The sequence below is a fragment of the Saccopteryx leptura genome, chromosome 5 (genome assembly GCF_036850995.1).
Source record: "Saccopteryx leptura isolate mSacLep1 chromosome 5, mSacLep1_pri_phased_curated, whole genome shotgun sequence".
In the NCBI taxonomy this organism is placed as follows: domain Eukaryota; kingdom Metazoa; phylum Chordata; class Mammalia; order Chiroptera; family Emballonuridae; genus Saccopteryx; species Saccopteryx leptura.
Genome location: NC_089507.1, coordinates 61,379,225 through 62,532,657, shown reverse-complemented (window position 1 = coordinate 62,532,657; position 1,153,433 = coordinate 61,379,225). Strand labels below are relative to the sequence as shown.

The following is a 1,153,433-nucleotide window of genomic DNA, read 5'->3' as shown; positions in this document are numbered from 1 at the left end:
ATGCGCCCAACTGGGATCCACCTGGCACGCCCACCAGGGGGCGACGCTCTGCCCACCAGGGGGCGATGCTCTGCCCCTCCGGGGCATCGCTCTGCCGCGACCAGAGCCACTCCAGAGCCTGGGGCAGAGGCCAAGGAGCCATCCCCAGCGCCTGGGCCATCCCTGCTCCAATGGAGCCTTGGCTGCGGGAGGGGAACAGAGAGACAGAGAGGAAGGAGGGGGGGGTGGAGAAGCAAATGGGCGCTTCTCCCATGTGCCCTGGCCGGGAATCGAACCCGGGTCCCCCGCACGCCAGGCCGATGCTCCACCGCTGAGCCAACCGGCCAGGGCCTACTTTTAATTTTTTGAGGAACTGCCATCCTGTTTTCCATAGTGGCTGTACCAGTTTACATTACCACCAGCAGTGAATGAGGTTCCTTTTCTACAACCTCTCCAATACGTACTTATTCTTAAATGTCTTGTTGATAATGGGCAATTTAACAGGTGTGAAGTGGTGTCTGACTATAGTTTTTATTTGCATTTCCCTAATAGCTAGTAAAATTGAGCGTATTTTCATATAATTGGGCATTTGTATGTCTTCATGGGAAATGTGTCTGTTCAGATCCTCTGCCCATTTCCTAATTGGATTGTTTGTTTGGTATTGATTTTTATCAGTTATTTATAGATTTTGTATATTAACCCCTTGTCAGAGCTGATGTTTGCAAATATCTTCTCCCATTCAGTGGTTGCCTTTTTGTTTTGCTGTCAGTTTTTTTTTGTTTTGTTTTGTTTCGCTATGCAAAGCCTTTTTGTTTGATATAGTTTCTATCATTTATTTTTGCCTTTACTTGCCTTGCCTCAGGGGTCTAATTCATAAAATGTTTTGTATGACCAAGGTCCATAAGTTTAGTACTTGTGTTTTATTCTATATAATTTATTGTTTCAGATCTTATATTTAGGTCACTGATCCATCTTGAATTAATTACAATAATTATTTATTGTATACATGGGGACAAACTGTAGTCTAGTTTCATCCTTTTGCATGTGGCTTTACAATTTTCCCAGCACCATTTATTTGTTCTTTAAATAATTTTGTGATGAATATCTTATTTTTATTAATCATTTGAAATAACCTAAATAGATTTGGTACTTAAAAAAGTAAATTAGTTTAGGAAACTTACTTATGAAAAAAAGATCCACAAAGTGAGTTTAACACACAGTCTTCCTCTACATGGCAACCACTTTTAACTCTTAATTGTTCCTTCTGGTAGATGTTTTCATATTTAAAGACAATATTCTTTTTATAATGTTTAAGGTATACAAGATAATTGTTTTTTAAATTGAGATATAATTGATATATAACATTATATGTTTAAGGTGTATAATGTGTTTATTTGATACATTTATATATTGCAATTGATTATCACCATAGGGTTAGCTATGACTTCTATCACTGCATCACATAATTATCTTTTGTGTGTGTGTGTGTGTGTGTGTGTGTGTTGAGAACATATAAGATCTGGTCTCTTAGCAACTATGAAGTATACAACACTGTCTTACTGGCTATAATCACTATACTGTGTACTGGATCTCCAGAACTCATTCATCTTCTACTTGCAAATTTATACTCTTTGACTAACAAACAATATAACAAACTATTTTTATCTAATTAATTTTTAAATTTATTCATTTTAGAGAAAAGAGAGAGTGAGAGTGAGAGAGAAAGAAAAAGAGAGAAAGGGGGGAGAAGCAGGAAGCATCAACTCCTATATGTGCCTTGACCAGACAAGTGCAGGGTTTTGAACTGGTGACCTCAGTGTTCTAGGTTGACACTTTATCCACTGTGCCACCACAGGTCAGGCAACAAACAATATTTTTAAAATGCATATGGTAAAATACGTAATTGCTTTCAGATACCAAGATATAAATCTTTTTTTTATGTGAGAGGAGGGGAGATAGAGAGACAGATTTCTGCATGTGCCCCAACTGGGATCCACATGGCAACCCTATCTGGGGCTAATGGTTGAATCAACCAGGCTATCCTCAGCACATGAGGCCTACACTATGACCAAGTGAACAATGCTCAGTGCCTGGGGTCTGATATTCGAACTAATCGAGCCTCTGGGTATGAGAGGGAAAAAAAAGGAGAAGATAGAAAGAAAAGGGAGAAAGAGGGGAAGAGAAGCAGATGGTTACTTTTCTTGTGTACCTAGACCGGGGTTCAAACTTGAGACTTTTGCATGCTGGGCTGATGCTCTATCCACTGAGCTAACCGGCAAGGGACCCAGATATAAATTTTATATTGTATTTTCACTGCTCTGAAATGATTAAACAGTGACGTACAGAAATGGCGCCGTGAGCAGCGCGTCCGACAGATCTCCCCAAAATCACAACAAATTTATCAACTAGAAACAGGAAAATTTATCTTCGGAGCATTATGGAGTTCCACACAAACTGAAAGCGAAAGGACTGTTATCACTTGAATCTGAGAGACGAGGGTGTGGAGGAAGCTACCGCAGGGACATTCATTCAAGCCACGAGGAAGTGCACCTGTGTGCTATCAACAAGACCACCCTCAGATGCCAATAAGAAAGAGGAAATCGAATATTATGGATACAAAAGAAAGAGAGGTAACACAAATAGATGTGGAAAAATCTATGGAGAAAAGACTTAACATATTGGAAGCCTTGGAGCTAAATGACAGAGAATTTAAAATAGAAATCTTAAAAATACTCAGAGATATACAAGAAAACACAGAAAGGCAATATAGGGAGATTAGAAAACAACTCAATGAACACAAAGAATATATTACCAAGGAAATTGAAACTATAAAAACAAATCAAACAGAAATGAAAAACTCAATTCACGAGCTGAAAAACGAGGTAACAAGCTTAGCTAGCAGAACAACCCAGATTGAAGATAGGATTAGTGAAATAGAAGACAAACAACTTGAGGCACAACAGAGAGAAGAAGAAAGAGACTCAAAAATAATAAAAAACGAGAAAGCCCTACAGGAATTATCTGACTCCATCAGAAAGAATAACATAAGAATAATAGGTATATCAGAGGGAGAAGAGAAAGAAAATGGAATGGAGAATATACTCAAACAAATAATAGACGAGAACTTCCCAAGCCTGTGGAAAGAACTAAAGCCTCAAATTCAAGAAGCAAACAGAACACCGAGTTTTCTTAACCCCAACAAACCCACTCCAAGGCACATCATAATAAAGATGACACAAACCAATGACAAAGAAAAAATTCTCAAGGCAGCCAGGGAAAAGAAGAGTACAACATATAAAGGAAAGCCTATGAGATTAGCATCAGATTTCTCAGCAGAAACTCTACAAGCTAGAAGAGAGTGGACCCCAATATTTAAAGCCCTGAAAGAGAGGAACTTTCAGCCAAGAATACTATACCCATCAAAGCTATCCTTCAAGTATGAAGGAGATATAAAAACATTCACAAATACAGAAAAGATGAGAGAATTTATCACGAGAAAGCCCCCACTCCAGGAAATACTAAAGGGGGTTTTCCAACCAGATTCAAAGAACAAAAGAAAACAACACCACAAGTAACAGCTCCACCAAGAACACAATAAAACCAAACTTAAACTGTGACAACAAAGGGAAAAAAAGGGGGGAGCGAATGGAGATTAACAGTAGCAAAGGACGATGAAGTGCAGAAATACTTATAAGATAGGGTACTACAATGAATATGGTAGGTACCCTTTTCATTACTTAATGGTAACCACCCTAGAAAAAACCACCACAAAAACACATGACTTAAAAAAGGTAGCAACAGAGGAAAGAAGTATGGAACACAAACAAACAGAAACAAATGATAGAAAAACAAAAGAGAAGAATCAAACTAGATACAAAACTAACAGAAAGCAATTTATAAAATGGCAGTAGGGAACCCACAAGTGTCAATAATTACACTAAATGTAAATGGATTAAACTTACCAATAAAAAGACACAGAGTAGCAGAATGGATTAAAAAAGAAAATCCAACTATATGCTGCCTAAAAGAAACACATCTAAGCAACAAGGATAAAAACAAATTCAAAGTGAAAGGCTGGAAAACAATACTCCAAGCAAACAACACCCCAAAAAAAGCAGGTGTAGCAATACTCATATCTGATAATGCTGACTACAAGACAGAAAAAGTACTCAGAGTGAAAATGGTCACTTCATAATGATTAAGGGGACACTGAATCAAGAAGACATAACAATCCTTAATATATATGCACCAAACCAAGGAGCACCAAAATATATAAGACAGCTACTTATTGACCTTAAAACAAAAACTAACAAAAATACAATCATACTTGGAGACCTCAATACTCCGCTGACGGCTCTAGATCGGTCATCCAAACAGAAAATCAATAAAGATATAGTGGCCTTAAACGAAATACTAGAACACCTGGATATGATAGACATCTACAGGACACTTCATCCCAAAGCGACAGAGTATACATTTTTCTCTAGTGTACATGGAACATTCTCAAGAATTGACCATATGTTGGGCCACAAAGACAATATCAGCAAATTTAGAAAAATTGAAATTGTACCAAGCATATTTTCTGATCATAAAGCCTTGAAACTAGAATTCAACTGCAAAAAAGAGGGGGGAAAACCCACAAAAATGTGGAAACTAAACAACATACTTCTAAAAAATGAATGGGTCAAAGAAGAAATAAGCGCAGAGATCAAAAGATATATACAGACAAATGAAAATGAAAATACGACATATCAGAATCTCTGGGATGCAGCAAAAGCAGTAATAAGAGGAAAGTTCATATCACTTCAGGCATATATGAACAAACAAGAGAGAGCCGAAGTAAACCACCTAACTTCACACCTTAAGGAACTAGAAAAAGAAGAACAAAGACAACCCAAAACCAGCCGAAGAAAGGAGATAATAAAAATCAGAGCAGAAATAAATGAAATAGAGAACAGAAAAACTATAGAAAAAATCAATAAAACAAGGAGCTGGTTCTTTGAAAAGATCAACAAAATTGACAAACCCTTGGCAAGACTCACCAAGGAAAAAAGGCACAGGACTCAAATAAATAAAATCCAAAATGAAAGAGGAGAGATCACCACAGACATCATAGATATACAAAGAATTATTGTAGAATACTATGAAAAATTATATGCCACCAAATACAACAATCTAGAAGAAATGGATAAATTCCTAGAACAATACAACCTTCCTAGACTGAGTCATGAAGAAGCAGAAAGCCTAAACAGACCAATCAGCAGGGAGGAAATAGAAAAAACTATTAAAAATCTCCCCAAAAATAAAAGTCCAGGCCCAGACGGTTATACTAGTGAATTCTATCGAACATTCAAAGAAGATTTGGTTCCTATTCTACTCAAAGTCTTCCAAAAAATTGAAGAAGAAGCAATACTTCCAAACACATTTTATGAGGCCAACATAACCCTCATACCAAAACCTGGCAAGGATGGCACAAAGAAAGAAAACTACAGACCAATATCTCTAATGAATACAGATGCTAAAATTCTAATCAAAATACTGGCAAACCGAATACAACAACATATTAAAAAAATAATACATCCTGATCAAGTGGGATTCATCCCAGAATCTCAAGGATGGTTCAACATACGCAAAACGGTTAACGTAATACACCATATCAACAAAACAAAGAACAAAAACCACATGATCTTATCAATAGATGCAGAAAAGGCTTTTGATAAAATACAACACAATTTTATGTTTAAGACTCTCAACAAAATGGGTATAGAAGGAAAATATCTCAACATGATAAAGGCCATATATGTAAACCATCAGCCAACATCATTTTAAACGGCATAAAACTGAGGACTTTCTACCTTAAATCAGGAACAAGACAGGGTTGTCCACTCTCTCCACTCTTATTTAACGTGGTGCTAGAAGTTCTGGCCAGAGCAATCAGACAAGACAAAGAAATAAAAGGCATCCATATCGGAAAAGAAGAAGTAAAGGTATCACTTTTTGCTGATGATATGATCCTATACATCGAAAACCCGAAGGACTCCACAAAAAGATTATTAGAAACAATAAACCAATACAGTAAGGTCACAGGATACAAAATTAACATACAGAAGTCCATAGCCTTTCTCTATGCCAACAATGAAATATTAGAAAACGAACTCAAAAAAATAATCCCCTTCACGATTGCAACAAAAAAAATAAAATACCTAGGAATAAACATAACAAAGAATGTAAAGGACCTATATAATGAAAATTACAAAGCATTGTTAAGGGAAATCGAAAAAGATACAATGAGATGGAAAAATATTCCTTGTTCTTGGATAGGAAGAATAAATATAATCAAAATGGCCATATTACCCAAAGCAATATACAAATTTAATGCAATTCCCATCAAAATCCATATGAGATTTTTTAAAGAAATGGAACAAAAAATCATCAGATTTATATGGAACTATAAAAAACCCCGAATAGCCAAAACAATCCTAAGGAAAAAGAATGAAGCTAGGGGCATTACAATACCTGACTTTAAACTATATTATAGGGCCACAATAATCAAAACAGCATGGTATTGGCAGAAAAATAGACACTCAGACCAATGGAACAGAATAGAAAGCCCAGAAATAAAACCACATATATATGGTCAAATAATCTTTGATAAAGGGGCCAACAACACACAATGGAGAAAAGAAAGCCTCTTCAACAAATGGTGTTGGGAAAACTGGAAAGCCACATGCAAAAGAATGAAACTCGACTACAGCCTGTCCCCGTGTACTAAAATTAATTCAAAATGGATCAAAGACCTAAATATAAGACCTGAAACAATAAAGTACATAGAAGAAGACATAGGTACTAAACTCATGGACCTGGGTTTTAAAGAACATTTTATGAACTTGACTCCAATGGCAAGAGAAGTGAAGGCAAAGATAAATGAATGGGACTACATCAGAATAAAAAGTTTTTGCTCAGCAAGAGAAACTGATATCAAAATAAACAGACAGCCAACTAAATGGGAAATGATATTTTCAAACAACAGCTCAGATAAGGGCCTAATTTCCAAAATTTACAAAGAACTCATAAAACTCAACAACAAACAAACAAACAATCCAATAAAAAAATGGGAAGAGGACATGAATAGACACTTCTCCCAGGAAGAGATACAAATGGCCAACAGATATATGAAAAGATGCTCAGCTTCATTAGTTATTAGAGAAATGCAAATCAAAACTACAATGAGATACCACCTCACCCCTGTTAGATTAGCTATTATCAACAAGACGGGTAATAGCAAATGTTGGAGAGGCTGTGGAGAAAAAGGAACCCTCATTCACTGTTGGTGGGACTGTAAAGTAGTACAACCATTATGGAGGAAAGTATGGTGGTTCCTCAAAAAACTGCAAATAGAACTACCTTATGACCCAGCAATCCCTCTACTGGGTATATACCCCAAAACCTCAGAAACATTGATACGTGAAGACACATGTAGCCCCATGTTCATTGCAGCACTGTTCACAGTGGCCAAGACATGGAAACAACCAAAAAGCCCTTCAATAGAAGACTGGATAAAGAAGATGTGGCACATATACACTATGGAATACTACTCAGCCATAAGAAACGATGACATCAGATCATTTACAGCAAAATGGTGGGATCTTGATAACATTATAAGGAGTGAAATAAGTAAATCAGAAAAAAACAAGAACTACATGATTCCATACATTGGTGGAACATAAAAATGAGACTAAGAGACATGGACAAGTGTGTGGTGGTTACCAGGGGTGGGGGGAGGGAGGACAGGTGGAGAGTTAGGGGGAGGGGGAGGGGCACAGAGAACTAGATAGAGGGTGGCGAAGGACAATCTGACTTTGGGCGAGGGGTATGCAACATAATTTAATGACAAGGTAACCTAGACATGTTTTCTTTGAATATATGTACCCTGATTTATTAATGTCATCCCATTACCATTAATAAAAATTTATTTAAAAAAAAAAAAAAGAAATGATTAAACAATTTTCACTTAGAATATTTTCAAATAGAAAATAGTTTATTTTAACTTTATTTACTTAAAATTTGTAACTAGTCATGATTTTGTGAACTTGATTGTAAGTCTGTTCCTTCAAAACTACAAAGTGAAGTTTTGCTACAATAATTACTTAAAATTACACAAACCATTCTATCCATTTGACTCTAAAATTTGAAGTTAAAATGATCTTCCCTTGGAATTTTGAAGGCACTTCTTTTTTGTCTTCTAGTGGCCCATGTTGCTATTGATGTCTGTCCTATTGTATCTTTGCATTTGATCTTTGTTTTCCTCTGGAAGCTTTCTGGATCTTTTCTTTATTTCTAACATTCTAAAATATCAAAACAGTATTTCTCTGTGTGCTTTCAATTCAGTGGGCTGGGCGTTTATGGAAACTTTTATTTTTCTTTACCTTTGTTACAAGAGTCTTTCTTGACTTTATCTTCCAATAATGTCATTTATTATTATTTTTAAAATTCAGGAACAATATTTTTAAGTTTCTGAAATGTGTTTCTAAACTGCTTTGCTTTAATTGTATTACATGCAACATCAATTGGATTTTACTTTATATCCAGGCTGAGAATCTCTTTTGTATAATAGCTGACTTCTACAACATTTGTTCATTGATATGACACATATTCACTCTTAAATTTTCCCTTTTATTTTATATTACGCTCTTCTCTCTTAATTCATTTTGCTGAGCACTTGATGGGATTCTTCAAGCTTCAAATCATTGCCTCATAGAAAAATACAACATGATATTAAAGTTCATTAATTTCATAACCTAAGGACTAAATCATCTATTTCTTCACACCTTCCCCACCAACCTACAGTCCTAGAATTATGCCAAGTTTAGGTTAGGTATTTAGTAGATACTTTAACATTCTGCTGTGTGTTTGCTATATAGAGACCGTCAGGGACCTAATTTAACTCTCTTCAGTGCTTGGTGTTATTAGACATTATAAAAAATATTTATTGAAAGAATAAGTGGTAAGATTAATCCATCCAAACAACAGTTTATAAAAAAATTACTTTTTGATTTAAATTAATTTTTATCTGTGTAATCGATGGTACAAATGCTTTAGGAAACCCTACTTCTTAGTCTGTAAAACCATGATCTACAGGTTAGGATGAAGGCTGTTGTGAGTACTTCTTGCGTAGGTTTTAAAAGGAGCTGCTAGTCTCTGAAACTGATTCTCCAATTTATAATAGAACTCAGTAGGGAAATTTCCTTTATAGAAACTTACTCTCTGATCAGAGTCAATTAGAACCCACTTGTTTCATAAACACCACAATGCCTACCAAAAAAATAACCATTACATGATTTTATACTTATTACATTCTTATATATCTTTTTAAATAAGAGGGGCACTTAAATGGTTAAATAATACAGCTTAAAGGAGAGCCTAAGATTTTCCTAATTTAGTCCTATTTTGCTTATTTTTAGCTCCTTTTAATTAGCCCTATGAAGTGATTTTGAGATCATAGGTCTCATGTGAGCCTGAACCAAGTTCTCAGCTCATCAATGTTTCAGTATTTCTAAATTTCTCATGATTTTCTCTGTAAAATTAATGTTTATTTTCATATCAAACTCTTAAAAAAAGAGATCTATGATGATTCAGATTTGGCTTTTTATGGCTCCAAAATGATATGCTCTGTAGATTTTATTGAGGCTTCTTAATTATTGATTAATTGATTAACACTTATAACTAGGCAGATTTTGGGGAAAGTCCCATTCAATTACTTCTAGGATCAATCTAGAGAATTCTCAGTTGTCTATCTCTTATTTCCTTCTCTCACATTTCCTTCCTTCCTTCATGTGTAGAAGAGAAAGAAAAAAATTCATCCCTGTCTTAGTCTTTGACAATATTTTCATTAACCTTCCTGGTTTTCTTGACATTTGACACAGTCTGACATAGTAATAAGGACAAGCAGGGAATCCAGCCAGGAGGTGAGAGTGAGGTAAATGGGTCTCATGTGTGCCAATCCTAAAAACTGTCATCAATAGCCTGTGGAAGTCCTGGCATGCAGTTTGTCAGGAATTTAGGTGGACATTTTAGCCTTGGGATTGCCATCTCGCTCTCACACTAGACTAGAAGGGTTTTGAGAAGATCACATAGCAGATCAATCATTCTGTCTGCCTTCTTGCCTTCCTTTCAAACACCACTCTGCCAGATACCATTCTGGCGAATAAAACAGATGGGAAAAGACTGACATAGAGATAATATACTCACTAGGTAATTTACTTACCTAGTATCTGAGAAGGTGATAGGTGCTTGGAAGAAGAGTAAATCAGGGAAGGTGATGAAAAGTGCTGAAAACAGGGAGTGAAATTTTAGTCTCTATCCAAACCTGCTGATTTAGAATATCCAGGGGTGTGAGGAACAGGTTTCTGAACTAAGAGCATATGTATTCAGCTCTGAGAAAGCTCATGATATGTTCCAAAGTTTGAGAATCAGTGAAGTAAGTAAATTTCCATGGGTTGCACTGTATCTCATAAGTAAAGAAAGAACAAGTGTACAGATTCTTCTCTAAAAGCTCAGTAGATGTTGTTTGTTGAAGCTTTTATTCTGTCCATGTTTCCTTTAAACAAATATTGAAAACTTCTTAGCATCCTCATGCTCTTTTCCCTGACACTCATGTCGCTATCTGAGGGTTGGATTCAGAGAACATAGGAAAGCTCTAAGAATACCAGAAATCTCAATCCGTAAGTAAGAGGCACTGATTGGTTTCAATAAAATAACCTAGAGACAATGATACTTATACAACAATGAATTATCACAACAAAATAATTATCACATTACTTTATTCAATTACTAGCAGTGCTTAAGTTTGGACTTGAAGATGCAATTCAATTTCCTTTTGCTAAAATCATGCAGAGTCATAAATTTTTATTATTTTTATCTATGGAAACAGACCACTCTGGATGGCTCTAATAGCATATAACCCGTTGACTAAACATTTGGACAGGGCAATAAATTTTGATGAACTTTGATCCAGTGCTCTTATTAGTGAAAGATTAAAGACTGGGATGTAAAGCAAAGGATTTATAAGTAACCCCTTCTCTTCAGAGGCAGTGAGACTGAGGCTCAATGTAGGGAAACACAGGAGAAGCACGATTTTTTTCCTTCAGCTTCCCATAGCAACCTCAGGTTTCTGTCTTAGTGGATCCCAGAGTCCCCACATGAAGTAGACGTTTGTGCACGACACAAGGAAATGCTTTTCTCCTGACCTCTAACTGAGCCATGAGAAATAGGATAGAAATGAGGGCATGAACTGAGGAGGATATTTTCCATTCACAAAATTACTGAACACCAATATTATTTTTATATTTCAAACATACAACTTGAAAACACACCAATTTAACTTTGGCTCTAAGAAAAGATGGCATACTGGGATTTAAGCTGATCAAATATATTCTATTTTCTGTCTAAGGAGCCTGGCCCTTTATTGAATAATTCTTAACTTTGAAATTTCTGGTATTTTGTGATTTATCTTTGGGAGCTTAATAAACAAATGAGAAGCACTTTGATGTAGTTACAAAATATTCTGCAGTTAGGTTCAGAAGACTTGAGTTTGAACGCATAACACTACTAATTACTTGTGTAGCCATTCTAAGCCTCCATTTTTCATTGGTAAAAATTGGAGTAATATGCAAATCCCAGGAGTATTGGGAGGATTAAATACATAGCATGGAAAAGCAGCTGCATAATACCTAGCATATAGAGTGAGCTCAGTTGACTTTAGTTTACATAATGTGATATGATATGGCATGGTGTTTTGTCGAAGGACAAATGCACATTGTTCAGTTGGTAAAGCTTTCTTTTGCCTGTTGGAGGCCTTTCAAAGGGAAATGACAAAGAAGTTATTATCAATGATCTTAGAAATTTCACACTTACTAAGAACTTTCTATATGGACATAACCATACCAACCAAATGCCAAGACCTCTGCAGAGGGAAACATGCCACAAAATACCACCAGTGCATTTTACTAATGCTTTTCATAAAGGGAAGGTCTGTTTCCAAAGACAACTCTAAGACTTTGTGTGCCTGATTATGTTGGTTCCCCAGATAAAAGAAAATGCTGGTCAGCTTGTGTGTAGATTGGAGAAGAGGTGGGTGTGGGCTGGTGTGTGTACATGGGAATGGTGGAGAGTTGATTAGGACTCCCAGTTTAAAGGTTTGTAAATATGTGGAGAACTAGAACAGGATCACATGCTGACTATGAGAGCGTAACTGCTGTGTGAACTCTCCAATCTGGAGGACTAATAGCATCTTGGGGCTCTGGCCTGGGCAGCAGCAGGGTGTACTGTCATTAGATCCTTTTAGATTCTGGCGGCCAGAGTTTGTATGTGTGCAGCCCGGAAGTCTACCTCCACCCCTGCAGACAAAGGCGAGCCTAACAGTCTCACCAGGACTCCCAGAGAATGTAAGACAGACGTGCTCTCTTGTTTCTCTTCATAGTTCAGAAAATATACTTGTTCCTAGGGCAGACCCCTTGCTCGCTTGTGGGGCGGGAGCATGAAACTCTCGTCTTCCAGACCAGTAGGACCTACCCAGGCCCAGTGCCTTCCATCTGTGCTGCAGGTCACTAAGGAGGGCGCCTCTTGTTGGATGAAGATGCAGATTCTGTAGTGTGAAGTCAATTAACACATGGTTTCCTTATTCAAAGAACAGTCTCAGAGGGTTTTTCATAAATATACTTCCCTTTGTTTTAAGTACTATTTTTTATAGAATTGAGCCAACAAACTCTTTTACAATTAGCCTTTACTTATTAAACATTTCATCTACCCTTTTCACTATAAGGGATACAAACTCCAAATTATTAGAAGTAGAAAATCATGTGGTTCAATCCTAAAACAGTAAGATTATTTCCAAATCAAATAATTTTAGATATGTCACTATTTTATTTTCTATAGCCCATTAGTAAGACAGAATTATCCACTCAGATTTGGTTTCTAAGTGCTCCTTGGAAGAAATGTTTGTTAGAGTTGGGCCTTTTTTAGAAAAATATTCACACGGGGCTAGAATATAAACTATTAGTGTCACAGAACCAGTTTGCATTATAACATTTTTCTAGGAATATAGTCAGTCCTCTTCAATAAAGGGATTTATTTCAAAGCAATTTACTCAAAATGTACATGGGATAAGGCACTGTGGGAAGGGAGGAGGGGAGGACGGGAAAAGTACCAACATTGGCTGCACACTTGACAGGCTCTCAGAGGCACTGGGAAAGGTAATGTGTAAATAGGATACAATTAAACGCTAAAGCCAGGCAGCAGCATTGCAGGAGTCAGTGCCAGATGAATCGTGTGGCAGAAAGAGTTCTAGGAATGGAAGTCCAGCCAGCCAGATTAGGCTCGTGGTGTGAGAAGAGTTTAAATACCTCTGCCTGAGGCCTTTGGACATTTCTTAAAAGTGAAGAAGGATGAATTGAAGCAGGTGGAAAGTGGTGTGAGTTTTATAGACTTGAACTTGGCATAGCAACAACTCTAGGGCTTGTAGATCCAGAATGCCATGGTGAAAGTGTTTCTTAAGCTGTGCTTAACACCCCTGAGTCTCCCAGGTGCCTGACACAGTCCCTTCATATACCTAAGTGGAAATATTAATTTGCTTAATTAAAGTCAAGTATGTATCAGTGATAAACCAAATACTATAATAACTTTGTTTTTGTGCCTCATACTAATAGGGTGACATTAATAACTCTGAGTCCACATTATGAAAGCAAGCTATATCAGGTCAGACAGACTTAATTTACTACCCTCTGAGGATTATAGATGTAATGTAGAATTTGCCATAGATAATTACAGTCTGCAATAAAATTCATATTTTCTTGTCACAGAGATAATGTGTATTACCAAAACCAAAGCACGTCCTGAAGACTAGGTTCTGGCCCTGGCACTCATTATAACAAAGAGCTATGGTGTTTGGGAGTGAATATGGGGTTAGATCTAAAGATGAGCTAAGTTAAAGAGTATGCTTGGAGCAAGTAGAGCAAATAATTTCATTCAATCTCAACCCTGTTCACGAAAGCCCCCTTCACCTTTAAGCCCTCTTTTTAAAAAACAAGTTAACTTCAAAAAATAAAAATAATTTCTTGGTATGTTGGCACTGGTGCCAGCCATCTGGAAGTTCTATTCTTGGCAACAGAAGCATATTTTAGCCATTCTTTGATTTTTATTTATTTATTTTTAAAATGTCACTTATTGAGGTGACATTGGTTAATAAAATTACATAGGTTTCAGGTGTCTAATTCTATAACGTAATCTGTATTTTGTATTGTGTGTTCATAGCCCCAAGTCAAGGCTCCTTCTGTGACCATTTACTTCTCTTTGACTCTCTTCTGCCTCCCCCACCGCCTTGCCTTCCGGTAATCACCATTCTGTTGTATGTGTCTATGAGTCTTTTTTTCTTCCTTTTTTTTTTTTTATTTAATCTCTTCACTTTTTTACCCAGCCCCTCAACCCCGCTCCCACTATGAACTGTCAATATTAAGCCAGCTGTCACTATCTTCCAGCATTCTGACAGATGTGAGGGTAAGATAACATTTTCTTTCCTCTCTGAGGGAGAAAAAAATAATTTTCTTTCCATCCTTCTAAATTCTGGCTGATCTAAGAATTAAATTAACATGAGATAGATTAGCAGAAGAAAATAACCAAATTTATTACATATGTATGATACATTTGGGAGTTTTATGAAAATATGTGGCCTGGAGGACACATTGGGCAGTTGAGGTTTAGATGCCATTCTGGACTAAGGAGAAGGGGGCGGGATAGTAGTCTAGGATTTCAATTCCTATGGAGATGGGAAGCAAATGTTTGATAAATAAATGGTGTAGTTGTGTGTGTGTGTGTGTGTGTGTGTGTGTGTGTGTGTGCGCATGCGTGCGCGCGTGAGTGTGCCATCTTTAACAATGGGACATAGAAAGGGCTTTCATCTAATGGGCTTGGTTGACAAGGTTCTTTCTCATCTATCATATTCCTTATATTAAACTATACTTATCTGTGATGATATCTTTCTTTCTGGAACAGTTTTTTAATTTAAATTCTTTTAGGTAGTTAGGGCTAAGTTCAGAAGTTTTTCCTGAGTCTTTTTGTTTCTTAAAAATAACCAGCGTCAAATAATCAACATCTCCAAAGGCCTATTTTTGGGGTGTAGCAAACTCTGCTTCTCACATCCCAGGCCTAAAAGCAAGTACACAAAACCATGCGTGGCAATACAGTGTGAACTAGGTAAAGCTGTTCTCTAACAGAGCCCTTTGAAAATAAACAAATTAACCTAAATTACTCTGAAGGTAAAATTGAAACCTCACTTACTTCATCTCTTATTAAAAGAAGTTTCCACAGCCTGACCCATGGTGGCACAGTGCATAGAGCATCGACATGGGACATTGAAGTCCCAGTACACTGAGGTCCCAGGTTTGAAACCCCAAGGTCACAGCTTGAGAGTGGCTCATTTGGCTTGAGCACAGGCTCACCAGCTTGAGTGCAGGGTCACTGGCTTGAGCGTGGGATTGTAGACATAACTCCATGGTCACTGGATTGAAGCCCAAGGTCTCTGGCTTGGCTGGAGCCCCCTTGACAAATCATGTATGAGAAGCAATCAATGAACAACCAAAAGTGCCACAGCTACGAGTTGATGCTTCTCATTTCTCTCTCTCAAAAAAAAAAGTTTCCTCAAACCAAATATAAAATAAATGTTTAATTTTCTTCCATGCTAGAGTTGATAAAAAAGACAATTATTAGTTCCATTGCAGACATTGTTCAGAACATAAAAAATAACCTATAAAGCACATAGGATCTGAATAAATTCAAGATACCTGTGGATCTTAGAAGATTGCTGCTTCATGTGCCCTTTGTTAAGGTAAAATTTATCTTTTCTCTGTTAAACTTTCATTCCTCTTGGCATAACTCTCTACATCTTAGGGCTCATTGAGAAAACCAAGGGACCCAAAACATTTTGTCAGTGGATTTGTGCCAGTTATGTGGGGCCCCTGCCACCATGCAATACTGCATGTTTTCCCCATGTGATTTATTATTCCATAAAGAAGTTGGTGGCCATTTATGTCATACAACCTATACTCAGTGATCTCAAAAGGCACCATTTTTAGTTAACTCCTCCCTGACCTGACTTCTCTCTAGTTCTCAGTCCATAGCCTAGTGCTTCATTAGATGGAAAGGCCATCTTGCCTGGTGTTTTTGATAACAGAACTTATTATTTGTATCCCATCAACTTCAAGAAAAAAATTTTTGAGATGGGTTTATGACTTTCTAGGTACTTATAAAGATGGTTTTGACTGAAAGGTATCGACGATAATCCTGGGTTTTTTTTCCAACCTGTTAGTTCTTGCCTTGACCTTGAGTCAGAAAAAGGCCACAGATTTTTTTTAAGATAAAGAAATATGCTGTAATGTCATTATGGAATAGCATAGTTAGGGTTGAGTAAATGCAGGTTGATTGATTTATTGCTGTGCTGTTTCATAACATCATCTTATACCACATGAAGGGTGAGATTCTACTTCTTTATGCTCCCCAGAGTACACACTGCATAGTGTATGCTCCAGAAATGTGTTTCACAGCATATGTTTGTTATTTAATCTACTTCTATCTTTGTGAGTCTTTCAGCTCTCACCCAGCTTTTTTGTCTGCTCTGACTCTTATGAAGAGAAGCAAACACTATTTTTTTTTCTAAAACATTTTTATTGTACTCCCACTTGGGCAAATAAAAATGAATCTGAAACCAGGGCTCAAACAACAGCATGCTCACATGAACTTACTTTTACCAATTTCATGAGATCTGTAAATTTATAGTACTATGTTAAATTCCTTAAACAGGTCCTGTAAGCGAATCAGAAAAATAGAGTAATTCTAGCCAGGTCAAGGAATCAGGCACAAGTATCACTGGCTGATGTAAAGAGATATAAGCCTACCTGCTAATCTAAAGGTCAGAAGCTCAGGTTGGGCTCCTAAAGAACACAGAATATCTTGTAAAAGAGTACATGTCGGGTACACAATTGTTTCCTGCCTTTCATTGAACAACCTAGTCTTGTACCATGTTGGAAATATCTATTTCTAAAAAACAAATAAGCAAAGAATAACTATAAGAAGACAATAAAAAATATTGTACATTACTTAATAGTGCCTGACCAGGTGGTGGCACAATAGATAGAACATCAGCTGGGGATACTGAGGACCCAGGTTCAAAACCCTGAGGTCACTGGCTTGAGCGTGGGCTCATCTGGCTTCAGCGCCAGGTCATGGCCTCAGCGTGGGATCATAGACATAACCCCATAGTCGCTGGCCTGAGCCCAAAGGTCGCTGGCTTGAGCAAGGGGTCACTGGCTTGGCTGGAGCCCCCCAGTCAAGACATATATGAGAAAGCAATCAATGAACAACTAAGTTGCACAACTATGAGTTGATTCTTCTCATCTTTTTTCCTTCCTGTCTGTCTATCCCAGGTATGGCCAACAGTTCTTGCCCCCCGGCCAGATTAGAAAGAAAACTTTTTTCACGGGCCAGACGAAATATTAAAATTAAAAAATGTTAAATACAAAAACGATTCATTTAAGTAAACAAAATTTTATTATGTAATTTGTTTATGAATAAATGTGAGTGAAAAATTTTAATATACAATATTATTTTAATAAAAATATATTTTAATAAAAATATAATTACATACCGTATAAATATCCAAACTGTATCACAATCAATTGAAACAATATTTAATTAATAGAATGAGCTTGAAGGGGTTATATCACAAATAAAAGAATTATTTCATTTTACAAACAGCCTGGACACGTTTTCAGTTATCAACTGCAGCTATTGTCTGTGCTACAGTGCCACTTGATTCAGCACACTTGACCACAAAAATAACGAATTGTTTGACCTTGGGTGCACACTATCAAACTCCACCTAAAAGAATGTGGGTTTTACATCACCACTAAACATCAAACAGTTCGTATCAAGTACAGATGAGTACAAAAGTTGTAAATCTTTATAATGGAATTTTTTAAAAAAATAAAGCAGTATCATGAATCCATTCCACCAATTATTGAAAGTTAACCCTAGATTAGTCACATGTGGAATTCTTTTCTGCATATCACTATCTTCTTAAATACTGTACAGTGGTACCTTGAGGTATGAGCAGACCAACATACAAATTTTTTAAGATATGAGCTGTGACTTGGTCCGTATTTTTGTTCAAGATCCGATCGAAATTTCGAGATACAAGTTGTGATTTGGGAAGCTACCACTAGTTTTTGTGATTTCATTTTAAGTAGAGAAAGTGCAGTTTTAGTTTTTATTAAAGTAAAGAAAATGCAGTTTTAGTTTACATTTAGTGTTAAGAAAGTGCAGTTTTAGTTTACGTGTCTATAGTGCCTGCATCCCTTCCTTCCTCCCTCCTCCTCCACCATTCACCTCCATTAGCTGCACTCGTCTGTCTCCAAGGTAAGAATACAGTACTAAATAACACTTTTTTCTTTTATTTTGTAATTTTGTTATGCATTGGTAAAGTGTACATGTGTGTTTCTTAATTAAAAACATCTTTTTTCATAATTTAGGTTGGTTCAGGGATGTTTCACAGGGCTGGAATGGATTAAATCTATTTCACTTATTTTAAATGGGAAAAATTTGTTTGATATACAAGTTAACTGACTTACGAGCTCAGTTACAGAACGAATTAAACTTGTATCTCAAGGTACCACTGTATCTTGATTTCCAATAATCAAAGACACTTTCACTTCTGAGTAGCTGAGATTTTAAAGTACCAGAGAATATTAAAAATTTAATCGTGGGCCACATTACGCAGGCCGTACATTGGCCATGCCTGGTCTATCCCCATTTGTCTCCCCCCATACACACACACACACACACACACACACACACACACACACACAAACACACACACCTTAATGAAATATTCTTCTACCTTAAGAGTATGAATTTTCTTCTTCCATCATAGGGTCTATATTAGTCAGCACAGGCTATTATAGACTGGATGCCTTAAACAATAGAAATTCTGACATTTCTAGAGGTTGGAAGTCCAAAATCAGGGTTCTGACTGATTCAGTTTCTGCTGGGGACTCTCTTCCTGGCTTGTAGATGGCTGTCTTCTTGCTGTTTCTTCACCTGGCAGAGAGAGAGAAATTTGGTCTCTCTTCCTCTTCTAATAAGAACACTAATCTTATGAGATCAGGGCCTTATTGTTAGGACCTCATTTAACCTCAGTTATTTCAGTAAATGTCCTGTCTACAAATATAGTGACATTGGGGGTTAGAATTTCAACATATGAATTGGGAGGGGGGATATAATTCAATACATAGTAAGATCTATCTTTGTGATTTATCCTAAGACTGGAGTCTATTTATTGAATAGATCATAAACTTAGTGGAAGATAAATTTTCTTTATCTATAGAGTGGCACTGTTATTAGTAATTGTTTAGAAGTGATAGCTCTATTTCTGGAATAGCTGAGTGCTATATCATTCTTATTTTAGATGAATTGAACAATAACATCAACAGTGCAAGCAAATGTTTCACACCAGCCTTGAGAACCTGACTGCCACTATTATTAGTGTGTCATCAGAAAATCCAATTAACAATTCAGAAGATCCCTAAAATGATGAGACAAATTTATTCCACTATTGTCTCTAGGATACAGGTAATCCTTCGACATATAGTAATTTCCTTCATTGAGCACAGATTATACAATAATAATACTCTAAGCTAAATTGTAATATTCATATTGTTAAAACTGCCATACTTTGTTTAATAATTTAGTCAAAATAAAATGATATCATTAAATCATTCCTTCTAAATGTTAGAAGAAAAAAGTATTGTTGGCACTGGCTGGTTGGCTCAGTGGATAGATCTCAGTGTATAGATGTCCTGGGATCAATTCCTGGTCAGGGCACACAGGGGAAACAATAATCTGCTTCTCTCCCCTTCCTCTTCCCCTTCTTTCTCTCTTCCCTTCGCACAGCCAGTGGCTTGATTGGTTCAAGTGTCAGCCTCAGGTGCTGAGAATAGCTCAGCTGATGCAAACATTGGCCCCAGATGGGGGTTGCCAGGTGAATTCCGGTTGAGGTGCATGCAGAGGTCTATCTCTCTATCTCCTCACACTTAAAAATAAAAATAATAAAAAAGAGTTTTGTTGATCCCTGTTTAGACACTAACATATTAAAGCCATCTTCACCTCAAACATGACCTCACCTAATCTATGTCTACACGACTTTCTAAACAACAGATTGGTTTTAGTCAGTTTAGGGAAATAGCTGGTTAATACAATATGAGAGGGAAAATTAAAAGAAAATAGCTTAGAAAATAAGAGGGGAAGCATTTTTTTTTACTGCATAAATGTATTAATGATTGCACTATTTATTATTCTACTTCAGTCAAACATATAAATTATGATGTGAAAAGTGGGCTGCTGAATTCAGATTCTTTTGATTAAATCCTTTTTTATTTTTAAGTACGAGAAGGAGAGATAGAAAGACAGACTCCTGCATGCACCCTGACTAGGATCCACCTGGCAACTCCCGTCTGGGGCTGATGCTCGAATCAACTGAGTTATCCTCAGCACCTGAGGCCGACACTTGAACCAATTGAACCACTGGCTGCAGGAAGGAAAGAGGGAGGGGGGAGCAGAGAAGCAAATGATTGCTTCTCCTGTGTGCCCTGACCAGGGATTGAACCTGGGACGTCCACATGCTGGGACAATGCTCTACCCACTGAGCAAACTGGCCAGTGTCTATAGAATTCTTGAAGAAGGAGCTTTAGAGATCTTTCAGCTCAACCCTGTTTTGGTGGCTGAAGCAATTACTGCAGAGGGGAGGTAGGAAGGTAAGAAATCCCACACCCAGAAGAACCTGGGCTAGAATTAAGGGCCAGGTTTTATCAAGTTCTATCAAACTTCTTATCAATATCATCCCGTTCTGGGTTTAGATGATTTCCAAAATATACCTCCATGTTCATTCTCTACCCAATAAAACATTCCTAAACCAGAAAAACCGGCAATTGTCTTGTTGAAAAGGGTTTGAGGCCTGACCTGTGGTGGCGCAGTGTATAAAGCGTCGACCTGGAAATGCTGAGGTCGCTGGTTCGAAACCCTGGGCTTGCCTGGTCAAGGCACATATGGGAGTTGATGCTTCCAGCTCCTCCCCCCCTTCTCTCTCTCTCTCTCTCTCTCTCTCTCTCTCTCTCTCTCTCTCTGTCTCTCCCTCTCCTCTCTAAAATGAATAAATAAAAAAATTAAAAAAAAATTAAAAAAAAAAAAAGAAAAGGGTTTGAAAGCAATAAAGCATTTTTAGAGGAGTATGAAAACTAGCTTTTCTTTGATATTTTAAGCACTATGGACATGTCTGAATTAAGGTATTTTTTTCTATAAATGTGTAGTTTTTAAAAAGTTATAAGTTTTTAAGTTTAAAAGTTTTTCTGAAAGTGTCTTCAGTTTTTGTTTACTAGTTTTATTCCTTATCTCAACTATTTTGCTTTGCTTTTCTTTCTTCAAATTGTGAAACTTCCCTTTCTTTTCTCACTAGTGCTAAAGAGTCTACTCTTACTAACTACAACTGGTGACTAGTGTAGGTGAGAAAATCATGTGTGTCTAGGCCCGAATCTTCATAAAGAATTGGTGAATTGTCACCATTTTTGGGAAGGTTACAGAAATACAAAAATATAGCTGCACATCACATTCTAAAAACATACTGCGATTATTTTTTTATTTCTAAGTGCCATGTGATGTGAAACAGCTGAGATGTTTCAGAAATGGGGAAAATATATTAGAAAACACATGTACGTGAGAGACTTAAATTTGTACTGAGTTTGATAAATAGCATAAGACCTTCAGAGAGTGAGTATTTTCTAATGTGTTATATGCTGAGAGTGCTGTCATATTTATGTGACTGTGTGGTTAAACTCAAGCATGAGGAATAGCTTGGTTTTCTCATGCATAGTGTTGTGTTGTCATGCATAGATCATTGTGTTGTTGACTTGAATTAAGATATGGCAGATTTTACAAATTTGTGCATATATAAACTAAATAAGTATAAATATAAATCAACATAGAAACATATAAGTAAGATGATCTATGTACAAATCAGGGTGCTAGATTCTGTGAGAGCTACAAAGGCAAATAACAATTTACTGGGGGCATAAAACATACAAATATTTAAACAAGATTGATTAAAGAATTATCAGGGCTATGACAAGTGATCAGCAGACCTTAGACTTTAGGGAAAAAATTTTTGGAAAAGGTAAAGTGACACTGAGAACAACTCCTGGGAGTCTTGGATTCCAGGTCCAGGTTGCATGGGTAAATCCCTTCTTCATCTCTTACTAGCTGTGTGATCTGGGAAAATTACTGAACTTCTCTGTGCTTTTATTTCTTCATCTATAACATGGAGATAGTCATAGTGTATCCCTCACTCATGGATTGTCATGAGGACTGAGTATGTAAAATACTAAAACCCATGGAAGAGACATTACCTCAGAGGGTAGCCAGGGCCTACAAGTGGAGGGGAGAATTTAGAGGGGGAGGAGAAAGGAAGCACCTTCTCTTGCTATTTCCAATACAGTATATTTACTACTAAATTAAAATCTGTAGAAAGATGGTGTGGAAAATACAGGTATTTCCTACTTTTCGAATGTTCACTTTACAACCACTTTGCTCTTTCAAAAGACCTACATTAGTACCTGTTTTTGCTAATCAAAAGAAATCCGAACAGGATTTTCACTTTTATGAATAAAGGCAAAAAGCAGAAATTATGCTTGGTGTTTATTTTTATTAAGTTGTAGTGACTTTAATAAAAGCAGGCCTCACACTGAGCAGTGAGAGTGGGCCCACAAGCTCCCTGCCTGGGAACGACGCTCAGCCCGAACCCGCGGTAACTCTGAACTCTGTTTGTGAGCATCCGTGCTTCCTCTAGATTTATTTTGCGGATCCGTTAGCAAGATGTGGCCTAAGGCATCAGAAAAGTCTAAGAGCTCATAAGGGTGTTATGTTTAGCACAAAACTGGACATAGTTAAGCAAATAAAATAAAAACTTTGAACTTGCCCGCATCCACTGTTTGTACTATCAACCCTCAGAGAGAAAGAATCTTGTCAAGTTGCCGAAATGACAGACATACCTCGTTTTATTGCACTTTGCTTTCTTGTGCTTCACAGATGTTGTGTTTTTTACAAACTGAAGGCAAGACCCTCCACCAGCAGAAGGATTAGAACTGGCTCTATTACCGTGGTCTGGATCTGAACTCGCAATATCTCTGAGGTATGCCTGCGCTACTGATTCTGCTAGGAGAAGCAATGTGGTCTCGTCTGGCGGCATCCAGTAATGGATAAAATGAAAAGTCTATTGCTGGAGTGGACTGATGAGTGTCCAAAGCATAGTGTTCTATTATCATAAAGTTGTGTGAGGCTAATGTCATATTTCAAACCTTTCACACCAGCGACATCAGCCACAGCCAATGAACCCTGACCTTCAACATCAAGGCAGGCAGACACATGTGAAGCTGTAGCATTTAGTGACCTGCTTGCCCTGGCAGCCCTCCAGGGTGCTCCCTGTCTTCCTGATTCTGGGAAGTGACACTCACTGTACCATTATTTCTACTTTATACAGGCTGTGTGTTCATCACATCATTCCTACTTGTACTATATATTAGTGTTATTTTAGGTTTTATGTGAAATTTGGTATGTCTTGGTATGCTTTGTTGTGAGGAAGTCAGAGGTTTTATATATTGGACTTAGAAAAGTCTGATTATCTGATGTTTAATAGCAAGAAAGTGATTTATAATTAAAGTCAATATACAGAGAAAAATTTTGTGTGTACTTTTTCTTTTTGATTAACTACAAAATGATTAATGCAACCAAGTGAATTAAATTGAATAGCCCATTGAAGAAACGGCAGTGATCAAGTTTTCACAGTGGTGATCTGGTTGCTGCCAGAGGTTATTCAAATATGTATGCTGGTACAGAAACTACATTTCCACCAGCAATCCTCTATATGATATCTAATTGCATCCCAGCATCTTAACCGAGTCCAGTGGGGGGTAGGAAACGAGTGTGGAGGGGTCTGACCAGGCCTAAGCAGCAGTGCATGTAAGTTGGCCTGAAGGGTCAGGTAGACAGGTGAGCCTCAGGCTGTTTTAGAAAAAGACAGTGATTCAGAAGGGCTAGAGGGATTAGGGCAAGAAGTCAAGTTTAAATAAAAGTGAAAAAGCAAGTCATCACAAAAGACAGAAACTGCCTTTGTGTTCTACAAGCTACCATTTCTACACAGGCAGGCCTGACTTCTGTCATCACCATTGATTCTTTGTCTGCAGACCCTCTGGCTGTCAGTTGAGGCTGGATCTTAAGGGGGATTTTTTCCTTTAACCAATCACTGATGGGGAAAATGCCCAGCTCCCTCGAGTGTCCCACACCAATTCCTGGAGCTCCCACTGGGATTAACTCGAGTTGTCTACAGTGGCCACTGCCTTGATCATGGTGTCTTCACTGCCCTCCTTCTCTTCCTTGTCTCCCTTCTCTGCACCCTCCCAGGGTTTCCTGGAACTATCTCCCAGCTCAACTATTCACGCTCAAATCTTGTCTAAGTGTGAGCCTCAGGAGAAACCCAAACTAAGACAACTCAAGCCAGTGAAATACTTAGAGAAGAGGAAGACATTTTTTTGTCAGAAGATAGAAAATGGTAATGCCCATAAAGTTCCTTCTTTCTCTCCATCAAGTCTGCCTATGGGTACAGAGGGGAGCAAATTGATACTATAATAATTCTTTGAAGCTATAGTTGCCTTTCTAAGCATCTCCCTTTGGAACAAAAGGACTAATAGTCTCTTGGGTGTCTTTCAACGTCTCCCTTTATTCTGTGTCTAGTTGGCTGAGGTATGCTTCAAGCTACCTGATCTTCCACCAACTAGAAAATTCACACCTTGCCGCCCCTTTTCTTTTGCTACTGTCTGGCTGACATACTCCAACTGCCACTTTCTGCTGCCTTGAGTGACAGAGCTGTTGCCCCGATTAGGCAGAATCCACAAGGGCTTGTGTGGCCATGAGAACAGGTTGCCTCATACTTCTGCCCCAGTCAGGAAGAGGATTTTGTAGCCCTCCTCCTCTGCAGCCGGGCCCACGGCTGCTCAGGAAATGTTCATGCATGTGTGGGAAGCTGGAGAAGCCATCTGCTGCTCCTGAGCCAGTCAAGGGTCTCACAGACCTTTCCTCTCTTAATGCTGAGAAACCTGCTATCTGGCAGACTGGGCTTCACCTCTGTGTTCTTAGCTGGGGCTGGAACTTCCTCGCAGGATTGGGTCAGTGTTTCATCTCTCTACTTTTCCCTCAGGTCTTGCTTCCTGGCTGTAAGCACGGGGTGATGACATTGGAAAACAAAGATGGCTCAATAGCTGATGGCTGAGAATATCATTTCACTGAATATTGACACTGTCACAGCACAGAGAAAACTGAGATATCTTTCACTATCAAGTACTTGATTTCTTGCAATCTGACAATTTTGTCTTTCTTTAATCAGATGAGAAAAGTTTCTCTTCTTTTGGAGCTCTTCTCCCGTCATGATGCGCGAGTGGGCTTTGCAGTCCTGGCTTCCTCCTAGTCTGTACATTCTGTAGCTGTCAACCTTTATGCCAGGCAGAGATTTAAGAAATACCTTTCCAATGTGACATGGCTTTGAATTACGGCCAATATGTTCTCTTGTTTTGTTTTGTTTTGTTTTGTATTTTTCTGAAGCTGGAAACGGGGAGAGACAGTCAGACTCCCGCATGCGCCCGACCGGGATCCACCCGGCACGCCCACCAGGGGCGAGGCTCTGCCCACCAGGGGGCGATGCTCTGCCCCTCCGGGGCGTCGCTCTTCCGCGACCAGAGCCACTCTAGCGCCTGGGGCAGAGGCCAAGGAGCCATCCCCAGCGCCCGGGCCATCCTTGCTCCAATGGAGCCTTGGCTGCGGGAGGGGAAGAGAGAGACAGAGAGGAAGGAGGGGGTGGGGGTGGAGAAGCAAATGGGCGCTTCTCCTATGTGCCCTGGCCGGGAATCGAACCCGGGTCCCCCGCGCGGCAGGCCGACGCTCTACTGCTGAGCCAACTGGCCAGGGCCTCTCTTGTTTTTATAGGTGGAATATATTTTAAATAAATAAACAAACAGATTTTATATGTATTAGAGCTTTTTAGGTCTTTTGGTAAGTCTCAGAAATCTCCACCAGATAAAACCTTTTAGGAACCTGCAATGAACATCCAAATAGCCAGTAACCACAGTATTAAGTTTATTTCCATTCTTTATTCTTGCTTTTTTATGTTTATTTTTTTAGATTTTATTTATTGATTTTTGGATAGAGGAGGGAGAGAAAGAGAGAAAGAGTGGGAGGGTGAGAAAGATGGGGGAGAAACAGGAAGCATCTACAAGCAGTAGTTGCTTCCTGTATGTGCCTTGACTGGGTAAGCCCAGGGATTTGAACCAGCGACCTCAGCGTTCCAGGTCGACGCTTTATCCACTGAGCCACCACAGGTCAGCTGTTCTTGTTTTGATGTAAATATTTATTTTTGGTTTTCTTCAAGTGAATAGCTAAATATTCATACATTTCTGTTTCAGGTGTCAGCAATATAGTGGAGGGCAGCTAGGCAAGGATTTAAAAATTTGGTAGTGCGGCTCTCTCTATGGAGCATACTCGCACCTTTCCACACCTCTCTCTGTCCCCATGGCACCCAATCTCTCTTTCCCCACCCCATCCCCAGCATGCCCGAACCTCACCTGAACCTTCCCTCCCTCTTTTGTCTCTCAAGACACATCTCTCTCTCTCTCTCTCTCTCTCTCTCTCTCTCTCTCTCTCTTCCTCTCTCTTTCTTCCTCTCCCTCCCTCCTTCTCTCCTAAGTTTCAAAGGCACTTCTTTTGCTGTAACTTGTTTCCTGAGACCATTTCTCCTACAAGTCACTTCTTCTAGCTCTGAATAAATAAACATTCTAAATAAACTTTCTAATTTAAGTCTTGGCTCTTAATTCTTCTCTTATCCAAAACTCAAGAACTTAGGTTGCTGAATCAATGTTAAAATAATAATAATAATAATAATAATGTAAGAATTTAATGCTTAAAGAATGATTCCTCTGTGCATCCACGTTTGGCAATGGATTATAATAAGAAAGGAGACAAGGCAAATTTTTAGGACACTGGCTCTACCTATTCACACAACTGTACAAAAAAAATAAAGGGCTCAAAAATAAAATAAAGTAAACTAAAATAAAGGGCTCTAATTCACCTCTCTGTTAGTCCAACAGGGATGATGTTGCAAACTTCACAATTTTAGCAGCTCTGATATGTAATTGGAGGAGCATTTCTAGAACTGTTCCACAGTATGATGAGTTCTGTTATGCTATAGAAGATGAAAAGAAAGAAGGAAGAAAAAGATACCTAATCAAATTTTGGTAAATACAAAACTAAAAAAACTCAAACAGAATTTTTTCCTGAAGGTCAATGTCAATGTACAATATGAATCTTCAAGTGCAAGTTAGGAACTGTATGCATTTCCCAAATATTTTTAATAGCCAAACCTCTTTTTGGGGGGATTGAGATAGAAAAGCATATGGTTTGGGCAATTCCTTAAAATGCACAGCTTCCATTGACTGTGGGGTGGAAGTCTCAGTTCCTTGCTAGGTGGTTCTTTCCATAGGACAGCACACAACATGGCAGCTGGCTGCCTCTGTAATGAGTGATCCAAGAGAGATGAACACATGCAGGAAGCTGGAGTGCCTTTTATGTTGTTTCCAATTTGCTGCAATTATAAAAGAGACTGCAATTAAAATCTTCACAAGTAAATATATTTTAGACATTCACATTGTTTCCACAAGTAATATATATATATATATATTTTATATATATATATATATATTTTTTTTTTCCCCCCTGCCCATCTGGGTCATTGCTCTGTTGCAACCAGAGCCATTCTAGCACCTGAGGCAGAGGCCACAGAACCATCCCCAGTGCCTGGGCCAACTTTGCTCCAATGGAGCCTTGGCTGTGGGAGGGGAAGAGAGAGACAGAGAGGAAGGAGAAGGGGAGGGGTGGAGAAGCATATGGGCGCTTCTCCTGTGTGCCCTGGCCAGGAATCGAACCTGAGACTCCTGCACACCAGGCCGACGCTCTACCACTGAGCCAACCGGCCAGGGCCTCCACAAGTTATATTTTTAGAGGTAGAATTGCTCTCATGCTGCCATCGTGACTCAAACATCACCTTCTCTGAAAGGCCTTTCCCAACCTGTCTAAAATAGAACCCTCTCCAGTCACTGTTTACCCAATTATCCTATTTTACTTTGTATAGGATTAGCATTGTCTGAACTTATTTTAATAATTTGTGAATTTCTCTCCTCTTTTCAAATGTAAGCTCTAAGAGGACAAAGATTTCGCTTAATTTGATCATTACTATACTTTTGGCATCTGGAATAGTGCTTGGCATGACTTATGTGCTCAGTAAATATTTAATGCATAAGTAAATGAATGAGTCTCATTTTCCAGTTATCTGCTTAACACTACATTTTAAAAAAATCTTCAAATAGATGAAAAATGATGTCTAGTAATGATATCTTTTAAGTCTTTGCTCACTATTTAGGTTGAACTTTTTTTGATGTATTTACTGATGGCTATATAGTTCTACTTTAAGAAATTGCTCTTTCATATTCTTTTATTTTCAGTTAAAATGATGAGGCACTTTTTTTTCCATTGATCTGTAACACTTTTTTAAAATATATATATACAGTGTGTCCATAAAGTCATGATGCACTTTTGACCGGTCACAGGAAAGCAACAAAAGACAACAGAAATGTGAAATATGCACCAAATAAAAGGAAAACCCTCCCAGTTTCTATAGGATGATGTGGCAGCATGTGCACATGCGCAGATGATGATGTAACACCGTGTATACAGCGGAGCAGCCCACGGCCATGCCAGTCAAAATGTGGATGGTACAGAGGAAAGTTCAGTGTGTTCTGTGGCTCACTAAATTCGAATCCATGACCAAGTGCAACGTGAATACCGGCCCATTTATAACGAAGCGCCACCACATAGGAATAACATTACTCGGTGGGATAAGCAGTTGAAGGAAACTGGCAGTTTGGTGGAGAAACCTCGTTCTGGTAGGCCATCAGTCAGTGACGAGTCTGTATAGGCTATACGGGATAGCTACCTAAGGAGCCCTAAAAAATCTGTGCATGAGCCCACATCGAACTGCACTGAATAGGTATGAAACTGGGAGAGTTTTCCTTTTATTTGGTGCAGATTTCACATTTCTATCGTCTTGTTGCTTTCCTGTGACCGGTCAAAAGTGCACCATGACTTTATGGACACACTGTATATTGACTCTTTGCCTGCCACTTGCATTGCTGAGGCAACTTGTTCCAAGTTAATTTCTCTATCCAATCCAGATTTCTTACAGGCACAGACTTTTCGATTCCAATATGACAGGGACTGATTGTTTGAATAAGTATATCTGAAAGGACTCATTCTGTTCTCATAAATGTGGTTGCAGATGCTGTTTGCAGAATCTAAGTCATTTACTTGCTCTGTCTGAGTTTCATGAGTTAGCCTAAGGTCTTTCAAAGTACTTCCCCTTTAGACCAATGTGACAAAGCTGAGCCTCGTCATTTGAAGCTGTGCTTCAGGGAATCCTTAAAATAGTCCTCATGCCCCATCCTGCTTGTGGCTGCCCTACTTTAGCTCACAATTATGAAAGTTCCTTGAGTGTCTGGTGGTCATCTGTTTCCCCAAATGGGGTCAGTTCCATGGAGCTATTCCAAGCTGTATGTCACTTTACTGTTGGAATCCCTGGCTAGACATTTTCTGTTCAGTAAATTCATAGGCAGTGCTGGCTGATAGACACAAGCAAGAAGTGACTTCCTAGGTAGGTACAACTTTTGATATGTTCAGAGTTGAGTTCTAAGCTTTGAAGTCACATTCTACCTGCTGGCATCTCAAAGGGGTTAGCCTCTGGTGGAGGTTTCTTTACTGTCAATCTGGGCAATTTTGAATTGACACTTTGCCAAGACATTTTGGGACTGCTTCCACCTCTGCATGACTGAAGAAATGCTTTCTATCTGAGTCAAGTCCCCTGAGACAGTTTATCATATCTCAATCTTCTCTATCTATTCCTCTCTTTCTCTCTCTCTCTCCCCACCCCCTCTCTATCTACCTTTCTATGAAGAAGAGTAGAATAGATAATGGCAAGTGACAAAATAGGAGTCAATATGGTACTGCGACTCTGACCTATCCCTTTGATGATGAGGAACTAAATTATATTATCTATACCTAGAATGAGTTTTTTGTTTGTTTGTTTGTTTTTTAGAATGAGTTTTAAATGAAACCCTATAACAGCCTCTTCCTCTATTTAATATAGCAGGAAAGTCATAAGACTTTTAAACTTCAGCTCCATACTAACCTTCTAGTTATTAGAAAATGAGGTGTTTGGAGTTGAGCAAGGACAAACCAGGGAGTGAAAGAGAGTCTTCAAGCTGCCATTTAATTAGGCTGACCTCATGCTACTCACTGAATTTTATAAGGATATAATTGGAATGTGTAGCATACCAAAATCAAAGTGAGTCTTCTATAAAAGTTCTGTGTGAAAATCCAGAAACTCTTTGCTTTGCTTTTTTTTTAAATTAACTTGGCTTCGGTTCAACATGTAATTGAATTGGGCCAGTGATAGACTTTTCTATTCATAGATGATTGCAAACTTGTTCTTCTTGAATTGTTAATGCAGATGTGAAATTGAGGTCATGCTCCTAATGCCTTTTTGTTTTTGGTTGAAAACAGTATGACTTTTTGGTGTTTTCCTCTAAGAAAGATCAGTGCTAGTCCAAAATATTTTTATTTCAATTTCTGAGAGAGCATCTTAATTGGGCCATGATCATTTTCATCGCCACTTGAGCTACCGCTGAGAGACTGAATGTATATAGAGTGTAGCTTCAGAGGCCCTGGAAGAAATTTTGTTTTGGAAACTATTCACTGTAAAGTATTCCTGGGCTTTCGTGGCTTGCTGCTAGTACATCCTTCTATCAGCCTGAGGGGAAGAACTCTTTTATTCTTTAGAAAATTAATTTTACCAACTTTTTTACTCTGGTCTTCTCTCCTTTGCAGAGGATAAAAAACTGCCTTCAAGGATGGCCGATGAGCTAACTCCTAGTACAAAGGAAGAGCAAGTTCTATGGGCACTCCATTATGTTGAGGTGTTTCAAAAGCCACAGTAGCAAATCCACCTAAAAGGACTATGCTTTAAGATGAGGTACAGTAGGGGCCATTATGGCAAGAATCTAAAACCAGTGGAACTATTATTTTGTCTTTTTAAAAATAAATAAGGTTATTACCTACAATGCTATGCACAATTAGGTCTTTTATCTATCGAGACTTCTCCGAAAAAAGATGATATTTTTCTTTTTCTATACAGACAGTCTCTAATTTATGCTGGCTCAACTTACAATTTTTGTTTTTATGATGGTGTGAAAGTAATACATGTTCTGTAGAAACTGTACGTCAAATTCTGAATTTTGATTTCTCCCTGGCTAGTTATTTGAGATATGAAGTATCTCATGACACTGGGCAGTTGCAGGGAGATAGAGTGCCTACTCAGGCACGTGATCATGAGGGTCAACAACTGATAATCTATCTACAGTGTGCTGGGTTGCCAGTGGTTTTTAGATATTGTGTTCTGAGCATATTTAAGGTAGGCTAGGTAAGCTATGATGTTTGGTAGGTTAGCTGTACTGAATGCATTTTCACCTTAGGATATTTTCAGCTTAACGATGGGTTTATTGGAATGCATCCCCATTTTAAGTGGAGGAGCACCTGTGTTTCCTTTTCTTTCTTATTTCTTTTTATTAAATGAGAGGTGGAGAGGCAGAGACAGACTCCTGCATGCACCCCCATGGGGATCCACCTGGCAAGCCCCCTACTGGGTGATGCTCTGTTGCTTGGCAACCAAGCTATTTTAGTGCCTGAGTCCAGGCCATGGAGCCACCCTCAGCATGTGGGGACAATTTTGCTTGAATCATTCAAGCCATGGCTGTGGGAGGGGAAGAGAGAGAGAGACAGAGAAAGAAAGAGAAGTGGGAGGGGTAAAGAAGCAGATGGGCCTGACCTGTGGTGGTGCAGTGGATAAAGCGTCAACCTGGAAATGCTGAGGTTGCCAGTTCAAAACCCTGGGCTTGCCTGGTCAGGGCACATATGGGAGTTGATGCTTCCTGCTCCTCCCCCTCTTCTCTGTCTCTCTCCTCTCTATAATGAATAAATAAAATCTTTAAAAAAAAAAAAAAAAAAAAAAACCAGATGGCCACTTCTCTTGTGTGCCCTTACCAGAAATTGAACCCGGGATTTCCACACAATGAACAACAATTTTATTATTTTTTAGTTTTATTTTTTTTCTTAATTTTTCAATAACAGTTTACATTCGGTATTATTTTGTATTAGTTTCAGATGTACAGCAAAGTGGTTAGACAATTTACAGAGTGGTGCCCTCGCCGCTTTAAGTACTCACCTGGCTTCACTTCCGTTCTTGCTTCCTGCTTGTACTTGGGCACTATGTTTGTTCCTTGTAAACCATTTAAAATTGTTTGAAGAAGGAGATTTAACACAAAATAAACAGTAATAGTACATTCAAATATCGATATTTTAAGTGAACCAACGATGCCGATAGAAGGGATCTTACACCATCGCACCGGCCAGTTCCATGGTGTGCTGGAGGCCACTCCCACTGGCTGCTGAGGGTCAGCTGTGCTCCTCAGTTCCTGGGTCCACTTTTCATGCTGTCTTATTGGTGGCTTGAAATTAGCTGTGATGGCTAATCACATGTAATTACACCTTTACAAATCACTTGTGTCTCCACCCCACACACACACAGGAGACCCAGTTGTTAGACATTTCTCAACACTTCACTGCCGGTGGGGAGCACAGGAAAGCAGGAGGGCAAAGGTGAGACATGCACACCCACCGAAGTCTTCATGATTGGTGGGAATATCATAGCTCCTTCAGTTACGTGACAAGCCAGGTAACATGAGACTATAGATGACTGAGAAGTTTTTTTTAACAAGTACTACAAAGAGGGTATATCTAAACGTGTGTTCTTTCAAAATTACCACTGTGAAAAAATGACATGTTTGTTCCACTTAGCTGTCATTACTCAAATCAGTTTTGAAGCCTCTTCTTGAAACCAGTTTCAGAAAAATGTTTATGAACTATGTACATGTTTTATTACTTCATAGTATAACATGAAAGGTAAATAAACTAAAATATCTTAATCTTTACCATATACTGACATATGGGGCTCTTAGAATGCTTGAAGGGCTGCCTTTCCTTGGATTAAGGAGGAAAGCTCACCTCTTCCCAGTAGGGGGAGCTGGAGGGAGGGAAAGTTTTCTTTTCGTAACACACAGTACTTTCCTAACAAAGTCTTTCTGGCTCCCATTTCTCTTCCTATATTGTTGAAGGGTGAGAGGAAGGGAAATAGAAATGCCTTATCCTGAAACCCCAAGTCTTGGAAAGGTGATTGGATACAACTACTCATTGTTCTCTTAGGAACTTAACACCTTTATTTCTCAGTCAGCACCATAATTAAAAAACAACAACAACAAAACAGAGTTTCATCTAGAATCAAATACCAGGAACCCTGTTGCAATTTATGTGTGTGTGTGTGTGTGTGTGTTTGTGTGTGTGTGTGTGTGTGTTTGTGTGTGTGTGTAACAGTTCTTGTGCTTAGGAATACAGCTGTGAAAATGGAGGCAATGCAACACATTAGATTTATTTATTTATATGTATTTATTATTTTTTGTGAGAGAGAGAGAAAGGGACAGACAGTGGCAGACAGGAAGGGAGAGAGATAAGAAGCATCAATTCTTCGTTGTGGCACCTGAGTTGCTTATTGATTGCTTTCTCATATGTGCCTTGACTAGGGGGCTCCAGACAAGCCAGTGACCCCTTGCTCAAGCCAGCAACCTTGGGCTCAAGCCAGCAACCTTGGCTCAAGCCAGGGACCTTGGGCTTCAAGCCAGTGACCTTAAGGCTCATGCCAGCAACCATGGGTTACATCTATGATCCCATGTTGAAGCGGCAACCTTGGAGTTTCAAACCTGGGTCCTCAGTGTCCCAATCCAACACTCTATAGACTGTGCCACTGCCTGGTCAGGCTATTTTTAAATTGAATTTACTGGGGTGACATTGGTTAATAAAATTATATAGGTTTCAGGTGTAGAATTCTATAATATAATACTTTATCTGTATATTGTATTGTGTGTTCACCACCCTGAGTCAAGTTTCCTTTAATCACCATTTTTCTCCTCTTTTACCCTTTCCTACCTCCCCAACTCCCCTTTCTTTCTGGTAATTACCACACTGTTGTCTGTATGAAGTTTTTGTTGTTGTTATTGTTGTTTGGTTTGGTTAATCCCTTAAATGCTATGTGAGAAGAGTAAAATGGTAAATGAAATGGTGTGTATGTGTGTGTGAGGTTATACATAGAAGGGTGAGGACTTTCTCTTTTCTAGCAGCTCACAGAAGTCTCAGGGCTGCTCATATGACTGTTTATGCAGTTTTTGATCTATGATTTTATCTTTACTCTCTAATCTTTTGAGGAAAACTCTGTTGTATTTTAGAACCTCAGCCTTTAGTAGTTCTTTTGCCACTTGGAAAGAAAAATGTGGAAGGTCACAAAGAGAAGAAAAGCTTTGAGAAATTGTGTGATAAGTTAACATCTACTCATTTTTATCCTGTTGGGAGAATCAGATTCACTTATTATGCCATTGGTTCAAAACAGGTGGACACAGTGTTAGAAAAATGGTAGGAATGTTAGAAATGTGATTCTTATCATGTGTTGGCCCTTTCTCTGAAGTCAGTATCAGCAGCTGAGGGCATAGAGGCACTTACAACTGGCTTGAATTTGAGGGTAGGATTGAGGTTCACGGTAGAAAGTTTGGGGTCAGGACATGAGAGGAAGGCAGAGTGGTAGGACTGGAGTGGATTCTGAGGGTGTCAGTGGTGAAAGCAAGGGCAGGGAAGGTGGACTTGAAGGTTTCCTGGCTTAAAAGGCAGGATGAGTGGGAGAAAAGGCAGCGTTGGGAGAGGGGTATTTAATTAGACTGACTTCTACCGCAGCCAGCCCCAGGGAAGCACTGACACAGACCGGAGGACGACTGGCCCGGGGACACAAATCACTGTATAAACTACAGTAAATGAATAGTACATGGGAAAGGCCACAGAAGCATCCTGACACACAATGAAAATTCAATTAGTATTATTATTTTTTCCCTTCCTGCTCTTGATGCTACCAGGTGGCACATAAAACACCCAGTGTTTGCTTGGGTCAAAACATCATTGTGACGGTAGCGTCTCAGCAGCATTCCTAGTCTAGGAAAAAGTTGAACTCAATGTGTGAAATGGCTCAGTGAGAAAAATAGCAGTCACAGATCAGGAGAGACATAAAACTAGAGCATTAACTGGAATTGAGAAAGAAATAATAGGGGTCTCATTTACCTTGGCGTAAGCATGAGTATTTGGAAGCCCAAAGCTAACAATCCTAAGGGTCCAGTCCAGTGGTGGGATTCAAATAATTTAACAACTGGTTCTCTGCCCTAATGACCATGTTAAGTATTAAGAAACGATACACCAAAAGGTAGTTTATTATTCCATGCATTTAGTACTTAAATAAGAACAATAAAAGAGTTACCCAAAACAAGATTGCTATAAGAAAGTTTTAAAATATTAATGAAAAAACATTAAATAATACCTGACAAAAACAATAAAACTGTTATTTAAGATATTTCCATATTGCTTCTTGATTGGCATCCTCACTTCCTACTGAAGTAACAAATGCAAGGGAATTAAAATGTAGTATTTCACGAAGGTATAATGAGTTTTATGAAATGAATCAATAAATATTCTAAGTATAGTTCCATCAAATTTTTTTCACCTATGGATGGAATGAACATTACTATGGGCACTTGGAATACGCTGTTGTGCAGATGAATGTTAAAAAAGAGTTAGGAATGTAAATTTGTGATTTCCACATTGGGCAGCTGCCCAGGTGCCCACCTTAGAGAGAACCCTGATTACAAGTGCCATTTTAACAACCGGTTCGCCGAACTCAACACAAAGTTAGGTATTGGTTCTGCCAAACCAGTGAGAACTGGCTGAATCCCACCATTGCTCCAGTCCCTGAGCTAATGACCACGGCCATGAAAGGCAAATAAGCATAGGGAAGAATGTTTGGAAGTCATAAAAAATATCAGGTGATGTGGGAGTCCCTGGAAAATAAACCTTAGCATTTAAAACAAGTTCGGGAATTAAATACAGTTTCCATTTAAGGAAGTCAGGATGCATAGGACAATTAAAGAGGCAGAGATAGGCAGCTGCCTGCTTCTGTGTGTCCTCTGGAAAGGGCTTAGAAGTACATGGGTTGGAATCTTGGATTCTTCTGCTAGCTAAGAAGAAGCTAGAGTTTCCTTCCAATGGCAAAATTTACACCCATCTGAGAAAAACTCAGAATGAAACCTTCCCCTTTACTAATTAATTTATCCCTCAATCTTTATTTTGATACTGCACACACACACACACACACACACATACACACACACACACACCCCAAGTTACTAATTTCCTACTACCTACAAAACCTTCACAACTACTTGAGCCTTAAGACCTAGTCAGATGTCACTTTATGTATCCTCGGACTCCTTCCCTTGTTATAGTTAAGCTTTCATAATGTCCTGTAGCTTTTTAGGACTTCAGACCACTTTGCTTTGTATAACGAGCCTCCTACACACTCTTGAAACAATGATGATTTAATATCTTTGTATTCATTTGCAGGATGATTGCTGGTTATTTTCTGCCACCAGCAATCCATCATCCCCCTCCCTTTTTTTTTTGATAAGTCTGAAATCACTCTAGCCTAGGGAATTGTACCTTTTTATCTTTTTCTTTTTCTTCTTTAAAATCTGAGAGGAGAATTTTCAAATTTTGTTTATAACCATCATCTATAATGAAACCAAAACAAAGTTTTTTCAAAAAACAAAGATGAAAGAAAAACATGCGTTTTTTTACATTCCTTTATTATTAACATAATAGAAATTCTTCCTGAAATAGTGCATTATATAACAACCAAAATCCTTTTTAACAGTGTGGAAATATCCTTGAAAGAAAAAAGTAGATAAACAACTTTTTTTTTTTTTTTAGTAACATAGGTTTTGGATTACTTTTATCATTAGCTAAAAATTTTATTATAGAGTATGAGCCAGACTTGTGAAAAATCTATAAACATCTTATAAAAGTTCTTTTGATAGGGAAATTCATATTCGGCGGAAAGCTTTTGGGGTTTTTAATTCTCGGTGGAAAGGCTTTTGGGGTTTTTAATGCAGCCATTGATCTCCCCCTCTTAAAATTAAAACTACAAGCTCATCTGTCAAAGCCTACTGAAATGTAAACTTTGCAAAAGGTCCAGCCACAATCTTGCATCCCATGAAGATTTCAAAATACACTCTATGCTCTCCCTTCAAAAAATACTTTCTGATGCATAATGTTTAACTAGGTTTTTTAATCCTAGTGACCCAAAGACTTTGAAAAACATCCTCAAGAAGCTACTACAGGAACTTCCAATTTAATGAATTTTAACAGCTGTTTCTGCTACTCGGCCTATAAGTGGATTTTGATTTCCCTTGAGACGATTCCATTAATTTGTTTTTATTATTTTAGGATCGCTAATATGCTGTAGCTGGCTGGGTTCTGACCTGAGGACTGGTGTGGGTGATTGTGGCGATTTTGGTCCTCCTTGGTACTCTGCGGAGGGCTACTTCTAAAGACCACCCAGGTGGGTGGCTGCTAGGAGAGCCAGCACGACTGAGGCTGAGTGGTGCCACTTGTTCCGCCACTCTGCACTCAGGAACAGAGCATTCCTGCCAAGCACTCTGGAGTTCTCAGGAGAGCAGAACACTCAGCAGTTTCCTGGGGCGGTAGAGGAATAGTATTTCCGCTCAGCTTTTCAAGGGCGGACCAGATCATCCCTCAGATATTTCAGCCCTTATCTGCTGGAATGCACTTGCAATGGCAGGTCAGGAGAGCTGTGCTCCAAATGCAGCTTGGCTTCAGGAGGGCTTGCTTGTGACTTGAATTCTACGTCAGAAAATGAAGGGAAATAGTCTCTGCCTTTCCGATTTCTCAGGGCTACTGTGTGTATAAAAAGTGGAAATAAATTGAACATATTTTACAAAGAAATACTGCTATGCACTTAGCAAAAGTTTTCTTTTAGATGGGAATCTGACATTAAGCTAACCTAAAAGTTTCGTGCCTTATTGATCATTTTCCTTTCCACACAGAAAAGTTGAGGTCAGATTTCTTTTCTTTTCTTTTCTTTTCTTTCTTTTCTTTTTCTTTTCTTTTCTTTCTTTTCTTTTTCTTTTCTTTTCTTTTCTTTTCTTCTTTTCTTTTCTTGCCAAAGGTTAATTTCAGAGTGAAAGAAGTTAGGATATCTCCTTGAAAAATCTGAGCAGTTTGGTCAACAGGAATTCTCTGAGTAATGCATTTCTAATTTAATTATTTAAAATATTTTAAAAATATTTACATGGTAGAATAAGGCATAGTATGGCCAGTTCAGTTCCTTCAGCCAAATTAATTTGCTAGCTTCTAACATCATCAATTAAACCAACAATGATACATTTGAATCACTACTTAAAAGTTCCAATGAGCCTGACCAGGCGGTGGCGCAATGGATAGAGTGTTGGACTAGGACGGGGAGGACCCAGGTTTGAAACCCTGAGGTCACTGGCTTGAACGTGGGCTCATTTGGTTTGAGCAAGGCTCACCAGCTTAAGCCCAAGGTCGCTGCCTTGAGCAAGGGGTCATGTGGTCTGCTGTAGCCCCCCCCCTCAGTCAAGGCCCATATGAGAAAGCAATCAATGAACAACTAAGGTGCCATATGAAGAATTGGTACTTCTCATCTCTCTCCCTTCCTGTCTGTCTGTCTCTATCTATCCCTCTCTCTGTCTCTCCCTGTCTCTGTCACAAAAAAAAGTTCCAATGATTGGATTAGTGCATTTTGTCATAAGGATGTGGGCTTTGTATGTAAAATGCATACATATATTGATATAAGAATATGTAAGGAATCACATTGTACAGCTGTATTGGCAACCTATGGTTTGTGTTGTGTTACATTTCTACCATAGTAAGTCATTACTTGGGTTTGCCAGACTCATAGCATCAAGCTTTAGAAGTTGATCCACTGAATTGTAAATGATTTCTCAATGAGCAAAATAATACTGTCACTTTCCGTTTTAGTCCCTGGTGTGCATACCTAAGTTTTTGACTATTGTTGCTAATTTTTGGAACAAACAGGTCTGGAATGATGTAGATGTGGCTAGACTACAAGAAATATATTTGTTTTCTAACTTCAAAAATTGTTCATAGTCATGGTAGAAAATGTGAAAAATTCAACAAAGAATGAGGAAGGCAATAAAACCACCTAAAATGGCACTATGCAGAGTCAGCCATTTTTAATATTCTGGTATAATTGTGTGTTTTTTTTCTTAATTTTCTGTATTTTACTTTTTAAAATACTTATTATTCTGTGACCTGTTATTTTTTTCCCTTAACATTAAACATCATTTATTTTTTCATCTGATAAGTATTTATTGAGTGTCTTCAATTGTATGTTTTTAAATAGCTATCAGATATTCAACATGGTCCATATTTTATTAATTTGTGATTATCAAGAGAGAAAGCTATGGCTTTTTTCTTTCTGTTGTGTATGTTTCCCTGATTCAGCTCAGTGATGTATCTGAATAATCCCCACTGAATTTCTGAAGATTCTAAAGTTTGGAGAAGTTCTAAAGATCAGGAAGTATTGTTATTGTCATTGTCACGAGTATATGAGACATTCTTTATATTAATCGCTTTTAATTTAATTGTGAGCCATCATCACTGAATATGGAAAGAAGCTATAGTACAATAAATAAACACATTATTAAACTCATATAAACTCTCTTATATGTAATTGTAATAATCTTAAATCATTACATACTTTATTAAAATGATAAAGTCATTATATCCATGGTTTCCTTTATATTCAAATATAATAAATTCAACAAACATTTTAGAGATTCTATAACATATAAGACATTGAACAAGAGAATATAAGGATAACTATAACATGATCTCTACTCATGGGTCACTTATATTCTAGTTGGGGACCTAGTCATGAATATAATTGTCCACCATTTTCTTGGTGTTGTACTGAAGATATTAATAAGGCACTATGGCATCTGAGAGGACTAAGAGATTAATTCTGATTGGGGAATAGAAAAAGCTTCACAAAGGAATTAGCATTTTCGTTTGTCTTAGAACTCCTTCGACACAGATCCTGATACCTAGGTATGAGGATTTATGTGCAAGTGATTTATCCAGGAAGTACTCATAAGGAAGTAGAAGTAGGACAAGGAATGGAGAGAAACCGAGCATAATGGTGAGATTGCAACCAGAGTCCAGAAGAAGGCAACTTCAAATTGATACTGTGGGGAATTCAGGAGTGTGAGTTCTATTGCTGAGTTGGCCTGAGCTGAAGGGAGCTGGGTTTTCATACTCCTACACCCATTAGTCAAGGGTTGAGGGCAGAGCTGGGGCTGGGGGTGGGGAGGAGGGCCAGGACATAAACTCTCAGGTTCTCTGACTCTACCCCGGCATGCACAATGGCTCCTCAGAACAATCCTCTGAAGGGAGTCATAGGTATAGGCTATTAGAAACAGAAGCTGAGAAGCAAGGGGGAGACACACAGAAGAAGTGAAAGAAATCTGAGAGGCTGTAGGTGAAACACTGACAATATTTACCATGGTGCCGGGTATCAAAAAGACATGAGTAAAGTTTCAACAGAATTGTAAATAGGCAAGGACATTCTAGATCCGTGCTGCCCAACTCTACTAGCCTTTAGTCACATATGGTTAGTAGCTGCTAAACTGGAACACATAAATGGAGAACATTTCCATAAACAGATAAGTTCTATTAGACAGTGCTGTATCTAGACTGAGAGCAGTATTAATAAAATCATGAAAATGTGAAGATGCAGATAGTTTAGTGGGGCTATAATAAGGTAGATTGCTGGAATACAGGATGTGACCAAAGTGTAACAAACTTTAAAATCGTTGATGCATTGATTGTAGCATCTAAAACATAGCTGTTGTTCAACGGGAGCTTACTATTTTAAGGGTCCAGCTTGAAAACATCTGTAAAAATTTGACAGTACCCATGTTTGTATCCACTATTGCCTCTAGACCTGGCCTTGCCCTCGGACTCTTTGTGACTCTATGGGAAGACTTTGTCTCTGATTTGAGCTTCAGTCCTCTCTTTTCCTTTAGCCTCTCTCCAGCCATCTCTCCAACACTAGGCCCTTCCCTCCTCTTTCACCTCCAGGCTGAAATCCTTAATCCTGACTCAACAGTGTTTAGAGACTTCCTACCTAGCATTTTGAATTGTTTCCCCTCTCTTATCAACTACTTTTCAGTCAGCCCCAGTTGGGTAGATAAAGAATTCAGAAAGATAGACTGAGGCAAATCCAGTTCATGAAACCAGGAGCCCTGAGCATGTTGGGTAGACTGTGGGAAAGAGTCAGTGGGGATGGAAAAACAACAGAAACAAAATAGAGGGGGGAGAATTAATGAAATAAGAAAATTATAGGGAAAAGCAAGTTTCAGAAAAATAATCTCTTCCTTGATTTCTGGCAGAAAGAATATATTCCTCAGCAATACTATCTGCTGTGAAAGGAAAACCACGGCTGCTATGCTACTAAGACCTTCCATAGGCTCCCTGTAGAGTAAAATCTTAACTTGATCATCTTTTCAACTTACATTTTTTTAACATATGAATTTGTAAAAGAAGAAAATGACACAACCTCTGCTTAAATCATGAAATGTTTTATGTATGTATATATGTTTGTATGTATGTATGTATGTTTGCATACACGTGAGAAAGAAAGAGAGAGACAGAAAGAGGGACAGATAGGGACAGGAGGAGAGAGATGAGAAGCATCAATTCTTTGTTGTGGCACCTTAGTTTTTCACTGATTGCTTTCTCATATGTGCCTGGACAAGGAGGGGGGTGAGGGGCAAGGCTCCAGCCAAGCCAGTGACCCCTTGCTCAAGCCAGTAACCTTGGGCTTCAGGCCAGCGACCTTTGGGCTTAAGCTGGTGACCATGGGGCCATGTTCATGATCCCACACTCAACCTGGTGACTTCATGCTCAAGCTGGCGACCTCAGGGTTTTGAACCTGTGCCCTCTGTGTTCCAGACCGATATTCTATCCATTGCACCACTACCTGATCAGGCGAAATATCTTATTTTTAAATTAAAATGTTTTTAATTGTGGTAAAATAACACATAAAATTTACCATCTTAATCATTTTTAAGGGTACATCCACTTGGGTAGTGTTGAGTGCCTTCATACTCTTGTGCAGCACATCTCTGTAACTTTCTCATCTTACAAAATGGAAACTCTGTATCTATTAAGCAGCAATTTTCCATCAACTCCTGACCCCAATATTGCCAATCATCGTTTGCATTTCTTTTTATATGAATCTGACTATTCTAGGTATCTCATGTAAGTAGAAATGTAAATAATTTTCTCTTTGTGACTGGAGCTTATTTCACTTAGATTAGTGTCCTTGTGGTTTATCCATGTTGTAGTCTGTGACAGGATTTCCTTCCCTCTTTTTTTTTTTTAAAGCTGGATAATATTCCATTGTATGAATAAGAGAAGTAATATTCCATTGTATGTATATATCACATTTTGTTTATTCAGTCATCTGTCAGTAGATTCTTGGGTTGCTTCTATCTTCTAGCTATTATGAATGATGCTGCTATGTACATAAACCATGTAATTTTTACAAGTAGAGCTTTTAGCATATAGCCCAAACTTGTACAACTCATCATTTTTTTCAACACCCCCCAAGATACATATTTAATAATCATAATGGTAACTTGAGAGCATACTAAAGTATTTTAAATCGTCACAGGCATTTTCTTTATGGAGGCAAGATTCCTATTCAGAAACTTCCTTATTTATGTCCTACAGTCATAGTGATCACAGATTTAGAGGGCTATTTTTAAAGATATTTAATATCTTACTCTGCTTTCAGTTTAATATTATTTAAGAAATAATTAAAATATATTTAGTATATATGCTATGATTCTTATAGCAGAGAAAACCAGTCTAATACATTTTAACATAATTCTCAAGAAATAAACATTGGAGTAAAAATTGATTACAGGTATTATTTTATCTAACCAGAATAATCACTTAATCAGAACATAATAAGTATTCCAACACTTACTGATGCTACTGCAACTATAAACAATTGTTCTTTAAAGGATGTGAACCCTTCTTTTAATCTAACGTTGAAAGGCTAAAAATGGCATTTGTGTGTGGTAATCTGGGGTAGTATGTCCTCAGCCAGATGCAAGAACAACATGATTTCAAATAGGTTCTTTCAGGACTGATCTTAACCCCAGTCCATGAGGCAAATCTTTTTAGGAAGATGAAGAATTCCTCAGTCAATTTAGCCAAGTTTCACCAACCATAATTTTCACTGTTATGAATGCCTTCTCTCAGAATTTTTGTTCCTTTTTTTGGAATCTGTTAAATTGCATGGTGAGGTCTTTTTTGCACCACACACTCATTCAGTCCCAAACTAACTAAAGGCTTTGCAGTGCGTCTGTGCAGCTGATAAACAAGCTCACAGAAAAGCACAGTAAACAACAGGAAGTCTTAATTTTTTTCCAGGTTACACTGGTCTCTTCTGTGGGGGAGAAGGAATGTGTGATATTAGAGATAAAATAGAAAATAATCAGATATTTAATGCATCATTATTTGGGGGGAAAAATAATTTAGTCAATCCTATTAATTTCATTAACCAAAAGTGATTCGCCATGTAGCTTGACTCACAGTTTTATTTTTTCAGTCCCTGTGGATGGTCAAGGTGTTTATATTTGACCTGAAACTCACCCTTATTTTTTTCCTCCATCAGGGATTAAGTGATTATTCTAATATTCCAAACTTCTACTCTCTGTTTAAACTCTTTAATGTGAAAAGCAGCAGGTTACCTTCCTGGATAAAAAGACTTGGTTTTATATTTTCTATATCTCATTACTCTTTAAAAACAAGTATGACAGATATGAGAGACCAAAATGTAAAAATCAGAGCCTGCCAGCAAACCTTGTGATCATGGCCGGTTAGAATGCACGGCTTCCTACACTGAACTCGGTCCCTGAGTGGGTAATATCTGTTCTCTTTCATTTCAGCTCCTTCTGGAGGGATATAATTTTGTCACATGGGCGCTGTCCACTAAACCAGCCCGAACAGACGATGAGTTGTGTGATTGTGTACATGGGCAAGGGCCTCAGGAGGAATTTGAGGCTGTGGTACATAGTGACCCCAAATGGGGAGAGATTTCCTGGAAACTGAACTTCAACCGAAACCCAGGAGTTTAAAAAAGGTAAGAAAGTAAATGTCAGCTAATACCACTGGAATAAGCTATTGACAGTGGATTAGGGCAAAAAAAAAAAAAAAAAAAAATCATAGTAATTATCTACACATCCCTATCAACTATGTCTTTTTTGTAATTTAATAATATTTCTACTGAGTTTTTAAATGGTTTTCCAATGTTCATGTTTCTGTGTGTAGGAAAACAGAATATATTTTTAAAAATCAGTAAAAACATGAAATATAAAAAGTCTGATTGTTGGTCTAGTTTATTTTGCTGCCTACCTCTTTTGGGTTCACAAATCTCAGTGGGAATTCTGCAGATGAACTTGTCATATGATTCTTACTGACTTGAGAAGTGCAAAGCAAAGAAATTTGCAAACATTGAAGCATATCCTGGCATATTTTTCTCCTTATCTCTTCTTTGAAACTAATTAGTTGCTTTTAGGAAAGACTTTCTTTGCTTCACTTTGGTGAATATAATTTATGACTCCTGGCCTATATATCTTTAAAAAAATTCTCCCGAGAACATTCACAAGAAAGTAGGGGAACATGAAACACTGTTATAAAAGCCTTTACTCAGAAGATCTGGATTTAAGTTCTACCTCCGTTACTTAGCAACTTTGTGATCTTGGGTAGGTCTCTCTGATTCTCCCTGCAAACTAAGGGTAGAGATACTTATCTTGCAAAGTTATTTTATGGATGAAATGAAATGATGCATGGGAAGTAAATTGTAACACACTACACAAAAGTAAGACATTATAAATATAAGATGTAGCTAAGTAAGCTCAAAAATGACAAAACAAAGGAATTCCTATTTTGAGCTTTAAAGTATTAAACTGATATGATGAATGCATATATGAGTAACTTCTTGAGAACTGCTAGATTATATTCCAAGCAGTCCCCTCTTTAATCCAATGAGGTAGTTACTATTTTCCCATTATACAGATATGGAAATATGCTCAGGTGGGTAACTCTGGTAATATTACTACTAGGTGATAGAATCAAAAACCAAATACTGGTCCTATAGAAACAAGTGGCCTACAGTTCTATACTGACTTCCTTCCACATATTTATGTTATAGATTGTGTTCCCAAAAACTCAATGAAATATCTTGGGAACTCCTGGGGCAGTCTAAGAACACCACCATAGGTTCTGATAGCTAATGTTGTGAGAGAGATTTATAGAATCTTTAAGATTTGGAGCTTTAGCTAATAAAAGGCAGCATGCTTTAAGCACTTAACTGTAAGCCAGACATAGCTCTAAATAATGTTTAAGTATTGTTTGTCTAATCCTTTCAACCCAACAAGGTAATCTGTTCTTTACTTTTTTACTTTTTTCAGTATCACAGTGAGTTTATTATATACAAGTGATTTTATTAGAGACTAAGAATTTTATTCACATTAAAAAAAATCCTTTGCAGTTTTAATTTTCAATTTTATAACATTTACTCAATCCAATGGGTGATTAAATACCTTGACATGCCCATTAACTAAAGATAATTTCTATGTAGGACTTGAGGAAAATTGCAAGCTATAAGAAATGCATATTTATAACACGCTTGTTTTCTCTCCTGTAAAACTGTTTATAAATAGCATCATTGCAAAGATTTATACATAATTCCTACATCCTTCAGGTTGTTCTAGCATCAGAGCATCAGGCTGTTCTAGACATTTTATGTTTAGGAAAATAAGAGCTCTTAGTGAATACTTTGCTACATTTCTTACATAGCTTTCTCTCCAGTGTAGAATGAGGGATTCACTTTAACTGAAGGGCTTTCTACAACTTTTATATTCATATATATATTTTGCCCCTCTCCTGTATGTTTGTATGTTTTATGAGATTCATACTGCCTAATGTCTTTCCCACATTTGTAATAGTAAATATGGTGTGGATTTACTTATGTCAATTAAGGGAATAATACTGGCTAAAGGCATTCTCACATTTATTGCCTTCACATAGTCCCTCTAAACTCTGATGGACAATAGGGCTTGTACCATTGCTAAAAACCTTCCCATACTCATTACCTTCAAAAGATGTTTCTCCAATACAGTATAAATCTTTTGATGCTGAATCAGGGAGGATCAATAGCTGAAGTGTATTACAACAAATACTGCATTTATACAGTTTCTCTCTTATATGTTTCACATAACAGTGATTCATATAGCCTATAGGTTTTTCAACACTTACAGCACTACTGAGTTTCTCTCCATTATGTATTCTCTGATGGGCAGTAAGATTTGAGCCTTTGCTAAAAGCTTTCCCATAGTCATTACATTTATATGGCTTTTCTCCAGTATGAATTCTCCGATGTACAGTAAGATTTGAACTACAACTGAAGGTAATCTGTTCTTTAAAAGCAGCCCCATTTACAAAAGAAGAAACTGCAGCACAAAGAGGCTAAGTGACTTGCCAGGAGCACTCAGGTGGTGAGAGGCAGAAGAGGAACTTGAACATGGGCAGTCTGGCTCCAGAGGCCCGTGATCTTAACCACTGCACTGTGTCTCTCTTGGTCTGTAAGAATGAAAGCACATCCACTGAGTACGTGGTTCACATTACTGGATCCTGAGCAGCAGCCTTCAGTTTTAATGTCGTTTTCAGTCCCCATTTATGTGCAGAAAACATATACGTTCCATGTCTTCATGTTCACAAGATGCTGTCTTATAAAACATATACATCATTTTCCTAAGGCCCTAGTATATGTGAAAAATCATGTAGAAAATATGGCTCAGGCCCTGGCTGGTTGGCTCAGTGGTAAAGCGTCGGCCTGGCATGCAGGAGTCCCGGGTTCGATTCCCGGCCAGGGCACACAGGAGAAGCGCCCGTCTGCTTCTCCACTCCTCCCTCTCTCCTTCCTCTCTGACTCTCTCTTCCCCTCCCGCAGCCAAGGCTCCATTGGAGCAAAGTTGGCCCAGGCGCTGAGGATGGCTCCATGGCCTCTGCCTCAGGCGCTAGAATGGCTCTGGTTGCAACAGAGCAATACCCCAGATGGGCAGAGCATCGCCCCCTGGTGGGCATGCTGGGTGGATCCCCGTCAGGCACATGCGGGAGTCTGTCTGACTGCCTCCCCGTTTCCAACTTCAAAAAAATACAAATATATATATATATATATGGCTCAAATAAATCAATTCTGTTTCCTTACTTTTTCTTCCTCTTAGGAAGCCATCTGAGGGCAGAATAAGCCTGATGTGTGGAGGGAGACTGGTGACCAGCAGACAAACATACCAGCCAGGGCAGAGTGTGACCTTAGGCAGGTATCTTCCTGCTGCAGACCAGTGTGTCTAGTAATTCCAGGTCCTGAGAGGAATGAAGAAATAAACTTATAAAAAAGATGGGATCGGGAGGTCTTTTTGCAATGCAAAGATAGCTTGCAAAAAGCATCTCCAACACCATACCTGCTTTATTTATAGGGCAGAGTAAAGTCATTAGCAAATCAAAGAGATCATTAAAACAAAGTCACATTTCCAAGGCAACTCAAGAATTCTCCCAAATGCAGAAAACACCCACCATACATAACAACTTCATAAAACAAAGGATAGAAAGAAAACAGCCTCCAGTCTCTCAGAGGGACATGGGGGATAGGACAGTAGAAACAATCAGCATCACAACTAACATGGAGGTGTGGAGAAACACTTAGTCTTTAGCAATTTAACCAAGCAAGTGAGGTGGGGGGTTGGGATGAGTACAAATACTCAGCTTCATTGCCAATATGGAGGAGTGTGTGAGGGGAAACTTAGCCTTTGGCTAAGCCTTAAACTGCAAGGGCTTTGCCAACACTCAGGCTCCCACAGCTTCCCATCTCTAAATCTTAGTTTTCTCATTTATAAAATATGGATATAATACTTCCATAAAGAATTATTGTGAGGATAAAGCGATCATTTTATATAATGTCTGTAAAGCCAGCAGCCAGGGCCAGGGCCACTATCACAGCCGCCTGGCCCATGCAGGTTCGCATTGGATTCGGACAGTCGGTAAAGAAACAGCGGAGCCAAAAGCTGGTGGGCCATAGTCTTTAATCCTAGTTTGCACCCGGCGGGCAAGTAAAAATACACACTGGGCTCCAAAACCCAGTCACATTCAGTGCTCACAAAGCTACTGATTTATCCGAGTTTCCTAGAATCAAAGGTTTCTAGCTCACCAGACTTATTCTCCTCAGTTCCCCATCTCCTTCCTTCTCCCAGATACAAACTCTACACAAACTGGCATCTCACTCAGCACTCCGCCATCTTGGCTGCTTTTCCTGGCCTCCTCCACGTGGCCTCCTCCTGCTGCTGGCTCTACTCTCTCTGATCTCTCAGGCTAATCTCAGGAACCAAGAGCCAAACTCCTGCTCCGTTCCCATTTTATAGTGTAGAAATCCAAACCCTTAATCCAATATACATAATAGGGAAGTCTCTTAATACAAAGTCACTTCTCTGAGGCATGATAGGATTGTACCACCTTACACCAAAAAGGGTAGGAAAGGCTTAATCCCAAAACCAAGCCCCAGGCTACAAGGATTCTCAACACACATTAATATCACCTGGGTGACGGCCTCCTCGTGGGCAATGTAATCTTTAACAAAGTGAGCATAATACATTTTATCTGCCCAACAATGTCCTTGTGTAAACGCCTAATAAATATTGATTCTTTCCATTTTGCTTCTATTGTAATGCATTCCAGTCATCTCAGCACTTTTGCTTTCTGTGTTTTTTTTTAAAAACTCTAAAACTACCAACTCATCAGAATTTCTCAGGCTATCTGATGGTTAAAAAGGCTTTTAGGACATTCAAATTTTAGTGATCTTTAAGTATCTAGTGATACAGCAGTCACGTCGCATCTGAGACTCCAAGGGTGGCCCCATGACACACTCATCTCAATGACCAATTAGTGTAGCTGACATGAGTTCCATTTATCACTGCAGCTGTCAAGATACGTTGTTTAGATTAATGGTCTGTGTCCTGGCCCCTGGAGTCCTAGTGATCACAGACTCAGAAGCAAATCAGGGGAGCAGAAAGGAACAATTCTTGCTGCTGTTACTGAACACACATTTTACTTGTTTGTTTTTAGACAAACTGATATTTCTGGACAGAAACACATTTTTCTCCAGATCTCTGGAAAATGTGCTGAGTGACGAAGAAGTATTTTCTGATAGGAAAGGATACCAGAAGTCTTGAAAAGGGAGATTCTAATGGTAATTTTTGCAAAAACATAGATATCACTATCTCTTCAATTTAGAATATTCTGGAAAAAAAGTGGTCTAGGATGGTCTGGCCCACAGATTTCTGTTCAGGAAGAACTACAGCAAGGAATACTTCCTTGTTGATTCTGGCAAAGTCAGGAAAATTAGATTATGAAAGAGATCCTGAGGGAGGTCAGTCATTTCCAGAGTGAGGAGAAAGCAGAGCAAAACTGGAGAACTCTCCAACATGCAAAGATAAAAAGGAAATTTAAAAAAAAGAAAGAAAACGGTAGAGAGGTTATTACACTACCAGAGATGAAAGAGAGAGGCCTCCAGACAAAGAAGGGACGCTTCTAAGCTAAGCCAACTTTCCCTAGCTACAGACTATTAAAATAAAAAGTCAAAGCACAAAAGAATTTCTGGGCAGGCTAATGTTGACATTAGGCTCTTATCTGGTAAAGTCAATTTGCAAACATAGATGAAATTATCTAGGACTTAATCTACAGTCATAAACCAGATAAACTTTGAATATTAGCAAACTGAATTAGAGTCAAGTAGAAACAGTAGGCTTCCTGGAACATGGGAAATGGCAGACACCCAGTTAAAGCCAATGCAAAAATGAAAGCAGTGTGAAGATCAAGAAGTGGCCAGACCTCGCCCTCTCTCCAGACAACCGCAAGGGGAAAATGTTGACACTTCGAAGCAAAACTAGACCTCAATACAGTGAGAAATTGTGGTGGTGGTGGGGGGGGGGAGCACAGTGGTACTTTTGAGAGTAGGATTGTCCATGATTTTTGGTGGAGAATCCCAAAGGAACTAACTTTCTGCAAAAATGTGTTTAAAGGGAAAATTAAATTGCTTATGACATTGACTTAGATTTAAATTACGTTTCGGAACATGAACAATGCTCCTTCAAAAGCAAAACCATCTCAATTCTCAGCATTTTTTTTTTTTTTGCATAGAATTTTTAATAAAGTTGGGTGACAATATGTAAAATATGCATGGCAGGATTTTGAATGAGATTAATTCAGTTGAAACTGGGACCTTAAATGATCAGTTTTCCGAAGTGACGGTGATAAGGCTACTTAACAAGGTAGGATTTTTAAAACATTCCTTGGTCACAATTTTGGTTGTGCTTAAATATGGGAGGAAAAATTGGAAGAGGAAAATATGGAACTCTAAGTAAAGGTGAATTAACTAGGAAAACTTCCTGCTAGGTGAAGAAATTGCCCTTCAAAGCGACAGTTGGCTGGGAGATTCATAAGAGCTTCGAAATATTGCCAAAAACATTAAGATACCCTTTGGAATACCAAGTCACAGTTGATGGCCAAGCACATTTACCACTCTCTGTTAAAAAGTAGAATTGCTCATTTCAATATTTACTCAGTTGGGGAAACATTTATGACATGCATGAACTTTAACTTCACAAAACTCAGCTTATTCTAGTGAAAATACCAGCATTTAGAGATGCATTACACATAAATATAAATAAACCATGGTTCCTATCTACGTGAGGGTACTATGAGGTGTGCTTCATTCGCTATTTCAGAAAATAGGTCATGTTAAACTTGGACAAGTACATAGTTTGAAGGACATACTTTTGGCAGAGATCTTGATTGAAAAGTATAAATCTGAGCTTGAGATGATAGGGTGCTCACTGCTACTGGACTTCCCAAAGGACAGCCAGAAAGAATAAATTAAATAGGTGTGGTAAATTGCATGCAGCTCATCCATGGAGGGTAAGAGAGACGCAGTATGTTTTCAGTGAATGTTTATCTTAGCAAGTTTTACATGTTACCACATATCTTTTCTAACTCAATTAGTAACATCTGGGAAGTCTACTGCTATAGATTAAATGTTTGTATCCCCCCCAAAATCCCCAGTGATGGTTTTAGGAGGCATGATCTTTGGGAGGCGATTAATATAGACAGTGGAGGCCTCACGAACAGGATTAGTTTCCTTTTAAAAGCGACCCTAGAGAGCTCCCTCATCCTTTTGCCATGTGAAGACACAGGGAGAAGTTGGTCACCTTATGAACCCAAAGTAGGCTCTCATCAGAAACTGAAACTGCCAGTGCCTTCAGTGCCTTGATCTCGACTTCCTAGCCTCCAGAAATTTGAGAAATAAATGTTTGTTGTTTAAGCCAGAAGCGGGAATGGACTATGATAGTCCACAGTCTTAAAGCCAAATAGCAAACACACTGGAATTCAATTAAAGATGGCTGTATTAGTTACTTAGTAACTTAAAACAACACCCATTTATTTAGCTATCTATTTGATAGATCAGCAATTTGGGCTAGGCTGAACTGGGCAGTTCTTACATTTGCTTATCTTGGCTGGTGTTATGAGCTGAATTGTATCATCCCCCCCCTCCCCCGCCCCTCGCCAAACCATCCTCCCACAAATTTATACGTTGAAGTGCTAATCCTCAGTACCTCATAATGTTACCGTATTTGGAAATAGGGTCTTTACAGAAGTATTAAGATAAAAGGTCATTAGGATGGGCCCTCATCTAATACATCTGGAGTCCTTATAAGAGGAGGAAATTTGGTTGCAGGTGCACACAGAGGGAAGACAACGTGAGGGCACAGAAAGGACATCACGTGAACACAGAGACAGCTGACTGTAAGCCTAGGAAAGGGCTGGGGCAGACCCTTCCTTCACGAACCTCCAAAGAAATCAACCTGGCCAACACTTCGATCTCAGACTCCTACCCTCCAGAATTTTGAGAAAATAAATTTCTGTCGTTAAAGCTACCCAGCGCTGCACTTTGTCACAGCTGCCCCAGCAAACTGATAAGCTGGGTGGTCTTGTGCATCTGCATTTGGCCAGACCGGCTGATTATGACAGCTTCAGCTTGGATGTATGAAAGGACTGGGTCCCTTTCTGTGTGTTCTCTTACCCTCTAGCCAAGCTCGCTCACATGGCACTGGCACGTCTCGAAGAAAGCAAGAGCAAAGGCTATAAGATGTTTTGGGGTTCAGACTTAGAACTGGCACAGTCCACTCTTGCCATATTCTATTGATCAAAACAAGTTGCAGGGCCAGCATAGACTCAACAGGTAGGAAAAGAGACTCCACCTTTTGATGGAAGGTGATCCAGGGTGCTGTGGCCATTTTTGCCATCTACCACAACAGCCATTTGATACTATGGCACTAACGCTTTTCCACACATCAGAAGTGTGGGTCGAAATAACACTGTGGTTTCAATTCCGGAATCCTCTTAAACTGAACTTTCTATCAAAATTATACTGAGGCCAATATTCAAATAATAAAGACTGGGTTGTTAAACATCACTGATGCTTCGAAGTTCATTCTGTCCCCATAACAAACAATCTTTTTCAAGCAGATGTTAGTGCACAAGACCAGATCAGTGATTTAATAAAATAAAGTGAAATCTCTATCCAATAGTCTCATTATAAGATCTAATTTTTATGAATAGGATTGAGCAATTAAAGAGGTCATAGTGAGTCACTAGGTGCGAAAACCTGCCTTTCCCAAGTTCAAATTATTAAAAACAGAGTTTATTTGCTCTTTTTTTTTATAGTGAAAGGAGGGGATATAGAGACACAAACTCCTGCATGCACCCCAGCCGGGATCCTTAGCACCTGAGGCTGATGCTCAGACCAACTGAGCTATCCCTAGCACCTGGGGCCTACACTAGAACCAATAGAGTCTTTGGCAGCAGGAAGGGAAGAGAGAGAAAAGGGGGAAAGGGAGGGGAAGAGAAGCAGATGGTTGCTTTTCCCATTTGCCCTGACCAGGAATCAAGCCCAGGATGTCCATACACTGGGCCGACACTGGGCCGACACTCTATTCAATGAGCCAACCAACCAGGGCCACATTCACTTTGTTTTAGAACATGGATTGTCTGCACCTTTTTAAAGTGTCTTTCATTGATTGGTAATTATTTAATGCATTCTTTTATTGAATAAATATATGTTAAGGGCCTTATTACTTGCAATGTCCCAGTAATACATCTGTAAACAAAATGGGCTTGATCTCTGCTCTCACAGAACTTTAGTAAAGAAGATGATATTAAGTCAATAAAAGCCCACACAAAAGTATAATTAAAATTGTAAAAATTCCTATGAATATAACATAAAATGTGCAATAAAGGATCATTCATTCAATAAACATGCACTGAGTGGCTTATTCTGAGGCAGGTGATGTGCTGGGCACTGGGGCTAGCAAAGTGCAGTCAGAGAGACCCTTTCCTTATGGAGCTTACTTTATAGGATGAGAGACTGCCCCCAAAACCAATGAGGTGACTAATTAAAAATAAACAAAAAATTATGATAATGTGATAAACAAAAAATTATGATAATGTGATAAATACTGTGAGAAAACACAGGAACAAAGAAAAGGATAAAAGTAAGGTCATCTTTTGAAGCCATGATCTGATAAGATCTTGAAGAGAAAGTGATATTTAAGCTAGACCTAAAGATGAAAAAAGCTGTTATTTTTAGGAAGTTAGAAAATGTCCAGGCAGAGGAAACAGGAAGTGCCACACCCTGAGGGGCGAAAGATCTTGCCATGATGGAGCTGAAATCTTTTTTTTTTTTTTTTTTTTTTTTTTACAGAAGAGAGGGAGAGACAGAGAGAGAGAAGGGGGGAGGAGCTGGAAGCATCAACTCCCATATGTGCCTTGACCAGGCAAGCCCAGGGTTTCGAACCGGCAACCTCAGCATTTCCAGGTCGATGCTTTATCCACTGCGCCACCACAGGTCAGGCCGGAGCTGAAATCTTAATGAGTCAAGTGCCCAGTGCTGTTGGAGGGTAATGAGCCCAGGGGGGCCAGAGTCAGACCATACAGGGCCCTATAGCACAGGAAAAGAAGTTTGCATTTTATTCAACTCAAGTGGGAAGTCACTGAAGGATTCCAAGCAGCGAGGGATATGACCTGGTCTAAGAACAGTTTGCCGTTGTGTGGAGAAGGCATTGAGAGAATTAGAAGTAGGAGTGATGAGACCAGTTATAAAGTCACTGCAGTAGTCCAGGTAGAGGGAAGGCAGCCCAGGCCAGGACCGTGGGATGAAGACATAGAGAAATGATGTGGAATGTTGACAGAAAGGCGTGATGTCACATAGGCAGGTCAGGAAGGGCTTCTCTAAGCTGGGTTAATGTAAGGTGTGACCCATATGAAGCCTTTATTCACATGGTGAAGGCAGGGCTGGATTAATCCTAAAAACGACTTAAATGGTAAAAAGGTTACTGTTTTCCCCTTCCCTAGGACACACATAATATCCATGTGATTCAAACTTGAAACAGTACTAAACCACAAAGTAAGTGTAAGCAAGTTCTACCAGATTAAAATTATTCCCACCATGACTATGTTCATGCTTTTACTTTTGAAATGTCAAATATCACATCATTTTAAGATAGTTTGGCTGACATGGATGTGCTGAGTCTGTTTGTTTAATCTGGCCTTTAACAAAGACCCCGAGAAGGGGCAGTGTTGGGAATGTTCTAGACCGAGAATGGGCTTCCCCATTCTGATCCAGGGGCAATCCCCTGGGGCAGATCCTGAGGTGGTCTGCAAGCTGAAATGAGGGGCTGGATCTAACAAACAAAGAAGTGAGAGAGAGCAGGAGAGAGGGAAGCTCAGTTAGAACAAGATGGCACCAACCCTTTGGGAAATGAGCGTGTGACTCGATTACAAGTGTTGATGGCAGTGAAGGAAATATTTCCATCAGTCAGAAGCCAGGTCAGATGTTTCTGGAGGTCAATTCTGATCAGAAAATAAATAGCTTACCTACTCTACTATTTTTTTAAAACATTTTTTTTATACCACTTGCCCATTTTAACTGGAGCAAAGCAGAGCTGAGAGTTACTTTAGCTGGTGCAAAATAAAATGTCAAAGGCAATGTATCGGTCCACTGACTTCTTCAAAAGAACTAAGAAATGCCATCATTTTTTATATTTGGAAAGTCACTCTCACTTTGTTCTGGTTTGATCTGTATGGTTTGCTTTTTTTTTTTTTTTTTTTTTTTTTGGTTCTGAACTGTATGGTTTGCTTTTAAGATAAGACTGTAGCTACTCTGGCCTGTAGGTCTCGCAGTGGCTTTTAACCAAACACATTAAAATTTTGGCCCATAATAATTCATTTTTTATTGTACCAACTCATTTTTTTTTTCTTTTTATATTTCCACTTTCCTTGACTCTCCTATTAGGCTCTAAGCTCCTTTTTAATATTTGAACTATCCAATTCTTTGGTCCAGAGGTTTCATATACTTGAGAAGGGTAACTCGTTTTTCTCTGTGTTGTGAGCATAGTGCATGAACAAAACAGATGCTCAGTCTGCTTGCAGAGTGGAAGTTGGACAGCCCTGTCCTCAAGCAGGCTGCACCTGACCTGGGAAGTCAACTGCCTCATAAATGACACATAGTATTGTATAGGTAACAGTATGTCATGGCACAGAAGTGGAGACAGGAAGAGAATCTGTGCACAAAGGGGTCAGGAAGATCATGAAAAGACGTTGATTCCAGGGGTTCAGGTGAGGAAGGATACCCAGGTGGAGGAAATACCATGCAAGGAAGCAACCAGGAGCAGTCAAAGATTATAAAGTTCCCATATCCTTAAATGTCCAAAATGTACTAAGAAGGTGGCAATAAAGAAGTAGACAAAGTCTAGCGATAAGCAAGAACAAAAACATAGAAGGCTATATAGGTCACCTTATGGAGTTTGGACTTTATTTAGCAGGCAGTGAGGTGGGGGCAGGGAAAGTCTTAGCATGAAGAAGTTAAGTCTCATAGCAATATGATAAAACTTTCATTCTTCAAAGAGCACTTTAGTTGTATAGTTGGGGCAAGTTCAAGTGCACTGTTGGATTGACCTGATAAAGTCCTGTGGCAATAGAGCAGCTGAGAGAAGGATAGGCCCTTCAGTAAAACAGAAGCCATGGAAATGGAGAGGCAGGGTAGATTCAAGAGATTTACATTATGGAATGGACAAGACTTGATGACTAGATGTGAAGATTTGTGGAGAGAGAGGCATTGGGGATATTCCAGATTTATGGCTTATGAGACAGGTAAATGATGGTGCTATCCACCAAAGCACAGAATACAGAGACTGGTGGTGGGGAAGTGGGACCAGTTAACAGTAAAAGGGGAAAAATCAGCCCTTTGGGATATTTTGAGTGTAGGGTAAATTGCAATCCTTTAACATAGAGGATATTGAACTTTAGTGTCTTCTTTTAATTCTCCAAAGGTGTTTTTTCATAAATGTTTTTAGTAATACTTATATTTTGTTATTCCTCTATTGTATTATTCTCTTCACCTTTAGAAAATCTGCATTTTCTCCTGTGCTTTCTATTCCAATTAATGGTGAGATATCCTACCCACTCAATCAAGCTCATCACCTCAGAGTTGATGTCAATTTCTCAGTCTTTCTTACAACTCACATCAGAATGCTCTTAGTCACTCCTCTTCTCTCCTCTTTATGGTTACTGGTCTACCATACCTGTGTACTGCCATATACATACATATCCTCAGCCCTTCCCAGCTAATTTCTTTCCCCAGACTCTTGCAATAAGTTCCCAATTGTTATTTCTGCCTTTGTATTTCCCTGGACCATTCGTTACTCTATTACCAGAGCAGTCTTTCTATAAAACAAGTTTAATTATATCACTTTGTTACTTAGAAACATTGATAGCTTCTTGATGCCTAAATGGTCATGTTTCATAATTTGGCCCAGACTTATTTTCTAGACATAGCAAATTACTCCTCACTTCACAACTGATACCTAAATTGGCTTTAAACATTGTGATTCAAAGATATTCTGCCATATTGATTTTATAACTTTGAATTATTTCAGGTAGGTTTTGGACAGGTGGAAAGAGGGACTCTATTTCACTCTCACTACCATCAGCACACACACCCCATTAGATTCAGTTCCAAAATTAATTAACCAAGGATGCTTTTGTGGTTTGATTTATGTTCCACTAAGAAATATGTTGACGTTCTAACCACTGGTACCTGTGACTATGCCCTTATTTGGAAATCAGCTTTTGCAGATGGGACCAAGTTAAGATGAAGTCATTAGGGTGGGCTCTAATCCAATATGATTGCTGTCCTTATGAAAAGGGGAAACTTGAATGGCAGTCACACAAGGGGAATGCTCTGTGATGATGGAAGCCAAGATTGAAGTGCTGTAGCTACAAGACAAGGAGTGCCATGGGTGGACAGCCCCCACTAGAAGCTTGGAAGAGGCAAGGAAGGGTTCATCCTTTCAGGTTTCAGAGGGAGCACAGCATAGCTGATATTGTGATTTCAGATTTCTGACCTTCAGAACTGTTAGACAATATGTCTCTGTTGTTTTAGGCACCGCATTTGTGGGAGTTTTGTTGCGCAGCCCTGGGAAGCTACAGCAGATACCATACTTCATGGGATGAAAAGTAGCCATACTTTTTTTTCAGTCTTCACTATTTCTGGTGGGCACAGCTGCTCTGGCAGCATTGTCCCTGCATGGCAGGGGTGCCTCAGAGCTGCAAAAATTGCTACCAATGATCTTTCATGTGTAAATGTACAGCACCATCCTGAAAAATGTATAGTCTATGGCTTTCTGTTTTGTGAGAATGTTTGCATATGTTGCATTCTTATGGTCCTCGATCCAATCTCAGTGTTGACAAGCCGCAACTTTATCCAAGGGGAGAAAGGACAGTGAGTATCAGGCATCTCTGAATCATCTCTTTGCCTCCAGTTCACCGGAAAGCCAATTTTCATGCAGACTCACTTTTTGATTAAAAAACTCTAAGATATTACCTAGGCTTATACTCAGAAATTTACTCCTCTGTCTTTTTTATCATTGTGATTTACTTTACTGAAGACTCTATATCTAATTTTTTTCTCTGTAGGTGTCACAGGGAGCGATCTTAGAACAAAAGCAATGAAATTCTGATCTTACTTCAATAAGGTCCTTGTGGTATTTGACTCTACCAACTTTATCAATTTCCTTTTAATTCATTTTTTTTCCAGGACACACTGTGTTCTTTCATGTCTCCTTGCTTTTGCATGTGTAGTTTTCCTCACCTAGGAGGTGTGGCCCAAACTGATTTATACCTGAAAAACTCTATCACTCCTCTGCTTCTGATCATCAACACTGTGTCCTGGCTACTCCACAGGCATGATCATGCTTGTGCTCACAATGCTGTGATTTAGGCTTAGAGAAGTCAGGAAGTGATGGAGGTGGCATTAGAACCCAGCTCTTTTCAGATCACAGAATCAGTGTTCCTCTTTCTTGGCCTCTTACCAAGCCCAAAATCTTCTTTAACTTCCCTATTCACTTTCTCCTCCAACTTCCTATAGAACTTAGCACTTATTATTTGGGTGATTTAGTGTAATTTAATTACTTATTTAGGTTTGTAGCCCCAGTTGGTTGAATTTCACAAGACAAGAAATGGTTCTTTCCACTTGCTTCATTAGTGGCACATAGTAGGTGCCCAATAAGTATTTGTTGAATGTATTACTGTGTGCTGAATAAATGCATGCATGAATGATAGAATTTCAGCATTTTTTTTTTTTTTGTATTTTTCTGAAGCTGGAAACGGGGAGAGACAGTCAGACAGACTCCCGCATGCGCCCGACCAGGATCCACCCGGCACGCCCACCAGGGGCGACGCTCTGCCCACCAGGGGGCGATGCTCTGCCCCTCTGGGGCATCGCTCTGCCACGACCAGAGCCACTCTAGCGCCTGGGGCAGAGGCCAAGGAGCCATCCCCAGCACCCGGGCCATCTCTGCTCCAATGGAGCCTTGGCTGCGGGAGGGGAAGAGAGAGACAGAGAGGAAGGAGGGGGTTGGGGGTGGAGAAGCAAATGGGCGCTTCTCCTATGTGCCCTGGCCGGGAATCGACCCCGGGTCCCCGCACACCAGGCCGACGCTCTACCGCTGAGCCAACCGGCCAGGGCCTGAATTTCAGCATTTTTTATTTGACCATGAACTTCTAGGAGACAGAGACCTTGTCTTTTTAAATATTGAAACCCCCATAGTTGTACAAAGGTTTGTTGGTTGAATGAATGATTTGGTCAATGAATGAATACTTGAATAAATGATTATAGCTGACTAGAAGCCCAACATATGGCAGTTTTTCCTCCATATTTTACAAGGTTTGGGAGCAAGTGATAAAAGATCATACAAAAAGTCAATCTGTTATTTAATCTCTGTTAACTTCAGATTAAATGCAGCTACTCCAGCTTTATGTTGGGGAACTATGACTTAATTTCAAGACCAAGATAAATAAATATTAAAATTGGAGAACATTTTATTCTTTCTTAAGTTATTCATTCAATCATTTACTCACATGAACTTGGGAATTGAGACAGCACCCCAGAGCTGAGTAATTTACAAACATTTTTATTTTAATATTATTATTATTACTATTATTATTATTTCATGCCATTGTTGGATGCCTCAGCTTGGGGAAGTCAGTTGGACTGTTGGAATGAATCCACAAAAAAATCACTATGGTAGATGCCTTTTGGACCCGTAGTATGGAATTCATAAATGAAAGCATTGGTTTTCAAGGAGCTGTCTGGGGTCCAAATCTTTTCAGGGAGTCACGGATGAGAACAATTATTATAACCATACTGAGAGCTTATTTACCTTTTTTACTCTCATTCAGTAGAGTTTCCCAGATATGATGTGATATGTCATATAATACTAGATTGAAGCAGAAATCATGCAAATCCAGCTACTAAAGCAAACGTTAAAAAGATTTGCAAAAACATAAAAGTTTCTCTTTACTATTTTTTGCAAATAGTTATTTTTAATTAAAGTATGTCATGTTAATATGTAATGTGTATATAGTAGTTATTTTAAAATAAATACTTATAAAATGTTTCCATTTTAATTTGAAGATGATAAATATTGATAGATAAAACCCACATAAACACAAGTATGTTGGGGTCCTCATTAATTTTAAGGCTGTAAAAGTCTTTTGAGACCAAAAATGTGAGAACCACTGAATCAGACAAACATGAACTCACAAGAAGTTTCCAAACCCACTGCCCCCTCAGGAAGTGTTGTGTAGAGAGTGTTTCCTTCTACCTGGTGTGTAGGTTGGGTATAGAAGCAGAGGTGAATCACTACACAGTGTAGGACACTACTTCTGCTTCCTTGGAAATCTGCAGGTAAAAACAGATATTTCATCTCTAGCCTGAGGCCAAACTCTGGCCCTTGGTCTTCCTACTGCAAATCCCTTCTCTGGCACCATGAAGCCTCAACTCCTACATAAAATCTGTTCAAGGCAGAGTCATTACAATTAGCTACTGGAGAGTAAGCTCATTATGCAGTTCCTGAAATGTTTTCTCAATAAAGAAGCCATTCAGTAATAGGGAAAGATAAAACAACTCTTAATCACAGTTGCAGAATTTCTAATAAAACTCTATAATTGAAAATATTGATCCTTGAACATATTCACTTTTATTTAATTGCCAAAACACCTCTGGTCTTATAGCTAAGTAGCCTAGCAACATTTATACAGCCACTCAAGAAATATTTATTGACCACTCACTCAGTGTTAGGTGTACACTGTGAATGTTTATAAATATCCAGCCTACAGATTATTGAGTATCCTGTAGCTAGTGCCTGATAAACAGTCACTGAACCTTGGCCTTTATAAAATGAAATAATGAGAGAAAGAGACCAGAACAAACTATACATAGAATACTTATTGTGTTTCATTAACAGAGAAACCTATTTTAACTGGACCATACTGACAATTAAATTGATAGTTTACTCGCAACTAAGGTCCCCAAAGGGAAGCTAGTTGTGTCCATTACAAAGTCAGTAATAAAGTGGTCAGAGAAAGGGAGCGTGTCCAGTAGTTTAGATTAATCTGTGGTTATCCCCATTAGCAAGATCAGGAAATGGAAACACAGTGACATCTGACAATGTGCTATGTAAAAGACTATGTAGTTGTGTTTTACTGGCTTCTTCATGCAACAAGCTGGCTAGATACAGCCTGGAGATGATTTATTGTTTGCTGTCTTTGAGCAGATGGCTCTGCCTGGCATTATGGTGTCAAATGAGCTCACTTAGTGGTATACTGTTTACATAAAAAAAGCAAAATCTGAAAAACATTTTGACCTACTGAGGTACTAAAACTAAACAGGATTCTCAATTACCCTTAGTTCAGGGAAATATTATTGTTGACTGATTAAATAAAATCCCTGGTGTCTGGAGGATGTACTGGGAGGAAGAGTCAGTTATAGACAGTCTGCATTTAGGAAATAAGGCAAAATTTTTTTATCTCTTGTGAGGTCCTAATGATTTTCATTTCTCTTGAATGGTTATATGAACAGATAAATGTAATAGAGTTCAAGCCAGGTTTCTGCTGATAAATGCCAAGATGGGCACATAATATGTACATGGCACAATAGTCTAAAAAAGCCAAGTGAAAATAATAACATTCAAGTTGTTTTTATTTCTCTTTCATTATTTTGCAGGTAAAGTCATCACTATTTCTAAATAAAATGCGTATAACAGTCACATAAACAACAAACCAACAAGCAAAAACCAGCCATTATTAGCAAACCGCTTACATTATCCTGGCTATTGCTAGGTAGGCATGGTTGTTCTTTTTAAATTTATACATAAGGCTGCCATTTATAGAGCTGTTGCCTTGTGCTATTTCCATTTGTTGGGTACATGGTTCTGAGTGCCAAAGCAGCTAACCCATCTCTAGTTACTGTACACAAGCTTGTCCTGGTCCTGTGGGATGGAATTATTTCCCAGCATTGCAGAACAATGTTGCCTTCTGGCTGGAAGTTATACTCAAGTAGATATTTAACATTGTTCTTTTATCAATTGATATCCACTAAATGATTACCATAACAAAGAACTCATCTTAGCCTCATACAATTATAAAACTGTTTCATAAAAGCTATGATACAGGCAAAACCTCAGCCAGAGTAATATTAAGTATACAGGCTTGGGGACAGGCTATGTGAATGGATGACCAGAGTGTAAGCACATGTAAAAGGAAGTATACTTGTTTGTTCTTCTTGCTATCCTGCCCTTTGCACTTACTCCAACATTGCAGATAGGATAGCATCATGGTCCCTCATCTAATCCTCAAAATCATATTCTTCTCCCATAAAGATTTTCCATTAGGCTATAAGCATTGCCTTGCCCTTGAACCCCCAAGTCAATTTAAATCCTGTGGAGCTCTGAGCATTACTATAGTGGCCAGCAGAAAGAGGCAAGGCTGCCCTCTGGGGTCTTGCCACTCTAACTGTGATTCGTGGACCAGCTGCAATAGTATCACCAGAAAACTTATAAAAAAAAACGCAGTGCGCCATCTCAGCTTTTTCCAAGCCCTGTTGCGTCAGAACCTGTGTCACAGTCTTCCATGCTCATATGTTCTAGCCATAATAGTCTTCTTCTCTCTGCCCCTGAAACTCACCAAGCATCTTCTGGTCTCCTGGCCATTTGCGGTTCCGTTTGCTCAACATGTTTCTCCCCTAAGTCATCCTATGGTGAGCTTTGCTTCACCTATTAGACTTCCCTCCAATGCTCCTTCTTCAGAGAGGTCTTATCTGACCACCTCTCAGATAGTCCTCTGGACACAACCTACAAGTATTCTGTTTTATAGTCTCTGTAGAACTTGTCAATATTGAAAAATGTTTCTCAATTATTATCATTTTTTTTTACAGAGAGAGAGAGAGACAGTCAGAGAGTGGAATAGATAGGGACAGACAGGAACAGAGAGATGAGAAGCATCAATCATTAGTTTTTCGTTGTGCATTGCGACATCTTAGCTGTTCATTGATTGCTTTCTCATATGTGCCTTGACCACGGGCCTTCAGACAGAGTAACACTTGCTCGAGCCAGTGACCTTGGGTCCAAGCTGGTGAGCTTTTGCTCAAACCAGATGAGCCCGCACTCAAGCTGGCGACCTCGGGGTCTCGAACCTGAGTCCTCAGCATCCCAGTCAGATGCTCTATCCACTGCACCACCACCTGGTCAGGCTGTTTCTCAATTATTAACTTTCTTTTCTTTCCCAGAGTTTTTCCTTTTTTCCCCTAGTATTTCTTTATTCAACTTCCATTCCCCTTCTCCCATAAGGAAAACATCCAATGTGCAAATTTTATATCTTTTCATTTGTGTGTGTTTTTTTAAAAAATGTGTATTCTTGTATTTATACATATTTTAAATTTATGCAAAGGGTATTATTATATTATATATACATATCCATGGTATTTCTTCCATTTTCTACTAGATACTATATACTGCTCACAAAAATTAGGGGATATTTTTATACTGCTCACAAAAATTAGGGGGTACTTTATTGCTTCATATTCATTTTGAAATATCCCCTAATTCTTGTGAGCAGTATATATATTAAATTAAGTGAGAGCAGCGGAGGCAGAGAGACAGACTCCTGCATACACCCCAACCAGGATTCACCTAGCAAGACCCCTATGGGGCAATGCTTTGCCCATCTGGGGCATTGCTCTGTTGCTCCGCAACTGAGCTATTTTTTAGTGCCTGAGGCAGAGGTCAGGGAGCCATCCTTAGTGCCAGGAGCCAATTCACTTTGAGCCAATAGAGCCAAGGCAATGGAGGGGGGAGAGAAAGAGTGGTAGAGGTGGAAAAGAAGATGGTTGCTTCTCCTGTGTGCTCTGACTGAGAATTGAACCTGGGACATCCACACGCTGGGCCAATGCTCTACCATTGAGCAAAACAGCCAGGGCAATACTATATTTTTAAGGAATATCATTTTGCTTTTTGAATATCAAGTCTGTTGTTTTTAAATGTTGTATAATATTCAATGTTATATATCCATCAGTAATATACATATCCATCCTCCCAGAGATGGACACCCAAGTACTCTCTAGCCCCTAACCATAACAACACAAAATAAGCTTTAATAAGTATCATCAAACATATGCCTGTATGGACCTGTATGAGAATTTCTCTGGAATATGTAGTATATTCAGAAGTGGAATTGCCTTTAGGCTGTGTGTATCTTAGTGTAACTCATCCTAAATGGGCTTTCTGCAATGGTTTTACCAGTCTGATCTCCTGCCATTTAGCCAGAATTTAAGTTCCATGAGAACAGGGTCTATATTTGTTTTGCTCCATTACAACTCATTGACTGTGTATAAGAAAGGAAAGGTGAGAAGTGGGCTTCCACCATGATGGGAGCTTTAGGTGGCCTTTGCAGGATACAATGTTGGACTAAAGTGCCAAGAGTGTAAAATAATGCACTGCACACTTAAAAAAAATAGAGACATAGATATAGCTATATACTGGATCAAAAAATATAGGTAGTTAGACCTGACCTGTGGTGATGCAGCTGATAAAGTGTTGACCTGGAATGTTGAGGCCGCTGGTTCAAAACCCCAGGCTTACCTGGTCAAGACTCATATGGGAGCTGATGCTTCCTACTCCCCCCTTCTCTCTGTCTCTCCCCTATTTAAAGTGAATAAAAATAAAATTTAAAAAATATATAGTTAGATTAAATTTCTAATTTATTTCTATTTTCCCCACCTTCTGACTCTGGCAACCACCAATAATCTGTTTCCTATATCTATGAGCTTGCTGTCTGCCTCTGCCCCAGATTCTACATATAAGAGAAATAATATGGTATTATTTGTCTTTCTCTGTTTGATTTATTTTACTTACCACAGTTCCCTCAAAGCCCATTCATTTAGTCAGAAATTGCAATATTTCATTCTTTTTTATAACTAAATAATATCCCATTATATATATCCATTTTCTTTATCCATTTGCCCATCAATGGACACTTTGCTTGTTTTCACATCTTGGCTAAATAATGTTGCATTAAACAGAGGGATACATATATTTTTTTCAAGTTAATGTCATTATTTTCTTCAGATAAACACCTAGAATTGGGATGGCTGAGTCATATTGTAATTCTTCTTTAATTTTTTGAGGAACCTTCATACTGTTTTCCATAGTGGCTGCATCAATTTACAATCCCACCAACAGTGCACAAGGGTTCCCTTTCCTCCACGCCCTCCCCAACACTTGTTGTTTCTTGTGTTTTTTATAACAGCCATTCTAATAGGTGTGAGGTAATATCTCATTGTGGTTTTTATTTGCATTTCCCTGATGATTAGTGATGTTGAACATCTTCTATGTATGTGCTGTCCATCTGTATGTCTTCTTTGGACAAATGTCTATTTAGAGCCATGCAGTTTTAAATGGGATAGTTTGGCTTTTTATTTTTGAGTTGTATGAGTTCTCTATATATTTTGAATATTAGACCCTTATCAGATATATGATTTGCAGGTATTTTCTCCTGTTCAGTATGTTGCTTTTTCATTTTATTGATGGTTTCTTTGGCTATGCAGAAACTTTTTAGTTCAATGTATTCCCACTTACTTCTTTTTCCTTTAGTTTCCTCTGGTTTTCGTGTCAGAGGAAAAATAATCATTGCCAATACCAATGTCAAGGAGCTTACTGCCTATGTATTCTTCTAGGAGTTTTATGATTTTTCATGTCTTGTGTTCAAGTCTTTAATCCATTTTGTTATTTTTTCTGTATGGTGTAGGCTAGTGGTCCAATTTTATTCCTTTACATGTTGAGGTCCAGTTTTCCCAGCACCATTTATTGAAGAGACTGTCCTTTCCCCAATATATATCCTTGGCTCCTTTATTGTAAATTAATTAACCATATATGTGTGAGTTTACAACTTCTTTAAAATCACTGAGCAAGAAAAAAGACGTTGAACTGCCATACTGTTTTTATACTTCTATTTAAATATAATTTGACATAAATCCAAGAGTAAAAGTTAAGTCTCTGCTCTTCTATTTTTTATAAACAAGTGCATGGTAAACTTAGATGACTTTTCCCCTTGGATTATACCTGGGAGTGGTCTTTTAATTTTTTTTTAAATTTAAAATAGGGACGGCTTGGCATTTTATATTGATGCCACCAATGCTAATATTTCTTGGAATCTCAAGAAGACTCATATTCTTTACAGCTGATCCAACACAGGCCGGAGCTCCTGCCAAGCCAAACTCAGGCTTCTTCAGTTTATTTTGTGCATCTATTTGTATAACAATCTCATTCATGTTGGTCTCCAATACCATTCCCCCATCACTAATTCTATCAGAATATTGTGAATCTTGTCTACATGAAAAATTAAATCCAGCCTGACCAGGTAGTGGCGCAATGGATAGAGTGTCAGATTTGGACACAGAGGACCCAGGTTCAAAACCCCAAGGTCACCAGCTTGAGCATGGGCTCATCTGGTTTGAACAAGGCTTGCCAGCTTGGGCCCAAGGTCGCTGGCTTTAGCAAGGGGTCACTCAGTCTGCTGTAGGCCCCCAGTCAAGGCACATATGAGAAAGCAATCAATGAACAACTCAGGTGCCGCCACGAAGAATTGATGCTTCTTATCTCTCTCCCTTCCTGTCTGTCTGTCCCTATCTGTCCCTCTCTCTGTCTCTCTGTCACAAAAGAAAAGAAAATTTAAATTCAGTTCACAGTCATTTTCAAAGCACTTGTCTAATGTTTCCACAAATACATGAATTATATCTAAAATGCCAAGTTTACTTTCTGAATAATCCACACAGAAAATAAAATATAACATTGCATAATGTCTATAAATCAGTCTGTTGTCAAATCCTTCAATTAATGATCTTCTTTCTTAATTAGGGGAGGTTTTCCTAAAGAATCAGGAGTCAGTGGCGAAAGGGAAATGAAAGAGAGAAAAAGCAGATTCAATGTGGTGCATTACTAATGTGTCCACAGCTTCTCTAGAGTATAAAGATGGTTGCTGAGTCATGCTAAAGCAGCAAAAGTACAGAACCATTGCATCTTTGAACAGCTCTAGGTGGGCAGGAAAGTTGAGTAATTGTCTGTTGATTTCTTCTTGGCTCCTGTTTCTCAATGGCCAGTTGACTCCACACAGCATTAGTTGCACTGTATTTCTGGGGTGTTTGGGGGTCCCTCCAAGCTGCTTCTTTGAATGCCAAAGCTTATATGGGTCCAATCAAGTCAGACTTGGGACCCAGTACCACAGAGTCTTTCTTTGTGGTGGGTGTTATGCTGGTGTGGTCTTTACTTCAGGGGAGGCTGAGGTTGGTAACAGCATAAACCTGGGCTATCCAACCATGAGGCACTGCTGTGACCATTGTGTTTGAGAAGCATGCAGGGCTGGGCTAATTTGGGGTACATATACACTATCTGAATTAATGACTTTAGAAGAGATTTCAGTTGTGACTATGGGAGATGATTGCTGAACTTGAGTGAGGATGAAGGATATTGGATATGAGGTCTAAGGAGTTGAAAGGTAAAAGTATTGCATGAATAGTCTACATTGATTTTGAAATAGTACAGAATGGTGGGATGTCAAACACAGTGAGTCTAATGCATAGTCAGTGTACATAGGCAACATTATTTAATCAGCACCCATAAGTAGAAGAAAATCATCATTTAGAATCCAGAGCACTATGGACTGAAACTCTATATGCAGATAGAAATAAAAAATTAAATGTATTTATATATTGGTTCTTTATAGTAAAATTTACCATTATCTGATTAATTAGAGTATTAATTTCTGAATTATATCATTATTCCAAACAATTGTCTTTATTCCAGAAGAGAAATCAAAAGCATATTTCAATTTTTTTTCTATAGAATTTCAGAAACATAAGTACAGTACAGTTCTTCTGGGTAATAATCCATGGCTCTCTATCCCTAGGATGTGGACCTGCCCTAGGTGTTGTGAGAGAACAGCAAAGATTGATCAGTGAACCATGCCCTCCAGGTGATTACAGTCAAGCAGAGATAATAAGAAATGTAGACAACAATAATACAAAGTGATAAATACCATAAAAGAACTGAGATAAAGTGTAGTTTTGTGGGAGTTCTGAAGAAAAGGCATACACCTAGAGATAATATAGAAGCTACAGAAGAAAGAGGGAGAAGGAAGGAGGAAAGGAGGGGAAAAGAAAGAAAGGAAGGAAGGAAAGAAGGAAGGAAGGAAGGAAGGAAGGAAGGAAGGAAGGAAGGAAGGAAGGAAGGAAGAAAGGGAGGGAGGGAGGGAGGGAGGGAGGGAGGGAGGGAAGGAGGGGAAGGAAGATAAAGAAAGGAAGGGAGTGAGAAAATTCTAGGAAAATTTAGAATGAGTGAAAGTTGGAGTAGAAGAGGGAGGACTTTCAAGGAAAGCATGGGCAAAAGACTGATTAATTCAAAATGGGGACTCCTATAGGCTCTGGGTGCTACCTGGAGGGCTATGAAAATTGCCCAAATGTTCTGTGAGTCAATGCCCATGGGGTTCATCCTTCACCCCACCAAGATCAGCGGGGAGGGATTTGGCAAATGAGAAGCCACTGTCCCCTTGGACAAATAGGAGTGAGATTGAAAATAATGCTCCCAGAGCTAGGCTTTAAAAATTGTGTGATGTTAGCAATGAGCTCCCATAGAAGGAGTAGAGACAAGAGACATTGCTCGCTCAAGTCTCTAGTATTTCAGTAAATAGGATTTTTGTTTTGTTTCATTTTAAAGAAAATAGAGACAGTGATTAAAGAGTGAATTTTTTATTGTTTCTTAAATGTTATATTTTAGTTTATCTTTTTAAAATTTTTATTTATTGATTTTAGTGAGAGAAGAAGGGAGAGACAGAGAGAGACGGGGACATTGAGTTGTTCCTGTATGTGCCCTGACCAGGGATTGAACCAGCAACCTCTGCACTTTGGGACAATGCTCTAACCAACTGACCTATCCGGCCAGAGTTGATTGTTTTTGGAAAAGAGTTGAGCTTTGTATGTTCTGAAGATAGAAGAGTTAATACAACAAAGTCTTTGCTCTGAAGTGCTGTAAGGGAGATAGAAAAGTAGTTACCAAGTACTTGGGACTGGGAGCAGAACACTATTATGAGATTACAGAGGAGAACCACCATTCTGCAGAATCAGCAGGACTTCATGAAAGAAATAGATGGTTATGAGGTGAATAAAAGGATTGTTGGCTGCAGGGAAGTTAGAGAGCAGAAAAACTACGGTAAAATCAATTGACCCACTTTCATGGCCATATCAAGTGATGCCGGCACTCAGAGAGCAGGAGCACCAAGGACAAACGCTGGCATTGAGCCTGGCTTAGGGTTACGGCAAAACTACCGTGGATGAAAGAAGGGCACGTGATTGAAATGGCTGCACGTGTGGTCAGTGTGGTAAGATAAGCAAGTCAGAAGACAAATATAAGAACAAAGGGAAGAGAATAAAACCAAAGCGATGGTGAGAAACTGGAATGAGAACCACCAGATGGGTGGTCTTGTCTTTTTCACATTCTCAGAAAACCTTCTGGTGACGCAAGGGAGAGAGCTCATCTTATCCCTGGGGGTGCTCTGATCTGGGTTTCAAATGTGAGCACAAAGCCTGGTCTGATGAGGTGGCCTGACCCAAGCCTGTGTACAAGGGATGCTATAGAGCAGGGGTCCCCAAACTTTTTACACAGGGGGCCAGTTCACTGTCCCTCAGACCGTTGGAGGGCCAGACTATAAAAAAAACTATGAACAAATCCCTATGCATACTGCACATATCTTATTTTAAAGTAAAAAAAAAAACAACAAAAAAAACAGGAACAAATACAATATTTAAAATAAAGAACAAGTAAATTTAAATCAACAAACTGACCAGTATTTCAATGGGAACTATGGACCTGCTTTTGGCTAATGACATGGTCAATGTGCTCCTCTCACTGACCACCAATGAAAGAGGTGCCCCTTCCGGAAGTGCAGCGGGGGCCGGATAAATGGCCTCAGGGGGCCGCATGTGGCCCGCAGGCCGTAGTTTGGGGACCCCTGCTATAGAGCCTTCTGTGAGAGAAGTCATCCCATGAAAACAGAATTCAGGCTGCATGAACTTGAACTAGAATTTAGTCATCCAGTGGCTTGGGAGTCTGAGTTCAGCATGGAAGTACAGTACCTATTCTCAGCTCAGTCCCATGCAAGAAAGAGAAAGCAGGACAAAATGAGTGTTATCTCTAAAACACTGAGGCTGCTTGGGACTCGTCTGTGTAGCACAGAGATGGGCACTGTAGTCTCCACTTTTCCACAGGTGATCTCCAAGCCTGGACATCATGAGATCAAGTGCTCCAGTGAAAGCACTTGGCAGAGACCATGGCACCCAGTGGAGGTGAGGCACATCCAGTGGGTGTTATTCATGAACATAGGTCCTGACCCCACCAGGGGGCCAAGGAAACCTTACAGAGGGGGCCAGGAGGGGGACTGTGTTCCTCAGTCAATGGCCAGGAAAGGCCATTAGATTTTGGCTTTTCACTATCTCCACACAGAAAAGGTCACAATTTTAAACTCTAGGGTTATATAGATCGGCTCTGTAGCTTATTATCTCTGTTACCTTGATTAGTTATTTTACTCTTTGAGCTTGCTCCAGAGAGAGGTACATTTACCACCTCAGGTCGACACAGTAGGTGAGCAATTTCATGTATGTCTTTAACATGTGGCAGAGTCAGACCACACACACACAGTACTCCTTCTGTCTGAAGGTGCTTCCTCCTTACTCCTTGCTGAAACTTAGTCATCTCAAACTTAAATGTCATGTTTCAAAGAAGTCATCCCTAGGCCTCCATAGCAGACTCTGGATTTCCTACTCAACATCCATTCCCACCTCCTCCTTTTTGTTTGGGTATCAGCTCCTCAAAAAACACAATCCTGAAGGGGTCAGGGACAAATGCTGAAGAAGAATTTAAGGCAATTATGGTAATCCTGCCTCCATTCCCAGCGTTTAGGCATGGGCATGTGACTCGGTTTGGACTAATCACAGGTGAAAAGACATCTACTGGGAGTTTATGAGAAAGATTTCTCCACCCTTTTTGAAAAGAGACACACTCTGCTATCATTGGGCATTATCACAATTGACTCTCATAACAGGGGCTGTTCCAGCAGTCTTGGGAACAGGGGTGGGGCAGACCCAGGTACAAAGCTGGGGTGCTGGAGATGGGAGGGGGAATAACAGAAAGACTGGGCTTTCCCTGACATCACTGAGTTGCTGAATTCACCAGCGAAAGCCTCCCTTGCAACTTCCAGCCATATGATACTTCAAATTTCCTTATCATTTAAGACATTTTAAATTGGGTTAATTATTAATTGCAGCCTCCCACATCTAAATTACGACCCCATATTTTTTTGCTCTCATATTTTCCTTCATAGCATTGAGCATGTTTACAGTTTTGTTGCATTTATTTGATTGATGTCTCTTTCCCCCACTGGATTGTAGATTCTAAACTGCCGAGATCACAAGTTGATTTTGTTCACCATTGAGTTCCTAGATTGTAGCACCAGGCCTGAGGCCTAGCAGCTGCTCGAGCACACTTGTTGGAAGAATGTACAAAGAGCTCATCAGTAGTCACGTTTCTCGTCCTCTTTGTTCACTGCGGTTCAGCATGGTATCGCCGACAGAGCACAGGATGGCTGGGAAAGAGCCTATGTTCCCTCTCCAAACTCGAACTAGTTGGATGGCCCTGGGCAGCAGCCTGGACTACATGAATGGCTTTCCAGTTTTTGCCTCAGGAACAGTAAAAAAATACATACTACATGGCTGACCCAGTACCTACCTATTTAACTGAAATGAAAGATTTATAGAGCATATTCTTACTATATCTGTGTAATGTACTCTGGTGTCTTTTTTAAATTTTTATTTAAAAAAATGCAATCTTTGACCCAATATATCAATTTTTGGTCCCATTAATTAGCAATCCACAGTTCCTCCTAACCCCCATCCCCAAGTAGACTGGACTAAATGAAATGTATGGACTTTGAAAAGCTTTGATTTTCTCTTCTTTGCTGGTATGCTGTACATAAACATCTAGTCCACAGCTTAAAAGTCCATGGTTACAGTGACTTAGCAATCAGTAATTATTTTCCCTTTTCCTGTGGAATTCTTCCTCATCCCCAACTCTTCGAACTGGGCTATTTTGAAGGCCTGTATAAAATGGCACATGTTCATGAAAAAGTACTTGTATTTTTTTCTTATATATTTTTTCCAGTTAGCACAAAAACAAACAGGACTACATTCCTCTTCCACTGAAATTTAACGGCCCTATTCGACATATTTACGTGAGTCTCATTCCTATATATTTATGTACGTACTAGGGCAGACCGGTGTTACATGAGCCCCACTGCCACCACGTGGCTTAAAACCCAAGAGAGTTGGGTTCTAACATTCTCCAGAAACACAGTGAAGAATAGACCCTCCCTGTACTTCCCATTCCTCAACATGAAACTGCCCCTGTCCTCTATTTGCCAATGAAATTCCTCGGGGGCAGGAGGAAAGGGAGAAAACCACACGATCTCACAACTCCGGAGCACAGCAAATAATGTGGTGGGGTATACATATATTTAGAAAACCATAGAGCGAGCCTCAGGGTGAAAAAAAAACATGTAATCAAAAGGCGACGGGGAGAGCTTGGGTGATCAAGAAAGCTCTTTACCAAAAGACCTTCAGATGCTGAAGGAAGGTATAATTTCTGTCCCTTGAAACTCGGTTCAAACCATTGCCCCCGGCATCACATGCGCTGGCGAACTGGATGCAAGTCATGGCTTCAAAGTCCGGGAAGAGCGCGTCGCCAAGCTGCTCCCGGGTCACATTATCTTCCAGAAGGGCACTGGTGTGACGGAGGAGGGCACCTCCAGGATACGTGCGCCTGTTGGCGCTCTGGGAGGGAAGGCGAGGTGGGAGAGATCCTGCTGTGAAAAAAGCCTGGAGGGGTGGAGGAAACAGAGGGGATGGAAAAGAACACCTCCCTGAACTTTCCTCTTCCCTCGTCCCACACACTGAAATAGAAATAATAACAACATGGGAAAAAATGCTTACAACCACGATGTTATCGCTCTACTTAAGTTGCCTCACTTTGGAAGGTATAGGGTATAAAGTGCAGATTGGGGCTATCGCCGACTGGTCCCGGGAGTAAAAGGTGCGGGTTGGTGTGGGTGCGCGCGCGGTGATCCCACTTTCAGGGAGGCCGGCTCCCTGCTCCGCCGCGCCACCGCCCGGACTGACCCCCACGCCCCTCCTTCTCCTCCTCTACTCCCTCCTTTCCTCCCCGCCCTCCTCGCGCGTCTCCTCTACACCGGCCCCCGCGGAGGAGCCAGGCGGCAGCACCGACGCCGCCGCAGCTCCTGCCCGCAGCGCGCTCGCCCGCGCTGCCCCGGTTGCTGTAGTCCGAGCGGCGGTCCCGGCAGCCTCGGGGCCGCGCGGCGCGCCGTGCGCACGGCCTGGGCGGACTGAGCTGATCTGCGCCCGGCCCCGGCGCGCTGGGCAGCCCTGCGCTCGGCTCCGGCGCTGAAAGCTGCTGGGGAGGGCGGCGTGGGAGAGGACGCCGAGACGCGGGGGCGGTCGCGCCGGGGTGACAAGCTGCGCACCTGGAAAGTTACCTGGCCGTCTGGTGAGGTTCCGGGGCTGGGGGCTCGGGCACCGGGGTGCGTCAGGAGGGACGAGGTTGGGGGACGCGCGTGTGTATGCTGTGCGCCTCGCACGTTGTGCGCATCTTTTCCACACCCAGCCAGTCTCGTGCCTGTGCTGTTTGCGCGTGGACGTGGGCACACGTTGCGTTCGCGTGATGGGGCAGCCTTTCGTGAGCTCCTGGGACCAGGGGAACGCTACTTGATTTTAAGCAGCTCGGCTAGGGAGGAAGGGGAGAGCTCAACCCCAGTGGGGATGCTTTGGCGTTCTCACGCCTTTAGCCCGGGAGCAGCCTGGGGAGTTGGTCTGGGTTGGGGGCTCCGCGCTGCTGTCAGGGCGTGCGCTCCCGGCTCCGCTTCTCGGGGCTTTGGGTAGCTGCTAGGAGACAGTACTCGGACAAGGACTTTAGGAGTCCTTGTAAACTTGTATGTGTGTTCTGTGGTACTCCCAGCACTGTGAGGCGCTTTCACATTTCTTACTCTATATTTCCTGGTAATGAGGAAACGAGAGCAAACGAATAAAAGCAATAAACCAGCCACTTTGGGGATGAGAGAAAAAGCAATAGATTAGAGTTTGAGAAAATTTAGGGTGCAAATCCACAGCATTTGAGCCCAGAGCTAAGAGTAGAAACAGCAGAGGCAGAATTAACAGGTAGAAAGATCTGACAGATGCCTTGGTTTCCTTATTTTCATCTTGTCCCCGAAGTTCCTAGAGCGTTTTTTATAAAAGAAGAGAGCAATGTACATCTGCCCCCCCACCTCATCTGCCCCCCCCCCCACACCATGTTTCTTAGAGATTATTGTCTCTTTTATGAAAGGTGGTCATCCCACCTACATACAGTAAGTACAGCGTCTGTTGCCAGTGCTCCTATTTAATTTTATACAGGAGGAGCTAATATTGTGGATAATTTTCCTTGGAGAATTGGAAGCCATCTCCATTGGAACATTCTGCACCTATGAATAAAGGACATAAAAAGATAGTCCGCGGAGATCTTTCTCTTTTATGTGAAATACTTCACTTTAGTATTCTGAAATCCTTACAAATGAGGCTAATTCACCTCATAGTGAAGACATTTGTTGCCTGGCTGTTGCCCAAGGCTTTTGACCCCCTATTGTCTTGCCTCTTTTAGGCCGGCAGTTTTCAAGCAGTGTGCCACAAAAAATTTTAAAAAATGAAGTACCTGGCAGTTTAGTCAGGGTCACTGACCTCTTTTTTTCTCTTAGATTGTCAACTTTAAAAATGACAATAACCAACACAGTAACTATTTGGTGTGAATGAATCAAAATTATACCTATATTTTTTGGTCAGAGCTGTAAATATATATATATATATTTTTTGGTGTGCCATAGAATTTTAGTCATTAGTTAAGTGTGCCATGAGATGAAAAAGGTTACAAATCACTGCTCTAGGCCATTTTCATGTTAATTATCCCTTCTTTTCCTGTGTTTTAATTTTCTTGACCATCACTGGTTCATTATTCTGGCTTTAAAAATAATTCTCAAGTTTCCACTATTGGTAAAATCTATTTCATGAACCGTGATACTATCTTGAGGTCCCTTTTCTGAGCATTGGCTCTTCCATGGTCCTTTGTACTCCAGTTTCTATCCTCTCTCATGAAAGGCTAAATTCATTGCTTTTCCCCCTGTGATGTCATTTGCTTTGACATGTCTTTGGGATGTGAACTGAAGCCTGCTCACCTCTTGAAAGATTTTATCTTCGTGGCCCCCATGAGACTTTTTCCTAGATCTCTTAGTTGTATAAGTATACTTTCTCCATCTTTGTTATTGCTTGTCCTATTCACCTATAGGTAATATCCACTGCTATTATCTAAGTGTACATACATAACAATAGAGGTATTCCTTTCTTTTCTCCTTTAGTGAGCTCATCTATGAATGGGACTTCAGTTCTTACCTCTGTGAAGAGATCTCTTGCCTTTACCTTTCTTTGTTACTATCTGCTAGATATTTTCACCTTGATGACCCACAGACACCTCAAACTTAACATATGAAGACTCTGTCTCCATAAAACAGGCTCATACCCTGGACTTTGTTCAGTGTCACAGTACCCAGCCCATACATTGTACTCTATTTATTTTTGAATGAATGAATGAGTTCATAGTACTACCTTCTTCCAAGCCTTCCTACATCAAAACATTGGAATCATTTGACTCCCCATTTAATTACCACGTTTGAGATTCTGCCCCTGCAGGGTTCCATAATTCTTATCTTTTATCATTAATCCCTCCAAATCCTCTCTAATGTTTAACAAAAATGGCTTCTTCTCATACTGTCTCTAGTTTTTCTTTCAAACTTCATACAGACCTAGACACTCTTTCTCTCCTCATTGCCAATCCCTGGCACTTTCATCTACTTCTTTAGTCTCTACTTCTGTGTCAGTTCCATTCTTCTCATTTTCTAGTCCTTCATTTCTTACTGCCGACTGAACTCCACGGGTCTCTCAAACTGAATATGTCCAAAATTAAACTCCCTCTCTTATTCCTTACAATCTGCTTCTCATTCTGGTTAATGACATTACCTCTTACCCAGTTGCCATAATGAAAACTTCCAAATCTTTATTGTTTTTTATCACCATTCAAATTCTGTAAGCTACAGTCTCCTGAACTACATCTATAAAATTACATTTCTCTCTGTTTGCCTGTTTATTTGATACTGTGTTACCAAAAAACAACTGAATGGACTGCTACCAAATTTGGCAGTGAAAATCTAGGATATGTAGTCATTTTAAAATTCACTGTGAACATTGCTCTGCACTTCAGAGAGATAGCCAGCCCCTGGAGTACCTGACACTGGTATAGTGAGAAGCTTGTATGACTGCCTGACAAGAGAAAATTACTCTCCAAATTAAGATGCTGTAGACAGAGAGAAGAAGCAGTAGATTTCAAACCAGAGTTCCAGGTCAACAGTCACAAGATCAGATGGACAGATCCTTTTAATTGTGGCAATGATATGGAATTGTGCTTTCACACAAGGAAAACTGTGTGTGGTCTGCTTCATGGAGAAGCAGGAATCTATATATTCAGTGAGTTAATTATTTTCTAAAAGAACTTTGGTAAAATGAAGTTAAGGATAACACCAAATGCATGTTTCATGTGTTTTTAGGAGACTATCTATAAAAGCAGGTTATACTGCCCACATTGTGAAAAGTAATCTATTTTTCATGATTTGTTGAAGGGAAGGAAATTGCAAAGTTATTTATACTTATAGTTTTTTGTTGTTTTGTTTTGTTTTTACCATATTTCTTATGATAATGTTTTTCTCTTCTGGCTACCTTGGAAATGATTCATTCTTTTTCTTGAGTTCAGGAAGTTTAGGACTTGAGAATAAGGTTGGAACTCTGGCCGTAATCTGGTCCTCATCACCTTTGCTTGGATTACTGCAATAGCCTTGTACTTTGTCTTTCTTCCTCCAAACTCTTTTTTTTTTCCATTCCATATTTATTGCCAAGAAAGCCATTTTTCTAAAGTATGAATATGACCATATAACTTGAAAGAAACTTGACCTACACTAAAGTCCAGATACTACAACACGATATATGATGAAGTTTTTCACTATCTTGCTCCAGTATCTTTTCAGCCTCATTTCTCATCACTCTTTACCCATCATGCATTTCAGCCCTTTCCCTGAAGGCCATCAGCTTTCTTGCATTCAACTCCTTATTACATTATTTTTTTAAATAAAAGACTTAATTTTTTTAGAGCTGTTTCAGGTTTACAGAAAAATTAAGTGAAAAGTACAGAGCGTATCCATATACTTCCTTCATGCTCCCTATACCCTGTCTTAATGTCTTGCATTAGTGTGGTACGTTTGTTACAACCGATGAACCAGTATCGCTACATTACTATAGCGTAAGTATGTATTTTACAATAGGGTTCCGTCTTTGTGTTGTATATTTTGTAGGTTTGGACAAATATATGAAGACATGTAGCCATCATTACAATATCATACAGAATAGTTTCACTGCTCTAAAATTGCCTGTGCTCCATGTATTTCTTCCTTCCTCCATCTCCCCAAGTCCATGGCAACCACTGATCTTTTTACTGTCTCCAAGTTTTGTCATTTCCAGAATGTCATATAGTTGGAATCATACAGTATGTAGATTTCTGAGATTGGCTTCTTTCACTTAGTAATACGCATTTAAAGTTTCTCCATGTCTTTTTGTGGTGTGATAGTTATTGCTTTGCATCATTGAATAATATTTTTAAAAAATATTTTATTTATTAATTTTAGAGAGAGGAGAGAGAGAAGGGGGGTTGGAGAGAAGCAGGAAACATCAACTCCTAGTTACTTCCCGCGTGTGTCTTAACCCCGGAAACCCGGGGTTTTGAACTGGTGACCTCAGCTTTCTAGTTGATGCTTTACACACAGCACCACCACAGGTCAGACAGTCATCACTGAATGATATTTAATTGTCTTGAGTCTACCAGTTTGTTTATCCATCCACCCATTTGTAAGACACCTTGGTTGCTTCCAAGTTTTGGCAAGTATGATTAAAGCCACTATAAACACCCAGGTTTTGGTGTGTGGATATATGTTTTCACATCAGTTGGATAAATACCAGGGAACATGACTGCTGGATTGTATGATTATTTAGCTTGGTAAAAAACAGCCAAACTGTCTTTCCAAGTGGTTGTATCATTTCACATTCCCACTAGCAAGGAGAGAATTCTTGCTCCTCCACATCCTCTCCAGGTGTTAGGTGTTGTCAGTGTTTTGGCCATTCTAATAGGTGTGTAATGGTATCTCATTGTTTTAACTTGAGATTATCTAATTACATATGATGTTGAGCATCTTTTCAGATTCTTATTTACAATGTGTGTATCTTCTGTGGTGAAATGTCTGTTTCTATTTTTGCCAGTTTTTCCATCAGTTTGTTTCCTCTGGGTTTGGACAAATGTATAAAGACATATATCCACCATGTTGAGTGTTGAGTTCTTTATATATTTTGGATATCAGTTCTTTATTTGATATGTGTTTTGCAAATACTTTCTTCTAGTCTATAACTGTTTTCATCTCTTAATACTGTCTTTTGCAGAGTAGACTTTTTTAACTTTAATGAAATTCAACTTACCAGTTTTTTTTTTTCATGGATTGTGCTTCTGGTGTTTTATCTAAAAACATCATCAAACCCAAGATCACTTAGATTTTTCTCCTATATTGCTTACTAGCAGTTTTACAGTTTTGTGTTTTACATTTAGGTCTTTGATCCATTTTGAGCTATTTGTGTGTGTGTGTGTGTGTGTGTGTGTGTGTGAAAGGTATAAGGTCTGTGTCTAGATTCTATTTTTTTCTTTCTTTCCCCTCCATCCCTCTCTCCCTCCCTTCCTCCCTTGCTACCCCTCCCTTCCTCCCTTCCTTCCTTCCTTCCTTCCTTCCTTCCTCTCTCTCTCTTCCTTTCCTTTCCTTCCTCCTTTCTTTCCTCCTTTCTTTCTCCTTCCTTCCTTCCTTCCTTCCTTCCTTCCTTCCTTCCTTCCTTCCTTCCTTCCTTCCTTCCTCTCTCTCTTCCTTTCCTTTCCTTTCCTTTCCTTTCCTTTCCTTTCCTTTCCTTTCCTTTCCTTTCCTTTCCTTTCCTTTCCTTTCCTTCCTCCTTTCTTTCCTCCTTTCTTTCCCCTTCCTTCCCTCCCTCCCTCCTCCCTCCCTCCTCCCTCCCTCCCTCCCTCCCTCCCTCCCTCCCTTCCTTCCTTCCTTCCTTCCTTCCTTCCTTCCTTCCTTCCTTCCTTCCTTCCTTCCTTCCTTTTTCTTTCATATGGGATGTCCAGTTTTCCAGTACATGTATTAAAAGGACTGTCCTTTTTCCATTGAATTGTCTTTGTTCCTTTTTCAAAGGTCAGTTGACTCTATTTGTGTGGGTCTATTTCTGGGCTCTCTATTCTGTACAGGTGATCTATTTGTCTAATCTCAGCAATATCACACGGTGTTGATTACTGCAGTTTTATAGTAAGTCTTGAAGTTGGGTAGTACCAGCACTCTGACTTTGTTCTCTGATAATATTGTGTTGGTTTAGTACAGACTTTTTGAGCAATATGATTTTCTACTAAGGTAAGTTATTTTGTTGGGTAAAACATGTTATAGTAATAGTAATATTTGATATTTATTAAACACACTATGTCAGGCACTGTTCTAAATTCTTATTATGGTTTATCTCATTTAACTCTCTACCAGCTCTAACTAATATGGACCAATATTTTATTTGCCGATTGCTCTGTCTTTGTACCTATCTCTCTTTTCTATTAAAATCATGTGCTAGGGTATATTCATGCTCAGTGCAAGTGCTTGGATTGGGAGTCTGGCTTTGTAACCTTTGGCAGCAGTATACCATGACCCATGTGTTCAGATGTACAGATATGTATAAATGTGTACCTATGTGTGTATATATATTTTTATATCAGGCTCCAGATGGGTAGAGAGAGAAATAGATATTTTCTAGCTCAGAGCCAAGATTTTGGTTTCCAACTACTTCAGGGCTGGAGGAAAAACAACAACAAAACCTGATTCCTCCCACATTAGCTGCCAGGTGTTAATCTGCCTGCAAGAGCCTTCATAGTAAGTTTTGCTTTTTCCGAGTCTTTTCTAGTTACCTTTGTAATGATATTTCCTAAACAGTGATTAAGTTAATGCAATAATAATAGATAATTTTGTATAGCTTTCCTCTCCCCTTGCTAAATGCCATCTCTCATTCTATTCCTCTCTCTCGTCCCAGGCTGTGCAGAATATTGCTTTTACAGTGAACCATCTTTATTCTTTGCTGCCTTCAAAGATAATTAGGTGGAGTTCACGGCAATATGTGTAAATAAAGGCCACCTGAGGAAATTACAGTTTGTAATAGGAGTCCTTGCAGTCCTGGAAACAGGACTGGGTCATTCATGAAGCTTTCTTGTCTCCATCTTTTGGCAGACTTCCCTTAACAGTTTGCTCCAGAATGACTTTTCTTTTCTTTTTATTTTAAAGAGAATTTTATTTGAAATGAAAATATAGAGCCCATCCCAATGACTTCTTTTCTTAATGAAAGATGTAATTCAGTCAGAGTAAGATCCCTACCCCTGCCAGGGGAATAATTTGCATCTTTAAAGACCTTTTGTCTGGAAGACCTCCAGTTTACCAGACTACTGTCCCACCCAGCAGTGATTCCCTCCAAGCATTTCCTCACAGGACACTGAGTGCCTAGTCTCTTCACGTAGTAGAAGAGCTACTGGGTCTGCCTGACCAGGCGGTGGCACAGTGGATAGAGCATCGGACTGGGATGTGGAAGGACCCAGGTTCAAGACCCCGAGGTTGCCAGCTTGAGCGCGGGCTCATCTGGCTTGAGCAAAAAGCTCACCAGCTTGGACCCAAGGTCGCTGGCTCGAGCAAGGGGTTACTGGGTCTGCTGAAGGCCCGCGGTCAAGGCACATATGAGAAAGCAATCAGTGAATAACTGAGGTGTCACAACGAAAAACTGATGATTGATGCTTCTCATCTCTCTCCATTCCTGTCTATCTGTCCCTATCTTGTCTGTCCCTATCTATCCCTCTCTCTGACTCTCTCTCTGTCCCTGTAAAAAAAAAAAAAAAGAGCTACTGGTTCTTACTTCTGTCAGACTTAGCTCCTGATGCCTTATTAACATCTTTGTAATAATCCCTATGAGATAGATATTATTATATCCATTTTCTAGATTAGAAAACCAAGAATTCTACGTCATTCACAGAAGGTTACACAGCTGGGGAAGGGCAGATTGTTTTTCTACCCTGGATAGCTACCATTCATTGCTCATGTTAAATCCTGATCTTTATTTCAAACTCATTTCTTATTACTTTGTGTGCTGCTTCTGATTATAAGAATGATTCTAATAACCTACAGCTGCTAGATTGATGGAGGAACATCCTGTGGTTCATTTCTCCTTGTGGCTAGCAATACATAGTTGAGAAGTAGCTTATCTGTCTTAATGGCTAATACAGGAAGAAGAGTGAATCCAATTAGGTTCTATGAACGCAGACACTTAAAGCCTTGGCTTGAGGGACAGCAAAATTGAAATGGGTGAACTCACTAAGAAATCAGACATTATTGTGTCATTCGGTAACTTATTACATATCTTCAATTAGTGACTTAAAAGACAAGTTACTTTCATTTTACCTCTCTTTGAAACTCTAAATAACTTGAAAGATTTATATAGCTTTCAAACTGACTTCATTAAAACCAGAGAATAATTGGTGTTTTGGAAGAATTTAACATCTTCTACTTAATTGTGTTTCAGGTTTGTAAAATTACTGGATTGGTACAGAATATTTTAAATGCCGTGCATAGAGCAAACGTGATTCTAAGCTTTTCCATATTTAGAATGCTAGAGCTGTTTTCTGTGTCAAATTTAACTACAAATTCATGGAGCCATGCGCCTGATACAGTAGTACATGACAGGTCTTAGTTAACAATTGTTCGATGAAAAAAAGGATAAATTAGTTTAATATTAGATTTAAAACTTATCATACTCATTTTTGTTCTTTAGAGGCCGATTTTCTTTTCTCTGACTCCTCTTTCATCCTGTCTTGGTTTTGGAACACTTTCCCATGAACCAAAACTGTGTGTCTAGAAGATGGCTCACAGCTGCATGTTAAAAACGAGCGCACATGTTAATTTCAGATACCTTCTTTCCCTTTGGGGGGGCACCCTTCTCATGCCTGTCATTCAGAATCTCATTCAAAGTCATCTTTTGGTCCCAATCGAATGTCTTCTGAATTGTTTATTTCTGATACAAGTTTTCAGGACCACTTCTTTGAATTCCAGTCTCCGCAACCTTTTTATGTATTCTTAATATCTAAGAACTGTAAATGCTGCCAAGTCAACAGATACTTAAAGGTGAAACCTGCCACATCCTGCAACATATAAAGGCAATTCTCTGTAGATTAATGTTTATTAATGACTGCTTTGAACCTGACCTCTATGAGGAATATCTGAGTATTGCAAGATTCCTTTTATAAGTACATTTATTTTCTGTTTGTACCATCCATCTTAGGTGACCTGCATTGGCTATTGGGCTGCATCTGTTTGAAATTTAGAGGCTGTTTTACATCTTTGTGTGTCCATATTTATTGTTGTAGAGGTCATGATTATTCTGATAGAGCTAGTGAAGTAAAGTCGAAGAATTTCATTTCTGTCTGAGTTTGAAATTTGGATAGTGAGAGGGTCAAGAATGTGTGGATTATATAACTTCAAAGTTTCATCTGTCTCTTCTGATGTTAGATCATGAGAGATAATTCAAAATTAGTTTATAAGTATGGTGATGCTTCTTGGGTTATGGCTATCAAAACCTGCAAATGCAAAAGTATGAATTTTAAATAGGTAGCCTGAAAAGACTCAAACTTATAAATAATCAAAGCAGTATTCTTCCAACTTGACCCTTTCGGTTCTTTTTGGTTTTGCTCACATGTGCTTATTTAAATCTGCAGATGATTTATTTTCTGTTTTCACTGAGTTGACTCAGTACTAAACCTAATTACCTAATTTGGCCTCCACTTAAGCAGTAGTATCAATGAGATCACAATTCTGTGATGCCCAGTATATCTATATTTTTTAATGAGTGTTAAAATAAATACATAGCTATTGAACTAAGAAATATTTCTGAATCCACTAAAATCAGTGTTCATCATTCTGATCGGCTTTTCACATCCCAAGACTCACTGGATGAGTGACTACTTTGGAGCCTATACTGAGGATATTCTTAACAGGAAAAAATGGAGCCTTGTACCATTTTTTGGGCAACCTTGGCTTTACGATTCAAAGTAAAGGATGTAGAAGAATCTCCACACCTCTGTTTTACCTTCTAGTAACTGCAGTTCGGAAGGATTTTTTTTTTTTTTTTAATAAACAGGGAGCATTATCAGAAATGCAAAACTTACCAGGTACACGTGGCAGGATAAAAGTGCTAAGAGAGCAACCTCAAGTCTGCCTCCTCCTGCGGAATGCAGATGTGTTATTTTCTACATGTGGGGAAGGTTTCTTCGTGTAGCCGGTGTAGCTGCGCAGGGGGCTCTGAGAGTTGTGACATTTCCAGGCCTCTGCTGCGGTAGCTGCTTGTTGGCGTTTTATCTTTGCCATGCTGGCGTCCAAGGCGCAGTTCTGTTGTGATGTTTTTGACAGCTGTCCGGAGAGAATGACTAAAGAGAACAGCAGGTAACACAGATTTTTGTTCGAAAGGCTCACGTGGGACACTGGTGCCAACAAAGGGACCGGGTACAATGAAAGCAAGTGCCAGCTCCTCCTCCTGGAGGTGGAAAGGAGATGGATTGATAGCTTTCCTTCTGGAGTCATGAGGAACTTACTGCTTATTAAACATAGATGTCTCTGTTTCTATTTCTGAAACAGATCTGAATGAGAGGAGCGGTGGGGGTGTCGAGACGAGAAACTCTGCTTGGTAATTCCCAATTCTGTACCCTCTCTCAGGTCCTTGAGCAAAATGGGAAATGGTTCAGTGAAACCCAAACATTCCAAGCATCCAGATGGCCACTCCCTGAACCTCACCATTGATGCCCTGCAGAGCAAGGTGACCGAACTGGAGAGAGAAGTACGGAGGAAGGATGCCGAGATCCAGGAGCGGGAGTACCATTTGAAGGAGCTGCGGGAACAGCTGTCGAAGCAGACTGTGGCCATCGCTGAGCTCACAGAGGAGCTCCAGAACAAGTGCATCCAGCTGAACAAGCTTCAGGATGTGGTGCACATACAGGGAGGGAGTCTGCTTCAGGCCTCTCCAGACAAAGTGCCTCTGGAGGTCCACCGGAAGTCCTCGGGACTGGTCTCCCTCCATAGCAGGAGGGGAGCAAAGGCTGGGGTGTCTGCTGAGCCAACAACCCGAACCTATGATCTCAACAAACCCCCTGAATTTTCCTTTGAGAAAGCAAGAGTCAGAAAGGACTCCAGGTAAGACGTTCCTGTACTCTTTTGACCCTGATGGCCTTAATATTATGAAACCCTAGTGATATTCATTAAGTCTCTTCAGCAGTAACCGTTTTGGATATTGGAATATAGGGACTTCTAAAATGGTTTTGTTGGGCAAAAAAGGTTTTCCTTTTAAGGAAAACTTCTTTAAAGCAGAAATTGTACTTTACCTTTGATTTATGATATGTACAGTTGAGGAACTGTTTTCAGGAAAGTCATCTACCTTATCTCGAAAAACCTTGAGGAGTGAAGAGGTGAATTTAGGATGTCTACCCTCCCTCTTTGTATAGGAATGAACTTAAAAATGTACACAAATTACAACGAATTATGAATATGTATAGCAAAACCACTTCCTAGCATTTAGTCTGCCAATTTATGAAAAAGGAGTAAGCTGGAGCCTCGTAAGGGGATGAGTTCATTTCTTCATCCCATAGTTCAAATTGAGCACTCTACTACTGTCTTCAAGCCACTGTCAGATGCTAAGTACGTATCAGTAAATAAATAGACACAGAGCCTTTCTAGGGAGAGATAGATAGTACACACAGAAACAAGTACACATTGTGTAATTATTAATTAGGATAAATGACGTGTCGTAAAGCAATGTATAGTGAATGGTGTCTGGGATTAGGGGTAGAGAAGGGCAACGAGGCAGATTGAGATTGTTGTGGAGGCCTGGCTGAGGAGGTGACCTTTAACTGTGAGATCCAAAGGAGAAAAAGGAGCATAAACAAGGTAAAAGGACATTTTAGGCAGCAGGAACAATTAAGAGCTAGAATTAATTTTAGAAATAAGGATTTTTAAAAGAACATGTAAATACCGCAGTATTCTTGTGCATGTGGTGTGTGTCTGTGTGTGTGTGTGTGTGTGTGTGTGTGTGTGTGAGCATGAACATTTCTTTTCTGGCTAAAGTTTTAATTTCTTAACCAGAAAAGATTGAGTAGAAACATCATGAGTTAGCCTTTTCTTTCTACATTATTTTTAAATGAGTCTTTATTGAAATTAGATCTTTTGCTTTGATAGTCTGAGCTTGGATCTCTCTTGTAAAATGCAAGATTTGTGAAATTAAAATATACTTTAATTTATTCACCGACACTAGTAATATAAATCAAGATGAAACATTAGATTTAAACAAATAAATGATTAATTTTGACAACAGATAAAAAGGGAGATTTAATTCATCAATTTATTGACAACGCCATATAGTGATGACCAAGAAGTATTTGTTAAAGAAACAAGTCATGGTAGGTTATTAATTATAATATTCTGTGGCTAAAAGAAGTCTCATTTTCAAAAGAGTGTTTTAAGGCAAGATTTTTTTATTAATAGTTAGTTTAGAAAGGTCTAATTTGTTCTCTTTAATAACTGCTTATTTTTAATGGTGCAAATTCAGAAATTATAAATGTTACAAACTAATGCTTTTTTCCCCAAAACTGAACATTATCCAGTATTCTCTTCTGATATATCAGACATATATGCACATATAGCAATATGAAATATTATACATTATGTTACTATATATGTATACATAAGCACAACATATTATTTACCCACAAAACAAATCTTTCAAATAGCAGTGAGTTTGTGTATCTAGAAGTATAAGAGAATTTAATAGAAATTCATTTCTTTGACTCTCTCCCTGCTTATTCTATCAGTTTCTCTATTTGAATGAAGATTATGTTCAGTTATTTTGTTCCAAAGATGTATGTCTGTCTTGAAGCAAAACACCATTTTCCTGGTGTTAGGTGACTGAACAATCCAGGATAAACACATTCCTTTTAATTTTTTATTCTATTATAACCAGGGAAAAAAAATCAACAGTTGCACACAGTCAATTTCGGGGCCAAACCATCTGCCTGTAGTGTGTGTGACACAGGAAAGACATTATAGCTCCTGACTAAGGTTTAGCAGTGATTCCCCTCATCATAAAAGCAAACCAAATGGGGCCCTGGCCGGTTGGCTCAGTGTTAGACCATCAGCTTGGTGTGCAGGGGTCCCGGGTTCAATTCCCACCCAGGGCACACAGGAGAAGCGCCCATCTGCTTTTCTACCCCTCCCCTTCTCCTTCCTCTCTGTCTCTCTCTTCCCCTCCCACAGCCAAGGCTCCATTGGAGCAAAGTTGGCCCGGGTACTGAGGATGGCTCTGTGGCCTCTGCCTCAGGCGCTAGAATGGCTCTGGTTGCAACAGAGCAAGGGCCCAGATGGACAGAGCATCGCCCCCTGGTGGGCATGCCGGGTGGATCCCGGTTGGGCGCATGTGGGAGTCTGACTGCCTCCCCGTTTCCAACTTCAGAAAAATACAAAAAAAAAAAAAGAAGCAAGCCAAATGGGAACAAATCTTTGTTAAGGTCATGATTAAGAAACAGGCTAATTGATTTGTTTTGTTTTGTTTTTTGTATTTTTTCTGAAGCTGGAAATGGGGAGAGCAGTCAGACAGACTCCCGCATGCGCCCGACCGGGATCCACCCGGCACGCCCACCAGGGGCGACGCTCTGCCCACTGGGGGCGATGCTCTGCCCCTCCAGGGCGTCGCTCTGTCGCGACCAGAGCCACTCTAGCACCTGGGGCAGAGGCCAAGGAGCCATCCCCAGCGCCCGGGCCATCTTCGCTCCAATGGAGCCTTGGCTGCGGGAGGGGAAGAGAGAGACAGAGAGGAAGGGGGGGGGTGGAGAAGCAAATGGGCGCCTCTCCCATGTGCCCTGGCCGGGAATCGATCCCGGGTCCCCCGCACGCCAGGCCGACGCTCTACCGCTGAGCCAACCGGCCAGGGCCAGGCTAATTGATTTCTTAATGATTAAGTCCTAAGGAGACCAAACTAGCTCATTCGTGTCCTAATACTCCGTTTGATTTTATAGAGCCTTGTGGTTCTAAATTGAAAATTCATTAAAATATGAGAACCAATCCTTTTTCTTTGACTGATTTGTGCCTCATGTGTGAAGCTTGTGCTTCATTTTTTTCTTGGAAAATCTCTCCTTAGGCTCTGGAATAATGAGCTAAACACAGGTGGCATCATCACTTCAGAGATTTGCATATCTCTAATTTTTTTAAAGTGCTCAATATTGTAATTTATCTTTTATTCTCAAATAGTTTCAATTTTAGAAAAAAGCCATAAGTATATTTTGAATAGTTTTATATATTTTTTTTACAGTCTATGAAAATTTTTGTAAGAAACAGTTTTCTAGAAGTTAGATCATTTAAAAAGATGGAAGCATCATTGACTGATAAAGGATGATGTCAGTATCTATTGGTTTGGCTACTTTTCCAAGAAGTTCTGTTAGTATTAGAATATTTAAGATATCCATCACAGCCTGACCAGGCGGTGGCGCAGAGGATAGAGCGTCGGACTGGGATGCGGAGGACCCAGGTTCGAGACCCCGAGGTCGCCATCTTGAGTGCGGGCTCATCTGGCTTGAGCAAAAAAAAAAAAAAAAAAAAAAAAAGGGAAGCTCACCAGCCTGGACTCAAGGTCACTGGCTCAAGCAAGCGGTTATTCGGTCTGCCGAAGGCCTATGGTCAAGGCACATATGAGAAAGCAATCAATGAACAACTAAGGTGTCACAACAAAAAACTAATGATTGATGCTTCTCATCTCTCTCTGTTCCTGACTGTCTGTCCCTATCTATCCCTCTCTCTGACTCTCTCTTTGTCCCTGTAAAAAAATTAAAAAAAAAAGATATCCATCACAATTGTTCTTTCATTTATTTTTAGCCTCATGATTTATTTGTTGACCTTTTATAAACTCTCCTGGCTAAATTTATGATTAATTTTATTCCTACTAATATGTGTCAGTGACATTCTGGATAAAGTCCTTCTTCCAACCTGGATCTGAAAGCTTTTCAATCTTTTTCTCAAAAAAAAGTTTCTAATGAATACTTAACAGTGAGCAAGAAGGTTAGGGGAGCTCAGCCCTCCTGCAATCAACCAGAGTAGGGAGACATGAAGTATTGGCAGAAGCCAGAGAATAGCAATGGGGGGATGATAGATTTGGAATTTAAAGATTCAGATTCAGTAATTCACCAGAAACCCACAACCCATGCCAGAGCAGCCTGTGAGTTTGCCGAGGCTGCTGTGCTCAAATGTGTTGTAAAGGACAAATGAGCCTCATCACCTGTCAGGCAGCCTGCTGCTGACAACTCTGCTGTTGTGTACCTATCAAGCATATGTGCAGGTCTCGAAGGGGTAGCTCAAACCATACACGTAATTGTGTCTCCTCACTTTATGTGGAGGGATTTATATGCTCTACTGGCATGGGGCAGCTCTTGAAATTTGTCTCTTGCAAAATTCAAGGGTTGCCTTTTTTAAGATCAGGTTTTAGAATAATTCAGTGCTGTCCAATAAAACTTTGTGCAATGCTGGAAATGTTCTGTAATCTGTGTTGTAAAGAATGGATAGGCAATAAAAATGGGGATCTGGCCACTAAGGAATTGAAATTTTAATTTTAATTAATTTTAAAACTAAATAGCCACAAGTGTCCAATGGCTACTGTAATAGATACTTGGAGACTGCAGTTCTACAGTATGTGTTTTTGACAACAAGTGCTAATCCCCTGAAATGGGAATTATGACCTAGTGAAATTTGGGAAAACTTTGTAGACAAAGTAAGACCTGTGTTCTGTTAAAGGACAAAATCACAGAAAGTCAGTGTATGGCTGTCACATTGAGGTGGGCTCAATGTGGAATCACTCTTAAGTGACATTAAACCTGCAATATATGACAGCATTTTGTAGTGTTTTGGCTTTGTGCCCACTGGCCATGTTAGATCTTCAGAAGCACACACTGTGTGGGCGTGTGGCCCATTTCTATTGTAGGTACTCAGCCTTTCCCAAGTATCATAAATCAGGATGAGTCAGAGCACTGCAACATATCAACCCGATCTTTGATGTAAACTTACTGTGGTGGACATCAGCCGACTTCAGAGCTAGAACCTTAGAGATTGTTTTATGCCACCCCACTTACCAGAGAAGTGAGGAAACAGGTACAGGGGACTTGTAGAGCTAAGAAAAGATTCTTGACATTGAAAGCAGTTTGTTCCCTCTACCATCCTAATGTTCCTAGACTTCCCGTAAAGATCAAAGGCCTCATGCCAGGCCAGGTTGGGCGTCAGTCTGCTTTATTTGATCCACTGCATTGATTGATAGAAGACAGACTGTGCTTCCTGGCTTCTTCCAAGCAGAGTTGTACAGAGCTTACTCATTGTATCAGCGCTCACCACATACTGGATCTTCAAAGCCCAGACTTGTGTGAGAAGAACACAGAGAATGGGATTGATCCATTTGATGGCACAGGCTATGTTATATATGGAGGGCACAAATAGGCTCCCCAATGAGCACTGTGCTTTTCAAGGCTGAGAACTGAATATCAGTGGCAAAGGAGGAGGAGAAAGCTCAGATAGCATTTCTGTTCATGTCTGACTCTGCCCTGAGAACCAGGACAACCATACATCCAGGGGTCAGATGTTATACTGAAATGAAATTTTCTGTTCACATAGACATTGTTTCGCAAACTTCAGCACCAGCAGAGCAAAATTATGATCTTAACATTGAATGTCTGGTGGAACACAGGCACATTAATCAGAGACATCTGGCAAGTAGCTGGCCTGCCTTTCCTGAAGAAAGCTCGAACTATCAGTTGAAACTATTGTTCTTTCGAAAAGGCAAGATAAGACAAAGACTTGCCCTCTGACTTCAGATGTTGACTCTAGTTTTTTTATTTTATTTTAATATATTGTGTTTACATAGATTCAACTGTCCCAGCGAATATATCTCCCTCCCCCCACTCCCATGTTCCCCTTTGTCCCCTCCCCCCAACTCCCTCCCCCTTTCCCTCCAGGATTTGCTGTCCTGCTCTCTTTGTCTCTGTGTTATGTATTCATAATTTCACTAATCTCTTTCCCCTCTCTGATCCCATCCTCTCTTCCCTTTTCTCTCTGGTCCCTTTGACCCCGCCTCTGCCTCTATTCCATTCCTTAGTTCACATTGTTCATTAGATTCCTTATATGAATGGGGTCATATGATATTTTTCTTTCTCTGCCTGGCTTATTTCACTTAGTATAATGGTCTCCAGGTCCATCCATGTTGTCGCAAAAGGTAGGATTTTCTTTTTTTTCACAGCCACGTAGTATTCCATTTGGATCTGCTGTTTGACCCAGCTATCCCACTTTTAGGAATATATCCTAAGAACACGAAATCACTGATTCAAAAGTAGACATACACACCTGTATTTATTGCAGCATTGTTTACAATAGCCAAGATCTGGAAACAGCCCTAGTGCCCATCAGTGGATGAGTGGATTGACCCTAGTTTTAAGAAGGGCAATTAGTTTCATTTGTCTCTCCCACCCCATGAGCAGAATAGGTAAAAGCCGAAAATGCTAGTGAGTCATCTTTTTAAATATAACGTGGAAAAGGGGAGTGGAAGATGTTTGTTATTATTTGTGCTTCTTTTTCTAAAGCAGTGCTGTGCATTTGAATGTGCATTATAGAGATGCGGGAATGTTTCTGTGGAATAACAGTAATAGCAATGATAATAACAACATTTATATATTCCTAATTTTGTACCATGCACCAGTTTGAATGCTTCACAAATATTGGGTCATATCAACCTCACAGCAATCCTGTAAGATAGATATTATTGTCAACCCCATTTTATATATGAGGAACTGAGGTCAGCAGAATTAAATAACTTGCCTAAGGTTAGACTTTTTATGTTTTTATCTTTTTAATATTGGAACCACAATGCAAAGCCGCTATCTAAAGTCTGTTCTAACAACTCCTATATACCTCTTTTCCAAGATGAAAATTAGAGAACTCTTCAAATTTTAGCTGGGAAACCTTGTAAAATGTTAAATACTATATAATTCAAAATAGATATTTTTCTAATGCTTTTTTTTTTTTTGGTGTGATTACAAATGTCTCTCTACTATTGTTATTTTTACCTGAAAATAATGCTTCCAGAAAATGCTGTCCTGGTGGCAGTTTGCAGTAGGGGGAAACTTTTTTCTGGGGATGGGAGGGCAAGAAACTTTGTTTTTCTTCTATGAAATAGTAACTTAAATGTGCTGAGAGGTTCTAGATCTTGATTTTACATAGGCTATTAAGGATTTTTAAGAGTGCATATACAGACAATTATCAGTTGGACAATTAAGAAGTTCATACATAAGCTTATAAATACTATTGCCTTGACCTGGATCCTCAGCAAAGCAAAAAATAGAAATAATAAAAAGAAAGAACGTTCACAAGGGAAGGAGGAAGAGAAAAGTTCGAGTGTGTGATCTGATGGCCAGAAGTCGTGGGTGAAGGCAGCGAGGTGACAGTTCTGCTGGAAGTGGTCAGAATGTTTGAAAACAGAAGGTTATGTTTTATAGTAATAATGTATCTGTAGACATTCAGGTCAGAACTAGCTTGCTATTCAGGGATGGGGCGAGAAAACCAAGTCATCGGTTAACTGCTAGATGTTTGTTGTTTTGGGTACACTAGCTCGTGGAGGCTGCAGATGGGCTCTCTGCCTGGTGAGGCGAGTGTCGTGTTTCTGGTATTCCAAAAGGGAAATGGAAGCGCAGTCAGTCAACAGCTTGTTCAAGACCATGCTGTGGTAATTTCCTGAACTACGTTTCCCATCTGAGTGGACTGACATCAGGAGTGTGTTCTCTAGCGTGGTGTGCGACAGGTGGTGCTGCCTACAATGTGGCTGGCTCCCTGTTGGAGTTGGGAGGAGGGGAAGGGGGTGGACGATGTTGTTATGCTTCAAAACAAGGGAGAGGTAAGGATCACAGCACTGAAGAACCTTCTAGAAATTAAATAGCAACTGCCTTGACATCTTGAAGTTAAATAAGTTTCTTCAGACTTTCTGAGTCCTGGCACCCAGCATCTCTCACTTCCTGTCCTGGCTTTTCGTCTCTCTCTCTCTGGAAGCCAGAGACCCCTAGGCTTCCCTCATCCTACACCCTCACCTCAGCCCCTCTCAGACTCTCACATTCTCTTCTTAGTTTTAGTATTAATGATTTTCTTATTTTATGTAGCATAATGCCTCTTAAGTAGTAAATGATACGTTTTTAAAAGCATTATAGAAACATGATCAATAATTTTTAATTAATTGTCTTTGTTTTATGGTATTGTATTTTAAGATTTTATTTATTCATTTTAGAGAGAGGAGGGAGAGAGAGAAAGAAGGGAGGAGTGGGAAGCATCAACTCATAGTAGTTGCTTCTCATATGTGCCTTCACTAGGCAAGCCTGGGGTTTCGAACTGGCAACCTCAGTGTTCCATGTCAGTGCTTTACCCACTGTACCACCACAGGCCAGGCACACATCTTATGTGTGGTCACAAACATTTCATGCCATTCTGGACATGGCCCATTTCCTTGCTAGATTCCCAGAAAGAGTGCAGTAGAAACAGTGTAGTTGAGAAGACTGTGGCCTTTTCTCTTTGCTTGCCCAATCAGAAGGAAGTGTCACTGAACTTTGCCTCCTAATCAGTGGAGCAGTCAGTTTCCAGGAGAGCCTCCCTTTCCTTTCTGGAAGCCTGAGCCGCTTAGCTCCTGTCACCTGATCTTTTCTGGGATTTAACCTGCAATAAAATTCTCAAGAAGGGGAAAGATCTGAAGCCAGGAATATTGCTTTTCAGTTTTTAGACTCTGAAAGTACCTTCTGTATAAAATGTGAAAGAAACATTACTTGAAATTTTTATCCTTTGACTAAAACTGTTTCCTTTCTTTAAAGTCTCTTTTTAAAATAATTTGTCTCCTCCTCTCCATGCTGACTCCACTGAGAAGTATTTGTTAGTTGTAGATTTTTCAGCATAGGCTTGTTTGACAGGTTTTTTGTTTGTTTGTTTTGTGGGGGTGGTGGTGGGGGGGAGAGAGACAGACAGACAGGAAGGGAGAGAGATAAGAAACATCAACTCATAGTTGTGTCACTTTAGGCCTTCATTGATTGCTTCCCATACGTGCCTTGACCAAGGAGCTCCAGCCAAGCCAGTGACCCCTTGCTCAAGCCAGCGACCTTGGGCTCCAGCTGGCAACATTGGGCTTCAGGCCCGCGACCTTTAGGTTCAAGCCAGTGACAGTGTGGTCATGTCTATGATCCCACACTCAAGCCAGTGACCTCAGGGTTTCAAACCTGGGTCCCCAGCATCCCAGGTCAATGCTCTCTATCTACTGTGCCACCTGGTCAGGCAGAGTATGTCTTATATATAATCCATACTAAAGTGTGAGTGATCATAAACCGCCAATTTCCTTTTAATCTTTCTAGGAGTATTTGTCTTGCCACGTTAATTTTGATTTGCAAATTTCAAGCATCAGTTTTGATGTTTTTTGGGGGGTTTATCGATCAAGCTCTGGGAAATATGAAAGAAAGATTTGTGTAGCTTCCAGTTCCTTCTCTCCAGGTGAGATGAGAAAAAAGTCAGTAAAAATGAGCAAAACAAGATACTACTTGAAATTTCTCAGAAATGGAAACTCAGAGATACCCAGGTGTATTAGTTTCCCACTCTTGCTGTATAACAAGAGTTGTATAATAAACTTGTTGTATAACAAACTTATCAGCTTAAAACAATACATATTTGTTACCTCAGCATTTCTGTGGGTCCAAGGTCTAGGCATTGCTATTTAGGTTATCTGCTCAGGGTTCACAAGGCTGCAGTCAAGGTGTCAACTAGCAGCTTTCTGGTAGAAGAAGTTCTCTAAGCTCACATAATTGTTGGCTGTATCCAGTTCCATGTGGTTGTAGAACGAAGATCCTCAGTTTCTTGCTGTCAGGTCAGGGCTACTCTCAACTCCTTAGTGGCTGCTCAGTTCCCTCCTGTATCTCCCTCTTGCAGGGCCTCTCACCATATGGCATTTACTTCTTCGAGGCTAGCTCTTTAGAGTTGACTCAGGTGAAGTCTTACACAGCATACACTGAGTGACCCTCCCAACCTCATTTCTCTATTCTGTTGGTGAGGAGCAAGTCACAGGTTCCATCCCCACTCAAGGGGAGATAATGATACAAGGTGTGACACAAAGATCATGGAACCATCCTAGAATTTGGTACACTATGACCTTTTGCTTCTCTGATGTGAGATTCTTGGCTAAGAATCTTGCCCATGCTGGATATGTAAAGCTATACATAAAAAGTCCAGAGTCTTAAAGACATACATGTTTATAACAGCATTATTCACAATAACCAAAAGGTGAAACAACCCAGAAATCCATCCATTAGTGGATGAGTAGATGAACAAAATGTAGTATATATAAACAAAGAAATATTATTTATTCTTAAAAGGAAGGGAATTCCTTCCTTTTTCATTCTACAACATTAATGATCCTTGAAGAGATTATGCTAAGTAAAATATGCCAGCCTCAAAAAAACAAAGATTGTATTTTTCCACTTATATAAGCAGTCAAATTTATAGAGACATGAAATAGAACGGAGGTTTCTTGGGGCCGGGAAGAGGGAAGAATGGTGCATTATCATTTAATGATACAGACTTTTAGTTTGGGAAGATGACAAAGTTCTGGAGGTGGATAGTGGCAAAAATTGCAAAATAATGACACTATTCTTAATGCCACTGAACTGTGCACTTAAAAATGATTAAAATGGGACCCTGGCCGAGTTGCTCAGTAGATAGGGCATCGTCCTAGTGCATCAAGGCTGCAGGTTCAATCCCTGGTCAGGGCACTTACAAGAAACAACCAGTGAATGTACAAATAAGTGGAACGAGTTGATGCTTCTTTCTCTTTTCCTTTCTCCCTCCCCCCTTTACTTTCTGTCTCTCAAATCAATGTGGAAAAAATTAAATAGTTATTAATATGGTACAGTTTAAGTTACACGTATTTTACCACAATTAAAATAAAAGTCGAGTCCTGGGGCTGACTGGGCATCGTACCCCTGAGTGCTGGGCTGTGTTTCAAGTTCCACACAAGGATGCTGGGAGGAGGGACAGGAGAGCAATCATTTTTCTTTTTTTGTATTTACTAGTTATCTTCAAAGGAGAATTAGATATGACTGAGTCTTGTGACAAACATTAATTACTGTTACTTAATCACTTGTTGTTAATTACTTAATAATACTTGATTTCTTGATGAGCCTTCAGTAGAGGCCTGTTCCCAGCGCTGTAGGAATCCATGGGGAAAAGACAGCTTCAGACTCCCTTGCATTTTCTTCTTCACAGCTGTAATTCTTTTTCTTTAATGTTTATTTTATTGATTTTAGGGAGATGAAGGGAGAGAGAGAGAGAGAGGGAAAGAGAGAGAGGGACAGGAACATAAATCAGTTTCTGTATGTGCCCTGACTGGGGATGTAACCAGCAACCTCTGTGCTTCGGGGCGATACTCGAACCTACCGAGCTATCCGGCCAGGGCAACAAGCTGTAATTCTTAATCTTAAGTGCACACTATAGTAACCCTGATGAGTATTTTAAAAAATGCTGATTTTTGCATCTAGCCCCTAGGAAGTCTGATTAAATTGGTTTGAAGTAAGAGCCTTGAACATTAGGAGTTATAAAGAGTTCCCCTAACGATTCTAAATGTGCAGTGACCATTGAGGACCGTTTTATAAGAGGAACAGGCTTTCGTGCAGCTGAATCCAGAAATATCCAGTTTGGCGATGTAAGAGCAATATTCCTTACAGACATTTAAGGGAACTATTTACCATTTCTACCTAATTACCATGCAGAACAATGATGCTTATGCATATCATTGAGTGTGTCAGATTAACTTCCTTGTAAGGTTTGGTTGTTTTCAACATTTTGTTATTAAACTCTGTTCTTCGATACTCATGGGTATAGGGTCATCTGCACACATTTATGAAAGGGGAAAATGTTTGTTGTAAGCATAAAGTAGCAGTAAACATGATTAAATTATTACTGTACTTAATTACATGGGCAGTAGGGTAAGAGAGGTTGACATGAGAATTTCATGCTCATTTTCTGATTATCCAGGGAATGACCTCATCTTTCTAATGCTAGTTTTTTTAAATTGTAAACTTGTGCATTTATTAGGTACTTTTTTGTTTATCACTTGAAACATTGGGAGAAGGAAATAGATGCTCACCCTGCTTATTATATGTGCTTTGTTGACTAGGTGACTGACATTTCCACCTCCACTCTCGTCTCTATACCCATGATTTTTTAACTAGAAGAAAGTTTTTGCATTTGTTTTGTTGATTTCCTACTAAATGCCAGACATAATTCTAGATTAGTAAAAGGATGGAGGAAGCTTAATTACACTCTTGAAGATTACTGTTTCTTTGGGGAAATTAAAATCTATTGCAGTCTTGTGTTATTAATAATGAAAGGTGTGCAAAGGAAGAAGGGAGCATACTTTGCTTAGTGGAATCAGGAAAACCTCCGTAGGAGAGGAGACCTTGAGCTAGGCTTTGAAGGACAGGAGGGAGACAAAGTGGCCTGGCATATTTGGGGACCTGCAAGTAGTTCAATGGGCCTGGGATACCCTGGGCAGGGGGTGGCTGGCCTGGCAGGGGGGCTAGATTGTCAGGAGTTTTAGCAACACTGTGAAGGAATCATCCTAAATAAAGGCAGGTGCCAAGTATAGCGTATATAGAACCATCCTGTTGTAACTGGAAGGTTTTTAAGTTGCTGGTAACTTGCTAACCTGTAACAGGGATAGCTTTCCCTTACGTAGAATATTTTACATGCCAGGCTCTGTTCTTAGTGCTTTATATTGTTAATTAATCTTTCTCCTAGAAATCCAGTGACTCTTGGAGTGTGTTATTGTCATTTTACAGCTGAGAGAACTCGAGATTAAGTGACTTGTCCAGGGTTTCACCATTAGTAATGGCAGAATTAGGAATCAGATGGGGTATCTCACCCAACATGACAGCTCCAGATCTTGTGCCTTTTACAGATAAGCTTTACAATAGGATTTCTATGGAAATGTATAATAAAGCTATGAAATGTCACACACGTTGCCTTGGCCTCTGTACACACAGAAATCCCTGATAGATAAGAGGTGCTCGCCCCTGCTTTGCACTAAGCCTTACGCAAAGAAGTCTGCAAAAGGCATGCTATGGCCCAGCAAAAACAAATAATGGCCTCTAATACACAGGACTGGAGAATGAAGATTGAGGGCCCAGCCTAACAGAACTGTCAGTGGACTTTGATAAATTAAACTTCCTGAAGCAATTTAGAGGACAAGAATTTATTGCTTCAAAGAATGTTGATTACGTAAATTGGAGGTATAAAAGGATTGCCTGTGCTGCCAGTAAGGGACATAGATTTGAGATCTAGCCCTAGAGGAGGAACTTTGAACTGTCAGAGGGGCTTGACAGTGCCTCTGTTTCTCCACGGTTTCCAGAACTTTCTACATTCCGCAAAAAACTATTATCACTGCCATTTATTAAGTATTTATGGGCGCCTTAGCATAGTTATTGTGCATAATATTTCTATGAGTATGATTACCATTCTCTAGTTGCAGAAGAAAAAATCTGAGATTCAGAAAGTCTAAGTGACTAGACCAAGGTCACACAGCTAGGAATTGTGGGAGAGATGGGCTTTTAACCTAGGGTATTCTGACTACAAAGCCATACACATATTTTATTTTTTTAAATGAAATTTTTATTGAAGTACACAAATCATAGAGTGTACACACCCATCTAACCCCCAACCAGATCAGGAACTAGAACGTTACTAGCACCTACAAAGCCCCCTCTGCTCCCTTCCAATGCCTACCCATTATCTACCTCAAAGGAAGCGGCTCTCTTCACCTATGTTATCATGGATTATTTTCTGCCTGTTTTTGAACTTTATTTTAATGGAATTAGAAAGTATGAACCCCACAGATTTTGACTTCCTTTTTTTTATATTGTGAGATTCACTTATTGTGCATAGCAGTGGTTCATTATCATTGTTTTATGTAGTGTTTATGACATGACTATTCCACAATTTATTACTCTGCTATTGATGGGCATTTGATTGATTCTGGTATTTAACAACTTTGAATAAAGCTGCCGTGAACATTTTTGCACATGTCCATTAGTACATTATTATGATTTATAATAGGTATATATATATATATATATATATCTAGGGTGGAATTGCTGGGTAGTACTTTTTTTTAGGGGAAAGGAGGGGAGATGGTAAGGCAGATTCCCACATGCACCCCAACTGGGATCCACCCAGCAACACAATCTAGGACTGATGCTCAAGTACCAAGCTATTTTCAGCACTCAAGGCTGATGCGCTCCAACAGAGCCATCCTCAGTACCCAGGGCTGATACTCAAACCAGCTGAGCCACTAGCTGCAGGAGTGGAAGAGGGAGAGAAGGGGGAGAGGGAGAAAAGGGGGAGAGGGAGAGAAGGGGGAGAGGGAGAGAAGGGGGAGAGGGAGAGAAGGGGGAGAGAGAAGTGGTGGGAGAAGCTGATGGTCACTTCTCCTGTGTGCCCTAATCAGGAATTGGTATGTCCATATACTGGGCTGATGCTCTATCCACTGAGTAACCAGCCAGGATCTGGGTAATACATTTTATCTAAGTTCACATTTGATATAAATTGCCAAATAGTTTAACAAAATAGTCAAATATATACTTCACCTGCAATGTATGAGTATTAAGTAACTCTGCATTCTTACTGGCACTTGGCATTGTCATTCTTTCTCTTTTTAGCCATTCTGGTGGGTATGTTGTGGTATCTCCTTGTGGTTTTGGTTTGCTTTTCTTTTGTATTTTCACTGATATCTGCTCTCTCCCATATGTATGTATGTTTGTGTGGGTTTCTGAACTTTTTATTCAGTTTTGGTCCACCGGTGGGATAAGAGTACATGGGGTCCTTGGGTTATGGCGCAGTTCTGTTTCTACAACAGTGAAATAACCCAGATTTTGGTGTAGGTCAAAACACACCCTCACCTAAGTCGCTTACCTATCTTAACACAGTTGTGAAATCATAATCTAGAACATAAAAACACAGCTGAGCCACAGAAAAATAATACTGAATACTGTGTATTCTCCCACCGCACGCAACCAAACTAGTTCACGTAGTCCATAAGTACAATGCTGACACCGTAGGCTTAAACACTCAAGTTTCAATTTTTTAATGTTTTTATAGGAGTGTTGTAAATTTGCAAAGTCGTATGTCAAGACTTTTGTAACTCAAGGACTCCTTGTATATTCTCTCATTTTGATTAATAATAATTAAAAAAAATTTATTTTCTTCTTTTCCAAGTGAGAGGAGGGGGAGATAGACTCCCACATGTGCCCCGACCAGGATTCACCCAGCAACCCCCGTCTGGGGCTGATGCTCTGCCCATCTGGGGCCATGCTCCCAACCCAGCTATTTTTCACACTTGAGGAGGAGGCTCCACAGAGCCATCATCAGTGTCTGGGCCAATGTGCTCATGAGCCATGGCTGTTGGAGAGGAAGAGAGAAAGAGAGAGAGAGAAAGATGGAGGGGGGGGGGAGAGAGAGAGAGAGACAGAGAAGGGGGGAGAGAGAGAGAAGAGGGAGGGGCATGGGTGGAGAAGCAGGTGGTCACTTCTACTGTGTGCCCTGACCAGGAATGGAACTGGGACTTCCACATGCTGGACCAACGCTCTACCACTGAGCCAACAGGCCAGAGCCATTTAATAAGAATTTTAATATCTACTACATTAAGTCCTCCATATTGTTATTGTTTTTCAACTTTGTGGTGGTTATTCTTAGACCTTCTTATGAATGTAAGAATTTTAGAATCAGCTAGTCAATTTTCATAAAATTATTTTTAATGTTGATTGGGATTTCATTGAACCTGATCAATTTTAATAGATTGAAGTCATTAAAAAATTTAGTCTCGTCCATGACTGTGGTATATGCCTCCATTTATTTAAATTTTCATTCACTTCTCTTAATATTTTGTACTCTTAATATTCTATGTAGAGATCTTATACAATTTTGTTAGATATATTGATGTGTTTAATATTTTTTAAAATTATGCCATTTCTAGAATTTCATTTTTGATTGTTTGATGCTGGGATATAGAAACACAATTTGCTTATTGACCTTGTATTAGTGAGATTGTTAAAATCACTTATTAATTTTGATAGTTTTACCTGTATATTCTTTTGAATTTTTCACTTATCCAACCATGCCTTTTAGAAAGAATGAGAGTTTTATTTCTTCTTTTTCTATGTTTACATCTTTGATTTTTTTTTCTCACTTTACTAAAGTTACTCAACAGTTCTGTTTCAGAGTCAAATTGTAGTGTTCTATTTCTGATATCTGAACAAAAGCTTTAATATTTCACATGTGCTGTGATATTTTCTATTTTTGTTTTATACACCTAAGGAAATTCCCATCTATTCTGAATTTGCTAAGAGCTTTTTAAATTTTAAAAATCATATACAGGTGTACAATTTTATCAAATACTTTTTTATCCAGTAAGATTTGCTACAGTTTTTCTTTTATTCTTTTTATATAGTTAATTGCATTAATTAATTTTCAGTGTTATCTGAAATACTTATTTTAGAACATACTTGTTTGTATTTTTTTTTACTTTTGCTTCTGTCTTTATTAGGAATATTAACCTTTGTTTTCTTGTAATATGGGTTTATTATCAGGCTATTTTTGCACTATAAAATAAGCTGCAAAAAATTCTCTTTTTTATCTTCTGGAAAAGTTTATATAAGATGAATAATAATTTTTTAAAATGTCTGGAAAACTTGTTAATGTCACATAGGTCTAGAATTTTCTGTGGGATAGTTTTTATTTAATTTCTTTATTGCTAATCAAATTTTCTATTTCTTTTTATATCAGATTTAGTATGCTGTATTTTTCTAAAAGTTATTTAATATAAAATTTCAAAATATTTATTAATACTATCGACTCTTTTTATATATCTGTAATGACGATAGTGATGTCTCTTCTCGTTTATGTCTTATCTCATATTGGTAATTATTCTTTTTCTCACTCTTTCTCACCTTTCCTCTTCTCCTAACTTGCCATGAATTTATCACTTCTATTAGTCCTTTCAAATAAATGATTTTTTTTGCATTTTTCTGAAGTTGGAAACGGGGAGGCAGGAAGACAGACTCCCGCATGTGCCCGACCGGGATCCACCTGGCACGCCCACCAGGGGGTGATGCTCTGCCCATCTGGGGCATCGCTCTGCTGCAGCCAGAGCCATTCCAGTGCCTGAGGCAGAGGCCACAGCCCCATCCTCAGCGCCTGGGCCAGCTTTGCTCCAATGGAGCCTTGGCTGCGGGAGGGGAAGAGAGAGACAGAGAGGAAGGAGAGGGGGAAGGGTGGAGAAGCAGATGGGCGCTTCTCCTGTGTGCCCTGACTGGAATCGAACCTGGGACTCCTGCACACCAGGCCAATGCTCTACCACTGAGCCAACCAGCCAGGGCTTCAAATAAATGATTTTAACTTGTGTTGTTGATTCCCTTCATTGTACTTTTTTCCTTCTGTGTTATTTTCTGCTTCCATTTTCTTATTTCTTTCCTTTTATTTAGCTCAATTGCTTTATTTTCTAGCTCTTTGAGATGGACACAAGTCATTCACTTTTTATTTTCTCTTTTGTAATATATCTGTTTAATATTGTGAGTTTCCCTGTTAGCATTAATGAAACTGCATCCCACAAATTTTGATGTCATATTTTTATCACTTATTTCAAAATATTATCTGATTTTCTTTATGAGTTAATCTTTGATCAATGGGCCGTTTAAAAATGTTTTGTGCCCGACCTGTGGTGGCGCAGTGGATAAAGCGTCGACCTGGAAATGCTGAGGTCGCCGGTTCGAAATCCTGGGCTTGCCTGGTCAAGGCACATGTGGGAGTTGATGCTTCCAGCTCCTCCCCCCCTTTTCTCTCTCTGTGTCTCCTCACTCTCTCTGTTTCTCCCTCTCCTCACTAAAATGAATAAATAAAAAATTAAAAAAAATATTTTGCTCAATTTTCAAGTATTTGAGGATTTTCTGATTATTTTTGTTACTGATTTCTAGCTGAATTCTACACATTCAAAGAATATACTCTGAATTAATCAGTCCTGTGAAATTTGATATCTGTTTTATGGTCTGAAATATGGTCAGTTTTCATGATGGACACTTGAAAAGAATATATATTATGAATTCGTTGAATACAGTTTCTTAAAATATCAATCAGATCAAGCGATTAAATTTTGACAATCAAGTGTTTAGATTGTCTACTTTCTAACTAACCTTTGTTTGCTTATTCTATTACTTATTTAGAGAGATGTACTAAAATCTCCCAAAATGGTTGTGGATTGGTCTATGTCTCTTTTTCGTTTTTTGTGTTTTTTTTTTTTTTTGTCAATTTTCTACTATCCAATTAGGTACATACTCATTTATAGTATTTATATCTTCCTGATGATATCAGTATTAAATACTCCTTTTTATTTCTAGAACAATTTTTTTTCATTAAAGTATACTTATATCTTGTAAATTTTTCCTTATAATTGATGTTTATAAATTACATCATTTACCACCTTTTTAATTTGAACCTTTCTATATTATTATCCTTGAAGCAGTCCTCTTACAAGCAATGCACAGTTGATATTTTTTTTATATATTTATGTTATTAAGCTGACAATCTGATCTTTTATCTGGGGTATTTAGTATTTTTTTAATGTAAATATAAAATATTTATGTTTAACTCTACCACCTTACTATTTGTTTCTAATTTATTCTACTTCTTTGGTTTCTTTTTTTCTTTCTTAGATTAATTAACTATATTTTATTATTCCATTTTCTCTTCTGTTAGCTTTCTAGTTAAGCAGTCTTCGACTAAGCTTGTAGGATTTACATTAAATTATAGCATGCATTTTAATTTATGAAATTTCTAATCTAGATTAGTACTTTTATCAATATCTAGACCTTAAATTATATTAACTCTATTTACTAACTACCACAACTCCATCCCCTGCAATTTTGGCTTTTATTTTCACACATTTTATTTATCATATATTTTAAACTCTACAAAGTATTATTATTACTCTTTCATAATACTAAGCTTCCTGCATATATATATATATACTAGAAAGCCCAGCAGTCATATGAAATCACCGCTGTTCTAGATATTATAAATTGTAATTAAAATGATTTGTACAAAGGTGTCTGCTAATTCAAACTGAATTACCCAGGGCAGGCGGCGAGGATGCCCCTTTGCTTACTGCCCCACGGGGTTTCCCCCTTCTACTTGCTTAATTGCTTAAAGTACAGTGCAATGAAGGAAACCACTGGCGGTACATTTCTTAAGAGCCACCGCTAGCTCAATAAATAAAGGTGATTTAAATAATAAAATGTTAATTCACATGTCAAAGATTTCTTTGTACACATTTCTTGTGTAGATCTTTCCATCATTTTTAAGCTCGTCTTGCAGAGGACCATCAATTATTTTTAATTTTACATCTGTTCTTTCACAAACTCTTGAACAGGCAACATAAAGTTGACCGTGTCCAAATGCAGGCTCAGGTAAAAAAATGCCAACATGCTTAAGCGTTTGGCCCTGAGACTTATTGATGGTCATAGCAAAGGCAAGTTTTACAGGAAATTGTCTACGTCTCAATTGAAACGGCAACCCTGTTTGAGATGGAGCCAGATCAATTCTTGGAATGACATGTATTTCACCTTTAGAGGAGCCAGTCAAAGACTTAGCTATTATGACATTATTTTTCAATTGGAGAACCTCTAGTCTTGTACCATTGCAAAGACCCCTTCTGGTGTTAAGATTTCTTAACAGCATAATAATTGCTCCAATCTTTAACCTCAATTTGTGAGGTGGCATGCCAGAAGGCGGGACTATTTGAATGCCGTGGCAACTTTACCCTATTGGCTAGTACAGTTATGCAAGCAACCAATAAGCTATTGGCGACAAACAGTCACTCAAGCCGCATATTATATATATATATATATATATATATATATATATATATATATATATATATATATATATATAAAATTCTAAGTCACCCACATATTGATTTACTTTTTTCATTGTTCTATATTCTTCTTAGCATCTACTAGTTTTATATCTGGATGATTTCCATTCTGTTAAGTCTGTTATCAATGGAATAACATTTTGAAATGTATTCATTTTGCTTTCATTTTTGAAGGCATTTTCACTGGGTAAAGATGGAAAAAGACAATTTGAAGCACTTTGAAGGTATTCCACTGTCCTCTGGCTTCCACTGTTTCTGTTGAGGAGTAGGTCAGTCCTATTAGTCATTTGAAGATAATTTGTTTATCTTCTCCAACTGCTTTGTAGATTTTCATTTTTCTATTTGGTTTTCAGTAACTTGATTCTGATGTTACTAGATATGGTTTTCTTTGGTTACATTTTGTTTGAAATTTACTGTATGTATTGTCATAGTTTGAACTGTTTTCATTGATTTAAGAACATTCTTGAATATGATACCTTGATATATAATTTCAGGCCAATTCTATTCCTTTTTTGGGGGGGCTCAGATTACAGATGTATTCACTTTCTCTATTTATGTATGTCTCCTATGTTTTGTTTTGTTTTTGTTGTTTTGCACCGTTTTCCATCCGAGAGTCTCTCCAATTTTTTATCTAGATATATTCTAGTTGCCTATATTCAGATTCTACTCCTCCTCAACTGTGTCTTAATATATTTTAAGCACACCTATTGAGCTCCAGGCTTTAGATATTATATGTTTCAATTCTAGAGTCTCTATTTGATTTTTAAAACAATATTTCTGCTCTCTGGTGGCATTCTCTATTTTGTTTTTGCTTTCCTTAAGTGTATCAATACAGTTATATTAACATCTGTGTTGGATATCTACAATATTTTGATCTATTATGGGTCTGTTTCTGTTGTCTTTCTTTTTCCTCTTACTGTTCATTTGATCTTTCTCTTGGTATGCCTGGTAATTTTTTATGTCATGCCAATTACTCCTTATAGAAAAACTGTAGTTAATATATAAGTCTTAGATTTTGTGAACAGCCTACAGGAAAGGTTTACCTTTGCTTCTGGCAGGCAGTCAGGCTAGAGGCAAATCAATTTAATGAAAACAGGGTTCTGTTGTTTCAAAGTTAGTTTCCAGTCTTTTTGAGAACTAGCCTATTTGGGGTTAATTTTTACCTTTAGGTTACATGCAGCCCCCTTTATATCCCACCTGGAGTCCTGGGTATTTACCATGATCCCTCTGTGATAGTGTGTTTTGAACACTAACTTTTGTCTTCCCAACCCTTCTGCTGAAAATCTGCTTAGTGCTGCCTACAGATCAGTAAATGCCTTGAAGGGAAAAGTAGAGGTGAATGTCCAGCTCATGTTCTCTTGTTGATCATGACTCATCAAGTCATTGCTATGTTGATAGGTCTCCGATGCTTTCAAGCAGATTTGTTGATATGTATTTTAATCAGTTTTTGTAGTTGTTTTGTGTGAGCAAGGAGAGTTTGCTTATACTAACTGACCTACTATAGTTTTACAAGGAGTTGCAAAGTTCATACTATTAATCATTTTCCTATGCTGCTTCTTAAACAGAAAACTCAAGACAAGACATGCTCCTCCAAGAATTGATAATCTAGTTTGGAGGAAAAGTCAAAAAGACAACTTTCTTCTAATAGTAGAATATTACAATATGTTTATACAATCAACTATGATAGAAGGATCTGGGAACTCTTTGAAGCCATGGGCTATGCTTAATTAATTTCTAGGTTCTAAGTAAATGTTTGGTGAAATTGTTGAATTAAATGGACATGAATACAAATATTCTAGGAGTTTAGAATAGAATAAAATTGTGTGAGATACATTATCCAGGTAGGATAAATTAGATCATGAGGAGTAATGTTTAGGTAGGTTAAGGGGGTAAGAAATTAAGCTAGAGGAGAAAGCATGTACTACACCTGAAGATAAAGCTGACAAGCCTAGAAGACAATGAGAGTACCAGCCTATGTGAAAAAAAGGATTTGTTTTTAGGACTAAGTACTGGACAGATACAGTGGAACCATGAGTTGGAAAATGGAGTATACCAGATTGTGGGATGCTGATTTTTTTCTATGGGCAAACAGGTGTGCACAGTACAGTCGACCCTTAAACAACACAGGAGTTAGGGGCATTGACTCCCCTGCACAGTTTGACTCCCCCAAAACTTAACTACTAGTAGCCTACTATTGACTGGAAACTTTACTTGATAACACAAACAGTGGATACACATATTTTGTATATGTAGTATATACTGTATTGTTACTACAGAGCAAGCTAGAGAAAAGAAAATGTTATTAAGAAAATCATAAACAACACATTTACATTATTTATTGAAAAAATCTGAGTGTAAGTGGACCCACATTGTTTGTTTGTTTGTTTATTTAAATTAAGCGAGAGGCTGGGAGGCAGAGAGACAGACTCCTGCATGCACCCTGACCAGGATCCACCCAGCAAGCCCCCTATGGGGCGATGCTCTGCCCATTTGGGGTCAATGCTCTGCCCATCTGTAACCATTGTTCTGTTGCTTGGCAACTGAGCTATTTTAGCACCTGAGCGAGGCTATGGTGCCATCTTCAGTGCCTGGAACCAACTTGCTCAAATGACCCATGGCTGAGGGAGAAGGAGAAAGAGAGTAGGAGGGTAGGGGAGAAGCAAAGCAAATGGTCACTTCTCCTGTGTGGCCTAACGGAATTGAACCCAAGACTTCCACATGCCGGGCTGATGCTCTACTGCTGAGCCAACGAGCCAAGGCAACCCATACTGTTTAAACCCACGTTGTTCAAGGGTCAGTGGTACTTCTATGGAATGTTAATAGAAGTTAAGCCAAAAAATAAATAAATAAAGTAAATAGTAAAGACGTTGAGCTTTGGGAAACATTGGCTTAAACACATTTGTTTACTGCAAGATTTCTTTGAACCTTTAAAGTTTGCACTGTGAAATTCCAGAATTGTTTAAACTCAACACACATTTGCTTATGAAGGCTCAGTGCTTCTTAGAACATATTTTGGGACATATGTGCTCTGAGGAAACATGAAAACTGGGGCTTTTGGGGTATTTCCATTTCTCATATTTGCACTAAGAACATCTGGCAAAAATATTGTCTCAGTATTTATTAATTGAATGAACTGTTGGTCTTAGTGGGTGAGGGGAAGAGTTAGATCAGGGTGACGTCAGTGTTTTTGGCAAGATATGATATCATGGTACAGGGTGGACTGTCGGTGAATGAGGCTAGAAGCCGAAATACCAAAAAAGAAGCTGGTAAGTTGTCCAGACCTAAGATTTTTTTTTGGGGGGGGGGGTTGGCACTGTGGTGACATCCTTGAACATGGAAACCAAAGTAGATAAAACCAAAGTGATATTTGTAAATAGAATTGACAAGATTGTTGATAGATGAGAGAGACGTTCTCCGGGTACTCGAAGAGTTTGGATGGCTCTGAGGATGCTGGAGTGACTGTAGAGAAGAAGGAATTTCTGTATAAGACTTTGTTCTGTAGCCTGATGATCTGCTGGATGTGGTCCATTACATTTTATTTTGTGTTTGAGAACTTTCTGTGTGGAAAAAGATGACAAGTTCTCAAACGGTAAAGCTTGTGATGGGAGAGAGTTTGAATGAAAAAAACAACAACCCTATTTTAAAATATCACACTTGAGTTTGAGAGCAAAGGGATTGTGCAGAGATTCTGATTTAGCCCACAAAGCAACATTTTTTTCCAGTTCATCAATTCTACGGTATCTACATATAAAGTATGTTAATTACAATATTTGAAATTTATGGTAATGAAAATTGGATAATTATTTATAGTTATTTCTTTTCTATAAGAAAGTAGAGTGTTCTAGGATTATCAACTAGTGGGTTTTGGATTTTGGGAATGAAAAGGCTGTGAGATTGAAAAAGAAGGTCGTTGTTTAGTATAGACAGACCAGGAGGCAAAACCTATCTGTAACCTATCTGCCCATCTGTAACCATTGCTCTGTTGCAATGCTAGACTATGCCGCTGCCCTTTATGTCTGATCAAAGCTAACAAGTCCCAAGGGAGCTGACTTCTCCAGCTCGGGAGAAGCACTGGTTGGAATGGAATCAGCACAGACTTCAGACTCACAGAGTGAGATTTAAATCCTAGAAAGAATATGTGCTTCTTACCTCTTAGACTACTGATCCATGAAATAAAAATAGTAATTATCTCATAGGATAGTATGAGGATTAAATAAGATACAAAATAACTGGTATCATAGGTGCTATGTATACCTATATACATTGATGAATGAACTGTGTTTTAGTTCTTTAAATAGAACTTCTATCAACTAGATTTGTTTTTCATCCAAAAGTCATGTGTCCATGAGTGGTGCATCTAGGGATCTTGGGAGATGCCACATTTGTGATGAAGACAGGAGTGGTAATCAACTTGGTGTAGTAATGATTACCAGAAAAATATTCAAAAATATTTCCAAAGATTTTACACATAATGAATAGTAGTTATAAGGGTCAAGTGTTGATGGAACTAGAAAAAATTTGTCCTGCTGGAAAAGTTGTACGTGCATAGGTAGTTATATCAAGATTTAAAACGAAATGACTTTAAGTAGCAAAACGTGGTTTTCATTCATAGTAACTAACATCTCTTTTCCATTACACCAGTGAGAAAAAGCTCATTACAGATGCTCTTAATAACAATCAGTTCCTGAAGAGACTGGACCCTCAGCAGATCAAAGACATGGTGGAATGCATGTATGGAAGGAACTACCAGCAAGGGAGTTACATTATTAAGCAAGGAGAACCAGGAAACCACATCTTTGTGCTGGCTGGTGGGTTTCACAGATTTTCCCAGTTATTGTATAACAAATATTTTGCCTATTTATGAAAATGCAAAAGCAGTTTGCTGTGTTTGCAGAAGATGGAACAGATTGGGCTTGTGAAATAGTAATGTTGCTGATCTAATTATGCTGATGACAACACTTCATATTTACCGCATGCTTTCTGTATGTCAGGCATCCTGTTGAGCACTTAATAAGAGAAATGTCATTCCTTTCTGTATGTCTGTGTTGCTAATGTGCACTACATCAGAGAGAGGTTAAGTAACTTATCCACAGCCACACATCTCCTAAATGGTAGAGGTAGGATGTAAACTTGTACGATCTGACTCAAAGACATACTTTTAATCAACGCATCAACTACAAAAAGCTGTCTCCATTCAAAATACTGCTTCTTATATTGACATTTTTAGGTGGTTGTACCAGGAAAAAGAAAACAATTTTTTTTTGGTTTTGTAAAATATCTTGGTTCTATACCAATGATTATAAGACATTTTAGGTACATTTAGACAACAAATTAAGTGAAATACTTTAAAATTAAAACTGGTGTTTATTAGAACCATTTAAATGGTTTTCTTCATATGTGACCACTTGAACATACTTACATGCTGGGAAGATTATAATGGTTATATAGGCAAAGGATTTATTTCTCAAATGCATATCAAATGCTTAAGTCTTAGAGTGGTAAGCAAAAACATTTTTTAAAGATATAGAAGCAAGAAAATATCTGAATATTGCTATGGCTATTGAACACCCTGTTGAATTATGAATTGCCCCAACTTTTTGAGTTTTAAGGAAAAAAAATGTTTTACCCAGATGGAATGGCAGCCCAAGATGTGCTATGGCCTTCTATTTTGCATTATAGTTCATGACAATATAGGAAATGGTTTAAAATATTTTTTTTATTGTCCTGGCCAGAAAGCTTGATTAGTAGAGCATCATCCCTAAGCATAGAGGTTGCTAGTTCAGTCCCTGGTCAGGGCATATACAGATGTTCCTGTCTCTCTTCTGCTATCTCCCTTCCTCTCTCTAAAGTCAATAAAATACACATTTAAAAAATAAAATAAAATGTTTTTATATTTTTGAATTATTTTTATTATAGCCTCACTTGAACTTATAGAAATAATATAGGGTTATACAAATATAATACAAGCACATTTAGACATACCTCTTAAACAACAAAAATACCAGAATAAATGTATAAGCTGAATATTTACTAAAGTTACAGACCAATAAAAATAAGTTAATGTGGCCCTGGCCGGTTGGCTCAGTGGTAGAGCATTGGCCTGGCATGCAGGAGTCCCGGGTTCAATTCCTGGCCAGGGCACACAGGAGAAGAGCCCATCTGCTTCTCCACCCCTCCCCCTCTCCTTCCTCTCTGTCTCTCTCTGCCCCTCCCGCAGTCAAGGCTTCATTGGAGCAAAGATGGCCCGGATGGGCACTGGGGATGGCCCCATGGCCTCTGCCTCAGGCGCTAGAGTGGCTCTGGTGGCAACAGAGCAATGCCTGGATGGGCAGAGCATCGCCCCCTGGTGGGCGTGCCTGGTGGATCCCAGTCAAGTGCATATGGTAGTCTGTCTGACTGCCTCCCCGTTTCCAGCTTCATAAAAATACAAAAATAAATAATAAATAAATAAATAAATAAGTTAATGTGATGGATACTGTTGAATTTTCATGAAGTTGCTTTTACAGTTAGTCTCTAAGTTTGGCATGTTCTAGTGAACAAGTGCTGATTCAATGATCTTACCACTTATTAAAGCAATGCTTTTATAATTCTCATTTACTTGGTGTTTTAAGTGGAGGGCAGAAGTTGCCTATTCAAACAAATTAATAAACATATTATTTAAAGTATGTAAAAGATGGTTTTCATCTACTCTGATACTTAAACAACCTAGTCTCATATATATTTATTATTTGCCATACCATCTTTGTAGACACCCTAAAAATTCTAGTCATTCCCAAGCAGTTGTGTTCCCTTAAGGAATGAATTGTATTCTTAATTTATGCAGCCTTCAAGTTTTGGGGGACAGCTGATCCAGAACCACTTTCCCTCTTTAAATTTTTCTCTTGGCCATTTTTACTTTAGTGACGCTAAATCATTCTAGCAAGAGAATATAGGTTATTAAGTCAACCAATACTTGTGGAACCTGCTAGGAAAGGACAAGAAACTCACATCAGCACATCTTGTCCCTTCCCAGTTATCCCGATAAAGGGGAGAGAGGAGTTTGAACGGGAGGCAGCAGCCATACCGCCCTCACACCAGGGCGATAGCACACATAGAAATGGTAATGGGACAGTTTCTTATTTGAATTAATTATGTGTTATCTAAAGACTGAATTCCCTGATATAATTGACTTAGCAGATTAATTTGTTAATTAAAAATCTTCCCTTTATAAAATATAGCATGATAGCAAATAGTAAATTATATTTAGCACATAACCAATTAGGAAAACAATTGAAATGCATTAAAATCTATGATACCAACTTGATAGTATTATAAAATGGTTTCAGTGGAATAGAATTTAGTTGTAATGAGAGATTACTAAATTTTTCATACATAATTTGTAGGACTTGGAGCCAAAACAGGATTTATTATGAGAGTACAAGTTTTACCAGTATCAGTAGCTTTTCTGCTTCGTCCACTCTGTCTCTGGCACGTGGACCACTTCCTGATAGAACATAAATACATCACATTTGTTGGATGAATAGATGGACAGAGACGATCTAGAGCTGCTTAGTAGTGAATTAGGAGAAGGAAGTTCTTCAAGCAAAGTAGAATAACCTCGTTAAGAATATAGGGTTTTGGGTTTTTTGCATATAATTTTCATTAGGTAAGATTTTATTTGCATTTGTTCAAAAGAAAAGTAGTACAGAATTCCCAAGGCAAAAATAATAATAATAATAATTGTGAGGAAGTACCTGAGTGGTTCCTCTCCCTTTCCCCAACCGATGCCTATATAAAAATTAGTTCCAAACACTTTTATTTCTTTTTTATAAGACTATTTTTTTAGTGTCACTGCCATTTTATAACAAAATTGGGAGGGAAATTTAGGAATTTCCCAAATGTCCTCTGCCCTGACACACCCATAGACTCCTCAGTATCAGCCTGACTCACCAGAGAGGTACATTTAAAAAAAATTTTTTTTAATTTAATTTCTTTCCAAGGATGGACCTATATTGACAAATAATCACCCAAAGTCTATAGTTTACTTTAGGGTTCACACTTGGTATTGTCCATTCTATGGGTTTAGACAAATGTATATTGACATGTGTTGTTTATTGTGGTATTCTACAGAATGCTTTCATTGTCCTAAAAATCCCGTTTTCTGCTTACTCATTTCCCCTGACCCTAGTCCTGACAACCACTGATCTTTTCTTTTTCTCCATAGTTTTCCCTTTTCCAGAATGTCATACAGTTGAATTGGTTGTTTTCACTTAGTAATATATATTTAAGATTTCCTCCTCGTCCTTTCATTACTTAGTAGCTTATTACATAATATTCCATTGTCTGGACGTACCACTGTTTATTTACTCATTCACCCTGGATGACATCTTGATTGCATCCAAGTTTTGACAATTAAGAATAAGGCCGCTATAAAAATGTGTGTATGCAGGTGTTTGTGTGGACATAAGTATTCAGTTCTTTTGGGGTAAATATGAAGGAGCATGAGTACTGGATTACACGGTAAAAGTGTCACTAATTTTGTAAGAAATCACCAAACTTGTCTTCCAAAGGGGCTGTACCATTTTGCATTTCCACCAACAATGAATGAGAGTTCCTGTGGCTCTACATCCTTATCAGCATTTGGTGTTGTCATTTTCCTACATTTTGGCCATTCTAATAAGTGTGTAGTGGTATCTCATTTTAATTTTCATTTCTCTGATAATATTTTATGTGGATCAGCTTTTCATATGCTGGTTTGCAGTCTATATATCTTTGGTGAGCATCAAGGTCTTTGGCCCATTTTTCAGCTAGGTTACTTGTTTTCTTAATGATGAGTATTAAGAATTCTTTGTGTATTTTTTACAACAGTCCTTTACCAAACAAGTCTTTTGCAAAAATATTTTCTCCTAGTCTGTGGTCTTTTTCAAGCATTCTTCTTAGTGACTTCCACTTATTAATTCGTTGCACTGAATGAGGGGTTAGACAACTGCTGAGGTATAATAGAGTAACTTGTCCAAAGACACACAGCCAATGACTAGTCAGAGCCTGGCAGCCTGACTCGAGGGCCAGTGCACTTCTCTCAGTTATGACAGTGTGAACAGCTGTCATGTGTTTCCAAGACATACACTAATTTGTGTTTCTTGTACAAGAGAAACTATTTCATGGATTAGGATGAATTTTAAGTAAAACACTTGCCATGCACTGCTTCAGAGAAAGAACATTGTAACAGTGATAACATTCATAATAGCTAAGACTTCTGTGGCATTTAATATGTGCTAGCCATTGTTCTAAGTTCCCTACTTACATGATTATTTATATGTCACAAAAAATGCATGAAGTAAATATAATTATCCACATTATGGACAAGGGATCTGAAGGAGGTGGGGTAGCTCTCTCCAGGGGAGCCTGCTGTTCCTGCACAGCAGGGCTGCTTTCTGTCTGCACTATTAACCGCTTTATTATAATGAGAATCATAAGATGTCTTAGCTGTGTTCTTTGTGTTTTTTCTGATTTTTTAAAATTTATGTAATCCAAAAAAAATTTTTTTTATGTAATCCAGACGGAGTTTGACTGTTTCTTTTTTAAATTCTATTTGATAGAGGGCCGATTAGAGGTGTTCCAAGGGGAGAAATTGCTAGCAGCCATCCCTATGTGGACCACGTTTGGGGAGCTAGCCATTTTATACAACTGTACGAGGACCGCCTCTGTGAAAGGTAACAGATGAAATGCTGTCACGTAGAATTTTTATTCAATGTTAAAGATAATCCGGTTGAGTCACTGTTGCATCCTGATTTAGTCTTTTTGTCTTCCATTGTGATCCATATGCTCTCATTCATAGAAATGTTATGCTCAGTAAAGATTTCCACTGAAGGATTTGTCTAAATAATTCAAATTTAAAAGAACTTTTCCATCAGATACTTGTGTGTCAAATATGAACAAGGCTTTCAGCTGAGTTATTGCAATATTTGTTTCAATGGCCACTTTGCTTTTTTACCATGTAGACACATGCCTTTGGTTCACCCAGAAAGTTTGCTTTTCATTCTCTATGAAATTCTGCCCATATTGCAAACCACAGAAATGAATTAAACCAATGAAATATCAAAAGGGATATGAATTAATTGAGAGTCTTCAGGAATAACTTTTGAGATTAGTTTACTTGCTTCTTTTTAAAGTTCCTGTATTGACTTTAGTCAGTCTTCGTTTTTCTTCTGAATTACTTAGATGCGGATTTTCTCAGTATTTGGGACTGGGTTACATGTCTCAGCACTGCTACAGTATTGATAAAAATACAGATTCAGGGCTTCATTGCAAACCTGAGTCTCAATTATTGACCATGTATTTTTAACAAGAATGTCAAGATGATTCTAATTTACTCTAAAGTTTAGTAAATCAGAGATTTGGATTTTAATCTATTTTTTAGGCTGTATTTACTCCTTTAAAATAAATCTGACAATCTGACCAATGGTAGCACAGTGAATAGAGCATCGACCTGGGACACATAGGTCACAGGTTCGAAACTCCGAGGTCGTGAGCTTGAGCACAGGCTCACCAGCTTTAGTGTGGGGTTGCTGGCTTGAGCTTGGGATCATAGACATCCCATGGTCACTGGCTTGAGCCCTAAGGTCGCTAGCTTGAAGCCCAAAGGTTGCTGGCTTGATTAAGGGGTCATTTCCTTGGCTGGAGCCCCCCAGTCAAGGCATGTATGAGAAGCAATCAGTGAACAAATAAGGTGCCCCAACTATGAGTTGATGCTTCTCATCTTTCTCCTTTCCTGTCTGTCTGTCTCTGTTTCTTTCTTGAGCATGCAAAATAATAATAATAATAATAATAATAATAATAATAATAATCAGATAACCATAATTTCATACAGATTTTTTAGAGTGGGTACTTCTGCTACTCTTCCTTTTTACATTTTGTTCTTGCTTCTAATATCTTTCCTGTAAAAAAAAATGATTTCAAAAACTGTCTTCCACAATCTCTTTGAAAATGATTTGTATACATTTTATATAATAGTAACCATACAGATCCTTAAAAAATATTTGCTCTCTTTAGCAGCAATATCTAAACAACATACAAAAACATAAAACATACTCAGATACCCAGAGATCTTTAACTTTCAATTATCTGCTTGTGAATTTTTCTTCACTTTTGGAATTAGCTATGGGCTGGCTGGCTTTCTCTTGGTTTACACCACAAATCTGAAATATGTCCTGATGATGTAGTGCTTAATAGGGAATTGCAAACTAATTTTAATATCATCCTAAGTAAAACATAATTAGAAAGGAAATCTTTGGCTACTCACTTTCAAACCACAATTCATAAGAAAGCCAAAAATGATTTTATAAAGTTATTCACTATTTGTATCACTCTTTCCTTCCATTGACATGTTTAAATAATGCATTTTCCAAGGAATGTCATTTTATGAAAACATACAAAATTTATTGACTAATATTTTGGAATGTTTTTCTAATGTGGGCTAAATAATATTTTATTACTTGCTCTGTTTTTTTTTTTGAAGCTATTACCAATGTTAAAACTTGGGCACTAGATCGAGAGGTATTCCAGAATATAATGAGAAGGACAGCTCAAGCTAGAGATGAACAGTACAGAAACTTCCTCAGAAGGTAAGAATAACACATTGGGGGAAAGAGCAAAAGATGGTGTAGCCAGCTTGTGGATATGTTGGTTTTATCTGTATAACTATTTCACTGTAGCTTCTCTTACTTAAGTGTTTTCCACAAATTCAACCAGAAGTATTCCTGTGCAGTAAGTGCCACTCTTTATAATATTGTTTCCCATTAGCCTCATGCACTGACTTTTGCTTTATTTTTCCTGCTAATTTTCCCTTGTTTAGATGGAGTCATTGCATACTATATAGAAAATTGAAAAAAAAAGCCTAAAATATTCATCTGGGTTGTTCACTTGACTTTGAAAGACATTCTGTGATTTGGAAGAGGTTAGCAAAAGATAATCTTTCTAATAATGCTTGGTTTAAAATAATATTGAAATGAATTTATTTTATTATTCTTACTTGCTTTACCAGAGGTGTTCTTTTTCTCATTTGCATAGCCAGACTATCTTCCAGATTATTGTATTTGCAGCAAATTTACATGCCAACAACATTACAGTGCTTGCTATGATGGCATAGATTCTTGGAACATACTTATTTTGTGAACTGTTACATATCCCCAACTACTTAGATACATAAAATTATATAGAGAGAAATACCTCTGTAATTGAAAAAGTCAGTTACACATTTTAAAAAAATGTGGGGAAGTATAATTTTCTCATTTAAACTATTTTTGTGTCTTTTGTGGGAGTTTTGACAATCTCTGAAGCTTTAATACATACTCTAATAAATTGTTACCTACAATAAGTGGTAATAATAATAAAATGTCTAGCAGTTACTAAAAATAAATTTTAAGTTGTTTTAAAGTATATGGATTTTATCTTGTATAACTAGCCTGAAAAAGTAATGGCTTTAGGGTTGTACAGTGCCTTGCATATAGTGAGGACTCAATAAATATTAAATGAATGCATTGCTGATAGGTAGAACATTGCAGGCATTAATGTTTCTTGTATAGAAGCTTCCTGATTTACTCTCCTAGAGTCAATAATTACTTCTAGTAGAGAGCTGCAATAATGACAAACAATAATGACAAACAATAACTTAGTGTAGGTGATCTCAGCATTTAATAACTGAGCAACACATGTCAGCGTTTAAAGCTAAGGAACCACACTTATGCAAGGGAAAAAAAAGGGGGAAGGGATGAAAAATGAATAAACCAGTGCTTGTGGGTTGCATTTGTATGTCTGAAATAAAACCTGAGCCACTAGGCATAGCAATTCATTCCTTTGTAGTCTACTATGTTTTGGCTTAGTGGAAGAAGCTCAGAAAATTTACTAGTACATATTCTTTCCTTCCTTTATTTTATCTGATTCATGCATTCATTCAACAAATATTTATTGCCAAGCCCTAAACAAGGTGGTGTTCAAGATAAACCTGATCTTTGCCTTCATAGAGGGGAGACAGACAAAGGATTTTTCCTCACATTGATTTTCTCACCAATTCCCAAAGGTATTGGTTTATGGGAGAGAATTTTCACTAACGTTGTAGATCCCACCGTGGAGCAGAACTAAAACATTCTTTCATGATAGACCTGTATTAATCAATGGCATTCTCTGGTCACATTCTTATCTTTCTTCAATAAGGAGACATATTAGAGAAATACATTTCTCTTTCCTTCATAATACATAGTAACTAAGCTCTTTCTTTTTCTATTTATATCATTTTATTTTGAAGTGTGTGATGTATATAAAAGTTATATAGTACATATGTAATTTATAAAACATATTAACAAAATGGGCACTGTCAAGTTATTGTCTGACCCAAGAATAGAAAGTTAGTAACCTTGTTATTCTCATGTGCTCCCATGTCATTCCTCAGCCTCTTACCCCTCTCATTGGGGCAGTCTATGTTTTGAAGTTTAGTACTAATTATTCTCTTAGTATTATTCTTTACTATTTTGCCAATAGCTCGATTTAGCCTGTTTTTAAACACTTTAAATAATGGTGTTATTTTGCAACTCAATTTGAACTCAGTATTTTTTTTCTAAGATTCATCCATTTGGTTAGTTCAGTCATTTCTTCCATTGTAGAGTTCTTATCTGCTGTCCTCTTGGAGGTTGTTCTAGTGTTTGGCAATTACAAACGGTTCTGAGGCAAGCATCCTTATACCTGTCTCCTGACCACCTGCTGCTCCTGCACATGTGCAAGAGTTGGTTTAGAGCTCTTTTTATTTCAAAAACCAGATCAAATCATGTATTTGAGTAGCATCTATTATTTTTGGGGGGTTTCAAATTTTAGATAGTAAAAAAGACATAGTCATCTTACAGAAATTTTATCAACAGTCCTGAGTGAAAATTGTTAAAAAAAAAGAAAGAAAGAAAGAGAAATCTCATGGACATGGACAACAGTGTGATGATGGCTGGGGGCGGGGGGTGATGGAGGAGGTATGAGCGGGGATAAATGGTGATAGATGAAGACTTGACTTGGGGGTGGTGAACAGAAACGTGTTGTAGAATTGGACACATGAAACCTGTATAATTATGTTAACCAATGTCATCCCCATAAAATCATTTGTAAAAAATGGGTAAAGTAGAGGAGACATTTTTCTAGTAGAGCAATTTAATCATCTTGATTGGTTAATCATACTAGATGAATTTCTGGTTTGTTTGTGTTTTTTTTTCAGATAAGTTTCTGTATTCTATTTCATTTTCTTTATATTATTATTTATAAAAATGTTTCTATTACATGCCTCTGGCTATCATTAATTTTAAAAGACAACATAATATGACTAATCAGAGATCATTTTTATGCTAATTCCTACATTCCCCTCCTAGATTCAGTCTTTACTTAATTATAAGGATAGAGATGAAACTCTGATCCTCCTGTGGAAGCAGAGCATCTCACTCATGCTAATAAAAGAGATATGGAGGAAAGAACACATTTCAGAAGTGATTCACTTTGAAAACCAACAACAAATGTAAAATGGATTTTTTGCCCCCCATAAAAACAAAATTTGATTTTTCCCTTTATGCTATCTTACTAATTTTACTTATTTGCCTATGATAAATGTCTGTGATTATATATGTTATATATAATTTTAAAGTATTTGAAATTTAGCTATTTTCATGTAATATGTTTGGATACTTTGGAAAAATTAAAGTACAATTTTACATGCATGTAAAGATTTTTGAATCTACATTTAGGTGCATATCTATAGTTTAGGAAGATAAAGAAATAAATGTCTCTTTTTAATTTTCAAGTGTATCCTTGCTGAAGAATTTACCTGAAGACAAATTAACCAAGATCATTGACTGCTTGGAAGTGGTAAGAAGTTTTAAAGCAAAAAATACATTTTGTTAAGAGATTGTATAATTTAGGCACTCACAGCACTGTAAATGAATAGAAAGGAAACAATGGTAGGTCATGGTCTACAGAGACCGGAAAAGGTTTCTATTGTGAAAACACATTAGACCAGTTTTCAATGAATTACGGGGCTGGGACAGCTTCAGGTGACTAGATTTGCATATGTAAAGTGACATTTGACTTACATATTTTAATCTTTTTAGTATATTTTATAAAACTAATCTGCCTTACTAAAGAAGCATTTGATTTTTTGCCATTAACATCACAATCCCTGACAGAATTTTCATAGCATAAAGGACTCAGTGATGTGTAATTAGGAAATGGAGAAAGATTAAATGGGAGTTTTTGGTGACAGGCTTCTGAATCAGGGCTCTGAAATACTTCATACTTGAAGACTCTAGAGACCATGAAAATACATCAGGAAAAAAAAAAAAAACACCTGCACTTAAGAAGCATTTTATCTCTTTTAATATCTAGGGAGAAAACCTGCATATTGGAATGTGTCCAAAAACTCATATTAAGCGTCACCCAGAGGTTGGTTCTAGTCCAAGATTAGTCAAGTCTTTAGTGAATAATGCTTGTATGACAGGTACCTTGGAGTTTAATGAGATGCAGTATATGAAAACTTCTTCAGACTTGAGACATTAAAATGCAAAGCAAATAACCTTCCCCTAACTTTTTAGGGGGTCAGTTTCATTGAAACCAAAATGAGTTATCTGGAATTCAAAAGAAGGTAAGAATAATTAAGGTGTCACATGCAGACTCTAAGCTTTTATAAAGCTGTTCTCAACAGGAGACAAAAAACAAAACAACCAAAGAAAACAAAACAACCCCCTCCCCAAGTTTGCAACACTGTTGACGTATTCATGCCTCTGTCAATCACAATATACAATGTAAACTAATATCTGTTGAGAAGGAAGCGCTGATCATTTCATCCTTAAGTGTAAGTGACACCAGTAATGTTTCCATTTACAATTCATGGACTCCATCCAGCAGTTTATCAAGGACAGGCCATGATGACACAGTGCCTTGGCCTTGTGTCCCCCAAGGTGTTCACTTATGAAGTCATTTTCAAGAGGACTGCTTGTCCTGCATCTCTTGGGATTTTCTCAGTGTAATATAACCCAATCACAGATGTTGCAAATTAATAATTTATCCTAATTTCTGAGAGTGTTTTTTTTTTTTAAGCTGGAGAGGCCCTGTATTTTTTATTAACTGAGGAAAATCTGGTTTTAATATAATACTAATAGAGTATATTCACCAGCAGGGAATTCTATGCTGACAGCAGATATTAAAATTTAGTATCATTAAAAATAAATGGTAAATTAGACATATTTATAGCAGCCACAGGCAACAGCTCCTGAATATATGGATGAGGGGGGCTCAAATCCAGTATTAATTAACACACAATTCGAGTTTGGTATTCTCATCTTTTAAAACACCCTAGAAGGCTTTATTATAGCTCCGCATTGACAGACAGCAGCATAGTTTATAAAGAGCTCTTTATTCATACCTGGCAAACAAATGTCACTCTGTAACAGGTGAAAATTCTCAGATGCGGAAAGGGATTAACAAGGGAGTAATGGGATCTATGTAGCTCTAAAAAAAGCACATTGTTTACCAGAATAGGTTGGACTGATGACCCATCAACAGGGTCCTGACAACAGCCAGTCACTAGTGCTAGGACCAGCTGTCCCCAAACTGGCTCTATAATCTTTGCGAAAAACAGGCTGCATCTGGCATGTTGATTTGGAAGTTTTTAAATTTTTGTGCAGGGACGGGGAAGGAGGATCAGTGCTTCCCATCACCAAGCAATTGACCTGACGTGTTTGTTTGTCAAGACTTTGACTGTTGAACTCCTAGACCAAATGGCCCCAATTGTGTAGTGTTCCAGTAGCATCTCTTGCTTTAGCTTAAATCACCCAGAACATTCAGCCCTAGAGTCAGTCAGACATTGCCTATACGCTTCTCTTCAGGTTCTGATGTGAAAAGGAAAGTGGGAGAAGTACCAACATAATCACTAGTATGCTTTAAGAGTTAACTAAAAAACATCATAAAACATGATACAGATTCGGAAAGCAGTGTAATTATTAATGATAATGAAAATGATAATGTAACTTCTGCACCTGGCAGTTTGTACAGCGTGGAAGACAAAGAGTGGGAGGAGTTTCTGATCCTCCACATGGTGATCCATCCAGGGAGCATGAGAGTTGACTCTGGTTGATGGAAAAGCCACCTCTTTGTTACAGAGCTCTGGTATTTGACTCAGTGACCCTCTGCACTACAACTCTGACATTCAATCTTCCAGGAAACTGGAAGTGTGGTGGCAGTGGAGTGGGGATGGGGTATATGGAATGTCCTCGTCCTTACTCAGATCACCCATGGTGCTGCTTAGAAGACAGATTTCTTGGTACCACCTCACACTTACTGAATCAGAAATTTGGGTAGAGTAGGGGCCCAGAAATCCTTATTTTAACTCTGCAAGTCTTGACTGACCTTGTGGTGGCACAGTGGATAGAGCGTCAACCTGGGACACAGAGGACCCAGGTTCGAAATCCTGAGGCCGCCAGCTTGAACGTGGGCTCATCTGGTTTGAGCAAGGCTCACCAGCTTGAGCCCAAGGTCGCTGACTTGAGCAAAGGGTCACGTGGTCTGCTGTAGCCCCCCAGTCCAGGTACATAGGAGAGAACAATCAATGAGCAACTAAGGTGCTGCAACAAAGAACTGATGTTTCTCATCTCTCTCTTCCTGTCTGTCTGTCCCTATCTGTCCCTCTCTCTGTCTCTGTCACCAAATAAATAAATAAGTAAAATAACTATGCAAGTCTTATGCTTGCTTATTAAAATCAAAGAAGCACTAGCTTAAAGTTATGCACAGGATACATTTAGAGTTTGCCACAGTCTGCCTCTTCATTCAGGAATTTTCCTTTTTATAATCATTTTTTAAAAGTCTAGTCTTCCTTATTGTTCCTGCTAACACTTGCATAATCCAGAGGGTTTTCTCACTTTAATGATTACATCCAGAGCTATAAGAAAGTTGAGACAGTTACAGATTTTGCCGCAGTTTATGGTCCATTTAGTTACAGGTGGGGCAGCTAGGTGTTGCAGAAAGTTTACTTGTCCAAGGTCCAAAGATTAGGGTTTGTGGTCAAGCCTCTGTCACTAGCAATTGTCAGTTAATTGTGGTGGGCCCACTAGGGTCTTCTTTTTTACAAAAACAAGAGGGTGATGGGCCACATCTGTGTGGGTTCTTTCAGTCTGTTAACTACAGAATTTAGTTGGCTTGTGCAAGTCAGAGGGATTTCTGTAGGTTTTCATTTTGTAGACTCGGGTTCCTGACATTAAGCAATCAGGTACTAAATTATGATCGCTAGGGTCTACTTCTCTAGGTGTGCTTGTTTTAAAATTGCTAAGGTGTTTTAACTATTATCCTTGTTGAAACAAAAAAATTGCTGATAACCACCCAAATAACTGTATACAGTTTCTTAAGCATCCAACCTGGATGCAAAGTCACATAGTACAGGGGGGGGTGGGGTATGTCTGTGTCCTACATCTGATTGTATATCATCAATAATTGTTTCTAGCCACACTCTAAAGGAAACCTGTAACTTCTGTGTCTCTGCCCTTCATTACCTTGGGTTTTTTCTTCTGGTTTTATATAGGTTATTTTGCTTTGTTTTGTTTTGTTTTTTACAGGCACTCAGGCCTTAGCATTTTGCTAGACTATCACAAAATGAGCATTTTTTTTTACATAGAAAAATATTTTTATCTTTAGCTGTTGCTGCTTGTATAATTTTCTTCTGCCCTCTGCCTCTCAGTCTGTCCTAGAATTAGTTCCTTCCTTTTTCCTCTTGTAATACCCTCAGTAAGTACTTTCTGGATTTCTAGAATCTTCTTCTAAAACATCTTATTCAGATTGTGGGACACATTAGTGGGTCATAAAACCAATTTAGAGGAACATTGTTTTTAAATATCAGTGTAATAAGGATAAATATTATTTTGAAAAATGTTTTAGTTTTATTCGAATGTCTGTATGTGTGTGTGCTTGCATGTATCTGGGTGTGCATGTAAAATGGATTTCTGACTGTAGGTCAGAGTGAGAAATGTCTGAAAACCACTGCTTTGTAGGATAGCGTCTATGCTTCTTGGTCCTCCAAGGACCCCTTTGCAATGTTACCACACTGTTTGCATTTCTCTTTTTGGCCTTGGTGACCACCCTGGCTGGACTGGCTGCCCTCCCCGCTTGACAAACACTGACCAGTTTAGCATCATAGCCAGTACTTACCACTATATATTTTTGGTCTGACCTACATCCATGGTCTTTTCTGATCTATGAAGTTACTGTCAACATACTGGGAGGTATTATTTATCTTCCTCCCATGATTTTGGGTGACCAAGAATCAACCCTGGGAAAAGTACTGCTAGGAAGGTTGTCTCTTGAGAGACAACAAACTGCTCCTCAGTGTTCTCTTTCAAGGGTTTTCCTTTTAGCTAATTAGACTGACAGGAAGTCAAGCTGTGCGTCCTCTCATGCCAGAAAGTCTTTATAATAATTGAAGAACACCTAAGAACACTTCAGAAATTCTGCATGTTCCGCTGCTCCAAGTGGGTATGGTGACCGACACTGAGATGGGGACAGAAGAGACTGGAGAGTTCCCTGAGACAGGAACGTCCACCACGACGCCAGCGTTTTAGTGAAGAGGACTGGACATTAGCTGTGTAGTGAAGATACTGGACTGCAGTGTGTGGTCACTCCCTTAACCTCCAAGGGTCATAACCATCTCACCTATAAAACCTAGCATGGATATAGCAAAGGCTTGTGATAAAGCTAAAATGAGAAAGATTAAAAAATCGGCATATGCAGACTGATGAAGAAAACTCAGAATAATTATTTTCCAACTAAAAAAGAAGTTTGTCGTTTGCTTACATAAAATCTGTACAAGGAAGATGGTCCCTGTTGGATCCAAAGAGTTATTCAGAAATCCAAGCCATTGTTTTCCAAGAGCTCTCGGCCTTGTCTTTTTTTTTTTAATTTATTTATTTCTTTATTCAGTTTAGAGAAGAGAGAGAGAGAGAGAGAGAGAGAGAGAGAGAGAGAGAAGAGGGGCAAGAAGCAGGAAGCATCAACTCCCACACATGCCTTGACCAGGCAAGCCCAGGGTTTTGAACCAACGGGTGACCTCAGCATTCCAGGTCGAAGCTTGATCCACTGTGCCACCACAGGTCAGGCAAGGGCCATGTCTTTATGATTGAGGCAAAAGTATGAAGACACGTACCTGAAACGAACGGTTCATGGGCCTGGCATGGAGGAGGCACACATCACTTCTGTGCAGATTCTTTTAGCTAGGGTTTGATCACATGGCCACAGCAGGGCCCTGAGAAGTATGATTTACTGTGGAAGATTGTGATGACCCACTCGTGGCCTCTTTCATAAAAATTAACAGTCACCAGGTGCTTGATATGTACCAAATGTGCCACCAGGTGCTTGAGAAGCAATGTCTCACCTAGTTCTCAAACAACATGAAGCTGGTAGGTTATACAATCTTAATTTTACAGAAAGAGAAACTGAGATCCAGGAGATTTAAGTAACAGCTCAGCAAACCATTGTTATTCTCCTTAATGTGGCAAACATTGAGTTTTACTATGTTTCAGTTACTTTTAATGCTTTAAAGAAACTATTGTGTCTAATTGGCTTATTGTGGTAGATAGAATAGGCCCCCTCTAAATGTCCAGACACCTATCTCTGGATTGTCGGAATATGTTATGTTACATAGCAATAGGGACTTGACTGATGTAATCAAGGTTCTGGACCTTAAAATAAGATTATCCTGGATTATCTAGATAGGCCAAATATAATTACGTGAGCCCTTGAAAACCAAGAATTTTCTTTGGCTGGAGTCAGAGGTGCAGCACAAGCGGAAGTCAGAGAGATTCCAAGTGGAGGAAGGAGTCCACGTGCTGTTGCTGGTTCTGAAGTGTAGGGGACTTTGTGTAAGGACTGGATGGAGAAGCCTCTGGGATGCCAGCCAGCATGGATGTGGGACCTTATCCTACAACCACAAGGAACTGAATTCTGCCAACAACCCGACTCAGTTTGGAAGCAGACCTTTCCCCAGAGCCTCCAGAATGGAGCAGGCACAGCCTGGCTGACACCTTGAGTTTAGTCTTGAGAGACCAATGAAGAAATCCTGTTGAGCCACACTGAGCTTTGATTGTCCAACACACAGACACAGTTTAAGGGTGTTGTTTTGAGTCACTAAGTGTGCGGTTATCTGTTTCAGCAGCCATAGAAAACCAAGGTGCTTCTCTTCTCTCAATCTCTGAAGGTAAATGTTCTTATTTGAACTTCATGGATTGATGGACGTGAAATTCACAGCAGAACTAGGATTTGAATCTAGATCTGTTTGAGTTCAAATATTTTTCCCCTAGGACATTCCGTTCATGAGAGTTTGAAAGGTATTGTCAAATGCATATAGCACTATGTGAATAAAAGGTATGTTCATTACTATTAGCAGTGATGTTGATTCCGTGATTGTAAATAGGTTTTCAGAGTAAATGACCAAAAAACGAAATTGAAACACAGTAGACCCAATAGTTTGTTTGCATTTTACTGTCAAGTCTAAAAGAAAAATAAGAGACAGCTATTATGTGGTTAATTGTTCCTTTAAAAAAATTAAACAAGCCCGTTTTTGCTTGTAGAAATGATTAAGAGATCCATTTTAGTTCTGTGACTTTGAGACAAAAATCACATTAAAGCAAAGTAGGGGTAGACAGTTTAATCCATCTTTAATCTTCTCTGGGAGACTGAATTGCTCTTTCGGTCTGGCAGGTGGATGAATGACTTTTCTCTGCTCAAGAATTCTTTGGTTATACCCACATATACCAGGAAAGCAAGGAAACAAGCGACAGTTTGAGATTTCCTAAGGAGAAACCTGCATCGAAAAACAGAATTTACATGGAAAAAGTCTAATGTCAGCCTTTCGTAACGATAAATCTTTGGAACAAATTCATGTGAAAGAGCTATGTTCTGTTTATACAGAATTTTCCTAGCTTTTGCTCTTCAAGGAATTAGAAGTGGAAGCGGATATTCCTAATACCCATTGGGGATCATTTTTTCAGTTTATTAATTATTTGTTGTTCTTAAACTCTGTAGACGGTTTCAGACTGTGGAAGGTCACTAAACAGTTTTTACGTAGGTTGTGTAGGCGAAGCCCACCTGTATGTCAGTGATGCTTCTCTGCTCACATTTGTCTTCATGTCTTCAGTCTCTATGCCTGAAATCCAGTACTCCAGGTGATTTTCTTTCTGTGAAAGATAAACATAAATGCAGACAATAAAGCAAAAATCTCTTTTTTTCCCCCACAGTTTACTACTGTAGTTTAAAAAAATAAGAAACAGGTGTGGAATGTTCATTTCAAAGACACGAGGAGTTCTGTTTCATTGATGTCTTCATTGGTACATCTCCAACTGGCTCTAACCTATTCTTTTCCCTCTCATCCCAACAGGAATACTATGACAAAGGAGATTACATTATACGAGAGGGCGAGGAAGGAAGTACTTTTTTCATTTTAGCCAAAGGAACGGTAAATATTAATTATAGCTCACTTTAACTATATCAGAAAGCCTTCTCAAATCATTTTGCCACAAATGCGGCAGTGCTCTGCATTGCAGCGTAAGAAGTCCGCTGCACTGAATGGGTGAAGGAGTTTCTGCACAGAAGAGTCCTGTGGGGTGAGGTTGAGCACTGATTTGGGAGTATAGGAACTCTGATGCATTTCAGCGGAGACAGTAACTTCCCAGTGACCGTAGCAGGTCACCTGATTATCTTTGGACCGCATTTCATTGTGTGTAATGTGAGATTGTTTCTAAGGTCCTGTCTAGCTATGAGTATGTGATTTGCAATCAGCTGAAGGGTCCAAGACTAGGGCTAGAACATTTTCCAGTCCAGCAGATATGACCAGCAGGAGGTGGAGGAGAGTGAACTCAACAGTGGAGGACAGCGATGACCAGGCATCAAGCTAGAGAACAATCTGTCTCAGGACTTCAGTTCATACACAATAGCTTAAATTGACTTAGAAGTGATGAAAATTTTATACCAATATATGCAATGGATCTTTTTTTATTTCACCTAGATATTGTGTGGATAATGCCAGTGGTTCCTATGTTGACTCTTTACAGTGGTCCTCAGAGATAAAAACATTGTTAAATACTGTAGGAAAGAGTAAAATCTTGACCACTTGTGTCTGTAAACTGTTGGGATTTTACAAATGCTTTTTCTTTCATGGAAAGGTTCATCATCAGAGGGTCAGGCACTGCCCTTTGTAAACTGGTTTGTGATTGAACTTTGGAACTGGGCCGCCAGTGAAATAAAAAAAAAATTAAAAAATGGTTTCAAATCTCAGAAACTCTTCAACACTCAGAACCACTTTTATTATATCTCCCCATCCTGGACCCCATTCTTTGAAATAATCGGGGCTAATAAACAATTTTCAAACGCTTTTTAAAATTGTGACTTAGATAAATACTAATCAGAATTTCTAATCAACATGAAGCAACCCTGTTACCATCCTGAGTTGGAATAATTCTAACCACAAACAAGGACTACTGAAATTTTTGTTAGTCTCTGCCATGGGGGACCTTAAACCTGCCTGGACTGTGGGTCACAATGACCTGTAAAGTTTGTGGACCCTTCTCTGCATCCACATATTTCATTCAGTTTTAGAAGCTTCACAGGACTCAGCGAGCCAGTTAGAAACATCAGATTCAGAACTCCTGATACTCAGTGTTATTCTTGATTAATTTGTCAACCCTATTTGGCTTTTTGAAACAAGGTTTCCACAGGACTATTGTTATTTTCTTTGAGTTTTCCTAGAAAAGAGTCACTAGATTCACATATAAAAAATTTAACTTTGGGAGGTGGGATTTGAATGGAGACTCCTCGTCTTACAGAAGATGGAGGCGTGTGATTGTATTAAATCATGGGATTGCTCAGTCCATCCAGACTGTCCTAACTACTGCAGAATTAGTCCTTGTTCAGTCAGGTTTATATAGAGCTGGAAGATCTGGTTGAATAGAGATATGCTCAGATTCTCTTTTTTCTCTTTTCTTTTTAATATTTTGACATAATTTAGGTAAAAGTTACCCAGAGTACAGAGGGCCACGATCAGCCACAACTGATAAAAACACTGCAGAAAGGAGAATACTTTGGAGAAAAAGCTCTTATCAGGTGAGTCCATGATACCATACTAAAATAATTCTTTGCTTGTTTTGTATGTCTAACTACTCCTTTAGAGTGGTCAAATTGAGCTTCCAAATTAATGATAGCCAGTGACCAGGAATTAAACAAAATATGTGAAATATTTTTACATAGAAAATAAGTTAGAAAATCATAAGTTAGCTAGTGAAAATACGGTATTCTATTAGAATTTTTAGTTTAAAAAAAGAGAGAAAGAGATCAAAGGAGTAAAAATCACAACTTTCTCTTAAGAACATGCTTTTATATTTCCAGGGCTTGAAATGTTACCTTTTTTTCCTCTTTTTCAAATAACATTATATCATGACTTTATATATTTTCAGCTCATTTTACAAGTTTAGAAACAACTTAATATATTTGAAATTTTTACCTGTACCTTATGTCTTTTGAGGTATGAATTTATTTGGTTGATATAACTTTTCGAAACCTTAAATTATATAAATTTATTTTACTTTTTAATTGAATTTATTGGGGTGAAACTGGTTAACGTAATTATACAGGTTTCATATGCCCAATTCTATAACACATGTTTGTACATCCCATATTATGTGTTTATCTCCCTCCCCAATCTAACTTATGGAAGAAATATTTATAAAGGTTAATCAAGTGGTTCAGGGAGATACTTTCTACTTCCTGGAACTAAGAAAACCTCAAGTCTGAAGAATTACATTTTTGTAAATGTAAATAACTTTATAAAAGATCAATTTAAAATTTTGAGAAACACCTTTTTTGGGGAGTTGCACTTGTTTTTGAATGAATACCTGAAATTAGTTAAGAAATTCCTTAAAATTTATGCTATTACTAAATGCTTTCATTTTACAAAATAAATAAAATAAAATCATATGCTTATAAAAAGGAGCATTTCTCTTTATTTATTGTCCTCTAGCTTTTGTCTAGAAAGCTCCAACTCTGCTGATTTGTATGTCAGGATTATATGGGACAGAACAAAAAAAAAAGTGTTTATAAATTAATATCTGAAGACAAATTTTATTTAAAAATCATAAGGTTGTTCTTTTTTAAAGAAAATTCAACATTAAATTTAATGTTATGGCTACTATGTAAACAATTCAAAAATTATATTTAAAGAGTTTTTCCTTCCTATTTTCTGCTGGTAATGAACATATTTCAATAATAGAGAAATTGTCCTTTGTCGTTTGCTTACTTGTGACAGAATAGGATAGATTCGTGTAATATCATTATGTAATATTATTATTTCAGCTTTCAATGTATTGGTTCATAACATTTACAGATCATTCTTCTCATATATCCAAGCTAAACAATTAAAGTTTAAAAGTCCGGAGAACTTCATAAATGTACTATAGATTCTAAATAGCTTTTGAAAGGAAGTATGCTGTCTTGTTTTGCTGGATCTGAAATAATTTGTGCTATATGTTGCAGCTAGACAATTACAGTGTTTTTCCTTGAGAAATGGGAATTTATATTTAATGTAAGCATCCAACTTCCCAAAGCATTTGAAAACATAATGCTAAAATCAACAAGGGGAGTGGGATACATATATTTTGTACATTTTTGTGTATTTTTATACTATCACTTCTTAGGGCCACTGACTGTGACATGATGCTCCTTATAGTCTATATATTTCCATGACTTGACATTAAATAGTCCCAGGAGTTATTTCAGAATTTTATGTGCAAAAATAAATCCATGGTACTTACACAGACCTTATTAAAGAAACATGTATTTACAAACACCTAATACTTATGAAGTGTTTGCAGAGAATATTTCTAGTCAAAACGATGACACTGACGAGTGAAAAGGATGTCATACCTCTTCTTTTTTTGAACTCACAAATCAAATAGGTGGCTCACATCCAAAATCACATCTATACCTATGTATTTATAGATAGGTACAGACATACAAGTTGAGTACAAACTACCTAGCTACCAAATCAAAAGCTAATCAAGCTTAAGTTTTTTCACTGATGCCTTCTAGCAAGGACCCTATAAACTTGGGAGGGACTGTGAGTCATGTCAGAAGATATGCTGATGCCAGCCATGGGAGTAGAGGACTTTGGAATATAGAGATGTGCTGCCAAGGTTTTCTCTGTCCCATTGTTAAAGGAAGAGAAAAGAACCATACTTTGTGTGATGCTACTTTTGATGAAGTTGCTTCAAGCGTTCTCAATATGCCAGCTACTCCAGGCTACCTTAAATGAACTCAGAGCATTGGATGCCATATGAGGGTGCTTTTTTCTCGGTGTCTTTACTTTATAACTAATAGAAGCAGGAAACTAATTTAATAAAAGTCTCTAAATATATACTTTACCCAGTGTTTGACCCATTGGTATTCATTAGGTTACTAAATTTACCATCATTAGGTTACATGCCGTAATTTATTGTATTGAAGATATCAGTTGTAAGATGCATCATTACATTATATACCCCCAAGAAAGAAAGACATTGCTGTTAACTACACTATGACTCATCATCAGTTGTAAGTCATACTTTTAGAGATTTTAATGGAAGATGGTATACATATTAGATTCCATGAAATGAAAATATTTTAGTGTTATTTCATTAACTGAGTGATAGGCCATTAAAAACACTTTCTTTGGGCTTTGTTCTTGATTGGTTTATAATATTATGTGCATATTTGTCCAATAAATTTCTTTGATCAGTTAATTTCATATTTTGCCTTCCAATTCATTCGGAATTCCCTGTTGATCAGAGAAGAGCTGTTTTATTTTGACAGACACAAGAACAGAATAAGATTTCATGCCTACTTGCAGTCATTGACTCCTCTGCATTCTCTTAGTACATTTATCTTTTTGTCCCTTGAATTTCTTTTATACATAATGTTTATTGGAACATATTTCAAACTGTTTTTTATTTTTGTTTTTTGTGTGTGTGTGTGTTTTTGAAAAGAATGGAGTATAGCTTATGATGTTAAAAAAAGAAAAAACATAGTCTGTGGAAGGTTTAAATGATGATGTTGTATACAAGTAGCAGATTCCCTAATAAAAACAGTTATTTAATTTCTAACTGTTGAAAATTGACTTTCCTGTTTTTGTCTACAGTGAGGATGTCAGATCAGCTAACATTATTGCTGAGGAAAATGATGTCGCATGCCTGGTTATAGATCGAGAGTGAGTACATTGATATTGTTGGGGAAGTCAGGCTACTGTCACCTTTGAAGACTTGGCCTTCTTTTATTGAAGGGCCCATCTGTCTTCTATTCATCACCGCTTAGAAGTGCTGGCAAATCTTCAGCTGCGAGTACATTCTATTAAAATTCATGGGAAGGAACTGGGCCTTCTGAATCTGTCTGTGGTGGTGGCAGATGCTGGCAGACTAAATATTTTGTGTGCAAAGTTTGTACATAAATATTAGCAATAAATTTAGATTCTGCATCTTCCAAAGAAATAAGCTTATTAGTATATATGGATTTTTTCCTACCTAATATAGTGAACAATTTCATAATTTATTTCTAAAATGCTCTAGGCAGTCCAAAAATTTTGCAACCAAACATCTCTCAGACAAAATGTGAAAATTCATTAGCTATATATATTTCCAGAGAAGTTTTAATTTAACACCTGTAGTAATTTGCAAGTGATGTATGTCAATATTAATCTCTAAATATCTTAGGTTATTTTTCAGAATAAGTCTCATTTTGTGTCCTTAACTCACTTCAGATTGTTTTTGAATATGACCCCTTGTATATCTCATTAATCAGTTGAATATTTATTAATTATAATAAAGGAAATTCTAATATACCTAAGCTAGGTCATTCTTTAAGAAAAGTCATAATGTAGTCAAAGAAATAAGTATAGTCATATGAAATATTAACAAAAAATAGTAAAATAACAAGAGGTATTACTAGGGAGTATATAGTTGATCACTGATTACATACAACATTTATTGAACAGAATTGTAGAGATTTAGAGCTGGAAAGAACTTTAGGACATTTAAAAAGTCTGTTTATTCTGGAAGATTTCAAATATTTTAAAAATAAACAGGATGGTTTTATGAACCACATAATGCAAGTTCAACAATGATTTATTAATGCCTTAGTTCATGCTACTTCACCACCCCTCCCTGCCTTCTCCACTCTATTTTCAAGTGAATTACACACATAAAATTATTTCACCTGTAAATCTTAGTAGCATCTCTAAAAACTATTATACATAATGCATGAGCACATTTACTTGCCTAAAAAGTTAACAATATTTCTTACTTATTTATTATTATTTATTGAGGTACAATTGACATAATATATTAGTTTCAGGTATACAACATGATGATTCAATGTACGTCTATATTGAGAACTGATCTCCAGAATAAGCCTACTTAACATCCACACATAGAACAATCTCTCCCTTACAGATAAAAGTGAGTCCACAGTTAGTTAAAAGAATCGCCCAACAGTGCCAACTGCAAGGGAGCAGGGACTTCTGCCCAGGTCTCCCCGTTTCTTCTAGCCATCTTTATATCATGCTGCTATAGTATGTGTTCAGGAAGAGAAGCAATCTGTAGACTATTTCCTTTCCGCTACCTTCTAAAAAGAGTTGAACCTGAACTGCAAGACAGAATACTATGGAAATGTTTTCTCTTCTGACAGATTTTTTGCTTTCAAAAACTCTAAGGATCTACTATATAACTTCTAATAACTATTCTACATATTATGGCAACACTAACATGCGTAAATTGTTGAAAAACAATTTACAAAGCCTTGAATAACCATAGAAATAGTCCTTTATGAGCTTAAGAAGAATGGTAACTATCAGCACAGAGCTTTTAATTTAATTTAATTTTACTCATTTAGAACATTCAACCAAACAGTTGGGACTTTTGAAGAACTCCAAAAATACCTTGAAGGGTATGTGGCAAACCTGAATCGTGATGATGAAAAAAGACATGCAAAGTAAGTGGAGGAATATTTCCCTAAGACAGATAGGATTATAGCAGTTGATGAAGAAGGGGGAGGGGTATGCTTTACTCTTAGAGTAACTTTTAGTGCACCTTCACTAAAAAATTTGGAGGAATTTTTTTAAATCACAAATAGGATACTGTTTACTAGTAGTATGATTGTTTTAGTCTATAAGTCATCAATTCCTTATTTGGGTTGATGAGTAGTAATAATGGTAAGGAGAAATTTCCTGAGAGTCGGCCTTAGAAAAAGGATTCTTTATATTGTCTGGTGTCTTAGCTCCAAAGGACATTAATTCAGAAACAATTCCTGTTGTCCACGGAAACCAAACAGGAATGCCAAGGTGTTAGAGTAGCTCATTCAATCTGGTTTCAGGTCAAAAACTAGCAGTATAGTCAGAATTATTTTAAAATATAATGGAACTATTGCCCAGGGTCATCGTGTGTGTGTGTGTGTGTGTGTGTGTGTGTGTGTAGGAAGGAGTTGGGTAGGGCTTTAAATATAGTAACACTGATGAAAATTTATATTGAATAGAAAAATCTACTTTGTAAAATTAAACTTATTTTAAAATACTTTGCTAAAACATTTTGTGGGGTGAATATTGAAACATATATGCACCAGATAGTACAATCAAAGCTGAAGAGTCAAAAGTTCTAGAAAACTGACATTTGCAAGGATTGTATTTGCAACTTTTATTCCAAAGGCCTTTTGTAATACAACAATTTATGAATATGTAATTCAGAGCAGTAAACCTTATATAAAAGAGAAAAATAGGTTTCCAAATACCAATAGTTGGGTATGAAGTAGGAAATATATTTTTTATGTTTCACAAGTAGTTATTCTGATTCAGTCATGGAAAGCTGCAAGATCTGACAAAAAGAGCAAAGCATGGCACAGTCCTTAGAGTGTCATTCTCTGGTTCAGGCTTATCTCCTCTCACTGACTCTTCTTTTTTAACAACTTTATTGAGATTTATTTTAAATACCACAAAATTTTCTCATTTTTACCTTTCATTCAGTTTGACATTTGTCTGTTTCTTACTGGGTGTGTATTAGTTTTTGTTTGTATAGTCTATAGTTCTTCTCCCCAGATGTGACTGAATCTGACCCTATAAAAGCTAAAATGCTTTTGTGGCAACTGTAGGCAAGAGTGACTCAGAAATAAGATTGTCATAAGAGTGAAAGTTATGTGTGCCATGACCCCTGATTGACTAAGGAGGTGTATGTCACTTCTCTTGAGCAGGAGATCCATGTCTAACCAGAAGCTGTCCAAAGCCCTCTCTCTGGAGATGATTCAGCTGAAGGAGAAGGTGGCCAGATTTTCCTCATCATCCCCATTCCAGAACCTTGAGATTATCACAACACTGGGCGTTGGTGGGTTCGGAAGAGTTGAGCTTGTAAGGGGTTTACGTTTCAAGCATCTGCGAGAAGCCTTTGACTTTTTTGCTTGTTTGTTTTGCTTTATATTCCAGCGTGCCTTGGAGGAGTGTATTGATTGTAATTGTTCTCTTGAATGTTGCTTTGAATTGAGAAAATACCTCTTCAGTCTGCATGTTGTTTATAGTAGCAGGTCTATGTTAGTAAGTAATTTGAAGCTGCCATTTCAAGCTTCTTACATTGCGTCCCTTTGTGAATATTTTTCTTGATGGTAGTTATTGAACAATATACCAAATAAGCATTCCCAACGACTCTGAAACCCTTAAAAATGTATTTCTGACAGCAAAATGTGTCCACATACACGCATGACACATGGACTGTCTATATAGGAAAAACAACAATATGTTCTGTGCATGTGCCATAGAAACAAAATTTTCAATAATCTTTTCAACAACTTTACTACCACATCTGTCTTTGGCTTTTATTACTCTAATTTTGGGTTGCTCAAAGTTTTCTGTCAGAATAAAAAGAAAAGATGACTGCAAGGGATGTTTGTCAAGCAAGCAGCCTTGTGTAGTGTTGATCGGACAGCTGGGAACACATGCCTGATGTCAGCTGCCTCTTCCACATTGCCACCTCTCTGAGCTTTCAGACCAGCCTCCAAGGAGCAGCAGATCGGGATTGTCAGACCATGTGCTCTGAGGAAACCGTAGAATGGAGATCTGTGACCTGATTAGACACAAATGGCTCTGAACCCCTGGCAATTTCCAAGCCCTTCTCTGCCTAGCAGATTTTTAATAATTTTCTGTACATTAGCCTCCAGGAACTATGTTGACACTTCCAGTTGTTGGATAGCCCTGGGCACAAGCAGATCTGAAATGGTGCCAGAGGACTCTGGATAGTACACTTCACACCCAGTCAATACTTCATCTCTGATGAGGGAGGGGGAAGAAACGATTCCTTAATAGGCCAATAAATATTTGTAGTGTCTCTATGCCATATGGAGAGAAGAGAGCAATATTGATCTGTAGTGATATTGTTCACCAAAGATCTTGACAAAAGGACTGAATTAACAATGCCAAGATCTGTTTTTTTCTATAGTTAGATAATTATAATTGAAACAATAGTTTCACCATTATTTTAAGTCATAGGCAGCACTAATGGTAAATGTGAGAAAAACAAGGTATGCAACCATTTCTGCACAATTTTATTACCTGTCAAATATAATCAGCTTATGGAGTTTTAAGCCTATCTGAATAAATCCCCATTAATTTTTTTAAAAATTTCCTTTTAAGGGAAATTTCTGTTTGTCCATCTAGAGCAGTGCTTAACAATAGAACTTTCGGCATTGATGACATGTTTTGTGTCTGCGCTGTCCAATAGGGTCACCACTTGCTAGAGGGGGTGGTTCAGCTTTTGAAATGTGGCTAGTGCAACTAAGGAACTGAATTTGATTTTTAATTAATTTAAATTAAATAACTTCATACGACTAGTGACATTGAATAGTGCCAATATAGATTTTGATATAGATGTTTTGTTTTGAAAATCAAAGAAGAACACTTTTTAGCAATTCTGTTCCAAGCTTTTCATGTCACCTTCAAAATTGAATAGCTTTCTAAACATTAAATCTTCTAATAAGAGTTTTTCATTTTTTGTTTCAATACAAACATTTTAGAACCATGTTCCAGATATGTGAACTTTTTCGGAAGTTACAATGAAGGGGGAGTGTGTACCCCTGAATTAAACTGTTCCCAGAGGGATAAGTGACTGAAACTTACATACTTTTATAATGTGAAAACATTTTAACTCTCATTAGTTAACATGTTTTATATAGATGTTGTCGATCTTTCCTCATAAGTGAATTTTGAGGGATATTTTTCTTCTTACGTAGGTTAAAGTAAAAAATGAGAATGTTGCTTTTGCTATGAAGTGCATAAGGAAGAAGCACATAGTTGACACAAAGCAACAGGAGCACGTCTACTCAGAAAAGAGGATTCTGGAAGAGTTGTGTTCTCCCTTTGTTGTGAAGTAAGTCGACATTTGGCTTCCAGAACTTGGGATTTCTTGGCTTCGAGGAAATGTGTGTTTCTCTGCAAGAGGATAGATAGAGGAGGAAGAGGCCCCACTCTTAACTCCCACCCCAGTCACAGCAACAGTGTTTGAGATTTGGAGTCAAGCACCCAGATCTTTTTATTTTTGAGTAAATGTCAGGGAAGTGTGTGTGTGTGTGTGTGTGTGTGTGTGTGTGTGTGTGTGTGTAAAATTAAGTGAAATAATTTGGATTGATTATTTAATCCAGACCTGATTCAGAATTTTAGAAGCAAGAATTCATTGGAAACTCCTTAGGGAGTGTGCTGCTGTTGAATTTCTGCTAGAAGTGGCATTTGGGCACATGTAGGTGGTCAAGGAGCAGCAGACTGTGGTTCTCCCTGTGCCTAGTGCTGGAAGTTCCATTTAATAGCCTTTGTTCTAGCTGTCGCTATCACCATAGTTTGGAAGAGAACGTTGTTATTCTAGTCCATGGCTGTCTTTACTTGTAAATTCATGGTTTAGTAGTATAAGCCAGTTTTTCATATACAGTTTTAATGAAGCTTTAGTGATTTCTGGGTAATATAAGGTGTCCTTTCAAGGAATAGAATTTATACTTTTTGATCAAATGCCTTGCAAGAATCATCCTGTTAATCCATGTTTCCGTGTTTTTTTTAAAATATAAAAGAAGTGTGAATCCCAGCAATGCTGGAAATAGGGTCATTCAATTATCTTTATATTAACTATGTTCCCAAAATACATCCTTCCTTCTTTTTAACCAGTATCTCATTAACAGGCTATGATGAATAGCTGCAGTGCATGGATAGGTTTTATTCATTTTCTTTTTTTTTTTTTTTTCTTAGAGATCTATAGAGAGAGTCAGAGAGAGGGACAGACAGAAAGGGAGAGAGATTAAAAGGGTCAATTCTTTGTTGAAGCTCCTAGGTTGTTCAGTGATTGCTTTCTCATATGTGCCTTGACGGGGGCGGGGGGAGGCCTACAGCAGAGCGAGTGACCCCTTGCTCAAGCCAGCGACCTTGGGCGCAAGCTGGTGAGCCTTGCTCAAACCAGATGAGCCCACACTCAAGCTGGTGACTTCTGGGTTTTGAATCTGGGTCTTCTGTGTTCCGGTTTGATGATCTATTGCACCACTCCCTGGTCAGGCTTATTTATTTTCTTATTTCCAGCTTTTTTTGAAGTTCTTAGAATATAATAGGGTAGTAATAATATTAAGAATAAATATTAATGACATTTATTGAGAAATTAACGTGTCAGACACTCTTCTCAGCAATATATATATATATAAGTTATAGTTATATATAACATATAGATAGAAGTATATATTAAGTTAATATATAACCAATAACATCAATATCTGCTTAGTACATAATAAAATGAATATATATATTTATTTGATCTTCATAATAGAACAGTGAGGTCAATGGCATGATTGTCTTCATTGAAGAAGAACAATAAGAAAAGTGAGATCCTACAGTTAATAAATGACTGATGAGGGATTCAGGCCTGGGCAGCTGGTTTCAGACCCCATGCTGAACCACTGGACCAGGCTGTCTTTGCTGTCTGTACATAATATGGCTGCTCTACTGTCTGCTGTGCCTGGGCATGGTGCTGGAGAGAAAAACAAGTCTTTTGATTAAGACCCAGAGACTTCTTTCACCTAATGTGAAAATACGGTACCCTGCCCAGTTCCCACAGCAGGACTGAGGCTGTCATTCCTCCAGATTCTGGGTGTGCTATCAACTGAGGACTCGGACTCCGTCCCTCCGGGGCCATTGCTCTTAAGTGAAGAGAATGCCCTTGCCCAAGATCATACTCTCCCTCCAGGTACATCCTGCATCCCATGATGGCAGAACTTCTCGAAGCTGAGGTTTTTGTTGAAACTATATTATAGCCCAGCTTTCCCCCCTAACTCCATCGGTTTCTTCCTCCTCAATGGCTGCTGTTCCCAAGTACACTCTCCACTGAACTCCTTACAAACCTCTGTCTCAGAGTCTGTTTCCTGAGCCCAACTAGAGGGCATAAGTCATGAGTAGGAAGAACTGCTGTGCAAGACAGGTCTTAAGAGAGATATATGCAAGGGTCATGGGGTTTGTGAGGAAGGAGAGGGGGTGGGGTAGTGAGCTGCTTTATCAGGAAGGTGGCTCCTGAGCTTGGCCTTGAGGAATGGACAACACATTTACAGTGAAACTGAAAGTAGGAAGTTGTCTGTGGGTAGAGGGAAGACAGCCTAAGTAAAGGGACCAACGTGAGCAAAAGCAAGGCAGTAGGAGAGACCAAGAGTGCTCAGGTGGAAGTGAGCAAAAGCTAGGCAGTAGGAGAGACCAAGAGTGCTCAGGTGGAAGTGAGCAAAAGCTAGGCAGTAGGAAAGACCAAGAGTGCTCAGGTGGAAGTGAGCAAAAGCTAGGCAGTAGGAAAGACCAAGAGTGCTCAGGTGGACGTGAGCAAAAGCTAGGCAGTAGGAAAGACCAAGAGTGCTCAGGTGGACGTGAGCAAAAGCTAGGCAGTAGGAAAGACCAAGAGTGCTCAGGTGGACGTGAGCAAAAGCTAGGCAGTAGGAAAGACCAAGAGTGCTCAGGTGGACGTGAGCAAAAGCTAGGCAGTAGGAAAGACCAAGAGTGCTCAGGTGGAAGCTCGTGCAGCTAGGCAGTAGGAAAGACCAAGAGTGCTCAGGTGGAAGTGAGCAAAAGCTAGGCAGTAGGAAAGACCAAGAGTGCTCAGGTGGAAGTGAGCAAAAGCTAGGCAGTAGGAAAGACCAAGAGTGCTCAGGTGTAAGTGAGCAAAAGCTAGGCAGTAGGAGAGACCAAGAGTGCTCAGGTGGAAGTGAGCAAAAGCTAGGCAGTAGGAAAGACCAAGAGTGCTCAGGTGTAAGTGAGCAAAAGCTAGGCAGTAGGAAAGACCAAGAGTGCTCAGGTGGAAGTGAGCAAAAGCTAGGCAGTAGGAGAGACCAAGAGTGCTCAGGTGGAAGTGAGCAAAAGCTAGGCAGTAGGAGAGACCAAGAGTGCTCAGGTGGAAGTGAGCAAAAGCAAGGCAGTAGGAAAGACCAAAGAGTGCTCAGGTGGAAGCTTGTGCAGCTGTAGGATGTTGGACAGGAGAAGAGGACCGTTGTTCAAAACATTACTGAGCACATGCTTAAAGAACTTCAGCGGGGTTTTAAAACTAGATTGCTAATAATAACCATGTTTTTCTTTCTTCACAGATTGTATCGTACTTTCAAGGACAATAAGTATGTGTACATGCTTCTGGAAGCCTGCTTAGGTGGGGAGCTATGGAGTATATTAAGGGACAGGTAATGAAAAAAGGTTATAAACAATAATATTTGTCTTCTCACAAATGGTCTAAAGGATGCTATATTTATGATCATTGAAAGAAACATGAGGGCGATAGTTAAGATCTGATTCTAAGCAAATATTATCACTTGATAAAGTAGTAATAGTGATATTTTCTTAACCAACATTGCAATCATGTCATAGGCACCCTGTAAAGCTGTGATTGCCATTCCCATATTAGGGATTAAAGAATCTCAGCCTTAGGGACAGTGTGAACTAGCTGTCCATTACAACATGTTTAGTAGAGACAGGTACATATACACCCAGATGCTTCTGATTGTGAATCTCTAGAGGGGAGATGTGTGTGTGTGTGTATGTGTGTGTGTAGGGGTGAAGCCTTTTCTGAAAAACAGAGTAAGATGTCTGCAAAGATTCAACTTTATAAAAATGATAGTTTCCACATAATCAAAAACGTTGCTTTTTGCTGAGCACCACCTATGCACAAGGCTTCATAGTAGACAGTTTGGGATTTTACAATGCAGACTCTCCAAACAATAGAACAGAAAGTATAAACTTTTCCTCCAATAAGTTTTTAGTTTATCTGGGGAGATGGCATATGGAATTTAAAAACATTTCATTATTTAATGTGAAAACTAAATATGACAACGAAGTCAACAATTTGTAATTGAATGCCAGTTGAATGTGGTAGATAGTCAGCTCGGAGGAGAGGCAAGAGGGGAGGGATTTGAACTAAATTCTAGAAGTGACCAGATGTGGAAAGGCAGAGAGGAAAGGAAACCGATGTAAGGTACTGCAGGAATTTTGGACTAGGATTGGGTCTCCTTGTGGATGATAAACAGCAGAATTTGAGTAGAACACAGGGCATCACAAGAGGAGATGGAAAGGTAGGTTTGCCCTAGGTTGTGGGGGTTAACACCAGGCATTTAGACAGTATTACCTGGGCTGGTGGTTCTTAATCCTGACTTCACATGACAGATGTGGGGATCTTTTACAAAGTAAAAATGCTGGGCCCTAATACCAGAGATTAGGATTCAGTTCATCTGAGATAGGGTCCAGTAAAATGATTTTTTAACACTTACCAGGCAATTCTAACATGCATTCATGGTTGAGCATCACACACTTAGGCAATAAACCAGTAAGCATCTGAGTAGAAGGTGAATGTGTTGTGTTAGCAACATATTGTTGGATTGATCTGAGTGGGGAGAACCTGGAAAGAGAAAGAAACCTGCAACAGCCTCGGTATCTTCCATCCTTACTTCACCAGGCAAATCTTATTTAGAAAACCTATTTCTGTTTAGAAAAGGGAATTTGTACTGCCTGTTAGGCACTGTCCCTAATCCTGAAAAAAACAACAACACTTTTAATTAAGTAGTAAACACACTGTACAGACAGGGGTCAGAGGCTCAGACAGCTGAACAACTTACACAGTACACAGTGAGTGGAAGCAGTAGGTGGCAAAGCCAGTCTCTTTCACCCCAAAAGACTCATCTTTTTATTATACCATAAAGCAAATCCCCACCACATTTTAATAATTCAGCATGTAAACATACAATGCTGACAGAGGGCAACTCTGATATCATCAAGGTGCATCAAATAGAAAGGAGTTATGGTTCCATACTTTACAAACCGGAAATGAAAATGATCAATTATGTCATTTTTTAGTTAAGCGATCAATTACAGATGTCTGGTTGAAGCTTGCCAGTGAAATCATTGATTGCATTTTCTCCAGCGTTGCATCTCTCCATAAATGTCAAAAAAAAAACTCTCTAATTTTTCAAATGTAATTACCAGAAACATTGTTTGGATGTGGACATTTTAATTTTAGTGAAGTAATTCTTTGCATTTGGAGTCCCCCTAAACTTCTTTATGATCAACAGTCTAATTCACTGTCAGTATAAAGTATTTTTTAGTGTTGCTGTCCTACAAAATGTTTATGTTGCATAAATACAACAATCAGCACCTAGAACAGATAACAATGACATATTTCCAGAGCATTAAGAGGGAATGTGATTTCATTGCAGAGGCAGCTTTGATGAACCCACCTCCAAGTTCTGCGTTGCTTGTGTGACAGAAGCGTTTGATTACCTGCATCGGCTAGGTATTATCTACAGAGACCTGAAGCCAGAAAACTTAATTCTAGATGCTGAGGGCTATCTGAAATTGGTAAGTGAAATTCTCTTAACTAACAGTATCATACGAGATATTTCCAAACATAAAGTGGTATTATAGTTGCAATTTTAATTTTTGTACACCTGTTATTTCTACATTGGGGGATAGGACCTTTGAAATTGGCAATTATTTGTTTAATAATTTTAACTAGGTTTTAATAGGTTCCTGCTACATGTAGGCACCAACTGTAAGGGATGAGGAAAGATGATTGTGTGGCCCTGCCCGGAGACAGCCACTGTCTGTATAGGGAGAGAAGAAACACATGTGAGTGCTGGTAGATTTTTTTGAAATCTTTTTAGATGATTATAAGGGACAACCAGGATTGTGAATTACAGCACTAGACTATAGGCTTCTGCTCTCTATCTTCGTAATCCTCTAATTCCTAACATAAATCCCTCACATGTTACACTAAAGAAAAATATGCCACAGTCACATAAACTGCTTTCAGTGAGAAACTAGATTAGAACTGAACGGAGAGGCATAAGTTAGGAGAAACCACCGCACTTCAGATTTTAGGAGCAAGCCCCATCAGGATGAGGGACACAGGATGTGGGACACAGGATGCGGGGCCCAGGATGAGGGACCCAGGATGAAGGACACAGGCTGATGGAACACAGGATGAAGGACCCAGGATGAGGGACCCAGGATGCGGGGCCCAGGATGAGGGACCCAGGATGCGGGGCCCAGGATGCGGGACCCAGGATGAGGGAACCAGGATGCGGGGCCCAGGATGCGGGGCCCAGGATACGGGGCCCAGGATGAGGGACCCAGGATAAGGGACCCAGGATGAGGGACCCAGAATGCGGGGCCCAGGATGCGGGGCACAGGATAAGGGGCCCAGGATGTGGGGCCCAGGATGCGGGGCCCAGGATGAGGGACCCAGGATGCAGGACCCAGGATGCGGGACTCAGGCTGAGTTGTCCTGGGCCCATTTTGTCAGTACCTCAGGAAGAACATTAAACCATCTCTGAACTTAACATTTACAAAGGTATTTTAAGTTTTTCACATCAGAACTTTTATCATGTAGTGAGCAGTCGACTATGTGAAGCTACTGTGCTAAACATTTTTGCGATGAATGTATTTAACAATTGATCGGATAAGTGTTCTCATCCACATATAACAGTGTATAATTTAGTCTCAGGACTCATAATTTGTTATGTGTAATTGCTAAGCGATTGCTCTTGCTAGTAAAGGGGTAAAATAAAAGTCCTTTCATGTGAAATCTGGCTAACTTGCTAGAAACCTTTTGAGCCATTCAAGCTTTGTCTTACCCATGAAAGATAGTTTGGAGAATTGGTGAGGTTCTAACACAAGGCTTCAATCACTCCTTGTCTTCACAGTGGTTTCATTGCCTGGACCTCTCATAGCTCTCTAGGGAAATCCTTTGGAATATTCTGAAAGCAAAACTATCACAAAGGATGCAGATATCCATTTGGTTCATTTATTTTTTCATTTTTTATAGCTGTTTTTAGAACATTAGATAGCATATTCAGTATATATAATCATAGAGGCCAACAAATATAACTCCTGTTAGAGGTATCTATCCATTCTGCTTACTCATTTGCCAACCAGCAAAATAAAAATTAATAACTAAAGCCTTTAGAGAAATATAAATGCTGCGTATTTTCATTTCTAGCCATATATCAAACCAGGTATCCTGAAATCCTTTCAGAACAAAATGTCGAAAATTACTGGATGAAACATGAAAAACAGTATTACATGCATGGCTGAGTTTATAAGAGAGCATTGGGATTCTCCCAAGGCTGGGGACCAAGCGTGAGCAGTAGCATAGAATAAAACATCGAAGCTGCTGTCTTGTGGGCAACTCAGCAATCCTAGGTGGCATAGAGGGTTGATTCTATTAGCTGCACCCTATGGGAACAGGAGACCAAGTTTTGGACCTGGGCAGTGTGGGAAGTTGAAACAGAGAACATTGCACAGAGCCAGGAACCACACAGATTATACTCTCAGGGAAATAGAGAACAAGGAAAAAAATACCTAATGTATAAAGACAGAGTAAATGCAAGAAAACATGCCTTTCTCATTATTGGGCCTTTGGTAGAGGAATTGAAGAATCTGTTCTAAGAATTCTTGGCCTCAGGCTGGTCTTCATGGAGGTAGTGTGCCCAGTTGTGAAGGATGGAAAAACCCAAGCAAGAATTTAAAATGAAAATGGATCCATGTTGGTAGCACTCCCAAGTTTCCAAGAATCAATGTCTATTCTCTCTGGAAGAATGTCCTCTCCACTCAGGATGCAGAGCGCTCTCAGCAGTCAAGTTCCAGGAATCATGAGCACACATTTTAAAATAAAATAAAACATGTCTGAGGGAAAAGGATAGCATGAATATTATTTGGCAGGCAAATAAATGTCTCAATATTTGAATAATCAGATGAAGAATGTAAAATAAATATATCTAGTGCATTTTAATAGTAAGAGAGGGAATAACATATGAATAAGGAACAGAGCCTCAAAAAAGATATAACAGGTTTAGAAAAAAACTGACAAAAATTCTATTAAGAAATTAAGACATAATAATTGAAATTAAATATTCAATGGAAGTTTTTATTAATGGTGGAGTAGCTTACATTGGACTAATCTTACTAAGGTTAATTATATTTATGTGTAAAAATGTTTAAAGATATTGGAGAGCAACAAAAAGTTGACTTTCAAACCTTGAAAAAGGAACCCACACTGGATCAAATTCTCATTGATATAGCTGTTACCAACTGTTCACTTTAGGACACTTTTTATTGTATAAGGCACAGGGAATAAACCTTTAGTTAACATCATATCTAACAGTGAAATATTGAACATTTTTCAGTTAGATTGTGAACAAGACAAGAATATATCCTATGACCACTTTTTTTTTCAACATTGTAACAGAAGTCTTAACAAATAAAGTAAACCAAGAAAAAGAAATGAAAGGTCAAAGTTTAAAAAGAATGAATGAAGTTACCTGTTTTTATTTATGGAAAACATGATTGTTGACATAGAAAACTTTAAAGAGTCTACCAAAAAAGTACCAGAAAGAATTAGTAAATTAAACATGATTATAGCTACAAAGTCAATATATAAATAAAATTCCATTTTTATATACTAGCAACAAATAGTTATAAATTAAATAAAAATTCTATTTATAACATCAAAATCTGTCAAATAATTTTGAATTAACTTAATATGTAAAAATTTGTAAGGCCTCTACTTTGAAAACTGCAAAATATTGCTGAGAAAAAAAATAACCAATTGGTAAGATGTACTATGTTTATAAATTGGATAACTCATCATTATTTGATAAAATGTCCATTATATCCAAAATATCTATAGATTCAAGGCCATTGCCATAAAATTTAGAGCAACTAGATTTTAGAAATGAAATGTCTATTCTAAACTTTACACAGAAATTCAGTGTTTAGAAGAGTTAATAACCACTTTGAAAAAGGGACAAAATTGAGAAATTTATAATATCTGATCTCAGATATACTCTATAGATACAGTAAGCAAGGGAGGATGATAATGATGTAAAGATAGACAAATAGCTTAATATAACAGAGTAAAGTCCAGAAATAGACATATGTAGTCAGTTGACTTATAGCAAAAGGAGAAAGGCTAGTCTTCTCAATAGGTGTTGCTGAAACAACGGGATGTACATGTGTAGGGAAATATTAACCTGACTCCCACCTCACGCTAGTTACAAAAATTAATTCTTTGGCTTTTAAACCTATAAAGCATCTAGAAGTAAACATAGGGTGATATCTTCATAACTTGGGTAGGTAGATATTTCTTAGAATACAACTAGTCACAGTCTTATAAAGTTCAGGCTGCTATAACAAAAATACAATAGAGTAGGTGGCTTAAACAACATACATTTATTTCTCATAGTTTTGGAGGCTGGGAAGTCTAAGATGAAGGCTCTGGTAAATCTGTGTCTGGTTAGGGCCCACTTTCTGGCCTATAGACAGCTCACTTTTTCACATGTGGGAGGGGAGAGAGAGGGAGGCAGAAGATAGAGATTGATACAGAGAAAGAGATAGAGATAGAAAGCTCTCTCTAGTCTCTTCAGATAAGGATATTAATCCTATCATGAAGGCTTTACCCACATGACATATTTACCTCAGAAAGGCCATATCTATAAATACCACCACATCGGAGGTTAGGGTTTCTATATATATATATATATATTATATATTGGGGGGGCAGGCATGCAGTCTACAATAATTGGACTTCATCAAAATTAAAAACTTCTGATCATTAAAATATATTGTTAAGTAAATGAAGTCATGCCATACAGTGGAAGAAAATATTTGCAATGCCTATTTGTGACAAAGGACTTGATTTTATCTAGAAATACATAAAGAACTTCTACAGCTTGATAATAAAAAGATGAACAACCCAATTTAAAAACTGTGGAAAATCTTGAAAAATCATTTCACAAAAAAAGACATAAGAATGATCAATAAGCCACATCAGTAGTCATGAAGGAAATGCAAATTAAAGCCACAAAGAGTTACACTTTATACCCACCTACAGTATGTATCATTTAAAAGACTGACACGGCCCTGGCCGGTTGGCTCAGTGGTAGAGCGTCAGCCTGGCATGCAGAAGTCCCAGGTTTGATTCCCGGCCAGGGCGAAGCGCCCATCTGCTTCTCCACCCCTCCCCCTCTCCTTCCTCTCTGTCTCTCTCTTCCCCTCCTGCAGCGAGGCTCCATTGAAGCAAAGATGGCCCGGGCGCTGGGGATGGCTCCTTGGCCTCTGCCCCAGGCGCTAGAGTGGCTCTGGTCGCAACAGAGCGACGCCCCAGAGGGGCAGAGCATCGCCCCCTGGTGGGCAGAGCGTCGCCCCCTGGTGGGCATGCCGGGTGGATCCCGGTCGGGCACATGCGGGAGTCTGTCTGTCTCTCCCCGTTTCCAGCTTCAGAAAAATACAAAAAAATAAAATAAAATAAAATAAAAGACTGACAGTACCAAGTGTTGGTGAGATATTCTCCTAAATTTCTAGTGGGAAAATAAAATTATAAACCATCTGAAGAATAGATTTGTCAGTTCTTTACCTATGCCTGTTCTTTGATGAGAAATTTCACACCCTGATGGAAATTCCACTCCTTGTGCTTATCCAGAAAAATTGAAATTGTGTCTTCAAAAATCTTGGGCAAGAATGTTCCTAACAGCTTTATTCATGAAAGCCCTCAAAATCAGAAACAGCCCAGATATCCTACACCAATTAAATGTATAAACTTACAGTGGTGCATTCAGCAATGGAATGTTGCTTAGCAATATTAAGGAATGAATTATAACAAGCATTAACATGAATGAATTTTAAAAATTATGTTGAGCAAAAGAAGCCAGACAAAAAATAATATCTTTTGTATGATTACACCCACAGACATTCTAGAATAGACAATATGAATAAGTATAATTGTTGCCTCTGGGAGGGGCATTTGTCTGGAAAGGGACATGAGAGAACTTTCTGAGATAATTGGAGTGTCTGTATCATGGCTGTATGTTGGTTGTAGTTACAGGAGTGTAATCTACATTATAATGCAATGGACTGTATGCCCTGGCCGGTTGGCTCAGTGGTAGAGCATCAGCCCAGTGTGTGGAACACCCAGGTTTGATTCCCAGTCAGAGCACATAGGAGAAGCGCCCATCTGCTTCTCCACCTTTCCCTCTCTCCTTTCTCTCTCTCTCTCTCTCTCTCTTCCCCTCCTGCAGCCGAGGCTCCATTGGAGCAGAGATGGCCCGGGCACTGAGGGTGGCTCCATAGCCTCCACCTCAGGTGCTAAAATGGCTCAGGTGGCAACAGAGCAACACCCCAGATGGGCAGAGCATCGCCCCCTGGTGGGCATGCCGGGTGGATCCCGGTCGGATCCCAGTCGGATCCCAGTCGGGTGCATGCGGGAGTCTGTCTGACTGCTTTCCCGCTTCTAACTTTGGAAAAATACAAAAAGAAAAATAATGAAAAAAGAAATGCAGTGGACAAGTACATCAAAATAGGTGCATTTTATTGCTTGTAAGTTATATATCAATTTAAAAAATTTAACAGGTTAAATAGCAGGCAATTCATAAGTGAAAAGAAAAATCAGTGAACTGAAAACTTAATTGATTTACATAGAATGTTGCTTAGAGACACAGAAAGATGGAAAATAAGAGAAATAAGGTAACTTGAAGAATTTGAGAAGTTCTTAAATGTTTAGTTGGAGTCCAAGATAAAAATAACATAGAAAATGTGGGAGGGAAAAGCAGTATTTAAATATTTAATGGCTGAGAATTTAAAAAAATACCATCAAGTAAAAAACCCCCAACACATCTCAACTGGGACTAACTGAATTTACTGTGTATTGTAGCTCCTTTCTTTGCATAACAAATCACTCACTTTTAATGGCTTAAAACAACAGTAATCATATATGATCTCTCCCAGTTTCTGTGGGTCAGAAATTTGGGGCTTGGTTCAGCTGAGGGTTTCTTACTTGCAAGGTCATTCATGAAGTTTCATTCAGGTGTTGGCTGAGGCTACAGTCACATGGAGGCTTGACTAGGGCTTGATGTGGACTTCCCAATCCGAGATAGCATGCTCATATGGCTGACAAATTGATAGGGCTGTTAGTTGGAGCCTTAATTTCTTTTCACAGGGTTTCTTTGTAGGTTGAATGTCTTCATAATGTGGGAGGCTGGCTTCCCTCAGAATGAGTCATCCAAGAGACCCAGTAAAAGCCACCATGCCCTTAAGACCTACTGTCAGAGTAACAAACCGGCACTTCCACTGTATTCTGTTGGCAAGTCGACCCTGGTTTACAGTGGGATTTATTGTGAGAGGGGATGCCTCTGAGTACCAGAGTGGACCATGGGAGTTTATCTTGGATGTTGGTGATCATACTAGTGAAAGGACAGAAAGAACAAAAACTAAGAGGTTTTAAAACTATCAAAGAGAAAGGACAGTTTACCTAAGAAGGAGTAAAAATCAGTCTTTCTGTTGATGTCTGAACAGTAACTATCAAGCCAAACACGGTGTACGCATATCTTAAAAGTTCCAAGAAAATATAACTGACAGACTTGAATTATAAAGCTAGGGAAGCTATTTTTAAGAGAGTTAAATAAAGACATTTTTTTAGATTTTATTTATTGATATTTTTGGAGGGGGGAGTAGAGAAAGAGAGGGAGAGTGAGAAAGAGGGGAGAGAATCAGGAAGCATCTACTTATAGTAGTTACTTCCTGTATGTGCCTTGACCAGGCAACCCCAGGGATTTGAACCCGCGACCTCAGTGTTCCAGGTCAATGCTTTAACCACTGTGCCACCACAGGTCAGGCAATAAAGGCATTTTCAAAGATGAAGGGCATTTACCACCAATGTACACAGGATGTACTTAAGGGAGAGAGAGATTAAGCGATCCTTGGTAAATTATCTGAGATACAATGAGTGGAGACTATAGAAACACAGTAAACATATTCGATATTTTTAAATTATGATATAAAGTAATGATTATTATTTTACTATATAATATTAGAAAATGCTAAATAACTGAGCAATAGTGGCATGTGAACTGAGAGTAGGTATAATTGGAATTAAAGCAGGAGAACATATCAATCATTTAAAAAGAAGGCAACAAAAGAGAAGCAGGAAACCCAGAAACAATGAAAAGGAGAACACAATTGGGATGAGAAAGAAATCTAACATATGCAAATAGACTTAACTCTCCAGATAAAACCCAAAGACTGTCAAATAGATTTGAAAAATAAAAATCAGCTCTCTAATGTTTATGAGACAGACCTAAAACATGAGGGTGCAGAAGGGTTGAAAAGATATGGGAAAAGATACATCTGGGAAATATTCAACAACTTTAAATACAGGTTTCATTATGTTATTATCAAGAAGAAATATTACAAGAGATGAAGAGGACTACCATATGATGATGAAGGTTCATTTTGCCAAGATGATCCAAAAATCTTCATCTTGTATTTACCAAGTAAGTGCTTCAAAAATAAGAAGCACAATTTGACAGAATAGGGAGAAATGAACAACTTTAGAAAAATTCAATATACCTCTTCCAGAAATTATTGATAATATAATATTGAGATCAAAATCACTAAAACTTTGAAAGATAATGTACAACACAGTTAATAAACTTGATCTAATGGATTTATAGGATATTTTTTCCAGTAGTTAGAAAATATATGTACTTTAACCAAATCTGATCGTACACTGAGCCATTAAGCAAGTTTCAGCAAAGACCGTAAATAAGAATTGAGCCAGCAGTTGGCAGCCTCGCAGAGCTGCTTTGGCTGAGGGTTTCTGAGGGGGTTACAGTAGAGATGGAGGCAGTGAGGGGGCCTGGTGACAGCAGGAATGTGCATCTGTGTGATGGACACTGGGCAGTCTAGCCTTGGACACAAATGTCTTTGAGGATGAAAGATTTCTTGTTAGGGTGACCTTGGCTCCATTCTACAAATTTTGATAAGTGGCATTTTAACCTTCCTTTGCTATTTCTTGGCAATGCCTGTGAGGGGTTAGATATCTATAGATGGCAATTAAGGAAGGATGTTTTCCCAGCAAAGAATAACCAGTGAAATCCTGGAGAAAAGACATAAGAAAAAGGTGTGACTTTTTCAAAGTGTCTCTAGGCTATAGAGATGTTCCCTCTCTGATTGTTACAGCGGATGAGTTTGTGGTAAGTGATGAAGACCTCATTCTACTTTTCTTCCCCAAGTCACTACTCAGATTGCCAGCCTGGCTGATCCAAGTTGTCAATCAGGGAACGCCCTGGGTGGGGAGTAAGGATGAACAGATGTTACTTAAGAATCATAAATACTCATATCGCTATCTCACACCTGTTCCTTCAAAAATATTCTTAAAAATTTCAACAAGAAATAAGAAAGGCAAAAAATTGATAAGCTAAGCATACAATTTAAGAAGTTGGAAAAGGAGGAAACCAAAGAAAAGAGAATAAAGTTAGCATAGAATTAATAAAATAAAAGGGATACAGAAGCAAGGTTGGTATTTTGAAAAGATTTATAAAATTAACAAATCTGTGGAAATACTGATCAAAAGTAAAGAAAAGAGGTACAGATATATACTATCCTAAGTGAGCATCATAACAGTTAAAGCAGAGCTTTATGTGGATAAAAGGTATTTGGGCGACTCCACACTATCTTATTCTATGAGGCTAGTGTAAACTTGGTTCTCCAAAGGAAACTCTTAAGAAAGGCAAGTTAATGTTTAATATCATAAGCCAAGCGGAACACTACAATGAGCACAAATTATGATAATACATCATAACAAAATTGGCTATATTTCAGAAATACAAGCATTTAACATTAAAAATTATATTAAAACAAGTCATCACCTTAATAGATTGAAAAAATAAAAACAATTCTATAATCACCTGAAAAGATGCAGGGGAATTTTTCATACATTTTTACATTTATTTATGATAAAAATTTCTCAGCAAACTAGGAATATAAATAAAATTTATAAATTCAATGAAAATTACCTGATAAAAATTTGGAGCAAACCCTCTACATAATGATAAAACATTAGAAGTATGCTTTTAAAAGTCAGTGGGATAAGCACTTCTATTCAATATTTTACTGGAGTTCTTACCCAGTGCAGTAGAACATGTATAAAATTTTTTAAAAGATTGGAAAGTAAGTAACAATGCCTATTTTTCTGTGTGATATGATTAACTTTATAGAAGTCTAGAATGTAACAACAAATTACTAAATCAAGTAGAGAGTTTAGAATGGTTGCTGGATGTCAGATTAGTAACACAAGACCTCAATATATTTTTAAATGCCAGAAATGTAGTTGATAAGTAGTTATACAAATACCACTTACAGAAAGCATAAAATTTAATATATATTTATGTAAGTAAATATATAATATACCTAGAAATAAATCTAACAAAAATATAAGAGCTTTGAGAAACTTATACAGATGTATAAAAAGACACAGAGCTAGATAACATTCCCCAGCCTTCTTTGTGCTGGTTGTGGCTGGGATCTAGCTGGTGAAATGTGAGCTGTCTGTAGTGTGCCACCCTCAGACGCGGGCTGACAGTGACCTCTGCCGCTGACCTCTATACTGTCTTTCCAGCTGTGGCTGACAAACAAAAGCACATTTGAAGTTGGCAGAGCCGTAGGTGGGAGGAGCCTGCACTCCCTGAACCGCTGTTTGGGGAAGAGCTTCCTGCTGCTCAGGGAGCTCTTCATTATGTGAGGAAGAAGAAAATTAATGAAGAGTTTAAGCTTTTATACTTTCTTGGTTATGTTTGTTTTAGTAGCTAGCATTATCCTAAGTCAGAAAGATGTACTGGGTTTGGTACAATTCCAAACACAGTACAGGTTTGGTACAATTCCAGTGGAATTCCAACAGAGCTTTTCATGAATCGAGCTGATTCTAAAGTTTATGCAGACTAACCAAGAGCCAAGAATAGCCAAGACATTTCTGAAGACGAGAACAGGGTGGGAGGATACTCTCTCAGATATCAGAGCTAATTATAATGCCATAGCTCAAACCAATTAGTGATGAGGGGGGAATGTAAATTCTATACTAATTTAATACTTACAGAAGACAAAAGGTAAAAGTTAATGTCATTAAATGATGGTGAGGATTTAGACCAATGGAAACTCATACACAGTACTGCTGGTGAAGCAGGTGAGAATATAGCATAATCTCTAAAGACAAATATGGGGTTGGGAAAGTGGGTTTACAATCATTTGTCTTGCGAACAATACAGTAATTAATAGATAATAATATAAACATAAACTGTTTTGCAAACTCACAACTGTGAACCTACTTTTGCCCACCTCGGTATTTGACAATATCTAGTCAAGTTAAAGCTACCACATCTTTGACCCAGCAATTTTACCGTCTTACACATGTCCACTAGATAATGTGGAAAATGTTAATAGAAGCATTTTTGTAACAGCCAACAATTAGATATAATATGAATGTCCAACAGTAGCATAATGCACAATAATCACGATGTGCCAATTCAGTGGTGTATAATAGAGTGAAAATAAATGTACTATAATATGGATTAATTTCACAGATATGATTTTAAGTGAAAAAAGGAAATTAACAACAATAGATATAAGATTTATCTGAAAAATGTAAAAATGAGAACTATATTATTTAAGGATATCAGATATGTGGAAAAATCAGAAATGAATGCAACAGATGATAAATGCAAAGTCCAGGTGATGGCAGCCCCTTGGCAGTGGGCAGGAGGACATGATGGGAGGAGAACATCGGGCTTCCACTTTGGTTCTGTTTCCGTTATTAAACAGGTGGCGGGTATGGGGTGTTTTTATTCTCGTGCTTTGTAAGTTGCATACATCTCCAGTATCTTGTATGTCAAGGATTTCCTTACTTAAAAGTAAATGTAGTCATCAGCTCCATTATATTCTTTGGCCAGATATTTTTAGCTGTTCTTACTAAATGATAAAAGCTCATTAAATTAAGCTTTTCCCACCAATGTGCTTCACATAGGCTGCTTCTTTTCTCTTAACCATCTTCTACTTTCTCATCAATTTACTTATAATGGAAATGTTTCCTTTGGAACCCGGATCAAGTGTCACCTCAAATATCCATGACCTTTCTCAATTTTCACTTTCTCATTTTTAACATTAGGATAATAGTTCCCAGCTCACAAAATTGTTAAGTGATTTTAGAGAGTATGTATATCGTATTGAAACTGATGTGAACAGTGATCTTTTTATTCATATTTTCCTTCACCAAACATGTTGAACATCTGCTGTGTTACAAATGCTGTAGGGGGTACAAAATGAGTAAGACATCACACTGCCTCTTCTCAAGGAAGGAGCTAGTTACACAACTAAGTGATACTGCCGTAAGGGATGTAATTATGGAATATAAACAGTGTTAAAGAGCCTTGTAGGAGAATGGAATTGGTTCTGTAAATTCTACTCAAAGAGGTGGAGGTACATAAAATGAGCCTCCAACAACTTCAGTTTGTTCTCATGTGCACAGCGTTCCTCTTCGTCTTGCCCACTTCCTACTCAACACTCCAGGTATTTCAGATGAGTCACCACGCTCCCATAAGAACTCATAAAAGACTCAGCCATCCCATACCTTAGCCTCTGTCACCCTCACTTCCATCCAGGGGAAGCTATCCACTGTTGTCTGTTGGCGAACAGGATAAACAGATTCCATTTTACCCTTGTCTAGACTTGGGCAGCAAAGTAAATGCCCTAAAAATGCCACATAAATATTTTTTTGGAATTTTATGTCTCCATGAATCATCTGACTTAATTAGACTGGTCATTTTAATTCCTTTTTTTATGTGACCAAGAGAACCAATATCTGACAAATTTACTGACCCAGAGAGAAACTTCTGGGAAAAAGCTAATGCTTACTGGACACCGGCTCCTGTGAGCCACAGTGCTAATTTTTCTATTTCAGAATGATGCAGTCATCACTTCAGATTTAGAAACATTTAAAAACTTTCTAGTTTATTAAAATCTATGAGGACTTAATGTTTTTCCAGTGTAATGTAAACAATCTTTAATAATAGGGATTTAATAGAGACTAGGAAAACCCTTCTGTACAGCTTCCCCAGAGATTCTTCTTGAAAACTCAGTTTTGCTAGTAGAATTTTTTAAAGGGGGTATATTTTCTTGTCTTCTAGATTGATCCCTTTAAAACATTAGTCATGCTTTTTATACTCCTTCTCCAATCCTCCAGTGCCCTCTCAGGAAAAAGAAAAAAAAAAAGATCTAAAGTTTTTAAAGTTTTTTCTGTGGCTTACCGGATCGCTACATATGGCCCAGCACACTGGCCTTCTTGTCTGTCCTTGAACTTAACATGTGTGTTCCCAAAGGCTAGGGGCTATGTGCTAGCCCTTCCCTTGGCAGAATCACTCATGCTCAGATTTTTACTGAGCTCTCTTCCTTAGTACACATAGATTGCCTCTCAAATCTACTCAAATGCGCCCTGGCTGGTAGAGTGTCAGCCTGGCGTTTGAATGTCCCAGGTTGGATTCCCAGTCATGCCACACAGGAGAAGCACCCATCTGCTTCTCCACTCCTCCCCTTCTCGCTTATCTCTCTCTCTCTCTCTTCTCTGCTACTGCAGCCATGGCTTGATTAGAGCGAGTTGGCCACAGGTGCTGAGGGTGGCTCCATGGCCTCCGCCTCAGGTGCTAAAAAAATGGCTCCGGTTGCAACAGAACAAGGGCCCAGATAGGCAGAGCATCGCCCCCTTGTGGGCTTGCTGGGTGGCCCCCATCAGAGTGCATGTGGGAGTCTGTCTCTGCCTCCCACAATAAATAAGTAAAAACTAACTAACTAAATAAATAAATGGATGAAATCTATTCAGATGCTACCTGCTCTGAGAAACAGTTAGGATTGCTTTCTGTAGCTAATTCTGCTGTAGGTTTTTCATAGCATGTGTCAATTCCTGGCATTATTAGATATAAAATTATATTTTTATGCTTGTTCTCTGTCTTAAATGTAAGCTCAGAGAAGAGTGGGACTTGGGCTATACCCTGAAGCTTGGTGCATAGTAGTGTTCAATAATTGTTTTTTGAATAAATAAAGGAAAAAGTTTACATTTCCATTGCCTAGAAGGGACAGGGTTTAAAAGATTGAGGGTTTGTGGTGGTATCCATGTTGGTACAAGACATAGTGTGACTTTTTATAGAAAATATTCAGGCCCTGGCCAGGTAGTTCAGTGAATAGAGCATTGTCCCGGTGTGTCAAGGTTGTGGGTCTAATCCTTGGTCAGAGCAACCACAAGAAGCAGCCAATGAGTGCACAACTAAATGAGATAACTAAGTGGAACAACGAATTGATGCTTCTCTCTTCCCCTCCTCAAATCAGTGTAAAATTTTTAAAAAATTAAAGAAAATATACAGAACTTGACATCAGACTATCTGGGCATATTAGACACAAGACTGGATAGGTCTAAGTGTTGATTTCCTCCAGCCAGATAGATTAGAGTGAAGTCGATAAGATCAAAGGAGATAAAGAAAGGGTAATTTTTCATAAATTTTAAAATCTTAATATAATTATTGCCATCTCAATGGGCCAACATGCAAATATTACAAAAGCAAAACCAACTATTCCAATTAAAATTTACAACCTTTAGAGCTTAGAAAAAACTCTCCTGAACATCTAATAAACTCCAATCATACTTAAAAGGAAAAATAATGCAATGTAAGAGTGAGTTGAAAAGCTGTTATAAAATAAGATGTAATGTTTCCACATATGCATGCATTAAAAATGCAATTATAAGCATTGCATTCTTGTCTCTTAAATTATAGTCTTCTTAAAATTAGGTAGGATTTTCATAATGGCTCTTTCTCTGAGAAATAAGTAAATATGCTAATCTCAGCTGGTTATAAATGTTAATTTCATAGTATCCCCAGTCATCTCTTATAATCCTTATGAGTCATTCTGTATAGATAAAAGAAAACATTAAAAGCCCACTTCAAATTAGGTTGTTTAAATTTCCTTTTTCTGATAAGGAAATCCTTGCTGCTGTGTGATAAACAGTAAAAAGCATTAGTAACAACCTAAATTTCTAAGAGATTTATTTAGGGGAAAAATGAAAATTTTAAATGTTAGTATTTAAATGAATAAATGAGGACTAAATTTTATAGTTTACTGACTAATCCTTTTCTAGGTGAGGACCTACTTTGATATGTTAACCTTATTATTTTGGTTTTTAGCCAAGATTATTGCCATATTATTGAGATAGTGTGTGTAACGAAGTTATTAAAATGTGCATGTTAAAGCCCAGGTATAATTTGTGTGTCTGTTTACTTGAGGTAGGTAGAGGGCAGTTTTATTAAAGTAATATCTGTACATATTGAAGATGAAAAGTAGGTGCTAAATAATCCCCGTGGAAGGAAAGCAGCTGTTGGTCTTGCAGGGCAGGGTGGTGGTCATAATATACTGCCTCGATTCAGGGAGTGGGTCTTCTGTTGCCCCACCTTCTTTCCTGTGTGTTTTCTTTGCACAGAGTGCATTGAATTGAGTCTCAGAGAAGTGGGAGACCTGTTCTGAGAAGACAGAGGAGGGTAGCACCAGCCCATTATTCTGGGAAAGTTCCTGATCGTCATCAGGGCTGAGCTTAGGTGTCACCTCCTGACATCTTTCCCAACTTTCTTCCTCATGTCCCAGAAGTATATGTATTTTTGGCTCTCTGAGTTTACATTTTGCATAATCTTCTATGATAGCATGTATCATTTGATATATTAACCACATATGTGTAAGTACATATGTGTAAGTATTCCCAACACACTGAGCTTTTCCTAGGTTACTCTGTATCTGTACACTGAGCTCAGAGCCTGGCTTACAGAAGGGTGCTGGCTGAATCAGTAATATTACTGATTAATATTTATGTTATTAAAATATCATATTATTAATGTAATATTAATATTCAGAATAAGTAAGTTAATGCAGGTGCTATTTACCACCCACCTCCCTGAGAGGGACTGAAAGTGCACAGAATCCAGCCGAGTTATAGATGGGATGATCCTAGCTTTCTTTTCTTTTTTTTTTTCTTTTTTTGGACTGTCAAAACTAAGAGGGTGCAGACATTGTGCATAATCATTTTTATAGACTGTCAAGATTCAACATAGATGGACCTTGATAACATTATACTGAGTGAAATAAGTAAATCAGAAAAAACTAAGAACTGTATGATTCCATACATAGGTGTGATACAAAAATGAGATTCATGGACATGGATAAGTGTGCAGTGGTTACCAGGGGGGGAGGGGAAGGGGGGAGAGAGAGGGGGTGGGGAGAGGGGAGGGGCATAAAGAGAAACAGATAAAAGGTGACAAAGGACAGTTTGACTTTGGGTGATGGGTATACAACATAATCAAATGTCAAAATGATCTGGAGATGTTTTCTAATTGATCAATGTCACCCCATTAAAATTAATTATCTAAATAAAATTAAAAAAAAAAGACTGTCAAGATTTAAACCTCCCTTCTTGTGTACAACGTTCTCTTTCCCAAACTCTCAATTCTGCTATGATTTTTTCTTCTGTGATGGAGCTTTCCCGTCCATCTCTTCCCCTTCTCACCTCTTCTCGATGAATACCACCATTGATCTGAAAATTATACACTTGAGTCCTGCCGGCCCTGAGCTTCACGTGTGGTGTTCTGATCTCCCCTTGCTAAAGCATTCCTCAGGGGTTGTGGGCACAGAGGTGTGCGCATGGAACTTTCCCCAGTGTAATTAGATTTACATGTGGCCCTATAAAAGAACAGACAAGAGGATCAGTGTATGTTTAGTGTAAAGGGAAGGGTGTGGGTATAGAAAGAAAATTTAGGAAGTTAGAAGGAGACTTAAAGAGGAGCATGAGTTTTATGGTCTCTGAACTTTGACATTCTTTTCCAGGTTGACTTTGGATTTGCTAAGAAAATAGGATCTGGGCAGAAAACATGGACATTCTGTGGGACCCCAGAGTATGTAGCTCCTGAAGTTATTCTCAACAAAGGCCATGACTTCGGTGTGGATTTTTGGTCCCTAGGAATTCTAGTGTATGAGCTCCTAACGGGCAAGTAAGTGCCTTCAAATTGTGTTCAGCCTCTTCAGAGAAGTGAAAAAAAAACCTAAGTAGTGATAAAAATGTATATAATTTAAGAATTTAACATTTTGAAAATGTGATGCCTTTTCCTCTTTACATTATTTCACATATAGTATGCTTGCTAGTTTATAACATAGAGAAAAGATTCAGGAAGGTAAAATGAAGGAGTACAGAGCGCTACAGTTTACCGAAATTGGCAAGGCCTGTTATTACAGATAACATATTTAGTGTGTGAAGGTTTTGATAATCTGGCATGAGAATAAGAAAAGGAAATGAGGCCCTGGGCGGTTTGGCTGAGTGGTAGAGCGTCGGCCTGGCGTGCAGAAGTCCTGGGTTCGATTCTCGGCCAGGGCACACAGGAGAAGTGCCCATCTGCTTCTCCACCCCTCCCCCTCTCCTTCCTCTCTGTCTCTCTCTTCCCCTCCTGCAGCCGAGGCTCCATTGGAGCAAAGATGGCCCGGGCACTGGAGATGGCTCCTTGGCCTCTGCCTCAGGCGCTAGAGTGGCTCTGGTCACGGCAGAGCAACGCCCTGGAGGGGCAGAGCATCACCCCCTGGTGGGCAGAGCGTCGCCCCCTGGGCGTGCCGGGTGGATCCTGGTTGGGCGCATGCAGGAGTCTGACTGTCTCCCCATTTCCAGCTTCAGAAAAAAAAAAAAAAAAAAAAGGAATTGTAATTTAGGCTTTGTTATTGTTTCCTCTTATAAATATATATTTTTTGTAATGGATAAATGTTTCAATTAAATTCATTAATCAGTTAAACTAAAGTTAGCCATGTTCTTCAATATTCCCAATAGATCATTAACCAGAAATGCTAAGAGAAAGCAACATTGCTGGAATTAAATTTTATTCCCCTCGTAAAGGGCTTTGTGGAGGTGATAATTAACAGAGACATGACACAGCAGGGGTTCTAGCAGTTAAAACTGAATTGTCATTACAAAAGAAACTAAAGGGCTATATTAATGAATCCAAGATTCCAAATATTCAACATATGTGCACACACATATGTATGTGCACCCATGTGCATCCACATACAAACATAGGCTATATGAAATATTAGTGCACATTTGTAAAGCATTTTACATTTTACAGAGACCACTTACATATGTGTTATCTAGTTTAGTTCTCACAAACTTGCATGAAAGTTAAAGCAGGAATTGTTTTTTTTATAATTTAAATTTTTATTATTGTTATGATTTAAATTTTTTTTATTCATTTTTTTGGTGGCAGAGACAGAGAGAGTCAGAGAGAGGGACCGATAGGGACAGACAGACAGGAAGGGAGAGAGATGAGAAACATCAATTCTTCGTTGCAGCTCCTTAGTTGTTCATTGATTGATTTCTCATATGTGCCTTGACGGGGGGGGGGGGGGGGGTGCTACAGCAGACCGAATGACCCCTTGCTCGAGCCAGTGACCTTGGGCTCAAGCTGGTGAGCCTTGCTCAAACCAGATGAGCCTGCACTCAAGCTGGCGACCTCAGGGTCTCGAACCTGGGTCCTGCATATCTCAGTCCGATGCTCTATTCACTGCACCACAACCTGGTCAGGCTACGATTTAAATTTTATAAATTAGAATACCAGGGCAGTGATTGGGGATTTGATCCCAGCTCTTTTGACTCCAAATGTGATGCATTCTCCATTACACACCCATCATGTTGTATCCTGAATGCATGGACACACCCCCTCAGATTCAGATCAGTTCTCTTTCCAGTTTTGTATCTCTCTTTTTCATTAATTGATTTGATCAGTCTTATAAACCTTTATAACCAAATAGTCTGTCTTAATTTCAGGGGAAATTTGCATACATGGCATAAGAAAATGACTGGAATGAGCCCATTGATGAGAAGTCAAGCCTCTACACATACTTTATAGAAAGAGGGTCTTACAGAGTCTTCTTGTACTTTTTACATTACTGATGTCAATATTACTAGGTGACCTGTGACCACATTCTATATCCTTGTCAACATCCATTGAGCAAACACATACGAAAGATTATTTTGTATTATCTATAATCAATTTCAAATAGTCAGTGCTTAAGATTTTGATGAAAAGAAGAAAAAAAAAAGTCCAGATAGTCATTTAGAGAGAATGTTACTTAAGGTTTTGGGACACAAGGAATTCTATTTCATGAATTTGTTTTCTTATCTCTGGAAAACTTTTGTTAGCTCTATTTCTCAGAGACACATGATGGTTCCTATAGATAACTAGTGAATAAAAGTTTCAGTCTTTACCAGCTGGGATGAATTGTTAAAGCTGTAGGGGAATGAAATGAAGGAAGAATAAAGGAACAAAACCCCAATAACTTGAAGTTGATAAGGTAGGCTTGAGCTGTCATAAAAAGTTGATAAATTGTTTTCGTAAAGGTTTTTAGGTAGTGCATTAGAAAATTAAAATTTTAAATGTCCTGAATTCTAGAGTCAGGAGGTAAATGGAAATGAAAAAATAACTAAAAAGCAAAATCAAACAAAACACAATACAATTGTAAATATATAAATGCGTTGAAAATATTATAGCAATGTTTTTGTTTTCTACCACATTTTCCTTACAAGTGAAACATAGATTATTGAAAAGTTAGTGCACTGACCCTATTACAAGTTTATTACCAGGAGTGGGCATTCTCAGTAGCAAAAAGTTCTCAAGCATGACGGAGAAACAGCAAGTAATTCATGAAAGTCATCTTTATTTTTCAAACATTAAATGACACAATACAATAGATGTTGAAATGTTTTTGAAAGCGAAGTATATGCATTAAAATGTCAATTGAATTCAATTTCTGGTGCTTTCTTACTTGTCTTAGCAATAATTTCCTTCAAATACTCTCTTTGCAGGACCTCTCTTGTCTCATTTCTTTTCTCACACTGGTGGCTCCATCACAGTCTGCATTGCTGGGTCCCTCACATCATCCTGATCTCTCAATATTGAACCACTTCAGTTCTTTATTTTTTATTTTTTTTATTATTATTATTTTTTTGTATTTTTCTGAAGCTGGAAACGGGGAGAGACAGTCAGACAGACTCCCGCATGCGCCCGACGGGGATCCACCCAGCACGCCCACCAGGGGCGACGCTCTGCCCACCAGGGGGCGATGCTCTGCCCCTCCTGGGCGTCGCTCTGCAGCAACCAGAGCCACTCTAGCGCCTGGGGCAGAGGCCAAGGAGCCATCCTCAGTGCCCAATGAGGGCCATCTTTGCTCCAATGGAGCCTTGGCTGCGGGAGGGGAAGAGAGAGACAGAGAGGAAGGAGGGGGTGGTGGAGAAGCAAATGGGCGCTTCTCCTATGTGCCCTGGCCGGGAATCGAACCCGGGTCCCCCGCACGCCAGGCCGACGCTCCACCACTGAGCCAACTGGCCAGGGCCTGACCACTTCAGTTCTTAATCTCTGTCCCATCTACTCATCCCCAGGGTGATATCATCAAGTTCCATGATCATAAATACTGTCAGAATCATACCTCCAGCCCTAACCTTTTCCACAAATGTCAGACTCATAAATTCAACTGTCTGCTTAGCATCTCTATTGCATGTTTAAAAGATAACTTGATTCCTCATAACCTCCTCCTCACCCCTGCCCCCTCCATCCCAGTCTTTCATCTTTTAGTCAGAATTAGCTCCATCCTGTAGGTAAAAACACTTGATCATCATTCTTGAATTTAGTCTTCCTACCAAAAACCACCTTCACCTCATCAGCAAATTCTGCTGGCTTTCCTGTCTAAATAAATCCCTAATCCAATCACACCTCACTGCCTTCACCACTACCATCTTGGTCCAGATTACAAGGTTTTCCTTCCTCCACCACTAGCACCATCACAGTTTATGTGCCACACATTAAAAAAAAAAAAAAAAGTGTACTCTGGCTACTGTTAATTAGATCATTTGACTCACAACATATTACCAGATCCTTATTGGTAGATCTACAGAATATTGTGATCATCTCTTCATCCCTTTCTCCTCTTTACTCACTGCACTAAGAATACAGTCTTCTTCACTGTTCCAAGAACAGCCTTTTCAATTTTGGTAATTTCCTTTTGCTATGCAAAAGCTTTTTTGTTTGATGTAGTTACAAGAACAACCCATGCCCATTCCTGACTCATGGCCTTTGTACTTGCTGTCTTGGAATCCTCTGACCAAATAAAGGTGTGGTTCATTCACTCCTTTTCTTCATTCATACCTCTGGCTCCACTGGCAACTTAGGAGAGAGCTTTCTTGTATCCACTCTGTTTAAATAAATAATCACACCTCTCTTGTTTTCTGTTCCCCACTTTATTTTTCTTTTTACTGCTTATCACCACCAGACAAATTACTTGTGTATGTGTATGTGTGTGTGATTTGTTAAGTGATGTGAAATTTGTGAAATAATTTTCTAGCATGTCTCTAGATTTGTCATAAAATAACTAATGAGAGGGAGAGAGAAGGAGGAAGGGAAAGAGGGAGGAGGAAAGGAGGGAGGAAGGGACAGAAGAAATGAGGGAGGGAGGGAAAGAAGGAAGGGAGGAAGAGAGGAAGGGAGGAGGAGAGGAGAGAGGGAGGGAGGAGAGGAAGGGAGGGAGGGAGGGGAAGGGAAGGGAAGGGAAGGGAAGGGAAGGGAAGGGAAGGGAAGGGAAGGGAAGGGAAGGGAAGGGAAGGGAAGGGAAGGAAGGAAGGAAGGAAGGAAGGAAGGAAGGAAGGAAGGAAGGAAGGAAGGAAGGAAGGAAGGAAGGAAGGAAGGAAGGAAGGAAGGAAAGAAGGAAAGAAGAAAAGAAGGAAAGAAGGAAAGAAGGAAAGAAGGAAAGAAGGAAAGAAGGCTGGCTGCAAATGTGTCTCAGATCCTGTGTCCTATTTTGTCTTTTCTCTAGCCCACCCTTTTCTGGGATTGACCAAATGATGACCTACAATTTGATTCTAAAAGGAATTGAAAAAATGGATTTTCCCAGAAAAATAACAAGGCGACCTGAGGATTTGATTAGGAGGCTTTGCAGGTGAGAATAACAGTTAGAAACGTGTCATTCTTGGGGAAAGTATCAAGGCTTCTTATTTCTGTTTCTACACATTTTAAGTAAGTATATGTTTGCTTTTTATACTTTTCTCTGTAGCTAAATTATATTTAAAGTAAATCACGTTCTCTTTTGCAGTCTATGATGAGTGTTTGAGTTTACCTTGTGTTACAGAATCACAGTACCTACTTATATAATACAAAAGAGATTTAAATTTTTCAGGTACTTCAGGAATCGTCTTTATCTGTTATAGAGCAAAATGGAACTACAAACCTTAGCTTAATAAAGAAATAATTAATTTATACTCTTGTTATTTTGAGAGAAAAATCAGTGATGATGAAGTGTTACTAATATATGCCCTCTTTTTTTTTTTTTTTTTCTTTTTTCATTTTTCTGAAGCTGGAAACAGGGAGAGACAGTCAGACAGACTCCCGCATGCGCCCGACCGGGATCCACCCGGCACGCCCACCAGGGGCGACGCTCTGCCCACCAGGGGGCGATGCTCTGCCCATCCTGGGCGTCGCCATGTTGCGACCAGAGCCACTCTAGCGCTTGGGGCAGAGGCCACAGAGCCATGCCCAGCGCCCGGGCCATCTTTGCTCCAATGGAGCCTTGGCTGCGGGAGGGGAAGAGAGAGACAGAGAGGAAAGCGCGGCGGAGGGGTGGAGAAGCAAATGGGCGCTTCTCCTGTGTGCCCTGGCCGGGAATCGAACCCGGGTCCTCTGCACGCTAGGCCGACGCTCTACCGCTGAGCCAACCCGCCAGGGCTATATGCCCTCTTTTAATCTTCATTTTAAAAAAGTACTCCTCTGGCCTATTTTATTATTATTTTTATTGAGGTATAATTGTCATCTGACATTATATTAGTTTCACATGCACAATGCAATGATTTGATATTTTATACACTGCAGAATGATTACCACAATAAGTTTAGTTACCATGTCCATCATCCCCAAAATATTTTTCCTTGTGATGAGAACTTTTAAGGTTACTCTCTTGGCAACTTTTAAATATGCACTACAGTATTATTGGCTGTAGTCACCCTGCCGTACATTACATCCCCATGAATATTTATTCTGTACCTGTTAGATTGGCCCTTTTGACCCCCTTCACACATGTTGTCCATCCCTACTCTCCATCCCCACTGCCAACCACTATTTTGTTCTCTGAGTCTATGCGATTTGTTCTGTTAGTTCATTGGGGTTTTTTTTTCTTTTCAGATTCCTCATATAAGTGGCATCCTACAGTATTTGTCTTTCTCTTTCAGTCTTATTTCATTTAGCATAATACCTTCAAGGTCCATCCATGTGGTTGTAAATGGCAAGGTTTCATTTTTTATGGCTGAGTAATATTCCATTTTATAGAGGTAGATATAGATATATATAACACATCTTTATCCATTTTTTCATTGATGGAGTCAGGTTGTTTTCATAGCTTGGCTATTATAAGTAATATTGCAGTGATCATTAGAGTACATATGTATTTTCAAATTAGTGTTATTAATTTTCTTCAGAAAAATACACAGAAGTAGCATTATTGGATCATATTGTAATTCTGTTTTTAATTACAGGAACCTTCATGCCTTTTTCCATAGTGTTGGCACCAATTTACATTTCTAACAACAATGTTCAAGGGTTCTCTTTTCTCCACATCCTTGCCAACACTTGTTATTTGTTGACTTTTTGATAATAGTCATTCTAACAGGTGTGGTATAAAATCACATTGTGGTTTTTTTTTGTTTGTTTGTTTGTTTTTTGTTTTTTTGTATTTTTCTGAAGCTGGAATCCGGGAGAGACAGTCAGACAGACTCCCGCATGCGCCCGACAGGGATCCACCCTCACGCCCACCAGGGGGCGATGCTCTGCCCACCAGGGACTGATGCTCTGCTCCTCCGGGGCGTCGCTCTGTGGTGACCAGAGCCACTCCAGCGCCTGGGGCAGAGGCCAAGGAGCCATCCCCAGCGCCCGGGCCATCTTTGCTCCAATGGAGCCTCGGCTGTGGGAGGGGAAGAGAGAGACAGAGAGGAAGGAGAGGGAGGGGTGGAGAAGCAGATGGGTGCTTCTCCTGTGTGCCCTGGCCGGGAATTGAACCTGGGACTCCTGCACGTCAGGCCGACACTCTACCACTGAGCCAACCGGCCAGGGCCTACATTGTGGTTTTGATTTGCATTTCCCTGATGATTAATTATGTTGAACACCTTTTCATGTACCTGTTAGCCATCTGTATGTCTTCTCTGAAAAATGTCTATTTAGATAGTCTGCCTGTTTTTTAATTGGATTGTCTTTGCTTTGGGTTTTTCTTCTTTCTTTTCTTTTTTAATTTTTTTTTTGCTATTGAGTTGTATGAGTTCTTTATATATTTTGGAGAGTAATCCCTTATCAGATATATTATTTGCAAATATTTTCTCCCATTCAGTAGACTGCCTTTCATTTTTGGTAATTTCCTTTTGCTATGCAAAAGCTTTTTAGTTGATGTAGTCGCATTTATTTATATGTGCTTCTGTTGCCTTTGCTTGTGGAGTCAGATCCAAAAAGTTATCACCAAGACTAATGTCAGGGAGCTTATTGCCTATGGGTTTTGTTTATTTTTTTTTAATGAGTTTTAGAATTTTAAGTTATCAATTCAATTATTTAATGCACTTTGAGCTATTTTTTGTATATGGTGAAAGATAGTAGTCTAGTTTCATTCTTTTGCACATGGCTATTTTTCCCAACACCATTTATTAAAGAGACTTTCCTTTCCCCACAATATTTTCTTGCCTCCTGTGTCATAAATTTATTCACCATACATGCATGGGTCTATTTCTGGGCTCTCTATTATGTTCCATTGATGCATGTGTCAGTTGTTACTCCGATATCATACTATTTTGGTTGCTGTAGCTTTGTAATATAGTTTGAAATTAGTGAGCATAATGCCTCTCATTTCCTTCTTCCTCAAGATTGCTTTGGCTATTTGAGGGTCTTTTATGGTTCCATACAAGTTTTAGGATTGTTTGTTCTATTTCTGTGAAACGTGACATTGGAATTTAGACAGGGGTTCCAATGAATCTTTAGATGGCTTTGTATAATATAGATATTTTACAGTATTCATTTTTCCAATTTATGAATACAGAATATCTAATCATTTGTGTCTTCTTTCATTTATTTTATCAATGTCTTATAGTTGTACATTTTTACCTTCTTGGTTCAACTTATTCCTAGTGTATTTTATTTTTTTATTCAATTATAAATGATATTTTTAAAATTTCTCATCCTGATAGTTTATTAGTGTATAGAAACATGCGATTTTTTTAGTTTCTATTTTATTTCTACTCTGATCTTTGCTGTGTTGATTTTTACCCTTCAGCTTTACTAATTTGTTTATTCTAATATTTGTGTGTGTGTGCAGTCATTAAGGTTTTCTATATATAAAATTATGTCACCTGTGAATAGTGACAGTTTTACTTCTCCCTTTCCAATGTGTGGTCTTTTATTTATTTTTTTGTTTTACCTACCTGCTCTGGCTACAACCACTAATATTATGTTGAATAAAAGTGATGAGAGTGGACATCCTTGTCTTGTTCCTGATCTTAGAAGAAAAACTTTAAGATTTTCACCATTGAGTATGATGTTAGCTATAAGCTTGTCTTATATGGTCTTTATTATGTTGAGGTACATTTTCTCTACACTTAGTTCTTTTGAGAGTTCTTTTTTTCATAAATAGATGTTGAATTTTGTCGAATGCTTTTTCTGAATCTGTTGAGATGATCATAGCATTTTTATCCTTCATTTTGTTAATGTGGTGTTTCACACTGATTTAAAGATATTGAGCAATCATTGCATCACTGGAATAAATCCAACCTGATTGTGGTGTATCTTTTGTTTACTAATATTTGTTGAGGGTTTTTAAATCTATGTTCTTAAGGGATATCAGCCTGCAATTTGTGTGTGTGTATCCTTGTCTGGTTTTAATATCAGGATAATACTAACCTCAGAAAATGAGTTTGGAAGCATTCTCTTCACTTCATTTTTTTAAAACAATTTGAGAAATATAGAAGTAAATATTATTCAAAAAATTTTGGTAGAATTTACCTTTGAAGCCATGTGGTCTTGGACTTTTGTTTTTTGGGAGGTTTTTGATTATTGATTTAATCTCATTACTAATCAGTTTTTTCAAATTTTCTATTTTTTCATGATTCAGTGTTGGAATATTATGTTTTTAGGAACCTATCTGTTTCTTATAGGTATCCAATTTGTTGCATATAATTGTTCATAGCAGCCTTTCAAGATCCTTTGCATCTCTGTGTTGTCAGTTGTAGCTTCTCTTTCATTTCTAATTTTATTTATTTGAACTCTTTCTTTCTCTTGGTAAGTTTAACTAAAGAATTGCCAATATTATCTTTTCATAGAACCAGTGCTTAGTTTTGTCAATCTTTTTAATTGTCTTTTTAGTCTCTATTTCAATTTCTTCACTCTGATCTTTATTGTTTTCTTCCTTCTACTAACTTTCAGCTTTGTTCTTCTTTTAATAGTTTCTTTAGGTGTAAAGTTGGTTTGTTTCTTGAGGTAGGCCTAAATCACTCTGATCTTTCCTCTTAGAACTAATTTTCCTGCATTATGTGGTTTCTGGTAAGTTATATTTCCATTTTCATGTATCTCAAGGTATTTTTTGATGTCTACATTAATTTCTTTATTGATACATTGGTTGTTCAGTAGTATGTTGTTTTATCTCCACATATTTATGATTTTTCCAGTTTTCTTCTTGTACTCAATTTCTAGGTTCATACCATTGTAGTTGGAAAAGATGCTTGATATGATTCCGATCTTCTTGGATTCATTGACACTTATTCTGTGTCCTAACATGTGGTCTCTCTTTGAGAACATTCCATGTGCACTTGAGAAGAATGTATATTCTGTTGGTTTGGGATGAATGTTCTGCAAATATTAATTAAATTCATCTGATCTAATGTTTCATTTAAGGTCACTATTGCCTTGTTTTGTGTGTGTGTGTGTGTGTGTGTGTGTGTGTGTGTAAGATCTATCCACTTATTGAGCCTTATTTTTTATTTTGTGCCCTAATTTACGATCACTTGAGAAGAATGGGCATTCTGCTGCTTTTGGATAGAGTGTTCTGTATACATTTATTAAGTCTATCTAGTGTAATGTGTCCCCTGTGTGGATTACACATGTCTGCTGGCTTTAGCAAGGCAGTGGGAGTGTGGGGCCAGGGTATACTTGATGGCTTTTGTGGGGCTGCATGAGAGCTCTGGAGTGGGGCATGGTCATTGGCATCATCAACGTAGGGGAGAGTGCAAAAAAGGCACCTTCCTGCACCTGCATCCCAGAGAGAGTCTCAAAGGGTCCTTCCTGCCTCTCTGGCAGACGCTTTAGATTAGCAAATGAATTTCCTTTTACAAAGTGTCTATGTACTTTTCAAACTGCTACTTTTGTGCTGGTCCCTGGGGACAAATGAGCCTGTATGCAGCCCTTCACAGAAGTATCTCAGTTCCCCACGGCCCTTTAAGTTGTCTAAAGTGAGCCTTGTTGGTTTTCAAAGCTAGACATTTTGGGGGCTCATCTCTCTACTGAGAGTCCCAGGGATTGGGTGACTGCTGTGTGGTGTGAACCCCTTGCCCACGGATTTGAGTTATCCTTCCTGCTTGCTGGTTACCACACAAAGGGGGAGTTTTTTTGCAAGACTGCCTCTGCCTCTCCTACCCCCCTTGATGTACTCTGGCCCTCCTTGACTAGGCCCTTTTACCATTTGCTGTGAGGGAGCTGTTCAGCTCGTTCTCACTCTTTTTCAGAGAGAGTTCTCCTGCATGCCGTTGTAGATTTGGTGTGTTCATGGGAAGAGGTGACTTCAGTTTCTTCTATCTTGGACCACAACCCTGACATTATTTTAAATTACTCCAAATGTCTATTTACCATTTACAATAATTTATTGGAGAACAGAAGTTATATAATTTTGTTTGAGCCTTATTGCTAGGTTTTTGTTTTTTTTTTTGTACATTTGAAATGTTTTTAAAGTGCTAAAATTTAGTACTTATAGAACATGAAAGCTAGCTGTGGATTGCCAGCAGAAATTTCTGCTGCTTCCAGCTGAGATGTAAATGAGTCTCTAAAGCTTTTCCTGATGCTCTCAGCAGTTTGTAAGATAGCTTTCCCTGTTCTTTTATGTGTTTATTTCTACTGCATTTAAAGCACTAGACCATATATAGATATAGTTAGAAGTATAGATACATATAAATATAGATATAAAGATACAGATATAAATATAAATACATAGATATATAGATATAGATATAGATATGTATATCTGTAACTGTAATTTGTGTGCTGAGAGGGGCATATGTTTTTATCTCTTTCTACTCAGATGTCTAGTCTATCAATATTGTTGAATAAATGAGTGAATGAATGAAGAAGTGTTAAATTTTAATTTAAAATTTACTCAAGCATAACTATTATAAACCACCTTTTAAAAATTATCATTTTAGGCAAAATCCAACAGAAAGGATGGGAAATCTGAAGAATGGAATCAATGACATTAAGAAACACAGGTACATAGTTCTTTGCCCAGAAAAATGTAGAAATTTATGGAAAACTGGGGTAATCTTGCCACTTCTCTCAGTAAGCCACAAGGAGTTCTTTACAATCAGTTTTTCCTTTTTGGTGCTTTATATTTAATTTGTTTTACTAGATTTAGTCACAGTGATCAATCTCAAAATGACTTTTCTAATGCTGGAAATTGATGTCAAGAATGGATGAAGTTTAAAACAAGTTATAAAATTACATCTTCGTGTTATAGCAGACTAGTTTTTTATCTACTGCTATCTTTATTATTATTTTAAAATATTAAATGAGAGTTTGCAAATGAGTTCTAATTTTCATATTTGATTTGTAACCAAGTAAGCTATAGTTATTATCAGTACTCAAGAGAATGAGTCAGTTAAATTAGCCATTAAATTGTATTGCATTTCAGTTTTTATTAATATTATACATTTATTTTAAATATAATTTTTCTTTGACTAACTTTCCAAATTCTGAAGCTTCATGTTGCATTTTACTTTTTGGATAAAGTACATTGATTTTCACAAAACGTCAATATTTTATCCTTATGCAATAATCTACATGGACCTTTTCAGTTCTATGAATTTCTTAATCTGTCCTTCAGAACCATAGATAACTTTCATAATATATTCTTTCTTAATTGGTTCTATAGGTGGAAGTTTAAGTCTAAGTTTTTTTTTCAAATCGATGACTAGCTAAATCCTATAATCCTCAAGATGTTTTAATTTTGCTTATGATTTACAGATACATCACCTATTGATAGTACAAAGTAAAATTGAGAATGTCATTACTGAAAACCTTTGAGCACATCGATGATCTATGTGTTCATTTCCATAAATAAAAACACCTCTCAATATTGCATTCCTCTCTGGATGTTTTCACTGAAGAATTAAGGGCACATCAGCACAGTGTGAGAATAAAGGCAGAGATGCTACTGGATAGAAACACTATTCATTTTTTTTTAACAGTAGCGGTGCAGCTGGCAACCCTGCTCTATCTATTCATGAATTTTCTTGAAATAAAGCCATGCATTCAACATTGTAAATTCATAGAGGGCTCTGCCTTAAGAGTGTGTTAGAAAAAGAGAGAGGGGAGGTGGGAAGGGGGAGACAGACAGACACATCTGTGGATTTTATAGACATTAAAATGTTTAGAGTGTTTTATTGTTCTTTGTCATCCTTTGGGTTGCCTTCAGTGAAAAGTTTATTTGTCTTGGATTCCTATTTATCTTTCTTCCTACAAGCTGTTATCACAATTTTTTTTTATCTCATTATAACATGACACATTAAACATACCATTTCTATGGAACAAACAACTGTCCTGCCAATTAAAGATATTCTCTCAATATTTTTTTCTCCTTTATTTCATTACAGAAGCATCTTCATGTTTTTATTTGGAGTAATTAGAAAATAGAGTGATATAGTTTTTAATGGGCTCCAGTTTTATTTTTTACTTCTGATTTACCTGAGGCGCATTTAAATGTAGCTGTCAGGTTGTGATTGGATGCAGGTGCAAATTGATGCCAGAGAATTTTCTCACCTCCACATGGGAATAAAGAACTTTGAATTTCCTTCCCTGTAGGGATTAATGTGCCCACTCCTTTAAATAGGCAGGATTTTTTTTTTTTTTTTGCCACCTATCTGTAGAATCAGAGTACAGTGTGTAGGATAGAATTCACTAGTAAGAGATGCCAAATTTACACAGTGCCTATGGTGAGCCCAGAAGGGTCAAAACATTATTTTTTCCAAAATAGTGTTTTTTAAGATATAAAGTTGGTGCAGGGAGACCTGAAAAAGAGATCTTGCTCTGACTTCTTCTAAAACTTTTCACAACTCCCCAAAGTATATAGCTTCTCTACCCAGTATATTCTTAGAATTCAAAAAAATATATTTTTTTAAATTTACCATCAGATTTTACCATTCTTCTCTAAAGTAAAACATTTTTTTTCTTAGAGAACTAATAATGTTAACTTTGTATTTAAAAATAATACAGTAAAACATGGCATATTGTTGTATGTTTGCCCATTATGCCTTTAATCATCCTTCCTAAAAATAGAGTTCCTCCCTTCCCTACTTATGAGCAAATTTATAAACCAGGCACCAATTGTGTCTCCCAACACCTCTCTGAAAAAAGAGATAATATACCTGTAGGGTGCAATTAAATCTTTACGCTAGATAGAGGAATAATTTGTTTCTAGTGTCTTCACGTTACCTTCAATATTTCTAGTCTCTAAAATTACTCTCAAGAATAGTTTCTACAAATCTTCTAAAAATGAAGAAGCAATTTATGTGCTCTTGCTGCTAATATTTCTTTGATGGCTGTTTTTCACACATGAGTGCATGCTGGCACTTGCATTACTTAAAATGTGGTTAGTGTCAAAAGGCCAAGTGTTAAGTGAATAGCCACTCATGTTAAGTAAATATTGCCATAAGTCAAATTGTAACGAGGACTCGGAAAGAAACTCATAGGTTCTTTGATTCAGTGGGGTAGCAGTAATGCTCTTTATTATTATTTATGGGTAGCTTCTGGGGAAAAAGAGCATTGTAAAATATGTTAAAAGGAATTGTGGCAGTGTTTGGTATCAAAGGAAAAGAACTGTGACCCTAGAAATCCCTAATGTCCAGCATCAGTCTGTGTAAAGAAGCGGATGGGTGGGTCAAGGAGAGGACTTCTGTGGTTTCATAGCAAAGACAGGGGAAGCCATACAGCTGGGGTTGCTGTCTGACTCCCACTCTTTGACTACTGTCTCAGTATCTTATACCAAAACGGCATTTTGGGTTAAAAATGGCACCTGACATGGAAAGAACTAGAACCTGCCATCTCTGTTTTTTGTGCTTTTTCTCTTGCTAAGCTTGGAATGGGAAATCCAGTCAAGGACTGAACCCAGACCAACTCCAGTGGTGAAACAGACTGAGAAGGGTGGAAGAGTATAATTTCTGGTGTGGCCAACAGACAGAGGAATGTGACAGCCTCCTAAAGTCTCCTTGCCTTCAGCCCCCACCCCCATCCCATGTTGCCCCCTATGGCTGTTCTCCACATGGCAGCCACAAGACTGCATCATTTACTTAGAACTTTCTAGTGGCTTCCCATTATGTATAAACCCCGATTCCTTACTGTGTCCTACTAGGCCTAACAGGTTCTCGCCTCTGGCCATTTTTCAGAATCATTTAATTTTTCTAGTTTCCCCTGCATTTACCACACTAAAGCTCCTTTAGCTTCCATCCACTTGGAAGGCTTTGGCCGCAGATCTTCCTATGGCTTCCCTTTTTTTTTTTCATTTTGGCCTTCATTCAAATATCCTTTCTTCAAATACCTCTCTCACTGAAAACAGCCTTGCCCAGCCCAGCCCGCCCAGCCATTATCTACCACTTTACTCTCTTTAATCTTCCTAGTACTTATTAGTATATAAAATTAACTTAAGACCCTGGCCGGTTGGCTCAGTGGTAGAACATCAGCCCGACGAGTAGAAGTCCTGGGTTCGATTCCAGGCCAGGGCACACAGGAGAAGCGCCCATCTGCTTCTCCATCCTTCCCCCTCTCCTTTCTCTCTATCTCTCTCTTTCCCTCCTGCAGCCAAGGCTCCATTGGAGCAAAAACGGCCCCGGACACTGAGGATGGCTCCATGGCCTCCTCCTCAGCCTCAGGCATTAGAATGGCTCTAATTGCCGCGGAGCAATGCCCTAGAGGAGCTTAGCATCGCCCCCTGGTGGGCATGCCAAGTGGATCCCGGTAGGGCGCATATGGGAGTCTGTCTGTCTGCCTCTCCATGCACCCACTTTTCACTTTGAAAAAATACAATAAATAAATAAATAAAATTAACTTAAGTATTTGTATTGTTTACTTTTTTTTTATTTTTTTATTTTATTTTTTTTTTTTTGTCTATTACCTTCCACCATAAGAAAAGCATCTTGAAAGCAAGGTCTTTGTTTTCTTTTTTGATGTCTGGGACTAAATTTACTTCATAATTTTTTGTTGCCTTCCTGACCTGACATCACTATCCCAATAATAAAGGTCAGTGGATATAGGACTGTATTAATCCATGTTCCTTATTAGCTCTTGAAAGACCAAGTACATTGTGTCTGTGTGTTGTGCATCCAGCCCAGCAGGCTCTATATGTATCCTGAAGACTGGATCAGCCTTTTAAGATAAATGATGTAGGAGCAATGAATTAAAGAGTTTCATCTGGCTGTCAGCTTAATCCCATTATGGATTATTATAAAGTACTTTTTTTTAATCTTGGATCCTATTAGATCCCTATGACTAGGAGCATCGCCTCCATGGTGCTATGTTACGGGACACTATAGTAAGAGGTTCTGTGTAAGCATGTTTTCTTGCAGAGTCATTCAATTATTCAGAAGACATATATGGATCTCCTGTTCTGTGTCAAGTGTTAGGGACACAGAAGAAAAGAAACAGACAAAAACTACTGCCTCATGGAGCTTGCATTGTAGTAGGGAAGACCAAAAATTAACAATATAATTAAGTAAAGTATATAGTAGATACATTAGATAGCAGTAGAATAAAGCAGGGATGCATATACAAAGTATGTGGGGGGTGGAATGGGAAAGAGCTTGCAATGTGAGGCTGGATGGCCAAAGAAGGCCTCATAAGAAGATGACCTTTGAGAAAAGACCTGAAGTTGCTGAGGGAACAAACCATGTGGAAATTTTGGGGGAAAACCAATCTAGCCAGAGGGCCTTGAGTGCAAAGGTGTTAAAATAGAAGCACTCCTACCTTATTGGAACAATGGTGAGGAGATGAAATTGCAAGGAAGAGAGAAGAGAAACGTAAGACACTGGGAAGATGGGAGGCAGGTAGTGGTGGAAAGGGTGATTTTGTAAGGCCTTATGGCTCATTATAAAAACATGGTCAAGACTTTGCCTTTGACACTGAGTGAAATGGAAGTATTGCAGAGTTTTGAACAAAAGCATGATAAGACCTACCTTATGTTTTAAATGATCATTCTTGCTACTAGGTTGTTTCTCCCAGACAAAAGCAGGAAGACCCATTAGATTATTGTAACAATACAGCAAGAAATAATAGTGTGTTGGACCATGTAGCTAGTGGGAAAGTATTAAGAATTTGTCATAGTCTGAATACAGGCATATTTTATAGGTAACACTGACAAGATTTGATGATGGATTTAGGTAGGGTGTAAACAGGCATCCCCAAACTATGGCCCGCAGGCTGCAATGCGGCCCCCTGAGGCCATTTATCCAGCCCCGACTGCACTTCTGGAAGGGGCACCTCTTTCATTGGTGGTCAGTGAGAGGACCACTGTATTTGGCAGCCCTCTAATGGTCTGAGGGACAGTGAACTGGCCCCCTGTGTAAAAAGTTTGGAGACCCCTGGAGGAGAAAGGATAATTCCAAGGACTTTAGTTTTAAGCATTGCAAGAGTTAAGGCAAATTTGTTGGGGAAAATTTGGATATCTAATGTGGACCTGATACATGCTAGATGCCTGGTAGACATCCAGTTGGGAGATTATGAATAGCAGTTGTAGCTAATAGCCTGTAAAGCAATGGAGGAGTCTTGGTTAGAAATAAACATCTTGAAGTGACCAGTATATAAATGCTATTAAAAGCCACAAGATTGAATGAGATTACCTAGGAAGTGAGAGTATTTTTTACCAAAAAATGAATTTAGTTTTAGTTATAGTTTTATTAACTTAAAATCATGTTTGTTTGATAACCAATTTATGGAAACAAGAAGAACATACATTTGCCTTTTTTTAATGTTGCCTTACACATTTTTAAAATAAATCGTTTGTACTCGGGATGTTCAGGAGACACGAAGATGTATTATACATGAACGTTCATACTACTCAAAGGGTTAAGGTGAGACCGGAAAACCCGCGTGCGTGAGTATTTTCCTCTGACCACATTGCTAGCAGGGAGCAGACAACAAAGCTGATTGAGAGATAACTGACATGCTAATAGTTCTCTGTATTTTTCTCATTCCTCAGGTGGTTAAATGGTTTTAATTGGGAGGGACTGAAAGCACGGAACCTTCCATCACCTTTACGAAGAGAGGTATGGCTATCAACTGTATTACTCTCACAATTAGTTTGTAGGTGCATGTTGTTGTAAACAGATTTGAGTTCTATGTCTAACAGATTTTTGATTTTTAAATACAGTGTGTCTATAAAGTCATGGTGCACTTTTGACCAGTCACAGGAAAGCAACAAAAGTCAATAGAAATGTGAAATCTGCACCAAATAAAAGGAAAATTCTCCCAGTTTCATACCTATTCAGTGCAGTTCGATGTGGGCTCACGCACAGATTTTTTAGGGCTCCTTAGGTAGCTATCCCGTATAGCCTCTACAGACTCGTCACTGACTGATGGCCTACCAGAATGGGGTTTCTCCACCAAACTGCCGGTTTCCTTCAACTGCTTATCCCACCGAGTAATGTTATTCCTATGTGGTGGCGCTTCGTTATAAACACACCGATATTCACGTTGCACTTTAGTCACGGATTTGAATTTAGCGAGCCGCAGAACACACTGAACTTTCCTCTGTACTGTCCACATCTTGACTGGCATGGCCGTGGGCTGCTCCGCTGTATACATGGTGTTACGTCATCATCTGCGCATGCGCACATGCTGCCACATCATCCTACAGAAACTGGGAGGGTTTTCCTTTTATTTGGTGCAGATTTCACATTTCTGTCATCTTTTGTTGCTTTCCTGTGACCGGTCAAAAGTGCACCATGACTTTACGGACACACTGTAGTTTTTAAAAAATAAGTTAAAATGTTATAACAGTCGTGATTATAGGAATTAAGTAGTATTACCTATTTGAGGGGCATTACATGTAAATCTAAGTTGCCAGGTCGTCAGCATGTTAGGCTGACAGATGGCTCCAGAAACACAGTGTGAACCATATAAGTAATTTGAAATGTTCTAGTAGCCATGTTCAAAGAGGTGAAAAGAAATAGCTGTAATTAATTTTAATTACTATCTAAAATATTTTCACTTTAGTATGTATTCAACACAAAATATCAATGAGATGTTACAGATGTTTTGCTCATGCTAAATTTTCGCATTCCCAGGTGTATTTTAAACTTTCAGGACATGCTAGTTAAGTCTAGCTACATTTCAAGTACTCAGTCACCACAAGTGGTTGGTTGGTTGGAAAGCTCAGCTTTAGAGAAAGCAGAACATTTGCTAACTTAGGGAAAAGAATGACTCAGGAATGACCTGGCTCGACACCCTACAAACTTTATGCTATGTTCTCTCTAGAGGAATTTTGAAGATCTGTGTCTCCCCTTGTATATTTTTAGATTGACATCTGAATTTTTTCATTGCACATTTACATTGTTGTGGAGAATATAATTTATAGTATGCTTAAAATATTGATATTGTAAAGTAAAACACTACTGTTACTTTACCTGGCTGAATATATTCAATAATCTGAGTATCATTGAGATGTGATGCCAATCATCCATTAAAAAATACAAATATTACATCATTAATTTTTCCCTCTGAATTTATATTTCAATATTTCCATTCCATTTTTCCATCAAAATTTTATTCTAATGTAAGATATTTTTATGCTTGGCAATTCTGTAATCAATCTTTCTGTAAGTGCCTTTCAATTATAGTTTTATAAATTTTTAAATTCCTGTGATAACACAAATATTTCTTCTGGATTCAGTTATAATTACATTTTTATAGCATGCAGTATCAAAGAACATAAATATATTATAAAATTTTAAAGTAAATACTAATCAATTTTTGTAAAGAAATTATTTAATATGCCTGTGGATGTTTTCTTTACTTAAAAAATAGAATCTGACTCCACATCAATTTAATTTCTTTATAAGGATGTAGATACAAGTGATGAGTTGTGTTCACATAAATAAGTTCCTGGGAATGAAGGGTTTTACAATAGCAATGTCACTTTGAATGCCTCTAAGTGATCTTTCCACTCTCCTCAAAGCACATTGTGTTTTATCATAAATACTATTTTTAATGACCTATCAGCTGATCATTTAATTAGGTATCTCTTACAGTTGTTGGAAAGTAAAGAATTGGAAACCACCTAATTTGCAAAAGAGTCATTTCACTCCTTCAACAGGGACAAGAATATTTTGAATTATTCCTTTGTTTGGCATTCTGGAAATTTTATTTGGTCAATTAACGTTGTAAAAATTTAAAATCGGTGAGAAACTTTAATAAAGTGGAAGGAGGATCTGGGTCAACTTTGATGTTTAAAAGGATCTGATTGTAAGATATTTCTTAATTTGAAAAAAAATAGACATTATTTCTGTCACTTTTTCTTTTAGAAATAACTCATTAGGTCAGGTAGCTTCCCTTGAGTATAATCCAGTGACCAATCCATTTGGTACAAAGGAGAGATCTCATGAGGCTGGAAGTATGACTCTAAAATGACTCTTGGTCATCTTTTCCTTATATGTAACTTACCAGTAGTTGCAGTTCAAAGCCTTTTCAGCCATGGAAATCTTTATCCCTAATGTAATAGCATGCTGAATCAATGTCATCCTCACCTGTGCTTTAATCCTTTCTCTATTAGCTCAGTGGACCCACAGATCACAGCTACTTTGACAAGTATCCTCCTGAAAAGGGAGTGCCTCCGGATGAGCTGTCTGGCTGGGATAAAGACTTCTGACAGGAAAAAAAAAAAAAAAAGGAAAGAAAGATTTACTGCCAATCTACAATGGAAGAGGACTATGAGCACCAATAATCCAGTACTGATTATTTCTCTCTTTGGAGTATTATGATATCTTTTGGAAGACCATGAGGGAAAAGACATCCCTGCCCATGAGTAGGGGTGGATGATAGTGGGTATGGAGGTGGTTCTCAATTATAATATCTTATTTAGATGCTGTGAATTATTCATGAATTCTAGTCTTTTTTTTTTTTTTTCCTCAAATGTTGAAGACTATTCTAGTCTTCTCTCTACACTCAGAACCATTTTCTTTTGAAGGGGCATAGTGTTCTCTGCAATCTGTTGCTCCATCCTGATCATATTCATCTCCTTTAAGTCCTAGTAAGGTATAAAAAACATCTTTCCCTAGACAACTAAGTCATGCAAATAGTATCAAGAACAAGGGTGGATTTTGGAAGATTTCACCTGCTCTCATCAACTCATGTACGCATTATGGCATCTTACAGTGGTGGTTTGCACAAATATTGGAAGTCAAAAGAGGTTCTTGACTTACTTGCATTCAACCTAGAAATGTATAATGTGCTTCTGATATTAGTCTGGGGAAAGACAAGTTTGAGTATTTAATCAGTTATACTGCTCCCTAAAGTATATGTGTTAATAAATCCAACAAGGTAATTATATTCTATTGGGGAACTTAGAAAAAATGAACAAAGCAAAATTTTTTTTATTCACCTGTGACCAGCTGTGATACCTCAGAGACTTTCCAAAGCCTTGTTAAAGGTGGTTTTAATGTGCGATTATGTGCTGGGCTTTTGAAAAGGTTTTATCTCATAGACTAAGTATTTTTATAGTCAAAGTAGAAATCATGCAGGGACAAGATTGTGAAGGCTTTGCCTTCCCATTAATGTGGAGGAAAATCAAGTTTGATACTCACGTGGCTAACTCTAAAACTCGGAGCTATTTTGGCCAATTCTGTGATTGTTGCTATTAATAAACCAAGAGTATACTAACTATAGTTAATTTTTAATGAAGATCCCGTTGTACTTGTGGACACACTGTAATCACCGCTGCATTCATATCTCTTTTTAAAGATATCTGAGTCATGATGTGTTTTAATTTTAGATTGTTAAGGCCAGGAAGCCACTGGAGAAGTGCTGGGAGTTTAGTCATGTAGCATCTGCCCTCCTCCCATCTCCTCTGTGCAGTCCTCTGCATAATGAAGAGAGTAGTTTCAATAGCATTGGACACTAGTACCTAGGAACTCTACTAGTAAACGTTTCTATGTATCAACCATGATTACTTCCCCAAAATGGATAGGAAGCAGACTTTCTATGTATCTTTTTGATCTGGCAGAGTAAAAATACTGTTGAAATTACTGTATTATTCAAGTTTCTGGTTATATTTGCATATGTAAATGTCCTATGGGAACAGCAGCCTCTACCCACATCGCACCCATATTTTCTCCACTGAAAGAAAGTTAGCCATGCTTCCTGAACAGTTAAACCAGATAAAAGGCTGAACCCAAGAAGGTGCGTTCTTAAATTGAATTTCCACATTTAAAATCCTTTTGCTAAACCAAAGAATTTTTGTTTCCTGGATTAGTATTTTTAAAGATTATGTATTGTACATAGAAAAAAAACATTTTTTAATAGGATCAACATAACCTGCTTGATACATTTCTAAGATTTTTAAAAGATTTTTATTTGCATTTGGTTTATAAGCACTGTATGTTTTTCCATGTATGTAATTATGTATTGGGTGTATATTAAAATTGTACAGTTATAATAGCAATGACATTCTCAAAGGAGATCAAGAGGTGTAATTCAAGAAAGACCTACATATACAAATAAAAACTGACTTAGATTACTACAGGTATCTTGCCTATGACTGGCCATACCAATATATAATATTCACGTGTGATTTTATTGTGTTTCTTCAGGGTGTTTTAGAGAAATGAAGAAACGAGAGATTGAATTACCATAGAATCCCAATTCCACTATTTCCTAGCTTGGTAACCTCGGGGAAATGACTTCACTTCTTGGAGTACTAGCTTTTTCACCTGTAAAAAAAGGCACAGTAAAGTAATCCTACTTTGAGGCCTGTTTGGGGGGATTAGAGAGGGTACCTAGAGAGTTCTTTGCTGATATCTGTGAAATAACCAATACTATTAATACATAGATGGGAGCTACTGTTACTATATTGTAATTAAAAGAGCCTTAATAACTATTTAGTCCTGAACCTTATGTATCATTTGTACCTATATGCATAATTATATCAATTAAATCCAGTATCTACCTTTTCTTTTTCTTTTAAATCATGAAGATGGTTGATGAAACTCTAGTCCATAATATGAAGAGTTAACCTATACCAAAATGAAGTGCTTTATTAAGAGTTTGCTAGATATATAAATTTTAATTTTTAATGAATTAAGGGTATATATTTTTTCCCTTAGAACATACAGAAAATTATCCTTCTATATACAAACTCATTATAGTCCTAATTGTTAAATCACTCAATCTTGCTTTTCTAGGTGCGAAGTTAATTTTTCTTCCTTGAGCCTCTCCTCTGTGGGGCCAGTTTTTTTTTGTTTGTTTGTTTGTTTTTTGTAATTGTTGTTTCTTAATCTTTTCCCTAAATTTAAAATGTCTGGAGGGATAAGAATGTAGTGGTGAAAAGTAAGAGATATGGTCTTAGAAAGGTATGAGTTTGAATTCTAGCTGTGTTCAGATTTCTGAAACTTTGAAAAACCACATCTTCATTCATCTGTAACTTGGAGGTGTACATGGAAGGCTTTGGAACATTGGCCAGCATCTTATTCTTTGTAGGTCATTGAAAATAACCATTTGGAAATAAATATACACATATATTTATGTCTTTTGGTATAGTAATAAATCTATGCTCTTTATTCCCAGGCGTTGTACAAGGAATATTTATATATATTACTTTGTTTGCTTAAGATTCTGAAATAATTATAAATACACTGGCTGTTGACTGCTCTCAAAGCTAAATACAGATCGACCTCAGATACGCATTTCATTCCCTTTTTAGCTGTGCTCTTTACATGGCTCAGTTCTACTCACTGTCATTTTATTCTTCTTCTAGATTCTCTGGGTTCAGATGCTTAGACAGGATGTGGTAAGGATGGCTTATCTCTGTGGCAGAATATCTGGGACACCAGGTGGAAAGGCTCAAGGACTGGATGACTTGATGGTTGGGAGCTAGAATCACCTGAAAGCTTGCTTACCCATATATCTGGAGCCCAGGCTGGGACTATTCAAAGACTGAAACAGCTGACCAGGGGGCCTGTACATGTCCTCTCCATGGCTAAGAGTCCTCACATGGTGGTGTCCTTAAACCAGTCAGACTCCTTTCATAGTAGCTTAGGGCTCCAAGAGCAAGTATTCGAACTAATAAGGGAGAAACTGTGCTATCCTTTATGACTGAGCATTGGAGTCACTATCACTTTTGTCATACTTTGTTGGTGGAATCACAGTTCCACCCAGACTTGAGGAAAGGGAACACAGACTCCATTTGTTAATGAAGAGAGTTTCAATGAATTAACAAGCAAGCTTTAAAACTTCCACCACCACTTTCTAACTACTGATTATTTATATTACTACCATATGCAAAATAAATTTATTCCCTCCATAGCATAGAGTCTCCTTAAAAATATCATCTCATTATAACATCAGGGTCCAGGAGTTTGTCATATAAATCCATTCAGGTGTGGATGAAGCTTCTCAGTCCCTAGATACATTCTTTTAGATCTGAAAGCCTGTGAATTAAGTAAACAAGTCATCTGTCCTCACAATCACAACATTGAAAGAAGGAGACAAAGGATAACTGAAACAGATCCTTGCACTCAGTAAAGGGGAAGGTGTGAGGCACAAAGTAGTCACTGGTCCATAGAATTAGAAAATTCGGTCTGATACCTGTTACCATTTCTCTCCTTAGGGCTCAGTCCTCCCTGAGAGTTATTCTTCATAGCTCTTAACTCTGTCTTGTGTAATCTTGGTTCTAGCCACTAAGTCAGTTACTTTTTTATAAAATATGGCTGGTATTTACAACAATAGAATGGCTTGTTTTCTACCTGTAAATGTTTGGTGGTAGAAATGCCTCTTTTCTATCTCTGTCCCTTTATTCTAAACTGATACATTTCCTTTAAAAACTTAGTGAGTTTCCTATGTATGGATTCATGACTCACTTTATTAGACAAAGCTACACTCACAAATCTTTTCTGTGAAGATGCTGTGGGGAAAACGGTTCTTAGATGTTCTTTTTTAAAAGAGCGGGTATGCATAGCACAAGTTTGAGATGCTCAGAAGGCTTTTTGTCTCTTTGAAAGGTTGTGTAGACTTCCATCATCCCTGCCTATAGTATTCATGAACTTTTATAATCTCCTCTCCTTGAGTATTGACTGAACCTAATGACTTTCTTCTAATAAATAGAGTTTAATAAAAGATTCCTCACATTGCTTGCTCTGATGGAAGCCAGCTGCCATGATGTGACTTCTTTATGGAGAGGCCCATGTGGCAAATATCTGAGGGCCTCTCTGGCCAACAGCCAATGAGGAAACTAGGTCCTCAGTCCCACAACGTTTAATGAACTGAACCCTGCCAACACCACAGAGGGAGGTTGGAAGCAGATTCACCACCAGTTGGGCCTCCCGATGAGAATGGAGCCCTGGCAGAACCTTAAGTGAGAGGCCATGAGGCAGAGGAGACAGATAAACAACTCCCCTGTTCCTGACTCACAGACACTGTGATAAGAAATAGTTGGTGTTTAAAATTACCAAATTGGGAAGGAAATAGGGACAGGAAGTGGAGGAAACGAGCAAAGTGGACACAAAAGGACAAACTAGGATTCTTGAGGAAAGTCAGAATTTGTGATGGCAAACCAGAGTGCATGAGGACACACTGGAACCTGGGTCGACCTTTTTAGTTTCCAGCCGTGCAGAATAAGCTGGCACCCTTCACATATTCCTAGCTTGGGATTTTCAGATGCTGAAGGAGCAATCTGGTTGGAGCTGGAGGAACCACTAACAAGGTGAGTCAGCAGCTCTGCAGCAATGTGCATGCACTGAAATAGTGTGCGGTCTTTCACTTGACCTCCAGAGTACAATTATGGTTGCCACTCACTTTTGCATTTTAAATCTTATGCAGATTTCTCCTGTAGCAAAGCTGAACTCAGAACTGTACAGAGAAGGGAATTCTGGATGATTTATTTCTGGCTTAGCTAAATTGACACAGTACAAAGTCACTCAATTTTAAAACTAGCAAAATATATAATATATAAATTATTCTTATGTAATTTATTTAGTTTTATTTTTTAGGTAATGCGATTTGCTGCTTCTTTTTCTCCACAATATTTATCAAAGTATACACAGAGTGCAGGCCACATGATTCAGTTCAAAGCAGCATAACAATTTGTCTCAGGTGATTTACAGGCAAGCTCCAAATTGAATTAGAGCTGAATCCTTTTCAGTTTTGGAAGCTATAACACTAAGGTATTTCTGTTTAATTGTTGGTTACTAAATTAGAAATGGTATAATGAAGAGTAATATGAAATTTGTTTTGATCCATCTAAACTTCCTCAGTTTAGAAAAAACAGATAGATGTGCAGTGAGAACAACAACAAGAAAAAGGCAGAAGAAAATATGATGTGATAAAAGAGGAACGCCAGCAATGTGTCAGTCCTGGAAACCAGGCAGAGCAAAGGGGCTCACTCCTGAGGGAGGTGGGAGAAGACCAGGTGTCACACTGGGACAGAGCATGACTGTGAGACACCTACCCAGTCCTGCAAATTTAAAATTCAGGAAGATGCTCCAATTGCTAAATGTGTATATGCTATAAGAGGTGCCAAGTTGCTCTCTTCTGTGCTCTGCTTGGTTGCCCCTTTTAACGTCTTGTGTTCAGTTTTGCATTTAGGAAGAAGAGTCAAAAAATTAATGTCTGCCCAGAAATGCTTACCAGTTCAAACCATCAGTAAAAGCCAAAGAAAGTAAAGAAAGCCTAATAACATTTTAAATATATATATATATATATATATATATATATATATATTATATATTTCTTTTTGAGAGCCCATAAGGATTTAAGGGAAGAGACTCTTTATTCTAAAGGATAGTATATGGGAAGTAAAATATTTAATACATGCCTTAATTGATCCATTCAACAATTACCTACAGTGCACCATTCCTAGCACTATTCTAGGCCCTGCGCATCCAGCAGTAGGACAGAGATCACAGTCCTAAATGTACCATATTTATTAGGCAGTTAGGTTAACAGTGATGATCTCCAGATGGTGCTATTGTGCTCTTCAGTTGCCTCTGCTTTTGAAGTTTTATACATTGAATTTGTTGTGTGTTTTTTTTTTACATAAAGAACAAAATTTACTTTAAGAAATGAATCTGACTCTGAGAGATAGGCTAGATACCAGAAAGATCATTAAAAAAAAAAAAAAAGACGGTGGAACATCAACTACAACTTTCACTTTGTCAAGTCAGTTTATAGGCAGCTGAGTGACATAACTCTTGGGCCTTTCTGGCATTAAGCCAATGCATGTTAATTCCTTGAGTCAAACTTTTAGAGACTCTTTGCTCCTTACCTCTCAATTCTGATGTATTCTCACATGATCAAAAAAAGTCTTCCACTTGATAGCAGCAGGTAGTTTATTACTTTAGGTGTTTTCAGCTATTTTTGAAAAATGTTTATTTCTGTTTCAGCCAGACTCCCCTCTCCTTCTCCCTTGTTCCCCTAACTTCTCCCACACCCCAGGCAGAGTACCTTCTGACACCAAATTCTCTGTGCTAAGTGCACATGCATAATTAGTTAACTGTTTGGTTGATGTTCTCAGTGAATATCTGTGTGACTCCTTGTGCCAGGCACTGGTGTTCATCAATGAACAACATAGACAAGATCCCAAACCTGAAGCATATATAGTATATAGTTGACCCTTGAACAATACATGTTTGAACTATGCAAGTCCACTTATTCTCAACTTTTTAAACATAAATACTGGTACTATTTTTGACTTGTCATTGGCGGTCCAAGGCTATAGAATGCCAACTCTATGCATTGACTATGCAATTTTATATAGGAGACTTGAACATCCTCAAATTTTCTTATCCATGAGGGTCTTGGAACCACATCCCTGCCGATAGTAAAGGTAATTAAGTTTTGAGGGAGTCAAAAGTTATTTGGAGATTTTCAATTGCACGAGAGTTGGCACCCCTAATTCTGACATTGTTTAAAGGCAAGACAATGACCATTGTAGTTAAACAAATGGAGAGCATTATAAAATGTAACACAACATAAAATTTGGATATGCATACTAAAACTAAATTAAAAAAGAAGTATCTGTAGCTTATCTCCTTTAAGCTTTTTCTTACTGGATATAATGGGGGCAGGGAATTAAAAGCTTTATTCAGCTTCAGGTTAATCCAATCAATTTCAACAGTCCCTCTAAAGCAGTGGGTCTCAAATTTTGGTACCCATCCTCCATTTCATTTTGATGACCTTTATTAGCTCCCCAGGTGCTCTGATTTTCACTTAGCCTTTCCCCTGATTATATCCCTAGCCAAGACCGAGGATGAGTCAAGTCTCTAAAGCCAGGTACCTGCTCAGTTGCTGTTTGTTTGACTGATGTTCACGGCAGAGTGAAGCTCATCTGTCCTCTGGGGGCTGGGACAGGGCCCAAGGCCACCCTGGATGACTCGAGTTCCCCTTGGTTACTGTTGGCACTGTGGACTTCCAGGGTTTGACTGTGGTCCCTTTCAGCTCTTGCTGAGACCTGCTTCACAGAACTTAATACAAAGCCACCTGTTCCCTACCAAGTGAATTCCCCCTGCTAAGTTCCCTAGCCAGACCTTAGAGAGTTATAAATATTGTTTTTACAGTAAAGAAGGCAGGGGACTCAGGAGAACTATCTTCCAGGGCCTCGAACCGGGGTCTGAGCTGTGCTTCAAGGTTACTGTGCTGCCTTTGCCCCAGGGCAGCCTGTGATGGATCCCAAACAGGTGAAGAAGGGGCTTCATCAGCCCCCTCTTTCCTTCCACAGTGTCCTGAAGGAAAGAAAGGTCCAGCTTTTTCTTTTTTCTCTTCTGACTGGATTCCCCTTCCACACATAAAATTCTCTGGTCTCTTCCATAAAGCCTGATCCTTTTTAAGGTAAAAGAGATAAAGGAATTTAGATAATCCTTTCTCAGGACCAAAGCTTGGCTTTTGAATTTCAAAAGCTTAATGTTACCTAAGACTTTCTCAGTACAACCCTTTGGGAACTAACCCTAATTGGCAGGTGGATGATTCTAGAAAAGAACCAAGATGTATTCTCAGGAGGGCAAAACTCAGCTCACATTAATAAGGTAAAAGAGAATCATTTCCCCTTTGCAAAAATAAACAAAAAACTTACAGTGATAAACTAGACTCATGCAATTAAACAGCATTATGTGACAGAGTGGGGCTGAGGAGAAGGGAGACTGGCTTTGAATAAGTGACAAGGAAATGCTTTTCTTCCCAGGTGACATTGGAGCTGAGACTCGAATGGCGAAAAGGAAACAGCCTTGAGACAGTATCTATGGAAGAGTGTTCCAGGCAGAGAAATCATATGCTAAAGCTGTGGGGTATTAATGAATTTGGCATCTTTGTGAAACAGAAGTCCTGTAAATTTCCAAAAAACAGTGAGAGCTCAGAGAGGTAGCAGGGTCAGATGATGAGATCCTCCTAGGCCATGGTAAAGAGTTTGGTTTCTATCCCGAATGAAATATGAAGCCATTTAATTTTTTTTTTTTTTTTTCATTTGAAGCTGAGGAGCGACTTGATCTGATCTGTAGTTTGAAAAGATCACTTACTTTGTGGCTGTGCTATCGATGATGGAGCGTAGATCGGGGAATAAAGAAAGCAGGTAGAACAATCAGCAGACAGTTGCATTATTTAACTCAGGGGAACACTAATGGGAGCTGACTCAGACTAGAATGTCAGATGGGTCCAGGAGTGATTGGGGCTGTGTTTTGAAGTGGTTACAGGAGTGAGACAAAGTGAGAAATCAAGCAAGGATGGCTCTTGGGGTCTTCAGCATTCTAGGTGAGCAAATATATGTATGCAAGTGTATGTATGGGTATATATATAGAGAGAGCTATCTATCTATGCAAGTAAATGTACATGTATATACATATTCAATTAAAAATATCCTTTCAATTTCTAAGAACAGTTTGCAGACTGTGATCTGAGTTATTTTCCAGGTACTATTTCAGATATTGGTGATTACAACTACACAAGGTAAAAAAATAGGAATGGGATCCCCATTTTAAGTACATTTGTGGCAGCATGCTAAGTACTTATAAATGTTGTCTCCCTTGAAATTGATGCCTCAGCTTTATGAAGTCCTTGTATCTACTGTTTAATTAGATGAGGAAACTTGACCCTGGAGAAAAAAGAAACTAATATGCTTAGAAAATTTATTCAACTAATATTTTTAATATTCATAATTGATGAATGTACTTGATGGTCCAAATGGGTAGCTTTATTACCAATATTATCATGACTATTTACTGGGGGCAAATCAGAGTTTTGAATCCTCTTTGTTGTGTGGTATATTTTCTGGATGCAAAACTAGTTAAAATGAAAACCTTGCTTTTCATGCACTAACTTAAACAAAAAATAATAACTGTGATCAAAAACTTTCTCAAGCCTACCAGGGTATGCTGATACCAGGGTGTCAGTCAAAATATGTTTATTACCTACATGTAAAGATGTAATGGTTTTAGATGGTGGACTGTGACAAGGGTGGGAGTGTTTTAAACTTCGCTTTATCTCTCCCTTCATGATAAGTAAGTTCAACTTGTACTACCTATTTAGTTTTCATTGGAACAGAGCAGAATTGGGAATACCAGTTTTTTATGCTGCGGCTCTAACAATCATTTTCCATTGCCAGTTTGTAATTCCCCATGTATAAGACACTCCCATGTGTAAGATGCACCTTAATTTTGGGGCCCAAAATTTGGAAAGAATGTATTACATAAAGTTACTGAACTCAAGTTTTATTCATCATAAAATTCATACAACTCCACATCACTGTCAAAACTCCCATCCATTAGCTTGTCCTCATCTGTGTCTGATGATGAACCACTGCCTTCAACAATGAGTGCAAAAACAAGTGTGATAAAGTGGGAAATGGAAGCAAAAAAATCTACAACCGCTGTATAAGATGCACCCAGTTTTTAGACCCCAAATTTTTTTTAAAAAGGTGCATCTTACACCTGGGGAAATGCAGTACATCATGTCTACACATGAGAGTCTGCACTATTTCCCTTCCATGGAACACGCCCAATCTACAGACTCCAATGTAGTGGGGTTTGGTTTTGTTTTGTTTTAATAAATAAATTTTTATTAATTTTAATGGGGTGACATCAATAAATCAGGGTACGTATATTCAAAGAAAACATGTCCAGGTTATCTTGTCATTCAATTCTGTTGCATACCCATCACCCAAAGTCAGAATGTCCTCCGTCACCTTCTATATAGTTTTCTTTGTGCCCTCCCCCTCCCCCTCCCCCTCTCCCCCCTTCCCTCCCCCCGCCCCCTGTAACCACCACACTCTTGTCCATGTCTCTTAGTCTCGTTTTTATGTCCCACCAATGTGTGGAATCCTGCAATTCTTGTTTTTTTCTGATTTACTTATCAAGATCCCACCATTTTGTTGTAAGTGATCCGATGTCATCATTTCTTATGGCTGAATAGTATACCATGGTGTATATGTGCCACACCTTCTTTATCTAGTCTTCTATTTTTTTTTTTTACAGTGATTAAAGCCTTTAAGCAAACTCTTGGCCAATACAGCAAGAATCCAAAAAAGAGTAGTGTCCTTAACATGTTCACCAAGTCCAAGTTGGCCCCAACACCATGCCAAATCCCTGATAAATGCAACCCAACCCCAGTTCAGTCTGTTAGGAGCTGTCCCAAGTAGCAGGAGTCCAGGAAAAGTCCACATCCAGGAAAAGTCCGCATGGCACTGGAATTGTTGTCACAATTCTATACTTTGCAGCGCACGTCCAAGTCCCAATGACCGCTGCTTCTAGCTGGTAATGATTTAGGTAGATTGGAAAAGCCATTTGCAGCATGTGTGGAGATGGAGCTTCTGTCCTCCTCTGCCTGGAGAGATGAGACCAGGTTGCCAGTGTAGTTTTTTTTTTTTTTTTCTTTTCATTTTTCTGAAGCTGGAAACAGGGAGAGACAGCCTAACAGACTCCCGCATGCGCCCGACCAGGATCCACCCGGCACGCCCACCAGGGGCGATGCTCTGCCCACCAGGGGGCGATGCTCTGCCCATACTGGGCGTCGCCATGTTGCGACCAGAGCCACTCTAGCGCCTGAGGCAGAGGCCACAGAGCCATCCCCAGCGCCCAGGCCATTTTTGCTCCAATGGAGCCTTGGCTGCGGGAGGGGAAGAGAGAGACAGAGAGGAAAGCGCGGCGGAGGGGTGGAGAAGCAAATGGGCGCTTCTCCTGTGTTCCCTGGCCGGGAATAGAACCCAGGTCCTCCGCACACTAGGCCGACGCTCTACCGCTGAGCCAACTGGCCAGGGCGCCAGTGTAGTTTTTATAACCTTCCTTGGTTAGCTTTTTTGCACTTTTTTCAAACTCAACCCTCCACTCTTGTTAGCTCCTGTGGATTTGGGCCATCACCTTAATCTTCTATTTTTCACTTACGACGTACTGACTTTTTTTTTCTTTTTTTTTTTTGCTTCTAGGGCTTGCATTCATGGTGTGCAAGAATGAAAATAAAGGAACAATAGTTTTAGTTTTTAAGTGGTAATAAAGGTAATAGTTATTAAGGGAAGTCACCTACAGAATCTTGTAATGAAGTAATTTATCCTTTACTCCAACTTCTCTCTTTAGATGGAAAGGGCAACCTAACTTTACATGGAAACAAATCAGAAATCCTTACAAGCCAAGTCAGGAAATATAGACTAGTAGGAATAATTAGCAATGTCATTTTGGTTCAAAATAATGTGTGGCTATCAAGAGAAAAATTGTAAACTGGTAGGATTTTAGCCTTTTTGAATAAGTGTGTAGCCTCCCAAGGAAATTACTGTAGGAATGAGGGCATTAGAAGAGTGAGTTCTAATCTGTTTGCAATTATGGGGTCATATAACCCTATACATACCTTCTTCTGCTACATACTAGATTTTTTAAAATAGTTTTTTTAAAAGATTTTATTTATTCATTTTAGAGAGCTGAGAGAGAGAGAGAAGGGGGAGGAGCAGGAAGCATCAACTCCCATATGTGCCTTGACTAGACAAGCCCAGGGTTTCGAACCAGCGACCTCAGCATTTTGGTCAACAATTTATCCCAGGGGTCAGGAACCTTTTTGGCTGAGAGAGCCATAAATGCCACATATTTTAAAATGTAATTCCGAGAGAGCCATACAATATGTTTAACACACTAAATACAAGTAAATGTGTACATTTTATATAAGACCAACACTTTTAAAGTACAATAAGTCTCTGAATTCTTTTTAATAACATTGTTACGCTGTTGCTAACCAACGATGAATAAAGTACTTCTTACCATTAATGCAACTCTGGTGCTGCATGGTTTTGCTGATGGCTTTGTAGTCTGGTTGATATGTGGTGAGGTTAAGCTTCATGCAGGCGTTGAGACTTCAATCTGTTAAACGTGATTGTAGGTTGGTCTTAACATTCTTTAAATGTGAGAAAGACTGCTCACATGCATACGTAGAGCCAAATACTGTTAGTACAGCAATACTCACACACTGCAGTGTGTGGTATGTGACGGGAAGCGCGTTCCAAGTTTTGACAATCAGCTGGTCCGCAGGTTGAAGTTTTTTCATTTCTCGCCACTTGTGTTTGCTCGCCAACTCTGCTTGCTGTCATGCAAGTCTTTCCAAATCTTTATTCAGTGACTTGAACTTATTCACCCACATGTCTGAGGCCTTTAGGTTAGCAGCTTGTAGCTCAAAATCTCTGACGGAGACACCGGGGATGTAACTCAGGTCAACACTGTCCACTGCACACTCGTGTGGATGGGTGTTGAACTTAAAAAGATGAGTGCTCTTATAAAATTCTCCAAAGCGTGCTTTGAATGACTGCAGGAGATTAGATGTGAAGCCCACTAGCTGCTGGAGATCAGGATGTTGAGTAGGGTCGCTTACTGTGCATGCATCTTTAAACTCTCCCAGTTTTTCAAAGTGTAGTAAACGACCTGTTTCAATGTCGGTGATGAAGAGTTCCAGCTTGTTTTCAAATGCAAACACTGCTTGTTGAAGGGATAAGATTGTATTTCCAACGCCTTGCATTTTCACATTCCAACAGCTGGTTCAGATGCTCAGTCATGTCCACGAGATAGTAGAACTTCAGGAGCCACTCAGTGTTAGCTAACTCAGGATGCTCAACGTTTTTCATTTCAAGAAAAGTCTGAATTTCGCTCAGACAAGCCGTGAAATGGCTGAGCACCTTCCCTCTTGACAACCAATGCACATTGCTGTGCAGAAGCAGACCAGGATAATTATTCCCAACTTCATCCAGCAGTGTTTTAAACTGGCAATCATTTAAAGCTCTGGCAAAAATAAAGTTGACCACCCAAATGACCAGCGACATCACCTCACCAAGCTGCTCTCCACACATCTGAGCACAAAGTGCCTCCTGATGTAGAATGCAGTGAAAACTTAGGATGGGTCTCTTCTCATGTTCACGAAGAAGCATTACAAATCCTCTGTTTTTCCCCACCATGCATGGAGCACCATCAGTACACACAGAAATAAGTTTATCCATTGGTAGATTTTTTTCTTTAGCAAACTCAGTGAAAGACTTGAATAAATCCTCCCCTCTTGTTGTCTCTTTCATAGGCAAAACAGCAAGACTTTCCTCACGTAGTGTGTCACCGACAGCATATCTTGTAATCATGCTGAACTGGGATAAATGGCTCATGTCTGTTGACTCATCTAAAGCGAGAGAAAAGAATGGTGCTGCATTTATGTCCTTCACTTGTGTTGCCTCAATTTGATTTGCCATCATAATGGTACGATCGTGAACAGTTCTTGCCGACAGAGGCATATCTTTTTTTTTTTTTTTTTTTTTCTTTTCATTTTTCTGAAGCTGGAAACAGGGAGAGACAGTCAGACAGACTCCCGCATGCGCCCGACCGGGATCCACCCGGCACACCCACCAGGGGCGACGCTCTGCCCACCAGGGGGCGATGCTCTGCCCATACTGGGTGTCGCCATGTTGCGACCAGAGCCACTCTAGCGCCTGAGGCAGAGGCCACAGAGCCATCCCCAGCGCCCGGGCCATCTTTGCTCCAATGGAGCCTTGGCTGCGGGAGGGGAAGAGAGAGACAGAGAGGAAAGCGCGGCGGAGGGGTGGAGAAGCAAATGGGCGCTTCTCCTGTGTGCCCTGGCTGGGAATCGAACCCGGGTCCTCTGCACGCTAGGCCGACGCTCTACCGCTGAGCCAACCGGCCAGGGCCAGAGGCATATCTTTTATTCATTTGATTATCTTGTCTTTATCTGAAAAGTCATCAAAAAGTTTATTGGCAACATCAAGCATGAACATTTTGGCATACTCCCCATCTGTGAATGGCTTTCCGTTTCTCACAATTGCTAAAGCACCAGCAAAGCTAGTCAAATTCCAGTCACCTTGTTGGGTTCAAACACGGAGTTGCTGCTGACTAGCTTGCACTCTGCAAGTAGCTCTTGACATGCTTTCTTCCTGCTGTTTCCTGCTGGATATTTAGATGCAAATGTAGTATGGCGTGTGTCGAAGTGCCGCTTTATATTTGACCGTCTCATCGATGCAATTTTATCATTGCATATTAGACACACTGCAGAACCTGCTCTCTCCACAAAGGCGAATTCCTCTGTCCATTCCTGCTGAAAAGTACAATATTCCTCATCTTTTTTTCTTTTAGCCATCTTCGTCAAAGGGTTTCTGCAATTAGCTAGCTGACTACTTGATTAAAAGGAGAGAAGTTTACTTCCTGACCTCACAATGACTCGTGTACCTTATGCATTATGCAATAAAAATTTGGTGTTGTCCCAGGGGACAGCTGTGATTGGCTCCAGCCACCTGCAACCATGAACATGAGCGGTAGGAAATGAATGGATTGTAATACATGAGAATGTTTTATATTTTTAACGTTATTATTTTTTTATTAAAGATTTGTCTGCAAGCCAGATGCAGCCATCAAAAGAACCACATCTGGCTCGTGAGCTATTGGTTCCCGACCCCTGCTTTATCCACTGCGCCACCACAGGTCAGGCCCATACCAGATTTTATTCATCTCCCCCCCCTCCCACTAGCTGAGTTAAAGCTCACTAATACTACTTATCTTTGTTCAAAGCTTGGCATTCATATTTTCAACTTCTACTTTAGTAGAAGTTTTTGTTCTTGTTGCTAGACATGTCTAAACCACAATTCCTCATCTTTCATTCCCCAAATACTGCTTCTCTTCCCACTTCTCTATGGAGAAGGCCAAAGAGCTGTCAGACTCAGCCTCTATGGCCAACTAGCCAATATAAAGATACAACTATCAAGTCAACACTCAATTTAACACTATATTTAGGACTCTGGTAATTCTCTTCAGTCTTCACAACTCCTCTATATTAAATCAAACCTTCACCATTATCCTCAATTCCTTTGGCCTATCACTCCTTACAAATAACCCCACTGCTTACTTTATTTTTAATACTACTTGTGCAACTAACTATAAATCCAAATCCCTTCCTACTGACTGGACCTTATTGCTGAGATCCTTACCAATATGCCCCTGAAAGAATCCACCGAAATTTCTCGTTACAAGCTCAGTTCAGAATGCAACTCTTCTTTCTGCATGTCCCATCTCTGTTCAAGCTAACACCATCTCTTTTTTGGATTATTTGAACTCTTTAGAATTGTTCTCTTTGCCTCCATCCTAGATTTCTGTCAGTTACCATTTGTGTTTCTGTTGGAGTGTTTTTTCCAAAACACATGTTTGATGACAATAAAGCAGTTTGTCTACATTTAAATTGCTTAAAAGCACTTCATCCAAATTAAAATTGTTTTATGTTAAATTAAATTTTCAATAAAGGTTCTTTAGATTTCTAAAAGAGGTACTTATTGTGTTCAAAGTAGATTGAAAAAAACCAACAAACACACAATGCAATCAGACTAGAATCAATTATAGGATAGCCCCCAAACAACTATTGAATAGGAAATTGAATTTTTTTAAAATATATTTTAACTTCCAAAGTTAGAAGTGGAGAGGCAGTCAGACAGACTCCTGCAAGTGCCTGACTGGGATCCACCCAGCATGCCCACTAGGGGGCGATGCCCTGCCCTCCAGTTGTTCTGTTGCAGCTGGAGCCATTCTAGTGCCTGAGGCAGAGGCCATAGAGCCATCCTCAGTGCCTAGGCCAACTTTGCTCCAATGGAGCCTTGGCTGCAGGAAGGGAAGAGAGAGACAGAGAGGAAGGAGAGGGGGAAGGATGGAGAAGCAGATGGGTGCTTCTCCTGTGTGCCCTGCCTGGGAATCAAAGCCGGGTCTTCCACACGCCGGGCTGATACTCTACCGCTGAGCCAATTGGCCAGGGCCAGATAATGTTTTTTCAAAGTGATTCTGAGTTTTTTTTTATTATTATTTATTTATTTATTTATTTATTGTGACAGAGACAGAGAGAGACAGAGGGACAGATAGGGACAGACAGACAGGAAGGGAGATGAGAACCATGGGTTCTTTGTTGTAGCACCTTAGTTGTTCATTGACTGCTCTTTCACATGTGCCTTGATGGGAGGGGAGAGGCTACAGCAGAGTGAGTGACCCCTTGCTCAAGCCAGCGCGACCTTGGGCTCAAGCTGGTAAGCCTTGCTCAAACCAAATGAGCCCCCACTCAAGCTGGTGACCTTGAGGTTTTGAGCCTGGGTCCTCCATGTTCCAGTTCAATGCTCTATCCACTGTGCCACTGCCTGGTCAGGCCAAAGTGACTCTGAGTTTTAAGATGACTTAAAAATTTAAAAATCATGGTAAAAATTAATAAGAACATGTGCAATGCATTTTTTAAAACCTGGGGAATATAGTAAAACAGTACTCAGAGGAAAATATTATTCTGACATGAACTTATTAAAATAGTATAAGAATCGAAAATAAAAGTCCTCTTTATTCACCTCAAGAGGCTAGAAATAGAAAAAATAAACCCAAAGGATTTAGAAGAAACTACTTTATTCATTAAAGCATTACCTAACAAACAAAAATAAGCCTTTGATCCTTACTACAAACAAAAGCTGATATTTTGAAAAGATCATCACAACAGAAAAAAATATGGACGATCAACAAAGGTGGAAACAGAAAACATAAATGATGCCAGAACTAAGAAAAGGAATAACTATAGATTTAAGTTAATTTAAATGAGACAACAAACTACAAATGTAGATATAAAGGATAATATCTAAAAGCATGTAAATCACTAAAAAACCCATAAAGAGATAAAATATCTAAATTAACCAAAATGCAGTAGTACCTGGGCTATCAGCCCAGATGCTTTAAGATTATGCAGACAACTCATAGAATATTTGAACTCTTTACACAGAAAGATACTTCCTAATTTATTCTCTTAGTATGACCATGATATCCAACTATAGTACCTAATGAAAAAATTGTGCACTGATCTTATTCATAAAAATAAATTAAAAGCCCTAAATTAAGATATCAGTAAAATCAAATCTGAAATTATAATACAAGATATATTCATTGTAACCAGGTAGTTTAACCCTTAACTATATGGAAATTTCTAAATGTAATGTAAAAGATGAATAAATTAAATGAAAAATGTATACTTATATTGGTAGATCATTTACAAACAAAATTTAAAATTCAATTTGGAAAATATCTTTGCAAAAGAACTAAGTATTTTTTAAGTGAGCTTAACAAAATTGTTTATAAAGTTCACCTGGAATAGTATATGCAAATCTTTTTATCAATAAGAATGTTATTACTATCATATTTATAAAGAAATTTACAACCTTCAAGTCATTTTCATCTGAGTTGTTAAATTTGATTTGAGATATAGATACCACCTGAACTGCTATCCCTCTAGTTCAAGATATTGTTATCTTTTATCTAGGTTATTTAAATAGTCACCTTGCTGGTCTCACAGCCTCTACTTCTTCCCTCATTTCATCTGTTTTCAATTCAGCAGCTCGAAGGATCTGGTTAACTATATAAACCAGATAGTATCAGTTCTTCATACAAAACTCTATGATGACTTCTCATTTCATGCCAAAGAAAAGTAAAAAATCATTTATTCCCTATAGCCTAATCCACTGTCTCTGTCCCCTCCCTGACTTCCTGTCCCGTTTCTCTCACTCACTCCATTTCTTCCTCAGACATGGTGGTTATTCTCCCACCTTTGCACAGATCTTTGCAGGAATGCTTTTCTCCCACCACTTTACATTCTCTAGATTTTGACTCAAACCTTACCTTCTTAGTTTCATTTTTCTTGATGACCTTACTTAGAATTGCTAGTACCTCGTACATTTTATCCTCCACCCCTCACTGCTTTCTTCCACAGCATTTACCACTCTTTAATATCATATACATTTTACATATTTACCTGCACATTTTTTTTATTTTCTTTCTCCCTCCAGTAGAATGCATTCTTGATGAAGATGGGTGCTCTATTCCCAGTGTCTAGAACAGTGCTTGACATAGGTAGGCATTCAACAAAAATTTCTAAGATGAGTTAATGAATGAATGCATGAATTACAGGTGAGGTAACTGAAGAGTTAAGTATATAACTTCACTCATGTTAGGAAAATGTCATTAAAACCTCCATCTTCTGACTACCTAATCCAAATATTTTCCCAGTATATTCTTTTACATTATGATATCCATGTAGAGAATTAAGTTTGAATCTGTTTTGCTTGTCTGTTGCTTTTAAATACTTCCAAATGAATACAGTTTGTTTTCTTATAGAAGGACAATAGAATTTAGATTATGGCTTGAGTCTGTTGATTTTTCAAAAACTTTCCTTTAGGAATTTGACTGTTTTTTTATTTTTTTAATCAGAGCTATAACCTAACACTGATCTTAAATGTTCAAATTAGTAATTTAAGTAGAAGAGCACTGTAGACCCAGTTGTACACATATACACAAAATTCTATTTTTATAAATGTGATAAGATGTAGATAAATTATCCAGAAATGCCAATTTTTACAACAAATTTTTGGAATGTAATCTTTAAATTTTTATATAAATTTTTATATGGGACCATCAACATAATCTAATATTCTGACCTTCTTATCAACTGTAAATCTGTTCTCCTACATTTTTACCTGAGAATTTTTATGTTTATGAAGAAATTATGAGAAAGATAGTAATTCATTTTTGTATAAGTGAAGCAAATAATCTTGAATTTTAAAAGTGGAGCACCTCAGGATTATAATTGCCATTGCTTGTTCTATTTGTCTTCCTCATTTGTGTCAGGAAAATGTAGGAGACTGCTAAAAACTGCAATTTAAAAATATTCAAAGCATAGGAAAGGATAGCAGTTACAAAGTTCGCTGTGTCCTCTTTGAAGCTGACCAAATCATAAATAATGTCCCAAAAGGCACACCCGAATATATTTCCTGAAAATGTTGTAACTGAACCTGAGATCAAGAAGAATTTCTTTCTAGAGCCATTTGGCATTAAATCCTTCAGAAGAAATTTGAGGTGAAACTAGTTCTTGACTTTTTATTTTTTCAGTGTATCCTTCACCAGAATTTAACAGCTCAGAATGCTTTTTGGGAAGAAGTATCAGACTGAGGACAAGGATACACAGAGAATACCCTTTGTCTTTAACAACAATAATGATAAAGGAGAGAAAGGGTAGAGGAGTGGGAAAGGGAGGTGGAGCCCATGGACATCTAGATGCAATTTCAAAATTCCATTGAAGAGTCTCACAATAGATAATTCGCAAAAGACAGACAGAGAACTCTTGGATCTTCAGCCTTATCTAGAATTGTGTCTGTTAGAAACAACGGCCGCCTGAGAACAGTTTCTGCACTGAGTGGCAGGTAGCATTCTGTTAACCCTGAGGGGTCACGGGGTACAAGGGAAGCTAGGATGCACTTCAAGCATGCAGCCTTGTCTCTTCAGGCTAATAACTGGACTCCATCTAGTGGTCAGAATGACAAACTAGGGGTTAGCCTCTTACACAGTGACTTTAAGCCAAAGAAAATAGGTACTCTTTCTGAGATTTGACTGCTGCTGTTAGAAAGTCTGCGGGTGACTAAACAAAATAACAGCAAAACACAGAGCCCCAAGGCCCGTGGAGCCAGTAATTAGTTGTAATCACTATTTTATAGCTATTCAGTTAACTAAAGTGAGTTGTTAAGAACAATAAATTAAAATTTTCTTGTTAGAGCAGCAAAGTTTAAAAAGGTGCATGAGTAGGCCATGGAGAAAATGTGCTTTTACACCCTGATGACGGGATATATATTGCTTATCTATCTGAAAAAGGCTTGGCAATATGAACCAAAAATGGAAAATATTCATTTTTTAGGAAACAACTGGATAGACAGTGACATAGCATCTATTTGTAATAATCTTCATTGTAGTATTCTATATAAGAGCAAAAGAAATAGCAACAGACAGTAAACCACCAACTCTAAATACTTTGCTACTTGGGAGAGGTGGGACATTGGGGCAAGGCCACATAACAGACTATTTTCTCTAATCAAAACTGTATAGATCCACATTTACACCATAAAAATATTTATTTTAAGGTGAAAAAAGCTTACAAAAGAATATACACAATATGCCACCATTTTGTTAAAATAGCAAGTTGTTTGTGTACATGAATTACTATGAAAAATATTCAGAAAAATAGAAATTAAAACATTACTAGTAGTTGTCTCTTGGTAGTGAAATTATAGACAATTTTCACTTCTTTTTATCCCTTTCTCTGTTGTTTGTATTTTCCAATAAATCAATTAAGCACTTTTTATTAAAGATGGGAATAAAGTGTGAGCAACTGGGGTAAATTTCCCCAAAGATCTCAAACCACCTCTTCCAAAGTGTTTCCTAATCTGCAAGTATAATTTTCTGCTTCAGTTTATGGTACTGCAGAGGTAAATAAAGGGACCAACAAAAGAGATGTATCTTTTTACAAACCATAAAAGTTCCATTTCACTGGCGAAAAATTTTCTCACATCCCTTAGGCACAATTATAAGGCTCCATATGAAAGCAGTTGAAAAGTAAACTTGTGAAGATGCAAAGTCTCTGAAGGCGGTAGGTCGATACATCCTCCTTGGCTTGCAGCGCCATCCCCACCAAAGTGCAGCTGCATTTGCTGTGGTCAGAATTAAGGTGTCAGAGCTAGGTCAATGAGAACTGAGCCTAGACAAGGAGAGGGTGAGGAGGGCTGAGAAGACAGGCCTTTCATGGGCTCACTGATAACCACAGCCCTCTTGTCTCTATACTTGTGGTCCAGATCCTGACTGCCTCCCATCGAGCAATTATTATAGTATGTTGTCTGCAGTTTTCTCTGAGGACAGTCTTCTTTAGTCCTTAATATTTTTGTCAAACCTACTCCCATCTATTTCAAATTCTATAGAGATGTTCACCTGAAACCTACGCGCTTTTATTGATCAGTGTCACCCCATTAAATTTAGTTTTATGAATAACATTTATCTTTTTTTTTTTTTTTTTTTTTTGTATTTTTCCGAAGCTAGAAACGGGGAGAGACAGTCAGACAGACTCTCGCATGCAGCCGACCAGGATCCACCCGGCACGCCCACCAGGGGGCGATGCTCTGCCCCTCCGGGGCGTCGCTCTGCCGCGACCAGAGCCACTCTAGTGCCTGGGGCAGAGGCCAAGGAGCCATCCCCAGCACCCAGGCCATCTTTGCTCCAATGGAGCCTCGGCTGCGGGAGGGGAAGAGAGAGACAGAGAGGAAGGAGGGGGGAGGGGTGGAGAAGCAAATGGGCGCTTCTCCTGTGTGCCCTGGCCGGGAATCGAACCCGGGACTTCTACACGCCAGGCCGACGCTCTACCACTGAGCCAACCGGCCAGGGCCATGAATAAAATTTAAAGAAAAGAAACTGCCTGACCTGTGGTGGCACAGTGGATAAAGCGTTGACCTGGAAATGCTGAGGTCGCCGGTTTGAAACCCTGGGCTTGCCTGGTCAAGGCACATATGGGAGTTGATGCTTCTAGCTCCTCCCCCCTTCTCTCTCTCTGTCTCTCTCACCTCTCTCTCCCTCTATGTCTCTCGCCCTCTCTCTCTCCTCTCTAAAAATGAATAAATAAATAAAAACATTTAAAAAAGAAACAAAGAAAAAAAAAAAAAAGAAAAGAAAAGAAACTTATTCCATCTGTTGCTACAAGGAGCCAGACTACATGTATTTGAATCTTATTACCATTTAATATTTATGTGATCATTTGGCAAGTAAATTAATTCTCTAAAATGTTAATTTCTTCATCTGTAGAGCAGAGATTATGCTATTCTTGTGAAGAGTGAGGTGGCATAAGCAGATCACCTTGCACTGTGCTTGGCACATGGCATTTCAGAAATGAAAATTAAACCATTCCCTATATATTAACAAAGCAAATATTAACCTCCATTGAACATAAGTTAGGTGGCCATATAACTTACCAAACAAATGAGATTGCTTTTGAGAGGGAAGGCAAGGGTGGTGGTGGTGGGGGTCATTCTTCAGTTCTGCTGACGCAAGATGTAATCTAGGAACTGACCTGGAAAAATTAGAATGGATGACTATTCTAGTTTTCAGGTTCTTAATTTGATTCTCTTGAACTGTATAATGTTCGCAAGGCTTGGGTCTTTACTAACAGCACTGAGTCTGGATGACTTCCTAATGGAACAAGAGTGGGAAAATCTGATGATGCCCTCAATGCATATCTATGGTGTACGGACATTGCATTACTATTATTTGCTTGCATATCAGTGTTCCCATGGTGTTGTTATGTAGCTTTACATCCCTGGTGCTTAGCATATTGTACATCCTCAATAAATGTTTATTGAATTTTTGACCAGATGCCCTGAAGCTATTAGCTTCAGATGCCAGGAAATGGCTCCTGCACTTTCCGGGTGGTTCCTGGCAGTAAGCCCAGCTTTCTAGTAGCTGTGATAACTGCACTCTGATGATCAGCCCACTGCAGCACCAATCATCTCTACTGCCTGTTGTGTCAAGATTAGAGGTTGCTGATTGCTGTTCCCCATACGATGTACTGGGAATTTCCAAGGTGGGTAGGACACTGCCTGGCCTTCTTGCCATCCTGTTGTGTTACTCTGCTGTGCTGCCAAATCATGTGCTGTTCACTAGATTCTGAGGTCTTGGAGAGCACGCACCTACATAATCTTATGTATGCTTGCATTCCGTGCTCTTGCAGAATTGTGCCAGCACAGAGCTTATTAAATATTTGTGGGATGAATTAATGAACAATTATTTTAAAAGAATAAAAAAATGGGAAAAGTATTGTAATTTGCCGTATGAATGTAGAAAATTCATTTATCATCTTTGGGCCTCATTTTAAATATGTACAGAATGGGGATACTAATATCTCACAGTCTGGCATCATGTATGCCAGTCATTATAATAAGCTATGAGCCCTAATAATAGAGTAAGCTTGTCAGTCATAGTGGCTATGTTATTGACTTTAGATTCAGATGAGTAAGAGTTAAAATGGAGTCTATCAACTTTTTATTAACTGTTAGATCTTGATCATCTACTTAGTGTCTATAAGTCTCAAATTCTGCTGCTATGAGGATTAAGCTAGCTATTGTGAAAATAAATTAGCATTGTCTATTGTTTAATAAATGAAAATGTCATTATCAATACTATTATTCATTTCTAGTTACTTTGAGGTCTTAGAATATTATGATCTTTGTTTCTATTATCTACATAACACCTGTAAAATAAGAGTACTATTAACATTTTTGTTCATAATTAGAAAACTAGGAAATTTATTACGTTTTGATGATTGGGAATTGAGAATACATTGGTAGATGCAATGCACAGAAACCAATAATAACTAAAAGTTGTATAATATTTATGCTGCACAAAGTATTTCCACAACCACAAGATTCACAACACTGGAATAAACTATGAGCTGTTGGTAGGTTTCCATGCAGTACTGTGGATTGCATTTATTCCTCACCATATTATTTGGGAGTTCCCATGAACACTAAAAGCCATGTGTAACTCATTTACCTGGCTGATTTAAGAGGAGTTTGATAGCTTCCAAAAGTTTCCACTCTCTCTTTTCTAGCCAGAAAATCAAAATGCAGGTGCATCAGAGAGGCTGGAGGCAGCTTAATATAGATTTGTTGGGTGGGGGGAATATGTGGAGAAACACTTTCCGTAACTGTGTGTATGTGTGCGTGTGTGTACACAGGCATCTCTGTATCCACACCACATAAGGAAGATAATGGAATGAGGAAAGCTTTCCCTGAATGCAGTGAGAGAGAAACTGTGACAAAGAGAATCATGACCATTTCTTCTGAGCCACGGAAGAATTTCAAAGCCAGTGCTTCGAACTGTTTACTCTCTAGTCTTGAGACGTCTCTTATTCACCGAGCCTACTCATAGGTCTATTTATTCTGAATCTGAATTGATGAATAACCTTAACAATTTATATGTCCACATGTTATTATCATCTTGAGTACTTATCACTGCTCACAGTTTCTATTTCAAAAATCTCACTTCAGTTATTAAATGTTTACTCAAAACTGGTTTTTAAGCATGAATAAATAAGTCAGTACTCATTTTCATTTATCCATTTATCTCTGTAGATAGGATACTGAGAAAAAAAATCCTAAAGCTACATACACATTTTGAAAACTGAAGTAAATATATTTCACACACATAATCCCATTCTTAGTCCCATTCTTAGTCCAGAAATACTTAACACTTCCAGTCAGTGGACACAGACTCTTGTACCTTAGAAAGTTAAAAATTTAAGGGTTTTAGAGGCACATAAGTCCTTCAGAAACCAAAAGCAAATAATAATCTCTGGTAATGGAGAATGAAGGGTTCCTTTCTGAACCTGCGGCTTCTCTGGGCAAGCACCCAGCGTCACAGGGTAAGGCAATTGGAGAGTCTGAGATGGATTGCTTTTGTCTAGTTTATGCCTGCAACTTTCTATGTTAGCCTTGAAAATAGCTCCCTTTCCGACATAATTATCTTTTAAATGTTTATTACTTATTCTGATAGCACTCTATCTGAAAAGGACTGATGAGAAGTTTGGAGAAACATTTTATCTTTTTATAAGATATAAATATATAATTTAAAGAATGTGATATTTATGTAATATTGTACATGATCGCAACTATGCATTTGTCAAATCATTGACTGGTAGAAAAGTTAATGAATAGTTACTGTCAAATAGGAATTTAAGTAACTGTTGATGAAAATTAGGGTAAAGTGATTTATCAGTATTTGACTCTATTAGTCTGTATCTATCTATCTATCTATCTATCTATCTATCTATCTATCTATCTATCTATCTATCTTGGATTAGGAAGAGTTGTGGACAATTTAATCTTATCATGCAAAGTTGTTTAGAGTCAAAGGAAATGTTTTGGGAGCTTTCTGCGCATGTAACATATTGCCGGGTAGAGTAACACAGCTAAGTTCGGTAATTAGTATCAGTATTATAAATAGCAGGTGAGTAAAAAACAGACCCAGTGTCAGGAGAAATGACCTGAGACAGCTTTTAGTGAGAGAGTGATTAACATATAATCTTAAATAAGTACAGGTTACAAGTTATATCTGTAATAGTTTTTTGATTATAGTCAGCCAGGAAGGTGCTGCATCTTTATTTATTGCTTCCAGTGCCTGCGCATTGGCCAAAGATTACTCTATTGATACTCTACCCTGTTCAGATGAGGCACATTAAACAGCCTTTTTCCGCAGTAACAGTGAAACTATTTCCTCTTTATCCCTTATGTCAACTTTGTCCAAGAGAAATTTCTGTGATGATGGAAATGTCCTATATCTGTGTTGTTCAACAAGGTAGCCACTAGCCGTGGGTGGCTATTGGGCACTTGAAATATGGTTTTATGGACTGAGGAATGGAATTTTTTTATTTTATTGAATTTTAATTAGTTTCAAGTTAAATAGCCGCATATGGCTAGTGGCTATGGGTTTGTGCACCTTTGATAGGGTTCCCCCCACACTTTTATCTACTACTTTTTATGTTGATTCGTGAATACATTACTATTTGGGACCTCTTGTTTCTAGTGGTGGTCACAACAACACTCTTCAAATTCCCAGTGGTTCAAACCAAACCACTTTTCTGTTTTCAGAGTCTTTTTCTTTTCTTTTTTGAGAGTCTTTATAATCAATCTAATTATTTGTTTTATCAGTTATAAGTGTCTAGGGCTCGGCTTTGTCATTTTTCACATAAATTCAATAAACTTTTAAAAAATCCTTTTAACAAGTGTTCAATTGTTTTATTTTCTACTTATTTTATTTTTTCGTTGTATCTTCATTCAGGCTTGTAGAGCATCATCGATATGTGCCTGATTACCACTCTCAAAGCTATTGGGCCTTCTCACAAATTTGTATTTTTATTCCAGAAAGCTGCAAGAGACCCAAGCAAAAATAATAACAGAGTCCAAGATTATTTAAGATATTTTAAATATAAAGAAAATACTACATTTTAATTTAAATCAATTTACTTATGTTTGGGTGATTTCCCCCTTGTTCTCAAAGAATGGGATAATTTTCTTGTGTCTAATAAGTAGTTCAAAGCAGAATGCAGCAAAGGATGCTGCCTGCTGTAAGACGGAAAAATCTCATCTTTATAGTAAATTCTAAATCTCAATTCTGTATTATTTGGGAGTAGGGTAAAATTTTAAAACAACTTCTATAACACTGTACTAGAGGAAATGAAAGTACTTACTGATGACATAAGAGGTAACTATAACTTCAAAATGCTCATCAAACCTGAAACTTCTCTTTGTAACATTTGTTATCCCTTGGACGTGTTACAAAGTGAACTTCAGATCAAAGGAAGTAGAAAACACAACTCCAAACTGCTCAGCTATTTCTTGATGCACATCTAATCTACCTCTGCATTATAAAATCACTCAAACATCACTAATGGCTCTGAGTTTCCCAGTATGCGTTATTGACACCAGAGTATGGACTCCAGCTTTCATACAACATTTGTCTATGTGACTGTTTCAACTGCCAAAATTCTGATATTGAGCCATTAATGTCTCCCCTTTCTAACAAATAAGATGACTTAATGAAATTACATATGCTGGGCCCAATTTTAAAAGTTCTCGCATGTCCATGTGTATGTATATCAGTGTTTATAGTGATGGAAAAGCTCCAGAATGCAGGGCTCAAGCCCTATAAACACCAAGATGTTCCTCTTAAATAAGTCCAGTTTGGGAAAAGTCTGTCACATGGTTCTTGCACATAATTGCCTCACCTTTGGACTGCTACATTCACATCTGGCCTGAGCCCCCATGAGGCGGGGGCTGGTTTTGACTGTAACCTGATGGCAATTTGCCTGTGTTTTGAGTTTGAAAATGCAGTTGGCTAATATTTTGAGTCAAGGGGTTGGGCTATAATCCTACATCTCTCCCTGTTCCAGGACATGGCAAAGGAGCCAGTGTGTGTGTGTGTGTGTGTGTGTGTGTGTGTGTGTGTGTGTGTGTGTGAGAGAGAGAGAGAGAGAGAGAGAGAGAGAGAGAGAGAGAGATGGAGAGATTGAGTATGGAGCTGGGATGAAGGAAATGTAGAAGAAAACACCTGATATTCTTGGACTGAACTTTTTTTGGAACTGAATTTCTTGTTGCCTTCAGGGCAGTATTTCAATGCCCTGGAAAGAAATGAGGACAAAATGAAAACCAAGTTGTCAAGAACTAGAATTGACAATGTTGAGGGTGAGGGGAGGGGTGTGCTGCGTAGTTTAACCTTGTTAATTATCAGCAGCCTCTAATTGTCTTACAGAGTAGCCTTCTCTCTACCTACAGGCTGCAGCTCAAATATACAGATAACGATGACCTTGGACTTAAGAGATATCAAAAGTGAGTTTTCTTTCTACATCCGCTGGTGGGCCTGGAAAAAACAGGCATAGATAGTAAACAGGGCAGGGAAATTCTTAAAAAAACAAATTCCAACAACTACCTGAAATGATTACTATATATCATGTTTGCTTCTTTTAGATTCATAACAAATTTCATTATAATTTTAAAAGTGATAGGAGACAGTTTATATCACAATTTATGTTAGGGGAATCACATTTACTCCATTCCTTACCTTTCCATAAATGGGGCTCAACTCCTACCCAACTTGCTAAAAGGGGAGAGTAGTGGAAGACGTCCTCTCTCTCCCTCTGCACATGGCTCTTCCTTCTCTTACAAAAGACAGGAACAGAGACTGGAGCATCACCAGTAATCAAGGCAGCTCTCCTTGCTCTGCAGGACTCAATGCTCTGTTGATGTCTGATTCATTCTTCTCTCTCTCTAGACACTAAGTTTTAAACTTTTTTATATGCGTGGTGGAAAACAGAATAAACTCCCAGCTTTACCGCCATTGTCCATCTTCTGTCAGATGCTCATCTTTGTTCTGCGTGAAGGAACCCATCCCTGTTGGAGCCAGTTTTCAGAGGAGGACATGATGAGTAGACAGCTAAACAGGAATAAACCACAGCATGTCTACATTTCCTTATTTGGAAAATAGGAAGACTAGATTAGACAGTAATAATTTATAGTAAACAGGAAGACTAGATTAGACAATAATAGTAATTTATAATAATGAAGTCGTTATTTTGTTTCAGGAACTTGGCAAAGTAATTTACATGTATTACTTTATTAAACCATTAAACCTTGTAACAAACCTAGAAATCAAGAAGTTGATTGCGCCATTTTAAGGGTAAGGTAAGTGAGGCATGAAGAGGTTAAAGAACATGATGATCTCTAAATGCCTTGTAGTTCCAAATGCAAGGTGAATTAACCCTTTGAGTACTGAGAACGATCATGTGCGAAAGTTCATGTACGTCCTTGTACCTCCTGACCATCCAGAGTACAATCGTACATGTGTAAGGCAACATTCAAAAAAGGCAAATGTATGTTCCTCTTATTTCCATAAATTGGTTATCAAACAAACATAATTTTAAGTTAATAAAACTGTAACTAAAACTAATTTCATTTTTTGAAGAAAAATTCACTCCTGGGGGTCAGCAAGCATGAAAAAACTCACTACTCAAAGGGTTAAATATGATAGTACAAATAAATATAACAGGTTAAAGAGTGAAAATAATATAAAAGCATATTTTATTTCTTAACCTTGGATCATTTTTTATATTTTTTTAATTTTTATTTTTTAATTAATTAATTAATTAATTAATTGTGTTTACATAGATTCTAGTGTCTCCCCCAAAGTATCCCCTCTCCCCCGTATTCCCCTCAACATCTCCCTTACTCCCCTCCCAACAGCTCCCTCCCCGCTTCCCTTCAGGTTTAATTCCATTCCTCAGTTCACATTGTTCCTTGGATTCCTCAAATGAGTGAGGTCATATGATATTTTTCTTTCTCTGCCTGGCTTATTTCACTCAACATAATAGTTTCTAGGTCCATCCGTATTGTTGCAAAATGTAATATTTCCTTCTTTTTCATGGCCCCATAGTATTCCATTGTATATATGTGCCACTGCTTTTTAATCCACTCGTCCACTGACAGATACTTGGGCTGTTTCCAGATCTTTGCTATGTGAACAATGCTGCCATAAACATGGGGGTGCATTTTTTTTTGTTCAGTCGGTGATATGGTGTCTTTAAGATATATTCCTATAGGTGGGATAGCTGGGTCAAAGGGCAGTTCCATTTCTAATTTTTTGAGGAATCTCCATACTGTTTTCCATAGTGGCTGCACCAGTCTGCATTCCCACCAGCAGTGCAGGAGGGTTCCCCTTTCTCCACATCCTCGCCAGCACCTATCGTGTGTTTTGTTAATGAGTGTCATTCTGACTGGTGTGAGGTGGTATCGCATTGTGGTTTTAATTTGCATTTCTCTAATGATTAATGATGTTGAACACTTTTTCATCTGTCTATTGGCCATCTGTATGCCTCTTTGGAGAAGTGTCTATTCATTTCTTGTGTCCATTTTTTTTATTGGATTATTTGTCTTCCTGCTGTTGAGTTTTACAAGTTCTTCATAAATTTTGGTTATTAACCCCTTATCAGATGTATTGTCGAATATGTTCTCCCATTGTGTGGTTTGTTTTTTTATTCTGTTCTTATTGTCTTTAGCTGTGCAAAAGATTTTTAGTTTGGTATAGTCCCATTTGTTTATCCTGTCTTTTTTTTTCCCTTGCCTGTGGAGATAAATCAGCAAATATATTGTTGTGATAGATGTCAGAGAGCTTACTGCCTATGTTTTCTTCTAAGATGCTTATGGTTTCACAACTTACATTTAAGTCTTTTATCTATTTTGAGTTTATTTTTGTGCATGGTGTAAGTTGGTGGTCTAGTTTCATTTTTATGCAGGTAGCTTTCCAGTTTTCCCAACACCATTTATTAAAGAGACTGTCTTTACTCCATTGTATGCTCTTACTTCCTTTGTCAAATATCGGTTGTCCATAAAGCTGTGAGTTTATTTCTGGGTTCTCCGTTCTGTTCCATTGATCTATATGCCTGTTCTTATGCCAGTACCAGGCTATTCTGAGTACAATGGCCTTGTAGTATAACTTGATATCAGGAAGTGTGATACCTCCCACTTTATTCTTCTTTTTCAAGATTGCTGAGGCTATTTGTATTTGGATCATTTTTTAAAAGTAAAAGCCATAGGCTTAAAAAAGAAAAAAAGGCAAATATACCTTAATGGTTATATTAATTAAATTTAAATTTAGATGCTTATTCTAAAATGGTAACAATGACTGATAAAATGGTTATATTTAAAATAGTGAATCAGGCATCTAAAAAATGAAACATATCTCCCAGTAAGAAATGTGGAGTTTGTAGTTAAACAAGATATACCATAATAATAATGATGATGACGATGATGATGCAGTGATGAAAGTTGGGTTTCTCAAGTTTGGAAGACATAAGAATTTTCCCCTTATATGTGTATTTCATTATCATTCCACAGTGTTAATCATGTTATGATGAGAGAAGATTATGGTGCTTCATTCATGATACCATATGAATTTAAAAATGTTCAACACTGGGGAAATGTTCAATTAAGCAATCTTTTATTTTCATACTGTATAATGAAAGGCTCCCCATTACTGGAGGAAAAGAATACAAATGCAGCCAAGCTTACACATCAGTAGTGAAGCGTCCTTCACAGTTTCACTGCAATACGCCCCTTTAGTGGATTTGACTAAAGAACCAAATTTCATTTTGCATGTAATAACTATAGCAAAAAGAGTTTTCTCTCATCACCTAAAAGTGAAAATTATTACCGTTATAGAAAAGCAACAATCATTGAATAAATTAAAAGCATATTTAAAGTTTTTCCATATACATATACAATATATATTTTTTAAATTGCCATTGACTGTACAAGTATTAAATTCTCAACTGAAACATTTACAGAAACTAGGTGGAAAGCTGAGAGGAAGGCATGGTTCTTAGAAAAGGGGGCTCATTTAATCACCTATAAACTACATCAAAATACAATTCTCTAGGGGAAAATGCTATACAGAGAAGTCAGACTTATCCAATATTTCTTATGTAATCTCATATTTTATCTTAAACAACAGGTATGCATATCTATCCTGTAGCCCAACTTTGATTCAACAAGAAGTCAACATTCAGACATTAGTTACTGGTAGCACAGAAAAAAGTGAAAGCAGAAAGACTAAACTGAATAATGTAATTATATAAAAATATTTATGTCAGACTGATAATAATATTATACACATATGATTGTCTATGAAAATATTAAATGGGCAACAAGAGATTTTTTCAGAAGTATTAAGGTAAAAATCTTATCTTAATGAATAAATGATTGTCAGTTAATAGATAGCTAAGTGAATGTAAAAAAGTATCTGAAATATTGTTGTCCTGAGATCTGGGGAATCCAATCTTCCAGTTTCAATGCTACAGCCCCAAATCCTGTAAATTGAATATTATATATTTACACAGGTTACAATAAAATATTTTGAAAATACTATATTGACATTGGCAACCCCTGAATTTGAATTCGAGAGAATAGTTATTGAAAAAAAAATTCTTTTTTTAAATGACTGTGTTGGTGCCTGTGTGCTGCACATTTAAAGGTAGGGATGGGGTAGGGGTTGGGAGAGGGAGAGAGAGGGAAAGAGAGAGAGAGGAAGAGAGACCAGAGACAGACAGAGATGGGGAGTACTGGGAGGGGCAGGGAAGACAGAGACAAAGATGAAGATGCATGACTTAGGAAATGACATTACAAATGCAATTTCTCTTCTCACCACTACCACTCCTATATCAGAAGATTTATAAAAAGTCTATGTAGTAATTACACAGACAGTAGTACCTAACAAATTGTGAAAGTCACATAATTTTCCTGCCATTTCAAGTACACTTTTATTAATTAAAATATTAACTCATTTATTTCGATCCCCACTACTGAAAAGTAATCTTCCTTTATTCTTTGGAAGTAAAATTTTTCCTGTTTATACTACAATATGTCCTCAATGCAGTAGTGAAATGATGGTCACAAGGCCACCCCAAAATAACTATTATTTAGATAATTTTTGGCCATTTTAGAATTTAATTTGTAAAAAGTAGGCATCAGTTCCAATTAATAAAGGTAACAAAAGACATCTGGATAGAAGACTGAGAGGTAATAATGGAAATTGCTAGAAGTTTAGTTGAAATACCTCTAGAAAAAAAACTTTTAAAAGCTTTATAAAATTTACCAATAAAAAAGATGTTTTCTTTATTGAAAAACAGTACAACCAGGATATGTTGGCCACATGCTGGCTTGCTACTATTATATAATTTTGCTTTCAAATTTTTGCTAAAATTTTTTTAAAGTAATTTTATCATGGATCTCATTTAGAATTGTTAACTTTATGCTACCAGAACAATAAAACTGTAAGAAAGATAGTAACTCAAGCACCAGAACTTAATTTATAATTTAGAAGCGGTGTGTCTCATTCACAGAGTTAACACACATGCACATCAACCTTTGTGTACTCCAAATTATCAAAGACCTTCTCTTTTCATGGGTTTCCAATAGTCCAGAAGCATTACTCAAACAGAGAATTTCACTCACAAACACTGAAGAGTACAATGTTTTTGCATTTGGCTTATGAACAGAGATACTTCATTGTTTTAAGATCTCACTGTCATCCATTCAAAAAAGATGTGTATAAAATTTTTAAACCCAGATTTTCAGTGCCAAAAGGGCTTTCCAGCTCAGCTAGACAGCCTCTTCATTTTAGGACACTAAAGACACATGGTTAACACAGTGTCTTTCACAAAACACATGCTCAATAAATATTTATTAAATGATGAACCACATAGATAGCTATAAGCAGAGACAACACAAAGCCCCATGTCTTTACTTCACCGCCTCTGAAATGGCCTAATTTTTCTCTAATCAGGTAAGATTGCACTAAGATGAGGATTAATTTAACCACAGATATTACAGCAACAATCCATGGTCTGAAAACATTTCTGAGTGTTTTCACACACGTAAATATGATGAGTGAAAGATCTTTGAGACAATATTCCAGGGGAAAAGAATAAAAGGAAATATTTATGACAAATAGAAATAGAGGGAAAAACAGAAAAAGTCTATAGTTGACTCCTTTCTTGGTGGATAATTTTTAATGAAGTTTGCTAAAGAATAACATCCATGGCTGAGTCAAAAATCTTGGTCTATGTGAAAAATTCCCTGGACCTGAATATGGCCGAAGAATGATAATGAACATGTGGTTGTAATTAAATTGGTCTTTTCAAGAAATCACCAATAGTCTATCAGGTTTTGAGCCTCAGTATCTATTGATTACTTCACAAGAAGTAAAAGCATATCAAGAGAACTAAAATTAAATGGTTTCAGAAAGAATTCTTGAATTCAATTTAAAGAACAAATGAAAGTACTTTTAGAAAGAGGTATAGCAGAAGTGCATCCAGGTTTTGGAAAATTGGGTTACTAGTTTCCTTCTCAGGGAGGCAAAGCAATGAAAACAACTGCATTTCCAATTAAAATGGCCGTGCCAAGTGGTAAGTCTCGGCACATGCTCTTGGACCACTCGGTCATTTTTTGGTAAAGTTCTCATAATTGAATGGTGCTTGCCAGAACATGACATTAAAAACAAACAAACAAACAAACAAACAAACAAAAAAAAACCCACAAAGAATCCTGTGTAGACTTAATTATAAAACTAAGTTAAACTAACCTTCCTAAAGAGGGCACAGGCACCTGGCAGTGTACACGCATTCATATACACTAACTCTCAGCACACACTCTCCACTCAACTATTCACACAATGCTGTGTGCAGAATAACACAGGTAAACAAGAGTCTCCAAAAATTTTAAGATAAACATCAAAGTGGACTGAATTATTTAGCACTTACTGAGTTGCTCGGGAACCTCAGGGAATAAGCCTACTTCAGAATATACAATTATTCTATTCTCTATGAGTAGAGATAAAAGATAAACTATTATTGTTTTTCCAATCTATTTTAAAAGTCCATTACAAAAATAAAACACTGTGCTCTCTAACAGTTCTAAAAACAGTTGCAATTATTATTTTTCGCCTGTAATTAAAAAATAAAAAAGAAACAGATGTCCATATTTACTAAATTCTTGCTTTTAGTTACATTCAGAAAGAAATACAGTCCAGTTCTTGGTGAAAATTGTCAGTATATTTGTTCATTCTCTTTCAACTATTAAAAAATCTTTTGGAATGAAATGCGTTGGCAGTGCAAAAGGAAAGGTCCATAAAAGATTGAATTTAAGCTTTCAAATAGTTTTTGTTTATTTGTTTGTTTTTGGCCAGGTTATCTGCAAGCACAAGACTCTACTGTCATGTTAGGATATACTTTAAGTACTACATTCTTATTTTCATCAAAGAACAGAATACTGAGTGAGGTCATCTTCTCTGGCACACAGCAAGGCTCAGGAATTCCAGGAACGACCCCCACAGCTCTCACTATACTCTGGATAGTTGCGTGGTTTGATGGCTTCAAAGACTAGAAAAGAAATGGGAGAAGAACAGATAAGTTAAATGAAACTGCTTTTCCACTCTTCACCCCTCATCACCAAAAATGCATATATTATGAATTCCTTTGAACAATTTAATAAAGCCCTGGCATCATTACAAATTCAGCCAATCTTCTACACCACCATCACCTAAATGGTTATCATTTATTAAGTGCCTGTGTGTCAGGCACAACAAAACTGCCATTTGTTCAGTTTTACAGGTAAAGAAATGGATTCGTAAAGCTTAAGTGACATGTCTAAAGTTAAATAGCTAGTAAGTGGTAGACTGAGGATTTGAACCCAGTTATCTAAACAAGAACCCATTGATTAAAAAAAAAAAAAACTTATTTCCCAAGTGGGATTGATATATCCTAGGATGTTTTCAATAATGGAATTGCAACAAAAACAACTGGTTTTAAATCCTATGCTAATCATAAAGAACCGTAACAAGCATCCTATTTAATAATGACATTATTGTCATTGTTATAGTGATATTTATACTTTGTTAAAATAAAACAACCATGTCAAGGGACATTGATTTATTTATTAGTAGTTGCCACCAGGATGAATTGGATGAAGATCACTCTGCTGTGCAATTATTTGCCTCTTCTTAGACACAGAAACTGGGGTTAAGAAGACCACACCATTGGCCACTGGGGGTCACTGTTGCTCCACAGGTTCAAACTTCAATGTGGTAGAGGTAAGAGTGGGCCAGATCCTCTGGGAATAATCCAGGGCAGTGGTCCCCAACCTTTTTTGGGCCATGGACCGGTTTAATGTCAGAAAATATTTTCACGGACCGGCCTTTAAGGTGGGATGGATAAATGTATCACGTGACTGAGACAAGCGTCAAGAGTGAGTCTTAGACGGATGTAACAGAGGGAATCTGGTCATTTTTAAAAAATAAAACATCGTCCAGACTTAAATATAAAGAAAACGGAAATAATGTAAGTTACTTAATTTTTCTCTGCGGACCGGTACCAAATGGCCCACAGACCAGTACCGGTCCGCGGCCCAGGGGTTGGGAACCACTGATCTAGGTCATGGATGTCAGAAGTTTGACCAAAGAAGCGTGGGTAAAATCTGTTTCTGAGAAAATGCCGAATGAGTCCATTAACATCTGTGTGGAACATGTGGTTTTATTTAGACAGTGCTATACAGCTCTGCTCAGCACTGAAGGACAGTCACTTTTCCAAGCCCTGGGTGTTTAGGTAAGAACTTCATGAAAAATGCCAGTTTTCAATGTTAGTTCTTCCTTGTGCCTTTTTTATGCAGATGAACCCAATATTGTTTTAAGCATTTTTTGAAACAGAAATTTGGTAACTTGCCAGCGATGACATGTGAATTCAGGAGTAGGATTTAGGCCAAAACTCTGGCTTTTTAATGTCAGAATTTTGAGCCATGTTTCTCATGGTCCAGAGGCACCTCTGCCCCAATGAATTGGTATTTTAATTTCATGCTTCTAAAACTCCAAGTATGGGAATCTAGAAAAAGTTAAAAGGTTAAGGGTACATATAAGTCAAAGAAGAAGCAGATAATATAGAAAGAAAGCATACTATTCTTTTTTAAAGGATTCTTTTGGTCAGAGAAAGAACACATCTGATTTTCTCATCTGATCTTTTAATTTTAATGAAAATAATTGCCCACATGTTAGACTTCAACTTTACTGTGAATAGGCATAAATTATTTAAAAAGTTAGTCTTAATGGGCTAATGTTTTTTACTCTCTCTTTCTAGATATTTTAAGTATGTGTCAAAAGAAAATGATAACTTTTAATTAATTAGTTTTGTGAAGAAAGCTATTTCAAGCCTCTGAAAGGAAATATGTTATTCCATTTAGCATGACATGTGCTCTCCAATATTAATAAAGCCTGTGTAATTGACACAACCTGCGTCAGGTACTGTATAATAGAGGTTGACAGCCACTATTTATTTCATCAGTATTGTCATTTCCAAAGAAAACTTTTGCGGTCATCTCCTTTTCCTCTATTGATTTATTCTTAAGACTCAATCATCCAAACAATTATGATAATGCCCCAGGAGAGGTTTTTATAATCAACAGGTTTTCCAACATAATTCTTTAATTCTTAACATTCTGATGCCTTCTATAATATTTAAATTTCATATGAAGTGGATCTATTTAAGTAGATGAGGCCTTGGTTGACGGACACTGCTCTGCTTCATTATTTCTCAGTGCCTAGGTCAGGGCATGCTGGAGGCTGAAGTGGGTGAAATACTTATAAGAAATATCGTGCCCTCTATTTTACCAATTTCTATGGAAATAATTCCCAACAACAAAATAAAAGGTTCTGTGCAAATGACCCAGAGTAGATATGGAAAATATTCATGGGTGTTCCCTAGGAAAATTCCTGCCCTTTTTTTGAAAGCTCTAACTCACAAATGATAGATTCAGAAACTAGGAGCAGTCTCTGGTGGGCTCATGGAATTCAGTACAGGCACGTCACCCTGGGTCGGTGTATTTTATCAGGAACCTCTCAGTTTTCCAGGGAGGTTCCCCCTTTTTTTCTCACTATGGAATCCTCTGATCAAGCTGTCACTACCAGGAATAATTATGTCATTAACAAAAGATCCATGCAGTAATTTGCTCACTTGAAGCGCACTGCCAGTCTGTATAATTTTTGTTTGTTTTTGAGTTCTGATCATATTTCCCATGACTCTCTTTATATAGTTTGGGAAATCTATCAATCACAAAGGCAAGTCTGTGTTATTTCCCTCCCCTGTCTCCCTTCTTAATGAGGGTGAAACATGACTTCATCAGTTTAGGTGATTTTTTTTTTTTGCTTCAGTAACCCAGTACAACAAGAGTTATGATTTTTAGAATTTATAATTTTGAGTAGAGATTGGAATAGGAAAACTGAGGAAATTAATCGAGTGTATGTAATTTTGAACTCATTAAATGTAAATTTCCTTTTTATATAAGCTGCTCGGTTCAAAGTGTTTAGATTCTTTGCTGCCTAATTCAGCGTCTTTGCTATTCCTAGCTTTTGCACCATCCCATGCAAAAATAACTTCATTCCTCTAATCCTTGTTGGTTTTCTTGGATCTCTGTCAGCAACAATGGTTCAATCATTTTCATTTGAAATCTCTGTTTTCCATCTTTGCTAAGGTGGTGAGAAGAGAGGCAAAGGCATATGACTTGGCTTTTGCTATATGGGTATTTTTCATCTCATGGCAGAATTCCAGGGGTCTCTCCCTGGGAGAACACATTGGCTGTAGGGGCTAGAAATCAGAAAAATCCAAACTGCTGTGCCTGTGAATGAAATCTGTAATGGTCAGGCCTGCACCTGCCAAGCTGCATATGACGTCCTCAAGTTGAATTTGATTACAAATGCATTAGCAGGGGAGAGTATGTCATCCGCTAAGAGCCTTCATTCCTGACCCGGGCCACGGGGTTCTGCTCCCCACTCTTCCAGTCCAGCCCACATGGGTGTGATAGCCCAGAAACTATCTAATTGGAATCAGTGAAAGGGCAAAGCCTGGAATTTGGGAAAGGCAGAACACAGCTGTTCTGAATTACAGAGCAGGTTGTCGACTTTTGCAGACGCTGAGCCCTGCCGTATAGAGCAGGCTTTCGTTCTGGAGGCCAAGAAGGAGGGCCAGCAGAGGAGTCTGGCTCTGGCCTGGGAGAACTGTTCTCTGGGGCAAAATGTATATCTAAAGTCTGAAAGTTCTCTGGCGCCTCAGTCATTCCATATGTGTTTGTACTGATCTGGTCAGATACCTTATTTCCCTCTCTTGCTTGAACTATATTTCTATTTAAACAGTTCACTCTAGTTACCATGTTGGGCACTGTGCTGATAACAGCGTTGCTGATTCATGACCCCTAATGTAGCACCTTCATATTGCTTTATGTTTCCCATTCCCATCCTTTTGGTGACTATACTACTTGAAAGCCACAAAGCCTAGAAGGCTTAAAGGGAACCACCAGAATGCTTTAAAAGTTAAGCAGGTCTGCACTAGGTGACGAGAGACTGAGAACTCTATGTAACAGCCAAACTTCCACTCTCAACTTGGCAGAGGGAAATCTGAAGCTCAGGGGGAAAACTCCACGCTTATCCCTGTTACGTCTCCCTGGAGTTCTGATGCCATTCCAAGTTTTGACAAATATTATGATGAGTTCAGTTGCTGCAACCGAAGCTCTCCTGATTCTATTATTCTCCAAAGAAACGTTCCTGGAAGAGCTTACGGGCTGTCGAACCCAGAGAGAGAATCCTATTTTAGGCTTTGTGATGTTCAAAAGGGGGAGTAGGAACATTTACAAATCTTTTTTCTTGTCTTACCTCTTTTATTCTCTTGATCCCTTTCCCTACGGGGTCTTTCTTCAGCCCCTACATGTGATTTTCTATTCTGCTCAGTCTCAGTGGTACCATTAATAATAGTGTCCGTAGCAAATATTCATGGAGTGCCTACTATGTTCAAAGTGCTCTAGCATCTCCTTTTCCCCACTGTGTTTATTATGCAGATACTATCATTTGTGTCATTTATTATTGTATTCTTTTCGCAGATGAGAAAGCTAACATGCAGTGAGTCTGAGTATCCTCCCTCCACAACCATATCTGGTAAGAGGGGGAACCAAGATTTGAGCGAAAAGGATTTGGCTCTCAAACTGACCACTCCAAGTGTAATTTTTGGACCTTCAGCATCAGCAACATCTATCAGCTTGTTAGATATGCAGACTCATAGGCTCTACTTCCAGAGCCACTGCAACAGAACCTGCATATGAACAAGATCTCCAGGTGATATGCAGGCACATTAAGGTTAAAAAGCCCTGTTATGACCAAGCATGTACATTTCATCATTCTGCTGCACCGCATACTTCTTTCCTTAAACTTGTCCTTGCCTCTCCTAACTTAGCCCTCAGAAGCTTTTAAGTTCTTGTTCTTTAGATCACTGAGAACCATGGTAAACTTTTGCTGAGGCAATGGAAAAGTTTTTAAACAGTCCAATAGGCAGAGCCAACCAGAGATGGGGTAGCGTTAGGGGTTGGACACCAGTGCAGGCTCCAGAGTTAGGAGTAGAAAAGCTAACTAACTATCCCCACATTATCATGGTCGCCTGGCCCTGAAATCCAGAGTCAGGAGGGAAGGGAAAACTCCTTCTCTGGGCAACCCAAAGACATCACAGTTTATGAGAGTAAGAGCAGTTATTTGGTAGACTCAGGGGCACATCAGTCATCCTGGGTTGAGAGAAAGATTTTCAATCCATTTCTGCCTCTCAACACCAGGAAGCAAGCCACTCTGTAAAATATTCTGCACTGCCTGTTAACGTTTGTCATTTCTGTTGTGTGTTTTTAAATGCTATCCTACTTGGAACAACTTTTGTTTGATCAGTGACCTGCCCTTTATGACTATTAGGAAAGATAAAGCTTTTATTTAATTATAAATGTATAGAATCTTTACTTTGTGTTTGGGTTTACAAAACATGGAACCCACAAAAAAATCTTTGGGAAATCTTAGCAAATGTAGAAAGCTTGTCCTTCAGAAATATTCTGGCAAGAAAATGGAATTTCAATCAAGTTCTTGGCCCTGAGGCTGACGTGGTTTTGTTCGGTCTGCTAGCCCTTGGCTTTATGCGTGTGTAAGTTTAGGATCCCAATGATTATCGGGCTGGAATATGAACAGGCAACAAGCAGAACTTGGTTACTCGTTGAAGCAAAGGATTTTTTTCTCCTTTTTTATACAACCCTTCATGTTTTGCAAAACAATCACAGAACATCTAGTCTTCCTATGAATTCTATTCCTAGAACCATTTTGTTGTGTAACAGATATTCAGACTGTTACAAAGAATAGAAGTGCAGCAATAAGCTTACCTGAAGGCCAGAGGGCAGCACTTTATTCTGCTAGCTATAAATTCAAAGATGGCTGTTACTTGGACTTGCATGCAAGATAGGAGTGGGACTTCTAAAAATATATTTGTCAGAATACTGAGTACTGATATAATGTACAGTCCCTATGGATTTTGAAAAAGACAGGTAAGCTCTAATTGGTTGAAATGAGTGTCGGGAGAAGCTTCCAGAGCCATTGTATCCTATTCTGTATTCCTTTTTGATGTTTATTGGTAAAGCAAATGCAATAAACATCTGGTTGATTTCAAGAGGTGAGTTTACCTGGCTCAACCCTGATCCCGACCCACTTGGGGATAAGTCATCTCAGAAGAGACTATTTATTTAGAAATATTCTGCATCAGGACATCAATCCAATTATCTTTCCCTGTGTTCCCATGACATCCATTCATTCTCTGAATACCCAGCCTCTCACCATTTGGGATTTTCATACTGAGGACAGGTATAGAGTCACATAGCTGAAGAGGCCATGTAGCTAAATATACACTGTGTTTGGAAGCAACACAAAAACTTGTTTTACACATACATTTTTCCTCATATCCTTCTTTGTACCAATACTGACTTCATATGACTTTAACAACCATTAAAAAAACACCAAGCATAACTATATTACCTATTACACTTTAGAATGAAATAAGTAAGCATCGAGGTGGGTCTGTAAATAAAAATATACAATTAGTCAGTGTGTCTTGCTACTCTATGGAAATAGGAAGTACAGGAAGAACAACGGCTACCTTTGGCATGGGGAACTGGCATGCTCCCGAGCAATAATAGGCATCAAAGGACTTGGGGGAGATAATCCATTCACTCCAGCCAATATCCGCAAAGTCCACCTTAAGGTATCGCCTGGCACAATTCCGAGGTTCAATCCATTGCTTTCTTCTTGCCTTCTTCAGTGTCTGTTCGTCAAACTGGAGTGTCTGGCTATTCTGGTGAGGCCCCTTCCTCTGTTTCTTCTTATTCTTACTCTTCTCAGGGGGCTGAGTCTGAAGGGTCTTATACGGCTTTCTCTCCTGCCACACCCCATCCTCCTTATACTGATATTCTGCTCCAGGAAGCTCATTATTCTGCAGAGGTAGCAGAATCCCAGTAGAACGCTTCTTCCTCCGATCAATAGAAAGGGCAGCCCTAATATGGCTATCCAATGTGGGCACAGCTCCAGTGGGAAAATTCTGGTGACCTTTTAAGCTTGATACCACACTCTCTGGCTCAGAAATGGCAGCATCATTGGCATATACCAAGATATAAGGTTCAGGAAAGGATACCATTTTCTTTGGTAGCCGATGTCCTTTGGAGGTTATGTTAAATCCTATGAGGAACTCCTCACTTTCCTTGGCCTTCCTCAAGAGTTGAGTTATGTCTTTAGACAGCCAAGACACGACTTCTCGATGAGGTTTTGCCACATCGGCTGACAGATGGCTCAGGAGTTGACTTTGGTTTCTGTTGGATTTGAGGATCCATGCAGAGAGATTAATTTGCATAGGTTTCCTCTGAGCATGATGTAAGCATCCTCTTGACACTGGACAACTCAGGCTGATGTTTCTCAGCTCTCCAATATAGAAATACAGTGTGGCAGATAAAATGTTCTCAGACTTGGTTAGAGAAGTCAGGTTAAAAATATGCAGTCCCTTGCTTTCAAGGGTTCCTAAAAAAGAAACAAAAGATAGTAAACAGGAGTTAACAGGATCCTTACCTCACACCATATATAAAAATTCACTCAAAATGAATCAATGACCTAAATATAAGAGCTAAAAGTATGAACTTCTTTGGAGAAGATATAGGGGTAGAAAGTTCATGGCCTTGGATTTGGTGATGGATTATTAGATATGACACTGAAAGTACAAGCACCAAAACAAAAGATAAATTGATAAAAGAGATAAACTGGACTTCATCAAAATTGAAAACTTTTGTACATCCAAGGACTTTATCAGGAAAGTCTGTACAACCTACAGAATGGAGAAAATATTTTCAAATCATATAACTGATGAAATCTAGTACCCAGAATATCTAAATTACAACTCAACAACAAAAAGTCAAACAAACCAATAAAAAAATGGGCAAAGGAATTGAATAGACATTTCTCCAAAGAAGAACTACAAAGAACCAACAAACACATGAAAAGATACTCAACATCAGCAGTAGTTACTAGGAAATGTAAATCAAAACCACAATGTGATACCATTTGATATATACTAGGCTATACCAACAAAAAAAGAAAACAACAAGTGTTAGCAAGGATGTGGAGAAACTAAATCCGGTTTACACTGCTGACTGAATATAAAATGCTTCACCTGCTGTAGAAAATGGTTTGACTATTCTTCGAAAAGTTAAACATGAAAATATCATATGACCCCACAATTCAACCTCTAAGCAAAAAATTAAAAACACGCACATGCATGTTAATAGTAGGAGAGCTGCCAAGAGTAGAGACAGCTCAAATGTTCATCAGCTGATGAGTGTATCCACACAATGGAATATTATTAGGCCATAAAAAGGAACAAAGGACTGATGCATGCTATAGTGTGGGTGAATCTTGAAAACATTATGCTAAATGAAAGAAGCCAGAAATAAAAGGTGTTGTACGATTCTATTTATATGAAATATTCAGAATGGGTAAATCCACAGAGACAGAATGCAGACTGGTATTTGCCAGAGGCTGGAGGTCTGAAAGAATGGGGAAAAACTGCGTAACGGGTAAAGGCTTTTACTTTGCGATGATAGAAATATTTTGGAACTTGATAGACTTGGTGGTTGCAGAATATTGTGAACGTATCAAATGGCACTGATTAGTTCACTTAAAAATAGTTTTATGTTATGTGAATGTCACCTCAATTAAAAAAATTAAGAAAAGTAATTTTATTTATTTAAAAAAAATTATTTTTTGGCCCTGGCCTGTTGGCTTAGTCGTAGCGTTGGCCTGGTGTGTGGTGTGTGAATATCCTGGGTTCGATTCCTTGTCAGGGCACACAAGAGAAGTCACCATCTGTTTCTCCACCCCTCCCCCACCCCCTCTTCTCTCTCTTCTCCTCCTCCAGCCATGGCTTGATTGATTCCAGCACATTGGCTCCAGGCACTGAGGCTGGCTCCATGGAGTCTCCGCCTCAGGCACCAAAGATACCTCAGTTGAGAGCATGGCCCCAAAAGAGCAGAGCTTTGGCCCCAGACAGGGGTCACTGGGTGGATCCCGGTCAGGGCATATGCAGGAATCTGTCTCTCTATCACCCCTCCTCTCACTTGGAAAAGAAGAAAAACACAGTTCTTTTCTCAGCTGTGATTATTATAGACTTACAACTTGATGTTTGGTGGTATTATTTTATTTATATTATTATTATTTTTTTATTTTGTTGCCCCTACCCTCTCTCAGTGAGCTGTTTACCATGATCATTTTCTTTATTAAAAAATACTTTTTTTGCCCTGGCTGATTAGCTCAGTTTGTTAAGAGACAAGGTTTAGGTTTGATGCCCAGTCAGGGCACACACAGGAGCAAGCAATGAATGTACCACTGAGTTCAACAACAAATAAATTCTTCCCTTCTCTTTTTCTCTCTCTTCCCCCCCCCTTCTTTCTCCCTTCCTCTCTCTGTCTCTAAAAAGACAAAAATCTGGCCAGATTGCTCAGTTGGTTGGGGCATTGTCCTGGAGTGCAGAGGTTGCCAGTTCGGTTCCCAGGGCACATACAGGAACAGCTTGATGTTTCTGTCTCTTTCTCAATGCCTCTCCCCCACCATTCCCCCAAAAAGAAAAAAAAACAACTTTTTAAAAAATTTCATCTCCCCCCCCCCCCCCACCACTCTCCTGTTTGGCAGCCATCAGTTTGTTCTCTATATCTATATCTGTTTCTGTTTTGTTTTGTCTATTCATTTGTTTTGGTTTTATAGATTCCATATATAAGTGAAATCATATGGTATTGATCCTTTTCTGACTTATTTCATTTAGCAAATACCCTATAGGTCCATTCATGTTGTCACAAATGGCAAGATATAATTCTTTTTTTTTTTTTTTGTATTTTTCTGAAGCTGGAAACAGGGAGGCAGTCAGACAAACTCCTGCATGCGCCCGACCGGGATCCACCCGGCATGTCCACCAGGGGGCGATGCTCTGCCCATCTGGTTGCTCTGTTGCAACCAGAGCCATTCTAGCGCCTGAGGCAGAGGCCATGGAGCCATCCTCAGCGCCCGGGCCAACTTTGCTCCAATGGAGCCTTGGCTGCGGGAAGGGAAGAGAGAGACAGAGAGGAAGGAGAGGGAGAGGGGTGGAGAAGCAGATGGGCGCTTCTCCTGTGTGCCCTGGCTGGGAACCGAACCCGGGACTCCTGCATGCCAGGCTGACGCTTTACCACTGAGCCAACCAGCCAGAGGAATTCTTTTTTATTGCTAAGTGATATTCCATTGTGTATATACCACTAATTATGAGACTACCAAGAATAGTTCTTGGTACTATTTGGCACAGTATTGTCTTAGCTTCTTATCTGAGGCAATGCAGACATTACTGGTTACAAGCATTGGTGGAATAATACTGACCTTAATTCAAGTCCTAGCTTAGCCACTTTGAATAAGCTGGGGTTCTATTTATAAAATAGAGATAGTGCCCACCTTTCTTGTCATTGGAATTTAAAGAGATGTATGTAAAGCAGCTTATAAAAGGTCTAATAAGTATTTCTTACATATAAATTATTGTTAATAACATTGGTTTAACTATTACAAGGCTATCTTCTACCTGCTTCATAACTTTAGGGTGCAGGATGAGGGTGGGTAAGTAAGACTATATATTTCAATATTCAGAGAATATTTCTGAAAAAATAAACTAAACATTCAAAAGTGTCATATAAAAGTGATGCTGCTCAAAGTTTGAAGATGATGACAGTCTCTAAATTTAGGAGTTGAATTTCATTCTGTATATAATTGAACTGATTGACTGCATTTCCAATTCCTCAAACCCAGAAACGAGAGAGTGTAACAGAATGGGAAACTGACTAGTGAGAACAGGAGTTCACTCCTTCTTTTAAGATCATCAGCAGCAATTTTCAACCGGTTTGTCACAAGAATTTTTAAAACATGCAGTACCTGACTGTTTAGTCAGGGACTCTGACCTCTTTTCCCTTCAATTGTCAAATAAAAAAATGGCCAACACAACCATAGCCATCCAGTGTGACATCATGGCACACCTAATTACTAAAATTACGTGGCACACCAAAAAATTTATTTCTTGCCAATTGAATAAAAAAGTAGGTATAATTTTGATTTATTCACATGGGATGACTATTGTTGTATTGGCTATTGTCATTTTTTAATTTGACAATCTAAAGGAAAAGAGATCAGTGTCCTTGGTTAAATCGTCAGGTATTGCAGGTTTTAAAAATTCTTGTGGCACACCAGTTGGAAATCACTGACCTAGAGGTAAGGCTGAGGTTCAACTCAAGAATCCAGTCCTGGAACGAGTCACCAGAGCCGGAACCTCCTCTGTGCACTTGCTCCATATGCATATTTGTTTCAGAAATATATACACAACCATGAAATTATGTTCTTGATCAAAAACATATTTCAGAAAAAAACAAAATGTTTTTATAAAGACGTGGAAACTTAAAATGAGTTCATTGAGTCCCCAAGCGCAAGGGAAGTGCAGTGAGAAATATATTTTACTCATTTTTAACACTGTGTGAAGGAAAATGGAAGAAACTGCCATTTGGGTACATTTATGTACTGCATGACACCAGGGTAATATTTTACAGATCTCTATGGCATCAGGGTTGTACAGAGACTCTAGTCTTAATGCAGACCAGTCACCATATTGTATAGTTTTTATTTTGCTTTTTTTTTTTTTTTTTTTTAGTGAGAGGAAGGGAGGCAGAGACAGACTCCCACATATATCCCAACCATGATCCACATGGCAAGCCCACTAGGGAGCCATGTTCTGCCCATCTAGGGCATTGCTCCATTGCTCAGCAACAGAGCTATTCTTAGAGCCTGAAGCAGAGGCCATGGAGCCATCCTCAGTGCCTGGGGCCAACTTGCTCTAATTGATTCATGGTTATAGGAGGGGAGGGGAAGAGAGAGAGAGAGAGAAACAAGAAAGGGAGGGACAGAGAAGCAGATGGGTGCTTCTTCTGTGTGCCCTGACCAGGAATCGACCCAGGCCATCCACAGGCAGAGCCAACACATTACCACTGAGCAGACCAGCCATGGCAGTAGCATATAATTTTACCCAAATTTCATGTAGTAGATGGATGACATTTAAGGTAGGAGGGAGAGAAGTCAGTCTAAGAATGTGGCAATTAAATGCTTACGGTTACCAAACATCTGGGCAGGGAACAGATGAACCAAGAGAGGCACAAATGGTAGTGTCTTAATGAGTAAATATATTGTGATCCTTTCCCCCACATTTTGCTTCAAAATGCTTCCTCTTTTTAAACATGTTTCTAGACACCTTGTGACCTGGTATTCACCGGCCTCCACCCCTGTGTCTAATCTTGAATATCTTCCCATAAACATCTCAGAAACCTGCCACATGGACTTTTCTGAGGGCTTTCATTTTAATGCAGAGTATTATTTTGAAGTTACATCCCTATGACCCAGTCCTAGCTCTACCACACCCAATAGCTGTCCTCATGCAAATAACCTAAGCTCTGTAGGTCTCCGTTTGCTCGCTTGTAAATTGAGCCCAGTAGTATCAACTGCAGAGTTGTGAGAAGTAATTGGAAGAATGCAGGTAAAGCACATAGCATGTAGAAAAAATTCAATGAATGTTAGCTAACCAGAACTGCACTGTCCAGTATCATAGTGATTAGCTACTAAAGTTCAAACTGAGATGTTCTATAAGTGTAAAACACCCTGGAAACCAAACTAAGACATAGTACAAAGTTAAAGGTAAAATATCACATTAATCTATTTTGTATTGATCATGTTGAAATGATAATATCTGGATATACTGAGTTAAATGTGATTGTGTGATTTATAATAAATTTATATTTGGTCTTCCTCTCTCTTATGGCACAGAGTTCCTAAAACCCTTGAAATTTCCTACATGTTGAGAACCATAAAGGTGTCTCTTGTTATGTTAATGAGGTGACTTTAGTTGATTGGGTAAGGATGGGAGCTGGTTGGACTGGGAACCAACCCAATTGTTAGAGAGCTGGAACTTCAGCCCGCTCCACCACCACCACACACACCTCTCTGGGGAGGATAAAGGGCCTGGAGGTTGAAGTTATCACCAATGCTTGATGATTTCATCAATCATCCCTATATAATGAAGTCTCCATTAAAAAAACAACAACCCAAAAGTGGGATTGGAAGAGCTTCTAGATGAGTGAACATGTGAATATTTGGAGAGAAGGGGGCAGAGGAGTCTCGGATATGTAGCCAGAGAATCGGTAACAACCTGGGCCTGCAATTAGCCTTTGAAGCAGAGGAGGGTCTTGTGGGACAGAGCCTGTGGAACCTGATGCAGTCTCCAGGTATACAGCGTCAGAATTGAGTGGAACACTCAAATATCCTGCTCATCTGTGTGGGGAACCCTTTCCTCTTCAGAATTGTGTGCGGAACAGTTTAAATATGTTATTAAAATTAATTGCACCTGTTGCTTTTCATGTTTTTAAATGCAGCCCCTAAAATTTAAAACTGACAGATGTGGCTTACATTTGTGGTTTACATTAAGTTTCCACTGGACAGTGGTGATCTACAGTAACCACCAATTTTAGTAGTCATATCATCCAAAAGTAAAGAAAAAAAGGCATCCCCCCCCCCCAGTGCAGTGAAGAATTGGGATTTTGTTCACCATGAATATGCAAAAGAAAAAGTACATTGGTGTAAGGCCAGAGGCCGCTGCCATCATGGCCATTCACATGCAGGTTCGCACTGGATTCGGGCAGATGGCAAAGAAACAGTGGAGCAAACAAATGGTGGGCCATCCCTTTATTAAAGTCTCGCACTGGCTGACAAGCAAACACACAGGGAAAACACTTCCCTCTTCATTCATTCAGAGCTTGCAAAGCCCTGACACAATATCCAATTCCACAGCCAGAAGAATCTTCTCCAGATCCTCCTAGAATCAAAGGTCCCACCAGTCTCAGCGGAGCTTGCAAAAGCCCTCATCTCTGGTCCCCTATCTGCACACCTTCTCTCTGCACAAACTGGCTTCTTCTTCAGCACTCTGCATGCTCTCTGCTCTCACTCTGCAAACATGGCTCTCTCTCTCTCTCTTTTCAAAACTTCCTGGCACGAATACCTCTGCTCCAGCAAACATTAGCAAAACAATGGCCCTTCTCAAGCAGGTAAGTAATTCGCACATATACCTGGGGCTGCCCAGCCCCCAATGCAATCTGTTAGCAAGCAAACATAAAAATCAAATTTTACAAACTTATTTGACCAACAATTGGGCAAACAATTCATTTATAAATGCAACATGCTTTCCTTATCAAGGATATGTTAGATAAAGATAATTTTGGTGATTCCTTTTTATTTTTTCCTCTAATTTTTCCTCCAGTTATACCTAATTGGTTCCATCTGCAATTACAAGTCAAAGGCCAACAAACTGCTCTAAAATGGAGTTAAATGGGCAATTTATCAATAGTGCTTTATGGCATAGCAATTACATACTCGCTTTGTATTATTTGTGTATTACACATAAACATCCACTACAACTAACAAAGAACAGGAACCGAAGCAAAACCAATGGTTTACTTATCAAATGTAAATTTTTTAAATTTTTTTAAATTTTTATTTATTCATTTTTTAGAGAGGAGAGGGAGAGACAGAGAGGAGAGAAGGGGAGGAGGAGCTGGAAGCATCAACTCCCATATGTGCCTTGACCAGGCAAGCCCAGGGTTTTGAACTGGCGACCTCAGCATTTCCAGGTCGACGCTTTATCCACTGCACCACCACAGGTCAGGCTCAAATGTAAATTTTTTATTACTAGGTGCTGGACCTGGGATGGGTGTCAGAGCTGCACAAATGGCAGCTGCTATTCACACTGCGGCGGGAGGAAAATTAGTGAGCAAAATGCAGACAGCTATGCCATGACAATGCTACTTACTGTCAAAGGTGTTACCTATGCTCTTGGAGCACAGAGGAGGCAGCAATTAACTTTGCCCATTAGGGAGAAGAGGGACACTGAGGGAGGAGGTAACCTCTGAACCAGACTTTTGAGGGTGAAGTTTTTGGAAAAGGGAGTGTTGGGCAGGGAGTGGGAGGAACACATTCTCACAGCATGCAATGCTGGATATCTGGGAACTTTTGTATAAGCAATTATTTCCAGTGTTTTGAATAGGAACTTATAAAAATATTCTAAATTAACCTAGTTACTTGAAGTCCCAGCAGATGGTTAAACTGCCTGTGTTCAGAAAAGGAATGGTCAATTAACAGTTAGCTCCTCATAGAAGGTGTCATTTGCCCAGTGCTTGAGGCCTTTGCTCCCCCATTTTCACCCAGAATAGGGGCTACTGTCTCTGCCGGTTCCAGATTCCCTCCTCCCAACTTTTTTAAACAATAAGCTTGAAATTACAACCATTCCATGAAACATTCCTTGATTTTTCTAACCCACATGTTCCTTTGCTTTCTCTGACCTTAAAGCACTTAAGTTCTGTGCAAGTCAATGTTCTTCTTCTCAAAACAACCCAACAAAAACTTACTGAGTATTTACAATAGACAAAAACAGTAACATGATAGTTGCAGATATTTGAGCAAATGAGTATGGAGAACCAATGAGAGTGAGATAACACCTCCCTGCAAGTAGAAATATGTGATACTATCTATTCAATTCGTCTCATTTTGTTTTTTAGATTTCAAATTAATTTAACTTTTCAAATGAGTATCTTTCCATACACAGTAAGTGGGATTTTTACTAGGCTCTTCTCCCTTCCTGATGAGTCGTAGCAGAGATTTAACTGTGGACATAGACTTCTATATTCAAACAGTGAAGTAGAAATGCTTTAATGTTCACTTTTTCTATTCCTCTGAAATATATTGATACATAATCACTTGGAATTATTGAATCTGAAACGAGATGTGTAATTTCTGATTAATAAAAACAAAGGGACATAATAATAATATAAATAAATGGGTTTTAACAGGTTACAAAACAATAACTTATACATTTTTAGGCTATTTATAGTCTACAGGTACTAGGAAAGGTTAACTGTATACCTCACCAATCCAATAATATCGAACATCGCATGCTTAATTCTGGGTGCTTTCATTGTAACTAGTTTATTAGAGAGGAGAGCAACTAGGAAAGTAACCAAGAGGTTGAAGAGTCTGGAAACTTTTGTACAAGTTTGAGTTAAAAAAAAAAGAAAATATAAGGACTGGAGGAGGGGAGAAGGTTTAACAATGACATGAGAATTGCTTGAAAATACTTGAAGGGCTTTCCCTTTCCAGTCTCAAAGATGAGACTAAGATATAAAGATGATAGTAGAATGGAGGAAAAATCCAGGCCAATATAAATCATGACTTTTTAAGTGTCTAGCCTGACATTGAGTCCCTTCTGTGGCCTGAGCAAACAAAAGATAGCTGATAATAGTTCAAGACGATTACAGGAAGATCTCTTTATGGTATGGAGGGTATGAGCGGTGAACTAGATAGCCTCACAGAGTCCTTACAAAGAACTTTAACAGGCTTGATTTCCAGCTCTTCCCAAAGAAACAGTTTTGACGCCAAAATATAACTACCAATAGGTGGCACTGTTTTCTCACTGTTTGCTGGCACTGACATTAGCTTGTATTTTCCTCACTGGGGATACATCTATGGCAATCTATTTAGGATTTTCTATTGGCATTATAATATTATTTTGTATTAGGCAGAGTCATAAAATCTGTGAATTGAAAAGGGATTTAGAAATCAGGTGAGTTTCTGAACAGGCCATATTCCCCTTTGAACACCTGCTAGGACTTTGCACCTGCTGCCTGCTCCTCCCTGAAATGCCTTCAACCACCCTTGCCCTCCTTGAATTCCAAATTTGTCTTGGAAGGCAAAGCACGGGCACTGCCTGTTGAAGCAAGCTTGTCAGGACAACCCAGTTCTTTGGTTGACAGCCTGCCTCTCTTACCATCTTCATCATATTGTTGTTCCTTCCTAAGACCATAAACTCCTTAAAGAAGGACCCTGGATTAATTAACACCAGACTCTTCAGCCCCTCACATAGGGGCTTAACTCTTAAAGCTGTGCTTAGTAAATGCTTATTTCATGAATAAACAGATTTAGTCTAGCCTACTCAGAAAAACAAAAATGAAGGACTATAGACATTAGCCAGTTAGCTAGCAATTGATTTTGAAGAGGAACCCAAGTCTTCTTATTACCCATATGGATTTGTTAGGAGTTTGACTGCTAAATAAAGACAGAAGATTAATTTGTTTTCATCTGAAAACAAAGACACCTGCAGCGAATGACACCGAGGTCTCAGCAAGGAAACTGTGACCCAGGACCAGCCATGCTCTCACAACAGTTTAGGGCTTCCTGAGGGGCAGCTGAGTCAGTGCCCAGATAGGGGTAAGTGGAAGTTCACCTTCGTGCTGGCCCACACAGAATGTTTTCAAAGGGAATTAGAACATACAATAGAAAGCTTTCTATGTAAAGTCTGATTTTAAAACAAATAGACTAAATGAATTCTTGATGATTACCTAAATCCCCAGGAAGCAGGGAAAACATTTTAGTCATTCAGAAAATATGTAACTAAGAACAACGTTTTTCCCCACTTCTTTCTCTAAACAAAGTATAGCTGCTAGAAATGCCAGGGGTGCCTAGGACAGGGCATATTCACCTGTGGTCACTGACAAAGTATCTGCTGCAGGTTACTGAGTCAAGACTACAGTTTCTCTCTACCACCCTAAGCTTCGGGGCAAAGGCAAGATGGAGTGTTTCTAAATAGAACACCAAGTCATAGATTTTGGTTTTTCTTAGAGAGTCCCAGTTAAATGACTGAGGTTTATGGGACCTCAAAATAATCACTCTCTATGTCCAAAGTAAAACATGGCCAAAGATGATATAACATGTTTTTCTAGAATAGCAAAATATTCATTAATCAGGTTATCACCTCCTAGCCTCCACCCAAGGGTATTCCTAGACTGTGAGCTCTCAGAGGGCAGACCCATGTCCTATAAATCTTTGAATTCCTAATTCCTTGCACAGAATGGAACATTTACCTCCTAAAAAATATTTGTTAAACTTTTTGAATGGACAAATGTGTAAACTTATCTGATTCAAAAGTGTTTCCTACTTAACACCAAAATGAATAAACTTTCAAGTAGTTTCAAGTTCCCCAAATCAGCAAAAGGCCTTCTTGGGTCTAAGTATAGTGTGGCGTTTCCTTTCAGTTCATCAGAAAAGCAGTATTATTAGAACAGTGTATATAAAATAGAATAGTATTTCCATTCAACATATGCAAGGTAAAATGCCTCGTGAATAATTCTTTCATGGCAAATTTGTTTTTAAAGGATTCTTTCCCATCTGATAGCTTTTCTACTATCTCTTTTTATCTAGTGCCTTCAACAGCTAATTCAACTCATCTGAAACATTTATTGAGCGCCTAATATGCAGCAAACTATGCCAGGTCCTCAGAATGCGAGAATGAGACTTCCTTACAGGCCCCAGCTCTCACCATCCTCCCTCTAGCAACTTGATTAGCCTCCAAACTATCCGCAGCTGTGAAAGGTCAAGTCTTGATAAACTTACTGTGAAGCCTTCTCCAGGACCAAAACTGCCATACATACTGTAATATACCTTCCAAAGTAAAAGAAGCTTACCATTATGTAAATACATGAACTATCTTTTTATGGGAAGACCCACTAAAAGGACCAGGACTCACATGTTAATCAATCTTAAATTTCACATGCTGGCTATGGTATGATACACAAAATCTAGGAAATGAGCTTAGAGCAGTGTGTCTTAAACATGCATCAGAATAATCTTGATCACTTGTTAAAACAGAGACTCCTGTGCTCCACCTTCCCAAATTTCATCAGGTGGTCTTGGGTGTGCTGGAGAATTCTAGTAAGTTCTCAGGTGATCCTGATGCTGCTAATCTAGAGACCATACTTTTAGAACAATTAACTTCAAGAAATCACTATAAAAAAGTGCAACAACGCCCCCCACCCCCAAAAAGTGCAGCCCTGCTCCATTCAGCCACTAAAATCAAGACAGAATAACTTCTTGCATGTAGGTTTGGGATGTCATAGATTATATTAATAAGAAGACTGCCACCTCTTTCTATTTACATTACCACCTGGATATATCCCTGGTGCTTCAAACAATCGCACATTATCAACATTTTAGGCATATTTAAGGCTGCATGAGAAGCTACAGACAATCTCCCAAAATATAATGAATATTTCATTTATATAGGGCTTCTAAATTTTTAAATACATTTTCACATGCATTTCCTTAATTGAGTTTCACCATCCCAACTGAATGGCACAGTAAGTATGACTTAACCCATTTGTAGAAACTAGGCCTAGTAATACTAGATGACTTTATTAATTAGCAGGTCAGCCACAATTAGCATTTAGATCTCATTACTCTTAGCCTAAGGTAATTGAAAAATCAAAATTCTGCTTTACATAATAGAAGTTTTATGAATTTTTAAGTATATTCCACATATAAGGCTTTTCAGTTACATTGCCATCATTTACTATTGTCCACGTAGATACTATCCTTGTATACTCATGTCACCTGATTAATATTATGTCACTGTTTTCATTGAAAAATTCTATTTTCATGGGTTCATAATGTAATCTTAAAAATTCACTCTGAATTAAAACGTGACATTGGAAAGTTCAAGCTGAGACTATTTTGTGATGCCAAATTTCTTTCCCCTACCACCAAAATAAAGTTATTAAATTACAGATTACTAGTATATATAAATGAAATAGATTGGGAAACCATCAATATTTGAGGAAAAAAGTTCTGCTGTCGCAGCAAAAAATCCTGAAAAGTAAGTAGAAAGTATATGCAAAGTTGATGAATAATTTTTACTCGGCCTTTTGAATAGGTATGATTTTATTACACTTAATAAATACAACAATGGGAATTATATAAGGAATTTGATTGGTGTTTTGAATAAATGTGTCTTTAATCAAGGAATTAATGGTTATAAAACATTAACAAAGTGATGTGTATGATCTCTAGTAAATTTTTCCACAAATAAAGTAGCTTTTCTTTTAAAAGAATAATACAAGTTGTAAAATAGTAAATATCAATCCTATTGAAAACAATGAAGAAAAATTTATAAAGAAATGGGAAAAAATAAAATTTAATGACAGAGAGAGTGTTAAAACATTACATTCACAGAAATTTAAAACATAAAAGCAGAAAAATATTATAATGCAAATTGGACCCCAGTCCAGAAGTAACAGTATAAGTAAAGTTGATGAGATAGGTACTCAATAAAAGTGAGGCAGTTTTCACTTGAATTTTGTGTATCTTCTTTCTCAATAAATTATGAAGGCTTTGAACCAGTGTTTCCCTAACTAGATATCTTAGAACCACAATTCTCTAAAATGCTCTCTTGAGGAGAAAGTGATCCAGTCTTCAGGGAACTTACTAGCATTTAAAGACTATGAAAGGTCCCATAGGAAAGAAAACTGATCATTTTTTCTAAACTTATTTGACCGAAGAACCCAATTTTATGTAACACCTGTTAACATTTTCCAAAGACTCTCTTTGAACAAAATATCCCCCTAGAAAATTAGATCAGATTATTAGAAATAATAGTTTTTGAGGGGAGTTTGAAAATTGTCTGGCAAATCCATCATGATACCCATTTCTTCTTCCATATCAGAAGGAGTTGGACTTGCTTTCTTTAAAGTCTCTTCCAAATATAAAACTATATCATTTCAAAATGCTTAAGAGCACATTTGATATTCATGTCCCTATTTTATTTTAGAAAAATCTGAACTGGGTCAATGAAGTGCTTATAAAATTCTGTTGCTTAGATAAAATGTATGTAACCCTCTTAATGTAGTCATAATTATGCATATACTTTTAATATGCAAATATTCCTTGAATGAATTATTTGCTTAGGGAATTTTTTTCATTGAACCTCATAATCTCTTGGTCTATTTGAAGATGTCTAATTATATTAAAAACTAAATTTAAATTATTTTTTGTGTAACCCATCCTCTTTCTCCTTTCCATTAGCATGGACAATCAAGAATTTGTGGAATTTACGGATTTTTTTTATTTTTTATTGTTTTTAATTATTTTATTTTATTTATTCATTTTTTTAGAGAGGAGAGAGAGACAGAGAGAGAGAAGGGGGAGGAGCTAAGCATCAACTCCCATATGTGCCTTGACCAGGCAAGCCCAGGGTTTCGAACCGGCGACCTCAGCATTTCCAGGTCGACGCTTTATCCACTGCGCCACCACAGGTCAGGCGAATTACGGATTTTTTAATGTCAGAGATTGTAAAGCTGTCTTGCCTATTACAGTCAAAACTTCATTAAGGGCTATCATGTATTCTAAGTGATGTGTAGTTCAGAGCAGCTGCACACCCCCTCCCTCCAGATGTACTATTGTCTTTTGAATAAAAACATCAGATAATCTAAGTACTCTTTCATTTCAAGCCTAGTTCCAAGGTGCCAGGAATTTCAAGGTAACTATGTTTTAATAAAGTTATTATATCCCCTTGCATCATACCTATTAAAAATACCGTGTTCCCACTGGTCCATGTACTTCACAGGAATGGCTCCTATTAGAATGGTCATTCGGCCCTTAATTATGTCTTTCCTACAGCCTTATATTTAGCCTTGCACTTCAGAAACACATCAAATGATATTTTCTTTTTTTAAAGATATTTGGTCATAGTAGTAAAGACTCTCCCTTTTCTCACTGAAGAAAAAAAAATACACTTTTGGGTCTGAATTACCTCAATTTTAATTCCTTTTACCTATAAAGCCTGTGTGATTTTTTAAAAAGATGACCCATATCCACTGAAATAAAATTTTCTGTAGCTCTATGTCATAAGTTAAAATGATAGTTTTCTAATAAGAACATGTGTACTTTAATTGCTTTTCCTAAAGAGGTTAAATTTATGATGAAGGAAAATGAAATTAAGTGACCATGGGAATGATGAGAAACCAATGAACACAAAGTACGTCTCTTAAAGATCAAGCCAGGAACAAACCTCATGTAAACTATTCTTCTTTTATTATATAGCCAAGGACAACCCAAACTAAGATGAAAATAAAAGCTGATTTCATACCCCTCTTGTGTTCCTTCATCATGGTGTGTTTTTTTAAGCTGAACTTCTCTGTCATCAATGATTTTGTAAATTACCTTTACAAAGGAAAGATAAAACCTATCTTTATGTAAACCCTTACACATCACAAAAAGACTTATGAGTGTTCCCAACTTCACGGTTTTGGCATACCAGCTGCATAGCATTGAGGGAGGAGAAAGGGGTTGGCAGAAAGTGTATTTAGGATGAATGCCACCCACCATCAAGTAATGGTTTAAGTAGAAAGTAATCAGAGGGAGACCACAGCAGCTAAATTTCAACCAAAGATATTCTAGGTTTAGAACAATAAATAATTCTAATCAGGTATGTTCCAAGTAGCAACTGGGGCTCTAAGGCTATAACTCAGCTTGAATAAGCACTTGGAAAGTCTGCAGGATCAGCAGCTACTCCATATAAAAAGCATACCACCTGACCTTCCATTAAAATCTGGAACCGTTGTTGGTACAGAGAAACCCATATGTTGTGAAATCTAAATACCATGGACTAGAACACATATCTCACTTATTAATGCAGACAGCATTTTTCACCTATATCACTACATATGTCACAAGACAAAAGGTGTTATGGAAATGTTGATATGGATAAAAGAGAGAGACACATATGAAAGCCTTAGCACCTTCCTGGAGTCTTGCCTTATTAGAGTCAGAACTGCTTTATAATAAGGGCCTTTGAGTGTGTTAGTAACTAAACACTCTTGGAAGGGGTCCAGCACGAACCACCTCTCCAGGAGTCTCCAATGTAGTAAGTAACAGGTTATTTGAGCTTCCACAAAAACCAGTGTCCACATTTGATGAATAAGTCATTAAGACAGTTTCTAGGATGCTAAAGGGATTACTTTTCTTATCAGGGCACACAGCCTTGTATATATGCTCCAAGCTGTAATTCATCATTTCAAGGGAACTTCTGGCCTCCGTATCAGAGTTTATCATTTGATGGTGTAAGACTACAGTGAGGCTGATAAGGGACACTTTGAAATTATAATGCACAAAATGAGTTGAAGCCAAAAAGCATAGTCTAAGTTATTCAAATCCTTATTCACCTCCCACTCAAGGTTCACTCAGCCTAAAATAAACATGAAAATTATGCAATGTGTGTGAATGAAACAGACTCACATTCCATCTCCAATCTTGTGATTCATACTAAAAAGGAAATTTGATACAAAAAAAAAAAATACTATTCATTTCTTGGGTGCCTCAGCTACTCCCTAGGAATATTACCAAGAAAATGAATGGCAAGGTAAGAGTGATCCAAATATTGTCATGTATCCACCTGCCTTGCCCACCTAACTTCCTTCCAGTTCTTGTTCCCACCTGCTCCTTCACTGAGCTCTGCCAGCAGACCTGCACTAAAGTAAACAGCGAGTCAGTGGTGTGGTCAGCTGTCAGGACAGCTTCCCAAGGGGCGGGTGTACTGTGGATAACCCAGAGCAGGTTTCTGTTTCTTTGGCAGAGGCCAGGTCCTTACAGATCATGCTCAGGGTTTGAAGAAGAAAGTGAAATCTGGTTCAGCTCAGGCTTTAGCTAAAGACTTCTGCATTAGAAAGCATAACTCACATTTATTGTAAATGTCATCATGCCTATGAGCTTTAGAGTGTATTTACAGTGTCAACCTAGGGCTTTCCTTGATGGATGTTTTGGTTTTCCTTTTTTTTTTTTTTTTTTTTTTTTCCAGGAGTCCTACCTATCAAAGCTTTGGGAGATTCCTTCTTAGTGGTTTTGACAGACTTGATAGCACATGAGGCATTGCCTCCTTCCCTGATGATTCTTGGCTATTTTTCAACGGTTCACTGAAGACAAGCTTTTCAGTTAGGTTTCCCTTTATCCTGAATGTAGTGTGAACAAAAGAGCCTGGTGCATCCTCCAGGCATGGAAACTGAGTTAAGGTCCAGGAAACCTTCTCTCAAGCCGTTAGCACAGGAGAGGCAGGCTGTTAGCATAAGTTATTCCCTTCATCACAGGGGCCTGGAGAAATCGTGTTAAGCCATGAATTTCAGTCCACAGCGATCTGTATGTTGAAAAACGGGCCGAGCAGATTTCATCGGCAGATTCCAAAGGTGTTTACATCCGCGGCGTCTCCCCACACCCACTTCTCCCAGGGTGGATGGTACAGCCCTATTTGCCCAGATGGGTTTTAAATAATAAAAACACCCAAGCACCTGGCTTACCCTGTGTGTTTGCCACCAAGGGACTATCAAGTAAAAAGTCTCAATTATAGTAACACAGAGGACGCGAGTTAAGCGGGGCGCAAGGGCTGGGGAAGCGGCTGTCTAAAAGACAAGAGAAGGCGTCTAGTTCAAGTGTGACTCTTCCCTCCGGGGCCGTTCGGTTAGCGTAGAATGACATCTGCTTCTAGGTAAACATGGCTAAAGCCCAGCCCAAGGGGATTTCGCCTTAGGAAACGTCAACAGAAGCACCCCAGAAGTGCTCTAGCCACCAGGGCGCCGCGGGGCACGGGGGGCTGCCCGGCACCTTCCCACGCAGCTCCTCCAGCCGAGCCCCTCCGCCGCTCGGAGCCCTTCTCTCCCTTCTCCCAGCTGAGACTAAACACGGGCTGAACTCGCCGGCGAAGCGCGGGGTGTGACAGGAAGGAGAGCGCGCAGGGCAGCTGCGGACGGTGAGGGCAGGTCTCTAGCACGATGAAGCCCGGGGCAGGTGACGGGGGTCCCGGAAGAGACCTGGGAAGTGACAGCAGAAAGCGGTGCTGCTCCGACACTCACCTGCTGCTCCGGCTCGAAAGCTGCGAACCGTGTTGCCTTCGCGCAGGGGTCGGGGGAGCAGGGGCCGTGCGCTCCGCTCGGGAGACCCCGGCGTCCGCGTCGCCTCGGCTCGGCCGCCGCCGCCGCTGTACCTGTCATAGAGCCGCAGCATGTGCTCTGACACCTTGTCGTGAGGCCGCAGCGCGGGGCCGGGGCCGCCACCTGCTGAGCCGTCGCCTGGCCCAGGCTTGCTGAGCTCCGGGAAGCGCAGCCTCGGTCGCTCTCCCCGCGCCAGGCTGGCGCAGAAGCAGCCCAGCCACAGGCAGAGCAGCCCGCGCGCCCCTGCCATCGCGCGGTCCCGGCGGCGCGGGGCACCCTCCGAAGGCGCGAGGGGCCGGGGACCCAGCCGAGGGCTGGACTCCAAACTCGCTGCGGAGAGAGCGACCGGAGCCCCGACACCGCCTGAGCAGGACAGCGACAAGCCCCGCTTTTTGCGCTGGAGGGTCGCGGGCCGGCAGGTGGGCTCCGGCCGGGCAGCTGCGCTGGTCTCAAAGGCGCAGGGCGCCGCGGGCGCCGTCTCCACTCCCGCGCCGAGAGACAGCTTCAGTCGCGGCGTGTGTGGCCAGGGCGTTTCAGGATCTGCCTCTCCCCTCTCGCCCCTCTTTATTTTCGGGCACACTCGTCCGAAGCGCGGCGCTGCGGGCCGGGACTAGCGCTGCGTGGGGCACAGTGCCGGAGCGCGCTCGCTCGCCTTTCCCAGGGATTGGAGCAGCCGCGGTGTGGCCGGGCAGAGTTTTGAGAGTGAGTGAGTGTGTATGTGTGTGTATGTGTGTGTGTGTGTGTGTGTGTGTGTGTGTGTGTGTGTACGCGCGCGCGCGCGCGTGTGTGCGTGTCTGTGTGTGTGTGTGAGAGAGAGAGAGAGAGAGAAAAGGAGAGGGAGAGAGATTGACCGACTTCTTTCTCTGGCTGAGCCGCACAGTCCTCAGCCGGTCTCGCCCTCTCCCTCGCCAGCTGATTGGACCCTACTGGAGCCGAGACTGAACGGAACGGAGAAGTAATCAGCAAACCAGCAGAGGGAGGGAAAGAAAGGGAAGTAGGGGTGGTGGTGGTTGGGGAGAGGAGGGGAAAGGAGAAGATATAAGAAGAAAAAAGGGTAGGAGGGACCCTTTTGTTTAGTTTTGGTTTTAATCCCCTTCAAGAACATTGGTTGTGCCCTGGCCAGCAAGAGGGCAAAGGAAAATAAGTTTTTTCCTGGCTTCTTTCTCCCTTGATTCCAAATGAAACCAAGATATGAACAGCATCCTCGCTTCCTTTCCTGAGCCTCTCCGGGTCGAGTGTGGGGACCCTGCACCTGTGCCTGTGCAGTGTGGCCATCCCTTTCTATCTCCCTGAGAAGCTACCCATCACAGCTCCTTCTCTTCTAAATCTTTCCCCTTGCACCTATCCTCACCCCCAGGAGAAAAAAAATGTGCCAGGCAATCCTATCTTAGAAACAAATATATAAACAAGCAAACACAACCACAAAAACCCACCCCACTCCCTCATTCCCCCTTGTGAAGTGTCTCTGCAGGACGATGTGTGGTGGTGACACACAAAAGCTTCTGGGAGAGCCATGGGACCCACAGCTGGCTCCTAGCAGCTGCGGTCTCTGAGCCCCTTCCTCACTCTCTCTTCTCTTGGCTATAAAATGGTGATTAAGCTACTAGCCAACATTTTGCCCCACAATTAACATGCCTTGGGCATTTGTTCTTTCTATTTAGCCTGTATGGTCTTTAAAGAAGTTCCACAAGAAAAACCCATTTTACAGATAAGCAAACGAAGGCAAAAGGACATTCATAGATGGTGCAGAGCTGAACTCCAAACTCAGGGAGTTTGACTATTAACTACTTAATAGTCATGTTATTACTAATCAGAAACTAGCATTTAAACTGAAGTTTCAATGTGACAGTTCAGATACTTGTTCTTATCACAGTGTCTGGCCTGGTGTGCTAAAGCTCTCAGTAAATGTGTGTTCAAGCTCCCCGTTCCTTCTTTGTGAGTCGAATGGGGTTTATTGAAAAGATAGGACACAGGACCACACTGAGCTTCCAAATCTCAGTTTCTTCTTTGAAGGTGAATGACAACACATCCATTTTAGAGTTTTGTTTGGGTGAAATTAGATAACTGCTACCGTGACTGGCACACTGACTAGCTTTTGGTTGGGGCTCAATCCCTTATTATCTCAAATTTATCCCGAATGCAGACTTCATTCTCCCCACTCAGTCACTTCTCAACACATCGCAGTTTGGGTTTTGCCTCTGTAGTCCTCCTTGGAACTGTTGTTCTGCTGTGTGATCTTGTTTGGCATAAAAACATAATAGCTTTTGTGATTAATAATGAAGACCAACCAAATTGCGAAATTCAATAGGCTCTGGAAACTCTCTCCCTCTTTGTGTTTTCCCTGTGAATCTTTGGTTCTTTCCCTCTCCTTCCTGCTCGCTGTTGCCTTTGTGAGCTGTCTCCTCTTTCTAGGCCTGTCTCCAGTGTTCCTCACATCTCAGTACTGTGCCCTGGAAGGATGTCAAATGGAGAAGAAAAACCTTCTGCTTTGGTGGTCACCTCTGACCTTTAAATAGTCCTGTGTCTCCCCCAGCCCCAGTCTGCATGTCAAACTTAATCGTCCTCTCCTTTGAATCCATCCCTGAGACTTCTCTTCCTTTAGCTCTAGGGCAAAATCTCTATTGCAACTTTTGCCACTTTGTACTCAACTCTTCATCTGTAGAAACTACTGTGGGTACGTGTCTTCAATGCCCACCTTTATTTCTTCCTAGATGTATGTATTTCCCTTCCTTGCACTTCCATTTTCTTATGTGAGCCATAAGTATAAAATAGTAGTTCCTGTCTCACTGGGTTGTTGTAAAGAATCATTAAACAATCCATGTCAAAATACTAATACAGTGCCTAGCACTTACCAAATGCTAAAGAGGGGCAAGTTATAGGTTAAGAGAGATGCTTGTATGTTTTTGCCTAAAGCAGGGGTCAAACCATACCCATCTTTATATTTTAGTGAGATGCCATTGTATTCAGAATAAACACAGCAATGAGGCGATAGATATTAAGCAGGTAGAATAAGCCGTTGCTGGGACTCTTCAGCTGTAATTGCAGGACTGGAAAAGAAAGTGTGGGTAGAAGCCAGCAAACTGAAGAACACTTGTAACAGCCAAATCCTGGAGAGAAAGTGTCTCATTTGCAAGTAACTTACACCCAAGAAGGTAGAGCAAGGGTTGAAGCAGATGAAGCCAGAAGCATCATGTCTAGTAATGACAAATAAATGGTACCCATGCCATACCTTCTGAGTGACCTCCAGGGAATTGAATTGAAAGTGAATTGAATTGGAAGTAATAGTTCTGACCAGGCGGTGGTGCAGTGGATAGAGCGTCGGACTGGGACGCGGAAGTAATAGTTCTGTCACCAGAATACCTGGAGGTAGCATCTTGAGATACTTCACGACTAGAGTAGAGTGTTTCTTTTATCAAAGGCCACAGAATCTCAGGTCTGGATGGATCAAATTGTCTCAGAATGCTGGCATCTTTATATGCCTTCCTCACAAGGAATAAATGATTGGATTCATAATTCTGGTTGAACATCTGGCTTACTTGATGTATGGAGGATTTGCAGCTATTCAGAAAGAGAAACTTCAGAATTCAATATGATGTTGGTACAAGTGCCCTCTGTCTGGTTTCTTACTAGTATGATTAATTAAATTTTTTTTATACTTTAATAATCATTTCTTATTTTGTTCTAGAGTGTGAGTGTTCCTGTTACAACCAACAACCACTGAATCAGAGGACATTCTCTCTTCCTAAATACAAAGAAAGTTAAGAAAAAACATTTCTCCCTGTCCTCTCCCTAGATGTGACTACTGAAGGCAGGTCTGGGGTCTGGTCCCAGATGTTTTTTTCTGCATTTATACATTTACACACACACACACACACACACACACACACACACACACACACACACACGCGCACACTCATATGCACGGAGTGCCACTATGAATGTCTCCCACCTGCATTTCCCATATACCCTGGGCATGTACCCCTCCTTCTGTTTCCTGTTCAGCAGGTGTTTCATGCTGCAGATCCCCATTATTTATTTGCCCTGTATTAGTCACTGCTAGTTAAGAAACACAAGTTTCAAAAAAAAAGACATTTCTATAATTAAAATAACAGCAAGCACCAATTAAGGATTTTTGTGCATGCTGTTTGGTTGAGCTCTACTTCTGACCACAAAATCATGTGTGTGTGTTTTATGCATGTCTTTATTAGCCCTTTTAAGCACTACATCCATTTATTCTCCAAAAACGTCCCATCCACAATTATTTTTGAAAACTTCTGTAAGGCTGCATTAGCAATTGTGAGAAAAATGCATAAGGCACATGGGCTCTGGATTTGGAAGGAGTTTACCTGCTAGTAGGTGAACCAAAGAAACCGACGCAGGACCTTTAACAAATAATGGGGAAGTATTAATATTTTATTCAGCCCTGTTTTGTAGACTAAATCACCATTGGCTGTGTCAGTGGAAAGCAGATCAAAAGAAGATGGAGTAGCCAGGGAAGACTTCTTGGCAAAGGTGAGGCTTGAAAACGAGAAAGATTTTAAACAAGCCAAACAAAAAGGATTTGTAATTTAGGAAGATGTAACAGTAAGCAATAAGTCACAGAAATGAGAATGAGCTTTTCATGTTAATAAGGCAGTGTCAGGCCCTGGCCGGTTGGCTCAGCGGTAGAGCGTCGGCCTGGTGTGCGGGGGACCCAGGTTTGATTCCCAGCCAGGGCACATAGGAGAAGCGCCCATTTGCTTCTCCACCCCCTCCCCCTCCTTCCTTTCTGTCTCTCTCTTCCCCTCCCGCAGCCAAGGCTCCATTGGAGCAGAGATGGCCCGGGCGCTGGGGATGGCTCCTTGGCCTCTGCCCCAGGCGCTAGAGTGGCTCTGGTGGCGACAGAGCAATGCCCCGGAGGGGCAGAGCGTCGCCCCTGTTGGGCGTGCCGGGTGGATCCCGGTCGGGTGCATGCGGGAGTCTGTCTGACTGTCTCTCCCCGTTTCCAGCTTCAGAAAGAAAGAAAAAAAATAAATAAAAAAATAAGGCAGTGTCTGTGGGGACAAAAGGCTGACCTTTTCGAATGGAGTATGTATTCTGGAAACCACAGGATATTAGAGATGGAATGTGGGATACAGTAAATTTGTGGAGGACCTCGAATGCTAGATCAGGAGATTGTAGGGAAACATAGAATGTTTTTGAGAAGACTTTATTTTGGTCAAAGCTCTCCAAAGCGCTCCAGAAAGTTTTAAGCTAATACATTTCCTGTGTCTGGAATTATATACAGATAAGGTAGATAAGAACTTGGAAGGTTGATTGAAGATACTTAAAGTCTTATTAGTTGCAAACTTATTTGGTTGCAAATAAAAAAATACGTATGTATTTTTTACTTAGCGGTTTCTTTGTCTTCCTGTTTTAAGAGGTCTGCAGTGAAGGAGCTATTGGGCTTCACCTGTAGTGGCACAGTGGATCAAGTGTTGACCTGGAAATGCTGAGGTCGCTGGTTTGAAACTCTGGGCTTGCCCGGTCAAGGCACATATGGGAGTTGATGCTTCCTGCTCCTACCCCTCTCCCCTCTCTAAAATGAACAGAATATTAAAAAAAAAAAAAAAAAAAGAGTTCTTGGTATTTTTCAGTGGCTTAGCAATGTATCAATATTACCAGTGTTTATGTGCCTCAAACATCATTTCCTTCTTTCTTGCTACCTCAGAGTCACCAGATGGAGTCTAAAACTCCAGTCAGTAAGTTTTTGCTCAAGGTAGAAAGGAGGAAAGGGAAGGCACCATCTCTATCTTTTCCTTATTAGTTGCAAACTTAATAGGAAAAAAAAGCCCTCCCAGAGTCCTGGAAAGGATCTCTTATACCTCACAAACATTATTACATGGTCACCTCTACCTGCATGGAGGTCTAGGAAATCAAGGATCTTATCTGGGCCCAGGCACGTGGGCACTGCAAATAGAATCCAAGTTCAGTTTTCAAGAAAGAAGGTGCAATAGCAAGTGTGAAGTAACTAATAGGGTCTTACATAAGGACCCTTCCCACAATGGACTCTTCAATCCATTTCTTAGTTATTTTCGATTTTACCTGTAAACTTGTTTCGTTTTTTTTCCCCATTCTAAAAACAAAACAAGCACCAACACTCTTTTCTTTACCTAAATAACAAATGATCATCTTGTCACTTTTTCTTTGATTCATGAACTTCTTTAGAAACTAGTCTACACCTAACATTTTACTTTCTCGCCATCTATAATCACATCACTTCATTTTATTTCTTATCATCTATAATATGGCCCTGGTACTCTACTGAGACTATCCTTGTATTAGGCGCTAAACTTCTAATCACCAATCCAATAGCTTCCCTCACCCCCTCAAGGCTTTATCCTTATTTATCTTTAAGTGTTTTACTCTGTTTACTACTCTTTCATAAAAACATTTTCTTTTTTATCTTATACTATATATATGACACTATTCTGGTTTCTTTCTGGTCACTCCTATCTTTGTTTCATTCACTCCACAAATATTTAGTGTCTGTTGTGTTCTTGATGCTTAATTTTGTGTTGAGGCTACACAGTGAAATGGTCCCTGTCCTCTGAAAACTTAGTTGACTGGGAGATAGGACTATTACCACTTAAAAAAACACCTTTAGATGATTTTGAGTGGCTGAGTCAGGCAGAAAGTGCTGCATGGGGGAGATGCCACTTAAACTGAGATGTGGAAGTTAAGTATGTGGCTTTCCAGGGCTATTTCATATAGGAATCTTCCAGGCAGAAGATGTGTGAAGAGCACAGAGGTGGGAGAGCCTTCCTTCTGGGATCTTCTTCGAAATTCATACCAGTCTTCTTTTCAATCATTTTGTCAGCTAGCTCACTTTAGCTATATATTGATATATACTATTTACTTATCAGGAACTGCAAAAGTGACATTTCTACTTTAAGTTTCTCCACAGACTTTCAGATTCCTACTTTTTATAAACTTGTAGACATCTTGTTGGCATATTAAATCGTTTGCCTCTGAAATGAAACTGATCATCTCCCCCTATCTTGTCTTTAGTTTCCATTTTTCTATGAATGACATCATTATCCTTTCGGCCAGTCAGGTCTCAAGTCTCAAACTCACATTCACCTTCTCCCTCACTCTGACCACTGAATCTCATCCAGGGCTAAGTCACACAGAGCTTGTCTCTTTGATATCTCCATCTGCCATCTTTATTTTTATTGTAATCTCTTTCATTTAATTAAGGCTAACTTCATAGCCTCCCAAATGGCTTCCAGTTTTTCTTAACTCCAGTTGTACCTTATTTCTATGACTGCATAAAAAATTACCACAAACCTAGAGGCTTAAAACAGCACCCATTTATTATCTCACAGTTCTGTATGTCAGAGGTCCAGCTGGGTTCATCCTAAATCCTCGACTCAGGGTCTCACATTCAAAGCGTTGAATAGGTGGTAGTCCTATCTGAAAGCTCTGAGTAAGAGCCCTTCTGTAAGCTTATTACACAACATGTAAGGTCTGAAGTCTTGCCTCCAGGTCCTGTTATCAGCTCTCAGAAGCCACCTGCTATTTCTGCCATGTGGTCCCCTCCATTTTCAAACCAACCTTGGAGAACTTCTTGCATGTTGAATTTTAGTACTTCTAGTCTCTTCCTCCAGAAAGGGTTTACATCCTTTTAAGTAACTTGCCTGAAGTCAAGCCCACCAAGGATAACCTCCCTTTCTTAAACTCAATTTTGTTATATAACAAAAGCTAATCACCGAAGTGATATATCATTTTATCCATAGCTCCTTCTTACATTAAAGATACAGGGAATTATACTAATGACTTAAGGTCATTTTAGAATCCCACCAACCACAGTAATTATCTACATACTAAGAGTAGATTTATCTTCCTAAAACTTAAGTTGGAAATATTTTAAACTTTCTCAAAAAGCAATAAGTAGTTGCTCACTACTAACTAAATTTAAGCAAAACATAACCAAACCCTAGTTTTGTATTCACAGCTTTCCATAATTTGTCCTCAACCTTATTCCCTGCTGTCTCTCTCTTCTCTCCCACACATACCCTCTGCTGTGGCCATGGTTCTCTTACACTACCCTCACTTGCTACTTTTCTTTGGCTGGTTTGTGCTACTCAAGGCCTTTCTGAACATACTATCTTTTCCACGAAGTGATTCCTAATCAGTTTGTGAGCTCTTAATCCCCTAAATCCTCATAGCATTTAGTACTTTTTACTGCACTTAAGAGATTCTGTCATATGCTGCCTTTGTTTGCTTTTATAAAGAAATGGCTGCTTCTCTAATAAAACCCAGCTCTTCAGAGTTGGCAGTAATGGGAAGACATCCACCTGGGGAAGAAGTGGCTGGACTTTTGTCTGAGTCTTCATCCCCAGAAATTTTCTGTCTGACGGATCTTTCCCTGGCTGAGCCCAGTTTTCACTCCTGCACTGCAGTAAGAGCTTCTGCTACTCCTTGCTCATTCTGGCCAAGTTTGCACACACAGTTCAGCCTTAATTCTTGTCACATAGTTGAGGCAAGCCTGGCACTTGGAAATGGTAATCGACTAAAGGTTCATGGAAATAAACAGAGAGATCAATAGACAACTCCATAATCTGGCTTACATAACATTTTTGCTCTTGATTTTCTGCCTTTTGGGTCTTTTTCTTACTCCTGTGTTGCCATCATTTTTGTTATCTATTTTTTACTGCACATCTACTATATAACAGAAATTCTTCTGGAGCTACAGCTGGGAACAAAGTGAATGCTTGTCTCTTTTTTGAAAAAATGTCTAGGGTCAAGACAGTAATACCCAGAGAGGCAGAGGCAGATGTTTCCTCTCTCATTTATTCTTAAATATTTATCAAATGTTTATTATGAGCCATACATTATTCTAGAAGCTGGGGGTATCGCCATACAAAAAGTCTTTAAACTCCTTACTTTCAAGAAGTTTATATTCTGAGAGACAAGAACAAGAAACCCAAACCAAAAATATATATAAGAATTTCACAGAAGTACCATAAAGATAATAAAACAAGATGAAAGATCAAGGAAGGCTCAAGAATAGTGTGTGTGTGTGTGTGTGTGTGTGTGTGTGTGTGTGTGAAGAGATGTTGAGGGGGCAGGAGGCGGTGTTCTAGGATGGCGAGGTGGCCGAGAGGCTTCTTTGAAGACCCAGCATCTGAACTGAACTGAGACCTAAACGATAGTAAAGACAGTCAAGAGAAAGTCTGGATTGAAAATATGTCAGAGATTGAGGAAAAAGTGGCGGGGGGGGGGGGGGGGAGAGCCTGCTGAGCAGTGTCCAGTGACTGAGGTTTTCCCACCTTCTTAATGACTTACATTGACTCAGAGGGTTTTACCCAAAGGCTTGGTCCTATTCTCTGTCCTAAATAGAAAAGTCAGTCAAGAATCCAAGGCAGTCAGTTGGGGAGAGGAGGAAATGACATTACATTAATCTTACTTCTTTTTTTTTTTTTTTTTTTTTTTTGTATTTTTCTGAAGCTGGAAACGGGGAGAGACAAACAGACTCCGGCATGCGCCCGACCGGGATCCACCCGGCACGCCCACCAGGGGGTGATGCTCTGCCCCTCTGGGGCATCGCTCTGTTGCGACCAGAGCCACTCTAGCACCTGAGGCAGAGGCCAAGGAGCCATCCCCAGCGCCCAGGCCATCTTTGCTCCAATGGAGCCTTGGCTGCGGGAGGGGAAGAGAGAGACAGAGAGGAAGGAGATGGGGGGTGGAGAAGCAAATGGGCGCTTCTCCTATGTGCCCTGGCCAGGAATTGAACCTGGGTCCCCTGCACGCCAGGCCGACACTCTACCGCTGAGCCAACTGGCCAGGGCCACTTCTTATTATATGTATGGACCTAGAAGTCAGAAATAGGTATTCATCTTTCACCCTCATTGCCTTCTGCTAACTTTTTTACACATTGTTACATGCTCAACAAATATTCCCAAGCTTAATCCAGTTGAATAATGATAAGCTAAAGGCATGTTACATAAGATATTTCCTGCCAAACACATTTGTTTTCCTATATAAATATATAGAACAAAAGGTGTTTATTTTTCAATAACACAAAATAATTTTATTTTAGCCTTTGTTGATTTCCTTCTCTCTACCTGAAATCATTTCAACTGCTTTTCAGTTAAAATATTCTTTAAAATTTTAACAATATGAAGATTAAAATGACTAAACATACATAATAAGGAATACAAATTAGTCATCCCCTTGAGGGCAGAAACTGTATTTTATATATTTTTGCATTACCGGTAATCATAGGACCCAAACAAAACTGAAACTAGTATCTTAGGATATTATCTTCCCAGTCTCCATTTTTCTATGCCTAGGGCATAGAATTTTTTAAAATTATGTGTTTATAATCACACAGTATTTTGACTTTTTTCTGTTTAAGTAAAAACCCTACAGAAATTACATTATGAGGGATTGGATTCTTTTTATGCTATTTCATATTATGTTCCATAATTAACACATCAGATACACATGCACACTAATATTTTATAACTAATTGGAATATCTGATTATTTTTGCTTGTATTATTCAATTCCAGTTTTAATAAAAATTTCTACTGATAATGGTGCTGTGAGAACCCCCTCTCCCCCCAAAAAAGAAAAGGATTTTGCTTATCACAACTGCTGCTTTTCTCCTGGGTAGACTGTTTTGAGTAGGGCCTTCTGCAGAGCCTGAGAAGTTTTGCAAGCCTGCCTTGTGATCTGATCACTGGAGTGTCTCCTTGGTGCCGTTCCCATTGTCTTCCATGTCGTCTGTAGGGTCTGTGGGTGGAACTCCAGCTGCCAGCCTAATCACTTTCTTCCTGCAGGCAGTTCAGGTGGTGTCCCTGTAATTGGTATTTCCATTCTTGAGGCCTCCTAAAACCTCTTTCCCAGCAAATTTCTCTCTCTGGGCGGGACCTAGCCATTTCTGTACCAGATAGTTTATTGAGTCTGAATCTTGTCTTTTAGAAAAAGAATTGTCACTTAAAATAAATCATTACTTCTTAGAATTTACTTCTCTTTTTCCTCCTCACTCCTTTGGGAATTTTTCTTGAGTTGAGTCTCTAAAAGCATAGCATTTAAATTATGATGTGCCCTAACCACTGTGCAATACACAACACAAGGACCATTTCCACTTACATTTGCATTGTATTGTCACAGGTAGACATGCCTCCAATGCCCTGCCCCACCCCCCCTCCAAGGATTAGCAACAAGCCGGGAATACATGTCTCCCTCTTTCCTCTTTCTCCCTTCTGCTCTCAGGCTCAGACTCCTCTCTCTGCTTATCCCATCTTTAAAATTCTACCTCCTTTTCACCAATCCTGCCCTTAAATACAGTCTAGGAGGTGTTTGGCAATAGGACTGTGGCTGAAGGGGTTACTGACCCTCTCGTGTCTGGAATGGAAAGGCACTGGAGGAAGGTGATCTCATTTGTCACCTCAGCAACCCAGGGATTCAGTCACTGGCGCAGTTGCAAAGCATCTGCCTTTGCACCCTGCACATTTCCAGGTGGAGCTGCTCAGATGATCCATGTAAAACCTTTACAGGATCAATTAAAGTTGCTTAGGTATGGTGATGGATGCTTCAAAAATATGGACAGACGGGGGTGTAGAAATGACAAATATCACCACTGGGAACTAATGTCATTCTTGACTTTTGCTTCAGGACTTTCAGGTGTTTTTCTCTGTTGTTTCTTCCTTGAGGGAAGTCATTTTAAACTGCCCCTGGATATCTGCCCACAGAAAAGCAAACAGCTTGCTTTGACCACAAATGATCACCACCAACAACTCCTCCACCCTATTTTTCAATTTTTGAACTCTGGATTAAATTCTTGCCTTATAAAATTAAGATCTAGATAACTTTGGCAAACAGCCAGGCCCTCTGCAAACTAGTTTTTTTTTTTTTTAATTCAAACTGGCAATGAAGAGTGATTGCATAAACACTACATAAATATTTCAAGTATCCGTGTTGTCAATCCTAGTAACTATTGCTGAGCTGTAAACAGTGCAGGAGTGTCTGGATAGTGCTGGATGAGTTGCGTAGAATTTGGCTGGACAGAAATTAAAACGGAATGGAAGCTGACAGATCCTAATTCACAAGACTAGAAGTGGCTGCCTTTCCATTTTTGTAATCCCCACATTCATGCTAAGCATGCAACCCATTGTTATTAAAGGGTATCTTTTCCAGGTATTATAATTAGAAAAAGACTTGTGATTATCTTCGTAGCTAATTCTGTATATATTTAATTCTAAGGAATTGATAAAGAATAGCCTTGCTTTATAACACTCCAGTGCAACTTTCTTCATCATAAGACACATGATCCAAACCAAAATGTTAATCTTCTCCAGGTTAGCAAACTTCAGATTTTTTTTTTCCATACAGCCTTCCTGGGTGACTCAAGGTCATTTCTATTTGATGCATAAACATCTAAGAAGTTAACTGACCATAGAAAATGGGCATTTGGGTCCATCTACCACTATATATGTAGCTTTGAAGGACAGGAATCATGCATAGTGCCTGGCAGTAGGTCTTCAGTCAGTAGTACCCTTTAGAAGAAGAGAAACTGAAAGAAGAACAGAGGCAGAATCAGTGATATCTTAAATCTCTTGCCCAAGATAGTAGAAAAATGAATACAGACACTTCCTTTTTTTTAATACCTGGGCATAGTTTATTACATCTCTGCAGCCTACACAGAGCTGTACAGAGGAACTTCGTATTGATAGTAAAAATGTGTTTCCTTTTTAGATAAACGTAGTTCTACTTTTCTTTGAGTGATCAAAAGATTGAAATTTAAAAAAAACATTTTCAATATTTTTCTCTACGCATTCAGCACTGATTCTACAAGTCTTTTAAATTATGCATGTCGTAAAGATAAGTAAGGGATCACGCAGCAAACATCAGCCTCTGAGCTCCTAGTTCCCACTCTGTTCTTGAATCATATGTAATAGACTGGCTATATGAAATTAGTTCAGGAAATCATATATAAGTTCCAACAAAAGGCAATGGGCAACTAGGCATTTTCAAATGGTTCCAACCCCCTCAGCACCATCAAGTAGGAAGAGATCTTAAATGTTCATCTTGGAAATGCTGCGAAAATGTCTAATTTGCTAGATGAGAGAAATCCCACCTGGTGGCAGTGTTTGAAATGTATTCTCAGCAAGTCAAGAAACGATTCACTTGCTTACAATAGCTGGGCATGAAGAACGGAGTCACTAAATGTTTTCAGGGATCCTGCTGCCAAATACAGAGACAACTCAGGCAGAGTCAGACTGGTTCTGATGTCAGCTAGTTCTGGGCACAAAAATGACTCTTTTGTTCCCACTTTTATCCTTAAAACAAAGCAAAACCTCAGTGTACTGGTTAATGGGGCAGGAGAGGAGGTTTCTCCCCGGAGATGGACTCCAGGGCCGCAGAGTACAGAGGTGAATGGCCCGAGTAGTACACCTTGTGAGCTATGAGAGGGAGCAAACTCTCCATCAGGGATTCAAAGAGCTCCTTTCTTTGGTTCTTGAAATTCAGCCAGCCTTCAAGAGCCCCCTAATAAAAGGTAGATATCCTTGAGAAGGCTAACACCTTGAGCATTATCAACTGGTATCACTTAACACCTGAAGGGAAACTTCGGAAAATTGCCAGAACTTGATAGAGAAAGAAAGGGGAAGTCGAAAGTTCCTGGGACAAAGTAGTACTTACCTCACTCTTTGGTCCAGGATCAGTTCTGCTGAGGTCCCCAGAACAAGTGGACTTCTGTCTTACCTCGGTGTCCTTGGGCAAGTCAGTCAGCTAAGCTAGTTTCTAGTTTACCTGTTAATTGGGGAGAGTGATTATTCTTTATCTCATGAAGGGTGTTGGGAGAATTTATGGCCTATAAAACATTTGAGATTGTCAGTGTGAGGCAGTTCCTAAGTACAAAGTGTTATTACTGGTTTTATTACAGGATTGTAAAGGTGGTCTAAGTAGCATCGTAACAGAAATATTCTGCGCAAGTACTTATCTCTAGCTCTGCAGAGAGGTGGACCTATTTGTATCTATTTACCAGGCCTTGGTAGAAGTCTTACTAAATATTGATGAATATAGATTGAGTCCTGATATAAAGGAGATATTGTTGGGTTTTATTACCTCACACAGGTGTTTTATGTTATTTCTTATCTGAGCTTAATATCCGATTGTGTAGCTAAGCCCTGCTCAGTCATGGTAGGATTTTTTTTTAAGCCTGTGAAAAAGTGGAAGGCCTTCTTTTTCATCTCTACAAACATTACTATTATCTCACTCTTCAATGGTAGGCCATACTCATATTCATGCCACTTTAGAAAAATTGCCTGTTTATGTCCTCTATCTCTTCCACAACCACAAATAGAACAAGAATAGCCAAGGATTAACTGTTCCCTTAAGACAGTGGTAGTCAATCTGGTCCCTACCGCCCACTAGTGGGCATTCCAGCTTTCATGGTGGGTGGTAGCGGAGCAACCAAAGTATAAATAAAAAGATAGATTTAACTATAGTAAGTTGTTTTATAAAAATTTATTCTGCCAAACAGTGAAAATCTGACATAAAGTACTTGGTAAGTAATTATTATTATATGCTTTAACTTGCTATAACTCTGCTTTATAAATTTTATAAAGTAAAGTTACTTCCCTACTTTATAAATCACCATTACTGTGGAACCGGTGAGTGGTTAGAAAATTTTACTACTAACAGAGATTCAAAAGTGGGCGGTAGGTATAAAAAGGTTGACTACCTCTGCCTTAAGACTTAAGGAATTCATAATGATTCTCGAGGGCCTAACATATTTAACATTTGAACTCCTCAGTCCAGATTTCAAGGACTGCTCTCATTCATAAGCTTCATTTCTATTTTTCCATAAACTCAATATATCTAATTATTTTGCCACTAATGGCTTACCCTCTAAGTAGATTATATGACTTTGAGGACAGGCTTAGGACCATGAAAAGCATTTGGTTTATAGTAGCTGTTCAATAAAGAGTTGTTGAATATATGAGTAAATGATTTATAATCTGAAATACTTTTTCTCATTCTCTGTCATAATCTATGTATCTTGACTGGTCAAAGAGGCTAAAACTCAGTTCCTTCAAGCAACCATTTAATTTAGTATGTTACATCACTGTGCATACACTACATGCTTAATGCTAGGATCTTGACTGAGTCCCCCTGATTACCTTTGTTCTTCTAGTTGGAATCTGTACTTAGGTTTTTTAATTCCTCTAATTTCCTTTTTTATAAAAGTGAGTGTTTATGGTTTACTATATGTTTTACATGTAATGAAAAGGGGCTAAAATATCAGAAACAAGCCCTGGCCCTGTTGTGACCAGAGGCTCGCAGGAACCTAACCTTGTGTTTCCCTAGGAGCAATGGTTCAGTGTCTGTTAATACAGCGTTCATGGTGATGTTATAGACCATAACCTCTGTGAATAACAAGACTTGACTCTATTTCTTAAGAGATGGATTAAACAAGATAGCATACTGTGTTTGGCACAAAGTATAAACTCAGCAAGTTGTAGTAAGATTTTTTTTTCTTTTCATGTGCTGTGTCACTTCCTTCTAAGTTTGGATCATTTAATAGGAATTTTGCTATATTGTTCCAATACATCATTTCTAAAAGGTACCTCTAAAAAGACACATTATAACTTGTATCTCAAAGAAACAACAGAAAATATTTTTGGAATGTTATGGTTGTAGAGTATATAGCAAAAATTGTTACTTATCAGATAGTCTATGAATCCTCAAGATAAATGAAATATGGTATAGAATTAAGTAATCATTTCAAAAGACAAACTCTTATTGCTTCAATTCTCCCAATCATAAGAATGAAACACTGACTTCAAACGAAACAAAACAAAACAGAAAGCTTCTAAATGCTCATACAATTGAACAGAATCCTTTGTGTGTTTTTTTAATTAAGGCTTTTAAGGTCTTTTCAGTAGAATTAAAAAGAAATGAAACACATTGAAAAAACCTGTAAGATATCATGTGCTTTATAAAAACATTGAATTCATAAGTCACCATTTTAAAACACCCCTTTGTCTGTCTAGCCTAGAAGTGTGACACTTCTCAACTCTTTTTGAGGTTTTCATAAAATTCTTAATTAATTCTCCCAAAGAAGTTAATTTCTTCACATTCTCTCACTCTTTTCCCTTAACATTTTCTCAAGAGAAGAAATATTTTTGTATAAGATTTACAAGGCTGGTTTCAAAATATAACATCTAAATGTCAACCCAGTGGGCTTCAGTTTGCTGATGGCTGTTTAGTCCTGCCTACCAGGAAAGTCATCCTCAGCAGATACATGTAGTAAACTACTGTTCCACCCTGGACAGAGCTCAGCTTTATTTCCTTTGTAAAGTCTCCAAAGCCAGGGGACCTTTCTTGTCTCTTTTGGTAGCACACTCATCACACTGTGTTTTTTTGTGTTTCATTATTAATACCTTATGTTTCCTCTCTGTCATCCCCACAGTATCATAGACTGTGCCTAGCACAAAGGGGATGTTCAATAAAGTTTGTTGAATGAATGAGTGAGAATGCTACCCAAGTTTCTCTCTGTCTCTCTCTCTCTGTGTGTGTGTGTGTGTGTGTGTATTTAGTTATAGCATATTGCCTTTGTTACTCAAGTCACACATCTAGTAATGGCAGAGCACAGTTAAGACAAAAAAAAAAAAAAGGTTATTCTAATCCATGTTCCTTATACTTTATGCTTAATTTATATCCCTTAACCTTAACTTTGGACTCCTTGAGACCTAGCATGGTCCGAGGATATCTTTTGGTCTGTGAAGGGAGGTAAGTTGGCAAGTCCACTTGCTTAAGAATAAATAAAGGGTCATTCTCAAATGTGTTTTTCTTCCTCCAACACTTGCCTTTTTTGGCATAATGAAGGATATCCCCACCAATTGTAAAACAAACTGTTAGCTCTAATGCAGCATATGTTAACATTAAGGATCTTACTGATGAATTTAAGATAAGTAACATCGAAGTCTAAGAACCACTCTTGACACCAGTGCCTAGAGAGCTATGAGCATTCTGACATGTCTTATCAGTTAATCACCACTTGGAGGAAAACACGATTTCTTGGTTTTCTGTGGTTGTTAGAATGACTTAGGTCATTTATATTATGAAATTATTCTCTATCATGTGGACTTTCTTAATTAAAAAAATTCTTGTTATTTTGTCATCTTTCTTTCCTTTTCTATCCTCTACATGTTCCCAAGATTTGCAAGTTCTTCTCCTAGCAAAGATCTAATTCTTTTAAAAATATTCTGACCTTAATTAAATATTTTAAATGCCTATATTTGATTCACACTTCTATGTTCTTAGAACTCTGTTAATCCAGCAGTCTCATAAAGCAGTTTGCTAATGTTTCAAATTTTTGATTCTCCTTCCCATTCATCTATTTTTCATCCAGTGAATGCATCATTTTCTGCAGTATACATTGATTCTGCCTTTCCTCTAATGAAAACACATAATGGTGCCTTATTGTCCATCTGATTAAGGAGAAAAGGTATGGCTGACTTTAGGGGAGTTTCATTAACATTCTCATATTTCTATGATCTGGCCATAAAGTTTGTGCTCTATGCCCATCTTTGCTAAGTGTTCTATTCCAGGACTCAGTAACATATGTGGCACAGAGAAAGCACTCATACATAATTTTTTATTAAAGCAATTACTTTAGCAAACTGATTTTTAAATTCTATTTGACTTGGATATAATGTTAATAAAATACTTAGTTATATGACACTTCATAGCCATGTCCATGAAGTTCACATACAAAGTCACTTTGAGTTTATATGAAGGTATAAATTTAGTTCTAACTTTGCTTTCTAGACAACCTAAACATATTCAGGTTTCTTTAATATTAGTCTTTATATATTAAATTATCCAGAAACAAACATTTTTTTATGGATAACTAATTGTTTCTAAGTCCATAAATACACCTAGCTGTTGTTTTTTATTCATTCAATACTCCAGGATGACAATGTGGGGAAGCGATGAAACAATAGGAATTTATTATTTGGCTTTTTCTTATTTCTTACAGATCCATTCCTAATAAGTCTGTGGTTTTCTCTTCTACCACCATTCAGTGGGTAAAAAGGTTAATGGGAAATCTCTCCAATTAATATTACGTACATTCAGCCTTTTCTGCCTCTTCTCTGTTGCGTCTAGTGATACTGATACTCTGTTCTGTACTCAGGCTTTTTACAGCCACTTTATGTTTATGCCAACTTTTACTATAAGGAAAAGGAGTAGCTATCTGGTCCTTATCTCACCAGGTGCAGTATCACTTCGCAGTATTAAGGCAGGATAGATCCACTTTGCCATATTTGCTTCTATTTGGAAGAGTCTTTCAAGTTTCACTAGTTAATCACTCCACCAATTAAATCTTGCCAATCTTTTTCTGAATTATGAGGTTCCACTGTGACTTTTTAATCAGCTCTTGAAGGATGTGCATGCTGGCCTTTGCTACTTCTTTGTTTCTCTACCCCTCCTCCCTGCTTCCTGTCCTTTTTGCAAGTTGTGCTCTTGCCCAACATCTGCCCTTGGCCCAGGGGGCAATTTCCAGCTCTGAGTATTGTCTATTATTTTCTTTTTACAACATCTTCCAAAGGCAATAAATGCACATTTGCATTTCAATAGTAATTCCTGGCTATGTTTAAAAAATGTCACCCACAAATAATTAATATTTTAATAAGAAACTCTGGTTCTCCTTCCCGATCTGTCTTCCCTCTGCTTTCAGAAGGGGGTGCTATATTTTTCACAGCTTACTTGCTATGAGTACAAGTGAAACTTAACATAGCCATGCTTGATTAATTATACTTTTCACACTTTGAACCTGTGATGACTGTTCTTCAACCTATGGTTGAAACTGCTATCTCTTACCTTTTTCCTCAGAGTCTCACCACACCTTGTTCCACGTAAACCTTCAAGTGTTTGACCTACAGAGGGAATCAGTGAGGACTCCCTTCTCTCACGTCACACCTTATGCAGATAATCCTTAAAGGATCACAGAGAAAGATTGTTGAAGATTCCAATTTTCTTCTGTATAGGTGCTCACTGCTCTTTTTTCATTCTACCCTTAACCTCATCCCCACATTGCCACATATGTAAAGGTGGATTGAGAGGGACAAAACCTGTGGAAATAGACCCGTGGTGTTTCAGTTTTTTCAAGGAAGTGAAATAAAAGTTACTTAATTGTGAATAGCATTTGTAAATTCCAAAGTACTCTCATTTGAAAAGCACAATAGCTATTTGGGATAGGAAGGATAATTAAATTATAATATTATTAGTACATCTATCTTCTTGAAAAAGAAACAGAGGTTTAGGGAGGTAAGTTAATTGTTTGCCATTCTGCCAAAAAAACTAATAACCCCCCAATACATATTATTCTGCATTTTCTATTCTCTTATAGTCAAGGATCAAACTCATTCATTCAATAGATATTTCTTGAATTCCAACTATGAATTCAGGCTTGGTGTTAATTGCATGACTGGGATGTAAATATATTAGATGATGTGGATGTGGTTTAAAGTTGTTCTACAAATGTCTTATTGAACATTCCCTTCCTCCACGCCCTAATGTTTTGACTCTACTTTGTACTAAGTGATTGATTCACGCATATCATGCCATCTGTCCATCCCATAGTGGACTCATGAGAACTGGTTTTCTGCAACCAGCATTAAGACCTTTGTAACTATTTATCATAACATTTACTTTTACTTTAAAAAATTTTTTTTTATTTTGAAATTAAATTTAATTGGGTGACATTGATCAATAAGAGTACATAGGTTTCAGGTGAGCATTTCTATAGCATTTGAACTGTTGATTGTGTTGTGTGCCCATCACCCAAAGTCAAATCATTTTCTGTCACTGTATATTTGTCCCTCTTTACTCCCTTTCCCTTTGCCCTCCCCCAAGTAACCATTTCACTTTTATTTATGTCTCCAAGTCTCTGTTTTATATTGTACCTAAAGCTCAAAAACAAAGAGGCAAACAACCCAATTAAAAAATGAGGAGAGGTCCTAAAAAGACAATTCTCCCAAGAAGACATATAAAAAGCCAACAGATATATGAAAAGATGCTCATCTTCATTAGCTATGAGAGAAATGCATATCAAAACTACAATGAGATACCACCGCACACCTGTTAGATTGGCTGTTATCAACAAGACAGGTAATAACAAGTGTTGGAGAGGCTGTGGAGAAAAAGAAAACCTCATTCAATGCTGGTGGGAATGTAAACTGGAATAGCCATTATGGAAGACAGTATGGTAATACCTCAAAAATTAAAAATAGAGTTACCATATGACCCAGCAATCTTCTTACTGGGTATATACCCAAAAATCTAGAAAATATTGGTATATAAAGATACATGCACTCCCATGTTTGTCACAGCATTACTCACAGTGCCCAAGCCATGGAAATATTTACTTTTCAAGAATTAATGCACTTTGATTTGTTGGACTCAGATTGGCAACACATATACTTTTTCAGATTATTCTTTAGACTATTTAACTAGTCTTTTCAGGGGGAAAATGAGTCATGTATAAATATATTTTATTCTAAGTTTAAAAAATGCCATCTAGACATTTCATTTGCCAACCTCTTCTTAGACATTGAATATAAAATATCTGGTTTTAAAAATATGTATCAATGCTTAATAATAGACAAATAAAAGAACAGCAAACAAATATATCTTTGATGCAATACTTAAAATAATTTGGTCCTGGTAAAACAGGCAGTTCCATTCATTTGAAAATATATAGAGACAAATAATGGGAATGATATGGCATTGCCATCCTGAAGGATTTTCCTTTCGTGAGCAATAAAAGCAATAATATATTGGCACTAATTTAGAAATTGACAGGAATATTTTTTCACATTGTAAAAGTATTTGTAGAACAATATAATAGTTATAGATTATAAATTAAAAGGTAGAAAGATAATTTTCTAGGAATGGGTTAAATTATTTTATCAATAAATTCATATATCTAATATAAATTGTATACCTTTCTTACTTTACAGAGTCATTTTTAAATTAAAATGGCAATATCTCTTTATTAGCTTCATCTAATGGTCAATTTTATTGATTAATAGCTTAGATAAAATACTGAGTTAACTTTCATTGAGAAGTTAGTATGTGTTAAAGACTAGTCTAGGAACTTTACATTTATTATCTTACCAAATTATTTTAACAACCCAATGAAATATGTATTATTATTACTCATTTGGCAGATGTGAAAACTAAGGTGTCATGGGGCTGATTACATTCTCAAGTTCACACAGTAAGGACTGTATTATGAACCCAATCTGGTTTCAGAAACATGACCTCTTGAAATTATTTTCTTCAATTTCTATCAGACACATTTTGAAAGGCTATTCTCATAAAACCCATCAATAAGAGAGGAAGTTAAAATCTATTCTGATTATAGTTTCTAAACAAAAAATAAACACAATAGTTTAACAAACAATAAAAAACATGTAGAAGCCACTCAGTAATTGCCCAGGGTGAAGAAGGCAGATGTTTGAAATCAAGCTTGTTTTGGAAAACCTTGGGAGGTTTGGTATTAAATTCATCTCTTCAAGGTACTAGTCATAGATTTAGTGGATAAGATGCATTTTTTTAATATTCTTTCTCTATAAAGAAAGATTATTTTATATTCTTTTTCAAGGGCTATTGTTGTCCATCTAGTCATTCACCTAGAACTGAATCATTTAATCTTCTGTTGACTTGGCTATAATATTTAATCTCTGCTAATGCATAAGCTCATTGAATGCTTGACTTCCTTGGTAGAGCAGGAAGTCTAAAATAGTCTTTGTATTATTTATAATTAACTTTAATCTAGGTGTGATACAGCATTATATTGTAGTATATTTTTGCCCGTTCAATTGGGAGAAATTTGCTAGAGTTTTTCTTAAAATGAAATAGTGTAGACTGGTTGCTATCTAGCAACCCAACATAAAATCAAAGCAATGAGAAGGAGGAAAAAAAGAGAGAAATTCTTGCTCCATTGTTTATAAAAATGAGACAAACATTTCAAAAGGAAACACTGTCCAGTTCCAAACTCTAATGGAGGTTATGGCTTCCTAAATCACTTTTTTGGAAAATTCAAATTACCTTATTTCTGTCTGACAGAGACCCAGAAGCAATACTGGTGAGTACAGAGTGGAAATTTTAGGATGTTGTGTAAGTCAGGTCTTCACGCAAAAGAGAAGGAACAGCAAAAACAGAACTTGTATCTGGCCTGATATGATTCTTGCAGACATTCACTTCCTAATATCATTAATCTTCAAAGGAACCTTTCAAAAATAGATTAAAAAACATAAATTACTTTGGCTTACCTGGAAGGTAATTTCAGCATCAGCAGTAATAGGGTAAAGGTAGTATTATAAAATAGGAAGTCTAAATTAACTTGAGTTCTGGTGATTTTGAAATAATTTATCCATAAAAATTTCCAGACACACATAGGAGGGATGACATTGAAGGAAAGAAGTGATATATATATATATATATATATATATATATATATATATATATACACACACACACACACACACACACACACACACACATACATACACACACATCACACTGTTCTATTTAGTTGATATTACATTTCCAGTGATAATTTATGTATAGAATTTGCATTATGTAATTTGAAGATAATCACTGAGTGGGGGTGGGTGCTATGCTTATGGAAATAAGATAAGTGAATATTATAAAGAAAATTTATCTCAGGTCATTCTCCTGTATGTGTGATAAATATAATGCTGAGTGATATGTATCTCAATTGTTACATTCACGATCTCTTCTTTAAAAACATCACTTGAATGTAGGGATCCTTGTCATCATCAAAAACTAAAACTAGCAAAAATAGCATATGAAATATTCTTAAAATTAGTACAGCAGGGTAGAGAAGTGTGTGAACTGGGACTTGGCTGCAGGGATTCAAATCCCAGTGCTGCAGCCTCCAGCTGTGTGACTCTCACTAATTTACCTGACCCTTTTTTTGCCTCAGTTTCCACATCTGTAAAGTGAGGATAATCAACAGCACTTTTTCATATGGCTGCTGTGAAGATTAATGAAAAGAACATAAGTCAAGTTCTTAGGACGGTGCATGTGAGTGCTAGCTATTTAAATTAGCTGCAAAACTATTTGAGTAAACAGTCAGTAAAGAGTTTCATTCTGATGGATGTATCTAAGCTGTTTCTTTAGAAGCTAAAACAAGAACTATAGTCTAGTCAATATTATTGTACTTTCATTGATGAAAAAGGGTAGCTATGGGAGATTGGAGTCAGTCAGGGGAGACAAAGAACAAGAACTTATCAGTGCAAAATTAGACCTGGCTCACATGGTGCTGTGCAGACTGGTTCTATTGTCAGGGTCAGGCCCATTGTAAAGAAGGACCAGACAGTGTTACTCCTGAGTTAATCTAACCCCCTGTGCACTACTCCAAACTCACGTATCAGGCCCCTGCTAAACAGAGTTTAGGTTTGCATGTGCTGGGGACAAAATAGACTGGCCAAACCACCTGAGTATTACATGTTATTGGCATCTATATTTCTTGTTATAAGTCTTTCTATAATTACATTTTGGGTAATATCAGGGTAAGTCTTGTGAATTTTACTTAGAGAGGGCATATGGTATTGTGAAGAACTCATATCTGAGTGTGTAAAATAAGCACTTGTTTTTTTTTAAAACAATCTAGATTCCTGCCTCCTTTGCCCCACAATAGACACACACACACACACACACACACACACACACACACACACACACACAGACAGACTTAAAAGGTCTGACATGGTATCCAGGAACCTAATGAATATACATCCCAAGGGATTCTAAAGCAGGAAGTCTTTAGACCACACTTTGTCCTAGGCTATTGGGGAAAACTAACTGAATAATTAGAAAGACCAGGGTTTAAAACCAAGTTCTACCTCCTTCTAAAATGTATGTGATTTGGGGCAAGTTACTCAACATTTCTGAACTTCTGTTTCCACCTCTTGTAAGAGGGGACTAGTGAGGCTTTAGAAAGAGTACAGAGAGACACTCGGCAGGGATAGTGCCTGCATGGTCTTTGTCTGGCAGTTATCATCTCGTCAGTGAGACAGGCTCCTGGAACCTATTCATCTCACAGAGAAGTGAGGTATCTATGAATATGCTCCAAACCATTATTAGTGCTTACAATGAGACCATGAAAGGTAGTGACCCCATCAAGATGCTGCCCCCTTCAAAGGGCCTGCCTTCCCTATGTACTTATCTCAAGCATTTAACCCACGGTGGGTGCTAAATGGAAATCAAGTCTCTTCTCCCCTACATAAGCAGGTAAGGCTTTCTCTTCCTGAGAGCTTTCTCTTTTATGTCCTTTGTTTCCCAACTTTCCAGACGATCAAACAAAGTTCCAAAGCACACACACTTTTGCTATTTAGGACAAACCCCAAAGTTAAAATATCATTCTTTTTTAACCTGTTAAAGCCCTGAATCCTATCTAGGCAGTGAAAAAAAAGTAACCCCTTCCCCAGTGAAGCTTTTCTTTATGGTACAGTGATGATAAGCTGGAAACGACCTTAAAACCAGCTGGCCCAGACTCTGACGTAAAGGTGAAGAAACTGAGGCCCAGAGACACTCAGAGCCAGGTCTTGATATCCGTTTCTTGTCCCTTCTGTTATTTGATTTTTCTAATGGTCCTCTAGATAGATGTGTCCCAGCTACTCAGGGTGCTCCGTACTTTGAACACGATTCAGGAGTGGCAAGTTTCATGTAGGTTGGGTTTTGTTCATTGTAAGGAGGTGGCTGTGTGAGTGACTCTAGACAGTTTTGCTTCACTTCTCAGAAGAGAATCTGACAAAGTCCAGGTTCTCTGGATACTGCTATGTGCTGACAAACATCTTGACAAATGGGAGATGAGAAGAGGGTGTGGGTGAATGGGAGATGGAGCTAATTCTGCCCTTAAAAATACCTTAGCCAAAAAGCTCAGGGCTGCACAGTGATTTCCGAGTACATGACTTTCTAAGTGTCTTTTCGATTTCACTGAAATGCTTCTTCCTGTCATGAGTTTTATATTTCACTTGATGTGCAGTGTCAATTATCAGAGAATTGACCTTTTCTATGTTAAAAGTTAAGTTGTAAATTTATTTTTAGTGTTAAAGAGTGCACCAGGCAAATTCATGATGGGAATAAGTGGAAGTGTACTTTGTCCATTACTTATAGTACTATAATCTTTTCCCTGAGTGAGATATTGGGATATGGGCATCATATGCATAAGTATTTAGACCTTACCCTTGGTTTGTACATACTGAAAAGGACCAAATTGCAGTTTGATATCCCAGAAATTAATTTTTCACTCCAAACTGTTAATGAGATTTTTAAAAATATGTCTCCGGGTAAATCTATTCGGCTCTCACAATACACTTTTGTTCACTCGCTTAACAGATCCTGACTCCATGACTACTTTTTAATAGTCTGCTCAACCAAATGACTTTCCTGACAATGCAGGATGAATCACGTGATACGCAGCAATGGGCAACAGAGACTTGGATTATTTCAGGCCGTTGGTAACTAAAGAACAAGAATAAAATAGTATTAGGAGAAAGAAATTAGTGAGAAGGGAAGGAAGGGGAAAGAAAGGGAGAACAGGAGGGTGTGTGAAAGAGAGGGAGAAAAACTCCAGACTACATTGTGTGGCCCAGCGAAGGGCTAACGGAGAGTGGGAGCTTGCTATGAAAGCAAGGGACTTGTGTAAGAAGTAAGATGATGTGCACAGGCAAAAGCTCGATTCCTGCTCATCCGTCTATCTCTCTGAGCATAATCACTAGATACTTCCAGACTTTCTCCCCAGTTGAAATTCTTTCTTGAAAACTCATCTACCATGTGACTCTTCCTTTGTGCTCTGCTCCTCTACTCCTAGTAAAATGCAGTTTGATATCCCAGAAATTAATTAAAGCCCCCCATCACAGGGCCGAGGAGTGTGTATGTTAATTCAATCAGTCAGGCACTGACACAGTCTACGTAGTGTGCACTAACTAAAAGAGTAATCTTACATATCAGTCTAAAAGCACATCTCCTCCATGTCTCTACAACATGATCTTGCACCTCTTTGATTCTGTTTCCTCATCGGCTTAAGTGGAAATATTAACACTAAAAAATTGGTAAAGACAACAAACAAACTATTATTAAACATTTTTTTAGTACATCTCTGCTTATGTATAAAATGAGATAGTAAATAGGTTCTCAGCAATTGTATGGAGGTAATATTAATTTTCCTTCGCCTGAGTCCTTCCTATAGAACATATGTATCTGAAAACTTTTGATTGCAACACATCTAGATAAAACAGTATGACCACAGATTTTTGCTCAGAACCTCCATTTCATATTATTATCTCCACACTTAGTTTAGGATATGTTATGCGACTCAGTTCTCTTCTCTCTGTTTCTTTTTCTCTTTTTAAACAACTCAGCGATACCAGAAGTTTGGTCTTTTCTCCAAATTCTTACATGATATTTAACAGTGTCCCATGGAAATTGCTACAATATTTCATTTTGGTGATGATTTTAAGTGTGAGCATAGGTACTTCAACAGCATCTTTAATGGTCTGTGATAAGAGTTATAAGTTTAATATGATAGGAGTTGTAATGGGCTTAACACATAACAAAGGCAGTAACAAGTTTCATAAGAGAGATAACCATTGTGCTGAGGTGCAAAATACGGTAGGATTTCCCTGAGAGAAGGGCAAGAGTAAATGGTAATATAAACGGGTCAAAGAAGATTTCACTGCATGCAGAAGAGCAGAAACCTGGGGCAGAGCAGCAGAGGTTTCTGTCAGTAAGGAGTTGAGATATGATTGAAAGGTCGTGCTGAGACTACATCTTAAAAGGTAGACAGAGGAGTTTGTACTTTATTGACTAGACAAGGGAAGAGCACTAGTGTAAGACTTAATCAAGATTACATTTTAGAAAGATTCATTAGGTAGTGTAAAAATGAGAGGGAGAGGGGAGAGAGTAGAGAGTAGTAAAGAGTGTCAGATCCCCCCAGGCTCAGTTTCCTCATGTGCCGAGCATGAGCGATCATGTCCTCCCCTAGGGGATATATGATGATCAGATGAAGCTGTGTCTATAAAAGACGGCCGTGGACTTAGCAAAGGGTAGATATCAAGAGGATACTCCTCTCCTGCCCCGTTCCTCTTTCTATAGCTTTCAACTCCCAAAATAATAGCATATTGCAGACAAAACTGGGAGCTGATAACCTACAAATGGAAGGAAAAGATGCCGATAGTCTGTATAGAAACAGATGGAAATTGTTTTTCCTTAAAAGGACCTGAGAAAAATGTGTGGGAGGCAGACCAGCTATAGAAATACTGTTTTAGTATGTGGGCTCTGATTCTTAGCGTTCAAGCAATTAGCACATCTTGACAGGGTGAAAGTGGCCACCCAGCCTCTCCCTTTGAAGGGGCAAAGGTCATTGACAGCTGCTGCTGGGGCCTTTGGAGGAATATTCTGCTTGAGACCAGCTGGGGGAAATAGATCCCCAGGAAGAGTGGTCACTCAATGATCAGAGCTCCGTTCTTTTTTTCTTGTAAACAGTGAACACCCTTGAAGGCCCATCTGCACTGTTCCAATACATTCTGCACCTGGGTTTTTGTTTTCTTTCCTGAAGAACAGTTGCCTGGTATGCATCAGGAGTCCCCATCTGTCTCACAGATAGTCATGGAGCTCCTGGCTGTATTTTATCTGAGAATGTGTGCCTTAATTCATTCCCACTCCAAAATGAAATCTCACCCTGGCCCCAGATCTCAATGTTATGAATGTTTCCATGGCAGAATTTGATTGTAACATAAAATAAAAAAAATTATATACCTACACAAGACATAAAACTGTTATACTTCTTGCTTGGCTATTAAATTGAAGTCTCATACTTATTCAAACTTCAACTTCAGAATTTTTGGCAAACTCCAGTGTCTGCAAAAACACTGTTCTTCTGAAAGTTCTAAACACTTGGAGATACTGAAATTTGTATTTTATAAGTTAAAAAAGCCAGAAACCAAGAAGTAAAACATTTGCCAATACTCTTTTTGAAATACAGAGAAATAAAGGAGAAGATAATTTATGAATCCACAAGCACCCACATTTTAATTCGGACTACAGAATTCTCTGCAGTATCTCCTTGCAGACCATGCCTGAGTGATTTTTGTTGCACCCCAAACTTCATGCCTTTCTCTAAAGGCAGAAGCATTTGATTGAAGGGAGCATTTTGATTTTCCTCAAGAAGAGAGAGCCATAGAAATGTCTAATTCCTAGAAATTCTACCAGTAACTTATTGTCATGAAAATGTGTCTGCCCTTGTCATTGCAGGTGGCTGCGCCAAGCTGGGACCCCTACCTAAAGCTGAGAAAAATACGATTTAAAGAATGTGGTTGTCTTAACACAAAACAGATAATTTTGCTGAATTTTACCACTAGGTGGCAAATCCTTAGATCTGAGTAAGGGGATTCCCAGTCTCTTTTCCGCATTCTAACGTAATGCTGGCAGAAGGATGGGAAATCCAATTGAACTCCCTCAGCCAAGACGCAGTGACTCCAAAGCACCTTTCCACAGTGAAGGGGGCGCCACTGTTCCAATAGGTTTTGATGTGTATTGCCCAGTGTGCTTAGATGAGCTAACTAATTTTGTGAAGACATGGATGATAGAAAGCCTGTGTTGTGTATGCATGCTTTTGACAGACTTTTACCTGGTTTGTCTCTATCTCCAAGAATCTTTACCCTCAAAATGTGGGGGAATATGTTGTCTTGTGAGTTAAGTGACATAAAGTTTGAAAGGCTACCTGGCCCACACTAGTTCTTAAATAAATATTGGTTCAAAGAATGACTGAATCAGTCAACAACCAAAATAGAAGTAGTTTCCCTGAAGTGCCTTGAATTGAATATTGCCTTGTCCAAGGAAAGGAAAATTTAAAAAATCATCTTACAAAAAAAAAGTAGATAAATCCTTTTATAAAACACAAAAATATATATATACAGTTTAAAATATACTCTTCTAAAAGTTTCTGCTAAAAGGTGGCACAATGTCTAGAAATACTACAGGAGGAGTGGGTTATCACTCTAGGTCTTAAATGAAAGTCTTTTATAAATGCAAGGGGCCACAGTAATTCACTATTATATATATAAATATATATATATATTCCCCCTTTGAGCTAATGTTAAGTTTGTTTGTTTGTTTTCTGAGAACTCTGTAGTGTCCTCAAAAAAATAGTGTTGAAAAATAATGTGTAGACTGCATAGTATTCTTTAGATATTTAAAAATTAAAATGTGAGTAATAATGTAAATCCATGTCTTAGTATGTTGAACAATGTATTAAGTCCACCCCATGCTTCAGATAGCTTCCAGGTTTCACTTGGGAGGAAGCTTTCATGTTATCGTGAAGAAAGCTATCGAAATGAAATGAGGATATATGATGAACATACAATTTTGTTTTTTTTAATTCTGCAAACTGTCAGTCATGTTGAGATACTTACATTTCACTAACAAAATTTATTAAAAACAAAAACTTCTGCACCAGTATAACCACTAACTATCTCAACTCTAATTTATTTTGTAGATGGCACAATTGCAGTATGACTTGCCATGCATTTCAAAACAGTCTCCTAAAACATCTCCGGACTGAGTCAAATTAGACACGTTTTTGATTTGTTGCTTTGATAAGAATATTCCCTTTTGTGTGACCGACTCTGCATTTTATGCACCATTTTTATTACATTCCTTTTTTCAATATCCCTATAAGGGAGGTTTATCTTGAGGATGAAAACCGAGACTCAATGGTACCATGTGTCCTCAGCTGCACAGCTCCTATCGCACGGCCATATCACGATGAGAATCCTGAACTTCTGACCACAAGCTTTCTGCTCACTCACGCCACAAGGCTGTAGATTTCTGTGGGGTTTTAGGCAACTGAATTTTAGTGTGAATTACATTAGTTTTAGATCTAAAGAGGATTATTGCTCAAGTCTTACATCAATTCCAACTGCAGAAACAATAAAGGAACTTATACCTGGCAGGCTGAGGCAAGAAAAAGAAAGGTATTTGGAATAAGATAAGAAAGGGGAAAGAGAAAGAAATAGAGGAGAAAGTAGAGGAGGCAGGGAAGACGGAGACGTGCACAGCCTGTTGGAACATCTCCTTGGACTCCTCTCCCTTCACACCCACAGAGCCCACAAAGCCTGCAGTTGCTTCTGCCACATACTTCCATAGGATACTGCACATCTGTAATTATGGTTCTTTTTAAAAACACTTTTCATATTTTTTATTTTCCTAAATTATTTTAAGATAAAATATCAAACATTTTACCCCTAAATACACCATTATGTATATCTAAAAACAGGACACTTTTTCTATATAAAAGCACAATTCGGTATCATACAGAACTTTGAAAAAATTGTTTGATATCACCTAATGCCCTAGTCCAGCAATTTTCAACTGGTGTGCTGTAAGCATTTTTAAAACATGCAGTTCCTGACTATTTAATCAGGGGTACTGACTTCCCTTCCCTTACATAAAAAATGACAACAGCCAACAACAATAGCCAGTCAGTGTGAATGAATCAAAATGATATCTATTTTTATTTTCATATATCATGTATTTTTGGTGTGCCGCGGAAATTTAGTTATTAGTTTATGTGTGCCATTCAATGTAATTATGGTTCTTTATATAGTATTTGTTTAATCATTTCTTCATTATGTAGTAAGTTCTATAGAAGCAGGCAATGTGTCCCACTACTGAACCTGGTGTGTAATATGCACTTACAAGATGTACTTTGAATGTATTAGTAAACAAGTAGGGAATATAATACCTTGGACTGCTTGGATGCCAGAGCCTTTTCCCCACATCTATTCTGCAAGCAAATGATCTTCAAGCTGGAATGTTTGTTTGAAAGTGAATCAGAAATGGTTGGCTCTTTAGGGAGTTGCCATTTCGACTGATTAAATATTTGCTATTATTCAAAAAACAGCATTTATGTTGAACACTTTAAATGAATTGAGAGGACAAGTTCTCCATGGAGATTTTTGAAAGTATATTATAAATGTATTAGTTCTGTTTCCAAGGAATTTTTTTTTCTGAATAATGACTGATTATACTCTGTTTCTTTGTGGTAGAGTTTTTAAATTACATAATTGGACATGATTCATGTTTTACTCATGTTAGAAAGTGAATTTGTTTCATAATACTGAATCTGTTTGGCAGTGGAAAGTTTATTTCTTTTTCTTTATTAATGTGATTAGAAAGCCTGTGTTTTATTCTCCTATAATAATAATGGTATTCACGTTTTTGATCTGCCTGAGGTCATTTGTACCTCAAGAGCTTTTATGCATCTTTTCCATTTTGTTTCACTTCCTGAGTTTTAAGACTATCTCTATTAAAATATTAGGTAGTTAAATTAAAAAAAAACAGGTGAGAAAATAATGTCTCCCTACGGACAAAACCAATTTCTTTAATTGAGTTAATGTTATAACTTATAAGAAATATTTGAACTTTACAGAACCCTAGAAAAATTCTTAAAGGGCTTCTTTCTTTTCCTATTATTTATACCTGACTTAAACTGGAAAATAGGCATATGTTTTTAGACCACAGAAAATCATAACATGCTACTCTTCAGCTTACTGTATGTGTTCATTTCTTTGACTGAATAGTATAATAAGAATCACATTATTAACACCAAACTTAAACAAGTAGATGTTTTGTTTTTCTGAGACTTAGAACCCCTTTAAAATTCTAAGTTTCTTAGACACTAATCCTAGTCCACCTGGTCAATAGTCCGAAAATAAGATTTTACGTTTTATTGAAATTGAATTAAAAGACAGCTGTGTGTGTGTGTGTTCTGTTCTTTGACAATGCATTTTGAATTGTAAAAAGAGGCTTTCATTGGGCACCTTCTGATTGTGTGCTAACATGGAGCCCTCTCAGGACAGTTGCTAGACTCGGATAGGGTCTGGCACTTCTGAAGAAAAGGCAGAATTTTATAAGATTATTTAATCTAGTCTATTTTTCTTTTATCTAGTGTATTAGATCTTTATTTAGTTTAGTGTTATTTCTTTCCTCCTCCTTTTTCTTTTTCTTTTTTCTCCTCCTTCTTCCTCACTATCCCCAAATATTTGGTGAAATCTATTTAATATGTCAGTTTACCTCCAGTCAGGCCAACAGTAGGCAAGGGAAGTCACGTATGCCCACTAAGAACACCATGATAACAGGAGAACAGTGACCCTGGACCATGCTGAGCCTATAGCAGCCATGACTAATTGCCATTTTTCCCGTATGGAGAATGAATTTCAGGCGAACAAATGACAAGGCTACAATGTGTCGTCACTTCTCCCTATGTGAAGATTATTGCTAACTTTGAAGGACCTCAATTTGTATTTAAGAAATGAAGACAGCAGCAGTCCCATAATCAGGCACTGAGCTAATAGTTGAGGGGTATATAAAGAAAAATAAAGTATTGTCCCCCAATTAAGGAATTTGAAATGGGAAGAAAAAATATTAATATTTCCATCACAACTTACAAATTATAAGGCATTTCAACACATATTACTTCATTTACTTTGTAAAATGAAAAAGATAGTAATCATATAAAGTCCAAAGTCCCTGGTGACTCAGCCTGGGGACAGAGGTAAGACAGGACAGGGTTGCTGTTACTGTTGTTCTGACTTCACAGCCAATTTTTTAAAAACTATTATATCATGCGGTGTTTTAATTTTATTTTTTTCTTAAAAATTGTAAATTGTGAAATATTTTAACATACAAAGAGTTCAGAAAATAACACACACATACAGACTACTACTAAGTCAAGGGAAGATATTAATATTTTCTCTGTTTTAGCTTTTTTTTTGAACATTCTTGTTCTTTGAACAATGTAGTGCATTTACATCAGTTCCAAAGGTGCCACACAATACAGACAAATATATGCACTGAAAAGTGTGATAATTCCTATCTATCCCATAGGTAGTAACTATTTCTATTAACTCCTATTATTTTGTTTTTCATTTCTGCTTCAATAAAGAGCAACTACTAACTGTGTAGTTCCAGGGACTACATTAGTAAAAAATATAAACATTTCTTTGACATTACAGTCTAGAGAGTGACACATATATAACGAGACATTAAATATAACTTTTATTGTTATTGCAGAATTTCTGTTGAGGCTCCAAAAGCCTAGAACAATAAAAGAGGTACCAAGTTCTCCCCATGTAGTAAAGCAGGATACTAGACTGTGTACACAGGATATATTCAGAAGCTGTACACCTGGGCAGTTGCTATGAGCCCATTACTCATCACAAGTCTGTAAAAAGAAACTAGGACAAACAACATTTTGGAGAGTTATTTTTGGCTTAATGGATTCCTTTCCTATGAAGGAATGGAGTGGGGGGACCCTTCCTCTTCATATTGATCCAAGCGGGAAAAGATGCTTCAAGAGAATTACTTAGAAATCTTGACCTGTGTTGCCTGGAGTTTGGACGGCACAGAGATTTATGTTTGCAAAGTCAAGAGCAAGAGATTTCTAAGGGACAGAGTAGATGCAGGGTGGCAAGGGCCTATTTTCTGAGGTAGAAGAAGGGAGAGAAGGCAAATGTGGAAGGAGGGTCCTACCTGGAGTCATCTTAAAAGGGTGTCATCCAGGAAAACTGCCTGAAGGGGCTGTATAACCTCAACAGAGGGCTGGACCTTGGAGTCCAAAGGCTGAGGGAATGAGCATGCAGTGAGCCTGAGCAGTAGCCAGGGACCAGCAGTTAGAAGCCTCAAGACCAAGAACTCCGACCTTAAATGAAACCACAGGAGAAGAGAACAGTGATTGTGCATTCACTACAGTCCAGGGGGAACCAATGCCAGGTTAATATCCTTTGAAGTCTGACCCTAGAAAGATCAGGAACAGTAGCTACTAAGTGGGGGGAGAGGACTATAGAGCAAAAAAGGGAAAAAGAGAAGTTGGTCACATTTCTCTGTTCCTTTCCCCTATTCTAGGCTTCCAGGCCTGGAGCTAGCCATAGTCTTAGGGTTAGGAGAAATAGCAGTGATTTTAACTTTTTTTAAAATTTACTATTTTACTTTTAAAATGTTTCTACTAATATCATTATAAAATATGGAACATTCATAATTATAGTACAATGCATATCTGAGGGAAGGAGTAGTGTTAAGTTAAATTTTAAAATTATTACTTTTTTTTCTTCTTTTTCAAGTGAGAGGAGGGGAGGTAGGGAGACACACACCCGCATGCGCGCTGACCAGGATCCACCCGGGAACTCTTGTCTGGGGTGGATGCTCTGCCCATCTGGAGCCATGCTTGCAACCGAGCTATTTTTAGCTCCTGAGGCAGAGGCTCCAGGGAGCTATCCTCAGTGCCTGGGCTGAGGTACCCAAACCTGTTGAGCCATGCCTGCAGGAGGGGAAGAGAGAGGGGCGGGGGGGGGGGGGGAGAAGGGGCAGGGGTGGAGAAGCAGATAGTCATTCTTTCTATGTCTCTTGACTGGGAATCAAACCTAGGATATCTACACAACGGGCCAACGCTCTACCACTGAGCCAACGGGCCAGGGCTAAAATTATTACTCTTGACTGGTGTTGGTAAAACTAGAAATCCCCTTAAAAATCCAGGTCTTTTTTTTTTTTTTTTTTTTTTTTTAATATAATTTTATTTTTTTAATGGGGTGACATCAATAAATCAGGATACATATATTCAAAGATAACAACTCCAGGTTATCTTGTCGTTCAATTATGTTGCATACCCACCACCCAAAGTCAGATTGTCCTCTGTCACCTTCTATCTTGTTTTCTTTGTGCCCCTCCCCACCCCCTATCCCTCTCCCATTCCCCCCTCCCCTCCGTAACCACCACACTCTTATAAATGTCTCTTAGTTTCACTATTATGTCCCACCTACGTATGGAATAATACAGTTCCTGTTTTTTTCTGATTTACTTATTTCTCTTCGTATCATGTTATCAAGATCCCACCATTTTGCTGTAAATGTTCCGATGTCATCATTTCTTATGGCTGAGTAGTATTCCATAGTGTATATGTGCCACATCTTCTTTATCCAGTCGTCTATTGATGGGCTTTTTGGTTGTTTCCATGTCCTGGCCACTGTGAACAATGCTGCAATAAACATGGGGCTGCATGTGTCTTTACGTATCAATGTTTCTGAGTTTTTGGGATATATACCCAGTAGAGGGATTGCTGGGTCATAAGGTAGTTCTATTTGCAGTTTTTTGAGGAACCACCATACTTTCTTCCATAATGGTTGTACTACTTTACATTCCCACCAACAGTGTATGAGGGTTCCTTTTTCTCCACAGCCTCTCCAACATTTGCTGTTACCTGACTTGCTAATAACAGCTAATCGAACAGGTGTGAGGTGGTATCTCATTGCCGTTTTGATTTGCATTTCTCTAATAGCTAAAGAAGATGAGCATCTTCTCATATATCTGTTGGCCATTTGTATTTCTTCCTGGGAGAAGTGTCTATTCATATCCTCTTCCCATTTTTTTATTGGATTGTTTGTTTGTTTGTTGTTGAGTTTTATGAGTTCTTTGTATATTTTGGATATTAGGCCCTTATCTGAGCTGTCGTTTGAAAAAATCATTTCCCATTTAGTTGGCTTTCTGTTTATTTTGTTATCAGTTTCTCTTGCTGAGCAAAAACTTCTTAGTCTGATGTAGTCCCATTCATTAATTTTTGCCTTCACTTCTCTTGCCATTGGAGTCAAATTCATAAAATGCTCTTTAAAACCCAGGTCCCTGAGTTGAGTACCAATGTCTTCTTCTATGTACTTAATTGTTTCAGGTCTTATGTTTAGATCTTTGATCCACTTTGAGTTAATTTTTGTACAGGGGGAGAGACTGTAGTCCAGTTTCATTCTTTTGCATGTGGCTTTCCAGTTTTCCCAGCACCGTTTATTGAAGAGGCTTTCTTTTCTCCATTGTGTGTTGTTGGCCCCTTTATCAAAAATTATTTGACTATATATATGTGGTTTTATTTCTGGACTTTCTATTCTGTTCCATTGGTCTGAGTGTCTATTTTTCTGCCAATACCATGCTGTTTTGATTGTCGTGGCCCTATAATAGAGTTTGAAGTCAGGTATTGAAATGCCCCCAGCTTCATTCTTTTTCTTTAGGATTGCTTTGGCTATTCGGGTTTTTTATAGTTCCATATAAATCTGATGATTTTTTGCTCTATTTCTTTAAAAAATGTCATTGGAAGTTTGATGGGAATTGCATTAAATTTGTATATTGCTTTGGGTAATATAGCCATCTTGATTATATTTATTCTTCCTAGCCAAGAACAAGGTATATTCTTCCATCTCATTATATCTTTTTCGATTTCCCTTAACAATGGTTTATAGTTTTCATTATATAAGTCCTTTACATTCTTTGTTATGTTTATTCCTAAGTATTTTATATTTTTTTGTTGCAATCGTGAAGGGGATTATTCTTTTGAGTTCCCTCTCAGTTGTTTCATTGTTGGCATATAGAAAGGCTATTGACTTCTGTATGTTAATTTTGTATCCTGCGACCTTACTGTATTGGCTTATTGTTTCTAGTAGTCTTTTTGTGGATTCTTTGGGGTTTTCGATGTATAGTATCATATCATCTGCAAAAAGTGATACCTTTACTTCTTCTTTTCCGATATGGATGCCTTTTATTTCTTTGTCTTGTCTGATTGCTCTGGCTAGAACCTCTAGTACCACATTAAATAAGAGTGGAGAGAGTGGACAACCCTGTCTTGTTCCTGATTTAAGGGGGAAAGCCTTCAGTTTAGTGCCATTTAATATGATGTTAGCTGATGGTTTATCATATATGGCCTTTATCATGTTGAGATATTTTCCTTCTATACCCATTTTGTTGAGAGTCTTAAACATAAAATTGTGTTGTATTTTATCGAAAGCCTTTTCTGCATCTATTGATAAGATCATGTGGTTTTTGTTCTTTGTTTTGTTGATATGGTGTATTACATTAACCGTTTTACGTATGTTGAACCATCCTTGAGATTCTGGGATGAATCCCACTTGATCATGATGTATTATTTTTTTAATATGTTGTTGTATTCGATTTGCTAGTATTTTGTTTAGTATTTTAGCATCTGTATTCATTAGAGATATTGGTCTGTAGTTTTCTTTTTTTTGCCCTCCTTGCCTGGTTTTGGTATGAGGGTTATGTTGGCCTCATAAAATGTGTTTGGAAGTATTGCTTCTTCTTCAATTTTTTGGAAGACTTTGAGTAGAATAGGAACCAAGTCTTCTTTGAATGTTTGATAAAATTCGCTGGTATAGCCGTCAGGGCCTGGACTTTTATTTTTGGGGAGGTTTTTAATGGTTTTTTCTATTTCTTCTCTACTGATAGGTCTGTTTAGGCTTTCTGCTTCTTCTTGACTCAGTCTAGGAAGGTTGTATTTTTCTAGGAATTTATCCATTTCTTCTAGGTTGTTGAATTTAGTGGCATAAAGTTTTTCATAGTATTCTACAATAATTCTTTGTATATCTACGGTGTCCGTGGTGATTTCTCCTCTTTCATTTTGGATTTTGTTTATATGAGTTCTTTCTCTTTTTTCCTTGGTAAGTCTTGCCAAGGGTTTGTCAATTTTGTTGATCTTTCAAAGAACCAGCTCCTTGTTCTATTAATTTTTCTATAGTTTTTCTGTTCTCTAATTCATTTATTTGCTCTGATTTTTTATATCTCCTTTCTTCGGCTGGTTTTGGGTTGTCTTTGTTCTTCTTTTTCTAGTTCCTTAAGGTGGGAAGTTAAGTGGTTCACTTGGGCTCTCTCTTGTTTGTTCATATATGCCTGAAGTGATATGAACTTCCCTCTTATCACTGCTTTTGCTGCATCCCATAGATTCTGATATGTCGTATTGTCATTTTCATTAGTCTGTATATATCTTTTGATCTCTGCACTTATTTCTTCTTTGACCCATTCATTTTTTAAAAGTATGTTGTTTAGTTTCCACATTTTTGTGGGATTTTTTTCCTCTTTTTTGCAGTTGAATTCTAGTTTCAAGGCTTTATGATCAGAAAATATGCTTGGTACAACTTCGATTTTTCTGAATTTGCTGATGTTGTTTTTGTGGCCCAACATATGGTCAATTCTTGAGAATGATCCATGTACACTGGAGAAAAATGTATACTCAGTCACTTTGGGATGAAATGTCCTGTAGATGTCTATCATATCCAGGTGCTCTAGTGTTTTGTTTAAGGCCACTATGTCTTTGTTGATTCTCTGTTTGGATGACCGATCTAGAGCCGTCAGCGGTTTATTGAGGTCTCCAAGTATGATTGTATTTTTGTCAGTTTTTGTTTTAAGATCAATAAGTAGCTGTCTTATATATTTTGGTGCTCCTTGGTTTGGTGCATATATATTAAGAATTGTTATGTCTTCTTGATTCAGTGTCCCCTTAGCCATTATGAAATGGCCATTTTTGTCTCTGAGTACTTTTCCTGTCTTGTAGTCAGCATTATCCGATATATATATTGCTACACCTGCTTTTTTTTGGATGTTATTTGCTTGGAGTATTGTTTTCCAGCCTTTCACTTTGAATTTGTTTTTATCCTTGTTACTTAGATGAGTTTCCTGTAGGCAGCATACAGTTGGATTTTCTTTTTTAATCCATTCTGCTACTCTGTGCCTTTTTATTGGTGAGTTTAATCCGTTTACATTTAGTGTAATTATTGATACTTGTGAGTTCCCTATTGCCATTTTTTATCTTGCTTTCTGTTAGTTTTGTGTCTTGTTTGATCCTTCTCTTTTGTTTTTCTATCTTTTGTTTTTATTTGGTTGTATTCCATACATCTTTCCACTGTTGCTATCTTTTTTATCTCATGTGCTTCTGTGGTGGTTTTTTCAATGGTGGTTACCTTTGAATAATGAAAAGGGTCCCTACCCTGTTCATTGTAGCGAACTATTTTGTGAGTACTTTTGCACTCCCATCGTCCTTTGCTACTGTTAATCTCCATCTTCTCCCCCTCTTTCTTTTTGTTGTTGTCACAGTTTAAATTTGGTTTTATTGTGTTCTTCTTGGAGCTTTTACTTGTGGCTCTGTTTTTTTTTTGTTCTTTGTATCTGATTGGAGAACCCCCTTTAGTAATTCCTGGAGTGGGGGTTTTCTGATGATAAATTCCCTCATCTTTTCTGTATCTGTGAATGTTTTTATTTCTCCTTCATATTTGAAGGATAGCTTTGATGGGTATAGTATTCGTGGCTGAAAGTTCCTCTCTTTCAGGACTTTAAATATTGGGGTCCACTCTCTTCTAGCTTGTAGAGTTTCTGCTGAGAAATCTGATGATAATCTAATGGGCCTTCCTTTATATGTTGTATTCTTCTTTTCCCTGGCTGCCTTGAGAATTTTTTCTTTGCTGTTGGTTTGTGTCAATTTCATTATGATATAGCCTTGGAGTAGGTTTGTTGGGTTAAGAAAACTCGGAGTTCTGTTTGCTTCTTGAACTTGAGGCTTTAGTTCTTTCCACAGGCTTGGGAAGTTCTCATCTATTATTTGTTTGAGTATGTTCTCCATTCCATTTTCTCTCTCTTCTCCCTCTGATATACCTATTATTCTTATGTTATTCTTTTTGATGGAGTCAGATAATTCTTGTAGGGCTATCTCATTTTTTTTAATTTTTGAGTCTCTTTCTTCTTCTCTCTGTTGTGCCTCAAGTTGCTTGTCTTCTATTTCACTAATCCTCCTTCTATCTGACCTGTTCTATTAGCTAAGCTTGTTACTTCGTTTTTCAGCTCGTGAATTGAGTTTTTCATCTCTGTTTGATTTGTTTTTATAGTTTGAATTTCCTTGGACATATATTCTTTGTGTTCATTGAGTTGTTTTCTGAGCTCCCTAAATTGCCTTTCTGTGTTTTCTTGTATATCTCGGAGGATTTTTAGGATTTCTATCTTGAATTCTCTGTCATTTAGCTCCAAGGTTTCCAATATATTAAATTTTTTCTCCATAGATTTTTCCTCATCTAGCTGTGTTACCTCTCTTTCTTTTGTATCCATGATATTCGATTTTCTCTTCCTTAATGGCATCTGAGGGTGGTTTTGTTGATAGTATTAATGAGATTTAATAAAGAATAAAAAGTTTAAAAAAATAATAAAAAAAAATCGAAAAGTTGTTTTTTTAAAAAAAAATTAATAATGAAATAAAGAAAAATAAAATAAAATAAAAATTAAAAAAAAAAAAAAAAAAAAAGGAAATTATTCCCCCCCTCCTTTTTTCCTCTCTCCTCTCCTCCCTCTCGCCTCTTTCTTGATAAAATCTTGTGGTGGACTGTGAATTATAACAAACAATGCCTGTGATGGAGGGCCTGAATTGGGGAAAAGTAATAAAGGGGCAAAAAAAAAAAAAAAAAAAAAAAAAAAAAAAAAAAAAAAAAAAAAAAAAAAAAAAAAAAGAGCGTATGGACCCACAAAAAGCAAATAAGGAAAAAATTTGGGTCAAGAATAAAATGATTTGCTTTTAGGTGTTGGTTGTCTAAGAGTTATGATGAGAGGATTAAGAGGAAAACGGAAAAATGGGGGGACAAATTAAAAAATTACTATTGTATTTAGTGGAACAAGAACTAGATAATATGGAGAGCCAGGGATGGGAGCACTGCTAGTGAGTTAAAAAGGTGAAGTAAAAACCCCCCAAAATGCCACAAACATAAGTTTGAGTCCCAGATAAGATAATTTGTTTGTTATTGAGGTTTGAATGAGAGGAGATGTAAAGGAGAAAGGAAGAAACTAATATAGAGGGAGAAAAGAAAGAGAGAGAGAGAGAAAAAAAGAGGGAATCACTAAAAGAAGAAAAAAGAAAGGAGAGAGAGAGAGAGAGAGTTAAGGGTTTTGGAGTGCAACCCTCATAGAGAGGAAGGAAGAGAAGAGAAAAGATAATGGGAGATGTAACACTTATGGGTAGTGTAGTTCAAGGAGAGGAGAGAGTAAGACCGGTAGAGAGTTAATCGTCCAAATTGGAGGAGGAAAAAAAAAAGTATCAAGAATGAAGATAAGAGAAACAAACGAACAAATATAATAAAATGGGATAGGTTATAAAGTCTGCAGATTATTCTTGATTTTGAGAGGTTATCTTCTTGCTTTTTCTTTTCTCTCCCTCTTCCTGGTCGGTGACTCTGTACCCCGGGTTTTGCCCCTTTGCCACGCTCAGGTGGAGGTTTGCAGTTGATAAGTCTCTATGGCAATGTCATGTATTGTGCTTTAGTCTCGTTGGCAGTCGAGGCTATTAGCATTTATAGGCTCCGACAGTGAGAGAGTCCGTGTTCCTGGAGCCTTTCTCCTAGTCTTTCCTTCCTCAATTAGTAGCCTGATAATCCAGCTATGGGGTTGCTGCTGCCTCTGCCTGGATAGTAAGAGGCTCAAAGAGCTGGCAACTCCCCACTCTATTTCTACTCAGCACAGGGCTCTGGGTAAGGCTCAGTCAGTCAGAGCTGCTAGCATAATCAGGCGGGCTTTCCGGCCATTCAAAGACCTCTGGCTCTGCCACTCTGTCCGGTAACACAAGCGGGTGCCCACTTCTGGGGCGCTTGGAGGAAACTCTCACTCACTGGCTGCGCGCGCAGACCAGGATATCCGGCCAGCAGTCTCACGCTCTGAGTGAAACCCCCAACCGCAGGGAAAAGTTGCAGCGTTGGAATTGAGTCTCGCTCCGTCCCCGTGCGCGGCTTTTGCAAGGCGCTGGGGCGGCCCGAGATTCCGCTTTGGCCCACACAAAGGCCCCTGACTCTGCCCCTCTGTGCGATAACACGGGCACGCACTGCCGAGGCACTCGGAGGAATCGCTCACTCCTTATCTGCGCGCGCAAACCAGGATATGAGGCCGGCCGCTTTCCCTCTGAGTGAAACACCCTCCAGTACGGAAAATCTCCACCGTTGGAATTAGTTCTCACTCCCTCCCGTGCGTGGCTTTCCCAGGGCGCTGGGGCTGCCCAGAGACTCTGCCCTCGGCCCCCAGAAAGGCCTCTGACCCTGCCTCTCCGTGGGGCAACACGGGCACCCACTCTCGGGGCCTAGGAAGAAATCTCTCGCCCACTAACTGCGCACCAACCAGGAGACCGGGTAAAATGGTCCAGGTCTTTAACATTGCCAATTTAGTGGTATAAATACTCTTACTCTGGCCAATATTAAGCTACCAAAGTGTTAAAAACTAGAGTAAAAAAATCTCTGAACTGGGTTGGTGCAAGCTAGTCGACATTGTTTTGTGTAAGCAGAGAACAGAAAAGCTGTGGATGAGTTTTTCCTTGTGGAGTCTGGGAGGGGGCTCATGTGAGAGAGAGAACAGGCCCACAGCATCAGTTTAGCAGAGAAGATGAAAACAGAATTACATAGCTGTATCAGGGTTCTCTAGAGAAAGAGAAGCAACAGGAGATATCTATTCATCTTTATTCATCTGTCTCTATCTAGCTATTATCTATCTATCTATCTATCATCTATCATCTATCTATCACCTATCTATCATAAGAAATTGGCTCATGCAATTATGCAGGCTGAGAAGTCTTGAGATCTGCATGGGGCAAGCTGATGACCTAGGAGAACACCTGGGATACTTCCAGTCGGAGTCTGAAGACCTGAGAACCGGGAGAGCTAGTGATGTAAGTTTCAATCTAAGTACAAGTCCAGAAACAGGAGAAGACCCATGTCCTACCTTGAAAACAGGTGAATAGAAAAAGAATTTTTTTCTTACTCAATCTTTGTGTTCTTGTAAGGCCTTCAATGGGTTGGGGAAGGGCAATAAGCCTTACTCAGCCTACCAATTCAAATGTCAGTCTCATCCAGACACAATCTCATGAACACACTAGAAACAATGTTTTAACCAACTATTTGGGTGTCCTGTGGCCCAGTCAAGTTAATACATAAAATTAGCCATCACAATATTTTTATTATTGAAGTCAACTCGCTGAATTTAAATACTATGGGACAGGATGTTAAAAGGGATGTTTCCTGAATATTGGCTAAAGCCGAAAGCTGAAAACAATGTAAGTATTCCCATATTCTAAGGAGAATTACTAAATTCATCTCTTTCTTTTATATGATGAAAAAACTAGTCTCACAACTGACAGGACTCATCTCCAGCATGTACAATAGAAAATGACAGTTTAGAAAGATTAATTGTCTAAAGAAATTTGTAGGAACAGAAAATATTTTGACTTTTCCCAGAGAGAAGAGTGGGTTTCCTTTCCTACTCCAATGGGAATATCTAAGTCAAGAAACACTGATGGGGATTAGGCTGGCATGTATAGGATATTCATTGGACTACAGAATTGTGGACTGAGGGATAGCCATGGGCCTTGACTTAGCTTCAGGTATGACCTCAGCGTGTGTTCCATTGGGGTTGGGATGTATGTGGGGATAGGGATTAGTGGTTGCTTTCCACCTGAAAAATTCTGAAAGTGGGATGCTATTAGGATGAGTTGGGTAAGCTGCCCTTCCATCCATTGGCAGGCAAATGAAGCATGTTATTTCCAGAAATTCAAAGGGCAATCGAATGGTGACTGGGTCTGAGCCATTTTAAAAGAAGCTTACCTCAGAGGGCTGTCCTATGGGCTGTGGCCCCCTAACTGAAAGGGGTTCTCTTATTATCTTTAACAGAAGCATTAGAACATGCCACTGACTAAAGATGCCGATTCACTAGAGCTAAGATATAGCTTAGAATGTGTGTTTTTAAAATGTTTTCCCAGTTTTGTCTAATATTAAGCCAGGTTTATAATCCCTGGGATTTTTAGATGATAACCTCTGTGAGCATTCCTCCAACAACCACCTGCTCAAATATCTTCATGCTGTCTCTCTACAAATATAATAAACAACTTAGAAATAGTGTACTTTCCAAGCTTCTTATAAACTGCTTATATAAAAATGCAGGTGGAAATATACATGAAATTGTAGAAATGATTTTTTATTTTCCTTACTGCTCAAAGAACAGTATACTCTATTATTTCTAAATATAATCTTTCTTTTTAGCATATTGTTATGACATAGATGTACTGAAAATCTGCTATTTAGGGAAGAAAAAATTATTTTTAATTCTACCTTGTTTGGGAAAAAGTTAGAAGAATTAAAATCCCATAAAATATATTTGTTTTCTGATATTTTTTAAGCTGTAAAATAATTTTGGTCTAGTATCTCAGCATCTTCTGTAATTTTCAGCAATCTCAGTTAAACTCACACATAAATCATATTGTAAAACAGAACATAACACTCTGTAAAACAAAGTGGTATACATATATACTTTTCTCATGTAAACAAATTTTTGCTATTGGTACTATTTTTTTGTGATAAAGATATTTTCTTTTTGTGTTTCAATATATCCCTTGTACTCTAAAGAAAATGGCAGCAGAGTTTAGCGAAGTGAACTGTGATGAGTGAGGATAAAGCCTTCTGGCCTGAGCACAGATACCTGCTGCTGAAGCCAACTCAGCTCTGATGGTCGTCCCTAGAACTGAGCTTCACTAAATGCTTTTGGGTGCATGTAATTCCTAAAATTACTTTTCCTTATTACCATTTTGAGTCACTGCCCAGGGAGATGGTCAAGATCTGTGTTTTTATGACACGTGGCTGGCTTCACTGATTTATTCAGTAGCTTTGACTTCTAATATATATAAAGGTTCATCTCTGAAAAGTGTATGCTTTCCTAGAGGTTAGCCTATATAACCTCTGAGAGGCCTGCTATATGATTTTGTGGACTGTGCAAGTTTGGCTGCAAGTCATATCCTTAAATCTCTCCAAAACAAGGCCCTGGCCATTTGGCTCAGTGTTAGAGCGTCAGCCGGGTGTGTGGATGTCCCGGGTTTGATTCTTGGTCAGTGCACACAGAAGTAGCACTAATGAGTGCTTCTCCACCCCTCCCCCTCTTGCTTCTCTCTCTCTCCTCCTCCCCTCTGCAGCCATGGCTTTATCAGAGCCAGTTGGTTCAGGCACTGAGGATGGCTCCATGACCTCTACTGCAGGCTCTAAAAAAAAAAAAAAAAAAAAAAAAAAGGCTCTGGTTGCACCCAGGCAAGAACCCCAGATGGGCAGAGCATTGTTCACTAGTGGGCTTGCCAGGTGTATCCTGGTAAGGGTGTATGTGGGAGTCTGTCTCTACCTCCCTTCTTCTCACTAAATTAAATAAAACCCTCTCAAAAACAAATAACAACAACAGCAACAGCATAAAACCTCCATTATAAAACAAGTAAACACAAAATGTTAAAATGCACACAGCTCTGTATTCTTTCTTTTGGATAAGAGAAAGTCTTTGTGTTTCTGCATGCGGAAACCAATCAGAGAAAATGCCCCTTTCCCCAATTTCTACACACAATCCTTCCCCTTCTGTCTTAATATCAAATTCCAGCCAACTATTCTCTTCATTTTTTGCCCTTAAATTCTTAATCTGGTGTTATGCTGCCTCAAACAGATTCATGTAATAACAGGTCACACAGATCCCCAGTTTGGGGGACAGTGAAACATTCACAGCCAGACCACATCCAATTTAGCATATGTCTCTCAGATGAGGATGCTGTGGAATTGTTGATGCTCACATTTTCCACTGGGACAGATATTATTTAAATGTGTTCAGAGTCTTAATTTCACCTCAAGGAACCTTACTCTGGCCCTTCGTCTCCTGCAGTTAATATACTACGTGTATTGTATTTATCATTATCTATCCAGGATAATATGATTGACCTCTGCAGTGTTTGGATGGACTGACTGGCAGGTTTAGCCAAATTACCTTTTTTATTTTTTAGTGGCAAAAATATCCTACAAGGCTCACAAAGCCAGAGACTAAATAGAATTTCAGAAATGAAACTTTGTTATGCAAACCCAATGTAGGACTGTCACACCAAGGGAAGTAGGCATTTGCCTATTTAGAATACTGCCATCCAGTGACCAAATGATATATTACAATTTTGACCTATCATGTGCCACAACACCTAATGGATTACCACTTTACCAAAGATGTACAAAGCTAAGTGCCCCCCCAAACATAAAGTACTGTTCCATCTATGGCCTACTTTTGTGTTCAGATATAAAGAGTCTGTAGTCTTTGGCCCAGACAGCCAGTAACTTAACAAAGTTAAGGTATAGGTATAGATGCAGTCAGAGATGACTACCTCTAAATTTCCTGAACTTTCCTGGCCATAATTTTCTTCTAATTTTGTGAGTATTAGAGGACATAGCATGCAAAAGTACCATGAAATAGTGCCTGCATATAACAAGTATTCAACAAATACAAATTTCTTTTCCATTTGTCAAATAAAAATATGTAGAAAGGACTCTAAGAGGGTGGTACCAGAGCCACTTTTATGCATCATGTTTTATGTATTAAAACATGTTTGGGTTAAATTTAATAACCGTTTTAAATGAAACAATATACTAAATTTTAAACATCAATATCAATTTTTAGCTCTTTGGATAACTTTACTCTATGAAGATGCTGGGCTAATATATGTAAACCAACATAAATCAGCGGACCTCCCCCACTCGAACAGATTGTGTGTCATTTTCACTAGGTTTACTACTGTTTAATGCCATCATCACATTCCCACTTTCCAGGCTAGAGGTCACTCAGTGCATCTGTCAGTTTTTCTTTCCCACAACCAATAGGTCTCTAAATCATGTTAATACCACTTCCAAAGTATTTCTCACACTTTTCCTTCTTTCTGGGGCTTTGCCACTGCCTTATGATTCTCGCATGAATTACTGCAGTTGCTTCCTCAATGACCTTCTTGCCTCCTCTCTCTCCAGTTCAACATCTATTACAATGAGCAACCTAATCACTTCCTTATAGAAGCTCAAGAACTAATTAAGCCTCTTTTTATTCTTTCCACATAATCTAAAAAATTAATGCCCTTTCTCCCATTTCTTTTTCTCTCAATCCTAGTGATGGCTCAGCTTTTTCTGTTTAGTGTCCTTAAATTTGTCAATATAAAACACAAACGCAGGGGTAGAATGCATGAGACCTTTCATGATCTGGTTGTTTACTTTTTCTTCATATCTCACAGACCTGTTCCACCTTCTTCAGACCTGTTCCAGCAGGCCCTATCCACTTAGCATTCCTCAAACATTGTTCTCTCTCTAGTTCTTCTTGTATTGTAAATGTCTCACCTTCATCTGGCTATTTCCTTCTTTTTCAAGACTTATCTTAGGTATCACCTTATCCAGAAAGCTAGATGCTTCTTATTTAGACTATCAAATAATCTGGTAAAAATATCCATTATACTCTTCATTTCACTTAGTTAAAATCATTTTTATTACCTATTCCTACTACTATAGTCCCAGTTCTTAGAAATTCTTAGAAAGTTCTCAAAGACAGGTCAACTTACCAAAAGTCAAATTACTGAGCACAAATATTTGAGAGCTAGTCAGCCCCTTGGTGAATTAACCAAGTGTGAATTGGCTTAGAATTTCAGCTTCTTGAGGGCAAAGCCTTACATTATTAATTTTGGTGTCTTTAATTTATAGTATAGTGCCCACTAGAGCAAGCATTCACTAAATGATCTCCCAATATAATTTAATTATTATTCCCTGTATGTCTCTAAATATTGTTAGTTCTCCAACAACAGTGATTATCTTTTTTTTCTAACAGTGTCATTTTAGAAGTAGAGTCAATATTCTGTAGGAATAATGAAGATTGTTTGTATGCCAAGATGGTAGTTCTCTTTTCTAAAAATATTGAACCAGTTTCCTTATTCGTTTTCTTTTTATATGACCCTCACTTCAGCACATATAATTTGCATCTTCTTTGGCTAAAATTTCCCAAAGCCTAGGAGGACATTCTGAGAGCTTTCATGTGGTTATCATTTCTGGGAAAACAATTCCTCTGTCATGCATATGTTGGGCACATTTGTTTCACTGTTGCTTGGGGCACTGGGATGACATTGTTTAGAGACAACAAAATTGTCATTTTCAAAATATGAAAAAATAAGCAAATCAGAGAATGAAGAAGCAAACATTGGAACATCTTTAAAGAACCATATCAACCATAGGGAAGTGGTTCAGACTAAAAGATTGTTCCTGGTCTAAAGATTGTCTACACTGTTTATTGCATGTGTTGTTATAAAGAGACCCAGATGATATTTTGTTGTATCAAATTTTTATTGACTGCCTTTTAAGGCCATAATATGATATTTACTCTTTAGACCATAATTTGATAAAATAGTTTTAAAAATCTAAAGCATTCTTTTTAAAGCAGATTAGATATGTTATACCAGGTTTTCTTTAAACTGGTCAAGTGGAAATTATGTAAATGAGTATTTTTTATACTTCTTTATTCATTTCTTTATTGTTCTTTTTTGTCAACACCAACAACACCAACAACACAAACCTTGAGTATTTATTTAGTGCAATGGGCTAAATTCAGTGCAATAGGGGTTCAAAGATAAAAGTCAAAATTCTTATTCTTAGGGAGCTCATAGACTTAATAAGGACAAAGTAACATTTTTGCATAAAGAAAGTAGAAAAAAGTAAAACAAAATTAAGAGGTATAAACCATGGTAAAAATAAACAAGCACAGAAGAGAAAAATGATTCATTTGCAATTAAGGAAATCACAAAAGGGCACTTGAGAAAGATGGCAGTGGAATTCAAATTTCAAGATGACTAGAATTTCAACATGTGGTGATGAAAGGAAGCACTTTCCAGACAAAAGATATGCAAAGGCACAGAGGTGAGAAAGGGGATTGATCTGGGGATGGCTTATTCCAAAGGTCTGTGATGGTGAAAAGAAATAGTAAAGGATGTTTGCAATGAAATGAGAAGATCATTTGTAGGTAAAATAGAGTCATTTGAATTATACTGGGCAGGCAAAGGGTTGCTACCGAGTGTATTTAGTTGGAATAAAAGACAGAGATGTTCTTAAATTGATTAATCCAGCAGTACAAGACTATTCATTTTCTGTTGTTGCTATAGCAAAATACCACATAGTTAGTGACCTAACAAAACATAAATTTATTATCTTATATTTCTGTGGATCAGAATTCTGACACAGGTTTCACTGAACTGAAATCAAAGTAGTGTTGTCAGTACTGTGTTCCTTTTGGAGGCAGCAGGGGAGAATGTTTTCTTTGCCTCTTTCAGCTTCTAGAGGCGTGTGCATTCTTTGCCTTGTGGCTACCTCCCTTCATCCTCAAAGCCAGCAGTGTTATATATTTCTGGCACTTTTTATTTAGTCACATTGTCTTTGTATTGCATAAGGAAGCTTTCCTTGATTTTAAGAATTTGTGAAAATCTGTGATACTCTTCCCATCTCAGGGTCTTTAACTTTAATCACATCTGCCAAGTCTCCTTTTGCTAGGTAACAGGTTCTAAGGATTAGAATGTGGATATCTTTGGAAGCCAGTATTGTGTCTTCAACAATGGAGATGGATTGAAACTGGGAAGAGGCTTTGATTGAGCTAGGGCAATAGTCATGAGAACATTAAGAGGTTGATATAAGATTGAAGATCTTATAGACATATAGTCTTTGAAACTTAGTGGAATTTCCTGGATACTAAAGCATGATATCAACAGAAATAGAATGTTTAGAAAAGGACAAGTTTTAGAAGGAAAAATTATGAATTCCATTTTGAATTTGTTGAACGTGATGTGCCAGTGAGATATTTAGGCAGAAAAATTCAACAGGCAGTTGGAAATATGCATCTGAATTTTGAGAGATGGACTGAGATACAGAAATATAACAGTAAAGATTTAAGCCCCTGTGTCAAGGGATTTTCTATACCCTTATTGACTGTGTGACATATCAACTTAGATAAAATATTCTTATGTAATGTTCTTTATAAAAATAAACAGCTCTATCTGGTTGACTCAATGGTAGAGCGTCAGCTCGGTGTGTGGAGTGCGAGGTTTGATTCCCAGCCAGAGCACACAGGAGAAGCACCCATCTGCTTCTCCACCCTTACCCCTCTCTTTTCTCTTTATCTCTCTCTTCCCCTCCCACAGCCAAGGCTCCATTGGAGCAAAGCTGGCCCAGGTGCTGAGGATGGCTCTATGGCCTCTGCCTCAGGTGCTAGAATGGCTCTGGTTGCAACAGAGCAGAGCCCCAGATGGGCAGAGCATCTCCCCCTAGTGGACATGCTGGGTGGATCCTGGTCGGGCGCATGTGGGAGTTTGTCTTTGTGCCTCCCCGCTTCTAACTTTGAAAAAATAATGATAATAATAATAATAAAAATAAAACGGACTTAATCTTGTCAAACGAATACAAATAACGGAGCAAAATTGGTAGTCCATATCAAATTTAATTTATCATATATTTTCATTTTATGTTGTCAGATTTCACACTGAAATATAAAAATACAACTTGGCATTTAATATTTCCCCTTTAAATTTCATTATATTTAGTAATTTTTTTGGCATTTTAAAATGTGGTTACATTTGTTTCAAAAAAACATTTCAGAATATCAAAGTTGTTATTTCAGTCTAATATAAGGGCATTGAGGTTTGCTTCTAAAAAATGCTAACAATTGAGATAGGATCATCTGTATTTGATTTGGAGTTTAGCCACCTCCTTCTTGATCTTTTGCCTGTGTTGTTCTGTTATTGCCTGCTGATGCTACCCGGAAATCAATAAAACATGAGGATATACTTTATACTGGGCAAGGAAAGATTTCTGCAATATTTAATATTGGGCAATAATAATTCTGCAATAATATTTTATTGCAGTTAATCCTAATGATAAGGATATTATTATTTCTATTTTTTATGTGGGGAAACTGAGGCTCAGAAAAATAAATTGTGATTTGCTTAAATAATTTAGCTAAAATGTATATAAATTGGCACATGGGTTTAGGTATCTTTAGTCTAAAGTCGTTGCTCTTTATAGTATACTACAGTTGTCTTTCAATCTTAGAAGCCCAGTTTAAAATTATAGGGTAATGTTATTCTTGGTTGCTTCTTTGTCTATTTTCTGCATTCCTCACTGAATGGTAATATCCCTGGGATCAGGGACTTTGACTCTATTTGTTACTACTCCAGTGCCAGGTTTTAGAAGACTGCCTGGCATACAGTAGGAACTTTAATAAGTATTTGTTTTTATTGTCCAGGCATGTAACAAATATGTACAATTTCAGATGAAGGCCTCCAGGTTCTATGAGTGGCATACTGACTCTCATCAGGGGATGACTGAACAAGTGCTCACAGACTAGTCTTCAACCCATGAATGGGAAGCCTTTGTACAGTGTTCTAAACTGCATTTGACAACCGTCAGAGAATTATGACATGTAGAGGTGCACTACTGAAGAAGAGCCTGACATTGTTAAAGAACGTACTTGAGTAAATTGCAGGGAATAGAACATCAGAGGATGAAATTAGATATTCTAAGGCTAAGACTGGAGAAGTATTCTGAGATGTGTTGTTGTCTATTGTGTGGGAGAACAAAGGCATATGGTACCTTTTTACCTTGCATTATAACTCTGGCTGGATAATACGTTAACAAAGTTGAAATATACATTCAAGTAAACAAAATTCAGTTTTTTTCAACAATCTTTGGAACATTAAGTTAACAAATAAAACAAACTTTAAGCTAAGTTACAAAGAAAATATCAACAGTACACCCAAAGTAGGAATTGTACAGGCAAGTTTCTTTGACAGTAAAGCAATAAATTTAGAAATCATGTTCATGAGCATAGATTAAAGTAATTAGGTTACTTAGAAATTTTTAAAATATAATAAAAGTTTGAGCTTAAGGCAAATGCAAATCTACAAGTATGGAGTATTTATAAATTGTGAAAAATGAGGACAATAAATCTCAAAATGTATTGATTATGACCAAAGCTGTTTCAAAAGTATTTTTGTCTTAACTGATTTTAATATTTTTAAAATAGCAAAAATAAAAATAAATAATGATTTATATCCCAAAGAGTTTGGGAAAAACAACAACAAAACACACCTAAAGAGGCATGCAGATGGATATAATGAATAAGAATAGAAACAAAATTAATAACAAAACGGAATCAGAATCAATTCAAAAATGAAATGATTGGCATTTTAAAACCAAATCTCTTTTATATTTTATTAAGAAAAGTACAACACAAAATTTAAAAATAGGAATTAGACATTTGATATTACATAAAAGTATAGAAGGAATTTATTCCACTCTGTAATATATTATGTACCATTATGTGAGAAAATAGTAGAAAATTTCAATAGAGTGGATCATTTTTTTCTGAGGAAAAATTAACATTCAAATTGTCTCAAGTAAAATAAAACATTAATTTCTTTTTAAAGAATAATCAAACATTTTTCTGAAAATCTTTTAGTCATGAGTTATGTCAAAATTTAAAAAAGATATCTAAATGAAATTTAAACAAAGAATACAAATTTTACATAAAAAACTTTTCTGGAACATAAAAAAAGGCAATTTATCTTTGATTTTGAAAAAGCTTGTTGACATTTTATACACACACACACACATTAAGAGAATGAAAAGAAAAGGTATAAATGGGAAAAAGTATTTGCAAAACAAATACCTGATGAAGGACTAATGTTCAAAATTTACAAAGAACTCTTAAAACTCACAATAAAGCCTGACCTGTGGTGGCGCAGTGGATAAAGCGTCGACCTGGAAATGCTGAGGTCGCCAGTTCGAAACCCTGGGCTTGCCTGGTCAAGGCACATATGGGAGTTGATGCTTCCAGCTCCTCCCCTCCCTCTTCTCTCTCTCTCTCTCTGTCTGTCTCCCTCTCTCCTCTCTAAAATGAATAAATTAAAAAATAAATTAATTAATTAAAAAAACCCTCACAATAAAAAATGGTCCAATTAAAAAATGGGCAAAATATGTGAACAAATATCTCACCAAAAAAGAAATATAGATGGAAAATAAGCATATGAAAGGATGTTCAACATATCATTAGAAAATTATGAATTAAGACAGTACTACTGCACATCAACAAAATGAAAAGACAACCCACTTATTGGGAGAAATATTTGCCAGTGATACATCTAATAAAGGTTTAAAATGCAAAATTTATTAAAAAAAAGATAAAATGCAACACCAAAACAATTCCATGAAAAAATGGACAAAGAACCTGATAGACACTTCTTCAAAGAAGACATACAAATGGCCAATAGACATAGGAAATGATGTTCAATGTCACTAATCATCAGTAAATGCAAAATAAAACCACAATGAGATATCACTTCATATCTTTCACATTGGCTATTGACAATAAATCAACAAACAAGTGTAGGTGAGGATGTGGAGAAAAGGGGAACTTTGTTTACTCTTGGTGGGAATGCAGATTGATGCAGCCACTCTGGAAAGCAGTATGGAGTTACGTCCAAAAATTAAAAATGGAAATGTCTTATGATCCAGAAATTCCACTTCTGGAAATACATCTTAAGAAACTTGAAACACTAATTTGAAAGAGTTTATGAACTTCTATGCTCACTGCAGTGTTATTTACAATAGCCAAGATTAAAAAGCAGCCCAAGTGCCCACCAGTAGATGAGTGGATAAAAAAGCTGAGGTACATTTACACAGTGGAATGCTACTTGGCTGTAAAAAAATCTTACCCTTTGTGACAGCATGGATGGACCAGGAGAGCATTATACTAAGTGAAATAAGTCAGCCAGAGAAAGACAAGTTCCATATGATTTCACTTATATGTGAAATCTAATGAACTAACAAACAAAGTAGAAACAGATTCATAGATACAGAGAACAGACTGATAGCAGTTAAGGAGAAAGGGGTTTTGATGCAGGGTGAAAAAGGTGAAAGGTTGAAGGAAAAATCCTCATAGACACAGACAACAAACAGTGTGTGATGACCAGAAGGAAAGGTGGATGGGGAGGGGTAGGTGAGGGTAAAGGGGGGATAAATGGTGATAGAGGGATGCCTGACTTGGGGTGGTGAACACATAATACAATATACAGATGATGGATTAAAGAATTGTAACTCTGAAACCTATATAATTATATTAACTAATGTCACCCCAATAAATTCAATTAAAAAATATAAAAACAGCTTGACCAGATGATGGTACAATGGATAGAGCATTGGTCTGGGATGCTGAGGACCCAGGTTCAAAATCCCAAGGTTGCTGGCTTGAGCATGGGCTCATCCAGCTTGAGCATGGAGTCACTGGCTTGAGCGTGGGATCATAGAAAATATTTGATTGCTGCCTTGAGCCCAAAGGTCGCTGGCTTGAGCAAGGATCACTGGCTCAGCTGGATCTCCCAGGTCAAGGCCATATGAAAAAGTAATCAATAAACAACTAAGGTGCCACAATGAAGAATTGATGCTTCTATCTCTCCTTTCCTGTCTGTCCCTCTCTCTTTTTCTCTCTTTCACTAACATAGATAGATGATAGATAGATAGATAAATAGATGGATGATAGATAGATAGATAAGAGTAGTTGAAAGGGAATAAGAAAGAGCATGTGACCAGACCCATCCACTGGCCTCCTGTCTGGACCTTGTGACCTTGTGGCCTGACTGGACAGATTGTAGCATAGAGATCTAGGACTCTTAGAAATCCAGTAAGATCATCATCTTACATAATTGTCTTTCCTTTGGTTCATATATTTAAAAACAATCTCCTTCAACAAGGATGTAGTTATTTGAGTATCTACAGATTTGAGTACATACCATGAAAGGCTGTCCTCTGACTTCAAAGAAGCATTTAATCACTAAAAACAAGGAAAGACAAAAAAAAAAAAAAAAAAAGACACAGGAACAATTACTGTAATGTGTCAGCTCCTTTAATGAAAGGATACATTCCTCTTTAGGAAGAGCCATCCAGGAGGAAATATTTTGAAATATTAAAGTGTCAAACTATTAAATGTTTAAACCTATTTTATAGACAAAAATAGCCTTTTATACTTGCACACACACATTGAAAGAGAGTAAAATTTGAAAAAAAATGTTGAAAAAAATTAGTGTTTTATTTCGGGCTGACCTAAGACTAAATCTCTGGCTTGAAGCTTAGAACTATTTGAAACTGTGCTTACAAAAATTATGTGTGTACTTAAAGCTAAAGATTAGAGCATTGACTTTTTTTTTTAATATTTTATTTTTTATTTTTTTTATTATACTTTTATTTTTTAATGGGGCGACATCAATAAATCAGGATACATATATTCAAAGATCAACAAGTCCAGGTTATCTTGTCTTTCAATTATGTTGCATACCCATCACCCAAAGTCAGATTGTCCTCTGTCACCTTCTATCTAGTTTTCTTTGTGCCCCTCCCCCTCCCCCTTTCCCTTTCCCTTTCCCCCCTCCCCCCATAACCACCACACTCTTATCAATGTCTCTTAGTTTCACTTTTATGTCCCACCTACGTATGGAATAATGCAGTTCCTGTTTTTTTCTGATTTACTTATTTCACTTCGTATAATGTTATCAAGATCCCACCATTTTGCTGTAAATGATCCGATGTCATCATTTCTTATGGCTGAGTAGTATTCCATAGTGTATATGTGCCACATCTTCTTTATCCAGTCATCTATTGACAGGCTTTTTGGTTGTTTCCATGTCCTGGCCACTGTGAACAATGCTGCAATGAACATGGGGCTGCATGTGTCTTTATGTATCAATGTTTCTGAGTTTTTGGGAGCACTAACTTTTAAAAGATATTCTAGTGTTGTCAGTTTTGCAAGATGAAGAGTTCTGGAGATTGGTTGACCAACAGTGTGAATGTACTTCACACTACTGAACTGAACACTTAAAAATGGTTACGTTGGTAAATTTTATGTTATACTAATCGTACCATAGTTTAAAAAATGAGAAGATAAGCATGGTAACCACACCATTTTCATTGAGTAAGTGAGCAACCAGGAATTCCTTATTTCATGATTTGATTTGCTTGCTGTTTTGGTGGGGGAAGAGTAGAAGGAATATTAGGAATTCATGAAAAAACAAGACACTTTAAAATAAATGTATATTTTGTCATTGTTAGTTATTTGCAAAGCATAATTCAACAAGATTTTAAAAATGTAGTTTAGAGGGGAAAATACAAACAAATACCACTACATGTCTATTTGAATGGCTAAAATCCAAAACACTGACAATGCCAAAAGCTGAAAAGGATGTGGAATAAAAGAAACTGTAACTCAATGCTAGTACAGATAATTTGGAAGATAGTTTGGCAGTTTCTTACAAGCTAAACAAAATCTTAGAGAATATGATCCAGCAATCACACTCCTAGGTATGAGTTGAAAATCTATGTCTACATAAAAACTTGCACACAACTGTTTACAGCATTCTTACTCATAATTGTCAAAATTGAAAGCAGTTAAGATGCTCTCTGAAAGATAAGCAAACAAATGCTGGTGCATCCATACAATGGAATATTATTCAGTGATAAAAAAAGAAAGGAGTGACCAAGTCATGAATAGATCTTGAGGAAACTTAAATGCATATTGCAAAGTAAAAGAAGCTGATCTGAAAAGCTGCGTACTATATGATTCTAACTATGTGACATGCTGGAAAAGACAAAACTATAGACACAGTGAAAAAAAAAAGTGGCTGCCAGAGATTAAAGAAGGTAAGGCAGAGGGATGAGTAGGTGGGGCACAAGGGATATTTGGGGATTTATATTTAGATGTTTGCCTTGATAATGTCATGGTAGACACAACACAGTATGCAATTGGTAAAACCCATGGAACTGAACAAGGCAAAGGGTGATCCCTAATGGATATCATGTACTTTTTAATATTGGTTCATCAATTGTAACAAATTACACTAATGCAAAATGTTAACAACAAGGGAAACTAAAAGTGTGGGGAGAAGAGGTATATGGAAAATGACAGTACTTTCTGCTTAATTTTTCTGTAAACCTAAAACTTATCTAAGAAAATAAAGTCGATCAATTTAAAATGTTATAAAATTCAATATGCAGTGTTCAGAATAAAGTTTTAATGGCAAATAAGAAAAAAAAACCTATATAGAAAGAAAGCACTCTCATAAATATAGTTGCAAAAATCTCAAATAATAATGAGCAAAACCAATTTGGACAGTTTATTTTAAAAATCATTCAAGAAGCATTTTTCCCTGGCTTGTTGGCTCAGCGGTAGAGTGTCGACCCAGTGTTTGAAAGTCCCAGGTTTGATTCCCAGCCAGGACACACAGGAAAAATGCCCATCTGCTTCTCCACCCTTCCCCCTGTCCTTCCTTTCTATCTCTCTCTTCCCCTCCTGCAGCCAAGGCTCCATTGGAGCAAAGTTTGCCCCAGGCACTGAGGATGGCTCCATGGCCTCTGCCTCAAGTGCTAGAATGGCTCCCACCACAACAGAGCAATGCCCCAGTTGGGCAGAGCATCGCCCCCTGGTGGGCATGCTGGGTGGATCCCGGTCCTGTGAATGTGGGAGTCTGTCTGCCTCCCCACTTCTAACTATGGAAAAATACCAAAAAAAACCCCAAAACATTTTAACCTGGAATGCATTTCGAAATTTATACTCATAACATATTATATAACTTAATTTTATTTATACTAATAAAATAAAATTATATTATATAAAATAAGTAATATAATAAGTTAATATTATATTAACTTAATTTGATTTATAATAATATTTTTAATTGATAACAAAACTGCATTTGGGAGGAAATACTGGACTTCCTTAAATCTCAAAACAAAATTAAGAATAGGCGTATATAGCCAGTATACTAAAACTAAAAAATTAATGTAACATCACAAAAATGGTTTTTATCAAAGTTTGTCTTAATATACTAGTATCAAGAGATTTTATAGTAGGAAATTTTTGGGCTTTCTTCTCAACTTATGATAATCTTTCTATAAATATAAATACAGTGGTCCCTCGTCTATCACAGGGGTTAGATTTCAGAACCTTACGCAATAGGCGAAAATTTGCAAAGTAACATTTTATTTATTTTATTATTTATATATATTTTAAGGCTTTATAAACCCTCCTCACACTCTAATAAACCTTTCCCACACTCTTATAAACACTTTCTATGCTCTTAAACACATTCTACACTCTTAAACCTATGTAATTTTAACAATATATAAAATTCTATATGGGTACTCCCCAGTGAATATATACTGATACTACAACTTGAATGATGAAGATAATAATGAATTAGCTGTGCATACTGATGATGATGAAGGTGATGGTGCAAAATAATTAAAATAATAAATATATAAAAATACCTTTATACTACAAAATCCCATGATATAGCAAAAAATCCACGACACAAAATTAGATATATACAATTTAAAAATCTGTGATACAGTGAGACCGTGAAAAGTGAATCACGATATGGTGAGGAATGACTGTAGCCCTTGGGACACAGGGATGGTCTAGTACAGGGGTCCCCAAACTTTTTACACAGGGGGCCAGTTCACTGTCCCTCAGACCGTTGGAGGGCTGGACTATAAAAATAACTATGAACAAATCCCTATGCACACTGCACATATCTTATTTTAAAGTAAAAAACAAAACGGGAACAAATACAATATTTAAAATAAAGAACAAGTAAATTTAAATCAACAAACTGACCAGTATTTCAATGGGAACTATGCTCCTTTCACTGACCACCAATGAAAGAGGTGCCCCTTCCGGAAGTGCAGCGGGGGGGGGCAGATAAATGGCCTCAGGGGGCCGCATGTGGCCCGCGGGCCGTAGTTTGGGGACCCCTGGTCTAGTAGGTGTTACATCTACCATCTGACTTTGACTATTGCTGACTGATCCAGGGATGGACAACTGAACATATTGTGGCTTATTAGGTTTTTCCCTCCCAAGAATTTGAAATTTGGATCTGAGAGACAGAGAATAGGGAATAATTATAGCTCAGCTTTATTACTGGTAGTGTTTGACAGGAATCCTTCTAGAATAGTTTGTATTCATTTTGTACTGAGTCTCAGATATCAGCTCTTCTGTGGACACTAGTATTTTCTTTTTTTCTGCTTAAATGTATGAGATTTGTTTTTGTGGCTTGCAGATAACAACAAAAAGCCTCAAGTAATGCAGACCCAAATAAGTGTTTCATGGCAAAATGAATGCATGTTGATCAGTGGACAATTTCGTAACTTAGATTAAACAAATTTATAGAGCTCTCTTTACTTTGGAACTTCTCACAGTCAATAATATGTCATATTGTGAATCTCTAGAAGAAAGCTGTGGTATGCAATTTTACAGCCTCATTTAATCACAGATTTTTTTGGGGGGGCAGATACATTAAAAAGATTAGTGTGCTACAGAACATGTTTTGGGAAATACTTCCCTAGTGGTATTCTCAATAAACTAGTATCATCGCCCTTATGATTTAATATGGTTCTGGAAAGTCTTGGCCAACAGATGCAGTATCTTCAGCAATCATCTGGTAGCTGTAGTAAGAGGGAAATTCATTTACAATAGCAAGAACAACAGCAACAACAGTACAAGCATAAGATCTCTTAGATTCCTTTTTATTCCAAACTGGCGAATTTCTTCAGGGAAGTACTTACCATTGTGCCCTGGAGGAGCATCTGGCTCACAACTGGTCTCCATAAATAAATGGGTAGATATTTCCTTGAGAGTAAAATAGTTTATAATTATTGCTTATTGTTTTAATCACATTATTCTGGGAGATACAATAAAATTAAAGAGGCTACTCATATATCAGGCAGTTCTGATTGTGTAATTGCTTATCTAAGAAAATTGTGTTATAAGATAGAAAGCCCACACAGAGAATATTCATCCAGTATCATTGCTACTGCTGGTTTTCATTCTGTTGTCACCACCAGTGAAATGAGGAAGAATGAATTGCTGCTGCTGCTCCAATGACCGAGTACCCGAGCATCCCAGACTTCTCATTTTCCTCTTACACTTTCTCTCTAACTCGCATTGAACTGGATGCTTTGTTTTGTCAGGCAGTTGCCTTTTTCCATTTATTTACAAGGTTATCATAGTTGCTATAATAATGGGGAACATAACTGCACAGCCTGACCATTTTAGATTTTAAATTTTAGTGGGGGCTGGGCTGCTGATTAAAGCTGAATCCTGTCTCTTTTCTGGGATTCTGGACATGGAAAAAAGAGAGTGGGGAAAGGAAGAAAGGAAAGAGAAAGGGGGAAGAGAGAAAGAGAAGGGGGAGAATCAAAGGGAGGGGTGGAGAGAGAGAGATATTGTGTATCTGGAGAAATAACCTGTTTTATCAGAAGAGAGAATAATGATGCAAAAATGAACAGAGTAATGAATAAAGTGGGAGTTCTGAAAGTATTCAAGTGTTTGACTATGATTACACTGGGGAACAATTGTTTTTTTCATTTTATGTTGCATGAGGTTTTAGAACTGTTTCTATATATCTCTGCATTGCTGATTCCAAATATGAAATCTATTCTTTGGTGTATGCTCTAGTTTTTATGCAATTTTAATTTCTTTTTGTTACAGTTAATGGCATGCATTGGTTTTTAAGTTGAAGTTAAAGGGCAACAACTCTTGCATTGGACATAACCACAAGGCAATTAATGTTTTACAAACATCACTTTTAAATAATTGTAGTTGTTTTTAAATGTAAAAACTTATTAACTGATAAAAACACCCTCTTATTTTGTTTTAAGATTGAATCATGGCTTCTTCGAGTAGGCAGAAATGTAAGAATAGTCCTGACACCTTCTGTTATATATGTGGCTGTTACACACTTCAACGTCAAAGGCGCAATATTTCATCATTTGTGACACATGCATATATTGCCTATTTTCAAGTTCCCCTTGGAGATCATGACAAGAATTGGGCTCTTCATATTGTGTGTCATAATTGTGAGGAAATGCTTCATGACTGGACAAAAAAAATGCAAAGGAATGCCTTTTGGTATTCCCATGGTTTGGCGTGAACCTAAGAACCACAGCAGTGACTGTTATTTCTGGCTGATCCATATAAAGGACATTGGCAAGAAAAAAATGGCATATGATCACATATCCTAATATTCCTTCAGCAATACAACTTATCCCACACTCTGAGACACTCCTGGTTCCAGTTTTCAATGGTTTCATTTCTACTAAGTTTGAAGAAGCTGAACATGGTGATCAAGTGTATTTTGATAAGATGCATCAGGAGATGGTTGTAGAATCTGAAGGGTCTTCTTCTGATGCCAAGCAGTCATTAACCCCTCAGCAGTTTAGCTAATCAGAATTGAATGACTTAGTAAAAGATTTGGGCCTATCAAAGAAAGCAGCTGAGTTATTAGCCTCCAGGCTTCAAGAAAAGGATGTACTTCACCAGTCAGCTAAAGTATCCCATTTCAGGAAGTGTGAGCAAATTTTTGTGGACTTTTTTTCCGAAGACAAACACTTTGTTTACTGTCATGATATCAGTAGTCTTTTCAGCCAGCTAGGTGTTACCACTTAAAGTCCAACAGAATGGCGGCATTTCTTGACAGCTCTAAATGGAGTCTGAAATGTCTTCTTTTACACAATGGTAATGTTTATGCAGTGGTTCCAATTGATTATTCAACTCATCTACGAGAAGATTATAATGACATAAAAATTGTCCTCGAGCCTGACCTGTGGTGGCGCAGTGGATAAAGCGTCGACCTGGAAATGCTGAGGTCGCCGGTTCAAAACCCTGGGCTTGCCTGGTCAAGGCACATATGGGAGTTGATGCTTCCAGCTCCTCCCCCCTTCTCTCTCCCTCTCTCTCTCCTCTCTAAAAAACCGAATAAATAAAATAAAAATAAAAAAAAAACCCAACAAATTAATAACTTAAAAAAAATTGTCCTCGACTTTCTGAAGTATGAGGAGCATAACTGGATCATTTGTGTGGATCTTAAAATGGTAAATTTCCTGTTAGGGCAACAGAGAGGTTTCACAAAGTATCCTTTCTTTCTGTGTTTGTGGGAGAGCCAAGCCCAGGAGAAACACTGGACACAGAAGGAGTGGCCAAAATGTGAAGTTCTGGAAGTAGGGATGCAAAATATTGTGAATGAATCTGCAGTTAATTGAGACAGGATCATTTTTTTCCCACTTCACATCAAACTTGGCTTAATGAAGCAGTTTGTTTGGGCTTTGAATAGAGAAAGTGAATGCTTTCAACATATTATTTCTGCTTTTCCTGCCTTGTCTTTCGAGAAGATAAAAGCAGGTGTGTTTGATGGACCTCCAATTCAAATCCTCATATGTCACGAATAATTTTCCAGGAAGATGAATAAAGAGGAGAAAGCAGCATGGCAGTCTTTTGTGGCAGTTACAAAGAACTTCCTTGGCAACAAAAAGCAGAAAACTATGAACTTTTGGTTGGTACATTCTTTGTTTCAAAGGATGCTATTGGTTTTCACGACATTGGATGTAACATGAGCGTTAAGATTCACTTCCTGATGAATTTCCCGAAAATCTTGGAGCTGTTAGTGATGAGCAGACTACTGCTGGAGCATCAAACGAGATTTTCCTCAACAAGTACACAAACATAAGAGCTACAAACGCAAATTTTTGCCTGAATAAAATTTAAACAAGTTTTGCGCAAATTTTATGATTAAAATAAGTGTTTTAATATGTTCTGTTTCAAAATTGTAGACAAATTCTGATGCAATCATATCTTTTAGTGTATTTACTGCATTATATAAATTATTATATTTTCACAAAGATGATGCCCAAGAAGACATTCTACTTCATTATGTTAAACTAAATGTTGAAAATTTTACAATAAGATAAAAACCTAAAATCTTGAATTGCAAATAAACTGTAGCTTACAGAGAAAAACTAATGTCAGATTTGAGATCAGCACACTTGAATTAGGTAAGAACAAGTGTTTTTGTGGATGCAACAAAAATTTTGTTCCCCAGTGTTATTTCTGGGATGCAGAATGCAGACCTATTATTTTGCTTAATTATGGGAGACACCTTTGTGTTTTTATAATAAAGGTTTAAATTGGATTTCCATCACTTGCAACCAGAAACTTGGATAACACATTTAAGCTATCACTTGGAGAAAATTACAGTTAACCTGGAAGGCTATTCTATTCAGCTGAAAGAGTCTATAAATAGATTAGAAAAACAGCAAGGAGAAATCATAGATGTTTTAAATTTTGAAGGGACCTTCAAGAGCCAAAGTCTGGAGAGATAAAGTGATTTGGCCAATCACCAACATTAGCTTGCCAAAGAGTCTGGTTCTTAAGGTTCTTTGCTCTTTATTGCATTGCTCAATTTCTTGTTTAATTTCCTTTCGGTCAGCTAGCTCATTCTTTGGTACTTTGTCTCTGGCCCACTGTCCTGCTGATTCTCACAGACATTTCACATATTCCCTTTCGTTGGCCCCGCATTTAACCATTAGCTCTAGGTTAAAATTACTTTGTGCGTGTACCCTGGACTCAGGCATAACAGCTCTTTAATTGCTCTCTCTTCTGTGCTGGGTGAAAGTCATCTTAATGAGCTTACATGACAGGAATTTCCAATTTCCTATAGTTATATTAATTTGACCTTAGAACTGTGACCACAGTACAAGGCATCAGAGATATGCTCAATACAATCATATATCACTTAAATATTTAAAGGAGTTGTGGCACTGCTGATAGAAGGAATATAAAAACAATACAACAATAAAATAAAGCCTTACTATAGACCCCTTGGATATCAATCAACCTGGGCAGGTGTTGCAAACTCAAATCAGACCATAAAATTAGGTAATAGGACATTGAATCCAAGGCTCTTGGAAAGAAAAGAAACTCATATTTAAAGATGGGATATTGAAATCTTCAGAGGTCTAGATTCAGCTTAGCATTGGCTGAGAGAGTCTTATCATGAGAAAAATGTACTGGACATTTGTAGTTTGCACCCCATGTTAAAGGTTGAACTGTGTCCCCCTTACATCCCCATCAAATTCATTTCATAGTTGAAACACTACCTCTAGCACCCCAGTACTTTAGGACATGACTGTACTTTAAGTTAGGGCCTATAAAGAGGTAAGCTAAAATGAGGTGATTAGGGTAGATTCTAATTCAACCTGATTACTGTTCTCATAAGAAAAAGAAATTTTGACACTTGGGAAGATACCAAGCATACCTGCATAGAGGAAAGACTTTGTGGGGGAAAAAAAAGAGCCAGAAGACTGGCACATGCAACTCCAGAAGAGAGGCCTCATCAGAAACCAGATGTGCTGACACCTTGGTTTTGGACTTTCAGTCTCCAGAACTGTCATAAAATAAGTTTATGTTATTTAGGTTTCTCATCCTGAATCTATGGGATTTGGTTATGGTGGCCTTAACAAATAAGTACATCTCATAACCAAACTCCAACCTGTGTTCAATAATTACTAGCAGTAAATTTAGTTCTGTTAATGTAAAAATTACTTGTGATGATATAACTGATTTATTTAGTGTCTTGAACTTTGGAATTAAATATAGGAATAATCTCTAAATTTATTAAGTATTTTAAATATTTTAAATACTTATATTTAAAAATATTTAAAATAGCTAAAACATTTTTTAACACTGGCATAGTGGAAGATAGAGTATCTAATAGGTAAGCCTTCATATTATAATTTTAGATGTGATATTTGAATAATTAATTTAGACATAATTTTAAATTGAAATTTTACAAATTTGTAAGTCATATTGAAACTTTTAAGAGCACGAGTCATTATATTTATGTTTAATTTTATTTGTGAGTTATTAAAATATATATATGAAAGCTTATTTATTAATTGAAAATTTGACATTAGAAAATTGAATGTAATAAAGTTCAAAAATAAAATTTTAAATGTTTAAAAAAATTTAGGTAATTAAACTTCAAAATCATAAAAATGACAAAATTTCAGCAAATCTATAGATAGAACAATTAAGTTTATACATATACTTACAGTATAAGTAACTAGTATAATCTCAGGCCAGTTATTTCATATAATGTCACTGGATTTGGGTTTCGCTGAGTTTACTCTTGACTAAATTCAGATTATGCAAGTTGGGCAGAAATATTACCAAAAGGGAGCTGAATTCCTCTGATGCACCTTATTAGTTGGAAAACAAATTTATTCGCCTCAATATTGATCATATTCTCTTTGATTATTTACAGAAAATGATATCTTCCAGGATTTTCTATTGTTCCCTCTGTAATAGTTAGTTTGTGGGGAGGTATTATGCAAACATCAAACTTTCGCTTTATTTATTTATGTAGATAAGAATGGACTCATTTATTGTTCTTATTGTTATCATTATTTATTTTGATGTCCAACTTTTCCTGATTTGACCAGTGGGAATCCTTTCAAGCTGGGTTCTGTGTCCTTTTGATAAATCCCCTTCATATTTAGAGAACTTCTTTCCTTTCTGGCACAATATAGATATTTCAGATTTATATTTTCTCTGACTCAGCCCTGGAATCAGTCATTTTCCCAAGGATCCCTGCTTCCTTTTAGTGGAATCAGTGTTGACAAACTGAGACCTGGGCGCTAGGTGTGCTCATTGATACTGGGTGTTGCTCCCCTAGGCACTCTCAGTGGACAGAGGGCAGGAATATGCATATACACACACGTTAACATACATCCTGTATCTGTATATTGAAGATGATGAGACCATATCAGTACATCCAATTCTAATTTAATGCCTCTCTAGTCATGCTGACTGGGATCTGATATCTTTTGCCAGACCATTATGGCCCCCATAAATACATTCTTCTCACCTCATTGAAACTCTGAGCACTCTGCTCTGGGCTCCTCCCCAACACACACACACACACACACACACACACACACACACACACACACACACACACACTGAGACTTCTACCTTGATTGGTCCCACCTAATTGCCTCAATATTGGATTGTTTAGAAAGGGAAAAGAAGAAAATGGAGAGAAGAGGAAGAACTAAAGATTAATTTTAAACTACAGGTGGACTCTGAATGAGTTCTTTTCTCTTATGAAGTCCTCATCTCCCTGCAATTTTCTGGTTTCCCTGAGACTTCTTTTTCCTTGTCTTCCTTGTCCTGGGGTTCATATCATCTAGGTACTAAAACATATCTACTACTTTCATTCATTTTATACATCATCTCATGGGTTATTTCAGATTTCATTTACTCTGATGTAAGTGATGTAAAAATTAATAACTTACTGCTATTGAAACTCTTATATTTATATTTCTCTATTCCTGTCCCCGTGTGTGACTGTTATCAATATTCCATGAATTTATGCCATGTGGCATAAGGCTTGGTCTACTAAATTTGGTAGTAGTAGGACCTGAAACATTTTGATTTTGGAAAATCTGAGCTATAAAATGTATCCCTAATTACTGTATTCCTGAAGTAGCAATAAGATTTTCTCCCATGAAATGTTGCAATCAGTCTCACTGCTCAGGAATAAAAAACATAAATAAATAAATCTCAAATTATATTAAAAGGCTATCTGTACAATAAAGAAAGCAGTCAAGGTTATGGTTTCATCCTTTATTTCTTCAGTAACTTTTATTATTCTAATTTGCTTTTCAGCTACAGGACTCACTTATTATTCTAATTTATTTCTGGCTACAGGTTTCATTTAAGATTAGCAAGCAATTAGGGAACCATCTAATATGTTGGTAGTTAAGTCTTTCTTCTGGAAATGTGGTCAAAAATAACAGCTTGTATGTAGAGATTTGTCTGGATGGGGATTCTAGTAGAGTTGTCACCTGGTTGAGCCTAAAATATATAAATTACATCGTTAATCAGTTTAGTCCATGCAAATAAATAATTGGCATTAAATAAATTTTTGTCTTGCTTCAATATTGTAGCAAGCCCTTAAAAAGGCTGTTGCCATGGAGACATTTCCATGTTTTCCCCTGGATTCATTTTCAGAGAAGCAGTGATAATTTCAATCAGGAGCTTTATGACTCTGGGCCCCAGGGTAATACTTGTCTAGACTTGCTGAACAACATGGGTCACTAATTCTGTAGAATTCTCAGTGAAGGGCTTTGCAAACACATGTAATCACAGGTTAATAAATCAAAAGAAATCATATTTTGATTTTAAGCAATAAAAATCTCTCAAGTATAGAACTGATTCAGACTCTTGAAAATAATCTGTCCAGGATGGGTTTCATAAAAACGTCTTATCACATTAAAAACAATTAATATACTTTTCCTCCCATTCAAATTATAATCTTCAAAATAGATTTGTTCCTTTTACCTTTATTCAGTATAGGCTATCATACTTAGAACCTCTTAGGGGGCCCCTGTGGGAACCAATATTTACTGATATGATATTGATAAGAGAGAATACAGAGATACTAAAAGAATTAGACAACATCTACAACTTTTAGTTATTTGGCCTATGTTATATTTGATGTACAAAAGAATAATCTTGCTCTCTCTTCTTGTAGGAGGATGTTAAGAAATTTAGATCTGGGACTGGAATAAAGCTTTGGTATTGCCTTTTACCTATAGTACTTAATTTCTTGTGCTATAAGAAAGAAAATATTATATTCATCTTTTATGAAATAAATCAGTAAAACTGTAAAGATTTGAAATGGGTTAAATAAAAAGAGTGTCTTGATTGACTCACCCATCCAAGTTTTTTCTGCCTTTCATTGTTTTTGTGCTATTTTATAACTCTTTAAGTTGTAGAAATATGATAATAACAGAAAATATTCTTGTCTACAATGATACAAATGAATTGTACCTACTGGAATACAATTAATTATTGCCCTGTATTGGGACATGTTTTATATCTATTTGTAAGTTAATTTCAATTTTTCTTATTCCTCACATATGTTATGCTCTTTGAATTCTCCTGTGAAATGTTTATAATATCTTACAGGTTCCCTCAATAATTATTAAATTAAATTAAATCTTTGGAGTATTTATTTTATATCTATATGAGAATCACAATTATATTCTTTTAAAAAAATTTTATTCATTTTTAGAGAGAGAGGAGAGAGAGAAGGGGGAAGGAGCAGGAAGCATTAACTCCCATATGTGCCTTGACCAGGCAAGTCCGGGGTTTTTGAACTGGCAACCTCAGCGTTCCAGGTCGACACTTTATCCACTGCGCCACCACAGGTCAGGCACAATTATATTCTTTTAAGAAAAATTATCTTGTGAGGGATTCATGATGGCAGTGGAATAAGTGGAAGCTACACTCACCTCCTCCCCACACCAAACTGGAATTACAACTAAATTATAGAATAATTATCCTGACTAACCAACTGAAGACTAGCTTTAGAGACGTCTTATGATCAAGGATTTACTGAAGGTACATTGAAACAGGAAGGGTAGAGACATAAAAAGGGCTGGACCCATGATGATGGCTGAGATTCTGGAGGGATATCTCAACTTTAGGGAGCTCTCCCTGAAAAGTGTGGGGTCTAAACCCCAAGCTGGGCTCCCCAGCCCAGAGCACCAAAGCCAGAAACAGGCTCCAACATAACCTCTGGCTGTGAAAAGCAATGGGGTTTCTGTCTGTTAGGGGGAGACAGGAGTCCAAAGAAGTGCAGGTACCCTCTTAGAAGGCCAATGCACAAAATTTTGTTCAGTCTCTCACCCTGAGCTCTGGCAGAAGGAGGATGAGGTAGACTAGAGTCGCATGAGGAGTGTCCAGGGTTTGTGGCCTTGGGAAAGAAGCTGAAGGGATAGCGGTAGGATTCCTGTGCTGAATCATTCTCCCATACCACAGGTACCATCTTTCTTGGGTGGAGCACTCCTCTCACTATGGCATGTGTTAAGCAATAACTCCACCCTCTAAACTCCCTCTTGACCCACCCTGTAGACTTTATGCCCTGCTGAGGAGTCAGCTGCCTTGGCCAGGGTATAAAGGTCTGGGCAGACTGAGGGGTGTTGGTGACTGAGTTGTGTGGCTTTGGGGTGGAGGCCATTCCTTCCACTTTCCTGTGAACCTGACTCGTGGTTCTTCCTCACAGGAGATCTCGAAGATCAACAAGAACCACCCTTGGGGCTCCAGCTCTGGGCCTGGGGGCCCCACCCACCTGACTCCTAGTAGCTCCACCCTGCTGAGGTCAGGCAAAATCCAGAACAAATTGAACGGTATGGTTCTGGCACTGGGCCACACCTTCCATCTTCTCAGAAGCTTGATGGGCACTTCCCCATTGTTTCAACTCATGATTTCCAGCAGCCCTACCCTGCTGAATTCAGTCTTCTTCTGGTAGAATCTGAGACAGACTGAGTTGGGTAGCTCTTGAACAGGGGTCGTTTTTGCCTCATATGCCTGCCCAGAGCAAACCTTCTTTCCACAAGGCCAAATATATACTAATTTGGAATGGATAAACTCTGCTGGTCTCAACCTGAGGACTTCCTGACATGCCACCCCAACACAAAGGTATGTGAGCATCCAGCAGGTGGCAGCTAGACTTGTTATACCTGTGTATATCTGCTGAGTGGCCTCAGACCCATCACTGGCACTGAGCACAAACCTACAATCCATCTGGTGAATACTACTCACTCCTACCTGGATACTAACTGTGAACCAACCTCAGGCACCTCAAGTATAGCCAAAGTCTCTTTCAGTGACTGAACCTATCAGGCAACCCACATGTAGAGGCAAACAGAGATAAATCTTAAGGAGTTTTGGGACTTTTGTTGGCCTATTCCCAGGGCTCAGTGTTGGTAAAAGCTAGTCTTGCTGTGAGGATTGGTCCTTGCATGCACCCAAGCCAGAAAAGGCAGCCACAAACTTTGAATGGCTTGGAGCTCCATATAAGTTGTTGCAGACCAGTCACAGTCAGTGTCTTATATTGGCATGCACAGGAGTCCCTCCCAAGAAGCCATAGAACCAACATACCCAGTGGCCAGCTTCAGACAATGTCAGAGCAGGACACAATAAGCTTCACAAATGGCATATCCAAAGCGAGATTTTGTCAGACACCAAACCCTGCTGAGACAAATTCTGCTTTGTGTGGTCAGCACCAATCTCATTCCCTGTGATCAAGGTTGAGCCTCACAGTAAGTCCTATGCATAAATGAGCCAATAGTAATCAGAACTCAGTTACAATAGGAGGGCTCACATACCTCACACAAGAGTCATTCCTGGAGTACCCAGTTCAGGTGATATAGGAGACTACACCACTGAACCCCATAGAACACCTACTACATAAGGCCACCCCACAAAGACTGGGAGTCATAGCAGCTCTATCTAATACATAGATGCAAACATAAAAGAGACAGCTAAAATTAGGAGACAAAGAAAGAGGTCCCAAATGAAAGAACAGGAGAACTCTGCAGAAAAAGAGCTAAATAAAATGGTCGCAAGCAATTTATCAGATATAGAGTTCAATGTAATGGTTATAAGGATACTCAACAGCATAAAAAATACATGGAAATTATAAAAAAAGAACAGTAAAAAATGTACAATACAATACCTGAATTAAAGGATATGCTGGAAGAAATAAACAGTAGGTTAGAATGAAGCAGAAGATCAAATCAGCAATTTAAAAGACAAGGTTAAAAAAAAGCACCCAATCAAAGTAGCAAAAAGAAAAAGAAGTAAAAAGAATGAGAATATTTCAAGGGACCTTTACAACAACATGAAGAATAACAATATCCACATCATAGGGGTATCAGAAGAGAGAGAGCAAGGGTTAAAGAACCTATTTGAAGAGATAAAACTTCCTTAACCTGGTGAAGGAAAAAAAAAAGACTGACAAGTCAAGGAAGTACATAGAGTCCCAAACAAGATGAAACCAAGAAGGCCCATAATGAAAATGGAAAAAGTTCAAGACAAAAAGAGATTCTAGAAGCCACAAGAGAGACAGTGAGTTACCAACAATGAAGCTCCCAGAAGAATGTCAGCTAATTTCTCAACAGAAACATTTTGGACAGAAGCAATTTGAATGAAATATTAAAGTGATGAAAGCAAGGACCTACAACTAAGCCTACTATACCCAACAAGGACATCATTTAATTGAAAGAGAAATAAAGAGCTTCCCAGAAAGAAAAAGCAAAATAAGTTTGTTACCATCAAATCAGTATTACAAGAAATGTTAAAGGGTCTGCTGAAGAAGAAGATAAAGGAGAAGGAGGAGAAGGAGAAGAAAAAGAAGAGGAAGAAGAAAACGGGAATATAGTTAAAAGAATAAAATGGCAATAAATACATACCTATCAATAATCACTTTAAATTCAAGTTGTTTAAGTGCTTCAATCAAAAGACACAGAGTAGTTGAATGGATAATAAAACAAGACCCATATATATGCTATCTACAAGAGACCCACTCAGAACAAAAGATACACAAAGACTAAAAGTAAAGAAATGGAAAGAGATGTTTCTTGCAAATAAAAAAAAAACTAAAAAGCTGAGTAGCAATACTTATATTTGACAAATTATATACTTTAAAACAAAGGCTATAGTAGAGACAAAGAAGGACACTACATAATGATAAAAGGAGAAATCCAACAGGAGGATATAACATTTGTAAACATCTATGCACCCAAATAGGAGCACCTAAATATGTAAAGCAAATCTTGATGAATATATAAGGAGAGATCAATAGTAACACAGTTATAGTAGGGGATTTTAACATGCCATTGACATCACTGGGTAGATAATCCAGGTAGTAATTCAACAAGGAAATGGCAGCCTTGAATGACACATTACATCAGATGGATTTAATTAATATCTTTAGTGCTTTTCACCCCAAAGCAGCAGAATATGCATACATTTCAAGTGCACATGGAACATTTTCTAGGATAGACCACAAAACAAGTCTCAATAAATTTAAGAAGACTGAAATCATATGAAGCATCTTCTTTGACTCTAATGGTATGAAACTAGAAATCAATCACACATACACACAAACTAAAAAACACAAAGACAAGGAGACTAAATAACATGGTACTAAACAATAAATAGGTTAACAGGGACATCAAGAAAGAAATCAAAAGCTACTTTGACACAAATAAAAATGAGAACACAAGAACTCAAAAATCTGTGGAACATAGCAAAAGTAGTCCTACAAAATAATTTTATAACATTATAGGCTTATATCAAGAAACAAGAAAAGTTTTAAATAAAAAAAATAACTTTTTTTTCTGATCGAATAAATGGGTAATTTTATACATTTTTTTCAAAGCTGCAAACAGATTTTATTATTTTTTTGTCTTTTTAAAAAAAATAATTTTAATGGGATGACATTGATAAATCAGGGTACATATGTTCAGAGAAAACATCTCCAGGTTATTTTGACATTTGATTATGTTGCATACCCATTACCCAAAGTGAAATTGTCTTCTGTCACCTTCTATCTGGTTTTCTTTGTGCCCATCCCCTCCCCCACCACATCCCTCTTCTCTCCTCTCCCACTTCTCCCCCCCCGTAACCACCACACTCTTGTCCGTGTCTCTGAGTCTCTTTTTTTATGTCTTATCTATGTATGGAATCATATAGTTCTTAGTTTTTTCTGATTTACTTATTTCACTCAGTGTAATGTTATCAAGGTCCATCCATATTGTAAATTATCTGATGTCATCATTTCTTATGGCTGAATAGTATTCCATAGTATATATGTGCCACATCTTTATGCAGTCATCTATTGAAGGCCTTTTTGGTTGTTTCCATGTCTTGGCCACTGTGAACAATGCTGCAATGAACATGGGGCTGCATGTGTCTTTACGTAGCAATGTTTTTGAGTTTTGGGGGTATATACCCAGTAGAGGGATTGCTGGGTCATATGGTAGCTCTATTTTTAATTTTTTGAGGAACCATCATACTTTCTTCCATAATGGTTGTACTACTTTACATTCCCACCAACAATGGATAAGGGTTCCTTTTTCTCCACAGCCTGTCCAACATTTGTTATTACCTGTCTTGTTGATAACAGCTAATCTAACAGATGTGAGGTGGTATCTCATTGTAGTTTTGATTTGCATTTCTCTAATAGCTAATGAACATGAGCACCTTTTCATACATCTGTTGGCCATTTGTATTTCTTCCTGGGAGAAGTGTCTGTTCATGTCCTCTCCCCATTTTTTTATTGGATTGTTTGTTTGTTGATGAGTTTTATGAGTTCTTTGTATATTTTAAATATTAGGACCTTATCTGAGCTGTTGTTTAAAAATATCATCTCCCATTTAGTTGGCTGTCTGTTTGTTTTGTTGTCAATTTCTCTTGCTGTGCAAAAGCTTCTTAGTCTGATGGAGTCCCATTCATTTATCTTTGCCTTCATTTCCCTTGTTTTTGGAGTCAAATTCATAAAGTGCTCTTTATTACCAAGGTCCATGAGTTCAGTACCTATGTTTTCTTCTATGTAATTTATTATTTCAGGTCTTATATTTAGGTCTTTAATCCATTTTGAATTAATTTTAGTACAAGAGGACAAACCATAGTCGAGTTTCATTCTTTTTCATGTAGCTTTCCAGTTTTCCCAGCACCATTTGTTGAAGAGGCTTTCTTTTCTCCATTGTATGTTGTTGGCCCCTTTATCGAAAATTATTTGACCATATATATGTGGTTTTATTTCTGGACTTTCTATTCTGTTCCATTGGTCTGAGTGTCTGTTTTTCTGCCAATACCATGCTGCTTTGATTATTGTGGCTCTTTAATATAATTTGAAGTCAGGTATTGTAATGCCCCCAGCTTCATTCTTTTTCCTTAGGTTTCTGGGTTTTTTATAGTTCCATATATAGCTGGCGATCGACTTATGACCACAATTGGTTCCAACAGACCGGTCGTAACACGATTTGGTCATAAGTTGAGTAGGCTATATGTACAGAACTGTGAAATGATGTTATAAAAATCTTTAAGTCATATTTTATCATAATTTTCTTTAATTATTATTATATATCATAATTTTCTTTGTTCATTTTATGCCATTTGTATCATCTCTACACCATTTTGTTTCTTATTTTTACATTCATCAGGTTTAAGTAAAACACTGCATTAACAGTACAACTAGTTTAATATTTGCAAACACAATTTCCTCTTGGTAGACATCTTGGGAAGGGTTTGATGAAAAATATCCAAGACACAAAACACAAATTGCTGTACCAAGTCTGGGATAATAGTTGAAATGGTGCACACGGAGATGGTAGTGCTCCCAGAAGCTGTTTCGCACTGTCGTATGCCCAGCTGGGCAATGCTTGTGCTGCCAGGCGTGGAGCAGTTGTGGCTAGCAATTGTGGTCATAAGGTCAAATGGTCGTAAGTTGCAGAGGTCGTAAGTCGATCAATATTTGTAAATCTGATGATTTTTTGTTTCATTTCTTTAAAAAATAACATTGGAATTTTGATAAGAATTGCATTAAATTTGTATATCGCTTTGGGTAATATAGTCATTTTGACTATATTTATTCTTCCTATCCAGAACAAGAAATATTTTTCCATTTTATTGTATCTTTTTTGATTTCTCTTAACAATGCTTTGTAGATTTTATTATATAGGTCCTTTACATTCTTTGTTATGTTTATTCCTAGATTTTTTTTTTATTGCAATAATGAAGAGGATTATTTTTTTGAGTTTGTTTTCTGATGTTTCATTGTAGGCATATAGGAAGGCAATGAACTTTTGTATATTAATTTTGTATTCTGTGACCTTACTGTATTGGTTTATTGTTTCTAGTAGTCTCTTTGTGGAGTCTTTGGGGTTTTCGATGTATAGGATCATATCTGCAAAAAGTGAAACCTTTACTTCTTCTTTTCCAATATGAATGCCTTTTATTTCTTTTTCTTGTCTGATTGCTATGGCTAGAACTTCCAGCACTATGTTGAATAAGAGTGGAGAGCATGGACAACCTTGTCTTGTTCCTAATTTTAGGGGAAAAGTCCTCAGTTTTATGCTATTTAATGTGATGTTATCTGATGGTTTATCATAAATGGCTTTTATTATGTTGAGATATTTTACTTCTATACCCATTTTGTTGAGTGTTTTAAACATAAAATTGTGTTGCATTTTATTGAATGCCTTTTCTGCACCTATTGATAGGATCATATGGTTTTTGTACTTTGTTTTGTTGATATGGTGTACTACATTGACAGTTTTATATATGTTAAACTATCCTTGTAATTCTGGGATGAATCCCACTTGATCATGATGTATTATTTTTTTAATGTGCTATTGTATTTAATTTGCTAGTATTTTGTTTAGTATTTTAGCATCTGTATTCATTAGTGATATTGGTCTGTAGTTTTCTTTTTTTGTGTTGTCCTTGCCAGGTTTTGGTATGAGAGTTAAGTTGCTTCATAAAATGTGTTTGAAAGCATTTCTTCTTATTATTTTTGGAAGACTTTGAGTAGAAGAGGAGCCAAGTCTTCTTTGAATGTTTTATAGAATTCACTAGTATAGCTGTCTGGCCTGGACTTTTATTTTGGGGGAGATTTTTGATAGTTGTTTCTATTTCCTCCCTGCTTATGCGTCTGTTTAGGCTTTCTGCTTCATCATGATTCAGTTTAGGAAGATTGTATTGTTCTAGGAATTTATCTATTTTTTCTAGATTGTTAAATTTGATGGCATATTGTTTTTTATAGTATTCTACAATAATTCTTTGTATATCCATGATATCTGTGGTGATTTCTCTTCTTTCATTTTGGATTTTATTTATTTGAGTTGTCTTTTTTCCTTAGTGAGTCTTGCCAAGGGTTTGTCAATTTTGTTTATCTTTTCAAAGAACTAGCTCTTTGTTTTATTAATTTTTTCTATAGTTTTTCTGTTCTCTGTTTTGTTTATTTCTGCCCCGATTTTTATTATTTCCTTTCTTCTGCTGGTTTTGTGTTGCTTTTGTTTTTCTTTTTCTAGTTCCTTAAGATGTGAAGTTAAGTAGTTTCCTTGGGCTCTCCCTTGTTTGTTCATATAGGGCTGTAGTGATATGAACTTCCCTCTTATTACTGCTTTTGCTGCATCCCAAAGATTCTGATATGTCATATTGTTATTTTCATTTGTCTGTATGTAACTTTTGATCTCTTTTATTTCTTCTTTGATCCACTCAATTTTTTTTTGTATTTTTCTGAAGCTGGAAACGGGAAGAGACAGTCAGACAGATTCCTGCATGCGCCTGACCGGGATCCACCCGGCACGCCCACCAGGGGCGACGCTCTGCCCACCAGGGGGCGATGCTCTGCCCCTCCGGGGTGTCGCTCTGCCACGACCAGAGCCACTCTAGCACCTGGGGCAGAGGCCAAGGAGCCATCCCCAGCGCCCGGGCCATCTTTGCTCCAATGGAGCCTTGGCTGCGGGAGGGGAAGAGAGAGACAGAGAGGAAGGAGGGGGGGTGGAGAAGCAAATGGGCACTTCTCCTGTGTGCCCTGGCCGGGAATTGAACCCGAGTCCCCCGCACGCCAGGCCGACGCTCTACCGCTGAGCCAACTGGCCAGGGCCTGATCCACTCATTTTTTAAAAGGCTGTTGTTTAGTTTCACAATTTTGTGGGTTTGTTTACCTCTTATTTGCAGTTGAATTCTAGTTTCAAGGCTTTATGATTGGAGAATATGCTTGGTATGATATCAATGTTTCTGAATTTGTGGATGTTATTTTTGTGGCCCAACATATGGTCAATTCTTGAGAATGTTCCATGTACACTAGAGAAAAACGTATACTCTGGCACTTTGGTATAAAATGTTCTGTAGATGTTTATCATATCCAATTGTTCTAGTGTTTCCTTTAAGGCCACTATTTCTTTATTGATTTTCTGTTTGAATGAATGATCTAGAGCCTCCAGCGGTGTATTGAGATCTCCAAGTATAATTGTATTTTTGTCAGTTTTTGTTTTTAGGTCAGTGAGTAGCTGTCTTATATATTTTGGTGCTCCTTGGTTTGGTGCATATATATTAAGAAGTGTTATGTCTTCTTGATTCAATGTCCCCTTTATCATTATGAAATGACTGCTTTTGTCTCTGATTACCTTTGCTGTCTTATACGCAGCATTGTTAGATATGAGTATTGCTACACCTGCTTCTTTTTGGATATTATTTGCTTGGAGTATTGTTTTCTAGTCTTTCACTTTGAATTTGTTTTTATCCTTGTAGCTTAGGTGTGTTTCTTGTAGGCAGCATACAGTTGGATTTTCTTTTTTAATCCATTCTGCTACTCTGTGTCTTTTTATTGGTGAGTTTAATCGATTTACATTTAGTGTAATTATTGACATTTGAGGGTTTCCTATTGCCATTATATATATTGCTTTCTGATAGTTTTGTACTTTGTTTGATTCTTTTCTTTTGTTTTTCTATCATTTGTTTTTGTTTGGTTGTAATCCATACTTCTTTTCTCTGTTTCTTCTTTTTTCAAGCCATGTGCTTCTGTGGTGGTTTTTTCAAGGGTGGTTACCATTAAGTAATGGAAAGGGTACCTATCATGTTCATTGTATTACATTATCACATGAGTGCTTCTGCACTCCATCCTCCTTTGCTACTGTTAATGTTTGTACTCTCCCCTTTTCTGTTTTTGTTATTACAGATTAAATTTGATTTTATTGTGTTCTTGAGGGAGCTTTTACTTGTGGTTTTGTTTTGTTTTCTTCTTTGTATTTGGTCGGAAAACCCCCTTTAGTATTTCCTGAAGTGGGGGTTTTCTGGTGATAATTTCCCTCATCTTTTCTGTATCTGTGAATATTTTTATTTCTCCTTTGTAGTTGAAGGATAGCTTTGATGGGTATAGTATTCTTGGATGGAAGTTCCTCTCTTTCAGAACTTTAAATATTGGGGTCTATTTTTTTCAGCTTGTAGAGTTTCTGCTGAGAAATCTGATGAAAATCTAATGAGCCTTCCTTTATATGTTGTATTCTTCTTTTCCCTGGCTGCCTTGAGAATTTTTTCTTTGTCATTAGTTTTTGCCAATTTCATTATGCCTTGGAGTAGGTTTGTTAGGGTTAAGATAATTTGGTGTTCTGCTTGCTTCTTGAATTTGAGGCTTTAGTTCTTTCCACAGGCTTGGGAAGTTCTCATCAATTATTTGTTTGAATATGTTCTCCATTCCATTTTCTCTCTTTTCTCCTTCTGATATACCTATTATTCTTATGTTGCTCTTTTTGATGGAGTCAGACCATTCCTGTAAGGCTTTCTCATTTTTTAAAATTTGTAAGTCTCTCTCCTCTTCTCTCTGTAATGCTTTGGTTGCCTGTCTTCTATGTCATTAATTCTCTCCTCTATCTGGCCTGTTTTATTAGCTAAGCTTGTTATCTCATTTTTTAGTTCATGACTTGAGTTTTTCATCTCTGATTCATTTTCATAGTTTCAGTTTTCTTGGTGATGCATTCTTTCTGTTTGTTGAATTGTTTTTGAGCTCCCTAAATTGCCTTTCTGTGCTTTATTTTATATCTCTGAGTATTTTTAGGATTTCAATTTTAAATTCTCTGTCATTTAACTCCAAGTTCTCCAAGCCATTGAAATTTTTTTCTATAGATTTTTCCTCATTGACCTGAGCTATATCTCTGTCTTTTGTATCCATGATATTCAATTTATTTTTTCTTAATGACATTTGAGAGTGGTATTGTTAATAACAATAAGTTGATAAACAAAAAAATTAAAGATAAAGAAAATAAAAAGTAAAAAATTAAAGAAACATTTTTTTAATAAAAAACTGAAAATTATATTTTGCTAAATGGAACAAAAACTACATAGAACAGAGGGCCTGAGTTGGGGAGAAGTGACAAAGAGGCATACAATGAGGTAATAACCCACAAAATGCTACAAGGGAAAAATTTGGATCAAGAATAAAATAATTTGCTTGTAAATGATGGTTGAATAAGAGATATAGTGAAAGAGAAAAGAAGAAAAAAAGAAAAAATACTGTGAAAGATGCAATTTCTATTGTATTAAGTGGAACAAATATTACATAGAATGGAGAGCCAGAGTTGTGGGGAATGCTAATGAGATAAACAGCAAAGCAAAAAGCACACAAAATGCCACAAAGAATAACTTTGAATCCAAAATAAAATAATTTGTTTGTGAGCGAGGATCAAATGAGAGGAAAAGTGAAAGAGAAAAGAAGAAACCAAAAGAGAAGAAGAAAAAAAGAGAAAAGAAAAAAAAAAGGAGAGAGTTAAGGTTTTTGGAATGTAACCCTCATAGAGAGAAAAAAAAGAATAAAAAATGTAACACCTATGGGTAATGAAGTTCAAAATGAAAAGAAAATAATAAAATGGAAAGAGGATAAAAGGACCAAGGTGGAAGAAAAAAGATACAAAAATAAAAAAAAATGTAAAATGTTATAAAGAATGAATTTTTTTCTGGTTTTGAGAGGTTATCTTCTTTCTTATTCTTCTTTCTCTTTTTGGCCAGTGGCACTGTACCCCAGATTCTGCCCCTGTGACACTCTTAAGTAGAGATTTTCAGTTGATGTGTTGCTATGGCAATGACATAAACTAGGCCTCAGTCCCATTGGTAGGTAGGGCTTGTTAGTGTTTGCAGACTTTGAAAATGGGAGAGTCCATTTTCCCAGAGCCTCTCCCCCAGTCTCTCCTTCCTGAACCAGCAGCCTAAGGACCCAGCTGTGATGTTGCACCTGCCACTTCCTGGAGAGCAAGAGGCTCTAAGAGCTACTAAAATCACCCTCTATCCCCACTTAATGCAGGGTTCTGGGTAAGGCCTTGCTAGCCCAAACCACCAGCATAATCAGGCAGGGCTGGGAACCGATTGCTCCTCAGGTGTCTCTCTATGAGCCTCCAGGTATGTCTAGTATGCCTCCGCACTTTGCGGGACTACTCTCCCCAGGCCTTTTTGCACTTTATAACCTGTACTGGCTGGGAAGAAGATGCCCCAGTCATTTCCTGCAGAACAAGAGGTCTTAAAAGCTGCCAAGTCCTTCTTCCAGGTCCTTTCAAAGCACAGCCCTAGGTATAAAAGCTCTGCCGACCAAAACCACCAGCTTAAGTGGGCAGGGGAGTGAGCTGATTTCTGGTAAGGCTCCTTTCTAAGGTTACCCTGTATCGGCTGGCAGGATGTTGCCCCAGCCACTGCCTGCTGAGCAAGAGGCCCTAAAAACTATCAAGTCCCCCCTCCAAGTTCTATTATATCGTAGACCTGGGAAAGAAGACCTTGTCAGCCAAAGCCATTGCCAGCGTAAGCCAGCTGGGCAGTGAGCAGACTGCAGGTTAGGCTCCTTTCAGCGATCCATGGGTCTTCTCTCCATAGGCTGTCTGCAAGCTGCCTATGTGTCCTTCCCTCAGCACTTTGTAGTTTTTTTCCTGAAGAATTTGCTTTGTTAGTCTGTATGGCTGGCGGAGGCGCCTCACCTGGAGAGGTCTGGGCATAGGGAAGCCAGTTTTGTGCACTCCTTGTGTGCTGTTGTTTGGGGAGCAAGGATTATACAGAGACTCTGGCTGCAGCCCATGCAGAAGGCCACTACTGACAGTCTCCGACCCAGCCCCTTCATCCAGGGACACAGGTGCCCATGCCCGAGGTGCTAGGGGGAACCACTCGTACACTGCCCATGCTCACTGATCCAGAGACTAGGGGTAAACAAAGCCCACTCCGCAGGCAAGCCACTCGCTCACCTTTGCTGGGGGTTTGCTGCTGGTGTTAGCTCCGTGCAGGTTGAGCCATGGGCACACTCTCTCCTCAGCTTGAATGTTTCCACCCTTAGCCCTTCTTTTCTCTCAGTTATGAGTGAATAAAATTTTCCTAGGGTCAGTGAGGGAAGTGGAATATTCCATTCTCCATCTTATTTCCTTCAGAGTGGTTTTTCAGCCATCTTTTTGCCCAACCATACCTTTGTTTGATGTATGTGTATTTCAGATGCTCCTGGGATTGTTTTCTGTCTCTAGTTGTTGAATTTGTTGAAATTTCAGGGAGAGGTATTGGGAGCCTGCCTCACAGCGCCATTTCTCTGACATCACTGTCAATAACTTTTCAATTAAAAGAACTTGATAAGAACAACAAACAAAACCCAAAGTGAGTAGAAGAAAGGAAATAAAGATTAGAGCATAAGTAAAAGACATGAAGTCTAAAAAATATAAAATATCAATGAAACCAATAGCTGGTTATTTGAAAAAATAAACAAGATTGACAAACCTTTAACAAGACTCATCAAGAAAAAAAGAGACAGGATCCCAATAAATAGAATCAGAAATGAAAGAGCAAAGTAACAATGGACACCAAAGTAATACAAAGGATTGTAAGAAAATATTACAAACAACTATATGCCAACAAACTGGACAATCTGGAAGAAATGGATAAATTTCTAGAAACATACAATCTTCCAAATTGAATCAGAAAGAATCAGAGAATCTGGACAGATTAAAACTAGTGAAATTGAATCAGTAATAATAATAATTAAAAATAAAAACTCCCAACATACAAAAGTCTAGAACCAGATGTCTCTTCACAGAGACATTTTACCAACATCCAAAGAAAAACTAATACCTAAACTTCTCAAATGTTTCTAAAGAATTTAAGAGAAGGGAAAGCTCCCAAAATTATTTTATGAGGTTAGCATTAGCCTAATTTCATAACCAGATAAAAACACTACAAAAAAAGGAAATTATAGGACAATGTCCCTGATGGACATAGATGCTAAAATTCTGAAAAAAATATTTGCAAACTGGATCCAGCAATACATTAAAAAGGTCACACAACATTATCAAGTGGGATTTATTCCAGGGATACAAGTTTGGTACAATATTCACAAGTCAACAAATATGATACATCACATAAACAAAAGAAATAAAAATCACATGATCATATAAATAAATGCAGAGAAGGCATTTGATAAAATCCAACACCAATTTATTATAAGAACTCTCAGCAAAATTGGAATAGAGGAAACATACCATAGTGTAATATGACAAATCCACAACCAACATCATACTCAATGGACAAAAACTACACGTGTTTCCCTTAAGATTGGAAATGAGATAGTAATATCACTTTCACAACTTTTATTTAACATAGTACTGGAAGTCTTAGCCACAGCAATCAGATGGGAAAAAGAAATAAAAGGTATCAAGATTGGAAAGGAAGAAGTAAAACTGTCATTTTATTCAGATGACATGATACTGTATATAGAGAACCCTAAAGATTCCATGAAAAATACTACTAGAACTGATAAATAAATTCAGTAAAGTGGCAAGATACAAAATAAATATCCAGAAATCAGTTGTATTTCTATAACCAATAATAAAGTATTAGAAAGGAAACTAAGGAATTATTCCCATTCACAATTGCCTCACAAAGACTAAAATACCTAGGAATAAATTTAACCAAAGATGTAAAGGACCTACATTTAAAAAATTATAAGGAGAGAGAAAATGGAGACAAAGTAGGCAGATGTTACAACTTCTACTTCCCGGAACCAAAGTGGATTACAACTTAATTTAGGAGTAATCATCTTGAAAAACCAACTTTGGACTAAACTAAGAGGAATCTATAACCAAGCATCACAGAAGAAACCACACTGAGACTAGTAGGAAGGACAGAGACGCAAAAAGGGCTGCCCTGCTCCCAGCTCCCAGGAGTGAGAGGCAGTCCAGAGGGTCTCTCGTGGCAGGGTGGGTTTCCCGGAGAGTTGTGGGTCCTCAACCCCAGGATCGGAGCCCCAGCCTGGAGCCCCAGAGATTAGAGGAGGTGCACAGACAGTATTTAGCTAAAAAAAGAGCTGGGTTACTGTTTGTGAGAGGGAGACAGAACTCTCAGACCCAGGCTCTGTCTAAAAGGGACCATGCAGAAAACCTCATTCACAGTCACTTACCTGCAGGGCTCCAGGAGTGGGGAGCACCGAGAGGACCAGAATTGAGAGGAGAGTAGTTTCAGAGGCACAGGGAGAGACTGTGGGGGACAGCCACCCTGACCCCTGTACTGTGTCACTCCCCAACCTAATGTGGCCATTTTTTCTGGGAGAACCAATGTCAGCAAAGGGAAACAATTGTCCTGCCTACCAGAGGCTCTCCTGCTCCAGTCAGTGCAAAGAGTTGCTTAGAAGCAGGGGCATATCAGGGACACAGGTCTTCTGCTGAGGTCTGGGCTACATAACCCACCCAGACTGCTAAGTACACTTTAAAGGGCAGGAGGGCCCAGCTGTGGTGGCAGCCATGGTGCTTGGACTGCGTGGTAGAGGGGAGTGGAGATTTGTGAGGCAGCTCCCACATGGCAGCAGGGGCGGAGCCTGGTGGCCCATACAGTGGCCTGGTGGGCAGAACCTGGCTGGGCATCCTGCATGGCCACAGTGAGGTGGAGCCCACCAAAGTGAGGCATCCCATGCACCTGCTGGAGGTGGAACCCAGTGAGGTGGCCCCTGAAGGGGGCAGCTCAAGGTGTGGCCTGGGAGCCCAAGTGCCTAGCAGTATTGATGCTCACATGCCCAAGGATGTGGCAATGGCAGTGCGACCGGCAGACAGACCACACCTCATGAATAGAAAGGCCATACACACTGGCCAAGAGTATAGAAAAGCCAGTCTAGGAGTGCAGCTGATATTTACAATGGCATTTGGGCCCAACTTAGGAGCAATTCTGGTTGGCTTGTAGCTCCCAGAAGGTTGCTAAAGGCCAGTCATAAGCAGTGACACTCATTGGTCTGTGCCAGGTTTTAGCAAGGGAGGTACAGGGCTGGAACTTCCAGTGGCCAGAACAGAAAGCATCAGCTCAGGACCTAACAACCCTAGTTAGAGTGGTATCTTAAGGAAGGGCTTCTCACACCTAACCCAGCTAAGGCATAGAAAATACTGACACAAATAGCAAAAAGAGCAGTAGCAGCAGAAAAATAGCCCACAGCAGATTAAAAACAACAGATGAGGCCAACCCAAGATGATCTAGAAACAACAAAACTGAAAGCTAGAAGTAGACAACACCAACCCTATACTCAGCTAGATACACAAACAGCACAACCAAAGAAGCAGTATATAAAGAGAAAAAAATGGGAAGACAGAGAAATGCAATCCAAATTAATCAACAAGAGAAATCCCCAGAAAAAGAACTAAATGGGATGGAAATAAGCAAGATACTGGATGCAGAGTTTAGAATAATGAATGTTAGGATGCTCAAGAATCTTAGAGCAACAATAGATGGACAAAATGAGCACCTAAATAGATAGCAAGCATCAAAGACACATAAAAATAATAAAAAAGAATCACACAGAAATTACAAATACAATATCAGAAATGAAGACTACACTAGCAGTAATTAAAAGCAGGCTGAATGAGGCCCTGGCCGGTTGGCTCAGTGGTAGAGTGTCAGCCTGGCGTGTGGAAGTCCTGGGTTCGATTCCCAGCCAGGGCACACAGGAGAAGCGTCCAATTGCTTCTCCACCCACCCTCCTTCCTCTCTGTCTCTCTCTTCCCCTCCTGCAGCCGAGGCTCCACTGTAGCAAAAAGATGGCCCAGGCACTGGGGATGGCTCCTTGGCCTCTGCCCCAGGCACTAGAGTGGCTCTGGTCACGACAGAGTGATGCCCCGATGGGCAGAGCATCGCCCCCTAGTGGGCGTGCCGGGTGGATCCCAGTTGGGCGCATGCGAGAGTCTGTCTGACTGCCTCCTCATTTCCAGCTTCAGAAAAATACAAAAAAAATTAAATAAAAGCAGGCTGAATGAAGCATAGCATCAAATCAGCAATTTAGAAGACAAGATAAATGAAAGGACAGAAGCAGAAAAACAAAAAGAAAAGAGGACCAAAAAGTCTGAGGAAAATCTAAGAGAGCTCTATGACAACATGAAGAAAAACAACACCCCCATCATAGGGGTTCCTGAAGGAGAAGAGAAAGAACAAGGGATAGAGAACCTGACTGAAGGTATCATGGCTGAAAATTTCCCTAAATTGCAGAAGGAAAAAGTCACACAAGTTCAAGAAGCACAGAGAATCCCATTAAAGAGGAACCCAAAGAGACCTACACCAAGAAACAAAATAATTAAAATACCAAAGCTATGAAATAAAGAATATTAAAAGCTGCAAGAGAAAAGCATTCAATCACCTACAAAGTAGCCCCCATAAGGATGACATCTGATTTTTCAACAGCAACATTTGAGGCCAGAAGGGTATGGCAAGAAATATTCAAAGTAATGCAAAACAAGAAGACTTCTTTATCCAGTTAGGCTATCATTCAAAATTGAAGGAGAAATAGAAGAATTCTCAGACAAAAAAAACAACACACAACAAAAACCTCAAGGAATTCATTACAACCAAACCAATGCTGCAAAAAGGGCCTGTTGTAAACAGAACAAAGGGAGAAAAATAAATTTAGTAAAAGAGAAATGTAGATTTAAAGAATAAAATGACAATAAACAACTACATATCAATAATAACCTTAAATGTAAATGGATTAAATGCTCCAATCAAAAGACATAGGTAGCTGTGTGGATAAAAAAACAGGACCCATGATCAAGTGGGATATATTCTGGGGAGGCAAGGCTGGTACAATATTCGCAAATCAATCAATGTGATTCATCACATAAACAAAAGAAAGGAGAAAAATCACATGATAATATCAATAGATGCAGAAAAAGCATTTGATAAAAGCCAGCACCCATTTATGATCAAAACTCTCAGACTCACCAAGAAAAAAAGAGGACTCAAATAAATAAAACTAGAAATAAGAGTGGAGAAGTAATAATTGACACAGCAGAAATACAAAGGGTTGTAAGAAAATACTATGAAGAATTGTATGCCAAAAAATTAGACAACCTAGGTGAAATGGACAAATTCCTTGAAACATAATCTTTCAAAAATCAATCTGGAAGAACCAGAAAACCTAAATAGACTGATTACAACAAATGAAATTAAAACAGTTATCAAAAAACCCCCAACAAGCAAAAGTTCCTGGGCCAGATAGCTTCACAGGCAAATTCTACCAAATATTTAAAGAACTAACTGCTATCCTTCTCAAGCTATTTCAAAAAATTCAAGGAGGGAAGATTTCCAAGCTCCTTTTATGAGGCAAGCAAAATCCTCATTCCAAAACCAAGAAAAGACACTACAAAGAAAGAAAACTATAGGCCAATATCCCTGATGAACTTAGATGCTAAAATTCTCAAAACAAAATATTAGTAAACTGGATCTAGCAATACATGAAAAAAAAAAAATCATACATCATGATCAAGTGGGATATATTCTGGGGAGGCAAGGCTGGTACAATATTCGCAAATCAATCAATGTGATTCATCACATAAACAAAAGAAAGGAGAAAAATCACATGATAATATCAATAGATGCAGAAAAAGCATTTGATAAAGGCCAGCACCCATTTATGATCAAAACTCTCAGCGAAGTGAGAATAAAGGGAACATACCTCAATATAATAAAGGTTATCTATGACAAACCCACAGCCAACATCATGCTCAATGGGAAGAAATAAAAAGTAATCCCCTTAAGATTATCAACAAGGCAGGGGTGCCCCTTTCAACACTCTTCTTTAACATAGTTCTGGAAATCCTAGCCATAGCAATCAGAGAAGAAGAAAAGATAGAAGGCATCCAAATTGGAAAAGAAGAAGTATAACTATCATTTGCTGATGATATGATACTATACATAGAAAACCCTAAAGACTCAGTCAAAAAGCTACTGGACCTGATAAATGAATTCAGCAAGGTGGCAGGAAATAAAATTAATATTCAGAAATCAGAGTCATTTTTATATACCAACAATGAAGTGTCTGAAAGAGAAATGAAGAAAACAATCCTTTTTACTATTACAACAACAACAAAAAAAGTACTTAGGAGTAAATTTAACCAAGGAGTTAAAGACTTGTACTCGGAAAATTATAAATCATTGATAAAAGAAATCAAGGAAGATACAAATAAGTGGAAACATATACCATGTTCATGGATAGGAAGAATAAACATCATTAAAATGTCTATATTGTCTGACCTGTGGTGGTGCAGTGGATAAAGTGTCGACCTGGAAATGCTGAGGTCGCTGGTTTGAAACCCTGGACCTGCCTGGTCAAGGCACATATGGGAGTTGATGCCTCCAGATCCTCCCCCCTTCTCTGTCTCTGTCTCTCTCCTCTCTAAAAATGAATAAATAAAATAAAAAAATAAAAAATAAATAAAAAAATGTCTATATTACCCAAAGCAATCTATAAATTCAATGCAATTCCTATTAAAATACCAATGGCATACTTCAAAGATATAGAACAAAATCCCCAAAATTTATATGAAACCAAAAAAGAACATGAATAGCCTCAGAAATCTTGAAAAAGAAGAATAAAGTGGGAGGTATCACACTTCCTGATATCAAGTTATGATACAAGTCCATTGTACTCAAAACAGCTTGATACTGGCATAAGAACAGGCATATAGATCAATGGAACAGAAGAGAGAACCCAGAAATAAACCCACACCATTATGGACAATTGATATTTGACAAAGGAGGTAAGAGCATGCAATGGAGTAAAGACAGTCTCTTTAACAAATAGTAGGGGAGAAAAGATGAAGATTAACAGTAGCAAAGGATGATGAAGCGTAGAAATACTCATAAGAAAGGGTACTACAATGAATATGGTAGATACCCTTTTCATTACTTAATGGTAACTACCCTTGAAAAAACCACCACAAAAACACTTGACTTAAAAAAGGTAGCAACAGAAGAAAGAAGTATGGAATACAAACAAACAAAAACAAACAATAGAAAAACAAAAGAGAAGAATCAAACAAGATACAAAACTAACAGAAAGCAATTTATAAAATGGCAATAGGGAACCCACAAGTGTCAATAATTACACTAAATGTAAATGGATTAAACTTAGCAATAAAAAGACACAGAGTAGCAGAATGGATTAAAAAAGAAAATCCAACTGTATGCTACCTACAAGAAACTCATCTAAGCATCAAGGATAAAAACAAATTCAAAGTGAAAGGCTGGAAAACAATACTCCAAGCAAACAACACCCAAAAAAAAGCAGGTGTAGCAATACTCATATCTGATAATGCTGACTACAAGACAGAAAAAGTACTCAGAGACAAAAATGGTCATTTCATAATGATTAAGGGGACACTGAATCAAGAAGACATAACAATCCTTAATATATATGCACCAAACCAAGGAGCACCAAAATATATAAGACAGCTACTTATTGACCTTAAAACAAAAACTGACAAAAATACAATCATACTTGGAGACCTCAATACACCGCTGACGGCTCTAGATCGGTCATTCAAACAGAGAATCAATAAAGATATAGTGGCCTTAAACGAAATACTGTAACACCTGGATATGATAGACATCTACAGGACACTTCATCCCAAAGCAACAGAGTATACATTTTTCTCTAGTGTACATGGAACATTCTCAAGAATTGATCATATGTTGGGCCACAAAGACAATATCAGCAAATTTAGAAAAATTGAAATTGTACCAAGTATATTCTCTGATCATAAAGCCTTGAAACTATAATTCAACTGTAAAAAAGAGGGGGAAAAACCCACAAAATTGTGGAAACTAAACAACATACTTCTAAAAAATGAATGGGTCAAAGAAGAAATAAGCGCAGAGATCAAAAGATATATACAGACAAATGAAAATGAAAATACGACATATCAGAATCTCTGGGATGCAGCAAAAGCAGTAATAAGAGGAAAGTTCATATCACTTCAGGCCTATATGAACAAACAAGAGAGAGCCGAAGTAAACCACTTAACTTCACACCTTAAGGAGCTAGAAAAAGAAGAACAAAGGCAACCCAAAACCAGCCGAAGAAAGGAGATAATAAAAATCAGAGCAGAAATAAACGAAATAGAGAACAGAAAAACTATAGAAAAAATCAATAAAACAAGGAGCTGGTTCTTTGAAAAGATCAACAAAATCAACAAACCCTTGGCAAGACTCACCAAGGAAAAAAGACACAGGACTCAAATAAATAAAATCAAAAATGAAAAAGGAGAAATCACCACAGACATCATAGATATACAAAGAATTATTGTAGAATACTATGAAAAACTATATGCCACCAAATACAACAATCTAGAAGAAATGGATAAATTCCTAGAACAATACAACCTTCCTAAACTGAGTCATGAAGAAGCAGAAAGCCTAAACAGACCAATCAGCAGGGAAGAAATAGAAAAAACTATTAAAAACCTCCCCAAAAATAAAAGTCCAGGCCCAGACGGTTATACTAGTGAATTCTATCAAACATTCAAAGAAGACTTGGTTCCTATTCTACTCAAAGTCTTCCAAAAAATTGAAGAAGAAGCAATACTTCCAAACACATTTTATGAGGCCAACATAACCCTCATACCAAAACCAGGCAAGGATGGCACAAAGGAAGAAAACTACAGACCAATATCTCTAATGAATACAGATGCTAAAATACTAAACAAAATACTGGCAAACTGAATACAGCAACATATTAAAAAAATAATACATCATGATCAAGTGGGATTCATCCCAGAATCTCAAGGATGGTTCAACATATGTAAAACAGTTAACGTAATACACCATATCAACAAAACAAAGAACAAAAACCACATGATCTTATCAATAGACGCAGAAAAGGCTTTCGATAAAATACAACACAATTTTATGTTTAAGACTCTCAACAAAATGGGTAGAGAAGGAAAATATCTCAACATGATAAAGGCCATATATAATAAACCATCAGCCAACATCATATTAAATGGCGTAAAACTGAGGACTTTCCACCTTAAATCAGGAACACAACAGGGTTGTCCACTCTCTCCACTCTTATTTAACGTGGTGCTAAAAGTTCTGGCCAGAGCAATCAGACAAGACAAGAAATAAAAGGCATCCATATTGGAAAAGAAGAAGTAAAGGTATCACTTTTTGCTGATGATATGATCCTATACATCGAAAACCCAAAGGACTCCACAAAAAGATTACTAGAAACAATAAACCAATACAGTAAGGTCGCAGGATACAAAATTAACATACAAAAGTCCATAGCCTTTCTATATGCCAACAATGAAATATTAGAAAACGAACTCAAAAAAATAATCCCCTTCACGATTGCAACAAAAAAATAAAATACCTAGGAATAAACATAACAAAGAATGTAAAGGACCTATATAACGAAAACTACAAGGCATTGCTAAGAGAAATAGAAAAAGACACAATGAGATGGAAAAATATTCCTTGTTCTTGGATAGGAAGAATAAATATAATTAAAATGACCATATTACCCAAAGTAATATATAAATTTAATGCAATTCCCATCAAAATTCCTATGACATTTTTTAAAGAAATGGAACAAAAAATCATCAGATTTATATGGAACTATAAAAAACCCTGAATAGCCAAAGCAATCCTAAGGAAAAAGAATGAAGCTGGGGGCATTACAATACCTGACTTTAAACTATATTATAGGGCCACAATAATCAAAACTGTATGGTATTGGCAGAAAAATAGACACTCAGACCAATGGAACAGAATAGAAAGCCCAGAAATAAAACCACATATATATGGTCAAATAATCTTTGATAAAGGGGCCAACAACACACAATGGAGAAAAGAAAGCCTCTTCAACAAATGGTGTTGGGAAAACTGGAAAGCCACATGCAAAAGAATGAAACTCGACTACAGCCTGTCCCCGTGTACTAAAATTAATTCAAAATGGATCAAAGACCTAAATATAAGATCTGAAACAATAAAGTACATAGAAGAAGACATAGGCACTAAACTCATGGACCTGGGTTTTAAAGAACATTTTATGAACTTGACTGCAATGGCAAGAGAAGTGAAGGCAAAGATAAATGAATGGGACTACATCAGAATAAAAAGTTTTTGCTCAGCAAGAGAAACTGATATAAAAATAAACAGACAGCCAACTAAATGGGAACTGATATTTTCAAACAACAGCTCAGATAAGGGCCTAATATCCAAAATTTACAAAGAACTCATAAAACTCAACAACAAACAAACAAACAATCCAATAAAAAAATGGGAAGAGGACATGAACAGACACTTCTCCCAGGAAGAAATACAAATGGCCAACAGATATATGAAAAGATGCTCAGCTTCATTAGTTATTAGAGAAATGCAAATCAAAACTACAATGAGATACCACCTCACCCCTGTTAGATTAGCTATTATCAACAAGACGGGTAATAGCAAGTGTTGGAGAGGCTGTGGAGAAAAAAGAACCCTCATACACTGTTGGTGGGAATGTAAAGTAGTACAACCATTATGGAGGAAAGTATGGTGGTTCCTCAAAAAACTGCAAATAGAACTACCTTATGACCCAGCAATCCCTCTACTGGGTATATACCCCAAAACCTCAGAATCATTGATACGTAGACACATGTAGCCCCATGTTCATTGTGGCACTGTTCACAGTGGCCAGGACATGGAAACAACCAAAAAACCCTTCAATAGAAGACTGGATAAAGAAGATGTGGCACATATACACTATGGAATACTACTCAGCCATAAGAAATGATGACATCAGATCATTTACAGCAAAATGGTGGGATCTTGATAACATTATACGAAGTGAAATAAGTAAATCAGAAAAAAACAAGAACTACATAATTACATACATTGGTGGAACATAAAAACGAGACTAAGAGACATGGACAAGAGAGTGGTGGTTACCAGGGGAGGGGGGAGGGAGGACGCAGTAGGGAAGGAGGGAGAGAGTTAGGGGGAGGGGGAGGGGCACAGAGAAAACTAGACAGAGGGTGATGGAGGACAATCTGATTCTGGGTGAGCGGTATGCAACATAATTTAATGACAAGATAACCTAGACATGTTTTCTTTGAATATATGTACCGTGAATTATTAATGTCATCCCATCAACATTAATAAAAATTTATAAAACAAACAAACAAACAAACAGTGATGAGAAAATTGGACAGCTATCTGCAAAAAAAAATGAAACTAGACTACCAACTTACATCATTCACAAAAATAAACAAAATGGATAAAAGACTTAAATATAAGTCATGAAACCATAATCATCTTGGAAGAAAACATAGGCAGTAAGCTCTCCTACATCTCTCACAGCTATATATTTGCCGATTTATCTCCACGGGCAAGTGAAATAAAGAACGGGATGAACAAATAGGACTATATCAAACAAAATAGCTTTTCGTGTGACCAGGCGATGGCACAGTGAATAGAGCTCGGACTGGGACGCGGAGAACCCAAGTTTGAGAACCTGAGGTTGCCAGCTTGAGCGTGGGCTCACCTTGTTTGAGCAAAGCTCACCAGCTTGGACCCAAGGTCTCTGGCTTGAGCAAGAGGTTACTCGATCTGCTGTAGCCCCACAGTCAAGGCACATATGAGATAGCAATCAATGAACAACTAAGGTGTCGCAGTGAAAAACTAATGATTGATGCTTCTCATCTCTCTCCATTCCTGTTTGTCCCTATTTATTCCTCTCTCTGACTCTTTCTCTGTCTCTGAAAAAAAAAAAAAAGAAACAACTAAATAACTTTTGCATAGCTAAAGACAATATGAACAAAATAAATGACAAACCACACAATGGGAGAACATATTCAACAATTCGTCTGATAAGGGGTTAATAACCAAAATTTATAAGGAACTCGTAAAACTCAACACCAGGAATATAAAGAATCCAGTCAAAAAATGGGCAAAAGAAATGAATAGACACTCTGCAAAGAGGACACACAGATGGCCAATAGGCAGATGAAAAAATGTTCAACTTCACTAATCATTAGAGAAATGCAAATTAAAACCACAATGAGATACCACTTCACACCAGTCAGAATGGCACTCATGAACAAAAGAACATATAGTAAATGCTGGTAAGGATTTGGAGGAAAGGAAACACTTTAGCACTGCTGGTGGGAATGCAGACTGGTGCAGCCACTGTGGAAAACAGTATGGAGATTCCTCAAAAAATTAAAAATGAAACTGCCTTATGATCCAGCCATCCTCTTTTAGGAATATATCCTAAGAATATCAAATCAGTGATTCAAAAGAAGAAATGCACCCCCATGCTTATTGCAGCATTGTTTACAATAGCCAAGATTTGGAAACAGCCCAAGTGTCCATCATGGGATGAGTGGATTAAAAAGCAGTGGTACATATACACAATGGAATACTAAGCAGCCATGAGGAAGAAGGAAATCTTACCTTGTGTGACAACATGAATGAACCTGGAAACTAATATGTTAAGTGAAATAAGCTAGGCAGAGAAAGAAAAATATCATATGACCTCACTCATTTGAGGAATCTAATGAACAATGTGAACTGAGGAGTGGAACAGAGGCAGAGTCAGGATCAAAGAGACCAAAGGGAAAGCAGACAGAGGGAAAGGGGATGAGAGGATGGGATCAGAGAAGGGAAGAGATGAGTAAGATGATATATACATAACACAGTGTTATAGAGAGCCTGAAAGCAAATTCTGGAGGAAAGGGGAGAAACAGTTAGGGGGAGGGGGGCAAGGGGTATATCGAAGGGAACAGCGGGGTGGGAGGAAACATATTTGGTGGGACACTTGAATCTATGTAAACACAATAAAATCAATAAAAATTTAAAAAAATACATAAAACACTGAAGAAAGAAATGGAAGAAGATATAAATCAGTGGAAGCAAATACTGTGTTCATGGATAAGAAGAATTAAAATCATTATATTGCCCAAAACAATCTATAGATTCAATGCAATTCTTATGAAGACACCAACAGCATATTTCTCAAAAATGAAACCAACATTAAAAAAATTTATATGGAATTATAAAGAATTCAAATAGCCATGGTAATCTTGAGAAAAAAGAAAAAACTGGGAGAAATCATGGTACCTAATATCAAACTATACTACAGTAATCAAAACTCAAAACAGCATGGTACTGTCATAAAAACAGACATATAGGTCAATGTAACAGAATAAAGAGCTCAGAAATAAAACTGTTCTTTTAAAGTCAATTAATATTTTTAACTTTAATTTTTTTATTTTAAAACTTTATTAAGACTTTATTTATTTTAGAGAGAAGAGAGAGAGAGAGAGAGGGAAAAAGGAAGGAGCAGGAAGCATCAATTCTTATATGTGCCTTGACCAGAGAAGTCCAGGGATTTGAATCAGCAACCTCAGATTTCCAGGTCAACACTTTATCCACTGTGCCATCACAGGTCAGGTAAGTCAATTAATATTTGACAAAAGAAGTAAGAATATACAATGAGGTAAATACAGTCATGGTGTAGGAAAAAGTGGTTAAATATGTCCAAAAAAAAAAAAAAAAGAAAGTAGACCACCTTCCTACACCATACACAAGAACAAATTCAAAATGAATTAAATAATTAAATGTTAGACTCAAAACTATAAAAATATTTGAATAAAACGTAGGCAGTAAAATTCCAGGCATTTTATGAAGCAATATTTCTTTTGATATATTGGCTTGAACATGGGAAACAAACAAAAAAAAAAAAACCACCCCAAAACACACAAATGGAACTACATGAAACTAAAAGGTTTTGTACAGCAAACGAAATCATCAACAACATAAAAAAAATACCCCACAACCCACTGCATGTATATATTTGCCAATGATACTTCTGATAAAGGGTTAATATCCAAAATTTATAAAGAACTTATAAAACTCAACATCAAAATTAATCATCCAATTAAAAATGAGCAGAGGACCTAAAAAGACACTTCTCCAAAGAGGACATACAGATGGCCAATAGAAATATGAAAAGATGCTCAAAATCACTAATCATCAGAAAAATACAAATTAAAACCCCAATAAAATATTACCTCACAACTATCAGAATGGCTATCATCAATAAATCAACAAACAATTGCTGACAAGGTTGTGGGGAAAAGGGAACCCTCCTGCACTGTTGGTGGGAATGCAGACTGGTGCAGCCACTGTAGAAAGAAGTATGGAGTTACCTCAAAAAAATTAAAAATGGAACTTATGACCCAGTGATTTCACTTCTGGAAATTTATTTAAAAAAACTCAAAATACAAGTTCGAAAGAATATATGCACTCTTAAGTTCATTGCAGCGTTATTTGCAATAGGTAAGATTTGGAAGTAGCCCAAGTAGCCAGTAGTAGAAAAGTGGATAAAAACAGTTGTATATTTACACAATGAAATACTACTCAGTTGTAAAACATAGTAAGAAATTTTACTTTTTGTAACAGCATGGATGGACCTGGAGAACATTATGCTTAGTGAAGTAAGCCAGTCAGAGAAAGATAAGTATCATATGATTTTACTCATATACTGAATCTAATGAACAAAGTGAACTATTGATAATAAGGTACAGAGAGACAGATTTATAGAGAGTATGCTGAACCTACTGGAGTGGTGAAGTTAAGTTAGGGATTTGGGGGGATTGAACAAAAAAGAAAAAAAAAGAGAAAAACCTCACAGACATGAACAACAGTGTGGTATTTGCCGGGATGGGGTGGGAGACATTTGGAGAAGGATAAATGCTGATGGATGGAGACTTGACTTGGTGTAGTAAATACACAATAGAGTGTACAGATGATGTGTTGTGGAATTGTGTATCTGAATCCTATATAATTTTGATGTTTATTTTGTTGATTTTAGAGACAGAGGAAGGGAGAGAGTTACAGGAATATCGATCTGTTCCTGTATGTGCCCTGACTGGGGATCGAACTGGCAAATGTCAAAATAATCTGGAGATGTTTCCTATGAACACATGTACCCTGATTTATCCATGTCATCCCATTAAAATAAAAAACATACACATAAAAAAACCCTCTGCACTTCGGTATGATGCTGTAACCAACTGAGCTATCCAGCCAGGGTGCCCGAATCCTGTATAATTGTATTAACAAGTGTCACCCTAATAAATTCAATAGAAAGGAAAAAAATTATCTTTTTTTGTAAACATTTTGGAAGTTCCACTGTGATGCTCCGATGGACTGCCCTGGTAGCTGAGAGGCCTATGCCACTAGAGGAATGTTGTGGTCCACGGATGACTTCAACTCAGGCATTTCTTTTCTTAGCTCTATGAGGTAAATTCCCAGGAACAACAGAAGTTTCGTTTTACTGATCTTGTTTTTCCTCATGTAGTTTCCTTTTTTCTATTTTCGTGTTTTGTTTTTGGAACTCTTACAATCAATAAATTATTCCTCGAAGATGGCGCTGGAGTAGGCGGACATACCAACATCTACCTCCCAGAACCAAAGTGGATTACAAACTAATTTTAAGAACTATCATCTGGAAAAACCAACTTTGGACTACTAAGAGGACTCTTCAACCAAGGAACACTGAAGAAGCCACACCGAGACTGGTAGGAAAAGCGGAAACACGGAGAGGGCTGCCCAGCTCCCTGGAGTGAATGGCAGCAGGGAGAGACTCGCGTGGTGGGAAGTGAGTTTAGCAGAGGGGGAAGGGTCCTGAGTCCCAGGAACAAAGCCCCAGCCTGCAGCCCCAGAGCCCAGAAGAGGTATAAGGACAGTATTTAGCTGGAAACAAGTCAGGATACTGTTTGTGAGAAAGAGTCTGATTTCTCAGACCCAGGATCCTTCTTAAAGGGACTGCGCAGAACATCTCTCTCACAACCATTCACCTGGGGCTCCTGGGGATGGGGGGAAAGAGGAGAGGACCAGAGTAACAGGAAGAGAGTGTAATCTAGGAGGCACAGGGAGAAACATTTTGGGAGATAGTCACCCTAACCCCTGGGACGAGTCACTCCCCAAAGCAGAAGTGAATATTTCCCCCGGAAACAGCAATACCAGCAAAGGGAAGCAGGAGAGCAACCAAACAAGCTCCCCTGCGGCACTCAGAGCAGAGTCGCATAGAAGGAGGGAGCTTTGGGGTCTACAGTAGTGAGTCTTAGAGTCTGAGCTGCAACGCCCCTACACACTCAGCTGAGGGCTTGCCGGAGGGCAGACGATAGTGGGAGACAAAAGCACGGGTCTGCTGGCAGGGGCGGAAGCCAGCTGGCCACCACTGGGCTCAGGTGTGAGCTCAATCTTCCCCGGCTGGGGATAAGGGGGCGTGCAAAAGTGGTCAAGCTCAGCTGCCGGCAGCCTGTATTCCAGCCTGTGGGAGAAGGGTGGGAACCCTGGAAAGGGTGGAGATCAGCCCCTGAGCAAGGGCGCAGGAGCACAGCCTTGCCCCGACCATGCAACCAGGCTTGCGGTCTGACTTGGTGGCCGGCTCCTCCCACGGGGGTGGAGCCAAAAGCCCAGAGAGGCGGAGTTCTGCTACTGAGCTGAGCTTGGGCACGCAGTCCTGCCTGGCAGTAGAGCCAAGGCTAACAGCCGTCCCTCGAGCAGGCTCCTCCTGCAAGGTCAGGGCGAAAGCCTGGAAACAGGCGGAGACCCGCAGCTGAGCAAAGGTGCTCGCCAGTGCCCTCAGGACCAAGCATAACGTCACACATGGGGGTGGGGCAAAGGCCAAGGCCACCAATGCTTGTACACCCGAGCACGTGTTCACAGCCACTCTCGCAAAGAGAAAATGCGGAGGCAGAGAAATACAGCACAAATAAACCAAGAGAAATCCCCAGAAAAGGACCTAAGTGAATCAGATATAACCAAATTACCAGATGCAGAGTTTAAAATAATGATTGTTAGGATGCTCAAAGATATTAGAACAACCATAGATGGCCATTATGAAAACCTAAATAAAGAGATAACAAATATAAAAAAGGACATTGAAATAATGAAAAAGAATCAGTCAGAAATGACAAATACAATATCTGAAATAAAGAATACAATGGAAGGAATTAAAAGCAGGATGGATGAAGCAGAGAATCGAATCAGCGAGTTAGAGGACACGATAAATAAAGGCACAGATGCAGAGCAGAAAAAAGAAAAGAGACTCAAAAAGTCTGAGGAAACTCTAAGAGAGCTCTGTGACAACGTGAAGAGAAATAACATCCGCATCATAGGGGTTCCTGAAGAAGAAGAGAAAGAACAAGGGATACTTTGTTCAAACATATCATAGCAGAAAACTTCCCCCAATTAAGGCAGGAAAACATTTCACATGTCCAGGAAGCAAAGAGAACTCCATTAAGGAGAAACCCAAAGAAACCAACACCAAGACACATCATAATTAAAATACCAAAGCTAAATGATAAAGAGAAGATATTAAAAGCTGCTAGAGAAAAAAAAGACTAGCACCTACAAAGGAGCCCCCATAAGGATGACTTCTGACTTCTCAACAGAAACACTTGAGGCCAGAAGGGAATGGCAAGAAATATTCAAAGTAATGCAGAACAAGAACCTACAACCAAGAATACTTTAGCCAGCAAGGCTATCATCTAAAATTGAAGGAGAAATAAAAAGCTTTACAGACAAAAAAAAAACTCAAGAAATTCACTGCAACCAAACCAAGGCTGAAAGAAATGCTAAGGGACCTGTTGTACACAGATCAAGGAAAAAAAGAATATAGCAAAAGAGGAATACAGTTTTAAAGAAAAAAATGGCAATAAACAATTACATATCAGTAATAACCTTAAATGTTAATGGATTAAACAATCCGATCAAGAGACATAGGGTAGCTGCGTGGATAAGAAAACAGGACCCATACATATGCTGTCTACAGGAGACACACCTTAAATCAAAAGATGCACACAGACTGAAGATAAAAGGATGGAGAAAAATATTTCATGCAAATGGAAATGAAAAAAAAGCTGGGGTAGCAATACTTATATCAGACAAAATGGACTTTAAAACAAAGACCATAGCTAGAGATAAAGAAGGTCACTACATAATGATAAAGGGAGCAATCCAAAAGGAAGATATAACCAGTATAAATATCTACGCACCTAATATAGGAGCACCTAAATATATAAAGCAGACTTTGATGGACTTAAAGGCCGAGATCAACAGCAATACTATAATAGTAGGGGATTTTAATACCCCATTAACAGCATTAGATAGATCCTCAAGAAAGAAAATTAACAAAGAAACAGCAGACTTAAAGGACATATTAGATCAACTCGATTTAATAGATATCTTCAGAACCTTTCACCCTAAAACAGCAGAACATACATTCTTTTCAAGCGCTCATGGTACATTCTCTAGAATAGACCACATGTTAGGGCACAAAAGCGGTCTCAACAAAATTAAGAAGATCCAAATCATATCGAGCACTTTTTCTGATCACAATGGCATTAAACTAGAAATCAACCACAATAGAAAAATTGAAAAACATTCAAACACTTGGAAACTAAATGGCATGTTATTAAATAACGAATGGGTTAACATTGAGATCAAAGAAGAAATTAAAAAATTCCTAGAAACAAACAATAATGAGCATACATCAACTCAAAATTTATGGGACACAGCAAAAGCAGTCCTGAGAGGGAAGTTTATAGCATTACAGGCATACCTCAAGAAGCTAGAAAAAGCTCAAATAAACAACTTAACCCTGCATCTAAAAGAACTAGAAAAAGAACAGCAAGTAAAGCCTAAATGTAGTAGAAGGAAGGAAATAATAAAGATCAGAGCAGAAATAAATGACATAGAGGCTAAAGAAACAATACAGAGGATCAATGAAACCAGGAGCTGGTTCTTTGAAAAGGTAAACAAGATCGATGAACCTTTAATGAGACTCACCAAGAAAAAAAGACAGAGGACTCAAATAAATAAAATTAGAAACGAGAGTGGAGAAATAACAACTGACACAACAGAAATACAAAATATTTTAAGAAAATATTATGAAGAACTGTATGCTAAAAAACTAGACAACCTAGATGAAATGGACAAATTCCTTGAATCATATAATCAATTTGGAAAATCAGAAAACCTAAACAGAACAATTACAACAAATGAGATTGAAACAGCTATCAAAAAACTCCCAAAAAAGAAAAGTCCTGAGCCTGATGGCTTCACAAGTGAATTCTACCAAATATTCAAAAAAGAACTAACTCCTATCCTTCTCAAGCTATTTCAAAAAATTCAAGAGGAAGGAAGACTTCCAAGCTCCTTTAATAAGGTGAGCATAATTCTGATTCCAAAACCAGGCAAAGACAACACAAAGAAAGAAAATTATAGGCCAATATCCCTGATGAACTTAGATGCAAAAATCCTCAACAAAATATTAGCAAACCAGATCCAGCAATATATGAAAAAAATCATACACCATGATCAAGTGGGATTTATTCTTGGGAGGCAAGGCTGGTACAATATTCGCAAATCAATCAATGTGATTCATCACATAAACAAAAGAAAGGAGAAAAACCACATGATAATTTCAATAGATGCAGAAAAAGCATTTGATAAAATCCAGCACCCATTCATGATCAAAACTCTCAGCAAAGTGGGAATACAGGGAACATACCTCAACATGATAAAGGCCATCTATGACAAACCCACAGCCAACATCATACTCAATGGGCAAAAATTAAAAGCAATACCCTTAAGATCAGGAACAAGGCAGGGGTGCCCCCTTTCACCACTCTTATTCAACATTGTTCTGGAAGTCCTAGCCACAGCAATCAGACAAGAAGAAGAAATAAAAGGCATTCAAGTTGGAAAAGAAGAAGTAAAACTATCATTATTTGCAGATGATATGATATTGTATATAGAAAACCCTAAAGTCTCAGTCAAAAAACTACTAGACCTAATAAATGAATTCAGCAAGGTGGCAGGATATAAAATCAATAGTCAGAAATCAGAGGCATTTTTATACACTAATAATGAACTGTCAGAAAGAGAAATCAAGGAATCAATCCCCTTTACCATTGCAACCAAAAATATATAGTACCTAGGAATAAATCTAACCAAGGAGATTAAAGACTTGTACTCGGAAAATTATAAAACATTGATAAAAGAAATCAGGGAAGATACGAATAAGTGGAGGCATATACCGTGCTCATGGTTAGGAAGAATAAATATCATTAAAATGTCTATATTACCCAAAGCAATTTATAAATTCAATGCAATACCAATTAAAATACCAATGACTTACTTCAAAGATATAGAACACATATTCCAAAAATTTATATGGGACCAAAAGAGAACAAGAATAGCCTCAGCAATCTTGAAAGGGAAGAATAAGCGGGAGGTATCACACTTCCAGATATCAAGTTATATTATAAGGCCATTGTACTCAAAACAGGATGGTATTGGCATAAGAATAGGCACATAGATCAATGGAACAGAACAGAGAACCCAGAAATAAACCCACAGCTCTATGGACAACTGATATTTGACAAAGGAGGTAAGGAAATACAATGGAGTAAAGACAGCCTCTTCAACAAATGGTGTTGGGAAAATTGGACAGCTATCTGCAAAAAAATGAAAGTAGACCACCAACTTACACCACTCACAAAAATAAACTCAAAATGGATAAAAGACTTAAATGTAAGCCGTGAAACCATAAGCATCTTAGAAGAAAACATAGGCAGTAAGCTCTCTGACATCTCTCGCAGCAATATATTTGCTGATTTGTCTCCACAGGCAACGGAAATAAAAGACAGGATAAACAAATGGGACTTTATCAAACTAAAAAGCTTCTGCACAGCTAAAGACAATAAGAACAGAATAAAAAGACAAACTACACAATGGGAGAACATATTTGACATTGCATCTGATAAGGGGTTAATAATCAAAATTTATAAAGAATTTGTAAAACTTAATACCAGGAAGACAAACAATCCAATCCAATAATGAGCAAAAGAAATGAATAGACACTTCTCCAAAGAGGACATACAGATGGCCAATAGGCATATGAAAAAAATGTTCAACTTCACTAATGATTAGAGAAATGCAAATTGAAACCACAATGAGATATTACCTCACACCAGTCAGAATGGCGCTCATCAATAAAACAACATAGAATAAGTGCTGGCGAGGATGTGGAGAAAAGGGAACCCTCCTGCACTACTGGTGGGAATGCAGACTGGTGCAGCCACTGTGGAAAACAGTATGGAGATTCCTCAAGAAAATAAAAATCGAACTGCCTTTTGACCCAGCTATACCACTGTTAGGAATATACCCCAAGAACACCATAGCACTGTTTGAAAAGAAGAAATGCACCCCCATGTTTATGGCAGCATTGTTCACAATTGCAAAAATCTGGAAACAGCCCAAGTGTCCATCAGAGGACGAGTGGATTAAAAAGCTTTCGTATATATATACTATGGAATACTACTCAGCCATAAGAAATGATGACATAGGATCTTTTACAACAACATTGTTGGGCCTTGATAACATTATACTGAGTGAAATAAATAAATCAGAAAAACCTAAGAACTATAGGATTCCATACATAGGTGGGACATAAAGATGAGACTCAGAGACATGGACAACTGTGTTGGGGTTACAGGGTGGGGGAGGAGAGGGAGGGGGTTGGGGGGAGGGGAGGGGCACAAAGATCATGGCTTTTCAGCATTTTCCATATTCCCCCTTTAATGTATAGACAGACAGCAAATATTTACTTATGGTGTTTCCACTATAAAGACTGCTGTCGGCCTGACCTGTGGTGGCGCAGTGGATAAAGCGTCGACCTGGAAATGCTGAGGTTGCCGGTTCGAAACCCTGGGCTTGCCTGGTCAAGGCACATATGGGAGTTGATGCTTCCAGCTCCTCCCCCCTTCTCTCTGTCTCTCTCTCCTCTCTCTCCCTCTCTCTCCTCTCTCTCTCCTCTCTAAAATGAATAAAAATAAAATTTAAAGACTGCTGTCTTAGGGACAAATGCTGATGACCTATTTCAGCAGTTCCTCCTTCTTCAAAGACTTATATGTCAACATAGAGCTCCATGTTTCATACGACATACTCAAGCTCACTTCATGCTCCCTGGAGCTTTAGCACAAGGGAATGCCCTTTTTTTTTCTTTCTTTTCTTTTCTTTTTTTTTTCTCTTTTCTTTATTTTTTTTTATTGTTGTATTTTTTCTTTTATTTATTTATTTTTTTGTATTTTTCTGAAGATGGAAATGGGGAGGCAGTCAGACAGACTCTCACATGCGCCGGACTGGGATCCACCTGGTATGCCTACCAGGGGGGAATGCTCTGCCCATCTGGGGTGTTGCTCTGTTGCAACCAGAGCCATTCTAGCGACTGAGGCAGAGGCCATGGGGCCATCCTTAGTGCCCGGGGTGGCTTTGCTCCAGTGGGCCTTGGCTGCAGGAGGGGAAGAGAGAGACAGAGAGGAATGAGAGGGGGAGGGGTGGAGAAATAGATGGGCGCTTCTTCTGTGTGCTCTGACTGGGAATCGAACCCGGGAATCCTGCACACCAGGCCAAGGCTCTACCACTGAGCCAACCGGCCAGGGCCTAGGAATGCCCTTGTTGATCAAGCTACCCAAAAGAAAATTATATAGAGCAACCATGACAGACCGAGCAGGTCAGTCTCATACTATTCATCACCAGAACGCTGCAGCTCGGTGTAAACAGTTTCAACTTTCTCAGGAAGCAGAACGGCAAATTGGGAAATCCTGTCCAAGGGGTCCTATACTGCCCCTTCATTTAGAGTTAACCCTCAAGGACCCCTACCAGGACAACTAAGGCAGATGGATGTTACCTATATACCTTCGTTTGGAAAACAGTCGTATGTCCACATTACAGTGGATACATATTCCAGATCTATAGTAACCTCTGTCAGAACAGGAGAGGCTGCTAAGCATGTTATAGCTCATTGTTTGTATGCATTGTTCTATCACTGGATTTCCTAAACTGGCTAACTGAAAATGCTCCTGCATATGGAGCAAAAGCATTTACTGTATTTTGTCATGCTTACAATCTTTAAAATTAAGGTATTTTTAAAGTGTACTCAGCAAACATTTTAAGGTCAATTAAAAAAAAATTTTTAAGGGGGTAGTCATATCCTGGAACTCCCACGGGTCTACCATATCATATTTTTTACTTAAAAAAAATTACATTTCTTTTGAATGCTGATGAACAGGAGACACCAAATCTTTTTCACCTGCAAACTACTACCTTCTTTATTAGATTCAGCTAAGAACACTGTTTTGTCTTTTTCCAAATAGCTCCAGATATATGGAAACGATTTATATAGGCAGATGAGGATCCTCAAACCCCTCAGCGAGATCTTCTGAGCATGGCTTTTAAGATACCTAGAGGCAGAAAAAGCCCAATAGAGATCAGGGGAACTACCAGCTTTTAGGATACACCCTTAAAGGCTCCAATGCCCCAAAGGGGTCTCATAGGATGCCATCTGGTTCCTGCTTCAATAGTGGAAAGGAAGGTCATTGAGCTAAAGCCTGCCAGGCTTACATGCCTCTGCTGTGAGGAAACAGGGACACTGGAAGGTAGGCTTCCCGCTTGCTCCTCTAAGGGAGGGTTCAGTCTCTTCCAGCCCTGCTCCAGCCACCTATGACCTAACCTTGCCCAGAAAGCTGGGGTTTGCCACTGAAGGCTGAAGGTGCCCAGGGCCGTCGGCCCCATCTACAACACTATGGACGAGCCTAGGGTATTTATTCCAAGAAGCAGGTAAACTGATCTCATTCACACAAGGGCCACTTAACTATGTTTTGCCTGAATAGTCAGGTTTTTTATTCTTCCCTCAAAGATCTCTGTTGTGGGTGTTGATAGTCCTATTTTCTGCTGCTTTGCTTAATATATAGTGTTTCCTTTATCCCTCCTACCTCAATGCCCCACTCATATTTCAGGCTGGGACCTACTCCTAATTTAGAGCTCTCTTTCCCCCTTTTGCCAACTTCTATTATGAATCTACCTTTGCCACCCAGCTTAGTGTATCCTAAGGTTCTCTTTACCATGCCACAGTCGCAGAGCTCCAGGGAAAAGCAACCTGGTCTCATCTCTCCAGGCAGAGGAGAACAGAAGCTCCAAATCCACGCATGCTGCAAATGGCTTTTCCAGTCTACCTGAATCATTACCAGCTAGAAGCAGCGGTCATTGGGACTTGGACATGAGCTTCAAAGTATAGAATGGTGACAACTCCAGTGCCATGCGGACTTTTCCTGGATGTGGACTTTTCCTGGACTCCTGCTCCCTGTGACAGCTCCTAACAAACTGAACTGTGGTTGGGTTGCATTTCTCAGGGATTTGGCATGGTAATGGGGCCAACTTGGACTTGGTGAACATGTTAAAGACACTACTCTTTTATGGATTCTTGCTGTATTGGCCAAGAGATTGCTTAAAGGCTTTTAATCACTGTAAAAAAAGTAGAAGACTGGATAAAAAGATGGGGCACATATACACCATGGTATACTATTCAGCTAGAAGAAATGATGACATTGGATCACTTACAGCAGAATGGTGGAATCTTGATAACATTACACGGAGTGAAATAAGTGAGTCAGAAAAAAACAAGAACTGCAGGATTCCATACATTGGTGGGACATAAAAACGAGACTAAGAGACATGGACAGGAGTGTGGTGGGTACGGGGGGTGGGGGGAGGGAAGGAGGGAGAGGGGGAGGGGGAGGGGTACAAAGAAAACTGGATAGAGGGTGATGGAGGACGATCTCTCTTTGGGTGATGGGTATGCAACAGAACTAAATAACAAGATAACCTGGAAATGTTTTCTTTGAATATATGTACCCTGATTTATCGATGTCACTCCATTAAAATAAAAATTTATTTATAAAAAAAAAATAAATAAATAAATAAATTATTCCCATTTGGTGACAGCAATGATTTGGAATTTGGTTTTATGGCCTAACCTTTGTAATCTCTGTAAATTAATTATAAGATTACAGAAATTTATTTTTCCTTGGGTGAGAGATGACAAAGAATATGATTTGTTAATATTTTCTTTTCTTGTTTATTTGTCTCCTTGTCTATGTGAGCTCAAATTAAGAATCTCATGCCATAGGAAAGAAAAAAGGTTTTTGCTATATGGAGTGTTAATTTTTTTGTGTGTTTATATTTGACCTGTGGCTAATGTTTAGAACTAAAGCTATAAACTCTCTATGTGACTGTGTGTGTATGGACATTTTTTCAGACCTATTTTTGTTTTGTTGCTACTCAGAACCCTTGTATAATATTGAGACTTACCAAGGACCCCATAAAACTTCTACGTGGGGAACAATTAACAATTTGATAGCTAAATGTTTTCTACCCTTTATATATAGAATACTTAAAATTTAATGAAAAAAGAAACCTTTCTAAAACTCTATAGTAAAGTATATAGAGAGCAAAACTTACAGAAGAAACAATATGCTAACTTGCATATAAAAGAAATGTTTATTTGTATTAAAATTCAAATTAAAATGACCCCAAGTAAATTTTAACTATAAAATGAACAACATTCAATAAGTATGCAAAATAAATAGGGCATGTTGAATGGCAGTCTTATTTCAGGTATATGTCATTGTAAATTGATATGGTATACCTGCAAAGTGATTTGACAGTATCTTTCTAAAGCTTTACAAAGTTTATATGTTCTACCTGAGATATTTACATTATAGGAATCCACCTTAGAAAAACTCTAAAACTTGATTATAAAGAGTTGTTATTAAAATTTGGGGAGAAAATCGGAAAGCAACCTAAACAGCCATTAATGGGAAATTCTTATATAAATTACTATTATTTACATTTTATACAGCTAGCTTTTTTCACTTACTAGTGTAGCCTGAACATTAATCCATACTAGTATATCAACTACAGTAAATATAGTTTGAACTAATTTTTAAAACTGCTACATACTATTTCACTAATGTGGATGTATAATAATTTATTTTATTATTGTCAATTCATGGACATATACGTAATTTCCAGTTTTTAACTGTTATAGCAAAAATGATATCCTTTTAGAACTTATGTGGTTTCTAAGTTGTACACTATCAAGAACCAATATTCAATCATTTAACACCTACTCAGTGGCACATTAAAGAAATTCTCTCATTTAATCTTTACAACAACCTCTTATAAAATAGTTGTTTTTTTTACAGACTTTACAGATGAGAAAACAGAGGTAGAGAAGTGCTCAAAGGGTTTAGGTAATTTTCCTTAATCACAAAACTCCCAAGATCTATGAACTCCAACCCATTTTCCCTATTGCCTCTCTTAAACAGTTTCCCTGCCTGGGTCCTGTTGGCTATTCCAGCCATTTGATGCTTGTCCCGTGCTCTTCTAGTCCCTTTCGGCACTCCTGGGTATTTAGGGGAGTTATTAGGTCTTCAGTTCTCCAGTGAGATTCATTGAGACTTAAACAGGTCTTTGAATATCTTAAAATATTTGTATACTACTCTGTGTGTATGGCCATATGTGCATTTTCTTTTTTGAGCAAGTCCATGAAACATCACATTTTTAAAGTAAGCTGCAGTTCCCAGGAGGTTAAAATCCCATCCTCTGGAGCAGCCTCATGTGCTTGTGATGGAGTTTTCTGGGCTCCCGAATTGGGGCTGCCATTTGTTTGTTTTATTCTGTTTTTTACTCTTGCTGCAGCTTTTTGAGGCAACATACACTGCTGAGGCCACCAAGGTTTATACTGAAGATATTGCAGCCATAGCTTCTCAGGTATTGCCAACATAAGATTTTCCTCTCTTGCCAATGGCCTTGATTATTGTTCACGCTATTATGTTCCATGTTCCGGTATACTTTAACATCTCTTATGTTGCTTTGGAATTTCAGTGTCTCAGAACTGGTAAGAATCTGCTGAAATGATAAATGGTCATGAAGGAATCATGGGAGTGGAGTACTTACTTGTTCAACCATCAAGACCCCAGAGAAATCATGCTCTCTTTGGATGTACAGTGACTGACTCCATGTCTGACTCATATGTTTTAGTACATGCTACTTTTTAGGTCTTTGAAATCACAAAGGAAACAATTATCTTGTTTTTTTTTTCAATCTTCAGTTTTATTTTTTACTTTAATTAAATTTATTGGGGTAACAATGTTAATAATGTTATAAAAGTTTTAGGTGATCAACTTTATACTACAATATCTGTATACACCATTGTTCTCAATCATTTCACCCAGCTGGGAACTTTCTGTTGTCTCCCATAGTCCTTGCCCTGATGAAAAATTGTGTGAAAACGTAAACTTGAGTTGGGACTAAGCTCTCTCCCTCAAATTCTTCCATTCTCATTTCCACAGGCTGTATTGGTCTCTTTTTTACTTTCGGCATACTGTTTGATTAGGTTGCCCTTCTAATTAGAAGTGTAAAGTACTGTAGCAATTTTTCTTTGTCGTGAATGTGCTATTGAGCTATGTAGTTATTTTTCTTCCTACTGCAGATATTCAACTTGGGTGGTGAAGGGTTATCGTTTATATTCTTTATTGCTAAACACTGAAATACATATAATTCAAAATTATATATTTAATTCTTTCTTTCCTCCTGCTCACTTTTCATGTGCTATACTTCACATATGAGTTCATATGTTGGGCATTTACCAACAATGTACTTATTTTAGGTACTGTTCCATACAACTGCATGTAAAATTAAAATCAGGTTTCCAGGTCAAGAGGAGGGCATAGCATTTAAGTTTTAATTCATAAAAGCCAAGCTCTATTATGTAATTTTTTATGTATTCCTCAAGGCCATTGATTTTAGCAGCAGTTAGTTGAGTAAATAATTTATATGTGGTAGACTTTCAGTTCAGGTATACCAGGTGATTGCCCAGGGGAGAAAATGTTTAAAAGCTTCTTAGTATGTGGGTGTATTAGGGCTATAATCAACCGAACATTCAGTAATTTGGGCAGCAAGACCAGAATGTTGGCAAGGCCTCAGCTTTACTTAAATACTGTGACTAGGCCAGAGTTAAAAAGCAAGTTTACCAGGGCCTCTGAGGAAAATCCAGGAGCCAGAAAAATGGCATGGGTGATTCAGTAAGTGTCCCTTGTTCCATTACTTCAAGCTTGCATGGCATTTGAGGGAACACTGTTGGATACTTTGAAGAAACCATAGCCTTGCTTAAACTTATTCTGTTCAGTATATGTATTTTTAATGTCCAATAGGAAATATACCTGGACCTTGTATAAAGACAGATTGTAAAACTAAGGACCTTCACTGGGAGGGTTGGGCTTTAAGAGATTAAATTTGAACCATCTGCAGAAAGGACGTAGGAATGTTATGGGCCTCCATTTTGAGAAGAGCAATTTCGAGGCTGTGACAGGCTCCAACAGATTTTAATGTCCATATGGCAAGGGAAATTAAGACCAGTGAATGAACTGGGAGGTGGCATTAAGGAGGCTATTAACACCTTTTCTACTAATAGTAACAAGGGCTCCAGCAAGGTGGCTTGGGAGGAACAGAGCAGGAGAGACTAGCTGTGAGGCCGTATGGCTGGACTCTCCCTCTGAATGAACCACCCCTCCCCAAACAAAATCATGCATTTTTCTTGGTAGAATTTATTTTTAATTTTAAACCTTGTTCCCCTAGATATTCTTTTGCTTATAACAAAAAGAATTCGGTGCTTTTTTTCTTTTTTTTGCATCTGTGTAATGTATAATAATGGGTACATATTTATAAAAAAAATTAAATAATTGCTTCTTTCATTTACCCATGGATCTCTCACTGCCATTGTTTCAGACACTCTGACTCAGCACTCCAATGTTTAACAAAGGACCCTCAGGGCTAATTCACCTACCAAAAAGAGGAAAGCACCAGAGTGAATTACTCTGATAATTTTCAGCTAAAAATACTGTTCATTCTACATATGTTTCTAGTGCCTATGATCCTAAAATATTTCCAAGTTAACCTCAAAAGTTTCCAGGATTGTTTTTGGCCCACCTCTTCACTTCTTTAGAAAATATTTAATATTCAATTTGTTCATTCCACAGATGTTTACTGAGCACCTACCATATGCTAGCACTGGAGATGCAATAATAAAATGACCAGAAAGGGTTTCTGCCCTACATTTCACTTCATGCTTTCCAAGTCTCCGTCACGTACATTGTTTCATTTGAGCCTCTGGACAAACCTACCCTAACAAGCAATCTTGATGAGGCAGTGATATGAAGAATGGGTACCAGCCTCACTCTGTAATGATCCAAAGCATCTAGTGTGGTGGGTCACATTACTGTAGAGGTTATCCAGAAGTCTTTGGTATATGGTTGCTACTTTCTAGTCCATTTGTACAGTCTCAGGAATGTGTAGTTTAGACTACCCCAAATTAAGACTGTTGAATTAAACCTTGTGTTAGAAGGATGGGGTTGGATTACTTTATGGATACACAGTAAGGTGTGAAGTAACAGCAAATGACATATGACTGTGTATTGCAGTGGCTATCGAATCCAGCTCATCTTTTGGAGCACTTGGGGAGATATGAAAAATACAGATTCCTGGGGCCTCCCCGCAGCTGGGTTCAGTTTGAATCTCTAGGGGTGGAGCCTAGGGCTCTCAAGATTGCCTCATGTGAGGAGAGAAGAAAGGAAATGCTTTACTGAGCTGGCAGAAACCTCTCCTAATTAAGCCAAGGTGGGGTGGATGTTTGATAATGAACTCTTGTGAAAACATTCTGCATTCCAAAGGAACACCTGTTTGTGTTTGAACAATCATGATTTTTCAAAAAGACGTACTGTAAGGAACAATGATATGTAAAAAGAAAAGAAATACCTGCAGCTAAATCAGTGCACAACCTACATGCACGTGCCTTCCAAGCTCTGCTACACTCGGGATGGATCCAGGAAGGTTAGTTTTATAATGGTGTCGTGTTTCACCAGTTTCCTACATCTGACAGAAACCATAGAATCTCTAAGATTTTTAAAGATGTTTTTCTTTTGTTTGCTTGTTTTGTCATGATCCACTTATCAAGCAATGATATTCAAGATGTAGTCTATTAAACACCAAAGTAGCAAAAAGGGGATTCTGTTCTGTACAATTTCTTATTTTTTGTACAACTGATTTTCTTTTGTGTACCAATGAAGTTGAGCCGGCAGAAAAATAACATCACCTCCTTCCAAAGGGGCTTAGGTATTTTCATACTTTGAAATTTTGATTCCAAATCATGACATCAGTGTTACAGAATCTCTTTGGACTATGCAGAATAGCAGAAAGCCATCATTTTGGCTTCCAGAGTTGGAGTTCAATTTTCTCTCAAAACTTCTCTGTCATTACTCTCCTTCTGCACTTTGCTCTCAACCCTGGTTGCACGTTACCTGAGTGGGAAGCTTTTGAAAAGTACTGATAGATGGCCAGGCTGTCTACCCAGACCACAATCTTTGAAGGTGAGACCAAGCTGCATACACGCTGAAGCTTCCTGGGTGATTTTGATGTCAGGCCTGTGCTGAGGCCCACTTTTGAGCCAAAAGGAAATCCTCTCCCTTCCCATGCAGCTCATTCTCTGTGTTTCTGTTGCATGTGATGTTCCCTCTTGCTACAATACCCATTCCTCTCCAGTCCCTGTGTCCCCACCACACCCATCCTTCAAAATTCAGTTCCTGTGCTGTCTGCTTCATTAACTCATTTTTTTAAATGTCTTAGGTCAAAAGTAAATTCTCTCTCCTCTGAATTCTTACAGAGCTTATTCTGTCCTCTTAGGCCTCTTTCTTGATTGTCATTTCTGGGCATATCTTATTTCCCTGCCCACCCACCAATTAACCTATGGGCTTTTAGAAAAAAACTCACCTTTCTGATTTACTTTTTATATGTCACACTGCCCACCCAGTAAGAGCTCAGTGAACATAAAATGAGGAAGAGGAGGGCGGAAGGAAGAATAAAGAGGTGACAGATGTCCTGACATCACCCAGCCCAGCTTGTCCTCTATATTCCTTCAGCGGGAGTCTCCCATGCTCCCTTTTCCCTTCCTTTTCTGAGGGTTGGGGTGCAGTGCGATTGCTTAACTATTTTTTTCTAGATAAATATTCATTCTGTAAGTTTACCTGAATAATCGCGTAGTTGAAATAGTAAAACCACCAACTCAGAAACTTCTCCCTACAACAGAACCCCTAGCTCTGGTCCTCTGTTCTCTATTTGAATTCTACTGCTCACAAAATTAGGAGATATTTCAAAATGAATATGAAGTGATAAAAAAAGAAGCATTTGATTTTTTCTTTATTAGGCAAGAACATCAGAAAAGCAAACAAGTCAAAGAAAGTTGTTCAACTATGCAATTGTTTCATTGGTGAAAATGCACCATACAAAAGGCTGAAAATACTAGAGTATTTATCTGCACATTCACTGATCCCCTCATTTTTTGTGAGCAATGTATTATACTCTCATCCTCTCCACTTTTCCTCCCCAGTCTGTCCTAATCTACACCCTCTCATGTCCTTCAAACAAAACTTTTATCCTGTTATTTTCCTGCACAAAAGCCTTGGTATATTTCCATATTTCTTATCAAGTTCAGTCTGAGATCCTCATCAGTCCTGCATTCAAGGCTCTTTCTGATCTTTCTGCACTTAATTCCCACTCTCCTCCTTCTCCAAGCCAATGCAGTGGCCACACTGAACCACTTGGGTGCTGCTTTATCTGTCTTACACTCTTCCACCCCATATTTGCTAGTAGGATCCACTCCCGGTATTGCCTGTCTCTTAGTCTCTATAAATTCAATTTCTAATCATTTGTCAAGTCCAGTTAAAAGACTACTTCTCCTCTTTTTTCACCTAACATTATTCCCAATTCAGTCCCCTCACCACCCCCTGTCCCCTGGCTCCTGCCCCAGACCATAAGCCATCTCTTCTACTGAATTCCCAAAGCATTTCTCTTTTTTGCAGAGTATCATTTCCTGCCTTATACAATACTTATGTTTTTTACATGCCTCTTTCCCTAAAAATACTATGAGTACTGAACGGGCAAGGGTTGAAATGTTGCTCATCTTTACATCCTCTGTGGTGTCTCATAATATATAAGTTTAAGCTCCATTTCTAGATTCAGTAGAATCTAGTAAATAATGAACTACATAATCTTGAGAATGTCATTTAACCTGTTTAAGTCAGTTTGTTCATAAATCAAAACACAGTCTAATTCCACAGTCCTATTTGAGATGGTTTAAATTACATATTTCTGGAAACTGCACAAAAAGACTTGAAAGCACATAACCAAAATAAAGATTTCTGCATGACCTCTACAAAACTTCAAATGGTGGCTGCACTAGCTGTTTCCACTGATGAATTCTTGCAATTCCTCCCACCCCCCAACTTACTTGGATCACGACAGAGTGAGGTGGCTGCACCCTTTCTGGCTATCACTGCTACATCAGGTATCAGTGACATAATCCACTCCTCAACTTTAAATTAGTGTTGTGTTACTGCGTGTTAGAAGGAAATCATTCAGTCAGTAATTATTCCATTAATATTTATTGTCGATTAATCCGGCATTTTTCCAGCTGATGTGTTCTCACTTTTAGTGAGTGGAAGAGTGAAAGAGAGAACACTTAGCATAAGTAAAGAAGATCTTTTTTTCAAATATAACTGTTCTATATAATCTTTCTGCATTAATAGATTATGAAGGTTTAGAGACCATCTATGTTAGGCTAAGACTCAAAGCAAACTGTCCCATAGTTAATGTTATTTGTCCAGATAATGTAGGGGAGTGAGTACAAAGTGCTTTCACTTAATTCTTCTAAAGATAATACACTGGAAACATTTTGGTGGGTGTGAATCACTCAAACAAGCATTCTTCACTCAAAAATAGAAACTTGTATTATTTGTTCCAGATGTTATACAGCTGCAGGGAAGTTAAAGCCAGTGGTCCTGTTTTGAATGCAACCAAAATCTTATTGCATTTGGAATTTCTTAACCAATGAACACATATTACTCATTCTAAGACCTGCACAATTTTCTTTTTTCCACTGTTACCATTCACAAACAACTATATTTCCTCAGAACTACACTTGAATTAATGAGTCTACCTCTGTGTTGTACAAAGGAAACACATTCTGTTTATCACTGTTTCCACCCTTATCTTAACCTTGAAGTTTTAAAAATATATATATACTAGCAGTAAACAATTAGGAAAGGACTTTCTATTTTTTGATTGAAACATTTAAATTGAATTTATTGGGGTGACATTGGTTAATAAAATTATATAGGTTTCAGGTGTGCAATTCTGTAATACCTCATCTGTATGTTGCATTCATTATGTGTTCACCCTTCCAAGTCAAGTCTCCTTCTATCACCATTATGCCTCCTTTATCTTCTATTTCCCCTGCCCCAACTTCCTTTCCTGCTAGTAATCACCATGCTGATGTCTGTGTCTATGAATTTTTTGTGTTTTTTTTTTGCTTTTTGTTTAATCCTCTCACCTTTTCCACCCAGCCCTGCAACCCTCCACCCAACAGCTGTCAGTCTGTACTCTGTATCTATAAGTTTGTTTTTATTTTGTTTGTTTATTTTGTTAATTAGATTCCACATGTAAGTGAAATCATATGGTACTTGACCTCTTTAATTTTTTTTTTCAATGAATTTTTATTAATGGTAATGGGATGACATTAATAAATCAGGGTACATATATTCAAAGAAAACATGTCTAGGTTATTTTGTCATTAGATTATGTTGCATACCCCTCGCCCAAAGTCAGATTGTCCTTCGCTATCCTCTATCTAGTTCTCTGTGCCCCTCCCCCTCCCCCTAACTCGCCCCCTGTCCTCCCTCCCCCCACCCCTGGTAACCACCACACTCTTGTCCATGTCTCTTAGTCTCATTTTTATGTTCCACCAATGTATGGAATCATGTAGTACTTGTTTTTTTCTGATTTACTTATTTCACTCCTTATAATGTTATCAAGATCCCACCATTTTGCTGTAAATGATCTGATGTCATCATTTCTTATGGCTGAGTAGTATTCCATAGTGTATATGTGCCACATCTTCTTTATCCAGTCTTCTATTGAAGGGCTTTTTGGTTGTTTCCATGTCTTGGCCACTGTGAACAGTGCTGCAATGAACATGGGGCTACATGTGTCTTCACGTATCAATGTTTCTGAGGTTTTGGGGTATATACCCAGTAGAGGGATTGCTGGGTCATAAGGTAGTTCTATTTGCAGTTTTTTGAGGAACCACCATACTTTCCTCCATAATGGTTGTACTACTTTACAGTCCCACCAACAGTGAATGAGGGTTCCTTTTTCTCCACAGCCTCTCCAACATTTGCTATTACCCGTCTTGTTGATAATAGCTAATCTAACAGGGGTGAGGTGGTATCTCATTGTAGTTTTGATTTGCATTTCCCTAATAACTAATGAAGCTGAGCATCTTTTCATATATCTGTTGGCCATTTGTATCTCTTCCTGGGAGAAGTGTCTATTCATGTCCTCTTCCCATTTTTTTATTGGATTGTTTGTTTGTTTGTTGTTGAGTTTTATGAGTTCTTTGTAAATTTTGGATATTAGGCCCTTATCTGAGCTGTTGTTTGAAAATATCATTTCCCATTTAGTTGGCTGTCTGTTTATTTTTATATCAGTTTCTCTTGCTGAGCAAAAACTTTTTATTCTGAGGTAGTCCCATTCATTTATCTTTGCCTTCACTTCTCTTGCCATTGGAGTCAAGTTCATAAAATGTTCTTTAAAACCCAGGTCCATGAGTTTAGTACCTATGTCTTCTTCTATGTACTTTATAGTTTCAGGTCTTATATTTAGGTCTTTGGTCCATTTTGAATTAATTTTAGTACACGGGGACAGGCTGTAGTCGAGTTTCATTCTTTTGCATGTGGCTTTCCAGTTTTCCCAACACCATTTGTTGAAGAGGCTTTCTTTTCTCCATTGTGTGTTGTTGGCCCCTTTATCAAAGATTATTTGACCATATATATGTGGTTTTATTTCTGGGCTTTCTATTCTGTTCCATTGGTCTGAGTGTCTATTTTTCTGCCAATACCATGCTGTTTTGATTATCGTGGCCCTATAATATAGTTTAAAGTCAGGTATTGTAATGCCCCCAGCTTCATTCTTTTTCCTTAGGATTGTTTTGGCTATTCGGGGTTTTTTATAGTTCCATATAAATCTGATGATTTTTCGTTCCATTTCTTTAAAAAATCTCATAGGGATTTTGATGGGAATTGCATTAAATTTGTATATTGCTTTGGGTAATATGGCCATTTTGATTATATTTATTCTTCCTATCCAAGAACAAGGAATATTTTTCCATCTCATTGTATCTTTTTCGATTTCCCTTAACAATGCTTTGTAATTTTCATTATATAGGTCCTTTACATTCTTTGTTATGTTTATTCCTAGGTATTTTATTTTTTTTGGTTGCAATCGTGAAGGGGATTATTTTTTTAAGTTCGTTTTCTAATATTTCATTGTTGGCATAGAGAAAGGCTATGGACTTCTGTATGTTAATTTTGTATCCTGCGACCTTACTGTATTGGTTTATTGTTTCTAATAATCTTTTTGTGGAGTCCTTCGGGTTTTCGATGTATAGGATCATATCATCAGCAAAAAGTGATACCTTTACTTCTTCTTTTCCGATGTGGATGCCTTTTATTTCTTTGTCTTGTCTGATTGCTCTGGCCAGAACTTCTAGCACCACGTTAAATAAGAGTGGAGAGAGTGGACAACCCTGTCTTGTTCCTGATTTAAGGTGGAAAGTCCTCAGTTTTACGCCATTTAATATGATGTTGGCTGATGGTTTATCATATATGGCCTTTATCATGTTGAGATATTTTCCTTCTATACCCATTTTGTTGAGAGTCTTAAACATAAAATTGTGTTGTATTTTATCAAAAGCCTTTTCTGCGTCTATTGATAAGATCATGTGGTTTTTGTTCTTTGTTTTGTTGATATGGTGTATTACGTTAACCGTTTTACGTATGTTGAACCATCCTTGAGATTCTGGGATGAATCCCACTTGATCATGATGTATTATTTTTTTAATATGTTGCTGTATTCAGTTTGCCAGTATTTTGTTTAGAATTTTAGCATCTGTATTCATTAGAGATATTGGTCTGTAGTTTTCTTTCTTTGTGCCATCCTTGCCAGGTTTTGGTATGAGGGTTATGTTGGCCTCATAAAATATGTTTGGAAGTATTGCTTCTTCTTCAATTTTTTGGAAGACTTTGAGTGGAATAGGAACCAAGTCTTCTTTGAATGTTTGATAGAATTCACTAGTATAACCGTCTGGGCCTGGACTTTTATTTTTGGGGAGGTTTTTAATAGTTTTTTCTATTTCCTCCCTGCTGATTGGTCTGTTTAGGCTTTCTGCTTCTTCATGACTCAGTCTAGGAAGGTTGTATTGTTCTAGGAATTTATCCATTTCTTCTAGATTGTTGTATTTGGTGGCATATAGTTTTTCATAGTATTCTACAATAATTCTTTGTATATCTATGATGTCTGTGGTGATCTCTCCTCTTTCATTTTGGATTTTATTTATTTGAGTCCTGTGCCTTTTTTCCTTGGTGAGTCTTGCCAAGGGTTTGTCAATTTTGTTGATCTTTTCAAAGAACCAGCTCCTTGTTTTATTGATTTTTTCTATAGTTTTTCTGTTCTCTATTTCATTTATTTCTGCTCTGATTTTTATTATCTCCTTTCTTCAGCTGGTTTTGGGTTGTCTTTGTTCTTCTTTTTCTAGTTCCTTAAGGTGTGAAGTTAAGTGGTTTACTTCGGCTCTCTCTTGTTTGTTCATATAGGCCTGAAGTGATATGAACTTTCCTCTTATTACTGCTTTTGCTGCATCCCAGAGATTCTGATATGTCGTATTTTCATTTTCATTTGTCTGTATATATCTTTTGATCTCTGCGCTTATTTCTTCTTTGACCCATTCATTTTTTAGAAGTATGTTGTTTAGTTTCCACATTTTTGTGGGTTTTTCCCCCTCTTTTTTGCAGTTGAATTCTAGTTTCAAGGCTTTATGATCAGAAAATATGCTTGGTACAATTTCAATTTTTCTAAATTTGCTGATATTGTCTTTGTGGCCCAACATATGGTCAATTCTTGAGAATGTTCCATGTACACTAGAGAAAAATGTATACTCTGTCGCTTTGGGATGAAGTGACCTGTAGATGTCTATCATATCCAGGTGTTCTAGTATTTCGTTTAAGGCCACTATCTCTTTATTGATTCTCTGTTTGGATGACCGATCTAGAGCCATCAGCGGAGTATTGAGGTCTCCAAGTATGATTGTATTTTTGTTAGTTTTTGTTTTAAGGTCAATAAATAGCTGTCTTATATATTTTGGTGCTCTTTGGTTTGGTGCATATATATTAAGGATTGTTATGTCTTCTTGATTCAGTGTCCCCTTAATCATTATGAAATGACCATTTTTGTCTCTGAGTACTTTTTCTGTCTTGTAGTCAGCATTATCAGATATGAGTATTGCTACACCTGCTTTTTTTTGGGTGTTGTTTGCTTGGAGTATTGTTTTCCAGCCTTTCACTTTGAATTTGTTTTTATCCTTGTTGCTTAGATGTGTTTCTTGTAGGCAGCATATAGTTGGATTTTCTTTTTTAATCTATTCTGCTATTCTGTGTCTTTTAATTGGTAAGTTTAATCCATTTACATTTAGTGTAATTATTGACACTTGTGGGTTCCCTACTGCCATTTTATAAATTGCTTTCTGTTAGTTTTGTATCTAGTTTGATTCTTCTCTTTTGTTTTTCTATCATTTGTTTTTGTTTGTTTGTGTTCCATACTTATTTCCTCTGTTGCTACCTTTTTTAAGTCAAGTGTTTTTGTGGTGGTTTTTTCTAGGGTGGTTACCATTAAGTAATGAAAAGGGTACCTACCATATTCATTGTAGTACCCTATCTTATAAGTATTTCTGCACTTCATCGTCCTTTGCTACTGTTAATCTCCATCCTCTCCCCCCTTTTTTTTCTTTGTTGTCACAGTTTAAGTTTGGTTTTATTGTGTTCTTGGTGGAGCTGTTACTTGTGGTGTTGTTTTCTTTTCTTCTTTGAATCTGGTTGGAAAACCCCCTTTAGTATTTCCTGGAGTGGGGGCTTTCTGTTGATAAATTCTCTCATCTTTTCTGAATTTGTGAATGTTTTTATATCTCCTTCATACTTGAAGGATAGCTTTGATGGGTATAGTATTCGTGGCTGAAAGTTCCTCTCTTTCAGGGCTTTAAATATTGGGGTCCACTCTCTTCTAGCTTGTAGAGTTTCTGCTGAGAAATCTGATGCTAATCTAATAGGCCTTCCTTTATATGTTGTACTCTTCTTTTCCCTGGCTGCCTTGAGAATTTTTTCTTTGTCATTGGTTTGTGTCATCTTTATTATGATGTGCCTTGGAGTGGGTTTGTTGGGGTTAAGAAAACTCGGTGTTCTGTTTTCTTCTTGAATTTGAGGCTTTAGTTCTTTCCACAGGCTTGGGAAGTTCTCATCTATTATTTGTTTGAGTATATTCTCCATTCCATTTTCTTTCTCTTCTCCCTCTGATATACCTATTATTCTTATGTTATTCTTTCTGATGGAGTCAGACAATTCCTGTAGGGCTTTCTCGTTTTTTATTATTTTTGAGTCTCTTTCTTCTTCTCTCTGTTGTGCCTCAAGTTGTTTGTCTTCTATTTCACTAATCCTATCTTCAATCTGGGCTGTTCTGCTAGCTAAGCTTGTTACCTCGTTTTTCAGCTCGTGAATTGAGTTTTTCATTTCTGTTTGATTTGTTTTTATAGTTTCAATTTCCTTGGTAATATATTCTTTGTGTTCATTGAGTTGTTTTCTGATCTCCCTATATTGCCTTTCTGTGTTTTCTTGTATATCTCTGAGTATTTTTAGGATTTCTATTTTAAATTCTCTGTCATTTAGCTCCAAGGCTTCCAATATGTTAAGTCTTTTCTCCATAGATTTTTCCACTTCTATTTGTGTTACCTCTCTTTCTTTTGTATCCATAATATTAGATTTCCTCTTTCTTATTGGCATCTGAGGGTGGTCTTGTTGATAGCACTAATTAGAATTAATAAAGAGTAAAAAGTAAAAAAAAAAAAAAAAAAAAAAAAAAAAGGTAAAACACCCCACAGAAAAAAACAGTAATAATTTATTATTTCCCCCTTTTTTTCTTTCTTCTCTTTCCCTCCTCTCCCCTCCTCAGGGAAATATCGTGCCTCTAATGGAGGGCCTGATTTGGGGTGAAGAGTTCAAGGGGCAAAAAAAAGGGGAGTAGGGACCTACTAAATGCAAAAAAAAAAAAAAAAAAAGGAAGAAAATCTTAGACAAGCATAAGATGATTTGCTTGTGAGTGATGGTCAATTAAGAGATATAATGAGAGGGATAAGAGGGAACCAGAAAAAAGGACAAAAAAAAAGGAATAATAAAGAAGAAAAAAATAAAAATGATAAGTAAAAATCTGTTGTATTAAGTGGAGCGAAGACTAAATACAAAGAAGACCTTGGGTTTGGAGGACCGAAAATGCCACAAAAATAAACAAACAAGAAAAAAACAAAAACAAAAGCGAAAAAGAAAAATAAAGCCAAAAAAAAGCCTTGAGTCCCAAATTAACTAATTTGTTCGTGATTGAGGATTAAATGGGATGAAAGTAAAACGAGAAAAGAAAAAACAAATAGAAAGGAAAAAATAAGAAAAAGAGAAAAACGAAGGAAGAAATAAAAACGGAAGAGAAAAAAACAAGATAAAGCAAAACAAAATAAAACAAAAGAGGAGAGAGTGAGAGTTAAGTGTTTTGGAGTATAACCTTAAAGGAGGGTGAGGATGAAGAAGAGAAATAAAATGTAACACTTATGGGTAGTGTAGTTCGAGAAAAGGGAAGCATAAGATGGGCAGAGAATAGAAGGACCGAGGTGGAGGAAATAAAGGCAATAAGATAGAAGAAACAAACAACAACAACAAAAAAAGAATTAGTGGAACAAGTTGTAAAGTCTGTGGATTTTTCTTGATTTTGAGAGGTTAACTTCTTCCTTTTTCTTTTCTCTCCCTCTTCCTGGTCGGTGACTCTGTACCCCAGGCTCTGCCCCTGTGTCACACTTAGGTAGGGATTTGCAGTTGATTGGATTCTATGGCAATGTCATATAATTGGCTTTAGTCTTGCTGGTAGTCAAGGCTTGTTGGCGTTTGCAGGGTCCAACGATGAGAGAGTTTGCTTTCCTGGATTCTCTCTCCTAGTCCCCCCTTCCTGAATTAGCAGCCAGGTGATCCAGCTATAAGGCTGCAACTGCTTCTGCCTGGGGAGTAAGAGGCTCAAAGAGCTGGGAAATCCCCACTCTATCCCCACTCAGTGCAAGGCTTTGGGAAAGGCTCTGGTAGTCAGGGCCTCCAGTGTAATCAGGCGGGGGTGGGAGTCAATTGTTGTCAAGGTGACTGTTCAGCGCCTAGCATTCAGTTGGACCTCTCAACCCAGGCTTTCCACACTTTGTAGCCTGTTTTGGCTGGGAAGAAGAGGCACTAGTCTCTGCTTGCGACTAGTGTAGTATAGATCTTATTATCTGCCAAGTCCTTCTTGTTAGCGTTTATCCCTGAATATGGAGGCTCTATCAATCAGAAGTTGCCCCCACCCCTTTAGCGAGAGGCACTAAAAAATATCACGCCTCTTGTCTTGGATCGCTGAACTGAGAGAGATCGTATCAATTAGAACCGAGGGTGCGCAGATTTCACGGGTTAAGCTAATTTCAGTGATTGGGTCGCAGCTGTGCTCCCGAAGGTATTTCAGGCTGCCTGTGCGTGCCCCTCCCCCAACGCTTGATTGTTAGCTTGAATGGCTGGGTGAGGTGCCCCGCCCACGGAGAGAATCTCCCAAGTAGGGAATACCGCCCTGGGGCCTCTCCCGCTCCCCCCGCTTCTGGCGGCTGGGGTGCACCAGGCGCAGGATGATGGGGCACCCTGGGTGTGCGGGCCAGCAGGGTGCTCTGGGCGCGTGGAATGCCCAGGGTACACGCGCGAATGGGGTGCTCCGGGCACCGGTGGCTGGCGACTCTCACTCGCAGTGCGCGGGCCGCTGGGAACGTTAGCGGTGCTCGCTCTGCAACCGGACCGGGCGCGCCAGCGGCTGCTCGCCACTCCGGAGTGTGGGCGGTGCTCGCTCTGCAACCGAACCGGGCGCGCGCCTGCGGCTGCTCGCGGCAGCTGCTCGCGGCTCCCGAGTGTGTGCTGACTCACCACAGGCGCACTTCCTCGTGGCTTGAATGAACGTCCCTGCGGTAGCTTCCTCCACACCCTCGTCTCTCAGATTCAAATGATAACAGTCCTTTCGCTTTCAGTTTGTGTGGAACTCCGGAATGCTCCGAGGATAAATTTTCCTGTTTCTAGTTGATAAATTTGTTGTGATTTTGGGGAGATCTGTCGGACGCGCTGCTCACGGCGCCATTTCCGTGACATCACTTGACCTCTTTAATTTAACCATTAAAATTTTTCAAAGAGAATACTTGAAGGAAAGGAAAAGGAAAGTTGAACTGTATTGTTCTTACATTTTAGAGTAGTACCCTTGCTATGGATTTATAAGAAGGTGTTTAACTTAGGAAGATCTTCTTTTTTAAATGAGAAGTGGAGATGCTGTGAAACAGATTCCTGCATGCACCCCAACCAGTATCCACTAGCAAGCCCCAACTGGGCGATATTCTGCCTTTGGGGGCTATTGCTCTGTTGCTCAGCAACTGAGCTTTTTTACAACCTGGTAAGGCCATGGGGCCAACTCACTTAAATCATTTGAGCTATGGCTCTGGGAGGAGGAAAGAGAGAGAGAGGAATGGAAAGGGGAGGAGTGGAGAAGCAGATGGTCACTTTTCCTGTGTGCCCTGACCAGGAATCGAACCTGGGACTTCCACATGCCAGGTCAATCCTCTATCACTGAGCCAACCGGCCAGAGCCTATCTTAGGAAGAATTTTAGCCAAAATTATTGAGAAAGATATTGAATATAAAAATATAATTCTTATCATTGTACATTAGTAGTTTTAAAAACTTGACATTTGAACTAATTTCTTGATTCTCTTATAGGTCTATATGAGATGTTAGGTGGATGTGTAATGTAAAAAAGAATCATGGCTCTTTTTTTTTTTTTTTACAGAGACAGAGAAAGAGTCAGGGAGAGGGATAGATAGGGACAGACAGACAGGAATGGAGAGACATGAGAAGCATCACTCATCAGTTTTTTGTCATGACACCTTAGTTGTTCATTGATTGCTTTCTCATATGTGCTTTGACTGCGGGCCATCAGCAGACCGAGTAACCTCTTGCTCAAGCCAGCAAGCTTGGGTCCAAGCTGGTGAGCTTTGCTCACACCAGATGACCCTGCGCTCAAGCTGGCAACCTCAGGGTCTCGAACCTGGGTCCTCCACATCCCAGTCCGATGCTCTATCCACTGCGCCACTGCCTGGTCAGGTGAATCATGGCTCTTTGAAGAAGGTGAATAAGTTAAAAATTATGAAGAAAACATGTTAATTTTATATATAATCATAAAAATTAAAGTATATGTGTTATATTTTGTTTGAGAATGAATGTTTGAGAACATTCATGTTGGAGAAGAGAGTGCTGAATCTCTTAAGAAAGAGATTCCTTTTTATGGCAATTTTCTCAAATTATGATTCAAGAAAAATTTGTAACAGAATCACACTGACTGTGTATAGGCCCACTTGAGTCAAAATATCTGTGAAGTGCGCCTAGGGCTGCAGAGGGACCCTAGAGATCAGAAAAGAACAACAATGATACTCTCACCTTCTAGTTGTGAACATTAAAGCTCAGGGAAGTTAATTTCTCAAGACCATGCTGCTAGTTAATAGTAAAATAAGACTTAGAATTTGGTTTATTGATGTGAAGACCAACTTTCTTCTCCAGTAACTCAGCTATTAATTTTTATCTTTAAAAGGTAAAATTTAGGCCCTGGCCGGTTGGCTCAGCAGTAGAGCGTTGGCCTGGCGTGCAGGGGACCCGGGTTCGATTCCTGGCCAGGGCACATAGGAGAAGCGCCCATTTGCTTCTCCACCCCCACCCCCTCCTTCCTCTCTGTCTCTCTCTTCCCCTCCCACAGCCAAGGCTCCATTGGAGCAAAGATGGCCCAGGCGCTGGGGGTGGCTCCTTGGCCTCTGTCCCAGGCGCTGGAGTGGCTCTGGTCGCCGCAGAGCGATGCCCAGGAGGGGCAGAGCATCACCCTCTGGTGGGCAGAGCGTCACCCCTGGTGGGCGTGCCAGGTGAATCCCGGTCGGGCGCATGCGGGAGTCTGTCTGACTGTCTCTCCCCGGTTCCAGCTTCAGAAAAGTACAAAAAAAAAATTAAATAAAATTTAAAGAAATATAAGTATTTAAATATTATCACTGGTCCCATCCAATAATTATTTATTCTTATCATAATGAAATAAATCATTGTTCTCTCCCTAGAATTTAGAAATACCTTTCTTACAGACTCATGAATCTTTGAGTTATAATCAAAATCTTCCAGAAATAAAGAGGAACATGTTACATTTTATGTATTGTTGACTCAATCTTTGAAATTTTGTGGTTTATTATTTTGAAAGTGAGTGTTTTAAAGTATTTGAATCATGTTCAAATAACAGTTTGCATTCAATAATGATCCATAAAGATCATAAAAACTATAATTTGTGATATACTTTCTTGAAGTATGTAGTATATGCCATAGTTAAAATAGAGCCCTAAAATTATTTAAGTGTGATATCATTCAAAACTTGCCCAAATATTTGTTTCACACACCTTAATGAAGCTATTAATACTTTTATATTTTTTCTTATGTATATAGGTTAGCTTTCTAAAAAGAAGAGACTATGTTAATACTAATTTTTTTCCGTATTTTCCTCAACTGATAACATTTTGACAGCCATTTATGAATTAAAGAGGCATCACTAAAGATAAAGTTTGCTGCCTGACCTGTGGTGGCGCAGTGGATAAAGTGTTGACCTAGAATGCTGAGGTTGCCAGTTCAAAACCCTGGGCTTGCCTGGTCAAGGCATATATGGGAGTTGATGCTTCCTACTCCTCCTCCCTTTCTCTCTCTCTCTCTCTCTCATTCTAACTCTCTCTCCTCTCTAAAATTAATAAATAAAAATTAAAAAAATAGTTAAAAAAAAAGATAAAGTTTGCTGGTAAACTTCCCTGGTGTTTATAAATTTATAATAAATATAGCCCTAAAGATGTTCAAGTTTAGTCATTTTTGTACTGAGAAACATGAGACCAAAAAACAACAACAAAAAAACAAATAAACAGTAATGTTCTTTTGGAGGAGATAGTATTATGTCAGAAATTGCTACCCAAACCCCTCTTCTTCCTTTCTCAGAACTATTTTCAGCTGAATGTACAGCCATCTGAATAAAGATTACATTTACAGTCTTCCATGTAGCTAGATATGACCTTCTGACTAAGCTTTTGCCATGGAATACATGTGGACATTTGTGTGGTAGCTTTTGGGAAATTTCCTTAAAAGGCAGTGAGAGCTTGTCCTTGGTACCCTCTGAGTTCTCTCCATAAATTCTGTTTGGAATGTGGTTGTTTTGGCTGGAGATCTATTTTGCCTCATGAGGATGAGGACCACCCTGGCCCAGATGGCTGTGGAGCTGCCATTCCAACTGTGGTCTGACACTACCTACACTCACACATGAGAAAGAAAGAAGCCTCTTCTGTTTAAGTCACTGTCTTGGGGTTTCTAATATTTGGAGCTGTATTTGATTATGGACAACAAACCACTTCTTGCTACAGAATTTCATTTATCCATTCTTTGAGCACACAGGTAGTAAGCACTTTTTAAGAGCAAGGAACTGTACTAAGTAGACATGAACAAAATATATATATATATTTTTTACAGAGACACAGAGTCAGAGAGAGGGATAGATAGGGACAGACAGACAGGAACAAAGAGAGAGGAGAAACATTAATCATTAGTTTTTTGTTGCAACACCTTAGTTATTTATTGATTGCTTTCTCATATGCGCCTTGACTGTGGGCCTTCAGCAGACCTAGTGACCCCTTGCTTGAGCCAGTGACCTTGGGTCCAAACTGGTGAGCTTTGCTCACACCAGATGAGCCCGTGCTCAAGCTGGCGACCTTGGGGTCTCAAACCCCGGTCCTCTGCATCTCAGTCCGATGCTCTATCCACTGTGTGCTACTACCTGGTCAGGCAAAAATAGTTTATTTTTGATTTTGAATTTCCAAAAAGATTTGGAAAATTTTAGAACCAGATTGTCCTTTCCCTTGGGTCCATCCTCGCCTCTATCCCAAGCACATCCTACAATTTTTGTTTGTTTTCAGTATGAAGAAACATTTTCCTTGACTTTGAATTTTAGACTGATGCCTTCATGTGAATAACATATATTTCAAAAGTTAAAAAAAAAGAAGTCTAAGCAACTCAAGCACATATTACTTTTTTAAAAAAAATTTTATTTATTTATTTATTCATTTCAGAGAGGAGAGGGAGAGAGAGGAGAAACAGAGAGAGAGAAGGGGGGGGGAGGAGCTGGAAGCATCAACTCCCATATGTGCCTTGACTAGGTAAGCCCAGGGTTTCGAACCGGCAACCTCAGCATTTCCAGGTCAACGCTTTATCCACTGTGCTACCACAGGTCAGGCAAGCACATATGACTTTAAGTAAAGTTTTAACTTTTACCCCAAAGTATACAATAAGGAATAAAATTATGATGCAAATGCAGTCTTTGAAATATAAATATTTGTCCTCGAACAAATTCAAACTATTGTGGGATATGTCTATAAAACATTTAAATAAAATGTACTTTCTAAGTTAACACTTAGAAATACACTAAGGACCATACTTTTTTTCAGTGTTAGTGACATATAGAAAGAGATATTAGAATTCTGGGAACATATGTGAGGTAAGAGTCTCTCTTCCCTAAATGACTCATCTCCACATTTAAAGCAAAGAGTACCGGACATCCGCAGTATCAGAGTGAACAAACGCATTGCCTGCTGGCTCCCTGATCTCATTCTGCTGCTATGCATGAAAAGTGTTCTCATTTGTGTGTTCTATTTAAATTCCCCACAAAACCTTTCTTATTTATTTCTGAAAATTTATTAAATTTTGGAGGATTCTTAATGAAAAATAATACATGCTCTAAGTTTCTTTTTTTTAAAATTTCATTTAGAAAATTAAATTTAACAGGGAAACATTGATCAATAAGAGTACATAGGTTTCAGGTAAACATTTCTATAACATTTGAACTATTGATTAGTTTGTATACACATCACCTAAAGTCAAATATCAACATAAGTTCTTCATCTCTAGTGTTAGAAACTGAAGGCTTTCAAATATTTGATAAAATTTTGAATAATGATAGAACTACAATAAAATTTGGAGAAAAATATAAAAACAGACTTACTTTTGGGTCCACATTGAGAATTTTTCGGTCTCTTTTGTATTTGAAAAGCAAGCCTTCTGGATTATCAGCAATCACTTGATAATTGGGAGATGAATTGCAAACAGCAAGATGATTATCCCAGTTGTAAAAGCTATAATATAAATATTCATTAGGAATTTGTATGTATAATACATTAAATTGACACATATATTTCAGAAAATATTTGGAGAAGTTCAGTTTCAAGATAAGTGGGTCAGATCATAGTCTGTATAACCATGTAGATCACATGTACTTAACATTCTTGCAAAAGAGTTTAGACTGGGTTATTCTCAAGTTATTTACATATTTCTCAAATCAGATACATATTTATGGATATCTTGCATGATTTCCTGATTTGGACACTCTAAGATCTAGGGTCCATCCCAGTATTATATTCCTAGGTAATCAAGAAGAAAATCAATGCAATTTAAAGTCACTTTTTCCAGCTCAGACTTTTCATGGTATTAAGAGATGGTTTACCAGAAAGAAAGCCAGGTTAAGTCATATCTTTTCACGCAAAAATTCATTTCTTGCAGGATCTATTTTTCAGTAATATATTTCCCAGGGAGTGAAGAAACAATTTACGTCTAAAGGTTTCCAAAGGCCAGGCATAATGTGATGTATTCTATCACAACCCATGTGAAGTTTTTTCATTTCACAGACAAGGCAAATAGACCAAGGGAGGTCAATTAGCATAGTTAAGGTCCTAAAACCAATATGCCATAAACTATTTTTCAACCTAGATCTGTGTGTTTCAAAGTACACATGTGCTCTTTCTATCATTCAACTTTGCCTGCAGTTTATCCTTTTTGTTGATGATGATCTATAGAAACTTTCATTTTTTCATATTTTGTTTTATACTTACTTGTCAAAAATGAATATAAAACTCTCGTATGAGTTGAAATAATCCTCAATATATTTATTTTACATGTCTCATTCCTATTAACATATTTCTGATATTATACTAATATGTTCAAATGTTAACACATTTCTACTGTCTAATATTACCGTTTCAGACTTGTTTTTCCCTTTATTACTCCCTTTCTTCATTGATGAAATTCTCTCTGAATTATATTGTTTTCTGAGGCATCAGTTTTTGTGCTAGTACCCAAAATTGTAATGTTTACCCTCAAATTCTTTCATACTCAGAAAGGACTGATTACATAGACCAGTGGTTTTCAAACTTTTTACACCTGGGGACCAGTGAAAATAGGAGAATTATTTCGGGGACCAGTAAGGCAGAAATCACTCTGAACATAAGCAAATTCGACTAAGGTCATTGGGTCTAGAATCTTCATACAACATCAGGGTGGTTGACTATTTCATGGACTGGCACAAAATTTCTGGTGGACCAGTCCACAGACCAGTAGTTGAAAAACATAGACATAATCATATATTTATGTCTTTGGAGGGCATATTAGTGACAACTGTTTCTCTATTGTCCCCCCACTACTCTTTCTTTGTTTAAGACAGGAGTATCTGCCCTTTCGGAGGCAGAGTTGGGGAAAGTAGTTTACCAACCATCTTTGTATGTTTAGTTAGTCCTCCCTGAGTGAACAAGAATGACTATCTAATGGCTCTTAAGCCAATGTGCTTATGCACGCAATCTGGGTTCTCGAGTTCAGTTTAATCCATAACAAAGAAGACCATTTGACCTCCATCTCACTGGTTGTTCAGTTAACTGTTTGCTAAATTGGAACAGGGGACATGGGCATGATTATAAACCTTATATATAAGTCTCTCTAAATAATTATTTATGAGATGTATAGATATAAGTAATCTCAGTAAAATGCTTGAGTCACAGCTATGCTTGGAAGTGGCATGATTTATATCACACATTCCTATCTTGTTGCTCAGACCTCAAATTAAAAACCTGTTAAAAGTCCAAGCAGCATGTGTGTGTGTACTCATTATATAAAAAAGTTAATTCGCAGAGCACATGGTAACTTCTACAAAGCAATTTGGATTATTTGTCAATACTTTTGTTCTTCTGGTAGGGATGGGAAACAGATTTTGTTTCAAAAACCAGTTCAATGTCTAATAATTATTAATATTTAATAAAGATGACTAACATTTACTTAATGATTACCATGTGCTGGTAATTATTCTGAGCCTAATAAATCTATTATTTTTTCATTTAATCTTATCATTAATCCCATGAGGTATAAAACTATACATTTTCATTTGTGCAGAGCCCAAGTGATCCTGAAGTGTACTTGTGACTGAAAATGAGAGATAATATATATTTGAGAGGATACTAAAAAGTAGACTTAATGGTTAAAAGACATAGTGATGAGAAAAGTATGAGATTTCTCTCCGACTCTGGATTGGATTCTTTATTGGTTGGATTTATTGGCTGGGATATAAAATATAAGAGAAGGAACAGATTCCAGGAGGTAAGCAGTTAGGGTTCAGTTTTGGACATATTGAAGTCGAAATCCCTGTGAAACATCCAAAACAATGACAGCAAGGATATGTGTGTTGTTTGTTGCTCTATTTCCAATACCTCTTCTAAACCCATGCCTGACACATAGTAGAAAATGAATGCATATTAATTGAATAAATAGATAATGTATGAATTTCTGAATTTTAGAGAATTTATAAGATGAAGAAATAGATCTGGAAGTATCATTGGTGCTTAAATTGAAAAAGAAAGCTGACATAAACAAAAGAGAACATAGAGACATAGATAAAATATGGAAATATCAATTTTACAAGAATGGAGGAGGAATTAGCAAAAAAAAATTGTGATCTAAAGCTTCAAAAACAACCAGGAGAGAGTTCTTTTGTTGTAAAAACTAAAGAGAGGGAGTGTATCAAGAAGAGCACTTTTAAGAAAGAACAGTGCCAAATGCTTCATAAATTAGATAAGGTATAAAAAGAATCCTTAAAAATTTGAACTTGGAAGGATATTATGGGAAAATCAGTTGCAGTGAAGTGGTAGAAACAAAATTCAGATTGTAGAGAATTTAAGGGAAGATGAGAAAAGATGTTGAATAAAAATAAGTCCTTTAAGAATTTATCTGTGAGGAAAACTAGCGCACTAGAGAGGGATATGAAAAATAAAGGACAGTTTTTTAAGATGAAATATTTTTCACTCTATTTTCATTGATGTGTAGAGAAAAATGCAGAGAATACAAAACCCTAGAGGCAGGAGTTGTAAAAATGACTTTGTAATAAAACGTTATATATGAGAAGTTGTACCTAAATCAACAGCACTATGCTATTTCTTTATCTTTGTAGACTAATTATATTTTAGTAAATGCAAATTATTTATTATCATTCTTATTCTATGGATGAAGAATATGAAATTGAGAGAAGATAATACCATTTTTTAGGTTTACATATTTAGTGAGTACTAGAATACAGTTTCAAACCCAGAGTATAAAATATAAAACAAGTACTCTTTTTAAAATTTTTTTATTCAGTGAAAGGAGGTGAGGCAGAGACAGACTCCTGCATGTGCCTCAACTGGAATTCACCTGGCAAACCCACTAGGGAGTGATGCTCTGCCCATCTAGGGTGTTGCCCCATTACTCAGCAACTAAGCTCTTCTTAGTGCCTGATGCAGAGGCCATTGAGCCATCCTCAACACCTGGGGCCAATTAGCTCCAATTAAGTCATGGCTAAAGGAGGGGAAGAGAGAGCGGGAGAGAAGTGAGGGAGGGATGGAGAAGCAGATAAGCACTTCTCCTGTGTGTCCTGACTGAGAATTGAGCTCAGGGCATCCACGTGCTGGGCCAACACTCTACCACTGAACCAACTGGCCAGGGTCACAAATACTCTTTAAAATTTTTTATTTTGTTGTGGTAAGAACACTTAACAGGAGATTGACCCTCTTAACAAAATTTTAACTGTGCAATACATTATTGTTGACTATAGGTACAATGTTGTACAGTAGATCTCTATAACTTATTTATCTTGCTGAACTAAAACTTTATGCCCATTAATTAACTACCCAATTTTTTCTTCCCACAGCCCCAGGTAATCACTTTCTTACATTTTGATTCTATGAATTTAACTATTTTAGATACCTGTAACATTTCCTGTAAGGCACGTCAGTGATGATGAACTCTCTCAGCTTTTCTCTGATTTGGAAAAGTCTTTATCTCTCCTTCATTTTTGAAGGACAGTTTTGCTGGTTATAGTATTCTTGGCTGGGAAGGCTTGTCTTTCAGCACTGTGAATGTATCACTCCATTCTCTTCTGGCCTGCAAGGTTACTTCTAACAATCTGCTTATTGTCTCATAAGTGTGTCCCCTGGGTGTGACGAGTCACTTTTCTCCTTCTTTCAATAGTTTCTTTGTCTTTGATTTTCATCAGTTTGATTTCTTTGTCTTGATGTGAATTTATTTGGATTAATTTAATTGGTGTCCCTTGAACTTCTTGGACCTGGATGTCCATTTCCTGTTTCAGACTTGGGAAGTTTGCAGACATTATTTCTTTGAATAAACTTTTTCATCCTTTATCTCTCTCTTCTGGGAATCCATAATGTGTATATTGGTTCCTTGATGATGTCTCATAGAACCCTTAAATTTTCTTTACTCTTTTTCATTCTGCTTTCTTTTTGTTCCTCTGACTTAGTTCCAGTGACTTACTTTTTTCTTTTTCTTGATCTAGTCTAATATTGAAACCTGCTAGTGAATTTTTAGTTCAATTATCTTGTTCTTTAGCTCCATGATTTCTGTATTGTATTTTTAAATATTTCCTATTTCTTTGTTGACTTTCTCACTTTTATCTTCTTGACCTCAGTGAGCATCTTTATGACAGCAATTTTGAATTCTCTTTCAGGAAAATCACATTACTCTATTTCTTTTGAGTCAGTTCTGGATATTTATCTTATTCCTTTTTTGAGGGGGGATTTTTGCCCAATTCTTGATTTTTCTTGACTCTGCATTGAGGTCTGAACATTAGACAAGGAAGACAACTCTCTCAGTCTTCATAAACTGGCTTCATACAGAAGAACACCTCTAACAATAAGCCTGGCTAGAGACTCTGGGGGCCTCTTCCAACCTTTTCCCTTCTTAGGTAGAAGTAGGCTGCTGTGTTTTTTTCTCTGCTTGCTCTGTGATGAACAGGAGGTAGAATCTATAGTGTCTACCAGCCCACACTGCTGTATCCATTTTCCCCTAAGTGAACAGACTATGCCAGACCCGTCAGAGCTTCAATACTGGCAAGAGAGAAGCCAGTCTTCTGTGGAATACCCTCAGAAATGTTGGGTTCTGGATATGCAAACAAACCCTTTCTTCCCCTTGAGCTAGGGGGTTTCTTTTTTATCATAAGGTGCTGTGCTAGGGATAGGGATTCCAGAAAGAGGTGTCCTAACCCTCTCTACTAGCTTTGGTGAGTCTGGTTTTGCATTTGCCTGGGGTATGCAGGAGTGTTTCAGTTAGTTTTTGGATTTCTCACAGAGGGAATTTGTCTGAAAATTGTTGCCAAATCTGTATGTTTGTAGGGGGAAGGAGGAGCCATAGATTCTTACCTGCTACCTGCTGATATCACCAATACACATGCTCTCCCCCTGCCACACTATTCCTTGATTACTTTTAAGTGGCTAATTGTCAATGCAGACTGGGTTGATGTATAGGTTAATGTAAATTTCAACCTTAATTCCACTCTTTTTAAATCACCTATATCAAATCCTCACTCTAAATGTTGTCATAACTTATAATTCTATTGAATTTTTATTGACTATTATTATTCTTTGTTAGTTCATCTACACTACTGTTCTAGCCTCACTGAGGCCTTGGGTTCCTTGGCTCTCCCTTTTTATACTAATTTACAACAACCATTTCTTTTTAGTTTTTTACTTATTTATGATTCAGAAAATACTTGCCAACAATAATAAATTTCTTGCTCAGTTGACTTTCTTTGTATTGAAAAATACCTGTTCTAGATTGATCCAAATGTTTGACTTCACTGTTCTTGCATATGATCTATGACAACTTTTGCTGAATATAACATACTGTATATTATTTATATAATTCTAAATTCCAAATCTCTAGCCACATTTGGATTCCAGACATTGCAGAGTAATTTTTTTTTGTTTTTAGTTATCTTTCTTTATTATACATTAAATTGTTCCAGTCTCTAATTCCTTCACTTTCTTCCTTACTCTCAGAAAATGATCTGACTTCCTTCATAGAGAAAAAATTGGGAACATGATCAATATCCTGTGCCATCCCTAGCAAATGTATTTATATTGACATATACTCTACTTTCTTCCATTCGACTCAGAGGAATAACAGCCCCTCTTCCTTTCTAAGATAAAAATCATCTCTATTTGTAGTCTGAATCTTATTGCCTCTTTAGTTATTTTCAATAATTATCCAAAGTTTCTCTAAAATTAAAACACTCATCTCACCACAAACCTTTTCCCATAACTAAAAAATATATGAAAATGATTTCAACTAAACAAAGAGCAAAAAGAAAGAGAAAGAACAAAAGAGGAAAGAAGAAAAGAAAGGTAAAAGAAGGGGAAAAGTAGAAGAGGAATAAGAAGAGGAAGGAAAAAAGACAAAAGAGAAGATTTAAAAAATTCCCCCAACTCAGAGTCTCTCCAGGCTTTTATGTTTTTCACTTAATACATATTAAACCCACCTTCTCTATACCAACCTACCCCACTCGCTCCCATCTCAGTTTTCTTGCCTAAGCTGCTGATCCACATCATTTTGCTCAACTGTAATTACATAAATAAACCATAACCTCCTAAATCTCAACATATCAAAAACTAAATTTGTCTTTCTTACTCTCCAAATTTATTTATCCTTGTTGTACTCTCTGTATCAAGAAGTGGCACTCAAGAAATGTTTATTGACTAGATAAATGATATATACCCATCTCTACTACTATTATTTATGATACAGTTGATATATTATTTTTTGTTATTACAGAATTAAAATAAAGAATTAGCAAGAATAATTATTTTAAAGAAAACTAAGAAATATTATCTGGAAGACTGACTTTGGATTTAGACAATCTAAACCCTGATACAATAATTAAATATTTTTTAATCTAAAGTTTAGAGGTTGAAGTATATTTTGAAAAGATTCAGTATAATGCTAATATTCCATGATTGTAAAAGCCTTCTTTGATTCAGTAGGTTCTTACACATTATTTTGATTTACATCTCAGTGTTCACATCTTGAAAATACTTACAGAAAAGTTCAAACATATTGTTATCTACAATACATAGAAAATAAGAGATCGTTTTTATGAAATGATTTAAGGTTTTTAAAACAAAAGAACAATTTTCTATTTTCTCCCTTTGATAAGCATCCTAGAAATTAAATATTTTAGTGCACAGGTATAAGCGTATAGTTATACAACCCGACCAGGTGGTGGCGCAGTGGATAGATTATCGGACTGGGATGCGGAGGACCCAGATTTGAAACCCTAAGGTTGCCAGCTTGAGTGTGCTGTGGGTTCATCTGGTTTGACCAATGTTCACCAGCTGGAGCCCAAGGTTGCTGGCTTGAGCAAGGAGTCACTTGGTCGACTGTAACCCCCTTCCCCCTATCCCCTGGGTCAAGGCATATATGAGAAAGCAATCAATGAACAACAAAGGTGCCCCATTGAAGAATTGATGCTTCTCATTTCTTTCTCTTCCTGTCTGTCTGTCTCTATCTGTCCCTCTCTCTGTTTCTCTCTATCTCTGTCACACACACACACACACACAAACACACACACACAAAAGAGTATACTTATAAACAGTTTATACAAATAAGTTCAAATAAAATGAAATAAATATCTGTAAAGTATGTTCATTAAGTGATAAGGGGGCCTCATTTATGCTTTTGAAAATATGACTGTTTTTCATCTATTTCACATAACTCCTAGTACCAGAGAAAAGATTTGGATGACATCACAGGACAACAGAGCTTTGGATCACTAGGAGAAGAATATTTTAAAGCCATTGTCTCCAGAATACCTTGTTTACCCTAGTTTTACTCAATATTTTCCTTCAAATGGAATGGAAAGGACATATTTATGGAGATTATTAAAGTACAAAAAGACAATGTTATCTATATTTTTTTAAATGCACATAAAATGCATTTAAAGGCAAGCTAAGGTCTTATGGTTAATACAACAAAAACAATGATTATAATAACTGCAGTATTCAGTATATAAAACATAGGGGGGAAAAATGAAACTCCTACCACACAAACATAAAATTTGATAAAAATTAAGCTGTTTTTTTTCTAAGAGATTTTTCCTATGAAGAACAGTTTATAATAATTAAGAAAGTTTTTGTTTTAAACTCCCATTAATAAAGGAACTTTTTGAGTTTTATGTAGTCATACCAGTATGCATTTATAGTACCTGAGACTTGGATATAGTTATAAAGTTAAAACTTTCATTTGAGAGAAAAAGAATAGATATTTATAAAATATAGTTTTTAGGATAGAGAAATATTTTATTTATTTATTTACTTTTAGTGAGCGAGAGAGAGAGACAGAGAAAGAGACAGAAACAAACAGGAAGGGAGAGAAATGAGAAGCATCCACTCATAGTTTTGGCACTTTGGTTGTTCATTGATTGCTTCTCATATGTGCCTTGACCAGAGGGCTTCAGCTGAGCTAGCGACCTTGGGCTTCAAGTAAGCAACTTATGGGCTCAAGCCAGTGACCATAGGATAATGTTGATGATCCCACACGCAAACCAGCAACTCCATGCTCAAGCTGGTGAACCTGCATTCAAGCTGGATGAGCCCATCCTCAAGCTTGTGATCTTTGTGTTTTGAATGTGAGTCCTCAGCATCCCAGGTTGATGCTCTATCCATTGCACCTGCACCTGGTCAGATGTGAAATATTTATATTTAAACAAAACTTGTAAAATCAAATAACCTTAAAAACTTAGAAAACTAGTTTTTATAAAATCTAAAGATTTTATTAAAATAATGAAAAATTCAGTTTCTTTACATCAATCATGGGAATTTAAGTGTTAAACATTATTGTATTACTTTCTATCTCTGTGTACATAGCCTGTAAGTAGGATGACCTTTGGATCCTTTTGAGAAAGAAATGGGCTGCTACTAATAATTGAGTCAAGACAACAAGAATAAGCCCAGATGCTGCTGGGAAAAATGAGATGTGTGGTCTCCACACCTAAAAACCACTTAATCACTGTTGTTCTAGAGTTGATTTTTCCAGTATTTGTGTAAAATGTTTCCAAAGTTTTGTCATAGATTTTCCAAAAATATGATAAAGATGCTTAAACAATGCTAAAATGTGTTCTTATTGTTGATCCTTTTTATTTTATTTTATTGCTATGGAAAAATTACATTATGTGGAATTGCAATTGTGGTATAGAGACATAAAATTTAATTTAGAATAATAAATATGCTCATTAGTTTTCTTTTTCAAATAATATCAGAGCAGTAAATTATTCTATAACTAATCTTCTGAAATATCATATTCCGTGTGAAAATATGTTTGATGATTTATTTTTGGTTGGTAAGAATATGAAATCTAAAGTCTAGTTTTCCTATAAGTTAATCAACTTGGTTTATATTTATAAATATATATTGTATCTCTAAATTCAACCATCTATTTTAGATGCATACGTCAGTTGGGAAAATATAGATAACTGTTGAACAACTCACTGTAACTATTAAAATAATTGGTACCACTAAAAACTCTAGTTACAGATAGTCAGAAGAGTCACTCAATTCAATTCAGTGCAATTTTGAGCACCTATTCTGTGCCAGGAATGGTCCTGAGTTTTAATAATGCAGAGAAACAGTCCTTACCTTCAAGAAACTCATAGTTTATAAGATGTCAAAAATGCAATCAAAAGGTTACAATACAGTATGAAAAGAATACAATAGAAATTCATGTAAGGCAGTTTGAACTATAGAATTAAATAAAAAGAATATATATTTTAGTGAAATATATTCCAATGAGATTTTCTTGATGGAAAGCATCAGAGTCAAGCATCTTAGAAGTTATATTATGTAAGAACTGAAAAAATGCACATACATCAGTGTTAACCATTATGAGAGATTTTCAGTAGTACACTGTGAGATCAAGCAGAAGAAATGTAATTCTTAAACTATACCTACCAAAGTGCAGCAACTCTAGGTGCATCTTTTTTTTTTGGAGCCAGAGTGGGCTCAGTGTGAAGGATACAAGTAGAGCCAGTAAGATTGACTCTCCTATCACTTTAAGGCATATGGATAGAAGGGAAAGTTCATTGCCAGCGGGCTGTCATTCTTAATTTTCACTTGAGTAAGAAGATGGATACCTGTTTGACATGTTTACCATGTCATGTGCCAAGAACAAAAAGTGAAAAAGTGTGGTGTCAAGTGGATGGATTGGTTGTGGAAGGTGCTGAGGGAAAGGTGAATGGAATATAATGCTTGAGATACCTGAGTAATTGTAGTAGGTCCTCAAGAGTAGAGAATAATGTAACACAATGGGTAGATTTCTTAAGTCACCATTAAGGAACAGCTTATTCAAAGGAAACTTTCTTATAGGTAGGATTCTTGAGAGAAACTGCTTCCATGCTCCAAAGCTGTAAACCGGCCTCCTCAGTGGGGACCCTAGACCTCTGGTGGGGCAATGGGAAAGGAGTGGGGAATAATAATATATGTACTTACTACCAGGTCTTCCTCCCACCCACGTAGGGTTATAGAGACAGATTTATGAGTTACACAAAGCTCTTTCTGATTGTTTAATCAGAGCAAGTATTAGAAATATCCTGGAGTACTTCTCAATTTCTCATCGTAGAGTGAGAACCTCAAAGTCAATCAAGAATGCCAATAGTTAGTTCTATGCAATTGTTCCATATAGACATTTGCAGTAAAGCAACTGAAGAGGAAGCACTTTCCCATAGCAGAAACTTGAGGAGATGGGATTGGTATCACAGAGAACCTAACCTTAACCTTTCTTCTTTCTGATATTGAAATAGCTGCTGCTAATGTTATTTTGCATTGATGTAGTTAGTGCTTTATTATTTACAAAAGGCTTGCATCTTTAGACTCTTATTTAATGTGTAAAACAATCATGTGAAAGAGGCAGGGTATGTATATATTTACTGTTATTATTATTACTTTAAAGAATAAAAGATTGAAGCTACATAATGTCTAGATATTATTTTGCAAACTCAGCACTCAATCTACGATTGTCGGGTGATTAATTCATTGCTTGTCTGCTGTATATCAGGTTTCTCACCTATATCCCATGAAAGCAGTAAATATTCTCTCTTGAGAGCAAACCACAGGGAGAGGAAGGCTAGCAATAAACTACAAATAGAAAACACTCTGAGCCGAATTGTCCCTTTACAGTAAAAAAGCAGCTACAAAGAAGATGTTTCATGTCAAGGAGTGTAGAGAGTGACCCTTCTCAATAATTGGGTCTATGTCATGAGGTGCATTAGAGGAGGATTAGAAACCTGTGAGCTTTGCTTGAGTTCACCAGGCCAGGTGTATGTGGGGGAGTGTGTGTTAAAATTCAAGATAATTTTCCTGGAAAAAATGATAGTTTTCTAGGGCAAACCAGAAAGATGATTGAAATAAAGCCATTCTGGGCGATTTCTTTGTGTTCCTCTTTGTGTTCCTATTTGCCTGTGTACAATGCCAGAGCCCCCTCTTGGCATGATAGAGATATTATAATAGTAAATCTTGCAGGAAAAGTTATTTATGTGAGTAGTGTGGTTATTCCCCAAGTTAGACATGGTGCTCCAACATGAACAGAACTGAGGGTCTAGTTCAGGACATCTCCAGGTCCATCGCGTCATTTAAGGCAATTTTGCCAACTTTTTAGATTAAAGGGGTGTTCCAGATATTAGGAACTATCTCTTGTTCTTCCTCCCACCCAACTAAGCTATCTGAGCAGTTCTAATAAGGCAAATGTTTAAAATAATAGGCTTTAGGAAAGTTTCCAGCTTCAAAGAAATCCTTCTCTTCAATTTTTGCTGCAGGCCAAGGGGAAGATATGTTGCCTTGAGGCCACATGACCTAGAGCAAGGCAGGAAGCTGAGAGAAGTGCCAATGAAGTCACATTAATTCACTTATTCATTCATTCTTTTTTTATTTTTAATTTTAACATGCATTGAAAGAAGATACTATACAACAAGCACAATTTTATATGTTTGGGGTGGAATAAGAAATAAGAAGCAATCCCTGCCTGACCAGGCAGTGGTGCAGTGGATAGAGCATTGGACTGGGATAGAGCATTGGATGAAGGACCCAGGTTTGAAACCCTGAGCTTGCCAGCTTGAGCGCGGGCTCATCTGGCTTGAGCACGGGGTCACTGGCTTGAGAATGGGATCATAAACATGACCTCATGGTTGCTGGCTTGAGCCCAAGGTTGCTTGCTAGTTTGAGCAAGGGGTCTCTGGCTCTGCTGTAGCCCCCCACTCAAGGCACATATGAGAAAGCAGTCAATGAACAAGTAAGGTACCACAACAAAGAACTGATGCTTCTCATTTATCTCCCTTCCTGTCTGTTCCTATCTGTCCCTCTCTCTGCCTCTTTCTGTGTTTCTATCACAAAAGAAAGGAAGAAAGGAAGAAGGAAGGAAGGAAGGAAGGAAGGAAGGAAGGAAGGAAGGAAGGAAGGAAGGAAGGAAGGAAAGAAAGAAAGAAAGAAAGAAAGAAAGAAAGAAAGAAAGAAAGAAAGAAAGAATTCCTGACTTATAATTCCACTGTCTGATAGGAGGAACTAGATAACTCAAACAATACAAATACACCTGGAATTCTATGGGCAGACAGAGGAGTGAATCTTTATCCAGACTTAGGGAAGAGAAGAATTTGAAAGTAGCTTCCTGGAAGAAGTAATGCTAGACCTAAATCTTAAATGAGTAATAGGAATTAGCCAGGCAGAGGCATGAAAAAATGGCCTTTCAACTAGGTCAGGCAGCATGAGGAATGAATGCATGCTGTTGAGAATCATAATGGAAAACACTGGGGAGTCAAGTGGCCAACAAGTCAGTATCAATAGAACAGAAAGTGCAAGCACGTGGGAAAGAATGAGATTGGTGACATACCCAGAGAACAAGTCACAGAAGGCCTTATTTACCATACCAAACATATTTTCTTTATCTTGTAGGCAATGGGAATATCTGAGGGCTATAATAGAAGTGACATGGCCAGATATGCAATGTGGATAGATTATCCAGGAAGTAGGTGGAGAATGAATTTAAGGGATTGCCAGTGAAGAGAGACAGAAATCCGGGGATAAATTTAAAGTCTGTTTTATTAATACAGGCTAGAACTGAAAAAGCTTATAGGTTACGAAATTGGACAAAAAGAGATAATTTAGAGATATATAGCAGACAGCAATTTTATTTTATTTTTTAATTTTTTTAGAGAGAAGCAGGGAGAGAGAGACAGAGAGACAGGAACATTGAGCTGTTCCTGTATGTGTCCTGACTAAGGACTGAACTTGCAACCTTATTTCAGGGTGATGCTCACTGATGGAGATAACCGGCCAGGGTGCAGATAGCAATTTTAGAAGTCAGTGAAAAGTTTTACAGATGATTCTTCAGATTAGTGAGAAGTGTTACAGATGATTCTTCAGTCCTTAGATTGAGAGATTGGATGGATAGTGGTACAATGTTAGAAGAAATACCTTTTCTATATGCCTCCAGTTTGTATGAAGAGAAATTTTCTTTAAACACATTTGGTCTTTTGCTCTAGTTATTTGGTGGGAATGAGAGGAATATTTGATGGTGAATATATCCTATGATCTTAGGTATATCCTAATGTTTAAAAATGTTATATTCTCTTATTGGATTGACTTTTTTATCTTATTGCAGTCTTTCTCTTAAATTCTATTTTGTCTGTTGTAAGTATAGCTACCTCTGCATGCTGTTTTCTTCTGATTCCTATTTGCATGAAATATCTTTTTTCTAGTTCATGTGTGTACTTAAAGTAAAAGTGAATCTCTTGTAGGCAGCATATAGTTTGGTCTTATTTTTAAAAAAAAATCTATTCAGCCACTCTATCATTCTGTGTTTTGATTGGAGAATTTTGTCCATTTACATTTAAAATAATTTTTAATTAGGTATGGACTTACCATTGTTTTTTCCTGGTTGTTTGCAATTTCTTTGTTCCTTTTCTCTCTTGCTGTCTTCCCTTGTGACTTAATAATATTCTGTAATGTTATGCTTAAATTTCTTTCTCTCATATTTTTGTGTATGTATTATAGGTTTTGTTTTGTGGTTACAATAAAGTTTACATAAAACATCTTATAGTTATAATTTATTTTAAGCTGATAACTTAACTTCAATATATACAAAAGCTCTACATTAGTACATTTCTTCTCATTTTATGTTTTTGATGCCACACTTTACATTGGCTGTACATAAGAGAGGAGCTTAAGAAAGAGAACTGAGCTGAAATGTGGGAGTGCTAAAATGAGGCTGTGCTATGGGAATCAAAGGGAATAGGAGGTGTGAAAAATAACAATGAGATCCTCCTTGTCAAATGCAGGAATGCAGTGAGAATATAAAGACCAAAATTTGGTGGCTGTTACTGGTAACTGTTCTCTTAGGGGCCAGTGTGCATTTTTCTCAGGCTAAGAAGATTATATAGGAAAAAAAAATGTCCTGCTTCTGTTGAATTATAACATTAAAATTTTGTTCTTGAAATAAAAAAAAAACAAAAAAATAACCCCATTCTTTGATTCAACATAGTTTTTCTTTCCTGGAAGGTCTTGGCAACTCAAATTTTGTGAATATGAAAATATTTTGAATTCTTGCATCAGCAGCCTTATCACTCTTTTTTTTTTTTTTTTTTTTTTTTGTATTTTTCTGAAGCTGGAAACGGGGAGAGATAGTCAGACAGACTCCTGCATGCGCCTGACCAGGATCCACCCGGCACGCCCACCAGGGGGCGACGCTCTGCCCACCAGGGGGCGATGCTCTGCCCATCCGGGGCGTCGCTCTGTCGCGACCAGAGCCACTCTAGCGCCTGGGGCAGAGGCCAAGGAGCCATCCCCAGCGCCCTGGCCATCTTTGCTCCAATGGAGCCTCGCTGCGGGAGGGGAAGAGAGAGACACAGAGGAAGGAGAGGGGGAGGGGTGGAGAAGCAGATGGACGCTTCTCCTGTGTGCCCTGGCCGGGAATTGAACCCGGGACTTCTGCACGCCAGGCCGACGCTCTACCACTGAGCCAACCGGCCAGGGCCTTATCACTCATTTTTATGTTATAAACACTAAGATGTTATGTTTTTTAGGCTTACTGATCTATGAGTAGTGACAAACTCAGCATTGTGATCACCATACTTTTCCTTTATATCTGTGGTTAAATTTCTAGAGTTATAATTTCCCAAACATGACTATGTGCTAAGGTATTTTCATTAAAATAAATACCAGTATATTGAGAAGAAAAAATCATGGTATGTCCTAGGTCCTAAGGATCAGGCAGAGAAATCAGGAAAAAAAAAATCTGGGGTGTAGGTATGTTGTGAGAGAAACTGGACACACTTCCAGTCTCAGGTACTGTTGCTATGCCTTGAGGGGAAATGGCTCTGAATTTGTATAAACTAAGAGGTGTGCAATTTAGAGCCGTGTAACAAATGAATATTATGAAATGAGGTTTAGGAAGCACGGAACTGTGATGGAGGAGCGCAATGCTGGAGGGGGCTTCCTGCTCTGCTGCTGTACCTACCTGGACAGGCAGTCCCAGATTAGCAGTGAAACTCCAGGTCATTAAAATACCTTTCTTAAGTGGAAGGAACTTTATTAGCTGTATGTTTTATCAAATTTTGATATTATGCTTGTCCAGGTAATGGGATCATTTGGCAGTGTAAGTAAGATGACTTTGAGAGGTTGGAGTTCCTGTGTACAAATTACAACTCTCTGGAAGGGGAAGGCGCCTGAGCAGCTTGGGGGCTGGGTTTCAACAGGGGCAGTTTGTTGAAAGGGGGCTGGTTGGCTATTGGAAATGGTTTTGTGAGTTTATGTTTTTCAAAGGATAGTAACCAAGATTTATCCCCCTGGGAACAGATACACTGGTCCACAGAATTGAAAATAATTCCTGTGATCTCTACCTCTAGTGTTACATCCATTATATGTTGCTTGGCAAAAGAGACTTTGCTGATGGAACTTTGCTGATGAAACTAATTCTTGACCTCAAATTGAGAGAAAACACTGTATTGTCCATATTGGCACAAGGGCCCTTAAAAGCAGAAAATGAAAGTAAAAGAACTCAGAAAAAGTCAAAGCATGAGAAAAATTTGATGCACTATTGCTGTCTTACCATGAAAGTACCAAAGGGACCTCAATCCTGTAACTAGAAGAAGCTAAATTCTGCCAACAATCTAAATGGCCATGGGAGTGGATTCTTCCCCAGTGCATTGATAAATGAATGTAGCTCAGCCAACACCTTAATCTCAACCCTGTGAACTGAGGATCCAGCCTTACCCCTCTGGACATCTGACCTAAAGAATTGTGACGCAGTAACTGAGTGTCATTTTAAGGCACTGAATGTGTGGATATTTGTTACTCAGCAACAGGTAGCTAATATACTGAGCACTGTGGACCTTTGGAGTTACCTTAAAGAAGTGTGTTGAAGAGGAAATAAACATGTGATGATAGTTGAGATGTTGGGATGAACTAAAGGCTCACAATTTATTTTGCATATTAAAAGGAATGTGACCTCATTTTGTACTTGAGTTAAGGAAGCAGGATTATAAGTTATAATTAGAATGTGTTAGCTTGACCTGTGGTGGCGCAGTGGATAGAGCATCAACCTGGGACACTGAGGTCACCGGTCCGAGACCCTGGGCTCGCCTGGTCAAGGCACATATGGGAGTTGATGCTTCCTGCTCTGCCCCTCAGTTCTCTCCTCTCTCTCCTCTCCAAAATAAATAAATAAATTTTATAAAAGAATGTGTTCAGGAAAAAACAAAACAAAACAAAAATTTAACACTGAAACAACAAAGATTAAAGGACTGAGAATCTACATAGTAAAAAAACAACCTCAGGCAGAAAGAGAAGCCAAATATTTCAAAACCTTTGTGTTTTCACTGGACAGGTTATTTCTGTATATAATATGGAAAGCTAACTTTAAAGAATATCTGTCTACCTTAACTGTACAGGGCTAAATCAAAGAAAGATGTGCTGGTTTTTCTGGGCCAGAATTAAAACGGGAGCAGCTGTTTTGGGGGCCCATCATAATGATGGTAATAAGAATCAAGGGGAAAAAACATTTAAGTGGAAAGAATTCCATCCAGCTATGCTTCCTCATATCTACTTCTAAATTCTTTTGCCATCAACTAAGAGTGCTCAATGTTTGATATTTACCAGTGAGACCATTACCTCATACTCATTCCACAAACTCCTGTAGCAGAACTCTTTTGACTAGACCACAATGCTGCTCAATTTTACTCTTTACAACCGATTCTTCTCCTTCCTCTGCTACTTGTTAATAGTAGAAAAAAAGCAATGTTTTATCATGTTTATGAGTCATAATTTGATGAATATGAGTCATTAGTAAGTTATCCCACTATCCACCCAGTCACCCCAGCTAAAAATACTGGTTTATCTCTGGCTTTTCCTCTCCACCCCCCTGTATCCTGTCTCTCATCAAGCCTTCTAGATTCTCTCTCCTCAATCTCTCATGTCCATCCATTTCTCTCCAAATGCTGCCTCACATAGCAGTTCTTACTTGCATTGATACAATAGCTTCACAGTCAGCACCCTCCCTGCCCCTTTTGTCTGCATCCCCTCTCATCCATCATCCCCCTGCAATCACAATTTCATATTTTAAAACATTACATCCAATATTACATCCATCCTTACACTACTTTTCTAACTTTTTAAACACACTCTGTTGCTTAGCACACAAATTTTCCAAAGCCCGAAAGCTGTCTCTCTGCTCACTCCATGCACTCCCAACCCCACGTTTCTCATGAGTGCTTTCCATTATGTTCATTTCTTTTAACATGCCATTCCTACAGTGCCTCTCTACCTGTGCATATGTTATTTCCCCTCCCTAGACTGCCCTCTCCACATCTTTTATTTTTTATCTAAATAAGTCCTACTCATTCTTTAAAACTCATATCACACAATACCTCCCATGGGAACCTACAAGCCTCAGCTAGCCTAATTTATATTTTAGTCTCTGGGCTGAATAGATTCTCTGCTATAGAAACTCAAGTTCTATCCTGAAATAATTGAAAAACTATTTTGTTTTTTCAACTAGCCTTTGAGTCCCATGAACTTAGGGACCAAGCTTTATTTGACTATTCCTAGAGCTTCATGCAGCACTTGGCAATTGGTGGGTGCCAATAAAGGTTCAGCTTATCTCTCTGTGACCATGAGATTGTCATGAGCCATGTGACCGCCATGTGACCGCCATGAGCCCATGTGACTGCCATGACCCATCCTCGGCATCAGCTCCTCATTTGCTGTTATGTCTACTTTCACCTTCTCTCTCCTCTGGTCTTCTCCTGTCTACAAAGAGCATTGGGTCAGGACATGATGAGTTACTCATGCATTAGTCCAAAATAAGCTCTCCCCTCTTGCATTTGCTAATGTCCTGTGTCATTAATTGGGAGGGTGCATGCTCAGACACTTTTAAGAAGAGATATGTTTGAATGAGAGGAGAGGCTCTTTCTGAACTCTTCTTCAACCACATACCTTACTCAGCAAACTCTTTTGTTGTTGTTTTAAAACACGCTGTTTTATATATATTTTGAAAAACTATAATGAATGGCAGAGTCGAAGGGATAGTGGTAGGTGTAATGAATGGCTCAGAGTTTGGTACCCTTGTCAGTATGACCAAAGTATCAGGCACCCCTTGGAAGTTAAATAGCAGAGGTCATTATAGTTGGATAAAATACACTGCATTTAAAAATTCTTTGCTTCATTGTTGAAGACTGGTAAGATATTTCTTTGGCACATATTTGAACTTGATAATGAAGATGATATCTGAAAAGATAAACCAGTAATTTTTTTTCCAGGAAAGTTAGAAGAAGAAGATTAAGAAATAAAACTCTGTGAATATTGGAAGGCCTCTAGAGAAATAAAAGGGAGGGTATGTTGGTTACTGTTTGACTGGCATATCCTAAGGCACTTTCTAAGATTAAAAGTAATGGGAGAGATTCTAAAGGAAGAGAGAGATCAATTTAACTTCAGAACAATTTAAGATATTTTTATGTCAAGAGAGTTATAAATAAGAATAGTGCAAATGAACAAGGAAAATATGTGCTATAAATATCCTTCAATTATAAAACTCCCTTCCAAAGTAATTTTGAAAATTTCAATGTGCCTACATTTAAAAATTGGGAGGGGACAAGAATAGACAGATCGCTGAAAATAAAATAATAACCAACAAATAAGTGAAATAAGTATAGCCTTTGCTAACAATAAAATAAATCTAAGTAAAATAAGCTGTTTTTATCTTTTAAAATGAAGAAAAAACTTAAAAAGTATAACACTCTCTACAACTAGGGTGCTGTGAGGCTAACAAATTTACTGTTAGCTTGGGGGAGAACAAGTATTACACGTTTTTGGAAAGCATTTTGGCAACGTACATTACAAGTCTTATAGGTATTGACCGAGCAGCTCTACTTCTAGGAATTAGAGACAAAGATATATGCACACAAAGACTCTTAAAGAATTACTTGTAACAGTAATAGTTTGGAGTTAGCCTAAATGGTTCCCAAATTCTGAATAAAATTGGGTCTGTAACAAACAGTAGCATAATAATGGGTAACAAAAAAGGCTAAGTAGATGGCAGAATCTGAAGTGAATACTGTTTTTTAAACAGCAGATATTGTGGTTCTTTTTTTTTTTTTCAGAGACCGAGAGAGAGTCAGAGAGTGGGATAGACAGGGACAAGACAGACAGGAATGGAGAGATGAGAAGCATCAATTATTAGTTTTTCCTTGCGCATTGCAACACCTTAGTTGTTCATTGATTGCTTTCTCATATGTGCCTTGACCGCGGGCCTTCAGCAGATTGAGTAATCCCTTGCTCGAGCCAGCGACCTTGGGTCCAAGCTGGTGAGCTTTTGCTTAAACCAGAAGAGCCCACGCTCAAGCTGGTGACCTCGGGGTCTTGAACCTGGGTCCTTAGCATCCCAGTCCGACGCTCTACCCACTGCGCCACTGCCTGGTCAGGCCTGTGGTCCTTTTTTGAATTGCAAAATCAGTTTAGTGGGTCATGACCAGGTTAAAATATGGAATAGTTAGACTAGAATAGAAAATATTTGAAATACCCTTCAGAAACTTGAGGAGCAATTCAGACTTATACATCTATCTACCATAGTGGAACCTCCATAAAAAACCTAACCTGTGGAGATTTGGAGAACTTTGGGGCTGGCGATCACATTCATGTGCCAGGAAGGTGTGCCATCCCACACTCCACGGGGACAGAAGCTGCAATGCTTGGGACCCTTCAGTTCTCACCTGATGAACCTCTTCCCTTGACTCTTCATCCGTACCTTTTGTTATATCCTGTGTGATAAATTGGTAAATACATATATAGTTCCCTGAGCTCTGCTAGGAAATTATTGAACCTCTGTGTGCATGTGGAAGGGTAGGGGTTGTAGGAACACCTGACTTTGTAACCAAGTTGGACAGAAGTTTAGGTACCTGGGCATCTATTATTTGCAACCGGCATCTGAAATAAGGGCAATCTTGTGGGACTGAGACCTTAACCCTGTGGAATCTGACACTAACTCTGGATAGTTAGTGTAGAATTTAATGCCAATCTGACACGAGCTACCTGGAGTCAGTGTCCTGAGAGTTGGAAATTGGTGTGAGAAAACCCTCCACACATTTGGTGTCAGAAGTATTGTGAGCAGAGAAACTGCTTTCCTTTAATCTCTAGAAGATGGCTCTTTTGAAAAAGGTAACTAGTTTTATTAGCATACTTTAAAATTACAATAATAATTTTATGTGTATTTTGAAAGACTATCTATAATGAACAGCCACATGGAAGGGATAGTGGCAGGTGTGCTGAGAGGTTGACAGTTTGGGACTCAGTGGATTCATCTCTAGCTCCACAATGGGTGAGGCTGGAGTGTCAGTAACTCCTTCTCTAACTGGCTAGGGGCAAACTGTTCAATCTGCAGAAGTCTTCTGAGGGCAAAGCCCAAAACAACCATGAAGGAAACCCTCCTTGACCTAGCCATTTTTCCCTCTTGGAGTAGGTTATTTAAGAAAAATGGAAAGGTTTTGCAACTCTTGCCTTTGTTCAGCAAGTAGCAGGTATGTAGCTGATTACATCTGACCTAGAGTCACTGACCTGGTGAACACACAAATTTGCCCAAGAGCCAATCTTCTATCTCTCTTTTATTACATGTTATATGAGCTATATTAAATGCTATATGGGTGTATTATATCTATGACTATTACATGTTATATGTGCATGTATATATGTATGTGTATACTAACATTTTATATTTATATTTATAAAATTTATATTTATAATCATTTAACATTTATAACACTTTAGAATTTTAAGTTGGGAATTTAGAAGAGAATTCAATATTCCTGTTCATACTTTATATTCTTTTATAGTTTATCTAAAACCTATATGCTCTTATTGATCAATATTACCCTGTTAAATTTAATTTTCTAAATAAAAAAATAAAGTATACTCCTCTGTAATTCACATATTTTCTACAATGAGTATGCATTACTTTTAAACAGATGTTCCCTTAGCTATTTAAATGAAACATGTTTAAAACTGGTCTTTGATCATCCCCCTGAACTACTGTCACCCTGAATTCTCTAGCACAGTGGTCCCCAACCTTTTTTGGGCCACGGACCAGTTTAGTGTCAGAAAATATTTTCACGGACCAGCCTTTAGGGTGGGACGAATAAATGTATCACGTGACCGAGACAAGCGTCAAGAGTAAGTCTTAGATGGACGTAACAGAGGGAATCTGGTCATTTTAAAAAAATAAAACATCGTTCAGACTTAAATATAAGTAAAATGGAAATAATGTAAGTTATTTATTCTTTCTCTGCGGACCAGTACCAAATGGCCCCGGGACCGCTACCGGTCCGCAGCCCGGGGGTTGGGGACCACTGCTCTAGCGAACGTTTGTCAGTACCTCTGTTTATTGAGATGCTCAAGCTTTAGACTTGGAATTGCCTCAACACTTCCCTCTCCTCACAGCCCGTTTCCATGTGGTTCTGCCAGGTTTCCTCAATAACCGTTCCTCATATGAGGTCCCTTGTCATCATGCCTCCCTCCACCACCGCCTGACACAGGTCCTGAGCAACAGCTTGTTTGTCTCTTTGCCTCTTGTTTTATATCTACTCAACTCATCTTTCACACAGCCTCCAGGTGTGTTCTTCACACGCAGATTTAACCATGTTACTCCGCAATGCAAATCCCTGTCAATGACTCACCATCACCTATAGCAGAAATTCCAAGCTTCTTAATGTGGTTTGCATGGCTCTTCATGTCTTAGTGCTCCCGGTTTCAGGGTATGCTGTAGCAACCCTGAACTGTTTCTCTTTCATATATCATGTTGTTTTGCAGTTTTGTGCCCTTGTTCATGCTGTCCCTTCTGCCTAAGTGCCATTTCCCCATTGCTCATGTCTGGAAACGCCTACACATTCCTTAAGAATGAGCTCTGTCACACCTCTACTGGAAAGACTGGCCTTTTCCTCACACTAATTCCTTTTATGTTCTTCTATATATTTGCATGTATCTCTATCCTTGGGCATATCTATATCACTGTATTTCCAAATCATTTTATGTAAGTTTCCCTCTGTGTCTTACTACTAAACAATGTATTCCTTAAGAAAAGATATTGCATCTTATCTTTTTTTTTCAAATTACTTAGTACTATGCTCAATTCATAATAGGTTTATAAATAAAAATTTAGAAAATAAAGTAAAAACAATGTGTAGGAGGATATTCTGCACTATTTTTCTCAAACCTCCTCAGAGTTAAGTAAAGGTTACTTGAGCTTGGTCCTTGGCTTTGGCAACTAATATGGGGGAAACGGTGTCACAAAAATTTAGACTAGGAAGAGACAAATGTGCAAATTAGCAAATATGTTAAGGGTTATCAATTCATGAAAAACAGAAAAAAAGTCAGGTTAATAGAAAGAATTTGTATTTTTCATAGGGATTAAGTTGAGTAACTCTCAATAGAAAAATAATACTTTATTGGTAAATTGGGTTTAATTTTAATTGCTTTTAAAAAATCAGTCACAAACCAGAATGAAAGCCCTCACCTTTAACTTAACCACATCTCAACCCCTCCTTTCCCAAATCTCCATATATACCCCCAAAAGTATACTGCTCACAAAAAGTAGGGGATATTTTATAGATTCTTATTCATTTTTAAATATCCCTTAATTTTTGTGAGAAGTATAGTAGAAACTGAGTCCAGAGCTCACCCCTTCCTGCTGCAGAAAGAAGTCATAAACATTCAGAGGACTTCTGTTATTGGTAAACAGTAACAACAACAACTAATCCTAGAAGCTGAGCTATCGCTCTTTTGTAGTAAAGATTTACAGGTTGGCTCAGGGACAGCACATAAAAAGAAACGTAAAAGAAGATGCATTATGGGAAGGCAAGGTAAGAGAAAGGCTAGAGTTAAAGGATAAGAAGGCATTCAGGTAGAATACCTTCTCAAGACCTCAGGACACTGTGTGAAGTCTTAGGTCGCGAATCTTTGGCCTTGTTGTGGTATAAGGAAACAGCATTGACACTATATTCTGGCTCCTATTCTACATGACCCACCCTTATTGCTTTGCTTCAATGTGGCTAGTTAGGAAATGCTTTTGTCTCCAACGGGATCCAGTATGTATTCAATGGAGGAAGATATATAGGCGAGTCACATTCACGTGAGGATCCTGTATTCCTTTCCATATTAGTCTGATGGATACTGACCAATCCTCATTATTAACTATTTGTCAGAAAAGAATTTTGACCAGGATTATTTTTTTTGCCACATATGTATAAAAGGGGACATATAAGTATAGCAGTCAACCCAGGCAAGATCCTGGGGTACTAATGGGGGAGGGGAAGTAGTTCATACAAGAGCAGTATTTTGCTGAGAGGATGTTTCACAACTTCAAATTTTTATCAAGAAGATTTTAAAACAGGTCAAATAATTATCGGAGAGAAATTATATAAATATTTGTGGTTTATATTGTGGAACTGGGTGGGGTATCCTAGCAGGTCCATATATATAATGGGGGTACATCAAAACTCTACTGAAGCAAATGATCTGGGATAGGTATCCAACTTTTGACACTTGAGAGAGTTGACTTCATGTGAGAAAATTACAGATTTTTAAAAATTTTATCTGGATGGTGATGTTTGCAATAGCAGTATCTAAGATTGGTCTGGAATTAATAGACAATAAGTTTTCCTTGGAGAAACTTGATGTCTTGATTCGATGTGAACCAGATAAGTTTGAACTAAAACAAAAGATGATGTCCCTCTACTTATGAAATGATCCAGACATATTGGATTTGTGAGTCATGGACTCAGAAGAACTTTTTCTATCATTTATTATATAAAAACTATGCTATCCTCTTTTTTTTTTTTCTCTAAAAAATGTGTTGCTCATTAAAATAATGTGTGGCTTGGAAAATGAAAGAACTGCTTAAGTTTAAGTCATGGATAATTCTACTTTACCTGAGGATTTTATACTAATAGTTGAAAATAGAAAACATTTTAATAGCCTGAAACAATAATAGGAAATTTTACCCACTGGAAATATAACATGCTGAGAACTGCAGATGACTACATTTCTGCCTCAGTCATGGTTGTGACTAGAGGCTAAATTTTTAAACTTTGTGTACCACATTTGTCAAATAAGTTAAATTAGAGGGTTGCATGGTTAATTCAACATGGTTATTAAAACATATGGAAGTTAAAATACTGATACAATACATTAGATTATAACCTGAATTGTAAAATCTGGAAATCATTCTAACTAGGAATATTTGTTTTGTAATTTGTTCAACTTGCAGCATGTTTTGGGAACTTTTCTTTAGAACTAAATGTGCATTTACTGAAGTAGTAAAAAAAAAATCAGGTACTCAGGGTTTGGTTTTCATTGCCAGATTCTGGAAAATACAGACAGTCCCTGGCTTTGGCCCGTACTTATAAACTTATAGTTATCCATGTTGTTCTGTGGGGTTCTTCCTTAACCCTCCTGATTCACAGAGGGGCCTCTGTTGCTGCCAGGTATCTCAGCCACCATCATTGTTGGCAGATACTTTACTTCCACTTAGCTTCTTTTCATATAAACCCTGAAAATAGAACTTGACCTTCTCCAAAGCCACTTCCCTGAACCCAAAATTTCCCCTGATTTAGCAGTTGCCATTGAAGCAACCCAAACAGCACTCTAAGATTCCATCAGCCTCTCTGCCTTCCCTCACCCCCTCTCTTCCTCTGCTGAGACTTTGATTATGTAGCCTGTGCCTGGGTAAGGTAGGAAAGTCTCCCTTTCAGTTTTAGAGTGATATATTATTGGCAACAGATTTTAGAACCTGTAAAATGTTTTCAAACATAAAATAATCAGTATTATAAATAAAAGATATATATCAGTTTGCCATTAAAAGTTAACACATGCACACACACAAACACTGTAGAAGTTAAGAGTATTATTGAATCCACTTAACTGTGATATATAACATTGTTGGGAAAATACAGTAAATGTTTCCAATAGTCATCTTGCAAATTTCTGTACTACAAATCGTTTGTAAATTGGGGTCTACAAAGATAACAAGTATGATTAGTCATAAATCAAAATCGATTGTTAGCTTTATTCATCATTTTAAGTAGGGAGAAAATTTACTTTGTTGTTCATAGCCATGGAGACTAGAAATTTATCTCATAATTAGAGTTCAGACATGTAGTAACAAAAGAGATATAAGCAAAATACTTGTTTTAGATATGTTGTGAAATCAACTGAATCATTGGAGGCCAGTTGGAGATTACCAAGTGTTACCCAGCTGCTTTATGAGTGTAACAGGAAACCAGCACAACATAAGATAATGACATTTAAGGTGAATAAATCAAGAAAATCATGCTTGATTGGCATCTTCTTATCATAGAGACTTTTAAAAAACATTTGCAAAGTAGCAGGGCTAATAGTTCTAACTGTGCCATTAATCTGACAGTCACTATACCATTCTTACCCAAAGTAACATCTGTACAATAGAGTATTCCAGAGTAGGTGATTTCTGGAGTCCCCAGAGACTATACTGTATGCATTTGTCTACTGATTAATTTAGAGTAGAATGGGTTGCTATCCTAGGTAGAAAACAGAAAATTGTGTGATATTTCCCAGATCTTGTCTGTATCATGAAATGAGCAAAATAATAATGCATTGTGTTTTTAGAGATGATTTCTATTGTAGAAAATCTTCCCTTAAACACAAAGACTCAGAACCTTTGGGAAATGTGCCATGGAGAGGCAATAAAAACATGAGCCTGGCAACTGCTGGTGGTGACTGTTGAACTGTTTGGAGGCTTGTTTATCTGAGGGTTAGCCAAAACTCTGGTAAAGAATATGGGCTGGAGCTCCCTCAAACACAACATTGAATATAAGGCTCTCAATATTTGCAAGTAATTATATAGAAGAATAGTTTCCCTTGTATTATTATGATACTTCTAATTTCTCTTCAAATCTAGAACCCAAAAGGCATTAAAAAACTAAAACAGAGAAATTATTATTAATTATTATTATTATGTTTTTCTTTTACTAAAGTAAGATTGGCATGAAAATAGAATTTTGAACAGTAATATGTTTGAGAAGCAACTAAATTTATTCATATTAACCAGGTCCTTTTTCTTTTCTTTTCTTTTTTCATTCAGACTTAGGTACCCTGCCCAGATCTATTATCTGCAAAACAGTCTCTAAGACACTGTTTAGCTGGATATGCTAGCTTCATCATAAAAACACAAGTCCATAACTTACCCATCTTTTCCCCTTGAAAGGTATTTTTCCTTGTCCATTTCTTTTAGTATCACCCTGCCTAGAACTTGTGAAGCCATCTTTGACTCTTCTGTTTTCATTTCTAATATCATTTCTAGTATCATTCTATTCAGTTTGTTACCATGATTTCCATTCAAATAATTTTCTCCACTTAAAAACTGTTCATATTAAACATTTCCCTCTTCCTACTGCTCCTAGCAACCATTTTCCCCTTTCAGTTAGAATTTTCTGGAACCTGTTCTTGATGATTTGAAGAATTAAGGAATTTATCTTAAGTATAAAAGGAAGGCTTCTCAGAACTCACACAGGGTTGGATGTAGCTCATGTCGTCCCCTCCCCCCAGCCACAGCATAGATCTCATAATACATGGGTTATTGGGAAAAGTCACTGAAACACCTTATAGAGGTGCTAGAATTGAGGTTGCTTTGGATCTTCCCAAACATAGCTTAAAAACAAATGTCAGAATAATCTTACTGATTCCATGTAACTTAATTATATTTTAATACAATGTGCTACATTCTTTAAAGCAACCAAAACTGTAAAATCTGCAATGTCCAATATCTAATCAATATACTAAATACACAAAGAAGAAGGAACTTATAATCCATAGCCAGAAGAAAATATAAATTAATCAAAATAGAAGTGACAATGATGATGGAGAGTGAACAATTATAAATAGCTAGTAAATGTCTTCTAAATAAAGTAAAAATGTACATGGTAAGAAAAGAATATAAAATATAAAAATAAATGAAATTTTAGAGAGAAAAATATAATATCTAAAATAAAATGTATATATATATATATATATATATATATATATATATATATCTTTGATAAAATTAATAGCAAATTAGACACTGCAGAAGAAACTTGAAGATACGGTAATAGAAACTATTAAAAAAATTAACAGCTACTCAGCCATCAGAAATGAGGGACATATTGCCATTTCTGACAACATGGATGGACCCTGAGAACATTATACTAAGTGAAATAAGTAAATCACAAAAAGCTAAGAACTCTGTAATTTCACAATTAGGTTGGATAAAAATGAGACTCATGGGTATAAATAAAAGTGAAGTGGTTACCAGGAAGAGAGGGCTATGGGAAAAGGGGCATGGGGAGGAAAGTAAAGAGGGACAAATATAAGGTGATGGAAAATGATTTGACTTTGGGTGATGGGTATACAACATAATCAACAGTTCAAATACCACAGAAATGTTTACCTGAAACCTATGTGCTCTTACTGATCAATGTCACCCATTAAATTTAATTTTCTAAATAAAATTTTAAAAATTTAACAGAAGTTGAATGGACTAACATATGTATAATTAAAGGACTTAAATAAAAGAAAAAGAGAGGGAGAGTCCATGGGGATAGTGTAGAGAATGTTCAGGAAAAAAAAAAAAACCCTGAAAAAATAAAGACTTAAAATTTTCCAAATTTAATAAAAACTCTAAACTCACAGCTGTGAGAAGCTCAATAAACCTAAAGTAGAACAAACATTAAAGAAAAATACACCAATGCATCAATATACCAAAAAAAAAAAAGTGTGGAAAATATACCAAATTCTGAAAAGTTAGTGACACAATAAAAAATGTTAAATCTAGAAAAAAAGATACATTATGTGCAGATAAAAAGAGTAAGAATGATAGACAATATCTCAACAGAAACTGCAAGCTAGAGAAAAAGAAATGATATCTTTAAAATACTTTAAAAAATATGTCAGTTTTTTCAAAACTAAAGGTGAAATAAAAACATAAAAATAATTGAATTTTCCAAACATTTAAAAATAACCCATGGATCAAAGCAAAAATTACAAGAACATTTAGAAAATACTTAAAATGAATGTAAATGAAAACAAATATTAAAAAATTGTAGAATGATGCTCAAGAAGTGTTAGAGGAATACAGCAGTAAATGCTTATATTAGAAAAGAAAAAAGGGGCTCTGGCTGGCGTGTGGAAGTCCCAAGTTCAATTCCCAGTGAGGGCCCACAGGCAAAACAACCATCTGCTTCTCTACCTCTACCCCTCCCTCTTCTCTCTCTCTGTCTCTCTCTCTTCCCCTCCTGCAGCCATGGCTCAAATGGTTTCATCAAGTTGGCCCCAGGTGCTGAGAATGGCTCTATGGCCTGGCGTCAGGCACTAAAATAGCTTGGTTGCCAAGCAACAGAGCAGTAGGCTCAGATAGGCAGAGCACCCCCTGGTAGGGGGCTTGTGGGTGGATCCTGGTTGGGGTACATGTAGAAGTCTGTCTCTCTGCCTCCCCATCTCTCGCTTAAAAAGAGGCTTCAAATTAACCATCTAAGAGAAAAAGAACAAGAACAAAGATGAATATATAAATCAATAAAACTGAGGACAGAACAACAGAGAAAATTCATAAAATCAAAAGCTTAATCTTTGAAAAAAAATGAATAAAATTGATAAACTTCCAGTTGGTTTGATCAGAGAGAGAGAGAGAACATAGCCTACAAAAAGTCAAAAGGTTAATGAGAAATTATTATAAACATCTTATGTTAATGAACTTGACAACCTAGAGGAGACTGACAAGTTTCTTGAAAGAAACAAGCTCAGATGAGGAAATAGATAACCTGAAGAGCTGGTATATAAACTCACACAAAGATTCTCACTGTTTTTCATTACTGAAGACATGTAAATTAAATCCACAGTAATATACTAAAACAAGCTCAGATGAGGAAATAGATAACCTGAAGAGCCAGTATATAAACTCACTCAAAGATTCTCACTGTTTTTCATTACTGAAGACATGTAAATTAAATCCACAGTAATATACCACTACATTAGCCACCTTTGTAATTCTTAATAAAGAGTAGGGTATTTGCCCCCAGGGGACTTGTGGCAATGCCTGGAGACAGTTTTAGTTATATAACTGGGATGTTGCTACTGTCATCTAGTCAGTAGTAAACAGGCATGGTTCTAAACATCCTACAACAACCAGATTTATAATATCAATGTTGGCAAAGATATGGAGCAAAAGGAACTTATAAAAGGATGGTGGAAGTGAAAAGTGTTTCACTGTCTTTGAAAACCCATTTGGCAGTTTCTTATAAATGTCAAACATGAGCATATTATTATATCTAACAATCCTACTGATAGGCATTTACCCAGGAGAAATAAAAATCTATGTCCACACAAAGACTTGTGTATGTTCATAGCAATGATCATTTTATTCAGATTAGCTACAAACTGGGAAGAACTCAAAGATCCATCAAATGGTAAATGAATAAACAGATTATGACATATCTATATAATGGAACACTCTTAAACAATAAAAGGAAGTAAGCCACTGACACATGCAAGAGACTGGATGAATCTCAAACACATTAATCTAAGGGAAAAGAAGCCATACCCCAAAGACTACATGATGTTTAATTCTATTTATATGAAATTAGACAAAAGGACATACTATAGTACCAAAGAGGAGATCAGTGGGGCCAGAAGGGGCATTGGAAATTGACTATAAAAGGGTAAAAAATATATTTTAGGGGTGATGAAAATGTTCTGTATCTTGTGGGTGGTATTTGTACAACTTGCATATACTTCTCAAAACTCATGAATTATATATTTTAAAAGCAGGAAGTTTTGTTGTATGTAGATTATTATATCTCAAAATAAACTGATTAAAGGCAAAAGAAAGAAACTGCATGCCAAAAGAGGGAAACCCTTTCTATAATTATTGGTTTCAGAACCACTTGGCCTCTGTCAAAAGTGGGAAGCCTCCTGCTCAAGTAGGAGACTGCCCCTGCAAAGCCAGCTCTCTCTACCTCCTCCACTACAGTACATAGCACCAAACTCCATGCCTCCCCTGTGCCTCTCTCTCCATTGACACATTTCCAAATATGAGTATGGAAACCTATTTCTCCAACTAAGGTTTTTTGGGTTTTTTTACTCTTATTGATATGGCAACACTGTGTTTCCCTTGGTCCATCTCAGGCCATGTGGGCCAACAGTTGCACCTTCCTCACTCATTCTGACTATGAGCCTCTTGCCTGCTCTCCTTGTATAATGTATGAAAGGTAGAATGGAGTGGTAATTTGATATCAGGGACTCTCTAACTGCTGCCTAAATGTTTGCTGGTAGAGCAAGAATAAGATCTTGAAGAAAAGACTCAATAGCTCTGTTAGGTATTAGTAGGTTTTTTTTTTTGTTGTTGTTGTTTTGTTTTCTCTGCCAGATTGTTTGAAAGGCCCATTGAATACTCAATATTCTCAATAAATCAAACATTTCATTCAAGGGATCAAATGCTTAATATTTTTTCTCTTAAAAAAGGAAGTTATCAAATAATGTTGGCTTTTGCCTTGAGGTCAGCATTCCTGAAATAAAGAAAAGTAAAATACACACTTTTTGTTTGGGTTATTCCAGACAAGTTCTGTTTTGGAAATTGGGTTCTAATGTTATGATGTCAAAGACAAAACCATTTTTGCACAGTCTGAAAAAAGACAAAGTAAACAAACACAGGTTTTGTGAATGTCAAACAAGTGCCTCTTCTCTTTTTGGAAATCCTCCCTGAAGAACTACTTCTTATGGCATTATGTTGATCCTGAAAGAAGCAATTTTGATTTCCTCTCTCTGGGATGCAGTATGGTTTTAAAAGTTGGTGTGATGCCCTGTAACATGACATAAAAGTCATCATGAGATTTATGCAATTGACCAGAATCTTATTGCAGCCAGATTTCTCCTAACAACCTAAGCCTGACATCAATTTGAATGATGAGTCCGCTCAGTTTAAATTTCCTTTTAGCACACAGACAAATAAGTGGGAAAAATATCTACCATTTGGAATAGATACTTGGTTCCAAATCTCTCAAAATCCTGTGTTAACTTAAAATTAAACCAAAAAAAGTTTTGATTATCTTTCTTTTTAAATCAATACGCTCATTTGTATATTTGATGTAAAATTTCTTGTAAAGTGATTTGTACTTATGTCAGAATAATGTCTTTGTGAATTTATCCAAATAGAATAGGAGGGTATATGAGTGAAGAAGGTAGGAAAGGTTAGAAAAAAATAACTACACTAGATAAAAATATATAAAAAAAGGTTTAAACAACAAAAGTAAACTAAAAAAAACAAGCAAAAACATTGAAATAATGGAACATACCAGAGACATAGAAGCAAAAAAAGGGACAAATAACTTATGTTTTATTTTACTTAAATACTTTGAAGTGCTTAACTGCAAATGCTTAAAGACATTCTTAAATATAAACATTTATTTTAAGAAAAAATGCTAAGTTTGGGATGAATCAAGACATTGAAAACCAGAGATTAGGCAAAGTTTAATAAGATAGTGTTATTGAAGAGTTACTAAATTATCCAAATTGCTTTTTTAAATTTAGAAACACTCATAATCTATCCTGAGAACTAGAGAGAATGTCACAAATCTTGCAGAGAACTCTTTTATATTTTTCATACTATTTTACCTTTAAAGTAGCTAATGATAACAATAACCTAATAAAGTTAATAATTTATGTAAAATAAACTATCTATTTGAAGATAAAAGTTCAGGTATAAACTTTGGTGTGTGAATCTGCCAGGATAGGAGATCATTTTATGAACAAAGATATATTTAGTAATTTTGAAACTTTTTATTGTATGTTGAGTTTAGATGTAAATATCAATTTGTGAACTTTTAAAATTCAAGCAATTGTTATTAAAAACATCATTATATTGATAATGAGGTTTCAAATTCCGTTTATGGTTTTCAAGAAGTTCAATTGTTTGACTAAATCAAACAATTAAAACCTGTTATTTTTGTTAGTAAGCCTGTCTCAAGAAAATACTGAAGTTAAGTAGAGATTAAAGCTTACTCTTTTCTAAAATTTACATAGACTATTTTTCCCTTTTAAATTAAAGATTTTATTTAAATTTTGGAATATTAAAATATTTTAATTTGTGGAAGAAAAATAATTTTAAAATTATAGGATTTCTTTCCATTTGAAGTTTATGAAAGGCTGGGAATAATTTAAAAATTTTCTTAGAATGGAATATTTAGAACTGCAGGTCATATATTTATATCAAATTTATAGGTTAAATGTTTTCTGGGACTCTAAAATTACATATTATTAATAGATTCCTTTGGAATCATTAGACCTTTACATAATTAGTTCAATTTCCATATTTGTTTAAAAGAGCTTATTAAGGATTTATTATTATTATTACAATTAAATTACAAATTTTAATCTAGTACCAAAGCCAGAAACTAAATCTTGTAACATATGTCTGAATAAACTCTTCTAGAAAATACTGCAGTGATGAACCATCCCACACACTTATTGAAATTTGGTGGCTATTGAACTACACATCATTAAATGTTAGTATATGAGTAGTAAAAATATAAAGGCAACTGGTAAGATTGAGTTGAATTTAAATCCACAACCACCACTACAGATACTTGTTTTAAGTAAGTGATTATAGGCTTTGCACTTGTAAAATTGGGGAAAATCTTGTTATTAACAAATTTAATAATATTGTGTATGCATTTTGTAGAGTATAATGTCTTTGAGACTTTCCAGAAGTTTGGGGTTATAATGTCAGCATTAGCCTGTGACTTTGAATACCTGAGGGTTCCAACCGAGTGGAACTAAGACAAAAATATGAGTGCGTGTTTGTGTGCACACACATGTGGAAGTTTGCGTATTTAAAATGCATTAGAAAACATTTGAATTCTATCCAGGCATATGATTTGGGTATAGATCAAGCACAAGGGTAGAGTAGTGACGAGAGATGAGCATTACAGTACCTGAGAATAACATCAATGAACTTGGAGTCTTCTTTTGCAAATATACTGCTCACAAAAATTAGGGAATATTTCAAAATGAATATGAATTGATAAAAAAAACGCATTTAATTTTTTTTTATTAAACAAGAACATCTGAAAAGCAAACGACAAACCAAAGAAAGTTGTTTGATTATGCAAATGAGATGCAAAACCAACTTTTATTTCACTGGAGCATTGGTATTGGAATATCTGCACATTCCCTAGTTCCCTAATTTTTGTGAGCTGTATACATCAACAGACAAATGAATGACCTTAGCAATATTATTTGAGGCGGGATACATCAATACGAACAAAGCAATTTGTCTTGCACACTTAATTTCGAAGCATATTTTAATCTGGAAGTGTAATGAGAAGAAGCTCTTAAGGAAATACTTTCTCTCTGGTGACTCTAATGTGTAGAGGCAGGTGCATCACTGAAAAAGAATATGGAAGAGTCAAGTCTGGGTATGGAAGCAACTATCTTTGATCACTACTAATTTTTTGCAAACCTTGTTACTTAAGCAGGTAGGAATGTCATGATAAATCCATACTCTTCTCAAAAGAGCAAACAAAGAAGTGGAGGAGAACAAAACCTGGACTCAGTAAATGTTTTTAAAGTTTAAACTCCATGGGACAGCCTATCAGAAAAATAAATAATGCATTATTGACTTGTGTTGTGTAGCTTTCACAGCTCTGATAAATGTAACCTGGAGGATTTGTCCACTACCTGCCGGCAAGTTGTCATCATATGCAGCTGTAAAATGTCTCAGCTGCAACCCCACAGTTCATTACGTGCTAACTTCTCGACTATTTTGGACCACTGAGGGAACAACTTAAGAATTTATGAGAGTTGAGAAATTCAAACACCAATAAACAAGACACTTTAGGCTCCATGAGCAAAATTTGAAAACACTTTGCATTTTCCTGTTAATCTCAAGATGAAAAGCATGATAAAATTTGCAGAGACAAGCCCTTTGCCACAGGGAAATTCTACACTGGAAGCCAATGGCAACTAAGAGAACTGTTCCAGCAGTCTCTGGTCAGGAGCAGGAAAGAGATGCCAGACCTTATTTATGGCCCAGCTTACTGGCAAGTTGAGTCTAATAGCTAATTAATTAGTTTAAAAGCTAATTTTAACAGACTAAAATTAGTCTAAAAGCTAAATTCCCGATTTATTTTACTGAATAGACTAGGTTCAAATGTATTGACAACTTAATGGACCGAAATGATCAAATGGTACAAATAGTAAAAGTCAGCAGTCAAGTAATGCATATGTTTGCCATGTAACTTGACTACTCTATTAGTTTAATGAAGTTTTTCTAGTTTTCCTAATCTGAAGAAATGGGACCTTTAATATAATGGGTAATTAAAAATATCTAAAGATTAGTTAAATAGTATTAAAAATAGTAGGGAGTGGAAGTGTTGTCTTTAAAAACTTTTATTGTAACAAAATTTGGATTATGTTTTCATTATAAACTTTTCTCATGTAAAATTTTATTGGTATTTCACATATATCTTTAAATATCATAAAGCTGGGTATTAAAAGATAAGCTTGTCATGTTGCAAAACTACTTTTTATTCATCTGCCAAAGTACAATTCTTTGTGTGTGTGTGTGTGTGTGTGTGTGTGTGTGTGTGTGTGACAGAGACAGAGAGAGACAGAAAGAGGGACAGATAGGGGCAGACAGACAGGAAGGGAGAGAGATGAGAAGCATCAATTCTTCGTTGTGGCACCTTAGTTGTTCATTGATTGCTTTCTCATATGTGCCTTGAGCAGGGGTTTACAGCAGACTGAGTGACCCCTTGCTCAAGCCAGTGACCTTGGGCTCAAGCGGATGAGCTTTGCTCAAACCAGATGAACCCACGCCGAAGCCGGTGACCTAGGGGTTTCGAATCTGGGTCCTCTGTGTTCCAGTCCGATGCTCTATCCACTGTGCCACCGCCTGGTCAGACTCCCAAAGTAGAATTTTTATTTTCTCATATTTAGCACAAGCTTTTTATTGCCTGTGATAAAGATTTAAGATACGCATGCTTTCTTATTATGTCACAGGGTTCCCTGAAGTTTCCTTGCACATCAAAATGTTCAGCTCTTCTGACTAAGCTGCGCACATGTGTGCTTTTTATTATTAGGCTTTTGTCCCAAATTCCAATGTGTTCTCTTGAGAGCTAGGCTGAACCATGAGGAACCACGCACTTCGGGTGGTCTTACCTGAAGAAGGTTGGCCTAAGTATACAACACACATAACAGACAGCTAAACAGCTTCCGTGTCCCTTTTCACTAGGCCCAACCTCTAACATCAGGGCCTCTACACTTACCACACTAATTGTGAGGAAACTCAAACCCTAAGGAAAAGTCCTTCACGAAAAATGAGGGGGAAAAGAATATTTTCTTATCCAGAGTATGAAACAAAAAGATGAAACTATACAATGTAGACCTCTTAAAAAGGGTTCCCCATAGCACCCAAGCAAAAGGTTCCTGTATGCCAATCTGCAGGATTTGGGGGCCTGGTGAGGTGGGGTAGAGAGAAGCCCGTGTAGCTGTCTGCAGGAGGCCTTACTTGTTGACTTGCTAATGTACACTCCAAGACTCTAAAAAGCCTTGATATTGTTCTCAGCCTGATTCTGTAACCATTTTTTGAGGAGCATTGCTCCAATCCAGTGTTCCTCAGACTAAAGACTTTCATCCTCCAATTAGGTCATTTGTGAACATTAAGCTTGACAGAGAATAATGAAGGAAACATTTCCAAATCCATACTTGTAAACCTGGGAAATTTTCAATTTTACTTTAAATACACAGATAATCAGCTAACTTCACCCCACATTTGTTCTAAATAGTTTAAAGCACACAAGTAAATGAGAATTATTTAAAAGTAACGTATCTATGAAGTTATCATCAAATAAATAATGATATACTTTCTACTACTGTATGTCTCTATGCTTCATGTATGATTTCTATACTTCTAATCAAGTATAAATTTAATTTTAACTTTATTTTTCTATAAATCCCTATATAAATAAAAATAATAATAAGTTTCTTGATATCAATGTCTCATATTACTGCATAGGTTATAATAAAAATTATTTAATGGAATTCATTTAATTAACTAATAGCTACTTCTCATAACTTTTTTAATAAAAGTAATTGAAACAATTACTTTTAAAAAGAATTTCTTGAAGCAACTAAAATAATTTTTATGATAGCATTATTCAAATTTTTTAAAAAGCTATACATATTAGAGTCTACATGTTTAAAAACTTGTACTAAATTGATATCTATTTTAATATTGCTAATTATATAGCTCCATATAGAAAAGAAAACTAGAGAAAAAAAATTCAAATTTAATAATAGTGATATTTTGGAGTGGTTAAATTATGAGTGATTTTCTTTTGTTTTATAGTTTTGTGTACTTTCTCTATTATTTTCACTTTTATCTTTATAATTAGAACCAAAATAGTATTGTAGTAAAAGTAATTTTTATGAAAAAGTTTCTTATATTTTATTTCAATTGTTTTCTATGTAACTGAGATAAAAGCAGAAATTTGTTCTTCTGGATAATAAGTGGGACTTCTCTTTTTTCAACTCCCCAATTTCCCTGGAATTTTAGGGTCTTGGTTAGACCAGTAAGATTCTTTTTTCCTTGAACTATGCAGATTAATAATATGGGACATAGACAACACTGAGGAATTCTTATTTCTGGCCGATCGGTAGACAGACACATGATTTGACTTCAGAGGTCAGGGTGTCCCAATGTGCAAGCAATAACCAAAATGAGAGATACTTTGTAACATTCCATGATATCCCCTATTCAAAACGATAGGGACTCTTCCAATACCCTACTTTGTCTTTGCCAATAAGCTAATTTAAAAAGCTCATTTTTGATTGAGGATTTCTAAGAATCTAGTAAAGTATAATGATCTACTTATTTACAGAAATGCTTTATAAGATGTTATACTAAACTATTAAAATAATTTAATTTTTTATAGCATAATAATATTCATTGAAGAATATTTGTAATAAAAACTATCATACATGACATATTTGTATATACATAATTTAATAATACATTACCATAATGTCCTATACGTAAATAACATTTTACTTTGTAAAATCATTTATTCTCTGTATTTGAATAGTTATAAAATCAAACTGGAGGTAAAAAGTAGTTGATCAACTTTTGATTGATATTTTGTGTCTGCATTTATATTATAAAAAGTGATATACTCTTGAAACAACTCACTTTGTGGTTAGCAAATGAACTATCCTCTTTTCACCAAAGGCTAAAAGTACCCTGCCGCTCTAACTGGAGATCCCTACATCAGGTTGTTTTTTAAAAAACAGGATCCTAAAATGATGGGAGCCACCCAACCTCTACTGCAAACAGGTAGGCATGCAGCTGCTGGGGACATCTTTTTATCACCCTGGCCCCAGAGGAAGAAAGGGCTCTGTATTATCTCCTGCTGCTTTTCCTACCTTAGGGAAAAAAAAGTTCAGTTTTTTCTCAGGGAAGAAATATAACTTCAGGGTATCTCAGAATGAGAAAAAAGGAGGCAACTGACTTAGATGAAAAAATATCACAATTTGGCTGTTTAAAAGTGCTGCTCTTGATGTCAACCTATTTTTCAGAGGGCCATATATATACATGTAAAAGTGATGGGTACCTCAGAGATGAAGAGAGGGAGAGCAAACATTATCCTAAGCCAAAATCTAGTTGGCCAACTCAGGAAGAAGGGGAAGAACTCAACTGGCAGTTCTTGAGAAGAAAAAATGAAAACTATTCTAAGACTCTGAGATTTAATTTAGAGCTCTCCTTGGAAACTGTAGGCTTAGGAAGCCTCCAGCCACATTCAAGCTAAACTAGGCACCCAGATCCAAAAGAAAGGAGGGAGTTGGATAAATAGCTGGCAATGATCAGGCCAAGAGAATAAAACATTAGTAATCATTAAGTCTGTGGTCCAGAAACCTGTTATTCTGGGTAGTGAAATAAGGTAAAAATGTGCACAGTGACCCAGTTTCAGTGCATTTTAAAGTTCTAAGCAGATATGAGCAGCTGTTACATACCTCCAGCAATATTAAGGGTCATGAAACATCTTAGAAGTGATAAAGTAAAGCCAAATCTTTTTCTTAAAAAGTGTTTACTGCCTTTGATGACATGAGAGCAAATGACTTCTGCTCTTTTTTACCCTCAGAAAGACCTATAATGTTTAATAGGAGTAACTAATAGCATCCTAATATCATACTGCTTCTTAGATGGTTTGTAAAAGAAGAGAATAGAATATTTCTAGCAGATCCAGAGAGCTGCTTAAATATATATATTTATATATCTATCTCAATCCTGCACTGGGTACATTCTGTTCACCCCTCCACATCGTTCCTGCACTGGGTACATTCTGTTCACCCCTCCACATCGTTCCTTTCCCTTGGTCATGTCCTAGCTAGGGAGAAGTCCTGCCTCGACAGGCTGCCCTGCCCTCTGACTGTTGCTCACTGTGGTGGTCATTTGTGCTACATGCTCCACAGTTGTCTATTTACATCTTCTATTCACATTCCTCCATTGATGGACACTTAGATTGTTTCCAATTTTGGCTATTATGAATAATGCCACAATAAATATGGGGGTACAGATTACTTTTTGATATCTTCTTTTCATTTCCTCTGGAAATATACCAAGAAGTAAGATTGCCAGATATAGGGATATAGGGGTAGTTCTAGTTTTAATTTTTTGAAGAACCTCCATACTGTTTTCCACCACTCTTTATTCCTGAAATATGTTTCTCTCTTGAATTCCATGAAATGATTATGCTTTGCTTGTCCTTTTGTGCCACTGTACCTTCCTCCTCAGTTTAGCCTATTGCATTCATTTCCTCTTCCCAACATCTAAAATTTGGCATTTTCATATTATATCTCTAATGCCAGTGGCCGAGGCCAGGCAGGTCCACAATGGATTCGGGCAGATGGTTGAGAAACTGCAGAGCCCAAAAGCATTGGGCCATTCTTCTTTAATAAAGTCTCGCAACAGCAGACAAGCAAACAGGCAGGGGAAAACCTCTTCTCAGGAAAACAACAACAACAGCAACAGCAAAACGGCCCCTCACGGTGGCAGGCGGGCAGGCAATCTGCAATCCACCATCTGCAATCTGCCCCCCTGAGCACAAACACCCATAGCCTTACATAGACCATACACACGTGGCAGCACCACACACTAATCAAGCAAAGTGCTTGCAACCAGTAAACCAATGAGCAAGCCTAACACAGCTGTTTTCCCCATATTCCACCCCTTTAGGGTTGATTGCTTCACAATCTACAAGACAGGTATCTCCACGATGGGCCCTGTACGAGTAGTGAGGTACATTACATAAACAGACTACAGCAACAGCACACGTTACGCAATAATTACAATAATTACAAAGGTGCTCTTCACATTGCCCCTCTGAGACCTCTGCCCAGAGAGTTAACTGGAGGACTACCTCTAGTTCCCTACCCCACAGTAGGTGGGAGGGCCTGTATAGTCCACCAGGCTATGTCCATTGGAAACACAAAGTGTCCTTGGTGCATCTCTGCAACAGGATAGGAACAGCTTCCAGTGCAGGAGGGCCTCCACAGGTACCATGCCCCACTGTAGGGTCTCTTGTAGTACTGTTCACAAGCGGCATGTCCATCCAGCAAGGGAGCTGGTGGCCCCCTCTGGTTGCAATCCAAGAGTCCATTACATTACTCAATTATTAGTCCATGATAGACAGCTCAGCTGTCTGTGCAAACCACTAAGCTGAAACTCTATTACAGTTAACTAGCCACATAACTATTTACTAATGAACCTCATCACCTTTCCATAGGACTCTGTCCATTGCCATAAGCCCTATCCAGATCCCTCATAAGTCCAAACTCACAGGGCCTGGTGGAGTCAAACACATTCAAGGCCTCTGTCACCTTGACAGTTATCTTAGCTGTTGCTGCTGCTGCAAAATTGCACCTATTATCTTCTAATGCCAATACTTGCTGCACATTAGAAGTGGACCAGTGGATTGCTAATTTCAAAGGGGCTCTCCAGCCCCCCACCCATCCCTATTGGACAGGTTCCTTAGCCATTCTCCTACTCAAACTGGGATAATAGGTCTTGGGGATCCTCCCTTCCCTCAGCTGTCTACATCAAGTATCCTATAACCATGCAACACATGCAACAATTGTTTTATTGGTAGCTGTTGGGGCTGTTTGTCTCAGTGGCTGGAACCTCTGCTCTAATTCAAGCTGCCACCAAAGCTCCAAAAGAACTTTATTAAACTTGCCATCTAATTTCTCCCTATCTTCCTGGCCACAATCAAATCTACCCACATTCATGTTTGGGTAACTTTTACAGGCCTGTTTCTCTTATTAGTTGGGGTAAAGGGCAGCAGCACAGGCAGCAGCCCTCATGGCTTTATGATTCTGTGCTGCCTCCAGTTCCCCCAAATCTATTACCATCTGTGTAACCATGTTGATGGGCTGCCCCACATAGGGGCCCAAGATAGCCACTAGTGACCCAAAAAGAGCTGATGGGACACTGCAGAAAATGAGGTCCCTCATCCCTGCCTTAAACACTTCCTCATCTGGCCCATGGTACCTCAGGTTGAAAGCATTCTTCATACCTAATTCTGAAGAGCCTGGGCAGGTCACTATAGGACTGCCACCTATTCACTGGCCCCCGTAAGTCTCTAGCATTCTGCCAGACTGTACAAATGGCAGTTATCACCTGTTCTAATAGGGTATGGTTTCCTGGATTGTCATGGCAGTTCTGAAGACACTGCCTTAAGGAGCAGTGTGTGGTAATGGCAGCCAGTTTCTCCATCTCTGTTCCAGAGAGCATGATGCCATCCACCCCTGTGTCCCACAACTGCAGCAACCAGGCTTCCAGGGACTCAGAGGGTTTCTGCCTGAATTTTCCCCTCAACATTATCAGCTCTGCCTGGGTGTAGGGCCAAACCACAGCACGCTCCACTACCTGTAGAAGGTGTTGTGCCTGCCCCTGAGGTGTTCTTGGCTGCTGGATTTTTACCTTGTGGGCAATCACTGGCCAGCTCTGAGTCTGCGAATGGCAATTTCAACTCAAACCTCCTCCTCAGAAGAGGAAGAGTTGGAAACACCTGCTCCCACTGACTCACCCACTCTGCCAGTATAAATGTAGCTCTGTCTTCAGCAACTGTTTTGGCTTCTGCGGCTGCTGGCTCTTGGCCTGAAGCTGAGACTCAAGCTCTTGAACCCATAGTTGTTTCTCTAACAACTATCACTGCCATTGTTCAGCTTCCAGGGAAAATTGCAGCTTATGAAACTATAATGTCTTCTCCAGAGACCATTCCAGTTCCAGTCACCAATGGTGCTCAGCCTTCATCTCACACTGCAGCTCTCAAACCTGGTCAGCTTCCTTCTCCAGTGCTCATACCAGTTCACACCATCATTGGCTCTTAGTCTTTTCTTGCAGGCTGTAAAAAACACCCAATCCATGGCCCCCAAAAGAAAGAACAGCAACAGGAAGCCATACACTGGAGAACAATGACTACTTCTCTACCCCACCCTTCAAGGTTGTTGGTGGTTTCATATTAATATGCTCTAAATCCTGCCCTTTACCCAGATGTAATGGCAGTGGTGGAGGCCAGGCAGATCCACATTAGATTCTGGCTGACAGTAGAGAAATTGCAGAATCTGAAAGCATTGGGCCATTCCTGTTTAATAAAGTCTCACAACAGCAGACAAGCAAACAGGCAGGGGAAAACCTCTTCTCAGTCAAACAAACAGCAAAATGGCCCCTCACAGTGGCAGGTGGGCAGGACATCTTCAATTGCCATCTAAAATCCACCCATAGCCTTACATAGACTATACACACAGATGGCACTGCCATGTGCTCATGTACTGATCAAGCAAAGTGCTTGCAGCAAGTAAACCAGTGAGCAAGCCTAACACAGCTATATTCCCCACCATATCTCTTATAGTTTCTTCTCTGGTTAGTCTCATTTTTCTCCAGATATTGAAACACTAACTTTCTATGAATATTTTTAAATTTGAATCTTCAGACTTCTCAACTCTAGACACATCTTATAGGTAACTCACACTTAGCATGTCAGGAAAGTTAACAATAATAACAAACTTTTTCTTGCACATCCTTTGTGCCAGTCATTGCTGTTCTTCACATACACCAACTCATATAATCCTCACAGGAATCTTCCTAAGTAGGTATTACAAAAAAATAATAAGTTAAAAATTGAGTAATTTGCTCATGATCATAAAGTAAGGGGCAGAGAAAGTTTTTTACCTCAGATTCTAGAAATTTCTCTTTACCTCCTAGACTTTGTATGATCTGTTTGTCTACAATCATCTTTACTTTTCTCTCCATGTGGGACATGAAGAAGCACACCTCATCTTTTAGGAATGAGCCTAATTTGACCTATTCAGAGAGGCTGTCCTTGGCCAGCTTATCCCACAGCTGCTTCTCCTTATCCTCAGTCTCCCAATTTATTTTCTTGAAATTATTCCTTAAAAGTTGTAACTCAGGCAATTTTCTCACCACTTTCATCAGATACTGTGGATTGCTTTGCTCAGCACCCACTCTCATTCAATTTTGGTGCAACTTCCTGTACTGCAGAGATCCAAGCCCTATGAATACCTGCAGCTGAGTTTCCCCATGTGATTCAGTTTTCACCAATCAAAAGCTTTCACAGGAGAAATTAATTTGAAACTAAGTTATATGGGAAGAGACCGAGGCTATGAACAATGTTGTTCAAATAGATATGGCAGAAAAGGCATAGCTCTAGAGTTTATCAGGTGTGGAGGAAGGTTCCAGGCGCTGCAGCTCCTGATTGTCGCAAAAGGAGCATGTTTCTGGAGCTGTCAGCAGGGTGGAAGCTCCCTGTCAATTCACTTTCCCTACTGTGGTACAGGCTGAAGCTTCTTTGTCAGCTCAGGTCTGCAGTGTGGCTTAAGTGTGGAAGCAATCTAGAGTCTGTTTCTTCCATTTTCCAAGTGGTTTTGTGAACTGTTTATATGCTTATTACATTTCTTTGTGCTTAAGCCAGCTTCAGTGGACTCTGTTGTCTGTAACTAAGAACGCTGATCATCACATCTAATAATTTTTGTGTTTGTCTTATTACTAGAATATGTACACACACACACACACACACACACACACACACACACACACACCAAGAGAAATTAACCTTTTACTGTCCATTACAAAATTCCCAATGTCAGGTATAGCTAGCTCATAGTGGGTGTTAATATGTAATTATTGCATTTCATGACATAAATTTTAGAAATGTTTAGTTTTCCCTTCAATGAATTACTTTGGAATACCCTTGTAATAACTTCCTGCCAGCCCACTTAGCTCTTTCTCTGTATATGTTACCTTTCATTTCAACTTGGTTCTAGGACATGATATACCTAAGGGATTGAGATTGAATAAGTATCGGCTACTTACTGTTTCTACAATGTGCCATATTTTCTCAGGCTTCTGCTGATGTTTGGAATACTCTAAGCTCCATTCTTCTACTGAGGAGACTCCGATGCATTTTTCAAGGGCAAACTGAATTATTTTCTTGTAGCAGCCTTTTCTGACTTCTCCAAATGGTTGCCTAATTACACCTGCATTTATGTTTCTATAATACTTTGTGGATATTTTATTATAGCACTTCTAGAATAATAGATTATATTTTATTATTCTGAGTCATTGCATTGTAATTACTAGCTGAAGGAAAATGTATGAGTGAAGAATATTAGAATGCCATAATGCTCATGAAAATATGCTATAAACTCACAAATGTAAGTTATCTTTATTATTACATGTAGAAATGGAGCTAAATTATTGTTTATCACTTATGTCCATTCTCTGACAGGTAGACTTCCAACTTATTCCATTTAGCTCCTTTCTGAGGACTTACTTGCCTTACACATGACCTGTCTTTTTCAAGCTGTGGAAAGAATGACCAGGAAGCACTAGGAAGCCACATGCTAATTTGTGTGGTTTACTTGAAGAGTAGACGTTTCCCTCAGAGTTGTTTCTCAGAAAATTAGGGAGTAATTCAGTTTGGAGTTAGTTCATTCCTGGATATAAACATTAAAGTACTGCCCTCAAACAAATAAACATAAGTGAATCATTTTACTTCCTTTTTTCCTCTTAAATGAATTACCGTATACCCACTTCAAAAAATCATGCTGTATTACAACTATCCCCAAATACCTATTCCTCTGGTCATTTGAAAAATTTTATTTGATAATATGAAACATATTAGGTGATTCATATTCAAACAATATAAATGTTTATTTCCAATATCTTCAATTTTCTTCTTTAGAGACTTTTATTAGCACACATTAGCAGGTAATATTTTGTATTTTTAATATTTTATTTGAACACTTTAGCATTTATAATATTAATACTATGTATCTCCACAGATTTTTATTTTATTTTTGTTAATAAACCAAAATTTGCATCAAAAATAAAATAAAAAATTAAGAAGGTAATATTTACAATGTTAAATTTAGGCCAGATGTGGAAGCATGCTTTTCCAGATTAAACATTTACTGAGTTGGCAGAGAAAGACTTTCTTCCTCATTCATCCAAATAAGTTTTGTTTGAATGGATTCTAATTTCTTATTCCTTTACCCTTTTTACCATCTTTCTGTTGCTTTGTTTATCTAATAGTGGTTTTTCCTTACCACTGCCTTCCACAGTTTGCCACAGCTGCTTCCCAGATGAGCTAAATTGCTCATTTTCATCTTTACACAAGTATAAACTATGGGCTAATCCTATATGGCTTTCAAAGCAGCAGTGACTGAAATCTCTTTGTGAAAGTTCTCATTGCTACACACTGTTTTAAAGGGGTATTCAAGGGAACTTGATTATAGAAAAACACGATGCCTTCTCATTCAGTTGTGCATCCTTCAAACCACATGTATTCTCTGAAAATTAGTGGGGAAAGGCCTAGATTTATGAAGAATGTAACGTATGTATTAAAAAAATAAAGGAAAAAACAGACTTTTCCCCAAAATTGAGAAAGGTTCTAACTGTTCTTATCTATGTACTAAAGGTTGATTAACCAACTTTTACAGAGTATTTTACTCAAAGGCTTTTAAAATGGCTTTACTCCGCATGAGTTGAAGAACCAGAGCAATCATTTTTGTATAATGGGCTTATTTTATGTATTCACACATGAAATGAAAACAGTCAAGATTTCCCAATATAAAGGTATTTCAATAAACTTCAAGCCATTCTTTCCTTTCTCTGTCCCTCCTTATCTCTCTCTCTTTCTTTTTTCTTTGTCTTCCTGCCTTACTTCTTCTTTCCCTTTCTCCCTCTCTTTCACCTTCTTGCCTTTGTTCCTTCCTTTTCTTTTTCATGTTTATTTTCTGCACTCTTTGGACAGCAGGTCATAGTCAAAGGCACCCAGAATACTCTACACTTTAAGCAATACAATACCAAAGGCTTCACAGTACTGCTTTCACTCAGATGGATGACCATGGATAAAGATTATGTGAACTAATAAGGAGTGAGTTATGTTGGCATTCCTAAAATCTTGCAATTCACTGGACTTGTTTTTTTTTTTTACTTGAAAGTGAGAGAGGAAAATGAGATGTTGGATTCTGGGTTACGACAAAAGAAGCTAAACTACTTAAGATAGTACCATTATTCCTTTTTATTACATTTTGGCACAGAGGTGCAGTGCACCTCTGTTACTGGATTGTAATGTGTTTATGAACAGGATTACAGAGCTGGAGGGCTTATATGTCTCACACTGTTTCTTAAAAAAATATTATTTAAAAAATAAGTAAAAATATTTAAAATAAGTAAAAATATTTAAAAATTTTAAAAAATAAGTATAAATATTGATAGAAAGTAAACATGCCACATGTGAAAAGCATAAAAATATTTGTATGGGATTTTTAGATCCATGTCACAGACAAGGTAACTTCCCTTCTGTTGTGCCAATCACAAATTTACAGGTGATTGAACATTAATAACTCAATATTAATGTGTCAGCAGCCTTTATTTGTGTGTTTGTGTAATAATTTGAACATATACACCATATTGCTGTTTTATAGCTAAATAACATCTAATTGTGCTAACATGAAAAAGTTAGAAAATCAATAAATTATATTCATTGTTTCTGAATTCAAATGCTCAGGAAAACTGCAATAAACTTGACTACTTCAAATATTTCCTGGGTCTTCTTACAGAAATAAATCAGGATAAGATATAATTAAATCAAGGTTTCTGTTTCATCTGGCCTTAGGTTTGGCCATGATACAAATTGAGAGATCATCAAGTTGAACTTACTCAGTTGTTATTCAAAGACCATTTTTACTCCTAAAAGTAAGCATGGGAAAAATATAAAATAACACATAGATTGTTCTCTTTACAACAAAATCTTTAAGATTAATTCAATTTTTTAAAATTGTTGTTCTGGTTTTGAAATTCTTTTATGTGAGTAACATTTTGTAATTTTTCAAAAACAAAATCATATATTGTTTGAAGAAACTGTTCTTCTATTGTTTTATTCAATTACATAAATTAGTAGAAATGGAATAAATTTAATTTTATAAGTAACTTAGAAATTGAAGTTCTAAAGTTTAAGTATAAGCTGTTGTTTTCCAACTTATTGCCCAATGAAATCTTTTTATGTAACAAACTAGAACCAAATGGAAATTTGATAATATAAAAAATTATGTCATACTAAAACCACAGGAAATGTAGAGACTTTATATTTATCACGTACTACATTCCTGGATATTTATGAAAACAATAAAAGCTTATACTAAAATTTTAATTATTCTGTAACTATTTTTCATGTGGTGAGATGGATTTTGATCTGGAGAACTCAGAAAAAAGTTCATAAACTGTTGTCTGACAGTTTGAAAGCTAGTGAAAACTTTGTCCTACCACCAAAACAAATTTTGTGAGTCAGCAGCAAATGTTCATACTTAAAGTAAAATATAATAACATAGCTTTATAATTATATCAGTGTGGTTTTAAAAATAATATCATTTTAATAGTATCTTTTTTAAAAAGTAAAGCAAAATAAAGGGACTCAAGTCATATGTACAACTAGAAAACTTCACAGCATGCTGGAATGTTAAGAACCCGGAGGAGGGATGAGGAGCCCCAGAACCTAGTACCACTTCTCTTGCATCTACCTTCATCCTAAAGCAAGTCATTACTATTATTCTCATTTGTGAGATTGACTCTCAAGTGTATTTAGGTTTCTAGATTGCCAATCATCACCAGGTTTCTAGTGTTCCTTAAATCATGAATCTTGGACTTTTGAACAGAATCTACATCAAATGTATATATCAACATGTAGTTCAAGAACAGAAACAGATACTGCCTGTTATTCTGGAGAGCAAGATATGTTTCCTAAAGCATCACGTTACTTTACTTCTTGATTCTGGGGTAGCCAGAGATATGGTATCGGCAGGAAGAAAATCCTCGTGCATCCTTGCTTATTTTATTAACCCAAATGAGATGGTCATCATGTTGACACATCGAAATTATAAGAAGGTGGAGATACTGATTTAATGTCTTCAAACTTCTTCTGGATACATGCAACAAAATTAATTTTTAAGTAAAATAATGGGTTTGGCACTCTGTGGGATGGCCTGTGAAATTAACTGGCAGTTTCTTTAGGAAAATGGTTTTGAGTTCCAAACAATAAACAAGTGAAATTTTAGCTCAACATTTATTTATACATGGAATTGGCTATGATTCCTGATAGCACTACACTATAGCATTACCTCTATTAATTTTTGTTACAACAAATACATTTTTCTTTAACTTAGAAAATTAAATGAAAAATATTCTGAATATCAAGGTTAATTTGCTACATAACTTTTCTTAAGGGAACCATCGAACACTGTTGGTGGGACTGTAAATTGGTGCAGTCACTATAGAAAACAGTTTGGAAGGTTCTTTAAAAATATAGAACTTCCATATGATTGAGCAACTTCTTTCTGGGTACTTGTTTGAAGAATATAAAAACACTAACTGAAAAGGATATGTATATCACTATGTTCATTGCAGCACTATTTATAATAGCCAAGATATGGAAACAAGCTAAGGGTATACTGGCAAATGAATGGATAAAGATGTGGTACATGCCTCCACAACAAAATACTACTCAGCCATAAAAAGGTTGCCACTTGCAACAAAAGGGATGACTCTTGAAGGTATTATGCTAAGTGAATTACATCACATGGGAAAAGACAAAAACTGCATGATTTCATGCATATGTGGAATATGAAACAAAAAAAGGTAACATTAACAAAGCAAAACAAAAATGAACTCAGATACAGACAACATAATGGTGGTTACAAAAGGGGAGAGGGTTTATGGAGAGGGGAATTTGGGTAAAGGGAGTCAAATATATGGTAAAGGAAGGAAATTAGACTTTTGGTGGTGAACATGCAATGGAATATACAGATATTAAATCCATTTTATACACCTGTAATTAATATAATATTATTAACCAATGTACTTTAATATATTTTTAAAATAAATAAAAATGTAGAATTTAAAAAGGAAATAGACAAATAAATAAGCTTATACAAATAACAACTGTTAGTTTATGTTAATTTAGCTACTATAAAAATTTTGCCAAAAAATAAGAATATATCTTTTTAGAGGCAATATTTAGCAATTCTTCTTAAACTAAGGGCTCAAACTGAGCATCACTAATAATGGGAAAATTTGACATTAGTTGCCTATTCATATAATGCAATACAGAGTTACCAATATACAATTCTTGCTGAAAAAATATTTACACTGAATATAATTAAGGCTTTATGTTTACCTCCCAGTTTAAAGAAAATACATAGAAATAAGTCAGATGATAGCACAAGGGAGCAATGAGACAATCCCAGAATGAAGGGCAATGTAAAAGGCAACTAGCTTTATCTTTAAAAAGCAATGTCATCTTTGGAGAAGTGTCTATTCACATCCTTCATGCATTTCTTATTTGTATTTTTTTGGGGGGTGTATTTTTTATAACTTTCTTATAAATTTTGGATATTAAGCCTTTATCAGATGTATCAGCAAATGTTCTCCCATTCAGTGGATTGTCTTTTCATTTTGTTAATTGTTTCCTTCACTGTGCCAAAACTTTTTAGTTTGATGTAGTCCCATTTGCTTATTTTATCTTTTGTTTCCTTTGCCTGAAGTAATATGTCAGAAAAAAATATTGCTACAAGAAATGTTCAAGATTTTGTTGTCTATGTTTTCTTCTAGGATATTTTATGGTTTTGAGTCTTAAATTCAAATTTTTAATCCATTTTGAGCTTATGCTTGCGTATGTTTTAAGAAAGTAATCTAATTTCTTTTTTTTTTTGGCACATATCTCTGTTCAATTTTCCCAACACCATTTATTGAATAGACTATCTTTACCCCATGTTATGTTTTTGCCTCCTTTGTCAAATATTAATTGACTATAAAGGTGTGGGTTTATTTCTGGGCTCTCTAGTCTATTCCATTGATCTGTATGTCTGTTTTTATGCCAGTACTGTGCTGTTTTGGTTACTATAGCCTTTTCATGTAGTTTGATATTAGGTAGCATGATTCCTCCAACTTTGTTCTTCTCTCTCAAGATTGCTGTGGCAAAGAGGATATGCAGCAGGCCAATAGACATATGAGATGTTCAAGGACACTAAACGCCAGAGAAATTCAAATTTAAACCATAAAGAGATACCACTTCACACCTTTTAGAATGGCTATCACCAATAAGTCCACAAACAACAAGTGTTGGCTAAAGTTCAGAGAGAAAGGAACCCTCGCGCACTGCTGGTGGGAATGCAGACTGGTGCATGCGCTGTGGAAAGCAGTGTGGAGTTTCCTCAAGAAATTAAAAATGGAACTGTCTTATAACCCAGTGATTCCACTTCTGGGATACATCCAAAGTAACATGAAACTTTAATTCGAAAGCATATATGCACCCCTACATTCATTGCAGCATTATTTACAATAGCCAAGATTTGAAGCAGCTTAAGTGCCCATCAGTAGATGAATGGATAAAAAAGCTGTGGTACATTTGCACAGTGGAATACTACCTGGCTATAAAAAATAAGGGAATCTTACCCTTTTGCAACAGCATGGATGGACCTGGAAAGCATTATACTAAGTGAAGTAAGCCAGTCAGAGAAAGATAGGTACCATACGATTTCACTCATATGTGGAATCTAATGAACAAAATGAACTAAGAAGCAAAATAGAGACAGACTCATAGGGACAGATATCAGACTGAGGGTTGCCAGAGGGGTGGAGAGTTGAGGGACAGGGTGGAAGTAGTGAAGTGAATGAAGAAGTACAAACTGGGCCCTAAACGGAGAGCTCAGTCAGTTAAGAGCGTCATCTTGAAATGACAAGATTGCAGGTCCGATCCCCAGTTAGGGCACACAGGAGAAGCAACCAAAGAATGTCTGACCAAGTAGAACAACAAATGAGTGCATCTCTTATCCCTACCCCATCTCTCTCTTCCTCTCTCTGTCTCTAAAAAATAAAAAATAAAAAAGCCCTGGCTGGACGGCTCAGTTGCTGGCTTGACTTCTTGGTCAGGTCACAGACAAGAACATCTTGATATTTCTGTCTCTCTCAAAAAATATAAATAAACAAAATAAAAAGTAAAATTTGTTAGTTACAAAATAGCCACAGTGATATAAGAGTAGGGCATAGGGAATATACTCAATAATATTGCAATAACTATGCATGGTGCCAATTGGATCCTGGAAATATCAGGGCGAACACTTTGTAAAGTATACGATTGTCTAACCTCTCTGCTGTACACCTGAAGTTAATACAAAATAATTTTGAAAGTAAACTGTAATTGAAAAATAACATTTAAATAAATAAATAAATAAATCTTTTAAAAATGTTATTGTCATGACCAATTAAAATATGTTGTTAGAAAGTGGGGGCAGGGCTGTTTAGCTATAAAACACATTTTGAGAATATATAAGAAAATCTAAATATAAACTGGATGTTAGAGAAGAATTGGAAATAATAGATTTTCTTTTATATAATAATAGTGATGTTATATTGGAGAACATTCTTATTCCTATGAAATTCATAATAAAACATTTAGGAGTGAAATCTGCAAGCTACTTAAAAATGGCACATATACACACAAACACAAATATACTTTAGAGCAGTGGTCCCCAACCTTTTTTGGGCCATGGACTGGTTTAATGTCATAAAATATTTTCACGGACCTGCCTTTAGGGTGGGACAGATAAATGTATCACGTGACTGAGGCAAGCGTCAAGAGTGAGTCTTAGACAGATATAACAGAGGGAATCTGGTCTTTTTATTTTTTTGCATTTTTCCGAAGCTAGAAACGGGGAGGCAGTCAGACAGACTCCCGCATGAGCCCGACAGGGATCCACCCGGCACACCCACCAGGGGGTGATGCTCTGCCCATCTGGGGCGTCGCTCTACCGCAATCAGAGCCATTCTAGCACCTGAGGCAGAGACCACAGAGCCATCATCAGTGCCTGGGCCAACTTTGTTCCAATGGAGCCCTGGCTGCAGGAGGGGAAGAGAGAGACAGAGAGGAAGGAGAGGGGGAAGGGTGGAGAAGCAAATGGGCGCTTCTCCTGTGTGCCCTGGCTGGGAATCGAACCCGGGACTCCTGCACGCCAGGTCGATGCTCTACCACTGAGTCAACCGGCCAGGGCAGGAATCTGGTCATTTTTAAAAATAAAACATCATTCAGACTTAAATATAAATAATGTAAATAATGTAAGTTATTTATTCTTTCTCTGCGGACCAGTACCAAATGGCCCACGGACCGGTAGCGGTCTGCAGCCTGGGGGTTGGGGACCACTGCTTTAGAGAGCTGAAGCAAATTTGGAAAAGCATTAACAATTGTTTAGTCTGGGTTTTAAGTATATTGGTGTTTATAGTACTATTCTTTGAGCTTCTAAAAATTTTTAAATTTTATAAGCAAAAGTTGGGAAAGCTGCATTATTTACCATTGGACAGAGTACACTTAAAATAGTAAATGTTATGTTATGTGTAATTTACCAAAACTTTTTAAATGTTGGAAAAAATTCTGTGTAAGGAGTAATCCAGTCTTACCCACAGTAATTGTTGTCAATAAACTAGAAGTTGTCTCAGATCTCTAATTATTCACTTAAGGTTTACCCAGAGACACAATCTTCAGGAAAACATATTCTACACAATTAAAGAGACTAACTACCACATGATTGTTCAGCAGTTCTTACTTTATTTTTTAAAGTGACAAATCAAATAGGGCTTGGATAAAATTCTACTAGAGAATAATGCAGAAAGATATTTCAGTAAAAATTCAATAGGTATTATTATTTCTATCATACTAGGGTTTTATAGAGAGGCAGGAGAAGGCCCACCTGAATATACCTTTTGGGACCTCTCTTCTTCATCCTTGAGCAGTCCATGAAAGACATTACTTAATATTTAGCTTGGGATAAAAAGAAACTAAATAAGATAAGTTTTGGTAGTTCAATTTATTAGTAAAAGAATGATCAGTAAATATTACAAAAACTATGTGAACCACAGTTCAGAGGATATGAATAGATTCTAAAAGTATCCTGGAACATAACTGAGGTTCAGTAAGTCAGGGCCAATTTTTTTGTGTGTGAAACTTTAAGGCTGAAGCCACAATTAAAGGCCACTCTTAGTTCCATCCAGAGCTCTTCCACACACAAAGCTGTGGGACACTGTAATTCTTACTCAGAGAGACTGAAAATAAAAGCCTGGTTAAGTACAAAGGGCTGCCCTCTGCCAAGCGCAGTGAAAGGAGGAAGTGGCAAGGGTGGGGCCAGGATGGCTGAAATTCCCCAGTCTTAACTATGGATACCGGGATTGTTTCAAGTTTTAAAAAACAACCCCAAATTAGGCCTTGTAAAGAAATATATGACCTGACAATGACTAGAACATGGGTATAAGACCAAAGGGAAAGATAATATTTTTTTATGACAATGTCCTAAAGTAGATCATGTATTGATAAAAAAAAAAAAATCATAGCATTTGGGGTTCCACAGATCTTTATGTGATCTTGTATTTCTAGTTGTGAATGCAAATGTGTCTCTGTAACTTTGGTTAAGCCAATTAGCAACTTGCTTATACAGTTTGTTAAAATGTGAAAAAGATCCCTAAACCTAGGTTGTTGTAAAGAGCAGGTGAAATGATATATATATAAATTATGAAGCACAGTGTCTTAAATACAAGAAGTGCTCAGTTAATTATCATGAGCATTTAACCATCTCAGACTCTGACCCAGCCCAGTTTTGCTAACCACAGGTATGGGCAACCTGACAGAGCCCAAGGGCTGAAATTGAACCCACCCAAAGTGGTTGGGCAAAGGAGATAATTTGCCACAATAATGGCAAATGTGACTTCTAAAATCTGAGATAGTAATTTGGAGCAGAAGCCATAAACTCAAAGGCCTAGAAGAATTTGGTAGGTACTATAAATGAGTGGCTCAGGCATGATAGTGCAGCAGCCAAGACGTGTGAGAGGTCAAGTCCATGTTAAACTTGTGAGAATGTGTTTCATTTCAGGAAGCAGCTGCAATTTAATTCTAGACCATGGGTGGGGGGGACATAGAGTGAAGGGCCAGTATGGGAAGATCTTACTGGTTTTTGAGAGCATCTACAAATCCAAGATACTATATAATATTTCATGTTTCTAAAACATTCAAAAAATTTTAAATACATTGTACCAGCCAAATAGAGCATGTCTGCAGTCAGACACTACTAATTGATAATCTTGGATCTATGGCTTCTAACATCACGCCTACCAAAGATCAGTATTGGTCCTAAAGAAGATTAGGATGGGATTGAATCTCTGAGCTGAGGACAAGTAGGCTAGAAGAGAGAGAGAGAAAAAGAGAGAGAATGTGAGCTACCTATGTTATTTTGAATTTTCTAATAGCCACATTAAAAAGAGTGAAAATAATTTTAATTATATATTTCATTTAACCCAACATATCTAACATATTGTTTTAACAAGTAATTAATGTGAATTTATTAATGTAGTTTTTTTGATATCTTCAAGATCAGTGTGTATTCACACTTATAGCATATCTTAATTCAAAGTTCATTGCATTTAAAGTGCTCAAAAGCCATATGTGGCTTGGGGCTATTATACTAGACAGCACAGGTTTAAAGTGAGATTCTCAAACTCTAATATGGATATTTATTTCTCTTGTTAGCATTATTTTTATTTATTTATTTATTTTTCTTTTTATTGAATTTATTGGGGTGACACTGGTTACCAAAATTATACTGGTTTCAGGTGAACAATTCTGCAACACATCATCTGTACACTGTATTGTTCACCACCCCAAGTCAAGTCTCCATCCATCACCATTTATCCCCTTTATACCCTCTACCACTTTCCCTTTCTTCTCCCCCCAGCAATTGCTTCATATTGGACATCTGGGAATCCTGTTAAAAATTTCAGTTCTGCTCCAGTAGTTGGGAGAGAGTCTGGGAGGCTTCACTTCTCACAGGCTCTCAGTGGCGTCAGTGCTACTGATCCATGGACCTCACTTTGAATATCAAGGAGCCAGATGGTTGTGGCAAGTCTCCCTCAGTCAGCATCCTTTTACTTGAAGCATTCCCTTCTCTTTCAAATTCAGCAAATATCTGTTGAAGAGACTAATCTGCTAGTCTAATGGTTAGTCAGTCATGATATCTAGATGTTAAGTGGCATCAATAACTTTAAAATAAGCAATATTTTACATATCACTTGCAGAAACCTTGACTCATTTACTACTTTTTTTTCAAACTTGGGAACCTGCCAGTGTTACCAGATGCTTTCATGAGAATGCACCGAAGCATAGGATACAGGATAAGCACAACTTTATAATTCTAACTTCATAGGGTTGGCATGTTAAACATTTTAATAATACAAACAATAAGATTGTGAGGGAAATTTGATAATAATACTTCTCTAAGCTTCAGGATTCAGGGGGATTCCTTGGTCAAGGGTATGAATATTTCATGGGCTTTCCAAAAAGAAACACAGAGGGAACATTTTTATTTCCTCCTGACTATCCTATTTAGAATTTAATAGAGCTTTACAAGGCAGATCTTAGATCTTTGTTCAACAATATACAAATATGGAAATTTAATCAGCTAGATGTGGGGTAGAAAATAACTCAAGGATTCTATATAATGCAATTGTCCTCAGGATACAAAAGTGTTTAAGCTCAGAAGAGTGATCTGGAGGTGAGCCGTGAATTATAATTCCTAAGAACTTGTTTATACTCATCACTGTTCTGCTTGTGAGCTTGTAGCAAGTGGTTTTACTTTACTTTCTCTTCTCTCAGAAGGTAATAATAATGCTTGTCAAACCTATTTCACGAAGTTATTAGAGAGAAGTGTAAAGGAACTTGGTAAACTGTAACACGCTATTTTAAGTTAGCCACAAGTATGCTCAGAGGAAGATACTGACCCTTAAACACATGGTCTGAAAGGAGTCTGAACTGACAAGATGATCAAGTACTCAGGGCCCTCTCTGCTGCTGCATTTCATAGTAGTTGTAGCTGTCTGTTAAAATTTATATTTTCTAAGTAAAAAGGCAAGACAGATTTCTAACCACAAAAGAAAACAGCATGTCAAAAGGTAAGTAAACAGAAAAGACCTTATGAAATCTTTAATTTTAAAGTCTTTGTAGTAGTTCTTTTTGGGTTTTTGTTTTTGGGTTGTTTTTTTTTTTTTTTTTTGTATTTTTCTGAAGTTGGAAATGGGGAGGCAGTCAGACAGACTCCCACATACACCCAACCGAGATCCACCCGGCATGCCCACCAGAGGGCGATGCTCTGCCCATCTGGGGCATTGCTCTGTTGCAACCAGAGCCATTCTAGTGCCTGAGGCAGAGGCCATAGAGCCATCCTCAGCGCCTGGGCCAACTTTGCTCCAATGGAGCTTTGGCTGCGGGAGGGGAAGAGAGAGACAGAGAGGAAGGAGAGGGGGGTGGAGAAGCAGATGGGTACTTCTCCTGTGTGCCCTGGCCGGGAATTGAATCCGGGACTCCTGCACGCCAGGCCGATGCTCTACCACTGAGCCAACCAGGGTCTGTAGTAGTTCTTAATTAAACTAAGTATGGAACAATGTATAGCAAATATATTTTTCCCATAGTAACAAATATTTAAGTCATTTATTGGCATGAAATCTCTTTTTTTTTTTAATTTTTTTAAAAACTATTTATTGATTTTTTTTATTTTTTTGTATTTTTCTGAAGCTGGAAACGGGGAGAGACAGTCAGACAGAATCCCGCATGCACCCGACCGGGATCCACCCGGCATGCCCACCAGGGGGCGATGCTCTGCCCACCAGGGGGCGATGCTCTGCCCCTCTGGGACGTCGCTCTGTTGCGACCAGAGCCACTCTAGCACCTGGGGCAGAGGCCAAGGAACCATCCCCAGCGCCCGGGCCATCTTTGCTCCAATGGAGCCTCAGCTGCGGGAGGGGAAGAGAGAGACAGAGAGGAAGGAGAGGGGGAGGGGTGGAGAAGCAGATGGGCGCTTCTCCTGTGTGCCTTGGCCGGGAATCGAACCCGGGACTTCTGCACGCCAGGCCGACACTCTACTACTGAGCCAACCGGCCAGGGCTATGGCATGAAATCTCTTCAATGAAAAATCTGAAGTTTAATTCCAATAGATGGCTTAAGTTAAACTCACACAGTAAAAATTACCCAGTGGGATCACTGCAATAGAACTAATTTTGCTTAAAAAATTAAATATTAGAAACTGAGGAGAGAAAAAAAACCCAAATGTTAAAACTCTAATTGAGAAAATCATAAAATATTATTAAAAGACATTAGAGAAGGCATAAACAAATTTAATAAATAAATAAATAAAAGACAATGTTATGAAGATATCAATTAATTGTACTTTGGTTACAACAGGGGTCCCCAAACTACGGCCCGCGGGCCGCATGCGGCCCCCTGAGGCCATTTATCTGGCCCCCACCGCACTTCCGGAAGGGGCACCTCTTTCATTGGTGGTCAGTGAGAGGAGCATAGTTCCCATTGAAATACTGGTCAGCCCTGGCTGGTTGGCTCAGCGGTAGAGTGTCGGCCTGGCGTGCGGGGGACCCGGGTTCGATTCCCGGCCAGGGCACATAGGAGAAGCACCCATTTGCTTCTCCACCCTCCCCCTCCTTCCTCTCTGTCTCTCTCTTCTCCTCCCACAGCCAAGGCTCCATTGGAGCAAAAATGGCCTGGGCGCTGGGGATGGCTCCTTGGCCTCTGCCCCAGGTGCTAGAGTGGCTCTGGTCGCTGCAGAGCGACGCCCCGGAGGGGCAGAGCATCGCCCCCTGGTGGGTAGAGCATCGCCCCTGGTGGGCGTGCTGGGTGGATCCCGGTCAGGCGCATGCGGGAGTCTGTCTGACTGTCTCTCCCTGTTTCCAGCTTCAGAAAAATACAAAAAAAAAAAAAAAAGAAAAAATAATAATTAAAAAAAAAAAAAGAAATACTGGTCAATACCGTTTGTTGATTTAAATTTACTTGTTCTTTATTTTAAATATTGTATTTGTTCTCATTTTGTTTTTTTACTTTAAAATAAGATACGTGTAGTGTGCATAGGGATTTGTTCATAGTTTTTTTATAGTCTGGCCCTCCAATGGTCTGAGGGACAGTGAACTGGCCCCCTGTGTAAAAAGTTTGGGGACCCCTGGGTTACAACTTGAAAGCAATTCCAATCAAAATTATAAGCCTTATGTACATGAACTTTATAAGTTGACTCTAAAATTTATATAAAAGAGTAAAAGGCAACCATAGCATTGATATTCCTGAAGAATAAAAACAAGGTGAATAAATTGTTTTTCTTTATATTAAGAATTGTTATGAAAAGATAACAGTAAGCAAGATGCTATTATTTCAGCATTAATAAAACAAAAGAGTGAAGCCAGAGACAAACCAACACATATAGAATTTAACTTATACAAATGGTGTTGCAGATGTGCAAGAAGAGATAGTGGACCTCCCAGTAAGCATTGCTATGACAAATTATTAATGATATGGAAAAACAAGAAGGAAAAACGGGCCCTTAGTGAACCACCACCACAACGTTAAATTCAGGAAGTTCAAAGATAGAAAATAAAAATCAAGTGACCTCCAGAAAGGTAGGGATTTTTTTTAAACATTCTTTTTTTTTTTTTTTAAGATCATGGTTTTTATTATTTATTTATTTATTTATTTATTTATTTATTTATTTATTTATTTATTTTTAACAGAGACAGAGAGAGGGATAGACAGGGACAGACTGACAGGAATGGAGAGATGAGAAGCATCAATCATTAGTTTTTCATTGTGCTTTGCGACACCTTAGTTGTTCATGGATTGCTTTCTCACATGTGCCTTAACCGTGGGGCTACAGCAGACCGAGTAACCCCTTGCTTGAGCTAGCGACCTTGGGTCCAAGCTGGTGAGCTTTTGCTCAAACCAGATGAGTCTGTGCTCAAGCTGGCGACCTTGGGGTCTCGAACCTGGGTCCTTCCGCATCCCAGTCCAACGGTCTATCCACTGTGCCACCACCTGGTCAGGCACGGTAGAGATTTTTTAAACAAAAGAGAAAAAATGCAAACCTCAGAGGAAAAAATTAATAAAATGCATTAATCTGATTATCAAAACTTCTGACTCCTGATCCCTAAAGGTCTATTTAAAGGAAGCAAAAGGGAAATAACACATTGGAATGATATTTTTCGGGACTTGGGCCCTGGTCAGTTGGCTAAGCAGTGGAGCGTCAGCTGGTGTGTGGATGTTCCAGTTTCAATTCCAGGTCAGGGCACACAGAAGTGATCTGTTTCTCTACCACTCCCCTATCCCTTCTCTCTATCTCTATTTCTCTCTTCCCCTCCTGCAGCCAGGGCTGGGTTAGAGCAAGTTGGCCCCTGGTGCTGAGGATGGCTCCATGGACTCTGCCTCAGGGGCTAAAATAGCTTGGTAGCCAAGCAACAGAGGAATGGCCCCAGATGGGCAGAGCATCTCTCCATAGATGGCTTGCTCAGTGAAACCCTAGTGGGGTGCATGCAGGAGTCTGTCTCTCTGCCCCCTGCTTCTCACTTAAGGAAAATAAATAAAAGACATATGAGAGGCAAAGTATTAATCAAGATTCAAAATATAAAAATAAAAAGAATTTCTATAATCTCTAAGAGAAGGCAGAAAAAATAAACCAATAACAAAATTAAGAAAAGCTTAATAGACACTTCACAGAAAAAGAATTTTGAAAAACCAAAAAAAGATGCCCAATGTAATTAGTAATCATGGAAATCAAAATTGAAACCATAATGAGAGATCATTTATAACTCACCACAGTGGGAAAAATAGTCTGTTAATATGTGTTGGTGAGGATACAGGTTAAATATTGCCCTCATATAGTACTTCTGGTGGGCACAACTGGTATATTCACTTTGAAAACAACTTTGCATTATCTGTATAGATTTGAGTTTTTGGCTCTTTTCAGAAAATAAGAAAAAAATAATCAAATATTTATTTTGTCTTTCTACATAGGTTGAATTCTATTTAAGGATGACCAACTAAAGGATAAGTAAAAGTTATCCATTATGGAAGAACTCTAGCTAAAAATATGCAGAATGAATTAGAAAATCACTAATATGCAACCTTAGTAAAAAATATTTATGTAGCCTCTATCATTGTATGCTATTGCAGAATCACTGGTGTAGGTTGATAAAGTAAATTTATAATGGAATGATCAGATTGACACCATCTGAACCCACTGATCAAGGTCACAAATCTTCATATATTAAAATTTTTTTTACCTAAGAAAAAAAAAAGAACACTGAAATAAAAAAGAACACTAAATCTAGTTGAAAGGAAATAGGAGGATGGAGGTGGGGTATAAGAAACAACAGCACAGGAGTGATCAGTAATATTTAAAATATTAGACATTTCTTAGGATAAATGATTTGCTTTCTTTAAAAAAGAATTAATAGCATAAAAGATAAAAAGAAAGGGGACTGTTAAAAGAGTTAAAAGAGCTAGTAAACTATTAAAAGTAAGTGTTGAAAAAGATAGAATAGACCCTGGCCGGTTGGCTCAGTGGTAGAGCGTCGGCCTGGCATGCAGAAGTCCCGGGTTCAATTCCCGGCCAGGGCACACAGGAGAGGCACCCATCTGCTTCTCCACCCCTCCCCCTCTCCTTCCTCTCTGTCTCTCTCTTCCCCTCCCACAGCGAGGCTCCATTGGAGCAAAGATGGCCCAGGTGCTGGGGATAGCTCCTTGGCCTCTGCCCCAGGCGCTAGAGTGGCTCTGGTCGCGACAGAGCGAAGCCCCGGAGGGGCAGAGCATCGCCCCCTGGTGGGCGTGCCGGGTGGATCCCGGTCGGGCGCATGCGGGGAGTCTGTCTGTCTATCCCCGTTTCCAGCTTCAGAAAAATACAAAAAAAAAAAAAAGATAGAATAAGAAAACAATATTGTTTGGTGTTTGATTTGATCAAAACACCTGTGGAAAGATAACTTTAAGAAATCAATAAAATATGAATAAAAACTAGATAGTCACTGATATTAAATTATTTTGTTAGGTATAATAATATCCTGTTTTATAAAAATATTATTAGATTAAGATCCATACATTAGTGTTAACAAGTAAACAACATAGCTTATATATACTTTAATATAACAACTGTTCAGTAAATAGAATCAAGTATTTTTTTAGTAAATTATTAATTGTAGGGGTGGTTCTGAAGAAGAAGAGGTTTAAGTTAACACCTGGGTTTTGCCCTGAGTTGCAGGGGTTGTGTCATTTACTAAGATATGGGATAAAAAAGATGCAGCAGGATTCAATGATCAAAATAAGTATAATTTTGAAAATAAGTTGTAGATATTAATAGGATACTGAGAAGTTATTTGATGTGAGCAGTGGAATAAGTGAGTCTGAAATAAATGAGAGATCTTTCCTCAGGTTGTAGTTTTGAAGACTACTCCATTCCAGAGAAGTGATCCCATCACTTAAGAGAATGTGTATAGTAAGAAAAGAAGTCTGAAGATGAACACTGGTGAATAACATGCATGAGATAAACAATAGGAGAGTTCAATGACAGATTCTGAGACTAAAAGGTTAGATTACTTGAATAGTTTTGAAAATAAAGGATTGATCAGCATGATGATTAATCTACACTAATCAAATAATTTAGAGAAGCTAAGTAAGATGACAACTGAAAATAATGCATAGGATTTTGTTTTTGTATTTTTCTAAAGCAAGAAGCAGGGAGGCAGAGACACAGACTCCCGCATTTGCCCACCAGGATCCACCCAGCAAATCCATGAGGGGGCAATGCTTTGCCCATCAGGGGTGTTGCTCTGTTGCAACTGGAGCCATTATAGTACCTGAGGCAGAGGCCGTGGAGCCATCCTCAGTGCCTGGGCCAACTCTGCTCCAATAGAGCTTTGGCTGCAGGAGGAGAAGAAAGAGACAGAGAGAAAGGAGAGAGGGAAGGGTGGAGAACCTGATGGGTGCTTCTCCTGTGTGCCCTGGCCGGGAATTGAACACGGGACTTCCAGACACAGGGCTGACGTTCTCCCACTGAGACAACCAGCCAGGGTGCATAGGATTTTGAAATTGGCTTTCACTGGGGCAATTAGCAGAATTGGCTTCATTTGAATAATGGTGGCAGAGAACCAGTCACCATGGGTTAGTGACTACAGGATAAGTGAGAATTGGGGACACTTGTTTTAAAGAGTTTATTTGGAAACTGAAAAAGAATTAGGGCAATGGTTGGAGTACAAAGAGGATTTTCTTTTTTACTATAGAAATTGCTTCAGTATGTTTAGAGGCAAGATAAAACAGTCAGTTAACAGGGGCAGTTTTAGAATTTATTTAAAAAAATAGGGAACAATAGATAAGGTATAGTTTCAGTGGAAAGATGGATGAAATACATTAAAAAAAAGTTGAATAAATAGGCTCTAAACAGCACAAAGAGTTCTTTCTTCCTCTGAATCTAGAAAAATGTGAGAGTAAATACATATATAAAATAATATTTCACTCAGTAAAAATGAACTTCTTTTTTTAAAGACTCAGGGGCAGATAGACACATTCTGAATGTAGATGGCAGGCTTGAGGCCAATGGCTGTGAGAACCAAATGTGACTGGCAATTACCAGGACACTCTGAGGGGGGAGTGGTTTACAAGTCAGTTTTGTTTGACAGGGAGACAGACAGATCAGGTGATAGTTTCTGTTTAGACCCAACATTCTCTGTGAAATGTGAAGCAAATCATAGATGGAGAGGAGTTAGGATCAGCAGTTGAGCGAGTGGTGAAGCTTTAAAATATTTTGGGGGAGGATGGTGAAATTAAGAGTTGAGAAAAAGCCCATAAATGGGTGCCTGAGGGCAATCTGGCTGAGTTTGGAGTCCATAAATTATTAGAAACAGCCATCCACACCTTGGTAAAATTTCCTTCAGCAGTATTCAGAGATGTCAACAGGTGCAGGCAAGAGATGTCAGGATCAATCTACTTTGAGAGGTTAGCAGGACAGATAGAATCAAACCACAAAAAGACATGGGCAGTGAGATTATTACAAGATGCCATGCCTCTAGGTTAGACAAGATAAGGGGTGAATCCATGAAAGTGGTGATGGGTTAGGAAGTCTTTAGATAATAACAATAAGTATGAATAGAAGATGGCTGGTATGTCAGAGGAAGAGAATGTTATAAGCATCAACTAATGAGCTGGATACAGCAGTGAAGAGTTAAAGTAGAAGGCTGCTACTACTTAGGCATTCTATGGTAAGTTGAGAGATAGTTGAGAGAGCTATTCAGAAGGAGACAGGAGGATAGGATCTGTGACTAGATTGACAGTGTAGAGCAGTGTAGATCACAGGTACATAAGGAAAGATAGGAGTCAAAAGTAAAAAGAATAATGGGTGGAAGAATCCCAGAATAAACCAATAATAAGAGTAAATGAGAATGAACCAGTCTGAGACCTGCATTTTTGTTGTTGGCCAAAGAACAGTGGGAAAAGAATGTGTTAGATGGACTGCTCTTGTGCTTCTAGAATAAACCGAGTCCCAAGTGCTACAGAAATCTTATGAGGTTGGCTCTACTTATGATTTGAGAGGAATGTCACTGAGAATTTACTTATCTCATTTCTGAAGAGTTCTCTTTCTCAGGCTGTTAATGGAAAAACTGCATCTATGCTTATTCCCTATTTTAAAATTTATTTATTTTATGTTTAAACCTCTTACCATGTTTTTACTATATACACAATAGCATCCTAAGCACAATGGAGAACATGAAATAAAATTCTTTAATCCTTGCCTCTGAGGAGCTTGTTTTCTTCTCAAAATGTGAGAAATGTGTACAATTTACCTCAGATCTGTGGATCTTGGAAGAAGTCTTTTTTTCCCATTAAAGTAGACTTCGAAATCTTCCGTCTTTAGCCTGTGGGCATAGTCAATGTATCCTGACACCTCCTGCCCATGAGAATTTTTGTCACGAATGAAGATCACGGACTGATAGCATAGAAAAATAGATAATAGAGAGAGTAAATAAATAAAAGTCATTTGAGTAAATTATACATAATAAGAGTTATAGTTATTGAGTGAGCCATATCTTAACCTAAGTGCTTTTTAATTCACCCTTACAATGATCCTATGAGATAAGTACTATTATTTTTTCCTGATAAAGAAATTTATGGCAAGTAACTAAGCATGAAACATTATGCATTTATAGTAATTTTCTGTAACAATATAAATGTTACTTCATAGAGGTCTTCCTAAGTACAGACATTATTTTAAATGTTTGTGATACAAAACTTATTTACTTTTCTCCTAATCCTATTTATTGTCTTCCCTTTGTCATCATTTTTAGATTTAAAAAATTTCTGAAAAAAAAAATGTGAGGATAATGCTGCAATGAACATAGGGGTGCATATATTCTTTCAAATTAGTGTTTTGAGATTCTTAGGATATATCCCCACTTCTGGGAATATCACTAGGTGATATTCACTAGGTCAAATAGCAGTTCTATTTTAAATTTTTTTGAGATAACTGTATACTGTTTTCCACAGTGGCTGCACCAAGCTGTATTCCCACCCTTTACTCCCTCATCAACATTTGTCTGTTGACTTATTGATGATAGTCATTCTGACAGGTTTGAGGTGATATCTCATTGTTTCATGCATATGTAGCATCTAATGAACACAATGAACTAACAAGCAAAATAGAGACAGACTCATACACAGAAAGCATGCTGACAGCTGTTGGGAAGGGTCAGGGGGAGGAGTTGGGGGAGAGAGATAGAGGGATAGAACAAAGAATGACCCAAAACAAACAAACGAACTCGTAGACATGTACAGCAGTGTGACGACTGCCTAATGTGGGGAGGTGAAGGAGGGTATAGGGGAGATCAATAGTGATAGATAAAGTTATGACTTGTGGAGGGGGGACGGTAAACACATAATAGGATGTATGAAGATGTGAGATGTGTTGTAGAATCGGGCACCAGAAACCTGTACGACTATGCTAACCAGTGTCTCCTCAATAAATTCAATTTAAAAAACTGAAGAACAGAGAGATTGAGTATCTCACAGCTAGTATCATTTACTAGCTGTGGAAGTCTCACAGCTAGTAAATGGAAAAACTCAGATTAAAACCCAGGCTCATATGTATGTCCAAATTCTCACATTCTTCTTTCTTCTGAACTCCTATGTATTTTTTAAATAGAGAAAATTTGGATCTCTTCTCATCATTGTTAAGAATAAAAAAAGTCTTTTTATAAATTACGTGACTTTAAAAAATTTATTCCATTGGTCAAAATTTTACAGCAAGGACATATTTCTTATTCATATTAATTCCCTCATGGATATCACTGAGCACTACATGTTAGGTACTGTTGTAGGTGCCATGAATACAGTGATAAGCAAGACAGTAAAAATCCTGACCTCTCAGATTTTATGTTCTGGTGATGAAAGATAAACAATAGGCATCAAAAGAAAAAATACTTCTAATAAGTAAGTGCCATAAAGCAAATAAGAATATGAGTTGTTGGTGGTGAAGGCTACTACTTTGGTAGAGTAATCAGAAAAGACCTTGAGGAGGTCACAATTAAGCCAAGACTTGAAGGATGAGAGGAAGAAAGTCAGGTGAAGATGTAGTATAGGATCCTCTCAGGCAACAGGAATAGCTGGTACAAAAGACCTAAAGTGAACATAAGATAATGCAAATGGATGAATCATAGTCTTTTCTGAGCAAGCTAATAGATACTGACTTCAAGTTCTAGGGGGAAAAAAAGAATTGCAAAAGCTCTTTTATTTCCATACCTAGATCAAAGTGAAGAATTTCCTGGCAAGTTCTCATTTGTAAAAACTTGTAAACAAATCTTCTTTTTCCGCTCCAGCAATCACTGGATGTTACTTGTGGTGTCTTTGTGTACTCAATTATAGGAATGACTAACATGAATCACCTTAGATAGCAAAGTTCCAAGGGGTGAAGTTAGAAACCTTAACAAATTCTGTTTTACAATTAGTTTTTATTTTGCTGATAAACATCAACTATCTGACTTCTCCAGTAGTTTGGCATTGGGTACAGAGAAACTGTGCTGAGAAAGATTCTGAGGCAAATTTTGGCCCAAAGGGAGGAAGTACTGTGATGAATTAGTGATATTTTCAAAGAGATGGCTGGAGGAACTATACTGCTCACAAAAATTAGGGGGTATTTCAAAATGAATATGAAGCTATAAAAAAAGAAGCATTTGATTTTTTTTAATAAACAAGAACATCAGAAAAGCAAATGACAATCAAAGAAAGTTGTTTAACTATGCAAATGAGATGCAAAGCCAACTTTTATTTCATTGGTGAAAACACACTATACAAAAGGCTGAAAGTATTGGAGTATCTGCATGTTCGCTGATCCCCTAAATTTTGTGAGCAGTGTAGCATTCATTGTCTTTGCCATACTCAATTTTATAGAGTCAGTCCTCAGTCCTCCTCATTTCCCCCACATCACTCTAAGTTTAATTCATATAGCTTTGTGCATGCTTTTAGTCATTTGATTTTTAGCTTTTACAGCACAAATTCTAAATGGATAGAAACTCAAAAAGACTTCTTGAGATTCTTATGCTACTAAACCAATAGTTAGCATGGCTGTTCCTGCTTAAATAAAGCCATGAACTATAACTATCAAAAATTCATATGCACTCCTAAAGGTGCTTAAAATCCTTACTCCATCTCCTGATGTTAGGCAAGTCATGCGAGGACAGAGAGAAGAGAGAAAAGTGAAAAATAAGTCCTCATCTTTTAAAATGGAACTTCATTCACTAAAATAAAAAAATAAATAAGAACCTCCTCTGTTTTTGTCTCCGTCTTTTTTTAAATTAAAGATTAGCCTTATTTTCCTGAAAAATTGGCATACCAGATATTGTGACTGACCTTCCTGCTGAAAAAAAAATATCTGGATGTAACATAAAAAGCACCTTATAACATGCGTTTATGCTCTGGCAAGAGAATGAAGAATACTCAGAGTTCAAAACTAAGTGAAAGCAGGGCCCTAAGACCATCTTTGCCCTGCAATTGTTTTCCCAATCCCAGAGAATTTACACAAGGATTTCATGATCTGTGTGTGTGTGTGGGGGGGGTGGGGGGTGGGAGGGTGGTGACAGGACACAAAGTCCAGCCTTCAGGTAGAGAGACTATTAAGACTTATTGCCTCAACATAAAGCATCTCATTATCAAAAAACAATGAATAAATATTTCTGCTGTGTCTAAAGAAAAGGAAAATCATTCCAGAATTATACCTCCAGTGGAAATATCTTTCTAGTGAGAAAAATACAAAATAATTTAACCAAAAACAGAAGGGACTTGGCTAACACCAACCTCCTGCTCAAAGAAATTTTTCAGTATGTACTTCAGGCAAACAAAAACTCTAGCTGGAAAGTCGGAGATAAAAAATAGAATAATAAAGAAAGTAAAATATTTTATTTTATAAAATAATAGCAATGTCTTCTGTAATAAAAAGAATGGTATGTCCCATTTCCCCCCTCCAATAAGTGTGTGTTTAAAAGGAGTGATAAGAATTAAAGTGTTGGAATGTCTTTGGATATTTTTTAAGAATAAGGAAAGCTATCAATATATTAAGTAATCTTAGAATTTAATAAATATGCAAGAATCACCATCTATCAATAGAAAACTATTCTATACCCTTTAAATTATTAGAAAAAATATAAAATAAAAAAGTTATCAGTCAGTGAAACAGAAGGTAAAAAGAAGAAGGAAAAATGTAAAAGTAGCAGAATAAATAAAATAAAAATAAGAAATTATAGTGTTATGGGCTGAATTATATCCCTTCAGAAACCACATCTTAAAACCCTGACCCCCACTACCTCAAACATAGGACCTTTAAAGAGGTAATTAAGTTAAAATGAGCCAATTAGGATAAGCCCTAATTCAATTTGACTTCATGAGAAGAGAATATTTGAACACATAGAGAGACATTAAAGGTTAGTGTGCATAGGGGAAAGATGATGTGAGGATACAATGAGAGGAAGCCATCTGAAAGCCAAGAAGAAAGACCTCAAATAAATCCAAATATGCTGACACTTTGACCTGTCTTGGAGTTCTAAGTTTGAGTCCTGTGAGAAAATAAATTTCTGTCATTTAAGCGACCCATTCTGCAGTATTTTATTATGACAGCTCTGGCAAACTAATACTAATAAATTAAAATAATTAAGTAATTACAATAAATGTAAATGTCCAAATGTTTAGGTTAAAAGGCAAAGGTTTTTACAATGAACACAGAAATAGGATAAGAAATATAAGGTTGCAAGTTAAATGATCAAAGTGTATACATAAGAAATTTCTATCTAAAAAAGATCTGTATCAGTATATTAATATTAGACAAAATGAACTTTAAGGCAAAAAGCATTACTAGAGATGAAAAGTCACCAGATAATGATAAAAGATTCAATTCACAAAAAGGTCTGATAATTCCAAACTTGGATGAACCAAAAATTGCAACTTGGATGAACCAAATATTGCCTCAAAATTCTTAAATGAAAAAATTATAGAACTTTTAAGATAGAGAATTCATCATCATTATGGTAAATTTATCATTCTCATTAAACTCTATATCAAGTATGTATAATAAATACATAAATAGTATAGGATCAATATATATTATAAAGAATTAAAAACAAAAGTTGAATGCTCTATTTTTACATTATCTGAGTACTTAAGCATCTTTACTTTTTTAATGGTCTTGCAGCTAAAATGACTGATGATCTAAAATCATATATAGTTGGCCTTAATTTTACTATTTTATATTATAGATAGACCTCCTATGTGAGTTAAAGGCTCACATAGGCTGGAAATCTGAATATCTATGGAAATCTGAATAAATTTATTTTAAATTTCATTTTCCAGCCATATAAGAGTTAAATTTCTGCTCAGTGATTTTTGTGAATCCTGTGGTTTTCTGAAGCCAGAGAACCTCACGTGAGGCCAAACTGGTTTTAAGTATGAGTCCCTCTAGGTTCACCGTATGCCCTTGGGTGGGATGCTAAGTCTTAATGTTTCTCTGTATTCATAAGGCTTATTCTCTGGTAAGTATGTACCTGTAAAATCCAGCAACTTTGTACCAAACCAAACCAACCCCTCTAAATCAAAAAGCATAACAAACCAAAGGCCAAAATTCTGCTTGAACATGAGCAAATTAGTTAAGCCTTGTTGCAGCCTCTTCTTTCTTCTTGTTTCTCCTTCACGTGACAGAGCTACAGAATAAACTCTTCCTTTTGTCTTGCATGGAACTGCTCATTCAGGTGCTGTCAGAGTCTTACTTTCTGGCCTCTATGCCCAATTTGTAAGCTACATGGAAATATTGTTTCTTTCTCAGTGAATTCTAGTGGTCATTATAGCTATGATTTAAATTCTTTTGAATAGAAATAAAATATCCAATTAAAATTTCTATAATTTTAAAACTAGAAAAAATAATCACAAAATGTTATTGTCACACAAATATGTACAGAGCAAATGAGAATGACTTCATCCATGTTTTTCCGAGCATGGCTCCATATGTGTAAAAGTATATTTTAAAAAATGCTTTCTACAATGAATAATCGTCCTAATGAAATTATCTTAAAATTTGATTAGAACTATTGATGTGTAGTAATTGGTAATAAGTTGTCAGGAAATTAAAACTCAATGTTTAACTTTAGAAATGCATTATTATAAAAGTACAGTGTAGAAATATAAAGAAAAAATAATGAGACAGAAGAGGTAAAAAATAGTTGAAAAGTACTGAAGGACTGGTCCAAATCTTCCTGTCTCATGTTTATATTTTATTATATGAATTGTCCAAGAACTAGAATAATGTTAACTAACATTTTAATTAATTAATTACTTTTTAAAGTTTTATTTAGAAAATTCAATTTAATAGGGTGACATTGATCAATAAAAGTACATAGGTTTCAGGTGAACATTTCTATAGTATTTGAACTGTTGATTATACTGTATACCCATCACCCAAAGTCAAATCATTTTCTGTCACCGTATATTTGCCATTCTTTACAACCTTCCCCCAACCCCTTACCCATGTTTCCCTCCCCTTGGTAACCACTGCACTCTTATCTATGTCCATGAGTCTCAGTTTTATATCCCACCTATGTGTGAAATTATACAGTTCTTAGCTTTTTCTGATTTACTTATTTCGCTCAGTATAATGTTCTCAAGGTCTATCCATGTTGTTGTAAATGGCAATATGTCATCATCTTTATTATATGCGGCTTAAGTGTCTGTTTGTCGCTGATAGTTTATTGGTTGCTTGTGTAACTGTACTAGCCAATGGGGTGAAGTTGCCATGGCTGAATGCAAATTGAGTGGGTCAGGGGGAAGGTGAACATTTGTTTGCATTGGCAATCATCTGCTTTTTTTTATTATTAAATTTAATGCAGTGACATTGATAAATCAGGGTACATATGTTGAAAGAAAATATCTCTAGATTATTTTGACATTTGATTGTGCTGTATACCCCTCCCCCAAAGTTAAATTGTCTTCTGTCACCTTCTATCTGGTTTTCTTTGTGCCCCTCCCCTCCCCTAACCCCTCTCTCCTTCTTCACCCCATCCCCCCTCCCCCAACCCCCCGCCCCTGTTGCCATCACATTCTTGTTCATGTCTCTGAGTCTCATTTTTATGTCCCTTCTATGTAAGGATTCATCTTAGTTTTTTTTCTGATTTACTTATTTCACTCCGTATAATGTTGTCAAGGTCCATCCATGTTATTGTAAATGATCCGATGTCATCATTTCTTATGGCTGAGTAGTATTCCATAGTATATATGTACCAAAGTTTTTTAATCCACTCGTCCTCTGACGGACACTTGGGCTGTTTCCAGATCTTCGCTATTGTGAACAATGCTGCCACAAACATGCGGGTGCATTTCTCCTTTTCGAGCCGTTCTATGGTGTCCTTGGGGTATATTCCTAAAAGTGGGATAGCTGGGTCAAAAGGCAGTTCGATTTTCAGTTTTTTGAGGAATCTCCATACTGTTTTCCGCAGTGGCTGCACCAGTCTGCATTCCCACCAGCAGTGCAGGAGGGTTCCTTTTTCTCCACATCCTCGCCAGCACTTATTCTGTGTTGTTTTGTTGATAAGCGCCATTCTGACTGGTGTGAGGTGATATCTCATTGTGGTTTTAATTTGCATTTCTCTAATGATTAGTGATGTTGAGCATTTTTTCATATGCCTATTGGCCATCTGTATGTCCTCTTTGGAGAAGTGTCTATTCATCTCTTTTGCCCATTTTTGGATGGGGTTGTTTGTCTTCCTGTGTTGAGTTTTACAAGTTCTTTATAAATTTTGGTTATTAACCCCTTATCAGACGTATTGTCAAATATGTTCTCCCATTGTGTAGTTTGTCTTTTTATTCTGTTCTTGTTGTCTTTAGCTGTGCAAAAGCTTTTTAGTTTGATATAGTCCCATTTGTTTATCCTGTCTTTTATTTCACTTCCCCGTGGAGATAAATCAGCAAATATATTGCTCCGAGAGATGTCGGAGAGCTTACTGCCTATGTTTTCTTCTAAGATGCTTATGGTTTCACGGCCTACATTCAAGTCTTTTATCCATTTTGAGTTTATTTTTGTGAGTGGTGTAAGCTGGTGATCTAGTTTCATTTTTTTGCAGATAGCTGTCCAATTTTCCCAACACCATTTGTTAAAGAGGCTGTCTTTACTCCATTGTATTTCCTTACCTCCTTTGTCAAATATCAGTTGTCCATAGAACTGTGGGTTGATTTCTGGGTTCTCTGTTCTGTTCCATTGATCTATATGCCTGTTCTTATGCCAGTACCAGGCTGTTTTGAGTACAATGGCCTTGTAGTATAACTTGATATCAGACCGTGTGATACCTCCCACTTTATTCTTCTTTTTTAAGCTTGCTGAGGCTATTCGTGTCCTCTTTTGGTTCCATATAAATTTTTGGAATGTGTGTTCTATATCTTTTAAGTATGTCATTGGTATTTTAATTGGTATTGCATTGAATTTATAGATTGCTTTGGGTAATATAGACATTTAAATGATGTTTATTCTTCCTAACCATGAACATGGTATATGCTTCTACTTGTTTGTATCTTCCTTGATTTCTTTTATCAATGTTTTGTAATTTTCCGAGTACAAATCTTTAGTCTCCTTGGTTAAGTTTACTCCTAGGTACTTTATTTTTTTGGTTGTAATTGTGAAGGGGATTGTTTCCTTAATTTCTCTTTCTGACTATTCATTGTTGGTGTACAAAAATGCTTCTGATTTCTGAGTATTGATTTTATATCCTGCCACTTTGCTGAATTTATTTATCAGGTCCAGTAGTATTTTGACTGAGACTTTAGGGTTTTCTATATACAATATCATATCATCTGCAAATAATGATAGTTTTACTTCTTCTTTTCCAACTTGAATGCCTTTTATTTCTTCTTCTTGTCTGATTGCTGTGGCTAGGACTTCCAGGACCATGTTAAATAAGAGTGGTGAAAGGGGCACCCCTGCCTTGTTCCTGATCTTAAGGGGATTGCTTTTAATTTTTGCCCATTGAGTATGATGTTGGCTGTGGGTTTGTCATAGATGGCTTTTATCATGTTGAGGTATGTTCCCTGTATTCCCACTTTGCTGAGAGTTTTGATCATGAATGGGTGCTGGATTTTATCAAATGCTTTTTATGCATCTATTGAAATTATCATATGGTTTTTCTCCTTCTTTTTGTTTATGTGATGAATCACATTGATTGATTTACGAATATTGTACCAGCCTTGCCTCCCCAGAATAAATCCCACTTGATCATGGTGTATGATTTTTTCCATATATTGTTGGATCCAGTTTGCTAATATTTTGTTGAGGATTTTAGCATCTATATTCATCAGAGATATTGGCCTATAATTTTCTTTCTTTGTGTTGTCTTTATCTGGTTTTGGAATCAGAATTATGCTCGCCTCATAAAAGGAGCTTGGAAGTCTTCCTTCCTCTTGAATTTTTTGAAATAGTTTGAGAAGAATAGGAGTTAGTTCTTCTTTGAATATTTGGTAGAATTCCGTTGTGAAGCCATCGGGCCCCGGACTTTTCTTTGTTGGGAGTTTTTTGATAACTGTTTCGATCTCATTTGTTGTAATTGGTCTGTTTAGGTTTTCTGATTCTTCCAGATTGATTTTTGGAAGATTGTATATTTCAAGGAATTTGTCCATTTCATCTAGGTTGTCAAGTTTTTTGGCATACAGTTCTTCATAGTATTTTCTTACAATATTTTGTATTTCTGTTGTGTCAGTTGTTATTTCTCCTCTCTCATTTCTAATTTTATTTATTTGAGTCCTCTCTCTCTTTTTCTTGGTGAGTCTACTTAAAGGTTCATCAATCTTGTTTACCTTTTCAAAGAACCAGCTCCTAGTTTCATTGATCCTCTGTATTGTTTCTTTAGCCTCTATGTCATTTATTTCTGCTCTGATCTTTATTATTTCCTTCCTTCTACTACATTTGGGCTTTACTTGCTGTTCTTTTTCTAGTTCTTTTAGATGCAGGGTTAAGTTGTTTATTTGAGCTTTTTCTAGCTTCTGAAAGTGTGCCTGTAGTGCTATGAACTTCCCTCTCAGCACTGCTTTCGCTGTGTCCCATAAATTTTGAGTTGTTGTATGCTCATTGTCATTCATTTCTAGGAATTTTTTAATGTCTTCTTTGATCTCATTCTTAATCCATTCATTATTTAACACCCTGCTATTTAGTTTCCATGTGTTTGAGAATTTTTGAGCTTTTCTGCTGTGATTCATTTCTAGTTTCATGCCGTTGTGATCGGAGAAAGTGCTTGATATGATTTCAGTCTTCTTAAATTTGTTGAGAGCACTTTTGTGCCCTAACATGTGGTCTATCCTAGAGAATGTACCATGAGCACTTGAAAAGAATGTATATTCTGCTGCTTTAGGGTGAAAGGTTCTGAAGATATCTATTAAATCGAGTTGATCTAGTGTTTCTAAAAGTCTGCTGTTTCTTTGTTAATTTCTTTCTTGAGGATCTATCTAGTGATGTTAGTGGGGCATTGAAATCCCCTACTATTATAGTATTGCTGTTGATCTCACCCTTTAAATCCATCAAAGTCTGTTTTATATATTTGGGTGCTCCTATATTAGGTGCATAGATATTTATAATAGTTATACCTTCCTGTTGGATTACTCCCTTTATCATTATATAGTGGCCTTCTTTATCTCTTACTATATCCTTTGTTTTAAAGTCCAATTTGTCTGATATAAGTATTGCTACTCCAGCTTTTTTTTCATTTCCGTTTGCATGAAATGTTTTTTTCCATCCTTTTACCTTCAATCTATGTGTGTCTTTTGTTCTAAAGTGTGTCTCTTGTAGACAACATATGTATGGGTCCTGTTTTCTTATCCACACAGCTACCCTATGTCTTTTGATTGGATCATTTAATCCATTTACATTTAAGGTTATTATTGATATGTAGTTGTTTATTGCCATTTTCTTCTTTAAAGTTGTATTCCTTTTTTTGCTATATTCTTTTCCCACTTTGATCTGTTTACACCATGCCCCTTAACATTTCTTGCAGCATTGGTTTGGTTGTAATGAATTCCTTGAATTGTTTTTTGTCTGGGAAGCTTTTTATTTCTCCTTTGATTTTAAACTATAGCCTTGCTGGATAAAGTAGTCTTGGTTGTAGGTTCTTGTTCTGCATTACTTTGAATATTTCTTGCCATTCTCTTCTGGCCTCAATTGTTTCTGTTGAGAAGTCTGATGTCATCCTTATGGGGGCTCCTTTGTAGGTGATAACTTTTTTTTCTCTTGCAGCTTTTAATATTTTCTCTTTATCGCTTAGCTTTGGTATTTTAATTATGATGTGTCTTGGTGTAGGTTTCTTTGGGTTTCTCTTTAATGGAGTCCTCTGTGCTTCTTGGACTTGTGAGAGTTTCTCTTGCATTAATTTAGGGAAATTTTCAGCTACGATATGATTGAACAACATCTCTATTCCTTGTTCTTTTTCTTCTTCTTCAGGAACCCCTATGATGCGGATGTTATTTCTCTTCATATTGTCACAGAGCTCTCTAAGAGTTTCCTCTGACTTTTTGAGTCTCTTTTCTCTTTTCTTCTCTGCTTTCATGCCTTCATTCCAGTTGTCCTCTAACTCGCTGATTCGATCTTCTGCTCTATCTATCCTGTTTTTAATTCCTTCCATTGTGGTCTTTATTTCTGATATTGTATTTGTCATCTCCGACTGGTTCTTTTTTATACTTGCTATTTCTTTATTTAGGTTTTCAAACTGCCCCTCCATTGTTTTTCTAAGATCCCTAAGCATCCTTACAATCATTATTTTGAACTCCGCATCTGGAAGTTTGATTATTTCCATATCACTCAGCTCATCTCTCAAAGGTGTTTCTTGTGGTTTCATTTGGGTTGCACTCCTTTGTCTTCTCATCATGGTGTTTTATTTGTAGATTTGGTTGAGTCTAGGCTTGGTGTTGTCTGCCTCCAGTTTTCAGTTGTGTTATTTCTAGGTCTTCTTGGGTTGGTATCAGCTTTATTTGTAATACACTTTTGGATTTGGGCAGCTTTGAAGTCTTGATTTGTTTGTTTTCTTAACAGGTGATAGTCTTGTTAACTGATCTCAGCAGGGGGCTTCCTTGAAACTAACCAGGAATGCTGTGGGTGTAACCTGAGACACTGAAGGTCTCTTCCACCAACTATCTCACTGGGGGCAGGGTTTTTTCTCAGCTTCAGTAGGGGGTGGTGTATCTCAGATCTCCATGGAGACCTGAGTTACTGCCCCTCCTCCCCACTTCTTGTTTTCAGCTGTGTCTTGTTGCGCTGATTGGAGCTGGATAGATGTCCGGAGATCTCTGATCTGGAAGTACTTCAGCTCTGTTTTGTGAAAGGTTCAGTCCCTCCCCCAGCTATGGCTGCCTCCAGCACGAATGAGTCAGCTTTTTTATTTTGTTTCTTGCATACCTTAGCCCCTCACAGTCTGTCCCTCTCCCTGTCCTTTCCACTTGGGAGATAAGCTGCTCCTTTCAACCCACCTTGCTCCCTGGTCGCCAGGTAAGTGGCTGTGAGCAGTAGTTTCTGCTCTTTTTCCTATGTGAAATCCTCTCTGGGCTCTCAGCCTCACCACCCCCCCTTCCGTTCCTGTAAGCAGAGGAGATTCAGGCACTCCTTACCAGGATTATTGTGGCTTCCTCTTTGCTCCTTGGTTTTTGAGAGCTGTTCTTGCAGTTCAGTGTTGGTTTTTCATGCTGATTTTTCCTAAATTGATTTGTATTCCAGTTTGGTGTTGAGAGCTGGGCTTCTGTGCATCTGCCTACTCTGCTGCCATCTTCTCTACTCCCCAATCATCTGCTTTTGAAACAATTTAAGGCTGAATGCAAATTGAGCATGTCAGGGGGAAGGTGAACATTTGTTTGCATTGGCAATCATCTGTTTTACATAAAAACTATGTGTTAACGTAATTTCTTTTAAGAATGCCTCCTAGAAAATACAGCACTGAAGAGGAGAGAAAAGGAGCTAAAGCTGCACAAAAACAGCTTTCTCGACAAAAAGAAACCACTGAACAGAGAAAGACAAGGCTTGCTTCAGTCGCAGAGCAAATGCGTCTTTCTCGGCAAAATGAGACTGATGAGCATAGAGAAACAAGGCTTGCCTCAGATGCAAGACAAAAAAGCCTGTCTCGACAAAATGAGTCCCTTGAACAAAGGCAAGAGAGAAATGCAAAAATAACAACAGAGTAATGCTGACCAAAACGCAAAAAGGATTAAAACAGTTTCAAATGGAGAAACTTTAATTTTTGAGCATTCCTCTGGTGACATGAATATTAAATGTGAACACTGTCAGTCCTTAAACTTCAAGTTAGAAACTAATCGATTTGACCGTGGATACAACTGACAGTTTGTTAAAAAAAATCATGAAAAATGATTATCCATTTGGAGGAAAAGTTTTACTTCTTGGAGGTGACTTTAGACAATGTGTATCAGTATTGCCTCATGCTCCACAAGCTGCAATAATACAAAATAGCATAAAATTTGCAAAATCATGGGATTTATTTAAGAAACTCCCACTGACAATGAACATGAGGTCGAATGACCCCGAATATAGTGAGTGGCTTTTAAAACTTGGAAATGGAACTCTTTCTGATGATAATGGATTGAGTGAAGACGTTGTCGAGATTCCTTTGTCAATGATATGCAAAGATAGTTTAGTGGATTGGGTTTTTAGTAATAAAATCCAGCCTGGAAACATCAGTGAAATTAGTGAAAGGGCAATATTGTATCCTAAAAATTCTGATGTAGACAAACTAAATGATGATGTCTTAAATATCATAGAAGGGAACGACATGACATATTTAAATGTTGATTCCATTGTAGCTGATAATAAAGCGAGTGCCAACAACTTTCCAACAGAATTTTTAAATAGTCTGTCACCTTCTGGCATGCCACCTCACAAATTGAGGTTAAAGATTGGAGCAATTATTATGCTGTTAAGAAATCTTAACACCAGAAGGGGTCTTTGCAATGGTACAAGACTAGAGGTTCTCCAATTGAAAAATAATGTCATAATAGCTAAGTCTTTGACTGGCTCCTCTAAAGGTGAAATACATGTCATTCCAAAAATTGATTTGGCTCCATCTCAAACAGGATTGCCATTTCAATTGAGACGTAGACAATTTCCTGTACAACTTGCCTTTGCTATGACCATCAATAAGTCTCAGGGCCAAACGCTTAAGCGTGTTGGCATTTTTTTACCTGAGCCTGCATTTGGACAAGGTCAACTTTATGTTGCCTGTTCAAGAGTTCGTGAAAGAACAGATGTAAAATTTAAAATAATTGATGGTCCTCTGCAAGGTGAGCTTAAAAATGATGGAAAGATCTACACAAGAAATGTTGTGTACAAAGAGATCTTTGACATGTGAATTAACATTTTATTATTTAAATCACCTTTATTTATTGAGCTAGCGGTGGCTCTTAAGAAATGTACCGCCAGTGGTTTCCTTCATTGCACTCTACTTTAAGCAATTAAGCAAGTAGAAGGGGGAAACCCCGTGGGGCAGTAAGCAAAGGGGCGTCCTCGCTGCCTGCCCTGAGTAATTCAGTTTGAATTAGCAGACATCTTTGCACAAATCATTTTAATTACAATTTATAATATCTAGAACAGTGGTCATTTCGTATGACCACCGGGCTTTCTAGTTTCTTATAGCTGAGTAGTATTCTATTGTACCACATCCTTTATATCCAATCCTCTATCAAGGAACATTTTGGTTGTTTCTATGTCTTCGCCACTGTGAGTAACACTGTGATGAACATGCGGGTGCATGTGTCTTTACATACCAATTTCTTTTTTTTTTTATTTAATTTTTTGGGGTAGAGATCAAGTAGAAGGATTGCTGGGTCATATGGTAGTTCTATTCTTAATTTTTTCAGGAACTACCATACTTCCTTCCGTAATGGTTGTACTAATTTGGATTTCAACCAACAGTGAATGCACGTTCATTTTTCTTCATATCCTTTCTAACACTTGTTATTACCTGTCTTGTTGATAATAGCCAATCTAACAGATATGAGATGGTATCTTGTTGTAGTTTTGATTTACATTTCTCAAATGGCTAGTGAAGATGAGCATCTTTTCACACATCTCTTGGCCATAATTAATTAATTTAATGTATTCATTTATAAAATGTGCATTTTCATCCAAAGTAAATATTAGTGACTTTTACTAATTCTATTATCTATTATTTATTAAGAAACTACTATGTTCTGAGTAAAACATTAGAAGCTTTACATTCATTATTTTGTTTAATTATTCAAAATGTATAATGAGTAGATAAGATTACCATTCTCATTTTATAAATGTAGGAGCGCAAAGCATTGAGAGTGTGAGTCACCCTCCCAAGGACATGCAGCCATAGAGTAAGGTACTTGTTTTCACACCCAGGTGTCTTCCCATGAAGCCCATGTTTCTAACTATTTCACAACACACACAAACATGGAGCCCAATGCTGGCCCTGGCACTGCTTTCTTTGTGACACTGCTGAGTTATTCTTTTTAAGGTTCAGCTTAATCTATTATAAAATGGGCATAACCACTGCCCCTTAGTGTGGCTGTTTGGATTAAATAATGTTACTTTTGTTAAACACATAACAATGCCTGGTACATGATAAAGACTCAGTAAATATTATCTATTGCTTTAAAACTTTTTTACTATTACTATTGCTATTATATTAATCTATTTTGAGTTCTTCAAAATAAGAAAATGAAATAATCATATCAGAATCCCATTGCCTAGGTGTGTATAATTATGTTGAGGTTGATGTACATGGTTCAATTTCTTTGTTAAGTTTAGTCATTCTCAGTTAACTGAAGTGACTATTTAAACAATATTTCCAACTATTATACAAGATGAAGGTAACTGACAATAAATTATGATTCTGGCATCCAGAATGTACAAAACAGGTCATGAGAGTTCTTTATAGAATTAGGTTTATTATGTCACAATATGAGTGTGACATATTTAAGTAATTGAAAGCTTCTAATTTAGAGCACTCTATTGTTTTAAAAGTAATTGGAAAACATTTTAAATAATTGTTTTAAGTTTCTCTAATAATATACTTTTTAAAATTACAGCTTCATTGATTAATAATTTACATAAGATAAAATTTACAGCAAAGCTTTAAGTATGATTTTTAGTAAATTTGCAGAGCTGTGCAGCACAATTCAGTTTTAGAATATTTTCATCACCCCAGAGAGATATTTTATGCCCATTTCAGTCATCCCTGTTCCTACCCCAACCCTAAGCAACCACTAATCTACTTTTTGTCTCTATAGACTTGCCTTTTCTGAACTTTTCATATAAGTGAAATCATACAATATATGATCTTTTACATTTTAATAACATTTTTATCACAGTTAATTTCCCAGAAGACACATGAAAAGTATACATTTTATATCTAAGGGCTCTTTTAAATGATGATGTTATATTTATAAAAGGAAAATGTCCAAAATGTTCATTGTTCTTAGATAAGACCCTTTAAATCCCTCTAGACAAGCCAAGATATAACCAATACATATATTTCTATAAATCAAATGATATTGATTTGAAGTCATGAATATTGGTCTAGATTTTTTACCAAAGCAAAAAACACTTCTTTTTCTTTAAGTAACAACAACAAACCCACAAGAACAAGCTACTGAGAATCTCAAGATACATACAAGTATTCTTAACATTTAAGTAGGGACTCGAGTGCCAAGTCATGTAGAATCTGAGATTTTTACTGAGATGGTCTGGGACCTCAAGTGTGAAACCAATGTCAGTTGAAAAGGCTTATGGAACGCTTAGTTAGGTCTTTCTAACTTCTCATGTGTTGGTAAAAGATGAATTAAAGTACTATTTAAACCATTAATATATTATTTGGCTTAGATTTTTGGCTGCTTGTCTTTTCCCAGAAGTGGATTAAAATACAAAACGATAAACTTGGTATAAGTTGAGTACATGTGTTGCCTGATTTTTCTTGCCAAACACTAACTAGGAGACATAAACCTGATACATCAAAATGGGATTTTTTTAACAGTGAGGCCAAAGTCACTTAAACAACACAGAACAAAACAAAGAAAATGTACACTAAGCAGTATGTCGCTGGACTGAAACTGAAGCATCCATTTCAGGAGATGAGAATATCAAACAATCTCAGTTCCTATGCAACCCCTCAGATACTGTTGGCATGCACCCAGATGGAGACAAATAAAGCAATAATATTCATCTCTGAAAATTTAAAAACTCTGCAATGCCCCCCCACTTTTTTTTTTTTTTTTGTCTTTTTCCGAAGCTGGAAACGGGGAGACAGTCAGACTCCTGCATGCGCCCGACCGGGATCCACCCAGCATGCCCACCAGGGGGCGATGCTCTGCCCATCGGGGCATCTCTGTGTCGCGACCAGAGCCATTCTAGCGCCTGAGGCAGAGACCACGGAGCCATCCCCAGCGCCCGGGCCATCTTTGCTCCAATGGAGCCTTGGCTGCAGGAGGGGAAGAGAGAGACAGAGATGAAGGAGAGGGGGAGGGGTGGAGAAGCAGATGGGTGCTTCTCCTGTGTGCCCTGGCCAGGAATCAAACCCGGGACTTCTGCACGCCAGGCCGATGCTCTACCACTGAGCCAACCAGCCAGGGCTCCCACACGTTTTTAAGTGAGAGTCAGGGAGGCAGAGACAAGACTCCCACATGTGCCTTGACCAGGATCCACCCAGCAAGTCTACTAGAGGGTGATGCTCTGCCCATCTGGGGCTTCTGCTCCATTGCTCAGCAACTGAGCTATTTTAGTGCCTGAGGCAAGGCCATGAAGACATCCTCAGTGCCTGGGGCCAACTTTGCTCGAACCATTCAAACCATGGCTATGGGAGGGGAAGAGAGAGAGAGAGAGATAGTGAGGGAGGGGGAAGCAGATGGTCACTTCTCTTGTGTGCCTTGCCTGGGAACAAACTCAGGACTTCCACATGCCAGGCCCATGCTCTACTGCTGAGCCAACTGGCCAGGGCCTGCAATGCTTTTATGAATCATTAATTCTGGAAAATCTTCATTTCATGTCAGAAAAGAAACAATTTTGCAAATGGAATCTAAGTTCTGACAATTGTTATGTAAAATTTCAAAATTTTCTGCAATTTTTATTCTAAATTAATAATCATTATAAATTTCTTTGAAACAGTTACTTTTCTGAAATTTTTTATGCTGATAATAATTTTAAAATTCTATCTTCTCTTATTCAACTGTGTTTCAACACATTTTCACTATTCACACAGTTCTTGGGGTTACATTTGACAGTTTTTGTCCTTCCTGTTGGAGATGTAGGCTCAGAATAGCACTTTTACTTCTGTGTCCTGTTGGTCAAAGCAGGTAATAGACCAGTCTAGGTTTAAGGGTCAGGGAAAGACTTCTCTCTCTTTTTTTACTAGATCATAGTTGCAGTTCTCTTTTTCAGCATAGTGGTTAGACATCTATATAATTTACAAAGTGATCCCACAATAAATTTAGAACCCACCTGGCACCATTTATAGTTATTACAATATTATCGACTATATTCTCTGTGCTATACTTTATATTCTATGACTATTTTGTAACTATGAATTTTTACTTCTTAATTCCTTCATCTTTTTCACACAGACACCTCAAGCCTTTTCTAATCTGGCAACCCTCAGTTTGTTCTCTGTGTTGGTGAGTCTACTTCTGTTTTGCTTGTTCAGTTATTTTGTTCTTCAGATTCCACATATAGTATTTGTCTTTCTCCTTTTGACTTATTTCACTTAGCATAATACTCTCTAGGTCCATCCATGTTATCGAAAATGGTAATATTTCATTCTTTTTTTATGGCCAAGTAGTATTTCATTGTATATATGTACCACTACTTCTTTATTCACTCTACTGATGATGGGCACTGGGGTTGCTTCTATATATTAGCTATTGTGAGTAATGCTGCAATGAAAATAGTGATGCATATATCTTTTCAAATTAGTGTTTTAAATTTTTTGGATAAATACCCAGAAGTAGAATTGCTGGATCATAAAGTAGTTCTATTTTTAATTTTTTTGAGGAAACTTCAGATTTTTTTTTTACCTAGTGGCTGTTCCAATTTGCAATCCCACCAACAGTTCACAGGGGTTTCCTTTTCTCCATATCCTTGCCAACACATGTTGTTTGTTGATTTATTGATGATAGCCATTTTGACACATCTAAGGTAATATCTCATTATAGTTCTAATATGCATCTCTCTGATGATAAGTGATGATGAGTATCTTTTCATGTCTATTGGTCATCTGAATTTCCACTTTGAAAAAGTGTCTATTCAGCTCTTCTGACCATTTTTTAATTGGATTTCTTTGGATGTTGTGTATATAAGGTTTTTATAAATTTTGCATATTAATTAATCCCTTATTGAGTGTATCATTGGTGAATATTTTCTCTCCTTCAATAGGCTCTTTTCATCTTGTTGTTTTTCTTTGCTGTGCAAAAACTTTTTTAGTTTGATGTAGTACCATTTGTTTATTGTTTCTTTTGTTTCCCTTGCCCAAGGAGATGATAAATCTGCTTTTAATTATGCTTATACAATAGCAAAAAGCTTCAGAATCAAACTGTAAGAGCCTCTTTTTAAATTTTGATTTACTTTTTATTTCTCACATCTAATCAATGACTAAGTTCTGTCAATTTTACATTTAAGATTTATTTCAAACCATTCCTTTGTTTTCTATGACCATCGCCAACATTATGTTCTTTTTTTTCCAATGGGCCTTTCTTTTATTTATTTTTTAATTATTTTATTTAGAAATTAAATTTAAAGGGTGACATTGATCAATAAGAATACATAGGTTTCAGGTGAACATCTCCATAGCATTTGAACTGTTGATTGCGTTGTGTGCCCACTACCCAAAGTCAAATCATTTTCTGTCACCATATCTTTGTCCTCCACCCTTTATTCTCTTCCTCCCTGCCTCCCTCTCCCTGGTAACCACTTTAGTTTTATCTATGTCCATGCCTACATCTTATTTCAAACCTCATTTTTTTTTTTTTTTTTTTTTTTTTGCTGAACTCTTACAACCATTTTCTGTAACACTGTTCATTCATTCCAGCGATTTTTAAGTATCTTAGAATTTTTTCTCTAAAACAGAAATCTGTTCCTCCTTGTTCATTAGCTACTTGGAGTTCTGAAGTATAACCTCTTTGGTAGTCAAGACTGTCCCTAATCTTATGTGAACCTACCACTCCAAGGTTACTCTCACCTCTCCCTTTTTTTCAAAATGTTCATGTTTCAGTTCATTTGTATGCTAGAATGCAAATACCACCGCAAGGCTTATCAAGAAATAATTTTATCTCCTTCACTCCCCCAATCATGATACCTGTTCTTTGGAAGAATCTAATTTAAACCTCGGTTGTTTCTAAATAGCATTAATAATGATAATTCTCAACTTTTAAACTTTTAACTTAAAAATTGCTTTAACTTTTCCTCCTTCCATCCCCCCAATAGAGCAATGTAATAGTTTTAGGTTAAGTGATTATGCTGTTTTTACAATTTTAGTATCATTTAAACATTAGGCACAGCTGAGCCATAGAATCAGAGAGGTCAAAGTAGTTATTCCTTCAGCTATGCTTGTATTTCCTTATTCCACAATGTTTCATTTTCTAAGAGGTTAAGTGCCTTGGCTTTCCCTTCCCTTCAGTTTTCTATGTACCTATCACTGATTCATTTCAGAAATTCCAGTAGAACTCTATCTTCTCAATGCATTCGTAACCTGTTGGTTTTTATCTTTCATGGAGACATATCCTTGGGAGATAATTGTATTTTTGCTGGTACTTGATTCTTTCTAGGCTTCTACCAAAACTTATTATCCTTTTCAGAAATTTTCTTCACCATCATCTTGGGGTTTTTCTGTGCCTCTCATTTGAACTTTCATACAGTTTTTAAAATATTTCCATTTTCACATATACTACCTTTTATTGTAGTGTTTGCAGTCCTTATAGATGCAGGACTGTGTCTTTGTCTAACTTTGCATTTTTAATTTCTCCTGGTCCTTGGTTCTAGGCTGGTGTGTACCCAACATGGTTTTGGAATTGAGGTGATTAAACAAAGTCCAATGACTAATCTGTCAGAGTGCTATTTATTTAGTCATGCTTCTTAAAAATTTTCATCATGCGACAGAAAATAATGCTAGATGCTAACTATTACTATGTGCCAAGATTTTCTCTTGTTAAAGTCTAGCACCAGTTCCAGACTGTAGGTACCATTATTAATCCTATTACATTGATAAGAAATTGAAGCAAGAGAAGGTGCTAGGCCTGGGCTCATGTAATTAGTGTGTCAGTCAGAGTTTCAACAGAGTACAATGACAACATTTGTTTATTTGCACAGGAATTAATAGAAGGTAGGTAGGATCACTACAAGGAATATTTCATGAAGCCGGGGATACTAGTATTGAAACTGATACTAAGTCTGTCACTGGCCTTAGCCTCATCCCCCAAATGGGAAAGTTCATAAGAATCTAAAAGGTAGAGAGCCACATATGGGACAAATCTAATTAGGGCAGAGATCTGATACCATGGCTATACTGCCATAGAAGCAGCCTCTCTGGTAGAATGTGGGGTGAAGAATAAAAGAAGAGAATCTGAAGCAGTAAATCAAAGGCACTCACAGTAGTTAATGCTCTAACTACTATACTATGCATGTGGGGTGGCAGACAGGTAGGGAGGTTCTATTTTTAGTTCAGATTCCGAAAACAAAGTGAATTTTATTTAAAAAAGGAGATTTTTATTTTCTTTTCACCATCAACTTCAATGTGACATACATCTCACAAGAGGAGTATAATTAATTAGGATAATAAAAGACAATCTTAGAACCTAACAGAAAAATGACTGTGACAATGGACAGGCATTCTCATTAGCCAGCAGATCAGCACTCAGAACTTTGCAGGTTGTATCAGTTTGGATCAAAGGCTTCAGGTACAAGCAAAGATTAAAAGGTTAGAAATAGAGAGGCTAAAAGAATGTGGTCATCCAAGTGGAGTAACAGCATCCTAAGGCACACAATAGACTATATGACTAAGGCAGAATAAAGTCTCAAAAATTAACAAGACTAATTGTGGGTTAAAACCATTTTCTTAGTGAGGAGAAACTATAAAATGATATCTGAACTTATTATATAGGTTTTATAATTTACTGAATATAAATATTATTCTCATTATAGAGTGGATTCTAATAACATAAAAATCTTTATTCTGTCTCCATATAATACTGGATGTAAAAAAACTTCAACTATATTCCTTAATATATGATTTTAAATATAATAAATCATACTATGCTTTAGAGGTACTCATTCAATTAAACTTCAGAGAGCGGCATGCACTGGGTGCTGTCCTAGGTGCTAGAGACTCATTTGGAATAAATTAAGATCCTGACCTCATGGAGTTCACAGTCTAGTGACAGATGACTTCTTCATTTGGAATTCTGGAATAAAGTTTCTATCCCTTACAATCTGAGCATTTTCTCTTATCCTTTGAACCTATCTTCCTAGAATGTTTTGTGGACCAATACCCTCTCCCCATGCAGTGTCCCAGAACCCATTTCTTAGTTTTTCCCTAGACAAGCACACTGTATCTCATTGCTTTTCCCTGTTAGATTGCTTGTGATCAGAGAAGCTATTCTTTTTTTTTTTGTTCCTCCATAGTCATGCTTTCTTTACAGCACAGAGAAGACATGCAATAATGTTTATTAATTAAAAGTGTAAATGAACAACAAATAAAAGAAAATTTCTTTCTTCTTACCCATTTCTCATATGTTAACCTAGAAATGAGCATGAGTCATCTGCATACTTCATGGTAAGAAGTATAACAGTCACAACTTATTGACCATCTTCTAGGTGACAAAGGCTTTATTTATATTTCTGCTAAGCAAGTTAGGCCTTTCTATTTCCATTTTTCAATCATTTAAGACAAATATGAAATATTTTACCCAAGGACCTACAGCTAGTTAGTGGCCCAGTTGGTGCTTTGAGTGAAGGTTTATCAAGTTAAGTCTTTGATCCCAACAGTATACCAGTATGCATTCCAGCAAGCATAAAAAGTATCAAATTAGTTGTAAATTGGGTTTTTTATGATAATAAGAACATTCTCTCAAAAGATGTCCTCAACCTTATATATAAATTAAGAATGATGTGAAAACTCACATTGCCATACTTCTCCTTCTGTACGAGATCGTTCATGGTCTAAGGAATGACTCAGATTCTTGTTTTCCTGGCTTTGTCACTGGAGGCTACATTAGGGTTCTGGGCTACTTCTTTTCTTTAACATATAGATAAAATAGCAAGCTTTTTTTCTTTAGTTGACAGAATAAACTTTTAAAACCCTAAAATCTAATTAGGATAAAGTTGTAAGGAAGTAACCTTTTCCCCTATGGATTTAAATAGACCTTTAAAATATTTAGGTTTACAAACTTGGGTAAGGCTTAGTCAGGAAATAAATGCACTTCCTACTTACCCAACTACTGTGGCACTTGTTTTCACCCCTACAAAGACTGCTTAATGATGTCACCACTTGAGATATAGACAGGGCCCATGGCAAAGCCAGAGTCAAAGTGGCTGATAAATATGTCCATTTGTACCAGTTAGACAAGCCAGGGTTCTAACTAGATCAAAATATTAGTTATTAGGTCCAGGCAACTTTTCTAGCCACTTTACTGATAATTTGAGAAGATAGCATTCAGCTTCTAACCTTTTAAAGTTACATTTGACTTCCAGCTCAGAAGCCAGAGGTAGAACTATCAAGAGTAGACCTTTCTCAGGTCTGCACTCTCATGTGCTAGGCTGATTTCAAAGCAAAATTCACAAGAAGATCACTTTTACCTACTCCAAACCTTAACCAAAATAAAATAAAACAGAATAAAATAAAATGTTTAGGTTTTAAAAAACATCTTTAAAATAATAGCAGTCAACATATTTAAAATGGCCATAATGTCCAAAGCAATATACAGATTGAATGCACTCCCCATAAAAATCCCAATGTCATTTTTTAAAAGAAATGGAACCACAAAAGACTCTGAATAGCCAAAGCAATCCTGAGAAAATAAAACAGAGCTGGAGGTATCACACTACCTAAAGTCAAATTATACTACAGAGCCATGATAATCAAAACATCATGGTATTGGAAGAAAAACAGACACACAGAACAATGGAACAGAATTGAGAGCCCAGAAATAAAACCACATGTTCATGAGCAAAGGAGCCAAAAACACACAATGGAGAAAAAGAAAGCTTCTTTAATACATTGTGCTGGAAAAATTGGAAAGCCATATGCAAAAGAATAAAACTAGATTACACTTTGTCTCCCTGTACAAAAAATAATTCAAAATGAATCAAAGACCTAAATATAAAATCTGAAAAAATAACTTACATAGAAGAAAACATAGGTACCATAGTTGTAGAGAAGATTTTATAAATTTGACTTCTAAGGCAAGGGAAGTAAAATAAATGGGACTATATCAAATTAAAAAGCTTCTGCACAGCAAAAGAAACTAACAACAAGACATAAAGGCAACTAACCAAATGTGAGAATATATTTGCAAAAATTAACTCCGATAAGGGGTTAATATTCAAAATATTGATATATGAAGAGCTTATACAAAAAAGGAATTCAACATCAAGCAAACAAACAACCCAATTAAAAAATGATTAGAGACTTGAATAAACACTTCTTTAAAGAAGACATAAATGGCCAACAGATATATGAAAAGATGCTCAACTTCATCAGGCATTAGGAATATTCAAATCAAAACTGCAATGCGATACCACCTCACACCTGTTAGAAAGGCTATTATCAACAAGGAAAGTAATAACAAGTATTGGAGAGGTTGTGGAGAAAAAGGAGCCCGCATTTATGACTGGTAGGAATGCAGGCACTAAGGAAAGTAGTATGGAGTTTTCTAAAAAATTAAGAATAGAGTTACTATATGATCTAGCAACCCCTCTCCTGGGTATCTACCAAAAAAAAAAAAACCCTCAAAAACATTTATTTGCAAAAATATATGTACTCCTCTGTTCATTGCAGCATCACTCATTGTGGCCAAGAATTGGAAACAACCAAAATGTCCTTTAAGGGATGATTGGATAAAGAAGGCATGGTGTCTCTATACAATGGAATACTACTCAGCCACAATAAAAGGTGAAATACTGCCATTTGCAACAATATGAATAGACCTTAAGAATATTATACTAAGTGAAATAACTCAGTCAGAAAGAGCTAAGACCCACCCTGGCTGGTTGGCTCAGCGGTAGAGCGTCGGCCTAGCGTGCGGAGGACCCGGGTTCGATTCCCGGCCAGGGCACACGGGAGAAGTGCCCATTTGCTTCTCCACCCCTCCGCCGCACCTTCCTCTCTGTCTCTCTCTTCCCCTCCCGCAGCCAAGGCTCCATTGGAGCAAAGATGGCCCGGGCGCTGGGGATGGCTCCTTGGCCTCTGCCCCAGGTGCTAGGGTGGCTCTGGTCGCAATATGGCGACGCCCAGGATGGGCAGAGCATCGCCCCATGGTGGGCAGAGCATCGCCCCTGGTGGGCGTGCCGGGTGGATCCTGGTCGGGCGCATGTGGGAGTCTGTCTGACTGTCTCTCCCTGTTTCCAGCTTCAGAAAATAGCAAAAAAAAAAAAAAAAAAAAAAAAAAGAAAGAGCTAAGACCCATATTATTTCACTCATATGTGGGATATAAAACTAAAACTCATAGACACAGACAACAGAATGGTGGTCACAGGAGGAAACGAGGGTGGGGATGGGAAAGGGTAAAGAGGACCAAATATAAGGTGATGGAAGATGGGCACAAAATACAACATACAGGTCATGTATTATGGAAATATACACTTAAAACTTATATAATCTTATTAACCAATGTTATCTCAATAAATTTAATAAAATGTAAAATAAAATAATATCAACACATCTGAATTTACAAATAACATGGCTGTTTGGGTTTGAAGAGAGGCACTATAGAAGAGCTATAATGTTCTTCAGAGGTATCAGTATATTATTTGCTTATTCATGTAAATCCACAATTTATAATCAAACTCTCAAATTAAAAATGCTGGGACATGCTAAACTCATTTATTTTTTGTTACAACTTGTCAATGTTTATATGACCACATAACAGCTTGTTTACTTCATAAGTAAACCATAAGCTAGTGAGTAAAACATGATTTAATTAAAAATACCACTAAGAGGAAGAGGGCAGCAGAGTAGGCAGATGCACAGACTCCCAGCTCACACCACCGAACTGGATTATAAACTAATTTATGAACAATCAGCATGAAAACCCAAATCTGGACTACAAGAACAGCTTTCAAAAACCAAGGAGCAAGGAAGAAGCCACAACAAACCTGGTAGAGAGCGCCTGAATTTCCCCTGCTTACAGGAATGGGGGGGGGGGAGTTAGGCTGGGCTCTCACTCCAAGGAAAAGAGCCGTAAATACTGCTCACAGCCACTTACCTGGTGACCAGGGAACGAGGTGTATTGAAAGGGCCGCTTGTCTTTCAAAAAGAAAGGAGAAAGAGAGAGATGGATGGTGAGGGGGAGAGGAATATAGGTGATGACATGAAAAGCTGACTCATTCAGTACTGGAGGTGGCCATAACTGGGGGAGGGGCTGATCCTTCCACAAAGAAAAATACAAAAGTACTTCCAGGTCACAGAGATACAGACATCTCTCCAGCTCCAATCAGCGCAACAAGACACAGCTGAAAACAAGAAGTGGGGAGGAGGGGCAGTAACTCAGGTCTCCTTGAAGATCTGAGATACACCTCCCCCTATTGAAGCTGAGAAAGCAACCCACCCCAGAGAGATTAACTGGCAGAAGGGGATTTCAGAGCCTCAGGTCACACCCACCGCATTCCTGGACACAGTTTCAAATCAGCCCCCTGCTGAGATCAGCAAACAAGACAATCACCTCATAGCTGAAAACTTCCCTAAATTAATGCAGGAGAAACTCTCACAAATTCAAGAAGCACAGAGAACTCCACTAAAAAGAAACCCAAAGAAACCTACACCAAGACACATCATAATTAAAATACCAAAGCTAAGTGATAAAGAGAAAATATTAAAAGCTGTGAGAGAAAAAAAAGGCTATCACCTACAAAGGAGCCCCCATAAGGATGACATCAGACTTCTCAACAGAAACACTTGAAGCCAGAAGGAAATGGCAAGAAATATTCAAAGTAATGCAGAACAAGAACCTACAACCAAGACTACTTTATCCAGCAAGGCTAACATTTAAAATTGAAGGAGAAATAAAAAGTTTCCCAGACCAAAAAAAATCTCAAGGAATTCATTACAACCAAACCAATGCTGCAGGAAATGTTAAGGGGCATGGTGAAAACAGATCAAAGTGGGAAAAGAATATAGCAAAAGAGGAATACAGCTTTAAAGAATAAAATGGCAATAAACAACTACATGTCAATAATAACCCTAAATGTAAATGGATTAAATGATCCAATCAAAAGACATAGGGTAGCTGCATGGATAAGAAAACAGGACCCGTACATATGCTGTCTACAAGAGACACACCTTAAAACAAAAGATGTACATAGGTTGAAGGTAAAAGGATGGAAAAAAACATTTCATGCAAATGGGAATGAAAAAAAAGCTGGGGTAGCAATACTTATATCAGACAAAATGGACTTTAAAACAAAGAATATAGTAAAAGTAAAGAAGGCCACTACATAATGATAAAGGGAGCAATCCAACAGGAAGATATAACTATTATAAATATCTATGCACCTAATATAGGAGCACCTAAATATATAAAGCAGACTGATGGATATAAAGAGCGAGATCAACAGCAACACTATAATAGTAGGGGATTTTAATACCCTACTAACATCACTAGATAGATCCTCAAGAAAGAAATTAACAAAGAAACAGCTGAATTAAAGGACACACTAGATCAACTCGATTTAATAGATATCTACAGAACCTTTCACCCTAAAGCAGTAGAATATACATTCTTTTCAAGTGCTCATGGTACATTCTCTAGGATAGACTACATGTTAGGGCACAAAAGTGGTCTCAACAAATTTAAGAAGATTGAAATCATATCGAGCACTTTCTCTGATCACAATGGCATGAAACTAGAAATCAACCACAACAGAAAAGCTCAAAAATCCTCAAACACATGGAAACTAAATAGCAGGTTGTTAAATAATGAATGGATGAAGAATGAGATCAAAGAAGAAATAAAAAAATTCCTAGAAATGAATGATAATGAGCATACAACAACTCAAAATTTATGGGACACAGCAAAAGCAGTACTGAGAGGGAAGTTCATAGCACTACAGGTACACTTTAAGAAGCCAGAAAAAGCTCAATTAAACAACTTAACCCTGCATCTAAAAGAACTAGAAAAAGAACAGCAAGTAAAGCCTAAATGTAGTAGAAGGAAGGAAATAATAAAGATCAGAGCAGAAATAAATGAAATAGAGACTAAAGAAACAATACAGAGGGTCAATGAAACTAGGAGCTGGTTTTTTGAAAAGGTAAACAAGATTGATGAATCTTTAACTAGACTCACCAAGAAAAAGAGAGAGAGGACTCAAATAACTAAAATTAGAAATGAAAGGGGAGAAATAACAACTGACACAACAGAAATACAAAGGATTGTAAGAAAAATACTATGAAGAACTGTATGCCAAAAAACTAGACAACCTAGATGAAATGGACAAATTCCTTGAAACATACAATCTTCCAAAAATCAGTCTGGAAGAATCAGAAAACCTAAACAGACCAATTACACCAAATGAGATCAAAACAGTTATCAAAAAAATCTCAACAAAGAAAAGCCCTGGACCAGATGGCTTCACAAATGAATTCTACCAACTATTCAAAGAAGAACTAACTCCTATCCTTCTCAAGCTATTTCAAAAATTCAAGAGGAAGGAAGACTTCCAAGCTCCTTTTATGAGGCAAGCATAATTCTGATTCCAAAACCAGGCAACGACAACACAAAGAAAGAAAATTATAGGCCAATATCCCTGATGAATATAGATGCTAAAATCCTCAACAAAATATTAGCAAACCGGATCCAACAATATATGGAAAAAATCATACACCATGATCAAGTGGGATTTATTCTGGGGACGCAAGGCTGGTACAATATTCGCAAATCTATCAATGTTATTCATCACATAAACAAAAGAAAGGAGAAAAACCACATGATAATTTCAATAGATGCAGAAAAGTATTTGATAAAATCCAGCACCCATTCATGATCAAAACTCTCAGCGAAGTGGGAATACAGGAAACATACCTCAACATGATAAAAGCCATCTATGAGAAACCCACAGCCAACATCATACTCAATGGGCAAAAATTAAAAGCAATCCCCTTAAGATCAGGAACAAGGCAGGGGTGCCCCCTTTCAGCACTCTTATTCAACATAGTCCTGGAAGTCCTAGCCACAGCAATCAGACAAGAAGAAGAAATAAAAGGCATTCCCATTGGAAAAGAAGAAGTAAAGCTATCATTATTTGCAGATGATATGATATTGTATAAAGAAAATCCTAAAGTATCAGTCAGAAACTACTGGACCTGATAAATGAATTCAGCAAGGTGGCAGGATATAAAATTAATACTCAGAAATCAGAGGCATTTTTATATACCAACAATGAACAATCAGAAAGAGAAATCAAGGAAACAATCCCCTTCACTATTGCAACCAAAAAAATAAAGTACCTAGGAGTACATTTAACCAAGGAGACTAAAGACTTATACTTGGAAAATTATAAAACATTGATAAAAGAAATCAAAGAAGATACAAACAAGTGGAAGCATATACCATGTTCATGGTTAGGAAGAATAAACATCATTAAAATGTCTATATTACCCAAAGTAACTTATAAATTCAATGCAATACCAATTAAAATACCAGTGACATACTTTAAAGATATAGATCACATATTCCAAAAATTTATATGGAACCAAAGAGAACAGGAATAGCCTCAGCAATCTTTAAAAAGAAGAATAAAGGGGGAGGTATCACACTTCCTAATATCAAACTATACTACAAGGCCATTGTACTCAAAACAGCCTGGTACTGGCATAAGAACAGGCACATAGATCAGAGAACAGAATGGAACAGAAATAAACCCACAGCTCTATGGACAACTGATATTTGACAAAGGAGGTAAGGAAATACAATGGAGTAAAGACAGCCTCCTCAACAAATGGTGGTGGGAAAATTGGACAGCAACCTGCAAAAAAATGAAACTAGACCACCAACTTACACCATTCACAAAAATAAACTCAAAATGGATAAAAGACTTAAATGTAAGCCGTGAAACCATAAGCATCTTAGAAGAAAATATAGGCAGTAAGCTCTCTGACATCTCTCGCAGCGATATATTTGCTGATTTATCTCCACGGGCAAGGGAAATAAAAGACAGGATAAACAAATGGGACTATATCAAACTAAAAAGCTTTTGCACGGCCAAAGACAATAAGAACAGAATAAAAAGACAAACTACACAATGGGAGAACATATTTGACAGTATGTCTGATAAGGGGTTAATAACCAAAATTTATAAAGAACTTGTAAATCTCAACACCAGAAAGACAAACAATCCAATCAAAAAATGGGCAAAAGAAATGAATAGACACTTCTCCAAAGAGGATATACAGATGGCCAATAAGCATATGAAAAAATGCTCAACATCATTAATCATTAGAGAAAGGCAAATTAAAACCACAATGAGATATCACCTCACACCCGTTTGAATGGCGCTCATCAACAAAACAACACAGAATAAGTGCTGGCGAGGATGTGGAGAAAAGGGAACCCTCCTGCATTGCTGGTGGGAATGCAGACTGGTGCAGCCTCTGTGGAAAACAGTATGGAGATTCCTCAAAAAATTGAAAATCAAACTGCCTTTTGACCCAGCCATTCCACTTTTAGGAATATACCCCAAGGACACCATAGAACGGTTCCAGAAGGAGAAATGCACCCCCATGTTTATAGTAGCATTGTTCACAATAGTGAAGATCTAGAAACAGTCCAAGTGTCCGTCAGAGGACGAGTGGATTAAAAAGCTTTGGTACATATATACTATGGAATACTACTTAGCCGTAAGAAATGATGACATCGGATCATTTACAATAACATGGATGGACCTTGATAACATTATACGGAGTGAAATAAGTAAATCAGAAAAAAACTAAGAACTATATGAACCAATGCATATATGGGACATAAAAATGAGACTCAGAGACATGGACAAAAATGTGATGGTAACAGGGAGTGGGGTGGAGGGGTGGGGAAGGGGCGAGGAAGGAGAGGGTGGGAGTGGGGGGAGGGTAGGGCCACAAAGAAAACCAGATAGAAGGTGATGGAGGACGATTTGACTTTGAGTGAGGGGTATGCAGCATAATCAAAGGTCAAAATAATCTGGAGATGTTTTCTCGGAACATATGTATCCTGATTTATCAATGTCACTGCATTAAAATTAATAAAAATAAGATTAAAAAATAATAAATAAAAATACCACTAAGAATTCACATACATCATGCTTACTTTACAAAAAAATAAAAATTAAGCTTTAAGAATAAAGGTGGACAATCAAAACAGATATACTTTATGTCTCAATATATTGTTTGTACTACATATAACATAATACATTAAATAAATGTATTTTGAATTTATTTTTTGCTGTCAACACCTACTAGAATGTATGCTACCTGAGGGCATAGACTTTTACTTGTTCACTAATTTCCAGTGTTTGCATAGCATATAGCACACGCTAAGCACTCAATAAATATTTGTTAAATGAATAAATCAATAGTTAATTTAGCTAAGGATATAAGGCATGATACAATTTTATGTGATTGCCATATTTTCTTGCTTTATTGTGGGGTTGTATTAAGGGGCAGAGAAATTGCAAACAAGAATGAGAAAGAGTAAATATAGTTATGAGGAATGGCATAATGCACAAATAAAGAATGTACAGAAAAAGCAATGTAAAAAATAGTGGTAGTTTGGAATTGCTCAAAGGTCATAGGAAAAACAAAGAATTTAGGGATGTCTTTTGTTTTCTGGGACCAGAAATCTCAAAGTAACATCTCCTAGAAATTAGTTTCTTTTGGTGGAAGCTCTAGGATCTATTCCAGGGTTTCAAAAGTGTCTCATTTCTCTCTCTACCACCCAAAAAGAGAAATAAAGGTGCTCTATACAGCAAGCAGAAAATAAACAACGGAAGACCACGTGTATTACTTGGAAGCTGAAATTCAGGGTGACTATGTGCAAAGTTAAAGCAGTTATAAGAATTGTCACTGCTATAAAGGTAGCAAAGTCCTAAAGATTATTAGTGCTGAATAAATTTCAGAGATATGGAAAGCGGAGTAAGTGGAGCCCTGTCTACTATTAAAAGATTTCAGGTCATTTGTTCATCCTCATATTTATAAATATACTTATTGAGAATCTATGAGCAAGTCATTGTTCTAGACATTGATGATAAATGGTGAATAGGATAAGGTCCCTGTTCTCAACAGATTGCTTTTTAGTGGAGAACAAAGAATCATAAATATGTAAACAAACAATTTCAGATAGAGAAATTGTGCTGTAAAAACAAGACAGTTGACATTATTTGGAAAGGAGTAAGCTACTAGATAGGATGGTTAAATTAGGCCTCTCTGAGAAGGAAATACTTGATTGCAACTTGAATAATTAGAAAGAATGAGAAAATGCACGGGAAGAACATTCCAGGCAGAGGGAGCAAGCATATTTTCTTCATACAGAAAATAACCTCACTATTATTTTTTTGTGACAAAGACAGAGAGAAAGACAGAGAGAGGGACAGATAGATGGGAAGGTAGAGAAAATAGCCTAATTTATTTAAGAAACAGAAAGAAGGTCAATATTGCTGGATTATGGAGAGAGCAGTCAAGAGAGTAAAGAAGGGATGACGTGAAATCAATTTTTGATTAGGTAGGAGCCAAATTCTGTAGGCTAAGTAGACTCTAAAAACAATTTTCAGTTTGATTTACACGCAACAGGAAGTCATTGAGTAGTTTTATGCAAGAGTACCATGGTCATATTTAATTTAAAGACATCAGTAGAGAAGTTGAGAAATCTACTAGAGAAGACAACAGGCTGTGAAAAGAATGGAAGACAGAACAGAAAAGATGACTGAGAAACACAAATTGGGTGAAGATTTTGACCTGATCCTCAGGATTAGAGGAATGTTGCAACCAATACGAGCACAATAGACATAAATTCTATTCATGTTTTAGGCAGTATGTTGGCATTTAACTTCCATTTTGGTGAAAGAAATGGCAGTAAGATTGAATTTAGCAAGAATACCCCAGTTTCTCAAACCTTATCCATTACACACTGCTGCAAAAATCTGAAAGAAATGAAAATTTAAAACTAGTGAACACTTGTGACTACTTGGAGGCTTTGTTGGCCGTACCTATAATCAGTCTAAGGCTTAGGCTGAATTATATGAAAGGACTGCATTTAGGTACCTGATATAACCCCAATTCAAAGATTATAGCTAGCTGAATGGCTTCTTCCCACATCTCATTTAAGCTCACACTCAAGCTTCACCTATTGTAATTGATATCTAATATTTATTGAAAGATCAAACTGTGTGAAACACTGTACATGCATTATTTTATCTGACATGTACAATGAACTTACTAAGCAAGCACACTTATCACCTCTATTTTATTAATTAGAAAACTGTGACGAACGAGAAGTAATTTTCCAAAATTATAGCTATATATGACAAAACTAGAATTGAAAGCCAAATTTGTCTGATTCCTGAACCCACTTTATTCACCATTGTATTGTATTGCCACTCTACCATCTTGACAGTGAGGAACAACCAGAGGGATCAGCCAGTGATATGAGAAAGAAAAGAGGTGTTGTCTGTTCCTTAAGGTGGTAAATAACTTGGCCAAGTTTACCCATATAGTAGGTGGTGGAGCCAGGATTAGAACTCAGAAACACAGGATTATTGCCCAACAACATGCTGCAGCTTCCTCTCATATATATATAATGTATCATTTTTGTCTAGAGAAAGGTTCAGACAAAGTCTTCCAGTTCTCCCACCTCCAGAAGTCAGGTTCCAGGACATGGGTCCAGGAGAGGTGCTAGAGGCATGCAGTCTCTTTTCCTTGTTTGCGCACAAAAACTGAGGCAAATAGATTAGGCTCATTTCTCTTGGCCTTAGAAAGAAATTCTGTCTTGTTTTATTGCCAAGACTTTCTTATTAGACTGGTAAACACAGATTCAGAAGAGGGTGTGGGTGAAAAGGACACAAGGAGGCCTCTCAACCTATTTCAAGTGTCTTTGCTCCCTTAGGACAAAATCTCATCCAGACAAAAAGGCATCCATCATATGATTTAGTTCAGTTTATCATAGGTATACTTTAGGGTTTGGGACAAAAGCTCATTTTAAAGAGGGTACTCCTTTGCCTAGATTACTGTCTTAGGGTCTTTCCTATTGGGGAAGATTGTTGTCACATAAATTGGAGATAAAATATGATTTTTTTGGATTTAAATCAAAATATTAATCTAATACTACTATAGATGTAATGTACATTATTTAGTGTGATTTCGTAATTTTTCACTTACTTGGTTTCTAAAAATTTTGTTAAAGGACCCCATTATGATATAAATGACTGTGCCTGCATGGACTTGTCTGCTCACCTGGATAGCACAACAATCCAGTCAGAACAATCCAGTCAGGAAATGTGTTGAAACATCAGTTTGGGGGTGGTGTTTATAAAACAATATTTCCATGGAACCTTTAGTATTCATTAACATTAGTATTTTTAAGACCAGAACCATAGAAGCTGTTATTTCCTCCTAGATAGGTGTTTGTTACCTTTATTTATTTATTTATTTTTTCTTTTTTTTTTTTTCTGAAGCTGGAAACAGGGAGAGACAGTCAGACAGACTCCCGCATGCGCCCGACCGGGATCCACCCGGCACGCCCACCAGGGGTGACGCTCTGCCCACCAGGGGGCGATGCTCTGCCCATCCTGGGCGTCGCCATATTGCGACCAGAGCCACTCTAGCGCCTGGGGCAGAGGCCAAGGAGCCATCCCCAGCGCCCGGGCCATCTTTGCTCCAATGGAGCCTTGGCTGCGGGAGGGGAAGAGAGAGACAGAGAGGAAAGCGCGGCGGAGGGGTGGAGAAGCAATAGGGCGCTTCTCCCATGTGCCCTGGCCGGGAATCGAACCCGGGTCCTCCGCACGCTAGGCCGACGCTCTACCGCTGAGCCAACCGGCCAGGGCTTGTTACCTTTATTGCTAGTGAAACCATAAATTTGAGGCTAACTGAACAACTGAATTTTAATTAAGATGCTTACTGCAGTAAAAGAAGATGCACTAATTTCCATACCATATTATAGACTGAAATGAGCACCAGTCAGCAGCTCAATTATTCAACATATGTTTATAAATATTTATTGTTATTGCATGGAAAAATAAGACAGCATTGTTTCCCTCAATATTCCTACATTCTATTGTAAAACTATATATTTATCCTTCTTGGAAACATTTAGTTTTCATGAGTGACAGGTTGGTATAGTAGAAAGAGTATACCATAGAATGGGTGGGAGTGAAAACCTCAGGGTCTGTGCCCAGTTCTGCCATTAGTCAGCTATATGACCAGAGAGAAGCAACTTAAGCTCTTTGTGACTCAATTTCCTCATCTGGACGAGGAAAGTGGCAAGACATCTGAATCTAAATATATAAGAGGCAAACATTTTTTTGAGGTTTATTAGTTTGATATTTTCCAAAAATTCTGGAGTAACTTGTGTGCTTAATAAAAAGATCATCTTAATCCTCATCTTCCTTTGCTTATAAGTTGAGAGGAACTCCAAAGAACTCAGAACTTTTATGTATTATGCTAGAGAAAATAAAATCAAAGACAACTCTGAGAAGAAGCATTAGATAAAAAGAACTTCCCTTAATCCTAAACTTTCTGAAATCCAAAACATGCAGGATGTGGTTTAAGGGTAATGTGGAAATACTAAATTGTGATCTCAAGATTTAAAAAATAATAAATGTGTGTTTATCTTTGTTATCTGCCCATTTAAAATACTTCTATTTTTAACTGTAACAATTATGCTCAAAAACCTGGTAACATTTATCTTTTAAGGCCAAACACCAACTTGTCAACCTTTATGGATGTTAATTTAAAATATTAAGCCACTCAAGTCCTTTCTGTATGATTTCAGCATTTTAAAAGCCCATAAAAGTGGTACATATTTTTATAGACAAAGCTATAAAAGTAGTAAATGCTATACTTTACTAATTAATGAAGATTAGAACATAACATAAACCTTATCTAGTTCAAGTAACATTTTGATTATAAAAAAACATCAGTTTGAATGTGGATTATCAAATCTGAGTTCTCAAATTTGTGAATTTTTCTTTTTTCTTTGATTTATTAATTTAAAAGAGGTGTGGGGAAGAGAGAGAGAAAAGAGAAGGACAGAGAAAGGAGCAAGCCCAGGATTTTGAACCAGCAATCTCAGCATTCAAGGTTGACGCTTTACCCACTTTGCCAGCACAGGTCAGGCTTTTTTGTTTTATTTTAGAATCTTAAAAAAATATATATATATATATATTTTTTTTCACACACACACACACACACACACACTATTACATCAACAAAGCATAGATTAGTAAATGAATGTTTTCAATTTTCCTGAGGTAAGCACCTAAAAACAAGCCTTGGCATATTTTTTACAAAAACTATTGAATTTGGAAGTCATAACAATCTTGTAAAATAGTTCTGTCATCTGCAGAGTGGGGACAACAATAACAGTTCAAATATATCAGGCTTCAGAAAGGGCTTGGTTATTTCTTGCTGGGACCTTGATCATTGTTTGGATGTTCCTTAGGGACTTCAAGATCTCAGAAGCAAGGAAGGCAAATGAGTCGCTCTAGTGGAGCTCTGTAAAGCAGAGAAGGGCTTTATTACCTTGAAACACATTCAGAGGGTTTCTAATATCGGAATTCTACAGAGATTGTCCTATAAAAACTACTTATCCCCTTGAGATATTTTATCTGAGAATGTAATTTTAAGATAACCACAAACAGAATTTGTTGTTGTTGTTGTTTTTTCACAGGGACAGAGAGAGAGACAGAGAGAGGGAAAGATAGGGACAGACAGACAGGAATGGAGAGAGATGAGAACCATCAATCATCAGTTTATCGTTGCGACACCTTAGTGTTCATTGATTGCTTTCTCATATGTGCTTTGACCGTGGGCCTTCAGCAGATCGAGCAAACCCTTGCTCAAGCCAGCGACCTTGGGTCCAAGCTAGTGAGCTTTTGGCTCAGGCCAGATGAGCCCGCGCTCAACCTGGTGACCTCAGGGTCTTGAACCTGGGTCCTCCACATCCCAGTCCAATGCTCTATCCACTGCGCCACCATCTGGTCAGGCCAGAATTTCTTTTTTATAAGGAATTTGCCCTTATAAAGTGAATTACTTTTATTTTCTTATTTTACCCACAGTATGCTCAGTGGTATACACAGGAAAGAAATGGCTATAGTGGCAATTTTGCAGATGAGGACATAGATTAATGGCTGAGATGACTTGGCTTGCCTAGAGCTAGTATGCTAATGAAGGCCTGAAAGAGTGTGGCAGGTGTCCTGAGTTTTTCAATCCCTTAAAACTTCCAGTAGTTCACACAGCCATCTTGTGCTAATACTGGCCCATGAAATCACCAATGCAAGAGACAGTATTTTCTTTTTAGCATATGATGCAGGAAAAATGCATTAAGCATATTTGAGGATATTCTTTGCTGTTCCAGATAATGATTTGTTATTTTCTCAGTAAATGCTTACTGACGATGCTGATAATGATAATGAGGATAAGGATGTGATACTGTTGACCAATCAACAAACATGTTCTAATTACCTACAATGAGCAGAACATATGTTAAGTACAAAGGAATATGAAGAAGCATAATGATTTCATTTGTCACTAAGTAGTTCACAATTCATTTGGGAAAAAAATGTTTATTTATATAAAAAGCAATGAATAATTCAATCAGTTCATATGTACCACATAAACAATAGCCAAATAAGCAGTTTAAGTCTGGGAAAAAGAGCCATATCACTGTAGGTTGGTATGATTAGAATAAGCTCATTGAAAGGCAGAAATTTAATGAGGTTTGATGTATTTGTGAATTTGAGACAGGCAGAAGTGTCCACATACATGTAGATTTTTATTAGGCTGGCTAATTCTCTCTAATGTTTAGGCAATACTTCCAGTCAGTATGTTAAAAAAAATCAAATGAATTAATAACTTGATGAAAATGAAATATAAATAAATTATAGGCAAATGAACAGACTAGATAGCCCAGAAATAAACTCAAGCATATATAGTCAATTAATTTATGACACAGAACTCAATAATATACAATGGAGAAAGCATAGTCTTCCTTAAATGGTCAGCCATGTGCAAAAGAATAAAACCAGACCCCTGTCTTACACTATACACAAAAATCAACTCAAAATGGGTTAAGGACTTAAATATAAGACCCAGCACCATAAAACTACAAATATAAACTAGTGGGACTACATCAAACTAAAAGTTTTTGCACAGAAGAGAAAACCATGAACAAAATGAAAGGCAACCTACAGCATGGGAGAAGATATTTGCAAATCATACATCTGATAAGGGGTTAATATCACAAATATATTAGGAACTTATACAACTCAATTGGGAAAAAATCTATTTAAAAAATGAGCAAAGGAACTGAAAAGACATTTTCCAAAATATATGCAAGTGGCTAATAGTTAATTGAAAAACTGCTCAGTATCACTAATCAATAGGAAAACGTAAAACATAAATGAAATATCATCTTACAACACTTAGAATGGGTATTATCAAAAAGACAAGAGAGGCCCTGGCCGGTTGGCTCAGTGGTAGAGCATCGGCCTGGTGTGCGGAAGTCCCAGGTTGGATTCCCGGCCAGGGCACACAGGAGAAGCGCCCATTTGCTTCTCCACCCCTCCCCCTCTCCTTCCTCTCTGTCTCTATCTTCCCCTCCCGCAGCCTAGGCTCCATTGGAGCAAAAAGATGGCCTGGGCGCTGGGGATGGCTCCTTGGCCTCTGCCCCAGGCACTAGAGTGGCTCTGGTCGCGACAGAGCGACACCCCGGATGGGCAGAGCATCGCCCCCTGGTGGGTGTGCCGGGTGGATCCTGGTCGGGCGCATGTGGGAGTCTGTCTGACTGCCTCCCTGTTTCCAGCTTCAGAAAAATACAAAAAAAAAAAAAAAAAAAAAGACAAGAGATAGCAAGTATTAGTGAGAATGTAGAGAAAAGGGAACCTTTGTGTACCATTGGTGGGAATATAAACTGGTTCAACCTCTATGGAAAACAATAGACAGTTTACTTAAAAAATTAAAAATAGAACACTTTGAAGAATATACCCAAAGAAATCTGAAACACTGATTTGAAAAAATATATACAACCCTAAGAACACTACTTGGCATTATTTCGATTAGCCAAGATTTAGAAGCAGGTCAAGTGCCCATCAGTAGATGTGTGGATAAAAGAGCTGTGGTACATTTACACAGTTGAATACTACTTGGCCATAAAAAAGAAGGAAACCTATTTTATATAGACGGATCTGGAGAGGATTATGTTAAGTGAAATAAACCAGTCAGAGAAAGACAAATACCATATGATTTCACTTATATGTGGAATCTACTGAATATAATAAATTAACAAACAAAGCAGAAACAGACTCAGATACAGAGAACACACTGACAAATATCAGAGGGCAGGGGATATGGGAGCAGGGTAAAAAAGGTGAAGGCATTATGCAAACAACCACAACCTCATAGACAGACAATGGTATGGTGACTACCAGAGGGAAAGGGTAGTAAGTAGTGATGCAAACAAACTTAACTTAGGGTGGTGAACACACAAATCAATATACAGATGATATGCTATAGGATTGTATCCCTGAAGCCTAATTTTATTAACCAATGTCACCCCAGTAAATTCAATAAAAATTCTTACCTAGAACTAGAACTATAATATGATCCAGAAATTTACTTCTCGGCATGTATCTGAAGGAAACAAAATCATAATCTTGAAAAGTCACTTGCACTACTATGTTCACTGCAACATTATTCACAATAGCCAAGATGTGGAAACAATGTAAATGTCCGTTGACAAACAAATGGATAAATAAAATGTGGCACACACACATGCATATATACATATACATATACATATACATATACATATACATATACATATACACATATATTCAGCCACAAGAGAAGGAAATCCAGCCATTTGCAACCACATGGATAAACTTTGAGGGCATTATGTTAAGTAGATTAAGTCAAACAGAAGACAAATAATATCAGTTCTCACTTATATGGGAAATCTAAAAAAGCCATACTCGTAGAAATAGAGAACAGGTTGGTGGCTGCCAGAGGCAGGGGTTGGGGTGGGAAGAATGGTTAAGGTGGTCAAAAGGTACAAACTTCCAGTTATAAGATAAACAAGTTCTGAAGATGTTATGTACAACATAGTGATTATAGTTTTAAAAATTATTATGCATCCTTAATTTAGGGAAAACAACAATTGCAGTATAAAAACTACCCTAACAATGATTCTCAAAATTGTAGAATTGTATTTAGTGACATTATAGAAAGACATAATAGTTGAATGACCAATGCCTTAAATAAGAACTTATTAACTGATATTAGAATTTATACTTAAGATAAAAAAATTTTAAAAAGCTGTCTTTTCTTAAACTAATATAAAATAGCAAAACCTCCTACATCTTCAAAATTTGATTGTAGAACTAGAAAGTCTACAGCAAGTATGGGAGGCAAATAATGGCCCCCACAAAGATGTCCATGACTTAATATCTGGAACCTGTAAATATATCACTTTACATAACAAAGCAACTCTTAATTTGTGATTATAGTTAAGGACTCAGAGATGAACAGATTATCTAGGATTGTTTGGATCAGCCCAATATAATTACAAGGGTTCTTAAGAGAGAAAAACCTTCCCAAGCTGTGATGAGAGAGGGGATATGACTATTGAAGAAGGGTCAGATAGATGAAACATTGCTGCTTTGAGCATAGAAGGAGGAGGCCATGAGCCTAGAAATGTGGGAAACCTCTAGAAGCTGTAAAAGTCTTTCCTCGATGAGTCTACAAAAAGGATACTTTGATTTTAGCCTGATCAGACCCACCTCAAATACGACCTACCTACAGAACTGTAAGATAAGAAATTACATTGTTTTATGCTTCTAACTTTGTGGTAATTTGTTATAACTAGCAGAGAAAACAATACAACAAGAAATTTAGATTGCTTACTTTACTTTTATATTAGAAGGGGCTATTCAAATGTTAGTTACAACCAAAGATTATTTAGAAGAATCAAATACTATCACTAATTATACACTGGTTTGTGCAAAAATACTGAGCCAATTAAAGAACTGCAATAGTTAATGAATTAAGTAAGTAGACCCAGTCACTGAGAAACAGAAACGTTTGAATGATAAATATGTGCTTCTAAAACTGAAAAGTAAAAAGAAAAGTGAGCAAGTTATGCCATGCAGTAATATGAAGATATTGTACAAGGGATTTTTTTTACCCATTCTCTTCATGTTCTGGAAAAGCGTTCTCAGAAAAGGATATGAGTCTTAATGACACTGAAGGATAAGAGGTGTTTTATTTAAAAAGGAATTAAATCTGATATATGTGTTTTCTATCATTGTGAAAATTATCACAGACTTCTTGGCTTACCGCAACAGGAGTTTATTCTACCTCAGTTCTGAAGGCTAGTAAGTCCAAAATCAAGGCGTTGCCGGGTCTGCACTTCCTCTGGAGGCTCAGCATTCCTTGGCTTGTGGCGCATCACTTCAATCTCTGCTTCCATCTTCATTTGCCCTTCTTCTTTGTATGTCTAATTTTCCCCTGCCCCTTTAATACTGTGATGTCATTTAGGGACCACCTGGGTAATCCAGTACAATCTTTTCATTTCAGGGCCCTGATATTATTTTATTTACAAAAACTTTATGACCTATTGTTTTAGGAGGGTACCATTCAGCCTGCAACGGTTGATTTCTGGAGTATTGGTAATAATATATACTTTTTCAATTTGGGTGCTATTCTCAGTTGTTTTTAGTTTAAAAAAGTATATCCAGATCTACTGAAGAAAAATTTGCATTTTAACACAATCCCCCAGGAGATTTATGTATATATTAAAATTTGAAAAGCACTGCCGAAGAAATATATCTTGTCATAACTTCGTGAGTGACTGGATAGGGTGACTGGCAGTGAAAGAAAGTGAGGAGGGAGTGGAAGGCACCAATAAGGCTCTATCAAAACTGTCATAATTTGAAGAAATAAAGATTTAATTTAAAGAAACAAAAAATTACTCCTAATGAGCAAATTTCCAGATGAAAAAAGAATGACAGAGATATGTAGAGTCACATTGTCACTGGCCTCTGAAATTATTCTCTGCAGGTATCTGTCCCTTGCCCAGGGGTATAAGTCTCTTCATCCAAGTACTGATGACATGCTCCAGGCTCATCCAAAATGTTCCACAAAGTTTGGTTCCTCCTGTATGTGACATTTGATAAGGACTGCTCTGTGAATTGACTACCAAAATTAGTATAATTTGTTAGTCCAATATAATGGGCATGAAACTGTGTTATTTATATTCTGAGTATTTTTGCTCCTTCCTCTGTCATAGTAAGCAAAAAAGAAACTAGTGTAAGAAAGCCAATTATTGGTGTATAGGAAAGCAATAGATTTTTGTATATTGATTTTGTATCCTGTGACTTGACTGCATTGGTTTATTGTTTCTAACAGTTTTTTGGTGGAGTCTTTGGTGTTTTCTATATATAGGATCATGTCATCTGCAAAAAATGATACCTTTACTTCTTCTTTCCCAATATGAATTCCTTTTATTTTTTTCTCTTGCCTGATTGTTCTGGGTAAAACTTCCAGAATTATGTTGAATAAGAGTGGAGAGAGTGGGCAGCCCTGTTTTGTTCCTGATTTTAGAGGAAAAGCCTTCATTTTTTTCACCATTTAGTATGATATATGCTGGTTTGTCATATATGGCCTTTATTATGTTGAGGTACTTTCCTTCTATTCCAATTTTATTGAGTGTGTTAAACATAAAGGGATGTTGTATCTTATCAAATGCTTTTTCTGCATCTATTGATAGGATCATATGATTATTGATCTTTGTTTTGTTGATGTCGTGTATGTATTATGTTGATAGATTTCTGTATGTTGAACCATCTTTGTGCTGCTGGAATGAATCCCACTTGATTGTGATGTATTATTTTTTTTTAATGTGTTGTTGTATTCGATTTGCTAGTATTTTGTTTAGAGTTTTTGCATCTGCATTCATTAGGGATATTGGTCTGTAGTTTTATTTTTTTGTTGTTATCCTTGCCCGATTTTGGCATGATCAATGCCACTGTGTTAAAGTTAATTTTCTAAATAAAATTTAAAAATTAAAAGAGAAAAAAGAGCCACTAAATTGTTTGGCAGCAAAGTAGCATAATCAGTTTGGACACTCATTAAAAATTCTTCTGGTTACAAAATTTAGAGCTTTCAAAACACTTTGGTCTGACATGAATTTCTAGCAATTGCAGCACTGACAATAACATAATGATCCTAGCGACTACCTCAGGCTTATTTGGTAGTAGGCACTGTCTCCTAAAGAGCTTTATGGTCTCAAGTAATCCTCCCAATAACCTAGAGGTAGGGAGGGGCTTCACTGATGAGGAGACTGTAGCTTCCTTGCACACCTGGCTCAGGGTCACTTCTTTGGAACATCTCTAGCTCACTCAGCATCACCCAGTGCTTTAACCAAAGTGAGTCTTAGAGTACTCACCGGTTTGTCCATTCAATATATATTTATTCGGTGCTAAGTAATGTGAAGGAACTGGGAATATACAAACACTTAGAGAAGAAGTAAAGACAAAAAACATCAAGAAGCTGAGCATTTGGCTTCTATAGACACAGATACTGTTAGCAAACAGCAACTACTTTTCTGTCTGAAATGACGAAAAGATATTTACTTTTTTCCTCCTCACTATTTGTGACTCTCGCTTGGGAATTTATAACTTCCATCTTCTCCATAACATGCCCTAATTCAGGATGTTCTCTGTCAGCTTCCATTTCTTACTCTAGTCTGGGTCCAAAATTAAATCCTGGATTTCATTGAGAAGGTTAAAGTGGCATTATCTTGTATATTGTTGTAGGAGTAATATCAACACTAAAGAGACAAAATGTTATTTGATATTTACAAAGGAAGTTTTCCTTCATTAGAATCAGCATAGAGGCGCTGGCCGGTTGGCTCAGTGGTAGAGCATCGGCCTGGCGTGCAGGAGTCCTGGGTTCGATTCCTGGCCAGGGCACACAGGAGAAGTGCCCATCTGCTTCTCCACCCCTCCCCCTCTCCTTCCTCTCTGTCTCTCTCTTCCCCTCCCGCAGCCAAGGCTCCATTGGAGCAAAGTTGGCCCGGGCACTGGGGATGGCTCTGTGGTCTCTGCCTCAGGCGCTAGAGTGGCTCTGGTTGCAACAGAGCGACGCCCCAGATAGGCAGAGCATCGCCCCCTGGTGGGCGTTCCAGGTGGATCCCGGTCAGGTGCATGCGGGAGTCTGTCTGACTGCCTCCCTGTTTCCAACTTCAGAAAAATACAAAAAAAAAAAAAAAAGAATCAGCATAGAGCCTGACCTGTGGTGGCTCAGTGGATAAATCATTGACCAGGAATGATGAGGTCATGGGTTCGAAACCCAGGGCTTGCCCAGTCAAGGCAAATATGAGAGTTAATAATTCCTGCTCCTCCCCACTTCTTTCTCTCTTTCTCTCTCTCTCTCTCTCTCTCTCTCCTTACCAAAATAAATGAATCAAAGTTTGAAAAAAAGAAGCATAGAAAACTTTTCATTCAGAGTAGTTTTGTTTGCTTGCATTTCAAATTTTGTATTCATTAAAGTATCTACAATAATTAAGCAGTCAGTCAGAACTTTTAGGGGAGAATCAGCATGAAAGTATGAAATATAGAGAAAAATCCTCGAGCATACTTTTAACCCATAATGTTATGTATTTCCTTCTGAGACTTAGTAGAGCTGCCCAGTGGTAACAGCATTGCCTCATTTATGGTTTGCCTGTTCTTCCTCTCTTGATTTCAGAAAAGTACCTCCCTCACACCCTGTGTGACTCATAGCAAATTCAGTACATAGTATTTCTCCCCCTCCTCACAGAACTGTGGACAATGTTATAAAGTAACAATGAAGCAGGTAGTTGAAGAGGACAAGATGAGTGTTTAGGGGGGGTTCTCATGGGTTCTTCATCCTTAAATAAGCAAGTATTAATTTTAATCATCAATATTTAATATATTTTTTGTTAAAAAATATTAATATATTTGTTTTCACTATAATACTCTGAAATTAAAATGATAGTACTTCATAAAATAGGCTTATGGATATGTAAATTGTTACTTTTATTACCTGAAATATTTGACCCACTTTTGGTTACTATGTTCAGTAAATACTGCATAATCTGTTTGCATAATCACATGCTAATTGAGTAAAGGAAAATATTATTAAAGCATCTGGTCAAGAATACATACTGTAAACTCACAAAAGTTAAAATGCAATACTCTTTTCCAGTTATACATACTTTATATTTATACTCTTTTAAAACGCTTGAACTAAAGATTAAAAAATCAAAAGTAAAAAGAGATACCCCAGATTATACATATATTTTAAATAGTTTTAAAACTAGATGTCTCAAAGTGGTAACAATTATGTCAAATTTCTTGAAACATGTGAAATATACTATCTTCTTGCTTCCAAAGTAAATGTAAAGTGACAATATTTATATTGAATCTATGTTTGATAAAAACATTTACTTAATCATCACAACAGATATTTCTATAATAGAAAACACATTCTCTAAGTGGGACCTCAGCTCCTGTGATAACAAGCACTGCTGTTTTGGAAATGAATTAAACATTATCCACTTACTTAAATAGTCAAGATTAAAATTAACAACTTTAAATTTTTACATTTTAAATTAAAACCAAATTTAGGAAAAATCAGAACTTTATATTTACAGTGTAATCATTTTGAAAATTATGTACATAGTTGTTTAGTGACCAGCTGACACAGTCTTTAAAACTATTTTTTTTTCTGAACCCAATTATCAAATGATGTTATCTTTGGTGATTATGTATCTTGCTTTTCTTTTACTTTACCAAGTACTTTTAAGTTATTTTAGTCAACAAATGTACATGTGCCATTTTGAGTAATGGGCATGTTTTCCAATGTGATGTAATAGGAAATAGTAAAACAAGACTTAATTTAGAACTTATAAATGTCTTGGGTTATAATTACTGGCTCTGAGCATTGGCACCATGTTGCTCATCATAGACAAGATTATAGATGGTGCCCCCTGGAGTTGTGCAGTGCACATCTTGCATTACTCGACATGACAGCTCTAACAGACACATGGGATGCCAGCTCCAAGGGAGACGTAAAGTCCATGAGCATTAAACAACAAATATTTTGGAGTATGAAAGGAATAAAAATCCATATATATTGTGTGCACTGTTTTGACACAGAAAAACAAATGTGACATGTTTTCTGTGGAAGTCTTATTTGGAAACAGCTCTTGTAACCATGCCAAAGACTAGATTTATGGTGCACATGGTATAGTTGTAACACTCAAAATTACCCAGAACACCATCAGTAAGTATCCATTCCTGCTGATCCAATGATCTGCATTCTCTTTCACACAATGGTGACTGGTTTGGGAGTGATGAGAAATGAAGTATTATGTTTTTAAACAGTTAACAAGAAGAAACAGAAAATTATTAGATGCTGAAATGGTATGTCTTCAATGGATAGTATCAGTGTCACATATCTGGAAGAGTAATGGCACAGCTTTTATTAAAAAACTCTCTCTATAATATGAATATGGATAAGGAACATATATAAAAATACTTGTAAATTTTTATTGTCTTTAACTGTCTCTTGGGAAAACCAGTTAAAATGCACACTTTCTGGGCCACACTCCCAGAGAGTCTGATTTAGAAGCATGAGAAGAGGCTTAAAATTTGCATTTTAATAAGTACGTACTCCAGAATACTTAATGCCGGCAGTCTCGCTCTCCTATTTGGAAAAACACTCCCATAAGCTGTATAGAATGGAGGCTTGCAGCCCTGGCATTTCTGAGAAGTTTGAAAAAAATACAGATACCTCTCCAAACACTATTTACTTCATGGGGTAAACTTCAGACATGCCCAGATTTTAAAAAGTCTTTTGCTGACTGTGATTTACAACTAGGTTGAGAAACTAGCTTTTGCTGTTTATTATTACATGCTTTTTAATATTTGACCTAATAGTTTAACTTAAGAGAAATAGTAAAATGTCTTTTAATATTTAGATCATGAAACTAACAAATTTAAGATAACATCCGTTTCCGTTAAAGTGTTTTAAGAATATTTTTATTAGTTTTGACCCCCTTCCCCAACACATTCTCTCCCATTTTTCTTCAGTAAATGGCCATACCAGCTACCCTATCAAAGAGAGGCTATTTAGGACGTAGTGATGAGCATGGGTTTGGGAGTAAACAAGGTGTGACTGCAGTCCCCTTTCTGCTATTTCCTAACCATACAATACTGGATGTTACCCAGCATGGCTACAATAGTAAATACCTTGTAGATTATTGTGAGAATTAAATGAGATGATTTATGTAAAGTGCTTAACATAATCCCTGGGCCGTGATGAGCCTTTTTAAAAAGTCAGCTATTATGATCATGCTTAACTCCTTGCTCTTCCCATAAGAAGTCACCACTTTCTGACTCTTCCACTTTTTAATTAGCTCATGTATTGTCTACTTGTATCTATTCTCATTGCCAGAATGCTACCCCTGCCAATATCACCTCTTACCTGGATTACTACAATAAACTGAGTTCCCTCTTCAGAGGTTTGCTCTTTTTAGTTCTAGCCACAGACATCTGACATGCCTATCTCTACCCAACTCCTTCAATGGCTGACTTCTGACCTTGACATGAAGTCTGAACTTGCTAACATGGCTTGCAAGATCCTCCTCGTTCTAGTTCCTGCCCAAGACTCCAGTCCCGTCTCTTGCTATACCTCTGCTTGACACTTCAATTTCTGATCACACTGAACAGTTTTCACCCTTGGAATGTGCTAGACTCTCTTTTGCTTCTGGGTCTATGTACATGCATGTATTCTTTTGCCCTCAAACACACACTCATTTCTCTGCATTTTACCTTCCTCTGGAGTTCATGCTTCCCTTTGGTGAAGTGTGATCACTTTTATATGCACATGCCCCCTTCATAACACGCAGCACATTCTACTATGATTATTTATTCATTTGAGTGCTTTTTATGCTCGGATATGGGGGCCCTGTTGGTCCTCACATGCATTATTTGACAATTGAGAATCCTATAAGTTTTTAAATTTTGATGAAAATCGATAAAAACCAAATAAGCATATTCTGGAATAGCTGGATGATTATTCTAGTATCTTTTGTTCATTTTTTATATTAAAATACATATTACATTAACTTGCCCTCTGAACCATTTTTAAGTGCACAGTTCATTAGTATTACAAAGATTCATATTGATGTGCAACCATCATCACCATTCATCTCCAGAATTTTTTCAGTCTTACAAAACTGGAAGTCTATATTCATTAAACAATAACTCCCCATTTCCTCCTCCTTCTAGCCACTGGAATGAACCCCTTGTCCATTTGGGGCCTAGATCCTGTAATTAATATTTTTGCAAGAAACTTTATTCATATATTATTTCTATAACTTTATAGCTGGGTAACTTTGGGCAAGTTACTTAACTTCTTGGAAACTCAGTTTCCTTACCTAGAAAAGGGGAAGAGTGACAGCACTTATTTTATGCATAGCTGCAAAGCTTAAATGATACAATCTATGCAGAATACTTAGCCCATTCCCAGACACAAGATAAATATATGCAGTCAGTGTAAGATATAGTAATTAGTATTTGTTGAATAAATGAATTGATGAATGAATGAATAATAAAGTTTCTGCATATTCCAAAGAAACTTTAATATCTCCATCTTAGTAGCTGCATGTAGAATAGCAGTGTCTCTTTTCAAGGATAAGCATTCTGAAGAATATGAACATAGGCAGTTTTTAAAATAGTAGAACCAATGTGCCTATATATTTATTATTTTAATTGTTCTCATTACAAGCAATGAAAGAAGGTCTCTAGTATATCCCTTAGATTTCTTTCTTTTTTAATTTATTTATTCAGTAAGAGGAAGGGAGGCAGAGAGACAGACTCCTGCATGCACCCTGACTGGGATTCACCTGGCAAGCCCACTAGGGGGCGATGCTCTACCCATCTGGGTTGTTACTCCATTGCTCAGCAATGGAGCTCTTCTTTGCACCTGAGGCAGAGGTGATGCAGCTATCCTCAGGGCCTGTGGCCAACTCCCTCCAATCAAGCCATGGCTGCAGGAGGAAAAGAGCAAGAGAGAGAGAAAAAGAGAGAGAGAGAAGTGAGAGGGGAAGGGGTAGAGAAGCAGATGGTCACTTCTCCTGTGTGCCGTGACCGGAAATCGAACCAGGATGTCCACATGCCAGGCCGACACTCTACCACTGAGCCAACAGGCTAGGCCTCCCCTTAGATATCTTTCATAGAAACAATAAAAGACAATATGGGAACTATGCTGTAGTTTCTGATTTATTAGCATAGAGCCGTGACTACTGGCTATATTGAATTTCAGTTGCCTGTTGGAACAGAGAGGAGAGGTACAGGAGGCAGGGCAGGGCCAAACTGAGGTGAAGCAGGAAACAGAAGGGCCTTGGAAACCATCTTGCCAACACAAACTAAGACTAAGCCTCTTGCTCTCTCCAGGTTCCATTCCTGTCCCTGGGGAGCCCAAGGGCATGTGTTTAGGGTTAGGGAAAGGGAGGAGGTGCTAAGTAAGTCCAGGTGGAGTTTTTCTAAAGGCAAACTGGCTTTTCCCCAGCGTCAGGTCTTGCTAACACTTTCTACAGCTGCACTGCAGCTTAAATCACAGCTGGTATGTGCTCTCTTGTCCAAGAACATTTTGGACTGCTCCTAAGACTTCATGTAGGTGGTTTTATAAGACTACCAGAAAGATGCATTTTGCTAATGAGAGAAAAAAAAGAGACAATAAAACTCCAAAAGATTTCAATATGCCATAGTCTCTAAACAATTTTAAAGATAGTACTCAGTTTTTTTACTCACTTTTCTTGCAGAAGTTCACTGTATCATTGACAAATTCAGAGGGAAGACATGCACAAAATAGGCTGCTCTCTTATAGATTTTATCCAGTCAAAAATATCAGTGAAATGAATCTTAGGTTCTTAAAGCTGCAGAGTTATAAAAATCAGCGTTTCTTTATTTCTCCTCTCATGAATAACCGTTCATCAAAAACAGTGAGTACACTGAATATTGAAAATACCAGGCAGGGTCCTGAAAGCTGTTAATTATTGTATTGAACATATTTGAAATAAGTTGCTCTCGCAAAATGATACATATATATATTTCTATGGTTCCATTTCCAATTTAAATCATGTTTTCTGAATTATTTTGAAAAAAATATTTTAAACTTGAATTCACGGAAGAAAAAAAAAAAAATAAGACCTTTGTTGTCAATTCCAAGAAGCCCAGTTCTGAAAAGTTTTCAAATGTTAGTGAAGTCTTTTCAGGTTACTTGAATGCACCTGCTTGATCAGAGCTTCAACAAAGTATTTTCATTGGCAAATATGTAATTTATGAATAAATAAGAAGTTGGATCCCAAAAAACTGGAATAATAAGCTCCATGCCTTAAAGTCTTGGTGCTAAGGCTTACATGCAGTTTCTCCCAAACTGCAAAATTAATTTCAACAAGTCCAAGAGTTGGGGACACAAGAGGATGACTGCATACAGAGGTCTTTTCACACATGGCTCCCCAGTCAGCGTTCCTTTTCTATTCGCTCTCTTGGCCTTCCAGCAGGCCCTCAGGAGGGTCCTTGGTAAACTTCTTTCAGGTGTGTGTGTGTGTGTGCGTGCGCGTGTGAGTGTGCGTGTGTGTACTGAACCAGTGGATGACTACCCACCCACCCCCAGTCAAAACTGTTGCCCGCTGGATGAACAATCCTGCACTGTGAGTGTTCTGCAGGTGTCTCTGGGTGTCGGCTGGCCTCTGTTTATTATTGGTGTGCTGTGTACAGGGAGGCTGAGCCGGCCATCAGTAACAACTCTCTGCAAATGGGTCAAGGAAATGAAAATAAAGCCTGTGCAGCAGGATCTTTTAGGGTCTGGGGTTTTTAGCAAACTTGGCCAGAGTTCCTCTTTAGGTGCTACTTTAAAATTGCTACTTGTTTGGCTTGGCGGAGACTTCACATGGCAAGCCGGGTGAGATATGGGGGGTGGGGTGGGGAGGGCGCCAGCTGCAGGCAGGTGTGCTGTTTTTTCATTTCTTCTCTTACCAGGGGCACACATCCTCTGCTCAGGTCTGAGGCTTTTCTCTTCTTTGGAAGTTTGTTTGTATAATGTTGTTTTCCAAAAATGGGGGAAGGGGGAGTACTATTAAAGGCGTTCCTGATCATTCCCATAATGTTGAACTATTTTGTTTTTAAAATCTATTACTTATAGGTGAATTAAGAAAACAAACATCATTTAAAATTTGAAACCTTTTCCTTCTCAGCTTACATTTTCAGTGACCCAGGAATAAAAATGGAACTTTCTTATCAAGATTGTTATGTGATGAGTTTCCAAATAGCGCTTAGTACACGGGAAGGCCACTGGTTTATTTACTAGGTTCCATCACAGTGAAGTATATTAAGTTCAACACCTTAATTACAATAGTCACAAACAGTTTGTGCTGAAGGAAGTGCTAATTTACAGAACTTATTTAGCACAACTGTGTTAATGATAACTCAGTTCTGTGACCAGCCTTGCCATTCTTCTCTATAACTACCTCAATAAATACTATAAATACTCTGGTTCTCAGTGATTAAAAAATTTCTCTTTGCCTAATGCCCTATGTTATTCAAAATGACAACTTATATCTTTTGAGAAGTTGCTCTTTATTATATTCATGAAATCTATTATCAGTCATAAACATCTTTATTGGTTCATTTATTCACAGACTCAACAAGCATCGATCAAACCAACACTGTGCACTAGGTAACATGTCAGACAAGGCAGTGACCCAAAGAGAATGACTCTCTTCCAGCCCTCTGCCCACCCACCACACTGACCTAGAACAACCAGAGGGACCCTGTGAAAACATACATCACATCACATCATCCTTTTGTTTAAAGCTACTACAATCACCTCTGAGGCTAGCTTCTCATTTCCTCCCTACCTTCATTTCCTATCTCATCTCTGCCCTCACCCTGCTCCATCAATACTGGCCTTCTTGCTGTTCCTCAAACACACAAAACATCTTTCCCTAACTTCCTGGTCTACACACTGTAGTTGTACATTTTTCTATTCTCTCCATGGTATTTATCTCCTTATCTGATTTTGTTTTCATTAATCTCTAGCTTTGGGCTGATCTCTTCTTTAAGTCTCATGAGGGCAAAGCCTTTCTTGTTTCATTTTTCTCTCTTGTATCCCCTGTGTCTGGAACAGTCAATATAATAGACATTTAATAAATATTGGTTCAGTGATAAAATGAAAGTATAAATACCTGGTCTTTAGTCTAATTAGAAAGAGAAATATGTGAATAAATAAAGATATTATTTCACCATAAATAATTAGAGTGTAAAGGTACAACATGTTATAGTTACCATGTGCCTGTTTGTATTTCTTAAAATGTAAATTTACTAAAATATAGATTGATGTGGTATTAAAGGAAGTATGTTGAAAAGTCAAGGAAAGTTTTATTTGTGTCAAGGTTTCTTATATTTCTAATATTTTTTGGGCTTTCTTTTTTATTTTTACCTTTTTAATTTTTAAGACTTTATTCATTTTAGAAAGAAGAGAAAGAAGAAAGAGAGAAGGGAGAGAGGAGCAGGAAGCATCAATTCCCATACATTCTTTGACCAAGCAAGCCCAGGGTTTCAAATCAGCAACCTCAGCATTCCAGGTTGATGCTTTAACCACTGTGTCACCACAGGTCAGGCTTGACCACTTTCATCTGTAATTCTTTTATCATTTCTAAAACTGTTGGGTGGTCAAAAAGAAAAAAGGGAAAAAAAGCAGGAGAGAAAGAAAGGAAAAGAAGGAGGGAGGGAGGAGAGGGAGGGAGGGAGGGAGGGAGGGAGGAAGGAAGGAAGGAAGGAAGGAAGGAAGGAAGGAAGGAAGGAAGGAAGGAAGGAAGGAAGGAAGAAAGGAAGAAAGGAAGAAAGGAAAGGAAGGAAAGAAGGAAAGAAGGAAAGAAGGAAAGATTGTTTCCTAAGAATTTTCACCTGGTTCTCAAGAACTTTGTCTAGAATTTTGGAGTTAATCTTGGGAAAATTCCATGAGAATGGAACATTTTAAAAGCCCATAAATAGAAGGAGCATGATGTTGACAACGTTGTCGTATTTGTTTTTGTTTTTCTATTAAAACAATCATGGTACTGACTCAAGCTAAAAGCCTTTTTTGGGGATTTTTATGAGTTGGGATGTTTCTCAATAGACTGTTTCAGTTTAGGTAAATAGAAATAATTAAGGTCTGTGTTCACAAAGATTGTTATTATAGCCTGGAAATGAATAATTCTAAAGCTCCTGTACTTATTCTTATTGAGATAAGTCGTACAATTAAATTTCTCCTCCACACCAGCTAACATTTTCTTTCTTTATCTATTTATTTACTTTTTTTAGAAAGCAAGTTCTACTTGACCATCTACCTGGCTGATCTGATATAAAAACTTCTTTCTTGTGGGTATGGGTAACTCAGAAGTACACCTTTTTTCCAATTCCATTTTCTTGACAGTCTCCAAAACTTATCAGTTGACTTGACTGACTGACCTCTTCCTTCAACTAATACACTTCTAACACTCCTAACCAAAAGTCCTTGGTTGCCTGCACTCCCCTGATAAGACTGGGCCTTTAGACAGTATTTTTATACCAAAATTCTTCCAAAAATGTCCCGTGACTATTTTTTAATTTTTACTTAGAAAATTAACTTTAACACTGTGACATTGATCAATAAGAGTACATAGATTTCAGGTTAACATTTCTATAGCATTTGAACTGCTGATTATGTTATATTCACATCAACAAAACAAAAACCATAAGATCCTATGAATAGATGCAGAAAAGGCATTTGATAAGATACAACATCCCTTTATGTTTAAAACACTCAATAAAATTGGAATAGAAGGAAATTATCTCAACATAATAAAGGATATATATGCAAACCAGCAGCTAATATCAAACTACATGGTGAAAAAATTAAGGCTTTTCCCCTAAAATCAGGAACAAGACAAGACTGCCCTCTCTCTCCACTCTTATTCAACATCGTTCTGGAAGCTTTACCCAGAACAATCAGGCAAGAGAAAGAAATAAAAGGAATGCATATTGGAAAAGAAGAAGTAAAGGTATCACTTTTTGTAGATGACATGATCCTGTATATAAAAAACCCCAAAGACTCCACCAAAAAACTATTAGAAACAACAAACCAATACAGTAAAGTCACAGGATATAAAATCAATATACAAAAGTCTACTGCTTTCCTATATGCTAATGATGCAACATTGGAAAAAATCGAATAAAAAAAATTCCTTTAATAATTGCAACAACAACAAAAAAATAAGATGCCTAGGAATAACTTTAACAAAGGATGTGAAGGACTTATATACTGAAAACTATAAAACATTATTGCTTATACACTGGATCTCTAGGCTTATTTATCCTATATAACTCAACTTTCTACCCTTTGACCAACACTTCCCCATTACCCTCAGCCCCCATCCTGTTTCTATAAGTTTGACTTTTATTTTTTAGATTTCACATATAAATGAGATCATGTAGTATTTGCCTTTCTCCGACTCTCATAATTTAGTTGTTTCTGATACTTTTTTTTTATTAAGTGAGAGGCGGGGAGGCAGAGACAGATTCCTGCATGCACCCTGACAGGGATTCACCCGGCAAGACCCCTACAGAGAGATGCTCTGCCCCTCTGGGCTGCTGCTCCATTGCTTGGCAACTGAGGTATTTAAGTGCCTGAGGTGAGCCATCCTCAGCGCCCAAGTCCAACTTTGCTCGAACCCTTCAAGCCATGGCTGTAGGAAGGGAAGAACAAAAGAGAAACAGAGAGCAGAGGAGGAGTGGAGAAGCAGAAGATCATATCTCCTGTGTGCCCTGACCAGGAATCAAACCCAGGACTTCCACAAACCAGGCTGATACTCTACTGCTAAGCCAACCAGCCAGGGCCAGTTGTTTCTGATTCCATTTGTGCTTAATGTTTGGAAGATTCTAAGAAAATTTTGAGGTAAATGAAACATTTTTCTGGTCCTAGGGGACATTGTAATGTGACAAATCACTATTTTTATTTCCTTGTGTCAAGTCTGTCTAAATGTCTATTGTGATAGCTCTTTGATCTGTTTTTTTTTCAATTTCAGCAAATTATTGAATATCTAGATTTTATTTTCTTTCTTTTTGGTGGGTGGAGGGAATTAGATAAAACTGTTCCTTATGTTCCCTTGAAAGAATGTAAGAAAATCTAATGAAATGTTAAAGAGAAGAATAATGTAGTGTGTGTGGCTAAATTTTACTATTCTACTAATAGCCAAGATGTTGTCAGATTGAGCAATGAAACTAAATATAATATAATGGATCTAAGCACATACAAAATAATTTAGTATGTAAAAGACCAGTGTTTTAAAACAGCAGTGAAGGGACTGTGTATTTAATAAAAGTTCTTGGAAAAACGGTGGACCTAAACAAAAAACAAATTTTAAAGTGTGCCTTCTGAAATGGAAATACATTGCATATAGATTAAAGCTGCATAATATATGATATAATAGAAAAACTATAAAAAACGCTAGAAGAAAATAATGGCACCATATAAAATATACTGAGCATGCCATAAAGCTATAATTGGGAAAAACTATTTCATCATAAAGAGTTTTTTTTAAACCTTGTTTTTTAAAACATAGATAAAATTAAGAGGTAAAGAAAAGTTAGGGACAAATAAAAATCTATCTACAAAAAAGCTTTTGAACAAGAAGTAATTCTATATACATAATAGACCAAACTTATCTTACATACAAATCATTAATGATCCTTGTTTTCATAATGTTTCTAGTCTAGTGGGATTAAACAACTTTTCAAATTTATTAAACAAAAATCCACACAGATAAATATACAGTAAGAATCTATAATAAGATCTGTGAAGAAAAACTGTATGATGGTATAAGAAATATTACTGCCTGACCAGATAGTGGTGCAGTGAATGCAGTGTTGGACTGGGATGCAGAGGAACCAGGTTCAAAACCCTGAGGTTGCCAGCTTGAGCATGGACTTACTACCTTAAGTGCGGGGTCACTGATTTCAGTATGGGATCATAGACATGACCCCATGGTCACTGGCTTGAGCCCAAAGGTTACTGGTTTGAAACCCAAGGTTGCTGGTTTGAGTCCAAAGTCACTGGCTTGAGCAAGGAGTTACTTGCTCTACTGTAGCCACCTGGTCAAGGCACATATGAGAAAGCAGTCTATGAATAACTAAGGAGCCACAGGAAGAATTGATGCTTCTCATTTCTCTATCTGTCCCTATCGGTCCCTCTCTCTGTCTCTGTGAAAGAAAGAAAAAGAAAGAAGAAAGAAAGAAAGAAAGAAAGAAAGAAAGAAAGAAAGAAAGAAAGAAAGAAAGAAAGAAAGAAAGAAAGAAAGAAAGAAGGAAAGAAAGAAAGGGAGAGAGAGAGAGAGAGAGAGAGAGAGAAAGAAAGAAAGAAAGAGCAAGCTAAGGGGATTTTGAGTTCTCGAAAAACACATTTGTAATGTAATTTTAGTATGTTTATATTAATATCATAAAACAAATTAATTTTAATTTAGTCATATACTCATAGTTATAAACCATATAGACTATAAGCATTTCTATGTCAATTATATTATCATTTACCAGCTCTTATATTAATAATATACTATGTATTATATTTTTAAAATATAGATAATTCTTCAAATTAATAACAAAAGAATATTTAACTTGATAGAAAAAAGTGGTCCAGCAAATGAACATGTAGCTCATCAGAGAAATTTATAAATAACCAATAAGCATGAAAAATATTTAATATCACTTGTCATAAAAAATATAAATTAAGGCCCTGGCTGGTTGGCTCAGTGGTAGAGCATCGGCCTGGCGTGCAGAAGTCCCGGGTTTGATTCCCGGCCAGGGCACATAGGAGAAGCGCCCATCTGCTTCTCCACCCCTCCCCCTCTCCTTCCTCTCTGTCTCTCTCTTCCTTTCCCGCAGCCGAGGCTCCATTGGAGCAAAGATGGCCCAGGCGCTGGGGATGGCTCCTTGGCCTCTGCCCCAGGCACTGGAGTGGCTCTGGTCGTGACAAAGCGACGCCCGGAGGGGCAGAGCATCGCCCCCTGGTGGGCAGAACTTCGCCCCTGGTGGGCGTGCCGGGTGGATCCCGGTCGGGCGCATGCGGGAGTCTGTCTGACTGTCTCTCCCCATTTCCAGCTTCAGAGAAAAAAAATTACAAATTGAAACAAGATATATTTTTATAGTTTAATAAAAAGGTATTTTTCCAAGTATAGTATGCACTCTCAAACATGTCTGTTTGCCAAATTAGAGCAATCTTTATGGAGGACAATTGAGCAATATGAACCTTAAATTGGTGCATGCCCTTTGCTCCAGGAATTCTATACTGAGAAATGTACCCTAAGGAAATTATCATGAATCTGGACTAATGTGAAGGTAGAAGGATAGTTTCTGAAGAATCATTTTAATAGCTGAATTTTTCAAACAACCGAAAATCCCTAAGTAAACACATAGTGCATTCTTTCACTATATATGGATAATAAGTGGAGCACCAGAGCAACCATTACATTAATGGTTCCCCGATGAAAACTACATGGTGTCTTCCCAGTGACCAAGGTTCTAGAGTCTCGTTTTTCTCCTGAATTCATCAATTGCTCCCTTGATGAGAACAAAAGGAATAGATTCACTTTTAAACAATTCATAAGAGAGTGACATACATATCAAAAGTCTATTAATCTTCACTGAGATACATAGCCTACTTGAGGATCAAAATATTGTCTTGGCTGACAGTATGCTGAAAAAAATCCCCATGTGAAATCAATTGACACCAGAAGATTTCTTAATTTGTATTGTGTCAAGGGGGGAAAAAAACAAAAGTACTAAAAAAATATCTGCTGAAGATACACTGACAAAGAATTTTTTTCCTCAAAATATTTTCTGACTTATTTAGACTCTACATTTTGTTTTATCTTTCTTACAGTTTATGTGTTGGTTCTAGATTTGGAAGAGTCTTATCTACAACCATTCACAAATCATTGCAGGGTGAGTTGCTCTTGGGAAATTTTTCCATATATTTTGTATGACATTATTCCAAAGAGGGTGTCTTTTAATTTTTTTAGAAATCTATTCTCAAATTCTGATGAACTTTACCAATTCACTAAGTTAAAAGTGTTTTTATTGATAAAATTATCTTTAAAAGTAGCAAAGTATTTTTTGTCACAAGTATTGTAAAATTGGTGTATTGAAAAAAAATATACACTGCTGTTTTCCATCTCAACTTCAACCTTTGCTCAATTTCTACTCCAGAGGAAAATATTTTCTTTCATCAAAAATTCTAAAACTTTTCAGGGCTCCATAGTATGCTTATAACAAATTAATAGGTATGATATATATTTTAACAGGCTAATTTAATCAACTTATGCTTATTGTGATTAGTGATATGTTTACTACTTAATTTTTCCTGCCATCTTATTCATTAAGTTGATGCTTTACAACTCAATGCCACTGTTTATTTCATTTGATGTCTTCTTTCTTGAGTTTATTCACATTTATTATTTCAGCCTTCTTACATTAACTGTACTTAGAATAAATAAGGCCTGTAGTTAGTGACTTTATTAGACCTGACTCTGAAAATGTTTTAAATATTGAGAATTTATTTTCTTTATATCTTCGTTTATTCTTCCCCTTGATTTTCATAGTCCTACCTTCTAGCACTCTTATTGGACAAATGGTAGAACTTGTAAATTTATCTTTTGTGCTTTAGCTTTTTTTTTTCTGTCATATTTTCCATTGCCACATCTTTCTGTGTTATATTTTAGAGATTTGTTTGATATTCCAGTTCATTAATTCAATCTTGAAATATATCTGTTTTGCACTTTAACCTATATAGCTTAAGCAAAATTATTTAGATGACAACATATATAAATCAGGGGTCAGCTATATTTGGCTGAGTTAAACAGAAAACATTTAGTACATAGAATGAGATGTTGATAAAATTATCTGAGTCAGGAGGAGCAGTCTGTATTTGGGAAGTTCAGGAACAATTCCTAAAACATGATAGTGCAGTGCGTGCCAGGCAGGGACTTCTGCCTCTGATACAGTGGAGAATCTGCCACTAGGATTGCTGGCTCCATGTCCAAATCCCTAAGCCAAGGCCCAGGGATAAGGTGCCACCACATTACATCTCTGCTAAATGCAAGACCATGAGGCCTCAGCCCAGACATGTACCAGTAAACAGATGTCACATGCTGCTTCGGAATGCCCCCGAAGCCAGAGAACAGACCTCTGCTAGAGCTGCCCCAGAAAAGCCAGATGCCTCCCTGATTGTCTTTGCCAGCCAACACAACAAACACAGCTAAAGTATGGCCTCTGACTCAGCATGTTCGCCTTCGCCTTCCAAACCACACACATTGCCTTCTCCTTTTCAGAAGCTAACTAGGTCCCCCACAGAACCCAAGAGGTGAAGGAGTTTGAGAAATACAGATTTCCTGTCCCTACCATGCAGGAAGGCATGCAACAAAAAAGTTGGAATAGAGTTGGGAAAGGAAATCTACAGTATTTGCCATACTATATTTTTAATTTTCAAATTTTTACTTCTCTTTCATAGTAGTCTAACTTTATTTTATAGATTTAATCCTTTCTCAACTCTAAGTACATTAAATGCCTATTTAAAAGTTTTTCTCTATTTTCACTATTAACTCTATTTTTGGTTGCTAATTCTTCAGTTTGTTGAGTTTGGCATTTCTCTTGACTATTGGTTTTCATCAAATGTTCAGCTAGTTTGGTGTATTTGTTCATATCTGTATATGATAACTCTAGTTTGCCTTTGGCAAATGTAAGGGCTGATTGCTCTGGCCAACTTTTTGTGGTGTGTGTGTGTGTGTGTCTGTGTGTGTGTGTGTGTAGAATATGTATGCATTTAAATGTACGGGTAGTATGTCTCCTGGATTTTGTCCCTCTTGGGGCATTGTCCTTATATCTGGGTAGAATTTTCAATGCAGACTTTCTCCCAGGAACAAGTTTTGTTCCTTAATCTTTATTATCCCTAGAATGTCCTTAAGGATGAGAGGTTACTACCAGCTTCACCCATTTTATTTTTCTAGCATTAACATTTACCTGAGAGTTCCTCTCAGGCAAACTCTTTACTTAGTTAAGAAAGAAACCGAGACTTAAACTTTTCTTTTGAATCAATAGCTGAAAGCAAGTAAAAAAACTACTTTTGCTCAATGCTCCAAGAAAGTATTTTAAATCACATATTCAGAGCTTAAACCAGTTGGAGACATTAAGATTACCCCCAAATTACAAAGAATCTTAAAAAAAAAATCATACGAACACAAAACTCACTGGGGAGTTGATTTCTTGCATATTTTTCTATGAAATGTGTGTTCTGGCTCAAGTATTCCCTTTCATTAAAACTATCTAAAGGTCTTCAAAATCCACTATAAACATGGAAAAATGCCTCTCTTTTGGTTTTACTAATGACACAGTGACACTCATGTCCATCTGTGTTTGATACCAAGTGCCAACATCAAGTACTCGATGAAATAGGCACATGCTTTTAACAAGTTTAGGGGTTGCTGAGGAACACATGTGGATGTCTGAGCAAACATTTTAAAGGAAAAGACATCATTAGCTCACTTGTTTAAGGCATGTGATGAAGTGTAATAGAGTTCAACCTGTTCAGGCACACTTTACAAAGCTTTGAGCAGTCGTGTTTTACTTCTCAGAGGTTTGGGAGAGAGCAATGACAGAAGAAAAAAATCAATGTGCTAAATAAACCTTTACAGTACTTTTGAGAGGTATGTAAACTATAAGTAATCACAGCAGATTAAAAAGTATGTCAAATAAGGCATGCTAACTTTAAAAAAAATAATTTGTTAAATTAGGAAAGAAAATAAACTAGGTCAACTGCAGCTTACCATTTTTTTTTTAGCAATAACAATAAATTCAGACAAATTGATTAAACTGATTTTATAATAAGCTAAGAACTTTTCAAATACTCCTTTAAATTTGCTGGTTTCTTCTTTTTTCTTTTTGGGTAAGAAATTAGATAAAATTTTTTCCTACCTCTGGTTTTGTTTTAAATCTATATTTTACTTCTGACAATGATTTGATTTTGTCATTCTTTTTCATTGTTTTGTTTGTCCTGTACTTTTTATGACTACTTATATATGTTTTTCCCCAAAATAAATGTTCAAAGGAATGTCAATTCCTTAAACTTCTAGATTCTGTATAAATTAAAATATTGATGCATGTAAGTTCTATCTCTTTTGGTACAGATATATTTGATGAGCCCAGAAGGCTTATTATTTAGACAAGACATCTACCTCCAATAAACACATTAAGATAAGCAGAAGGTGTCCTTTCTATAAATATATAGAGAGAATTACTTTGTTCAATTAACTACTATTTTATATACAGCACTCCTTGTTTTCTATAAAAGTTTTATTTTTATTCATATCAGAGAAGGGAGGGAGAGAGGGAGAGAGAAAAGGGGGAAGGAGCAGGAAGCATCAACTCCCATATGTATGTTGACCAGGCAAGCCCAGGGTTTTGAGCTGGTGACCTCACCATTCCAGGTTGGCACTTTATCCACTGTACCACCACAAGTCAGGCAAATTTAATATAGTTTTAAGAGTAAACTTCTAAAAAGAAGAATAAACTTCTAAATTCAAGAAAAATTCCTTTGCTCATGGAAATCTGCCTTGCATAAATCTAGTTGTTGAGTGATACAAAATTGCTTCTTGGCCCTGGCAGGTTGGCTGGGCGGAAGAGCGTTAGTCTGGCGTATGGAAGTCCCAGGTTCTATTTCCAGGGTTAGATTCCCAGTCAGGGCACACAAAAGAAGCAACCATCTGCTTCTCCACCCTTCTGCCCCCTCACTTCTCTCTCTCTTGCCCTCCCACAGCCATAGCCTGAATGGTTCAAGCAAAGTTGGCTCTGTGTGCTGAGGATGGCTCCATGGCTCACCTTAGGTACTAAAATAGTTTGGTTGTCAAGCAATGGAGCAGCATCCTCAGATGAGCAGAGCATCGCCGGGTAGGGGGCTTGCCAGGTAGATCCCGGTCGGGGCTCATGCAGAAGTTTGTCTCTGCCTCCCCACTTCTCACTTTCTCACTTAATAAAAAAAAAACAAAAAAACTGCTTCTCAACTGATTATGCCAAAGACCAAGATAATATTTTTTCTCATATACTTATTGACATTCTAAAACTTGATGATATAAATTTATTTCTGTGTGCCAAATAAGTGTATTTTAATTAAGTACTTAGATTTTACATGCGTATTTCTTTTGCGTATACTAGTAGAAAAAGCATTTTATGTCTGCTGAACACTATAATTAATATGTGATAATAGATATTCACATTATTTTATATTATGAAGTGCTTTATATTATGAAGTGTTTTATATTATGAAGTATATTTTTATATTATGAAGTAAATTATTTTATATTATGAAGTGTTCAATTAAAATATTTTAAAGTTTCAAGGCAACTAATTTTTTTCTTCTGTAATTTTTCATTTTCTGAAAATAGAATAGAACACTGTGAAATAAAAGAACACTTCATATAAAATGTCAATCATTTCTTACAATAATTTCACAAACTTCGATGAGAATGCCTATAAATATATGAGTGATGTCATTAGATTCAAATGTGAAATATGAAACCAACATGCACTGTAATAAGTAATAAAATAATCTCAATAAATTTTAGCCAGCCTTGACAATAAAGTGTTGTGAAAATTATTTATGTCAATTATGACTAACTAAAGTATTTTCTCATAGCAATTTCAGTTTTAAAATGAATGCTCTATTTTTATTGAGGTGAAAGTAGGTGTTGTAAAAAATACTAAGTAAATAAGTGAAATAACTGCAAGCTATTTTTCATGACTGATATTAGTGTTTCCATCATTTTTTAAAACTGCCTTCTTCAGTTTACGTGTTATGTTATCTGGGAAGCTTTCCTTGACTAAGCCTGGGATAAAGGAGGGAACTCGCTTATGTAATGTGTAAAATCCTCAACCAAAACACTTGTTGCTTCTACTTTAATATTGTCAGTGTATCCACCCACCTCTGCAGTCTCATGGAAATTAGGAACTATGTCTGCAAAAAAGCTTTGGCACATAAAAGGTGATCAATATATATTGAAAGGGAAAAAAAAAGCAATCAGAAAACAGTTTATTCCAGCTATGACTTATTGGTCAACTTATTTCATGGAGTGCAAATGATAGACAGACACTATGCATCACTTCACAAGCTTAATTTTTGAAATTTTGAAATGTAGAAGTACATTACTCTGTGTCTCATCAAAAAGAGAGTTCATTGCCCACTGTTGAAATCATGTAGCTGCTGTTGCAATCCCTTTTCCTGAAACTGTTTTGTTTTTCAGCTACTTTATATATTGCAATTTTATATATTTATTACCTCCCATAATCCTGCTGTATGCCAGATTTGTTCATTCCCTGATTCACTCCAAATTTCTTCCTTTGAGTTTTGTTGTGCTTTTACATCTGCTCCCTTCTCTGGCTTTGGACATTCAGTTTACACTAAATTTAACCTCTCAAGTCTGAAGTGCCAGATGTCTTATCTTTAATTTTTGAAGTTGTTTACAACTGGCTTTCTAGCAATGTAGCTTCTCAACTCACTGCTCTTTGAAAACAAAGCAAATACAACTGACTCAGTGTTGGTAGCTCACTTCTCTTGGTGACCACAAATCTGTGAGTTAGCCAGCTGTGAAAAGGGAACAGTCTGTAACTTCAAAACTAGCCAGGCTGTAAAGACAGCAAACCCATGGCCTTAGCCATGATCCTTGAAGTACTAATGATTAACAGCCCAATGAAACAGTCATTATTACACCCTTCATATTACCTAGATGACAAATTTGGGTTATATGTTTTCAAAAATGCTAACATTTTCATCTAATGAATAAAAAATTTACATGAAAAACAAATGATCACAACTAATCACAATTTATACAAATAGGTCACGTTTTAAAGTATAGCTCTACTATTATGGCCATATATATGTATATTTTGGGGGGTATATACATATATTTTTGCAATCAATGCTGTCTACATATGCTTCTTGCTATCAATGTGACATGACACTAAAAGGGTAGGTAAGTACACAGTCTGTATATCCTAAATGTGTAATTCATAGACTATCAATATCTTGGTAAAAGATAACTGTAGAGTAAATGAATTGTTCTTATGGAAGATTTTTCTATACATGTAGAGAATCACATTATTCATAGAGTTCAGAAGTGATTTGGATCAATCAACTAACATTTGTCATAGCTTACGGTATAGAAGTTAGTAAGGGAGATAAAAATGCAGGGATGGCTCAGTTTTGCTCCTTACAAAGTTTGTAGTCCTGCTGTGGAACAAAGCCACATGAATATGTAAAGGCAACAGGTTAAGACAAAATAGAAACCAATAAGTAGACCAGATGGCTTGTTTCAGTGCAGGTTCAGAGAAAAGAATATTTGCATCAGGCTTGGTGATTTAATCAGTGAAGATTCCCCCACATAGGTGCGAACTAAATTGAGATTTGAAAGATGGAGAGAACGATGCTCACGTATTAGTTTTCCAAGGCTGCCACAACAAATTATTACATACTGTGTGCCTTAAAACTACAGGAATTTATTCTCTCATATTTCCTGAAGCCAGAAGTCCCAAATCAAGGTGTGGGCAGAATTGGTTCCTTCTGGAGACCTTAAGTGAGAAACCGTCCCCTGCGTCTGTCCTGGCCTCTGGTGCAGCTCTCCTTGCCTTGTAGATGCTTCCCCTTAATCTCTCTCTGTCTTCACATGGCCTTCTTCTCTGCGTCTCTCTGTGTCCCCTCTTTTCCTTGGAAAGCTAGTAGTCAATAAATTTAGGGTTTATAGCATATCTGGGATGATTTCATTTTAGAATTCTTAACTAAGTACATCTCCAAAGTCACTATTTCCAAATAAGGTCACATTCTGAGGCTCAGGATAAACATGAAATTTGTGGGACTAACTGTTCAACCCACTGTAGTTGGGTAGGATAATGCTCACAGAGACAGAGGACTCTAATCAAATTTCTTCAAGGACTTGGTAGGTAACATTAAGAAATGTAAAGAGTAAGTTATTGGACAGCAAGATCAGTCTAAGAAATATAAAAACTCAATAAATAATTAAAATTAAAAAATTAAAATGGCTTTCACTATTGAAGGAAAGATTCTGCTAGAGGATACTCAGTGTATCCTCCAATAAACAACCACAATCAAATAGCTATCAGTTTTTGAGCCCTTAGTATGTGCCAGACACTGTCAAAGTATTTTACACATATCATTAATACGTTACATTTTCACCAAAACCCTAAAATCTGGGTGCAATGGTTAGACTCACTTTATAGATGAAGCCCTTGAGATGTTAAACCACCGCCCCCTATTCATATAGCTGGTAATTGATGTGACTAGACCCCAAACTTGGAAAATCTGAATTCAGGAGGCCACGGGCATTTCCAAACTTTATACTAACATAACTCTATAAAAAGGGATACAGCTGGACGGAAATTTGAGGGCAGCTTTTGAGGTTTGTGAAACCCAGGTAAAGGAAATTGGTCTCTATTCTATAAGAAGTGGAATTATTGAAGTTTTCGAGAGGATGAGTAACGTAATAGAAATAGTTAAGTTGGTTAGATGGTGCCAATGTCTGATATTTAGAAGAGATTGAAGAAGGGGAGTTTTGATGCAGTCTGTTAGAAGATAGCTTTGCTCTAAGAAACTTTTCAAACAGTCAAGAGGTGATAAAGAAATGAACTAAGGTGTAGCGTCAACTATAACTCATTTTGAGATATGCTGGCTGTGTAGTGATTTCTCTTCCTCTCCCTCTTCACTGAATTAAGAAGTATCTCTATGTGGTGAAGAAAAAGTTTGACACGTTATTGTCAAACACTTGCATGGTTTATTTTGTGGACACTTTTTACTTCCTTAAAAGTTTCAGTTTTTGTTACCTAGGTTGAAACAATGCAATCCATCCAAAATATTTAGCTATAATACACTATCAACAAAATCATGACTGATCCTTTCCTGTATAATTACAGGGTGTGCCACAGTGCAGATGTCTCTATACAAAGCAGGAATAGCCTGCAATTAGCCAGAAGAATTCTGCAGTAAATGTGGTTAGAGGCAAAAGGTTTACTCTAAATTTGACAGCTTGAGCTATAGCTATAAATAGTCTGTTGGGGTTTTCTTTTTGTCTTTGTAAAGGACATTTTTGCTTCATCTAAGCGTTTTCTGCAAAATAACGTTGCAGCTATGGAGGCCATATGTAAAAGCTGTTTCTGCTTTGGACTGGTTTCTTCCCACTCAAAAAGGTCTGAGAGATCCATTATAAAATTGTCTCTGCATTTTCTTTGCATTCAGAAGGTATGCATATGAATTTATAATGCTTATGTGAGGCACAAGTCAATGGTTAATCCATCTAATTGTAAATCATGTGACTATGTACCGTGACCACATTAAAACTTAACCACAGATAAAAAGGGAGGATGGACTCTAACCTGTAATTGTGGCTCTTAGAATCAAGACCCTCACAAGCATTTAGTCCTACATGTGTCACATTTAGGAGATGCTTGAAAAATCACATAGGTTAATGTCTAACATGTGCAGCACATAGAGTGGCAGGATAGTGGCTTTGGAAATGCTTATTTTATGGAAGACAGAAAGGGTCACACTATACTCAATGAAAAGGCATTATGGAAAACCTACTGAAATGAAAGATCTTTGCTTCACGGAATTCAATAAACTATACATCATAAATAAGTGCATTTTAAGCATTGTGGAGCATACATTTGAACTAGAAATTAGGTTAAATACTTTTTAATGCAATTATGGTGCTATTTTGTAAAATAACTAAAAATACAGATTGATAACACATCAATAAGTCTGGGATTTTTTGCACACAAATGCTTTCACAAAGGTCATGCAGGGTAGCAGCATATTGTGATCTATGAATGCCAAATTCCTTCTTCAAATAGAATTTTGATAGTAACCAAAGAACTCTGAATGGATATGGTTTTGTCATAATGGGAAATATATACATCATAGCAAAATTTAACAACTAAATTAATTTTTCAGTATTTCAATATTTCACTACCAAAATGTAAAAACTGAAATATAATTTTATGGATTTTCAATAGTTACATAGAAAATCATTTAATTTATGTATAAGATTTTTAACAGTTCTATATTATAAAATAAAATACTTAGTTCTCTCTTTGCTTTCTTTTCTCCTCACAATTTATATCAGGTTTTCTTCTTGGTTTTTGTTGTTTGTGATATCTGCACTCATTAGACATAGGATGAGCTTCTGCCCACCTATGACTTTTAATTATGACAGTGAAATAAGTTACATTTTTATTTTTAACTCCAAGATAAATCATTACTGTACTGAGGCTCCCTAGCATGGAAGCTTTGAAATGTCTGAAAAATTTCATCAGTCAGGGAGATCCAGTACATTACTGTCAGAATTGTTTTATGAATGTTTCGTCGTGTTTATTCAACATGAAAGCCTTTCTTTAAACCAGTCAGGGCAAAAGAGGAACATCTTTTCAGTACGTTGTGCCATGATCTAGGGTAGATACCAGGGCATGCTTAAAGATGGGTTTTTAAGAGTTTTTATTTTCTTACTAAAGCCTCTTTATTAAAACTTGACTCATTTTATATGTCGTATTTAAGTCACTGAATTTTTTAAAACATTAAATAAAGTCTCTAAATGATTTCTGATTTTTCTCTGGTGCTTCTTTGTGACAAATGAATATGACCTAAAATGTATACACTATGGATAGTGCAATATCAACTACTTCACAGTTTGAATCTAAACTAAATTAGCTCCGAAAATCACAATATTTTCCTATGTTGTGATTCGTAATATACTTGTGCATTTACAACAAACATCATAGATATCATTGTAAAGATAACTTTTATTTAAAATATTTGGCTTTTTTTTGCAGACAAAACAAAATGCCAAAGTGTATAATTACATTTCTTTATCACCCTCATTATCAGCTACTCCTTTTCCAAATAAGCTTGCATATTTACAGGAAAAAAAAGTCTCTTCTTTAAAGTAAAAAGCTCTGTGCAGGTGAATAGTTTGCTTTTAAGAGAAGAAGCATTTGGTGCAACTTTATATCTATAACTCACCATCTTTCATTTAACAATTTCAACACCTCATGAATGAGTCCAAACATAATTCTTTCTTATATTCAAAGCATACTTAATTAAGTCTATATTTTTATAATTATTATTATTTATTTATTATTATCTTTTTTTACAGAGACAGAGAGTCAGAGGGAGGGATCGATAGGGACAGACAGGAACGGAGAGAGATGAGAAGCATCAATCATCAGTTTTTCGTTGCGACACCTTAATTATTCATTGATTGCTTTCTCATATGTGTCTTGACCGTGGGCCTTCAGCAGACCGAGTAACCCCTTGCTTGACCAGCGACTCTGGTTCCAAGCTTAGCTCAAACCAGATGAGCCCGCGCTTAAGCTGGCGACCTCAGGGTCTCAAACCTGGGTTCTCCACATCTCAGTTCGATGCTCTATCCACTGTGCTACTGCCTGGTCAGGCTATATTTTTATAATTATTAACAGAAAAGATAACATCTTGAGATGCTGAAAAATTAACAAGATATACCCTAGAGATGTTCTGACACCTTCTACCATCTAATAGGATTTAGATGTCCATAATATCAAATCATCTAAGGAGAAGCCAGTGCTGTGCATGAACGGATATTGTGGCAGCCCTGTCTCTGTCAGTGCTTTTGGAAAGGCTGCCACTTCCACCAGCAGGAACCAACATGTCTTTGTTGTCATTACTGTTTATTGAAATTATGCAGAGATATATTATGTGAATAATACATAAAAGGAATATTTAAAATAACAACAAATCAGTAGAAATATCTAGACAGCAGAGAAGCCTAAAAGAGACAAATGGTTGAATGGTTAAATTTATGTATCACTTGCCTGAAAATGTCACAAACCACAACAGAAATTAGTGCAACTGTAGGGATAAGAGTATAGTAAATGTTCTTAAGTTCGATTACATTTGTTAATATACTGACAATAAATATGCCACATTATACTCACAAAATGATTTGCAATGCCATTTTAAAGGTATTTTTCTAACATCGTTAATGATTCCACTATTAGATGTAAGGGTTAAAAACAAATCAGCAAATTCTTATTTATCTAGAAAAATTGTAAGTGTTCTAATTAATTGAATTTTGGGGTTATTAGAGTGTTATGAACCCATAAGTTACACAAAAATGGTCAATTTTCAAGTGATTAAAGTTGTAGCTAACACTTATAGTATGCCAAGTACTTCTCTAAATGCTTTATATTTATTAACTCAATTAATTCTCCCAACATCCCTGTGAGGAAGGCAAGTTACCATTATCCGCATCTTACAGAAGGGAAAACTAAAGTACAGAGAGATTAAGTAACTTGCCCAAAGACTCACTGCTAATAACTGTTAGAGAGAAGATTCAAACCCAAGAAGAGTAACTCCAGGGTCTGTTCTCTTAATCTCTCTACTATGTTACACAGAGTCAAATATAAAATATTTGGGTTAATGAGACAACCAACCATGATTTCTCTTTAGATCAGAAACTATACATCATCCTTGGGGCCTCCTGCTCCCTCATAGCCACTTCAAATTGATCAATAATGTTCATTAAGCTCTACTACCAATCCACCTTCTAATGCCATTCTCATGACCCATTCTCATGACCACTGCTTTGGTTTACTCAGGCGCTATTCATCCTTATGTAGACTATTGCAATAGCTTCTCACACTCCAGTTGGAATCTCTTTCCTCCAATATGTCCATTTTAATCTACTTTCCAAACTGCTAGCAAAGTAACAAAAATTGGTTATATTATCCCCCTGCTTAATATATGTTATTTTCTGTAGCTGAATTATTCAGTATGGTAGCCACTAGAACAATGGCTAGTAAGCACCTGATATATGGTTAATTCCAATTAAGATGTGCCACTAGTGTGCCTGACCAGGTGGCAGCGCAATGGATAGAGCGTCATACTGGGATGTGGAGGACCCAGGTTCGAGACCCCCGAGGTCGCCAGCTTGAGCACGGGCTCATCTGGTTTGAGCAAGCTCACCAGCTTGGACACAAAGTCACTGGCTTGAGCAAGGGGTTACTCGGTCTGCTGTAGCCCCACGGTCAAGGCACATATATATGAGAAAGCAATCAATGAACAACTAAGGTGTCGCAATGAAAAACTGATGATTGATGCTTCTCATCTCTCTCTATTCTTGTCTGCTTGTCCCTGTCTATCCCTCTCTCTGACTCTCTCTCTGTCTCTGTAAAAAAAAAAAAAAAAGAAAAAAGATGTGCCACAAGTGTAAAATATACATGGAAACTTGACAATTTAGTATAAAAAATTTAATTATCTCATTAATAATTTTATTTTGATTATATGTTAAAATTGCAATATATTAGATATATTGAGTTAAATAAAATACATTATATTATGTATAAAATGCAATGTATTATATTCTGTGTTCTAGTTAATTAAATTATTGTTATTGAATTTAATTTAAAATTTATTTATTATTAAAATTAATTGTGCCAGCCTTCTCATTTTTAATGTGGGTACTAGAAAATTTAAAAGTACATATATAACTGGTGTTGTGTTCCTATTAGATTGAAATGATCCACAGGATAGGTATAAGCTTTCCCTGGCTCTAGCTTCCTCCTTCTTTGTCAATCTCTTAGTTAGTCACGGAATCAGCCTGTGTTCCATTCTGTGACCCAGCCTCTGTGCTGCTCTTACACAATTTGGACTTCTAAACACCTTCATCTCTTTGTTAGAAAGCCTTTTCATCTCTGATATTCTTGGTGAAATACTAGTAATATTATATCAACTTATTGCAACGTTTTTAAAGGAGCTCTTCTCTGATCTGTCCAGGCAGCACTGGTCACTTCTTCACTGATGATGTTCTCAAATCTCTAGGCATGTTAATGATTTACCCTTATTGCACTATATTGCAAGCATTGGTATACACCTATCTCCAAAAACAGACAGTGAGTTCTCCCACAAACTGCACATGTAGTTAATAAGGGTTTGTAAAATTACAGAACATAAATAGAATTTGGAATCAAACAGATTTTTTTTCTTTGATTTGAGAGAGAGAGAAGAAGGGGAAGAGAGAAGTATTGACTTGTTGTTCCACTTAGTTGTGCATTCATTGGTTGCTTCTCGTATGTGCCCTGTTTGGAGATTAAACTCGCAACCTCAGCTTGTTGGGATACGTTCTATCCACTAAGACACCTGGCCAAGGCCAAACAGATTTGTTTTGAATTATGTCTTCATCACTGCTTATATATGTACATTTCAAAAATTTATTTAAACTCGAATGTGCTGATGATATAAGGGTTTGAGCTAAATCTGTTTTTTTGTTGCATACTATTTGATACACCTTTAAATATATATATATATATATCTTATATCAGCTTTCTTGCCATTTAACTTTTTGTTAGTAAAGGATGTTTCTAGGTATTTGTTTAAGGTTAATGAGAGATTTCAATATAAAAGTTAATTAAATTTATAGAAATTAATAATGCAAGTACCATAATTTAGAATGGCAACTTCTTACATATTGCATGTTTTTAAAAATTATGTAATATTTCTAGCCTTATGAAATTCATTACAGTTAAATGGGCACAAAATGCTTATATTAAGAAAAGGCTAAGTTAAGGACAGCATAATCTTTTCAAATTATATTAAGTGAGGGAGATGGAAAGAAATAAAAAGAAGGCATGGTAGGGCTCATTTTAAAAGTGATCATTTTCCCAAAATTTCTGCCAAACATTGGAGGTTTCAAATATCAAAGACTGTTTGGATGGCAGAAAGAGTGGGGTACATCTGGGAATTTCTAAGATGGTGGAGGGAATGTCTAAAATGTGCAGAGATGACCACGAACAAACTGACATTATCTAGGTAACAATGAAACTAGGTTAAAGGCATGTGTTAGAGACCCATAATTCTATTATTCTTTAAAAAATAAAATATGATAGAATGAGAATAAAAAGTGAAAAATAAACAATACTATAATCATATATACCACAGCTCAAAGTACCCACCCTTCTAAAGACATATATTTTCAGTAAAGCCAGGCTTTAAAAGCAAGAAGCCAATGTGTTCTAATACCTCTGTTTCATTACATTCAAAATAAATTTAAAATTAATTATTTATATTCTCTTTTTATTCCTACAATCATGCAACTAGTCTTTCTGTTGTAAAACATACCAGGAATTTGAGATAAGAATGTTTCAGACTCATTAATTCAAATGATAATAAGACAATCATATTTTGACAAGTTTTAGGCTAATTTACTTTGCAAGTTTAAATCATGTTTTGAAAAGAGTGTTATGTTTTCTATACTAATTTGTGACTTCCTGCTTCAATAAAAAATAGCTTTCTAGAGACAACACAACATGTTTCTCTGACATCAAAAAGTGCTTGCAAAACACTCTTGGGCTGAATTCACGGAAAATGAATCGGAAACATAAGGATTATATTTCTATTGAACTTCACAAGAGCTTAAATATGAGAAAGCAAAGAGTGCTTTGCACAGAATGGTTTTGAGATTTTACTTAACCTGTGTTTGAGAAAGTCAGAGGGACTTCTTTTTGCACAAAGGATTGCTTGTTCCAATTTGATCCACAATCTAATTTGCTCTCCTTGTTCCTCTTCCATTGATGCCATAACTGCACAGAACCTGAGAAGAATCTGCAATCCATGGGTGGTAAGTGGAATGTGACAGACAGCCTGCTATGATTTCTTCTGCCTACCATGAGTCTGGCTTAACAATGCATAAAACTGACTTGGAACAAATATTCTAAAATTCAGCCTTTATTCTCTTATGTATCTGAATTTAGAACAGCCTATCAGCATCCTGGCAACCATTTTTTTTAAAAGTATGACTAACAATGCACCTTTTCCTTTATTTGAATTTTACTAAAGTTTTTAGAGTGAAGTGATAAAGATACCCGTCTTATTGATAATAATCAATACATTACATTTGTTATTCATAGATTTTATTTCTTAATGCTTTTTTGTGGGGAGAAGGAATAACTCTTGTGAATAGAAAGTTCTCAAAACCACAGTTTCAAAAGTTAGTCACTCATTTAGTATAATGCAAATTATTATTATTATTATTATTTTGTATTTTTCTGAAGTTGAAAACGGGGAGGTAGTCTGTAGACAGACTCCCGCATGCGCCTGACTGGGATTCACCCGGCATGCCCACCAGGGGGCGATGCTCTGCCCATCTGGGGCGTCGCTCTGCTGCAATCAGAGCCATTCTAGAGCCTGAGGCAGAGGCCACAGAGCCATCCTCAGCGCCCAGGCCAACTTTGCTCCAATGGAGCCTTGGCTGCGGGAGGGGAAGAGAGAGACAGAGAGGAAGGAGAGGGGGAGGGGTGGAGAATCAGATGGGCGCCTCTCCTGTGTGTCCTGGCTGGGAATCGAACCTGGGACTCCCTCACGCCAGGCCGATGCTCTACCACTGAGCCAACCAGAGCTCAAAGTTCATTGTTTTTGTTATTGGATAAGACATAGGTGTCACTCAATTACATGATAAGAAAATAAACAAATTACATATCATTAGATTCCTACTTTTACATAAACATTATGAAAGACCCAAACTCAGAATCTCCCTCTGATACACAGCTAAATATACACAAAATATTAGATGACTAGGTTTTCCAAAATATTTAAGAGCTGTACATGTATATATGGTGATCTTGCAAAAATTCAAATTTGCTTGCGGAAACTTGGTTGTGGAAAATATAAATGTAGGAAATCTTTCTGAAGAAACATTTCCCAACAGAGTCTTTTTTTTTGTATTTTTCTGAAGCTGGAAACAGGGAGAGACAGTCAGACAGACTCCCGCATGCGCCCGACCGGGATCCACCCGGCACGCCCACCAGGGGGCGACGCTCTGCTCTGCCCATCAGGGAGCGATGCTCTGCCCCTCCGGGGCGTCGCTCTGCCCCTCCGGGGCGTCGCTCTGCCATGACCAGAGCCACTCTAGCGCCTGGGGCAGAGGCCAAGGAGCCATCCCCAGCGCCCGGGCCATCTTTGCTCCAATGAAGTCTCGCTGCGGGAGGGGAAGAGAGAGACAGAGAGGAAGGAGAGGGGGAGGGGTGGAGAGGCAGATGGGCACCTCTCCTGTGTGCCCTGGCCGGGAATCGAACCTGGGACTCCTGCACGCCAGGCTGACGCTCTACCACTGAGCCAACCGGCCAGGGCCAGAGTTTTTATTTATGTAGGATTATATTTTTTAAAAAAGAAATAAATTCCAGGTATGATTTACTTAGTAACCTTTGACCTATCAATACTGTCACAACCCACAACCACTACAGAAATAACATTTAAATGAAATAGACTTAAAAAAATGAAATAGCTTAACATTTGTGATCACCATAATGACAGCATCAAATATCAACATTATGATTCACCCAGAATTTTTTGAATTTTATGCATTTCTACCTTCTCAAAAGTCCTTATCTCTGGGAAGTATGTTTTAGTACTTAATTGTCTATCAGTCATGGTTTAGGAATTTAATACAAAAGCATAATAAATTACATAGAAGAAAACATAGGTACTAAACTTATAGACCTTGATATTAAGGAAGACTTCATGAATTTGACTCCAAAGTTAATGAAAGTAAGGCAAAAATAAATGAATGGGACTATATCAAACTAAAAAGCTTCTTCACAGCAAAAGAAACTGTTACCAAACCAAAAGGCAGCCAACCAAATGGGAGAAGATATTTGCAAATAACAGCTCTGACAAGGGGTTAATATCTAAAATACATAAAGAACTCATAAACTCAACACAAAACAAACAGTCCAATTAAAAAATGAGCAGAGGACCTGAACAGACACTTCTCCCAAGAAGATATACAAATGGCCAACAGATATATGAAAAGATGTTCAACTTCACTACTTATTGGGTAAATGCAAATCAAAACTCAATGAGATACCACCTCACACTTGTTCAAATGGCTATTATCAACAAGACAAGTAATAACAAGTGTTAGAGAGATGGAGAAAACAGAACCCTTATTTACTGTTGGGAATGTAACTGGTACAGCAACTATGCAAAACAGGATGGTAGTTTCTCAAAAAATTAAGAATAGAGTTACCATATAACCCAGCAATCCCTCTCCTGGGTATCCACCCAGAAAATTTGAAAATATTTACTTGCAAAATTATATGCAACCCTCTGTTCACTAAAGCATTATTCATGGTAGCCAAGACATGAAAACAACCAAAGTATCCTCTGATAGATGGTTGGATTAAGAAGATGTGGTATATACAGATTCAATGGAATACTATCTAGCCATAAAATACTGTCATTTATGACAACATGGATGGACCTTGAGAATATTATGCTAAGTGAAATAAATCATCAGAAAAACCTAAGAACCCTATGACTTCACTCATATGTGGACCGTAAAACTGAAACTCATAGAAAACAGTATTGCAGTTACCACAGGGAAGAGGTTTGGGGTGTAGTAAAGGGTAAACAGGGCCCAGTATATGGTGACAAAAGATGGTTTGACTTTGAGTGCTGGACATACAATGCAATGTAAAGATCATGTATCATGGAGATGTATACTTGAAACTGATATTAACCAATGTCACCCCAATAAATTTAGTTAACTTAAAAAATAATAAATCCTACTGCAACTCAGATAATTCAACTTACTTGTGACACCAAATCTGCTGTCTGCAAGGGCTGTAATAAATGAATAGTGTGGAATAGAGAAAATTGTCTTTTTTCTTTTTTTTTAATGTTAATAGGTCCAAATCAGTGCTACTGGGAAATAAATTTTAATTCAATTTAATTAGACTTTAATATTTATATGTAGTTACTATCATATTGGAAACTGATTTATTTTATCTGATAAAAGTTTCAAGATATTCACAAAATTATGTATAATAAATGATGACCATATGTACATTTTCGGATAAAATTTACTGAGTCATCATGTTATTCATTTTGACTGATATGGGATGTTTTCTGTTTAGTGTATCTTTGCCAAAGATTTTTTAATATTTTTGATAACCCTGTTCCTCAATATTGTCGCGTGTATGAATCTAAGAACACATGTGGATAACTAACAGTTTGTGCATTTTAAACATATATTTGTTGATATTTCATTCTGTGAGGAAATATGGTCTCAACTCTATCAGTGGGATGCTACACGTTATATTGATCATTTATGTAAGTTATGATATAGCGTAACTCCTTCAACTCTTGACTCATTGTCCATGATCTCTGGACTTGTTTTGGTTCTAAAGTCAGTTTGTACATATGAAGATTTGCAAAGGTGTAGGAGAGCGTGTGTTCCTTTTACTCCCTCGACAACAGTGGCACGCTCATTCCCAGAGTCCAGTGTTAGCTTCTAATGTACATGGAAGGTTTATTTCTACCTTATCAAAATATGTACTATATCTCAGTAACTGCTCTAATGACTAATATAAATTAAAGAACTCTTGTGTGCAAGAACAGTACTAAGTACTTAATGTAGATGTTCTCACTGGATCCTCACTACTACTCTTGAAAGTAGGTATCATTATTCCCACTGGTACCCCTTTAACTAAGCATCAGTGAGGTTGAACATTTGCCCAGCTTCATCCCCCAGAAGATAACAGAGCTAGGATTTAAACTCAGTTTGTGCAAACTTGAAAATCACTGACTTAAATATTTTTTTTGTCCTGAAACTCTCAATCATAGCAGGGAAATTTTGTCTTTTATATCCATGAGACAAAAGAAGACCAGCTAAGTCACACATTTTCTTTCTTTAGAATAATAATGAAACCTGCAACTATCAAAAAATACAACTTGAAATTTTGTTCTTCTAAACCAGTTAAGATCCAGTCATTGAAAACTAAGAGTTTTTCTTGTGTGTGTGTGTGTGTGTGTGTGTGTTGTTTTTTTTTGAGGCATGAGGGGATGTAAGTTCGCAATAAAGTTTCAGTTATATAGTCTTCAATGTGTTCTCTTATTGATCAATGTCACCCTGTTAAATTTAATTTTCTAAATCAGTGGTCCCCAACCTTTGTTGGGCCACAGACCAGTTTAATGTCAGAAAATATCTTCACGGACCGGCCTTTAGGGTGGGACGGATAAATGTATCACGTGACTGAGACAAGCGTCAAGTGTGAGTCTTAGATGGATGTAACAGAGGAAATCTGGTCATTTTTAAAAAATAAAACATTGTTCAGACTTAAATATAAATAAAACGGAAATAATGTATGTTATTTATTCTTTCTCTGCAGACCAGTACCAAATGGCCCACGGACCGGTACTGGTCCACAGCCTGGGGGTTGGGGACACTGTTCTAAATAACAAGAAAAATATCCTAAAATAAGTGTTCTCATTAGAATTTTAACATAAAATCCATTTCTGTTATAGGATTTGGGGTGAACTATTTCCAATCTCCTCATTACATAAATGTTCTTTGCTCACATGTAATGGTTGTGGCACCTTTAGGAAATACATCTCAGTATGCCTTGGGTATTGTGACTGCAGTTCAAGATGGGTCCCAGTGTCTATAGGAAAAAAAGAATCATACTGGACCATTAAGACAGAGACTTTCTTATTTATTTATTTATTTATTTAGTGTGACGGAGACAGATAGGGACAGACAAGCAGAAAGGGAGAGAGATGAGAAGTATCACTTTTTTGTTGTGACACCTTAGTTCTTCATTGATTGCTTTCTCATATGTGCCTTAACTGGAGGTAGTGGGGGGGAGGAGCTACAGCAGACTGAGTGACCCCTTGCTCAAGACACCAACCTTGGGTTCAAGCTGATAACCTTGCTCAGACCAGATGAGCCCGCGCTCAAGCTAGCGACCTCAGGGTTTCGAACATGGGTCCTCCACGTCCCAGTCCAATGCTTTATTCACTGCACCACTGCCTGGTCAGGCAGGACAGAGACTTTCAAACCCTTTAGAGTTTGTGAAATATACCTGGGTTGTACTGTGAACCATGAAACTTCAAAGTGGTGGTTTGAACCAGAAGATAATTGAGAAGCTGCACCCATCTCACTCCTGGGAAATTCATACTTTTAAAAATAACATTTTATCTCACCTTATGCACAAAAGAACTGTAACAACAATTCACATGAAAGGCAAAAATAAACAAGGGATGAAAAGATAGTGATGAAGACTCGGACTTATCAAGGTAATCTCGAGCAAGCCTCCTAATGATTCCTATAATACTAACAGATACATCAGTATTTAACTTTATCTGTCCACTACAAGTTAAATATGTAAGGGTAGAAGGTACATTTTCATTTTTAAAGGCAAATTAACCCTTAGGTTATTGGTCTAATTGAAAGGCTAACCTACAGAAAGGTTAATATAAAGCTTATAAATATGTGAACAGGTTGATAGATTTTCATGCTTGATGAGGAGTTAGCTGACATGCAATAAGTTCTAGATTTAAAGTCAAGAATTTGTCCCAAGTCTGCTTACTAAGAGTTTTTTCTTAGGCAATTCTTTTTTGTTTTTAATTTTTATTATTTTTAATTTATTCTGTTAACATGGATTCAAGTGTCCCACTCAATAACTCTCTCTTATTCAGAGCTTCTGTTTACTCATCTCAGAGACAGTGATAAAGAATAGCCATGTGGAGAATAAATGTATGCCAAAGATCCTGAAGCATAGTACCTTCCTAATACTGTTTGGTTGTTCATTCACAGATGGTAAAGTTAACTGAGTATTCATCTCTAAGGCTGTTTAGGGCAGAATAATTTATCATAGTATTAACAAAAATCATCTTCTAATAATTCTACATCAGGTAACTTTGTATCAGTATTAACTTTTACCCAAGTTAATGAAGTTATCTAAAGTGTAGAGCAGGTCAGATTCTAGTGGAAATCAATCGTCGTTTCTAGAAGTTAATGCTCCTCTCTTCTCAAACCCCTACCTAAATATATTAAGAAATCAGTTCATTCTTGGTACTTAAGTCACTCCAACATAGGAGTAAGATATTTCCAGGCATGCTCAGTTTTCAGGGTTTTGGTGGTAAGAATGGCCTCAGTGACACCCTAAAGACCCAAGGACTGAAGTTCCTTCCTTCCTGTCCAGCACTGGTCAGAACAGAGCCAGCAGAATATTTCTATTAGATGATAACTGTTCGTCTGTTTGTCCTAGAATTTTAGATGTTTTCATAATCAAAATCCCTCCATATTTTAGTTTGCACGTAATATAAAATCTCCAGATGGAAAACTAACCTCATACTATATGTTAATCATTATTCAAGAACTGTATTTCAGCAACCTTCAAGTGACTCGGCAATGCGCCAAGGTGAACAGATATAGAAGATGAAGAAAATATTAGATGTTTATATTAATCAACCACATTTAATTTAAAGGCTTACCCATTCCAATGAAAACCAAAGCTTTGGAAATTCAAGGACATATTGTCTAACCCTAAACCACTTATAATAAACAAGAACTTTTCAGTTACCACAGAAAATCATTTTTCAGAGGCCTATTATGTGTCCTTTTGTCCTCTAGATAATGGCTTTTCTCTTCCTCCTGCTTCCCCTGCCTTACCCCCATTCCTACTGAAACTGGGCCAGTATGCTATACAGTTCATTTAATATGGTAGGCAAACAGAAGAGAAAGACTTTTCAAACTAATTTATCCATAATTCTAACAAGATACCACTTATTAAGTACTTAAGGTGTACTAGCCAATGAGCTCACCACCACACATACACACAGAGAAATGTACACCCCAAAACCCATAGAAAGGATTATATCAAACATATATGTATATATGTAATATACATACTAATATATTTAACTTAATCTTCTCAAAATAACCAGACATGGTAGGTATTATTTTTTAGCCTTTAATAGAGGTGAGGAAACTAAAGGCTTGACAGCTAAAATCAGTCATCCATATTACACCACAGCTAGTTAAATTAGTTACTGGTACAATAAAGTTACAGATACATTTCTGCCTAACCCAAGTCTATAAGCTTTTATTTTTTATCATTGATTGCTTACTGTTAGGAACAGTGTTTAGGTGCTTAAAGTACTTACAAAGGCATTTAAGATCAAGAATTTTGCCTTCAAAGAGTTTACTGTTGAATTGTGTAAACTATACTGTCATATCATTTTTTATGTTTAATTAAAAACTAGAATAGTGATTCTCAAAGTATAATCCCTAGATTATCAGCATTAACTTCCCCTAAGGAGTTGTTAGAAATGCAAACTCTCAGGCCCCAACTCAGATACACTAACTCAGAAGCTCAGAAATTTGTATTCTAGCAAGCCCTTCAGGTTACTTAATTTGGTACACACTGAAGCTTGAGAAGCAGTAGCCTAAAGACGAAAGGGTTGTAAGGAAACATACTAAACTCGGACATGTAGGAAAAGGCTTCCTAGAGGGACTAGCGCATGATCAGGGTCTGGCAGGATTTATAAATTTTTTTCCAGGTGGAAGGGACAGCATTAATAAATACAGAAAGGAAAGAATATCGTGTGTTTGATATTCCTAGTAACTAAAGAACAGAGGCAGAGGAGATGGTAACAGACAAACTAGGATTACTTTGGGCCAGAGTTTCTGTGTACGCCTTAAATATTTTAGGTCTTACCTAATACATTGCTTGGTACAAGGGCTTTAGCAAATAACCCCAGGGACTCACGGTGAAAAGGACCTGGAGCTGATATTTCTGTAAAATGTAGGTTTCTTGTTGGCCCACTAACGGCCACTGGCCATGGCTCCTGGAGCTTCCTCAGGGTGCCGTTAGGTGATATCAAGGGCATACTCTACTGTTTAAAAAGGAAAATCTGGGAGAGGCAAAGAATCAGAAAAAGGAAGCCTCAGACTCAGGTGCTTCTAGATAAGGTACAGAAGTTTTGGGACCCAGCTGGCCTGTGACAAATTTAACCAAAGGTGACTGAGTTGAAGTAAAGAGGAGTTAAGAAGAGGGGAGGAAAGATGGGAAAAGGTATTAACTAAAATTCAGGTTAATTTTATTCTAGATAACACACAGAACAACAAAAGGGAAAGTAAGATTAACCACATGAATGTATATGGCTCTTATTTCATTACTATAGTAGACATTCAGTTCACAGAGCAGGAGATAGGACATGATCGGTACTGCATTATCTAAGATGTTCTTTACAATGACAGGGTAAAGGATCAGCTCTGCACACCTCCGTTTATTCCTTCTTGTATCTTCACAGCCATCTGTAATTTACAATTTGGGAATATTATTTTATAATTATTAAACCCATTTTATAGGGGCAATCTCTGAATATTCTATTTGTCCATTTATTGATCAAGTGCATCAGAAGGACAAACCTATTGTGCAAATGTTGAACTGTGAGGGATTACATTAAATATTTCATATTAATCATTGGGGAATCTGGGTTACAGAATGTGGCTGACTTCAAGACTTGGTAGAATGTAGCAACCAAAACACACTTTCGAACTCCGGGGCCTCCCGTGGCTTAGGCACAGCTACAAATTTAGCATTCCCTCATTTTAAGCATTCCAAAAAATTTTAGTGATTGTCTTGATAGGATTCCAGTAAAGAACAGCTGTCAAAATGTATCATATATTTGCAAACCTCCTACACAGCACTGTTGCTATAATTGGTTGAGGTTTGTTTTTTTTTCATTTGACTTTAAAAAGGTTGTGGAAAGCATAATTTCAGTTTGGTCAAACTTTTATTAATGTGCACAGGAGGACTATAGTCCATAATTAGACGTTAGTTTTTAAAGTATTTCATATTTGAAAAGTAAGCAAGCGCGCAGGGGCAATTTTTCTTTACAACTTCATTAATCTGAAAGTCAATCCCTTCTAGACTTGACTGTGTACCTGGTGTTGCAAATCGCCACTTTTTGATCTGTTGTATCTGCTCCATCAAATAACAAAAGTAATTTGGTCGGCCCTGTTTTCATTGGTTTTAATATCTCCTCCCCCACCTCCTTTCCACTCCAAACTATGACTTAATTGCACTAAGGTTTATCCTTTTAAAACCATGACACTAAAATAGCCCCGAGTGCTACAGTCCTTTCTGCGGAAACCATAGGCCACTAAACAGAGGGGTCTGTTTCACTAGCCACATGTCTATCACAAGTGTCTTAGAACTCAGGGTAACTAGCTTACTGGTTAAGTCAGAGCCAAAGACAATAGCAATTCCAAATTGCAAGATTTCTAGAAAATGTATGGAGACCTTTCTGACATTAAAAGAAAAGAAAAAAAGCCTTAAAACGTATGAGGCTTTTTTTTTTTCTCATTATTCTGTACTACTTGGCCCTGAACATTAAGTTTTATTGCCAGACTCAAGAAGGGTACCTCAAAAAATATTATTTTACTGCTCTGAATTATTTTAACTGTGCTTTGAAGCAAGGCACTTTTGTATATTGATGAAACCTGTTATAGACTCTTTCACTTTAAAAAAGTTACATGGTGGAAAATATTAACTTAAGTGATCACTGGGAAAAAATATCTACTCATATGGCCTCAATAGACAGCTCCACATGTCTCACATGTCAGAATTTCTATCCTGACCTCTTGCCCTCCATCCAGCCTAATGCGTCTTACTATCTACAGAGCACTGCTCTTTCATTGTTACTCAAAATAAGTTTGTCTAAAGCAGAGCCCGTAAATCCATATTTTTACTATGTTCAGTAAACAAACACTCAGAGTATTTAATGCATGAGCTCAGCAGAGAGTTGCTAATGTGATTAGAATGTGTGTTAAACTTTGGGGTATGGAAATGGAGAGAAAAACGGTGGGTTTGAGAGATGCTTTGCGAAAAAAATTCTAGACTTGACAGAAAACAGAACACCTTCGCTAAAGGACAGCGGGAAAGGGGGTGCCATTGGTAAGGGTGGGCAAACAGGATGTCACATCGATCCACGAAGAGTTACCTTATGTTTTCAGCTGGAGACTTTTAACACATGTAAAATAAGAATCTTGAATTAAAACAAAAATAATAATAATTATATCAATAATAATAAGTACAGATGACAAGCAAACATGAAATGCTAAAGCTACAACAAAAAGAAAAATATTTAAGACGTTGTTTGTTTGGGTTTTTTTTACACACAGTTTTTCCCTACAAGATGATATTAAAAATTGGTAGAAGGTATCAGCCAACCTGATTCTGGGAAATAATTTCTTAAATAGGGCAAAGCCTTCTAAATATACTATTGGTACAAAAAAACAAACACCCCCCCCCCCAAAAAAAAAAAAACCAGCATGAAAGGATGAGGAAAAACAGGCTATTTAAAGTAAGAAGAATGAATAAGAATAAAATGTTATTCAGGATATTTGGGTGAGCTAAATATTTTTTAAAGAGCCATTTAAAGAATATATACCATATAGGGTTATTTTTCACTTTACTTACAATTTATTTCTTTCCAAGTAAGTTTTTTTTTTTTTTGTATTTTTCTGAAGCTGGAAATGGGGAGAGACAGTCAGACTCCCGCACGCGCCCGACCGCGATCCACCCGGCACGCCCACCAGGGGTGGGGCTCTGCCCACCAGGGGGCGATGCTCTGCCCCTCCGGGGCGTCGCTCTGCTGCGACCAGAGCCACTCTAGCGCCTGGGGCAGAGGCCAAGGAGCCATCCCCAGCGCCCGGGCCATCTTTGCTCCAATGGAGCCTTGGCTGCGGGAGGGGAAGAGAGAGACAGAGAGGAAGGAGAGGGGGAGGGTGGAGAAGCAGATGGGCGCTTCTCCTGTGTGCCCTGGCCGGGAATCAAACCCGGGACTTCTGCACGCCAGGCCGACGCTCTACCACTGAGCCAACCGGCCAGGGCCTTCCAAGTAAGTTTTTTACTAATTTAATGTATAGGGACACTGGGCTTGTTTGCCTCTGTGGACCTTTTCTGCCTGGTGCCATCCACTCAGGCCAAGACGAGCCATGCAGCCGTGCACTCAAGGCTGCCACACTGGCTGGCTGCTGGTGAGGTTTAGGCAAAGGAGACACCAGGGATGTTGTTTCAAATGTCATATTTCTAAAATCTCTTTAAAAGCCTTTTGCAAGAAAATACTGCTTTAAGCCTTAACTAATATTTGTTACAGTTTTCAAACAAAGACATTTCAGTGTTAAAGTGATAGAGACAAACATTAAATGCGTTTTACATTTTATAGTTTTTACATCCTTTTGTGGAAAAAAATTAGGCGCTGAAGATAGTTAATTAAAAAGCATTACATTGTGCTTAATAGAGCAGGTTCTGGAATAAATCTGACTAGGTCTAAAATCTTGTTCTGAAACTTAATGGCAATGTGACCTTGAACAAAGTACTTAAATATTTGAAGCCCTAATTTTTTCATCCATAACTCAGAGATAATAACATCCTCTGAGTGGGTCGTCAGTCTTCGGGATGGCCCCCAATGACCCTGCCTCTTGGTATTCACATCCTGTGCAGCCCCTTCCTACATTAAATACGGTTAACTTCTGTAGCCAATAGGATATTAAATAAGTGATATAGGATCCCTTCCAATACTCAGACATAAAATACACAGAAACTTCTGTTGGATCATCCACTTGAAAGTGGATCCTCCAGCACCAGTCAAGCCTTTGGATATATGCAATCTCAAACAATGCTTTAACTAAAACCTCATGAAAAACTAAAAGCTAGAACCACTCAAATAAGTTGCTCTCAAATTCCTAACTTACAGAAAGTGTGAAATAATAAATGTAGATTTTGGCGTAACTTGTTATTCAGTGATAGATAACAAATATACCCTGCCTGGTAGGGTTGTAAAGATTAAATGAGATAATTATGTGAAACCAATAGAATATTGTTTAAAATATGATGAATAAACTAGAAATGTTAGACCTTGGCTGGGTAGCTCAGTTGGTTATGGTATTGTCTTGATATGCTAAGGTTAGAGGCTTAATCTCTGGTCAGGACATATACAAGAATCAACCAATGAATATATAAATAAGTGGAACAAATCCATGTTTCTCTCTCTACAAAATCAATAAATTACAAAAAAAAAACCATAAAAATGTTAGTTATATTCCTGAATACCAATATGTTTTAGGAGCTAGAATTGAATATGCATAGATAAATTGTCTCATTTAAACTTCATTCCTCATGCAGTTAGCATTCTTTATGTTTCAAGTGTCAGATGACCAAACTCAAAGTGGTGTAAGCCAACCCACTCCCCCCCCCCCCCAGTAAGTAATTTGTTGGTTTAAGTAACTAAAAGTACAAGGAAGAACTTGTTTCACAAGCTGCTAGATTCAGGGCTTAACCAGTATCTCCCTGGTCTCCCTCTATCCTTGGGCTTTGCTCTCCTCCTATATTATTTTAGTTCTCAAGCTCTTTGTGGTGAGATGGTTCCTAGCAGCTCCAACCTTACATTCTTATAGGTTCCAGTCCAGTGGGACAGAAAATGCCAAAAAATTCTCATTATATCATTTTTGCTCTGACAGTGTCTTTTGCAAAGTCAAGGTCTCTCATCTAATCACAGAGCCCAGAGGAGACCATAATTGGCCAGGAGGTTACATTACAGGCTTATTCTTGTGAATACACAGACTAAATGTGCAAGACAGGGTGGCTACCAGAGGAAAAATAGGGTGCTAGGGTCTTGTGATTAGAAGGGTAAAATGGATACAGGGCAAAAAAAGATATTATTTCCCCTGACTCATAATGATCACATGAAGTCGTTAATAACACTGTGACATTTCACAGAGGATAATGAAGTACAGAGTTTTGCGTGGCTGGCCTGGAGTTGCACAGCCATGCAAGGAAGAGTCAGTCAGGGCCCAGGGCCCTCCTGCTGCACCACTTTATTATATTGCCTCTCTAAGTAATCCTATAAGTGATTATTTTATTGCAGCTCAGCAATTGAATTACTGAGACACTACATCTTTTCCACTCCTTTTATCTTAAATTATACCCCTGTACTGCATAATCTGTTCAAATTCTTTAATTATCCTATCTACTCAACTATGACACCTAAATGTTGATTCAGATAAAATACTGAACATGAGCTGGGTTATAGAAAAATCAATGTGTAAGCTTATTAACTAAACTTTCCCTTATAGTTCTTGGATGAACAATGAGTCTTATTAAGTTCCCCCTCAGCTTTTGCAAATAGTCGGAGTCAGTTCCCAGCAGACTAGATTGAGCCTGTGACAGGCAAGTTTTTGTTGGCTGTCCTTTCTGCTTTTTTATGTAATCTATTTCTTTCTTTCCTTTTTTTTTTTTTTTTTTTTTTTGTATTTATCTGAAGCTGAAAACGGGGAGAGACAGTCAGACAGACTCCCTCATGCGCCCCACCAGGATCCACCCGGCACGCCCACCAGGGGCTACGCTCTGCCCACCAGGGGGCGGTGCTCTGCCCCTCCAGGGCGTCGCTCTGTTGCGACCAGAGCCACTCTAGCGCCTGGGGCAGAGGCCAAGGAGCCATCCCAGCACCCGGGCCATCTTTGCTCCAATGGAGCCTTGCTGCGGGAGGGGAAGAGAGAGACAGAGAGGAAGGAGAGGGGGAGGGGTGGAGAAGCACATGGGCGCTTCTCCTGTGTGCCCTGGCCGGGAATCGAACCCGGGACTTCTGCACGCCAGGCCGACGCTCTACCACTGAGCCAACCAGCCAGGGCGTAATCTATTTTTTAAAGATTAAATCTTATAAACAATCTATAATTCTAGACAATTATACAAAGGTTCAGGTGCTTACCTCCCTTCCTCATTTAATATATCATAAAATTCATTCTTATCCTAGGCTTGCTCTTTTGAAGTACCACTTTAAAATTACTAGTAATGCCTGACCTGTGGTGGTGCAGTGGATGGAGCATCGACCTGGAAATGCTGAGGTCGCCGGTTCGAAACCCTGGGCTTGCCTGGTCAGGGCACATATGGGAGTTGATGCTTCCAGCTCCTACCCCCCTTCTCTCTCTCTCTGTCTCTCCTCTCTCTCTCTCTCCCTTTCCTCTCTAAAATGAATGGATGAATAAAAAAAATGCGAAAAAAAGTTAAAAAAAATAAAAATAAATAAATAAAATTACTAGTAATTATTATTTAAGTGAGAGGAGGAGAAATAGATTCCTGCATGCACCCGACCTGGATCCACCAGAAACCTCCATCTGGAGCTGATGCTTGGACTAATTGAGCTATCTTCAGTGCTGGGGCTGATGCTCAAACCAGTTGAGCCACTGGCTGCAGGAGGGAAAGAGAGAGAGAAGGGGGAGAAGAAGGGGAAGAGAAGCCAATGGTTGCTTCTCATATGTGCCCTGACCGGGCATCAAACCTGGGACGTCTGCTTGCTGAGCTGATGCTCTATCCTCTGAGCAAACTGGCCAGGGCTAAAATTACTAGTACCATAATTATTAAAACCCTTCTAAGTTCTTCAATCTCAACAATATTAATAAAACAGTTATGTTCCTTCCCTTTATGTTACTTTCTCTGAAACAAAAAATACAGTATGCCTTGTTCTTAAAAAACAGGGTTTTTAAAATTATTCATCAATAATAGCAGATATGGGGGGGGCAACTGAATTTTCCTCTTCACTTCCCTAGTATCTCACATCAGGGCTTTTTGAACTTGTTAAATATAAACCTTCTTTTAAAAAAACTATGTGGGCCTAACCTGTGGTGGAGCAGTGGGATAAAGCGTCGACCTGGAACACTGAGGTCGACGGTTCGAAACCTTGGGCTTGCCTGGTCAAGGTACATATGGGGGAGTTGATGCTTCCTGCTCTTCCCCCTTCTCTCTCTCTCTGTCTCTCTCTCTCACTCCTCTCTCTCTAAAAAAAAATCAATAAGTAAAATATTAAAAAAAACTATGTGGTATGATAATGTTATCTAAATATAAAAAGTATATATAATTATGTACGTGATAATTATGTAATACACATTTAAATTTCTTATGGTAGAAGGTTATCACATAAAATCAGCATAAGCATTATAATACATGAGTTTGGGGTCTAATTCATAGGTATAACATACTTGGGGAAAAAATCAACTTACCAACCCATTTTTCTTTAGTTTTTACTTATACCAACTGTGTATCTATTTCTACCATAAACATAGAATTTATCTAATTAGTCACCAATGGTGTTATCATTAACAGACTTAGACATTATTTTTGTATATGTTTCTTTTGTAGATTCAGTTGTTTAGGCACATAGGCTCAACCATTGAATTTTCATCAAGATACCGAAAATCATTAGCAATAACTCCATGCATGTGATCAAAGGCAAACATTTTTCTTACCAAAAGTTCATAGCAATAGATAAGAAGGAAAGTATTGGTTTTAAGAGAACTGTGAGGCCAATAAAAATCATTTGATTATTTCTAAGGCTACCTAGAGTTTAAATGGTATTTCACTTAAGCACTGAGTACATTATACAATGTCTATACCCCATGCTGTGATGTTGTGAACATTTCAGTTATTCATTTAACAAAAATGTTTGAATGGACCATATACGTTGTTGCTGTGCTAATTGCAACAGAGCTGGAAAGAAGGACTTTGGCTAACATTGTATAGTGGCATAGATAGCACTCTAAGAAAGTAGCAGTGCCATTCCAAGAGCTTACAATGGCACAAAAAGACCATCCCCAGGGATAAAGCCTAACCAAAGGTGAGATGATAGTATAAATGCTAAAATGATGCATCGGTGCAGGCATCAGTAGCCACAGAGATGCTGGAAAGGAAAAAAAGGCGTGGGGGTAGGGTGAGAGGAGGCAGTTTGAGAAACCTTCTTATAGAGTTTGTTTGGAGAATGAATAGTGTCAGCTGTGGATGGGAGGAAGGAGAACATTCTGAGAAAGAATAAAAAGTGTGAATCAAAGCAAAAAACAAAAAATCATGGCAATAAAAGTAGGCATATTGGGAGGAAAAGATAAAGGTACAGAGGGTGAAAGCAGTTGAGTAAATATGTACAAGTGGGATACACACAGGTGTTTTCCAGCTCTGTCCACAGAGTGTGGAGCTCTGAGTCAATACCTTTTATACATACTGGACTTTTGCATGTGCTTTCTTCAAATAAGAGTACTGCTGCTTTGTACACAAATACATAAGTAAATACATGTATAGATAAACAAAAGCTGACAACCAAAGATTTGGTGCCCAGTTTTGAAATATGGAAAAGCTGAAAAATGAAGTAATTTCTCAGGGCACATGGTGCAGAGCTTAGGAGCCCAGACACTGGATCAGAACGCCTAGCTCAGGTTTCAGCTTTGTGACAGAGGTTTGCTATGTGACAGAGGTGTGAGGTACTTCACCCCTCTGGGCCTCAGTTTTTCATCTTTGAAATGGATATAAGAAATCAGGTCTACTTTCTAAGCATTTCTTTGGTATTAAGTGCGTTAATAGATGTAAGATGCTTAGAACACTGTTGGGTATATTAAATGCTATATGTGTTAGCTACTGTTTTTATAATACTTCACTTAAGACAAAAGTATCTGCACAAAAGCATGTGGGTTTACCTAAACATGTTGCAAAATTACATTGAACTAAATACAGATGCAAAATGAGCACAGGTAAAATTGAGGACAGGTGAATAAGTAAGTGATGGGTTGTATCAATGTCAATGTATTGGTGGTGATATTGTACTATATAGTTTGTTAGAATTTAGCACTGGGGAAAACAGTGTAAAGGATATCATTTCCTACAACTGTATGGGAACCTACAATTATCTCAAAATACAAAGTGTAATTTTAAAAAGGTGTGGGTTGTCCTTTATCCCTTTATAAATCGGTGGAACAAATGGCCATGTTGCATTTCTCTGGTTTGAATGAAGGGGAGGATTTTGCGTGATATGAAGAGTCATCTATTAAGGGCTTAAAAGCAGTTTCCAGCAGCTGTGTATGAATGAAGGAGGATGTCAAAAACCAGTGGAAGAAGGAAGTGGTCATCTACCAGTAATTTTCTATGAAAAAAAAAAAATCATCTTAACTAGCAGTGGAGCTGGAAAACGGAGAAAAGATTCCATAATCCTTAAGGCTGTTTTAAGAGCTTGCTTAATTTGCTCACCGCACAGTAAAACCCAGAGGAGGGCTCAGCACAGGCTGGAAACAGACCCCAAACAAGAGGTCTTTCCTGGTGGGAAAGATGGTTTTCTAATTCATGGAGTGGAGCTCTAAGGGCTAGTGCAGGTGCGCAGGACACTTGTTCCTCTCTAAACTGGGTATAAAGCCCAGTCTGTGCAAGAGGGTTCTGAGTGTCTGTTGCACTCCAGCTAGGAAATCTTGAACCAGTTTCTACAGCACAAATTAGAAAGAGAGAGAGGTTTTTTTTTTGTTTTTTTGTTTTTTTATAAAAACCTGTTCTGAACCTGTATGAAAGGACTGGAACTTTGGAATCTAAAATTGTTGTTTCAACTTTTCATGTTTCTGAGAAAATACCTAGGACTTAGGTATAATAAAATAATACCACAGATGGGCCTTTTTAAAAATAGAAATTGTTAGCTCATCTTGTTCTATCTGAATTACTAAAACCAAATTTTTCTCTTTCTAAATTTAGTCTTTTTTATTATACAAAGGTTTGAAAACACAAATACCGAAATAATAGTATATATAAGGTATTTCCTATATCTGTCAACATCTTATTTCATTTATTTATGTAGCCACACTGCCACAAAATTATATTAAAGGAAATTATGACTATCACATTATTATCTGTGTATAGTTTAGTATATGTCTCTAAGAGTTAATTTAAGGGCTTAACAATACTTGAAATAATATCATCACACTAAAATTCTTCAGTGGCGTTATAAATGTCTTCTTCAAATTTATTGACATCAAGACACAAGCAACATTGCGTTTGATTAATACGCATTTCAGGATAATGTCTTCCTCTCTTTCTTCCCCCTCCTTCTCCTCTTCCTCTCCTCCCCTCTTCCTCTTCCTTAACCCCCTTATCCTTTCTTCCTCTTCCACCTCCTCCTCCTCACTTCCTCTTCCTCTTCCTCTCCTATTTCCCCTCCACTTCCTCTTTTTGCTTATGTCTGTCTGATGAAAAAACTAGGTCACATACCATTAAAATTTTCAACATCCTGGATTTGGCTGATTTTATACCTGATGACATACAGAGAACATGTTTCTCTATACACTTGTGATTTTTGTATTTATATGGAAAAGTTGTGTTTCTGTTAACTTCAGGTTAATAGTTAAGCTGTCAGTCTTACCGCAGCTTCATTGAAAGAAATGGGCCATTTTCTTTTTGTCTGGCTCTTTTGCAATTTTTTCTCTTTATCTTAGGTTTTCAGAAGATTTATTATGAGACACATAGGTATGGCGTCCTTTCATTCATCCTTTTTGGGATACATAGGGTTTCATTAATTTGTGAAACCCTTTATTAATAATTTAAAAAACCCAAACTTTCTACTAGTATCTCTTTAAATTTTGTTTCCACCCCATTCTCTCCTCTATGTTAGGACTCCTATGACAGTTCTATTAGGCCTTTCATTGGACCCCATGCCCTTCATACTCCTGTTTATATTTTTCATCTTTCTTTCTTTCAGTGCTTTACTAGAGTTAGTCTTTTTTGGCTACTACACCTGTCTATTGTGTTTTAATTACATTAATTCTATTTTTTGCCTTTAGAATGTTTAATTTTGAATACATTACCATTCTGTGGTAAGTTATCAATATAGTCATCTATTTTCTTGAATATATTAATCACAGTTATTTTAGAGTTTATACCTGGTAACTCCAATATCTTGACCACTTTAGGGTCCTTATCTTTTCTTGCTTTTTCTCTTGCTTTTTTTCCTGTCTTGTGACATCTGGTAATTATGGATTAAATGTAGGCATTGAGTATAAAAAATTATAGACATTCTGGATAAAGTTATGTTATTCCAGAGAGGATTTACTTTTCTTCAAGTTGTAAATAAGAACTGGTATTACTGAAAGAGTTTGATTAAATCAAGGACTCGGATTAAAGATGGTATTAGGCTTTGTGGAGACTGCTCTGAGTTGAGTTTGTCCTTTTTCATGGATGCACAGCCTTTCAGAAGACCCAACTGAAACACTGGTCTGTTTTCTAGGACCCTTTTTCACTGGCAGCTCTAAAATTCAGTATTTATCTTTCCAGGTCTGCAAGGGGGACATAAATTCTGCTTTACATGTCAAACCATCTGATAACACTACTCAACTCTGCCACGGTTTTGCAGAAGCAGCCAAAGAGATTAACCAATGAGCATGGTGTGCCCAGCAAGCCAGATTTGGCCCACACTGTAGTCTGCTGACCCCTGCTTTAGGCCATCCCTTTCTGTTTCACCTCAGTGTCATGTACAAAAATTGGCTAATATTTCATGGGGAAAAAATAGCAGAGAAAGTTGGCTCACCTAAATTCATCTCTGAAACATGAGGCCCTCAAATGCTGGCTGCTTTGGTTGTTTACTTATTGACTTTAAAACATTGCATTTATTTATTTATCTTTAAAAAAAAAAAAATTTATCCTGCCTTTAATATGATACCTAGTAAAAGAGACGGACTAATAGAGATTATTCCATAATAGCCGGAAACAGAAGTTTCATTTACATATCATTATAATTGATTATAAAATTATCTTAAATCTCAGAATTTTTTGATAGTTTCTTTAATTTCTGGCATGGCAAGATTTTCTAGAAGTTTTTGTCCTACATTTAGAAGAAGAAGATGTTGCAGTATTAATAGTCTCACTTCTCTTGAAAAATAAAGACATGAAGATGAGAGGAAATACTTATTTTTTTATTTTCTATTTTTATTCATTTTTTCAGAGAAGAGAGGGAGAGACAGAGAGAGAGAAAGGAGAGACAGAGAGAGAAGGGGGAGGAGCTGGAAGCATCAACTCCCATATGTGCCTTGACCAGGCAAGCCCAGGGTTTCAAACCGGTGAACTCAGCATTTCCAGGTCGACGCTTTGTCCACTGCGCCACCACAGGTCAGGCTGAGAGGAAATACTTATGTTTTTATTGAGGGGAACATAGAGGAAAGCAGAGTGTATTATAGACAAAGTGAATAGTAAATCAAAAATCTTCAAATGGGAGTTTGTATCAGGTATTGTAGGAACAACGAGAAAGTCAGCCCAGACAAAGCTGAATAGTAAGGGGCCCATAGAAGAAGAACAGTTTAAAAGGTAGAGAGATGTGTTTTGTATATGGCCCAGGAATGTACTGAGCCGTCCTCAGTTTTCTACATGTATACACTATTACAAAACTTAAAAATTGAATGTAGAGAAGAGGAAAAGAATAAAGCTGTTTTAGGAAATTACGGTATGTATAGGTAATCTTTTCTAATTCTTACAACACTGTGAATTAGATATTACTATTTCCATGCTATAAGTGAAGAACTTGATGCTTTGAGATGTTAATTAAACTGTGTTAATACAACTAATAAGTGATAGAACTAAGATCCCAACTTCAGTGTTTCCTATCTATATGACTTGTATTTCTCCATATGCCATGTTGGAAAATGTGGGAGGGTTAGTTTAAGGTCAGCGCTGATATAAATAGAGAACTAGGCCTTATCCGAATACAAAGTCAAAATAAGTGCAAGTGATTCAACAGAAGATGAGGTCAATCAACTGTCCTAGTGATAGAACAGAGTAGAGGCAGTAGGTATGGGATAGGAAAGGTGGCTGCCCAATTTTTAGTGTACTTTATGCAACTATAGAAAATATATCTAAACATTCAAAAATTTAGTTAACTTTCAAAGAGGAAAAACATTTTTTAGGGCTCCCTCCAAAAGGTAACCATTTCTCTATTAACAGGAGTGTAAAGAATAGGAGGGAAGTTAATCCTTTTTAGTATAGAGCACATCTCAAAACTGCAATCTGAGAACCACATCTCAACAATCAAAAATGATCAAATTGCAGTGTGTGTAAATAGAGTGGACATGGTCATAGGGCAACGAATCATCAAAAAGGAAATGTTTAAGAAAATGAGGGTGGTTAGAATAAAGGAGATTTCATATAAAATGGTGAATGATTTGTTCCATTTATAAGACTATAATCAGATCGCATGCCTAGACTTATTCTGTGTTGTCTCAGATGAGGTTTGTGGTGAATAGAAAGGTAGAAATTATTATTGTAATACCATGTTTATCTGGTTTTTCAATTATTTGATCTGTTTGAAAATGGAATGAGCTACCTCTTCAGTGGTTCTTAATTCTTTTGATGACACTGACACTCTTGGGAATTTAATTAAAATATAAAAATATCTAGCTACATATCCAAAATTTTGCATAGAATTCTAAGATGTTATTAGATCCCTGAAACTCATTTAGACATGCCTATGGTGTTTATGTCCTCAAGTTAAAAACCCAGGAGAGATTGACAGTTCTCCTTTTCTACAATTATTCAAGTAAGGCTGAGCAACCACTGGAGCCTGACATTGTAGAGAAAATGGAAGCAAAGACTGATGAAATTCTGGTGGTGATCCTAAAATAACTGTGAATATTGCTAAATTAGCAAGATATATCTGTATGTTCTTTCTCCTGCTCACATATACAAGTATATCCTTGTATCCTAAATAGTTGTAAAAGCCTCTGTTACCTTGAAGCATTTCATCCATTGCACCTTTTAAATTATTTCCATGGTGTTAGACTTGGCAAGAGAGTGCTTTGAACCTGGTGGCAACCATCTCCATCCAGGTGGAAAAAATGGAGAAAAAGAGATGCAAGTTGAGCCAGAACCACCATCTACCCTACAAGACAATTTCTTTTATAAAATGCCAATATCCTCAAATGGCATCAAATTGTCATATTTATTCTGTTGACTCGGTTCCTAGACTGCAATTCAAATCACTTACTGGAATATTTCAATGTGTTAAAAATAATATCGAAGCAAACAAAGGCTCATGCCTTTCTCACTTCATACAACCATTTTGTTTATAAATCTGCATCCCAGACAAATTTGTTTTATTTGGATGGCCACTTTTTCAAAAATATTCTCCCAAATTCCCATAAGCCAAAGATTGTAAACTTTTGTACAAATATATGTGCACTGATTTCTTCCCTCCCCCACTTTTAGTGTTCTCCTCCTTCTTTTAGTTTATTTTAAAACAATTTATTATTTTTGCAGCATAGTCTTAGACAAAGAATACTTAGTTGGAATTTGGAAGACTGTGTTCTAATTTTATTCCCCAACTTGATTAACTACATGATCTAAAAATGCAACTAAAGAGAGTCAAATAGCTAGAAAACAAATATGGTGCATTACAAATAAAAGAGGCCTATTTAAAAATTAGTGAATATAATTACTGAATACAAAAATTAAATATCTTTTATTTTTACTATTAAATTTTAAATCAGTTTTGGGTTTTGATTATTAATGTAATTAATGTTCACCGAAGAAGACATGACTATACAGAGATGCATAAGGAACATAGTTAAGGATTTATAATTCTACAACCCTAAGATATTAAAATCATAATATTTATCTGTCTTCTTTTGTAGATTATAACTCTATCTCCATGTTACATATTCATTTTAATTAGAAACATGTGTATATAGGAGAGATATATAAATTTGTTTATATTTATATTAATTATATATAGGCTTGTACCTTATTTTTCCACTAAGCAATATCCTCACGCCATTACTCTAAAAACACAGTTTTTAATAGCTACATCATAGTTCAGCAAATAAAAACACTCTTTTTTAATGAGTTCTTCCTTTGGACATTTAATTTATTTCAATTTTTATAGGTATGAGTGTGAGTAATATAGCCTTGTCCATAAATATTTAGAAACAGAAACACTAGGTCACAGAATGTGTCTATCACTAGGTCATTGAAATGCATGTTCTAAACTAGTTATCAGCCAGAGAATCTGCCTATTTTCAGGGGTAGCATCCAGGTGTGTGAGTGCTCATTTCACAGCACTGTGTTCAATAAACAACTGCAATATTAAATGTGAAGATTATGTAGTTATTGCAATATATATCTGTTTAATTGAAAAAATACATACATTTTTTCATATATGTATTGGCCATGTGTAATTCTTTCCGAATTGGTTGTTTAAGATCTTTGTCCAAAGAAATGTGTATGTGGTTTTTTTTCTATTTCTGGTTTTTATTTTTTAAAAGAAGATAAACTTTAACTATGTATCTATCTAGATATATATATTTATCCTAGCAGATAAAAAAGTGTGAAAGAATGTATGCCACTGAAAGAGGATGTTTACAAGTACTCATAGATTATTTACTTTTTATGTTTCTTCATTTTAATTGGTATACTTTTGTTTTTAAAAATATAAGTATTATTATGCTTCCTATAAAAAGGTATTTTTCTGTACAATATTCTGGTGACCCTGAAATAACTTTCATGCTTGGCAATTAATTATAGCTATTTGGATTATTTTAATTAATATTAAATTTATTAAAGTCACAAATCCACAGATCTATTTTACTTTAGGTTTTAAGTTCAAATTTTAAGTTCTTACGTTTTTCATTGCTCTTGTCATAAATTGAGTAAACTTTAGCCTGGCCAGGAGGTAGCACAGTGGATAGAACATCAGCCTGTGATGCAGAGGACCCTGGTTAGAAACCCCAAGGTCATAGGCTTCACCATGGGCTCCTACAGCTTGAGCACAGGCTTACCAGCTTGAATGCAGAGTCGCTGGCTTGAGTGTGGGATCATACACATGACCCTATGGTTTTTGGCTTGAGCCCAAAGGCCACTGGCTTGAAGCCCAAGGACCCTGGCTTGAGCCCAAGGTCGCTGGCTTGAATAAGGTGTCACTGGCTTGGCTGGAGCCCCCTCTCCCCCGGGCACATATAAGAAAGCAGTCAATAAACAACTAAGGTACTGCAACAAAGAATTGATGCTTCTCTGCTTCTCATCTCTCTCCCTTCCTGTCTGTCTGTCCATATCTGTCCCTCTCTCTGTCTCTCTCTCTCTGTCTCTGTCTCTCTGGCTAAATAAATAAATAAAGTAAATTTTAACATCTTTCAAGAGAGCTTTTATAAATGTGTAATCAGTTTTATATAAATAAACTTAAATCTCTTCATCTCTACAACATTTACAAACTTAGTTAATTAAATTCCTTGAAACACTTTCAACTACAACTCCTATAAATATATTAACTTTCTTTAAAAGTAATTTAATTATTCCAAGTTAGCAATGTGCTAAGTCATTTAAATGTTAGTAACTGTAATATATTAAACTCTGAAATACAGTGACACTTAAGACTCATTAATAACATAAAAATTTATTTTATAACTTTTTACCCACAAATTGCAAGTCCTAAAAAAGTACTCATATACACATTAACTGTAATCTAAGGTTAACCTGCTTAGCACTGCTATTTTTCCCAATTCACTTATTAAAATATATAAAATATCAAATAAAACTGATTGATGAAAGTATTACCAACAAAACCCCTCCATTTCTAAACGTAACAAAAACATAGTAAGTGTCTATGGTAACTTACACTTTATTGTCTATATTTACAATTCTTATACTTCCTGAGTTGTAAAGAAAATTATCCACCAAAGGAAAAATAAATAATTGGATCACCATTTCTACAAAATGAAAGTTACAAAATGAATTTCAGACATGCAGATGAATTTTTCTCTTGGCAATGAGCGATAAATTGGGCCACTTTTTCTAGTCATCAATACAACCATGATTTCAAGTCCATATATTCCAAATAGAGTTAGCTAATAACACTATGCCTCTCAACTCAAGAAACTTCATCAAAGATTGTCTTCCATCTGGTTTGGGTCAACAGCCTTATACCCTACTCATTTTATCACTTACTAGGAATCAATGAAGTCTATTTCCTGCTTCATACTATTCAGAATACATCTGATTACATTCCTTATAGTTCTCAGAGCTATACTGATTCTGTGTCATATAAATCTAATTATAAGATTTTAATTCAATGATTTACATTGATTCATTTTATTTAGCACAAGGGATCAATTCTCATAAATGGAATATATTCCAAATCAGAGCTAAATTAAATTAATAGTACCTGTTCCCCATGCAATTGTGTTCTTATGTCCTGATGTGATCAGTCATATCCTCTTTTCTTCATATCAGATGCCTGTAGCACACTTTTCTTCTGGCAACTCTTGATATATTTTACCATTGTTCTTCAGACTGTATTGATATTTATAATGTCTTTCATAAAGTAAAGAATTTCTACTGATTTTGTATTGACCACTGAGCTTTATCACTTGTTTATTTGGTTGGACCCTTAAATATACTTGTTAGGCCCAAGCTAGCAAAACTTCAGCTTCTCATGTCCTGTGTGATTCTTCTGCACTATTATTCATCTGCCTTTGATTAACCAGAAATGATACATCAAAACTGGTCATAACGACCTGAAGTACTGGTCAACAAAATACAGGTCAGCAATTCCAAAATACGTGGCAGTCATTTTTAATGGTCCTCCAATCTCCATTTTTCCTTTTGTAACATAATAATAAAATTTTTGACAGGGTCTTTTACTGTGCAGCAATGACTAAATTTCTAGAGTCCCTTGCAGGTAGGTATGACCATTTGATTAGACTCTGTAAAAATAGGATTGAGGCAAAGCAACTTCTAGTTATCCTTTTAAATAGAAACGTCCATGTCCTCTCTGTTTTCCCCCTTGTCCGTGTTGGCTGGAATTATGGCAGGGGCCAGAGGAGCCACCTCAGAACACATAAGGGAGGACATGTATTTAGCATGGCTGAATTACAACACAGATGAAGCAAGAGTCCTTAGCACTGTGGGGCGACCATAGCAGACCTGAACGCTCATAATCACCCTGTTGATTTAAGGGAGATTTTTTTTTAAATGTCTTTTACTTTATCCTTTATTAGTAGTCTAAGTGACTTCTAACAAGAATACAAGCTGAGAATGTGCACAGTAATATGCTAATCTACTTTTCATTGGTTGGAACATATAATAGATTTTATTCAATTGAATTGAGAAAAAAAAAAAAAAGCTATATTGCCTGTACCAATTCAAATGTATTGTAACTAACAAATAGCCTAAGGGAGGTAGGAAGCCAAAACGTCCTTAGTAGAGTCTCCAAATGAGGAGGTAGCTGGCTACAGCTTGATTCAAATAAATGTGTTTTTTAAAGGAAAGATAAACTAAACTTTGAATATGTATATGTAGATTGGTATATATTTATATTAAAGGATAAAACTGTAAAAGGATACACACCTCTGTATCTGGAAGGGATGTTTGGAAATGCAGATATTAAATAGTTTTCGTATGTAGCTTGTTCTATTCTAAAAAGAGGAATATCTTTGTAATGGCGTAATGCTTAGCAAAACTGTCTCCTGCAGTTAGGGGGTAAACTGAGCTTTTTTCATCAAAAAACTTGGACCTGTAGTTAGGAGAGTTCCGAGCGCAGTGCTGAGGAAGCTGCCTGGGTTCTTTTTGCTGCTTATATTGATAGTAAAATGTCAAAGGATTCAGCCCCAAAGCTATTTCAAGAGAAGAAATAAACTCACAAATCTCAACCAAATGAGGACCTCTAAGAAGAGGAGCCAAAGAGAAAAAAGGGCTTATCTCAAAAAGATTTGTGGGGCCTGACCAGGAGGTGGCGCAGTGAATAGAGCATTGGACTGGGATGTAGAGGACCCAGGTTCGAGACCCCGAGGTCGCCAGCTTCAGTGTGGGCTCATCTGGTTTGAGCAAAAGCTCACCAGCTTGGACCCAAGGTCACTGGCTCGAGCAAGGGTTACTCTGTCTGCTGAAGGCCCACGGTCAAGGCACAATATGAGAAAGCAATTAATGAACAACTAAGGTGTCCCAATAAAAAAACTGATGATTGATGCTTCTCATCTCTTTCAGTTCCTGTCTGTCCCTATCTATCCCTCCCTCTGACTCTCTCTCTGTCTCTGTAAAAAAAAAAAAAAAAAGATTTGTGGGTATGACTTTTGTCTTATGGAGCAAATGCCATAGGAACTCATTGAAAGCCCACAGACTCAAGATTGACCTGAAAAAGACAGAAAAAATACAAACAAAAGAGGTGGTCAGAAACCACCACCACACACACAAAAAAATCTGAAGAGTTACTATTCAATTGCAAACATGTGCTACTTTTCATAAAAAGGAAGGGTGACTCAGAGGGTGAAACCAAGTACCCAGAAGGTAGAACTAAGAGCCACAAAGAATTATTCATTGTCTTGACAAACTTATCGAGACACTCCCATTTGCCAGCTGGATTAGGGTCCTGTTTGGACCAGTGACTCCTTTTTACCTTCTGTTCCCCTTTTTTGAACAAGAGTGTTTATAGCTATAATCCTATGCCTGTCTCACCATGTATGTTGGGAGTGTTGAGGGCAGATAACTTGTGTCTTTACTTTTATAGGTCTAATGATGGAGAAGTATTGTGCCTCAGGTGATGTATTTACGGATTATGTAAGGATCCTCATCTGCACCTCATTAAGATGATTTAGATGATAATTTTTTTTTTTTTTTACTTTAAAGAGATTTAGATACAACTTGTGGCTTGACTTAATGAGATTATTAAATTTATATTTTAGTGGTGCAATTTTGCAATACAGCTGATGTTGTAATGGGATGAATCTTTAGGAAGCTAGGAAAGGGAGTCAGTATATTTTGCAAGACAAGAATTCTGAGGGGCCTCTGAGACTTCTGCCCCCTGGTGTACACACCCTGTATAGACACTTCCCTTCCAATGTGGGTGGAACCTGTGAATACGATGGGATAGTAGCTCATTTTTAGGTTAAGTTTTATACCAAATGGTGATGGGATTGTCACTCAGTGATTACCTTACATTATATAAGACTTCATCATAACAGTCTACAGAGATATTTAGACATTAGAGGGATCAGCTCCTGCCGACTTGGAAGAAAGCAAATGCCCACATTGTGAGCTGAGTCTGCAGTCAGCCGGAAGGGAACTGTGGACAGACTCTGGTTGCTAAATGTGGTCCCCAGAAAACAGCTAGCAAGATATCAGGGATCTTAGTCACAGCCACAAAGAAATGAATTATTCTAACAACAAATGAGCTTGGAAGAGGTTCTTCTGCCTCAGATAAGAATCACCCTTGGTTAAAACATTGATTTCAGTTTGGTAAGACCGAGGGCATAAGATAGCCTATACCTGTACTTCTGACCTACAAGATTATGAGATAAAATATGGGAATTGTTTTAAGCCACTAAGTTAACAGTTATTTGTTACCTGGAAATATAAATATAATATAGCTACTAATGAGCAAAGTCACCTTTAATAAAAGTTCTATAACAGACTAACTGGACCTCAGTTTGTGAATAAGTAAAATAGGATCATAATATTTATATCATACCATATTATATTGAATAAAATAATTCTTAACAATCTGAAGTAAAATGCCAGGCACTTGGTAAGTGTAGAGCCAGTAGCCACCATCACAGCCGCCTGGCCCATGCAGGTTTGCATTGGATTCGGACAGTCGGTAAAGAAACAACGGAGCCAAAAACTGGTGGGCCATCGTCTTTAATCCTAGCTTGCACCCAGCGGGCAAGTAAAAACACACACTGGGCTCCAAAACCCACTCACATTCAGTGCTCACAAAGCTACTGACTTATCCAAGTTTCCTAGAATCAAAGGTTTCCAGCTCACCAGACTTATTCACCTCTGTTCCCCATCTCCTTCCTTCTCCCAGATACAAACTCTGCACAAACTGGCCTCTCACTCAAAACTCCACCATCTTGGCTGCTTCTCCTGGCCTCTTCCACGTGGCCTTTCTCTGCTGTCCTCTCTGCTCTCTCCTCTAATGCTAATCTCAGGAACCAAGAGAGCAAGCTCCCATTCTGCCCCCATTTTATAGTGTAGAAATCAAAACCTTTAATCCAATATACAAAATAGGGAAGTCTCTAATACAAAGTCACTTATCAGAGACATGATGGGATTGCACCACCCCACATCAAAAGGGTGGGAAAGGCTTAATCCCAAAACCAAGCCCAAGGCTACAAGGATCCTGCCTGCCCACAGCCCACCCCCAACACACATTAATATCACCTGGGTGATGGCCTCCAAGTGAGCAGAGCCATCTTTAACAAAGTGAGCATAATATATTTTATCTGCCCAACAGTAAGCATGTAACAACATGTATATATCATTATTTCCAAGAAAACAGCAAAACCTTACATTTTTCTTTCAACTGACTATACTGAAATCTATCAAAAAATTAACCAAAGGTAATCTAATCTTCTCTGCTCACCTACATATTCCCCACCTTTGGAAAACATTCCTGCACACCACAGATCAAATTTAAATGTCTCCTGTTTAAAGCTTTACTTGAATCCTCTCTGATATCATTAATCAGTCTCTCCTCTGAATGACCACAGTAAAAGCTATTTGAATTCTATTTAAGGCATATTTCATCCAACCCTGTATCTGGCTGCCTGCATGCCTGTATTCTCCTTAAACGGCAGGGTGTTTTGAGTGTTATTGTACACAATAGAAACTTAATATGTATTGAGTTGAAATGAATCACCCGAAGGGAATTCTGCACAATATATTCAGTTAATGCAACACTTTAACTTTCCCATGACAAAAAAAAAAAAAAGTTTTTCTGTATACATATAGTGCTTAAATATTGGACCTGTTTTGGAAAAACATAGAATAGATCTGGTGAATAATAAATCTTCGTGCTTCAAATACAAATCTATCTTCAATGCTTCTACCAATTTCATGCTAGCTTTTACACAGTATGGAGAAACCAGATAATTTATAAAGTTAAGTTAAAATTAAAATGTTTTATTTAGTACATATGAATATAATGTCTTCTAGATGGGTTAACTTTTTTGGATTTCCACTGATTTTTCTCTTATTATTCCTGAACAGTTTCCATGCCTTCAGGGTATGCCCTTTATACTTCAAACAGTAAACAGATACAAGTTACTATTAGTTGATGCCTTCTCCTTTTCTGGCAAACCCTCTATGCTTTTCAAAGGCTGCTTTAAAATCTTGGGTGCCATTATTAAAGCTACTTGGTTACCAGTGATTCATCCTTCATGAAGGGAATAAAATAGATGTCAATAATGTTGATGGTACTCTGGACTTCACTTATGAAAATGCTCTCACTTGCAAAACTAAAAGCACTAAACATATTTTTATATCCAAGGAAAAGAAATCGGGTACAACCAGAAATACTAAATTTTACTAGAAATTATGGCATTGGTTTTTAAAACAGAAATGCTAACATTAATCTGACAAAGAGGTATATGGGGCAATTAAAAGAGAATAATAATTAACTAGTGAAACAAAAATAGTCTATTTTGATAGAAGAGAGTTGTGTCTGATAAATAATAAGTGGAAACATACACTTAAGTTCTTCCAAAGAATGAAAATTATCCAGTAATTGGGAAATGTCAGGTTATAGAATCATAAGAAGAATACAACTGAATACTGAAAATGATACTGTCAGTTATTGCCTTTATTACATTACTCAGGGCTTGCAGATACAACATCGTTCATATGTGCTTAAAACTAAAATTTACTGGTTTAAAATACACATAATTTTAACAAAATGATTCTGTACTTACTTAGTCTTAACTCAAAGAGTTAAATAAGAATGAAGCAATGGCATCATAGCAATTTGCAGAGCAAAATTCAATAAGATCTGGCAAAATTTCAGTTACTTAGACCTGAAACACAAACTATCATTTCTGTCATGTGCGCTGGTACACACAAAATCCCAACATTCATGATTGTTTATTTTCTGTTTGCTTGGTTGGTCTGAGCTTGTGTGCCCAGTAAAGAGAGTAAAGAGAGCAAAGGAACTGGGATGAAAAGGCCTGGGAAGTCCTCAAGTCTCTCAGAGACTAAGTCTGGCTCTCTGTAAAAGAGAAAGCATATTTCTGTTTGGTCTAACTTAAAGTGAATGTGGGTGTGCATGCATGCATACATTATGTGGAAATGTTCTTAGAGAATTGTATTAGCTGCAAAGACCCCCATAAGTAATATAAAACTAGTCTTTCATTGCCAATGATTTTTATCGTAACTATGCAAAGGGGAAAAAATTCAATTATCTTAAGTATTTAAAATAAGCAGATTATTTCCTGTATTTTATATTTGTACAAGTAGAATTTTATACCTTTTTTTTTTAGTTAGACTGAGAGAGGGAGAGAGACAGAAAGAGAGACAGAGAGGGACAGACAGACAGGGAGAAAGATGAGAAGCATCAACTTGTAGTTGTGGCATCTTAGTTGTTCATTAATTACTTTCTCATATGTCTTGACCAGGGTTGGCTCCAGCTGAGCCAGGTGGGGTCATGCTATGATGACCCCATGCTCAACCTGGAAAGCCTGCGCTCAAGCCAGTGGCCTGGGGATATTGAACCTGGGTCCTCTGCATCCCAGGCAGGTGTTATATCCACTGTACCACCACCTGGTCAGGCTAGAATTTTATATTTAAAAAACAGTTTAACTGAGTCTAGAATTCTAGTGTAACATTTATTATCCCTATAAAAATTGAAGCTATTCTTTCATTGTCTTTTTTTTTCCCATAGGTGAGAGGAGGGGAGATAGTGAGGCAAACTTCTGCATGTGCCCTGACCAGGAACCACCTGATCCCCCCCCCTCCCATCTTGGGCCAATCCTGGAGTACCAAGCTATTTTTAGTGCCTGAGGCTGACCAAGCTATCTTCAGCACCCAGGGCCATGCTCAAACCAATAGAATCAGTGGTTGTGGGAGGGAAAGAGAAGGAGAACGGGGAGAGGGAAGGGAAGAGATGCATATTGTCTCTTCTCCTGTGTGCCCTGACTGGGAATCAAACAGGGATGTTCATACGCCAGGCAGACACTTGATCCACTGAGTCACTGGCCAGGACCTCTTTCATCTCTTGTTAAAATTTTAGACTGTTAAAGACATTTTAACTTGTCAACCTAATTGTTTTTTCTTTCTAGGTGATCTGGGTTTTCTCTACAGTTGTTTTAAAGATTTTTTTTGTCTTTGGTGTCATACATTTTCGCTAAGTTTTGTCTAGGTGATAGGTTTTATTTATCCTGTCATTAACTCATTTTGCTTCACAAATCTTAATATTCATGACTTCCACACATTCAAAAAAATATTTTAGTAATTGCTTTTTCAACTGTTGCCTACTGCCATTCTTTCTATTTTGTCCTGTTGCACCATATCATTATATCATTTGTATGTCATAAACTCTTTTTATAATTTCCAAGGGATATATTCATATTTCACTTTGGGTAATTTCTCTAATTCTATATTCAAAATTACTAATTTTCTCTTCAGTTTCTTTAATGTTAATATGTTCATTGAGAATTTTTCTTTTTTAATTATAATATTTTTATTTCATTTTAGAAATTCATATTATTTGATTTAAAATTTACCATTTTCATAATATCTTGTTCTGAGGATCCAATGATTTATTTTGAGATCTATTCATTTAAAAATACTAATTTTCTATGTATCCATGGCTCAGAGGGAAGAGGGGTGAGGGAACTGGATGAAAGAAGGTGAAGGGATTAGCCATAAATATATAGACACAACACACAGACACAAACAACATGGTGGCAACCATGGGAAAGGGGGCTGGAGGCTAGACGGAGGTAAGCAAAGGCAGGTGTGGGAAATGGTTATGGAAAGAGACTTTGCTTTGAACAGAAGATTTTTGTTGCAGTGTATAGACAGTATTTTATTGCACTATACATTTGAAATCTGTATGGTTTTGCAAACCAATGTCATCCCAACCAATTTGATTTAAAAAATTAAAAATAATAATACTAATTTAAAATTCTTAATCTGTGGTGATCTCTCCTCTTTCATTTTGGATTTTATTTATTTGAGTCCTGTGCCTTTTTTCCTTGGTGAGTCTTGCCAAGGGTTTGTCAATTTTGTTGATCTTTTCAAAGAACCAGCTCCTTGTTTTATTGATTTTTTCTATAGTTTTTCTGTTCTCTATTTCATTTATTTCTGCTCTGATTTTTATTATCTCCTTTCTTCGGCTGGTTTTGGGTTGTCTTTGTTCTTCTTTTTCTAGTTCCTTAAGGTGTGAAGTTAAGTGGTTTACTTCGGCTCTCTCTTGTTTGTTCATATAGGCCTGAAGTGATATGAACTTTCCTCTTATTACTGCTTTTGCTGCATCCCAGAGATTCTGGTATGTCGTATTTTCATTTTCATTTGTCTGTATATATCTTTTGATCTCTGCGCTTATTTCTTCTTTGACCCATTCACCACAGACATCATAGATATACAAAGAATTATTGTAGAATACTATGAAAAATTATATGCCACCAAATACAACAATCTAGAAGAAATGGATAAATTCCTAGAACAATACAACCTTCCTAGACTGAGTCATGAAGAAGCAGAAAGCCTAAACAGACCAATCAGCAGGGAGGAAATAGAAAAAACTATTAAAAACCTCCCCAAAAATAAAAGTCCAGGCCCAGACGGTTATACTAGTGAATTCTATCAAACATTCAAAGAAGACTTGGTTCCTATTCTACTCAAAGTCTTCCAAAAAATTGAAGAAGAAGCAATACTTCCAAACACATTTTATGAGGCCAACATAACCCTCATACCAAAACCTGGCAAGGATGGCACAAAGAAAGAAAACTACAGACCAATATCTCTAATGAATACAGATGCTAAAATACTAAACAAAATACTGGCAAACCAAATACAACATATTAAAAAAATAATACATCATGATCAAGTGGGATTCATCCCAGAATCTCAAGGATGGTTCAACATACGCAAAACGGTTAACGTAATACACCATATCAACAAAACAAAGAACAAAAACCACATGATCTTATCAATAGATGCAGAAAAGGCTTTTGATAAAATACAACACAATTTTATGTTTAAGACTCTCAACAAAATGGGTATAGAAGGAAAATATCTCAACATGATAAAGGCCATATATGATAAACCATCAGCCAACATCATTTTAAACGGCATAAAACTGAGGACTTTCTACCTTAAATCAGGAACAAGACAGGGTTGTCCACTCTCTCCACTCTTATTTAACGTGGTGCTAGAAGTTCTGGCCAGAGCAATCAGACAAGACAAAGAAATAAAAGGCATCCATATCGGAAAAGAAGAAGTAAAGGTATCACTTTTTGCTGATGATATGATCCTATACATCGAAAACCCGAAGGACTCCACAAAAAGACTTCTAGAAAAAATAAGCCAATACAGTAAGGTCTCAGGATACAAAATTAACATACAGAAGTCCATAGCCTTTCTCTATGCCAACAATAAAATATTAGAAAACGAACTCAAAAAAATAATCCCCTTCACGATTGCAACAAAAAAAATAAAATACCTAGGAATAAACATAACAAAGAATGTAAAGGACCTATATAATGAAAATTACAAAGCATTGTTAAGGGAAATCGAAAAAGATACAATGAGATGGAAAAATATTCCTTGTTCTTGGATAGGAAGAATAAATATAATCAAAATGGCCATATTACCCAAAGCAATATACAAATTTAATGCAATTCCCATCAAAATCCCTATGAGATTTTTTAAAGAAATGGAACAAAAAATCATCAGATTTATATGGAACTATAAAAAACCCCGAATAGCCAAAACAATCCTAAGGAAAAAGAATGAAGCTGGGGGCATTACAATACCTGACTTTAAACTATATTATAGGGCCACGATAATCAAAACAGCATGGTATTGGCAGAAAAATAGACACTCAGACCAATGGAACAGAATAGAAAGCCCAGAAATAAAACCACATATATATGGTCAAATAATCTTTGATAAAGGGGCCAACAACACACAATGGAGAAAAGAAAGCCTCTTCAACAAATGGTGTTGGGAAAACTGGAAAGCCACATGCAAAAGAATGAAATTCGACTACAGCCTGTCCCCGTGTACTAAAATTAATTCAAAATGGATCAAAGACCTAAATATAAGACCTGAAACAATAAAGTACATAGAAGAAGACATAGGTACTAAAATCATGGACCTGGGTTTTAAAGAACATTTTATGAACTTGACTCCAATGGCAAGAGAAGTGAAGGCAAAGATAAATGAATGGGACTACATCAGAATAAAAAGTTTTTGCTCAGCAAGAGAAACTGATATCAAAATAAACAGACAGCCAACTAAATGGGAAATGATATTTTCAAACAACAGCTCAGATAAGGGCCTAATATCCAAAATTTACAAAGAACTCATAAAACTCAACAACAAACAAACAAACAATCCAATAAAAAAATGGGAAGAGGACATGAATAGACACTTCTCCCAGGAAGAGATACAAATGGCCAACAGATATATGAAAAGATGCTCAGCTTCATTAGTTATTAGGGAAATGCAAATCAAAACTACAATGAGATACCACCTCACCCCTGTTAGATTAGCTATTATCAACAAGACGGGTAATAGCAAATGTTGGAGAGGCTGTGGAGAAAAAGGAACCCTCATTCACTGTTGGTGGGACTGTAAAGTAGTACAATCATTATGGAGGAAAGTATGGTGGTTCCTCAAAAAACTGCAAATAGAACTACCTTATGACCCAGCAATCCCTCTACTGGGTATATACCCCAAAACCTCAGAAACATTGATACGTGAAGACACATGTAGCCCCATGTTCATTGCAGCACTGTTCACAGTGGCCAAGACATGGAAACAACCAAAAAGCCCTTTAATAGAAGACTGGATAAAGAAGATGTGGCACATATACACTATGGAATACTACTCAGCCATAAGAAACGATGACATCAGATCATTTACAGCAAAATGGTGGGATCTTGATAACATTATAAGGAGTGAAATAAGTAAATCAGAAAAAAACAAGAACTACATGATTCCATACATTGGTGGAACATAAAAATGAGACTAAGAGACATGGACAAGAGTGTGGTGGTTACCAGGGGTGGGGGGAGGGAGGACAGGGGGAGAATTAGGGGGAGGGGGAGGGGCACAGAGAACTAGATAGAGGGTGGCGAAGGACAATCTGACTTTGGGCGAGGGGTATGCAACATAATTTAATGACAAAATAACCTAGACATGTTTTCTATGAATATATGTACCCTGATTTATTAATGTCATCCCATTACCATTAATAAAAATTTATTTAAAAAAAAATAAAATAAAATTCTTAATCTAATTATCTTAAATTCTTAAAACTCTGATATTTTAGTATATTTATATCTATCAATTAATCCATAGTGAATTTTCTTGATATGTTTTACAGACTTTTATTGTGAGCTAATCTTTAGGCCAGTCTTTCACCAAATATACATCTCACAGATTGGGTTCTCTGGAAAACTGACTGAGAAAAAGTTTAGTGTTGAAACCACTTGTTAGAAAGTACTCTTGGGATTAATACCTATGGAAGAAAATAAAACTGGACAGTGGATGAAGTCGAACTGTGATGCAGTTGCATTAAATGCTTCTACTGACCCTCTGTGTGGCTTTGGAGTTGGTATGGCTCTTTGTAGTTGTTTCCTACTGAGGAAATGTGGCCAGGCCTTTATACCTGTCAATCAGTCATTGGAGGCTGGCTGCCCTGGGAAAAAGGCATGCTTTTGGTGAGACATCTTTCTTAAGCTGAGACAATTTCCAAAAGGGGCTAGCAGCAAAGGACTGTCTGCATTTCTCCTAACAAGCGATGTAGTAAGTTCTTCATTCCTGAAAGGGATCTAGCAGCATATCATTCACCACAGTACAGACTTCAAAGGCTCCAATGCCACTCCTCAGGAGGGCCCTAGACTTCATCTTCTATTCCCATAATAGCATTAAACTTATGCTCTAACTTACTAACATCAAAATTACAAATTCCATTTCCACCACATTCTGCACCCTACCCCAGAACCAGGTGCATTCATGAGCTTCTAGTTCCTGTTTACAATTACTGGAGTCATGCAAACCAAGACATTTTCAGAAGTCCAGTTACACCTTGACAGCAGAACTGTCTGTCCTAGGCAATATGGAGAGTACATGATTAATTTCAAGTGTCTTTTTTTGTGTGATTTTTTTTTCTTCAGGTTCATTTTTTGGTTTTTACATTTTCTCCCTCTAGCATTTCTCTGTATACCTGGGAAGTTTTTTATGTTATATTAGTGTGTCAACCTACAGGAAAGTAATTGTGCATTTTTAATTTTTAAATCTTAACCTGAAATTATCAGAGTTGTATCAAATGTGATATATGCATTTCCTATTATATTTTATTCCAGATTAAAATCCAACACCATTTTTTAAATAACTATCCAATGATTTAAAATGATTCATGTATTATATTTGAATCCCAAACACATAAACATGCACACAGGTATTCAAATTTGAACACTGTAATCTGTTCCTTATTGCTTTTTTCTTATTGTTATTGAATTTGTTGGGGTGACATTGGTTAATAAGATTATATAGGTTTCAAGTATACAATTCTATAATACATTATCTGTATATTGTATTGTGTGTTCACCATCCAAAGTCAGGTCTTTTCCCATTACCATTTATTTATCTTCCCTTTATCTTCTTCTAAAAAATAATGGTTAGATGCTATAAAACAGGTGGCAACACCTTCCTGTATGGATGTTGTTAACCCCAAGAGCCTCTTCCATCCTTGTCTAGAGGATTGCTAACTCTCTCTCCTCTTATACAACACTGAAATCTGTTTTTGTGTTTTTTCTACATCTCAATCCGCTTATCTACTTCTGTACTAGTGTCACCTTGAGTTGATATTTGTAGTTTCATAATCTACTTTAATATATAATATCCTCTTATTTTCTCCTAACATAGGCTACTACTTCAAACAAACATTACAATCACCTTTAAAATTGCACAGACTCCTAGTTAGTTATTATAGAAATAGGAGAAAGCTTTTGTTTTTCTTCATACATTGTATAGTCGTCTACTTTATTGCACATATATTTTAGTTTTTCTAGCTTGGGTATTGGCATCTAAAGTGAAGCATTTCCTCTTTACCCCATCCCATACACATATATCCATTTTTCAGTGTTGAATATCATTGTAAATAGAGACTGTGCTGATAATAAACACAGGACGTAATGCATGGTCATAGTTTCTTTAGTTAACTAATCCTAAGCAAAATTCCACTGTGGTTTAGTTTACAGCAGAGTCCTCTTGTGTTTGCCTTTGTATAGACACAAAGTCCACAACAGTGACCATCTGGAAGTAAAGGACTTGCTGCTAGAAGGATACGCAGAAAGGAAAAGGTTTGCTTAAACATATGTTCTTGTTCATATCATACTTTTAGACAAGTTTAAGTTGAGATTTAAAAATGCAGTTCTTATTTGGTTTACGGTAATTATTTCTAAAACATCTGATGTGAGATAATGATACCAATTGAAACATACTCTTATCTAGGATCAGAGGAACTTTAAAAATCATTATCCTTGGTAACTGGATTACTACCAGAAAAAGAATATGGTAACAGGAATAAAATTAAATATTTATATATTTGTAACAATTTACCAAAAAAATAGTATTTTTATTTTATTTTATTTTATTTATCACAGGTTATTTATTCCTCCTGGAGACTCAGTAGTGAAGTGATTCTGAACATTTTTTTCAGTTCTCCCATGACACCATGATATATCTCTTGGTCCAGGAGCATTTCACACAGTTTCTTCCCTTCCCCGATCTCTCTCCTCTATCACATCTGCCCATCCATCAGGTATCAGTTTAGATGTCAAGTTACCTAGGAAGGTTTCCCCGGTGAAATTTCTTAGAAGGGGCTCAGCTAATTGCTCTCATTTTCAACTATATGCCCCCATACAGTTTCATTTTAATTGCTTCTTATATTTTTGTCCCTGAAAAAAAAAAGTTGAATTTTGAGGACAGGGGTCTTTTTAGTTTAGAATTGTATCCCCAACAACTAACAAGGAACCTGGCAAGTAGTAAGTGGTTATTAAATCATTGTTGAATAAATAAATGCAAATGTAAATGTCTATAAAATAGCAGTGTGATAGTGTTGTACTGTGTCAATTTGGCTAAGCTGAATTATTCCTCAGATTCTTCCACAAGTATATAAGATCTTATTCCTATAATGAGTCCCCTATTCCATAATTCACATAGATGTTCTGCTTTTATGATAAAACTCTGATTGACACAAAGACTAATAACTGCTATTTCTCTCACTTCCAGATTATTTCATATATTGTTGAAAATGTTAAAGATCAAAATCAAGATGAATGATTCTCTATGAGATTTTTACTGCAGAAAAATATTGAACCAGTTTGAAAATTTAAAAAGACAATCTAGCCTTAGGAAGAATTTATAAAAGCCATAATATTGACTAAATCAGGGTAAGCTAAATTATGACTCTTCTCTGGCCATGACTTGTGAAGAGGGTGTCTGAAGCTGTGGGCAAACTTATCCATAACATAATCTCAAATTTTAAAAAATGTGGGGATGGGATCTACAAGGGTTTTTAATTAAAAAAAAATTTTTTTTAAAGCTTAAGGCAACTAGGTGAATAAAGCTACAAAAATTCAGGAATAAAATATGGAATAAAGTTATAGAATTAATTAGGTTTCTAAATATATTCAGTATAAAAGTTATATAAATTATCATTATTTCTATTTTTGTTAAATCCCTGTAACATTGACATCAACTTATTCCAGTTTACTATGTTTACTGGAAAGTCTATCTATAACAGCACAAACAATAAACCATTTCAGGAAAGAATGAAATAATAGTGGTATCGAACTGTCATTACTATACAATAGTCAATATTATGACTTTCATCTTTTTCCACCCCATTATTTAACATAGATTAGAATAGTGTTCAAAGAAGAAAAATAACACAATAAAACTAAACAAATAAAGACAATTTTGCTCAATTTCTTTCTGTCATTTTTAAGTACAACCATTGTCATAATTGCCATTTCCTCAAATGTTTTTAATGAGTATAGAATAAAGTTCAAACTATAATCATATTTTTCAATGTTTTTCCCTTTAATCAGGTTGCAAACTACCACTTTAAATTTTTTTTCCTCATAAACCCACCTTGAACACTTTGACATGTAAATATTATCTATATTCTACATCACCTGTTAGATGGTGAGTACCTTGACAACCAGGTCTACATATTTACCCACTTTGTATCCTCTTTAGAGCCTAACACAGTATTTGGCACCTAAGAGGCACTGGAAAATATTTATTAAATTAAAATTTACCACGCTGATTTGTACCACGCTGAAAAAAAATAATCAGATAATTTTAGGCACAAATATTACACAAATTAAATTTTATGTCTTTTTATGGTCATGACTGTTACTTTTATAAAAATATAAATATAGGCCCTGGCCAGTTGGCTCAGTGGTAGAGCATTGGCCTGGCGTGCAGGAGTCCCGGGTTCAATTCCCGGCCAGGGCACACAGGAGAAGCGCCCATCTGCTTCTCCACCCCTCCCCCTCTCCTTCCTCTCTGTCTTTCTCTTCCCCTCCTGCAGCCAAGGCTCCATTGGAGCAAAGTTGGCCCGGGTGCTGAGGATGGCTCTATGGCCTCTGCCTCAGGTGCTAGAATGGCTCTGGTTAGAACAGAGCAACACCCCAAATGGGCAGAGCATCACCCCCTGGTGGGCATGCTGGGTGGATCCTGGTGGAGTGCATGTGGGAGTCGGTCTGACTGCATCCCCGTTTCCAACTTCAGGGGAAAAAAAAAAATTATTTGAAAATAATTTGAGTGAGCTTTACCATTTTTTTCCAGAGTTAATTTGAAGAATAAAAACCTAGGACAGTATAAAAAATTTAATAATGCTTTTCTGCTGTTTTAATATTTAGAAAATTATAAGAATTCTTTTTGGCTAATACAATTTGCCCTGATTTTACCCATATTTATGAAAGTTCATTCCTTCTTTCCAGTTACTTTTGACTAAAATTATCCCTGTTTTGTTAACCTTCAAAAATATGTTATCTTTATAATGACCAACATACTTTCTTTTGCAATCAAATTAATAAACAATTGGGAGAAGGTAAATGTTTTTATGTCTGTACTAATGTCATTTAGGTTCACAAACACATCATTTTGACACTCCTCATTATCCTTTATTGTTTATATTACAAATATGCTATGAAATATTTGTTTTTGAGGAAACATCAGTATAATTCAACTGACATTGAAAATATAAAAAACTGACCTTATGAAAAGTTAGAACTAATATTTAACAATGAAATCATATCTGAATTAAGTTGCTAATATCTAAGACTAGATTAGCAAACTGAATAATGGAATCTTAGCTCTGATAAGAAATACAGACACTTTCAGGATACAAGTATTGTCTTTACACTGGAAAGACTAAAAGAATATAAGTTTTATGTTAATCAGTTAATTAACAGGAAATGTTTAAAATAAATAAATATAAATTAAAATAACAGAAATTTCCTACTGGAATATCCTGAAACATTGATAGCTCTCATTGATGGTAAACCAATTTATTGCATTCACCAGTAAAACAATTTTAAAATTATTTTTACTAAATTTTAAATATTAAACAATCTTTTAATAATATTTTTCTCTTCTTTTCCCAAGTGAGAAGAGGGGAGATATATAGAGAGATAGACTCCCACATGCACCCCAACCGGGATCCACCCAGTGACCCCTCTCTGGGGCTGATTCTCTGATCATCTTGGGCCATGCTTGCAACCGAGTTATTTTTAACATCTGAAGTGGAGGCTCCATGGAGTCATCCTCAATGCCCAGGGTGCCTGTGTGCTCAAACCAATTGAGCCATGGTTATAGAAGGGGAAAAGAGAGAGAGAGAGAGAGAGAGAGAGGAAAAGGGGGGGGGTAGAGAAGCAGATGGTTGCTTCTCTTGCATGCCCTGACCAGGAATTGAACCTGGGATATCCATATGCTGGGCAGACGCTCTAGCAACTGAGCCAACTGGCCAGGGCCAGGATATTTTTAAAAACTGAGCCTTCAGTTATAAATTTGCTTTTTTCTTTTTAAAATATCCCTTTCAGTGTCTCTCATGTGAAGTAATGAAGAAGGATTATAAAAACTGACTTACCAGAACACAAGAGTGATGGGTGTGAGGATAGAAAAAAAAGTAATAATGTCCATGTGTGGTCTAAGTTATTTTAAAAATAAAATGATTAAAGTATAACCTATGTTGTATGCATTCTTGGATTGGCATCAGTATTAGCTGTATATAACTACAAATCACAACTACATTATTTTGTAAATATTCAATATATTTTAGGAAGTCATGAATTCCATGAACATAATGACAATATCTACCCTTTTGCATTATACACTGTTTGACTCACTTCTTTCTCCTTGAAATATTCTTGACCTTTATCAATCTAGATACTACTTCATATACAACAGAGGTAAACAAACTTTTACTGTCAATTGGCAGATAATAAATATTTTAAACTCTGTGGGTATTGCAGTTCCGTGGTAATTACTCAATCCTGCCACTGAAGCAGGAACTTGCCATATATAATTTGAAAACAAATGAGTGTTCCAATAAAACCTTATTTATGTACATTAAAATTTTAATGCTATATAATTTTGCATCATAAAATATTATTATTCTTTTATTTTTTTTAATTAATCAAAAAATGTAAAAACCAATCTTAACTCCAGGGTGTACAAAAACAATTGGTGGGTCAGATCTGGCCTGTGGGCTACAGTTGCCAACTCTTGACATAGTATCTAGAGGAGCTTGTCAACATTTTTTAGTTGATGGATAACAACCTTAAGCTCACTGGCAGTGATCACACATAGGAAAATAATCAGTTTAAATACAGTTTTATGGCTCTGGCCAGCTGGCTCAGTGGTTGAGTGTTGGTCCAGGGTGTGGAAGTCCTGGGTTCGATTCCCAGCCAGGGCACACAGGAGAAATGCCCATCTGCTTCTCCACCCTTCCCCCTCTCTTTTCTCTTTCTGTCTCTCTCTTCTCCTCCCACAGCCAGGGCTGCATTGGAGCAAAGTAGGCCCAGGCTTTGAGGATAGCTTCCTGGCTTCCACCTCAGACACTAGAATGGATCCGGTTGCAATGGAGTAATGCCCCAGATGAGCAGATCATTGCCCACTAGCGGGCTTGCTGGGTGGATCCCAGTCTAGTGCATCCCAGTCAGGTGCATTAGGGAGTCTGTCTCACTGCCTCCCCACTTCTCACTTCAGAAAAAAAATTCAAAAAAATAATGATAATAAATAAATACATTTTATATGTAAAGAATAAACCAGAATACATTTGTTTAAAGATAAATAGATTCAATGACACCAACAAATACCACCAGCCAAATATCTGAACATGCTTCCTTCACAGGAAAAAGAAAATGGAAAGGCTTGGGGCAAAATAACAAATTAAATGCACAAAGCCACACTGATTAATCTATCATATTATTTGATTTTCTGTTGCAGAACTATTACAATTGATTCCATATAGGCACACTCTTTTCTATATTAAAACTACCTAAACTGTTGCACAAAGCAGAGGTATATTGGTTCCCTTGGAAAAGATGAAATTTTGATAGACAGCAAGGGGTCTAACAAAAGACATGTGTTTTTCCCTTCATTGCACAAACCTGGGTAGGTGATACCATCCTGAAGGTAGAAAGAGTGCATGCAGCCCACCCAATGTAGCTTTCAGATATATCTCACAAGAAAGACTACGGGAAGTATGGGAGGACTGTGCTAAAACTGAGACTAGCCTTTTGTTACCAAAAGCATCAAAGGAAACTACCAGGCTTGCTTGAGCCAATCGTTTTATTTATTCATGTAAAAGTACAAAAATACTTGCTAGTAAAATAAATTAAACAGATGTTTCTGCTGGCCACAGAGTTCTAATGAAAACTGCAATGCTTATTATGCAAAAATTACAGCTTAGAAAGGGAGGCTTTGAGTTTCTTAAATTATGACAAAGACCTGTAGGACCTACTGTTAATTGGATTATGTTGGCTTTCCACCTCTTATTCAATTCAGTTTCTACTTTCAATATCCACTTTATCACCCTGGAGTGAAGAGTGAACTTAATAACTGAATGGTATAACTTTCCTAGCAGCTTCCAAGTATATTTGTTCTACATGATTTATGGCCCTTAATTTCATTCTCAAAATAATTTGTCATAATATATAATTGAGGAAATATTGAAGAATTGTTTCAAAATCAATCAAGTAAAATGGAAGGAAGTACTAAATTTTAACGTCCCACAAAGACTTAAAATTTCTCACCCGTAATTTTTGTTTCATTGGTTCTTTTTTTTTGTTAGATCTGTAATTTTGCATTTAGCTTAATGTCTGTTGGTTGTATTCATCTCTCTCATAGAGCAAATAATGTTATATTTTAAATTTTTCTATTAAAAAATCATAAAAAATAGTTGGGAAATAACACCGCTACCTACTTATCTACTTCTTCTATTATAGACTCTCATTTAATTACTATTGACCTGGAAAAATCTTAGAACAACCCTGATCTCTATGACTAAGATTTTTTAATGTTTATATTTATTAATTTTAGTGAGAAAGGAAGGGAGGAGAGAGAGAGAGAGAGAGAGAGAGAGAGAGAAGAGAAAGAAAAGAACCCTGATCTATTCCTATATGTGCTCTGACCAGGGATTGAATCAGCAACCTCTGTGCTTTAGGACAATGTTCTAACTAACCAATGCAGCTATCCGGACAGGGCTGAGACTAAGATCCTTATTGCCTCTTGACAATTAATGTCTTAAAAATGAATATCTGATTCCACACATGATGTAGGAGGAAGGAAAGAATATTACTGCCATTCACAACAACACCTTCAACAATGTACAAATACACAACTTTGCTTGAAGTCACCAGGGAGTTGAAATCAGAAATTAACTAGCATGAAATCTAAGAAAAAGCAGGCATCTTCATAGACAGACAAAATACAAGCATTTTCTTACCTGGAGCTGATTCCAGTGAACATCTGGAAGAAGAATTCAGCTAAAATTTTAAACAAATTACTGAAGGCTGACTTTGGGATAGCAAGAGAATATAGGACACTTGGGAACCACAGATGCAAGGGTGATTTATACCAGCTCTCAGGCTCTTGTTGTGGAAAAAAAAGACCAGTGAAGATCATGAGTAAGCCTCATAAGGTACAGGTAGGTCTATTGGAGTAGAAGAGCAACTACTTTTAGAAAAGGAACAATACCGTGCCCAGATCCTTCCTTTCATTTCCCTGTGGGGGGCTGGTGCTTAAAATTGTGGGGGAATGGCAATAAACACTGTAACCTTTAGGTACCTAATAAAAACGCACTGCAACTAGAAGAAGAGAATTTAAAAACAAACAAACAAACAAAAAATCCCACATTGCCCCTGGGGGCAGAAGGAGGAATACATGTATGGTCCTAAATGGGGGGTTGGAATAGGGTCACTGAGATGCCCCTACTTCAATTCCCCCTGATGAAGTGCTTGTCTAAGAGTAGGTCTTAGTACTAAAAGGATGTTCCTGTCCCCCACCCACAGCAAGATGGCAAGCACTGAGTAAAAGCAGGCTTTTTACTCTTGGGACAGACAAAAGAGCTTATAGGAAGATACTCTAAGGCACCATGCTACATAAAAATCAGTAGTCCCTAAACATTTATCTCAAGGAGGTAAAAAAAAAAAAAAAAAAAAAAAAAAACAAAAAAAAAACAAACAGAAAACAAAGAGAAATACAATAAAGGGAATATAAAAGATAAAGGCTATCATGAGGAAACTCTAAGACAAATTTGGATCTTTGATAATAATAATACATGTCCTTTAGTGATGCTGATTTTAAAAAAAAAAGAAAGTGGAAAGTATAATTAACCAGTACCAAGAATGAAAAACAAACATTACTTCAGATCATACAGACTTTAAAAAATTATAAAAGAATTTTACAAACAAATTTATGCCAATAAATTAGAAAATTTATGAAGATATAATGTTCTTAGAAAAACATATCCAACTAAATTGGCATAAGAAGAAAATAATTTCCTTGAATGTATAAATAATTTTATTTGGCTCTATAAATAAAAATCTTTTGTACAACAAAACTCTGGCTCAGACAATTTCAATAAACTGTACTAATAATTTAAGGAAGAAATTATGCCAATCTTGAGAAAACTCTTCCAGAATATAGAAAAAAGAAAATACATTAATACTTATTCATGGAGCTAGAATAATTTTGATGACAAAATCTGAAAAGAATATTGCAGGAAGAGAAAATCATAGATTGTCTCATTGATGAATATAGTGATATATATTTATGACCCAAATATTGATAAGCCAAATCGAGTCATATATAAAAGAATAATATGTCATTACCAGGTTAGGCTTATTAATATTAGATAATTACTTATTATTAGATAATCATCTCATATTTCTATTTACTAGCCACAAAAATTTAAGAAAATGACATTTTCAAGTTACTATTTATAATAATAACAATGTCAAACACTTAGAAACAAATTTAATGAAAAGTTTAAAACACCCTAAGAAACAGATGTACTAAAAAAATGGAAGGAAATATCATATTCATGAGTAAAAAAAGCCATATTTTTTCAGGGCCTAATTTTTTCTAAGTTGTTCTATAGAGTCAATAAAATATAAAATCCTATCATGTTTTTTGATGAAAATTGACAAAATGATTGTCAAATAGTTATTAATATGCAAAGGTCAAATAGCCACGACAACCTTAAAGAACAGATATGAGAGAATTTAGTTTGCCTAATAATCAAGACTTATAATAAGCCTAAAATAATTCAGACAGGAGTGTTTGTACAAGAAAGACAATTAGATCAATAAAAGAGAGAAGAAAGCAGAGAAACAGATCTATAATAAACAATCATTTCATTTACAAAAATGGTGCCTCTGAAGAAAGAAGAGAAAGACCAGTTGTTTTAATAAATGGTTCTAAATTCAGAGGATATCTTTACAGGGGAAAGAAAAATTAAAACCTCCCCCCCCTACCTGATATTATGTACAGAATTCCATTCTAGGTGGTTGGCAAACATAAATATGAAAGGTAAAACAAAATAATGTGGAAAAATATTTCCATGTCTTTTGGACAGGGAAATATTTCTTAAACATGCAGGAAAAAAAAAACAAAAACACTAACCATAAAAAAGAGAGTAATAAATTGAACCAAAGATAATTTTTAGCTACTTTATAATTTGGATTAATGAAACTAAAACTTCATCACCATTTGATTATCATCATCCCTCTTAATCTTCTTCAATTTAGTCATCATCAGTACAAATTATTTAAGTACATCATATCTTTAAGTAAAGACTTTTGATATAATCACAGTCTGTATTATTTTTAAAAAACTGTTTGATTTTATCTATTGGAATTTTTTTATTTAAAATGTTTTAAATTGCTTCTTTCCCCCTAATGACAGATGCATTTTTTTTTCTGAAGTGAGAAGCAGTGAGGCAGACAGACAGACTCCCACATGCACCCGAACGGGATCTACCCAGCATGCCCACCAGAGGACTTTGCTCTGCCCATCTGGCCTGTTGCCCCATAGCAACTTGAGCCATTCTAGCACCTGAGGTGGAGGCCATGGAGCCATCCTCAGTGCCTGGGCCAACTTTGTTCCAATGGAACCTTGACTGCAGGAAGGGAAGAGAGAGATAGAGAAAAAAGAGAGGGGGGAAGGGTGGATAAGCAGATGGGGGCCTCTTCTATGCACCCTGGCCGGAAATCAAACCCAGGACTTCCACATGCTGGGCCAATGCTCTACTGCTGAGCCAACCAGCCAGGGCTTCAGATGCATTTCTAGAAGTTGTTCTTGGCATACAATTTTTCAGAGACATTGTAAACCCCTAGTTTGTGTGGATTATAAACAATACAAATTTATTTCTTATAGTTCTGGAGACTGAAGAGTTCAAGATTAAGGCACCAGCAGATTCAGTGTTTGGTAAAATCCTGCTTCTTGGTTCACAGATGGCTGTCTTCTTGCTTTGTCTTCACATACATTTGGAAATAATGGAAGAAGGGAAAAGAGAACTCTCTGGAGTCTCTTTTATAAAAGTGCTAATCTCACTCATGAGATCATCATCCTTAATCACCTCCCAAAGACTCACCTCCAAATACTATCAGGTTGCGGATTGGTTTTTAAGATAGAAATCGTGAGAGGACACAAGCATTTCTCCTATAGTACACATGTTAAATTAATATGTACAAAAAATATAGTAATTACATTGTAAATAAAATGCTTCATCTTTGCAGTACAAAAATAATTGCAGACAATAGAAATTCAGGCTGAACTAAAACCAGCCCGATTATGTTTTACAAAACTGTAACAGCATTTCTAAAAAAAAAAAAAATGATTTAATATTTAATAAAAAATGAGAAAACTGAAATTAGAATGCCTGCATAGCTTTATAGTTTTGTACTTCTTGGTTTACAACTTGTTAATTTTTAACAACATAAATATAATTTTAAAAAATGAATATTTTTTCCTTTAAAACTAAAGGTACCTAACTCTTTTGCATTTCAATATTCCAAAGTGGTAGCAAAGAGGTAAAACTTTGTTCTTAATCTGCTTAACATTTTTTTTTAATTTATAAAGTAACTGGGGTATTACTGGCTTAAAAGCACATCCTACTCTAAATAATAAAAATAAAGCCAAGGTAAAAACCTTGGAGTCTTTCTGTGCCAATGTTATTGTGAAAGTAAAGCCTCAAAAACTAAATTCTCTTCCATAACTCTAAAAAAAACTATATATATGGAAACATATTATGACACATACATTTGGAAATAATTGTGGGGGAAAGCTCATGTATTAACTATAACTAAAACAATCTTTTATTTATTTTTTCCTGAAATGAGAAGTGAGAGACAGAGAGATCGACTCTCACATGCACCTGACTTGGATTCACCAGGAAAGCTCACTAAAGGGTGATGCTTTGCCCATCTGGGGTGTTGCTCCATTGCAACCAGAGTCATACTAGAGCCTGAGGCAGAAGCAATGGAGCCATCCTCAGTACCCAAACTAACTTTGGTTCAATGGAGACTTGGATGTGGGAGGAGAAGAGAGAGATAGAACGAAAGGAGAGAGGGAAGGGTGGAGAAGCAGATGGGTACTTCTGCTGTGTGCCCTGGCCAGGAATCAAACCCAAGACTTCCATATGCCCAGCTGACCCTCTACCACTGAACCAACCAGCCAGGGTCAACTAAAACAATCTTTAAAACAGAATATTTCTTTGAATTCACTGTTAATGCAAAGGTCTTAGAATATTTCAATAATTCCCCTCCATAAATAGCAACTAAGAACATTATATTTAGCTTACTTCTTGAAAAATTAATCTTATTCTCATATACGACATTATATTCAATATATTAAATATTGATTGAAAATGTTCAGAGCCCTAAAATTCAAACCTGTCATCATGTGATAACATACATTAAGAATATATATTTCCTCTACAATAAAACCTCAAAATTTCTTTGGCTAGAATGTTGTCTACTCTTTTAACAAACTCATTTGCTCAAAAATCTATTACAGATATTTGAAATGTATCCTCCTCCCAAATACATATGTTGAAGTCTTAACCCCTAGTTCCTTAGAATATAATGGCATTTGAAATGGTGTTTTCAAGAGATGGTTAGGTAAAATGAGATCATTTGAGCGAGCCCTCATCCAATATGACTGTTTTTGTTATAAGAAGAGTTGATTTGTACAGATACAGACAGGAAAGACCATGTGGAGGCACAAGAGACAGAAAGCCATCTACAAACCAAGCCTGAGAAAGGTATTAGATCTTTGCTTATACCTTGATCTTGCACTTCTAGCTCCAGAATTATGAAAAAGCAATTGTTGTTGGAAGTCACCCAATCTATGGTACTTGGTTACAGCAGCTATAGTAAAGGAACACACTGTATGTAACACTGTGTTGTTTTTTCCATCTTATTTGAGAGGAAGGGAGGCAGAGACAGACTCCTGCATGTACCCAGCCAGGATCCACCCAGCAAGTCCACTAGGGGGCTATGCTCTGCCCATCTGGGGCATTGCTCCATTGCTCAGAAACTGAGCTCTTCTTAGTGCCTGAAGCAGGAAGCCATGGAACCATCCTCCCAACCAGGGGCCAACTTGTTCCAATCAAGCCATGTCTGCAGGAGGGGAAGAGAGAGAGAGAGAGAGAGAGAGAGAGAGAGAGAGAAGCGAGAGGAGGAGGGAAGGAGAATCAGATGGGCGCTTCTGATGTATGCCCTGACCAGGAATTGAACCTGGGATATCCACATCCCAGGCCAACACTCTACCACTGAGCCATCCGGCCAGGGCCAACACTGTGTCTTTAACTAGAGATAACTGTACATGCGAATGTTCTAGATATTGGAGAAATAGAATCCCTTCCTATTCTTCTTATTTTACTTCTTCTTTTTTCTGTCTTTTTGTTTTCTTCCTGCCCTTCCTTCTCTTCTTCTTCTTCTCTCATCCTTCATTGTGCCTCTTACAGTTCTTGCATTTGTCAACAAATTTTTTAATAAATAAAAATTTGTGAAGAGCAACACTAATATTTACAGAAGGCAGAGTAAAAAAATCATGGAAATGCTTTAGGAAAAATGAAAGTAATAAATATTAAACTGAAATTTTCAAAGAATAAATTTTAAAAAAAAAGGAATATTAGAAAGACAATTTTCTCTCTTTTGAAGAAAGCTCTTCTCTTCCACTTTTGCTCTCCTGAAAGTGTTTCTTACTGAATAACATTGTGTTGAAATTCAGCATGCTGCTGAAAACCTTGCTTTCTTTTCTTTTTTTAATTGTTTTTAATTTATTGTGTTTACATAGATTCCAGTGTTGCACCGAATGCATCACCCCTCCTGATATTACCCTCAACATCTCCCTTGCCGCCCTCCCAATAGCACCCTCCTCTTCCTTCAGGTTTATCCCATCCTATCATCCCCCTTTCTCTCTGTCCTCTTTTCCTTTGGTCTCTATGATCCCTCCTCTGTCTCAATTCCGTTCCTCAGTTCACATTGTTCAGTGGATTCCTCAAATGAGTGAGGTCTTATGATATTTTTCTTTTTCTGCCTAGCTTATTTCACTTAAAATAATAGTTTCCAGGTCCAATCGTGTTGTCACAAAAGGTAAGATTTCCTTCTTTTTCATAGCCTCATAGTATTCCATTGTATATATGTACCAAGGCTTTTTAATCCACTCATCCACTGTTGGACACTTGAGCTGTTTCCATATCTTTGCTATTGTGAACAATGCTGCTATAAACATGAGGGTGCATTTCTCCTTTTGGAACAGTGCTATGGTGTTCTTGGGGTATATTCCTAAAAGTGGAATAGCTGGGTCAAAAGGCATTTCTACTTTTAATTTTTTGAGGAATCTCCATACTGTTTTCCACAGTGGCTGCAACAGTCTGCATTCCCACCAGCAGTGCAGAAGTCTCTATCATTTTTTTTGCTCATTTTTTTATTGCATTGTTTATCTTCCTGGTGTTGAGTTTTACAAGTTCTTTATAAATTTTGGTTATTAACCCCTTATCAGACGTATTGTCAAATATGTTCTCTCACTGTGTAGTTTGTCTTTTCATTCAGTTCTTATTGCCTTTAGCTGTGCAAAAGCTTTTTAGTTTGATATAGTCCCATTTGTTTATCCTGTCTTTTATTTCACTTCCTCGTGGAGATAAATCAGCAAATATATTGTTGCGAGACATGTCGGAGAGCTTACTGCCTATGTTTTCTTCCAAGATGATCATGGTTTCACAACTTACATTTAAGTATTTTACCCATTTTGAGTTTATTTTTGTGAATGGTGTAAGTTGGTGGTCTAGTTTCATTTTTTTTGCAGGTAGATGTCCAATTTTCCCAACACCATTTGTTGAAGAGACTGTCTTTACTCCATTGTATGCTCTTACCTCCTTTGTCAAATATCAGTTGTCCATAAAGCTCTGGGTTTATCTCTGGGTTCTCTGTTCTGTTCCCTTGATCTATATGCCTGTTCTTATGCCAGAACCAAGCTCTTTTGAGTACAATGGCCTTGTAGTATAACTTGATATCAGGAAGTGTGATACCTCCCACTTTATTCTTCCTTATCAAGATGCTGTGGCTACTTGTGTTTTTTTTTTTTTTTTGGTTCCATATAAATTTTTGTAATATGTGATTTATATCTTTAAAGTATGTCATTAATATTGGTATTACATTGAATTTAAAACTTGCTTTGGGTAATATAGACACTTTAATGATGTTTATTCTTCCTAACCATAAACATGGTATATGCTTCCACTTGTTTGTATCTTCCTAGATTTCTTTTATCAATATTTTATAATTTTCTGGGTACAAGTTTTTAATCTCCTTGGTTAAATTTACTCCTAGGTACTTTATTTTTTTGTTATTGCAATAGTGAAGGGGAGTGTTTCCTTAATTTCTCTTTCTGACTGTTCATTGCTAGTGTATAAAAATGCCTCTGATTTCTGTGTATTAATTTTATATCCTGCTACCTCGCTAAATACATTTATCAGGTCCAGTTTTTTGACTGAGACTTTAGGGTTTCTATATATAATATCATATCATCAGCAAATAATGATAGTTTTACTTTTTTTTTTTTTCAATTTGGATGCCTTTTATTTCTTCTACTTGTCTGATTGCTGTGGCTAGGATTTCCAGAACTATGTTCAATAAGAGTGGTGAAAGGGGGCACCCCTGCCTTGTTCCTGATCTTAAGGGGATTGCTTTTAATTTTTGCCCATTGAGTATGATGTTGGCTGTGAGTTTGTCATAAAGGGCCTTTATCATGTTGAGGTATATTCCCTGTATTCCCACTTTGCTGAGAGTTTTGATCATGAATGGGTGCTGGATTTTATCAAATGCTTTTTCTGCATCTATTGAAATTATCATGTGGTTTTTGTCCTTCCTTTTGTTTATGTGATGAACTACATTGATTTATTTGCAACTATTGTACCAGCCTTGCCTCCCCAGAATAAATCCCACTTGATCATAGTGTATGATATTTTTCATATATTGCTGGATCCAGTTTGCTAATATTTTGTTGAAAATTTTAGTATCTAAATTCATCAGGAATATTGGTCTATAATTTTCTTTTTTTGTGTTGTCTTTGCTTGGTTTTGGAATCAGAATTATGCTTGACTCATAAAAGGACCTTAGAAGTCTTCCTTCTTTTTGAAGTTTTTGAAATCACTTGAGAAGAATAGAAGTTAGTTCTTTGAATATTTGTTAAAATTCACTTGTGAAGCCATCTGGCCCAGGGCTTTTCTTTGTTGGGAGTTTTTTGGTCACTGTTTCGATCTCATTTGTTGTAATCTGTCTGTTTAGATTTTCTGATTCTTCCAGATAGATTTTTGAAAAGATTATATGATTTGAGGAATTTGTCCATTTTATCTACGTTGTCTAATTTTTTCGCATACAATTTATCATACTATTTTCTTACAATCCTTTGTATTTCTGTTCTGTCAGTTGTTATTTCTCTACTCTCATTTCTAATTTTATTTATTTGAGTCCTCTCTCTTTTTTTCTTGGTGAGTCTGCTGAAAAGTTCATCGATCTTGTTTACCTTTCAAAGAACCAGCTTCTGGTTTCATTGATCCTCTGTATTCTTTCTTTAGCCTCTATGTCAGGGGTCTCAAACTCGTGGCCCACGGGCCACGAGTTTGAGACCCCTGCTATGTCATTTATTTCTGCACTGATCTTTATTATTTTCTTTCTTCTACTACCTCATGGCTTTACTTACTGTTCTTTTTCTAGTTCTTTTAGATGCAGTGTTAAGTTGTTTATTTGAGCTTTTTCTAACTTCTTAAGGTATGCCTCTAATGCTATGAGCTTTCCTCTCAGTTCTGCTTTTGTTGTGTCCCATAAATTTTGAGTTGTTGTATGCTCATTATCATTCATTTCTAGGATTTTTAAAAATTTCTTCTTTGATCTATTGTTAATCAATTTGTTATTTAATAACATGCTATTTAGTTTCAAAGTGTTAGAGTATTTTCGAGTTTTTCTGTTGTGATTGATTTCTAGTTTCAAGCCATTGTGATCAGAGAAAATGCTTGATATAATTTCAATCTTCTTAAATTTGTTGAGACTGCTTTTGTGCCATAACATATGGTCTATCCTAGAGAATATACCATGAGCACTTGAAAAGAATGTATATTCTGCTGCTTTGGAGTGAAAGGTTCTGAAGATATCTATTAAATCTATTTGATCTAATGTGTCTTTTAAGTCTGCTATTTCTTTGTTAATTTTCTTTCTTAAGGATCTGTCTAGTGATGTTAATGGGGTATTGAAATCCCCTACTATTATAGTATTGCTGTTGATCTTGCCCTTTATATCCATCAAAGTCTGCTTTATGTATTTAGATGCTCCTTTATTAAGTGTGTAGATATTTATAATGGTTATATCTTCCTGTTGAATTGCTCCTTTTTATCATTATGTAGTGACCTTCTTTATCTCTAACTATAGCCTTTGTTTTAAAGTCCATTTTGTCTGATATAAGTATTGCTACCCCAGGTTTTTTTTTTTTTTTCATTTCCATTTGCATGAAATATTTTTTTTCCATCCTTTTACCTTCAGTCTATGTGCATCTTTTGTTTTGAGTTGTGTCTCTTATAGACAGCATATGTACGGGTCCTGTTTTCTTATCCATGCAGCTACCCTATGTTTTTTGATTGGATCATTGAATCCATTTACATTTAAGGTTATTATTGATATGTAGTTGTTTATTGCCATTTTATTCTTTAAAGCTATATTTCTCTTTTGGTATATTTTCCCCCCTTTGATCTGTTTACAACAGGCCCCTCAACATTTCTTGCAGCATTGGTTTGGTTTTAATAAATTTCTTGAGATTTTTTTTTGTCTAGGAAGCTTTTTATTTCTCCTTCAATTTTAAATGATAGCCTGGCTGGATAAAGTAGTCTTGGTTGTAGGTTCTTGTTCTGCATTACTTTGAATATTTCTTGCCATTCTCTTCTGGCCTCACTCAAGTGTTTCTGTTCAGCAGTCAGATGTCATCCTTATGGGGGCTCCTTTGTAGGTGATCGCCTTTTTTTCTCTAGCAGCTTTTAATATTTTTTATTTATCTCTTAGCTTTGGTATTTTAATTATTATGTGTCTTGATGTAGATTTCTTTGGGATTCTCTTTAGTGAAATTTTCTGTGCTTCTTGAACTTCTGTGACATTTTCTTGCATTAATTTTGGAAAGTTTTCAGCCATGATTTGATTGAACAAAGTCTCTATCCCTTGTCCTTTCTCTTCTTTTTCAGGAACCCCTATGACGCAGATGTTATTTCTCTTTATGTTGTCACAGAGCTCTCTTAGAGTTTCCTCAGACTTTTTGAGCCTCTTTTCTTTTTGCTGCTCTGCTTTTATGCTTTCATTTATCTTATCCTCTAACTCACTAATTCAATTCTCAGCTTCATCCATTCTGCTTTTAATTCCTTCCATTGTGCTCTTCATTTCTGATATTGTATTTGTCATTTCTGACTGATTTTTTTTATTATTTCAATGCCATTTTTTATATTTGCTATCTCTTTATTTAGATCTTTGCTATGTCCATCTTTGTTGTTCTATGATCTTTAAGCATCCTAATAATCATTATTTTAAACTCTGCATCTGGTAATTTGGTTATATCTGACTCATTCAAGTCCTTTTCTGGAGATTTCTCTTTATTCATTTGTGTTGCATTTCTCTGCCTTCTCATTTTGTCTGTGTATTCGGAGGGTGTGGCCACTGGAGTCCAATGGGTGTGGCTTCTGTGTTCCGTAGGTGTGATCTGTCTGCAGGCATGCTACCCACTTTGTTGTTGCCTAGAACCATGATGGTAAACCTTTTTATCAAAACCGCCCACTTTTGCAGTGCTAGTCAACCTGGTCCCTCCCGCCCACTAGTGGGCATTCCAGCTTTCATGGTTGGCCAATCACAGTGCCGTTTGGTTGCTCCACTACCACCCACCATGAAAGCTGAAATGCCCACTAGTGGGCGGGAGGGACTAAGTTTACTAACACTGCAAAAGTGGGTGGTTTTTATAAAAAGGTTTGCCATCACAGGCCTATGGTGTTTGGGTATGGGTGTTGCCAGGGCTGGCCCACTGTGGCAGTCACTGTGGTTTCTGCCTCTCCTCCACAAGTGAGGCTGGGTTCACATGCCCAGGTCTACAAGCCTCAGTAGACTTCAGCCTTCGCCCCTCCCCAGTGGGTCGGGCTGCAAGCCTTGGCACTATGCACAAGGGCTGAGCACCTTTGCTCAGCTGTGGATCTTTGCCTGTTTCCAGGCAACCACCCAACCCCTGTAGGCAGAGCTGTGCTCGCAAATCAGGCCACAAGCTCTGGTTCTGCAGGCCAGGCGGGGCTATATGCCAATGCTCTTCTGCGGGTCTCTGCAGTTCCCAGGCCTTTACCTTTCCCCTGCAGGCGGGATTGCAGGTGGGACCGCTCTTGCTCACCAGGGCCACAGCTGGGCAGGACCGCTTTCAGGCATACCCTCCGCCACAGCTGAGTGAGACTGAGCTCACACTGAGCCTCAGTTGTGGCCAGCCCATCTTCTGTCCCTGCCAATGGGACAGTGCTTTTGCGTCCTGCTGCTTCCCACCCTCCATCAAGCCCTCACCAGTATGGGTGGGAGCACTGCAGTCTGCAGTTCATACCTTAGCACTCAATACTGTATTCCTGAAGGTTCCCTCCTTCTAAGCGACTCTGCTCTGAGTGTCGTGGGAGAGCTTGTTTGGCTGGTGTCTAGCTTCCCTTTGCTGGTATGGCTGGTTCCAGGAGAAATATTCACTTTAGATTTGGGGGCTGATTCAGCTCATGGGCTAGGGTGGTTGTCCCTCAAAGTGTTTCTCCCTGTGCCTCCTAGATTACACTATATTCCTGCTACTTTGGTCCTCTAATCTCTCCCTGTCCCCCAGAGTCCCGTGTGAGTGGTTGTGAAAGAGGTTTTCTGTGTGGTCCCTTTAAGAAGAATCCTAGGTCTGAGAAATCTTTCTCTTTCTCACAAACAGTATCCTGACTTGTTTTGCAGCTAAATACTGTCCATTCACTTCTTCTAGGTTCTGGGTCTGTAGGTTGGGGCTTTGTTCCTGGAGCCCAGGACCTTCCCCTCTCCACTAAACTCACTTCCCGCCACATGAGTCCCTCAGGGCTGCTGTTCGCTCCTGGGAGCTGGACAGCCCTCTCTGCATTTCTGCTTTTCCTACTAGTCTCAGTGTGGCTTCTTCAGTGTTCCTCGATTAAAGAGTCCTCTTAGTTTAGTTCAAAGTTGGTTTATCCAGATGATGGTTCTTAAAATTCAGTTGTAATCCTCTTTGGTTGTGGGAGGTGGAAGTTGTTACATCTGCCTACTCCATTGCCATCTTGCTGCCTGAAAACCTTGCTTTCTTTTCCTTCTTCCTCTTTTCTCAGGCCTCTATTTTAAGTTGAAAAGTAAAAGGTGTACCAAATCCCTGAAACTATTAACATGGTATTAACTTACTTTTTATTATTTTGTCTTTCTTAAAGAATAGTTTAAGCAGAGCCTCACTTCACCCAAATCACATTTTGTTTCTGATGCCTTCACAACATGATCAAACCATGACTTTGCCAAAGTAACTCAAACATAGGCTGAGTTTTCAACATGACTTATACCCAAATATGTTGTATAAATAACATTCATGGTGTCAAGCCTGTAAGACAGTCAAAGAGAGGCTATAATTAATAACCACTGTGTTTTCTTATCTATAGACAGGAGTACTTTCACTGGTATTGAAAAATTGTGGCAGAGTTCCAAAACCATAAAGTCACAGGTGGATTACTATTATACAAGATTTATGATTTGTATTCACAGATTTCATTGTTATTATGCATGTAATGAGCTTGATAATGGCATTATTCCACAGGTAAATCCAAGAAATTGTAAGAAAGTATATTAGAATATTACAGTCTAACATGACTTGAGTTTTAAGAATAGTTCTCTTCCCATTTAAATATGCAAAGTACTTACTAATTTATGTACTAGACATATCAAGCATGTTGCAAATACTTTAAAGTGCTACCTTCTATTTTTTTAAATATTATTATTTCAAAATGTAATTCTACAAGGTTAGGAAAACTTTTTTTATTTTAATACCATCATTTACAGTTTGATTTACCATGTATTTATATAAACTATTTTACTATATTAGAAATTTTACATTAGAAAACATAACTATTGGCATCTGTCATATTTTAAAATATATTTCACAGTACAATGATATCAAATGAAAGATTTCTTCCTAAGTTTTAATGTAGCAATTGTTAGGATTTATTAATTGCCTACCAAGAACCAGGTACTGTGATACGTGCTGTCTTTTTTTATTCTAACAGCTCTGAAAAATGAAATATTTATTTTTATCTCTATGTTATATACAAGGAAACCATAACAAGTAGTTTGATCAGCTTTCAGGTAGTCAATGAACATTAAAAACCAGGTTGTATACTGCTCACCAAAATTAGAAGATATTTCAAAATGAATATGAAACAATAAAATATCCCCTAATTTTTGTGAACAGTATAGATTCCAAAGTCTTGTACCTATAATCAGTACTACCTCCCAGGCATTGAACATCAGGTATCATTATTATTCATAATTTTCTATCTATTCAGTATATGTTTTAAAATAAATGGATAAATGTTTTCTTTCTATGAAATGATGTATAAATAGATCTCAAGTATACATGCCTGTAAAAATACTGCCTATTAAATAATGAAAGAGGAAAAAACATCTTCTACAGAGAAAGAGGAAGTTGAAACAATAGTTAAACATACTGCTGAATGATGTATATGGACAGAGTTACTTTTAATATTGAACCTCACATTCTGGCCAAAAGAAAAGAAGAAATAATCCTTTCTATTCTTACAGTGTGGCAAGAATACACAGGTTGAGCATATGAGCAAATAAGCAGAATGTACAATCTTTTGAAGAAGGCAAAGTCAGTCACAGGCATATAAGAAAATGGTGGCAGAAATTTTACAGAGCATATTGATGATAAGAGATCTCATTAGAGATATAATAAATGAGACACTGTACTTAAAATGAATTTGAGCATATTTAGAAACAACATTGGTGATAAAAATCTATAGCCAAAAAAGGGATACCCCAGGGTAAATGATAATGTAGAAAAGAATACCATGGTACATTTTATCCATTCATTAAAAATATATTTAAGTCACTAAGTACAAAAACAAACAAACAAACTCAGTATGGTTTCATGGCAAGTGAGCGATGAGGCTGGAGAAGACCCCAGACTAAATCATGTCTGATTGTTTAAGGCACTTCAACAGGTTCAAGGATTTTTTGTTATTCAAAAGACAGGGGAAATCAATGAAATTGATTAATCAAAGAAATGATAAGTTTATCTTTGTTTTCTAAATAGATAGCTCTTCAATGTGAAGAAAGAATTAGAGTCACAAAGTAAATGTAAGGAACTAATTAAACAACTGTTGGTATAATCTACTTATAACTTGATATTGCCTTGAAAAAGAAAAATATTTAATAAGTAGAAAGGTAGGATTAGGTAACTTAATAAGGAGGAGAGAGAAAAGATATAAAAACTTGGACTAGAGAATGTATGGTAGTTTGATTTAAGTAGCTGGAGAACATTGGAGAATTGCAGAAAATTCATGATTTCATTTTTGGACATGTTTGATTTCAACTGTCTGTAAGACATTCAGGTAGAGATATTACTTAGATGAATCTGAAAATCAGGAATTTAGAAAAGATGTTTGATTTGAAGATATAAAAGTATAAGTTAGCTGTATATAGCTATGAATATGGATAAGGACAGTTGGGAGGAAATAAATCATAAAAAAGAGCTAGGAGAGCAGTTCTACGGATTTCGCCATTTGAAGTCAGGTATTATAAAAGTTGACAAAAGAGACTGAGAAGTAACAAAAATTTCAGGTAAGTATTAGTTGTGTCAAGAAAGGAAGGAAATTACTAATTGAGTGATTAATTATACAGTATAGTTAACTATGCAGAATGCTAACAGACATAGAAGATGAGAATGTAAGTACATGTAAGAGAAAACCATAGCAAGGATTATTACTATTCATTTTCAGGAAAGATGAAGTCAAAATTTATTTGAGTACTCTACACTAAACTATTTTATATATAATTATAGAACCATAAGGGAAAAGATGAACTATTAGTCTATATCACATTGGAAGCTTCTATTTATTGAGACACAATTAAAAATGTAAAGGCAAATATAGAGTGAGAAAGAGTATTTACAATCCATATAACTGACAGAAGACTCAAATACAAAGCATGTAAAGAACATTTATAAGTCATCAAGCAAAGACAATCTACTGCCACCTGCCAGTTTGTTGAGGTTATAGAGCAAATGGAAATCTCACAAACTTCTTTCTAGTGGCCATATCATCTGTTAAAACTATGATGGAGAATTGTTAATATTTCAACTAAATACAAGCTAACAAAAACCTATGGCCCAGAAATTCTACTGCTGGTTATATATTTCCTATAGTAATTGAAAGCACAAGTCTATCATAAAGAAATGTTCATAGCAGCACTTTTTATAAAAGTCAAACATGGAAATAACTCAAATGTCTGGTGTTTGTTTTTCTAACTCTTTTTGACCCTAATCTTTCCTTTACAAAATTCTTTCCAGTTTTAAATCCTATTTTGTAAGAACTATGTCATTTCTCATTTAAATCACCTCAAATGCACTGAAGTTCAGGGATTCCTACTATCCAAATCAGAGATAATTTTAAGTAGGTAAAATTTGTGTCAGAGTGGAACAGGCATCTGTTAAGCAACACACACATAAAAGTAAAATCATCACTGGTTGGTTAATAGCTGTCTCTTGCTAATCCAAGAGAAATCACAGGGCTGGAGCTTGTGGAAATCTGCAACATGTCAAGGAGATACAAAAAAAGAAAAAGAAAACAAACATAATAGGCATTAATCTTTACTTGGAATACTGATTTTTAGACATCCAGATGGGCACCAGTGAAATGCCAGCAACTCCATTCAATGTGATAAATATTATTTCATCAATGTGATAAATGTGTCTTACTAGCTGCTGGGTCCTAAAAGATCACTGACTTAAACCATTGATAAACCCAATGAGACCCTGGCCAGATAGCTCTATTGGTTAGAGTGCTGTCCCAAGACACAAAAGTTGTAGGTTCAGTCTCCGGTTAAGGTACATACAAGAACAGATTGATGTTTCCGTTTCTAAAATCAATTTAAAAAAAATATAATGGGTAGATTAGAAAGTGCTCAGCTACTAACTGCATAGCAATGAAGCCATACCATTGTGTTGATTACCAACAGTCTTGGTACCCTGCCTTTTTTTTTTTTTTAAGTGACTGTTTCTTGTCAAAGTAATCTGATTGGTAGTGAAATCATGGACACCAAGTGTTTCAAACTATTGTCTTGGCAATGTATGTACAAAGGGAAAACAGACTGCATGCTTGGGATATTGTCCATAGATGTGCTGATGTCATGGCATCTGGAGTGGAAACAGAAAATGGACTCATCTGTGAGCCAGTTGGGCTCTAACCACAGGCTGCCATTTGTCTGCACACTGATTAAATCCACTGAGGCTTTTTAGTTCCAATGCATCCCTCCAAAAAAAAAAAAAATTAAAATTAAATAAAAGAAGCTTGGATCCAATAATATTTCTCTTTTGTGTATATAGCCATTTTTCTTTTTTTTCCCTACCTTTGTATGTGTTTAGGAATATTGGCTATAATAAGAGACTCTAAATTTATTATTTTAATGTTGTTTTGTTCTTACAAAACAGTAAACAGTGAGACCACCAAATGTGCCTGTATTTCCTATAATTGTAATTATAATTTAGAAATATGTTCAGGTTTAAGGCTCAGGTAAAATTTGCTAATTTGGGATGAGCACAAGTTATTCTTGTAACAGAGACATAAATAACACTTGCTTTTTATGGCATTTTACAATTTTCTAAGTATTTTCATTTGGAACCTGTTTTAGATTCAATTAATCTATATAACAATATTACTTATAGGAAAACAATTCTAACTTATTCTTGGTCTTGTCATGAAAATGTTTGTTCAAATAAATAATGGATTTTAAGTAACCTTGCTAGATCTCAAGATTCTGGTCAAAATATTTTTTTCTTCATTTTTAATTTTAATTTTATAATTAATAGTAATATTTTTAATGTGTCAAAATACATTCTTTAGACCTTAATAACATAATCAACTCAGGATATAATAAACATAACCTTAGCATCACTAGATTATTTAGTTAATTAATTGAATATTTTTGTTGCTTTGGTTCCTTTATCCTATCTGTGAGATCTCTTTCACTCAAAAATGGTACCTGTGGCCCTTGGAGCTGGAAAGGCATTATTTTGTGTGTTATCTATTTATACTTTGTTCACAAATGTAATTCATTGTTGATTTGAAACATTTCTGCAAATTGTTTTAATCAATTTATGTCTCAGTCCATCATAAGATTTTGTGTCTAGAATTGATGTGATAGCTGTTGTGTCCTTTGGCTTAAAATAAAATTTGAATAACTTTTGTGTAAATGAAATCAAGCTAGTATGTACAGTTATTGAAAAACTGAAGAGAGGTAGGTGGAGTTCATTTATAAATTTTTAATTAGATACCCTGTATATATTAAATTGTAAAGTTCTTTCCTTACCTGATATTTTATGAAACTTTTAAAATCTTAAAAAGAATTTTAGCCATAATATATATATGTATAATCAACATTTCTATATTGCTTAGAGCAAATAATTTTTTTATTTTAATTGGACATATTAGTTATTTGTTTTCCTTTTATAATATTTATTCCAATTTGAGTTTGTAGATCACTACCCTTTTCTTTATATTCACAGCCTTAAAAAATAAGATTGGGCTTAAAGCAAAATAAATTAAGTCCTCTTTACTTATAGATACACTTTATAAATATATGGAACTTGCTTCAATGAAAATGTTGTCTAGTCAATCAAACTATTCCAGTCCTTTTTTGCAATTATTACAATTCTATTACTGTAATGGAGGATAGATTAGTTAAACCATCAAACCAAAACAAACAAATACCCAATTCACCCAGGCAAAAGTTACAAATGCCCTTTATGTTACAGAGGATCAAATTCTAACTGAAAAGATTTTCATGGTCTCTGACATACACCAACAATGCCTGATCCTTTCTTCCTATATCCTTCACTGCATTTCCATTTCAATAGAGTTAAAACCATCATCCACCTGCTTCAGATAAACTCAAAATTGTCTTATAAATGGAGATTTCTTCCAAAACCAAATTAAATAGAAAGCAGAAAGAAGCAGAGAACATTAAGTTTTCTTTAGGCTCCTTGCCTAATTCTTCTTGGGCTCAGAGCCCAATTTCCAAAGAGCCCTTTTGGGTTTCTTTAAAGCCAAGGATACAAAGGCCAGTCTTTATTATCATGATCACTCAATCTTATCTACCTTGTCATAGTCTGAAGATCATTTCCTAGTTTCTAGTTTGTTTTTCTAATGGCCTTATTTGTGCACACAAACTTTAAATGGGCCTGATTAGGTTACTTTGTACAGGCTAATGGAAAAACACATTACAAACAGGACTACGGAACAATCTTTTACTATTTTCACTATCAACTTGAATAGAAGTCTGTGAAAACATCTGTCTGTTCCAATACTAGATTATTGTCACTATAGAATTAACTATTGTTTGACTACAAATGTCATTTTAAAAATTTCATTTATTGCCCTGGCCGGTTGGCTCAGTGGTAGAGCGTCGGCCTGGCGTGCAGAAGTCCCAGGTTCGATTCCCGGCCAGGGCACACAGGAGAAGCGCCCATCTGCTTCTCCACCCCTCCCTCTCTCCTTCCTCTCTGTCTCTCTCTTCCCCTCCCGCAGCCAAGGCTCCATTGGAGCAAGGATGGCCTGGGCGCTGGGGATGGCTCCTTGGCCTCTGCCCCAGGCGCTGGAGTGGCTCTGGTCGTGACAGAGCGACGCCCTGGAGGGACAGAGCATCGCCCCCTGGTGGGAAGAGCGTCGCCCCCTGGTGGGTGTGCCGGGTGGATCCCGGTGGGGCGCATGCGGGAGTCTGTCTGACTGTCTCTCCCCGTTTCCAGCTTCAGAAAAATACACACACAAAAATTTTTTTTTTCATTGATTTTTGGAGAGAGAAGAGAGAAAGAGAAAGGAGGTGGGGTGGAGGAGTGGGAAGCATCAAATCATAGTAGTAGCTTCTGGTATGTGTCTTGATGGGGCAAGTTCAGGGTCTCAAACCAGTGACCTCAACAACCCAAGTTGACACTTTATCCACTATACCACCACAGGTCAGGCTTTTAAATGTAATTTTAATTATTAGTTATTCAAGGTTGATCAATCACTAAGGAGCTGACTCATCTCTGCTTCTGAAGGAAGTTTTGTTAACCTGATTGATATCAACCTCTAACTTTGATAAACAACAATATTATAGCACTCTAAAGAACTGTCTAGATATTTTACTCAGAGAAAGAGCTATGGTGTCTAGTGAAACCATATGTGTTGGGCAGATAAAATGTATTATGCTCACTTTGTTAAAGATAACATGAGGAGGTCGTCGCCCAGGTGATATTAATGTGTGTTGGGGTGGGCTAAAGGCAGGCAGAATCCTTGTAGCCTGGGGCTTGGTTTTGGGATTAAACCTTTCCTACCCTTTTTGATGTGGGGTGGTACAATCCAATCATGCCTCAGAAAGTGACTTTGTATTAGAGACTTCCCTATTTTGTATATTGGATTAAGGATTTGGATTTCTACACTATAAAATGGGGACAGAGCGGGAGCTTGCGCTCTTGGTTCCTGGGATGATTAGAGGAGAGAGTAGAGCCAGCAGCAGAAGGGGGCCACGTAGAGGAGGCCAGGAAAAGCAGCCAAGATGGCGGAGTGCTGAGTGAGATGCCAGTTTGTACAGAGTTTGTATCTGGGATAAGGAAGGAGATGGGGAACTGAGGAGAATAAGGCTGGTGAGCTAGAAACCTTTGATTCTAGGAAACTCGGATAAGTCAGTGGCTTTGTGAGCACTGAATGTGATTGGGTTTTGGAGCCCAGTGTGTGTTTTTACTTGCCCGCCGGGTGCAAGCTAGGATTAAAGACTATGGCCCACCAGTTTGTGGCTCCGTTGTTTCTTTACCAACTGTCTGAATCCAATGCGAACCTGCATGTGAATGGCCACGATGGCGGTTCCTGGCTTTACAATATGTAAAAATTATTTCTTAGGATAGTATATATTTTGAAACTTAAATATTTTCACAAATTAGGTAGGCTTACTTCTCATCTCTCTCATTTTAATAGATTTTTTATAAAGGCTTATTCTGTGCCCAACTCTATATTATCAAATAATATTTTTTAAAGCTACTATTTATTCATAGCTTTCTATGGTCAAGGAACTATATCAGAAACTTAGCATGCTTCATTTCTTTTAATCTTTACAACACCCTCTAAAGTGGAAGGTGGCCCTTTATTTATGAGTAAACTGGTTCTAGGAGATTAATATATTTTCCCAAGAACAAAAATCTAATAGTTAAACCAAGACTCAAGCACAGGTGCATTGTACCTTACGTGATAGTCCCAATTCTTTACCAGCCAAAAAATTCCAGGTCCTAAATTATTTGTACCTTGGTGTCTTTATACCATGATTACTTCAACACAGATAGAATTGACAGCTAGAATACATACTATCGAAAATTGGGACAGAATCTGAATGCCTCAGGAGAGTTTTTAGCTCAAGACACACATCAGACAAATACAAACACATCAGACAAATTCATACTGAAGGATGTACCTACCAGTTCTCCTCAAAATTGTCAAGGCTTTCAAAGCAGGGAAACCAAGGAGTCTAAGGAAATGCGACAACTACACCCCTAAATGGAGTCCTGGCAAAGAAAAGGAACTTTAGGTAAATGGAGTACACTAGTCAGCTGGAAATTACCAGCGTCTTGTGGAAGAAACCTACTCAAAACACAAATTTATGCCAAGAGGAAGAGGGGGAGGTGTACCAAGGGAGGCAAAGAAGACCTCCTGAATTTCCTTCTCCCTCAGCTTTTATTGATCAGAAGAAGAACAGAGGTAACAGGATTACAAAGGAATGAGGCCAGGTGATAAAAGGAAAGAAGGACTAATAGCCATTTTGCTGACATGGAGAAAGGGCTAATTTGAATCAGCACATTCTTTTCTTTTGCTAATTAACAAGCTCAAAGCAAGGAGCAATCTAGAATCTCTAGGCAAATTTTCTAAAGCCTTTTCACATGTATTTCTTTGTGTCTGCATAAGGGTCATTCACTCACATGGTGTCTTGGTGTTTTCATCCAAGAGACATTCACTCAAGGCTTTTAACTAAAGTTCCCCAATCCAAGTCATAGAAGGTTCAAGGTTAGATGGGTGATTCCCTACAGGTCAAAACTAAGGAAATCTGAAGAAAGTAGGAACTTTATTTGATAATAATAGATTAATACTGGTCCATTAATTCTGATAAGTATATCATACATGAGTAAGACATTAATGGTAGTGTAAACTGGGTGTGTGGTAACATGGGGACCCTCTGTACTTCTCTGTACTATCTTTGCAAATTTTCTATAGATCTAAATCTATTTTAAAAGTTTTTTTAAAATGCTTCTTTATAATTCATTTCTACTAATCAGACTAATAAACACAATTCTGAATGCAAGATTTTTTGGTAAAGATTCAACAGACACATATAAAGGCAGTTTTAATTCATGCCTCATATCCAGGGCAATAGTCCAACTGGCAAGTTAATTAAGCATTGGTTCATATTCTGTTTGGGTCTGCTGGTAATTTGAGCAGTATTATTTTTATATAACTTATATCAGTGATGTTGGGCAAATGAGTTTATAAAATTTGTATTTTTTGAGTTTGCTCACTTTTATTGTTACAGAATTGCAGTAGGCAGCCAGGTGTGTGTGCTTGCCATCAGAGCAGGGCAATTGATTGCAAATTGCAGATTATATTCCTGCTAGGGAGGGGCTATTGTTTTGCTAATGTTTGCGGAAGGAGGGGTCTTTGTGGCCCACCCAGTTTTGCAGGGAGAGCAGAGAGAATGAAGAGTGCTGAAGAAGAAGCTAGTTGTGCAAAGAGAGAGAAGGTGTGCAGATGGGGAATCAGATCTGAGGGCCTTTGGGAGCCCTACTGAGGCTTGTGGGGGCCTTTGACCTAGGAGGAACCAGAGAAGCTTCCCCTGGTTGTGGAACTGGAGAATGCATCAGGGCTTTGGGAGCCCTGAATGAAAGGGAAGTTTTTTCCCTGTCTGTTTGCTCATTGGCTGGTGCAAGACTTTAATAAAGGAATGGCCCACCATTTTTTGGCTCCACTGTCTTTTTACTGTCTGCCTGAATTCAATGTGAACCTGCATGGCCATGACAGCAGCGGCCACTGGCCATACAAGTGGTTTTCAACCTTTTCATACTTGAGGAATGGTAAATCTAGAAGACTCATTTTGGGGACTGCTAAAGCAGACATCACCATGAGCATGAGTGAATTCAACTAGGATCATTGGGTCTATAATCTTTATATAACATCAGAGAGAGTAGTTAGCTCTTTCCCACACCAGCACAAAATTTCTAGTGGACCAGTCCATGTACTGGTAGTTGAAAAACACTAACATATCATTAGGTTCATATTTATCATCAAGGCATGACCTTTCACAAACTCCTTATTTAGTCTCAGTCTGTTTCCTTTTATATGAACTGGGAATAACAACAGAAACTCACAGGGTTGAGGTTAGGATAAAATGAGAGAATGATAACAAGTCTAGAGAAAGATCATCTATATAAGCTCTTAAAGTATATTGCTATCCTATCCTATTCGAATATCACTTTTGCATAAATAACAGCAAATTTTGCTCTCATGCCTGTAAGCATCTGAAAACTTTCAGAGGGCATGTGCATCAAATTAGAAATACCCCTTTAAAATCTCACTGCAAAATGGGCTAAGGCCTATAGCATCTGATGCATCATCCAACATGAGTATTGAGTTGTTACAACACAGTAATGTGCAGCCACCATTTCTGAAGATTTATTGTCTCACTCCTTCTAAGTCATGTAGTTTCCAGAGACTTAATGCATGCTTACGCTGTGGAGTTGGCTCAGACATTTAGTGTGTTTATGATCTTCATTTTGAAGTCAGTTTTTATCTGTTTTTTTTCCCCCTAATTTTTTTAGCCAGATGAGTTTGGCTTTGTCTTGGTTGAAACAAATAATGTCCTGAAAATTCCTCTTTGGCAGTGTGAGCCTGTAAGGCCAGGAGCTGCCATCGTGGCCATTCACATGCAGGTTCGCATTGGATTCGGCCAGTTGGTAAAGAAACAACGAAGCTAAAAACTGGTAGGCCATCATCTTTAATCCTAGCTTGCACGCGGCAGGCAAGTAAAAACACACACTGGGCTCCAAAACCCAATCACATTCAGTGCTCACAAAGCTACTGACTTATCCAAGTTTCCTAGAATCAAAGGTTTCAAGCTCACCAGACTTATTCACCTCTGTTCCCCATCTCCTCCCTTCTCCCTGCACAAACTCTGCACAAACTGGCTTCTCACTCAACACTCTGCCATCTTGGCTGCTTCTCCTGGCCTCCTCCATGTGGCCTTTCTCTGCTCTCTCCTCTAATGTGAATCTCAGGAACCAAGAGAGCAAACTCCCGTTCTGCCTCCATTTTAAAGTGTAGAAATCAAAACCTTTGATCCAATATACAAAATTAGGTAAGTCTCTAATACAAAGTCACTTATCCGAGGCATGATGGATTGTACCACCCCACATCAAAAAGGATGGGAAAGGCTTAGTCCTAAAACCAAGCCCCAGGCTACAAGGATCCTGCCTGCCCACAGCCCACCCCCAACACACATTAATATCACCTGGGCGACAGGCTTCCATGTGGGCAGCGCCATCTTTAACAAAGTGAGCATAATATATTTTATCTACCCAACAGAGCCTTAGGTCAGAATGATTTTATCCATCTATTAGAAATGTTTTCTCATCCTTCAGGAATATTCACTGCCACATATAATATTACCAACCGAACTCCACAACCAGTGGAAGAGCATTACTTATTTTTTTTAAAGTGATCTTTATTAGAGATCATTTGGGTACTTTTCAATCACAGATTCAGTTTATCTAGTGGAGGAGGAGACTTTTGAAATTCATCATTATTATAAAAGATGGTTAAATTTCTAATAAATAAATGTACTTTCTATCAACTATATAAATAACTCAGGGTTAATTTATATGCTAGGGAAATCTTGTGTATAAATAGGGATTAATAAAATAAACAGCCTTTGAAAAAGAAAAGAAGAAAACCATGAAAAATAACAGAGAAGGTTTTCATAGGCAGAGAAGCAGGACTACTTGCCAACAAATGGTGCCCTACATAAAAAACATTAGGGCTGACTTGTGTTAGTGAAATATGTACATCGCGTTTCCCAAAAGTGAAGATAAACGCCTATCTGTCAATTTTCCACTTTTTTCTTCTTCTTTTTTTATGCCCCGTTCCTGTAAACAAGAGTAATGGTCAGGTTTGAAAGCCAGCATACTGCATATAGCGGGATTACAACCACAACCGGAGTTCTTCCTAGAATATCCAGACAATGAAAAGACAGCACTAGCTCTTACGTTAGGGTCATTACATTGCTGTCTTTAAAATGAGGTCATTCCTTTGTGAAGAATCTGCTGCCTTATTTTCTGACCCTTTATTGCCTTCTTTTATAGAAAATCATGAACTTTCAGTCTTAACATGAATTACATAAGAAATGTTATCATATACCTTTCAAAGATAAATGAAGTAACCTAATCTACAGTTTGTAGCCAAGTACAAAGTTATTATCTTTATGGAAAACTCACATCTGTAAAAGAGTTGCAAACAGATCGAAGTATATTTCCTAAGGAACAGCCTGGGTCCATATTTACAATCTGGAAATAATCATATTTACTATAAATGATGAAAAATACCACTTGTGTTGTACATGAAGGCATGAAAGACTTTTAGATACACTTGCTTGTATGACTTCTGACACATGGCAAATTAAGTCATATTTTATAGATTTCAGCTCTACTCATTCTCAAAAACCACTGAGCAGTTAAATCATCTCTTTTTAAAATCCCTCCTTTGGCTAAGCCAGAAAATAGTTTGTAAAGATCAAATCATATATTGTGGACTCAGAATTCAATTTAACAATACTTTATATTTATAATCATGTATCCATATATATTAATGGCTACTGTCAATGCATTTCCTGTAGTATTAGAGGTCAAAAGCTAACCACAGGATCAGATAAACCTGTGTGTATATGCATGTATATTAAAAATAATATACATAAATATAAATTTAGATTAAAAATTTAGTTAAGTCATGATGCTTAAATTTTTCTTTTCTCTTATTTTTTTTCATTATTTCTAGCAACAAGTTGTATGTCTATAAGTCATAGTTTAACAAATACTTTTTGTTGTATGTTTCTCTGCTTGTATGGGATTGCTCTGTTCCCATTAATATGTCAGGATACAGGATTAGTGGAGGAAATTCAAGGAATTATATACTAAAGTGAACACTATTAATATGGAGTGAAGCCTGGCTTATAACTATGTATGACAGTATATTAAGTCTTTGAGATCAAGTGTTTTTAAGAATTCAAATGCATATTTAATAGTTATTTTTATGATCTTTTGGGCAAAAATTTAGACCTCTGGCACAAGAAAGAAATTAAAATTGTTAACCTATCTAGATATATGCTTTCAAAAAAAACACTATTTCCTTGTGTTTTTTAAATTAAAATTTCACTAAGTGGGAGTGAAACTGTTTAATTCAGTTTTAGGCATAACATCATGTTCTCTCAAATCTAACTCTTATCTGTTGGAAAAGATAACAGATTATTTCTTATCTGAAAACATCACCAGCTACTAAAACTTGAAAAAAAAATCTGATGACTTAAACCCAAGTTATTTTAGAAATAAAAATAATACCTTAATGTTCGCTGTTCATGAATTAGTTGACCATACATTTCTAGGAAACCTGGATAGTTTAACAATCACTAACAAAATAATGTTTAATAGTAGACTGAAAGTTTCTATGAATGAAACACATTATTATATAACTTAAATTCACTGTGTGTAAACAGGCACACATATGCTTATATAACTTTTGATATCATGTAAGATAAAAATTAAACTTGATAAGCTACACAATCAGTTTGGGTCAACTATAAAACTAGTTAGATGCAACCAAGTCAACTGACTTTACACTTTCTAGGAGAATTTTTTTTTCAAAATACCTAATTTTATTTCATAAATAGTACTATCTATGTATATATCTGAAACACATTTTCATACATGAAAGATCAAGACAATTAAGTTGTCAAATTGAGTCACATTTCCCATAACATATAACATAGCCTCTGTTTCTGAAATAAGTTTGTCATTTCAAGCTTTAAACACAGAACATTATTAAGGCTTTCTTCATGTCATATTGACTTAAAAATGATATTTTTTGGCTTCCTTGGACATCCACAGCTGGTCTCCCACATCTCACTCTTATTTAAAGTTAGATAGCCTTTAAAATGATCTCATTTATAGAAAATGTTTTCAGATCTTGATATCATCATTTTGATAAAGAAGTCTCCCCTTACCACCTACCAAAACAGCCCACTTATTCTCTGACCCTTTGTTTTTTCATAGCACTTATCAAAGGCTGACATTATTCTATCTATCTATCTATCTATCTATCTATCTATCTATCTATCTATCATCTATCTATCTGTGTGTGTATGTTTCTCTACAATCAGTCTGTGATAGATTTATTTATAGTCTGCCTTCACCACTAAAGTTTCACTTCATGGGGTGGGGAATTTGTTTTATCTCTGGCTACAGCCTAGTTCTAGAATACCCTGATACTTTTTAGAAACTCAATAATTATTTCTTGAATGAATAAGAAAATAATAAATAAATGTAATGCTTTCCATTAGAAAATGCCTATTTCTTCTATAGGAACTCTATATACTTCTTATTTTATTCCCTGTTTAATGCCCTATATCAAGCTGAGACAATATTAGCAGTTCATTAAAACTGGCATACATCCAACGAGTAACTTAGTAGTATATATTTTTAAAAGTTTATTTGTATGCCTTTATAAGTTTGAATTTATATCTAACACTCATTCATAGATTTTCAGTTATAGTTCAGGCTGGTAGATTTGTGTGGACTTTACAATTATTACATGCAGAATTTATTATATTACCGTCTCAAATTAGAGTCATAGAAAGATTATACGCAACCATAGCCACATTGGTGATGTGAGCCCAACTAATACTGACTTGGCATTGTACAGGTACAGGCCTGGGATTTTTGAAGTATTTAACTTAAATCAAACACTTCAATAAGGCTTATAACTCATAAGGAATTAGAAAACAATGCTAAAATTGTTGTCAGGCTCTTGGCAGATGATGAAAAATTTATATGGCAGTTCTTTGTTTTCTCAAATCATTTCTTGAGAATCTATTATATAACACAAGGAATACAGAGAGGAATGAGCTCAAGGTCTAGAGAGACACAGAAAAGTAAATAGAAAATAATAATGTAATGTGATCAGGGTGGGGATCCAGGAAAGGGTGTCAGAGACTTTCCTCCAGGAGACTGGTTGATCTTGAAGTTAGAAGAGGAATTCATAGGGAAAGAAGAGAAGCATACTAGAACAGTAAGAATTAAAGATTATAATGGTTTGAAATATATTTTTCTCCAGTTGCTGTTTATTTCCTTTTTTGGCTAAGTAGATGAAAACTCAAATGCATTTTCTAATGAACCCTCTTATATGATCTCACTGTTTTCTGTCTTTTCAGTCAAAAATTCTTCATTATTAGAAAGCGGAGGAACCAAGGTTAATGTATAATGGAAGAAGAGGCAAGAGATCACTCTGTGCATCTGGAAACGGTGCAGAACTCGTAGTTCAAGGCGTGTGATTCTTAAAGCAAACTCCAAAAGTATCTCTGACTTTTCTCCAAGTAAACATCAAGATTTATTAAAGAAAGTAATGAAACTGAAATCATTCCTTTCAAATAGTCCATGCTTTCTGGCACATTTCCAATCACATTGGACATTTTCCTGCTTAGAGCATCTACACTCAAAACACACAATTTTGTTTTTGATCTTTTTTTAATGCAGGAAAATCTTTGCACAGTATTTTTGAGGAAACATGGCCTCTACTAGCGAAAGAAGGTTATGGAAGTAATGAAGCAATTAGGGGTTATATCATCCCAAACACATGGCAAACTGATAAATTAAAAATTACAAATTATAAAAATAAATCTGCAAAGGTCATACTGAGGTTGGTGAGAATTTTATAAGTCAGGGATTTTTTTCCCTTAACTCAATACCTCAACGTGAGCAAGTAATAATCATGACATTATGAGGGAAAAAAAAACATGAATAGCTGATGAAAGTCAACTCAGCCAAAGGCTCCCATAGTTTTAGGCCAATGAACTTAAGAATGCAAGGTCACTCACTATTTGATCATGCTGAAATCAAGGAATTTTTTCTTTCCATTGGTAAATTGAGCTTGCCATGGCAGTGCAAGCTGAGTGAGACAATGAGTGCAAACAGACAGAGTGGGCACTGGGAACAGCCAGTGATAAGGGGATTAAATGAAAACAAAAACATGTGACGAAACAACTGCACCTGCACCCATTAATGCCTGGTAATGGCCACCGGGCCCTGATAGAAACCAGAATGCTTGACTCCTTGTAATTGGAAAGTTATTTTACAAGCCATTATTGTGCATTTCCTCAAGCATGCCTTCCTTTTTATTGTCAGTAGAGGTTTCAAGGGAAATTGCTGTAGGGTGTTTATAAAATGCAGAAGATCTGGTGATTTTACTGTGGCTGTTTTTGTTTACACACAAATTCTAAGTTAACAGTTGATTTTAGCAATTTGGAACTACCTTGCACCTGTTTCAAAGCGTGATTTAGTTTGCATTTTAAAGCTTTCAAGAGTTAAAAAATAAAATAAAATAAACCAGGCACTTCCTGCTTTCACAAAAAATATAAACATTCTTCTTTATATTTTTCAAGAGGAAAAGTAGGTGTCATATTTAAACATACACACAGAGAAAACAGGCACATAGAATTAAGCTACACATTTGTAAATCAGCGTATCCCTTGAATCATTACCATAGATTCTGAGCAGTAGGTACAAAGACAGAAGTAACACAGAAGTGCTATTGAAGGTTACCATCTCAGAAAATCTGAGAGTAAGACTGAAGAACAAGTGGAGCAGAAGTGCAGGCTAGGAAGAAGAAGGCATGTACAAAAGCCTGGAGGAATGAAACAACCTGTTAGTGTGTATGAATTTCTAAAGTAGGGCAATATTTTAGTGGTGCAATTAGCAAATGACAGTTAATGCATTTCATTGCATGGAGGCATGACAGATGTCAAGAGCAATCTGCTAGTTATCTATTGCCCAAATTACCCCTAAAATTTAGCAACATAAAACAACAAATATTTATTATTTTCCAGTTCCTGTGAATCAACAATCCAGGTCTGTAAGGCCAAGTGCCCCTGCCATTGTGGCCATGCAGGTTCTCATTGAATTCGGATAGAAGGTAAAGAAACAGTGGAGCCTAAAATTGGTGGGCCATTCCTTTATTAAAGTCTGGCACCAGCCAATGAGCAAACAGACAGGGAAAAAACTTCCCTTTCATTCAGAGCTCCCAAAGCCCTGATGCATTCTCCAGTTCCACAACCAGGGGAATCTTCTCTGGTTCCTCCTAGATCAAAGGCCTCCACAAGCCTCAGTAGGGCTCCCAAAGGCCCTCAGCTCTGATTCCCCATCTGCACACCTTCTCTTTCTTTGCACAACTAGCGTCTTCTTCAGCACTCTGCATTCCCTCTGCTCGCCCTGCAAAACTAGATGGGCCACAAAGACCCCTCCTCCAGTAAACATTAGCAAAACAATAGCCCCTCCCAAGCAGTAATGCAATCTGCAATTTGCAATCAATTGCCCTGCTCTAAGGACAAGGACACACACCTGGCTGCTCAGTGCAATTTTGTAACAATAAAAGTGAGCAAACTCAAAAAATAGAAATTTTACAAACTCATTTGCCTAACAGGGTCTAGCTTAATTGGGTGCCTGTGAATCAGGGTCTCTCCTAAGGTTGTTGTCAAGCTTTTGGGCAGGACTGCAGTCATTTCGAGGCTTGACTATGACCAAAAGGTCAGCTTCAAAGCTCATCCAAGTAGGCCTCTCCCCAGGGTGGCTCACATGTCAGCTTGTGTCCCTCAGAGTAAGAGATTGTAGAGCCAGTAGTTGCCACTGTAGTGGCCATTCACATGCAGGTTCTCATTAGATTTGAGCAGAAGGTAAAGAAACAATGGAGCCAAAAAATGGTGCGTCATCCTTTATTACAGTCTCGCACCAGCCGATGAACAAACACATAGGGAAAACACTTCCCTCTTCATACATTCAGAGCTCACAAAGCCCTAACCCATTATCTGGTTCCACAACCAGGTGAATCTTCTCCAGTTCCTCCTAGAATCAAGGCCCTACTAGTCTCAGCGGAGCTCGCAAAAGCCCCTCCGCTCTGGTTCCCCATCTGCACACCTTTTCTTTCTCTGCACATGGCTTCTTCCACAGCACCCTGCATTCTCTCTGCTCTCACTCTGTAAACATGGCTTCTGTCTCTCTGCCTCTCCTCCTTCAGCTCTCTTCTCTTTTCAAAACTTTCTGGTGCAAAAACCTCTCCTCCAGTAATAATTACCAAAACAGTGGCCCTTCCCAAGCATGAAGGTAACTTGCAATTTCACAGATCATGTATACCTGGCGCTGCCCAGCCCCCAATGCAAACTCTAAGTGAGTAAACATAAAAATCATATTATACAAACTTATTTGACCAACATAGATTTAATAGAAAGTGCCCCAGATGGAAGCCACAGCCTTTTTGTAACCCAAATTTAAGAGTGAGATACTATCATTTCTGCTCTATTCTTTTTGCTGTGAGTCACAAAGTCCAGCCCCCTCAAGGGGAGAAGATTGTGTAGGTACATAAAAATATCAGGGCAAAGATCACTGAGAGACATCTAAGAGGCTGCCTACTACAAACAGTGAGTTTACTTCCAGATATGACTTAAGGTGGCATTGCTGAGGCTATGGAATCAGTGAGGAAAAGTGTTTAAGCTAGGATTGGTGTAACTTTTCATTGCTTTCACATACAACCTTTTCTATTGCTCTGTGAGACCAAACTGGTGGCTTCAATTGTGCAGATGGCTAAAACTCCGTGAAAGCTTTCTGGCAGCACCCAAATCTACAGACATTTATTTAGGATTAAGATGCAGCAACAGCAACCTGCAAGCATTTTAATCTAAGAAACTTTGTCTTCATTAAACTCACTTGTCTTTATTACAGGAAAAATGGAGTTGGTTGTATGCTGGTTGGAGGTAGTTTTTAAACACTGCATCTTTGGTATAATCTGCATCTTTTAGAGTTATATCATTTGTGTAAAGGCCAAAGAAAAACAATGGACAGGTAGGAAAGACAGGCTTAGGCTCTCACACTAGAGAGTTTAGCTGTATGCTGTGGGCTATGTGTAACCTCTAAAGGGGACTGCATTTTAAAGAGAGCACATTGAGAACAATGGATTTGTGGAACTCTTGCAGGAACTAAGATAGGGGCAGAGAACACAAACAGAGAATGGAATCGAGAGATTTTTAAAAAGCAAAATGCATGAAACTGAGTGATTGACTGTAGAGGGTATGAAAGAAGGAAGGGTTTGGGTTGTTCCCAGTGTAATAGTTTAGTTGTTCAATGGGGAATGTAGAAGAAAATATGTTCAAAAGAAAGGATCATAGGAAAGGGTAAATAAAGAATGTAGTTCTGAATATTCAGAAACCTAAGGTCAAAAGAAAATGAAAAAAAATCACTAAATAAATTGTTCTACTGGGAAAAGTTTTATTTTTTTTAAAGTAGAGAATAGAATCCATAGTAATATTTTTCAATCTACTATCTGTTATTTTTCTACAATATTTTTTTAGTTTATTACTCCTTGTAATAAAGTACTATGCCAATATGCCAATGTTTTGTGGACTTTGCATTAATGAAAAAGCTCTATGATTAAAGAATAATCTATAGTTGTGAAACTAGAGGGAAATAGAAAAAAATGTTACTGTTATACAACAAATAATATAAGTTTGAAAATAACTTACTGAAATTTGAATATGGAAATATCAAGAACAGTTTACTTTCCAAAACCAACTGGAATTCTTTTATTGCTATTAGTTTTTAAATTGTAATATATTCTGAAGGGAAATCTCAGATTTTTGTGGCTTTAGGCATAGAAATTGTTTTTTTATTATACATTAAATGCAAAATTGATTTGAGCTTTACTTAGACTGAAATAAAATTCTATTTACAGGTTTATTAATATTGCTATCACTTAAAAATGGTACAAGAAATTCACTAACATTTTACCAAACAGTTCACATCTGTTTTCTAGACCATTTCTAAAATTATTTTGCTTGTCAGTGGAAGCCTAGGAATGCAGAATCAAGGCTTAAGGTTTCTGTTCCAAATCTAACAACACCAGGTACTTGGGAAACATCTTAAAATGAATTTCCTTAATTTGGTAGTTTATGAGAATAGTTTATCATAAATTTGACAATACATAATGATCTACTTTTCAAATTTATTTTTTACTTTATTTTTGCTAGAAGTCTGAGGTGGGTGCAGAAAGAAAAAAACTTGAAATTTTCTTATGAGCTAAATTACTGAACCAATAGAAAAACAATACAATCATGAAAAGTATTCCTAGTTGGAAAAGTCCACCTGATAAACACACACCCGCATTGTAGGGCCAGTGGTCACAGCCACCATCACAGCTACCTGGCCAATGCAGGTTCACATTTGATTCGGACAGATGGTAAAGAATCAACAGAGCCAAAAACTGGTGGTCCATTTTCTTTTAATCCTAGCTCTCACCAGGCAGGCAAGAAAATACACACAGCAGGAATCACTTCCCTTTCCATTCAGAGCTCCCAAAGCCACTGACTCATCCTAATTTTCCTAAAATCAAAGGCTTCTAGCTCACCAGTCTTATTCACCTCTGTTCTCCATCTCATTCTCCTGCACAAACTGGCTTTTCCTTCACCATTCCACCATTTTGACTGCCTCCTCCACGTGGCTTCCCTGCCCTGCTACAAAATGGGCTCTTCCTCTCTACAAGAACATGGTCACTCCCCCTCAAATGGCCTCCTAGCTCCTCCTTTTAAAACCTTTTGGCCTGAAAGCCCTCCCCTAACATATATTAGTATAACCAAGCCCCTTCTCAAGCAAGAAGGGCATTAATATTATCACCTGGGTGATGGGCAGCGCCATTTTTAACAAAAACAGTGAACAAAACCAGAAAATACAGATTTTACAATTCCTTTGACTGACACACATACAACTGGATTATATAATACCTCCTGGGTGCTGTGGTAATACTGTAAAAACATGGTTCATATCTTTGAAATATCAGATTTAATTTAAATCCATTTCAAGTCAATTACTTTATTCCATCACTGGTGAGTAATATAGCCAGTCCCCACAATGTTTAAGTTAGTGAAGAAATGGAAAATCAGGAAAAGAACATATGCCAGTGTTGATCTGCTATGAATGTGAAATGCCAAAAGCATTACAAAGAAAGATAGCTCATAACACATTTCAGCACCAGTGAAGTGTGGAAAAAAAAAAGTTTAATCTCTTCTCAATACATTTTTTTTTTCCTTCCCTTTTGATTCTCATTATTTTATGGTTACTTATTCAACTTTGAACACAGATTGTATAAAAATATTTGTTTTATTGTTGATATAAGTATATTTAAAATAAGTACAGTATAAATAAATTTTAAAAATATATTTGGAGCTTTTTAAGAGACATTTTCTTCTCTCTAACACATAGTTAAATTTACCAACTATTTGTGACCACCTAAGGCAAAAAACAAACAACCCACTAAAATACTTGAAAATTACGGGCAGCTTTAATATATATAAATTTTAATGCTATTCTTCTGTGTCACAGAGGAAGAGTCCCAGCTTCTGGTTACATTTGACTGATTGAACAAGTCAATGAACTGGAAGAAAGTCTGAGAAGACTCTTTGTCTACTTAGCTCTCAAATGGGCCATAAAGTCTCTGTTTGCCACCTTTCTATCTGCATTATCCGCAGAAGATAAGAGAAGTCCTTGCTGGTGAAATTGAACTCTAGAGAAAGAATCTGAGTTGGAGGGAGGGATCCCCTGACTAATAAGTTGCTTCTCCACTCAATACCTCCATGGTGAGATCTACCTCTGCATCTTTGGAAAAGTTAGCCACAGGAATAGAGAACATCCAAATGGCTTTTTAATGCTTTCTCATAAGTACAAATACACCAGGGATCTTTAGACATGGGAGGGAAGTTTCTAACACAAAATAAAGATGGTATAAAAAAAAAAAAAGCGCCAAACAGAAAAGGAGACTCAGAGAAAACATAGTCAATGAAGAGAGCAAAATGAAAACCTCAAAATACGTAAAAGCAATATCTTCAGAGAGTTAAGAGAAAGTGGTTCACTCAAGATATTAAAAAGAAACATTCAGAGAATATGGCAAAACTTTAGGGAATTAGAAAAATAATAAAAATAAAATATTCAGTAGGAAATATTCAGAAAGTAATTGGATGCAGTTGTAGATCAAGAATGCAGGCAAGAAAGAGGTGCTTCATGTGTAAACAATTTAAAAATAATAAAACCAAGCAAAAGTATTTGCCATTTATCTCTATCATGAGCTAACAATTCTAAACAATGTTAATGGTAAAATATTCCTATCCACTACAAGTCTAACTTCTAAACAGTCATTGCAGTTGCTGTTGAGTCTAAGAAAGAATGAACCCAAGGAAACAAAGATTGAACAGTTAAAATATTTGGAATTTGTTATTGTAAAGCCAGAAGCTACAGCCACCATCACAGCCACCTGGCCCATCCAGGTTCGAATTTGATTTGGACAGATGGTAATGAAACAATGGAGCCAAGAACTGGTGGGCTATTACCTTTAATCATAGCTTGCACTTGGCGGGCAAGAAATACACACAGTGGGAAAACACTTCCCTTTCCATTCAGGGCTCCCAAAGCCACTGACTTATCCAAGTTTCCTAGAATCAAAGATTTCTATCTCACCAGCCTTATTCACCTCTGTTCCCCATCTCCTTCTCTCTGCACAAACTCTGCACAAACTGGCTTCTCCTTCAGCACTCCGCCATCTTGGCTGCTTCTCCTCTCTTCCACGTGGCCTTTCTCTGCTCTCCTCCAACGTGGACTTCTCTGCCCCATTTTATAGTGTAGAAATCAAAATCTTTAATCCAATATACAAACAAGGAAGTCTTTGATACAAAGTCACTTATCTGAGGCATAATGGGATTCCTCATGAAAGTGCACCACCCCACATCATGCAACAGTCAAGGGTGTGGGGAAAAGCTTAGTTTTGAAAAGATCTTAGTATTAAAAGGGTAGGCTATAACAACCCTGCTTACTTACAGCCTGTCCCCCACACCCAATGCAAACTATAAATGAGCAAACAAATAATCATATTTATAAATTTATTTGACCAACAGTTATGCAAAGAGATGTTAATGTGTTAATGGTTATTTACCGCTTCTCATCTCTTATTTTGTACACTTTTACTGCTCCTCCCCTTTCTCTTTATAAAATTAGCTGGTGGTTTGTCTATTTTGCTAACTTTTTTATAAGAACAGGATTTTGAATTATTAGTTGTCTACCTCATTGATTTCTACTTTTATATATAATAATTCCTCCTCTGAGCTACCTTTATTTATTTTTTAATTTAGTATTTTTGATGTGGGTGTTTAATCCATTTTATTTTTATATTTTAAATAGGTATCAATATACATTAAGACATGTACATATTTAAAATGTACTATTTTTTTCCTGTGTAAAAACTATAAAGCCATCCCAACAATATGGATCATGAACATGCACATTATCCAGAGGAGTTTTCTTGTTATCTTCTGTAACCATCTTTCCACCTTTCCCTAACCCCTTATCATGAGACAATTATAGATCTGCTCTCTTTCACTACAGAATACCTTGCATACTTAGAAATTTTTATAAATGGAATCATATTTGGACTCTTTTATCAAAGCTCTTTCACTCAGCATAATCATTTTGGATCTATCCATGTATCAGTAGTTCATGTCTTTTTTGTTCAATAGTGTTCTTTTGTATGTCTGTACCACTACTTCATTATCTCTCAGCTTTTTAATGGATATTTGAGTTGTTTCTAGTGTGGGGATGCTATGAATCATGCTCCAATTACCATTTCTATTCAAGTTTTTGTATGGGGATAGCTCTCTCATAACAAACTAAAATGGCTAAGTCATATATGGTGGGTGTATGAAACTGTCAAAAAGTTCTCCAAGATGATTATACTATATCACATTCCCACAAGCAGAATATGAGTTCCAATTCTTCTACATCCTTGCCAACAGGTGGTATGGTCAGTGTTGTTTATTTTAGACAGATTAATAGGTATGGAGTGGTATCTCACTGTGGTTTTATTGTGCATTTCCCTAAGGAGACTAGTGATATATAATGTTTTTTCAAGTATTCATTTGTCATCCATATATTTTCTTTAATAAAATGTCTGTTCAAATTGTTTGCTTGCTCTTTTATTCCACTGTTCATTTTCTAATCATTGAGGTTTAAGTGTTCTTTATATATTCTGATACAACCATTTTACCAGATATACACACTGAAAGTATTTTCTCTCACTTGTTGCTTGCTTTTTTATTCTACAGGGAGCATCATGTGAAAAACAAACATTCCTATTTTTTATAAAGTACAATTTATCAATTTTCCTTTTATTGATTTTGCTTCTAGATGTGCTAGAATATTCATAGTTTATCATTATTTTTGCATTAACAGTTTATTATACTTTAAAGATGTTTCTATGTTTTTTTCAACTTATCAACATATCATTTATGATATTTTTTTATTCCTTTGTGCAGATCCAGCTTCCTGATATAATTTTCCTTGTGATTGAATAACTTCTTTTAACATTACTTGTAGTACAGGTTTGCTGTTGATGAATTACTCCAGCTTGTCTATTAAAAAAGTCTTTATTTTGCCTTAGTGTCTTGAATGACAGTTTTGTTGGGTAAAAAATTCTAGGTTGACAGTTTTTTCTTTCAGAACTTTAAAGTTGTTTCTCCAGTGTCTTTCTACTTTTATTGTTTCCTACCGAAAATATACTGTCTGACTCATCTTTGTTTCTCTATAAATACTGCAACTTCTCTCTCCTCTCCCACTTCCCACTGCTTTTAAGATTTTCTATCATTTATTTTAAGGAATTTGATTTTGAGGTGCTTTGATGTAATTTTCTTTATGCCTTTTCACTTGGAGTTAATTGAGTTTCTTGAGTCTGAATTTATAAATTCAGCATAATTTGGAATATTTTAGCCATTATTTCTGCTCATATTTTCCTGTATTATCTCTTTTTTAAGTTCAAATTAAAAATGTATTAGGCCTTTTGAAATTATCCCTCAGCTTACAGAGTTGCTGTATATTTTTTCATTCTTTTTTTCCCTGTATTTAATTTTTGACAGATTCTATTGTTAACTCTTCAAATTCACTAATATTTTTTATCAATTACTAATCTGGTATTATTCTATTTAGTTTATTTTTGTTTTCAAATACTGCAATATTTTAAAAGATTTTATTTATTTATTTGAGAGAGAGAGAGAGAGAAAGGAGAGAGAAGGAGGGGACGAGCAGGAAGCATCAACTTCCATATGTGCCTTGACCAGGCAAGCCCAAGGTTTCAAATCGGCGACCTCAGCATTCCAGGTCAGCACTGGATCCACTGTGTCACCAGAGGCCAGCCCAAACACTGCAGTTTTATCACTAGTTCATTTTAGGTAGTTTAAAAAATAACTTCCAACTCTCTACTTAACATGTTTAGTCTTTCCTCTAATTTCTTGAACATATGAAATACAGTTCTAATAATTATTTTAATAACATTGCCCATTGGTTCTATCACCTGTACTAATTCTGAGTTAGTTTTTTTGTTGTTGTTGTTGATTTTTCTTCTCATTCAATAGAATCAATTATGTGTAGTATCTTTCTATTTCTTTGTATTTTTGTAATTGCTGTTAAATGTCAGACCTTGTAGATTTACCTTTTTGGGTGCTGAATATTTTTTGTATTCTTATAAATATTATTTAAACTTCATCCTAAAAAGTGGTCATAACTTGAAACTTGTTTTATCTACCTCACTTCTTACTTTTAAGGTTTGTTAGGTGGAACCAGATCAGTACTTAGTCTAGGGTTAATGTTGCTCACTACAGAGGGAAAATCCCTCTGAGTACTCAACATGCTATCAGTGAATTGTGAATATTTTTTTTCACTCAAGCAAGTGGCTTGGCATTGGCTTTAAAGAAAGCTCCTTCTTATCTTCTTAGGTAATTTATTCCCCCAATTTCAGATAACTTGTTACATGTATTACTTATACCCAGCTTGAAGCTTGAGTAGACACTTTCTGTATCTTAGATGTTATGTTGTCTTCCTGTGTGACTTGCTCTCCTCCAGTCTACTATCCATATCTGCCTTGGCCTCCCCAGACTATTAGCTTAATCACCTCAAGTTATGGAGACTTCTGGGCTCTTCCCTCCACTGCTACCTAAGCACTTTCTCTAAGCAATAATTTTTGTAAATTTCATGATTAATCTCATTTACTTCAAATCTTTTTTTTTAATTTAGTGAGAGAAGGGAAGGCAGGGAAGACAGACTCCTGCATGCACCTCAACCAGGATCTACCCAGGCAAGCCGCCTAGGGGGCAATGCTCTGTCCATGCGGGGTCCTTGTTCTGTTGCAACTGGAGCCATTTTTCAGCACCTGAGGCGGAGGCTATGGAACCATCCTCAGCACCTGGGGCCAACTTGCTCCAATAGAGCCATGGCTACAGGAGGAGGAAAAGGAGGAGGAGGAGGAAGAGAAGGAGGAGGAGAGAGAGAGAAAGAGAGAGAGAGAGAGAAGCGAGAGGGGGAGGAATGGAGAAGCAGATGGCACTTCAGTGTGACCTGGACATTCCTGGACTGTCAAACCCTGGACATCCACACACTAGGCCAATGCTCTACCACTGAGCCAACTGGCCACAGCCTTACTTCAAATCTTTCAAAGAACTGTGTGTCTTGTTTCTTGATATCCAATCTTAGGACAACTGCTCTTTTACGTATTTTTTCCATTTCTTTTGTTGTATGAAGGAGAAAAGTCTTGTCCCTGTTACTCCACCTTACTCAGAAGTGAAAATCTCTTAGCTATTTCTAAACCATCTGGGCAGGTGTCTCCTTCACTGCCTCTCCTCCCACTTCTCCACCTAGGCACTAAGACAGCAGCAGCAGGGTCTTAATTTGTTAACTTTTATATTTTGTTGATAAAAAATATTTAGTGCTTTGAATTTTCTTCTAATTACACTTTAAATATATGCCATTGGTCTTGATAAGTAGTATTTTTATTATTATTATTGTTTTAAAATTCTGTTATTCCAGTTTAATTTACTCTTTTCATCTAAGAGTTAGTAGAAAATTTTGTTTGATTTACAGACGAAAGGACCTTTATGGTCTTTATTTTTGCCAATAATTTCTAATTTTATTACTTTATTACTGAAGAGTATTTTTGGGGTAATATTTTTACTTTAGGAAACATACTGATGCTTTCTATGTCACTTAATAGATGCTTGATTTTTAAAATAATAATCTGTTTCTAAACATTATTTTTATTTTTTTGTCTTCATCTTTAATACTTGCAAACCTCCTCTTTGGCTTCCAATAAATTTCCTAAAATCTCCCTATTTTTAATTGTTTACTTTTGACAACTATTCCAAAATATTAAACAGAGACACGGCTCATATGTGTTCACATTGATGAACATGAAAATAACTGTTATAAGCACATTCCTTATTGAAGACTTATATTTTGTATATCTGTATATTCTTCAATTTACCAAAAATGTAGTAAGTATAACATGGGTGCCACAGAAACCAGGTTGAATACTTGGTTTCCTTTGCCAGAGGAAACACACACTCTTTTATGTTATTCCCATATTAAGTTTTGCTAGAATTTCTTCTAGTTTTGTTTTTATATTTTCAGGTACAATGTTCCAAAGATTCATTGCTGTCAGATAGTGTCAGTCAAATTATTATCAAGCCTATCCAGAAAAATTGTCCTGATGATTACTAATAATAATATCGTGTGTCATCTTCACAACTCTATCTTTCCTTGAGTTACAAAAAACTCTGGCTTCAATAATTATTAGGGTATTATTACTACCAACTATAAAAAATAAAGAAGTCAATATACAATTATAATTATAAAACTTAAAATGGTGAAAATTACAGTGATTAATAATGGAAAGAAATTTGTAAAATGGGGAAAGTCAATGGTTCATTCAACTAGCACACAGATGCATATTTTATAAAAATAAAACTTCATGATTATTAGTATCAAATGAGAAGTAAGCTAAGTCCAGCTTAATTTGTTTTTGTTCCAAATGATGATAAAAATACCAACTTTAGCCTGACCAGGTGGTGGCATAGTAGGTAGAGCATTGCCCTGGGATGCTGAGGACCCATGTTCAAAACCCAGTGGCTTGAGTGTGGGGTCACTGGCTTGAGCAAGGGGTTTCTGGCTCACCTGGAGTTCCCCAGTCAAGGCACATATGAGAAAGAAATCAACAAACAATTAAGGTATCATAACTATGAGCTGATGCTTCTCATCTCTCTCTCTTCCTATCTGTCTGTCCCTCTTTTTCTCTCACGCTCACTAAAAATAAATAAATACCATATTTCCCCATGTATAAGACACACGTAATTTTGGGGCCTGAAATTTGAAAAAAATGTATTATAAAAGTTATTGAACTCAAGTTTTATCCATCATAAAATTCATACAACTCTTCATCACTGTCAAAACTCCCATCCATTAGCTTGTCCTCATCTGTGTCTGATGATGAATCACTATCTTCATATATTGCTTCATCCTCAGTTCCATCTATGCCTTTTGAAATGCCACAACCACTGTATAAGACACACCTAGTTTTTAGACCCTAAATTTTTTGAAAAAGGGTGCATCTTATACATGTGGAAATACCAACTTTATGACGCTATTGACAAGAACAAAATCAATGAATGCAAAATCTGTTTTGATACATAGCAGGCACTGGATATAAGGTAATCATTTTGATTACTATTAATTCATGTAAAACTAGACATCTAAATTTTTTTTTAAACATAGACCCTGAGACACAATAACTTAAAGGCATTTCCAGGATGCATTTTAGGAAAATTCAAATGTTTTGTCTACCAGTAGTTGAAAAGAAAGAGTAGTAGTCATATGTTATTTCTGCTGACCTGAGTTTATTTCCAGTAATGCTCAGTGGTCACAACAAAGCTTTCAAATATGAGTTTGTATATTTCAAATGTCATGGGAGAAGCTGGAACTACAGAGGAGAAAATTATTGCCAGACGTTCTGGTTCTCTTCTCTTATTTAAAAAAGGCTAACTCAACCCATCCTTCATTTTTCTGCTTAAACATGTTCAATTCCTCAGTGAGGCCATTCCCTTTATACTAGACTCCTCTGCAGTCCTATGCTTAAACCCAATCTCTTCTATTAGAATATTAGTTATTTCTTCATAGATATTTTAAATTCTGTTTCTTTTCAATATACAGCAAACTCCATATAAAGAGGAGACATGTCTATCTTATTTGTTGTGGTACCCTCAGTACCAAGCAGATCAGCACAACATTGGAACTCCATAAATAATTACTAAGTAAATGAATAAATTCCCTAATAAATGTGTAAAGTTAAATTTAGGACAAGAGATAGGTCTAGAATCGCGGTCTGAAGTAGACACAAGAGAACATGAAAACAAACTTTCAAAGGTTTTGATAGATTAAAAAAATGTTATTTGCATCCCCTGGGCAACCTTCCTTTTCCTTTTTTGGGGGGAAGGGGACTTTCTATTACAGATAATTATTGCAGAGCCTCAGAGACATTCAGGACTGGCATTATTTTGGAACCAGCTAGGACTCCTTAACCCATAGCTATGCACTGACTATATACAGGTTCAACTACTGTAGTGAACTAGCTTATGTACTAGGCTGAGAGCTAAGTGGTTTGTTATGTAATTTCACTCAATGGCACAAACTTTAATGTGGAAGGATGATCACTTCTGTTGCAATAAAGAAAGTGGCTAAAAAAGATATAACTTGAGCAAAATAATTGAGCTTGTTAGTAGAAGAACAAGATATAAGCTTGTGTGTTGAGAGTGAATGTTTTGGGGTAAAGCAGAGTAATGTGATCCTGTTCTGGTTGTCTTTGCTTGGGGTAGGCAAGTCTGCACATGTTATCAGTGAACTCTGTTGAAGTCTAAATTAACTTAGAGCATATCTTAGGTAACATTCACTTGCTGTCAGACTTAGATCTTTAAGCTTTCTAAGGTTCATTTCTCCATCTGCAAAGTAAAAATGTTGTGTTTTGTTTCTCTCACAGAGTCATTGGGAGGAAGTTACATGTTTTTATGTAGTGCTTTAAAGTTTTAAAGGGATTGTTAACACAGCCATCATCAAAATTTCTTACTCCATTCTTATTTTTCAAGGAAAAGTATGTCCTCTTTCTTGTTTTTGTTTGAAGCTTTATAACATTATAGGTTATTATTTCTGAATTCTTTCAGTCTATGAACACCATCCTAGTAGAGTTACACATAGCAGAGTGACTTTCAGATTTTGACACAATGAAAATTAAATCAGGTTCCCAGAAAAATAACAATTGCTTACACTAAAGATTTGCTATGTCATGATGGCCATTAAAAAGGGTAAAAATTGAAGGAAGTTAAATGGAAACAACACTGGACTTGACTTTTTTTTTTTTTTTTGTATTTTTCTGAAGCTGGAAACGGGGAGAGACAGTCAGACAGACTCCCGCATGCGCCTGACCGGGATCCACCCGGCACGCCCACCAGGGGCAACACTCTGCCCACCAGGGGACGATGGAGGGGGCGTCGCTCTGCCGCGACCAGAGCCACTCTAGCGCCTGGGGCAGAGGCCAAGGAGCCATCCCCAGCGCCAGGGCCATCTTTGCTCCAATGGAGCCTTGGCTGCAGGGAGGGGAAGAGAGAGACAGAGAAGAAGAAGGGGGGAGTGGAGAAGCAAATGGGCGCTTCTCCTATGTGCCCTGGCCGGGAATGGAACCCGGGTCCCCTGCCCGCCAGACCGACGCTCTACCGCTGAGCCAACCGGCCAGGGCTGGACTTGACTTTTAAACATAGTTCTGCATACATTAGCATTGTGACCTTTAGTTTGAAATCCTCATCAACAAAATGTGGATCATAAATGCAAATCTTAAAATCATCAAATTATAAATAGTAATTGTAAGGCCAGTGACCACCGCTATGGCCATGCAGGTTCTCATTGGATTCAGGCAGATGGTAAAGGAATTGTGGAGCCAGAAAATGGTAGCTATTCAATTTATTAATATCTCGTAATGGCAGATGAGCAAACAAGTAGGGAAGACCATTTTCATTTATTCCATTTCTGGTCTTACTGGACTCATAGGCCCCTACAAGCCTTAGCAGAGTCCCTAAGCCCCTCAGCACTCCAGACTCACCAGACTCACTCTCTGGACTCCCCAGCAAAACAGGTGGGGGAAAAACCTTTTCTCCAGCAAATTATAGCAAACAACGGCCCCTCCCAAGCAGGAAGGCAATCTGCAATTTGCAATCTGTCACCCAGAGGGCAAGCACCTTCATAGACTATGTACACATGGCACTGATCCATGCCAATGCAAAATACAAGTGAGCACACCTAACTCACTCTTTTCACACTTGAAACACATTGGTTTCCCCAACAGTAATGCTATAAAGAGTTTCTGTGGTACTCACATAGCCAATATTTAAAGAGAACATGCATTCAAGGGAAAAATGTGTATTTTCTATATTTGAAGCCAATTTTTATATATCTAAAACACCCTTGCCCATTATGTTAACTGAATTGATAAACAATGGAATATATTTATTTAACAGTACACTAGACTCATTTTGGTCTTTCAACAACCTTCAGAATGTTAAAAGGTATGACATTTCTATATCAGAAACAAAATAAAAATGTTTATGCCACCATAAAAGACAAAACACAACTTCTTGTGGAAAATATTGCTTGATCTGTTATTAACAGCAGCAAACTGACCTAAGTATTGCCAGGATTTGTAGAGAGATCAAAATATATCTGAGGTAAGACAAATAGTAATTTAAAAAAAAAATTAATTTCAATGGGGTGACATTGATAAATCAGGATACATATGTTCAGAGAAAATATCTCCAGGTTATTTTGACATTTGATTATGTTGCATACCCCTCACCCAAAGTCAAATTGTCTTCTGTCACCTTCTATCTAGTTTTCTTTGTACCCCTCCCATCCCCCCACCCCCTCCCTCTTCTTTCACCCCTTCCCCTATAACCATCACACTCTTGTCCATGTCTCTGAGTCTTGTTTTTATGTCCAATCTATGTATGGAATCATATAGTTTTAGTTTTTTCTGATTTACTTCTTTCACTCAGAATAATGTTATCAAGGTCCATCCATGTTATTGTAAATGATCTGATGTCATCATTTCTTATGGCTGAGTAGTATTCCATAGTATATATGTACCAAAGCTTTTTAATCCACTTGTCTACTGACAGATACTTGGGCTGTTTCCAGATCTTCGCTATTGTGAACAATGCTGCTATAAACATGGGGGTGCATTTTTCCTTTTGAAATAGTGCTATATAGTGTTCTTGGGGCATATTCCTAAAAGAGGAATAGCTGGGTCAAAAGGCGATTCGATTTTTAATTTTTTGAGGAATATCCATACTGTTTTCCACAGTGGCTGCACCAGTCTGCATTCCTACCAGCAGTGCAGGAGGGTTCCCTTTTCTCCACATCCTCGCCAGCACTTATTCTGTGTTGTTTTGTTGATGAGTGCCATTCTGACTGGTGTGAGGTGATATCTCATTGTGGTTTTAATTTGCATTTCTCTAATGATTAGTGATGTTGAGTTTTTTTCATATGCCTATTGGCCCTCTCTATGTCCTCTTTAGAGAAGTCTCTATTCATTTCTTTTCCTCATTTCTTGATTGGATTGTTTGTCTTCCTGGTGTTGAGTTTTACAAGTTCTTTATAAATTTTGGTTATTAACCCCTTATAAGATGTATTTTCTAATATGTTCTTCCATTGCATAGTTTGTCTTTTTATTCTGTTCTTATTGTCTTTAGCTATGCAAAAGCTTTTTAGTTTGATATAGTCCCATTTGTTTATCCTGTCTTTTATTTCACTTGCCCATGGAGATAAATTGGCAAATATATTGCTGCGAGGGATGTCAGAGAGCTTACTGCCTATGTTTTCTTCTAAGATGCTATGGTTTCATGGCTTACATTTAAGTCTTTTATCCATTTTGAGTTTATTTTTGTGAGTGGTGCAAGTTGGTGGTCTAGTTTCATTTTTTTTGCAGGTAGATGTCCAATTTTCCCAACACCATTTATTAAAGAGGCTGTCTTTACTCCATTGTATGCTCTTACCTCCTTTGTCAAATATCAGTTGTCCATAAAGCTGTGGGTTTATTTCTGGATTCTCTGTTCTGTTCCATTGATCTATATGCCTTTTCTTTTGCCAGAACCAGGCTGTTTGAGTACAATTTCCTTGTAGTATAACTTGATATCCGGAAGTGTGATACCTCTCGCTTTCTTCTTCCTTTTCAAGATTGCAGAGGCTATTCATGTTCTCTTTGGTTTCATATAAATTTTTGGAATATGTGTTCTATATCTTTGAAGTATGTCATTGGTATTTTAATTGGTATTCCATTGAATTTATAAGTTGCTTTGGGTATTATAGACATTTTAATAGTGTTTATTCTTCCTAACCATGAACATGGTATATGCTTCCACTTATTTGTATCTTCCTTGATTTCTTTTATCAATGTTTTATAATTTTCCAAGTACAAGTCTTTAATCTTCCTGGTTAAATTTACTCCTAGGTACTTTATTTTTTTGGTTGCAATAGTGAAGGGGATTGTTTCCTTAATTTCTCTTTCTGACAGTTCATTGTTGTATAAAAATGCCACTGATTTCTGAGTATTAATTTTATATGCTTCCACCTTGCTGAATTCATTTATCAGGTCTAATAGTTTTTTGACTGAAATTTTAGGGTTTTCTATATACAGTATTATATCATCTGCATATAATGGTAGTTTTACTTCTTCTTTTCCAACTTGAATGCCTTTTATTTTTTCTTCTTGTCTGATTGCTGTGGCTAGGACTTCCAGAACTATGTTGAATAAGAGTGGTAAAAGGGGGCACCCCGCCTTGTTCCTGATCTTAAGCAGATTGCTTTTAATCTTTGCCCATTGAGTATGATGTTGGCTGTGGGTTTGTCATAGATGGCCTTTGTCATGTTGAGGTATGTTTCCTGTATTCCCACTTCACTGAGAGTTTTGATCATGAATGGGTGCTGGATTTTATCAAATGCTTTTTCTGCATCTATTGAAATTATCACATGGTTTTTCTCATTCCTTTTGTTTATGTGATGAATCATATTGATTGATTTGTGAATATTGTACCAGCCTTGCCTCCCAAGAATAAATCCCACTTGATCATGGTGTATAATTTGTTTCATATATTGCTGGATCTGGTTTGCTAATATTTTTGTTGAGGATTTTAGCATCTATATGTATTAGGGATATTGGCCTATAGTTTTCTTTCTTTGTGTTGTTGTCTTTGCCTGGTGACGAATAGTCATTTTTTTCTCCTCTCTTAAGGGTTGAATCATATAGGGTCAGCAAAATGCTTTTTGTTTCTTTTACTGTGTTCCACCCAAATCACACAGCCAAGTTTTAGTACCATTATGTTTATAGAGTAAATTTCAAACACCTATTCCCTTATTTGGATTGATCAGAACATCTTCACAACATCTGCCCTACTTGGTCCACTGCCCAGGAAATATAATAACCTTTGAGAAGAGAAAATGAGATTTATTGGCTAAGACAGTTAACTACCTGGAAAATTATGAGTTTTTAATAAGACTATCAGTACTCCTAACTTTTCCAAGAGTCAGCAATGTGGAATGCAGTAAGAACTTTAGGCAGCTTTAAAATAAACTCGTTGATTAAATGCAATTATAAGAAACTGTCAGCTGTCAGAATTGATCTGTTTCCTTGGAATAATATAAAAAGTCATCAATGTAGGAAGTATGACTAGATTTTCAAAACTGGCTTTATTTCCTTACATGATATGATCTGAAGGTAATGAGAAAGTCTACTTTCTCAAAACTCTACATCCTTTTCAAGTCCAGGGATGCTTACACTCTGACTTTCTAAACAGGTCTTCTAAGACTTTTCACAGAGAAGGAGCACATAGCAAGGTAAGGGTGTAATGCAGGAAAATAAGCCGGCTTCCTGCCTAACAGCATTAAAATGAAGCCTTTTCCTTGTGTGCATTTACCGTGACTCCAGTCATCCTCACTGTTTCAGACTCAGAAATTTGATTTGTGAGCACGCTGCGAGCGAATTTTTCTCAGGAACTAACTCAGATTTACCAAAATTCCTAGATAAATAACAGATAAAACCAGAAGCTATTTGCAGGACTGAAATTGAGAACTACAACTGCCTATTTGTGCAGGTACTTCAATCTCTACCAAAGCATTTTCTCCAGGCGGCCCCACTACAGTGAAAGTCAAATTACAATAAGAAGTTTGCTCTGAAGGACAGAATTTGAATAAGGATGTTTTACTATGGGACTTAAATATTTAAATTCATCATACCAGATGACTCTTTTAAGATGAATATTAGTCCTTTGTGGAGGCAACCCTTTCTAAGTATTTATGAAATCTCTCTCCCCTCTGTCCTCTAACAGTCCACTCTTCATACTGAAACATCCACTAGGAGAAATATCCCATTGAATCACTAACAAACATGGCTATTCAAATCGATTGCTCAGATAGCTTTTATCACAAAAAGTAGGGAAGACATTAAATTACAGATAACCTAGGGAGAAAGATAAAAGTCAACAAGAAATAAGGGTAAAGAGACAAACAATGCTGAAGATATATTCTATTACTTTGTAAGTTCAATAGAGCCTGCTTATTTCTGTTTGAGCATAAGCTACCTCCTCCTCTGGAGTTCAGGTATTCATCATAATGACTACATACTTGACCCAGCAATTCCACTTCTGGATATTTATCCAAAGAAAATGAAAACAAACATTGTCTTTATGTTTACTGCAGCATTATTTACAAAAGCCATGGTTTGGAAGCTACCTAGGTTTTCATTGATATATGAATAAAGAAAATGTAGTATATACACAATGGAATATCACTTAGCAATGAAAAAGAATGCAATTTTGTCATTTGTGACAACATAGATGGACCTATACAATATCATGGTAAGTGAAATGGCAGCCAAAGAAAGACAAATACCATATTATTTCGCTTATATGTAGAATCTGAAAACAACAACAACAAATGAACAAACAAAACAGAAACAGATTTATAGACACAGAGAACAAACTGACAGTTTCTAGAAGGGTGCTGGAAATGGGTAAAAAGAGCAAAGGGAAATAAGAGGTACAGAGTTTTAGTTATAAAATAAGTTATGAAAATATGATGTAAAGCACATGGAATATATTCAATTAAAATTGTAATAACTTTGTACTGTGACAAATGGTTACTAGACTTATGGTGATCACATTGTAGGGTACATAAATGTCAAATTATTATGTTGTATACCTGAAACTAATATATTGCATGTCAACTATACTTTAATAAAAACACAAATAAATATAAATAAATTACTCTTTGAAGTAAGGACAGTTGGCTCAGTGGTAGAGCGTCGGCCTGGCGTGCGGGGAACCCGGGTTCGATTCCCGGCCAGGGCACATAGGAGAAGCGCCCATTTGCTTCTCCACCCCTCCCCCTCTCCTTCCTCTCTGTCTCTCTCTTCCCCTCCCGCAGCCAAGGCTCCATTGGAGCAGAGATGGCCCGGGCGCTGGGGATGGCTCCTTAGCCTCTGCCCCAGGCGCTAGAGTGGCTCTGGTCGCGGCAGAGCAATGCCCCGGAGGGGCAGAGCATCGCCCCCTGGTGGGCAGAGCGTCGCCCCTGGTGGGCGTGCCGGCTGGATCCCGGTTGGGCGCATGCGGGAGTCTGTCTGACTGTCTCTCCCCATTTCCAGCTTCAGAAAAATACAAAAAAAAAAAAAAAAAAATGAAGTAAGGACAAAAGTATTCACAAAGTCCATTTAGTTTAATTATTTTAGGAGAAAAATGTATTCAGTTTTTATTGTGAAAGCCATTACTTCATTATTTTACACTATCAAAGTTATAAATTAAGTAAGCTTGGTTGTATAACATGGTAGTTAAGACGACAGATCTCACTTCGAGTCTCTGCCCTCCCATTTCCTAGCTGTGTGACCTCTAAACATGGGAATAATAAGACTACCTAACTCACAAAGTCTTAATAAGAATTGCACTGGAGCATGTAAGGTCTTGGCAGAATGCCGGGTGCATAACAACATAAATTCTGGTTGCTACTGATGTTGCCACTGATGTTACCATTGTTGCTATTGTGGGATTCTTCTGATATCCTTCAAAACAATATATTTTCTACTGAGCAAGAACAGTCTAGTTCAGACCGTCATCATCTCTTGCCTGGCCTCTTGTCTTCAAGTTTGATCGTTCTCAAAATTGTACATAGTTGCGTATGTAATTCTCCTGACATCAACTACTCAGTGTACCCCTACAGAGTCCTAAACCCTTAACAAGGTTCCTTATAGCTAGGTTTCTTCCCAACTCTCCAGCCTCTTCTTACTTTAGGATCCATTAACACCATTAACCTTTGGTCCTTCACACATCATGCTGTCTCTCAGGTCTATGACTTTGCTCCAGTCTTTCTGCTCTCCTGGAATGCCCTCTCCTCCCCTATCAGGTTAACTCCTACAGATCCTTGAATAGTCAGTTTTTATACCTTCTCCTAGCTCCCTCCCTCCAACTCAATGGTTGCCTCTCCTCTGTCTCCCAGCACTCAGTATAATGTTTGGCACCCTGTAAGCTTTCAAAGAATAAATGCATGAATGGATACTCCTTTGATAGGGTACCCCTCTACCAACAGATGGAGGCATAAGAAACTTTCATTTGCAGGTTTGAAATACAATATTGGTCAGATGGGAAAAAAAACAGTCTTCATATATATAAACATAGCAGAACATTTAGTATTATTTTTGTTCAATGTAAAGGTTAACCAATTATTTCAGGACAAATTATTTACTGATTTGTTAAATTGATTCAGTTCTTAAGGAATGATTAAAAAATAATTCCAAATCATTTTTTATTATTATTAAGTGAGAGTCAGGGAGTCAGACAGACAGACTCCCGCATGTGCCCCAACCAGGGTCCACCTAGCAAGCCCCCTATGGGGTAATGCTCTGCCAATCTGGGGCCACTGCTCTGTTGCTCAGTAACCAAGCTATATTAGCACCTGAGGAGAGAGAGGCCATGGAGCCATCCTAAGCATCTGGGGCCAATTTGCTCAAACCATTTGAGCCATGGCAGTAGGAGAGGAAGAGAGAGAGAAAAAGAGAGAGAGAAGGGGGAGGGTGAAGGATAGAGAAGCAGATGGTCACTTTTCCTATATGCCCTGATCGGAAATGGAAACTGGGACTTCCACATACCAGGCTGATGCTCTACAACTGACCCAGCTGGCCAGGGCCTCAAATCATTTCTATATTTGATTTTTTAAAAAGTCTTTAGACCCATTATAGAATATTTGGTTGTTGATTTTAATGTTTAGAGTTTATTCATGTTAATGAAGAAAATAATTGAAATTTTTACTCATGGATCATATATAATTAGTCACTATTATTGACTTACACATTTAATTTGTTCAAGTGAAAACAAGATTTTCAGTACAGCCAGTACTACAAGATCAAGATAGTAGCTAAGAAATGAAGATTGCTATTGCTTAGTTGCTCTCTGTCATACTTTATGTTATCACACATAGCCTAGATTCTGAACTTAGTACTTATCTGAAGTTTCTGTTGATACATGAAACTAAATAAAGTTAATCTACTTTATCCCAGCTGTATTGGCTTTGTATATAATATCAACATGGTACAAACATAAGGGATCTTTTTTTCTCAGTATGTTAAACAGTCATAATTCAGATAGTATTTAACTAACAGATGTTGGGAGATAATGGTTCTAAGGATAGTATGGCTATTGAGAAATAACCACATTCTTTAAACATATAAATGGGGCATGTTGTCAGAGACTTGTACCCTTAGCTTTCAAAAAGTATGGTTACCTCATAACCACAGCCTCAGATTGTAAACTCATCAGAAGTTTAGCTTAATTAAACTTTCAAGGAGTTTCTGAATGACATTTTAAACCAAGTAATTGTTACTTCCTAATTACTAACATTAGAATTTAACCACAGAGTTTGCTCCATTTTAGAAATGCAAGAAAAGGATGCCACTTTAAACACTGGGATGGTAACTCCAACTTCATATTTAATCTGTTTTAATAGAACAAAATCAGTCAATAGAACTTGTCTTTTACAATATCTGGGTGAAGAAGTGTAAAGCCAGTAGCCCCAGCCACCATCACAGCTGCCTGGCTCATGCAGGTTAGTATTAGATTAGGACAGACAGTAATGAAACAACAGAGCCATGAACTGGTGGACCATCATCTTTAATCCTAGCTTGCACCCGGTGGGCAAGTAAAAACACACACTGGGCTCCAAAACCCACTCATTCAGCACTCACAAAGCTACTGACTCATCCGAGTTTCCTGGAATCAAAGGTTTCTAGCTCACCAGACTTATTCACCTCTGTTCCTCATCTCCTTCTCTCTGCACAAACTGGCTTCTCATTCAGCACTCCAGCATCTTGGCTGCTTCTCCTGGCCTCCTCCACATGGCCTTCCTCTGTTACCCTCTCTAATGCTAATCTCAGGAACTGAGAGAGCAAGCTCCCGGTCTGCCCCACTTTACAGTGTAGAAATCCAAACCTTTAATCCAATATACAAACAAGGAAGCCTCTGATAGAAAGTCACTTATCTGAGGCATAATGGGATTCCTCATGAGAGTGCACCACACTACATCATGCAATCAGTCAAGGGTGTGAGGAAAAGCTTAGTCTTAAAACTAAACCTTAGGCTATAACTACCCTGCCTGCTTACAGCCTGCCCCCCCCCCCCCACACCCAATGCAAACTATAAGTGAGCAAACATATATCATATTTTAAAACTTATTTGACCAACAGACGATAGTGAAACAATGGAGCCAAGAACTGGTGGACCATTAGCTTTAATCCTAGCTTGTACCTGGTGGACAAGAAATACAGTGGGAAAACACTTCCTTTTCCATTCAGGGGTCCCAAAGCCACTGACTTATCTGAGTTTCCTAGAATCAAAGATTTCTTATCTAACCAGTCTCATTCACCTATTCCCTGCACAAACTGGCTTCTCCTTCAGCACTCTGCCATCTTGGCTGCTTCTCCTGGTCTCTTCCATGTGGCCTTTCTCTGCTCTCCTCTTTAATGTTAATCTCAGGAACTGAGCAAAGGCAAGCTCCCAATCTGCCCCACTTTATAGTGTAGAAATCAAAACCTTTAATCCAATATACAAACAGGGAAGTCTCTGATACAAAGTCACTTATCTGAGGCATAATGGGATTATTCATGAGAGTGCACCACGCTACATCATGCAACAATCAAGGGTGTGGGGAAAAGCTTACTTTTAAAACTAAGCCTTAGGCTCTCACGACCTGGCCTGTTTACAGCCTGTTCCCCACATACAATGCAAACTATAAGCGAGCAAACATATATGTCATATTTAAAAATTTATATAACCAACAAGAAGTATCTCTTAATCTACTAGGAGGGTCCAATCTTGAAGTAGCCTTGACTTGATGAAAGGTAGCAACTCATTTTTACAGACTAATTAGAAGATATGCTACTATAGATGAGAACATCTCCCAGATTACTAAATATTTCCACTTTTTAGTTCCATATTTTAGAAATGACTGTAGTAAACAACAATTTAAGGAAGTATAGTATAATGTAAAGACATTCAGCCTTGATCTCAGGTAAGTGAGAATTAGGACCCTGGTCCTACTATTTATAAGCTGTATATGTGGCCTTAGATAGGACACTTAGCATCCCACAGCCTCAGTCTAACCATCTGCAAAATAAATGTTATATTATTTATCCTTTAAGATTATTTTGAGGGTTAGTCTCAGGCATACAAAAGGAGCCTAATAATTAGCCAGTATTACTGTTCATTCTATAATTATGCATATAGACTGATGGAATTTGAAAGCCCCCCTCCCCCCCAAAAAGGAAGAGTACATAAAGATAGGTAGAGAGATCCAAATTCTGTCTGGGATCAAGCAATTGTATGACTATGGGGACAAAGGGTAGAGTAGGGGAGGGCTAGTAGAATTGGGGAATGTATAAAAGTCTCTTTTAAAGGCTTTTAGGTTTAAAATGTTTTAAATATCATGAACCAAAAAAATAAAAAAATCTCACTTTAGTTCTTCAAATCTGATCCCAGGCCATCAATATGTAATGCTTGTTATTCCAAAACATTATTTCATAGTAAGTCAATGCTCAGAGAAACTGCTACGTGTCCTGATCACCCAGCAGTTTTTCAGCAGAGTTGGAATGAGAAGCTGCTTCTCCAGGATATTTATTTGAGCTTCTTTCTTTCAATCTAAAGTTTATGTCTTTCTGAAATTCCTCAAAAATTTGATTTCCTCTTCTGATTTCTGCATGTTGTTTTCTTTGGATAAAGTTAAACCTATTTTCTTTAACCATCCTGGCCACTGAGAAGTCCACACTGGGCCTCGAGTAATGAGGCTCAGATAAAAATGCTCTCCTGGCTCGCATTCTTCTGACTTTCTAACCCTGGAGATAGCTGGTTACAGAACTGACTTCCCTCTTGAGTCTCCAATCTCCAATCCCACCAATTTCCTTTCAGCTACTCTATTAATCACCCCTACTTATATAATTCAATCTTAATGATTAATTTTTCTCATTGTTCTGAGGTCATTATCTCCATCTGGTATTCAGATAAATTTGATAGTTGCCTAATAGCCATTAATTTGTATTTCTTATCATAGATATAGTAAGAAATCAATCAGTTGTGGACTACTTAGAGAATATATATAGCTCTAACATTTAAGTAGACAGGGTCTATGTTGGTTGAATAACAGCTGGGAGAGCTGCTAACATTTATTATGTGCACACTAATTGCCCTAGGGGCTTTAACAGGTATTAATTCATTTAGTTGTTACATTAGAATGTAGGTACTAGTATTATTCCCATTTTATAGATGAAGAAGTTGGGGCATAGAGACATTAGAAACTTACCTAAAGTCACACAGCTTTGAGACTTAGAAGCCTGCTCCACCACATTCTAGCTATTACACTCTATTGTATCTTTAAAAAAACCACTATTTATATTTAAACAAAATATTACACTCTACTGTATCTTAAAAAAAACTATTCATATTTAAACAAAATTTGTATTAAGATAAAGAATTTCAAAAAAATTAGAGTTCTGATTATACACTCACCCAAATTCCCTCCCTATCTCTCTCCCTTCCTTCCTTCCTTCCTTCCTTCCTTCCTTCCTTCCTTCCTTCCTTCCTTCCATCCATCTTCAAATATTTCTTTAGCTCCTACATTGTTAGCAACATACCAAGATTTTTACATATTGTCACCAACATTACTGAATTCTGGATCACTGTAGGAAGTGTTGACTTAATTAAACAAACTTCTTGTTCAACCAGTCCATTCAATCCTGAGCCCAATGACCCTAAGGACTCAGCTTGTGTTTGTGCTACATTTTATCTAGCTTGTAGATGGCAGAACACCACTACAGTCTGCTGAAGCAGACTGTCCAGCATCTGAACTACTAGGGGATAGGTAAAGCACTGGTCTATTCAGATTGAAGAAGCACTTTAACCATGGGAAGAAACTTGCTCAATAAAAGTTCTTAATCATAGGAGTAATGATTTATATCAAAATATGAATGAGGAAAGCAGCAATATATAACAGTGCTTCTGACAAGCCTGATATTTAACCAAGATTATCTATATGTATTAACAGGCTTATACTTGTTTGCAACCTTGGCACATTTTCTTTTCTTTTATACTTTACAACAGCATCATTTGCTTTCATTTACTCATACAACAGAGAGGCTGTAAGTCAAAACGTCTTTAAAAAAAGCCACATCCTTTAACAAATATAAAACATGTGGAATAATAAATCAGCTAGACTCTAAAAGGGAAAATGGAGTTTTCTAGCTACTGACTGATATCTAATGTAAAAGCATTTGGCTACAGAAATATATTTGCCTTAGTTATGTTATAAAATTTATTGAGCTCATTTTGGTTTAGCATACTTTTTCCAGCTATTGAAAAATAGTAAAAGTGTTAAGTCATAATATTTATAATAGTAAAAACAGAGCTGACATTTATTTTGTGTGACTTTTATAGTTTTAAGGCTGATACTGTACAGATCAGAAGGCAAATTAACCACACCCTGATTCCCTATATTAATCTTTAAACATTTTTTCTTTATGTTTGAAAACAATTCTTATAAGTCATCTATTTTAATATTTTATGTTATACTTTTGGTTATTGGTAACTAAAAGTTTTAATACAAGTTTTCTTTTTTCTCAGGATGTATCAGCCTTAAATGTTGTTTTTAACTACATTATCATTTAGATTGTTTTTGTGTGTGAGTGATTATAAGCAGAGAGAGCGTATAGCGTAACAACTTTGAAAAATTGCCCAAGTGGCTCTCTCCATTGAAATAAAGCTGTTTGGACAGCTCTATATGTACTCCTCTCAGTATGTTAAAAACGCAAACATCAAGGGAAACAGTGAATGGGGAGTAATTGCTTAATGGGCATAGGATTTCCTTTTCAAGTGATATGTATGTTCTGCAACTAGATAGTAATGGTGGTTGCACAACATTGTAAACATGCTTAAAACTACTGAATTGTATACTTTAAAAAGGTTAAAATGGTGAATTTAATGTTAGGTGTATTTACCATAATATAATAGAATCAATCAATAGAGTTATAGAGTTTACCACTTTAACAGAATAAAGGAAAAACAAAATACCATCCTCTTAAAAGATATAGGAAAAACATTTGACAAATTTGCTATCTATTTATGACAAAAGTTCTCAATCAATTGTGGAAAGGAACTTTTTCAATGTGATAAAAAGCATCCATATAAAACCTATAGCAAGCATCAACTTAAAAGTGAAAGATAGAATGCTTTTGCCCTAAGATCAGGAACAAGGCATAGATGTACCCTATCAACAGGACTGTATTGGAGGCCCTAGCTAATAAAATAGAGGAAGAAAAAGAAGTAGAACATACTGAGATTGAAAAAGAAGTAGAACCATCTGCTTCTCTTCCCTTTCTCTCATTCTTCTCCTCCCACAGCCAGTGGTTCAAATGGTTCAAATATGGTCTGGGCACTGAGGATAGCTCGGTTGGTCAAAGCATGTCAGCCTCAGGCACTAAAAATAGCTCAGTTGATTTGATTTGAGCATCGGCCCAAGATAAGGTATTGCCCATTGAATCCTGGGTCTGGGCTCATGTGGGCATCTGTCTCACTATCTTCCCTTCTCTCACTTCTCCCCTGGCTACACTCACTAAGAAAAAAAAAGAGAGAAAGGACTTATATAAACAAAATCCAAAATGAAAGAGGAGAAATTACTACAGCATAGACACAGAAAGGATCATAATAGAATACTATGAAAGTTATATGCCACCAAATTCAACAACCTAGAGAAAATGGATAAATTCCTAGAACTATACAATTTTCCTAGACTGAATCCCCAAAAGTGGAAAACTTAAATAGACCCATAAGCAAAGAAATAATAGAAACAACTATCAAAACCTCTCCAAAATATAATTCCAGGACTAGATAGCTATATTGGTGAATTCTACCAAGCATTCAAAAAAGATTTAGTACCTATCTTTCTCGCCCTTTCAAAAAATTAAAAAAAAATGCAATACTCCCTAACAACATTTTATGAGGCCAACATAACCATGATATAAAAACCTGGCAAGGACAACACACAAAAAAATAAACTATAGACCAATATCTCTAAAGAACACAGATACAAAAGTCCTAAACAAAATATTAGCAAGCTGAATATAATAGCACATTAAAAAAATACATCATGATCAAGTAGAATTCAATGCCTTGCACAGGGATGCTTCAACGTCCATAAATCAATCAACATAATACACCACATCAACAAAACAAGAAACAAACCCCATATGATCCTTTCAATAGATAGGATCTATTGAAAAGGCTTTTGATAAGATAAAACATTCCTTTACAGTTAAAACACTCAATAAAATGGTGTAGAAGGGAAATGCATCAAAATAATAAAGGCCATGTATGAAAAACTGTCAGCTAATATCATACTAAATGGTGAAAAATGAAGGCTTTTCCTCTAAAATCAAGAACACAATAAGGTTGTCCACTCTCACCCCTCTTATTCAACATAATTCTGGAGGTTTTAGTCAGAGCCATCATGCAAGAGAAAAAAATAAAAGTTATCCATATTGGGAAAGAAGAAAAAAGGTATCACTTTTTGAGATGACATTATTCTGTACACAGAAAACCCCAAAGATTCCACCAAAAAACAATTAGAAGCAATAAACCAATACAGTAAATTCACAATGTACAAATTCAATATATAAAAATCTATTTTTCACTTATACACTGACAAAGAAACTTCATAAAATGAACTAAAAAAGACAGTTTCTTTTATAATTGCAAAAACATTTTGAAATACATAGGAATAAACTTAACAAAAGATGTGAAGGACCTACATACTGAAAACTGCAAAGCATTATTGAAAGAAATTAAAAAGACATAATGACCTGAACAGTCTCTTCTCCCAAGAGAACATACAAATGTCCACAGACATATGAAAGATGCTCATCTGCACTAGCTATTCAAGAAATGCAAATCAGAACTATGAGATACCACCTCACATCATTATGGAAGAAAATATGTTGGTTCTTCAAAAAATTTTGAATAGAATAACCATATGACCTAGCAATCCCTCTACTGGGTATCTACCCCCAAAATTCAAAAACATTGGTATGTAAAGACACATGCACCCCCATGTTTATCACAGAATTATTCACAGTGGCCAAGACATGGAAACAACCAAAGTGTGCAGTACATATATACTATAGAATACTACTTAGCCATAAGAAATGATGACATTGTGACATTTATGACAACATAATGGACCTTGAGAACATTATGCTGAGTGAAATGAGTAAATCAGAAAAAGCTAAGACCTGTATGATTTTACATATAGGTGAGACATAAAACTGGCACTCATGGACATAGATAAATGTGAAGTGGTTATGAGGGGGAGGAGTATATGGGACAGGGGGCAGGGAACAGTATAAAGAGAGACAGATATAAGGTGACAGAAAATGACTTAACTTTGGGTGATGGGTATACAACATAAGCATCAATTCAAATGCTATAGAACGGTGTACCTGAAACCTATGTACTTCTATGATCAATGTTACTGTGTTAAAGTTAATTTTCTAAATAAAATTTAAAAATTATTAAAAAAAACAACAACAACAAAGAACCCAAGCTAACTCATTTGTGATGTAATTTAAACAAAGAGAAAGTTGCAAAGTGCAGCCCCACAAAGAAAAGGAGATGGTGGAAAGGACAGAGGATTATCCAGATGGAGGAAATAAAGGTGTTTTCAAATATCTGTAAGATGCAATTGAAGATTGAAAAGATTAAGGGAAATAGCAAACACTTCTGATAAAATGCCAAAATGCTCAAATATAAATCTACACACACACACACACACACACAAACACACACAAATAAATAAAATAAAGACATAATGCAATGGAAACATATTCCATGTTCATAGACTGGAAGAATCAACATAGTTAAAATGGTCATAGTACCCAAAGCAATACACAAATTTAATGCAATTCCCATCAGAATCCCAATGTTATTTTTTTAAAGAAGTAAAACAAAAAATTACCAGATTTGTATGGAACCATAAAAAAACCCCAAGAAGTTAAAGCAATCCTGAGAAGAAAAAACATAAGCCTGAGATATCACACTACCTGACTTCATATTATCCTATAGAGCCACAACAGTCAAAACAGCATGGTATTGGCAGAAAAACAGACATACAGACCAATGAAACAGAACTAAGAGCCCAGAAATAAAACTACATATATATGGACAAATCTTCTTTGACAAAAGAGCCAAAAACACACAATGGAAAAAACAAAGCCTCTTCAATAAATGGTGTCAGGAAAATTGAAAAGACACATGTAAAAGAATGAAATTAGACTACATTTTTCCCCCTGCCCAAAAATTAAATCAAAATAGATCAAAGACCTAAATACAAAATCTGAAACAATAAATTACGTAGAAGAAAACATAGGTACTGAACTCATCAACCTTGACTGTAGAGAACAATTTAAGAATTTGACTCCAAAAGCAAGGGAAACAAAGGCAAAAATAAACCAATGGGACTATATCAAACTAAAAAGGTTCTGCACAGCAAAAGAAACTGACAACAAAACAAATAGGCAGCCAACTAAATGGAAATTATATTTGCAAACAACAGCTCTGATAAGGGGTTAATATCCAAACTATATAAAGAGCTCACAAAGCTCAGCAACAAACAAACAAACAATCCAATAAAAAAATGGGGACAGGACCTGAACAGACACTTCCCAAGAAGACCTACAAATGGCCAACAGATATGTGAAAAAATGCTCATCTTCACTATTTGAGAAATGCAAATTAAAACTACAATGAGATACTATCTCACACCTGTTAGATTGGCTGTTATCAACAAGACAGGTAATAAACAAGCGTTGGAGAGCCTGTGTAGAAAAAGGAACCCTTAATTTATTGCTGGTGGGAATGCAAATTAGTACAATCGTTATGGAAGAAAGTATGGCAATTCCTCAAAAAATTAAGAATAGAACTACCATATGACCCAGCAATCCTTCTATTGGGTATTTACCAAAAAAAACTTGAAAACATTGGTCATAAAGATACAAGTACCCCCATGTTCATCCCAGTATTATTCACAGTGGCCAAGACATGGAAACAGTCAAAGCGTCCCTCTATAGGGGATTGGATAAAGAAGATGTGGCACATACACGGGGTCCTCAGGTAATGACACAGTTCCATTCCTACAACAGTGATGTATTCTGAATTTTGGTGTAAGTCAAAACACATCTTAGCCCAGGGGTCCCCAAACTTTTTATACAGGGGGCCAGTTCACTGTCCCTCAGACCGTTGGAGGGCCGGATTATAAAAAAAAAAACTATGAACAAATCCCTATGCACACTGCACATATCTTATTTTAAAGTAAAAAAACAAAATGGGAACAAATATAATATTTAAAATAAAGAACAAGTAAATATAAATCAACAAACTGGTCAGTATTTCAATGGGAACTATGCTCCTTTCACTGACCACCAATGAAAGAGGTGCCCCTTCTGGAAGTGTGGTGGCTGGATAAATGGCCTCAGGGGGCCGTAGTTTAGGGACCCCTGCCCTAGCCTAATGCTAATGGAACACTTGCACTTTTAACAGTCCAAATGGCATAGGTTAGCATACTGGGGGATGCCAACTCCATCACTCATATGCTGCGTTATTGCATATTCTTCACCATGTGCAACCAAACTAGTTCACCTACGTAGTGCATAAGTACGACACTAACAGCATAAGCCAAAAAACCCATTCTCAACTTTTTAAAGTTTTATGAGAGTGAACATATTAAACTCGAAATGTCATATGTCGAGATTGTTGTAACCCAAGGACCCCCTGTAGATACAATGGAATACCACTCAGCCATAAGAAATGATGACATAGTGCCATTTACAACAACAGGGATGGATCATGAGAACATTATACTGAGTGAAATAAATAAATCAGAGAAAGCTAAGAACTATGATTTCACACATAGATGGGATATAAAACTGAGACTCATAGATATAAATAAAATGAAGTGGTTACCAGGGGGAGGGGGACATAGGAAAGGGGGGGGAGGAAAAGGGTGTACAGAGGGACAAATATAAGGTGAGAAAACTAATTTGACTTTGGGTGATGGATACACAAATAATCAACAATTCAAATGCTATAGAAATGTTTACCTGAAACCTATATACCCTCATTGATCAATGTCACCCCATTAAATTTAATTTCTAAATAAAACTTTTTAAAAAGACAGAAATAAAATAAAATATTAATAAAAGAGAGAGATAGTTATAGAGTTAGTAGCACAAAGGAGACAAAAGAGGAAATAATAATTAGCCTAAAAAGAAGGTAAGTTATTTCACACTCTTTGGAAAGAGACAGCTAGATGAGACTGATTGATGAGCTGTCATGAGGAGCTGGCTTCTTCTAGCACTTTCTGGGATTTTGTTACTTTCAGAGGGGATGGGACGGGCATGATGGTTTGGCAGAGGTGAAACTGAACAGATTGGGAATCTTTTAGCATAAGTAATTGTAACATCTTAAAAGAGTGTTCCTTCAGTTTTTAGCCTCAATATTTTTTTATTTTATTTATTCATTTTTAGAGAGAGACAGAGAGGGAGAGAGAGGAAGAGAGACAGAGAGAATGGGGGAGGAGCTGGAAGCATCAACTCCTATATGTGCCTTGACCAGGCAAGCCCAGGGTTTTGAACCGGCAACCTCAGCATTTCCAGATCGACGCTTTATCCACTGCGCCACCACAGGTCAGGCCTTGCCTCAATATTTTTTGACTCATTCTTGATACTGGGACTACTGAAGGAGAGACTTTTTGTTTGATAAAATTTATCTACTCCTTCCTAAACTTCAATAGACTACTGATATTACCTATTTTATTAGACAAATAATTAGGCCTTACCAGTCTTCAGTGAAAAACAAAAAAAAAAATCTCAATGTTTATAATTATGGGATTGGCTGAGCCAGAATGATGATATCATAATTGTGATAGTTCTGATTTGAGTGTTCCTAGGTGGAATACAATAATATCAATATTATAAGAAACCTGCTTGGGGGTAGGAGCAACTAAGTTTGAGTCAGGAAAGACTTTATATAATGGTTAATATACTGCTCCCCCAAATTAGAGGATATTTTATTGCTTCATATTTATTTGAAATATTCCCTTATTTTAGGGAGCAGTATAATTGAGCAGGGTCTTAAAGGATGTGGAAGAAAACTGCAAAGAGAACAGGTATGTAAGATTCTTTTAAGCAGAGAAAATAATACAGACATGAAATGCTGATAAGACATGAAATACTTAGGGAATGATGTGGAGTTTGGTTAGACCACTGGGTGAAGGGGTCGACCACATGAGGTGGTTGAAGGTGGTAATGACGCAGTAAATGAACTTCTCACAGCAAAATTCTACTTATATTATCCAATATTTAAAACTTTTTATGGCTTATTATTTCACTGAAAATTAATGCAACTTTCTTTTGAATTGTGTGATGCTTTGAATAATGTATTTGCCTGCTCATCTATGTCACTTTTCCCGCCATAATGCTATGCTACATATCACACAAAAAAATGTTAGGATATTTACTGAGTACTCGCTAGGTGCTGGGGATGCTGCAGTGAGCAGAACAGGCCCTGCCTCAAGATTTTGCATACACAGTTTCCTTCATCAGGATATTCTTCATTCCATTGTTTGTGTGAACAGCTCCTCTTACCATCTAAGTCTCAACTTTTTCTGTTCACCAGAGGAAAGCATTCTTATGCATTTGACACAATAGAGACCCCAATTACTTAATCTTTTCCCATTTTTGCTTGTTTCTCCTCACTAGAATATAAAATCCATGAGGAAAAGTATTTTTGATTGTTTGGTTTACTGCTGTATCAGCAATATCTAGAATGGTGACTGACTCAGAGAAACAATCAATAAGTATCTGGAATGAACAAATAAAGAGCATCAGTTAATTTGTAATTATTTTATATATTTGTTTTTTATTTTATTTTACTTATTTTTATTTTATTTTTAGTTTGCTTCCCAAATTGGAATGAAAACTCATGAGAGCAGGAACTAAGTCTGTGTACCTTGTTCCCCACTTATCTCTTCACCATGATTAACATGATGCCTGCTGCCTAATATGTGCTAAATACTCAATAGATTAATAAATGGAAAGAAATGGAGAGGTTATAGCAAAGCTTAGCCAACCTGAGAGCTTAAGATGTACAGATAAGCAATGGTCAAAAGAGAACATCAAAGATGAGAATTATAGATGTAAGGTATTTTCCTCGCTGAGGAAGAAGAAAGAGCATAGCCACGAAGTGTGAAATAGTAAAAGCTTTATTTAGTACAGCGCTTCCTGGATGATTTTCTCTGGTCCCGGGGGATAGGGGGCCAGAGAAGTCGCATGGAGAAAACCACGTGGGGGAAATTTAAAGGGTCATTAGGACGGTCAAGCTAATATGATGTGGCGAAATTTTATTGGTTGACAGATGGTCACTCTTTTTCAAAGGACTCCTGGGAAGTTTCTTTTGGCGCGCATGGATGTGGACGGTTCTAGCCAAAGTTCCTGGGTCTGGCTACTCACATGACCTTCCCCCGCCCACCGACCTCACATTCCGACCTTTTATGTTAGATAGGGGTACCGCTGTTTGTATGGCTACTTCCTGCTGGTTAGGGGTGCCATGGGGAGGGGAGGTCGGAAGGTGGTGGCTTTGAGGGGAGTTGCATATATGGGTGTAGGAGCATCTGTTTGACTGGGACTCAAGAAACTTGCAGATGTGGTCCTGTAAGAATTTTAAAAAAAGAATAGTTACATGCTGATAATTAGAAGAGGATTTAGGATAGAGGCAGCCCAGGTGAGGATGGGTGGCTGCCATTAGGAGTTAAGCGGGTTGTAGGAGGAGAGATTCTTGCTCAGTTTCCCTCATAGATGGTTGAGGAAATTGATGTTTTCTTCCATCAGGCCAGGCTCATTAAACAGACAGCTCTCTGCTTCAGGTCACTCTCGTGGCAGGTTCCCGGTGGGAGGGACAGGAGCAATAGGGGGATCTGCAGGGCCCAACCTTTTGGTGAGCCAGAGACGAATAGGGCCAAGTGGTTCAAACTGCCAGTGGTCCTGCATGGGGGCAAGCTGCTACCTGCAGTATTATCCAGGGCTCGGCAAGGGTGATGGGGGTCTCCAAGTCCGGGCTGTGTCAGTCATCCATGAGGCCTAGGAGTGATGGGCCCGCCTGGCTGGCTTGGCCTCCCATTTGGGTAGCTTGTCCTCTAAGTAGAGGCACCAAGGAAGAGCCTGTTGCCCAAAAGGGGCAATCGCTCTGCCAGTGACTGGGCTGCTTGCAGTCAGGGTAGGGCTTAGTGGGCACTGCCAGGACCAGTGATGGGGTTCCTCTTTACAGCCCAGACTTGGGCCAGGCACCTCCTATGCCTTGCCCCTGTTGCTTTGCCAGCATTAGGGCTGCTACAAGAGCCTGGGTTTGGAGCATTACCTTCTGCTGCATGCGGGCCTGGCGAACAGCCTTGGCCTTGGCCTTTTCCTACTAGCCGCAACCATTAAAAACTTTAAATGCCATGTTCACAGGTCTTGGATAGGGGTTTGGGGTGAGAATAAGAGGAGGGGGGGCTCCTGGGGAGCCTGGCACCTAGATCTGGCCAGAAACGCCGGAGCCAGAGGCAGGACAGGGCCAAGCCTTCCTGCAAGAAGATTGGGATTGGGCTGTGATGTCAGGAGCCCTGCAAACCCGCACGAGGGCCAATGGCAGGAGGAGGAGGGCCTGATGGAAGAGGAGCTTTAAGAACACAGAGGAGAAGGGAGGGGCCCCTGGCTGGCAGGGGAGGAGAAAGAGGGACTAGTATTTGCAGGTGAATGAGAAATATAATTCAGTAAAGGGAGGGGAGGAGTCTGATAGGACGGAGGGAGCCGTGCAGGAGGAGAAGAGTGTTGGGGGTCGGCTAAGGAGGAAAGATCAGGAGTGGAGGTTTCTCTGGCCAAAACGGGCCTGCACTGTGTAGCAGATGGCACAGAGATTAGGACAGGAGTGCAAATACTAGAAGCCCTGAAAGTAAGGGATCTCCAACCAGTTCCCAGTTCTTTTGGCAATAGTTAAATTGGTGAGGATGTTAAAATCGAAAGTCCCTTCAGGAGGCCTCCTGGTTCGATTATCCAGTGGGTTCTGTGGCCTGGCCACAGCAGAGAAGAACAGTTTCTTCTTCTTTACTTTAGGGAGGGAGAGATTTTGGATAAGGCACTCCAGTAGTATTTTTGAGTCAGGTTTAGATTCCTGTGCCTCCCATGGCCACCCTCAGTTCTTGAAGTGGTCAGAGATGAGAATTGGCATCCTGCAACTCAAGCTCTGGCCACCGGACTGTTAGGTAGCATGCATGTGTCTGGGATATCTCCATGGGCACACACGTACTCGGAATGGATAAAAGGTCCCTGACGCAGATGCGATTATGAACAGGGAATCTCTGTGGAAAGAACTGAGGGGAGGCTGGAGGCAGGGGACTTACCGCACTGTGTGCTGAAATGGGTGGGAGGTCAGAGGTCCTGGTTCTTCCTCAGAAGGGAAGGGGAAAGGAGCAGCCCCAGCAGGCTTCAACTCCTCCCAGGTTTTGGCACCAAATGTAAGGTATTTTTCCCCATCGAGGAAGAAGGAAAGGCGTAGCCACGAAGTGTGGATAAGCAAAAACTTTATTTAGTACAGCACATCCCACTTGACGAGGTTCTCTGGTCTGTGAAAGAGGGCCAGAGAAGTCACATGGAGGAAACTACATGGGATAAATTTAAAGGGTTGTGAGGGCAGTCGAGCTCATATGACGTGGCAAAATTTCATTGGCTGACAGATGGTAGCTCTTTTCCATAGGACTCCTGGGAAGTTTCTTTTGGCGTGCAAGGGTGTGGGTGGTTCTAGCCAAAGTTCTCGGGTCTGGCTCCTCATGCAACCTTCCCCCATTGCCCACTGATCTCACAATACTCTTAATAAGCTGCTATGTAGCCAGTCCTGCATAAGATATCACTCAAAAACAAGCACCAAATCATGGTCTCATATAGCAAATTGCATAAGTCTAAAAAGCAAGGAGTGACACATTTTTCCTTTATAGGGACAGATATTAAATATTTTAAGTTTTGTGGGGGTGAGATTGGTGGTTGCGGCCATGCAGGTTCACACTGGATTTGGGGAGACAGTATAGAAACTGCAAAGCCAGAAAATGGGGGGCCATTCCATTTATTAGAGTCTCACACCAATGATGAGCAACCAGGCAGGGAAAACCGCTTCCCTCTCTTGGGACTGAAAAGCAAACAAGCAGGGGAAGGGGGACCCCTTCTCTGGCAAACAATAGCAAAAAATGGCCCCTCCCAATGGTGGCAGGCAATCCGCAATCTACAATCTGCCTCCCCAAGGGCAAGCACCTGCAGCCTTACATAGACTATACACATGGTGCTGCCCATGCTCACACACCAGTCAGGCAAATTACAAGTGAGCAAGCCTACCACATTTGTTTGCTCAACAATGGGTCAACAAAAAAAAAAAAAATTGAGAAAATTATTGAGGTAATTATATAATAAAGAAAACATCAATTTTTTGTAAGGCAGGTCTATTAATAATAATAAAATTCCTTGCTTTTTAAAATAATACTTTGCTTTCCCAGACTATCCATGCTGTCACAAAAGGTAAGATTTCCTTCTTTTTTTATGGCTGAGGAGTGTTCCATTGTGTAAAGGTATCACAGCTTTTTTATCCATTCATCTACTGATGGGTACTTGGACTGCTTTCAAATATTGGTTACTGTAAATAATGTTGCACAGAACATAGGGGTACATATATTGTTTTAAATTAGGGTTTAGAGTTTATGTCAAATGAAAGAAACCAGTCACAGAAAGATAAGAAACATATGATCTCCTTTTAATGTGGAATCTAATAAACAAACTAACAAACAAAATAAAAACAGACTCTTAGATATGGAGAACAGACTGACAGCTGTCAGGGGGGGAGAGAGGTTGCGGGATAGATGAAAAAGGTGAAGGAATTAAACAAAGAAAAAAAACTCATAGACACAAAATAAATAAAATAATATATAATATTTTGCTTAATTGGATTCAAATATATTGTTACCTATCATCAAAATCTATTGCAAATATTTATCTGTTAATGCTGATCTACAATGAGATTTTACACATTTCATATTTGAAAATGTCTTTTCACAAAGCTAGGTATTGCAAAATATTGATATCAAATCCATAAAAATATTATTTTAATTGAGTATATTCATTGCTTGGAAAGCATTTATAGACTTCTATGAGATTATTCTTTTGGTAGTTTCTTTAGCATGTTATTATATTGCAGACTAATTACTTCCAACTGAAAGTTATGTGGAAGCTACTCAATTGCACAGTTAAATGGACTTTTAAGTAAAAAAATTTCCTTTGTATTTACATGGAGTTCAGAAAATTATTATTGGATCTATAATTTAAATTCAAAGATATATACGCTGCAAATTTGTGTGGAAATGGAGGTCTTGCTTTTCATTTTACCTTTCGCTAGCTCAGGAAGAGTACAAAGCACTTTGACATCACTTGTGTATGGTAGGCAGAGTTCTAAAATGACTTCTAAGATCCCCATCCTCTGGTGTACACACCCTGTATAATCTCTGGGATTGCAAATAGGGTGGATTTTACTTCCATGATTAGGCCTGACCACAAGAGCCCTTTAAAATGAGTGTAGAGATCAGAGATAGAGGAAGCCCAAGATTTTACGGATGAGATTTTGAAGCACCATTGCTGACCCAAAGATGGAGAGGGCCTTGAGACAAGAAATGTGGGCAGTCTCTAGATGCTGTGAGTGGTTCCTGGCTGAAGCATCAAGGAAACTTGATTTTCTTTCCTATTAATTGAAAGGAATTGAATTCTGCCTACAAGAAGAATGAGCTTGGAAGTGGATTTTTCCCTAGAGCCTTTATAAAAGAACTCAGCCTGGCTAACACCTTGATTTCAGCATACAGAACTGAGTCAATTAATGGGTTTTGCTTTAAGCTGCCTGGTTTGTAGTAATTTATTTAGTACTTGTTAAAATATTGCTGTAGTTACATAGCAATAGAAAAGTAATATATTTAATTCAAATAATGTAAGTTATTGTTGGAATGACTATTGGAGTAAAATTTTTACATATAAACACTGTTTTGCTTGTAAGTTGAGTCCATTAAGATACAAATCAACTCTGAAGAAAAGATCATTTTAAAAATACCAAATCTTTTTCGCCTGCAAACTACTACCTTCTTTATTAGATCTAGCTAATAACACTGTTTTGTCTTTTTCCAAATAGCTCCAGATATATGGAAAATATTTATATAGGTGGATGGGGATCCTCAAACCCCTCAGCGAGATCTTCTGAGAATGGCTTTTAAGATACCTAGAGGCAGAAAAAGCCCAATAGAGATCAGGGGAACTACCAGCTTTTAGGATACACCCTTAAAGGCTCCAACGCCCCAAAGGGGTCTCATAGGATGCCATCTGGGTCCTGCTTCAATAGTGGAAAGGAAGGTCATTGAGCTAAAGCCTGCCAGGCTTACACGCCTCTGCTGCGAGGAAACAGGGACACTGGAAGGTGGGCTTCCCCCTCGCTCCTCTAAGGGAGGGTTCAGTCTCTTCCAGTCCTGCTCCAGCCACCTATGACCTAACCTTGCCCAGAAAGCTGGGGTTTGCCACTGAAGGCTGAAGGTGCCCAGGGCCGTCGGCCCCATCTACAACACTGTGGACGAGCCTAGGGTATTTCTTCCAAGAAGCAGGTAAACTGATCTCATTCGCACAAGGGCTACTTAACTATGTTTTGCCTGAATAGTCAGGTTTTTTATTCTTCCCTCAAAGATCTCTGTTGTGGGTGTTGATAGTCCTATTTTCTGCTGCTTTGCTTAACATATAGTGTTTCCTTTATCCCTCCTACCTCAATGCCCCACTCATATTTCAGGCTGGGACCTACTCCTAATTTAGAGCTCTCTTTCCTCCTTTAGCCAACTTGTATTATGAATTTACCTTTGCCACCCAGCTTAGTGTATCCCAAGGTTCTCTTTACCATGCCACAGTCACAGAGCTCCAGGGAAAAGCAACCTGGTCTCAACTCTCCAGGCAGAGGAGAACAGAAGCTTCATATCCATGCATGCTGCAAATAGCTTTTTCCAGTCTACCTGAATCATTACCAGCTAGAAGCAGCGGTCATTGGGACTTGGACATGAGCTGCAACGTATAGAATGGTGACAACAATTCTAGTGCCATGCGGACTTTTCCTGTGGGAAACTTTCCTGGACTCCTGCTCCCTGTGACAGCTCCTAACAGACTGAACTGTGCTTGGGTTGCATTTTTAAGGGATTTGGCATGGTGATGGGGCCAACTTGGACTTGGTAATCATGTTAAGGACACTACTCTTTTATGGATTCTTGCTGTATTGGCTAAGAGTTTGCTTAAAGGCTTTTAATCACTGTAAAAAAAATAGAGGACTGGATGAATAAGATGGGGCACATATACACCATGGTATACTATTCAGCTAGGAGAAATGATGACATCGGATCACTTACAGTGGAATGGTGGAGTCTTGGTAGCATTGTGCGGGGTGAAATAAGTAAATCAGAAAAAAAACAGGAACTGCAGGATTCCGTACATTGGTGGGACATAAAAGCGAGACTAAGAGGCATGGACATGAGTGTGGTGGTTATGGGGGGTGGGAGGAGGGAAGGAGGGAGAGGGGGAGGAGGAGGGGTACAGAGAGAACTGGATGGAGGGTGGCGGAGGACGATCTCTCTTCAGGTGATGGGTATGCAACAGAACTAAATGACAAGATAAACTGGAAATGTTTTCTTTGAATGTATGTACCCTGATTTATTGATGTCACCCCATTAAAATAAAAATTTATTTAAGAAAAAAAAATTTAGTAAAGGCTCTAATAATTGTAATTGTCAAACATACAAACAAACAAACAAAAAACCAAAATAAAAATAATTTGATATTGACATAGTGATTCAAGGCTGTTCTTCCTATTCAAAAAAATTTCAGTATCAGCCCTGAATTACAAAAGTAAACAATAAAAGTTGACTACTGTTAAGTCATTGACACATGGGGAACATGAAGGATGGTGGGGAAACTCAGGCTATATTCAGTTTCTATTTCTGTCAGAACTGATGGTTAAAGCCACAAGAGTGAGTGAAGTTCACCATTGACACTTTTGATTCAATAATACATTATAGATTCATATATTTTCCACATAGTACCTACTGATGATGAATAATAGTTCAAACACCATTCATTTTCACAAACTTTGTAAATTTGTACAACTAATACTTTCTTTGCTCAATACAAATTTGTAACACCATTAGTTACAATATCTCAGCTAATTCTACTTTAGTTTGTACTAAATTAGCATTTTCTTCTTTAAAAATTTTTTTCTTGTAGATTTTCAATACAGACTATTCATAGGAGCTAATTATTCAGTCATTTTACACTTGGCATTGACTCCTCAATATATCTCCAGGCTGATCAATAAGTAAGGAAACCACTCAAAATCACTTGCTTCAGTTTTCAATTGATTATTAATCTTGCTCTCCATATCCCCAATTCTTTCAGTAACTGTTCTTGCAAAAATGATAATAGTCTTAACCAAGTTTAGTTTTCCTGAATAAATTTCTTCAGCTACTGCAATAATACACTTAACATCAGCAAATGGATTTCCCTACTTTACTAACAAGTGAGTAACTCAGAAACTTTGGTTGCATCCTTATTTTTATTTTTACTTTTTTGAAGAAATTCTACTATTCTAAGATATTCTATTTTAATTTAATTATTCTGACTATTGTTTTCTTATGAGTTGGGAATATTGTTGATGAGTACATAGTTTGATGATGCTAATGTGTGCTGTGTTATTTTAGAACAACTACAAGGCCACTGCATAATAAACACAATGTTTTACCAATGCTGATATGAAAATATGTGTGGCACTTTGAAAGACTATAGAATTATAACAATGCTGCTATGATTGGTAGTGCATTGAACAGCAAGGGGAAGTGATGAGAGAACAAGAGACAGTCTCTGTGGTGCTACTCAACTTTGTCATTATATTACACAAACATATGAGCATAGATATATTCTAATAAAACTTTATGGGCACTGCATTTTAAATATAATTTTCATAATTTGTCAATCCCTTTTCTAAAGCTTAGATGCTTCATGCTCAAAGGCAAAATAAGAGTGGGTTGTTGATCAGGGTATCTATGGGTGACTATAAAATTCACATAAAATATGAATTAAATATGAATCTGGAAGAGCATAAAATATTAATTTCAGAAAAATCATTTTGTTTAAGCATTGATGTAAGATATATGATTAAAGAATCAAACATACAAATATTACCTGGTGTACACCTTAAGGCAATGTTTCTTGACATGTGATCCATGGATAAGCACCTTGGGGGTGCTTATAATAAGTGCATATTAATACCCTTCCTCTAATTTTATTTCATTAGAAACCTGAACTTTTGTTTTCTACTAAATTTGTTGGGATTATATTAGTTAATAGGATTACTACCCAAAATCAAACCATCTTCAACCACCATATATTTTCCTCCCTTTACTCCCCATCCCCACACCCTCCCCACTGGTAATCACTATACTGTTGTCTGTGTATATGAGTTCCAGAAACCTATACTTTTAATAAGTTATCCAGTTAATTTTTATGTATACCATAGTTCAAGAACAATTTTCTTGATATGAAGATATTTTGGTAAATGTTACAACTGACCAAGTCAATGGTTCATGCTTATGCATGAAACCAAGGAGCCCATATGTTATATCTAATTCTCTATAGAAATATTGTCAAAAATGACCATTCAGTAAATATCACTCTAAAAAAATTGGTACTAGGACAAAACTAGGAAACTCAGTCTTACAAATATGCTAAACATACAAATACAGAATACACACAGAGAAAAACATATACACACAAACACAATCTTCTATTCCCTCAAGCAATAATTTCATGTACCTGTAAAATTTCATAACTTTTTTCTTATAATTATTCAGGCTATAATTTCATGTACTGATACCTATGATTATCAGGAATTTTTAAGATTGTATGCTGTAAAAGTATTTTGTGAGTAGATAATTATTTTAAATCTGATTTGAATTCTTGTTTTCCACAGAAAAATATTTCCTTTGGCAAATCCTTATTCTTTGATATTTTGAAGCTTCTACTAACTTGTGAGGATAAAACTTAATATAAAATTTTTTTTTGTGACAAAGACAGAGAGAGAGAGAGAGAGAGAGAGTGAGAGAGACAGATAGGGACAGACAGACAGCAGTAGACCAAGTGACCCCTTGCTCAAGCCAGTGACCTTGGGCTCAAGCTGGTGAGCACTGCTCAAACCAGATGAGCCTGCACTCAAGCCAGTGATCTTGGGGTTTTGAAACAGTCCTCCACATCCCCGTCCGATGCGCTATCCACTGTGCAACCGCCTGGTCAGGCAATATTAATAATTCTTAATTTAATCCTTAGACAATGCAAGATTCTCATTTGCCTTAATTAAAATTTTCAGTGTTTAAAGATTTGTACATACAAATCCAAATACCAAATATGAGAAAAAAAATAAGCAATAGCTTAATACAGCACAGACCACATAGTAACAAAGACCAACAATGATGACAATTTTTAAAAGAATGTATATATATATATTACATTCTTATATATATATTACTATAATATAATATAAGAGAACTATAATATAAAATTTAAAAATTTCATAGCAATCATTTAAAGATTACATATACATTAATATAGCTTAACATATACACTTAAACACATTTGTTATTAATTAATTAATTAATTTATTTATTTATTTTGTATTTTTCTGTAGCTGGAAACGGGGAGAGACAGACAGACACCCGCATGCGCCTGACCAGGATCCACCCGGCACGCCCACCAGGGAGCGATGCTCTGCCCCTCCGGGGCGTCACTCTGCCACGACCAGAGCCACTCTAGCACCTGGGGCAGAGGCCAAGGAGCCATCCCCAGCGCCTGGACCATCTTTGCTCCAATGGAGCCTTGGCTGCGGAAGGGGAAGAGAGCGACAGAGAGGAAGGGGGGGGGGGGTGTGGAGAAGCAAATGGGCGCTTCTCCTATGTGCCCTGGCCGGGAATGGAACCCGGGTCCCCCGCACACCAGGCCGACGCTCTACTGCTGAGCCAACTGGCCCACATTTGTTATTTAGAAAGCAAAAGTTTTAATTTATTGCATAAATAATATTGCAGCAATAGCAGAAATATTTTTTTTAAATCATGCAAAATCTTATTACCTTAACCAATCAATACTCCCCTGCTCCCTGGTCAAAGCGCACTAATTATTTTCACAGATGACAATCACAGTGTAGAGAAAACTTTACGCCCTTGGAAAGGTAAGATTTTTTTATGTTGCTTTACTGTCAGTGAGTGTTTATAGTAATGGCATTGAGCAGGTAAATTCTAATTATATCCAACAATCTCCGAATGTTAGATAATGAGACTGTTTTGGGGTTTTTTTTTTTAGTTTACAAAATGTATTCATGCAAGAACTAACTAGAAAGAAACCAGCCAAATGTTCACAATCATTAACTGGAGATTGGCGTTAGGTAGGAGATAGTTTTCCCTTTAGATCAATTGACTAGGTATTGTCATGCCTCTTATTCAGCAAATAGTATGGTACTCACTATGAAACAGAACTGTTGTTACATACCCTTTTTCCTCATTTCTTGGGCACACAACTACATTACATTCTCAGTTAGGTTTGGCCACATGACAGAGTTCTAGACAATGAAATTTTAGCATAATCAAAGTACAGCACTCCTAGATTGGGTCATCAAATTTTCCATAAACCAACTTTCATGATCTTTCTCATTCTCTCATTGGAAGAAGATTACTATACCACCTTGGAAGTCTTAAAAATGATCGAGACTCCATTAACCTGTGACTTTGAATGACTAAGTGGAATGGAATATCCTCTACTTTCCACTAACCTGAAATATTTTGGGGCTATTTTGTGAGTAAGAAATAAACTAGTTTTTAAGCAATTATAAATGCTGTGGTCAATTTTTCATAGCAGTTAATATTACTCTATCAATATGTAATTAGAGATATAAGCAAAGAGGAAGTTGCATTTTCTCTCTTACTTCTTCCCAAGATAAAAGTGGAAGGACACGCTCATCCCTCCAACATCTGCATAACTTCTGACTTCACTGTCATCACCATCTCTTTTTGTTTGTTTGTTTGTTTTGTTACAGAGACAGAGAGGGACAGACAGACTGGAAGGGAGAAAAATGAGAAGTATCAATTCTTTGTCGCAGCACCTTAGTTGTTCATTGATTGCTTCCTCATATGTGTCTTGACCAGGGGGCTACAGCTCACTGAGTGACCCCTTGCTCAAGCCAGTGACCTTGGGCTCAAGCTGGTGAGCCTTGCTCAAACCAGATGAGTCCACGCTCAAGTTGCCGATCTCGGGGTCTCGAACCTGGGTCCTCCACATCTCAATCTGACACTCTATCCACTGTGACACCACCTGGTCAGGCTGTCATTGCCATCTCTAGTTTGTACTTGAGTCTGTAGCATCCCCACACCCTTCCCACTGGTAATCACTATACTAATATATAATGATAATGGTTTTATGCTCCTCTATCTATATATAAACCTAGTGAGCCTTATCTAATTTCTATCAGATCTAAAATGATAAAATAATCATTTAATTTCACAGTCTTCTTCTTAACTTATAAATCCAATAATATAAAACTATGTATATCAACATTTTACAAAACAGAATGAATTAGAATTGGCTGGACCCTCCAAAAATGCTTAGTACCTCTGCAGATATAGTTTTATCTAGGACAGACAGGGCTAGTAGGCTATGGGATTGTTTTGGCAACCAATATTTATCCATTTAATTAAAATTAAAGGCTTGAAGAAAAGCATACTGCTTCTGCAATTTCAGAAATGTTTGATCTGTTGCCAACAATAGCACTCACATGTAATTATACCTATTATCTGCTATATCTATATCATGAACTTAACCACAAAATGTAACTGTATAGCATCATGTCTCATTCTTGGAAATGAACAAAATATGAGATTTCCTAAGTACAGCCTGCATCATCTCTATATGTATCTAATCTCAACTAGGTCTTCAATTTAATTTTGCATTCCTTAAATTCAGCTGACAACCTATCTTATTTCTTATTATAGCAATTCCAGAATTTTTCTATTCTTTTTAAGCGTCTACCTCCAACCCTGCATTTCTCATTTTTAGCAGATGTTACTGAGAAGATGTAGGCTTATCATAATGAGGTCAAATTCTTTACCTTTGATCACTCAATATCTTCATCTATATGTTCCTCCTTACTTTCCATGGCAGATGAATAATTTTCCAATATCTCTTTGAAGCCTTATCGTATACCTCCTAAACTCAAGATACACATCCATCCTTGCTCTTGATTCAGTTTATTTTAAATTCTTCCAGGTTGTATCTATCATGTTCTCTTTTCCAGTAAAGATAATCTTCTCTTCCTCTCTGTTAATAATTTTTTTTAGTCTAAAGCACAATTCTATATATCTATAGGATGAAAAAAGATACAAAACTCTTTCTCAAAGATTCTCAATATAATCCATTTTTTCTCCTCCTTCTTACTAACAAACTTTTAAAAGAACAATCTGCCATTTCTGCTTCCTTCCCTTCCCCAGACACTGGTTTCTTAATTTTTCTTAAGTCTAGATTTATGAGGAAGCAGGCTGGATATGGTCAGCTGAAGCTGGATGACGATAGTCATAGAAATAGAAGACCAAAGGCAAGGCGAAGGACAACATGATGGAGGGAAATCTACTCATCTTGTTGGGTGGTAGAGTTGTGCACTTGCAAGGGAGGAATGGGAAAAAGGGCTGGGGAGGTAGAACATGATAGAGGGTGGAGGGCTCTGAATATCAAGACCTATGTAGCATATTCAGTGGTTTCATTGTAGTTACTTTTAAGCAAATAAATAATTCACAACCTCTATGTTCACCAAAATAAGAAAATACACTTTAAATTTGAGAAAATGGGTAAGTAAGGAACCTTAGCTAGTCTTCTCAGTCCTACCGTGTCTTATCTACATCTTATCACTCATTTCTTGCTATTATATTCTTCTGCTTCTAGACCAAATCTAATGATCAATGTTCTTATCACATGATGACAATTTACAGCTTTATTTCCCAATAACAGTACTAACATTTTTATATGTTATATTTCACATAATATATGAAAGACAGTACAGAGAAATTTAAGTGTGTATGTGAGCCACTAATTAATTACATTCTGGTTAAAAGAATGGGAAATAACTGTTTAACCTCACTTCCAAGGTTTCCTATGGGCTTTTTTGAGGCATAATTCTTTCACAAGATTGCTGTGACTATAATAGGAAATGTACTGAACCAACCATTCAGTCCAAGGAACAGATTTTCTCTTTTGGAAATTAAATATATATAGTCGTCTCTGTTCCTTCTGAGTTTTCTCATAAGAGTTATGGAGTGTAGGCCCTGGCTGGTTGGCTCAGTGGCAGAGTGTCGGCCTGGTGTGCAGGAGTCCCGGGTTCGATTCCCGGCCAGGGCACACAGGAGAAGCGCCCATCTGCTTCTCCACCCCTCCCCCTCTCCTTCCTCTCTGTCTCTCTTCCCCTCCCGCCGCCAAGGCTCCATTGGAGCAAAGTTGGCCGGGGTGCTGAGGATGGCTCTGTGGCCTCTGCCTCAGGCACTAGAATGGCTCTGGTTGCAACAGAGCAACGCCCCAGATGGGCAGAGCATCGCCCCCTGGTGGGCATGCCGGGTGGATCCCAGTCGGGCACATGCGGGAGTCTGTCTGACTGCCTCCCCATTTCCAACTTTGGAAAAATGCAAAAAAAAAAAAAAAAGAGTTATGGAGTGTAATGCTGTTTTAGGTGCCTGGTGAAGTATAAAGCCCATAAGCTGATCTGCTATGTGCATAACCTTCCACAGGAATTGACTGATGATACTAATTGTTTTCTATATTTCAGACAATGTTCTATATGCTTTACATAAGAGAGAAGTCAAGGGTTTGGGCTAATGGCTAAGAGGCAGGATGCACCCATGCAGATAAACACCAGGCTCACGCTCTTACTCTCACTAAATGTGAGCTCCTTTTTAGGGTACCAAAAGTTGCCATTTGTAAGTGCCACTATTGTAAGTCTGTTAAATCTAGTAAAAGTAGAGACAACAGAGGCTGTAAGTGCTTTCACAAAATGCCCAAATTAAAGGAAAAGATAACTTGAGAAAAGAGATGTTATTGTTTCCCCAGTAACAAACAAACATGCTCGGGTCAGTTTACTTGGTTTTCAGATTAGAAAGTAGATCACATGATCTGTAATAACTAAACATAAATTACAGTAGTTTTTCTAGATGGCAGGAAGGGCTGACATTCTTTATGCACTGGTAATTACAGAAGGATAAACGGGCAGCAACAGGGAATAAGTGTCTTATCACAGATGTCAGAGACCAGAGGGGGGTGAGAGGATGAGAAGAGAGGGGAAGACTAGATAGACTTTTATAGCTATTTCAATTCTGCTTACAGGCCTTTCCTTCCAATAGTTTAATTTAAACTCAGTCTTATTTTAAAAAATTTTTATCTTTGGCTACAAGAAAGATGCTATTATTCTGCATAGAAGGTCTAAAGATACGCTTGATTACCAGTAACATTTCAATAATCTAAGGGCAATATTAGCCCTTTGCTGTCTTTAAGGAGATATATAGAGGGCAAACTAGATTATTTTTTTCTTCTTTCTTTCAGACACTTACATTTTCTTCTGTAATAGGATATTAGTTATTATAGACAATAGTAGGTCAGCAGATCCAGGTCTAATCAAAGACAGTCTTTGGTCAGAAAGATTTCATTTTAATAAACAAGAAAGCTATAGATGTTAACTGGCATTCACCTGCAGCAAGACCTATTAACCTCTTTGCTAAGTAGACACATGTTATGTTTATGGTTTGGAGCAGGTGTAGATTTTCCTCTAGTTCCACTAAGTCAAGACAGGTCATGGGAGAAGAAATAGACTTAAGTAGGAAAAAAGACAGCTGAGTATATGTCGAGCTGGACGTTGATCTAACTATGAAGGATGGCATTAGCACAGTTTATTTCCATGATATCTTTCCAGAAAGCTAAGCATTTTTTCTTCCACGAGGTCAATTTTTCCAAGGCTAGTGCAGAAATATTCCATGAATCAGAATACAGACTGAAATAGTTTCCAGTTTTTCTGATGAGGCGTATTTGTTACATGATGCAAGATTTTAAACCTTACTAGAAATTAACTAGGATGAAATGCTTAACAGGCAAATTTAATTGAAGCCCCATATGCCTACTTTTAAAAATATAAAATGTAAAATATTTGCAAGAATTCATTTATTTATTACTTAGCAGATGTTATGAGACAAGATGGCCAGGAAAAAATATTTAATAAAATTCCAGAATTTGTCCCAATAACTTTAAAAGGGATAAATAAAAAAAGAATGGTTGTATGGCCTTATCTGAGTGCAATTTTCTAGAATGACCTAATGTGCTCCACAGACATGTAGATTAGCCTGCACTAATGCCAACATGTCAGACATTTGGTAAGGTATTTATCTCCATTCCACTTAAAAAAAAATAAAACTAAAGAAAAGCTCAGTAATGTATATAAAAGCAGAGAACTAATTTATTCCTTCAGCATTTCCAGGAGAAATTTTCTGTGCCATAAGTTTCTTTAATTGATAAATCTCTTTTTAACAGAAGGGAAAAAAAGTTAAAAACCAAGTAAAAATTTATAAAATGTATGTTAAAAAAGTTTCTGAAAAATTAATATTTACAAACATTGCAATATGTCCTCTTCATTGCATTAAGCAAGAGAAAGTACAAAGTGTTTAATCCAAACTTCCTAAGCTTGTGATTCACCTAAGTTATTGAAAAAGGCCAAAGAGATTTTTGAAAGGACATTATAAAAATTAAATCTATTTATGAATCTCTTCAAGCATCACTGTAGAGTTTTTCCACTCCACCTTATTCTCCCACCTGTTTGGAAAGCTATGTCCTGGCAATGTGTCTAGGACCCAGTATCATTCCTAACCACATACAAATTGAATTCCAGCCTCATAGCATCAAATCTCTGGGGAATAAAATCTGGCCACATACAAAGAATACAAACTGTTCCTTAACAAGATGGCAGGTATTTGGCACATGATTTGGGTTTTGTTTAAACAAGCTGATTAGCAGTATCACGTTGGCAAGTTCATTGTTTATAATCATTCTATTTTACTTGCCTATAAAAAGTAGAAGCACACATTCAGTTTTATAAGCCTGGTATGAATCAATCGAAATTTCTCCCCTCTAGAGAAAATGCTGCATAGCTAAAAACAAGGGGAGAAAAGATAATTTAAGTGCAAGAGATTTTAAAGCCCACCAACACTGCTGTAAAAAAAAGGTTTCTGCTAACAATTACTCCATTAACCACACTCAAACTTCTATGGAAAAAAAAATAGACACATCACTAAATCTCACTGTATTTTCTGCTTAAAATCAGTGTAGATAAATGGACTCACATCTAGAATTATTACTTTTAAATATCATTTTCAAATCTTTCTTGCCAAAAGAATCTTAGCACTGTCTTGAGAGTACCAATACATTTAGGTATTTTTGAGAAAGCAGTAAGTTAATTAAACTCTTTTGATGACTGGTGTTTGACAACTGAATATTAGGATTCAGATTTTTTTTTTTGACAGAGACAGAGAGAGGGACAGATAGGGACAGACAGGAAGAGAGAGATGAGAGGCATCAATTCTTCATTGCGGCACCTTAGTTGTTCATTGGTTGCTTTCTCATATGTGCTTTGACGGGGGAGGGGGGCTACAGCAGAGTGAGTGACCACTTGCTTAAGTCAGTGACCTTGGGCTCAAGCCAGTGACCTTTAGGCTCAATCCAGCAACCATGGGGTCATGTCTATGATCCCATGTTCAAGCCAGCAACCCCACGCTCAAGCTGGTGAGCCTGCACTCAAGCTGGTGACCTTGGGGTTTCAAATCTGGGTCCTCCATGTCCCAGTTCTATTGCTCTATCCACTGCACCACCACCTGGTTAGGCAGGATTTAGACATTTTTAATACAAATAATGTCACTTGTATTTTCACAGGAATAGACCTATAGAAATCTGTTTTCTATATCCTTTTGTTCATTTAATATCTTTCTTTCTAATCCAACCCAAAGATTCTTAAACCATGTCTTCAACTGTCTGATGCTCTTCTTTCTTCCGTTTGTGTTTGTAATGCTAATTCCTACTACTATTTTTAGGGTCACTGTCTATTATCCTTTTTATTTCAAGTATTGGAAACAAAATAGTACAGTGCTTAGAGACATGACCCTGGGTACTAGGCAGTGCTAGGTTTGAGGCCACACACTCCAGCTTAGCTTCTCAAACTCCAAGCTTCCACATGGAGTTCCCATGTTGCTTGGCTCTGAGGCTCCAGTGAGGTAATTCATATCAGTGCTGAGAATTGTGGGTGGCACAAAATCAACATGAAATATGTCCTCCCATTAGTAAATAATTAACATTAGTTTTCATTGCAATTTTTATTGAGTATTTTCCTTTGTTTGCCCTTGTCTTTGTATAATCTCAGTTTATAAATACATTAAACTGATTTCATTTTTATATAATGTATTTAAATTTTTAATTTTAAAATAATTCTTCCTCTCTTTGGGTACTGCCATACTTGTTTTTCTTCTCATCTACAACTTCTTGAAAGAATAGGCTACACATCCTGTCACCACATTTTTATTTCATTTATTCCTGAACATATTAGTTTCTGTATAGTACCCCAACCCTAGCAATATTTTAGAAGGCAATTTTACCTACTCATTTTTTTAAACCAAGGCTTTTGCTAAAACTGTAGACTCATCTTCTGTCTGTATGCTGCCACCCTGATATATGACTGGAACCTTAATCTCAGTAAGTTTAAATCAAAACACTATCTCAGTTTTCAAATGTGCTTTGCCTCTTCTATTTCCTATTCCAGTTGGTAGCACTAGCACCCTCCACTTACTATTAAAATAATAAGCATTATACTAACTACAAACTACAACAGCAATAACTAAAGCTATTTGAATGTTTGCTATGTGCCAAGACTTGTTCTAAGTATTTAGCAATATTAACTTACTTAGTGTTCACAAAAATACTATGAAGTAATTATTATTATTATCTGATGAAGTCCAGGCTTAAGTAACTTGCCCAAGGTCACAGAGTTTATAAGTAGTAAAATCAGGTATTCCTTTGAAGCCTATACTTTACTATATTGATTCTAGCTTAGAAGCCAGAGAGAAGAAAGTTACCTTTAACTTCTCAATTGCTTTCATTTTCTTTATTGGCTTAGTACCAAATTCTATCCATTTTAGTTCTTATATATCTAACAAATAGGTCTCTTCAAATTCCCATTTTATCTCACCTATATGATTGTTACATTTTTGTTTTTTTGTACTTTCCAATACATCTACTCATATCCTGCCAAAAAAATTATCTAATATTAAATTATGATGAGTTAATTCTCTGCTTCAATGGTTTCCAATGACTTTGAGGATAAAAACCAAGTTTCACTAAACAGTTACTGTCTACCTGTGCAATGCCAACTGTTGTCACTTTCATCCCCACATATAACATTTCAAGAGAAATACAATCCCAAATTGAGTCAAGGCTGTGGCCAGGGCTGAAATTCAGACAAGTTGGATAACCTAGCAGCATCTAAGAGCCAGGGTCCATATGACAAGGTAGAATAAATAAACTTGCACTAGTAACAAAGTCCTGGTTTTCAGAGGTAAGGAGTTCTTTCAAATATAACACATTGACCATCTTTTCAACAGTTCTCTGGAACTTGACCACATGTAACAATTGAAGTAACTATAAAACATTAGCTAATAGCATTTCTTGAGAATCTAATAAAGTTTAAATTAGAGGAAAGTCACCTTCCTCTTGCCCATTTTGCCAGAGATTGCTTCTAATCTTGGGCACAATGGGGATTCAGGTTGTCTCTAGTACTGTCTTGGTGGAAGAATAATTGTCCTTTCTACATCTGGAAGAAATGTGGCAACTAATGGGGCATTGTGAAGTCTGAAAGAGCAGCCATAGATAACATGGTATCTGTTGGAGTAGAAATGAACTGCTATAGAGTGAAATGTTGACAGGCCACCCACTGCCCAGAAGAAAGCCTACACTGCCCAACAGGGCACATACAGAACCTATATGGAACAAAGATTTTTATATGTGTTTGAGACAATATTGACTAATCTCAAAATAACTAGATTGACAGAGTTAGGTATCAATTATACCCTCATAGTGTCTGGAAGACTAGGGCACTTATTAGAAAGGAGCAAGAAGGACCAGAATCTAAGTATCTGGTAATATAACTTCTTTGGTAAATCTGGTAATATAACTTCTTTGGTAAATCTGGTAAATAACTTCTTTAGTACCAATAACATTGTGGGGACTGAGAAAATTCAAATTATGCAAGAATTATTAAACACTTGGTAATTCTGCCAACATACTTGACCTGTCTGTGGTTCTAACCCATATTAGTGCTAGAATTATTTTATAGCATATGTAGTGAAGTCTTTGAAGGCAATGATAATTTAACCTAAAAGAGTACTCAGCACATAGTAGGCACCTAAAAATATTTGATGCACTGGATTAAATAAAAGTTCAGAAAAATGTCCAATCAATTTAACTTATTAAGAAATTCCAATGCAATAGACTCATTCACCTATTTATCTATCCTTTAATTTATTCAAAAGCATATCTAGGTAGATTTCAGAGATGTAATGGTACAAAATACAAAATACACAATTTTTGTCTTTAACGAACCTAATGTGATATAAAACAATAATGGCAACTCTAAATTGGGGGTACTTACTAGAGGGTAGATACTATGTTAGTGTCTATAAATAAACTGTCACATTTAATTCTCGCAAAATAGGGATGAAATTTTTATTATTGTCCTCATTTTATATGAAGTGGTCACTCAAAGATTACGGTGATTTGCCAAAGTTACACAGCTAGGAATTGTGTGCAAAGCCACAATTTATAAAGACTATTTTAGGTCAATGCTAGCATTCCTCAATCAAGTGTTTTATTTATGCATTTTTTGTCTGTCTTCCCAAATAGAATGTGAATGATAGATGGAGAAAGACTTAGTCTGATGAACTCTCAGCTCTACATCCTCAGTGTCTGTTTTATTTACTGTTCTATAGCCTTACTGTCTAGAACATAGCAGATAATAATTATTAAAGAAAGACTGTGTATAGAGACCCAGTTATGAAGTTGCAGATTCAATGTCCTTTTAGTAGTCTTGTGCTGCTTTCTTTATTTTTCTGTCTCTTACCTTGGTATTTGACTGTCATTTGTCACTTTTGACTGCTATCAAGGTATTTTCCTCCCTCACACTGTGCAGTGAAAGCACAGTATTTCTTAAAAATACAATTGCTTCCCTTTCTTATATGTCCATTGAACAAATAATTCATTTGAAATTAGTATACTTAAGACATAGGGGATCAAAATTTTCTTCTAATCTTTTTAAAGTTCGTTATATATGAAGCTTTTTCTGTTTTTGCCCAAGGTTTATGACAATAAAGATATGACTCACAGTTATTTTCTACTCTAGTCGACCATGTGTGATCTTCCTGGGTTGATTTCTGATGCAGTCAACTCTAGCTGTATGAAAGAAAAGGATCATTTGAAGATGTGGTGATAGGAATAATGCAAACAATATTTATACAGATGCTTGCATCCATTCGGGCCACATTCTCATTCTGAAAAAAAAAAAAGAACATGTAGATGAATAGTATACAGCTTGTTCCATCTGGGTAGGTAGTGAAAGTATTTGCTGAGGATGGCAGTTGGACCTCACCACATGAGAGGAAGCTGTCCTTGGGAAAAGGTAAGTGGGAAGAAGCTAGATGGTAAAAAGCAAAACAAGAAGGCTCTAGCAGTCCATAGGTTATCACTAGACTTTATTTGGCAGAGACATTAATGGAATTGATTTTTAAATACATACAGGATTATCCAGAATTGTCCACATGGCTATTAATGATATATCAGACATTTCCCTAAATGAATGATGAAGTGTGGATGTGCTATAGAAGTATCATCTTGTCCCCAAATAAAGAGAAACCATCTGTACATTTGTATTAATTAGGCTTTCGGCACATCTAAGTATTTATTTAGTTTATTTTAATGATGCTGCTGTAAGACACAGCCAAATACTACAGAGTACTCAGGGTTTGTTAGAAAACCTTAATGATCTAGTCACCACTGGAACTATTTTAGCCCCCAGAATCTGGCCTATGCATCTAATAAAATGGCAAGTTATGAAGATTCAGGCTATGTAAATGAAGTTTTTGTTTCTGCTTTGGACTCTAAAACTTATAATGAATTTGTTGTGAATAATTCAGTCATGATTATTTTACTTTATCTTTAAAAGTGTCAAGTTCAAGACAAGATCAAACAATTTCATCTAAAACCTGTTGCAAATAATCTGAGATATAAAAATAGTAGACACACTTTCTATACAAGTTCTATAAATTTACATTTATAAATAATAAAATGCAACAGTTTCTATTTAAAGATGAATCCTTTGAAAGAGCTATTGCTGAGTTAAAAATTCAAGATATCAATTATGTACCATTTTATTCTGGCAAGTAATAATGGAATTCACAAACACTATGCAGATACTGGCCACAATTCTTCACACTTATTACATGTGACAATAAAATTTAAAATTTGAGCATATTTGCAAGTTATCTGCTTTGAAACTAAGCTGGTAATCAAAATTGAAACCAACATATAGATATATACTGTTCTTTTCTAATGAGGAAACTACCATATAAACAATGACTGGTGACCAGCATCTGGACTTGCAAAGTAAGAATAAAAAACACAGACTCCTCCACTCTCTGTCAGGTGGCATGAATGCTGAACTTTTTGCTTTTCTTTGGAATCTGCGGGAAAAGAGCTGAAGAACTCCTCTCTTGTGAGACATATGTATTGACCTCAAAGGGTGAAATGCAGGGCACTATTTATTCAGGTGAAAAAATACAAAGCTTTGCGTGTTGTTCAGAAGTGATCAAACAAAGAAGATTCCAAAGAATGTACTCCATGTGTGATTTTCAGAACTCAACTATTGTATTTCTAATATTAAGTGGTTAGGCAGAAACATCACATTTTTGAGGCCAATGACAATTGTATTCATACTAAATTTTCAAATAGAATGTTTTATAATTTTTGTGTATAAACAATAATCAGTGAAATACTAGGAATGATTTCCTCTGTGACTAAATTTGGCTGTTTATGATGCTGACAAGGCCAATAATCTATTGAGTTAAGTGATGAATTTTATAAATTATTTTGCTGCAAAATTTCTGATAATGGAGGTCAATACTCTGTTTTATATGGCCTTTAGATGATCAAAGTTGTTTACCATATTCTACCATGCAAATTTGATGAGGATGTCATCATCAGATTATTTAGAAAGCACACATTACCTACTTTCTAGGTGACAGATAGAAGTCCCAAACTCTTTGAGACAGATATAAGCCTCAAGGAAATTATAGTAGTGATACCCCAACTCAGGGTAAATGCACCTCTGCGTATTTTTAAAGCTTTCTGCAATAGTAAGTTAATAATTTTATCTACCATAGGTCTAGGTCTTCTTACTTATAAAATGAGATATTAAGATAAAAAATTTACCAAGCTGCTTTTAGGTATGAAAATTCTGAGATATTAACGGAACTAATTTCAAGAGTTCTGAGGCTGAAGAGATCATGGTGGTGGAGCTGGTGTTTGAGATGAGAATGTAAAATATGGGGCTTTAATAAATACATAGGATGGAGAAGCACTTCCCAGGCTAATGTAACTGGGCAAGCACAAGTTACAGGTGAGCTGACATAACAATAAAAGAAGTCTAGTGAAAGAATGGACTTGCTCTAGCAGAGACACATTGGCATGTAATAGGAGAAGAAGTTAACCAGTAGGTTTGGCCAGATGATGGAATTATTTGATTATCGAGCTGGGAGTGGAGAATTTATTATAGAGGCAAATGTATTTTCTAAGGAGAAGGGTAATTTTTTAAAAATATGTGTCATAGAGATTAATGAAATTGACATGTATGAATGCATAAATATTAGAGGGAATAAGTCCCAGGAGAAAGCCACAGGGATATAGAACAGGTATGTAAGGGCATTACTCAGGTGGTTTCAGTTGGAAGTGTAACAGGGGCTGAGAAATACTATACCGTGAGCATGGTCTCCAAATCACTGCACTGTAGGGTGGAGATCAGTTTTGCATGTATCTTTGGATAAATCTGTCCATATTTTTATTTTGCAGGGCAGATGCTTCACATCACAGTAGAAATCTAAGCTCATGAAAGGCATATACTGGTTAAGTGCCAAAGATATGATTAATAATTATATTCTCTGGAAACTTTGTTGTTCCTCAGTAGAAATGGCATCCATGTGTTGCCACTGCACCATGGACCTTGAAGTTGCACTCAGCACGAAAACACACAAAACAGCAAGGGGGGGCAGCATTACTGTATCCAGTAGGGTGTCAAAATCCTTCTTCACACGCATTTGTAGGATTCTAATGAACTAAAGAATTACTTAGTTCTAATGGTTTTTTTAAGGAAGAAAATAACATTTGCAATGCAAATACAAGCCTTTTTATAACATAGCTGGAAAAAGGAGCAAAAGGAAACTACAAGAAGCTAGCCAGTCCTCTGAGTAAGGAGAGGGCAGAAGGTTGCAGGATGTGGATTTCACTAGATAGGGCAACTATGTAAAAGGTTCTCTTCGGGGTTGATTCTAATAGCATTCAAACAATGTTTCCAGCGAAGTTCTCATGGATTTAGTTAATCCTCAACCTGTAGACTACACTTGGTTGGTTAGTGCAAATTTGCAATTAAATTGTGAAAATGGTTCTTAGTATGTTACCTCTGGGGTCCTTTTTTCTAACTTAGTTCCCACAAGAAGATGAAAAATATTAAGAACCTGAATCACTCAGTATTACTTGTGCCAGATACACGATGTAGATCCCAGGGCAGGCATATTTAATGAGGGAGTCGATTGCTGCCTCAGTTCTAAATTGGCCTTTCCCGTGTCCAATATGTTTCTCTCAGATGAACTGGTCCACCGGGAGCCTCAAAAAGTCAGGGTGTGTGAAGAGAAGGAACAGGAAAAATGTCAGCATTATGACAGTTTTCTGCAAGCTTTATTTTTTATAAAGTCATGTCAATTGATTTCTATGGTTTAAATTAACCAGAGCACAGGCAGCTTAATTAATCAAAATTTCTCCTTAATATTAACTCACACACATGCTACCATCCCACTGTGGAGTAACATATTTCTATATTGTCCTACATATGGTCCTAATTAGCACCTGCATAGTTCAGTTATTAAATGAAAAACAGCTCTTTACTTGACCTATGGAGTTCTTGTATACAAGAACCTATCCAACAGCATTATGTCTTCCCTTATCAGATGTGTGTGGTATGACATAATGAATGTAACACTTCAGTGCAATTGGCAAGATTTCAATTCCCAAGCATGGGGTCATATTTCCCTGCTCATTGTTTTGAAAAGAGACATTATGCATTGGGTAGCTAATGGTGAAGCTCTGGTCTTATTCCCTCAGAAAGATCTCAAACCAAATCTGAGAAACTAGTAACCTAAATTTAATAACAGTCTGAAAATTCATTTGTTGAACAGAGCTTCTTAGAACAAGTGATGAAAACTCTAGAGAAATGTTAAGTGAATGTATGGGGCCAGCTCCGAAGTCTCTTTTATATGAAAAGATTTTAAAGGATGATAATATTGCATAGAGTTCTTAATTCTGGTTTTGAGAATAAGTTTCTTGTTTGTTGCCTTGATAAAGCAACATCCAGATCCAATTTTTAAGTAATTTTAAAATGTATTTTAAATTACATATAATCATATAAATAGTACTTAGCAATATTATTGTATTGTTTATGCAAACTTTGTATTTTATCATTCCTATTTTTTTTAATGTTCTAGATTTTAAATTGGAAAAAACAAAATACACATGTCTGAAGTGCCTAGATTTCAAAAAACTTTTGAGACTGTGTAAGCATATAATAGAATCTATAGAAAGATGCACTTTTATTTATTCAAAATAAAGAAAATTGTGAAGGTGATTGTAATAGAGTTTTTAAGGATGTAAGAGACTAGTAAGTCAGGTAAATAGTGGCTAAACCTTATCCATTGGGTAAAGAATAAGAAAAATAAAACTTGGATGGAACAGAAGATATCTAGTTTAGGTAATATGAATGACTTCCTCATTCCAAAGAATTAAATCAGCATATAGTAGTTAGAAAGATTGAAAAATAGATATCTCAGGGTAAATGACAAATAAAACAGACAAAAAAGTCTTAAGATGTGCTTAAAAAATGAATAATAGCCATGTATACCTGGGAGGTTACATTAGATTAATCAGTTGTTGAACAAAAAAAGATATATTCAATAACTGATCTGACAAACGTTTAGGAAAGGATAACTGCAATTAGCAAGAACTGTATATAGTTCTCATATAAGATTATATTTAAAACAATTGGGATTCCAGTTTAGAAAGTGAAATTTAGCCAGGCCACTTGACTCAGTGGTCAAGCATCAATCAGGCATGTGGAAGTCTTGGGTTTGATTTCTGATCAGGGCACACAGGAGAAGCAACCATCTGTTTCTCTCTGCACCCCCCCCCTTCTCTCTCTCTCTATCTCTCTTCTCCTTCCACAGCCAGGGCTTGGTTGGTGTGAGCAGGAGCACGTGGCCCCAGGTGATGGTTCTGTGAAACTTCTGCCTCAGGAACTAAAAATAGCTCAATTGGGAGCTTTGGCCCCAGACTGGGGTGCCCAGGTGGATCCTGGTCAGGGGGCATACAGGAGTCTATCTCCCCTCCTCTCACTTAATTTAAAAGTGAAATTTAGAAATAGAATTGAAGTCTATGAAATTCTAAAAATTATAAAAAAGGATTTACGTGCCAAATATTGAGATAATAGACTAATGTGCACTTTTTGACACTGATAGAAGGAAGTTTTATAGTAAAGAAAATGTACCAGATTTCCATGATAACACAAAAGCTATTTATTTATTTATTTATTTAATAATTTATTTATTTAACTGAGAGGCGGGGAAGCAAAGAGAAAGATTCTCGCATGTGCCCTAACCGGGATCCACCCGGTAAGAACCGTGCCAGGTTCTTACTCTGCCCATCTGGTGCCATTGCTTCATTGCTCAGCATCTGAGAAATTTTAGTGCCTGAGACGAGGCCTTGGTGCCATCCTTAGTGCTAGGGCCAACTTACTTGAATGAGCCATGGCTGTGGGAAGAGGGAAAAGAGAGAGATAGAGAAAGGGGAGGGGTGGAGAGGAGGATGGTAGCCTCTCTTGTGTGCCCTAACTGGGAATCAAACCCAAGACTTCCACAGGTCAGGTGATGTTCTACCGTTGAGTCAACTGGCCAGGGCCCACAAAAGCCCTTTAAACAAATATTGAGCATATACTGTGAATAAGGCATATTGTGTAAATAGTATGTGCTCAATAAAAACCTCATAAATTTTGCACTCTACCTTCCAAGACTAAATTATAAAAAAAAGTTCTAAAATACCAACTTTAAGAAGTTAAATAGTAAACTGGAATTCATTAGCTTTTTAAAAGTTAAGCAAAATAAAAAATATGTTCAAGGCATATGGTGGTCCCTTGTCTATCACAGGGGTTACATTCCAGAACCCTCTGTAATAGGCAAAAACCTGCAAAGTAGTGACCTTACTATTTATATATATATTAAGGCTTTTAAAGCCTCCCACACTCTTATAAACCTTTCCCGCACTGTTATTAACCTTTTCCACATTTATTTTGATTATTTTACTGCAAAAATAATTAAAATAATAAATATATAAAAATACTTATATACTGCAAAATCCTGCTATATAGTGATAAATCCAAGATATAAAATTAGATATATACAATTTAAAAATCCGTGATACATGAGACCATGAAAAGTGAACCCCAATATGGCAAGGGATGACTGTATTTCATTAAATTCGTTTTGATAGATCTGCATTAGGTTAGTTGAAATAAAGTAGATACTTTCCAGGTATATCAGTAAGTTTTGTGTTATAAAATAAATATTAGTATTCCCTATTAAACATATCTTGGTAATAACAGAATAAGAAAATTTTATTCTTAATTGAATAGTCAAGGGGAACTTCTGTAGGACTTTTGACTTCATGAAAATTTAGATATCAGTTACTAGATTTTGTTATTAAGAAGCATGAGTACCTGTGGAGATTTAAGAATTGAATGATACATCATCTGTTTATTGCATTGTATGTTTCCCAACCAAAGTCAAATCTTTATCCATCACCATATATTTGAGTCCCTTAATGCAGAATTATGCACTTGACACTAATATAATTTTATTAATCAATGTCACCTCAATAAATTTAATTTAAAATAAAGAATTGAATCATATTTGATTAATCTATCAGTATGGAGGAGAACCTATTTGAAGAGCCTTTGAGATATTTTCCAGTTTTGTGAATTTGTAAATAATAATTTATAGAGGCTTCACATTTACCTTACATTCTTCCCACCAACACTACCCCATTAGCCCATACTAGCAAATTCATTCTTTTTGTTTTGTTTTGTGGTTGTTGTTGTTGTTGGGTTTTTTGTGTTGTTTTGTTTTTTTGGTGACATTGATCAATCAGGGTACATAGGTTTAGAGAAAACATCTCCAGGTTATTTTGACATTTGATTATGTTGCATACCCATCACCCAAAGTCAAATTGTCTATTCAAATTGCAAATTCATTCTAATACTTTCTTTGAGATAGAGGTGAAGGAAAAAGAAATTGACACACACTAGTGAAGGAGAAAGAATTTGATAAACTCTGTGGACTAGATGAAATAAAAAAATAGGCTAAAAGAGAAGTAATCCACAACCTGTAAATCAGCAGTCCTCAAAGAATGTTGATGGATGAATTAATATAATATAGGAAGGGATCTTTGGTGGAGGGCCTCAGGGCTCTGTGCTTGGTAACAATCTGTTCAACATTCTTATTAAGAACTGGAATGACGACAGTGGAGGTATTATCCAATGGTAGGCTTCAAGAGTTAGGAAAATGATGTGGGATAGCAGAAACAAAGTTGGAAGAATCCCAATGGGCCAGAATTGATAGGGTGAAACTTGAAAAATGAAACTTAAATGATATGCATAAAATGCTGTCTTGGAGCCTTAAAATAAAAAGTGGGTAAGATCTAATTTAAAATCAAGAAAAATGTGACTTTTGGGAAAGGGATTTAGCCTTCCAAGTCTCACTTCTTTGATGTATGTGATGGAAATAATGGTAAGGTTGCTATATATATAGATAACACAGTGCTTAGCATTTAGTCAGGGCTCAATATATTTTAGCTAATGTTCCTATAATTAAATATATTTTAGAGGATAATTGGAATCTGCCAAATATTGTATTAACCTCATCACAAACAATCAAAATAAAACACAATGACAAATAGCATATGCTGTCCACTAGAACACACTGTTTCTCTTATCATTAAAACTGCACTACTCTTAAGAATATAGAATGCTAGTAATATTTTAGCTCCCTTAAGATAATAAAGTTAGGCACAATTTTGAGAGTGGAAACATGGACTTTGAAATGAGATTGACCAGTTCTCTCATTAGCTACCAGTATGATCTGGGGCATGTTAAGGTCCTGTGCCTCAGTTTTCTGATCTGTAAATAGGGATAAGAATAGCTAAATCATAGCATTGTTGAAAAGAAGGATTCCAAGAATAAACTGAGCAAACAAAAGTGTTCAATAAATATTAACTAATGTAATCATTAACAGTATGTATCTATCATATAATTTAAACAATTCAAACTGCAGTAGGAGTAAAAGGTCTTTAACAATGCTATATATGTCTTTATAATAAGTCTTGGTTTTAAATACAAAGAAACTAGAAATAAGTTAGAAATATATATTTTAGAAAGCAATTTAATAAAGTAAACTTTCATTATATGAGGTTAAGTAGAATAATTCATAACCATGTTTATAGCATATATTAGATATTTATTGACAAGAAATTAAATTAGCTCCACATTTTGATAGTCTTAATAATATTAAGAACTTATGAAAAATTCTATCTTTGAGGCTTTCATTAGATATTCATTAAATACTAAGTTCATGTCAGAGTTGATCTGAAAACCGAAAACTGTCAGTTTAAATTGAACATCCCCCATTCTTCCTTTTCTGCTAACTAATTTCTCAATGTTCTCCTTTATATTTTTTTTTCACTTTTATTTGAAATAAAAGTTACACCTTTTAAATTGGTAATATCTGATAAGGCTGTGATTCTCTGATTGTCTCATTATTATATACTTTTATTTAGTACTGAAGTCATAAAGCAAGGGACTGAATCTATCAACTTGGGTTATTTGTTCACAGTGCTCCAAAAACCACCCCATCCTACAGTCATTTACAACTCTATCAACCTTTTATTTTTCTCACCAAAGACACAAAAATAATGTTAGTAAGAGGGAATCAAAACTAATGCATTTTTATATTATTAACAATTATATGACAAAATTGGGCAACCTGGGTAAAATGGATAAATTCCTAGAAACATATACTCTTCAAAAACTAAATCAGGAAGAATCAGAAAACCTGAATACATGAATTAAAACTAATGAAACTGAAGCAGTAATAAAAAAACTTCCAGCAAATAAAATTCCTGGTCCAGATGGCCTTACAGATGAATTTTACCAAACATTTAAGGAAGAATTAACACTTATCCTTCCCAAACCATTTCAAAAATTTAGAGGATAGACGACTTCCATCCTCATTTTATGAGGGCAGCATTATCCTAATTCCAAAATCAGATAAAGGCACTATCAAGAAAGAAAATTACAGACCAAAATTCTTGATGAACATAGATGATAAAATTCTCAGCAAAGTATTAGCAAACTGAATCCAGAAATACATTAAAAAGACCATGTAACACAATCAAGTGGCATTTATTCCAGGGATGCAAGAATGGTACAATATTAGCAAATCAATAAACATGATACATCACATGAAAAAAAAGAATAAAAATTATATGATCCTATCAATAGATGCAGAAAAAGCATTTGATAAAATCCAGCACCATTTTATGATATAAGCTCTTAGCAAAGTTGAAATAGAGAGATCATACCTTAGTGTAATAAAGGCCATATATAATAAAACTATCCAACATCATACTCAATGGGCAAAAGACTAAAAGCATTTTCTCAAAGATCAGGAACAAGACAAGGATGTCCACTTTCACCAGTTTTATCCAACATAGTTCTGGAAGTCCTAGTCATAGAAATCAGACAACAAGAAGAAATAAAAGGCATCCAAGTTGGAAAAAAAAAATAAAACCATCATTATTTGCAGATGACATGACATCAGATTTAGAGAACCTTAAATATTCTACAAAAAAACTACTATATCTAATAAATAAATTTGGCAAAGTAGTAGGGTACAAAATTTATATTCAGAAATCAGTGGCATTTTTATACACTAATAATAAACTATTAGAAAAAGAAATTAATGAAATAATCCCATTTACAGAATAATCCCAACAGAAAAATAATGTACCTAGGAATAAATTTAAGCAAGGAGGTAAAAGACCTATTCTTGGAGAAATATAAAACACTAAAGAAAGAAACTGAGAAAGATACAAATATGTGGGAGCATATATCATATTCATGGATCAGAAGAATTAACATCATTAATATGTCCATACTACCCAAAGCAATCTATGGATTCAATGAAATTCCTAGTAAGTTACCAATGTCATAATTCACAGATCTAGAACACATATTCCAAAAATTTATGTGAAAACAAAACACCTCATAAAGCCTCAACATTCTTGAGAAAGAACAAAGTGTATGGTATCACAATACCTTTAATTAAACCATACTGTAAGGCCATTGTAATCAAAGTAGCCTGGTAATGGCATAAGAACAGGCATATAGATTAATGGAACAGAACAAAGAGCCTAGAAATAAACTCACACTTTTATGGTCAAGTAATATTTGACAAAGGATGTAAAAGTATACAATGGAGAAAAGATACTTCAACAAATGGCATTGGGAAAATTGGACAGGTTTATGCAAAAATAAAATAAATTTAGACCGCCAACCTATACTATATGCAAGAATAGACTCAAAATGGATAAAATTCATAAAAATCCTTAAAAAATATAGGCAGAAAAATCTCAGATATCTCTTGTAGCAATATCTTTTGCAGATGTACCTCCTTGGGAAAATGAAACAAAAGAAAAAAAACAAAAACAAATGTGACTACATTAAATTAAAAAGCCTTTGCACAGCAAAAAAAGCCATCAACAAAATATGGATAAAAAGACAACTCATTTAATAGGAGACTATTTTTGCCAATACATCTGACAATACCCACAATTTATAAAAAACTCATACAACTCAATACCAGGAAAATAAATCATCCAACTAAAAATGGATAAAGGACTTGACTAGACACCTTTCCAAAGAGGACATACAGATGGCCAATAAACATGAAAAGATACTCAATGTCATAATCATCAGAGAAATAAAATTACAACCAGACTAAGATAGCACTTAACACCTGTCAGAATAGCTGTCATCAATAAATCAACAGAGAAGTGTTGGCAAGGTTGTGGAGAAAAGTGGACCCTCATGCACTGTTAGTGGGAATGCAGACTGATGCAAATACTATGGAAAACAGTATGAAGTTTTCTCAAAAAATTAAAAATAAAGAAAAACACAAAAGAATTTTTTTTTGAAGAATAAAAAGAATTAAAAATAGAACTGCCTTTTGATCCAGCAATCCCACTCCTGGGAATATATCCTAAGAATCCTGAAATACAAATTCAAAAAAATATATGCACCCCCATATTCATCACAGTGTTATTTACAATAGCCAAGCTTGGAAATATTCCACCAGTGAATGAGTGGGTAAAAAAAACTGTGGTATGTTTACACAATGGAATACTATGTGACCATAAGAAAAAGGAAATCCTACCTTTTGCAATAGCATGAATGGACTGGAGATTATTATGCTAAGTGAAATAAATCAGCCAGATAAAGTTAAATACTATATGATCTCACTTATATATAGAATCTAATGAACAAAATAAACTAATGAAAAAAATAGAAATAAAGGCATGGATACTTAGCAAAAAACTGACAGCTATCATAGGGGAGGGTGGCAGTTAGGGGGACTGGATAAAAAAAAGGTGAAGTTGCTGGAGCCCACTCCCCCACCATCAAGGCACATAATAGAAAACAACCAATGAAAAACTAAAACTGCCACAACTATGATTTGATGCATCTCACCACTCTCCCTTTCTGTGTCTCTGTCTCTCTCTCTTGTAAATAGCAGATACTAACCCCAAATGCAAATGATAAGCAATATTTTTCTTTCTGTTGGGAGATTTTTTTATGAAAAATCCTGAAGATATATTATAAACAATAAATTAAAATCTAAGACAATATAAGTAACATTTAGAGAGGTAATATTTTCAAAATATTAAAAATTTCAAAAATAGTTTTAAATGATTACAAAATAGAACAAATTTAGAGTTGGACATACATAAAAATTGAATAAAAATATTAAAACTAATAAAAAGTCACAAGGGGAGGGCGGCAAGAGGGCAATGGAGTAGGCGGACATACCAACTTTCACCTCCCAGAACCAAAGTGGATTACAACTTAATTTTAAGAACAATCATCTGGAAAAACCAACTTTGGACTAAACTATGAGGACACTTTAACCAAGGAATACTGAAGAAGCCACACTGAGAATGGTAGGAAAAGTGGAAACACAGAGAAGGCTGCCCAGCTCCCTGGAGCAAACGGCAGCTTGGAAGGACTCATGTGGTGGGAAGTGAGTTTAGCAGAGAGAAGAAGTTCCTGGGCCCCAGGAAAAAAGCCCCAGCCTGCAGCCCCCTAGCCTAGAAGAGGCATACAGGCAGTATTTATCTGCAAAACAAGCCAGGATACTGTTTGTGAGAAAGAGACAGATTTCTCATACCCAGGATTCTTCTTAAAGGGACCGCACAGAACACCTCTTTCACAACCATTCACTGGGACTCCAGGGGATGGGGAGAGATGAAAGGACCAGAGTAGCAGGAAGAGAGTGTAATCTAGGAAGCACAGGGAGAAATACTTTGAGGGACAACCACCCTAAGCTCTGGGCTAAATCACTCCCCAAATCTAAAGTGAATATTTTTCCTGGAACCAGCAATAAAAGCAAAGGGAAGCAGGTCACCAGACAAACAGAAGCTCTCTTGCTGCATTCAGACCAGAGTTGCTTAGAAGCAGGGAGCCATCAGTGATACAGTATTGAGTGCTAAGGTCAGAGCTGCATCGCCCCTCCCACACACACACACTGCTGAGTGCTCGCTGGAGGGCGGGTGGTGGCGGGATGCAGAAATGTAGACCTGTCAGTGGGGGCAGAAGCTGGAGGCTGGCTGTAGCTGTGGCCCAGTTGCGAGTGCAGTCCTGCCCAGAGGGGTGAAGCTGGGGCAGGCTGCAATGGAAACCTGGCATGAGCAGTCTTGCCAGGTGGGGGAGGAAGTTGAGGGCAGCTTTGGAAGTGAAAGGGGCATACAAAAGCAGTCCAACCTGTGGCTGTGGGACAGGTAAGCAAAAGCAGTCTCACCTGTGGTGCTGCATGCAGGGGCAAGACAAAAGCCAGGGAACTGGCTGGGAGCTGTGGCTGAGTGCAGGTGCATAGCACTGCCAGCGGTGCTGAGACTTGCAACCTCAGCAAGTGAGTGCCGCCCTTCCCCCGAATATGGGGTGAAGGTTGAGGCCAGCCAAGGCTTGTAGCCCAAGCATGTGAACATAGTCATGCCCATGAAGTCAAGGTAGAAACCGCAGCGCTCCAGCACCAGCAACACCCATACTAGAATGCCTAAAGCTGTGGCAGAGGGGGTGGCAGGTCTGCAGACAAACAACACCTAGGGAACACAGAGGCCACACCCATCGGACTCCTAGGGCCACATCCTTCTTATACAGAGAAAAAATGGGAAGGCAGAGAGATGCAACCCAAATGAATCAAGAGAAATCCCCAGAAAAGGATTTGAATGAGTTGGAAATAACCAAATTACCAGATGCAGAGTTTAAAATAATGATTGTTAGGATGCTCAAAGATCTTCAAGCAACAATCAATGGACATAATGATCACCTAAAGTAAAAAGATAGCAAGTATAAAAAAAGACATAGAAATAATAAAAAAGAATCATTCAGAAATGACAAATACAATATCATAAACAAAACCACACTGGAATGAATTAAAAGCAGAATGGATGAAGCTGAGAACTGAATCAGCAAGTTAGAGGACAAGATAAATGAAAGCATGGAGTAGAACAGCAAAAAAATAAAAGGCTCAAAAAGTCTGAGGAAATTCTAAGAGCTCTGTGACAACATGAAGAGAAATAACATCTACATCATAGGGGTTCCTGAAGGAGAAGAGAAAGAACAAGGGATAGAGACTTTATTCAATCAAATCATAGCTGAAAACTTCCCTAAATTGATGCAGGAAAAAGTCACACAAGCTTAAGAAGCACAGAGAATTCCATTAAAGAGAAACTGAAAGAAATCTACAACAAGACACATCATAATTAAAATACCAAAGCTAAGAGATAAAGAAAAAATATTAAAAGCTGCTAGAGAAAAAAAGCCAATCACCTCCAAAAAAGCCCCCATAAGAATGATATCCTACTTCTCAACAGAAATACTTGAGGTCAGAAGGGAATGGCAAGAAATATTCAAAGTAATGCAGAACAAGAGCCTGCTACCAAGACTTCTTTATCCAGCGTGGCTTTCATTTAAAATTGAAGGAGAAATAAAAAGCTTCCCAGACAGAAAAAATTCAAGAAATTCATTACAACCAAACCAATGCTGCAAGAAATGTTAAGGAGCATGTAGTAAACAGAACAAAGAGTGAAAAGAATACAGTAAAAGAGAAATGTAGCTTTAAAGAATAAAATGGCAATAAAAAATACATATCAATAATAAACTTAAATGTAAATGGATTAAATGATCCAATCAAAAAACATAGGGTAGCTGCGTGGATAATAAAATAGGGCCCATACATATGCTGTCTATAAGAGACATACCTCAAAACAAAAGATGCACATAGACTGAAAGTAAAAGGTTGGGAAAAAAATATTTCATGCAAATGGAAATAAAAACAAAGCTGGGATAGCAATCTGATATCTGAAAAAATAGACTTTAAAATAAAGGCTACATTAAGAGATAAAGAAGGTCACTACATAATGATAAAGGGAGCAATCCAACAGGAAGATATAACCATTTTTAATATCTATGCACCAAATATAGGAGCACTTAAATATATAAAGTAGACTTTGATAAACATAAAGGGAGAGATCAACAGCAATACTATAATAGTAGGGGATTTCAATACCCAGTAACATCACTAGATAGATCCTCAAGAAAGAAAATTAACAAAGAAACAATAGCCTTAAAGGACATATTAGATCAACTCAATTTAATAAATATCTTCAGAACCTTTCACCCTAAAGCAGCAGAATATACATTCTTTTCAAGTGCTCATGGTACATTCTCTAGGATAGACCGCAGGTTAGGGCCCCAAAGGGGTCTCAACAAATTTAAGAAGATTCAAATCATATCAAGCATCTTCTCTGATCACAATGGCATGAAACTAGAAATCAACAACAACAGAAAAACTGAAAAATACTTAAACACTTAGAAACTAAATAACATGTTATTAAATAATGAATGGGTTAACAATGAGATCAAATAAGAAATTTTAAAAAGTCCTAGAAACGAATGATAATGAGCATACAACAATTCAAAATTTATAGGATACAACAAAAGTAGTACTGAGAGGGAAGTTCATAGCACCACAGACATACTTTAAGAAGCTAGAAAAAGCTCAAATAAACAACTTAACCCTGCATCTAAAAGAACTAAAAAAAGAATAGCAAGTAAAACCAAGAGGTAGTAGAAGGAAGAAAATAATAAAGATCAGAGTGGAAATAAATGAAATAGAGGCTAAAAAAACAATACAGAGGATCAATGAAACTAAGAGCTGCTTCTTTGAAAAGGTAAACAGAATTGATGAACCTTAATCCAGACTCACCAAAAAAAAAAAAAATAAGGAAGAGAGAGAGTACTCAAATAAATAAAATTAGAAATGAGAGTGGATAAATAACAACTGACACAACAGAAATACAGAGGATTGTAAAAAAAATACTATGAAGAACTGTATGCCAAAAAATTAGACAACCTAGGTAAAATGGGCAAATTAATTGGAACATATAATTTTTTATAACTTAATCTGGAAGAATGAGAAAACCTAAACAGACTGATTATAACAAATGAGATTGAAACAATGATCAAAAAACTACCAACAAATAAAACCCTTGGGCCAGATGGCTTCACAGTTGAATTCTACCAAATATTCAAAGAAGAACTAACTCCTATCTTTCTCAAGCTATTTCAAAAAAATTCAACAGGAAGGAAGACTTCCAAGCTCCTTTTATGAGGCAAGCATAATTCTGATTCCAAATCAAGGCAAAGACAACAGGAAGAAAGAAAATTATAGGCTAATAATCCTGATTAGCTTAGATGCTAAAATCCTCAACAAAATATTAGCAAACCGGATCCAGCAATATATGAAAAAAATCATACACCATGATCAAGTGGGATTTATTGTGGGGAGGTAAGGAGGGTCCAATATATTGCAAATCAATCATTGTGATTCATCACATAAACAAAAGGAAGGAGAAAAAACACATGATATTTTCAATAGATGTAGAAAAAGCATTTGATATAATCCAGCACCCATTTATGATCAAAACTCTCAGCAAAGTGGGAATACAGGTAACATACCTCAACATGACAAAGGCGATATATGACAAACCCACAGCCAACATCATACTCAATGGGTCAAAGTTAAAAGCAATTCCTTTAAGATCAGAAACAAGGCAGGGGTACCCCCTTTTACCATTCTTATTCAACATTTTTCTGGAAGTCCTAGCCACAGCAAACAAGAAGAAGAAATAAAAGGCATCCAAATTGGAAAAGAAGATGTAAAACTATCATTATTTGCGGATGATATGATACCCTATATATTGATAGAAAACCCTAAAGTCTCAGTCAAAAAACTACTAGACCTGATAAATGAATTCAGCAAAGTGCCACAATACAAAATTAATACACAGAAATCAGAGGCATTTTTATAAACGAACAATGAATTATCTGAAAGAGAAATTAAGAAAACAATCCTTTCACTATTGCAACAAAAAAAAATAAAGTACCTAGTAGTAAATTTAACCAAGGAGATTAAAGACTTGTACTCGGAAAATTATAAAACATTAATGAAAGAAATCAAGGAATACACAAACAAGTGGAAGCATATACCGTGCTCATGGATAGGAAGACTAAACATCATTAAAATGTCCATATTACCGGCCCTGGCCAGTTGGCTCAGTGGTAGAGCGTCAGCCTGGTGTGCAGAAGTCCCGGGTTCGATTCCTGGCCAGGGCACACAGAAGAAGCACCCATCTGCTTCTCCACCCCTCCCCCTCTCTTTCCTCTCTGTCTCTCTCTTCCCCTCCCGCAGCGAGGCTCCATTGGAGCAAAGATGGCCCGGGCGCTAGGGATGGCTCCTTGGCCTCTGCCTCAGGTGCTAGAATGGCTCTGGTTGCAACAGACAATGCCCCAGATGGGCAGAGCATTGCCCCCTGGTGGTCATGCGGGGTGGATCCCGGTTGGGCACATGCGGAAGTCTGTCTGACTGCCTCCCCATTTCCAACTTCAGAAAAATACAAAAAAAAAAAATGATGTAGTGCATATAGGCAATGAAATACTACTCAGCCATAAGAAATGATGACATAGTGCCATTTATGACAATATGGATGGACCTTGAGAACATTATACTGAGTGAAATAAGTAAATCAGAAAAAGCTAAGAACTGTATTATTTCACACAGAGATGGGATATAAAACTGATACTCATGGTCATAGATAAAAGTGAAGTGGTTACCAAGGGGATAAGAATGTGGGGGATGATGATGTGGAGGAGGGAATGGTGTAAAGGGAGACAGATATAAGGTGACAGAAAATGATTTGACTTTGGGTGATGAGTATACAACATAATAGTTTGAATGCTATAAAAATGTTCATCTGAAACCTAAGTACTCTTTCTGATCAATGTTACCCTCTTAAAATTCAATTTTCTAAATAAAATTTAAAAAAACTTTCAAAAGGAAGAATGTCTCTATATTTCATCAGAGATTGCTAAAATTTTTCAAAGTATACTGGAAGTAATGAAATATATCTCAAAGGCCCCATAACAATAATAGACCATTCTGTACAGTATCAAACTGCAACAATAACTGTTCTGCACCAATATTTTTAAAGGCCTTAAAAAATTTTTTGTGCAAACACTGAAACAATAAAGAAGATAAAGATACATCTTTTCATCTGAGCTGAGCAATGGTCTATGCATATTCAAAATAACATTGCACAATACAGCTGTTCATTACGAACAGATGAGAGGAAATCATTAACCCACTTCCAACCACCTGACCTCCACCTTCAAATAGAAGTCGGAAAAGTAGAGAGCAGGGAGATGCTTTACATACCAATAAGGGAAGAGGGTGACAAAATGTAAATTTCTTTGTGATCTGTGTGTTTTCATAAAATGCAGTTGGCAGCTTTCCATCTTTCCTTGTGGGGCTCCATGTTTATAATTCCAGTAGCTAAAATTCACATAATTACGATTTCAATTTTACTTTAAGAATATTGTTGGGCATCCTTTGTGCATCACCAACTGAACAGCTGTGCATTCAAGTTGAAATGCCTACTCACTGTTTCAAACGGTTTAAGAAAATAAAATGAGGATCATATTTGTGACTATTATTAAAAGAAAAACATATTCTCATACCCTTCAAAGATGAGGGCATTGCTTTTTTTTATTTGGTCTTCAAGAACAACACATGCAAAGCATTTGTTAAGCTGACACAGCTGCAGGGGCCCCCCACCCCCACCATAAAAATTTTGTCTACTCAGTACACATTATGGTTTTACAGACTCAAATTTAAGTCACAAAAGTGCATTTCCTGCCATAGTTTTGGAATGTTTGTCTTTAAAATAAATATGTTAGTGATACTGTATCAGGCACCAATGGGAGATAGCCTTAATAGTTTCTACTGTCTCCTTCATAGTAAACCTTTTCTCTCTACCCATCATGTTAAAGAGACTGGTTAGCAATAATTTAGATTATTAAAAATGATAAATGCAGAGCTAATATGTGACCAATAATTTAATGGGCAAAGCTTATTCTAGGAAGTCAGTTTCATTAAAAACCTTGACTGTTCTTTATTAATTTTGTATAAAATACAAACTCTTGGGGCATTGTTTTTAAATAAAAATAATAAGTTAACATTGATAATTATGTGGCATCAATCACCTTAGGACTGACCTTTAATGTCTTTTAAAATAATATTCCCTCTGGGAATCTGACTAAAGTGACTAGAAAACATACATCTCGGAATATTTCTTACCTAAATTAATGAAAATATCCATTATTCTTTAAAAACAATAATAGAATAATGAATGTCCAATTTTACAAATAAATTTGTGTCATATAGGTGATGTATCTGTAAATGCTCTTATAGTTCTATGCTTTAATTTTCTACTAACATTTTAGCCTCAGATAAATCACTCATTAATATAAAAAAATTTCATAACACATTAATCAAACCTAAAACATAGAATGATCTAAAGGCTGAAAGTGGAGAGAGACCAAAGACCATAAACACATTACTCAATAGAGTTTAACGAGACCTAATACAGACTATCAGGACTTAGGAGCACTAAAGAATTTTATGTAAATTTCATAAGCCATCTGCATTACCAATAAATGCCACCTAAATCCTGTCACCTAACCTTATGCCTATCTGTTTTTACACCTCCCTTTATCCTGAGCACATAATGACTCATTAACTGCAGTTCATCTTCCTTGAATATGAGCAAATGAAAAGATACAAAATGCTCAGAAAACATGAATCTCATAGTGTTTCGATATTGTTGATCTTATCAATTAACTTTCAGAAGATGCCAACCATTCCCTAGTATTCTAGCATCATGGAGCTTCATAATCAGATTAGCCATATCTGAAGCAAATTTTGTACCTGAAATATAGTAACTGCAACGAGTGAGCATCTGAAATAAAATCAGCTTAATGTCTACCTACCACATATATATATATATATAAAAATAAATTCTTCTTAACGTGATATGCATGTGTACACATACATTATAAATATTACTGACATATGAGCAAATTGGACACAGACTTGAGCATGGTGAATAATTTTATAAAACACTCACATCAAATGTTCAGCAAGAACACTATACTGTTGTCTAATTTATCAAAAGAAAATATCTTAGACTATAAACATTTTTTCAATATTGGAATATAATATATCAAGTAATAAACTTTGAAATATTTTAGTGAAAAAGCATTTTAATATAAAAATGATTTTTTTCTGTGTCACAGAGACAGAGAGAGGAACAGATAGGGACAGACAGGAAGGGAGAGAGATGAAAAGCATCAATTCTTTGTTGCAGCACTTTAGTTGTTGATTGATTGCTTTCTCATACAGGCCTTGACTGCAGGGCTATAGCAGAGTGAGTGAACCCTTGCTTAAGGCAGTGGCAATGGGGTCATGTCTGTGATCCCATGCTCAAGCCAGCGACCCTGCACTCAAACTGGTGAGCCTGTACTCAACTCGGCGACCTTGGGATTTCAAACCTGGGTCCTCTGCATCCCATTCGAACGCTCTATCCACTGCACCACTTCCTGGTCAGGCTAACAATAAATTCTTTTTTGATACCATTATCAATATCCATTCTTGTGCTATGTAAAGCATTATACAATTGAGCAACCATTGTTTAAATCATTTCTAATTGTTCCTTTGCTCTCAGGATGTCAGCAGTCTCATCACACTTTTATACCTGTGACTACTTCACAAGTACCTTCTTCTAAGAGAACAGGGTAATTAGATAGTAAAATTTATTATATGCTACATTTAAATTAGATGGTCAGGATTAAGAAAGGCCCTTTTTATCATGTTAAAACTTTCAATTTTATCTTGCCTTTCTTAAATATACTATAGTCCACAAATATTCTAAATATATGCTAATTTTATCACTCATTTTTAGAATATACATTATCAGTAAATATAAAATAAGAAACAAAAGTGTTTTAAGCTTGTCTTGTTTTTGTTTATTTTAAATAGACAAATAAATATGTACCTTAATTATTTTACCATTGTGTACATGTGATGTATGTTGAAGCACATAAAATACATTTTTAAAAGGATGTGCTAGAGCTGTAATATAGAATGTTTAAAAATAAAAATGCTTCATTTTTCCTCCAAATTTACATGTTATAGTGAAATGTGTTTTGAAAATATGGTTCTAAGTTCGGATTAGTTGCCCACTTGCTCTTGATGTTTGTCTGAACTGAAAGAAAATAACTCACAAACTTACTTAAATACAAGTAAAAAAAGAGTAACCTGAGTTGCACTCATTAAATCATGAAACTTAGTTTTCAATTTCCTCTACAAATTACACAATTGTTTTGGTTAAAATACAGTTAGCAAATTTCTATCTTCTCTAATGTTAATCACTTTGTGTTTTCTTCCTGGGAAATTAATTGAAAGGTATTATACAGAGTGGGGCGAAAGGAAGTTTACAATTGGGAGTACACAAAACACAGTTTAATCATGTATTTTTATTCATTAATTATTGTATTATTTATCCTTATGAACATCTGTAATTTACTTTTGCCACACCCTGTATATTTATTTATTTATTTATTTATTTATTTACTTATTTATAAATGTCTTGTTTAATCAAGTGTATCCAAAGAAAGCTTTTTGTCGTTCATAAAATGGTTTCAATAATGTGTGGGAAAGTGTTAGAAAATATAGTTCTAATTTTTAAAAATTGTTTTGAAATATCACAAAAAACCTTTTCATTTAAAAATCATTTAAGAAATTTAAAGATTCATTTTATAAAATTTTGAATGCATATATGATTACTTAGAATTGTTTTAAAATCATTTTCAGCAGTAAAATAATATTGAAAAAATTTTTAAATGCTCTCTTTATGACAAGTAAACGTTTGCTTGTTCAAGAATCCCTCCCTCCCTCCCTCCCTCCCTCCCTCCCTCCCTCCCTCCCTCCTTCCCTCCCTCCCTTCCTTCCTTCCCTCCTTCCTTTGCTTTTCCCTTTTTTTCTTCTCTCTTTCCCCTCCCTCTCCCTTCCTTCTTCCTTTCTGTCTCTCTCTCTCACCCATTCATTTTAGAAAACTAGTTCTAAGTTTCTCATCCATTTTCTGAGGGTTAGTTTGATTTGCTATGATTAGTAAATCCATTTAGCTTGGCACACATATCTTGCAATATGTTAATATATGCTGAAAGAAAGAAAACAAGGTACCACTGCCAACTCCTCAAATTTTTAAATTCCCATTCTTTCCACAACATATCTTGTTGTTATTCATAACCAATGACCATAAAATATGTAATCTGAATGAAAAAATATGGTACCAATTCATATTTCAATATCAATAAAGATGTATTTCTTCTTAATTTTTTCACATGAAAAGAACAAAATATTCTCAGCACAAAAAAAGAAATAATTATATGACATGATAAAAGTGTTAGCTAAAATTATAATCATATGGCAACATATAAATATGTCAAATCAAAAAGTTATGTGTCTTAAACTTGTACAATGTTACATGTCAATTACATCTCAATAAAGACAATTAAAAATAAAACAAATATAAGTGCTAATATTTTCTTTACGCACTCCACTGGCTCACCTTGATCGTTATTGAGGTTTGTACTTTGGAGACCACTGACTGATACAGACACTGAGGAGACATACTGATATTTGAACAGCATTGACAGATCTGTATTCTAGTTCACTCTGTATAGGGAATAATTTGAGTAGGCAACAGGACAGATCAATAAGGAGACCATTTATTTTTTAATTTTTACTATATTTGTAACCTAGATGAGTAAAAATGAACTCCTAAAATACAGCAGGAAGAGAGAGAGAAAGAAAACAGCAAAGGTTGAGTCAAGGAAATGGAAAGGTGAGGGGGGTGATCACTGTAGAATGATTCCTATGTGTCTTTTCTGCACCACTGGGCAATAGCCCTGCAATTCTTTAAGACGTGGCACAGGAAGCAGCAGCTTGGGGTAAGTGTGAGGAATTATGTACGCAATTGCATACATGTGTGTGAGGCAAGTAGAGAATGTGGCTGAATATACAAGTGGAGCTGAGAAAAGAGGTTTGGAGTGAAAATTAGATATCAGTTTACAGTTTGGAGAGACATAAAGGCATTGCATACTGATTCTGAAGGTCATTGAAAATGTGAGACAAAGGAGAGAAGATGAAGAGTTCTTCGTCTTCTTATAAACAACTTTCCTTTGTTTATTTTTTAGACCCACCGAGTCTCCATTTGCAAAACATGCAGGCGTGAAGCTGAGATTTTGTGGCAACAGAGCACAGGTAAAATAAGTAAACTGGAGGTGAGTCATGTTTAGTAGCTCAAGCTCATTGTATGCTGCTTGGCAAGAAGTTACTCAGGGTATTTCTGCAGAGAAAACTCTGGACAGTCCAATAAGGGGCACATCCACCAGGGAGGCATGAGGGAGCACCAGAGGCAGAACAGAGACACAACATGGGTAAGAGGTCATTACAGTATAGGAACAGAACGGGGGAAAGGGTAACCAGAATGTGAAGGCCATGGAAGGCACACAGGACAAATTCAGTAAGTATCTATCACTACTGCATTCATTTTAAATATTTTTGTGATTAAAAAAAATATTAGGTCTTGATCGGTTGGCTCAGCATGGAGTGTTGACCCAGCATGTGGAGGTCCCGGGTTCGATTCCCAGCCAGGGTACACAGGAGAAGCACCCATCTGCTTCACCACCCTTCCCCCCTCCCTTTTCTCTGTCTCTCTCTCCCCCTCCCGCAGCCAAGGTTCCATTGGAGCAAAGTTGGCCAGGGCACTGAGGACGGCTCCATGGCCTCTGCCTCAGGTGCTAGAATGGCTCCAATTGCAGCAGAGCAATGCCCCAGAAGGGCCAAGCATTGCCCCTGGTGGGCATGCTGGGTGGATCCCAGTGGGCACATGTGGGAGTCTGTCTGCCCTCCCTCCTTTCTCATTTCAGAAAAATCCAAAAAAAAAAAAATTTAATAGCTTATTCAAACAAAACCTATGTATAATGTATATATAAGAAATAATAAATTTGGGCCCTGTCAGGGTGGCTTAGTTAGTTAGAGCATCATCTTGAAATGCCAAGGTTATGAGTTCAATTCCCACTTATGGTACATAATAAGAATCAATCAATGAAATACATAAGATACATTCACCCCATGTTCATTGCAGCATTATTCACAGTGGCCAAGACATGGAAACAACCAAAATGTCCCTCAGTAGAGGATTGGATAAGAAGTTGTGATATATATATTATACTACTCAGCCATAAGAAATGATGACATATTGCCATTTACAACAACATGGATGGACCTTGAGAACATTATACTGAGTAAAATAAATAAATCAGAGAAAGCTAAGAACTGTATGATTTCACACAGAGGTGGGATATAAAACTGAGACTCATGGACATAGATAAAAGTGTAGTGGTTACCAGGGTAGAGGGATATAAGAGAGGAGATGAGGTGAAGGGTGTAAAGAGGGACAAATATAAGGTGATGGAAAACAATTTGACTTTGGGTGATGGGTACACAACGTAATCAACAGTTCAAATGCTATAGAGATGTTTATCTGAAACCTATGTTGATCAATATCACCCTGTTAAATTTAATTTTCTAAATAAAAATTAAAAAGTATATGAAAAATAAAAAAGAATCAACCAATGAATGCATAAATAAGTGGAATAACAAATCAATGCTTCTCTCTCTCTCTTTCTCCCATTCTTTCCCTTCCTCTTCCTCTAAAGTCAATATAAAATTTAAAAAGAAATAATAATTTTAAAAACCTGTGTAACACCACAAATTTAAACATTCTTAGTACCATTGTTGACCCCTGGTTACTCCTTCCCTCTTGAATCATACTCCCTTCCCTCCCTCCCAGAGGTAACTATTAACCCCAAATTTGTATTTTTCATTTCTTGCTTTTCTCTAAAGTTTTGCCAAATGTATTTTATGAAATATAGTTCATAAAATATTTTACTTGGTGAAATTTTACCGCATACACAAATTCACTTGATGAAATATTTTTGGCTCCATTGAAAGTTCTATATCCACTAATAACAGTATTTTATCATGTAAAACGTACAGTGTCACTTCCAATGGGAAACATTTATTGGCAACCATGTAGTCAGCTTTAAGTTCTCATCAGATAAAATTTTTGCTCTGCCCATCACAGCTTAATTGGTCTTAAGTGTTCTGAGAGTCCCAGTATTGACTTTTACCTTCTGCCATAAATGTAGCTTTTCATCTTCCCAGGAATTCTCTCTTCTGTATTTTCAAAACCACCCAAATACATTGATATAAGGTGATACATAGTATAGGCCTTGGTTTCTGATGATAAAAGTAACATCTTCCTTTTTGAGAAAATTCATTAGCCTCACAACATTTTTAAGGCCTCAACATTGCATCTTAAGTAAATATTCAAATTCATAAATATATGAACTGTTTATAGAGGCATTTTTACTTTGTCCTGAATGAAACTGAATATGTAGTTCAAATACAATTTACCTGAGTGCTTTTCCCTTCCTTATATGTGCCTTTTTAAAACAGCCCCAACCCCACCCACAAACAAGTGTGCATGTACCTAACAGCCTAGATGGGGAGGCAAGATCTGTAGACTCACCCAACTATAAATATCTGCATTGCAAAAATGCCATAAACAAAACATCAAAGCAAAGCACTACCCATATAAATACACAGAAAAGCACATTGTGTGAAAATTACATGAGACAAATAGCCAACAGCTGTTTAATATAAAAAATATAATTTCTAATCAGGAAACTACAAAAAATAAAAACAAAACAAAGATACTACATAGGATGAGAAGGTTTAGATAAAATAGGCATATAAAATGGATAGCTATTTCGCAGCCTATTTCAAAAACCTTAAGATACTTACAGCAGATATCCCTGTACTGTCTTACAAGAGAAAGGCACAGATATTTAGGCCTCAGGCAGTTCATCTCCATGGTTACATTAGAGACAGTATGAACACTATAAATAAATGACAGCCATAGATGACTGACTAAATAACATGATATAGCATATCAATATAACATTTGTGTAAAACATTAAGATAACAACCTTGGAAAATGATTTAGAATACTGTATTAAAATACTGAAAGATGCTAAAATGATATGCTGAGTAAAGAACTAAAGTATAAAAATGATATGCCAATAAAATTTCTATTAGAAAAAATATAGTCTACATAATTTTATGCATACATAAAAAGTATATCCTACAAAGTATTTTTGGAGATGTTTGGATAAAAAGTAGTTGTTTTGTTTATTGATGTTTCAGAATATTTTCATTAGGTATTTATTAATTTAAAATTTTTATTTAAAAAATAAGTACCCTAATACACAAAAATTAAAGCTCTCAATATATGAGTGCTATGAATTCTGTAAATATTAACCTTCCAAACATACTTTAAAATGATTCCACACATAGACTGTATTCATAGTTTCTTATATCATATGCTATTATATAAGGTATTTCTGTACTATAAAGCTGTTTTGTCATTATTTTCTTATTTACAAATTAATCTTTCAATTGTAAGCCTATATAGACTAAAAAAAAATGATACAATTATACATTTTCTCCCTATTAATCATGTGGAAAACTGAAAGCTAATTTCATAAGGAACATATTCTTCAGTAATTTATAGAGAAAAATCCTTAATGCCTAAAGAAGATTTTTTCTCAAATGTACATGAAACTAAACCATATGACAATAATTATAAATCTTTCAAAACATTTAAAAATCCAATTTTAGTAGCCTTCTAATAATAATACAATTTGAGCAAATATTAAATTATGTATATTTTCACCTTTTATTTTACTTAAAATAATATTCAGTTTTGTCTAAAATTTTAAAAAATTAATTCTTCACTTTAAATTAGTCAAATACTTTCAAGACACTAACTTAATGGTAGAATTTCTGAATATAAGGGGAAAGGACTAATGAAGTAGAAGAAAATAAAACAAATTTAAATTCTATTCATTTGAAAATTATTTTTAAAATCAATGGCAACTGCCTTAAAATGAAGGGAAACTGTTTTAGTTCAAGAATTATTTTGCATTATACCATGTTAGTATCTATGTGTCTGCCTCCTGTCTCCTTCCCTTTCAAATAATGCTCTAAAAATAGTCTCAAAATATGGACCCAGCCCTGGCCGGTTGGCTCAGTGGTAGAGCGTCAGCCTGGCGTGTAGAAGTCCCGGGTTCAATTTCCGGCCAGGGCACACAGGAGAAGCGCCCATCTGCTTCTCCACTCCTCCCCCTCTCCTTACTCTCTGTCTCTCTCTTCCCCTCCCGCAGCCGAGGCTCCATTGGAGCAAAGATGTCCCGGGCGCTGGGGATGGCTCCTTGGTCTCTGCCCCAGGCGCTATAGAGTGGCTCTGGTCACGACAGAGCGACACCCCCGGATGGGCAGAGCATCGCCCCCTGGTGGGCAGAGCATCGCCCCTGGTGGGTGTGCCGGGTGGATCCCGGTCAGGCGCATGCGGGCGCAAGTCAAAATGAAGTGTTATTTCACTGTTTTACAAGTTCTCCCATAACACTTTATCCCCATTATAACAGGTACTCCATATATTAATGATTTGTGTCATTTTCAGGCCCAGGAAACATTGGTGGATCAAGAAAGCCAACTTACTTCAAAGTTCCAGTACCTTGTCCTTCAGGCAGCTCCCTCCCTTGCCTGAGCCTGGACCAAAAGCTTCTTCCCTTCTCTATAAATATGTTCTGCTCCTTTTGAGTTGCCCTTTGCTGGTCCAGCCTCCTCTCTCTGAAATTACCTTTCTCTCTAGAAATCTACCCCAAAACTGCTTCGTATTTTAAGGCTGAGTTAAACCACATTTTCTGGGCAAAGTCTTCGTATTCCCTTTGTGTCAATGTGATGCTCTCCTTATTCCTGTTTCTGGGAAACACAGTCAGGGTTGAAATCATTTTTACACATTCTAAAATAGAGCATTTGAAATACTTTTTGATTAAAAAAAACAAAACACTCCAAATGAAAACTTAAATAGATGCCCCCAATATGAAATGTGCTTTAGAATTTCTTGCTGAGGTTTATTTGTAATTGTTACTTATTTTGTAGCTAATCAGTGAAAACAATGAGGCTGTTTTGAGAGATATTTGAAATGAAGGAATCTGAGTAGCATTTATTTTCATATCTATCAGCTATACTTTCTCACTTCTGAATATTTTTAGGTTGTACAGTATCAAGAAAATCACAACTCACTCAACTGAGGTGCAAATGGTTACAGATTTTTAACTCCTGTCTTTCAGTCTCCAGATCTTTCAATTACATTGCCCCAGAAGCATAAGAGGGGTGTAGTAAGAAATGCCAAAGTTGAATAATAGTAGAAATCCTCTTAACTGGTACAATTAGACTGGTAATTACTCTGTGTGTCAAAAAAAAACAACAAGAGAATCGTGAATGGATACAAACTTAATTTTTTATATAAAACATACAAAGGTCCACATGGTGGCCACTTTTAAACTATGGTCCAAGGCCTTTTCTATGCAAGCAGGTGTTCCTTGGAGATTCTTAAAATGTTTTTACATGAACTACTCTAATGCATCATCCATAAAGCCTAGTACCTGTTTCTTTAAAATATAACAGGAACTTTTAAATACTTTAGAAGCAAATTTTACATCAAAATCATCTAGGGTTTTAATGATTCTTTTTCCAATAACTTACTATGGTTTTTTTTCTATGCTTAATTTAACTGCAATTTTAAACAAAACCATCCAAAGCATTTAACTTACTTTTCTTAGATACAAAATTTCTTTTGGCTCCCATATTTCATATGCTTACATAAAATTCAATTTAATCACATGAACAATTAAATATTAAATTTAATGTAATAGTAAATAAGAGAACTAACATAAACAGGTTTAGAAACAAAAATAAATGGCTCTTGATTATTAGCATGTAACAAAATCTCAGGGAGGAGATATGGGCATGTGAGCAAGTATCTCTCTAACTTTGGACTTCTGTTTTACCATGGGCTTTCAGAGGAAACTGATCTATTTCATGGTCCAGTTAGTCATGAAATGTACATTGAGAGGGTTTCTATTGTACTAATTACTTAACAATATTTGGACTCCATGTTAGAAATGTAAAATGCAGGAAAAACATAAAATATATCTTAAATCTATCTATAATATCTTATTACTCTCCATTAAAACATTACTTGATGTTGTTCAACTAATTACAAAGATTAGACATATAAGAAACATAGGTGTCTGAGATTTGACTGATATTTGATTGAACTCAATGCAAATGAGCAGAAGTTATCATTAATAAATTTAATTACCATTTCTCAACTCCAAAAACATGCAACAGATTATGGTAGGTTCTAGAAGTATACTAATTAAAAGAGCCATTCTTTTATAGAATTTATATTCTTGAGTTGGAAACCCCAAACTTTTTGTTAACACATCTCTACCAGTCAAAATATTTGAGGATACTACATATCTCTATCTATCTATATATACATCTACATGTATTTATCTATTATAAATATATCATTATCTACATACTTATATATACACAAATGAATATGTTTATAAATTATATACCTGTGCATCTGTATATATTATGCTTTGTGAAAAATCTCCAGTCAACCTTGAATTCCATGGATCTGAATTTAGTACAATTATTTTTTATTTCCATCATTTTACATCAGGAAACATGCACAGGAGTGAAATTTTCTTTTTAACAGGACCAGTGCAAAGATACGGTCATTTATTTGTTTAAAAAATTGTAAGATAAGCCATAAAAACATAGTGATTTAAAGAGAAAATGTATTTCACGATCTACACCAAAGACAAACATACCTGTCTTCAAGATAAAGTAACAACTTAGTGGATACAAAAAGTTTTACAATACACATGAGAGCGTTTTAACTTATGTTTTAAGGCAGGGGTCCCCAAACTACGGCCCGCGGGCTGCATGCGGCCCCCTGAGCCATTTATCCGGCCCCCGCCGTACTTCCAGAAGGGGCACCTCTTTCATTGGTGGTCAGTGAGAGGAGCATAGTTCCCATTGAAATACTGGTCAGTTTGTTGATTTAAATTTACTTGTTCTTTATTTTAAATATTGTATTTGTTCCCGTTTTGTTTTTTTACTTTAAAATAAGATATGTGCAGTGTGCATAGGGATTTGTTCATAGTTTTTTTTATAGTCCGGCCCTCCAACGGTCTGAGGGACAGTGAACTGGCCCCCTGTGTAAAAAGTTTGGGGACCCCTGTTTTAAGGAATGTTCATTAAGCCTCTGCAAAGCCCTACCATCTGCCAGAACAGGGGCTGTAGACCAGTGCTCAATGGTCTGGAGCAGCCAGGGCAGTGGCTGGCACAGAAACTCTCTATAATAGGTATTACTTCACAAATGTTATTTTAAGAATTGTTCATATACTTGAACAACAAGTTATATTCTCACACTTAATTTTTGAATGCTTTACAAATATTTATCTATTCAAAGAATTGAAAAACCTAATTGAAATCCAGTTATAAATACAAAAAAAAAAAAAAAGAAAACTTTACATGCTTTAAAACCATAGTGTCAGATTGGAGAATATATTATTATTATTTTAGATTTTATTTATTGGTTTTTAGAGAGAGGAGAGTGAGAAAGAATCAAAGAGAGAAAGAGGGGGGAGAAACAGATTCATCAACTCACAATAGTTGTTTTCTGTATGTGCCTTGACCAGGCAAGCCCACGGTTTTGAACCGGCGACCTCAGCATTCCAGGTCAACACTTTATCCACTAATCCACCACAGGTCAGGCAGAGAATATATTATATAATGGAAACATTTATTAATCCATTCTGCATCTATTACCTAATTAACACAACTAAATATGGTTTCTAGTTTGGAAGGGGAAAGAAAAGAGGAGTGGAAGGAGAAGGAGCAAGAGAAGAAAGATAAAGGAGGGTGGAAAGAACAAAAAGAGTATCAAGACTTTCCATTTTGGCCCTGGCCAGTTGGCTCTGTGGCTGAGTGTCAGTCCGGTGTGTGGATGTCCTGGGCTCAGTTCCTGGTCAAGGCACACAGGAGAAGTGCCCATCTGTTTTTCCACCCCTTCCCCTCTCACTTCTCTCTCTCTCTCTCTTTCTACCTCCTGCAGCTAAGGCTCTACTGGAGCGAATTGGCCCCGGGCACTGAGGATGGCTCCATGGCCTCTGCCTCAGATACTAAGGAGAGCTCAGTTTCTGAGCAATGAAGCAGCATCCCAGATAGGCAGAGCATTGCCCCCAGAGGGCTTGCCAGGTGGATCCCTGTTGGGGTGCATGTGGGAATCTGTCTCTCTGACTTCCCCCCTCTCACTGGATTTAAAAAAAGGAAAGAAAAAAAGACTTTCCACGTTATCTGGTGTCTCAGATTGAGAGAAAACAGTGACTATCACCAGTCAAAATCACTGGGCATTGTTTTCCAGAAAAGAATATAATAAAGCTGTCACACATGACCTTGTATTTTGATAAAAATTTTAAAATGTTTTGGATTCTTTTGTTTCTAACCTTTTAAAGACACTCAAAAATCAAAGAGGCTCACTTAGAAGATCATAAATTAAATGTAAAATTTGTAAACATGAAACTGAGAAAAAAACTTTCATTGGCATAAACTGCAGCACTCTTGTTCTGCACAGCACATGTACTGTAATTAGATGATTAGAAATTTGGATAATAAGTCACCAGTAATCATCAATTCAAATTGGATGCAGGAAGCCAGCACTGGCTTGGTACTGTTCTGTGACAGTAAAGCCAAGGTAAAACATTTCCATGCTGACATCTGGGTGAAGCATGTCTGCTCTTTTCTTTTTCTTTTATTTAACAAATATTGCATGGGATGAAGGAATGTCAAGGCTAAATTCTCTAATACAAATGTAGAACACATGCATTTGTGCCTGCTCAAAGCAAGATTACAGATGCGGGAGGCACTGTTGTGGTTTGGCAGTTATAATCGTCCACTTTCATTAATTTGTGGTTCGAAGATACTACCACATTTAGGAAAGGATCCTGTCTTATTGTGACTAGTTTGTTAAAGGCTAAGTCATAAAAACCAAAGAGTAGAAAGAACCACATGTTTGGAGATCATACTATATTTCAAATATTTCAAACTAAGAACAATTCAGTTACAATAAAAACACAGGTTCTATATACAAAATACTCTTCGCAGATAATGTCTACTATGTAACCTTCCTCACTTTTACTTGCTATTGTTTGTCAGAAAAGGTATAACAGCACTTGATTTTTCAAGTCAGGAAGGACTTGGAAAATGGGCCAAGTAAGAGAAAGAGCCTCAAAACAGAAGCCAGTATCTCTTCCCTGCCTCAAAAATAATTGAAGTGATGGGAAGACATTTCAACTACCCAGAGAGCTGTTAGCTTGGTTTTTTTGTTTGTTTGTTTTGTGGGGGTTTTTTGTTTTTTGGGTTTTTTTGAGAGAAAGGAAGGGAGAGAGAGAAACATCAACTTGTTGCTCCACTTTTAGTTGTGCATTCATTGATTGCTTTTCATACATGCCTTGAACAGGGATTGAACCAACATCTAGCCAGTGGACTCGACCTGACTACCCTGGACTAAAGCTGTGGGATCCACTCAGAGACCTTGGGTTTCAAATTGGCAACCTCAGTGCTCTATTCACTGTGCCACTTCTGGTCAGGCCCAAACATTCTAAGTTCTAAATGATTTTCCCAATTGATTACAGCAAGGGTAACCTAAAAAGTTATTAATTCAGCTTTTGAATAGGATTACTTACTTTAATCTAGGCTATTACTTGCATTTATATAAAGTCAAATCTCCTGTTCTCGATGTTCACATCATCCTCTATTTAAATATTGCTTCATGTATTCTTTCAAGGAAAATTAAAGACAGACTAACTCCACAATAGAGCGGGGAGTTTGTCCTGAAATGATATTTTTGGCTAGCATTGACCATAAAAATCACAAGGTTTTGGAGGTGGAAGAGAATTTTTCATTTCTAGAGGGGGACATACAAGTTGTAATTTTCCCGAGAAAGGGAGTTAATTAAAGGGTGGTTATCAGGCTGGTGTGCAACACCACTCTGCTATGGGCTGTTTCCCACCTGCACAGCTCTAGCCACACTGAACCAGTGTGGCATCAGCAGATTCACTGTCACAAAGAGCCTGGGCATATGGGAGAAAAAGCATTAATCACCTCCCATTACCAATTTATGTTATTTTGTTACTCTACTGTGTTCCACACTCATAAACTCTTATAAACTCTATTACAAGTATGATGTTATTGAAACACTTGACAGACATTCAGAGGAAAAGATATTCCTGACCCCATGGCCACCCATGGTACTCATATAATATCATGCTTGCTCTCACATTTTCTCTTTCTGATTATAAATACTTGACACCTCAACTCTACTCCCATGTGTGTGCGTGTGATTTGCATACAATTTCTAGGGTGAATCCATGTGGAAGGTGTTAGGTAGAATAGTATTTCCAAAGATGTTCACAATCTAACTGCTAGAACCTGAGAATTATGTTGGTTACATGGCAAGGAAGAATTAAGGTTACAGATGAAATTGTTTACTAATCAGCTGGCTTTGAGATGAGATTATCCTGAATTATCTGAGTGAGACCGATGTCATCATAAGGGTCCTTATAGGTGTAAGAGAGGACAGAAGAGGGGGAACCAGAGAGAGGGCAGCATGAGAAAGATACATTGCTAGAGGAATGGCAAGCCACAGAGCACAGGTGTAGGTTCTTTCCTTGAACCTTTCCACCAACACCTTTCTTTTACAACCCAGTGGGACCTATTTTGGGTTTCTTATCTCCAGAATTTTAGGATAATAAATTTGTGTTGTTTTAAGGCACTAAGTTTGTGGTAATTTGTTACAGCAGCAATAGGAAAATAAAACCTCTTTATAGAAACAGGCAAAATCAAAGTGGATCAAAGATGACTGAAGCCCTGGCCAGATAGCTCAGTTGGGGGAGAGAACCCATGTCCAAGTACAGTCTTGTGGCTGTTGGCAGGATGAAATACTTCATGGACTACTGGACTGTTGACCTCACTTCTCTGTTAGCTGTTGAAGCATATTACAACCGATGAATGAAAGCTATATCTGCTTCCTCCTCCTTTTCTGCCTCTCTCTTCCACTTACAGGAACTATAAGAACCCTCAACATTTATTGAGACGGCATATATTAGAAAGTAGGAATGGGAAATATGGAGAGGTCAGCTTGAGCAATGTGGTTTAATCTAGTGAAGAGGATTTGCAGAGTAGGTACTCTGGAACTCAAAGAAGAAGTCTGAGCTTGAAGACATAAACGTGGATAGGATTTCTGCAAGAGATCATTGTGCCACTGAAGCTAAGTTAATAAAGTCTTACAAAAAGGAGAGCTTTATTAAAAGTGACACTGATAAAGGAAATGGATAAGAGTGGAGGTGAAAAATGCTTCTATCCTTGGCCAGCTTGCTCAGTGGTAGAGCGTGGGCCTGGCATGTGGAAGTCCCAGGTTCGATTCTCGGCCAGGGCACACAGGAGAAACGCCCATTTGCTTCTCTACCCTTCCCCCTCTCCTTTCTCTCTATCTCTCTCTTCCCCTCCCACAGTTAAGGCTCTATTGGAGCAAAAGTTGGCCCTGGCGCTGAGGATGGCTCATTACCTCTGCCTCAGGTGATAGAATGGCTCCGGTTGCAATTGAGTAATGCCACAGATGGGCAGAGCATTGCCCCCTGGTGGGCTTGCTGGGTGGATCCTGGTTGAGTACATGGGGGAGTCTGTTTCTCTGCCTCCCCACTTCTCACTTCAGAAAAATACAAAAGAAAAGAAAAGAAAAATGTTCTGCATCTAATAACTTTTTCTCCCATTTTGCTATGAATTATGAATTTCAAAAATTGTTTCATTTTATAAAGCATGAAAAATATTGCCCTATGAGGTTAGGCAATTGGCCCAGAGTCACAAACAAGCCCATTACAGGGATAGTAGCTGCTTTGGCATAAAACTTTTCCAAATAGGGTAAAAAAATCTGCTTGAGGAAGTTAAGCTGGAATTCTTTAAACATTTCCTTATCTGAACTAGCTGTCATAGAACACTTAGACAAATACTTATTACTCTCCCCTTCATTCCAATTACCAATTGATCTATAATTCCTTGGAGATGTGGAAAGAAGAAAATATGATAGTACTATAAAAAATCTAAAATATGCAAAAAGTTAATAAATATTTTCATTTTTTTATGAAAAGAACCATCAAATGGAATTAATTATGGTGTCTAGTATGTAGTATGTTGATGAAAGATAATATTGAATGATTTACTGAGGTTCTTGACCACTTGACTCATTAGTTTTAAATTTAGAAAAATGTTTTCCCATTATCATAGGGGGAAGAGTAAAAAGATCTGTGAAAATAAAGTTGATAATGCTTCCAGCACTCTTTCATTCTCACCCCCCAAAAGGCTATTAATGTTAACACCCTACTGTATACCCTTTTGCATTATTTTTTCATAGTAATAACATGATACAGAAAAATACACACAAGACACATTTTGTTTGTTTTTATAAAATCAGGGATCACAATAAGCACATTATCCTGTAACTACCTTTTCTCACCTGACAAAGACATATCGGAAATCCCTTCAGTCCAACAGCCACAGAATTAAAAAATTTATTTCTAATAACTACATAATATTCCCAAGTGTAGACACACTATAATGCATTAAACCACTTCCTGTATTAATAAACATTAGAGGTATTAAAGCTTTATTTTAATATTCACATGATGCAAAAATCAATATCTCATAGAGATATTAAAACATCCTGTACTATCTAATGTTATAAATCTTTCAATAGTCATATTACATTGTAACATGAAATTATTCCTTTTCCCTTTAAATCTATTATAAAACAATATTTTTCTGATTATTTTTGGAAGTTACAAAAAACCTGATTCTCTGCTAATTTCCTTGATTCTTCTTTTTTTCTGGAGTGAATTGGGATTGAAGCAGTAAGAACAGAACTTCCACATGTTCCCCAGATCAAACCTAATAATCCCTGAATCTAGACCCATATCTGCTGCTTCTCTTTTATCATACAGGACAAACAACCCATCTTTCTAACCAACAGCAACCTCTCCAATTTGCATGCTGGTAGCTATTGCCCCTCACTTACTCTAGACATTACTCTAGAACTCTTCCCTTTATGTATACTATCATCACTTTTCCTTCTCTAGTGGATTTATTTCTCCATCTTTATACAAATAACTTGTAATTTCACCCACTTCAAAAACAGACAAGCCAACACCCTGTGACCACTCTTTCTTCTCTAGCCATGGGCCTCGCTCTACTCTCCATCACAGCAAACTCCTCTAACAAGTGCTAGAGAGTTGTCTATACTCATTCCCTTTTATTTATTTTTTCTTGGATCCATTCCACTCAGGTTTCTATCCTCATGTCTCAAAACAGTCCTTCACAAAGTCACCAACAATTTCCATTTTGCCAAATCTAATGAACATTGGTTTGTCTTCCTTGTTATTCTACCAGCAACACATGGCCCATACATCACTCTCCCCTTCTTTAAACAATTCCTTTACTTTTCAAGTTTGCTCTGGATTTTCATCCTCTTTCTCTCAGTGTCCTTTATTGTTTTTCGATTCTAGTGAGCTCCATGAGGGGTGGGTTTTAGTTTCTGTATCTTTGGTTGTTTATATGGAAAATAATACAATAATTTTAAAACAGGAATTAATACAATAAAAATAAAATAATGTTATAAGAATAAACTCTGTTTTGTATACTCACAACTGTAAACCTACTTTTGCCCCACCTTGTAGTTACCCCAAAATACCCATGAAAATGAACCATCCCTTTGTGATGTAGTAGGTGCATTCATTGATCTAATGGTATCATTGGTTTACAGCTTGCTCTCTACCTGGAATAACCCCTCTGTTAAGTACCTGCTGAATTATACTTTGCTGACTTCAGCTTGAACAGCTTCTCCCCACCCATTGGCCTATCTCATATCCCTGTTTAGCTCAGTGATATATGAATGTCCCCTACTGGGGGCTATAAAATACTCAGTTACATACACATGGTGCCCTCTCTAGTCTTTCTTACTACTACAGTCATTGTGCTCTTGCGTAAAGTGTAAGCTTTGGTAGATTTCTTTTTTGTTTGTTTGTTTTTCTTTTTTGTGTTTTATTTATTTTTTATTATTTTGGGGGGTATATTTTTATTCATAATTAAACTCTGTAAAGCATGTAGCACAATACCTCGTAAAAAGTATATACTTAATTTTAAAAGTTACTAACCTAAATTGATAAATAGAGCAAAATGTTGTACAGTCTCCAGATAAATACCATTTTTAAATTAGCTAAGTATGCTATGATAAATATTAATTTTACAAAAATGACTTGTTATAGATAGGATCATGTTATATCTACATAAAGTATTGTAACAATATGCTTGATAATCCAACGAAAACAATTCTTGACATATACTACTTTGAAAAATGAAATTATTCAAATTTATGTAATTCATCTGATATCATATTTAGCAGATGTTAAAATTTTATATTTATAGTGACAAAATAACCCTGGTAAATTAAATGGGCATAGCATATTTATTTATGTGTCACTTTAATACTTGCACTAATATTCAAAATATTTTCATCTGGATTTGTGGAGCAAAGTAATTGATGATATTCCCCAATGATAAACTGCAGAAGTTGTCACTTTCTATACACAGGGGTCCACTAATTAATCTTGAGTAACCCTCTGAGACAGAATATAAGCATGTGCACATGGGAGAGAAATAATAATTCACCAGAAAACAGACAGAGAAAAAACAGACTATATTTAAACAAATATAAAGGGTACAATGAGCATTATAGGTGATAGCAAGTATCACTACTGAAGTTCTTTGGGAGAATTATGAAATTCCCAGGACTAATCATGAAACATGATTTCATGTGTTTTCCAGCACTCTGGAAGAAAATATATGAAGATGTATCATATTTGGGGCCGCTGCTTAAGTAACCACTGGCTATGGAGAAACTCTTAAGTATTACTCTGTTTTCATAGGCTCATCAGTACTAAGCTCTGAGCCTGAGATAGAATTCCTTTGCTCAAGGGATATATACCTGAAAAAAACAGGAGGCATATTAAGAGGAAGGAAGGGTAAATGTGGTTGGGTAGGCAAGCAATGCTATCTGCTAAAGCAACCTGGTTTGCGTCTACTGTTCCAGGTCTCATTTCCTGCTGCCCTGACATAGCCCCCAGGATTGTAGTGGGCTCTAAAGACTGACCATTCCCTTAACATGCTGCAAAGCAGATTCGGTTACATGGGCACACCTTCCAGCATTCATACAGCACTCTGGACTCAGAGGGGTCCTGAACTTGTTTACTTACTTTATATTGTGGTAAAATATACATCACAAAATTTATCATTTTAAGTGTACAGTTTGCCAGCATTAAGTGCATTTGCATTGCTGTGCAACTACCACCACCATCCTTTGCCAGAACTATTTCATCATCCCAAACTGAAACTCTATACCTCTTAAAAATTAACTACCTTTGCTCCCCTCCCCCAACCTGGTAACCTCTAATCTACCTTCTGGCTCTAAATTTGATGACTCTAGGTATCTCATATAAGTGGAATCATACAATATTGGCCATTTTGTCCATACTTGGTTTAATGCTTTACTGTCACTGCCTTGAAATTCTTAATAATTTCAGAATAAGAGCCTCCTCCATTTTCATTTTATGCTGGGCTCCTCACAAGCAATGTAGCTCATCCTACTGCGAGTATTTATAATTCCCTGACTATGTCTTTTCTTCACCAAAAAACACTTCCATGTACTTATGAGTTCTACTTAAACTTCATCACTTCTGTGAAATGAAGAGCAAATACTGTGGCCCGTTACACTCCTTAGAGTATTTGTATTTTGCTCAATTATAACATGCGATCCTCTCTTTTTAACCCTGCTAGAAGAAATGTTTGTGTCTTACTTATCCTTATATCTTTTGTGCCTGGTGTAGCTCTTGTCTATTCACTGAATTGTGTCTCCCAAGATGTGTATGCTGAAGCCCCTACCCGCAGTGTGATGATATTTGGAGAAAGATCTTCGGTAGGAAGTAGGTTCAGATGAGGGCATGGGGTGAGTGTGTCATGATATTAGTGTTCTTATCAGAAGGGAAACCAGAGAGAGAAGATGGCAGTGGAGTAGGCAGATGCACAGACGCCCAGCTCTCAACACCAAACTGGAATACAAATCAATTTAGAAAAAATCAGCATGAAAAACCAACACTGAACTGCAAGAACAGCTCTCAAAAACCAAGGAGCAAAGAGGAAGCCACAATAATCCTGGTAAGGAGTGCCTGAATCTCCTCTGATTACAGGAACAGAAGGAGGGGGGTGAGGCTGAGAACCCAGAGAGGATTTCACAGAGGAAAAAGAGCAGAAACTACTGCTCACAGCCACTTATCTGGCGACCAGGGAGCAAGGGGAGTTGAAAAGACCAGCTTATCTCCCAAGTGGAAAGGACAGGGAGAGGGACAGACTGTGAGGGGCTAAGGTATGCAAGAAACGAAATAAAAAAGCTGACTCATTCGTGCTGGAGGCAGCCATAGCTGGGGGAGGGACTGAACCTTTCACAAAACAGAGCTGAAGTGCTTCCGGATCAGAGATCTCCGGACATCTATCCAGCTCCAATCAGCACAACAAGACACAGCTGAAAACAAGAAGTGGGGAGGAGGGGCAGTAACTCAGGTCTCCATGGAGATCTGAGATACACCTCCCCCTACTGAAGCTGAGAAAAAACCTGCCCCCAGTGAGATTAGTTGGTGGAAGAGGCCTTCAGCGTCTCAGGTTACACCCACAGCATTCCTGGATACAGTTTCAAGGAAGCCCCCTGCTGAGATCAGTTAACAAGACTATCACCTGTTAAGAAAACAAACAAATCAAGACTTCAAAGCTGCCCAAATCCGAAAGTGGATTACAAATAATAGCTGATACCAACCCACGAAGACCTAAAAATAACACAACTGAAAACTGGAGGCAGACAACACCAAGCCTAGCCTCAACCAACTCTACAAATAAAAAAAAAAAAAAGAAGATGAGAAGACAAAGGAGTGCAATCCAAATGAAACCACAAGAGACACCTTCGAGAGATGAACTGAGTGATATGGAAATAATCAAACTTCCAGATGCGGAGTTCAAAATAATGATTGTAAGGATGCTTAGGGATCTTAGAACAACAATGGAGGGACAGTTTGAAAACCTAAATAAAGAAATAGCAAGTATAAAAAAGAATCAGTTGGAGACGACAAATACAATATCAGAAATAAAGACCACAATGGAAGGAATTAAAAACAGGATAGATAGAGCAGAGGATCGAATCAGCGAGTTAGAAGACAACTGGAATGAAGGCATGAAAGCAGAGAAGAAAAGAGAAAAAAGACTCAAAAAGTCAGAGGAAACTCTTAGAGAGCTCTGTGACAACATGAAGAGAAATAACATCCGCATCATAGGGGTTCCTGAAGAAGAAGAAAAAGAACAAGGGATAGAGACTTTGTTCAATCATATCATAGCTGAAAACTTCCCTAAATTAATGCAAGAGAAACTCTCACAAATCCAAGAAGCACAGAGGACTCCATTAAAGAGAAACCCAAAGAAACCTACACCAAGACACATCATAATTAAAATACCAAAGCTAAGCGATAAAGAGAAAATATTAAAAGCTGCAAGAGAAAAAAAGTTATCACCTACAAAGGAGCCCCCATAAGGATGACATCTGACTTCTCAACAGAAACACTTGAGGCCAGAAGGGAATGGCAAGAAATATTCAAAGTAATGCAGAACAAGAACCTACAACCAAGACTACTTTATCCAGCAAGGCTATCGTTTAAAATTGAAGGAGAAATAAAAAGCTTCCCAGACAAAAAACAACTCAAGGAATTCATTACAACCAAACCAATGCTGCAGGAAATATTAAGAGGCCTGGTGTAAACAGATAAAGTGGGAAAAGAATACAGAAAAAAAAAAAGAAAAGGAATACACCTTTAAAGAAGAAAATGGCAATAAACAACTACATATCAATAATAACATTAAATGTAAATGGATTAAATGATCCAATCAAAAGACATAGGGTAGCTGCGTGGATAAGAAAACAGGACCCATACATATGTTGTCTACAAGAGACACACCTTAGAACAAAAGACACACACAGATTGAAGGTAAAAGGATGGAAAAAAACGTTTCATGCAAACGGAAATGAAAAAAAAGCTGGGGTAGCAATACTTATATCAGACAAATTGGACTTTAAAACAAAGGATATAGTAAGAGATAAAGAAGGCCACTACATAATGATAAAGGGAGTAATCCAACAGGAAGATATAACTATTATAAATATCTATGCACCTAATATAGGAGCACCCAAATATATAAAACAGACTTTGATGGATTTAAAGGGCGAGATCAACAGCAATACTATAATAGTAGGGGATTTCAATATCCCACTAACATCACTAGATAGATCCTCAAGAAAGAAAATTAACAAAGAAACAGCAGACTTATTGGAAACACTAGATCAACTCGATTTAATAGATATCTTCAGAACCTTTCACCCTAAAGCAGCAGAATATACATTCTTTTCAAGTGCTCATGGTACATTCTCTAGGATAGACCACATGTTAGGGCACAAAAGGGCTCTCAACAAATTTAAGAAGACTGAAATCATATCAAGCACTTTCTCCGATCACAACGGCATAAAACTAGAAATGAATCACAGCAGAAAACCTCAAAAATTCTCAAACACATGGAAACTAAATAGCAGGGTGTTAAATAATGAATGGATTAAGAATGAGATCAAAGAAGAAATAAAGAAATTCCTAGAAATGAATGACAATGAGCATAAAACAACTCAAAATTTATGGGACACAGCAAAAGCAGTGCTGAGAGGGGAGTTCATAGCACTACAGGCACACTTTCAGAAGCTAGAAAAAGCTCAAATAAACAACTTAACCCTGCATCTAAAAGAATTAGAAAAAGAACAGCAAGTAAAGCCCAAATGTAGTAGAAGGAAGGAAATAATAAAGATCAGAGCAGAAATAAATGACATAGAGGCTAAAGAAACAATACAGAGGATCAATGAAACTAGGAGCTGGTTCTTTGAAAAGGTAAACAAGATTGATGAACCTTTAATGAGACTCACCAAGAAAAAAAGACAGAGGACTCAAATAAATAAAATTAGAAATGAGAGAGGAGAAATAACAACTGACACAACAGAAATACAAAATATTGTAAGAAAATACTATGAAGAACTGTATGCCAAAAAACTTGACAACCTAGATGAAATGGACAAATTCCTTGAAACATACAATCTTCCAAAAATCAATCTGGAAGAATCAGAAAACTTTAACAGACCGATTACACCAAAGGAGATCGAAACAGTTATCAAAAAACTCCCAACAAAGAAAAGTCCGGGGCCCGATGGCTTCACAACGGAATTCTACCAAATATTCAAAGAAGAACTAACTCCTATCCTTCTCAAACTATTTCAAAAAATTCAAGAGGAAGGAAGACTTCCAAACTCCTTTTATGAGGCGAGCATAATTCTGATTCCAAAACCAGGCAAAGACAACACAAAGAAAGAAAATTATAGGCCAATATCTCTGATGAATATAGATGCTAAAATCCTCAACAAAATATTAGCAAACCGGATCCAACAATATATGGAAAAAATCATACACCATGATCAAGTGGGATTTATTCTGGGGAGGCAAGGCTGGTACAATATTCGTAAATCAATCAATGTGATTCATCACATAAACAAAAAGAAGGAGAAAAACCATATGATAATTTCAATAGATGTAGAAAAAGCATTTGATAAAATCCAGCACCCATTCATGATCAAAACTCTCAGCAAAGTGGGAATACAGGGAACATACCTCAACATGATAAAAGCCATCTATGAGAAACCCACAGCCAACATCATACTCAATGGGAAAAAATTAAAAGCAATACCCTTAAGATCAGGAACAAGGCAGGGGTGCCCCCTTTCACCACTCTTATTTAACATAGTCCTGGAAGTCCTAGCCACAGCAATCAGACAAGAAGAAGAAATAAAAGGCATTCAAGTTGGATAAGAAGAAGTAAAACTATCATTATTTGCAGATGATATGATATTGTATATAGAAAACCCTAAAGTCTCAGTCAAAAAACTACTGGACCTGATAAATAAATTCAGCTAGTGGCAGGATATAAAATCAATACTCAGAAATCAGAAGCATTTTTATACACCAACAATGAACAGTCAGAAAGAGAAATTAAGGAAACAATCCCCTTCACAATTACAACCAAAAAAATAAAGTACCTAGGAGTAAACTTAACCAAGGAGACTAAAGACTTGTACTCGGAAAATTACAAAACATTGATAAAAGAAATCAAGGAAGATACAAACAAGTGGAAGCATATACCGTGCTCATGGTTAGGAAGAATAAACATCATTAAAATGTCTATATTACCCAAAGCAATTTATAAATTCAATGCAATACCAATTAAAATACCAATGACATACTTCAAAGATATAGAACACATATTCCAAAAATTTATATGGAACCAAAAAAGGACACGAATAGACTCAGCAATCTTAAAAAAGAAGAATAAAGTGGGAGGTATCACACTTCCTGATATCAAGTTATACTACAAGGCCATTGTACTCAAAACAGCCTGGTACTGGCATAAGAACAGGCATATAGATCAATGGAACAGAACAGAGAACCCAGAAATAAACCCACAGTTCTATGGACAACTGATATTTGACAAAGGAGGTAAGGAAATACAATGGAGTAAAGACAGCCTCTTTAACAAATGGTGTTGGGAAAATTGGACAGCTACCTGCAAAAAAATGAAACTATATCACCAGCTTACACCATTCACAAAAATAAACTCAAAATGGATAAAAGACTTGAATGTAGGCCGTGAAACCATGGTCATCTTAGAAGAAAACATAGGCAGTAAGCTCTCCGACATCTCTCGGAGCAATATATTTGCTGATTTATCTCCACGGGGAAGTGAAATAAAAGACAGGATAAACAAATGGGACTATATCAAACTAAAAAGCTTTTGCACAGCTAAAGACAACAAGAACAGAATAAAAAGACAAACTACACAATGGGAGAACATATTTGACAATACGTCTGATAAGGGGTTAATAACCAAAATTTATAAAGAACTTGTAAAACTCAACACCAGGAAGACAAACAACCCAATCCAAAAATGGGCAAAAGAGATGAATAGACACTTCTCCAAAGAGGACATACAGATGGCCAATAGGCATATGAAAAAATGCTCAACATCACTAATCATTAGAGAAATGCAAATTAAAACCACAATGAGATATCACCTTACACCAGTCAGAATGGCGCTTATCAACAAAACAACACAGAATAAGTGCTGGCGAGGATGTGGAGAAAAGGGAACCCTCCTGCACTGCTGGTGGGAATGCAGACTGGTGCAGCCACTGTGGAAAACAGTATGGAGATTCCTCAAAAAACTGAAAATCGAACTGCCTTTTGACCCAGCTATCCCACTTTTAGGAATATACCCCAAGGACACCACAGAACGGCTCGAAAAGGAGAAATGCACCCGCATGTTTGTGGCAGCATTGTTCACAATAGCGAAGATCTGGAAACAGCCCAAGTGTCCGTCAGAGGACGAGTGGATTAAAAAACTTTGGTACATATATACTATGGAATACTACTCAGCCATAAGAAATGATGACATCGGATCATTTACAATAACATGGATGGACCTTGATAACATTATACGGAGTGAAATAAGTAAATCAGAAAAAAAACTGAGATGAATCCATACATAGAAGGGACATAAAAATGAGACTCAGAGACATGAACAAGAATGTGATGGCAACAGGGGTGGGGGGTTGGGGGAGGGTGGATGGGGTGAAGAAGGAGAGAGGGGTTAGGGGAGGGGAGGGGCACAAAGAAAACCAGATAGAAGGTGACAGAAGACAATTTAACTTTGCGGGAGGGGTATACAGCACAATCAAATGTCAAAATAATCTAGAGATATTTTCTCTCAACATATGTACCCTGATTTATCAATGTCACTGCATTAAATTTAATAAAAAAAGAAAAAAAAAAAAAGAAGGGAAACCAGAGAGCTTGCTCTTGTTCCTTTCTTCAACTTTGAAGACACGTTGAGGAGACAGCCATCTGTGAGTCAGGAAGAGAGTCCTTACACAAAATGATCATGCCACCTCTCTGATCTCAGACTCCAGAAAACATGAGAAAATAAATTTCTGCTGTTTAAGCCTTCTAGGCTGTGATATTTTGTTATGGCAGCCTGAGAAGACTAAAGACAACCGGATACATACCTGAACACTCTAAAATGTTCACCAAATATAATGGATGCATGCACCCAGAGTAGATCACCATTGCCCTTGTTTTGGGGCTTTGAATTTAACATTAGCTGAGGGGGAAACAACAGAATTTTCCACCAAGAAATGTGATAGTTTCATTGATTCAGTAACTATAGCCAGTGACTTGATATAGTTACTGAAGCTGTGAAGTGTAACCTAGTGCTTATATTGTCATGAAAGTGTGACCCAAGTCTTAAACCCTGTGTGTCTTCCTCCAATAGGCTTGTCTCAGTGTCTATGGTTCTGGAAGTCTCTAAGTCTCTAGCTCCTTGTCTTTGAAATAAGGCTAACTTAGTTGTTTGGATCTTTCACATCCACCTGTATCTTCATCTGGATACCTAGAATTAGACCCCCAAAGGAATGGCTATATAGGCTTCAGATTTTATAGTATCACAAACACACATATCAACCAACTAAAAGAAAATATTTAAATCAATGTTGAAGAAAATATCCTCAAATTGGAGTCTTGTTACATAACTTAAGTCCTTGCCACACCCCAAGTAAACTGAATAAAAGTTCTCCAGATAGGAGAATTAGAGGGGTACTGTGCAAAGAGCCTAGGTCAGAAAGTTGTTGTCATTTGTTTCTGTTCTATAAGCCATGCTCCTACCTGCTGTTTAACTCTGAAATTGAGGCTCTCTGAGCTTCAGTCTCCTCATCTGTCAACACAAAAGGATTTGGGGACGTGAATCTTCCTGAACTCTGAACATTTCAAAAGTCACTGAAGTCCCCAACTTTCCTCCAATCTAAATGCTAAGTGCAAGTGGAAATTAAATAAAAAATAAATCTTCCTTATTGCTAGAAATCAACCATGATATTATAGATACTATATTTATATGTACTTATATATAAAGATATAATTTATGTATGTTTATAATTATAAACATACATATTTTGAAACAGTGGACTATGTGTGACAAAAAATTTGTACTGACTCTTTAATTGTGACTTCTTCAGCAAAGAAAGGCATCATGACCTTTAGTTGAACCACTGTTTGGACATGTTTTTTAAAGGACATGATAGAGATTATATACTTGTGTTAATTACTCCTTTTTGGCTATTCTTTTAAGTCATCTAATAGGCTTGTTCTAGTGTTTCTGTTTGCTCATTTTCTACGGAATGAGACTACCTTACTTGTTTGTATCTTTCATGTCAACCTTGTATTCTCATTTGGGGGCCTCTGACAAGTAAACGAGTCTGGCTGGTAGAAAGCTTTACATAAAATGAAATGCTATAGTGCTGGGAATTCTTCTTTAATATTAACTTTAAACTCGATCTTTCAGTTGCATGACTGACCACCTTATTATTACCTGTACTGAGAAAGGTCCCATCAATACTGAATGTCTTAGGTCCACAGACCAAGGACAAATGCTGCCATTGTGCAGCATGGTATAATCTGTCAAGGAAATGCACAGGCATTGACAACCATTTCTTTCCTAAGTAAGAGAGTTTCACAGGAATGAAAATGCATGTCTATCACTTCTCCTTTTTACTGTACATTATATTATAGCTATTATACCTTGCTGACAATGACTTTTTCTCATTTTCCCTCTATTCTGTTGGAATACAATTCAGATAATGTTATCCATATTTTTTATAGACTTTCCAGACTTTTTAATTTTATTAAATATAATACAATGGCTCTTAAGTTCTTGATCTTTAAAAAATGAACAAATGTAACATGACAAAATCAGTCTCTATAGCATCTGTGGGTGGCCATAATCTTTGTTTTTGATTGGACATTCAGAGTAAAGTTCCAAATTATTTTTTTTTGACAGGCACATTGAATAACACTTCTTTTAAAAAATTAATTATTTTCATTCCTAGCACATCCTTTTACCTTAATTCGATATATCAATGGTTGGTGAACTTTTTCTATAATGAGCCAGATAGTATATCTTTTACATTTGGGGGGGATCATACAGTCTTTTGTTAAAAGTAGTTAACATTGTCATCTAGCCCAAACAGACATAGACAATATGTAAATATATAAATAAGCATGGCTATGCTCCCATAAAATTTTGTTTAGAAAACAAACAGAAGGCTGGATTTGGCTCTCAGGTTATACTTTGCTGACTCCTCCTCTATCCTATTCTATAAACGGTGTTGTGCAAATCATAAATATAGAATGATATGTTGATTCAGAATACCTTTATCCATAAACTATGTCACTTTGGACATGTTTCTTCACTGATCGGAACTTCCTGATTTGTCATTTGAAGGTATTTAGTGTAGGTAAATGTTTTCAAACCCTAATATTTCTATATCTACTTGAGCAATGCCTGACTACTCATAAGCAAATACTAATAAGCTAAATGGTAAAACTTGTGAAGTTTTTTCATCCTAAAAGTACTTTTAACTGTTTTATTTTAAGTTGCTTTCTTTTAAAGAGTAAACTTTTAGAACCACTAAATAACATATATGAATGGTTATAAATGAAATACTCCATTCACAGTTGGCTGAACTGTTAATATTGAAAAGGGCCTGAGGATGATCCGGCTATGGCACGTGCTACCACTGGAATGGCCAAGGTCAAGGCTGCTGTGCTGCCCGGCCAGGCAGATGTCCCCTTTCTCCCTCTTTAGTTCCTGTCTGCATCTCTGAAAAAGAGAGGGAGCTTTGGGGAACAGATGGGTCATCATGTTCTTCTGAACATTCTAAGGATTATTAGCAGCCATGGTAAATAACTGTGGAGAAAGAACTCAAATAATTTGTTATTTTGGTAATAGTCTCGGACTCCTATTAATGAACAGAAACACTAATAAAAATGTTTTTCATAATATATTTCCTTTGTGTATTAGTGAATTTTTGTGAGGTTTCTTCTAGCAAATATATAATTTCTATTTCTATCAAAATAGAAACTATAAGCAAGCCATATTTAACAAAAGATCTAAGATCTCCAAATTCTCAGCAGTTAGCTATGGTAGTGAAGTCGTTAGACTACTACTAACTGACAAATGAATGTCTACTGCTACTTTCACTACTAACATGGGCCATAAAAAGCTGTTTTTTATGTAATCTAGCAAATTGCTGTTGTATTACTTGAGAGGAATCTGAGGGCAGCTGTAAAAACAGAAATGAACACGTAAAATCATTAAATAACCTGTTTATTTTATCTTATTTCTGATTACTTTCAATTCTAAGAATAAATCATAGAGTATAAATAGGACATAACAGTCATTAACACATATTAGACTTGTGATCAATTCTGTTTTGGAGAATTTATCTTAGCTTTTATTAAATGCTATATTTTAATAAATTTTTAAAATGTAAATCTATTTTGAGCATTATTTATTTTGGCTAAATGAAAATGAATAAAGTAGGGGAGTAAAAGTGGCTGTTAGTTATACGATAGTTATTTGTAGCAGAGAGAAAACAGGAAAGAGAAAAAACAGATTTTAGATCTTTAACTTATGGATGGGAGATTTCATCCTAGATTCAATATTCTGTGTGGTAGCTAGCACTTTCTCATGAAACATACTTTCTGTGGAGTATGCTGCATATGACAATCAGTATTTCAGTTGTTTTCAGCTTAGTTCTACTTGTATAAAACTTAGGATGACTTGAAATGCCAGAAAGTAAAATTGTTCTGTAAACATGCACAAAATTCAATTCTTACTTTAGAATTCTAAGGATTACAGAATTTCATAAAGCTAGATTACTCCAAGGATGCCTATATTAAGAACAGTACAATTTTTGTATAATTAATCATCTCATATATTAAATTCTATTGGAAGACAGGATAATAAGAAATGAATTATATGACCTCAGTGGAACACAGAATGTCAGCTATATTTCACTATTCATATTATGTTCATTTCAAGTTAGACAAAAAATATCCTATTGCATTCATTAAAGTTCTTTGCCAACCATAATATTAATACAACTACATTTAAATAATAATAAATGTTCATAATGATGTCTTCAAAGAACTAAAAAATCCCTAAATGCTTTTAGAAGCTTAGAAACTTTAAATTAGGAGATCTGATGTGGATGCATTTTAGAGTACAATGTAAGGATTCAATTATAATAGCCTACTAAAAATAAGTTAAAGTATATATATATATATATATATATATATATATATATATATTTGAATTTTTCTGAAGCTGCAAACAGGGAGAGACAGTCAGACAGACTCCCGCATGCGCCCGACTGGGATCCACCTGGCACACCCACCATGGGGCGAAGCTCTGCCCACCAGGGGGCGATGCTCTGCCCATCCTGGGCGTCACCATGTTGCGACCAGAGCCACTCTAGCACCTGAGGCAGAGGCCACAGAGCCATCCCCAGCGCCCGGGCCATCCCTGCTCCAATGGAGCCTTGGCTGCGGGAGGGGAAGAGAGAGACAGAGAGGAAGGCGCGGCGGAGGGGTGGAGAAGCAAATGGGCGCTTCTCCTGTGTGCCCTGGCCGGGAATCGAACCCGGGTCCTCCGCACGCTAGGCCGACGCTCTACCGCTGAGCCAATGGGCCAGGGCAAAGTATATTTTGTCACATATATTCAACCTAATGTCACAGTATTTTATGATCATTGCAATCTAGATAGAATATTTTCAACAGCTAAGTGGAAATGTTAAAAATAATAGCTTACATTATATTAATGTAAGCTGCTTTTTATAAATGCTATATTAATGTAAGCTATTATATATGTAGTGAAAATGACACTCTGAGATAGATATTATTTTCTTTATTTTACACATGAGGAAACTGAGGACCAGACAGCTTAAATAACTTGCTCAAGGTTGGCAATAGAGCTGGTTGGGACAGAGCTTGTTTTCAGTCTAGAACCTATGCCTCCACTCTTAACAATTGTGCTGTGGTGTTTTAAGAGTTCTCTCACTGAGCAAGAGTTCACACTGACGTTTTTGTTTGCATAGTTTTATGGTTTTCATTCTGTTCTCTACATTAATAAACATGTTTAAAAAAGGAAATATCAAAACACAAAGGGAAAAAAACTGTAATTAAGACTATTTTCAGAAATTATTGCTTCTTATACAATGATATAATTGGTATTATTACACAAATTTAGTCTCTGAATAAAGCATAAAATCAGTCCAGTTAAAAATAAATTATTAACCATCAAATTAAGAAGCAAGAAAAGGAGTAAGACAATATTTTTGTAATGGCCAGTTTAGTTATAATCTTAATTACAATAGCCAAGACCTGGAACAGCCCAAGTGTCCGTCAGTGGACGAGTGGATTAAAAAGCTGTGGTGCATATACACAATGGAATACTACATGGCCATAGAAAAGAAGGCAATCTTACCTTTTGCAACAACATGGAAGGACCTGGAAACTATTATGCTAAGTGAAATAAGCCAGGCAGAGAAAGAAAAATATCATATGATCTCACTCATTTGAGGAATCTAATGAACAATGTGAATTGAAGAGCAGAATAGAGGCAGAGGAGGGATCAAAGGGACCAGAGGGAAAGCAGACAGAGAGAAAGGGGATGTGAGGATGGGATCAGAGAAGGGAAAGAGATTGGTGAAATTATATATACATAGCACAGTGTTATAGAGAGCAGGAAAGCAAATCCTGGAGGGAAGGGGGGAGGTTGATAGGGAGAGGGGGGCAAGGAGGATGCTGAGGGGAACATGGGGGTGGAGATGTATTTGGTGGGACACCTTGAATCTATGTAAACACAATAAATTAAAATCAATAAAAATTAATTAAAAAAGTAATCTTAATTAGATGCAATGAAAACTCAGGCAGAAAAGCATCTTCATTCCTGATGGTATTTTGCCATATATAAAAGCCTGAAGCCATGACACAATCTAGAAACATGTGTCCTAAAATGGAAAATTAAACCAAGTCAGAAAGTCTATTAAAATAAGCATGGTAATCTTAAAATTATAATTTAAAAAGTTAAGTAGTCATTGTCACATTTTAAGGAGAAAAGAGGAGTCAACTAACATAATGCATACAATTTATGTTTCTCAATTTTAAGAAATGATAGTGTTAAAATAGACACTTAAACTTTTTTTTATAAATGTCATTTTTAAGAAGAGTTTGATATTTAATATATGTCCTTTCAATAAATATTTAATAATGTATTAATTATGGTATCAAATATGTCATTGATATAAAATTGTCCATTTATCACATTGTGAGATTTTAACATAATAAGAATTGTGCTTATTGAAATTACATTATTCCCACAAAAGATAACTTTCAAGATCATTTCAATTTTTTTATAAGTCAGATAAATGGATTTTAAAAATTCCATCAGTGATATCTAAGGAAATACTTCAATTTTTATTTACTTAAAAAAACATCTTCTTTTAGTTTTATTATTTTTAAATGTTAAATATATGCAAAACAATTTGCAAAAGGGCACCTCTTCATCAAACAATGATTTAATATCTCATTAGTATGTATGAAAGTGATAAATACATGTATTCCCATATGTATGTATATGTAAATTAGTCTACCCCACATAAGGCATTATTCTTTTTTTGTGTATGTGTGTGACAGAGAGAGGTACAGATAGAGACAAACAGAAAAGGAGAGAGATGAGAAGCATCAACTCTTCCTTGCGGCACCTTAGTTGTTTATTGGTTGCTTTCTCATATGTGCCATGATGGTGGTGGGGGGGTTACATCAGAGCAAGTGACCCCTTGCTCAAGCCAGGGACCCTGGGCTCAAACCAGCGACCTTGAGCTTCAAGCCAGTGACCTTTGGGCTCAAGCTGGTGACCTTTGGGTCATATCTATGATTCTATGTTCAAGTCAGCAACCTCACGCTCAAGCTGGTGAGCCCACGCTCAGGCCGGATGAGCCTACACTCAAGCCAGTAACCTTGGGTTTTGAACCTGGGTCCTCTGTATCCTAGTCCGACATTCTATCAACTGCCACCACCTGGTCAGATAGCTGTTATTCTTGATCTTTGTTTCCTTCATAGTATATTTTATTTATTTGTTCACTTGTTTATGGTTCATGTTTACCTATGGAGCACTAATTTCCATAATTTTCAGAGACTTATAAGTACTCTCTCAAGTTTCATTACCAGCAGCTAGCATTTCCTAGGCACATAACAGATGCTGAATAAATGTAGATTAATTGAGTGAATGAGTGAATAAACTAAAATGGAGAAAAGAGTAAGTGAAAAATTAAATATTAATAGTCATTTAAGGGCATATTTTGCTTTTGTGAAAAGAAATCCATATTTTAAAAAATAATTGGAATATAACAATATTTCCATCACAAAATGTTTGTATGATAATGTAATTAATCAATAAAATAAACTAAAAATAAAAACAGGAAGAAAATGGTCTGAATAACTAACTTTCCAAAATGCTTTTACTATTGTTAGTGTGACTAAAGCAATCATAATCCATGATAATATAAATTTAAAAACAAAAATATTTGAAAAAAAAGTATGTAAATTGACTAATTTGAAAACAATGTTCCTACAGACAGAATTATGACAGTACTTGAATATCTCAAGAGTCAAAGTTAAGTACCTATTCATTGGTGTGGGTCTATCTCTTTTTAAACCTAATTAATCTCTAAAATGTTTTGTGATAAAGCAATAATTCAACATAATTTTTTAATATTTTGAGGTAAGAAAAAAATGATTTAAAAGACATTATTCTTGGCATTTATTCCATGGAAAATCTACTGTTAATCAAATAATTTCATGTATGCCCTTATAAAAATATTATGCAGCTATGGTCAATATATTACTTAATGAGAGACAAATCATTAATTCCCTGCCATAACAATAATAAAAAATAAATAAATAATTTAAATCTCAAATACGGAATAAATATATATCCTGAAAACGTCATCATTATGTCTTGTCTTTCTTTGAATGAGTCTCATGGCATTAAAAAATTCATTTTTCCAGGGCCCCAGGTTATTTCAGACATTTGACAAGTTTTTCTAAGTAGAAAGCAATTAAACTACTTAAAAAAGAGGGAAAGAAAAATATAGAACTATTTCTGTTTCCAAAACATAAAGATAATTAATATTTTCAAATATTATGACAAGGAAATTATTTTATAAGTTTTAAGTTTTGAGCAAACTATGAAATGTACACCTTTAAGCAAGCCCTTAAAAGAAAATAAAAATTCTTAGAAAGAATGACCTATATGCAGTGGTCGCTCATCTATCATAGAGATTAGGTTCCAGAATCTCTCACCCCGCAGTAGGTGAAAATCCGTGAAGAAACAACGTTATATTTATTTTATTATTTATATATATTTTAAGGCTTTCTAAACCCTCCCCACACTCTTATAAACCTTTCCCACACTCTTTTAAACATTTCCTATGCTCTTAAACACTTTCTACACTCTTAAACCTATGTAAATTTCACAGTATAGCAAAAAATCTGTGATACAAAATTAGGTATGTACAAATTAAAAGTCCACGATACAGATAGATTATGAAAAGTGTACCCCGATATAGCAAGGGAAGACTGTGTGTAGTTGCAGTGGTGTGTTTGTATATCACATGTCTTAGCAAATCTTGTACATCTACCATTGTATTTTTAAAATAATCACCAAATTTCCACATTTTGCCTTACCTAATTTGGTAGGTTTCTTTTTTTTTAAATTTCCTAAGAAATTGTATAATTTGTAACGTATTTAGAGTCTGGATTATTAATACCTAGTAGTATTATTAAGATGTAGTTATTGAAGTGGTAGTTATCAGAACTTCTGCTATTAAAAAATAAGCTATGTATTTTATTTGCCATAAAATTAACAAAATATGATTAGAAAAATAATGTGAATATATATTTGTTACTAAAGCCTTTTCTAAATCATTCTAAAACAATATTTCTGAAACTTATCATTTCAGAATTTACTTAAGGACTATAATATTCTTAATTTAATCATCACTCAATATAAAACTATACAAAATTATGGTATTAACTTACTTAAAAGTAGTAGACAAATTTAAAGAAGACTAAATTTTCCTTTTAAGATACCTTTAAAGATGGGACTTTTCTGATAATATGTCAAATAAGTCTGGCATATGCAAATTACAGGGATACAGAGTGATGAGATTAAATTTAAAATAATTTTACTCTACCTTTAATCAGTTTTCCATTTTTACAAAAATAAATCAATAAATAAAATTAAAAAGTACATACACAAATGTTGCTTTTGTACCATTACTTCCATGTGCTCCTGGAAATCTTAGTCAAAGTATTTTGGGGCCTCTTCATCTTTCCTCCATATTTTGTGGCTGTTTTACAACATTCCCCATCTCTCTACCTCTCTGTGTTGCACTCTTGGTAAGTTCCTCAGTTCTACCACCTAGTTCATTAATTTTCTCTTAGATGATGTTCAGTCTATAATATATTCCATCTATAAGTTTTATTAATTTTAATAAAAATTATTGTATTTCCAAAATTTTTACTTGATTTTCTTTATTTCTAATTATTTTTGTTTCCTTTCGCTTTTTTAAAATGAGTATTATCATATTATTTCTTAAAATTAATTTCATCTTGGATACATTCTTGTGAACATTTCTCTAGTTTGTGGGCTGTATTTCTACACATTAGATTTGCTCATGTACTTTGGGATCTTGGCTTGCAATCTCATTTGAATGAAATGAATCCTCTTTCTCCTCCCTCCTTTCTCTCTGTCTCTTTCCTATTATATTTTTATTCCTCTCCATTGCAGTTGTTTTTGGAGTTAAATCCAGAACCAACCATAAAATAGTTCCTTCTTTATGATTATATCAATAATAGCATAGATTCAGTCACTAAACCAATAGCCAACTTAATTCATTTTAAATTTTTTTAAAAAGTGAAGTATCAGTGTTCTCACTTAATTTGCTCTACAGTATCTTACAATGCCATAGCCTCAGGCTCACAATCACCACCATAATTCAATCCTCCTTTCCTGAATTACGCAAAAGTCATTCTCATTACAGACATGAAGCAGTAAGCACACGCTCTGTAGTTTTGAGTATTGTGTAGAGATTTTTTTTTTGGACCATGTGACTCAGCAACAGGACATTAGCAGGTTGTAGCTTTAAACTCACCGAAACTTTAAGTTTCTGCTCTACAAAGATACTGATCTTGCTATTGAGTCTAGTTCTATCATTTATATTTTCTTTCTGTTCATATTTCATTGCTATTGTTTGAAGCAAAGGTGGTGCTTGAAATATGAATTTATTGTGCCATCCCAACCAGAATACAAGGTATTATTATAAATATATTAATAATAAAATTATAAAGGACAATAAAGTTAGTATGAGACAAGATGGTTTTAGAAAAGATGCCTATATAAATGTCTTTATTGGGGTTTGGCTGTGCAGTGGGGCTGAGTCGACAGGGGTGGCTGGAGTACAAGTGTGCCTCCCCAGCATGGAAACTGGTTTTATCACAGCAGCAAAGAAGAGAATCTGCTAGCAAGGTGAGAGTTACATTCTCACAGAGTGGATGTTTTGGTTCTTAAAACCTTGGCACTGAAGACAGCCAGGTCTTGCACACACACTCTGCTTTCGGAGACCAGAAGATGGTGACAGAGTAGGTGGACATTACAACTCCCACTTCCCAGAACCAAAGTGGATTACAACTTAATTGGGGAAAAATTATCCTGAAAAACCAACTTTGGACTAAACTAAAAGGAATCTAAAACCAAAGACCACCAAGAAACCACACTAAGAATGGTAGGAAGGGCTGAGACATGGAAAGGGCTGCGCCACTCCCAGGAGAGAGCAGTGGCCCAGAGAGACTCTCATGGTGGGTTGGGTTGCCCAGAGAGTTGTGGGTCCTCAGCCCCAGGACTGGAGCCCCAGCCTAGAGCCCAAGAGACTACAAGAGGCATACAGACAGTATTTAGCAGACAGAAGGGATGGGTTACTGTTTGCAAGAGGGAGACAGAACTCTCAGACCCAGGCTCCATCTTAAAGAAACTGTGCAGAAAACCTCGTGAACAGCCACTTACCTGGGGCTCCGGAAGTGGAGAACACTGAGAGAACTGGAGTTGTGAGAGGAGAGTATAGTCTTGGAGGAACAGGGAGAGACTGTGGGGGACAGCCACCTTAACCCCTGTGCTGGGTCACTCCCCAAACCTAAAGTAGTCATTGTTTCTGGGAGAAGCAACACCAGCAAAGGGAAGCAATTACCCTGCCCACCAGAGGCTCTCCTACTCCAGTCAGAGCAAAGAGTTGCTTAGAAGCAGGGGGCATGTAAGGTACACAAGTTTTGAGTGCTGAGGACTGGGCTATACTGCTGAGGCTTCACCCTGCTGCAGTGAAGGCAGCATGCTAGCTGAGGCAGGAGCAGCACCAGGCAAGGTAGCCATGCACCTGTGGGGGCGGCACCTAAGGGGGCAGCCTGTGTGTGGCACCCAGCAAGGTGGTCCGCATGCCTGCAAGGGCTAAGCCCAATGAGGCAGCCGGTAGAGGTAGCACCCTGGAGGTGACCCACATGCCTGCAGAAGTGGTGCCAGGGGAGGTGCAGTGCATGAGTGGGCCTAATGCCTGGTGGTGCCTGTGCCCAAACACCCGAGGAAGAGATGATGGTGGCAATGGCAGCCGGTGGGCAGACCACATCTTGAGAACACAGAGACTTCATCCACTGGCCAAGACTGAATAAAACCCAGACTAGAAATGCAGCTGATATTTACAACAGCACCTGGGCCCAGCAGAGGCAGCCACAAATTCTGGTTCACTGGTAGCTCCAGGAAGGTTGCTAAGGGCCAGTCATATGCAGTGACCCCCACCGGTCTGTGACAGGTTCCAGCCAGGGAGTCGCAGGGCTTGCACCTCTAGTAGCCATATACAGAGAGCATCAACTCAGGATCTAACAATCCTAGTAAGAGTGGTATTTTAAGAAAGGGCTCCTCACATCTGATCCAGCTAAGGCATAGAAAGCACCAACACAACTAGCACAAAGAGCAGTAGCAGCATAGAAGTAGCCTGCAGCAGGTTACAAACAACAGCTGATGCCAATCCAAGAATATCTAGAAAAAACATAACTGGAAGATGAAGGCAGACAACACCAACCCTCTACTCAGCTATTTACACAAACAGCACACCCAAAGGAGCAGTCTTTACACAGACAAAATGGGAAAACAGAGAAATGCAATCCAAATGAATCAATAAGAGAAATCCCCAGAAAAACAACTGAATAAGATAGAAATAACCAAGATACAGGGTGCAGAGTTCAAAATAATGATTGTTAGAATGCTCAAAAGTCTTAGAGCAACATTAGACAGACATAATGAGCACTGAAATAAAGAGAAAGAAAGCATCAAAAAGGACACTGAAATCATAAGAAAAAATCAGACAGAAATAAAAAATATAATAACAGAAATGAAGACTACACTAGAAGGAATTAACAGGAGACTAGATGAAGCTGAGGATCAAATCAATGATTTAGAGGACAAGATAAACAAAAGCACAGAAGCAGAACAGCAAAAAGAAAAGAGGCTCAAAAAGTATGAGGAAACTCTAATATAGCTCTGTGACAACATGAAGAGAAACAACATTCATATAATAGGAGTTCCTGAAGAAGAAGAGAAAGAACAAGGGCTAGAGAGCCTGATTGAAGAAATCATAACTGAAAACTTCCCTAAATTGATGAGGGAAAAAGCCACACAAGTTCAAGAAGCACAGAGAGTCCTACTAAAGAGAACCCAAAGAGATCTACACCAAGACACATCATAATTAAAATACTAAAGTTAAGAGATAAAGAAAGAATACTAAAAGCTGCAAGAGAAAAGTAGTGAATCACCTACAAAGGAGCCCCCCTAAAGATGACATCTGAATTTTCAACAGGAACACTTGAGGCCAGAAGGGAATGGCAAGAAATACTCAAAGTAATGCAAAACAAGAGCCTACAACCAAGACTTCTTTATTTATTATTATTTTTTTTATAATTTTATTTTTTTAATGGGGTGACATCAATAAATCAGGATACATATATTCAAAGATAACAAGTCCAGGTTATCTTGTCGTTCAATTATGTTGCATACCCACCACCCAAAGTCAGATTGTCCTCTGTCACCTTCTATCTTGTTTTCTTTGTGCCCCTCCCCACCCCCTTTCCCTCTCCCATTCCCCCCTCCCCCCCGTAACCACCACACTCTTATCAATGTCTCTTAGTTTCACTATTATGTCCCACCTACGTATGGAATAATGCAGTTCCTGGTTTTTTCTGATTTACTTATTTCACTTCGTATCATGTTATCAAGATCCCACCATTTTGCTGTAAATGTTCCGATGTCATCATTTCTTATGGCTGAGTAGTATTCCATAGTGTATATGTGCCACATCTTCTTTATTCAGTCATCTATTGATGGGCTTTTTGGTTGTTTCCATGTCCTGGCCACTGTGAACAATGCTGCAATAAACATGGGGCTGCATGTGTCTTTACGTATCAATGTTTCCAACCAAGACTTCTTTATCCAACAAGGCTATCATTAAATTAAAAGTATCTTAAACAAAACAACAACAACAACAACAACAAACCAATGCTGCAAGAAATGTTTAGGGGCCTATTGTAAACAGAACAAAGGGAAAAAAATCTTTAAAAAAAGAGTAATGTAGATTTAAAGAATAAAATAGCAATAAACTACTACATATCAAGAATAACCTTAAATGTAAATGGATTCAATGCTCCAATAAAAAGATATAGCAAAGCCTGACCAGGTGGTGGCACAGTGGATAGAGCATCAGACTGGGATGCAGAGGACCCAGGTTGGAGACTCTGAGGTCACCAGATTGAGTGCGGGCTCATCTGGCTTGAGTAAAAAAAAAACAAACAAACAAAAAAAAAAACTCACCAGCTTGGACCCAAGGTCACTGGCTTGAGCAAGGGGTTACTCAGTCTGCTGAAGGTCCAGTGGTCAAGGCACATATGAGAAAGCAATCAATGAACAACTAAGGTCTCGCAATGAAAAACTGATGATTGATGCTTCTCATCTCGCTAAGTTCCTGTCTGTCTGTCCCTATCTATCCCTCTCTCTGACTCTCTCTCTGTCCCTGTAAAAAAAAAAAAAAAAAGATATAGCATAGCTGTGTGGATAAGAAAACAGGACTCATACATATGCTGTCTACAAGAGACCCACCTCAAAACAAAAGATACATATAGACTGAAAGAAAAGGGATGGAAAAAAAATATTTCATGCAAATAGAAATGAAAAATAAAAGCTGGGATAGCAATACTTATATCAGACAAAATAGACATTAAAACAAAGGCTATAGTAAGAGATAAAGAAGGTCACTACATAATGATAAAGGGAGCAATCCAACAGAAAGATATAACCATTATAAATATCTATCTGTATAATATAGGAACACCTAAATATATAAAGAAGATTTTGATAGACAAAAAGAGCAAGATCAACAGCAATACTATAACAGTAGGGAATTTTAATACTCCACTAACATCAATGGATAGATCCTCCAGAAAGAAAATTAAAAAGAAACAGCAGCTTTAAAGGACACATTACATCAACTGGATTTAATAGATATCTTTAGAACTTTTCACCCTAAAGCAGCAGAATATACATTCTTTACAAGTACTCATGGTACATTCTCTATGATAGACCACATGTTAGGACACAAAATAAGTCTCAATAAATTTAAGAAGATTGAAATCATATCAAGCATCATTTCTGATCACAATTGCATGAAACTAGAAATCAACTACAATAGAAAAACTGAGAAACATTCAAACACTTGGAGATTAAATAACATGTTATTAAATAATGAATGGATTAACAATGAGATCAAGTAAGAAATAAAAAATGTTCTTAAAACAAATGAAAATGAACATACAACAACTCAAAATTTATGGAACATTGCAAAAGTAGTCCTGAGAGGGAAGTTCATAGCATTACAAGCACACCTTAAGAAGCAAGAAAAAGCTCAAATAAACAACTTAACCTTGCATCTAAAAGAACTAGAATAAGAACAGCTAGTAAAGCCCAGAGGAATTAGAAGGAAGGAGATAATAAAGATCAGAGTGGAAATACAGGACATAGAGCCTAAAAAAACAATATAGATCAATGAAACCAAGAGCTGGTTCTTTGAAAAGGTAAACAAGATTGATGAACCTTTAACCAGACTCACCAAGATAAAAAAGAGGGAGGACTTAAATAAAATTAGAAATAAGAATGGAGAAGTAAGAACTGACACAGCAGAAATACAAAGGATTGTAAAAAAATACTATGAAGAACTGTATGCCAAAAAGTTAGACAACCTAGGTGAAATAGACAAATTCCTTGAAACATATGATCTTTTAAAAATTAATATGGAAGAATCAGAAAACTTAAGCACACCGATGAAAACAAATGAGATTGAAACAGTTACCAAAAAACTCTCAACAAACAGAAGTCCTGGGCCAGATGGCTTCACAGGCGAATTCTACCAAATATTCAAAGAAGATCTAACTTCTATCCTTCCGATGCTATTTCAAGTAATTCAAGAGGAAGAAAAACGTCCAAACTCCTTTTATGAGGCGAGCATAATCCTCATTCCAAAACCAGGTAGAGAAACTATAAAGAAAGAAAACTATAAGCCAATATCCCAGCAATACACTAAAAAAATTAGACATCATAATCAAGTGGGATTTATTCTGGGGAGGCAAGGCTAGTACAATATTTGCAAATCATCACATAAACAGAAGGAACAAGAAAAATCACATGATAATATCAATAGATGTAGAAAAAACATTTAATAAAATCCAGCACCAATTTATGATCAAAACTCTCAGCAAAGAGGGAATACAAGGAACATACTTCAACATGATAAAGGCCATCTATGACAAACCCAAAGCCAACATCATACTCAATGGACAAAAACTAAAAGCAATACCCTTAAGATCAGGAACAAGGCAGGGGTGCCCCCTTTCACCACTCTTATTCAACATAGTTCTGGAAGTCCTAGCCACAGCAATCAGATGAGAAGAAGAAAAAATAAAAGGAATACAAAAATAAAAGTAAAACTATCATTATTTGCTGATGACATGATACTGTACATAGAAAACCCTAAAGTCTCAGTCAAAAAACTACTGGATCTGATAAATGAATTCAGCAGGGTGGGAGGATATAAAATTAATATCCAGAAATCAGTGGCACTTTTATACATCAACAATAAAATGTCTGAAAAAAATTTAAGAAAATCCCCTTCACTATTGCAACAAAAAATATATATTTAAACAATGAAGTTAAAGACTTGTACTTGGAAAATTATAAAACATTGATAAAAGAAATCAAGAAAGATACAAACAAGTGGAAGCATATACCATGTTCATAGATAGGAGGAATAAACATCATTAAAATGTCTATATTACCCAAATTCAGTGCAATTCCTATTAAAATACCAATGGCACAATTCAAAGATAAAGAACAGATATTCCAAAATTTATATGCAACCAAAAATGAACACAAATAGTCTCAGCAATCTTGAAAAAGAAGAATGAAGTGGGTGCTGTCACACTTCCTGATATCAAGTTATACTACAAGGCCATTGTACTCAGAACAGCTTGGTACTGGCATAAGAACAGGCATATAGATCAATGAAGCACAACAGAGAACCCTGCAATAAACCCACACTTTTATGGACAATTGATATTTGACAAAGGAGGCAAGAGCATTCATTGGAGTAAAGACAGTCTCTTTAACAAATGGTGTTGGGAAAATTGAAAAGCTACATGCAAAAAAATGAAATTAGACCACCAACTTACACTATTCACAAAAATAAACTCAAAGTGGAGGAAAGATTTGAATGTAAGTTGTGAAACCATAATCATCCTGGAAGAAAACAGGCAGTAAGCTCTCAGACATCTCTTGCAGCAATATATTTGCTGATTTATCTCCATGGGCAAGTGAAATAAAGGACAGGATGAACAAATGGGACTATATCAAATTAAAAAGTTTTGCACAGCTAAAGACAATGTGAACAAAATAAAAAGACAAACCACACAATGGGAGAACATATTTAAGAATACATATGATAAGGGATTAGTAACCAAAATATATAAAGAAGTTGTAAAACTCAACACTAGGAAGGCAAACAATCCAATCAAAAAATGGGCAAAAGAAATGAATAGGCCCTTCTCCTAAGAGGACATATTGATGCCCAAAAGTCATATAAAAAATTGTTCAACATCACTAATCATTAGAGAAATTGAAATTAAAACCACAACGTGATACCACCTCACACCTGTCATAATGGCACTCATTAACAAAACAACACATAGTAAGTGCTGGCAAGAATGTGGAGAAAAGGAAACCCCCCTGCACTCCTGGTGGGAATGCAGACTGGTGCAGCCACTGTGGAAAAGAGTTTGCAGATTCCTCAAAAAATTTAAAATGGAACTGCCTTTTGACCCAGCTATCCCACTTTTAGAAATATATCCTAAGAATACCAAGTCACTAATTCAAAAGAAGAAATGCACCCTCATGTTTATTGCAGCATTGTTTACAATAGCCAAGATCTGGAAACATGCCAAGTGTTTGTCAGTGGACGAGTGGATTAAAAAGCTGTGGTACATAAACACAATGGAATACTATGTGGCCAAAAAAAAGAAGGAGATTTTACCTTTTGCAACAACATGGATGGACCTGGAAATTATTATGCTAAGTGAAATAAGCCAGGCAGAGAAAGAAAAATATCATATGACCTCACACATTTGAGAAATCTAATGAACAATGTGAACTGAGGAACAGAATAGAGACAGAGGCGGGACCAAAGGGACAAGAGGGAAATTGGTCAGAGGAAAAGGGGATGAGAGGATGGGATCAGAGAAGGGAAAGAGATTAGTGAAATTATATATACATAACAGCATTATAGAGAGCAGGACAGAAAATCCTGGAGGGAAGGGGGGAAGGTGTTTGGAGGAGAGGGGAAAGGAGGTGTCGAGGGTAACACGGGGGTGGGGGTGGGGAGATATATTCGGTGGGACATTTGAATCTATGTAAACACAATAAATTAAAATCAATAAAAATTAAAAAATAAATATCTTTAAGAAAAAAAATTTTGGGCATACTGAGATTTGAAACAGAATGCTGATTAATATTCTCTGATCTAACTCAACTGAGGATAGCCTCATACAGATAGTAAGGCCACAGTACAGGCAAAATCATTCTGCTAATGTGAAGAGGAAAACAGAAGCTCTTTGTATAGTTCAGACTATATCTGTGTTGTATTCCTATCCAAATGCTATTGCCTTCTTAATTCATCTTACATTCTCTCTCAAATGGACTGTTGCAATAGTTTCCCAGTAAGTCTCACTTTATCCAAGATTCCTCTTTCATCACCAGAACAGTTATTATTCTAATAAAAATGATCATTCACGTCTTTGCATTAAAGAATTCATTTGATCCCTGAGCTTATGACAGAGTTCAACTTCCTAAGCATGGCCCTCAAGGCCTTTACAGTCTGATCTCCAGCCTACCTGGGCAGTCTCGGTTTGCCCTACTGAACCCGAAGTCCTTTCTTTGTCAGGCAAAACCTTCCTAACATAATGCTTCACTCTAACACTAAGGTCTTTCCCCCAGCTCCTCTATCTGAAATATCTTCAGTTTTTCCCCTAATACATTCTCCTCGGCAACCCCCCACCCCCAAAGGCCTATAAAATTCTTACGTCCTAAAGCCTCAGTCCAAATAGCTTCCTTTAATGCTTATCTTAGCACTTGGTTTATACCTCATTTGAAGCACTTACCATGTTGTATTAATTATTCATAAACAAATGATTATTAACTAAGATTTTTCTAGGAAGAGTCCTTGTCTTTTTTCCTGAGAATCCTAAGTCACCCCAACATCTGCAATGTTAGTTAAAGACTGTTAGTTTAGCTTCTTACTCAGTGAGTGCAAAAACAATTTAAAAATAACCTGATATTTAATCTTTCAGAAGATTTGCAAAATAGTCTCTTAAGGATGCTCAGCAGTCCAAGCCTACTCCTTGGGAAAAGAAAAGAAGTAATCTTCAACACACACAGGACACAGTTCAAAACATTTAGATAAAATTGAGTGGAGATTTGCACCTGTAACTGGATCCTAGAGAAATATTACTCATGATTTACCAAATATTAAAGGCAATAATTGAAGAACGGAAACCCTCCACTGGAAATTTCCCCTGGGGACCGCTAGAAAAGGGTGTCAGTGACTTTACTGAGTGTCACTCATTTGATGAGGAAGTAGATGGAGCTGTTGAGAGAGTGCAGAATCCGGAAGTAGCAGTCACAGAAACCGCAGCTTCAATTTATTTAAATACTCACTGTAGGCCACATCCTCTACGTCAGTGATAATCAACCACCGGTCTGCTCTACATACTCATCTTATTTAGTTTTCATCACAAACCAAACCCCAAAGGCAATGATTATTTCTCTCATTTTATAAACCAGGAAAATAGGTTCATAGACCAGACATGGGTCAAAACCGCATAGAAAATGAGTAGGCCAAAATTTGAATCCAGAGCTACTTCATTCCAAAGCCAGTGCTCTGAGTTCCTGCAGGAAACAGATTTAAGGAGACAAAGGAGGCAGGAGAAATTGTCAGTCAGTCAGTGTAAAGTTGATTAAACATGACCTCAAAGAACTAATTAAAGCTAGTATTGAGAACGATGACAGAAATAAGGAGAGCAAACCAAATTTATCAGTATGGCATCAGGAATCTAGCCATCACCCTGAAGCAACAGTAACATAGTTTAAGTTCACTCAATTGTGGATACAAAATACAATTTCAAATGAAAGATTTATTAAATTCATTTCAAAACTGTGATATGAACATCTTTGGAGAAAGTGACAGTGGCTCTCAATCACAAAGCCCCTTCAGAAATCCTTGTCTGCCATTCCTGAGTAGAACAACATCTCCTTCATCACCATGACATCCCTGGCACCTCCCTGGTCATCCCCTTTTCAACAAATTGTTCTTTCCATTCTTCTCTGGAGTCATCCACTGATGAGCCACACATAAATGAAGTTATATATTGTCCTACTGCTCTGATGAATAAGGAGGGGAAATAGCAAACATTCAACCCCAAAGATTCTGACTCACAAACTCACTGCACAATTTTAAATGCTGTGTTTTGTCTGTAGGTATTGAGACAAGTGTGTACCAATGGGATGGTTGGTTTTTTTGCATCATTTTTTATAAATGTAACTTAGAAAATATATGACAATCAATTTAAGAACAATAACAATAATAAAATGCCTTATATTTGATATCACATATTTAAAAATTGATCCCACAAGTCTATACTATCTTATTCTCTCAAGGCTTCTGATTGTTGATAGTATTTTTTTTTATTAATTATCAATATGTTTCTAAGGAAATTAGAAAATAATAATTTTAAAGATTATTTAGCCATTTTCACAGTGGAAAATGGACACTTAACAGTGTCATGACAAATTTAACCATAGCTTTGCCCACTTTACTGAAAAAAGAGTTACTGAAATATATTTGATACAATCACCCTGGAATATATGCCTAAGCCTACAATGTATGTGTGAGAAGATATTTTATATAAGCATATCAAATCAACTATCACACCCTATGATAGGAGCCTATAAAGTGAGAGTTTTAATATCTTAACAAATATCTATTTGCACTGGGTTTGGGTTTTTAGATGAGGAAAAATATACTACTGTATTTGTTCTCTTAAAAGTATTGAATATTCTCTAAATATTTAACTATATTTCAGATACATAATAAAAGTAAGGCATCTAGTTAGGTGGCTTGCACATAATGTATAATAAATATTTACTTTTTTTGTTGGTTTCTTCTTTCCTTCTAAAGGAATGAAAAAGCACTGGCTATTTAGCTCAGCAGAAGCATGTTGCCCAGCCTGTGGAAGTCCCAGGTTCAATTTCCCACCACGGTACACAGGAGAAGTGGCCATCTGCTTCTCCTCCCCTCCTCTCTGCCCCTCCCACAGCCATGGCTTGAAAGTTGGCCCTGGGCACCGAGAATGGCTTCCTGGCCTTGCCTCAGGTGCTAAAATAGCTCAGTTGTCAAGCAACAAAGCAGCAGCCCAGAAGGGCAGAGCATCTCCAGGTAGGTTGCTTGCCTGGTGAATCCTAGTCAGGGTACATGCAATAGTCTGTCTCTGCCTTCTACCTTTCACTGAATAATAATAATAATAAAAGAATAAGGAATGTAAATTTTTGATTTCCACATTGGGTAGCTGCCCAGGCATCCACCTTAGAGAGAACTCTGATTACTAGTGCCATTTTAACAACTGGTTGCCAAACTCAACAAAAAAATTAGGTGTCGGTTCTGCTAAAGCAGGCCAAACTGGCCAAATCCCACTATCGCCTTCATCTGGTATTTTTTGTTTGTTTTGTTTTGTAATTCTCTAAAGTGAGAAGCAGGGAGGCAGAGAGACAGACTTCCACATGATGCACCTGACATGGATCCACTTGGCAACAACTGGGGCATTGCTCCGTTGCAACTGGAGCATTCTAGCACCTGAGGAAAGGACATGGAGCCATCCTCAGTGCCCAGGCCAACTTTGCTCCAATAAAGCCTTGGCTGTGGGAGGGGAAGAGAGAGACAGAAAGGAAGGAGAGGGGGAGGGGTGGAGAAGCAGATGGGCGCTTCTGCTGTGTGCCCTGACCAGGAATTGAACCTGGGACTTCCACACTCCAGGCTGACGCTCTACCATTGAACCAACCAGCCAGGGCCATCTTCATCTTGCTTTTGATTTGTATCCTTTAATATCTTGGTAATAAATTGGCAATCAGTGAATAAACAGGTTTTCCTAATTTCTGTGAGCTCTTACAAATTAATTGATGCCAAGGAGGGAGTGGTAGGACCTCTGATTTAGAGTCAGTAGGTCAGAAGCACAGGTAACAACCTGGGCTTACAAATGGTCTCTGTAGTGCATGGGGGTCTTGTGGGACTGAGCCTTTTACCTGGGTTATCTGGTTCTATCTTCTGGTAGATAGTGTCATATTTTACAGTGGCCAATATTTGGAAGCAGTCCAAGTGTCAATCAGTAATAGATGATAAAACAGCTGTGGTACATTCATGCAATGATACTACTCAGCCATAAAAAAGAAGGAAATCTACCCTTTGCAACTGCATGGATGGACTTGGAGAGCATTATGCTAAGTGAAATAAGCCAGTCAGAGAAGGACAAGTACCATATGATTTTACTCATGTGTGGAATCTAATGAACAAAATAAACTCTGAGTGGAATGCTGGTGTTTGAGGCCAGGCAGGTTCACACTGAATTTGGGAAGACAGTAGAGGATCTTTGGAGCTGGAAAGCATTGGGCCATTACCCATTTATTGGAGGCTCACAATGACAGGAGAGCAAATAACAAAAGGAAAAAGCAAATAAACAAAGGAAAACCTGCATTTCAAAGTGAAGGGCAAGGGATCAGGAAATCCACACCTCAAAGTCATAGGAGAGTGATCTGGGAGAATCACCCCGAGGGCAAGCACCCGGAGCCTGACATAGACTGTAAGCATGTGGCACCGCCATGTGCTCAAACACCAGACAGATCGAGTGCGTGCAGCTGGTAAACCAGCGAGCAAGCCTAACACAGCTGTTTTCCCCCTCAATGAGCAATACAGAGACAGACTTATATTAAGAGCAGTTTTCCCCAATGCTAGATTGCAGAAGCGGTGGAGGGATTGAGAAAAAACGAAAACAATATCAGGGTCACAGACAACAGTGCAGTAATTGCTGGGGGGAGGGAGATGGGGAGAGGTGGAGAAAGGTATAGAGGGAATGAATGATGATGGACGGAGACTTGACTTGGAGTGGTAAAAACATAACGCAGTGTACAGATGATGTGTTGTAGAATTGTGCACCTGAAACCTGTATAATTTTGTTAACCAGTGCCACCCCAATTAGTTTAATAAAAAGAAAAAAAGGAATTTAGTTGAATTCTCAGATACCCATTGGTGTCTGAGAATTGCTTGTTAGTGAGGGGAAACTCATTCACACACACACACAGAGGTTGGAATTGGGTTGAGGAACCCAGAAAAGTAATAAAGACACCCATGTATATATATTTCCACACTTTCTCTATTTTTAATAAATAATTTTAGTATGGGTTTCACATGTGCTTTAAATAAAAATTGTTTTATTTCATTTCTAGTATTGTAATGTATTTATTTTGAGCCCTTAACTAATAGTTTGTTTCATTTATAATATAGTATACCCTACCCTATTACACTAAGTTAAAATTCAGTTGTTATTAGCTACCTTATCCTTGACAAGACAGAAAACAAATGATTTAATGTATTTTTTAGTTTATTAATAATTAAAATTATAGTATAATCAGAGTTCACATGGTCATTTTGACTACAAGCCTTCAAAAAGAACTCCCTGTTTTCTTCAGCTGTTTTAATATGATTTGATTTGTGCTTCCAGTTTACCTTATAAGACTTCATTGATATTTGATTCATATCATTTCACCTCCATATTACTTTTATATATCCCTAAATTTCCCCTCCTATATTAGAGCTCCTCCAGTTTTCTGGTATGTACAGTGCATTTTTAAATATCAGAATATTTGACTACAAACTTGAGAAAATTATATTGAATTATTATTATCAATGACTTTCTTGTTTGGTTGTCCTTCAGTCCTTCTGTTTGAGAAAAACTGTTTACCCTCTTTACTTACATGCTCATGACATAAAATTTTTACATGTTGATTACATTTTTTTCTTTGAAAAAAGCTTTACTTTATGCAATGCCTATTATCTCTTAATTCTGAAACGTATGCCTTGCTCCCTACCTCTTATATTTTCTTTAAAGACCTAAAAGAATAAAGCCTATTCATGCCAGCCTTGGCTTTCATCCATGACCTTGAGATGCTTCATATGTTATCAAGGAGTCATAACCTTTCATTGTCATGTAATATGTTTTGGGGAAGCCAGAAGGCCTGGGCTTGCAAAGAATAACTGCTTTGGTATGGTTCCAGGGTTGACACCTGAAATACACAGATGAAAGTTTACAGTTTACTTGGGAAGACAAACAAAGAAAACTTACATGGAAATATGATAGAATACAATATAATATTTGGTTTAATTTTATGCAAGGTCAACTCTTAGACATCTGCAATATCAACCAGTCAGAAGAAATAGCTCTCATTTCCCGGAGAGGGCTAGTAAGGAAGCAGTAGGTAATTAAGGCTAATTAACAGCTCCCTTCCAGCTGAAAGAGTGGTAGTAAGGTGACCCCTAGGAAGTTGTATTTTCAAGGAGGCATTGATGGCTCAGATACCAGGCCAACTTCCCTCCACATCCACAAGCATTAATGTGCTTCCTTCCAATAATGTCCTAAAGTTCTTGCAGAAGTTGCTGAGTCAAAAGGGAAGACATAAAATACTGTTAAGCTATTGTTGCTAGAAGTATCAAGATGCATGCTTACCTTAGGGTGAATCAGTGCTGTTAGTTATTTTATTCCAAAGTAGACACATTGCAGTTAAGTATTAAAATATTTATTTTGTAAAGAAGTCTGACTTCCAATAACTTTATAATACTTTGTTATGAATACATGGAAATATTCAAAAAAAAAGTAAACACATTGTTACCTACTTTGCACTTGTACAAGTTTGTTTCCCTATCACTATTTACCTAGCCAATGGACAATGTTTCACCAATAAATAGCCCTTGATTTCTAAATACTGCACTCTGTCTGCAGTTGCTTAAGCTCCAATCAGAGTTCCCAAGTAAAATAATTTTCGCATATTACTAAATATTAATAGCATCAGTTTCTAGTATTAGCCATAATTTATTGCCTACACAGAGGGCAAAGAGAAAAAGTTAATGCAATAAAATAGATTTTATTAAAATACAAATGAAAATTTAATACTCTTTACTAATCCTCTGTAGTAAATAATAAAATATAGTATTTGAAACATAATCAGTTGGGCCCCGGCTGGTTGGCTCAGTGGATAGAGCATGGGCCTGGCATGTGGATATCAAGGGTTCGATTCCCAATCAGGGCACACATGAGATGTGACTATCTACTCCTCTTCCCCTTCCTCTCCCCCCACCCCTTTCTCTCTCCCTCTTGCAGCCAGTGGCTTGACTGGTTTGAATATCAACCCCAGGTGCTGAGGATAGATAGCTTGGCTGATTCAAGCATTGGCCCCAGATAGAGGTTGCCAGGTGGATCCTGGTTGGGGTGCACATGAGAGTCTGTCTCTACCTCCCCTCCTCTCACTTGAAAAAATATATATACACATATATGTATGTATATGTATGTGTGTGTGCATGCATATATATATGTGTATAATATCAGTTGATAAATATTTAAATATATCAATAAAAATGGAAAACTTAAAGCTATAATTAAATATTCTAATTCATAAAGATTTGGTATAAATATACTGAGACTCATGGACATAGATAAAAGTGTAGTGGTAACCAAGATGTAAGGGAAGGGACCGGGAGTGGTGGGAAAGGTATAAAGAGGGAGAAATACAGTGTGTCCGTAAAGTCATGGTGCACTTTTGACCAGTCACAGGAAAGCAACGAAAGATGATAGAAATGTGAAATCTGCACCAAATAAAAGGAAAACCCTCCCAGTTTCTGTAGGATGATGTGGCAGCATGTGCACATGCACAGATGATGACGTAACACCGTGTATACAGCGGAGCAGCCCACAGCCATGCCAGTCGAGATGTAGACAGTACAGAGGAAAGTTCAGTGTATTCTGTGTCTCGCTAAATTCGATTCCGTGAACAAAGTGCAACGTGAATATCAGCGCATTTATAATGAAGCGCTACCACATAGGAATAACATTACTTGGTGGGATAAGCAGTTGAAGGAAACCGGCAGTTTGGTGGAGAAACCCCATTCTGGTAGGCCATTAGTCAGTGACAAGTCTGTAGAGGCTATACGGGATAGCTACCTAAGGAGCTCTAAAAAATCTGTGTGTGAGCCCGCATCGAACTGCACTAAATAGCTATGAAACTGGGAGAGTTTTCCTTTTATTTGGTGCAGATTTCACATTTCTATCGTCTTTTATTGCTTTCCTGTGACCGGTCAAAAGTGCACCATGACTTTACGGACACACTGTATAAGGTGAAGAAAAATGATTTGACTTTGGGTGATGGGTATTCAACATAACCAACAGTTCAAATGCTATAGAAATGTGTTACCTTAAACCTATGTACTCTTATTGGTCAATGTCACCCTGTTACACTTAATTTTCTAAATAAAATAAAAAAAGATTTGGTATAAATGTAACCAAAGGTACGTCTCCTGCACATTGACATGAAAGTCATGTTTTTCTCTTCTGATCAGAAACCATTTAAAAACATTTCAACTTAAAACAACATCTTAATAACAAGTGTATGCAATGCTTTTACAAAAATTTTGATAAATAGGACTAGTCATTGAAATTCAAGACTTCTAACCACATTCAGAAAGAGCTGCACTGTCAGCAATTGCCAGCATTTAATCTTCCAAGTGAAAAAAAAAAAGGAAAATATTGTTTCGTATCTTCTAACTTCTCTGTCAAACAAATTACATGAACTTTCCCCCTAATATTTCAATAGTGCAGCCAGGCTTCCAACTACACACATAACACATGCTTCTCCAGCAGAAGTCCAGGCCCCAGTTTTTCCCCATTACCCACATCAATTCAGAGCCATCTTCTCTAATAAGATCTGCAATGTCTATTACATCAAGGTGTCCTCTTCAATAGAAGTGCCTTAATTTAGAGTCGGCGCCTCACTGCTGGCAGGGACTGCTTGTCATCTCTATTAAATCCAGAGCTACTAGGATCAGGTCATTATTAGTCACACGAATGCACCTCTTAAGACACTTCCTGTCAGGAACAGACTTTCTGTTAGTTTTGAATCACTCCTTGAGACTTAAAATATTCCACTGTTAATTTTAATCAGAACTCTTTCCACTAAGATAGAAAGAGCATGATTTCAGTGCAAACTGACATAAACATTTTGTGGAGGTGAACTTAAGGTGTAAATGGATGATATGTTATATATACAGAGAGGGGGAAAAGGATTACAAATTACAAATTTATGTAAGGGGGCCTACAAACAGTAGTATCAATTAATACAACCCAACTCCATAGAAATTGGTAAACAACTCTAGTACTTAAAATAATTGGAGGAAATAAATAAAAACACGCGTGTGCTTGTCTGATTTTCTTTGTGGCAAAGAAACAGGGAAAAGCAGAGCCAACAGCGATCAGAGTTACCTGGAGACAGACTATTTTCCCTATCTCTTTTGCCTCAGTCAACAGTAGTTTTTTGATCAAGCATTAGTCTGCATGTACAGATGGATTGTGAAATGTGGTTGTTTACAAAACATCATTATCTTAAAGCTCAAAAGGAAATAATGTTGAATTGAGCAGCAGTGGTTCTCAGACTTGATGCACCTAAGCCCCAATCCCTGATGACATAATTCAGCTTTCTACAAAAGCAACTTGTTGATTCTCATGCAGGTGATATGTGGATTGCATTTTGTAGAACAGTGGCCCCAATCTTTTTTGGGCCACGGACCGGTTTAATGTCAGAAAATATTTTTACAGACCGGCCTTTAGGGTGGGACAGATAAATGCACAAAATAAAATTATGCAACCGGCGTAAAAACTGTGGTATTTTTAAATATAATTGTCGAACTTACGAGACAAGCATCAAGAGTGAGTCTTAGATGGATGTAACAGAGGGAATCTGGTCATTTTTTAAAAATAAAATATTGTTCAGACTTAAATATAAATAAAACGGAAATAATGTAAGTTATTTATTCTTTCTCTGCAGACCGGTACCAAATAGCCCACGATCGGTACTGGTCCGTGGCCCGAGGTTGGGGACCACTGTTGTAGAATACTGCTGTGGGGTAGGGGTGCGTGTCAGTAAAACACAAAAGCCAGCTGAAACTTGAGAAGGGGGAACACAAGTGCTTATATTTGTCCTGATTTGCATTATATATGTGACCTAGTTTTGGAAAGAGAATGAAAGAAATAATATAACTTGGGCTTATAATAAATTACTGAAATTTACTTGAGACACCAGTGTTGCTCCATCAGTTTTAGGGTGAAATGATTCAGGCAACAACAACAAAAATATGTAAAATAATATATTAATTATCTTTAGAAAATGAGGTTCTATAAGACACGATGCCAATAACTTCAAAGCTCTGTTTTAACCATTCTCTATCGATCTTCCTAAAATGATTTCTATACTTCTTGTTAGGTGAATTATGTTATCTTGGTGAATATTCACCACTGGCTTAATGTAAAATATCCTGAGTCAATATCCCAGTTCTACTAGCCAAGGGGAAATTCCATGTGTTATATATCCCATGGCTTAGAGAACTTCATTGTGAAATAAGTAATGTACCTCACTAGGGATGTGGGATTAAATGTGCTAACACATGTGACAGAGCCCAGTAACAAATATAGCACAACATTGTTATTTTTCTTCTTTCTCCTTGATTGTTAGTCTTTCCTTTCTCACTCATGTACTTTTTTTATTTGATGCTTCTGGTTTTATGAAAGGTGAATTAAATGATAAACAAGCATATTAAGCAGCATGTATTAAATAAAAAAAGATTTGGAGTGAGAGTCCAAGGCATCAATGTTAGGGTTTGGGATATTCAGAGGATTCAGAGTACTGAGTTCAACCTCTTTTTTTTTTCTGAAGTGAGAGCAGGGAGGAAGAGAGACAGACTCCTGCATGCGCCCAACTGGGATCCACCTGGCAAGCCCACTAGGGGGTGATGCTCTGCCCATCTGGGGCTGTTGCTTCGTTGCAACCAGAGTCATTCTAGCACCTGAGGCAGAGGCCATGGAGCCATCCTCAGTGCCCTGGCCAACTTTGCTCCAATGGAGCCTTGGCTGCAGGAGAGGAAAAGAGAGAGACAGAGAGAAAGGAGAGGGGGAAGGGTGGAGAAGCAGATGGGTGCTTCTTCTGTGTGCCCTGGCAGGGAACAAAACCCAGGACTTCCACATGCTGGGCCAATGCTCTACCACTGAGCCAACTGGCCAAGGTGAGTTCAACCTCTATGTATGTGAACACAGTACTGGAACACTTTAAACCACAGAACATTATTAATTTGGGTACACAAATAGAAATAATTCAATTTACACAAGTAATTTATATATAGTCATTTCATAAAACATAATATTGAATAAAGTAATTCATTTACAACCTCATATATAGATGAGGTTATTTAGTTGATTAGGCTAGATATAGCTACTTTAGGGGGTTTTTTTTTCTCATCAAACTATAATATAATCATTTCCAGATAAATTAAAGTCATACCGTGCTTTTGAGACAAATTCTTTAATTTAGCAACAAGCTGAGTTAATTTATCCTTTTCACTAAACTTTAAGCTCTGCTTTTCAGTTTACTGTCTCATTTTTCTCGTTGGAGTAAAGAAGAAAAAGGAAGTCAGAAGGTAAGAAACAAGGTATAGAAATAGAGAAATTACGCATTTCTTTGTGTTCTGAAAATAATAAAATATAATGTTTTGTTAACCACGGTGGCTAGTTGTATTTATGTATTCTTAGCTGTATCACTAATCTAAGCAGGATTGGCATATATGTTCTTCTTGAGGAATAACAACAACAACAACAAAAACCTTCACAACATCAGCAGCATCAGTGATTTATGAAGTTCACACAAAATTTATTCATTCATGTAGTTCACTTTCAGGACATTAATCAAAACCATTATCCTCTCACTCAGGTGTATCAGGACAAATATATTTATATCTAAAGAATTCTTTGCCCAGGAGAGTCTATAGCGTGGGCAGTAATGACACAATTCAGTTATTCTCACTGCTGAAATGAAGACCTTCCATAGTGAATGGTCATGTACACTACAGGTAATGTATTCAGTGTTCAGCTCCCTTTCATTTTCTGGGTAATGGGGATTTAAGAGACCAAGTCTTGAAATTTTTAAAGAGAGTTTGCTCAATGGAGTTCAAATATCAGGCTAAAAGCCAGTTGAAATTTTGATTTGAACATTGCTTCCCAACCCAGGTGTGGCCTGCATTTGATAAAACATTAACTTTGTTCTGTATGTAAATAAAATTGTGGCTATCCAGGTGCACCTGCTGTATGGTATTATGGGCAACCACAAAGTTATCAGAGTGTAACACAGAAAAAATAAACAGAACAAGTGTGCTAAGGGGCACATTTAGATTGCCATTGTAGATTATGTACACAGTTAAATCTTTCTGTCAAATATGTTTAATGCAGTCACTGAATATAATGTATAGCTACATGGAAGCTAATTTCCCCAAGGTTCCCATATTATCCCCTAGTTTAGGTGAATATATTAAAAATTCTCTCAACAATTACATCACTGGAAGGTGTTTAAAAGTACTACAGAAAAAGAAAAAAAAGTGTCGCTAAAGGAATATGGAATGGGTTATGCTTCCTTTTAAGTTCTTTTGTGAACTGACAGAATGATAGAGAGGATCGGTACATTTCCTACTGACAGGTGTAATGTTACCCCTACTTGAAAGGCCATGGCTTTCAAAGGGGATGAAAGCCTCCAGCTGACGAATGAGGGAGGAAAAGTCTGACAGGAATAACATGACTGTCGCAAGGGACTTGAGTCATGTGGTCCTGCGGTTTACCATTTGGCCATGAAGTTACAAAGATTTACTGTGTGCTCTGAAGGGATTTGGAACCAGTTTATTTGCATTTACTTCTGGAGAGCTGATAGTACAACTCAGTGAAACTGCAAACAGTGTGACCAGCTCATCCCACAACTGATAATGACATAATGGTTAGAGGCCACCCAGAGCAACTTAACCATGACTGATGAACCTTGTTGCCAGCCAGTGTCTGGGCTAATCACAAGATTCCAGATAGCAAAGCAATAGTATAAAAACCCTTTATCATCATCACTGAATGTGAACCATTGGTTTCCATTTAGAAAGAGGCTTATATTACTTTGTAGATTTTATAGTATTGAAAAATAAGGTCTCAAAAAACTTTTTAGCTTTAGGTCCATTGTGGTAAAAACTTAAGATAACAGGTCTCCAATTATATCAATGAACTAAACATCTTACCTTCTATACCATTATTATTAAAGCACTGGACTTAGAAACAGCATTTAAGAAAATTAAAAATGTAAAAGAGAAAAGATCTGTGTGATCTACTATAATGGAAGAATGTGATGAGTGTCATAGGAAAGACAAGATGGGATGGGAGGTCAAACTAAGATGTGGCTAATTCTCATTAGCAACTAAATTAGTATATCATTTTGTGTAAATTGGTACAATCGTTTTGTAAAATAGTATGGAGTTTCTTCAAAAAATCAGAAATAGAACTACTATATGACCCAGGATCTCCAGAAAAAACCCTGTAGTGGGCACAGGAATACGGTCATAGCACACAAACATGCAAATACATAGCCAGGCTAAGTATCACTGGAAAACTACTAAAACATAACACATAAAATTCCACTAATGTCATGTTACCAAAAAATAAAAAAAGTTCTGAACATTAAATGCACATGAAAAAAATAATTATAGCATGCCTTGATATTTACCCAAAGGGGCTGAATATTTACAACCACAGAAAAACCTGCACAGAGATACTTACAGCAGCTTTATTCATAATTGCTAAAATTTGGAAGCAACCAAGATGTCCTTCAGCGGGTGAGTGAATAAATAAAGTGTGGTACATCCAGGCAATGGAATATTATTCAGACCTAAAAATAAATGAGCTATCAAGAAAACTTAAATGCCCATTACTAAGTCAAAGGCTGATCCAACTGAATGACATTCTGGAAAAGGCAAAAAGTATGGAAACAATAAAAGATCAGTCTTTTGATTGAGAAAGCACAGCGGGTTTTTAGGGCAATAACAATACTCTGTATGATACTCTAATGATGGATTCATTTCATTTCCTATTTGTCCAAACTCATAGCATATACAACACCAAGAGTGAACTGTAATGTAAAGTATGGACTTTGGCTGATTACAACGTGTCAGCGTAGGTTCCTTGCTTGTAATAAACGTGGCACGATGGCGAAGGCTACGCACCAGTGCGGGCAGCTGGTAAATAGGAAATCTCTGTACCTTCCTCTCAATTTTGCTGTGACTCCAAAACTTCCCTAAGAAATGAAATATTTTTTTAGATCATTATATATTATATTATTACTTTGGCCCATTACAAAAAATAAACAAGAAATAAAAATAAAATTAGCTCTTATTACTCTGCACTGCTTAAAATTCAATTAATATTAAAGAGACATTCTGTTGAAATAATCCAACATGAAGTGAGAATCTTTATACTTCAATAAATAAACGCTATAAGCCAAACCCTGAAGCATTTCTAAAAGGATATTCCTCCAAATAGTGTCCTTCTCTCACCACATAGTCTCCTGACCTTGGAAATATTTGCATGAACAGCATGGCACAGTCATCAAGATTCCTTAACACAGTTAAATAATATCACAGGAAGAGTAATTTAATAGCTGAAAATATTATTGAGATTGCACTGTAAAGTTTTACTTGTAAGAATATTGCATATAAGGCAAATATTTATTTACAAAGTCATATTATTTAACATAAGGTAAACTTATTTCTTTTTTTCAAAAGCAACTTTACCTTTCTGGACAGAGCAAAATGCACAAATTGTATATATATTTATATATAAGATTCTATATATATATTCTATATAATACGATTCTATATGTAATATAATATATATAACATATATAAAAACTTCTCCAAAATATTCACTTATACCATCTTTTATGTTAAATTATAAGGCCCAATTTAAGTCTCACACACTATGCAAACCGCAAATACATAATTAAAATAAATCTAAATGTAGGTAATCCCAGAACTGAATTTTATCATGAAACATTTCCACCCACCATTTCCTTCTTTTCATCTCCTTTTCAGTACTTTCTCTCCCCCCGATCCCTCTCACACAAATATACACACTGTTTACCTAGTTTTATTTAAGAATTCTAACCCATTTCTGACCCTCCACCTGATTATTCTATCTCTTACTCACTATTATTACTCCTTAAAAGCCTTGGCTTCATCCTATTAGGTTACATCTGCTTTCTATCAATGCCAAAAAAGACAAGTTCTTTAAATAAACTTTAGAAAATAAAAATGTGGAAGTTGTATGGATCTTTAAAAAATAAAAATCTAAGTTCTTTTATTATATTCAAAATTATATATATGAGAAAGTCCTCATTTACTCCAGGAAAATCGTGGAAAGTATCAACATCTGTGTATTGCTGTAAAAGCACTACTTTACTTGTACCTGCCATTCATCCAGCCAGTGAGTAATTCGGAAAACAGTAGCAATAGACCTTGGAGTGCAGTATAGGTAGGATGAAGCCAAAATGTTTTTCTAACTTGTAAAGGAAACTTTTCCATGAGCACTACATTCTGCCAGTTGCTTCCGCAAGGTATGAGTAGCATCAGCCTTCTCTGTTGATTTAACTCCAATAAATTAAGAGGAAATCCAAGTGAGGCATGTTCCATAAATTAAATCCTCCTATTAATGTATAATTTGAATCCCACCCTCTGGTGTTATTGGAATCAGTCATTAGTCAGGCACAGTGAAAAGTATGAGAATATAGATAAATAAAATAAACAAAAAAAACCTGTAAGCAACTATTATTTAAATGTTTCATTTACTATACTTTCCTTTCATGAATCCACTTTCCATGTTGGTGGAATAGATTCATGACTGTTATTACATTTCTATTTCCACAGCATTAGGTAATAGAAAACAAGTATTTCACTTCTACAGTGAAACTTTTCCCAGTTGTCTTTGCACCAATTAGATTACCAAACAAGCCATTAAAACAATTCTTCTGATTCTGGACTCATGCCCTTCCAATACTCATCCCTCAGTCAGAAACCAAGCTGTGGTCAGTACTGCCTTTGGTTTTCTGAAAAATGACCCAATATTTCCCTGATTCTGTATTCAGAAAATACTGAGATTCTTATATCTCAGTGTTTCTTTTATCTTATCATTCAGTTTTACATTTCTCCCATATTTACAGCTCTAACCCCTGGAATCATCAACCTTCTTCTCTCCCTCCTCCCCTCCTCTCTCCATTCTGCCTTCTTCTCCTTACTTACTCTCTATCTCCCACTCTGTCTCTATCTTTCTCTGTATCTCTCTTCCTATTTCTATCTCTGTTACTCTCTCTAATTATCTCTCCTTCCTTTTTTAATTTAACAAATGCTGGGCACCTAGATACCCTTGTGAAATAGCGAATACATGGCAAACAAGACAGGTATGGTCTCTATAATTATGGTGCATCTTGCTTCTTGTCTATCTAAGGAGACAGACATTGAAAACATTGCAAGTGTGGTTAAGTTTAGAATATGACAGGACCAGAAAATAAAAATATTTAACATTCTATGTTATATTCCTCCTAAGAAAGTAACATCCAAATTGGCCTCTGACAGATATAAAAAGTACACACAATAAAAAGTATTCAACCCCTGTCTGGGTAGCTCAGTCGGTTAGAGTGTTGTCCCCATACATCAAGGTTGCAGGTTCAATCCCTGGTCAGGGCACATATGAATCAACTAATAAATGCATAAATAAGTGGAACAATAAATTAATGTCTTCCTTTTTCTTTCCCTCCTTTCTCTCCCTTTCTATTTCTCTCTAAATCAATAAATAAAATGTAGAAAGTGTAAAAACAAGAAGATATAAAAGCATAAAAAATTGGTAAGTAAAGGTAATCATAATCTTAACTGAAATACCCTTGTTCTCTTTCTCTTAGGTAAAGGAAACTGTCCCAAAATACTAGCTTTCCTGACATCCATCCCATCTTCCTTCTTCTTTCCCTCCTTTCACAGACATTTTCTGAATGCATAATATGTGCCAAAGACAAAAACTTCAAATAATAATTATCAAAATTATTGAACAATTACTATCACAACTTAAATGCTTTGCTAGAAATGTATTGTACAGAAAACCTCAGATAATAGAAAGATTTATACAGTAAATGTATATTTGTTTTTTAACAGCAAAAAGGAAAAAGGAATAAAAGTATTTCATTTAGGATACAGATTACAAAATAATAGAATGTCCATACAATTAATATTATGCAGCTTTGAAAAAAACTGATGCTGATGTACATGACTTAATATCACAAGCTAGTTGAGGTATTCTGTTACATGAAAAAGTGAGCTCCAAATGAGTGTATATAGTTTAATCCCATTAGATAAAACATGACAAAAGATTTCTAAATATTTATCAATAATTCTATTTATAGGTATATTTATATTTCTATATCTATCTATAACTATATAATCATTATGTAGGATAGTCTCAGGAAGATTTATAAGATAGTGTTAGTTTCAAGAGACAGTAAGCTTGGAAAATGGGATTCTCACTTTAAAGATTTATACTTTTTATTAAGACTTATTTACTTGTCTATACATTTATTTATTTATTTATTGTTTTTAATTTATTCACTCACTAGAAGAGTTGAAAGCTTTGTTGATTCTTCTTTTGACAAGTGAAGTAGCCCCTCTTAGTATTATAAAAAAGAAAAGAGGAAATTTGGCCCTCATTACCCTAAGAAAACTTGGGTGAAGTCACCAAAGCTGTCCCAGCCAGAAAACCATGGGAAACAATGATGCTGCCCATGAAACATACAAAACAATGCAGCACGACTAACTTTTAAGAACTTAATATACTAAGATTTTGAAAAATGCCATACCGTTAAAAATGAAGGAGTACAAGATTTATCAGGATGATCACTTAGTAAGTTATATAATATCTAATCACTGGGTTGTACAACTGAAACTAATATATATAGTACTGCATGTCAACTGTAATGGAAAATTAAAAAATCATTTAAAGTAAAAATATAAATGAATAAAAATTGACAATAAGAAAATTCTTGAGGCAGTTGAAAAGAATCTCAGATTACTTCAGGGTTAAAAGTCACCTGCTTGATCTTTACAGTGCTAAAATAAACAGAAAAATAGAAAAAAGATAGATTCAACCACTTTCCAGGTATAGAACAAAAGGGTAAGAAACAAGCAGATTGATTAATTTTTTTGTTTTTAACTAGTTGTATCCTATATACACAGTATAATTATCTTTTCTCAAAATACTATCATTCAGCTGAATAATTTTGCCATGGGGAAAAAAAAGGTTTGGCGCAATTATTGCATAATGTTGGAAAATCATCATTAACTTTTTTTTCTCCTCAAAAAAAATATTTCAAGATGAAAAAAAAATGATTAGTAACAATAGGTGACTATGGGCAAAGGGTATAGAGGGTTCTCTGTATTTTTCTTGTCTTTTGATATTTTAAAATTATTTCTAAAGAAAAATATTTTTAAAGACCTGGCATAATATGTTATCAAGTAAGTGATGTAACTGTTTATTGTTTTTGTTTATAAAAACAAGTAAATGTCTTCTTTTCATTGTATTTGCAGGTTAAATTTAGAACCAAAATGAAATTCCGCGAGCAAAACACTCATTCTTGAAAATACATTTTTAACATTTTTTTCTATTCCTTGTATTTAAAAAGGGAGGTAGTAAAGTCAGTAAGAGCATTCCATAATGTTATCTTCTTGGTTACATCACCTAGTTTTTCAGTTACCCAGCCTGTATTTAGAGTAAGATGTATTAGTGTAGCATTAATGTTTAAAGAAAAGAGATTATTATGAAAACACTTCAGGAAAATAATTTTGTCACTCTCATTAGGTCACTCTTTGCTTTTGGAAAATAAAGTCATAGACATGTGTATTAAGCAGGTGGCTGAAAAGTAAATGCTGTTCAATAGAAAATGTATTTGCAGAGAAGTCTGTTTTCTAGTTTCCACTTTCTGAAATATGGACAAATTATCTCAGCATGACCTCAAGTGAATTACAAATAACCATTTCTCTTTAAATTGAAGTATGAATTTTACATAACTTAGCCATGAAAATGTAGCTTTGAAGTTGTTTCTTTACATCTAAACTTACCTTTTTGAGCCTCTATTTTCACTGGTGGCAAAACATGTGGTCTTGCCAGAGTCGAATAAACTCAGCTACCCTCATTCTAGTTAAACACGCTTTCTTTGAGGAAAATATTTGGTTGGTTCAGAATTCTCCTCTTCTCCATTCTCCTTAAAATCCCTAGGTTTAAATTTTTCCTTCTGATAACACACTGACCTCAGGGGACAAGGGTCCAAGCCAAGGTCATTGACAGCTATCTATCCTGCCTTTCTGACGTGATGTGCAATTCAGACTTTTGTACAATTCGTTACTTTTTCCTATTGTTGTCCCAGCGTTCACCTCGAAACATGAGTGTCCCTCCTTCCAGTTGCCAGTCATGAGCACACACCACCAGCACTTGACAGTGCAGATGGATGGGGCTATGCAGAGAAACCTGAAAGGCACAGAAGCGGTAGAGCATACAGTGTCCCCAGCCCTCAACTCTCGTCACCACTTTTCAGGTCTATGTGTACATGCCCTATGTTCCACCATACAGGGCACTTGAGTCAGTAACAGACCACCTAAGGCTGAGGGGCAGGGGAATCCATCTGATCTGCAACAGTAGAATCCTCCGTATCAGGGTGTGGCTTTGTTAGGAAGGGGGAGCCTCTGGACCCCAGCGACTCTTCTGTGGAACTAACTCATACCCACACCTGCTGAGCTAGCTGGGAGGAAAGGAGATTTGCCATGAAGGCCACTGTATTTGTCTCTCATCAGCCTAAATCTAATGGTTAAGTATTTTTATATTTGCTTTTATCCTGGAATTCTCCTCTGTCATTGGTCAAAGATTTGATGTTTGATCTCCTTACTTAATACTTTTTGTGATTTTTCAAAATTAAATTTTTTGAACTTTGGGAAAAAATATCATGGTTCACATTTGACTCTTTGAATTCTTATTTTCCATGGCTATATACTTTTATTTACTTCACCTTATTTCTAAGCATAGAAAGGGTATGCCATTTCCCCAAAGTGCTTGAAATAGCAAATATCTGAGATCAAACATGAATCTAAAACTCTGACCCTAGCACCTTATATATATATTTTTTTACCATAGAATAAGTTTAAATCCATTTAATAGAAACCTTCATTATATTTTTGGACATGCAGAACCATTTTTCAGGAGCTGTCCCTTTCAAGAAAATCAAAACCAAAACCCCTGAATTTTTATGGTTAAAAGAAAATGAACAACCACGTTGTACCCTAACTCTCACGAGAGCTACAATACAACTTGATGAAACATTCTTAATTTTGCTACTTTTTTACAGCTACACAAGACAGACAAAGCTTGTTTTTTGTTTCAAACCTAATAACAGGCACAGGGAGTCCAGTCTGTATTATCATACATTTGCAATTGAAAATAAATGTACACTGTGAAAGGAGAAAACTGAGTTAAACAGAAGCTGATTAAATGCTTGAAAATATTTCAAGACACAGTCCCCTTGAAGTGGTTCCAGAAGGTGACACGGGTGTAATATAAGACCCTAAACTACATCAGAACTTCAGGACTTAGCAAAAGGGTAAAAGGGGAGTTCATTCACGTAGAGGAAAAGAAAATTTTCTTTGGACTAGTTATATCAGATAATATGTTTGTTTAAGGAAAAATAAACAGGTGGGAAAAAGTTCTGCATGCCTAAAGTGGAAGGAAAGCATATTTGTACCTAATACATTGCAGAAACTGTTTTAGTACAGCTCACACTTTCAAAAATATCCCCCTCACACCATGGCCAAGGTCAGCTTGAATTTAGGTAATCTGCTATATATATAAGTGCAGATTATTATATGTGTTAAACTGATCTCAGAGGTATCATGACACCTTACCTTTTAAAAATATTTTCCCTATTTATTATTCATGGATTACTAATTTTTCCCTTTGAGATCTGGTAATCTTTAGCTTTTTGTTTTGTTTTGTATCCCAATTTCAAGTGTACAACATCCAAGTTTCCTACTGATAATCAACAACCTTCATTCCTTTATTGCTAAAGGCACATATTATGATTTTGTCATATGACTTATAAAAGCACTACTGTAAATGTTTCAGGATTAAATGATCCTTTACATGTTAAACCCAAGTTTCAGACCTCAAAGCTTTCCTGGTAGTGTAACAGTAGCAGCCTGCAAGATCAGGAGCAAAAGTACCTCATTTTACATGAAACATAACAACACAATCATGAGGTACCCCCAAGAGAGTTCTGAGTCTGCACTCACTGCTAATAGGGGTTCTTAAATTCAAAGCCTCTGCAATGCTGAAGTCATATTTGTGGACTAGTGAAAAAAAATAGTACTGGGGATGAGAGAATTTATTTTCTAGACCCCACTGGGCCATTAACTGCAAGGCTTAACCTCAAAAGACTCAGTGTTCCCACCTCTCCTTACCAACCCTATGGATGACAGTAGAGAATCAAAGGTGGCTCATAGCATATGGATGTTAGGCATGTGACTGTCAAGAACTAGGTATTGCCACTGATACTAAGGACTTAAAAGCACCCTGCAACAACTTATGAAAGTGTCTTAAGGCACAATGTAATCATTGGGGAATAATTTGGGAATAAATTATGCAGAAAATGAAGAAAATTATAGTGTGGATTCAACAGCAATATAAGAGACAGACCTAGAGATTAGACATAAGATGTGATGGCAGGGAGCCACAGTTCATTTTATGCCTTTCATATCATCCAAAATAGTGAATTGCATAAAATAGACATTTTGTAAATGCGGCAGCTGAAATGAATGCACACACAGGGACTTTTTCTTCATCAATTTGGCTGAGTAAAAACTACTACTCTGCAGAAAGTTCTTTACTTTCACCTAGTTGGAGGTGGCTAGAGGCTAAGTATGACATTTATGTGTGCATCATACCATCTTGAGGATGTTCCTTTTCACAGAGGGGTAATAAATTCACACAGAAACTAACTTACTCTGACAGAATGTGGGCCAGATTCCAATGTCAGGTACCCCACTCAGACTTTATGAAATGGGAAAACACACACAAAAAAGATGATTTCTCTTATGGTTTCCTTTCTAGAAATGTAAAGAAATATGACCTGGATGAGAGTAGGTTAGATATAATGGAAGAGTTTTGCTGAAACAAGGTTTGAGATTGGGAGCTATATCAGCTAAAGGAGGAAGCTTTCCATTGTATCAAAGATTTCAGGGAACAATGCAATAGTATCCAATATTTGCTATCAGTCATTTGCTTATGAAATCAATGAATGTTGAATACATAGATGTATGAGAGATAGATAACATATCCAAAATATCCTGGTAGGTAGGATCAGTGATCTGAATAACATGAAAACCTTATAACGTGTTCAAAAAGAAAATGAAAATTGCTCTTTTTATATGAAAACTAATCAATTCTATTAGAATATGTGAAGGTTTGATTTAATAACAATTCATATTTTAAAAAATTACATTCTGGTTTCCCATAACACTTAATTAAGTTTATATTCTGACTTAACTGTGGCATAAGCCAACACAATCAATGGCATACACTACTAAAGGTAATATCTAAATACTTAACACAGAGTAAACTATGCTTTATGTTAAGATAGTGCTCTCTACATTAGCATACAGGGGAGTACTAAATGTGATTTGGGGTGTTATGTTGGAGTACCCCTGGGTTCTGTCCCTTGGCTTCTTCTAATTTATGCTCATTTATTTAGCAATAGCATTTAATTTCATTGCTTTAAGTAGCATTTGTACACTGAACACTTTCAACATGTTAACTTCAATGTAGGCTGCCACTCTGAAATTCAATTTTTATATCTAAAAAAGCTTGACATCTTTACTAGTTTGTGCAAGAGTACTTAAATAGATGATGACTTCTACTTTACCCCATGTGTAAAAAAAATAAATGCAGGTAAAATATGCATCTAAATGTAAACAATAAAACTTCTGGATGGTAACAAAAGGTATATATTTATGATTTTGGAATAGTTAAGATATCTTAAACAAGATATAAAAAATCTAGCCATAAAGGAAAAAAAACTAATAAATTGGATCACATTAAAATTAGGAATTTTTAAGAAAGCAAAAAGTCAAGGCACAGAGTTGGAGAAATATTACCAGCACAAATAATTAACAAAGAATTTTTATCTTGAGTGTATGGCTAATGCCTTAAATCAATTAGAGAAAGGCAAAAAAATACAATAGAAAAATGGAAAAGAGTCTTGAACAGACACTTTGCAGGAGAGCATATCCAAGTGACTGATGAACACAATAAGAAAAACCTTCTCGACAAAGAATTGCAAAATCACAATAAGATAACCTTGAATACTTATTAGAATATCTAAAATAAAAATTTTAAATATAAAATGTTAATAAGACTAAAACAATAGAAACTCTCAAACATGTTTGCTGGAAATGTAAATGAGCTTAATCACTTTGGAAAGTATTTAGCATAAACTACTGAAGCTGAACATGCATGTATCTTATTGTCTAACAATTTTACTTGAAAGTATGTATCCAATAGAAACTCATGCACATATGTACACAAAGACATGTACAAGAACATACACATCACCCTTATTCATAACGGACAAAATTGTGAACAGTCCACTGTCTATAAACAGTAAAACAGAAAAATAAATTTTGCTACCTTACAATAGAAAACCACAGAAACGACATTGTAGATACTACAATTACACATGACATGGATGACTCTCACGAACCAAATATTAACTAAAAAAATTCAGGCAATATGGTTCTGCTCATATAAAATTTCAAAAATGACAAAACTGTTCTATGATGTTGGAACCCGGAATAGTGATTATATTGGGGGTAGGACAATAGTGATTAAATGGGCACACGGGGGCTTACTTGATGTAATGTTCTTATTACTCTGGGTAATACTCTGATCAATAGTTTGTTTATTTTGTGGAAATTTTTGGAGCTGTACATTTATGAGTTGTATACTTTATATGTATATTATCCTTCAATTTTAAAAAATTTTAAGTGACATTGAGAATTGGAAAGTATCAAGAAGAAATCAAGCAAAATACTGAAAGTTTAAATAAAGAATGATTGAAGGAATTAAAAAATTAAACTTAAAATGTCCCAGAAAATGTAAAAGAAAAAGTGAAAGTTATCTTCAAAAATTACAGTGTGACAGCAACATTATTTTATATCATTCCAGAAGGCAAGTAACTAAAAGAAGGCATTTTTTCCCCCAGACTTGTCCAATAGGTAGAGCTCTGAAATGTAAATAACAACCTTCAAAGCAATGAGTTACCAATTAATGAAAATATTTACCCTCTACTGTCAGAGAAGCTAAAAATGGGATCTCCACATTGGAAGAGGCTGAGTAAGATACACCCTGCTCTCTGCATTTCTAAGATACTATGGTAAATGATAAAATTGGTGTCAAATGTGTCTGTCCCTGTCTCCTCCCTCTTCATCCTCTCTCTCTCCCTCTGTAATCCCTCTCTTTTCCTTGACCCCAAAAAGATATTAGAATATCAGCTGTGCTATCTTCTTAACTCAGTGTTATTCAGATTAGTCAAACAAAGACCTTCAAGTGGGACAGTGTCCCTCACTAGGGGCCGATGTTGAAGGTTAGATATTTTGCACCCTGTCAATTTTAATTCCCCCAAAGGGGAAAGTGTTTTGGAACTGGATGTTCCTCCTCCCTAAATATTTTTCTAAGAATCTTGGAGAACTCCACTGCCTCAGAAAACACACCAGAAAATATGTACATGATTGCCTTTGCTAGATAACAAATATTTCATTCCGATTACAGATGCCAAAGTGTTACGCAGTATCATTTCAATGATACCTTATCTGTTAGGTCTACAGAACCACTCCTTAAAACAACAGCACTTTGCTGAATTTTATATTCATCCCAGCATATTAGTTCTCAAATAATTGAGATATCATTTTATTTTATCATTCTTTATCCCAATCCATTAAGGTAGAAAGCATTTAGATCAATAAGTCATCTTAGTCCTGGCCTATCAAACAGCATCTATTGCAAAGTAACAAATACATATAAAATGGGGACAAGCCTCCTAAACGAAATTCTCAAAGAACTCCTATATTATTGCTACATACATTACTTTTCTTGGTATTCCTAGTCATCTTTAAAATATGGGGTAATCTGGTTTACTAAAAATTACATTAATAAATGAACAGACCATTTTAAATATATATATATAAATTATATAACATAAGAGCATATTATTTACCATGAAACACTAGATTCTTGTTAGGAAGGGTATAATGATATAATAGTGCTTTGAAAACTGAACAGACTAGCAGCTATCAGAGGTGAGGGGTGTTGACTGCTGTGTAAAAAAGGTGAAGGGGTTAAGCAAAGAAAAAGTCCATAGACACAGACAAAAGTATGGGGATTACAAGAAGAAAAGAGAGCAGGGAGTTAGAAGAGAGTAAAGAGGCGATAAATGGTGATGGAAAGAGACATGACTTGGGATGGTGAACACGCAACACAATACACAGATGTTGTATTGTAGAATTATACACCTGAAACCTATATGATTTTATTAAACAATATCACCCCAATAAATTCAATAAAATAAACCTCTGTAATTATTGAGAATTAAAATATACCTCTCATTATTAATAAAAAGGAAGCAGTCATAGTTTGGCTTATTTTTGGAGGAAGAAAGGAAGGAGAGATGGCAGGAAAGAGGGAGGAGGGAGAACTGTATCCATGATAAAAACTGAAGTTATTAGTTGAGCCCTGGGGGGAGCTCAGAACTCAGAGATTGCAGTTACACGGGAGTCAAGAAGTGAGAAGTGGGGTAGATACAAGGTAAAAAAAAAATACACTCCACCTGCATGAACAAAATCCAAGATCCAGACAGTCATGCCCCTCAAACCCCCAGAAAAAGGATTGAACATTAATAGCTATTCAAGTCCCTGGGGAGAATCAAAACAGGTGCTGAGGCCACAGAACAAAATATTCCTTATTTAAGATGGGTTCTGCCTAATGGTAAGCTCTCTGGCCAGTCATAGGTAAATGCAAAATCAGTCAGAGCTTTCTGTCAATGTTTAAGCTACTTTTTTTTAAAAGTGTGAATGAATAACTAAAGATCACTAAAAATTTGAGAAAAGTGTTAAAACATGACAGACAGCAATATATACAAAAAAAATTGACCGTTGAAGGCATAGAAGTAATTTAGTCAACAGAGAAAATTAACAAATAAAACAAAGCAAAAATCTGTGATCTCCTCAAAGGTCACCAAAGAACACAACACTAAGGTGTAAGGACATCAGTTAGGACAGAGATAATTGCTGTCCAGTCAGTTGGCCTCAAATGACAAGACCACAACAGTAAAGGAAGAAGAGGAATGGGTCATCTAAGTTAATAAATTATTATCACATGCCAGGGCAATGTTAGAAATTGGAAAACATCCAAATATTTGGAGACTAAAGAACAACTTTTAGATAAATCATGGGTGATAAAGAAACCAAAAGGGAAATCAGGAAGAAATTTATATTGAATAAAAAATGAATTGTATGAAAATGAAAGCATGACCTATCAAAAGATTCACTAGATCTAAATCAATGCGTAGAGAGTAATCTATAGCACCAATACACCTTTTTCAGAAAAAAAAATGTCTCAAACCAATGACCTAAACTTCTATCTTAAGAAACTGGAAAAATAAATTACACCCAAAGTAAGCAGAAGAAAAGAAATAAAGAACAGAAATCAATGATATAAACAACACAAAAACAATACAGAAAAATCAATGAAGTCAATAGTTGGTTCTATGAGAAGATCAATAAAATTGATAAGTCTTGGGCCAGACAGCTCAGGAAGAAAAAGAAGACACAACTTACCAACATCAGGAATGGGAGAATATATCACTATAGGTCTTACAAACTTTAAAATTATAAGAGAATATTATAAATAACATTATACAATACTAATAAATTTAATAAATTATAAGTGTCAATACAAAGTAGGCAATCAATAAAAGATACCTATCTTAATTATTATTATAATTGTTAGCACTGCAAAGGCTCTGTAATATTGGTCAAATATGAAGAGAAGTAGAGATTTCTAAAAAAAAAGAATGACAGATTAAACTGACCCATCTGAGGCTTTTCCTCTATCTCTTGAGAACTAAAGTAAAATATGAATGTATTTGGCCCCATGCCAAAGCAAGCTGGTATTCTTGCAATCTTGACTGAAATGAAGACATTGGTTCAGATCTAGTCCCTTCCTCTAAGTCTCTCTACCCATAACTATAGAAACCAACAATGGTCAGACATGCAGACTTGGTCCAAAGAAGAGCACTTGGCAACATATCTGGCACAATATGCAGTTTTCTTATCTAAAGTAACACAATCCTGTGACCCAGCTTTAAAATAGATTTTTTATCTTGGGACTCCAGTCTAGGGCAGGGGGTGGGAGGAAGGAATGGGAAGGTTTAAATATCTTTCCTTTTTGGTTATAGCATCTAAATAAACAGAATACTGCTTCAAAATCTTGGGTGTCAGGAGAACTTAACTAATTCCTCACATATGAGAGTTAAGGTGGAAAAGAGAATTCGACATGATTGCTAAATTTCCGTTTGTGATCCCAACTTTGCTGAGAGCTTACATACTAACCTCTTAAAGTACTAATTAAGGTCAACTGGAAAATCAAAAGAAAAATATTTTGAATATGATGTAACATAATTTTCTTCTAATAGCACTAACATTCAATTAGAACTGTTAGATATTACAACTTTCTCCTAAATTCATCATCACATTTTACAAATTAGGTTGAGCAATAATGTTCATAAATTCTACAAAGTAATGATTGTTGTATCCCTTTTATTGTTCTGGAGGTCAGCTGTGTTATTTATTACAGTACAGTCAACATCTTTCCTGACAGTTACTTTACCCTGGAATCTTCTTTATGAGAGTTTCCATTAATATTAGGAATTAAAACCATTTGTTGACTAAAGAGCTATTTAATTCATTCATTTCTAATAATATAGTTCATGTATCAAGAATATTTCTTTTCTCATTGTTTGTTTTATATCATTCATAACATGAAAGCCATTGTGTTTGCTAGCATTAGGCAGCCAGAAGTTTTTTCTTAAAATTAATCTATTATCGAAGAAATCAAAATTAATGTAATGTTGCAACAAAGTTCAAATAGTTACATGAATATACTTGGCCCTCAACGCACATGTCCAAATCCAAAACAATCTAAATTTTTCCTCAGTGATGGAGACTAACAGCTACATGAACACAATTTTTTTTTTAAATGAAAACCCTTATGTATGTCACCACAATCAGCACATCCACTAATTTTATGTTTTACTGGACTCTCTGCAATTTGCATTGCAGCTTTCCAAAATTTGTAGCAATTTTTAATAGCTCTTAATTAACTTTTTAATTGCTGTGTGACACGTAAGTACACAGAACTGAATTTAGAGGCAGAAATAGCTCTCTTAGATGCACACAGAACATGAATCCATAGACTCCAACTCTGCCAATGCCTTCGGAGGGTCATTTAAAATGTAATTGAAAATAATCTGTTCCCATAAATGGATTCTGCTAAATGATTATCCTCTCTGAATTAGAGATAAACTATACTCATTTTAAGATTGTAGTTAAGGTTCCCTTGCTGTTAGACAAGAATTGGACTCTAATTTAAGCAAAATGGAGGATTTATTGGAATGGTTCTGCACTTATCTCTCATAATCAAAGTCAATAGTTACATAGGCTGCTCAGGGACCTCAGTAGCTGAAGTTCATGGGCCATCTTTTTAAAAAATTTTATTTATTCATTTTAGAGAGGGGAGAGAGGGTGAGAGGGAGGGAGAGAGAGAGAAAGAGACAGGAGGGGGAGGAGCAGGAAGCATCAACTACCATATGTGCCTTGACTAAGCCCAGGGTTTTGAAACTGCAACCTCAGCATTCCAGAAAGCCTGGGGGGGGGGGGGGGACAGACTCCTGAATGCCCCCGACTGGGATCCACCTGGCATGCCCACCAGGGGGCACTGTTCAGCCCCTCTGGGGCGTTGCTTCGCTGTGGCTGGAGCCATTCTAGTGCCTGAGGCAGAGACCATGGAGCCATCCTCAATGCCTGGGGCCAACTTTGCTCCAGTGGAGCCTTTGGCTGCAAGAGGGGAAGAGAGAGACAGAGAGAAAGAAGAGGGGAAAGGGTAGAGAAGCAAATGGGCAGGAATTGAACCCAGGACTTCCACAGGCCAGGCCAATGCTCTCTACCCTGAGCTATCCAGCAAGGGCTCAGGCTTTTTTTTTTTTTTTAAGATTTTATTTATTCATTTTAGAGAGGGGTATGGGCCATCTATTTAAAGGGGTCAGCTTCAATGGCTCCATATCTCAGCATTTCTAATGTCACTTCCCAATAGAGACAGTTTCATTGGCCTAATATGAACTAGTCATCTAGGTGGATAGGAAAACACGGGATCCCGGTGGACTCTGTAAGCCGTCTTCTGGATCTGGGTTGATTGTCAGAGCAACAAGAATTGTTGTGAGCTGCCACTCCAAGGTTTGCCCTTTGTGTTTGATCTCCTGGCTGTATTTTTTTTAATTTTTTTTATGTAAACATTTTACTAGACATAAACCCATTTATTTAAAATTTTTCCAAAAATATGTTTCTTGTTTTTGACAATGAACTATTTCAAACATAAAGAAAATTAACATAACTAATATTATTAACATAATAAACACAACTAATGCCCATTTGCCATTATCCAGCTAAACAAGTTAATCTCCACATGCCTCCATACTGGTATTATACATTTAAAAGAAAGGAAATGTTACATAAAGACCTGTTCTTCAATTCTATTCTTCTCCCATCTCTCTCAATCTCCTTGTGCATTATACAATATAATCACACTACTAAATTTGGTGTGTACTGCCTTCATGTAGTTTTCACTAGAATATGAATGTATTCATAAAAATCATCAATTATTTTGAATGTTTTTAAACTTTATGTAAACATTTTTAATAATGATATTTGCTGAGAATTTACTATGTTCCAAATAATGCTTGAAGCACTTTGCCTGCGTTAGTTCCTTTAATCCTCATGCTTGTTCTACTAGCTTGATACTGTTATTAACCCAATAGGTAAATAAGGAAACTGAGACATAGACAGCAATAGAGCTTGTCACTGACTGAGGAAGGGTCATCTTGTACATATCATTCTGAAACATACATTTTTTTCTTTTAACCTAACATGATGTTTTAAAGATGATTCCATTTTGATATACAGAACACATTTAGTTTTTCACATTGATAGCAGTGCAATATCCTTTTCTGTATATGAACTACAACTTGTTCTCATGTTTATCAACATTCAGGTTATTTGCTATCTAAGAAATGCTACAACACACATACTTGTAATTATCTTCATATATATGTATAAATATATAAGGTCTACTGGAAAGTTCTGTCCGTTTCTATCACAACAAGTTTCGACACGTAAGCACATGTTTATTTGGCGCATGTGTGCCTTTCTATTTTTATCACTTAATGTATACATACTGACATAGCAAATTAACTAAAACAAAGTTGATTCACTTTAGTCTTATGTGTGAAGCGATAGTGTATGCATGGCTACTGATAAAGTTCATTTACGCCACTGTAATTTTTACGAATTTCAACAAAGAAGAAATGCTACAGAAGTATGTCTATGGCATCCATCATATCCCCCGGACTAAACACCCTCCGACTATCACTTGATTTTGTCCTTACAAAATTTTTTGAAGGGCAAAAAATTCAAAAATAAAGAAGATATCAAACAAGCACTGGTTTAATTTTTTGCATCAAAAGATAAAACATTTTTCAAAAATGGGATATACAAATTGCCCTCACGCTGGTAAGAAATCATTAATAATAATGGCACTTATATTATTTAATAAAGTTTATTGATGGTAAGAAAAATTTGTATTTTGTTTTATTCCAAAAACGGACAGAACTTTCCAATAGACCTTTATATATATGTTTAACAATTTCTTTCAGATATATCTCTACTAAAGATTGTGAAAATCAGTATTATCATGCCATCTCTGAACTTGAAAATTATTTCTTACTTCCTCACATCCTTACCTACATTTGGAAAGATTATCTTTTTAATTTTTTTTAATCCTGTGGGTGTGAAATATAACACATTTTAATTTTCATTTCTCTAATTACTAGTAGAGTTGAACATTTATCCATGATTTAGTACCATATTGTCTTTAAAATATATGTTACTTTGTGGTAGGAACATTCTTCTTTTTCAGAGTCTTCTCCTTTATTTTTAGAAACTTAAATGCCATTCACTTAATAAGATCAGTGGTGGCCTTAATTAAGAAATAATGTTGCCTGACGAAGCGGTTGTGCAGTGAATAGAACGTCAGACTGGGACATGGAACCCAGGTTCGAGACCCCAAGGAAAAGCAGTCAATGAACAACCAGGGTGCTACAGCAAAGAGTTGATGCTTCTCATCTCTCTCCCTTCCTGTCTGTCTGTCCCTATCTGTCCCTCTCTCTGACTCTCTCTGTCCCTGTCACAATAATAATAATAATAATAATAACAACAATAATTTTTCTGTGAATAGATATCTTGTGTTGAGAATATGACACAGAGATGACATAACGTGTCCACACGTATTAAGTGGCAGATAACAGAATCAGCTGGTACTCTGTAAATCACATTGCCCAATTCCCTGACACTCAGCTAGCCCATGCGTCCCAGGCTTCCCAAGTAGATATGGCCACATGACCAAGTCTCCGTGGGGATAACTGAGACAGAGTATTGTAAACCACACTTCTAGGCCTAACCCATAAAGAATCTTCTGCATGATTCTCCTCTTTCTCTTTTCTAAACTGATTCTCTTTTTTCTTTTCTTTTTATTTAGATGGTTAAATTTAACAGGGTGACATTGGTCAACTAGTATACTTATATTTTGGGCAAACATCTCCACATCATTTGGACAGTTGATTATATTGTATACCCATCAGCCCAACTCAAATCATCCTCCATCACCTTATATTTTTCCCTTTTTATGTCCCTCTTCCTCCCTCATTTCCCTCCTTCTCCTTTCCCCCTCCCCCTGGTAACCACTACACTCCTATTTATGTCATGAATCTCAATTTTATGTCCCACCTATGAATGGAATCATACAGTTCTTAGCTTTTCCTGCTTTACTTATTTCACTCAGTATAATGTTATTAAGGTCCATCCATGTTGTCATAAATGATAGCATGTCATCATTTCTTAGAGCTGAGTAGTATCCCATTGTATTATATATATGTACCACATCTTCTTTATCCAATCCTCTATCAAAGGACACTTTGTTGTTTCCATGTCTTGGCCACTGTGAATAATGCTGTGATGAACATGGGGCTGCATGTGTCTTTACGTACCAATGTTTTCATATTTTGGGGGTATATACATAGTAGAGGGATTGCTGAGTGATATGGTAGCTCTGTTCTTAATTTTTTTAGGAACAACCATACTTTCTTTCATAGTGGTTATACTAATTTATATTCCCACCAACAGTGAATGAGGGTTTCTTTTTCTCTACATCCTCTCCAACACTTATTATTACCTGTCTTGTTGATAATAACTAATCTAACAGGTATGAGGTGGTATCTCATTATAGGTTTGATTTGCATTTCTCTAATCGCTAGAGAAGATGAGCATCTTTTTATGTATCTATTGGCCATTTGTATTTTTTCTTGGGAGAAGTATCTGTTCATGTCCTCTACCCATTTTTTATTGGATTGTTTGCTTGTTTGTTTCTGAGTTTTGTGAGTTCTTTATTTATTTTGAATATTATATTTGAATATAACCCTTTACTGAGCTATTTGTTTGCAAATATCTTCTCCCATTTAGTTGGCTGTCTGTTTGTTTTGTTATCAGTTTCTTTTGCTGTGCAGAAGCTTCTTAGTTTGATATAGTCCCATTCATTTATCTTTGCCTTTACTTCCCTTGCCTTCTCTACAGCCAAGGTCCATGAGTTTAGTACCTTTATTTTCTTCTATGTAATTTATTGATTCAGGTCTTATATTTAGGTTTTTGATTATTTTGAATTAATTTTTGTCCAAGGGACAAACTAGTCAAGTTTCATTCATTCTTTTGCATGTGGCTTTCCAATTATCTTAGCACCATTTAAGAGGCTTTCTTTTCTTCGTTGTGTGTTTTTGGCTTCTTTATAAAAAATGATTTGGCCATATATATTTGGCTTTATTTCTGGGCTCTCGATTTTGTTCCCTTAGTCTGTGTACTTGTGTGATGCTGTTTTGATTATCGTGGCTTTAGTATAATTTGAAGTCAGCTTCATTTTGTTTGTTTGTTTTCCTCAGAATTACTTTGGTTATTCAGGGTTTTTTATGGTTCCATATATATCTGATGACTTTTTTGTTCCATTTCTTGAAAAAATTACATTGAAATTTTGATGGGAATTGCATTAAATTTGTATATTACTTTGGGTAATATGGCCATTTTAACTATATTATTCTTCCTATACAAGAACATGAGATATTCTTCTATTTCATTGTGCCTTTTTCAGTTTCCTTTAATAATGCTTTGTAGTTTTCAGTATACAGGTCCTTTACATTCTTTGTTATGCTTATTCCTAGGTATTTTATTTTATTTTTATTGTAACCATAAAAGGGATTATTTTTTTTTAGTTTATTTTCTAAAGTTTCATTGTTGGCATATAAGAAAGCAATAGACTTCTGTATATTAATTTTGTATCCTGTGACCTTACTATACTGGTTTATTGTTTTGAATAGCTTTTCTATGGAGTCTTCGGGGTTTTCTATATACATGATCATGTTACCTGCAAAAAGTGAAACCTTTACTTCTTCTTTTCCAGTATGAATGCCTTTTATTTCTTTCTCTTGTCTGAATACTCTGGCTAGAACTTCCAGCACTATGTTGAATAGGAGTGGAGAGAGTGGGCAACCATGTCTTGTTTCAGATTTTAGAGAAAAAGTTTTCAATTTTTTACTATTTAGTATGATATTAGCTTATGTTTTGTCATATTTGGCCTTTATTATGTTGAGGTATTTTCCTTCTATACTTATTTTATTGAGTGTTTTAAACATAAAAGGATATTGTATTTTATTGAATGCCTTTTCTGCATCTATTTATAGGATCATATAATTTTTGGTATTTGTTTTGTTGATATGGTTTATTATGTTAATCATATTACATATGTTGAACCATTCTTGTGCTTCTGGAATAAATCCCACTTGATTGTAATGCATTATTTTTTTAATGTGTTGTTGTATTCAATTTGCTAGTATTTTGTTTAGGATTTTTGCATCTGTATTCATTAGAGATATTGGTCTGTAGTTTTCTTTTTTTGTATTGTTCTTGCCTGGTTTTGGTATTAGCATTATGTTGGCCTCATTAAAATGTGTTTGGAAGTATTGCGTCTTCTTCAATTTTTTTGGAAGACTTTGAGTAGAATAGGAACCAAATCTTTGAGTGCTTGGTAGAATTCACTAGTGTAGCCAACTGGCCCCTCACTTTAATTTTTGGGGAGGTTTTTTATAGTATTTATATTTTCTCCCTGTTTAGGGTCTATTTAGGCTTTCTACTTCTTTGTGATTCAGTCTAAGAAGATTGTATAGTTCTAGGAATTTATTCATTATTCTAGATTGTTGCATTTGGTGGCATATAGTTTTTCATAGTATTCTACAATGATCCTTTGTATATCTATGATATTTGTAGTAATTTTTCCTCTTTATTTTGGATTTTGTTTATATGAGTCTTTTCTCTTTTTTCCTTAATGAGTCTTGCTGGGGATTTGTCAAATTTTGTTGATCTTTTCAAAAAACAAGCTCTTTGTTGTATTAATTTTTTTCTATAGTTTTTCTGTTCTCTATTTCATTTATTTCTACTCTAATTTTTATTATTTTCTTTCTTCTGCTGGTTTTGGGTTATCTTTGTTCTTCTTTTTCTAGTTCCTTAAGATGTGATGTTAAGTTGTTTACTTGGGCTCTCTTTTATTTTTTTATATAAACCTGTAATGATATGAACTTCCCTTTTATTACCACTTTTGCTGCATCTCAGAGTTTCTGATATGTTGTGTTGTCATTTTCATTTGTCTGTATATATCTTTTTATCTCTGCTTTTATTTCTCCTTTGACCCAGTAATTTTTTAGAAGTATGCTGTTTAATTTCCACATTTTTATTGGTTAGTATACTTCTTTTTTGAAATTGAATTCTAGTTTCAAAGCCTTGTGGTCAAAGAATATGCTTGGTATAATCTCAATTTTTCTGAATTTATTGATGTTAGCTGTGTTACCCAACATATGGTCTATTCTTGAGAATGTTTCACGTACATGTATATTCTGACATTTTGGATGAAATGTCTTATAGACGGTTATTATTTCCATTTGTTCTAGTGTTTCATTTAAGGTCAATATTTCTTAATTGATTTTCTGTTTGGATGAACAATTTAGAACCATCTGTGGTATATTGAGATCACCAAGTATGATTGTATTTTTGTTGGTTTCTATTTTTGGTAAGTTAGTAGATGTCTTATATATTTTGGTGCTCCCCAGTTTGGTGCATATGTGTCAAGAAGTATTATGTCTTCTTGTTACAATGCTCCCATTATCATTATGAAATGACAATCTTTGTCTTTGGTGACCTTTGTTGTCTTGTAGTTAGCATTGTCAGATATGAGTATAGCTACACCTGCTTTTCTTTGGATATTATTTGCTTGGAGAATCATTTTCCAACCTTTCACTTTGAATCTATTTTTATCCTTGTAGCTTACATGTCTCTTGAAGGTAGCATACAGTTGGGTTTTGCTTTTTTTATTTTATTTTTTTTATTTTTTACAGAGACAGAGAGAGAGTCAGAGAGAGGGATAGACAGGGACAGACAGATGGGAACGGAGAGATGAGAAGCATCAATCATTAGTTTTTCATTGCACGTTGCAACACCTTAGTTGTTCATTGATTGCTTTCTCATATGTGCCTTGACCACAGGCCTTCAACAGACCAAGTAACCCCTTGCTGGAGCCAACAACCTTCGGTCCAAGCTGGTGGGCTTTTTGCTCAAACCAGATGAGCCCGCACTCAAGCTGGCGACCTCAGGGTCTCAAATCTGGATCCTCTGCATCCCAGCCCGATGCTCTATCCACTGCGCCACCACCTGGTCAGGCGGGTTTTGCTTTTTGATCCAATCTGCTACTCTGTGCCTCTTTATTGGTGAGTTTAATCCACTTACATTTAATATAATTATTGACAGTTGAGGGTTTCCTATTGCCATTTTATGTATTGCTTTCTAATAGCTCTGTGTCTTGTTTGGTTCTTTTCTTTTACTTTTCTATTATTTCTTTTTGTTTGGTTGTATTCTACACTTTTTCCTCTATTTTTTTTCTTTTTTTAAGCTATGTGTTTCAGTAGTGGCATGTTCAGGGGTTAATACCATTAGGTTATTAAAAGAAAAATGATCATACTCATTCACATACATTATCTCAAGAGTGCTTCTGTACTCCATCCTCCTTTACTACTACTGATCTTTGTCCTCTCCCTTTTTATTTTATTGTTGTCACAGATTGTTCTTGTTTTTATTGTGGTCTTGTTGGAGCTTTTACTTGTAGTTTTGTTTTGTTTTATTCTTTGTATCTTATCAGATAACCCCCTTTAGTATTTCCTGAAGTGGGTGTTTTCTTGTGATAAATTCCCTTAGCTTCTGTATGTCTGTAAATGTTTTTATTTCCCCTTCATATTTGAAGGATAGCTTTGATGGATATAGTATTCTTGGCTGGTAGTTTTTCTCTTTTAATACTTTAAATGTTGGTATCCACTCTTCTGGCTTGTAGAGTTTCTGCTGAGAAATCTGATGATAGTCTAAAAGGCCTTCCTTTATATGTTATATTCTTCTTTTCCCTAGCTGCCTGCCTTGAGGATTTTTTCATTGTCATTGATTTGTGATAATTTCATTATGATGTGCCTTGGAGTAGGTCTATTTGGGTTGATGTAACTCCATGTTCTGTTTGCTTCTTGGATTTGAAACTCTAATTCTTTCCACAGGCTTGGGAAGTTCTCATCAATTATTTGTTTGAATATGTTCTCCATGCCCTTTTTCCTCTCCTCTTCTTCTGATATACCTATTATTATGTTCTTGTTCTTTCTGATGGAGTCAGACAGTTCTTGTAGGGCTTTCTCATTTTTTTTTAATTAGTGAGTCTCTATCTTCTTTCTTTGTAGTATCTTTAGTTGCCTATCTTCAATGTCACTAACTCTCTCCTCTAGCTGGCCTGTTTTATTAGCTAAGCTTGTTACCTCATTTTTCAGTTCATGTATTGAGTTTTTCATCTCTGTTTGGTTAAATTTTTTTTTTTGCAGTTTCAATTTCCTTGGTGAAGAACATTTTTGTTCACTAAATTGTTTTTTGAGCTCCCTAAATTACCTTTCAGTCTTTTCTTGTATCTCATTGAGTATTTTTAGAACTTTAATTTTGAATTCTCTGTCATCTAGCTCCAAGGTTTCCATGTGATTATGATTTTTTTCCTGGAGATTTTTCATCATCTGTCTGAGCTCATCTCTGTCTTGTGTATCCAAGATATTTGAATTCTTTTTCTTTGATGGCATTTGAGAATTGTATTGTTAATAACACTAACAAGAGATAACTAAAAATATAAAAATAAAAATTGAAAAAATAGCCTGACCAGGCAGTGGCGCAGTGGATAGAGTGTCAGATTGTGACGCAGAGGATCCAGGTTCAAGACCCTGAGGTCGCCAGCTTGAGTAGGGGCTCATCTGGTTTGAGCAAAGCTCACCAGCTTGAGCCCATGGTCACTGGCTTGAGCAGGGTGTCACTCAGTCTGCTGTAGTCCCTGATCAAGGCACATATGAGAAAGCAGTCAACGAACAACTAAGGTGCCACAACGAAGAACTGATCCTTCTCATCTCTCTCCTTTCCTGTCTATCCCTATCTGTCCCTCTCTCTGACTCTCTCTGTCACACACACACACACACACACACACACACAAAAATTGAAAAAATACAGTAAAAAATGAAAAATTCTATGAAAAATGATCAGTAGAACAAAAACTACAAAGAAGGAGCAGAAACTGAGGAAAAATGAAAAGAGAGAGAAGAAATGCAGTCAAAAACAAGTGAAATGCCACAAAAAAATTATGAGTTCAAACTATAATAATTTGATGAAAAATGATGTTCAGATGAGAAGAAAAAGGAAAAAAGTAAGAAGAAAAAGGAAGAGAGGAAAAAAAAGTAAAAGAGAAGGAGTAAGAAATAAAGCCCTCATAAAAAACAACAACTAATAATAAAGTTCGAACGGAAAAAAGATAAAGAAGAAAAAGGAAAGAAGAAAAAAATGAGAAAAGCAAAAATGTGTATTTTCTAGTTTTGAGAGGTAATTTCCCCTTTTTCTGGGAGATGGAACTGAACTACATTTTTTTCTCTGTGAGGTTCTCAGGTGGAGTTCTTCCGAGGGGTCAGTTTTGTAATTATGTAGGCAGGGCCACAGTGACGTTGGTAAGAGGTGCTTGTTGTTAGGGCTTTGCAATTTTATGGCTCTGGCAATGGCAGTCTCAGGTCTTCACGTGCCTCTCCCCACGTCCCAACAGAGCAGGACACCAAATGCCTGGCACCTCTGCCTTTCACAGGAGAGGTTGGCCAGGAAACTTAGCTGTGGGAGATCCACTACCGCCACTGTTCGCAGAGCAAGGGAGCAATGTGGGGATTGGGAGGCTGTGGGAGACACTGCCTGGTTCTTTCTCTGATACCACTCAAAGCACTTCCGTAGGCAGGATAGAGGCTGCATGCTACCAGCTGGCGCCTGAGCTTCGGGAGCAGGGCAGGCACTGCGCAGATTGCAGATCAAGCCACCTCCTCTTCATGCAGGTCAAACTCCATGGGCCATGCAGGCAGATAGAGCATGCCTCAGTGCCCTGCTGGCCAATCTCCATGGGCTATTTGCACGTCAATCTCGGGAGCATGCCACAGGCTATGTGTGTACCCAGTGCCTACAATCACAAATAGAGCCCGGTGATGCAGGCTGATGCTGGGAACCAGCCATGTTCCTGCTTTCGGTTGTACGCTCACCTTAATTCATCTCCTTCCCTTCTGCGCCTCACTCTCTCCATTTCTCCCAGCTCCAAAACAAAACTCATGTTAAAAGTGCCTCCCTCCCTCAGATCGGCAAGTAAAGAAAAAAACTCCGATGTCTGGTTTATTTCCTTGTGAGCGGATTCTGTATTTGGCTGCCTTCTCACCCATTTATACCTTTATCTGGTGTGTGTTTATTTCAGGTGCTCCTGGAGTTTGCTCTCTGAATATAGTTGTTGAATTTGTTGAAATTTCAAGGGGAGAGATCAAGAGTATCTCTCACATCACTGTTACTCTGACGTCACTCCTGAGCTGATTCTCAATATTCAGAGAATTTTCAGAAACTATATAATAAAGATAATAGCACTTGCCTATCAATGTAATTTCCTGAATGAGTGCATGAAACAAAAAAAGCCTACTATACATTTAACATGGACAAGCAAGTAAGCAAGAAGCAACCCATATTTGTTATTAAACCATTAAAATTGTTTTTGCTTTCTTATAAAGCTCACTTTACCATAATTAATACAGTATTTCATGTATTTATAAGTATGTAAGTTCATGATCCGTTATCTAAAATCTTTGGAGCTAGAATTGTTTTAGAATTCAGAATATATGGATTTTCGTAAAGTAATGTAGTAGATAAACATATATTAATCAACATTCCCAGGAGGCCTAGGATAGCATCCAGTAACCAGACACATTAATTTTTCTGCAGTGAACTCAAGGGATAGTCACATTAAATGAGATAAAGTCTATAATAACCCATATCATGTCAGGTTTCATTTCCAAATTATTTTATTTCAAATTTTAAAAATTCTTTTGTTTTTAGAACTTTGTGGATTTCAGATTGGTGGTTAAGAAACTGTAGATTTGAAAGTCCACATATACTTTTGTTATCAGTACACATGCTATGAGTCAATTAGCTTTTTATCATTTTTTAGTTCTATTTTTATTTATGAAGAAGATTAATGTATTATTAGAGTATTTATACTTCTATTAATGTCTAAACAATCCTATCATATTTCACTAGTAGCCAAATATCCAAGGTAACTTGTTTGCATAGAATCTTAGGCATAAAATAACTCCATATGTAGCAAAGGGATTCATTTAAAAATTTTGATGACCTTATATCAACGTTACTATTTTTAAAAATTTATTTATTGACTTTTTTAGAGAAAGAGGGAAGGAGAAAAAGAGACAAAAACATCGATATGTTCCTGTATGCACCCTGACCAGAAAGAAAACCCATGACCCCTGTGTATCAAGACAACATTCTAACTAACCAGGTTATCTAGCCAGGGCTACTTTACTCTTTTTTAATAGTCCACAGAAGCTAAAAACATTCAAAACAATTTGTATTATATCTGATGATGCATAGTGTTCAGAAAGTAATAAATTGTATCTCCTTTCATTATGATGGTAACTATTACTTACAATGGCAAATATATCTTTTGTGAATGCACTTGGACATAATGCTGGTTGTTCACTTATAATTAGATCTGCTGATTTAATCTGTTAATCCAAACAAAACAGTGCCTCTTCTTATAGGAATTTATACTAGTGTATGTAAGACTTAAACGGGAAGTTTATTATATATGCAAAATTTCTCAACCTGAAAACTATGTTTGGACTTCTGATGATTTGTAAATCAAGTGCCTTTGCAATGGAATACATTTTATTTTACTTCAAGTGACCATGGGAGTGACACACTAAAAAAAAACCCAAAAACTTTCCTATAAAAATTATTGATAAAATGAGATAAGTAAAGAAATAAACTTTCATATGGAAATAATTAATTTAAATATCTTAAAATAGTTTTGTCTATATAAGATTACATGATTGAAAGACTGACATTCATCCTCTTCAAAGATGGCAAAAACTAAGCTTTTCTGTGTGCAGTGTATGGTGGCGGTGTTCCTCCCATCACCTTTCCCAAGCTGCTGCATCGAGCTCCAGGTGCTGCCTGGTGTTCAAGGCTAATGGTTCACACCTGCACAACCCTCAAAAAAGAGTGTCCCTTGCTGACAGGAGTCACTTTATTCTCCTTCTGCTTAACCCCCTGTGGCAGCTGATGATTAATTGATGGAGACAGGAAAGGTGTAGAGGACTGGGTATAAGCACACACTCCTTGCCTCAAGGCAGAACAAACTGATGCATCTCATGCTCCAGAGCATTCTGTGTGATCAGACTTGAGGCTAGATTTCCACTGAGTTCACCTGCTCACACAGGGAGCCCTGGAGCATGAATTGTATCAGAATGCATTCTACACCAGTGGTCCCCAACCTTTTTTGGGCCATGGACCGGTTTAATGTCAGAAAATATTTTTACAGACCGGCCTTTAGGGTAGGATGAATAAATGTATCATGTGACCGAGACAAGTGTCAAGAGTGAGTCTTAGACAGATGTAACAGAGGGAAACTGGTCATTTTTAAAAAATAAAACATCGTTCAGACTTAAATATAAATAAAACGGAAATAATGTAAGTTATTTATTCTTTCTCTGCGAACCAGTACCAAATAGCCCACAGACCAGTACCAGTCTGCGGCCCAGGGGTTGGGGACCACTGCTCTACACCATCATGTTTCCCTCCTGTCCATAGCAGGTTTCACGTGAGAGAACATCCTCACTAAAATCACTTGCACTAAAAAATGCATCTTAGGCTCTGCTTCTAGAAAACCTGAACTAACACAGTACACGTTATGCATAATTAACTAAACACTTACTAAGGATTAGGCTTATTTGTGCTTTAAACATTATTCTATAATTTTATTCTAGAAATATCTTCGCTGTATTACACCTACTATCATTTTGTGGGTGGGGGACTCAGGTTCTGTAGAGTCGAGGAACTTGTGTTTAGCTAGCAATAAGTGGGAAACCCAAGAATCAAACTCAGATTAATATGGCTCCATACACCCCACAGAATTTCTCACTGCCTCTGTATAATATTTTTAAACAGGAAATAAAAAAATAAATAAAGATCTGTTCAACTATACGTTTTTTAGTGAAATGGAAGTTGATGTGCATTTTATTTTCCACAAACATTGATGTAATTTGTTTAAAATGAAGGTAAGATTGTATGAGTCATATAATTTCCATAAGGGTTTATTAGTGGACAAGCATGGATTCGATTAAAAAGGAAATAAACATCTGTATAATACCTTCATTTTCTTAAAAGGGAACATTTTATAGAAGTTGGAAAATAGCAAGGAGGGAAAAGATCATGTCAGCACAATGTTACTGGTCATATACAACGCAATCTTATGTTTCATAGAGATTTCAACACAGGAAATGGGTATATTAGGAACTGCCTAATTCATAGGTTTTCCTGACCCACGTACAGTGGTTTCTTTGAATGACTCTGAAGAAAAAGCCGTAAGCAGTGCTTTTATACCAGCTTCAATAATGCATATTTCAAAGCCCCAACTATTTGGCCATGTAACTGTTTACATAGTCAACATTCAGTGGGAAAATAAGTGTCAACAGGTTCCACTTTCCCAGCCCGGAACAGCATATGACCTTTCATTACAATCCTCCCGAGTCCATGATTAGGAAGAGAATATTTTATTTTTGTTTTTTTCCATTCAATAAATCCAGGATTCTTAATTTACTACCATCTGAGAAATAGAAACTTCATCTACTCCACTACTTCAAGTCACTCTAAAGAGTTACATAATCACACTACACTAGAAACACTGTAGGAAGGGCCCATGTCTTTTCCATCTTTGTTTATGGCAATAGCAAAGTGGTTTGCTAGAGTAGAAAATTAATAAAATAAAATTTGGATTCCTCTAACATAAAAAGATTCAAAAAAATTTCATAACATGAAGCGTTTTTCTTAATATTCTGATTGCTATGATATCTTGCCAATAAACTATAATCTGTAGATCTCTAATAAAGTCTGTATGTATCTGTCTCAGGGTACCCATTCAACCATCTCTTCTAAAGGGAGACTTAAAATGATTCAATGCTTCCTTTAAAAATTATCAACAAAAGTATTGCATATTTTCTAAAACTTCCATTTTATTCACAATTATAGCTTTAACAATGTTATTTTCTTTTACTGCAGAGATCATATTATTTATTAATTATTTGTATCATTTTGTGTGCCAAGTGTTTAATTTACATTTTTTATTAAGTACTCAATATTAAGATGAGAGTATTCTTAATTCTAACATTACAGAGCAGGACCTTATGGCTTACAAAACTCATATAGTCCTTTTGCAATTGGTAATACAGGTTAAATAGTAAATCTCGAACCTGAGTCTAGTTACTGTCCACCTCCAATTTCTTACTCTTAACCACTGAACCACACTAAACCCTCTAAGCCAGAATCACACTTCTCTTTCCACTAATAAAATTATCATCAGCTGTATAAACTCCACGGAATCCCCCAAATAGAACCATGTGGATAGGACTCAAAAATACCTTCTCACCATTTTCTATATCAAATATTTTTGCATGGTGTGCAATTACCTCCTAAATTACTCAAATCTGTCTTTTTCCTACCATTTATTCTGTCATTTATGTATCCAAGCCTTTTATTATCTGTTGTCTGAAATGTTACAAAGACCTCCCAGTTGACCTCACTATCTTATGTATCATCCTCTAACCATCAGAGACAAACTTATTCTCACATACTCCTGCCAGTGTACTCTTATTAAAATATATATCTGATCACAGCAACCATTTGCGTAATTTCTTTCATGGATACCCATCATCTCTGAAGCAATATCTATGCTATTTGCTATGTAGATTTAACTGGGCATGGTGACTACATAGATGTAAGGTCTGAGGAATAAAGGAGGAAAAGGTATTTGGTTTAATTGTAGATCAAATGTAAGTGTCTGAGGTATAGCAATGTGAAAATAAACACTGGGGTTGAATTCAGGGGATCTTTTCCTCTAGTTATATACTTAACATCTCAACAACTTTTGTCAAAGACAACTCAAACTCAGTATCTCCAAAATCAGATCCTCTGCAACCCATTTCTGATCTTTGACTGAACCATGTCTCAAAGAGTAGCAGCACCTCTATCTAGCTGTGATTCTCTATTCTTTATGGACACTCCCATAGCCTCAAACTCTTCCTCAGCCATATCCTGTCATTACATCCTGCCTAGTTGCTTTCTAAATAGCTCTCAAATCAATCCTCTTCTTGTTATCTCCCTTGTCCTCTTTCTGGTCCATCTCATCTTCTCCTAAAAGATCTTGCAACATTTATTGATATCTGCTTTATCTTTTCTATAATGTATTCTATATACTGATGGCACACTGATATTTTCTATCTGAAAATCTGATCATATCATCTCTCAACACAATGATACAGAATCAGAATTTTTTGTATTTTTCCTTCATAGCACCTATCACAATTGCAATTTTGCTTTATTTATTTGTATGCTTAGTTGATTATATACATTTTTCCCAAGCAACTCTAGGTTCCATAAGGCACTTGTGATCCATTGTATCTCCAGAAGCTAGTACAATGCCTGGTACTGAGCCAATTATTACCATTTCATAAATAATTGAATAAATTAATAAACAGATGGCCTGCAAATATCCGGCCTCTGTTTTGGTAGCAAGAAGCATATACTCAGTAAGTTCATGGGTCTGAGTGATTCACCAAGAGAAAATGTGTATAGTGAAAGAGATGCAATGCCAGTCAAGTGGAGATATAAGGAGGTCAGCTCAAGAAAGAGATTGAGTCAGAAGAAATTAGAAAAACTGTAAGATAATTATGTCATAGATACCAAGATAGAAAAGAGATTGATAAACTATGCAAATACCGCAGAGTAGCTTAGAAAGAAATTGGATATTATTGTCTCAGAATAACTCATTTTTTCTCTTTAATCATCACATATTGGCCTCTAAATTTTTCCTTAGTCTCTAGCATATATCAATACATAAAATGCTCTCAAGATGTTACATCTTATTTCAAGCATTCTTTGCAATTTTACCATATGTATTAAGATATTTCTATAAATTGTAAAAAAAAAATATTCCCTTAATCTCAGCCTCATTTAAATATTTAATCTTTTTGACATGTTCACTGTTCTTTTCTGGGAAAATGCATTTTGCAATATTTCATATATTAATACAATGTATTCAGTTCTCTGTGAATATTTATAGCCACCTGCAGCACTGTAATTTGCAACACTGACATGAGTTTCTGGATCTCTAGAACCTGACCTGCTTATTGTGTTTTTCCATAAGCATACACTTAATTAACGCCTCACTGTCTGGTAGTGTCAGAAACTCCATAGCATGAGCAATCAGAAAACAAAGTCTGCTTACAAATGAGAAGGAAATGGTTAATAATTTTAGTCTTTAAATAATTTTAAAATATGAAATACATGATACACTTGAAAACATGTCAACACAATAAATTAAAAATAAAAATAAATTAAAAATGAAATACATGAGGCAAAATGTAGAAATGTAATCATACATGAATGGCTAATGTTGAAAATAAAATTAAGTAGTTACCTTATAAGGAAAAAATGCTCATTGTGCCTGTCATTTGAAGTACTATACAATTAATCATTTTAAATATTTTTGTGCATGCAGTGCACATAAAGTTCAATGTGGTTTTCGAACTGAATGCACGAAACATCATAGTAGTTTAAAACAATATTTTGGAAAAGATGTAAAGAAAGAAATGTAAGTGTGTTTATATGTGGTGCTTATATATGTATCTATTAATAAGTACATATATTAATACATAGACATATATAGTATATATGTATATGAAATTCAGAGGCATTTGTAAAATAATACTGATTCTAAATTAAATTGGGTTAACCCTGGATTGATTACAAGTTTTAAAAAAAGTAATTTATCTAAACAATATCTATGAACAGGATCCCACCCTTTGTACCCTGGAAAGTTTTAAGGAAGTACATTTTCAAGAATTTTTATTCTTTGAGTAGCAATTATATGAGCTAATGATATTTTCCTAAAATCCTGCTCCCTCCCAGGGCATAGCCTGAGACTACATGGCCAAGCAGTAGCTTTATGGGAATGGTAGTAATAAGCAAATAATCCTAAAACGTAAGCATTGAATGTATGGGAAGGGGCCCCAAAGGGATGGGGGACAGAGAGGAGTACTGCTTTTCAAAGCTCCAAACTCTATAGTAGAATAAATTTAAGGCCTAAATGGAGAAAACTAATACATTAATCTTGTAATTAGGAAGAAAGAAGACATTCAGAACAAGATTCAATTATACAAAATGGTATTTGCAACCAGAATCACAAAATTTAAAAAAAAATAAAATAAAAATAAAAAATGTTGTGTGTGGGAAAGTAAATCTAATCTTCTAACTTCCTAGCTACATTTAAAGACAATTACCTAGGAAAGTTGAGATAGAATTAGTCCTTCCAGCCTTATTAGGCCATGCAGGTCAACTATGATAGTTCTGAAACCGTATTATAATTTTTTAGTATGTGGTCTCAATAAGATGAAAGAAAAAGTGTAGCAAATGTGGCTCTGGGTTGAAGTTCTTGGTATATTTTGAACTCACACATTATGTAGAGAAATTCTAATGCTTAGGAAATAGTCATTTCCTCTGGAGAGTTCAGCCCTCATAAAATTCACATACAGTTTCTGCTGACTGCAAATTAACATAATCCAAAACTCATGAATATTGCATATTTTATAAGACTACTTTTGAAAAAGTATATCCATTTAGTAAATGGCCTTTAAGTAAGATTATGATCCTAATAATTAGATCTTTCTAAAATATGTTGTATTCTGTTATGAATAGCTTACTATAAAACCAGTTGGTGTCAAAAAAAACAAAAACAAAAAAAAAAAACCCCAAACCAGTTGGTGTCTATTTTAATACAAGAATAGGATATAGAAAATTAAGCCTTAAATGCTGACTTTGATACAAAGATATGTATACTGCTGATTGTAATAATACAAATAATTCAAAGGCCCAAATAAATGACCATATGTTATATTTAAAGTTACCATGCTATAAAACTGACAAGATTCCAGTTTCCAAATCAGTGACTACCCACCCAACATTAAGTGTTAACTACTTAGCATTTTGAATAAAAGTTAAATTTAGGACCTTTTCTAGGGGAGGAAAAGGTCATAATAATGTAATTAAACGTCTAAAGTAAGAATGCAGAGAAAATAGATATAAACTTGCCACACAGCTATCTCATCTTCCCAAATCGAAATCCACCAACCTACTTGGCAGAGAAGTGTTTATAGCTTCTTTCTTCTCTCTTACTATAACCATATTTATGGCTTTTGCTCCTCTAAAAGGCAAACTCTTTCCTAGTGCTCTGGATACCACCCTCTGGTTAAGGAATTCTCTCCAGTAAGTATCCTCTTTCTCCCCTACACCATCAATACCTCTCTGTCTACTTGGTGATGCCCATTAACGTAAGACACAGGCTAATATTATCCTTCTTAAAACACAACAAAACAAACTTTCTGGACGCCAGGCCCTACACCAGCTAATGCACAATGTTTATGCTACACTTCACTGCAAAGTTCCTAAAAAAAAAGGATTGCTTCTCCTTATCTTCACTTCCAAACATTTTTCTCTACTTTACATATTTTAGTAAAACACTTAACCACAACCTTCCACTGAAACAGCCCTCATCAATGTAACCAATGGTCTAGCCATAAACAATGGCAAAGTTTTAATCATTTTTTATGAGTTGAATTATGTATGTCTAAAAAATATGTTGAGGTCTTCACCCCTGGTACCCGTGAATATGACCTTATTTAAAAGTAGCATCTTTGCAGATGTAATAAATTGATATGGAGTCATATTTACTTGGGGAGATGGTAATCCAATATGACTTTCTAAGAACAGAAGACAGAGACCAAGAAACATAGAGAAAATGTCATGTGTTGATGGAGGCAGAGATGAAAGTGATGTCTCTACAAACCAAAAAACACCAATGACTGCTGGCAATAGCAGAAGCAAAGGGAAAGGCATGGACCAGTTTTCTTTCCTTGTTCTTTCAGAGAGAGCAAGGTTCTGCTGCCATATTGACTTCTCACTTCTAGCCTCCAGAACTGTGAAACAATAAATTTCCTCTGTTTTCAGCCACCCAGTTTGTGGTACTTGGTTATGGTTGCCATGAGAAACTAATATGTCATCATATTTAACTTCTCACCAGCACTTCAGATAGTGAGTATTCATTCTATTTAAATCTTTTTCTCTCATATTTGTAGCATCACTCTCACCTGATTTTTTTCATACCTACTACTTCCCAGTATTGTAAGCTGGCTCCTCCTCACATTCCAGATTTCTAAATATTGGAGTGTCCTAAAGATTTTTCATAGGACTTCAATCTTTTTACCTATACTCTCTGCCTAGTAAACTTTGCAAATCCATGACTTTACACAACAGTTAAATGATGATAATGTTCTATTTGGATAACTTTCTATTATTCTAGCCAAGACTTCTTCCCCAGGTTCCAGATCATTATATGTAAATGACCAGTCAACTTCTCCCCTTGGATATCAAACAGGCATCACAAGATTAATATAGCCAAGACAGACTATTATTGATTCCTGAAATAAGCATTCTTCAAGAGTTTCCCTGTTAAAGTGCCACCATTATCTACCTAGTTGTTCAAGCCAAAGACCTAAAAGTTATCCCAACCTCCTCTTTAATCTTTCACATCCAATCCATCAGTGAATCCTGCCTCATCTTCCTCCGAAACATAGACATGGTGTTTCCCTCTATTTCAACCACTACCATACTAATTTAAATTTCATCTCTTACTGGTTAATTACAAGAGCTTCCTAAATTCTTGCCTCTGCTCTAATTCTTTTTCCCACATCTCCTGCCCTGCATGGCAGCAGAGAGATCAATCATTCTGAAGTGAAAACCACATCAGGTGTTTTTTTTTTGGTTTTTTTTGCTATGATCATCCATGACTATTAAAATAATAAAGGAATAAATATAAAGTTAAAGAATAAAACAAACATTTCTTAAAACCTATATGATCTGCCTGCTGACTCTTCTCTGATTGCATTTGTCTTTATCATCCCCTTTAGTAACACATCCCAGCCATTCCAATCTTCTTACCATCTGTTGAATATGCCATGATTTCTTTTATCTCAGGAGATTTTAATATGCTGTTCTTTTTTTCATGGGATATCTCCTTGTAAAATATTTATAGGTTTTGGGTGCTCTCCCTTCAAATTCCATGGTTATCTTCTCCATTTCAAGTCCCAACAGATGTAACCTCCTCAGAGTGGTTTTTCTGTACACAGTAGTTAGAGCAACCAAGTGCACTGCATTCAATCACTCCAGTCTATTTTCTAATTTTGTGTTCTTCTAAGCATCTTTCCAGAGCTACAGTTAATTGTTCCAGTTTTATTTTATTAACTTATTTTCTGTATTTCTTCCTAAAATATAAACTCTTTAAGGTCATAAAATCTTCATTGCCTTATTGTTCAAGTGACTAGAACAGTTTTCCAGGTTGAGCAGGTGCACAAGAAATATGGTGAGTGATTAAATAGAAACTACCTGAGTGTGTCAGTTAGGAGGCTGTTGCACTAATTTATTTAAGATAAAATGGGGTTTAAATCAAGTAAATGATAGGTGAAATGGTGAAAAGTGAAGTGTTTTGACTTATATTTAGGAGAACTTTAGAGGAAGTATACCATTATGATGAAAAACACAGATTTACACTCTCTAAAGCTGTTTGTGTGTGTTGATACTAGTGTATAACAATGAACTATTTTTTCAACCTTGTGGAATCTGATTTCTATCCTTATTATGGATGAAATTTTTCTTGTCAAATCCTTTTTTTAAAATTATTTAAAATTTTCAATTACAGTTGATACACAATGTTGATTAGTTTCAGGTGTATAACATAGTGATTAGACATTTATATAACCTACAGAGTGATTACCCTGCTATTTATAGTACCTACCTGACAGCATACATAGATATTATAATATTATTAACTATATTCTTTATGCTGTACTTTACATTCCTGTGACAGGATTTTTAAAAATACACACGTTGCCAAACACAGATTTTTTTCAGTCTTTATCCTGCTTGATCACAATCTTTTGCTGCCTCTTTAAGGTCATTATCAAGGATTCCTATGACCCCCACATTTTTTTACCCTTCTTCCCATATTTCTAACTGCTCTTTATTTTAACAGTTACATAAATTCTAAACTTTCCTGTTGTGATTTACAAGGCCCTCCAGAGTCCCATCTCTGCCATATTTCCAACTTCACGTCTTTAAATCTCACTCAGCCCACTTCCTTCAAGAAACTTTCTGTAATTTCAAATGCAGGTTAATTCTATTCAATTACATTGTCAAGGTATGATTTTTTTTTTAATTTGTAAAGGACATCAACAATTTGGTCTGTATGTAAAATTTCCATGGGGTTCTGCTAGTGAGAAAAATTCCAACATTTTATTGAGAATAATTTTGGTAAAAATAGACATCCTTTCATATTTTTTTTTCTGTTGCTCCAAAAATTCCATCATGCTACCACAATTACATTTCTGTAACTCACCTACTATAATTTCAGTATGAAACTGTATTTTGTCTTGGAACATTTTAAGACTCACAGAAGACTTTTATCACTAATATTATACTAACAAAGAGTAAAAGTAAATACGTATTCCAAATAATGTTAGCAACTTGACATATTTGAAACTATAGCACACATTTTAATAATTTAAGAGCATGTTCTTCTCCCTGGATGATTCAAAATCACATCTCTCATGATGGTTTCTATCATGTCTCGCAAGGTATGAGTGCAGGGTAGACTCTAGGGCTAGCTTGTAGTAGTACCATGAAATCAGGTAGGTAGGGGCACAACATGGGAACGATTGGATGATGTAACTTGGAGAAGACTATTAAAAGGTTGAGTCAAAAAGAAGTAGGAAGTTTCCATAAAGGACTAGCACAGAGTTGGGGATGACAACCAGTCTGCCAAATTTTGGCACTGTCTCTGCAATAGATGTATAGAATCTACCTTTTTTCACCATTTGGTGGCTTCTATGGATATAAATTAGAATATAACATTTCTACATATATTTCTATAATATATAAATAATAAAAGCCATATTATATTCCTCATGAATTACTCTTAGGGGCAGATATTAAAAGTTATATTATTAACTAACTATATTTATATACTAATTATGCCTTCAGTATACATTTTTAGTTGTTGGTTGAAATGTACTCACGCTCACTTTTCCATTGCGATTGTCTTCTTCTCTCACTGCCAGAGCCTTCAGAAAATTATCCTGCAGGTCTTTACTGGCACTTGTCAATGTCCTATAAAAAGCAGATCATCAGCTATAATATATTAGGATAAGAAATATATTTAGAACACTCTTGGGCCAACAATTATGCTTCTTTATTCCAAATGAAAACTTTCCTATAACACTAAAATCATATATATACACTTTATACACAATCTTTATAAATCATTCATAATTAATATAATCTACTAGATCCCTCAATTCACTTTCATAAAGTTAGAGTCTTCATTTACAAATAATTGGAATTGAGTCTACAAATAATATATATATATGCTCATATCAGTACTCATACCAGATACAGTTAATTTCATTTACATGCCCCTTTTATGGTCTTATCACACCATGAAAATTAAATATATTGACACTCCTCACTACCCATGATAATTTTAAATTTACTACAATTTTAAGTACAGTTTATTTTCTTAATATAAGAAAATTAAAATACCAGACACCTAAGTCAATTCAGTTACTGAAACAAATTATTATGTTTAGCTCTATAACTAGAGATAATCAAGGTAAAAAGGAAACTAGGTTGAGTTGGCCCTGGCTGGTTAACTCAGCTGTAGAGCATCAGCCTAGCATATGGAAGTCCCAGTTTCAATTCCTGGCCCGGGCACTCAGGAGAAGTGACCATCTGCTTCTTCACCCCTCCCCTTTCCCCTTCTCTTTCTCTCTCCCTCTCCCCTGCCCGCAGCCATGGCTCAAATGGTTTGAGCAATTTGGCCCCAGGCACTGAGAATGAATCCATGGCCTTGCCTCAGGCGCTGAAATAACTCTGTTGCTGAGCAATGGAGCAGCAGCCCCAGATGGGCAGAGCATCACCCTGTAGGGGGCTTGCCGGGTGGATCCTGGTCAGGTTGCATGTGGGAGTCTGTCTCTCTGCCTCCTTGCCTCCCTGCCTCTCACTTAATAAAAAAAAAAAAAAAAAGAAAGAAAAGAAAAAAAAAAAACTGGGTCGAGTTACCTCTGTCATATAAAAGAAAGCCTTAAGAATTAAAAAAAAAAAAAAAGACTTTCACTGGAAGAAAATTTTAAAAGAAATTTATCACAAAAATCTCAATCAAGCAGTACTGAACCACATATTAAAGAGGAAGTCTAAGAGTTGTTTGCAAGTAACACTCTGTATATGGTAATTTCCTATATATTCAACAAACATTTTTATTATTGCCTACTATATGCTGGGGACTATGTCAGGCACAAAGACAAATGAGATATAAATTCATAATTCCTGCTCTCCAGTTGCCTCTGGTCTCATGAAGGTGAAGAGATACATAAACATTATAATGTCATACCATGTGGTAATTGTAATAGAAATAAATATAGATGAATATCAGAGGAGCTATTGAGAGACATATACTATCTAGTCAAGCAAAAGTCACTTCAGCCTTAAAGTAACTATTGAACTAAATGTTAAAAGATGAGACAGGAATAAGCAGCGTGGGGTGGGGAGGGAGGTGACAGAGAAGGAGGTATCAGTAACTACGAAGGAATGAAAGAGTAAAGGTATCATACTGCAGAGCACTTCGAGTAATTGCAAAGCAGTCAGAAAGTAAGCACAGGAAGTGAAGGGGGGACCAGAAAATATTAATATATTAATAAAAGCTAACAGTTTTAATGACATACTGTTGTAAGTATTTAGTTAAGGCCACACCGTTGGTAGGAGCATAATTTGTATTCTAACCTAGGCTGTCTGGTCCTAGAACTCATTCTCATATCCACTAGGACATGCTGCCCTTCCACAAGGGCCTATATGTTCCTCTAAGGAGCTGGAGCCTTGTCTTCCAGAAGATGCTGAACCGTGAATTTTATGCAAGGAAATACAAATATCAAGTTTGTGTTTTAGAAAGAACAATCAGTAGCTATGAGCAATGCAGCCTGGAGGACAGCCACACTGGAGGGATTAATCAGGGGGCTACTACAAAGCCTTACCAAGCGGTGATGTAGTCCTGATTTAAAGCAGTGGTGGTAAGGATAGGAAGAAATTAGACATGAAACATTTTTAAAATCTAAAATGGACCCGGTCCATTTTTTAAAATCTAAAATGGACCCGGTCATTTCTATTTATTTCATAAAAAGAAATGTCTATCAGGTTTCATTAATTTAATATAGATATATGCAATATATAACCTATCAATTATTTCATTGATCTAGAAAAGCAACACTATAAATTAATCATGACTTGTCAGGTTTTGCTTTCCTAGTTCTTTGTGCCTTGGTTTGGTATTAATACCAACTAATAAGCCAAACATTTGAATACACATAAAAAATAACCAAAAGTTAGAACCAATGGAGAGAATCAGATATTTGAGAAGCTTCTCCATTCACTGTTCTGTCCAAGTGTGAGTCTTTCATTTTACAATATATCTATGCACTGTTCTGATATAAAATCTCTAAAATATCAAATTTATCTTGTCAGTTGCTGCCCCCCGCCCAAAACATGTATTGTTTCTTCATTGCTCATAGGATAATTGTATCTCTTGGTTAGTTTCTGTTTTTGTAAATTTTTATTGAATTTATTGGGTGACATTAATTACTAAAATTATAGAGGTTTCAGCTGTAGAAATCTATATCATCTGTATATTGCATTGTATGTTCACCACCCCAAGTCAAGTCTCCTTCTATCACCATTTATCCCAGTTACCTCCTTCTACTCACTCCCTCTTTCCCTCTGGTAATCCCCATATTTTTTTCTAGGAGGGTTTTTGTTTTGACTTGTTTTGTTTTTGCTTAATCCCTTTGCCTCCTCCCCTCTTATGGTCTACATTTAAAACCAGAATCAGTTAGAAATTCTCTGTGAAGTTTGAACAGAGAATTCATTTTACAAGTGTATCAATGTTTTACGAGTGGTTAGGTTATGCTATAGTAACAAATGGCCCAGATCTCAATGGTTTTTGGCTAAAAAGGCATATTTCTTAATAATGCTATGAATCAATAGCAAATTAACTGTGGCTCTTAACCTTGGAAGAATGAACAGAGAAGATGGTGAAAAAGACTTTATCTGAAACATCTTTGATTATTGTGCGGAGAGAAAAGAGAACACGACCACAGATTGGCTCTTAGAGCATCTGCTTATAATAGAAACATGTCACTTCCAATCAAATTTTATTGCCCAAAGCAAGTGCCACGAACAAGCCTAAAATCAATGGGAAGGGAAAGTGTGATCTTGCCCTTAAAAAGAGTAGCAAATATCTGTACACTTTAGCCTATGTACCCCTTGCTTAAAAGTAAGCTAAACAAACAAGAGCAATAAAGAACACACTTTTTGAGTGAAACTTAAAAGTTTAGAAAATGTGTTAAACAATTTGGTTTATTGCAATATAACCAAATAAACATCTGTGTGATAATAAAGAGGACTAATATTAGCCCCCCAAACACAACAATTCCCCCACAGACCCACAAAACCTTCTAAAGTTATGGTTGAGGGGATGAAATACATTTTGGAATGAGGTTTTCTGTGAGAGTGGTAGACACCTGTTATTTTTGCCTTTCAACATGTTTCCTCTTTTATTGGTAACAGAACTTATTTTTATTTGGGCAATGGTCCCTCCTATATTCTATAACTTAGAACAGTCACTCAAGATAACTCCTTACTCACAACTCCTAGCCCCTAAACCTCAGCCAATGAATGTGCCTCAAACTTGATCAATGTCACTTCATCTCATGAGAATATACAGCATAAACACAGAGACCCAGGATAAAAAGCAGCTGCAGTTATAGTGACTGCCCTTAATTCCTACTACAGAGCCTCATCACTCAACTTTTTCTTCATATCTATGCTAATCAGTGCCCCTCCAGTAAATTCTCATTTTTGATCCAGTTCATTAGAATTGGCCTCTACTGCTCACAAATAAAACCTATATAACTGATGCAGTGGCTATCCAGCTAAGATACACCAGAGTTCCTAAAGTTTTCCATATAGTAAGTCGACTCCTCACTCCCCCACCTCTCCAAACACACTTTGTTTATTGTAAATCTTTAGAACATTAAGAAAATTAAAGTCCATTTGATCACCAACTGCAATCCAAAAACACCAAAGGTAACCATCTTTGCACACATCTTTCAGTGTTCTATAGTTTTTGTGTATCTTTGTGTACCCATAAACACATGTATAGCATCATTTGGTTCTTCATTTTATTACATAATTTATAGCTTACTGTTTTATTGCATTGTTGTTATTGTTCCTGGGAATAGTTTATGAGAGGAAGATCATTACCCCCAGTGATATCAGACATGAAAAGCCAAAAGACTAGATTTCTAGGTACATTCACTAATAGGGAAGGAACTCCTAATATTCTGTCAGGCCAGGTTCTCTTACTAAGGCTGAGGTTTTTCGGCAATATCTGGCCAAATAGAAAGAGGAAGTAATGGCAGTAAAATTTCTGCTGCCTCTCTAGTACGGCAGACACTGTTTTCCTTTCTTCCATGAAAATGGAAGTCCCAGTGTTTACCTGGGTATGTAGATTTCTGGAATAAAGACTACATTTTCTAGCCTCTCTTGCAGCTATTTATGTCTGTCTATATAATGAAGTTTTCCACAATGGCATCCTAGAAAAAAAATTATGTGTAACTTATAGGAAGTGTACTTAAAGAGGGAAGGGTACCCTTTTTCCTATAGTTGGAATGCAATATAGAACTTCTGTTCCAGCTGCCACCTGGGCTTAAATTAGAGGCCACTATTATAGAGAAAAAAAAGGAAGGAGCAATGTCCCTGACACCTAAGAGCAGCAACCCAGCCTTGATTGACACCATAAGCATTTCTGGAATACAAGACTGAAAAGAGTTTATATTTTGTTTCTGCCACTATCACTTGGAGGTGTTTTTTATTTTTTTTTTTGGTTTTTCTGTTTTGTTTTGTGTTTTGTTTTTTTTTGGTAAACCTAATCTAAATAGATACATTCACCATTTGCTTATCCTTCCGAAAAAAAGATGTTGTGGAATTGGCTTGGTAATTAAAGTGGACTTTAACCATATCTGTAACATTGTAAGTATTCCCCAAGAGACTGTATTACTTATATAATTAAAATAAATTGTTTTTAAAAATTATAAAGTTAAGCACTTTAAATGAAAACATAGAATAATAGAAATTAAAACTGAATCATAGATGGGACATCAGTCTTTAAATTCTATTTATTTACCAACTCACCACATTTTTCTAAACCTTGTTCTCATGATGGGTAAAATAATCTCTAAGCCCCTAGCAGCTGTGAACTTTGAGATTGGAAATAATGATGTTCTATCATTAATTACCAAACATATTTATTTATAATCAATCTAAGAAATGTGACCACTAAACTGACAATACATTAAGATCATACTGTTCCTCTCTTACTACTATTCAAGTCTTACATATACAGACTTACATTATTTCTTATAACATCTATAAGGAAGATAAAAAAGTATTTTGTTATAGAAATTGGGAACAAAAAGGATAGTTTACAACCCCTAAATTATTTGCAGCAGAGTAAAAAGTTATATATATAATCAATTATACCACACTACATCTGAGAACCTGTAACTTCTCAGCAAGGGGAAATATTAGAAAAGAAAGTTAATGTAGAGTGTGTGGTTAGGAATTCTTAAATCTTAACATGCAATACTCTTACTTAACTAGATTTATTTAACAGTGACCTGAGAAACCTTGCCTAAATAAATATTACAAGAGAGTTACTTCCTCAAGAAATGAAGTAGGTCTGTTACAAAATCTTAGGGTTATAAGTTTTATAAAGGCAAATACTCCAGCTTTGTTGTTTACACTTCACTAATTTCAAAATGGGTAAAAGTTATATGGATGAGTTAGTTTTTACCAACCTGTTTAATAATTAGCTAACCATGTTTATGTAATCCTACATGAGTGGCTTTAAATATAGTTTTTAAACCTCAATAATTGGGCTACTGAATTTATGATTTAATAATGTTGTTTGTGTCCCATACATATTTTCCTTACCAGACTAACATTTAAAGAGAAGGATTTAAAATGATCACACTCTGAGATGAAAAAAATTTGAAAAACTGTTAAAATAGAAACAATTATCAAGTTTTTTTAACAGCTCACTTATTTTAAAGATAATAAAGTCAATAAATATTTATGACATTAATCACCTTAGTACTTTAACTGTAGAATTGGGAGTGTACTAATAGGTCATCTGATAAGCAATTTCTGAAGAATCACTAAATCAAATATGAGATTATATCTATTTTAATAGCAATACTATTTTTATCTCTTTAGAAGTCTACATACTAGTTTCTATAGTACACTTTGAATTCATTTCAATTATCCTCAAATCAAGCCCTAAAGGTATGTTTATTTTTACTTTAGTTATTATAATGATCAGCTGGAATTTAGTTTTTAACCTAGATTTCATCATTTCCAAAGCCTTATTCTACTGTCGTGAAGCCTCATAATATATCAGAACATCAGAAAATATATAAATATTTTCATACTGTGAAGCAATAAGAATGCACCTGAGAGAAGAAACATGATCGCAGGTCGGGGTATGCAACCGTCACCTTAGAATTGCCCCTGGGAGTTACCGAAGTCTGGTTTTGAGACCTCCATGGAAGGCTAACCAGCCATAATCATCAGGCCAGTGGACTAGAATTCTGACCCACTGGTCTCTTCAGAGTTCATGTTGATTCCTTTTCAAGCCAGTGAACTCTGATGTAACCTACATTTTATATTTCTAGAATTTACATTCTATCATTCTATTTATTTATTTTTTTATTAATTTTAGAGAGGAGAGGGAGAGACAGAGAGAGAGAGAGGAGAGACAGAGAGAGAGAAGGGGGGGAGGAGCTGGAATGGAAGCTTCAACTCCCATATGTGGCTTGACCAGGCAAGCCCAGGGTTTCAAACCGGTGACCTCAGCATTTCCAGGTCGACGCTTTATCCACTGCGCCACCACAGGTCAGGCTACATTCTATTTATTAGCAGTTGTTTGAATATAAAAATTCAACCTCTCTGCACCTCAGTCACTTTAAAGTGAAGTTTTTTATTTACTCAGTTTGGAAAACTTTAGTGAAGAGTAAAGTAAAAAATAGTGAATAAAATTTATTATAAAAACTCTATAATGTTATCTTCTTATAAAACAAGCACACATCAATGAAAAACCAATTTTCAGATAGAAATGGCTTTATTTCCTATAATAACTTTACTGACAAAAAATTATATGTATCTGTATTTATTTGGTCTCAAATAACAAAAATTTGATTTTTTAGAGGCCAAATTGGGAAATTACCAACTTGAAAACAATATAGTTTTATATAAAACAATGTATGGACTTTTACACGATTTATTTCAGTCGTAAATATGGAATGTATGTTCTTACAGTACTTTTGATTTTGGACACCTGACATTGTCAGAGAGAGATGATCTTGTACATTTTTTTCAGGACAACACAATACCTTTTTGCTTTGTCCTATAACATAAATTAGAATGAAAACTATATTACTTTTTCCAAAGTAAAATTTTTTATAAATATCTCTGACACTGGTAGAATCTTCATATTTCTTTTCTTAATGTATTATTACATATTTTCTCTATATTAGTCAGCTCCAGCTGCCATTAAAAAAAATACCATAGATTGTATGGCTTTAAACAACAAACATTTTTCTCACAGTCTGGAGATGGAGTCCAAAGTCAGGGTACCAGCATGGTCTCTTTCTAGCAAGAGCTCTCTTCCTGATCTGCAGATGGTTGCCTTCTCACTGTATCCTCACAAGGCAGAGAGAGGACAAGAACAAACCCTCTGGTGCCTCTTCTTGTAAGGCACAAAGTCTGTTGTGAGAGCTCCATCATCATAATCTCATCTAAACAAAATCACATACCAAAGGTTCATCTCTAAGTACCATCACCCTGGGGGGGTAAGAGTTTCAACATATGAATTTGGTAGGGGGTGGGCCATAATTCCATCTGTTCCTCCCTTCAGAACTCATTTCCCACATTTTATTTTTCTTGCCATATTTTGTCTTGCTTGCCTTATTTATTACCTCTTTTATACAACTTGGAACAATTTCAAGTTTTGTTTTATTATGTGGAGTAAGTTAGCAAGTTTTCACCTCTTGAGATCTGCTAGATTAAGTTATTGAAGTCTGTTATTTGTTTCTCTCCAGCTGACATTAGCAAGGTGCAAATGATTTCAAGCCAGATGACCTAAAGGCCCAAATGACACCATGCGGAGTTTGCCTCAGACAACATGAAGAAACCTTCATGTTCTTTAGGCTTGGACCTCATTTTCATTATATTCTCTTATATTTATATGAATATACAACTGTTTATCCTTTATATTATTATAGACCTCAGAGATGTTTCTCATCTGGGTCTATTACAAACATGCTGCTAGAATTTCCAGTACATGTATCCTCAGCAAAGATTTCTCTAAGATATGCAGCTAGGAATGGAATGGCTGTGTTATAGAACATTTGTAATTTCAAATTTACAAAATAATGCCAACTTGTTTTCAAAATGGTTGAGCCAATTTACACCCCACTACCAGAGCATGAAAATTCCTTTTGTTCCACATCATGTCTAACTATTTCATTGTTAGAACTTCTTAATATTTAGAAACTCAGCATATTTGTACTAATCTCTCAACATGCTTTTAAGTTGCAGTTCCAATTATTTTTTTTATGTACACACTTTTTATATCTGAATTGTATGTCCTCTGAAAGCTACGTGAATGCTAGAAATTGTATAGAAGGAAAATAGTCACCAGGGAACAATTTCAAGTCCTTTCCTTTGAGCATAAATTCAGTAGGAGAATCCACCTTTAATATCTGAAGGATTATTTTTTAAAGATCTAAGAGGGGAAATAGTGGAGGTAAATCTAATGTGTGTGTGTGTTTTTTTAGTCTACTTTCTCTTGTAAGTTATTCTTGGTGGCCATTCTTTAAAAAAAAAAAAAGATATGATTGAAACAATGTTCCTTGGGGATCAGGTCAGTCAGGATTACATTTAGAGAGATTTGTGGTTCAGAAAACTTTACACTACATACTGTGATTTCCACAGAATTTCCAGGAGGTCATCAATTTATATTCCAATAACTTTCAGAAAAAAAAGACTACATGAGAAATGAGGTTCATTAATTGGTAGGAAAGAATGAGAATCAAATTTCCATTGGAAGATCAATGGCACCACTCTCTCCCACTCTCTCCTATGTGAAAGAATGTTTAAATAATCAAATGTTCAGTAAAGCTATCAGCATCTATGGGAAAAAACTTGAACTGTCAGAAGCGCACAGAAGAAAACTGAGACGTGCTAACATGCACACTAGACAGCTGTTTCTTTTCTTTTTCAACTTTGAAAGAAACCCAAGTGGGAGTCCTGAAAACCATGGTATCTTACATCAATCACATTCTACTCCCCGTGGATGAAAATTTGTGCTTTTCTTTGAGAGGACAAAATGGGTTGGCTTCTGTGTGAGAAAGTGTCTCTGACCTAAATTTTTTGTACATTTGGCATATATCTCTAGTTGATTCTTAAATATTGTAGGTTAAGATGTTCTCACACTTTGAAGAAGGTGGAAAGGTTGCTTAGAGAAAATAAATGTTCTGAATCCCTAAATGTGTTTGATTTTATTCTGAAACACACATTAAAATGTAACTTTATTTTTACTCTCTTCTGGGATGCAGCTAAATCTTTTATCTGATTTGAAATATACTTCCTGATATTCTTGTTATATTTACACAGTGCAAGCCAATGAGAACATAAAAAGCAAGGCAAGTAATCCCTGATTTGACGTGCTCGCCTCCCAACTACTCTCTGTCTGTGGGAATGAGCCTTACAGCTTCACGGAATGCTGAGGTTGGTCATACATAGCACCCTGAGCAGATGAGACTTTAGGAAGGTGGAGATTACAAGGCTCGACATCTTTATGCTATATCCACCTAGTCTCTGTGTGTGTATCTGTAGTTAATCATTTTTGAAAAATTCTGGATAAGGAGGAAGATAATTTGATACAATGAAATTCCAGGGAGCAACTCCTCAGCAGAACAAAGCAGTCAAAGCAGAAGTGCACCGCGTTTCTCAGGAACTCTACAAGGCAGCGGGGACTGTCATGCATTGGGGAAAATAGGCACTTGAGTGCTTAGAGCAGAAGAGTATACAGACGAGGGAAGGGAGAAAGAGGAATGTTATTAGCATGGGAACTGGGGAAGAAAGATTACTGAAGAAGTCTGTTTTAAATGGCCCTTGAACCGAAGTTAGCCAATAAAGAGATATGCCTCCCAGAAATGGATCCATCTTAAAATTCCTGCCATACTCAGTCATTAGGGGAAAGAAGTCTATGGGAGGTGTGGCCTGGGTACAAGTGCAGAACAAGTTTCAGAGAGGATCTGATGGGGCCCTCACTTAATTATGAGAGATACATTCTCCTGAAAACCGGCCACGAACCAGCACAACTAGTAATTCCAGGCCCTGAGGGAGAACGATGCGGAATGAAGAAAATGAAGAGAAATAGGATGGGATCAGTAGGTCTCTGCAAGCTGATGACAAAAACAGAGCGCACTCTTCACCCCTAACCCTGCTTTATTTATAAGGCAGAGATTGTCATTAGCAAATCAGTGATATCTCTGATCACATTTCCAAGAACACCGAAGAATTCTCCCAAGTGCTGAAAACCCCCACCATACAGAACATCTTAACTTCACGAACCAAAGAACTGCCTCCAGTCTTTCCAAGGGACATGGAAGATAGGACAAGTCCAACAATCCAGCATCACAGCTAACATGGAGGTGTGGAGAAAAACAGCCTTTAGCAACTTCAAAGCAAGTGAGGTAGAGGGTTGGGCAGACTGTCAGCTTACTGCCAGTCCCCCACACTCTGTCCCCCAAAAATCTAAACTGCAAAGACCCTGTTGGCTTGTGGTCCCCAACAACAACAACAAGTCTCCCTTCATCCAAAAGAAAAATGCTGAAGTTCAAAAACACCGACAAAATAAGTTAATTGCTTTCTCACAAATAGAGCCTCAAAATAAAATCCTCGATATTATCACCAACAATACATTTACTGGAAATACTTTAAGACATTTGCAGATCTTCTTTTCTTAAGGTATATCCTACTAGGGGTGTATATTCAGGTTACCATGTTTTAAAATCACTACACTTGGAAAAGTGTCCTTCTTTATAGATATGATACCAGCTAGATTCACAATTAGGTTCATTTGTTAATTTTATTCCAATTTTTAATGTATTTAAAATCTTTCTTTATAATTATATAAAATATTCATAGGATTCGTAAATCAAATCTGCAATATAGGAATTTAAAGAATTCTAGATTGCATCTCCCCCAGATCTTTTTACCCTATTCTATTTCCACCCTTCTATATAAGACAATTTTTTAAAAAAGGATTAGCCTTATATTGCTTTTCTAACTATTAAGCATATCCACCTATCCTAAATCTAGCTAGCTAACAATGTATTTACTAGCATAAATAGTAGCATCCTAAACACATTTATTCCAACCTTGCCTTTTCACTTAGCATTACATTCGGGGAATTATGCCATAGTAGAAATAGACATTTTCACTATTGTGTTGCACAGGACTATATGGTAGGTATTTATCATAGTTTAGTCACTTAGCTACTGATGGTCATTTGGGTTGTTCCTTGATATTTGCTATTGCAAATATTGCTTCAGTTCTAATAAATGAACAGGTCATTTAACTTTTTGCTTATATATTTTTGGAATAAAATCTTAAATGCAAAATTCCTTGTCAAAGAGTGCAGGAATACTTTATTTGTTAAATATTATCAAATTTCCCTTCAATGGGTTTGAGTTATTTTGCGATCCTACATACAGTTTATAAGAGTACCAGTGTCTGCACAGCTGTACCAACAAAGTGATGTTGCAATACTTTTATATTTTTGATCTTATAGGTGAGAAACTATATCTTTGTATACCTTTTATATTTATTGTTTATAAACAAAAGTGAACATATTTTCATATGTTTAAACTATTTTCATTTTTTGGGAACTATATGTTGATACCTTATTTTATTTTTTATTTTGATGATTAAATTAAAAGGGTGACATGGGCAAACATCTCCACAGCATTTGGACAATCTATTATGTTGTACACCCATCACCCAAAGTCTAATCATCCTCGGTCACCTTATATTTGTCCCTCTTTATGCCTCTCCCATCTCCCCTTTACCCCTTCCCCTGGTAACCATTGCACTCTTATCTATGTCCATGAGTCCTCATTTTGTATCCCACCTATGTATGGAATTATACATTTTTTAGCTTTTTCTGATTTACTTATTTCACTCAGTATAATGTTATCAAGGTCATCCATGTTGTCATAAATGATACTATGTCATCATTTCTTATGGCTGAGTAGTATTCCATAGTATATATGTACCACATCTTCTTTATCCAATCCTCTATTGAAGGGCACTTTGGTTGTTTCCATGTTGGCCACTGTGAACAATGCTGCAATGAACATGAAGGTGCATATGTCTTTACATACCAATGTTTTCGAGTTTTAGGGGTATATACCCAGTAGAGGGATTGCTGGGTCATATGGTAGTTCTCAAATTTTTTAGAAACCACCATACTTTCTTCCATAATGGTTGTACTACTTTACATTCCCACCAACAGTGAATGAGGGTTCCTTTTATTCCATAGCCTCTCCAACTCTTATTACCTGTCTTGTTGATAATAGCTAATCTAACAGGTATAAGGTGGTGATATCTCATTTTAAAATAGCATTGCTGGCCTCTCTCTTTTCTATTATCTTCTTTAAATGTAAAGAATTTTAGCTTTTCTCTGATCTAGAGAAGTGATACAAGTTGCAAATATTTTTTCCCAGATTTTCATTAGTCATTATATTGGGCTTATAATGCATTTTACCAAGAAAATATTTTATTTTTATGTTATTAAAATGATCAATTTTTCCCTTAGTAACTATGAATTTTGAATCACAAATTGTAAACTAATTCAATCTAGAACATGGTTCTTTTTTCTTGAACATTTATCTCTCTAATTTTTTGGAATTACCTTAATGTACTATATGATAAATTGATCCATTTTTTTTTTTTTTACAGAGACAGAGAGTCAGAGAGAGGGACAGATAGGGACAGACAGACAGGAAGGGAGAGAGATGAGAAGCATCAATTCTTTGTTGTGACACCTTGGTTGTTACTTGATTGCTTTCTCATATGTGCCTTAACCAGGAGATTATAGGAGAGTGAGTGACTCCTCGCTCAAGCCAGCAACCTTTGGCTCAAGCCAGCAACTCTGCAATTAAGCTAGTGAGCCATACTTTGGCAGGATAAGCCTGCATTCAAGCTGGCGATCTTGGGGTTTCAAACCTGTGTCCTCTGCATCCCAGTCCAATGCTCTATCCACTGCACCACCACCTGGTCAGGCTAAATTGATTCAATTTTAACTTTTTCTATTTGGCTATTCAGTTATCCCAACAGCAATTATTTAAAACTCCATCTTTGTTTTTTACACTGATTTGAGGAGTTGTCTTTGTAATTCTTCATAGTGGATTTCCATATACACTTGAGCCTATTTCTGTTCTCTGTTTTGTGTCACTGCTTTGTTTGTTCATGCATCAGTACCACTCTATCTTGATTATACAAGTTACATGTTTTAACATCTGGTAAAATTAGCTCTTCTTATTGTTATTCTTTTTTAGGATTTTTTGTGTGTGTGTGAGGAGTCTTGTTTGCTTTTACCAAATAACTATTATAATTAAATAGTCTAGTTTCAAAAACTGATCGTCATTTATCAAGATTGCTTTAAATTTCTAAATGTCAGATCTGTGTGTCTAAAGATGATTGCAACAGTATCTCCCATTTCACCTGTTATTTTGTAAAGTGAGCTTTGCTGTCTTTCTTAAAAGGAGGAATCTACTCCTCTCTTTGACTTATATAATACGGCAGAAGTGGCATTAAAGGGTGACATTTAAAAAGCCTGAATGCATCTGACTGGGCGGTGGTGCAGTGGATAGAGCGTCAGACTGGGATGCGGAAGGATCCAGGTTCGAGACCCCGAGGTCGCCAGCTTGAGCAAGGTCTCATCTGGTTTGAGCAAAAAGCTCACCAGTTTGAGCCCAAGGTCTCTGGCTCGAGCAAGGGGTTACTCAGTCTGCTGAAGGCCTGCGGGACCGTATGAGAAAGCAATCAATAAACAATTAAGGTGTTGCAATGCGCAATGAAAAACTAATGATTGATGCTTCTCATCTCTCCTTCCCTGTCTCTGACTCTCACTCTCTGTCTCTGTAAAATAAAAACAAATAAAAAAATAAGTAAAAAGCCTGAATGCTTCCACTTTTCTACTTTGAGGAAGCCACCCACCACGCTGGAGCTGCAACGATCCTGAATCTGTTGTGTTATATGGAAGCCCATACTGGCTACACGGAAAGTTCTCACAAAGAGAGGTGGTTGCTTGGCCAGCCCCCAGTTGTTTAATCCACCCCAACTAAAAGGATATGTAACTGAAGAAGCCATACTGGATATTCCAGTCATAACAGACACCACAGAAAACAGAACTTATCCCCACCAAGACTTGTTCACATTGCAAAATGATGAGCAAATAAACAAATTATTACTATTGTTTTTAACCACCTAGTTTTAGGGTGGTTTGATTTGTAAGCATACATAAAATAATCAAAATGGCAATCATCAAGAGTTGTCTCCTTAGTGATATTTATATGACAGATTATATTGTTTCTTGCCTCCCTCTATGGAATCACCCTTGTATTCCTAGAATGAACTACAATGTATCATGATGTATTATTTTTAATGCATTGTTGGATTTTATTTAAGATTTTTGCATCATATTCATGAGCCAGTTTGTCATACCTCTTTTTAGATATAAGCTTTATAAGATTTGTGAATCAATGTTCAACACTTCATAAAATGAATTTGGAGGCTTCCCTTCTTTTTCAATGTTCTGAAATAGTCTAAGCATCATGTAAGACTGTCTAATATATTTAAAATGTTTGGTAGAATTCTTGTGACATCATCTGTGCCTGTAAATCTTTTTGTTGCAGCTTTTTAACTACTCTGAATTAAGAGTTAACCTCAGCTGGTGTTGATCCAGGCCTGCCTAAGAGAAGGACCACTAATGCATTTGCACAGCACTGTTTTCTTTGGAACTACAAAATGAACATAAATATGAAATCTTGTGTCTGCTCTCTCTGCTAGGTAGGAATGCACAGGATTGAGGGAGCCTTAAATTTAAATGTAGGTCTTGGCTAGAATGGTGTAAAGACTGGCCTAAAGCGAGAGGTGCAGCTTCTCTGGATCACGGTGAGGCACACCTATCGGCCCCTGTGCATGTGGTGTACTTGACTCAGGGCTGGGTCTTTCAGAGAGAGAAACATGCTTCACTTGTCTTATCTCCACTCCTAAATTTTCTACTAAGCTAACTCAATACAGTATTAGATTAAAACCTTGAGTTTCATGAGTCTGATCACTAAACTTAACTCACAAAAACTGTCATACTGTGTGCATCACATACTATATTTTTATCTGTAATAATTTATCTGTTTAGATAGATCATCTCTACTGCGGCCAATTTTGGTTAGTAGTGTTTGTCTAGAAAATTTATCTATTTCATTTATTGTTTACAAATTTGTTTTCATAGTGTTCAGTAAAGTAGTCGCTACTGGATGTTTTTTAAAACTTCTATGTTAATAGTTATACCACCCTAGTCATTTCTCATTTTGCATATTTGTAATTTCTTCCTTTCATCTTAATTGGGTTGTTAGCTATTGGTTGAACTCTTTTCTTAATTTTTTTCTTCAAAGAACCAGCATTTGGATTTATTTGTTATTCTACGCTTTTCTTACTCATTTCAGATTTTTAAATTAATACCTTACTTTTTTTTAGGCTACTTTGTAGTCCTTTTTTTATGCTTTGAACTGGCTGATTAATTTATTTGTTTTTATTTTTCAGTTTTATTGATATAGATATTTAATTTAATGCATTTTTTCTTCCCATTCTTTTCTATCCATAAAAATCTAACTTGAAACAATATACCTTTTACTCTTAGCAAACTTAAGTCTATTTCCTTATACTTTCCTTTATTTTATTTTTTTTTTCTTTCATTTTTCTGAAGCTGGAAACAGGGAGAGACAGTCAGACAGACTCCCGCATGCGCCCGACCGGGATCCACCCGGCACGCCCACCATGGGGCGACGCTCTGCCCACCAGGGGGCGATGCTCTGCCCATCCTGGGCGTCGCCATGTTGCGACCAGAGCCACTCTAGCGCCTGAGGCAGAGGCCACAGAGCCATCCCCAGCGCCCGGGCCATCTTTGCTCCAATGGAGCCTTGGCTGCGGGAGGGGAAGAGAGAGACAGAGAGGAAAGCGCGGCGGAGGGGTGGAGAAGCAAATGGGCGCTTCTCCTATGTGCCCTGGCCAGGAATCGAACCCGGGTCCTCCGCACGCTAGGCCGACGCTCTACCGCTGAGCCAACCGGCCAGGGCCCTTTCCTTTATTTTTGATAGTCACTTTATTTGTATTATCAATGCATATAACAATATCATACTATGCTGTCTCCCTCATGTCCCATTTAGTCATAGTGTTACATATAAATATATATTTGGTGTTTACCATGAGTGCTTTGGTTTATGTCTTCCTGTCATTGGGGTGTTCTGAAGTATACTCTCTTGTGAATTCCTCAGAAAGGCTCATGGGAACAATAATCTCTGAGTTCTTACATTCCCATGATGTTGTGTTTGCAGCCTTTGTTCACAAAGTTTAGTTTGGCTGGATATAAAATCCTTCATCATATTTTCCTTCTTCAAGTCTCTTTAATGTTACTCTATTATTTGCTGGAATAAAACATTGAAAAAACTGGTGACAATCTGAGTTTTTTTCCCTTCTAAGTGTTGGCCTTTTTGCCTACGTTCCCAGAGGCTTTTTTCCCCCTTAAATTCCATTTTTCTAAACCATATCTTATTGTTGGCTAGTCTATATATTTTCCCAGAAAGGTAGTATGTCCTTCCAACATGTAATTCCAAGTCTTTTATTTCACTTGTCTCTCCTTACACTCAGATCAAGGAGATATATGGTCATTCCATAAGCTAATCATAAACTGTACATCTAGATCACTGCTCTTCACAGGGTTTACTGCACATTGTGCTAGACTTGTGTTTTCTAAAATGACAGCAGTAATGTCTACTATCCAACTGATCTTATGCACTGAGCTCATGCCAATTACTTTGAACAACAGAATACACGAAAAATAACACAGTGCCAGTTCTGGAGCAGGTTTATAGTTAAACTGGCATTTTTTCTCCCCCTCTTTTTAAATGTACTGTCTTAGGAGCCACCTACCATGTAAGAAAAACAGCCATACTGAGACCACCATGCTGTGACAAACCAAAGCTATCTGGAGAAGCACTGGAGGATGAGCTGATACTTGGAGAGAGAAGAAAGACAGAGACCCTGGGAGAGAGAGCCCTGAACAAAGGAGTGAGGAAGCCATCTTGGAAGTGGACCCTCCAGTTCCAGCCTCCTCAGATGACACTCATTAAATAGAGACCAGCTGCCCAGCCATGCCTTTTAGAAGTCTTGACCCATAGCACTGTAAATGAAACAAAATAGATATTTAAAGCTGTGGCATGTTTTGAAGAAATAGATAATTGGAATAAATATTTATTTAGAAGTGTGAAATAAAATGTATTTCCTGTGGGCAGAAAATATACATACATATATACATACATATATGATTTTATCTTTATACTCAAAATGAATGATTTTTATATACAGTAAATGAAAAGACACATTTTATCTCTTATTTCATAAAATTGCTTACAATTCATAACTAGCTATTCATTCACACATACTCGAAGAATAAAACCACTGGATATAGTTAGTAATAAGCTCTTGTTCAAATATATTTAAATCTTTGTACAGTCAGCTTTCATGTTAGCAAAATATTTCCCTTTTTCTATAATTTTTTTTGCTCTACAGTTTTCTTTGTAATATTCTGGACCATACAAATACTTAGAAGACATATTAGAAGACTTTAAAGTCTAGATAATAAAATAAACCACTCATTTCTAATAAAAAGCATTATGGCCCATGCTATTCTGGTTGAGAATTTCACCTAGCCAGCTCAGAGTTGGTGGCACAATTATATATGTGCTATAAAAACATTTAACAGGTCAGGCCCAGGGAAAATATATTTTTCTTTTTATTTCCATTTGAGGGCACTGTACTTCAGCAAAAGCAGGATCTATTTATATTTTCCCAATTATAAAAGCTATTGAGTGTGGTAACCTGAATTAACTAGCACCATATTTCCCATTTAAACCAGCAATATTTTAATGCCTCTTATTAACTGATGTCCCAGGCAGCATTTATTTATGTTGCTCCAATTAAGAAAACAAACTATATTCTTTTATTTGAGTGACTATTTGTATCTAAATACATCCTTGAAAGACATAGAATGTCATGCTTTTATCCTAAGTAAATTGTTTTAGCTTCTTTACTATTAGTATATATATTATTTATATTAAAAGTTTTCTTTCATACACAAAAATTCATGTTAGAGATGTGAAGAAATAGTAGGTTTAATACTAGAGGAATTGTACACATAAATTTTGATGTATAAAACTAAAATAAAAATCCATTCCAAGAAAAAAATGATTATAATACAAGATATTGTTTATAGTATAGTTAGTTGATATCTGTACTTAGAATATATATGAATTAGAGATAACAATTTATCTGTTATAAGAATAAATATATTTTATTTATGTATAACTTATCTTTCTAGCACATATTTTATATCTAAATTAAAGATACTTTAAAATTGTGCTGTCCTTTACAAGAAATAATTGGATTAAGAAATCATTTTTTTTAAGTTTAAACTAGTTTCTCATTTTGACATTGTTGGCATGTTGTCAGCTGAAAATCTATAAAACTTTGATTGCTACTTACATAATCTAATGTACAGGAAATGCCTTTGTAACGACCTTAATACCACATATTTTATTGTTTAATAAAATGAACAAGTAATTGTAAAAACTACACTTACTATATGATATTTGAGACTCCACAGAGTAAATTATTTTTTAAAAATATTATTATTGCTCACATACTTCAGTTGAACAGTTTCCATGGTTATCAGAGTTTTGGCTTACACTAGAAGCCCACACCTGACCAAATATTGGCACGAATGCTTCAAACAGTTAACGGAGCTACCAGCAGCATGGCTCATGTCACTTCTCCAGCATTCACAATATATATATTTTAAAGTTACTTTATCAGCTTTCTGCTAAGTTTGTAAAATCCAGTGCTTCCAGAAAGAAAAGAAAATGTAACTGAGAAGTTCTTACATAATTATAGCATAGTTCAGTATATATGAAGAGGTAATTTTTATCCCTCATATTTCATGTTTTAAAAGTATGTGTATCTATGTGTGTTGCTTGTGTTGAGTAATACTTTTAAATATTTAGAAAATATTATAAATTATATACATCACTACACCCTGAGTCATATGAGGCGTTAAGTTACAGACAATGTTAATATTAGGATAAATATGGTAGAGATTCAAAGAAGAGAAATCAGGATCAAATTCTGACATCATTTTGACACGACTAATTAATAATAGTAAATAAGGAAATGGAATATATTTTTAAGCCACTTAAACTAGAATATTTTATTATCCTACCAAGGATATAAAGACTTTTAAGCATTAGAATGGCTATAAAAAAGTAGAATTTATCTGTATTAGATCAGCCCAACAGATAATATGTATTTAAATATAGGAAATAAATAATTGGATATGACTGATTCAACTAAAATACAAAGAAATAACCTGCACTTAATATCAATCAATAAATATTTATACTGGCTAAATGTTTATTGGGTACAACATAATTGTCATGTCTTATCCATAATTTTACATCCCACATATACCTCACATAGTTTTGAGCTCAATATATGATTGTTGAATAGATAAATAGAATCTATTGCGATGGGCAAATTAAGGCAATATTGTGTGAAACTTTAAGTAGTTGCATTTTTTTACTCCTATGATCATACAATAATAAAATTATAATGGCATTTTGTATATAGTTAAACTCTGCATAACATAAAAATAAAGATGTTATTTAATAAAATGGTAAAGTTTAAGGCAGGGGTCCTCAAACTATGGCCCATGGGCCGCATGCGGCCCCCTGAGGCCATTTATCTGGCCCCCGCCACACTTTCGGAAGGGGCACCTCTTTCACTGGTGGTCAGTGAGAGGAGCACAGGATGCAGATTGTACTGGAGTACTATACGTGGCAGCACCACAAAGCGCAGTGTCGCTCACATACAGTACTACTTGCGGTGACGTGGGACGCATGCTTCATGGCTACGGAACCACGTCATATCACTTGTTTATGGCTAGCAGTGACAAATATGGAACCAGACATTGACCATCTCATTAGCCAAAAGCAAGCCCATAGTTCCCATTGAAATACTGGTCAGTTTGTTGATTTAAATTTACTTGTTCTTTATTTTAAATATTGTATTTGTTCCCGTTTTGTTTTTTTACTTTAAAATAAGATATGTGCAGTGTGCATAGGGATTTGTTCATAGTTTTTTTTATAGTCCGGCCCTCCAATGGTCTGAGGGACAGAGAACTGGCCCCCTGTGTAAAAAGTTTGGGGACCCCTGGTTTAAGGAGGTTAAGCATAGGAAAAATTTGACAATGAATAATCTTTGTAAATAGTTTTTCACTTTTTCCTTTTACCCTGCAGCAATAAGAAAGTGGATTTTATTTTATGTTATTTTATTTTATATTTTTATTCAGTGAGAGGAGGGGAGGCAGAGACAGACTCCCAGCTAGCACCTGGACTGGGATTCACCTGGCAAGCCCACTAGGGGGCGATGCTCTGCCCATCTGAGAGGTTGCTTTGTTGCTCAACAACTGAGCTCTTCTTAGCCGGAGGCAGAGGCCATGGAGCCATCCTCAGTGCCCAGGGCCAACTTGCTTCAATTGAGCCATGCATGAGGGGAAGAGAGAAAAAGAAGCAAGAGGGGAGGGGTAGAGAAGTAGATGCTCTGACTGGGAATCGAATTCAGGATATCCACACACTGGGCTGCTGCTCTACCATGAGCCAACAGCTGGGGCCAGAAAGTGGATTTTATAACATACAAACTTTTTTCTATTTAATAAACATCAAAAAGTATATTCTGCTTTCAATGTTGTTTTTCAAAACACCTTCTCCTCTCAAACTAGAACACATAAATACTCTCAATCAACTAAAATAATTCATTAAAATACAGTTAAATTGAACAATTAAAAAATAAAACTGTAACCCTAAAACATATAAACAATTAAACACATTTCTGACAGTTTATTTACTCCTTTAAGCAGCAAGTCACACAGTGTATTCAGTAAGAAGAAGCCTACAAGAATTTCATCAAAAACAAGTTTCTATTGTCACCCTGTTGAAAATCCACAATGCATATTAGCATATTAAAGGCACTGAAAAGACTTTACAGCATAGAATCCTCTTTAACTCGGCCTAAACTCAGTATTTCCAAATTTATTTGACCATAGACTCTCCTTTTTTCATTTCAAATAACAGCTATTAACATATATGTAGCAAGTACACACATAAACTATTTAATATGTTTTTGCAAGTATTGTTGTAAACATTCTAGTAGTTTAACTCATGATCTCCATCTCTCTTCACCAAGTCTTGCTAAGTCTCCCTCTGTAATACGCTTAGAATCCATTCACTTTTCTCTACTTTCTTTGCCATTATCCTAAGCTCACCCATCACCATCATTTATATTACTTACAATAACCTCTTAGCTGGTGTCTGTCTCCAATTTTACTCTCCAATCAATTTTCCTTACCAGCCAGAGTACCCTAAAACTGTGTGTGTGTGTAAATTGCTTGATTAAACTCCTTTGTTTTTTGTAGCACTCAGAATAAAATATAAAAATCAGAGTGACGTCACGGAAATGGCGCCGTGAGCAGCGCGTCCGACAGATCTCCCCAAAATCACAACAAATTTATCAACTAGAAACAGGAAAATTTATCTTCGGAGCATTACGGAGTTCCACACAAACTGAAAGCAAAAGGACTGTTATCACTTGAATCTGAGAGACGAGGGTGTGGAGGAAGCTACCGCAGGGACGTTCATTCAAGCCGCGAGGAAGTGCGCCTGTGGTAAGTCATCCCGCACTCGGGAGCCGAGAGCAGCAGCCTCGAGCTGCCGCCGCCAGCCGCCGCCGCCAGCTGCCGCGAGCAGCGCCCGGGTCGGTTGCAGAGCGAGCACCGCCCACACTCCGGAGCGGCGAGCAGCCGCTGGCGCGTGCCCGGTCTGGTTGCAGACCGAGCATTGCAGACCGAGCACCGCTAACGTTCCCAGCGGCCCGCGCACGGGGAGCGGGAGAGGCCCCAGGGCGGTATTCCCTACTTGGGAGATTCTCTCCGCGGGCGGGGCACCTCACCCAGCCATTCAAGCTAACAATCAAGCGTTGGGGGAGGGGCGCGCATAGGCAGCCTGAAATACCTTCGGGAGCACAGCTGCGACCCAATCACTGAAATTAACTTAACCCGTGAAATCTGCGCACCCTCGGTTCTAATTGATAAGATCTCTCTCAGTTCACCGACCCAAGACAAGAGGCGTGATATTTTTTAGTGCCTCTCGCTAAAGGGGCGGGGGCAACTTTTGATTGATAGAGCCTCCATATTCAGGGATAAACGCTAACAAGAAGGACTTGGCAGATAATAAGATCTATACCACACTAGTCGCAAGCAGAGACTAGTGCCTCTTCTTACCAGCCAAAACAGGCTACAAAATGTGGAAAGCCTGGGTTGAGAGGTCCAACTGAATGCTAGGCGCTGAACAGTCACCTTGACAACAATTGACTCCCACCCCCGCCTGATTACACTGGAGGCCCTGACTGCCAGAGCCCTTCCCAAAGTCTTGCACTGAGTGGGGATAGAGTGGGGATTTCCCAGCTCTTTGAGCCTCTTACTCCCCAGGCAGAAGCAGTGGCAGCCTTATAGCTGGATCACCAGGCTGCTAATTCAGGAAGGGGGGACTAGGAGAGAGAATCCACGAAAGCAAACTCTCTCATTGTTGGACCCTGCAAACGCCAACAAGCCTTGACTACCAGCAAGACTAAAGCCAATTATGTGACATTGCCATAGAATCCCATCAACTGCAAATCCCTACCTAAATGTGACACAGGGGCAGAGCCTGGGGTACAGAGTCACCGACCAGGAAGAGGGAGAGAAAAGAAAAAGGAAGAAGTTAACATCTCAAAATCAAGAAAAATCCACAGACTTTACAACTTGTTCCACTAATTTTTTTTTTTGTTGTTGTTGTTGTTTGTTTCTTCTATCTTATTGCCTTTATTTCCTCCACCTCGGTCCTTCTATTCTCTGCCCATCTTATGCTTCCCTTTTCTTGAACTACACTACCCATAAGTGTTACATTTTATTTCTCTTCTTCATCCTCACCCTCCTTTGGGGTTATACTCCAGGACACTTAACTCTCACTCTCTCCTCTTTTGTTTTTTTTGTTTGTTTGTTTTTTGCTTTATTTTGTTTTTTTCTCTTCCTTTTTTATTTCTTCCTTCGTTTTTCTCTTTTTCTTATTCTTTCCTTTCTATTCGTTTTTTCTTTTCTCGTTTTACTTTCCTCCCATTTAATCCTCAATCACGAACAAATTAGTTAATTTGGGACTCAAGGTTTTCTTGGGCTTTATTTTTCTTTTTCGCTTTTGTTTTTGTTTTTTTCTTGTTAGTTTATTTTTGTGGCATTTTGGGTCCTCCCAACCCAAGGTCTCCATTGTATTTGGTCTTCGCTCCACTTAATACAACAGATATTTACTTATTATTTTTATTTTGTTCTTCTTTATTATTCCTTTTTTTGTCCTTTTTTCTGGTTCCCTCTTATCCCTCTCATTATATCTCTTAGTTGACCATCACCCGCAGGCAGATCAATTTATGCTTGTCTAAGATTTTCTTCCTTTTTTTTTTTTTTTTTTGCATTTAGTAGGTCCCTACTCCCCTTTTTTTTTGCCCCTTGAACTCTTCACCGCAAACCAGGCCCTCCATTATAGGCAAGATATTTCCCTGAGGAGGGGAGAGGAGGGAAGGAGAAGAAAGAAAAAAAAAGGGGGAAATAATAAATTATTACTGCTTTTTTTTTGTGGGGTGTTTTACCCTTTGGTTTTTTTTTTTGTTTTTTTTTGTTTTTTGTTTTTTTGTTTTTTTTTTACTTTTTACTCTTTATTAATTCTAATTAGTGCTATCAACAAGACCACCCTCAGATGCCATTAAGAAAGAGGAAATCGAATATTATGGATACAAAAGAAAGAGAGGTAACACAAATAGATGTGGAAAAATCTATGGAGAAAAGACTTAACATATTGGAAGCCTTGGAGCTAAATGACAGAGAATTTAAAATAGAAATCTTAAAAATACTCAGAGATATACAAGAAAACACAGAAAGGCAATATAGGGAGATCAGAAAACAACTCAATGAACACAAAGAATATATTACCAAGGAAATTGAAACTATAAAAACAAATCAAACAGAAATGAAAAACTCAATTCACGAGCTGAAAAACGAGGTAACAAGCTTAGCTAGCAGAACAACCCAGATTGAAGATAGGATTAGTGAAATAGAAGACAAACAACTTGAGGCACAACAGAGAGAAGAAGAAAGAGACTCAAAAATAATAAAAAACGAGAAAGCCCTACAGGAATTATCTGACTCCATCAGAAAGAATAACATAAGAATAATAGGTATATCAGAGGGAGAAGAGAAAGAAAATGGAATGGAGAATATACTCAAACAAATAATAGACGAGAACTTCCCAAGCCTGTGGAAAGAACTAAAGCCTCAAATTCAAGAAGCAAACAGAACACCGAGTTTTCTTAACCCCAACAAACCCACTCCAAGGCACATCATAATAAAGATGACACAAACCAATGACAAAGAAAAAATTCTCAAGGCAGCCAGGGAAAAGAAGAGTACAACATATAAAGGAAGGCCTATTAGATTATCATCAGATTTCTCAGCAGAAACTCTACAAGCTAGAAGAGAGTGGACCCCAATATTTAAAGCCCTGAAAGAGAGGAACTTTCAGCCAAGAATACTATACCCATCAAAGCTATCCTTCAAGTATGAAGGAGATATAAAAACATTCACAAATACAGAAAAGATGAGAGAATTTATCACGAGAAAGCCCCCACTCCAGGAAATACTAAAGGGGGTTTTCCAACCAGATTCAAAGAACAAAAGAAAACAACACCACAAGTAACAGCTCCACCAAGAACACAATAAAACCAAACTTAAACTGTGACAACAAAGGAAAAAAAAAAGGGGGGGGAGAGAATGGAGATTAACAGTAGCAAAGGACGATGAAGTGCAGAAGTACTTATAAGATAGGGTACTACAATGAATATGGTAGGTACCCTTTTCATTACTTAATGGTAACCACCCTAGAAAAAACCACCACAAAAACACATGACTTAAAAAAGGTAGCAACAGAGGAAAGAAGTATGGAACACAAACAAACAGAAACAAATGATAGAAAAACAAAAGAGAAGAATCAAACTAGATACAAAACTAACAGAAAGCAATTTATAAAATGGCAGTAGGGAACCCACAAGTGTCAATAATTACACTAAATGTAAATGGATTAAACTTACCAATAAAAAGACACAGAGTAGCAGAATGGATTAAAAAAGAAAATCCAACTATATGCTGCCTACAAGAAACACACCTAAGCAACAAGGATAAAAACAAATTCAAAGTGAAAGGCTGGAAAATAATACTCCAAGCAAACAACACCCAAAAAAAAGCAGGTGTAGCAATACTCATATCTGATAATGCTGACTACAAGACAGAAAAAGTACTCAGAGACAAAAATGGTCACTTCATAATGATTAAGGGGACACTGAATCGAGAAGACATAACAATCCTTAATATACATGCACCAAACCAAGGAGCACCAAAATATATAAGACAGCTACTTATTGACCTTAAAACAAAAACTAACAAAAATACAATCATACTTGGAGACCTCAATACTCCGCTGACGGCTCTAGATCGGTCATCCAAACAGAGAATCAATAAAGATATAGTGGCCTTAAATGAAATACTAGAACACCTGGATATGATAGACATCTACAGGACACTTCATCCCAAAGCGACAGAGTATACATTTTTCTCTAGTGTACATGGAACATTCTCAAGAATTGACCATATGTTGGGCCACAAAGACAATATCAGCAAATTTAGAAAAATTGAAATTGTACCAAGCATATTTTCTGATCATAAAGCCTTGAAACTAGAATTCAACTGCAAAAAAGAGGGGGAAAAACCCACAAAAATGTGGAAACTAAACAACATACTTCTAAAAAATGAATGGGTCAAAGAAGAAATAAGCGCAGAGATCAAAAGATACATACAGACAAATGAAAATGAAAATACGACATATCAGAATCTCTGGGATGCAGCAAAAGCAGTAATAAGAGGAAAGTTCATATCACTTCAGGCCTATATGAACAAACAAGAGAGAGCCGAAGTAAACCACTTAACTTCACACCTTAAGGAACTAGAAAAAGAAGAACAAAGACAACCCAAAACCAGCCGAAGAAAGGAGATAATAAAAATCAGAGCAGAAATAAATGAAATAGAGAACAGAAAAACTATAGAAAAAATCAATAAAACAAGGAGCTCGTTCTTTGAAAAGATCAACAAAATTGACAAACCCTTGGCAAGACTCACCAAGGAAAAAAGGCACAGAACTCAAATAAATAAAATCCAAAATGAAAGAGGAGACATCACCACAGACATCATAGATATACAAAGAATTATTGTAGAATACTATGAAAAATTATATGCCACCAAATACAACAATCTAGAAGAAATGGATAAATTCCTAGAACAATACAACCTTCCTAGACTGAGTCATGAAGAAGCAGAAAGCCTAAACAGACCAATCAGCAGGGAGGAAATAGAAAAAACTATTAAAAACCTCCCCAAAAATAAAAGTCCAGGCCCAGACGGTTATACTAGTGAATTCTATCAAACATTCAAAGAAGACTTGGTTCCTATTCTACTCAAAGTCTTCCAAAAAATTGAAGAAGAAGCAATACTTCCAAACACATTTTATGAGGCCAACATAACCCTCATAACAAAACCTGGCAAGGATGGCACAAAGAAAGAAAACTACAGACCAATATCTCTAATGAATACAGATGCTAAAATTCTAAACAAAATACTGGCAAACCGAATACAACAACATATTAAAAAAATAATACATCATGATCAAGTGGGATTCATCCCAGAATCTCAAGGATGGTTCAACATACGCAAAACGGTTAACGTAATACACCATATCAACAAAACAAAAAACAAAAACCACATGATCTTATCAATAGATGCAGAAAAGGCTTTTGATAAAATACAACACAATTTTATGTTTAAGACTCTCAACAAAATGGGTATAGAAGGAAAATATCTCAACATGATAAAGGCCATATATGATAAACCATCAGCCAACATCATTTTAAACGGCATAAAACTGAGGACTTTCTACCTTAAATCAGGAACAAGACAGGGTTGTCCACTCTCTCCACTCTTATTTAACGTGGTGCTAGAAGTTCTGGCCAGAGCAATCAGACAAGACAAAGAAATAAAAGGCATCCATATTGGAAAAGAAGAAGTAAAGGTATCACTTTTTGCTGATGATATGATCCTATACATCGAAAACCCGAAGGACTCCACAAAAAGATTATTAGAAACAATAAACCAATACAGTAAGGTCGCAGGATACAAAATTAACATACAGAAGTCCATAGCCTTTCTCTATGCCAACAATGAAATATTAGAAAACGAACTCAAAAAAATAATCCCCTTCACGATTGCAACAAAAAAAATAAAATACCTAGGAATAAACATAACAAAGAATGTAAAGGACCTATATAATGAAAATTACAAAGCATTGTTAAGGGAAATCGAAAAAGATACAATGAGATGGAAAAATATTCCTTGTTCTTGGATAGGAAGAATAAATATAATCAAAATGGCCATATTACCCAAAGCAATATACAAATTTAATGCAATTCCCATCAAAATCCCTATGAGATTTTTTAAAGAAATGGAACAAAAAATCATCAGATTTATATGGAACTATAAAAAACCCCGAATAGCCAAAACAATCCTAAGGAAAAAGAATGAAGCTGGGGGCATTACAATACTTGACTTTAAACTATATTATAGGGCCACAATAATCAAAACAGCATGGTATTGGCAGAAAAATAGACACTCAGACCAATGGAACAGAATAGAAAGCCCAGAAATAAAACCACATATATATGGTCAAATAATCTTTGATAAAGGGGCCAACAACACACAATGGAGAAAAGAAAGCCTCTTCAACAAATGGTGTTGGGAAAACTGGAAAGCCACATGCAAAAGAATGAAACTCGACTACAGCCAGTCCCCGTATACTAAAATTAATTCAAAATGGATCAAAGACCTAAATATAAGACCTGAAACAATAAAGTACATAGAAGAAGACATAGGTACTAAACTCATGGATCTGTGTTTTAAAGAACATTTTATGAACTTGACTCCAATGGCAAGAGAAGTGAAGACAAAGATAAATGAATGGGACTACATCAGAATAAAATGTTTTTGCTCAGCAAGAGAAACTGATATAAAAATAAACAGACAGCCAACTAAATGGGAAATGATATTTTCAAACAACAGCTCAGATAAGGGCCTAATTTCCAAAATTTACAAAGAACTCATAAAACTCAACAACAAACAAACAAACAATCCAATAAAAAAATGGGAAGAAGACATGAATAGACACTTCTCCCAGGAAGAGATACAAATGGCCAACAGATATATGAAAAGATGCTCAGCTTCATTAGTTATTAGGGAAATGCAAATCAAAACTACAATGAGATACCACCTCACCCCTGTTAGATTAGCTATTATCAACAAGACGGGTAATAGCAAATGTTGGAGAGGCTGTGGAGAAAAAGGAACCCTCATCCACTATTGGTGGGACTGTAAAGTAGTACAACCATTATGTAGGAAAGTATGGTGGTTCCTCAAAAAACTGCAAATAGAACTACCTTATGACCCAGCAATCCCTCTACTGGGTATATACCCCAAAACCTCAGAAACATTGATACGTGAAGACACATGTAGCCCCATGTTCATTGCAGCACTGTTCACAGTGGCCAAGACATGGAAACAACCAAAAAGCCCTTCAATAGAAGACTGGATAAAGAAGATGTGGCACATATACACTATGGAATACTACTCAGCCATAAGAAATGATGACATCAGATCATTTACAGCAAAATGGTGGGATCTTGATAACATTATAAGGAGTGAAATAAGTAAATCAGAAAAAAACAAGAACTACATGATTCCATACATTGGTGGAACATAAAAATGAGACTAAGAGACATGGACAAGTGTGTGGTGGTTACCAGGGGTGGGGGGAGGGAGGACAGGGGGAGAGTTAGGGGGAGGGGGAGGGGCACAGAGAACTAGATAGAGGGTGGCGAAGGACAATCTGACTTTGGGCGAGGGGTATGCAACATAATTTAATGACAAGGTAACCTAGACATGTTTTCTTTGAATATATGTACCCTGATTTATTAATGTCATCCCATTACCATTAATAAAAATTTATTTTAAAAAAAAATAAAAAATAAAAAAAAATAAAAATCACAAACCTGTCCTGAAAGGTTTAGCAAGATTTCTCTTGCCACTTTCATCCTCTCCCTACCCTCTGACCACACTGAACACATGCAGTTCTTGAAACGTAATTTGTTTTTTCCTACCTCAGGTCTTCCTAGAAGATGTTTCTTTTTCTGAAAATAGTACCTGGGATTATTTTTGTCTAATTCTTGATTATCTATAATAGATGAGCTTAAATATTATATCATCAGAGAGCCCTCCCTGACCCCCACTTTCATTTAGGCCACATAGTATACTATTACACAATTTCAATGAAAGATAATTACACTACTTGAAAATACAGCAGATTAAAGCTAACACTGTATTACATAAGACAGTAGTAGTAGGTGGAAAATGAGGAAAGCAGATGACCACATGGGATCAGAGTTCAAATTCACACAAACTCCCACAGAGAGAGGACATAGTAGAGCCTCTGCTCCCCGCATGGGGATCAGATAAAATACATTGCATTTGGCCCTGGCTGGTTGGCTCAGCGGTAGAGCGTCAGCCTAGCGTGCGGGGGACCCGGGTTCGATTCCCGGCCAGGGCACATAGGAGAAGCGCCCATTTGCTTCTCCACCCCACCCCTCCTTCCTCTCTGTCTCTCTCTTCCCCTCCCGCAGCCAAGGCTCCATTGGAGCAAAGATGGCCCGGGTGCTGGGGATGGCTCCTTGGCCTCTGCCCCAGGTGCTAGAGTGGCTCTGGTCGCAGCAGAGCGACACCCTGGAGGGGCAGAGTATCGCCCCCTGGTGGGCAGAGCGTTGCCCCTGGTGGGCGTGCCGGGTGGATCCCGGTCCGGCGCATGCAGGAGTCTGACCTTCTCTCCCCATTTCCAGCTTCAGAAAAATACAAAAAAAAAAAAAAAAAAAATTGCATTCATATGACCTGAGCTACTTATAGCTTAGATTTTTCCTACTTAATTATGTAGATGAATATTTTTAGACCCTAGCTCTCATGTATTATAATAGTTTTCTCTTATGCATATACCTTTTACCCTTGATTCCCTTGTTCATCCTTGACCACTGTCTCATCTTGGAATTCCTATCACATTATTTTACAGTTCCTGAAAATCCACTTAGAATCCTTTTCTTTTTCTTTATAACACTTATAACATACATTGTAGTGTTTAAATGTCGTGTTTATTACACTCATTGGGCTGAATCTCGTGAGATCAAGAACCTTATCTATTTTGCTTAACTCTCAATACCCAATAAGTAGCAAAATGCTTCAATAAATGTCTATAAACTGAATATATTATTATATGAATTGCCTACTGCAAAAGTCACTCTGATAAGAAATAGAAGAAATGTGATAACATATAGTTCCTTCCTTTAAAAAGTTATAAATGCAGTTAGGGAAAAATAGAACATTAAACAGATAATTAACAGGGAGTTTGGTAAAAGCTATGTGACATAATGAGTACCAAATAAACCTATGAAAATGATATATACTACTAAATCAAAACTATTCTAGCCTGACCTGTGGTGCCTCAGTGAATAAAGCTTCGACCTGGAATGCTGAGGTCACCGGTTCGAAACCCTGGGCTTGCCTGGTCAAGGCACATATGGGAGTTGATGCTTCCTGCTCCTCCCCCATTCTCTTTTTCCTCTCTCTCTCTAATAAAAATGAATAAATAAAATCTAAAAAAAATAAATAAATTCTGCCCTGGCCAGTTGGCTTAGTGGTAAGGCATTGACCTAGTGTGTGTATGACCTAAGTTTGACTCCCAGTCAGGGCACATAGAAGTGACCATCTTCTTTTCCACCCCTTTCCCTCTCACTTCTCTCACTCTCTCTCTTCCCCTCCCACAGCCATTGCTCAATTGGTGTGAGTTGGGTCCTGGTGCTGAGGATGGCTTTGTGGCTTCTGGCTCAAAACTAAACAAGCTCAGTTTCTGAGCAATGGAGCAATGCCGCAGATAAGCAGTGCACTGTCCTATAGGGCAGTGGTCCCGTGGGCCATTTGGTACCAGTCCACAGAGAACGAATAAATAACACATTATTTCCGTTTTATTTATATTTAAGTCTGAACGATGTTTTATTTTTAAAAAATGACCAGATTCCCTCTGTTACATTCGTCTAAGACTCACTCTTGACGCTTGTCTCGGTCACGTGACACATTTATCCGTCCCACCCTAAAGGCTGGTCCGTGAAAATATTTTCTGACATTAAGCCAGTCCATGGCCCAAAAAAGGTTGGGAACCACTGCTGTAGGGGGCTTACTGCATGGATCCTGGTCCAGGTGCTAGTGGAAGTTTGTCTCTACCTTCCTTCCTCTCACTTAATAAAAAAAAATATTCTAAGTTTCTCTTAACTAACATAGAATGTTATGAAGGAAAATACTCATACGTATCTTTAACACATTTATAAAATTGATTGAACTAATCCATCTGCTTTTTGAAGAAATTTTGATTTGTATAATAAAATCAGAACAACCAACCAAAATCAATCAGCATGGAAACAAAGCAGCAAACAGATTTAACCATGTTTATATGGATTACACATAAACAGAGAAATTATATTTCTGCAATATCCAAGGGAAGTTAGAAAAAAAATTGCATGTGTATTATTTCTTACAATTACCCTTCCTGTCATATGAAACATTTATGTTCTGTTCATAGCGTGTATAAATCACATACTATTCTCCATCATGCTGCTTGGGAAAAGCAAAATCTATTTCTAAATGTCTTAGAGAAAGCAAATTTCTCTTTTGTAGCAAGGTTTTAATTTGACTGGGACACAAAGATCAGAGCAAGAATTGAATCATCTGTTCCTCTGATGCTTCTCTGTGGTTAGCAGCTCTGATAATTATCAAGAATAAAAATCCCCATCAAAGGAACATATGAGAGTTTTGCAAGAGTTGAAAGGGTTTGTTAGATAGATCTTCACTGATCACTCAAAGTTTTCTTATATGGCATAGGAAAAAAATTACTTGAGGCCATTTGTGGCGTATTAAGAACTCTTCATTATTTCTCAGTTTCAAGTATACAATATTGACATCATGGAAATTTAAAAAAACTACATACGGATAAAATATACACTTCATCCTTCTTATTTAAATCAGGTTTTTAGCTTGCTATCCATGTGTGGGGGTGTGCTGATATATCCTGAAGTGTGATCACCAGCTCCCTCTGTCCTCTCTGTTACATGCCCACAGACTTTGTTTTGGTTTCCAGCTAAAGTTGCTGATTATAAAGAGTCATTTTCCTCTAAAGCTTTTTGTGTCACCAAAATAGTCATATAGGTCTATATTTATAGTTGATTATAATTTGTCTATTATTTTTTACTTGTCCTGATTTGAAGTATTAGTATTATGTAATCTTTTAACATATTATTTATTTAACCTGCTTATAATTTCTCCATTTTATCACATGGTAGTATAGTAGCTATTTCTTTTACAAACCAAAATTATTTTATTGGTAATGATATTTAATTTAAATAATACAACAAATTTTCAACTATGTTTGTGCTCTTCATTTGTTCAAGAAAAATTTAGAAAAACTGACTCCTAGAAATGAACCTTATATTTCTTTTTTTTTTTTTTTTTTTTTTTTTTTCTTTTTTCATTTTTCTGAAGCTTGGAAACAGGGAGAGACAGTCAGACAGACTCCCGCATGCGCCCGACCGGGATCCACCCGGCACGCCCACCAGGGGCGAAGCTCTGCCCACCAGGGGGCGATGCTCTGCCCATCCTGGGCGTCGCCATGTTGCGACCAGAGCCACTCTAGCGCCTGAGGCATAGGCCACAGAGCCATCCCCAGCGCCCGGGCCATCTTTGCTCCAATGGAGCCTTGGCTGCGGGAGGGGAAGAGAGAGACAGAGAGGAAAGTTCGGCGGAGGGGTGGAGAAGCAAATGGGCGCTTCTCCTGTGTGCCCTGGCCGGGAATCGAACCCGGGTCCTCCGCACGCTAGGCCGACGCTCTACCGCTGAGCCAACCGGCCAGGGCTGAACCTTATATTTCAATGTTCTTATTTGTGAACAACAAGATCCACTTTGGCTGGGTTAAGCACAAATGGCCTTTATCAAAGGATGTCAAGGAGCTTGCAGAATTTTAAAGGTCAGAAATCCAGATTCATAAGTTATTGGAAAATGCTCAATCACACTGGAATGACAGTTCTAGCAAAAACACCATTGCCTCTGCACGTGGTCAAGGAACTGCAGCTTTTACAGACTACAGAGCATATATAAAACTACTAAAACAAGATTCCAGAAGATTCTCTACTTCTGGCCCCAAGAACTAGATGCTTTACTCACCAAAAGGTATATTCCCTATCATCTTGCTCCTCTCACCGTGGACTGCTCCAAATCCAAATCAGTTGCAAATACACTAATAGTCAAGTTAAAGTCATATGTTTATCACCCTAAGAGAGGCAAGGAGAATGATCTCTGGCTTCTGAATGTTCAGTGCTTTCTTAAATTCTGTATTTTTCTATTTGTTGTCCATTAATCAGAGGGCCAAATTAACAATCAAAATTGTTTACAATTCCCGTGTAATTCAGCTTTCACAAGCATATGAATTTCATATGCCCAACCAATTGCAACTCCATACTCGTAACCATCTGCTTTATCTAACACTCACATTTCAAGTCAATATTTCTCCTGCTCTAAATCACTGACTAGAGATCACCTCTATTGTCCAGAGACCTACTGACATTATTGAAACTAGTCAGCATTATTCAACTAATAGCTTAGGCTATTAGTTTGCTAATAGCCTAAGCTATTTCCCTTGCCTGCCTTGCCTTTCCTGTGGAAAACAAGTCTCTGAGCCAAGCTCATCTCCTCACTACATCTTTGCCTCTTGACCAAACCTGGTGCTTCTCCAAGTGGCCCTGGATGGCATGGCATGCTCTCTTCTCTTAGAAAATGTAAAGATAAATTCTTTCCAAAGCAGTAGTATTCGTGTCTGTCACTTTACTATACTTATATAAATTTTAGAACAGTTGTCCAAGGCATATAATCTAGGGAACTGTCCAAACACAGGATAGATGCTCCAAAGATGTTGTATAACCACACATATGATAAATGACCAGTACATCTACTATGTAAATGAGATTATTTTATTAGTAGAAAGTTTTTCAGTTAATTAAATTTAGTGAAAGAAATGGTAAACAAATGTCAATTTAGGATATATTAGTGTCTTGTTCTGTACCCTTGGCAGCCATCAATAATTAAGCATGGTATTCTATCCCAGTGATGATAGTATTTGCCTCACAATTCTTCTGAGCACAGTACTGAACCAATCAACATGTATATATATTTTCATTATTTCTATATAATACTACACAACATATTTGCTGTTTTTAGTTAGCACATTAAAGGACAGCTTTGTATTCAATTGTATGTATCCTACATTTTATTGTGGAAAGCTTCCCAGGTATTTTGTGTTATAAATAACTTCATGAAAAACATCCTGGAATTGTGTGTGGCTATGATATGAAATTTATTTGCATGAAAATGCTTCTGATATATATTTCTAAATTGTTGTTAGAAGGCCTTTTGAAATTTTGTTTGTTTGTTTGTGTCAAATATTGAAAATCTGTGAGAAATGATTGGATCTGACATATTTAGTCCATAAAATCTTCTCCAATCCTCTTTTAAAGTTGCCCTGAGGCAGGAAACCCAGTAGCTTTGTTTTGCCAACAGTTAAGTCTCTTGTATAATTAAAATTGCAAGAGGTACCCACCCTGAAAAGAAAAAAAGTATTTAGTGGCAAAAGCTTTCTTTCTAGCTAGGGAGTCAAAAATAAGGTTTAAACAGGAGACTGGAACATTCCATTAAAAGAATTTATAAATAGGAATCCTAGAATTCCACACCTGTGCATACTAATAAATGTTAACAACATTCACTCAACTTTGTAAAGAGTAAAAAGTAGACAGATTTAAGGAACCATGCTTGAAAATATTGTTTTTATCTTTTGTGTTTAGCCAGGTAAACCACTGACAGCTTCAATTACCCAGCTACTATTATGCAAATGAAACTGAAGCCAGAAGTTGTGCACCTGTGCTTGCCTCTGGATTTAATATTTCTAATGAGTTCTTAAATCCTGTTCTACAGACAAGCATGTGAGATTGCTCAACTCAGATTACAGTAGAGCAGGTGAAAAGCTTTTCAAACGGAGACAATACTTTCAAGGAATTCAATAAGGCACAGTATACATAAGGTTTAGACATTGTCAGGTGGGAAATAGACACAACAAAAGTATAATAAATTATGAAGATGTGTGTTAGTGTTGAGATACTTTGCCCAGTGACATTAAAGTAATGAGAAGTAAAAAGTAAGGAGCAGTACTTAGCTATCCACAGGGTTTCTCCTTGTGGGAGGTCCTTTGTACCCAGCCACCCGGAGCAGCTATATCAGATCTGTGGTCTCTCTAGCTCTGTGGTATTTCTTCTTGCTTTATAAACCATGTGCTCAATTTAAACTTTATTTGCAAAAATTTTTATTTCAACTAACATAGACATCTCTAAATATCAATGGAAATAATAACAGCAACAATAAGATCAGTTAACATGTAATTAGTTGGCTCTTACCTGTCCAGGAATAGACTACAGGATTTCAGGGGGGTTATACAATTCACCTTTATTATGTCATTTAATCATCACAACAAACTAATGATAAAATAACAACTCATGTCATTTTGCAAATGAGGAAACTGAGTTTAGCTGGCCCAAGGCCACATCATGATTAAGGGACAGAGTCAGAGACAGTCCTAACTCTGCCTGACTCTACAGAGAAGTGAGCAAGATGAACTACAGCTCTCCAATCCTACATAATCAAATGTTGCAAAGAAATGAACAGAAAAGTCAAGGAGTAAACCCATTACTATTTTTTAATATTATGTTCCCTTCTGAAAAACTGTTTTCCCAACAATGAACATTGAAGTATCCAGAAAAGTGCTGCGTTCTTCCTAATGCTGATTTCTCTTATTTAAAAAACACAAGCATTAAACTATAAGATGTTCCCAAAATACCCAGCTCTCCAAGATGTTACTCAATTGAGATTTTAAGATGGCTTAAGTCTAAGTAGGAAAAGGTAATAGGTTGAAGCATTATATCTTTGTCTTTTATAAAATCTTTTAGCGGCCCTGACTGGTTAGCTCAGTCAGTTAAGAGCGTCCTCTGGGAACAACAAGGTTGTAGATTCTATCCTGGATCAGGGCGCACAAAGGAAGCAACCAGTGAATTCAAAACTGAGTGGAACAACAAATGAATGCTTCCCTTCCCCCTCCCCTCTCTCTCCCTTCTTCTCTCTGTCTTTAAAAATTATGGTAAGTCAGCCCTGGCCAGTTGGCTCAGTGGTAGAGCGTCAGCCTGGCGTGCGGAGGTCCTGGGTTCAATTCCCGGCCAGGGCACACAGGAGAAGCGCCCATCTGCTTCTCCACCCCTCCCCCTCTCCTTCCTCTCTGTCTCTCTCTTCCCCTCCCGCAGCCAAGGCTCCATTGGAGCAAAGATGGCCCGGGCACTGGGGATGGCTCCTTGGCCTCTGCCCCAGGCGCTAGAGTGGCTCTGGTCGCGACAGAGCGACGCCCAAAGGGGCAGAGCATCGCCCCCTGGTGGGCGTGCCGGGTGGATCCTGGTCGGGCGCATGCAGGAGTCTGTCTGTCTCTCCCCGTTTCTAGCTTCAGAAAAATACAAAAAAAAAAATTATGGTAAGTCATGCCTGACCAGGCGGTGGCACAGTGGATAGAGTGTCGGACTGGGATGCGGAGCACCCAGGTTCAAGACCCCGAGGTCGCCAGCTTGAGCGAGGGCTCATCTGGTTTGAGCAAGGCTCACCAGCTTGGACCCAAGGTCACTCGCTCGAGCAAGGGGTTACTCGATCTGCTGTAGCCTCACAGTCAAGGCACACATGAGAAAGCAATCAATGAACAACTAAGGTGTCGCAACAAAAAACTGATGATTGATGCTTCTCATCTCTCTTCGTTCCTGTCTGTCTGTCCTGTCCCTATCTATCCCTCTCTCTGACTCTCTGTATGTCTCTATAAAAAATAAATAAATAAAATAAAATAAAAGTTATGGTAAGTCCTGACCAGATAGCTTAGTTGGCTGGAACATTGTTCAGAAGTACAGAGGTTGCCAGTTCAATTCCCCAGTCAGGGCACATACCTCTCTCCCTGTCTCTATCAAACAAAAGGAAAGAAAACAAAACAAGAACATCTTTCAGCAAATTTGTGTAGCTGTGCTTGTCTCTTACATCTTTTCTTTTCCTGCAGAATTGGTCACATGGCCACATCTAGTTGCAGAAAGGCTGAGAAAGTAAGAAATTTTAGTTAATTGAGCACATTGCCATCTTGAACCAAATCATAGGTTTATTTTTAACGAAGAAGAGAATGACTATTCAATAAGTCTCTCTCAGTTGCTGTTCACAGACTAGTCTGTTTTTTTCTCTGTAGAGTTTGAAAGATAATAAGGACTATAATTTAATATTATAATTAAACTTGTAATTCTATATTGAAAAATTATATCAGCTGCAGGTGGTTCCTGGTATCCTGGAGTGACAGATGAAAACAAATCTTTGAATCACAAGCTCAAATGTTAAAAACTAGAAAAATTAACAAGTACTTGGTTTAAGGATATTTAAAATTATATTCTAAACAGTAAAAGGAAATATCTAAACTAAATTATAAAGGTAACATGTTAAAATAATTGACAAGTTTTTTAAAATTTTACTCATATTTTAGATCTAATACATCTGGAAATTCCTTGAAAATTACCTTTAAAATGTGTCTGAAATGTGCAACAGTTTCTACTCAGGCCTTTAGCATCATCCCCTTAACATCACGGTCCAAAAGCCATCCTCCTCTCTTGCTCAGGTTATAAAACTTGTCTTTTAAAGGGTCTCCCCACTTCCTCTTTTGCCTCTCAACACAGCAGCCACAGTCATATTTTTAAAATGTAAAGAATTTTTGCCACTGCTTTAAACCAGCTACAAGATTGCAATCTTTTTCAGAACAAAACTCCCAGTTTCTGTGTGATCTGTGCCATCAGCCAGCCCTGCACCAAAGATCTAGAATCTCATTTGAGCTCTCACTCATCCACTCGAGCCACTCCCTGCAGCACATCTCCACCTCAGCCCCTTTGCACGCGCTCCCCTTCTGCCTGGAGCATTTTCTCTCCCACATTTGCCTTGTTTTCATTTTCACTTTCCTTTCATCTCTTTTAATTATCACATGGTCAAGGCACTTCCTGAGGACACTATAAAAAATGACAGCACACCCTTCCTCTGAGTACTCATTCCACATGCTCTGTGTTCTTTTTCTTCACTGCTTTATCATCATGTAACATACAATCCATTGTATCCTTTCTTGTTCAATGTGTCTCTCTTTCCTCTACAGTTACCTCCAGGGAAGCAGGGACTTTAATTTTTGTTTACTGGTGAATCCTTGTGCCTGGAACATTGTTGGCCAATAGGAGACACTCACTAAATATTATTGAATGGCTTGTTGAATATCACCATTTATATAAAAAGAGGAAAAAAAGCCTTATAATTCAGAAATTATAAAAAAACAAACACACACCTAGATTATGACTTAAATAAATGATTTGTTTTTGGCCTAGAAAATATTATCTTGGTAGCAGAGTTCCCATTTTATTTTAAAGTACCTTAAAATCATTCCACATGACATGTTTCAGGAAGTAGTTATATCTTACAAATAAAATATATGCTATTTCTGAAAGAAATTTCCAATATTGTTATATTTTGTACTCTTTGCATTTCAAATTTTGAAACAATATGATCATAGATTCAGACATATTTTTTCAAATAGTTTTGAGATGTCCTTGCAATCCCATCCCAAAGCATACAAGTACAAGTTCAAACCCCTTGCATACTTCATATAAGTATTTTCACCACACTGGTAAATTTGTGACATGCTTTGCTAACTCATATGCACTTTAAAATTTAGTTGTTATAGTCTATAAGGAAAAATATTTCAACTTGGTGATTTATACAGTTTCTTTCCTCAGGTCACATTTAATGTTCCTTCACTGTCTTCAACTACTGTTTACAAAACAAGAGAGGAGTGTAGTTTAATAATGATTAAACCTCCTTAGTAAAATTCAAACAGCTAATTGGGTCTGCTATAAATGAGTAAAAATATTAGCACTGATTGAGAGGAAATATATAATCCATCACATGTGTACAGTACTTCTTGTGAAAATCCATACTGTGCTGATTAATATGATATTTAGAAAGTAAGAACATAACTTGTCTTAGCAAGATGTAGTATATTCCATACATTCTAAAAATGAACCAAGGAAGGCTTCTCAAACTATTTACGTGGCTACATTGAGACCTGAGACATGTCAAATTTCTTCCCAGGAAAGAATTAGAAGAGAGCCTATGAGGGAGAGGACACAGTACAATGCAAAGCACTGGACTTGAGAGAATATGGTGCAGGTCAGAATGCAGGTGTCCCAGTGGGGCTTGAAGAATTCGGCAACAGAGAAAGCAAGCTGCTGCCAGGTCACAAGGGGTCTAGAAGGCACTAAAGTGTTTCACTGGGTTTTAGGAGGAAGATCACTCTTGCTACAGCTGGAGAGTAGGTTGAAATGGAGATGTGCTAAAGCAAGTAAAGAAGTCTATAGAAATAACCCATTCAAGATAGTTCCATGTCCTGACATAAGATAGTTGGTGAATAAAAGTAAATGCATTTGGGATCAACAATATGGTTTAAAAAAAGGATGGGGGGCAGTTTATGTAGAACTAGAAAGGGGAAAAACAGTGAGAACAAGGGAGAGATATTGGCCTCTTCCTTGGGACACTGGGTAGATGGTTTCGGCAGTGTCGTTCACTGATATACCAAAGGAAGAGGGGGATCTAAAGAGAATAGAATGAGGTTAGTTTAGGATATGTTGACTTTGAGGTCAAGGCCAAAACCAGAAAGAATCTTGTGTCTTCTCATCCAGTCCATGAGAAAATCCTGTTGGCTCGAATTTCAAAATATATGCAGAATCTGAATGGCGGCTTCTTATCCTAGTCCAGGCTACTCCCATCTCTCCTTGCTGTTATTGCAACAGCATCCTTGATTTTTCCCCTGTCCCATTACAATGGATTATTCAACGCAGCAGCCAGACTGACTGATCCTTTTAAACTTAAGTCAGATTGTGCCAATATGTGGCCCCAAACTCTCCAAGACCTCCCATAACACATAAAGTCCAGTGCTTAGCATGGCCTCCAAGGTCTTGCTCTCTAATTCTGACTTTCTGTTCCTGATCTCACGTTGTGGCTCACACTCATTGTCCTCCTTGCCGTTCCTCAAACAATATGAACACACTCCCATCTCTGAGCTCTGTAAGTGTCCCTCCTTCTGCCTGGAACATTCTTTTGTCAGGTATATGCATAGCTCTCTCCTGTACTGAGACACTTTACTAGGGAGGTCGATCTTCCCTGATGAATCTATCTAAAATATTACCCTGCCTTCTTCTACCTGTTATACATCCTTATTTTGCTTCACAATACCACTACCTGAAATTATATTATGCATTTACTTGTGTTGATTGTCTACACCACTTTATGGAATGGAAAAACAAAAAGCTTGATCTGTTTTGATCACTATTTCTCTAATTCAGAAAAGTTTCTGGTACATAGGAGGTGCTCAGCCAATATTTTTGAATGAATCGAGAGGAGATATCCAATAGGTAGTTGGAGAAATAGATATGAAAAGATTCTAATCAGCTTGAAATACAGACTTCTGGTTCTTGGTTGCAACAATTTTAAGGCCATGAGAACAAATGTATCCCAGAAAGGAAGAAACTCTAGCATATAAGTGCCAGGCAATCACCAGAGAAAGAGGCTAATATATGAAAATCTATCAAATCTGTATATTGGGGTCTACCTTTCTCTTAAATGTTTTATTCTCACATTTCTTTGATTCTTCCAGCTAGATCTATGTGATTGTCACAAAAGTGTCCCTTTTAGGTGGCTCCTCTTTTACATTGCTGCAGTTAAAAAATTTCATCAAATCCAGCACTTATATTATCTTGATTCTACCTCCTCCTCTCCACTGACTTCTGGCACTGTACTTATTTACTCATTCAACAAATTTTCGTTAGCTATCAATGACATACTGATACCATAGGAGGAGCTGGGAATGCCAAGATAAATCAACAAACACACAGCTTAGTAAAGAAAACAGAAATGCAAGTAATTGTAATACAATATAGTATGCTGGTAATTAAAAACACAACCTTGCATGAGAGAGGGTAAAAATTCACATTTGTAGAAAAAGGAATAGATAGTGATTTGTAAACTGGAAAATAATATGAATTTCAACACAATATGGGAAATGTGGTATTTCAGAAGGAACACAGAGCATGTTCAAAGATAGGGAGTAGGAGGCATGGAACAGCATTTCGTGTTTTGAGAGGTAGAAATAACTGGGTGTGACTCTAGTCTATGGTGAAAGGGAGCAAAGTGGCAGGAAGAGCAGACCTTAATTATCAGCAGAAAATAAGAAAAAAATTTTTTCTAGAAGAAATAAGTGTTGTCAAGAGTAGTAGCTTGAATTCTGAGACTCAGACTTTGAGCTTCTTTGAGATTTATATGGAGAAGGCTTATCAGTGAGTGCTCTCATAGCTTCTATAAAGCAATAAGCAAAGCAGAATTGGGCAAAAGGAAAAGTTTAACTATAATCAGACAACTCTTCAAAGTTGTCTAATTTGAGGGAAGGAGGCCAGACATATATATCCTGACATACACTGGTTATTGGGTGTGAGCTGCTCCTAAGGTCTGGATGGTAGGGCTGGGAGGTGAGTTGTAAGTTTGAGCCAGGCACTTACCTTCTATAAGGGCAATCCCAGAGAGGAACTCAACTTGAGTCTACAGCAGCCAATACTCTCCTGGCAGCTGAGGAATAAGGGCCTAATATGCTTTAGGTTAAATTTTTTTATCCCCAAAATTTGTATGTTCAAATCTAATCCCCAATGCGATGGGTTGGAAGTGGTGTCTTTGAAAGATGATTAGGTCATGATGGTACAGTTCTCATGGATGGTATGAGTGTCCTTATAAAAGATTCCAGAGAGATCCTTTACTCCTTCCACCAAGTGAGGAAAAAGTAGAAGACAACCTTCCATGAACCAGAAAGCAGATTCTCAACTGACACCAAATCTGCTGGTGCCTAGAACTCGAAATTCCAAGCCTCCAGAGCTATGAGAACTAAATGTCTGATTTTATAAGCCACACAGTCTATGATATTTTTGTTATAGAAGCCCCAAAAAACTAAGAAGGGAATCTACTCATCTCTCCATGACACCCACTACAAATCAAGGCACTAGACATTAGACATAAAATGGTCCATGAACCATTACTATAAAGAATAAGGGTTGCCTTACTTGTGGTGACAGTGGATAAAGCGTTGACCTAGAATGCTGAGGTTGCTGATTCAAAACCCTGGGCTTGCCTTCTCAAGGAAAATATGGGAGCTGATGCTTATTGTTCCTTCCCCCTTCTCTTTCTCTTTCCCTTCTAAAATGAGTAAATAAAATCTTACGAAAAAAAATAGGGGCTAGCCTGACCAGGTGGTAGCGCAGTGGATAGAGCATCAGCCTGGGATGCTGAGGACCCAAGTTTGAAACCTTGAGTTTTCTGGCTTGAGCATGGGCTCATTTGGCTTGAGTACAGACTTCCCAGCTTGAGCCCAGGGTCACCAGCTTGAGCATGGGATCACAGATTAACCCAATGGTTGCTGGCCTGAGTCCAAAGGTTACTGGCTTAAAGCCCAACATCACTGGTTTAAAGCCCAAGGTCATTGGCTTGGCTAAAGCCCCCGAAAAGGCACATATCAGTCAATGAACAACTAAAGTGTCACCACTATGAGTTGATGCTTCTCATCTCTCTCCCGTCCTGTCTTTCTGTCCCTGTCTGTCTTTCTGTCTCTCTCATAAAAGGGGGTGGGGCTAAAGGGAGATTCACGGGAAATAACTTGCCTTTTTCTTTTCAAAGTTGCATAAGCACATTGTAATGAAAGAGCCATCAAATAGAATGCGATTATAAAAATAAAGAGAGGGTCTAATGGACCCAAAATAATAATTCTAAAGATTAGAATTAAAGGCAAAGATGGAAAAGCTTCCAGTAAGATGAAGACTATCCAGCAACTTCTGGTCTATCCTCTCTCATTAATTTATGAAATTAACACACAAGTATAAAAGGCAACCACACTAGAAACCAGAAATCTTAATCACTAATCTACGGGACCCCAAGAACTTTCCATTAATCACAATGTGGATGGGCTCTAAATCAGGAAACAGGACCAAACAGGAAGAAGTAGGGGTGATTCCCATCTATCACCACTTATAAGCTTAATTTATCAACCAGGAAAATAGTAACCATTCTTTTCTTCATCATTTGAGTTGGCTGAGTCCATTACTACCCTTCATTAATCAACTCTTTTCTTTATAGAACATCATAGAGTATCCCTTCTTTTCAATCATACATAATTTTGGCAAAGCAATCATAAGAAGCCGCAAAGACCTAATAAATTCTTAAACACAGGAGTCACACCAAGCAAGGAGAAAGGCATAAATGAAAGTGCAGAGCTGAGAATGGCCATGCAGTTTCAGTGACATGGAGAGCAGAGCAGTCCTGCTGGGGCAATGGCGACTAATGTTAATTTGGTAAAAGGTGGGGAAAGGCCTGACTATAGATGGACCTTAACTCTCTGATTCTGGCTTTTTACACTGTCCTCTTAACAACCAAATGTCATCAATGGCTTTGGTAAAAGGTAGATAAATGATGGCAGTGATATTTTAGGATGACTAGCAAGGCCCTATGTCCTTCTTTGGCTTCCTCATTGCCAACACTGACATACACAAACATGGTGAAGGAAAGACTGCAGTCAAAATAAAAAGATTTCAAATTATTATGTTACCTTAATGTGTCTTTCTATGAATTGACATAAAAACTGCTTCCGATATGAGTAGGATAATATCTATTACAGAAACAAATGTTACTACAGACATAAAAATTCTTACAAGCTGGTCCCCAGCAAGCATGACATGTCACTGAAGAGTGCATTTCTGAAATATAATGAAGTTATACAAAGAGCAAATAACAACTTCTAACATGTCCTGAATATGCTTAGTATGAACTGGGTGTTCTATTAAGCACTTGTGCACATATCTCCTTTTATCTTCAAAATAGCAGATGAAGTGGGTAGTGGGTAAGGAGGCTGTAGCCTGGAAATTGTAAGTCACTGCCCAAAGTTCACATAATTGGTGTCTTATTCTCATAAACTATACCTTAGAAAGAGATAGAAAAAGATCAAAATATACTTTTGGCCTAGTTAATTCTAATATCTTTAAATTCTTATTATATATGCCTTATTTAAGAACTAGATATTAGGCTCTTAGAATGTGTTCAATGTTAGCCTGGAAACTTAAAAGAATGTAAGACATGATAAAGAGTTAAGTGAATCCACCCTGCTATGCTTATATGTCAATTTGTTTATATTTATTGGTTAGTTTCAAGTAGAATCACAGCATATGTCTTACAAACTGTAGAGTAACATTATTTACTGAAATAAAACAAGACAAAAATTTCCAGTTAAATAACAAACATACCTCCTTTGATTTTAATGTTTTTATTATTTGAAAATGGAGGGTTGTACAGAAATGAAAAATCTATATTCATTAAAAGTCATTAGTATTTAAAGGATTTCACTTCCTTTTTAAATGTAAAAGCACCATATTAAAGATGACATATATTTTTTTAATTTAAGTTTGCTTTTTAATAAACACACATTAGCATAAATAGTAAAAGCTGTATCACCAGTCTCTGGAGGTTTATGACTATAATTACTATGTAGTAGTAGAATTTGCATGCAAGATTTTCTTTTAACTGGGTAGTAGAAAGATTTGGGGCCCTAAGGGACTAGAGAATTATTTTCCATTTCAACTTCTGTTCTTTTTTTATATATAATAAGATTTTCTACTTTCTATGCCAAAATGTAATCTCTCAAGCTACTTTCCAAATAAATACATTTTCTTAATTTCTTGATCAAAATTGCCAAGTGATTCATCTAACTTAAAGTTTTCTGAGTACATAATTGCAGGCTGTCTTAGTCTGTTTGAATGGTTATAAATATATATATATATATATATATATATATATATATATATATATATATATATATATATAAACAAAGGTCAGTGGTACACTGGGTAGCTTATAAACAACAGAAATATATTTCTCACAGATCTGATGCTCAAAGTCCAAGATCAAGGGGCCAGTATGGTAGCATCATTTGGCAAGGATCCCCTTGTTCACTGACAGAGGCTTCTCACTGTGTCCTCACTTGGTGGAAGCCACAGGAATCACTCTGAAGCCTCTTTTATAAGATACTAATCTCATTCCTGAGGGCTCCATCATCATGAGATAAGCTTTCCCAAAGGCCTCGCCTCCTAATACCATCATCCTTAGGGGTTAGGATTTCAAAGTGTGAATTTTGGGAAATATAACACATTCAAACCATAGCAGACTCCAAGCAGAGAACTCAGCTAAACGAAGCCCAGACACCTAACCTGCAAAAACTATGATACCTGGTCCTGGCCAGTTAGTTAAGCGGATAGAGCGTCAGCTAGGTGTGTGGACGTCCCGGGTTTAATCCCTGGTCAGGGCACACATAAGAAACAACCATCTGCATCTCCTCCCCTCCTGCTTCCCCTTCTCTCTCTTTTCCTCTCATAGCCAGTGGCTTGATTGGTCCAAGCCTCTGCCCAGATCAGGGTTGCCAGGTGGATCCTGCTCAGGGCACATGCAGGAGTCTGTCTCTGTATCTCCCCTCCTCCCACTTAAGAAAAAACAAATCTATGATACCTAACTCCTATGTAGTGTGCATACACACTGCTTCTCATTTTAAAATCATTTGATATTAAAACCCAATCTTAAATTGATATGATTATAATTTCCTGAATCATCTCTCTGGTCAATTATTCATCCACTAAGACATACATACATACATACATAAATATATACATACATAAATGAATAAATACCTGCTGTACACCAAGCATAGTGCTTGATGCTGAAGCTAAATAGTGATCAAAGACAAACACAGTCCATGCCCAATAGAGGCAGAAGTGGGATCAAAGGGACCAGAGGGAAAGCAGAGAGAGGGAAAGGGGATGAGACAATGGGATCAGAAAAGGGAAAGAGATTGGTGAAATTATATATACATAACACAGTGTTATAAAGAGCAGGAAAGCAAATCTTGGAGGAAAAGGGGGAGGGCGTTGGGGGAGGGGTCAAGGGGGATGTTGAAGGTAACACGGGGGTGGGGGGATGTATTCAGTGGGACACTTGAATCTATGTAAACACAATAAATTTAAATCAATAAAAAAAAATAAAGAAACAAACACAGTCCGTGCCTTCATAAAACTTGTTGTCTAGTGTAGGAGAGTTAGAGTATTCAATTTATCATACATTCACTTATAACACTGGGATGGCTATAAATTCTAAGAGGAGAAACTTGGCATAAATAGAATTTATATTTATAGAGGTCAGACAGGTTCTCAAAGGAAGTGAGGTGCACGAAGATGAGAGCTAATATCTTTCTAAACCATGGAAATAAATGCATATAGACCCTGTGGCAGGAGGAAGCAAGGGATCTGAAAGGAACCAACATGACTGCAGCAGAGACAGTAAAGGGGAGCAGTGAGGGAAGAAATCAGTGACTTAGGTAGAAAATGACCAGATTATGCAGAGGCCTTGTACATGTTGATAGGGAGTTTGATGACACTGCTAAGAGCTCTTGAAAGCCTCTGAAAAGATTTAAAGGAGCAAGGGACTTGAACATGTTTGTGTTCGAAAGAACTCACATGGCTCTATGGTGGAGAATGGATTGGCGAGGGCCAGAGTCCATGCACAGGCTCATTAAAGATGACACCACAACCGTGTAGATAAGTGATGATGCCCGGTGGCTGGTTGGAATAGGTTCACGAAAAGGTTGAAGAGAAGATTAATAGAAGCTCCTAGATATAGATAAATATGTGAAGGTGCCATTTATAAGTATTCGTGATTGATTTTCTTGTGGGGCAATCACACACTTCAGTGATCCCCAATGGTTCATGCTCTTGTATATTCTCTCCTTAAGTAAAAAAGGTACAATCTGTAACTTGATTCTAACCAACAGAATATGGCAAAGGTAATAGGGATCTAATCTCCTGATTACATTATATCTTTGATGACTGTTTTAGAGATAGATTCTTTTGCTGGCCTTGAGGAAGCTAATGCCATTCTATGACCTGCCTATGGAGAGGGCTGTGTAGCAGGAAACTGGGAAGCCTCTAGGACCGACGCCAAGACAGCCTCCAAACAATTCACAAGGAAGTAAACTTGACCAGTAACCTGAATGAGCCTGAAGTAAATTCTTTCCCAGTTAAGCCATCAAATGTCAATAAAGTTCTACCGACTCTATTTTTTTTCTACCGACTCTCTAATTGAAGCCTTGTGTAAACCTCAGCAGAGGAGCCAGAGAAGCTGTGTCGGACTCCTGATACATCAAAAAAGTTACAGAATGAATGTATGCTGTATTAAACTGATACTTTGTTACAAGTCAATAAAATCTAATACATTCAGAATAAGGAAGATGATAGCTAGGTTCTGGCTTGCATAGACAGAGGGTGTAGTTATTTTCATTGAGTGAGCAAGCAATGGTAAACTGCAGGTTTAGAGGCAGAAGTTCTATAGTGAGTTTTGCTTTGGGTATGTTAAATTTGAGATTTCTTGAATCACCCAAGAGGCATGTCAATTAGTTATAAATATGGGGCTGGATCTCTGGAGAAGCCTTAGGGCTAGATAAGTGTTAATTTTGCTCCTCAGGAACATTTTCATTGTCACAATTGGGTGTTACTACTGGTACTAGTGGAAGCCAAAAATTCTGCCAAAAATCATATAAAACACAGAACAGATCTCCAATAAACAAAATGTTAATAATGCTGACAATGAGAAACTTTGGGCTAGATATATATAAATTTATGCATTGTGTGTGTGTGTGTGTGTGTGTAGATGATGTATAAGTCAATGGGCATGAATTAAATTATCTAGAAAAAAGTGCATAATGTGAACAGTCAAGACAACCCAAGATTAAGCCTTCAGGAAAGTCAACATTTTATGGCTGGGTAGAGAAAGATTAACTTGCATAGGAAAAAAAGATGAAACTGCAAGAAAAGTAGAAGAAAGAGTAAGTACTATATTACATAAAACTTTGAGTTCTTCCAGAGTTTTGTCCTAGGTATTTCCTCTTCTAGACTGTACTCTCCTTCAATGATCTCACCTCCTATTGAGTTTCAAGAGAAGTGAATGTTCCAGGATTATTCGCAAGGCTTGGCTGTTGTAAAACTCATTGGTGCATGATTTGATTTCTATTACTATGTTCTCAGATATCTGTGGATTTGTATTTAAAAAAAATCACCCAAGTTTATTTCAATCCATGGCTTGGCCAATAAAAGCATTCATCCAATAATGAACACATTATAGCATTTCATCATTAGAGAATAAGTTTAAGCTCAATTTATCATAATGTCCATAGTGTCGTATAAATGTAAATCAATTTTTTTCTCAGTCTTTACTTGTCCAGTATAACCTAAAATATTTCATCTGTTCTCAAAGAGACATGAATATCATTCTTCTTTCATGTCTTAAAGGGTGTTCAAACAAAATCTTCTAGGCAAAAATAAAAAGAAAGTCTCCTAGAGGCCTAAAGAGATTCTTCCATTGTAGTGGTCGTAATGACTGCAATAATTGTAAATAGTTGATCAAGTTTCTTTCCATGAGTAAAAAATGTAAAAGTCTACCAATAAATATCTGATTAAATAAATTACAGGTCAGCTATGTAATAAAATAATGAGGTAAATCTATATCCATCAACACAAAGTGATATTCAAAATATACTGGTGAATGATAAAAAAGAAAAACATAATACTTTTCCATGACATGTAAAAATATATATACATGTATGCACATACAAAAACTATATGCATTTTCTACAAAAAGAAAAGGTCTTAAAAGATGACTACCATAATATTTTTAGTAGTTTACTCCCAGAAGTAGATTAGTGAAATAGACCAGTACTTTTCAACCACTAGTCCACCAGAAATTTTGTGCCAGTTCACGAAAGAGTTAACCACTCTAATGTTGTATGAATATTACAGACACAATGATCTTTGTCAAATTTGCTTATGTTCAGAGTGATTGCCATTTCTCAGTCTGTATCATCAATGAAAATACTATTGTGATTGTCTTAGATATCTTTGGAACCTGTATGATTATTTGAACAACCTTTTGCACCATGCAGAACTTTTACAAATCATGTGCAGTAAACAAAAAAGCATTTGAACAAACTTAGGTAGTATTCAATGATTCCTATATGTGGAGCTTGGAAATCAAGCAGCAGTACAGTGTTGTACTAGTGAGCAGTAAGATAAACTTTATTCTTTGAGTGTTTCCATTTCTGGCTGGCTAGGTTATGGACCGCCTCTAATGCCCACACGCTCTCTCTGTAGTTCATTATTTTTTCTTTTCTTTTTAAAAATTTTATTTAGAAAAGTAACTTTTCACAGGTTGACATTGATCAATAAGAGTACATTGGTTTCAGATCAACATTTCTACAGCATTTGAACTGTTATGTTGTATACCCATCACCCAAAGACAAATCATTTTTCATCACCTTGTATTTGTCCTTCTTTACACCCTTACCCCCAATCCTTCTTTAGTCCCCCTCCCCCACATTTCCTTCTCACTCGTAACCTTTTCACTTTTATCTGTGTATATCTAGTTCATTTTTTACACACTTGTGAAGATAGTGTTTGGACAAACTTATGTACTGTTCAACGCATGATACATGTGGCATGCAGAAACCAATTACTAGCTTGCACCATAATGCACTATTGTGTGCGGTACGATAAAACTTTATCTGTTGAGTGTTTCCATTTCTGGCCCCTGCCTCTCTCAGTAGCATAGCTTTTTTCACACCTGCACAAATAGTACTTGCCTGTTCAGACAGGTCCATGTTGTTTGCGGCTAAATTATTGTGTTTTAGCGTGTTTGCGCTGTAAATTTTAAACCCTATGATTTAGAAATAAAAAGCAACAAAACATTTTAATATTTTTCAAAAGCGAAACAATACTCAAAAGAAAATAATGACACTGAAAGTAAACTAAGCACTGGTGCTTCAAGTTGAAAAGAAAGGATAAAAAAGAAATGTGTTGATAATTTGAAAGGTGCAACAGAAACCAACAGCAAAAAGGAAACTTTGTTAGGCAATATAGTAAGGAATATTTAAAATTAGGTTTCATTGTAGCACCTAGTAGTTAATTATTGCCACAGCTCTTGAGTGTAGTATGTTCTGAAGTTCTGTCAAATAATGTAATAAAACCTTCCAAACTGACGTGTTATTTGCATTCAAAGCATAACAATTTTATTGAGAAGCCACTGGGTTTTTTTGAAAGATTACACAACCAAATGAAAAGTTAGCAAATTCAAATGAAGAAAATGATGACTAGTGACAGATTGCCGATTCAAGCATCTTATTTAGCTGCCCTTCAGATATTGAAAATGAAAAAAAAAACATTCATTCTTGGTGAAGAATTAGTAAAGTCTTGTATCTTAGATGTCACTTGGGAAATTTTGGGTCTTCCAAGCTGCACAAAAACTTGAGGCTATACCACTTTGGATAATAATGTTCAGAGAAGAATTATTGATATGACCAATGATATTGAAGAGCAAATTGTGGAAGGGAAAAAGAAATCAAAATGTTTTGCCCTTCGACTTGATAAATCAACTGATGGGAGTAACCGTGCTATCCTACTTTGCTTCATGAGGTATACTGATGATAAACACTTTAGCGAAGAATACCAACATCACTTCTGTACAGAAGTGAGCTGGCTTTCAAGAGGAAAGGTTCTTTCACAACTTTTAGAGCTGAGGTAGAAGTGAAACTGTTTCTGCAAAAGTGAAGCTGCATTACTACAGCTTTGGTTGGATGAAGAATGGATGGCTAAGCTTGCATATATGATGGATATATTTAGCCTCTTCAACGAACTAAATATTTCTCTTCAAGGGTTTAACACAAACATTTTTACATTAAGAAATAAGATTAATTCATTCAGAAAGAAACTTGTTCTTTCAAAAAGTTGCATACAAAAAGAAGATGTAGAAATGTTTTCACTTTTCCAAGACTTTTTGATTGTTCCAGACATCAACCAAAAATTCACATTTAATTAAATAAGTCAACTTTTAAGACCATTAGTTTAAAACTTGGACCATTATTACCCTGAAAATGAGGATCTCTATAAAGGTAACCTCTGAATCAGTAACCCATTCATGGAAAATATCAACACCTGCTCCCTTAATCATTGTGATAAAGAAAAACTGGTAAATTTATCTTCTGATATCTCTCTGGTGTCCAAACAGAAATTAATCATTGTCATAATTTTGATATCACTGGGGGAAAATACCCATCTCTTAGTTTCAAAGCTATTAAATTTTTATTCATATTTTTTACTGCCCACTTGTGTGAGAAGACGTTTTCAGCTCTATCACTAATAAAAGCCAAACAGGAAAAACAAATGGATGTCAATACACTGCTTTGTCTCTGAAAAACAAAACTGCAGCCTCAGTTATCAAGTACTCCTGCAAAGAAGCAACAGCAGATTTTGCACTAGCTTTACTTGAATTAAATATTACCCTCTAGAAATTTCAGTTGTATTTTATTAAAAATATATTTATTACTGTTATCTGTTTATTTTAGAGAATTTTTATCTTGCAGTATTATAATTAAAAGATAATTCACAAAATACTAATAATGGTTTTTATTTCTGCCTTATTGGTTCCCAAAATAATTCTTCTATTTTCACCGATCTCCAAGTATAAAAATGTTAAAAAAAAAACCACTGGTAGAGACAGAGAGATTTTTGCTTTTTGTTTCACACAATTATATATTCTAACTTTTAAAATGAACAGATATTATTTTGCAATAGCAATTTAGAAAAACTATCATACAAAAACATTTTTTAAATTAAAAAATAGTTGACATGTAGTATATTAGTTTCAGGTACATAGCATAGTGATTCTATATTTATATGCCTTATAATGTGATCACCATTGTAAGTTTAGTATACATCTGTCATTGTAAAAGTTATTATGATATTATTGGCTATATTCTTGGGCTGTATATTTTTAAATTTTATTACTTATTTATTTTTAAAAGTAAATTTTATTAGGGTGATACTGGTTAACATAATTATACAGGTATCACGTGTCCGATTCTACGACGCTGTTCCGTACAGCATATATGTGTTCATATCCTCAAGTCAAGTCTCTGTCCATCACCCTCTATCCCCCATCTACCCTTCTCCACCCCTCTCCTGGTGATGTACTTTACATTTTTAAACTGTAAGTTTATACCACTTCTTCCCCTTCACCCTTTTCAACCATGTCCTCACCCCTTCCCCTGACAACCATCAGTTTAACTTTTGAATGAGAGCCATTCTGACAGGTGGGGGGTATCTCATTGTGGTTTTCATTGGCATTTTCCAGATGATTGGTGTAGAGCTCCTTTTCACGTCTCTGTTAGGCACCTGTATGTCCTCCTTGGAGAAATATCTGTTCAGGTCCTCTGCAACTTTTATCATCATATTTTTTTTTATGGTAAGTTGTATAATTTCTTCATACATTTTGGATATTAACCCCTTATTGGATATGTTATTTATCAAAACTTTTAATTAAAAAATACCAATAACTTCAACCTGAAAAATTCCAGTAAACATTGCTAGTTTAAAAAATAAATTAATCATATTCTCTCTGTAGATAGGTGTATATCTAATGAAATTTCCCTCAAAAAGATTTAATAACAAACTTTGCAATATGAATAATGCATAGAAAATAATATAGAAAATTTAATAATTTTTAAAATAATTCCCTTTAAGAGGACCTAACTATGGGTGTAGAATAAACTGAATAGAAGCCAGAGCAGAGAGTTTTAGAAAAATGCAAAGTGTGTTTTTGTTTGTTTGTTTGTTTTGTTTTTTTTACTAGTAAAGGGATGCTTATAGGCTGTTTGGGAAGCAGGATACTAGAGGTCTGAATTGTCAGACATAATGCAAACAAAAAAACTATAGTGGGGTAGGTTTTTCAAGACATGCCTGGGGCAAAAACATATTTCTCCCTAAGCGAAACTAAGAGAGATTTATGTGTTACATTTTCTAATTGCCCCTTTCTTTTTCAATAATATGGGGATATTTTAATAAAATGTCATGTTTATTTTCATTACATTAGTCAAGCAAACAGCACTGCAGTCAACCATACCCACAGCAGTTACACTATATTCTCACACATTAAAGTTTAGAATGTAAAATAACAAAGACATGTCAAATAAGTGCCACATTATTGTAGCCAAGAAGAAATGGTAAACTCAACCCTAGCTCCCACATGATACAGCACATAGCTATAATAAATAGAATCCTTCAGATGCCAAGTGACTGCTTCTCTCTTTCCACTCAGTGTTGCTGAAGTGTTTTTAGGAAATCACATGGAGAGACTGATCAAGTCAAAGCAATAAATAATAATTCTGAGACACAAGGTATAAACCATATGGAATAAACAAAAATCCAAGATCCAGTGATTTGCTACAATCATACATGTGCTTGATCTTTATAAACTAAAGTTAATTAAAATTTATGGAACTATATTTGCTCCATGTTTGTAAAATTTTTTCTTATGCCTGGCTCTTGCTTTGTTTAAAGACTTCCTCCATAAATGACAGAAATACTGAGGAATATGGGATCAATTATAATGAGAAGTCTAAACTAGAATGGGGGGAGGAGAAAGGGCCAGAGAAGACATTGTGGAGATGTGATGCCTGAGAAATAACAACTTGATTCTTTTTTTTATTACGTGAGAAGTGGGGAGGCAGCGACAGACTCCTGCATGCACTACCACCAGGAATCACCTGGCATGCCCCTACCAGGCGATACTCTGCTGGGTTGAGCCGTAGCTCTGTTGCTCGGCAACCAGGCTATTTTAGTGCCGGAGACCAGGCCATGGAGTCATCCTTAGCAACCGGGGCCAAGTTTGCCAGAACCATTCAAGCCATGGCTACAGGAGAGAGAAAGGAAGGGGAAGGGTGATGAAGCAGATGGTCACTTCTCCTGTGTGCCCTGATTCGGAATTGAACCTGAGCCTTCCACACACTGGGCTGACGCTCTACTGCTGAGCCAACTGGCCAGGGCAGAACTTGATTCTTAAACCAAGTACAGTATACAGGAACTATGAAAATGAGAGAAACTTCTGAATGAAGATGATAGATAGCATAAGGCGCCACAAAGAGATGAGAAAAGTATAATATATTCAAGGAAACACAGCAGTAGGGGATTTCTAATGTTTAAAATAAAGTAGTTGAACCAGAGAGATTAAGAAACACTTTTGAGCCACATTAAAAAATTTGGATTTTACTGTATATCTAACAGAAATTTTAATATCATTAAGGAACAAACTGAGAGGTCATAGTGTCAGTTTAGAAAAGCTCTTTTGGCAGTATGTAGTAGTTCTACCTAAAGACAACAAGCATGGAGGCAGAAATTTCAGGTAGGGGTGGTTATTGAATTGTGTCCCCACAAAATATATGATGAGGTCCTAACCTGCAGTGCCTCAAAATGTGACCTTGTTTGGAAATAATGTCAATGAAGATTTGATTCGTTAAAATAAGATCAGGTCATACTGGAGTAAGGTGGGCTCTTGTGATTGGTGTCCTTGTAAGAGAGAGGGAGAATACCATGTGAGGACAGAGGCAGAAATTAGAGGGATGCATTTACAAACCAAGAAATGCCAAATTGCTGGCCATCACCAGAAGCTAGGGGAAAGGCATGCAACATATTCTCCCTCAGAACCCTCAAAAGGAACCAAACCTGTGGACAATTTAATTTCAGAGTTCTGGCTGCAGAACTGTGAGAGAATAAGTTTCTGTTGTTTTAAGCCACCTACTTTGTGGGAGTTTGTCAAGACCGTAATAAGGAAATATATAAAGGAGGTCAGGGCAGCGGCACAGAAGAGCAGAATTAACATAAAGATGGACAGGAGAAATTACATAAATAATTCTGGAAATATTTATGAGGTAGAATGGCAGGTGTTGGCAACTGATCAGAAATTAAGAATGAGGCTGTGGGAGGAGTTCAGGTTGACTGTCTGCTATCATGGGAAATAAAGGGGAACCCAAATAATATAATGGATATTAAAGAACCTATTTCAAGGGGCATATGTGTTAAATCATCAATGCATATGAAATATTAAGGTAAAGTTAGGGGAATCGGGAAATAAATTTTAGTGACACTGGGAAGGTGGTAAATGTCTAGTGGAGTCACTCATTCTGGGGCAAATGAATGAAGGTGTTTACAATAATTTTACCCAAGTTCTGGGCAGGCGGGAAGGCAGCAATGTCTAGTGGAAACACTTTATATGTTCAGGAAAGCAGCAAGCTGTAAGTTTCAGGTTTCAGAGCTGGCATCCTAGGCCACAGAAAGCAGGACCTCAGATTGGGAGGAATGAGTACTGAGAATATCAGTGTAGGACTTCAGCTTTTAGAGTACATTTTATGTGACCTTCTGTTTTTCTGCAAAGTTATATTCTTCCTCCCATCACCCCAAGTTTATTCACTTGCTAGGCACCAAGAATAAACACTATAAAAATCATTAGATCTTAAGATATTAAATTTCCAAAACACTAGTGTTTATCAAACTGGCATTCAAGTTTTAATAACATAAAAGCCTTTAAGACCTAAAGTTTTGGTGAGGGAGGCATTTGGAAGTAAGTGTTATCTCTTGGCAGTCTTCAGCTCATGTACTAGACATTAAAAGTTAGATTGCCTATTTAAAAAGCTCTTCATACATACATTCTGCTTTCTCCAACTCCTATTACTTCCTGTGCTTACTTTTATCTTATTTTAATACATTTGTGTTAGTCCAATTTCTATTAGACTGTAAATTCCTTGAGGGCTGAGACTATGTCACCTGTAATTTTATTTCTGGCACCAAATATAGCACAGCATTTGGAGAAACAGATGTTTATTAAATGTTGGTTAAATGAACAGATTGGTTTTCTAGGTTACACTGTCTCATAAGTAAAGTACTAGGTCAGCATATTATGTGATGTCTTTTTCATTTTAGATGAATTTCAGCTGCCTCAACAATGACTTAGAGCATTCTTTGCAGTTTATTTAAAATGATAAATAGCCTCTAGTTTAAAAACCGTAATTAGTGTTTTTTATCATTCACTGTTTTCATGTTAGGCAAGATGGATTTCCATTGTATGAGCATAAATTACAGCACACGAAGTAAAGAATTGCTCAAGAGCATACTGTGATAAAAAACAAAACTGGGCATGAGATTCAGAATGCCTATTCTGCAAACACTACACTATTTCTGCAGATTTTTTCTAAATTCATTATATTGCTTATTTGTTATATTTACCTTTCATTCAGGAAAAGTTATGAAAGTGATAAATAACTCCTAAATATTTTATTTAAGTTACTTACTATTTACATAAAAGTGTTTAAAACATTTGGGATAGAACAAGAAATTTTATGCACTTTAAGATTATTCTCTTCTATCATAGCCAAAAACTGTATGTCAAATAATTCAAGTGTAAAAGTATTAAGTTCATATAACAGAAATAGAAACCACTGAAATTTAAATCAAATATTAAAATACTAAAATATTTACAAGTGAACATCAGGCTTGTGATAGTCGTATAAGAATAAGAATAGGAACGGCAAGATGGCCACGGAGTGGGCGGACATTCCAACTCCCATCTCCCGGAACCAAAGTGGATTATAGCTTAATTTTGAGAGCAGTCACCTTGAAAGACCAACTTTGGACTGAACTAAGAGGATTCTATAGCCAAAGACCACCAAAGAAACCACACAGAGACTGGTAGGAAAGGCAGAGACATGAAAAGAGCTGACCTGATCCCAAGAGCGAGCGGTGACCTGGAGGGACTCTTGAGGTGGGGAGGGTGGCCCGGAGAGTTGTAGGTCCTAAGCCCCAGGACCTAGAGCTCCGGAGCCTAGAAGAGGCATATGGACAGTATTTAGCTAAGAAAGGAATTGAGATACTGTTTGTGAGACAGAGAGAGAATTCTCGGACCCAGGCTCAGTCTTACAGTGACTGCACAGAAAACGTTGCTCACAGTCACTTACCCGGGGCTATGGGAGTGAGGAGCACTGAGAGCACTGGAGTTGCCAGAGGAGAATGTAATCTTGGGGGCACAGGAAGAGACACTTTGAGGGAGAGCCACCTTAACACCTGGGCTGAGTCACTCCCCAAATCTAAAGTGACCATTTTTCCTGGGAGTAGCAACACCAGCAAAGGGAAGAAATTTCTCCACCCACCAGAGGCTCTCCTGCTCCAGTCAGAGCAAAGAGACCCTTAGAAACAGGCAGCATGTTAGGGGTAGTGACACAGGTAGTGAGTGCTGAAGTCTGAAATAGATCACCCCACCATGCTGCTGAGTACTCACGCAGAAGGCGGGGGATGGTAGGCCATGGTGGCAGCAGGGCACAGCTGCAGGGACTGGGACAGTCCTAGCAAGTGTGTGCAATCTCACCCACAAGGGCAGAAGCCAGGGCGACCACAGAGGCAGTTCAACTGTGCAGGATTTCGAGCGGGCATGCGCAAGCCTGCCCACTGAGGTGGAAGCCAGGACAGCTGCTGTGGATGTCTGAGCACATGCACACATGCCCACCCAAGGTGGCACAGGCAGAGGTGGCAGGCTCTCACAGGCAGTTCCAAAGCCTGAACTCCCTAAGTGGTAGCGGGGGGGGGGGAGGTGAACCAGTGAACAGACCACAGATTGGGAACACAGAGGCCACACCCACTGGACTCCTGTGGCCACACATTTCTGAGGGCTAAAAAAGAAGAAAAGTACAAAATAAATAAATAAATAAATAAATAAAAAGTCTGGATAGAATGACACCAGAGGCTAAGGGGCAAGCCACATCTAATATAGTACCTAATCACTGAATTACAGTACTGAGCCCAACAAGTAGCCAACAATAAGAGGTGGCAGAAAGCAGATCTCAAAGGATCTTGAATTTTTAAACTAATTTCCTCCAGGCCAAGAGTAGATTAAAGCTAGCCTAGGAGTGCAGCTGATATTTACAACAGTACTTGGGCCCAGCAGAGGCAGCACAAGATCGGGATTGCCTGTAGTTTTAAAAAGGTTGAAAAGCGACAGTCATACAGTGATCCCCACTGATCTGTGCCACGCTCTGGTCAAGGAGGTCCAGGGAAGGCACAACCAGTAGCTAGATATGGAGAGCATCAGTTCAGGACCTAACAACCCTTGTTAGAATGGTATCTTAAGGAAGGGCTCCTCACACCTTACCCAGCTAAGACATAGAAAATGCCAATACAAATAGCAAAAAGAACAGTGACAGCAGACAAGTAGCCCAAGTGGATTATAAACAACAGCTGATGCCAACCCAAGAAGACCTAGAAAGAATACAATTGAAAATTGGAGGTAGACAATACTAATCCTAGACTCAGCTAGATACACAAACAACACAATCAAAGGAGGAGTCTATACACAACCAAAGGAGGAGATAAAATGGGAAGACAGAAATTCAAATGAATCAACAAGAGAAAACCACAGAAAAAGAACTGAATAAGATGAAAATAACCAAATTACCAGATGCAGAATTGAAAATAATGATTGTTAGGATGCTCAAAGATCTTAGAGCTACAGGCCCTGGCTGGTTGGCTCAGTGGTGTAGTGTCGGCCTGGCATGCAGGAGTCCCGGGTTCGATTCCCAGCCAGGGCACACAGGAGAAGTGCCCATCTGCTTCTCCACCCCTCCCTCCTTCCTCTCTGTCTCTCTCTTCCCCTCCCGCAGCCGAGGCTCCATTGGAGCAAAAAGATGGCCCGGGCGCTGGGGATGGCTCCTTGGCCTCTGCCCCAGGCACTAGAGTGGCTCTGGTCATGACAGAGCGATGCCCTGGATGGGCAGAGCATCGCCCCCTGGTGGGCGTGTCAGGTGGATCCCAGTCGGGCACATGCGGGAGTCTGTCTGACTGCCTCCCTGTTTCCAGCTTCAGAGCGGTAAAAATAAATAAATAAATAAAATTAAGATCTTAGAGCTACAATAGATGGACATAACAAGCACCTAAATAAAGAGATAGCAAGCATCAGAAAGGACACTGAAATCATAAAAAAGAACCAGTTAGAAATGACAAATACAATATCAGAAGTGAAGACTACACTAGAAGGAATTAAAAGTAGGCTGAAAAAAGCAGAGGATCGAATCAGCGATTGAGAGGACAAGATAAACAAAAGCACAGAAATGAAGCAGCAAAAAGAAAAGAGGCTCAAAAAGTCAGAGGAAATTCTAAGAGAGCTTTGTGACAACATGAAGAGAAGCAACATCTGTATAATAGGGGTTCCTGAAGGAAAGGAGAAAAAGAAAGGATAGACAACCTGATTGAAGAAATCATAGCTGAAAACTTCCCTAAATTGATGAATGTAAAAGTCATACAATTTCAAGAAACACAGAGTCCCATTAAAAAGGAACCCAAAGGGACCTACACCAAGACACATCATAATTAAAATGCCAAAATTAAGGGATAAAGAAAGAATGCTAAAAGCTGCAAGAGAAAAGCAGTCAATTACAAACAGAGGCACACTGATAAGGATGACATCAGACTTCTCAACAGAAACACTAGAGGCCTGAAGGAAATGGCAAGAAATATTCTAAGTGATGCAAAACAAGAACCTACAACCAAGACTCCTTTATCCAGCAAGGCCATCGTTTAAAAATGAAGGAGAAATAAAAAGCTTCCCAGACAGAAAAAAACTCAAGGAATTAATTACAACCAAACCAATGCTGTGAGAAATGTCAAAGGGCCTGTTATAAATAGAACAAAGTGGAAAAAAAATCCAGAAAAAGAAGAATGTAGAATTAAAGAATAAAATGGCAATAAACAACTATGTATCAATAATAACCTTATATATAAATGGATTAAGTGCTACAATCAAAAGACAAAGGGTAGCTGCATGGATAAGAAAACAAGACTCATACATAAGCTGTCTACAAGAGACCCACCACAAAACAAAAGAGACATACAGACTGAAAGTGAAGGGATGGAAAAAATATTTCATGCAAATAGAAATTTTAAAAACGCTGGGATAGCAATACTTACATCTGATAGAATAGACTGTAAAACAAAGGGATAAAGAAGGTCACTACACAATGATAAACAGAGCAATCCAACAGGAAGATATAACCATTATAAATATCTATGTACTTAATATAGGAGCACCTAAATATATAAAGCAGATATTGATGGACATAAAGGGCGAGATCAACAGCAATTCTATAATAGTAGGGGATTTTCATACCCCACTAACATCAATGGATAGATCCTCAAGAAAAAAAATTAACAAAGAAACAGCAGCCTTAAATGACACACTAGATCAACTGAATTAATGGATATCTTCAGAACCTTTCACCCCAAAGCAGCAGAATACACATTTTTTTTCAAGTGCTCATGGTATATTCTCTAGAATATTCCACATGCTAGGACATAAAATGAGTATCAATAAATTTAAGAAGATTGAAATCAAGCATCCACTCTGATCAAAATGGCATGAAATTAGAAATCAACTACAATAGAAAAACTGAAAAAAAAATGCAAACACTTGGAGACTAACAGCATGTTATTAAATAATGAATGGGTTAACAATGAGATCAAGAAAGAAATAAAAAATTTCCTTGAAACAAATGAAAATGAACATACAACAACTCAAAATTTATGGGACACAGCAAAAGGAGTCCTGAAGGGAAGTTCATAGCATCACAAGCATACTTTAAGAAGCATGAAAAAGCCTAAATAAACAACCTAACCCTAAATCTAAAAAAACTAGAAAAAGAACAACAAAGCCTGGAGAAAGTAGAAGGAAGAAAATAATAAAGATTAGAGTGGAAATAAATGATATAGAGGTTAAAAAAGAATACAGAGGATCAATGAAACCAAGAGCTGGTTCTTTGAAAAGGTAAACAAGATTGATGAACCTTTAACCAGACTCACCAAGAAAGAGAGAGAGAGAGAGAAAGAGAGACAGGAAGAGAACTCAAATAAATAAAAGTAGAAATGAGAGGGGAGAAGTAACAACTGACACAGCAGAAAGACAAAAGATTGTAAGAGAATACTATGAAGAACTGTATGCCAAGAAATTAGACAACCTAGATGAAATGGACAAATTCCTCAAAATATATAATCTTTCAAAAATCAATCTGGAAGAATCAGAAAACCTAAATAGACCAATTAATCAAATGAGATCAAAACAGTTATAAATACTTCTGATGAACAAAAGCCCTGGGCCAGATGGCTTCACAGGTGAATTCTACCAAATATTCAAAGAAGAACTAACTCCTATCCTTCTCAAACTATTTCAAAAAATTCAAGAGCAGTGAAAATTTCCAAACTCCTTTCATGAGGCGAAAATAATTCTAATTCCAAAACCAGGCAATCACACTACAAAGATAGAAACGTATAGGCCAATATCCCTGATGAATTTAGATGCTAAAATTCTCAACAAAATATTAGCAAACTGGATCTAGCAATACATGAAAAAAATCATATATTATGATCAAGTGAGATTTATTCTGGGGAAGGAAGGCTGGTAAAATATTTGCAAATCAATCAATGTGATTCATCACATAAACAAAAGAAAGAAAAAAACCACATAATAATATCAATAGATGCAGAAAAAGCATTTGATAAAATCCAACACCCATTAATGATAAAAACTCTCAGCAAAGTGGGAATAGAGGAAATATACCTCAACATGATAGACCATCTATGACAAACTCACGGGCAATATCATACTCAATGGGCAAAAATTAAAAGCAATCCCCTTAAGATCAGAAACAAGGCAGGGGTGCCCACTTTCACCACTCTTATTCAACATAGTCCTGGAAGTCCTAGCCACAGCAATCAGACAAAAAGGAACAAATAAAAGGCATCCAAATTGGAAAAAAAGAAGTAAAACTATAATTATTTGCAGATGATATGATATTGTATATAGAAAACCCTAAAGTCTCAGTCAAAAAACTATTAGACCTGATAAACGAATTCAGCAAGGTGGCAAGATGTAAAATTAATACTCAGAAATTAGAGGCATTTTTATACACCAACAATGAACTGTCAGAAAGAGAAATTAAGGAAACAATCTCTTTCACTATTGGAACCAAAAAAATAAAGTACCTAGGAGTAAATTTAACCAAAGAGTTTAAAGACTTGTACTTGGAAAATTACAAAACATTGATAAAAGAAATCAAGGAAGATACAAACAAGTGGAAGTATATACCGTGCTCATGGTTAGGAAGAATAAACATCATTAAAATATCTATATTACCCAAAACAATTTATAAATTCAATGCAATACCAATTAAAATACCAATGAAATACTTCAAAGATATAAAACACATATTCAAAAAATTTATATGGAACCAAAAAAGAACACGAATAGCCTCAGCAATCTTGAAAAGGAAGAATAAAGCGGGAGGTTTCACACTTCCTGATATCAAGTTATACTACAAGGCCATTGTACTCAAACAGCCTGGTACTGGCATAAGAACAGGCATATAGATCAATGAAACAGAACAGAGAACCCAGAAATAAATCCACATTTTATGGATAACTGATATTTGACAGAGGTAAGAGCATACAATAAAGACAATCTCTTTAATAAATGGCGTTGGGAAAATTGGACATTTGCCTGCAAATAAATGAAACTAGACCATCAACTTACACCATTCACAAAAATAAACTCAAAATGGATAAAAGACTTAAATCTAAGTTGTGAAACCATAAGCATCTTAGAAGAAAACATAGGCAGTAAGCTCTCTGACATCTCTCGCAGCAATATATTTGCCGATTTATCTCCACAGGCAAGTGAATAAAAGACGGGATAAACAAATGGGACTATATCAAACTAAAAAGCTTTTGCACAGCTAAAGACAATAGGAACAGAATAAAAAGACAAACTACATAATGGGAGAACATATTTGACAATATGTCTGATAAGGGGTTAATAACCAAAATTTATAAAGAACTTGAAAAACTCAACACCAGGAAGACAAACAATCCAATCAAAAATGGGCAAAAGAAACGAATAGACACTTCTCCAAAGAGGACAGACAGATGGCCAATAGGCATATGAAAAAATGCTCAACATCACTAATCATTAGAGAAATGCAAATTAAAACCACAATGAGATATCACTTCACACCAGTCAGAATGGCACTCATCAATAAAACAACACAGTATAAGTGCTGGCGAGGATGTGGAGAAAAGGGAACCCTCCTGCACTGCTGGTAGGAATGCAGACTGGTGCAGCCACTGTGGAAAACAGTATGGAGATTCCTCAAAAAATTAAAAATCAAACTACCTTTTGACCCAGCTATTCCACTTTTAGGAATATACCCTAAGAACACCATAGTACTGTTCCAAAAGGAGAAATGCACCCCCATGTTTATGGCAGCATTGTTCACAATAGTGAAGATCTGGAAACAGCCCAAGTGTCCGTCAGAGGACAAGTGGATTAAAAAGCTTTGGTACACATATACTCTGGAATACTACTCAGCCATAAGAAATGATGACATCAGATCATTTACAATAACATGGATGGACCTTGATAACATTGTACTGAGTGAAATAAGTAAATCAGAAAAAACTAAGAACTATATGATTCCATACATAGATGGGACATAAAAATGAGACTCAGAGACATGGAAAAATGTCATGGTAACTGGGGGGGAGGGGAGCAAGGAGAGGGAAATGGTGGGGGGAAGGGAGGGGCACAAAGAAAACCAGATAGAAGGTGATAGAAGACAATTTGACTTTGGGTGAGGAGTATGCGACATAATCAAATGTCAAAATAACCTGGAGATGTTTTCTCTGAATATATGTACCCTGATTTATCAGTCACCCCATTAAAATTAATAATAAGAAGATAAAACAAGTGGAAATATATACCGTGTTCATGGATAGAAAGAATAAACATAATTAAAATGACTATATTTCCCAAAGGAATTTATAAATTCAATGCAATTTCTATTAAAATACCAATGACATACTTCAAAGATATAGAACAAATATTCCAAAAATTCATATAGAACCAAAAAAAACATGAGTAGCCTCAGCAGTCTTGAAAAAAAAGAATAAAGTGGGTGGTATTACACTTCCTGATATCAAGTGTATACTATAAGGCCACTGTATTCAAAACAGCTTGGAACTGACATAAGAACAGGCATATAATCAATGGCACAGAACAGAGAACCCAGAAATAAACCCACACCTTTATGGGCAATTGATATTTGACAAAGGAGGTAAGAGCATATAATGTAGTAAAGACAGTCTCTTTAACAAATGGCTTTGGGAAAATTGGACAGCTACCTGCAAAAAAATGAAACTAGACCATCAACTTACACCATTCACAAAAATAAACTCAAAATGGACAAAGGACTTAAATGTAAGCCGTGAAACCATGGTCATCTTAGAAGAAAACATAGGCAGTAAGCTCTCCGACATCTCTCGCGGCAATATATTTGCTGATTTAACTCCATGGGCAAGTGAAATAAAGGATAGGATGAACAAATGGGACTATATCAAACTAAAAAGCTTTTGCACAGCTAAAGACAATAGGAACAGAATAAAATGACAAACCACACAATGGGAGAACATATTCGGCAATATATCTGATAAAGGGTTAATAATGAAAATTTATAAAGAACTTGTAAAACTCAACACCAGGAAGATAAACAATCTAATCAAAAAATGGGCAAAAGGAATGAATAGACACTTCTTAAAAAAGGACATATAGATGGCCAACAGGCAAATAAAAAAAGTTCAACATCACTAATCATTAGAGAAATGCAAATTAAAATCACAATGAGGTATCACCTCACACCAGTCAGAATGGTGTTCATTTACAAAACAACACAGAATAAGTGCTGGTGAGAATGTGGAGAAAAGGGAACCCTCCTGCACTGCTGGTGGGAATGCAGACTGGTGCAGCCACTGTGGAAACAGTATGGAGATTCCTCAAAAAATTAAAAGTGGAAATGCCTTTTGATCCAGTCATCCCACTTTTAGAAATATATCCTAACACCAAATCACTGATTCAAAAAAGAAGTGCACCCCCATGTTTATGGCAGCATTGTTTACATTAGCTAAGATCTGGAAACAGCCTAAGTGTCCATCAGTTGACGAGTGGATTAAAAGCTGTGGTAAATATACACAATGGAATACTATGGGGCCATGAAAAAGAAGAAATCTTACCTTCCTGGAAACTATTAAGTGAAATAAGCCAGGTAGAGAAAGAAAAATATCATATGACTTCACTCATTTGAGGAATCCAATGAACAATATGAACTGAGGAATGGAATAGAGGCAGAGGTGGGATCAAAAGGACCAGAGGGAAAGGTGATGAGAGGATGGGATCAGAGAAGGAAAAGAGATTGGTAAAATTATATATATATATAACATAGTGTTATAGAGAGCAGAAAAGCAAATCTTGGAGGGAAGGGGGGAGGGCATTGGGAGGAGGGGTTAGGGGGATATTGAGGGAAATATGGTGGTGAGGGGATGTATTTAGTGAGACACTTGAATCTATGTGAACACAATAAATTTAAATCAATTAAATTAAAAAAAATTACTAATAGCCTAAAAGGGACTCCTTTACAGGTCACAAACTTATTTTCTCATGCTGCTGCTAAAATTATTTTGTCTTGATTTCTGTCAGTTTTATTATAACATGTTTTGGAGAAGAATGTTTTGGATTGAAATAATGGTATGATCTATCAGTTTCATGGACTTTCACGTCCAAATTTCTTCCTAGGTTTTGGAAGTTCTCAATGATTATTTCTTTAAACAAGCTTTCAATCCCTCTTCTCCCTTTCTTATTCTGGAACTCTAATGATGGTTCTCTTTTGATAGTATCATGTAGATAGATCATTGTTTTAAACTGCCAGTCTGTGGACTGGTGCTGGTCTGCCAGAAATTTCATGCCAGGCAATGAAAGACTTAGCCACCCCGATGTTGTATAGTGATCTGATGCTATATGGCATTCTATACAATATCAGGGTGGTTAACTCTTTCACAGACCAGCACAAATTTTCTGGCAGAATGGCACTGATCCTCAGAAAAGCAGTTGAAAATGACTGCTATAGATTACATAGGTTTTCTTTCTTCTTTATTCCTTGTTCTCCTTTGACTGGGTATTTTCAAAATTTATATCTTCTAAATCACAGATTTTTTTTTCTGTGGTTGATGCTCTCTACTGCTTTTTTGCATTTTATTGATTGAATTCTTCAGCTCCCAGATTTGTTTCATTTTTTTAATGAATTTTATGTCTTTGTTAAATTTGTTAAATTCACTGTGTTTATGCATTATTTTTCTGATTTCATTATTTTGTTTCTTGTGTTTTCTTGTAGCTCATTGAGTTTCCTTAAAACAGCTCTTTGAACCCTGGCTGGGTAGCTCAGATGGGCAGAGTGTTATCCTGATATACCAAGGTTGCAGGTTCAATCCCTGGTCAGGGAACACATAAGAATCAACCATGAAAGCATACGTAAGTGGAACAACAAATCAATGTTTCTCTCTCTCTCTCTTCCTTTCTCTCTAAAATCAATCAATAAATAACATTTTAAAAATAGCTATTTTAATTCCTTATCAAATAAATCACAGATCTTCCACATCTTTAGGTTTAATTACTAGAAGACTGATGTAATCCTTTTGTGATGTCATGTTTTTTTTTATTTTTCAGATAGCATTCACTTCTTCCAATCTTTACTAACTGCCTTCAAGGTAGAAAGACCTCCGGTCAGTTCTGTTTGGGATTCTGAGGCTTTCTCAGATCTTGTCTGAATATACCTACTCTGCATTTCTTGTTTCCTCTTGTGGCAGAATTCTTAAGCTTGTATGTCTTCTCTCAATCCTACAAAGCATTAATAGTCTCTCTTTTGCTTTCCTGAAGCTGGTCCTACTACTCAAGTATGTGGTTTCCCTTGCCCACATGCCCTGGCCTGGTTTCTGTATATGCTCACTGGTATTCTACTAAAGCTAACTCTCCCCACTCTCTAGAACAAGCATAGAAAACTAGCAGCAGAATGTGGAGAGGTGTGGGTGATGCATGCAGGTGTTGAAATGCCCACAGGCCAGGTAGGGGAATTGACACATGAGGCTTCTCCAGTCACTCCTGAGCAGGCTTCCTGATAAAGTCTGTTGTGCAGTCAGCAGTAATAATTTCCTTTCAATGCTGTTCTCTGAGAATTTTACCTGCTGCACTGCTTTCCCAATACCTTCCTCTCTGCCCCCAATCATAGAGCTCCTAATTTAGGACTCTGAATTCTGTGAGGGAGAAATGAGTTGTTGGCAACTACCCACGTGGCTGGAGAAGCCAGGGGCTCATTCACCAGGTCTCCCTTTCCCTTGTGGAAGAAATCTCAGGCCAAACATCTCATTTAGCCACAAGCTGTGCCACTCTGCAGGAGGAGTAACGCAGGCAAAGTCAAGCTGTTCTTCTACTCACTCCAATTTCTCCAAACTCTTTTTTTCCCCCCTCCAACAGAGTGTTGGAACGTCTCCTCTGGAAACCTGGACTTCTACAAAAGCTCTCTTGTCCCTCTGTGGGTGACTGCCCAAGTCAGTGTTCTCCAGGTGCTCCGGACCACTGCCAAGAGGGGCTGGAACTGGTTCACAGGCTACTGCAGGTTCCACAGCTGGTATTGAGTTCTGTCAGCCTATTACTCGATACATGGGTGGGCAAGACTCTTTCTGGGTCCTCTGGCATATGGTACTAAATATCCCAACTCCCACAGAGTCACTTTATTTGTGGGTGAATGCCAAATATTTGTTGGTGAGGAGAATCCAGGGAGATCTGATGCTGATGTCATTATCTCCTTAGAACATGTTTTGACACTTATGTATTAAAAGTAAAAGAGAAGATTTTAAGGAAAATAAGAATTTTAAACAATAAGTAGATTCTTTTGGCCAATTATGGTAAAATATAACCCTTCCTAGTTTGTCAGAGAAGGTTATCACAGAAAGAATGCTGATAGAGAACACAACCGAGTGAATTCTAGGTCACAGGACAAGATACACCCCACCCAGCTGATACCGTCAATATTTTGGTGCTCAGAGGAGATAAAATTACTTAAGAAATGCCCCTCCTAGAACGAGGTTTTAGCCAAGGTTATTTCTGTCTAGATGATTTACATGACACAATTAAATATATTAAGTACTCAAAACAGAGTAGAAAGCTAAGTAAAGAGCTTTAAGAACTTTCAAAGTCAACATGTGTTTCTTTCATGCCATTTCCAAATATTCATTGCTGGCTATCCAGTGAGACCCCAAGCTAGTGGTTGCTTAGAATGGAGATAGGGAAGGTCGAGATGGGGTCAAAAAGTCTCTCTTCTGTGGCTCTCTCTGTGTTGGCCCATCCCAACACTCACTAACTGCAGTTCTGACACTATATGAATTACAAAATTATGTGCTCAGAACTCAAACTGAGGCTGCAGGTGTGAAGTGACGTGTAGGTTACAGGGCTCTGACCGCTTTGCTTTTGTAATTTCTAGTGTGCGACATACATTTGTGGGCCCACAGTTTTTGGCAGTGTGTGATAGTGTTGACATATATTTGGCTATGATCAACTAAAACTTTTATACTTTCTACTCTTGAACTGATTTTCAGCCTGGCTTACTACCACACCACCATTTCCATTCTGCACTTAGTTGGTTGACTTCTTGAACATGAGGCTAAGATTGTATATTGGTCCCTATATTAAATTATATCTCATTGTTTTTGGCCCATTCCAGTCTGTCCTCAAAATTTTTTTAAATTCTAATTCAAATGTGTTAATTATTCCTCAAGGCTCTAGGTCACTGCAAATGTATTTGTTCAACAAATATTAACAGAGTGCTTTCCATGTGCCAGTAACTATGCTAGGGAATGGGGTTACAGAGATGAAAAAGACAAAATTGATTTTTATTTAATCACCAGCAGTGGTAAAAAAAAAAAAAAAATTTACTGCTTTGAAATCAAGCCTTATGATTTATGACACCAGCCCACATACTCAGTTGCTCTATGCATACTGCACTTTTCAGCATTCACTTTACTTGACAAGTACTTTCAAACTTGTAATTCCTAGAGTATGCAATTCCTTCTGCCTGTAATATGCCATTCCCTCCCCGCCCCATTCTTCTTCTCTAAGCTCTTCCCCATCCATTTTGTCAAGACCCAGCTTAAATGCTAACCTAGGCCATAGGTAACTAATTCTGAGCTACCAGAGGGTCTCAGACTCTCATTCATCAAGGCAACGAAACCTGATGGCCACGTTAATTTCTCTAATCTGACCAAGCATTTCAATGTGTTCCTGCTTCTTAAAAAAAAAATAAAGCAAAAAAAAAATTCATGAAAAATAAAATGACCTGCCTTCTGAAAATCTTCACTCAGTATGTCCTTGCCTTAATTCAAATCTGGTTTTCCTAAATAGACCTCACAAGAAAACTCTATTCACTGTCTCATTTTTTGTGTGTGTGTTGGAGTCAAAGTGAGTAGTTATCATTATCTCAAATCCTCAACGATACCTCCAGTCCTTATACCTACAGACTTCTGTAAAGCCCTTTCATCTTTCCAGGCTTCCGTAGCACTCTAGCTCTCTACCTCTACCTCTCCTTGTTGTTATCATTTACCTACCCATCCTTTAGTCATTCTCCCACAGTCATTAAAGGCTTCTGCATTTCTCTCAGCATCTTTTCCTGTACACCATTTGCTAACATCATTTTGAGTATCTGCAAACTCCAAAAGGCCAATCATAATCCCTCAGGATTTTCTGCTTCTACATATTCAATAAGCTCATTTTTACTCTATTTTATCATCTAATTCTCTCATGCCCATGCCCTGGACCTTGTCCTCTCCTGATCCACTGCCAAACTTTAACAGTCATCGCTGTCCATTATCCTAGCTCTGCTACTCAGCTATTTCCCTCCTTGGCAACAGGTCTTAGATGTCAATAAGGCATTGGGTTTCTAAATGCTGCTACTTTCTCTCTATCATATAGCCTACTCAGGCCTCAATATTATTTTCTCCTATATTCAATTTCACAGTGCAGTATCAATCACTTTTACCCTGTCCCCAAATCTCTTGCCTGTCCTTATAATATGCCCTCACTGATTTAAACCTGTCAACCTTATATAAATGGACAGCTGAATATTGCTAAAGAAACTAAGTGCATGCCAGTGTCACTAGAGATCTGTGGCCTCCAACATCAACAGCTCACTCACTGCTGTCTAAGAATATGTCTAGATTTCACAAGTAAATAGTCTTTTTCCATTCCCCATACAGCCATTTCACAATCTCTCCACTCATCTCAAAGCTATGGATACACCATGTTCAATGTAAAATAATAACCTTAACATCACACAACAATTAAAGTCAATAGAATTCCCTCAACTTACTGCCATCATATCTACAAACTTAGCTGTATCTACATGCATCTACACTGCTCACAAAAATTAGAGGATCAGGGAACGTGCAGATAGGTAGTTTCAGTCTTTTGTATAGTGCATTTTCACCAATGAAATAAAAATTGGTTTTGTGTCTCATTTGCATAATTGAATAACTTTCTTTGACTTGTTGTTTGCTTTTCTGATGTTCTTGTTTAGTGAAAAAAAAATCAAATGTGTGGGAGTCAGGCTGTAAGCCAACCAAGTCCTTATAGCCTAGGGCCATGATGGCAAACCTTTTTATAAAAAAAGCACCCACTTTTGTTGTGCTGGTCAACCTGGTCCCTCTGGCCCTCTAGTGGGCGTTTCAGCTTTCATGGTGGGCGTAGCAGAGCAACCAGAGGGCACCGCAATTGGACCACCCTGAAAGCTGGAATGCCCACTAGTAGGCGGGAGGGACCAGGTTGACCAGCACTGCAAAAGAGGGCACTTTTTATAAAAAGGTTTGCCATCACAGGCCTAGGGCTTAGTTTAAGACTAAGCTCTTCCCCATCCTTTTAAGAATAAGATCTTCTCAACACCCTTTTTAAGAATAAGCTTTTCCCCACATCCTTGACTGTTGCATGGTGGGGGGTGGTGCACTCTTCTGAGGAATCCTATTTATGCCTCAAATGAGTGACTTTGTATCAGAGACTTCCTTATTTGCATATGGCTTAAAGGCTTTAATTCTGTACACTATATAATAAAGCAGACTGGGGGCTCTCTCACTCTGGCTTGCCAACATCTTGCAGAGACCTCCCAAGCCTATCCTTTTTTCTCTCTGAGTTTATTTCTTTATTCCACGTCATTCTCCCTCAGGATCTGGAATTACTAGCTGTACTGGTTCACGGCACAAACGCTTCTTTTTTTATCACTTCATATTCATTTTGAAATATCCCTTAATTTTTGTGAGCAGTATATCTTCTCTCTGGCTACAGTGGAGAGGTGTTTGGCCACCCTGATAAGAGTAAGTTCTCTTCCCAGGACCATACCTCTGATAGCTTCTGCTGGACCTAGCTCTGTGGATGATATTGGACCTAGCTCTGTGGATGATATTGGACCTAGCTCTGTGGATGATATTGTCTCTCTTCAGGAGGCTTCCCACCAGCATTTCAACATAGATCTTTCTGATAGAAAACAACAGAAATCTGTACTCAAACTGTTTCCTTTTTACTCCGCAATCAAGAATTTTTAAGTACAGCTGCATGCAGGCTTATATTTAGAAACCTCTCATTTACTCCTCAACAAAATGTGAAACTGGACATTTCACTAAAAAAAAATCAGATCTTGCCAAATGTACAAATAATTTCTTGCTGCCAAATCTAATGAAAACTCATTTTTGTCTCAACCCACTCATTCATTCAATTAATATTTATTGAACCCTTCTTACATCAAGGCCATGAACGAGGTACTGAAGGTAGAGTTGTAAAAAATAAACACAGGTGCTGCCCTTGTGAATATGAATTCTAATTGGTTACTCTGATAATATGCTAACTACATACTGACAGGTACAGTTCCTGAAAGAATTTCTTTACACAAACTCTCTAAGTGACTTTTAAAACTTGTAATCAGAGTACCTTACAAGCTCTAAGATGGTAATTATTTCCTTGAAGGTCAAAGATGACCAAATTTCCTGTTTGTCTACTGGAAATCATATCTTGCTGCCTTATAGTAATGCACATAGTTTTATCTTTATCTTTTTACTTGTACTATGATCATGTAAATTATCTGTCACTCACTTAAGCTCCTTCAACACAGATTTTATATTAAATTCTCATTCTGCTGACTGTATCACAGAGCCTTATATATATAAGATTTCTAAAATATTGTTAATGAGCAGATATTCAGATAAATGGATATTTATTTCAGCACAAGAATAACAATTTTGCGTTAAGTTCACAATCACCCCTACCCAAAAGGGCAGTTATATTAGGTTCTATAGATTCCATGAGGCAAAGGAATCATTTATATGATTTATGTACATAGCTTGTTTCTCTAACTCCCTATGACATCATATTTTCTTTTAATTCTAATTAGAAGATAAACAAAAATAAATTTAACATTTTTGTGTCTTAATTGGCACATACGCTGATCATCAGCTTTTTGATCAAGAGAACAAACAGTATAGAAATATAAAACTTTTTAAAGGCTTATGCAGGATATTCTAAATTATGCTAAGTTTTTGTCTTTTTTTTTAAAAAAAGAAAGATTGTGTCTATAGAGACAAAATGCAATTGAGAATATAGCAATTATCTAGGAACTTAAGATCAATTAAGACAAACAACTTGGATAATAATCAAGTTGCGCCTTTCTGTAACTATACAATGTGAAAGACTATTTATTTCAACAACCATCTTAGCCTTAATCACAATTTCACATTTTAATTGCCTCTATGTACAAAACTGTGTTTCTAATATTTATGTCCCGGACAAATCTTCTTCAATGGGAAAGCACTTGGTAGGGACATCACAACAACTGATGTCTGGTTGACCAACATTTTTTGGGTGTTAACAGTGAAGGGATTCAACCAATTCTCATTGGTTCAGCAGAACCAATACCTAATTATTTGAGTTTGGAGAACTCATTATTAAAATGGCACTTGTAATCAGGGTTCTTGCTAAAGTGGGCGCCTGCGCAGCCACCCAATGTGAAATCACAAATCTACATTCCTTACTCTTTTTAATGTTCATCTGTGCAACAGAATATTCTAAATGCCCATAGTAATATTCATTTCATCCACAGGTGAAAAAAATTGCAAGTGAGGATGCCAATCCAGAAGGCGTATGGAAATATCTTAAATAATACTTTTACTGTTTTTTCTCAGATATTATGTAATATTTTTTCATTAATATTTTAAAACTCTTTCTATAACATAATCTAGTTTTGGATACCTCTTTTATTGTTCTTTTTTTGTTGTTGTATTTTTCTGAAGCTGGAAACGGGGAAAGACAGTCAGACAGACTCCTGCATACGCCCGACTGGGATCCACCCGGCACGCCCACCAGGGGCGATGCTCTGCCCACCAGGGGGCGATGCTCTGCCCCTCCGGGGCGTCGCGCTGCTGTGACCAGAGCCACTCTAGCGCCTGGGGCAGAGGCCAAGGAGCCATCCCCAGCGCCCGGGCCATCTTTGCTCCAATGGAGCCTTGGCTGCAGGAGGGGAAGAGAGAGACAGAGAGGAAGGAGGGGGGGTGGAGAAGCAAATGAGCGCTTCTCCTATGTGACCTGGCCGGGAATTGAACCTGGGTCCCCCGCACGCCAGGCCGACGCTCTACCGCTGAGCCAACCGGCCAGGGCCTTTTATTGTTCTTAAGTATTAAATGCATGAAATAATAAACTACCTTTCAGTATATCATTTTCTTTTATACTTAAAACAGTCATTAGGGCAGAGACCTGATTGTTAAATTATTTGAATCCCATCATTGGGTATTAAAGTAAAAATAAATTGTTCTAAAGGAAAAAATTTAGATCACTTTTTAAAATTAGATACTAAAATTACTGCTTGCCGTTTTCAATATTTTAGGTCTTGTCCTATTAGAATTGACATAATCTGGGGTAGGATGAGGTGATTCATTAATATTTTGTGCCCTTTGTATTAAGAAAACCATTCTCATTAAATTATATTTGGAAATAAGACAAATTTGTCATTAATATAGTAATGTGAGATATTAAATTGCTAACTTTTTAATTTAGTCCAGAAGTGTCAACATGTAGTTATTGAACATTAAAGTCACCATTCTTTTATCTCCACTAGATTTTTTAAAAAGATATAAAATAATACTCTTTTTTAACAAACACAGTCTATCCAAAAAGGTAAGTGAAATCAAGAGAAAAAAATTTCAAAAGGTAAGGAAAGACTTGTCAGGTACATAAAGATGTGGTTAGAATGACAAGGTGCTATCAGCTTAGGGCTTTGATGTGCTTCAATTGCAGCATCAAGGGACTAGGGGTCTTTAAGCAATCATTTTAATTTGGTAGTGGCTTGCCGGTCACTTTTTGGTAATTCACCTCGTGAATTAGCTCATTTTTATGCCAATAATTCTCTTCCTATGACCTGAAGATTTTAAGACATTTAAAATTCTGATCTACTCTATTGTTGGCCTTCTCTTTTCCCCTCATATTATGGACATTTAAGAGTTTATTGTAATTATTAGCTACCTCTTAGTTAAATTATCAAATAGGCTTAAGTGTTATTAAGTTCCTGAAAGATTAATAACATGATCAAAGAGCAAAGCCCATCCCTTAAAATGCAGTTCTCAAACTTTGGTTTCAAATTACATCTGCAAAGTTCATGGCCTCAGGGTGTCCCAGGTTTTCCTTCTCTATAACATAGTGTATTAGGTTGAAATCACAAACCATATCTCTGACCATGAAAGGCAGCTGTAACATAACATAGAAAATATGATTGACAGGCTTTCCACAGCAATTCTATAGTAAAAATTCCTAGTGACACCATTCATCATGACAAGATATTCAATTATTTCATGATACTCTCCCCTCCATATTGTCTTTTCCTCCTTTATATTTAAACCTATATAATTTAGACTTTATCATTTAATATCTTACATGGGGTAATTTAATTATTTCTCCTTCAATGTCTACATGTATTGTGTTTAATCTAATAAATGTACATATTAAAGATCAAATACTCCTCAAGTAAGGATTTCATGATTTCATTGTAGCTTTTAGCTTGGATGACTTGGAAACAAATGCTGTTAACTTAAAGTAAATATTTTTTTAATTAAAAAAACCAAAAAACAACTACTTGACCAGGCAGTGGATAGAGCATCGGACTGGGACACGGAGGACCCAGGTTCAAAACCCTGAGGTTGCTGGCTTGAGCACAGGCTCATCTGGTTTGGATACAGACTCACCAGCTTGAGCCCAAGGTTACTGGCTTGAGCAAGGGGTCACTCGGTCTGCTGTAGCCTGCCCCCCACCCTGGTCAATGCATATATGAGAAAGCAATCACTGAACAACTAAGGTGCCACAACAAAGAATTGATGCTTCGCAACTCCCTTCCTGTCTGTCTGTCCCTATCTGTTCCTCTCTTTGTCTCTCTCTGTCTCTGTCACACAAAAACAAAACAAAAAATACTATTGCTGTTACCCACTCACTCATTAAATACATATCTATGAGACAGGTAACTACTACAAACAGACATTATGCTACATCTAGGGGGTCCCTTGCAAAAGCCAAGAGTTTACTTGGGGATGAAACTAACAAAGGTATAGCTTTCCAAAATCTTTTCTCTACTGAAAAATAACACAAACTCTTGAGTACTGCACAAATTAAAATCAACAGAAATAAAATGTTAGGGAAAAAGTCAACTTGCATTTTAGACTACCATTTAAATAAAATGCACTAGAAAGAAGTAATACGTTTTTTAAAGAATATGTACTGAAAAATATTTGGAGGAATGCATCAAGAATGAGCAGCAAGAATGAGCAGGCAAAAGATCTAATTTATGCTATGACAGGATATAATTTCTGCCTCTACTTGTGGCTTATAGCTCTTGCCTAAAAAGTTTCAGAATATTTAAAAAAATTGTATTACAGTATAGTTAGCATACGATATTATCATTAGTTGCAGGTGCACAGATTAGTGATTGAACTTTTATGTTATTTGTAATGGTATCTCCAAAATATGTCTAATAACTGTCACCATACAAAGTTATAATATTATTGACCACATTTCCAGAATTTCATAGATTTTTAACAGCACTTCACAAGCAAATTCTTTGCACTAGGTAGGATGTACATATGCTTTATTAACTGAAGCACAATATTTTTCAGAGTCAAAGAGAGTGTTATGAATTACTATGCTGGGACAACTGATATAATTTGAGATTATCCAAATTCAAATGAATACTGTCTCCTTAACTTCAAGAGACAAAGATTGTATTACACTCCCCTATATTTTTATTTAAATAAAAAGTCAACAAAGTTTTTAAAATTTGAACTCAGCTTAGGTTACACTTGGAAATAGTCTTGATCTACTAGTTATTTCATGCATTCAACAATGCTACTTTAAGAACATGTTACATATAATTTATTTTAATCATTATCATTAATCATTTATGCAGATGGAAAGAAAATGAGAGAAAAATATTCTAAAAATGGCAAATATAGGACTATATATAATTGAAGTTAATTTTGTAGAGGCAAGCACAATGCATTGTTTTCCTCAATAATTGCCAAATACATTTTACTAAACATTCTTGGTCTAAATATCCTTTTTCTTTCTTTTTTTTTTTTTTCCTGTATAAAGGCTCTAATGTAGTTCTTTTGCAACTGGATAATGAGAAGTTCACATATTCTGCAAATAATTGACAAAAGACACTTATTAGAAAGTTACATTACAACAACTAGTTGAGATCGCTTATTTATTGCAATATTATAACCCAACTACATCCTCCCAAAATAGCTCTTGCTGTGAAGTTATATTCTGAATACTCTTCAAAGGAGCTGTTAAGTATTTCCTGGGCCTGGCTATCCCACAGGCGGCAAATGAAACACCTCTGGGTGAGGGAAGCTGGTTAGAAAGCACTTGGACTGGGCTGGCTTTGCTCTCAGGCACAGCTGTGCTAGCATCATTTGTGCATTCCCTTCAGGCTCTCTCTTGGCCTCAGTAATAATGTAGCTACAATTGCTCGTGTGTATTTTAGTGGTGTTGAAAATACAGAGGTCATGTTGAAGCAGGTTTTAAAACTTGTCTTACTAACAATTATTCAACTTTACTTTTAAAAAAAGAAAGACACCTTCCATTGAAGGAAGTTATGAGAAAAAAAAGGCACCAAAATTTAATAGACTCATTTCTATTTCTTGGAGTTAACATGTATTTTATTTAGCACCGACCCTAGGAGATACAGTGGGTAAACAAAACCCACAAGATCTCTTCTCATATCTCCCCTCCTCAAAAAAGTATTTGAACACACAAGATAATTTTAGATAGTGGCTTAGAAAATAAGCAGTAACTCTTAATCAGAGATAGAGACTCCAAATAAAAACCAGTAATGAGTAATGATTTCCTTAGTTTCTAGATTCCTTTTGCTATATTTTAATGACACTTATTTTTACTAAATATTAGCACTGAAGTATTACCTTCTCTCAATAGTCAGCTTTACCCCAAGAAGGTGCCAAGTCCACTCTTCAATTATTCACATCCACTAATACAAATCAAAATGCACAGTTCCAACTTCACTACTCCACTGAAGGGGCATATATATTTTTTTTCATCAAAGGGAGAGAGCTCCAGTTAAGGTTACTTGGTCAGTCACACTTTAGTGTGTATCTGTTTATGGGATATGGCCCCAAGTGTTGATGACACAAGACAAAAGAGTTTAGAATTGATAGGACAGGAAGGAGGTGCCAAGAGGCTAAGAATTTATCATTTTAACACATTGTGATAGGGTAGACACAAAGAAAGTACTAGAAAAACGGGCTTTAGACACTGAATGGCATTACATTTATAAGAATGGCTAACAGGAGAGTATCGCGTGCTAGAAAAGAAACAAGAACACAGAAAGGGAGAAAGGATGATGCAGAAATAAAAAGAAACAACTCTAGTATTGGTCCCAGGCCATGGCAGTGAAGGTATTATTGAATATCTAGCTTCTCTCCCTCTACATGTAAAGAAAAGGTTAAGAGTAATAGTGGTTTCGGAAGAAACCAGATATGGGGATGTGAAGATTCTTTGATGGGCACTTGCGGTGTGGATGTGTCTCTGTGTGTGTGTGTGTGTGTGTGTGTGTGTATACTGATATATGTGTCTGAATACATGTATATGTATGTGTATGCATTTTCCTGTGTATGTGTATCTATATATCTATATATCACTAGTCCTCACATTAACCTAATGAAGTTGGTACTAGCATAATTTGTTTCACGAATGAGAAAACTGAGGCCCAGAGAGAACAAATAATTTCCCCCAATTCAAAATCACACAGCCAGCAAATAGATGCCCTGAGGTTTGAACACTTACAGTCTGGCCTTGGTGTCTGGACTCAGGAACACTATAATATCCTACAAGATAAGTACAGTAATGGGGTTGGTGGTAGGGGCTGTGGAAAAGGTACATATATGCATAACATATTAGCATTTAAGTCTAAAATTTAATTTTCAATTTTGTAATTTTTAAATTATTACTTCAAATGCTCCCTGATTGAATTTAGTAAAATGTGTAGTTACACTGTTTTACTTTATTTAAGCACACAGCTTCTAAAATAAACCATGCAGTACAAACCAACCAATTTGGTAATTTATTTTCACTAGTTAGCTTTTGGCATAGAATTAAATACCAGAATTGTGTTAGAAGACAAATTTGGCTTTACTTCTATGCTGTCTACATTATGTACCTTGCCATTAGAGTAGTTCTAGAGAACTAAACATTTGTAATTGCATTAATGTTCGGAAACCAGTTTTTGTGCAATGATTTTGAAGCTATACGTTAAAGATTCATAGAATCTGTTTCCTGTTTACAATTTTTCAGTCTTCCAAGATACATTAAGTATAAGTAAGTACATAAGGTAAAGTACATTTTTAGTTATGCTTATTAGTATATTTTCTACCTTATATAGCTTCACAGTCAAAATTATATCTAAAAATAATAGGATTATAAAACATTTATAATTCCACATTTTAAAATACTGCTTAATGAAGAAAACAGGTACCAAAGGGCAAACAATCCTTAACATTTTTTCTTTTAGATTTTATTTATTCATTTTAGAGAGAAGAGAGAGTGAGTGAGAAAGAGAGAGAGAGAAGGGGGGAGGAGCAGGAAGCATCAACTCCCATATGTAACTTGACCAGGCAAGCCTGGGGTTTTGAGCTGGAGACCTCAGCATTCCACTGATGCTTTATCTACTGTGCACCACAGGTCAGGCACAATCTTTAACATTTTAAGAACACTAATTACTCCAAAGCAGAAATCAAAATAAGAAAGTGCTTTTCTTGAATCCATTATAGAGTTTATTACAAGTTTACCCAATTTAAAAATACTTACTGAGAGTGTTTGCTAAATACAAGGCATTGTTCTAAGTATAAGAATTCACTTAATCCTTATAAACAACCCTATCAGGTAATGAGAATTATTTCCAAGTTTCAGATGAGACAACAGAGACAGTGGGAATTTAATCAATTTATGCAAGGCCTCACAGATGGCAAATGATAGAGCTGGGATTTGAACCCAAACAGTGTGACTTTCTTGAGTTTCACAGGCAGTCCCTTTACTTTACAAGCCTAATAATAAATGGCTCTAGGCTCATAGAGATATTAGGCAGCTCAGAGATATAATGTAACTTATTCACTAAAAGCCCTGAGGACTGCACCTTCATCTGGATCTAAAATAGATGTCACTATACTGAGTAATACCATTTAGAGCTGTTTTCTAGGTGTGCTCCGTACACATGTTGCTGCATCAATGGGTTTCTACAGTCTTTCTTTTGCAGGACACAGGTTTTCTTAGCACAGCATGCTGTGTCACCTTTTCCTACTTTCTTCAACTTAGCAGATACCTAGGTCATCAATCAGGGAGCTGGGGAAAGATGTAGGTCTGAACTGTCCCTAAAGTATTAGCATATGCTGTGCACAGTGTGTACCGGCCATCACTACCAGGGAGGATTGGCCTTTCCATTATTTTCCTCTTCTATGGTGGCGCTTAATCCTCATTTTAATCTTATTTCATACATATAAAAATGATACAAATTGGAGTTGAACAATTTGATTTGTCCCGGATGGTGAAACACTAAAAGGACTCTCGCTTATTCAACAAAACAAAAGAAACAAACAAAAAAACCCTTATAAAATTGGATCAGTAATTTCTAAAATTAAAAATATTTTAAATTCAACTTTTAAGTTTCTATTAATTTCTCAGGATTACTTATAAAATTTCAGCCCTAGCTTAGTGATTTCTACAATAATCCTAAGAGAAATAAACTTTAAGGCAATTCCCAAGTTAATAAAACTTTAAAGATCAGAGGACCTGTTATTTTATGCCTATAGTTATTGAACACACCATTGTAATACATAAAGATTCCTTTTAGTCAGTCTTTAGGTCCTGTGATGGGCCTGGGGTCAGTAGCTTTGTGAATGCAGCAATGTGGCTTGTTTGAAGATTCTAGTCATTCATAACATTCAAGGAAAATAATCACACCCTAAGTGCTGTGCAATGACCAACTTCTTTATCACTTCCATCGCCACTACCTTCATTATTAGTAGCTATTGACTCCACAAAATGTAGATATTAAAATATCAGTCATATTTTTAGTGAAAAATATAATCAAGTAGTCTTGAATACCTTGATATATTTGTTTACATTTAACCATGATTTTATTTCCTCCTAAGAAATTATCCAAATTAAGATATATAAGCATTTTACATGTCCAGTAAATTTCATTTATAAATTAACATTGATGATAGTTACAAAGCACTCAAACAGAAATTATTAGAGGCTGTCAGCATCTCCTGTATATCATACCAACCATCCCAGCATCAATATAATGCTTCCTATGTGTTCTCAGTTCTTTTCCTTTAATTGATTTAGTTAATCCATGAAATAGTGACTGTTACTACAGATAAGAAGAGGCACAAATAGCTTAGAATGCCCAAGATAATTGTGAAAAAAATATAGAGAGTATTTCAAAATGGATTCAGAGAAGCCATCACTGCCTTGCACGTCTTCCTCCTCAAACATTTGAAATATTTACACTTCGCAAAATAACCATCAGACTGAGCTTAAAGTAGCCCTCCTTCCAAACAACTGCTGGCAAAACTCACCGGAGAGCAGACATGATTACTGAACTGAAAATTGAGGACATTCTTTAATATGAGCATCACTATGTTAGATTATTTGTACCGATAGAATTTCCTTCCTTAGCTTATTAACACCCTTAGAATTTGCTTCCTTTTATTCATGTAATCATTCCTTTTCCCTTTTTCACAAATACTCCTTGCCTACATCTCTTAATCAGAACACTATTTGGGTTTCTGACTGAATCAGTGCTTTCAAAATACCTATTAATTGGATGTCAAATAAACTCTTGCCTCTCATTTTGGCCTATTATCTTTAGGTTAACATAATATACAGATAATTGGAAGTGAGAGTTGAACTCAGATAGTCCTACTTTAGGATCCATGACCTTAACTACCACATTGTATTGCTTCTCCAGTAAATAGGTAACTTAAAAACTCGCCCTGGCCGGGTGGCTCAGTGGTAGAGTGTTGGCATGGCGTGCAGGAGTCCCAGGTTTGATTCCTGGCCAGGGCACACAGGAGAAGCACCCATCTGCTTCTCCACCCCTCCCCCTCTCCTTCCTCTCTGTCTCTCTCTTCCCCTTCCACAGCCAAGGCTCCATTGGAGCAAAGTTGGCCCGGGCGCTGAGGATGGCTCTGTGGCCTCTGCCTCAGGCGCTAGAATAGCTCTGATTGTGGCAGAGTGACGCCCCAGATGGGTAGAGCATCGCCCCCTGGTGGGCATGCTGGGTGGATCCTAGTCGGGCACATGAGGGAGTCTGTCTGACTGCCTCCCCATTTCCAACTTAAGAAAAATACAAAAAAAAAAATAGGCCAAATTATTAATGCTGATGGGAAACACTAACAATTCTTATTGGCTCTGAATAAGTTCCCTCACAGAGGAATACCAAATTAATCCCTAGTAACTGGCTGAAAAGAGCAAGAGGGTGGAAAGTTATCTATTATTCATCAGAATAAAATATTAAATACCTATTTTTTTATGACAACACTAAAGAGGAGTCTAATAGCCAGTGATTAAGTTCACACAGAGTTTTGTACCTAACATCATACCTAATATGAAGAATAACTAGTTGGAATCTTTCATGTTTTGCAAGCCTTGATTAACACAGCTTTTGTTTCCACAGGTTTATTATCAAACATACTTACACTATCTTGAATAACATCCTACTAAGAAAAGGTATACATTAATTTTATTTTAAGATCTTATATATTGTTTTCTTTTTCATTAGGGTGCTATACATCTGAAAAAACTTCTTGGTAACAGCATTGAGTTAAAAAGAACTAAACACACACACATACACACACATTTGGTCTCTGTCTCTTGTTCTTAGCAAAAGCTTCTGAAACCCTTGTAATTTCCTAAGTGATGGGGACAATAGAGTCTATTATTATACATAATTTTCCACTTTCAGCCTTACCTGAGTTTAGACTAATGGGGTGATTCTTGGTGGGCCCCCAGATAGCTTCAGGATGAAGCCACATTGCCAGAGGAACAAACCCTGTGATTAGAAGGAATCAGAACTTCTCTCCCCAAACACCCTCCTTCCAGGGACAGGAGACGGGCTGCAGGTTGAATTCAATCACCAAAGGCCAAATATTTAATCAAGCATGCCTATGAAATGGGATCTCCACAAGAGCTCCCAAAAGATGTGGTTGAAGAGCTTCCAGGTTGGTGGCACAGAGGGACTAGGAGGGTGGTATGCCACAGGAGAGCATGGGAGCTCTGCGCCTTCCCTCAGTGCCTTCACTGTGCGTCTCTTCCATCCCAAGTTGTATTCTTTGTAATACGTTGGTAGTAGTAAGTAAAGTACTTTCCTGAGTGCTGTGAATTGTGCTAGTGAATTATTGCACCTGAAGTAGGGTGGTCATGGGAATTCTTAAATTTGTACTCAAACAGGCAGAAATGTGGGTAATCTGGGCACTCCATTTACAACTGATGTCTGAAGTAGGGGGAGTCTTGTGGGACCTTAAACTCAACAGGTAGTGAGTGTCAGAATTAAATTGAATTGTGGGACTCTCATTGTCAGAATTGGTAGGTGTAAGAAGGAAAAATGCCAATTATGAAAATATATTTTATATCCTAGAACTGGATGAACATCAAGAAATATCTTATAATCAACTATCAATATTCAGTTCCCAAATGAAAAAAAAAATTCTGTAGGCAGTTAATAAAGCAGATGTTAACACTACCCTATATATCAAATAAGACTTTAAACAAAATATTTAAATTTACAGTTAAAGTACTATTCTTTGATTTCTTCTGGCATAATTGATTTTTTATTGAGAAAACTAAATTCACATGCAATTGACTGTGTACACTTTATCCCATTTTCCCAATAGTAGCATTGCGTACAACTATAGTATAATATCACAATCAGAATATTAACAGGATAAACCCACCAATATTATTCAGTTTTCCTGAGTTTAGTTGTATTCATTTGTGTGTGTATTTAGTTCTATACAATTTATCACGTGTGTAGGCTCCTCTATTCTCTACCTTGTCAAGACACTGAATGATTTTATCATCATAGCAATCTTTCCTGTTGCCCTTTTTTAACCATAGTCATCTCCCTCCTATCTTCAACCCAGCACTTCCTTATCCCTAACCTGGAACATCCACTAAACTGTCCTCCATTTTTAAAATTTTGTCGTTTCAAAAATGCTTTATAAACAGAATCCAAGTATGCAACCTTTCACGACTAGCTGTTTTTTACTCAGAATAAGTCCCTAGAGATTCATCCAACTTGTATGAATCAGTAGCTTCTTTGTCTTTATTGCTGAATTATACTACCTGGTATTTTTGTACCACAGTTTGTTTAACCATTTATCAGTTGGAGAACATCTGGGTGCGTTTCATTGTTTGTCTATTACAAAGAAAGCCACTATGAACATAAGAATATAGGAGTTTGTGTGAACATTAATGTTCATTTCTTTGGGATAAATTCCTAAGGGTATAATTACTGGGATATATGGTAATTGCATGTCTAGGTTTATAAAAAGCTGCCAACCTGTTTGCCAGAGTGTATGTACCATTTTACATTCCCACCAGTAAAGTTTGAGTGATCCAGTTTCTCCACATCCTTGCCAGCATTTGGTGTCAACTGTTTTTTGTTTGTTTTTTGCCATTCTGACAGGTGTGTAGTGATAACTCATTGCAGTTTTAATTTGCATTTCCATGTGTTTATCTGCCATTTGTGTATGCTATTCACTAAAATGTCTTTTCATGTCTTTTGTTAATTTCCTGTTTAGACTTATGTTTTACATTTAAATATTGAGAGTTTTTTATATATTCTGCCTACTAGTCTTTTCCTGGATTAAGTTACTTGCAAATATTTTCTTCCAATTTGTAACATTTTTTTTTATCTTCTAAATATGGGCTTTCACATAGCATAAGTTTTAATTTTGGCAAAGTCCAATTTATCAAATTTCAGCTTTATACATCAGATTCTTAGAGCCTGAATATTTTCTCCAATGTTTTTTCTAAAAGTCTTATACTTTTATTGACTTTTACTATCCATTCATTTATATTTAATTCTATAATCTGTTTTGAGTTAAATTTTGTTAAGGTGTGAGATTCCTTTTGGTTTCTTTTTTTCCTTTGCCTGTGGATATCCAATTGTTCTAGCACTGGTTGTTTAAAACAGGGGTCCACAAACTGCGGGCTGCATGCGGCCCCCTGAGGCCATTTATCCGGCCCTGCCGTACTTCCGGAAGGGGCACCTCTTTCATTGGTGGTCAACGAGAGGAGCATAGTTCCCATTGAAATATTGGTCAGTTTGTTGATTTAAATTTACTTGTTCTTTATTTTAAATATTGTATTTGTTCCCGTTTTATTTTTTTACTTTAAAATAAGATATGTTCAGTGTGCATAGGGATTTGTTCATAGTTTTTTTATAGTCTGGCCCTCCGACAGTCTGAGGGACAGTGAACTGGCCCCCTGTGTAAAAAGTTTGGGGACCCCTGGTTTAAAAGTTTGTGCTGCCTTCATTGAATTGCTTCTGCATCTTTATCAAAAATCAGTTAATGCCTGACCAGGTGGTGGCACAGTGGATAGAGCGTCGGACTGGGATGCTGAGGACCCAGGTTCGAGACCCCGAGGTCGCCAGCTTGAGCATGGGCTCATCTGGTTTGAGCAAAAGCTCACCAGCTTGAACCCAAGGTCACTGGCTCAAGCAAGGATTTACTCGGTCTGCTGAAGGCCCGCAGTCAAGGCACATATGAGAAAGCAATCAATGAACAACTAAGGTGTCGCAATGCGCAATGAAAAACTAATGATTGATGCTTCTCATCTCTCCATTCCTGCCTATCTGTCCCTGTCTATCTCTCTCTCTGACTCTCTCTCTGTCTCTGTAAAAAAAAAAAATCAGTTAAGCATGGTTGTGTGTACCTATCCAGGCGTCCCCAAACTACGGCCCACGGGCCGCAATGCGGCCCCCTGAGGCCATTTATCCAGCCCCCACTGCACTTCTGGAAGGGGCACCTCTTTCATTGGTGGTCAGTGAGAGGACCACTATATTTGGCAGCCCTCCAATGGTCTGAGGAACAGTGAACTGGCCACCTGTGTAAAAAGTTTGGAGACCCCTGCGTGACTATTCCTCTGATCATTTTGCCCCTCTACCAACAATACACTGTAGCACTCCAGCCCACTGGGAACTACCAGTGTTACGTGGAAGAAACCTACTCAAGACACAAACTGATGTCAAGAGGAAGAGGGGGAGGCCTGCCAAGGGAGGCAAAGAAGACCTCCTGAATTTCCTTCTCCCTTAGCTTTTATTGATCAGAAACAGAACAGAGGTAACAGAATTACAAGGGAGAAAGGCCAGGTGATAAGGGGAAAGAATGGCTAATGGCCATTTTGCTGACATGTAGAAGGGGATAATTTGGGTCAGCACATTCTTTTGCTTTTGCTAATTAACAAGCACAAAGGAAGGGACAATCTAGAACCTCTAGGCTCATTTTCTAAAACCTGTTCACATGCATTCCTTTGTGTCTGCACAAAGGTCACTCACTCTCACAGTTCCTTGGTGTTGGCATCCAAGAAACATTCACTGAGGACTTTTAACTGAAGTTCTTGAATCCAAGCCATAGAGGGTTCAAGGTTAGATGGGTGATTCCCTACAGTACACTGTCTTGCTTACTGAATCTAAATAGTAAACCTCAATATTGGTTAGAGTGATTCCCTCCATTTTATTCTTAAGACTGTTTTGCTAGCCTGGCCAGATGGTGGCTCAGTGGATAAAGTGTCGACCTGGGATGCTGAGGACCCAGGTTTGAAACTATGAAGTTGCTGGGTTGAGAATGGGCTCAGCAGGTTGAACTTAATCTTGCTGGCTTGAGCATGGGATCATAGACATAACCCCATGGTCGCTCTCTGGAAGCCCAGGATTGCTGGCTTGACCCCAACGTCGCTGGCTTGAGAAAGGGGTCACCAGCTCCTCTGGAACCCCCTGGTCAAGGCACATATGAGAAAGCAATCAATGAACAACTAAACTGCCATAATGATGAGTTGATGCTTCTCATCTCTCTCTCTCTCTTCCTGTCTGTCCCTCTTTTTCCCTATCTCTCTCTCTCTAAACAAAAAAACCCAAAACAAAACAAAACAAAAAAAAGACTGTTTTAGCTATCCCAGCTCCTATACCTTACATTTAACTTTTATAATAACCTTGTTTGTTTCTATCAATTTAGATGCCTCATCATTTACTGTAATGAAGCAAAACATTCCATTTTCAAAATGTCTGGTGATTTTCTCTTGCTGACTAGTTAATAATAAAATCTGTAGCAATCCATTTTATATAAAGAAGTAATAATTATATATCCCTAATGGATAATGTTCTAATAGATAATGTTCTTCAAATTATTTATGACCTGATAAATTCTGTTGCTAGTCACTATTTCTCAGAAATAGGCAACTTTTTCAGAACACAATATAGAGTTTCAATATTCACACTCCAGAGACAAGATAGAAGACTTGGTTAAGGAAAACTGCTATGAGTCTAAATAATTATTTTTTACTACAGGCTATATTCTCACATGACATTACAAAAGATTTTATATTTACTCAGCTTTCATTTAATTTTAATTAAAAGCCTTCATTTTAGAGTATGTGGGAAAATCTGTTTAATATTTAATTTCCATCAGTCATACTTAAGCATCTATGCCAAATACTATATCATGTAATTTAAACATCTTCCCTCATTCCCCTCATTCACCAAGATCATCCGGGAGACATCTGGGATCATAAAATTATCTTCAGAATTTATATCCAAGAAATGGTAAACTTCTCCTTCATGTCATCTGTTCATGTTCACACTCTCTGAATCCTATCTCATCTGAGCTCTGGTCCTTGGAAGTTAGTCTACGGAGGTTACAACACTGTCACACCTAATTCTCATCCATAAGATCCTATGTAGCAACTCTCTCTGCATTTTCATGACGCCTTGGGTGCCGGAGGATTTTTAGTCACAGAAGAGTACGGTGATCCACAAGAAAGTTATGGGTCTACTGCAGGCCAGTCTGCTTATTGATGGCATACAGTCATTTCTACTCTGGGTATTAGTGTCCCCTCTCCAGGTCCCAGATCCTTTTATATGGGTAAACTCTGTGTCTTCTGTGCTCTGGGATCCCCAAATCCCCTCTGGGATGTCTATTGTTCTTCATCTGGAGTAACTAGAGGAGGGAAGCAGTCAGGGTACATGACTACTTTCTCAGGGATCCCCGAGACTGAGTCAAAGCCCCCATCACTTCCCCTTGGACTTCTTTCACATCCCAAAGTCCACATCTTTTTAAAGCAAACATTCTCTTGATAGTCCCTTTATTCTCAGCATTATTCTCCGTACTTACTTTTCTGGATAAATGAACAAAGACTTCCTTAACATATTGAATAGTGGATAGACCAAAATCTACCAAAACAAACAAAGAAGAAACCATGGAAAGAAAAGATTATATTTAAAATACTATTGACTACAATAATTTCTTACAATGCTTACAGGCTGGGCAGACAACTTTATATGAACAAATTATATACCTTTTTATATACTTTTTTTTTTGTATTTTTCCAAAGTTAGAAGTGGGAAGGCAGTCAGACAGACTCCCACATGCATCTGATAGGAATCCCCCCAGCATGCCCACCAGGAGGCGATGCTCTGTCCATCTGGGCCATTGCTTCATTGTGGCCAGAGCCAATCTAGTGCTTGAGGCAGAGGACATGGAGCTGTCCTCAGTGCCCGGGCCAACTTTTTGCTCCAATGAAGCCTTGGCTGTGGGAAGGGAAGAGAGAGATAGAGAGGAAGGAGAGGGTGAAGGGTGGAGAAACAGATGGGTTCTTCTCCAAAGTGCCTTTACCGGGAATTGAACCCAGGACTTCCACACATCGGACTGATGCTCTACCGCTGTGGAACCAGCCAGGGCCTATATACATTTTTAATAAAGGATATTTTGAGCCTGATAATCCTCAAATATAAATAAGTTACATTTAATATTTTTTAAAACAATTATTCTTCTATTTTTAATGTAAATTATATATTTAATTATATTAAAAGTATGAAATGACACTTGCTATACCCAACATTATCAAGAAATAATAGTGCTACTTATATACATTTTTCAGGTGGCCAACGTGACTATATATTTACAAATCAAGTTAGTTTTAACAATTTTATAAAGGCCTTCTAACATACATTACTATATATTTTACTCCTTCTTAAGTAAGGAAATAAGGGTAGACATAAAAATGTCTTTTAAAATGTTTTCAAAATACCTATGTTGCTTTAAAAATATACCATAAGGATAGTTGGTATTTGTTTTCCATCATTATACCTAAGTTATATGAAGCCAGTTGTTACCTAAAGAAGTGTTATAAGAAATTATAATTATCTAAAGGAACTTACGTGATCTCTTTTCTCTGAAGAGAAGCAAGATGTAAAAATACATAACAGTAATAAAGATTATTGAAAACACTAAACTTTATTTCACCTAGATTTTCAATCTGACAATGGGAAATCAATCAACACTTAATTTCCCGAGATATAGAAAACATACCTGTATAATTCTATTAATCAATGTCATCTCAATAATTTCAATTAAATATATTTTTAAAAACCATTATCTTCTGGGGAGAGGACAAACAAATTTACTCATTAAGTGATAAAAATCAAGTTTTCAAGATTGACAACAAAATACTTTTAAATTTAATCCCAAGGAACCTAGTATACTGTTATGTACTACTCAGTAAGAGTTTTGAAAGTATCTTAGTTTACAATAAAGATAATCCTAAAGAAAATATTAGATAAATCACAAATATGTTGTGATCCTGGTAGAACTACAACTGAGAATATATATATAATTCATTTAATCAGTAAAAATTATTTTAATATCAATTATGATGCAGACACTGATGGTATAGTGATAAACACTTAACTGCCTTCCATGAGAACACATATAAAAATAGGCTAGTGATAAGGTTCAAAACTATGGGTTAGCATGGAATGCAATAGGTGTAGCTTAAAGGGGTAACTAATTCAATCTTTCTTTTTAATCTGGACTGAGAAATCCTTTCTAAAGGATGTAAAATATAAAATGAGACTTGATGAATGAATAAGATTAACAAGATGAGGATGGAGAACACTGTATTTTGTCTCACTCACTTATTCATTCATTTAATAAGCACTTGTTATAGCCCAGGCCTTTGCTAGGTACTTGAAAATCAATAGGGAAATAAAGTAGACTAAAATCCTTATCTTTGTGAAGCTTACATTTCAATGTGGAGATAGACTAGTTAAGTCAAATGGTGGGTGGTCACTGAGAAGGGGACATATAAGCAAAGATGCGAAGGAGGTAAGGGTATGATCTGAAGAATATGACCTTGAGAAAGAGCATTCTAGGAAGCAAAAATAGCAAAAGCATAGTTCTTAAGATGAGAGTTTGTGTTATATGTTCAAGGCCAGTATGGATACAGTGAAGTGCTTCATGGGGATACTAGTTAGAAATAAGGTCAGAAAGGTAAAGAGAAGCAAGTTTGGATAAGATTTGGTAAGGCATTGTGAGGACTCTGACTTTTATACTGAAGAAGATGTATTAGAAGTTTTGGGTAGAGAACTGATCTGATTCATGATCAATCTGACTGTTGAGTTGGAAAAAGAAAGTGGTGGGGCAGCAAGAAGCACACAGAATCAGGCAGAACAATTAAGAGGCTATAATATGGTATATAATACTCCAGGCTAGAAATGATATATATGGACCAGGTAGGTGACAGTGAAGGTGGTGAGTAATGATTCACTTATGTGTGTGTGTGTGTGTGTGTGTGTGTGTGTATAATTTTATTTATTGATTTGAGAGAGAAAGGATGAGATAGATGGAAAGTGAGAGAGGAATGTTGATCTGTTACTGTGTGTGCCCTTACGGAGTATCAAACTCACTACCTCTGTGTATCAGGATGATGCTTTAACCAGCAGAGCTATCCAGCTAGGACCTGGATATATTTTAGAAGTAAATCTTACATGACTTGCTGATATATTTGATTTGGCAGGAATAGAAAGGGATTAAGATAACTCTAATATTTGTTGGTCTGAGCAACTGGATGGATAGATTTCCCACTTCTTAGTATAGACATGCTTGTGGGAGAAGGTTTAGAGATGGCATAAGAGATCAGAAGTCCAATTTGGGACATGGAAAGTTTGAGTTGCCTTGTAGACATCTAAGTGGAGACACCCAGTACACATTAGAATATAAAAGTCTGGAGTTGAGGCAGAAGTCTGGGTTGAAGGTATAAATTTGAAGGCAACAGCATGTAGTTGGATATGAAGAGACCAAGGTCTTAGCTCTAGAGTACCCAAGCATTTATAAATATAAAATGTAAAAAGTAACCTGTCAATGAGATAGCACAGGAATGACCAATGAATTGAACAGAAACTAGAGGAATGTGGTTTTCTGAAACAGTTTTGGATACCAAGTAAAGATGCCATTTCCAGAAGAAAAAAGTGATTGTCAGAGCAAGACTGAGGATCAGCCATTGGAAAGAAGAACATGGAGAAAATAGTAACCTGTTAAAAGTTGACTCAGTGGAGAAAGGGGATGGAAGCCTGATTAGAGTGGATTCACAAACGTACTGCAGCTTTATGATAGGAAAAACAATAGTATGTGTTTCTAGTCATAGCATCCTGCATTAAGACCATATCAGAGCATTGCTAATAAACTACTTTTCTTGCTAGTGAATTACAGTCAATCTAAGGTAAAATGAAAATTCTCATTGTCACATAAGTAGCTACAAAATGTCTCATGAATCTTGGAAAGAGTAAAATATCACATTTAAGTATCTTTCATTGGGAATTTAGTAAAAGGAGACTTTATTAGTAACTATGTTTTAAAATTATAGAAAACAAACATTTTTAATATATTAAATGAAAAAAATTAGATAAAACTCACCAGTTCAGAAACCATGAAAAAATAAAACAGATCTTGTTTACTACTTGGTGCTGATCAATAAATTTGAATATAATTTTTTTATAAAGGGAAAAATAATAAGAGGAAAAGACTTGAATGGAGAAAGTATATCTTAAGTAATTTTATTGTAAAGGCAAAGAGAGAAATGAGATGTTATCTAGAGTGAAATATGGACTCAAGATAGGGATTTATAAAATGAAAAAAATTACACCATATTTTTCACTGATGTGAATGACCTAATTAGTGACAAAAAAAAGTTTATGTTGAAGGTAGAGAGGGTGACTAGAGCAATATCCTTCAGATAGCAAAAGAAGATAGGATCTAGTATATCAGTGGAATGATTAGCTTTTAATTGAAGCATAGTTAGTTCATTGATAAAAACAGGAGGCAAGTCAAAGTATATGATACAGATGTGGATGGATGGGTTGCTGCAGTGATAGTAGCTTTTATAATTTGCTTCAATTGTTTCTACTTCCTCAATAAGAATGAGCATAGTGGGGGGTGTTTTGAACAGATGCAAAGTATGAAAATGTCATCTAGGAGAGTGGGACAGCGAAAGGACCAGGTAAATGTAATAGGATTCCTTGGAGGCACTAACAAGACACATGGTTTAGTGATCATAAATTTAGACTAAATTTCAAAATAGCATGCATTGTTTTCCTGACACATACAGCTCCATAGGTACAACCACATATTAAGTAGAAGATTGTGGTTTACCAAGTTTGGGTGAATAGGAAAGGGGCAAAGGAATAAGCAGTTGAGTCTGCCGATGAGTGGTTATTAGGATAGGCCATGGAATTTGAGTGGATAACTGGCAATTGAGAACATAAGGTAAAATGTGACAAAATGAGCAGACAATGACAAGGCATAAAACAAGGGAATTGGTGGTCCTGATGAGTCTGAAGAATCTTTGGAATTGGTGTCCTTTTGAAGGGAACTGAAGAAATGAGTGGTAGTTAGAAAGTGGTCTTCCTGAATTTGAAATGAAAGATATGTTGGAGTTACTAACAGTAATACGGTCTGGATGATGACATTGAGATTGGGGGACAGAGGTAGAGCAGAAGATGACATAATTTGAAGAGAAAAAGCCAAGGAATTGATATGCTACACTGGATAGTGAAACATATTGAAAACATCTAGAAATGTCTTATAGAAATGAATATAAACCACAATCTTCAGTCTGCAACACCTGACTATCAAGGAGTAGATGATGTCCTTCTGCAGAAAGCTTGAAATTTAATGATAATCCACATCATCCTTAGTTTATTCCCTAGTTCTAGTTTCGTGTTCCCTTTCTCTCTCTCCCACCCTCCCTTCCTCTCTCTCTCTCTCTCTCTCTCTCTCTCTCTCTGTATCACTTTTTCAATTTACTTTAGGTTGTCAACTACTTGATTAAATTTGAAAAAAAATAAAGAAACTCTGAAGACAAAATCCACTTAATAAGATGGAAGCGTTATAAGATATATACAACTAAGTTCTTATTGCAAAAATTGCTTCTTTATTTTATTATGTTTGGCATAAAACAAATCAAAATAGAAAAATTGTTAATATAGAGCCATCTGTTTCACAGAATTTGTGGTAGTAAAAGAAAATATCTTTTTTTATCCCATGATAGAAAAAAAAAAGTGATATACAGAACTGTATCACAGACTAGTATCATTACCCAGTCCTTCTATATGAAGCAATTTCTTGCATGGATGGTCAACTTATTTGTATGTTATTATGAAAAATGCAGAAGTGTGGCAAATTTCAGAATATAAGTAAATGAGTTGGATTAAAATCAAATTCATACTAACTTTTCTGTGAAGAAATAACACCTTCAGATCCCCCCACCAATCTCTCTTTCTCTCTTCCCCTCCAGCAGCCATGGCTGAAACGGTTTGAGCAAAGTTGGCCCTGGGTGGTGAGGTGGCTCCATGGCTTCTCCTCAGGCACTAAAAGAGCTCGGTTGCCAAGCAACAGAGCACTAGCCCCAGATGGTCAGAGCATCGACCCCTAGTGGGTTTGTGGGGTGGATCCTTATCAGGGTGCATACAGGCATTGGTCTCTGCCTCCCCACCTCTCACTTAACAATAATAGAAAGAACGCCTTCCTCAGTACAATCTAAATATGGGTATTTGTTTGTTATTTATTTGTTTATTTATTTTTCCCTAAGATGCAGTAGACATGACATAATTTTTAAGGTCTAAATTATGTGTTATTCTTGTATACCAGATGAAACCTATTTAAAAAATGTATTTAACTAATATAATTAAAGTTATTTTGGTCTAATTATACACACTTATTATATTTATAGTGTGTATAGAGTGGGACAAAAGAAGACAAAACTGTTATTTTAAAGTATCATCTGTCTGTAATTTACATAGAAATTAGTTGTATCTGATTTCTTTCGAGTCACAAGGGTATACAACATCAATCCCTAATAAGTGAAGCTTCAGGAACCTGAGAGTTCATCACAAAAGTTCCTGAGGTGTGAAGGTTGGCACCCATGACGTGTGTCTGCTGTGAAAGCACCACACGGGCAGGGCTTGTGGAGAAGAGCAGAAATATAAACACCCAGATGGAGCGGGAGGCCGATGTGGTGGCTGTCCAAGGAGAAAATGATGTGATTGGACCAGAGTCATGGCAGTAAAACCAGATGGATGTCAATGATTTAAGATCACTTTTTAAAGTGGAGTCAACATGATTTAATGATAGCTATGATTTCAATTAAAACTGGATCTTCCAAAAGAACACTGGCAAGAGATACAAGAAAGCAATGACTCTAAAGCTACTGTTATAAAAATTAATACAACACTCTGAAAATACTATTTACTTTAAAAAATTGCCTCAAAAATTTTTATAGGATACACTTCTTAAAGTTTCCAAAATACTAATAATAATTTAAAATAAGTATACAATATAATCAGGACCACTTTAGTAGAAGGTAAGAGTAGGAAGACCATATGATGCCCCAAAGCAGGCCCCATTCATCACACTGCCGTAGGCTTGTTTCTCTGAAATGTCACTATTAGCAATGCCTTCTGCATCAGCGGTACTATGATAACCTAGCTCAGGGGTAGTCAACCTTTTTATACCTACCGCCCACTTTTGTATCTCTGTTAGTAGTAAAATTTTCTAACCACCCACCGGTTCCACAGTAATGGTGATTTATAAAGTAGAGAAGTAACTTTACTTTATAAAATTTATAAAGCAGAGTTACAGCAAGTTAAAGTATATAATAATAATAACTTACCAAGTACTTTATGTTGGATTTTTGCTAAGTTTGGAAGAATAAATCTTTATAAAACAACATACTATAGTTAAATCTATCTTTTTATTTATACTTTGGTTGCTCCACTACCACCCACCATGAAAGCTGGAACGCCCACTAGTGAGTGGTAGGGACCAGGTTAACTACCACTGAGATATGGACAGCTTCTTTCCCAACTACCCCAACAAATATACATATGCTTACTCTAAACATGAAGAAATAAAACTTTATGAAAGAATGTGAGCAGATATAAGATGCTAACAAATCAAATCTCTACAGTAGGAAATAATAGAACAACATCAAATTGGATTTAAAATAAGAGATTTCATTTAACTTGAAGTAAATAGAGTTTTCAATTGAAATTCAAATAATCTTGGAAAGTATAATATTTTTAACATCTAAAATGGAGAATATTGTTAGGCCCTGGCTCAGCAGTACAGTGTTGGCCTGGTGTGGAAGTCCCAGGTTCGATTCCCAGTCAGGGCACACAGGAGAAGCGGCCATCAGTTTCTCTACTCCTCCCTCTCTCCATCTTCTCTCTCTCTACCTCTTTCTCTCTCTCTCTCTCCTCCCACAGCCATGGCTGAATGGTATGGTTCAATCAGTTTGACCCCAGGCATGGAGGATGGCTTCATGGCTGCGCCTCAGGCACTGAAATAACTCAGTTTCTGAGTAATGAAGCAGCAACCCCAGATGGACAGAGCATCACACTATAGGGGGTTTGCCAGTGGATCCCTGTTGGGGCACATGTGGCAGTCTGTCTCTCTGCCTCCCTGCATCCCTGCTTCTCACTTAATAATAATAATAATAATAATAATAATAATAATAAAAGAATTAGGTTAGATAGACTTTAGTTCATAGAACTGGATTAATTGCCATGGGCCATGCATGACCAAATTTTCTTCTTTTATTTATATTATATTGAGCTTTCATTAACTGAACAACCAATTCTAGATTTAGAACACAGACAATAATTTGCACCTATCTATTATTTTCTTATTCCATTGCCCTTAAAATGCTTATCATACAATTGAGAGTTGTAGTTTATGAGACAGATAAAAAATAGCTACTTGAAATTAGCAACAGAATTGTTAGGAATTAACAAATAAGTAGGAGAAAAAAATACAAATTCTGTCTACCTCACAATTCAATCAAGGACTTCCTAGCTACTTTATGTCAACACATCAGTCAGTATATTGAAAATTTATTCAAATGACAGAGAAATTAAAATTTGTTCCCCAATTCATTTCCTGAAAAATCATAAATAGATATTAACAGAAAGGTAGTAGTAAACATTTCATTCAAAGCATTTCTTAGAAATAGTAAATACAGATTTTCATCTAGCTAGTCTAGCCTCAATGAGGCTTCTCCTCTAATAAGTACTATCTCAACTATAGTATTATCTTGCAGGTACACAACCTCCACTGATTCTCATAATAACCATATGACTATAACAAAATAAGACTTTCCAATTCCAGGAATCTCTTTATAAAGGTATGTGTTTCAAATAATCTCACCTGGATACATTATTACCAAAAATTCTTAAAACAAGAACTGATGTTAAAACTATGTATCTACTATAACTCAGTTTGCAAATTTATGAATGGCAGTGTTTTACCTTGAAAGTCTAAAACAATTGTCATTTTTGTCAGTTTCCTCTAAGGTTATTTTGCACATCAAGTCAAGAGAAAAAAGCATAAAAGAAGTACACTCAAATTCATCCACAGGCAGAAATTAGCAAGCAGACATTTTTTTTAAAACAGGCTAAGAATGAACATAAGGATTTTCTTCTGAGGTAATACATATTTTTATATGTATTATATACTTTAACTTTTGAGATAAATTATCATCCAAGATTTTGCATTAAAAGGAGACTAGGCCCTGGCTAGTTGACTTAGCGGTAGAGCGTCGGCCTGTCGTGGGGGGGTGGGGGGGGGGCCCGGGTTCGATTCCCGGCCAGGGCACATAGGAGAAGCGCCCATTTGCTTCTCCACCCCCCCTCCTGCCTCTCTGTCTCTCTCTTCCCCTCCCGCAGCGAGGCTCCATTGGAGCAAAGATGGCCCGGGTGCTGGGGATGGCTCCTTGGCCTCTGCCCCAGGCGCTCTAGTGGCTCTGGTCGCGGCAGAGCGACGCCCCAGAGGGGCAGAGCATCGCCCCCTGGTGGGCAGAGTGTCGCCCCTGGTGGGAGTGCCGGGTGGATCCCGGTCGGGCGCATGCGGGAGTCTGTCTGACTGTCTCTCCCCGTTTCCAGCTTCAGGAAAAAAATAATAAAAAAAATAAATAAATAAATAAAAGGAGACTATTCCCAGTTCAAATATTTATATGCATGCATGACATTTATATACATTCTTTACCCTTATATTCACTTATATATCTATACACGCTTATATATTTTTAGGCACCCATCTTGTGTTAGTTTCCAAGTGTCTGGGCTGGAAAAATGAGAGGATGACTGAACGGAGTTTGTCGTCGTTCATAACAATATTCACTTTTCATAAAATGACTTCCACTGTAAAATAATAAGTCATTTTGCATTACCACTTTAACAGTTTTATTGTGTCATTCCTAGCCTCTGCAAAAACAAATACAATTGCATGTGACAGAAGGTGATGAAAACTTATGTCACTCTCCTATAATAATAGGATACCATTTCATAAATCAATTAGCACTCACACAAGTAAATTGATGAAGGAAAAATATTTAACATGTACAAAGTTAGTTCCTTCACTCAGGAAAGCGTTGGATTAAATTTTGGTCACTACACGTATATCTTAGTAGTACAGGTCAATATTTCTCAAGGATTATAAAAGAATTAAAAGTTGCATGCTTAATCTATTACTGCTCTAGATAACATTGTGTAAAAGTTAAAATGTATTTCCAGCCCACATATATATATATATATATATATACATATATACATATTTATTTTATTTCAAATTTATCCAAGTTTCTCTATCTTCCTAACTATACATAAACATCATCAGACTAATAGAACAGATCATCATCAATTTATATCCTTCCCAGGCCATTGCATGTGCTCTCCCCATTGCATGTAGAGAATTAGTTCTTCTCTAAGTGCAAAATTACTAACACTGAGTTCATAAAATAGTTTCTCATTATTCTCACAATACAAAAAATACTCCTTCCCTACAAAGATCTACCTCTAGTGCCCCATCTCCTACCATGTTCTCCCTTGCTCTCTCTGCCCTGGCCATACTATATTTTCCCTCATGCTCATCAGATTTTCCCTCCCACTAAATTAATATTTCCTCATCTATTTTATCTCAGAACATTGCTCACTTCCTCAGGGAAGCCATTCATTACCTTTCAAACCAAGCACTCTGTAATGCCAGTGGCCAAGGCCAGGCTGGTCCACATCGGATTCGGGGAGACAGTAGAGAAACTGCGGAGCTGAAAAGTGTTGGGCCGTTCTTGTTCTACAGATTTTCACAACAGCGGACGAGCAAACAAACAGGCAGGGGAAAACCCCTTATCAGGAAAATAAACAGCAAAAAATGGCCCCTCACAGTGGTGGGCAGACAACCCACAATCCGCCACCCACAACTCCGCCATCCACAACCCCACCCTCCCCGAGTGCAAGCACTCATAGTCTTACATAGGCTCTACACATGTGCCTCTGCCATGTGCTCACACACTAATCAAACAAAGTGCTTGCAGCTGGTACACCAGTGAGCAAGCCTAACACAGCTGTTTCCCAACACACTCCTTCTCAGGATAAGCACAAGAAATGCCACATACCTCCCCTTCATAGCACTAGATATAATTTGAATAATACATCTATTGGCATAATGACTTAATTAATATCTTTATTAACTATTAGTCTGTAAATTCACAAAGGTAAAAACCTTATTTCTTTGCTTACCAATTCATCCCTAGTTCATAGGATTGTGCCTGACACAGGGTTGGTACTCTATAAATATTTGTTGAACGAATAAATGGTTTGGATGTATAATAGTAAATATCACTCCATCGACTAACTAAAACCAGGGCTTGATTGCTTTGGCATCTCTTTCAACTCAATCTAACAAGTATCTATTTTTAAATTTATTTTTGTGACCAGCACAAAAGTGAATAAGATAGCTTCTACCCCTATAGGGCTTCTATCCTGAAAGTGCTGAATGATGTGTAATAGAAAACAACTAAGAAACTGACTGCGGAGAGAGAAGATGGCAACGGAGTAGGCGGATGCACAGACGCCCAGCTCTCAACACCAAACTGGAATACAAATCAATTTAGAAAAAATCAGCATGAAAAACCAACACTGAACTGCAAGAACAGCTCTCAAAAACCAAGGAGCAAAGAGGAAGCCACAATAATCCTGGTAAGGAGTGCCTGAATCTCCTCTGCTTACAGGAACGGAAGGAGGGGGGTGAGGCTGAGAGCCCAGAGAGGATTTCACAGAGGAAAAAGAGCAGAAACTACTGCTCACAGCCACTTACCTGGCGACCAGGGAGCAAGGGGAGTTGAAAAGACCAGCTTATCTCCCAAGTGGAAAAGACAGGGAGAGGGACAGACTGTGAGGGGCTAAGGTATGCAAGAAACGAAATAAAAAAGCTGACTCATTCGTGCTGGAGGCAGCCATAGCTGGGGGAGGGACTGAACCTTTCACAAAACAGAGCTGAAGTGCTTCCGGATCAGAGATCTCCGGACATCTATCCAGCTCCAATCAGCACAACAAGACACAGCTGAAAACAAGAAGTGGGGAGGAGGGGCAGTAACTCAGGTCTCCATGGAGATCTGAGATACACCTCCCCCTACTGAAGCTGAGAAAAAACCCTGCCCCCAGTGAGATTAGTTGGTGGAAGAGACCTTCAGCGTCTCAGGTTACACCCACAGCATTCCTGGATACAGTTTCAAGGAAGCCCCCTGCTGAGATCAGTTAACAAGACTATCACCTGTTAAGAAAACAAACAAATCAAGACTTCAAAGCTGCCCAAATCCGAAAGTGGATTACAAATAATAGCTGATACCAACCCACGAAGACCTAAAAATAACACAACTGAAAACTGGAGGCAGACAACACCAAGCCTAGCCTCAACCAACTCTACAAATAAAAAATAAAAAGTAAAAAAGAAGATGAGAAGACAAAGGAGTGCAATCCAAATGAAACCACAAGAGACACCTTCGAGAGATGAACTGAGTGATATGGAAATAATCAAACTTCCAGATGCGGAGTTCAAAATAATGATTGTAAGGATGCTTAGGGATCTTAGAACAACAATGGAGGGACAGTTTGAAAACCTAAATAAAGAAATAGCAAGTATAAGAAAGATTCAGTTGGAGACGACAAATACAATATCAGAAATAAAGACCACAATGGAAGGAATTAAAAACAGGATAGATAGAGCAGAGGATCGAATCAGCGAGTTAGAAGACAACTGGAATGAAGGCATGAAAGCAGAGAAGAAAAGAGAAAAAAGACTCAAAAAGTCAGAGGAAACTCTTAGAGAGCTCTGTGACAACATGAAGAGAAATAACATCCGCATCATAGGGGTTCCTGAAGAAGAAGAAAAAGAACAAGGGATAGAGACTTTGTTCAATCATATCATAGCTGAAAACTTCCCTAAATTAATGCAAGAGAAACTCTCACAAATCCAAGAAGCACAGAGGACTCCATTAAAGAGAAACCCAAAGAAACCTACACCAAGACACATCATAATTAAAATACCAAAGCTAAGCGATAAAGAGAAAATATTAAAAGCTGCAAGAGAAAAAAAAGTTATCACCTACAAAGGAGCCCCCATAAGGATGACTTCTGACTTCTCAACAGAAACACTTGAGGCCAGAAGGGAATGGCAAGAAATATTCAAAGTAATGCAGAACAAGAACCTACAACCAAGACTACTTTATCCAGCAAGGCTATCGTTTAAAATTGAAGGAGAAATAAAAAGCTTCCCAGACAAAAAACAACTCAAGGAATTCATTACAACCAAACCAATGCTGCAGGAAATGTTAAGGGGCCTGGTGTAAACAGATAAAGTGGGAAAAGAATACAGAAAAAAAAAAAGAAAAGGAATACACCTTTAAAGAAGAAAATGGCAATAAACAACTACATATCAATAATAACCTTAAATGTAAATGGATTAAATGATCCAATCAAAAGATATAGGGTAGCTGCGTGGATAAGAAAACAGGACCCATACATATGTTGTCTACAAGAGACACACCTTAGAACAAAAGACACACACAGATTGAAGGTAAAAGGATGGAAAAAAACGTTTCATGCAAACGGAAATGAAAAAAAAGCTGGGGTAGCAATACTTATATCAGACAAATTGGACTTTAAAACAAAGGATATAGTAAGAGATAAAGAAGGCCACTACATAATGATAAAGGGAGTAATCCAACAGGAAGATATAACTATTATAAATATCTATGCACCTAATATAGGAGCACCCAAATATATAAAACAGACTTTGATGGATTTAAAGGGTGAGATCAACAGCAATACTATAATAGTAGGGGATTTCAATACCCCACTAACATCACTAGATAGATCCTCAAGAAAGAAAATTAACAAAGAAACAGCAGACTTATTGGAAACACTAGATCAACTCGATTTAATAGATATCTTCAGAACCTTTCACCCTAAAGCAGCAGAATATATATTCTTTTCAACTGCTCATGGTACATTCTCTAGGATACACCACATGTTAGGGCACAAAAGGGCTCTCAACAAATTTAAGAAGACTGAAATCATATCAAGCACATTCTCCGATCACAACGGCATAAAACTAGAAATGAATCACAGCAGAAAAGCTCAAAAATTCTCAAACACATGGAAACTAAATAGCAGGGTGTTAAATAATGAATGGATTAAGAATGAGATCAAAGAAGAAATAAAGAAATTCCTAGAAACAAATGACAATGAGCATACAACAACTAAAAATTTATGGGACACAGCGAAAGCAGTGCTGAGAGGGAAGTTCATAGCACTACAGGCACACTTTCAGAAGCTAGAAAAAGCTCAAATAAACAACTTAACCCTGCATCTAAAAGAATTAGAAAAAGAACAGCAAGTAAAGCCCAAATGTAGTAGAAGGAAGGAAATAATAAAGATCAGAGCAGAAATAAATGACATAGAGACTAAAGAAACAATACAGAGGATCAATGAAACTAGGAGCTGGTTCTTTGAAAAGGTAAACAAGATTGATGAACCTTTAAGTAGAGTCACCAAGAAAAAGAGAGAGAGGACTCAAATAAATAAAATTAGAAATGAGAGAGGAGAAATAACAACTGACCCAACAGAAATACAAAATATTGTAAGAAAATACTATGAAGAACTGTATGCCAAAAAACTAGACAACCTAGATGAAATGGACAAATTCCTTGAAACATACAATCTTCCAAAAATCAATCTGGAAGAATCAGAAAACTTAAACAGACCGATTACACCAAAGGAGATCGAAACAGTTATCAAAAAACTCCCAACAAAGAAAAGTCCGGGGCCCGATGGCTTCACAACAGAATTCTACCAAATATTCAAAGAAGAACTAACTCCTATCCTCCTCAAACTATTTCAAAAAATTCAAGAGGAAGGAAGACTTCCAAACTCCTTTTATGAGGCGAGCATAATTCTGATTCCAAAACCAGGCAAAGACAACACAAAGAAAGAAAATTATAGGCCAATATCTCTGATGAATATAGATGCTAAAATCCTCAACAAAATATTAGCAAACCGGATCCAACAATATATGGAAAAAATCATACACCATGATCAAGTGGGATTTATTCTGGGGAGGCAAGGCTGGTACAATATTCGCAAATCAATCAATGTGATTCATCACATAAACAAAAAGAAGGAGAAAAACCATATGATAATTTCAATAGATGCAGAAAAAGCATTTGATAAAATCCAGCACCCATTCATGATCAAAACTCTCAGCAAAGTGGGAATACAGGGAACATACCTCAACATGATAAAAGCCATCTATGAGAAACCCACAGCCAACATCATACTCAATGGGAAAAAATTAAAAGCAATACCCTTAAGATCAGGAACAAGGCAGGGGTGCCCCCTTTCACCACTCTTATTTAACATAGTCCTGGAAGTCCTAGCCACAGCAATCAGACAAGAAGAAGAAATAAAAGGCATTCAAGTTGGAAAAGAAGAAGTAAAACTATCATTATTTGCAGATGATATGATATTGTATATAGAAAACCCTAAAGTCTCAGTCAAAAAACTACTGGACCTGATAAATAAATTCAGCAAAGTGGCAGGATATAAAATCAATACTCAGAAATCAGAAGCATTTTTATACACCAACAATGAACAGTCAGAAAGAGAAATTAAGGAAACAATCCCCTTCACAATTACAACCAAAAAAATAAAGTACCTAGGAGTAAACTTAACTAAGGAGACTAAAGACTTGTACTCGGAAAATTACAAAACATTGATAAAAGAAATCAAGGAAGATACAAACAAGTGGAAGCATATACCGTGCTCATGGTTAGGAAGAATAAACATCATTAAAATGTCTATATTACCCAAAGCAATTTATAAATTCAATGCAATACCAATTAAAATACCAATGACATACTTCAAAGATATAGAACACATATTCCAAAAATTTATATGGAACCAAAAAAGGACACGAATAGCCTCAGCAATCTTAAAAAAGAAGAATAAAGTGGGAGGTATCACACTTCCTGATATCAAGTTATACTACAAGGCCGTTGTACTCAAAACAGCCTGGTACTGGCATAAGAACAGACATATAGATCAATGGAACAGAACAGAGAACCCAGAAATAAACCCACAGTTCTATGGACAACTGATATTTGACAAAGGAGGTAAGGAAATACAATGGAGTAAAGACAGCCTCTTTAACAAATGGTGTTGGGAAAATTGGACAGCTACCTGCAAAAAAATGAAACTAGATCACCAGCTTATACCACTCACAAAAGTAAACTCAAAATGGATAAAAGACTTGAATGTAGGCCGTGAAACCATAAGCATCTTAGAAGAAAACATAGGCAGTAAGCTCTTGGACATCTCTCGGAGCAATATATTTGCTGATTTATCTCCACGGGGAAGTGAAATAAAAGACAGGATAAACAAATGGGACTATATCAAACTAAAAAGCTTTTGCACAGCTAAAGACAACAAGAACAGAATAAAAAGACAAACTACACAATGGGAGAACATATTTGACAATACGTCTGATAAGGGGTTAATAACCAAAATTTATAAAGAACTTGTAAAACTCAACACCAGGAAGACAAACAACCCAATCCAAAAATGGGCAAAAGAGATGAATAGACACTTCTCCAAAGAGGACATACAGATGGCCAATAGGCATATGAAAAAATGCTCAACATCACTAATCATTAGAGAAATGCAAATTAAAACCACAATGAGATATCACCTCACACCAGTCAGAATGGCGCTTATCAACAAAACAACACAGAATGAATGCTGGCAAGGATGTGGAGAAAAGGGAACCCTCCTGCACTGCTGGTGGGAATGCAGACTGGTGCAGCCACTGTGGAAAACAGTATGGAGATTCCTCAAAAAACTGAAAATCGAACTGCCTTTTGACCCAGCTATCCCACTTTTAGGAATATACCCCAAGGACACCACAGAACGGCTCGAAAAGGAGAAATGCACCCGCATGTTTGTGGCAGCATTGTTCACAATAGCGAAGATCTGGAAACAGCCCAAGTGTCCGTCAGAGGACGAGTGGATTAAAAAACTTTGGTACATATATACTATGGAATACTACTCAGCCATAAGAAATGATGACATCGGATCATTTACAATAACATGGATGGACCTTGATAACATTATACGGAGTGAAATAAGTAAATCAGAAAAAAAAACTGAGATGAACCCATACATAGAAGGGACATAAAAATGAGACTCAGAGACATGAACAAGAATGTGATGGCAACAGGGGCGGGGGGTTGGGGGAGGGGGAATGGGGTGAAGAAGGAGAGAGGGGTTAGGGGAGGGGAGGGGCACAAAGAAAACCAGATAGAAGGTGACAGAAGACAATTTAACTTTGCGGGAGGGGTATACAGCACAATCAAATGTCAAAATAATCTAGAGATATTTTCTCTCAACATATGTACCCTGATTTATCAATGTCACTGCATTAAATTTAATAAAAAAAAAAAGAAACTGACTGCTTAATACAAGCAGCACTGCTTTAAGAAATAAATACATATGACCCTTATAACAACTCTATGACGGGGCTCTCTCATTACCTTTTATAGAATCAACTGGTAATAAATGGAGGAATCGGATCCTGACTACAGGTGGTCTGTGTCCAGAGCTATTGTTTTTAGCATCAGTGCAATGCTGCCTCTTGTAAGAATGATGTAAAAGCATAATAATATTATGTGGAAAGTTCTACAAAATCCCGTGGTTAGGAAACTTGCAGAGAAACAATATTTCATTGGGTTCTTTTTTTTTTCTTTTCGGTTTTTTTTTTTTTTGGTTTTTTTTTTTTTTTTTGACAGAGAAAGAGTCAGAGAGAGGGACAAACAGACAGGAAGGAAGATGAGAGTCATCAATTCATTGTTGCAGCACCTTAGTTGTTCATTGATTACTTTCTCATTTGTGCCTTGACTGGGGGCTACAGCAGAGCAAGTGGTCTCTTGCTCAAACAAGTGACCTTGGGCTCAAGCCAGCGACCCTCGGGTCATGTTTATTATCCCATGCTCAAGTCAGCGACCCTGAGCTCAAGCCAGTGACCTCAGGGTTTCAAACCTGGGTCCTCCACGTCCTAGTCTGATGCTCTATCCACTGTCCCATCGCCTGGTCAGGCTTTCATTGGGTTTGGAATGATGAGTAAGATATGGTCTCTGGAGGAAAAATGTGGAAGGAGGAGAACAATCTTGGCAAAGAGAACACCAGAAAACACATGACAAAGTCTTAAATGTGCACTTATATATAGGGACTGACCAAGTAGGTCAGAGGGAGAGCTAGAAATCAGAGGAAAATCAGCTTGAGGCAAGGATATGAAGGGCTTTGAGTCCTAGGGTAAAGGGTTTTAGGTTTATTTTATAGGTGATAATGTAACACTGAAGGATTTTAATCGGGTATTACTATTACGAGACTGATGTTTGGCAAATTTAGTTTTAGACATGATGCAAGGATCTTACTTGTTTTTCTGCCTCTTCATGACATCATTTCCACCACAGCCTTCATATTCCACCTCGACCAGTTAGTTCCTCCAGGAAGCCTTCCTTAACAATGTTTCTCCAACTACGTTGCCCTTCCTTTTATTTTTTAGAATTATTTATTTATTCTCACAGCTTCCCTGGAGTTTTATTCTAACATCTACCACAGCTTGTACTTATGCTTCATGAGCCATCCAAGGTCATGCACTAAGTAAGAGTTTGTATGCATATAAAACTGGGAGTCATTTGAAATTAAATCCATTGGCATAAATGAGATAGGCAAAGAAAGACATATCAGATGGAGGACAAAGAAGTAGACGTGAAATAACTGGTAGAACACTGTCGTAGAAAGATTAGGCAGGAGAAGTATATCCAGGAGAAACAGCCCTAAAAAGGATCCATGGAGGCAGAAGTTAAACTTGGAGAGACATGTGATGCGGGAGGCAGGAGCTGAGGTGATGTCAAGGAGCTGTTGGTCTCAAGTGACATATGCTAAACAAAGACCAGGGAAAATGATGAAAACAGCGGTGGATTTGGTCTTTTCCAAAAGAACACCAACAAAACAGTGCAAGGAAATCAAATAGTTATCTAAGGACTGAGAAACGGAAGCACCAAATGCATAGTAAGTACATCTTAAGGATACTCTGTGGTAAAGAGAACCATCAGAGTCCTGTCAGAGTCAAGAATAAGCTTGTTCGGACACTGTAGAAGAACAGTCTCACTTTACTAGTTTCATGTAATTCCTCAGGTTTTCTGTGATAATTTGGTTTAATATTTCCTACCATGGCAGGAGGGGGTGGGCTTTAAAAATTCTAAAGAAATATTTTTGAGCTCACGTTTTCTCTCATATCCCCTACAGCAGTGGTCCCCAACCCCCGGGCCATGGACCGGTACCGGTCCATGGGCCATTTGGTACCAGTCCGCAGAGAAAGAATAAATAACTTACATTATTTCCATTTTATTTATATTTAAGTCTGAATGATGTTTTATTTTTTAAAAATGACCAGATTCCCTCTGTTACATCCATCTAAGACTCACTCTTGACCCTTGTCTCGGTCACGTGATACATTTATCCATCCCACCCTAAAGGCCAGTCCGTGAAAATATTTTCTGACATTAAACCGGTCCATGGCCCAAAAAAGGTTGGGGACCACTGCCCTACAGGATGTTAACAGTACATATTTCCCTCCTTCTTTGTCCACTTCACCCCTAAACTATGCTTCCCATTAGAGTTTTATCCATTATGTACCAAGTTAAATTCTCATTTAGTCAGCATCTCTTATTTGCCTACTTCAATCTAGAAAAGAGTAAAGGAAATTTGCTATTTTAACTCACCTAATAAGTGTGTATATGATGCAAAACTTAAAGAAAGCACCAGTTTAAAATCAACCTGCCTTTTAGAGCATTAATGTGAAGTATTTGATGGGAATATGAGATAACAATCATTGAGGTAGGTGATTTCTATCTCATATCATCAATCAAAATACAAAGCATTAATATTTTATTTTTTGCTTATTTTAACAAATCACCATTTGAACTGATACTAACAAAACTTCAAAACAAGATTCAAATGCTGGTAAAATTAAATTCTGACTCACAGCAGTCTAAAATAAAATTATGGTTTTCCCACACCACACAAATTTGACTCATTCACTTCAGCATTTCACAATATTAAAATAGTGGAAGAGGGATTATAGCATGGCCTTTCCTAAAATCAATTATCCTTGATCAAGAATAATTAAAATAGAAAACCCATATATGAAAGTATTTCAAATTATTTACCACATTGTAAAACATTGGGCAGTTGGGCAGAACTGAGCAAAGCCACTCACCGAATTATAACCTTAACAAAATGATCAGAAAAATTAAAATTCATCTTGAAAAATGAAAAACAATAGTTTCCAAACTACTACATTTTATATACATTGTTTTTCTTTATATACTTGTTTTCTTTATTATGTTATAAACAAGAGAGAAGTATAGGGGATAAATATCACATCAAAAATAGTGCCATATTTGAACAATAACGTATTTAAAACACAAATGTTCAAGAGCATTGATAAGATAAGCTAGAGTTATGAAGGCTCAGGTTGTCTCACAAATTTATAGGATGTTTGATGGGTAAAGCACTGATCTGTACTTGCTGGGACCACATATTTTACAAGTTTCAATGGACTTTCTTAAAACCCTAAGTTTCAGAAGAATCAGGCACAGATATCTGTCATTTTAGTTATTTATCCTCACTTTATTGAAGTAAGTAATATAACCTTCCATTTGGTGACTCCACTAATTTTGAGTACTGAGAAGATCCAGGAAATCTAAAGCGCCACAATGAGCACGTAGGCGGCCTGATGGAAGGGGGGAAAAACAGGTTTTAAAAAAAGAACTAAAATCACTTCCTGTGGTTAACGTTTTAGAACCTAGTCCAGAATAGTCTGTACCAATATTGTGGGTTTGCTGGTATCTCATTTATGAGCATCGAAAACAGACTTGCACGGGGACCGTACTTTGAGTGGGACGCACGTGTGAGACAGATGAAACTTGTATTTCTATGAGAGGTAATTAAAAACTTATGAAATATACTGCCAAATACTACAAATATTAAACTATTTTAGAATAAATTTCCTATTTCTTTGATGGCAGTTTCAACAAAATAGCTGGCTATTCCAACAAATGAGAAGATCGAGTATATTGAACTACTAGAATTATTGCAATTTAAAATATGACCGTTTGATGGTCTAATTTTATTGATACAGTACAACCTCCATAAATTTAAATTTAAGATTTTTATTGTAATACAATACATCAGGCTCTTGTATGTGAAAAATTAGGAAACGGCTTTTAAAAGAGCTCTCCCAAGGAGAAGTTAATGAGGCAGAAGAGAACACAGTCAAAAGATTGAACACTGAATGAAACTACTTTCCATGCAGTGGGAGAAGGCCACCCGAAGGAGATGGCCTTTGAGACATCATTTTCTCATGGTTTCCCACTGTTTTCTGAGAGGCCTTCCCCAATCATGCCAGATGCTTCAGAGAGATGAGCTAGGACAGCACTATTAAATAACCAATGGATTGACTAGAAGTCACCAGCGGTGTTGGCAAGGGTAATTTTAGTTGAGATGGGAGTTAAATGCAGAGAGCAGTGGTCTGAGGACTAAATGGAAGTTTAGATAAGAGTTCTCCCCCCAAAAATACAATTTGAACTTATTGCAAAACAGAAATGCATAAGGCTGTCATTAAAACAAAAATAATGAAGTCAATATAATAAGTATGTTTCTAAATCTCTTAAAGCCCAGCTATTAATGGCTATTATATACTATATAAATAAAATATGTGATGCAAAATGGCAAGGTTTAGTGAGAAGTTATGAGATATATTTTTTCACCATCTTCTAGAATGGGGGTTTTGTTTTAATCAGAAAAATAGTGATTTTATGCTTATTATTTATCTTAGAAAAAAGTTATTAAGAGGAGATAAAGAAAACAACCTAAGTATCCACTGATAGATAAATGAAGGAATTGTGCTCTGTACATAAACACATACATACAATGGGATATTATTTAGCCATTAAAAAAAATAAAATTCTGCCATTTGTGACAACATGGATGGCCTTGAGGGCATTTTGCTAAGTGAAAATAAATCAGACAGAAAAAGACAAATACCATGTAATACCTCTTGAATGTGAAATCTAAAGTGAAAAACTAAACTCATGAATACAGAGAATAGATGGGTAGTTATTGGGGGAGGTGGAGTGGACAAAATGGGTAAAGTGAGTCAAGACAGTAAATCTTAAAAGTTCTGATTACAAAATAAAAATTTTGTAACTATGTATGTTGATGGATATTAACTAGACTTGTTGTGGTGATCATTTTGCAAATATTGAATCATTATGTTATACACATGAAACTAATATAATATGTCAATTATATCTCACTTAAAAGGGGGGGAGGGCCAGAATAAAACTAAAATGGCCAAAGTAGCTCATTTGAGTACCTGAACTACCACATGGATCCATTTACTAAAATTAATACAAATTAAACAAAATATATTGAAAGTGACTTAAATTCCCTTCTTAACTTTCAAAGACTTTACACTTAGATAAACATAAAAGAAATCTACATATAAAATGTTAATAAGAGATATATCTCAATCAAAATACAAAAAGGTAAAAATTGAAGGGATAAAAAGGTATATGAGACAAATGCTAGCAAGATATACAGCAATATAAAAATGTCAATGTCAGAAACATCAGATTTAAGGTTAAAACAATACATGCTAAAATATACTGCTCACAAAAAAGGAGACATTTCAAAAGGAATATGAAGCGATAAAATATCCCCTAATTTTTGTGAGCAGTGTATCAGTAATCTGAAAGCAAATTCAAGTTTGAAGCATAATAAAATTATACTATGGAACAAGAATAAAATATAACCTAATAAAATATTAAGTGCAATAAAAATCCTAACCTAAACATGGCATATCCAGATTATGATACTATCATTAAAAGTTAATCACTAACTTAAAGAATTATCTGTACTCTTATGTTCATTAAAGTATTATTCACAATAGCCAAAATATGGAAACAAAATGAGTGTCTTTCAGCAGATAAATGGATAAAGAAAATGTGATTTATAGATAGAATGAAATATTATTCAGTCTTAAAAAAAGATGGAAATCCTGACATTTGCAACAACATAAATGAACCTAAAGGACAGTATGCTAAATGAGTAAGTCATATAGAGAAAGACAAATATTTCATGGTGTCACTTACAGGTGGAATCTAAAAAAAAAGTTAGACTCATAGAAACTGAGTAGAATTGGTGGTTGCCAATGACTAGGGTATGAGGAAAATAGAAGCTGGTAAAAGAATAAGCCTTACTATTATAAAATAAATGTACAACATAGAGACATTATAGTTGATAATACTATATAATTGCAATTTGCTAAGAGAGTAGAACTTGTGTTCTCTCTCACACACACACACATAAAAGGCAAATATGTGAGATAATAGATGTGTTAGATAACTCAATAGTGAGAATTCTTTCCCAATGTATAGGCATATTAAATCATCATGTTGTACACCTTAAGTAGATACAAGTTTTTCATTAAATATATATTTTATAAATGAACAAATAAGTAACAAAGAATATTCAGTGACTTTGTTAGTTTGAAAAGCAAGTTGCAAAATGGAAAGTATGTTATGATCACATTTTAAATAGTATATAAGATATAGAGTCACACATATGAAAAAATGAAGGGAAAAAGGTATATCAAAATATTAAACCCAGGTGGCAGAATCACCTGTTTTTTATTTTTATAGTAAATATACATCACTTTTATAAAAGGTTACCATTAGAATAATGAGTACTGACTTTATCTTATTTGAAACTCTATTCCTTAATTTTTTTTTTTTGTATTTTTCTGAAGCTGGAAACGGGGAGAGACAGTCAGACAGACTCCCGCATGCGCCCGACCAGGATCCACCCGGCACGCCCACCAGGGGCAATGCTCTGCCCACCAGGGGGCAATGCTCTGCCCCTCCAGGGCGTCGCTCTGCCGCGACCAGAGCCACTTTAGCGCCTGGGGCAGAGGCCAAGGAGCCATCCCCAGCGCCCGGGCCATCCCTGCTACAATGGAGCCTTGGCTGCCGGAGGGGAAGAGAGAGACAGAGAGGAAGGGGGTTGGAGAAGCAAATGGGCGCTTCTCCTATGTGCCCTGGCCGGGGATCGAACCCGGGTCCCCCTCACGCCAGGCCGATGCTCTACCGCTGAGCCAACCAGCCAGGGCCTCTATTCCTTAATTTTAATATTAGCACATTTCTATTTCATTTCAAGCATCTCATTTATCAAATAAAGTAAAGAAATCTGCATCAAAAAGAAAGACAAAAGTCACTGGCTAGTTAACAAAAAAATGCCTTATTGCTTTGAGAAAATACAACAAAAAGAAAATTAATATGAATTCTATAATTACTTGGGTAGAAAATAAAAATTTTTTCTAAATGAAGAAAAACTAACTATAATTCATTTTTTTACCCACATTTAGAATTTAACAATGACCAAAAATTGGTTCAGCTAAATGTGTCTGTAATATTTCTTTATATCACTTCCTAAAATGTTATTTTAAATATATAAGTAAAATTTATTCTTGCAGCAGGTCCTTTTTGCTAGGAAAGCAAGCCATATAAGTATACATTTCAGGAAGGAAATTAGAGTTTCAGCCAATTTAAATAATTTTTTTCTTCTCCCTCCTCTTGCTACCTTCATTATAAAACATAAGTTAATACTGAACTTAAATCTAGCCTGCCTTTATATGCTTTAACAAAATGAAATAAAAGTTAGCTTATAAATGGTGATCGTTTTTTTTAAAAACATGAGGTGAGAAAGTGCTGGACTTGGAGTCAGATACACTAGAATTAAGGCTCTTAATTGCCATAGGTGATCGCTTGGCATTTTTTGTGACTCCCACATGCATTAATATATTTATTTATTTCACAAACATTGACTATGATATATTCTACTCACTAGAACATAGTGGTGAAACCAAAGTAATGAGAGAGAGAAGGCTCAACCTAACTGACATATGAGCTTAGACCGCAAGGAGGAGAAGGAGTCTCAAATGCAGAACATGCAGCAGAGCAATCCAAGCAAAGGGAAAAGCAAGTTAGTTAAATGCAAATGCTCTCAGGGTGTGAAGCACCTAAAAGAAGCACATGAGCACAGGTAGAGGGCTCCAAGCTACAGACAGAAAGCTCAGCAACCATCGGATCTATTGCTATTTAGGGACTGATAAGCGATAGCAAGGAGTTTGAATTTTACATATAAAAGGATTTTACATGTAAAGCAGAGGTTTTAAGTACAGAAGTCATCTTATTAAAAATATGTTTTGTTTTGTTTTTTTTTAAATACCGGACTGCCTATTTTGTGAAGCACTGTAGGAAAGCAAAAAGTGAGAATAGTTAGGGTACTTTGATGATAACAATCTAGGATAGTGAAGATGGGGATAATGGGAAAAAGGGCAGATTTGAATAAAAATGGGGTTAGGAATCAAGCAAACAATTAACTTCAAGAATATGATACAACCAGGTATGAGATGGAGAAGAAACTACTAAATATACCAGGTTTAAGCTGAAAGAGAGGTCAGACCTGGATTTACACTTAACAGCCGTCAGCATATAATTAGTTTTAAGGCATGGGAGTGTATGATGTGTGCATAAAAGAAAATAATCATATATACTATATCCACCTAAAGGATTGGCAAGCAATTGTATTAAGCATATCCTTATTCTGGTGCTAGGACTCTGGGGCCTGATTGACCCGGGAGAGGCTGCTTCCTCCTTGGGCTAGTCAGTTCCTGGAGATTGTAAAGGATTCTCGGCAAAATGCACCTATCTTTCATGTGTAAGCTAATCGATTCACAGCCCATACTCCCAACCATCTATATCTTTTATGCTCTCATAGAACTCTAGAACACCAGGCTACAATCCTCTTGCCAGTATTACAGCAGCCCAGGGACTAGACGATTAGAGTCAGTCCTATATTCCAGATACTGATGAAACTGTTCAAACTAGCAACTAGTATTATATACAGTACTATATTTTTAAGTTCCTCCACTTTCTCCTTCATAAAAACTCTCTGCATCTGACCCACTACTGATCACAACTTTCCCTGGATCCATCAAAGAATTAGTTTATCATGAGCCGCTATATGTTTATTTACTTTTTGCAAACATCCCTATCATTAATTCTTCTTGACACTAGACTATAAGAGATAGTAACCTGTGAAATTTGGTGAGAAGGAACAGAAAACTAAAAGTTTCTCAAAGTAATTACACACATAGCTATGTAATAGTGTTTACCTTAAATATGACAAAACAATTCCTTAAATAGAGAAAGAAAATGGTTATACTACCTTTGTGTCTTATGTATTAATATTAACTATTATATTTGTATTCATATTATATGCCACATTTTTCAGATGAATTCTTTTTAAAACCTAAGGAAAGTTTATTATTTGTTTTTATCAAATGGCATTCAGAATTTTAAGCCCAATTTACTACCTTCATTTTTATGAACATATTAAATTTACAGGAAACCTGGTGTCCAGTCTATATGAATTCTATTTTTAAACCATGAAATTATCCTTAGAATTTTTAAAAGTCTTGCTCATTAAAATAATCATTACATAAAACGTGTGGTCTTTTCTGAAAAGCATATTACAATTATTTTTATTATAGTTAAATAATTTTGACTCACAAATTAATGGTATCCATATTAGACAAAATTAAACATATTAAACAGAGCATTTCATGTAGGATATTTTTATTCTGGGGAAATATTGTAAAATCCTAAATTGAACATTTTCTTAGGAGATTGATAAACTACTCAAGCACTGTTAAAACTAAAAATTTGACTTTCCTAAAATAGAGAGGTGAATAGGTTGATTAACTTTAAATATCTTCTTTATAGAAATTCTATAGAAATAAAAAATTATGGATAAAATGATATATTTAAGAGGGCAGTAATTTCATCTGTAGAACATTTTGCTGTTACTGGATAGTTATAATGGTTTAAATCTTACATATAATGACTCTTTAATGCACTAAATTTCAAACTATGGGATCTCAAAACAAATGTATTATATTTGATTTTTTAAGTGCTAATTGAAACAAAAAAAATTTAGAAAAGTTTTGGTAAACATGAAGAATATAAATTGGAAGTTCACAGAATGTATAGGATAAAGACCTACTTGGTTCAGCTTTTATTCAATAGTCAACATCAGTTATTATCTAGCAATTCTTGTGGATACTCAAAATTCATAGTGTACAAGATAGACAGTGTTTCTTTACCTATGGATTTTATACTCTAAGAGATGAGGATTGATAAAGCAAAACAAAAGTACATGATGACTTGTAAAATCAAAGTCAGAAGGTTAAGAGAAGCAAAAAAGGCAGGCAGAGACAGAAAAAACAAGTGTCCAAGTGCCAAACTTGTTAAAGTTTGGAAGAGTCAAAATGGGAAGAAGCAGGTAAACCCTCCGAGTGACAGGATATCTCATCTGCCCAACCCAGGAAGATACCCACACACTCACAGGTAAGAAACAGTAGAGGAGGATGAAGAGATCCTAATAAATTTCCCCAGAAATCCCTGAGCTGGGTAGATTACATTTAAGTTTCACAAAGGAGTAGGAAGTAAAACTGAAAGAAAAATGTCAGAAAAATATAAAATTATATTACTCTTTTTTAGACCTATGTTATCATAGTTCACAAAAATCACTATTAATAATTTTTTCAAAAAGTTGAATGCACCTTCCATTATTGTTAAAACAATGTAGTAAGTAATAGCTTGATATTACTCAATTGATTATTTTGCAGGTTCTTTGGTGATATAAGTTTTATACATTTTTAAAGTATTTGATATAATTAAAATAACACTACCCAAAAGCAGCACCTAGAAATGTAGAGAAAAGAGGCCAACCTATAGAAAGCGCCCAAACATACTTGGGACTTGGCATTCAAGAAGTAAGTTCTGTTTACTGGAATGTTATTATATATAGGAGATAATATAGATCTAGATTAGTGGTAGTTGCCCTGGCCAGTTGGCTCAGTGGTAGAGCGTCGGCCTGGTGTGCAGGAGACCTGGGTTCGATTCTCAGCCAGGGCACACAGGAGAAGTGCCCATCTGCTTCTCCACCCCTCCCCATCTCCTCCTCTCTGTCTCTCTCTTCCCCTCCCGCAGCAAAGGCTCCATTGGAGCAAAGTTGGCCCGGGTGCTGAGGCTGGCTTCATGGCCTCTGCCTCAGGTGCTATAATGGCTCTGGTCGCAACAGAGCAATGCCTCAGATGGGCAGAGCATTGCTCCCTGGTGGGCATGCCGGGTGGATCCCAGTCGGGTGCATGCAGGAGTCTGTCTGACAGCCTCCCATTTCCAACTTCAGAAAAATACAAAAAAAAAAAAAAAAAAAAGAGTAGATTAGTGGTAGTCAACCTGGTCCCTACTGCCCACTAGTGGGAATTCCAGCTTTCATAGTGGATGGTAGCAGAGCAACCAAAGTATAAATAAAATGATAAATTTAAATATAGTAAGTTGTTTTATAAAGATTTATTCTGCCAAACTTAGCAAAAATCTGACATAAAGTACTTGGTAAGTAGTTATTATTATATGCTTTAACTTGCTATAACTCTGCTTTATAAATTTTATAAAGTAAAGTTACTTCCCTACTTTATAAATCACCATTACTGTGGAACCGGTGGGTGGTTAGAAAATTTTACTACTAACAGAGATACAAAAGTGGGCGGTAGGTATAGAAAGGTTGACTACCCCTGAGATGATAAACACAGACCTCCTCTTCTGCCACCCTCTTCCTCCTTCAAAGAGCCCTGTGATTACATTGGGCCTACTGGAATAATCTAGTATAATCTCCTTCCTTTGATGTCATCTGATTAGCAATCTTACTTCCATCTACAGCTTTACTTCCCCCTTGTTGTGCAGTAACATATTCACAGGTCCCAGGGATTAGAACATGGACATCATTGGTGATTCATTATTTGCCCACAGCACCTCAGTTTGCTTTGAAGTTCCTGCTTTGGATTTTACATATATGTTACTAAACACATATAGAAAAAAAAATGTTGAAGTGACATTATCATTCACTGTGAACTAGTGTTCCCAGAGTTAGAATTTATTCAAATTTCTACTTCAGCACTTAACTGAGTATATTCTGAAATTATCAACATAATGCTTTCTTCATCTATTAAATGCAGACAAAAATACACACACAAGATTATTGTGATGGGATGTCACAAAAATGGCGCCGTGAGCAGCGTGTCCGACAGATCTCCCCAAAATCTCAACAAATTTATCAACTAGAAACAGAAAAATTTATCCTCGGAGCATTCCGGAGTTCCACACACACTGAAAGTGAAAGGACTGTTATCACTTGAATCTGAGAGATGGGTTGGAGCTGAGGGTGTGGAAGAAGCTAACTACCACACGGACGTTCATTCAAGACGAGGAGGGAGTATGCCTATGGTGAGTCAACCCGCGCGTGCAACTGCCTGCCCACACTCTGCGAGCAGCCACCGGCGTGCCGTGAGAAACCACGCGAGAAACCGCGCACGCCCCGTGCAGCGGTCCGGTCACAGAGCGAGCTCCCTTGCACCGCAAGCGTCCCCAGCAGCCCGTGCACTGCAAGTGAGAGTGGCAAGCGGGAAGGGCGCCAAAGCTATCTTCCCTACTCCAGAGATTCTCTCCGTGGATGGGGCACCTCACCCAGCCATTCAAGCTAACAATCAAGCATTGGGGGAGGGACGCGTGGGCAGCTTGAAATACTTTCTGGAACACAGCTGCGGATCCAATCACTGAAATTAGCTTAACCCACGAAATCTGCGCACCCACGGGGCTCTAACTGATAAGATCTCTCTCAGTTCAGCAATCCAAGACAAGAGGCGTGATATTTTTTAGTGCCTCTCGCTAAAGGGGCAGGGGCAACTTCTGATTGACAGAGCCTCCATATTCAGGGATATACGCTAACAAGAGGGACTTGGCAGATGTTAAGATCTATACAGCAAGCAGCGAGTAGTGCCTCTTCCCAGCCAAAACAGGCTACAAAGTGTGGAAAGCCTGGGTTGAGTGGTCCAACTGAATGCTAGGCGCTAACAGTCACCTTGACAACAATTGACTCCCAGCCCCGCCTGATTATGCTGGAGGCTCTGACTGCCAGAGCCTTACCCAGAGCCTTACGCTGAGTGGGCATAGAGTGGGGATTCCCCACCTCTTTGAGCCTCTTACTCCCCAGGCAGAAGCAGTGGCAGCCTCATAGCTGGATCACCAGACTGCTAATTCAGTAAGGGGAGACTAGGATAGAGACTCCCTGAAAGCAAACTCTCTCATTGTTGGACCCTGCAAATGCCAATAAGCCTTGACTACCAACGAGACTAAAGCCAATTATATGACATTGCCATAGAATCCCATCAACTGCAAATCCCTACTTAAGCGTGACACAGGGGCAGAGCCTGGGGTACAGAGTCACCGACCAGGAAGAGGGAGAGAAAAGAAAAAGGAAGAAGTTAACCTCTCAAAATCAAGAAAAATCCACAGACTTTATAACTTGTTCCACTATTTTTTTTGTTGTTGTTGTTTGTTTCTTCTATCTTATTGCCTTTATTATTATTACTTCTATTTCCTCCACCTCGGTCCTTTTATTCTCTGCCCATCTTATACTTCCCTTTTCTTGAACTACACTACCCATGAGTGTTACATTTTATTTCTTTTCTTCATCCTTACTCTCCTTTAGGGTTACACTCCAAAACCCTTAACTCTCACTCTCTCCCCCCCTTTTTTTTCTTTTCCTTTTTTCTTCCCTCGTTTTTCTCTTTTTCTTATTTTTCCTTTCTATTCGTTTCTTCTTTTCTCCTTTTACTTTTCCTCCCATTCAATCCTCAATCACGAACAAATTATTTAATTTGGGACTCAAGTTTGGTTTTGTTTTTTTTTGCTTTTGTTTTTGTTTTTCTTTTGTTTGTTTGTTTTTGTGGCATTTTGGGTACTTTTTACTTTGCTTTTTAACTCATTAGCATTCCTCTCAACCCAAGGTCTCCATTGTATTTAGTCTTTGCTCCACTTAATACAACAGATTTTTACTTATTATTTTTATTTTTTTCTTCTTTAATTATTTTTTCTCCTTTTTTCTGTTTCCCTCTTACCCCTCTCATTATATCTCTTAGTCGACCATCACTTACAAGCAAATCATTTTATACTTGTCTAAGATTTTCTCCTTTTTTTTGCATTTAGTAGGTCCCTACTCCCTTTTTTGCCCCTTGAACTCTTCACCCCAAATCAGGCCCTCCATTATAGGCAGTTTTTGTTCCATTTAGCATAATATAATTCACAGGTCATCATGATATTTCCCTAAGGAGGGGAGAGGAGGGGAAGAGAAGAAAGAAAAAAAGGGGAAATAATAAATAATTACTGTTTTTTTGTGTGTGTGGGGGGGTGTTTTTCTTTTTTCCTTTTTTTTTCTTTTTTTTTACTTTTTATTCTTTATTAATTCTAATTAGTGCTATCAACAAGACCACCCTCAGATGCCAATAAGAAAAAGAAAATCAAATATTATGGATACAAAAGATAGAGAGGTAACACAAATAGATGTGGAAAAACCTATGGAGAAAAGATTTAACATATTGGAAACCTTGGAGCTAAATGACAGAAAATTTAAAATAGAAATCCTAAAAATACTCAGAGATATACAAGAAAACACAGAAAGGCAATTTAGGGAGCTCAGAAAACAACTCAATGATCACAAAGAATATATTACCAAGGAAATTGAAACTCTAAAAACAAATCAAACAGAAATGAAAAACTCAATTCACGAGCTGAAAAACGAGGTAACAAGCTTAGCTAATAGAACAGCCCAGATAGAAGATAGGATTAGTGAAATAGAAGACAAGCAACTTGAGGCACAACAGAGAGAAGAAGAAAGAGACTCAAAAATAATAAAAAATGAGAAAGCCCTAAAGGAATTGTCTGACTCCATCAGAAAGAATAACATAAGAATAATAGGTATATCAGAGGGAGAAGAGAAAGAAAATGGAATGGAGAATATACTCAAACAAATAATAGACGAGAACTTCCCAAGCCTGTGGAAAGAACTAAAGCCTCAAATTCAAGAAGCAAACAGAACACCGAGTTTTCTTAACCCCAACAAACCCACTCCAAGGTATATCATAATGAAGATGACACAAACCAATGACAAAGAAAAAATTCTCAAGGCAGCCAGGGAAAAGAAGAGTACAACATATAAAGGAAGGCCTATTAGATTATCATCAGATTTCTCAGCAGAAACTCTACAAGCTAGAAGAGAGTGGACCCCAATATTTAAAGCCCTGAAAGAGAGGAACTTTCAGCCAAGAATACTATACCCATCAAAGCTATCCTTTACATACGAAGGAGATATAAAAACATTCACAAATACAGAAAAGATGAGAGAATTTATCATCAGAAAGCCCCCACTCCAGGAAATACTAAAGGGGGTTTTCCAACCAGATTCAAAGAACAAAACAAAACAAAACCACAAGTAACAGCTCCACCAAGAACACAATAAAACCAAATTTATACTGTGACAACAAGAGAAAAAAAGGGGGGAGAGGATGGAGATTAACAGTAGCAGAGGACGATAAAGTGCAGAAATACTCATAAGATAGGGTACTACAATGAATATGGTAGGTACCCTTTTCATTACTTAATGGTAACCACCCTTGAAAAAACCACCACAAAAACACTTGACTTAAAAAAGGTAGCAACAGAGGAAAGAAGTATGGAATACAAACAAACAAAAACAAATGATAGAAAAACAAAAGAGAAGAATCAAACTAGATACAAAACTAACAGAAAGCAATTTATATAATGGCAATAGGGAACCCACAAGTGTCAATAATTACACTAAATGTAAATTGATTAAACTTACCAATAAAAAGACACAGAGTAGCAGAATGGATTAAAAAAGAAAATCCAACTGTATGCTGCCTACAAGAAACACATCTAAGCAACAAGGATAAAAACAAATTTAGAGTGAAAGGCTGGAAAACAATACTCCAAGCAAACAACACCCAAAAAAAAGCAAGTGTAGCAATACTCATATCTAATAATGCTGACTACAAGACAGGAAAAGTACTCAGAGACAAAAATGGCCATTTCATAATGGCTAAGGGGACACTGAATCAAGAAGACATAACAATCCTTAATATATATGCACCAAACCAGGGAGCATCAAAATATATAAGACAGCTACTTATTGACCTTAAAACAAAAACTGACAAAAATACAATCATACTTGGAGACCTCAATACACCGCTGACAGCTCTAGATCGGTCATCAAAACAGAGAATCAATAAAGATATATTGGCCTTAAACGAAATACTAGAACACCTGGATATGATAGACATCTACAGGACACTTCATCCCAAAGCGACAGAGTATACATTTTTCTCTAGTGTACATGGAACATTCTCAAGAATTGACCATATGTTGGGCCACAAAGACAATATCAGCAAATTTAGAAAAACTGAAATTGTACTAAGCATATTCTCTGATCATAAAGCCTTGAAACTAGAATTCAACTGCAAAGATGAGGGGGAAAAACCCACAAAAATGTGGAAACTAAACAACATACTTCTAAAAAATGAATGGATCAAAGAAGAAATAAGCTCAGAGATCAAAAGATATATACAGACAAATAAAAATGACAATACGACATATCAGAATCTCTGGGATGCAGCAAAAGCTGTAATAAGAGGAAAGTCCATATCACTTCAGGCCTATATGAACAAACAAGAGAGAGCCCAAGTAAACCACTTAACTTCACACCTCAAGGAACTAGAAAAAGTAGAACAAAGACAACCCAAAACCAGCCGAAGAAAGGAGATAATAAAAATCAGAGCAGAAATAAATAAAATAGAGAACAGAAAAACTATAGAAAAAATCAATAAAACAAGGAGCTCGTTCTTTGAAAAGATCCACAAAATTGACAAACCCTTGGCAAGACTCACCAAGGTAAAAAGGCACAGGACTCAAATAAATAAAATCCAAAATGAAAGAGGAGAAATCACCACAGACATCATAGATATACAAAGAATTATTGTAGAATACTATGAAAAACTTTATGCCACCAAATACAACAATCTAGAAGAAATGGATAAATTCCTAGAACAATACAACCTTCCTAGACTGAGTCATGAAGAAGCAGAAAGCCTAAACAGACCAATCAGCAGGGAGGAAATAGAAAAAACTATTAAAAACCTCCCCAAAAATAAAAGTCCAGGCCCAGACGGTTACACTAGTGAATTCTATCAAACATTCAAAGAAGACTTAGTTCCTATTCTACTGAAAGTCTTCCAAAAAATTGAAGAAGAAGCAATACTTCCAAACACATTTTATGAGGCCAACATAACCTCATACCGAAACCTGGCAAGGATGGCACAAAGAAAGAAAACTACAGATCAATATCTCTAATGAATACAGATGCTAAAATACTAAACAAAATACTGGCAAATCGAATACAACAACATATTAAAAAAATAATACATCATGATCAAGTGGGATTCATCCCAGAATCTCAAGGATGGTTCAACATACGTAAAACTGTTAACGTAATACACCATATCAACAAAACAAACAACAAAAACCACATGATCTTATCAATAGATGCAGAAAAGGCTTTTGATAAAAATACAACACAATTTTATGTTTAAGACTCTCAACAAAATGGGTATAGAAGGAAAATATCTCAACATGATAAAGGCCATATATGATAAACCATCAGCCAACATCATATTAAATGGCATAAAACTGAAGTTCTTTCCACCTTAAATCAGGAACAAGACAGGGTTGTCCACTCTCTCCACTCTTATTTAACATGGTGCTAGAAGTTCTGGCCAGAGCAATCAGACAAGACAAAGAAATAAAAGGCATCCATATCGGAAAAGAAGAAGTAAAGTTATCACTTTTTGCTGATGATATGATCCTATACATCGAAAACCCGAAGGACTCCACAAAAAGATTACTAGAAACAATAAACCAATACAGTAAGGTCACAGGATACAAAATTAACATACAAAAGTCCATAGCCTTTCTATATGCCAACAATGAAATATTAGAAAATGAACTTAAAAAAATAATCCCCTTCACTATTGCAACAAAAAAAATAAAATACCTAGGAATAAACATAACAAAGAATGTAAAGGACCTATAAAACAAAAACTACAAGGCACTGTTAAGAGAAATAGAAAAAGACACAATGAGATGGAAAAATATTTCTTGTTCTTGGATAGGAAGAATAAATATAATTAAAATGGCCATATTACCCAAAGCAATATATAAATTTAATGCAATTCCCATCAAAATTCCTATGACATTTTTTAAAGAAATGGAACAAAAAATCATCAGATTTATATGGAACTATAAAAGACCCCGAATAGCCAAAACAATCCTAAGGAAAAAGAATGAAGCTGGGGGCATTACAATACCTGACTTTAAACTATATTATAGGGCCACGATAATCAAAACAGCATGGTATTGGCAGAAAAATAGACACTCGGACCAATGGAACAGAATAGAAAGCCCAGAAGTAAAACCACATATATATAGTCAAATAATCTTTGATAAAGGGGCCAACAACACACAATGGAGAAAAGAAAGCCTCTTCAACAAATGGTGTTGGGAAACCTGGAAAGCTACATGCAAAAGAATGAAACTCGACTACAGCTTGTCCCCGTGTACTAAAATTAATTCAAAATGGATCAAAGACCTAAATATAAGACCTGATACAATAAAGTACATAGAAGAAGAAATAGGTTCTAAACTCATGGACCTGGGTTTTAAAGAACATTTTATGAACTTGACTCCAATGGCAAGAGAAGTGAAGGCAAAGATAAATGAATGGGACTACATCAGAATAAAAGTTTTTGCTCAGCAAGAGAAACTGATATAAAAATAAACAGACAGCCAACTAAATGGGAAATGTTATTTTCAAACAACAGCTCAGATAAGGGCCTAATATCCAAAATTTACAAAGAACTCATAAAACTCAACAACAAACAAACAAACAATTCAATAAAAAAATGGGAAGAGGACATGAACAGACACTTCTCCCAGGAAGAAATACAAATGGCCAACAGATATATGAAAAGATGCTCAGCTTCATTAGTTATTAGAGAAATGCAAATCAAAACTACAATGAGATACCACCTCACCCCTGTTAGATTAGCTATTATCAACAAGACAGGTAATAGTAAATGTTGGAGAGGCTGCGGAGAAAAGGGAACTCTCATCCACTGTTGGTGGGACTGTAAAGTAGTACAACCATTATGGAGGAAAGTATGGTGGTTCCTCAAAAAACTGCAAATAGAACTACCTTATGACCCAGCAATCCCTCTACTGGGTATATACCCCAAAACCTCAGAAACATTGATACGTGAAGACACATGTAGCCCCATGTTCATTGCAGCACTGTTCACAGTGGCCAGGACATGGAAACAACCAAAAAGCCCATCAATAGATGACTGGATAAAGAAGATGTGGCACATATACACTATGGAATACTACTCAGCCATAAGAAATGATGACATCAGATCATTTACAGCAAAATGGTGGGATCTTAATAACATTATACGGAGTGAAATAAATAAATCAGAAAAAAACAAGAACTACATGATTATATACATTGGTGGAACATGAAAACGAGACTAAGAGACATGGACAAAAGTGTGGTGGTTACCAGGGGTGGGGGGAGGGAGGACACAGGAGGGAAGGAGGGAAAGAGTTAGGGGGAGGGGCACAGAGAAAACTAGATAGAGGGTGACAGAGGACAATCTGACTCTGGGCGAGGGGAATGCAACATAATTTAATGACAAGATAACCTAGACATGTTTTCTTTGAATATATGTACCCTGATTTATTAATGTTTCCCATTAACATTAATAAAAATTTATTTAAAAAAAAAGATTATTGTGATGATAAAGGTAACCTAGGTAAAAAGATGAACATAATGCCTAACTTAATATAGTGAGTCGTTCAAAAACACTAGCTAATATTATCAGATTATTGAAAACAATATAATATTTGCTACCTCTTCAAGTTTCTGCCCAGGGGTAAGACAGTTTTCTGTCATGTATTCACTGCTTTGTTATTTATTGTTTTTATTAACTTGAAGAAGAAATGATTGCTGAAATGCATGTGCCATTATAATAAGCATGCCAAGATATTTTATTGTTTCTCTGCTAAATGTTCTCATAATTTGGATGATTTAATAAGAGATTTCTCAGGACTACTGTAATTTTGAATGGTATTTTAACCTTTCTGAAACAAACACTTTATAGGTAATATTATCATTAAACAAATGACAGAACTATCATGTAGCCAAGCGTGACAATCCATGGGATTTTACTCTGAATTTCTTCTAATCTGCTAACACCTGTTCATGGTCAGAGAAACGAGAAAGGGAGGTTAGAGCCAGTATTGTTATTACCTCAAAGAGTTTAACATGTATTTTCTTATTTATCTAGGGCACATTTCTGGTAAAAAGAATTCAAGCATCATGAATCTTTCCTTAGACTCCATATCTCCACATAAAGTTGCCACCTATGAGCCATTTTACAAAATTCTCTGACTCCTCCACATTTTTTTATTACTATTCAGTTTTAGACAGTAATCCTTTCTCTGTAATCACTCAAAACATATATATTTTCATATTTTTTCCTCATTTTTTTAAGTTAGAGGAAGGGAGCTAGACAGACTCCCGTATGATCTGCCCAGCAACCCCTTTTGGGTCCAATGTTCGAATCAGCAGAGCTATTCTCAGCACCTGAAGCTGATGCTCAGACCAGCCAAGCTCTCCTTAGCTCCTGGAGACCACACTCGAACCAATCGAGTCACTGGCTGTGGGAGGGGATGATGGAGAGAAGAGGGGAAAAGTATCAACTGGTTCTTTTTTTTGTTTGTTTGTTTGTTTTGTTGTTGTTGTTGTATTTTTCTGAAGCTGGAAACGGGGAGAGACAGACAGATTCTTGCATGCGCCCGACCGGGATCCACCCGGCACGCCCACCAGGGGGCGACGCTCTGCCCACCAGGGGGCGATGCTCTGCCCCTCCGGGGCATTGCTCTTTTGCGACCAGAGCCACTCTAGCGCCTGGGGCAGAGGCCAAAGAGACATCCCCAGCGCCTGGGCCATCTTTGCTCCAATGGAGCCTTGGCTGCGGGAGGGGAAGAGAGAGACAGAGAGGAAGGAGAGGGGGAGGAGTGGAGAAGTAGATGGGCACTTCTCCTGTGTGCCCTGGCCAGGAATCGAACCCGGGACTTCTGCACGCCAGGCCGACGCTCTACCACTGAGCCAACCAGCCAGGGCCATCTGGTTCTTTTTTATGCGTGACCTGACTGGGAATCAAACCCGAGAGGTCCGCAAGCCCTTTTCACTAAGCAAACTGGCCAGGGCCTATTTCTATATTTTCAAATAATGCTATATATACCAGAATCTAAAGTATTCTTTGTATTTCTTGGAATAGGATCTCTAAATTAAATGTTTGATATTGAATATTAGCCATGTACCAGGTCCAAAATAGAAATCAGGCAGACTTACACTGGAAAATCCTTAGATGAACAGACTATAAGTGGGGGTAAAATACATGGTAGCCCCACTATTATCATATGTTAACTGGTAACAATAAACATATAATTGTTAGGTTTAGAAGTAGAAACACTTCTATAACACTGTCTTATAACCCAGCTCTACCTCTCATCAGCATGCAATTTTTAAACAAGTTACTTTTATGCCACTGCAGACATGGACAGTTTCTGCGACCTATAAAGTAAGAAAATAGGTCTTCGAATTCTTCTAGTTTTAAATTTTTTTATCCACATGTACTCGTTAATCAAAATTCTCTCAAGAAAATAATCATATTAACAAAATTATTGCATACGTACATTGAAAATTCAGTGAAATAAATTTACTCCAACAGTTTTTAAAAGTGCTTTAAGCTAAGTGCAATATCTGCAGTGAGTTTCAATTCTGTTAATTTAAAAAATCATTAGCTCACTAATGTATATATATAGATCTTAAAATACTGTATCATTTGCTATGAGTTTTGGGTATTTAACCAATAGTAATTGATAATTTTAGCACCTTATTTTGTTGTGGAATATGGAGATTTTCCAGAAACAACCAGTTATTAATTTCACAAGAGCAACCTCATTTCAATGAAGTACCAATCTCCTTATATAGACTATTTTCTCTTACAAGTCAGACTTAAATTCCTTAGAATAACTGTTGACGGCCTCTACTCATACTAAGCTTTTCCAAAAAAGTGTTTCCTCTACTTAAAATTATCTGAGCCTGTGCTTTTTTAGATGCCACGCATGTTCATTGTCTTAGAACATGGCCTTTCTGCTAACATGTTTTAAAGAGACCAAGTTTAAAATATGTCTTTTGGGCATTTTATACTTTTACAGGAATAATGACATCTTTTTTGGCTATCAGTTGATCCTCAACAAAGCCACCTGCTTGTTTAGGTGATGTATAACTAAATTAATGTAGAATGATTTAAGAAAAAATACTTCATGGACAAATGTATTTTTAATGCATTTTAATCTTTGTAGATTGAGTTGAGCTATAAATAATGAGTACAAACCCAATCCCAGAATTTAAGAAGTTTTTCTACATATAGCATAATAGGAAATTTATTTTTATAGCAATATAGTATCTTAAGAATGTAATTCTTTGCAATAATCAATCCAATAATCAACAACCAGCAGCATCTTCACAATATCCCCTTAGACACTTTTATTCTTAGAGCACTATACTCCATAAGTAAGCATGGGAATAGTTTTTAATTTTTTAATTCACTTCTTTAAAATTTCATTTATTCATTTTAGAGAGAAGAGAGAGAGAGAAGGGGAGGCAGAAGCAGGAAACATCATCTCCTTGACATATGTGCCTTAACCAGGCAAACCCAGGGTTTTGAACCAGCAACCTCAGTGTTCCAGGTCGATACTTTATCCACTGTGCCACCACAGGTCAGGCATGGGAATAATTTTTGAAGCAAGCACACAGTTAAAAGTTTTGCATTAATTTATTTTTGAAAAAAATGTCCTAATACATGAGGGAAAGAATATATAAGCTAGGTATTGCCCAGGTTCATATTAAATGGCTACAGCCAGGTATAACCATTAAAAATCTGGATACAACCACTGGAGAATACTTGGCCATTATACCGGTAAATCAGAACACATGGTTTAGCTTTACCGCAATAGGCTGTCAGCTTTTTGTCACTTGGTTCTCTTAAGACTTCCCAAAAATGTGTTAATGTTCCGGGTGTCCACTTAATTCAGTTAGTACCAGTATAAAGATTTTTCAAAATGTAGTCTAATTTTCTTGAACTAAAAGAGTTTATTGGACTAAAGAGATACAGCTTTCTATGATGCTGCAATAAGTTCTACATGACTGCTTAATATTAAAATATCTAGTCTGAATTTATTTAATTAATGAATTTGTTTGCAATGCTTTGTTATTCAAAATAGACCAGTTTTGATAACAAATAATTCATTACTTTATTAGTTTGTAGCCATTAGTTGCACTTTTAATCAAGCATGTGTCCTAGTCTTACCTAACATCTGAGAAGACCAATTAATGACCGAAACATTTATTTAAAGTCTATGCTGATGCTTTCCCACAGGATGTTCCACAGAATATAAAAGTATTTTACCTGCTTTTCCTATGCACATTAGCATATTAAATGGTCTGAGGAATCTAGAAATAAAGAAATCAGTTTGATTTTCTTTAACTCAGAATTTCCTAAATTTATTTGACTATGTAATATTTATATCCCATAAAAAATATTAACCTCAGGCAGAAAGTACTTTCAAAGACTTGCGATGGAAAAGATAACCAAATCTTCTCTAAACTTCATTTTTAATTCTTAAATAACTTGTTTCCAAAATGTTCAAGTCGATATTTTTTTTCACTTTCATCCCCTATATCATTTTTTTTTAAATAGAGGCTATTGATAAACTGGTAACCTTAACTTCAACTTTTATATACTCCAACTCAATGCAGTAAATATTCAATTATTGTGCTTGGCATTGTAAAATTATTATATCATCCCTTAGTTTTCACTTCAGTAAGTCAAATAGACCAAAGTCATACTATTTTTTTCCTTACAAAACAGAATTCATACCCATCTGATTATCTTTCTGAATCCTACCTTTTAAAAAATATCTACAACATTTTGAATTATGCTATTTAACACTAGACATATTCGTCCAATGAAGGTAGCATCCTCAGTGAATCGGGAGACACTTCAGTAAACATTGATACTTATCTGATATTACTGCTGAGCATCCCTTTTTAAAGTAGAATTCATTGAAAATTTTATGTAAAGTCACTATATAAACACCCTCCCTCCAAAAAAAAATGGCTTTTTTTTTTTTTTGCCAGAGTACTTCACTACAGCAATGTCGTTCTAAACAAAGTATTTTAAACTTCATAAAGAAATGATAATAAATTAAGACAAGGAGTTAAACTTTCATCTAAGGAGCAACTGAATAAATGGAATCAACACATACCCAACTATTACATTCAGAAACAAATGGTTTCATTGGGCACACATATTTATAAGAACTTAAAAATTATATCAGTGTCTCCTGGACATTGAATTTCCAGTAATTTTTTTTTTATTTTTAGGTTTAATATTGTTTTTCAAAATATGTAACAGTTTTTTATTTGATCAATTGCTTATTAAAAATATTGATTAACTACTTTAACAGATAGATAAATGTAAATGCGTTAGGGAAATGTAGTAGGATTGCTAGAGCACTAATGGTCTGTGCAGGTTAGTTTTCATGAGGGCAAAGTGAGACTGTCACTTTTGCAGGGTTTTCTCCAGCCATGATCAGGTCTGCAAGCACAGGTGTGGAGGGAGAGAGGAGACTTAGATTTAACCAGAATTAGTTTTGCCAGACAACAAGTGTTGCAGTCCAGCCACGACAAGTCTATTCCGGAGTCTCAAATGGGAAAAGGTATGGAATTGAATAAATGATAGAGATTTAAAGGTATATACATACAGATGATTTCAATAGGATGGCATGGAGAACAGTCTCTACTGTTCCTGAGCTGTACATAGCTGCTCCCAAACATGCATTCATCTTTATTCAGGGAATAAACGTGGTTCATTAGCAATTCAATTGATTCCAAGACACTCAAAGAAAACCCCACCATACCATTTAGACCTAACTTTACACCAATAAGAAACTAGCTTCCAGCCTCTTCCGGAGAACATGGGTGGGACACGCTATAATAAGGTATAGATAGCTCTTTGTTAACTAGGCAGGTGAGGTGGAGGTTGGGCCCAGCAACTCTGTCCCCTAGATGTATCCGAATTTTGGTCCCCAACAAACAAGAGTAAAGCAAAAAATCAAAGCAAGGAGGTTGATAATGTCTTCAGGGAGTGATTTTAATAATGCATTGCAAACTCTCAATTAAGTGGAATATGAACTAATTACAGAAAGAAATGTGAGAATGGAGACTTAAGGGATAGTTTAAAAAGATAGTAGAAACAGTGGGTTATAGAGCTCATGGGAGACAAGGAATAAATCAAGAGAACAAAAGAGATCTGTGGAAACTTCAGTCTTAGTGTTCAAAAAGTGGGATACTTGAAATTGAGATTTGGAGGGGCTACAAATATAGTAGTGCAAGATCTAGGATCTGATGATGGGATAAGCTGGATAAGGTTGGTTGGTGGACAAGCTCATGGAAGAGAGGAGGGCCTGGATCTGAGTGGCCAGACTGAAATGTTTCTCTCCCTGCTTACTAAATTCCTAAATTATGACAGACATAGGGCTTGTTACATTAATTAAATAACAGGCCATTGGACTGGATGGCTCTAATGCTATGGGAGCCTACAGAAGTAAGCAAAGAAAATCTAAACCATAATTGCCTCCAGGCTCTAAAATTTAAACCTAAGGACAACCAATCACAGTCAACTAGGCTTTAATAAATAATCTGTTTGCTTTGCTTCTGCCTTTTTTCTACAAAATTCTCTCCCCTGTGTCCTGTTGGTCGAGCATCCCTAACAACTATTGGTTTGATGCTGCCCAATTAAAATTTATTTTTGCTCAAATAAACTTTTGAAATTTTTTAATACATTGTCTATCTTTTAACAATTTAAAGAGACTGACAGGTCCAGGAGGCTAAACTGAAGTCTCTAGATAACATTAAGACTTAGGGGTAATGGATGGTATTGTATGCAGACATGATTGCCAAAGCTGAGTGCTAGAGAAGAGGAAAATTGTCTGGAAACAGCAGTCCCAGGGAAATGAAGGTGTAAAACTCAACCACCACTACACAGGTTTGAAGAGAGAGTACCCCGGAGAAAGAGACCACTGCTGGTACAGACAGTGACCAGGAGAGCACAGTGGATAGGATCCAGAAATTGGAAAAGATAAAAGACAGAATTGGAAAAGGAGATGCACAAATGGAATGATATTTCAGGGGATAAGAAATACTCGAAGTCTGGAATTTCTATACAACTTAAACAAGCAGGAAAACAGAACATAATGGAATTAATTCTGATGTTATTGTGGGGAATTTATTGGACCCCCAGATTTGGTATAAAGATTATTATAAAGTGAAAACATTTGAACTAAAAGAAATATGAAAAGAAATCTTATCCGAACTTCATTTATATCACTCAAGTATAGCCTCCCCAAATTACAAGTACCTTCAGCCTCCTCCAAAGGTGTTTCCTGTAAATTCTGCTGCCATGAAGACACACTGCCCATTTAGATTTGGCATCTAAAGGATTGTTCATACCTTCCCATTTAAGGCCTAACCCAACCTCCACCCTTTTGTTAATTCTCGAATATAAAGCTTTGTCTCTGGCTGTTTAGTTACTCATCAACAAACCCTCAGATTGGTGACCTCACTAGTGAACACATAAGTGAACCTTGTCTTTTGCCTCTTAATCTGTCTATTGTCAGTTAATTTGCAGGTCCTCAATCACTGAACCCAAATTGGAACAGGAAATGTTTTCATCCCAACCCCATCAAGACAGATAGCAGTGACTGGTGAAGTTGTGATTGTTCAAAGGGAAGAAGGAATGAGGGCAGGGGGATCATTCCAGGGACTGGAAAACTCAAGAACTCCTTCATTACTCTTGTCATTGATGCTTAGAAGTTGGAGGGGGGACAGCCTTATTAGAGCAGTATTTGGTCTTTGTTTTATATAATTCATCAAAGAATAGACTACTTGGTCTCATTATCAACTGATACAAGTTTAGCAACCTCTTTCTTTGCTGACATCTCAAAAATTACACTCCACTCATTTCCACCGTACCTCATTGATTCTTGTAAAGCCAGTAGGCATGGCCACCATCACAGCCACCTGGACCATGCAGGTTCGCATTGGATTTGGATAGTTGGTAAAGAAACAATAGAGCCAAAAACTGATGGGCCAATCCAATATACAAAATAGGAAAGTCTCTAATACAAAGTCACTTATCTGAGGCATGATGGGATTGTACCACCCACATCAAAAAGGGTGGGAAAGGCTTAGTCCTAAAACCAAGCCCCAGGCTACAAGGATCCTGCCTGTCCACAGCTCACTTCCAACACACATTAATATCACCTGGGCAATGGGCTTCCATGTGGGCAGCACCATCTTTAACAAAGTGAGCATAATATATTTTATCTGCCCAACAATCCACTCCTATGCTCACTTTACTACCCACAATCTGCACCACTGGCATCCCTGTGCAAGGAAATTAGGCACATTATACAAATTACAACATGACAAATTATACAATTTCAACAATTACAAAGGTACACTTCACCAGTTTCTGAGCACTTTGCCCAAAGTGCAAAATGTCCTTGGCCTTCTTTCTAGCCATGGGAAAAGCTTCCCAGGACAGGGGAGTGCTTCCAGCAAAGCCACCCCCCACCCCCATCAGGGTATTTCACATTGTCCAAAATCCATAAGTCCAACAAAGGATCCAATGCCTACTCTGGTCGTAGTCCAGGAAATCAGTCCATGCACACGAGACCTCAGTCAGCCCCTCATCCCTGCCATCCTGGCAGGTCTTACACTGTCTCAAAGAGGAAGGAGTACATGGCAATGGCAGTCAGCATTTCCATCTCTGCTCTGGCGAGCATGATGGCATCCAGCCCTATGTCCCAAAATCGCAGACCAACCAGGGCCGTAGAAGTTGCTCCTTCCAGCTGGGCTCTCATCTTATGGAGACTGTGGATTGCAACTCCAGCCCAATTCTCCTCATCCTCCAATGAGGAACTGAAAACACCAGCTCCCACTGCAGGGTTTGAGTCCCAGGCTGCTGCTGGGCTCAAGTCCCGGGCTGCTGCCACCTTCTGCTCCACAGAACTTGCAGCTCCAGCTTCAGCCTCAGCCCCAGCCTCCACCGCTGCTGGCTCTCCACAATGTCCAGGGCAATCTGCAACTCACGAACCTGTGAATCCTCCTCCAGCAGTTGCTGTATTTCCAAGTGAATCTCACGAACCTCGTCAGCCTCCTCTGGTGCTTGCTCCAGCTCCAGGGTCGGCATCTCTTTCTCCCACGTTTGCTCCAGCTCCTTCCACTGCTCAGTTTGCAGGTCCTGGGCAGCCTCTTCCACAGAGCTCTTGGTTTCCTCACACATGGCTGTAAAAGTCAGCCAGCCTATGGTCCCCAAAAGGACAGCCATTGGGAACCATAAAAGCAGCCAGTCCTCTACTCCACCACTCAAAGGTGGTGGTGGATCCTTACCAATCTGTATCAAATCCTGCCGACTACGCCAAATGTAAAGCCAGTAGGCACGGCCACCATCACAGCCTGGCCCATGCAGGTTCTCATTGGATTTGGACAGTCGGTAAAGAAACAATAGAGCCAAAAACTGATGGGCCAACATCTTTAATCCTAGCTTGCACCCAGCAGGAAAGTAAAAGCACACACTGGGCTTCAAAATCCACTCACATTCAGTGCTCACAAAGCTATTGACTTATCCGAGTTTCCCAGAATCAAAGGTTCCTAGCTCACCAGACTTATTCACCTCTGTTCTCTATCTCCTTTCTTCTCTCTGCACAAACCCTGCACAAACTGGCTTCTCACTCAACACTCTGCCATCTTGGCTGCTTCTCCTGGCCTCCTCCATGTGGTCTCTCTCTGCTCTCTAATGCTAATCTCAGGAACCAAGAGAGCAAGCTCCCGTTCTGCCCCCATTTTATAGTGAAGAAATCAAAACCTTTAATCCAATATACAAAATAGGGAAGTCTCTAATACAAAGTCACTTATCTGAGGCATGATGGGATTGTACCACCCACATCAAAAAGGGTGGAAAAGGCTTAGTCCTAAAACCAAGCCCCAGGCTACAAGGATCCTGCCTGCCCACAGCCCTCCCCCAACACCACATTAATGTCACCTGGGCAATGGGCTTCCATGTGGGCAGCGCCATCTTTAACAAAGTGAGCATAATATATTTTATCTGCCCAACAATTCACTTTCTCATTCTCTTTGCTAGATCATCCTTCTCTCTAATCTCTAAATTTTGGAGTGGTCTAGGGCTCTGTCCTTGATCCTCTTACTTCCATCTGTCTCTCAGTCCCATAACTTCAAACACTAAATATTCAGTAATGATGCTTATCTATTTCTAAATGAACAATTCTAGCCCTGTCCTTGTCTTGAGTTCAAAACTCACATATCAACAGGTGATCTAACATTTTCACTTACTATGTACAAAAGATACTCTTATTCCCCACATGCTCCAAGAACACCCACCATTTTCTCAGTTGTTATCTGCCCATCTGAGTAGATGTCACCACAATTTACCCCACTGCTCAGGTAAAAAATAACTTAGGTGTTTCATTTGATTCTTCTCTTTCATTTGATATTCATTCTGCATATTTAACCCATTATAATATCCTGCTACTCCATTAAAGAAAAAGAAAAAGATTCCTAATCCTGTTACACTCTAACACCTCCCCAGAACAAGCCTCTATAATTTCTTGCTTGGACCACTGCAGTACCTATTAACTGGTTTCTGCTTGTATCTGTTTTCTCCTATAATCTGTCTTTGACACAACAGCCAAAACAGTGATTTCTTTTTTTTTAATGAAAATGTGTTCACCTCTACTACCCTGTTTTAGCTCTAAACTAAGTGCTTTCCAAAGTCCTTAAATGGTTTCCAAGTCCCAAGCTACACAGGCACCTGCTTAGCTCTTTGGCCCCTGCTCCTCTCCCTCCCTGCTGGCCCTCACTCCAGCCTCTCACACAGGCCTTCTCACTACTCTCATATTTAACACCAAACAGCATGCCCCATCCCAGATTTTCTCTCTTTTGCCTGAACCCACCAGAATCTTTGCAGGGCTCACGGTTTCAACCCTCTAATGGGCTCTCTCTAATCACACTATAAAAAATAACCCATGCCATAATAAGTCAGCCCAGTCACCTTGTTCCACTTCATTTTCTTCATGGTATCTAACACCACTTGAAACTGCATTTCATTGGATTGTTTGTTTGTTTGTTGTTGAGTTTTATGAGTTCTTTGTAAATTTTGGATATTAGGCCCTTATCTGAGCTGTTGTTATTTCCCATTTAGTTGGCTGTCTGTTTATTTTGATATCAGTTTCTCTTGCTGAGCAAAAACTTTTTATTCTGATGTAGTCCCATTCATTTATCTTTGCCTTCACTTCTCTTGCCATTGGAGTCAAGTTCATAAAATGTTCTTTAAAACCCAGGTCCAGGATTTTAGTACCTATGTCTTCTTCTATGTACTTTATTGTTTCAGATCTTATATTTAGGTCTTTGATCCATTTTGAATTAATTTTAGTACACGGGGACAGGCTGTAGTCAAGTTTCATTCTTTTGCATGTGGCTTTCCAGTTTTCCCAACACCATTTGTTGAAGAGGCTTTCTTTTCTCCATTGTGTGTTGTTAGCCCCTTTATCAAAGATTATTTGACCATATATATGTGGTTTTATTTCTGGACTTTCTATTCTGTTCCATTGGTCTGAGTGTCTATTTTTCTGCCAATACCATGCTGTTTTGATTATCGTGGCCCTATGATATAGTTTAAAGTCAGGTATTGTAATGCCCCCAGCTTCATTCTTTTTCCTTAGGATTGTTTTGGCTATTCGGGGTCTTTTATAGTTCCATATAAATCTGATGATTTTTTGTTCCATTTCTTTAAAAAATCTCATAGGAATTTTGATGGGAATTGCATTAAATTTGTATATTGCTTTGGGTAATATGGCCATTTTGATTATATTTATTCTTCCTATCCAAGAACAAGGAATATTTTTCCATCTCATTGTATCTTTTTTGATTTCCCTTAACAATGCTTTGTAATTTTCATTATAAAGGTCCTTTACATTCTTTGTTATGTTTATTCCTAGGTATTTTATTTTTTTTGTTGTAATCGTGAAGGGGATTATTTTTTTGAGTTCGTTTTCTAATATTTCATTGTTGGCATATAGAAAGGCTATGGACTTTTGTATGTTAATTTTGTATCCTGCGACCTTACTGTATTGGTCTATTGTTTCTAATAATCTTTTTGTGGAGTCCTTCGGGTTTTCGATGTATAGGATCATATCATCAGCAAAAAGTGATACCTTTACTTCTTCTTTTCCGATATGGATGCCTTTTATTTCTTTGTCTTGTCTGATTGCTGTGGCCAGAACTTCTAGCACCACGTTAAATAAGAGTGGAGAGAGTGGACAACCCTGTCTTGTTCCTGATTTAAGGTAGAAAGTCCTCAGTTTTATGCCGTTTAATATGATGTTGGCTGATGGTTTATCATATATGGCCTTTAACAAACAAACAATCCAATAAAAAAAATGGGAAGAGGACATGAACAGACACTTCTCCCAGGAAGAGATACAAATGGCCAACAAATATATGAAAAGATGCTCAGATTCATTAGTTATTAGAGAAATGCAAATCAAAACTACAATGAGATACCCCAGTTAGATTAGCTATTATCAACAAGACGGGTAATAGCAAATGTTGGAGAGGCTGTGGAGAAAAAGGAACCCTCATTCACTGTTGGTGGGACTGTAAAGTAGTACAACCATTATGGAGGAAAGTATGGTGGTTCCTCAAAAAACTGCAAATAGAACTACCTTATGACCCAGCAATCCCTCTACTGGGTATATACCCCAAAACCTCAGAAACATTGATACGTGAAGACACATGTAGCCCCATGTTCATTGCAGCACTGTTCACAGTGGCCAAGACATGGAAACAACCAAAAAGCCCTTCAATAGAAGACTGGATAAAGAAGATGTGGCACATATACACTATGGAATACTACTCAGCCATAAGAAATGATGACATCAGATCATTTACAGCAAAATGGTGGGAACTTGATAACATTATACGGAGTGAAATAAGTAAATCAGAAAAAAACAAGAACTATATGATTCCATACATTGGTGGAACATAAAAACGAGACTAAGAGACATGGACAAGAGATGGGGGGAGGGAGGACGCAGGAGGGAGGGAGGGAGGGAGTTAGGGGGAGGGGGAGGGGCACAGAGAAAACTAGACAGAGGATGACGGAGGACAATCTGACTCTGGGTGAGGGGTATGCAACATAATTTAATGACAAAATAACCTAGACATGTTTTCTTTGAATATATGTACCCTGATTTATTAATGTCATCCCATTACCATTAATAAAAATTTATTTTTAAAAAAAATGTAATTCCGTGAGAGCCATATGACGACCCGTGTACGTTATGCATTATCCAATAAAAATTTGGTGTTGTCCTGGAAAAAAAAAAAAAAAAAAAAAGAAAATGCATTTCACATTGCTTTCTTTAATTCTTTTATTACCCACCTTTCTCACTAGATTGAAAGTCTCATGTCTATCTTTTCATTCCTGTATACCTTAAAACTAGACTAGTTCCATTAACAAATAATATTGCTGAATTAACTGAAGACTAAATTAATCATCAATTTATAAATGTATTCTTTATTCTTTCATTCTTTCTTATTGTTTTAAATATGAAACTCAACTTCTACTGACTTAACAACTCATTTGGATTCTTCTTTGCATCCTTCAAGATATTTCTAAATTTTACCTATCTCCTATAGGCCACTATGTGATATAAAACCATATCTAAATAGTTGTCCTAGTATACTGATGCTAAGATGCAAAAAATTATTTTAAAGTCAAACATGTATTTTTCATCCCACCCCACCCCACTATGTCAAAGAAGGAAAATTGAATTTGTCTTAAATGATTTTTAGTAGATGAACAAGGCAATTATTTAATATCTTTTTAACCTTTTGGCATTCAAATTTACTGCCCTTTTTTTTTTTTTTTTTTTTTTTTAGTGAGAGGATGGGAGGCAGAGAGACAGACTTTCGCATGCACCCAGACCAGGATCCACCTGGCAAGCCCACTAGGGGGTGATGCTCTGCTCATCTGGGGCCTTTGTTCTTGTTGCAACATGAGTCATTTTTTAGTGCCTGAGGCAGAGGCCATGTAGCCATCCTTAGTACCAGAGGCCAACTCACTTGAGCCAATGGAACCATGGCTGCAGGATGGAGAGCGAAAGAAAGAGAAAGGAAAGGGGTAGAGAAGCAAATGGTCACATCTCCTGTGTGCCTTGACTGGGAATTGAACCCAGGATATCCACATGCTAGGCCGACACTTTACCACTGAGCCAAATGTCCAAGGTCAAATTTACTGACTTGAAATTTATACTCCACCTGACCAGGCAGTGGCACAGTGGATAGAGCACTGGACTAGGATGCAGAGGACCAAGGCTTGAAACCCCGAGGTCACCAGCTTTAACACAGGCTCATCTGATTTGAGCAAGGCTCACCAGCTTGAGCCCAAGGTCTCTGGCTTAAGCAAGGGGTCACTCAGTCTACTTTAGACCCTTGGTCAAGGCACATATGAGAACGTAATCAATGAACAACTAAGGTGCCACAACAAAGAATTGATGCTTCTCATCTCTCTCCCTTCCTGTCTGTCCCTATTTGTCCCTATCACTGTCTCTCTTTGTCTCTGTCACGCGCACACACAAAAATATTATACTCCCATCCAAGAAATTGCCAGGTAAGAAAGCTGCAACTATAATTATTATGTGTACTTTAAATTCCCAGAACTTAGTAATTTAATTTCATTTAAAAATTATTCATTAAATAAATTTATTAAATTTAAATTTAATTTATTCATTAAGTTATTTTCATTTCAATTATATAAAATCAGTTTTAAATGGTCTAAATAAAGTTTAAATAGTAAAAATAATTATTGACAGTAAAAGATTTTAATTGTAGAAATTTTTAAATAGCATAACAATATTTAGTTTCAATGTAGTTTATAAGAAACTCTTTTGGTAGTAAGTTATTTTTGAACAGGCTGCGCTCTTTCTTGTTTTATTCAAAAAGGGCACAGAATTGACAAATAAAACAGATATGCCATGAGAGATCATCTACCTCCCTAAAAAAGGTACATATTGGATCTTTTTTTAAAGCAGTAGGCCAGGGGTCGGGAACCTATGGCTTGCGAGCCAGATGTGGCTCTTTTGATGGCTGCATCAGGCTCGCAGACAAATCTTTAATAAAAAAAATAATAACGTTAAATTATAAAACATTCTCATGTATTACAATCCATTCATTTCCTACCACTCATGTTCATGGTTGCAGTTGGCTGGAGCCAATCACAGCTGTCCTCCAGGACAACACCAAATTTTTATTGCATAATGCATAATGTACACGGGTCATTGTGAAGTCAGGAAGGAAACTTCCCTCCTTTCAATCAAGTAGTCAGCTAGCTAATTGCAGAAACCCTTTTGATGAAGAAGATGGCTAAAAGAAAAAAAGATGAGGAGTATCATACTTTTCAGCAGGAATGGACAGAGGAATTCGCCTTTGTGGAGAGAGCAGGTTCTGCAGTGTGTCTAATATGCAATGATAAAATTGCATCGATGAAATGGTCAAATATAAAGCGGCACTTCGACACACGCCATACTACATTTGTATCGAAATATCCAGCGGGGCACAGCAGGAAGAAAGCATGTCAAGAGCTACTGTGCAGAGTGCAAGCTAGTCAGCAGCAACTCCGTGTTTGGACTCAACAAGGTGACTGGAATTCGGCTAGCTTTGCTGGTGCTTTAGCAATTGTAAGAAATGGAAAGCCATTCACAGATGGGGAGTATGCCAAAACATTCACGCTTGATGTTGCCAATGAACTTTTTGACGACTTTTTGGATAAAGACAAAACAATCAAACGAATAAAAGACATGCCTTTGTCAGCAAGAACTGTTTATGATCATAACATCATGATGGCAAATCAAATTGAGGCAACACAAGTGAAGGACATAAATGCAGCATCATTCTTTTCTATCGCTTTGGATGAGTCAACAGACGTAAGCCATTTATCCCAGTTCAGCGTGATTGAAAGGTGTGCTGTCGGTGACACACTACATGAGGAAAGTCTTGCTGTTTTGCCTATGAAAGAGACAACAGAGGGGAGGATTTATTTAAGTCTTTCACTGAGTTTGCTAAAGAAAAAAAATCTACCAATGGATAAACTTACTTTGGTGTGTACTGATGGTGCTCCGTGCATGGTGGGGAAAAACAGAGGATTTGTAGTGCTTCTTTATGAACATGAAAAGAGACCCATCCTAAGTTTTCACTGCATCCTACATCAGGAGGAGCTTTGTGCTCAGATGTGTGGCCAGCAGCTTGGTGAGGTGATGTCGCTGGTCATTCAGGTGGTCAACTTTATTGTTGCCTGAGCTTTAAATGATCACCAGTTTAAAACACTGCTGGATGAAGTTGAGAATAATTATCCTGGTCTGCTTCTGCACAGCAATGTGCATTGGTTGTCAAGAAGGAAGGTGCTCAGCTGTTTCACGGCTTGTCTGAGCAAAATCTGGACTTTTCTTGAAATGAAAAACGTCGAGCATCCTGAGTTAGCTAACACTGAGTGGCTCCTGAAGTTCTATCTTGTGGACATGACTGAACATCTGAACCAGTTCAATGTGAAAATGCAAGGTGTTGGAAATATAGTCTTATCCCTTCAACAAGCAGTGTTTGTATTTGAAAACAAGCTGGAACTCTTCATCGCTGACATTAAAACAGGTTATTTACTACACTTTGAAAAACTGGGAGAGTTTAAAGATGCATGCACAGCAAGTGACCCTGTTCAACATCTTGATCTCCAGCAGCTAGCAAGCTTCACATCTAATCTCCTGCAGTCATTCAAAGCACGCTCTAGAGGATTTCATGAGCACATTCGTCTTTTTAAGTTCATCACCCATCCACATGAGTGTGCATTGGACAGTGCCGACCTGAGTTACATTCCCGGTGTCTCCATCAGAGATTTTGAGCTACAAGCTGTCTGAAGGCCTCAGACATGTGGGTGAATAAGTTCAAGTCACTGAATGAAGATTTGGAAAGACTTGCATGACAGCAAGCAGAGTTGGCGAGCAAACACAAGTGAGGAGAAATGAAAAACTTCAACCTGTGGACCAGCTGATTGTCAAAACTTGGAACGAGCTTCCTGTCACATACCACACAGTGCAGCATGTGAGTATTGCTCTACTGACAATGTTTGGCTCTACGTATGCATGTGAGCAGTCTTTCTCACATCTAAAGAATGTTAAGACCAACCTATGATCATGTTTAACGGATTGAAGTCTCAACGCCTGCATGAAGCTTAACCTCACCACGTATCAACCAGACTACACAGCCATCAGCAAAACCATGCAGCACCAGAAATCGCATTAATGGTAAGAAGTGCTTTATTCATCATTGGTTAGCAACAGCGTAACAACGTTACTAAAAAGAATTCAGAGACTTATTGTACTTTAAAAGTGTTGGTCTTACATAAAATGTACACATTTACTTGTATTTAGTGTTAAATATATTGTATGGCTCTCACAGCATTACATTTTAAAATATGTGGTGTTCATAGCTCTCTCAGCCAAAAAGGTTCCCAACCCTTGCACTAGGCCATTCAAACATATCAAAAACTATAGTATTTAAAACGTTAGAACAATTGGAGAAGGATTAATGATACCCTCAGATTCATTTTACTGAATTTGTTTTGTAGAACTATGATTGGGTTTTGGGAATTCACACATGCTTTGCCTTCAGTCTAGAACGGTGTTTCCCAACGTGGGGCCCACGCCCCACAGGGGGCAATTCGATAGTTAAGGGGGGCAATTTGAAAATGGACTCGACACAACTTTAACTCTTTTGCCCCGGGCCATTTAAATGCAATGCTAGATATCGGTGCCAAATTTAACAAAAAATGCAATTCTTAAATAATTGCGGTAAATAATTATTAAGTATAATTTCATTTGAAGAGACCAAAATATCAACTGGGTGATTGGCGTCGTCAAGTAAACTTCATCCTGGGTTCACCGCAGAGTGTGCCGTCTGCCGTGGGGAACCCCGGACATTTTAAAAACTCACTAAACAACGCAGTTATTCTCACCTAATTGGCCCATTGCAACTTCTGTAGTGTTTCACATCATTCAGTTGGTGTTAATTTGAAATAAGTGTCAGTCAAAACTGTTGTAAAAGCTCGTTGATTTAATAAATAAACATAAATATATTGTATAGATATAATTGGTAAGTATTTGATTTTATTTTTATCAATATTAAACTCTTTATTAAGTACTTCTTTTTTTTTCTTTTTTTTTTTTCTTTTTTTTTATTGTATTTATTTTTAATGGGGTGACATCAGTAAATCAAGATACATATATTCAAAGATAACATGTCCAGGTTATCTTAAAGTTCAATTATGTTGCATACCCATCACCCAAAGTCAGATTGTCCTGTCAACCTCTATCTAGTTCTCTTTGTGCCCCTCCCCCTCCCCCTTCCCGCTCCCTCTCCTCCCTCCCCCCGTAACCACCACACTCTTATCAATGTCTCTTGGTCTCACTTTTATGTCCCATCTACGTATGGAAAAATGCAGTTCCTGGTTTTTTCTGATTTACTTATTTCACTCCGTATAATGTTGTCAAGATCCCACCATTTTGCTATAAATGATCCAATGTCATCATTTCTTATGGCTGAGTAGTATTCCATGGTGTATATGTGCCACATCTTCTTTATCCAGTCATCTATTGATGGGCTTTTTGGTTGTTTCCATGTCCTGGCCACTGTGAACAATGCTGCAATGAACATGGGGCTGCATGTGTCTTTACAAGTCAATGTTTCTGAGTTTTTGGGGTATATACCCAGTAGAGGGATTGCTGGGTCATAAGGTAGTTCTATTTTCAGTTTTTTGAGGAACCACCATACTTTCTTCCATAATGGTTGTACTACTTTACATTCCCACCAACAGTGGATGAGGGTTCCTTTTTCTCCACAACCTCTCCAACATTTGCTATTACCTGTCTCGTTAATAATAGCTAATCTAACAGGTGTGAGGTGGTATCTCATTGCAGTTTTGATTTGCATTTCTCTAATAACTAAAGAAGATGAGCATCTTTTCATATATCTGTTGGCTATTTGTATTTCTTCCTGGGAGAAGTGTCTGTTCATATCCTCTTCCCATTTTTTTATTGGATTGTTTGTTTGTTTGTCGTTGAGTTTTATGAGTTCTTTGTATATTTTGGATATTAGGCCCTTATCTGAGCAGGTGTTTAAAAATATCATTTCCCAATTAGTTGGCTGTCTGTTTATCTTGTTATCAATTTCTCTTGCTGAACAAAAACTTCTTAGTCTGATGTAGTCCCATTTATTAATTTTTGCTTTCACTTCTCTTGCCTGTGGAGTCAAATTCATAAAATGCTCTTTAAAGCCCAGGTACATGAGTTTGGTACCTATGTCTTCTTCTATGTACTTTATTGTTTCAGGTCTTATGTTTAGATCTTTGATCCATTTTGAGTTAATTTTAGTACAGGGGGACAAACTGTAGTCCAGCTTCATTCTTTTGCATGTGCCTTTCCAGTTTTCCCAGCACCATTTGTTGAAGAGGCTTTCTTTTCTCCATTGTGTGTTGTTGGCCCCTTTATCAAAAATTATTTGACTATATATATGTGGTTTTATTTCTGGGCTTTCTATTCTGTTCCATTGGTCTGAGTGTCTATTTTTCTGCCAATACCATGCTGTTTTGATTGTCGTGGCCCTATAATAGAGTTTGAAGTCAGGTATTGTAATGCCCCCAGCTTCATTCCTTTTCTTTAGGATTGCTTTGGCTATTCAGGGCTTTTTATAGTTCCATATAAATCTGATTATTTTTTGCTCCATTTCTTTAAAAAATGTCATTGGAATTTTGATGGGAATTGCATTAAATTTGTATATAGCTTTGGGTAATATGGCCATCTTGATTATATTTATTCTACCTAGCCAAGAACAAGGAATACTCTTCCATCTCATAATGTCTTTTTCGATTTCCCTTAACAATGGTTTATAGTTTTCATTGTATAAGTCCTTTACATTCTTTGTTATGTTTATTCCTAGGTATTTTTTTTGTTGTTGTTGCAATCGTGAAGGGGATTATTCTTTTGAGTTCATTCTCAAATGTTTCATTGTTGGCATATAGAAAGGCTATTGACTTCTGTATGTTAATTTTGTATCCTGCGACCTTACTGTATTGGCTTATTTTTTCTAGAAGTCTTTTTGTGGATTCTTTGGGGTTTTCGATGTATAGGATCATATCATCTGCAAAAAGTGATACCTTTACTTCTTCTTTTCCGATATGGATGCCTTTTATTTCTTTGTCTTGTCTGATTGCTCTGGCTAGAACCTCTAGTACCACATTAAATAAGAGTGGAGAGAGTGGACAACCCTGTCTTGTTCCTGATTTAAGGGGGAAAGCCTTCAGTTTTGTGCCATTTAGTATGATGTTAGCTGATGGTTTATCATATATGGCCTTTATCATGTTGAGATATTTTCCTTCTATACCCATTTTGTTGAGAGTCTTAAACATAAAATTGTGTTGTATTTTATCAAAAGCCTTTTCTGCATCTATTGATAATATCATGTGGTTCTTGTTCTTTGTTTTGTTGATATGGTGTATTATGTTGACCGTTTTACGTATGTTGAACCATCCTTGAGATTCTGGGATGAATCCCACTTGATCATGATGTATTATTTTTTTAATATGTTGTTGTATTCGATTTGCTAGTATTTTTTTTAGTATTTTAGCATCTGTATTCATTAGAGATATTGGTCTGTAGTTTTCTTTTTTTGTGCCCTCCTTGCCTGGTTTTGGTATGAGGGTTATGTTGGCCTCATAAAATGTGTTTGGAAATATTGCTTCTTTTTCCATTTTTTGGAAGACTTTCTGTAGAATAGGAACCAAGTCTTCTTTGAAGGTTTGATAAAATTCGCTGGTATAGCCGTCTGGGCCTGGACTTTTATTTTTGGGGAGGTTTTTAATGTTTTTTTCTATTTCTTCTCTACTAATAGGTCTGTTTAGGCTTTCTGCTTCTTCTTGACTCAGTCTAGGAAGGTTGTATTGTTCTAGGAATTTATCCATTTCTTCTAGGTTGTTGAATTTAGTGGCATAAATTTTTTCATAGTATTCTACAATAATTCTTTGTATATCTACGATGTCCGTGGTGATTTCTCCTCTTTCATTTTGGATTTTGTTTATACGAGTTCTTTCTCTTTTTTCCTTGGTAAGTCTTGCCAAGGGTTTGTCAATTTTGTTGATCTTTTCAAAGAACCAGCTCTTGTTCTATTAATTTTTTCTATAGTTTTTCTGTTCTCTAATTCATTTATTTCTGCTCTGATTTTTATTATCTCCTTTCTTCGGCTGGTTTTGGGTTGTCTTTGTTCTTCTTTTTCTAGTTCCTTAAGGTGGGAAGTTAAGTGGTTCACTTGGGCTCTCTCTTGTTTGTTCATATAGGCCTGAAGTGATATGAACTTCCCTCTTATCACTGCTTTTGCTGCATCCCATAGATTCTGATATGTCGTATTATCATTTTCATTTGTCTGTATATATCTTTTGATCTCTGCACTTATTTCTTCTTTGACCCATTCATTCTTTAGAAGTATGTTGTTTAGTTTCCACATTTTTGTGGGATTTTTTCCCTCTTTTTTGCTGTTGAATTCTAGTTTCAAGGCTTTATGATCAGAAAATATGCTTGGTACAACTTCAATTTTTCTGAATTTGCTGATGTTGTTTTTGTGGCCCAACATATGGTCAATCATTGAGAATGATCCATGTACACTGAAGAAAAATGTATACTCTGTCACTTTGGGATGAAATGTCCTGTAGATGTCTATCATATCCAGGTGCTCTAGTGTTTTGTTTAAGGCCACTATGTCTTTGTTGATTCTCTGTTTGGATGACCGATCTAGAGCTGTCAGCGGTGTATTGAGGTCTCCAAGTATGATTGTATTTTTGTCAGTTTTTGTTTTAAGGTCAATAAGTAGCTGTCTTATATATTTTGGTGCTCCTTGGTTTGGTGCATATATATTAAGAATTGTTATGTCTTCTTGATTCAGTGTCCCCTTAGCCATTATGAAATGGCCATTTTTGTCTCTGAGTACTTTTGCTGTCTTGTAGTCACCATCATCAGATATGAGTATTGCTACGCCTGCTTTTTTGTGGATGTTATTTGCTTGGAGTATTGTTTTCCAGCCTTTCACTTTGAATTTGTTTTTATCCTTGTTACTTAGATGAGTTTCTTGTAGGCAGCATACAGTTGGATTTTCTTTTTTGATCCATTCGGCTACTCTGTGCCTTTTTATTGGTGAGTTTAATCCATTTACATTTAGTGTAATTATTGACACTTGTGAGTTCCTCATTGCCATTTTATAGATTGCTTTCTGTTAGTTTTGTGCCTTGTTTGATTCTTCTCTTTTGTTTTTCTATCTTTTGTTTTTATTTGGTTGTGTTCCATACATCTTTCCTCTGTTGCTATCTTTTTTAAATCATGTGCTTCTGTGGTGGTTTTTTCAATGATGGTTACCATTAAGTAATGAAAAGGGTTCCTACCCTGTTCATTGTAGTGCACTATTTTGTGAGTACTTTTGCCCTCCATCGCCCTTTGCTACTGTTAATCTTCATCCTCTCCCCCCTTTCTTATTGTTGTCACAGTTTAAAGTTGGTTTTGTTATGTTCTTCTTGGAGCTTTTACTTGTGGATTTGTTGTTGTTTTTTTTTATTCTTTGTATCTGATTGGAGAACCCCCTTTAGTATTTCCTGGAGTAGGGGTTTTCTGGTGATAAATTCTCTCATCTTTTCTGTATCTGTGAATGTTTTTATTTCTCCTTCATATTTGAAGGATAGCTTTGATGGGTATAGTATTCATGGCTGAAAGTTCCTCTTTCAAGACTTTAAATATTGGGGTCCACTCTCTTCTAGCTTGTAGAGTTTCTGTTGAGAAATCTGATGATAATCTAATGGGCCTTCCTTTATATGTTGTATTCTTCTTTTCCCTGGCTGCCTTGAGAATTTTTTCTTTGCAGTTGGTTTGTGCCAATTTTATTATGATGTGCCTTGAAGTAGGTTTGTTGGGGTTAAGAAAACTTGGAGTTCTGTTTGCTTCTAGAATTTGAGGTTTTAGTTCTTTCCACAGGCTTGGGAAGTTCTCATCTATTATTTGTTTGAGTATGTTCTCCATTCCATTTTCTCTCTCTTCTCCCTCTGATATACCTATTATTCTTATGTTATTCTTTTTGATGGAGTCAGATAATTCCTGTAGGGCTATCTCATTTTTTTTAATTTTTGAATCTCTTTCTTCTTCTCTTTGTTGAGCCTCAAGTTGCTTGTCTTCTATTTCGCTAATCCTCTCTTCTATCTGGCCTGTTCTATTAGCTAAGCTTGTTACCTCATTTTTCAGCTCATGAATTGAGTTTTTCATCTCTGATTGATTTGTTTTTATAGTTTCAATTTCCTTGGAGATATACTCTTTGTGTTCATCGAGTTGTTTTCTGAGCTCCCTAAATTGCCTTTCTGTGTTTTCTTGTATATCTCTGAGTATTTTTAGGATTTCTATTTTAAATTCTCTGTCGTTTAACTCCAAGATTTCCAATATCTTAAATTTTTTCTCCATAGATTTTTCCTCATCTCTCTGTGTTACCTCTCTTTCTTTTGTATCCATGATATTCGATTTTCTCTTCTTTAATGGCATCTGAGGGTGGTTTTCTTGATAGTATTAATGAGATTTTATAAGGAATAAAAGGATAAAAAAATAAAAATAGAAATAAAAAATTGCGGTTTTTTTTTAAATTAATCATTAAAGAAAAATAAAATAAGATAAAAATTTGAGGAAAAAAAAGGAATAATTCCTTCCCCTCCTTTTTTCCTCTCCTCTCCTCTCCCCTCTTTTTTGAGAAAATCTTGTGATGAACTGTGAATTATATTGTACTAAATAGAACAAACAATACCTGTAGCGGAGGGCCTGAATTGGGGAGAAGTAATATAGGGGTAAAGGAAAAAGAAAAATAAATAAAAGAAAAAAATATTTATATATAAAAAGGAGGGGGAGCAGTATAGACCCACAAAAAGCAAATTAGGAAAAAATTTGGGTCAAGAATAAAATGATTTGCTTTTAGGTGTTGGCTGACTCAGAGTTATGATGAGAGGAATAAGAGGGAAACAGGAAAAAGGGGTGGAAAATTAAAAAATTACTATTGTATTTAGTGGAACAAGAACTAGATAAAATGGAGAGCCAGGGATGGGAGCACTGCTAATGTGTTAAAAAGGTGAAGTAAAAACCTTCCAAAATGCCACAAACTTAAGTTTGAGTCCCAGATAAGATAATTTGTTCGTTATTGAGGTTTGAATGAGAGAAGACGTAAAGGAGAGAGGAAGAGACTAATATAGAGGGAGAAAAGAGAGAGAGAGAGAGAGAAAAGATGGAACCACTTAAAGAAGAAAAAAGAAAAAGGAGGAGAGAGAAAGAGAGAGTTAGGGGTTTTGGATTGCAACCCTCATAGAGAGAAAGGAGGAGGAAAGAAAAGATAATGGGAGATGTAACACTTATGGGTAGTGTAGTTCAAAGAGAGGCGAGAGTAAGACTGAGAGAGAATTAAATGACCAAATTGGAGTAGAAAAAAAAAAATCAAGAATGAAGAAAAGAGACACAGATGAACAAATATAATAAAATGGGATAGGTTATAAAGTCTGCAGATTATTCTTGATTTTGAGAGGTTGTCGTCTTGCTTTTTCTTTTCTGTCTTTCTGGTCGGTGACTTTGTACCCCGGGTTCTGCCCCTGTGGCGCGCTCTGGAAGAGGTTTGCAGTTGATAATTCTCAATGGCGATGTCATGTATTGGGCTTCAGTCTTATTGGCAATCGAGGCTCATTAGTCTTTATAGGCTCCAACAGTGAGAGGATCTCTCACTGTGAGAGTGTTCCTGGAGCCTCTCTCCTAGTCTTTCCTTCCACAATTAGAAGCCTGATAATCCAGCTATGGGGTTGCTGCTGCCTCTGCCTGGATAGTGAGAGTCTCAAAGAGCTGGCAACTCCCCACTCTATTCCCACTCAGCACAGGGCTCTGAGTAAGGCTCAGTCAGTCAGAGCTGCTAGCATAATCAGGCGTGGCTTCCTCCCACTCAAAGACCTCTGGCTCTGCCCCTCTGTGGGATAACTCGAGTGCCCACTCCTGAGGCGTTCGGAGGAATCTCTTGCCCACTCTCCGTGCGCACCCACCAGGATGTCAGACCAGACAGGTCACACTTCGAGTGAAATCCCTACCCACACGGAGAAGATTGAGCTTTGGAATTGGCTTTCGCTCTATCCCCATGCAGCTTTCCCAAGGGGCTATGGCTGCCTGAGATTCCGTTCCTGGCCCACTCACAGGCCTCTGACTCTGCTCCTCTGAGGGAAAACACGGGCGCCCACCCCTGAGGAGTTCGGAGGAATCTCCTGCACACTCTCCGTGCGTGGGTGCTGACCAGATTATGAGGCTCAGGCGGGACGCCTCTCACTCCGAAAAAGCCCTCTGCCCACACGGATAAGTTACTGGGTTGGAATTGGCTTTCGCTCTGTCCCCGTGTGGCTTTCCCAGGGCGCTGGGGCTTCCGCTCCTGGCCCGCTCACAGGCCTCTGACTCTGCTCCTCTGAGGGAAAACACGGGCGCCCACCCCTGAGGAGTTCGGAGGAATCTCCTGCCCACTCTGCGTGCGTGGGCGCTGACCAGATTATGAGGCTCAGGCGGGACACCTCTCGCTCCGAGAAAGCTCTCCTCCCACACAGAAAAGTTCCGCCGTTGGAGTTGGCTCCAGCTCCCTCCCCATGCCCGGTCCCCTCAGGGCGCTGGGGCTCCTAGGAGATGCTGCTTTTTGCCCACACAGAGTCCTCTGACTCTGCTTCTCTGTGGGTTAGCACGGGCTGCGCCCACCCCTGAAGTGTTCGTAGGAATCTCTTGCCCACTAACCACGCGCGCGCCAGCCAGGAGATGCGGAAAATGGCTGCCCCACTTGTCTTTCTTTGTCTGGGTTTGGCGCGCGTGTTAGCTTGAATTGCCCAGGTTTTTCCATGGCTTGGATCTCCATGCCACAGCCTGGTTTGGCTGTTTGTACCATGGCCTGGATCTATTCACTCCCTATGCCCGCCTTAGTTTCTATATTCTCAGTTCTCAGTGAAAGCCATCCTGTTTGGATTAGAGAGGAAGGCAGAGCATTTCTTACTCCTTATTTCCCCCGGGGTTTGACCATATATTTAGCCAATCTTTCGCTCGATCCTACCTTCGGGTGTGTTGTGAAGCATCTGAAGACTCCAAGGATAGGTTTTTCTGTTTCTGGTTGAAGAACTTGTTGAGTTTATGGGGAGATTTTCGGTATCGCTTCCTACCGCGCCATCACTGTGACGTCATCTATTAAGTACTTCTTGCATCGGGGATAGAAAGCACTAATATTTTATAAGTATTATTGGGGCTATAATAGTGCATACATGACAATTTTAATTTTAGAAGCATAACTTTCCAGAAAATTTTGTCAAGTGGAAAAAATATAGATACCTTTTGATTTGCGGTGGTAGTGTAGAAAATGTATTATATACATTTAAATAAATATGAATTTTTAGTATACGTTAACTCTATGTCACATTGAATATATTTTAACACATATTTTAATATTAGTTTTTAATTGATCTTATTTTTATTTCTTATAGACCATAGTAAAATGAGTGGTGCAAGCAAGAAAAAAACTCATCAATATTCGGAGGAATATTTAAAATTTGGGTTCATACCCGCTGTTCACGATGAGTGGATTCCTTTTTGTCTTTTATGCCAGCAATGCTTGACCAACAAATCAATGAAACAAGGTCGTCTTGAGGCGCATTTGAGGGCGAAATATAGTGCTCATATTAATTCAGATTTGAGTTACTTTAAAACTTTAAAGAAAAATTTTGAAAAAAGAACAACATTAAAGTCTCTATTTACTGCTCATACTTCAACTAATAATCATGTTCTTGAGGCTAGTTATCAAATTTCTTTATTCATCGCTAAAACTGGAGAAAATCACACTATAGGAGAGAATTTAATAAAACTGTCAATATCAGCATTTCTTAAAACGGTTCTTGAAAAAGATGTAAAAGCTATGCCACTTAGTGACAATACTGTTAGTAGAAGAATAGACAAAATGAGTGAGGATATTGAAAAACAACTTATTGAAAAGCTGAAAACAAGAAAATTCTCCTTGCAAATGGATGAATCAACTTTGAGAGACAGTGAGGCAGTATTGATAACTTACATAAGATATATTGATAAAGGACATTTTGCTGAAGAAATGTTGTTCTATAAAAGATTAGAAAGCACCACTACCTCCAAAGATATATATAATAAGCTAAAAAACTACTTAGATGTCAATGATATACCAATGAAAAATATAACATCTGGTGCTGCAGATGGTGCTCCCAATATGATGGGCAAGAAAAATGGCTGCTTAAAATTGATGAAAGATGCAAATCCAGAAATGATTCTTGTGCATTGTGTTATTCATAGGGAAAACTTGGTAGCTAAAAACATCTCGCCTGTTCTGAATGAAGTATTACATACAGTAATAAAGTGTGTTAATGCTATTAAAGCTAGTGCCAAATGTGAGCATCTTTTCAAGCTATTTTGTGAAGAACAAAATGAAGACCATGTGAGACTTTTACTTCATACTGAAGTAAGATGGCTATCTAAAGGAAACTGTTTGAAAAGATTTATGAAACTGTTTGATACTCTTAGTGATTTTTTAAGTGACAAACCTGAAATGAAGTATCTGTTAACAATAGATGGTAAAGCATTTGTGAGTTATTTAGCCGATATCTTTGAAAAACTAAATATATTAAATAAGCAACTTCAAGGAACAAATAAAACTCTTGTCGATGCAAAAGCAAAGATATTTGGTTTCACTACCAATATTGAGTTATGTCGGAAACATATTAACAACAAAAACTTTAAACAGTTTCATTGGCTCCAAAAATGTGAAGTAACTGATATCGCTTTACTTGTTATTGTCAATCATTTGAATATTCTATCGGCTGATTTAAAAGAAAGATTTTCTGATTTAAAACAAATTGATTTCCCAACATGGATGATGCAGCCAATGTTAGTGGATTTGTCTGATATATCAAATATGCAGTATCAAGAAGAACTCGCAGAATTGCAAAATGATGATTCAGTTAAAGCTTTATTTAATATCAAAGGAGCGATGGCATGGCTTTGTGAGGAAACAGAAATCAAATACCCAAATTCAACCAAATGTGCAAGAAAACTATTGCTACCATTTCCATCTTTATTTTTAGCTGAATGTGGATTTAGTGCTGTAAATGATTTACTGGTAAAAAAAAGAAATCGGCTGGATATAACACAATGTGGAGACTTGAGATTAAAGCTAACCAAATTGGAACCTAATATATAATCTCTGTGCAGCAAGCATCAAGCGCAAGGATCACACTAAATTAAAATAATAAATTAATATAGAAAAATCTGTATTAAAATTATTTGGAATTTAAATTTGTTTTTCATTATATGTTTTGAAATTTTACTTACTGTGTTTTGTTAACAATTTCATAGTGATTTCTTCCTAGAACCTATCATTTATGTTTATTAAGTGAACAAATCAATTTTTTAATGTTAAAAATTATGTATGTTACATAGGGGGGGACATAAAAATTTTAGAAAGGTTAAGGTGGGGCATGGCACAAAAAAGGTTGGGAAACACTGGTCTAGAATATTCTTTACCGTGATCCTTACCTGCTGGCACCTGCTGGTCTCAGGTTTGCTGTATCTCCCTCTGTGCTGGCTTTCCTGCCTTACAGGCCCTGAGTTAGGGGTCCATCTTGTGGATTCCCAGGACACTCAGCACTTTCCTTCTCATACTTATGTCGTTTTATCATGGTCTATTTGCTTGTTTCTGATCCCTAATCAATTTTAAGCTCTTTGTAGGCAGGAGCTGCTTATTGTTTTTAGCAAAACATCGTTGTTTTGTTTTTGTTTTAAACAGTGAATTGAGTACCAGTCAATCACTTTATCATATTCACTGTACTTGGATATGGCCACAGTACCCATTATTTTTCAAGAAATTGAGAGGTCAGTGCATTCCCCTATTCATTCATCAGGTTCTAACCACAATAGCATCTATTTTCTGTTTTGATAAAAATATTGATTAAGCATCAAATGTTTCATTAAAAAGATAGCATCCATATCTTTAACTGTCCCTGAAAAGGTATGCTGTATAGATTTCTTTTGCTTCAATATATTGTACCTGAAACTAAAGAAGCCTCCTCAAAGTATTATGCCCCTCCCCCTTTGCTATCTACCTGACTAAACAATGCATGTTAAGTCCACGATCTCTATTTTCCAAGAGATGCAATGGTGGTGGTGGTGGGGGGGGAATATCTTAAGTTCATATGGAAGCAAAAAGTTACAAGAAAACAGCTCCCTCCCCCACCCACCCTTTTTAAAGTTCAACAGTATTTACAAGACATGATTCCAATTTAGGACTTAAGAAAATGTCTATGTAACATTCTAAAATGAGTGAGAATCAACAAACTGATTTATATTAAATTCCAAGTTTAGGACTCCTAAATCAACATTCTAACAGTGCTAGCTAGTGAAAGTGCAGGGACAGTGTGGCCTGCCATGGCTGACAGCAGACCCAAAGCTGTGAGTGAAGGATGGCTGGGGAGGGGGGGTCATGAGCTGCCAAGGCCTCAATGTAAACACAGGTGTGTGGGAAGGCACAGGGCTCTCCCATCCCGCAGCTAAGGAAACACTGGCAGTCACACTGTGGAGTCTGAATGCTCAATTTTGAAAATAGGTTGTTTTTGTAAAACCGAAACATCTAATTTTGCACGTTAATACATCCTCAACTTAAATGGTTCATGAAGCACAACTACCCTCATATCATTGTTTTATATTGAAAAATTAAGAGATTGGAAAGCAGGCCCCCCCCCCCACTGAGCATCTCCCTGCTGAGCAAAGTAGTTTGAAGTTATTACCACTTCATTTGCTGGCATTTAGCAAAGATTCTTTTTATGTTTGCATGGAATTAATGCCACAGGAGAAATTTCCCTGCCAAAGTCTGTTGAATAACATAGCAAGGCTTTTTAGGTATATTATGAATATGCCATATATTATTGATAAACTTATCAATAATAATAACATTCAATAATAGGTTTGGGATGATTTGTTTTATTTGTAAGGTTTTGCTTTTTAAGTTGTTTTGGGTTTTGTTTTTGTTTCCGTTCTTGTTTTTGTGGGAGGAGGGGTTGATTTCATTTTCTGATATATCTCTCTATTCTTATAAAAATGGAGTTAAAATAGGGTACAATAATATTTAAGGTAATGAATTGTTATGAACATAGGTTTTTAAGGCAAACACTCAGGGTTCATATTTTAGCTGAACAACCTACTACTATGAGGCTTAAGCAGATTATGTAAATTATCAAGCCTCAGGTCTTCCCTTATAAAATAGAAATAATTGTGATATCTCCCTGTAAGAGGTTATTTTGCGAATTAAATGATCAATACACAGAAAGCACTTAGCACAGTGCCCGGTAATAGTGAAAAATAACTATTACTGTCATTATCACCACTTTGTTATTAATATCAGCTTGTTTCATTTTGAATATAACTTCATTTATTATGCTTTCCAATCTGCTTGATTATATGAAATGATTGACTACAAAATACAAATAAATGTATGTGTATTTAGTTTCTCTGCTGCAATATTGTTCTTTCTACTATTCTATCCTATTTTCTCATATTTGAACATTTCTCTTGAGTCAGTGCTCTGCTTGATGAAAGTTGGCACTTTGGCAAAAACTGTCAGAATGTGTCCTAGGATTTCATCAATAACACGTCATGCTATCATTCCTGAATCACAAAGTAACTGACACATTTTAAGTCAACACAATATTATCATAAAATTAAGACAACTCTTCCATTGAAGCTGAAGAAAACAAAAACAAATATGAGCTGTTAAATGACACCAAGTGACTCAAATAATACACAGAATAATAATTACATACGTATAAGGGATTTAAAAGTATCACATTTCTATTTGAGGTGATTGCTACACAAAATGAATACCATTTTCTCAAAGACAAAAAAGAATTTGATTTCTTAAAACATTGCCCTAAACTTTGTTTTGGAAGCGGGTATATTCAGGTACAGCACTAGGAAGAGATAGAGAACTTAGACTGTGAATACATTCATTCATTATTCATTCATTTATTTAACAAATAGTCTCTATGGCCAAAGTTGTATACAATCACTTTAATTTGCATAGTGTTTTGTTGTTTACCAAGCACTTTTACATACATTTGCTTATTTGGTCTTCATAATCCAATTTTTTTTTTTTTTTGTATTTTTCTGAAGCTGGAAATGGGGAGAGACAGTCAGACAGACTCCCGCATGCGCCCGACCGGGATCCACCCGGCACGCCCACAAGGGGCGACGCTCTGCCCACCAGGGGGTGATGCTCTGCCCCTCTGGGGTGTCGCTCTGCTGCAACCAGAGCCACTCTAGCGCCTGGGGCAGAGGCCAAGGAGCCATCCCCAGCGCCCGGGCCATCTTTGCTCCAATGGAGCCTTGGCTGCAGGAGGGGAAGAGAGAGACAGAAAGGAAGGAGGGGGGTGGAGAAGCAAATGGGCGCTTCTCCTATGTGCCCTGGCCGGGAATCGAACCCAGGTCCCCCGCACACCAGGCCGACGCTCTACCACTGAGCCAACCGGTCAGGGCCCATAATCCATTTAAGAGATGAAGGAACTGAATATATGATATATCAAAGGCTTGCGACTGGTTTTCCTGAATAGGGTGTCTAGTGCTCTTTACACTCTGAGATAGTGGAGAAGCATTTTTCATTATACTATACAAAGGAGAGGTTGAGCTTGAAAAGCTCATAACCACAGAAGGAACACAGAAGCATCCCTACAGTATGAACACTTCCCTGGGGTTCCTAGAATTCATAAGCAAAGTTCTTTAGCTAAATCAAATTATATTCTTAGTTTTTGTCTTCTTTTTCTCTTATTTTTAACCAAGAAAAAAAAAACACATGAAGGAGCTTAGAATTAAGCACTTATATAAGATAAAATAAATCAAGAAAAGAAAACAAGATGACAAGACCAGGGAAAGGAAAAAGAAAAGTGTTTCACAACATGCCTAACATAAATATATACCTAAGTATACAATTTAGTCTCAAGTATCCTAGCAACCAAAGTAAAAATGAACACATAAAAAATTATATAATTCCCGTTAGCAGAAGAAAATAAGAAGACTAATTTTAAAAAAATAACATTTTTTTGGTATTTGGGTATTTTTGGTACTTTTAAAGAAAATTTCTTGCTTGGTCTCTTTGATTGGATATTCATGGGTAATATATTAAATGATGCCCTCTCTTGATATCCAAACTAGCATTCTTCTGTCTTTGTTAGCTACTGTCAATACTATTATTATTAACATTACATGTGTAATAATGCATAATTTTATGTTTTAACACAGACTACATTTTGAATTAGATACTGTTATTCCCACTTAACAGATAAGAAAACACTTGTACAAATAAAAAACTTGATATCTTCCCTTCCACATATAATTAGTAAATACTCATAAATACTCAGGGGTATCTTGTTACTCAAATCCCATGTTCTCTCTCTGATAAAAAGATGGCATAGAATTGGCAGTCAGTTCTATAGCCAAGGCTTAGAATAGTGGTTCTCAAAATGTCAGCAGGTTCAAAGTCACCTGGAGGGCTTGTGAAAACACAGATTACAGGGCCCCTCTCACCATCGGAGTTCTGGTTCTCTAGATCTGAGGTACAGCCTCATAATTTGCATTTTTTACAAGTTTCCACATGACACTGATGATGCTGGTCAGAAACCACATACCAAGAATCACTGACTGAAATTTTTAAGCTTCTAAATATATACAACACTTAATAGAGTATTTTTGCTGATTGCCTTTCCATGGTCATCATATTTATTTAGCAATGTATAATAGGTTCAGTCACTAAGATAAAGAATGATGGAAGAGGAACCTCAGCCCTGGCCGGATGGCTCAGTGGTAGAGCGTCTGCCCAGCATGTGGATGACCTGGGTTCAATTCCCAGTTAGGGCACACAGGAGAAGTGCCCATCTGCTCTCTATGCTTCCCCCTTCTCATTTCTCTCTTTCTCTCTCTCCCTCCTACAGCCATGACTCAACTGGAGGGAGTTGGCCCCAGGTGCCGAGGATGGCTCCAAGGCCTCCACTTCAGGCACTAAGAAGAACTTGGTTGCTGAGCAAAGAAGCAACACCCCAGATGGGCAAAGCATCGTCCCCTAGTGGGCTTGCCAGGTGGATCCCAGTCCGGTGCATGCGGGAGTCTGTCTCTGCCTCTCCTCTGAGATTAAAATAAAATAAAATAATAAAAAGGAAGAGGAGCCCCAAGCAAATCAAGAAAAATGTCCTTTCCTAAACTATATTTACCAATGAGTTTTTTCTAAAGCTAGCAAAGGAACCAATGTTCACTTTAGTTCTCACTGACTTCATTTATTAAAGACATCTACAATGTTCACATATTTTCTTTGTTCAATCTTATTTGTATAAGTGAAAAATCTGGGTTACATATAAGGGCTAAAGAAAAACAGATAACTTCATGCCTATGTAGTATCAACTTTTTATTTCTGTAAGTTGACTCTCATCCACACTTACATCACTCAGCATTAAGATCTATATTATTTAGTGTATTACATATGCTAGAGGTGGAGGGCACATGGAGGAAAATACTCTCCCACATGGTGAACAAGGGGGATGCAGGTACAGGTGAAACCGTGGACTCAGAAGCCTGCTAGGTTGAGATGAGCAAGGGGTTGAGGAACTGTTGGGGGAAAGAGATTCAGGAGATACATAAACTTACAATAAAGGTAAGGTGAGGAAAGTTGGAGAATGGGAGGGTAGATTAGTCTGGAGAGAAAATCTTGAGCAAAATGAAGATGAGAGGAAGTAAGGAAACAAGGCAGCTTTTTATTTTAGGAAGTGGAACCACCAAGGTATTGACCTAGAGTGACTTCGCCAGCTCTGCTCTAACCACCATCAATATCCCCTCCTGCAAGGCTGAGGGGGGTTATGGGGGAAAGGCCTTGAGAGATACCATTCACGTGTACCTATGGTGTAAATGTGTAAATAGTCCCATTTTGGCCAATTTCAAGCTACCAATTGTTGTCCTATCTGGGAAGAGAAGTACCCAATCAACTTGTGAGCTTGTGAAAGCTGCTCCAGTGCCAAACCCACCCTAAATGAACACACAACCTAAGAGAAAAATAATGGATTTGCTATTCAAAAATGGCTTCAGGACAATGGCTCTACAGCCTTCTTCATAGTTTTCAGCTAGAAAGTTGGCCATAAAATCCTCCTAGGGGCCCTGGCCGGTTGGCTCAGCGCTAGAGCGTCGGCCTGGCGTGCAGGAGACCCGGGTTCGATTCCCAGCCAGGGCACATAGGAGAAGCGCCCATTTGCTTCTCCACCCCCACCCTCCTTCCTCTCTGTCTCTCTCTTCCCCTCCCGCAGCCAAGGCTCCATTGGAGCAAAGATGGCTGGGCGCTGGGGATGGCTCCTTGGCCTCTGCCCCAGGCGCTAGAGTGGCTCTGGTCGCGGCAGAGCGACGCCCCGGAGGGGCAGAGCATCACCCCCTGGTGGGCAGAGCGTCGCCCCTGGTGGGCAGAGTGTTGCCCCTGGTGGGCATTCTGGGTGGATCCCAGTCGGGCGCATGCGGGAGTCTGTCTGACTGTCTCTCCCCGTTTCCAGCTTCAGAAAAATACCAAAAAAAAAAAAAAATACTCCTAGGACGAATCAAGGGCCATCTTTTCTCTGTAATTAATAGAGAGGCATAGGATTAATGTATTTCCCCATGTATAAGAAGCTCCCATGTATAAGATGCACCTTAATTTTGGGGCTTGAAGTTTGAAAAAAATGTATCACATAAAGTTATTGAACTCAAGTTTTATTCATCATAAAATTCATACAACTCCTCATCACTGTCAAAACTCCAATCCATTAGCTTGTCCTCATCTGTGTCTGTTGAAGAATCACTGTCTTCAACAATGAGGGCAAAAACAAGTGTGAAAAAGTGGGAAATGTAAGTAAAAAAACTACAACCACTGTATAAGACACAACCAGTTTTTAGACTCCAAATTTTTTGAAAAAGGGTGAGTCTTACACATGGGGAAATATGGTACCTTCTTTCAAGTCTCTAAAAGCTTTAGCATGCAGTTATTTGTCTTTTGCTATAGACATGCATTTCTCATATACACAACTGCTCTCATCGCTACATACTCACTGCAATGCAAGAGTCTGAGATGCCACCAGCTGCAGCAGCCTGGGACGAGAGGGCATTTGATTGGATATAAGTCAGCTAAAAGGGATCACATCAGTGAAAACAGAATTTGGGTATGAGGGATAAAAAATGCAGCCTTCAGCTGACTTCCCGTGGTTTGGGTTGGGCTGCTGAGGGGAGTAAGCCTCTCTACCACGTTAGCTTCAAAGGAACTAGAAGGAAAGCTTTTGCCCCTAGAGCAGAAGGTCCATGACCACTTACATAGTTCTAGGTGCTGGCAGCCAGTCCAGAAGAGGAATTGTCTCAAGACTGAGCCCTCTACTTTCATATTTTGAGATCTGGCTCTGGATACTTTGCACCTATTTTGGATAATTATGCATATTTATTTTTTAAAATCACACTTTGAGAGAAACCTTTATATAAGTCCTTCCTTTACATTTATTAGCAATTCACATAGAATTTTTAGAATCTTAAAACACTTGGTTTCTTTTGTTAGAAAGACTGTAACAATAAATACTTTTGACTGGTCACAGGAAAGCAACAAAAGACGATAGAAATGTGAAATCTGCACCAAATAAAAGAAAAACTTTCCCAGTTTCATAACTATTCAGTGCAGTTCAATGTGGGCTCACACACAGATTTTTTAGGGCTCCTTAGGTAGCTATCCCGTATAGCCTCTACAGACTCGTCACTGACTGATGGCCTACCAGAACGGGGTTTCTCCACCAAACTGTCGGTTTCCTTCAACTGCTTATTCCACCGAGAAATGTTATTCCTATGTGGTGGCGCATTATAAACGCGCCAATATTCACATTGCACTTTGGTCACGGATTCAAATTTAGCGGGCCACAGAACACACTGAACTTTCCTCTGTACCATCCACATCTCAATTGGCATGGCTGTGGGCTGCTCTGCTGTATACACGGTGTTACGTCACCATCTGCGCATGCGCACATGCTGCCACCTCATCCTACAGAAACTGGGAGGATTTTCCTTTTATTTGGTGCAGATTTCACATTTCTGTCGTCTTTTGTTGCTTTCCTGTGACCGCTCAAAAGTGCACCATGACTTTACGGACACACTATTTATGGCGGTATCATGACTTTTACTTGTTATTTCTTTTGGCAGAGAGATTCTATAAAGATTTGGACTCAAAAGGGTTTCTAAATAATACTTTGTATCTTTTAAAAAATATATTTAAGTAGATATTATTCAGGTCTGAGATGAAATTACATAAAAACTAGATTTTTCTCCAGTGATTACTGTTCAATCACCAAAAGAAGATATGGTTTGTTTAAGGTGCCCTAAATTGTTTTCATGTAGTCTCATTTAAATTAAAAACTTGAGTTGAGGACCTCAAAATCTGGAAATTGCTTCACTCCTCTGCACCTCTGAGAGGATCTATTCTTTTTCCCTGAAATGATGGCCACTGAATGAAAGAGGAGTTTGCTTTCCTGTGTGTGTGAAATATGGCTTGAGGTGCCCGGCTACAATCTCCAAAGTCGTGAATGTTAATCATGTGAAGTATTTATTCATTAGGTGTTCCTTTTCTGTTTTCCTTGGGACTCCCTGGTGCAGAGGCCCTGCTTGTGTATGTTCAAGAAAAGCTCAGGCTAAGAGGGTTAAAACTTGGAGGAAAACTCCAAAATGTGTTGAAAGGCTGTGATTTGTTATGTTTGTGTGTTTGTTTGGTTGGTTTGGTTTTTTACTCTGTGTCACTCTATTTCTTCTCATAGTTTTCCTTCTTCTTTACTCTCCCAAAGTAGAGGAATAGGTGGAAAGAGATCTATTTAAACTTCCTTGTAACCTAACAACAGTTCTTAGAATGTGAAAAAAGAATGAAGGGCCAGCGATGGATATAGAAAGTTGAATCTACTGGTTCCCTCCCCATAATCCTGCATAATCACAGGCTGTTCTCAGCATTTGTAGGCATTTTGGAATCTCTTCCTCTGTAACCCTCTGCCACCTCTTTTCTAATTCAGCATAAACTTTGTCCATTTCTTTTTCTCGCTTTATGGGAACACCATCTTCCTCCTCTCCCGTCAGCTTAGTCTGAATCTCTGAGAGCAAGATTTTATATGATTTTTACCTATGGGTTTTCTAGCATTTTCATTTGAATTATCTAAATTAGGATATCATAAAATAGATATGTCAATTTCTATTTCTGTCTTTTTTTTAATTTTTGTTGGTTGCAGAGCAGATCTGGTGCATACAGTAAGTAGTAGTTTAACAAAATAATCTGGATCATTTAAATTCCACCCGACCCTCAAGATTATAACTTTTGTGCCTCTTCTGATTGTAAATAAAATTTGACCAATACTTTAAACAATTTAGCCATGGGAAAACAATTTTTAACTTGGAATTATGAAATAATTTTAATACAATTCTTAGTAAAATCTTTATGCTCATCATACAAGAGAAAAAAGTACTTGTCAGTTTAATTTTGCCAGAGTAAAAAATTAAATAAGTGAAAAAGTAAAATTCATAAAAGTATTCTTTGCTGTTTACAGGATCCTTGTTTTTCTATTAATCAATAATATTCCAGGTACGTTTTTAATATGACACTCATTGGAAAATGTCAAAATATTATGACAAGGTAGAAGAAGCTATTAAGTTTCTGGAGTTTACAGTTTTTATGTCATTTTGTCCAACTCAGAGAAAGCTTAACACATTCATAATTTATTAAAGATGAATTATTTTGGTACCACTAACTTTATCTGCAAATGGCAAATGCAAGAAAAAGTTTATTTAAAAGGAAAGGTTAGAAAAATAACAAAAGTAAAACAAAAACAAAAAGTTTGCTAGTTTGCAGTTTATTTTTTAAGCGTTTGAAGTGTGGAATCCTGGATGATATACCTCATCTGTAAAGCTCTAAGCTGTTGGGAGCTCAATTTTAAATATTGGGAAATTGAAAGACACTCATTGTTTTTAAAGTTCTGCATCACACACTATGGGTGTAACATTTAGCAAAGCAATGTTTTGAGTGGCCAATGAATGTCACCTTTTTTCAGTTCTCTGTAAAAATCATCCAAATTTTTAGTGAATGCTGAAAAACTAAAAATGCATAGGAAATACAGAACCTAGCCTGACCAGGCGGTGGTACAGCGGATGGAGTGTCGGACTGGGATGCAGAAGACCCAGGTTCAAAACCCCGAGGTCACTAGCTTGAGCGAGGGCTCATCTGGTTTGAGCAAAAGCTCACCAGCTTGAGCCCAAGGTTGCTGGCTCGAGCAAGGGGTTACTCAGTCTGCTGAAGGCCCGCGGTCAAGGCACATATGAGAAAGCAATCAATGAACAATTAAGGTGTTGCAACACGCAATGAAAAACTAATGATTGATGCTTCTCATCTCTCTGTTTCTGTCTGTCTGTCCCTGTCTATTCCTCTCTCTGACTCTTTCTCTGTCTCTGTAAGAAAAAAAAAAAAAGAAAATACAGAACATAGTTTCACGTGTCTTGAATTATGAAGCTGCATTCAGTTCCTTTAGCTCAAGTACTAGCAATGTAAGTAAATATTAGAGTAAGCAATTGGCAGCACAATAATGTTAAGGATCTAGCAACCTCCCACGTTTTTAGGGAGTTATTATTTGGTCTTAACATTGGCCCCAGGCTTAAACTTGGCATGAATGTTCTTGATTGGAGTGCATATTTTTTTTTAATTTACAAAATATTTATTCAAAATTAGTTTTCTCGTTATTTAGTGAAAGGTGGCCAAAAATAACATAAACTAGACTGAATTAGGATGTTTTTATACATTTTTCATTTAAAATCAGTTTTATCTTTAAAAATAAAACATTGCACACATTTGTGGATAATAAAGACCAGGTCTGATTTGTGCACGTGAGCTTACACATGGAGTAATATTTATTACCAGGTAAGCAAAAAATCACATCAATGAACCTCTACTCCATTTAGAATAATGATATGAACTGAACGGTGTACCCTCAAAATTCTTATGTTAAAACCCTAAAGCCCAGTGGGACTGAATTTGTGATAGGATCTTTAGAGAGGTAATTAAGCTTAAAGAAGGCCATAAGAGTGGGTACTAATTTGATAGGACTGGAATACTATATGTATAAGAAGAGAAAGAGACACCAGAGATCTCTGAACATGCAAAAAGGGAGGCCTACTGGGAACACAAAGAGTAACCAGGAAGAAAGGCCTTAGCAGAAGCCAATCCTGATGGTACCTTGATCTTGGACTTCCAAGCTCTAAAACTGTGAGAAAATAATTTTTATTGTTTATGTCACATGGCCTGTGGTATTTTTTATGGCAGCTCAAGCACACTAATACATATAATATATGAAAAACTGGAAGATTAAAGATCATTTCAATTAAATATTTGAATTTAATCTCCTTAAAGTCATTTCCTTCTCTTTCTAAAATTCTTTACAAAAGTTCCTTTGATGGGATCTTATGTTCTTCCTTCATATTCCTATGAAGGAAGTGTATCCCTATGATAGTGTTTTTAAGATAGACCTTTGCTATAGATGATTTTCAGAATTTTTTTTTCTTCTGAGTGTTCTCTTCTGGTGTTTCATTTCCTTTGTTTTATAAAAGTTTTTAAAATTTTTGTATTAATACTTTTTAAAGAATTTTTTAATTTATTGATTGATTTTAGAGAGAGAGAAAGGGGGAAAGGGAGAGAAACAGAAGCACAAATCTGTTTCTATATGTGCACTGACCGGGGATCAAACCAGTAACCCATATTTGGACAATGCTCTAACCACTGAGTCATCCAGTCTGGGCTATGTATTAATACTTTAAATATTTTCTTGGCCTGGCCAGTTGGTTCAGTGGTAGAGCATCAGTCCAGAGTGTGAAAGTCCCAGGCTCAATTCCCAGCCAGGGCACATAGGAGAAGCAACCATCTGCTTCTCCACCCTTCCCCTTCTTCTTTCTCTCTATCTCTCTCTTCCCCTACTGCAGCCAAGGCTCCATTGGAGCAAAGTTGGCCTGGGCGCTGAGGATGGCTCCATGGTCTCCACCTCAGGTGCTAGAATGGCTCAGGTTGCAACAGAGCAATGGCCCAGATGGGCAGAGCATCGCCCCCTGGTGGGCATGCTGGGTGGATCCTGGTTGGGCACATGCAGGAGTCTATTTCTCCGCCTCCCTCTTTCTCACTTCAGAAAAATACAAAAAAAAATTTTTAATCATTTTTTTAAACAGTGTTGTTGGAAGATAGTTTTTGAAGATTATCCCTGTCCCATTCACTGCTTAGGAGATAAGGTGATTTCTTTTCTCATATATATAACTTCAAAACAACCTGATGCTATTCTATTTCTGATTTTGCCCCATTATTCACCTAGTCTTAGTCTGTTGTCCTGAGGAGTCAACTTCTGCTCTCACTACCTTACTCTCTAATACTCTGGAGTGCAAAGGTATGTTAAGAAAAAACCTAAAATTTCCAGTATATACTGTTATTGGGACTTTCTTATCTACTGAGAAGGGCAATTTAGGAAGAGGAGGACGTTTCCCAAGGATTAGGCTGATGAGTGCACTTTGGGACATGTAGAGTCTGAAGAATCCATGCATCTTCCTGTCAGAGACATCAAATACACAGATCTGAGACTGGGGCTATTGTAAACTGGGAAACCACAGGTGGACCTGAGATCACAGAGAATCTGTAGAGAGAAAGAGCAAATAAGTCCCACCAGCATTTAATGGATATTAAATTGATGGCTGGAGGGCAAGGGCAGAGAGATAAGAAATAAACCAAAACTGTGTGTCAGAGAAACATGTTGGGGTAGGAGTGGGGAGTAACAACAGTGGGAAATTCAGCAGATAAATCAAGGTAACTAAGACCTGAAGAGTGCTGATTTACTTTTAAACCAAAAACTACAGAGTCATTGCAGACCTTAGCAAAAACAGCTTAGTGGGGTGATGAAGACAGAAGTCTGGCTATAGTGGGTTGAAGATTGCATAGAGATGACTCTCAGAAAGGCCGCTTGGGAAGGGAAGAGAAATAGCTTAGGTGGTAGAAGAATTTAAAGGTTGATAAAGTTTTGCCAATTTCATTTGTTTTTCATAAGGACAGAATTGATCATTTGTGAATTAAAGAGAAAAAGAATCAGTAGAAGAAATAATGTGAAAATACAAGAAGTAAAAGTTATTCTCTCAGCCAAGAAACTTGTTTTAACACTCACTCTGTGTCACCTACTGTGCTTCCTATTGGAGATAGAAAGAAGGATCCCTTGTTGAGAATCCAAGATGCAGCAAAGGCTCTAACGAGTTAAATGAGATGAGAGTCCAAATAAAGTCATTAGCCTCTAAAAGAAAAAGAATCGGTTCTTTTATAGAAGTGGGGTAAAGTGGGCATGAGGAATGCAGATGTATTTGTAGATGAAAGAGACAGAATAAATTTGAAGTTTGTAGTTCAAGAGCTTTCCTATTTCTGTGACATAGGATGCAAATCGTATAACCAAATAAGGATGCTCATAGTAAAGATTTAAAATAATTATTGAAGAAAATGAGAAAAGAAGCAATATGCTATACAAGATAATTGTAGAGCAGACTGATAATTCAGGGACAGTTGAAGGAGTAGATTTTGGTGTAAATCCCCATGATGGTGTGACTTTCTCCAGTAGCGCTTAGTGAGTGGCAAATATGGAAAGAGAAATGGCAGAGTTGTGTATTTATCTTTGGTTATGTTAATACTAGCTGCTATTACAGATTAATTTAGAAATTTTGATGGTTTAGTATAATACAAACTTATTTTTCATTCATTTAAGATTCTTCAGAATAAGAGTGGGGATTTTTTTAGGGAGTCAAGCTAGTGAAGACTCATCCATCTTCAGCGTACAACTTCCAAGAACATATTAGGTGTTGTCATCCAACCAGCAGACGGGGAGAAGAAGAGAAGGTAGATGATCATGCCAGAGGTTTGATCTAGAAGTGGCACACATTGTTTCAAATCACAGCCCATTGGTCAAACCTCAGGCATGTGCCCAAACTTAACTGCATGCCTGTGTGATAGTAAGAAAAACGGTTTTTGTGAATAAATAGCCAGTTTCTGACATGTGTTGGGGGGGTTTCAAGAAGTTAGGATGAAAGAATAGATAGGTGGATGGACAGATAAATGAATGGATGGATAGATGATAGATAGATAGATAGATAGATAGATAGATAGATAGATAGATAGATAGATGATAGATAGATAGATAATAGATTAAGCTAGATGATAAATAAAAGTGGGAGGGAAGGAAGAAGGGAGGGGGGAAGGAGGGGAGAGGGAGGGTGGGAGAAAGGGAGGGAGGAAGGAAGGAAGGAAGGAAGGAAGGAAGGAAGGAAGGAAGGAAGGAAGGAAGGAAGGAAGGAAGGAAGGGAGGGAGGAAGGAAGGGAGGGAGGGAAGAGGAAAGGAGGGAGGGAGGGGGGAAGGGGGGGAAGGGAGGGAGAGGGAGTGAGGGAAGGAAGGAAGGAAGGAAGGAAGGAAGGAAGGAAGGAAGGAAGGAAGGAAGGAAGGAAGGAAGGAAGAAAAGTCAGAGAGACTAAGAAGTTGAGAACACAGGCAAAGGAAGATTCAGGTAGTAATAGAAAAGGAATTTATGCTGAAGTGAAGGAGAAACTTGAATTATGAGGAGGTAAAAGACTAAAGATTAAGACTGAAAAGTAGGAAAGAGAAAGTTAGAAATATTAGAAATTGTGAGCAGAAGTTAGAGTAGTAGAATATTGAAGTCCAAAGACAGAGAAGAAACCTGGGAATGAAAGCGTCCAGGATGTTACTAAAAGCAGGTTGCTGTAAAAGCTGTGAATTTTCAGAGCTGCATGAACCAAAGGAAGTAATGGTGAAAAAATAACAGCACTTTCAGTGACAAGGAAAATTGAACCTAGGTGCGAAAGGCCTTGACAAACACAAGAGCTGAATTAATATGCCACAGAGCATGGAAATGGATGTCAGGAATAAGCCTCAAAGTAGAAGGGAGATTTTTTTTTTAACTGGAAGATGAAGGAAATGTTCTAGAAAATCAACAAGAAGCTACAAGCCCAGTGAAACATGGGATGAATAAGTAGTCTCTATGCAGATGGTTGCCAGAAAAATCATGTCTGCAGCAGGGGGCTGACTTTTGTGAGAGTTAGACGTTGCACAAAGCGTTCTATGACAAATGAGTACTACAGTAGAATGTGGTTACAGAAGGCCTGGAAGACATCTGAAAATGCACCATAGGGTAAGGAAAACCAGAAAAAATAGTGCTGCTCAGGAGAAAAACTAGGATTACAAAACCTTTGAGTTTTGAGCAGTAGTGCAAGGATGAGAATTCCTGCACATCAATTTGTTACCATGCCTCCTGAAGGTGCCAGAAGAATGACATCTGTTGCCTCTATCCACATAGGTCCTGGAAGCTGAAGGCTGCCTCCTTGTCACAACTGAGGCACAGAATCTGTGGTGTGGCTGAGATCCTTCATTTTTAGGGACTGGGTTCCCCAGGCTCACTCTGCAGGGAACTGCTCTGAGGGGAAGATGAATCCTTTGCTGTTCAGAAGATCTGACGACCACTATCTCACTGAATCAGAAAGAAATCTGTTCTGTAGCACCTCTCTCTACTTTCAAATATTGGGCTTACTCTGCCCTTCAGGACTCTAAGCAAAAGCCTTAGCAAAATAAATGTGGTAAGGAAATGCAAAGGACCAACAAAAAATATCTCGACAAGTTCACTTACCACATAATGATATGTTTATAATAAATGAAGTATTAACAGCACTCTAGGTACTCAAAGGCTATATTGAAAGCAAGAATATTTCCTGCTACTGTGCCAATCCAGCCTAGCCAAAGGGATTCAGTGGGTAAACATCTGTCACCCCATTTAATTTTGCATAAGTGTGAAAACTGAAAAGAATATGTTTTTAAATACCACCAACATGGCAGCCTCTTTGACTCTTTTCCCTAAACGAGGGAAACTACCAAAAACAACTTGCCAACACATCCAATAATGATTTCAGGTTTCAGAGATGTTATTAGGACAGAGGCAAATAACAAAGGCTATTACTCAATTTCCCATGCGATTTATTAGCGATGGTGGGAAAAATGCTGCGTGTGGATCATCAAATAGTATGACCCTTGCCTTTCAATTCAGTGGTTAACTGAGTAATTTCTTCCTACTTTGCTTACTTCAAAGTTGTATTTGAAGTGGCCATGTTTTGGTACAATGCAAACTAGCACTTGTGCAGTAAAATTCTTCTGTTTTTACATACTCTTGTAGCTTCATAACATAGTAAGACCACTACCACTCTACCCATTTGCTCATGAAAACATTTTTATAAAAGTATTTGGAATGATTGATCGCTGCCTTATCCTCAAAATATTTTTCTTTCTTGGTATGCAGGACAACATACTTCCTTTGTTCTTTTTCTGGCTAACCCTTCTCTGTCTCTGCTAATTTGTTCCTCCTCATCAGCCAAACCACTATATGTTGGAGTGCTGCAGATCTCATTCCCTGTAACTTTTCTCTAGCCTGTCGATTTGTATGATTTTAAATACCAGTATACTTGCAGGACTAACACATTAATATTTCCAACCCACACTTTTCCACTCAACTCCAAAATGCTTATCCAACTGCCTGCTCCATCTCCACTTGGATTTCTACAAGGGACCTCTGACTCGCTATGTCCACAAACTCAATTCCAACCCTCCTCCCACCACCTTCCCTATCTAATTGAAAGGCTATTTCATCCTTCCAGATATTCAGGCAAAAAACTTGAAGTCATCCTAGAATCTTTTCTTCACACCTTATATCCAATCATTAGAAAATTCTGTTGTTGTTTTTTTTTAAATCTTCAAAATATATCCAAAACAGACACACCTCACCATCCTGGTCCAAGTGGCATCATCTCTTGCTTGGCTTATTACAATAGCCTCACATGGTATCCCTGCTTCCATCCTTAGTCCTCCTACAATCTATTCTTACTCCAACCAGAGAGAGATCCTTTATATCAGATTTTATCACTCTTCTAAGCAAAGCCCTCCAATGGTTTCATACTCAAAAGTGGAAGCCAGTCTACATCATGATGGCTTGTCATCAATCTGCCCCACCTCCTTCATTTCTTTTACCTTACTTACTTTTAAATCACTCCACTCCAGCCACACTGGCCTCTTTGCCATGTCCCAAGCACACCAAGTTTGTACTCCTAGGATATTGGCTTGGTTCTCCCTCTGCATGGAACTGTCTTTCCCACTCGGTATCCTTGCTATCTTGTTTCCTTCAATTTTTGTTTGTGTCATATTCTAAATGAGGCTTTTCTTGATAAACCTATTTAAAACTGCAACTCCATACCTAGCAACTTCCTACCTCCTTTTCCTGCTTCATTTTTTTCCAAAGCACATATGGCCTCTAGCATATATTTTTGTTTTCTTATTGTCTACCTTCCCCAACTAAAATAAACTCTGTGGACAGAGAAATTTATGTGTTTTGATCACTGCATTGGTGACTACTTGGTGCTTAAAGTAATGGCAGATATATAGTAGATGTTCAATCAATACCAACTAACAAATGAGTAAGTCATGCTTCATTGATATGTGAATACTGCATATTACATACTTGTAAATGCCAAAATTTAAATCTGAAAACATAAATAACTTTAAATTTTTAAAGGTATTTCAAGGAACTGTTTATTTCTTTGGGTCACATGTTACAAAATTAAATGGGTCATTCAGTATATTTTCTTTTTACTCTCTAGGAATTTTCTTCAACTTTACTCATTCTACCTTTGAAACTTTTTATTTCACCTATCTTTTTTAAAAAATCTTTCTTATTCTCCAAGTGTTGCTTTTGCAAAGCATTGTAGCCTTGCTTCCAAGAATCCTGGACACAGTATTAAAGTTATATGGATCAGTGGTAGGAGCGTTCACTAAAATTCCCACATAATTTGAACAAGTATTTGTTTCATTTGTACACGTGTACACATTTATGTGGATTTTTAAAAATAAGTCTATCTTTATTTTTTCTTATTTTTCAAGCTTCCTCAAATGTCTGTTGAACATTAGTTGTCTTTTTACATTCAAGAGTGAGGCAATAAATAACCTAATTATCTAGAAATGCATGTGTGGGTATTGGTGGAATTTTTTGGTGGTGAGCCGGTCCTTATACTTAAGACTTTCTATATTCTAAAATGCTAATGTCTTTGCCCTGGGTACCAAATCCCATACCAGCTGCCCCCATGCAGTTCAGTCAGTCACTTATTTCTGAAGGAAAGAGCCCCCCCATATTTTGCCTACATAGGTTAATGCTCATTTTTAAGCATTCTATCCACAATGTGAATGAAGTATAAAGTATAGGGTTATGTGACCTTCCTCATAAAAATCTCTAATGCACTTGTTTTTCAACTTTCTCTTGATTCCAGTTCTTCATCAGACTGACATTCCTGAGTCTTGAGCCTCCTCAAGATTTAGCAGATCAACTCTTTTCCCAGGCCCTGGCTTCTTTCAATACCTTTTCCCAAACTGCTTTCTGTTTGTCAGAAATGTGTTAAAAATTGTCAGCTGCAAATGGTCATCTCTATGGTGTATGAATGTGTTTAAATCCCGTTAAGTGAGGGGGTATGAGATGGTAAAGGACACAGTACCATGTGAACAGTGCGCCATTAGTAAGTAAAAATTTCCTCTTCTCTTTTAAACTAATGGAAAGCAAAAATGCTAGGAAAATAGCTGGGTTTAGAAAAATGAATATCACGCTTGCAGAATTATTTTTAAAGGATAATCTGAAGTATGGATGTATGAGAAAATTTTCAGATTATTTTTAGAGCATTTGGAAAGCTCGTTAAAAATTTTAGATTACTGGGTCACACCACTGACTAATTAAATTAAGATTTATAGAACAGGATACATGCATACTACATTTGAGAACAAGTGAATTTAAAAGATAATATAAGAGAACTCATCTCTTAGTTTGAATTCTCTTAACTGAGTTTAAATGTCTCTGCTTGATTACTGCTTCTGCCAGAATACTCTGTTGCCTACTAATTGAAAAGTTTGTGATATGCAAAGTTCAGTAGACAAAAGTATGATCTCTTCTAATAGTTTTTATGATTTTAAAAGCTTTTCTTAAATATAAATAAAAAGGATTAAATTCTCACTGTTTACTCTATAGCCCTATAGAATAACAGGTGAGTACATATTATGTCAATCACATGAAACTTGATAAGATTGCAGTTTCTATGAGACCTACTCAGGGTTTACATTGATTCCTTGAGTCAGGCATGTTAATAAACTGTGCCAATTTTAGTTTCCCCTCTGTTCTCAATCTCTATACAAACATCAGGGGCTTATTTAATGTAAACATTCTAAGTACCAAATGTATCATTATGACCATCTGTTCTTAGTACCATTTCTTATGGTGTCTCTGACTTCAAGTAATAATGCAAACATCATTTTTAAATTAATCATCAACAGAGTAGTGTGAGTTGTTTTAAGTTAAATTAACAATTAACATCTCTGAAGATGACTAATGGAAAACACCAATGTGGACACATGTTTTCATTTGGGGAAATGTGTTACATCCCTCCAAACAAATCCCATAATCTACCCCCACCAACTTCTTCTTAACAAGTAATCAACTAAAATATGATAATTTAATTAAGTTGTTTTACAAACTTATTGTTTTACCACATTGTTCTCCTTCAGCCTGATTTGACAGCCCTTTGAATGTTAAAAATATTAACAATAATAGATTTAGCTCCAAAGGACATTAAATTTCTGTCAGTCACAATAAACCAACCATCAGATGTATTTTACAATAGTCTTTATCCAAACAGCAGCATGTTAACACAACTTAACTAGTTCTATACAGGTTAAGAAATTTACAGGGCTTTTACAAATCTAAGAGACCTACAGATTCTTAGAAGAAATTGCAAAAGTAATTTTATCTTCTCTTTCCCAGAAATGGCAGCAGCCAGAAAAAAACTAATTTGGATTCGCATGTCTAGTGATTATCCTGTTGTGTGTTTCTCTGTATCAAGAAGAGCAAGCAAGGAAAGAAATGAATAGCTGAGGGTGTGTTTGCCCCAACAGAAGGATGTAACTGATTAAAAGATACCCACAGGGCCATGCAAAGGCTACATGTTCCTTTAATGTAAGGAAAGAATTCAGATTACAACATGCCCCTTACTAGCTACACCAATCATGACATGATGGCACTGCCAAGCAGAAGGCTAGCTTTCCTGCGTCAAAGCTCTGGGAAATATCCACCACCAGTATAATGTGCCTTTAGGGTAAAGATCTACTAAAGCATTCCAGACATTGCATTTATACTTAATATAGTAGATTTATGCTTTCTACCCCCATCAACTGTTCTTGTGCCCACTAGACCCAGGTTAACCCTAGCACATTCCTCAGTGTTTACCACAGGACCTGGGCAGTTTTCTAAGAACAATTTTCCAGATAACAGACTTGGGCTTTAAATATTACTAGTCTTTAACTGCATAATTATTAAATCAATCCAGTCAACTTTAAATTAGGCTTCATCTTCTCTAAATGATATTTTTTAAGTAAAGGTGTAGAAGAGACTAAATTAATATGAGTGATATATTACTAGAACTTTCCTTTAATTTTGTAAAACAAAGTCGGAAGGAAATGAATCAGTTATGTTGTCCAAGATTGAAAACAAACTCTAAATCAAATACTAAAAAGAAAGTTATTTAAACAAAAGTAGTCATTTCTACAAATAACTTCATTTGCATAACAGACAGAACTGTTTCATTTATCATTACTAAATAACACAAAAAATCATTCTTACCCTGAAAACTATAAAGTAAATTATATTTTAACATGCTGTTACAATAACTTAATTATACTGCTAGAGCCCTATTATGAGCTGAATTCTACCCTCCCCCACATTCATATGTTGAAGTCTTAACCCCTCAGTATTTCAGAATGTGACTATACTTGGATATAGGACTTTTACAGATAATTGAGGTTAAATAAAGTTATATGGGTGGGCCTTGGTCTAATCTGACTGGTATCCTTATATTAAGAGGATACAGCAAGAAGACTGCCCTACAAGCCAAGGAGAAATGTCTTAGAGGAAACTAAACCTGTTGATTTCTTAATCTTGGTCTTCTAGTTTCCAGAACTGTGAGAAAATAACTTTCTGTTGTTTAAGTCACCCAGTCTGTGGTATTCTGTTATGGCACCCCTAGCCAGCTAATATAATCCCCATTTACTTAACAAATGTTACCTGAGCAAGACCATGGACAGGGCAGGTACAGACTGCTTGGCTGGGTTCAGAGTGGTGAGACTACTCCCTTTCTAGTTTCTCAGTGAATCACAAATACACTTTCAGTATGTTTCTCAATTACTAAAAAAACTATATGAAAATAGACAAAACTTTTTTAATAGACAAAACTTTTAAAAATTCTGTTTGAACACTAAAGAAACTTATAAAACTACAAGGGAAAGAATAAAGAAAAAAAAAGGAACAGAGAAGAACTATAAAAAAACACCCAGAAAACAAGGAACAGAATGGCAATAACTACATACCTATCAATAATTACTTACTTTAAATGTAAATGGACTAAGCGTTCCAATCAAAAGGCAGAATGGCTGAATGGATAAAAAAAACCAATAACTATCTGTATGTTGCCTACAAGAGGTCACTTAAGGGGAAAGGACACAGTCATAGACAAAAGATGAAGGAATGAAGAAAAATATTCCATTAAAAAAAAAAAAAACCCTAATGTGGCTCTACTCTTATAAGACAAAACAAGGACTGTAATAATTAAAAGAAGGGTATTACACAATGATAAAGGAGTCAATTCAGTAAGAAGTCATAACACTTTAAATATATATGCATTTAACATAGGAGCATCAAGATATATACAGAAAATACTAAATAACATAAAGAGAGAAGCTGACAAATTTACAATAATAAATGACTTTAATAACCCACTTAAATCAATGGATACATTATAAGGACAGAAAATAAATAAGTAAACATTGACTTTAAATTACTATTTGAATTCAATAAATACAGAGCATTTCATCCAAAAGCATCAGAATATACATTCTTCTCAAGTACACATAGAACGTTCTCTAGGACAGATCTTATGTTAGGACACAAAATAAATCTCAATAAAACTGAAATCATATTGAGCATTTTCTCTGATCACAATAATATGAAACTAGAAATCAAGGACAAGAGAACTGGGAGAAAAATGTAGAGATTATAGAACATGCTTTTGGATAACCAATGGGTCATTGAAGAAATAAAAAAAATTAAAATGAAGAAAATGCCTACATACAAATGCAAACAAATACAATTTACCAAAATCTTTGGGAGGCATTAAGAGTGGTTCTAAGAGAGAAGTTTATAGAAATACAGGCTGACCTCTAGAAACAAGAAAAATCCCAAATTAACTATCTAACTTTACATGTAAAAAAGCTAGAAAAAAGAAGAACAAATCCCAAAGTCACTATGAGGAAGAAAAGAATAAAGACTGGAGAGGAAATAAATGAAATATAGACTAAACAGACAATAGAAAGATTAAAAAAAATTTAAAGCTGATTTTCTAGAAAGATAAACAAAATGACAAACTTTTAGTTAGATTAAACAAGTAAAGAGAGAAGACTCTAACAAAAATGAAAATGAAAGAGAAGTTACAACTGATATAAAAATCAACTGAAATACAAAAATCATAGACATCTATATGAAAAACTACACACCAACAAATTAGACAACTTAGAAGAAATAAACCTGGAAACATACAGTCCTGGTCAAAGGACTCATTTGGTTAAAGCATCATCCCAAAGCACAGAAGTGGGTTTGATCCCCAGTCAGGGCACATACAGAAACAGATCAATGTTCCTGTATCTCTCTCCATTTCTTACTCTCTAAAATCAATAAATAAAATTAAAAAAATACAACCTACCAAGACTAATTCATGAAGAAATAGAAAATCTAAGTAGACTAATAAGAACATTGAATCAGTAATCAAAAACCTCCCAAAAAACAAAGAACCAGGATCAGATGATAGGTATCCCTGTTGAATTCTACTAAACATTTAAAGATTTACTATCTATCCCTCCCAAACTCTTCCAAAAATTGAAGAGGAGGGAATGTTCCCAAAGGCATTTTATGAGGCCAGCATTACCCTAATACCAAACCCAGAGAAGGACACCACAAAAAAAATTACAAGCTAATATCATTGGTGAACATGATGCAAAAATCCTCCACAAAATATTAGCAAATCATATTCAGTAAGACATTGAAAGGGCCATATACCATAATGAAGTGTGATTTATTCCAGTAATGCAAGGATGGTTCTTCATCTGTAAATCAATCAATGTGATACACCACATTAACAAATGAAAGATAAAAATCATCATCTCAATATAGGTAGAAAAGCATTTGACAAAATTCAACATCCATTTATGAAAAAAAAATGACAAAAACCATCAACAAATTGCATATAGAGGGACCATACCTTAAATTAATAAAGGATATAAATGACAAACTCAGAGCTAACATCACATTCATTTATGCAAAACTGAAAGCTTTTTCTCTAAGATCAGGAACACAAGAAGTCCACCTCTTGCCATTTTTTATTGAACATATTACTAGAAATTATAACCACCACAATTAGTAAAGAAAATAAATTAAAAGCATCTAAATCAGAAAAGAGGTAAAATTGTCACTATATGCAGTAACATGATATTATATAGAGAATACCCTAAAGATCACCACCAAATAAATAATAAATAAATTCAGTAAAGTAGCAGGATATAAAATCAATATACAGAAATCTGTGCCATTTCTATGCACTAATAATGAACTATTAAAAATAAAAATTTAGAAAACAATTCCATTCACAATTATAAAAAAATAATAGGCCCTGGCCAGTTGGCTCAGTGGTAGAGCGTTGGCCTGGCATGCAGAAGTCCCGGGTTTGATTCCCGGCCAGGGCACACAGGAGAAGCGCCCATCTGCTTCTCCACCCCTCCCCCTCTCCTTCCTCTCTGTCTCTCTCTTCCCCTCCCGCAGTGAGGCTCCATTGGAGCAAAGATGGCCCGGGCGCTGGGGATGGCTCCTTGGCCTCTGCCCCAGGCGCTAGAGTGGCTCTGGTCGCAACAGAGCGATGCCCCAGAGGGGCAGAGCATCGCCCCCTGGTGGGCAGAGCGTCGCCCCCTGGTGGGCGTGCCAGGTGGATCCTGGTCTGGCGCATGTGGGAGTCTGTCTGACTGTCTCTCCCCGTTTCCAGCTTCAGAAAAATACAAAAAAAAAAAAAAAGAAAAGAAAAGAAAAAAAATACCTAGGAATAAATTCAACAAAGTTGGCAAATAAAATACTGTAAGACTCTAATAAAGGAAATTGAAAAAAATAAAAAGATATTTCATTCTCAGCATATTGTGTGTTCACCCACCCCAAGATTAGAAGAATTAATATTATTAAAATGTCCTTACTACCCAAAGCAATCTACAGATTCAATGATATCCCTATAAAAATGTCTATGGCATTTTTTTATAGAACTACAACAAATAAAAAAATTTGTATGGAGCCGTGAAAGATCTCACATAGTGAAAGCAATTTTGATAAAGAACAAAGCTGATACATATCTTTGCCTGACTAGCTTATTTCACTTAGCCATAATACTGTCCAGGTCCATCCATGCTGTTGCAAAAGGTAAGATTTCCTTCATTTTTATGGCTGCATAGTATTTCATTGTGTAAATGTATCACTATGTTTTTATTCACTCATCTACTGATGGGCACTTGGGCTGCTTCCAAATCTTGGCCATTGTAAAATTGCAATGAGCAAAGGGGTGCATATATTATTTTGAATTAGTGTTTTGGGTTTCTTCACTCTTATGTAGTATGAAAAAAATGACATAACAAGCAAAATAGAGAAAGACATACATAAAGTGAAGGCTGATAGCTTTTGGGGGCAGGAAGCTGGGTAAAGGGGGAGAGGGATTGACCAAGAAAGGACAAAGAAACCTCCTGGCCACGAACATCAGTGTGGTGATTGTGGGGCGGGGGAGAGCAGGAGAGGGTCTAGGAAGATAAATAGCAATGGAAAAGTATTTGACTTGGGGTGGGTGAACACACAATATGCTGTACAAAGATTTATTGTAGAATTGGGCACCTGAATCCTGTATAATTATGTTAAATAGTGTCACCACAATAAGTTTCATTTAAAAAAAAAGGAACAAAGCTGAAGGTATCATGCTCCTTGACTTCAAACTATAATACAAACCTTTAATACTCAAAACATAATAGTATTGGAAAAAATACAGATACATAAATAAATAGAACATAATTGCAAGCCAAGAATTAAACCCACAACATGTGGACAATTCTTAACTACAGAGAAGCTGAGAACATACAATGCAGAAAGAAAACTCTCTTCAAAAAATGGTGTACACATAAAAGATTGTAGCAAATGGATATATATTTCTTGCATTTCAATTATCAGAAAAGGCTTTCCTACAGAATTACAAAAATTCAGATAATCTGTTAAAATTATATTTCAAGGGTAAAATCAGTCTTTAAAAAGTTTCACTTCTTGCCCTGGCTGGTTGGCTCAGCAGTAGAGCATCGGCCCAGCATTTAGAAGTCTTGGGTTTGAATCCTGGTCAGGGCACACAGGAGAAGTGCCCATCCGCCTCCTCACCCTTTTCCCTCTCCTTCTCTCTATCTCTCTTCCCCTCCTGCAGCCAAGGCTTCATCAGAGCAAAGTTGGCCCAGGCGCTGAGGATGGCTCCATGGTCCCCACCTCAAGTACTAGAATGGCTTTGATTGCAGTGGAGCAATGCCCCAGAGGGACTGATCATTGCCCCTACTGGGCATGCTGAGTAGATCCCAGTCGGGATCATGTGAGAGTCTGTCTGAATGACTCCCCACTTCTAACTTTGTGGGGAAAAAAGTTTCACTTCTTCTGTGACATAATAACAGTGAACATTCTTGTGGTAATGTTGATTTTGAACCTTTAAGTATTTAAAAAGAAAAAACTAAAGATTTTCCAGAGCCTACACAGATTTTACTTTGATCATCATAATGCTTCAGGATTCAAACTTCTTCACTAACTGACTTGAGGTGGTGAAGGTATGGCAGAGTATACAGATGATGTATTATTGAATGGTTTCAGTCTCTGGTGAGATATTTGTTTTGTTCATTAATTTGTTTTCTGAGTTCATTATGTTGCCTATTGGTATCTTCTCACATCTTGTTGAGAGTTTTCAGAACTTCAATTTTGAATTATCTATTATTTAACTCCAAGGTTTCCATGTGATTGAGATTTTTTTCTGGATAATTTTTATTTTCTTTCTGAAATACATCTCTGTCTTATGTAGCCATGGTATTCGATTTCTTCTTCCTTGATGACATTTGAGAATGGTGCTGTTAAGAACCCTAACAAAAAAGAAATGAAAAAGAAAATAAAATAAAAAAATACCAAAAAAATGAAAAAATTAAAAATTATAACAAGAAGAAAAACCACAGGAAAAAATTCAAAAGCAAACAAAAAATCAAAAACAAAACATCCACAAAAAATAAGAATAAAAATATAAAAATTAGAAAAAATGAAATTCAAAAGAGAAAAAAGAATGAGGAGAAAAAGAAAAAGGGGGGAAGAAGAAAAAGTAAATTTCTGTTTTTAGAGGTTTCTTCCAGTAGGTGTTGATGTATTAAAACTTTCAGCTCTGTGAAGTTCCTAGGCTCTCCACTGAGATGTTGCTGTTGCAATGCTGTAGGCAGGCCACAGTTACATTGGAGGGTGGGGTGTGTTGTGAGGGCTTTACTGCTTCAGCCTTATGGCTTCAGCTTTATGGCTTCAGTTTTCTAGCTTTACTTCTCTAGCAATGGCGATTTCAGGCTTCTGGGCATTCCTTCCCACATCTCAGCAGACCTGGGGACCAGATGTGGCGCACTGCTGTTTTTCAGGGGAGAAAGTAGCTCCAGACAACTAGCTGTAGGATTTGTCTCTGCCACTTTCCATATCATGAAATGAGGTGAGATCTGGGAGGCTGGGGTGAGGGGGCACAGTTTAGCTTTCTCTGTATCTGCCGAATGTGAGCTGCAGGCAGACCATAGAAACACTGGCTATGACCCTGCACTCTGACCACATTGGTTTATCTCATCCTTTGCCCCTCGGTCTCAGCACTCCTCTGGCGGAAGGAAACTCTGAATTTCCCTTTCCATACCCCTCAGAAAAAATCCAGACAGCCCAAGTTTCCCTCCTCCCCATAGTCCAGCAGAGAAAAAAGAAAAAAAACCCAGTCACTCCAGGTTTGTCTCCCCTCTTCTCTATAGCCCACTATGAATGCAGTTTATCTTTCACACCCCTTGACCCCATCCCACCTTTAGTCCATTCAGTGCATGGATCTTTCAGGCATGCCTGAGAGCCCAGCTGGTGCTCTTTCACTACATTAGAGTTGTTCAATTTGTTAAAATTTCAGGGAGAGAGATCAGGTGCATCACTCATGCTGCCATTACCTGAAAACTACAAAATTTTATTAACCAATGTTGCCCCAAAAATTCAATTAAAATTTATTTTAATTAAGCTCCTTGGAAGCTGAAAAACATATCAGTCAAGTACACTATTTTGAGCACCAATAAGAATCTCTTTTTAAAATGCTCAAAGTGAGAAACCAGCCCATTTTCTTCTTTTCACTCCTACGTATTTCCTCCTCCACTCCTCCCTCCTTTCATCTCTGTCTCTTCCCCTCTATATGTGCGCGTGCACACACACACACACACACACACACACACACACATCTATTTAAAATCACTAATGTTAATTAAATAATGTAAATTTGAATTCTGTATTTAAAAAGAACTCTTGGTATAAATATTGCATGCTTTCCTGCAACCTAACATCAATGCTGAAAAAACATCAAAGATAGAGTGTTCCACTAGTATTTGATTTGTTTCAAGTATTCCTTTACCATTTGAAACATTTTATTCTCAGTAGTTCAATTTAGAGTTCCATAGAATAAACAATATTCTTTTAATCATTTATTTTTAGGGATTATAAGCAGTGTAATATATAAATTTGTCTTGTTATTACTTCTGTGAAATTATCCACTTGCAATAAAACTTTCTGGTGTACTAATCTGAATTCATGTTGACTCTCTTATATTTGATATGAATGTCAATGTACTATAGTATTATTATTCAAAAAGGCAGCTGTTCTATTCTCTTCTTTGGTATTAAATACAGTTTTTAAACAGGCTGGCAAAATTAAAGGCTTGCAGTTATGTAAGGTGTATTTTTTTTCTGGTCTTAATAATTAATTCTGATACAGCTTGATTTACACTATTATAAGCGATCTCAAAATAACATTTTTTAAATTTTGTGCCAATAGAGTTTACTTTGTCCCAATGTGCTACTACTGCATATGTTGCTCAATTAATGACAAAGCAGTTTACCTTGTGAATTGGGTAACTTTATATCTTTAAAAAAGAAGTGGGCCCTGGCTGGTTGGCTCAGTGGTAGAGTGACAGCCAAGCATGTGGATGTCCTGGGTTTGATTCCTGGTCAGGGCACACAGCAGAAGTGCCCATCTGCTTCTCCACTCCTCTACCTCTCACTTCTCTCTCTCTCTTCTCTCCCTGAAGCCATGGCTCAATTGGAGAGAGTTGGCCCCTAGTGCTTAGGATGGCTCCATGGCCTCTGCCTCACTAAAAAAAGCTCAGTTGCTTAGCAACTGAGCAATGCCCCAGATGGGAAGAGCATCACCCCCTAGTGGGCTTGCCAGGTGGATCCTGAATGGGGTACATGTAGGATCTTTCTCTACCTCCCTTCCTCTCACTGAATAAAAAAATTTAAAAAAAAGCAAGAAAAAGTAGTTGTATAGTTTGATGAAAAATCAATACCTATACATATTAAATTAAGTTAAATATAAATTTCTTGAGATTATGGGTCTTTCTAGTCTCAGAAAAGTAATTTTTCAGTGTTTTTTAAGTGTTGACACACTTAGTATTTATATCAAACAAAATACATTGAAAATTTAAAAATTAAGCATACATTTAGCAAAATAAATAATATTTAATATATTATCCAATTACATGTAATTCTGGAAAAAATCAATATAATTATCACTTATAATCATAATTTAAAAATTTTTAATCATATCTGAAAGTCAGTAAGATATATAATTTTTTATGAAATTATTTAAATAATATTCAGTTATTTGTTTTTAGAAATAAACCTTTTCTATCTCTACATCAAAAAAAATGAAATTCCATCAAGAATTAGACTGGGCTAATTATTAACATCAATAAGAAATGTAGAATTTTTAAAAAATAACAAGAAGATAAAATTAACAAAATAATTCTCTTATATTTATGAATACTAATAATAGAAGAGTGATAAAAGTGATAACAATAAAATTAAGACTAAAACCATTTCAATGTAAAAATTCAGAGCAAAATAAAACCTGAGAAAACTGAATATTTTCCGCGTACCACAAAACAAAGACATTTATTGATAAACATCATGACAATAACCAGACTGAAGTAGAAAAGTGAGTGAAGAGCCACCATGCCATCATGCAAATTTTAATTAAAAATCAAAACAGGCCCTGGCTGATTGGCTCAGCAGTACAGCATCGGCCTGGCGTGTAGAAGTCCTGGGTTCAATTCCCGGTCAGGGCACACAGGAGAAGCACCCACCTGCTTCTCCACCCTTCCCCCTTTCCTTCCTCTCTATCTCTCTCTTCCCCTCCTGCAGCCAAGGCTCCATTGGAGCAAAGTTGGCCCGGATGCTGAAGACGGCTCCATGGCCTCCACCTCAGGTGCTAGACTGGATCCAGCCACAGAGGAGTGATGCCCCAGATGGGCAGAACATCGCCCCCTGGTGGGCATGCCAGGTGGATCCTGGTCGGGCGCATGCAGGAGTCTGACTGCCTCCTCGCTTCCCTCTTCAGAAAAATACATTAAAAAACACAAAAAAAAACCCAAAATAAAACCCACATAAATATGGTGGTGGAACATCTTTGTCCCATCTGATATAAGACCATCTGCAAAAGGATTTACATAATTTGAAGAGTGTATCCAAGGAAGATGTGGAATTTCTTATCTTGACCTAATTCTCCAAAAACATACATAAAGCTACTGTGCCCAATGCTTTTAATTTCATTCTACCCAGGTGGAAATAAGAGATTAGATAATCACTTGGGGTATGTTTCTGTTCCAAGATCTGTAACTGCCTTATAATTGTTATATATGCAAAACCCAGAGCACCAAGAAGTGTCATTTAGACATGGGTTTGATAAGTTTCTAAATGAATATATCACAATTTCATTAAAATAATTAACTGCAATTTGAATTCTAATAATTACTTGAAGCTGAAAATAGTCTGTTCACTGCTAAAATGGAGTCCAAAGATGTGCAATGTTGGGCAAACAAGTGTGTTAGGCTTGTTTGCTTGTACCTTGCCTGATTGGCAGCACCATGTGCGCATAGTCTAAAGACTGTGGGTGCTTGCCCTCAGGGCAGCAGATTGTAAATTGTGGTCTGCCTGCCACCATTGGGAGAAGCCTAGTTTGCTATTGTTTGCCAGAGAAGGGGTTTCTTTCCCCCAGTCTGCTTTGCTTGAGAGTGCTGAGAGAGAGAGAAAGAGAGAGAGAGAAGCAGTTTTCCATGCCTGCTTGCTCGGCCACCATTATGAGACTCTAATAAACGAAATAATCCACCATCCTCCAGGTACACAGTTCCTTTATCGTCTGCCCAAATCCAATGTGAACCTACATGGCCATGGTCACTGGCCTTACATGTATTTATTCATTATGTTCAATGTCACTAACACATGAACATAGCAGGACACTCGTGGTGTCCTCAGTCTTAGGTGTGGGTGACTGCATCAGATTTCAGCCAGGATCTGGATCTCTTGGCAAGAGAAAGGTAAAGAACATTTCTAAACACTCAAGTTAAAAGACATATCTTAAATTTTCAATGTCACATTCATATTATAGTAATTACAAATACATGCTTACTTAGCACTAAATATACTGTTCACAAAAATTAGGGGATATTTTATAGCTTCATATTCATTTTGAAAATATCCCCTAATTTTTGTGAGCAGTACATTTTAAATATCATCTGAAGGACAAACTCAACCAACCATATTATTTTTGATACTTCCAATAAACTTCTCCAACTTACTATTGTATTAATAGAATGATCATTAGAGTTTGTGATCAGATGAGTATCAGAGGTTCTAGACATTCTTAAATGCTATGAGTAATATCAAATCAGCAGTCAATAATACAGTTCTAAGATTTTCTTACACTTTAATAAGCAGACACAACTCAGTTGCTGACATGTACCACAGAGTACCATAAAAGAAGCACTGAAAGTGAAAAATGCTTTATGTGACTGGGGAGAAATAAAATCTGCAAGAATGCCACAAAGTGGGGCAATCCAAGTAGAGAGAAGTGCATGGACAAAACTCAAGATACATAGCAGGTATACGATCCTCTCAAAAGAGTACCTAAAATATGAGGATTACGTGACAGCAGGTGAAGCTGTAAAAATCACCAACACAGTCCTGGCTGGTTGGCTCAGTGGTAGAGCGTCGGCCTGGCGTGCAGGAGTCCCAAGTTTGATTCCCTGCCAGGGCACACAGGAGAAGAACCCTTGTGCTTCTCCACCCTTCCCCCTCTCCTTCCTCTTTGTCTCTCTCTTTCCCTCCTGCAGCCAAGGCTCCATTGGAGCAAAGTTGGCCCGGGCGCTGAGAATGGCTCTACGGCCTCTGCCTCAGGCGCTAGAATGGCTCTGATTGCAGCAGAGTGACGCCCCAAGATGGGCAGAGCATCGCCCCCTGGTGGGTATGCTGGGTGGATCCTGGTCGGGCACATGCGGGAGTCTGTCTGACTGCCTCCCCATTTCCAACTTCGGAAAAATACAAAAAAAAAAAATCAACAACACTAGATCATGAAGACCCTTGTATGCCATGTTAAGGAGTTAGAACTGGTGTGAATGGAAATTGCCACAATAGAGTCATTTATGTCAAGAGAACTAAAACGGAGTCAGGAGGCCTTGAAGAAGTTTGTCTTCTGCTGAGGAAGAGGGTATAGTGGGATAAATGGTGATAACTAAGAATAGACTTGGGGGCAGTGAACACACAATTCGGTGTACAGAGATGTTGTAGGATTGGGCACCTGAAATCTGTATAATTAGGTTAAGCAGTGTCATCTCAATAAAATGCAATTAAAAAAAATATATGTATATATATTGAACAAATAAAGAAGGGAATTCCATTATATTAGGTTCTATATAGTTTATAACGATATAAAGGTAATTATTCCCTCATGAAGTTGACATCCTCTTAGGTAAAAGGAGAAATGTATACAAATAATATTAATAAGAATATTGACTGCCTTAAAATGAATAAATGAAGTCTTAAATTTAAAAGAAAAAAATTTGGGGAACTTTTGAATCAGCCTGGAAACCACAACTTGAACTTTACCTTATCCCTTACCATAGCAACCACACCATCTGCCCTCTTCACCTCAAAAGGAAGCAGTCCATCTCACCAGTCAGGATGGTGGATTTACAAAGGGTTGGAAATCTTGGACTAACGTGCTGCCACTGAAGCACATTCTAGAGAACTTGCTTAGCTCCGAGTTTCACCACACAGATCTGACCGATCTTTTTCTGAAAAGTCATCAACCATGTTAGATAGAGAACTGGAAAAGTTTCCTATGTTACAATATGCAGTTTTTGCTCTTATAAACTCTGACTTTGTCTTCCCTGGAGCACGGTTTGGGCTGCTACCTACGTCTGTGCCTCCCAGGATGCAATCCTTGCTCAAGTAAATGTCTTTTATTCTTTATTACAGTCTAAAAAATTTTGGGTTTTTTTGGTTGACAGTGGCAAGAGTGTAGAAAATTGACTAGGAAAGAAGGGAAGGATATGAGCTGGGAGGGTGATGTTAAAATTAAAAGGACTTATTAACTGGGGTCACTAAGCAGCAGAAGAGGGTAAGTGGCTAATGAAAGAAGGAGGTGAGGTTATTCATAGGAAATAGGAGGTAGTATCAGGGAAGAAACTCCTCTCCCCCTAAGGCACTTTTGGCTGCTCTAATAATCACATAGACATGAGCACCACTGGCAAGAGAAAATGACCAAATTTAAATTTTAATTACATACATATGTATGGGAAACCCATATACATGAGAGGTTCACAAACAGAAAGGGAAATTGTGGTACATAAGACATCTAAACTATGGGTGAGATAATGTACCTTGGGGTTTCAGAAGGTAATTGCAAGGAAAGCAAATGTTCAGTAATTATTAGTATGCCCTGACTGCCACATAGATAGGTAAAATGTTATTTCTGGTTATAACTCTTATCATGGCCCAGGCTCCTAACATGAATTTTCTAGATAGTTAAAAGGGAACAGAAGTTTCTCTTGAGCTCACAGGGTCTCAGTTACCTGTAGCTCAGAATAATCTGACCTTGGCCAGTTGGCTCAGTGGTAGAGCATCTACCTGGTATGTGGATGTCCCAGGTTTGATTCCTGGTCAGAGCACACAGAAGAGGTGACTATCTGCTTCTCCTTCCCCCCTTCTATCTCTCTCTTCCCCTCCTGAAGCCATGGCTGGATTGGTTCAAGCACGTTGGCCCCATGTGCTGGGGATGGCTCTGTGGAGCCTCTGCCTCAAGGGCCAAAAATAGCTCAATCGCAAGCATGGCCCCAGATGGGCAGAGTATTGGCCCCAGATAAGGGTTGGATCCCAGTTGGGGCACATATGAAAATCTGTCTCTCTATCTTCGCCCCTCTTCCTTAAAAAATAAAATTTTAAAATTAAAAATTTAAATTTTAAAAAAAGAATAATCTTCTGCATAGCACTGAGGCACATCTTGGGCTGGCTTATTCTGAACCCCAGCCATAGAATAAATAGACCTTGGAGATTGAGTTCATAGAGTGAGATTATCTAAAAGGATGAATTTCTGTACCATAATGTGTAGTCCTTTTTTGGATCACAAAATGCTCTGAAAATCTGAAAAGCCATGGCCTTCCCCACAAAACACATAGCTATGGACAACTTCAGAGCCATACAAGGGGTAGGTTGAGACCTTCACTGATCAACACCACACCTTCATGTCTTTCTCTGTCCATCCCTACATCCCTTCTTTAAGTAGGGGGTGGGGAACAGACAGAGACAGACAGGAAGAAAGAGAAATGAGAAGCATCAATTCATAGTTGCAACACCTTAGTTGTTCATTGATTGCTTTCTCATATGTTCCCTCACTGGGGGTATCCATCTAAGCCAGTGACCCCTTCCTCAAGCCAGCGAGCAACCTTGGACACAAGCCAGTGACTTTGGGGTTTCGAACCTGGGTCTCCAGCATCCCAGGCTGACATTCTATCCACTGCACCACCGGCTGGTCAGGCTATCCCTACTTCCTTACCATTTCTCCCACAGCACACTTCTCAAGCAATTCACTCCTAATACTTGCCCAGCATGCTAATCTCTACCTCAAAGTCTTCCTTCTAAAAACTTTAACCTGCAACACAGACATTGAAAAGAGTGATGCCAGTGAAAACTTCCAGCAGAGTTAAAGAGTTAAAAATCTGAAAGTTTTTAAAGATACCAACTTAACACCACACTCACAAAAATGCACATTTGGAAGACAATGATGACTCAGTAATGGGAACTTTATTAGTGTAATAAACTTTATTAACTGCCTGACCAGGCGGTGGTGCAGCAGAAGGACCCAGGTTTGAGACCCCGAGGTCGCCAGCTTGAGCATGGGCTCATCTGGTTTGAGCAAAGCTCACCAGTTTGGACCCAAGATCGCTGGCTTGAGCAAGGGGTTACTCCAGCTACTGAAGGCCTGCGGTCAAGGCACATATGAAAAAGCAATCAATGAACAACTAAGGTGTCACAGTGAAAAGCTGATGATTGATGCTTCTCATCTCTCTCTGTTCCTGTCTGTCCCTATCTATGCCTCTCTCTGACTCTCTCTCTGTCTCTGTAAAAAAAAAAAAACCCCAAAAAACAAACAACAACAAAAAACCTTATTAACTAAGTCCAAAAATATCAAATGATCTCAATAGATACCTACCCACAAGTATGTTTAACAAAATTCATCTTCCATTACTGAATCTTAAAACTCTTAGTAGCATAATCTCAGAATCAGTTTAAATCGGTTTTATCTGTTTCTAACAAGATACCAAGTTGCCTTTCAGAAACTACAGACCAAAACCACAAGTCATGCAAGCTGAAGCATACACAGAGGAAAGAACTTTGACCACCAGCTACACCTGGAACCAAAGTCTTACCCCCATCACGGAACCAAAAGAGCAGGACATGACCAGCAAGAACCCTTTCAGAAGGAAGTGTCCGCTGTGCAGGACGATCTGGTGCTGAAGCCTCTTACCATATCTTACCATACAGGGTCAAGTTCCAAAGCTCTCCAATCAAAACCGGCACTGCCCACACTTCCAAATACCAGCCTGCTCTCCCTAATCGCTAACCCTCGATCTTTGCCCTTTCAAATCCTTGATTAAAAGCCATCATGGAGTTCCAGTTTTAAGAGCTAGCATTCTATTTTCTCTTTGCTTGGAGCTCTGCAAATAAAATGTCTTTAATTTTGCCATTGGAAACACTGATGTTCAGTGTTCATCTTTGCTGTATATCAGGTGGGCAAATCTTAGGTTTGATTTGGTAATGGTAGCACAGTAAATATTTTCTTAACTTTATAAAAATATGTGACTCAAAACAAATATCCTCATTATGCTTAATGATTACACATGGAAAAACATTCTTTTTAGACTAAGGACAAAATAAAGGTTCCTAGGATCATTGCTATAATTTGATATTGCTCTCAATGTACTAATCAAAACAAAAGTAGGTGATAGAAATGTCATATAAATATTGAAAGAGAGAAGACAGTTTTTAAGTTGCAAATAATATTGTTCTTTACTCAGACAACCGAGAACTACCTGAAAACTATCTTATTTGGTAGTAAGTTACAAAATTTATGTACAAAAACATATAGCTTTCCTAAACACTGTTAAAAATTATAAAATAAAACAATAATTTCATTTGAAATAGCAATTGAAAGGGGAAAAATAGGCCAAAAAGACACATTATTGTACTTTATCTATTGAAGAACAACAGAAAAATATTTAAATAAATTAATAAACCACATTCATGTATGGAATGACTCATCACATCTACCTACCTATCATCAATGGAGCACCATATAAATTAAAATATCTAGTACATATGAAATTGGACATAAGAAACACACATTTTGATTGGAAAAATAAGGAGGAAAGTAGAAATTTCTAAAAAACAGTCATAATAATTAGAATAGCTCATTGATGAAGTAAAAAAACAAATATGACAAAAGACAAACAGGAATAGAATAGAAGAAAGTAAAAAATAAATAAGCAAAACCTAATTTGAATAAGCATTTTTTGAGAAAGATAGCATTTCAAATAACTGAGGGGGGAAAATATTATTCAATAAAATTATCTTAGAAAAAGTATATAAACTTTTGGAAAATCCTCTACCTTAATGCTTTCAAATGGATGAAGCATGTAATACACGTGCACACACACACACAAAACCATAAATTTAGAAAAATATAATTAAGAAAAAATATATTTAGAAAATTATATTTAGTAAAAAAAAACTATATTTAGTAGAAAAATATAATTATATTCATACTGTCAGAGTTGAGATGGCCTTTGGCAATAGGACATAAAACAGATAAGCAGCAGTAGCCTCCCTAGGAGTTCTCAGGCACAGGGGCCCATTCTAGGTGCAAAGCCTTGTGCATCTGCCCTTGGCTTTTCGTAGACCTCCCTATCCACCCATCTTCAAATAGATCCTCAAGGTTTTCTCACTCCCTTCATATTTGAATTCAAATATTACCTTCTTCGTTCTGAAATTGCAATCCACCTTAACCTCCCTCTTCATTTTCCCTGTTTTCTCCTTTTCACTTGCCACCATCTAACAGATACAATTTTATTTACTTATCATATTTATTGCCTAACTCCAACTAGCCTATAAGGTTTATGAAAGCAAAAGTGCACTTTCTGTATTTTTCACTTTTCAGCACCTATAAGACCACCTGAAGCATACTGCTTAAAATATATTTGATGAATGAAAGACGAATTTTTTATAAAGGTCAAAGGAGTAAGAAGCTGTTGGGTAAACAAGTGTTTTTATGTTTGCTCGCTTGTATTGGGGCAGCTCCGTGAGTGTGTAAGCTGTAAAAGGCTGTGGGTACTTGCCCTCCCAGAGGCAGATTGCAAATTGCAGGCCACCTGCTGCTGCGGGGAGGGGCAATTTTTTTGTTATTGTTTGCTGGAGAAGGGTTTTTTTTTCCCCTCCAGCCAGTTTTGCTGGGGAGCTCTAGAGTGCAAGTATGAGCCCGGAGAAGGAGTCCGGGTTGTAGAACCAGAGACCAAGTCAGGGCTTGGGAGCCCTGAGATATCCAACAGGTCTGTGTGACTGCGGAGTGCCTAGCTTGGTGGGGTCCTGAGATGGGAGAAAGGGAAGTGGCCTTCCCTGCCTCTCTGCTTGTCCACCATTATGAGACTGTAATAAACAGAATGGCCCACCATTTTCTGGATCCACAGTTTTTTTTTACTGTCTGCCCAAATCCAGCAAGAACCTGCCTGGCCGTGGAGGCAGCCACTGGCCTCACAGGAGCCTAGAGAAAAGTCAGAATGGGAAAAATCACAATAGTGTTTTAAATTGTAAGAGACCAACATAGACAAGCAGATAAAAGCAGCCATTAGAAGAAAAATTAGAATGTTATTATTAATGACTTTTTGGCAAGAGTAGTTTAGGAGACAATTCTCCACAGGTCTCTCATTTCTACATGTGTTACTAGCAGAGTTACCGACTGTCCTTTATGCCAGAATACATTATCAAGTGTATTTGTAGAGTAAGAAGACTTGGAAGTTGTAGTATTCAACTCAGGAGTAAAAGGCAGGTTTGCGTACAACTTTGGAAGATTGAGACAGTGACCCCCTCTGAAGCAACAGGCAGGCATGCTTACTGCCCATTATAAAAACAGCTTGACTCTGTGCTCTGGATTCTTTCCCTGTAATGCAACCCACTGAGTGTAGAGGTTTCAACCTGCCCTCTTTGTGTTCCTGAGAACTGGGGTTTGGAGAACAGGCACAAAAAATGTGGATACTCTGAATGTTACAAATACTGTGAATAATAAATTTTCCTTCATCTCTAACCCGGGAATCTTGGTCTTCTACTAAGACTATAGCAGGCTAACTTAGTGTGTGAGTACAGTCAACTCCCAGACCTTTTACAGTGCTGGATCAAGATGCCAAACTAACTGGACTTTGTACAGATACACTAGCATTAGCAACAGTAGTCATTTATTTTTACTCAATATAGTACTAAATTACACCTTAGAAACATCATTCAACTTCTCTTTCACCTAGATGATATTCATAAATGCATAACGTTTATGTAGGATAGTTCACTTACCAGTCATTTACCTGGCTATCATAATGCCTAGTTACAAGCAATGTGCCCACCTGGCTAGGCTTTTGGTCCCAGTAGAAGAATGAGAGATATGTGAAGCAGAATTTATCAGATTACCTGAAGTACAAAATATAGCCGTTCCAACCAAATCATAAAACCATGAGCAAAAATATGCCACTGAAATTTTTTATATTTTTACGTAGTAATAACTGACTGATACAAGACCCAAAACATCAACATTCTCTGTGCGATAAAAGATTATTTCTCCCTTGTGCAGTATTCTTGAGGTAAGTGATACATAGCTGGTATAGTGGCTCATCTACACAAAGTTACTCAAGAACACAAGCTCCTGCTATCTTATTGTTCTACCCTTCCCCCAGAATCATTCTTACTATTCCAAAATAGCTCACTACTCCAACCATGTTCTGAAAAATAGGATAAAGAAATGGTGATATGCAACACACTTTCCTTCTAAATATGTGCCAGATTTTTCACCCGCTAAGTTTTCTTATGTCCCATTGGCCAGATATTAGTCATATGGCCACACCTAACTGAAAGGAAGATAAGAAGATTTGCTTTATTTTTGGCAGTGCTGCACATAGCTAAAAATCAGGGATGGTATCTCTGTTGAAGTAGGAAAGAATAAAAATTCAAGTATAACTGGCATTATTTGCCATTTATTCATATGACAACCCAAATATGCATGAGAACCTCTCTCCTTCACATAGAATATTTTGATCACCTCCACAAGGGAGAAAATTCCAAATTCCCGTCAGTTATTGTACCCAACTAAAAGTCTCTCCTTCCTGGATGTACATAATCCATTCCATTAAGCATGGATGTGCAACCTCATGGTTTGTCACCCTATACACTAAAACGTGAGTCTATCTGTCCCTAACACACTCAGTACTCAAGTCTTGTAAAGAAGGTAGAGTTAGCAAACTAAATTGACCCTACCAAGCAAGGGAGATTGGGAAGCATACAGCAGTCACTGGGCCATGGCAGTAATGAAATCCTACTAGGCAGGAAATACTCCCTGATCCAACAATAAGGCAATCCCCTTGGTTAGTCTCACCCGGAAGCCTCTGGTTCTGCTTTCTAGGAAGAAATGTCAATTTTCCCCCAAAGCCCTTAGTTCTACCTCCTGTGCTAGTTACTCTGCCATCTTTTGTCCTTCCTTGCCATGAATCAAGTAGGTATTACAAAGATTGCCCTTCTTAGAGACCACAGTGGTTTTCCTGGTCCAGATTTAGCAGCCCAGGGATTTCCCAAGGGGTTAAACAATCACGGCTTTTGCAGGCTGCATTGTTGTTCATTACCCATACAATTCCCTCAAAATCTTAGTAAGCTTCCAGGCAATTTGTTTTGGATTAATTCCATATGTAAGTAACTATAGCCAAAGATCTAATCTAGATGTAGTCTTTAAGCCTGAAGATGTTTGTCTTTTCCTTATTACCCTATGTGCTTTGCTTACCTTCTCTCTGGATGGAAGCTACATTCAGGTTATCCGGATTATTTTGTTTGGGTGGCAAATCAATACCTTCAATTTGATTTTGCCTCTGGTCTGGCTCTCATATCTGGCAGGGCATTGAGCTTATCTCCTACTAAAGCAGTGGCTTTGAAGCTATCATTTATAATTGCTTTGGTTTGGGGTACAGAATGAGTTGACTTTTCAACCCTTAAAGGCCTCTAGTGATAGGGCTCACAGTGAAATTATTTTGCTAACCTGACAGAAAGTGCTTCTCTTAAAAAAACTGTATTCCTTTTCACCTCTGTTTGCACACTGGCTAACTCTAGCCTGAGTTCATCTCTGTCACAGGATTTTACTGGAAGACCAAGAAACAGCCAAGACATATCAATATTCTGCAGCTTTCCGACGTTTTCCCCTACTGTTATTTACAGCCTCAGTTACCGTGTGATCCGCTTTCTAAAATATCGCAAGCAGCAATTATATCAATGCTTTGCCTCAGCATATCAGAACTCAATCAGCTTTTTTTTTTTTGGGGGGGGGTTCTTCTTTTTCCAAGTGAGAGGAGGGGAGATAGACTCCTGCATGTGCCCAGACCAGGATTCACCTAGCAACCCCACTCTGGGGCTATGTTCTCAAATGAGCTATTTTTAGAAACTGAGGAGGAGAGCCATGGAGCCATCCTCAGAGCCCTGGTCTACATGCTTGAACCAATCAAGCCATAGCTAAGGGAGGGAAAGAGAGAATGAGAAAGAGATAAGGGGTGGAGAAGCAGATGGTTACTTCTCCTGTATGCCCTGACCAGGAATTGATCCCAGGACATCCACATACCAGGCCAGTGGCCAGTGTTCTACGACTGAGCCAACCAGCCAGGGCCTCAATCAACTTTTACCCTCCATAATCTGTGTATCTGCTTCCTGCCTCCTGCTTCCAACTGCTAAACATATTATGCTCAGAGGCTGATTAAGGTCTGTTGAGACCCTGGGCGCAGAAGAAAATATTGGACCCCTTAAAAAAGAGAGAGACAGGGAAAATAAAAATACATATTAACCATTATTTTTAAATAAATAAATAAAAATAATATGTACTATTAATGTTAAAATTGCACATATAAAACCAAACTTGGTGTCATTAGAAAAAAGTGTAAAGCTGAAGTTTTACGGGGCCCTTCAGAAGTCAGGGCTCAGGATGTGCCTGCCATTAAATCCGCCTCTGATTATGCTGCATATGTATGTAGGTTATGCCACTGAATGCACCCCATCTCTGGTATCAAATTATATTTTAGTTAGGATGTTGCTTTGGAAAATGTAACAGAGATTCCAGTACAGTACATAAAGAAATTAGAGTTTTAGTCCCTTCCCATTAATGTCTAGAGGTGGTAGCCCATGGATCTTATCAGGTACTCAGGCCTTTCTGTCATATGGTTCCGTCATCTCTCAGGTATTGCTCTTATCCACATGGTGCAATATAACTTATCACCACAAACACTTTTCGAACAGCAAGGCAGGGAAAGGTGGCAGAGAGGCAACCCTTCCTCCTTTAAGAAATGTCGGGAAGCTGCGTACATCGCCTCCAAGGGAGGGGGGCCAATGCAGTCTTCACTGTAGTCACATGTCATGATACAAAACAAGAGTCCTTCCATTTCAGGAAAAGGGGAGGAGCATGGATATCAGGGAATGAAAAATAGTCCTTGCTACAACCTCAAAACGAGTGATATTACTTATTTGGATCTAACATATCAGGGTATTGTGAACCAATATTTACAACAATAAAAACTAAGTTGACCAGAACATTATTTTAAGAACAGCTCTGGTTAATGATATTTATTTAAAGACTATTTCACAAGGTATAACATCCAAAATATAAATATAAATTTTATATTTATATTTATATGAAAATTTTAAATTTTCACATAAATAGATGTAAATTTACAGTTTATTTTTACACAATAGGCACTCAATAAAGAATTGTTGAATGAAAAAATGAATTGACCAAATTGACAAATACTTATGAGAACTTGCTGTGAGGTCTTACCTATGTTAGATAGCAAAGAGATTTTTTTTTTTTTAAGTATGACTTATGTTCCCATAATGGAAGAATGTGGTAGCATTTTACTTGATGATACTGGTGATGCAAGGTGTTGAATACATCTAATAAACATATATAATTAATAATATTAATAATATATAAATAATGTAATGATAATGTATAAATAATAAATATAACAATACATTTTCAACAAAATTTCATTGACTGCACAAAAAAATAACACCTTTCTAAATTTAAAAAAGGTTCTTAAAATAATTTTAAAATTTTAAAGAAAATGCAAATCTTAGATATCCTCTTTTTGCTCTGAATGGTGACAGTTACTCCAAGAGCAAATGAATTAACTGTTTTTATTTTTTTAGTCTTCCAGCAGTTTATTTTATTTTATTTTTTAAAACATTTTTTAAAATTTTTGTTTTTATTTTATTTATTAATTTTATAAAGGAGAGAGAGAGACAGAGAAAGAGAAGGGGGAGGAGCAGGAAGCATCAACTCCATATGTGCCTTGACCAGGCAAGCCCAGGGTTTCGAACCAGCAACCTCAGCATTTCCAGGTCAACGCTTTATCCACTGCGCCACCGCAGGTCAGGCTCCAGCAGTTTATTTGAAAGAATATAGACACTTTAAAAATCCCCACAATTATAAACATAAATTGAGGTTTTCAGCCCTGGTATAAGCTGAATCAAAAAAACATAATAATAGCCCTGGCCAGATAGCTCAGTTGGTTAGAATGGCAGCCGGAGCAGAGAGGTTGCCAGTTCAATCCCCAGTCAGGGCACATACAGGAACAGATTGATGTTCCTATGTTTCTCTCACTCTCCCTTCCCCTCTCTCTATAAAAATCAATAAATAAAAAAATTAAAATATATAATAGTAAAAAATCCAATAGTGTATTAACATTGTTTTCACTCGTTTGCCATACTGACAGTACTAACACAAATTTGGTCTAAATGTACAGACTCTCAAGCAACAATGTACAGCCTTTCTTCATCTTCAATGCTAAGAGCTGTACAAGTTTAACGGTCAAACAATACCAAATACACAGGCTTGGAAAAGCCATCGAAGTTAGGTCATTCATTAGTTTTAGCTAAGATACATTTGGACCACTGAGAAGTAATCACCCATGTACAATGATGTGAAGTAATTTTTTTAAAATAAAATATTAGTGGAACCATTCTGAAGAATATACCACAGGAACAGCAAGGGGCCAGGTTTAAGGCATCAACCAATTTGTTTCAGCCAGTTTGAGTCCATGTTCTAAAACTGAAAACTTACTCATCTTTCTGTAACCCAAGAGATTCCTATCTTGTCAGTATCTGTGTTATGAAGTAAAGGAGACTTAGGTGAAATGTTTTTATTTATTACAACTCCTGTTATCACCTGCCCAGGACCCCAAGAGCATCATGGAAGTCTGGGAAATGTTCATGTATACGGTTGTTGCCTTGGTTGACCTAAAATACCCCATACAATGGTACATATCAACTCATATTGAAGCCTTTAAGAAAACAAACAGTTGAAAAGTGGGTTGAAGGAGGCAAATGCAGCATCTGCCTTTAGAGCTATCGACTCAGGAATTCTCTCAATTATAGAATCTTGCAGACAAATTATTTTTCTTTCTTAAAATTTGGTAAGGACACATTCCTTTCTCCAGATCTGGCATGTTTTTATCATCCTGGTCCTATGGCTTATCATCTGCTCCATCTACTTCTAGTAAGTCTGCATCCTCATCACCACCCATGTTGTTGATAATCTCAGAGAAACAATCAAAATTAGACATGTCTTCACCTGAATCACCTTCCCAGTCTTTTCAATTATTTAAGTCCACACTGAGCAAGTTAAGTTTTTCCTGTGTGTGTGTGTGTGTGTGTGTGTGTGTGTGACAGAGACAGAGAGAGAGAGACAGATAGGGACAGACAGGACAGATAGGGACAGGCAGGAAGAAAGGGAAAAAGATGAGAAGCATCAATTCTTCGTTGCAACTCTTTAGTCTCCTTAGTTGTTCATCGATTGCTTTCTCATATGGGCCTTGACAGGGGTGGGGGAGGCTACAGCAGATCAAGTGGCCCCTTGTTCAAGCCAGTGACCTTGGACTCAAGCCAGTAACCTTGGGCTCAAGCCAGCGTCAATGAGGTCATGACTATGATCCCACGCTCAAGCCAGCGACCCCACACTCAAGCTGGCGAACCTGTGCCCAAGCCAGCGACTTCAGGGTTTCGAACCTTGGTCCTCTGTGTCCTAGTCCAATGCTCTATCCACTGCACCACTGCCTAGTCAAGCTAGTTTTGCAATTTCTTTTGTTAACCTTGGCCATGGCTGGTCAGCTTCTCCTTTTCATAAACAATATAAAATTCACCTGTCCTTTAATTCTTGGAATCGTTTGGATCAATATGTGAAAAAGATCAATTTCACTTATATGTTTAAAATGATCACTTCTTCTAGCCCTGGCTGGTTGGCTAAGTGGTAGAGCGCCGGCTCGGCATGTGGAAGTCCGGGGTGCAATTTCCAGTCAGGGCACACAGGAGAAGCGCCCATCTGCTTCTCCACCCTTTCCCCTCTTCCTTCCTCTTTATCTCTCTCTTCCCCTCCTGGAGCCAAGGCTCCATTGGAACAAAGTTGGCCCCGGGCACTGAGGATGGCTCCATGGCCTCCACCTCAGACACTAGAATAGCTCCAGTTGCAATGGAGCAATGGCCCAGATGGGCAGAGCATCGCCCCCTGATGGGCATGCTGGGTGGATCCCAGTCAGGCACATGCAGAAGTTTGTCTGTCTGCCTGCCCGCTTTTCACTTCAGAAAAATACAAAAAATAATAATAATAAAATAAAATGATCACTTCTTCCAAGACAATTAAATGTATGTACCATGTTTCCTCAAAAATAAAAGTGTCTTATATTAATTTTTGCTCCTAAAGATACGCTAGGTCTTATTTTCAGGGGAGGCCTTATTTTTGGGGAAATAGGATAGTTATTTTTTTAAATGTACATTAACATCTTTACTGTCTTCAATACAAAATTCAATAAAAACACAGTCCCTTCAGCAAGAGAAACTGATATCAAAATAAACAGCCAGCTAAATGGGAAATGTTATTTTCAAACAACAGCTCAGATAAGGGCCTAATATCCAAAATTTACAAAGAACTCATAAAACTCAACAACAAACAAACAAACAATCCAATAAAAAATGGGAAGAGGACATGAACAGACACTTCTCCCAGGAAGAAATACAAATGGCCAACAGATATATGAAAAGATGCTCAGCTTCATTAGTTATTAGAGAAATGCAAATCAAAACTACAATGAGATACCACCTCACCCCTGTTAGATTAGCTATTATCAACAAGACGGGTAATAGCAAATGTTGGAGAGGCTGCGGAGAAAAGGGAACTCTCATCCACTGTTGGTGGGAATGTAAAGTAGTACAACCATTATGGAGGAAAGTATGGTGGTTCCTCAAAAAACTGAAAATAGAACTACCTTATGACCCAGCAATCCCTCTACTGGGTATATACCCCAAAACCTCAGAAACATTGATACGTAAAGACACATGTATCCCCATGTTCATTGCAGCACTGTTCACAGTGGCCAAGACATGGAAACAACCAAAAAGCCCTCCAATAGAAGACTGGATAAAGAAGATGTGGCACATATACACTATGGAATACTACTCAGCCATAAGAAATGATGACATCAGATCATTTACAGCAAAACGGTGGGATCTTGATAACATTATACGGAGTGAAATAAATAAATCAGAAAAAAGCAAGAACTACATGATTCCATACATTGGTGGAACATAAAAACGAGACTAAGAGACATGGACAAAAGTGTGGTGGTTACCAGGGGTGGGGGGGAGGGAGGACACAGGAGGGAAGGAGGGAGAGAGTTAGGGGGAGGGGGAGGGGCACAGAGAAAACTAGATAGAGGGTGATGGAGGACAATCTGACTCTGGGCGAGGGGTATGCAACATAATTTAATGACAAGATAACCTAGACATGTTTTCTTTGAATATATGTACCCTGATTTATGAATGTCATCCCATTAACATTAATAAAAATTTATTTAAAAAAAAAAAAAAACACAGTCCCTTAGAATTATGCCTTTTTGCAGAAACGGGTTGCCTCATGACCTGGGCCAGGGTTCTGGCAAATGGGTGGGGGTTCCTCTTAGGGACAGTGGCAGGACAGAGGTCTCCTGCGTTTTCTCCTTGGTGAGGGCTCGACCCTGGTCTCCAGGATGCAATACATAGAGAGAAAAGTTCCCCGGGGGAGAAAAGAAAAGTATAGGAAAGGGGGTGCAAAGGTAGAGACTGAACGTGCCTATGTAGGAGCAAGGGCCGCTGAATTCAACTGCCATTTTCTTATGTGATTTTTATATTATACCAAATAAATACTCCATACTTAAAATTTTAATAAAAAGTAATTAAACATGCAGCACAAATTTGTGATATATAACTATTTATTTAAAATTAAAATGTTTTCCAAATAATTTAATTAATAGGAAATAAGAGAACTATTTGTTTACAACCATCAAAGCCATTTGTGCATTTATATATATGAAGAATAGAATAATTTACTTATGGTTTTGGGAAACTGAGGAAAGCAGACTTGAAGCAGTACTCTTTTTTTAAGGTAAAACATTCTCATTTTCCCACAAATGTTTCTTTTTCCATCTAAGAAGCAGAATTTAGCTATTACCACAGATCCTTTTTAGGAATACAAACCTATAGTAAAATGCTTGGTTTAATCACTCAGGTACAGGACACATCCATATTGTGTCCACAACATGACAGCTTAGGAGAACTCACACATTGTTATAGCCCTTTTTCCTCTATAACTGTGTATGCCTGGGAACTAACAGATGGACAGAATAAATTAAAGACAATAGGTTCAGGAAAACACTTGTTCAATATCTGCCATGCAGATACACCAAGACAGATATTTTTTAAAGCCTTCTTGATAAGAATGTTTTTGTTCTTTGGGAACTAAGTCATGTAGTGCTCTGTTGGTCATAAAAAATAAGTAACAAAGCTGAGAGATATTTTTTATTTAAAATAAACATTAATAAAAATATTCTGGGAAAGATGTCAAGCTAGGCACACTTATCCCCCCCCCCCCCATTCAACTCCAGATTCCTATTAGCTTGAACAAAAGTACATTAAAAATAAGTCATTCCATTTTGTAAGAGGTGGAAACTTTGGACCAAAAACTAGACTTTCTTTTTTTTTCTTTAACATTTTGAAATTTTTTAAAGCATTTTAATTTTATTTATTTATTTATTTTGTGACATAGACAGAGAGAGATAAGAAGGGAGAGAGATGAGAAGTATCAATTAGTTTTTCATTGCGACACCTTAGTTGTTCGTTGATTACTTTCTCATATGTGCCTTGACCGTGGGCCCTCAGCAGACCGAGTAACCCCTTGCTCAAGCCAGTGACCTTGGGGTCAAGCTGGTGAGCCTTGCTCAAACCAGATGAGCCCGTGCTCAAGCTGGCGACCTCGGGGTCTCGAACCTGGGTCTTCTGCATCCCAGTCCAACGCTCTATCCACTGCGCCATCGCCTGGTCAGGCTAGACTTTCTTTTAGAAATAGCATAGGTGAAACAAATAAAATAAAGAAGTACTGATTCACAATATTTTATTATTATAAAATAGTTTATATCTTTATTTGCTTTCTGACTTTTCTATTTATATTTATATGGGATTTGGACAGTTCTTCCTTTGTTCAACAACAAATATTTAATGTGTTCTTTTTGTGAGTACTGTTCTGGGGCTTAATATTCAGAAAATGTTCCTATCCTAATGAGCTTACAATGTGCTGCCATGAAAACAATAAATGATTCTGTGAATGTAGTGCATGGTATTATGGGAAGCAAAGGAGGGCTATCCAGAGCCCTGTGGGCAGGCAGCATTGCGGACACTCACTAGGGAAGCTCACCACTCCCATAACAGAACTTTTGTAGCCATATATCAATGGCATTCAATGGTAACTGAGCTGTCAACAGCAGAATTCAAAGTATAGGTCAGTGGGCAGTGACTCTGAAGATAAAGAGCCTTTCTCTATAATGTCCAGGAAGCCAACTCTTGGCAAAGACTAGGCACAGATTTTCCATATAGTCATGCGGCTGCCAATCCAAACAGAGATAGAAATAGAAAACTGGCCCTAACTCAGGGGCTTCTCCAAGCCTGTTATCAAAAGATGAGGAGAAGGGGGAAGGGAGGAGGGAAGGGAGAAGAGTGAGGGAACTCAGATTCAACTGAGGACCTACTGCATGCCGGGTCCCACTCCAGGTGCTGCAGGCCTACTAGGTGCCAGGTCCCACTCCAGCTACTGAGGAAAACAAATGACAATTCCTACTCATGGCACGGACCTTTTAGTGGGAGAGAAGCTAGCAATAGTGCAGCCTAATTAAAATATATAGTATGTTAGACATGGATAAATGCAAAGAAGACTCAGCAAGAAACATAAATAAGCGGGAAACAGCCACTATGGGAAAAAGAGGTTCATTTTTAAAAGGATTGGTCAGGAAAGACCTTACTGAGGTGAGTTTGAATACACCAGGGGTCCCCAAACTTTTTACACAGGGGGCCAGTTCACTGTCCCTCAGACCGTTGGAGGGCCAGACTATTAAAAAAAACTATGAACAAATCCCTATGCACACTGCACATATCTTATTTTAAAGTAAAAAAACAAAACGGGAACAAATATAATATTCAAAATAAAGAACAAGTAAATTTAAATCAACAAACTGACCAGTATTTCATTGGAAACTATGGGCCTGCTTTTGGCTATTGAGATGGTCAATGTTCTCCTCTCACTGACCACCAATGAAAGAGGTGTCCCTTCCGGAAGTGCAGCGGGGGCCAGATAAATGGCCTCAGGAGGCTACATGCGGCCCGCTGGCCGGGCCGTAGTTTGGGGACCCCTGGAATATACACCTGAAGAATGTGGTAGAGTGAATCATGAGAGTATCTGGGAGAGATTTCCTGCAAAAGGCCCTGAGGCGGGATATAACATAAAGACTGCAGGAATAGCAAGGAGGCTAGAATGGCTGCAGCTGGGGAAACAAGGGGTAATGGGATCAAATAGACAAAGAATCAGAGAGGTATTGGGAGAAAAGGAGAAGTGAATAACCCTTAGATTTTTGGATGAAGTTACCAGTTACTGAAATGGAAGAGCCTAAAGGACAAGCTGATTTGGAAGGGACAATCAGAAGTGTATGTGTATCAGATATTCAAGGAGATATAAAGAGTAAACAATTCAATAATGAATCTGGAGATCAGGAAAGAGGTCTGAGTAATCACAGACTAACTTGGACAGTGGTCAGAATAGAGTTTATTTAAAATGTTTTTATTACTTATTGATTTTAGAGAGAGGAAGGGAGTGAGGAGGGAGGGAAAGAGAGAGGAAGGGAAAAAGAAAGAGATCAATTTGTTGTTCCACTACTTCATGCATTCATTAGTTGATTCTTGTATGTGTCCCAGCTGGAGATTGAGCCTTCAACGTTGGTGCATTGGGAGGACATGCTTACCAACTGAGGTACCCAGCCAGGGCTAGGAGTGTATTTAAACCATGCTAATAAATACAATCATCAAGGATGCAAAGCAGACAGCCCAGGCACACTTCAATATTAAGAAATTAAGAAGATGAGGAAGCAGCAGCAAAACAAATAAAAAAAAAAAAAGCTAGAGAAGTAAACCTAGGAAAATTCTGAAGCTAAGTGAAGAAAAAGGTATAGGAAACGACCAGCTGTGTAGAATGCTGCTGAAAGTCAAATAATATAAGAACTGAGAACTGGCCATTGGCTTTGTTTGTTGTGCTTATTGTCTTCTTTCCTGCTGTAAATACCATATGGCAGGAATTTTTTCTACCTTAGTTATTAATAATTCTGAGGAACTAGAACAGTGCCTGACACTTAAATCATGTTCAATAACTTTATATTAGTAAATGAATAAATTTCAGTCTTGAATATAAATATACTGATCTAAAATAAAATAGAAAATATCTTATGATGGTAAAATTTAAACACTGTTGGATGAAAAAAATGTAGAACTTCGCTATAAAGCTTCATGCTCTAGATTGCAGCAATTTAAATACACAATTCGGAGAGAGTAAGAGTACCTAGGAAAGAAAACTTGGAAATAAAACAAAAATTTGCATTCCTAATTTCCACTTTAGCATCCAGAAGATTTCTTTTACCTAAATGTTGCACATTTACAAATATGGTCATTTTACATAATGTTTTGCAATAACACATTACAAATTACAGCTCTTAATCCTAGATCAATTCCTCTAAAAACAATATTTAATTATATTAAAAGCCATGGAAGAACTCCATTTGAATCACATTACTTACTTAACATTTCATAGTTTGGTCACATTCTTAAAAATCAAATTTAAGAATCAATTTGAGTCTGTACTATCTAAATGTGGTATAAGATTTTCATAAAGCAGAGTTTATAGTTAAAAATGACATAAAATTTCATCACCATAGCCATCAAAATAAATTAACAAGTGAAGAATGCTGATGGCCTAGTAAAAATGCAATAGTAACATGACATTAAATAAATTTAAAGTAGAATCATTTCTGGAAAGTTCCCACTTAGGTGTTATATTGAGATAATAGGTTAGGTATTTCTATAACTACATATAGCTTAGCAATAATGCAATTGTCTAAAATGTTTTATACTCTCAAAGATACTTTTCTACTTTCTCACCAAATTTTAAGCAAAAGAGTGTGTGAGTCTTTCAATTAAAATTGCCATATTGTTTCAGCAAGGCTAATAAAGAGTCGCCTTATTCAGATAAATAACTCTAGAGTAATTAGTTAACCCCAGCTGATGACTGATTTTGTAATATTAGTTGAATATTGGGTGGGATGCATTGAAACCTACCAGAATTTTCCTAGGCTCTTTGCCAGAGAGAATTCTTGTCAAGAAAAACAGTGCTGTGATTTCAACTTTGAACTCTGAACTGTACATTGTGTGAACTTGTCAAATACTCATCCCACAAATAACCTCATGCTCTTTCTGAAAACCTTGACAAATGCAATGAATCTGATTTAGTGGAAAAAAGTGTTTAAGGCCAAGAAAAATACACACATTGTGTAGATAGTGTCAATAATTTTAGAAATATTAGTTTACTGCTGTTCATGATTTCATTTTAAAAGAATGCAGTGTTGTTTCTGCTGAAATATTTTTACCACAATTACTTCACTTTTCTCCCAAAGAAACATTTTTTTTCATATGTTACCATATTTGTACATTATTTTCTTAGAGTAATTAATTCAGCTGGTTAAAACATGATGCTACTAAGGTCAAGGTTTTAGATTCTGCACTCCGGCCATAACCTATTCCCATGCAGCTCACTTAAATTATTAAAATTACACCCTGTGACCCAAATCCTACCCACATCACCTCATAGTATACAGATTAATAATAACTCCTGGCTGTTTTCAATGTAGAACAAACTTCTTATACAAGATATTGAATGGATAGGGATAGAAGCAGAATGAAAGAAATTTTATAGAATTAAGAATCAAACTAGAAATAAAAAGATAGTTATTATTGGGAAGAACTTTAATACAAAGTAAAGGAACAACATCAAAATAGATGTCAGAAGTAACAAGAATGGAAAAGTTGTAGGGATTCTCAACAAACTACCAAAAAACACATCTCTCTAATTTCTGTTATTCTTATTGGACCACAGGCTTCTGCAGTAGCTTGCTCTGTCTGACATATTTATTAACTTAATCTTCTGAGAAATTTAAAGCTCAAAAGAATAGCTATCCCTTAAAATCACCTAGAAATTCTTTTATATATATATATTATCTGATATATGGTAAAGAGTAGCTATTTAATAACCATTTGTAAATTAATACAAATATATTTTTAAAGTAAAGATATTGGGAATCTGCAGCAATATAAAACATAAAGTTTGAATCTGGTATTAAATATAAAATAATAAAAAGCATGACTTTGGCCCAGGCTGGTTGGTTCAGTGGTAGAGCGTCAGCCCAGCATGTGGATGTCCCAGGTTTGATTCCCAGTCAGGGCACACAGGAGAAGCAACCATCTGATTCTCCACTCCCCCCCCCCATCACTCTCTCTCTTCCCCTCCTTCAGTCATGGCTCCATTGCTTTGAGCTCATCATTCCAGGCTCCATGAGGCCTCTGCCTCAGGTGCTAAAAATATCTAGGTTGCAGGCATGGCTTCAGATGGGCAGAGCATCGGACCCAAGACAGGGTTGCCGGGTAGATTCCTGTCAGGGTACATGTGGGAGTCTGTCTATCTGTCCTCCTCTCACTTGGAAAAGAAAAGGAAAAAAAATAAAAACAACATGACTTACCATGCACTTTTATACAATTTCTATATATTATAGGTAGTTGAAATAAAAATAAAATGTCCTAAATGCTTTCATCAATATATTATAATGTAATTTCTTGTTTTGTTTAGATACCAAAATTGTTATTTTATGCAGTACCTTAATTTGGGAAAGGAAAAATAACATCAGTTGTGGCAACTACCTTCTATGAGGAGTGCTTCTTAATCTTTTAGGGGTCACATAAATCTTTGAAGATCTAATTTTAAATCAATGAGTTTTTTCTACAGAAATGTGTATATTTTACATAAAATGCCATACCCAATTTTGGGACTATTTATGCCAGCCACTGAACCCTAAAAAACTGCATGGGATGCAGATTAAGAAAACTTCTTATACATAGGATGAACAGTATAATTACAGATTTGTTACTACCTCTAAAAGGCAAGAAAAGATAAATTATATTTGTGCATAGTATAATATCCCACACATGGTAGCCACCAAATAAATTACTTTTTTTTAATGAGTTTTTCAGAGAATGAGAGAGAAAGAGAGAGAGAGAGAGATTGATAGATTGATTTGTTGTTCCACTTATTTATGCATTCATTGGTTTATTCTTGTCTGTGCCCTGACTAGGCATTGAACCTGCAACCTTGGAATGCAACTACTCAGCCAGAGCCAAACAAATTACTTTTAATTTGTATTTTCCATGCTAAAATTGGTTTTAATCAGCATTAACAGAACATAAGTTATTAACTGGTAGTATACAAAGTAAAATAAAATGGAGACAAATTATGTAGTCAAATAAGCTTGGAATATTTAATTATGTAGTTAAATGCTAAATTAAACAAATTTAAGCAGGTATTTCTTTAGTACACAACTTTTGAGAATTGTTACTATACCAATATATAAAAATGGAGCATATTCTCAACTGCTTTAACTATGAAGACCCCTGTTCTTCAAAATACCTGTTGCTTGTTACTGGAAATTACTTATGACAAGTGTGGCAAAAGCTGTAATTGTTTTAATACTGAACTTTGAATGAAAATAAATTTATATTTAATCTAAATTTTATTTCTCTTAAAAAACAAGTTATCAAAATAAAAGAAAAATAATGTATTTGAGCACATTTCTTAGAAAATTTCTTTAGAGCAATGCAAATAATTTTGCATACTCATACATAAGAACTGTTACACAAGGCAGGTTCTCAGGGGACAGTGAGGCAGTTTGAGCCCAGCAGAGAGGGACCCTGAAAAGAGTCTGAAGGTAGATATTTCAGCCCACATATTATGGGGCGGCTACAGCCTGGAGAAATGACAGCTTTGTAAAGTTGCTTACCCCATGACAGGATTTTTCTCTCATTTTTGCAGACACTATGTATATTATCTAGAACCCTGAAACAAGAATGTAGATATTGAATAACAGAAACTAATTTTCAAAAAAGTTACATTTGTTTTTGAAAAACATTTTGGACTTCTTTGGATTAGAATACCAAAATTCTTATAGCTCATGATCCAGCCCCCCCTAAAAAATGAAAAAAATGGTCGAGACAAGATGGCGATGGAATAGGCAGACGTACCAACTCCCACCTCCCAGAACCAAAGTGGATTACAAACTAATTTTAAGAACTATCATCTGGAAAAACCAACTTTTGGACTAAAATAAGATGACTCTTCAACCAAGGAACACTGAAGAAGCCACACCGAGACTGGTAGGAAAAGCAGAAATGCGGAGAGGGCTGCCTAGCTCCCTGGAGCAAACGGCAACCGGGAGAGACTCACGTGATGAGAATTGCATTTAGCAGAGAGGGGAGTGTCCTGAGTCCCAGGAACAAAGCCTCAGCCTGTATCCCCAGAGCCTTGAAGAGGCGTATGGACAGTATTTAGCTGGAAACAAGACAGGATACTGTTTTTGAGAAAGAGACTGATTTCTCAGACCCAGGATTCTTCTTAAAGGGACTGCGCAGAACACTTCCCTCACAACCACTCACCCAGGGCTCTAGGGGTCAGGGAGAGAGGAGAGGACCAGAGTAACAGGATGAGAGTGTAATCTAGGAGGCACAGAAAGAAACATTTTGGGAGGTAGCCACCCTGACCCCTGGGACGAGTCACTCCTCAAATCTGAAGTGAATATTTCCCCTAGAAACAGCAATACCAGCAAAGGGAAGCAGGACACCAGCCAAACAAGCTCTCCCGTGGCAGTCAGAGCAGAGTTGCTTAGAAGGATGGAGCTTTCAGGACTACAGTAGTGAGTCTTAGGGTCTGAGCTGCAGCGCCCCCACCCACACGGCTGAGGGCTCAACCGAGGGCAGGCTGCGGTGGCACGCAGAAGTGCGGTTCTGTCAGCAAGGGTGGAAGCCGGCTGGCCACCACTGAGGCCCAGGTGTGAGCTCAGTCTTGCCCGGCTGGGGAAGAGGGGGCATGTAAAAGTGGTCGAGCCCAGCTGTGGGCTGCCTGCAATCCAACCTGCAGGGGAAGGGTGGGAACCCCGGAAGGGGTGGAGACCGGACCTTGAGCAAGGGCGCAGGAGCACAGCCTTGCCCCACCCATAGAACAGAGGCTTGTGGCCTGACTTGGGAGCTGGCTCCTCCCATGGGGGGTGGAGCCAAAACCCAGAACAGGCAGAGTCCTGCTACTGAGCGTGGGCATGCAGTCCCGCCTGGCCTGTGGAGCCAAGGCTTGCAGCTGTCCCACGAGCAGGCTCCTCCTGCAAGGGCGAGGCAGAAGCCTGGAAACAGGCAGAGACCCGCAGCTGAGCAAAGGTGCTCGCCACTGCCCTCAAGGCCAAGCATAATGTCACCCTTGGGGGTAGGGCAAAGGCCAAGGCCACCAAGGCTTATACAACCGAGCACATGATCACAGCCACTCCCGTGAAGGAGAGGAGGAAACTGCAGCAACAAGCTCCAGTGAGCAAGCACTGGCAACACCCATACCCAAATGCCCTAGGCAGCAAAAGCAGAGGGGCTGGCGGGCCTGCAGACAGACCATACCTAGGAAATAGAGGCCACACCCAGTGCATTCCAGCAGCCAAGACCTTCTTTTACACAGAGAAGATGAGAAGGGAGAGATATGCAACACAAATGAATCAAGAGAAATCCCAAGAAAAGGACCTGAATGAATCAGATATAACCAAATTACCAAATGCAGAGTTTAAAATAACGATTGTTAGGATGCTCAAAGATATTAGAACAACAATAGATGGTCATTACAAACACCTAAATAAAGAGATAGCAAATATAAAAAGGACATTGAAATAATAAAAAAGAATCAGTTAGAAATGACAAATAATATATCAGAAATGAAGAACACAATGGAAGGAATTAAAAGCAGGATGAATGAAGCTGAGAATCGAATCAGCGAGTTAGAGGACATAATAAATAAAGGCACGGAAGCAGATAAGAAAAAAGAAAAAAGACTCAAAAAGTCTGAGGAAACTCTAAGAGAGCTCTGTGACAACATGAAGAGAAATAACATCCGCATTATAGGGATTCCTGAAGAAGAAGAGAAAGAACAAGGGATACAGACTTTGTTCAAGCATATCATAGCTGAAAACTTCTCTCAATTAAGGCAGGAAAACATCTCACATGTTCAGGAAGCACAGAGAACTCCATTAAAGTGAACCCCAAAGAAATCAACACCAAGACACATCATAATTAAAATACCAAAGCTAAGTGATAAAGACAAAATATTAAAAGCTGCTAGAGAAAAAAAGATTATCACCTACAAAGGAACCCCCATAATGATGACTTCTGATTTCTCAACGGAAACACGTGAAGCCAGAAGGAAATGGCAAGAAATATTCAAAGTAATGCAGAACAAGAGCCTACAACCAAGACTACTTTATCCAGCAAGGCTATCGTTTAAAATTAAAGAAGAAATAAAAAGCTTTCCAGACAAAAAAAATGCAAGGAATTCACAACAACAAAACCAAGGCTGCAAGAAATGCTAAAGGGCCTGTTGTAAACAGATCAAAGGAGAAAAAGAATATAGCAAAAGAGGAATACAGTTTTAAAGAATAAAATGGCAATAAACAATTACATATCAATAATAACCTTAAATGTAAATGGATTAAATGATTCAATCAAAAGACATAGGGTAGCTGCGTGGATAAGAAAACAGGACCCATACATATGCTGTCTACAAGAGACACACCTTAAAACAAAAGATGCACATAGACTAAAGATAAAAAGATGGAAAAAAATATTTCACGCAAACGGAAATGAAAAAAAAGCTAGGGTAGCAATACTTATATCAGACAAAATGGACTTTAAAACAAAGACTATAGTAACAGATAAAGAAGGTCACTACATAATGATAAAGAGCAATCCAACAGGAAGATATAATCATTATTAATATCTACGTACCTAATTTTGGAGCACCTAAATATATAAAGCAGACTTTGATGGATTAAAGGGCAAGATCAACAGCAATACTATAATAGTGGGGGATTTCAATACCCCACTAACATCACTAGATAGATCCTCAAGAAAGAAAATTAACAAAGAAACAGCAGACTTAAAGGACATATTAGATCAACTCGATTTCATAGATATCTTCAGAACCTTTCACCCTAAAGCAGCAGAATATACATTCTTTTCAAGTGCTCATGACACATTCTCTAGAATAGACCACATGTTAGGGCACAAAAGCGGTCTCAACAAATTTAAGAAGATTGAAATCATATAGAGCACTTTCTCTGATCACAATAGCATGAACCTAGAAATCAACCACAACAGAAAAACTGAAAAATACTCAAACACTTGGAAACTAAATAGAAGATTATTAAATAATGAATGGGTAAACAATGAGATAAAAAAATAAATTTCAAAGTTCCTAGAAACGAACGATAATGAACATACATCAACTCAAAATTTATAAAACACAGCAAAAGCAGTCTTGAGAGGGAAGTTCATAGCATTACAGGTATACCTCAAGTAGCTAGAAAAGGCTCAAATAAACAACTTGACCCTACATCTAAAAGAACTAGAAAAAGAACAGCAAGTAGAGCCCAGAGCTAGTAGAAGAAAGAAAATAATAAAGATCAGAGCAGAAATAAATGACATAGAGGATAAAGAAAAAACACAGAGGATCAATGAAACCAGGAGCTGGTTCTTAAAAAGGTAAACAAGATTGATGAACCTTTAACCAGACTCACCAAAAAAAAAAGAGGACTCAAATAAATAAAATTAGAAACAAGAGTGGAGAAATAACAACTGACACAACAGAAATACAAAATATTGTAAGAAAATACTATGAAGAACTGTATGTCAAAAAACTAGACAACCTAGATTAAATGGATAAATTCCTTGAAACATATAATCTTCCTAAAATTAATCTGGAAGAATCAGAAAACCTAAACAGACCAATTACAACAAATGAGATTGAAATAATTATCAAAAAACTCCCAAAAAAGAAAAGCCCTGGGCCTGATGGCTTCACAACTAAATTCTACCAAATATTCAAAGAAGAACTAACTCCTATCCTTCTCAAGCTTACCAAAATTCAAGAAGAAGGAAGACATCCAAGCTCCTTTTATAAGGCGAGCATAATTCTGATTCCAAAACCAGGCAAAGACAACACAAAGAAAGAAAATTATAGGCCAATATCCCTGATGAATTTAGATGCTAAAACCCTCAACAAAATATTAGCAAACTGGATCCAGCAATATATATATGAAAACAATCATACATCAGGATCAAGTGAAATTTATTCTTGGGAGGCAAGGCTGGTACAATATTTGCAAATCAGTCAATGTGATTCATCACATAAACAAAAGGAAAGAGAAAAACCACATGATAATTTCAATAGATTCAGAAAAAGCATTTGATAAAATCCAGCACCCATTCATGATCAAAACTCTCAGCAAAGTGGGAATACAGGGAACATACCTCAACATGATACAGGCCATTTATGACAAACCCACAGCCAACATCATACCCAATGGGCAAAAATTAAAAGCAATACCCTTAAGATCAGGAACAAGGCAGGGGTGCCCTTTTTCACCATTCTTATTCAACATAGTTCTGAAGTCCTAGCCACAGGAATCAGACAAGAAAAAAAAATAAAAGGCATCCAAATTGGAAAAGAAGAAGTAAAACTATCACTATTTGCAGATGATATGATATTGTATATAGAAAACCCTAAAGTTGCAGTAAAAAAACTACTAGACCTGATAAATGAATTCAGCAAGGTGGCAGGATGTAAAATTAATACTCAGAAATCAGAGGCATTTTTATACACTAACAATGAACTGTCAGAAAGTGAAATTAAGGAATCAATCCCCTTTACCATTGCAATCAAAAAATAAAGTACCTTGAAATAAATTTAACCAGGGAGATTAAATACTTGTACTTGGAAAATTATAAAACATTGATAAAAGAAATCAGGAAAGATACAAACAAGTGGAAGCATATACCATGCTCATGGTTAGGAAGAATAAACATTATTAAAATGTCTATATTACCCAAAGCAATTTATAAATTCAATGTAATACCAATTAAAATACCAATGACTTACTTTAAAGATATAGAACACATATTCCAAAAATTTATATGGAACTAAAAGAGAACACAAATAGCCTCAGCAATCTTGCAAAGGAAGAATAAAGTGGGAGGTATCACACTTCCGGATATCAAGTTATACTATAAGGCCATTGTATGCAAAACAGCCTGGTACTGGCATAAGAACAGGCATATAGATCAATGGAACAGAACTGAGAACACAGAAATAAACCCACACCTTTATGGACAACTGATATTTGACAAAGGAGGTAAGAGCATACATTGGAGTAAAGACAGCCTCTTCATCAAATGGTGTTGGGAAAATTGGACAGCTACCTGCAAAAAAATGAAACTAGAGCACCAACTTACACCATTCACAAAAATAAACTCAAAATGGATAAAAAACTTAAATGTAAGCCGTGAAACTATAAGCATCTTAGAAGAAAACATAGGCAGTAAGCTCTCTGACATCTCTCGCAGCAATATATTTGCTGATTTATCTCCACAGGCAAGTGAAATAAAAGACAGGATAAACAAATGGGACTATATCCAACTAAAAAGCTTTTTCACATTTAAAGACGATAAGAACAGAATAAAAAGACAAACTACAATGAGAGAACATATTCGACAATATGTCTGATAAGGGGTTAATAACCAAAATTTATAAAAAAAACTTGTAAATCTCAACACCAGGAAGACAAAACAATCCAATCAGAAAATGGGCAAAAGAAATGAATAGACACTTCTCCAAAGAGGACATACAGATGGCCAATAGGCATATGAAAAAATGCTCAACATCACTAATCATTAGAGAAATGCAAATTAAAACCACAATGGGATATTACCTCACACCAGCCAGAATGGCACTCATCAACAAAACAACACAGAATGAATGCTGGCGAGGATATGGAGAAAAGGAAACCCTCCTGCACTGCCAATGGGAATGCAGACTGGTGCAGCCACTGTGGAAAACAGTATGGAGATTCCTCAAAAAAATAAAAGCTGGGATAGCCTTTTGACCCAGCTATGCCACTGTTAGGAATATACCCCAAGAACACCATAGCACTGTTTGAAAAGAAGAAATGCACTCCCATGTTTATGGCAGCATTGTTCACAATAGCTAAGATCTGGAAACAGCCCAAGTGTCCATTAGAGGACGAGTGGATTAAAAAGTTTTAGTACATATATACTATGGAATACTACTCAGCCATAAGAAATGATGACATCGGATCATTTACAACAACATGGATGAACCTTGGTAACATTATACTGAGCAAAAGAAGTAAATCAGAAAAAACTAAGAACTATATGATTCCATACATAGGTGGGACATAAAAATGAGACTCAGAGACATGAACAAGACTATGGGGGTTACAGGGTGGGGGGGAGGAGAGGGAGGGGGTTTGGGGAGGGGAGGGGCACAAAGAAAACCAGTTAGAAGGTGACAGAAGACAATTGGACTTTGGGTGATGGGAATGCAGCATAAGCAAATGTCAAAATAACCGAGAGCTGTTTTCTCTGAACATATGTACCCTGATTTATCAATGTCACCCCATTAAAATTAATTTTAAAAAATGAAAATAATGTTTATGGGTGGGAAAATGACAAGAACTAAAATGCTTCTCTGCTTTCTATTGACCTTGACCCTACTCTCATACTCAACCCTAGTGAGAATGGTGACTATTTTCTAGTCTCTGAGCTCTAATGAGTGACATTGGTATTACCTCATCTATAGCCCTTTACCTCTTATTTACACTTTATAAGTAATAAGTGGGGAAGTTGAGTGGTAGCTAAACCAGAAGGAAATAGGAAAGAGGCAAATCAGCTATTAGGTAACTGATGGTTGAAGCAAAAATTATAACACTAGGAGTGACGTCACGGAAATGGCGCCGTGAGCAGCGCGTCCGACAGATCTCCCCAAAATCACAACAAATTTATCAACTAGAAACAGGAAAATTTATCTTCGGAGCAAACTGAAAGCAAAAGGACTGTTATCACTTGAATCTGAGAGACGAGGGTGTGGAGGAAGCTACCGCAGGGACGTTCATTCAAGCCGCGAGAAAGTGCGCCTGTGATCCTGCAGATGCCGGCAGGCCTTGACTACCAACAAGACTAAAGCCAATTGTGTGACATTGCCATAGAACCCCATCAACTGCAAGTCCCTGCCTGGGTGTGGCGCAGGGGCAGGGCCTGGGGTGCAGAGTCGCCGACCGGGAAGAGGGAGAGAGGAGAAGGAGGAAGAGGTTGACATCTCAAAATCAGGAAAAATCCACAGACTTTGCAGCTTGTTCCACTGTTTGTTGGTTTTTTTTTGTTGTTGTTGTTGTTTGTTCCTTCTATCCTATTGCCTTTATTTCCTCCACCTCAGTCCTTCTATTCTCTGCCCATCTTATGCTTCCCTTTTCTTGAACTACACTACCCATAAGTGTTACATTTTATTTCTCTTCTTCATCCTCACCCTCCTTTGGGGTTATACTCCAGGACACTTAATTCTCACTCTCTCCTCTTTTGTTTTTTTTTTGCCTTATTTTGTTTTTTTCTCTTCCTTTTTTATTTCTTCCTTCGTTTTTCTCTTTTTCTTATTTTTTCCTTTCTATTCGTTTTTTCTTTTCTCGTTTTACTTTCCTCCCATTTAATCCTCAATCACGAACAAATTAGTTAATTTGGGACTCAAGGTTTTTTTTGGCTTTGTTTTTCTTTTTCGGTTTTGTTTTTGTTTTTTTCTGGTTGGTTTGTTTTTGTGGCATTTTGGGTCCTCCCAACCCAAGGTCTCCATTGTATTTGGTCTTTGCTCCACTTAATACAACGTATTTTTACTTATTATTTTTATTTTTTCTTCTTGATTATTCCTTTTTTTGTCCTTTTTTCTGGTTCCCTCTTGTCCCTCTCATTATATCTCTTGGTTGACCGTCACCCGCAGGCAGATCAACTTATGCTTGTCTAAGATTTTCTTCCTTTTTTTTTTATTTTTTTTTATTTTTTTATTTTTTTATTTTTTTTTAATTTTTTTATTTTTTTGCCCCCTTGAACTCTTCACCGCAAACTAGGCCCTCCATTATAGGCACGATATTTCCCTGAGGAGGGGAGAGGAGGGAAGGAGAACAAAGAAAAAAAAAAGGGGGGAAATAATAAATTATTACTGCTTTTTTTTGTGGGGTGTTTTACCCTTTGTTTTTTTGGTGTGTTTTTTTTGTTGTTGTTTTTTTTTGTTGTTTTTTTTTGTTTGTTTGTTTTTTACTTTTTACTCTTTATTAATTCTAATTAGTGCTATCAACAAGACCACCCTCAGATGCCAATAAGAAAGAGGAAATCGAATATTATGGATACAAAAGAAAGAGAGGTAACACAAATAGATGTGGAAAAATCTATGGAGAAAAGACTTAACGTATTGGAAGCCTTGGAGCTAAATGACAGAGAATTTAAAATAGAAATCTTAAAAATACTCAGAGATATACAAGAAAACACGGAAAGGCAATATAGGGAGATCAGAAAAAAACTCAATGAACACAAAGAATATATTACCAAGGAAATTGAAACTATAAAAACAAATCAAACAGAAATGAAAAACTCAATTCACGAACTGAAAAACGAGGTAACAAGCTTAGCTAGCAGAACAAACCAGATTGAAGATAGGATTAGTGAAATAGAAGACAAACAACTTGAGGCACAACAGAGAGAAGAAGAAAGAGACTCAAAAATAATAAAAAACGAGAAAGCCCTACAGGAATTATCTGACTCCATCAGAAAGAATAACATAAGAATAATAGGTATATCAGAGGGAGAAGAGAAAGAAAATGGAATGGAGAATATACTCAAACAAATAATAGACGAGAACTTCCCAAGCCTGTGGAAAGAACTAAAGCCTCAAATTCAAGAAGCAAACAGAACACCGAGTTTTCTTAACCCCAACAAACCCACTCCAAGGCACATCATAATAAAGATGACACAAACCAATGACAAAGAAAAAATTCTCAAGGCAGCCAGGGAAAAGAAGAGTACAACATATAAAGGAAGGCCTATTAGATTATCATCAGATTTCTCAGCAGAAACTCTACAAGCTAGAAGAGAGTGGACCCCAATATTTAAAGCCCTGAAAGAGAGGAACTTTCAGCCAAGAATACTATACCCATCAAAGCTATCCTTCAAGTATGAAGGAGATATAAAAACATTCACAAATACAGAAAAGATGAGAGAATTTATCACCAGAAAGCCCCCACTCCAGGAAATACTAAAGGGGGTTTTCCAACCAGATTCAAAGAACAAAAGAAAACAACACCACAAGTAACAGCTCCACCAAGAACACAATAAAACCAAACTTAAACTGTGACAACAAAGGAAAAAAAAAGGGGGGGAGAGAATGGAGATTAACAGTAGCAAAGGACGATGAAGTGCAGAAATACTTATAAGATAGGGTACTACAATAAATATGGTAGGTACCCTTTTCATTACTTAATGGTAACCACCCTAGAAAAAACCACCACAAAAACACATGACTTAAAAAAGGTAGCAACAGAGGAAAGAAGTATGGAACACAAACAAACAGAAACAAATGATAGAAAAACAAAAGAGAAGAATCAAACTAGATACAAAACTAACAGAAAACAATTTATAAAATGGCAGTAGGGAACCCACAAGTGTCAATAATTACACTAAATGTAAATGGATTAAACTTACCAATAAAAAGACACAGAGTAGCAGAATGGATTAAAAAAGAAAATCCAACTATATGCTGCCTACAAGAAACACATCTAAGCAACAAGGATAAAAACAAATTCAAAGTGAAAGGCTGGAAAACAATACTCCAAGCAAACAACACCCAAAAAAAAGCAGGTGTAGCAATACTCATATCTGATAATGCTGACTACAAGACAGAAAAAGTACTCAGAGACAAAAATGGTCACTTCATAATGATTAAGGGGACACTGAATCAAGAAGACATAACAATCCTTAATATATATGCACCAAACCAAGGAGCACCAAAATATATAAGACAGTTACTTATTGACCTTAAAACAAAAACTAACAAAAATACAATCATACTTGGAGACCTCAATACTCCGCTGACGGCTCTAGATCGGTCATCCAAACAGAGAATCAATAAAGATATAGTGGCCTTGAACGAAATACTAGAACACCTGGATATGATAGACATCTACAGGACACTTCATCCCAAAGCGACAGAGTATACATTTTTCTCTAGTGATCCTATACATCGAAAACCCGAAGGACTCCACAAAAAGATTATTAGAAACAATAAACCAATACAGTAAGGTCGCAGGATACAAAATTAACATACAGAAGTCCATAGCCTTTCTCTATGCCAACAATGAAATATTAGAAAATGAACTCAAAAAAATAATCCCCTTCACGATTGCAACAAAAAAAATAAAATACCTAGGAATAAACATAACAAAGAATGTAAAGGACCTATATAATGAAAATTACAAAGCATTGTTAAGGGAAATCGAAAAAGATACAATGAGATGGAAAAATATTCCTTGTTCTTGGATAGGAAGAATAAATATAATCAAAATGGCCATATTACCCAAAGCAATATACAAATTTAATGCAATTCCCATCAAAATTCCTATGAGATTTTTTAAAGAAATGGAACAAAAAATCATCAGATTTATATGGAACTATAAAAAACCCCGAATAGCCAAAACAATCCTAAGGAAAAAGAATGAAGCTGGGGGCATTACAATACCTGACTTTAAACTATATTATAGGGCCACAATAATCAAAACAGCATGGTATTGGCAGAAAAATAGACACTCAGACCAATGGAACAGAATAGAAAGCCCAGAAATAAAACCACATATATATGGTCAAATAATCTTTGATAAAGGGGCCAACAACACACAATGGAGAAAAGAAAGCCTCTTCAACAAATGGTGTTGGGAAAACTGGAAAGCCACATGCAAAAGAATGAAACTCGACTACAGCCTGTCCCCGTGTACTAAAATTAATTCAAAATGGATCAAAGACCTAAATATAAGACCTGAAACAATAAAGTACATAGAAGAAGACATAGGTACTAAACTCATGGACCTGGGTTTTAAAGAACATTTTATGAACTTGACTCCAATGGCAAGAGAAGTGAAGGCAAAGATAAATGAATGGGACTACATCAGAATAAAAAGTTTTTGCTCAGCAAGAGAAACTGATATAAAAATAAACAGACAGCCAACTAAATGGGAAATGATATTTTCAAACAACAGCTCAGATAAGGGCCTAATTTCCAAAATTTACAAAGAACTCATAAAACTCAACAACAAACAAACAAACAATCCAATAAAAAAATGGGAAGAAGACATGAATAGACACTTCTCCCAGGAAGAGATACAAATGGCCAACAGATATATGAAAAAATGCTCAGCTTCATTAGTTATTAGGGAAATGCAAATCAAAACTACAATGAGATACCACCTCACCCCTGTTAGATTAGCTATGATCAACAAGACGGGTAATAGCAAATGTTGGAGAGGCTGTGGAGAAAAAGGAACCCTCATTCACTGTTGGTGGGACTGTAAAGTAGTACAACCATTATGGAGGAAAGTATGGTGGTTCCTCAAAAAACTGCAAATAGAACTACCTTATGACCCAGCAATCCCTCTACTGGGTATATACCCCAAAACCTCAGAAACATTGATACGTGAAGACACATGTAGCCCCATGTTCATTGCAGCACTGTTCACAGTGGCCAAGACATGGAAACAACCAAAAAGCCCTTCAATAGAAGACTGGATAAAGAAGATGTGGCACATATACACTATGGAATACTACTCAGCCATAAGAAACGATGACATCAGATCATTTACAGCAAAATGGTGGGATCTTGATAACATTATAAGGAGTGAAATAAGTAAATCAGAAAAAAACAAGAACTACATGATTCCATACATTGGTGGAACATAAAAATGAGACTAAGAGACATGGACAAGAGTGTGGTGGTTACCAGGGGTGGGGGAAGGGAGGACAGGGGGAGAGTTAGGGGGAGGGGGAGGGGCACAGAGAACTAGATAGAGGGTGGCGAAGGACAATCTGACTTTGGGCGAGGGGTATGCAACATAATTTAATGACAAAATAACCTAGACATGTTTTCTTTGAATATATGTACCCTGATTTATTAATGTCATCCCATTACCATTAATAAAAATTTATTTAAAAAAAAAAATTATAACACTGACTGATAGAGTAAATATATTAGAAAAGATATTTAAGACAATTACATTGTAAACAAAGGAGTATAAAATTATTCAAAAGTAGATAAGGCTTCTATATTTCACTCATACTAGGGAAATTATTATACCAGTAAATTATGGTAAATTATACATGTATCATTAATATCTACAGCAACCACTAAAACACTTATGCAAAAAAAAAAAAAAAAAAAAACACACTCACTATAGATACATCAAAATGATATTACAGGGCCTGAGTGGTGGCGCAGTGGATAAAGCGTTGACCTGGAATGCTGAGGTTGCCGGGTCATAACCCCAGGCTTGCCCGGTCAAGGCACATATGGGAGTTGAAGCTTCCTGCTACTCCCCCCTTCTCTCTCTCTCTCTCTCTCTCTCTCTCTCTCAATCTCTCTCTCTCTCCTCTAAAATGGATAAATAAATAAAAATAATTTTTAAAAAGATATTACAAAAAATGTTTAAGAAATGCACAGGAAGAGAGAAAAAGGAAAACAAAAAAACAAAAAATACAAAATAAAATGGTAGGCTTAAACCTTTACATATATAATAGATGCAGGCGAATAGATTCTCTAGCAGGTACAGAGATGCAGGTCTTTGTGAAGACCTTGACAGGCAAGACTGTTACTCTCAAGGTCAAGCCCAGTGACACCACTGAGAATGTGAAATCTAAAATCTAAAACAAGGAGGGCATCCCACCTGAGCAGCAATGTCTGATTTTGTGGGCAAACAGCTGGAGGTTGACCACACTCTCTCAGGCCTCTTCAGTTCATCCTGCACCTGGTGCTTGTCTGCAGGTTGGTGTCCTTCCCTCAGCCAGCCGGCCAGAAATGCCACTGTGACGAGATGATCTGACACAAGTGTTAGACCCTGTGTTGTTAACTGCTACAAGAAGTGCAGCCACACGAACAGTCTGAGCCTGAAGAAGGTCAAATAAGGCCCCTCTACAACCTCCTTGGCCTGCAGGCAGGCCCCATGCATGAACCCTGTGGGCATCAATAAAGTGTCCCTTTCATTGACTGGAGCAGTAAAAAAAAAAAAAAAAAAAAATATATATATATATATATATATATATATATATATATATATATCCATTATATGTAAATGGCCTAAATATACCAAGTAAAAGACAAAACTGGCAGAATAAATTAAATGCCATTAACTAATTATATGTTGTTATGGGGTCTAAAAAATGAATTTTTCTTCCCACCTTGAAGTTTTTCTGGCTGGGCTAACAATCAAATTAACAGAGACAATTAACAGGAGAAAATGTTTAAAGTTTATTACAGATATACCTGCCATGGGTGTCATAAGATATGAGACCCCAAACACATTGGGCAATTGAGGTTTATATGTCATTTTGGACTAAGGAGAAGGGGGGAGCAGGGATCTGGAATTTTGAAGGGGAACACGCAAGTCACAGGTAGACGTGAAAAAGACAATGGGACAGAGGTGACTATAGCAGAACAAGATTTTGCATGGATTCTTCCTGTCTACCATACTTCAAATAGGCTAAGGCAGTGGTCCCCAACCGCTGGGCCATGGACCAGTACCGGTCCGTGGGCCATTTTGTACCGGTCTGCAGAGAAAGAATAAATAACTTACATTATTTCTGCTTTATTTATATTTAAGTCTGAACAATGTTTTATTTTTAAAAAATGACCAGATTCCTTCTGTTACATCCATCTAAGACTCACTCTTGACACTTGTCTCGTAAATTCAACAATTATATTTAAAAATACCACAGTTTTTATGCTGGTCGCATAATTTTATTTTGTGCATTTATCCGTCACACCCTAAAGGCTGGTCCATGAAAATATTTTCTGACATTAAACCAGTCCGTGGCCCAAAAAAGGTTGGGAACCACTGGGCTAAGGTAAAAATACTAAGGTGAATATGTTAAGATTCCCTTCCGGAAGCAGGCCTTTACATCCGAATTTTCTCAGGCAGGAAAAAAAAGAGTGCTAAATGATATTTCTGAGTCTTCTGTTTCTTAATAAGCAGCTCAAAATCAATATCCCAAAAGGCACATTTTTGGGTGGCAAAATTTTGGTGCCCTTCAAAACAGGGTTGGACAAACAGACACCAATAAACCAAAAAATGAAATTTGACCTGTCTCACCCCTTATACAATAAATAAAGTGAAAAACTATAAAACTTTTAAGAAAACAAAACAGAAAAAATCTTTGGGGATCTAGAATTAGGCAAAGTGTTCTTAGACTTGCAACAAAAGCATAGTCTGTAAAAGAAAAAAAAATGATAATTTGGAACTTATCAAAATTAAAACTTTTTCATCTACTACAAAAGATCATGTGATAAACATGAAAAGACAAGCTATAATCCAGGAGAAATCATTTACAAAACACATATCTGACCAAGAACTAGTATCTAGAATATATAAAGGACTCTCAAAACTCAAGAATTAAAAAAAAATTCAATTAGAAAATGGAGTAAGGACATGAAGAGACATGCCAACCAAGAGGATATACAGATGGCAAACAAGTACCTGAAAAAATGTCCAGCATCATTAGCTAGTGGAAATGCCTTACAACCACAATAAGATATCAACTACAAGAATGGTTAAAATAAAAACTAGGAATACCACTACATGCCGGTGAGGATACAGAGACTTTGTGTCGCTCACACCTTGCTGGGAATGTAAAATGGTACAGCCACCCTAAAAGAGTCTGGCTCATTCTTAAAAACTGAAATGTAACTATCCTATGACCCAGCAATTGCACTCCTGTGCATGTATCCAAGAAAAACAAAAACTTACTTTGACACATACACACTAAATAACTTGTACGTACATCAATACTTATAACAGCTTTATTCATAATGGCCAAAACAACCCAAATATCTTTCAATGGGTGAATGATTTTAAAAAGTGTGTTACATACTATGGATAACTACTAAGCAATAAAAAGGAATAAACTTTTGATACAACACACAGTAACCTCAACAAAACTCCAAAGAATTATGCTGAGTGGAAAAAAAGCCAGTCCCAGAGGTTACATATTGTATTATCCCAATTATATACCATTTTTGAAATGACAAAATTACAGAAATGAAGAAAACACATTAGTGGTTGCCAACAGTTATTAAGGATTTGTGGTGACAGGGAGTGTGTGGCTATGAAAGGACTTCAGGAGGGATCTTTTCTTTTTTTCTTCTTTTCTAAGTGAGAGGAGGGAAGATAGAGAGACAGACTCCCACATGCGCCCTTCCTGGAATCCACCTGGTAACTCTCATTTGGGGCTGATGCTCTGCCCATCTGGGGTCATACTCACAACAAAGCTATTTTTAGTGCCTGAGGAGGAGGCTTCATGGAGCCATCCTTAAAGTTCAGTGTGATGAGCTCAAACCAATTGAGCCATACCTGTGGGAGGGGAAGAGAGAGGGGGGCGGAGAGGGAGCAGGAGGGGTGGAGAAGCCGATGGTTACTTCTCCTGTGTGCCCTGACTGGGAATCGAACCCAGAACATCCACATGCTAGGCCAATGCTCTACCACTGAGCCAACCAGCCAGGGCTAGTGCTCTGCATCTTGATTGCATGGATGTCAATATCACAGCTATGAGATTGTAAAATATTAGTAAGATGTTACTACTGAGGGACACTGGGTAAAGGGTTGTGAAATCTGAAAGGAAAAAAGGCACCTACTAATAAAGGTTCATGGTTGCTAACTGGGCTCAAATTAAAAAGCAGAGCCTAGGCCCTGGCCGGTTGGCTCAGCGGTAGAGCGTCGGCCTGGCGTGCGGGGCACCCGGGTTCGATTCCCGGCCAGGGCACATAGGAGAAGCGCCCATTTGCTTCTCCATCCCCCCACCCTCCTTCCTCTCTGCCTCTCTCTTCCCCTCCCACAGCCAAGGCTCCATTGGGGCAAAGATGGCCCAGCACTGGGGATGGCTCCTTGGCCTCTACCCCAGGCGCTAGAGTGGCTCTGGTCGCGGCAAAGCGATGCCCCTGAGGGGCAGAGCATCGCCTCCTGGTGGGCAGAGGGTTGCCCCTGGTGGGCGTGCGGGGTGGATCCCGGTCGGGCGCATGCGGGAGTCTGTTTGTCTCTCCCCGTTTCCGGCTTCAGAAAAATTAAAAAAAAAAAAAAAAGCAGAGCCTAGCAGCCATGTCTATACAAGGGCCTCTCATGCCAAGTTGCACTTCTTAGAGCAGCGTCTGCAGTAAATTGCCTGCCTGCCTGCACTGTTTCTGCCATCTAACCCAGTCCTTAGAAAGGAGTTCCTGTAGTCCTAGTTCAACCAATAGTATGGAGGCTTTCTCCATCCAATTGGAAATACACAACTTCAACCAATCAAAGCAGCTCTATTCTGACCAATCAGGAGATTGCTTTTGCAAGAATCAATCTTTGAGGATTCAGAATCCTCATTTGGACAAGCCAATCAGGGACCAGGGATGAGGACTTCTGTTTATTTAAGCCAGCTACCCTCTGGCTTGGATTGCACACTCTCTCTTTCCACCAAAAAAAATAGATTTAATCGCCCTGGCTGAGCTGAAACACCAAAGATGTCATACTAAAGCAGAGCAAAGCAGACCAACGAAGCCCATAGCAGACCAGCACTGAGCAGAGCAGAGCAGACCATCAAGATGCAGAGTTTCCAGAACTGTCTAGCCAGAAAGAGGCCTGGCCCACGAGCTGTTCCAGGGTCATGCTGTTCTCACAGCCATGCTGTAGCACTTTTAGGCTGTTTGCACTGAATAAAGTTTCCTTTATTCACTGCACTGTAAATTGGGAATTCTTATTGGTACTGAATTGGCGCTAATGACCATCAGTTAACAGGATACATGAGATCTCTGTATCATTTCCTACAATTGCAAGTAAATCTATTAATATCTCAAAAATTTTAATTCAGGGACAGCTACATAAAGAACAATAAGAATTTTAACAGCCTTTATTATCAATAGAAAACTAAAAGATGCTTGTAGAATTAATACATGAACCTTAGTTTCTATTTAACTCTATCAAGCTGTCTTGGTTTTATCTCTGAATTTTGTCTCAGCCACCTTGTCTACCAAAGAGAACCAAACTTCTGTTGCCTTCCAGCAATGCAATGCAGTCCAGAAAGAAAGCAAGAAATGTATGTGTTAAGTATTGGTTGATCTTTTATCTTCTAAGGCAAAGGGGCTATTCTAAATATGTGTTAAAATCCAGTGAATTGAGGGCAGACCTATCAGAATGGACACCAGACCATGACACCAATGACTAAAACACCAATACTAAACTCCCTAAGATTCTGAACTTCAAGCTTTAAAACATGCAATGAAACTAGCAGGTCATTGTGAATTGAAATAAACTTATGTGGTGTGAAACTAATTAAACAAGGAGGTGGTGCCTGGGTGGCCTCAATAAGCACACCAAAGTCTAAGCCTGTAAATGCCTCAGGGTTACAAAAGGACAACCAATTACAAACAGAGAACCAGGCTGTAAACTACAGCCAGTCTGATCATTTCCTTTGCTTCCCTGCTTTCTCTATAGAAGTCCTTCCCTTGGCTGCTATCAGAGGAGAGCTCCAAACCTAAGCACTTCTGGTTTGGCACTGCCCTATTCAAATCAATTTTTGCTCAGATAACTTAAATTTTTTAGTACGCCTCAATTTATTTATTTTTTTAACAGTGGTCATTTAAAACTGGTCACATTTTTTTTTCACAGTATTTCTTGTTTAATTACTTCTAATGATTAAAGGCTGTTGAGTGGTAAAAGCATCCTTGCCTACAGCTCACACTAGAGTATATGAGAAACAAAGTTAGCTTCACAATGAATTCTGCAAGATGTACAAACATTTATAGCAAGGAGACACAAACCTCGTTCTATAAACTAGATTAAGTCCTCACTTGCCCTTGGGCTCTCCAGCAACAACCTCATATTAAAGATGAATTCAGAGACAAACACAGCATTCTGGGGGCAGGATTAGCTGATGTCAGAGTCTAGTTAGATCAAGCAATTCCTCCTCCTTTCAGTAGCAAAATAAAGGATTGAAGAAAAGTCTACAGATCTGTATTAATCTAAAGGGATTACGCTGTTGGATGCTCCTAATTTTTCTATCCCAGCCATGCAAAAGTGGTGGGGCCTGAACAGTTTCTACCCAACCCACATATCTTGAATGCTCCTATTTTATCAATAAAAAATTATGTCTAACAGCACTTAATGCTAGTTTCCATAGTTTACCACATACTTTATCCATACAGCAACCCTATTAGTAGATATTACCATTGCTCCCATTTTATATGTGCAAAAACAGAGGTTTAGAGCTATTAATACCTGCCCCATAGATATCCTGTTATCAAGTCATGAAATCAAGATCCTAACTCAGATATTTCTAGGCCCAAATGCCCGCTTTTAATCCCTGTGACCTACTGCTTCTATGTTTAACAAATACTCCAGGCCCCTCCCCCTGGAGATTCTAATTTGGCAAACTGGGGGGACCCAAAAATCTACTAAGCAAGGGATCCTCCCAGAAGATTCTATGAATAGGCAAGTTTGGGAAATCCCACACTATGCTGAGCTGAATCTCTAAAAATTCTAACATACACATAACCTAAATTTATACATTTTAGCTTTTAGATTCACTTTATTTAATGAGGATGAAAAATAATAGTCTTTATCTTTGAATATTTTCCACCTTTTAGAAAATGGTTTGCAAAGTTTATATATATATATATATAAACCTTTCCAGAACCTTCCAGAAAGCATAATAAAATATAATATAATGGTCATATTGTTAAAAGCAGCATAAATAATGGCTGGACAGCTCATTTGATTAGAGCATTGGCCCAAAACACAAAGATTGCAGGTTCAACTCCCAGTCAGGGCACATACAGGAAGAGATTGATGTTTCTGTCTCTCTCTCCTTTCACCTCTCTCTAATAATCAATAAATAATTTTTTTAATAATAAATAATTTTTTTAAAAAATAATATATTTTTTCCTTTCATAATTCCCTTTAAAAAATCAGTGAAATAATCTCTATTAAATAATCATTAATATGTTTAGGTAAATAAATGTGGAAACAGTCAACAAGTTAAATTTTAAACTAATGTTTCTAAAGGTCAAATAAAAACAAAACCTGAAGCTCTAGGAACTCCGTTAAACTGTCTTTGGTGCTGTAGGAGAGGAAAAATAATTTTCTCTCTACCCTTCTAGATTCTTGGCTGAGATCCCTCTGTAACAAAAAATAACGTATTAACAGGAGAAATATAAACAGAAATTTAATATTATGTATATTTCTTGTATACAAGGAACAGACCCAGAGTAACTCTCCCAAAATAGCCCAAGCCATCACCTTAAATATCATCTCCAGCTAAAGAAAAAAGATATTGTAGGGAAGAGTCAGTTATAGGAGGTTATCCGACAAAGCAAGATAAACAAGGGTATGGATCTTATACAGACTTAGGTCATTGCCTTCTCCACTGATAAATTTCTCGAGATTTAATCATCCTCCTCTTCCTGTTATGGAGAGGGAGTTATCCTCACAAATGGAGAGTTCCCTTATAAATGTAAATATCCCTTGCAAAATGTAACTTCTAAATTTTCATAGCTTTTCCAGCCACTGGTACTGCTTAAAAAATAGTCAGTACAAGATACTCCTGCCTGACCAGGCAGTGGCACAGCGGATGGAGTATCGACCTAGGACACTGTGGACCCAGTATTAAACCCCAAGGTCGCCGGATTGAGTGTGAGATTATAGACATGACCCCATGGTCTCTTGCTGGCTTGAAGCCCAAGGTTGCTGGCTTGAGCAAGGGGTAACTGGCTCAGCTGGAGCAAGCCCGGTCAAGGCACATATGAGAAAGCAATCAATGAACAACTAAAGTGCCGCAACTACAAGTTGATGTTTCTCATCTCTCTTTCTTCCTGTCTGTCCCTGTGTATGTGTCTCTTTGTCTCTCTTGCAAAAAAAAAAAAAAAAAAAAAAGAAGAAAAAGATACTCCTTGTGTATATCAAAGAGGTATATTTTGGGGAAGCACATTCTGTTTCCCTTCACTAGTCCATTTTATGAAGTGTCCTGATGTAATAAAAATTTTAGTATATAACTATTGACTAAATGATCCTTTTCTGTGTACATGGACAAAAATCCAACTTTATAAATTTAAGCACACACATACATGTGCGCACATACACACATAGCATGTCTACTGAGATTAACTTTCTTCAAGCCTGTTTACCAGACTTTTTCACTTTAACCTAAGAGTCTGCTATTTTTACACAGACTATAATCATTCCCCAGTGTAAAAACACTATCCAGGACATTCAGTGGCTTACTTAGCCACACTGCCCTTTTACCAACAATGCCACAATAAAGAAAATGTTATAAAATAGTGAATATGTAACAAGGTGACATGTGATTACAATTCAATGCATTATCTTTTTCAAATTTTATTAATGCAGATGCAGAACACAACTGTTCAGAGGCTTGCTAAAGGCAAGGTTCCTTTTCAGTGAAAACAATTCTCTTTATACACCTGTATTCACAAAGATTCTAAATGAAAAGACCTAGGAACAGATAATGAAAACAAGATATAACACTAAACATTGTCATCATAGAAGCCTAAGTCAGCCCTTCTCCAAGAAAAGAAAGGTATAAGAAAAATCCTTGTGTCAAGCAAAGGGATCCCCAGAGATATGTGTGGTCTAAGAAATGTATGTATAGTAATAAGTTTATTAGATTATAAGGGAAAAAATATTTTTTAAAATCCCCTAATAGTTAAGAAGAAAGAGCTAAGAAGTTGCTCCTTGTCATTTGTCATATAGTTATCACTTTCAATTCAACAGGTATACATTAAGCATCTATTCTTCACTCAACAAACATTTATTGAAAGCCTACCATATATGTACTGGGTATACAATGTAAAAAAAATTATGAAAAATTAAGGGGTAAGCCTTGCAAGACATAAAAAAAATGACCTAGAAAATAGAAACAGGCCCTGCCTGATAAGCTCAGTGGTAGAGCATCAGCCTGACATGTGGACATCCCAGGTTCAATTCCTGGTCAGGGCACACAGGAGAAGCGATAATCTGCTTCTCTACCCCTCCCCTTCCCCCTTCTCTCTCTCTCTCTTTCTTTCTCCCATAGCCATGGCTCAATTGATTTGAGCAAGTTGGCCCCAGGCATTGAGGATGGCTTGTGGAGCCTCCACCTCAGGTGCTAAAAATAACTCAGTTGCTGAGCAAGGAGAAACGGCCCCAGATGGGCAGAACATTGCTAGTAGAGGGCTTGCTGGTTAGGTCCCATCCAGGTGCATGCAGGAGTCTGTCTCTCTATCACCCCTCTTCTCACTTAAAAAAAAATAGAAACAGTATGAAACAGTATGTACAGTTTACAACCTAATTACTATTACAAAGCACACTATGCACTGGCTATTCAGAACAGTACCAAGCACTATGAGAATTCATAGAGAAGGAGAGAGAGGTGCGCTAATGTGGTAAAGACTTGTAAAGTATCTTCCTTATGCCTGATACTATTCTACACCAACTGACTTTTTAAAATCTTTTTTCTCTTTTTTAACTTAAAATTTTAAACACACATAGAGTGAGAATAGTATAGTAAGTCTCCCAAGCACCCATCATCCAGCTTCCCCAATTCAGTGTTTTTGTCAATCACTTTATCTGCCATCTCTCATTCTTCCCCACCCCTCAAGCATGTTAAAGGTAATCCCACACATCATTTCATACTTACCTCTAATGGATAAAGACTCAGAACATGGGTACACACATACACATATAATACTATTCTCACAAAACAATTTGTTAACAAAATTTAAATTATTAAAAACAATTAAAATTTCTTTTTACCATATCATCTTATCTTAATGTTTTTACCTACTTAATTTAATTTAGCTACTTATTTTCTTACCTACTTAATTTAACTTAGTATTCTACATAGATGTGGTTATAGAATTTAGTTTACTTTGAAGTTTCTCAAAACCCTTTCAACCTTCATGTGACTGTGACTGTTGAAACAAAGGTGTCCCGGATCTGTTGGAGATTTCCAGGTGGTTTGATTTCGTTTCTACACAGTAGAAAGGAAGGTATTCATTCCCACACTTCCACCACCTCTTTAGGGGTCTATGGCCATACCTCGTTTTTGAGTGGCTTGCAAGTCCTCAGATTATATGGAAAGGGGTATTGTCACCAGAAGTAGATGGGAGCTGAACAATCATTGGGAATAGATGGCACCATTCCTTCTGGATAATCCATGGATAAAGTGATGTCTCTCGCTGGGCTGCCCTAAGTGTGCAGGGTTCCATCTATATAAACTGTTTAAGTAAGTAATGTATTTTAAACAGTCACAAACCTATATTATGTCTAGTGAATGATGACAATTTAGAATAATGGCTAGAGGAAAAGTACTCAAGTACTTTTTAATTGTCTATGAGTCATGTGATGATTTATCCTAATGTCTACATAAAATCCAGAAACTAACTCTTCATGTTCTTTATTGTCAAGTGTGTTATTCTTGGATAATTTCCTATCTCCTTCAGCAAGGAAAAGGTATCAACACTATTGTTACTCATAATGCTATGGCCCTTTGTAACTTTTCCGTATTGAAACAATATTAGACCTTGTTGCCTCTGTACTTCCTTAATACCAGTTCTTTCATGCTGAATTCATAATTTCTTAGGCAGCTGCCTTATTCCTCATGCCACCCATGAATGCTTGTGTCCAATGACTCTCAAAAGATTGACATTATGCTATATTGATAATAACCACAAAAGCAAGTCTTACCCAGACATCCAGGAAAGTGTGAATAATAATTCCTTTCTGGTCATGTTGAACCTATCATTGGAATTTTATAATGCAGAACAAATATCTTCCAATAGTACCTCTTCTGCATCTTCTTAGGTCATAATCACTGCATTCCTGGAATGTGATCTTTCACGTTGAAAATGCAACCCCATCTTCCACACACCACCAGAAGGGAAGAGAAGGGCAAAAGCCATGGGCAGAGAGAGAAGAGTCCTGCTGGAGCAAGGAATGTCCTACTCTCTTCCAACATGGTTTAAGGCTAACCAGGAGAACATGCATCCACACAGACCGGAGACAAGAGAGGATGTTGATCATGAGGTCTTATAGGTATTGAGAGCAATGGTTTCTAAAGTCCTTGGAAAGCACAGGCAGGTCACTCCAGAAGACTGCCTATAGAGAGGTGAGTAGCCAACTCTTGGAGGGGAAGAGTCACCAGAAATTGGGCACAGTAGCTTGGAGGTGGCACCACAGTTGAAACATATCGATGACAACACATGGCCCTGTATAAGCAGTTCAAATCCAAGGTTCAGTAATTGCACAGAGCCCAGAATTCATATAGTGTCCTACCTGGGTAAATCACCCATAATCCTTGTGTCAGCACCATCTGGCCACTCATCCTTGCCTGATCAGAGAAAAAAACTGCTGTGCCTGTCGGAGGAGGGATCTGCTCACCAGACTGCCTGCTGGAGTTCCCGCCCAGCCACAGGGCTGAAGCAGGGCTTCCAGTGCACTCAGGACATCTGACTGACTCCATGTATGGGATAGCGGGTGAAAGAGCACCCCCAGCAAGCGACTCAAGGACTGCAGCCCACACAGTTCAAAACTTGCTCTGCCGCTCTGGAACTTACCACCAGTCTCAGCAAGCCCCAGGAACAGAGTGGGGCTTCAAATATCTGGAAACCAAATTTAGCTGGGTATCCTATATTTTGTTTTACTAAGTCTGGGAATCCCAGCTATATCAGGCTTTACTCATTCTAGAAATCATCAATAGTCCATTCATTATACTATGATTTCTCCGTTATTATACTATTTGATTAATTTGTTGGTCATCTACAAAACTTTGTTTGATGGTCTGAATGTTTTTAATTAAATTTGATCCCAGAAGCTCAGAGCCTACCCATCATAACTGTTTTTATATTTTCAGGATTCCTTTTTTCCTTTCATTCATTTATCAGCAAACATTTATTGAAAATTTATTCTTATCTGGTACTGTACTCTACTTTTTTCATTGTTTTCATAAGTTTTTTTCCCCAGTTTTACTAAGATATATTGTAATTGACATAACATTGTTGTAAAAGCTTAAAATATACAGTATAGTGGACTAACATATATTGTGAAATGATTACCACAATAAGTTTAGTTAACATTCATCATCTTATGCCCTGGCTGGGGAGCTCAGCTGGTTAGAATATCATCCTGATACACCAAGGTTATAGGTTTGACCCCCAGTCAAGGCACATACTAGAAATCAACAAATGAATGTAAAAATAAGTGGAACAACAAATTAATGTTTCTCTCTTGCTCTGTCTCTCTTTTTCTACCACTTCCTCTCTCTAAAAGAAATAAATATTTTTTAAATCTCTAATTTTGTACAGATACAATAAAAGGAATTTTTTATGATGAGAAGTCTTAGGATTTATTCTCTTAATAACTTCCAAATATACCACACAACAGTATTAACTGTAGTCAACATGTTGTACATTATATCCCCAGTATTTATTTATCTTATGACTGGAAGTTTGTACTTTTGATCACCTTCCTCAAATTTCCCCTCCCCCCACACCCCTGCCTCTGGTAACCACAAATCTCACTTCTTCTATAAGTTTATTGCTTTCCTTTCTTTATTATTCTTATTTAAATTGCACATATAAGTGAGATGACACAGTATTGTCTTTGTCTAATTTATTTCACTTAGCATACGCCCTCAAGGTCCATCCATGTTGTCACAAATGACAGGAGTTTGTTCTTTTTTATGGCTCAATATATATATACTTTATATTGTCCCACAATGGCATATCACATATCATTACTTGAATTAAATAGTTGACAAGCAGCCCGTATAAGAAGAGCACATTAACCTTCCCTTGTTTCCTCAAATGCAAGAACTAAATCGCCCCTCTGAAAGATACCCTGAGACAACCTTCTCATTGGAGCTAAGAAATCCAGGGCCCAAGAGCCTATATAAACAAACCTCATTGTCTCTTTATTAATTTACTACCAAAACCAAATTTTGCTTAGATTCCTCATTAAGAATACTCAAACCTTAGATTCCTTTCTAATGAGCATTAACTTTTCCTTTGTCCTGTCAATTCTTCACAAATGTATTATTTCTTTGTCTAGAAAATTACAAAATCCTGGCTGACTAGTTCATTATTTCTCTGAGCATTATTTATGATTCTCTTATGTGTGCATATTATGTTGTTTTTTTTCCTCCTGCTAATCTAGTCATGCGTCAATTTTATTATTTGTTCAGCCATAAAAACTTATGAAGGGGAAAATCTCCCCTTTCCCCATCAAAATGCATGTAACACTTTATTCATTCATCTGTCAATAAATAATTAGGTTGTCTCCATGTTTCAGCTGTTGTAAAAAATGTTACATGGGGATAAATAATGAACATGAGGGTGCAGATATATCTCTTCAACATAGTGTTTTTGTTTCCTTTGGATATATTCCCAAAAGTAGAATTGCTGGATCATATGGTAGTTCTATTTCTAGTTTTTTGAGGAACTGCCATATTGTTCTTCATAGTAGCTGTACCAATTCACAATCCCACCAACAATGCACAAGGTCCCATTTTCTACACATCCTCACCAACATTTGTTATCACTTGTCTTTTTGATGGTAGCCATCCTAACAGGCATGGAGTGATATCTTAGTGAAGTTTTGATTTGTATCTCTCCAATGATTAGTGATGCTGAATACCTTCTCATGTGCTGTTGGCCATTCATATATCATATGTGGGGAAAATATTCAGGCTCTTTGCTCAATTAATAATTGGATTATTTTCTTTTTGCTATTGAGTTGTATGAGTTCTTTATGTATTTTGAACATTAATCCCTTATCAGATATATGGTTTGCATGTATTTTTTCCCATTCCATTGGTTGCCTTTTTGTTTTCATGATTGTTTCTTTTGCTCTGCAGAAGCTTTTTAGTTTGATGTAGTCCCACTTGTTTATTTTTATTTTTATTTTTGCTTGTGCTTTATGGGTCATATCCAAAAGTCACTGCTGAAACCTCAGGAAAGTTGTTTTGTTGTTTTTATGTTTTTTACTAAGACTTTTATGGTTTCCAGTCTTATTTAAGTCTTTAATCCATTTGATTTCATTTTTCTGAGTGGTGTTAGACAGGAGTCTAGTTTCATTTTTTACAAAAAATGTTTTTTGTAAAGCCAGTAGCCACAGCCACCATCACAGCCGCCTGGCCCATGCAGGTTCACATTGGATTCGGACAGACGGTAATGAAACAACGGAGCCAAAAACTGGCGGACCATCATCTTTAATCCTAGCTTGCACCCAGCAGGCAAGTAAAAACACACATTGGGCTCCAAAACCCACTCATTCAGTGCTCACAAAGCTACTGACTTATCCGAGTTTCCTAGAATCAAAAGTTTCTAGCTCACTAGCTTCATTCACCTCTGTTCCCCATCTCCTTGTCTCTGAACAAACTGGCTTCTTACTCAGCACTCCACCATCTTGGCTGCTTCTCCTGGCCTCCTCCATGTGGCCTCTCTCTGCTCTCCTCTCTGCTCTCTCCTCTAGTGCTAATCTCAGGAACTGAGAGAGAGCAAGCTCCCATTCTGCCCCCATTTTATAGTGTAGAAATCAAAACCTTTAATCCAATATATAAAATAGGGAAGTCTCTAATACAAAGTCACTTATCTGGTGCATGATGGGATTGCACCACCCCACATCAAAAAGGGTGGGAAAGGCTTAGTCCTAAAACCAAACCCCAGGCTACAAGGATCCTACCTGCCCATAGCCCACCCCCAACACATATTAATATCACCTGGGTGACGGCTTCCATGTGGGCAGTGCCATCTTTAACAAAGTGAGCATAATATATTTTATCTGCCCGACACAAGTGAATATCCAATTTTCCGAGCATCATTTATTTAAGAAACTATCTTTGCTTCATTGGTATTCTTGGCTCCCTTGTCAAATATTAGTTTATCATGCAGAATACCTACTAAAATAATGTTTTCAAAAAGGGCACATAGTAAAAATCGTTTCCAAACTTTGGCATATGTGCATATATACCTGTACTTTACATATAGATGGCAGTATGGGTTTTGGAGCAATGACTGTGAGGCCTATCTTATATGGATTTTCATGTAAAAAACAAAATCTATTTTTTTTCTGCCTGGATACTGTACTATACATGTATATCAAACAAACAGATTGATCCTATACTTTATTTTGTTTAATTATTTGCATGGTCAGGGTAGAGTTGGCCATCTGAAGACTGTATCTTGTTCATTAAATCCATGGTGCTCAGATCTGGCATGGGATACTTAATCCATTTCGGAAAAAAAACAACAGGATAAGGAAAAGTAGAAAGCTGAAAAAGTACAAGGCTCTGCAAGTAATCTCCCTTATAAGGAATTTAGGATTTATGTGTGAACATCCTGGAAAATGTAGTTAAAAATACAGTCACTACAATGTTGTAGATGGCTAAGCTGAGTAATGTTTTGTTTTTTTAATTTGGGTAGCATCAAAAAAAAAAAATTACAACCCTAGCCTGTTGACTCAGCTGTAGAGCATCGGCCTGGCATGTGGAAGTGCTGAGTTTGATTCCTGGCCAGGGCACATAGGAGAAGCACCCATCTGCTTCTCCACCTTTCCTCCTCTCCTTCCTTTCTGTCTCTGTCTTCCCCTCCTGCAGCCAAGGCTCCATTGGAGCAAAGTTGGCCTGGGCGCTGAGGACGGCTTCATGGCCTCCACCTCAGGTACTAGAATGGCTCCGATTGCAGCAGAGCAATGCCCCAGAGGGGCCAAGCATTGCCCCCCGGTGGGCATGCCGGGTAGATCCCGGTTGGGTGTATTCAGTAGTCTATCTGAGCACCCCCTCCCAACTGTTTCTGACTTCAGAAAAATAAAAAAAAAAAATAGCTTTTTAGGTTAGTAAATGGGAAGACTATTTATTTCCTAAACTACAGATGCCTGTTTCTCATCAGGTATGTAATATCAACAACTTTACAAGATACTGAATCATGGTGGATAGTTATGAGGACAGATTCAGTGGAATAAAAGTGTCATTTCAGCATCGCTGCATTATCCGTTTCTTCAAGCCTTGGCCAATTTTAAGCGTGGCAGCATTTTTTCAGTTTCTTGTAGTATTGACGGAACAAATAACTTGTTCTATAATAATTGCATACCACACCTTGGGTCTGTTGTCTTCACATTTTTAGATTTATCTCATTAAGATAGAGAAGGGAAAGAACAACCCTAACATTCACTTCTCTAAGTCTTACTAATGAATGCCCTTCTAGGAAGCTATATTAAACAACTGTTTCTATGGCATGGAGTTTTGGTGACAACTGCAAACTCTAAAATGAATTTATATGTAAAATTTAAATTCATAAAACCTTTCATATATATAAATAGCTACATTTTTTGAAATGCCAGGATAAAGTAGAAGGATGAATAAGAATAATTAGAACACTTAGTTTTATGAAGTTGTTATTTTTTTGTTTTTATATAAAATATGCCTTTGAGATTAGATAAAAATTACTGACTCACCCACAGCAATATCTATACATAAATTCCCAGACCTGGTCCTGGCTAGTTGGCTCAGTGGTAGAGAGTTGGTTGGGTGTGTAGATGTCTCAAGTTCGATTCCCAGTCAGGGCACACAGGAGAAGCAACCATCTGCTTCTCCACCCCTCCCACTCCCCTACTCTTTCTTTCTCTCTCTCTTCTCCTCCTATAGCCATGGCTCAATTGGTTAGAGCAAGTTGGCCCTGGGCACTGAGGATGGCTCCATGGCCCCACCTCAGGTGTTTAAATAGCTTGGTTGCCAGCAATGGAGCAGTGGCCCCAGATGGGGAGAGCATCACAGGGTAGAAGGCTTGCCAGGTGGCCCTGTCAGGGTACATGCAGGAATCTATCTCTCTGCCTCCCACTTCTCACTTAATTGAAAAAAAAAGATCCCAGACCTCTAAAGTCCATTCATGGAGCTCCTTTCTCCAAGAAGTATGGAAAACCCAAGTTCAAAACCTCATTTGGACTACATTAAATTATTTGCTATGAGTTTGTTTGTTTTTTACTTGTCTTCCTTATCTACACATTTTAAAGTTTTAAGGGAATACAAGACAGAGGAAGATAAATTTGTGGGAATATAGAATAAATAATCAGTAAATTCTTATTATTTAGAAAGCTGCTGTACCAGGATCACAAAATGTCATAAAGTACTAGATATATTGGTATCCTAATTACTTAACAAAGAAATCAGTTTCAACTAAAACTGGTTAAAAATCTAATTTTAGTTATTTATTCTACAAATGCTTATGACAATCTACAAAGTACCATGTAGGGATTGTTAGGGAAGCAAAGGGACTAAAACTGTGTAGTCTGTGTCCTCAAGGAGACTACAATTTAATAGAAGTACTAAAAGACTTACATAAGAAATGATGATGCAAAACTGAATGTGACCTGTCTTTAGGAAAATATAGACAATATAATGTTATGATATCCTGAAGAAGAGGCAAATAAGGCTATCCAGGTCTATCAAGGAAGGCTTCAAGAAGTGTTGCAGTATCTATGAATCTGTTACATTTTCTTTGTTTGTATATTTTGTTCTTTAGATTTCACATACAAGTGAGATCATATGGTATTTATTTTTGTCTGAATTATTTCACTTAGCATAATACCTTCTAGATCCATTTATGCTATCAAAAAGGGTAAGATTTTGCCTGACCAGGCAATGGCACAGTGGGTAGAGCACTGGACTGGGACTTGGAGGACCCAGGTTCAAAACACTGAGGTCACCAGCTCATCTGGTTTGAGCAAGGCTCACCAGCTCGAGCCCAATGTTTCTGGCTTGAGCAAGGGGTCACTCAGTCTACTATAACACCTTAGTCAAGGCACATATGAGAAAATAATCAATGAACAACTAAGGTGCCACAAAAAAGAACTGATGCTTCTCATCTCTTTCCCTTTCTGTCTGTTGGTTCCTATCTGTCCCTCTTTCTGTCTCTTTATGTATATGTCACAAAAAAAGATAAGATTTTATTCTTTTTCATGGCCAGTGGTATTCCATTGTATATACAAATTGGTAGTTACAGAATAGTCACAGAAATCTAAATTACAACATAGGGAATATAGTCAAAAATATCATAGTAAGTATTTACTGGGTCATGTGGTACTTGAAATACTGGGGAGACCACTGTATAAAGTGCATGATTGTTTAACTAATGTATTGTACATCTGAAACTAATACTAAATAATATTGAATGTAAACTGCAATTGAAAAGTAAAAAATACTAATACAATTAAAAAAACAAATGTTTCAATTGGGCTTTGAATAATGGCCAGGATTATGTATGAGGAGATTAAGAAAGATGTCATCTTAGTGAGAACAAAGCTGTGGTTGGCACAGAGCAGGACCCAACACATAGCTATTGAACAAAGGAATATGAAAAGGCAAAGAAGCATGCCAGTGTAAGGCCTGAGTAGGCACAGGGAGCAGTTCATTTAGGCAAAAGTAAATATAAAGAAGAGTTGTGGGGAATTAGACAGGAAAAGCAGGCTGGAGCAATGGGAGAGAAGAAGCTATTAAAGGGTCTGAGCATGAGCTGCATTTTAGTGAGGCATAAATGGGACATGAAAATGTAAGGGCAGAACAGTATTGAGAGTCATAAAATTGTGGAGCACATTATAACCATTTCCTTGGGAAAGCCTTCCTACATCACAATGCATCTTGGATGTGAAGCACTAGAAATACTCTTTTTTTTTTTTTTCTTTGTATTTTTCTGAAGCTGGAAACAGGGATAGACAGTCAGACAGACTCCCGTATGCACCTGACCGGGATCCACCCGGCACGTCCACCAGGGGGCGACGCTCTGCCCACCAGGGGGCGATGCTCTGCCCCTCCGGTGCGTCGCTCTGTCGCAACCAGAGCCACTCTAGCACCTGGGGCAGAGGCCAAGGAGCCATCCCCAGCGCCCGGGCCATCTTTGCTCCAATGGAGCCTAGGCTGCGGGAGGGGAAGAGAGAGACAGACAGGAAGGAGAGGGGGAGGGATGGAGAAGCAGATGGGCGCTTCTCCTGTGTGCTCTGGCCGGGATCGAACCCGGGACTTCTGCACGCCAGGCTGACGCTCTACCACTGAGCCAACTGGCCAGGGCTGCACTAGAAACACTCTTTAATGTAACAGAATATGAAATACAATTGACTTTCAAATTGCCACCCAAATGTGAAACTAATCCTTCTGGAATAGTAAAAAAATGACCTATTATTGTCAAGATAGGAAAAGCACACACACACTGATTACCACTTGGAAGAAATAGCATTTGTTCTTGATCTCATGCCCCAGGGTGGGGCTATGTTATTGTTGGTAAGCTGTTGTGATAGAACTCCTGCCCTAGTGCTTTCCTTTTTGAATGTCAATGTTATGATCCTCTACTAAATGCTCAGGCTTTAACATCTACACATTGGAGATAATTATAAATTAATCTTTAAGTCAGTAATTATAATATGATATAATTTACCAAATATATTTACATATTATCTGGTTTGCTCATTATAATAGCATCTTTTGAGATGTTTCACTTTACTCAAATTAGTAATTGGTAGGATAAAGTTCATGGAAAGATCTTGAAATGTCATAGAGAAACTTGCTATATATCTTTTATTTCTGATGGGGGAGAATGTGTAGATTCATAATGTCATACAAATAAATAACCATGCCACTTACATGTATAGTGAGATTCTGTATTACCTATGCCTGCTTTTAACATATTTTCAGCTATATGTGCTATATTATAAACTTTCAAAGAAAAGATAGTAGATACTTTGTAAAAACCTAACAAAAATGTGTATGAGGTATATTGAAATCAAAACACACTCTTGGTGATGTCAGAGGAATGGCAGCATGAGGGATCTCGTTGAGCTTTCCATTGAAATTTTAACAATCTGAGAAACTGTAATTCATTGAAGGAACCCCAGCCTAGTGCACAGCCATGCCTGAAAAATCCACACACTGAAGTAACTGAAGATGGACAAATGGAAGTGGATGGGGAGAGCAGCGAGGGTGTCAAAAGATAAGAATGCAACACTATAAGTGAAGGCTCATGGCAGGGCTCTGGAGAGAGAAGAAACTCAATTATGTCTAGGTTCCCTTTTGCCTAGCAGAGCAGAGAGATTTGGTGGGCACTCATACAACAACTAGCACAGTGGCTGAGTGCAGGGACCTGGGAAGGAGACACAGCTCAGGGGCATTGCTAGTTCTCCCATAGTCCATCCATGGTCTTCCCTCTTCCCACAGTTTGCATTCTAGGCAGAGAAATGGAGATGCAAAGCCCCACAATCCCCCAGCCTCCCAAAACTCAATTCTCTTCACCCTTGGTATTGGGGTACAGAGTACATCAGCAGCATTTTCCTCAGCATAGAGGGTACTCTGTGTCTTGTCCCTGGATCAGGGAACTAAAGAGAACATGCAGAGGCCTGAGGTCACCATTGCTGGGAGGAAGAACAAAGAAGTCATCTAGTACTACTAACCAACCTTGCCCCTTGCCCAGCACCACAGCTTTACTATGACAGCCAGCAACAGGGTAGGGATCAGCACAAGGATTTTACAGCACTAAAACTTGCAATTCAGAGCCATCTACAAAAAAAAAAGTAAGACCACTTAGAATAGTCTAAAAAAAAGGAAGAAAAAGGCAACTCACACTAATGCCTAGAAAGAGGAGTCTATTGAATACAATAAATAACCAAGAGAGAGATGCAGTCCAAAATAAAACAAAAAATTTTTAGAAAGCAAAGTTAAACAGATGAAAACTTGGGATATAAATAACAGAATTCTAAATTGAAGTTCTAAACATACTCAACAAGAGGTAAGAAAACAAAGACAGGCAATTTGATGCACTTAGAAAACAAATTAATGAACAAAATAAGTACTTTACCAAAGAGACTGAAAATTTAAGAAAGAACCAAATAGAAATCCTGGAGAAAAGAATTTAATAAATTAGGTCAAGAATGAATTAGCAAGTTTAGCAAATAGAGCTGACTAGATGGAGGAAAGAATTGGTGATGTTGAAAACAGAAATCTAGAGATGATGCAGAAGGAAGAAGTCAATAATTTTTTTAAAAGTATACAACTCTATGAGACTTATCTGACTCCATCAGAAAAATCAATATGAGAATAATAGGCATACCAGAAAAAGAAAAGAGGAAGAAGGGAATGGAGAAACTAGTAAACAGGCAGTGAGTAGCAAATTGGATCAAAAAACAAAACCCAACCATATGCTGCCTTTAGGAGACACATCTAAACTGCAAGGACAAAGTTAGACTCAAGGTGAAAGGGATGAAAATGATTCTTCAAGCAAATAACATAAAGAAAAGCAGGTGTGGCCATACTTATGTCTGATAAAAATGATTTCAAGACAACAAAGTTAACAAAGACAAAGATAGACATTTCATAATGAGAAAGGGGACACTACATTAAGAAGATACAGCACTTCTTAATATATATGCACCAAATCGTGGTGTACCAAAAATCTATAAAACAACTACTAACAGAACTAAAAGATGAAACAGAAAAACACAATCATAATTGGGGATCTTAATACTTCATTGAGATCTCTCCATAGATCATCCAAACAGAAAATCAATAAAGAAATATTGACCTTAAATGACACATTAGACCAAATAGATATAATTGACATTTACAGGATCATTTATCCCAGAACATCAGATTACATATTCTTCTCCAGTACTAATGTAACATTCTCAAGGATAGATTACATGTTGAGTCACAAAAATGGCTTCAACAAATTCAAGATTAAAATTATACTAAGCTTATTCTCTGACCAGAAGGTTCTGAAATTAGAAAGAACTGCAAAAATAAAGTTAAAAGAAAACACAAAAAATTTGGAAATTAGACGAGATTGGGCGTGTTCAGGGTGGTATGGCCGTAGACAAAAAATTTGGAAATTAAACAACATACTACTAAAAAGTGAATGGGCCAAAGAAAATATAAGAGGAGAGAACAAAAGATATATAAGGACAAATGAGAATGACAACATGGTATATTAAAACTTCTGGGTTACATCAGAAGCAGTAATAAGAGAGAAGTTTATATCATTATAGGTCTATCTCAGGAAACAAGATAAATCCCAAGTAAACAACCTAACATCACATCTTAAAGAACTAAAAAAAGAAGACAAAAGGCAACCTAAAGTCAGCAGAAGAGAGGAAATAATAAAAATTAGAGCAGAATTTAATAAAATAGAGAACAAAAAACTATACAAAAAATTAATACAACAAAGAACTAGTTCTTCAAAAAGATTAATAAAATTGACAAACCCATGGCTAGACTTACTAAGGAAAAAAAACAAATGACTCACACAAGTAAAATTAAAAATGAAAGAGGAGAAGTTACCACAGGAATCATAGATATACAAAGGATCATCATACAAGAGTAGTATAAAAGACTATATGCCACCAAATTCAGTAACCTAGAAGAAATGAATAACTTCCTAGAACTATACAATCTTGCAAGACTGAATTATGAAATGAAACAATAAAAAAACTTCCCAGTAAATAAAAGTACAGAACCAATGGCTTCACTAGCAAATTCCAACAAACATTCAAAAAAGATTTAGTATCTATCCTTCTCAACTCTTCCAAAAAATTGAAGAGGAGGCAATACCTTCTAATACATTTTATGAGACCAACATAACACTGATACCAAAACCTGGTAAGGACAACACAAAAAAGAAAAACAGACAAATATCTCTGACAAATACAGATACAAAAATCATAAACAAATTATTAGCAAGTTGAATACAATAATCAGGTGGAGTTTAATCCAGGAGCACAAGGATGGTTCAACATGTGCAGATCAATCAATGTAATACATCACATTAACAAAACAAAGGATAAAAATCATATAACCTATTAATATCAATAGATGCAGAAAAGGCATTCAATGAAATACAACATTCATTTATGATTAAACACCCAATAAAATAGGTATAGAAGAAAATAAATTCAACATAAAACTGAATGCTTTACTTCTAAAATCAGGAACAAGACAAGAATGTATACTCTCACCACTCTTAGTCAATAGATCTGTAAGTGCTAGACTGAGCAATCAGGCTAGAAAAGGAGATAAAGGTTTCCAGATTGGGAAAAAGGAAGTAGAGGTAACACTTTTTGCAAACTATATGAATCTGTATGTAGAAAACGGCAAAGACATCAAAAAACTACTAGATGCCCTGGCTGTTTGGCTCAGCAATAGAGGATCAACCTGGAGTGTGGAAGTCCTGGGTTCAATTCTCAGTCAGGGCACAAAGAGGCAACCCTCTACTTCTCTCCTCTTCCCCTCTCCCTTCTCTCTTTCTCTCTCTTCCCCTCCCACAGCCATAGATCAATTGATTCGAGCACGTTGCTGGGGTGCTGAGAGTAGCTACATGGAACCTCCTCCCCAGGTGTTAAAAATAGCTCAGTTGCCAGCGGTCCCAGATGGGAAGAGCATTGGCCATAGAAGGGGGTTGCTGGGTGAATCCTGGTCAGGGTACATATGGAGAGTATTTCTCTGTATCTTCCCTACTCTCACTTAAAAAAATTAAAAATTAAAAAACTACTAGAAACAATAAATAAATACAGTAAAGTTTCAGGAAAAACGCTAACAATAAAAACTCAGAAAAAGAAATAAAAAAACAATAGCTTTTATAACTGCAACAAAAAAAGAATAAAATACCTAGGAATAAGCAAAGGATGTGATGGACCTATACACTTAAAATCACAAAACATTATTTTAAAAAAGCTTTAAAAGGATACGATAAAATGAAAGGATAATCTGTGTTCATGGTTTGGAAGAATAAACATAGCTAACATGACCATATTACTCAAAGTAATACACATATTTAATGCAATCTCCAGTAAAATTCCAATGTCATTTTTTAAAAGAAATAGAATTAAAAAATCATCAGATTTGTATGAAAACACAAAAGATCCTAAATAGCCAAAGCAATCCTGAGAAAAAAAGAACAAAGCCAGAGGTATCATACTACCTGACTTCAAATTATACTACAGCCTGACCAGGCGGTGGTGCAATGGATAGAGCATCGGACTGGGATGCAGAAGACCCAGGTTTGAGACCTCGAGGTCGCGAGGGCTCATCTGGTTTGAGCAAAAGCTCACCAGCTTGAGTCCAATGTTGCTGGCTCAAGCAAGGGGTTATTCGGTCTGCTGAAGGCCTGCGGTCAAGGCACATAAAAAAAAATTATACTACAGAGCTATGATAATCAAAACAGCATGGTATTGGCAAAAAACAGACACATAGACCAATGGCACATAATCGAGAGCTCAGAAATAAAATTACATATATATGGGCAAATAATTTTGATAAAAGATTCAAAAAGACACAATGGAGAAAATAAAGCCTCTTTAATAAATGATGCTAGAAAAATTGGAAAACCACATGAAAAAGAATGAAACTAATATACAGTTGGTCCCTATGTACAAAAATTAATTCAAAATGAATCAAAGACCTAAATACAAAATTTGAAACGATAAATTACTTAGAAGAAAACACAAATACTAAACTTATGGATCTTGGCCATAGAGAATATTTTATGGACTTGACCCCAAAGGCAAGAGAAATAAAGGCAAAAATAAATAAAATATATGAAACTAAAAAGCTCCTGCACAGCAAAAGAAACCTACAACCAAAACAAAAAGGCAGCCAACCAAACTGGAGATGATATTAGCAAACAACAGCTCCAATAGAAGGTTAATATCCAAAATATATAAAGAATTCACAAAGCTCAGCAACAGACAAGACAAGCAAACAATCCAATTGAAAAATGGAGAGAGGACCTGAACAGACACTTCTCCAAAGAGGACATACAGATGGCCAACAGATATATGAAAAGATGCTTATCTTCACTAGCTATTCAAGAAATGTGAATCCAAACTACAATGAGATACCACCTCACACCTGTTAGATTGGCTATTATCCACAAGACAGGTAATAACAAGTGTTGCTGAGGCTGTGGAGAAAAAGGAACCCTCATTCACTGTTGGTGGGAATGCAAATTAGTACAACCATTATGGAAGAAGGTATGGTGGTTACTCAAAATATTAAGAATAGAATTACCATATGACCCAGCAATCCCTTTACTGGGTATCTACCCCCAAAACTTAAAACCTTTGGTATGTAGAGACATATGCACCCCCATGTTCATTGCACCATTATTCACAGTGACCAAGACATGGAAACAATCAAAGTATCCCTCAATAGAATACTGGATAAAGAAGATGTGGTACATATATACAGTGGAATACTACTCAGCCATAAGAAATGATGACATATTGCCATTTACAACAACATGGATGGGCTTTGAGAATATTATACTGAGTGAAATCAGTAAATCAGAAAAAGCTAAGAACTGTGTGATTTCACACGTAGGTGGGATATAAAACTGAGACTTATGGACATAGATAAAAGTGAAGTGGTTACCAGGGGGAATGGAATATGGAGGAAGAGAAAAACAGTGTGGGGGAATGGCGGTGAGGGAAAGGGTGTAAAAAGGAACAAATATAAGGTGATGGAAAATGATTTGACTCTGGGTGATGGGTATACAACATAATCAATAGTTCAAATTCTATAGAAATGTTCACTTGAAACCTATTTACTCTTATTGATTAATGTCACCCTATTAAAGATAATTTTCTACATAAAATTTAAAAATAAATAAATCTAAAAAAAATACAGTTTTAACTGTATGTAACAAAATCAAAATTTTAAGTGGCAAATTCAAATGGACCATCATCAAGACATCCTATAATTAAGCTGTTTCTGATATAACTTTTTAATAACTCTGGGACATCAGGTTTCCTAAAATATGGGTATGAAAAAGTTGTCTAGCCTTTATACTAATGACAAATGGTACATACTTTCAGCAACCTTTGGGGAAAAAAATGTTTTTAAAACACCAAGAGAGCCTAACTGGTGGTGGTGCAGTGAATAGTGTCAACCTGGGACATTGAGGTTCCCCGTTTGAAACCCGGAGTTTCCCAGCTTAAGCATGGGCTCATCAGCTTGAGCGAGGATGAAACAACTCAAGCATGGGGTTGAATGCTGGATCATCAACATGATCTCAAGGTTGCTGGCTTGAGCAAGGGGTCACTGGCTCAGTTTGAGTCACCCAGTCAAGGCATGTATGAGAAGCAATCAATGAACAACTAAAGAGAAACAACTATGACTTTATCTTCTCATCTCTCTCCTCCCTGTCTCCTCTCTCCTGACTCTCTCTCTCAAAAAAAAAAAAAAGAGAAAGAGAGAGAGAGAGAGAAAAAAAAGCCAATAAAGAGAATGAGAAGAAGCCACAGTTTTGAAGAAAGTATATAGAAAAAACATATCTCATAAAGGACTATTTTCCAAAGCACACAGCAAACTTTTAATACTAAATAAGTAAACAAATGTTTAAAAAAAGGGGAGGCAAATATTTTAAGCAATAGTTCTCCAAAGAAGATATACAGATAGTAAATAAGCATATGAAAAGTTGCTCCACATCATGTTATAAGAAAAATGGAAGTGACAATGAGATACCATGACAACTATTAGAATGGCAAAAATCCAGAACACTGACACAACCAAATGCTGAAGAGAATGTGGAGCAATAGGAACTCTCCACATTGTTCATAGGAATGCAAAAGGGTAGATACTTTGAGAGACAATTTGACAGTTTCATACAAAATTTAACATATCTTAATCATGTGATCCAGCAATCACACTCCTTGGTATTTATCTAAAAGATGTGAAGACTTAAATTAAGTCCTAGGTATGATTCCCAGTCAGGGCACACAGGAGAAGTGACCATCTGCTTCTCCACCCCTCCCCTCCCCCCTCTCTCTGTCTGTCTCTCTTTCTCTCTACACTTCTCTCGCAGCCATGGCTTGAATTATTTGAGCAAGTTGGCCTCAGGTCCTAAGGTTGGCTCCATGGCCTCCCCTCAGGTACTAAAATAGTTCCATTGCCCAGCAACAGAGCAGCGGCCCCAAATATTTGTAGGAGAAAATATTTATGCTTGGTAAGAGGACAATGGACCATAGACTCTGCTCTGTTTGTCAAAAGTGATTGAATCTGGGTCAATTACCTTTTTTTTTTTCTCTTGGAAATTTGCAATTGTGACTCACAACTTTTTTCAGGCCCTGATTGCTTGAACAGAGAGTCATATAAGGCTGTAACAGTCATTTCATGGAATAATCACAGAGAAATAGAGAAACATGTTTGTAAATAAAACAGAATAACATAGACATACTGACAAAAGCAAAAATAATTGGCCATGAGACTGTACAGAGACAGAGAAAGAACTTCATTCCTGACTTTTGATATCCTAGGTTCTAATGCCTCATGAGACTCAGCTATAAAATGAACTTTCATTTCTTTCATTCAGAATCTCTAAGTTATCCATTCTCCACAGTTGCTCCAATTTCTTGGTCCCTTCATTGTCCTTCCTTTTTTTTTTTTTTTTTTTTACTTGTTCAATCTTTCAGCCTCAGAATTCTGTAGGTACAAACAGGGTTTTACTAAACATAATAAACTACATTTGTAGGTGTTAGCCCCCATCTGTATAATACTAGCATCTCTAGTTCCTGAATCTCACTCTATGAGGTGCCACAGGTAAGCTCACAGTATTACTATCTTCCAGTCTGGTCCCTCTCAGGAATGCCTCCTGTTTGCACAATTATCTAAGGTTGAGACCTCAAAGCCACAACCAAAACCATAGTCAATGCCCAAGTAACAACACCAATGTCTAAGTCTATACTTATATCTATGATTTCTGTCTGCAACATTGTGACTTAAATAAGAAATACAGAATATATACATTTGGTCTTCATCCTCATTTCTGACACAGTACTCTTTATATCCTTGGAATTTCCTGGAACATCCAAGGTCTTTTTTCATGTTAATGAGGTAACTTTTAGAAAGGAATAGGGACTGGATGCCAATAAAACCAACCATGTGATTAGAGGGTTGAAACTTTCAGTCCCACTCCCTGAGGTCCCAGGAGGTAGTGGAGCTTGAGGTTGAATCAGTAGCCAATGGCCAATGACTTAGTCAATCAAGAACATATAATGAAGCCTTTGTTAAAACCCAAAAGGACAGCATGTAGGTCTTTTTAAAGATCATTGGAGAACCAGAACACTTCCATGTACCACTGTGACGGCCCTCAAGTTGTTCCATGACAAGAAAAGCTTCTTCGTTCAGGACATTGCCCTGAATTTTTCATCTAGCTTTCGATTCTTCTTCTGACTGTTAAATCATATCTTTTAATATCCCTTGTAATAAATTGGTAATCTAGTGCATAAATGTGTCTTTTGAGTTCTGTGAGCCATTCAAGGAGGGGATCATGGGAATCTGATTTACAGCCAGTTGGTCAGAGTACTGGTAACAACCTGGACATGCAATTGGCATCCTGAATTGGAGAGGATTGTTTGGAACCTCCTATTTTTAACCAGTTTATCAGAAGCACAGGTAACAACTTGAGCTTGTAATTGACGTCTAAAGTGTAGGAATGTCTTGTGGGATTGAGCCCTTTACCTGTGGAAATTATTCTATCTCCATCTAGATAGTGCCAGAATTGAGTTTCATTCTTGGACACCTATTGGCATCTAAGATTGCTTGTTGGGGCCAGAAAGCCTCCATGAACATGTTCAATTTGGGTCCAGGAACCCCACTTAATGTTAAACTGTACTCCTCCCATTCTCTTAAACCCATTCCAATTAGACTTTTACCCATATTATTGATGTGACTGCACAGCTGGATTTGGATGCAAACAAAATTATTCAGATTCAAAACATCTTCTCTAGCTTTTAAATTCTTCTGATAAATCTTAGTTATAAGCCTAGAAATTTTTAAGGGTCTATTTAAGCACTGTTTGATTAATTTACAAAATTAAGTACTTTGTAGCATATTACAGTGCAGTCATATATTTAATATACTCATATCCTTTTAATAATATTTCAATTGTGTTATTGGGAAATAACTTTCCAAAGTACTCAAGTTATTTATATATACTTAGTAAATTAAACATACAAAATGGACAATCTTAAGTTCTCTTAAATGTTCTAAAACAATATAGAAATTTAGAAATAGCTATATATAAAATCACAAGTTGTCAAAACCACAATGAGTTATCACCTCACACCTGTTATAATGGCTATTATCAATAAGAAAAGAAACAAGTGTTGGAGAGTATGTGGAGAAAAGAGAACCCTCGTACACCATTGGTAGGAATGGAAATTAGTACAGCCACTATGGAAAACAGTATGAAAGTTGCTCAAAAAATTAAGAATAGAACTACCATATGACTTAGCAATTTGTCTTCTGAATATTTACCTGAAAAATATGAAAACACTTATTTGTAAAGGTATGTTCATTGCAGCGTTATTTGCAATAGCCAAGACATGGAAACAACCTAAGTCCACGGACAGATGACGAGATAAAGATATTTGATATATCATACACACACACATACACTGAAATACTACTCAGCCATAGCAAGGTGAAATATTACCATTTGTGGCAACGTGGATGGATCTTGAGAGAAATAAGACAGAAAGGGACAAAAACTGTGTGATTTTACTCACATGTGGGATATAAAATAAAAAGTAACAAACTAGCAAAACAAAGAAATACAAACTCATAAATATAGACAACAGAATGGTGGTTAACAGAGAGGAAAATGGGTGGGAAAGAGTGAAATGAGTAAAGGGGTCAAATAAATGGTAATGAAAGGAAGCTAGACTTTGGGTAGTGAGCATGCAATAGAGTACACAAAATGTCAAATGACAATGTATTCCTGAAAATTATGCAATGTGATTAACTGATGTTATCCCCAATAAATTTAGTTGTTTTTAATTTAAAAAATTAATAACAAGTTGAAACCAATTACTCAGTTACACATTTTAATTTGAAGTTAGTAGGGTTTTATTTCAAAATATGAACAGATTTCTCCTTAACACAAATATTAATGCTATAATTTTGACTCTTAAACACTTTAATACTCCATTTTAAAACTTGAGGTTGAAAAATGCATCTCCATTAAGGAAGATAATCACATCCCAATTAACTGAGATTACTTTAACTAGTGACTTGATAAAAGAATGAGTAAACAGATGGGTGGGTATATGATTGTGTCAAGGTGCCATTTCCTGATGTTTGTAATCTATCATAAAATCGAGCTATTTATATATCTACATGTTGCTGCATTCCTTAGAATTGCAATGGGCAAAAGCTGCTGAAAAACATGCCCTTATTTCCCATATGGAACATTATTTATGCCTCATAGTTATCTTATTTAATACATATCCTTTAGTTGTCTCTCCCTAAAGCAAGGTCCATGGCACCATACTTGCCAGAATAAATGTCTCCCACCTCTGTGCTTCTGGAATATGTTGTTTATATTTCTCTTCAACCAGTTAGCACATTCTGCTTTATGCAATAGATTTAGTTGAATTTATGTGTTACTCTCCTCTGAATTGTACAAGTCCCTTAATGAGGGATTTTTTGCACTTACCTTTTATTCCAACAAGTGTCATGCAAGATACATTCATTTTGTAGTAGCTTATAACAAACATATTTATTTGAATAGTAAAGGTTTTATGATTGGTGTTTAATAAGTAAAAAATAAGAACTGTATGTTGATTTAGACTATTAATGAGACATTAGGTGCAGAAAGCTTGGGAGAGTGACCTTTAAAGATTCTGCATAGACAAGTGATGTCTAAATAGAGAACAGCACAGTATGAGGTTTACAGCATTGTCACTATTGCCTGGGTGTGAATCCTACCTACATCTTCCACTTCCTAGCTGGGTGACCATGGGAAGGTACAGCAATACCTCAGTTTTCGTTGACCTCAATTATCATCGGTTTTGCTTTTTTTAATTTTTTTTGCAAAAAATTTGTCTCGGTTTTTGTCAGTTGCCTCAGATTTCTTCTATGTGCCCACATGACCTCGCTCTAATTTTGTGAAAACAAAGAGCGACCCACGCATTCTCCTGCTCAGTGTGGAATTGTGTGAGCATCACCGCGCATCTAGCCAAACAATTCTATTGCTTTCCAGTGTTTTTGTGCTTTTTTTATTGATTGCAAGTGCTAATACAGTAATTGGATTTACACTGATACATATGTAAATAATTGCCTCAGTTTTCGTTGGTTTTGGATTTTGCCAATTGTTTTCGGACTGATTATTGACAAAAACCGAGGTATCACTGTACTTAACTTCACTGTGACTCAGTTTCTTATTCCATAAAAAGGGCCTGATACAAGCCCTTAAAATTCAGAAGTCAATTATGAGGATTAGATAAGATCATTCCTACAGAACATTTAGATTAATACCTGTCAAATTGTCATACAGAAAGCACACACCACTTCATGGAGTATACCATAAATGATGCCCTCTGTGGGGACTGATAATGAGGCTCAATAAATGTGACCAACTATTAGTATATCAATATAAAACTGTTCTCTTTTATTCTTACTATGAAGTAAAAAGAAGCCTAAATTTCTCTTTGTAATACCAAAGAGAAACTGGGCAATGAGAAATCTTATCCTAGAAAATTACATTCAAAGGTTTTTAACAACACTTCTTTACTTCCCAAGGATCAGATGACTTTATAGCAACAAAAGAGTAACAAAAATGATGAAAAAATTCATTTTTCTACTACCCTAACACTTAAGGATGCATAGCACATAGCCCCAGGCTCTTAAAACTTTTTCACTGAATAAACAAGTAAGAAAGGTACCATTTTTCTAAAAACAATATAAATACTGTAACTTGTTCATTGCTAATTTTTAATTTAAAATATTTTTATATCTCATTTATCTATCTGGATAGTCTCAGAAATAATTTTTATTATAAATACAAAGATTCAAATCAAGTTAACTCTAAACCAGCATTAGGCAATGATAAAATTAAAGTAATGCTTGAGAACAGTTAAGAGTTAGTGAATGAAGCACCAAATTATACATATAAAGTGCTATTTACTTAGCTTTCCTCCAAAACAGTTATTATTATTTTGTGTTTATCTTAATTGTGGAAGTTTTCAATATTTCATGTTACTCATGCCTTTCATCAGATGCTCACACTTGAAAGCTTATTTGAATTATAAAGCTTTTATGATTCATGAAGCTACCATTCAATTATCTTCATTATGGATCAAATGGCCAAAGGAAATAATTATTCCTGGTTATATACAGTGTTGCTCTGGTAGAGAAGAGTAATTTAATTATAGCATATGTCCCCAAACATCACAAATTTTATCTCAAACTTGGTCCTTATTCATGCAACACATATTTCCTTGTTTTCCTAGTGGAGATTATTATTTTTGGAGCTCATTCTAATTCCTAATATTAACAAAATCTGCCAGTGTCAATGGAGAAGGCTCTTACATGCACAACACTTCTTACAATAGAAAAAAGGGTCAAGAAGGTCAAGGTTTGAATTCTGCCTTTGTCACTAATTCATTGAAGGGACTTAAGATAATGACTAAATTCCCTAAGTCTCGGTTTCTTTATCTGTGAAAAGAGAAACATACCATCTCCCTCAGGCTGAGATAATTTACTGCAATGCCTGACCCTACATATGATAAAAACTAGTATAATTTCCTGAATTATCATTACAGATTCAGAAAGCTCAGAACACAAAGACCACTTAGACTACAATTCTACAAATGAACAGGTGGCAAATACTTTCTCCGCTCTGGTCCAATTACTAATTCTTATGGAGTTAGGAGGAGACCCGACATACTCAGGGGAATATCAGGTAGCCCTTTGATCTCTGCCCCTGCTGAATCCTAGCTTCTGTCCTTAGATAAATACTCCTGACCATCTTCCAGGCAACTCCAAAGGAGAGGAAACAACATACATAGAATCTCAGAGTTAGAAGAGTGTCAAGTAGACAGACAGGGTAGGTCCCTGCTGGAGGTGGACAGACAAACCATCCAAGGCACATGGCTATCTATTTCTAGTGTTCAAGATCTCTAAGGATTGAGCTCCCCATATTCCTTCATTACCTGTTTCCATGTTTAATCCTTTCTTTACAATCATGTCCATCTTTATGACCATACTTTTACAATTTAAAAGTATTCTCTTTTATTTGGTCTCCTGTGGAAGTAAAGAACATCTGTTTTGCATCTTTCATATAATAACCTTTCAAATACTTGAAGACAGTTAAATCGCCCCTTGGTCTTCCCTTCTCCAAGTTAAACAGTTCTGATCCCACTGAACCCTCTCTTAGGAGCTAGTCCCCATTCCTTACATCACTTTTGCTGATCTTCGCTGGACCTTCTCCAGTGTCTCCATATATTCTTTGCCAAATGAAAAGACCAAAATCGAACACAGCAATAATGCCAAATAAAGCAGAAGGATTACTTTTCACTTCTGTATCCCTCTCTTGATAAAACATTCCAAGTAGTGTGCTTGCCCTTTTTTCCAAAAATATATTGCTCTTTCTAATCCCCTTTGCTTTGTAATCATATATACTATCATCTTGTGGTACCTTTCTCCAAGGCTCATATCAGATTTCAGGTGCTTCAAATAATCCCTCCCTGTTAGTAAGGACCAAATTTAGAAGCACACAGCTTCAGAACATTTTTCTACCTTCTATAAAACTAAAATAGAAAAGCTGTGAAAACAGAATCAAAATTCATACAATCCACAAAATAACCAGCAACATTTATATCTTGATGACATTTTATTTTTTTTAATTAATTTATTTATTTATTCATTTTTAGAGAGGAGAGAGAGAGAGAGAGAGAGAGAGAGAGAAGGGGGAGGAGCTGGAAGCATCAACTCCCATATGTGCCTTGACCAGGCAAGCCCAGGGTTTCGAACCAGCGACCTCAACATTTCCAGGTCGACGCTTTATCCACTGCGCCACCATAGGTCAGGCATCTTGATGACATTTTAAAAACATGTTTTCTTCATATGTATTTAGAAATTCATTTTCTTCTTACGTAAGAATGATATAATCTGACAGACTCTATAGGAGTATCTTGTAGACAATAACAAAAAACAAAAAGGTTAAAATTTAAAGAAGAGTTTGTCAATAAATTTGTGAAAATAGTGAGTCCTCAGTACATTTTAAAACTGGTTTCAGTTTTGCAATTTTAATCAACAGTCCACTTTATAATAATACACATTAAACATACATTTAAAAAAAGAAATGCCTAAGTATATAATTACACATAGAGGTTCTAAACAGATACCTGTGGGTGTGGGCATTGGAGATGTGATTTAAAAAAAAAAATAATGCAGGTTCAAATTGCATGAGTTAAGTCACAGAACACAGGTGAGGCCATGGACTCCATACTTAGGATTCATTGCCAATGCTGGATAAACATTAATGATGCAAAATGAATGACAAATTTCTTACTAATACCTGGTCCATAATACTTTCAGCAACTGGCACTCTCAAGTCCTGAGTCAAAAAGCCATTTATTCCAACTGGTAGTTGAGAACCTACTATTTATGATGCACTATGATTAACCCTGGCCAGACAATGGTGAGCAAGAGAAAAGAGCTGCTCATATGGCGTTTACATGCAGCGTAGGAAAAAGATGACAGTTCTTTATCAATCAATCTATACAAACAAAAACATATTAGGTAATAAGACATCAGAGGAAAATAAAATAGAGCAATGTTATATGGCAAGTGATTGGGTGGCTGGTTTAGACTGACAGTCAGGAGATACCTCTATTGAGAATTGACATATGAACTGAGATCTGAATAACAAAAAAGGCACAAACCACAATTAATTAGGGAGAAGAATTTTCCAATGAAAAGGAAGAGTCAGTGCAGAGTCTATGCCAAGAACGAGATTTGTGTTCACAAAGGAAAATATTTAAAACTAACAGTTAATAATGAAGAAAAAAAGAGAAAAGGGATTGAAATCAGAAGAATCGTTTTAAACATATCCATAAGAGCCTTGTCTTCCACAAACAAATCATTGCTTCTACTCTAGCCCACCTCACTTTTTAAACATTTATTTATTTACTTACTAACTTACTTACTTTAGAGAGAGACAAACATCAACCCGTTGTTCCACCCACTCATGTACTCAGTTGTTGATTCTTGTACATGTCCTGATTGGGAATTGACCCACAACCTTGGTGCATCATGATTATGCTTTAACCAACTAAGCTACCCAGACAGGGCTCCTCCTCTAGCCCTTTTTTCTTGAAGATTATTAACTTGTGACCAAGAGCAGCGATTCCTATTAAAAGGGACTCTTTTGTTGTGCCTATGTAAATAAGTTGTATATATTCATTGGAAAAGTGGGCTTTTCCAAATCTATTTAGAATTAGAATATTTTAAAATCACAGAAAAATAATTTCAAGGAGTCCAAATTTATTCTTAGGCTGAGAAAGTTTGTTATTGCTGTCCAAATCCAGGTGCAAAAACATTTTTGCTAATGTTACAAATTCACTACTTAAGAGAGAAAAACTACCCAAACACACCTGCACCTTTTCAGAACTGACTTAATATTGTGTTAAAATAAACATATTAAACACACGAATGTTTAGTCATCAAAAAGTTCTATTGCCCAATTTACTACTTATAGTGAATGAAAAAAAGGTAGTTGGATTCTAATAAAGATAAACCTACATCTCAAGATTTCCTTTCCAAACCCAGTGTTATCAAGTGGTGCTTATGACTTCACTTTACAGTGTGCGTGGTCATATGACTTATATGATTGAGACTACAGAGAATATAATTAAATAAGGAAACACTAAAAAAAAGAATTTTAATACTAAATGTCTGAATCTTAGTACCTGTTCAATAATGTTAGGTCTCTTTGTTTTCACTTAAACAATGGAGGCATAAAGTAAAACTGCCTCTAACTAACTCAGCCAAAGTGGTACCTTAATATGAATCACTCAGACAACAGATCTTGATTTCTCAAGGATAAAATCAAGCCTTTGTCCTCAAATAAAACTTTTCTGCCAGAGTCTTGTCATTCTACTCATCTCTGATACTCTGGCACTGTTAAAACCAAAATGCATTCCACCCAGATAATATGGAGTTTCTGCTCTGGTTTTTGTCCACTCTAACCACAGTTCTCTTGCCTGGACTACAGATTTAGAAGCAGCTAGGGATTTGCCTTGTCTTTCAGTTCCAGAGATAATAATACTGGCTATGACCAGAGCTAAGATAATGGAGTGTGTTTTAATAAATCTTTTAGACTCTTAATTTGGGGCTTATAATAGGTTGATTTAACCCCAGAAGTGAAGTGGAAGCTGAAATGGGGAAGACATTAGAAGGCATAGTCCTGGCCCTGCTGGTGGGTCAATGGATATAGCATCGGCCCAGCATATGGATATCCTGGGTTCGATTCCCAGTCAGGGCACACAGGAGAAGGGACCATCTCCCCTCACTCTGCTTCTCTCCCTCTTCCCTTCCCTCAGCCAGTGGGTCAATTGGTTTGAGTGTGGCCCTGGGCACTGAGGATAGCTCCACTGGAGCACATCACCCTCAGGTGCTAAAAATAGCTCAGTACTTGAGCATTAGCCCTGATGGGGTTTCCAGGGGGATCCCAGTCAGGGTGCATGTAGGAGTCTGCCTCACTCTCTCCCCTTCTTTCACCTAAAAAGGAAAAGAAAAAAAAAAAGAAAGAAAAGCCCTGAAGAGGATATTGTTTGTTATGCTTATTGAGGTAAAAGTGACTAACAGATAATATTGATAAAAAAATTGAAGAGACAATCCAGGAAAGTTATTATCAAACTGAATCCAGCAATGAATGCTAAAGATAATAAACATAGTATTATTTGCAAATGATATGATTACCTACATTGAAATCCTGCTCCCCCCAAATAATCTACTACACAATGATTTTTCTGGAAAGTATGTATTTAAATAAATGTATGAGAGAAAGAAAGCAAGAGAAATAAATTAAATATTTTAATATAGATGTATGAGAAGGAAGAGAAATGTGATTGAAATCAGGATGATAAAAAAAAATCATTAATTTTTTTTCATTAAAGAGGATCCGAGTGAACAATTGAGATCTTGTTCCTCAGCCTATGTCATCAGTTTGACTCAAATAAACTCAAAAGAAAGTTTTAAAAAAGGAAAAGATGATGAAAAATGATTTGGCTTTGGGTGACGAGCATACAATGCAATCAACAGCTCAAGTGCTATAGAGATGTTCACTTGAAACTATGTATTCTTATTGATCAATGTAACCCCATTAAATTCAATTTCAAAATGAAAAAATAAAACAGGAAGAGACCAGCAGGAACTCATGCAGTAATTGCATGCTATGCAATGAGTTATGCAATCAGTTCAACTCTGTTTCTGAGGTCTTTACGTTAAAAAAGGAGTGGTAGGCATGACATCAAGTTTGTTTTTTGAAACAAATACTGTCAGTGTTTTTGGTTCATGTATTGGTATCATGTACTCTGTACAATCTCCTTCCCTTTCTTCATCACATCTCCTAAATCATGCATGCAACATTTTGTCTTGATTGATTGATTGATTGATGTTTTTCCACTCATCTCTTAAAATGGGCACTAGAATCAGTACACTTCCTTCAAGATCACCCAGTCTTCAGAAGATCATAGAAGTCCTGAGGCACCAATAGTATAACAGGACAGTTTCATTCACAGATTGTGAATGAAGCATTGCTAACGGAATAGCAGACTCTTTACAAAGTCAACACTCATTTTCAAAAGTCAACATAATTCAAAAATTCATGAGTAATATAGAAATACAGAATAATTTTGCTTTTCTCATCAAAATCCTCACCAGAGCAAATGTCCCTATGTGTAGTGGGCATTCTTTATAGTCTATGTCCTGGTTGTCTGGGTAGTAGAAAAGATGGGTAAAAGGGAGTAGAACAGATATATTGGTTTGATATGTGTGTGTGGGGGGGGGGTAGAAAGGTAGTAAGAAATGGCTATTGGAAAATTCAAAAAAGGAAACAATTCCTGGGATGAAAAGAGCACTAACTAGATAATACACTTTAAATAAAAATCATGTAAACGTTTTCCGCTTTGCATTATCTTCCCAAATCTGGGCACTAACCTGAACCTCAGTTTCATTGCATTTCTTCAAACTTTATTTGTCCTTCTCTCCATCTTACAACATTTTATTGTAATGAGGTAGTCATAATTTCTTTGTAAATTGCCTCAAATTCTTTTGTAGGAATAAAGACTTAGATAGTTGATGGAAAACAGAAGGAATGGAAAGGGGAAAAGATGGGAGGAATAAGATGTTTTGAAAGCTGTTTCACAGAAGCATGATCTAGCAGCATGGTATTAGAGGATGAAGAAAATTGAGATTGAGCAATCAGGTAAGATTAAAATAAACCAAGTTAATCAGAAAAAAAAACTATCAGCAATGTAGCAGAGTGAAAAATGTATGAATGTAGGATCAAGTGTAAACAAAAAAGTTAGCAGGAATCTACTGTTAATGGACTTTTAGAATTGCACATTAAGTAGATTTTTTTTTTCATTTTTCTGAAGCTGGAAACAGGGAGAGACAGTCAGACAGACTCCCGCATGCGCCCGACCAGGATCTACCCGGCACGCCCACCATGGGGCGACGCTCTGCCCACCAGGGGGCGATGCTCTGCCCCTCCGGGGCGTCGCTCTGCCGCGACCAGAGCCACTCTAGCACCTGGGGCAGAGGCCAAGAAGCCATCCCCAGCGCCCGGGCCATCTTTGCTCCAATGGAGCCCTGGCTGCGGGAGGGGAAGAGAGAGACAGAGAGGAAAGCGCGGCGGAGGGGTGGAGAAGCAAATGGGCGCTTCTCCTGTGTGCCCTGGCCGGGAATCGAACCCGGGTCCTCCACATGCTAGGCCAATGCTCTACCGCTGAGCCAACCGGCCAGGGCACATTAAGTAGATTTTAAAGATATTCTAAAATATAAAGCCTATAGAGTAGTAAAAAAAAACCAGGATTACCCACATAAAAATTTTTTTAATTTTATTTTTGTATAGGAAGCAGACTAGTAAGAGAAAAATAATGAGACTTTTTTTTTTTTTTTTGGTATTGTATTAATGGTTTGACAACTTAATATTAAATAATAGATATGGACCTAAAAGCTCAATAGAGAACTCAGGTTTAGAGATCTGATTTAGTACGACTGAAAATGTAAAAGTTGTTGAGATGTGGAAATAATGGAATACAAAAGAAGTGAAAAAAACAAAGAACTGTCCTTTGTGAAAGATCCAACTTAATAAGAGACAGGAAGAAGGTACAGCAAAGAAAGAAGACAACAGCAAACACAGAAGAGAAATGAGAGGTTATAAGGTAATAAAAGTCAAAGGAAAGGAGCATTTCAAGAAATGAATAATGTGAAATTGCTTCCAAAGACATCAGCTGAGGTCAAGTAAGTCAGTAAATCTGAAAAGAGATCCTTGAATCTCCCTACAAAGCAGTTATGAATGACTATTAAAGTGATCAACAAAATTTAAGCCAAAAGTTAAATTAAGAATGAAAAAAAAACCCAGAATATAAATAATATTCAGAAGAAAATGACTATATCTTTTTTTAAATGAGAATTTTATTTACTTTTGACTAATTATTAGTGGAACTATCACCAATACTAGATTTTGTCTACATAAGTTTTCTCTTTTACACTTTTTAGATTTATTTCAAGATCAAGAGGGCTGAGATCTATAACTAAAAGTGGCAATGGTAACAAAAAGTTAAATTTAAAAACTTTATCTCAGCAATGTGTCCATTTACTCTCTGAGTTAGAATTAATTATGTAGTGGGTAAGGTATCGACCTGGAATGCTGAGGTTGCCAGTTCAAGGCCCTGGTTTGCCTGGTAGAGAAGCAACTATGAGTTGATGCTTCCCATTCCTGCCCCCTGTTTTTCTCTCTCGCTTTCTATTCCTTCTTCTTAAAATCAATAAATAAAATCATTTTTTTAAAAAGGAATTGTAAGTATTAACAAAAAAAACCTAATAGTACTCAAAAAAAGAATAATAATATAGATATAGTTGACCCTTGAACAACAACAGGTTTAGGGGAACAGACACCCCTAAAAGTTGAACTTTTTTGACTCTACAAAAACATAACTACTTATAGCCTATTATAGACTGGAAGCCTAAGCAATAACATAAATAGTCAATTAACACATATTTTCTATACTGTTATGTATTATATACTATATTCTTACAATAAAGTAGGTTAGAGAAAAGCAAATGCTATTAAGAAAAATCATAAGGAAGCCCTAGCCGGTTGGCTCAGTAGTAGAGTGTCGGCCTGGTGAGTGGATGTCCTGGGTTTGATTCCCAGCCATGGCACACAGGAGAAGCACCCATAGGCTTCTCCACCCTTCCCCCTCTCCTTTCTCTCTATCACTCTCTTCTCCTCCCACAGCAAAGGCTCCATTGGAGCAAAGTTGTCCCAGGTTCTGAGGATGACTCCATGGTCTCTGCCTTAGATGCTAGAATGGCTCCAGTTGTAACAGAGCAATGCCATAGATGGGCAGAGTATCACCCCCTAGTGGGCATGCCGGTGGATCCCAATCGGGTACATGCAGTAGTCTGTCTCTCTGCCTCCTGGCTTTTCACTTCAGAAAAATAAAAAATAATAATTAAAATTAAAAAAAGAAAAATCATAAGGAAGAGAAAATACATTTACTGTATCTATTGGAAATATGTGCATGTGAAGTGGACCTGTGCAGGTCAGTCCTGTGTTGTTCAAGAGTCAACTATACATCCATTGATAGACAGATAGATAATGATGGTCCTTGAAAAGATCAATACCATCTAATTACTTGTTTGTTGGAGGAGAAAGAAAAGAGAAAGAAAGAAAGAGAGAGAGAGAGAGAGAGAGAGAGAGAAAGTGAAGGAAAGAAAGAGAAAGAAAGGGAAATAGGAAGAGAAATGGAAGAGAGAATGAAAATTCAGTGTATAGTATCAGTGATGTTAAAATATTCAACTAGTTAAATGTTTACTAATGAGCATTTAATAATATATAATTTTTAGATTCAGTGAGTGTATCTGAAATAATCTTTTGATTTAGTCACACCCTTAAATACATGAAAGAATAGGTTCATCCATTATTTTTGTACATAGATCTTATTTGGAAAATGTACTAAAAATTATTTATTTTTTATTATTAATTTTAATTTATTGTGTTAACATGATCCAAGTGTCCCATTGAATATAACACCATCACTCCTACCCTTGTGTGCCCACCTACACCCTTTTTGCTCCCCTACCCTTAACTCCCTCCCCCCTTCCTTCTGGGATTTGCTGTCCTGTCATCTGTATCTCTGTTTTAAGTATATGTGTATATAATTTCACTAATCCTTTCATCCCCCTTCCCTCTGACAGCAGTCCCTTTGGTCCCTGTGATCTCATCTCTGCCTCCATTCTATTCCTCAGTTCACCATGTTCATTAGAATCCACATATAAGTGAAATCATATGATATTTGTCTTCTCTGTCTGGCTTATTTCACTTAGCATAATCATCTCAAGGTCCATCCATGCTATCACAAAAGGTAAGATTTCCTTCTTTTTCATGGCTGCATAGTATTCCATTGTGTATATGTACCACTGCTTTTTAATCTACTCGTCCACTGATGGACACTTGGGCTGTTTTAAGATCTTGGCTATTGTACACACTGCTGCAATAAACATGGGGGTGCATATATTCTTTTGAATCAGTGATTTGGTATTCTTAGGATATATTCCTAATAGTGGGATAGCTGGGTCAAAAGGCAGTTCCATTTTTAATTTTTTGAGGAAACTCCATACTGTTTTCCACAGTGGCTGTACCAGTCTGCAATCCCAACAGCAGTGCAGGAGGGTTCCCTTTTCTCCACATCCTCACCAGCACTTATTGTATGCTGATTTGTTAATGAGCGCCATTCTGACAGGTGTAAGGTGGTATCTCATTGTGGTTTTAATTTGCATTTCTCTGGTGATTAGTAATGAACATTTTTTCATATGTCTTTTGGCCATCTGTATGTCCTCCTTGGAAAAGTGACTATTCAGTTCTATTGCCCATTTTTTAATTGGATTGTTTACCTTCCTGGTGTTGAGTTTTAGAAGTTTTTTATAAATTTTGGTTATTAACCCCTTATCAGACATATTGGTGAATATGTTCTCCCATTGTGTGGATTGTCTTTTTATTTTGTTCATGGTGTCTTTTGCTGTGCAAAAGCTTTTTAGTTTGACATAGTCCCATTTGTTTATTTTGTCCTTTATTTCACTTGTTCTTGGAGATATATCAGCAAAAATATTGCTACAAGAGATATTGAAAAGTTTACTGCCTATGTTTTCTTCCAAGATGTTTATGGTTTCGTGACTTACGTTTAAATCTTTTATCCATTTTGAGTTTATTCTTGTGAATGGGGTAAGTTGGTGTTCTAGTTTCATTTTTTTTTGCATGTACCTATTCAATTTATTAAAAGGACTGCCTTTACTGCATTGTATATTCTTACCTCCTTTGTCAAATATCAATTGACCATAAAGGCGTGGGATATTTCTGGGTTCTCTGTTCTGTTTCATTGATCTGTATGCCTGTTCTTATGCCAGTACCAAACTGTTTTGATTACAATGGCCTAGTAGTATAACTTCATATCAGGAAGTGTGGTACCTCCCACTTTATTCTTCCTTTTCAAGGTTGCTGAGGCAATTCGTGTTCTTTTTTGGTTCCGTATAAATTTCTGAAATATTTGTTCTTTGAAGTATACCATTGGTATTTTGATAGAAATTGCATTGAATTTATAGATTGCTTTAGGTAATATAGACATTTTAATGATGTTTATTCTTTCTATCCATGAACACAGTATATGCTTCCACTTGTTTGCATCTTCCTTGATTTCTTTTATCAATGTTTTATAATTTTCTGAGTACAAGTCTTTTACTTCCTTTATTAAATTGACTCCTAGGTTGTTGTTTTTTATTGTTGTTGTTACAGTAGTGAAGGGGATGGGTTCCTTAATTTCTCGTTCAGACTGTTTATTGGTGTATAAAAAATGCCACTGATTTCTGAATATTGATTTTATATCCTGCCACCTTGCCAAATTCATTTGTTGAGTTTACTAGTTCTTTGAGACTTTAGGGTTTTCTATGTATACAGTATCGTGTCAGCAGCAAATAATAATAGTTTTACTTTTTCTTTTCCAATTTGGATGTCTTTTATTTCTTCTTCTTGTATGATTGCTGTGACTAGGACTTCCAGAAATGTGTTGAATAAGAGTGGTATAAGAGGGTACCCCTGCTTTGTTCCTAAACTGAAGGGGATTTCTTTTAATTTTTGTCCATTGAGTATGATGTTGGCTGTCAGTTTTTTATAGATGGCTTTTATTATGTTGAAGTATGTTACTTTTACTCCAACTTTGCTGAGAGTTTTTATCGTAAATGGGTGCTAGATGTTATCAAGTGTTTTTTCTGCATCTATTGATATAATCATGTGATTATTATCCTTTATTCTGTTTATGCGGTGAATCACATTGATTGATTTGCAAATATTGTACCAGCCTTGCCTCCCCAAAATTAATCCCACTTGATCATGATGTATGATTATTTTCATGTATTGCTGGATCCGGTTTGCTAATATTTTGTTGAGAATCTTAGCATCTATGCACATCAGGGTTACTGGCTTATAGTTTTCTTTCTTTGTAGTATCATTACCTGGTTTTGGAATGAGGATAATGCTTGCCTCATAAAGGAGCTTGGAAGTCTTCTCTCCTCTTGAATTCTTTGAAATAGCTTGAGAAGGATAGGTATTAGTTCTTCTTTGAATGTTTGATAAAATTCCCCTGTGAAGCCATTCAATCCAGGAACTTTTGTTTGCTAGGAGTTTTTTGATAACTGTTTCCATTTCATTTGTTGTAATCAGTCTGTTTATATTTCCTGATTGTTCTAGATCAAGTTTTGGAAGAGTTTATGTTTCTAGAAATTTATCCATGTCACCTAGGTTGTCCAATTTTTTGGCATATAGATCTTCATAGTATTTTCTTACAATCCTTTGTATTGCAGTGTCAGTTGTTACTTCTCCACATTCATTTCTAATTTTATTTATTTGAGTTCTCTCTTTTTTTTTTTTGATGAGTCTAATTAAAGGTTTGTCAATCTTGTTTACCTTTTCAAAGAACCAGCTCTTGGTTTCAATGATCTTTTGTATTTTTTTAAGCTTCTATGTCATTTATTTTCACTCTGATCTTTATTATTTCCTTCCTTCTACTTCCACTGGGCTTTATTTGCTGTTCTTTTCTAGTTCTTCTAGATGCAGGGTTAAGTTGTTTGAGACTTTTCTTGCTTCTTAAGGTATGCCTGTAATACTATAAACTTCCCTCTCAGGACTATCTTTGCTGTTTTCCATAAATTTTGAGTTGCTGTATGTTCATTTTCATTTGTTTCAAGGAAATTCTTGATTTTTTCCTTGATCTTGTAGTTAACCCATTTGTTATTTAATAACATGCTATTTAGCCTTCAAGTGTTTGAATGTTTTTCAGTTTTTTTTTTTATTGTAGCTGATTTCTAGTTTCATGCCATGTGATCAGAGGAGATGCTTGATATGATTTCAATCATTTTAAATTTATTGAGACTTGTTTTGTGTCCTTACATGTGGTCTATCTAGAGAATGTACCATGAACACTTGAAAAAAATGTATATTCTGCTGCTTTGGGGTGAAGGGTTCTAAAGATATCAAATAAATCCAGTTTATCTAGTGTGTCATTTAAGACTGCTGTTTCTTTCTTAATTTTCTGTCTGGAGGATCTATACATTAATGTTAGTGGGGTATTAAAATCCCCTACTAATATAGTATTGCTGATGATCTTGCCCTTTATTTCCATCAAAATTTGCTTTATATATTTAGGTTCTCCTATATGAAGTGCATAAATATTAACAATGGTTATATCTTCCTGTTGGATTGCTTCCTTTATCATTATGTTATAACCTTCTTTATCCCTTACTATAATCTTTGTTTTAAAGGATATTTTGTCCAGTATAAGTATTGCTACCCCAGATTTTTTTCATTTCCATTTGCGTGAGATACTTTTTTCCATCTCTTCACTTTCAGCCTATGTGTATCTTTTTTTTTTAGGTGGATCTCTTGTAGACAGCATATGTATGGGTCCTGTTTTCTTATCCATGCAGCTACCCTATGTCTTTTGATTGGAGCATTTAATTCATTTACATTTATGGTTATTATTGACATGTACTTATTTATTGCCATTTTATTCTTTAAATCTACATTCCTCATTCCTCTTTTTCTCAATTTCTTTTTTATTTTTTCATTTGTTCTTTTTACAGCAGGCCCTTAACACTTTTTGCAGTACTGGTTTGGTTGTAATGAATTCTTTCAGTCTTTTTTGGTTTGGGAAACATTTTATTTCTCCTTTAACTTTAAATGATAGCCTTGCTGGATAAAGAAGTCTTCATTGTAGGTTCTTGTTTTGCATCACTTCAAATATTTTGTGCCAATCCCTTCTGTCCTCAAGTGTTTCTTTTGAAAAGTCAAATGTCATCCTTATGAGGGCTCCTCTGTAGGTAATTAACTGCTTTTCTCTTGAAGCTTTTAGTATTCTCTCTTTGTCTGTTGACTTTGGCATTTTAATTATGATGTGTCTTGGTGTAGGTCTCCTTTGGTCCCTCTTTAATGGGACTCATTGTGCTTCTTGAACTTGTGTGACTTTATCCTTCATCAATTTAGGGAAATTTTCAGCTATAATTTCTTCAAACAGGTTCTCTATCCCTTGTTCATTCTCTTCTCCTTCAGGAATTTCTATGATGCGGATGTTGTCTCTCTTCATGTTGTCACAGAGGTTTCTTAGAGTTTCCTCAGACTTTTTGAGCCTCTTTTCATTTTGTTGCTCTACTTCTGTGCTTATGTTTATCTTGTCTTCTAAATTGTTGATTTAATCCTCTGCTTCATCCAGCCTGCTGTTGATTCCTTCTAGTGCAGTCTTCATTTCTGATATTGTATTTGTCATTTCTGACTGGTTCTTTTTTATGATTTCAATGTTCTTTTTGATGCTTGCTATATCTTTATTTAGATGTACATTATGTCCACTCATTGTTGCTTTAAGATCCTTGAGCATCCTAAAAATCATTATTTTAAACTCTGCATCTGGTAGTTTGGTTACTTCCATTTAATTTAGCTGTTTTTCTGGGGATTTCTCTTGTTGATTCATTTGGATTGCATTTCTCTGTCTTCCCATTTTGTCTGTGTATAGACTCCTCCTTTGGGCTTGCTGCTTGTGTAGCTAGCTGAGTCTAGAGTTGGTGCTATCTGACACCAGCTACCAGTTGTGTTGGTTCTAGATCTTGGGTTTGTGTCAGCTGTTGATTGTAACCCATTGTGGGCTACTTGTCTGCAGCTATTGCACTTTTCACTGTTTGTATTGTCTGTGCTTGGGTAGTGTGGGAGGGGCCAACCTGTGTATAAGGATCAGCTTCCTTCTGCTTAGAGCTGACAGGAGCTCTGTAAAAGCCCCAAGCTCCATAATATTTGCCTCCAATTTTCAGCTGCTTTACCTCCTTTTCTGGCTGCCTGGTCTTCCCAGTGTCTTCTGTAGAAAGACTGTAGTGTAGGACCAGACTGGCCTCACCCAACCAACCTCTCTACTGGTTGAAAGCTTGTTGGGTTAGGGCAGCTGAGGTTGGGAATATGTTAGTGGGACCCCCTACTTCAGGGATCTCTTGGGCAATAGCTCAGTACAGGGATTGTGGCCCTTACACCAGAGCCTAATCCTTCAGCCACTGCTGGATACTCAAATTTTATTTCTCTCCAACAAGGTGAGCAGCAGATTCAGATTGTGTTAAGCTGACAGTCCCCTCTGCAGAAGTTCTTACAGTTGATGAGACCCTGGTTTTAGGGAGGAAGACTGAAAGAGTCCTGCCCTGGGGCTGACTGTGCCCTCTCAGAAAGTGGCTAAGCTCCTTAACCAGATCCAAAAATAGGCTCACAGGGACTTACACTTTGAATGTGTACATTCCAAGCCTCTCTCCCTTCCCCTTTTGAAGTCTAGCCCAGCAGGGTAAGATATCCAGCACCCAGGCCAGCTGACTGTGAAGCTCCATTCTATCCAATGCACATGAACCGCTGAGCTGGTGCTGATCATAGAAAGGAGAACTCACCTCAGCTTGGCCAGGTGTGAGGAACCCTTCCTTAGGATACCATTCTAGCAAGGGTTGTTAGGTCCTAAACTGATGCTCTCCATAGCTGGCCCCTAGATGTGCCTTCCCTGGACCTCCCTGGCAGGAACCCAGTGTAGACCAGTGAGAGACTTCCTGTGTTCAGCCCTCAGCAACCTTCTTGGAGCTATAAGCAATCCAGAGTTTGTGGCTGTCTCTGCTAGGCCCAGGTGCACATGGAAATACCAGCTGCACACCTAGGCTGGCCTTTACCCACTCTGGGCTGGGGGAAAGTCCACTTAAAAGGCCAAGGTTCCCTGAGTCCCTCCTTCTGCAGCCTCTGTCTGCTGGCTGCTTGTTGGGCTCAGCCACTGGAAAAACCTCTGCTAGAGTCTAGTACCTGCATCAAATCAGGGATTAGGAAGGGTGGTGGGTGTGGCTCTGCCCCTAGGCCCCAGGTGTCAGTCTGACTTTTTCACAGACCTCAGCAGGGTGTAGACCCAGGAGTCTGGTAGGTGTGGCCTCTGAGACCCAGAAGTGTGGTCTGCCCGCCCCTCTGGACAGTTTCTATTGAATCTCCCATAAGGTGGAAGCACCAGTCTTAGACTCAGGAGCCTGGTGGGGAGGGGTAGCTTCAATCTGAGTCACTGACATGTCCCCTGATTCCTGGCCTCTTAGAATGACCCTTTACCCTGACTGGAGCAGGAGAGACACCAGAAATCAGAGAAGTTGCTTCTCCCCAGGCCAATGCCATTCAGAGGAGATTGTTCCACCCAAGAAATATAGTGACAGTCTTGGAGAATGACTCAGCACAGGGGTTCTGGTGGCCATTCCCCACAGTATCTCTCCCTGGGCCTCAAACTTTACACTCTTCTTACACAACTCTAGTTTTCTCACCCCTACCCTGCCAGAGCCCTGGTTAAGTGGCTGTGAATAAGATTTTCTGTGTGGGCCCTTTAAGACAAAGCCTGTATCTCTGAGAGTTTCATCATTTTCTTGTAGACAGAAACCTGGCTCTTTTCACCTCCAAATGCTGTGTTGGCACCTCTTCTAGGCTCTGGGGCACTAGGCTGGTTCTCTGGCCTGGGGCTAAGGATCCACATCTCTCAGGGAAACCCTCCCTACAGTGAAAGTCCCTCTGGACCCTCAGCCACTGTTCACTCCTGGGAGTGGGGCAGCCCTTTCTGTGTCTTTCTCTGCCCTTTCTACCAGTTTTGGTGAGGCTTCTTTTGTGATCCTTGGTTATGGACTCCTTTTCATTTAGTCAAAAGTTGGTTTTTTAAGATGATTGTTCTTAAATTAAGTTGTAGTCCAATTTGGTCCTGAGAGGTGGCAGTTGGAACATCCACCTACTCCACTGACATTTTCACATTCTTGAAATGATTTCTTAATAAACTTTCTCACAAGTATTTGTATAGAGGAGTTATAATTTCAATAAATATAAAGCAAAACTAATTAGCTCATTTAAAAAAACAAAATAAAAAAGAACTTGTTTAAAGAAAATTTCAGCTGATAGTATCTATGTTTAATTGAATATAAAAATTTAAGAGATTGGAAAACAATGCTCTTAAAACTAGTAAGATAAATAAACTGTACTTTATATGCATAGAGTAATAGGGCATCAATTATATTTGTACTTATCCCTACAAACCTAAGATACAAAAATAGTACATCTTTCTAGGTGAAATCATATAAGATGATTGTCTTGATCAGGCTAAAGAAGCAGAAAATGATAACTGTCTGAACAAAAATTAAGTCAACCGACATTAGATTTCAGTCCTCTGGCAGATACAGAGATGCTGGGAAAAGAGCAAGAGCATGGAGAGAAAGAAAGCTCACTCCTACTACCCAGGCACAGATGTTCAGGGATGCTGCCAGCTAAAAGAAGATCTGACACCTGAATTCTATACCCAGCAAAAATATCTTTCAAAAGTAAAAGGAAAATACTTTTATCAACAAATGATAGGTGAGAAATGCATTGCTAAAAGACCTACAGTATAAAAAATATTAAAAGAAATTATTCAGTTAGAAGAACTGTACTTCCAAATAGAAATTTTTATCTACACAAAAAATGAGGACTGCCCAAGATGAGAAAATAAGGTTTATTATAAAAGAAAAGATTTTTATTTTGAGTCACTTGTAAAGATGAGAGTTTTAAGTGAAATATTAATACTGCATTGTAGAATTTGTACATTCTTAGAAGTAAAATATGTGACAAGAATAGAACAAACATTGAAGAAATGAAAGGAACTTGCGTAAAATGCTTAAACACTATCCAAAAAGCTGTATTATTACAAAGTATCCTATTAAAAGCTAAAGATGAATGTTACAAACTCTAGAAAACAGTCATTTTTTAAATAAGCAAACACTACAAAAGTTTTTATTTATTTATTTTAATTTATTGTGTTTACATAGATTCTAGTGTTGCTCCTAATGCATCCCCCCTCTCCCATATTCCCCTCAACATCTCCCTTACCTCCCTTCTGATGGTGCCCTCCCCCCTTCCCTTCAGGTTTATCCCATCCTATCAAATAAGTCAATCATGAATATAAAGTGGAATTTTAAAAAACTAAGCATAAAGGAAAAAAACAAAAGGCCAAATTAGACATATAGAAAACAGTGCAATGATAGACTTAAATTGTATATATAATTACAAAACATAAATGGTTAAAGTAGACCTAAAGTCAATGCTTAAAGATTGACTATAAAGAACATGGCTGTCCATAAATTATCTATTATAAATATTTAAATGTATATAAAATTAAAATGTTTGAAAATATATCATGCATATACTAGTGACTATATGAATAACAGAAGAAGTAAGCATATGAAAAAAGAATTATTAACAGAGATAGAGAAGATGTTAAGTAAATGACAGAAGGGTCACTTCTTCAAGGAAATATAAAAATTAAGGTTACATGGCATTAGAACATCAAAATGCATAAAACAAAAATAGATAAAACCAAAAAGATATACAGAAAATTCCATAATTATAGTTGGAGGTGGCAATACTTATCTTTAAGTAACTGACAGAACAAGTAAATACAAAATCAGTAAGGATACAGAAAGCCTGAAACACTACCAGGCAACATGACCTAATTGAGTTTTTTAGAACATTCCACCTAAAAGAGCAGAATATACATTCTTTTTAGGTGCACTTGGAACATTCACCAACATAGACGACATTCTGGGGTAAATAATAGATATAAATAAATGTTAAAAAAACCATATAGAATATGATCTCCTTTTAGAATAGAAATTCACTAGAAATCAGTATCAAAAAATATTTTTAAGATCTGTAATAGTTGAAAGTTAACAATTTCAAAATAACTTAGGAGTGACCAAGGAAAATTTTTAATGTTTTGAATTGAATAAAAGCCAAAATTAGAGCCTGACCAAGCAGTGGCGCAATAGATCTGGGATGCTTAGGACCCAGAGTGGAAACCCCAAGGTTGCTGGCTTGAGCGCAGGCTCACCAGCTTCAGCACGGGGTTTCCAGCTTGAGTATGGGATCATAGACATGACGCCCTGGTGACTGGCTTGAGCCTCAAGGTTGCTGGCTTGAGCAAAAGGTCACTGGTTCAGCTTGACCCACTCCACCCTGATCAAGGTACATAAGAGAAGCAGAAATGGACAAGTGAAGTGACACAACTACAAGTTAATGCTTCTCATTTCTCTCCTTTCCTGTGTCTCTGTCTCTCATTCGTGCGCACGTGCACACACACACACACACACAAGTATATATTAGAAAAGAAGAAAGGTATAAAATCAATGTCTAAATATCTAAGGTTCTACCTTAAGACACTAGAAAAAAAAACTAAATGCAATGCAATCTGAATGAAATAAAGTTGAAAGGGGAAATCAGTGAAATAGAAAAGAGAAAAAAATGCTACAGAAAATCATTCAAGTCCAAAGCTGGTTCTTTGAAAAGATCAATAAAACTAGTAAATCTCTATATAGTTAAATTAAGATCAACTTACTGGTATGAAAATAAAAGAGGGAATATCCTCATAGATCCTACATGTATTCAAGTGATATAAAAATATTATAAATGACTTTATGCCTATGTATTTGGTACACAAATGAACAAATTGTATGAAAGAAGCAAACAATAAAAACATATTCATACAGAATGAAATAATCTGAATTTCCCTATTATCCCTATTATCTAATTAAAAGATTAAATTTGTAGTTAAAAGCCTTTTCACAAAGGCCCTGGCCGGTTGGCTCAGTGGTAGAGCGTCGGCCTGGCGTGCAGGAGTCTCGAGTTCGATTCCCAGCCAGGGCACACAGGAGAAGCGCCTATCTGCTTCTCCACCCCTCCCCCTCTCCTTCCTCTCTGTCTCTCTCTTCCCCTCCCACAGCCAAGGCTCCATTGGAGCAAAGTTGGCCCGGGCGCTGAGGATGGCTCCGTGGCCTCTGCCTCAGGCGCTAGAATGGCTCTGGTTGCAACAGAGCCACGCCCCAGATGGGCATAGCATCGCCCCCTGGTGGGTGTGCCGGGTGGATCCCGGTCGGGCACATGCGGGAGTCTGTCTGACTGCCTCCCCGTTTCCAGCTTCGGAAAAAAAAAAAAAAAAAAAAAGCCTTTTCACAAAGAAAACTCCAAAATTAGAAGGTTTCACCAAACCTTTAAGGTAACATCCACCAAACAATTAAGGAAAAAAATACTAACTCTAAACAAATATTTCCAGAATATTTGAAAGATCAATTAAAATATCACAAAGCATTTTATGAGACCAAAATAACCCAGATATGAAATAAGAAAAAGACATTACAAGCAAAGAAAACTGATGACAAATATGCTTCATAAAAATGGAAGCAAACATCTTGAATATTGGCAAATTAAATCAAAATACATATATTTGCATATATTAGCTACATATAGATTGTGTGTGTGTGTGTGTGTGTGTGTGTGTGTGTGTGTGTGTATAAATAGAGAGAGAAAGAGAGAGAAAAACAAATTTGGGTTTATCTTAGAAATGCAAGCATGGTTAAATCTTTGAAAATTAATCAATTTAAAACTCTTAGAAAACTGGGAATAGAAAGAAATTTCCTAATAAAAAGCATCTACAAAAAAATCTATAGCTAACATCATTTTTAATAATGAAAGAGAAACTGTTCCTTAGCATATAAGAAAGACAAAACATAAGGATGTCTATTCTTTCCACTTTTATTAAATGTTACCTCAGATGCTCTATTTGGTTGATAAAGGAGAGAAAAATAAGATGCATACAGAATACAAAAAGAGAAAGAAAAATTTTTGTTGATGCTCTTTCACATACAAAATCAGAAAAAATTATACTATGACGAATAAGTTTAAGAAAGTATATGATATATAAGGGCAATATAGAAAAATCAGTTTAATGTTTATGTACTATCAATATCTAATTGAAAATAAAATTTATGAGTGAAATAAGTAAATCAGAAAAAACTAAGAACTATATGATTCTATACATAGGTGGGACATAAAAATGAGACTCAGAGACATGGACAAGAGGGTGGTGGTTACGGGGGGGGGGCACAAAGAAAACCAGATAGAAGGTGACAGAAGACAATTTGACTTTGGGTGATGGGTATGCAACATAATAAAATGTCAAAATAACCTAGAGATGTTTTCTCTAAACCTATGTACCTTGATCGATCAACGTCACCCCATTAAAATTAATAATAAATAAATAAATAAAATTTAAAAGCATTAAAAGCCTGACCAGGCGGTGGCGCAGTGAATAGAGTGTTGAACTGGGATGCGAAGGACCCAGATTCGAGACCCCGAGGTCACCCACTTGAGCACAGGCTCATCTGGCTTGAGCAAAGCTCACCAGCTTGGACCCAAGGTTGCCAGCTCGAGCAAGGGGCTACTTAGTCTGCTGTAGCCCCACGGTCAAGGCACATATGAGAAAGTAATCAATGAACAACTAAGGTGTCTTAACAAAAACTAATGGTTGATGCTTCTCATCTCTCTCCATTCCTGTCTGTCTGTCCCTATCTATCCCTCTATCTGACTCTTTCTCTGTCTCTATAAAAAAATAAAAATTAAAAACAAAAGCATTAAAAAGATTAAGAATCTTAGGGATAAATCTCATAAAATATTTGCAAGTTTTGTACATTGCAAACAGAACACTTTAGAGAGAAATAACCAAGATCTAAATTAATTGAGAGCTATACAATGTTCATACAGCAGAAAATCTGATATGTTAACATTTAGTTCTCCCTAAATTAATCTATATATTCAAACAAAATTCTGGCAGGCTTATTGTATAAATGACAAGATTATTCTACACTTTCTATGAAAAATCATAAGACCTAAAATTCAAAACATTTTTTAAAGGAAAACAAAGTTGGAGGAGAACTCCCATTATCTATTTTTAAAACCTAATGACAGAGTGTTGTTCACATGATAGACAAATAGGTCAATGATATAGAATAAAAATTCAATAAAAAATAGACCCACACATATACAGTTAACAGGTTACTGACAAACGAACCTTCAAAACCCAGTGGTGAAAGACTAATATTTTAACCAATAATACTGACAATTGGAAATCCAAATTTAAAAATAAAAACAACCCCTTGACTCTTGCAAAATATACAAAATATAACTCAAAATGAATTATATACCTAAATCTAAATCCTAAAACTCTAAAAGTCCTAAAAGAAAATAAAAAGAAAAAATATTTGTGATCTTTGAATATTTAAAAAATTCTTAGGATACACACACACACACACCAAAAACCTATACCATTAAAAAAAAAAAACTGATAAGACAGGCTAAGTTAGACATCATCGCAATTAAAATTTTCTACTATTTGAAAGATACTGTTAAGAAAATCCTTAAAATAACAATGGCCAGAGAGGTATAAAATATTTTCAAATTATGTATTAGGCAAAGAACTTGTAATCAGAATATATAAATGGCACTTATAATCAATAAAAATAAGATATTTCACCAAACAGGAAATAAGAATGGCAAATAAGCATATGAACAAATGCTCAGAATCCTTAGTCAGTAGGGAACTATAATCAGATACCACTATACCTGCTATACTGACTAAAATTATTAAAACTGATAATACCATGTGTTATCTAGGAACTGAAAAGCTCATAAATTGCTAGTGGGGAAGTAAAATGATACAGACACTTTCGAAAAACATATGAAAGTTCCTTATAAAATTAAACGTCCACCGCCATGTGAATCAGTAATCCCACTCCTGGGTATTTACCTAAGATAAATGAAAGTACATGTCCTTGCAAAGACCTATTTACATATACCGTGTGTCCGTAAAGTCGTGGTGCACTTTTGACCCATCACAGGAAAGCAATAAAAGACAATAGAAATGTGAAATCTGCACCAAATAAAAGGAAAACCCTCCCAGTATCTGTAGGATGATGTGGCAGCATGTGCGCATGCGCAGATGATGATGTAACACCGTGTATACAGCGGAGCAGCCCACAACCATGCCAGTCTAGATGTGGACGGTACAGAGGAAAGTTCAGTTGTGTTCTGTGGCTCACTAAATTCGAATCCGTGACCAAAGTACAACGTGAATATTGGTGTGTTTATAACAAAGCGCCACCACATAGGAATAACATTACTCGATGGGATAAGCAGTTGAAGGAAACCAGCAGTTTGGTGGAGAAACCCCGTTCTGGTAGGCCATCAGTCAGTGATGAGTCTGTAGAGGCTATACGGGATAGCTACCTAAGGAGCCCTAAAAAATCTGTGTATGAGCCTACATCAAACTGCACTGAATAGGTATGAAACTGGGAGAGTTTTCCTTTTATTTGGTACAGATTTCACATTTCTATCATCTTTCCATGCTTTCCTGTGACCAGTCAAAAGTGCACCATGACTTTACGGACACACTGTATTTACAGCAGGTTTATCTGAATAAACTAAAACTAGATATAGCCAACTATCCATCAACTGGAGGTGGGTGAATACACATTGTTTTCCATCCATTAAATTAAATATTATTAAGCAATAAACAAGAACAAATATACATGCAACCACAGGATCTCAAAAGCTTTTTACTTAGTGAAAAAAATGGCTACATACTATATGACTTCATTTATATGATGTTCTGGAAAAGGCAAAACTCTAGGTGCAGAAATTAGATGAGTGGTTTCAGGGCCTGGGAAGAAGGTACAAATACAAAGGGGCATAAGGAAACATTTGGGGTTGCTGGAGCTGTTCTTATCCTGAAAATGGTAGAAGCAAGATTTAACAGGGGTAGCTGTCAGACCTTACTGCCCACTTGAAATGTCTCTGCCAGACCCTAAAATGTCTGCAAAGCAAAGATCACCTGTTAGAGGGGTCCCCTTGTAGTGAACCATTGTCTTGCTCAGTGACTGGTGGAGGCTACCCTGAGAACATGACATTTGCTCCGTTGCTGAGGCTGATCAAGAAAGAGTTCATTGGAAGTTGTCAGCTCACATACTCTTTGAAGACAGGCAGCAAGTTCATTTTTATATTTCATTTTTGAAAGTCAGATTTATTGATATGTTTAAAGTGTTTAATTTAATGAGTTCTGACAAATATCCTGACATAATCAGGATAAAAACATCTCCCAATCAAAACAGAAAGTAGTTGACTAACTTGACTAGATTGACTAGAATAAGAAATGCTGGGGTCCAGCCCAGTTTTTACATTTAGTTCCAGATACACCTAAGGATAAAAGGCCATATGTACTTGCCCCTGAACCACTATAAATATTCTCTTTATTCCTTTACATTCAGCATCTGAGACTCATCAGACCAGTACAGGGAAGCCTTACAGAAATTTCCGAAGTCTCACCATAAAGTCTCTCATGAAGATATAATAACCAACCAGTAGCTACCAGCTCCATCAGAGCTACCACTTACTCCATCTCTGTTTCAGATGCTGTGTTTCAGTAAAATAAAGTTATTATCTCAGAAGCAGATTTGAGAAGGGCTAATTCATCTCCTAAAAAGATCAGGAGATCCAAAGCAAAGACTGATGATCTTACATGCTCATCTAGGAGAGGAGAGTGTTCAGCCTGAGAGACCACTTTGTTATAACTACTAACCAGACCCCAAGAACCCAATATCCCACTAGTGTTGCAGATAGTCAAGGTTCATCTCCCCATTGCCTGTGGAAATTACCTGAACTTCCCACTACAAACAGAAATTCTCTGCAGCTTGTGAAGGTAGTTACCTCAATAAACACCGCAGCCAGCCCCTGGGAGAAAGAATACTCAGTCTTGACAAATGTACCACCAGCTAAAACTACTCCCATCCCTTCTTTCCAACCTACATAGCCTCTGTCATGTGACTACTCCACCAGCGGGCATGAACCTCAATGGAGGAGAGAGGAGGGATGAGGTTTACATGACAGTGAAACAGATGATTTTGAAGTAAAGGTTGAGGGAGCTAGGGCAGTGGTCGGCAAACTCATTAGTCAACAGAGCCAAATATCAACAGTACAACAATTGAAATTTCTCTTGAGAGCAAATTTTTTAAACTTACTTAAACTATTAGGTAGGTACATTGTTATTAACTTAATTAGGGTACTCCTAAGCTGGCCTTTGCTAAAAAAACAAAAAACAAAAAAAAACTCAAGGAACCAAAAAGCTGCATGTGGCTCGCGAGCCGCAGTTTGCCGACCAAGGACTGCTAGTGGAATCCAGAGCACAGCCACCATCACTGACAGCGTCAACCAAGTAAATATAGAAATGAGGGCCTCTAGCTATCACAGGTAAAGAGTTTCAGCAAGGAAACAGGTACAAAATAATACAAAGGGGCAGGGAGAAAGGTTTGTGATTATCATAGAATTGAGGCAAAACAGATGTGTCCATCTTCATACTCTTCTTTGCCTGGTTAATTCCTACTTCTCCTTTAAGAGTAAATTTAGCAGTGATGCCTTAAGAGGAGCTCCCTCGTTCTTCACAGCCTCCCAAATCTTGACATAGTACTGCTTCAGGGTGTCACCACAGCACCTATGGTAGCATATATTATCTTCTGTTGGAATTGCTTTTTATTGAGATATAATTCACATACCACAAATCTCCAACACTTAAAGTACACAAGTCAGTGGTTTCTAGTATATCTACAAAGTTATGCCATCATCATCAATATCTAATTCCAGAAGACTTTATAACCCCAAAAAGACTCCCCAAAGCCATTAGCAGTCATTCTCCATTCACCCTACCTTCCAACCAAAAATCTACTTTCTCTCTGTAAGGATTTACCTATTCTGGACATTTTATATAAATGGAACTATACAATATAAAGTCTTCTGGTCTGGCTTCTTTTGCTTAGCCTAATGTTTTCAAGGTTTATCCATGTTGTAGCATGTCCCAGTATTTCACTCCTTTTAGGGCTGAATAATATTCCATTGGATCTAAATACCACATTTTTTAATCCATTCATCAGTTGATGGACATTTAGGTTGTTTTACTTTATGACTACTCTGAATAATGTTACTATAAACACTGATGTATAAGTTTTTAAGTAGACCTAAGTTTTCAATTCCCTCAGATATATACTTACGAGAGCATATTCAGGGTCACATGGCAACTCTATGTCTAATTTTTTTAAGAACTGCCAAACTGTTTTCCATTTTATATTTTATCAGCAATGTAACTGTCCTTCATTTATCTAACCCTAAAATTTCTTGAGAGTAGGAACTTACATCTTATGTTCTATCCCCAGCACCTAACATAGTGCCTAAAATAATATGGTTGTCTATGTAAAGTGAATTACTGAATAGCCCAGAATAATTTTCTTCATATTATGCCTTATTCTGGCAAAATACTTATCAAAATACCCTCTAATATCTTTTATTTTCATGTCTCCAGACTCTTTCTCCTATAAAACTTTTATAAGCAAGTGACATTCTCTTAGGTGCCAGCACGTCTTGAAATGGGTACAATATGATTGTTAGAACATAGGATCGTTATCTACTTGGGGCTGCTCACTGAACATTAGAGAAGTTAGTGTAAGATAATCTGATAGCAGAATCAATTATTCCCAAGTTGGTACTGGTTGGCAGGCAGTCAGATGTTCATGCATATTTTCAAAGTGATCCACTAACAATTGTAGGCACAGAACATGTCTGGCTTTATAGAACACTCTCAACTGGCCCTGCTGCCAATAACACTACAATGGATATGGCAGGGAAGGGAGGAAAGTGACCTCCAGATGGGGCAAGAGGAAACATATGGAGCCCACCCTTTACAAAGGGAGGCTGAAAAGATCTGTAGATGAAAGGACCTTCCAATTCTAGCAGGTCTGGGTAGGGATTAGTCTCCCATGACCGGCATTTAAGTTGTTTAATTACTTCCATCTCTGGCCAGTTAAAGAGTCATCGCGTAGAGTAAATACCCATTTTGACCCTCAAATAAAAAATGGACATGTACATGAATAAAATTTATATTTTAAATATAACAAACTCATCTTGATATGAAATTGAAAAACATATCTCTAATAAAATATGAATATATACCAATTCCTTATAAAAACTCACAAATATCTACTAATGGTTCTGACTAATAAGCATTTATTGATATCTGCAGAAAGAAAAAACTCCATCAACGTTTTATGTAAGACATATTACATTGCACACATGTGCTTTGCATCATTTCAATTTTCTAAGAATAGAAGTGGAGTGTAAGTACATGCAATAAATTATTGAAGCTTTATATAAATTGCCCGTGGTAAACAGAATGCCCCTCCCATCCAAGGATGCCCACGAATCCCCAGAACCTGTTAATACGTTACATTATATGGCAAAAGGGACTTTGCAGATGTAATAAAGGTTACAACCTTTAAAATAGGGAGATTATTCTGGATTATCTAGATGGATCCAGTGTGATCACATGAGCTCTTTAAAGGAGAGCTCTTGCACTGGTTGGAGTCAGGACAGATGCTGCAGAAGTGGAAATCAAAGGGATTTGAAGGCTGAGAGGCTCATGACCCACTCTTGCTGGCAAAGACCACATGGAAGGCATAAGTAGGAATGGGTAGCCTGTAGGAACAAAAACTAGTCCCCAAATGACATCTGACAAGGAAATTGGGCCTTAGTCCTATACTCACAAGGAACTAACTTTGGCCAGCAACCTGAATGAGTTTGAAAATAGATTCATCCTCAAGAGCCTCTCGGCAAGAACTCTGTCCTGCTGACACTAGAATTTCAACCTTGTCATATATTAAGCAGAAAACCCATCTGAGCCACTATACTCTGGTATCTGACTTACAGAACTATGAGTAAATAAATACATTTGTTTTGTCTTAAGCCACTAATTTTGTAATAATATGCTATGGCAGCAATAGAATATTAATATATTATGAAATGTCAGTATATTAAAATTTAATATTCTACAATGCTGAAACACAATAACCACTAAAGAAAATTGAGATTGTACATTCTCAGAACCAATTCACATTCCACTATCAAATGTTATATTTATAATAAATACATTGATGATTTCTACTCATAATCACTGGGTATTTTTTAAAATGTTATCTATGAATAATAAACTACTTTTTAAGTAATTATCCTCTCCAACACTTACAAATTTAGCATTTATTTTTGAAAAGGAAATAGCTAATCACTTCCAAGTATTTTACAAAGCATTTTACCAGTTTCATACAGTTCACTTTAGCTGTATATCTCTTTCATAACATGTTTAACATATTTTATTAGATTGATATTTTACATAATCATATCTTAGTCACACTAACAAAAGCCAGTGATCATTAATAGAGTTGAATAAATCAACATTTACAAAAATGTAAGAACATAAAGATGGCAAATGTTTACAAGGCCTCAGCAGTACAAAGAACCCTAAGGCAAAAAGTCACTTATATTTTTAGTACATAAACACATAGAATCTATAATACTGAGTTATTTTTTCACAGGACTTTATTGCACGTGGTTTTCTTGCAAGCATACCACCATTCCTTTAGTTCCTGATCTTCAGGTCACACTTTTGAGATGTTTCAAGTTTGACCTGCTACAACCAATGTTTATAAGTTATAACAATGGCAACAAAATGTATTTTCCAGGGGCTCTCCAATACACCATATAATCTAGATTTGGAGCATGGACACTTACTTTTTCAGAGTTCTTTCAGCCTGTCTTGCAAATTCTATAGCTGCCTTCCTTGCTTCAAAATCTTCCCTTTTTACCACCTCTCCAGTCCCTCGGTAGCCTAGCTCCACCAACTGGCGGGCCAGGCCTTCATCCTAAAAGACAATGCCAGTTGTTAGATGTGTGGATGAACGAGACATCTTGTTTCACCAATATACGAATAATTGTTTTCAATAAAAAAAAAAAAAAATTTATCATTTTAAAATGATAAAAGAGCTATCAAATATAAAAAATTAGAATTATTTCTAAAAACACTGTACTTTTATAAACATCTGATTTGTCATCCCTCTCCCATAGATGTAAAGTGAAAAAAAAATTAATCACTAAATTTTCTCTAAGGGATTGGGAGACAAAAGTCTGCTATGTTTTTAATCAGTTTATGAGAACAGCTGTACATAATTAATACAGAATCTTTAAAACAATAAAATTTGAGACAATAGCATTCATACAAGAAAGAAAAGACTTAATAAAACAATCACATAAAAACAGAATTGGGTTACTTTTGGAAAATTCAACATTTTAGAGACTTACTTCCTTGAAGTAAATTAACTGATGACACACAGCATTATAACTTCAAATACCAAATAAAGAGCAGATGAATTTCCTTTTCAAGTGAAAAGATATTGTTTCCATATAATGTTGGCACCATTAAAAACAGAAAAGCAGAAACCCAAGATGACCACAAAAGGCTTCAAATTGAAAAATATTTTCCCACAATATGCTGGACCTTTTCTATTTCAGTTCCTTTAAAAATTGTCTCACACATTTTTCTCACTTGTATAACATATTCAAAAAATATTGTTTCCCCATAATTTGAAGAGGTGTCAATTTATCCGAAGTTATTAATAGAAAGACTAAAGCTTTAGGCCCTAGCTGGGTGGCTCAGCAAGCAGATAAAGCGTTGTCCCAGAACACGGAGGTTGTGGGTTCAATCCTTGGTCAGGGCAGTTACAAGAAGCAATCCATGAACACCTAACTAAATGGAACAACTAAATGAAACAACGAGCTGATGCTCTTCTCTCTCTCAAATCAATGAAAAAAATTTTTTTAAAGACTAAAGTTTTACATAAAAAATATGTGTATACTAATAATGGCCCTTATATTATTATTTTAATTAAATATGAAATATCTGAAATAGTAAAAACAGAATATATACTATTATTATAGACCATTTATCACTTTAAATACAAGAACCATCAAACAGGATTACATGAGGAAACTTAAGATGCACGGTTAATAATCTATTCAACCCACAGTGCCTATTTTAAAGTTCCAATTACTAGGTCAAAACCAAAATATTTACATTATCAATCTACAAGACTTGCTACTTTGCTTTGCTAAACGTTTAAAAGCATATGTTGTACTTTGTGTACAAATGTGGTACATTTGCCAAGATAATATAATGCAAACCACAAGGCTTTGCCCAGGCTATTTGTTTCTTTCTCATTGTTGCCCTGCTTACTATACTTGTTATCCCTAGCTCTCCAGTGTGAACCACAAAACTGGGCAAATGTCTCCACCTAGTGGAATTAATATTTAATAGAAAAAGCAATGCAGGTATGGGGATTGATTTACAAAAGTGAGATGAAGTGCATGTAAATTTTCTTAAATATATCATTTAAAGCAAACTTATGATGAGAACTCTCAACTTAGCTCTGTGAGACTCTGAGGGTCTTCTAGAAGAATAGAAATTGCTGGTGGTCAAAACAGAATATCTTATATAGTAAAGACCATTAGAAAGTTGATGTATTAACTGTGTACATAGAGTGAATTATGCATTCCTGGGTGTCTCACCTGGGCCATACAAAATTATTTAGATAGTTCTGCACTCATTTACACTAATGTATGGTGCAACAAATGACAGAATATATCATACTTAGAAAACAAGTAGGTGTTTACCTGAAACCTATGTACTCTTATTGATCAATGTCACTCTTTTAAATTAAATTTTCTAAATAAAATAAAATAAAAAGTAGTAAGCTGAAGAAGGTTGCCTCACTTGATTGCTCTAACTGGTGGAATCATGATTCATTTCTTCAGCTTAAATGGTCAATTATCTTTAAAGAAACTGAGAAATAAGATATTTTTATTTATTCACATACTTAGCATTTATGAGGCTTTTCATTCCTTTATGTGTGTATCCAAGTCTCCTACTGACATATAATTTTCCTGTGCCTAAAAATCTTTGTTTAACATTTCTTGTAGTTCAGGTCTGCTAACCAAAATGGGTTGAATAGATTATTAACAATGCACCTTATGTTTTTCTCATTTATTCCTATTTGACAGTTCTTGTATTCAATAGTGATGTGTTAAGTAATGGTCTATAACAATAGCATGTATTCCATTTGCACTATATTTTAGATTTCATATTTAATTAAAATGATAATATAAGGACTATTATACTTAACACTACTATGGACATTTTATTAAAAGCTTTAGTCTTTTTTTTACTTTTTATTATTAATTTGAATGGGGTGACATTGATAAATCAGGGTACATATGTTCAGAGAAAACACCTCCAGGTTATTTTGACATTTGATTATGTTGCATAACCATCACCCAAAGTCAAATTGACTTCCATCACCTACTATCTGGTTTTCTTTGTGCCCCTCCCCTCCCCCAACCCTGTCCCTCTCCTCCCTCCCTCCCAATGCCGTAACCACCACCCTCTTGTCCATGTCTCTGAATCTCATTTTTATGTCCCACTTATGTATGGAATCATATAGTTCTTAGTTTTTTTCTGATTTACATATTTCACTCAGTATAATGTTATCAAAGTCCATCCATGTTGTTGTAAAAGATCCATGTCATCATTTCTTATGGCTGAGTAGTATTCCATAGTATATACATACCAAAGCTTTTTAATCCATTTGTCCACTGACAGACACTTGGGCTGTTTCCAGATCTTTGCTATTGTGAACAATGCTGCCATAAACATAGGGGTGCATTTCTCCTTTTGAACCACTACTATGGTGTTCTTGGGATATATTCCTAAAAGTGAGAGAGCTGAGTCAAAAGGCAGTTCAATTTTTACTTTTTTGAGGAATCTCCATACTGTTTTCCATAGTTGCTGCACCAGTCTGCATTCCCACCAGCAGTGCAGGAGGGTTCCCTTTTCTCCACATCCTTGCCAGCATTTATTGTGTGTTGTTTTGTTGATGAGCGCCATTCTGACTGGTGTGAGGTGATATCTCATTGTGGTTTTAATTTGCATTTTTATAATGATTAGTAATGTTGAGCATTTTTTCATATGCCTATTGGCTATCTGTATGTCCTCTTTGGAGAAGTGTCTATTCATTTCTTTTGCCCATTTTTTGATTGGTTTGTTTGTCTTCCTGGTGTTGAGTTTTACAAGTTCTTTATAAATTTTGGTTATTAAACCCTTATCAGACATATTGTCGAATATGTTCTCCCATTGTGTAGTTTCTTTTTTTATTCTGTTCTTATTATCTTTAGCTGTGCAAACCTTTTTAGTTTGATATAGTCCCATTATTTTATCCTGTCTTTTGTTTCACTTGCCCGTGGAGATAAATCGGCAAATATACTGCTGCGATAGATGTTGAAGAGCTTAGCTTACAACCTATGTTTCCTTCTAAGATGTTTATGGTTTCACAGCTTACATTTAAGTCTTTCATCCATTTTGAGCTTATTTTTGTGAATGGTATAAGTTGGTGGTCTAGTTTCATTTTTTTGCAGGTAGATATCCAATTTTCTCAACACCATTTGTTAAAGAGGCTGTCTTTACTCCATTGTATGCTCTTACCTCCTTTGTCAAATATCAGTTGTCCATAATGGTGTGGATTTATTTCTGGGCTCTCAGTTCTGTTCCATTGATCTATATGCCTGTTCTTATGCCAGTACCAGGCTGTTTGAGTACAATGGCCTTGTACTGTAACTTGGTATTGGGAAGTGTGATACCTCCCACTTTATTCTTCCTTTTCAAGATTGCTGAGGCTATTCGTGTTCTTTTCTGGTTCTATATAAATTTTTGGAATATTTTTTCTATATCTTTGAAGTATGTCATTGGTATTTTAATTGGTATTACATTGAATTTATATATTGCTTTAGGTAATTTGGACATTTTAATGATGTTTATTCTTCCTATCCATGAGCACGGTATATGCTTCCACTTGTTTGTATCTTTCTTGATTTCTTTTATCAATGTTTTATAATTTTCTGAGTACAAGTCTTTAATCTCCTTGGTTAAATGTACTCCTTCCTAGGTACTTTATTTTTTTGGTTGTAATAGTGAAGGGGATTGTTTCTTTAATTTCTCTTTCTGACAGTTCATTGTTGTGTATAAAAATGCCTCTGATTTCTGAGTATTAATTTTATATCCCGCCACGTTGCTGAATTTATTTATCAGGTCTAATAGTTTTTTGACTGAGACTTTAGAGTTTTCTATATACAATATCATATCATCTGCAAATAATTATAGTTTTACTTCTTCTTTTCCAATTTCGATGCCTTTTATTTCTTCTTCTTGCCTGATTGCTGTGGCTAGGACTTCCAGGACTATGTTGAATAAGAGTGGTAAAACGGGTCACCCCTGTCTTGTTCCTGATTTGAAGGGGATTGCTTTCAATTTTTGCCCATTGAGTATGATGTTGGCTGTGGGTTTGTCATAGGAGACCTTTATCATGTTGAGGTATGTTCCATGTATTCCCACTTTGCTGAGATTTTTGATCATGAATGGGTGCTGAATTTTATCAAATGCCTTTTGTGCATCCATGGAAATTACATGTGGGTTTTCTCCTTCCTTTTGTTTATGTGATGAATCATATTGATTGATTTGTGAATATTGTACCAGCCTTGCCTCCCCAAAATAAATCCCACTTGATCATGATGTATGACTTTCTTCATATATTGCTGGATCCGGTTTGCTAATATTTTGTTGAGAATTTTAGCATCTAAATTCATCGGGGATATTGGCCTATAATTTTCTTTCTTTGTGTTGTCTTTTCCCGGTTTTGGAATCAGAATTATACTCGCCTCATAAAAGAAGCTTGGAAGTCTTCCTTCCTCTTGAATTTTTTGAAATAGCTTGAGAAGGATAGGAGTTAGTTCTTCTTTGACTATTTGGTAGAATTTACTTGTGAAACAATCAGGCTCAGGAGTTTTCTTTGTTGGGAGTTTTTTGATAACTGTTTCAATCTCACTTGGTGTAATCAGTCTGTTTAGGTTTTCTGATTCTTCCAGATTAATTTTAGGAAGATTATATGTTTCAAGGAATTTGTCCATTTCATCTAGGTTGTCTAGTTTTTTGGTATACAGTTTTTCATAGTATTTTCTTACAATATTTTGTATTTCTGTTGTCTCAGTTGTTATATCTCCACTCTCATTTCTAATTTTATTTGAGTCCTCTCTCTTTTTTTCTTGGTGAGTCTGGTTAAAGATTCATCAATCTTGTTTATCTTTTCAAAGAACCAGATCTTGGTTTCATTGATCCTCGTTATTGTTCATTTCTAGGAATTTTTTTATTTCTTCTTTGAACTCATTGTTAACCTATTTGTTATTTAATAACATACTATTTAGTTTCCACATGTTTGAGTATTTTTCAGTTTTTCTGTTGTGGTTGATATCTAGTTTCATGCTATTGTGATCAGAGGAAATGCTCGATATGATTTCAATCTTCTTAAATTTGTTGAGACCACTTTTGTGCCCTCACATGTGGTCTATCCTAGAGAATGTACCATGGGCACTTGAAAAGAATGTATATTCTGCTGCTTTAGGGTGAAAGGTTCTGAAGGTATCTATTAAATCGAGTTGATCTAATATGTCCTTTAAGTCTGCTGTTTCTTTGTCAATTTTCTTTCTTGAGGATCTATCTAGTGATGTTAGTGGGGTATTGAAATCTCCTACTATTATAGTATTGCTGTTGATCTTGCCCTTTAAGTCCATCAAAGTCTGCTTTATATATTTAAGTGCTCCTATATTAGGTGTATAGATATTTATAATGATTATATCTTCCTGTTGGATTGCTCTTTATCATTATGTAGTGACCTTTATCTCTTACTATAGCCTTTGTTTTAAAGTCCATTTTGTCTTATATAAGTATTGCTACCCCAGCTTTTTATTCATTTCCATTTGCGTGAAATATTTTTTCCATCCTTTTATCTTCAGTCTATGTGCATCTTTTGTTTTAAGGTGTGTCTCTTGTAGACAGCATATATATGGGTCCTGTTTTCTTATCCACGCAGCTACCCTATGTCTTTTGATTGGATCATTTAATCCATTTACATTTAAGGTTATTATTGATATGTAATTGTTTATTGCCATTTTATTCTTTAAAACTGTATTCCTCTTTTGCTATATTCTTTTTCTCCTTTGATCTGTTTACAACAGGCCCTTAGCATTTCTTGCAGCCTTGGTTTGGTTGTTGTAAATTCCTTGAGGTTTTTTTTTGTCTGGAAAGCTTTTCATTTCTCCTTCAATTTTAAATGATAGCCTTGCTGGATAAAGTAGTCCTGGTTGTAGGCTCTTGTTCTACATTACTTTGAATATTTCTTGCCATTCCCTTCTGGCCTCAAGTGTTTCTGTTGAGAAGTCAGAAGTCATCCTTATGGGGGCTCCTTTGTAGGTGATAGTCTTTTTTTCTCTAGCAGCTTTTAATATTTTCATTTTATCACTTAACTTTGGTACTTTAATTATGATGTGTCTTTGTGTAGATTTCTTTGGGTTTCTCTTTAATGGAGTTCTCTGTGTTTCTTGAACTTGTGAGATGTTTTCCTGCATTAATTGAGAGAAGTTTTCAGCTATGATATGTTTGAACAAAGTCTCTATCCCTTGTTCTTTTTCTTCTTCTTCAGGAACCCCTATGATGCGGATGTTATTTCTCTTCATGTTGTCACAGAGCTCTCTTAGAGTTTCCTCAGACTTTTTGAGTCTCTTTTCTTTTTTCTGCTCTGCTTTCGTGCCTTTATTTATCTTGTCTTCTAACTTGCTGATTCGATTCTCAGCTTCATTCATCTTGCTTTTTATTCCTTCCACTGTGTTCTTCATTTCTAATATTGTATTTGTCATTTCTGATTGATTCTTTTTTATTATTTCAATGTCCTTTATTATATTTGCTATCTTTTATTTAGTTGTTCATAATGACCATCTATTGTTGTTCTAATATCTTTGAGCATCCTAACAATCGTTATTTTAAACTGCATCTCGTAATTTGGTCATATCTGACTCATTCAGGTCCTTTTCTGAGGATTTCTCTTGATTCATTTGTGTTGCATTTCTCTGTCTTCTCATTTTGTTTGTGTAAAAGAAAGTTTTGGCCACTGGAGTCCACTGGGTGTGGCCTCTGTATTCCCTAGGTGTGGTCTGTCTGCAGGACTGCCACCCCCTCTGTTGTTGCTGCCTAGGGCATTCGGGTATGGGCGTTGCCAGTCCCTGCCACTGGGGCTGTTGCTGTGGTTTCCACCTCTCCTTCATGGGAGTGGCTGTAATCACATGCTCGGGTGTACAAGCCTTGGTGACCTGGGCCTTCACCCTGCCCCCTCAGGTGGCATTATGCTGGGCTGTAAGGGCAGGGGTGAGCACCTTTGCTCAGCTGCGGGTCTCCGTCTGATTCCAGGCTTTCACCCTGCCCTTGCAGGAGGAGCCTGCTCATGGGACAGCTGCAAGCCTTGGCTCCACAGGCCGGGCAGGACTGTGTGGCCGCACTCAGTAGCGGGACTCTGCCTGTTCTGGGCTTTTGGCTCCACCCCTGTGGGAGGAGTCGGCTCCCAAGTCAGGCCACAGCCTCGGTTCTGCAGGCGGGGCAGGGCTGTGCTCCTGCACACTTGCTCAAGGGTGGGTGTCTGCCCCTTCTGGGGCTCCTGCCCTTCCCCTGCAGGCTAGATTGCAGGCGGTCCACAGCTGGGCTTGACCACTTTTGCACGTCCCCTCCTCCCCAGCCGGGCAAGACTGAACTCACACCTGGGCCTCAGTGGTAGCCAGCTGGCTTCTCCCTTGCTGACACAACCACACTTCCTTGTCCCGCCACCACCCGCCCTCAGGCAAGCCCTCAGCCGTGTGGGTGGGGGCACTGTAGTTCAGACCCTAAGACTCACTACTGTGGTCTCGAAAGCTCCCTCCTTCTAAAAGAACTCTGCTCTAAGTACCATGGGAAAACTTGTTTGGCTGGTATCCTGCTTCTCTTTGCTGGTATTGCTGTTTCCAGGGGAAATATTCACTTCAGATTTGGGGAGGGACTTATCCCAGAGGTTAGGGTGACTGTCTCTCAAAATGTTTCTCCCTGTGCCTCCTAGATTACACTCTCTTCCTGCTACTCTGGTCCTCTCCTCTCTCCCCTTCCCCCGGAGCCCTGGGTGAGTGATTGTGAGAGAGGTTTTCTGTGCGGTCCCTTTAACAAGAATCCTGGGTCTGAGAAATCAGTCTCTTTCTCACAAACAGTATCCTGTCTTGTTTCCAGCTAAATACTGTCCAGACACCTCTTCTAGGCTCTTGTTTGCAGGCTGGGGCTTTGTTCCTGGGACTCAGGACCCTCCCCTCTCTGCTAAACTCACTTCCCACCACACAAGTCTCTCCTGGCTGCCATTCGCTCCGGGGAGCTGGACAGCCCTCTCCACGTTTCCACTTTTCCTGCCAGTCTCAGTGTGCCTTCTTCAGTGTTCCTTGGTTGAAGAGTCCTATTAGTTTAGTCCAAAGTTGGTTTTTCCAGATGATGGTTCTTAAAATTAGTTCATAAATCCACTTTGGTTCTGGGAGGTGGAAGTTGGTACGTCTGCTTACTCCATCACCATCTTGTCTTCTCCTGTCCCATAAATTTTGAGTTGATGTATGCTCATTATCATTTGTTTCTAGAATTTTTTTAAATTTCTTCTTTGATCTCATCATTAACTCATTCGTTATTTAATAACATGCTATTTAGTTTCCAAGTGTTTGAGTATTTTTCAGTTTTTCTGTTGTGGTTGATATCTAGTTTCATACCATTGTAATCAGAGGAAATGCTCGATATGATTTCAATCTTCTTAAATTTGTTGAGACCACTTTTGTGCCCTAACGTGTGGTCTATCCTAGAGAATGTACCATGAGCACTTAAAAAGAATGTATATTCTGCTGCTTTAGGGTGAAAGGTTCTGAAGATATCTATTAAATCCAGTTGATCTAGTGTGTCCTTTAAGTCTGCTGTTTCTTTGTTAATTTTCTTTCTTGAGGATCTGTCTAGTGATGTTAGTGGTATATTGAAATTCCCTACTATTATAGTATTGCTGTTGATCTCACCATTTATATCCATCAAAGTCTGTTTTATATATTTAGGTGCTCCTATATTAGGTGCATAGATATTTTAATGGTTATATCTTCCTGTTGATTGCTCCCTTTATCATTATGTAGTGACCTTCTTTGTCTCTTACTATAGCCTTTGTTTTAAAGTCCATTTTGTCTGATATAAGTATTGCTACCCCAACTTTATTTTCATTTCTATTTGCATGAAATATTTTTTCCATCCTTTTATCTTCAGTCTATGTGCATCTTTTGTTTTAAGGTGTGTCTCTTGTAGACAGCATATGTACTGGTCCTGACTTCTTATCCACACAGCTACCCTATGTCTTTTGATTGGATCATTTAATCAATTTACATTTAAGGTTATTACTGATATGTAGAGAGAGAAAAAAAAGGCTATCACCTACAAAGGAGCCCCCATAATGATGAATCCTACTTCTCAACAGAAATCTTGAGCCCCCATAAGGATGACATCTGACTTCTCAAGAGAAACACTTGAGTGCAGGGAATGGCAAGAAATATTCAAAGCAATGCATAACAAGAGCCTACAACCAAGACTACTTTATCCAGCAAGGCTATGGTTTAAAATTGAAGGAGAAATAAAGAGCATCCCAGACAAAAAAAAAACTCAAGGAATTCACTACAGCCAAACCAATGCTGCAAGAAATGCTAAAGGGCCTGTTGTAAGCAGATCAAAGGGGAAAAAGAATATAGCAAAAGAGGAATATAGCTTTAAAGAATAAAATGGCAATAAAAGCTTTAGTCTTTTAAAAAATTTTCCATTGATTTGAGAGAGAGAAAGAAAGAAGAGCATCAGCTCATTTCAAATAGTTATTCCATTTAGTTGTGCACTGAAAAAAAAATTTTTATTTCACATTAATTTCTGAAAGACATTTTTGCTAGATTCATGTTCCTGGTTGACTTTTTACCTTTCAGTGCTTTGAAGATGTTGTCCCATTGACCCAAGGCTGGTATTATTTCTGATGAAGAGCATTTAGTCTTTCCTGTTTGTTTTATTCTACATGTGCCCTTCTACTTTAGACTCCTTAAGAGAGTCCATTTGTCACTTATTTTCAGCAATTTTAGATATTCCTTGGACTGATTTATTTGTGTTTACTCATTTATTCTGCTTGGAATGTTTTGTACTCCTTGGCCCTATGAATTTATAATTTTCACATAACTTGAAATCTTTTCGCCATTAGTTTTTTCAATATATTTTATTCTTTCTGGTTCTTATGGGATTACACTTACATTTTTGTGGCAGGAGGAAAAGTTAAAAGGTAAATATATTATCATTTTTTAAATTAAACTCTAATGGTATTGTGAATAACAGTTCATCTTAGCAAAAACAAGTGATGAGCCATGACAATCGAAATATATAAATAAGACAGTACTCTTTTATTAATTGTTAATGCTTTTTTATGTGATCATGAGCTTTACACTTTTGGAATGCATAAGTTTGGGAGTTTTAGCTTCAAAAAGGCATCATGCAAAACAGAACCCAGAGAAGGCTCACCTGGAAAAAGCAGGCTTCATTACAAGACCTGTAAGACAACACATGGGAAAGGTAGGTCCCACCCTGTGGACAGCAAATGCTGTAGAAGGTTTAATTCTGAATAGACAGCTATATTCTACTGGGACAGTTTTAGATATCTCCCAGGATGTGTGGGCTCCAGGAATGTGCTCCACCTTTGGACATTGGCAGACGGGTTCCACCCCAGAAGCCAGTGGATCACTGCCCCAGCCCTATGAGTTCCTGGAAGTATAGCTTTGTGGCTGCATCTTCACAGTTCACTCCCTGTACTAAGTTTCAGACTGTAATACACGTGCGCGCACACACACACACACACACACACACACACACACAGCCTTTGGACCAGAGCCCATCTCCCCTCAAGTGGTTGGGCTGCTGAGACAAGTACTCTCACACTGTTTCTCTGAGTGGGGAGATGAGTACCGGGATTTTCATGTTGGGTGGTCTGAGCCAGACTCCTTACAGAGGATTCTGGGACAAGGGGCATCAAGCAGTGGCGGCACCTAGGTATTCCTCATCTGAAGAAGAAAAAAAGAAAAGTCCTATGGCCACTCTGAACTTTTGACATTGCCCCACACTGGGGTTCAGTTGGCTTTTATTTGTGTCATTTGTTGTTATATTATTTATTGCAGGGGTACTGCTGTAGTTTAATCTTAGATTTCTTTACTAAACTCACTGACCTATTCTAATAGGGCTCAAGTTCATTTTCTTGCATTTTTATGGTAATCATACTGTCTATAAATAATGTCTTACGCCTTCCAAATATTTATGACACTTTTCTTTCATTGTAGTGTTGCATTGTCCAGACTGTCAATAAAAAATTAAGAGTATTAGATAAGCTGATTCAGATACTAAAATGTTTAAACACTAGACAAGAAATTTACTACAACTGTTTGCTATATATTCATTATCAAATTAATTAAGTTTAGAATTTTATCTATGCTTTCTCTGCATCCATAGATATTATATTTTTTCTTTCGAAATTTATTAATGTTAGAGCTGATCCTATGATCAATCATATTACTCTTTCTCTGACTTACTATTTCTTAATATACTCCTGGATTCATTTTACATTTCTTTTCATACAGTTCATAAGAAAAATTAGTCTTTAGCTTTTTAGTCTCTTCTATCCTTTTCTGAATTAATGTCAGGATTACACAAGTCTTATAAAATGATTTTAAAACATTAAAATTACATCCTTTTTTAAACCTGAATTAAATCAGACATAAATAATTCTCATTGTGAAAATTAAAATATGGCAGATATAGTCAATTTGTATTGTGTCAACTTAACTAAGCTAGGACTTAGTTTTCCATAATTTACTCCCGTAGGTAGTTACAGGCTAGGTTGGGCCCCAAGAGACATTTGCAGTAATTTTGGAAGACAGAAAAAGAGTGACTGTGTTGTTCTAGCTCCTGTAGGATCTTCTCCTTCAGCTTCCCCTGCTCCTGGGTCAGGGGGTCAGGTACAAGTGCACATTTAGCTCTGTGACTAAAAGTGCCAGCTTCTCCTGCAGATCACCCCTATTATCAAGCTGGAAGTGTGGAGGAAGTGAGGGCCTAATACAAGTTCCAGTTTGTCCTGCAAATTCTAGCTATTCCTTGCAGATCTCTGTTTGACCTTGCTTCCCCCAATTCTCATTCACCTTTCCTTCTGTCTGGCTGTCCTAATGACTTTGAGCTCCAGCACCAGACGACAAAGAAACAACTTTTATAGGCTATTTAAACAGTTTTCGTTTTGTAAGTTCAAATCTCCAAAAAATTATGTACACATGATATGTGTGTGTGTTTGTGTGTGTGTGTGTGGGTGTGTGTGGGGGTGTGTGTGTGTGTGTATTCTGTTTCTCTGATTGAACGCTGAATGATTCACAATTACCTACCTGTAATGGTTCCAGAGCAATAGAAATTTAAGGAAGGGTTCTCTGATTAGTCTGAGGTTACCTGAAATTAATTCTCTGATTTTATTAAAGACATTAAGAGCTTGGTAACAGTGGTAAAGAGTACATATACTGTAGTTCATGGAATGCAGAGGCAAAGTTATTTATCACCTCTGGATGCCTGCAATGAAGACAAGGCTTTGGTTATCCAAGTGTTTGCTGCCAGAGGACATTTTAGTGTCAATAAGAAATATAAGAAATATAAATGTGCCAAAAACCTTCAGAAAGAAAAGGCGAAGCTCAGGGCTCCGGGATTAGCTAGCCACTTAGTAGCAAGTTAGTAACATAGTCCACTCCCATCATAGAAGGGGAAAATATTTGGTACAGTTTCATGATTTTTAAAAACTCTATCCATAAGTGATTTCCATTATGCCATATATATGCACCTTTTTATATAATTATTGATTTTTTTTTCTGAAGTGAGAAGCAGGGAAGCAGAGAGACAGACTCCCGCACGCACCCTACTGGGATCCACCTGACAAGACCACTAGGTAGCGATGCTCTGCCCATTTAGGACATTGCTCTGTTGCAACTGGAGCCATTCTAGCACCTGAGGCAGAGGCCATGGACCTGGTCTCAGCACCTGGGCCAACTTTTTGCTCCAATGGAGCCTTGGCTGTAGGAGGAGAAGAGAGAGAGATACAGAGAATGGACCGGGGGAAGGGTGGAGAAGCAGATGGGCACTTCTCCTGTGTGCCCTGTGTGAATTGAGCCCGGGACTTCCACACAGTGGGCTGATGCTCTCCCTCTGAGCCAACCAGGCAGGGCCTAATTATTGATAATTTTTAGTGCCCATATAAGAATTGCTTGTTTGTTATATTTACTCACTTTTTTATTGATTTTTATCTATTTATTACTAATATGTGGAGCTATATTTTAGCTAGTAAGTTGATTAGATATTTTGCAAATATTTATTCTCAGGTAGTTTCTTGTCTTTTGACTTTTTTATGATATATTTTGTCATACAGAGATAAAAATTTTCAGCAAGGAAATTGTGTATCAAATATTAATAAGGTACATAGAAAACACTGAATCAATGCAGTTACTAGAAAAAGAGAAAGTTTGAAAATAACTAACCATTCAACTAAAGAAGGTAGAGAAAGAAAAACAAAATAACACCTAAATAATATAGAAATAAAAAATTAATAGAAACAAGAAAATGAAAAAATTAAAATATACAAATTCAATAAACTTTGATTTCTTAATGAAAGCCAAGAATTTTTCTTTAAAAAGACCAATGAAATAGATAACATTTGACAAGCTTAATGGAGGGGGAAAAAAGTATACACAAATAATTTTAGAAATCAAAAAAGACTCATAACAATAGATAAAACTATAAACAACTATAAACATAGTAATAAATTTGAAAATCTATGTGAATATATACGAAGCATTTGCTCAAGTTATGAATTTAGAATATATCCATAGGTGATTCTATTGCATCCTTGATTTTCCAAAAAGAAAACAGCAGTTTGCATTCCTATTTGAATGTTAGGTTTTCTAGATTATTAGTCAAAGCCCAGGAAGGAAATAGATTCAAACAAAGTAACTGAAGGAAACTGAATGGTTGGGTTAATTTACAAAAGTAAAAACAGGGTTAAGAGAAACCCAAGAGGGACAAAGAAGAGTTACAAATAACAATAAACTATTAACACTCATTAACTAGTCCAAATGAGGTGAGGATAGGGAACAGTTAATAGAACTCAGAAAGATAGCTATAGAAAAGAGTTTCTAAACCCTAAATTTTAGCTTGATGGAAGAAAATACCTGCTAATCTGCAGCACAGTATGAAATAAGTCTGAAGAAAAAAATGCCCAATCTCTCTCTTTTCATGGCTTATAATTTCTTGCCAGTGCCTTTATTAGCTGAATCTAACTGGCCAAAGGGAAAGGAAGCCCAGTTAAAGCAGCCAACAGAAGTCAAGTCCTTGGGGTACAGAGAACAGAACAGGTTGCTGTAGGATAGAATGTAGATCTCAGGGGTCACAGAGAATATCTAATATACTGAATTCCCCATTCAAAATAAATTTTTCTAAGAAAATTTTAAATTTTAAAATTCTAAGTTTAAAGACTCCTTTTTTTTTTTCTAGGAATCACTGTAGGGAATACAAATTCTAAGATCAAGGGGACTCTCATTCATAGGTAATTGTTGACACTGATTTTTTTTTAATTATGGAAAACTATACATAGTGTAAAATTAACCATTTTAAGTATACAGGCCGATGGCATTAAGTACATTCATATTGTTGTGCGATCATTACCATCATCCATTACTAGAACTCTTTTCATCTTACAAACCTGAAACCTTGTAGTAATTAAACAGTAACTCCTCGTGCTCCCTTCCCACTAGACCCTGGCAACAACCATTCTACTTGCTGTCTCAGTTATTTGACTACCCTAGGTACCCCACATAAATAGAATTACACAGTATTTGTCTTTTTCTGACTGGTTTATTTCACTTATATTGACCCTGAAAAAGAAGGTACCTACCAAGAAGGGCTCCTGGTGGCTAAAGGGCTCAAAATTAAAAACAGAGCCTAGTAGCCATTTCTAAACAGGGGCTTCTCATGCAAATTGCACTTCAGGAACATGCCAGCTCTAAGTTGGCACTGCCTACTGCCTGCCTGCAATGTGTTCCTGCAGTCTGGGCCAACCCTTATAAAGGAGTTCCTGGATTCTTACTTCAACCAATAGAACGGATGTAACTGAGTTGAAAATTTATTTCTTTAAAATGACCTTCTTTGCCTGTTTTTCCTTTTGATTCCAACTAGCCTCTTCCAGCACCCTGACTCGCCTGCTTCTTTATCCCTGCACAACCACTCCCTAATCTTTAATACCTCAGGGCAATGAGCTACTGATCAGCATCCAATAATAATGAACAAAGCCAGAGACAGACTTAGAGGCCTCAATTGTGTTTCAGCCTGAGGCTCAGAACAGCTAACCAGACAAAAAGACCCCATTGCCGACATCAGGACCAGATTCACTGATCAGGTACTCTCTACTCTAGCTCCCTACCTTAGTTCTGGAGAGACCATGACTCCAACTTCCATAGTCATCATGATTAATGATCTTTCCCCTATATAACTCAATTCTTGGAAGCCACTAGGGAACCAGAGTTTTGAGCATTAGCTCACCTGTTTCCAGGCATGGGCTACTTCTTGAAAACAATTCCTAACTTTTTTTTCCCTTTTTTTTTTTTTTTTTTTTTTTTTTTTTTTTTGCTGCAAGCTCTTTATTTTTTTTTATTTTTTTTTTTCTCTTTTTCTTTTTTTTTTTTTTCTGAAGCTGGAAACGGGGAGAGACAGTCAGACAGACTCCCGCATGTGCCCGACTGGGATCCACCCGGCACGCCCACCAGGAGCTATGCTCTGCCCACCAGGGGGCGATGCTCTGCCCCTCCGGGGAGTCGCTCTGCCGCGACCAGAGCCACTCTAGCGCCTGGGGCAGAGGCCAAGGAGCCATCCCCAGCGCCCGGGCCATCTTTGCTCCAATGGAGCCTTGGCTGCGGGAGGGGAAGAGAGAGACAGAGAGGAAGGAGGGGGGGGTGGAGAAGCAAATGGGCGCTTCTCCTGTGTGCCCTGGCCGGGAATCGAACCCGGGTCCCCCGCACTCCAGGCCGACGCTCTACCGCTGAGCCAACCGGCCAGGGCCCAAGCTCTTTATTCATGTCTTATTGGGCTCTGATGCACATAGGTAAAATGACCCCTTTATTCCAGTAACACTGCCTCTTTCCTTGGTCAATCAGAGCTGTACAGATATATTTCTCATTAGTAGCTTCACTGACCAGAGTGGCTACATTCTGACCAATCAGGACAGTGTTTTTGAACCCAATCAAATAGTAGGATTTGAAGTCTTCAATGCATGAGGATAGACCCGTCAGGGATGAGGTTGCGGGGACTTCTCTCCATATAAGTCAGCTCCATCTGGCTCAGAGAATGCACTTTACCTTTCCACTAAATACAGAAGACTGCATCTTCCTAGCTGGAGCTTAAACATATAAGATTCTTGCCAGACCAGAGTAGAGCAGACAGGAGAGGACTGGAGCAGGGCAGAGCAGGCCAGAGCAGACTGGAATGGAATGGAGTGGAACAGAGCAAAGCAAATATCCCCCTGCTGCCACCACTGAAAATATATACTACAACTCATTTGCTGACCTAGAACATTAGACCCCAGAACTTCTGTCACTGCATCAACTGAAAAACAAAAGCTTCCAGCCCTGGCCAGTTGGCTCAGTGGTATAGCATCAGCCTGGTGTGTGGGTGTTCCAGGTTCCATTCCTGGTCAGGGCACACAGAAGAAGCAACCATCTGCTTCTCCACCCTTCCCCCTCTCCTTTCTCTATATCTGTTTCTTCCCCTCCTGCAGCCATAGTTCCACTGGAGTGAGTTAGCCCAGGCACTGAGAATGGCACCATGGTCCCACCTCAGGCACTAAAATGTCTCCTGATACAACAGAGCAATGCCCCAGATGGGCAGAGCACTGCACCCTAGTGGGCTTGCTGAGTGGATCCCAATTGTGCACATGTGAGTAGGGTGCACATGATAATCTGTCTCTCTGCTTCCCTATTTCTCACTTAATACACACACACACACACACACACACACACACACACACACTCACACACACACAGCTTCCACCACCAAATTCAATACAAAATGGATTGCACATGGTGTTTTTTCCCTCATGTTATTCTTTTCTAAAGTAGGTGTAGAGTAGATGATGGGCAGTGATTTAGTCCCACAAGGATACACTAGCAGCAAGGGAAACTGACAGTGAATTTCTTTCTCTACCTTAGAAAGGTGGACTCAGAATTGGGAAAATCTCAAGACATTATAATGATAATGGGTATTCAAAATGATAACATATTCAGGAAATAGATAGGCACTACACATGATAGATACCCTTAACATAGGAGGGAAGGAAGAGAGAGTGGACAGAAATTAAAGTAGTTTTATAAATTTCATGGTAGAAAACTGAGGAGTGTTCCTGACTGATTAACTCTTCTTTGTTGACAGTAAGAGATGAGGTTATCTACTAATAGAAGCCTAAAAGTGTAAAGATAGTTTTAAAAAGTTGTAAAAAAAAAAAAAAAAAAAACAAGGGATATCAACAGGCATTCACAAAAGAAATGTAAATAGTCAAGAAATATTTAAATAGATTCTTAACCTCACTAATAATCAAGGAAATTAAAATGAAAACAATAAAATGTTTTTCACATATGATATTGGCACACACAGCTGGTGGGAGAGTAAATGGATACTGTAGAGAGCACTTTGACCATGTCAGTGTAACACATCAATTCCACAAGGAGGATGTACAAAAGCTTTCTCTTCCACTGTTGTTTGTGAATACTCAATAAGGAAAATGAATTTCTAAAGAACCAACCTAAGCAAACAATGAATTCAATGCAGCCACTTGTAAAGAATAGAGAGACCTATGTAGAGTGACATTAAACAGTCTCCAAAATTTAATGTTTGATACTTTTAAGATACAAAAAGATATGGGTATTACCTTTTTCTGAAGAAAACACCAACAAAGAATAATATATACTTACACATAATGAAAATATTTATATATAATAAAAAACACATACAATTTTTGGAAGACTACTTGTATATATCCAAGAAGAGGAAGAATATTGGGATGAACTTCAGCCCTTGCTGCTGCAGCTTGGCTTAGAACCAGAACAAATACTCATCATCTCCTACCTCTACCATCCAGTCTAGATTCCCCTCACACTCAACCAAACACTTCTTCTGGTCTTGCTAGCATATCTAGTAGAGTGAACCAGACCCTCATTCCTAAGCAATCTAAACTGCTGGCTACAAAACCATTCCCAGTTTCAGCTGTTGTTCTCAAATTGGACCATTCTACTTCCAGTGAACACCTGTTGACTATTTTGCAGTTTCTTCTTCTGGGGTCCTTTAGATGCCCACTGTCTTCTCTGCTTTTCTTGGACATAGATACATTCTAGTTGTTGTGCAATTATGGCTTCTCCCCATCTGCTTTTTTTATGTTGGGGTTCATAGGAATAACTTTCACCTAGTTTTGTATAAAAGTTTTTCATGGGTTTTTGGTTTTGCTATCCAGCTGCTCTCTGCTTCTGAATCATCCTCTTCTCCTTATTTCCTTCTACCTTTCAGCCCTTCCTTCTTCATTCTTTGTCAGCACCACCCCCATGCCTATGCCTTAAGTCAGGGGTCCCCAAACTTTTTACACAGGGGGCCAGTTCACTGTCTCTCAGACTGTTGGAGGGCCGGACTATAAAAAAAACTATGAACAAATCCCTATGCACACTGCACATATCTTATTTTAAAGTAAAAAAACAAAACAGGAACAAATACAATATTTAAAATGAAGAACAAGTAAATTTAAATCAACAAACTGACCAGTATTTCAATGGGAACTATGGGCCTGCTTTTGGCTAATGAGATGGTCAATGTGCTCCTCTCACTGACCACCAATGAAAGAGGTGCCCTTTCCGGAAGTGCAGCAGGGGCCGGATAAATGGCCTCAGGGGGCCGCATGTGGCCCGCGGGCCGTAGTTTGGGGACCCCTGCCTTAAGTGATAGTCGTTCTCCACATTTTGTCTCACTGTACACACTCTGCTTCAGAATCTTTCTTGCGTCCACTCGTTTCCTCCAAGCAGTGGCTTTTGAATCAATGTAAATAAAAATTAAATGGATCATCTTTAAATGCACAGAATATAGTTTTTAAGGGATTATTTGAGATGCTGAGGATGACATTAATTTTGTCATTATGAAAGTTTCAGAAATATTGTGGATGCAGCATTCTTGGTTTGGTTTCACTCCATGATCATCAGAATTCATGTCCACAGGAAACTACATACTTTTACTTGGGAAAAAGTTCCTCTGTGAACTTACTGAAAGAAAAATATGCAACTCCCCTTAAGCAGAGAGCATAATTTATGTCAAATTTTTCTATTGTTTAATCACAAGAGTACAGCTAATTCTGAAATACATGCATTAAAATATTATTTCATAAAGAACAGTATTTACACTGAATCTTGATGCAATAAAAATGGAAAAACTACAATGGTTGGTTGTTGATTGTCTTATTGTATAATGATGGTAAATTATATCACTGAATTATTTTCTAGAATCTCACTTAATGACTTCTAAATAATTTTAAAATTATATCAAAAAGATTTAATTTGCATGATGTATTTATTTTTATTTTCTAAATAATGGAAAGATAACCTCTAAATAAAACCTCCCCAATGCTAATCTCTGTACATGATTGGTATCCATTTGTCAGGGAAATTTTAAAATAATTCTATAAACATCCCTTAATTTGTATCTGAGAAAAGCAATCCAGTGGTCACAGACAGCCATTGGAATGAAAGTGCTGCATTTATTTAACATGAAAGAATCACCAAGAAAGAATCCAGGAAACCACAGTGCAATAAAGTTGTCAAAACTTGTAAAGTATCTGTATTTGTATATTAATTTAGAGGATTGGTTTAATTAGGTAAGATGACTAACTCCCCAAAACAAATATTGTTACTTGGGTTAGCTGGGATGAATCTAATTGTTGATACTGTTATAAATTTATTTTGAAAGTTTGTAAGTGTCTAGTAAAATGAGAACATGATAGACTTAGAATGAGGAGCCTCATTCATCCTCCTGAACCACCCTACCCATCTCCAGCTCATCAAATAGTTAAGTAGTATCAGTCTTTATTTATTTTTCTCCTACTCCCTTTCATTCCTAACCAATCTTCATATAAAAAACATTGCAGTCATTATATTGATGCACTACTTGTACACTTTTAGTGGTCTGAGGTGTTAAATGATAATACAGAAGTCAGGGTCATGGCAGGAAAACTCAAAAGAGATGATTAGATGTATAAGAGCACAATTTACAAAGATATGGGCAAGATTTCTGGAAACCAACATGGATGGTGAAGCAGCCTTAAACTAGCAGCAGTGGGAAGTCCTTAACACCAGTAGGCCTAAAAAGAGATTGGAGAGGAACCAGTTCCTGGAGCAGCGAATGCTGCCAGCTTCTGGAAGGAGTGCTGTACTGATGGAATGAGAAGCTGGCCAAACCCAAGGAATGCAACCACATCCAAACACAACCTGGAGAAAGATGACAGGGGATAAATCCTCTAACTACTCTATTCCAGCCCTCTGAGCTCCTATTGGCTGAAACAAACCCAAAGCCAAAGGAGCCTGGTTAAGAACCTCAAAGAATAGCAACCAAGACACAGATAAGGGTGGAGAAGGATAGAGAATGAATCCAGCAAAAATATGTGAATCATTGGTACTAACTTTTATTGAAATTAATTGAAAACTTTTGGCAGTAAAACAACATACTACACAATAAAAGAGTACCTGAACAATGATAAATATATGTAAAATGTTTGCTGAATAAAACTTAGCCTGAACTGTAACTTTTATACCAAAGTTAGGTGATAAAGTCTAGAACTAATTCACACTTAAATTCCTAGCAGTGAAGGCACTGGTTACCTCTTGTAGCACTACCTCTTGGTGAAGAATTATGAATTAAATAGATAGTTGAATGACTACATGGATGCAAGTATGGAGAGAGGGATGTATAAATGACTCATAAAACTTTACAGATATAAAAGCCTTTGAATGTAATCTAGTTCATCCCCTTCATTTGTCAGATGAATTAATGGAGTTTCAAACGGGTTAAAAACACAATACAGAATTAAAACCCAATCTCATGACTCTAGGGTCTTCTAACTATAATACACTAGCATTCATTTACCATTTAAAATTTGCTCCATTCAAACCAGTCAATTATTGATAACCCCTCCCACTCCCAAAAAAGAACAAAAATCACCTTACAGAGCATTGCATAATCTTTGACCCCCTGACACATGCCTGCTAATCTAGCCATATTACTAAAAGAATTTTGAGGGGTCCACCTGTCTCTGTGCAATTTATGTGGGCAATTAACCAGCATCTACACAAAGTATTTGAGAACATAGGTCCACAGATTTTTTTATTTAATTTTTTTGTGTGTGACAGAGACAGAGAGAGTCAGAGAGAGGGACAGATAGGGACAGACAGGAAGGGAGAGAGATGAGAAGCATCAATTCCCTGCCACAGCACCCTAGCTGTTCACTGACTGCCCTCCGGGGGTCCACAGCAGACCGAGTGACACCCCCCCACCCCCCACTCAAGCCAGCAACCTTGGGCTCAAGCTGGTGAGGCCCGCCCAAACCAGATGAGCCCGTGCTCAAGCCAGCCACCTCAGAGTCTCAAACCTGGGTCCCCTGTGTCCCAGTCTGACACTCCATCCACCGCGTCACCACCCGGTCAGGCTAGGTCCACAGACTTAATGGCACTTTAAAATTATCACTATTATCCCTGGCCAGTTGGCTCAGTGGTAGAGCATCGGCCTGGCGTGCAGGAGTCCCGGGTTTGATTTCCGGCCAGGGCACACAGGAGAAGCGCCCATCTGCTTCTCCACCCCTCCTCCTCTCCTTCCTCTCTGTCTCTCTCTTCCCCTCCCACAGCCAAGGCTCCATTGGAGCAAAGTCAGCCCGGGCACTGAGGAAGGCTCCATGGCCTCTGTCTCAGGTGCTAGAATGGCTCTGGTTGCAACAGAGCAACGCCCCAGATGGGCAGAGCATCGCCCCCTGGTGGGCATGCCGGGTGGATCCTGGTCGGGCGCATGCGGGAGTCTGTGTGACTGCCTCCCCGTTTCCAACTTCAGAAAAATACAAAAATAAATAAAATAAAATAAAATAAAATTATCACTACTTAATCCATATATATAAATATATATATATATCATAATTCAACTAAATCTTTATCTTGTTTTTTATGAAGGTACAATAAGAATAAACTTAATGGCCCTGGACAGGTAGTTTAGATGGTTAAAGCATCATCCTGATACACTAAAGTTGTGGTTCAGCCCATGGAAAATCAATGTTTCTCTCTCTCCCTTCCTTTCTCTCTAAAATCAATCAATAAATTAAAAATAAATAAGCTTGCCTGACCAGGTGGTGGCACAATAGATGGAGCATTGACTTGATGCAGAGGACCCAGGTTTGAAATACCAAGGTTGCTGGCTTGAGTATGGGCTCACCAGCTTGAGCGCAGGGTCACTGGCTTGAGCGTGGGATCATGGACATGACCCCAAGGTCACTGGCTTGAGCCCAAAGGTCACTGGCTTGAAGCCCAAGGTTGATGGCTTGAACCCAAAGTTGCTGGCTTGAGCAAGAGGTCACTGGCTCGGGTGGAGTCCCCCAGTGAAGGCACATATGAGAAAGCAATCAATGAACGACTAAGGTGCTGCAATGAAGAACTAATGCTTCTCATCTCTCTCCCTTCCTGTCTGTCTGTCCCTATCTGTCCCTCTCTCTCTTGAAAAATAAACAAATAGACAAATAAACAAACAAAGAAATAAATAAATAAACTTAACCAATGCCAAATTTAAAAGTAAATTTATCATTTCCCCACATCTAGTCACCATTTTCTGTTTTGGAGATCTTTAAAACTCTGATTGATTAAACATGAAATATTAATTTCTCACATTCAATCAACATTAATGTTTTTAGTTTCCTACTCCCATGAAAACCCTCTACTTAAAAATAATAATAAAACCCTTCGTGACAATACTAGGCTTATGCTCGGCAATTTTTCACATGTGCTATAAAGATTATTTTACTTTATTGGTATGTTTATTGTCTGTATTTCATTCTTTTTAAACAATCAAAAATGTAGATGTAAACACTGTTTAGCACCATTACTTTTCCCCTTTGTGTCAGTGATTTGGATGCATGGCACAAAATGCAGTATCATGATTTTAAACATATTACTTGTATAAAATATTTAAAAGCTTATTTTTAAAAGCCAGAAACTATGTTGGAAATAGTACCTGAACTTACTTTAAAACAGATAATTCCAGGAAAATTAAATTACTTGTCCAGGTCAAACAACTGGTTTGGGGTAGAGATAGAATTAAAATTAGATATTTCTATTTCCTTAAAATTATATTTATATCTAGCACATGAACATGTTTTGGAGATAAGCAATATTAAAACCTTGGTATTCACGTTTAAGTAATAAACCGCTTAATGCGATATTTGAAGTTCAAAAATTTCAGTCCACTAAAATGCAGAATTAGATTGTTGCAGATAAATAATTTGGGAAGTTGGCTGCAGGATACAAATCCTTCTCAGATTCGGGTGTGGCTTGGTACACAGTCTTGTTCCCTGCGGCCCAAAGAGGAATGGGACAATGTTGGGTTCCGTGGCTTGGCTGCAGAAAGCACAATCTCCAAGTCAGTGCCCATTTAGTCGGCCTGGTTTGGAAATATTGATATATGAGGGCTGTGGGGACCCACCGTCCACCTCACGCTTCTTAGGACGGAAAGCCTATTATTTTTCTGTCTATCTGGGTTCTCCTCAAGAGGACAACTACTCAATCTCCCCCCAACCCACCACCTGTTCCCCCATCTCTCTTTCTCACTCACTCACACACACCCCTATAAGAAGCAAGTAAGGGCATGATTGCTAGGGGGAAGATAGTAGTCAATCTCATTACGTCCAATTTTGCTGTATTGCAAGATATTTGTTACTATCAACATCAGCTGTGATCACCAACTTGATAAACATGAATCAGTAATATGCAGGCACAGTGATCTGTGTATCCGTTATTAAATGGCTTTTCTGAATCGACTAGCCTGAGACAGAAGTTTCTGGACCCAAATGCCCAGTATAACACCAGATACACCAGGTCAGTGTTGCTGCTCACCCTGAAAGGGCAGCAGGCTTCAGTTCTTTAATCCAAACTGGCAAAGAGAAACAGAGGGTCAGACCTGAATTTCAAGCATCTCAGAAGACCTCCAATTTCAGCCACCAGCTAAAGGAGAATGACTTGGGCAGGGGAGCAGGCCCACAGGCGGCTAGTGAGGCGGAGGTACAGAAATTCAAGATTCCCCAGTCCGCACGCTCGGGTTTCTGCCCTGGGTGACAGACACTAGGGGCCCAAATTCTGGACTGACTGAGGCAGCGCGGGGCGGGAAGGACGCAGCGATTCACCTCCGCACCGGGAAACGGCAAGGTCCACTTCACCGCCAGGGGGCGAACACCCCACGGCGCGGGAACTTTCGAGGGACCGAAGTACTAGAAAGAAGCACTCTCCGGTGCTGCCGCCCTTACCTCCAGATAGTACAAGTCCACGGTCGTGATCTGCGAGTCGAGGAAATCTTCATAGGTATTGAACTGAGTGACTATGTTGTCCACGGCTGTCAGGCCCTCTTCCTGATTCATTTTGGTTGCCGTGGCGGAAGCGTCCCTAGCAACGGAGGCAGAAGGTTCCACCCACTTCTTTCCTCCCAATCAGTTGGGAACTCGTGCGGGGGGTTCGGTATTAATCCCACCCCCAGGTGTTAACAGCTTCTGGCTTCGGCCTGACTCCTGTGAACTCAGTCTCAAACGCCCCACTCCGAGGTCAGGTCAGGCACCAGTCGGCTGAGAGGGAGAGATGTCAAGTGAAAGCCAAATATTAAAGTACGACACTGCCAGGATATGTAGACAAAATAGTGTAGTTCAGCACTTCTAATCTCATTCTAAAACAGTGTTATTCAAGACAGAAATATTATCTGGTAATGGAAGTTCCGTTTTTGTAAGGAGAGTATCTCAAAACAGAAGTCTCAGGTAATGGTATTGTGATCAAAATCATTAATTTGAAAAATTATAACAAAGGAACATTATTGCTAGTGTTTGAATATGAGAAGGAATTTATTAATTTCACAAAGGAAAGAAACTCAAAATATTGTTGAAGACCTCTTTTGGCCCCAAGTGTTTGGTTTTTAAACTTTTTACTTTTTAAGTTTCAGTTAGCACACAATGAAAAATCTTCGCTTGTTGAAGCTGCCTTTTTTAAAGGGTAAAATATCTGTGGAAACTTATAAAGTTTTACACTAAAGTTTTCCTCTAGAACAAATTTTTGCATTTTAAAAACATGGATTAAAGTAATCCAACATGGCAGCTGGCCAAACTTTTTAGAATCCATTTTTTTTTGGATTTTAATATCTTTAAATTATTCTTGGAAATTAACACATTAAATTATAGAGCCTGTGATAGTTGCAATTTGATAAGTACTACTGAATTGATTTTGAAGATTTTTACAGATCTAAAAAAGTTTTCTTTCAATGAAAACATCTGATAAGATATTTTTAGTTTACTTACCCTTATAAAGGTCATCTAAAAAATTAGGATGTCACAAATGCACAAATTTGAAGTAATATAAACAATAATTTCTAAGATATCACTGGTGTTTTTTAACTAATGAATATATTCTGAAATGTTTTAAAGGGCATTTTAGACAATTGTTTTAAAATGCTATTTAATCATTGAATTTAGGCAAAGAGAAAGAAAGGAGACAGAAACTGTGAACACTCATAACACGAAAAGAACAATAGCGACAACAAAAACATTTTTGGGGTGCTTGTTGTATGCCAGGAACTGTCCTAAGTGCCAGGAATAGATTACATATTCAGTATTTGTGCTAAAATTAATAGCCACCAACAGTTTGACAGTATCTAATATCAAAAAAATATGAAAATTTGCCTGACCGGGCACGGCGCAGTGGATAGAGCGTCGGACTGGGATGCGAAAGACCCAGGTTCAAGACCCCGAGCTCCCAGCTTGAGCGAGGGTTCATCTGGTTTGAGCAAAAGCTCACCAGCTTGAGCCCAAGGTCGCTGGCTGGAGCAAGGGGTTACTCAGTCTGCTGAAGGCCTGCGGTCAAGGCACATATGAGAATGCAAACAATGAACAATTAAGGTATTGCAAGGCGCAAAGAAAAACTAATGATTGATGCTTCTCATCTCTCTGCCCCTGTCTCTGACTCTCTCTGTCTCTATTTTAAAATTTAAAAAAAATCTGAAAATTCAAGTAGCCCAAGAATGAGAAGAATTTCATTTTATAATACTTAAGACATTCTAACAGATAAGAAACATAGTTCTTAGTATTCTCTGTTATCTAGGGAGTTCTATAAGTTCCTCCTGAAAGAGGCATTATTCTGGGCTAATTGAGCACAAGAAAGGGCTTGGAAAAGTTTCAGCCACGTAGTATGTACAGAAAATATAAATATTTGCTTAATATGATTATATATATTCTTTAGCATGTGCCAGTCCTGGTCTAAATACTTTACATGTATTACCTTCTTTAATCATGATGACTAAATGACTAGGAAAGTAGCATAAGTATTATTCTCAAAATAAAGACAAAATGAGCCTAAATGGATTGAACAAGATCTTAAAGATAGGCCCTGGCCGGTTGGCTCAGCGGTAGAGCATCGGCCTGGAGTGCGGGGGACCCAGGTTCGATTCCCAGCCAGGGCACATAGGAGAAGCGCCCATTTGCTTCTCCACCCCCCCCCCCCCACCCCCCCCCTCCTTCCTCTCTGTCTCTCTCTTCCCCTCCCGCAACCAAGGCTCCATTGGAGCAAAGATGGCCAGGGGCGCTGGGGATGGCTCCTTGGCCTCTGCCCCAGGCACTGGAGTGGCTCTGGTCCTGGCAGAGCATCACCCCCCTGGTGAGCAGAGCATCGCCCACCAGGGCGTGCCAGGTGGATCCCGGTCGGGCGCATGCGGGAGTCTGTCTGGCTGTCTCTCCCCGTTTCCAGCTTCAGAAAAATACAAAAATACAAAAAAAAAAAGATTTTAAAGATAAAAAATAGCAGCATAGCTTATTACTCCCAATTTTCCACAAAGAGAAAGCAGAGGTAAATAGAGCTTTGAGAATTAATTATAAAAGTTGTATTTTTATTTATCAAATATATATATATCAAATTGTGGATGAGAACATGAATTGGCACAAATAGAAAGATCAAAAGATGGCATACTGAAAGATGTGGAGACAAGAAAGATTAGGGCCTACGTAGGGGAAAATGCACATGTTTTCACAGTTGTGAGCGGCCCAGTAAAGACAGTAGAAGGAAGCTGACTACAGAAGGAAAATTGCTACAAAGACTTCAAATGCTAGGTTGAAGAGTTTGCAAAAGTTGGTAATCATATCCTTGATTAAGAGAGGGATACAATGAAAATGACTTTGACTGCTGACCATGCACTACAGAAAAAAGGTCTCTCACTGCTAAATATAAGCACTAGTTATGTTGTTACATTTGCTTTATAATGCTCCTCCAGCAACATTTCATCACTTTCAAAAAAACAGTAAATCATCTAGGAAATCTTTGGGTCCATTAAACTATATCACTTTGATTATAAGGACCTATGTGTTTAGTAAAGTTATAATCCATTGTAATTGTGCATTTTCAGTAGAACCCTCATTAAATTTGCCATTTGGTCAACAGCTCTCTGATGAGGTAATCTCTAAAGCCTTGAGGGCTGTAGCGGAGCAACCAAACCGCGCCGTGATTGGCCCACCATGAAAGCTGGAACGCCCACTAGTGGGCGGGAGGGACCAGGTTGACTAGCACTGCAAAAGTGGGAGGTTTTTATAAAAAGGTTCTCCATCACTGCTCTAAAGCATCTAAATGTAAACAATCATGAAAATATTTTCAATCTAGTCACATCTTCCAACTAAAAACACTAATAGTGATTTGCAACAAGTCCATTTCTCTAAGAAAAAATATATAAATTTAGACATTTCTCACAGAAAGACTTGAATGATAATAGGTCTGATTTGATTGTCCTTTTCATTTCACTTTAAGTTCAAAACTGCTTTCAGAACTGTGTCTGAAAAATTTCATGAAAGGATGGCAACAAAGAAGTCACTGAGCTTCAGGGAGTCTCTGTTTCTTATTGCAAAGTCTTTGTTATGACTGGAAAATACTTTATTTTGGATAAAATGCATTCCTACTCAAAGTCCAGGATTTTTAAAAATTGAAACCTAGAATTTAACACCCAATTCCAAAGAAATTTCATTTTTTGCAAAAGGACCAGCAAGTATTATGTATATTCACAACAAAACTACAAAATGTGAGAGTGAAAAAATACATGTATGTAAGAATAATAAAATATATCCTGTATTTAGCTTAGTGGCTGAGTAAAAAATAAAAAATGGCACAATGTATAATAAGTTCTCAGGAATGTAGGGAAAATTTAAGCATAAGCAACGTTGAAATAAAAAGTATTTGGTACTGTACTTACCAAAAGAATAATATAAAAGAATTTCAAGTACTTCAAATAAAATACTTTTATTTCCAAATATTCAGCAATATACCATGATATCTGGGAAACTGAGTAGGAAACATACTTTTGGTATTGTTGAGAAGATAGGAAAGGGAGTGGCTTGCTTATTATGTTAATAAGATGCTAAATATTCTGAGTAAGAACTTGAGGCTCCATTAAAATGGACTTAATAATATATTACCATGTTGTAAGAAAGAAAAACATGCGCACTCTAATAAGATAAGAGACTTGTGTCTGATGTTGCCCAATTCCTTGTTAAGGTTCTGTGGATTGCAGATGAGGACTATTGCTTAATCATCAGCTAAGAAGAGCTCGTTCGTGCTTTGTAATAATGATGACACTGAACTTAGTTAAGATGTTTCTTGTGATGAGATCACTGGACTTCCACACCATCTCGGTTATTTTAAAGTGCTGGAGTTCTGGTTCTACAGCTTCTCTGTCATGGAGACACGTGTGTTGGTGTGTCATAGCTCATGAATTTTCTCCCTCCTTGCTTACACCTGACAGTGTAAAAGAAAGGATCTAGAAGAAAGACAAGTAAGGAACTGCTCCAAGGAGTAGGGTTGGTAGATGTCAGCAGCTGCTAAAGGTTGAAAACTACTATTTGCTACAGGATAGCGAATGGATGGAATCACCACAACCATCTCTTTTGAGAAGAGGAAATCTTGGGCTCTCAGTGGCTCTATATGGTTTTCCTTACAGTTTCCCTGAAAACTCCCTCAACCTCTTTGCCTACATGGAAATCAGGATCTACCCTAAAACACCACTTCCCTAGAGAGGCCCAACACACTCAGAAAACATCGCACATGGACAGATGGCCACCACTATCAATGCAGGCTGAAGCTTCAAGTTGTAGCTCGGCACTGCCCCACAATCTTACTATGGCTTTTTTCCTTAAATTTATTCTTTTTTTTTTTTACAATGGCTTTTCCTACTTTCTTTTCTCTCTTTAATCATATATCCTCCTGTTTCAAGAGAAGATAGTCTTTACTCCTACTCCACAAAGAAAATAAAAGTAATCAGATTAGATATCCTATAGTCAAATATATGACTTATATATCAATCCTTTACTTCTTCCCTTTTGTTTCAAAGGAAGAGATTTACCTCTCCTTTATCTTCCATTCAACAGAGAAGTTTTTCTCCTCTGCCTTCTCAGGAATTTGTTATCCCCTCTCTTTACTATAACATTAATTTATCTCTCTTCTCCTCTCTCATTCAATCAATCTCTCTTTCTCTCTCCCCCATCTTCTTTCCAATTTTAAAAACAAGCACATGAACGCCAAAGCAAATGTCCTGGCAATCAAGTACATAGCTTACTTCAGCTATAGGCTCTCCCACCATTCACAGGAAAGCTTCTTGAAAAAGTTACTACAATCTCCATTTTCTTACCTTCTATTTTCTGCTCAACACATTCCAATCCAGGTTTACACTCTGTTCCACTGAAACTGTTTTCACTAAAGTCAATTATAACCTTCTTGCCATTCAGGCTGTAAGGCCAGGAGCCGCCATCGTGGCCATTCACATACAGGTTCCCATTGGATTCGGGCAGACGGTAAAGAAATGACGGAGTCGGAAGATGGTGGGCCATTCTGTTTATTGGTGTCTCACCAAGGCAGGAAAGCCACAAGAGAAGACAAGGGAAAAGCAGAAGGGCAGAGATTAGGGAGGCCCCTGCAATGGTGATAGCAGGAACTGAGAGAGAGCAAGCTCCCAGTCTGCCCCACTTTATAGTATAGAAATCAAAACCTTTAACCCAATATACAAACAAGGAAGTCTCTGATACAAAGTCACTTATCTGAGGCATAATGGGATTCCTCATGAGAGTGCACCATCCCACATCATGCAATCAGTCAAGGGTGTGGGAAAAAGCTTAGTCTTAAAACTAATCCTTAGGCTATAGCGACCTGGCCTGCTTACAGCCTGTCCCCCTCACCCAATACAAACTATAAGCGAGCAAACATGTATATCATATTTATAAACTTATTTGACCAACACAGGCCACTAGACATTGTTTTGTCTCTCATAATACCTGACTCTCAGGAGCATCTGACTCTGACCATTTCCTTCTCTTCAAAACTCTTCTTAGCTTCTATCACATCATTTTGGCCTGAGATTAGTTGTTCGGTTTGTTCACTGGTTGGTTGTTATTTCATCAGCTGTTTAATCCCTCAGTTGTCTTTGTTGGTTCCTCTTCTGCTGAACGGCTTTTAAGAGTTGGAGTTTCATGGTTCTCTCCTAGGCCTTTTTCTGTCTCTATACTATCTTACTTTGAGACAGTATCTACATTTATAACTCTACTATGTTGTATGTGTGGCTCCCAATCTAGAAAACTAGGCAGGTCACTCTCCTGAGCATCAGACCACATATCCAACTGTCTATCAGACACTACTTAAAGTATAACATGTATAAAACAAAAATATTTTCTCTTCTCCTGCCTCCTGAAATGCTCCTCCCCTCAGTAGTCCCTTTGTCTACATATGGTCTCCTCTGCTCTAGGGGGTTTATGGCAGAAACCTGGAAGACAGTTTTTATTTTTGCCTCTCCTTCAGGCCTGGAATATATGGCCTGCTATTTCAGTCTTCCAAGTACAGCTTTTAAAGGCTTCAGTTCTCTCCAATCTCATATCCATTGCACACTTGCCTAAGCCAGAGACTGACATCGAGATTCCAAAATTAGCTTCTTTTCTGGTTTCCTTATAAGCCTCTGGCACCCTCTACACTCCACTCCTCACGATACAGTCAGAGTGATTGTTTCAAACACGGATCTGATGTCACCTCACTCCTCTGAAAAACTCCACTGGCCTTCCATTGTGCTTAGGATCAATTTCTTTTCTTTTCTTTTCTTTTCTTTTCTCTTTTCTTTTCTTTTTCTTTAACTTCGCTTATAAGACCCTTCACATCTGACTCCTCTCTGGCACCCTCCAATTCACAGGTTTGTGTTCCAACCACACTGGACTTTTTTCAGTTTTCAAAGAAGCCACCACCTCTTATACCACTGGATCTTTAAACACTCTGTTACCTCTACCTAGAACATTCTTTCACAATATACAGTCTTTCTCACCTATAGTTTCCTATTATAGATGTAGGTATAAGTATAGAGATACAGCAGTTAATCTTCTCATATACTTCCAGAACACGTTCTACTTCCCCCAGTTGTTATGAACATCTCACTGATATTATATATTTGCAAAATGTCTAACGCCTTGTTAGAATTTATGTACATGAGGACAAAGACTTTATCCTCACTGTTCACCACTATACTCCTGCCATCTGACATGATACCTAGAACATAGTGGGTCCTCAAAAGTATTTGCTAAACAAAACAGTTATCTATCTATTTCACTCACTCAGTTTTGGAAAGTTCTGGAAAAAGACACTACTACACTCAGTGTGAGAAATACAAAGATAAACAATTTAAATTTTATCACCTAACTTTTAGAAAGGTACTTTACAATACTAATGTAATAACACTATGCAAATTCAGAGAAGATAAAAAATCACTTCTAACTGGGGGAATTCAAGTAACATTTAAAAGATAACATGGCCTTTATGCAAATTTGGAGTACTGAGACAGGGATCTGGGGCTCCGAATAAATGTCCAAGTAAATGAATCGAATGTGCTAGAGTTTCAAGGTAAGAACATAAGGTTCAGGGAACCTTCAGGTTCAGGAAAGAGTGACCAGGTAAATTTAATTTAGTGGAAAATATGTGTAAGATGGGAGGGGGGGGGGAAATGGTAGGATATGTCAGAAGCTGACCAGAGTGTGATTTGTCAATTTAAAAAACTTTTACCTTCTTCTGCAAGCAAAAAAAACAAAACAAACAAAAAAACAACAACAATGAAGTGTTTGTAAAGAATCGATAATCAGTACCTAAAACTTATATACTGATGTTAACCTATGTCACCCCAATAAAATTCAATTTTAAAAAAAGCATTGATAATCAGAACTGTACTTTAGAAAGATTATCCTTACGGCAGTAAGTGACTGGAAAGGAGGCAGGAAGACCTCTTAGATCTAGGAAAGATAAAGGACAGGGAGTCTGAATTTGAGAATAGCTGTAGAAAAGATGAATTCAAGGTACATTTGGGGAAGGAATTCACGGAAGGGAAACTGACTTCAAGTCCGATACAGTACACAGGCTTTACCCTCAAGTTAGATTCGGGAGATTTTCACCTTATATAAAACTTTTCCCTGCTCAAAATAAGAAGTACAATCGTGCAGTTGTTTTTAATAAAACGTTGCTGGTACTTAATAAACTCAAATGATGAAGCACTGATTTGAAGATAAAAAAAATTCAGATGAAATTTCAGGAGAAAATAAAAACTGACATCTTTAGAACGCCGGAGACAAGGTAGAAACAGGCTGCCTGTCTGATGGGGTATATTTAGCCACTCTAAAATACACAGCGACCTTACAGAATTACTAAGAGGAGAGGTCTGATCTACTTTACACCAACATCGTCTTTCTAGCCTCTGAATAGCAATGTCAGAGCTCATCAGGTACTCAAGTGTTTTTGCAGCCATGGTAATAACACAACCCCAGTCACAACTAAGCCAATACAGAAAAGGGGGGAAAAGATCATCAGACTTTACAAGACTGTCTAGAAAAACCATTAAAGGAAGGGATGCTAACCCCATTAAGAACTAATTCACTTATTGTACTTTGCTCTATGTCTCCAGGATATCAAACATTCTCTGACTACAGATAAATTAATCACAATAATTGCCATAAAGAATGTTTTGATCCATCATTCTCACTGACTCTTACTTATCAAAGCAAAAGTAAAACTTATTCATTCAGCAATAATTTAACATAACCAGATCAGACATTGTGCTAGGCCCTGAACGTGCTATGGAAAATAAAGCCTGGTCCTTTATATCGTCAAAGATATTATAATTTAAGGATGGGAGACAGAGGACCTGAACTGGTAGTTGGCTGAGTAAAAGAAAAGAAGATGAACTAAGCAGATTTGGGGAAACAAATTTGTAAATAAATGAGAAAAATAAAACGTTGTAGGCACTATGATAAAATTTCTACAGTGTACAAAGTGGAATATAGGTGAGAAAAATTCATTCTGTGTGTGAAGGACAGACTTAATAGAAAGGATGCAAGAACACTGCATTTTAAGAAATCTGAAAATGGTTTTGCCTTTTCTAAAAGAATGAGATAGGATTGGATGATCTCTGAGATCATATCTAGCTCCAAAATTCTATGATATTCTTGTATAATATGCATGTTCATTAAATGTTTGGGTGAAACCTATAGAAGTCTAAGAATGAAAGGAAAGGGGAGAATTATTCCTCTATAATGCACTTTGCTGGAAAAAAAAATCACATAATGTACTAAATTATTTTATGACCACAAAGCTCAACATGCTGGGCAAGACTATCATATTGGCTTGACCAGGCGGTGGCGCAGTGGATAGAGCGTTAGACTGGGATGCCGAGGACCCAAGTTCGAGACCCCGAGGTTGCCAGCTTGAGCGTGGGCTCATCTGGTTTGAGCAAAAGCTCACCAGGTTGGACCCAAGGTCTCTGGCTAGAGCAAGGGGTTACTTGGTCTGCTGAAGGCCTGCGGTCAAGGCACATATGAGAAAGCAATCAATGTACAACTAAGGTGTCACAATGCACAACGAAAAACTAATGATTGATGCTTCTCATCTGTCTGTCTCTGACTCTCTCTTTGTCTCTGTAAAAAAAAAAAAAAAGGACTATCATATTGACTTATTGTGTCTGTTTTCTGGTTTAAACGATTCTATTTCATATCTTCTTCCCTGTTCTAAGTTGTCACTTTCCCTCTCTCTTTACACTCTGCTTTACCCCCAATCCCTGCCTTCCACCCAACGCATCCTTTTCTACGAGCAGTGTAGTTTTGAAATATAAAAATAGATAGGATAGATATCATAGTTTAGAAAATTCAGACCTCACTAAAGCTAGCCCTACCTACATAATCAAAATACTAAATAAATTAATGCCAGATGGCTCAGTTGGTTAGAGCATCATCCCAAAGCAAGGAGGTTGCAGGTTCAATCCCTGGTTAGGGCACATACAGTAACAGATTGATGTTCCTGTCTCTCACTCTCTCTCTCCCCATTCCTCTTACTAAAATCATTAAATTAAAAAATTTAAAAATATACATATTTATGAATAAAAATGAAAAGCTCTTCTAAATGGACACTATTACCATTTGCTAAAATGATGGGGTTAATATTAGCCAAAGGAGCACAAAAATATTGATTTCAATAACCAAGGATGGATATTTCTAGCAACTACTGTGTCTCAGCAGTAAGTACTTTAAATGTAAACTTATTTTAATGAACATAACAGAAATGTGTACTTGTGTGACCATGATAAAGAATCCCTAGTTAGTAAATTTTCTATCAGGACCTCATTAACATTTTATTTTTTAGATTTTTTTTTTTTTACTGTTCCTTAAAAACTCCTTTCCTATGCCCATTCAGAATACCTAGTGTCATATGAATATTCCAATATATAAATAATAGTTCACATTTATTTTTTCCAAATTATTGCTATTTTTAGACACTAATATCAGTGCTGCTGTCTTTAATTTGCATAATAAAACATTGAGACATAGGAGACAAGGACAGCAACAGGATTAAAGTGCCTGTGAGTGAGTCTGTAAAATTTAAGTTTTAGTTTTAGTTTAACCATAACTTTAAAATGTGGCTCTAACGCATGCTTATCAATCTCCAAATGCATTAATAAGTTAGACCTCAGTTTATGATACCATGTATAATGAACCATGCTTCTAACTTTCCCCTTTCTACTTACTATTTAGTTTATGAGTCAGTTATTGGATTCGGAGGGTTTTTATAAAGGGCAGATAATAAAAATTGATTGCAAAGTACTCTTAGAACCTTTCTTAATCACTCTGGGAAGCGAAATAGTAGTTTTGACTTTGTATTCTTTCCTGTTTCCCAGTAGAGTACATATTCCAGAAAGAGTATACATGTATCACAGGGTAAATTCTTGAATTTAAAAGAAGTGTAGTTTAAGAATACTATGCCTTTGATTAAAAATCTAGTGTTTGCCTTGAAGCGTTGCTGCATTGGCAGTTATCAAGAGCAATGTGACTACTGGCAATCATTCCAATTAACTTAAATCAATCCAAATTTCCACATAATTATTAGTACACAGTGGAAAATCTAATTTTTAATTTAAGACAGACTAAAAATATGCTAGTTTAAATAAAAAATTAGAACACCTACTGACTTCAGAAAGTTTGGCCTGTATAATTATTCAAGAGTGAATAATTATATTATTTTTCTGAAAGTTTATTGACCATTATAACATACATGATTGCATAACTAATTTGTTCCTTCATGTGTTAATCAATCTTAATTAATAGCTTTTTTTTTAGGTGATATGGTTTTCACATAGGTCTTTGGATACTAACAGAAAAAAGTAATTAAACCTTCTGATAAATTAAGAAAAAATTATTTAAGACAATTTTCTTGAGAAGCCAGCATTTAATAGATATAGTGCTAATTTAGGTTTTTGAAAAATCAAGGTCCAATTATGTTTATTTAATTGGAAACCATAATCAAATTCTATAACTCCTTTGTATCTTACTTTCTCTGTTGAGAGATGATAATAAATTACGTCCTTCAAGTCATAGTTAAAAAATAAGGTTAACTGAGAGAAATGAGCTACATGAAATAGAAACCATCATTTCTGGTCCTCATTTTAAGTCACAAGCTCTTCAATCCATGGAATCTGAAACCAAGACATCAGATCTCAGCAGTCTTCCAATCGCTGTTAAAGTTCTTGGTCCAGAACCTATTGCCCTGATCTATACACCATGTTCGAACCAGTATCTGACCTTTCTATTACTTATGAAGCTTTATCATTCTTCTATTTACAGTCTAACTTTACCATTATGCACTATATTTTATCCGACTTTCCCAGTTATGACCTTGGCCATTCCTCTGCCTGAGATGGATTTTATTTTATGTTGCTTCATCTTTCTCTGAGTAATGCAGTTAGCCCAATTTCCTGTGGGTGGCGCTCATGCCTGAGTCTCCCCAGCCTGAAAGCAGTTCCAATGGCTGTTGCTTCTGTCTGCCAAGGGTGCTCTGCAAGAACAGTTTTACTCACAGGTGAAAACCATAATACCCGTGTGATTTGAAGGGCATCAGGCCTGCCAGCCAAACACTCCCCTGGCAGCCTACCTGAAATTCCAGCCAAGGATCATTAGTGTTGCTCCCTAAAATAACTTTGTTGTTTTGACTCTGAATCCTACTAACCCCACTCCTACCTTTTCCTATTGAAATAATTGTTTTCCAACACGATTATTGAGATCTCAAGGTTTCTTAAGATGTCAACAATTGTATTATAGCAGAACATATGGTGCTTGGTAAGCAAGAGTTTTGTTTCTTATTATCAGTTTGTCTCCCTCCCTCATATTCTAGTATATTTAGCATATAGAAAGAAAAAAAAGTATTAAAAAGAAAATAAGTTGCCTCCTCACTAAGGACAAGAGATTGTGTACCAGGGGTCTCAAACTCGCGGCCCACGGGCCGCATGCGGCCCGCCGAACAATTTTGTGCAGCCCGCAGACTAATACCCTAGGCTTACTTAATTTTATCCAAAATATTTTGAACTTCGTGAACCAGTGGCCTCAGCTTTCCAGGTTGACGCTTTATCCACTGCACCACCACAGGTCAGGCAGTGCTGATTTTATTTTGTAGTAGAAAACATTTTATCTAAATACATTAGTTACTTGAAACAGAGAACTGGATTCAATCAGTCTTTTATTAATAGTCCATTTTTAAAAAATAATAATACAACTACAGATTAGTTAAAAATATGGAATCATTCTCTACCAAACCAGTGTTCCAAATGTAATTCCATCTGCTTGATACTTTGACATTTTAGGTCTGGAAAAGCACAGGGTGAAAGATGGCAAAGAGCAGGGAAATTTTAGTTCAGAAGTGAAACAGCTCACTTAGAACAGAGCATTAGGAAAGCAGAATCCAAAACCACTGTGACTAATACATTTCTTTTCAGATTTATTAAGAAGAAAGGCTCAGAGGCCAAAGAGAGACAAGAGGCAAACAGAACTGGCTCTTACGCCAGCTCTCCAGGATTCTGTTCCATGCTCTAAGATTGTTTTCATAGCTGGGCAAGAAGGATAGGATGTAAATGTCTAATTCATTGGCAAGATAATACTTTCTGAAAATAGTATTTGGTACTGAGATATCAACAATAAAAAAAAAAGAGATGTAAGGGTTACACCAACTGTTTCTCTGGATAGGGTGCACCTGTTTAGAAAAGAAAAAAAGTCTCAAGAATTTGTTCTCCTATTTCACAGCCCTTGACCTTTTCAACCATTAACTTCACAATGCTAATAAGTGGCAAACCATAGTTTAAATGATCTGTATTTCAGAAGCATATTGAATGTTTATTCACCCAGATCAAATAAAATTCTCTTCAAAAAACAGTCTAAAATGTTTTTTTATTTTACACACTTATAGCTGAAAAACCCATGTTGAGAGGCTGAATACTTATTATAAGTGTATGATTGTTGCTTCAGAAATAATACTTTTTTTTTTCAGACAGAGAGAGAGTCAGAGAGAGGGATAGACAGGGACAGACAGACAGGAACAGAGAGATGAGAAGCATCAATCATTAGTTTTTCGTTGTGCATTGCGACACCTTAGTTGTTCATTGATTGCTTTCTCATATGTGCCTTGACTGCGGGCCTTCAGCAGCCCGAGTAACCCCTTGCTGGAGCCAGCGACCTTGGGTCCAAGCTGGTGAGCTTTTTTTGCTCAAGCCAGATAAGCCCGCGCTCAAGCTGGCGATCTCGGGGTCTTGAACCTGCGTTCTCCGCATCCCAGTCCGATGCTCTATCCACTGCGCCACCACCTGGTTGGGCAGAAATAATACTTTTTATTATTAGCTTTATCAAAATAAAATTTTCATGCAATATGATTCACAAATTTAAACTGCTTCACTCAATGGAAATTAGTATATTCACAGAGTTGTGCAACCAGTCAACATAATCAGTTTTAGAACATTTTTCACTCCTAAAAGAAACCCTGTACCCTGTAGTTATTACTCTCCAACCACCAGACTATCATCCCTGGTGCTAGGTAACTATTTATACTAATTTACTTTCTGTTTCTGTAGATTTGTCTATTCTGAACATTTTATATAAATTTCATAGTATGTACTATTTTGTGACTAATTTCTTTTCTCAGCATAATATTTTATGGTTCATCTATGTTATAGCATGTATCAGTATTTCATACCTGTTTTTGGCTGAATAATATTCCATTATATGGATATAACACATTTTGTTTATCCATTTATTAGTTGATGAATGTTGAAACTGTTTTCACCCTTTGGCTATTATGAATAATGCTGCAATAAAAATTGGTCTGCTTGTCTTTGTAGGTATATGTTTTCATTCTCTTGATTATATACCTAGGAGTGGCATATATTGTTGGTCAAATAGTAAGCTCATATTTAACTTTTTGGGGGAACTGCCAAACTGCTTTCTGAAGTGGCTGCACCATTGTACATTCTCACCATCAGTGTATAGGGATTCCAATTTCTTCACATTCTCACCAACACTTATTATCTAATTTTTATATTATAGCCACCCTAGTGGATTTAAAGTAGTATCTCATTAAGGTTTTGATCTACATTTTTCTCATGACTAATAATATCAAACATCTTCTCATGTGTCTATTGGTCATTTATATATCCACTTTGAGGAAATGTTTATTCATATCCTTTGCCCATTTCTTAAGAGTGGTTTATTTGTCTTTTCAGTGTTGAGTGGTAAGAGTCCTCCCTATATTCTAGATGCAATCCTCTCATCAGATATGACTTTCAAATAATTACTTCCATTCTGGGAATTAATTTTTTCACTCTTTTGATAGTGTCCTTTGAAGCACGAAACTTTTTAATTTTGATAAAGTCTATTTAATCTATCTTTTCTTTTGTTTATCAAGGTTTGAGTTTATATCTAAGAAAACATTGTGAAAGCCAGTGTCACAAAGATTTATCCCTATATTTTCTTTTTGGGTTTTAAAATTTCCAGTTTTATGTTTAAGTCTTCAACCCATTTCAAGTTAATTTTCACATGTAGTATAAGATAGTAGTCCAACTTTATTCTTTTGAAGGTAGAAATACAGTTGTTGTAGTTGCCATTTGTCAAAAAGACTCTTCTTTTTTCATTGAATGGCCTTGGGACCCTTATTGAAAAGGAATTAATCATAGTTATGTGAGTTTATTACTGTACTTTTAATTCTATTCTATGGAATATATATATTGGAATTTATATCTATAGAATAAAGATATATATACCTTTAGGCTGTCTTGATTGCTGTTGCTTTGTAGTAAGTTTTAAAATTGGGAAATGTGAGTCCTCCAACTTTGTCCTTTTTTTAAATTGCTTTGGCGATTTTGGGTACTTTGAGTTTCTGTGTGCATTTTAGGATCAGCACATCAGTTTCCAAAAAAGCCAGCTGGAATTCTGATAGGAAACATGCTGAACCTCTACATCAACTTGGGGAATATTGCCATCTTAACAATATTAAGTTTTCCAATCCATAAACACAGATATCTTTCTATTTACTTCGATCATTAGTTTCTTTCAATAATATTTTGTAATTTTTAGAGTATTAGCTTTAAACTTATTTTGTTAAATTTATTCCTAAGCATTTATTCTTTGATGTTATTCTGATTGAAATTGTTTTCTTGATTTCATTTTTGGATCATTCATTACAAGGGTATAGAATATATAATCTTATATATTGAAATAACATATAGGCTTTTATATTATATATCAATCTTGTATGCCACAATCTGGCTGTATTTGTTCATTAATTCTAATAATTTTTAGTAGATTTCTTTTAGTATTTTCTATATGCAAGATCATGTCATCTTAAACAGAGATAGTTTTACTTCTTAATAATGCTTTTCAAGTAATAATTTACAATATTTTAATTTTAAATAAAACAGTACTATGTCCAATAGTGAGAACTTAGACAATTTGGATTTTCAGTTTTGACAAACCTACTTTTCACTAATACATGATTATTTCAGATAAAACATTAATTTTCTCTTTTTTTGTTGTTTTTTGCTTTTTACTATAAATTGTTTTGACAGTTGTTTCCTCTGACCACTTCCCCACAGTAAAACTGTTACCTTTATACAAAAATAAAGTTATTGTCATTTATTCTGAGAGTTTTATTATCTTTAATCACAGGGTCCATTATCTTTCGATGATTAAAAAAATTAGAGAAATTTCTTTATAAAGTAATTTCACACATCAATTGAAAGTATAGAAGAGCAATGTCATATCACTGTGGCAGTAAATGTGTAGTAATATAAATAAGACAAGAGAACATCTGTCCACAAAAGGTTAATTAAATGTTTAATGTATGTGTCTCCATAACAAAATTTAAATACCTGCAACTTGTGGTTACTTTTCCCTTTACATATAAAACTGCTCCTGCAATCACTCTGCAACACAGTGAATAAGAAAACTAGCAGCATCTGGCACAAGACTGATAACAAAGCAATAAAAATTAGCCAAGAATTATATCACTGATCCTGGCAACACTGTGAAGCTTCAACATGTTTCTCTGTCTCTGTCCAAAATCCATCTATCATCCACGTATGGCTGTCTGCATTAGAATTCTGTTTCTGGGCACTCATTAAGGAGCTCAGCTGATGGGTTAGTGTGTTACCAAAGAGGGGACTGAGTTCACAGGGAACCTCTGACCCCGGATGTGTCCTCCAGAACCAAGGAGTATTACAAGGCGGGTGTCCATGAAGTTTCTCCAAGAAAATATTTCTTTTAAGGAGTATTATCTAGAAGTTAAGAGAGAGACACACAGAGAAAGAGAGATAGAGATGCTGCATTTAGGGTGAAATTAAAATTCCTTATCAAAAGGAAGTAATTTGTGATATATCTTCAGTTCTATTTTGAGATATTTTATATTATGTGCTTCTATAAAGGAAATATATATATATATAAACACATCAGGAAAGGTTTAAGTAATTAGTCTTTTAGTCTGTCTGGTTGTATTTTATATTTTTAACAATTACCCACTCACACATTTTTAAGACCTAGCTTTAACTGTTATAAAAATAGTTATTGAATGTATATTAAAATTTGGCAGTCAATAATCTAAGTTATCATGAAATCATAATAAAGCAAACCACAAGAATGCTTACTTACAAGTGACTTATCAGAACATGCCTCCTAAACTGTATTTAAATACTCTTGATTTTAACATCAGTGAAATACTGAAGTGTACATATAAGCAAAGAGGTAGGAAAATTAATTCAGAATTGACTCCAGAGCCTTACCTATTAGCTAGAATGACCAGAATTTTTAATCTGCTATCTACCCTTTTATGGCTATATTTTATTGGGTAAATCACAAAATTTCTTGTAAGCCTGTTATCTTACTTGTAAACTGAATGTAACAAAGTACTTAGCTTATCAGGTATTTTAAAGAATGAAATGAAAAAATGCACATAGAAAAATTTAGCACAACGATTGACACATAATACGATCTCAAACTGTGAATACTGTTCCTGTTGTAAGCTTACTTATCTGAAAATCTTAACTTTATGTCTTACATTGATATTTATTTTAATGATAATTGAAAGCATATTATAATGCATTATAATTTCCTCATTTATAACATATTCATTGATATTTTCTATTATTAATGAAATATTTTAAGTTTAAAGGATATATAATATATAGTTTTCTAAAAATTATTTATATACACATAGATATATGTATATATATATACATATATACATATATTTTTAAAGCATATATATTTATGTAGTCACCTCTTGGTATCCATTGGGGAACAGGACCCCTCATGATTCCAAAATCTTCAAATGTTCAAATTCCCTATTTACCATGGCATTGTATTTACATATAACATACACACATCTTCTCATGTACTTTAAACCATCTCTAAATTACTTATAATACCTAATACAATCTAAGCATTATGTAATCAGTTATTATAAAGTTTTGTTTGCCAAATAATGACAAGAAAATAATTTTATATGTTAAGACCTAACTGCACAGTACATGTCAGCAACAACATAACTTTATTCCCTGAATATTTATGATCTGTGGTTTGTTGAATTTGTGGATGCAGAACCCACAGATCTGAAAGGCACAAAGCATATATAAAGCTAAATCCAGTGTGCATGTGTATATAACATATATTTCTTCATTTATAACATTCATTGTATATGCATGTGTATATAACATATATATACACATGCACACTGTATATAGCATGTACATATGTAGGTAAAACTTTGCAACTTTTCCACCTTAGCATTCAGTTTATTACCTCCTTTACTTCCAGAAAGGCAGTACTTTCTGAATGAAGAACTAGCAGATAACAAACCACAGCCCACTTGAACCATATGTCCACATGAATTCAACAGCTGCTATTATGTCTAGAGTGTGTCTTTTTCAGAGGCACTGGGCAAATACTAGATGAGATATGACAAGCCCATTTCATTTATGTATCACCTAGCAATCTTAGCATAGGACCTAGGAAATAGTAGGAGCTCAAAAAGTACTCAGTGCACAAAAACTATACCCCATTCCTGATGAAAGATAGGGGAAGAGGATAAGGTAGATTAAAAGCTAAATAATACAAGAAAGATGTCCCATTGGATATGCTATATACCAATACAAAACTTTTACTCTGTTTTAATACAGATTAATAATTTATTGGTATAATTATACTTTCATGCAATTTATAAATAAAGATATATAATTTTGGGTGTGGGCTTAAACAATATTTTATAAATAGGGGAGGTGGGTTGCTGAAATATTTCTAATCTATGTACTATATATCTATCAACCTATTGGTCCATCTGTCTTTTTTGTTGTTTAGCTTGAAATTTGCTTCACCTGAAATTTCTGTTTATATCCATATACGAATGAAAAGAGGACAACAGAATATATGACTGGGTATCAGTGAGTAAAACGAATAGCCTCTTAGGCATCTATTTCCCCAAGTCTCATAAGTACCCCACAAATTATATCATCAAAGTAGCTCTACTTGTCAAACTCTTAATAGGTATTTGAAATACTTTACAACATATATGTATCCATACACATATATGTGTATCAAGGTTTATTAAAAGCAGATGAGTGAAAATTGGCATTTATTGATTGACCTGTGCCACAACAAAAAATACAAGTTTACATGGAACTCTCAGATGAGCTTTTCTGATTTAATAGTACTTGGAGATATGTTAGAGTAAGAGGGAAAGAGGGAAGGTAAGAGCGGGGGGGGGGGGGGGAGAGAGATGGGCAGAGGGGAGAGATCTTTTATGCTACAGCAGGAGAAATATGTGCATCATTAAAATGGAAGAAGGATAGAGTACAAGAGCAATAAACATAGAGGCCCTATCTGTCTCCTTCCTAAGTACTCCATTTAGAATCTGATCCTTGTACGGTTTCCAAACCCAGCAGTTGAAACCAAGCATGATGAATGGACCACAGTAATTGTATGATACTCTTTAGATGGTGCCTCTCAGAATCGCATACTATCAGGAGCCTCATTTACGAGAGGAAAGGAATGTGCTGTAGCTAAACTTTTCTCAATCTGAACTTCCAAGTCGGCTTCATAATAAAAAAGAATCATGAACTCTAATGAAGCATGTCTAACAGCAGTCTAAAAGGCAGCTGGAGAAGCTACTCTTTTTCTATATCCAACTTCATTTATTTGCTGAAATCTTGATTTTACAGGTAATTTAATGAATTGCTTCTGGTGGCTCTTGTGATTTTACACTCAGAAGAGGTAGAGTGGACACTGTCAATTCATAGTGTGAACATCATTCTGGCAATTTCTGTATTTTCCTAAGAGCATCAATCTGTTTTATTGAAAAGTGAAAGGTTAACTTCAATAAACAAAAATGACAAAGGAATAAGACTCAAGGATTGAGATCTGTGAGGTATTGGACTATGTTGTCTCTTAATAACATATAAATGTACAAATGTCTACTTTTCAGGACACAAAAAAGACCTTTCAGCAAAGATTTAATTTTAGAGGTGGGAGTAAGTATGTTGAATAGTGCAGATGAGGAAACAGGTACAGGAGATTTAAATTATTTGACCTCATTATAGAGCTGGTTAGGGGCAAGGCAGATTTACACACTCTGAGACCATGGTCCTTCCATAAGCCTTTCCACTTCCCCCTTCCACAGAGGATATTTGCATAAAGGCAGTAAAATTGGTTTAAGATTATGCAACTCTACTTGTGTGTGGGTCCAGCAGCCCCAAAAGAACTGCTAACATGTCAGAGTAGGAGCAATGGCGATGGCCTTGCAATCTACACAGTCTCCTAACTGTGAGAGGACCTCTGGTAACTCTGAGGATGATCGCTGTTAACATCCAGCACTTGATTAAAGTGTGCTTTAAGAAACTATTATGAACTTTCTCCTGTTTTGCAACATTTCAAACGTCAAGTCTCTGCAATAGTGGCTCTCAGCCCCATCACCACATCAGAATCATCTGAGGAACCATAAAGAATACAAAGGCCTGGGGCCCCTCCTTGGGACAATGAAATAAAAATGCTTAGGAGGTAGCCCAGAGTGGGGTTGTTTGCTTTTTTTTTTTTTTTTTTTTTTTTTTTGTGTGTGTGTGGTTTTTTTTTTTCTGGTAATAAAATAACTTGGAATGGCATTTTCTTAAAGTGCCTCCTGGTGATTCTATTGTGCAGCCAGGGTTGAGAAGCACCTGGAACTTCTGCTCTCCTGTTGGTTGAATTATTCCTAGGAAAGACTCCAGGATGAGTGAAAGACCAGAGTCACCGCTAAAGTCTTAAGTCAAGGTTCTTTCTATCCTTTTTGTTCCTTTCTTTGGGAAAATAGCTCGAGGACAGTGTTCTCAGATTTTCCTGCTCATCAGAATGCCCAGAGGTGTTGCTAAAACACAGCTTTCTGGGCCCCCCCACCCAGGTATCTGACTCAGTCCATATCCCAAGTGCTGCTGTTGACGCCAGTCTAGGGACCTCGCTTTGAGAATGACTACCCTGAGCAGTTGGTAAGATCCCACCAGATTCCTTCTTTCAAAATGATCTTTCTCAAGGAAGGCAAGACTCTGACAAAATTTTTCCAAGTCCTGCTCTTCGCTATGCCTGACCTCTCTCACTACTGGATTTCCTCCCAGTAGCTTTGGTAAACTTCTGATTTACCAGCTAGACTCTTCCATTGGCTTTCAGTTCTTAAAGAACAACCCTCTTTGCCTTGAAACATTTTAAATACATGTGAACAGAGTAATTTTCTAAACACATGATGTTTTTCCATAAATGTAGCCCAACTGTGATTATTCTACAATGTCCCTTGTCCGTGCCCTGTAGACATGACAGGGCACACGTGTGTTACATTTCGTTCCTTCACACAGTACAAATAAAGGGGTAGAAATTCCCCGTTTTTCCTTCTTCTGAATGCCTGTATTCAAGGAACATGCTACATGTAAAGCCAATATCTAAGGCCAGGGTCACCATCACAGCAGCCTGGCCCATGCAGGTTCGCATTGGATTCGTACAGTTGGTAAAGAAACAACGGAGCCAAGAACTGATGGGCTGTCATCTTTAATCCTAGCTTGCACCTGGCGGGCAAGTAAAAACACACACTGGGCTCCGAAACCCACTCACATTCAGTGCTCACAAAGCCACTGACTTATCCAAGATTCCTAGAATCAAAGGTTTCTAGCTCACCAGACTTATTCACCTCTGTTCCCCATCTCCTTCCTTCTCCAGTGTCAAACTGCACAAACTGGCCTCTCACTCAACACTCCACCATCTTGGCTGCTTCTCCTGGCCACATGGCCTCTTTCTGCTCTCTGCTCTGCTCCCTCTGCTCTCTCATGCTAGTCATCCCAGGAACCAAGAGGGCAAGCTCCCGCTCCGTCCCCATTTTATAGTGTAGAAATCCAAACCCTTAATCCAATATACAAAACAGGGAAGTCTCTAATACAAAGTCACTCCTCTGAGGCATGATTGGATTGTACCACTCCACATCAAGACGGGTGGGAAAGGCTTAATCCTAAAACCAAGCCCCAGGCTACAAGGATTCTGCCTGCCTTTAGCCCACCGCCAACACACATTAATATCACTTGGGCGACGGCTTCCTCGTGGGCAGCGGCGTCTTTAACAACGTGAGCATAATATATTTTATCTGCCCAACACTACAACTAAATGGAAGCTGAGACCTGAAGTCTGGGGAATGCCAGCATAAACCTAACTCAGGAAAACATCAGGATCATTTAAAATTTAGCATTAAAAAAGAACTGATATTTATGGAGTTCCTACCAGGAACATTCCACATTTTTAATTCACAAGATGGCGATCTGCGGTTTAGCACCTCCCCCAGGTGATTTTCACGCAGATTAACACTTGACAACCTTTGGACTAAGAAAATAAATATCTGAATGTTGGTATTTTGGACGAAAAAAAAAACAACAGGTTGGTGTTTTAACAGATCTGGTGTGGTCTCCCCTGAAAGAGAAATACCTATGAGGGAACCAAGGAAGTTGGGAACTTGGAGAGAAGAACCCTGAGGTTGGGGGTGGCAGGAGCCATGTCTGGAGAAGCTGTCTGTGTGCCCTGTTACCCTGTGGCGGTGCTCAGCAGAGCGTGCTAGGGGCCGCCTTCTGGAAGGTGGAGGAAGAGTGTCTGAGAGTTGACTTTCAAGATCCTTTTTGCCCCGGTGGAGTCCATCATTCTGAGTGTTCACAGGACAGCTTCACAAAGGCAGTGAAAGCCTAAATGAATTTATAGGTGGAGTCAGGAAAGAAATCAGGTTCCTGGTGTGTGTGTGTGTGGGGGGGGGGGGGGTGGACAAAACAGGAGATGGAAAGAACTGCCTGAGTCAGACGAATTCCTGCTTAATTCTGATAGGCACTTCCTAGCTGGTGATCTCAGGCAAATTACTTAATCTAAGTCGGGTTTTGTCCTTATCTATAAAAGGGGATAATCATACCTACCTCAGAGAATTGTTGTGAGGATTAAAAGAGATAATGACACGCTTGGCACCCAGTAGGAACCCAATTGTCCAGAGGCAGCTGGCAGACCCAGCTCTCCCTCCGGCATAATGGAAGTAGTCCTACCTTTTCTCTTAAGTAGAAGCTTTTCTCGGTGGGTTTTTGCTTTTCACTGTCTGCTTTGTCTTGGGTGAATAGAAATGACCAGAGAGAAAGAGCGTTGTCCTCCCCTGAGAATAGGTGGGAACTAGTTACATATCAGCTCATTTGCTCAGCGTGCTCCCCAACCTTTCCAGTCTTCTCCCACCAGCGCGTGCGTGGGTGGGGGTGGGGGTGCGGCCAAAGGCATGTTTAAATATTCCTCCAACACTCAGCCAGGCCCTGCTTGAAGAGTCATTCTTAATTAGTCACTTACCTAGCATAACTCAGCAAATCTGTGTTTGAAGTAGAATCTAGTAGCCTATATGGAACTTAATTCTCTATTTCCCATTTTTCCTGAGAAAGGTAAATGGACTATTCAGACTGGAGGAGACTTAGGTCTTATTTTTGCTTAAAGCTGCCTGTTTAGGATTTGTGAATTTTAGGACCTCGTAGCGCAACAGTAGCGCGTCTGACTCCAGGATTTGTGAATTTTAGAAGTAAATCCTTATAATGCATAAATGAATTCTGCATGCCAGCTACCTGTCAAGTGTAGCAAGTACTCAGCCAGCTACTACATTATGTTTTTGGTTTAAAGCCACTCTAAATGATTTATTGTTTTTAAATTATTTACGTGGCATTATTCCTTTCTTGTAAAATGCAAAAGTGCTGTCAGGAGCAGCACAGCAGCAAGGTTATGAATGGTACTACAAGTAAATCAGGGTAATTAGAGGCTTCAAGTTGCAAATACTGACAAGTTCTCCACCAGCCACCACTTCACCGATGATAATAAAATTTGCATGATTTCCTGACATTACACTCACCACATATTTTCACTGCACGCTCACTGTAATTACTTAGGGCATGATCTCACGCTCATGGCCAGCAGAACTCTCTCTGAACCCAGCCGTGACTATTACAGATGCTTAGAATGAAAGTGGATGGAATTAAGGGAAGAGTTCCCTACATAGCTTTAGGATCTGTTATGTATCAGCTGAATTTTGACAGCGTAGAAAAGGAGAATTATTCTCAACTCCTGCTAAGCAATCAGGTCAAATTATAATGAGACTAAGCTATCTCAAAGGCAGATTTGGGTGTTGGATTTTGTGATGATCAGGTCCTGCAATTTGTTTTTGGGTTTTTTGGTATAAAAAAAATAGAAGGTGATTTTAACCCCTGACCTCAAAGCATATGTAGGCATAACTTCAGGTGTGACTATAGAAAGAAGTATTTTGTATTATTTTTCAAAGACCAGAATTAACAAGTAAAAGAAATACAATACATCAGGAGATCAGTGGTCACCTCTAGACGTATAGGGTAACTAAGGCAGTCAAATTCAATACCTGTAATCCACATCTATCTTCTTTTTGTCAAGTTATTCCTTAGTGCTTGGTGACTCTCTCACAAATACCAGCACTTGACTTCATGCGCTATGTGCAGGCTCAGCAAACCAAATTTACATCTGACCATTTACTTTCTTTTTTAAGCCCAAGATCATCCCCATGGCTTTCTCAATAGAGAAGGAAAAGTTTAGGTTTTGAATGATGTAATATATAGCAGAGTTTTAAGGATGAACATTAACTAAACTACACTAAACTAAACCTTGGAAAACAAGGAGGAAAAAAAAATTTGACTCTCAGCTTTGCCTTTCACTCCGGAGAGACTTATAGACTCCTTGAGCCTCAGTTTCTTCAGCCTGAAAAGGGAGAAATTGCTCATTCATAGGCAATGGTTATGAGGGCAAAAGAGATAAGGTGAAAGCACTCAGCATGGTATCTAACATAAGAAATAATGATCAAATATTAAAGAACAAATAATAATAAATTATCCAGGAATATCCTACCCAATTTAATAGGTTTTTTTTTATTATTAAGTATACATACAATGGAAAGCCTTACTATAGAAAGTTAGTATCTGAGTAAAGAGAAAACTAGAAGACATCAAGAAAAGGAGCCTTATTTTCTATAATTTGATAGCATTTTATCAGACATGAAAAGCAGAATTTTAGAAATGACATCTCTCTTCTAACATTGGAAAACAGCTGGTGGAATAGCAAGAAATCACCTCATTGGGGCTCTCAGATCCTAGGTATTTATTGCTCCAAATCACAGTACTCCCATCCCCAAAGATATCTCCTGATAAATCTTTAAAGAATGAAATTCATGAAGAATTCCCAGATCTTAGCTTGGCTCTGGTCAAAGGTATAGCCAGAGTTACAGCATTTATCTTCTCCAAAACTGTCACAATGCGGACATCTCTTAACTTTGTATTGATATAAATATGGTAAGGAGGGAGGTCACTTTTTGTAATGGTAAGGTATATGAACCTGTACTAACATATATACAATCTTTAGAAAAGGAGAAAAAAGTCCATTGTAAATAGCTTGTGTTAATTACCCTAAAAGATTACATCAATCTCTGCGGTAGGTTTACTCATCTTTAATTATATCCATTTTTAGACCAGTAGTAACTTATGAGATTTCTGGAATGTGTTTAGTAATCCACCGAGGAGACTGACTCAGTCACAGAAGAAAGATTTTCAGTGTGTCCAACTGCTGTGACTGTTGGCTTCCATCTCTGTTCCCCACACTTTAGCATGAATAGGGAATGAATCAAAAGTACATAGTTCAATTAGCACAATAGCAAGCATGAAGCTATTATGTGGATGTGACATATCTTATATTGAATCATATGAGTGGTCATAAGTTTTATGAAAAGTATGCATGTCATTTTTATTAAAGTGCCCTTTTCTTTGCTCTCTACTGTATTTTAAAGACAAAACACTCCATCTTCTGAAGAATTTAACAGTCTTCTCAATTCAGTGGTAGTGGTTGGTGGTGGTAACAATAGTGTTCTTATTTTGTTCAGTTAAGACATGTGGTAAGTTAATCTTATCAACCTTTACAGAGACAAGATCACAAGCTTTCTGAATGAGTACCTCACTGTTGGATGTACGATTTATCATTGAAATATTTAAGCACATTTTAAGATCAGTTCAAATCAAGTTTATTACCATGGTTTTTTACTTTAGTCATATTTTGAACAAATGTCTTAAATTATAATTAATGTAGCTCCTGGTAAAACAAAGTGCTTATAACTAGTAAGTTTTATGTATTTTCTAAAAGCTATGATTTGGATAGTGCATTAGAAGCAATTTAGTCCAACTTCTTGTTTCTCAGTGTATGCATGTCTATCTTTCCCTTTCTTTTTGTCATATCTGTGTTTATAGGCCTTTAGATTTCTCTGTCTCTCTCTTTTCATTTGGAAAGAATAAACTATAAGAAAGAATAAAAGAGTCTAAAAACAGAAATGAAGTTTTGTATTAGTAGATTAATAGGAGCTACGTTAGGAAGTATGATTTATTTGCGGATGGTTATTGAAAAAAAATTTAAATCTAGCAGATAAATTTAAAGGTTTTGGTTACCTCTAAATTGAAGTAAACTCATCAACTCCTTCTAGTCCCAAGTAGAATAATGTTAAAAGGTCTTTGAGAGTTAGTCTATACCAGTAAAGAAAGTAAAAAAAAAAAATGTCTGTTAGTTTTTTTATTGATTCAATTAACTGTAATGATTCTACTAACCAGGTTTTATTGGTATCCTCTTCAAGGCCTCATAGTCTGTAACTGTTAAATTGATCATTTCTGAGTGTACGATGTTCAAAAGTTTCAAAGACTATGTGTCCTTAGAGAAGACTTTCTTATTTCTGTCTACCTACTTGGACCTTTATACAAGGAACTTGCAGAAGATTTCAGAGTTTTGCTGAAAGAACAAAGAGTTCTCCCTGATACTATTTTCAGTCTGAACAGAATGTTTATCTTAAAATGAACCTATCCGGAATCAGGGCTGGAGGAGAAGCAGCAGAAAACTTAGCTGTAGTGGTTGGTTATTTTTATGTGTCAACTTGTCTGGGCTAAGGGATGCTTAGATAACTGATAAAACATAATTTTAGGGTGTGTCTATGAAGATGTTTCTGGAAGAGAGTAGCATTTGAAAAGGTAGACTGAATAAAAAAGATTGCCCTCCTCAATGTGGAGGGGTGTCATACAGCCATTAAAGGAATAGAATAGAATAGAATAGAATAGAATAGAATAGAATAGAATAGAATAGAATAGAATAGGTAGAGTAGCATAGAAATAGTTATAGATGGATGGATGAGGTTTAAACTGTAGAACACCCCATCTGGTGTCAGAGAATTGCTTGCTGGTATGGGAATCTCCACCTATACACAAACACACACACACACGCACACACGCACATTGGAATTACTGATTTCAGAAGCTTTATGGGTAGTATATATTGTATATTTCTATATAGCTTAGTTGAGCTGAAATGTCTAGTATTTCTCACAGATAAAGTTGCATATTAGAAAAAATTCAAAATCCACATTATGCTCAAATTGTTTTTTTATATATCAATTGAGTTGCAACAAATCAGCTGTTAAAGAGAAAACTACAGGTCCAAAACAGTGGTGTTTATTCTAAAAGTCCATGAAACCAAACCTAGATTTAAATCTGATCTAATTATTTTAACCTTTCCCAGGAATTTAATTTTAATTAGCCAGTCTGTAATTTTCTGATCAAGCACCAGTAAGGTAATCTGTCACTTAGGCCCCTTTTATCCTCTATAGGAAAAATAGGCAATCTGCATAATAAAACTCTTTTCCCCCAAATAAAAGATCTTTGGGACCCCAAATGATCTTTTTGTTGATGCTTTTAATAAACATAAAAACCTTCCATTTTGCATAACCGCTTGGAGCACCCTTTTAGTTGCTAAGTGGTATGTTGCCCAAATAATAAATTGTTTAATAAAGCCAATCAGATCTTCAAATTTACTCAGTTGAATTTTGTTTTATTTTAAACATAGTGATTTCAAAACAAACATTGTAGCAGAACTAACTATATTCATTTATTCAATCAATAAATATTGCATGCTGCAGGTGCTTATATTCCACTTTGGAAAAACAGAATATTTATATTCCCCTAGGAAACCAGTAAACACAGAAGAATACAAGACAAGGAGTGTGAAAAAGGATATAAATAAAATAAGATGAGAATGAGATGGTGTAATTTGGGGAAGAGACTTTAAATAAAGCCATCATGGATGTTATCTCTGAGGAGAGAAAAAATAGAGTTGGTCAAGAATGGGAGGAAAAGACATTCCAGACCATTGTGGTTAAAGCAGAGTACGTGAGGTGGAAGAAGAAAGAGTAAGTGACATGATAGGAGAGTGAAGAAGGAACCAGATCCACCCTAGTGGTCTGGGAAGCTACTGAAGGGTTCTGAGAAAGAAAACACCTTCTCTGTAAATTCCACTATAGTGAGAAGGGAGACCAGTTGGGAAGCTACAGCAATAGATCAAACTAGATATGAAGGTGTGTAGAGCTAGAGAGAAGCAGTAAGATTCCGGCTTCATTTTGAAGGTTTAGGCAAAAGGTGTTGTTACTGTAATATTAGATGAAAGTTATGAAAGAGAAGACATCAAAATAATTTCTACGTTTTTGGCTCAAGTGACTGAATAAATCATCATGCTGTTTATTAAACTAGAAGTCTGGAAGCTTAACCGGTTTAAGAACGAGAGATGGGTTTTGGACATGCTAGGTTTGAGATTCCTGTTAGACATCCACGTAACAATGTAGAGTAGGCAGCTGGTTATATGAACCTGGATCTCTGGGAGAGGTTGAGGTTGGAGATTTAAATTTGGGAGTCATCAGCCTACAGATTTTATTTAAAACAGAGATGAGATCACATAGGGAGTGAGTATAGACAGATAATGGAAAAGAGCCAAAAATTAAGCCCTGGAGTCCTGCATGATTTAGAGGTCAGGTAGAAAAGGAGTTCACCAAAGAGATAAGGGAGGAGTTATACCAAGCTGGCAGAAAACCCAGGACCAGGTGACACTTTGAATAATAATTTAAAGTATATTTCATGAAGAAGGGAGTGATCAGCTTTTTAAGAGATTTTCAAAACTTTAGTGATAAGTAACAGATTGATTACATTCTTTGTATAATTTTAGAAAAGCACAGTTTGCATACATTGGTATAATAAATATAACAGAAGATGACAGCTAATTCCTTGTATGGTGAAGTGACAAGTTAATGTCAAAAGATCACACTTTGGATAATATGATGTTTTAGGGTTGTATAGCCACAGAAACCTATGACTTTGGCATTGCCTATAAGTGTAAAGGTCTTAATGCCCATAAGAATGTTGAAATATGTGCCCCCAAATGTGGAAAGGAAGCCTTCTGGATCCTCTTCTTATTACCTTTTACATTTTCCTTTGCAGTCCAGGGTACTCCTTGATGTTTACTGATAATATCTTTTCTTAAAAAATGGGTTCATTGGAAATAATCTGAGACTGGGAAGAACTCAAAGAAGGTTTAGTGGATAGCACACTTGAGAATTACACCTGTGAGTAGATTTGCCAAATTTAACAAATAAAAATACATAAGGCCGTGCAATATTTGATTTTACTAATACTAAAATGTTATTCTATTTTTTTTTACCTGGAATTCAAATTTAACTAAGAGTGCTGTACAATATCTGCATCCTTACTTACCTAGGAAGTGAAGAAGGCAGAGTAGAAAGAGAAGGTGATCCTCTATATGTTTACAACAGAGGTTTCAGCTGATCCTGCCAATGCTTTGAAACTAAGTATGACCTTCCATGTTTATTGCAAATTGTGGCAGGTGGCCAGGTCATCATATCTCTCCGTAAGCTAGTCATTGGCCTCACCATGCACCTGGCTGTGAGTGTAACCCTGGACTGGACAGCTTCCCAAGGCTAAGGGATGCAGCTTTGTGCAACTGCACCTCTAGCAGCTGAGGAAAGAGCGTCCCAGCACTGAACAAGGAATCTGCACTGACACCACAATATCCATAGTGTAAATGACAACAATTTATTATTTTTTATAATATAAATATATACATATATATATTTGTATTTTTCTGAAGTTGGAAACGGGGAGGCAGTCAGACAGACTCCCTCATGTGCCTGACCGGGATCCACCCGGCATGCCCACCAGGGGGCGGTGCTCTGCCCATCAGGGGTATTGCTCTGCTGCAACCAGAGCCATTCTAGCACCTGAGGCAGAGGTCACAGAGCCATCCTCAGCGTCCGGGCCAACTTTGCTCCAATGGAGCCTTGGCTGTGGGAGGGGAAGAGAGAGACAGAGAAGAAGGAGAGGGGGAGGGGTGGAGAAGCAGATGGGCACTTCTTCTGTGTGCCCTGGCCGGGAATCAAACCCGGGACTCCTGCATGCCAGGCTGACGCTCTACCACTGAGCCAACCAGCCAGGGCTGATGACAACAATTAAGAAGCTATTTCTTTTTAGGTGACTTATCTCTATATCTAATTACATAAGGTAGCCAAACATACTCTGAAAACTAAAACTGTTAAACTAAAACTATAAAGTGATATTTAAATGTGAGATCATATAGCAGTAAAGATAGTAGTCAAACTGCTAACATTAATGTTAACTTTTTCTGAGTTCAGCCCTTATTTATTTAATTGTTCATCTTCCCAGCTAGAATATAAACTTTGTGAGGGAAGAAACCACGTCTTATTTATATCTGTGTACCTAATACTAAGTACTGTATTAGACACACAGTAGGTACTCATTCAATGTCTATGGAAAACAGATAGGCAAAAAATAAATAAGCCATCTAAATTATAATTTATAACAGTGAGACCATTCTTCATGAAGGTGGAATGAAGCTGATTTTAAACCCCCAAATCAATATGAGACTTTATTTACACTTGGCCCTTCATTTTCTTCAGGATACAAAACTGGTTCTACCTTCTTTAGTCTTTGAGTCTCTTTTATTAGGCAATTAGAACCTTGATCAAACCCTGGCTCATTCAGTTCATTAGATATTCACTTAGTGCTATACTGTTTAGATATATGAGTCATGACATGTTTTAAAGAGTTAAGGAGACATGAACCTTTTGACACTTGGGTCCTTGTCATTTGGAAATTTAGCGAATGTCCTTCTTAAATGGAGGACAACATTCTCCTTTGCCTCAACTATGAAAGCCTAGTGAAAAGTACAAGAGGTCTCTATTTCTCTCTTAATCTGCAACCTCACCTCCTATGAATGTTTCCTTGAGTGAGTCACGCTGATGCTTAATGATAATCCCCTGGTGGACATGCCTCTCCTTCCAGATGAGTGTTGACATGAAGGAGTCTCCAGTTCCTCTACAGCCAGACCAGTGATCCCAAATTTTAACCACATTGGACAGATCCTGCTTGCACATCCAACCCCTGGCTCCATCCCCACCTATACGCCCACAGCATGAAACTGTGACTACAGAGCAGACACTTGCAGGGTGGTCCTCTGAATATACCTTCGGGCAAGAGACATGAAATATTTATTGACTGCAGGCCAACGTTACAAGAACGCTGGCTGAAACCACCCTGAGGGTGCCTCTGTAACACCCCAGGTGGAGAAAGCAACATTTGCCAACCCCTTCAAATGTCCTGGGGGAGGTGTGTTTGCACTAATCCTAGCAGCCCCAAAAGCAGCAACTGTTCTCAAAGGAGCCTGATATAATCCTTTGTGTAAGACCAACAGCAGGAGGTAGTGTTTTATTTAAAAACAAAACAAAATAAATTGTTAACAATTTTCTAACTTCCTGCAAATAGATAGGAAAAAAAAGCTGAAAATTGGATGAGACTAGAAGCTACATTCAGTTCTTGACTTTTTTCAATCTACACGTTTTCTATCCTGTGGACAACTTTGTCTTGAGAAATAAATCAGACTCCACAAAACACACATCAGTTTTTCTTATTTCTGAGCAACACTAAAATTAGATGTCCATTGATCTTCCAACCTCAGTTATGAAGTGTGTGTTGGTTATAATAAATAGAATTTGAAATCTACTTAAATAGGCTACATCCCATTTTTTTCTGTTCAATTGGGTCTCTAATTATCTTTAATGAGTGTAGAATAATTTTGCATTTAGTCAATAACCAATGGAAAGAATGTCTTAAATTTCCAAAGGGATCCCCAAAACAGTTTATGAAGTATTTCCAAAGTATATAATAAAACCTAATTTAAAATTGTGGCTCTATTGCAGCAAATAGTATCCTAACATATGAAATCCCTTTGGCAAGATTAAATATCATTTTAACTGAGAGCTGGATATAACATTCAAAAGGTACAATTCATGGCCCTGAGAATATAAATAAAAATCTAAGTTTTGCCCCAAACAGGTGCTATAGTTAGTTCTGATCCTAGGACCCCAACACAACACCATCATACTGTAAGGGTTTAAGTAAGCACTGAATGTATTTATTAGAAATTTATTAGAAATTTCTGTCATAAATTATTAGCAATCAAGAAATTGTTATTTTTTGTTTGCATAGACTCCTTTGGACACTGGAGTTTGCTAGACCGAGTTGATTTCACATCATTAAACATTAAACTCCCTAGACTAGTAGAGAGATCTTGTGGTTTGTGCTGTATACCAGCACACTGGGATGCATGTCTTTTTCTTGTTTGGTCTCTTGCTCTCATAGGTGGTAAAGGCTGAGAATCTTAAGCAATATGATTTCTAAGGTGAAAATAAACTCTCTCAATACTGACCCAATTTCATTACACCAGTGATACAACTAATGTCGCAACATAAATAAATGGGCATGCCCCCCCATCATAATTTACAGGAACTGCAGACTTCCATGGAGATTTATAGTAGGCATTATGGTGACTTATTCTTTTATTACTTAAGTAGAAAAAACGTTTTACTCTTTTGTTTTATGCAAAAAAAAAAAAAAGACTGACAATGTACAACTTTTATGTCTCTTTTTGTTTCTAAAATGGAAACCCATTCAGTCCTGTTCTACATTAGAATGGTCTGTTAGGGAGATCTTTGTATATTCTTCTGGTACATTTAATATTCTGGTATCTAATATCAGTTAACGGTTATACTTGCTCTCAGGGACCTTTTATTGAGGAGACTGTAGGACAATTAGTGAACTTTAAAATTTTTTGAATATATAACCTGTGTGAGAGTACAGAAACAGGTTATGGGATGCATACATCCTAGAGAAGGAGCCCTATGATAAAAGGAAATTGTGTTATGGAAACAGACATAATTGCACCCTGGAGAGTAAAAGGCATTGTGTTGCCTCCTCAGCAGAAATTCGCCACCAAATATGAAAAGCTGATAAATTTTCCCAGTTTCCCACAGAGAGAACAACAGAGAATTTAATGAGAAATACCTGGGAACTGGACCTGTTACTGTGTGATTACGCATTCACTAATCTCTCTGTAGAGAACAGAAAAAGACGGTCTTCCCTGAGAGCATTTATCTGAGGGAAGAAAAAAACAACACACATCTAGAAACAAATTACCAAAAAGAAATGTCATTTGCTTTCCTACTGATACCTACTGACATCCCACTGGACTGCTTGTTTGGCTTACAAATAGCAAAATCATCGAGATTTGCATAGTCACCTATTTTTAAGATGGCCAGTGAAATTGAAATATTATATGATGGCTAACTTATTGATACTTAAATACAGCTTGCAAAAAGAAATCTCAGTGCTTAATATTTTTAGTTTGAACACAGGGTTTATATTTGAGAAATCCAAACACAGTGACAGGGTTATCCGGTGTTTACATTCTTGTTGTAGGAGTCGTGTCATAGCTCATGTGAAATTCTCTTAATTGTATCATCTTCAGATCAATTTTATTCAACACCTATATCCATTTGATAAGCATTTTTGAGCACGTAAAATATTCTGAAGACCTATAAATATGATTATATATCTAGTTCTTTGAATTAATAACATACCAAATAGCCTCCACAATGTGTTTAAATCAGAAAAACACATTTGAAATTACTATCAGCTAAGAGCATTTCATAAGTTCCTTTTATTACCCTGACACTGGTTTGGGCAATGTGCAATGAAGTCAGCTATATTCCTTTCAAATTTTCAAAAACTCTGAGAGTACACTGATGTTGACATTCACAAGGTCTGTACTGAACAAGTATTGAGTGAATAAGGGAATGTTTCACTAGCTGAGTGCCTTGTGCAGAGCAAGAACTCAGAAAATATTGAATTGTTGGGAAAGTTAGGGATGGTTCTGCAAAGGTACATTACTAGCTATGCTTATGTGGAGTGTGTCAAGATGAGATTACTGGTATTTCTTCATGAATTTCTAGAAGACTCCAGAGCAAAAGTGGACTTTCAGTCAAAATAGAGATGTTCAAAAATTTTGTTTTACTCAAGTTCCTGTACTATTATCAAAAATTATATTACTCTGACCATTCCCCTTTGGATTAATTCAAATATATAAAGTCCCTCATAAAACACTAAACCTAAAATTTGTTCCCATTTTTAAAATCTTTTGATTCAATCTCACACTCACTTAAATTTTTAAAATGTAAGACAAGGCTTTAAACATATATTTATTATTTCATTGACAATTTTTTTTCATGTGGTATTCCAGTTTCACTTGAAGAGGAATCATATCTTTTTTGGAGTATCTCAACATTTGGAGACTTGTGACTTATGCAATCATTGATGACAAAGCTGGACATGTTAGGATTATAGGATGGATGATGAAACAAGGCCTAGAAAGTGACTTGTGATAATTATACGGCAGAGGAAATACAAAACACAATAAACTAAAAAGAACTCTTGATATCTAGTCTAGTATTTTTATTACATAAGTTGCTGAAATACTGATGGATGATTTGTATCTCAATTGAAGGTATATGTGGATATATTTGACTCTTAGAAGTAAAAATGTCTCCACTGACTCAGCTTGGGTTCTCCCCCTTTCTCTTCCAGAGAATAAGACGTCATAAGTAACTTCTTTGAGTGATGCTAATCATCTGATAAACTTATTTCAAACATTGGCCAGTACAATTAGACTGGCTTCTAAAAGAAAAATATGTCATGTTCATTTATTTAAAAATTTCTTTCAAAATTTTTTGAATTTTCAATGGGCTTACAAATGTATTTTACATGATTAAAATTTAGATGGAGCAATGAAATAAATCTTAAAGGAGGTGTAGAATTCCTTTGACAAGTGATTTTTATTTCCTTCCCATTATAGCAATGTCTATAATATTGTTTTCATTTTTAAAATTAACTGTGAGATTTTCTGCAACTATAAAAACGGTGCCAGAATTCAGTTAGTAGAATAATTTCATTTCTTTATTGAAAATGTGAAAAGTCATGGCTTTCTGTCTTTTGGAAGGGTAAAAAATGTTAAAGTAAGAAAATTATTCAGTTTTTTATTTCAAGATCTATTTTATAGAAAATGTACTGACCAATTTAGTGGTTTTATTTATAATTACCTAAAATAAAAGCAGCTAAAAGACATCATTATTAAATTTGGAAATAACTGTTGTTAATATTCTCTACTGTTGTCACGTGATTTTGAACTGCTGGGCCTCTATAACTCAGCTAAAAGAACTAAGGTAATTTATATACACTCACAGTCTCGAATTAGTTTCTATAGAAGGAGGTGATGGTATACTCTGTGTAATAAAAACCATAGCGTTATTACATCTTATTGGAAATCTCTATTTACCCTTACTGATGTTCCAAATAAAAAATATCTTAAATTAAACATAATATAATTAAACTGAAACATTAGTGTGAAAGTGTCACCTATTTTTTAGGCAAATTAGGTTCTTAAATTTTAATGTAAAATTGATGGACATTTTCAGATGAGCATAATCACAATTAAACAACTTTATTTAATGTTAATTGGTTCCATTTACTTTAAAAAATTATCAAAAACTACATAAACAAGGAACCCCTTAGAAAGTTCAGGTATTATTAATAAGGAATATTTTTACATGCTTTCTGTACATGAAGAGTTCATTCAATTAATTAATTTAGGTAACTTTTTGCTTCAGTGAGCTTTAATTAAATGTAATTGTGCATGGCCAGTAAATTAAAGATAAACGTAATATAAGGTGTTTTTTTTAATTTTAGCTTGGCTTTAAATTTTGAAATTAATGAGTCCTGACTTGCATAATATATATGTGGTAACTAGCTTACTTTAACTTTCATATACTAATCAAATCAAAATAGAAGTACAAGGTAAGTTATTATTTTTTATCAGCAACATTAGCTTAATACAATATACACATTAATTTGTTTGTTGTTAATCATCATTAATATCATCTTTTCCTTGCCCATTTAGGAACACATGTCAACTGTTCTCCTGCTCTACCACTTTAATATTTATGTGTACTAAGAACCTGATATACAATGCACAATTCTTAACAGTATATTAGAGTAAACTAGGGAATTACTTTTAGCTTTTTACTGTGAGATAAAGTGATATGACAGTTGGATAAGAGTTGGACATATCTTTATTTGCAAAATTTCATTGTTTCAATAGCCCCAAAGAATTTTAATGTAATTTTTGGCATTTCACTTTATATTTTTAAAAATCATGCATTAAATGCAGAAAGTATTTAATGAGATTATGGGATTTTTAATAAAACACTAGAGTATACACATGAAATTTTAGTTGATAGATGGCTTTAGTATATAATTATTTATATTATACATATATGGGTATAGTTTTTTTTTTAGTTAAAACAAAGCAATTGGCTCAAGTGGTAGTAAGTTCAATTTTGACAAGTTTCCACTTTGAGTTTGTGCACACTAAAATAAACTGTACTTTGTTTTGTAAAAAAGACTATCAGTATTCTTTAAAAGAATAGAAGCATGTTTAAATAGAGACCACAAACCTTCTGTGCACTCTCTTGCTCTTCCTATGAAGGACATACTTCTAAACATTAGCTGCAGTCTTTTTATGACATTTCAGAAAATAAACACTTGTATTTCATAGAACTCCATAAAAATGATTATCTAAGAAAATAAGTAAATAATGTAAATTATCTTAAGTCAAATGTTCTGATTTATGCCCGACATTCAGTTACTTAACTTGAGAATTAAATGCCATTTTTCAACTCATCAAATTTCCAAATTAGGTTTTCTATATTGCACGGCCAGCTTTTTAAAATATACATTAGAATGTTTCCTTTAAAAAGAGCAAAATTTATTCACTGGAATGGTTTCTATTAGGATAGAAAATTCAAAGGGTGTTCGTTCCACTGAGTAATAAGAAAATTTTTGACAATAGGACTTTACATGGATCACTATTACCTGATTCATCTCCTTCAGTTCTCCATGTTTTTCCTGTAAGTGGATTGCTCCCCATGGATCTATACAGTGGGGATAGCAGAGGGTCAGAGAAAAGGTATTTTAAGTACTCCCGTTTCATAGTGTATGCATGATGGACAGAATAAAATGTTTTCCTCCAGCTGTTCAAGAATGAGGGCAGGGTATAGATAAAAGGAGAAATGAAGGTGAAGTAGAATTAGAGCTCAATAAATGCTACAAAGTTAGTACACTTGCATCTCTAATCCGCCTCCCCATCTCCAACTTTTAATTTCATCAAAAAGTCCTTATATTGTCTTTTTACTCCTAACCCATTCTAGTCCAGTCACACAAAGGATACGATTCCACACGACATGAATTTACACACACACACATACACACACACACAAATCCAAGCTGAGCCTTTGGTGTATTGAAAAAAATTGAAACATTTTAAGATTTAGAACTAAACTTACATTATCTGAGGTACGGTAAAAAAATGTAATAAAAATAAAAAGTGCAATGAATAAGAAAATGAAAAAGAAATTCACATGTTACACATGATCTATAAACACATTTATCATTCATTAAAATGGTTGTTTATGTCATATTAATTAAAATAACAAAAGTAAGAAAATATGCTCAAATGCAGAGGTACTTTTTTTAAAAAAAAAAGCAAAAACAAAAGTTAATAAAATATTTTATCTGCATCAAAATATTCTTTGGAAATAAAAAATAAAAACGTATCGTGTATGTTCTTTTGGGTTGATCTGTAAAAGTCAGAAAAATACATAGTCCATGAACATTTTGAAAATACAGAGTCCTAGTATGCACTAAGCATAAAGCAAAAGGCTTTACGTCTTACTGAACTGAAGCAGTATGCTCCCTGGATTGATTCAAAGAATTCCTGTTCAGTTCTATCAGAAAACTTTTTTTTCAGTCACACTGAAACAAACGACCTGACTTGACTACAATGTAGTAGAGCTGAAGCTGTGTCCAAAAATTTTTCTTCAGAGCTGTACAGACACCTATAGAAACTCCTGAGGGGAAGTGTGGTTTTTCACAAGGCCAGGATGCACATTATCCAAAACGAAATTTGAGTCTGTATTTCACGGTGTTGGGACTTTTCCGAGGTGCTGAAAGGGGAACCTTTGGTTTGATAGGATTAGGTGGCTTTTTCTTCTCAGGAACAGTAACTGTGAAAGAAAGTTCTGGCTGCTCGGACTGTTTGAATCTTGGCAGGAAGTGGGTAGAGATGTGCTGGGGTTTCACCCGTGGGCTGCAGCCTCGTTTAGCTTTCCCCCTTTTGTTCAGGGCCACGTACCACTCGCGTCCTGTGTTTTCAGTTCTGTGTATTGCTGAGGCATAAGTATTATAGCTGTTTTCTTGAAATCGCTCCCTGAACTTGCAGTCATCTGTAAACTTGGCCTATGGGGAGAAAAAAAAGAAACTTAAGTAGTAATAATATTTTCAGAGTGTAATAAAACATGGTCTTGTACTATAAAGAAAAATCAAGAATTCCATCGACCCCTGCCCTCTTACTTCATTCTCTTTTATAAAGAAATATTTGATTTTTTCAAAGTTACTTCAAAATTACTATTTTGTTTCTATAGTCCTATTTTATTCATTTTTGTAGTGCTGATTTCTATTTGCTATGTACTTAGCAAAATAATATCAATGTACATAAAAATGATAGCCGGAAGTCTTAACATATTTAAATTCTGTTACTGTTTTAAAATTACTTTGAATTTTGTAGTTAAAAATTAACTTTAACATAAGATTTTTCCTTCTAAAGCCATCAAGAAAATAGTACTATATTAATAAGAAGTAATTGCCTTATAAAACGTGAATCCAGGATGAGAGAAATGGGGTCACATTATTCCTTTGAAACAAGAATACATTTTTCCGTGTTTTCAGTATGATTCATGGTACTGAGAGAAGGATAACAGATGGCACTATTAATATTGCATGTGTTAGAGTTCTTTAGGAAGATACATGTCTTCACACGGTGCTACAAGAGAGTATATCTGATGCCAGAAAGAAAAAATTACTTTTTTGAATCATTAGCAACACTTCAGCCAAGTATCTATCACCCCCACACACACACACACAGACACACATGCACGCATAAACACACACAATATCTACTCTTGGAGTACTAGAAATAGTAGAGAAAGCAGAAAGTCAACATGTGTCACAGTACAGTTTGATTAATGGAATTATGACAGTGGTATGCAAGAGAGTACAATGATCACATACAGGAAGGGAATCTAAGAGGATGGAAGAAGCAGGGAAGAGGGCTGGAAAGACTTCCTAGAAAAGGTGACATTTGAGCTCAGTCTTCAAGTAGTGAGGAAGGTGATGAAGGATTTTCAGGGAGCAGAGAGAGAACAGTGTGTCCATAGGTCACCATGACACTACTATAAGTAATTCAGTGTGACTTTCACTGAGGATGCATGAGAGAAGAGATGAGGCTGAAAAAGTAGGCCAATATCTGCTCTGAAATGGCTTAGTTAAGGAATTGCAGGAATATGGTATCGAGGAAGAGCCTGAGCATGGAGTCAGGCAGACAGATGTTTGTTCAATTACCAATTCAGCCAATGGAGGCTGTAGCTTTAACCTCCTTCACATGCATAGGGCCATTGTGAAAATCAAAATATTTTTCTATTGGAAATGCCTGTAGCTTTCATCAAATACAAGAGTTCATAACCTGGAAAAATTTGAACTTCTATCCTAAACCAAACCACCAATTTTCATAATTTCAAGAAGCACCATTTGTATAGAATTCCCGGGTTTGGAAATACCAAATATTAGATGTCCATATATAAAAACACTAAATATATACAGTAAGTCTTCACTCAACATAGTTGATAAATTCTTGAACAATGAGAATTTAAGCAAGAGGATGTATCAGGAAACAAGTGTTATCATAAGCTAATTGATATCAACACAAGTTAAGATCCTATGGCATAGTTCTCATCATAATAACATCAGCAAACTTCTAAATAAAGACCCAAATACTTCTAATATTAAACATGGAAATAAATGTGAGCTATACAAACATTTAACAAAGATAAATTAAAACAAATAAGAGAAGTCCCTTCCAACCGGCATATTGTAGGTCAGGGACAAGGGCAGCCTGGGACAATTAGACATGTGAGTTCACCTCATGTGCATATCTTTGGGATGTGGTGAGAAATTGGAATCCCCTGAGAAAAGCCACACAGACATGGGACAAAGGCGGGCTCCACAAAGTGACCCTGGCCAAGAATCAATTTTTTCCCCGCATCAACATTATAATGAAATGACATTAAATTAAGCGATATGATTTGAAGACCTGCTGTACATGATATATCTTCTAAATCAGACCAAGAGGTTCTATACTGGAATAGAAGTCCTTGCTTTTAAGAATAATGCTAAACTTTTCTTTGCAGTATAGATCACAATACTAATCTGAAATTCTGAACACTGCAAGGTAATCTCCACAGATTTGTTGATATAGCCACATGTAATGTTGTTTGTGCAAAATACAGACAATAGAAGCCAACCAATTCCAGAGTATTTCTAACAAACAGCACATTTACCTTATATATGATGGTTTACATTCATGTGTAGTTCAATTGATAAGGTACTTTATTTGGGGGTTATAAAGCTATATATCTGAAACATTCACAAGTCTACTGGTAAATGTCTGGATTTGAACTTTAGAAGAGTGGAAGCAGGTATTTGTGTTGTTTCATTTTTCACTTTTTATTTATTTATTATTAAATTAATTGGGGTGACTGTTCAATAAAATTTTATAGGTTTCAGGTGTACAATTCTAAATACATCTTCTATATATTGTATTATGTATTCATCACTCCAAGTCAAGTCTCCTTCCATCACCCTTTGCCCATTCTTTACCCTCTTCTACCTCCCCCACCTCCGTCTCCTGTGGTAATCTGGAAGGACATGTTAAAAAGAACCACTACTTACAGCTTTCTCTTATCCCGTAACCTACAGCCTAGGTCTAAACCAAGGGCGCTATGCTGATATCACTTCAGAAGTGCACATTTATTGCTCCTGTTATTTATTTATTTATTATTTATTTATTTATTTATTTATTTATTTATTTTTATTAAGTGAGAGATGGGGAGTCCTTATGTGCCCTGACTGGGATCCCCTCGGCAAGTGCCTGAGATGAGGCCATGAGACCATCCTCAGCAGCCAGGGCCAACTTGCTCGAACCATTCAAGCCATGGCTGCAAGAGTGGGAGAAAGAGAGGGAAAGAAGGGAGAGAGGTAGAGAAGCATATGGTCGCTTCTCCTTGTGTGCCCTGAGTGGGATTAGAACCTGGGACTTCAACACGCTGAGAGACGTTCTACTGCTGAGTCAACTGGCCAGTGCCTGATTCTGTTTTTTATTGAAAAGACTTTCTTACAAGTCAAATCTAGATTTGTCTATTGCTGCCTAGTTTTTTAAAAGAACTTGAATGTATTTTCATTCAATTAGATAACCCCAAAGTTCTATTTCCAAATAAAAGCTCTTACTATTTGGAATGTTTTCTGCTACATAAAAGGATAAGCATTTTAGAAAGGTGAAGAAGATTTCATTTTAAACATTAACAGGTATATTTATGTTGGCTCAAATATTTTTCTTAAATACATTTAAAATTTTTTCTTTAAAAATATATAACACATTATATCTTGACCTGACTTCTACACCTGTTTCACAAAAATCCATTTTCCTAAAATAGAGATAGCTGTGATTGTTTTATCCAATTTTGACAGGTTTAAGTGTACTACATTATAACCTATTTTTTCCCCCTGACAGTGTTAAAGAAAAAACATGCCATTTTTTTTTATTGGTGTGACACACACACATACCGGAGCGAGTTAAACCTATAGCAATTCCTTCTTAGAATCTTAATAAGAGTGAAAGCCCACTGATACCACTTACTAAGATTATTTCATCTAAATATTTTCTCTTTTCCTCCTTGAGATTCATGTTTTAAAGTCTCTGAATTTTTCACGGGTCATGAAACTTTACACGGTATCAAAATGTTCTGAACCGGGGGAGCCACACACTACATTTGCAGTCACTCACTCATTCTCAATCCCACATTAAGATGGGAGCAAAGGTGATCAGACTATTTTGGCTTCCTGAATTGACTTCTAATTTAATGTTTTGTCTGAAAAATTCCTCTAGTTACAATGAAATAACCATTTCAAACAAGCATGTCAGTGAGTTTTTTCATCAGGAGATCTGGTTTCTTTTTGAGGGATCGACTGTTGCTGTCAGTATTCTTGGCCTTGCTCAGACAAGATTGGGACCCTAACCGCTGCATCTCTGTCTCTAAAATCCTGCGTAGAGCATCTTAACAGCAGCGTTAGTAGACAGCATAGGTCTTAGCTATAGGAGTTTAAATATATATACATTTACTATTACAAAATTTTGAATAATAAAATTTCCAGGCTACTTTTAATTTTTAAAATCTCCTTTGAATTATCAGAAGCCCTTTAACAAGATACATATTTTTTAAATAATAGAGCTACATTACTTCCCTTAGGAAAAGTGACGTTGATATAAAGACTTTTTTTTTTTAACAGTTAAGCTATTAAGTGGACAGGTGAATCAAATTTCAAATAAGCTATTGAAATCAAGACTTCTACCACCTCATTGCCCTATACTACTTTTGGCCACTACAACAAAACCAGTCATTAAAATGTTTATAGAGCATATATGTTTCAAATTCAGTTTTTCACGAATTTATTCAATAGATGTTTAAGGACTTCACCAAATGCCAGGATTATGTTAGTTGCCACTCTCACAATGAAAAGCAGTATACATGCTGTCCTGCCCATGTTCTTTGTTGACTTAAATTATCAGTTTTTCTCTTTAATTTCTCCTTGATCTTGCAAGTGTGAAAATAAGTTACATTCAATGGAATTTTACTCAACCATAAAATAAAATGAAATCTTGCCATTGTGACAACATGGATGGAGCTAGAGAGTCTTATGTTAAGAGAAATAAGTTGGACAGAAAAAGACAAATACCATGTGATTTCACTTTTACAGGGAATCTAAAAACAAAATAAAACAAAACAAATTAACAAACAATGAAAAAGAAATAAACTCATATATACAGAAAACAAACTGATGGTAACCAAAGGGGTAGAGGTTGGGAGGTTGAGCAAAAAAGGAAAAAGGGATTAAGAACTACATAGAGAACAGACAGACAGCTGTCAGAGGTGAGGGGAGTTGCAGGGCTGGGTGAAGAAGGTGAAGGGATTAAGAAAAAAATTCATATGCACAAACAACAGTATGTTTCTCCAGTGGGAAACGGGGTGGAGGGAAGGTAGAAGACAGTAAATGAGGGGTAAATGGTGATGGAAGACTTGACTTGGAGTGATGAACTCAATACCATATACAGATGGTATATTATAGAATTGTGCATGTGAACTCTATATAATTTTATTAACCAGTATCACCCCAATAAATTCAATAAAAAAGTTTAAGTAAAAAGAGCTATAAACATCCAGTTATAAAGTCATCATAGGGATATAATACATAGCATGGGGAATAGAGTCATTAATACATATTATAATAACTATGTATAGAGTCAGGGGGTACTAAACTTATTGTAGAGATCACTTTGTAAGGTGTATATGTTGAGTCATTCTGCTGTACAGCAGAAAATAATTTCATATTGTATGTCAACTATAATGAAAATTAATTTTAAAGTAATGACTAAATCAGCAAAAAGTTACATTCAATAAGCCATAATTGCAAAATTAAAATGAAATGTTCAAATCAGCTAATTTCTATGTAATTTAATATAGTCCTAATTGGCAAAAAAAAATAAAACAAGCTATTTTTGCTTGAATATGCAAATTATTCTGAGGAGGGAAAACATAGTTGTGTTAGAAAAATGAAGAACTTTGGGATTAAAGAAACACTTTGCTTTGATTGTACTCATATCATAGTAAGGACACAATACATATTTAGAAGAAACTTCAAATGCAGTTCAAAAAAGATAAAACTTGGATTAAATGGGATAGTCTAAAAAAAAGGCTACTTCTGGTTAATTGAAATCTGAGGGTCAATCAAACCAAACAGAATGTTTTCTGAAATAATATTTTTTACAGATTTCTTAACCCTTTTAACACAGTTTTGTTTCCTAGTAAACATCACATTGTATAATTGAGGATTGAGGATTTGTAAAGAATGAGATGAGGCTATGCAAACAAGTAGCAATTGTCATTAGGTGCAACTATAGAAGTAACTGTGCAGTCTGAGGTTGAATTAGTACTAACACCAGTATAAACCTTGGTGTTTGCCGGCATTTAATCAATTTTAATTCTTTATTTCACTTTGCATTCCTTGATATGCCTCTTTTTTTAAACCTTATAAAGCTAAGAAATAATTAAATAAGTATAAGTAATTAAAATGTTTTTATAGGCTGTAAGATTTTAATTAAAATATTATTATAGACTGTAATAAAAAACAATTATAAACCAAATTGTGCTCTAAGCAATGTTTCCTTGCTGAACGCATCTCCACTTCTCGCTCCCCTGCATTCTTGAAGTGCTTCTGGATTTTCATCCCTACTCCCACCAGTGGGGCGGCCCCTGACAGGTGCCCTTAACCCAGGCAGTTTTGTACAGTTGTGTAGGATGTTCCCTGCACGAAGGCACCTGCCTTTGATGATGAGTGAAGGCTGAAAGCCAGACCTTGCCCTAACTGCTCCCAAGCAGAGTACCCCAGAACAGGGCTCCACACATGCAAAGGGGCTGTCTTCTACTCTTTAATATAAGTTTTACATGGACCAGTCACAACCATACCATGCTATCTCTAGGACATGGCCATATTTCCTGCTTGGCCCTGCCCATTATTCATTCAATAGCTCAGTTCTTCATTCTCAGCAACCAAGGGAACAGACAAGTTGGTTTAAAAATAAAACAATCTGAGGTCTTGTAGTAAAGAATATGAACCATAGGATTGCTCCTCTGAACTTCATGAACTAACTTAAAATTACCCAGGGAGCCAGTTCAAAATGCAGATTCCCAGGCACTATCTCCAGAAATTGTGTTTTAGTAAGTCTGAGGTGAGCCCCTAAATTTGTATCATTGACCTGCATCCTGTGTGATATAGGTAAGGTGAGGAACACGCTTGGAGAAACATAAGATAGATGTTTTCTTTTTAGTGTTCTTAATTACTTAATAAAGTGGGTTATTGAGAGGTTTTACTCATATTATTTAATTCTCACAATAATTCCATCACTATTAGGATGTTCTTATCTGATTTTCCAGTCAGAGATCTAAAGAAAATGATTCATCTAATGCCCCACATTTATCAAGTGCCAGGGTAAGTCTGTGACTTAAATCTCCAATCTTGTGATTCCCAGATTCAAGCTCTTCCCATAATATCGTACAACCCAAGGGCACATTCTGTGCTTTTGCAATTTCCCCTGCCCTGAAGTCGCTCCGTGTTAAAATACTGATGGAAACCGAGTGCCCCTCTCTTAACCTCAGAGGAATATAACAGTATCTCTCTCTTTAACCTGAAATGAAGTTCTGAAGTGACAACTCACTTCTTCACAACCAGATTTCCTCAGTAAAATAGGCCCTCTAACCAGATTTACATAGTGGGAGCAGGAGTAGGGAGAAAGAGGACTGATATTTACTGCACCCATTTGTGAGCTTGAATTACTATACACTCAACTTTACTGTGTAAATGGAAAGCTCTTAGAGGGCAAGGGAATTTCTATTCAAGTACAGTACTTTTATGTAGCTCATGGTCTTGACTGGAAGAGTGGTGTGCTTCATAAGTTATTTTTTAATGATGAAAACTATTGCTCAAGCCTCCATTTCTCCTTCCTGTTAACATGCCCAGCGTTAGGGGCCACCCACTCCTCCTCACTCTGCTCCCAGAACAGGAAGTCCAGTGCAAACTCCCCTCCCAAGCAAGCCAGCTGGCACCCTCTGAACCCAGGAAAGGAGGACGTTCTCGTCCTTGCTTAGGGCTGATCAAGCACACATTCCATGCTTGTTTCGTAAACTCTGCAATTAGCTTTCCTTCCAAACATGATCCCCTAAAACCCTGAGAAACAAAAATAATTCTACTACATGCTTCTCTCAGGATCTTTAAAATAAGCTAAAATATTTTTCCCCAATAAGCAATGAGTTATCATGCATACCTGATGAAAAAACTGAAGAATACATGATAACCACCTTGTCTAGGATTTATATTTTTTGAATGAAAAGAGCAAACAAACAAACCAGATGCACAATAGGGCTCTGAGAGAATTATGAGATTATAAACATTGGAAATCCTTGTCTCTTTAAGAGTTTGATTCTGGGCACTTAGGTTCCTTGGAGAAAGAAAAACCCAGGAGATAAGGGGCTACCAATACATGAAAAGTTTCAAGCTCAAAGAAAAAAAAGTCAAAGATAGATCATATTTGGGGATGGTCTACATATCTGAGGGGTCACAGCTGCCTGACCTCCAAATCAGAAAGTCTTCTAAGAGAGGAGATTGAGGATCACCAAACAGCTGCCTGAGCAAATTTAAGATCTTCTTTTTAACATGAAATACTGATAAACTTTCCAGACACTATTCTAAATGTTTTATATGTATTATCTCAGTTAAAATGCTTCACCATCACACTAGATTGTAATTTGAATTTTCCTACTTTTAGAGATGATATAACCAAGAAATAGAAAAATTAAGAATAAAGATACAGTCTAAGTTAAGTAGAAGGGCACAATCTAATTGTGCTCTTAACCACCACACTCAGATTTATCCGGACCCACCTCAGATAAATGCAGAAACGCTCTATATGGGACTTTCAAGAAAGACAACACACCTGAGGTGAGAGCAGGAACAGTGTCAAGAGGGAGCAAGAACAGCTAGCAAAAAAATAGAAGCAGAAAGAGAAAGGTGCTCAGTTCTATAAGGGAGCCCAGTTTGAGAATAATGAATTGTGAAAGAGGTCACAGTGAGGGCTCTGACCAACCTTCACGACTCTGGGAAGAAATTTTCTACGCCTATTCTGTATGATTTCCAAAGCATTTTGAGAAAACCATACTCCTTCATCCTTGTAAAGAATGCTGAAAAAATCCTACATGGTAGAAATTTGGATGCATTGTATATTTAGAATACACTAGCAGAGGTTTTAAAGAGAGCTGGGCATAGATTAGTAGGAGTATGTACATTGAATGAGTGCAGAGATCAGTGCATACTGAGATAGTTGAAGTTCAAAGACAACTTCTTAACAAATTAACAAACTTAGCACACAAAAGAAATAAAAATAAATGTTGTTTAAGTCTAACCATCTGAGCTATTTACCATCTTTGTGTCCACTCACACTGAAACACATTCTAAATGAAAATTTTTCTGTGAACAAAGCAGATGTATCTTCTGTTTTGAAAGTTCATCTGGAAAAGTGTTCCCTACGAAGTCACCATCACATTGAATAGCCAACGTTTGTAAAACTTGGAGATAAGTTCTGCTGCAGACACATCCTCTCCTTTCTAGATTTTAAAAGCAAGTATTGGAAATATAAACGTAGGTGGAAAAAAAAAAAGATTTCAAAAATATCTTAGAATGAGAATGGAAGAGACCAGGTGGGGTTGGCGAGGTGGGAGAAATAAGCAAAATATCTGAAGGATGAATCATAGTATTTGTTCTTTCAAATGTAATATAAAAATATTATTAAATCATGAAGTTACTAAAGCCTATAAAATAATATATTGAAACAATATTGTTAGTTTGAAACAGAACATAGTATCTTCTTTCAAAACAACTTTTACTTACCAACCATTATAGCCTATAAAATGAAAAACAGGGAATTTTAAAAGGATATAGGTCTGGTTTGATCACTTAACTGTGTTAACAAGAAAATATTTAACATCTTTAAGACTTTTCCTCATCTAATTATGTAATGAGATAATGTGAGTGAAAGAGCTTTTAAACAATTATACAAATACATTATCTTTGTCTAGTAAATAATATTTAATATTCTGATTGTTATTATTAAAACCAAGTTGAGAATCTATAATCACCCATGAATATTTCTAATAACATATAAATTTACTTTTGTCATAATTATATGAATACATTTTTAGTTTATACTTATTTTGTAGCTAAACCCTAAAAGTCTCATTAATTTTTTCATGTTTTCCAGTTTTATTAAGATAGAATTGGCATATAATAGTGTGTAAGTTTAAGATACATGTGATGATTTTAAACATACAGCAGGTCCTGGAAAAACACTGTTTCCTTCAACATCATTTTATTATAATGCTGATGAGGAAAAAAAACCTGTTTTGGGATAGGTCCACTGTCTACATGGGTTTTCTTTGGGAACTCCTGTGTCAACTATGTCCCAAAGATGTGCACTTGAAGTGAACTGGCATGACTAACTTGTACCAGTGTGAGGGTGTATGAATATTCTCTTAATGCAAGGTGTCCAGTAGGGGTGAGTTCCTGCCAGTGCCCTGAGCTGCTGGGGAGGCTCGGCCACCTGGGAACCTGATCTGGAATAAGCGACTTAGAAAACAATTCTCTTACTTGTTCTTATTAATCTTTCTTAAATATCTCTATAGCTCACATTTCTTTCCATGTTGACTATTAGAAGCGTTTTGGGATTTTATGTAGAAATATGGTGATATATTTTTTTTGAAATATGGTGATATTTTGTGACGAGATATGCCATAGTAATGAATTTGTGTTTATATAAATTAGCCTATGGTAAGACTGATTTCCTTATACGTAGTTTTGCTTAAAGTTGCAGTTTTCAGGATCTGACTGATGACATTGAGGACTCATTGTGTGTTTTGAAATGATTATAAAGGTTTTCAGTAAATGACTTCAAAATTATTAATTTGAAACAAATCACAAATTACAGATTTAGTCCTAACAGTATAAAGGTTTTTAGCCTGTTTAGTGATGACACAATTTTGTAAAACAACTAAATCAAATACTGTAAGTATATTTAAAGTTACAAGAACAATTTTTTAATATGTTTAAATAGAAACTGATAAGAGGAAAGAAACCATCTGGGTTTAAAATTGATCATTGCTAGAATTAATATTATTTCTGAATTCAGCTTCCTTAAAATTAAATCATTTTATAATTAAATTAGGTTTCCATCTAGAAAAAAAAGTGCTAATAAAAGCTCTGATAAGAAAAAGTGGGCTTAGACAATTGTTCTAAAAAGAATCCACATAATCAGAGAGCTTAATTTTTTTTCTGCAATCCAGTTCAAAGTCATCAGAATGACTTTCATATCAAAGAGCTTCAGTGAGTGACAAGAGCAAGACTTGCTTTGTACTGTTTAAAAGTCATTATTCCTTGAAACAACTTTAGCCTGCCAAGATGAGAAAGAATAACAGATGCTTTTTTTTTTTTTTTGCATTATCTGCATTATTTCAGCCAGCCATCCTTAGACATTTGGGTCGAATTTCTGGAAATTTGTTACTTGCTTTTGACAGAGGAATCATGTATCCTAACCTCTCAGTTTGACCTTTCTAATTGGCATCCATTTGAAATACTTTGCTTGCTGTGGCAATTATCCTTAAGCTGGCTTAAATTTAGTCTATTTTTTTTTTTTTTTGCCTGTACTGGGGCACGAATCTGAATATTTTAAAAAAATGAAGATTTTCACCCAAAACAAACCAATCAGAGAAAGTTTTTTACATATACCACATATTATTCTCATGCTTAGATTTTGAATGTGTTTCAATCTTTCATAACCTTGACGTTGATGGAGGAAAAGTTATTCTGTGCAGATGTTTGGTCATTGTTTTGTACTCTGTATATGGATTTTTCAAAAAACAAACTGTTAAAAATAAAGTGGCTTGTCCTAGTTTTCCAAAGCAATGCAGAAATTTGCCCCTTAAAATAATTTAAAAATCAAAGAGTAATTACTTTATGAATACTATATGATACTATAGCACTACGATATAATAATTGGCTCAGAAAATAAAAAAGGCAATTTTTTTTATAACTCTGATGTTGGGTAATTAAAGAAGTTAACAAAGGTTTCCATTTATCTTAATAAACTGAAATTCCAGTAGTTTGTTATTTTCAAATTATCATATACTAATAAATAATATTTGTTGAGTACTTATAATGTATCAAATACTGATTTAAAAGCTTTATATATATTATCTTATTTAATCCTCAAATAACTGTAGAAACATCATACCGCCTCCTCCAAGAGATATATTTAACAAACCACTTTTAGATACTAAGAAAAGAAAAACTGGACATATTACACATTGAACCAAATGGAATTCTCATTTACTTTCTTAAAGGTCTGTAAAGTAGATGTCATAAATAGTAAGTTTCAATTGATTGCATTCAATGAAAACTTCTTACATATTTTGAAAACTGGAAAAGTGATATATTTTTAATTCATTTAATAAGAATTAAAGGGAATAAAGATTAAAGGACTAACATTAAATACTTGCTTTTTCAAATGACTTAGTGCTACAAAACTTAGTACACTGCAGAAAAAACATAAGTCACTTTTAGTGCTGCACATATGTACTAATACAGATTAACAGAACCTGTGAGAAGGAAAACTAAGCTAAATATATTTTATTACCTTTACAACGTATTAATGCTTCCCAAGTAATCAACATTGTCAGAACAAGGAATAGAAATCTATAATTATAAATTGCTAATGAAGTCTATAAGTGGTCTGAAGCAATGTTTACAAGTGTAAAATCAGTCTTTATAGTTTAAAGAATTGTTTTCAATGCAGCAAAAATGCAAGATGAAGAAGTCTGCAAATGGTCAAATATAATATTTCTATGAAAGGTCAAAATGTTTTCATGGTTGATTTCTTCCCACTGTACTTATTAAAATAAAAATGTTTTATTACTTAGACCCAATTTTTGACATTATGAACAGCTTGTAAATTAAATAAGAATCGGATAAACTAAACACACATACAAAACCATCATAAACATATAAATTTAAAATATTACATACTACATTATTTTCTTAATATTTTTTCTCACTTGGACCACACTTAAGATATAAATAACGACAATCATTTTGAGAATGCAAATTATCGTTAAAAAATTTTTTGTGGACTCTATTTTTTTTCAGGTAAATAAAATATTTATATCATTACTTACAAAAATGCATACAATGCTTTTGGTTAATGTAGACACAATTTTACCGAAACAAAAAAACACTAAGTTCTCTGGTCAAACTGTCCTATCTACTTACTAGTTTAGAAAGTCACTTCATTCCATTTTACAAATGTAAAATCTCCATAACACCTTTAACAAATATAAAGTGGTTCTACTTACACTTGCATGGAGTTTTCCTTTTTTTGACATCGCTAAAAATTTGTTGCTGAAAACTCCTCGTATTCCTACAATCCCCTGAGACACAGCAAATATTTCCAAAACACCTAGGATGACAGAAATCCCAAAATAAAACATAGGCTCCTCCATATACCATTGTGAAAAAATAAATTTCTATATAAATTATTTACATTCTTTCATAATATGATTTTTTAAAGTAGTTAACATATTTTGTAATATTTATTATGTTAAAAAGGCTAGCAATCAAGTGTTTATTTAAAATGATAAATTTCAAGATTCAAAAATTTTGTTCTGCTTCATTATTCTCTTTATTCCTACAAATAAGTTACTTTTAGTAAATATTGTTTAACAGTAGAATCCTTGAAGGACTTTTAAAAATATTTTTCAAAATGATTCTCATGCACTGTTTCTCTGCCAGAGATAATGCATTATTTAATATTAAAGCACATAAAGTTTGTACTTAAGAGTAGCATAAACTGTTGAAAGCCTTAAAATAATATTTATTTACATAACAGAAATCTCTCTTTTCAAAATATAATTATAAAGGCACAAATCAATATATACCATACTCAGTCATTAGTGAGTAGTTTAAAGTGAGTAGTTTAAAGATTACACATAACAAGATACTAAGAACCTTATAAATCATTTGGGATTATTGGCTCAATGAAGTGTTTAATGGATTAGAGTTTGAGACATCTTGCATTTTGAATGGTGTTTCTGGAAAAAAATTTAATGAAGGATTTTATTATGCTAATGATTATATTTGTTACTTCATAGTTAGTCTAAGTCCCTCTATCTCCTATAATAATTTGAAAACCCAAATCCACTAGGTCAGGAAACTGACATACCATAGATCATAGAGCATTTTTAAAAACGAGACTCAGTCTGTATATAATTGGACCTGCCTGTTTGTCATAGACTCATATATGTTATATAAACACAAGAAAAGTACATATAGTGCTTTTTGTTAATTTCCTACATCAAAATACAAAATAAAAATAAAAGAAGAGAAAAAGGACAAATAATATAGTTCACTAGTGTTACAAAGGTACCTGTCCTAGAAAAAAAGAAAAGAAACAGAGATGGGAGGAACAAGGGGGAAAAAATCTCAATAGTTCAATCTATAATATTTTGAGCATATGTTCTAATTAAAGATCTCAATAAGACTCTGCTGAATAGAAATATTCACCTGATTTTCTTGAAATAACAGTCTCCTCCTGGAGTATTTAAAATACATGCAAAAAATTATGCAATTTACAGAAAGTAGTATGTTGTGGATATGCATATATTTGTATAAATGCATATGAATATCTTTATTTTGCACTAATGTTGAACAATGTGAGTTAATACCTAAAATTGTAGTGAATACTACTGTTTATTTATTTAGCTTGATATCTGAACAATTCTTGATCAGAAAGCTTATGAAAGAAGGAGTGACAAAACTATTGTTTTTGTTTTGTACTCTTAATCCAGAATAAATAAAACGTAGCTCAAGAAAACTAAAGCAACCAATTTATTAGTAGATATTTCTTTAAAAGGTATAAAAAAATACCTAAAAACTGTTAGAAACTTCTCTGCTTTTACAAACTGCTAAAGAAATTGCTATCTCAAATTCCTTTTTTGCAAAATGTTATTTATGATAGATTTTGCTATATAAATTATGACTATGATGCATAACCAAAGATTTAGAGGCATTATTATTTTATCAAATATTAACAAAGCACATAGAATGTCTTGTAAAGTTAAAAACACTGTAGGGTGTAGCAGGTATAATAATACTTATAAAAAATAAATAGAAATCTGATACAAAGTTGTATTTCTATCCAAGTTACAGAATGATCTTGAGAAGAGCATTAGCATTGGTGATTTTAGATATCTGAGAGATGGGGGATATAATTGTGAATACTGTATATATGTGTTAAAAAGTTAGACAAAGATAAATTGTCTAGGTGTGGAATGATAGCTGCAAAAGAGATAATATGGAGTTCCTATAAGGTGACTGGTACATGTTTTCCCCCAATTGACCCATGGTTCTACATTGTCAGAGGCATCTTATTCCATTCTTCGGAAAATTACCTGGTTTTGTAAATGCAAACATATTGTGTATTCATGAAAAAAAATACTTGGCAGCATAAAAGATAAAATACTCATTAATATATACGTTTGCATGCTAACATTTAAGAGGTCAAAACACAAGGACTCTATAAATACGTGTTTAAACGAACATTGCTTGGCCTATGTAAACTCTTCGTTTCTTACAACTAACATACTCTATTTTTAAGAAAGGCTTATTTCCACTCAATTTAACTTGTTTCTTAACACTGTATATTCTGCATGTCTGTATGTTAGGTAAAATTTGCATCGTAATGAATTTTATATATGGAGAAGATGAAATATAATATATGTAAAAGCGTTATTTTATCATATACTGCACGGTTTCTTTCCTTGTGAGTTCCAGTATAGAAATGAAAGAATACCTGAGAATAAAAAGATTTTATCATTTTAAGAAAATTATATCTCATTTAAAGCTTAAAAACATACTTTTACATATAACATTCTATTTAAAATTATGAAGAATACAGGGAAAAAGATAAGGTTAAGTAAAATAATTGTTTTTTCAGGTAGGTAACTTTGGTATAAGCTTTTAAGTCTTAATGTAATTATGGCATAATATTGTGAATGCTGCTAAGTTCAACATTTCCAAAGTAATTTCAACAGTAATTCTACAATGTCTTTTTTTTTTTCTAGAATATTAGAGCAGATTCTATATGCTCGATTCACATTTCTGGGCCCTAAAAGATCACTATGATTTTATTATGCCAAATCTCAGTAACTCACTAAAGATTCTCTACATAATATTCTCTATAATAAATCCATGTGTATTAAATCACACATATATAAATCCCAAGGAACAGTTCTCTAAAATGAATCCATTTTCAATTTCAGTAATTTCTTGATTGTTATTGAAAGTCAGCGATAATAAACTTAATGGAAATTTACAATTTATATTGTAGATGACAAGATGATATCCTTAAGTGAATGTATGTAAGGCCAAGTGTGTCTCACAGATCATAGACAGTCGATGAATATGAGCTAAAAGAGATTATTCCCTTTGACCATCTCACTACTTCTGATTCCCTTTCAGGACACCCCGACATACAGGCATCTGTGGAAACATGGTTTAGTACTCTTCTGCTATTTTGGCCCTCTCCTGCTTGGGGAATGGGGCAAGCGGAAGGAATCAGTTTAAGTTCATTCCCCTTGAAGTGCTAGCAACAGTGTATTATCTTTCCTAGGATATTCACATTTAAGAGGACTAAAAGAGAGGGCAGTGCTCATAGAAGGAATTTTCTTGGTGGAATTTTAGGGTGACATTCCAAAATTTGGGGTTGAATTTTGTTGTTTGAAGGAGGCAAACACTTGGTGTTGCTCAGATTATACACACACTGTTTAATCCGCTCACAAGGTTAGGTATGCATTACAGAGTAAGCGCATTTTAGTAAAAAAATATGTGCCCAGATTTTTCCGTCTACTCCAGATTTTTTAAAACAATAGGACTCTATTAAAGACAGCTAATATAAGCATGCAGCCTTCTCCTTTTTCTCTCTTTTCCTAGTAAGACACAAATATTCTATATATTCAAAAGCTTTCAATAGCCCATTGGAAAATCCTCAAAGAAAAATAATTTACAACTGAAGTTTCTCTCTTTGTGTTCACATAGCAACAGATACGCTGCGTTGTTATCAAATCTGAGTCTTAAAATATCCAGTTTAACCGTTTTCATTAAATAAATTAGTAACAGAATATTTTTTTCTACTGGAGTTTTTCTACATAGTAGACAGATTCTGGTTTGTTCAGGTTTGAGGGACTAGAGAAAGTTTGACTCTGAATGGCACCAAAATTGATAGTAAATTCAGATTTCTAAAAATCAGTAATACTGAGAATGCAGTTTAATCAAAATATGAGATTGGAATTTTTATGTTTTATATAAAGATTCTGGCTTCCTATAGTCATAGCCTTTAATTTTTGCTTCCTAAATTGACAATTACTTAATTGCCTCTTCTTCAATGGCCCAAGATAAGTTACCAAGAGCATTGTATTGAAATTAACCTTAGTAAATATAAATTAAAGCAAAGCCTTTGTTTCTATTCAATAGTTTTTCATCATCTATCTTTATCCCATCTTCCTTAATTCCTTTCTGGTATTTCCTCATAATAAGAGTTTATGTGCAATGAGCTTGATTCTTTCTCTTTAAAACTTATGATAACTATTGTATAAGGGAAGCTAAGAATATAAATTGTATACTTCAACTAAACAAATTATATTTCAAAATCTATGGCCAGCATGTACTTTCTGATGTTGAAACTAGAAAATGTTCACAGTTTGCAAAAATTTTGATGTCAAATAATAGTTGAGAAATACATACATATATATATGTACATATATACATATATAATTATATATATACATATATAATTATATATATAATATAAACATATATGTGTTTGACAAATATTACAGAAAATTATTGAGTTTAAAAGAACCTGTTAGAATGCAGTTTCATGGCAAAGTTTTGACTCTTTTCTGAAGTAGCAAACTGTGACAAAAAATAAGTTTTCTGTCATTGCTCACTCACAACAGGAGAATTAGATGACAAGGTAAAACTCTGATGTATCTTCTATTGTCCTCTACGATCTCAGCTATTTCAGCATCTCTTGTGAGACTTAGACAAATGCTTTTTTTTCATGTACCCTAACCAACAGACCATGAACAATGCCTTGGTTTGCATGTGTCAAGGAACTATTAAGTGCTGTGCCTTCAAAGAGGTATATAATCAGCTGTAATTAGCAGTTTCTGTTTCTCTTGCTACTTAAGGGAAGAAACTCACTTTAAATTTTCAAATTATATGCTATCTTTAAAATGTGACATATTCCATAACTTCTTAATGAATCAAGGATAGTAAAATCTTAAGTAGTGTTGGACACTCCAGGCATCACACAACATAAAAATCACCATGATTGGACACTTTAGTTAGTATTTACTCTGTGACAAAAACCTATGGAAGCAAAACAAACAAACAAACAAAAAAAAAACCCAACAATTCCCAAAGTAACCAAAATATCAATCTGGGTGAGGCAGGTATCCTATATTGGGTGCATGAGTGAATGAATGAATGAATGAGTAAATTAATGATCACTTGCCATGTGAAACATACAGGCTGAACTCTGAAAGGCTATTGTAAGTTGGAATGAATTAAGAGTGTAAGTTAAAAGAGAGTTCGTTTGGTCACTGTTAAGGAAACATCACTGTTCTTTTGTAGATACCTTTCAAAGTGAATTTTAAAACAAACATATTGGTTAACATCCTCTTTAGCTGAGTCTGTTCTTTGTTGAGCTGTTCTCATTTTCTTTCCTATTCTTTTCTACAACTGCCCCTTTGGGCAAGGCCTAAGCTGCAAAAAAAATTTTTTTATTTTTTATTTTTGTCTACATGCTTTTGTCCAAGAGAAGAGGGTGAATGTTTTGGAAGTAAGTCTGTTTTTCAGAGATTCCTGGAATACAAAACCCACCTCGACACATTCTTTTACTCCCCTGGGATCCCAACTGCTGCTCGATGCACGCTAACTTTGAGTCTGCCCCTTGGGGACACAGAAGTCATCCTCTGTTGGTACTAATTTCTTGGATAAACTACAAGAACAGAATAGAAAAGTTTTTCATATAAGATAAAGGAGGAAAGATCTCTAGCAGTGGGGAATGAACTCTGATGTCTCATAGAGTAAAGGGTTGCACGGGACAACATAAGGACAAATAGAAATACTGAAATAGACCTAACTCTTGCCGCCTCTGACATCTCATAAAATTCCCCTTCACCCTACCAGCAAACATGGTGAGTTGTTTGATAAGAGTGAAATGAACCTTAAAACATAGAAACAGGCTCATGTAAGAAGTTTGCAGGAGGTCCTGGAACTCAGTGGGGCATATATGAAAGGGCCCAGGCCATCTCACCACGTACAACAAAGCCAGCTGAAGCTGCATAGCTCAGTGACTAATCTGGGGCAGGGAGAAGGAGTCCACCCGCTTCCCCCCAGAGCCAACTGCCCTTAGATCTTCACCCCTTCCTCCTGAAACTCCAGGAAGAAACTTGTTGGCCAGCCACCCCACCGCTGTGGGCACATCCAACCCTCTCCAGAAGCCCACCCACTGTGGCTACCCACCGTGCTCCTCAGGAGCCTGGGTAAGAAGAAACCCAAGGACTCTGGGTTTGAGAGGGAGCCAGTTACCAGTCTGAGTTTCCTCATCCTTAAACAAGGAACTTAGACACTCAACAGACTAAGTGAGCAATTTCTGTGGGCCAGGCATCGCTCTAGGCAGAAGGAAAAAAAGATGGTCAAAACAATGAAATTTACAGAGGGTGGAGAAAGAAATAAACCTGGGAGCTGACACTCATGAGTCGGGCGACCATGCTCAGCGTTGTTCCTGGACATGTTTCCCCTCTGTTTGTGTCTCAGGGGACCGACAGGGCTGTGATTTTACCTGATGGAGTAAGCCCATTGGAAGAGCAATCAGGCCCTACCGAGGAAAAGCTCGGCAGAGATGCCCCAGTCCCTCACACAACCCCAGCTGCTGTAGTAGAGGCAGTCAAAGGAAGCAGAGGAGCTGCAGTGAAGGTCCGGGAATGCACAGTGGAAGAGAAGAGAAATGAGAAAGTAGCGAAAGAAAGAACTAAAGAGAAAACTCAGAAAGAAAATTTAAAACTTGACTTAAAAAAAGAAAAAGAAATCCTACACAATTTGCACCTGTTCTGAATTGAACCTCCTCTGAATTTCCAATAAAATAAAGAACTTTATCCTATTTGTCCTTGGGAACCAAAGATTTGCCACTCTTTGTAACAAGGTGTTGTCTTGGCCTCAAGCTACTAAACGTTGCTAAACCCAACTCCAGAGCTAATAATTTGAATGTCCACCACATCACCCTTTCTAAACATGTCCAGTTTTCCAGGTCACTGACTTCTTCCAAACAGGGAATGTCTGGTGCCCCTATACATATATATATTCTGTATGTATATAATGTGTAAAGATGTATACACAATAGACATACATATATGTATATACACACATTATATGTTATTTTGGGGTTTATGGTGGCGGTTCTAGGGGGTATGTGAGATTTGACTCTTCTAAAAATATAACTTCAGTTGTGGGTAAGGAAGAGAGATGCACTTTGATGCCTATTGAAAAATGCTAGCCTAGTAAACAGAAGCAGAAAGTAAATAGAAACTGAAGGAGAAGAAATAAGGAGATTTTTGGTTTTTCTCCAGGCATAGACTGGAGGTTCCTCTTTGGGACCAAGGCAAACTGGAAACAAGGTGCCTCTCTGTGCACCAGCTTTTGGGTCCTCCACTTCAGAAACCTCCCTCCATTCCTTATACCCCAGAGAGGGGTGAGAATGTGCGCCTCACCTAGCTCATCTCCGCCCTCATCCACCAGTCTTTTTAGAGGGCCAGGTAGATCCCAGCGACCGAGGCATCGGAAGGTGAGCCAATGACCCAGGAAATAACTAGTTGTCCCTCCCGAATGCCTGACCATCCACTTAGGACGGGTTCTGCTGGAGAACGAGCAACTTACTTAACATATTAGCTTCGTGGGAGCCATTGACTTTGCCATCCGGGTAGATCTGCAGATGGAAACCGATGCCCACTCTGCAGTAGAGGCTGCCAGTCCGGCGCCCCGAGGGGGTCCACTGGAAACTGCTCTGCTCCAAGCCGCTTCCTTGGCTGCCCAGAGAAGCCGCGGGGGAGGAGGCAGAGGAAGAAGAGGAAGATGTCGTGTTACTGCTGCTCCGGCGGCTGCTGGAGTCTCCCTGGTTCCTATCAGTGGCAGCGGGTCCGAGTTGCCCTTTGGTGGCGAGGCGCTTTTCCCCTTGAGCCCAGGCGCTGAGGATCAGGTGGCTGAGGAAGAGGAGGAGGAAGGACAAGCTCATTCTTCCAGCCGCGGGGGTCCTAAGTGCATCTTGTAGGGCTGGTTCTGGGCTCTGTAGCCCCCGCGCGGCTGCGTGCCTCTGGCGCTGTCCCCCTCGCCGCACCGGGTGGACATAGCCGCGGGGAAGAGAGAGGGAGTGAGGGAGAGAGAGAGAGAGAGAGGGCACCCGAACGGATCTCGGCGCTGGCACTGGGATATTTATAACGCCAGTGATCTCACTGTTTGGTGCACGCCTGCGAGGCTTCCCCTCACCCGCCGCTTTGTGTACTCTCCGGCCGGTTCGGGGAGGGAGCCCGCGGGTCCCGGGGGCGGGGGTGTGGAGGAGGGAGGGGATGAGAGAGAGTGAGGGGGTGGAGAAGCCGGGCGGAGAAGAGCTGCACCCCGACGCGGGGCGCGCGCGCACAGGGGCTCCACATCCCAGCTGTTCTCACGCGCCACACGGCCGCCCTCGGACTGGAGCCAGCGCTGCGCGGAATTCAGCTGCGCGCGTGCAGTGGAGTCCTCCAGGGGCCGCGACGGAAACGGGGGTTTAAAGCGTGGAAGTGAGTCTCGTTCTCTCAACCTCTGCCGCACGCCTGCGTCCCAGTCAAGCACTCTTGCCTCCGCGGGCGGAACCCAATTTCCAATTCCCTTCCTGGTGCCCAGCAGGCTCGGCTTTCACAACCCCGGCGCCGGGAATGCCCGGGGAACTGCGTCCTGCTGGGAGATCCCACCGCTTCAAGAGCTTCCGCGGGGAACCAATCCAGGATTTGCAGCCCAACTTGGGAAAGCCTTGGTGTGGCGCGGTTGGATAAGACTGTTTTTGTTGTCAAGGTGGTTCTTACTGACTTATTAAAGAGCGAAGGAATGGGTTTATTCAGCGTTTAAAGAGCCACCTTGAACCATTACGCCACGATTCGAGCTGTATTCTCTTGGAAACTCTCGGTCGTGCTAAATATGATATTATGCCGAATTTGTTTTTTTCCTTCTGGGAAGCCCTGGTTATATGTCCGGGAAGATGAACACACACGTACACACACGCTCGGAGCTGGGCAAGAGGGGGAGGGTTTGGGCACCAGCACGTGTGACTGACTGTCCAGTTGTCTTCTCTCGCCACGGGATCCCCTTGGCAGGAAGGATTAGCTAACAGCTCGCTTCAGTTTACTCAGAGCTGCCATTGACTGCAGGGCCGACCCCAATGAATGATTAATGATGCGCGCGCTGGATTTCAGGAAACCTGAGAACCGAGAATTTCAGTGTATGCAATGCCCCTACTGTCATTTATCTGAGAAATATACCTGACTTGCATTCTTGGAATATTTTTGTCTGAAAACATATTTGAAGCCTTAAACTAAACTCTGATACATTGTTCGTTGGTCATTATAATGAAAAGGCTGTGATTTTGACCGATGAGATATGGCCTTATCCATTATTGAGTACCCACTTAAGGATTACTATTTCCATAATGAAAAGCATATAAAAAACACGTAGATTTTTTTCAGGTTGGAAATCTTCCATGGCTAGAATACATAACATCAAGGCAGCTGTAAAACAGTCACCTTGACAACTTAGTGAAGCTACTGTGGAGAGAAAAAAAGAACACATCACATGTAGATGTGTATAATCTGGGCACAACGCCCTTGACACACTATAAAACATGTCCTGGGCTAAGCACGACTTCTCTTCCCACTGTTGGATGCCCAAATTCTATGCCTCCGTCGTACCTAGCAAGTAGGCAGATCCTTAGAAAGCAAGCCTGAAAGTGGACCTTGAAATAGATACCTGATCCCTCAGAACTGTCCACTTGACCTTTTTCCAGGGTGAATAATTGTAAGATACTGAGCCTGAACATTGTGCCTTCTGCAAGTGATTCCCTTGGGCCAGTCACAAAGCAGTCATGGTTTAAGGCTTGCTGGTGCTACTGAATGCCATTAGTAAGTTTCCCTACCTGTCACTCAGTCTACTGCCTTGTCTCAAATGGTGAAGATTTTCCAAAGCAAATCTAGCTATTTGTCCACTTTCTCCCACTTTTTCTCTGAAAGAGCAGAAGAGTGGATTCCACCCCAAATGCACTGTCTCCTCCCCCACACTCGGCAGGGCAAGACCACTCTGGGGCCAAACTTCTGGAGCTGAGATTCGACTCTTGTTATTACTGTTTTATTTCGGCTTTCAAGCCCCACTCCCCACTGAAACAACCATTCTTGTATCTCGTCCCTTCCAAGATTCCAACTGGGATCAAACTTTTGCCTAGAGATGGCCCAAGAAGACCAAGTCACCTACTTGGGCTTTTATAGTCTATCTCAACCTGAAGGTGCGCTTCGACCTCCTCTGGGGTTTAAAGATGAGTCTTAAGGAAGAGTTGAGTGCTTGCTAAGGGAAAGAAGTGACCAGTTCTTGTGGGCAGTGATTGAGTGTGGCAAATCAGACCCCAAGGCTCCTTCTCACCTCTCTTTATCGATACTAGGGAGTTAAAAAAAAATGTGCACTCAGAACTGAACTGGCATGGTATGCGTAAGCAAACGCTGAGCAGTGAAAGATGACAGCACTGCGCGTTTCCGCGCGCTGAGCCGCCAAGCTCCGTCCCTCCGCAGCTGCCCAAAGAAAGGAGCCGGTCGCCCTGCGCTCGCGGGTTGCGCCCTACCTGGCCGGCGCCCTGCCTAATCCAACGCGCACTCATCTCCGCTGAGCCTGTGTCGGAAAAATCTGTGGTGGGAAAATTTTTCATTTCACCATCTGGGCTACTTCGATCTCCAACTTCGTAAACTGCACTCACACAACAGAGAATGTCAGCCTGTATCACGTTTTCTGTGGTTACTTTACGATCATCCTAAACCCCTTTCCCTGAGAAGATACAGCGGTGGATTCACAGCCGCGGAGCCCAGTCCAAATCGCCAGGGCTGGGTGGGGGCGCAGTGCTGTTGTTAATTCCCACGCTCTCCCAGCCCCGGAAGCAAGGTTGGGAAGGTTCATGCTCCTGGCTACCTACAAAGGAAAAGCGAACGTTCCTGGAAGACTAGTTTTCAATCATGGACACCTGACAAGGGGCGGAAAAACTAACTTAACAGGTTAATGCGTCCTGCCAGCCATCGAGGGGCCAGGCTCCGAGTGCGCATGCGTCAGGTCCGGGGCCGGAGTCTCTTAGGAGTTGCCTTCTGGACCCCTCGCTACCCGCTCGGTGGTCCCATTAATGCAGGCTCACCTTTCCCAGCCCCAGCACCTGAGCCTTTTTTCCTGGTCTCAGTGTTCTGTGTGGGAAACCGAGGAGGTAAATTTCTCTTGTTTTCTGTAGCTCTAGGTATGATACTGTCACTAGCAACAGGAATCAATTCAAAGCCTGTCTTTTCAAGCAGGCACTCAAAAGCCTAAGGAGAGAGACATGTGAGGAAGAACTAAATGCATAAGCTTCCCTTCACTGAAGGGACGAGCTCACTGTTTACAAGCTTCCTCTGATTGTACAGAGGCCAGAGCACGCTGAGACCATCTCTCCCACGGAAAGGCTGCCAGGGCCTGGTCTGTCCCACGAGGCAACAAGCAACGTGCTGGGACTGAAGGAAGAAAAGAGGTGGATAGTGGGGCATGGTGAGCAACCCTGGCCAGTGCAAGACAGTGTCCGGGAAGGCTCTCCAGCCCACGAACCACGCTGCCACCCTGCTAGTGGGCCGCGCACAGGCATTTGTGCTGAGATACTCAGTCGCACCAAATTTCAGCTTCTGGAGATGCCTGCACTCTGAGATTTGCCTGCTCTGAGATGTGTTACCGTGGGAAGCAAGAATAGATTTTTCTTTGTTTATCCCAGTGGACAAGAGCCCAGAGATTTTCAGAATGTTTTCCTAAGTGCGCTGCTTGGACCTGGCCCTCCAGGACCCTCTCTGTTCTTTCACCCTGCCATGCACTCAGACGCTGTATCCAGATAGCAGGACTACCTTTTTGCTAACCAGGTCCCCGGTGACTCCATCCAGACTGACTTCTAGTTCTCTATAATTGTTAATGTAGGTTGTATTGTGGAAGGAATCAGGAGCTGACCCCGTTGCCTTCAGTCGGGTGCTTGCCAGGACCCTCTATTTCCTCCAGGCCTGGCTTCTCACCAGCCAGGTTGGCAGCAACTTCACAACAAATAGCCTGTGGCTAAAGGAGCACTGAGCAGGCTGAGAGGGTAGGAAGGGCCCACTGTGAGGAGAAAACAAAAACTAAGAGTGTACATGCAGGGTGATGATGGTGTGAATAGAAATGCTGCAGGTCCTGGGGTTAGAGCTCTTCCTCTTTCCCCGGGGGTTTATTACTTCCTTCTGAGGAGGCATTTGTTTTTGAAATGGTCACAGACAACTGGTCTTTTCTATAACTGTGAAGTAAAAAAACAAAGCAACGTCTTCTAGTAAAAAGGATTTTTTGTGATTTGAACTGACTCAACGAAATCAGTTACTTAAAAAAACAGAGTAACTAAAAACCCAACTATGAAGCACAACTCAGTTGCTTTCCAACTAGCTTCTGGTACATCCATGCACTGATTCTCAAAGCACTACTGGAACCCAGTTATCTCAGCACACAATACCCAATTGCAGAGAAAGGACTGCTCTTAAGTACTACTAGAAACCCCTTACTCTGTATATGGCCAGCCATAGGAGACGGAGGATCCAGTTCCTTGTGCTTGTTAAACTGAGGGCAAAAGTCATTTTCAAGCTCATGCCATCATCTCTTCCCCAAACAGAGCCTACTCTGTCCTTTGTAATGGGTTCTGTTCCTGGCACATTTGTATATAATAATGTCCAGAGAAATCATTCTGAGTATAGATGGAGAGGTGAGGTACTTCCTGTCCTAATTCTTCACAAGAAGGGTAGGAAATCAGAGACTTATCTATTGGAGAAAAAGAAGATGAACTAGAATTGCTGCTATGGGAATAGCTCTAGCATACTGGATGTTAGGTTTGTATCAGAGAGACAGACCATAAGCAAATGGGCACTCATTCAAGAAAAATGAGGGCGGGGGCGGGGGGATAAAGAGAAAAGAAGCACAGAGTCCTCTTCTCGGGAATCCTTCTTGTGCCAAATGAAAGGGGGTAGAGAACAGAAGTGAGACCAATCCTGGTACCAGCGATAAACAGATAGGAAGCTGCTGAAACCCAGGGTGCCTGTGCTATTCATTCAGGAACCCAGTCAAAGACCATTTGTTCAGGAAGTAATTTGATCAAAACTGGTTTCTCAGACTAATCTGAGAGCCAGTCCACACAGACTATGTTTTTCTTTTCCACATAATAAGATGCTTATTTTTCTCTAGTGTTAAAGGGGTAGAGGGACCAAAATTAGAGATGCAACTATTGGAGGGCAACTACATAAAATTTTAAAGGTATCTTCAACAATAGCAAGTGAATGTCTTGTTTCAGTTTAGATTTTTTTTCCAAGAAAAGTTTAGGTTTCATATTCTAGAAAAATGCTCCTTGCATATTTTTTCTAAAATCAGGAATTTTCTGAATACAAAAAAGTGATTTCGGCTTAACCAAAAACTTTAAAAACATAAAAAAAAAAAAAACAGCATCCCATTTCTGTGGCCTCTCAAAAAAGAATTATTTGTGAATGACCTTTTTTTTGTTTCTTCCTATTTTTTTTTTTCACATTGCAAAATTGCTAGCTCAGAACTCCTGGACTGTTGTTTTGGTAACCACAGTATAAAACCATTTCATAGCCTGACCAGGCGGTGGCGCAGTGGATACACCATCGGACTGGGATACAGAGGACCCAGGTTCGAGACCCCGATCGCCAGCTAGAGCACGAGCTCATCTGGTTTGAGCAAAGCTCACCAGCTTGGACCCAAGGTCGCTGGCTTGAGCAAGGGGTTACTCAGTCTGCTGTAGCCCCAGAGTCAAGGCACATATGAGAAAGCAATCAATGAACAATGAAGGTGTCACAACGAAAAACTAATGATTGATAATTCTCATCTCTCTCGGTTCCTGTCTGTCTATCTCTTTCTGTTCCTCTCTCTTACTGCCTGTCTCTGTAAAATAAAAATAAAAATAAAAAATAATAATAAAAATAAAACATTTCATAATTACAGTATATAACAACAAGTGTTTAAGTACCTACATGGCTGTTCCCTCAGCTGCCATGTAATGTATACAAGAGATTTAAAACAAAGCACAGGGACCAAACACATAATTTATTTTGAATATTGGGATCCTGTATACATATTACAAAAATCATGTTGACAGTCTATGACTTCTGAGTTATCTTCTTTGGCCCATATCATCCTTTACTTTTGATTTCAGTAGCTGGTTCATATCAGAGCAGTGAGAAGATCCTTAGCTCCTGTGGTGGGAGGGAGTGTGACTAATTCATGTTCTCAGATTCTTTTAACTTTTTTTCTTTTTAGAAAGCATTTCATTTATTGATTTCAGAGAGAGGAAAAGGGGAGACAGAAAGAATTATCAATCTGTTTGCCCTGGCTGAGGATTGAACTGGCAACCTTTGCATATCTAGATGATGTTCTAATCAACGAAGCTCTCCGGTCAGGGCTTAGATTTAGAAAAGAAAAAAGAAAAGAAAATGTGAGGAGAGGAGAGAAGAGAGGAGAGGAGAGGAGAGGAGAGGAGAGGAGAGGAGAGGAGAGGAGAGGAGAGGAGAGGAGAGGAGAGGAGAGGAGAGGAGAGGAGAGGAGAGGAGAGGAGAGGAGAGGGAGAAAGAAAAAGAAAGAAAAAATAGAAAGAAAGAAAGAGAGAGAGAGAGAGAAGGGAAGGGAAGGGAAGGGAAGGGAAGGGAAGGGAAGGGAAGGGAAGGGAAGGGAAGGGAAGGGAAAGGAAGGAAAGAATTAGTCTTAGGCAAACCACTAAGTTATCTGCCCTGCCTTTGAAGCCCCTGCATGATTCTTAAGAGAGAAATTGAGGAGCATACAACATATTCACATTAAGAATTGTCTTGGCTGCTGCAGTCTGCATTCCCACCAGCAGTGCAGGAGGGTCCCCTTTTCTCCACATCCTCCTCAACACTTATTCTATGTTGTTTTGTTGATGAGTGCCATTCTGACTGGTGTGAGGTGATATCTCCTTGTGGTTTTAATTTGCATTGCTCTAATGATTAATGATGTTGAGCATTTTTTTATGTGTTTATTGGCCATCTGTATGTCCTCTTTGGAGAAGTGTCTATTCATTTCTTTTCTTATTTTTTTATTGTATTGTTCATCTTCCTGGTGTTGAGTTTCACAAGTTCTTTATAAATTTTGGTTATTAACCCCTTATCAGACGTATTGTCGAATATGTTCTCCCATTGTGAGAGGGGAGGGGGACAAGGGAGATGTTGAGGGGAATATGGGAGAGGGGGATGCATTCGGGGCAACACTAGAATCTATGTAAACACAATAAATTAAAATCAATTAAAAAATAAATAAATAATTGTCTTGGTTGTAAATGAGGCAATTTCCTATTGGGAACCAGAGAGGTGGACACACAATAGAACTGTGATGAAGTCACAACAAAAGTGTTGTGATTTGATTACTGCTTAGCTATTTCCTTTTTCTTATGGGTATATATGGTCAAATCAAAAGCTCCTCAAAGGCAGTCTTCTTCCAGCATACACTGCCTGGTAACCCCTAAATGCACAATCAAGTTTCACTTCTAAATGAGAAGTCTTGTGAGGAATGGTTTCAAAAGATAACTTAATGATTATTTCAGTTTCTCCCCAAAAGAAGCGAGACCTTTAGTATTTGAAAGTACATTGCATGGTATGCCAACTATAATATTCTTTGGGAAAAAGGAAAAACATTTTAAAAATACATTGCAACACTGGTTACTGTGTATGTCATTTCCTCTATCAAGGGGACAGAGGATTTGGGAAAGTGTGAGTATGTATGTGTTTTCATCGTTTGCATTACCATTGCTCTTAATTACAGCAATCATTTTTTGCAAATGGATGTTGTTTTCTACTTCGAACCCTTTGGTTTTTGGCAGGAGGCACCAGACAAACACCTGTTGTCTGGGTATACAGAGAAACACCTGTCAGTGGAAACACTAAGTACTAACATAGGGGCTGTCATCCAGCGTCTTGGGAACCTTTGCTATTGTCAGAAGAAAGGAAGGAGCACCTGCTTAAGGCTCAGGAGGGCTGAATGATAGCTTACTGACTTCTGACAGAAGATGTCGATGAATCCATTCCCTTCCTCTGCCTACTCCAGAAAAAGGCAGCCCGGGGCTGGACATCTGTTAATGAGTGAATGAATGCAGTCAGACTTGAGAAAAATTATTATTTAAAAGGAGATTGTGGGGTAATAGATACAGGGCTTTGAGCCATCAAACTCTAAATGGCTTTTATGGATGACTATTCAGCTGGTAAGAGTGGATGAAGAGAAGCCAAAAGAAAAGAGAGAGGACACAAAGATACATTGGGAGAGGTTAAAAAATGTAACAAAAAAGATGTTTTCCATATGATGACCTTCTTCGGAAAATCACTATTTTGAGTGCATCATCGGTACTGGGGTTCTATATAGAAACAGGTATTCTAGTCCAATAGGCATCATTGGAAAAAGTCAGAATCAATTACAGAAGCAATCAATTATTCTTTGACAGTTTAGATATTTAGCTATGGCTTATTCCCACCCATGGAGAAGGAAGAGAATAAAATGATGAAACGGACTAGGAAGGAGACAGGGGAAATAAAAAGCCTCCATTTTTCAAAGGTAGCACCAATATTTATTTTTAGGTTTCCTAACCTTTTTTTCCCCCAAAGTATAGAAAAAAAATGGAGAAAGCCATGCCAGCTCAGAGAAATTTCATAAATTTGCCTCATTCTCTGTCAGATTACCCACAGCTGGGTATCACCCGGATGGGGCCATCAAGCCTTCCCATCTGTACTGCTTTCTAGTTGGAGCTGTTCTCCAAATTATCCTCTGGGAGGGGCTGCCAGCCTGAGTTTCTCCTCCAGATGGATTATGCTTCTCTCCTCTGTTCCATTGTCTCTCACTAATTCACTCTCCTTTTCTTACATTACAGTTTTTCCTAGACTTGGAAGCTGTCTTGGCATTACATACAAAAGAAAAATGGAGGCAGATAAATAAAATTGTAGAAAAGAAGGAGGGCAGACAGGAAATGTTAGTAAGAGAACATTTCATCTTCCAGCTAGCCTTGATTATTCTCTTTTCTGCGCCTACTCCTGGAACACTGGGATTCCTGTGCAATCCACCTGGAACTCCTTTTGGCTTTATCTTCCGATTATACGCAGAATCTGAACATTTCTTACCATCTCCACTGCAATGCTCAGACTTATGCCACCATCACTGTCCACATGGATGACTGGTCTGTCTGCTTTTGTCTTGTCCCCTTACAATAGTTTTTAATGTTCATTGTGTTGATTTTAGAGAAAGAGGAAGACAGAGAAGGAGAGACAGGAACATCGACCTGCTCCTATATGTCCCCTGACCGAGGATTGAACCAGCAACCTCTGTACTTTGGGAAGATGCTCTAACCAAACAATTTCTTTTCAATGCAGCAAAATAATTGTTTTAAAAATAAAAGTTAGGTTATACCACTCCTCTTCTTAGAACTACCAATCACTTCCCATTTCACTCAAAACAAAAAGCTAACATCCTGCCCCCGCCAGGTAGCACAGTTGGTTAGTGTTGTCCCAGTATGCCATGGTCCTTGGTTAGGGGACATATAAAAATCAACTAACAGCCCTGGCTGGGTGGCTCAGTGAATAAAGCATCCTGGCACACTGAGGTTAAGGGTTTGATCCTCAGTCAGGGCACTATAAGAAGCAATCAATGAGTGTACAACTAAAAAAAAATAAAAAAGCTAACATCTTCCCAGTGCTCCTCAGACTCCTACCTGATACCTAAGCTCACTCCATTCAAGCTACAGTTCTCCCAAATCAGCAGCTGCATGCTCACCTTTGTTCAGACTGCTATTTGCCAATATATTTGTCTGACTAACCTTTCTTCAAGGCTTTGCTTATATTTTTTCTTCTCAAATGTCCCCTGACCACCTCACATAAAATTACCTGCTCCACATACTCCCTACTACATGTGCAGCTTTTCTTTTTAATTTTTTTCCCCACAGCAATGATTTATTTAATGAACAGTTATATAGTTCTTCTTACCATGACCCAGGCATTCTAAACAGGTATTAATTCATCTAATGCACTTAGCAACTTTTATGGAGTAGATAATATTGTCTTCTCTGTTTAATAAATCATAAGAAAACTGAGGCAAAGAAAAGCCAAATAACTTAACCAAGCCATACAGCTTGGAAGTAGTGAAACTAAAGTTCAGATTCAGTCTGATTTCTGGAGCACTACACTTAGAACTCTGCTTCATTGCATTTATACTATAGGGTATATTGCTTGTATTGTGTTTGTTTTTATTTTGTATTTTGTCTTGTTTATCTGTAATCTCTCTGAGGGTAAGGGGTCTTTCCTCTGTTCCCAAAGATTTACCAAACACTAAGAATGATACTTGACACATTGTGGGTACCCAATAAATATTTGTTGAAAGAATACATGAATTTGATGATTGAGAGTCTGCTCCCCATCCTGAGATACATTATTTTAGTCTCATTACCAAAACATTAACTTCTCAGTTTATTCTTTATGTGACTTCAGATGGAGAAGAATGAGGAGAAAGAGCATTCCAGTTCAGATATTTTATTTTACTCTATAATTTTTTAATGAGTGAAACTGCTATATAGATGCTATGATCATGCAAAAACTTCATTTTTTCAATATGACTTTTTTTCATTTTGATTCAAAATGGTCTCATCTAGCACCCTGACTCACCTGCTTCCTTCTCTCTTGCATGACCACTTCCTTAATAATTAAGTCCTTAGCATCAAACAGTCTTGGGAACAAAGCCTGAAGTCTAGTGACCACAGAGGAAGATAATGTCTAGGTCTCGGTTGTGTTTCAGCTCTGAACTGAGGAAAACAGAACATCCCATAGACCAGATCCTTGCAGAATCAGACAGAATGATGCCATGGCTGACATCAAGACCAGATACATTGGTCAACTACCACTTGCCCTGGCACTGACCGATCAATAAAAACCGTGATCCTAACTATGACCCCAACTCCCTTAGTCACCATGATTAGTGATTTTTTCCTATATAACTCATCCCTGGAAGCCATTGGAAAGGCGGTTCTTTGAGCGTCATTGCTCACCTGTGATTCTAGACATGGGCCACTTCCTCAACTAATAGCCCTTACTTTCTTTGCTGCAAGTTCCTAGATGTCTTTTATTGAGCTCTGGTAAGTGCAAGCAAATGAATCCCTTTAGTTAGGTGACAATGACACTTTTTTTCCTCTCTGAGTTTGTTTTCACTTTGTTTCCTTTACAACTTCTCCAGCCTCCCCTCTCCACCCCATCTTTGGAGTGGGTAGATGTGAGAAGAAACAAGGAAAGGAAGAGGGGGTGGCTCACTCTTGTTCTTACACACATACCAAACACTGGTTAACCTTTTAAATATTATTTCCTATAAGAATTTTGAAATAAAGGCAATACACAGACAGAGGGTTCTGGAGTCAGAAAACAGGGACTATGTGACTGAAATGCCTCTGTTTCATTGTGGTACTCACACTTGAAAACAGGTAAAGCAACCTCATAATCCAGGTTTCCTAAAACTCCAGCATAGCAAAGTGGAAGCTTGCAATGCTTCCCAATTTTGTTCATTATGTGGGGGTGGAAACTGCCTAAATGAGACTCAATATGCCTGAATTGTAAATTCTGCAGCTTACCTCCACAAATGAACACACACACACACACACACACACACACACACAGAAGAGTAACTGTGTAGCCCTGGTCAACCTCAGAACCTAATTTTTGTTCTCTGTAAAGATAAGGGTAATAATTTCTGAATTTCCACTTTAATGTCCTTTGTTTTGAGAAGTAAATAACACAGGTATGACAATGAATGTGAAATCATTACACAAATTTAATTTCTAATTAATATTCTAGTTGTTTATGTTAAATTTGCCAAAATAATTTACTGCCTTAATATACAAAAAAAAAGGTCTAACTAATGTATGAGCATAAAAATACTTAAATCAGTTCATCTTGCTTTGGAGATATGTAGATAACAAAATAAATAAAACTAATGCTCTAGTATGTCATAATTTACAGTTCAAGAGCCTGGTCCAGTAGCTTTTTACAAGGCTGGATTATGATTCCCAACAGGTATTTCAGCAGCTGAAAGATGATTCCAGTGAGTATTTGTGAGTTACAGGATGAATGAAATTTATCTGCTTTAATTTGAAGAACACTAAAGGAGAAAGATAATCAAAGTAAACAAGCCCATCTGCATTTTCAATTGTCTTCTTCACCCAGGGAGCCTTTTCATTGCCAGAACTAGAAGAGTCGCTGGTGTGTCATCTTTTCTGACTCTCAGGCTTCCAGCTGGTACAGCACATTGCAGGTTAAGAGGCTCTGTCCAGATAACTTGCTACCCTTTAAAAGGAAATGGTTTCTCTTCAGATTCTCAGGTTGTAGCAACCACCCTGAGGCCATGGTAGTTAAAACTATGTGTCTTAAAATCAAACAAATAATCTCACAGTGCCTGAGTGCTAGAGAAGAACACTTAGGTTGGGGCTGGGGAAACTTTCCCTTTACCCCTTCAGATCTTCCAGCTGGTCGAATAAATCAAGCCACCTATAACAGATTAACAGGAGAAAATCAAATTTTTATATGTGTGCATAGAGAACTCACATAAGCATAAAAATTTCAAAGACAGTGAAGCAGAATGAGGTATATAAAGCAAAGGTAAAAAGAAGGGAAAGGGTCTGGGATTTCAATGGGAAAATGGATACCCACAGGTTTCAGAGAAAGTGGCAAATTTGTGCTAGCAACATAAGAACAACGGAACAGAGGGGAATTTAGTAAACAGACTTTTGCTTGGATCCTTCCTGTCTGCAACATTTAATTCAAATGTGCTAAAGTGAATATGCTAAGGTGATTGTGCTAGCAGGGTTTTATTTTTCCTATCTGAATCTCTTTAAAAAGTGAAAGGGGGGGAAACAATCACCCCTCCCCCCAAGAAACAAACAAAAAAAAACCAGCCCTGGCTGGTTGGCTCAGCTGCAGAGCGTTGGCCCAGCATATGAAGTCCTGGGTTCGACTCCCAGTCAGGGCACACAGGAGAAGCACCCATCTGCTTCTCCACCCTTCCCTCTCTCCTTCCTCTCTATCTCTCTCTTCCCCTCCTATAGCTAAGGCTCCATTTGAGCAAAGTTGGCCCGTTGCTGAGGATGGCTCCATGGCCTCCACCTTAGATGCTAGAATGGCTCCGGCCATGACGGAGCAACACCCCAGATGGGCAGAGCATCGCTCCCTGGTGGGCATGGCAGGTGGATCCCGGTCGGGCACACGTGGGAGTCTGTCTGACTGCCTCCCTGCTTCTAACTTCAGAAAAATCAAATAATAATAATAATAATAATAATAATAAAATAAAAACAAACTCTCTTTCCTAGTTTGTTGGGTTTTAATTGTTTTCACCTCAAAATAATCTGCATAGCAGAGTGGCACAGTCTGGAAAGACTCATTGGAACTCTCACATTTGGAACAAACTCTAACCCAGTTTTACCTTGTTTGCTTTATTTGTAAAGTAGATACAAACTTGTCTGCTTTAAGAGTTTTTCTCATGTATGATTAATTTTAAAGGTTATACTTAATGTACCACAACATCATAATAAAAATTTGGGGCATATGTCATTAAAAATTTTGAAGGTTGACATTTTTTATAAAATAAAGGAATTGTTCATTTCAATGGCAAAGCATTTGAAACATTTAACATTGTTATTAAAATATTGCCTTTGTATTTATTAATAAGGAGGGAAACTCTTGCACTTTTCTTTGCAATTATTTCACACCTAACCTATTGCCATTGAAAACTAGATCGTTAGTGAAGCAAAATCTTGAAGGACTCTGGTTATATAGCTTTTTAAAGGGAATCGAGGAAACTACTGTCAATGGAAATGCTGGGAACCAGGAAGTACTGAGGTCTTAATATGAATTGACACAAGATGCAGGCATTCAACTGGAAGAGACCGGCACATATCTCAGCATGAATTACTTAGCATTACTCCTCTCCACAAGCACACCTGGCCTTGGCATGTAAAACACACAATCAATTCTCTGCTACAGGCACAAGGATAAGAACACTTTCTAGCTCTGCAACCTAGAGCAAGTGTCTTAACTCTCTGGTCCTCATTCTCCTCATTTGTATAATGGAGACAGTAATAACTTCTACCTCTGAGTGATGTTTTTGTTTATTGATGTAAAACCTGAGGAACTAATGCACATAGTACTGTCTTTTCCTGGTACATTATGTCATCAATAGGTATACCCATCAAAATACTATCCCTCTTTTTCTGCTCACAGATTTTGGAGAAAAACATGTTGGAGCAGAGGGGGATTCTCATTATGATACATCTAATTAGAATTTTCTAAGTCAGATTTTTTCAAATCTGTGAAAGGTAAAGAAAACGCTATTTAACCTGAGTGATAATCAGATAAGATTTCCATTGTCATTAATATCAAACACTATTCATCATATGTAGAAAAATGACAGGCCTCCAGCAAAAATGGTGCCCAAGTTTTGCAGGATATGAAATAATGATCTTTTGTGTCTTCCCATTAATGGAGTGATAATATCCAGGCATCTACATCATGTGTTCTACCAGTGAGTGCAGCCATATCTCTTCTAGATAATAAAGACACCTGTCATGTAATGCCAGAATTAAGCCTTCAAATGACACGCCATTTGTCGAATCAGTGTGTTACCAAACATATTTTTTCTAGACATTTTCCCAGCCTGTCTACTTATTACAGCCATATTAAAGAGTCCTTCTTGTGTTAGAAACATAAAACACTCAGACAAATAAAAACAAGGGAAAGCACTCCATTCATTTGGGGAAGAGAAGAGTCCCCAGGAAGCACACATAATTCTGTGCCCACTTGGTTATTACTTGTTCTTTTTTAAAATGAGACCAGTGGAGCAATTGAACAACAATAGTCAATGCTATATTTAAGTGTGCTTTGTTTTATTTATTTTAAAATTTTACATACAATAAAATTCATTTTATTTTGGTTTACTGGACTAAGGGTTTTTTGTTTGTTTATTTATTGAGAGAGATGAGAATCATCACCTTGTAGTTCTGTCACTTTAGTTGTTCATTGATTGCTTCTTATATGTGCCTTGACTTGGGGACTCAAGCAGAATCAGTGATCCTTTGCTTAAGCCAGGGGCCTTTGGGCTCAAGCCAGCAACCATGGGTCATGTCTATGATCCCACGCTCAAGCTGGCGACCCCATGCTTGATCTGGCAAGCCTGCACTCAAGGTGGATGAAACTTCTCTAAAGCTGATGAGCTTGGGGTTTCAAACCTGGGATCTCAGCAACCCAGGTCGATGCTCTATGCACTGCACCATCACTGGTCAGGCTATACTGGTCTAAGTTTTGACAAATGCATAGATATGGAACCATCACCATAATCAGGATCTTAATTTGTTATTTTAAAATGTTTTATTTAATTTAGAGAGAAGAAAGAGAGAGAGAAAGGGAAGGGGGAAGGAACAGGAAGCATCAACTCATAGTAGTTGTTCCTTGAATGTGCCTTGACTGGGCAAGTCCAGGGTTTCGAACTGGTGACCTCAGCATTCCAGGTCGATGCTTTATCCATTGCATCACCACTTGTCAGGCTTAATTTGGTTTTAATTGGCCCTAAAATGTATGTAATGCCATGTAAATGACAAAGTGTAAGTGATTCATCCCTTTAAAAGGAAAACATGAAGAATGGGGGGAGGATTTAGAGGAAAGGTACAGGGGCTTCTGTCTTCTGAAATAAACTTTCCACTCACCATAATTTTCCTTGACTGATTTGTTCTCTTTTATTCTTTCATTTATTATTTTTAATATCTCAGCTTAAAAGCTGCCTTCTCACAAGAGCTTTCCCTGATACATCTCCTACCCCAAATCTAGATGAGCTCCTCCCATGATGTGCTTTGTTTTCAGAGTATCCATTTCTTTTTAAACTATCCCTACTTATCACATTTGTAGGCATATAGCTCTTCTCTACACAGATTTTATAGAGTAATGAGTCCACTGTCTGTCTCCTCTCACACAGCCTAAGCGAAGGAAAGGAATTGAGTGTGTGATTGGTCCTGACAGTTTCTCCAAAAACAGCATTTCTTTCAACATTATTTTTCAGGCATGAGGTTAAAATAAGCCTAATTCTCTCATTAAGTTCTTAACTATATCTACCAACATTCCTCTCATAGTTAGATTAAAACTGTTTGAAAATAAAAATGAGTGTGTACAACTGATAATCAATAGTATAATTTAAAAGGTACATAAATGAAGTTAAATGTTAAGCTTTTTTGTATGAACTTGTTTCCCAATGACAAATGGCATAAGACCTGTGACCAGCAGCCCTCCTGCTAGGATTAGATTCTAGACTTAGCTAAGTTTCTTAGTAGCTTTAACTGGACAATAAATTCTAAGCCATGCTGGGCCACAAAGGTTCATCTAGTTTCAAATAGTGATAAAAAAGACAACCTAGGTGCTAGCAAAGACTGCTTTCACTTTGCTTTATTCCAGAACCACCAATTAAGTAGAGTAAAATTTATGTACTAAAGGAGTTTCCAAGGGAGTATATGTGATCAATCATTTCTTCTCAGGTCTGTACACTAGTATATGCAAAATGTGTTGGTTTTTCCCATCCTTTAAAAAACCAACAATGTGAGAGGAACCAAAAAAAAAACCATAAGCATACTGACATATTTTGTGGTGAAAAATAGGTCACATTAGCAGCCAATATCTTTTCAGCTAAGAATTCTTGCTATTCCATAATGAAATGTTCCCAATTTCTCTTTCTTATGCCATTATTGGATTTATAGAAGCTTACCTGTGGCCTACCACGGATGCCATGAGAGCAGAAACTGCGTCTGTTTTGGTTATTCTTTGAATCCCCATTCCCTAAAATGGTGCCTGCAACTGAGCATGCACTAGAAAATATTCATTGTATGAGTGAAAAAAAATGAATAAATTAATGAATGGATTCTAGTTCTGCCATTGATTAATCATGTCATTGGCCAAGTTATGTACTTCTCCATGTTTCAGGCTTCCACACTATAAATGTAAAAGTGATTAAATTAATCACTAAGATTCTTTAAAAAGAAGACAAATTTTATAAGCATAAGATCAACAAAAAAAGTCACTTATCTCTACTCTTAATCTTTTCTAATCATATTGGAACTTATTTCAATTAAACTACGTTAAAGAACAAGCAGATTATGTGTTGATCCTGGTGATGCTGACTGTTATGTGGTTTTGTATATCACTTACACTACATGGGCTTTCATTTTTTTATATAGAAACTTGGGAGAAGAAAACAACCATTTCTGATCTATTTTATCAGTAACATTTTTTTATTCTAGTTAACTTTTTATTTTTTGTTTAAAGTTGCTATTTTATGTGTGTGTGAAAATCCTTGAATTAATGCTTTTTAAATGCCAAATTTCCAATGATTCTCTTTAAACTTAAATCAACAAGTTCTCTAATACTTATGAAGAGAATAAATGTCATGAGAAAAAAAGGTTATTTCTGAAAAATACAATGAATAGTAGATATAAAACAGAAAGAAATAAGGCACAGGGGGAAATGATATGCCAGGAGAAGGGGTCAATGTGTTTGGAGAAGGATTATGATAAGGAAACATGATCCCAGTATCCTTGCCATAAGATGAGGAAAAATGCTCTAACTTACAAAAGTGGATTAATTATCATTTCATCTCCCAAATTTTTGTTCTTTTTGAGACAACAGTTTTGATTCAAGCAGAAAATTTTTACTTCTCTCAGGACACAAATAGCTTTCATTTCTGCAAGAATTTCTTTTAGCTTTGGAAAAGTGCCAAAGATCCTGGATTTCTCCAGATTTCAACCACATTTCTGATACTGTGCATCCAACAAGATATGACACATGGGCATAATGTGTTCCTACAGGTATTTAAAAAAAAAAAAAGAAAACTAATTTTTTTATTACAAAATAAACCTTTCTTAGACTTATAAGACCAGGCCAGGTCAAATATCTTTTACTGCATCCTTTCACTTTTATTAAAGGACATTAAATTGCATTTGATAAAAGAAAGGGACAGAGAAAGTAAGGAATATGCCCTTATCCAGAGCAATTAAATTAAGGCGAAAAATATGTGTGGCCCTATGGCCAGATACTAAAGTAGGACAGAAAATTGAAAAGAAATTAGAGATGCATACAGTCACATATGATGCATTGGAGGGGAAAAAGGAGGAAGCATTTTGAATAAAGTTCCTGTTTAGTAACCTTTTTAAGATTTCAGACTTAAAAAAACTATAAAATATAAGAGGGGACACATAACAATGTTAAATGTAAATAAGTGACAGAAAGAGCAATTTTTGGAAAGATGATGAACAAAATGATTCAAAACAATAGAAAAAAAAACATGTTTTTGAGATGACACTAATTAATTTCTAACTTTTGAAGACATATCTTCAAATAATCTCCCAAAGATTCCTAAAATTTTATGTCCTAAATGTCATTCATTATCTTTAATTTAGAGCTGGTTTTTTGAAAAAATAAACAAGATTGACATTTAACTGGATTCATCAAGGAAAAAAGAGAGAAGACACAAATATTACATAGAATCAGAAATGAAAAAGAAGAGGTAACAACTGACAATCTAGAAATACAAATGTTTATAAGAAAATATTATTAACAACTATATGCCAATATATTGAACAATCTGGAAAAAATGGATAAATTCCTAAAAACATACAATATTCCAAAACTAAATCATGAAGAACTGGAGAATCTGAACAAAAAGATTACAACTAGTGAAATTGAAGCAGTAATCAAAAACAAACAAAAGTCCTGGGCCAAATGGCTTCACAGGTGAATTTTATCAAGCATTCAAAGAAAAACTAATATCTATCCTTCTCAAATTGTCCCAGAAAATTCAAGGTGAGAAAGACTCCCAATCTCATTTTATAAGACCAGCATTAGCCTAGTTCCAAGACCAGATAAAGAAAGAAAATTACAGGTCAATATCTCTGATGAGCATAGTTGCTAAAATCCTCAACAAAATATTAGAAAACTGAATCCAGCAATACATTTTAAAAGATCATACACCATGATTAATTGGGATTTATGTGGGGATGCAAGGTTGGTGCTATATCTGCAAACCAATAAATGTGATATACCACATAAATAAAATAAAAGATAAAATCCCAGGATCATATCAATAGATGTGGGAAAAAACATTAGATAAAATCCAGCATTCATTTATGATTAAAACTCTCAGCAAAGTAGGAATAGATGGAACATATCTCAACATAATAAAGGCTATATATGACAAACCCACAGCCAACATCATATTTAATGGGCAAAAACTACAAGCGTTTTCCTTAAGATCAGGAGCATGACAGGGCTGTCCACTTTCACCATTATTATTCAACATATACTAGAAGGTTAAGCCACAGCAACTAGACAAGAGAAAATAATAGATGGCATACAAATTACAAAGAAAGAAGTAAAAATGTCATTTTTTGAAGATGGCATGATGCTGTATATGGAGAACTCTAAGGATTCTACTAAAACCTCCTAGAACTAATAAATGAATTCAGTAAAAGAGAAGGATACAAAATAAATGTTGAGAGATCACTTGCATTTCTATACACCAATAATGAACTATTAGAAAAGGAAACTAAGAAAATAATCCATTCACATTTGCTTCAATGGAATAAAATAAAATACCTAGGAATAAGTTTAACCAAAGATGTGAAAAACCTATACTCAGAAAATTGTAAAATACTGAAAAAAGAAATTGAAGAAGACGCAAATAAGTAGAAGCATATACCATATTCATGGATAGGAAGAATTAACATCATTAAAATGTCTGTTACTACTGAAAATAATCTCTAGAGTCAGTGTAATTCCTATCAAAATACCACTGGCATATTTCACAGAACTAGAAAACTATTCTTTTTTTTTTTTTTTTTTTTTTTTTTTTTTTTTTTTTTTTTTTTTTTTTTTTTTTTTAGTGAGAGAAAGAGAGAGGAAGACAAACAGGGACAGATAGACAGAAAAGGAGAGATGAGAAGCATCAACTCATAGTTCCAGCACTTTAGGTGTTCATTGATTGCTTTTTCATGTGTGCCTTGACCAGGGGGCTTCCCCAAGCCAGTGACACCTGTTTAAGCCAGTGACCTTGAGCTTTAAGCTAGTGACCTTATGGTTCAAGCCAGCAACTATGGGGTCATGTCTATGAACCCATGCTCAGGCTGGCAACCCCACACTCAAGCTGGTGAACCTGCGCTCAAGCAGGTAACATCAGGGTTCGGAACCTAAGTCCTCAGCATCCCAGGCCAATGCTTTATCCACTGTGCCACTGCCTGGTCAGGTAATATTCCAAAAATTTATATGGAATTGGAAAGGGCCCTGAATAGACCCAGTAATCTTGAGAAAGAAGAGCAAAGTTGAAGAAATTGTGCTACCTGATATCAAACTATATTACAAGGCCATAGTAATCAAAACAACATGGTACTGGCATAAAAACAGACATATAGATCAGTGGAACAGAATAGAGATCCCAGAAATAATTACATGCCTTTATAGTCAGTTAGTATCTGACAAAGAAAGTAAGAATATCTGATGGGGTAGTCTATTCAGTCAACGGTGCTGGAAAAATTGGTCAGACATATGCAGAAAATGAAACAAGGCCATCTTCTTAAACCATAAAGAAGAAGACACCCAAAATGGATTAAAGACTTAAATGTTAGGCTTGAAACCATAAAAATCTTAGAAGAAAACATAGTAAAATTTCAGACTTCTCTTGGGGCAATATTTTTCCTGATATATCACCTCAGGCAAGGAAAAGAAAGGGAAAAAATAAACCAATGAGACTACATCAAACTAAAAGGCTTTTGCACAGCAAAGGAAACCATCAACAAAATAAAAGGACAACCCTCTAAATGAGAAAACATATTCCCCAATGATACATCTGATAAAGGGTTAATGTCCAATATTTATAAAAAGCTTATACAACTCAACACCAATTCAATAGACATACGACAAGATGCTCAATGTTACTAAAATCTGAGAATATTATCATTTACAAAAAAGATCTAGGGATGTTATCATAGAAAATAAAACTGGAAGGACCCAGCCCTTTTTTCTCTTGGAGTTATAACTTTTTAACAATTACTTAGATGTATTCCCAATTTCTACCCAAACATAAAAGTGAGTACTTAAAAAAAGAGCCTTGTAGCCATAACTTTATCAGAGTTGAATACTATGAACAGGATTTTAATGACTCATGTATGAAAACTAAGAGTCAATTAAATATAAATTTGACTGGGAAATTTATATTTACGATTTCCAAACCAGAAGAAATTCTAAAAGCAACTTTAGTTCCCTGTACAGTTATAGAACAGCATAGATTGAGCTTTACTTTTAAAAATATGTTTTGTGTTTTAGATATTAAATAATTTAAATTTAAAAGGAGTGCAAACTTATTCAAACAAAAATTATATATATATATATATTTATTTAAAAATACATATTCAATATTGATGTGTAGTGTGTTATTTCATGCCTTTTTCTATGGTATTTCAAACATTTATTTCCAATATATATTGGGGGGTTTTTGTTTGCTTTAGGAAATAAGATCTTTTAATACATATGTTTGTGCTTCCCTTTCATAAAAATATACTAAAGATAGTCCTCTTGGACTAGATTGATACATAATATATTCTAAGTATTTGTCTTATGTTGCCTAGAATTATATACAATAAGTTAATTTTTTATATTTACTTAGGTTTTTTCCAGTATTTTTTACTACAATTACTTACAATGCAAAGCATTCAAATGTACCTATGATTTCGCTTTGTGAGATATATTTCCAAAACTGGATAGCTGGGTCAAAATTCATGTGCAATTTTTTATTTAAATGAATTTTCCAGATTGCTTTGCAAAAAGTGTAGTTCTCCACATACGCCTCCAACAGTGCATGGAACTCTTGACTCTCCACTTCCACAGGAACATAGCTATTCTTGATTTTACACTTTTATAAAAATGTCTTTATTTAAAAGGATTTGCTAATGAGATTGGGCTGTTTTATATCATTCTAGAGCATGAAACTATTAGTATAAGTGAAATCAGCTTTTGGCTTGGTATAACTTTCTAGCAATTAGAACTGTTTATAAATGAAATAGACTGACTGCTTTATTAAGAATCAGTTTACTATTTCTGGAAGGTTTGCTTTGGAAATAAACTAACTAAAAATAATTTCTATACTTGCATAATAGCCTGTTATTTGCATAATTCATTCATATATTTTTATTTCCATTAAACTTTGACTCTCCATTAATCTACTATCCTATAGATATGCAAGTTCTTTAAAAATCTTATTTTCTGAAAAGTTATATTAATCCCACATATATTCTCTCATTTTTCCTCTCTTTCTCTCTTACATCCCAAGTTTCTTCTTTGGCATTTTGGAAAAACAAGATATTATGGGGCACTTCATCCAGAAGTATGTTATATAGCTATAAATGCTCTAATTTTTTATCTTTTACAGATAATATACTAACTTAATATTCACTTAAAAAATCTGTAAGTTTAATTCAGACTTACCTACAGACAAAATATGACTCTTTAATTTATACTTATTGTTATTACCCTAGCTAATGTCATTGATGCTGGAACTAAATTACAATATATCCTCTCTTTGACTCCCACTAACTAAATTTTTATATAAAAATTAAAGGAGAAGACTTTTAAGACAAGGTTACAGAAGTAGTTTGAACTAACAGATTTAATTTAGGTTAAGGTTGCAGTTCTTAGAAAGCCAGGAAAAGAGAGTATTCTTAGAGCAGTAAATACCACAGACCTCAAAACTTGGTGGTTAAATATTTTGGCACAATGAGAGTAGCAAACCATCTCAGGGACAGATGACATGATATTTCCCAGATGTCACTACTTAGTTGTGTCACTGTCCAGCAGCAGCCACTGATTAGAAAAAAATCCTTTCTCCCCCTGAAGGAGCACGGCCAGAACTAAAGGCAGTGGGGGAGATGTTGGCAAGGTACCGGAACAGGTGGCAGCAGCAGGTGTAATAGGCGAGAGATGTCAAGGGTACAGAGTGTGCTATTGGCAAGCTGTTGGCAACTAGAGTTCAGGAACTACTTATAGCAGAGAAAATGCAGAGATAGCGCACAGGGATAGAGGAGCAGGGCAGAACAGACTGTCATAACAGGATGAGAGGTACCCTCTGAATGGGCGCAAACAGGGAATGTGATGAGAGTGGAAGTGGTGGCCTGTAGCCCCAAATTGTCTTAGGAGGATCGCACCATGATGACAAGAAAGCCTGTGGTACTGCAGCAGAAGTGCAAGTCACCCAGAGCTCACATGTCAGAAGGCAGCCTGCAGATACCATGGAGAGAGAAAAATAGAGAGTAAGGAAACAGTGATATCTTATTTTCCATTTATTGTTGATGTTTTGCTTTATATCCATTCAAGAAACAATGAGTTTAAAGCAACATCTTGGCATCCCTGAATGTTCCAAGAACCCAGAGGTCTTAGGTTGGAATCAGAGATTAAGCATCTTGTTATAACCCAATTCTATCTGCTCTGTAGCTGTGTTGAAACCACATTATGAAGATAGCTAATTATAGACGAGTGTAAAATACTTCTCTCATATGATTCGACTGAGTAAATATTTACTGATGCCAGATTACTGCATACAAATTCTATAAAACAGGGAGTCACCGAGAACTGCTGCTTTGCTGCATTTGGATACAGCCTTGATGCAATGTAACTATACAATGTGAAGACATTTTAATTCAATGTGATAAAACTCCATCAATATTTTATTATGTTTACTTTGAAAAATTGTCTCACACATGAAGATATTTCTCTAGGAGGACAGTATTTGAAAGTGTCAATTCCGCTCAGGGAAATGTTGAGTTGCAGAATTTAATTTCAGTACCTTACAATATATTACGTCTTCTGATACGCCCAATAATAATTTTAAGGTGATGGTTTTTAAAATGTCAACTTGTAGCAATGACAAAATTGGTTTATTCATTCCAAAAGGTTTTCTTAGTGCTTCCTTTATATCAGATGTTGTTTTAGGTGCCAGAGATGTCATAATAAACAACAACAACAAAAAACAGCCATGATCTTTATTGAACTTTTATTGAAGTAAAGAAAAAATATCGAACAGAGTAATCTGGATGAAGATATTAAATTGGAAGATAGATGTTGCTATTATATATAGAGTGATCAAAAAAGATATTTTTGACAAATTGCCATTGGACAGAGACATAAAAAGTGAGGAAACAAGCTGTACAGATAGAGAGAGAAAAATATTCTAAAAAAAAAAACATGCTTTGTGCATTTCAAGAAGAATATCTTTATTCATATGACTGAAACAGAGTGAGTGAATGAGAGTGGTAGGCAAAGAGGTCAAAGGGAAGGGGGATGCTTATCATGTGTAAGTTTATAGATGATGGCAGAGATTGTGAAATTTATTCTGTGAGACAAGGAAAACTATTAAAGGGCACTGAGTGAAATTATATGGTCTGAATTAATTTTCCAAAAGAGTTCTCTGGCTACTGGATATACAATAGACTGGACGGGATACAAAGGTTAAAGCTGCAAGTTGTATTTGGAGGTTATTGAAACAATCCACTCCTGAGGTGATGTGGCTCAGAGTAATGTATTTGCATTGGAAGAAATTGAAGTGGTTGGTTACTGGACACATTTTAAATATAGAGCAACAGAACAAAATGTGTGGAGTATGAGAAAAACAGAGGAACTCAGAAAAGATAGCAAGAGTTTTGAACTAAGTTAGCTGAATGGATATGTCACTGACTGAGACAGGAAAGACTGCTAAAAGAGTAGATTTGGGAGAGTTCTGTTTTGGCTATCTGTTATCTGTTAGGTGACTAAGTGAATATATTGAATATGTATTAGTTATGAAGGTTGGAGTCATGGAGAAATCAGCTCTAGTGAAGTATATTGAAAGACCATGGGCATATAAATTAAAAGCCATGTGAGCAAATGAGGTCACCCAGGAAATTAGTGTAGATAGAAAAGAGATCTAAAAACATCTCAGTCAAGCTATAAGTAAAATGAAAGCAAAAAAGACCTGAAAACCTCAGTGGGGCAAATAACTGAGAGAGGTGGCCAGAAAATAAGAAAAGAAATTATTTTTTAAGAAAGGAAGTAATCAATTATGCTAAATATTGATAGGTCTAATGAGATCTAAGAATTGACCACTAAATTTGACAGCTTGATAATTATAAATGACCTTGTTAAATGTTATTTTTATGAATGGTGAGAAAGAACTCTTGACTACAATGAGGTCAAGAGAGAATGAGAAAAGAGAATTTGAAAAATCTTTCACCCATTTATTTTGTTGTTCAGGGGGCCAGAGAAATGGAGAGCTGTCTAAAAGGAAATATGGGAATGAGAAAAAAGCTTTTCAAGATAAAAAGTATTTTAAGATAAGAGTATGTTTGTATGAAGATGGGAATGATCAAGTAAGAGGAAAAACTTGATTCAAAAGAAGGGGAGTTTCAGTGCTCTAGGGTTGGAAAGAATTTCCCAACCTTGGCACTATTCACAGATTGAGCCAGACAATTCTTTGTTGTGGGTCTTCTCTTGTATATAATAGAATGGTTAGCAGCATCCCTAATTTCTACCCATTACATGCCAGAAGAGCCCCTCCCCAAAATAGAGTTGTGATGATCAAAAATATCTCTAGACTTTGTCAAATGCCTCCGGGGGTGCAAAATCACGAGGAAGCACTGGTGTAGGACTTGGTCTTAGGTAAGAGTACAGACAGTTCATCCACAAGGAAAGGCAGAGTAAATAGACATGGGTTCAGATAATCTTGCACATGTGATAGTGCAAATATGAGGAGTTACTTCGGATTGATTTCATTTCATCTGAGAATGTGAATGGTAAAGAAAGCACTTAAAATTGGAGAAAAAAAGAACAGCATCTGGGAGAATGGGAGGTGAATAGTCTAGGAAAATGTACTTGAATTGCCAGAGAGCAGTAAAGTTAGTGGTAATGAAATTAAAGTAAAATCAGACAACAATGTTAAGGCATTAGGATTATGGTTGAGGGTAGAGGATAAGGTCATTAGAGGAAAGGAGATTAAGGAATTGAGAAACAAGGGTACCAAAGTTATATAATTTGGATATAGAAATTATTAAGAGATAAGATAGAAATAATAAAGTATATATATAATTTACATATATATATATATATATATATATATATATATATATATAGAGAGAGAGAGAGAGAGAGAGAGAGAGAGAGAGAGAGAGGAGATAATATCTTTAAGAAATAAGATCTGGGTCCTTGCCAGTTGGTTCAGTGGTAGAGCACTGGCCTGGTATGTGGAAGTCCCCGGTTCAATTTCCAGTCAGGTCACACAGGAGAGGTGACCATCTGCTTCTCCACCCCGTCCCCCCCCCCCCATCTCTCTTCCCCTCCCACAGCCAAGGCTCTAATGGTTCAAGCAAAAGTTAGCCCTGAGCGCTGAGGATGGCTCCATGGCCTCACCTCAGCTGCTAAAATGGCTCAATTGATGAGCGTGGAGCTGCAGCCCAGACAGGCAGAGCATCGCCTAGTAGGGGGCTTGCTGGGTGGATCCCTGTCAGGGTGCATGCGGAAGTCTGTTTCTATCTCCCCGCCTCTTATTTAGTAATTTAAAAAAAAAAAGAAAGGAAGAAGATCTGGACATCTGAAGATGTCTCCAGTAAGAAGAAACAAGGAGGGTAGCAAGTGTTATCATCTGGCAGCATGCATTGTAAAGCTGGGATTTTAGGAAGACATGAAGGGCGATGGTCTGGAAAAACACCCCAATTCTAGCCCAGTGATACAATGGCTGGAGATTGGGGAAGTGAAAACACATAGATAAAAAGATTTAAATTAGTAGCTCAAAATATTATCCTATCATATTAAGAACATATTTATGACTAATTCTAACAGAGAGACATCTCTAACAAGGATTTTATATTATGAAAATTTTAAATATAGTTTTCTCCATCTTTTTCAGTATAAGTAAAAGTATAAGATCTTTATGGATCCAGCTGATTCAAAATGCACAACTATTTGGGAAGGGGAAATAATAACAAGAATATGTTGTAAAACATAAAAAGAAAGACTGAAGTAATACTTTACTTTTGACAAGCGAAGTAGAATTAGGAAGCAGGACTAGTTAGAAATAGTTTTGGAAACCAGTCCATTGTCTTGATAGACCCAGGTTTCTCAGCCTCAGCAATGTCTCTTAGTTTGGGTGACTGTCCTGTGCATTATAAGAAGTTTAACAGCATCTCTGGTCTCGACCTAGCAGCACCCTACCTCAAGTGTAACAACAAAAATATCTCTAGATACTGCCAAACGTCTTGTGGAGAAGTCAGGTCTGAAGAACTTACATGATAAAATTTTCCATAAAATGAAGAAAATACGCCTTTTGCTTGGAGTAGCCAACCATAGAAAAGGGGTATATGCCTGACCTGTGGTGGCTCAGTGGATAAAGCGTCGACCTGGAAATGCTGAGGTCGCCGGTTCGAAACCCTGGGCTTGCCTGGTCAAGGCACATATGGGAGTTGATGCTTCCAGCTCCTCCCCCCTTCTCTCTCTCTGTCTCTCTCTCTCTTCTCTCTCTCTCTCTCTCCTTTCTAAAAATGAATTAAAAAAAGAAAGAAAAAAAAGAAAAGGGGTATAACCCAAATAGAAGGGGAAATGTATAATTAGGCAAGAGACTCCCTCACTTTCTTTATACAGTAAAATGTGCTTCCACTTTTAATCCAATTACCATCTTCTGGAAATAAATTTAATTACTTATTTAATTGCTGTGTTCCATTTAATAGCACCCCAGCTATTTGAAGACAGTTATCATGTCCCTTCTAGTCCTTCCTATTTTTGAGTTAATCATCCCAAATTCCATCATCCAACTTCACATGTTGGTAGATTTTTCTTGTGAATCATTTTAATGGGGGCCCTGGAGGGGAAAAAAAAAATGAAGGTGTCTTTGCTTCTGTGTGACTGTAATCAAGAGTACACCTCCTCAGGGCTTCTTTAGGTACTCTATAGACATGTCTCTTAAGACACTGACAACAGCCACAGCCCTGTTTCTTTCATGAATGTATAATTATTTTAAATATATATCATTGGCCTTATGCCCAAAGCAGGGGCACTCCCTTTGGTGTGGGTTTCAGCAGTGGCAAGCCAGAATCCATTATAATGATCCATGATATTAAAGAAGCAGGAGGGAGCCCAGGAAATGCCTGGGAATGGGAACACCAGTCTCTAGTATAAACTTCAATACTGTCACTGTGACCTTTACTTGGTGGCTTAAATAGCTGGTGTTTCTTCTTACAATCATTATATATTTTTTATCTTTATTCTTAAGCTGTAACATGAAAACTGGCACCTGGAAGGATGTGCAGAAGTAAGTAAGCAATGATTGAAAGAATTCAAGCAGTTACAAAGAATTACCAAAGGAAGGAAGAAAGAATGGGGAGAATATGTTAGAAAAGAAGTTAGTAGCCACAGGGCAGGGTGGGGAAGGAGGGTAGAGAAAGAGCAACAGCAGGAAAATAGCTAAAAAATATAAGATATAATTATGCTTTTTCCTTTTTGGAGGAAACAGACAACTGGTCAGTTATACCAACTGCAAGGAAGGAGTGCAGAAGGGAGGGTATGGAAGGACCCGAGGAAGGAAACTGAACACCTGAGGAAGGAAAAGGAAGGAAAGCGACACCACAAAGAGAGGAAGCATGGGTGTTAAAAGGTATTTCAAGTATTGGTGTGTCCCAGCCGAAGGAATGGAAAGTGTGCAGAAGGAAAGGAAATCTGAATTTAAAATAGAGATGGGTCATCAGAACAAAATTTAAAGAAGTCAACAAGTCTTTGTTAAAACATACTGGAGAATAGATAACTTAGCGTTCTATCAGAGAATTGCAAATACTAGTCTGGAGATATATTTATATATTATGTATTATGTGTCAAATAATTATAAATATAATACATTATGTAAAAGTAATTTCCAAGCTTTAAACAGGTGATAGAGTTAGAATAATAATGTGGTTAGGATGCTACCAAACCATGCTGCCAGGGAGCTGGGAAGGTTGATTCATTTGACCAGCAGATAAAGTTGAGTGATTTTCCAAATTCCCCTTATATGTTGCCATGGTAAGAAAAAAATATTTTGCAGCAATTCTATTTCAAGAAGACATATATTTAACTTAAATTTTTAAGGTAGAAAATATACAAAATATTTTCAAGGAAATTGGGGGCTTGGCTTGGTTTTATGATCTATTTTCACCCATGTTTTGAAATAATGAAATGCTGAGTTCTGCTTAACACCAGAGACTCTTACAAGGGACCAGTCCTGTTTCCTCACCCTCGTCTTTACTGTATGCTACATTGGACCTGCAAAAGAAGCACAGACAAATTTAAAATGTATTGGAATAAAGAATTATTTATTTTAAAGTTGTTCTACTGAGCTTTTAGACTGTGACTAGACCATAGTAAGCTACCAGCCAAACTGACAACCCCCCCCCCCAATAGCTATTTTATTTGTTTGCCATGAAGGCCTAATATTCTCTATATAATAAACATTTTATTGGTGGGGAGGCAGGGTGAGGAAAGCTAATTTATAATTTTCAAGGAAGTTCTTGTAAAAGTTTAAACCTTAGAATGGAAGAAATAACTATGTCAACATACTACTTAAAACATTATTTATTAATTTTAAGACTGAAAATATATTTGTGGATCATTCCCACAATTTTTATAAAGATTAATAAAAAAAATGTATGTGAAATGCATTTGTAAGTATACAATAGTACAGAAATTTAAACTCTATTATTCACATTTTTTTGAAACAAAGGTCATTGTAAGTGTGCATACTGATAGTTTCACTAAATGAAAACATTGAATCATAAAATACATATGAAGAAAGATAATTTAGTTTCTACACATTTAGAGAAAATAAAGTTTGGATGACACAATAAATATTGAAAAAGAAAACCAAGGAATGTTAACCAAGTTAAGGAGGTAAGGTATTTACTACTATTACTGCTATCAGGAGGCCAATGCTCGCTCAACTTGGAAACTTACCAGATTTACTTATGGGCAAAAATTTGCATAAAAGTACCTTGTACTTGTAGGACATATTTCGGAAAAAATAAAAAACTTAACACCAATTTTGTTGTAATAAACAATGTGAATAATAAATGATTTTGTAAAGATGGGGAAGATTGGTAAAAAGTCATAGTACCTCAGATAATTTATATGACTAGCATGTAAAGATGAGTTTATTTAAAGCAAAACAATATAAAATAAAGATCACTAAGCAATAAAAACTCTGTAGAAGATGGGTATAAGGAATGAAGAGAAAGTTTCTGAATAAAAAGAATGAGGAAAGAGAGGAAGAGATGAAACAAACAGAAGCAGTTGGTCCCACTGCAATGGCAAGTCGCATAACTACCTCATTGACTTCAGGAACATTTAAAACAGGGTTAGCTTCATGGGCATGTGAACTAGACAGATGCACAGGGCCTCAGGCTCCAAAAGACCCTATTTGGTTTAATGCTCCGCTTTTGCCATCTTGAAATTTTTAACAATTTTATCTTTGAAGTTACATTTTGGAAATAAAGTCTAGTAGGACAATGGGGTCTGTGCAAGAGCAGAGATGTGCCCAATGTGAGTGTCTGCCCCTGTTCTTTGCTGCCCCATTCATACGTGTTTGTGATGCCCCGTGAGCATGAATTCCAGAGGACCCATGATGGAGGTGAGTTCGGTGATGCTGAAAGCCAGTACAGGTTAAGTCTGTTACTTTAAGACTAAGTAAGGCTGGTATGTGTGTGTGTGTGGGGGGGGGGGGGGCTGTTGACAGTCCTTGAGGACGTGCTTCCAGTGTGAGCAGAACTTGCTGTGGATGCAGAGAGAAGCCAAGGTGGTGTGCCACTGTCCTGTATTAGCTCCCCACTTCCTCTGACTTAGTCTGAAAATACTGACATAGAAGAAAAGTGAAAGATAGGACAATCCACAATTCTCGTTCTTTTCAATCCCTCATTTATCTGTAAGCCAAAAGTAGAGAGTGTTGGCAGAATGTGCGTTTGTCAAGAAAGGAAATAAGAGCAGTTGAGTGAGTTTTGTGCAGGTTGACACTGTTGTTTCTGGTCAGAACACAGTACATATATACACACAGGTATGAAGTACAAAAGAGACGGGGTCATTTTAGTGGCTGATTCTGCATTTGAGTAAATGTTTTTAGGTTTACATTTAAAACTGACATTGCACAGTATAATGATAAACAGTTAAAATTGATGCAGCAATATGATTTTTAAATTTTTCTTTACTTAGAACAGCATTAAGTAGGTAATGAAAAAAGCATGACAATTGAGAAAGAAAAGCAGAAGAAAAGGAAAAACACAGATATTTAGGGCCTTTAATAGCACTCGTTTCCTGATTTTTGAACTGGAGGCTCTACACTTTCATTTTGCACTAAGCCCTATGAATTAGGTAAAAAGACTTGTTTGGAACTACCAACTCCCAAACATCGCCCAAATCCCCTTCCACTTGCTTACCAGAGCCTCAGATTCTGTTAAAATCACACAAAGCTTGTCATTCAACAGTGACAAAGAGGTTTATAAGGCTCAGAATGATGAGATACAGAGAGCAAAGGATTTGACTAAAAAAGGACGGAATGGAGTTTCAGCACTATTAACCATGTGTATTGGCAAGCTTACATTTTCTGGTTCTTGATTTTCTCAGCTGTAAAATAGGCTAAATTATCTGTCAGCAAGGTGGCTTCAAGCTCAGAGGAAACTATAATTAAATCCGTATTGGGCATGTATGAATGGCTAAATTACAGAACTTCATACAGATTGTGAGATCGCCAGGGGGGAAAAGGCCCTGATATCCTAAAGGGGGAAGATGAGACTGCTTCACTTTTTCCAGGACCAGCTCTGTGAATAAAACACTCTAGTAGAAGTTAAGGAAGGAGCAGGGATAGAAATCATTACCCGCTGTTGTGCTGATGCTATCTTACCCAGTGCCCATGATGTGAAGTGATCATGTTCAGAGGTTAAGCAAATTGAAATGACATTGTTCATAAGATGGTGAAGTTTTGAACCTAGGTTTGGGTACCAACAAAGACCATCTTCTTTCCACTGTGACAGAAGATAAAAACTTTTTGGATCAAATACTACGTTACAAGAAATAAAAAGGTCAAAAGTTAAGTTGCAAGTGACTTAGGGAAGGAAATTCATACGTTCATTTCCCACCAGCCTTCACAGGTCATGAATCCTGAATAAAAGAACAAGGTGAGCCCTGGCCGGTTGGCTCAGCGGTAGAGCGTCAGCCTAGCATGCGGAGGACCGGGGTTCGATTCCCGGCCAGGGCACACAGGAGTAGCGCCCATTTGCTTCTCCACCCCTCCCCCTCTCCTTCCTCTCTGTCTCTCTCTTCCCCTCCCACAGCCAAGGCTCCATTGGAGCAAAGATGGCCCAGGCGCTGGGGATGGCTCTGTGGCCTCTGCCTCAGGTGCTAGAGTGGCTCTGGTCGCAACATGGCGACACCCAGGAGGGGCAGAGCATCGCCCCCTGGTGGGCGTGCCGGGTGGATCCCGGTCAGGCGCATGCGGGAGTCTGTCTGACTGTCTCTCCCTGTTTCCAGCTTCAGAAAAATGCAAAAAAAAAAAAAGAAAAAAAGAACAAGGTGAAATTAGCTGCATTCTTGGTGATATAATTACAAATTACTTAAGTTTTGAATTACAATTAAAATGAAAATCAGTCACATGAATATGCAAAATCTGTGTACATTTTTTAAATATTTTACAAACTGATTGCAGGGAGAAATGCTTGCCTGCATTCTCAAAGCAATCAGGAAAGGAACAGATGTCTAAGTTTTATACTTCTTGTGTTGTACACTAATAATTATTTCCACTTGCTCATTCCCACCCCAGCTCTATAACTTGTGACCCCATTCTGACAAGTTGATACTCAGAATATTCAAGTGAGCCAAATCAGTAAAGATTATGTGATGTTGTCCATACATATCCTTTGACTCATCCATTCCTGTGTCCACAGCAGCACAACTGTGAACATTGGCAATGCAATAGTTATTTCTGGTTAAGTCAAACAGCTCTACTTATGAGTGTTAACTTTTTAAAACGGTGATAAAATATTTTTGCATCCTTCATTTACAATATAGAGCAATGCTACTTAACTAGACTAACTCACTGTGTGATTCTGAGGATTGAATAAAATAATATATAAGAGATTTGTAAACTCCAAAAGAACTGTTATAACGCAAAATAACATTATGAAAAAAAATCAAAAGAATCATAAAACTTACAGTTACATTAGAAATTATGAGACTGCTAGAAATGATAAAGTTTCTCTATTCAACTGGTTAAGAAGATTAAACTGGCCCTGTCCGGTTGGCTCAGCGGTAGAGCGTTGGCCTGGCGTGCAGGAGTCCTGGGTTCGATTCCCAGTCAGGGCACACAGGAGAGGTGCCCATCTGCTTCTCCACCCCTCCCCCTCTCCTTGCTCTCTGTCTCTCTCTTCCCCTCCCGCAGCCAAGGCTCCATTGGAGCAAAGATGGCCCGGGCACTGAGGATGGCTCTGTGGCCTCTGCCTCAGGCGCTAGAATGGCTCTGGATGCAACAGAGTGACGCCCCAGATGGGCAGAGCATTGCCCCCTGGTGAGCATGCTGGGTGGATCCTGGTCGGGCGCATGCGGGCGTCTGTCTGACTGCCTCCCCATTTCCAGCTTCAGAAAAATGAAAAAAAAAAAAAGATTAAACTGAAATTTGTTGTTTCCTGACAGTTTTCAGAAAAATAAATCTTGATAAACATCCCATTGTATTTATTATCTTTTATGGTCCTCAAATTGCCTTTATTACTCTGTTCTTTCTGTCTGTATTATACCTAAAAATCCACTAATCCAGAAATAAATAATTTTACTTTATTTTTAAATCTTTCATCTCTTTTTATCTCAGTTGCCTTTCCTTCCTTTCAGCATCTCAATCTACTGTTTCTAAGACAGAAGAATTTATTATTAATTGAAGAAGAAAATTTTCTTGTTAGAATTAGAACGCCACCATTTTTTCAACTTAATGAAACAATACATGAAGACACTGACCATCAATGGTCATTATCATTTCTAACTGAAACAACCAGACAGGTGGCTCCTGATTCATGTTTACAGTATCACCTATGAAGAATTCTGATCAAGTCTCTAAGAGAACTAACTGCCAGTTTACAAGAAGTAAAGATGACAGAGAAATATGCTTCAATGACACCACAATAATGCAATCAGAAAAATCTAAAATGATAAAAATTATATAGGACAAATCTCCTAGATCTTTTGTGCAATAAATTGCATAAAAAACAAAAATAGAATGTGTAAGTTTAAAAAGGTTTAAGATACCTATAAATCAGTTGCTACAATACTTAGATCTTACTTCAAATGGATTGTAAAACTAGTATGAAACAATTAGGGAAATTTGAACACTGATTTGATATTTGATGATGTTAAGAAATTATTAATTTTAAAAATATGATATTTTTTGTTTTAAAAAGATTCCTTATCGCCTGACCAGGCGGTGGCGCAGTGGATGGAGCATTGGACTGGGATGGCAAGAACCCAGGTTTGAGACCCCAAGGTTGTCGGCTTGAGCACAGGCTCATCTGGTGTGAGCAAAAAAAAAAAGTTCACCAGCTTGGACCCAGGGTCATTGGCTCTAGCAAGGGGTTGCTCGGTTTGCTGAAGGCCCATGGTCAAGGCACATATGAGAAGGCAATCAATGAACAGCTAAGGTGTCGCAATGCACAACAAAAAACTAATGATTAATGCTTTTCATCTCTCTGTTCCTGTCTGTCCCTGTCTATCCCTCTCTCTGACTCTCTCTGTCTCTGTAAAAAAAAAAAAAAAGATCCCTTATCTTTTATGATTATGTACTGAAATACTTATGAATGAAATTAGTTGCTGTCTGAAATTTGCTTCAAAATAATCTATTAAAGCAGAGTTAATCATTGTTAAAGTTGGGAGATAGCTACATATGGTTTCATTACTCATTTTACATTTGTATATTGCAATTTCCTGTAATAAAAAGTGTCTAAAATTTAATCATTCACTTCCACTAGCTCTACCACTAGCCCAGGTAGAAAACTATAGTCACCTCTCACCTGAATTATTGCAATGCCTCATAAAAGATCACATTGATCCCACTTGCATTCTCTACAGTCTATCCTCAGCACAGCTGCTAGAGTAATTATTTTGAAACTTAACTCAGATCAAGTTTCTGAAGGTGGAAAAGGGTTTTAGCAAAGTATTAAAAGGTTATTAAAATAATTCAGGCTTGAGATCATCATGGCTTGAACCAGGCAGGTTGGTAGTGGCAAAGATTATATGTGTATCATGTTCTGATACATTTTGATGTAGAGCCAACAGGACGTACTGATAAAGTGCATGTGGACTCTAAGAAAAATAGAGGAATCAAGGATAACTTCAGGGTTTCTAGCATGAGAAATTGTGTGAATAGAAATACATGTGTTTATGAAGAATAATCATATTTTCCAAAACCAAAAATAATTTAGTAGAAAGAGAAGCACTGTTTAACATGTTTGTAAATCTCTTTTCTCTCTGTATTAAAAGAGAACTGGAGACTCATATCTACGTGCAATTTGTGGAGATAGTACAAATCCTTTAGCCCTTAAACAATTCAGTCTGAGAAATTGAAATAATTTGAGATTGTGTTGACATTGTGGACTCCCAAAAGTATCTGGGGGCTCTCTGACTTTACAGAACTGCTATTATACACCATCTGTAAATATTTTAGTTAAAATGTTTGTTTCTAGTTCTAGAATACAGGAATTTATTTTCTATGCCTGGCACAAAATAAGCATTCTTTAAATGTTGGTTTAATAAATTACAGAGTCCCTATACTGCATTGGTTAGAACTATTCATCATAATAATGTTAAGACCAAAGTTGGGCTATCTATTAATTCGCAAATTTTAAGCACCGCTGTTCTTAGAAAAAAAAATGGACAAAGTATTTACCATGTAGTTTAAAATTGCATGGCATTTGATACTCTAATCAACACCAGTGATACATTCTTTATCATTTTTGGCTACAGATTTCACTGACAAGCAGCCTTAAAAAATAATTTAAGAGAAAACCTAAAGTTTAGCTTTTTAAGCTGCATCTGAATATTTTTCTAGCATTAACCCCAGTTTCACTCACATTAGATGTCTAATGAATATACATATATTGTATGTAGTTTATTAGCAGTACTGGACAACAAAATAATCCATTATAGCTCAACACTTTCAAAATAGTAATGACCTGATTTAATAAGAATAGCATTTTATTATGTTACATGGAAATTTAAAATTAATACTGTGTGCCTTAACTTAATATAGGGTGGCTGTCAAAAAACTTCAGGAAATCATAATGATGACATATTAAATTTTTCCCCATTAAAGATAATAGAAGACATAGACACCCAATGTTTCTTCTATTTAACATTTTAAAGATCTTAGTTAATGCAACAGACTAGAAAAAGAAGTAAGAGGTATATATCTTAAGAAGGAAGAGACAAAATTTTCCTTATTTGATGATAATATGATCACTGATATAAAAATTATCCAAGAAGACCACATGATAAAGTATTAGAATTAATAATTAGAATTACTCCGTTTAGGTAGACAGACACAATATCAATTTTCAGATATCTGTAGCTTTATTTCACACCAGCAATCACCAAAAATGGCAAGAGAATAAAAAGTTCTATTCACAATATCAATAAATATTAGCACGACTGTAAATAAACTTGGCAAGACCAGTCTATTAAAAAGCATGTTAGGCCCTGGCCGGTTGGCTCAGCAGTAGAGCGTCGGCCTGGCATGCGAGGGACCTGGGTTCGATTCCCGGCCAGGGCACACAGGAGAAGCGCCCATTTGCTTCTCCACCCTCCCCCTCCTTCCTCTCTGTCTCTCTCTTCCCCTCCCGCAGCCAAGGCTCCATTGGAACAAAGATGGCCCGGGTGCTGGGGATGGCTCCTTGGCCTCTGCCCCAGGCGGTAGAGTGGCTCTGGTCACGGCACAGCCACGCCCCCTGGTGGGCAGAGCGTCGCCCCCTGGTGGGCGTGCCGGGTGGATCCCGGTCGGGCGCATGCGGGAGTCTGTCTGACTGTCTCTCCCTGTTTCCAGCTTCAGAAAAAAAAGAAAAAAAAAAGCATGTTAATGAAAGGACATATGTGACATAAAAATTTCAGATTCATATATGCATTGATGAGAAGACTCGATATGCCACTTCTTTCCAGATGCATATGTGAATTCAGTGAAATTGTCACTTTTTAAGAAAATATATGGCTTTTATTGCATCTTTAAAATATCACAAATAAGTCTGAAAATCATTTGGCGTCTTGCTGTTTCTGCAGCTGGACAACATATTCGTCAACCTGCTAACTGTTCCTTTTTTGGAAACATAGATAGCATCCAAAATTTTTATGATATTCTTATTTTTAACTGTTGTGGCTTGCTAAATCAAATTAGCTGAATTTGATACAAGTTCAAGGTCATTTCTGAATAAACAATGCCTGACCTCATCCAAACCCTGAGGACATAGTTTTTGCCCAAGAAATTTCTGATTTCAAGAGAATTATTCTCTCAAATAACAATGTTGATGGAGAGGTAAGCGTACACAGACTTCATCCTGCAATGGAAGCCCAGTGCAGCACCCTGATCATGTCTGTATAGGACTGCAGACAGTGTGAACTGTGGCCAGTTCTGTCCTTTTTCCCCACCATTTGTCAATCCAGAGCCTCTTCTTTTCTTTTTCCAAAGAGGCTGAGTTCTGTGTTGATGTGATTGAAGTTCTTCCAAAAGGTGCCTCTATGGCCTGTATATTTAACACCTTCTACACACTGCATCATCCCTAATCAGCTCCACCCCGAGCAAAGTCTTTTTCTGCCTTCTTTCCCCTTCTCCCTCTTTGTCCTTGTCCTACTACTTCATCCCCCCACCACCCTAACCTTTAGCTATTGCTATTCTGTTGTCTATATCTATGTGTTATGTATGTTCTTTTGGCAAATTCTTTTGTCTTCTTTGATCCAGTCTCCTCTTCTCCCTTCCCTTTGACAGCTGACTCTCTGTTCCCTGTATCCATGCATTTGTTTCTATTTTTTCCTCAGTTTATTATGTTCATTAGATCCCACATATAAGTGAGATCATATGGTATTTGTCTTTCTCTGCCTGCCTTATTTCATGTAGCCTAAGTACATCCATTCTGTTGTAGAAGGTAAGATTTCCTTGTTTTTATGGTCATGTAGTACATTCATTGTGTAAATGTACCCAATTCTAAAATTAATATATAAAGATAAGTGAGCAAGAACAGCAGAGATAATTTTAACAAAAATGAAGAAAAAAAAAGGTTTCAATATGTTAGCCAAACATGTGCTAATTTTAAAATTGTGATGTTACACAATACACTAATAATAATAATAAAAATAAATTAATAGAAAAGTGCACAGAAGTAACTGTGAACATAAGGAAATTTACATTATTGTAAAAATAACATCTGAAATGAGTAGAAAGACATGAAGAATTTATCAAAAGATTCATAGAAATATTTGTACAATCAATGGTAATTGAAAATAAAAAAGTGATTAAAAAATTTGTTTTATCCATTTGAGGAAAAGAATGAAATGAGATTTATACCTCACACATAAAAACAATCTTCAAAAGAATCTGAAGATTTAATAATTTTAACAATAAAACTATAAAAGAATTAGAATAAAATACAAGTTAAAGATAAATGTATAAGATACACATTTGTTTTGAGGTTAAAGATAGTCTTCTTAAGCAAGACATCAAAATCAAAGTTATAAAGAAAAGAACTGATAAGTTGACATAAAAATTTTAAAATGCTTTATGAGAATTATAAACACAGTTAAAAATTAAAATACAGACTAGAAAATATTTGCATGACTATAATAAATAGAACTTGATACTCAAAATATATGAAATCTAGAAATGAGTAAGAGAATGATGCAACAGAAAAGTGGGAAAAAAACATGAATAAGGAATTCACAGAAGAGGAATTACAAATACCCAATATATGTGTCGAAGATGATGTACCTAAATAGTACCGATAACTAAGCAAATCAATTTCAAACATGAGATACCATAGAAATAACAAAAAATGTAAAGTTTAATACTAAACACTGACCAAGATGTAGGGAATCTACTTTTCTCCAATTTTTGCCAGCTAGAAAGACATTCATATTGACAATTGAAAGAGCTATTTGGCATATTAAAATGTTTAACACCTCTTTCCTATGATCTTAGCAATTCTGTTTACAAGATCTGCCATAGAGGAATGCTTAATCCTGTGTTAGAAGATATATACTAACATGTCTCTTCTAAGAAGAAAAAGATAGAAAACAACTAATTATGTATACTTTCCTTCAAAAATGGATAACTAAACTATGGATTATGTCCATTCTCAAAGATATTAAGCTATTGTTCAAAAAATGAGACAAAAAAAATCCAGCATGTAAATAACACCTATTATTGAATAAAAATCAAACACATAAATGATATTTAAAAATTGGTTTACTGGTATATAGCATTTATTTAAAAAACACATTTAGCCTTAACCAGATAGCTTGGTTGGTTAGAGCATCGTCCAGAAGCACAGAGGTTGTTGATTTGATCCTGGGTCAAGACATATACAGGAACAGACCAATGTTCCTGTTATTTTCTCTCTGTGTTTATATCTCTGACTCTCTCTCTCCCTCTTCCTCTCTCACTAAAATCAATCAATAAAAATTAAATAAAAAAGAAAAGAAAAGACAAATCACAGTCTGAAAGAACATATTTTAAATAAATAATAAATAAATAAATTACACATTTGTATGTAAAACAAAGTATTGTGTTGTATTCTAGTATTCTAGGTGTTTATGCATTTGGATACCGATGTTTATCACAAGATCTGAAAGAATAGACAAAGGAGCTACATTTGGAAAAGTTTGGAAACTCGAGCTATTAAACAATGAAGGCTTCATCTTATTTGAATATTTCAATATTTTACATGTGGGAATTATTCATATATTCATACATGAAAATAATTTTAACAAGTAATACTATTAAAATTAGTATATACATAATGATTTAAAGCTCACTTTATGTTTTAACTTTTTTATTTCAGCTATTAAATACTTTCTTCAACAAATTATTTTTAAACAGTAGAAATTAAAGTGGCTTCTATTATAGTGTTGTTAGATAAGTAAGTGTTGAATGATATAAAGAAATAGACATTCTTTTGGAAGGCAAGAATAAATCTCTGTATGTGATTTCCCTAGAAATGTTTCCATTTCGTAGAGAAATAAGATCATACACTGTATTTGAGTTTAAAACGTGCTGATTTAGGGTAAATTTTAAGAACAGCTGAAAAAATATTTTTAAATCAACATAATTACGGCTGTAACAGAGATATAATGGGCAATGGGAAACCAGAAAATTGTAATCTTATGCCAGATGCCTTAATAGAAAATATGCAAGCCTATACTGTATTACACCAGGCTAAAATACGTAAGACTACATATATATTTGTGGTGTTAATTTGTATGCACAAGTAGTGGTACTGACAAAATAACAGCACCTTTGTGAACATTTTCATGCTAGTGAAAGCCTCAAGAATAAGGAAAATAATAAAATGACTTTTAGTTAGATAAATCAAAGTATACCAGGCATTCAAAATTTAGTCATTGCTTTTTAAAAAAGTGATTTAAAACATAGTTTTAATAGATCAATAAGACAATTAAATAAAGAATGATGAAATTTAGATATTCAGTTCAGCTAGTGTTGATGCCAGATACATTTCATGAAGACTGGTGTTTGTGGCAAGAAGCAGAAATGGAATGGCTTCTAAGTTGTAAGACGGTTGTACATTGCTGGTTGTTTCAGACTAATATAACATTATAAAGTCAATTAAAACTTTAGGAAATGCACATATATTGCTAGTGTTCAAACAGTGACATTAAATGATCAAAACTAACATAGATTTTAATCAGGTATCCAAGAAGTCATTAAAAAGGCCAGAGTAGAAAATAAACTTGAAATATAAAAATATATAATCTCAGAATCAGAAAGATTTTATTAAAAAAGAAATGTGACAGATAGCAGAAAGTTTTCTGGGAAGAAACAAACCTCCAGCACTGGAAACAAAGGTGTGTAAAAAACATCAATGAATGATGAGAATCTAGACTGAATTTTTCCATTTTTAAGGGAAATAAGCTGAAAAAGTGACCTCTAGTGGACTCTTAGGTTCATAAGACTGGCTTTTACTTAGAAATAAATAAGTTTTTGTAATGAACATAATTTGCTGAGGACATAGAACCCGGATAATGTATTAAAAACACATATAGTAACATAATGTATTATTTTAATTGCTTCCAATATTTTAAAGGCATTATTTCAAAAGGAGTTCATAAATCCTCCTGATATAATCTAATACATTTAAAATAACGTAATTTTTCAAAGACTCTTTTTAGCCCTGGCCTGATAGCTTAGTTGGTTTAGAGTGTTTTCCAGATGTGCAAGGAAAGGTTGCCAATCCGATCCCTGGTCAGGGCACATACAGGGACAGGTAGATGTTTAATTCTCTCTTGCCCTACCTCACTCTCTAAATCAATAAATAAATTTAAAAAAAACCCAAAACTTTCTACATGTGGAAAAGTGTTTCTGAGTCAAAAATGCATTTCCAGTAAGGCCAGGATGGACATAGTTTAGATTCTTGGGAAATGAGTGACAGGGTTTCATCGACACTTGCATTGGTGGGCCTGTTGTTTCATTTCTTTTACCTCTCACATTGCTGGTCAATGACACACCTCTGCAGCACTGACCCCCACACTACATGCTTGTTTCCCACATTCTAAAATAAGGTTGATCCTCTGCAGGCGTCCAGATCCTCTGCTGAGCAAGTGTCGTAAACCAGCACCAGTTCTTTCCTGACTCCAAGATCTTGAATGAAATTTGTTTAAAAGCACATGTTGAAAACCAAGATATTGATCTATAGATGTGTGTAATGTAGAAGTCCTTACTGAGCTAAGATTTTTCTTCAAAAAGCATCATTAAATATATATTTATAAAGGAAAGAAAACCATTTTCCCCCAAAGATTAAAAAAAAATTAAGATGAACATTATTGTATAAAAAGGAAATGTATTCAGAAACTATATATCCAAGTAAACAGAAAGTCTGTACAGAAGTTTCAAAGCACACATGGAAATTTTCTGAATGACCATTTTACTCTGTCTAACCTCGGAAAATTGTCAAACCAGTAATTATTTAAGATTAGGGGATTTTTAGAAGCAGAACTTTATAGGTCTTCCTCAACTAATATAATTCAATGGAGTTATCGAAGCTTCAGTGACTGTTGGAAACATCTGCTAGCTAAACCCCACACCCATTCCGAGAAATATTAAAATGGAATAATATGTATAAATTTTTATTACTTTCATCTAATTTTCATATATACTTCAAACTTGATTTGGGCTGAGGCTAAATTAAACAAGGACTGAATTTTACCCTGTGATAATGTCTTTTTTTTTAACTCCTCTCTCTTAGAATGGGAGCTACAGAACCATGAACTTTTCATTTTTATTCATTTAAATTCTTAGCACTTAGGTAATTTAGAAAAAACGAGAAGGTCTGAAAATCTATTTAAAGAGATAGGAGAATTCTTTTCCAGCACCAGGCATAGATATTTGAAAATGTTCTACAAAGGAGCATTTTTAGGGTCTAATAGGATCATTTCATAATAACATTCATGCTTTAATTCTTTTTATGAATACAGACTTCTTAGTGACCACTTGAGAGCTGTCTCACCAGCATATGTATATAGGTGCTCAGAAGGCATCTTCCATCAGTAAGTAGCCAGCTTCTCAGGACCTCCCACACTGCTCACTCCAAGCATGAGTGAGCAAACAGGTCTGGCCGGTGTGCCCTAAAGGCCAGCATTCCTGGGCTCCACCAGACCACCGGGGAAGGGAGCTCTCTGGAGTGAACTTCCAAAGGAGTCTGGGGGAGTGGATTTTTACCCAAGATGGTTAGGGGAGATAAGGATTCACATCTGAGAAGTACAGGAGTCCAGGTTCAGACTCCAACTTTATGTGTCTTAGTTTCCCATCTGCAATTCTCAAGGAAAGGAACCGTCATCTCCTTACATAGTTTCCCAGCAGCCTCTCCTCTCTGCAGAGAAAGAAAATAAGAGAGACTTTACTTTCATTCACAAAGGGGAAAAAAAAGAGTTTATAATCCTCAAGTTCAGAAACCACAAACACACACATAGGAAATTCACAAAGACCTATAAGGGAGGATTATGATGGTAATCTTATATATCTAGTGCCTACTATGTGACTTGGACTTCCGTACTTTATCTCCAGGCTTTAAAACAACCCCGTACAGTTTCCAATATTCTGTTTACAGAGGTGAAAACTGAAGTTCAGGTAAAGTTCAGTGACTTGCCAACAGGTCACTATCCAGTAGTAACCCTGAGGTCTTTTTGACTCCAATATCTGTTTAGCTCCACCTCCCAACACAGTCTAGGAAAGCAAAGAAGGGCAGTAGTCATTCCTGAAGTTATCAGTGATCTCAATATCTGAATCATAATTCTTTTTACCTGCCTAGTCAATAATTCTGAACTCTGACTTAACAAGATAAAAATTTAATTACAAAACAAAAAAACCCCAAAACTTTTCTTGGGTCACTTAGAAGCCAAATACATCTATTCAAGTACACAGAGGTATTAAAGATATCAGATATAATCCCTAAATGAGGGCTCTACCTCTAAGATTAGAAAGAGAAAGTTTTAGGAAGCTTATGTAGCCTGTCCATTAATATATTTATTAG

At 37.1% G+C, this 1,153,433-nt stretch overlaps 4 protein-coding genes and 1 non-coding gene across 7 annotated transcripts; 1 reads left to right on the top strand and 4 right to left on the bottom strand.

The window, feature by feature from the left end:
• Window positions 1-72,996: 72,996 nt before the first annotated feature.
• Window positions 72,997-182,309, top strand: PRKG2 (protein kinase cGMP-dependent 2). 2 transcript variants are annotated; one of them, XM_066385714.1, is made up of 19 exons: window positions 72,997-73,529; window positions 84,448-84,921; window positions 109,436-109,602; window positions 114,373-114,486; window positions 116,292-116,397; window positions 119,602-119,665; window positions 127,209-127,286; window positions 128,835-128,929; window positions 131,994-132,062; window positions 133,739-133,837; window positions 135,086-135,239; window positions 137,111-137,247; window positions 140,465-140,554; window positions 142,577-142,718; window positions 159,096-159,259; window positions 164,112-164,234; window positions 170,725-170,787; window positions 176,763-176,829; window positions 179,334-182,309. In XM_066385714.1, the coding sequence occupies exons 2-19, from the start codon at window positions 84,461-84,463 to the stop codon at window positions 179,427-179,429; spliced, it is 2,289 nt and encodes a 762-aa protein (XP_066241811.1). In that variant the 5' UTR covers window positions 72,997-73,529; window positions 84,448-84,460; the 3' UTR covers window positions 179,430-182,309. The 2 variants fall into 2 exon arrangements, with proteins under 2 accessions (XP_066241811.1, XP_066241810.1); XM_066385713.1 differs by lacking the exon at window positions 72,997-73,529 and adding an exon at window positions 73,536-74,000.
• Window positions 182,310-210,610: 28,301 nt separating this feature from the next.
• BMP3 (bone morphogenetic protein 3) lies at window positions 210,611-240,055 on the bottom strand. Its single transcript, XM_066385000.1, has 3 exons — window positions 239,373-240,055; window positions 221,171-222,081; window positions 210,611-214,564 (listed from the first exon to the last, which is right to left on the bottom strand). The coding sequence occupies exons 1-3, from the start codon at window positions 239,698-239,700 to the stop codon at window positions 214,373-214,375; spliced, it is 1,431 nt and encodes a 476-aa protein (XP_066241097.1). The 5' UTR covers window positions 239,701-240,055; the 3' UTR covers window positions 210,611-214,372.
• A 65,793-nt stretch (window positions 240,056-305,848) lies between these two features.
• Window positions 305,849-1,050,014, bottom strand: CFAP299 (cilia and flagella associated protein 299). 2 transcript variants are annotated; one of them, XM_066386151.1, is made up of 9 exons: window positions 1,049,904-1,050,014; window positions 1,025,015-1,025,145; window positions 745,875-745,965; window positions 701,379-701,398; window positions 660,005-660,029; window positions 653,610-653,615; window positions 429,949-430,091; window positions 365,967-366,096; window positions 305,849-305,944 (listed from the first exon to the last, which is right to left on the bottom strand). In XM_066386151.1, the coding sequence occupies exons 1-9, from the start codon at window positions 1,050,012-1,050,014 to the stop codon at window positions 305,849-305,851; spliced, it is 753 nt and encodes a 250-aa protein (XP_066242248.1). The 2 variants fall into 2 exon arrangements, with proteins under 2 accessions (XP_066242248.1, XP_066242247.1); XM_066386150.1 differs by lacking the exons at window positions 653,610-653,615; window positions 660,005-660,029; window positions 701,379-701,398.
• Window positions 540,473-540,597, bottom strand: LOC136407434 (U6atac minor spliceosomal RNA). Its single transcript, XR_010751968.1, has one exon. It is a non-coding gene; the product is annotated as a U6atac minor spliceosomal RNA (small nuclear RNA).
• A 38,257-nt stretch (window positions 1,050,015-1,088,271) lies between the features above and the next one.
• On the bottom strand, window positions 1,088,272-1,109,755 carry FGF5 (fibroblast growth factor 5). The gene is made up of 3 exons (XM_066385211.1): window positions 1,109,150-1,109,755; window positions 1,101,508-1,101,611; window positions 1,088,272-1,088,626 (listed from the first exon to the last, which is right to left on the bottom strand). The coding sequence occupies exons 1-3, from the start codon at window positions 1,109,502-1,109,504 to the stop codon at window positions 1,088,279-1,088,281; spliced, it is 807 nt and encodes a 268-aa protein (XP_066241308.1). The 5' UTR covers window positions 1,109,505-1,109,755; the 3' UTR covers window positions 1,088,272-1,088,278.
• Window positions 1,109,756-1,153,433: the final 43,678 nt, after the last annotated feature.

Coding starts and splice junctions, on each gene's coding strand:
- PRKG2 (XM_066385714.1), top strand. CDS start 84,461: ATGGGAAATGGTTCAGTGAAACCCAAACATTCCAAGCATCCAGATGGC. Junction 128,930..131,993: donor GGAGAAAAAGCTCTTATCAG/GTGAGTCCATGA, acceptor TTTTGTCTACAG/TGAGGATGTCAGATCAGCTA. Junction 164,235..170,724: donor TTGATTAGGAGGCTTTGCAG/GTGAGAATAACA, acceptor TTATCATTTTAG/GCAAAATCCAACAGAAAGGA.
- BMP3 (XM_066385000.1), bottom strand. CDS start 239,700: ATGGCAGGGGCGCGCGGGCTGCTCTGCCTGTGGCTGGGCTGCTTCTGC. Junction 222,082..239,372: donor CTTTCGAGCCGGAGCAGCAG/GTGAGTGTCGGA, acceptor TTTCTTTTTTAG/GAACCCTTGAAAGCAAGGGA. Junction 214,565..221,170: donor GCCAGTTCCCCATGCCAAAG/GTAGCCGTTGTT, acceptor TTTCTTTTCTAG/TCTTTGAAGCCATCAAACCA.
- CFAP299 (XM_066386151.1), bottom strand. CDS start 1,050,014: ATGAATCAGGAAGAGGGCCTGACAGCCGTGGACAACATAGTCACTCAG. Junction 1,025,146..1,049,903: donor TGGACTTGTACTATCTGGAG/GTAAGGGCGGCA, acceptor ATTGTCTTTTAG/GATGAAGGCCTGGCCCGCCA. Junction 701,399..745,874: donor ATCGCAATGGAAAAGTGAGC/GTGAGTACATTT, acceptor CTCTGATTGGAG/CTTAAGCAACTGCAGACAGA.
- FGF5 (XM_066385211.1), bottom strand. CDS start 1,109,504: ATGAGCTTGTCCTTCCTCCTCCTCTTCCTCAGCCACCTGATCCTCAGC. Junction 1,101,612..1,109,149: donor CCACGAAGCTAATATGTTAA/GTAAGTTGCTCG, acceptor CTGTCATCCTAG/GTGTTTTGGAAATATTTGCT. Junction 1,088,627..1,101,507: donor AAGGAAAACTCCATGCAAGT/GTAAGTAGAACC, acceptor TTCTCCCCATAG/GCCAAGTTTACAGATGACTG.